At 38.4% G+C, this 1,153,433-nt stretch overlaps 4 protein-coding genes, 2 long non-coding RNA genes and 2 pseudogenes across 13 annotated transcripts; 4 read left to right on the top strand and 4 right to left on the bottom strand.

The window, feature by feature from the left end:
* Window positions 1–29,920: 29,920 nt before the first annotated feature.
* LOC306641413 (small ribosomal subunit protein eS6-like) lies at window positions 29,921–30,649 on the bottom strand (annotated as a pseudogene). Its single transcript has one exon. The product of its transcript is annotated as a small ribosomal subunit protein eS6-like (transcript).
* A 94,058-nt stretch (window positions 30,650–124,707) lies between these two features.
* LOC306641099 lies at window positions 124,708–129,816 on the bottom strand. The gene is made up of 2 exons (XR_013758024.1): window positions 129,689–129,816; window positions 124,708–125,396 (listed from the first exon to the last, which is right to left on the bottom strand). It is a non-coding gene; the product is annotated as an uncharacterized lncRNA (long non-coding RNA).
* Window positions 129,817–194,160: 64,344 nt separating this feature from the next.
* Window positions 194,161–239,654, top strand: SMYD2 (SET and MYND domain containing 2; the record flags this gene model as incomplete). Its single annotated transcript, XM_079107289.1, has 13 exons — window positions 194,161–194,230; window positions 194,318–195,080; window positions 212,580–212,643; window positions 221,049–221,159; window positions 223,480–223,540; window positions 224,202–224,326; window positions 228,931–228,998; window positions 231,427–231,529; window positions 233,506–233,616; window positions 234,521–234,641; window positions 235,764–235,938; window positions 237,871–237,979; window positions 239,246–239,654. 13 exons carry the CDS (start codon window positions 194,161–194,163, stop codon window positions 239,324–239,326), a joined length of 1,962 nt encoding a protein of 653 aa, XP_078963415.1. The 3' UTR covers window positions 239,327–239,654.
* A 4,424-nt stretch (window positions 239,655–244,078) lies between these two features.
* LOC306641860 lies at window positions 244,079–723,148 on the bottom strand. The gene is made up of 2 exons (XR_013758314.1): window positions 723,118–723,148; window positions 244,079–246,429 (listed from the first exon to the last, which is right to left on the bottom strand). It is a non-coding gene; the product is annotated as an uncharacterized lncRNA (long non-coding RNA).
* Window positions 249,886–420,887, bottom strand: PTPN14 (protein tyrosine phosphatase non-receptor type 14). 3 transcript variants are annotated; one of them, XM_079107118.1, is made up of 20 exons: window positions 420,305–420,887; window positions 361,716–361,766; window positions 351,493–351,820; window positions 332,908–333,077; window positions 301,646–301,743; window positions 299,726–299,793; window positions 289,806–289,876; window positions 288,680–288,767; window positions 284,623–284,711; window positions 281,613–281,700; window positions 280,740–280,822; window positions 278,034–278,091; window positions 274,350–274,428; window positions 270,817–272,291; window positions 266,252–266,395; window positions 264,604–264,822; window positions 261,508–261,636; window positions 258,747–258,981; window positions 255,041–255,204; window positions 249,886–250,256 (listed from the first exon to the last, which is right to left on the bottom strand). In XM_079107118.1, the coding sequence occupies exons 3-20, from the start codon at window positions 351,664–351,666 to the stop codon at window positions 250,128–250,130; spliced, it is 3,561 nt and encodes a 1,186-aa protein (XP_078963244.1). In that variant the 5' UTR covers window positions 351,667–351,820; window positions 361,716–361,766; window positions 420,305–420,887; the 3' UTR covers window positions 249,886–250,127. The 3 variants fall into 3 exon arrangements, with proteins under 3 accessions (XP_078963244.1, XP_078963243.1, XP_078963245.1); XM_079107117.1 differs by lacking the exon at window positions 361,716–361,766; XM_079107119.1 differs by lacking the exons at window positions 361,716–361,766; window positions 420,305–420,887 and adding an exon at window positions 420,078–420,293.
* Window positions 461,680–520,094, top strand: CENPF (centromere protein F). Its single transcript, XM_079107723.1, has 17 exons — window positions 461,680–461,849; window positions 462,659–462,855; window positions 467,819–467,940; window positions 468,451–468,542; window positions 470,290–470,581; window positions 472,300–472,502; window positions 478,367–478,492; window positions 479,433–479,561; window positions 484,652–484,774; window positions 490,188–490,323; window positions 492,534–495,934; window positions 497,557–500,406; window positions 508,513–508,665; window positions 509,101–509,260; window positions 510,439–510,915; window positions 512,454–512,632; window positions 516,001–520,094. Exons 1-17 carry the CDS (start codon window positions 461,688–461,690, stop codon window positions 516,202–516,204), a joined length of 9,006 nt encoding a protein of 3,001 aa, XP_078963849.1. The 5' UTR covers window positions 461,680–461,687; the 3' UTR covers window positions 516,205–520,094.
* On the top strand, window positions 690,258–691,674 carry LOC306641664 (dnaJ homolog subfamily A member 1-like; annotated as a pseudogene). The gene has a single exon. The product of its transcript is annotated as a dnaJ homolog subfamily A member 1-like (transcript).
* Window positions 723,149–854,098: 130,950 nt separating the features above from the next.
* On the top strand, window positions 854,099–1,043,371 carry KCNK2 (potassium two pore domain channel subfamily K member 2). Of its 4 annotated transcripts, none has more exons than XM_079107322.1 (7): window positions 854,099–854,449; window positions 919,387–919,697; window positions 953,189–953,306; window positions 989,350–989,510; window positions 991,710–991,896; window positions 1,006,181–1,006,320; window positions 1,039,839–1,043,371. In XM_079107322.1, exons 1-7 carry the CDS (start codon window positions 854,416–854,418, stop codon window positions 1,040,154–1,040,156), a joined length of 1,269 nt encoding a protein of 422 aa, XP_078963448.1. In that variant the 5' UTR covers window positions 854,099–854,415; the 3' UTR covers window positions 1,040,157–1,043,371. The 4 variants fall into 4 exon arrangements, with proteins under 4 accessions (XP_078963448.1, XP_078963449.1, XP_078963447.1 ...); XM_079107323.1 differs by lacking the exon at window positions 854,099–854,449 and adding an exon at window positions 915,819–916,355; XM_079107321.1 differs by lacking the exon at window positions 854,099–854,449 and adding an exon at window positions 915,819–916,477.
* Window positions 1,043,372–1,153,433: the final 110,062 nt, after the last annotated feature.

Genomic DNA, 1,153,433 nt, shown 5'->3' with positions numbered 1-1,153,433 from the left:
AAGGTCCACACCCAAGATGTACTTCATCCCCAAAGAAAGACGTGTTTCATCATTCCCCCAAAATGCCTTCTCCTAAGAGAATTGTGTCATCCATCCATCTTCTGGCCCAAACTGAGAACCCATAAGTCATCTGCCTTTTTCTTCTCAGTCCTCACATCTAATCAATCAGTATTTGACTTTCAATTAACCTTCCTTATACCACTCAAACCCACTTCCCTCTCTCCAGCCACCAAGTCCGTTCAAGGCACCATCTCTTCTTATCTTGGGTCCTACAACAACAACAACAAATAACACTGTGATTGGCTTTCCTACCTCCAGTCTTTCCACCCCCATGTCCAGTCATTCTCTTGCAATGTATCCCAAGTGATTTTTCTAAAGTATTTATCCTGCTATTCAGAATCTGGAGTTTTTATTGTTGCTTCAGAATGAAGTCCAAACATGGCTTTTAACACCCCTCCTGATCTGTCCCTATTCTACAGTCTTATCATAGTGAGTTACTCCTCTGGATGTGACCCCTTTTCCTCCAATCTTGTAACCATCCTCCTCCACATACTACTACAAGCCACTAATGTTTCTGTATCACATCTCTGGCCTTAATATTTCCCAGATTAAGATTCATTTGAGAGTTCCCTTTCACCCCATATTATAATCAGGACCAATAACATAACAGAAAGGACTGCTTAGGGATGATGACATATAATGGAGGGTGGGAGGGGTTAGCGTTAGGGTTAGGGTTAGGGAGTGGGGCAAGAATGGAGGAAGGAAGGACTGTATAGAGGGAAAAGAGGGGTGGGGGGGGGAAGGGGGAAAAATGGCAGAATGAATCAACAACATTGCCCTATGTAAATTTATGATTACACGAATGGTATGCCATTACTCCATGTACAGAGAATCAAAATGTATCCCATTTGTTTACAATAAAAAAAGAAAAGAAAAGACTGCTTAGGATATAATGCTACTTTTTCTTTCGGCTTTATTTCCCCTTCTTTCTAATTCTTCCCCCCTCCCCATTCCTTCTAATCCTTGCTCTTTATGTCCTACAGTAGTTTGAATTTCTTGTGCTTCCCAATTCATATGCCATCTCATGGCTTAGTACATTTGCATAAATAATCCCTTGGCCTGAATGATTTTCTTTTCTTATTTGTTGCTTATATTCTTTTTAATTCCTTAAAATACTATTTGGAGGTTGAATATAACAACCTAGAATATAAGATCAATACCTTATCAAGTATGAGACTTCATTATGCACTGATTCAAAGTTCATTTTCCATATACTCTTTCTGAAAAAATCCACCTGAGATGTATTCCAATAAAGTGCAGGTCAAAATCAAGAGAGAAGAAGATGTGGAGTAAATGAAAAATAAAAAAAACTATGAATTATATAGAAGACAAGTCAGCAGCTGTGTAGCTGGCTTAGATTGATGTAGTTCAAATTAGAGTGGAAACTCAATAGTTCTAAGAGAGATGTTTTCAGAAAAATTAAAAAGATTCTTTATATTGTGAGTAAAAAACTGGAAATATCTGTGGAATGATAAGAAATGTGTATTTCTTCTCACCATTAAAAAAAAAGTAAGCAAAACTCCAGAAATTTAAAAAAAAAAAAAAATAAGCAAAACAGCTGGGCCCCATGGCACACACCTGTAATCCCAATGGCTCAGGAGGCTGAGACAGGAAGATTTCAAGTTCAAAGCCAGTCTCAGCAACTTAGCCAGGTCCTAAGCAACTCAGTGAGACCCTGTCTCTAAATAAAATATAAAAAGGGTATGGGTATGTGGCTCAGTGGTTAAGTGCACCTGGGTTCGATTCCCAGTACAAAAAAATAAAAATAAAAATAAAATAAAAACAAAAATATAAGAAAGTTAAATTAAAGAAAACCAATATGTAACATTATTTATAACAATTGATAAAGCATGAAAGATTATCTATTTTAGAAAAAAATATGTGTATATAAACACAATGCAAACAGTAACCAAAAGAAAGCTGGTGTCGTGATTCTAATATCTGGAAAGTAGGCTAATAAGAGATATATGTTTTTTAATTTTAGAAAAAAGTTCTTTTGATATTAACTTTAAAACATTATATCTCAAGTGGTATGGGGTTCATATAAAAAGGTAAACATGGTGATGTCAGGCAATTTGTGTGCTAACATTTAAAACAGTTCCTGAGAGACAGCAGGCAGAAAAGAACTACTTAATGAATGATGCTGAACCAGTAAAGAAGGAAATGTACCTTCCACTGCCTGGCTTAGCAGTAACCCAAATTCATAAAGTATAATAATATAAATGCCTTTTCCTGTCCTGTTACCACTGAGAATCAACATATGGATCTAACAGAGAGGACTAAAAGATGGTTAGAAGAATGTAACTATCATTCATTTTAACAACCATGAAGTAGAGATATGTGTTCTGGTATGGATGTGAGATGTCCCCAAAAGTTCATGTGCAAGACCAGGAAAGCACATTCAGAGGTGAAATGATTGGGTTATGAAAGCCTTAACCCAATCAGTGAATTAATCCCCATGAAATTAACTGGTAACTGAAGGCATGCCTTTGGGGTATATATTTTGTATCTGGCGAGTGGAGTCTCTCTCTGCTATCTGATCATCATGTGAGCCACTTCCTGCCACCACATTCTTCTGCCATGTTGTTCAGCCTTACCTTGAGCCCGGAGGAATGGAGCTGGCTGTCTATGGACTGAGACCTCTGAAACCATGAGCCCCCAAATGAATTTTTCCTCATAAAATTGTTCGTGTTAGGTCTGTTAGTCATAGCAGTGAAAAATCTGACTAAAACAGTATGGTTGGCTAAAGTTAGGAGGTAGAGGTAAAGAGAAATAAAGGTATTCCTACCCTCATTGGAGGAATCAAAAGACACAGTTCAAAGGGACAGAACTAGAACTAGAGATTTAAAGGTGGTATTTAAAGTGGCAAAGGTAACCAGTAGAAGAATTAGAAGCACCCTAGAACTATTATCAGATCTCTCTCCATTATGTCCAACCCCTAAGCCATCTAAGTACCATGGCTTGAAATATCATCTATACACTGACAACTCCCATATGTAGCTCCAGCTGGATGAATTCCCAGACTCTTCTATCCAACTGTCTATTCAACAATTCCACTTGGATATCTACTAAACATTTCAAGTTTAACATTCCCAAAACTGAACTTCCAATTTCTCTACTTAGCCAAGCCCATGGAGCACAGTCTTACAGACTCAGTAAACTTGATTCTATCCAAGCTGCCAGGGACAAAAGCATTGGACAGGTCTTTGATTTTTTTTTCTTCTTCATTTCCCACATCTGACTCGTCAGCAAATCTTGTAGGCTCTAACATTAAAAAAAAGTATATCGAGAAAACAGAACTTTTCACCTCATTATGCATCCCTGTCCTAAGCCATATTATTTCTCACCTGATCTTCCTGCTTCTTCCATTGCTTTATCCTGAAGAGTTTTCTCAACACAGCAACTAGATTAATCCTGTTATGGTTTGGATCTTGAATGTTCCCCAAAGTCTCATGCGTTGAAGGCCCGTGCTTTGGGGACCCGGTGGAACGTTTAAAGGAAGTGGGGCTTAGTGAGGGGAAATTGGGTCTTTGGGAGTGTCTTGAAAGGGAAGTTAGGACACCAGCCCCACAGCCTCTTTTGCTTCCCAGTCACCATGAAGTGAACAGCTTTGCTCGACCACATGCTCCCCACCATGATGTTCTTGGCCCTAAAGCAGCAGATCCAAAATTAATTTTTACTCCTTATGAGTTGCTTATTTCAGGTGTTTAGTCACAGTGACAGAAAGGTGACTAACCCAGATCCATTTTAAAATGTAAAATCATTCTCTGCTCCCACACTCATTTCAAAACCTACGGTTTGGGGGTAAAAGCTAAATTATTTCCCATGGCCTCAAGGCTCTCTATAACTGGTCCCAGAACCTCTCTGACTTCATCTTCTTCCAATCATTCTCTTCCTCACTCTGGTTTAGCCATCCAAGTCGCCTTGTTGTAGTTCTAACACACAGAGAACAGTTCAGCTTTTGGGTCTTTGAACTTGCTAGTCCTGCTTTCTGGGATGTTCAGCCATCCATGATCCCATGACCCACCTCCTTCTTGTCTCTGATCAAATGTCACCTTACTTTGGAGACATTCCTCGACTGTCCCATTTAAAGTAAAAGTTGCCAGCTGCCCCCACCTCTTATCATAACACTCTCACCCCACAGCGCTGTGTTATTTTCTTTCTCAGCACTTCTCATCACCTGTCATATTATAAATCAACTTGTTCATATATTATCCTCCTCCATGAGAGCTTAAGCCCCAGGATGGCAGAAACTCCATCTTTTTTGGTGACTGATGCATCCCTAGGACTTAAAACAATGTCTCATCCATTCAAGAAATATTCAAGTACTCCAGAAATATTTCTGGAATAATGTACTAAAAATGGCCATGAAATTATCAAAAATATGAAGGAGGAGGTTGGTAAAGAATTGAGGATCAAACCTAAATGAGTTAAATTCCCACTCTTAAAGCAGGAAGTCAACAAATAACATCTGACTCTTACAGAAATACCCAACAACTTAACTAAAATTGTACAGCAAAAGTGGTTGCCTCTACAGTGGAGGAGATATTGTTGCTTTTCATAGAAGCCACCATACTAGTTGATGTTTTTAATGTACTTCCTAGAGCACTTTGATTCAATTTTTAAAATTTAATTTTTGTACCACATCCCCTGAATCTTTTCCAAACAAAATGTTTCATGCCTTTCTCTGTGTTATTCCTGAGCCTGTGTTATTATTCCGCTGCACTGTTTTCATGTGGGCGGAAGAAATCAGTGGCCCTGTCATCAGACCTTCTGAATTTGAATGCTGTTCCATCTTGGGTAACTTTCCTAACTTCTTTCACAGTCTCTAAATAATAATATTTAATATTATTAATAATAATAATACTATCAACCTTACAGAATTAATGTTTAAATCAAAAGTCCATGTGAGTGCTTAAAATAGGATCCAGCCAATAATGAGTTAAATCCTAGTACAAATGCAGGGAATAAAATGCACAGAGGGAAATGGATAACAATAAACTGTGGGAGGTGCAAACTGAAATTCTTAAATATCCTGGGACTAGGGGGCCCCAAGGCATAGCCTTACATTTCGGCCTTGGAGGACCATGCATGCAGCAGCCATCACCCTCATGGAAGATCTCTAGCATTTTTAAGGGTGACATGTTAATGCTTAGCTGCATGCTAATGTCTCAAAGTCCTCTAGTCTTCAGAGAAAACTGTACGCTCTTCAATTCTGTGTGGTCACCAGTACTGGAGCACCCCTTAGGTTTCCCATTCATTGATGTATGTGTCTTATGTAGTCCCCATACTTTGAATATGGGCAGAACCTGTAGGTGTGATAAAAGATAACTCCCATGGCTAGATTACATTATATGGCAAGGACAAAGGTATTTTGCCAATCTAATTAAGGTCCCTAAACAGCTGACTTTGAGTCAATAGAATAAGAGATTATCCTGAGTGTGCCTGGTCTGGATTATATAAACTCTTAAAAGCATCTCCTGCTGGCCTTGAAAAAGCAATCGTACTGTAAACTGTCTATGGATGAGGCCACATGCTAAGGACCAAATAATATCCACTAAGTGTTCCCGAAAGTGGACCTTCATCACCAGCTAGCAAAAAATCAGGGACGTTAGTCATATGGCCACAAAGAACTGAATTATGCCAACAATAGGAGAACCTGGCCAAAACCCCCAGTCCTTATGTGAGATCATAGTCCTGACTGACAACCTGACTTCAGCCTCATGGGACCCTGAGCAGAGGACCCAGACTTCTCCCTATGAAGATGCTGAGATAATAAATTTGAATTGCTTCAAGACACTAAATTTGTGCTAATGTGTTACAAAGCCTTAGAAAAATAATACGTACTACAATGTCGATGGCAGCGTCCAGTAGAGTGACCTGGGCACTTGATGCAGTTGCCCTCATGCAGAAGCTTGGGCCTAACATGCTCCAACTCAGGGAACCTTAGCCCAGGAAGCAGAAAAGGTGACTGCTGAGGGGACTGCCACCCAAGGCATAGCATGGGTTGTGTCTTCAAGGGAGGGCTCTGTACCCAGTGGTTCGTACGTGTTATCGTCTAGGGTTAACAAACATTTTTCAAAAAATGAGAACAGTAAAGGGGAAATTCAAGAACAGAGCCAGATCTTGGTATGCTACAAAATCAGAAATGCAATAAACTAGATAAAGCCTGGGAAGGAAGAGGAAGAATCACAATAGAAGAAAACTGCCTTCATGCTTAGTGGGCATGAGTGCTAGACTAACACAGATCTGGGTTCAAATCCCTCATCCCATCTGTTAATCTATGCTCATGTACAAGTTACCTGAACCTCAGGTTCATGATCTCTTATGTAAGCTTCAGAATACCCCCATCACCAGGCTGCTCTGAGAATTAAGAGTCTATATCCTAGTACAAAGCCAGGTGCACCTTAGACACCTATAGGATATTAAAATATTACAATGTCTTAATTTTTATGGTAACACGACAACTTATCAAAAATGTAGTAGTTTGAAGCAACACAAATTCATTGTCCCATAGTTTCTGTAGGGTAGGAATAGAGACATGGGTTAGCTAGGTCCTCCAACTTTAATGGGGACAGTTTCCTTAAAAGAAAAGAAAAGAAAGAAAGAAAGAAAGAAAGAAAGAAAGAAAGAAAGAAAGAAAGAAAGAAAGAAAGAAAGAAAGAAAGAAAGAAAGAAAGAAAGAAAGAAAGAAAGAAAGAAAGAAAGAAAGAAAGAAAGAAAGAAAAAAGAAAGAAAGGTTATACACTTAGGAATCAGACCCATTTGGGAAAGTGGTTCCAGCCAAGGTGATTGCAGTACTTCCCTTAGGGATTGCGGCCATCTGTGTAGGCATGGTGGGGAAGTAGAGGGAGAGAGGGCAAAGGCCTGACTGGTGCTCATTAGAAGCAGCTGTCAGAAAAAGGACCAGGAAGAAAGAAGAGTCTGAATCAGCACCAGACCCCTCTTCCACCTTTTGGCTTTGCATTTGCACCTGTGTCTTGCTAGTTAATGGAGCTGTCTGATAGAATGGCACTGATTCATCAGCAGACAGATATTATTTCTGTACATCATCAAGTTCATGGCTATTTGTAATTCTGATAGGTTAAAATAGCCTCTACCAGAGATGGTATCCCTACCCAAGTGCACATTCATGGATGGTCTTTGCACCTCGAAAGGACTTGAGTCCCTTCACTTAAATATTCTTCTAGGGCCTGGGGAAAGGGATATCCTTAGAGAGAGGGGATACATCCACCTGGTTCCAAGCACCAGCGTCTCTCTAATTGTCACTACAGTGCTCAGCACCAGGGATGACTTACAAATCCTTACTGGTGGGTCAATTAATCACTCCATCTCCCACCACTCTGCAGTACACACCACCTGGGCCAAAAGCACCAACTTGCCAGTGCTCTGTACCATCTCTCCAAACCTGGACTCACCTCAATCCTGGGAACACTTGAAGCAACAGGACCTGATGATCTCTCTGTCACAGGCAAGTTCATAAATCTGATTTATGATTTGAGAGTAAATCCAGGACTTCTGAATCATCCAGCCTGCTGCCCACTCCACCCCTTTTTCTACTAGGAATCTTTGGTCTTTACCATCTATTTTCCACCTCACCCTGGACATGTCTCCAAATTCAATAAGTTGACATTCAAACCATAGAAATTTCCCAAGTGCTGCAGAAATTCAGAATGGGAACTGATCAGAAAATTTTATTTTCAATCCCCTTGGTGCCAGGGGCAAGCTTTATGAGCATGCAGCCTGTGCCATCAAATAGGACCCTGTGATTTAGAGGGTTCTCACCGGCTTTACTGCTCTGCTGCCACCCTCTTGAAACTCTGAATAATTTTTGAATTAGGGGCCACACATTTTCATTTTGAATTGAGGCATGCAGATTATGTCAACAGGGCTGTCTGCAAGAAAGACACAATGGGCTTTAACAGACTTTTGCAAACTGAAGAGAAAATCAAAATCCCTCTTCTTACTGGTCAAATAAGCCACAGGTATTTAATTTTATTTAGCATATCAACATGACCTTTCATAAAACTGGATTGGTTCTCCTGGCCTGCAGACCATGAAATTAGCAAAAGAGAAAAAGGTATTTGTAGGAGCAACATGGAACACATCACAGCTGGCCTGCCACTCCAGGATGACACCTGGAAAATCTTCTTTCCCCTTCCGTCTCCATCCTGATCCCTTCTCCACTGGAGCTGTGTCATGGACAACATTCCCTTGAAATTTCCTCCAATATATTTTGGCTTGCTGGTTCCTTCCCTCATCTTCTACTGCTCATCTGTGTTTGTTAAATATTATTTGGCACATAGTAAGCTCTTCAAAACAAGAGACTTGGACTGCAAATGCAGGCAGTGGGCTTGTAAGTTGTGCAGGAATGAGCCTGCCCTGATTCCTCTCCCAATCCTCCTCCACCCACCCCAACACCATGATACACATGGGGACTCACACGTATTGAGAAAGAAAAGGAATGGAGCCCCCAAATGCTTCAGGAACAAGGCTGGTAACTTATCTGAGCCGACAAGTGTGGATTCTGAAGGAGGCTAAATCTGAGGCTGTTGAATTCCCCGTTGTTTTCTAAGCTTGTTTCCTTCCCTGGCACTTCATCCAGAACCTTCCCCAATGAACGGTCGTGGTCAGGATCTGATAGCACCATGATCTCTAAAGTTCTGAGTATGAAAAAAACAAAATAATTGTTGATGGGCATAGCTCTCCAGTCAGGGTTCTGCTGTCCTCACGTCATGTAATGAGCATAAATTCTGATACCACAGCATTGTTCTGAGAATGAGATTTTGGTAGAGAACTTCCAAGATGCAGGGCAATTTCTCCTTTCAATGTAAGATACCTATACCCTCCCGTCCTCAGAATAGCATTTCCAAACTTAACAACGGCAGTCACAGTCACAAGTAGCACTTCCTATTTCTCAAGACACTTACTAATTCAGCATCGTAGATGATCTTGGTCCACCTGAGAAAGAAGCAGAGCACCATTATCCCCATTTTACAGAAGAGTTAGCTGAGTCTAAACAATGGTCATGCTATCCTGGTAGCAAACTCAGCCTCACATGTGTGACAGCATATCTGAAGCCATAATCCTAGATTCTGTTTAATAATTGAGTCCTTTGGCACTGAAGGTACAGCTCAGTGGCAGAGCACCTGCATGCACAAGGCCCTGGATTCAATCCCCAGCACCTCAAAAAGAAAGAAAGAAAGAAAAAGAAAGAAAGAAAGAAAGAAAGAAGGAAAGAAAGAAAGAAAGAAAGAAAAGAAAAGAAAAGAAAATATTGAGTTCTCATGGCAAAGCATAAACAATGAGAAGTCTTTTGTCCTTCGAATATGGAAACTTCTACACTCATTTCCTATTTAGTCCTAATATTAGACCCAGCCTGCCTCCAATTAGGCCATCCGGGCACTGTTGTAAAAGAAGGAATGGTGAGGTAAGATGATTCCCTGAAGAGAGAGAGAGGTTCCAAGGCTTCAGGAAAAGAGCCTGGTGGGGAGGTAGAGCATGGAAGAGCAGAAAGAGGAGCTGATTGAAAAGAAAAGGGGGAAATTATCCCAATTCTAGCACTGCTGGAAAATGGGAAAGTTATTGCTGCACAAAGACCCTCTCGAACCGCCTGCCTTCCAAAATTTCTACTGCACTCTCTGCAGTTACTTGTGTATGGCAGAAGCAGCATCTTTGTATTATATGAACAGTCTGCTTCATAATCAAATACCATCTGTCGCTACATCTGAACTTGTTTTCAACATCTGTGCGTTCTGGTCTTAACAAAGCTTTAAAAACTAATTCAAAAACTTTCACAGATCACTGACTAAATATGTACATTGACCATCTTTCCACATTGGTGTGCAATGTTTCTTCTATAGGTGCCTCCCTCTGCCCAGGAAGAGGGAAGACGTACATACTTGGTGGCTTTATTAAGCTTATTTCCTAATGGCCTTGGGTAGCCAAGTGCAAGAGAGGGACACTTGCTTATGCACCGAGAGGACCCATCATATTCTTTCTTGGTGCCAATACGGTCCCTTTCTGCCAATGAGAAACCTGTAAGTTGATCAGCTACCATACCCCAATTACTCAAAATGACACTACAGATAAAACGGCAACCAAGGGGAGAATCAACTGTATGGCTCATACGCAGCTAAAGTGTGTTTGAACAAATGGTGAAGTAAAACCATGAGAGCTCTCGGGAGGATAAGGACGCTGTTACTTTGCACATGCTTCAGAAATGTGAAGTACATCTTTACAGAACTTTTGGCCAACCCCCTGGCAGATGTTGACCAGTTTTGCTTATGTATACATCAGTTGCAGAACACTAAAACAGAGATTGGAAATTTTAATTTAGTCAAGGCAGTTGGGCTAAAATGATGGCTTTTGTTGAAACCATTAAATAGAGCTGCCTAATGAAGTACAGTACAGGGCTGGCAAACAGGGCCCTGATGGGAGGCTGCTGCTTCCAAGCAGGAGAGAGGGAAAGCAGCGGCCGACCGGGTCTCAGAAAGCAGACAGCATGGCGTCCTTGGACAGAGCCAGAGGGCTTGGGCGGTGGGGCAGAAAGCGTGGAAGGGCTGGGAAAGGTGAGCAGAGGGGTATCTGTGCACGGTACTGACACTGGTGGCAACTCAGTGGCGTGTGCGTGTGTGTGTGTGTGTGTGTGTGTGTGTGAGTGTGCATAGGTTGGGGGTATTGAGAGTTTTATTTTGGAAACATTCCTCTTTTAACTTTCGGTGGCACCTTGGCAAGGTCAGACTGGCCAGGAAGGAAGTGTGGGGTACTGAGCGGGTACAGGACCTCTGCAAGGTGCTTTGAGCAAACTCGGGGCATGAGGAAATGGAAGGGCAGAATAAAGCTGGGGAGCTCATGGGAGAGGGAGGAGGCAGCCAGTTTAATGAGTCTGGCGACAGATACCTGTGCTTCAGCACACTCGCCCTTGGTTGCCTGCTTGAAGGGAAGTAGCCATTAGGTGTGCGCGGGTTGTTCTTCCTTGTGCACTCAGGGTCAGCTGAGGCAAAGCCAAGACAACCTCAGTATTGATGGAAGCCCACTTTAGTGTGATGGGCTGACTGATAATTATTTAGAGGACTGGACATTGACTTCTTAACAGTGCCCAAGATATTAAAGGAGACTAGACCTTGAGTGTATTTTTCTGTCATCTTCCAATGTTAGTGGGAATTTTACCATGTGGCTATGTAATAATTTAGTAGTCATGTATGTTTAAAAAGATACAAATAATATATTTTGATAAAAATGATTATTGTTAGGGCATAACTTTCATTTTTATGTTTATTGTTTTGGGTCCTGAATATTGAACCCAGGGATGCATTCGCACTCAACTAATTCCCCAAACCTTTTTTTATTTTTTTATTTTGAGACAGGGTCTCACTAAGTTGCTGAGGCTGGCCTTGAACTTGCAATTCTTCTGCTTCAGACTCCCAAGTCACTGGCATTCCAGGTGTGCACCACCACAGCCTGCTAAGCATACCTTTTATATGCTGTATATGTAGATAGGTGAAACTGAATTCAGTGAACACATATAGAAAACAGAAAGGTCCAGCCCTTATTCGTCCTGTAAAGAAGAGGATGAAACAGCAGTTAATTTTCACCAAACAACGATTTTGAAAGCCACCAATGGAATTTGTCAATACTTGTGAGAAATTATTGTTTGCGATTAAGCAGATGTTGGTGTATTTGTTTTAGCTAGCTCATATGTATAGACATGACCCTAGGTATCCAAGAGACAAAAACCCATACCCATGAAAAATCATGTTCTTACTGTTTAGTAATAGGGACGTGTGCGTAACAGGGTGATGTTTGTTTTCTGCCAGTGAGAGGCTCAGACTCCTCATTCTCAAGTGAACCTGGCAAAAGCCCAGTATTAAAGCCTGAAAATTCCATGTTCTAGGAAAGAGTCCCAACATCTTTGGGGTGAGCTCCCCGTTGTGACCCCTGGCATCCTGTGACATTCATTCTGTACACAGATGATGTGTAGTGGACACAGGGAGTCACTGGCCCCTTGAAATCACTCTGTCAACTCACAATGTCCTTGACCCCAAGCTGCCAATGGCTGCTCCAGAATGGTGCAAATTGTAACAGTCTGATTTTTAACTCCGATTTCCAATAAGCCTTTCCTAATTACAGGGGTATATTAATCCCACACAGGAAAATGTGCAAAAGCAAAAAATAAATAAATAAAATGTGTGAAAGTCAATTGGTTAAGAAATATTTATATTCACTCAGGTAAACATTAAAATAAGGTGAATTTCTTCAATACATATTCACTGACTGCCTGGGAGAAATGACCAAGAGAGTTCTAGGTGGTAAGGAAACCAGTCTGGAATGAAATATTTGCTAAAATATTTATATCCAGTTCTCAAAAAGGGATTATCTTTCCCTCTTATGTGATTGAGATTTCTCAGTAATCTTTTTCACACTAGTCCTGTTAAATATCCAGATTTGTCTCAAAATGAAGCCGTTTTCAGGAGGTTAGGAGTAAAAAGAAAGAAGTAGAATCCTAGTTGGTTCCTGTATAATTGTTGTATCTTATAAAGGGAAGCAGCAGATGCAATTTTTGAAAGTCAAATTATTTGGAGGAGGGTGAGAAGAAAAATTCAGACTCAGTTGACATTGATGATCACCCTGATGTACAGTTTCCAGTTCATTTCTCTTTCCCCAGGATATAGTATCAGTAAATGTCACTGCTCTTAAAGGTTGGCCAGTATTTCTGTAAGAAATCCCTATCTTTTCTGCTGTGGGGTTGCTATCACTTGGCGATTTGTAAACACATTGGGACGAGGCCTGGTATACACACTGTCAGTCCAGCTGCAATCTTCTGTTGCAATTGCCAAAAACGAAAGCAACGAAGTGCTTGGGATTTTCATTTATAGGGACATTGGTGAAAAAGGGATGTTTGTATTCTTCTTATCTTGCTGCTACTTTCATTCCTATTATTCGTGTTTATCTCAGATTAAATTTGTGTTAGAAAGACTAAAGTTTAATTGTACACCAAAAAGTCTAGGTGGGTTTCTTTTTAGGATATGTCACTGTTGTGACACAAAGGGATATAAATATGTTTTTTACAAATGTAATTTTTACTGTTAGAAGTGTAGGGAAGAACATGTTCCCTCTTCCAAGATATAAGAATCTTGCCTTTCCCCTGGATACTGTAAAATTATCCTCATTCCTGTGCTGTTTTCTCCAAGTTTTGGGGGGCATTCTGAGTTCTCTGCATTTTGGTCTGCTTTGGTTAATTGGTGGGCCACTTCTATGAAAATCATTCTGTGCAAGACCTCACACAACATTACCCACATGACCACCTCCGTGTGTAGCCATAGAATTGGACTGAATAGAGAACTTTTATTGACAACTGGCTGAACAGATTTTTCAACTGAATTAACCAGATCAATTGATTCCTGATTTTGACAACTTGAAGACACAATACTTCAGTCATGTTTATATTTATTGAATGAAATATGATGTAGAAGGGATGTCTATATCCACCATCAGCTTACTAAAGACGTGGATTAGAAGAGGGGAAAAGTTTTTGTTGACTTCAATGAATTAGACCATGTCATAGGAATGGAGGTGGGATTCTAAGATAAAACTCTAACCTCATCACTAGATGAGTTTTATTCAAACTAAGATTGAGAACTCCCTTGAAAACAGATAAGAGCTGACTCCTAAGGGAACCTGGCATGTGGGTGGCATACAGCAGTTACTGATTGGCTGAACAAAGAGCCTGAAGAAATAGACTGTGAAATTAAGTAGAGTTCACTAACACTACAGTTCCTCCCAAGAAGAGGGTATTGTTTTTTTGACTGTGGGGTCTACCTTTACCCCAGTGTTTAAATACGTCTAAGAAAGTATCAGGATCCTGCTCGAATCCCTGGAAAGTCTTAGTGATTTGGCCTCAAAAGGATCTTCCATCCAGGATTTATCCAATCTACTGCTGTTTCACCGTTTTCTACTTTCTTTATTCTGTTCTTCAAAAAGTGTGAGCAGGGAGGGAGGAGAAGAAGGAAGGAAGGAGGGAAAGAAAAGAGGGAGAAACAAAGTAGAGGGAGAAAAGAGAGATGGGCATCTCTTGTACATTTTCAGGGACTTCCATTTTTTCTGATTCAAAGATGGCTCCTCTCAACACCTTGTGCTCTGATGTGCCGAGCTGAAAGCCATCTGAGGACTAGCAGAAAGAGAACAACCTTGGCCTTGCTGACAAGACACACTGCAGCATCTGGGGTGTCCTGGGAGACCTGTGGCCAGGCTAACCTGGCCTTACTTTGCTGAGTTTGCAAAACCTAGAGGATGAGGTCACATTTGGCCATAACTATAAATAGAATCAGTGACAACTAAAACCAAGAGGGAGCTTTGCCTTTGATTCACAGGCTGACATCTCTGAACAAAGGAATGGGGGATGCATCATTATCTTGCCATCTCAAGATTTTAAAACAGTATGCCCTCTCTCTCTCTCTCGCTTCCCTTGAATTCCTTTGATCTTGGAAAGATAGCCCTTGGATCTTTATCAATTTTATTGATTCCAATATCAAGATGAGATAGAATTCTCAGGAATTCCCTCGTGTGGGATTTTCTAAGAAAAATTATTCAGTGTTGCAAAAGAAGTCATGACACACCTCTAAGATGCACCATGATTTTGTAACAGGAACCTCTTGGTATAATGCATTATCTCTTCACAGAGAAACATAACCTGGTCATTTACATCCCCACTGTCCTCAGGGTCACTTTTATTACATATAAATCATTATCTTCTGAGAAACCCCCCTCTTAAGATTACAACTTAGCAGGACTGAGTGAGAGTAAGAGAGCATCCCCCACCTCTGTAAAAAGCAAGGTCCCAACATCCTTTGGCAGGTGGCACTCTTTCAGGCGACTGGGTAGAGGTATTTGTCTTCCACATCATGAGAATTCACATGGGGAGGCAACCTTCTTCCATTTCCTGGAGCAGCAGGACCAACTGCCTAGGAATCACCCTTCCGTCTCTCCAGGATCTCTGAGTCTCTGAACTCTCCCTCACCTAAACAGCAGTGTCAACCTGCATTGGCAAGAAAATAGGAGCCCAAGTCCAGAGTTCCAACGTCAATAACAGTATTCGAGCAGTCTATTCAATCAGAGAATGCAAGTGCAACTCTCAAAAACTGCCATCTGGTCTAGGGAAGCATGTCACCGATCAGACTCTACATAGCACCAGTGTTGTTCTCACAAATTTAGCACTCTGCCCCCCTCCTGCCGCCTCGCCCCACTCCCTCACTCTGCCTCCCCCTTCGCCCTCTCCACAGCTCTGTCATTTGAGAAGCCCTATCTTCACTTCTCTTCGTCTTTAATTTTTCATATCGTTTGCAGGACAGATCACATATTTGTTGTGATTTATTCAATACCCATCCCTCCTCTAACTTGGGAGAAGGCTATCACCTTCCCCTCCTGCTCCAGCAGAATCTGCCAAGCCCGCAGTTTCTGCTTCTTGTCATAATCCATGTGCCTAAGCAGTCAGGGGAGACTGCCTCAATATTCAGCAGGTCCCCAAACCTGCCTCCCACCCATTGTCTACCCACATGAATTAATAAAGGAAGAAGCAGGGCAAGCCTGGGCTAGGACCATAGGACAAGACCTCACTGCTATTGGGAAACTCCTTTATTTCTTCTTATTTACACCTTAGGAATAAAGGTATTTGTACTTGTCACAGTATATGTAACTGTGATTTAAGTTTGCCCTAACATGCTGGGAACATTCAAGTATTAGAAAATGAAACTTCTCTACGATCATAGTCAATTATGATGGGCCAATACCTACTGGCTCCAGTCTTCAAAATGGCAAAGTGTTCGTATTTAGGGATGGACAGACCGGTAGAAAGATGCACAAAGAAAAATAAACACTCCAACTACTGATATAGGTCACTTGTCCATTAAGATCCATTTCAATAAGAAATCTCAAGAAACCAAAAGGAGGGATAAAACCATCATCTGGATGTCAGTAAATATTTATGAGCATGAGTCATGTGCAGAGTCCTGCTGGGAAACCAAAAAGAATAAGCCTCAATCCATTCCTTATAAAAGACCCAGATGATGCCCATTATAAGCTAGTCTAGCAAACAAAGCACCCAGACACGCTTTCTTAAAATAGGTATTACTCTGTTCATTTACTAGGTATTACCTTATTCGTTATTATACAGGCACTGATTTTAGCTCTCTTACTGCACAGGAAACTACTTACAGGCAAAAGCTATGCAACACACTACACAATGATAGGAGCCAACAGGAAGTGGATTCTCAATGATTTCGGTAGGTGAATGGTCACTTGGAATGGTTGATCTCACCAGGCAGGTCAGGGATATCTCTCTCTCTCTCTCTCTCTCTGTCTTTCTCTCTCTCTCTCTCTCTCTCTCTCTCTCTCTCTCTCTCTCTCTCTCTCTCTCTCTCTCTGTCTTCCTCTCTCTCCCTGTCTTCCTCTCTCCCTCTCTCTGTCTTCCTCTCTCTCCCTCTCTCTGTCTTCTTCTCTCTCTCCCTCTCTCTCTGTCTTCCTCTTTTTCCCTCTCTGTCTTCCTCTCTGTCTTCCTCTCTCTCCTTCTGTCTTCCTCTCTCTCCTTCTCTCTCTCTTCCTCTCTCTCTCCCTCTCTGTCCATCTTCCTCTCTCTCCATCTATCTTCCTCTCTCTCTCTCCCTGTCTTCCTCTCTGTCTCTCTCTCTCTGTCTTCCTCTCTCTCCTTCTCTGTCTTCCTCTCTCTCCTTCTCTCTGTCTTCCTCCTCTCCTTCTCTCTGTCTTCCTCCTCTCCTTCTCTCTGTCTTCCTCTCTCTCCTTCTCTCTCTCTTCCTCTCTCTCTCTCCCTCTCTCTCTCTCCATCTTCCTCTCTCTCCGTCTATCTTCCTCTCTCTCTATCTCAATCTATGAAGGAGATGCAAGCACTCAGGAGTTTCATCCATTGCTGGTTTTTTTCCTGGCCTTTCGGGGTATCCTTACATCTTGCCTGTGAATGACTGAGATGCCGCCACAGTCCTGTCATGGTCACATACAAATGAAAGCATTTTTTGGCCAAAGCTGTATCGTGATGCATGAGTTCCTGGCTTCTGTGCACTCCTCACACTTTTGCTGGAAGTTTGTTTGAAGCCTTTGACCCGATGGATCCCCAGGCCTCCTGCTACTCCTCTTCAGTGTGGCTCCTCGGCAGCTGGTCTTCCTCGGCCAGGCTCCTTTCTGTGGAGTCATTAGAGGCAGAACCTCAACATTTTGGGGTTTTGCTCTGTCTGTCGTGCTTAGAGTCTCCCCATTTCATTTCTCCAGAAACCCTCTTGATCCACGTGAAATATATATAAATCAACCCCACCACTGACTATATTTTCTTGGACAAGTCACCTGATCATCTCCATTTTTCTCTTCTCTAAAATGAGAAAAATACTCACCCCTTTCCTACAGGATTTCTTGATACTCAAAAAAGATAAAATAATATGCATATGTAGCAAAACTGTAGAATGTTTTACAAATGCGAGGCGTGACTCCCATCCAGGCTGCTCAGGATTTTTTTTTTTTTCTTCCTGTGACATTGAGAGCATCCAGTGACATTTGTGGATCTTTGTTTTGCCCACCTATCAAGGCAGAAATTTGCTTTGAGATCTTGAGCAAAAGATATTGTGGCACTACAAATTACCATGATCTAATTAGGCCTCCCTCCATAAATCTGTCATTTGAAAGCCATTCAGGCCTGCTCATCCCAGCCCTTGATTTAAACTGCTCCAGGAGTCTAGCCGAAGATACGTCCAGGACAGAATCCAACACAATATTCTGGTCTCCTCCCACCGCTCCCTAGAGGATGGGCTGTTCACCAATTTTGGCCACAATAACAGTTATGCAGAAGAGAGATTCATTATAGTTTGGGCATAGATCTTAACCAGTGCCCATGTAACCTCATGACAACATTATTTAGCATTCAGATTGGTTGTGAGCTCTTATTGGGAAAAGAATATTGCTGAAGATGGGCATTGCTGGGTCCTTGAAGCAAAGAGAGACAGTTAGGAAAGATGCATATTTTCTCTATTGAATTGACAGGTGTATTCAGCATGCACTAACTATGATGAATACTTTGCAATGATAAACAACATAGAACTATGTTTAAAAAAAACATCAAAAACGCTGGTGCTGGCCAAATCAAAAGATAGTCATTCCTGGTTATTGTTCTGGTTGAAGGAGATTAAAAAAAAAAGAGGTCTGGAAAATCCAAAGCAGTGGGTAATCCAAAAATCATTTATACTGGGCTTTAGAATGTGTGCTTATACAATGTGTGTCTCTAAGGTTCTGGATATTCATACTTCACAATGACAATTCAGCAGCATCAATGTGTCCTTCCCCAGGAAAATCTGGGAGGGGGATGTACTTGCCTGTCTTTCTTTTTCTCACCCCCCTCCCTCACTCCTGACATTTCTGCTTTCCTATCCCTGCTCCAACATCCAGAAACACCCCACCCCCACCCCACATCTCTACCTTAATATCTTTTTGCACCTCATTCCAGGCTGTTTAGGTTTCAAAGAAATGCTCTGTGTGCACAGCAAACAGAAAGGGGTAGAATATCAACAAAGCATTATTAAACAGCTAATGGACTTGTATTCTCTGGAGGAGCTGATTCTGGGCTGGGAAAACCCAACACAACACATTTAAACTCACAGAGATATGCCTCCCGTGACTTCCACAAGTCAGAGCTGGAAGGTATGGAGCAGTCAGTAGTGGGCAGAAAAGGCATATGATTGGCCACAAGGACAAGGAAGGAGTTGTGATGTGAGAATCCCAGGAGATGTTCAGGCAATTCCATCAGGGATTGAGAGAGAAATCGGCAGTCCATGTAGTGGAAAGGGGCAGGAGGAATAAGGGGTGATGTCAGAGCCCCTGGCAGCATGTCAGGGCCTCCCTGCCATTTGCCTCCCTTCCCTTGTGGAGGTTTTGCTAGACAGCCCCTGGCTCCAGCCTGCTGACAGCAATAGGAAGGTTCCAGTATGTGCCTAGTGTGCAGGGATGAGGCGATTAGGGAGGAGGAGGGCAGGGAGAAATGAAAAGAGGATCAGACAGAAGAAGGGGGAGAGGAATTACCCAGGAAAGGGCCTCTTCAGCTTCCCCTTTCACGTGGGTTCTGATTAATGGGGGAGGCGAGAGCCCACATACATCAAGGGGAGCCCACACCCGGGCTTTTCAAGCAGAGCCTCGCAGGAAGGAAAGTCGGAGGAAACCCGAGCAGGGGCTTGAAGCCGTATGAAGGAAAGGGGTCGGATTCATGTTTTCAAAATAAAAAAGCCTGAGAAGAGTGAACGGGCTGGCCCCAGAGGTCAAACAGCACAGTCAAGTGTTTTATTGTTGCTATCAAAAAGATGCTGGGAAAGGAAGAGGAAGAAGGAAAAATGCTTTCAAGTTTTAAGTTCCTTTTTTCTTTCCTCAAAAAAAAAAAAAAAAAGAGGCATTTGAGAGATGGAACGGAGGATTATTTTCTTCTATTTTGGGAGACGATGCTGGCGTCACTGGACTCCAACCAGCCCAGGACTGAAGAGGCAAGCGGCTGAGCATGAGCCTGTTTCTCTGAAGCTGCGAATGGGACCATCTGAGCACAGGAGCCAGGTACAGCTGGACAGGGATGTGTGCGTGTCCCCTGATACCCCTGAGCCAAGTGACCAAGATAGGAGGAACTGTCACTTTGGGGCTGTTCCCTTCAGCTCTCTCCACTCTCAAGAGGAAAAGAAGAAAGGGTGGGGGGGAATCCTTCCCGAAGAACTCTCCAGACTCAATGCCAACCTGAGACAGCTGCTGATGTTGAACAACAACATCAAGGCCCTACTGTCCCTCCCTGCCCCTCCTCCTCCACCACCACCACCCCAGAAAGAACTGTGAAAAGACCAAGAGCTGGTGGGCGGCCAACAAGAACTAAAGAACTTGCAGCTGGTTAAACCACCTGTGCCTTGTCAAATTCCAGCCAAAACAATCCCTTCCCTAGAGTCTCCGGTTAAGGAGAGGGGGAGAAAATCTGATAATAAGATGAGAATCAAGGGGTGGAACGTGAGTGTGGCAGCTTCCGACCTTGCACTGAGCCAGTTAGAGAAGAGAATATTGGGAAATGGTGCCAACAGAGGTCAAAAATCCAGCACTGTGTTCATGAGAGAAAGAGAACAACTGTATGCAACCAGGCCAGGCAGTCCAGGCTCAGAATTCAGCTTCACTGAAGGGCAGTGCTTTGCCGCTCCAAGACTGATGCCTGGATCCTGTGGCGAACAGCGTGAGGAGGGTGGCATGAGTTCAAATGTTGGGTGTGAATGGAACATTCCAGAAAGAACCCCCTCACCCTTTCCACTTGCAAAATCCAAAGCTGCCCAGTGACTAAGCACTCCCTGATTGCATTGCTTATCTGTAATACATGGTCTGTCCAGGAGGCCTTTGTTCAGAAAGCTGAGGTCCCACGGATAGGCCTCACAAAAGGTGCAAACACACATGATCAAGAAGACGCTGGAGGGTGAGGGAGAAACAGCACACCTTGAATGAGGCACATTCTTGGATTCAGTCTCTAATGTGGTGTACTCCTCTTTCAACCCCGTTTCTTCTCTTTCTTCTCCTCACTAGAAACGAAGTTGCCCTAGGTTGAGTTATTTTTTCCCCTAGCTGCAGCATTTCAGAGGAGGCACCCATTGGCCTGAAGCACTAATAAATGTTCATTCTAAAATTAGAATGCTCTCTTTGTCCTTTGAAGCGTGGCTAAATCTCTACTGTTATCATTGGCCAGGTACCCTTGGCACGAACCAAAGTTGAACTGATAGCCACATCGCCGTTGATACCCATTCAAGATCATTAAGTCATTCCCTGTATTAAAACTTCATTTCAAAATATTTATTTATTTAAATGATGAGTGTCATCCCCTGCCTGACTTTCCAAGAGAGTGTTGTGATCTGAATGTGGTGAAAATAAAGAACCTCTTGGTCGATATCCACTGTAAACACCCAAAGTAACATCCTGTCATTCATCAGAGGAATGAGCGGTACAATTGGTGGTAACGGAAAAAGAAGCAATTGTTTTTCTAGAGTCTTCAGTTTTAATTACAAAGGTAAATCTTCATTGTAACAAATTTCAATAATACATGCTTATTAAAAACACACCTCTTCGATGACACTTTTGTTGTATTCTGCCCAAATAGGGAACTTCACTCTAATTACATCAACCAACCCTAACTGAGAATGTCTTATAAAATAACTGACTTGAACTCTTCAAAAAATGTCAAGATCAAGGAAGATGCAGAAAGACTGAGGAAATGTTCCAGATTAAACGAAACTAAAGAGCCATGACAACTAAATGAAATGCATGATCCTGGATTGGATCCTGGACCAAGAAAAAGAAAATAGTTACAAAGGAATTTCTGGGAAATCTGAATATATATTCTGTAGAAGCTCAGTATTAATGTTTAATTTCCTGATTTTAATATTTTACTGTGTCTTTGTTCATAGAAAATAAATGAGTTATTGAGAGGGAAAGGAATATAGTAACTTACTCTCAAATGGTTCAGAAAGAAAAAATTAATGTGTGTCTATATGAACATTTGTACAGAGAAAAAGAATGACACAGCAAATTGAACCAAATGGAAGCAATTAGTTAATCTGGGTAAACGAACGTAGAGGAGGTCCTTGTACTATTCTTACAAAATTTCCTTACATTTGGAAGAATATTTTTAAAATGAAACCTCCTTGATTCTCTGCCCAGGAGAACTATTTACATATTTGTAGTCCAATACATATTGTCTGTGGTAGGTAGCTGCTAAAATGGTTCCAAATACCTTTCGGGATCCACGCCCCTTGTGTGTTGGATAAAATTAGGAACTTGTTTCAGTTAGTAAAATACCACAAAAGAGAGGCATATAGCTTCCCATCAACTTCAGTTACGCTGAGAAAGACCAGGACTTCCATCTACTCACACTCCTTATACAGCTCTTCTCACCTGTTCATTCTGAAGGAAGCTGGCTGCCATTTTGAGAGTTGCCTTATGGAGAAGCCAAGCGTGTTCTTTAGCTTTCCATCACTGTAGCAAGGTTCACTTTGGCTCAAAATTTTGGTGGTTCCAGCCCATGGCCAATTGTCCCCACTGCTTTGGGTCTGTGGCAAGATAGCACATTATAGTAACAGCATATTGCTAAACCATTCTCCTCAAGGTGCAAAAGAGGCTCCACAATCCCTTTCAAGGTCACACCCTCAATGACTGAAAGATCTTCCACGAGGTCCCACCTCCTAAAAATTTTCACCACCTCCCAATAGCACCAAACTTGAGATTAAGCCTTTAATACATGGGTCTTTGAGGAGTATTCCAGATCCAAACAATGGCATCAACAAACTGAGAAGCAGTCTCCAGTGGTTCCTCCACTAGGGAACCCAGGCCTTCAGTGCAGACAAGGAACAAAATCCTGTTAATAGCCACAAGTGGACCTGGATGCTGATCCTTCCATGGCTGAGCCCTGAGATGACCATGACCCTCATCAACACCTTTATTATACACTTGTGAGAGTCCCTGAGCCAGAGGACCCAGGTAAGTGGTACTAGGGTCACAAGAAACTGTGAGATAATAAATATTAGAACTGTTTTGTTGTGGTGCTGAGAATCAAACCCAGGGTGTCAGGCATGTTAAGCAAGTGCTCAGTTACTAAGCTATCCCCCCACCCCCTGAGGCACACTATTTGTTGTTTTTAAGAACTATGTTTTACAGAAATCTATGATAAAATAATAGATAAGCAATACATTCTCCAACTTTCTTTTTGCCTTTCTTTCCTTGGGAAAGAGAGATGAACAGGATCATGGACGTCCTTCTATGTCATTATATATAACCTTTTCTCTTCATTTTTAACACCTAAGATTGTTAAAAATTTATTCAGATTGCGCACTGTAAAGGAGAACCTGGCAGAGGGAGTATATGAGAGTTAAAATCCAGCCTCTGCTCCATTCACTGAATTGTGCTTCTTGGCATGTGCTTTGTTCACCTAGAAAGAGAGGATCTTTTTCTAATATACACAAAGGTGGCCTTTGGCCTAGTGATAGTCCTATTCATAGTTACATAATATTCCATGATTTGAATGTACTATAATTTCTTTAACCAATCTCATCTTGTTGACCATTGATATTGCTTTCTGTGTTGTTATTGCAAACAGCACTACAATTAACAATATCCTTGTACATAGATCTTTGTATTCCTGTGCAAACATTTTTGTAGGAAAGGATTCCAACCTAAGATAGACCATAACCTATGTTCATCTTTAATTTTCATAGATCCTGACAAATTAACCATATTAAAGTTTTTACCTGTTTATACTCCCAGAATGGATAAAGAAGTTGTTTATTTCCTTATCCCCTCACCAACATCAGATGAGCTCAGTCTTTTAAATATTTGCCAATCTGATAAGTGAAAAATTTATCTTACAGTTTTATAGATTAGTTGTAGCAGAACAAATATTTTTTACTTTCTCTTCTCTGAGTCAAGACAATTTCATGTTATACTGAGTCAGTCCTTTTCCTCAAATATGCAGGCAATGTTGAATAAATCTGCTAGGGATCAGAGAACCAGTCTCTATCCAACCAATGCTCATTCACTCTGTCCTATCTCTTGTGTGAAATGTGAGTAGGAGAGAGAAACAATGCCAGACAAATGCAGGTAAGTGTAAGGTTTCAGCAAAGGTTTTCTAGCATTGGACTTGATGATCACAAGTCTCAATAAAAATCTTACTGATTTTTCACCATATTTGCCACCACCACCCCCCTTTGCAAATAAGATCACTTTCATGTAATTATTTTGATGTAGGTTGTATGAGAAGAATCAGGAATACCAAGATTTAAGGACCTGCAGCTCTTTTACTGTGCTCTTTTACTGGGTGTATGTGTTAATCCAGATCCTCTGAGAAACACATGCCCAGATGAGATTATAGGTGCAAGAATTTTAGCAAGGGAAAGGCCTGCGGTAGAAAATGGTGAAGAACCAGGAAAAGCTGGAAGAGTTGCCAGACAGTGATGCACCCCAGGGAAGGAGAGGAAGGTAGATTTGACAGAAGCATTCTAAATTGCCATCAAGTCTAAAGAAGGCTCAGTAAAACCTTGGGGAACCCTCAAAACAAAGTCAGGTATCAGAGGAGTGTGGTATCTCCTAGGATCCAACTTCCCTTAGTAATCCTACCACATTCAGTCATTGACTAATGACTGGGAAAAATGGCCTTGGTGTGAATGTGCTCATGGACTCCAGAGCACAGTAGTTGGGGTCTTTGGTTAATTAGGCACCCTAGAGTTGGAGGCCCACTAGACTCACTGTCAAGGCCACCACCACACATTATCAATGAGCTGAACTTGAAACCAGGGCCTGAACAGAATCATAAAAATAGAAAATAGAGGATCTGTGCTTCATTTTTAGTTTCTTGATTCCATAATTTCCATGCAACTGTTCGCCTTACTGTCAAATAATGAAAGATGGAATTTATATGTGTTTGGTGATTGCATAACTTTTCTAAATCCTATCAGTAGAAGATAAAGACCTGTAAAATAAAGAAATACCAAGAATTCTGTGCAGAAGAAACAAAGAAATGAACAGGAATTGGGACATGAAGGAAAGAAGAGAGAAAATCAGAGAGAAAAGAGGAATGAACCACTTGGCAACAACTGAGACATCTGCAGAGGCAGGTGGCCCAAAGAGAAATTTCCATTGGGAGTCTGAGTGAAGGAAAATAAGAATGTCTAGTCATCAGAGCAAGGGTTATTTTTCTACAAAGCATCAGCAAATAGATATACAAATTGCCAATTTCCTACTTGGTTTTTAATTGCAAAATGTTTTGATATTGGGGGTATGGATTAAACTCAGTGCCTCTCTAAATATATGTCTCGGTATTATGGTTTAAATATTAGGGGGTTCTCCCAAAAGCTCTGTGTTAGACAATGTAAGAAGGTTTACAGGTGAAATGATTGAGTTATGAGGACTTTAACCCAATAGGTCAATTAATCCCCTGATGGGGATTAACTGAGTGGTAACTGAAGGTAGATAGGGTGTGACTGGAGGAGGTGGGTCCCTGGGGGAATGCCTTTGGGGTATCTATTTTGTATCTGGAAAGTAAAGTCTCTCTCTCTCTCTCTCTCTCTCTCTCTCTCTCTCTCTCTCTCTCTCTCTCTCTCTCTCTGCTTCCCTCCACCACACTCTTCTGCCATGATGTTCTGCCTCATCTTGAGCTCTGAGGAATGGAACTTGCCGTCTATGGACTGAGACCTCTGAAACCTTGAGCCTCCAGATAAACTTTTCCTCCTTTAAATTGTTCTTTTCAGGTATTTTGGTCACAACAGCAAAAAAGTTAGCTAAAACAGAAAATGGTACCCGGAAGTGGGGTTGTCACCATGACTAGCCTGACTGGTTCAGAAGCTTTTGGAGCTTTTTGGAATTTGTGGAAAGAATTTTTGGAAAGTTTAGTGACACAAGCTGGGAAAGCCTTAGATTGTTGAAAGCAGAGCTTAATAGGTGATTCTGTTGGAAGCTCAGCAGACCAGAATGCTGATACAACTGTGGACAGTAAAGACAGCTCAAGAAGTTTCAAAGGAAAAGGAGGACACTGTTGGTAATTGAACTAGAGGCCATTCCTGGTACATTCTGGATAAGAAGTTGTCTACATTTTGCCCATGTCCTGAGACTTTCTTTGAAGCTGACTTCTAAAGCAATGGACTTCTTCATTTGGTGGAAGAAATTTCTAGTTGAATTCAAGTTTATTTTAAAGGCTCATAAGCTAGAACTTGGAGATATAGTATGCAAAAATTGTCATAATGATTCAATCAGTGTATGTGTTTGTGCTGGTCATATCCTTGTCTTACCTTTTGTTATACTGTAAACTCTCTAGGACTATTTTTGAGAACATAAATATTTCCTATAGTCTCTGCATCTCTCACAATAGGATCATTATTGATTGCAATCATGATGTTTGAACACTACAAATCTACACACAAAAGTAAAATATTTTTATATACAGATGCTAATGCAAATCCAAAAGGCTTCATGTTAATTTATTTCCTTCACTGCACTCGGTACCATGGATCAATCAATTATCAAATGTCCCTTCTTTCTGGACTTGCCTCACCTTCTAGTTCCCTGCCTCCTCATCCTCCCTTTCTTTAGCTCTCTATCATTTCTTAATTGTGGATATCACACTCAGCCTTTACAGAGGCTTCTATTTCACAGCTTCCATTATCACCACTAACCTAATGTTCTTATTTATATCCCCAAATCTTACTTAGCTTCTGGTCCTCCAACTTAGAAGATATCTCCTCTAAAACTTTCTGTGATGGTTGATAATTTAATTTGGTCCAAAGTTTTCTCTTGCTGTCATTTATCACTTTTCCATTCATCAACAGCACTACATCATTTTCATACCCTCAAAGGAATTTTTGGTATTTCTGAATTCTTATTTATTCCTCTCCCCACATCTGACTGCTTTGCCAAATTGTATATCTATTTTCTTTGTGCAACAATACACTGGCTGCCTATCTGACCCCTAGTCATCCAGCTTACTACTGTGATTTCCTAGTCCTTTAGAATACAAGTAAAAACTGGTTTGAAAAAAAAAAAAAAAAAAAAAAAAAAAACTGGTTTGAATCCCCTTTCCCCATTTAGGAAGAAACCCAGGTGTCTCTGAGTGTTTCCAGAGTTTTCTGGAAATCATGCATTTCAGGTCACCATGCTGGTCTCTATTGGCTGCTTCAAATAAATTTTAACCTTCCTTGTAGTTTATCTTATACATCTGTTCACACATCTTGTACTTTGTGTGGAGCTCCAAATGGAAAATGACCCTTTTTCCTCATTTTACTCTAAATTCTTCTCACTCAACAAATTTCTATAGAGCAGACTTCACTGAAGATTTCGATGGTAATGACAGGAGTCTCATGTAGTTACCCTCAGAGCAGATAGAGAAACTACACATTCAACTGCTCCATTTTTAAGAGTTAAATATTCATTCAGGTCAACAGGGAATGTTCACTAGTCATTCCTCTACTAGGACTCAGACCACATAATGTTTCTGAGTTTCTCTCTCTCTTTTTTTTTTTTCTCTCTCTCTCTCTCTCTTTCTCAATCTCCAGTCTTAACCTTCTCAACCTCAGTTTCCAAAGTTTCCACTCATTTCTTATGCAGATGAAGTTGGAAGACTAGTGAGGACTCAAAGACCAGTGATTTCTCACATTATCTCACAATATTAAGAGTTTCTTAAAAGGGGGCTTAATATTGTACTCATATTTGCAATCCCTATGGCGCCTGGTCCAGTGAATGTCACACATAGATTCTCAATAAATGCCTAATCAATTTAATTTGAACTGGGTTGATTTCCTTTGAAAATGAGAATTTTTTTTTCATGCCATAATTATTCTTTCAATTCAAATGACTAATCTCATTCCAACAGGTAGGATAAATTTGGAAAGGTTCAGAAATATATGCTATATATACCAAAGAATTTGTTGAACTGAATTTTTGCATTAAAATGCTCAATTCCTTGGAAACTATTTAATAGAAATGTTTGTTGATTAATTTAGTAAATAGTCATTAGGCATCATCTGTGTATAAAGCCTTATGCTGGGAGTTACTTGGAATCCAAAACTAAATCACACATAGCCTACTTCAAGAGGACTTCAATCTATGGTGCAACAAGCATATGGATAAAAACAGTTAAAATATAAGCAAATGTGCAGTATACAGAGGTTGTATTCTTCAGGTTGGCGTAGGAATGATTAGACTAAAACCTTCAAAGGTACCCAGGTTGTTGGCTCCCAGTAGTAGTATTGTGACCCTGTGTCATTGACATTGACATCAGTGGTTTTTATCAAGTTTGTAATTTTGTTTTACTTACTGTTTTAGTTAGTTTTTTCATTTCTATGACCAAAAGACCTGAAAAGAATGATTAGAGGAAGAAAAATTTATTTGGCTCACTATTTCAGAGGTCCCACTGCATAAACAGTCAACTGCATAACTCTGCCTGAAGTGGCAGGAGGGTGGGTGATGGAAAGCAGTGCAGGATGCGACAATCAGGAAATAGAGAACTCTACTTATGAGGAACAAAATATAAACCCCAAAGGCATACTCCCAGTGACCTATCTCATCCAGTCACACCCTACCTGCGTACAGTTACGATATAGTTAATCCTTATCAGTGGATTAATCCACTGGTTAGGTTAAGGCTCTCATAACCCAATTGTATCACCTCTGAAAATTCATGCATTGTCTAACACGTGAACTTTTGGAGGACAGCTCGTATCTAACCATAACATTTCTACATTGTATTTTGAAAAACTTATAATTTTAAATATCTTTATAAAACAAATAGAATTTTTGACTTAGAGTTCACATTTCCATGGCTTTAACAAATGTTATCATTTTTCCCATCAACACAATCAACATTCTACTTCTACCCACCGAAGATATCAAAGACAGCTATGAAATTCAGCTGGGTGCATCACAGTACCCTATAAGTCAGTAGCATGATCTCAGCTACTCAAAACTGATCACTTCCAAGTGAAAAGGGCCCATTTAGTTGAACCCCATCTAAGCACCAAAATCCCTTCTGCAATGTTCTTGCCAAGTGATTGTGCACCTTGATTGGCTATCTGTAGTGGAGAAGGCCTCACCACATCTTCAGGCTGCCCATTCTAGTTCACACATCTCTCTGAGAAATGACTTTCCTTACAGCATGTGAAAAACCACTCCTAAGTATCTTCATCCACTAGTAGCAGTTCTACCCCTTGGCGTTCTCCCAAAACAAATCTAATCACTCTTAAACTATAGTATCTCCCACTGAGTCTTCTTCTTCTCTAGACCAAAAATCTCCCTTCAGACTAACGAAAGCCTCAAACTACACTTTACCGGACTTGATTTTCAGTCTTCTTTCTGGTCTACCTACCTTCTTTAAGGCATACTATTCTTCATTCATTTCTCTTTTAAAATACAGCATGGAGACAATGGGTTGCATCTGTGTTCTAAACACTACAGAATAAGAGAAGAAAGTCACCTCCTTCATTTTATTTATTTATTTACTTACTTATTTCATTTTGATACTGGGAATCAAACCTCGGGGCCCTTTACCACTGAGTCACATCCCCAGTTCTTTTTATTGTTTATTTTGAGATAGGATCTTGCTAAGTTGCAGAGGCTGGCCTGGAACTTGTGATCCTCCTGTCTTAGCCTCCTGAGTCACTGAATTACAGGCATGCGCTAAGGCTCCTGGGACCTCCTTGTTTTAAAAGATGCAATTATTACCTCTTAAAAGGACATTACTATTTTGTGGTAATTTATAATATTTTTATGTACTGAAATTTAAGTACATGCAAACATCTAACCCTTTTTCACATATGCTATGGCTGAGCCATGTGAATTTCCCATATAGTAAGAGCCTGTCAGCTGTCATTGTTAGAAGTTATCCTTTTTGTAATATAAAAAAATTGATTAGTATTTTCCTCAGAATTTGTCTAAACCATTGACTTTAGCTTTTTAAAATATGATTGAAGGTAGAGTCCATAGGACACTTTTACCACCTTCTCATTTGAGTGATATCAGTTTTGTACATGAACTGTTCGAAGCATGGACATTCAACCAGTTTCTGATTTACCCTGATGTCTTTAGAAAACCAAACTTTCCTCAGTTTTCATCAGTTCTGGATGATACAGTCCCATACAACACAAACACCTCTCACTGGTTTTGCTTTTCCCTGATTCTGCAGATCTTTCTGGGCCAGAACTGTTCCCCCATCTTCCTGCCTTCCATGCCACCATACCCTCTGAGTGTAGTTTTGTTTTGTTTTGTTTTGTTTTGTTTTGAAGGCCAGATCTTATTTATTTGTTACTCTTAAAAATTCTTCCTTTTGACTGGACTCAGAAGAAGAAGCTCTCAGAGAGGACAGTCTGCATCTCTTGGCAATCTGTTCCTGGCGTTTTTCTTTGGCTTCTTTCATTCTCTTGGTCAAAAGTGTGGCATATTCTGCAGCCTCTTCCTTATTTTTCTTAGTACACTGTTTCTTCAGAGCAATAAGCCGGCACTTGTATTGTAGGACATGTGGAGTAACAAGACGCTCAATCTTTGGTGCTTTGGTCTTGTGTTTTTTACCTTCCTTGTTTAAGGGTTTTCTGACAACATATTAGCAGACATCATCTTCCTTAGAGAGACTGAAAAGTTTGCGGATTCTTCTAGCTCTTTTGGGTCCCAGTCTATGAGGTACAGTGGTATCCATAAGTCCAGGAATATCCTTCTCTCCTTTTTCTTATAATAACCAAGTTGAGAACACTCAGCTTGGCATCCACAATGCAACCTCAAATAGATCTGCGCTTTCTCTCTCCAGTTCACCTTGGTCTGTAACAGGAAGGCCCCTTACTCAGTAGCAGGTGAACACGGTCATAGGTCAAGACACCCTGCTTCATGGGGAAACCTTGTTTGTCATTCCCGCCATTGATTCGGACCACATAACCCTTCCATTCATCACCCAAAGCATCAGCAGCAACTTCTGTGGCCATACACTTCTCAGAAAAAGTACAAAGTTTGTGTTCATTGTCCACTTCAATGAGTTTCTGGCAGCCAGTGCCTGGGAAGGAGATAGACAGCTTCATTTTGGAGCAGATGATCACCCACAGGCCAGTATCGTTCTTTTGAATGTCCCCAGTGGTGTCTAGTACTTATGAATGTACAGGTTCTTTCAGTTACTTTGTGTCATCTACTGGGCATCATTGCTAATCCACTGGATACAATTACTTTGGGTGAGCACAGCAACTATCCCTTCTGGATATAACACCAGCTGCCTCTGCCAAGAACCATTACAGTCTTCCATGTGCCATGATGTTTTCTCATGAAGCACTGTTTCCAACTCTTGCTCAACACCATTACTGTTTATACTAGAATCCTCAATTTGCCAGAGCAGGCTGTGGTTTGTGGCAGATCTGGTGAGGCCAATTTTCTCACATTTTCGAGCTTCCATCTATTGGAAGGTCCAGTACTGTCTGGAACCTGACATCTTCATCAGTGTTGTGTGTGCTTTGGTTTTAATTTGTCCCCTCCAAAACTCAGGTGGTGAAACTTACTGGTCAAGGGGACAGTATGAAGAGGTTGGACTTCTAGAGGTGATTAGGTCATGAGCAGATCCTCCACTGTGAATAAAACCAAAGCCTTTAAAAGAGACTTCAAACAGCATTAGGCTTTTTTTCCCTTTCTACCTTCAGCCTTCTGCCATACGAGACCACAGTGTTCCTCTTCATCTAAAGATGAAGCAAAGAGGCACCATGTTAGAAACAGAAAGTAGCCCTTACTAGACTACTTAATGTGCCAGGACCTTGATCTTGGACTAAAGCTTCTAAAACCATGGATGATAAATCTTTGCTCTTTTTAAATTACCCATTTTCAGTTATTTTGTTATAGCAACTCAAACTGACCAATCTAATCATTTTCCCCAAAAATCTTTCTTTTAGCTTATGTATATAGCTTCTTTCCTAGGGCTTGAACATGAGCTCCTATGGTTAAACTAGGGAGCAGGTCAGATTTACTCTTTCCCTCCAACCATAAGTCTTCATTTTCTTATCAAGTTTATAATTGGTTCTCTCTTCTTACTGGATGAACTCTTTCAGAAGCTGCCTCAGCATTGATTAGACAGCAAAAACTTGAACCTCAAATGTACCCTCAACATATGACCTCTAACACACACACACACACACACACACACACACACACTATGGGCTCCTTTCTATGTGTATGTCCCATGAAAACCTTTACTTGCCATTATCTTGTTTCAGTCCTCACAAAAATCCTTATGAGGCAATATTACAATCACTATTTCATAAATGAGGACGCTAAGACTCCAAGAGTTTCTATGGCTTTCTCAAGGTCACATAATAAGATACTGACAAAAGTATGATTTAATTGATGCTTTTAACTGCCATATTATTTTACTTCCATCTAGCCAATTCTTCTTTCTCTATTATATCTCCAAGTTTCAAGTAATAAGGCACCTTATCCTCAGTTCCACATCCATATCCACTAACCTAGATGTGGGACTATTTCAGTATGACGTTCTTCGTAATATATCCTGACTCTTGGAGAATATGAATTTTTTACAAATCCCCAAGGAATTCTGTTACGGCATCATATTTTCAAATCATGTCCTTAATTTATATTTTTATTTCTTTTAAAGTTAGGAGAAAACTTGTTCAAATATAGCCTTCTGGTAACTCTCATTCCTACCAGTTCCTCAAAGACTTCAGACTTGGCTTGCAGTGACCAAATATACAAGACTTTTCATAACCGGAAATGTAAGTTGTCTTGACAATCGGTTCTTTCTCTAGTTACATACCTTAAAAGAATCTAATTCCTTCTTTCACTGACTGAAGTCACACACTTGTAAATTACCTATGCTATGTGTAATGCTAGGTGAGAAAGATACAGAAACCAGATACTACTGTCCCCTGTCTTCAGGGGCTCAGTCTGGTGCAGCCAACAAACACATAAAAAAAAAAAAAAAAAAAAAAACATGGCCACAGAAGAGGCCCTGAGAAGACTTGAGAATTAATTCTATCCTTTAAGGGAGGTTAAACATGGCTAATGTCTACTATGCTAGGTTCAGAAGGATGACTAGAAATTTTTCAATTAAATGAGGGAAAGTAGTTATCACAATCATTAATGCAAACCATTTTCCTTAGGTAACATATCCAACAAATTTTTCTACTCCAGAGCCTTGATAGATTTTTCTTCTATTATCAATAATTATTCCAAACTCCTCAGCCTAACTAACCTTCAAGACTTCCACTAGTTTGAGTCACTCCTTCACTCAACCAATGGGTCAAATTTATTTTTTGAGATTCTACCATGAGATTGAGCACTTTTCTAGACACTAATTATACAATAGAAAATAAAATTGAAAGCCTTTGCCTCAAATTTAATCTCAACTTGTGCCTCTGTGAAGCTTACCTGATAGTAGAGGGAAATGACAAAAATAAATAAATAAATATCAGATACATGTGATGAGAGCAGAAGGGAAGATGGGCCAACAAATGCCAGGCAGAGAAGGAGGGGTGGTCCAGGAAGACCTCCAAGAGAGGATGTCATTTAAATAAAGACCTAAAATAAGTAAAGGTATCAGAGGGGCCTTAAACCCACAAGGTCAAGGAGGTCCTAAGTGGAAAGGTTCTGAGGCAGGAGTCATGTCTGAACAATAGCTGGAGTCCAGTTAGACTAGAACCAAATGAGTGAGAAGGAGAATGGGGGTAGATGAGGCCAGGGGGTCAGACACTGCAAGGACTTTAGTTTTATTCTGAGTGATATGGGAATGACTGCAGGGTTTTGAGCAGAAAAGTGATGTGACCCAATGCACCTTCATAGGATCATTCTGGATGCAGTTATAGATAGACTGAGAAGATAGTGAAGACAGATATGAGAACAGAGAGGAGGCTACAGATAATGAAGTTTGGGCCAAGGTGGGGTGTGGATATATTTCAGGGATAAATTTTTGGTATTTTGGTACCAAAGATTGAACACACTTAAATCACTTAACCACTGAGCCACATCCTCAGCACCTTTTAAAAAATAGTTTATTTAGAGACAGGTTCTTGCTGAGTTGCTCAGGGCCTCATTAAGTTGCTGAGGCTGGCTTTGAACTCACAATCCTCCTGCCTCATCCTCCTGAGAAGCTGGGATTACAGGCACGCACTACTGCACCCGACTTTAGGTATAATTTTAAGGTACAGCTGGAAATATTTGCTTATGAATTCAATGTGAATCACGAGGGAAAAGAGAATTCATAGGTGACCTCAAGGGTTTGGACTGAGCAAGAAATTTAAAGTTGCCATTTACTAAGATGCAGAAGACAGTTGGAGAAATAGGTTTTGGGAAAGCTCATGTTGAAAGTGAGATGCCTATTAGACACCAACTGGAGATATCAGGTGAACAGCTGGATGTACGGTGTTCTAGGGAAAGTTCTGGGCTAGAGATGAAAATTTGAGAGTGTACTTCTTTTCTTGAGCTGCCATAACAAAATACAACAGACTATGTGGCCTAAACAACTGAGGTGCTTTTCCTCACATTTCTAGAAACTGGAAGTCCAAGATCAAGGTGTTTTTCAGATGTGGTTTCTCCTAAGGCTTGTAAATGGCCACCTTTTCTCTGTGTCCTCAACATGGTCATATCTCTGTGCACATATATCCCTAGGGATTCTTCATGTGTCCAAATTTCCACTTCTTACAGGGATACCTGTTCCGACAAGTCTCACCTTTTTAAAGGCCCTATCTCCAACTGCAGTGCCTTTGGAGGTTAAGGGTTCAATATATGAATTTTAAAGAAATAGCCCATAACATGGCATAATAAACTTATTGAAAGAGATTAGCTGAGATCATTAAAGCAGTGAACATATGAAAAGGGAGATGAGATGTGAAGCTGGAGCTCTGGTGCTCTTCTGGTGTTTAAAAATCAGCAAGAGTCACACAAGCCAGCCAGTCAAGGTGAGGAGGATGGCCAGTGATGGGAGGAAATCCAGAAATATATGATTTCCTAAGAGCCTAGTGAAGGGGAAGCTTCAAGAAAGAGTGCATCATCTACATAGTTAAATGCTTCTGAGAGACTAGGAAGATAAAGACTGAGAAGTGAACATTGGCAACATGGATGTCACGGATGACCTGGATGAGAGCAGTTTGGGAGGTTTGGTGGAGAAGACAGGAGGTCTGGAGTGGAACATGAGTTGAAAAGGGATTGTGACATACAACATCACTAATTCTTGAATATTGCCACAAAGGAGAATAGAGAAATAAAGAAGAAACTTGGGGGAAAGGAGGGGTTGCAGCAGGGATTATTTTAAGATGGGGATATAAATAGCAATGGTTGCATGCTAATTGGACTGATGCATTAGACAGGAGGAAGTGAACAATGCAGAGGAACTGCTGAAGGATGTCCTTGAGCAGCAAGAGTCAAGCCTTGTCATTATATCAGGTAGCAAAAAGTGAGGAGTTTTCCTTATCTAGGAACCTGGACACCAAATGCAGAGCACAAAGGTGGATAGGCAGTCAGAGGTGGTTATAAAGGTTATGGAATTTCCCTTCTGAGTTTGCTTGGGAGAACAGAGATTGGATATTTGAGGAAAGAGAAGAGGGTGTGAAATAGTTGTCTGGGCCAGAAGGATAGTGAATGGTGTAGGGAATGATAGGGGAATTAGCAACCAACTCTGAGAGCAAACTTGAAGTTTAAGCCAAGGCCACTCGCCATGGTGGTATATTTTTCCCCAGCCATCTTCATCTAAGGAAGGTTTAGGTGCCATTAGACTAAGAGTTCAATGTAATCAGGGTTGGGGTTTTTCCAGACAACTCCAACAAGGAGAGAAGGGATAAGAGAAAATGCTACAAAGGGAGTTACTCTAATGATGGACCTTGGAATCTCAACTAGGGAAGAAGAGAGACAAGGAAGTGAAGATAAAGTCCTGGTAGGATCAAGGGATATGCATGCTAGTGAAACCATTGAGTTGCCGGAGTCAGAGTACTAAAGGGAAAGATCTGGAAAGATAGAGGGTTAGTCAGAAAGCTCTTTTCTCATCTCTCCTAAATGACAGTTGTATTGCAGAAGCAGGGACTACAATATTTACTTATTTGTCTATTCCCAGAAGTCCCTTTTCAAAAGTTCATATAACAGACATATCCTGATGAGGGACCCATTACTGTGTTTCCAATTTGATGACAACTTTCAAGAGACAGCGTTAGAACAGTGTAGCTGTACTATCAGAGGAGCAAGATCATTTGGGTTCAAGTTTAGACTGCGTCTCTTGCTCTTTGCAGTGGGCTCATTTCTTAACTCTTGTGAGCTTCACCTGGCTCCTCTGTAACATGAAGAAAATAAATAACTGCCCTGTGGTTATTATGAAGATCAAATGCAATAAGGTACATGAAAGTGCTTTGTAAACCAAAAGGCCAATTAACAATAGCCTGAAATAGTCGCAAGATCATGAATCACCCAGTGAAGGGAGAAACATCAGCTGCCAAGGACTTTTGAGGGGGACCTCTGCTGTCCTTTCAACCTCTATGACTAAGCCAAACATCATGCTTGTCAGACTCCAGGCTCTACAGCTTTCTTGTTTACTCTGCCCCTTTATTTCATGCTCCAAAGCTCTATGTCCTATCAGAGAAGGGTAGAGAAGGAAAAGAAAGGGAAAAGGGGGAGCCATAGAGGAGTGGAAGAAAGGAGAATGGAACTAACAATTTCAAAATGCCTACTGGGTACCAGGCACTTTGCAAAAACTCTCACTTAGTTCTCTCTCTCTGCTGGTATTCAGTATAACTCTTCCAGTTTAGAGATGAAATAATGTACTCAGAGTTGGCTGTTTTGAACCAAATGACACAATGAGGAAATGGTGGGGTAGGGACTTAGCCTCTTCTTTTTGAATCCAGAACCTAAGGTTTTCATGGGGTGTACAGCTAATCCCAAGCAATGTCCATCCATAAATAATTACCTGTTGGGAGGGTTTTTAACTCAAGTTTTCATTTCTTTGTGGTGCATAAGTTCCCAGAATATGAAGGTCATGTAATCAAAGAAAAGAAGCATTTTAAAATAGTAAAATTACTAAAATTCTGGGAGCAAGGAGTTATTAACCCAAAGTGAAACTCACTGAAGTTCTTCTTAGCTTCTCGTTGGTTCAGAATTTCTCCACTGAAAGGTTTATGGCTACACAAGAGGAAGAAAGAGAAATGTACATGCAGTTCAAATTCCTTATCAGGCACCATAGTGTTGAGTGATCTCTGGTCAGGATGTCTACTCCTGAAGAAGCAGTGACTTATAGCAATAAGCTATAATTTCTCCTGTCTCTCAGAGGTTTCTGGGCTCTGCTGAGCGGTTCTCACTTAGGATTTCTCCCTGGGTTTCAAAACAGGTGTCAGTTAGGCTGTAGCCATTTGAAGGGTCATGAACATCCAAAATGGCTCCCCTCCTGACTGGCATTTGATGCTGACTGGTGACTGGGAGTTTAGTTAGCACATCAATCAGTGCCCACACATGACCTCTTCACGTAGCTAGGGCTCCTCACAGCATGGTGGCTGGGTTCTAAGCACAACAGTTCCAAGAGTGAATGCTCCAAGAAGTAGGAGACAGACACCCCCAGGTCAGGTAAGAGCCATGCCCAGAACTGGCATAGCATCGCTTTGGCCGTGTTCTGTTTGTCAAGGAAGTCACAGATTCCACCTAGATTCACAAAGACAGAGAAATAAACTCTATTCTTTTGGTGGGGGAAAGACAGGTCATATTGCAGAAGAAGGCAGGAGATGGGAGATATTGTTGCTTCCGTCTTTGGAAAATGCAGCCTGCCATAATTGTCAGCCCAGTGACATGCCTGAAATCAGCATGTCCTCTCCATTAGTCCAACTTTTGGCCTTGGAGCTGGATCTAGCTCACATCTCACGCCATGTGCTTGCTAGGCGGTAGTTACACTCTCTCTTTTCATTTTTACCTCTGAGTTTTGGCACAAAATCTCCAATGCTCATTCTTCTCACGGAGGCCTCTTCTCTTATCATTCAGTTCTCTGCTCAAATGTCACTTTTTCTGGGAGAACTTCCCTAACTAATCCATGACTTCCTTATGTCCACTACAGCCTTTGTGTATTTGCTTTCTTATCTACCATATCTGTCCCACTGCTAAGGCACAAGTCAGTGACTTTATCTATTTTCTCTGCTGCAGTATCCCCAGTGCCTACATGAATGTCCACTGCATTGTGAGCATTAAATTTCCTGCAATTACTGACAGTAAATTTTTGTTGAGTGAATAAATAAATGAACAAATGAATATCCCTGCCAAGCATCAGCCAATGACTTCTTGGATTCGCTTATGACAGGATTCTGTACTGTTTCTCCAGCCAGCAGTTTTATCTTTACACATCTTAGACAAGCCTTGGATGATGTTATAAATTGACCTAACTAGACAAAACCTCCATTATGCATTTATTAATAAGGAGTTTTCAAACTGTAACTCCAAGTGCTTTGGCTCTGTCACTCAAACCCCCAGGGAGAGGCTAAGGGAGAGAAAGAGGAAGAGGAAGTGGGTGGCAGAGGTGCAGGGGAGGAGGAAATCATCAATCCTTTCGTTTGTTCTATCTATTGGGGTTTTGTGAAAGATTTAGTTTGGAAAACAGTTCCAGTGCTAGAAATAAGACTGGATGACCTCTTCCGTTCTGTTCCGTATCTTCATGATTGGTATTTCTCAAAGTGTGGTCTTCCAACCTCCCTGCCTCCCAGTCAACACCTTGGATACCTATGCACAATTCAGATCCTATGGCCCCTACTGAGTTGAAATTTCCGGCCATGTAAGCAGGGAGTCTGTATTTTAACAAACACATCAAGGAATTCTTAGGTACATTAAAGTTTGGGAAATAATACTGCATGAAGAGAGACTAATCTAATACAATAGAAAAATTGTCATGCAAAATAAAACACTTTTTCCTTGCAGAAGACCTCTTGCAAAAGTAATATCTGCTCTCAGCATGTACAGAATTTTCTTGAAGGAGCAGGCATAAAGGGTTGACCTTAAAATATCCAGAATGTGTATTTTCTTTGATAGAGGCCCTGACTGCTTCCACTAATATTTCTCTTTAGCCCAGTAATTTAAGCTGTCAAGCATATGTACACACACACACACACACACACACACAATGCCTGTGGCCAACATCACAGCCAACCTATCACCTCACTCAGCTGAGTCCTGCCAGTTAAGCACTTGTCAAGTGGTATAAGAGCAGGGCCCTTAAAATTGCAAGCATAAAACAGCCAATAAGAGTATCGTGTTCAACTAAGTAATAAAAAGAAAAAAAAAAGCAGAGACAAAAAAAAAGCTGCAAAGTTTTCTTTGTGATCATTGTTTAACACTGTATGTAATTAAATATTAATGAAAGTATGCTACTTTCATTTTGTGAGCAATTTAATTCAATTAAAAATAAATGGGTCTCCTTGGCTCAGTGGGCATACTGATATACAGAATAGCACTGCCCTTAACTTGGTTTCCACTGTGTTTAAATCCAGCACTGAGCAAAGTACTGAAATACAACCCCAGACTAAAGTGTGCTTAACTCCTTACAAAACAAGAGCAAGCATCTGCCAGTCAACTGAGTATTGTGTTCCATAGTATTCACTAGCTACAAGTATAAGGGAGTTTAATTAAAAAATAGGTTTTTATCAAGCTTTTGCTTTTGAGATGAAAAGACATTTAAGACATCCCACAGAAGTCAAAACAGTGCTAATCTCAAGGAGTTGATCTGTGCATTAGTTTGTAACTTGAACACACACACTAATATATATATATATATATATATATATATATATATATATATATACTGAGCTGTACACTGAAGATTAGTGCACATAGCCACGACACAGTTGCCCATAACAGTAAACCTCAGGAGAATGAACTAAGAGGATCCTAAGTTCGAAGACAGTCTGGGCAACTTAGACCCTATCTGAAAATTTTAAGACCCTATCTTAAAATAAAATTAAAATGGTGGTGGATGTAGCTAAGTGGTAAAGTGACCCTGGGTTCAAATTCCAGTACTGAAGAAAAAAAAAATTAGTGCACTTTATGCAAATGTTTTAGACCTCAATGGGGAAAAAGACACTTATTTTTGCCCTGGAAGACCTTGCACTCTGGCATTGTTAGGCACCATGAGAAGCTACATGGACATCAAGAAATTTCACGCTTACCATTTGGCTGGAAAAACTCATTGAAAAAACTTTAGGGCATTTGTCTTGTGATAAAAGCATACTCATCTTAAAGTAGCCTTAGGAAGAATTCAACAAACAAGAGGAAGGGTTGTGCATTTTGTGGTCTGGAGCTCAGGGTCATCAGCAATAGGGGGCTCCCTGGGTGTGGTAGTTTTGAGGGCTTGGAAGGTGCGGAAGAGGAGAGAAGAGACACTGGGGGACACAGAAAATGGCATGGGGCAGAAGTAAGGAGTCAGGGAAGCATCAGGAGTGGTGGGAAATCAACCCACGTCCTACCTCCTGCTTAAGGGGCCTGCCCAGGGAGTGGGGCGGGAGGTGGGGTCCGCGCAGCGCCGGGAGCGGCAGGGAGGACAGGGGCAGGTGATCACTGATACTGGGCACCGGTTCCAACCAGGTTCCCGGATGATTTTCCAGGAGGACGCGGAGGTAATGGATCCGCGCGCCACTGCGATAGCTGGCGCTGCTCTCTCATTTCACCCAGAAGAGCCGTTGTGTGGGAATGAACTCGAGCATTCCAGAGGCCACGTCTAATAATAACAGTGTTATCAAGGCTGCGAGGCTGAGCCGAGCCTGAGTGTGTGTGTCTCTGGGTACTCAGGGGCCAGCGCCCAGCCCTGAAAGGAGAGCTGGGTCCTTGTGAATGGAAAGGAAAATGCCAATCTGTTGACAAAAAGTTCTCTGCTAAAAACGAAACCCGGGCCAACATTTTACAACCTGGACGCATTGTTAATGTGGTGGTTTATCTGGCAGGAATAGGAAGCTGTGTTTGAAAACAATGCATCCTTTTTAGGTGCAAGGTCAGCTTCTGTGGGACCTCGGGGTTACGGCCACCACAATGCCACCCCCATGGGAGAATAGCCCCAAAGCCAGGCCACCAGCTTCCTAGGTGGAGGGGGTGCGCATTTACTGGCCCAGAATTAAGGGAAGATGCTATGCAGGCCGGCCTGGGGCTAGACCATCGCACACTCGCTCTATTGAGACCTGTGAACCCCACCCCCACCGGCAGCCAGAACTGGTAGAGGGAGGAGAATCCAGACGTGCCTCCTTGAAACTACTTCTCAGTAAGAAAGGAAACGCCAGGTGCTTGAGCCAGCCTTGAAAGATAGCCGGCTCTTTCCCTCTGTGACTTTAACAAGAAATTTAACCTCCCAAATCTCCAGTTTACTCCCCTGCCAAAGCAGACTGAAAATAATGCCCACCATACAGAGATGCAGTGAGGACTGAGCACAATAGGGACACCCTGAGCACAATGCCTGGCCCAGGCAGGGCCAGCACCCAGGGAGGGGCCTTTGGACTTGCTGTTCCCTCTACGTGGAACATTTCTTTTCTCTTCCCTTACATCCCACAGGTTCCTTCTCTATTATTTTTCGTGGTTGTGTTTACCACTACCTGATACACTATGGCTTTCACTTTTTTTTTAATCTTATTTACTCTTTGTCTTTCTGAGACCAGAGGAAAGCTTTGAGAAGATTTTGTATTTTGTCTACTGCTGAATCCCTAGAACCCAGAATGCCTAGAACAGTGTCCAGTATATAAAGGTGGTCCAACAAGTATTGAATAAAGGTCGTCTTAGTTCATTTTATGCTGCCCTTAGCACCTGAGACTGGGGAATCTTTAAAAAAATAGATTTATTAGGCCAACAGTTCTGGAGACTGGGAAGTCCAAGGGCATGGGGTTGGCATCTGTGCTTCCTCATTTCATGGGAAGGCGGAAGGGCAAGAAAGGGTGAGACTAGAGAGGAAGAGAAGGCCGAATTCCCTTTTCTAACAGTCTACTCTCACCATAAGCACTCACAAGGTGATGACAAAATTTATTCAAGGAAGCAGAGACTTCATAACTTAATTACCCCTCATTAGGCCCAATTACTCAACACTGTTGGGATTTAAGTTTCCAATGCATGCACTTTGGGGAACACATTCAAACCATAGCAATGATGATAAAGATGAGGGTCATGGTATCAAAAGTTCTCGGTTAACCTTCTGATTTCAAATTTCTTTGGGTCAGCACTCTCTACAATAAGCATCTGAGAGGCACTGAATCTTATAAGACTAGATTTTCCCTAGCCGTACACCATTTTTAAAATTTTTATTTTTATTTTTTAGGAATTAAAAATACAGGACGCCCAGTTAAATTTCAATTTCAGACAAACATTAAAACATTTTTAGTATAAATGTATCCAAAATTTGCATAAGCCATACTTACACTATAATATTGTTCATCTGAACATTGTTTATGTGAAATTAAAATTGAAGTATCCTGCATCTTATCTGGCAGTCTATACATAGCTTTTATGCAGAGTAGATTTGAACTAGGTACTTGCTACATGAATGAATAATATGCTCAAAATCCAGAAAAATCAAAGCAAACCTAAATAAAATAAAAAAGTCAGGCTCAGTGAAATTCTCAAAATGTTTAACAACTGACTTGTCTGGCGGTAGAAAAGTTTTGGTTTACATTTACCAATTCCCATGGTGTAAATATGCCCTCTGTGGCCAACCTCAGGCTATGAAAGAGACACAACTAAATAGAAGGTTGGAAAAGGATGAACAACACTGTTGGGCAAGCCAGTATGAACTAGTTTCAGCACAGACTCCATCCTAAAAGCCACAGGATTGAAGAAATAGACAACAAGCAAATAGGACAAATGAAAAGCATCTTCTACACTATACCAAGGTCTTACTGGCCCCTTTCTCATGCACACTAACTCAACCTTGAAATTCTGAGATAGAAGCCATTTTTTTTTGTTCATAAATGGGCAAAGGAGGACCAGAGAGAGTTCAAAAATTGTGTTAGTCAGTCAGCCCAAGCTCTTCCCCCTAAACCATTCTGCCTGTGAAGTCACTGGACGTGGAAGACAAACAGGCCTCGAAAGTCAGCAGGTCAACCTTTCTGTTGCTCAGGAAAGAAAATCGAGGTAAGAAGCAAAAGGGTTAGAAATCCAGTCAGAGCTGGTGTGACTTGGCTTCGCAGATGAGGAGCCTATGAAAGAAGCATGGGCAGCCCAGAGTCGCCAACCTGGAATGAGTCTGCTCAGTCTGTTTTTGTTAACGTATTGCAAATCCAGACGTGGGTTTCTGCTTTCTTGATTTAACCGGGGGGGGGGGGGGGGGGGGGGGGGGGTTGCAAACCTACAGAACAGGGAATGGCCAGAGTCGCAGTGGCAGCTGCAGAGACACTGGTGGTGGTGACTGTGGGGAAGAGCAGGAAGGAGAGGGCCTTTTTCTTGACCCAAGATCAGCAATGTTGACACATGGCTTGAAGCAAGTACCCAGGACTTTCTACAAAAGTCCCCAGTGTCTGTCTCTCTTTACTTCCCCCACTAGTGTTACCAGAACCATGAATGAGACCCTGGCCTCTGTCATGACCTTTGCCACTCTTAGCTACATTTCCCCAGTTAGAGAATGAAAATGGGATTTCTGAGGCCTTTTCCAAAATGACATCTATGATATTCTCTCTTCAACCCAACTTCATCCTTCCCTTCACTCTCCTTCTCCATGCCTCATTAACTTCCTGTTCTCTCATTTCTTAAAAATCCTCCTTCCCTTGAGTCCCCAGCCCCACCCTCACCCTCCTTCCCACCTCTGTACTGCAGTCTTGCTCGCTTTCTGTCTCTGTCTCCTCATCCTCTACCCCCTTGCCCACCCCACCTCACACCCCCACACCACTGGAAGTAACATTGAAACTCTCATGTAAAAAGAAATTCTCTTAATAAAATGAAGAAAGAAAACAGGAGAGCCAGATCTCCTTCAGAGCAGGTGGCCTCCGATGCTACTCTCCTATTCATCTGTGTTCTGTGCCCTTCTCTCATCTAGAGAGTGCTTTGCCAGCTATACAAACAAAAGATTTGCAGATTATTATAAGTATAAAGAAAAAATATTGTCTTAACTAAACATTCCCAAACGTAAGCCCCCTGAATGGGAGAACTTGGGCATCCCAAGGCCACGTGCACCCTCTAGAATGAGGAAGACACTGGCCTTTGCCCGCAGCCTGCATGGTGGGCAGCACAGAGCCCTGAGAGGTAAGCGTGCCTTGAGATTTCCCAGCTTGCTGGAAACTCTGAAAGCAAATGAGAGCCCTCAAGGCTCATTAGACCTATTTAGGCAGTTCTTCATTGGGAAAAATTAAATCTTCCAAACACAGATAAATACAGCCCTGTGACAAATGAAGTAGCTAGTCACGTTTAAATCCAGCTCAACTGCTGACAAGTGTACCAGTCGAGCCCTGTCAGGCAAGGTAAACATATTTCTTTATCTCAGATTCCCTTAGTTGGGAGAAAAGGAACACAGGGCTGCCATATGTGTGTGGATGGAGGTTGAGCAGGACAAGAAGTGGGGGACAATGCTGCAAGGTAGGAAATGTGCATCATGAGGGTCACCAGGTGAGAAGGTAGCCAGGACCCAGCCCAGCTCTCTGCCTCTCTCCACTTAGGCCACATGATAGCCTTGAGGATGTCTCAACCCAGCTTGCTGGCCACCTGCTTGCCATTACCTTCACACGGTATCTTTGAGACTCCAGCCACACAGAGTGACCAAGAGTACCCTCAAAATGGCTCGCTGTCCATCCCTCTGGATTTCTCAATAGGCCCTATCTTTTCCAGGAACCACTCCTTTTCTGGGAAATGTTGGCAGCATGAGAGAATGACCCCATCAGGAAATGGCCAGTCCTATGTGAGGCCCTCTCAGAAGAGATAGTGATAAGATAGAATAAGGAAAAGAGAAGCCTTTGCTGACTCTTGGGAATCTCCATTCCTAGAGAGTAGCTACAGAATCGACAGCTGTCCTTCCAATCCACTGACCTCTAGCCACGGGTGACCATTGAGCACTTCATTGGACTGAATGAAGATGTGCTGTAAACATGAAATGTACCCTGGACTTTGAAGGATAAATTTGAAATGAGAAGCAAGAAGAGGAGGAGAAGAGGAGGAAGAGAAAATGAAAGAATGTAAACTACCTCCTTAATAATTTTTAATATTTTAATTACATGTCAAAATGATAATATTTTGAGTTAAATAAAGTGTATTTCTAAAATTGATTTCACCTGATTTCCCCCTTCTTTTTGGATGCAGCAACCATAAAATTTTAAATTACATTGGTCTCACCTTCTATTTCCATTGGACAGTGAAGCTCTAGAGAATCTTTGGCCACACATTGGAATCCAGGTTCTCTCAAGAGTTTATTTTCAGACTTTTGCCTCTTTCTGAAACTCTTTAATGCTGGAACCAAAGTGGAATGGATCTGTGCTTTCTGTTCCCCTAGCATATGGCCCTTAAAGTTAAACTCATCCCAAGTTCCCAAGCCCTGCGATAGAAACCTAGCCTCAGGAGCTCCTCACTTTAGCATCTGGACCTCTTTCATTTTATAACACTGCTTGCTCTTATTCCTCCCACTCCACTCCTGTCCTCAGAACACCGGCTCTTACATGCCTGCCTTTGGTTAGTAATAGCAAAATAAATAGGCTAATAGGAACCTGAGGAGAACATCAAACCTATTCAGATTGGTCCACTTGACCCAACCCAAGCAAAACACAGCTGCATTGGTCTAATTCTTTTTTAAAATGCAATAATTCTCATTTGTTTTCAAATACTCAGTTCATTGTTTTTTGTTTTGTTTTGGTTTTTTTGTTTTTTGTTTTTTGTTTTTTTTTATAATAGGAAAACAGAAGCCAAAAGAAGAAAATCATTCACCATCCCAACCTCAGGCTAGTCATTGTTGGTGTTTTAGGGTGCATCCAGCCAACATTTTATTTTGAACAACAAAAATAATAATTAGAACATTTATTGAGCACTTAGTAATCCAGGTACCATGCTGAACATTTTAAACATATTTTCTTGATAGTAATTCCAAATTGGGTTTGATTATTATCCCTAGTTTATAGTACTGAGCCTTAGCAAGATTAAATATCTTATCCAAAGACAAATAGCTGGTAAGTAGCCCAGCTGATTAAGGATGGACCCAAACTGACTGCAGACCCGAAGCATTTAGCCTGTCTGATGCAAGTCCTCCAAGGAGAGAAGCCATCTTAGCCTCTGTGAACAAGTTCTCTTAAAAGCATCCTTTTCTATCTAAATCTCCTGAACTCACAGTACCATTCTTTATGCACTGCCCAACCCACCATTAACTGCTTTCTATTTATACATTCATTCATTCAACAATATTTGTCAAATACTTCCTTTGTGCTTGGGGATATCTTAGGCAACTGGACTATGGCAGTGAACACAATTGACAAAGTTCCTTTGCTCTTGTGAAGCTTATATTTCAGTGTAGGCAGATAGATCATAAATAAATAAATATATATCATGCCACAAAATCAGTGACACAACCAATAAGTACAGCAAATTGAATAGTTTGAGGGAAACATAAAGAATGTCAAGGATAGTGGTTGTAAGATTTCACCATGGACCAACCTAGAAGTCCTCCAACAGATGAATGGATAAAGAAAATGTGGTATATATGTATAATGGAATATTACTCAGCTTAAAGAAGAATGAAAGGATGGCATTTGTTGGTAAATGGATGGAGTTAGAGAATATCATGCTAAGCGAAATAAGCCAAACTCAAAAGACCAAAGGCCAAATATTTTCTCTGATATGCAGATGCTAATTCACAATAAGTTGGGGGGGGCACACAGGAAAGAATAGAGTTACTTTACATTAGGTAGAGGGGAATGAAGGGAGGGGAAGGGGGAAGGGGGTAGGAATGATAGTAGGGTGAAACAGACATTGTTACCTCATGACCAATGTGATCCTATGATAAGTATAATCAGAAAAATAAGAGATTACATTCCATTTATGTATGATCTATCAAAATGTATAAATGCATTCTACTGTCATGTACAGCAAATTAGAACAAATAAAAAATTAATTAAAAATTTTTAAAATAGATTCACCATGGTAGGTTGTACTATTATTTGCCACTATTCACAATGTACACAGCAAAACCTGGCTAAAATTTACACTGCTATTTTTTAGGATGGTCAAGGAAGACTAACAGATAAGGTGATATCTGAGCAGAGACCTTGAAAGAAGAAAGGAAGTAAGCCATTTGGGAGAGGAACTTTCCAAGGTGGAATGTGCTATAAGCTTAAGAATAAGATCCCTGTAAGGAAAGCCAAGGGACCCAGGTGGCAAGGAGGACACTGATAAAAAATTAGAGATGTGACAAGTGAGAACAAATCACATAGATCCTTCAGAGCCATGGCAGATCCCTGGCTTTTATCCTGAATGAGATGGGAAGCCACTGGAAGGGTGTAAGCAGAGCTGTGACTTATATCTTGTATCACCTTAACAACTGTCTTGAAACCATAAGGGAAGGGAAGCATGTGTGGAAGCAGAGTGACCTAGAGCAGGGCCATGCTGGCAAGGATCAACATCATGAAGGAGGCAGGCAGCAGTCAGATTCTGGATCTGTTTTGAAGTTAGAGCCCAAAGGATTTGGTGATGGATCAATGTGGGATGTGGAAGAAAGCAACCAGGACCAACCACTCCAAGGATTTCAGCTCTGGGCAAACAGAAAGAGGGGATTGCCATCAACAGAGATGGGAAAAGTACAAGAGGAATTATTTTTTAGGGGTGTAGAAATCATGGCACAATTTGGGGAAATGCTAGGTTTGAGATGCCTATCCAACATCAAAGTCAGTGATGTCAAATGAAAACTTGTCTGTTATCTGAGTTAGAATCATCCAAGCTTGAGATATGAATTTGAAAGTTCTAAGAATTAAATATTTGAAAATATCACCCTGAATAACTGTACTTGACAGCGATTAGCTACAACAGATATGCAGTCTTTACTGCAGCCTTCAGCCTTCCAAACAGTAGACCTTACACAGGGAAAGAAGGAACCTCAAAGGAGACTATCAAGGGATAGCCAGGGAGGTTCATTAAGAACTGGAGGAAAGAAGTGTCTGGGGCTTGTGAAGATGGCTCTAGAAGAAGGAAGAGATCAACCCTGTCATATGCTACTGACAAAATGCAAAACAAACTGAAAATTGGCCATTGGATCATACTTTTACCAAATTGGCAAATGAGGCAAGACAACAGTTTCTTCCAAAAGGGCACCAAACACAGGGAAGGAATGGACCACACCCTTTCATCCTTCTTGTTTCATGACTCTTAGGGAGATCAAAGGGTCAGTTATCCTCATCAAACTTCCTTCTTTGTTATAATTTGGTTTGCTTTGGACAAAACAGATGTCTCATTATCACTTAGAAATAGTCATGAAAAAACAATCATCAACTGTGATTTCATTTCATGGTGATTGGTACAGTTTCCGATCTGAACTCACTCTGGAATGAACACACCTCTCAAAGCTTTGGTGTGGTGACAATCCTTTCCAGCCTTTCATGAACAAGCAAGATATGTTATTAGCAGATTATCATGTCTACAACCAGGAAAGGACTTGGGTCAACTGCAGAATATTATAATATGTTTGTGGGTGTCTTTGCTAGTAAGTCTTGGTATTAGATGAAGAAATCATATTAGCAGTAAGTTCCCTGGGCTCTATTCTGAGATCTAATCAATGCTAATTATCTCATTTTGCCCTTCCATCTTCTGATGATCTCAAGGTGGTCTTCTTAGGCCAAATTCTATCATGAAAATTGTCTAAAGCCTTGTTCTAGACTGTTGGCCCTCCAATCTCCCACACACCTGATGTGCTTGTTTCTTGCCCCCAGCTCGTTCTGCTGAGTCCAACTTTAATCTCAGGATGTACACCTCATGTCTCCTTGCTCATTCCTTAAATAATTCATCCAGAAGCTCTTCAATGTCCTTGGCTAAATAAGGTCCAAATCATGTGAAATGGGGATATGACTCATTCGGCAAGGCTGCACTTGGAATTCACTCAGTCCTTCAGTGTTAAGAGCAGGCAGGAGAGATTTTATCTGGATGGTGATGGAGGACAATTTCCAGAGCCTAAAGGAAATGCCAATCATAGGCTTGTATCCTTCCTTCAAAAATAAGAAAAGTTGGCTCTGGAAAGAAGACAGACACATCAGCCTTATTTGTATCTGGAGACTTGTCTTCTAAATTCAGAGGCCTCTAGAAAGCTACATAGTTGAGAATGCAGACTTCACTCAAAAACTGTTATTTTTAATAATTGCAGTTTCCACTCTCTAAAGCTCTGCATGCTCTTTCAATGAGCTGCACAGTTTTTCTAGCCTTCTGAAGAGTTGCAGGAGTGTTTCCTTTATTCATTTCACCCATGGTGCTCTAGAAGCTTCCATCTTCACAAACAATAGCTCTTTTGAAAGCTTCATGCTGGGGTTTGTATATATGAAAATTTTAAAGAGTTTGAGAACTGTTGTGGCCTCAGCTGCCCAAATCTACATATCCTACAGAGAAATTTCTCAAAGTGTAGACTGCATTCATTCATCCAATGCCTATTCATTGAGCAACTATTGTTCCAAGCACCCTTGAAGGTCCCAGAGTGTGCAGCAACAAACAAAACAAATAAAAATTATTTTTTCTCATGGAATTTACATACTAGTGGCACAAGACTGAAAACAAACAAAATAAATTAGTGGAATATATAAGAAGTCGGTGATGATAAGTGACATGGATAAGTCAACCACAGAAGGAAGACAGAGAGTACCCAGAGCACAGGGTGAAAGAGGGTCATAATTTTAAATAGAGTTCCCAGGGAGAAACTCATTAAGAAGGTATCATTTGAGCTAAGACCAGAAGCCAATGAGGGTGTAAGCCTTGCAGGACTCTTGGAGGAGACCCTGCCAGGAAGAAGTTACTGCAATAGCACACATCCTGGGGCTGGGTATGCCTGGGGTGTTCAAGGTACAAGAAGAACGGTGTGGTCTAGGTAGGGGAGAATAGGCAGAGTAATGGGAGGAGTCCTTGAGGAACCAAGTCATGAAATGATTTCACCTTTTCTCCAGTGAGAAGAGGAGTTGCTGAGAATTTTGAACACTTGAGTGACATATTCTTACTTACATTTTAATATTATCACTTGGCTGCTGTTTTGGCTTGGATGTGGTAGGTTCCCCAAAAGTTCATATGATAAAGGTTTGGATCTCACTATAGTGGCAGAACCTTTAAAAAGGTGGGATCCAGAGTGCTGTAATCAGGTCACTGGGGTCATTGCCTTAGGAAAGGATTAATGCTGGATTTTTGAAGTGAATTCATTCTTTTTCTTTTTTTTATTACAAACAAATGGGATACATGTTGTTTCTCAGTTTGTACATGGCATAAAGGCATACCATTTGTGTAATCATAAATCTACATACAGTAATGTTGTTTGACTCATTCCGCCATTTTTCCCTTCCCCCCACTCCTCCCACCCCTCTTTTCCCTCTATATAGGCCTTCTTTCCTCCATTCTTGCCCCCCTCCCTAACCTTAACTCTAACCCTAACACTAACCCCTCCCACCCCCCATTATGTGTCATCATCCACTTATTAGAGATATCATTCGTCCTTTGGTTTTTGAGATTGGCTTATCTCACTTAGCATGATATTCTCCAATTTCATCCATTTGCCTGCAAATGCCATAATTTTATCATTCTTTATGGCTGAGTAATATTCCATTGTGTATATATACTACAGTTTCTTTATCCATTCATCAACTGAAGGACATCTATGTTGGTTCCACAATCTGCCTATTGTGAATTGAGCAGCTATGAACATTGATGTGGCTGTATCTCTGTAGTATGCTGATTTTAAGTCCTTTGGGTATAGGCCAAGGAGTGGGATAGCTGGGTCAAATGGTGATTCCATTCCAAGTTTTCTAAGGAATCTCCACACTGCTTTCCAGAGTGGCTGCACTAATTTGCAGCCCCACCAGCAATGTATGAGTGTACCTTTCTCCCCACATCCTCGCCAACACCTGTTGTTGCTTGTATTCTTGATAATCGCCATTCTAATTGGGGTGAGATGGAATCTTAGGGTGGTTTTGATTTGCATTTCTCTTATTACTAGAGATGTTGAACACTTTTCCATGTTTGTTGATTGCTTGTAGATCTTCTTCTGTGAAGTGTCTGTTCATTTCCTTAGCCCATTTGTCAATTGGGTTATTTGCATTCTTGGTGTAGAGTTTTTTGAGTTCTTAATAGATTCTGGAGATTAGTGCTCTATCTTAAGTATGATTGGCAAAGATTTTCTCCCACTCTGTAGGCTCTTTCTTTGCATTGTTGATAGTTTGCTTTGCTGAGAGAAAGCTTTTTAGTTTGAATCTATCCCAGTTATTGATTCTTGCTTTTATTTCTTGTGCTATGGGAGTCCTGTTGAGGAAGTCTGGTCCTAAGCCGACATGTTGAAGATCTGGACCTACTTTTTCTTCTATAAGATGCAGGGTCTCTGGTCTGATTCCGAGGTCCTTAATCCATTTTGAGTTTAGTTTCGTGCATGTTGAGAGATATGGGTTTAGTTTCATTCTGTTGCATATGGATTTCCAATTCTCCCAGCACTATTTCTTGAAGAGGCTATCTTTTCTCCATTGCATATTTTTGGCACCTTTGTCTAGTATAAGAAAATTGTATTTATTTGGGTTTGTGTCCATGTCCTCTATTCTGTACCATTGATCTACCTATCTATTTTGGTACCAATACCATGCCGCTTTTGTTACTATTGCTTTGTGGTAGAGTTGAAGATCTGGTATTGCGATACCCCCTGCTTCACTCTTCCTGCTAAGGATTGCTTTAGCTATTCTGGGTTTCTTATTCTTCCAGATGAATTTCATAACTGCTTGCTCTATTTCTGTAAGGTACGTTATTGGGATTTTAATTGAAATTGCATTGAATCTGTATAGCACTTTTGGTAGTATGGCCATTTTGATAATATTAATTCTTCCTATCCAAGAACATAGATTATTATAACACAAAGTCACCTCTCATACTTGGCTTCTTCTACATGCAGCCATATCTCTTTCTGCTTCTCTACCATGTGGTAACCCAGCTAAGGGAGACTTCATCAGCAGCCAAAGAGATGGAACTGTCCCAATATTGGATTTTCATCTTCCAAAACTGTGAGCAAAGTCAAACTTTTTTCTTCATAAGTATCCAGTCTTGGATGTTTTGTTACAGTAACAGAAAACAGACTAGGACAGCTGTTGTGTGAAAGTAGATGATACAGTAAAGGGAAAGGAATCAGGGTCACCAATTAGGAGAGTATTGCAATAGTCCAAGTGAAAACATATGGTAGACGATCATCAAAAATATCTGGAGCACCTCTCAAAACTATGAATTCCAGGACTAAGCTTAGGTCTCCTGAGGCAGAATGTGGGTCCCTGGGACAAGTAGTCCCCAGGTGTAGTTTATATATAATAGAGTATAAAGGCCAATCTTTTAGAGCATGCCAGTTATCAACTTATTGCCTCTAAGTTCCAAATCCATCCTTCACTGCCTGCTCTGCAAAAATGAATCTGAGCCCTTTAAATACTTTTTTCCTTTGCCATCTGGCACAACGTTAAACTTTATCAGTAGAAAGCCCTGGAGGGACATTGAAGTAGGAAGGAGCTTTCCATCCATGTTCTGGTGTTCTGGTTCTGCAGGTTCTTGCAGCACAGATAGCTTTTCCAGTGGTTCTCAAGCATCCAGATCCTTCAGTGCATGGAGCTACTCCAGTACTCAGATCCTGGAGATTAGAGAGTTTCCTGCAGCACACAGCAGCCAGCAGTACTCCATACCCAGCAGCTTCCCCCAGCATCTCAGTGTCTTCAAAGAGACACTTCCCTCTGCATCTTGGGTGTTTCATAGTAAGTACTTTCAGAGAGACAATCCCTCTGAGTAGCTGTTCCAGCACCCAAGAGAGTTGACTTACAGCAAGTTCCAAAGGGCAAATTCCCAGCAAATTCCATCGTCCCGCTACTCCTCTTCTATCCAGTGGGCCATACCTGTGCTCGCTCCAGCAATGTCTGGGCTCAGCCCTTGGGAGAATGGAGGCAGGAAGGGAGATACATGTTGAGCCTTTATCTTAATCCTAAGTATAATGGTTACTGGTTATACATCCTAACCCAATGCTGGTTTTTTTTTTGGGGGGGAGGGGAGTGGTACTGGGGATTGAACTCAGGGGCACTTGACCACTGAGTCACATCCCCAGCCCTATTTTGTATTTTATGCAGAGACAGGGTCTCAATGAGTTGCTTAGTGCCTCATTTTTGCTGAGGCTGGCTTTGAACTCGAGATCCTCCTGCCTCGGCCTCCCCAGACCCTGGAATTACAGGTGGGGCACCAATGTGCCCAGCTCTATGTTCTTATAGTTCTCTCAACTTATTCCTAGCCAATTCCTCATCATTGTAATCCTCAATTATAGTAAATAATAATTTTTTGAGATGAAACCCAGAATCTCATGCATGCTAAGCACATGCTCTACGAATAGCCCCAATAATTCTTTATATTAACTTTTCCATACTCAAATTAATGTGTGGTTTCTTTCTCATGATTGGACCCTGACTGATGCCTATAGTATCTCATACTAGAAGTAAGTTTAAAAGTTCAATTTCTAACCAAATCTGAATGTTTAAAAATGGTTGGATATGCCAGGCATGGTCATGCACAGCTGTAACACCTGTAATTCCAGCAACCTGGGAGATTGGGACAGGAGGATCACAAGTTCAAAACCAGCCTCAGCAACTTAGTGAGGCCCTATGCAACTTAGCAAGACCCTGCCTCAAAATGAAAAATAAAAAGGGCTGGGGATATAACTTAGTGGTAAAGTTCCCCTGGGTTCAATTCCCAGTACAAAAAAGTTGGATAATGGTTGCTTGGTAGGGTTTTGTACATGTACATGGTAAATAATTATTTCCATTAGCATCACCACTATCTGTCTTCAACTGAAGAGCCTAGAATGCATAGGATTCAGAGCCTAGAGGAGCACTTCTGTCTGAGGGATAGGCAATGATGGATAGGCCCTCCAATTAATATAAATAATTCCTGAGCCCTCCTAGAAGTTCTTCAAACATCCCTTCCCACAAAGTAGATACATATTTTTTTCATTTTTCAATTGGTTACAAATGAAAAAACTGAAGGCATTAAAATTAGTATTGCCCAGTGATTATAATTATAAGCTTTGAGTCAAACGCATCTCTATGTGTGAACCCAGTCCTATCACTATCTAGTTTTATGACCTTGGGAAAGTTATTCAACTTCTCTTGAAAGTTATTTAACCTCCCCGCTTTTCCACATTTTTACTGATGCATTATAGTTGTACCTAATGATCGAATTTGTTGTTACATATTCACATATATACATGATATAACAATATAATTTAGAGAACATAAGTCTATGAAATCTGTATAATAGAATTTACTTCCATAGGAATGGAACTATTATATAACCCAGGTATACTCCTTGGTATTTATCCTAAAGAATTAAAGTCATCATACTAGCGCAATACATGCATACCCACGTTTATAGCAACCCTGTTCACAATAGCCAAATTATGGAAATAGGCCAGGTGTCCATCATTGAATGAATGGATAAAGAAAATGTGGTATATATACCTAATGGAGTTTTATTCAGTCATAAAGAAAAATGAAATTATGTCATTTGCAGGAAAATGGATGGAACTTGAGAACACTATGTTAAGAGAAATAAGCCAAACTCAGAAAGTCAAGGGTCATATATTTTCTCTAATATGTAGAAACTAGAGAGGAAAAAGGAAGACAAAGATTGGGGGTGTCTCATGAAAATCAAAAGGAGATCAGTGGAATAGAGGAAAGGGACCAAGGGGAAGGAGGAGGGAGGGAAAGGGGAAATATTGGGGAATGATATTGTCCAAATTATATTGTTACATCATGTGTATATATGAATATGTAACAACAAATTCCACCATTATGTACAACTATAATGTACCAATAAAATTGTGAAAAAATGGGGAGGCAGGGTGGAAGAATTTACTTCCATAGGGTTGTTATAAGGATTATACGAAATTATGCAGGTGAAAAATTTCACCCATAAATGTCATGGTGATTGCTCTTGCTAAAAAGTGCAAAACAACATTTGTATCTGCCTGTTTAGTCAATATGTTGTCTAATTCAAGTTGATACTAGTGATGGGCAAGAGACAAGGGAGGGAAGGGGAAAGAGACAGGGTAGAGGGAGTGCGGGCATAACCAATGCATGATATATGCCTGTATGGAAATGTCATAGTGAAGCCCATTAATTTATGTAACTAATATGTGTTAATAAGAATATTAATAATGCAAGTCAATTTATAGCCAAATTGAGTGGTCTTTGTGTGTGTGTGTGTGTGTGTGTGTGTGTGTGTGTGTGTATACATGTTACACAATCACTTCATATGCTATATATGTATACATATATATGTATATATATATGTGTGCATATATATTATGTATATATGTATTAAAATAGTTATAAATATGTATATAAAATAGTTATGGACCTGGAATGTTCCTCAAAACCTCATGTGTTGATTGAAGGCTTGGTCTCCAATACATTAGAGTTCAGAGGCGAGGTCTTAGGGAAGTGATTGAATAATGAGGGCTCCAACCTCATCAATGGACTAATCCACTGAGGAATTCATGGGTTGATGGACAATTAGAGGTGGAAACTTTAGAAGGTAGGGCCTAGTTGGAGTAAGTAGGTCAGTAGGAGCATTTCCTTGCTGAGTATATTTTGTAATTGATCCCTTCCCACACCCCTCTTTCCCAGCCACCATGAGGTGAGCAGCTCTTCTCTGCCCCATGCTTCCCTCAACGATGTTCTGCCTCACCACAGCCCCATAGCAATGGAGTCAAGTGACCAAAGATTGAAACTTCTGAAATTGTGAGCCAAAATGAGTCTTTCCTCCTTTTAAGTTGTTCATCTTGGGTATTTTGTCACAGCCATGAAAAGCTGACTAACACAATAATGTATTATCATTTTTAAAGTAATCGATATTTAAAATACAATTGAGATATCTCAAATTTTTCCCCTGTATTAAGTCTTTGAAATCAGTGTGTACTATAAACTTACCACATATCTCAATTCTGACCAGGCACATGAAGTTCCCTATACAGTCAGTGACCACCACAGGACAGAGCCATTCTAGACCGTATAGAACCATTCTAGACCATCTGCGTAGTCTCTTCATGTAAAGAAAAAGATACAGAGACTCAAAGAAGCTTCCTGAATTGTCCTTCCTGAGTCACACAGCCAGAGAGTGCAAAATCAAGAACAGATCTGAAGCACTGCCACCTAGCCTGGATTTGAAACCCAGTTCCACCCCTTTTTAGCTATGCAGCTCAGTCATGTGTCCATACTTCTCACAGTTTCAGCTTCCTTTTCTATAAAAGGAAATGATCACATGTTCCCAAGAGTTGTGGTAGGGATTAAACATGGTAATGATGTAAAGCACTCAGCCCACAGCAAGCACTGGCTAAATGGAGTAATAAGTCATTTAATCAACTAATCACACTGTCTTTCAACCAACCTCAGCCTGATTTAGCAGGAAACAGAGGAGGACAGCCTGTCTCTGCACACCAGTGGCTTTGGATGTGGCCTTAGTCTAGTCAGCCAGAACGATGTTACAACGCTCCACCTGCTCACCATTGCTGTTGTATGGCCCTTCCTTTATTTACAAGATAGAAAACAGAAGAGTGATTTTCCTTCCAAGGTTCTCTTTATAACAACAGAATCATGATGGTTTTTTAGAATTTCAGCAATAAGATCAATGTTGTAGTAAGACATTCATTAAATGCCCCACAAATCCCCATCTCTGATGACTCCAAGGTCCCTGACTCACCTGGCTTCCCCATTGACCCTCCTTGTCCAGCCAGGAGCCACAGAGATTGCTCAAAGGGAGATAATGTCATTTGTTGACATTTCCCAGGTGACAAGAAAGTCAAGCCCTCTTTTAGGGAGCTGAGACTTTGAATATAATTAGCAGGTCAAATTACCCTCAGGGGATTGAGGCTTGGCTTTCCTCCTTGTCAAAAGGAACCACAGCTACCAGAAAAACATGGAAGTTGAACCACAGAAACTTCTCTGGGCCTTTCTTTACTTAAGTATCTCAAATGAAGCAGTAAATGAGGAAGGAGAAAAGAGTTCCAGGTTCTACTTCTCATTTATCTTACCAATTTACTTCTAGGGACATTCACTTTGGAGGTTAGAGTTCCTAGTCCGATCAGCAAATATGACATTTCTGCTCTCAATTAAAAAGTGCCTGTTATGCAGCCTACCATTTGTGAAATCCTTGGCTCAAAGTTATTTCAAGTTTCAGAAAATTTATGATCTAGTTTAGAAGAACTAGCTTTACATAATATAGATGGCAATATAATATAATGTGTGTTACATATTATATTAATTATCAATATATAATTATACCTATATAATTAGTCACATAAGAGTGTTAATTAAAAACCAAAGATGTGGTACACTGAGCTGTTTAGGAATTAAGAGGCATGAAATAACATCAGGCTGGAGTGATGTGTGGAGGCGTGAGCCAGGAGGTAGTTGGAAACTCCTGTTGATTTTAAAGGCAATCTAAGGCAGTTCCAGGGGACAGTGGGGAAAGCTGGCTGGGAGGAATCAGGAAGGACAATCCTTGGCTTGTCCCCTCATAGGGGACCATGAGGGATGGAGCAGGCTGATGTCATGGATTTATAAAAGTGGGAAAAGTAGGTTCAACCCTATTTTGGCAATAGATGGCTCCAGCTCCCACTCAGCCAAGCCTTATGTGGGGTCCTTGGTGAGGACATTGCTGACTAAGTCCCTAGCACTCCTGAACCAAGACTACCTGGAGGCACCAGTGGCAGTCCTCAATTTCTAGCCTTCAAGTTTGGGTCCACTAACCAGCTCGACCCTAAGAGACAAGGACCTTGGCCCTTCCTCTGAGCTTCTAGCCCCACAGAGACTTCCCAACAGTGAGTGAGTGATGCAGATCTGACCTTGAAGTGCAGACTCATTGATAACGAGACAAGAATAAGTGCAAAGTAGAAGAAGTTTCACTGAAATTTGGGTGAGAAAAGCAGAAATGGGGCACCCCTATCAGAAAGGCTCTTAGAAATCTGAGAACTTTTAATAAATGTGATCTTATTGCATTTATACCCTGCACTTGACTTCCTGAAGGATACATTATGATGGTTCTATAAACCCATGAACTAATAAGGAGGCCTCCATTAAACTGAAGGCACTTTTAGCTACATTGATATTTAATTCACCAAGGTATTTTGTCTCACATTTATTATATGGAGGTCTTATCCAGGTTTTATAAAATAAAAAACCATCATAGGACCTGGTCCTAATTGCTTCCTGCCCTTTGCCGATCTAATTTAGGCCTCCTCTTTGAAATTAAGTTTGCATTTCCCCTTCTAACACAGCTTTTCTCGAGTCCAGCAAGAGTATTTTAAAAGCATACATGAAAAATCTTGAAATTTACCCTTTCAGCTGCCTACAGTTTTAAAAGTCTTCCCAACAAAGCATCTTTAATTTCCTGACAAACTTTGATATCTGTAAAAGTACCAAAAAATCACATTCAAATGTGAGTTCAACAATTCCATCACGCTATCGTGCTTGAGTATCTCGACATCCTTGGTCTATCTTTAGCACTTTTCCTAAGAGTAGACAACTTCCTTAACTCCTACCTGAAACTTAGAAAAAGCTGATGTCGGCCCAAGGCGGTCCCTCCTTCTTCATGGCTTCTTTCCCTTTGCCAGAGAACTGAAATCAGATGAGTTGCTGACATCTGGTGGCTGCTACGCAGAGTGTAAACTCAATCTTGGAAGGACTTTTGCCTTTGATTCCAATAAACTTCCCAGTCTCTGATTCCTAGAGGCCTCCCCTTGAGTTGACATATATATATGTACATGTTTTATCCACAGGGAAATCAGGAATGCAAACTAAGAAGCAAGTGGGACACTTTCCCATGTCTCGGAGAAAATGAGTGTTGGGTGCCAGAAGTGGAAGTTGGCCTTCCGGGGAGGCATTCAACACCCTGGATGTAGACAGAGATTAGATTCGACCCCAACAGACTTGATGAATCACGCAAAATGAATAACACAGGGGAGTCCCTTTGGGTTTAAAGATAACACTTTTCTTGAAGCTGGAAATAATTCTCCATTCATTTATTCTTCACCACTCAAATATTTTTTTAAAAGCTCTCCATTTGTTGGAGGCCAGAAGGTGAAAAGTGGGTTTTGAAGCCCTCTGTTCTTCTACTCTTCTACCTATTGACACACTGAGTCCAACCAGGAGCTGGTGAAGCATAAGAGACCCCAAACCTTTTCTCACGGAAGTTCTTAAAATTCATCTTCAGAGAAAAATGTAGAATCCTTGCTCTGGATAGAACAAAGGCATCCACCAAAGAGACTTCCAGAGCCTAAAGGTATGGCAGGTGACTCTGAAGTATTAGAGACTAAGGAAGGACACCTCCTAAAATTTGCAGACCAAAAGAAAATTAGTCACTATTGTAAAATAGTATTTTTTTATATCATTTATGACTTGATAAATGCATTTCATTCGTTTTTGCCTATTTACTTTTGATTTTTGCCTTCTCTCCTCAACATACCCTTCCTCCTGAAATGAGGAAGTAAATTTGAGAACAGAGACCTTGCCTGTCTTGTTCACCATTATGTCCCCAACAGCTAAAACATTGTATAGTACATGGTAAAGTTCTCAGGAGTTTGCCCAATAAAAGATTGACAACATATTTCCACAGTTCCTCTGGAAATACAAATTCGTACTTTACAAAACTTCTCTCTGGAAAGTTCACAGAAGCATTCCATTCAGGGACGCTATGGAAGCTTCGTAATGCCTCTCTCCCACTGATTGACAGCCCAGAGCAAAAGGCCAACATACAGAGACTGGTCCAGCTTCCTCCACCGGCTCCTGGAAGTTAGCATGGATGAAGGGGAATGAAAACTACCTTCACTACAAGACCTTCCAAATGCTCCCAGGCACTGGGGACAGAAATCTTCATCGGCAGGCTGAGAATGTCATAGCATATGTTCTTGGTGCTCGATTGCTATCTGGGTGTGCAGTAATCTGTAGGGGGTGGGGGCAGGGTGCTGGAAAACTTTCCCTCTGTCTCCAGCTGAATGGTTTCCTGAGGAAATGAGAAATGGGGGTGGGGTGGGTGGGAAGGAATGAGAAAATTCCAGTAAGAAAAAAAAAATGACTTTTGTCTTTGGAACAGGGAATGTTATTGGCAGATCTGAAATTCCAGTATTTCTGTGTGTTAGAAGTATGAGAGACTTTAAGAAAAAAAAAAAAAAAGTCCAGGAGTTGTGAGACTCTAAAATAAACACTTAAAAGTAACAAGTTTAAAGGGAGAGACTTGGAGAAGCGTGGCCTAAAGGGCACAAAATGTGGGACTTGTGGTCTCTCTCTCTACTCAGCCCAGGAAAGCAGGTACTTTCTGGCATCCATTAATATAGTTTATGGTTCAATTGCTGGACCCCTTGTGGACTAAACGGGCCTCTTTATCTTTAAATAAACAGAGGAGGAAAGAGGCTCTCCCCCACCCCACCTGTAGCCTAGACCAGTATTATGATACCACACCATGGGTTTTTCCATCCCAGCTATCAATCTTCTCTTGTTGTGGTTTGAGAGAGAAAAAAAGAGAAGTATGGGAGAAGGGGGGTATAATCAGAAAGGTAACTCAGCTCTAGTTTAGCAGACCTTGGAATAAGGAAGTTGGTCTTACTTTTCTTGAAAACTGGGTGGAAACTGGGAATCAGCGGAGACACTATGAGTCCCCACCACCACCACATCACGTCATCCATAACTCCATCCAGCTTCCTGTGACACACAGGTTCACCCTTGCATGCAGTGACCCTGCCCACGGCACTACAGGCTGCATCTGAGATTCCCACTTAGAGTGTTGTCAGAAAGCCTTTTTTAAGTGACTTCTGCACACAACATCATGTTAGATCAATGGATATTGATTGGTTTGGTCTTGCCATCCATGTGCCCTCAAGGGATGATCAGTCCCTTAAATAGCAATCCAAAACAAAACACATAGGCTAGATGAAAGTTTCAAGTTTCAGATTTTTATGGAAAAAGAAATTCATAATTGACTGGTGAGAATTACAAAAAAGACCTTTAAGGAAATTGCTCTAGAAAACATCACAGCCACAACTACCATGTTAGAGTGTAGCCTCTAAGAACAACCAAACAGCCTTCTCAAAAATCATCATGCACACTGATGACAAGGTTATTTTTTGCTTTGCTTTTTTGTTTTGATCACATGATGGTGAAGATCACAAATTTTGGTGCCAGACCAAACTGGGTGAGAAATTTACTTCTTTGTCCCTTTAGTGAAATTTTTCTGTGCCTCACTATTCTCATCTATGAAGTGGGGAAAATAGTTATCGTAAGAGTTGCCGTGAAGGTAAAATGAAGTAATCCCTCACAAGCATAACATGGTGCCTGCCACATAGCTGATTCTCTGTAACTGGCTACAGGGATGGAGAAACACCAGCATTTTCTGCGAGACAGCTATGGGCAAGGTTCTGTTCTAAACTCTTTGCTTATATTATTCATTTCACCTCCTAAGAATCCCGTGGGGTAAGTACTATCCTCATTTTGTACTTAAGAAAACTTGCCCATGACAATATTTAGTAAATGGTGAACCAAAGCTATCTAGCTCCAGAAGACTTCCTCAGAAAGGACGTGTCCAGTTGTTGTTCTAAATGGTTGAGCTGTGATTTTTGCCTAGAAAACCTGAGTGGAAGATTTCATCACTGTCTCCTTCATTTGTTGACTCCAGTCAGTGAACATCCAACATCAACTGGACTCTGTCTCCTTGGAAAAGCCCCAGGCCCAGTCTGGATGGATGACCTCTATGAACAGTTACCTTTGACCTGGCCTTCCAACTGAAAACAAAAAGGGGACAGTTACATAAAGTAATGCTAACTTACATTCTTGACACCCCTAAGTTGCCTTTGGAGCCCCAGAACTAACACCTAGCTTTGCCAAGAAAGAAGTATAAAATGGATGTCCAATTTGCTCTTAAGGGCCTCAGCTTAGCCCAGCTTGACCGAGAATCAGTGGATATTGATTGGTCTGGTTTTGCCACCCATTTTTCCTCAAGGAAGGACCAGCATTTATTCACATTAACCCAGAATTAAAAAAAAAAAAAAATACATAAGCTAGCAAAAGCTTAAAATTTCTGATTTTTATGGAGACGTAAATTTGCAAGAAGCTGGTTGGAATTACAGAAAAATCCTTTAAAGAAATTGCTTAGGTTTTGAATGTTAAACACTATGAAATAAGGGAGAATAGCAGTCCTCCCTTTCCCACAGGGGAAGCATTGCATGACATCCACCAGATGCCTGCAACTGTGGATAATACTGAACTCTATAAGTGAATACTGTACCTCTTAGCAAGCTCTGCATTTTTTTATTCTGTTAAGTCAATAACTTTCCCCTTTCAAAGGAAATGTTTTAAGCTTTCTCTCTGGCATATCTGAATTGTCAGCATCACTTTGGGGCCATTATTGAGTAAAATAAGAGTTACTTGATCACAGTACTACTGTGACAGTCAATCTGATAACTAAGATTGCTATTAAGCAATTAACAGGTGAGTAGTACATAGAGTGTGGACACATTGAACAAAGGATTTCTCATGTCCCAGGAGGGCAGAGAATACTGGCTTCTGATTTTACCACACTACTTAGAACAGTACTCAATTTAAGACATAATTTTTTTTTTATTTCTGAAATTTTCCATGTAATATTTTTGGACTACAGATCACCATAAGTAACTGAATCTGTAGAAAATGAAAATGCAGATAAAAGGGGGTTATCATGCCAAAATAAGGGTCTTGAAACAGGATTTAACAAATGAGTGATAAAATCTTAGTTATTCCATTTCATATACTTCATGTTTGCATAATTTTGTTGTTCTAATAAATATTGCTTTCTATAAGCTTGTTTTGCTAATTGTCTTAGAAGATGCTTCCTCCAAATAAATGCCAAAAGTTTAATTTTTTAAAATCCAAATTAGTGAACATCTTATTACAGGAGTTTTAAGTTATGTTTGCTATTCTTTCCTTTTTTAAAGGATGCCTGAAAATTCTACCAATTAAATCTTCTCTAGAGTCATCAACCCCAGACAAACAAAAGCAATGACAGAGATTCAGGGTCATCATTATTGAGTTAAAGTCAGAATACATGGCTCAGTCTTTACAGTGTCCCCAAAGTGCCACTACATAGTTCTCTGATAAGAGTCACAAACTCAAGTTCAAATACAGAACTACAACTGAATTATCTGATGAAACTTAAAATATCACCTAATTTGTCCAGGTGTCAGTTTCATCCCTCCTGTAGATGATCAAACCATGTCCACCGGTTCCTCAGAGATGATGACATTGATGTTGATGGTGATTGAGGATAGTGGTGGTTATGGTGGCAGTTATGAAAATAGAAGCTATTATTCAGTGAGTCTTATCATAAGCCAAATCATTATTGTAAGTCTTTGGCCTAAGTTGATTCACAATATCCTCATGGGAACCCTGGACCAGAGATTTCTTCCTGAACCCCTGTCTAGTATGCTCTCTCATGTAAAGGACACTGTGACAGATTGCATTTTCGAAATATAGCCACGACAATATCTTCCATTCTACAGGTGCTTCATACAATGTGTTTCGACACTTCTCCCATGAAGAGGAGGGTCTATATGTCCTCTATTTGCGATCTGGGTGGCTTCCCAATGTGGTAGCAGCAATGCATTGTGATTTCCAAGTTAGGTCATAAAACACATCGTAACTCTTGCTTGGTTCTTCTTGGGATGCTCACTCTTAAACCCAGCCACCGTGCTACAAGGAAGCCTAGGCAACATGGAGAGACTGTGTAAAGCCTGGTCAACAACTCTAGTGAATATCTCTGTCAACTGCCAATGGCCACCTCGGATCAGTGAGTGAGGGCATCTCGGAAGATTCCAACCCGTCATGGAGTCATGACTGGCCTTCAAGTCTTCCCACTGGTGTCCCCGGACTGCCAGGTCTGTCCCAACTGTGAGTCTTTTCTGCATTCCTGGTCCAAAGTAGCTGTCAGCATAAAAAAAAATAGTCATTTCAGGTCCCCAAGTAGGGAGTGTTTTGTGATATAAGTATAGGCTCTACTCTCTCCCTTAAAGCCTAGACAAAGAGTCATGCATAGGACCTCCTTGTTCCTATCCCTAACGTGTAGACCCTGAGGCCAGAATACAGATAGAAGACAAGGAATCATATGTCGAAACATTTGAAAGCTATAAATCAAACTAATAAATAGTTAGATAAAGTATGTTCGGTCCTCCCACATTGATGAATACACCTGAATAATAACACTGAAATGTTGTGATTTGAAATTCCTATGTTCCTCAGGGTTTTGTACTGGAACATGAAAGTTACATGAGAATTGACCATCGACTTGTGGTTTGCCCCTTCCTCTTTCTCTATCCACCATCTCCACCCCACACTGCAACATTGAATAATGAAGCTTGTGGCAGTGGCAGGATCCAACCTCAGAAGAGGGACATACAGCAAGAGGCAGACACTTAACCACAGGAGAAGTCCAACAACCTCTGGAGTGGGCTTAGGGCTGTATAGGCATGAAGATCCTAAAATGTTCTGGAAGGAGGGTACGGTCTCCAGATGGCTCTTCCTAAAGAGGGGCACTGCCAGATGAAGTCCATTTAGGGGCCCACTAGACACAGGACCTATGGTAGGGTCCTTCCTACTTCGGTCTAAGGACAGTACTGCCTCTGGGCCTTGCCTTGACCCCTCCTCAGAATTGTTATTTTAAAAGACATACCTAACTTAATATCTTCCCATGGAGACATGAAAAGAGTAAAGAAAGTTCAAGGGCTTCTAGAATCACTTTACTCCTACCTCACCCCATGCCAAGCTGGGGAAGGAATCTGGAGGGCAGTACTATATATTGCTCCGGGTGTCTCTTGGCTCACTCATCTCTCTCTCCCTCTCTCCCTCCCTCTCTCTCTCTCTCTCTCTCTCTCTCTCTCTCTCTCTCTCTCTCTCTCTCTCTCTCTCTCTCTCTCTCTCTCTCTCTCTCTCACCTTCCTGTTTTTAACAGAGTATGCACTTCCTGCGTTGGTCTCCAGTTCTACTCTGCCATCAATAGGACAGAAACTTCATTTTGTCCTCATTTGCCTCCTTGGGTGTAATTATCAATTGGTTCGAACTCAAGAAAGTGGGGTGCTCTGGAGGCTGATTTGCATGCTGAACCTCCCATACTGAGCACCTCTCAAGCGCTCCTGTCTTCACATCCTCCACCCAGCCCCTTTCTGAACCCTGCTTTTCAGAGCCCTACGGAGACAAACAAAGTGGCTGAACCTGACAGGAATTATTGCATCAGGCAAGCAACGGAAAAGAAGTAGAATCAATATTGAGATTGTTTTCAACTGTCTATTTCAGCCACACACACGCTCTAAAATGTAAAGGCATTAGGATGATGAAAAGACTGAGAATCTGTAAAAAGAGAAAAAGATTGATACGGGGAGAAGTGAAAATGTATTTGGGGGAGAGGGCAGGATCAAGGATAGAGGACCCAAATCTCCAGCTAGTAACCTAGCTGTCCCTCAGCAACACTTGCTACTCACTGCCCACGAAGTCAGGAGGCCAGAGGAGTGCAACAGTCCCGGTCAGTCTGCTCTGTTGCCAAGAGAACAGAACAAAACATAAATATGAAGCTTGGTTCATATCGCCCTTCCTGCCACTCCCTCCCCCCATCACCACCAGAGTCTCCTAAAGCAAATTCCAATCCACTAATGAACTTGTATATGCATACTAAGTTACAGTCATCATGAACATGCACAGCTCTCGGCTTGAGCAATTTAAGCAGAAATTCAGCTATATTACATTATTGAAGTTGTCTGTCAGACTACAGAACTACTTGGGGTTAAAACACATTTTTAAGTTTCAACAGTAGGATAAAATCAGTGGAGTGATAGAAATGGAAGAATTTGTTTCCAATCAGCAAAATGAGGTCTAAAGGATATATGCATATTTAATACATATTTCATGTGAACATATATATCCATAAGAGATGCTGAGCTGTCATGCGTTTTGGTGTTAGGTAACATACATGAACAAGTAATAGTCAATGACTAGAGATTCAGATGTTTGTTTTTTTCTGCCTTGAAACTTGAGTACTGTGGGGGCATCGGGAATTTGTGCTATTGAATAGGGAGCAAAATAATCTATGTCATTAAAGATCCAAGAGTTCTGGAATAATTGCTGGTGACCTATTCCTCTCACTGGAGATTCCTGGTTCTAGGTTGCCATTATTGTTGTTTTTAAATCTCCACCTCACTTTATCTACACTCAAAATTTTCATCTCCCTTTTCCTTTGGCATGAATGATTCCCTTCTGGAATGGGGAGTTACTGCCCCATGCTCTAACACCTTGCTCCTCAGAACATGGTCCTCCGCTGAGCAGCATCACCTACAAGCTGCCAGCGATGCAGAATCCCATTCACCACCATCCACCCCCCACCAAAGACCCTCACAAGATTTGTGTGCACTTGAAAATTTGAGAAACCCTGCTCTCAAATGCTGCCCCACATACACATACACACAGAGCAAGCTTTCTGCTAACTCGCTGATCAAACTTAATTATTGTGAGCTGATCATCAATTTATCCTATTACTCACGCCACGTGGTTCTCTCTTCCTTAATCTGACCCACTCTCTCACGTTGATTTTGTTCCTCTCTGGCGCCTCCTCACAAAGGCCGGGCATGGGAAATTAAGTAGAAGTCATTTCAAGACTATTCTTTTTAGCAAGTTGGGTAAAAAGCTCAGTGAGGAAGGAGTTACGAAGTAGATTCTTAAAAGGACTTCTGATTGTTTGCGCACAACCCAGATGTCAGCTGCAGTCGCCCTGTCACATGAGATTTAGATTAAATTAGCTCAAGCTGACTGTGATGGCCAGCAGAAAGCCCGATGCCCTCCTCAAGACCGCTGCAGATTCCCGGGGTGGGGGGCATGCTTCTCGGGCCACTTGTGACTCTGAGCTGGTGTCCATAAATTCTGGGTCTTACTCAATCTTTATAAAAAGGCTGCTCTGTCCTTGATTGTACTCCTTCCCAACCACGCTCAGAGCCTTCACCGAAGGCTTAAGGGGAAGCAAAGGGCTTACATCTCAGGCAATACCAAATCGTCATGGGATATTTTTGCTCTGAATGTTCTTCACCAACGCTCCACTCGCTCCACTCGGCAGGTCCAGGTTCCCACCAGACGAACTGTTGACTCCTTCCCTCCCCTGGTGGCTGCTCTTCTCCACCTCCAGATTCCTGTTCCATTTCTTACACATGATACTTTGGCACTTTCAATTTAAAGGTACCTACTACCAAATTGTTTCCTGGGAAAGTTCCTTTCCTACACAGCCCCTAGCTAGAGCTGTAAATGACAGCTTTGTCAGTCCGCTGGAGGAGGAATTCTTCGGGATGTTGCACTGCGGTTGGACTTTGCCCAAGTGATCTGGGGGTTCCTGGCTTAGTGGTTGAAGAAGTGCTGGGAATCAGGCAGGTTTGAAGGGGAGGAAGAAAAGACGCATCGAAAAAGATACTACAAAGAGAATTTATTTCTTACTTGCCTTCCTTAATTCCCAGTTAGTGCCACACTGAACCAATTCGCTTATATTCTCTATTCACACACTGACTTACCAAACTTAAATAACATACAATTATGCTTCTTTTCTTCATCCCAGTTGTTGCATCTCACCCACCACAACTCTGGAAATCCACATACCACTGTGTAGTTGTGAGATCCAACATGGTTTGAATAGTGGTGGAACAAGTCAGTTTGCTCCTTGCTAAAATCTCACCAAATGGTTTGTACAATAAGCAATTACAATGACCAATTTTTTGGAGGGTTTTGTATTATTTATTGATTGGTTCATGTGTGTGTGCACTTAATATATCATATATAAGAAGCACTTACATTGTGCCTGATACATTGTTTGCCTTCAATTTTATTGTGTGTCATTGATACTTACCATTAGTACCATCTTCATTACCTGTGCTTCTGTGTGGGCCCTGTCCAAAAGTTGTCCAAAGAGGCCAGTATTTCTATTCCTCAAACACTTCTCTCACCCCTACTTAGAAGTAAAAAAATATGTATTACCTAGCAGCCATTATTCTTGACCTTGCTTGATCCACCTTGAAAGAAGGGGATATATATCTAAAGACAGGTAGCTAGGACTCAGGATAGCACAGAGCATGCATCTCCTCATGACTTTCACAGCTCTCCACCTGCCTTGTGCTTTTCTAAGCAAGAAGAGCAAGCTGAGCACCTGGACACCAAGCCTGGGGTCTGGCCTCCCGGGGTGGTATGTGGTGTGCGGAGGGGAACCATTCAGCCAAGACAGAAGGTTGGAGGGGAAGAAGGAGGATAAAAGGGGAGTCACCCAAGTCATTTGGACCCTTCTCTATCCCTCCAGCACAGACTCTAGGACCGACACTGGGAATCCCTGAAGGTTAGTCAAACCCACAATGGCTTAGATCCCCCAGCCAGCCGAGGACAGGCCTGGGAAACCACAGGAATCGATGGGTTAATGTGGATGTTCCAGGGCTGGGGTGGTGAGACTTGCAGCAGCTGGGATGAGGAGAAGGAGAGCCATTATTTTTAATTTCAGCAAGTCCATGTGTTAATAAAGGTGTTGAATGAAATGTGAGGGTGGTAGTGGCTGGGGGCTGGGAGGCGGTGAGAGAAGAGCCCTGTCACTTTCTAAATGTTTGCCTGCAAGATCTTTGAAATCAGAGTGGAGAATTCTTCAAGTCTGGTAATAGCAAACACTCTTCATCACGCCCTTCAGTGGCTGCTGACTGCAGACAGCTTTTTTTCCCCTTTAACAATAGGAGAGATGGAAAAGAAAAGGCAAGCTTTTGGCCTCAGGGTTTTTTTTTTTTTTTTTTAACCACAGCTCTTTCCGCTCCAACCTACATCTAAGAGGAAGGGAAACTATCTTTTGTTATCACTCAATCTCCCTTAAATTTAAGAACAGCTGGGGATATTTTTCATGATTCATTAAATTCACATCATTCCAAAGAAATCTTCCTGCCGATTTATCTTTGCCTCAGCAGTTGGGGCTCCAGGAGAGTGCTGTTTCCTGAATGCCATCAACCTGGGTCCACTGTTTTGGGCTGAGTCTGTGATCTTTCATGCTGGAAAAGCTTTTTTTGAGGGTGAAAGAGAGCGGGAAAGGAATCAGGGTATTGAAATGAATCTTTCCAGTCAATTTTTCCCTTTCTGGAGATAAAGAGGAAAGTCGTACGGCTGTTACAGCTAAAGACTAAACCCCAGCTAATGTCCTCAGCAGGGAAGAATAATTAGTAAATTCTCTAATTAGAGTCCTGTTTACATTTCTCTTTTCATGGAGGCTAATCCTTGTGTTTAAAGAAGATATTCTGCCTTGATTAAAACCATTGGTTTTAATCGGAGTCATACTAGAATCCATATGGTAAATGCAAATGTGCCTGAGTTCCATAAGTATTCATTCATGCAGTCATTCATTCATTGAAAATCAACAATATGCTGAGTGCTATACTAGATTATAATGCAAATATGACTTGATCTCTACCCCTGTGGGCTGGGACAAGCATGACAAGCATCCTCCATGCCAACTGCCATCTCTTGGAGGAGGTTCCCTAGAGCATCCTGAGGCCATGCCCTGGTTCTAGAGGAAAGGGAGCTCAATGGGGTTTTTGATACTCATCATAGAGTCAGAAAATACAGCATGAAAAGAGGTAGGGAGACTACCCAGGTTATTTTTTGAATACCCAGAGATGTGCCACGGGTTTTCAAATGCTTTCACGGGATCCTCACATAGGCATGCAAAAGAAAAATTCAACAGGATTAGAGGTAGTTGGAGAAAACTGGGTCTTTCCCTCTCTATGAACTCGCAGTTCTATATTCAAGTGGTATAGGGTCCCAGAAGTATCAACACGCTCACTTGTAGATACCGAAAATTAAAATCTTTATTATCATAATTCACTGGGCTGCATGGGAGCAGAACATAATATCACAAGTTCAGGTTCTAGAACCAGCTCATCTGGGTAGCATCCTAGCTCTGCCATTTGTGACTGAGTAGAATTAGGCAGATTATTTAACCTCTCTGTGCCCACAGTGTCCTCAGCTATAAAGTGGAGAGATGAGAACCTACTTACTGGACTGTTAGAAAAATTAAAAGAATTATAATTGGGAAGGTATTAAAATAGCTCCAGGTTCCTAATAAGTACCAACGTGTGTGAGCATCCGTGATGTGTTTGTGGCTACTATTGCTATGGACCTAGCCTGATCACATAGATGAATGCCTTATTTCTCCTTCCCTTCTTCCCTTTTGGGTTTCTCGTCAATAAGATTAAATCCAAGTAGGAAAAAAGAAAAGAAACAAATATTTGCATTTTCCATATTTGGGGTTAGAAAACGCCAAATCCTGAGAGACTAACTCTTCTATTAAAATCAAGCATAACCATCTCTGCCTCTTCAAAGAGGCAATCGTGTATTTTAATAAGTTTTTGAGGAACTTGATAATGATGATATTTAACTGATAAATAAGAAACTATGGACACAGTCACTAGTCCTGAGTAAGCAAAAAATAAAAAGCTTAAGGAATTCCAGCAAATTATTATTTCACTAACATCTCTGGTGGAATACCATTTCATTCCCTCCATAGTGCGTGTGTGTCCTTTCTACCTGATGACCAACAAATGCCACATTCGTAACTTTCCTTCCCTGTGGCGATACTGTGGGAATGTTCCAAAAAATTCTCTAAGTTGGCTTTTGCCCCCAAGGAGCCTAGCTGGAGAGCCCATCTGAAGGAGCAAACCACTGGGGGGGGGGGGGGGGAGTAGGGCCTCTAATTGCTGAAAGGACAAAGTGGAAAGGGGTCTAGATCAGGCAGTTCATCAGGACAGATGGTTGAACTTGAGAGGGCTGTTAGACTGGCAGGTCACAGAACTGAAGTCCCAGTGGGGAGAAAGGAAAGGGAATCAACAGATAACAGGAGACCAAGTGCTGTAGTCCCCCATATCCACCATTTCATTTTCAATCATCCCTCCATTTTGCTTTCTGTAGTTTCAGTCACCTGTGGTCCAAAATTATTAAATAAAAAATTCCAGAAAAAAGCAAGTCATAAGTTTAAAATTGTGTGGCATTCTGATTAGTGTATGAGATCTTGTGGTGTCCCACCCAGGACACTAAGCATTCCTTGTGCAGTGTATCCATGCTGTATATGCTACAGGCCCACTCACTACTTAGCAGCTGCCTCCGTTATCACATCAACTATTGCTGTATTTTAGTGTTAACGTTTATATAACCCTTACATAGTGCCTATACTATGCCACAATGCCTACTTGCATCATTCACCTCATTTCATCTTATCATGTAGGTATTGTAGCATTTCACAGCATCACAAGAAGGGTGAGAACAATAAGATCCTCTATTTCATTATTACTTATTATGGTAGTCTCTTATTCTGTCTAATTTGTAAATTAAGCTTTATCATAGATATGTATGCTTAAAGAAAAACACGGCATGTGTAAGGTTTGGTGCAACAGTTTCAGACATCTACTGGGGGTCTTGGAACATATCCACCATGGATAAAGGGAGACTATGTTCTCAAATAATTTGTCTCATTTCATTTGCCAATGAGCCTTCTGGACTGATATTAACTTATCATTTTTATAGATGAGCAAATGGAGACTAAGTGCCTTAGGCTCAAAGATTTTTGAGTCTAGGATCCAGTTAGAGCAGATCCCCAAAACACTTTCCTCCTGTTTCCTGGAAAGCATGAAAGGTGAGAACATCACATATATAAAATCCCACAAATAAGATGATGAACCCTGGGAAGGGCTCTATGATAGGAGATTGGGCAGTTGGATGGAGAATCTCTCTCAAGAAGATTTGGAAAAGAAGTTTCAAGTGGAAAACACCCTATGCAAAAAGCAAAAAGCAAGATGGGCAGGGAAATTATGGAGATGGTAGAGGTTTTCAGTTGATTCTCATTTGTATGTGTGTGTTTAATTTTTACCAAATCTTATTAGGTGCTGAAAAGATTTAAATTTATCCTTAATTTCACAATGAAAATTGCCATTTAGAGCAAGTTTATTTCTCATGTATATTGACCTACAATATACAGATAATTCTCCATAATGAAGTCAAACTGCCACTAACAAATTACCTTTCTAAAATGCAAAGCTCTTCATGTCACCTGTCTCCTTAAAATCCATTCATAGTTTTCCATTTCTCTAAGTTAAATCTCTCCACTATATATTACAGTGATTTAGGACTCTGGCCTTGTGAAGAGACACATCTGCATTTGAATCCTAATTCTATAATTCACCAGCTACATGATCTCTAGCAACTTATATAACTTGTCTTAGTTTTTCCTATATAAATTAGGTTTAACAACTGGAACTACACATGAGTTTTGTGTCCACTAATATTGTCATTATGCTGACACAATATTATTTTCTATGAGTTATGAGCCCCAATGATGACTGTCTAAGTCAGCTTTCTGTTACTATAACATATATTGGAGATAAATCAACTTATATGGAGAAAAGTTTTATTTTGGGCTCAGAGTTTTAGAGGTGTTAGTCCATGACCAATTGACCCCATTGATTTGGGCCTGCCGTTGGTGGGAGAATAAGGCAAAGGTGGCCAGTAAATGAAGAGAGAGAGGACAAGACCAGGGTCCCACAATCCTCTTCAAGGTCACATCCCCAGTGACCTAACTTCCTCTCATTAGGTCTCACCTCTTAAAGGCTCCATCACCTCTCAATAGAGTCACAAACTGTGGATCAAGGTGTTAAAATGGGCCTTTGGAGACATTTAATATTCAAACTCTATCAAGGACCTTATCCCCATTACTTCTCCAATGCAATTTCTTAGCATTCCCTCCTTCCTGGTATTTCCAGACATACTGAATTTCATTTAATTTCCTCTAAGGCGCAGTTTTCTCTCTCATGGTCTGTGCCTTTGCATCTGCTATTCCCTCTCTGTGGACATTGTGATTCCTTCTCTTGACATGGCTAACTGTTCATCATCCTTCAGACTCGTTAGGTGCCCCTGTATGTGCTACCATGGCACCTTATGCGTTCCATGCCACTTCACTATCTAGTTGACTGCTTTCCTTCTGGAGTATCTACGCCATGAAGTCTCCCCATGGTCTCCTCAGAGTTAGGTCCAGTGCCTGGTATATACTTAAATATTTATAAATGAGTGATGGTCCACAATAGCATTGTGGAATATATGTGGCACCAAATCACCCTTCTGAAAGCACAAGAAAATGATGGGTGTTTGCTCACCCTGATTATTTATAGCCATGGGACTGTTAACTTTTTGAAGGGAGACACAACTCTTAACACCTCTCTCCGAGTCCACTCAGTCCCAGGCAGTGACCACACTGGAGAGCAATGGACAAGTGCTCCTAGGACTAGTAGTTACCCTTGTTAAAAAAAAAAAAAAAAAAAATTAAGAATTCCAAGGGGCTGTGGGTGTAGCTCAGTGGTAGAGCATGTGCTAAGTGTGCACAAGTCCCTGGGCAGTCAGGAACCTTAAAATCCATTATTTTGCTAATACTCCCATCACATATTAACTTTTTAAGTATTTGTAAATGTATGTGTAGTTTATACACATACATATTTATTTGCTGAATTAAGATTTATTTTCTAAGTTCATTTTCTCCATCAATAAAGTTGACATAACAATACTAACTTAAGTGATTCAAATAGATGCTCTGAAGTTTCATATTAGTAAAAAGCTTAGAAATCTCCCATTAACACCCCACTTATTAGTACAAGTTAAACAATGGACTTTCGAAATACAGATGTTAGGTCTCTGCAGCAGAATGACATGTGGTTTCTGAGTGTATCATAGCTTAGTAGCTCTCAACCCTATCTACTCATTTGAATCACTCTGGGAATTTTCTAAAAACCAGGAGAGCTCGGTTCCCCCATCAACCAAATCAGAATTTCCACCAGTGTGGCCAGGGCATCAGTAGTTTACAAGACTCTCCTGGTGGCTTAAAGGGGCAGCAGGACTGAGAACCTGTGCTCTAGGGGAGCAGGTAATTCTATCATGGACTCAGGAATTGGTGAAATGCAGAGAAAAGAGTTGTGAGCTGAACTCATCTATGGTGATGAAAATCACGTGCTGCTTAATAACTTATTAATTTAAATCCACACACAAGGAGAATAGCCTGCTCCCACCAACCATCATTATTATACATTTGAAAGCAGCGAAATCCCTTTACAAAAGAGAGGGAAAAAGACAGAGAGAGGGAGAAGAGGAGAGAGAAAGAGAGAAAGAGAGAGAGAGAGAGAGAGTGAGTCTAGCTTAAGCCCTAAAATCATCAATAAAATACAATATCAGTTTCCTCCCATGCTACAAATCCCAATCTCCATCTAAAACTGCCCGATCCTAAATATATCAGGAGCTTGCTCTAATCACAGGAGATGTGTTCTGAATAGGACCGCACTTCTCCCAACGGCTAAGTCTCCAAGTCACTGTTTTTACCATAGCTGAAAAATTAATTCCTTTTCAGAAATATCCTCATCTCCTCCTAAAAGGAAAAAAAAAGGCTTTTTTGATGTCGAGTGACAGGATTATGAAGTGACCCTCTGGGTCAGAAGGAGACTTTTCTTTTTCTCATCAAGGAAATCAATTTCTAAGTCCAAGTCTCTTAAAATAATATATTCTTGTGGCACGCATGCAGCCTTTTTGATCTGCTATGAAAAGAATAAGAGGTAAAGAGGATCAGGGGTGGCGATGGAATATTATAATCTGCCACACTCACACATCAGCCTTTCACTAAGTAATTCCAGATAAATTGAGGATTTACATATTTAAGATTAAATGGGAGAAAGAGTACTGATGCATAAATAGAGGAACACAAAGATATAACCAAAGCAAGTTAACTCTTAAAACTTGAAGTTACTTGGTGCTTATTTCACTGCCCCACTTTCAAGTTCAATGTTCATTAGTGACTAACCAAGATAATCTCTTTCAGATCAATTGAACTCACAACCTGCCCTCAGGGAATTTTTCCCCTGTCCTCAGAAAATCCCAATTACACCGACAAGCAACAGTTAAATGCATACAAAGACGCATAAACGCAGCAGATGGAAAACACGGGGAAGCAGCTGGAAGTGTTTCCCTCAGAACTGTTTTTAACAGCCTGTGCACAAATAATGCCTCTCTAATACCGAGATAAAAATAAAACATAAATATTGAAAAGGTGACTGGTCACAGCAACAAGATGGCGTGAGATGCTGTTATCTTCCCTGGTTCTCTTACCCTTGGATTGTTCTAGATATTGTCCTGCTTTGGGGCTTCTGAAAATCGGATTTGACTTCAGGATCCCGGTTTTACTGGATCAACCACAACCTGAACTTTTTCCTGATGCTGTTTCCAAGAATCAAGTGCCTGTCAAAAGCCACTCTTTTCTCTCTCAATTCCCAAAGCCTTCACTGGCAACTTAGCAAAGCAGCGCCTTTCCTCTTTCAGGACTCTGATCCCACAGTGCCAAGTGCTCTGCAGCCTGTGGGTGTTCTTAAAATAACAGGGTGATGGCACAGCCGGTGTCTTGAATCTAAAGACAAACTTCTGACCCACCATTAGGTGGCAGAATAAAGACTAGACCCTCTTTCCTGTGATGATAATCCAACCCAAGCTCCCTTTGACTGTACCTACCTTGCCTTGTCTTCATTTATCCTTCCAGCATTTTCTGACCCCTCACTAAGCCCAAACCTCTGTGGCAAAGAGGAATGTGGGTATGATGGAGTCGAGTGGGGATGGGCACACGCGAGCAAATGGTGGTCACTTCCAAAGTACTATCCATGTTTGACTTCTTGATGCTGGTAACTGGCTGTTCTCTTTGTAATAATTTATTAAGCAATATGTTTGGGTTGGTGTGCACTTTTACAATCATCAGCTACTTTTCAGAATTAAAAAAATATATATGAAATGTAGAGAGAAGAAAGATAAACATGGAAAGCCTAGTCAAGGAGTTCCCAATTAAGTAGAGAAGATAATATACGAAGTTATTTTATACATAGCCAAAGAGTATGTGCGATCAATGCCATAAGATGGATATAAATCACTATAGGAATTAGAAGATGCATTGAGATAGACGGAGGCTATGAGATAAGGCTTCAGGAGAAAGGAGCAGTTGAAAATAGGCCTCAAAAGATAGGCAAGAATGAACAACAGAGCTGGGGCTTGTGGGAGCTGGGCATTGACCAGGAAGCAGGGCAGGAGCAAAGAGACTCCAGGATTAGGCAACAGGAGCAGAAACAAAGCACAGAGAGAGATGTATGGAGCCAAGAAAGTTAGTGGGAATTGGGGAGTAGGAGAGTTTTGAAATCTAAACTAAGGAGTCTATATTTCACTTAGTGGAAAAAGGAGACCCATAAAAAAATTGTGCTCAAGAGAGAGAAAGCATTATATATCAGAAGTGTAGTTAGAATTAATTTGGTAATGATCTACCAGGTGAGTTGAAGAGAACAGAGTGTGGAGACAAGAAGACCACCAGATGATGCTGGGTTATCCTTGGCCTTCAGAACACCATGGCGGGGGAAGGAGGTGGCTCCCTAAAGGATCTCAGGAACTCAAGGACTCAAGTCCCTGTTGCTCTGGGTTCCTCCTTCCCTTATCATCCCCCCTGCCTCTCTAGAAACAAATTACTCACCTCGTTGTCATTCAGCTCCCCTATCATATCTTTCCTTCCTTTTATTGCAGGAAAATTTATATTTACAGCAGGAAGTTGCAAATATTCATCAATCTGAATAACACAATGCCAAAATATCATGGCCTTTCTTTCTGCATTAGAGTTTAACTCTCCTTCCCCTTCAAGTCCATCCTTGCAGCTTCTATGGATAGGATGCTGCTCACGAGCGTGTGTAGATACGTGTGCATGTGTAGAAGTGTGCCTGCCTATGTCTTCTTAGTGCTTTTTATAAAAGTTTCATTCATTCCTTTGAGAACTCCATGAATTCGAAGCTGTTGCTCGGTCACTTTCCACAGCCATGCAGAAGGCAACTATCAGCATGGTTAGAAACAGCCACAGTGTCCCGGCATTGCTGCTGTGGCTTTCTTTCTTAAACCCTATCAGAAGATGTCAGAAATGTGAAAAATACTTAAAAGTCCAGTTGGTATGGTTATTCTTTTTAACTATAGACAAATTGAGACATTTAGTAATAAATCCAAGGAGATAAAGGAATTACCTCCTGTTTGTTTGCCTATATCAAGTGCTTTCAGTAGAGCCAGAATTAGCACATTTTATAAATTACACATATTTCTTCATTGCGTTTCATGCATTAGAACAGTTGTTCCCTGTCTGATTGTCTGATTCTGAGGTCTGTCATGTCAGATGATTTGGGCACAGTGTTTTGTTACTTGTTCAGTTGCTAGTACCTTGTGTTTATAAATGAGGACAGTTTGAGGAAGGTTAAGGTTCAAAAGAACTCGATGCCAATAGGATACAAACTTCTCTCTCCATTTGCACAGATTTGCTCAAGCCCCACAGCTGGGTCAGGTTTAAGGTCAAAGGGAAGCTTATTGTTGTTGGCTGGCTGGGAAACCAACTGTCAATTTGCACGTATGGCTGTCTCAGTTCCCACCATTTCCTCTGTGACTCATTTATTTCAGGTGCTATAGCAATAGGTCTGGGATGCAGACATGATGAACTCAAGTTCCTCTCCAGCCTGGGTTCAAAGCACCTCCTGCCCTTCAGTAGATCAGAAGAAATTTTCTTTTTAAATATCTGCCAGCTGACCCAGATCTGACCACAAGAAGATGGAATTTTCCACCCGGACTTAGTAGGATCTTGGGAACTATTTCCAAATAACTTAGCATATTGGGTCAAAAAAAAAAGCTACCCTACAAACTGGAACCATAGATAGTAGCTCTAGATCTACCAGAACCAGCTAAGACACTAACTCTCTGAATTGGACCAAGATCAGTGGCTCACGCTTCTGGGCCAGGTTACAATGGAGTTTCCATGAAGCAGTGAGAAGAATGGGAAAAACGTAGTAACTTTTTCATTAAGCTGAAATGTGTTATCCTTTAAATTTTCTACTTTTCTGATATTTAAAAAAAAATTCAATCAAGGTCTAGTTCAACTACTAGCTTCTCTTACAAGCTATTCAGTAATCTTCAATCTATCCTGATAGTTCCCTTAATTCCTTTAGTACTTGATATTTATCTTACCCAGTGATGTTAAAAAGCCCGTCTCTTTGTGAAAATGATGAATATGTGTTTTTCATTTACACACGAGTTAAGAAAAGGTGTTTGGGTTGACAGGTACATGTGACTTTTTATTTTTTCAGTCCATCTACCTTATCTTTAAACCCATCTATGAAATCCAAAGTTCTGCTAAGATGTGTCAGAAAAATTTGAAGAATCATTTGAGGACAATGATTTTTAGCCTTTCAGTTAATGTTTATTCCTATCATCACTAATTGTTCCCACAAAAATCTTAAGGTGCCTATTAGTGAGTCAGCACTTTTACATTCATTCATTCATTCCATCTGCTAAAAATACCTAATGTGTGTTGCGTGTTAATTCCTGCCTTCAGGACTCTTCCAGTCCAGGGAAGTTGGCATTTGTGTAAACATATACTAAAAATAAATGTGCATTCCAGCCTTTGCATGTGTGTGTGTGTGTATACCTCAAATGAATATCAGAAAACCATACCAGGTGCTTTTCTGGTTGTATTTATTTAGGTATATATTCCCTTTTATTCCACTCTTTTTTCTATAAGCAGCCTTCTTAAAGAGTATCCTTTTATTTGAATGTGTTCTTGCAAAATATATATTGCTGGTTTGTATGAATGTTTTTAATTTTGCAAATGGTATTACTAAATATCCTATCCTATTTTCTGCCATTTCAGATCCCACCCATGTTCCTGGTATGCATATAATTTTGATGGAATTGATTTCATCTCCTCATTTTCTTTTTCTTTACCTTCATCCTTCTCCCCTTCCACCACCCATTCACACCCTCCCTACCCCATCCCTTGGCCTGAAGGTTTGTGTTTTTTAAACTTGTTTAAGATTTCCCCACCCCATTAATCACAGAGATATTCTCCTGGATTTTCTTGTATCAGTTTGTAATTTGATCTTTCTCATGTAGCAATTTAATCCATCCTAGCAATTTAATGTGCAGATTCAGTTTTCTTTTCCACCATAAGTGATCCTGTTGTCCCTACAAGTAAGGCTCCCTCGTTTGATTTGAAGTGCCTCCTTTATTGCACAATAAGTGCCTACATGTACCCATGCGTGTCTCCAAGGTAGGTATTTTTAGAGTGACTCTTCCAAGGTCACCCCATCTGTAGGCAGCTTAACTGAGATTACACGCTCTCTAGTCCATTTGATCACATTGCTTCCCCAAGATTAATAAAACACACTCTGAAGTCACAGGATGTTGAGCTGGAAGGGAGCCTGGAGGTCACATAGGCTAACCTTTTCATTTTATATTCAATAACTAAGCCAGAGAGGTTGAGTGTTTGCCAGAATCACAGAGCGAAAGAGCCTGAGCTCCAGCGAGCTTCAGGTCTACCCTCGCCAAGGCTCCTGTTCCTTCCCCTGTACATTAGCGCTTTCTCAGGACAACCATAGGGCCCACGCTGACCTCTTGGACCAACCAGTATGGCAGATACATTAAGTGTTCATATTCAAAATATATTTGACTGAATCTACTGAGTCCTGTTACCCAAGAAGAGCAGAGCAGAGAAACAGGGAGAGAGGAAAAGAAAAAGGACATTTCTGTGTGTATATAATGGTTGTTACAAAATCCACTGTATTTGCTGGAGTGAACTTTTATCATTCCTCAGTGCCTCTTTGCTTTTACTTTATGGATGAGTTAACCAAATTTGGTTATCTGATTCCTAGGCAGATGGTAGATTATAAACAAGAAATCAGAGGGAAGGGGAGGGGGTGAATAAAGACACCAAGAGGGAAAAGAATTAGAAAGATTTTAAAAGGAAAGAATGAAATACTAATAGCATGACAGGCTGGCACCACAGTTTATAAACAAATAATCTTCCAAAACTCAATAGGAACAGAGATGAACTCTATATCGCAGCCAGATAACCAGCACTCAATACCTGAATCCCCAAGAGCAGGTTAGATTGTGTTGATATATTCTGTTCTGAATGCAGGAAAGTGTGCAATATGTATTGTCGAGATTTTTATCCAAAATGCCTAAAGTAGTCATCAGAATTGGGGACCAACTGAGAAGGTCCAGGCGCAGTGATACTCCAGTAGCCTAAAGCACACCCAGTGCCCTGATCTTGGTTTCTAACACCATTCTTCAAAAAAGGAGCCAGGCTCTTGGAGAAATGGCCAGTTCTAGGGCTCAGAAAGTATATAGACAAGAGGAACCTGGAGCCACTTGTTGTGCCAGAAAGTAAGAAAAAGCCCCAAACAACAACAATAATAATAGCACACAAAGACAATGATGTGTGAGTATACAAAGGGACACAGAAACCAAAAGAAGTCCCAATATCCAAAACTGAAACAACTTGAGCCACAAAATAAACAGTATAGCACTGAATTATGACCCAATGCATACAACAAATACCTACTGATCATATTTACATAATAAATGATAGAATGAATAAATGGGGGAGAAGACACAAATCTTCCCTGAAGAATTATTCCAAATAATTTATGTAGCTACACCATCCTCAAGTAGAGGGTACAACACTTTTCACTCCTTTGGTATAATGTTCTTCCTTTCAAAGAGTACACAAAGAAGGGAAATGAAGAGTAACTCTACTGTGGAAAAGACTGACGAGCACAATCTCAGTGAAGTTTTGAAGGTCCCCATCAACAGGAAGTCTCACTGATAATATGTGCCCTTGACAGGATGTGATGAAAATATGCTTTACCTTGGTAGTTTCCGCCTCAAAAATCCATAACCTAAGTCTAATCATGAGAAAATCATCAGACAAATTCCAATAGAGAAACAGTGTACAGCACACCTTACCAGTCTGCCTCAAAACTATCAAGGTCATCAAGAACAAGGAGAGTCTAAGAAACTGTCACAATCAAGAGGAACCTAGATGCAAATGTGGTATCCTGGATGGGAATCTGGAAAAAAGAAAAGTTTATATATATATATATATATATATATATATATATATATATATATATACACACACACACACACACACACACATCATTGTCTTTGTGTGCTATTATTATTGTTGTTTGGAGATTTTTCTTACCTTCTGTTTATATATATATATATATATACATATATATATATTCCTAATTTATACCATATATATATAGTATATTTAGGAAAATTAATAAACAATGGACTTTAGTTAATAAGTGTTTCTCTATTGGTTCATTAATTGTGACAAATGCACCATATTAACCTAAGATATTAGAAATAAGATGAGGACTTTCTGAGAACTTTCTGTTCTAACCTAATAGCAAAGTCAAAGCTGTTCTAAACCAGGCATGGTGTTGCACACCTGTAATCCCAGCAACTCAGGAGGCTGAGGCAGGACAATTGCAAGTTCAAAGCCAGCCTCAGCAATTTAGCTAGACCCTGTCTCAAAATAAAATATAATAACAAAGTACCCCCAACCCCACGCCGTCTGCTGGGGATGTGGCTCAGTGTTTAATGGCCTCTGGGTTCAATTCTCATACACACACACACACACACACACACCATGAAAAGTTCTAAAACATAAAAGGTCATTTAAAAAATTAAAAAAGAGGACCTAAATGCCCTCATATATCAGAAAATTTGAACCTCTAGAAATAATAATGTATGTATAATGAAACTTTTGTCTATAAAATTTGAATGACAATTGTTATGGTTTATATCTTAAATGTCTCACAAAGGTCCATATGCTAAAATCTTGGTCCTGGTGTGTGGCTGTCTTGGGAGGTGGTGGAACCTTTAAGGGGTGGGGCCCAGTAAGGGAAGGTTAGGTCATTGGAAGTGTGCCCTTCAAGGGGATACTGGAACTTAACCCCTTCCTCCCCTCTCTCATTTCCCAGCTTCCATGAAGTGAACAGCCTCCTTCACTCCTTGTTCAATTGCCATGACATGCTACCTTGCCACAAGCTCAAGAATGAAGGGGTCAAGCAACCACAGATTTAAACCTCTGAAACCCGGAGCTTAAATAAACATGTCCTCCTTTTAAGTTGTTTATCTCTGTTATTTTGTCACAGCAACAAAATAACATGGCATTTTTGTTGCTGGCTAGCAATAAAAAACTGACTAACAACAATATTTTCAAATATAACTATCAGTAGGATAATTTGTACCTTTGGGTTAAAGAAAAAAACCACCATAATTATACATTACCTGGCCAAACTCAACCCTGAATGCTTAGAAAGTCATGATGGTCCTACTCATCAGGACTTCCCAGCACCAAGGACAATAGAGAGCAGGTACTGAGTTATCTGTCTGAAGTCTAAATAAATAAAGGAATGAAGAAATTCGAGATGACAGGTTCAAGTCAATTTAACGTGGCAAAAATTATTTTTTGAAGATGGTAAATAATTTAGAGTTGTGAACTGCAAACAGATAAAACTGAACCACTCAAGGCTTCAGGTGACCCCCTTCATGTTCATTGGGAAGGCTGGTTTTTAACAAAAAAAAGAAAATAACAAGTGTTGGTGAAGATATAAAGAAATTGTAACCATTGTCTAGTGCTGGTGGGAATGTAAAAATGGTACAGATGCTATGAAAAATGTTTTGGTGGGTTCTCCAAACCTTAAAAATAAAATTACCAAGTGATCCAGCAATTCCATTGATAGATAAATATCCAAAAGAATTAGAACAAGGCTCCAACAGATATTTATATAACAAGTTCATGGCTGTAATACTCACAGTGGGTCAAAGTGAAAGCAATCCAAATGACCACCAACAGATGAACGGATAAGCAAAAGTCAATACACATGCACACACACACACACACACACACACACACACACACACACAAATGGAGTATTATTCAGACTTCAAAAGGCTGATGCATGATTCAACATGGATGAATCTTTGACATACTATGTTAAGTGAAATAAGTGCATCACGAAAGAATAAACACATGATTCTATTTACATGAGGTGGCTACAGTAATCAAATTTTTAGAGATAGAAGTAAAATGTCGTTGCCAGGGACTGGAGGAGTGGGGCATGAGAAGATATTGATTAATGGGGCTAGAGTTTCCCTTTTTCTAAATGAAAAGTTCTAGAAAGGGTCAGTGGTAAGGGATGCACAATGATATGGATATACTTAATGCCACTACACAGTACGCTTAAAATGGTAAATTTTATGTTACATACATTTTAAAATTTAAAATTAAGAAATATGAGGTTAACAACAACAAAACGATTCAGAGTGAGATTGAAGCAAAGTTGCTTAAATACCATTAACCTGGAACTTTGGCAAGGGGTCAAAAAAGAAGTCTAGGAATCTGTGAGCCATTTCAGAGGGCATTTACAAAGCTGCCCAAGAACAGATGGTGAATATTTTCATACTTGCTTCTTTAGCTATATTCTAGACATTTCTATTTTCATTGTCATTAAAAATATTTAATTATAACAATAACCTCTAAGTCTACTTAGTACTTTTTCATTTGCAAAGCACACTCACATCCATTTGCATATGCTTCTCAGAGCAAATCTGGAGGGTGAGACAGGACAACAAGCATTGCCTCACTCCATAGATTAGCCCACCCCTCCATCATTTACTGTGCTGCCCCGGTACAGCCGGGGAAGTCACAGACACAGCTGGAGCCACATTGCTGCATTGAGATCCAGAGTGCCCACTTCCCAGCTGTGTGCCGAGTACCTGTTGACTTAGACCTCTGTGCCTCGTCTTTCTCATCCATGAAATGCCTTGTTCGAGGATGACACAAATTCATAAATGTACCACTTAAAATGGTGCCTGACGAGGATGTGGGAGAAAAGGCACACTCATGCATTGCTGGTGGGAGTGCAAATTGGTGCAACCACTGTGGAAAGCAGTATGGAGATTCCTTGGAGTGGAACCACCACTTGACCTAATTATCCCACTCCTTGGTTTATACCCAAAGGACTTAAAATCAACATACTACCGTGACACGGCCACATCAATGGTTATAGCAGCTCAACTCAAAATAGCTAAACCATGGAACCAACCTGGGTGTCCTTCAACAGATGAATGGATAAAGAAAATGTGGTATGTATTCACAATGGAATATGACTTGGCCTTAAAGAAGAATGAAATTATGGCATTTGCTGGCAAATGGATGGAACTGGAGAATATCATGCTATGCGAAATAAGCCAATCCCAAAGAACCAAAGGCTGAATGTTTTCTCTGATATGCAGATGCTAATGTATAATAATTGGGCGGGCTAGGAAAGAATAGAGTACTTTGGATTAGACAGAGGGGAGTGAAGGGAGGGGAGGGGGTATGAGGGTAGAAAGGATAATATAATGAATTGGACATTATTACCCGAAGTGCATGTATGATTACATGACTGGTACAACCAGAGGAATGGGAAGTTATATTCCATTCATATATGATGTGTCAAATAGCATTCTATTGTCATGTACAACTAATTAGAGCAAATTTAAAAAAAAAAAGGCTGGTGCCTAGAACTTAAAAAATCTTAGGAACATTAGTTGAATTGCTGTTGCTTTGGGTTGAGAGAAGCACTGGACAAAAAGATATGCTAACAAGACAGACTGGACAGGGCAGTCTAAGGGGCTGGGGGCGTGAAGATTCTGCCTGGGAGGATCGGAGAATTTTCTTAGAGAAGACATATGAGCTTTGACTATGGAAAAGGAGACTGAATAAGTGAGACTTGGACAACACGGAGCAACTGCATGCCTGTTCCCACTGATAACCACACTCAGACTCATAGCACCTCATGGTTTTGAAGCATGAGCACATCCATCTTTCTACCCTGCTGCAAGGACCGCAGGCCTGTGAGGCAGGCCGGGCCAAGGCCATGTCCATCTCCATTTCAGGGATGCGAATCTGTAGCTCAGTGTTTAAACAGTCAGTTTAAGGTCTTAAATGTGCAGTGGCTTAAACAGAGCAAAGCCAGTCCAAAATGAGTTCCTCCAACATCTAGACTAGGACCTCTCCATCGTGCCAAAGAGAAACACTGGTCTTTTAACCCCCAATTCATTCATTTGTTCAGCTAGTATTTATTGAACGCCTGCCAGGTACACTGTTCTAAGCCCTTGGGTGAAAAAAAACGTCCACTGTGGTGCCTACATCCTTGCAAGAGGGAATGGAAATTATGCCATAAACAAGCCAAACGAAGAAAGTCTCAGCTGCTAAAAGATGAAAAATGAAGGAAAAAATACAAGAAAAAATTAGAAGTAAAAGGGGAGAGGTGGTCACTTGCATCATGAATTTGGATGCCAGCATGAGAAGCTGAGATTATAAACTGTCCCGACAGCCTCATGGAACACTGAGGTCCATGATGCACCCAACCGCCAGTCCTCAAGCGAGGAACCGCGACGGGCCGAATCTCTTACCCTTCAGGTCTGTAGGGTGCAAAACGTGGCCTGCAACTCAGTCTCAATCCTTTGTCCTCCTCTGAGAGAATCGACATTTCATCCTCCAGCCCCCCACTAGCCTCCTCTCTCCCCTAAACCCATTGTCCCCTCCATAACTTGCTCTGCTCTGAAAATCTTTAGGAAGAAGAAAAGACACGATGGGTTTTCTTTCCTAAGCAACAGTCCAGTTTTCACAGATTCGCCCAATGAAATGAGAAGGTTCTCACTGGCGTCCTTGTAGTGTGGGTTGCTTAGCTCTGGTTTTGACCTCATTTGAGCAAAGAGAAGGTCACTTCAGCCCCCACACAGGTGGTCAGTTTGGAGCTGTTTAATATCCAAGGGCAAACCAGGAAATTGCTGGGTTCTTTCTTTGTCTTTGCCCAAATACAAGCCTTCTTCTTTTAGACCAGGACAGGGGTTGACACATCACATCCAGATCGAAGTAGGGAAACACACAAAAAGACGCTCCTGAAAGTCAGAGGGCGAGGCTCAGTGGAGACACTCACCCCAGGGGGGCCTGGAAGTCCACATATATGGAGAGCTCCCTCCACCTCCGTGGCTTTATTCACTTCCTCTACCCCAGCTGGGTCCTTCACCCCCTCACCTCTACATATTGCTTCTGGAAACAAAAAGTGGTTGATATTAGGAAGTCAGTACCTGTCCCCACATGGATAGAGAAGGGCTTAGCACAGGCCCGAGCCCTGGTCTATCTCAGCAGCCCCAGATACAAGTCACAAAATGGGAGCAGGACGGTATAAAGAAAGCCAGAGGCAAGTCCCTAAATCACTATCCCCAGCTCCACCTCCCAGACTTTCAACCTCAATAAAACCTACTTCCTGACAGATCACAAAGGCGGCCCAGCATTTAGGGGTGAAATAGGCTTTCTTCAGTGTATCTGCTTTCATTTCAGGCGGTCTTTGATTTGAGCTGAATAAGCAATGCCAGACTGGCTGGGGTGGGTGTTTGAAAAGACTTTGGTAGGGTGTGAGATACCACATATGCCCAAGTCAAATAACCTAACCATCAGCTACATTTGAAACCCTTCCTCTGCAGTCCAGTTTCTTAGAACTGTTCTATGGCAGTACAAACTAAAGAGGACTTCCATCTTCCCCTGACCCCGCCGGCCTTCGCAGCTGGAATGTGCTGAGAATCACTTCTGGCACTGAAAAGGTTAATTGTCTCCTGCTGTGAAGTAGAAGCTGAGAAAAGGGTCCTGGGCAGAGGAGGAATTATGGTAAATGAGGTTTTCTTTATAGTACTGCTCATTCTCAACATGCTGAAAGGGCATTAGTTCTCAGTCACTTTCTCTGGAATTACCAAATCTGCTCAGGAAGCCTTCATTAGGATATTAAACAAGACTTAATAAGTGAAAGCGATTTGCATCGCTGATAATCATGGGCATTAATCAAGACAGCTTCTGTCTCTCTTCCTGCAATATGGTTCATGTTCTCTTGTAAAGCCCCTTTAATTCTGGAGGGCTTCTTAAAAGGGAAATATTACATTTAGAAAGCCATTTTTAAAATGATTTACTTAGCAAAGATCACTATAAATAATGTTCTACTCCCTTCTCAGCTTTAACTATCAGAATAATTAATACTGTGAGGTTTGTGTCACCGATAGAGCCAGATGTGTTCCCATTTATCAGACATGGGTTGCACTTATTCTAATAAGTGCTTCAGCCTTTAAAGAGAACATTAAGTATGACCCCAAATCAAATGACCACTTTCTGCACTTCTGCTTGAAGTCACTGATCGCTTCCGCATGCTAAGTCAGTCCAGGGGCCCTCACCTTCCACTATAACTTCTGTGCCACCCAAAAGCCCTCGATAGTGAGCAGTAAAATCAGGCAACCTGCTCGTGGTGGTCCATAAAATTAGAGACAAATAAAAGAAAAGCTATTTAGGAGTGCTGCTGGTTTTCTTTATAAGGCAGCTGTCTCTTGTTAAAACCAGTGGCTTCAGAATGAAGGGACTCCCAACCCAGGGAAGCTTGTTTTATGACTCTTAGAAAGAAGAGGGATAAGAGTTAACACTTTGGTTTAGGCAAGTAAAACATCAAGGGTTTTGCTAGATATTTTTCTCCCCTTTCCTCTTTTCCTTTTTTCAAATTCCTGGTTTTCAGCTTCACAAATGGATTATTTTTCAAGGCTTTTGGAACAAAAGATCAAGGCAATCATGTTACTTTTCATGGTTTAAAACAGTGTGGGAAACACCAATTTTCCTTATATAAAGCAATATGAGTCGGGGGCAGGGGAAGGGAGGCAGAGAATGGACGTCTCTGGCGTGAACTTGTGCCAGCAATAAATACAGTTCTGCCCAGTATCACCACTTGCCCCCAGGATCTCTCCCTCCCCATTCTCTACGGAGACAACCCTGCTGAAGCTGTTTGTGGCAGAGATCTGTGTGTCTACAGAAGTCTAACACACTCAGAGTCGATACGGAGACACCCGCACACACCCAAAGTTGGGCCACTTAGAGGTTTCAGATCTCTTGCATAATTCAATTGCTGCTTCTGCCCTACTTCAGTGATAGCATCTACCCTCCTTCTCCCTTCAGTTCAGGTTGCCTCATTTGTTATGTCTCTGCTAAAATTAACTCCATGCTAATTTCTGGAAGCTTTGGAGTTTATTGCTGGAGAAAAAAAAACAGGTTATTTGCTGGCAGTAACTAGGGACATGATGGTTTGCATGCACAAGGGCTCAGCACACTATTTAAATGGAGCTCAAGAGATGAGCTTTCCGTGAAGCAGAGGAGACTTGATCCATCCTAATGGACTGCAGCATGAATTATATGCCCTACTTCACCACCTCCCTGCTTCACTAATCTGGGATAGTTCACATGGAGCCGTTTATCCAGCATGGAGAGGATATGATTCCCAACTGAGGGCGCTCGCACTCGCTCGCTCTCTGTCTCTCTCTCCTCTCCTCTCCCTCTCCTTTTCTTTTCTTGTTCTCCTTCCTTTTATCTTCCTAGGTCTCTCCACCCCACACTACTTTGTATATTGCTCTATCCACTAGGAAGACACCACCATGTTTTTGCTCTGCCATAATAACTTGGAGACTACCTCTCTCAGAACACCTATCAACTGTCAGGCAACTGTGCTCAGAAATTGACAAGCACTGTCTCTAATCCTTAGAAGAAGATGACACTATGGGATCCCTCATTTACAGATGAGGTTCAGAGCCTCTAAGTAACTGGTGCACATTCTCACAGCCATTGAGTGATAAAGCCAGACAGAAGCTGATCGTGGCCCATCGGGTCTGCCTGATGCCAAATCTCACACACCTCCCCAAAACCACCTTGTCCCTTTTTGCTACACTTGAGTAGAACGAACGATCATGTATATGTTAGGGTAATGCCGTTTCTCTTGAGTTCCTTCAGGGAGAACATGAGCACTAGAAATTTGGGTGCCACTTCACCTACACCTTCCATTATTCCCATCACAATCGGAAGTGTTCTTCACCTCTTGTGATTAGAGAGAAAAGCCCCATAACCATGGGCATGTTTTCTGTCACAGTCCAGGAGTTACACTGTAACTTCTATTATTATCAGGACACAAGGCACAGGTCTGACACCTTAAAAAGAAGAGATTTAAAGGTTTTTCTTCCCAAACATTTTTGATGCCAGAAAGTCATCTATGCCGTCTGCACAAATGTCAATGTTCAGAAATACTTTTTATTTGTTAGACTTCTAAAATGTTAGATACAATCATCTCTTGATAACTCAAGATAATGAAGTTTGAGGATTAGTTCCTGTCATTTTTCTTCTTTTTTTTTTTTTTTTTTTTTTGGCCTGGACTGTAACATTGCCATGGAGCCAAATCTGTCAGCCTATCACACACTGTGCTGCATTCCCAGCCCTTTTTAATTTTGAGATAGGTGAAAGGACACGTGGGAAGTTCGAACAAAATCTAAGCACCACACCACACACTGAGTCTCACACAAGACATTTATTAAGTGGATGTGCAGAATGTCTGCCCTCAAGGGTGAGAGAGAGAGAAAGAGAGAGAAAATGGCAGGGGAGCTATTCTTAAGTAGTGGAAGTTCGCAGGTTAATAACAATTGGACCAATGGCTGATGAGGAAGTTCATGGGCTAACGTTGAGACCAATGACTGATGAGGAAGTTTGTGGGCTAATGATCTAGGTTGTAAAATGGTGTGTCTGGTGGGGGGTGGGGGGCGGAATGGCGGCAGGAAAACAGCAGAGCTGATGCCAATATTCCTCCCTTTTTGTTGTTTGTTTTTATAGATACACAATAGATAGACAATTTTTTAAGGATTGCAGGGAAGAAAAGTAAAGGGTTAAAATTATTTGTTTAAAATAATTTAAGATGCCTAAGTATAGCAGTTGTCTACCTTAAACTGAATACATGCATTGAATTTTTTTCCTTCAGACTCTCCACTAATATAAGAGAATCTTTTGTTTGTTTAAGAAATAAACTCACAGAGACAACTAAGATGGAAGAAGAAGACAAAATCATATTTTAGAATCTGGAAAACAGATGCCCAAGTGATAATTGACAGCAGATTCAAGAAAACTGCATCATCTTCCCTCCTCCCCCAAACCCCAAAAATACAACAATAAGTTGGTTTAAACCCAGAGTCTTGTACCTTGGAAGTAGAGTTGAAAAAGAGGCTTGGTTGAAAGTCTGGTGAGAAGCACAAATCTCCATCTTCTGCTAAGGCAGACAGCTGCTCCTCCTCTAGTCAACCAGTTGAAGACTCAAGATCTGCTCTCTGGAGAATGCTTCTGGACTGGGGACGTGGGACACTTGAGGTTGAGGGTTGTAATGGTCTAGATATGAGATGTCCCCCAAAAAGCTCATCTGTGAGACAATGCAAGAATTTTCAGAGGTTAAATAGAAATGATTAGATTATGAGAAGGGTAAACTAATCAGTGGATTAATCCACAGATATGGTTTAACTAGGCAGTAACTATAGGCAGGTAGGGTATGGCTGGAAGAAGTAGATCTCTGAGGGTATGACTTTGGGGTTTGCATTTTGTCCCTGGTGAATAGCACACTCCCACCACCACCACCTCTCTTTGCTTTCTGGCTTCCATTTTTTGAGCTGCTTTCCTCTCCTATGCCCTTCCATCATGATGCTCCACCTTACCTCAGGCCCAGAGCAATGAAATCAGCCAACCATAGACTGGCCCTCTGAAACAATGAGCCAAAATAAATTTTTCCTCCTTTAAATTGTCCTTGTCAGGTATTTGGGTCAAAGCAATAAACAACTGATTAAAACAGGGATACTATGGTAAAAACAGAAAGAAGAGGAGAAAGTTCATGTCATCAATGTTGAGACCCAACTACCCTACCTTCTTGCCATGACTTCTTTCCCATTTGGCTCCCAGAATACTGGCAGCAAGAAATTTGAAGTCTCTTCCCTAAGGCATCTGATCAGCCTAAGAGAAACAACCTAAAGATAACTAACTTCTGAGTTTCCCCAAGACCCAACCAGATCACCCTACAGGGAAGCATCTAGGTATAGAGTTTCCAGGTGGGGTGGTACAGCCCCAATCTAAGATGTGAACAGACAGCTAAGTGTCACCAAAATTTGATAAAATCATCTACTATGAATCTAAGACAACAAAAAGCAACAGAAAAGCTACTTGAAAGACGCACTAACCATGCCAAAAGAAACAATAAGCAAACGATATCTTCCTCCCCCATGCAAACCTGCTAATATCTTCACAGAGATGAGAGAAACCAGAATAGGAAGGTCTAAAAAAGCAATGTGTGAAGAATAAAGAGAGAGGGAGATAAATATACATATACCCATCCATCCATTTCTCTGGGTCCACAGTGATGCAGAACATCATGGTGGAAGGACATGGTGTAGGAAAGCAGCTCAGGACATGGCAACTAGGAAGCAGGGATGGATATATATAAATACACACACACACACACACACACACACACACACAAAGAGAGAGAGAGAGAGAGAGAGAAGGGGGAGAAGATATCTTGGGAAAAAATCTGAGGTAGTAACTCAGAAAGAGCACAATACAGAAAGATGAAAAAGAACAGATTAAAAATATTAAAAATTTTAAAACTGGCCCATGATAACTGGGGTCCAAAAAGTTAGAATAAAGAAAAAGGAGAGGAGAAAATAATTAATAAAATAATTGAAGAAAATATCCCAAGGATAAAGGAATGAGATTTTCCATATTTATGGAATCCACTAAGTGCTAGCAACAATGAATAAAAATAGATGCATGCCGAGGCACACCATTCTTAAATTTCAGTACACTGGAGACAAAGAGGATGCCTATACCCTCCAAGAGAGAAAATCCAAGTTTCTTAGAAAGGATCAAGCATTGGTCTAGTGCCAGACTTTTCCCCAGCAATTCTAAATGGTATGAAGTCATTTCCATCAAGATTTTGAAGAAAAATTATCCCTGTGAATTAAGTTTCAAAGTAAAATAAAGATACCTTCAAACATGCAAGATCTCAGTACATGTATTTCACCTACATCTCTAATTACTGGAGAATGTGCTCCTCTAGAATAAAAAGGAAGCCTGGGACCCCCAAAACAATGCATCCAGTGCTTGAGGAAGTCAAAGGAATGTCCAAGATGATGGTGAAGGAGGGACACACAATAGTTGCTCCACAGCCGTTCTGATGGGCAGCCCAGGGAGGAACAGACCAGGAGACTCTGGGAAAATTCCTCAAGAAAATGAAATTAAGTAAAAAAAAAAAAAAAAAAAAAATCATTGTATTTGAAAGTATTGAATGGAGATTTACAAAACTGAGCGGGAAAAAAATGGGGAAATGAACTAATGATAAGCACATAAAGAACTAAATGCATTTTTAGAAAAGGCAATAGTAAAAATATACAAAATATTGTACAAGAAAGAAAATTAATCCTAGGAAATACATGGAGCATCCGTGAATAGCATTTGCAAAGCCCTAATAATATGAACACTGAATACTGATCTAATCAAAAGCAAGTTTGAAGAACAAGAAGCATGTGTAGGGTAAGGCAGGGTAAGAAATCCTCATTTCTTAAGTGAGACATCAATAAAATGGAATCAAGAAGTGGAAATATAAATGTGCTCTTTGAATATACGTAGGTAAACGACAAAAGGATCCGTGTCCCAGGTTGAAATTTTCAGAAGCAGGGGCAGGACTGTTGCTCAGTGGCCGAGCGCTTGCCTAGCATGTGTGAGACACTGGGTTTGATCCTCAACACCATGTAAAAACATAAATAAAATAAAAAGGCATACTGTCCATCTACAACTACAAAAAAGTTTTTTAAAAAAGAAAAAGAAAAGGAAAAATGGCAGAAGTAAAACATTGACGGTGTCAGGATTGCTGGTGGGTACTTGAGACACAACCCTTTAAAACTGTGTGCATGTTAACGGATGAAAATTAAAACTAGCTAAAATATTAATGACATTTTAAGCATATCTATTTTTTTAACTTCTCCTAGAAAGCTGGCTTGGTAAAATTATTTTCAGTATGTACCCAATTATTTTTCAAGTCAAAGATTTTAAAACTGCTTGTTGGGGCCTCTGGGTAGGTTCTGAAGTCAGTTTGGTGGTAGTCTTCAGCAAATTCGAAATAGAACAGTAGAAAACACCACTACTTTTAGGCAAGTACCCACTCACCCTTTATCCTTCAAGGAATATATTCTGAGTTTTAGGTAGACAAACATATGACCACAAACTAGAATAAATTTGCAAGTATTGCCCTATGGTTAACTTTGGGCCAGTGAAATAGGAAAAGTAGCCCTGTGAGTGTCACATCCAGGTCATCTTCTTAAAGACAAACTTGTTTGGTTGGGACATCCCTTTCCTCCTCCCTGCAGGCTGGCACATGGATGTGTGGGTGAACCAGATTCAAGCCACTCAATAAGGACAACCCACTGAGACCAAGGAGACCAGTGAAACAGAAGAAACTCTGTCTCTGAACAACCTAGTCAGACAAGGCTACGTGACAAGTCCTGAAACATTTCATTGCATGAGAAAAAAAAAGTTAGTCTTATTTAAGACAAGAGCCTTGGATCTCTGCTATAGCAGCTATTGTGTACCTACACATAAATAGAAGAGAAAATCAGAGCACACACCTTATTATTATATTATTATTTTATGAAATTTTTGTTTCATTATATATGTGTTTGCTTATATACCTGTTTCTTTTTCCTTTTTTTTATTTGTTCTTTTTAGACATATATGACAGTAGAATATATTTTGACATATCATACATACAAGGAGTATCACTTCCCATTCTTGTGTTGTACATGATGTGGAGTTACACAGGTCGTGTATTCATATACGAACATAGGAAAGTCATGTCCCATTCATTCTGCCATCTTCATGTTTCTTTATATTGTGTTGTGCTTTAACTATTGGACTTCAGTTTTAAAAAAAAAAAAAAGTTATAAAGCCACTGCTTAGTATATATCTCCTCCTCATGTTGAATAGATGTTGGTTAGTTGAGCTAAGTATTTAATAATGAGGCCTCTGAGTAAAAGGGAATGTAAGCTAATAAACCTCAGGGCTTTTAGTTGGTTACCTCTGCCTCCGTTTCCTAATAGGCAAAAATGACAGTTTCAGTTTATGATGTTTACATCCCCTCTAAGTCTAAAATTCTGTTATTCAATTGATTTGTAATTCAATTCAATATCCTTTATCATTGGTAAGTATCCAAACAGCCAGAAAGATTAGGGACCCTTTATACCACAAGCTGGGGAGAAGGGATATCCAGAGAAAGTGAAACAAGTATAGCTTATCTTTATTTGGGTGCTATCAAAATAAAGATCCATTTGCTCAAATTTGGAAGATGCTGCAAAATGAGAAGCTACTGCAGAGGTGGATAGAAACTAGACAACATAATGGTGACAGCTGTACCCCAGTTGTCCTTCAAATCTGGGGTGGTAGAGAGAAATAAGAAGGAGTAATAAGAATTATGAGATGGCAACAAAGAAGAAAAGAAAGCACTCAAGGAAGTGAGAATATTTAATGGCAAAGAAGTGTGGGAGCCTTTGAGTATTTCTCAAGAAAAGCAGTGTAATTCTAAACAGACAGCCCATCAACGTATTCTGGATATAGATCAGGGATTTTCAATCTTTTTTATTTAGGAACAGAGTAATTACTCTGAATGCAATTTTGCACTGTACCCTAAAGTATTAAAAAAAACAAACATGTTTTTAATGGTTGAATTCATGTAAGGGGCATCCTCTTTGCCAACCATCCCAAGCACCAAGCACCATTTCTGTGACTTGAGAGTTTGAGGACTACAGTATCACTGTTTTTCAAATATTTTTCACCAAAATCCACAGGACTATATCTCCCGTCAGCACACATACACGTACCTGAAAAAAAAAAAAAATTCCAGGACAACTTTATATTTTGCAGTCTATTCTGTTCTATTTTTTTAAGGTCAAGCTTGATCCACTTGATTGACTTCAATGCCCACAAATGAATATGTTCCAACCACCCGCTGAAAAACACCAATATAGGTTGAGAAAAGATGGATACAAATATTCACCCCAAAATTATGTTCTGTTTCCTCCTGGGTGACATAATTAACAGGAACAGGCGATCATAAGTGATCGTTGGTTTGTAGTTGTTGAAGTCTTAAGGACAGAAGCAACAATCCTTGTTAAGAGACCAGTAGTGAGTCTGGCTTTGTCCTTGACCTCTGGAATTCCATAGTTTGACTCTGACAATGGAGGCAGGTAAATGGTGGAGGTGTGCAATCATTCTTACTTCTTAAGCAGTGCTCGTGGCAGAAATATTATACAGAAGAAAGTCCATTAGGTTTGCCGGGCATTTACACTTTAAGAGAAAATTAAAGGCACAGACACATTATAAATGAATCAACTTCACCCAGTAAAAGCAATGCTCCTTTTCGAAATCCTTCTTTACTCATCAAAAAGCTATTGGAAAAAATTAAAATTTAATTTAATTAAAAAAAAAGTCTTCTGGGATCGGTAAAAGAAGGCAGGATAAATCCTACAAGCCATTCACAAATATCTAGTTCATAGCTATTAAGGGGAAAAAAAAACAGAGGAATGAGTGACAACTGAGAAGTCGTGAATTCTTACAGAATTTTACTTGATGTATACCCAAATTACTGCAAATAATGCAATTCTTTTTAAAGTTGATGCTTGAAATTGAAACTCTCCACATTTTTTTAACTCTCCACATGTTAAGGAAGAAACAGTAAATGTGCCCCAAAAATTCTAATAATTCAAATAATTAACAGTTCATTTTTGTGTTCATGTGGTTGCAATCCAGCGTCTAGGAAATGCCTCAAAGAAACCAATCTACTGGGGTAGAGAAGAGCAGAGGCGGCAGGCTAGCCCACACAGCCCTCTGCCGGTGTGAGCTGGGGATTAGGAGCTTGCTGTTGGTGAATAGAGATGGAGACAGCTCCAGAATTCGAAATTCAATGATGAGCACACTGATCTTCAAGCATTTGCAAATGGAAGATCTGTGCATCCTTTGTAATTAATTAGTCAGCTACATTTTAGAAGGTGACCAACACTACACTGTCTAACTTGGTCACACACAAAACCAAAATAATGGATGGGCCTGAAACAAAGGAGTTTCATGGGCGTGCTAATGAAGCGGGAGTGGGAATTAGAAAGGTCACATGCCACTGAGTCCTGAGCATTATTTGTAACTTGGTGTATTCAGAGGGCTTTGTTCATTTGGGTGATTAAGTTGTTCTTTGCAACCTTAACTTGATCTACCCCATTGTATTACCTCTTCTCAAACATCTCTTTAATTTCCTTGTAAGATTTCAAACTAAAACAACCCATAGAATGTTTGGTGCTCAATAAATGGTAATTCCTTCTCTTCTTCCCTTTAAAAGTGATGTTTCAGGAGAGGAAGGTAGATGGGATTCTGGGGTAATGGCTTCACTTGGCATCCTATTCTACAACTGAGAAGAAAAAAGGTGAACATTTGGTGGATCCTACAGCACCTGCAGAAATGGAGCAGTCATATATGATGGGAAATTGGCATGATAATGAGCTCATTTGTATTCCTCTTTGCGGCCCTTCCACTGACTTGCTCTCCGACTGCTTAGCCAAATCCTTTTGATAGAATCTGACACGGCCTCCTCAATCTGGAGGTTTCTGTTTTTCTATTAAGGCGATCCCAAGACCCATTACAATTCACCATTTCTGCCATATTCGTCCTTAGAGAGAAATCAAGAGAAGATGGGGAGCAGCTTCAGACAAATGAACTTTGAGAAAAACATTAATTCTCAAAAATTAAAAAACTTTCTTAATCCCAACTAATTAGGTATGAAGGTCAATGTGAACGAGAGTTAATTTTATGTTGAAAAGTTGCTTTATAAAAACCATCTTGAATCCCTATTAGAATGAAATGGAATGTCAATAAATATTTTTAAAACATTCATGGTTGCACAACACAAAAATATTAAATCATTTCCAAGTAGAGAATATTCTTTAATGAATAGCTAAGATGACATCGACCTGTACAGCAATTATTTGCATACAAACAAGTAAGGTATAAGTTCGTCATGAATCATATAAAGCAATAGCAACAATATTTTTGTAGGGGTTTTAGAGTCAAAATTACCCAGGATATTTTCAAAATGCAGATGCCCAGTCTCACTCCAACATGTGTCCTTAAGTCACTTGTATGTAGAATGACCAGAAAAGCATGAACTCCTACCCTTTGGAAAAACTCTCAAGTTGATTTTATGCATCCTCTTAACCAAGAACAAGAATTTATTGAACATCCACTATCTTAAAACATTTTGCTTAGCGATGGGAATAAGCAAAATAATAGAATGAATCGGACATAAATTTCCTATGTTCATATACAACCACATGACCAGTGTAACTCCACATCATGTTCAACCACAAGAATAGGAAGTTATACTCCATATATGTATATATGTCAAAATGCACTCTACTGTCATGTATATCTACAAAGAACAATTTTTTTAAAAGAGAAAAAAATGGTCAATACATTATCCTTTAATTTTTTTTTTTTTTTTTTTTTTTTTTTTTTTTTTTGCTTAGATAATCTTACAGATGTATGTATCTGGTCCAAATTCAATGCTTTGTCCTTAGTACCACGTGCCTCCTAAGATGAGAAAGCCCAGAGGTACTTTCTAGTGAGCTTTAATGAGAAGTTAAGAAATCGATGCTGGTCCCAAATAAAAACATGCTGGTCCCTGGATACTTAGAAAACAGAGCACACTCCAAACTTCCTGGGATGTGCAGAGGGGTGGAGCAAATTGTTCCCGTAGAAAGAAAAGACAGCAGCTAAGCTCGCCAGCTCGACCATCTCTCTTCCTACACATGTGGTAGGAATTGTCACCTACCCCAGAGCTATATTTTATACCTGAACAAGCCTTTATCCAAACACGTAGTGTTTTCTTGCTTGGACACATCTGGCCTGCTCCTTGTCCTGGAGCTCCAAGATTAGCTGGCCAGATTCCAGCAGAGACAGCTTTTTATCTTTCTCACGGTGACAGGCAGCATTTGGAAGCCCCAGAGATCAGGCACAGGAAGGATGTTGATGTTATTGTGGATGATGTTGCTGCTGTTATCTGAGACAATCATCTTCCTCGAGTGCCACCACATCCATGACATTGTCACCTGACAAGCAAGACTCTATGGCAGTCTATTGCCTATCAGAACTAGTCTAAATTTCTCAACCTGTCTGCAAGTGCCCTCCACTAATTGCCACCCCATCAGCACCCACCCACCCCATCAATCTACTCTCTAGCCTGATTCATCCTTTGCAGATGCAGGGCCAGGTTCATAACCCACCCAGTGTGCCCCAAGTCTTTACTGGGGGAAAGCACCATCCTGGTGATCCCCAACATCTTTATTACACAGAGACAGCAGCAGCTGCACAGGCAGGCAAAGCACAAATTTGGGAGTCAGATTACCTGGGCTTGCACCCTGCTTCTGGGCAAATAATTTAGATTCTCAGAATCTGTGTTTTCTAATCTACAAAAACTTGGTTTCACCTGTTGTGTGAGATTGAGGCTAAGAAAGCTCGAAGGGTGCCTGCCTCAGAACGGAGTAGAATGAATGAAGTCTCAAGTGAATGAATGAATGAAGTCTCAAGAAATCATCAGCTGGAACACTCATCTCCCCCACTTTCTCTCAGTACAATCTCCCTAAAGATTACAGATGCCCTGAGGCTCTATCACCTCCCACAGGAACTTCCCAACCCTTCCACAACACCTAGCTTGAAGACCCTTTCTCATCTGCTCTTCTTCAAAAAGGGAAAGCATAGACAGCCGCGACAAGCTAGAAAAGAGGCCCTGGTGGAGCTGAAGACACCATGGGTCATTTTCACTTCACTTCCCAGTGGATGGAGGCAGTAGTGAAGATTTCTGGGTCAGAAAATGTTGAGGAGGCCTGCAGGGCCCCTGATCTGGGAGTCCGCATCCCTGATTCTGCCAAAGCTGGACCTTCCTCACACAAGTCACTGTCCTTGCTTTCCTTCACTTGCAGCTTCTATAATACAACAAGGTTGACCGGATCATCTCTAAGGTCCCTTCAAGTCACACAATTCAGTCACCTAGATCAATGCCTACTCGTCAGCAGTAATTGTACTGTTGTATACTGTCATTATGAAATTGCTCATATCTGTGACACCTCTTTTACCTAGTTTACATGTCTTTTTGGTAATATAAGCAATCAGAATTCTCTGACCAGAAGAAAGTTCTAGGGAAGAGAGCCACAATCTACACAATAAACCTTCTTCAGATGTGCAGAGTGAGTGAATTAGGGTCCTCACCATGAACAGCTGGCTCTGGCCCTAAACAGCTTCCTTTTTTTTTCTTTCATATATATACAATATATATACAATAACAGAACTTGGCCTTGAGCTTCTCTCTACACTCCCACACACACACATACCAAGTTCAGGGAGGAAATCTCAGGAATTTTGCTATGTTGGAACTTTAAGAACACGTGCATATAGATCCTTTCAAATCATTACCAATAAATAAAGCAAGATTGCAACTAGACCTATTTTTATTTTATTTTTTTTCTAAAGAGTGTTCTATGCTCTTCAAAGCAATTTTCCTTTAAATGTGTATTTTCAACTGGTCATTCTCACCACCTTCTTGTACACCTCTTAATTTTCTGTAGGACAGATTTATACACTCCAGATGCTGAGCTGGAGCCGCTATAATTCCACCTGCCACATCTGGCCCTTTGGCACGCCAGGCCGGAAGCTTCAAAGTTGCATCTCTGCTCCATACGTGGTTAGACTGCTGGCTGCTGCTTTATCTCCTTGGATGTAATTTTCCTTTGATTCACCTATAATTCTGAAGAATTGATGCATTTGTATCCATTTTGAATAAGGTTCTATACAAATGCTTCATTTGATCTCTGAGCAGATCCTTTTATTTCCTCTTATGTGGCCTCGCCTTTAATTCAGGCATAAGCCTTAGAGCAACTCAGAACCACTGTGCCCGATTCTTTGCACAAGCAGTTTTGTTTGTTCCAAGTGCCCTGCTTCTTGTTCTTGGGGGAAGAAAAGGAAGCAGTGGGAGAAGGGGAGCCATTCATGTTCCTGTGTTTGAGAAGGGGCAGGGACAGGCAGGTGTGGCTCACTGGTTTCTACTCCACCTCTTTGGCATTCAAACGCAGCCTTAATATTACATTCCTATTTTCCCCCCCAAACAACCCAATTCCTTTGGGAGGTACCGACTAGGAAATAGGAAGTGTTGCTACAAGCATCATTCCTTAAAGTGTGTGCTGCAGAACATTCATCAGCTAGAAGTTTGAATAGCCCCCTGCAGAGATCACAGTGTATATTAACATACTAAATGTTCCGAGAAGGCTAGGCACGGAAAAACAGACACATTTGATTTTCCTAAGCAGTTCCCTAAACTTGTTTGAATAGAAACCCTTTTTTTTTTTTTTTTTTTTTTTTTTTTTTACATAGCTCCCATTAGCCTCCCACCAGAACCCAGTCTGCGGGTGCTGGTGTGAGGGAATGCTCTTGATTTCCCTTACTGAGCACACAGCATCCACAGCCCAGTGGCTCCGGCAGGCCTACTGGAGAGCTGGGCGTTCACTGGCGTGAGAGTACCATTGTTCCCAACAATTCTAATTAAAAGAGAGAATGTGGCTGGAATAGTAACCACCTTTAGTGAGCATCTCAAACAATGCAAACAAAAATCAACCCTTGTCTCCAAAATATCAGAGAAATTGTAGAAAAATTTTCCCCAAATTATATTTAAGATAAATAAGCAAAGAGGGTATTGTATCTGCTACATTTGAACATTAAATGCACCTCAAAAGTCGACATGTTAAAGGTGTGGTCCCCAGGGTATTGGGAGGCGGTGGAACCTTTAGGGGCCCAGTCGGAGGTCTTGAAGTCATTGGGAATATGCTTGGAAGGGATTAGGGGACCCCATCCCCTTCTTCTTCCTCTTTTGCTTCCTGGCTGTGAGGTGAGCAGTTTCCTCTGCCACATAACCCAATACTTTTGCCTTCTGGATGGACCATCAGAGGCCCAAAGCAACCCTTTCTTGGATGAGAACCTCCAAAATTGAGAGCCAAAATATTTTCTCTTTATAAGCTAATTATCTTAGGCATTTCATTATAGTGATGAAAAGTTTACTAATACAGTATCCTAGGACAATAACTTTATTTAATAAATTTTATTTGGTGTTTTTTTGGGGGTACTACTTTTCATTTCACTGGATGTACACAATGTAATCACACCATTCATGTAATCTTATATGTACAAGGTAATGACGTTTGTCACATTCCACCATCTTTCCTTCCCCCTGCCTTCTCCCCAATAAATTTTATTTGAATGCCTAAGTTTTGACTCTTTTACCTAAAAGACCTTACCAATCTTTTTGCTTATATATTCTATGGTCAATATATGGATATGGTTATGGTGGGGTCCCTTATCTTTCCTGAATTTAACATAGGCAAATTCATGGACCCCAAAGGCATGTCCTTTCCCATTTGCTAAAAGCCAAGATGTGCATTTCATAGTGGATGAGTTCAAATGACCACCTAGCATCTGTATGTCTATGAAGTTTGCTTTTCTCCCTTCTGCAGGCAGCAATTCCATGGAATTGTAAAACTTTTAAGATTGAGATGAATTTTCATTTATAGGCTCACTATTGTAAAAATACAATGTGATGTAGGGTTGTTGGAACAGATTTTTTAAAATAATAACTTTATAAACTACTTGTCTATATAATGGGAGTGAGGGGGGTGGGGGATAAGAGAAGAATGGAGGAACTTTAGATTATGTAGAAGGAAATGAGAGGGGAGGTATGAAAAATGGTAGAATGAGACAGACATCATTACTCTATGTATGATTACACGAATGGTGTGAATCTACATCGTGCACAACCATAGAAATGAAAAGATGTACCCCATTTGTGTGCCATGAATCAAAATGCAGTCTGTAAAAAAATAAAAAAAATAAAAAATAATTAAAAAAATAAATTATTTGTCTATTTCTAAAATCATTGAGGGCCAAGGAGATCCTAAATGTTTCAGTTATTCATTATTGCATTTATTAGAAAAATTCTATATTTGTTTTTGTGTTGTTGGAGGTTTTTATTTTTTAAGGATTTTTGAGTTACTTAATTGATTTGTAACTGGTTCATCTTCTGTCACTTTTCTATTTCTTCCACAAATCAAATCAAATTAGTAAATCTGAGATAATTTTAAGTATCACAAATATATTAAAAGAGGGGTTTATATTGAACCGTATGACCTATGATGTTTGTTTTAAAATTGTTAACAGTTTTTACAAAATGGTAATGACGATTGAGGTTTTCAGAATCAATTTTCTATTTAACCATCAACTCCAGCACTATAAATTTTACCATGCCGTTTTTTTGTTGTTGGGTTTTCTTGTTTTGTTTTTGTTTTCAGTACTGGGGATTGAAAGCTGCTTCTTGTGCATAGTAAGTAAGAGCTCTGCCACTAAGCTAGTGTCCCACCCCACCCCACGCCCTAGGTTTTTTTGTTTTGTTGTTGTGCTGGGGATTGAACACAGGGTTTTGTGCATGTGAGGCAAGCACTCTACCAACTGAGCTATATCCCCAGTCCCACCTAGTTCCTACATAAGGAGTTGGAAGGCAAGAATTTTATCATGAAGTTAACAATATAATGCTGCAGGAGCTATTACAACTATCCAGCTTAATATATTCACAGATAATAACAAGACCTTTTATAAAATTTATGATTTACAAAATACAAACCAGACTACCTGGGCTCAAATCACATTTCCACCACTTCTTAGCTGCGTGGCCTGAGCGAGACACTTCACCTCTCTGTGCCTCAATTCCCTCATCTATAAAATGAGACAATAATATTTAATAGTACTACCTTGTAGGGTTGTGATGATTAAGGAGCTAATAAGTAGCATACCATAAGTGCTAATAAGTTGCTATTGCTACTGCCACTGCTATCATCATCCTCTCAGATGATTCTCAAAAAGCCCTAAAAGGTAGGTGAGTGAACCGGGCACAGTGGCACACGCCTGTAATTCCAGCAGCTCAGGAGGCTGAGGCAGGAGGATGGAAAGTTCAAAGTCAGAACTCCCAACTTTGTAAGACCCTTAAGAAACTCAGCAAAACCCTGTCTCTAAATAAAAACAAAAAACAAAAAAGGGCTGGGGATATAGCTCAGTGGTTAAGCCTCCTTGGGTTCAAGCCCCAGTGCCAAAAAAAAAAAGTAGGTAAATGAGATATCATCATAAACCTATGTATGAGGGAAATGAGATTCAGGGAAGTTTAGTGATTTGTTCAAAGTGACATAATTGGTAAGGGGCAAAGTAAGGCCTCAAAAGTGGTTCTTTTAATTAAGGATACTTCTGTCATTTCCAGGGACCAAGATAAGAGTACAAATGGAAGCTTTATGCCATACATCTGAACACTTAAAAGTTACAAATCAAACTAATTTTTTTTAACACAGGGGCGCTAAGCCACTGAGCCACATCCCCAGCCCTTTTGTGTATTTTAGAGACAGGGTCTTGCTAACTTGCTTAGGGCCTCCCTAAGTTGCTGAGGCTGGCTTTGAACTCGAGATCCTCCTGCCTCAGCCTCCTGAGCTGCTGGGATTCCAGGCATGTGTACCACCGCATCTGGCACTCACAAACTTTTAAATGCAGTATGTTCTAGTCCTCTTCCTTGGCAAGCATTTCTTCACAATGAAAAAATGGAGACTCAAGTGTGAAATAAGCTAAAATTTATATAGATACCTACATACAATTGGGTAAACTATCAAACAGTCAATTACTATTAAGCATGTCTAAATGTTATATTGATAGGCCAGAAATATCTTCATGAGCAATAAAATTATATATATATTTGCACACATATATGTATATGTATACATGTTATGGTTCGGATGTGAAGTGTCCCCCAAAAGCTCCCATGTGAGACAATGCAAGAAGGTTCAGAGGAGAAATGATTGGGTTGTGAGAGGTTTAACCCAATCAGTGAATTAATCTTCTGACAGGGATTAACTGAGTGGTAATTGAAATGGTAGGGTATGACTGGAGAAGGTGGGAATTGGAGAAGGTGGCGTGGCTTTGGGGAATATGTTTGTATCTGACAAGTGGAGACCCTTCTCTCTGCTTTCTGATCATCAGTGAGCTGCTTCCCTCTGCCACGCTCTTACACCATGATGTTCAGCCTCACCTTGAGCCCTGAGGAATGGAGCTGGCTCTAAACGCACTGAGAACTCTGAAACCATGAACCCCCAAATAAACCAAACTTGATAACCTTTCTCAAGCCATCGTCATTCTTAAATAATTCTTTTATTAATTTCAATTTGGAGAAACTTCGCAATAGCAAGTGGAATTGTCAGTAGAAAAAGTAATACTTAGAGTCAATAACACACCATGAGTTTTACATTAATGGAGTCATAGGAAGACAACCTTCATTGCCGAAAATATTATGAAGTACTGGATATTTGTCATATAAATCATCACTTATGTTGCAATTTCTTCATTTCTTAGAGAGTAATACAGTATTTCCCATGTCCTTCCATTTTTTCATTGACTATTTAAAGAAAAAACTAAAAATTTTGCATTATATTGCTCAGTTTATTTAAACCTCTTTTCGATTGAGAATATTTCTTGTTGCTTCTTTTCCATAGTCATGTAAATGTTTCCTTTCGTTTTTGTTTTCTTTTTTTAATTTATTTTTTATTTTTCTTTTGCATATATCACACATAATGCCTTTAAAAATCAAAAAATTATTATTCTGTGTAACAAAAACATTATAAGGCATTTTTTTAAAATGAAATAACCAAGCTTAGATCTATTTGAGTGTTTTATAATATTTTATGACACTATACAGCAACTTAGAGTTTATACCAAATAACCATGCATAGCACACATTCAAATTAATTTCATTTTCTGCTAACATCTATGGTCTCCTTTTTAATTTTCTATCATTTTTCATAACTGGTGAATCTTTTATATTATGTAAGTTAAATCTAATTGCTCTAAAAACATTTAGTTAACAGTCCTCTACACATCTAGGAGTAGAGTTAAGGTCAAATTTTATATGTTTCATATTTAGGCAGATCTAGAGAAAAGAACATATAATCGCTGAAGCAGTCCAAAGAATGTTATCACTGTCAGTTAATGTCATGTCTCCTAGAAACAAATTTAAACTATGTGTTTTAGTCAACTTTTTCACTGCTGTGACTAAAAGGATCTGACCAGAACAATTTTAGAGGAAAAGTTTACTCAGTTTCAGAGGTCTCAACCCATAGACAGCAGGCTTCATTCCTCCAGGCTCGAGTTGAGGCAGAACATCATGGCAGAGAATGTGGCAGAGGGAAGCAGCTCACATGGTGCTCCGGAAGCAGAGAGAGAGAGTCCCCTCTCCAGATACAACATATTTACCCCAAAGCCACCCCTCAGTTCCACCTCCCCCAGACACACCCTACAATTTCAGTTACCACTCAGTTAATCCCTATCAGGGGATTAATTCACTGATTGGGTTAAGCCTCTCACAACACAATCACTTCTCCTCTGAACCTTCTTGCATTGTCTCACACATGAGCTTTTGGGGAACACCTCACATCCAAACCATAACACTATTCATGTAGTGTGACATAAAGAATGCATCTAATTCCCATGGCCATGCCCATTGTTCTCTACCATTACTACAGCCTTGCTCTTAACAATCTTAAATCACTGCCTAACTTTGAAAAATGTTTTCTGCAATTCCTCAAACTTTCATCTCAGATAGAAAATCATTAGAATTTTCATTTATTTTGATTTCCTTATTTTCTTTCCAAAATTACAAGCGATAAATGTTACATTTCAAACATGATTTTGGTCACTTTTACTTGATCTGCATGATATTTCCTGTTTCATGCATGATTTCGTCTCCTATTTTATAATCCTTTACAAAAGTCAGCTTTTACTGCAAAAACAAATAGCCCCCACAACTCAGTGCCTTCCAGGAATAAACACTTTTTTTTTTTTTTCGCTCACTGAGGTCTTAGGTAGAACTATGAACAGAAAGGGCCTCTCTAAGCTGTTCTGGACTCCTCTGGGCTCCGAATGAGTCCACGTACCTTCACATTCCAGCACCTATGATCCAGAGCCTGTGGTTCTCATAGAGGAGATAGATAATCAGGGGTTGATAGAGACAGGCCAATGCATATAGGCATATTTAAAACTTCTGCTTGGACAAACATATATCACATCCACTCACATTCCCCTGACCAGAAAAACACAGGGCCAATCCAGAAGTCAATAGAGTAGAAAAGTATATTCCAGCTAGAGGAAAACAAAGCAAGGGCAGAGAAAGAGTGAATAATTGTAAGCAAATAGTACTATCTGCCAAGACCATGATCTTGATCACAAATATTTGTTTTCTTCCTGAGAACCAAAGTCCCATCCAATCAAGTCTTCAGGCACCAAGCCTAGGATCTCATGATGTCCATCAAGTCAGGTTGCAGCTTCTCTTGGTCTAGGGACCTATGAACTTAAAAGACACATTAGCTCTCCCTCTCCCACCCCCATATACACACTCAACATGCAGTGATTAAGTCAAGACCAGGGAAACCACAATGAACACTTCTGTTCAGAAGGGGAGGAGTGGGAAACAGCAGTTCACAACTATTCTGAAATCTCACTGAGAAAATATTGCAAGTAGAAAACGATCCAGGGCCCACTCCCGTTCCCTGGGAGCACTACCCCAGTCTGTTGTTCTCCCCATCTCTTCCTCCACTCTGCAAGAGTTCCATCCTCTTTTATTTTCATCCTTGGCCATATTGGAAAAAGGCATCAGAAAGTACCATCTCTGGGCTGGGGATATAGATCAGTTGATGGAGTGTTTGCCTTGAATGCACAAGACCCTGGGTTCAATCCCTCAGCACCACAAAAAAAAAAAAAAAAAGAAAGAAAGAAAGAAAATACTATCTCCTGGTGGTCAAGCAGTTTCTTAAACCTGCTGCCTGTCCCTACGAAATCAGGTTATCTTACATCTCAGTGAAGTTTCTGTTAGTTGTGCTAAAAGCACTTTTGGCATAGGCCTATTTTAAATGTTGGAGTGTTTAGTTTAATTATTTTTTATCTATTTTATCCTAGTCTACTTTGTTAATAACCACATGGACAATTATTTTCAACTCATGTCCCTCGCTCTCTGTGTACTTTTCTCCCTTAATAACAGGAACTTTTAGCTTGTCAGACCTCAGTGGGACCATGATCTCTATTTTGCTCTGAGCTATTTTGTCCAATTGAAATAATTCACTGGGAGCCACATTACTAATCCAATCAAACATCTGAACCAAAGGTGTGACCATGGATCTGATTTGGTCTTGTTCCCAGGCTGTTTTAGCAGCCATGTTCCCTTGTCCTCGGGTTATTTGTTAAAATGAGAAATTGTTTAGTGTTTTTGTTTTTGTTTGGAGTGGGGAAAGCAGTAGCATATATTAAATTGGCGAATCCCAGAATTTTTTGATTCTCATTTTCCCTTTAATTCCTCATAGTAAACAGGATAATTCTTTTCTCAGCTCATCATTTTCAAAGTTTCTGATCAAAGGTAGCTAATAATCACCTATGCTACCAACATTCTGTCTCAAAGCTCTGTGACACAAAACCACAAACACAATGGGTACATGTTCCACCAAGGATAGTTTTGCCAAGTATTTCATTAAATCACACCATGGGTGGTTGTTTCTCCAGATCCCTGTTATAGTTTGCTCAATGCCTGAAGCAATGACACATATCTGAAGGTTTTTGTTATAGTAAAACCCACTCTTGTTACCACTTCCTAAATTAATCAGCTTTTGTTACACAAACCACAAAAAAAAATCTGTGGCTTTTAACAACTGACACTGATTAGGGCTATGGGTTAGAACAGTTCTGCTGAGTTCTACTGGCTGCATGGGCTCTTCTGGGCTTCAGTGGGATCTGATTGGCTTGACAGATCTTGTCTACCGGGAGCCCAGGATGAAGGACCACCCTCTACCTCAGCATGCTTTCCCCATGGTAGAGGGCATAAGATCAAAGGGGAAGTAAAGACAAGACACAGAAGCACATTTAAAGCTTCAGCTTGGATTCTATGACAGTCATATCCAAAGACCAAAGTGGGTCATATGGCCATATTTTAGGTCAGAAGGGTAAGAAATTTATCATGCCTATTACAATGCCTCACAATGAAGGGGAGGAAACAAATACCTGGAAATAAATAATATAATCTATCACTTCCATTGATCATCTCATTTTGGATCCTGCATTCTAGAAAGATATCATTTGTTTCATTTTTATATACACATATATATAGTTGTTCAAAGTTCTTTAATAGGAAGAGCAGGTAGAAGGGACTTGGTCTTCATGGCAATAAATTCCAGAGCCTGAAGAAATGTCAGAAATAGTCATATTGATTTTCAATGTTTATACCTCTCTCCTCAAGGACCAGCTACAAATATTTTACAGACTGATACCAGCCAGTCCACAGACTGCACTTCTCTATAATATAAAACTGAGTGGCTGCTAAACATATACAGCAGCTACCCACATTGGGACAAGAAAATTAATTCTAGTTCCCTCCCAAAGGTGAGGATATGGCTTCCAACTAAAGATTTTCAGGCAGGACTGTAGTATGTAGGGTACCTAAGGTGAAGGAGAGGGAAAAACAGGTTGAGACAGACAGTGAAATGAAGACCCAGAGAGTAAGTGATTAAGTGTGGCAGACACAGGGAAAAAGAAAGAGACAGACACACCAAAGAATGTAGGAAGGCACAGAGAACTCTCACTGATGGGAAGAGGACCCAAGTTCTTACAGGGCACTGGAGAGGAGGATTTAAGAAGATTGATCAATACTGAGAAAGTTTCCTTGAGTTACAGGTTAAGGAGGAACATTAAGGAACATTAGCCCTAATCAGAAGAAACCTACTGTCAAAATTAGAATCATGTACCTAGAGGACAGAGCACATTTATAGACATTTCCATCTTCATATTGAAGTGTTCATCTATTCCCAAGTTAAGCATAGTAGGCATACTGAGCAAAGGTTGCCATTTACTGGGAGAGGGTAAGGCTCTATCAGATTCCTGGGAAAAGGCATCTGATACACCCTACCTGGGTATTCTTCGTACAAAAGGTCAGACTGGGTGAGGGATGACAAGAGAGCACTGTGGACACAAATATAGTCAAAGGGCCTGGAAGACCTAAAAAGAGGAGATGGAGAGATTAAGATACTAACACAGACTTGGTCTACATCCCAGCCGAGGGAACATCCTAAAATTTTTTTCCTTTAGTTATGTTGCAGGAGATTTGAACATAGCTAAAAACCTAGGCAATCACAAAGTGTGCTATGCTCCAGTTCTGCTGTGTCTGTCTGCTGCTAGGAAATTTTTGATATAAATAACTTAAAATGCCTCAGAGAGATAGAGAAGAGATGATCATTATCTTTTTCTGTCTAGCTTTCACAGTTACAAAGTCCTCTTCACAAATGCCATACAGCAAGCAACTGACCCAGAAATACAAAGACTGACTTGCAAAACCATTATTGTGCTTGTTTGAGAAAAAAAACCTTGCTAGATATGAAACCAAGAGAGAGCCTTGGCCTCACTCCATGGTCCAAAACAGTCTTACTAGTTAAAATTTGTACCATAGCATATTAGAAGGTGTCTTATGGATAGTGCAACCATGTAATTTATTACACACATCAAGACAATTTTCAGAATAAAGGAAAGTGCTAGTGATTATTACAAGGACAATGGGCAGAAACCAGGAGGGCTCCTAAGAGGTGTGTGTGTTAAATAGCTTCCAAAGATGGCCTCCCTCCACAGCCTCTGTAGGTGTTGCTCTTCCTATCTAGATATGGAGTTTTCTCTTCCCTCTGAATCCTGAACTGACTGTGTGACCAACAGACTGCAGTGGAAGTAATGTGTCATGTGCAAGCCTAGCTTAAGCTTGGTAGCTGCTAGCTCCATTCTCTTCCTTTCTGTAAAGAAGTCCAGGCCCCAAAGTATACAAGCACTTGAGAGATCCTCAGTCAAACCACTTGGAACAGAAAAGAACTACCTAGCTGATCTATAGAATCATGAGAAACAATCAATTTTTGTCTTAAAACACAACTATCTGGAATGATTTGTTATGCAGTAATAGACAACTGATCACCCTACTGATAGATAATAGTTCACCACATACAACCTTGCCTAAACTAGTATTCACCCATAAAAGCTCCACATTCAATTTCACCACAGTATGAGAGTCCTTACAGAGGTGAAACACAAGCAAAATTGCCAGAAATGTATGATGTGACCTTGAGCACAGGCAACTACATTTAGAAAGTGTTCCCTCAATGATTTCTCCAGAGTTTGAAAGGAGAAACCAATGTTAACATTCGCACTGATTTCTACTCTTTTTATCTTTTTAAGTATCTTGCCCAATTGCTTCTGATGACAAGAATAATTTTGGATCTTCAGGATCTGTTTACAAATTTGTTATCTTTTTAAAAATTTTTTTGTATGTGTAGATGGACAGCACGTCTTTATTTTATTTGCTTATTTTTGTATGCGGTGCTGAGGATTGAACCCAGTGCCTCACACGTGCCAGGCAAATGCTCTGCCACTGAGTCACAGCCCAGCCCCAAACTTGCTATCTTTGCTAAGTAGTTTGAAAATAAATCTCTCTTACCCAGAGCCCTTTAAAATTTCTAACAGTAAAGTTCTGAAAAGCTTACCATTCAGCAACAATAGTAGGTGAGACCTACTGAATAATCATGACATTGAATAAGGCAATTGTGGCAGGAGAGAAATGGGGAGTAGAGGATGGCCTCTACCGAGGTAGGAGACCCTCAGCCTCTACCGCGTGGTACTTACAGAAACAGTTAATGAAACAAAACACTGAAAGCCCATGGTACCCTTTAGGAAGCCAGCTCCCTCCTACAGAAGAAGAAAGTTTTGTCTGGGAGGTAACAGAACTTGGAAATGAGCTATATTATAATGCGAGTGAAAACCAATTCTGCAGGTCTTACAATATAACAAAGCACTAGAATATGATGTGACTAGGGAGGAAGGCCAGTATGACCTCGTGAAAAGTCCTCATGTAAAAATATTACAAATTAGACCTTCATAGTTTGCTTTCAGGGAAATGTTCAAGTAGAAATCATTTGAGTAATGGCTTTAAGGAATAAATAAACATCATTTGAAATAAGTAAATTCAATTAGAAGAATAGATACTTCTACCTGCTTGACAAATCCTTTACAAATAGAACAAGAGCAAACTTGAGCACAGATGTTGTTGCTATTTTTAGAATCTTCCAACCAGGGATGCCTGACTTATTGCAGTTTTTATTAGTTTGGTCAGCCAGTCTAAAAATAGAAAGCAAAAGGAACTATAGAGAAATAAAATTGATGATTCCTAGTAAAATCTACATATTGTCTAGTGAATATCAAAAAGGGATCACTGTGCTAAATGCTTTGGAAAGAAACAGTTTGGGATGCACATATTTTGATCTGCCAAGCAAACATCTACAGCACCACTTTTGTCCACCTGCCAGCCTAATATATTGTTGTCACCTATCAGTCAAGGTAAGAACAAACAAACAAATAACATTATAAAAGTGAAAAGCAATCTGGTAATTCCACCTACGATGTATGTTCATATTCCTTCTACTACTCTCCTCTCCCTTACTGATTTTCTGTGAACTCAACTCTTTTATCTGCTTTGGCCAGCAAGCCTTGGATAATTCAATCATTTTATTCAGATTGAAAGGTTTTCACTATGTGACCTCTGAGTCTTGCAGCCAGAAAACCAGCATGACTTGCTCTGCAACAACATTAGGAAAGAGAACCGACACTCAGAGACTTAGGCTTGATTGTGGGGTCAGCCACATGCCAATATGTCATCCTGGATTTTTTTTAATCCCAGAATTCTACTTGGAGACATTTTCTCAACTTCAGTACAAGGAAGAGGCACCAAAGTTGAATCTCGAAATTACCCTGGATGGAGAAGACAAAAAAGAGTTTGGTGAAGCAGAATCACCAAGAATTTATAGAGCAGAGGACCAAAGAGGTACAACTTAGTAAATGAGTTAAAGGAATATGTCTAGGAGACTTTCTGAAACTTTTATTGAAGAATATGAAAATCTATAAAGCCAAAGAAAGAACAACTAGAGAGCTGTAGTTGAACATCTTTTGAAACTTACACAATACTAAAAGGAGTTCTAACCAGCTATAATGGAGAGAACTGGTTCATTCAGCAGAGATTCCAGAGCTACTTAATCTAGCTCTGTATAGAATAAAAGTTACTCTAGACCAGTCCTTTAAAAGCTTTAAGATAGGGTTAAAAAAAAAAAAAAAAAAGCAAGCTGGTCTTTAATTAATTTAATTACGTTAATTGCATACAAATAAAAGAAAAACAAATTCCAGACATTCAACAATGTAAGGGTCACAATGTCCCCCACCGAATCAAAAATACAGGACCTGACAAGCCGCAGAAAATGTGACTGATAATCAGAAGGAAAGAAGTCAACAGAAAAAGATACAGAAATGACAGAGATGATGGAATTAGCAAACAAGGATATTGAAAACAACCATTATAAATATACCAAAGAATTTAGAGGAAGATATAGACATAATGAAGAAATAAGTGGAAGATAGTAAAATCAATAACTAAATGAACCTTCTGTCATGAAAAAACATCTCAAATGGAAAATTCAGTGGATAAGGTTATCAGAGGTTGAAGGTTGAGCACTATGTAAAGCCAGTAAACTTGAGGACAGGTCAGTGTGAACCATCCAAAATTAAATACAGAGGGAAAAATAGTTTCAGTGACTATAACATATCTGTAGTGTGACATATGTATAACTGAAATACCAAAGAAGGGAAAAATATTTGTAGAAATGATGATCAGAGATTTTCAAAACTGGAAAGCAATAAACTCAGAGATAAGAAGTTCAACAAACTTCAGGTAGAATAATTAACAAGAAAACCACACCACATCACATCATTATCACATTGATATAAACGAATAAAAAAAGGAAATCTAAAAAGTCACCAATGGAAAAAATATATCATACACAGGGAAATAAAGAATGCCAAAGTTCCCATCAGAAACAATTGTAGCTAGAAGACAACATAATAAATCTTTGAAGTGCTGAAAAAAAGAGTCAGCTTGAAATTCTATACTCAGTTAAAATATCCATCAAAAATAAAGATAAAATAGATATTTTGAGAAAAGGAATAGGAAGTATTTCAGAGTAAAGGAATAAAGAGCATAGGAAGTGATAAATATTAAGTAAATATAAAATACTCTTGTTATATTTTAATGATTACATGTTTATGTAATTATTTATAAGACAACAAAACCATATTATGGTATTCATGGCATAGGTACAAATACGATTTATGTAAAAAATAATATGAGAAGAAAATACATTATTATAAGTTTTTTATTTTAAGAATGAAGTGGTAAGATAGTATTTATAGTCTGTTATGCTTTGGCTCTGGACTGTCCCCCAAAGTCTCATGTGTTTGGAGGTAGAGCTTTAGGGAAATGATTGGATCATGAAGGTTCTAACCTCTTTAGTGGGTTATTGCATTCATGGCTGAATGGACTACCAGAAGGTGGTCACTAGAGGTGTGTCCTGGAAGAGCTTATCTTTCCTCTCTGGTCCCTCACTCTCTCTCTCTCTCTCTCTCTCTCCTTTCCTCCTCCTCCTCCTCTTACTACTACTAATCCTCTTCCTCCTCCTCCTCTTACTACTACTAATCCTCCTCCTCTTTCTCTTCCTCCTCCTCCTCCTCCTTCTTCCTCCTCTTTTCTCTCCACTTTCTTCCTCTCTCTCTTTCTCTTCCCTTCTTCTCCCTCCTCCTCTCCCTCCTCTTCCTCCTCCCCCCTCCTCTTCCTCTTCTTCTTCTCTCTCCTCTCTCTTCCTGTCTTTCTCTCCCCTCCTCCTTCTTCTTCTTCTCACTCTCCTCTCTTCCTCTCTCTCTTTCTCTCCCCTTCTTCTCCCTCCTCCTCTCCTCCCTCCTCCTCCTCCTCCTCCTCCTCTTCTTCTTCTCTCTCTCCCTCCCTCCATCTCTCTCTCCTTCTTCTTCCCGTGAGCTGAGCAGCTTTACCCTTCTGCCCCAATGTTCTACCTCACCTCAGGCTCAGAGCAATGGAGCTGAATGACCAGGGACTACAATCTCTGAAACAATGAGCCAAAGTAAACTTTCCTCCTCCAAGTTGTTTGTGGCAGGCATTTGAGTCACAAAAACTAAAAGTTAACTAACACAAAGTTTAACTGTGATAAGTTAAAAATACTCAGAGCAAACCCTAAAGAAACCATTAAAAACCAAATGGGGTGTAGCTAATACACAATAAGAAAGCTAATATGAAATATTTGAAAATAGCTAAGTTCTTGAAAGAGAAAACAAGAAGAGAGGAAAAGCAGAGAGAAATAAAGACAAATAGAAAACAAATAGTAAAATGATAAGTTAAAACAACTTCATCAAGTATTTCATTAAATGTAAATGATCAATTAAAAGAGATTGTCATCCTGAAAGGAAAAAAGAAGCAGGACTCCACTGTGTGCTTAGTGTAAGAAATATACTTTAACTATAAAGAACAAATAGGCAAAAAAATCAAAGGACAAAAAGTATATCCTAGACATATACTGAGTCAGAATAAAGGTGAAGTAGCTATGTTGATATAAGACAAAATAGACTTCTGGACAAAAAGAAGTATTTCTGGAATAAAAATAGCCATTTTATAAGATAACTATCTTACACATCTTATGTTTCCAGTGTGGTAATAAAGGAGCAAAATTATATGAAATAGTGTTAAAGTAATTGAGTATAGGATCAGACCATGTAGATTTTTACAAAATAGGAAGGTGTTAGCGAGTTTTCAAAAAGAGCATAGATTTCATTTACATTTGAAGAAAAATCTCTCACCAAGTAGACAGAACTGACTCAGGAAATAAGTGAATGCAGGCAGTCTAGCTAGAGCTAACACAGAAGGCTAGATGATACACGAGGGTGATTTGGATGAGAGTAGCAACAGAAAAGATTAAGTGAAAAGGATAACTTCAACACTTTTGAAAGTTTGAAAGGTATAACAAAACTTTTTAAAAGTTTGAAAGGCATAATGTCTAATTGGGTATGGAGTTAAGGAAGCTGGGAGAGACATGATTGAAGTTTGTGGTATGAACCACGGGATGAAAAGGTGTCATTTTCTGAAATAAGAGCAGACTAGAGAATAGGCAGTTGCAGTCCGAGACTTTCAAATGGAAATGGCAAGGAGGCTAATAATACATAAGCCAGACGGGAGCAAAGAAAAAGCAGAAAATAAAATCGAAGAGTCGTCAGCACAAAAATGGTGTTGAATACAGTAAATGGATGACTTTGCAAAGGAAGAGAAAGGAGAGTGATTGAGTTCTGGAGCATTCTGGCATTTAGAAGCAGAGCAGAGGAGAACCATGGAGAGATCCATAGATGTGAGAGATGAAATGACAAAGTCACGTGCATACCTCTGTTTATATCAGAAGAAAGGAACAGAGACAATATTAGGAGACAAAAATGACTGCTTCACTTCCAATAATAGAATGATAATAGAATGCTCCGATTAGGGAATCACAACAAGCACCAAGCAAATAAGAAATCCTCAAGTAGATAACTACCATGATAAAACATCAGACAAAAAGAAATTATTAAAAGCAATCAGAGAAGACAGACAGATGACTCACAAGGGAACGATGAGACAAATAGCATGCTTTTAACCCCAACAATGGAAGTCAAAAATCAGTGGAACTATATCTTCCACCATACTGAGAGGAACAAGCTGTCAAGCTGTAACAGCAGACAGAAACCATTAAGGGCAAAATGAAGGTAATTTTAGACCAAAAAAAGTAAACATAAATAAATACCTAAGAAAATTACACAAGGGAAAAAAAACAAGAGTGATTTACACACACAGATTGTTTTCACATCTCTGTGAGATGTGAAATATTATGAAGATATATTAATTAAAATAGCCAAATAAATGGCAAATGATTAAGCCTGCACATAAACAGTCAAATGTAGTGCCCCCACAAGAATGTAATTTTTTTTTGTGGTACTAGGGATTTAACCTAGGGGTGCTTTACATTGAGTCACATTCCCAGCCCTTTTTATTTTTTATTTTGAGTTCTCATTAAGTTGTTTAGGGCCTAAGTTGCTAATGCTGGCTTTGAACTTTTGATCCTCCTGCCTCAGTCTCCTGAGTCGCTGGAGTTACAGGGATGCCATCGCATGCAGCAAAAAAATGTAATTCTTAATAAAGTTAGCTCCAACATTCATTAGGAAAAAATAAAAATTTCAAGACAATTGGACCGGCACTTTAAAAAGGAATTAAGTTGGATCTCTACCATTTTATACCCAAAAGAAAATGCCAGAAAGATCAACAATCTAAATGCAAAAGGAAAAAACTGAAACCTTAACAAGTACTAGAAAAAAATGGGAAACTTTAAATTTCACAATGAGAAAAACTTCATTAGGACCTATAAAAGAAATATGACTAAAAGAAAAAACATAATTTGACAACATAAAAAATAAAAAGTTCTGGGTGGTAAATGTTTTAATCAGTTTTTTTCACCACTATGACCAAAAAACCCCGACCAGGACAATATTAGAGGAGGAAACGTTTATTTGGAGGCTCATGGCTTCAGAGGTCTCAATCCATAGACAGCAGGCTCCATTCCTCCCGGCTGGAGGGGAGGCTGAACATCATGGCGGGGAAGTGTGGCAGAGGAAAGCAGCTCACATGATGTTGAGTTCTGCAGGGGGACATCTTGCATCCAAACCATAACAGTGAAGAAACTCTATAAACTAAATAAAGATACAAACTACAGTGGAAAAAAAAATATTCCCAAGACATATGTACCATTACCAAAGCTTTTGAAGGAACCAATAAGTGATGCCCTTGCCTTAGTTCAAATTGGGAAATAAAATTTCAGTTACCTTGGATAAATAAGTCTGGATGTCCTTCAGATAAGATGAGGACTGTAGTTGTTAATATTGTGTCGTATACTGGAAATTTGCTAAGAGAGTTGATTTTAGGTACTTTAACCACTAAATAAATGGTAGTTCTAAGATGATGGATATGTAAATTTGTTTAACTGCAGAAATCATTTCTGTGTGTGTGTGTGAAAATGTCATGTCTATACTTTAAACATATATGACTTTAAAAAGGAGAAAAAGAAGTAACGACCTTATTTCTGGCAGTCTTGGTCATACTATGTGGTCAGTGAGAGGCCCAGATGGACCTGCTAACAGGACCCCAGGTTGAGACAGGTCCTGAAAAGTATGACGGGCTTGATACACAATATCAACCGTGGTTTTCTGCCTTCAACACACCAAGCTCAAGCCTCTCTCAGGAACTTTGTGCTTGTTTCTCTTCTGCAAAGACGCAACATTTGTTAGACATTCTCAGGTTGGTCCCTTTTCAATATTTACACCTCAGCTCAGACTTGAACTCTTTGCAGAAACCTTAGTTCAATATCTGCCTAAAGTCGGCCCTACCTTCATCACGATTATCACAGTCACAAATTTTCCTGTTTATTTGGATAGTGACATGGAATTTCTTTTCCACCACTAAATATAAACTCCATTAGAACATAGATTTGTCTTATTCATCATTGTGTCCCTAGAAAGGTACCGGACACAGATTATATGTTCAATAAATATTCACTGAAGTGGACAGTAGTGGGCTGGCAGAGCCTAGAAGGGTCTGTAGCTTGGGGGGAGTGTGGGAGGCTTCTCAAAGGACAGAAAAGGGTGCCTACTAAGTGGGAACGTGAAGAATGAATAGGTATTAACTAGGGTGGCCCTTGACTCAAACAGAGGAAAGGATCTTTCAGATAGTAGGACTAAAAAATTACATTTAAAAACAAAAAGTGAGAAAGAAAATGGCTTGGTGGAGGGGGCAGAGTCCAATAGTCCCATATGGCAGGAACTCAAATATGTAAAAGGGGAGCAAAAATTAAGACTAAAAATATAAGCAGAGAGTAAGATCATAAAGGAGTTTTGTACTCAATTCGAGCATTTAGATTTTATCTTACAGGCAGTAGGAAACTACTGAAAGAATTAAGCTTGGAAATAAATGATCAGATTTATGTTTTGAAAAAGTTCTTCATCCCTGACCTTAAATTGAGTCTATGCCTAGACTAATTTCTCAAAAAACCAATGAATGAACTCAATATGGAGAAGGTGTTTTAGAAGAGCACGAGTAGAGGTGGTGGACCAGCCCAGAGGTTACTACAGTCACCTGAGAAATGATGGCTGCCTTCAGGAAGTGCCCTGGGGTGGAGAGAAGTGCTTTGCTCTAAGGGCACCTGCAAAGATGGGTCCCTCTTCCCTTGCCCCCTGGTCATGTCTCTACAGTTTTCTGAAGGGCAGAAGTTAGCATCCTGATTACACTCTCCAAATATCCAACTGATTGATTACTCTCTTGCACTTGGGAAAATCACAAAACAAAGGGAATCTCACAATGTAGAGAAAAATACTGTATTTGGGGGGCTGTGGCTGGGAGGTAGAAAGGGAATAGGGCAAGGATCTCCACCAAGGTGCCCTGTTGGAGCTGCAGTTACCCTTAGACAGTGATCCCCTTAGCTCGAGGACAACAGGAGGGAAGGTGAACAGGTTTCTTTTTGGTGTCCCTCACTCTTCATCTCAAAATTGTCAAAGTCTCTTTTTCTGATTCTGCAACCTAATCATTAGCCCTAGACAGCCTTTGAGCATATCCCTATCTTTCAAACAAAGGCCTAAAAAAGAAATGGCAAGAACCACTCAAATGAATCTTTTGGCGAATGTACAAAATTCTGATTTTCCTCAAGGAGAAGGGCTCATTAAGTATAAGACTCTACATTCAGCCATGGCCCATGTTTACTAAAAACGAAAAGAGGAAAAAAACTCTACAAAGCCAGCTCCAGAAAGAGGAGAGTCCATCCTGTGTCAAACCACAATCCTAGAAATTGAATGTTTAATTCATAGAGTAAATTACAAGAGATTACTTGTACAAGTAGCTGCAATGTCCTTAAAATTATTCTTTAACTGAGGAAAAGTTTTTTGACCTTTGGAGAAAATGCTTGCTTCTAGCTATGACTAAAAAGAGATTTCCTTCTTTCTCTGTTGTGTTAAGAATCTTTTCTTCTTATAAAGAAGGCACCACAGTGATTTATAACTGTCATAAAAGCCTGGAATCCTTTTGAGGTTAAGCTACTCAGCTATTCAACTTTTACTACAGAAACTTTGAAATTCAAAAAGAAAAAATAATGTAAGTTTTTGAAGGACATGTGTTGCTGTAGGTGATCCTGTTAATTAAAAGTGATTGCCTGCTAGGAAATCATACTTTAAAAAGTTTCTTGAATTTATTAGAACCCTGAAGGTATCTTTGTATGCACAGAGCTTTACATGCCATTTATGCAATTTTGTTTCAGATCTGCTTAAAGCCTTGCTGACACTCCCAGAGCAGCGAAAGCTCTGCTAGCATGCGTATGTGTTTTGGCTAATTGAATTATGTGAAAATACATACTAATGAAGCGTTAGCAGAGGTGTTTGCTGAGTAGACGCTGAGTCTAATTTCTTCTAAATTAGGAGCATCTTTTTGCAGCAGATTAATGTTTTAGGAAAGGCTGTCTCCTTATAGGAAAATAAAACATCGGTACATTGTCTAATATTGTGATTCATTTTTGCATGCTAAAAAGCTTTCTGCACACCTGATGAGTATGTTGCATGGGAGAAATCTAAAAGGCATTTCTAATAATTTTTTAAAAGTGCACTACTCCGGAAAGACCAATGTGTGTAATTATTCAATCAAATTAATGAGCAAATTATTAATCTTCTCTTAAAATATTTGAGGTTCCTCCCCCCCCCCCCCCTTATAATACACTTTTAAGAATGATTGTGTTGGGTTGGGTTTGGGTTTAATGAGGATTATTATTTAATGGTCCTATTTGGATTTTCTTCCTCGTGTCTATTTGGAAATATTACCTCGTAACATTTGTTGCTGTAATTCTGCGATCCCCTGATGCTGGTATTTGAGAAACAGGCTCTGGAAACGCGGCGGTTGTTTTTCACCGGAACCCAGGGAGCTATCAAAGTCAGAGAACGTGCCTCTGTTTGCAGGAGAGGTGGGCAGGCAGGGAGATCCTGCGCGCTGCTCGCTCGCGGGCTGCGGCTGCGGGCGGGCAGCAATCAGCTAATTGCCTACCAGGAATGGGGAGCCGGTGCCTGCTCTCCGCGGTCGCCTGGCGGGTCACAGACACTGAGCTGCTGTTCTCTCGACCACATCATCGTCTTGTACCGTGTGGTCTGTTGCAGGGGATGGGGCAGAGCAAGAGGAGCGGGCAGGCAGCGCGAGAGAACACAGCCCGAGCTGCCTGTGAGCGCTCAGAGCGAGCAACACCGGACTCAGGGACAGGAGCCCGTGAGAAAGCAGCTCCGGCGGCGCTCGGCTCGCCTGCGTGGGCTTTAGAACGCACCGATGTCCTTTAGAAATAAACGTAATCAGAGTAATCTGGAAATCGTCCATGCAGCAAAACGTCGGATGATTGTAAATAGTTTGGAGTACAAGCAGCATGGAAAACAGTCGGGGTGGGGGATGTTACATATATGAGATATAAAATAACATACGTACAATATAAAATTATGGGTCGACCATATATATATGTACATATATATACACATATATATGTACATGTATGTGTGCCGTTTGTGCAACCAAAGAGAGAATTGTCCTTCGTTATGAAAAGATGACTATCTTGATGGAAGTGGTGTGAGTCATGTAGGACCATGAAATTCGAAACAGAAAAGTTGCTTTTTCAGTTTGAGGTTAGAGCTACCAATCCCAGAAACCCTTACCCGGTCCGTTTTCAGTTTCACCGCGGAAAAAGCCTAGCATCTTCAACAATCCCTCACCCCCACCATCTCCGAGAGTTCCCAGGCCAGCAGGTATTTCCATTGCTGTGATTTTCTTTGGTCACACATCTATGCCATGTACCTCAGTAGATCCTTTTTGCAATTCTTCTGCCTCCCTGACTGTGTTTTCCCATAAATCTCCATCCTTTAGTTTAGTTTGGTTTTTTTTTTTTTTTTTTTTAGGACAGTTCCATTATATTTTATAAGGGTTCAAGCCAGGATTGAAAGAGTTCAGACCAAAGTTCTTATTCTGCCATTTTCTGGTGACAGGTTCTTGTTTGTTCAGCCTCAGTTTCCAAATCTGCAAAATGGGGGAAAGAAAACCTGACCTGGCTATCTTACAAGGCTATTGAGATGATTGAATGTGGAAAAGGCTCAAATTTAAAGTGAGCTGACAGTATTGCTGGAGAGCAAAATACCCATATGATCTTACCAGGTCTTCATACCTCTTCTTCCTTAAATTTTTAATATAGCTTTCCCTCCTTATTATCAAACTGTTGTAACTACCAATCTCCTGAAAGACAAACTGATGTCAACCAGGAAGCTGGTCAGTCTTGGAAAGTAGCTCTGGGGTGGAGATGACCTTACAGGTGTTTATTAGGGTGTGTTCATAGGTTTAACACCTGGGGAAATGAAGGACGAGGAGGAGAGGGAAAGAAACAGAGAAGGCGAGGGAGAAGTTGAGTTGTGATGTAGACTGTGCAGTCTTCAACCATCCTGCTTGGAGCTCTGAACCTGGAGTACCCCTGCAGGATTGGCATGAGGGGGCTGTACCTTTACGCTCCCTATTTGAGCAGTCACTGGACTCGGCATTCCCTGAAAGGATTTCTTCAGCAGAGGCCATTGCCTGGAAGCAACTGATAGCCTAGGGTTTTCCAGCAGGGAGGAAGAATTCCCTGTTCTGAACAGGGGCTTGTGGAGCCCCTCGCTGATCTTTTTTTTTTTTTTTGCGGTGCTGGGGATCGAACCCAGGGCCTTGTGCTTCCAAGGAAAGCACTCTACCAACTGAGCTATCTCCCCAGCCCCTTGCTGATCTTTTGCTTTGGACTTTTTTCTTTTGGAATATGCCTGCCTGGTGCATTGCCCTACTGGCAGAATGTATTGATATTCTGTGCTGGTTTTCAGGAATTTCCAGAAGTCAGAACATCCAGGTTTTAGGTATACGTCTGCATATGTTGGAATTAGCTGAGCATCTTTGACAGGTTGTGTGGTAGGTCCCTCGTAAAAAGCAAGCTCACTCACACACACTGTCTCTCTCCCTCTGATAAAGTGTAATATGAGTTGCCCTCCAAGATCTGCTTCTTAAATCATCCCATCCTAACTTTACCCCAGTCTCACCCTTTGGAGGCCTATCTCTGGGTCTCAGACTTGATTTCCAGGACCTGCTGTCATATATGGGTTATGTCCACACACCTACCCCCAGAGTCCAGTCCAAATCAAAGTCCCCGATGTCCCCATCAGATGAAGTCAGATATTATTAATCTGCTGTGTCTTCTTTAGCAAAGTAATTCAGCAACTCTTCAACTATAAAGCAAGAAGATACATTCTTTTTTAATTTGCCTCAAAATTATGAGATTTATAGCAAAATCAGACAATGGACATATACATTGTGTATGTATTTAGTATATATGTTTATATATATATATTTCATATACATATTGGTGTGTGTTCATTTCATGCACATGTGTTTGCTGGATGGTTAGTGGATGGATATGTGTGCCCCATAACTTGCATGAATTATGCAATTAATTCATATTCTATCCATCCTTCCCCAAATGTTTCATTTGTGTACTTTTTTGGGAAAAAGTCATTATCATGCAATAGCTAATAGAGTATTTTACAAAGGATTTTTGATTAATGTTATAGTGTACAGAGTGAAAGCCAAGTATCTAGTACAAACTAGATTCTCTAATAGATGTCAGTAACTACCATATCATCTTCTAAATAGCTAAAGCCTATGTCTAGCACCAGTTTTCATTCATTCATTCATTCATTCAATAAGACAGAATGCCTTCTATGTACCAGACGCTGTCCTAATCACTAGAGATGGGGCTATAACTAATTCACAGTCCTTGCCCCAAGCAGCAACCAGATGCCTTAATGCAAATTTAAACACAGTCATTAGAAAATGAAATTAGGCTGTATAGAAAATAACTATATTCCTTTTAAAAATATGTTGTTTTAGTGACATCTTTTTAAAGATATTCAATTTTTCTTAGGAGTTCATGTTAATATACATTTACAAAGTTTTCCCCACATACTGCCAAACATAATAGTCAATTACTTGAATCCATATGGAAAACAATTTTTTACCTCTAATTCATTTTCCAAATCATTTTATTAGGCCAATGTATATAAAAGACCTTAACTGATAATATCTTTTATTGTATTTTGAAGTGTTTCCATATCTATTAATGACAAGCCTCACAAAAACTGTAGGTAAACTGGAAAATATTCAACCCATTATACTGAAAAGGAAGTCAAAGCACAGAGAAAGTTAAGTGACTGTCCAAGATCACCCTGCTAATCTAGTAGGCAGATCTCTTTACACTAAGAAACTTGTGTATTTAGGGTTCTCCATAGTAAGTGAATGACCATAACCTCCGTCATACATGTTACTTCCACCTACTTCCAAGAACCTGAGTACAAATCTCTCAGCTTGTCTGCAGCCTATGTGACCACTGCACAAAATCATCAGTAATATGTATCATCAGTTGACATGATTTGCCAGTTAAGGAGGATAGCTGCAAACACAAGGCCACAATTTGTTGAACCCCAGGACACAATTCAAACCTTCTATAATCTGGCTTTTATGCTACTGGTTATAAGAACTTGAAATTTTTTGAAATGATTACATATTTTAAGGAGTACTTACAAATTCTCTGTACCTTGAAACATAATCTCTTCGCAGGCAGCAGGGAAGTTTCTGCCATTCGGTATCATCTCCTTTTCCCTTTAATGTTCAAGTCAGTGCTCAGGAAGAGCACCCTGACCTTAAACCCATCAAAAAGGTGCTTCTAACCAGGAAGCCTGGCTTCCAACAGGTGGGACACCCACAACACCAAAATCCACAAAACCTGCCCTTGTCCTGCACCTATGCTAGAAAGTGAACTCAGCCTGCAGTGCCTTAAGCGGCTCAGAGGCCTGAGCAATGGGAGACAACCCTGAGGAGCAGAGCAGGTGCAGCAGATGCGGGACCTGCTCCAGAGAGCTCCATCCTGGTGGGTTACGTTCCTTCCTTCACTGCCTTTTACTTGAAATCCACCTGGCCTCTTCATGAATGGTAACTGCATGATACCACGCTCCAGTGAAAAACAGGGAAAAAATCAGGCAATGTGCAGATTTAGTTTCATGAGACAATTTACAAAATAATGCCAAAGAAAACGACCTTTGATATCTTTGATATAATTTTGTCTTCATAACTGCAAATATTAATGATGTAGATATATATACATATATATGTATACATATAAACACATATACTTACATGGAAAGACACTGGAAAGATAATCAGTGAAATTTACCCTTCTTTCTGTCTTAGATTAATGGGTATTTTCCAAGTTTTCTATACTAAAAATGGATTACTTTTCTTGGTAGGAAAATATGTTACTTATAAAAATAAATATAATCCAAAGCCTACCACCTCTATGAATACATATATATTTTTAAAGATGAGAATTGGTTTCAAAATACACATGTGCCCTTTCACAGTGCTGTTTGCTTCAGCCGATGACTGGAGGCAAAGCCCATCTCCCAGTTTCCATGAGAAGGGAGAAATCTAACTTCAATAATCCCCAGTTAACAGCACTTAAGAATGATTCCCAATGATACATTTCATATTGTGAGTAAACATAGTTCTTCTATGATTAAAGTCTGTAAGTTTAGGCCTGGGTTGTAGATCAGTGGTAGAGTGCTTGCCTAGCACATGAGAGCTACTGGTTCAGTCCTCAGCACCACATAAAAATAAACAAATAAATAAAATAAAGGTATTATGTTCATCTACAACTAAAAAAAAAAAAAGAAATTTTTAAAAAGTCTATAATTAAAAAAAAAAGAAATAATAACAATAAGTGATTGCTTTTCTTTTTTCTGGGAGTTCAATTTCAGCTAATAATCATTGTATTTTTATCTTTATTTATTATTTTATGTAATTTTTAAATTTTGCATAATTCATATTACTCCAAAATGTTGTTAAAAGTTTATTCCATGATTTCACAAATACTAAATAAAAATAGTAACTGTGTATATCAATTTGTCCTTGTTGACATGATGTTTTGTATTTATTTTCATGTTCTTTTCATGTGCAGATTTTCTTTCCTCAAGGGGGCTGCGGATTCCTAGTGGATCTTCTAGTTGTTTTGTTGTCTTCAGAGAGTTTTACACACATTGAAGTTTGCGTGTTCCTCTGTGACCTCTCATCTACGTGCATAAAGGAGAAAAAAGCTTGCTCTGACCCAAATTCTGACTGCTACCATTGCTGATCTTCTGCAAAGTCAGAAAGTGTACCATTTCTTTTGCATTTCTTCTGCAAATATAAATATCTGATCTTGAGACTGCCTGAAAACATTTAAGTCAGTCAAAAACAAGAGGGACCTTGTGAGCTGCTCTCACTGTTATCATTGTGCTCATTATGGGCCTGAAAACTCATCTATGTTAATTTCGACCAGAGTTTCCATCCTTTTCCGTCCGGGCACAGGCAACAACACTGAGCAGGCACCCTTGCTGTGAATTGAACAAAGCGATTTGTTGTTATTGGCAAGTTGGCCGATTTCATCATTAATCGATCGTTCACTTTTTCAGTGTGGTCCTGAGGTGTTCCTCTAGGGAGTACAGGAAGGAAACAGGATGAGTTCTGTGGAACATGGCAGTAACCAACTGTGAAAGAAAAGTTCAAGGTAATTTCATCAATAATGAAAAGTCACTTGCCCTTGTACAACAACATGCATTTCAAGTCAAAGGAAAATCAGGCCTAGGAGTTCCATCATTTTTGGCTTTTCAGCAAGTTTTTGTTATTAATGCCCTTTCTTATGCTGTGACTGCTTTACCCCAGAGGACTGTAGCTAATTTTTGTATAAAGGAAGGTACAGAGGGACCTGTACTATGTCCTGTACCCTCCGATGCTTTGCCCTTGCTGTGGATTCATCCCTCATCGCTATTATAGGTGACGAACATAGGGACAACTTTGTGGTGCCTAATTCAGAGCTGAATGCTCCATGCACAATACGTACTTGCAAATTAATAGAAACAAGCCCATGTAGGGTATGTTCTGAGAATCCCCATCTGGGTATACCTCATTACATCCTGCTGAGCTGAGAGCAAAATTGGAAGCCCCAAAAGTGTTGGCTTTTCCTGTATCGTAAAGTATGACTGAGATGAAACCAGCACTCAGGTTCTACTTTTGCTCAGAGATTGTGATTTTATTGTGAGAGATTTTATTGTGCCCAGAGATTCTGAGTTTCCCACTTTGAAAAACAAAATGTGATCAGAGGTGGTATTGAGACAGTGAGTGAGCTAAGAAGGTGTCTCAAGACTTGGACCATGGTTGGTTCTGAAAGTTCAAATCATCTCATCAAAATTAAAATAGGGAAAGAAAGATATGTTGGTGTATTGAACTGATTTATTCGAATCCTTGATTTGAGAGAGTTCATGGGTTGTGAATATGACATTCATCTTGAGCAGGGTCTTCACAGCTCATTCTGTCATGCCAGGCAGAAGAGTGGACTGTTCAGGCATCCCAGCACACTTACTGAGAACCCTGAAATGAGCACATCAAAAAGAAAATGGCCTCATTTACACACTATACCATGTGTTTCTTGCATGAATTTCCCAAGCTAACTTATTTCCTGTGAAATTGAGAAGTTACCTCTTTACCAGTCTACTAGGACAATGTGGAGTATATAATGAGCACTCTTTCTACAAAGAATTTTACTGTTCATTCCAGTTAACAGCTGAAGACAGAGTCCCTGACCCCCAGTTTCAGTGGAATGGTAGGAACCCAACTTCAATAAGCCCCAGTTAGCAAAGCCAAATGGTTCTCATGAATCAACACACCCCTTCCAGCTTTGATAATGTTTCATGACTCTGACTCTACCAAGACCCCTTCTCCCTTCTTCCTCATTCTATTTCTAAAATACTCAGTTGCCAATGTACAAAGTGAAGTTAGGTTCAGTTCACGCTGGACTCTTGTCCCTATTTCAGTAGTTATTACTAATTAAAATCTGTCCTGACCAGTTTACCCAGTGTCCTGCTTTGGTCATCTGTGACAGAAGGGATTCCTCTATTGTGTTTATCTCTATATTTCTAATGTTTGTACAATGTTTGTTTACAGTGCCTGCTTAATAGATATCTGTTAAAAGAATAAATGAACATGTTCAATGAGTACTTGCTATAGAAAACTCATTGAGATTTCAGTCCACAAAGCCCACTCACCTGATCTATACCCCTGACATTTTATTCCTTGATTGCACATGGGTATACTACCTTGGAATCCACTTCTCAACTTTCCCAGAATGTCACAGAGGGAGCTGACTTCTGCTTATGACCTGATCCATTGAACATAGCTAGAGTGACCCAACCGTGCTTTCCTGTCCCAGAACACATTTTGCAAAGGTGTTCAACCCATCTATCCCAAGTGAGTTTGCAGAGGGGAGGGTAGATTTTACCAGCATGGAAACTCTTCAAGGTTGTGGGTTCCAAATTTGAACTTGAGATTCTCTTGGTTCAAGTTGCAATGAGTGCTGGCAAAAATGTGATCTCTTAGTTCAAGAATAAGGGCTCTGAGGGTTTTTTAGCTATCAAGTTACTCTTACAAAAGAAGATTCTGATGAGTCAAGTGTAAAAGAATCAGAGTCTGAAGGATTACATTTCTCTTGTAATACTTGACAGTTTGGTGGTAAAGGAGATATTTATTAATAATACGTACGTGGGGTCTCACTCATCCAAAAGTGTTAAAAAATGAGATAAAGACATTTTTCCAATACCACAATCTTGTTAGGCCCTCTATTCTTTTCCCTTCTCAAATGCAGAGACCAAAAAGTTGCACTAAATAGTCCCAGGCTAATTTTGCACTGACTAGAAACCAACACTGTCCTAGATAAGATTAATTCAGGACATAGAAATGAAGCAGAACTTTAAGTTCAAATCATATTTCTAAAATAAAACAAGAACAAGAGAAAAAAAAAAAGTTGTCCAGATTCATCACCCATGGAATGTAGGACCCCTAAAATATGGGCTTGGTTAGAACATGGAATATATATAGTTTCTTTTTAATGTTATCTGTTGAAAAAGGGTTTGCCTATAGCTATAAATATTTCTTATGACTATCTCAGAAAGTTCCGGAGGCCACTGGCCTTTCTGACCAAATAAGGGTTTCTCCTGGGTTCAGAACTATCATTTACCTTTACACTTTTACTGCCTGGAATGTTTCAGGGAAATGTTGGGAAGCACCCTGGGTCCTCTGGACTCTGATGTGTCCCTCTACTTCCAACAATTAAGGAATACATAATCATATATAGGTTTGCTCTATACTTGGGACTATAGAAGAGAGAGAAGACAGATAGAAGAGAAAAGAAACCGTCCCTACCCAAAAGAAGTTTATAATCTGGGACTAGACACAGATTTACACAGACAAAAGAAATTATAAGCAAGAGTAGCCTAATAATAATGATGATGTCAATAGCTAATATTTATCACATATTCACTAGTGAAGAGCACTGTTCTAAGTCTTTTGTATGCATTATGTCATTTTCCTCTGAGTACTGGTCTTACAAGACGGATGCTAGAATCATCCCGTTACATAAAGGAGCACACATGTTTAGGATACGTTGAAGACTTTGCCAAAGATCATACAGCTGGATGGTGACAAATCCAGGATACAGAGTCAAGGTGGGCGGGTCCAGAGGCTGAATGACAGATCTCTACCCACCACTGCCTTCAAACATGTGCATGCACATTTAAAGGTTAATGCCCATGGTGTGTGTATAGAAACAGAGCGGAGCTTGCCAATGCAGTCCAAAAGGAACCATTGCTTAAATATTTTCCATGCAGTTTAACCTGCATTTAACTAAAAAATATTTATTATATACAAGTTAAAGCATTAAAACACAGACTCTCTGAAAGAATAAAAGAACACTGAAAATGTTTTATTAGTGAAAAAAGGGTGAATATATGCCCTGCTGGGGATGTAGGATAGTTTTGATAGAAGAGATATTAACTGAGCCGGAGTAGAATTCCACATAGATGTGAACTGGGGAGAGGGATGTGGCATTATCTGCATATGATTATCTATAATCTGAAGGAGGTCATTTCCATGCCACAATTTTGTTACCACTTTCCTCCCTCTTATTTTTCTACATGGCAACTCTGTTGCTTATTATCACTGACCCAGACCTCATTCACCAACATGGAAAAAAAGACAAAAGAGAAAGAAGCAGCCTCATCCTGAACTGAGGTTGAACCAGCTCAGAGGACTCCAAGGGAGTCAAATACAGACAAACTCCGGGCAGCAATTTCCACATAGTAAGCATCAAGTTCATAACTATTTAACAGCATTGAGCAGCAGCTCCTTTCAATGCCTCTGGCCCCTTCTTCCTAGCCTCCCCTCCTTGCAAACCCTGTAGCTTAAAGTGGTCCCTTTAGTTGAGCAGTTGCTCAAACTTCCATGTCTTCCAAATGTTCTTTCCTAATAGGAGAATGTTACCAAATTCCCTTTTGCCTCTCCCTCTCTGATCATGAAACTTTCAACACAACCCCTATCGGGTTTTATATTCTTAAAATCTATTTCCCCTCTGCCCTCCAAGCCAGATCTAACATAGGATCAGAGCAACAGAGAGGACTCAGTGATAATAATTAATAATAATAATAATAGATTTTAACAAAAGGCAAATGTAAACAAGCCAAGAGAATTCATCGGAGAATTGAAAAGTCAGGGGTCCTATTCTTTTCAACTACTTTTCCTTAAAATGAGCCAACATATTTATGTTTTAGCTCTTAGGCCATTTCTCTTCTCCACCCTTGTTTCTTAAAACCTCGCATGCTTCCTTCAGCACACTTTCACCACCACCTTCATTGCTTGTCCATTACTTCTCCTTCTAGCCATGGTTTTTCCACTTTTCTAAATGCCCCAGCCTTCAGTACCAACTTTTGCTTCCACAGCTATTTTGTCCTACCTGGATCCTGTAAGTGGAAGGCCTCTTCCTGCTTTGATGGGGCCCAGGTGAACTTGTATAATAAAAAATAAGACTAACAGAAACATCGTAAAAGCAGGAGAGGTTATTGCAAATGTTCTTTCCCTAAGTAGATACATCCCCAAAATATACACAGGGAAAATAAATAAGTGTGTGGGACTAGAAGAGGAAATGAAACAAATATGGAGATGGTGGGACATCAAAGGAAATCTCACTGTCACGTTCAGGGTGGGAGGATTGTGCATTAATGTTGTACGTTGGAAGGAGGGATTCATTATGCATTCCTCTTAAATCAGAATTTTAGACCTCTGGACACTCAACACATAACAAGGATATTTGCATTTCACAATGGATGATGAAATGTACCTGGCTCGTCCACACTGTTTTAACACAAAGATCACATTAGAATCAACATGTATTGAGCTGTGTGGGTGTTCTGCCAGGGCTTGGATCACTGGGATAAGTAAATGCAGAACAGGCAGTGGAGGTGAGTCATTCTTTGAATAGATTCTGGTTTTCTGGAATCTCCTATAAGAAACCACGTAATAAAATGGAGGACAATATCTAAGCAATTAAATTATTCAGCAGCACTAAGTTTTTTGGCTTTTGTTTGTATGTTGGTACTGGGGATTGAACCTAATAGTGCTTTCCCACTGAGTCACATCCCCAGTTCTTTATATTTTGAGACAGGGTTTTGCTATATTGCTCAGGTTGGCCTCAAACTTGCAATCCTTCTCCCCCAACCTTCTAAGAAGCTGGAATACCAGGCATGTGCCACTGCACCAGGCTTCAGCAGTGAGCTTTGAAGAAGGGATTTTGCCCACTTTCACCTTAAGAAATAAAAGTAGAGACTGTAGGTATGAACATAAGAAAATTGTCACCATTAAGAAAATAATTAGCAACTTTTACTTGTATAATGCTGATAATTTGATGAAAATGAATTGAAATAACATATAGGTAAAGGAAAATAAGACAAAGTCCTTCCTCTAAAGTATATAAAGAACACAGAAGAAGGACTGGGGTGTGGCTCAGTTGTGGAGTGCTTGCCTACCCTGCACAAACATCACCAAAAAACAAAAGCAAAGATTTAGAACTTATTCACAGTCAAAATTCATAGCAAAAGTACTTTGGAGTTTGGAGTTTGGTTTTCTATCTTTGCTCTGTAACATCATATTCTGCTTATACAAAAAATTGATTATTAAAAAACATTTACTAGCTAAACACAGTGGCACACGCCTGTAATCTCAGTGGCTTGGGTGGCTGCAGGAGGATCACAAGTTCAAGTTCAGCCTCAGCAACTTAACAAGGCCCTGTCTTAAAATAAAAAATTTTAAAAAAGGGCTGGAGATGTAGTTCGGTGGTTAAGCACCTCTGGGTTCAATCCCAAGTACCTCCCACCACAAAAAATTTTTACTTAGTAAAGAACTATATTTTTGTACAACAAAGAAAAGCAAGTGTATTAAGTTGTGTTAAATTCTGGTTTCCTCAATTATCCATGCTGAAGACACACTTAAGACCTAAGCAAGAGTAACCATTCAATGGATGCGACAAGCACCAGAAGAGAAGGAAACAACAATCAAGAAGCTAATCCATTTCCTAGGACTCAACTTTTGCCCTTCAACCATTTTGTTGCTAGAACTGTCACTAATTTACTCAATTAATACATTATCTTATGATTTCACTTTAGGCAGCAACAATATTTCAAAATAACCTGGGTTTTGAATCAGAAAGACTAAATTCTAATCAGCGATCTGCCATTTTCTTAACCAATGACCTTGAGAAAGTTTATATAACCTCACTGATCCCCATTTCCCTATCTGCAAAACCGTCAGTAAATGAGACCTACTTTGCAAGATTCATCTCTGGCTAGAATCAATAAATATCTAAAGCACAAAGCATACCAATGGCAAAGGACGTAAGTAGATATTTCTCAAAAGAAGACATGCAAATGGCCAACAGAGACATGAAAAAAGTGTTCAACATCAGTAATCATTAGGAAAGTGCAAGTAAAACCACAATGAGATATCACTTCATACCTATTAGAATGGCAACTCTCAAAAAGATGAAAGATAGCATTGGTGAGGATGTGGAGAAAAGCAAACCCTTGTACATTGCTGATAGTAATGTGAATTAAGACAGCCACTGTGGAAAACGGTATGGAGGTTCCCCAAAGAACTCAAAATGAATTACCCTATGATCAAGCATTCCCACTTCTGGGTATTAAACCAAAAGATGTGAAATCAGTATGTCAAAGACATATGTGCATTCCCATGTTCACTGCAGCACTAGTTATACCAGTCAAGTTATGGAATGAATCTAGTTAACAACAAATGAATAAAGAAAATGTGGTACATATACACATGGAATCTTACTCAGCCTTAAAAAAATAATACTTCTGTTGTTTGCCACAACATGAATAGAATCAGAGAACATTATGCTAAGTGAAATAAGCCATGCACAAGGGACAAATACTGCACATTCTCATTTACATGTGGATTATGAAATAACTGGATTCTCAGGTGCAGAGAGTGGAATTGTGGTTACCAGAAGCTGGAGATGTGGAGGAAATGGAGAGATGATGATCAAAGGGAACAAAGCCTCCGTTAGGAGAGTTTAGTCTGATTTTGTTTTTGTTTTTGTTTTTTTAGTATCACACAGCATGGTGACTATAATAGTGTATTGCACATTTCAAAATCACTGAGAGTAAATTTGAAATGTTCTCACAACAACAACAAAAAGAAGTATTTGAAGTGACAGATTTAGCAATTTGGCTTGATGTATCTTCACTATACTCATAAATCAACATCGTTCCATAATATAAACAACTATAATTTATTGATTTACAATAAAATTTTTTATAATAAATAAAGCATAACACTTAACATAGGGTAAACAAAGAAATGTTCGTTATTTTTTTTTCTTTTGATATTTTACATTCCCAATGTGATAAATTCAAAATTCCCTAAGAGAGCATGGATCTTTAAATACATTATTTAGATGATACTCTGTAATATTAGGTGGTATTTTTTCTGCATTTTCTGTAATACCTTGGACCTGTCCTTAGCAACTTGGCTCACCTAGTAGTTTTCGAACCTAACTACAGCTAGAAACTGCTGAGGAACTCTTAAAATAACACCCATGCCTGTGCCCACTCCAGACCCATCAAATCAGAACCGCAGCCAATGGACTTATAACGTACGTATTAGTTATGCGCACTTCAAAAGATGTTCATGTGTGGCTGAGAGCCCCGGATTAGACCTTTCTGGAACTCATAACTCAGAAAAGATGACAAGGGAAGACACAGGGTTGGGAGGCATCTCAGAAGAAATGAAGAAAGCATAGGACCCAAACAAAAAATTTTGGAAAACGCACGAAGACGAAAAGCCAAGTTTTTCCACCATCGCCATTTCTTTATCCGACATCCTGAAGACTACAAAAGCTAGCCTTGACTGGGAAGAAAGTTACAAAAGGAGGCAAGGAAAGCTTTGAAGCTGGTAGTCCCTGTGAAATGGGAGCTCTGTCCCCGAACTTCCTGGGGTGGAGAGCAGAAGGGAGACAGACCCCTTCCTGATGCAGTTGAGATTCAAGACCAGAGGGTGCCCTGCCTTGCTTCCTAAACAGAGCCCCAGGGTTGCAACTAGAGCTCAAGGAAGTGCATGTGATGTGAAGAAGCAAAGCCCCAGTATCGCAGAGCTGAGAAGCCAGAGCTGGGTCGTACCCTGGGAGCAGCACAGCAGTCTTTCCAGAAATGACTTAGGAGTAGCTATCAAGAGCTGATGAGGGTCAGCAGGTTAACCTTAGGTCATCTCATCAGATGCCAGCTTGGCGAGTCAACGACTAAAGACCTGACAGCCCCATCTTCCACCCCCCACACATCTTCCACCCCCCACAATGTCTACCTTAGGCCCTGGGACTCAGGAAAAACTAAGGAATAGGGAAGATGATTCCTGGATTGAGGGAGATTCAACATTCTACAAAGGACAGAGTGAGAACTTTGAAAAATAAGTTGATTATAGAAGAATAAATGGAGTTATACACCCCTAGTACCTAAAATTGTGGACAAAGATTTCCACCCTCCTTACTTTTCTGCATTTATGAATTTTAGGGCCACATACCAGGTTCACCTGCACACCATACTCTGTCTGCACTGAAACACCTCTCTTTCTGAACACTCCTCTGATCCTCTGGGTACTCCTACTTTTTCTGCTTAGAATGCCCTCTCTCCACCTCCCAGGGAAACTCCCCCAAGTTTTCCTTGATGCCTTGTCTGACCTTCCTTAGAAGGTCATTTGCTACATGAATAAATGAAAGCATTAATTAAAATGATAAATAATTATTATGAGGAGTCCATAGTGCTACTTCTTCAATGTAACAGAAAAGTTTCCAGAGTGTTGCTTTTTTAAAAGATCACTCCAAATAGACCTCAAAGTATATAAGCAAGAGATCATCCTCCTGGTTGGCACTGTTCCTTATAATCACATTCACATTGTCAAGTGCATCTACTTTAATTAGAATAGATGAAATAGCTAGATAACCAAAGCCCAAGAAAATCATTTCCAATTGGCCTCTTCAGACCAAAGTTATTTCTATGTGCCTATATAATGCCACTGCTTTCAATCAATCTGTAGAAAATGAATCAAATGACTGACAATGACCATGGGATTCCAGAGTGGTAAATGCCTAATTTTTACCCAGTAACAAATAAACATATTTGCTCCATGAAATAGCTGTACAGTGGCCATGTGCCCTAAAAATTCAGCTGGGTTCCTAAAATATTTATAGTGCCCTTTCTTATATTTTAATTTCAAGAAATTAGTTATAGAGCTAAATAGGACCTCCATGCATACAAAAGTAAACTTAAATACCAAAAAAGTCAATAAAATGAAAACACAGAACATTAAACCAGTTTCAGGGGGAAATTGTCTGTTTATTTGGGAAATCAGGACCAGGCAAGAGTAGTGTACACATGAGAACTGGAGGATTCATTCATTTTAACTAAAAACCAGATTGATTGATGGGATCTTCCTAGGTTTAAGCCACAGTATGTATGAGATATTTCACATTACTCTGTGTTTGTTATAATGGAGACACAATCATAAGCTTCAAGTTCTATAGTGCCTTCTTTCATCCCCAGCTGGCCCCAAACTGTACCCTGTCCTTCATGATGAAGACCTCATCTTTCTGATTCACCCTGGTCATCCTTCTGGCCTGGGAAGTGTCAGTTCTAATGAGCAGGAGGAGAAGGACTGGGATTCTTCAATGAGCATGGAAGAATGGAGGGACGCCAGTTAAATGCCATTCACACTCTAAATAGCCATTCAGATTAGTGGCCATGGTTCCTAAAGGACAGATCCCACACTGATGTGTGTGCAATCCCCTTTCAAGGTCAGTGATCCATGCAACTCAAGTGGTGATGGGATCCGACCCTTAGTGTCAAAACCTGCACCTGTTAGACTTGGAACAATGGGTCATTCTGAAGTCAGCCACTGCCACTTGCTCTTTTCCAGACCTGTGAAAAGAGTATCTTGTTTCTCTTGGAACTTGAAAATGATGCTATTACAAATGTAATAGCACAGACCGGCTAGCACCCTCGAATTTTGAAAATAATGTATATCGGTCCTATCTTCCTTCCATTTCAGTCGACTGTAAATAAAGCTCACATGAATGGCTGGGTAGAGAGTGTGAATGCAAACACGGATGCCCCAGGGGTACTCGTTAAGTATACGGGAAGAGCACATTGGCTCATAATTTGAAGTGCTCCATCCCAGGCTTACTTCTTCCACTAGCAGTGTGACTTTGGGCCAGTCCAGTCATTACACTTCTCTGTAAAATAGAAAGAGTATCAACCTCAGGCCATCACAGGGGCTCAGCAAAAGTAGCTTCCCTCCACTTTGCTTTCAGTTTCATCCTCCATGAAAACTTTGGATTAAATAATTTCTAAATTTTATTTTGATCCTAAAATTCTATTATTCTACTTAATTCTTTGCTTTAAAGTATTTTATTGTTTAATATAATCTTAAAACATCACTCCTTTCATTCCAGCAGAAATGTATCACTAGATTACACCATGAATTAAAATGTATATCAAGTAGTTGCCTCAATCTGTATTTACTTTCTCCTTCTCCCAAAATAAGCATTGTATTATTTTTAATGAGTTTAAAAGGCACAATCTTCAATTATTGTGACTTCAGTTAAATAATCAGAATATTCCTGCAGTTTTGAAGAATGAAGATTCCATATCCTCCCTTACACAGTGGCTGTTAGTTTGTAGTCACACTCCACCAGAGACTGGCTGGTGACTGACAGTTCCAGATTTCAGTTTCCTCCTGATCATGCAACTAGACTACATTTCCCAGGTTCCCTTGCATATGAACAGTCAGGTGACTTAGTTTGGTCAACAGAATGTGGGCAGAAGAGACCTGCCACTTATAGTTCTAACCCATAAAACACCCCCACATATAAACTTCCCCATCTGCCCACTTAATGGAGAGAACTTCAAGGATTAAAAGATCTATGGTCATAAAATGGAAGGTTTCCCTATCCCTAGTTCAAAGTCATGTTGAATTGGTGTTGAACTAAAAATCAGTTTGTTAAATCAGTCCGATGGGGGATTTGTTATTACCAGAGTAAAATAGCTTTGATGAATGTTGTCATGTGGGAAATTGGCTGGATATAGAAGTGACCTTCAAGTACACCGCCAGGCACATTGCCTCAGTGGTTACAGAACAGGAAGGCTCAGATAGCATAGGAAAGTGTTCTAACAACATGGGTTACTGAATTAACTTAAACACACAGTGAGAAGCAAGAAGAAAAGAGAGGGAATAAGTTAACACACTGAGATACCTTGCTAACTAAATCCTGAGGTACACCAAGTTGCCATGTCCTACTTCAGATTCACCAAGCTCTCCTCATGAAAGTGCCCTAAGGATCTTCTCTTCTCCCTGCCCCTCTGGAACTACTCAATACACAAAAACCACAGCAAAAGTCTAGGTTCAAACCTTGGCATCCAAAAAAAGTAGTAGATGAAAGTGTGCCTTGCAGTTCTTTTGTCAAGAGCTAATGTTCCACCAAATAACAGGGAGGCAGCTCTTTTCCATCATGTCACATGAGTTGTTATTTTCTTCCTTGTTATTGAGCATTGTGAAATCCTCCAGAAACTCTTCAATCATCAGCAGCTATTTTCTTCAAGACAAATCAAAGTATAATAAATGGTGTTTTGTATATCGAGAGGATAATGGCAATTGCAAAAAAGAAAAAAAATTTCTCTCCTAAATTATTCTAAGTCAGCTTAATTTATGCTCCCTTACTAAGATGAAGACTGACAGCTGATAGGAAATTAATCACCAGTGCTATAAGATTTTGCGCAGGGGGCTAAAGCTTATAACATTGGTGAGGAGTCTTTAAAAAAACAACATTAAAATATCTTATTTTTGAACACTTAACAAAAATATGGACCCATGTGATCGCATTGCTAAGCCTCTTTTGGAACCTCAAAAACAGTTTCTGGAGGTGAAAAGTCAGGAAATGTAAGCACCATTCACTCATGGTAAAACCACCTATCGCGGAGGGTATCCTTGATTGGTAGATTTGTTCCAGATGTATTTGGAATCTGTTTCTACAAGGGAAATTTGAAAGGAAGTGCCAGAAAAACATTTTGTCAAAATATTTTAAAACAGAATTTCCACATTTCCATCCAATTAAAATCACAGTTACAAGTGGATATTTCAATAACATTCCATTCAGTTATTTTCTATTCCTCAGAAACAACCAAATAACCAGATGATATCTAAAATACCTTCAGCAAAAACTCATGGGAAGAAGGTGACTACGAATCTCCAACTTCTATAGAACAGTCTTTGTGTTCTGCTCCATGACACAGCATGTGTTTCTCTCTCTCTTTCTCTCTCTCTCTCGCTCTCTCTCTCTCTCTCTCTCTCACACACACACACACACACACACACACACACGTCTGTTGTAACTCCTAAGTTAGAGTGAGAAGAAAACACAGGATCTAAAAGTAATCCACAGTTCTCAGCTGACTTCTTTCCAAGCCTGCCTCTCCTTCCCCTGGCTCTGCCCTGGCTGTGGATGTTTGGGAAAGAGGACAGGCCCGAGTGGCCCAGATCGCTTTTCTGGTGCTTTATCCCTGACTTTCATTTTCTGGGAATCCCACAAAGTCAGCACAATCAGGATAAGCTGAGCTCAGACTTGGACAAAGCAAAGTCCCCTGGGCTTGGTGCTCCCTGCTTTACAAAGCTCTGGGGGGTGGGGATGGAGGGAAACCCGGAGAACCCACTGAGGCAAAGAAACTTGGGAGCTATTATCTTTCAGCTTGGATCACTTCTTCACATCTAAATGCAAAGGTGATAGAATAGACTGGTTTCTCTAGAACAATCAGACAGAAATGGCCAGGAGGTTGTTCTGCATTCCCATGGGCAAACATCTGTACATGTGGAAACACCTGGAGAGGTGACCACATTCAGATTCCAACTAGATGTTAGGCACCATGCAGACATGGCCTCTCCCCAGTGGCCGTCATTTCCGTAGCCAATTGTTTACCTGATCCTTCCGGGAGGCTTTGTTGGAGAGCCCTAAATTATCTTGGATCAGAGGGTGGTGAGATGCACCAGGGTACTTGGGTCAGACATAAGCCTGGCACCAGGGCCCACGGCATGGCAGCCTCTGTTATTCCAAAGGACAAGCTAAAAATGATGGAGTTTTCTTTTTCTGGCAGAGCCTCAGTCCTCCACAGAAGGGGCCTACTGTCAGAACAACTCAGCAGCTTCAAAGGCCAGAGGGTCCCTGCAAGAAGGACAGCTTCCTGCTGTGAACTATGGCTCATACCTTGTGGTAGGGAAAAGTGCTCAGCTCCTTGCTGGCTGCCCTGCCCTGCCTGAGGAAAACCATTCCCTGCTTTAGAGCCAGAGGAACACAATGACCTCCTTATCCATTTTTAAACAGCCTCTTCCCTTGCAAATCTCTGCTAATAAGCACAGCTTATCTTTATTTACCAGGTAGCTCCTTTCCCTACTGAGATACCAGAAGGCCAATGAAGGGAAGCAGAGAGAAAAGCATTTTCTACAAAATGACAAGGAGACAGCACTTTCCCATCTAAAAATACACAGATGTCCTTCTCCTTAGTGAATTTGAACATGTTATAGATAGTTTGGAGACAGCTTGAGAAACTTTTTAGGAGAATTCAGTGTAGCCTGTAATTGATGGGGTCCCCATTTAACTGTTTCATGTTTTGCTCATCCTTCCACTAGCTGAATTAAATACCACAATGTAAAAGAAACTAAATTCAACTGCTCCAGCCCCTACCTCTGAGCAGTAACACTAAAACATTGCAAATTCTTAGATTAAATGAACTTAATAAACACTCTTGATTCCCCATCTCCTCCCTGCTATAAACCAGCAAAAGCCCTTATCTGAGTTTAGATAATGGGAATTTCTCCTCCTCCTCCACCTCCTCCTTCTTTTGAAACACACTTTGTAACTTTTGTGCCATTAATGCTAAAAATGCTACTTTCCTAATTGGATGAATCCTAGGCTGTATAATAGCACTCATACTTATTTTATTTTATGGAACTTTAGAATACCCTGGATGATATAAAACACAGTCTGGCATAAATGTATAATAAAAGACACAAAATCTGGGTCTTCTAATCTAGAAGTCTGTCCATTCACATAAAGACTGAAAAGGATAAGTTTCAATCTGGTAAAAACCAATAGGTTTAGTGAAGACTCTAATCTCTATCCTGGTTTCTTAGGGGGCTCTAAGGAAACACTTTCTCAAAGTGGGTGTGGTTGGTAAAAGCAGGGACCCTCGTCTAGGTCATAATACTACAAATTTCCAAAGGAAAATCTTTTTGCTTTCTAGAATTGTAGCCTGTGTTCTACCTGGATCACCTATGAAAGGTTTCTACTAAATTCCAGAATCTCTTAAACTGTGAAGTGGTTGAGGGCAGGAAACATTCCTTAATTCATTTTTTAAATCCTTAAACACACACACTAGCAATGGTGGTGGTCGTGATAATGGTAGCAACTATAATTTGTTGAGCACTTATAGTATGCCAAGGACCTGTTATATCCCTGATATGCATTAATTCACTTATTCTTCACAGCAATTTATAATGCAGGCACTGTTAACTACCTTATTCTGAGGAAACTCAGTAAGGAACTCAGAGGGTACTGCCTAAACTCATACCTCTGGTAAGTGGTAGAGATGGGATTCAAACCCAAGTCTTCCTGACTCTGGAAGTTGTGAATTGGACTGGTTCATGGTAGTCCATGGTAGATTAATAAATGCATGTTGAACAAAACTGAGCAGATGTAACAAATGTGGTGGGATGCCTCCCTCCTTACTTTGGACTCCTATCTGACTTTCAAAGACACACATTATAGGCCCTATTATTGTGATTATGATGATGATGATGATTTTCGTGCTCCAACTAGACTACAAGTCCCTCGAGGAGAAGGAAACACATTCCTCATAATCCATGCTTTATGCACATTTTTTTAATCCTTACAATAGTTCTGAAAGGAATATATTCCCATTTTTCAGATGAGGAAATAAATATCAAGAGGTGACTGACTTTCCCCCAGGTGCAAAGCTAGTGGTAGAAGATTCAAAGCCCTATTCTGGTGTTTCTTGGAATTTAGATTGTAAAAATGTACCATTTTTATTCTCAGTTGTAGACCTTCCATTGGGGTAATGGCCAGCTAGTAGCTGAAGGTGTGGGAAAGGGTTACCTTTCCTCAATACTTGGTCACTTGGTGCTCTTATTAACACAATTGTAGGTGCTCAACAAGCATTTGATAAGTAAAAGTTGAATATTATTAAGAAAGATTCCTTTGGCTGTGGTCTGCAGGAGCAAGTTGTATAAAAGATCACAGGGAATAACAAAATAGAGATACCCACATAGTCCCTGACACTCAACAGAACTAGGCTCTTTATATCAAATAAAAGGTAGCAGTGATGTTCTGATGGGTTTCTGTTAACCCTCAAGAATTGCAAGTGAATTGGGGAATGAATATTTTGACATCTAGACTCAAAACCCCAGTCATTTCAGCACAAATGAGACTGATCATCAGCGATGAGATGGCAGAGGTGAGGAACCTGGCAACAAGCTATGAAAGTACTGTTCCGCGGACATGGATGAGGCATGGAAGACCAGCTTTAGACACAAACCCTTCCTCTTAGTCCCACAAAAGTCGGTCTCTAGTATGTAGTTCCATTGCCTCCATTCTAAGGGTGAGCCCTGTTCCCTGTCCTTCCCTTTGTTCTTCTTCACATACATTCTTGGTGTGTCATAAAGTCCCCAGCCTTGAAGCCTAGTATCATTCCATTTCATGTGAGGCATTCTTCATCTATAGAATGAACACAATTCATATTTGTTCTACCTGATTCAGAGTTCCTGGGGGAATGAAATGAGATTATTCATTCATCCTTTCAATAAATATTTATTGAGTAGTTGCTAAAACAAAATATATTGTGAAACAAGATGATGAATCAGAGTGGTTCTGATTCTTGGGGACCCAGGCAATGTTCAAGGCAAGACAGATCTAGATTCCATGATGGAAATCGTCAGTCCTAGAGAGGTCCTGATGCTGTGTTGTAAGGGCTCACATGAAATATGGATTATTCCAGCAGGAGGTAATAAGGAAGGCTGCTGCTGAGTCTCCCAAGTTTAAATGAAGGCAGTCTGGAAACAAAACTACTCCAAAAAAGGTTATAAATAACTAATTTATGGAATGCTCTCTCTTCCATCTCCTAATGGTTGCCTACATGCTTAAAAGGGTTTCAAGCAAGTAACAGATAACACATCACATGCATAAGGCATGCAAGGTACTAATGGCTTTACGTATGTAAACTCATGAGTCAAAACTAAGAGGCAAGATCTAGTATCATCCAACTTCAAAAATGAAGTAACTGGAGTTGGAGGCATGACTCAGTGGTAGAGCACTTGCCTAGCACATGTGAGGCACTGGGTTTGATCCTCAGCACCACATAAAAATAAATAAATAAAATATGGTATTGTGTCCATCTACAACTAAAAAAAAAATTTTTAAATGAGGTAACTGAGGCAGCAAGAGGTTGCATTTCTTGCCCAAGATCAGACAAACAATAAATCTTGCAGAGTCAAGATTTAAACACAGGTGGTCAAAATTACATCATGTGTATGTGTGAATATGAAACAACAGATCCCACTAATGCGTATAATTATAATGCACCAATCAATTTTTAAGAATAAAATTAAAAAATAAGTACACGTGGTCAGAGTTCAAACACTGCCTCTCAGGCATAGGATCAAAAATAATAAAATGATTTCACAGAAACTCAGTCTCCTGAGAGCTACGTTTGGAAGGAAATGAATGATGGATACTGGTGAGTTGTGACACAGCTTATCTGGGAAATCACACCAAATTGAAAAGCTTTCAATGCTAAAACTTCCTCGCAGCCATCTCCCGAAGTAATTGCAGAGTGTTTCATACAATGACCGGTAGATGGCAGGAAGTGACAAGAAAAGGACTGGAAACCACAGTGGGACTCCCCACCACCACCTCCAATCTAGTTCCCAACTAGTAGGACAAAATGCATTTTGCCTGCAGTATGGCTTGTTTAAAGGAATAAATCCTCCCTCAAAGATCTCTCCTAAGTAGAAAATTGTCCTTTTTTTTTTTTTTTTTTTTTAATTCTTCTGTCGCCAAGTTGTAATAACAAAGAAGAACCGCCTCTGTATCCCGGCAAGGTGTTGCCTCTATAAAGCTGTGTCCTGGCTCTGGCTGGAACTGACCAGGTCACCCCATCCTTGTCAACAACCTCTCTTTCTACAGGAGGAAAGTTTGGCGCTGTGCGGGTGATAAAGTTGAGGAAGTATATGAAGAGTGGATCCCCACTGAGTTCAAACCAAAGCCAGCGGAGCATCATTCAACAAAGCCATTAGCACCTGTTGTGACTCGGATTTGGAAAGCAATTGAATCTCCTCCTGGCTCACCAGCAGCCAGCAGTACAATGTGGCCAAATGAGGAAAAGAAGTTTTCCGTAGGTTCATTCCTGAGCAGCTCTGCTATGAAAATGAGAGAAACGGAAGACACTCTACAAGAAAACCTCAGAGAATCCTCTCGTCAGATTATAAGATCTGTCATGTATAAAAGAGAACTCAGAAGCTGTAAAAGAAAACATATGATTAACTTGATTGCACAAAAATCTTAATCTTCTGCACTATAAAAAGCACTTTTAAAATCCAGAGAAAAGCTGGGTGTGGTGATGCACACCTGTAATCCCAGCAGTTTGGGAGGCTAAGGCAGGAGGATTTCAAGTTCAAAGCCAGTCTTAGCAACTTAGTGAGGTCCTAAGCAACTTAGCAAGACCCTGTTTCTAAATTAAAAATATAAAAAGGGCTGGGGATGTGGCTCAGTGTTTAAACACCCCTGTGTTCAATTCCTGGCACAAAAAAAGAGAGAGAGAGAGAATTTAAAATTACAAGTCAGATGACAAAGAACAAATATCCTTAAATACAAATATTCTAAGACTGCTTCTAAATTCATGAAGTTTCTATGTCAGCAAATCTTATAAATCAATTATCCTAATTTTTCATCAGCAAAGGACAATAGGGAGATCATAAGAAAAAGAAGCAAAGAGCCAATAAAGCATTAGAAGTGTGCTCAAATTCATTCACAGTAAAATAAGAATTTAAGAAAAATAATAACTCATTTTCCACTCCTGGTTATGCAAGTCTAGCAATCTCTTGGGATATTGATAAGTTTAGGTTGGCACAACTTTTTCAAAGACAATTTGACAACATTTAGGAACATGCTGGCATTTCCTTGAATCAGAAATTAGTCTTCTCTGCACCCCCACCATGCAGTCACCCCAACCCTTCTCTGTAAACATTTCCCATAGACCGACGGAGGAGCCAAACTAGGTATCCAGACCAGACCTCTTCCCTGTGTCCCAGGCTCCCACAGGATATACAATAGACACAGCAAACCTCCATTCACAGGGGGACTCCTCTTCCCTTCGCTTCCTCCATCTTCTCAAACCTGCCCTTCCCCCATCCCCTCCTAGGTTTCTGAGGTTTCCATCCTTGATCAGCTGGCCACATTGTTTTGGGCCTAAGGTGAAGCAGTACACCATGGGAGGATTGTATAATGGAGAAGGCTACTCACCTCACAGCAGCTGGGAAACAGAAGGAGAGAGGGAGAAAGAGAGAGAAGACCAAAGTCCCACAGTCGACTGCATGGACATACAACCAGTAACTTAAGACCTCCCAACAGGGCCCACCTCCTAAAGGCTTCACCATCTTTCAATAATGACACAGTCTAGAGACCAAACCTTGAACACATGGGCCTTAGCAGCACATTTTGGGTCTAAACTATAGCAGCTATTTTACTTTTTTTTTTTTTTTTTTTTTTTTAACTTTGAAAGAAGATAGATGACTGGAAACCAGAAAAGCCAGAAGTTCAGTAGTCTATCAGAGAGGCACTCTGTGGCCTTCTAAAATAAAGAAATGGTTTGAACTTCCAAGAGTTATGGTCAAACTCCAGAAGAAATTTTGTCCCAAACTAATTTGAAATGCTTTTGGCTTTGTTTTTGCTTTTTTGCAGTGCTGGGGATAGAACCCAGGGCCTCCCACATGCTAAGCGAGCACTGAGCTATATCCCCAGTCCCTACCATGAGGTCTCATAGGGAACACTTGATACCACACTAAAAGTGGAGAACATTTATTTCACAAGTGTATTCTATTCAATTCTAGCTAGAAACTTATAAATTTTAGGTTTAGTTTTGCAAGCAAGACCACAGGATGACTATGAGAATTATATGAATTAACAAATGTGAAATGCAGAGCTTTGTTATAATGGCTGTTCATTAAACACCATCTGTGACAGAATCCAGTGCAGATATGAACATTTTTAAGAACTGGGAAGAGTTATTAAATCATATTTACATTTTGCTCTCCTTCACTGAACAAATTTTTTTTGAGCATGTACTATATGCCAGGCACCAGACCCAACACAGGACATAGCAAGGCCTCACATTTCCTCTTTGCCTCGGGAGAATTCCTTGATTTAGTACTCAGTGCCCCCAGCCTTAGCCAGAACTTCAGGCAACCTAGTGATTCAGGTAGCATATGCTTATCTGCAGTGCTATTTTTTTTTTTTTTTTTTGTCAATAATTAAACACTGAAAGTTACAGAAACATAACGACTATCTTTAAGTTTAGAAATTTGACTAGTATCTTTCTTCAGCAATGAAATGGCATGAGGGTAGTCTCCAAACAACAATAGTCTAGAAAGGCAACACCGAAGAAATACCGAACATACATTAATGTCAGCCATCTTATTTCACCTTTTATACAACAGTGTTGGACATTACAAGAGTCCTCAGGAGAAAAGTCCACACTTTTAGAGCAAACTAACACATTACTTAAGGAGATGATTCTTACAAGTAAAATAAAAACTCATCGCTGCACTATATATGAGAGTCACGTTCCCCTGGATCCTTCTCAAACATTTTGTACTGGAAGACTGATGTGCATCCTAAATAGCAGCCAAAGAGACATAAGTGGGAGAAGAAAGATGCGGCTCTAATTCCAACATAATCTCCCTGAGCAGCTTCCTAGCTCCAAACTAGAAGACTCCCTGCAAGAGTACTGACGATGGCAGAATCGTTTCCATTTGTGACAAGTGGCCCACGTGGATTTGCTGTATTTGCCTTCTCCACCTATTTCACAAAAATTTCTTTAAAATCACTGTCATTCACCTGTCTTGCTTCTCTTATGGGGAACAATCCTGCACCTTGTTCAGACTTGATACTCTGAAAGCCATCTGTATGCACTGGGAACAAAATTAGTAAACAACAAAATACCTATTTAATGCACTTGAATTACAGAAATCATGGATGATTCCTCTGCATTACCTTGCATTCAAGCAAGGTCAGCTGTGCCAATAATACTTGAGGAAGGAAACTCAGTAAACTAAATGGAAAGCCAATGAGACCTGGACCCATGAGGCAGATAGGAAAAAGTGGATTCTAAGTTGCCCATTTTCCATTCTTTAGAACAATGTAATCCCATCAGCTGCTACTCTTTATGGCCTGGACTTTTTAACCTTTGGTTAAAAATAAACAAAATCTCCTAAGAAGCTGGCTTTGTTCTAAATCTCCTCCATCCTTTTTAGGCCAAGTTCATCTCACCTCACCCCAAAAAATCCTGGGTAAAAGTTTTTGTAGTTTGTATGGGTAACTCAGAGAGACGTGAATGGAAGTTCAGTCCTTGGTGACATTCATTAAAGCATACTTTGCAAAACAGAGCCTGCTGTTCATTTGCAGAAAAGCATGCCCAGCTCCTGAAATTCTTCAGAAACACTTCTGCTCAGTTCCATTCAGATGTCTTTCTTAATACTAATCCTAAAATGAAGTGAAGTGTTTTGGGGGTGAAACTATTCCTATTCATTTTGTTAAAGGAGATAATTGAATGATCCTTTTCTCTATAACCATAAACCTTTCAAACTTAAATCTTGAGTCCAAAGATAAATTACCTTTCAAATTCTTTCCAAAGAATTTCCACTTAAATTTAGCAGTCCCTTAACCTTCACTACTTTGGACTTTCCCGAAAGTTTGCATATCTTTTCCAGTCTTCTCCACAGCCTCCAGCTCTCCTGGCCATTAATATATGCCTTAGCAGGCAGTTCTTTCTGAGGGCAGGTCAGGCAGGAAAGGCTTCCAGCAACTCAGCAGGAAACTGGATGGATGCATCTCTTCCCTCCTTCCTTGACCACACTCCCCCCACCATGGAAAATCCAGCACAGTTGTGGGAAGAGATAATGGCAAGTTTACTGTGGAGAAATAATTTAGGGAAGGTGGTGGGAGGTTTAGGAGTGCTCATATTAATAAGGGGACAACTGGGATGGGGTCAAAGGATGAAGTCTGATGAGTACATAGAAAACTAAGCAAACCAAAGCATGAGATAATCATCAACTCAGGAAAACAAACCATTCTGCAAGAAAGAGACATAATTGTGATGTGCTACATGGTTCATGTGTGAATAGCATTCATATAGTTGGACTAATGTCAAAGATGGGTATGAATCTAACTGAAAGAATGATTTAAATATATAGGAAGGATGCAGGTGGGTGGACAGGAAGGAATCTGTATACAGTGGACGTGGACAGTGAGGAAAAAAAAAAAAGAAACTTTTCCACAGTAAGAATGATGCCTATAACTGAAGAATTATGAAGTACCTGAAAATGAGGAAAAGGTAGAAGAGTCAGGAGTATTTAATGCCAGTGAAGGTAGAAATAAGTGAAGCATTAATGTTTTTTATAATAAGCCTTGCATAACCAATTGACTTTCAATTATGTGCATGTATATCTTTGATTTTTTAAATTTTTTTCTTTAATTTAAAGGTTATTGTCATCTAGAGAGATGTCCATCTTTCTTGGCCTGGAAATACCTACTACAGTTTCAGAAAGACTATGAAGTAGCAGTTAAATCATGAAAGTGAAAAACAAAGAATCATTTTAGGTGGGAAAAATCTCTCAGGTTATAGCTTTTCTACAACAAACCAAAAGAAAGAAGCGGTGGAAAGCTGCTGGACTATTCCGTGTCATTAAGTAGATACTCCTCTCAAAGAACTGATTCTATTAAAAACAAAAAGCGTTCTTCCTCACTGTGTTAGTTTCCTAGAGCAGTCATAACAAAGAACCATAGACTGGATGGCTTTAACAGCAGAAATGGATTTTTTTCACAGTTCCAAGGCTGAAAGTGCAAGACCAAGTTGTTGGCAGGGTTAGCTTTTTCTAAGCCTTCTTCCAGCCCCAGGGTTAGATGGCTATCTTCTTTCTGGGTCTTCACATGGTCTTTCCTCTAGGCAAGAATATACTTCTCTTCTTATGTACCCAAATTTCCTCTTCTTATAAGGACACCCGTCAGATTACACTAGGCTCCACTGTAATGGCCTTGTTTAATCTTAATTACCTCTTCAAAGGCCCTATCTTCAAACACAATCACATTCTGAGGTACCTGAGGTTTGGGCTTCATCATATGAATTTTCAGGGGGGTGCATAATCAGTCCATACCACCCATTTTTTCCCCACTAAACGAATAAATGCAACAATCAACATAACAGAGAAAGAAGGCGATTTCACTCACAAGAAGCAAACAGGGAGACAACCTTGAGTATTGCATGTGAAAGATTGGGGTCTATGTGACAAGTGACAAGAAATGGCATGCCAAGAGCATCAGATGCCCAAAGAGAAAGAAGTCATAAAGTAGAAAGGCAGTTTGTGCCCAGATTCTGGAAGAAGAATTGAAACATGAGTTTTAAGAGCAGAAGTGGCAAACTCGAATAATACTAAGACCCAGAGAGGTGGAATAAATGGATCAAGCTGGAAGGGCAATATAGGTGACACATACACAGTTATAGTATGAAGAAGATAGTGGCAGCTGCCCATCAAACATTGGCTGTACTCAGCTCCAAGCAGGTTGAATGGTACCTGTTATTGTCAATCTTTTTAATTCTTCCAAGGAAGCCAGAAATCTAGATTTTCATATTACTCCTCTGATGCTTAGATGACTGCTTTAAATTCTTCTTAAATACTATCCAAGTCAATTAAAATTCACTTATTAACCAAACCGAACTATAAATCATAAATTTTAATCTTGCTCTACAAAGTAGAGCTAAGCTACAAAGTAACCTGAGGGAAAGAACCAAATGCAATCAGCCCTCCATAGCCAAGGGTTTTATATCCACAGGTTGAACCAACCATATGTCAAAAAAATTCACATACACACACACAAACTGGGCATGACTGAATATGTGCAGATTTTTTTCCAGTCACTTTCCCCTAAACAATACAGTGTAACAACTATTTACATTGCATTTACAAAGTATTAAATATTGTAAGTAATCTGGAGATGATTTAAGGTATATGGGAGAATGTGTATAGGTTACATACAAGTGTGACTCCAATTTATATAAGGAACTTGAACTGTCTCAAGCTTTGGTATTGCAGGGTCCTGTGAAATCAATCTCCCATGAATACCAAGGGGAACTGTATTCATATTGAATGTGTATATCTAGCACTGTCCTAGGAACTGAATAGAATTTAATTAAACCTTCCAATCCAAAGAGATTTTATTATCCCGTTCTCATCCTGGGAGGCTCAGATAGTACACATCCAAGGTTACCTGGCCAGTCAAAGGCAGATCTGGGTTCACCCCAGGGTGAGACAGCCCATGTGCTTCCACACCACCCCCATCTTCTATACCAGCTATCCTCCACCTTGACTGGCACATGCACATCACCTGAACAGCCTTTAAAAGTCTCAAGCCCTAGGTCACACCCAGACCAGTTAAATCAGAATTTTGGGGTGAGAGTCAGAAATCATTCTTTTTTAAAACCTTTCTGAGTAATTCAAGAGGAAACAAGAACCATGAACTACGAGACACTAGCAGTATCTGACAGCTTGTTAGAAATGCAGAATTTAGGACCCCACTCCATACCTCAATTTAGCAAGATTGCCCATGCTTTTCAAAATTTGAAAAGCGTTGGTCTAGAAGAGAAGTAATGAAAGTCTAAACGAGGCCTCAAAGTCCAGCTTCATCTTCAAATTTTCATGTTTATTGAAGATCTAAAAGAAATTGTGGGAGGGAGAGAGGAGGAAGAGAAAAGAGGGATCTACATCATCCTGACTAGTAAACCAGATTCCTGGGTCTGAATGCTGCACTTTTACTTCCAGGAACTTCTTGTGTGCTTCATTTCAGTTCAGTTGCTTTTGCATTTTTCCCCAGATTATTAAAAGATAACTGGCCCTCTCTTCTCTGCTTCAAACTCTGTCTTGAGAGTAAGGAAGCAGAGAAATTACCATGAGCAAAGGCTCAACTAAATGTAGACTGAGCTTCATGCAAATAATCAGTGTTGTGCAAACATTCCGGGAGCACCCTCTTTGGGTGGACACTAAATCATCACTCCTGACTTCCCACGTCCACGCGGAGTAAATGCAATTAGAAGAAACCCATCTCTCTGGAGCTCTTCTTCTCTGTTTCCGGCCTGGCCTGCTGGGGCCCCAGCATCTGATCCTTCCTCCCTTCTCTCTCCCTCTCCCTGTTCATTAGTAGCTGCCATGCCTGGCTCTGGTGAGGTGCTGGGCTGGCACTGTGTGTTTTACAGCCTTTAATTCTGCCTTATTATCTTCTGTTCTTACAACCATGGTCTTTGACTACCGCTCTCATTGTGTTGTCAGGTTTCTCTTTGATGCCTAAATTAACACTAATGGGAAACTCTCTCAACTGTTTACTTCCTTCTCTTTCTGCTCAGTTTCTCCCAGCATTCTTCAGTCTTTGCTGTGCTCTTCTGTCAGACCTTCCTTGAATCCACTTGAAAAGCAGCCCGAGTATGTTCCATGTGGGGTGTAAGATATCCCCCTCACCACACACACACACACACACACACACACACACACACACACACACGGTCTTCCAAATTATTAGCTTGACTCAAGTTACAGTTTTTTTAAAATTTATTTTTACTTATTTATTTATTACTTCTTGGTCATGCCGGGGTTGAACCCAGGGCCTCACACATGCTAGACAAGCTCTCTACCACTGAACTACATCCCTAGTTCCATATTGGTTTTCAATTGGCAAGTCTCTTTTTGAGTTATCTTTGAATTCCCTTAAGTGGTCTCATTGTTCTTCAAGTCAACAAATATGTCCTAGGCTGCTATTTGACCCCATTGCTGTATCTGATCTTCACCTATTTGGATGTAGAGTGTCCTTTTATATGTTGTTGTCATTGTTCTTTTCCTGATTATAGGGGCCTCTCCCAGTTGTTGGGATTCCCACAGAGTCTGTGTCCTTAATTGCAGCAAGCCACTTGCCATCCCTTGCAGCTGCTTGGCTCAGGACAGACAACAAGGTCCAGAGTTGGGAATGAAAGGGAAGTGGGATGAAGTCAGTTAGTTGCCATTGGGCCCAAATGCCCTGGAAACCTCTGGGAGCTGAACATATGAATCATACTCCACTCTGTTTTCAAGAATCCCACATGTTGAGTCAACTATCTGGATTTAAAATTTTACTCACCATCTGAGTGATCATGTGCATGTCTTTTAAAACACTGGACTCCTCTTTCTCAGGTACCAGTGACTATGAACCCCAGTTCTCTTCTTGCCTCCAGGATTTGTTATGAGGACGGTAAGACAATCAGTTGTGAGCATGACGGGTCACTGTGGTTCTGCGATTTCTTTTTCCTCCCACCCTCACCCCTCCCTTTTTTTTTTTTTTTTTTTTTTTTTTTTTTTTTGGTCTAAAGAAATAGGACTGGAAGAGGAAAGCATTTGAAAAAAATCATGAAATATGTATAGCTGCCAGAGACCTACAGAAAAATGCTTACAAACAGAACGACCATAACATATTTTCCAGAAAACGGCAGATTTGTCTGTTCTGCAAAAACCACAGAGAGCAAGAAAGAAGGAGCATAACTACAAACACACCCCAGTACCTGCTCCCTTGCCACCTAGAAAGCAAAGACAGGGAGAGGAGGAGGGGGAGAGCAGGCTGCAAGAAGAGGGGAGGAAGGTCATTAAATAGCCCACTAGAGACCAGAAAGGCCTAGAGAATTCCTCGCCAGACACCATTGATAAAAGAAAAACTTGGTACAAAATACATTTAACAGTTTTTTGAGCAAGTAACTATTTGCTAATCAGGTAGCCAGCTTCTAAAACTAGAAAAAGCTCAGAGAACTCTACTCTGTAACAACAGCAGTGAGTACTTACAGACATGAAAAGGCTGAAGAAAAGCAGAAACAAGGAAGGAATGGCAGCGATCGGTCATTTCAAAGTTCCTTTCCTTGTAAGGGTTAAGCAGACTTCCCATATCATGCTGGCTAAAGCTGGTCTTCTTGAGGATTTCTCTCTCTCTCTCTCTCTTTCTCTCTCTCTCTCTCTCTCTCTCTCTCTCTCTCTCTCTCTCTCTTTTTTACAGAAGGTCAGATGAAGAGCTCAGCTTCAGTTTGATTATATAGAACATTAGCATGAATGACTCCATTTCACTTTGGTCTGTTGGGACCCAGTGCAGGAGCCCAGTTCAAATCAATGACCTCCAGTAAGTTTTACTTAACACCATTTTTATGACATTAAGCCAGCTGTTTCCTCTCTCTGAACTTATTCCCTCATCTGTAGAATGGGAAGATTATAATAGTTTCACCATGGGATTTTGAAAGCACCCAGAAACCACTCTGAACCCAGGAACTCACACAAGAGATTTTATTAAGCAGACAGGCAGAGTGTCTCCCTGCAGGGTGAGAGAGAGAGAGAGAAAGAGAGAGAGAGAGTGCAAGAGTGAGGAGAAGAGAGAGAGTGAAAGCAAGGAGGAGAGAGAGAGAGAGACAGAGAGAAAGAGTGAGAGAGAGAGAGAGAAAATGGCAGGGGAGCTATTCTTAAGTAGTGGAATTTCGCGGGCCAATAACAATGGACCAATGGCTGGCAAGGAAGTTAGTGGGCTAACAATCTGGACTAATTACTGGCTAGGAAGTTCGTGGGCTAACGATCTGGATTGTAAAGTCGTGTTGGGGAGGGAGAATAATGGCGGCAGCAAAATAGCAAATCTTATGCCAATAGATTTTGTGAAGATAAATTAGGATTAATGGCATTATATGCAAAATTCCTGAGGTATAATAAATTCTCAACGAGTGAAGACTGTTCACACTGCATTTGTTTTTCTTTACAGACTTTTAAAAATTGTTTCTAATTTAAGCCTCCAACCCATTCCTCACAAGTTTAGGTGGATGGCAGAGGGAAAATCTCTTTTTTGAGTTGGAAAATGACAGCCCTTTGTGATTGGCTTGAATGATGAGTTCTTCCTCTGCCAAGAATAAAAATAAAGTGAAAGTGACGTTCTCATCAACTGAGCACAGGCCCCAGAGAGACTGGCAACTGTCACTACGCCATCATGGGGACACACTGACAAGTGGGGACACAGAGTGCCTGCTGTAACACCGTAGCTCTAATTATAGAATCTTTAATTCACTGTCCTACTTTGGCAGGCATGGCCCCCAGCACAGATTCATGCAGACAAATAAAGCCTCTGCGTATTAGCACTTGGCTTGACAGCCAACAAGCACTTACCCGACACCTGCCCAGTGCTAAGCACCGAACATTAGGGGAGAGCAAAAGAAATTAAAGAGGTGGTTCCTGCCCTTGAAGAGCTTATGGTCTACATGACCTAGTTGCTGTGGCATTCTTACTATAAAAAGTGACCTGTATAGCCACACAATTTGGATTTCCAGACCCTTATTTAAAAAACCTTTAATCTTAGGTTATTCAACCCTCTTCATTTCATAGTTTTAGTAGCTGGAAGACCCACAGAGTTTGTCTGATTTGTTCATGCAAAACATATTATTTAAAAGAAAATAATAGGTGGATGATAGTTTCCAAGAACAAATCTAATGGAACTTCTTTAAAATCATATTAACTCCCTTCGAATGCATTAGGTAAGCCATGACCCGGGTCTTAATCACATCTTTTTCTTCCTTTTAGCCAACACACAGATTCAGAAGAAAACTGGTTGAAATGAAAAAAGTGACCCTTCCAAGGGAGTAGAATGAAGTTACAATGTAACTTGTTGGCAGCCAGCCCTGGGGAAAACTAGGGTCTCAGCAGCAACCTGGGAGCCACTTTCTTACCTTTGCAAGACACAGGAGCCCATGAAATTGCTCCACCTTAGGCTGTATGAAGGTAATTCTCCCAGAAGGAGGAGGTGGAGGGCATCTCCCTGAATTGGGATCTATTTTAGGAACGTGTATGGCTGAGGAATTAGAAAAAGATAATAACCATTTTCTTGCAGAAGCTCATCCAAAGCCTATCTAATTTAATCCAAATGCCCATACAGCATGAACTCCTGGTCCTCAGAGCTCTGCATGCCACCTCTCAACCCAGCTATAATTAATATGGGATGTAACTAATGATCTCTACAGCTGGGTACACATGGGTTTCCATCCCTGCTACCACACTAATTGGTTCTGTAAATTAGACACATTATTGACCCACTGTAAGTCAAAGTTGTCCTGTCTGTAAAGTCGGCATCATGAGTGATCCTTTGTGAACTCGTTGATATGTGGGAGTGAAGGGCCTGAAACAAGGAGTCATTCAACGATGGCAGCTTTTCTTATCTGTTCTGACTTTGGGACTGGTTTTCCCAGGTGACCTTATTTGTGTGACCTCCTTTCTGCAAAGATTCAGTTCTGGGCGCTTTAATAGAAATATCCAGAGATGCTCCAGAACACCTCTGGAGATGAAGGGCTGCAGAATCTACTTGGAAAAAAAAAACCTTCCACTCAGAATTACAGCCCTGGGTGGGACTTACTAATCACCCAGACTTTTCCAGATGAGAAACTTTGAGCAAAGTATGAACTTCACAGTGAGTTAGTTTTCAAATTGGTATAATGCCCTGCATCAGGAGGGTATTATGAGGGTTTAAAAGAATTAACTTTTTCAGTGCTAAAGACAGTCTGTGCCCACAGTGTTTAAAACAAAATATCTCCTCTATTCCACTCCACCAAACTGATGACAAATTACAAAACAATGTACTTTTATTTAAAAGAAATCTTTGACATAATTCATATTTTATGCAGGAAGCCAGAAGGGATTAATAAATTTTAATAAGAATGATCAAGTTAATGCCCCATGCCTGAAAACAAATTGACTGATCACCATGTGCAACAAACACCCCAAGTTAAAGGAAATTATTTGGTTCAGCCCAGGTTCTCATGCACAAAACAACAGGCAGAGCTGTTCTTATTGTGGTCTTGGTTTGCAAGAACTTTGTCTTGCTGCCTGCCCTAGAGTTCTCCCTGTCATTGTATGATGACATTGGAGCGCCATGCCACTTCTCTTGGAAGAAGGGAAATAGCAGTTCTTTAATTCCTCTATTTTTTCATGTTACATACATTTTCAAATAACTACCTGCTCTCAGCCACTTGTAACTACTGTTTTTCTTCCCCTAACCCCCCATCAATGTCAGAATCCAACACACATCTTTTCCTTTTTGCCAATGATGAGTTGCCATCAAAGACCTTGTTATGGACTGAATCATGTACCCCCAATTCTACAGACTGTATTTGGAGACAGGGCCTTGAAGGAGGTAAATCAGGTTAAAAGAGGTGCCCTGATTCAATAGGATGAGCCTCCTCATGAGAAAAGAAGAGGTACTAGTAGCACGTGGGCATGGAGGAAGGACATGTGAGATCACAGAAGACAGCCATCTACAAGCCAAGAACAGGGGGCCTCTCCAGAGACTAGCCCTGCTTGGTCTGGGACCTGCGGGCTGCAGAACTGTGAGAAAATAAATTTCTGCTGTTTAAGCCACCCAGTCTGTCATATTCTGTTATGCCTGCCCTAGCAGACAAAAACAGACCCCTCTGGTACCCTAGTGTGGACAGTGAAAGCATTCATGCATGCATCCATGTAGCATGAAGGAGGAAGCCACAGAGACATTCACTTTTTCCTACTAAATGTACATTAGCAAAAAGGAAAAAAGAAGGCCTTACAATTTTTCTGTAAGGAAAAAATAAAGTAAGACTGGATTTCTTTTTTTAATGATTAAAATGAGAAAGTCCATCTTGTCATTTCATGATGAAGAATAAATTGTTTTAGTTTCCCTATATTTCCTTTTATATTTTGAGTTAGAATAATGGGAATAATGTTTTGTTTTTTCCAAGTGTTCCTTTCATTCAAAGCAAATCAGTCAGAATCACAGCCAGTATGAATCTGTCATCATTGTGACCCTTGCTCTCAGAACACTACTGTGCTGAATCCTGAGATAAATCTTTATGCCAGAAATCCTATTATTTAGAAATATAATAAAAATAACAATCAGAGATGACATCAGGACTGTGAGAATATTGCACTCCTTTGCATATCAGAAGAAGCTAACTTCCGCTCATCTCTGGCTGAAATGACAATACCAGAGACTGGAAAATTATCTGCTTGGTTCCAACATAAATAGTCTTCTGTCCTCTGGGGGAAAATCCTTTTTTTAACTCCATGGCTTCAAAAAGTTCACTGGCTTGGGCACACTAACACCTTCTGGAGATGGCATGGAAATATCATTCAGTGAGTTGAGAACAGATAAGGATGTGTTTTTACACTTGTGGATAAGTAGATATTACTTGGAGTGTAGTGATCACTTTTGTCAACAGGCTTTTTCCTCCACCCCTTGACCTCTGACTCATTTAAAGACATTACGGGGAGTGCTGGTTGGTGGTGGAGTGAGGAGCATTTAGGTAGAAGATATTGGCAAGAGTGCAACACAGATAAAATTGAAGAAATGAGGCGAGGCAAGAGGAAACATCTGGACACCTGGCAAGGTCGGCCTTCGACCCCTCACCCGAAATGGCTCGTTACTGACTCTTCTTCATTGTTGGCCTATTATCTGTTTTTTCCTGCTTTTGCAGATTTCTCTAAAAACAAGTAAGATGAAGACTGCCATTTACTTTTAAGTTTCATAAGATGTCCAGTCAAATCTCTCGGGCAGATCGTACTTCTGTAATTCACAAATCGTTGAGCTTTTTCTTAGTCTGCTCCTCAAAACAATACTGAACTTGAAGAACACAGAGCAGAGAAGCCAGGCAGTTTCCCGAGTCCACTGCAGCTGAACTCACATCTAAAAGAAGACCTGCAACTGTGTTCCTGGATCTGACTAGGCAGAGGTTTTTGTTTTCAAGCAACAGTACATTCATCTGGAATGTTCAGCTGTTTAGGTTTTTAATTTTTTTTCTTAATTTTGTTGCAATAAAAGCACTTCACATGAAATCTAGCTTCTCAACAAATTTTCAGTGTACAAAACATTGTCATACCATGCTGTACAGCAGAGCTCTAACACTTGCTTGTCTTGCTTAAAGGAAGTTTAAACCCACTGGTGAATAATTCCCTTTTTCATTCTCTCACCCCCTAACAATCACCATTCCTCTCTTTGATTCTATGAATTTTACTCTTTTAGATATTCAGAACATGGAATCCTGCAGTATTTATCCATCTGTGACTGGCTTATTTCACTTAGCATAATGTACTCAAGGCTCATGTGTGTGACTTGAAATAAGGACGTTCAAAGCTGTGGAATCAAGCAGATCCATTCCGTACTGAAACCCTGTGCCCTGGGGAAGCCCTCTCCGTGTTCATCTAGCGGGTGCTCCTGAATCTTGCAGAGCAGCAGGGCTCTGAAGCTAACTCTCCTGCCCAGTGGAGCAATTCCATAGAAGCAGGAAATTCAATTAACATAACACGGACATTGCTTTGGAAAACAAATCTCAGATTTTTTTTTTTTCCTTATCATATTTTACTTTCTCAAAAATGAAATATACAAATCCTTCTGTGACCTTTGTCTCTTCCCTCTACTTCAGTTACAAATTTCTGTGGACACTTCAATCCTGACATGTTTGAGACTCAGCTCTTTGATGACTAAAATTAGTAAAGTGGACACCACTAATGGCAATATGAAAAACAAGTGCATAGGGGTTTTTATTTCAAACAGCATGTCATTACACTTAATTATGCATAGAACCAAAATAAAATTTCTTCTGTACATCCTTTCCCATTATATTTTCTTTTTTTTTTTTTTTTTTTTTTTTTTTTTTTTTTTCGGTACCAGGGATTGAACCCAGGGGCACTTAACCTCTGAACCACATCTCCAGCCCTTTTTCATATTTAGCGATAGCTGAGGACCTCGCTAAGTTATTGAGGCTCACCTCAAACTCACAATCCTCCTGCCTCAGCCTCCTGAGCCTCTGGGATTACAGTTGTGTGCCACCACACCTGGCTCAGAGAATTTTCTTACAAAACGTAGTCTACCTCTATTCATAAACTACTGGATCAAATTGGGTCCTGGAAAATTCTGTTATTTTTCATTGCAGCTTTAGTATACAAAAGAGGTCCTGCAATAAGAGGTTCATCTGCTTATATCTGATCATTTGTTTTGGATACCAGAGATAATAACTCCTTTCATGTTCATGTGACAGCTCCTGCACTGTATTTTTCCTTTGGACAAATATCATTTTTATAGAATAGCTAATTCTATAAAAGCAGATTTCATTATTTCAAATCAAAAACTTAACAATGCAAATAAAATATCAATGTTTCTTTCAAATCCATAAAATACTCAGAAATTATAAAGTTATTAAATGTGTATTTTCTTTCTTCATCAATCATGTACATTTTAAAAACTGGCATTTAAAAAATATATTACTTTACTTAGAAATGGGGATAAATTGTAGAGGTAGAAGAAGAGGCCAGGTAGGACCCCACTGGACTGATGATACAGCACCCTCTGGCGAGGTGATCCCTATTCCCATCTCCTTATGCCAGTGGGCAAGGACTGCTCAGCTGGACACACAACCCATGTTAAAACAGCAACCAGCTGTTGAGTGCTCATCTGGAACTATACTATGCTATTGATATGCATTATTCCAATAAATACTGCCATCAAATTTACAAGATAGAAATCACTATGTCCATTTTAAAATGAGAAAAAAATAAAATAAAATAAAATAAAATAAAATGAGAAAACTGAATCCTAAGTGAGATTAAGCAATTTGGTTAGTTAGTGAGTGACAGCCAGAATTTGAACCAGTATAGCCATGGTTTTTCATTATCATGTGGGCCTGTCCAAGTCCAAAGTTATTTTCACAATATAAAGACTTACAGGTTTTTAAAAAATTTTTTCATATATGTATGGTCAAATTTTCTAGAAGCTACACAATGTGTGATGACAGCTAATAGAATTCGGACTTGTTTATTCTTGTATTTTAAAAATGTATCCATTCTCAGAAGGAAGATCAGCAGAGTAGAGGAAGAGGAAGAGTGGGAAGGAGGAGGAACGGACAGGAGGAGGCACCAGGGACTGAAAGAAGCAAATTAATGCACACATGATTATGTCAAAATAAACCCCACTAATATGTATAACTCAATAGTCTAATAAAAGCATTTTAAAATGTATCCATTCTCTTTCCTAACATGGTAAACATTCACAGAAATAACCCACATAAGCAAAAGTTCTCTGGGATCTTTAGTAATTTTTAAGAGTGTGTAAAGCAGACCTGAGACTGGAGAATTTGAGAGCCATAGCACTGTATCATATTCTCTGACACAAATTAAAGATACTCCAACTCTGCTGGCAATGTAGCTCAGTGGTAGAACACTTGCTTACCATGCACAAGGCCTTGGGTTAATCCCCCACACCAAAAAATATAAGATACCCCAACTTTCAGATTTTAAGCAGTCCAGTAAAAGTCCATTAGCAAACAAAAGAAATCTTGTTAATTAAGTTTTTTAAAAAAAGGACTTCTTTGTATTTTATGGGGTGGAAATTCTTCATTTCGAGGTTGAAGAGAAATGATGGGTTGGTTCCCAGAAGTAGTCAGATTTTAAGATTTTAAGTCAGATTTTCCTTGATTCTGGGTGATATCTATACTGGCGCCTCTACCTACAAGTTTCTTTTTATGATCAAATAGCAAGTTTCTCTCCTTTGTAGATCGTAGTATAGTGCATGAAAGAGTGGTTAAGCATCCCAAGCCAGACTGCCTGATTCCAAAGCCTGGCTTATCTGCCACAGGCAAGTTACATTTACCCCTCTGAACCTGTTTCCTCATCTATACCATACTGCTAATAGTAATGTTATAGGGTTTTGGGGAAGATTAAATGAGCTAATTTCTTCTCAAAAGTGAATGAAATAAATACCACTTAGGATTATTAGCAATACCACCCTAAGTGTATAGTAAACATTTAATGCATCTTATTACCATGATTTGGGGGTCAGCAAATAGAGTCCTCAGAATGGTCTCACTTTCCCCCCTAAACTCCACTCCAATTTCAGTGAACAGTTGGTTCTTTCTTTGGCAAGGAATTAATGGTTCCTCTTCTATCACATTTTTAGTAACAAAGTGACTAAGAATAATCAGGAAATTTTTCAAGAGGCAGCTCAGCTGGTCGCTTCTCCCTTTTGAGGAGCCATCTGTCAAAAATGGTGACTGTAGAAATCAACTATGGACCTTCATCTCAGACCTGCTTCTGCTGAGAACTGTGGGTGTGGCCTAGAGCAGATGGTGTCCCCCTCTGAGAAGGGAAGGGGTATCACTGCAAGGTTTACAAAGATTCTTGTAGCTGTGTCGTCCTATGAGTATATATTTTCAGACGTAAGCACCTGAGTTTTCCTGAAAAAGCAATGAAATATCCAAAGTGTCCTTTGCATTGAACTTTGATACAATTTAAATAAAACTGAGTACATTTTGCAAACATGAGCTACAAGTATAAAACATCAGCATAAATGTATTGTTCTTTAAATTTCCAGGTAAAACGTAGATTTTAATATGTGCACAGTATTTTATCCATTTTCTTGAGCATTTCTGATTTATCATAGGAACAGAATCTAATCCTAGACTGATTTCCCTAAGGGATTAGTCAACATTTATTTTAATGCCTCTTAAATCTTTGGGTTCATAAAATCTTACATCTCTCAATTTAAATCAAATCTTGATTTCCTGGAAATCCTGGTTAATGTCAACAATCCCTTGAATCCTTAAAGAGTAGTTGGTAACTCATGAAAACATTTGAACAGATTAACTCTTAGTGATCACAGCTTTCCTACATGGACAGCAATGTATTTTTAACCTTGTTTATTCACACATTTTAATGAGGAAAACAAAAACAAACTTTGAAGTTAGTTACCAAACAATCATTGAGCACTTTCTGTTTTATGATACTATAATATTAATAGGTTAATTTATTCATTTCAATTAATCTCTTGATTAAATGGTATTAATCATTCCTTTTTCCTCCTTCACACCATTGTTATTTAAAGATTGCATTTATATTAATTCATCCATTCATAAATGTTCTTTAGTGCATTACTATTCCAGTTTTCAGTCAAGCTGTCCAAAAATGTAAGAGTAAGTAATACATTATAATACACATGTACTAAAGTGTGTATACCTATGTCTACATAGATTAGTATATGCATAGTATATATTCATATGTATATACTTGCCAACCAGTTGTATGATAAGCTTAAAAATAGCAAGGATTGTATTGTCTTGCATTTATTACTTCTTCTCTCCCATCTGTAATAAAATAATGTTCTGACTATTGTGAGAACAACAATTGCTGGCTTATTGCTATTGTTCTGGAGAGCAGAGTACCAGTGCTAAAAAGCTAAATATATTCTATGATATTTAAAGGGAAGTTCTTACAGCATTAGTCAGGCACAATAGGCTGAACAGCATATACCACCTTCATCTTTATCTTCATCAGCATTATCATCAACCAAGTACGATAATCCAGGATCTCCCTGGGTACAGTGACCTTGGAGTCTGCCTCAACTCATTTGTGTCTCTCTATCCAAGGAGGGGATGGGGAGGGGAGAACCTGCAGGGGAAGGAGCTCCCTGGCTGCTTCTTAATGGTTTTGAGAAATATTCTTTAAGTCTCCTCCTTTGGGAATTGGAAGAAGTCTAAAAATTAGCGGAAAGTGAAAAAGCATACAAAGATTTGGAAGAGAAAGGATTTGCAAGTCAGAATGTGATTCTTTGGAATAAAAGAAAGAAGAGACACCAGAGGGGAGAAAAGAAGAGGAAATGCATGTTAGGGAATCTAGGAGGGAATCCTGCCCTGGGTCCTGATCCGCAGCATCTGGGGAGTGAACAAATGGATGGCATAAGCCACAAACATAAGCCTGAAGACTTTACAGTGTCCAAGTACCAGTGCTCATTGATGTACTCAAAATGAGAATTCTTGGAGTAATTATAATACCACATCCTTACAAATCTTATTTTAGAACAGTGACACTCTGCTTTACAGACTTTTAAATAATATTAAATAGAAACTGGAATTAAAATTGGGTAAAAAAAAAAAAAACCTTTGGAGGCTGACCTACTGTTTAAAAAGTGAAGCCACAGATATGAAAAGCCCATTGGTTAGGAATTGTCTATGTGCCAACCATGGAACAGTGTACCTCCATAGAAAAGTCCATAGTATGAGTCAAACTGTCAGGATGCAGACTTCCCAAGGATAATATAGCCTAAGTTCTTCTTCAGGTGTTCAGGATCCCTTTGACCTAAAGATGGTGCCAAGCCTCCCAGCAGTACCACCATGCAAACTGCGCTAGCTGTTTCTCCAATGGACACAGCACTGACATCAAGGGCCAGCATTGAAAGATGCAATGGCCATTGGCTGGTAATTTCTGTTAACTTCTATATTTTATTTGGAAATAGAGGCATCAGAGCATCCTCATTGTCCTCCCTAGAGCACTAGGTCACAACATGTGTTGTCATCGGAACTTCCCAGTCTCCTTGTCAAAACTTGAGATTGCTCAGATTTCTGCTTTCCCACCTCCCATCTTCACAGCTCTTAATTCCTCAAGTCTGTAGAAGGTCCAAGAATTTGCACTTAAATCAGTCCTTCCAGGTAATTTTGGTGTGGTTTAAATACTTGGCAAAATATTGCAAATGTTGCTCTTGTACATTTTTTTAAATGTCATAGAGAGATAGGGATTGGGGATAAAGAGAGAGCTATACTGAGTCTCAAAGGAAATGCCCATGCACCACTGAGATGCAAAACATGCCCAGGAACAATCACAATTCCTGAGCAACATAGCCTTGTAAAGTGAGGACAATACACAAGTGCAGGGAAACCAGGTGGGAAATTGTGTAGCTCTACCCCTGCTGGACCTCTAGTCCAGCCCTTGGCACGAGTCCTCTAAAAATATTAACAACACACACCAAAGGGTTTACTGTCTCTCCCTTTTAGATAGTCTATATTCTCCCTTAGATGTGTATTCCTTGCTTTGCCCTACAGATATCTCTCTTTAGATTGCCCCCATGGCTCCCTTGAATTTGTATCTACTTTTCTAAATAAACCTATGGCTATACCTTTGACTAGCACATTCTAAAATTCTTTTTCATCGAGTATGCCAGGAACCCAGCTGGTCCTAAGTCAAGTTCCCCCTTCTTCCTTGGAATTCCTTGGACCATTCTTCGGAGACATGTCTTCTCCTATGACAATAACATGTCTTAATGTTTGCCACATTTTTGTCTCTCCAGGTCTATAAAGCAATCCTAGAAAACAAAATCTTTACTAGCAATACTGAAAGCCTAAACATTAAGTCAACTGAAAGGAAGGTGTGTGTGTGTGTGTGTGTGTGTGTGTGTGTGTGTGTGTGTGTGTGTGTGTAAGTGTGTTTTGTTGGTGTAAGCAAATCAAAAATAGATAGATAGATAGATAGATAGATAGATAGATAGATAGATAGATAGATAGATAGACAGAAAGATAGATACATACATGCATATGATAAACTATTCAGAATCCCTTCTACTTAGGTCCCATGTGACTATGCATATTGACTGATCTCTGTCTAACCTAGTGCTGTGGGGATAGAAATACACTTCCAATAGAAATACACTGTGTATCGGAGCATTAATGCCCAAGCATGTAACTATGTTAATAATTCAAAAGGATGTTGAAGTGGGAGTATCTTGACTATTTCTATTTCCTAGAGATAAACATGCCAATTTGCATTCAGAAGGATGAGTTATTCTGAGGTTGCCTAAAAAAAAAAAATCAATTCGTTGTCATTCTTTAAATTCATTTAGACCCAATGTTTCTTCACTTCAAGGAATTGAGCTGTGGACACATCAATCAGGCTGCATTTCTTCGGACCTCAGTTCTTCAAGGCTCTTTTGGTCAAGGCTCAGGGATTGCTGTGAAAAAAAGTTGATGTTACTGTGCAGATAGATGAATGGGAACAAGGAATCCTGTCCATGGTTCTCTCCCCAGAGCCTAGGAAGGTGCCTAGAGAATGTAAATTCTCAATCAATATTTGTTGAATGAATTAATTCCATAATACATAGTTCTTGTAACGTAAGGCATTTAATTTTTTTAAATTCTTCACAAAAAAAAAGAGAAATTTGAAATTTTTTTAGAGTAGTCTAAATCTTCTCCTTATCTTTGAGGGTACAGACATAGAGCTTTTTATACTATTGTAATCAAGTGTGTACTAATTACAACTGGAAAGTTGTTTCAGGGACTGGAGATGTAGCTTAGTGCTAGAGCACTTGCCTGGCATGTGTGAGGCCCTGAGTTAAATCTTTAGTCATAACACACACACACACACACACACACACACACACACACACACACAAAGTAGTTTCATGCTCCTGAGTTTCTTCTCCAAAACAGTTCTGCATGGACTCCAAGAGGCCTTTATTTCTCTTGTCCATTGTGACTGCCTCTACCAATTTGAGTAGTCAAAACTGCTCCAAAGCCATAGTCTATGACTTTGAGATGGCTTCTCAGTTAAAACCATAGCTCCAAAGAATGAAGAGGCAAGAGTTTAGTTCAAGTGCTATCGGGCTGCCTGAGAATTTTTCGTGGATCAATTTAGCTAAAATCATTTTGTAGCCTTTTTCTTCTCTTTTGAAACTACTTGGAAACTAGAAAAGACTTATTTTCCCCTCTCCTCAGCTTACTTCAGTCCCAAACTCACACACAAACTCTCTCACACACACACACACACACACACACACACACACACACACCATACTTGTCTATAACAAATTTCAATTAAAAGTTTTTGGGAGTTTCCTCCAAAACTTTATCTTTTGCCCAAACACTCTTACCTGACTTTGTTATCAGGGATACTTTCTAGTCTTTATTTTTTATTTAATGTGGTCTTAAATTCAAAGCAGTCACACTGTATTCCTTAAAAAAAAAAAAAAGAAAAGAAAAACTATCAGAGAAACAGGAGGTTCAATTTCAGCCTTAAAAAAAAAAAAACAAAAAAAACAAAAAAAAAAAACTTCATCAATGTTATTTCCATTCCATGTGGCTTTTCCAGGTCCTGTTTCCAATTTTGCATTGTAGCTGTCACAACTGACCAGAAGGCTGAGCCTTGTCTGTTGGGTGAAAACAATCTCTTGTGACTCCATATTTGCTTATTTAAGGTCGGACATCACCATCTACATAATGGCCATAGTAAGAACATATCTGGATTAACTTATCCAGGTTAGACTGAAAACCAGAACTTTCTAAATTAGCTAGCAAAAATCCTGTAGGACCAGAGTATCTAGCATGATCCTCTCCTCTCTGAAGGTTTGAGTCTCAGAAAACACACACACACACACACACACACACACACACACACACAATAGGGTAGATGTCACTGTGGAAAAAACACACTTTGAGATAATGACATGTAGCATTGCTAACACACTATATCAGTACATGATATTGCAATGATAATCATAGTTTTCTTCTGAAAAACGAATAAAAATACCATTGCAAAGATGCTGTTTCTTCTTTACTTTCTATTTTTATATAATAACTTCAAAGATGCCTTATCTTTACTTCTAAGAGACAAAAGTGTGAAAAAACTACTTCTCTTCATTTAACAGTCTACAAGGAATTAATAATAAATGCGCACATAAAAGCATTATAGGACCTTTCAATTTCAGAGAATCTTAAAGGCAGAAAGGACTCCAGAACTCATTCACTTCACTGTTTCAAACTTGGCTCTGTTGGACACACAACTGGAGATTCTGATTGTGCAGATGGGCAGGGAAACTGGGCACAGGTCCACTTAAAAAGCTCCAGAGTTGTTTTGCTATCTGGCAATGTGTGCAAATCTAGTCCAAACATCTTATTTTTTATGTGAGAAACTAGAAATCGTAGAGATCAAGTGAATTATTAAAGAGTCACTTAAATCCCTTTGAAAAGAATAAATATTTTTAATTATTCAACAAATGCTAATCACATATCTACTATGTGCTCTGCTAAATATTAGGCAACAACAGTTTGAAACCAAATAAGACATAGACCTTATCCTCACATCTTTTCTAGTCAAGGCAAATAATTACTTAATCATTAAATGAATGAATGCATATTAAAAGCTAAACTTGAAAATGAGAAAATGCTATGCAGATATAATGTGTAATTAATTACTGCTTCCCTACATTTAAACCCTGAAATTCTATCTGAAGTAAATGCCCCTGAACTGGTTTTTCTTTTCAGGAAATAGTGGTAACTTTTCACATGTAATGAGACAACCTAATGATTTCACATCACTGATTTGGGAAGACTGAGAAGTAACTTCCCTGAATCATCTGAACTGAGCAGATACAAACCACCATGCTCCTACCTCAGCTGACCTAGGTATACATACTTGCTCATCGATATGAGAGGAGGGACTTCGCCTTTTCCAAACTATTCTGCTGTCCCTCTGCAGAAGACATAACATGATAACAACTCCTTTGGATGTGTTGAGATTCAGAATGTATATTTCATTTCCAACAAATATTTTGCTGGGTGCTGTCCTCTCCACAGTCCCTCTTCTATTAATCCCTGTGTCCCCTGGTGATGCAGGTGCACCCATGGTGGGAAACTATGCCCAGCTTGTGTACAAGCTGGGGGGACCTGAATTCCTTTTCCATTCCTACAGCTAGTGCTGGTGCATTGACTCCCTGATAGAGTGCTCTAGAAGATTAGCAAGGGCATTCATTTTCCGCTAACTGCACCCAAACACCATGAGACTACTCTGGGGCTCGCTGATACCTCAGACAATTCTGTTTTCCAACTTTGTTTTTCACTCTTCTGTGTCTTTTTGTGTGCCATTTGGCAGTGTCTCAATTCCACAGGGAACTAACTTTTGGATTTTTTTTTTTTTTTTTTCATTTCTTTCCAGATTCTCTTGTTTCTCATTTTGGGCAGAATTTTACTAATAAATGCTTAAACAGCAATGGCACAGTTATGAGTGGTTTTTGTTGCCAGAATAAAACACCCACTTACTAGTTATATAAGGAAGCCCTTGACTGACTTAGGAAAATTTCATTTTATTGTTAAGAACAAATAATAGAAGGGAATTTTCTTGCAGATAGAGTTATAGTGCTCCATAAGGGAGGATTAATGATATAATATTTTGGGGGCACATCCCTAACACTTGGAGAAAGGCATCCTAAAGGATAATGATAATCCTTTTCTACAAATTAACCTTCAGTCCTATTTTCTGGGAAAAAAAATCCTGAGATTATAGACCATATATCTCACTGAAAATGGGCCTCTGATATGCTTGTTTTTATGAAAGAACACAGATACAAATACAGGCTTGCGTCCCCAAAGGAGAGTTACTTGTGAGTTTATAACGTTCAGCTATTCTACAGTTGATCTTACTTCTTTATTCTTACCTCTATCCGGAAAAAATTAAATGTTAAGTGAAATTACCCCAGAAGAGGATGTGGTGGAAACTTTCGTCCCATGACAACAAATCCTTTCATAGCATTTGAATCATGCATTTCCTCTTGGAGTCTGGTTCTGGAGGGAGATGATCCTCCTCAGTGACCATGCCTCCAATCCATCACTCAGAGCCAAAGTCTTATCTCAGATTCACTCTCAAACACTATGTACCAAGCATCCGTGGCCATCTTTCAAGCTCTTTTCCTGTTTATTGCCTTAAAACTGGGAAATGGTTCACTGAACAAAGGCAGGCCCCCAAGGCCAAGCAGTGTACAACACACTAATAAATATTCAGGTCAATGTCTTTCAAATGTTATTGTGAATCATCTTCCCTCCTTCCTTCCCAGGCTTCAGTCATCTTACTGGCTCTGAATTGTTACCTTTTGTCTCAGGCCTCAGCTGCCTTCAGTTTACTGCATATGACTGCAATTGTCTTTGTCTCCTTTATCCGCTTCACTGTGTCTCATTTTCCCAAAGTATCTGGCACCCATTTTTCCACAACATTGTTCCTTTGTTCCAGGAAAAAAATAATTTGGGGAGGCATCAGAAACACAGTTCCAAAGGCCAAGGGGTGACATCCTCTCTCACCTGATCTTTATTCATATCTGGTTTTTAATTGCATTTTTTCCCCATTTCTCAAGCACCATACACCTCCCTTCCTCCCCAACAGGAAGGAGCATTTTATTTCTCATTCAAAACGTTTTCCTACTGATCTCAATTCTTCAGAAGCTCCAGAGGCCCCTTGTTACCTGTTGGTTTTGTCTCATGTTGGTTGATCTGTTGGCCTTGCTGTAGTTTATTACCTTTCAACCTTTTTTGTTCCCCCTCCCCTTTCCGAACTTAGACCAGAACTTACAACCCGCTGTCTTTTCTCATCTTCACTATCATTATCTTCAGACCCAGTCTTCCCAAAATGGATTTTTTTTTTTTTTTAACCAACCCCGTGCTCTTTAAAGAAACAAAGAGAAGAATTATGTGATGGTTTCCACTGTCAGAGTGTCTGAGGCTTTGTTTGAGCGAGAGCTTCAAATCCAAAGCTAAACCTTGACTTAACACACAAACTCAATTGACTAGAGGAGGGCCCATGTTCAAGCCCACCAATTGGCTGAGGACGCAATCAGAGGGTTATTGGCAGGTATCTTCTTATCTCCCTGGTGCACTGAAAAAACTCAATTCATTAAAATAATAAAAAAAGATCTTGGTCCCTCATGTGAGCGGCATGTGATTTTCCATGAACGTTCGGCTCAGAAGGCATCGTGCCTATTATACATTCCATTTATAAATCAAACACCCCTCGTCCTGCGGCTGCACGCTGACATGTCAGCGAGGCTTGGGTCAGCCGCACACACTTCCACGTGAACAGCAGATGAAGGCAAAGAGACAGGGAAGCGGCTCTTTTTTGCCCCCCTTTTCTACCAGTAATAGGCAGCTCGAACGTTAAAATTGGGCTGAGACTCCAAAACCAAAGTCCCATGAACCATAGAAGCAAAGAGACTTGAGATGAAAGGCAGGATCTGTCTGTTCTCTTGGATCCTTCACCTTTCTTTCCTCTCCCCTTCATCATGTTCATTGGAAAGGAAAGTATGTGCATGTGTGTGTGAATTAAAGAATATATCTAGGAAAAGATGGGGAAAAAATCTGGCCCAAGAAAGACTTTGGTTTCTAAAACCTGTGAAGGCACTTTGGGCCTGGGAGTCCAGGGCTTTGTCCATGCCCAGAAGTGAACAGGAAAAGAGGACGTTCAGGTTGCCAATCAGAAGGTCGTGGAGAGCCCCGCTGCGTAGCTCCACCATGAAAGCAACAGGTACCAAGTCAGCCCGGCCTTGTTTTAAAGTCACCGTGCCCTGCCTCACTGCACATGGAACCAGTGTTATCTGGTGGCCTCCAATCCATACCCCAAACATGCAATTCACCAAGATCCACTGGGGAGAAGATCTCGTTAAGAAATTAATTTCCTACGATCAAGGTATGTCCAAAATTTCCAATCTTTGCTTCTTTGTCCCCACCCCCATCACTTCTAACCCTATCATCTTTTATCATGAATAATAGAAAACAAAATTAGTGGGAGGGTAATGGAGAAGAACTCTACTGGCAACTTATATTTCCTTGGACTTTTTTTCTTTTTCCTACTGTACTAGACAAGAACCAGGGAAGAAAGGAGTTGAGAGGATCCAGAAAGATTAAAACCAGCCAAAAATTGGAAAATGTTTACAAAACGTGGAGATTGAGCCTATGTACAAGTGAGGGGAAGATAAAGGGGAAATGGGAAAGTTAAAAGTGGTCATATCATTTTTTACCTGGTTTTTTTTTTTTTTCTTTTGTTGGTTCCTAGAGACATCCCTGCTCCCCAGACTTTGAGAAATAAAGAATAAATAATCCAACAAACCTCCTAAAAAGGAAAAAGAGTGAAAATAATGAAAGTAGAATACAAGTAATTACTTTCCTTGAAACAACGGAATCTTGTTGAACAAGTAGGCCATGGCACTAACGTTTCTCTCCAGAGGACAGAAGTAAAGTAATAGCCTGGGATTCAGATAGATTTAGGATAAATTGGTCTTGTCAGAAATGTTTCCTCGAAGGGTTTAGCTATCAGATGAGGAATCTTTTTAGACCACTGGTTGATATTTGAAATAGCATTTAGTGTAGTTTTCAAAAATATATTGATTAGGGGCTGGAGTGGTAGCTCAGTGGTAGAGCACTTGCCTAGCATGTATGAGGCACTGGGTTTGATTCTCAGCACTGCTTATAAATAAATAAATAAAAGTCCAGCAACAACTAGAAAGTATTAAAAATATGTATAGATTATAAATGGATTGAACAAAATAACAAGGGACAGATTCAGGTACTTAAATGTAGAAAAGAAACAAACCTTCAGTTCTAATATAAGTCAGAAGTTGAAACCATTGAGATAGTGACTTGGCTCATGCTCTATTTAAGGGCTTTATATAACAAATAATGTGTAATTTTTTGAACAGAGAATTAGCATTCCATAGTAATAGGAATAAACTAGTGTTGTCCTTTTATGAAATGGCATTCGCCAGAGGTGGCAGATCTGGGAAAAGAAAAGCTAATTGTCCTCTAAACTGTCGGTTAGCTCTCCCCTAGCAGCACAAAGACCATCCCTCCCAGGCGGACCAATGACGAAGTGAGCAGAGTAGCCTGTTTGAGTTTGGCACAAGCCTTATTATTATATCAGTGTTTTTTATTGTTTTCATTCAATGCAGCAACTAAATTGAAGACATTTTTCTTCCGTGTGCATAATGCATACTTTCTGTGCATTTTTATGTTAGAGTCTGATATTGTTTTTTTAGGATAGTTTTTAATTCTTTAATTAACTGAGTATAGATGACTTATGTTTTCAAGGTATTCATTTGATTTTGCAAAGTCAGCTTCTGCCCTGGCTGGCAACATTCCAGGAAGCATAAAGCAAGCAGTGATAGTCCTAGTGGGATAAAATCAAATGGATTAATATTTAAAGTAGGTAATTTGCTTAGAAGCAATGTTTAGAAAATATATGCCCCATTTGCTCACAAATGTGTTGTAACCAGTTAAGAAGCATTTATTCCTAAAGAATGTCACATTGTACCTAAGTTGCCAATGTAGAATGCAACATTAATAATGTTTTTTACTTTAAAATATTTCCTTTGCTCTTTACTGAGATGTTTTCTTTGGCTGTAACTTAAGTCTATGTTGTTTTCTTTAAGTTATTTGTCAACTGATTGTCTATACCAAGATCCAGACCTTTATCAAAAGCCACAATTAGTTCACACTGTGATTAATCTTGTATTAAAGCATTTAGATAAGTTCATTACTCAGAATCATCACTATTATAACCGTAAGGTACTTCTAGGTAAACATTTCCATTAACAATTGGGAAACTAAAGAGGTGAGAGCCTAAAATGGCCCAGCCAGGACAACAATTGAGTTTCTTGGTTCTTGGCCCAGTACTTTTCCCATTAAATCATGTCACCCTGATGTTATTAATTAGCAGGGTTCTTATTAATTAAAAAAATGGGAGACACTGATTCTTGACTAAGAAATGTGAACCACCAGCTTACAAACAAAGATGTGAGCAAAGGAAAGAGACACCACCAGTAAACTTCGGGAAAGAGAGGCTTATGTGTACTCCTGGAAAGAGCACTTCCTGGGCTAAATGCCTAGCCAATCACAACGACTGACATAAAAAGAAATGGAATTGTTCTAGCTATAAATGGCTTCACTAGTAAGACACTTAGAGAAAGTTTTTCATTTCTACATATTTTAGGTAAGATTAGATTTGAACCAAAACAGAAAAATTCACTTTCAGTACCAACACAGGAGATATCTTAGTTCAGTTCACGTCCTTAGAATACACTACATGCAGTGTGTCTGCCATTAGAAAGTTATCACTGAGATTTTTTTTCAAATGTCAAACATGACTTGTAAGCACCAAGATAGATTATCAAGGACAGAAAATTGTGTTAGCAATTCTTGGGGTGCCACTGATTTATTTCAAATTTAAATTTCATATGTACTCAAGTTATTTACCCATAGCTTAAAATTTCAAATAATTCAAAGATTTATTAAAAAAACAAAAGTTCCCTGACCCAAGAGCTATCCTCTAGAGGTAACCTCTTAATTATTTCTGCTACTTATTTTATGTTAATATGATCTACCAATAACATGTTTACTTGTATAGAATACATTTTCAAGGTTAAGGATTAATAACTGCTTTCATACCTTAGAAATTAAGAATTTAGCTTTGCTTCACCATTACTGCATTCATCACCACCATCTAATATACATGCATACTTTCATATATTACATTTGTATGCATCATATATATGTATTTTCCGTGTTCATTACTAATATCATATGCGTGTGTGTGTAAAATATATGTATATATGTTAGCACTCTCATATTCTCCTAATATGGTTGCACCTTAACTTTTGGTTAGTTCATATTCAGTATTTGTAGTATTGTTACCCTGTTCATCCTAATCAAAGATAAGCAATTTTATTAAGTTGATTCTAAGATTTTTTTTCCCCATATTTTAATATCTTTGAAAATGGTATATCATTCTATTGCTGTTAGGCAGAGGGCCTTTGTAATAAAGTTGTCATTGCATATATACAAGTTTGCATAAAACTAATAGTGTCATGACTCAGTAGAGCATATACATGGATGGCACTATGTATATTGTGTTTAACTGCCACATAAAGTATCTCTAAGAAGAAATTAAATTGTGAAAGTTACTGTGTACACAGAAAGACAAAAAAAAATAGTAAAGCATAAATTTGTTATTGGTAACATAAATATGTGTCACCAGAAGAATGACAGCAATTCAATATTTACTTGAAAAGCATAATCAAGTGCTTCATGAAATCTAAGAAGAAAGATACCCATGAGTAGATAAAATTGTTACTAATAAGAGTATGGAAAGGATTCCCTATCACAGTAAATGCAGCTAAAGACAGGAGGAAACACTAAACCCTCAATATAGGTGGAAGACATTTCAAAGCAACAATAAACAAATGTGACTGATTTACTTGGACTAACATTAAGTCATTGCGTCATCATTTGCAGAGATTTTTCTTTTTTAGTGGTACATAAAATATTGGTGCATCTTATAATTAATGATATCTTAGAGTCAACAAAGTATGAAAGGTAACATACAATGATTAGATTTATTGTTTTGCATAACATTTTGTTTTCCAAGAGTTATTTTTTTATTTTTTCATTTGGTTGTGTTCTAAATGCTAATCACAAATTCAACCACTAAGTGTTCTCTAAAAGTACAAATCTTCCCTAAGAAAAGGAAAGACCAAAAAGATTCTCAGTTTCATCTGACTGATTGATCTGAACAGAGTGCTCCGTAGGTCTACTGCACAGCTGATGTCTTAGGATAATTTTTGAGAACTTATATATCAGAAAGTATCTTTACTCTGAATAGTAATTTTGCAGAATATAAAATTCAAGGTTGGAAATTATTTACTCTCAGAGCCTTTAATACATTATTCCATTATCTTCTAACTTCTAGTGTTACTATTAACTCAAATGCCATTCTGATATTATATGCATGTGACTTAGTCTCCACATCCTACTCCCTCCAGAGGCTTGGTGATTTTCTCTTTATCTCGGATATTCTGACATTCTATGGAGACAATAATAGGCATCTCTTTTCCATCCATTATGCTAAGCAGATGGTGGGTTCATTCTGTCACTAGTAAAATTTCATAAATTATTTCTCTGATGATTTCTACCTCTTCTGTTGACCTATTTTCTCCCTATGGAGCTCATATTCCTTAAATATGTGCATTCTTTTTTTTTTTTTTTTTCAGTACTGGGAATTGAACCCAGGGCCTTATGCTTGCAAGGCAAGCACTCTACCAACTGAGCTATATCCCAAGCCCAATATGTGCATTCTTGAACTGATCTTGAACTGATCTCAAGTTTTTAAAAATTTTTCTTACTTTGTTATATTATCCTACATTATTGGAAATGTCCACTATTTTATCTCCCTCCTTTTCCTTTTCATTTCTGCAATTGTATTTTTAATTTAAAGCATTCTTTTATAGTCTCAGTGTTCTTTTTTTATAGCATATTGTTCTTGTTTCATAGATAGAGTGAATTTTTATATCTCTAAGGCTAGTTTTTCCTCACAATCTTCTTTATGATCTCTGTTTTAAAATTCTTTTCCTGTTGTTTGGTCTCTGTCTTTTCTGTTAAAAGCTTCTCTCAAATGTATGGTTATGTACTCAGATTTTTATATAGAGAACTAAAAAGGTGATTGGAAGTTGTAAGGATGTGAGTCTTCACAATGAATGGAATTCACTCTAAGGTGATTTATATTGACCTTGTATTACTGGATCCTTGGCTGTCAGTACTTTCAAGGTCTATGCTACTGAACTAGTCAGAGAAGGGATTTCAAATCTCCTAATTTTTGGCATTTGAGGAGTCTGGTGAGAGAATGAAGTCAGTGTTCTCCACTCTTTACTATTATTATCTGATCACATTGTTTTTTAGAAGGTTGCTCTTTCAGCTGTGCCAGTTTCCCCCAGTGCAGAGATTCTTCTGAAAGTAAATCTCCTTTCTTTATAATATGGTATGAGAGATGGAGAAGGGAAGCAAGTGCCACCTAAACAGCATCAGGACACTTATCTGGGGCTCAATGATTCTCTAACACTCTTACCCACAATTCTGTTTCAGGCCTCATCTACACCCTCATGATCATAGATACCTTGAGCTGCCAGTTCCTGAGCCTTCTGTGGTTCAGAGGCTCAAATCAGATTGCTTCTGAGTTTTCATGGTCTGGTGCTTGTCCATTGCCTTCTCAACTTCCAACATTTTGTTACCGTGGTCTTCTCCCATGCGCTCTCAATCCTTGAAGATTTTTGCCTTTAAAACATCTTTACTGTCATTTTAGTATATTTTTAGAAAGAAGATGTAATAATCGTGTTTAATTATCAACTTTAGTTGAAAACCTTCCATAAAACTGTAACCTAAATATGACTTCTCTCTTGTAATGACCCATATAATGGAATTTGAAATAAACTTCTATCATAAAATTTTGTTCAAACAGCATATTCTGTTTGGGATCTGATCTGGTAACAGAAAAAAAAAAAAAAAGACATCCTCTGTAGATGCAATAAAGTATTAACTGTTTATATTGGCTAATAACAGGAAAAGTCAAGTTTTTCTTCTTACCCATGTCTCTTCGAGTTTGAATCCAGTTTTTTTCTCAAGCAGATACAGTTGGTTTTCTGTTACCACCCAATGAAGAGAGGCCCTGAGATAAATAAAAGATTAGGAGATTGAGTCTCAACAACAAATTCAAGTGGAGTATGTGTTGAATTTGATCACCTGGCTGATTCTGGTCCCATGGGGTAGCCATGACAATCATGTCAACAACCACACCAGTTCACCCTCACTGTGCGTCAAAGGGCTCTGACCCCCCTGACATCTTTAAAGACATAAGCAAGCAAGGGAATCCCTTTGACTTGGCCCCATGGACTGAGGCCTTAAGACTGTCAACACATGGTGTTCCACTGGTCACGAGAATTGGCCCGAGCACAGATCACTTGCCTGATAATTGAAGAAGGGCATTCCTTCTCCTTGGGCAATTTCGAGAAAGCAAATAGCCCAACTACTTTGGGCAGCCTCTTAGACCTGCAAAGAAAGACAGCTTTCAATTGAAGAAAGCAATTTGGATGGTAGAGCAGAGAGGAATGAAAAAATAAATAAATAAAGACAACTAAATTCTTGATCAACAAACCCAGAAGCCTAATCTATCTACCTCTATATTTTCTAGTGTATGAGTCAATCCACTCCCTTATTTTAAAAGTTGGGTTAAATTGGGTTTTTACAAACAAACCTCAACACATGTCTATCTTATCTTGACTATTCACCACCATTATACAATCCATTGTGGAGAAAGGAAACTTCTGAGCTTACCCATATTTATTTACTCAATTCTACAGGAAGAATGTTAAAATGGCTCTGACATTAAAATTCAAATATTACTGATAAAATGCATTTACTACAGGGGCTTATTTGCAGTTGAGTGAACTCCTTATCTTCACCAGTTGTCTTTATTAGATAAAACAAGTATATTTAAATATCTTTGCCTACGGACAGCATTTTCTCCTTTCCGTCCTTCATTAATAGGAACTCTGCTGGGGCATTACTTTTAAAAGCCATTTTACTACATCACTAAATGAGACCTGTCAAGTCATGAACATTACGAAAATGGGAAAGAATTGCCATAGTCCAACAAAACATTTGATTTTAATTCAGAAAGTAAACACAGATGAGGATTACTCCCTATAGAGAATCACTTGAAAGAATTTTTGAACTTTACTGTCCCAAAGATTAATGTATTATTGATTAAATAACAGTAAGATAAAGCAACTCACATGTAGCTATCCTAGTACTGAATAATGCAGACAATTGTAGAAAATGAAACCAGATAATTGAGGAAAATTAATATACTTTGCAAATTTAATTATTTGATTGACTATCTTCAGTAATTTAGATAATTGTCAATTTTCCCTTTTATTTTGGGCAGCGTAATAATTTTCTAAACAAAATGAGAAACATAACAAGTATAAACACATAAAACAGAATAATTGCAAGGGCATGATCCTTAAAAATCTTCTCTTCTCTATAGCATTCACCATCTCATCAACTGATCCAGGCTCTGGTTTTAAATACCATCTGTACAACAATTGGGGCCAGTTTTAAATCTCTAGCCCTGACCATTGTCCATTCTGCATCCAGATTTCTGCATCCAACTACCTTTATGACGGCATTTCCTTCTGGATATCTAATGGGCAGCTCCAATCCAGAATGTTAAAACTCAACTGTTGATCTTCTCCCTCAAAATATGCTCTACTTGCTCTTTCCCATCCCAGTGGATTACATCTTCATCTTTCCAGGTACTCAAAAGAACTCTGAGTCTCCCTGGACAGTCTCTTTCTCTCAAACTCATCTCCAACTCATTGGTAAATCCTCCTGCTTGGCTCTCCCATCTCAACTTGCCCAGAATTCCAATGCTTCTCTCCAATACAACTCTATTGTCCTGCACTGAGTTACCATTACTTCTTGCTTGGATTGTTGCAACAGCCTCCCAAGGGGAGTAGCTGATCCTACATACGTCTCCCTATGAGATTTATTATTTTATATTAAGTTAGAGCATGTCAATCCTCTGCTCAAAATCATCCAATGGTACCCTATTGTATTCAACATTTAAGTGAAAGCTTTCATCATGACCTCTGTGAATTCATCCTCTATTTCCATCCTGATTTCACATCTTCTACACTTTCCCTCTTGCTTACTCTGCTCCAACCACCATCCAGACATGTGCGTACCTTAGGATCTTTCTCCACTGTTCTCTTCCACTTTCCTTCCAGGCACCATGAGGTCATATTTGAATGAAACCTATCCTATAGAGTCCTGTTTAAAATAGCAAACACTTTGCTTTGCAACCATCTGTCTAATTTCCCACTTTGCTGCTTTATTGTTCTGCTTTTTCTTGGCAATGACCACTTTCTAACACTTCTCTGGGCTACCATGTTTATTGCCTCTCTTTTTCACCAGAAGGTAAGTACTGTGAGTCCAGGCATCTTGGTTTGTTCACTGGTGTATCCCAGCTTCTAGATCAGTACCTAGAACACAGTGAATGAACAGAACACATATGCTGAATAAGTAGGAATGGCTCCTAAATGCTTTCTTTGTTGATGACAAAAATGGAATAATGCCAAGAAGAAAATTAGACCTTTCTAAACTTAATGAAAGGCTTTACGACTTGCATTGTTTATTTTCTATTAGATGGAAACTTGAATATTTAAAGTACATACTGATGCATGTAGTGCCTAGTACAAATGGAAAAATACTAATAAATAAGCTATAACATCTCACACGCCCACACACAACACATGTCCACAGATTTCAAAGCTTGCCTACATATTCCAAGCCCCACATGCTTCTCTAGTTTGTCTTCACTCAGAGTGGTCCAGGGAGATCCATTGCCTGTCTCTGTCTGATTCTCATTTTGAGATAAAGTTTACTTTTCCACCTGTTTTTACTCTAAAGATTTCAAACCTAGAAAAAAGCTTAAAAAATAGTATCATGAACATCATATACTCCTTTAGCCAGTTTCTTCATTTTTGACATTTTTTCCCCATGTTTGCTTTCTCTTTTTTCTTTCACTCAAATATTAAAAATATTTTTCCTGGACTGTTTCATAGTAATTTGCTGATATTATGACATTTTACCCAGAAATACTTCATTAAGTATCACTAAGAACAAGGACATACTCATACTCCTCTAGAGCCACCATAAAAGGAGCATACTCAAGAAATTTAGCATTATTATTCAATATATAGTCCAAATTCAAATTCCCAAATTTTCAGCGTTTTTTATAGCTTTTTTTTATATTTAGAATCCAATCATGGAAAATGAATTATATTTAGTTGCCATAGCTCTAGAATAATTCTATTTTTCTCCTCCTCCTCCACTTCATCTTCCTTCTCCTCTCCCTTCTCTTTGTCTATTATATCACTGACATTTTTTTAAGTGTCTGGGCCAATTGTTTCCTCAGATCAAATTAAAGATTTTTAGCAAAACCTCTACCTAAAAATTATTATTATTTTTGTACCAGGGATTGAACCCTGGGGTGCTAAACCAAGGTGCAACATGCCCACACATTTTTTGTATTTTATTTAGAGACAGGGTCTTGCTGAGTTGGTTAGGGCCTCAATAATTTGCTGAGGCTGGCTTTGAATTCACAATCCTCCTGCCTCCGTCTCCTGAGTCACTGAGATTACAAGGCATGTATCCACGCCTGGCTAAAAAATTAAATTTTTAATACATATCTTAATAGCTACAAAAGAGGTCACACAGTGAACTGATCATAAGCCTAGTCTATACAACCAGACATACCTGGGTTCAAATTCAGCTCTGCCACTCATGAACTGTGATAAGTACTGAGCAATTCCTGCTTCTACTACACTATTTATAATATGGAAATGATCATACTACCCACCTTTCAGGACTATTGTGTAGATTAAATAGGTTAATAAATATGATATGTTTAGAATAGTACCTGGCATGTGGCAAATGCTTTGTAAGTGTTAGCTCTATTTATAGTTTCAAGACAACCTTGACATTTCTATTTAGTGGCTGAATATGGTGTGAGAAATACAGGGTAGAAGCTTTATATTTTCCCTGAATACACAATAATTATCAGTGGCCTGTCATAGAATCTTAATAAAAATGTATTATTGGTTTTGGAAGTTCGGAGTGTTTTGTCCTCATCTCTTTTTGGCAAACAGAATTTGTTGGAGATTCAAAAGGGAGAGTAAGGGTGACACTCAAAGATGAGCTGTCTTGACCTGATCGGTCTCTAGAGGGCAGCAGAGGCAACCACACCTTTGGAGGGGACCTATGTCAGTCACTCCTGTCCACAAATCATAAACAGAATCGCTTAACTCAATAGAATAAATTAGTGTGCAATTGTTAACTTGGGGACATTAAGTGAGTAACCATGAGTAATGCCAGCATATACTATCTTTTTGGTAATAAAGCTAATCTTACATTTAACGGTTTCTAGAGACTAAATATATCACACTAATGTGCTCACTTCATCCAAACCATGGTAACCTGAGGCTTGCTAGATCTGGTTCCAGCAATTTAATTCTTAGCAAACAGCTGAGTATTGAGAGTGACTTAGTAATATAAATGCTGCCAGTGCCAGCTCCCCATGGGCAGGGAGTACCATCATTTCTATACAGAACAAAGAGTTCCTTTGCCTGTCTGCTGCCTCTTACTCTTTAAAGTTTCCAAACATGCATAACTTTATATTGACTTTAAGACCATTTCATAAATGTTCTGGCTGTCAGAACTCAAGCACTATAATTTAGCTCTAACCAAGATTCGGATAGGGCACTCTTTCAAAAATAGCACAGCATTCAGAAATAAACTACCAGTGAGGACTGGCAATGTTCTCAGCATGTTCTGTACGTTCCTGATGGTCCAGGGCAATGGGTAAGAGCATAGAATTTAAAAGCAGATGACTTGAGCTCACATCACAGCTCTTCAGCTATCTGGCTGTGTGGTTCTGACCAAGTTATTAAATCTCCGTGTCTCTGTTTTTCTCATCTGTAAAATGGAAATAATAATAGCACCTACCTTATTGGATTATTAGGAGATTTTAAAGAATTAATATCTGTACAATGCTTCCAGCAGTGCCTCTCCCTTGGTAACCACTATACAAATGTCAGCTCCCATGATCTAGAATCTGAAGATCTTTTGTAGCATTCGAGCCTGTCCCTCCACTTTTCCCTACTTCACAATCATGATGCACACAACAATTAGGGTTCAGTGTATTCACAGAGTATTACCCTCCACAGCTACATGCAAAAAAGGAGCATTTTCCCCCCTTCACTGGAACACATAGGAAGAAAACGTCTGCATTTCCTAAGTCTTCCTCTTAAAGTGCTCTTACTCTATTTAGCCGTCTTTCTTCTGGCATCATCTTTTCTGGAACAGCAAGGATTTATTGGATTCTCTTGATGCAGGTAGTGTTACCACTTATGTCTCCCTTGCTCATTGCATGTACCATAGCCATTCTAAAAACCTTAAGGGCACCACCACCGTGCACAGACTCCCCCCACCTCTTTTTTTCTTTTTTGTCGTTGTTGCAGCAGGAGGATTGAATCCAGGAGTACTCTAGCACACTGAGCTACATACCCAGACCTTCTAATTTTTTATTTTAAGACAAGATCTCATTAACTTATCCAGACTGGTCTCAAAAGTTGTGATCCTCCTGCCTTGGCCTCCCTAGTTGCTGGGATCACGGGGGTGTACCACCATGTCCAGCTAGCTGAATATCTCTTATTAAGAAAGACCCATGAAACCACATTTTGTGTAATTCCATAAGGACTGGGTAGTTTTCATTAGTTAGAGTGGGTTGAGAGTGTATGTTCTTCCAGGTACTCCAGTGATCTAATTTTAAAGCTTTGACTTTACCTTCCTTGGGGGTTGCCTGTATGAAGCATAGTGCAACACAGTGTTATTAATGTATCTCATCCCAGAAACACTTTCAAAAATTTAAGAAACCAAATAAAATTAAAATAGTTTGTTATGCAGTCCATTGTGAAAACTGTAGAAAATGTATTGAACATACCATAACATGCTGTAAAGATAGGATCTTACCCAGTATGGTAGGGTGGTGAAGCACATGGCTTTTAGAATCAAACTGTAGGTGTCCAAATCCCAGCTATTCCCCTTAGCTTTGAAGCCTTGGCCAAGACTCCATGGTCTCTACTGTCACATGGAGATAACAGTATCTACCCATCCCACTCCTCTCTGTGCACACCTGCTGCTCTCCTTTCACAGATTGTACACATACCCTTACACACATACCCAAACACACACACCTTCCTTGCCACCATGAAGGATGTCAGCCACTGATTGCAGTGGAATGGAAGCCCAGTTCCTTTGCTGGCCTATACCCTGGTGTTGCCCTGTGTGGCCAGGCTGAAGATACCTCCTGAAGGACTTGGACCTGAGAGAGGCCCTTGCTTGGCTGAGTCCCTTCCCATTCCTACTTGTCCCACTCCATTACTTTTATCTCCTTGCAACCCTGTTTTTGAACCCCATCTCAGCATCTGTTTCTGGGGACTTAGGACTTAATCCCCAACCCTCATAGAATCTGGAAAGGATGGATTACCATTGCACAACTAAAGCATCTAGAACAGCATTAGCTCTTGTTATGCTCCAAGGATGGACCTGTGATACCAAGGATAACCACGGGAAATATACAGAGACTTCAAAGATCACAAATATACAAACTCTTGAGAAATGTTGAAGGAGCAGAATGATTCACATAATTGCTTTCACTCACATCCCTGGTTGCACCCTTGGCCTTAATTACAAGGGAATAAATGCTTCTGGCTGAGCTGTAATAGGAAGAGGCTGCTACTGTGTGCTCCCCTGAGACCCACTGCAGGCATTCAATTTAGCTAATAAGTATGGATACTGGAAGACTTGAATGTTCTCTCTCCTATGCGCCTTTTTTTTTTTTTTAAATAAGTGAAACTCTTTGGTTCGTCCTTTAACCGGTTTTCATAGAGTAGTTTCAAGGTGGCTTGTTTGAAGGTAAGCAGCAGGAGTCCTAAGAACTTAATTTTAAGAAATTCAAAGAGCAAAGAATGCGCTTTGTTCTTTGAGTTTCTTAAACCTATATTTCATATCCTTTCATAATAATTTGTCTTTTATGGATAAAATATACACAAATCGCTGAGGAGAAAAGGCATCTGAAATGACCTTGGGCAACCAAGTTCTTCTGTTTTTAAACAGCATGCACAGGGTATATTATTAAGATTTCTATATGGTAGCATTTCTAGTACATAGGAAGGCTCAAAAAGAGAATTTACCAGTTCTTTATTTTTCAGTTCAAAAATATGGGCAAAGAAACTTACTCATAGGATATCTTTAAAAAAAAAAAAAAAGGTTTTCATTTATCAGCTCTTGGAAAAAATGATAGGCAAAATCCCAACATGATAGAACTAAAGTAATAGTGCCTGGGGATGGGTGGGGGGAACCTCTAAGTGAATTATTATGATCCTAGGTCTTAAAAAAATTATTCTTCTCTGATTCTCTCATCTGACCCCACTGCAGACTGGCTTTTGTCCACTTGACAGCACTTGAGCCATTAATGATCTCCTCCAGGCCAAATTGAATGTTCTCTCTTCTATCCCGTTCACTTTAATCTATTTGTTGCCTTTGTTCGACTCAACCACTGTCTTCCTCCTCCTCCATAAGCCTCTCTTCTAATTTTGTCTGATCCTTTAGTATTTCTTTTCTTTTCCATTTCATAATATATTTTAAAAATAAAAATGAAAACGATAATTAGAAAAGTGGGGGAAAGAACCAATCCAAAATGCAATTATATTTTTCCTCTATTTTTTTTCTGGTTAGTTTTATGAATAGGATTTTATATCCTTTTTCTACTAATATTTTATACCATTTTAATTATTTCACACATTGCTAAAGAGTCTTTATAACCTCCCTCCTTAATTTCAAATACTTTTCACTCTCTCTCCTTCTGACTCTTGCCTCCTTGGTCCTATTCTTCCCAGGGGAATTGACGCCTCTGCACCCCACTCCCCAACCAACCCACTGATGAGCCAAAAATTATATCTCAAATTCTCCTTTCTTTGTTCATATATCCCTTTTGTTCTAATGATATAAATAGCATTTAAAATAAAAACCCTCCAGTGATCCCACCAAAATATTCAAACCAAAACACTACTTACTCTGGAAGTTAATCTGGCAATTTATATCAAAGATGTATTCTCTGAAATGTCTAAAACACATATTTCTTCTAAATAATCCCCAGGATTTTTTTCAGAGTTTGTAGAAAAGTGACAGGTAGGTATAAGCATTTAATTAGTAGTTTTGAACAAGACAGAAAATAGAATACCATTTTCCAAATTCTTTCCTAGGTACAATAGTAAAATATTAGTTAAAAAGGATGGGCAGGAGGCTTCCATGACCAGGAAATAGTTGGGAAACCCTAAGTTAATCAAAATTACCAAGTTTCTGTACTGTAAGCATTTTCAGAGCCATTAAAATATTAATCTTCAAACCTAACAGGTGGTTAAAAAACCAAATAATCCTAATATCTACAAGTTGAAGATTGGTTAAATAAATTACAGTAATTGTGTAGCCATTACAAATTATGATGTAGGTCAGTATTTATTTACATTAAAGGATGTCAATTACATATAGGAATATGATAGTATGAAATTTTGCATGTTCTCTTTCTAGATAGATCAGATAAAGTACAATTATATAATGTAAAAAATGACATCGAGGGCTGGGGTTGTGGCTCAGTGGTAGAGCACTTGCCTAGCATGCATGAGCACTGGGTTTGATTTTTAGCACTGCATAAAAATAAATAAAATAAAGATTAAAAAAAAAAGATGACATTGATAAAGACCATAAAGCTAATAGTAATTGTTTGGGGTTGGTGGATAATACATGACTTATTTTGTATTTTATATTTTCATCATTATTATTTTTACAATGACTATGTCTTATTTAATTAGAAAGGGCAATAAAGCTATCTCCATTTAACTTCTAGAATGAAGTTTCTGGACTAGATGATGTGTTGGATCCCTTTATCCAGTTTGATGATTTCATCTAAGATGTCTCAGATTAGCTATGATGAATTTTTTGGAAATGAAATAAAATGCAGAGAGTGATATACAATGAATTAAATATTTTTTGTTATGGACTATAAACTTAATAAATACATATGCAAATTACAAATACAAACATTTTTATATAAGGTCCATACAATGTATCAAGTTTTATCAATTTGTATACACTTTACCCAGAAATTCCTAATAAATTATTCAAGAATGTAAATACACCCAGCACAGTGGCATACGCCTACAATTCCAGAGACTCAGGAGACTGAGACAGGAGGATCAAGTTTGAGGCCAGTCTCAGCTACTTAGCAAGGCCCTAAGCAGCTTGGTGAGACCCTGTCTCAAAGAGAAAATAAAAAGGGCTGTGGTGTGGCTCAGTGGTTCAATCCCCAGTACCAAAAAAAAAAAAAAAAAAAAAAAGTAAGAAGAGTTTTAACTTGACAAAGATACTCATTTCAACATTAAAAAGGAAAAAAACAAGAAAGTAATAAGAAAGTAATTAAATGGATGACAGTGCAGGTCTGGAGTTGTGGATCAGTGGTAGAGCAATTGCCTGGCACATGTGAGGCTCTGGGTTCAATCCTCAGCACTGCATAAAAATAAATTTTAAAAAAAAAGGTATTGTGCCCATCTACAACTAAAAATATTTTTTAAAAAATAGATGATAGTACATTTTAGAATATCACAATATTATGTAGAAAAATATTTAATAATATTTAATGTCATAAAAAGTGGTTTAAAACCTGTTAAGAAATTAGATTATAAAACAACATGTACAATATAAACTCTTATTTGTTGTAAAATATTTATTGTATATAAATAAAGATACAGCATAGCAAAAATTTTATCTTGGTAATCACTAGGTTTATATTTGTTTTCTAAATGTTATAAAATTTATATACATTGTTTATAGACCAATAAAATCAGTGGTCTTGTAAGTTTTTGCCATACTTTGTTTCCTTAATACTCTGAGTAACAAAAATAAATCATTTATGGTCAAAGTAAAGAACAGGATTAAATCAAACCACATCAGTAAATATTAGCTTAATATTGGTAGTGTTAATAACATTTTTTTTCCAAAAATAGTGAAGCTGAGGTAAAGTCAGAAATAAATGCTTAAAGAAACCATAGTTTTCTATTTAATTGTGTGAAGGTCTATATTTCTCAATACATAGTAGTCAGTATATTAAATGCTGTAGATATGCACTTTGAACATTCAGCATAAACTTATTTGAAGACACAATCATCTGTTAAGGAATAATTCCAAGTACTCTGTAATGATACTGTAATGCCATTTGTAATGATCATGCTGTTCTGATTTGGATCTGAATGTCCCCCAAACCCTTATGTATTCAGAGGTGGGACTTCAGGGTAAGTGAGTGGATCAGGAAGGCTCTGATCCCATCAGTGTATTGATGCATTCATGACTGAATGAACTCCGAGGAGATATGACCTGGCTGGAAGAAGCAGGTCACTGGGGACATGCCCTTGTGGAAGGGTTATCTTCTCTATTGCCGCTTCTTCTCTCTCAGCTGCCCAGCTGCCATGAGTTGAACAGTGTGCTCTTCCACCATGATGTTCTGCCTCACCTCAGGCCCAGAGCAATGGAGTAGCCAACCATGGATTAAGACCTCTGAAACCATGAGCTGAAATGAACTTTTCCTCCTCTAAATTGTTCTTGTCAGGTTTGTTGATCACAGAGATGCAAAGCTGACTAACACACATTCCTCTAAAATTCAGAGACTAGCATAATACTTTTTAAAGAGATCTGCAGAGGGTTATCAACTTATTTTGTTTAGAAAACTGAAAACTATTTAAAGCTTCCATCATTTAAAAAGAAAAGACTTTTTAACACTGAAAATGTTTTGATCTCAGATTTTTTTTAAAAACCCTGTAAAGTGAGTCAGTTTAGCTTTATAAACATAAGTCACACATTGTTCAGATTCTCCTCATTTTGCTATAGATTCCATGAAACCTTTAGCAGGCACTGGCACCATCTCTTCAGTGGCACAGTTATCTAATAAAGAAGTCCCTGGGCTGGGGAGATAGCTTAGTTGGTAGAGTGCTTGCCTTGCAAGCACGAGGCCCTGGGTTCGATCCCCAGTACCGCAAATAAATAAATAAATAAATAAATAAATGATTAAAAAAAAAAGAAGTCCCTGAAATAAACAGCCCAAGAACCAGGCATGGTGGTGCACCCATGGTGTAATCATGGCCACTCAGGAGGCTGAGACAGAAGAATATCAAGGTCATGGCTAGTCTGGGCAACGTAGTGAGACTCTATCTCAAAATAAAAAATAAAAAGAACTGGGGATATAACTTGGTGGTAGAGTACCCCAGATTCCATCCCCAATACCACAAAAAAGAAAGAAAAAAAGAAAACACCCCAGAGACAAATAGATACTATGTATGTTTAGTCAAGTATTCAGGAAACTGCTGATAAACAATTCAGAGGTTTTAAGAATGTGAACTAGGTTACATATTATTTGGGGGTAGCAAAGACAATTTTGTCTTCCTTCCCCATGTTTCCTGAATTTCAGTCATTCATGTCCTACCTTCACAACTGTCATATATGTATAATACCTCTACTATTGTTTATTTAATATTTTTTTTCTTTTAAGTTTCTCTCCTAGACAAGAATCAGGGTTCAATTGGTCTAGGGTAACATTTAAGAATCTTGCTACCTTAAAGGATCTTGAGTATTTGAGCCCACAAACACTCCTCTAGCCTGACTTCCTTATGCCACTGAGGCCAGTATGTTAAGGGTCCATGATTTCTATGAAGAGGATGGCAAAGAAGTTGAGGATTTAAAAAATATAGCAATGCCAGGAGATTCTTCTATTTATGGCTTGATTGTCAGCTTAATTATCTGCAAGTTAAAGATATAATTTCAGTGTTGTTGGAGGTTACCTGTACCTACAACTACCAATTTTGCTTTTTTTTTTTTTATTGCAATTCTCACATGACTGAACACGATCTGCCTTTGTATTACTCATTCCACCAATGAATATTTATGGAGCACTTACCTTGTATCAGGCACTTGTTGGAGCTACTGTAGTGAGCAAAGCAAACATCCTGAACCTCAAGAGGTTACAGTCTGGCTGATTTTTAAAAAAAATTTTTTTTAGTTGTCAATGGATCTTTTATTTATTTATTTTATGTGGTGCGAGTATCAAACATAGGCCCTCACATATTGCCAGGCAAGTGCCCTATCACTGAGTCACAACTCCAGCCCTCTGGTAGATTTTGATAGCTTTTAAGTATATGTCATGTTTCCTCTTTTAAAGAGTCTCTCAAGCTCTAGAGGACAAGATCTGGCTCCAATTTAATTTGGGATCCTCTACAGTACCCAAGAGCATACATTACACAGTTAAATCAATAACTGATTAAATAACCAGGAGATACACAAGTTTTTCATTGGTTTATATTTTGACCCTGAAAGCTATACTTCTTTTCTTTTCCACTTAATATATTTTCTCCAAGTTTTCAATTTGTCTGATTTTAGTTTACAAAATGCTGAAAAAAAGAGATATAGCTTACAGTAAAGAGACACAAGCAATCAATCCAAGCATCATCTGTTACAAAGCCAGTGTAATAAGTGTCTGAGCCAGGCATGGTGCACATGCCTGTAATCCCAGCAGCTCTGGAGGCTGAGGCAAGAGAATCGAGAGTTCAAAGACACCCTCAGCAAAAATGAGGCACTAAACAACTCAGTAAGAGCCTGTCTTTAAATAAAATACAAAATAGGGCTGGGGATGTGGCTCAGTGGTCGAGTGCTCCAGAGTTCAATTCCAGTAACAAACAAACAAAATAAAAGTGTGAATTCTTTCAATTTCTTAAAAAGTAGCCTTAGAATATGTCTGGATAAAATACCTGTTTGACTTCTGAATAGATTTTAAAACAATTCAAATAATTATTAAGTCTTAAATTAGTTGTATTTAAGGACAATATTTCATAAATTCAATCTTTACCAACCAAACAGAAATCCTCTTTTTCTAGCTTAAGAAATATTCAATTTTAATAATTCGCCAAATAGCAAACATTTAATGTAACTAATTCTTAACCCTTAATTGGAAAGAAAATTAAGTCTTTTTTTTTTTTTTTTTAAAAGAAGTGTCTCAATGATTCCCAGTTAAGATGATAACATCCAACCAGATTCAGTTTCTGGTAGACTGACATTTGACTTCTTGTTTGTTTGCTTGTTTACTGGGGATTGAAATTGAACCCAGGATGCTTTACTACTGGGCCACATGCCCAACCTTTTTTTATTTTTTATTTTGAGAAAGGATTTTGCTGAGTCTGGCCTGGAACTTGGGATCCTCCCACCTAAGCCTACCGAGTCTCTAGGATTACAGGTGGGCGCCATAGTACCTGCTGCGTATTAGTTTTTACGTGGATTCTTCCTCAAGTCACAGCTATCAGTTTTTCTCCTCTGTATTTTTTTTCTTATTAAAAATAAATAAACTATAAACAATACATTCACATTCTATGTAAAGTTAAACATACAGGAGGTGAAATAAGTAAGCTTTTAGGGCTTTGAATATCCTGTCTTACCTCTTCTTTTCATGGAACTTTTTTGCCCACACCTAAAGTCTGTGTGTGTATGTCCCAAGGGAGTACAGAAGACAGAAAATCTGGCTTCCTGTGAATTACTAAGGTCATAGCCTTGGGAGCAAACTCAAATTCTGTAGCCAACCCCCCCTCCAGTCACTGGATGACCCTCTCTCGCCCAAATCAGAACTCTGTTATCTGACTTCTACAAAAGAAGTGTGCAGGACCTCTGAACTAACATTTAATACTTGTTTCAGGGTTTAAAAAAAAAAAAAAAGTAATGAGACTTCCAGAAAGAAAATTTTTTTAAATTAACAAGTCTAGATCAGGATCATACATGTCAGTCAGGAGGTCTTTTCTTGAGACCTTTTGTTGCCCTTTTTCATTCAGTTTTTAGTATCTGGTTAGAACTATAATATTACCTGAAACCATGAGGACAAAGGCAGCTTAATTTCTTTTTTCTCTCAAATATGAGAGCACATGAGCTGCCAGTTTAGGAACTGAATCGATAAGCCTTCTATAGGTTACTTATGTTCCATTTCTCTGGCTTTCTTACTCCTCCACTGGTATAAATAGGTTCTTTTGGGTAATTTGGCACCTGGTAAAAACACTGCAATGCAGGAGTTGCTGGTGTTGGGACTGTGAATTATGCATGAGGGTTCTCTGCTCTGCTGCAGTTCAGCCTGGAGAAGTAGGTCTATTTCTGTTGAAGTTTCACATCTCTGCTGCTACAGAGCACTGGGGTGGGTTCACAGCCATTCCAAGCTAACATATAGACCTCACCACTTTGTAACTAATTACCTCGAAATAAGGATTCTAATCAATAGGATATTGTCCCTTTTAAACCCTTATAGGTTCGCTACCTTGTAGATTTGTAGCTGATGCTTTTTGAATTTCTGGCTTCACCTGCTCCCATCAGTGTCTGGGAAGGGGGCAGCTGCAGGTTTTCTGTTCTCTTCCTGGGGAAAACCCTTTATCCACCTGTTGTCCACCGAGTCCAGGGCTGTACTCATTACTCGTTTTTTGAATTAATAACAATCTAGGATCTACGTCAAAAACATTACCTTGGCTGGGTGAGGTGGCATGCCTGTAATCCCAGCAGCTCACGAGGCTGAGGCAGAAGGATCCCAAGTTCAAGGTCAGCCTCAGAAACTGAGTGAGCCCCTGTCTTAAATAAAATATAAAAAAAGCTGGGAATGTTGCTCAGTGGTTAAGCACACCTGGGTTCAATTCCTGCTCCTCCCCCAAAAATAAAAAAACTCTTACCCCTATACTATACTCTTAAATCAAAGGGTCCCACCCATTAAAACTTTATTAGTCATTTCTGTACTTCAGCCATTCAGAAACTATTATAGATCTTAACATGTGAAAAGCATCATGCTATCCCACAGAATACTATGAAATGAATAAAACATATAATTTCCTTTAAAAATCCTTTAACTACATGGATAGGACAGATGGAGAGATGATTAGATGTGTTGTATACACACACACACACACACACACCAAGCTATGATTATATATCTAAAAAGTGGTGACTATATGCACAAATAAGACTTACCTTAGGAATGAAGATAGATGATTATAAGAAATGTTGGAGATGGCTTCTCAGAATAGGTAGGACACACCGTCAGATAGAAGTTGGGTTTTTAAAGTCAGAAGAGCTTGGCCCTGAAGAGGTAGACAGTACAGGGAGACTGGAAGGTCTTTGGCATAAAGGGTCATTATTATAGCAGTTATTTTAAGATACATATTTGACAGCAGTAACTGAAAGCAAATGGGATAGAAACAGACCATACAGATGAAATGCATCAACAAACCTGATGCACTAAATAAATTGTGACACTTTTCATTATGAGCCCTTATTTTCTCTGGGTAGTAAACTCATCATCTCAGTTAATTTCTGACTTTCTTGCATTTGGGTGGTTCCATGATGCACGAAATGTTTGGCAAGGGTGGGAAACTCTGTTACTTGGTTATCAGTCCACACAAATCCCTGTGTCTCTTGTATCTCATTCCCAGTAGGGCTCTTGAATGGTTGTCTTAGTGTATTCTGGCTGCTATAACAAAATACCAGTTATTGCTCATAGTTCTGGAGGCTAGGAAGTCCAAGATCAAGACAAGCTAGGCAAGCACTCTACCACTGAGCTAAGCCCTAAACCCCCTCAGACATATTATTTATGGCTCAATCCCCGCTTCTTCTATCTCTTCACCCATCCCAAACCCCATATCCTTAACCTAGGGCTGTGGCTCTGGCTGAACAGGGAGGCAGCACAGTGGCACAGTCCAGGGTATGGAGTCATTATCAGGCAACTGGCTTTGCTTGGACAGATGATCTAGGAGGATTAAATGAGAATAGATTTCAAAGGAGCACCTGCTACACAGCCAGAGCTCTGCAAACATTTGTTAAATAAAAGAAAACCGTTCCCTAGATTGTCAAATTATCTCCTACCCCAGTGAATTTGCACCTTTAGCATCTTAAACCCGTTTGGGGAGCCCTCTTTCCCTTGTTCAATCTTTTTTCTTTCAGGAAGAGCTAACATGTCAGTTTCTCAGTGAAGCTTTCAATGGTACTTTGTTCAGCCCTTCCTTAAATTTTTTTTTTTTTTTAATAAATTGTATTAGTTTTCTGTGGCTGCTGTGACAAATTACCACCGACAGGTTTGCTTAGAACAATAGAAATGTATCCTCTCACAGTTCTGGAGGCCTGAAGTCTGAACTCAGCTTCACTGAGCTGAAATCAAGTTGTCAGCAGGGCTTCCAGAGGCTCCCAGAGATTCCCAGAGTGGGAATATCCTGCCTCTTCCAGTTTCTGGTGGCTGCTGGAATCCTTTGGCTTATAGCCATGTCATTCAAATCTCTAACTCTGTAGTCATGCTGCTGCCTCCTCTTCTGTCCATGTCCAATCTCTGCCTCTCCCATGAGGACCTTTGTGACTGCATTGAGGGCCCACCTGGATAGTCCAGGATCCTATCATTATTTCCAATCCTTAATTTGACACATCTATAAGAGCCTTTTAAATCATATAATGTTTACCAGGTTCCTGGGGATAAGGACTTAGTATCCTTGAGCACTTTATTTAGCTACTTCATAATAGTTCACATGCACATTGATCTTTTCACCTTATAGACAAGGGTCCATCTTGTGTGTAAGTACTAAAATGTCCTACAATAATAAAAGGATGCAAAGGCACAGCAGCATGGGTAAAGGGCCCCTGTCTGTGTTCATTGGTATTCCTTCTTTGCTAAGACTTCATTTCCTGGCCAGAGCTATTTCTTCATGGCTAATCCCTGTTTTGGAAGGATGTTTTACTCACGAATTAGATCAACTTCCAGGCTAGAGAAATCAAGCAAAGGGGGCCTCAACCTGGTACCACTTCTTCAGCATTTCAGGCAAAGTAATGTCAAACTCCTCTCCAAGCAGGGGAGATGCTAGTGAAATGTGGCTAGTTTCTGGCAGCACGAAGCCTTCTTTCACGGAATGTGAGAATGCAGGGTGGCAGTGACAAGTATGAGCTGCATGAAGAGTGCTGTCATCGGTTGTCCCTGCTGATTGGCTGCCATTCCTTGGCTGTTTATTTTAAACACGGTTTCTTCGTAATTTAAGCTCCTAAATTCATGGCTATTGCTTCATGACCATTTCCCCGTCTCGAGTCACTTAAGTTCAGCTCAGGGATTTTTTCTGAAATGAGGCTGCTTCTTTTCCAGTGTTCTTCATATGACGGTCACCTCCACCACAAGATTAAGTCTGCTGGAGCCACTACTCACCTGGAAAGACAACTCCCTAACTATGTTATTGCTTTTTTCCTCAGCTGGTTGTAATTTGTCCCAGTGAAAGAGGCAAAACTACTTGCAATAAAACAAAAACTAATATATCACTTTGCACAATTAATCTTGAAACAGTAAATTTTCTATGTAGTACAAATGTCTGTTGTTTGTTGATTTCTGTTAGATTTTTCATCTTTGGACTGGTTAGAGCCCTCAGAAATGTGGATGTTAAAAAAAGAAACAAAACTGTATCATTCAAAAAAATGTATCTAGGACTTGCCTAGGTAGGTGTTTATTCAGAAGCCTGTAAGATTTGAGAAAACTCTTTCCTTTATATATATATCACCAGTAATAAACCACAGTCATCACAATGGACTTGGATAATGTGACGGATAAAGATCATCTACCACAGTAACCTGGAACCTTATCAGAGCTTTGTATTGCTCAGGTGTGCTCCTATAGTCTGGTTTCAGTCTGTTCTGTTACTCTCACTAAACAACTGAAACTGGATAATTTTTCTTTTTAAAAGAGGTTTAATTAGCTCATAATTCCAGAGGTCCAAGAGCATGGCAGCAACATCTTGCTCAGTTTCTGGGGAGAGTCATGTCCTGTTCCATACATGGCAGAAAAGCCACATGTAGAAGACAGGTGATATGGTGAGAGACGGAGGGAAGTAACTCAGTTCTTATAAAGGTCTGCTTTATTTCATGTCCCAAAGTGTCCCACTTCCCAACACTGCCATGCTGAGAGTCAAATTTCATCATGAGTATCGGTGGGGACCAATTATATCCAAACTATAGCACCTAGCCAAGCAGAACTTACTTTCTAAAATGTTGACCAACACTCGCCTTACAGCTTTGTTCCATTTTATCTCTTAGTCTTTCATATAGGCCATACTTCTTTCAACCAATGGAACTTTACATAAGGCTTTAACTGGTGGCCCTGTTTCAGTCTCTCCCTTTCTACACTGCAATGCTGACAACAGAAATCAGTCTAAAATACTGGAATGATTGCATTAACCTTTCACTCTAGCACTTTCAATGACTCCATGGGTCCTCGGACTGAAATTCACCTCCGGAGAAGATGCCTTTCCACTGTTCATGCCTCACCTCCCGTCCTCTGGAGAACCCATTCTCTATTTAAAACTGCTCAGTTGGCCCCACTACGCACTCTGTTCTTTCAGGTTCCTGTCTTTGAATGCAGTACTCTCTGCCCAGAACATTCCTTTCTTCTCCTCCACTTGCAGAGTCCTGTCCACCTCTCAGGTTCAGCGCAAACAAATGTTACTTGAATAGTGCCTTCTTGAACATTTCTCATGCTGGATTTGCTACCCACTGCCTGTATCTCATAGAACACTTCACACAGCCCCTATAATACTGTCCCAATGACTTGTGTTTGTCTGTAAAGACATTGTGGTTAGGAGGATGGCCTTCAAATTCAGAGTGAATTTGAAATCAATTTATTGTATGGCCTCAGACTTGTCTTAGTTTCCTAATGTTGGAAGTGGGTGACCCAAGACCTAACTCACTGGACTGTTGTGTTATAAGGATTAACTGAAATGTGTTTAATGCCTGGCCCCTAATGCTCAATAACTAATGGTAATTATTATTGGCTTTCAGTATATCAGATGCTAGGATCCAGGGCTATTTCGGTCCTTTCTTCTTTTCCAGTGACTGGCCCCTAAGTTCATCAATGCTTTTTAAAATGCATAAACTAAATCATATCCATAGAGCCCCTTCACTTCACGAAGGAGGGCTACAGGCCTTTGTCATTAATAAAGGAATTTTAATGAGGTGTCCAAAATTCCACTGATCATATGAAATACTCCAAACAATATTCATCTTTCCCATTGCTAGATTAATTACGAACTTCAAGGAGTTTAAGATCATAGTTTGTAGTGTCCTCTCTACACCATTTCTTCGTTAAAAAAAACAAAACAAAACAAAAAAAAAACTCATGCACATCAATTTCAGTCTTTAGGACAATGTGGAACACCATATTCTTTCCCATATGAATAACAACAGCACGCCTGGGAATAGGGCTTAAATGCCAGGCACTGTTCACCAGCTTTACGTGACTCATAACCTAAAAGACTTTTCTAAGATCACAGCTGGTGGGAGGTCAGGTCCACCAAAACCACAGCAAGGTTTAGCGCAGTATTCTGGCACCATGCTACTGGCCCCACAAGAGTCCAAGTCCTTGAAGGCAAGGTTATCGCCTGCTTCCTCTGCAGCACTGCGTGAGTACGGCTGACCAGCACACTTCCTCTTCCGTCCATTCAATTAACTTCCACTAGAGGAGCAGAGGGCACCCAGCTCCCTTTAAGGCCTCGCACAGGTTAAAAACCTTGGGAAAGCGACCTTGCACCTGGGCATACCAAACTTTTCCACTGTTTCCCCTTTGCCCGTTTCTTTGGTGCTCCGGGAGCGGTCCCTGCAGGGTCTTAAACAAAGACGGAAGAAGAGTGTGGAGAGGTCTTGGCCCCCTTCCAGCTGCCAGGCGCGTGGCATCCGTTGGGCCCGGCGGACGGCGCGGCGGGGGCCCCGGGACACCCGCCCTGGCCCACCCCACCCCGCCGCCCTCCGCTGCTGGGGGTCGCCGCCCGGGTGCACACCCCTCCCGCCCTGGCGCGGGCAGCGGCGGTGGGCCGCACCGGAAGCGGCGGGGCGCGTGCGGGCGGGACCGGGGGTCGGCGCGGGGCGGGCGGGCGCCGGGGCTGCCCCTCCCCCGGGGCGCGCGAGGCCCGGGGCGGGCCGCCGTCCCTTCGGGGCGGGCGGCCGCCGCGTCTCGGGCGGCTTCCCACCCCGCCCCCCGCAGGCTCAGGGTGACGCGTCTCCAATAACAGCTCACGGGGAGCCGCAGCCCGGGCACAGCGGCGCCGGCGCCCCCTCCGCGCGCGCCCGCCCGCCCGCGGCCACCAGAGGGCCGAGGCCACGGCGGCCTGGAGCGCTTCTGCAGCCCCGGCAAGGGCCGGGGGCTGCGGGCCCTGCAGCCCTTCCAGGTGGGGGACTTGCTCTCTCCTGCCCGGCCTACGCCTACGTGCTCACGGTCAACGAGCGGGGCAACCACTGCGAGTACTGCTTCGCCAGGTAGGCGGCGGCGGCGGGCGGGAGCGGGCGGCGCGGACCGCGGGCGGGAGGAAGTGCGCGGGGCGTGCGGGGGTTCCTAGCGCGGCGGCCAGGGCGGCGGCCGCGGGGTGGGGCGGGCCGGGAGCGACCCGCTCCTTTCAGCCCCACGCCAGCCAGGGCCACGTGCGCTCGGGGACTGGAGCCAAGTTTCCCTTGCAGGTTTTCAAGTGCTCGCGTAAAATATACAAACTGGGCGTGTAGGTTCCTGCCCCTCAAACGTGGGCTTGGAGCCAAGCTTGTTCTGAGCATGGCATGCCCAGCCCACTGGGTGCCCTGGCAGCGGGGGACTCCAGATTCGGACAGCCACAGTCTGTCACCTTTAACTTGTGCTTCCTGAGGTGTCTTCTGACCCCTACAGTCCAACCCTGCCTTGGGTGGGCCGTTTCCTTCAAGGAATTTAATGAGTTGATATGTAAAGTGCTGACCCCTCTTCCTTCTTGCTCTGCACTGAGTATTAGGAGAGACGCCTAGGGGACATCCTTGATTCTCAGGGGCTGCGAGGATGAGACATTTCACCCTTGTTTGCGTTTAGGAAAACATGGTCGCTGGGGAGATGAGGCAAAATGTGTGGTGGAAAGAGTAGGTAATTGTAACGTTACTGTATATAGATTTCCATATTTCTACGTATGACATATACACAATATTAACTACATATAATTAAACTAAGACTTATGAACAGTTTCAGAGCTGAATGGAGCATCGGAAACACCAGTCCGATCCTGTCACCCTTCATTTTGCAGATGACAACCACAAAGAGCGTTGCGTATATACACTTACACCATTAATTAGGGGATGGAACCTTGGCTTCAGTGTTGCCCGTTTCCCTTCTACTTAGGTGGTCCCTACATTTACTGAGGCGGAGGCATGACCTCGGAGTCAGGTTTGTATCAGGTCTTCTACTGCTGTCTGAGGAAGTGACCCTGCTTTACTTCTCTTTGAACCTCAGTTTCTTCATCTTTGAAATGGAGATTTCTGAGCTAGATTAAGTAGACCTGAAGTCTTGCAGGTACCTTTTGAGCACAGGTCTCAAGTCCAGCATATGCTGAAGCACAATCTCTGAGACCTGTGTGCCTCATTCTACAATAAGACATAGCAAAAGAAGGGACAAAGGCTGAATATTATAGTAATCTTGCCTGGACTCCCTGCCAGAACTGTCTTCCGCTTGGGGGGACCTGGAAAGGAACTAGACACAGAATCATGCCGTGGGCAGCTGAAGGGCTGTATGTGATGTGGCTCTTTGAATTGGTGAGCCAAGAGCTAAAGGGTCATGGCACCACTTTGCGACGTTTGAGTGAAGTGAGCATTGGGTTTTCCCAAAGTTAAAAAGGCTGCTGCGACTGGTCCCTTGATCTTCTGAGCCTTGCTGTGGCTCGGAGTCTGCAGCAGTGTGGGTGTCTGCAGTGGCAGGAGCAAAGCAGGTGACCCAGCACAGAAGGAGCCTCTGCTAGGAATCCTGGCGATTCCTGGAAGCCATGGGGTGAGATAAGGCTCTGCATGGCAGGTGCTTAGTAGGCACACCTATGATGGTTGCTAGTCTTCTCCTCCAATGTATTAAAGATCAAATCTCTGAATTTAAAGGGAGAAGAGGAACTGAGAGATGTTTCTCTTTGGCTGAGTGTCCTAATTGTATCTACTACACACACATCCCATCCTTAGACTATTAATGTACTGTCAGATGCAACTTCACTAATCACCATCTTGCCTCAGTTATCTACCACATATGACAAAGTTTGGTGCCCATTTTTTACATTTTTATGATTGACATTTGTTAGTGTCTCTAACCATTGCCTTAAGCCCCTCTCTAGGGCTGCCACATGGAATGGGGTGCTGCTACTGCACTCCCACCCCTTTCTGTTTGGCTTAGGTGAACTTCCGCCAACATGTATAGTTCATTTTTCTCTCTCTCCTCAAAGTCATTTGAAATCAAGTTAAGTAATACACAAGAAATCATACTTAGGAGACCCATGCATTTAGAAATACCTTTGTGCATATGTTATACTTACTGTTAAATCCAGTTAGTTTAAAATTAGTGGTTAGATCATTCAATTTAGAACCAGTTTCTTTGTCAACTATTTGTATATGACTGAGGACAAACTAGTCCCGAGGTATTAGGGAGCACGTAGGCTTCCATAGGACCTCAAGGGAGTGGGAGCAGAAATCTACAAACACGCATATAGGTCAAACCCACTACATCTTCTTGTCTCACACACCCAAAAGAAAACTACCCCTTATCTATTTTATGCCAGAAGTTAATGTAAATAATATTGCTTGAGATAAATGAGCCATCTGATATTTTTCCATGTCATTTGATTGTATCATAATTAACTTATTTCAAAAGTGAAAAATGATTTCTTCATGAATGAATATATTCTATAAAATGAAAAATAATTGGAATTTTCTTAACTCTATGCTGAATAGGATTTTTTTTTTTTATTACCAGGACAATTCAAAAACCTGTTTCCAGGAGATTTAAATTAGTATCACATTTTCTCACTTTGGTGGATGACACTTGGAAAGATGTGTATCTTGCCTCAGATGCTATAAGGCAGCTTCTAAAAATACAAATATCTTCCCCTGGGAGCTGCCCCTGTCAGAGAGCTGTCCCCCTGATGCATTGTATTAGAAATGTGCCTGTGTAGGTACACATGCACAGGATGCACCCCATGTACAAATGCACCCTCCAGATTTTGGATTGGTTAACTCTTTTGTAACAGGTTTTAAAAGTTCCATCGTTACATTATATTTCAGACTGAGATTAACACTTGATGTTATTTACCTCAGAAAGGAAGAAATCGGTTCTAACCCAGTTCTCCATTTGAGTATTCATGCTGCCTGTGGCTCCTCAGATGGGCACATCTGCCTCTTGATCTTTATTCTCTTCGTGTTTGTGTCACTTAGGATCGTGAATTTTGTTTTTCTTTGTTGCTTGTTCTGAGTGTGGTGGAAAACTTGGAAGGCCTCCGTGGCCTCCTTGGCCTCCTTGGAATAGAGGTGTTAAAACCCATTTGTAGTGAATTTCTGTTTTGTCTGGCTCATTTAGAGTGATTGTTTTAAAAACTAAAATACTTGGGTGAGCAAAACACTATGATTAAGGTGTCCTGTTATAAGCAGTCGTAAAGACTGTTTTAATGTCCCCCAGTTTTATCCTTTAGCAACCTTCATCTTATCTATTCTGTAGTTTTATCAGACCAGCAAAGTAAAAGTTAGTTGACTTAGTCATTATTAAGGGTCATGAAATCTTGATGGTGTTTTCTTGAAGTTTTCTGAAGTAGCCTTGGTCTAGGCCACCTGTAGCTGTACATTGGAAGGAGACATTATCCCCAGGGTTGCTGTGGTTCCAGTTACTCAGAGAACATTCTCTGAAAATCGTCCAAGGGGAGAAATAACTTCAAATGTTCTCAAATCATCATGTTTTCTGAATGGAATATTGGACACATGCAATAAATAATAGGATTCCTTCCTTCTTTTTAGATGTATGTCTATAAAATGGATAATAAGATTAAAACATATAGACAACAGATTTCTTCCAAATAGTCACATTAAAGAATATAAAAGTCAACTACCTGAATATTAGGTAAGGAAATGTGTGTGTTAGTCAGCTTTGCATCCCTCTGACAAATACCTGAGAAAAACAACTTAAGGAAATATTTATTTGGCTCACAGTTGCAGAGGTTTCAGACCATAGCTGGCTTATTTTATTACTTTTACCTGAGGTGAGGCCAAGCATCATGACTAAAGGGCATGGCAGAGACAATCTGTTCAGCTTATGCAGCCAGGAAGCCCCAGGGTGGGTGATGGGTGGGAGGCATGTGCCCAAGGACCTGTTCCCTTCAACCAGGTCCCCCTCCCACAGCCTTTGCCTCCCACTAGTCCATCCAGCTATCAGTGATTAATCCACTGATGAGGTTGGAGCCCTAATGATCCAGTCACTTCCCCAAATCCCCATCTTTGAACTTGGTGACAAGCCTTCATCATATGAATCATTGGGGGTCACTTCATATCAAAACCATAACATAATGTGTTTTTATTTTCACTATTTCAAGTTTTTTATTTATTTAGATGGAGATAGCAAAGCAGGGACTTGTTGCCAGATTAACTAGATCTGAATTCTAGTTTCATCCCTTCCTGGTGGTTGTCTTTAGGCAGGTTATTTTACTCAACCTCTCTGAACTCCAAGGTGCCTTTATCTGTAAAATGTGCATTCTAACACCTACCCTACCAAGCTAGCCTGAATGAGAGTAGAAGTCAGGTTCTCCGCACAACTGCCAGTCAGCCTGCTCACCTGCTTGTTCTTGTATGATGAGCTGTTCTGACTAAATGCTCTTGATTTAATTGAATCAGTGGTAAAAATTATGATTTCAGGGGCATTTATGCAGTAGGGTTGCAATGGAGGATAATGGAAGGGTATTTGGGAAATTGTTGCTGGTTGAAGTCTCCAACAGCATAGTACCTGACCTGTAAGTTGAAACTAGCATTTCTCCATTTTGAGTCCTCCAGAAATAATAATGGGTATTTGGGATCATATTTCACTGTTTTCCAAATCCTAATGGAAATGCTACAACTCATCTACATAGGTAAAGCCTCCTTGAAAAAGACCTTCTTCCAACTCCAAAGTTCTTAGACACTTTTAATACTGTTTTAACATGAGATTAAACAAATATTTATGAAGAGAAATGAAACAGAATTTTCCACATAGCAAAGATACTGTGATTCCATTTTCCTCTTTCATCATGATTCTTTTAGCTATGTCAAGGATCCTTTAAGACTTCAAATGTGCCAGCAGCCATAACACACATATTTTTCATATGCAGGGAATATAATTTCTCTTACAGTTTATAGGGACTCAGTGACCAAGCTGCACATTTGGAAGCGATTTCAGATGAAAGAGACAGACTAGCAGCAGGATATCCTGAAGTGAAATTCAAACCCTGGAGAGTTAAAAACCACCATCTAACACCTTTCCCTCCTGAAAGCAATTGCACAAAATCCTTTCCATCAAAAAAATATGAAGATCCCACATAAAATGACATTCCTTTAAATCACATTGCTCTTTGCAGCTCGTAAAGCGTTTCCAGATATGTTCATATTTTGATCCTTCCAAGGATGAGTGTTGTAGACAGGGCTTTATCCCATTTTGCATAGAAAGAAGCTGAGTACTGAAGAAGCTCAGTGATTGCCCTGAATTTCACATAATTGGTTTTTTGTTTTTGTCATATTTTTATTGAGTGCCTAGTAAGGGCCAGGCTCTGTGACCTTCAGGGACAGAGTCAAATCTTTTGTCCCCAGTGAGGTTTCCCTTCTTGTGCCCCTTTTGGCCTGACCCACTGTGTGGTTTTATGTGGGACTTAATCACACTGTGTGTGGCTTATTGGAGATGGGGCTTTAATTCATCTCCGATATCTCCTTGAGCGAATGCAATTTTTATAGCCTCTTTTCTTTTGTTTCCCTCCTCCCTCAACAGGTTATTCAACAAACTAATACACTATTTCAAGAAGTTTTTAAAAAATCTATTGATTCAGCTGTCTCATATTTATATCTTAGGCTGATACAGGTTCAGAGATGGTTTTATTACAATGCTTTGGAGTTGGAATTAAGAGCCACATATATTCTTTCGAATGTATCAACTATTACATAATAATATATAAAAAGAACATGAGATTTTGGTCCTTTCGCTGGCTTGGAGTATTTTAAAATATTATGCTGGAAGTAAACCACAGTTCATCATTTCAGTCTTTATACCTGCATGTAAAGGGTTTGTTTCTATGCTGTGTGGCAGGGCATCACCTGCAGATAACCTTTTTTCTTAAACAAATCCATTCTTCAGAGCCTCTCTCAGTGGCTACATTACATAGGTGAGGTTTGGAAATGGAATTTGTGGTGCAGTTATGCCACAAGGCCCAGATGGTATTCTTGTAGGATGGGAATACTCCCTATCAGACATTCTTTAAACATTCTTAAAAAAAAAAAAAAAAAAAGGAAAGAAAAAAAGAAAGTCTGGTGCTTCTGACTGAGAGAGCCAGCCGTGGCACAACCTTTAATCCCAGTTTCTCTGAGGGTTGATGGTTGAGGCAAGAGGACTTCAAGTTTAAGGACAACCTCATCAACTTAGACCCTGTCTTAAAATAAAAAGGTCTGGGGATATAGCTCAGTGGTAGAGTGCTTGCCTCGCATGTGCGAGGCCTGGATTTGATCCCCAGTACCTTCCCCTCTTCCCTCCAAAAAGCTAAAGAAGTCAGTCTTTAATTTGTTTGGAAATATCTAGGCTTTTCCTGTAGCTTGGAAGGAATCTGGTCTTCATGAGAACTCAGAATTGATGAGAAATTGCAACAACAAAGATGCCTGTTTCTAGATTTTGAAATAGAGAATTGAAAAGAAAGTTTCTAGTTTGTTTCAGTATTTTGGACTTACCTCTTTCCCTTAGGTTAATCTCCCTTTTCTTTTTTCTGGTAACATATAAAAATAAATAGCCACAAATTTAGACAAATTTATTTCTGCCTTCCAAGGAGGCAGTAGATAATTATAAGCATCCTTTATATTCCTGGAGTCATGAGTAACTAAACTCATTCTCCCTCTTTCCCACACCTTCTTTTCGGACCTCAGATGTGGAGTTGAGGCCATCACACTCCCTAGTTTCAGACTTGCTTTCACCAGGTATGTGCAAGGCCAGTCTGATTTTTTTAAAATTCCATTTCCTGCACCTGTCACAGACAGCCCCCTGTGGGTTTGGCTCCCTATCTTTGAATATGTTTATTTATTTCCTGCTCATCACCAGGAACTAGATGGACCTAGAACAAGCACCCTGATTGTACTTAACTGTGTTCAGAACTCATCCTTCCTCTAGTGAGCCTAGCTGCTCAGCAGCTTCCCCCAGGCGGGTGGCCTGCTCGGGGACTGCTGAGAGCCCGGCGTGCTGAGGTCTTCCCCTCTCAGGGACTTGCATTCTCAGCCTCTGTACATCCCTGGTGCCCTTCCCACCCACATCCCCAGCCCTCACATCTTTGGATTTCTAGAAAATCTGCAGTAGTTTAGGGGTGCAGTTCTCCGGCAGGAATTGACTGAAGTACCTGCCTTTTCAGGGTTGAACCGGTGACCTTGGCCTCATTAGCGCTCTATCCAGTCACAAAGCCACATACCTCACTTTGTGTAACTTCTGCTGACTCCGTTCCTGCCACCCTCCGTGGCCTCCTTTTCAATTGCAAAGGCGTTCACAGGGACACAATAGAACAGAAGGAAATCAGATCTCTTCAAGACTGCTCTGAAGGACAGGAATATGCAATTTAGCAGGAAAATAATACAAAAAAGTCTGGAAGGTTCAGGAAACAACTTATCTTTTTAGGGCATGCATTCGCTGAGGATCCAGCTGTGTCCCTGAGAATCTTCAATCAAAAAAATTTAAAATAGTGAGGAACTCCTCGTGCCAATTTATTAACATAAAATCTGGTGACTTTTGTAGTGAAGTGGAAGGTTTCAGATGACTAAGTAGAAATGTTGCATGCAACCATTAAAATGGTTTGGGTTAGCTCTTAAAGAAAAGAGTGGATCTGAGAATTCATAAATGTTTATTTTTGTCAGGTATATAGTCCATTGAGACCAAAATGAATGCTTACCATAATAATTAAGACAGTGTTGTGTACCAGCCAGGGCGCTCTGATGCATGAGGCCTGTTAGTGCCCAGGGAATGGGAGTTACCATGAAGGAGAGGAGAGGAAAGAACAGCCTGCTGGAGAGTTGAATTTCACACTGGGACTTGCAGACGTGGGCCTGCCTGTCCTGGAGGAGAATCATGAAAAGAAATATGGCTGTCCAACAAGATGTAGGTTTCCATCCAAGCCAAATAAAAATCTCAAGGGTTTTTTCTTTCTTTCTTTCTTCCTTTTTTTTTTTTTTTTTTTTTTTTTTATAATATCTTGGTACTTCACAGGAGTTACATTAAAATTTGTGACAAAATTAGATATTTTTGGACAGGAAGGACTTTCTTCAATCTTTGAGCACCGAGAAAGACTTCAGGGATCTGGGTGCTGGCTCAGATTTTGGTGATACTTCTCAATGTGGGAAAGTTTGTATAAAGAAACATTTGCCCATTAACCACCTGAAAAATATCTTACCTGACAAATGTGCAGTATGTTGACAATTGATGTTCACAGTAAGAAGCTCATGTTCTTAAACAACCTCAGAAGTAATAGGAATTTAATTAAGAGCCATTGCTAAACTCCCTGAAGGTAGGGATTCTATTTTTAAAATTACTTAAAAACCTTTATGGAGCACATACAGTGTTCTGTATCCCTAGAAAACAATCATATGAGGAAAAAAGAAACAAAAATCCCTTATATTCTAGTAGATTCTGTTCATCTTTATTTTACCCCAGTGCCTTGAACTTTGTGATGCTTTGGCAAATGTTGTGTAGAAAGCAGTGAGATTCAGGGGTTGAGTACATTAATGAGTTGAAAGTTGATAATACATTTGTCAGAAATTAACCAGAATGCTTATCCACAACACCCTGGCTCATGACTTATACAAAGTAAAAGAACTTTGGTCAGATAATACTCAAGTTTAATGAAATTGTAACATTCCTGCACCTTGTTAAAAAAGCCACCTGGGCACATATCCCAGCAACTCAGGAGGCCGAAACTGGAGGATTTCAAGGTCAAGGCCAGACTTAGCAATTTAGCAAGACTCTGTGTCAAAGTGAAAAGGGCTGGAGATATAGCTCAGTGGCTAAGCATTGAGTACCAAAAAAAAAAAAAAAAAAAAAAGCAGTAGCTCTACATAGACATATTTTGGAAGGTAATGAAATATAGCCTATCTATACACTTCAGTAAACATTTCTAAATATCATTTTTTAAAGAAAATCTTTAGTGATTTTTTTCAACAGTAAAAAACATTCTGATGAACACGGAAAGTAAGGATTTACAAGCAATCTACTTATTTTGACTAACATGTAATTGATTGCACCACTGGGAAGAAACCCACCTACTCCTTGTTTTTCTTTGAATCTTCAGAGGATCGCTCTGACAGAGCTCCATAGTAGGGTCAGGGCACCTCAGGAGCCTGGTCTGAGTCCAGCTTGTTCTGCCAGGTGGGTTTCACTTCTCCAGCGCCTGCTGAATTGCTTAGAGTAATGCACACACGCATGCCGATTCTTTCTGTGTCCATTTTTGCCTGATTCCTCAGTTTCTGAACAGTGTGTCCTGATTTCTGCAGGCTAGATTAGCCCCCTTGGTCTTTGCTCCCACAGCATCTCCTACACACTTGCTTCATCACACTTCGCCTTGAGTTCAACAGTGACTGTTTACTCATCTTGCTAACTTCAGCGCTTAACAAGAGGCTGGGCACTCTGTTGTCCCAGTGTATATTTGTGAAAAGAATAGTCTCATTTCTGCAATTTGTCAACTTTGGGCCGGCTTCACCACCTTTCTAAATATATACCCCTGTTCATTCTTGGAAATGCAGCCTTGTAAATACTCTAAACACCCTTCATTGAGTTCTGTTTGCCTCAAGACAAAACACAGACACTCAAGTCCTTCCTTCTGAGTCTCCTTCCCACCCCATCCAGCATTACCCATGGCTACCTTTTTTTTACTTAGACTATAAACTCAATATGGGTGGTCTTTCCACTGCCCTACTATGCTAAGAAAGCTAGCATGCCACTCTTCATCCTTCTTGTTGTCCATTTGTGACTTAGAATGCTTTTCTCTGCATTATCCTCCTCCTTCTCAGCTTCCTTCTCAGGTAAGGCCTTACTTGAGTCTGTCCATACTCAAGAAAGACCTGGTTCAAATCACATCTCTTACAAAACTTCCTGAAACCACTATTTTCCTGTGAATAAGATTCAAAACAGGTCTTTCTGGGGGTAAGTAGTTAATATTTTTGCTTGTAGAGAACCTAACCATGTCCTGGAACTTATATTTAGCATAAGATTATAAAGGTATTTTTATGTCAGTCTATTTCTACTTTGTGAACTGTTGAAGAAAGAAATTTCATTGAGTTATTTTAAATTTTAAAATAGTTAAATTTATCTTACTTTGGTTTTGCCATTTTTCTTGATATTCAATCACATAAATATTGTGCAAGTCAGAGCAACAGCAGTCATAAGGGAATCTAATAATTTGGTACTCAAACCAAATCCATAACATTTGTGATTTATGGTACTGTTGGAAGAAATGGTAGATGTTATTTATTATCAGAGCCTTATGTTAAAAACGAGCATTAGTTGTCTCTTTCGACCTGTCCATCAGTAGGTATTAGAGAAGTAAAGATAAAAGTAACAAAGAAATGTCATACGAATCTTGCACAAAAGTTAATAAGACAGAGTACTTTCAGAAGCAAACATGAGAATTTGAGAGTTTATGTGTTCGTTCTTCAAGCAAGCCTTAACTCTTTCTGAGATCGTACAGGGTCTATGAGACGAGGTTTGTCATCCAGTGACTGAAAAGAGTAATTTAATGTTCAGTGTTTTATGGGCTGAATATTTCTCTCCTCCTTCCATAAGCTTTGCGAATTATTGTCTTTCTTAGACAAAGGTAAATTTCCTCTTGGCCAGAGCTGCATTAAAACAAATTCTAAATCAATGTCATCATTTTATGACAAGGCCAGTCATTGCCCTGACCACCAGGCCCACCTTTAATTCCAATAGTTGGCCAAACCTATTAGTTGCTACCTTACTGTCCTAAATATTTCCTGCCTCCTCTAGAGGACGCGGGCTCTAAATTTTAACAAGCCTCAGAACAAAGCTCAGCGCCGAGGCGGAGGCTCAGCACAGCTCTGGGAAGAAACCCCCCGCTGCACATGGGTCCCATTTCACTGTACATAGTGGATTAAAGTGATGTCTGGAGCATCTTTCACTGTTACACAAAAACCTGTAGCCTGAGTATTATCCTTGTCCCCTGACCAGGGTTATAATAGGGTTTTGCCACAGTTCCTCCAATTTTTATTTCTCTGCAACAAGACTGCATGCCTTGCTAGTGTGACCACCCTCGCTGGGTGGGAGGCTAACTTTTTTCTGATTGTCTTATTTCAACCTATGGTGAAGTTATATTGCGCTGCTGGGCTTTTTTCCTTTTCTCTTTTTCATTTGGCTAGGGCTGCCTGTGTTCGGCAGAGCGTACTTGTCACGTCTTCTGTCACCGCTAGTTAAAAGTAATTGTTATTGCAAGCCCCCTGTATGCCAGTATCATTTTCTTTCATGGTGAAACCCACTAAGCATTCAGTAGCAGAAAGTAGGGAGCTTATAGAAGCAAATTCTTTTTATCTAGACCAACAGCACCTGTGGCAACGCATTAACTAGCAGGAGTTGTTAATTACATTTCTAACTTGTTGATCTTCATGGCTTCCGATTTTTTAAAGCAAGGAAATTAATCACTGTGTGTGTCTCCTCCAGTAGAAAATGACAGGAGCGTGTCTTCTAAGTTCTGTTCCAGTCACTAATAATCAAATACTTGCATTTTTCTGTAACATTTCTTTTCCCCCTTTATGGATAAAACCATTTCTTAAGTTCAAAGAGCCCTTCTGTTCGCAGCAGGGTAGGCATTTGCCCATAAAACAAAGGCTTCAGAAACAAATCCTCTAGCCCTGAGTCTGAGTGAGATTGTACTGAAGGTATTTTAGGAATTGACATTACTTTAAAAAAACAAAAGCACGAAGAAGGCTAATTAAGGGTGCAGTAGTACTCAACATTTATTGAATATTTACGGTGGTCCCAGCAGTGTATTAAACACTCTGCCGCTATTTTCTCATTTGATCTCCACAGCAAAACTACAAGGTACAAACTATACTTTTATTTTACCATGGGAGAAACTGAGGTTCAAAAGGCTTATTAACGTGCCCATAATCACATAGCACCTTAAGCACCAGAAGGGAAAAGGATTAGAGATAGGGAAGTGAGAAGAGTAAGTCATCGGTCCATCCTAAATTGTGAAGGAGGAGTGGGAAGAAGGGGAAAGGAAATGGAGGCTTTCATTTTTGAAACTTGCATCTGGCTCTTAAAATACTTCTGTCATGGTTAGAAGACACAGTGGTGGCCACTTTATTCTTACCTATACACACACCAAGTCGAACAACCTAAGGCACCCAGCCTTTTGTTCTTAAGAAGAGTCTTACTGAGGACAGTCTGCTTTGCAGAGTGCTTCAACAAGACACAGCGTGCGGTGCACAAGAGTGCCCTCAAATGCTTTGTCACTGGCTCGGTCGGTCGCATTCTGGGAGCACTTCCAAATCTCCCGGGAGCTTAAGAAGCCAGCACCTGGGCCCTACAGACCAGCCACAGAAGCGATGGGCCTTCTCCAGCAGCCAGAGATAGAACCTCAGTGAGAGGTCCTCAGTGATCCACTCTGCTTTTCTTTTAGTTCCAACCCTTTTAGGGTGTTTCAGTTGTTTGTTTTTAGGGAAATTTTATTTTTTTTTGTTTGGCCTGGCCTTTTCCCAAACCTCCTGGACAGTTCAGATCAGGTTTCATTGAAACTATAAGTTTCTCATCTGTGTCTTCTGTAGGCACCCAGTTTATTGCAAATGACTTGTATATTCCTACTGTGAAAATGGATAGCCCAGGTGAAGTTTCTCTCTGGCTAGAATTTCTCAGTCAGCAAGTCAAATGCTCAGCCTCACTCTTTCTCTTTTTCTCTCGCGCACATACACCCTCACAGTGCAGATCCCAACTCAGCAAATTTTGGTTTGAGTTTCAGCCATGAGACTTTTGAAGAGTATCTCCTGAGCTATGGAAAGAACTGAGGCACCTGTCTGGATAATTCAAACAGAGATCCCTTCCCAGTCCCCACCGCACCACATCTAGAGTGCCCATACCAAAATAGATCAAAGTAGATTCTTATTCATTATCAGTAACAGTAGCTATCAAAACTTGACTTGACCCGAAACTTGACTTTTGGGGACTGGGTTGTGGTGGAGTGCTTACCTAGCATGTGTGAGGCACTGGGTTCGATTCGCACCACCACATATAAATAAATGAATAAAAATAAAGGTCTGTCAAAATCTAAACAATTATTTTCAAAAACTTGACTTTTCTGTTTCTCTGCTCTGAAAGTAGACTCTGTATTAAGAAAAGTAACAGAAGCAGGAAGTAGGCACAGTGAGCATGAATGTAGTAAAATCGGCCCTAGAACCAAGCAAAGCTCTTTCAGTGTTTTGCCAAAGCCCAGAGTTGTATCACCAGGTTTCTGGAGGACACATCCAAGTTGGACTCTCCCAGTTCTTGTCTGAGGAACACGTCAGTTTCCCATGGTAGGTAAGAGGGAGGCACCTTTCTCTGCTCAGCAAATGCACCAGTCCTTGTTTTCCTCCAGTCTGTTTCAAGTGAAATCGATTCCTCTGTCACCTTTAGTTGAGACACTGTCCTCGTGGGGGTGCTCCATCCCCAAATCTCATTTTGAAAACCTATTCTGTATTCCCTCCAACCTATCCCACCCCATCACTTTCTGAAGTGAAGTAACATTAATCGAATACCTTTGGAACTGAGACATGATGCAAAACAGAGAAAAGAATGTCTCTCCTGTGTTTTTAAAAATTTTCTATTAGTTTATCCAGGCACCTGGATTATTTCTGTCATGTAGGCTATTCTCCTAGACAGTCATCCTCATAGAAGACTATTTTTACATGATGAACAAAATGTGTGAATTCATTTCTGATCCCTACTTGCTGACCAAGTTAGATTAGTTATTCATCTTTATGGTCCTCATCATCTTCATTTCAAAAATAGGGATCATAATAACTTCTTTGAAGATCTGCAGTCTTCAAACTTTTTGGTCTCAGGGCACCTCTGTGCTTTTAAAAATTGAGAGTCCCAAAGAGCTTTTATTCATATAGATTATGTCTATCAATATTTATCATATTTTAATTAAAACAAAAATTATTGAGTATTCACTTAAAAATGAATTACTATTACCATAGAATTATTTTATGAGAAATATTTTTTCAAAATAAAATAATTAATGAGAATAGTAGTAGCGTTTTACATTTCTGCACATCTCTGTAATGTCTGGGTTTATAGAAGACAATTGGATTCTCAGATTTGCTTCTGAATTCAGTCTGTGTTGTTATATTGTTTTGATTAAAGTATGTGATAAAAATCTAGTTTTCTATAGCTATATACTAGGAAGACTATTTCAGTAAACTTTTGGTTAAATGTAGATATTCTTTGATTCAACATTAAAACTCATTTAGTGATATCTTGAAGGTTAGTCTAATGTGCCATCTGAAGTCATGTCAGTGAACTCTGTATACTCTGTTATTAAAATCCATTGGTTTGCCATGCACTTTGAATGATTCTTTTAGCCACTTCTAACCTTTGAAACATCATAATTGATCACTTGAATAATTGATCAAGTGATATAGATTTTCCAAAAGTTGAATCAGTTCATCAAACCATATTAAAAAATCATAGTAGTTTTTTGTACCAGGGATTGAACCCAGGAGAGTTTAACCACTGAACCACAGCCCCAGCCCTTTTTTATATTTTATTTAGAGACAAGGTCTTGCTGCGTTGCTTAGTTGTTGAGGCTGGCTTTGAATTCATGATCCTCCTTCCTCAGCCTCCCGAGCTGTTGAGATTACAGGCATGCACCACTCTGCCTAGTCTGTAATAGTTAATATTAACACTAGTTTCACCTGGAGACTGTTAAATGCTAAGTAAATGTCAAATTCAGAGTGACAGATACATAATTTCCAAAATTCTGATTTTTGATTTAAAGTTCACATTTATCTTTGGCAGCAAATACAGTTTTCCTGAAAATGATGGGCTGTCTTCATTCTTTTTACTAACAGATCTGCCAAATGCTCAAGTCTGGGGGCAGGAGAGGTATTCCAGGAAAAGAGTGGCTAGTCCAGTTTACAGTGCCAGCAGTTACACTCGCGCTTTCAGCATGAAGCGGAAGGCCTTTCTGCAGTCTTCCCTTCCCGTTTGTCATGAAATAGCAGCAAAAAGAGACTTGAGTGAAGATTTAATAAAAGTAATATTCATGACTGCTATCAGGGACATTCTCCAGTGAAACTAGCTTTGTGCTACTACTTATACTTGTGCTAAGAGTCCTCAAATTTTACTCTCCATGCCTCTGAACACCTTACAACTTCTGCAGTGCAAAATGTGAAGACAGTGAGGGAAAGGAGCACGTGATGTCATGGTGGTGTCTTGAGAGTTAGTTTGACCTCAACAGTTCTTTGGAAGGGTCCCTGAGACCCCAGCAGTTTGCAGGCCCCCAGCTGAGAACCACAGTGAGAACACAGAACATATGTAGGGGTGGCCAGCACTGAAGAGTTAGCCTTTTCCTCCTGCTCTTTCTTTTTTGTGGCTTGTGGACTTGGTAGCTAGCTGGCCCACTGAGGCAAGCCTTCGGGAGATGTATTATTTTGATGAAATCCCTCTAGATTTCTTTCCTGGCTCCCTGGAGCCCCATTACTTTTTCTTTTCCTGGGATGTTATGTTGAGGCTAAAAACAAGCCTTGGTTTCACGTTGACTTTACTGCTGACTTCTGTGCAAGAAGACCTGTATAATCCTTGCTTTTTTGTATGTTGCAGAGCTAGTAAATATATTTTAAAATGTGCTATTTTCCTAGTTAGGATCTTAACTTTGGTTTCAGAAGGCTATGTGGTGGTCTATAGCAGGGTTTTATGTGACTCATGAGTCCTTGAAATTTTACAAAATTTTCTGGGTTTTTTGGGGGGGGGGTGGAGGGGTAAAGGAGAAGGTGAGTTGTTGGAGGAATCTAATAGCTTCAATCAAATTCTCAAAAATTTCTCTGACCTATCTTCCTACAAAGATAAAAACAAATTTTAAAAATGACTGCTTCTGATTGACATTCTTATGGGGTGGCATCTCCCCACCTATTATCCACTTCCTGACTTAACTCATTTTGGAAAGAATTTTGAAAGCTCCCTTCCTGGCCTAGCTTATCTTTTCTTTCCAACCCCTTGACATTTCTGCCTAGTCCACAGTACTTGGCACGTGCTGAAGTGTCATGCTGAAGTGTCACTTCACAGTTGTTTTTGAGAGTACCTTCTGACCCTTTCTGCTTTGGTATAATACAAGCAGGCAGCTACCATGCGTCTCATTTCCTTTATATTACAAGATACAAAGTCAGAGTTTGAATTCCTTCAGAATACCCTTGGGATATTTTAGGGTCAGAGAATGCACTCAGTTAAATTAGTGGACTCCTGTTTGAAGCCCACTAATTGAGATGTGTAAACTTGGAATCTTTATTTATTTATGCCTCATCCCCACACATTTTCTCCCACACATTCTTCAGTCTGCTTCTGGGAATCCAAGTGCTGTCATGGAAGCTGCAAGGCAGTCTGTTTAGTTCCAACAGGAGCATTTTTGGATCACTTTCTCGATTGGTGGGAGGAGTGTGGTGACTACCGCTGGCTGACAAGAAGCAGCGGAGGACCTGCAGTGTGGAGTTGAGTACATCTGCACCATAAAACGTCAGCCCCCCTCTGAACCCTCTCCCGGTGTCAGCTCTGCTGGGCTGCAGAGGAAGGTGGTACAGGGTTGTAGCACCCTTGCAGCAGCAAGAATGGCCCTGATGGTGTCAGCCTCTCCTGGGGAAGAACTAGACAGCAGTTTTTTCAGATCAAGCTCTGACTTAGGTGGCTATTCCCCACTTTACCAAAAAGTTTTTTTTTTTTTTTTTTTTTTGTAGTATTTGGTTTAATTCAGTGCCTTCACAATTTTTGAAAGAACTTTGGCTTGTCTTGCACAGCACACATACTAGTGTCTCACAGTTGGGGAGCTATACCACTCTTGTCCTTTAGGGGAAACAGAAAATACTATAGCAAGAAAGAGGCAAATTGACCTAGTTATGAAGAAACATCAGAATCTAAATTGTACACTGGTGAGGTGGGTGTGTAAACCAATCAGATCCAGTAATATTGTACTCAAGAATGTATCTCCTGCTTGCTAAGTTTTGTTATTTTAAAACTTAGCTTTCTGGACAGCCCATGGATCATAGTGGCACACTGAATTCTATTTCCATATTGTCTACCCTCTCTAGATAGAGTGTTGTTCCTCACATGGTGTTTTCCTCAGTATAAATGCACCGCAACACTCCGTGGGGTCAAACCTGCAACAAGATTTGTTTATTTCTGTGCCTTCTTAGTAGATGAGACAATCAGCATTTCCCCCCAAAGCTGAGTAACAGTATAGGTGGTGGTAGTGTCACGGGGTCCAGGTTAGGATTGCTGAGTCAGACCATGATTCTCCATCCCTTTGGATGGTGTCCTTCATGCTGATGAGCCTCAGTGAATGTTGTGCATGTATTCTTTGACCAACTCATTCCTCCAGGGGGACTGAATCTGGTCACAGTCTCTTTTGGGAAAATGCCATTTATCAGGGGAGAGTCAGGTAAGGTGAATCTTGGCTCTGTATTGTGACCAGATGGCCCTGTTATTGCATGATCAAATGTGCTGCTTCTCATCTCTGTGCCTCTTGCCACTACAGTGCCCTTTCTGTTTTCAAGGAAAGAAGGATTGTCGAAATGTGGAAGATGCAAGCAGGCATTTTACTGCAATGTGGAGTGTCAGGTAGGTGCTGGGCCAGCTGGCAGGGAGGGCCTTCTTTCCTCTGAAGTTCAGGTCCCCAATGTGTCCTCTTCCTTGTCATGGCATTCTGCAGCAGCCGGTTGCAGCCAGAGGACACCTTGAATATGTGCTGCCCCTGGACTAACAGGCAGCCAGTGACAAGCATGCAAGACTGAAAATGAGGTGCAGGAAAAACGGGAAGGACACAGGAAAACCACATTAGGTACAAATAGGTATATAACCAAGGTCAACAGGTTTGCCCCCAAGGATGCTAGCAACAGGTAGAAAATGCAGAGATGACAAAAGGAAAATCTTAAACTGCTGTCTTTAAAAGTTACATTTTGTTTCCATTGGTCTATAATTTTAGAAATCCCTATAGCAAGTTGGGCATGGTAGTTGTGCAGGTCTATAATCCCAGCCACTTTGGAGGTTAAGGCAGCAGAGTCACTAGTTTGAGGCCAGTCTGGGCAATATAGGGAGACCCTATCTCAAAAAAAAGAAAAAGGTCTGGGGATGTAGCTCCGTGGTATACCACTCTTGTGTTCAATCCTCAATACCAAAAGGAAAACAAACAAACCTGAATCAGAAGTCCCCATAGCAGCCTCCTTCTGTTTGAGGCCTGCCCAGTTGCATCTGGCCAGGCACAGCCTTTGTGTGGGCAGAGGGTGACTGCTGTGAACTTGTATCAAGCCAGTGGCTGGGAAGCAGCCAGGGCCTTGGGTTCAGGAGGCTGGGTCCACATGACAGAATGAGAGGGTACATGAGGGTGCTGGAGGACACATTGGCAGGCTTTCTGAAAGGCTAAGAAAGTTTGAGGGACTTGGTCTCTTTAATTATTCAAAATCTTTTTTAGACTTTCATATGCTAGTATGCATTGGGAATTCTAAGTCTTTTTATCTTACCCTCCTGAACTTTTTAAAAAAGGGAACCTTTTACTCTACCTTGGGAAAGGCCATGCTATTAAAGAGTGGCTCTAAGTAAAAGGAAAGATTTCTGCTAGTTGTACCTCTTTGTTGTTGTTCTTCCTGTACCCAGAGTCATCCACCTGTGTACCTCCCCTGCCCCTCAATCTCCTCAACCCTGGTTACCCACTATTTTGATTTTTCCTTTTCACCTCCCTGTGCTTTTTGGCCTCTGAAAGGCCTCAAAGAGTATTACTTAGCAGAGGGAGAGATTGCTAAGCCCTGGTGGCTCATGTAACGGCAGAGCTCCAGTGACAGCGGCCCCTTGCCAGAGTGAAGCACACACAGAGACGCTGGCTTGGGAGACCCAGAGTCCCTTGGCTCCGAAGACTGGCGCAAAGTCCCTTTGCTTGTGTCAGTCACAGCAGGCTTCCTGAGGCGGCCAGCCTGTATGGCAATGAAAATAGAAATGAGGCTTGTAGTTGAGTTTCAGGAAGTGCCTTCTTGTGAAGAGAAGAGGTCATACTTTGCTCTACCTGCTTGGACAGGGTGTTCCATGCTGACACTGCTTCGGTATTGTAGAGACCAGCAGGCTCTGGAAAATTCATGGTGTGACTGTTTCTCTATGTATATGGTGCCCATTTTGATGACTTACAGGAATCAAGTGATATGATAGAAATTAGAATTCTATATAAATTGTGATATTCTGAATAGATGTAAGGGATTATTATAAATAATGATGTAAAATTAAATTTGTATAGTTCAGTCTGGACTGAGGCTTAGCTTTATACAAAGGATAAACAGTGTGTTTTTATGTAAGGGGCTTATTGTTTTTAACCTCAGAGAATAACTGGTTCCAAGAACTTGAGGGCACTAATGGTATACATTAGGTGCATAATGCTTACTACAAAATGAGCCTTCACTTCTCTGAGTAACTGAGAACAGAGCATTAACACAGAACCATAGAATGTGTGACATGCAGCCATTCCTGTGGGTCTCCAGGGCACGATCTTAAGCTATTTTCTGTTAGGCCTCTCTAGGAGGCAGTATTTTGAAGAATTGTCATGGTTCAAGCTGGAATTTCAGAGTGCCCATTATGGTTTCCAGGATTTAGTCTTCCAGATTTGCAGGCTCAGAAGCCTCTTCTGTGAGCTTGCAATGTGGGGATCATCCCTAGGGAGGCTCAGTAACCAAGCACTGTGACCCATATGAGCCAGGATGCTGTTATAGCAAGTTCTTGATGGTTGGCATGTTTTCCCTGGAGGATAAACTGCAAGTGGTCACATCATAATGAGACAAGTGCTTGGGTAGCTGGGAGCCCCAGGATGGACAGGAGAGTTTCAGGATTGTAAAGTTTAAGGACGGAAGTCTGAGACAGCACCCTCAGTTCCTGGGCAAAGACACCTAAACCCTGGGATGTGCTTTTGCAATTCTGTTTTCCTGTGCCACAGTTATGTGTCTAGTGACCAGAGTGCCCTCTTGGGTGGCAAGCAATAATATAGCTCCTACAATCTCATTTCCAGAGGTGGAAGCCTGGATTTGACTTGGAAGGTTTCATTTCAAACGTTGCCTACTGCTGAAGGAAGAGGCTAATGGCCATTGGTGTTTTCAACCTTTAGTACTAAAGAGCTAAGTGAAGTAGAGTGGGTATAAAGGCTGAGCAAAAGTAAGTGCCTAGAAATGGAGGGAGGTGCCAGGTCTTCATTCAGGATGTCATTAGGAATCCGGGACATTTGCTTCAATGAAAATATATTCAGGGTTCAATTTAAGGGAAACTTGGATGGGCCCAAAGTGGAGGCGCTGCTGAAGGATAAAAAGCATGGCGCTAGACCAGAGCAGCAGTGGGGAATTCTCAGCAGAGTAATGTGAGGGATTCTCTGCTTGAGAGAGCACCGCACCATTGCCGTGTAGCAGGGCCTTCTTCTAAGGCAACCCTGCCACCCGGAGTCTGCAGGCAGCCAGTACCACGCAGCAGATGTGGGGCTGCGAGGGAGGGTGTGCTGTTCAAGCCAACAGTAGATGAGAACACAGGGTCAGTGGTGTATGGATGACTGCCCGAGGCCAATAGGACGGGACCTGACACACCACTAGGGATGTCTTTCCCACTTCACAGGCATGTGCATGAGAGTACTGGGGTACTGGGGGCCACTAGGAGAGCAGTCTCTGTCAGAGGACGTGCCAAAGAAAGAGAAGTGGGTGTGAAAGGGAAGAACCTGTCCATTGCTATTGTTTTGGTGGACCTTCCCGAGAATGCCAACCCACCATCCTGCTTGGGGTTTTCTCTTCCACAGAACAAGGCATCTTCAGGGACCCTGGCCCTCTTCTCTGTCCACAGCACTTAGGGCTTTGAATCATTTGCTCTAGTTGGTTCTACCTTATTGGATGGTTTACTTTCCTCTGAGCTCACTTGACTGTGTGGAATGGGGCCAGAGGGAGGTTCAACTGGTGATGCGCAGAAACTTAATGGGAGGAAATGTAGAAGACACAGGAATTGCTTTTTAGGTAGGCTTGTTATTTTGCAACCTGTGTGTTTTAATGAACTATATTTATATTTTTATAAATATACCTGGAAAGCTAGGTAATGCTTATTACTCAGACTTGTTCACTGAGTTGTCATGACACATTCAAGAGAATGGTTTTAGGAAGTTTTTCTATAAGGTAATCATTGTGCAGCAGAACAATCTGGAGAATATTTCTTTCCTCCGCCCCTTTTTTGGTGCTGATGATTGAACCCAGGGGCACTTTACCACTGAACTATATTACAAGCCCTTTTTATTTTTTATTTTGAGAGAGAGTCTTACTAAGTTGCTGAGGTCATCCTCAAACTTGTGATCCTCCGTCTCGGCCTCCTGAGTCACTGGAATTACAGACATGAGCCACGATGCCTGGCTTCTGAAGAATATTTCTTTACTTTAACTATAAAGGAACTTCCTGTGTTTTATAAATGGAAGTGATGGGGCTATGAGTGTGCTTTTGAAAGTAGGAAGGGACATGTCCTTACAAGGATAAGACCCGCCTCCCCCCCCCCAAAAAAAAACAACTCAACAAAACATGTGAGGAAAGATGTAGGAAATTCTGATTAGAAAATTTATGCAAGTGTAGGAAATGTCTGTTCAATGCTTGTCCACCCCTGTTATTGTCATGTATAGTTAATGAATGGAGCAGAGCCCTACTTTGGTCCTCATTGAGCCCTTAACCCAGCCATAGGAAGCATCCTAAACTTGGCCCACTCTTTTTTTTCTAATACATGACATCACCAGTAGGAAGAAATGGATGTGAATGACCTAGGGGGCCCATCGCTCTGAGAGTACGAAGCAAAGCCCAGATCCTAGTGACGGCAGCTCTGCAGCAGCGGTCATCTTGTACAAGATGGCCATTATCCACCTGATCCCTTTTCTACTCTTCCTCCTAAAGCTAATAGTAGAGGAAAGCAGAAGTCTTGCGACATTTTCTTGGTAGTCCCTATTTTAAAGAAATTCACAGGTACAAGACTGATTGTTTTGAAAATTTCATTTGAACAATAAAAACACTGAATGTTAGAGTTTGAAAAAGGGTTTCATAATGACAATTGGGTAGCCTTATCCAGGATGGCAGTGTTATTTGCTCAGCAAAAAAGTGGATGCCGCAGTAATCTTTCTTTTCTTCCAGTGCTGGAAATGCTTGTGCACCATGAAACAATTTTGCAACTCTTTATGCATATTAAAGCATTTTTGTCCATGCAGAGAAATGAAAGTTATGCATAGCACTTACCGTCTTGGCTGCAAATGAATTAGAAGTTTAGGAAGAACTATGGCTACAAAAAATACCTTGTCTCAATTTGGTTTTTTAGGTTTGTTACATCACCAATCTGTGCTCATTATAGAAAAATCAGAAATGTACAGTATAAAAGAATAGAACAAGTGTATTATTCCTTGAGAGAAAACCACAGTGACATCTACTCTGTTACATGTCTTAATCCTTTTTGTGCATATATATTACTTTTTCTGAAAAATGGATCCTAGGTTATATAAAATTTTGCAAAGGTTGTTATCAGCAGGAATAATAGCTTGAATTTTGAAAAAAAAGTTTTATAAAAAAATTTTAGAAAAACAAAAAATCGTTTTAAAAAGCATAAAGAATAGCAAAATCAATGTATACAACAAAACCGTGCCAGTATTTAAAACAAAACTGTTAAAGAATAGAATTCATTTGTATTCATTGGGTTAGCCTTTTTTTCTGTTTTGCCCAATGTTATTGTTTATGATTTCTTATGGGCAAAATTAGGGCAAGTTTTCTCTGTCAGGCTCTCTTAAGATATGTGAACTCTGTGATAAAAGAGAGTGTTTCAAAATATGCTCAAAATAGGTTCTGGGCGCGTGACTCAGTGGTTGAACGCTTGCCTAGCATGCTTGAGTCCTTGGGCTCAATCCCCAGCATTTGGGGATCAATCAGTCCATCTTCCCTCCCTCCTTCCCTCCTTCCCTCCCTTCCTTTCTTCCTTCCTTCCTGCCTTCAACCCTTCCTCCCTCCCAGCATTGACATTGTGTATATCTTATCATTCTTCCCTCAATCTGCATTTCTCATCACCTTCTAAAAAGAAAGTGAGACGTTATTATTATGGTTAATCTCCCTTGTGAAACGGGTGTGATTCTGCATGCCCTGGAGTTTATCCAGCTATCTGATTAAGCTATATGTGGACTGCATCTAATTATAGATACTCTTTTATCTTGTGTTCTGACATGGTCATAAACGGCTTGAAGTCAAAGACTTCCCAGGCCTACCTCTAGGGTCAGTGGCAGACTTGTTGAATGACTAAATGAACCAATGAATGAGCTGCTTCCAGTCTTCCTTGAGAGTGCACTTTGTACCAGGAGGCACTGTGCTGCTCCTGGATTCATTGCTGGGATCCTCGCAAGGACCCTGGAGTATTTGTGTGAATGCCTGGTATCCCGATTCAAAGGCCCTACATTTGTTGGTGTTCTTCAAGTCTTGTGTCTGATTATCACTGTTGGAAGGTGTAAAATCATAGACTCAGGATTATGAACCTGTTAAGTAACTTGGGGATCATGTTATTTACAGGCAGGGAGACAGGCGCAAAGGGATTAAGAGGTCTGCGGCATCACACAGCTGCTTTGCAGAGTGGGAGAATGCAGGTCTCCACATCCCAGGCCAGTGACCCTCCTGCTTCCCAGGATTCTACTTTCCCCCAGGTTAAATTCTTTCCCTTGAAGGCATTTACTCCATAACATCATTATGCATCCTTTATATAGACATTGATCTTACTTATATTAATACATAATAAATTATATATTAATAAATATTAATACTTCTTTCTCCCAGAAGTTCATCATTATGTGTAAACAACCAAAGTCCAACCCAGAATTCAGAAAATCAGCAACTTAAAGGTCCATCAAAGATAGAGATCTTAAATTGAACTTTCCTTAGAGTGCCTGGAGTCATAGTGGGCACTTGTTCATCATTCTTCTGTGCCTGCTGGTGATCTTCACTTCACAGGTGTCCAGAGATCTTTCTTTTTTCCTGCTGCTTTGCTCGGGGGAGGGAGCTGGACCCACCTGTCCCCACTTCTTCACCTCATCACTGTGCTCATTTTAGACTTTGGCTAAAAACAGATCCTCTGCTCCCTTGTGCGTATCTTTGTCATTTCTTTCTCTCCCGGCTCCCAGTTATATTTGGCATGGCGTTATTTAACTCTGTGGAACATCTTGGCACAGAACTTGGGCCATGGGGTTGTGCCAGGACCTGCGCTACATCATTAGTGATTTTGTTTCCTTCCTTTTCAGAATTGGGGTAGAGGGAAGGGGACAGGCAACGTCTTCATTCAACAACTCTGTTGATTGCCTGGTGAACGTGAGGAACAGGTACAGGGGCTGGTGTTACCAGCTGTGAATAAAACATACCAAGGTCCTTTATTTTAATGGGAGGAGATAGATACTCAGCCAGAGAACTAGTGCATATGTAGTATATCAGGTGGTGAGAGGCATGAGCAGCAGCAGAAAACACGGAAAGGGAGTGATGGGGAAAGGGCTGTTTTTGACAGAGTGGTCATGGCAGGTGTCTTGAGAAAGTAACTTGAGCAGGATGTGGAAGGGAGGAAAGGGGGAGCCATGTGAGGAGCTAGGAAAATACAGTGCTAGACAGGAAGTAGTGCAAGTGCAAATGGACCTGAGGCAAGAGCAAGGCTTGGTGTGTTCAAGGAACAGCAAGGACATGGCTGTGTCCAGTGTCCTCACGGAGAGGCAGGCAGAAGTAGTCAGGTGCTCCTTTCCCCTGTGGCCTCACAGTTCGTCTCTAGTGCTTTGCCTGTGTCTGAGATGAGCAGTCATTAGAAGGTTCTGTGCTGAGGACTGGCATGACCTGAGTTTGTTTTGACAGGATCCCCATGGCTGTTCTCTTGGTCACAGTCTGTAGGGGCCAAGGGCAGAAATGGGCACCCAGATAGTAGGCAGTGGCATGACCTTGGTGAGAAATGTCGGGTCCGCTCCTCGGTCAAGGGGCATGTGGTCAAGAAGGGATCAGAGTCTCCATATTTTCTTAGGGTAGAGACAGGATCGCCAGAGTTCAGTGTGGAGCATGGCGAGAGCATCACGTCTGGGATGGCTCGAGGGTTTGAAGATGGCATCTGAAAGCACTTGCCATTTTCTGAGCCCAGGAAGGCTGAGGGCAGACCAGGGCAGGTACTTAATCCCCTTGTTCGAGAGAGTTCCAAGGGTGCCCATGCAGAAACTCTGATATTTTCCTTCCAAAAAGAAATCCCCCCTCAACCTTTCATCCTTGTAAACCTTTACCCTGTTTCTCCCACTTTCCACATATCCTTCCATCCTCTCCCGAATCCACTCCCAGCAGCTCATCACTCTTCCAAAGCTGGGTTTTCGTGTGTGTGTGTGTGTGTGTGTGTGTGTGTGTGTTAAAAGCAAAGCCAGCCATGACCTCCACAATGCCAGATCGGTTTTACATCAGCAGCAGCTTCTGTGCCATCGTTTACTCCCTTGTCCTCAAAGTACTTTTCTTTTTCCGGCCTTCAAAGCACCATTATGTTCTTCCTCTCCCTCTGCCTTCCCCATCACAACGGATGACAGTCTCCACCCCTCCAAGAGTGCGAGCTGACCTTTTAGCACTCTGTCTAGGCACAAAGATTTCAAGATGTGACAGATAGGAATGTGGTTCATTTTGAAAAATCAAGTAAATAGGACAAGTCTGTATCCTCATGGGAAGGTGATTGTGGTGTTTGGAATTATGAAGGTCTTCAGAACAGCATGAGGAGCTCAGTGTAAAAGCACAGAGCAAGTCTCCTCACCCCAGCAACCTTGACCAGGCCCCACGGTTACATAGCTATCCTAAAAGATGTTATTAATCTCTGGTGTTTGTGAACATCCCCATGTTGTCCGAAAGGAAACGTTTCACTTGACCTTATCCAGGGGCACTTATTGCATCCTTTCTTCTCATACTTTATTCTACCGTGTGTGTACGTTTTGTGTACGTTTTGATAATTTTTAAAAATCTTCCCAGAAAGAAGATTGGCCCATGCACAAGCTGGAGTGTTCTCCCATGGTTGTTTTTGGGGAAAACTGGAATCCTTCGGAGACAGTGAGGCTAACAGCAAGGATTCTGGCCAAGCAGGTGAGGAAATAGGGTAATGCTCAAGTGTATTTGTTTTTATTCCCTCAGGTCAGAAAAGTGAGACCCTGACCTATGATGACGATACCCTGTTGAACATTTTTATCATGTCCAGGAGGAGGTGTGGGTGGAACATTCCAGACTCGGGCTTGGTTTGTTGTCTACCCTGGGCTGTTAGGGTGATACTTACCCCAGACCTGGAATGTAGCCCTGGCTGTTAAATTCCAGGCTTTCTTTGAGACCAGTTTACATAGAAAACCATGTGAAAAACCTGACCAATAATAATTACTAACACTTTCTTGGGAACCAGACCAGTCTGAGAACCGTTGCAGTTTTCCCTCTTTCCTTTCTGACGTGGAAAGCACAGCCTGTTCCTTTTACCTTTCTGCTCTTTGCGGTCTCCTTACTTTCTTGTCTAGGCATAGGCAGGGATCCAGAGGGTGCCACCAGAATGATGGCATGTACAGAGAAGAGAGTGGAAAAGTAGAAACCGAGGCAAGTGGGGTAGGGAAGGGGGCAGAAAAGTGGAAGGAAGATGGAGAGAAGGAGATGCCCCTGGGGAAAAGGCTGTCACTAACTCACTGTTCTCCAAAGGTGATACGAGACTGTTTGCCCCTTGTTTGTTGGTCCTTCCCACTTGAGGATCATTGGACACGTGATCTCCAGAGGCCCGTACTGAGGATAGGGAAGCACCATAAGCACTTGTCCTTATGGCCATTGCAGTAGGTGGTGTGAAGTCTAGGAGGCACATGTCCGTGGAAGTCTGTTCTCTGTGTTGATGGAGAAGTTGGTGGCAAGGTTTCTGTATTGTTAATCTTTGAAAGCGGAGAATTTTATCCACCTCTTTCTTCCATATGACTTCTAACACCCACCTCCACTTAAAATTTGTCTATATTTTCCAGTGAAAACCAAGTGTGAGTGCAGCAGTTAGCATACATCTGTACCCAGGCCACTGATTCAGAACACTGTGTTCAGCTTGGGTCCCGTGCTATCAAAAAGCCACATTACTGATCAGAGTCACCAGAAACATTCAAGGGATACCATGGACTGAGACCAGAAAATCAAAATTGTTTTCCCTGGAGGGGGCTCACTTTTAGATCCTTAAGAACAGCTGCCTTTAAGTTTATGCAGAGTAGATGGTGGATAAAAAGGGTACAGGGAAATGGTGTGACAGACTGAGGTTCAGGGTAAGTAAACTGTCAGATGGTATCAGATTATGTGTATCTTCAGAGGCTTCGGAGACTGGTCTTACTGGTGTTATTTATAGTGTAATGTTAAGAATTCAGAAGAAGCTGGTCTGCTTTCCTGAATGAAAGGCTTTCCCAGGCAAGATGACTTATTAGTCTTACAGAAGTGCATCCTGTGAATGGAAGATTTCTGCTCCGAAAAAAGAACTATTGAAATGTTTTGCCACCAGGAGGGGAGTCTGAATGCTATGATGAGTTTACACTAGTTTCATTCAGCTTTTATTGTAATTACTGCTAGCACTAATAGTCCATTAAATGAAAAGTTACCTGACCATCTTTTCATCTCTATAGGCCTTGATGATTAAAAAACCTGGCCATTTGTATTCTAGTAGCTTGCAAAGGATTAGGGGAGACAGGCTACCAAACTACCAAGGGGAAGCTTAACATGTTAACTAGGGAGGTGAGAGCGCCCTGCTAGACCACCTGTATCCCCAAACTGAATAGCCAGATTACAAAGAGGAGGCCTGGGGCCAGCTCCTGAGCTCTGCGATTGAACTCTTGTCAACACCAAGTTTATTCATGTTCTCAAAGCCTAGCGGGTTTACTATTGTTAGCTCCTCTTGGGGTGTCTAGAACAAAGCCAGCACCACGTTTAAAGTGAATCTGGGCTCACAGATACAACCAAAAGTGTTCTTTTTCAAACACAGAATTTGAGATCATTTTAGCCTATGCTTAAAGAAAGTGTAAAATGGATGGGGGGTTTGATTTTGTTCCTTTTTAGAAGGAGAAATAATAAATAGGATGGTTTGCCTGTAGACTCGGTCCTTTCAAGTAAGGGCCCTAAAAAGTTGTTTTCTGGCCCTGTTCTTTCCCATAACAAGCATTTCTGAGCCTACTGTGTGCATAGTATTCTCAGGGTGTTAGAAACACAGCAGACACTTTTAAAAAGCTTTTTAAAAGAGCCCTTTAGATTTGGATGTTGGGCACTCAGAGCCCAAGTGGTGGGCTCCTTGGGTAGCTTTCTTCACTTCCTTGAAAATTATTGCTTTTTCTTCCTGTTGGTGTAAAAGTGAAAGCGCTACATTTTTACTCTGGTTGTTAACATCTGTACCTGTGATTTCTTTCCCAATTACTAGAAAATCCACCCAGAGAGAACACCTTCAGAGAAATTGTTAGCTGTGAAGGAGTTTGAATCACGTAAGTCTTTTAGTGACCGGCTGGGCAATTATTTTAGCCACAAATTTAATGTGATTAGACTGGTTTGAAGCAAGGAAGGGGATAGCTTGGTCTCTTAGTAGGGATGGTGATTTTTAAATTGTTATATTTTGACTTGTGTGCCATTCTGAAAGTGCTTTTAAGCTTTTTTTCTCCGAGTTGACAGGTTTATTAGGAAATAATTAAAGGGAGATAAGAACGCATAAGATGAACCATTTCACCCCAAACTATGTCTTGCTGACTGTCCAATCATGTGGACTGTTTTTGGATCGTTGCTGAATTGTGGTCCATAAGCCAATGTTCTTACCGAAAGGCATTAAATCAGGTCAACTTGACCATGCCCAGCTCCCAGGGCTAGATGGGGGCCCTTGACTTTGCTGAGGTTGGTTATCAGTCTCCACCCCTCAGTCCTGACCCCGTTGCTAATGGTCAGTTGAAATTTCATGTCCCGAGTGACTTCTGATTGTTAGAGCGAGAGAAGGAAGAAGTGACATGCTTTCCTTCCCCAGGGTTTTTCAGTTACATCAAATAGGGAAAAATGTTCTCTGCATTTTGGGTTTTACCCCTCTCTTCCATGCCCTTTAGAGTAAGGAAACCCAGCAGTACAGTGTTTCCTACAGGGTAATGGGTTGTTCACTCACAGATCTGGATAAGCTGGACAATGAGAAGAAGGATTTGATTCAGAGCGACATTGCTGCTCTCCATCAGTTCTATTCCAGGCACCTCGAATTCCCTGACCACAGCAGCCTCGTTGTGCTCTTTGCACAGGTAAGGATGCGAGCGTCAGGCAGTGCTTTGACTTTTCCCTCTCTGAACCCGTCCCCAGCACACACTCAGTAAGATGAATTGAAACAGAACATTGGCATCTGCTTGACAACAAGGCACTGGGCCCCCTGGGTCCTGTGTTGCCATAGCCTCACTAAGTGACCTGAACAGACCAAGGTACTCTCTGTGCTGACCCTCACTGAATGGGGAGCAGAGGACATTCGCCTCTGCCTCTGCCTCAGAAGTGTTCATGAAAACAAAGGATCTGCCAGTGCTCCGGTTCTCTAGCACTTGCTCATCTAATTCTGACATTGTTATACTTTCTGGTTCTTAAACTTTCCATTCTGATAGAAAATGTCCTTTTGTCTCCACTGGGTTTTTTTCTCCTACCAAGGCTGTGCTGATAAAGCGGAGGTTTACAGATACCCCGAGAAGGAGGCCCTGTCTGATCCCCACTCATCCAGGTGCATGGGATCTTTGCTCAAGGGTCTTGTTTAAAGAAGCTCAGGTTTTCCAGGATCAGATATAAGAAACAAATTTGAGAGACTTCCGGACAAGAACACCTTAGAAGTGATTAAAGACTTGGACACTTGACCACTGGAAAGGCTAAAGCTTGGGCATTGTTGGGACATGAGGAGAGAGGGTGCCGCATGGCTGCTCTTCTTGACTTGCTGCATTGGGTTTCTCTCCTTCACATGATCTTGTATTTTCCTTTACATACTGGGCATTTCTTTGAAGGTGACCTTCCCAAAGAAAGAAGAACTGGAATGCCATTCTGTGGTGCAAGCGGCTATATCCCTTGCCAGAATCTTCAGTCTCTAGGTGTATTAAAAAATCTGGGGGGCACTGACACGTTTTCATCTTAGAATAGAGCATGTATCACCTCTGTTCCCTTTGACCCAGTAATTCCACTTCCAGAAATCTGTACTAAGGAAATAATCAGAGATATGGGCAGAGATTTACCTGCAAGTTGTTTGTTAATGGGGTTCTTTTAAAAGCAGAGGGAAGAAAGGACTAGAGGGAAGGAGGGGAAAGGAGAAAGGGAAAGGGCCCAGCAGTCAGAGTTTGATTAAACAAATTGTGTGGCATAGCCACCTGATTGAAGTAACAGCCTTTTAAGTTGTGTTTGAAGACTGCCTGAAGATGTGGGAAATGTCAGTGACATGGCATGAAGAATAAGAGCAGGTGGACCACGCGTAACATGGAAGCACACGCGCATGGGAGAGCCGCATAAAGGTCCCACTGTGCGTTGTCTTCTGAGGTGTGGGCAGTGTTTCCTGTTCTCCTGGGTGATTGTCTGGATTTTCTACAATGAACATATATGACCAAAAAGATACAAAAAAGAAAAAGTTTGAAAAGCACACACTTTAAAACTTACACATATAAAGAAAGGTCTTTCATTATTTCTACCCACTTCCACTCCCTGAAGAATCACTGTTCAAATTCAGTGAATTATTTTAATAGGCTTTATTTATGTAGATAAATTTCAACTTTGTGACTTTTATAATCAGAAAAAAGTTATTCCTTATAAAAGAAATAAATATCAAGTTCAAGTTATAAACTTTAAGATGGAAGTAATGAAAAATCTTTCTGATCTTCACATTATCCTGGATTTACCCCATATTTTCCTAAGCATCCTAAGATGGAGGATTGGACGGACCATGGAAAGTTGAAGAATTGACTTCTTTTAAATTTTTTGAGAATCTGGATTTGTGATTTTTTTTTTTTTTTCAATGAGACACATTTATATGAGAAAGCAGGGCCGTGAAATATATCCTCTTAAGCTGGGAAAAAAGATAACTTTTCCTCTTAACATAGTCGTTCATGTTGAAACGACTTCTCCATGTTGAAGTGGCATTTTTATAACCAAGTCAAAACACTTGATCTCACAAGTGCAAGTATAATTGTGAAAATGAGTCAGTCTTTGGACTCGGAAAAATTAGGACAGTCACGTGCCTAAGAGAAAAGTACACACAAAACTCTAGTAATCCTTTTTAGGCTTTATATTTATCAAATTATAGTATCCATTTTAAGAGCCTGTGTGTACACATAACATGCACACATCTTTTTTCATATGTAAATTTGAAAAGGGGCATTCAGAATCCCAAGCAAAAATGAGAAGTGCGACTCCCTCCCCATGCCACCCTGGTCCTGCACCTCAGGCCCTGCTGTGTGTCTTCTGTCCCAGCCTCTAAGCCCTCCCTCAGTAGGGCCCACAGGAGGCTGCTGGGTGTTAAGTTGCTGCCCAGCAGCACCTGGCAGCCAGAGGTGACTGCACTCCTTTGACAGCATCGAGGTGTGTTTTAATCACTGGGAACGTGTGCATGGTTGGGAAGTGTATTTTTGGTGTGTAGCCTACATCTAGTCTAAATGCTAATTATGAGAATAGCTTTAGCAAGGCACTTATGCCTGATTTGACTTGAGGGGAAAAAAAAAAAAAAAAAGACTGTGGCCCTTGAGTCTTTTTCAACGTGCAAGTGCACTTTTTTTCTCTAGGGATATCTCAAAAGGGAGGGAAAGCTGGCAGGAAAATTGCTATGCAATTTGACTTAAACACCATCACCGCCTCCCCAAAAGGAACAGTAATGACACTTAAGCTTACAGGAGCCTCTGTTTATGAAGAAACACCCACACTCTTCCCCAGTGAGGGGAGCAAGGGCGAGAATAAAGTGAGTGATGGTCAGGATGGTCCAGGCTGAGGGAACCCAGAGTTGTAGACTGCTAGCTGGGCTTGCTGCAGAGGAAGCAGCTAAAAAAGCAAGGGAGCAAGAATCCCATCATCCAAGGGGGTCAGGGCCTGTCTGTCTCTGGATTCGTTTTGATAATTCTTACTAAATTCTCTTACTGATTCTGCAAACAGCTGTAGTGGGTGCTGGATGCTGCTGAGGCATGCTCATGTCCAGAGTGAGACTGTGTAGGTCATTTTAGTACCTAGCCAATAAAGTGCAGGACACATGGTTCATACTCTTGACAGATTAATATTGTTGAATGAATTAAAATCCTGATTTAGTCCTACGTATTGTTGGTTGATACTCATTGGTAATGGTCATTGGTAATGTCCCAAAGGTAGAATTGGTCAGGATACTTGGAAATGGCACACAAAAACATAGTATACTAAGTCTTCCACTAAGAAATGCCCAGCCCTCGGGATTACAAAGGCTGATATTTTACTGACCCGTAGTGCCCTCCCATGCCCCCCTTTTTGTTTTTTCTCTCGCCCTCTTTCGGTAAATAAGTGAAACTTGTCACTGCCCTTACTTGAGTATGTACCACCGTTTCCAAGCCTTTTCACCAGTGGTCCTTTAGTTTTAAGTGAAATTGCCGCATTAATATTTAATAAAGCCAAATACTTTTAAAAGAAATATAGCACAGTGCAAAGAAGCCAGACTTTGCAGTGAGATGGGTCTGAATTCTGACTGCTGACATGCCACTTACTATTTCATGTCCTTGAACGAGTCACTTAACCTCTGAAACCCCCAACCCAGCCTCCGTTTTCATATCTGTAAAAAGGGTTGTTACAATAATGCAAGAGATGCTGCAGATTTATGAGGTGTTAGATCTGTGGTACCTAGCAGTGCCTGGCCTGGAGTCAGTGCTCAGTGAATGCTGCTTTTACAAGCCCATCTGCTGGTCTAAGAGGTTGCAGTGCAGGTGTGCAAGGGAGTGAGGTGAAGCCATTCACCATGCAGACCTTATGGGATGAGCAGGAGTCTGGGCCTTTCCCACCAGCTCACCTTGTGACTAGACCAGCCAGATCTTCTCCCTGACCTCAGATTCATCTTCTAGAAAGTGAAGAGACTGAGTTCCCTTCCAGCTCTGAAATTGTAGATGTGTATACAGAATGTTCACTGAGTTGTCCCCCAAGACACTAGGTGATTTCTCTTTCTATGCATAGTACCCTGTACATTGAGCCTTTCAGTAAGTGTCCATGGAAAGAACAAATTTATAGAATCTGGAAGTTGGCATGTGACATCTCCATTTTCAACCTGCTCATTCTAAGACCTTCCAAATGGCAAGAGTTGCCCTGGATACGTTTGTGGCAACATTTCAAGGATGAGAAAGTGGCCAGTGGTTGATTTGACTGAGATGTGAAAGGCAAGGCTTCAGTTCTCTTGGCTCCTGGCCCTTGGTCCCTCTGCCTCTCAAAAGAAGAGACAACAATTAGATTAGAAGTCTAAGGGCTTTCCCAGGTACTTCCTCATCTTCCAAGATAGGCACTGGATTAAGTGGTTCCTTTTTTAAGGGCAGAGGACTTGGCAGTGAGCTCTAGATCACACCAAAAAGCTGTGGCATAATTTGGATTAGACTCCAAGTGCCCTGTCTCCCCTGCTGATACGCAGACTGCGGTCTGTGCAGCCACAGAAGTCCACGGTGTTCCCGGGGACACTGTGTGCAGATGGGGTGCATGAGGAGGTCCGTCAACCCTACCAGTTCTGCTTTTGTTTGTTTTACATGGGACTGATGAGTAAATTTTGTTTGAGCAAAGGATGCCCTGGCCAAAAGAAAGGTTTTAAAACCACTAAACCAGAACATCTCCCCAGTTAATTTGTTAAAAGTCAAAATTAAAGCTGTAGCCCATCTCTCCTTTCTCCCCCTTTTCACTGCAGGTTAACTGTAATGGCTTCACAATTGAAGATGAAGAGCTTTCTCATTTGGGATCTGCAATATTTCCTGAGTAGGTTGAGTTTGACTTCATTTCTTTTTCTTTGTACTTATTTAACACTAATTTGATATTTTTAAAGATTTTTATATAACCCACCTAACCGCATGTGGCAGACATGAAACTCCAAGTGAATTAAGACAGCTTTTTAATCTGCCAGATTTCAAAATATTTCCCCTACACTTAAGGATCTGAAGGTAGTAGTTAGGAGGATGGTTGCTTGTTAAGTCCTGCTAGGCAGAGAGCTGTTATTAAAGAATATTTTACAGTGTGCATGGAAGGAGCAGCCCAGGCCCGGCTGAGAAATTTGCTTTCTGCACGTCTATACTGTTGGGGTTTCTTAAGCTCAAAGTGAAACATTAATTGCTAACCAAGAATTTGGTCACAGACTTGTGTAAAGAATACACAAGCTTCTTGTCCAACTGCCTTTTTATGACTAATACCAATACAAAAACAGTGCAGTTTGGAGAGAGATTCTGCTAAAGTAGTGAACTAGAGAAAAAATTTGAAGAACTATCAGATTTTTCTCTGTATTTTTGGAATATGTGAGTAATGTAATAAAGGGTATGGCTTTGCCCTTGTCTCTGATGGAATGTGTATTTCCAGAATGACTTTGGTGCCTGAAGTTAGGTCCTCACTTGACAGATGGAATCTGGGCAGCCTTCCTATACCCCTGTCTGAATTAATCCAAAGGGAGGTTGCTCATTACATTTCGCAGGGGCCTTGGTTACCTTGACATGTGGGGAAAACCCCAACACTATGCCCTGGCCGAGGCTACTGTGTTTACTCCTGGAGTGTGTGTGCAGCTGCCAGGCTCCATGCACTAAGTGGGTCAGAAGGAGAAGAATCTCTGCAGGTCTGCATCTCCTGAGCACCTGTCACAGGCTTGCTGGAGCCAGAGATACAGAAAGTTTCCTCATGACACTACCGTTCCTGAGGCCAGACTGTGCAGTTTGAATTGTGATAGTGAGGAAAGAGGTGTATTTTGGGAGAGGTTCTTTTTTAGCCTTTTGCTCTTGGGAAAAGGGAGAGAGAGAGAAAGGGCATTGGGCTCTGTGGAAAAGGCATATGGCAGCACCTTCAGTAATGATATGGTCTCCTCAGTGTTGGTGTCCCAGTATCTTAAAGATGAGGAAGTGCTGGTATCTAGGTCTCGCCCTCTTCCCTCCAGTGCTGATCCAGAACAGGACTTCCTCTAGGCCTCCTGCCTTGGTGCTGTTTTCCCACCTTCCTTACAAAGATACCCAGAGGTCTGTTGAAAGAAGGGATTACTTAATACTTCTGCAAGGAGGTATTTTTCGTTCAGTAACCACCCTTTTGGTGCCTTTGTTTATTGGATTTCCTGGGTCCTCATTCCTTATGCATCACTTGTCAGGAAGCTGGGTAGGCTGTGATGCAGGGCAGAGGTATCTCTCCCCAAGAATAAGACCACAAAACTGGAACCTGCTACCTGTTTGTCCCAGACACAAGGCTAGCCTCACACTCTGCTCAGATCTCTAGCAGGGGAAGGCCACACACCACACTCCACCGGGACATGGCACACCCTGGAGTGCATCCTCGTCAGTCTTGGCAACCCCTTCCCTTTTTTGTATTCTTGAGGCAGGCAGGAGAGGGGTTCTGGTCACCACAGGTCAGGCCGGTGGCACTGGCCATCAGAACAGTGGTGCATATGCATGTAGGAGCATGAGCCCCTGTTTCTGGGCAGTTTTAATTGGGGGAAGTCCCTTGGGCAGAAATCCTATGGGCATTGTGATTTCAAAGGCAGCATTTTCAGAGATCAAGCACTCTTTCCCCGTAGTTTAGGAATTTCTGTTCTCAGAACTTTGACCTTCATATAATCAGAAAGCTCAAAGCCCCTCGCACAGGCGAATCTCTCCTCCTCACTGTCCCTGAAAAGCAGACAGTGAGCAGCAGGAGCAATAATGTCCCAATTTTCCAGATGAGGAAATTGAGGTGCAGACAGACTCACATGGGCTTCTCCATGACTTCCAGGGTCACAGCCCTCCCTCCCTCCCTCCCTCACAAGCAGCTGCTATTTCTCGACATCTGAAGGAAGCATGCTAGAAATGATCCACTTAGACAAAAAGCCACTTGGAAACAATAACTCACTTGTCTTGTACATAATGTAGCTGAAGATACTGGGTTTTGGTCCCACATCTGCTAGGAGGGAATATTTTTGGCATTTTTTTAAAAAATTGTGGTCAGCTTAGATAGCAGTGTTTTTTGGTAGATTTTACTCTTCAATATAAAGTTTAAGATGTTAAATATTGTTATAAATGCATACAAAACAGTCTTTTTAGAATAGTCTGTGCTGCCTATTATATATTTTTGTTGCCTTACAAAGACTCAGTTCCTCTAACTCAGCAAGTAAGTGGCCAAGGAGTTACTGAAATAGTCATGTCTGTGCCATTCACAAAACTGGGTTTTCTCTTCTGGTTGACAGTGTTGCATTGATGAATCATAGTTGTTGCCCCAATGTCATTGTGACCTACAAGGGGACCCTGGCGGAAGTAAGAGCCGTACAGGAAATCAGTCCTGGAGAAGAGGTATGTGGCCACAGGTGGTTGTGACAGTAGGCTTAATTAAGCAGCTGTTCTAAAAGGCAGTGCGGACAAATCTGCAGTCTCCGGGAGGCACTGTCGGGAGTGATTCCAGTTAAGCTGCCATTTGTGTGCACTGATGGGGAGGTGGAGGCAGTTGAGGTGAAGAGGCACCACCAGCCCCCTGCTCCCCAGCTTAGGGATGCGGGAACAGCTAGGTCTCCGCCACCTGCTCACTTTCCCTTCTCCCTTTCCCTATGTGACTGTAGAGACTTCTCATCTGTGAGAGGCTGGACTGATGGATGACTGTACAAATGTTCTGTGCTCTTAAGTAACTCCCTAGCAGGACATGTGAACTTTTAGGGACTAGGATCACACATTTGAAGTTCAATTTCAGTTTAATTTATAGTACATATATACTATATACTAGTACATATATACTATAGTACATATTTAAGGTACATATATATTAAATATAATTATTGGGGTGCTAAATGAGAAATGCTTAGATTTCTTTGAAAGGTATTAACTGGTTCTCAGGTAGACAAGGACCTGATGCCCAGCATATAGACTGGCCTTTCTACCCTTTGTTAAACCCATGTGACAAGGGTGGCCTGCTCAGGGCCAGGCTGTATAGGTGTACAGATGTTTGATGGAGGCTACCTAGATTACTCCTTCTTAAAACACAATTTCAGTGAGTCAGAGTATAACCATTGGGCCCCAGTGCTCCTGTGGGCTGACAGGAGGGATGAGGGGTTTGTCTCCTCAGTTTGAGCTGTGAGCATTGACACTGGAGTGGCCTTTGTCGCCACCTTCTGGAACCTTCTGTTGGTTGCACTGTGTCCATCCTAGTTGTTTCTAAGAAAATCTGGCCAACTGTTGCCATGCGTGGCATGGCAGGGCTGTCCACAGTTACTGTTGCCTGCAAGGTCTCACAGTTCTTAAATACCATAACTTCCATTTGGGAAGTTCACTATTTTGGGGGCTTCCTGCCCTTCAGAGAGGAAGGAGTCCATTCCTCAGTATCAGAATGAACCACATGTCCATTCCTGCTCTTTGGTTGGAGAGCTTGGCTGCCCCTGCTGCACCTAGCCCCATGTTGCTCCCTGCTGCTTGCCTGGCGGCGCCCAAGGTCACTGGCACACTGGCAGCTTTGAGAAATCCATCTGTTCAGGCAGACATTTGCCTGATTGTGTGGGATGAGCAGCCAGTGCCGTCCCAGTGAGTAGATAATGGACATCTCAGTGCTGGCCCTCTCCATATGCTCCAAGTCTTAGTTGTGGAACCTGTTAACAAAAAACAAGGACAGAAGAACCCTGTGAGCCCAGAGGTAGGATGTTCACTTCAGGTCAGGAACTGCCTGCTGGCTGAGTCCATAGCAAGTGGTGTCCTGAAATTGTGTTTTCCCTGCACTGACTTCTGGGGCCACCAGAGCCGCTGGTCTCAGCCTCTTGAGCTGTACCTCTTGCTCTGTAACCTTCTGATGTCAGGAGAAAAGGTGAACTTGGCAGTACGTGTGTGTCCACACTTCCCCCTGCATATATCAGCCGTGACACAAGTTCACCCGAACCATGCCACGTTGTGAAATAAAAGGGGCCAAACAAAGGCCAGGCAGAGACAGCCCAGGCCCAACATCAGGAATGAGTCTACTCTTATCCCAGCGGGGCCGTGGCATCTGTCCATGAGACTAAGGACACATCCACAGCCTGCTCTCTTTGACGAGGAACAAGATGGCAGGGAACCTTTCAACCCTCCAATTTGCTGGTTTTATGGGCTCGGAATCTGTAGGTTCTCCACCATAAGGAGCTGGACATGATTAGGTGACTAGAATTTCAGAAACTCAGTGCCTTAAGGCAAATAGCATAGTCCTCTGCGGTGACTCTCCTCTGGCCCTGGAGTACCACCTCAGGTGTCCACAGTTGTGAGTGGTTTGGTTGACTTTCTCTGTGACAAACTGAAGCTCGACCTTCTTGGCTCCTTAGGTATTTACCAGCTATATTGACCTCCTATACCCAACAGAAGACAGGAATGACCGGCTAAGAGATTCTTACTTTTTTACCTGTGAATGCCAGGAGTGCACCACAAAAGACAAGGTATGTCACTGACGGGCCAAGGGCTGGCACTGCGCTCTGGCCCAGGACCCCTGCCGTGGATGAGCTCCCTGTGTTCTGGGCAGATTATCCTCTTCTGGTGTTTTTGACCCTTTCGACCCACCTTACCAGGCAGCCAGGGGGAATCCAGTCAGACCAGATCTCTGTTTAGACCTGCTCCCCAAAGCTGATGAAAACATTTCCAGTCACTGTACAAATAAGAGAAAGATCAGCCAAATGCCTGTTTCTTGAAAAGAGAATGATTGCTCAAGAGAGAGGGAAGGGAAAAGAGCAGCTAAGAGCCATGTTAGGCCCTCCAGCCTCTTGACGTGAATTCACGGGATTTGCCCCAGCTCTGCCCCAGATTGGTTTTGTGAGTGCCACCCCGCCCCCACCTTACTCTAGTCTCTTCATGTGTAGTTAGGTGAACACACATCTACCCAGAGCAGATACATTCTTGGTGTCCCACCTAGGGAACATTGTCTAAAAAATCAATATTTTGTTTTTGTAAAAAGGTGATGGAGTGCCAGGCAAACCCCTGTAATCTCAGCTACTCCAGAAGCTCAGGCAGGAGGATCACAAGCTTGAGGACAGCCGCCTGCGCAATTGACTGAGACCCTGTCTCAAAGGAAAAAGTCCTGCTGATGGTGTAGCTCAGTGGTAGAGCATCTCTGGGTTTAGTCCCCAGTATATCTCACACGCACGTGCACGCGCCCATGCGGGTGTGTGCTTGTGAAAGTAACAGCTTATTGAATGTCCCTTAGATATTGCCAGGTTTCCTTCTTTTCTGCTGTAATCTTAGAATGGGCAAGCCCTGCTTCTGTGTGGGAATATGTATCGAGAGGTTTCCTTATCAGTATGGTTTCCATGGGAGATAAAGCCTTACGCTTGTGTACATTTCCCTCAGGATACAGCCAAGGTGGAAATCCGCAAACTCAGTGACCCCCCAAAGGCAGAAGCCATCCGTGACATGATCAGATATGCACGTAACGTCATTGAGGAATTCCGGAGGGCCAAGCACTACAAATATATCCTTTACAACTGTGCAGGCAGCTTACTGTCCCTCGCTGAGAAGTGGCAGGAAATTGGCAAGAGGTGTGTTTGAGATTCTGGATATTAAAGGAGGCCTGCCTCTTGGTGAATGTGTGAAGATGTATTGACCACCCATGACATGGTGCCAACTTTGTCACATGTCACCGTGCCGTTCTTATTTCTCCTTATTCGACTCTTTTGGTAAAGAGCTGCTTGTGGCAAAAGACTGGAGAGCAATCCCTGGCAGGCTCTGTTTTGCTGGGTATTGTGCTTTGGGCAGAGCACAGTGTCAAGAACCTTGCTTATCTGGACTCTCCTCCCAAGGGCACCAAGTAGGGCTGTTGCCATGCAGCATGTGAGGAGGCAGTCTCGTAGGTACCAGGTAGTAACTTGCCCAGGGGACACTGCTGATGGTGACACACCTAGGAGTCTAGCCCTGCTGCCTACCAGAACTGTGTTCTTGACCACTGCATTGTAGCATTTTCTTAGGATTTGAAAAAGGATTAGATTTTTACCTCAGAGGGCAGACCTTAAAACTGGTGAGAGGAAATTATGGAAAGGCATGTTGTTTCTCAGCTTAAGAATCTGGAAGGTAGAGGGTGTAGCCAAGTGGTGGAACGTACGTTTAATGCGTGAGTTGTCTTGGGTTCAGTACCAGCACCAAAACACACAACACCACCTTTGCCCTGGTGGGTAAACCTCATTGAAAATGCTCCAGCTGAAGTGCTCAGGGTCCCAGTTTGGTTGAAGATTTGAATTTAATTGAAAGACTGAGAACTGATTCTAATCAACATTGTCTATATCAGAGCTGAGGGTCTGTACACTGTGGCTAAAATTCCTTTCCTCGTTTATTTCTTAGAGAAAAATGTAATTCCTTTCTCTTTTACTTGACTTTCTGTAATTTATTGAACTCAGGCCTCGCACAGGCTAAGGAAGCACTTGACCACTGAGCTATGCCCCAGCCCCGTTACTTTTTTTTTCAGGTGGTGAGGGAGGGGATGGAGTGGACAAAAATAACTCCTTGAATACTGCCTGGGGAAGGATAGGGCAGCATCCCCCCACCCCCCCACCCCACCTTGCTCCCCTTCCTGCCAGTCATTTCCTTGACGCCACAGCACCCCCTAGTGAGCTGCTGGAGATCTGCGAGCTCAGTCAGGAGAAGATGAGTTCCGTGTTTGAGGACAGTAATGTATATATGTTGCACATGATGTACCAGGCCATGGGGGTCTGCTTGTACATGCAGGACTGGGAAGGAGCCCTGAGATACGGTCAGAAGATCATTAAGCCCTACAGGTAATTGCAATGGCTGTTCTGATCATCCTAGCATGGAATGGGATTGGTGGTTTTGAGGGCATAAGGTTAGCTGTGTCATCTTCTTGTCCTGTGTCATGACACACCCAGAATGACTGCTGCTTCTCTGTAACCACATCTGGAGATGCAGGTGCAAGGGCTCTGCTCCACTGACCCAGACCTGTTCCCTCTGTCCTGAGGAGACATCTGAGGAGGCAGATTGAAGTTAGGCAGGGGAGAGAGTAAGATCCCTCTTTGGTCCCATTCAGGACCTGTATCCACAATAGCTAGTTGAAAGTAGTATTAAAAAGCCACCATTTTGCTATTGTACCTACCCTCCCCTTCCAAAGTAGATGGCCCTTATGAACTGGTAAATGATGGTCTTGAAACTCTGCTTTTCCATCACTACTCACACCATCTCCTCCCTTTGCCTTTTTAAGTTGCAGTCCCACTTTGCATATGGGGAAACTGGCACCAGTGTATTGGCTGTGGTCATTTAATGCCTCCCTCACAGGTTTGAAGAAAGCAAGTTGGGTTTTATTTTGTAGTAGTAATACTTAGCCATAGGGAAGTATCCTGTCCCTAGGACAGGATACTCAAAGCAGGTGACAAATGAAGTAGTGGCATTGTCATCTTGCTCTGACTGGAATGGGCTGGATCTGATTGCGGGAGGGCTCCCCAAAGACCTGGACATTATGCCATTTATAAGATCAACCCAAGACCAAGTAGACCAAATTGATCAAAATCTCTGGCATTAGATCAGGAAACCCCTGTGTCCCAAAAGCACCCTAGGTGTTTTTCATGAGTTTGAGAAGCCCTTAGTACCCCTCAAGCTATATGATTGGAGACTGTAAAGCTTGTGTCTTTTCTGAATTTGTACTGCCCATTCTGCTATCCACTGTGCCATGAATAGCCAGCAGGGGGAGCTCAAGGGGAAGCCAGTTCTTAAAGTCTTAGAAACAATTTGTTGAATTAGAGATAATCTCAGTCTTCCCTTTTCCTGGTGTGGGTAAGAAGTCCTCTGGCTCATGCACAACTCTTTTGAGAAAGCAGTGGCAGACTTGAGGTTGTTCTCAGCCTTGAGCTTGTTCCCCCAGCAGCGTCTTGCTGTGCTGGACCCTTCCTTAGCTTAGCCCCTCCTGGAGGCCCAGTTCTGGCCTGGGGGGCTGCTGGTCCTAGGACTTCCTCCAGGCAGCAAGTTGCCTCCTACTCAGGAATTCAATGGACATACTTTCAGGGTAGACTGAGTGGAATAGACTGTAAATAAACACCTCTTACATACTCTCTCACATGGAAGCTGCCTCCTAGGCCCTGTTCCCAGGGAAATGGCTCTTTCCTAAACAGACTGTAGTAGTCAGCCCTCTTTTCAAACCAGAGAGTACCTTCTGGATACAAACCCTTCTGCTGGACAATAGTGAAGGAATCTCTAGAAGAAACAAGAGGTATTTTCCTTACTCCAGAGGGCTTGTAGTTTTGTTAAACCAACTTAGCAGGGTATAGCAGAAGGGCGGGGTCTTAGTACACTCACACACACAGTGCGTCTTATCTTTCTGATGGGAGGGGCCAGGACCAATGGCTGCCCTCACAAATGGGGCATTTAGTTTAAGGTATTTTCAGTGTCTTGCTTTGGGTACTCCAGCAGTAGGAAAATCTGGACTGGGATTGAATGTTTGGTTCACAAACATTTTTGTGTAGGATTTCCCTAGCAGTTTTGATGTAGCTTTTCTGAAATGCACAAACTGCAAACAGTGGCTAGCATGTGACAAGGAGGTGGTATCAACCCATCCAAACCCTGCCCGGAGCCCAGCAGGGTTGGAGAAACCCTTTGCTGTGGAGTACTAGGCCTCAAGCTCAGCAGCCACAGGCTTCCTGCGCTCAGTCTGTGGTTCTGTTTAGTGCTGACAAGGAGGCCTGTTGTCTCTTCCTTTCTTCCAGTAAGCACTATCCTTTGTACTCCCTCAACGTGGCCTCCATGTGGTTGAAGCTGGGAAGACTGTACATGGGCCTGGAAAACAAAGCTGCAGGAGAGAAGGCCCTGAAGAAGGTATGTGGGACTCAAGGTCAGGAGTCCAGTGGCCAGGAGGCCTCCTTAGTAGAGGAACAGCTCCTGACCACCCTTCAGCCACAGGTGCAGGGTTGAGTTCAGCAGATGGAGGTTGGAACAGCAGAAGGGGCTGACCAAGATCACAGGCCCAGCCCATGGCTGTGACCGAGAAGGAGGGATACTACCCATCCCATGGGAAACCAGGGAGGCCACTGGCTAAGCCAGGAGGCAAGGAATTCTCCATTTGTCCCTTCAGGATTCAAAATAAGATGCTTGATGATGCATTTGCAATTTCTAAAATGCACTCCATCATCACCTTTCTTCCAGTACCAGTTAAACACTATAGGACCCTCATGTGTTTTTTTCCTTTTAATTCTCACAAAAATGAGATAGGCTTTCCTGATGAAGGAAGTTAAGACTCATATGGGTGAAGTAAGGAGCTGGGGTACAGGGAGGGTCTTCGTTCAAATAGGGGTCTGAGTTGAGAGCTTCAGTCCTCCTAGTCATGCCAGGACCCAGGGTAGGGGAATCGCATCTGCATGGCAGTTCCTCTAAGTGTTTGATGGCTCTGCTGTGCCTCCCCTTACAGTAGCTCAGAGACATACTCCTGGGTATTGATTCTCCTCATTCTTTTTATGGAAGTTAACAGCACAGTGTAATTTGAGAAACAGCCTGTTTGCTCCTGTAAGAGATTGTTTATAATTGTTGTGGTCTCAAACTAGGCCTGGAGGCCTACTTCTCCACATTCCCAGAGTTTCCTAATGAACTATTCAGGGAAATGGGGTAAGTCCTCACATCACAAATGGAAGGGTCAGGGCCTAGCCAGGATGGAACTATGAATTAAATGTAAAATTTTCTTTAGACCATGGAATTTGTCATCTCATTTATGACTTAGTGAGGTTGAAGAAAAATTATCCAGTTAGGTCATAATTGGAAAGTGTTGATAGTTGCAGAAATACATAGAATATTGGGACAAAAGAATGTCATGAAGTCAGTTTCTGTACACCATTTCTCCAGCTACTACCTAAATATTTTTGCAGAATGTCTTACTCAGTCCAAAGGATGACTAGTCGATTACAGATAATCTTGTCTGCTTTTTTTGATAAGAAACTAGACTGTGAAGGAGAACAAAAGCTCTAGAAGCTAGTTTGCATTCCATGCCTTAAAGCAGAGAAGTCCTCCTTGAATTCCAGTTCCCCGGGCGGGCGGAGGTATGAGGAACTGTCTTCGGGGCTCTCATCTGTTATTTGTCTCGCTCTTTCCTAGGCCATTGCAATCATGGAAGTAGCTCATGGCAAAGATCATCCGTATATTTCTGAGATAAAGCAGGAAATCGAAAGCCACTGAACTCGTGCATCATTTCAGTTTCCATTCAGAAACCTTAAAGGATTTGAATATTTCAAATCTTAGGCACCACTCCAGCGCTTCTCTAAAATAACTGGGATGAAACACTTCTTGCACTTAACCTTACACATGCCATCTTTGAAGGTGTTCTTGTTCTTTCATCAAAATATTAATTTGGAATGCTTTCTTTTTTCTAAGAGTAATGGCATGGTTTCATATAGTATACTTTGAACACATCGAGTTTTTAAAATTGCATTTATTTTTCCCCTCATGCCTACTGTAATGTTCTGAACAAACTTAACTGATGTAAGAGAATAAAGAGAGTATTCAAGGTTTGTGTTTGCTTCTGTCTATGGGGAGGATTTCCAAGTGGTGGTGGGAGCTTGGTCTTAGAGTGGAGGTGACACCTGTTCTCCATCATTCAGTGAGCCAAGGTCTCCTCCCCACGGGTGGGATCAGGCGGCACCTTTATTCTGCAGTTCCAATATCTCTCTGGTATCTTAAGTGCTTAGAGCATGCGTTACTTTCTTGGCTTGCTTTCTTTTTTTTTTTTTTTTATCCCCATCTGTCTGAAAGCACTTTCCATCTCTCATTCCATGAACTGTTCTGTGCAGTACTCTCCTTTTTTGGAAAGACTCCAGAGTAAGCTTGAGAAGGAAAAAAAAAAATTTCCTTACCAACTCTGTGTTGTGAGCAAACATTGATCTCTACCCACACAGCCAGCAGGAATCCAGCTTTTTGCAGCTTACAGCCTAGACGGCAACAACCTGGGAATTGTTTATTAGCAACCGTGGCACTGAAGGATGCCGCGAGCACTCCTCAGTGCAGGGGATGTTTTCCTCTCAAGGAAAGTGTCTTGGCTGGGCCTGGTGCTACACATCTGTAATGCTAGCAGCTTGGGAGGCTGAGGTAGGAGGATCTCGAGTCCAAAGCCAGCCTCAGCAACTTAAGGGCTGGGGATGTGGCTCAATGGTTAAATTCTGCTGGATTCACTCCCTGATATTAAAAAAAAAAAAAAAAAAAAAAGTGTCCTTTAGCCCAAAGAGAGAAGCATCATCAGTTAATAAGTACAGCCTGGTGGTGCTAATACTTGATTATCTTTCATAGTCGTGATCTGAATAAACCTCAAATGGTGGTAAATCTACTATGGTTTCTTCCTCTTCCATACAGACCTCTCAGTTTATTGTGCATAGTGGGATTTAGCAGGCAGAATGTATCCTCCTGTGTGGTCCAGTAAGATATTTATTGGACATCTACTCATGCAGAATACTCTCTTCATTGCACAGGGAAGATTTAGGCATGGTCCTGGGTCAGGGGAGCTTAGTGTTTTAAGAATGCTAGTTTGCAATCATGGAAGTAGCTCACAGCAGAATATCTGTGGATAAACCTAAAATAAGTTCATCATCTTTGACAAAGTTTTACAAAAGTTATGAACTTTCTCAACAAGTAATAGAAACATGAATGAAAAATGTGGCCCATTCTTTCTTCCTCACCAGCTCCAGCCTGGGGATAAAACCTCTGTAAACAGTTTGCTTTATCAGGTCTCACTTTTTCCCATGCTTGCATAGAGCATCTAAATAAATAGATTTAGAAAAAGGCAGAATGTGATGATTTTGTAACCTGCCTCCCTGACTTAACAACATAGGCCTCTTTTCATTTCGGCACCTACAGATGTGCTTGTTCTTGTTCGACATAGAACATTGCATTGAACATAGTCACAATTTACTCATAATTCTCTTTATGGACAGGTGGTCTTGTCCAGCTTGATGCTATTACAAAGTGCCACACTGAGTAGTCTTAGCATTTTGGGGAAGAATAGATCTAAGAAATATAATTTCAGATCTAAGAAATATAAATAGAATCTTTTAAAAAATTTATATATGGCTACATTTCCTTTAAAAACAAAAACAAAACAAAACAAAAAAACTGCATCAGGTACTAAATAGAATATAATAACATTTGTTTTCCTATCAGTCATAACACTGTACCATCAATGTTTTTTTCCCAATCTACTGTGTGAAATAATCTTTTTGTGTGTGTGTGCACTTATTAGTGAGGTTGGGCATGTCTACATATATTTAGAAATTATCGTATTTCTTCTGTGAATTTATATTCATGGCTGAGGTGTTTTTATGAAACACCTCATTTCAATTCTAAGGCCACCCAGAATTAGTGGTAGACTGCATGTGTTTATGGGCTCAGTCCCACAAGCTGTACTCACTTCAGATACCAGTCACCATGATCCTTACCCCATTTCTGTCTGACCTGGCTACAAAGCCTGGGGTGGGGGAGGCTCCCATAAACCATTGCCCCTTGTGTTCAACAATTTGCTACAAGGGCTTCCCAAACTCCAGGAAATCATTTACCTACTGCTAGCAGTTATTATAAAGCCTGCAAAAATGGAACAGGCAAATGAAGAAGCTGAGCACAGGAGATCTGATGCCATGGAACTGGACTGCCCTGTCATTTATTGTAGATAGATGAAGCACGAGCCCACCTCATTATGAAGGGGTCACTGGGTTTGTACCATGGCAGCTGATTGGCTGGAAATCTGGGACAGGGCTGCAACCTTTCAATCTAGAGATGAAGTAAGCTGTTAAAAAGTCAAAAGACAAAATACAAGAATCTGGGTTTTCGATAGCAGCCTAGAGCCTTTTCCACATCAACAATTTGGTGTCTAAGAAAATGACAGTGGAGTCTGAGGGGCTTGGGGTTTAGTGAAGGTTATCACTGATTTGTAAGAGAAGACAATTTCCATGTATTCTTCACTCCATTTGCCTAGTGTTCACCCCTCTCATTTCTTCTAACAAAGACGACTTTGAAAATTTCATGTAAAAATCTTCATTATGCTCACATTACACAGAATAAAAAGTAGGTGGCAATAAATTGGCTTTAAAAAGGCAGATTTTTCCTAGACACCTTTGCTTTGAAAAGAATCTTAAAAGTAAGGAATATGTATATGCATTCAACTAATGCAAACATAGTGCTAAAAAGAGAAGACTTAACTTTTCTCTGAAAAAGGTTTATTGCATATGGAAATCAATAGATATCTTTTACAAAAAAAAGAATAAAGATCTCACATTTGTAAAGGCACATATGAAACATTTTACAGCAATGACAAGGACAGTGAGAACATCATCTAGGACCAATATCTAAATAAGACTTCATAAAAACAGATAGGAAACAGTGCAAAAAATACTGTCAAAGTCAGTTTTATACACCCCAATTGTGTATGAAACTGGCAAGCATAAGCTTATTTACTGATATAAAATAGCACATAGAATAGCATGCATAGTTTCATTTAAGGCTTTTAATATTATTAAACTGATAGGGAGTCTATACCAAAGTACAGTTGACATGACTACTGATAAAGTCACTCCCCAACTTAGGGAATGTGCTATAAACTTCTCAGTCCCTCTCTCCCCATAACAACTGTAGTTTGGTAGTAAAGAGACTTGGCTTTCATCTTGCCAAGTACCAAGTGGCCTCCATGGGGAGGAGAATGTGTCCCCAGGATCCCAAGTCCCAACCTGGAATGCATTTCTCACTGCGACAACAATAATAGGTGGTGGTTATGTTTGCAGGTTGGCCCACGAAACTCAACCAGTTCTGACACAGGCCTGCATTTCAGCTGTGTTAGAAGTCAGTGGGCTTCTGTGGGCTGACCCAAGAACTTTTAAGAACACACTGGTTTCTGAGTTGGGGACTTGCCTGAATATCATTTCAAAACAAAACCTATTAGATGTCAGTTATTTTGAAGGATAGCAAAATTCACAACATTTTACAAAACAGACTAAGAAAAGCATCACAATACTGGAATCACAGAGCACAACAGTCCAGTGAAACAAAATAGATTAGGCTGTTATCTAATGTAACACAAGTTACATAAGGTTATACCTTTAATGGTCATCTGCATATGTAAATCTGCTTTCCCACCCATCTTCAACCAGGTTCGTTGACTGCTGAAGGCCCAGGGACACACACAGGGAATCATCTCTAATGGAGAGTACCTTCTGTCTGAGGATAAGGTTAAAGAATTTTAGGATTCCAAACAGTGGCAAGAAAGTTCAAAATAAATTGCAGTGAAATTTTACAGTGTTCAAGTTGGGGGTGGGAGGAATAGCTCTGAATGATAGTTTCAGTTCTATGCTGAAAGTATTTTATTAGCTAACACTGCAGTTGAGGGAGATGGACCCTGAGAAATGCCGAGAATGCCAAGCACCCCTGCCCTGAGAGTCACCTGGCTAAACTCAAAGCAGCATTCCTGAGATTTTAGCAAAAGGTTTCACCCCAAGGCACAGAAAGATCCCAATCTCAGCTTTCTCCTCTAAACCTTTTGTCAGATGAGATGGCATTTCTGTTTCCCTGAAGGAAGAGGATGCGGAAGAAAAGATTAATTTCCACACAGACTGGATGAACTGCTTATCCTGCCCGCCTGGATAACTGAATTATTGATCACAATGCACCTTTTGATGTTCCTGGGCAGCCCGGAGATATAAATTGGTCTCACCAGATTGGCCAGTGTCTGTAGAGGCCATGATGAAGGGAACATGGTCCAACAGGAAGAAGCTAGAAACCAATTAGACCACAGATGTCACCACACTGGCTTACCTCAAAATAAATAATAAGTACCATAGCAGTTGTTGTCTTAGGAGTGTTACCTACCTTTTCTTTCATTTCTTCTAATACTGAATGATAGTGCTATCACTGAGGGAACAGAAGGGTAAGTGAGGACAGCTTCCTGGTGGCTGACCGTGTTCTAAGCTGTCTCCCTTCTGGTTATTTTCACTTGTCAGATCTGATTCCTTGAAACAGTAAGCTCTTTTTTTTTTTTTTTTTTTTTTTTTAAGATTCCCTAGTTACATATTTTGGAGAGGTTTAAGGCAATGATTCTCTATGACCAGACCAGGATAGATACTGAAAGAAAAGAAAAAGTGTGCTTGAGAGATGATCCATGAAGCCAACGAAAAAACACGAACAGCTGGCAGAACCCCAGTGAATGAAATGCCCTTGGAATAAAGGTGGTGGTACACGGGTGACCCCCTGTGAGACGGGAAACAAACGCTGTCACCGTACTTACATTCTACATTTGTGTGCTCTGCTTAGACACACCACCTCTAAAGTGGAAAACTTTTCAGTGGCACCCAAGATCCCCGGCAAGAGGAAACCTAGATGTTCGGAGCTGTGCTCACTAACCCTGAGAGCTACGTGGCTGAGCAGAGCCCTCGGCATGAGGCTGTAAGGAGAGGAAGGGCCAGTGCAGGACGAAAGCCGTGCTCTTGAGCAGCAAATCCAGGCATAAGCGGGGCGCATCAGGATCCATGACGTTCACCGGCTATACCTCAGCTACCAGGACACGGTTGGAAACTACGAGCCAGGGCCAGACAGATCCCAGCGCTACAGCAGTCTTTTCCCTGAATGCCATTTCACAGGGTCCAACACTGACATTGCATGAAGGGAGAGATGTTCCAGGGTACAAAAAGTTGAATTAAAGAATGTTTTGATGGGAACATCAGGGCTAATCTAAAACCATCTAACTCTTTTCCCCATGTATGTCTCCTCTTTGGGCACTTTTTGGAATGATCCTGGTGGCCCAGAGCATGGCAGAAGAAACAGTGACTTTCTATGCATACACTTGCCATACTGAGGTTGTCCATGAGCTCCTGCCCTCCTGCTTTAAAATTCAGTGTCCCTGAATTATTTTTAAAATGGGACAGCTGTACAAAGCTTTGAACAGTGGAAATGGATATACATCCTCTCCTTTACTGCATCAAACAACAAATTATCCAGTCTGTGAAATTGATTGATGCCAGATACTGCATGCCAGGGTCATGGATGTGTTAACATGGAACTCTTTAGTTTGAACTTGAAAAAGAAGATACAGCTATATTAAGCTAAAAAAGATAAGAAAGTCTGTTGGACAAAATGCTTATCCACCTGAGTTTGTAATGGAATGCTAAAGCTGAGAGCTGTCTGGATAAAGGCTGAGTATTGATGGGCAAGCTAATGGCTGAATTTCATAGGACTCTTTGGATCACTGGCTTCTGAACAACTTGGATTGGCTGAATTTGGTTGGTACACCCTCACATTTCTCCCAGGCACATTGCTGTTACTTTCTAAAGATGCATCAGCAAAGTATTTTGCCTCCAAATGACTTGGAAGCTGAAAAACAAGAATCATTCTGCCCTCTTGCTTGGAGATCAAGGGAAGTATCAAAAGCAATTTAATACCTTATAGCACTATTTCTACCCAATAGGACCAACTGGGATTATTTCCACCCCATAGAGTCAACTAACTTGGTCACCCACCAAGGTCTAGGCCTTAGGGAAATGAGTAGTTCCCATGGAAGGCCCACATCCTCCCTTTCTAAGATGGATGAGTAGTTGCTCTGCTCAAGAAAAGAAATTGCTAAATAAGAGCATGATATGTATCTTTAAAAAAAACCCACCAGCAACAAGATAAAATATGGCAGTAGAAGAATCTTGGTAAAATGGGAAAGTTGAATTCCCACAAAACAAATTCTTACTTTAAAAGCCCAACTAATTACTTGGTGTTTCTGGAAATTTCTTATTCTGAGGAGTCCAACAGAGTTATTCCTTACACCGAGGAGGAATGGTGGATAGATTAACACCAAAGTGGGTCTGAACCAATCACATTCCTGAATTTATGCTGCCTGGTGTACATTCTATCTAGAATATCCCTATACTCTCCCTTACCCCACCTCAAGTGATTGGCATATCTTCCCCAAATAAAAATCAGTAATTATGCTTCTTCCCCCATCAAACCAGCATCGAAAGTATGAATGAGATTAGAGGGCACATTCTGCTTTTTGACTGAGAACATTTTTGGGACCCATGGCATGTTTTATGATGACTGGACTGAAGTCAACTAATACAGATCAATGCATCAAGAAAGGGCAATAATTGAAAATCCCATAAAGATGTACCTGATGGCCAACCCAGCCTGTCAGAATTAACCATGCACTGTCACCTCTGCCAAGAGTAACTTCTGAGCCCAGGGAAGGAGCCCACTCATTTTGTAGAGGGAGAATCACAGTAGAAAGGCCATGGGGGCTGGGGATATAGCTCAGTTGGTAGAGTGCTTGCCTGCCTTTGCCTTACAAGCACAAGGCCCTGGGTTGAATCCAGGGCTCGCCAGGCTGCCTACCACACACACTTTTTTGTTCATTAGCCCTTCCCTGGAGAAAACACATATGATATTGGGATCTACTATATTGGGGAAGAAACAAACTGTACACATTAGGTTGATCCATGTGAAGTTTTTATGTTCACAGAAAATAGGCCTAATTAGTGGAAGTTCTCTATGGGTCAACCTATATTAAACAAGGAAAGAAAAACAGTTAGTTGGATAAAAAGCTGCCCTACTGTCCCAGCCGAGTTTATAACTGCAAAGCAAAAGCCAAAAGAAGGCAAGATAAAGGTTGAGTCTGAGCCAGTGGTTGAGTCTCACATCTATCTTCAGCAAAGTCCACAAAGACCCTCTAGCCACACTGATGGAAGATGGGGCCAGAGAATGCCAACTGACTCAGGCAAATAATGACTGTCATCATAATCAGAAAGTAGTTCTTCTTAATCTAGAACCACTAAGGTGGTAAAAGTAAAATTCTCTCAATTTAAGATCCTTGAAAGCTAATTCCTCATCAATTCCCTGTGATGTTTTTACCTTACTGATCTGGTAGTGTGCCTCCAAATGAGCAGAGAAGTTCATTTGTCTTTACTCATATAAATGTCTGACATACAGCTATGATGCAGCTAGACCCTCCTGTACTTTGTATCCAGGAAAGAGCTATGTATGTCTCCCAAGAACCCCATGAAATACAGTCCAGCAGGACACTTCCTGGCATTGCTGGCAAGCTCATCTTCATCTCAGAGATGAAGACATTAAATTCAGCTCCAGGATCCAGGGACTATGATGAACGAGGATGATCACTCTGGGTCAACATATCTAAATGAGTGCAGCGAAAGAAGCAAAACATCTCAACTGGAAAACTTCAAAACCAGAGGATGGAAAATGGTGGATGGTGGTGTTATGAGATGGTACCTTTTATTTCCACCGTTTTTAATTTTCTCCCTTCAAATCCAAACTGCAGCAATAGACCCTGACAGCTCTAGCTTCAGACTTGATACATCATCAGGAAATCAATCCAAAAGCTCTAACTAGATAACTAATTTAATACACTTTGCTTCAAGGTTTATTTCTTGGCTTGCTTCCCAGATATAAAGCATCTCTGGGCAATTATTATGCAGATGCTACTAAAAAGACTTTGAATGGCTGCTGATAATTTAACAGGAGATACACTGGCATTCACTGGAGATGTGAAGAGGAATGCAAAATGTGCTAAAGAACCAGAAGCATTTGTTTTTAAAAATGAAATATGTGGAGTAACTTTTAAATGTTTTCCTCTGGGTTTCAATATAAACTTTGGCTAGGAAGTTGGATATTAAACCTACTTCCTCCATATAATCTTGTACATTAATGAATATTTTGATAGCATAAGGTAGGGACAGTGGATGGGTTTAAATCAAGCCCACAGGTGATGAGCTCAAAGAGACGTCAGATTTACATGCTGCCCCCAGGACACATTTTAACAGTACTCAAGTTAGGGCTTAGAGATAAAAGATAAATACTAAGGGTATCATTGTACAATAAACTAGTAACTGAGAGAGTTGTTAGAATATTCCAAGGATGAAAAATCTCTGAGGAAAGGAAGTCAACACCTTTCTGCCTTGTGATGAGCTTTTCTGTTCCATTTAAAACACATGTGATACTAATGGTTTTCTTTTCAAAGTATATACCAAAACTCCTCAGTTTACAAAGCTCAATTCAAGTTAAGACTATGACTGCCTCATCACACCTCAGTGTAGAAGAAAGAGGGGAAGTTCTCCAGATATTCAGAGTCTAAATATGCGAAATCTCCCCAACACCACACTGGCCCAGAGTGGAGCTGGTTGGTCCCTCTTCCAAATGAGTTAATGGGGAATCTGGTTTCATAGGCAGCAGTTAGTATGTGGGACAGAAGTCACAGGGGCAAGCTCTCTAGTCAGTGTGATGCCATTCTTATTCTCTTTTCAGCTCAGGAAAAATACAGTAACAGACATCAATGGAGGAAGGCAGATGGAATACGCACCATGTTCTGAGAACAAAAACCCAAATTTAAATTTATGTTTGAACATGGTGGCACATGCCTGTAATCCCAGCAACTCAGGAGGCTGAGGCAGGAGGATGGCGAGTTCAAAGCCAGCCTCAGCAACAGCAAGGTACTAAGCAATTCAGTGAGACCCTGTCTCTAAATAAAATTCATAATAGGGCTGGGGATGTGGCTCAGTGGTGAAGTGTCCCTGAGTTCAATCCCTAGCACCCCCCCCAAAAAAAAAGGTGTGTTCAAGAAAAACTAAATATAGAAAGGGAAATTTTCCAAAATTCAGAAAGAGGGAAAACGCGTGAAGCATGATTTATTGTGTAATAATGTAAGAAATTCAGAAGGACTCTGACAAACAAAGTTATAGGAAAAAACTAAGAACCAAGCTTTAAATTGATGGTGGTTCACACCATAACTGACCAGAGAGTGGGTTACATGGAGAAAAAGAAAGCAGTGAGACTCTGAAGGACAAATTCTACCATCCTTCATCAAGGGTGGCAAGATCTGGAACACAGGCTTCTAAGAGGGATTAACTACACTCTTGTAGGCCAAAGCTAGAGGTAATACCAATACCCGGAGGGTCACATTGTGGGTGACTCCTAGTCAGGGATCCCTGATAACTAAGTCCCAAACAGCTCCCAGAAAATAGTTTCCTCAATGGTTCCCTTTTTAACTTTTTCCATGACAGTGACTGAGAGAAAGATGGAACACATCAGCACCTCAAACTGCAGGATCTTGTCCAACACATACTTCATATTTAAATAGGAAACAATATCAAGACCCTGCCCAACTCTGTTCTTTTCCCACCCTGGGCCATTATCCTCTCAATCAGGCAAGAGGCCGAGTTGCACAGATGGCCTTGGCCCAGGGCCTCAACGCCACCAGCTTGGGGTCTGAGAAAACAGAGAGAAGCCACAGATATACAGGGTGCAGTCCCAGCAGGGAGACAGACTCCAGAACCCAGAGTAAGGGGTGGTTGAGAAAGACACAACAAAGAGCTCTTCACTGCCCTGTAAAGGGAACATTTTCTCTCGCTGTTCTTATCTTTGACTCAAGCTTTGGGGGATGGAGGAGGGCGAGAGAAGAGTTTACAGAGGATAAGGCAGAAATAAAGAAGAGAGGAAAGTAAATGTCCATCAAGGGCTCATGAGCCCCCCCAAATATGAAAGAACGACGTGTTTTCTTTAGCAAAGGGTCTTGGCTCTTTTCTTTACATTTCAGGATGAGCTCATTTTCTTGCCATCTTTGATTTAGACATGAGCAAAGAAGCTGATGAATTTTAGGATGGGTTACAAATTTGGCTTCACCTTCACTAGAGATGTGTTCCCTTATGCCTCTGTCCCCAAAATGACCCACTACACAACCTTCCCTCCTGATGTATTACAATGCAGATCAGTCAAAATGTGGTTCAAATGAAAAGTACTATATTAATAAGAAAACTGCATTATAATATTTCACAAAAGTTATTCCAAAGGGGAAAAAATAAATTATCTCATATAAAATAATACATGACATTTCTGGGTAACCTTGGCTCCTGGCCTACTGCCAGCCATCTGCCCCCAGCTGAGGGAGCAGATGTTGTCTGGAGGTGATTCCACCTGCAGGATAGAGCTGGGTCCCTCCTCCAGGAGCTGGATCTGGAGATTAAATGAGTCTGGAGTTTTGGAGAAACTGAATGAGGACTTGGTAGACAAACTTGTACTGAGCGATGGTCTGGATCATGAACATTCTTTGCTCCCTCAGGAGTCTCAGCATCATGGGGACTTCCACCTTCTGCAAGAAAAGAGAAAAAACACAAATATTGAGATGGGAAGCTTCCTTCAGATGATTGTTCATCTGCCCATTCAGGAAGCAGTCACCCACTGACCACGCCCAGATACCGACATTCAAAGGACCCTGCCCAGGTAGGATTTAGGAATCAGTCTGTATCAAAAATTGGAGAACTTGGTTGCCCATTGTCACTGGTGTGGTATTTTAAATACAGCCTAACCTGCTAGATAAAACTTGGAGGTTGAGGGTCAACCTGATTGTACTCTCAAATCTGCTAGACCTGATGACAGGATTTCAGGCATCTCTAGGTCATTCTAGGTCTTGTACAAAGTAAGGAGCATAATGTTTTCCTCTAACAGCAGTGTGTGGCTGTGCCCAGGTTAGGTGTAACTCCTCAGTATCTACCTAACAGGATCAAATGATGAAATGCATGCAAAGAGTTTAGTGCTCAGTTCTCAATGAACACAACTCATAAATGTCTTGTGAATGCGGTGATATTCATCCCTCTCTCTCAGGACTGTAGTCATGATCGAGCAAGATAATGCATATAAGCCTCTGAAACATCAAAGCACAATCTCTGAACACCAGTCATTTTCGCAGTAAAGGACTTCAACTGAAAATGAGATCTCGAGTAGTGAGACTGCCTGTGTGTGAATTCTTTAAGAATAGAGCTCTCTTGACTGGAAGGAAATTAATACATTGGGTCATGGGTGTTGGTACAGACCAGAGAGTATCCCAGTGATCCCTTGCCCTCATTGTCTCCACCTTCCCCGACCAGCCAGCCATACACAGCTGAAGAGCCCCGGGGCTGTGAGCTGTTGTGCCTTGCCATTCACTCTGCTCTAGAAGATGTCAACCCAGGACAGATGATACCCATGAAGTTATCAAGGACCCAGAAAGCATTGAAAGTTATATAAAAAAAACTTATCTGCATGCCATACTTTGTGACCTTCAAACCTTAAAAAATAATCTCAGTTATTTCCAAATTTTGGGTAGCTGTGATAACACGGGACATCCTTAAAAGTTGCTCTTATCAAAACCAACAAAGGAATGTACGCCACAGACTTAAAGGCACACAAATTCATGGATAATAAGACAACAACAAAAAGGCATATGAGTCCTCAAACTATTAATCAAAACATAGAGCTGAGTTTATATGCTTCTTACAACAAATGGGTCTTTGCCTAAATTACACTCTAAAATGATCACTGTTGGGCTAGAGTGGCAGAGTGCTTGCCTAGCACGTGTGAGGCAGTGGGTTTGATCCTCAGCACCACATAAAAATAAATAAATGAAATGAAGGTATTATGTTCATTTACAACTAAAAATAAATAAATCCTCCACCACTACCTCTGCCTTCATCACCTTGAGGGTTCATCATCTTCCTCTCCCCCCAACAGCACCAACACGCTACCTCCTCCTCTTTAACCACCACACCTCCTCTTTTTCTACCTTCATCACCACTATCTCCACCACTACCTCTTCCTTTCCTACCACCATCCACCTCATCCTCCTCTACCTCTACCACTGCACCTCCACCTTCTTTACCACCTCCACCCCACACCATCTTCCGTCACTCTGCCTCTTCCACCCCTACATCTACCATCATCTCCACCTCCTGCACTTCATTCCCAAGTCTTCACCATCACCACCTCCTCTTCCTCCTCTACCACTACCAGCACTCCTCCCACTATTTCCTCCTCTAGCAACCTCACATCACCTCCTTCAGCACTACCACCATCTTCATCTCAATAATCTACACAACATGGCCCCAAAACTGTTTTCTGATACAGGGCAGTTTGGAAACAATGCAAAGAAGGTTCTCCTGATCCTCAATGAGAGGGTTCCAACTGCCTTAAAGACTCACTCCCACAGGCTCACTGCTAATTGCCCCCAACTCAAGAAATCATGAAGTGGATCCTTGCCCAATCTCTACCAGAGAAAGAGAAAAGACTTATTCAGAACAGCAGCAAGAACAAGTCATCTGCTGTTTGGCTAGTGAGAACGGCACCTTTTGTAATGAGCCGTGGCTGGGCCAGGCAGCCTTGTCCGGGGACCAAGAGAAAAGATTGCTAAGCACAGAACAGGTGCTCCCTGGAGAAGGTGTGAGCAGGAAGATGCTGTCACTAACACTCAGTAACCAAAAGCACTGGGTCATGGAGAAGCTTCACAGAGAAGCCCAGGAGAGTTGTCCCTTCCAATCCCGCTACCAACCTTGCTGTAAGCATCTCTTGATTCACTATTTATGCTCAACTTTTTTATGTTATGAATGAGACTTAAGAGGGAAAAGTCTAAGAAAAAGCAAAGCCATTTCTCTGACAAAACCACATGAATTATGAACTAAAATATAAAGTAAGCTAAATCCAGCTGTGGAACGAAGGCAAAAAAAAAAATTTGGACAAGAGACACATGATTCCATATTTTCATTTCTCAAAATCTCTGTTTAAAACACAAAATAACTAAACATATTCCACTCTTATTCTGAAATACAGGCTCAAATTTGACGAGATAGGACTGAAATGGCATTAGAACAGAGGTTTTTTCCTCTCATCATCCACCAATAGTAATTATGGGAAACAGGACCCATAAGACTGGCTATATTTGTGCTGGGGGAAAGGAAGTAAAAAATATGAGTCATCTTGCTATCTTTGAGTATCAATGGAAACAGAAGTTCTTTTTGGATTGACCACGTACAAGTAAGGAATGTTCTGGCATGCAGCTGGGCACTGAGGAAATCCTCTGCGTTTGGACATAGCATGGAGTTCAACCTCTCCATGCCTCACCAAGTCCATGGGAGGCTCTACCAGCCCATCCCTCACTACACACGAGGCTGGTTTTGATGTGTACTGTTTGTGCCTTTATAGCATCAGGTGAGCAATGGACCTCATGTTGCTGTTTAATGGAACCACAGTACTTACTCGATGAGTCTCCAAAGAGCTCAGAACAGAATAATCTTTCATGTCAGACAAGACAGAATAGTTGCTTGAGTTGAAAAGGGGAAGGGATCACTGAGGAAGAGCAGGCAGGGAATGGAAAAAGGGAGAATTTGGTGAAGAAAGTGATGTGAGGGGAGGAAAAGATGTGGAAGTGGACAGTCTCTTTCTTCCACTGGAGCCACGAGGACCACCAGCGTGAACACGGACACGCTCAAGCCATGTGCAGGTGGATTCCACTGCATCCCATTCCATCTTCCTGGTGCCAGGAGGACTGGGATTCACAGGCAAGTTATACATTGTACCTGAGACTTCCAGACACTTCTAATAGTTGATGGGGTACAGAGAAAACAAGGACATTTCTGCATTGTGATCTCAACTTATTCCATAAGAGTTTGTTTATGAGCAAGTTTCATGTTTCAGGGTTTTTTTTTGTTTTTTTTTTTGGTTTGGTTTTATGTTTTTAAACATTAGGCTACATTGGGAATAGCCCCCCTTCTCTCTTTTAGTAGCATAAAATTCCTTTGTGCAGAGTGGAAATCTCCAAACTTTACCTTTTTATAGGCAGGAGTTTTAAAATTCTTTGTACTTCTTTAAACTTAACATGTACTGTTTTCTTGGAAGTGTCAAAACAACAAATTTCACAGGGCAATATTTTAATTTTAAAGCTTCCAAATCACTACCAGAGTTTCTTCACATTTTCCAAACCTGAGTTTGGAAACAGAACAAAACCAAATGGCATGAGGCAGAGTGAAGACAGTAAATAGCTCTGGACTAGAAGTAGGAGACCTTGTCTGGTCTCTGTACCACCTCTTAGGGGCCACATGGCACTAGACAAGTCGTGTAATTGTTTCTGAGTCTTGTTTTCCTCATCTATAAAACAGGAGGACTGACCTGTGCTTGGCTCCACCACACAGCAGAGATGAGGACCCATGGGGGTTGGGGGAAAGTGAAAGACCTTCAAACACTAGCCTGGCCAAAGTACATTCTACTGTCATGTATAACTAAAATTAAAAAATTTAAAAAACAGCAAGAGTCTGGGCTGGGGGTAGTAGAGTGCTTGCCTCACCAAGCATGCACAAAGTCCTGGGTTCCATCCTAGCACCACAAAAATAAATAAATGAGTAATTAAAACACAACCTGGCAGCCTCATGTAACCAGAAGGCAGAAGAACTGCCCCTTTAGCCTTCAATGCTGTTCAAGTCTCTCAGTGTGACTCCCCGATCACACAGCAGGTAAGGGAATGCCACCCGCCTTATGCCCACAGGCCCAGCAGCAGGCTGCTTCTGCAGGAAGCATAGCCAGAGGGCAGCCCATGCCAAGACCAATGTCGCCTGTGTGCTCAGAGTGTCTCTCCCACTCTGCTCACCACACTATTGCCCATTAGACAAGAGCACGTGCCCCCTCTAAATAAAAACTTCCCTCTGAAGAATGAAAACCATCTCCTGAGCAGATGAATTTGCACATAGCATCCAGGACAAGACACCTCCTAGAGACGCAAGACACAACTAAACTTTGTGTGGCAAAATAACTCACTGTGGGAAATCACCCACAATAAAACCAGACTGTCTACTTTGGGAAGTAGACGCCAATTAAGATCAGATTTTCTGGATGTTTTCTAACTCACACTCTCAATTCTTCTATATTATTTTAGGTATCTACACAAAGCAGGGAGAGGCCAAAACAAGGAGGGCTGTAAATGTCAGAGTCCAACTAGGAACAATGGGTCTGGAAAACTGTTGGAGAGAGAGAGGAAATTAACCATTGAACTTGAGAGGGCACAGGCCGGGTGTGGCCATGGTGCAGATCTGTCCCCAAGGTGGAGCATTCAGAGAGAATCCCAGAATGACTCACTTCATTATGCTCCAGGCAGTAGATCATCAGCTCAGAGAGAATGACCACACCGGTCCTTCCCACCCCAGCACTGCAGTGGACCACGATGGGAGGGTGCCGGTTCTTGGTGCCTTCCAGCATGCTGTTGGTATGGCGACGGACCGACTGGATCTCCTCCAAGTAGGCTGCGGGACAAAATGCAAACCTTGTCACCCAAGTCTTACTTGGTTTTGCATACAAGTGTGTGGGGGTGGGCTCAGGGGCAGGACGGATGGTAAATCTTTTTTTTTTTTTTTTTTTTTTTAAAGTGACAATAATTTACAGTTCTTATAAGACAATAATTATTTGGCTGGTACCTGCTGTACAGTCCTGGATCCAGAAAGGACCAGCTGGGAGTCAATTAGTCCATGGGAGAATTTGTTCTTTAAATTAAATAGTTCTTTTTTAAAAATCAAATTCTGTTTTCCCCTCTGCAAATCCCTAAGTCCCCCAAGCAGATGATTCTAGACATTACTTACAGCAATTCCTACTATTAACAGACTGGGATCAGAACAACAGCTAAGTCCCCTTGAAATGCCCGCTTGTCAGAGCCGATTTCTGAGGGGGAAACAGCATCCATCTGCCACTGCCCCCTTCCCCTCACTGAAGGAATGAATGTCAACTGAGGCTTGACTTCATTTTTAAATTTAAAAATAGACTTTGGGGAGTCTGCTTTTCACAGCACGATTCCATGGGGTTATGTGAGCAGCTCAAGATGAACCCAGCTTCTGGAGGCAATATGCATGTGGGGTCGAGAAACCCCCACCCCTTCCAACATCTGCCTCACCCAGCAGGGCAGCACAAGCGCCTGCTCACAACTCCAACTGGCACAAAAGAACAATTACAGCAATCTAAGCCTTAATGATTTTTTTTTCATAGTCACAGAAAAAGGGAAAGTATATAAATACAATCCTCAGATGATCAGAAAAAAGTCAATTAGTAATTTAGATTTTTCCAGTAGCTAAGGGAAGAAGCAGGTTTAAAAGTTCTTGATACTTAGAAAACTTTATCCTAATGCAATAGTGTTAACAAGGTTATATGGGAAATGCTACAATTGTTGAAGAGGAAAAAAGTACACTGTACCATTCCTGTAATTTAAAAGCATCTATGTATATTTAATCAATAAATACTGGTACTTTGCTTTATAATCTGATCCAATTATAAAATAATCTGAAGTAGTTTACAAAATAGACAAACTACAATTATCACTTTTATGATGATGACTACTTAGTAATAATACTAATTGTACTGACTGGAGCCATATAAATAAAATGAGTTAGAAAACAAAAACAACAACAACAAAAAAAGACACACTGAGGTAAACAGAGAAAGAGAATAATTCTCTTGGGCACCAACATGAACTAAATACTATGCAAAGAATTATCTTGCAGAATTTTCTTGCAGAAAAATTTTTCTGCAAGGGGAAAATATATCAGGTCATCAAGTTTCTGTCTTGACAAAAGGGTCATAGATAAGAGATAGAGCTCTTTTTGACCTAAATCAAAAAACAGCTACTTAGACAGGCAGGACCATTGCCAATTCAAGGCCAGCCTTGGCAACTTTGAGAGACCCTATGTCCAAATAAAAGATAAATAAAAGTAAGTGAAGAAAAATAAGAGGAATGTTGGGTGATACAGCAGATGCTACCCCTTAAAAGTTTTTCATAAAATGCAGAGAAAGTGGATTCAAATGGGTGCTTCTTTTATCATAGTAATAAAGTTCCTGAAGTAGTAACTGAATGAAAAGGTCTGAAGAGTGGGAGACAATTTGGCTTAGGTACTCTGTATCTAGGTAATCTAACTTAAACCTGGGCAAGAATCCTTAAAAACTAGATAAAACAGAGAGCCAAAATTTCTAAGACAGTGAACTGCTTACTTGTTTTGAGTTTCTTTGAAACATAACTTAAAAATCAATTTACATCTTTTAAAAAATTTAGGTTGACTTTCCTAAGTTGGCTCTGATTTAAAAGATTTGATCACATTTACGACCTCCTTGTATAAACCGAATATTTTACCAGAGCTATTAGTCAAGCATCAAACCCATGTATTTTTCTGGTTTTTTGGACAAAATTTTAAAAGTCCATCAGCAAAAGATTATACGAAAGGAATAAAATGAACCTTGATAGGTAGAAAGAAGGTTCTGCAAAGTCACTACCCTCCTTATTGATATTTTGAGCTATGCATAACTACCCATCTAGCCCCCGGCAAATTACTAACCTGCTTGAGCAAGCCTTGACCCACAGACTCTAGTCATCTTTCTGATTTCTAATGTCAGTGCCCAACCCCTCAAGGACCATCACCACTTCCAAGGCAAATGAAATCCTTGTACCAATGGGTAAATATATATCACAGTCTTTCAGACAGAACTTGTAAATTGGTTATTTTTAGGACTTAAAAGCCCATTCTCTCTCTCTCTTTTCCTCCTCCTCCCCTCACACACCCCTACATTCCATTCTAATACTGTGAAGATAAAAATCAAGGTTTTGACATTGCCCAACATCTGGAGGGGCCCTTTGTGGTTGCTGGTCTCCCATAGCTGGAAAAGACAACATAGCAGGGATAAATCTACCTCTTCCCTAGCTGCAGAAGTAAAGAATAGGGTTTCTCCACACGTGCAGGACATTTAGGACCATGTGGAAAGGGAAGGGGACAATGCAGCCACTGTGAAAAGCAGATGGCAGTATTGGACCTGGGCCCTGCACCGTAGATACTGGCCTGTCTTTCCAGCTGGACTAGGAAAATCCTTAAAGCAAAGATTGGGAGCCTAGTTTCATCACTGTGTCCCCAGAGCTTGATCCAATGGCTGGCACATAGTGGGTACCCATCCAGGTTTTAGTCTTTCAAATGAAGTACTGCATATACTCTGGTGAATTTGTTTATAAAATATAACATATCCTGAAAATAAATGAATGAGGTAGTCTTTTAAGCACATTTCAGTTTGGAAAACTCCAAGTTGATTCCAAGACTTCTTAGTATCTCTCATTCACAGGTGGGACAAAGTACTGATGGAGATGTGCTGCTATACAGAAATATAGGGCTGGTGAAACACAAGCCTTCGTGAGAAAGAAAAATAAATTATTTTTCGTGATTTCTCTGTGGCATTTTTTTTTTTTTTTGTAGAGAATAGACACAACATAAAATTTACCATTGTAATCATTTTTAAGAGTACCATTCAGTGCCATTAAGTATACTTGCAATGTTGTGCAAACATCATTACTATCCATTTCCAGAACTTTTTCATTATCCCAAAGAGAAATTTTGTGCACATGAAACAGTAATTCCCCATTTCCCCTTCTCCCCAGGTCCTCTGTCTCTTCAGATTTGCCTGTTCTAGGTACTTTATGTAGTGGAATCATACAACATTTGTCCTTTTGTGTCTGGTTTATTTCACTTACCATTATATATTCAACATTGTGGCACACACCAGAACAGTTATTGATGACTGGGTAGCTAAAGACCTAAATCAATGGAGAACTAGTTTATCACAGTCTTAGCTTACTTGCATAATAAGTATACAGAAGAAGTGACACGCATTATTATTCTTTGATAGACTTAGTACTGCTGTGACAAACACTGTAATGTTATCATACTTTCGTCACTTAAGAGAAAGCATCCTCTCATTCTGATAAACCACTGATGCAGTTGGCAAAACCCAGATTGCTAAAACACAGACAGAAAAAAAGACTTACACAGAAATCCTTGGACATCCTCTGGGCAGCCGTGATCTGGCCAGTCAGTATATTGCAAATGCCACACCGTCCTTTCCTGCCCAGACAAAAGGTGCTTGACCTTCAAGCCTGTGGTTGCATAGCAACCAGAATCTGTTCGGAACTTTGTGGTGACCTTGAACTTGCCATAGGTGGCTGAGCTGTGCTTGGAACCCAGTTTGGGCCAATATCGATGGCTTTTGGTACGTCCACCTTCCTGAATCACACAAAAGCAAAATTGGAAGTAAGTCAGGAGAAACTCCTATCCTCTTAATCTTTATTTTTTATTTTTTTTGGTATTGGGGATTGAACCGAGGGACTTTTAAGCACTGAGCCACATCCCCAGCCCTTTTTGTATTTTTATATTAGAGACAGGGTCTCCCTGAATTGCTTGGGGCTCGCTAAGTTGCTGAGGCTGGCTTTGAACCATTGTGATCCTCCTGCCTCAGCCTCCCAAGTTGCTAGGATTACAGGCATAGCCTGGTTTAACCTCTTAATCTGAAAAACTGGAAACTGGAAACAGTTTCTAAAACACTAACTCAGTTGAGGCACTGGGCAATGTCTATCACAGGGCAAATCCTTTACACTGGAGATCAGGTCAATAACAAGATTACAAGGGAAAACTTCAAAGTTCAGAGGGGAATAAGTTTGGTGTGTTGGAGAGAGAGAGGTCTTCAGGGAAGCTGTGGCACAGCAAGTGAGAGAGCTGTGATAAGAGAGGAGGTTGGAGAGACCCCATAGTCCATGTCAGGGAGCTTAGATTTCACTCTATGGATGATGGGAAGCCATCTAAAGGATTTAAGTAGAAGAGCAACAGATTCTATTCATCTAAGCCATGCTTCTCATTCCGGAGTATAGTCCAGGATTCCTTCTGTCACACCACACTGGTACTGTCTCTATCCTCTGTTGTCAATCTCACTTTTTTCCCCCTCAAACTCTGACCGATTTTTTTTTAGTTCAACCTACAAAACAGAGAACATCTGGTTACACTGTCATTCTTTCTGATGTTTATTATCTTTTCTGAAGCTATGCACTGGCAACCATTTACAAAAGGTCTAGTTTTAAGGTATGTACAGTTTTGCAATCGCTAGTCAGACAAAAACCATGGAGGGGTTGGTGGTTGCTGAGGAAATCTAGGACAGGGGCTGGGCGGGGAAAAGAAGGCACCCAGAAGAGACAGAGCTGTCTGTGGCAGGGATGGGCCCTGGAAACCCTGCTGGCTATTTGGAGGAAGCCTGATGGCCAGCCCTTTTGAAAAGGGACACATCTTTGAGGGACGGAAGTCATCTTGTCTGGAGTCACTGAGTTTAACTGAGTCTTTGAAGCATACCTACCTCTTCCATTTACCAATCCTATAAAAATGGGCTTACTTGAGATCTTGAATTTACATTTCTACTGAGTGTGCCTCAGTCTGTTCTGGGTTGCTAAGTCCCTGGATGACCCATCTTGTCAGTCAGGTCTCAGCTCAAATGCCAATGCCTCTGAGGGGCCTTGGTTGCCCATCTAACCTAAAGCTGCTCCTGGTCACCTTACTTCACACTCCCTTGCTTTTTCACTGTGGCACTTACTACTATGTGAACTGAACTTCATCAGTTCACATTTTTACTGTCCCTCCCACTAGGAAATACGTTCCATGGGAACAGGGACAGTGCCTGTCTCATTTACCACATGACCTGGGGTTGGCACAGTTGGCACTTCACATTCAACTGAATGTAAATTCAGTTGAATGTAAATCCTTGCAGGGATGTGATCCAATCAAGGGAGGAATCTAGTCTAGACATATTAAGAAGACTTCAGTTTCTTGGTGGGAAAGTCAACGAAAAGGTCTGGTCAGGAAGTGCACCCGACTTGAAAGAGCTTGAAATCCTCTTCTCCTGTCTTTCAACAGACTGTTCCTGAAAGCAACTGCCCAAAACAGACAGGGGAGAAGACATGACTTCCTCTTGCAATTTTCTTTGCTCCTAACAGTTAAAAAGGGGTATTGAGATACCATGAATATTGGTAAATATGCCTGAAGTTGGTTCCTTAAATGAGTTCAAAAACAAGTTGGAATATCATGAAAAGTACAAAAAAAGGGTGGTTAAATTTTTTTGAGACCATGACAAGAGAAAAAACACCATGCTCCTTCCCCCAAAGGCAGAGAGACAAAGTAGATAGGATTGGACGGTGGGACATGCCAGTCTGTATCACAGAGTTCTCTAGCTACAACAGGAAAGTTATATTTGACTTGGCAAAGAAAAAAAATTTTTTTTCTCTTTCCAAAGAATAGAGACCTCTCCAGGAACGATAGCTCTGGTCTCTTTCCAGCTGATAAGCAGGAGGACACATGGGGCTGACCATGCCTGGGGCTGGGAATGTATGTCCCTTTATCCACAGAGGCTGAGGTTCTCAAATTCCAGTGGAAAGATCACCACTTTGTTTGGCACTCAAAGTCAGCTGGTTGAACCAAAGTTTGGTCGTTTCTAATTTTGTGTTGCTCTGTTTTCACTCTAGTGTATAGCAAACCACAGGAAAAAGTTCAAACCAAATGGGAACAGGAGAAAAGAGCGCACATCAAATTAACTTTCAGGGGGAGAATCCACGTGGAAGTAAGGAGAGGAAAGACACGCCGAAGGGAGACGGATCAGCAGAGAAGCAGAGCTACAGGAAGGAAGATGGGCAGCAAATCCCTGGCACCAGGCCTATCCTCTGGCCACCCGCCCCAGCAGAAAAAGGATGCTGGGAGAGGGGGCGTTCCCCTTACCTCTTCTGCAGTGACCATGGCAATCACGTTCACTCCCTGCTCCCACACCATCTGCCAAAAGTCGTGGCATGTGTGTGGCAGGGGCCCCTGAGTTGCTATGTAGTGCCATTCTGCCCCACCAACCACCACCTGCAAACCAAGGAAAGCATCGGTAAATGAACCCCAAGTCCAGGATTGTCATCTGCTCACCCCTGTCCATTTGTAGCCACCTTCTGCCTTGGGTAAGAGTTTTTGGACCAAAGGGGTTAGTGCAACTCTCAAAAACCTGCGATCATAAATAGCTAGTGATACATTCTCACATGAAAATAGCTTTATACCAAACAAAATATATTTACTCAATTTTTTTTTGTGGGGGATGGTCTGCAACTCACGGTATGTGCAAACTTGTACACATTAAAATATATACATGCCCACATGTAGGTATACATACAATAGTGTATGACATATATACATATAACTTAACAGGATTTACTTGTAACAGAAATGATAGTTTTGCTTACTCTGTACAAGGTACTCTGATATTTTGTTTTCTATATTTTAATTGATTTCATTAAAACACGCATATACCCATAGATGTACACAAAAAACTGACTGCCCATGAAATCAGTTCCATAACCCCCTACTGGGTTGACTCACCATTTGAGAAAGTGTTCTGTGGCATCCTCTTAAAGACTTAAAAAAAAAAAAAAAAAGTCTCCCATCAAATAACATCTCTCTGGAGTAATATCTTTCTTCTGTTGACTTGATGTGAAGCATGTCACAAACTCTCCTGTTAACACAGTTCTGCAGTGCCACGTACGGCAGAGATGTTATGAGCACACTCGTCAATGGTACATATATTATTGATAGCTCCACTGTGTGTAGCACCATAGCATCCAAATGAACTATGGAGTCATAAGATGATTTTGGATAATAAAATTATTACCAGCTCAAGATGATTGTGGGAGGATAATTCTGCAGCTATAAATACCAGCTGCAGAAAATCATATATTGAGCCCAAAGCATTGAAAGTCATGCTATCAAGGTGAAATAGTAACCTATGGAGGAATTCTTTCGGCTCCCCCTTCCATTCTTGTGCGTTGCTAATGCAAAGATAGGACTCCTCACCATTCATGCAATGTAAACCTCTAGAGAGTTCTAGGAGCAATGAAGTGATCATTGTCTGGAACTTTTCCCCTTCATTTATTTTATGTAACTATATAATAACTTGATTCACACAAAAACAGTGTCAGTTACTGTCTCATTACACAAGACATGTTTAGGTCAAAGCTGGCAAGAAAAATCCATTTTCCAAGTACTGGTGGGAGATAACATTCACATATTCACTGGCTACGAGTTTGGTTTATCTGAATTGTGATTTTAAACATTAGCCTCCCTGGCACCCAACATATAGAACCATAAATATTTGCAGAGAATGCTGCTGCCTGGGGCCTTGCAGCATACTCCAAGAATTGACAGGAGGCTATTAAAACTGTGTTAAAAACACAACAACCAGTGCTACTGAGGTAGATTTCACAGATGTGATTCCACCTCTGGAGCAAATAAATCTCTGTTCTATGTTAACAGCTGCTTGGAACCCAGGAGAGAAAACATTGGCAAAATATACAACTCTGTTCCAAAAACACAAGGACAAGTTCTTGCAAGCTCTGTGGGTCCATTAAGTGCACCCATGTCTACCCTGATTCAAAGATGAAATGTGGGCCTCAGAGAACACTGAGGAAAGGAAGGCATTGCAGTTAACAATACCCGATGGGCATCATTTACAGAGTGACAGTTTTTTTTTTTTTTTTTTTTTTTTTCCAGAGAGCAGATGGAAAATGGTGGAAGAGATTTGGCCAAAGGAAGAGGACAGAAGAATATTGCTTGTAAGATTTTAATAGACACTCTATCAAGAAGCAGCTGCATCATCTGCATCTTTGACTACATTATTCTGGTCATTATTTCATAATCTAAACCAAGCCCATCATCAGTTACTTGAATTTCCTGGGGTTCATTTTCAAAATAAAGGCAAAAATGCCAATGTGATATATGATGATTGCTTTTTTGTTATTTCTTTCAACAGTACTTTCTAATACTTAAAAAAAAATACATGATTATCTATACTTTGTGCCCCAGAGCACTATATCCAATCATAGGTTACATGCATTCAGCAGACAGACAAGTCAGACATCTACCTACACTTAAAAGGCTCAAAGGAACTTCAAGATAATTCTGCTATGGTTGAAAAGTCCCATTAAAAAAAAAAAAAAAAAAAAAAAGGTAATTCTGGACAAGGCCAGAAACATGTTTCTGAGGTTTCAATCACAATGGACTCCTGAGGTGAACTTTGTGCTGTTTAAAAACTTCCTGTAATGACTTAACATTAGTACATGAACAAATTTCAGAGTTCAGAGAAAATATGCTGTAAATATTAGGAACACTGGGGAAGTAAACTACTTAGGAAATATTTAACCATAGGTACATGTGTATCCCTAACTCTAAATTTTAACTGGGGTTTATTAGCTATGAATTACTGAGATATGAGGGTTGGAAGTATTTGAAATATTAATAAAAATGTAACACCAATTCCTTATGTGGCAAATCTTGCAAGATTCAATATCAACCACATTTTTATCACTTTCGTATAAATTAATCCACTCTTTCAAATATCATGCAAAACTGGGACTTCAGCTCTAAAATGTACTGCAAGGGAGAAATGACAGTTTCTATTGCTACTGAACAGGATATAAGCTTCAATGACAGTAACACCTGTGATTCCCAACTTCTCTGTCACCTGTTAATTACAAACTGACAAGGACAACCCTCATTTTCCCCCATGACTTTAAGAAGGGAATTTATGGTGCACATAGAGATGAAAAAATTCCTCTGTGATAAACCAGCCTCAGAAATAGCTGTCCTCAGATTTTGCTGAGGCTGCTCCTCTTCCTTCTCCCTGCAGTGACAGGTATCCCTTCCAGTTGACTAAGAAAAGCATGGGAGTTCATCAGCACTCCCGAGGGGACTGGGGAGAAAAGTCAGAAAGTGCATTTGCAGCCCAAGTATTTTTCTTCCTGCAGTGTCCCCCCTGACCCAGTGATCCTGCGTATCCCCTCTCACCTTGATATGGGAGGCATTGATGTAGCCGGTGTTGTTCTCTTTGGTTGGTATCAGCTCCACCCGATTCTCCTCATAAGGGACAACTTCACGGATTCGGCTGCGCTCAGCATTTTCTGGCAGAGCCGCGGTGCTGAAAATACCATTGGCCTTTTTCTTTGGGATTTGCTCATACTCTGTGAACACCATTCCCTCTTCTAGCTTCTTCTTCAGGGTTCTGAACTGCAACAGAAATTAATCCTTGGTTCTCTGAATTACCTTGCCCCAAATCTCCCATAAAACCACCGGAGTTCTTCCAATATTTGCCATGATTGTGTTAAGGGACTCAAGACATAGAACTCAATCGGCACTTGATCAGTGGGTCTCATTTTTAACCATATTGCTAGGTCCTCTTGTCTGATAAGCATTTACTTTCTTTCTCATGCTATAAATCGAACAAATCTGTAAGAACTGGCTAGAGTTGAAATTCAAAATTAATACTTAGGTTATTAACACCTACTTAAAGTTCTAATGATAACGAGATGGTTAGTCTTAATTATCCAAACATCCGGTTCTCCACTGACACAGATGTTTTTCTGAGTTAAACTTTAAGACGATACTGATCTACAGTTGTATTTCTCGGAGAATTAGGTACCCCCCCACACCTCTTTTCCCTCCCTGGCCAAACTACTAGTTATAATAATGTGGTATTAATTAGATGAAATGATCTTTCCAGAGTTTCTTCTGGCCCAAAAACATTCTAATAACAAACATATACTGGCAGGAATCTGACACCCTAATGTTACTAGCACTCTATTAAATTTATACAGCCCATTCCTTAACCTTCTGACAACTTCAGGAGCTGAAGGAAACCTTTCATCACCTGGAAAACACTGTCATGCAACCAATTTCTGCTTTTCAAAACCCAAGTTCTCACAATGCATTAACCTAACAACTATAAATCAGCTTCATTTCATCACTATACAGAGGAACAGCATATAATGGCACAGAAAAGTACATTTAAAATGGTTAAACTGATAAATTCAGTTATGTACCTCTTACCACAAGTTCTTAATTAAAAAAAAAAAAACATCCATTTGATTAAAAATATCTGTGCTGATTAATTGTATCTGTCAATTTGTCTCTACTGAACAGCTGTTTGGTCATACACCAGACTATGTATTACTCTAAAAGTACTCTTAAAAATTTATTTTTAGATAGCATTTAAAATCAGTTAATTTCAATTAAAGCAGAGTACCTTCCAAAAATAAAAGAACCTTATAAATGTTTGGATAAAAGAATCACTTCCTAAGAAATGGTAATTATTCACAAAAATCAGAGAAATAGCTATCGACATTGTTTCACTTTCTCATCTTACAAAAAGGAAAATATGTCAAAAGAAACTGAGTGGCTTGATCAAGGTCATACAGCTTGTTAGGGGCTGATCTTTTCAGCCAGCAGTGATGCACCAACATGATAAAGCAGGAAGACCAGAAGGAAGAAGCATTAGGTGCTGGAAGGATCGATTTAATACAGCATTCACCAGATCTTCCTAATCTCAAATTGAAGCATTTATTCTTCAAACAGAGTTGGCATGTTTGGGCAAGGAGAGAGCTTTGGGATCTTAAGACTACAGAGAATGAATCACGCACCTGACAAGCCAGGCACTTACCCTCTCATCCATGGGAACTCGGGTGGCATCATGTCGACTCTCTTCCCGCCCTGAGACTCGAGCCACCGAGAGCCCGTTCAATGCTGCCAACATCAGTGGCCTCTTCTGTGCCTCCAGGCCTGCCATCTTCTGCTTCTCTAGATTCTTACAGCAAGAAAAGGCATGTTCTCATTGTTTATAATACCAGTAGAAGGCTGGAATGTGTTTTAATCTTCCCAAATCTGTAACTCCCCAGCCAAGGAATGCAGACACTCACCCTTAGTAGGGCAAAGTCAAACACGGCCCTCCCATTCTTCCCACTGTGCCCAAGGAAGCCAGTTTCTACAGGACTCTTGTGCTTTTATTTTTAATTAATTAATTCAGTAGATAAATAGATAAATGACTAACAAATACACCAGGCCACAGGGCTCACACACACACAAAAAAAACAAGGGTATGTACAATACATTTTAAAAGCAAAGTGCTAAAGGGAGACAGTTACATGAATAATACTGATCCAACTGCAACATGGGCCTTTGCACAGACTGAGTGGTATAAAACTTGGAAGACAGTCATATTTGTTGATGAGGATTTCCAGGCATGTAAATGGTAGAAGAAAATCTTGCTAGGTTTTCATCCTGAGAGGGTCAGACCAAGGATGTGAATTTCATATTTAATAGGTGCTCTCGGGGCACCTATTGGTGTCAGCCCCAGAAATAAGAGCTAATACCGTTTAGCAAAGTCACAACACTAATCAGGTTGGGAGGACCTAAGATGATCCACGGGCACTGACCTCTGGACTCCATCCAGGGGAGATGGTGGGACATCATTAGATATGACTAACTTTGGGGAGAACATGGATGACAGCTGAACAGACTCACTCAGGGGAAGTTGACATTTCTTCCTGGCCCTCACTTGCAGTTTTTCAACAGTCATACTCTGTCCTCACCAGGTGACACTGGCAGTCTGAACCTGGTTCAGTCAGGGCTCAGTTTATCTTTCAAGCTTCCTCATGTCTTTGAAACTGACAGTGAAATATGAAAAACCTGTTTTTACTCACTTCAGACAACCTACTAGCCCATTTTCTAAAAGTAATTTTGTCTTAGATGCTAGGAAAGAACAGAGAGGCTTCATTAAGCATAGAAACGGGTGAGTTAACAGAGTTGAAGACTTTGATTGAAACCAAAGCAAAAACAATTTGCGGACTCATGTGACCGCCACAGGGTCATCTTACCCCTGGTTTCTTCTCAAGCCTTTAGAGACTCTTTTTCTTTTTTTTTTTTTGCGGTGCTGGGGATCGAACCCAGGGCCTTGTGCTTACAAGGCAAGCACTCTACCAACTGAGCTATCTCCCCAGCCCAAGACTCTTTTTTTTTTTTGACTCTGCCATTTATAAATTTACTCTCCAGGGCGGTGTCTCAATGAAGCCATGGTACCCTCCAGTGCACATTAGTGGATTACTGTATGTGGGGGGAGGAGATTGCATAATTACCTAATATGTGTCTCGCTGGCACTACAGTTCACCTACAATCAGAATGAGGCCTTTGTGAAGTTGCCAATGGGACACCTGTTCCTGTGACAGTCTGACCCAGTAAACAAGCCAAAGGGGTATCTGAGAGGAGGGTTAACTGAGAACTGTGAAAAGCAGCCATAGACTCTTGGCTTGAAGAAACTCTTAAGAATAGCCTTGGTTTCTAAATTCTGGGCACCCTCTTGGAATATTTTGAAGTTTTGGGTTCTTCATTAGTTTGCTTTTTTAGTTTAGTTTTGTGAAAGATAATTTTGCTTATGTCACCACTTTTAGTTGGACTGTTTCAAAGCTTAAGAAAGCAATAGTTCTGGTAAAACCTCCCTGGGGTCTTCCTGCTCTCTTCCCCCTGCCCTATAAGGTGGCCCTCACTTGTCTTTCTTAGAAAAGGATTACATACTGGGTGAGAACTGAAACCCCAGTGGTACATCAAACCACATCTCTTGGCTTCCCCTCACTAATCCTGTTAGTTTTTCACCAGAGACCAAAAGAAAAAAAAAAAAAAAGAAAAGAAAAGAAAAAGAAAAAAACGAACAACTTGAAGAACTCATCTGGCTTCTCCTCTTCTCTAGATCTGACTTCTGGTCAGGAGCTGGAAGCAATGAAATGTCTTCCAGGTTGCACTAGGAGCAAGCAGGAGCCCGGCAGGTGGCAGGCCCAAACCATCCATCAAACAGACAAGTGGCTCCAGAACATGGAAAGCTGCCCAGAGGGAAAATTCCCACCATACCTGTCCTCCCCCTCCACCCCAGCTTCTATCTGCTTTAAGTTTCTCATTGTTTTCTTATCTAGAGGGCCCTACATGGCTGGGGCAGCCTTCTCTCTCATCCATTCCCACCAAGCTGGCAAAAGCTGCCCACGGTAAGGACATCAGAGAGTATCTGAAATGGAAGGGATGCTGCTCAGGCCAGGGTGTGAGACTCTAGGAGCTATTTCTCTCCATCTTGGCATCATCTTCATCTCCCCTGCCTGGCCTCCTGTCTCAGTGAAGACTCCCAATTCTCTAAGATCAGGACTCTCACTGAGGGTGGCAGTCCTTGAGCTCCCAGGTTTATGAGATTTGGGGAAAATAATCAACAGGGAAAATGAAGTGACATGGGGTTATTATGTTATTAAACTAAAAGTTAATGAGTGAAATTTGCTAGTTGCTATTATCCACCTGGTTGGAATGAAATAGCATATGGGAAAGAACAGCAGGATGCCCCTTGCTCCTTTGTGATAATACAAGATGCTGGGGAAATCAGGGACCTGTGCAGTGATTCTGGCTACAGGCTATTTGTTTAATATGGGTAACGAGAAGAGGAAGAATATGACCCAAATGAGGTTACAGGACCATGTGGACATCATTAAGTATCAACTTGGCAGGAGAAACAGCTAAGCTGAATGCTTAGACTGATAGATTCTTGATGCTAACGTTGCTTTTAAGAGGCCTGGGGCCAAGAAGTGTTGAAAAATGTCTTTATAACAATCAATTACTTTTTTCCAAGCTGGGAAAGATCTCCCCACAAGGCACCCACCCCACATTTCACTCCATCTCCAGCCAGAGGTTTTCTTTGCCAGATGTGGAGGTACGGCCTTCATCATTTCCCTCGTGGTTTGCAAAAAGTGGTAAAAGTTATACCTATACTGAACTAGTAGTACTGCTGTACTGTTGGCCAAAACGGCAAGGTCGACTATGTCCTTAAGGATTTTCTAAAGTCACAAACTGGTTACAGATTAGCTTTCTGAACCCAGCAACTTGGCTTCCTTAAAACTTTGGTCCTTGATTGTTCTCTTCAGGTTGATGCTCAATGATGAGTTTGGAAGACTAAGAAATGGAGTCTAGTGAACTTCATCAAAGCAAATTTTAATTACAACTGTTCTGGAGTTCCTAGAAGGAGGTCTGGCTACCTGATGGTGCAGTTATGGTGAGTGAAAAGAAGAAGTCAATCTGAGTTTGCTTAGTCATGTAATTAAATGATTTTTTTAAGAAAGTGAAGATTTCCAGGACAAGCCGCAATGGAGATTTTTAATGTAATAACTACAATCCGACAATATTCTTAGTACTGAGATGGATTCGCTTTATTGTTCTACATGTACATTGACTACCTACATAGTCTTGCTCTGATAACATGTCACCACTTTTGACCTGTTCCTTCTGGACTATACATATTCTGAAGAAGGATTATTCATATTTAGAATAATTATTCATTATTCTAGGATATATTTTCAAATGTCATAAGTATGTATGTATGTATATATAGCTCCACATGATGAAATTTTTAGAACAAATATGATAGGAAATTGAAGTCCAACTGTAAGCTTCCAAGTTATATATCCAGCTACTAAAATTTTCTTGAGTTTGTGTTAAATATCTGTTGAAAGAAAAACTGAAAATATAACCAGACATATCACAGTCCCAACAGTATAGCAAGCTGTCTTGACATACAGAACCAAACAGAAAGCTGTACTCTAAGCTGGGTGCAGTGGTGCATCCTGTATGCAATCCCAGTTATTTGGAAGGCTAAGGCAGGAGGGTTGCAAGATCAGGGCCAGCCTCAGCAACTTAGTGAGACCCTGGGCTGGGTGGAAGGCGAGGGGTTAGCTCAGTGGTAGAACACTTGCCTAGCATGCACAAGGCCCTGGGTTCCATCCCCAGCACCACCACCAAAAAAAGAGAAAGCTGTACCCTATAGGAATATTGTTCTTTTAATATCTAACAGGAAAAAAATGCTTGCCCCCCAAAAAAACAAAAACACAGAGATGTGGATAGGCAAGCTTCTAGCAACAAGTGGAAGTCTGAACCTGAATAAAGAGAAAAAAAAAAAAAAAAGCAAAATCAGTGGCCTAGGCACTGACCTCAAGATCATCCTAACTCAATTGTAGCATTTTGTACAAACCAAACCTGCTAGAAGCAAGGAATGAGGATGAAACGAAGGTTTGGTGAAATGAGATACTGCCTATTAAATGCCCAGTGATTCTTTAAATACACCGCGCATTCCCTGAATAGGTCTCACGCCTCCTTCAGGGACTCCAATACTTGTGGTTTCCCACTAAAGATGCCCTGGGAGGAACTTACCCTAATCATCATCTCTCTCTCTATAATGCTGTCCTCCAGGGAAAACATTTCCGACACAGGTCTCTCCTTCACAGGCTCTTTTTTGACCCGCTCCTTCACACTTGTCAGGTCGGGTTCAGAGATGGATGGACCCAGGGAGGACCCATTGATGGCCAGCTGATCGGTTCGGGAGACACTGAGGGCCTTGGTTGGCCCGTGCCTCATCACCCGGGCTCTGGCAATGGCAGGAGGAAGGTTCCCCTGGTCTTGCCTCAGTGCCCCGTTGCTAACACTCTTCCTGGGTCCAGGGTACTCGGGCGGGGGCTTGTTCGGAATGCGGGCCAGCGCGGCCTGCAGCTGGGCGCTGTACTCCATCTTCCCCCGCAGCACGGGGATCTGCGGCACGGCTTCCGGGGCCTCCTCCTCCTCCTCGCTCTCACTGCTGTGGATCAGCATGGTGGCATCGGAGAGCGTCTTCTTGTGGTGGTACTGAGGAAGCTGGTGGACCTCGAGGCCGCCGGGCCCCTCCTCGGGAGGCCCCTGCTCCCGCAGCGTGTTGCGGCGGGCCATGGGGATGTTGAGCGACTTGAGCGTCATGGCCTCCATGCCTCGCACCATGCTGTTCATCACCTCTAGGCTGTGGCGCTTGTTCACTGTGCCATGGTGCTTGGTGGCTGTCAGGGGCTCGCTTACCTCTTGGAGAGACTGGTGCACCACGGGAGAGCTGTCCTCTTGGAAGGTCTTCACTGACAGCTGCACCTTCCGTGTCACCAGGTCTGGGCTACTGCCACTGACATACTTGTGGCGGTGGCTGGCAAGGTCCGGGGTGCTGGTGGCAGGGCGGGGCCGCGGGTAGGGGGGCGGTGGCCTGAATAGATAGTTCTTGAGCATGTGGGCCGTGCTGTAGTTATGGCTGCCCTGGAGCTGCATGTTGGCCAACTCTGGGGTGCTCACCGTGTGTGAGATGGCACTTGCCCCCGGCTTGCTGGGCACTGTGGTGTTCTTTGGGTTCATCTGGTCAGATGGACTGACAAGTTTGTTACTATAGCCCCCCTGTGGCCCATACGGGACTGTGTAGGGGTGTCTCTCCCGCATCTCCGGCTGGCTGTACACCAGGTCCTCTGGCTGGTTGTAGGCGTGGGTGTTGATGATGTTGAGGTTCCGCAGAGATTGGCTCTGGCTGTCCACGTGCATCATCCCCCTCTTCATCTGCCGCATGACCGTCTCATAATCGGGGGTCGGCCTGTAAGATGGCACAATGATGGCGCTGTGCCGGTGGCTAGGGATGTAGTCTGCCCGCATGATGTCGCTCCCAGGGATACTCAGGTTGGAGGAGACGGGAGAAGCCTGGATGAAGCTTTGGGAACAGCTGAGGGAGTTGACACTGTGAACACTGCACACGCTGCCATTCGTGACGGTGCCATTTAAGTAATTTAAGTCCAGGCTGTTGTGAGAATTGCAATATAAGGCTTCTTCATTCCCGTGGAAAATGCTGTCTGTAAGTCAAACAGAGGCACATGAACCTTTGTGATCTGCTTCAATAAAGTGAATCCCTACATTTGTGGGGTGACTTAAATTTCTATTAATTTTCATTTAAAAAGTGAAATCCCATCTTCCCCACCCACATATTCCACAGAAGAACTAATAACATCTTGGATGAGATGTCAACATAGAGAAGGAACACTTTAGAGTATACTGGAAAGACTGAACCTAAACAAAGGCACATACCCATGGCACAGGTGTCTCCTAGGTAAGTGCTTGATTTTGCCATGAGCTTTGCAATTAGACACCAACAACAGCCCTGACATTGGGTAGTCCCATCCTCTAGGGCAGGGCTCAGCAACAGGACTGGATATTTGGGCCAGAAAGTCAAGAACTTCAAAAGGGTGACAGATTTCCCTAGTACTTAGACATGCTCTTTCTAACTACCATAGAAAAGTTCCCTTTACCTAAGGGACTACTGAACTTTCATCAAGATACCAAATACTGAGGCCAGGAAGTCAGCATGGCTCACTTCTAAGGAAAAATTAGAATAAGGATTTCTTCCAGCCATTCCTGAAGTCCTCCTCTAGCTCTGGTTCTGTCACTGAAGTCAAGAGAAGTAAAAAGTAACTATAATGCGAAGAAGTACTGAAAGAGATACAAAAGCTGACTTCCCAAGTCAGGCCCATTCAAGATGCCCAGTGTGTCTTTAACACATGTGCAAACCCTTGGAGGGAAACTCCTACCAAAACCCCACTCTGTGATCTAAATGCATTCGCTGTCACACTACAGATTTAAGAAAGAGCAAAGCAGAAAAAGAAAGTCAAGCTGGGTGTGGTGGTGCATGCCTACAATCCCAGCTTCTGGGGAGGCTGAGGCAGGAGGATCACAAGTTCAAAGCCAGCCTCAGCAACAATGAGGTGCTAAGCAACTCAGTGAGACCCTGTCTCTAAATAAAATACAAAATAGGGCTGGGGATGCAGCTCAGTGGTCAAGTGACATTAAGTTCAATTCCCAATACCAGCTTCCCCCCCAAAAAAGACAAAGTTAGAAAAGGTGAAAACCAGAAATTGTGACTGAAAACACTTAACCAAAAGGAAGGGTGTGGACAAAGACCTGATTGGCAGGCAGGAAAAGCTGGAAGAACAGAGACTAAGGTGTTGCAATTTATCCACCCCTAGGGGGATATGGTGTCTTCCTATAGAAGCCGGGTAACTGCTTATAAAATGTATTGTTGTATTATCCAGGAGGTGATAACATAGAAACACACGATTTCTTTAATATCAACATACAAGTTTGTTTTACCATCTCCTGTTTTGACATGATACTAATGTTCATATCCAAACACATCCATTAACCTCTCTGCATCCCAGCTTCCATTTCTATAAAATGGAAATAATAATGGAACCTATAGGTATAATTTGAGGATTAAATGAGACAATATATAGCAAGTATTCAGAGGAGTGCCTGGCACATTGTAATTGCTCTATAAATGTTGATTGCTACCACTATAATTGTTATTACTAATGGAATGGGCTTTCTCATGCATTCTGCATGGGCGATGTTTGGGGAGAAAAAGAGGAATAAAACAGAGTTTGTTTATTCTGAGAGGCAACGAATAATTTTGCTAAGAAAGGAGCTGGAGGGAGAGATGATAAAAATGTTAAAAGTAGAGACTGAGACCGTGTTTCTTCTAGTGATTCTTGGGTGCCTGTGTTCTCTGCCACCATGAGAAACTCGCTGTCTGCTACAAGCTTCTGCTGTTGGTGAGGAAGGTGAGGCACACTCCAGGTGGGCTAAGCTATCTCTCTCCTCTCTAGGCTACTTATGATGGTGGGGAAGCAAGAACCTATCCCTGCCTTGGCCTCAACTCCCCAAGCAGCCAATTCTGGGGCATCTTTCTTTCAGGGGTCAATATTCTAGGCTTTTCACAAGCTGAAGTTGCTGGCTACTGTCACTCAGACAATGACAAAGTTAAAATGAAAGCATCACTGTCATAAAAGCTAAGAACTTCTTTGTTGCTTACTGGTAAGTGGCTTCGTCTTAAGAAGAAGGGATGGCGGGCCGGTTACCTTGTGAAGTGTGTGTTTCCGAGTACTGCTCGCCACACTGCACGTGCACGGGAGGCAAGATGTACGGCTGCTGCCTGGGCTGAAACAGAACACAGCAGAGCTGGGGAGGGCCTTGGCAGAGAACAGCCCCAGCATATGACAGTCCCCGTCACCCACAATCACAGGGAAGCACGCTGGAGCTGCTCTCCCAGCTGCCCCTCCGACCCACCCCTCTCCCACTCATCTGCACCCACATGTCATCACTAAGTTCAAGACTGGAGAAACCAGGGAGAACTCGAGTGGCTGTCTCAAGGTCAGAAAGAGAAAGAGGTCACAATGAAAGATTGGGTCAGCTATTTATTCTCTATTTTCTCTTACATCAGCAAAGTTCTCTTTTGCCTTCTTAACAGGTGAAATCAGAGCAGATTCATTATCATGAGCCATCTAAGATTCAGAAAGGAGGAAAGCTGCTTTGTTTTATTCAAAACTGGTTCCTTCCCTGAGCTCCTATTCATCAGCATAACCCAGGACCCTTGTTCACAGCTCCACAGAAACCTCAAATAGGACAGGGTTAACGTTAGGCTGAGTCCAGGGTGATTTTGTATAAAAATCTAAAATGCAACCTACAACATTGAGTGTGTAAGTGCTCATGGTCACTTACTTATCCTTCCAGAACCAAATGTGGGAAGAGACTGGCAGGGAATTCAGTCCAACCATCTACCTCCCCCCGCCCCCCCCCCATGCAGAATCTTTTCCATTAGACTCTTAAAGATGGCCATTTAGACTCAACCTGAATCACTTTCCATTGCACAAGAGGGTAAGACCTTTAGAGAGAAACAAAAACCAAAAATTCTATGGATTAAATATTTGGTGAACCAAAGGAAATATAATGATTCTCTACTGTGCAAGTTCTTTAAGCTCAATAGGATTCAGTTTCCTATCAAATCAAGCTCCCTCCTCCCTTCACCTTGAACATTATCCATATTACTTATATATTGAGGTTCCAGATAAATTTGTTGGATGAAGGAAAATTTTGATAAGAAAAAAAAAACCCTAGCTTTATAAACCACCAATCAAGATGATCTCTTATATATCTTTTAGCCTTATAGATATGACTTTAAGATGGATGTTTTAGGAAGAAAAGCATGCTTAAGAAGCTGACAGCAAACCAAGAATCCCAGAGCCAGCAGGGGTCACACTTTCTCAGTATCTTTCAAGAAAAGAGCATTCACCAGAGTTAGAAGCTGGGGAAATGACTCTCCTGTCATTTTCTCTGGAACAAATAATGGCAGGGCACCAAGAGGGCAAATAAGAAGGTAATGGAAACAAGGGATCAATAATCTTAAAGGAACGTGGGCACAGTGGTGCAAGCATGTAATCGCAGCAGCTCAGGAGGCTGAGGCAGGAGGATCACAAGTTCAAAGCCAGTCTCAGCAAAAGTGAGGCACTAAGCATCTCAGTAAGACCCTGTCTCTAAATAAAATACAAAACAGGGCTGGGAGTGTGGCTCAGTGCCCCTGAGTTCAGTTCCTGGTACCCCCCCCCCAATTTTTTTTTTTTTTTTATTTTAAAGGAATGAAGAGGGAAGAAATAAAGAATTGAGATTAAATTAAGAGGGTAGTATTGGCTACCATGGACGTTTTCCTAAATATTCCCAGGTGTCCTTGTGGCTCATTTTTAAGCTACAATTTAAAAATATTTCTCCCCTTTTTGGCAATACATAATTCAACTAAAATTTTCCATAGTAGCTCTGTTGATTCTGAGGTTTTTTTGTTTGTTTGTTTTTGTTTTTAAACAGTGCTGAGAAATTTGTACAAGGGAATAGAAATTCGCGGCAGGCAAAGATGGTTCCTCCTGCTCTTTTTTTAAAAAAAATTCAAGCAAATGCCTGTTTATGAACTGGCACAGATAGATAAGCAAAGGAAGATAACAGCTAATCTTTCAAACACAATTTCAGGATTATATTATTTATTTCATATCATTATCTATTCTACTATTCCTTTTCTTTCTAGATCTGCTAATACAGAAACAGATTAGATGCCATAACACAGGCAGCAAGAGGAATAAGAAAAACTGGAAGTCCTGGTTACTGGTAAGGAGGCCAACAGGCGATATCATCTGGTCTTACTATTGCCCATCATGGGGAACTCTGGGTGAATGGTTTAAATCCAAAAAATCCCAAAGGCAGGGACAAGGGGGAAAGCCCTAAATGTGGCTTCCTATTGATTTTCTTTATTCAAGTAAGAAAGGTAAGTTTCTGCCCCTTCTCTGGATAATCAGAACAAAATCAGATCACAACATGGCCTTAAAACACTTTGCCTCTATTGGTTTCTGGACATAAATGAAAAATGATCTCACTAATTAAGACACTTGGACTATAAAGAAAAGGAAAATAACACTAACAAAGAATAGAAAAATAAAGAAACCAGGGCCACAAACAAATCCACTGATGCTTCAGAGGAAAGTCCAAAGGTTCCCTCCCACCAGATGTCCAAGGCAAAGGGCCACATGTGAGATACTGTGCATAATAATGAGATTAATGAGAGTAACATGGACACTCTGGGATTCTCCTCTGATGATGTAGCTCATCTAGCTCAACTCTAGAATTCTGGAGTCCATGTCCGTGCATTTTCCAGGAAAAAAAAAAAAAAATTTTTTCTCCAAAACTTTCCTTTTAAGAGTTAAATATGAGCTAGATATATAAATATGTACATATACATTGTACATGAAGGAAAAACTCTGTGATACTCCTATCTACAAACGTGAAGGAACTGTTCACCTAGAAAAATAAAAGGGCTGTATGTTTATTTTGACTGTGTATACAAAGTCATAACCTAAAAATAAACAACTGTGACAAAGCAAGCAGAAAACTTTAAGGAAACTAAGTTGTCACATCTATTACATTATCTTTGAGTACTCTTCAAAATAAAACAGTCTAAGACAGAACTCATGCACTGAAAATGAAGTTGTAATTCCTTGTTCACATGATGAAGAGAATAGTTTTTTAAAAACAAAAGAAAAATAAGCTAAAGGTAAAAAGTAGATTCATTAAAAATTTGTCAGCTGATTAAAGCCTTAAAATTAAAAGTTGGGGGCTGGGGCTGTAGTTCAGTGGCAGAGCGCTTGCCTAGCATGTGTGAGGCACTGGGTTTGATCCTTAGCGCCACATAAAATAAACAAACAAAATAAAGGTATTCTGTACAACTACAAAAAAATTTAAAAAAGAATTAGAAAAAAAATAAAGTTGTACAATCTTCTGCATCAAATACTCTTAGGCTGTTGATTAGATTCATTCATTTTTCGCTCATTTAAAAAGCATTTTTGTGACTAGTTTATTAAGTTCTATCAGCGGCAGTCAATACAAAAGAATGTGTGGAGCTTGTCACCGAGAATGTGCCTTCACTAAAGATCAGAACAGATGAACGAGTGGAGAAAAACACACAGTAGGTCGTACACTGAAGGTACATGGTCACATGGACCTGGAAAGAGAATTACCGGGGTGCACCTCGAGCCACATCTAGAGAAGTGATGGTCACAGAAGCTGGGACAGCAGCCAGGACAACATGACACAGTGACATCACCTCTTGGCAGAACAGTACCCTCCTATACTCTCACACCATCTTCCCTCTTCCCTTCCAAGTGCTAACACAACATTCCATCCAACAGTCAGACGGCTGGGCTGGACTGCTAAAGATTCGTACGTACCAGGGAAGATCGGCTCCAGGTGGGCTGGCGTCTGATGGGGGGTGGAGAATTTGATTGTCTACGTGAAAAGTGGAAAAAACGAGAATGGCCATTATTACTGATCAGATATAAACAGACCAGACAGACAGGGAGAGAAAGAAAGGGAAAACAGACACACCAAAACACAAACGTTGCTCACTTGGGGACAATGACATTTTTCATTCTTTTCTTTATTCTCAAAACGTTTGGGACATATGATACTTGTGTAATGAGTTTTACAAACTAATAATAAATGAAGAAGGCATATTTATAGAGATTGAGAGAGAAATAAGATTGAAAAACATCAGATTATGTGTGATTTTAAAAATCATACTCTTGTTTTCTGGTACGTGTATAAAATCTGTCATATAAAAAAGGCAAGAAGAAAAAATGTTTTAAAAGTGCTTCCAGGCAAATGATACTTCAAAATAGATAAAATACTTTGTGTATGACCATACAGAAGCACTTTTTATTAAGACAGTACATATTACAAATATTTATCTGACCAGATTCTTTTGAGTTTTTTGGTTTTGGAAAAGGATTTTTGGGAATTGAACCCGGGGGCCTTACACAGGCTGGGCAAATGCTCCACCACCGAACTACATCCTCAGCCCCTGATCAGATCCTTTACAGATGGAGAACATGGATTTTTTTAAAGCAGAGATAAAAACGAGCGGAAACTAGGATATGATCAAATTCTTCAGAACTGAAGTCAAAGGTGCCTTTTGGCACTGGGTCCCAAATGCCATAATAGTATTTCCCCTATTACTTAGTGTTAAGAAAAACAAAAAACAAGACAAGCAAACAAACAAAACCCCCAAAGGCATACAGAGTATTTCCATTACAGCTCATCAGTCTACAGGCACTCTCCTTATTCTGAATGCTACCTTCTCTTTCTGGCAATAAAGTATCTTTTTGTTTGTTTGTTTGTTTTCCTTATGAAATGAAGATAATAGAGTAATATTAAAATTTTTAAATGACAGGTCAAATACAAAATTATCAGACTTAGGTTGAACACGTTCCTCTCAACCTAGGAAGCACATCCAAAGTTACACTTCCAGATGACAGTGAGCCACTCTGCAGGAGCAGGGGCACATCTTGGAGGTCAGAGTGGAGAGCCCTGGGGAAGGACGCTGTGATCCCTACCTGGGGCAGGAGGCTGCTGAGGCGATGCTATTTCATAACACTCCAGAGGGAGGCACCAGGTCTCAACACAGCTTGTGCTGAGCTGGTGAAATTGTATATACAATTTAATAGATACGTGGAAAGAAAGACCCGAATTTTAATCAGATGAGAGGCGAGGAAGTGCCCACACCATGTTAGAAGAAAGTTAGAGTTATTACAGAGGCAGAATGAATACCAGAATTGTGCCTTGGTTTGCAGTCCAAAGACCACAAAGAAGAATACCAATGCACAGTAAATTCTACAGTACAGCTATCTGCTGAGAAATGGTTAAACCAGAAGACCACAGTGAAATCCACTGCTCAGAGCTCTTTTTTTATTATCCACCCTACAGAAGACAACAGAATTCCTGTTAACGTCGAGGACACCCCCACAGGTCAAAGGCAACAGCAGAGCAGAACTGCACAGAGTGACCAGGGAACCTGCTCAAAAGAATGGCGCACTTGGGGGAGGGAGGCGGGCATGCCTGATTTAAACTCCCCCATAGTCCTTCTGATTTGCCTGTGCCAACGTTGTTGGTGGGCCAAAGACTATCAGATACACATTTCGGCCTCAGCAGTGACCGATTGCACTGCCTGGCTTGAAAGACCCTCCATGGCATGGAGAAAAAAGTCTGCCTTGACCTGGGAATCCAGTTCTGAAGCAGCCGCGCTCTCCAGCAGCACCTGCACTAGGGCAACCCTGGCCGCTCTTGGATGTGCCCACGGTGGGTGTGGAAAAGCAGCTCGTCTCTTGCATTTACATCCCTGACACTCTTTGAACCAAAATTAAACACCTTGGATGCCCAAACTGTGAATGGACTCCGCTGAGGAACGTCTTTTGAAGGCAACCAAGGTAAAGACGAGGAGAGAGTGAGCCCCGGCACGCTATCTCTGAGGTCAGGCCACATGTAAGTGCCCTCATCAGACTCCCCTTTATCATCTTTATTTCCAAATTAAATTTAAAAAAAAAAAAAAAAAAAAAAAGACACGCAGATGTGTGACAACGCCGAGCGCCTTCCACATCTTCCTCTAATTACCCTGGCCTCTCATTTGCAGTCAGGTGACATGACCCAGGAGCACACGCAGGGTTAGCCAACTGTGTGAGCAGAACGGGGCAGAGGATGACAGCAGCGTCTTCTCTTTCAAGTTGGCTCACCGCTCCATTACCCGCTTCTGAACACACTCCACATCTGACGCGAAGGGCACCCTGGCAAATTGGGAACTGCTCGGCTTCTCCGAACTCAGAGCCGAGGGTTGGAAGGTACTAATGTGGCCAACCCATCCAGGCAGTCGAGCGCTCGCAGTCAATTTGCGGATCGTTTTCTCTCTAGGCATATGGACTGCACGAGACAGTCTTCATCATTAAAGTTCTTTCACTCCTGCCCGGCTTTAGCCTACTTCTTTGGCTTCTACAAGGATCAAGGGAAAAGAGTAAATGGGAAAAGTGATCTACGCCCTCCCTGAAGCACACACATTTGATCTGAAAGAGCCTTCTAGAGAGAGGGTGAACGAAACGTGTACTTACTCGGTGCAGATTTTGTTTTGTTTGTAAAACTTGTGCCGTGTAGTAAATAACCGTGAAATATACTTGGCGTTTTCAATATCATCCTTGGAAAAAGCAGAGATGAAGAAAAAAGCAAAACGAAACATCAGTTTGATGAGATACACACTTTACTAGGACTCCTCTATGCTGGGACACATTCCTCCCTCTCTTCATCTCAAGTATAAAGTAACACGGGCCAGGAAGCAAACCAACCTGCTGAATTTCAGTGGTAGCCATGTCTACAAAGCCCACCAAAGAATGGTAGAAAAAGTGAAGGAATTCCTTATGACCAAGGCGCTGGGACTGCACTGATAATTTGGCATGTCTACCCAATTCTGGACCAAGTGCTTTTAAAATAAACAACCAAATCAAGGCAAAGCATAAACACCAGACTTCATTAGATTGGAAACAGTGAGATGCATGAACAGTCCTGGCTTCGAGGAGGGACTCAAGCAAAGGTCAATTGCTCAGCTGACTTCAATTAAGCTGGGTAGGAATGGAAATCCAAGACAGCCAGCAGAAAAAAAATGCAGCTTAACATAATCAGGGGTCACTGGATGAGGGCTGTAACTAAAGTTCTGAGGTATAGGGCACGCCAGACAAGGCAATCATTGCGCATAAGACCCCTAGAAGAACCCAAATCCTAGAGTCCAGAGTCAGCTTGGAAACCTGCCCTCTTGAGCATGATACTTTACCACCACTACCCTGCAATGAGTCCCGATAGCACTGGGCAAGTTAGAAAGATCTTCAATAAAATAGTCATTCTCTTAAGATAGAACAAGGAAATGATATTATGAATTGAAAAGTCAAAAGGCACCTTGTTCATTGGACCCGGTCTCTGTCCATTTTGCTTACCGTATGAAAGAGGGCAGTCTCTTCCTTGTTGATGAGCTCCACTAGAATGGTCGACTTGTTGTGAGTGATGTTCCCGATATCATTCCACCTGGGTCAAAAGAAATGCAACTGTGTTTGTCCACAGATGATCCATGCATTTAGGTTCCAGTCTAGGAGGGTTCTCTGCTACTGTCAAATCACATTTGACAAATTACCATTTAACTTTTTTGAAAAGTTCAAAGGAGAGAAAAAAGAAGAAAAAAATACAACAATTTCCATAGGCAAAAATTCTATGTAAAATGCATCTAGACACTGACATTCATAAAATAAAATTTTCTTTATGAATAGGCATGAGAATAACTTGTATGAGACTTTTATTGCCCTTTCCCCCATATTTCCAACCTGTCAAAGCATTTCTCATGGGTCCTACTCCCATGATCCCTACATTTTAGCATTAAAAAAAAAAAAAGCATAGTATTAAAAAGTCATATGTTTCCATGAATCTAGACTGAAGACTCCATATAGACCTTGTGGTGCTATGTCCACCACAGATCAATTTTGCCATCTTGAAAAATGCGTATGGACTAATACAACTACATAATTGTGATCTAGACAGAAATAACATGCATGAGTGTACACACAAAGAATTCCCTCCATGTCATGGAAACCTTGTCTAAAATGAGATGCAATGAAATAAGAACCAGGCAAGGGAAGATAAGCCACTGCTTCCCTTTCTGCTTAGAACCAGTACACTGTCTACCCTTCATACAGTTCTGTAACCTACAATTCCCTGACCACTGCCCTCCATCATGTGTCTGCCTGTTCCTTACGCTTCCAGCAACCCCTGCCCCAATAATTCTTCTAAGAATCAATAATGGAATTCCCTTCTCTAAAAAGTCCCTCCTCACTCCCCACCACCCATATGCAAAAAGAAGAATCTACTGGAATCCTCTATTTGCCACTATAATGTGTTCTACATTTTTGCTTCCATGACTAGCTCTCGAAGCACACCCTACTAGTCTGCAAGCCCCATGGCCCTGTGGGGATTCTGCTTCTTTTATCTGTATTCCAAGCATTGAGTCATTGATCACTCAACAAATATTTGCTGAAAGAATAAAAATAGGCTGAGGGATAGTGCAGCTCAGTGGTACAGCACTTGCCTAGCATATATCAGAGCCTGGCTTCTATTCCCAGCACTGCAAAAATAAAAAATAAAATGAAATAAACAAAAACATGAAAAGTAATACTACTGCCTCTCATCTGTACAGAGAACAATTCTCATATCCACTCTAGAGCAGAAAGGTAGCTATTTCAGCTCCTTGTTTAGGGCAGAGGCAATTTAGACAAGAATGAGCCTCTCACTCAGCCATTCACTCTGCTGGTCAGGGAGGGATGAGTTCTTTACCCAGGGTTTCCAGATCCACCCCCAGTCATCTTTCCATTACACCAGCCCAGCTGTGTTTAATACATGGACTGCAGCGAGACTCTACTATGCTCAGCCCAGAGGGCTTCCACCAGATTACATCTGTATGGACTCATGGCTACATGCAACTCAAGAGACAAGACAGATTGGGTTTCCTCTGGCTCTGTTCCTTCAAATCAACTGCCAAAATTCAAGAGACACTCCTTGCCCTACCACGACATCACTCAGCAGCATGGTGAACGTGACACTGTAGTAGAAGTCAAGTCACATCCTGCAGGGGCTTCAAGAAAAGGGCAATATCTGGAAGCAGTTCCCAAGCAAAGAGCGAAACCTGAGTGGCTTAGACTCATCACACTTCTATGCTGCAATTCTTTCATCTCACCCAAATAACTCCTGTGTAGGACTTGTCTACTTCCTTTTTGTAGACTAAAGGAGAAAATGAAACATCAGTTTGACTTGGAGAGCTGATGGGACAAAAATGCCTGGATAGCTTTGAATGGGCACAGAAATTTATGGTTCCAACTCTGTGATTACTCCCATACTTTACTCAGTTAATTTATACTTTGTTACAGTTGACTCAGAATATGTCAAAAAGTCAAAAATGTTATTCTATTCCAAGCTCTGAAGATCTCTCTTCCCATTCTAGCTTCACTAATGTCTATTCAAAGAGTAAGGAAAAAAAAAAAAAAAAGAAAGCCACAGCAATAATGGGAAACAAAAGCAATCAAGAAGGTTTTGAATGGAAATCAATTTCAAAATTGATTATAATAATAGATGATACAGGGAGTACATGGCCGGCCAAGATCCACTTCCAGAAGGTGGCCTGTGCTTTGCTTCTGACAGCTGTCTTTGATCATCTGCCCTAAATGGAAAGTTCTGCCTATCATACCACATACAGGAAAGCTGCTCTTCCAGTAAGCAATGGGTCATATTGCTCTTGTAAATGAAAGCAAGCATGCTGACGTTTTAACAGAATCTATGGGCACCAATACAAAGACCAAGGTTATGGATGTGAAATGGGACATGGGGACAGCACTATATCCCTACACTGAGTTGATTTGTGTTAAGTAGAAAAAAGGTTTAAAGTGTAAAAAGAACTTTCAAAAAGTACCAAAGGATTTACATTTATTATAGTAAATTGAATAATGCTCTTTAAGGTACGTTTTTACAAATAATTCCCTTGCATTAAAAAAAAAAAAATTAGTTTGCACTCTTTTAACTCATGTGGTTAGGTAGAGGGTACAGAACAATGGGAAGAAGCCAGTTTTCACCAACAAGTGATCATGGATAATCCTAACAGAAGTAACCATTGACAGATGATCTGGAGAGTTGGTTCCAACCACAGAATTTAGTTCCACTCTTCTGACTCAGTGGAGTTCAACAATGCATTTTCTGAAGCCAGATGGAAAGAAGGGGTTTCCCCTCCCAAATAAGGAAAAGTGAGATGAATTTCACCATAAAGGGATGATCTTATGAGTTGACAAAAGCTCACCTCTGATCCACAGTCTGGCTCTTAACTCATTTGGATAACTTAATAGCTAATGCACTTGTCAAGAATCTCTCACAGAGAAAAAGGGAAAAAGGGGAGAAAAAGACAAATAAGATTACCTATATATTACTGCTTGTCTTCCAATTCTGTTTCTTACAAATATTCCCATAAAGAAAATGCCAAGGTGCATACCGTTTCCATGATTGTCCTGCATAAGATAAAAAAAAAAAAAAAATACTTGTTATGACCCATGTTCACAGAGCTATTCACAACAGGCAAGATATGGAATCAACCTAATTGTCCGTCAATGAATGAGTAGATAAAGAAAACATGGTTTATACACAATGGAATATTATGCAGTCTTAGAAGAGAAGGAAACCTTGTCATTTCAAACAACATGGGTGAACATGGGGGACATTATATTAAGTGAATCAAACCAGGCACAGAAAAACAAATGCTGCATTTCACTTAGATATATAATCTACTAAAGTTGAGCTCATTAAAGAAGAGAGCAGGCCAGGTATGGTGGTACACACCTGTAATCCCAGCAACTCGGGAGGCTGAGGCAGGAGGATCATAAGTTCAAGGCCAACCTCAGTAACTTAGCAAGGCTCTAAGCAACTTAGTGAGACCCCATCTCTAAATAAAAAAATAAAAGGGCTGGGATATGGCTCAGTGGTTAAGCACCCTGGGTTCAATCCCTGGTGAGAGAAAGGGAGGGAGGGAGGGAGGGAGGGAGGGAAGGAAGGAAGGAAGGAAGGAAGGAAGGAAGGAAGGAAGGGAGGGAGGGAGGGAGGGAGGGAGGGAGGGAGGGAGGGAGGGAAGGGAAGGAAGGAAGGAAGGAAGGAAGGAAGGAAGGAAGGAAGGAAGGAAGGAAGGAAGGAAGGAAGGAAGGGACAGAGAAAGAGAAAGAATGGTGATTACCACAGACTAAAGAGAGGAGGGGATATTGGGAGATCTTGGCTCAAGGATACAAAATTTAAATTACATTGGAGGAACAAATTCAAGAGATCTATTGTATATCATGCTGACTGTAGTTAATAATAATGTACTGTATTCTTAAAAGTCCATTAGGAAGATTTTAAGTATACTTTGAAGAGCTGAATATCCTTCAGTGGAAACACACACACACCCATTTTGCCTGCCCAGAGGCAGCAACTTCCATCTCCTGGAGGCTTGCTGTGTGTCTCTACCTCCACTGAGCTTGGTCCTTTCCATGGAGACCCTCATGTTCCTCAACACTGGGCTGTTTTCTTAAATTACTCCCTCCTGTTCCCTCTGTTCACTGTTTTTTGAACTTGCATTATTCAGATATTAGACATCCTAGCTAAGTCCTTTAATTATTTTTATCTCCTGTCTCCCAGTGTTTACTACTTTCGATTTTCTGGCGAGCTTTTCTCAATTTTATCTTTCAACCTATTAAGTATTCCATTTCTGATATCATATTTTAAATTTCTGGGAGTTTTTAAGTTTCTAAATTTTTTTATTTTCTAATTTTCCTTTTTAGAAGCACCCTATTCCTTTAAGAAGCAGATTTTTTTTTTTTTTTTTTAAATCCTGAGACTTTGGGGGTAGTGTTTTGAACAGGGGGTTCTTCTCCCTGAGTCTCTGCATCTTACGGACCAAGGTATTCTCATCACGTCAGCCTCTGTCATTCCTCCCAGGGCATCATGTAGGGTGGGTGACGATGGCGATTTGCACTGGTGAGTGCATGCTTAACCCTGGATGGGAACTTTGTGAGCACAGGAAGAGCCTGTGTATTACTATCAGGTGAGCTGCAGGGCCCTAAGTTGGGGAATCCCAAATGTCTTATCTTCAGTCTGGTTTCTTGATGCATCAGGTGCTTGCAGTCTCCTGCCTGGGAGACTCTTGCTGCCAGGGTTCGGGGAGTAGAGTGGGAACAAAGGTCAATATCTAATAGATGCTCGCAGTGGAGGGGGAGGTCCTCTTTCTAGAACATGGTAGGGGGGCATGTGCAACTAGACCAAGGATACTTGATCTCATTAAGACCCAGAGAAGACAGGATCCCTTCTCATGATTTTGTCTCAACCCACCCACCAAAGCTTTGCTGGCATAGGAGTCTCTAGCAGGGATAACGAGTCGGAAAGAACCACTGGTAGCAAAAGCAGGAAAAGGGTGTTAAGAGAAAAAAAACTGGGGAAGAAGAACTTTGGCTTGGTAATGACAGGAAGTTGAAAGGTAAGTTATATTAAAGAAAAATACACATAGGAAAAGATCAGAGGAGTGGGGATGGAAGGACATGGAAAAATTCCACGGAAAGACTTCCCTGGCACCTTGCCAGCAGGTCCACACTTGGAGTCTGGTGGTGATACAGATATGGGAAGAGCAGGAGATGGAAAAACACAGAAGGGATGCCCCAGAACGCTGCAGGCACTGCGCTGGTCAAAAAATAAAGGTCGGCATCCAACTCAACGAAGCATCAAAATTCCAGACCCTGTCTTTTGCCATCCCAGAAGCACCCTTCCCCATGGCCAATACTGTGACAATACAGGAGCCACTCAGGCAGCAGCTACACCTGTATTTGTGGAGGAGGAGCAGGGGCAGACCTTCAGGAAGTGGACTGGCGCCCTTCCAGCCTCAGAATATTTTCAGAATGTTTTCACATGTGGAAAAGCCCACACTAAACGGAAGCGCCTTCCCCAGGACGGAGCCTGACACGCTTTCTCCTTCTTTAGGTGCTCAGCACCTGCCCCTACCCAAATGGGCCTGCAGCACCCCTCACTCTCTTCCCTTGCACACTTTCCCACCTGCTTTTAAAACTGATTTCAGGGATGATTACATCACCGGCCCCCCCCCACTGGTCTTGCTGTTCTCACCCACCATCTCGGGTTACCAGGTGTCATGTGATCTGTAGGTGGTCACCTCGGTCACGGACTGTCATGTGGGGGAAAACCCAGCAGTGCAGCCGAGTTACACCCACCTGACAATGAGTCAGAGGAAGGCAGACTGTCCCTTTTGGTCCCACTAAAGAACCTAGCAGAAAGAGCCTAAAACCCTGCACAGTGGGTTCCAACATGACCTCCACTGTGCCTGTGTCCCACAGTTCAGAATTACTAAAAACAAACAAATGACTGCAACAACAAAACCCCCAACTTCCGGGCCCTGAGAAGTCAGTTTTCTAGCAATGGAGAAAAGTTTACTGATTTTTCAATGACCCAAAATATCATGACTATATATGGGCTGCTGAAATGTAAGTGGGATGCAGATGGCTTCATAAGGCATTATCACAAAGAAAATGGATTACAACCCTACGAAGGGCAGCCATTAGAGAAGCAAAAGAAAATTAAACAAATCTAAAAAAGAGCCATTTAGCCCTTTTCACAAGCTGCGGCCACCCTGCTCGATTCTACTTGATGCACATGGGCAGTTCTCATTAAGGCAAATTGCAAACTTGCAACAGAGGGGGAACAGAACACATATAAAACAGCCAGCGGAGCCAGCCTGGAGTGAAATATCTGTGCCGGAATTGCAGGCGTCTCCCAAATTGCTGGAATGTGCCAGTTGATAAAACTCCATTTTTTGAAAAGTCAGTCAGCAGAGAGAGGAAAATGAGTGTGGATTACAGGTTTAGCTCTATAAGTACCACACACCATGAACCCTGACCACACCCACTTCAGGACATGGATCTGTTGCAGAGGATGTGATGTGCTACGGCAGTTTCCTAGGTGGAGTTTCCACAAAGCACCAAAGGGGCTGGAAACCCACAATGGAAAACTCTGCAGAGCTAGAGAAATAAAATGCACCCCATAGGCAAAATGTTTCATTCTAGTGCACTAAAAGTCATACCTATATTCATTCAAGGAAAAGAAAACAGGCATGGCAAAGAAAACTACTAACGAGCGCTTCTGTGGACACACACATGACATGAGCTATTTGTCCCACTGAGACACAATATATAGAGCCTCGGTACCTTCCAGGAGCCTGATAAGCTGGTGCATGATACTCAGATGGTTGTCTTACAAATGAGGTATTCTGCTTCAAAATCTCTTAGCTAAGAACAAGTGTTGACTTTACCAAAAGTAAAGGGGACTTGCCAGCTAATGCCACGTAGCAACAAGGACAAGCCATGCTAGTCCACTGCTATCAACACTGTTTTTTCCAAATGCCTGCACAGTTCTGAAAAGGCTGAGGCAAGAACAGGGCGTGACACACTACCTTCACAGGGAAGATTTCCTGTCCAAATCCATCCAGACGTTCCACTTCATTGATGTACATTAGCTCAGCTTCTGCTGGCAGGATTCCGCTACAATGAAAATAGCATGAAAGGAGGAAATACTGAAGGGCCACAAAGTCCGTGGAACTTCCTACCTTCCTGATGGCAAATTCCAGAGTTGTGGTTTAGCTCTTGTTTCTGGGAAGAGCAATCATCACCCAACTGTGAGGGTATGATACTTTACTGGTGATTCATTAACATACTCCCTGGTAGCCTTTTACTCAACAGGGATAATAAGAGGGGGTAAAGTATTTAATTAAGAGTCACAGCCCTGAAAACACTAAATAATTATTCCAGACATCCCTGTGAATAATGTTCCTTGCTTTACAAACAAGGTCTCCCCACCAAGTTGGAAAAATTTCTATTTTAAAAAATGAAAATGAAAAACGTTTTTTCTTTATTTATTACGATTTGCTTGAGGATGATATTTTGGGACCCAAGAGGTCAAGATAGGACCCTGCACAGATTCTCAAGGTTGGATGGAAAAGATGTCTGTTTTCTACCATACAGTTCCAAGAAACCCTGTGACCAAACATTCAGTGCTTCCTGAAGTTAAAGTCTCCCTCCTCTTCCCTCCTGATCATCACCTTCCCACCCAGCGTGGCATGTGTCTCCATGCTCAGGATAGGGAGCCCTGGGCTTTCCCAGATGTGGTAACAGGCTTTGAGAAAGTTCAAAGAGGAACTTTGCAGGGTAACAACTCCATATCTGTGTGGAATTTCTGATGGGAAGGCAGGGGAGGAAGAGAAAGAGAATGAAAACAAGAAGAGGAGGAGGAAACAAGGAGGTGAAGAAGAGAGGGAAGGAGGAGGAGAAAGAGAAGAAGAAAGAGGAGAAAGGAAGGAAGGAAGAAGGGAAGAGAACAAAGGATGGAAGGAGGGAGGAACAAAGAACGGAGCGGGGAGTAGGGGTTTTCAAGACCTTTCTCAGAAAGTACAGAGCTGAGTCACACAATAGAAGAAACTGCCCGTGCTGACCAAGGCCTAGGCTGGGAGGGAAATGACGGCACCCTGCCTGTGGTCAGCGGGTGTTTGCTGCCTGGGTAGCCCCATGCCTCTGCCTCCTCACCTGTGGGCTTTATGTTCTTGGGCCACTTTCTGGGTCAGCTCTTCTAGAACAGCCTCTTCCAGGGCCAGATCCTAGAGAAACAGAAAACACTTAGGTTAAGAGGCTATGAGCATTTGTCATTTTGCTTGCGAGCCTTAGATGCTCCCTTTTTTAGAGCAACACTCCGACATACAGACATAGGCAGTGACGTTCTTCCTCAATGGGACTCCTAAAGCTCAGGAAATAATGCAAGAATTAATAAATGGGATATATTGAATTTAAAAGCTTCTGCACACCAAAGGAAACGAGCACAAAGAGAATGCTTACAGAATGGGAGAGACCCTTTGCCAGTTATTCTTCAGACAGAAGATTAAAATCCAGAATATTAAAAGAACTTATTAACTTGACATCAAAAAATAAAATAACCCAATCAAAAATGGGCAAATGAACTGAACAGACATTTCTCAAAAGAAGAAACAGAAGTGGCCAACAAATATATTTTAAAAATGTTCAATATCCTTAGCCAGAAGGGAAATGCAAATCACTATACTGAGATTTCATCCCACTCTGGTTAGAATGGCGATCATTAAGAGTACAAATAATAATAAATACTGGCGAGGATGTGGGGGAAAGGAACACTTATTTGTTGTTGGTGGAATTGTATATTGTACAATCACTATGGAAATCAATATGGAGGTTCCTCAAAAAACTGGGAATAGTACCACCGTGTGAACCAGATATACCACTGCTTGATATTTATCCAAGAGAATTAAGGTCAGTATACGCTAGATACATGCATACCTGTGTTATAGCAACACAATTCACAATAGCCAGGTTATGGAAGCAGCCTAAGTGTCTGTAACAGATAAATGAGTAAAGAAAATGTTGGCATTATATAAAATGGTGTCTTCACTGTAAACAAGAACAAAATTATATTATTTGGCGAAAAATGGATGGAATGAGAGAACATCATGTTAAGTGAAATAATTCAGACTCAGAAAGCCAAGAGTATGTGTTCTCTCATATGTAGAAGCTAGAGGAAAAAAAAGAAAAATGGATCTCATGAAAACAGAAGGCAGACCAGTGGACTAGAGGAAAGGGATTGGGGGAGGGAGGAGGAGAGGGAAAGGGAGACCCTGGGGAATGAAATGGACATATATGTTATGTGCATGCACAAATATCACAATAAATTCCACTATATATATATATATATAATTTATATATAAATTCCACTATATATAAATATCACAATAAATTCCATTATATATATAGTTATATATAATTATAATGCAGCAATTAACAAAACTAAATTAACAAAAGAGTTCCCTGTTTTAGAATATCACCTAACTAATCTTACTTTCTCAATCTCTCCTTTACTCCTGCAGAAGCAAGGGCTATAATATTGAGGACTGAGCTATGATTCCTACTATTGTAAAATGGCTCTTCACTGCAACTTAGGTTATTTCAAGGTGTCATCTGAATTGCCATCCAAATGCTATAAGACTCAGGAATAATTCTTTCTTCATTTACCTTCTTCCCTATCTGCTGCCTCTCAAATGTACTTTCATCAGAACTGCTTGGTATGTACTTACGTATTTTTAATAATTAGGGTGGAGGCCAATGAGTTTCTAGATCACCATCCTTTCAAGAGGTGAACTCGGGTAGGCATGGGTCTAGACCTATCCGTCCACTTCTAAAATACCAGAGACTCATTCAGACCGCATGGAGGCAGAGCAGGCCAACTGCACTGTTACTTGGCCATCACAGGAGACAGGGAGTCATATGGTTAAAATGTCTCCAGGGCATTCTGTAAGACAGCAGGTGTGTGGCCAACCAGTCAGCATCTCAGCCACCTGGGATCCCTGCTGGTGAGCACCATGAAGGGCACAGATACGCAGCTTCCTCCTTGAAGTTCTGGAGGGGAGGGCAGAAGGGATTCGGCTGAGTCCTGATGAGGGCACCCTGAGGCTCATGCCCCTGGGGGTGCAGAATGGGGGCTCATACTTTGGCAGAGAGCACACAAAGTGCCTCATTCCCTTCTGAGATACCATTTATATAGGCATTTACCTCCCATTTAACATGTTCATGAATGAAACACCTCTCCCCAAAACATACACTTCAAACTAAGAAACATCCCATCTCAAGACATAAGTGTGAAAAATTGATATTCTTAAAAGCGGAAGATGGAGATGTAAATATATCCTGGAAATTTTATAGCTCTGCAGGCTCTGCAAAGTCCATAGCTCACAAAAGAGGCCTTAGAGAAGACGGAGGGAATCAGCAGAGCTCTTATTTTTCACATCTACTCATTAATTTGCTGTTTCCTGTTTAGCTTTCCACTGAGTTGACTCAAGTCCACAATGAGAAATAAGCTCAACATTTTCAGCTTTATGTTGTGGACTAACAAAGATATCACACGGCTTAGAAATTTAGCTGTCTGTGTGCATCTCAGTATCAAGTGGTAGTCTCCAACATGATATTAATTTTGAAAAGCTAATGAAAGACATGCGGAAACAGAATAAACTAAAGGTAAGCGAAGATCAAAAAAGGTTTCATTAAACCTCCACTTCCTAGTTTCATAAAAAGAAAAAGCCCAAAGGAACCCCTCTGCTATTGTACTCCACCGTCTCCACCTGCGCCCGGGGCCTCCCTGAGGCCTGCACCCCACCAGAGAGACGTGCGAGAGTGGCCCTAGGTGAATGAAAGACGGCAGAGTGCGTGCCTGTGCGCAGCTGCACACCTGTGGAGCGCCTGTGTACTTAACTTTGTTCTTTTTTCTGCTGAAGAAATGCCATTTGACAAATTCAGTAACTCTGTAAGATCAAACACAGCTATTCATCCTATCTTCCCTCCCCCACCAAAGGAATGCATTCTCCTCTTTGAAAGCTCTGGTGGAATCAAGCAGAAAGTTTACAACCTTCCATGGCTCCCCACTGCCTCCTCAATTAGGTCAACAGCTGAGCCCTGCAATCAGACCATTCTTCAGTGTGACCCAGGCTTTCCTTCTAGATCTCCTCCCCCAAGGGTTTAAGGCCTCAGGCAACCTTGCGTTCTAACACAAACTGCTTTTAGATCTCCGTTCATGCTCATGTCTACCCTTTTTTGGAAGAACCATCCAGTCCTACCACAGCATGTAAAATGTCACATCCGTCCTTCACATTCGGTCTCGGCTATCCTTGTCCTCCACAGGACTTTCCTGCTCCCCCAGCTGGAAGTAGTCTCTCTTCCTCTAGACCTTCTTTTCCTCTGTGTCTCTTATATTCTGCCTGCTGCTTTTCTAACAGTTATTTGTGTACCCATCCAATTCCTTATTCTTGTCTCCTTCTATTAGTATGTAGGCACCTCGAGGGGAATGATTCCTCTTTGTATCACTTACGGGATCTATCGCAGGGCTTTTCCACAATGACCACTTGCAAATTCTCAATACAGAGTCAATGATCAATAAATGTTCAGTGACCTCACTACATAGAGTATAAATCTCTCATAATAGAGTATATTATGAGACAGGAGTTTTTCATTATGCAAAGCTGGTTAATGATCATTTGTACCTTCTGCCTGTTTTCTGCTCACAGTTCAAAATGCACGTAGTGCCAGGCACAGGGGTGCATGCCCATCATCCCAGGTACTCTGGCACCTGAGGCAGGAGGAACACAAGTTTAAAGCCAGCCTTGGCAACTCAGCAAGACCTTATCTCAAAAATAAATAAATAGGGCTGGGGATGTGGCTCAATGATAGAGTACTACCAGGTTCAATTCCCAGTAGCACCCACCCCCCCAACACACACACACAATGCATACAGTGATTTTACCTGGAAAGCACATCCTTCAACATCCTTACATATTTCCTAACATAAAGATATAAGAATTAGCTGGGTGCGGTGGCACACACCTGTAATCCCAGAGGCTTGGGTGGCTGAGGCAGGAGGATTGCAAGTTCAAAGTCAGCCTCAGCAATGGCGAGGCACTAAGCAACTCAGGAAGAGCCTGTCTCTAAATAAAATATAAAATAGGGCTGGGGATGTGGCTCAGTGGTCAAGTGTCCTTGAGTTTAATCCCTGGTACTCCCTCCCTCAAAAAAAAATATATAGAATTATTCTAACAATGACAAGACAACTGACTAAATAGTTACTGAGAATTTCCCATGTGCCAAATTAGGCACTTCATGTACATTTTTTCTTTGAATGCTCACAAAGGGATTAGCTCTTTTAGCTTCATTTCAGATGAGGAAACTGAGGCTTAGAAGGCTAACAAACATGCCTGAGGTGGGTTGTAGGCAGCACAATCAGGATGTGGGCACAGCACTGCTTGGCAACTCTGCTGAGAAATTTCTGACTGCAGACCACAGCGCACATGGGACACAACATGGTGGGGCAGGGAGGGGACATGCAGGGAGAGATGAGAGAGGACGGCTGCAGGCAGAAGTCTGGGAACATTCACAACTCAGACATACACTCTGACAACAACCAGCTTTTGCCACATCATCTTGGGCACTGTCCAACAGGGCTGTGTGGGATGGTGAGAATGTTCATATCTGAGGTTTCCAGCACAGTTAGCCACTAGACACATGTGGTCCCGGGAGCTTAGAATACAGCCAATGCAACCAAGGAGCTGATTTTTAACTTCATTTAACTTTAAATTTGAATATAAATTCCACCTGGAGCTAGCAGCTACCATCCAGAAGACAGCAATTTTAGAACCAAAAATAATAATGTCAATATCTGTCTATCCACTGGTGAGGTTTGTGAAGTCTAGTTTAAGAAGATAGTCTGCTCAGAGCCCAGGAAGGACTGAATCTCCTGAAAGAAGTGTGGTACACAAAACAGCAAAACTTAACCTCCTGACTGCTTCCGAGCAACTGTCAAAGCATTTTACAAACTGATCAATATCATGCTGGCAATCATGTTTGTAAACTGTGTGGACCCTAAACCTGGTCTCTTCCTTTGGATAACTTTGTGACTAAGTCTTTAAATAAGACTGGGGTGAAAAAATTGTGGAAAATGATCACCCCTCCAAGATCGACTACTTTGGACATAAAACTGCCAGTGTCTAAAATTCTAAGGTCTGAGTTCACACCAAGTAGACAATAAATAGCCCGATGGTTAAGGTGAGCTTCTGCAATATCAGAGGTACAATCAAGCATGCTGACATTAAATGCTATAAAGAACTTCTCTGCTAAGTAAATGTTGATTTGTTTGAATGGAGGTTGATGGAATGGGCAGAATTATTAAGGCATTACAAACAGCAGGCACAAAGACAATACTGCTGTTTTCTTAGAGGGAAGAAGGATAGAATTATTCTTGAAAAGATAGAGATTTGCAGTATTTTCCCAACCTCTGATAACAAGGTATGCTTTGGACCAATGCAGTTATCTCATATGCTAAGATGGATAATAACAGCAGCCTTACTTACCCTTGTCACTTAAAACTCAAAACCCATCTCACATCTGGCCTTAGCTGCAGGAAGATGGCAGCAGCCTTGGCTCTGATGGTCCCCTTCAGGTGACTGTTGTCTCTGCATGCAGTGGCAGCAGTCTGTGAGTTTTGGGGCCTGGAGTGGCCTTTCTTTGCTCTGCTTCTCAAAGGTTCAGTTCACATGACACTTCATTTCCATAAGAATATGCTCTTAACACATCCCAGATTTCACCACCTTGGCTGGGAATTGTTCTGCCAGACCCAGGTGAGGAAACCAGACACCAGGCATAGGTTAGGGGGAAGGTGAACAAGCTGATCGCCCTGCGCCAGCACAGCTGGTTCTTTGCCATCGTGTACTTTACCAGCCATGAAGGTGGCTTTAGAAGATCTGATTTTAATTGAAAATTGACATTCTGTGTGGACAGAGGATTTGATTGGAGAAGGTTCCTGTGGATGGGGTTGAAAACTTCCTGCTACAACTTCACGCTAGTTGGCAAGCCACTCCTTGGAAAGGACTGTTTGAGTTAAAGCCACAGACAGACAAAGACAGAATCATGGTTGAAAGTCAATGTGAAGTTTAAGACAAGGAAAAACTTCAGTGAGTAAAGAATTACTGGGACCCCAGAGACCATCCACTGGACAAAGGCCACAGAGGCTGCTTCATGTTTGTTGTGACTGAGCTAATATATATAGAAGTATAAAAAATATATTCATTTTCCAAAAAACAAAAAAATTTAAAACCTTAAAACCGCTGTCACCAGACTCTGCACTTTCTCCTCTATGTCATAGCTGATAAGACTCCAAATTTTGCCTTTTTTACTTCCAAAATATCTCTTGGTTTCCTCTCTTGTTTTTATCTCACTGCTAGCCACCTAAATTATATCTCTTGTCCAGACCACCACAGAAGATTCCCAGCTAACTTCCTCCCAAAAATGGTTTCATTGCTTAAGCCAGCAGTTTTCAAAGGGTAGAGTCTGCGACGCATTGGAAAAAGCTCAGGCATTTCAACTTCTCAGAACTTTTCAGTCTCATACACCAGGATTCCCCCCAAACGCCACCATGCTGTGGTCACATGGTCTGCTTCACTCTTTCCCAAATACTCCAGGCACCCTACCTCTTCTCTCCTCTGTCTAGATCATTCCATGCTCCTTTCTTCTCTCCCTTTTACTCCCTCTTACAATCCTGCTATCCTTTAAGATACCGCCTACACTCCACTGGTCTCTAAGCCTTTTCTAGTTTCCCAAGCATACTGTCCTCTCCCCACGTAAAATGCCAACTGCACTTTATTACACTTGGCTTCACGGTCTGATTTTGCAAACTTCCTATTTACCCAACCACACTGTAGCCTCCCTGAGAACATGTACCATTTGTTGTATAATTTCATGCCCGGAGTGTTGGTTACCCAGTCAGTGTTTTGGGCAAAACAATTGATCAAAAAAAAATAAGTGGTGAATGATCATGATTTCTAAAATCAGAGCCAGCATGTTGGGTTGGTTAAAGCTCTTCCCTTAAATGGCTTCACAGATGTTTTTATCCTCTCTCACTAAAATTCCTCACATTTACCCCAAAGCCAACCAACCAAGCAACACACAAAAATTCCCTGGAGGTTAAAACCCAGTCTCACTCTTACTTCAGCCTAGGAATGAACATTTTACTTCATTGATTCATTCCACAAACTTTCAGGAGCATGACCCATGTGCCAGAAACAGTAGATGAACTAGACAAAGGATCACAGGGTTGGTATTTGAGCTGACAAATACAGAGGGAACAATTTCAAAACCTGAAGGAGGGGTGAAGCTCACACACAGGTGATGTAACAGGAAGTGGCTGGTGATGAGGGCTGGATCAATAGCAAGCGATGAAGGAATAGGAAATCCTCTCCAAAATGGCAGTGTCTGAACTGGGATCTCAGTGACATAAAGATCAGTAACAGCATTTCCAAGTAGAGGAAATGCAGGTACAAAGGCTCTGGCGTGGGAACAAGCTCAGTACGTTCAGAAAGAAAGAGAGCCAGCTTGCTGGAGGGTAGTGAGTGAATAAGGAGGGCTTGACAAAGAAGCACCTTGGGGAAAAAAAGCTATTGACAAAAATCCTATATATTTATGAGGTACAGTGTGATTTTTTTTTCCTTAAGTAATAGAGATTGAACCCAGGGGTGCCCTACCACTGAGCCGCACCCCCAGCCCTTCTGTTTTTGAGACAGGGTCTTGCTAAGTTACCCAGGTTGGCCTCCAACTTGCAATCCTCCCCGCTTAGCCTCCAGAGTAGCTGGGATTATAGGAGTGAGTCCACCATGATCGGCTACGAGGTGATATTTTGATCATTTATACCTGGTTGGAACAAGCCAATCAGGCTAATTAACATATCTCTCATCCCACCCAATTATCATTTCTTTGTGATGAGACCAGTTAAAATCTACTCCTTCGGTGATTTTGAAATATACATAATCATCGAGTGTAGTCACCATGCTGTGCAATAGATGACAAGAACTTATCACTCCTGTCTAAACGAAACTCTTTTCAACATTTTCCCTTTCCCTTCCTGCCCCTTCACCTCCAGTAACCACCAGTCTACTCTTTACCTTTGTGAGTTTGAATTTTTAGATTCCACACAGAAATGAGACCTTGCAGTATTTATACTTCTGTGCCTGGTTTATTTCACCTAGCATCATATCTTCTAGACTTATCCACATTATTACAAATGACAGAATTTTGTTCTTTTTAAGGCTGTATAGTATTCCACTGTGTATACAGACCCTGCTTTTTTAAATCAATTCCTCCATTGTTGGGAACTTGGGCTGTTTCCATGTCTTGGTTATTGTGGATGATGCCACAGTGGTTGATGGGAGTGCAGAGATCTCCTCCACGTACTACGTTCAGTTCTTCTGAATACGTAATCAAAGGTGGGATTGCTGGGTCGCATGATAATTCTATTTTAGTTTTTCTGAGGAACTTCCACACCGCGTTCCCTATGGTGATACTAACATACATCACCACCAACTGTATGCAAGGCTTCTCTTTTCTCCACATCTTCACCAACACTTGTTATCTTTCTTCTTTTTGACGACAGTTGTCCTAAGAGGTGTTAGCTGATGTGTCTCTGGTTTAGTCTGCATTTTCTGAATTTGTATGTCTTCTTTTAAGAAATGTCCATTCAGGTCTGTTGCCCATTTTTTAATGGGGTTTTCTTGCTACTGAGTAGTCAGGAGTTTCTTGTGTATTTTAAATCTGACTCCCTTATGTGATATATGATTCTTAAACACTCTGTCCCAATTTGTGAGTTGCCCCTTTACTCTGCTAATTATTTCCTTTATGGCAGCAAAAGCTTCGTAGTTGATGCAATCCATTGTTTATTTTTGCTTTCGCTGCCTCTAATATTCAGGGTCGTATGCAAGAAATTGTTGCCCAGACCAATGTCCTGTAGCTTTTCCTCTGTTTTCTTCTAGCAGTTTTACAGTTTCTCATCTTACACCAAGTCTTCCATCCATCTGGAGCTGACTCTTGTGTAAGGGGTGAGATAAGGGCCCAGTTTCATTCCTTTCCATGTGGACTGCCAACTTTCTCAACACCACTGACCGAAGAAATTGTCTTTACCCCATTGTGTGTCCTGGCCCCCTTTGTCAAGAATCAGTTGAGAGTTGGGGTTGTGGCTCAGTGGTAGAGCACTTGCCTAGCATGTATGAGGCACTGGGTTCAATCCTCAGCACCACATAAAAAAATAAATAAAATCAAGATAATGTGTCTATCTACAGCTAAAAATATTAAAAAAAAAAAAAAAATCAACTGATCACAGATGTGTGGATTTATTCCTGGGCGCTCTAATCTATTCCAATGGTCAATGTGTCTGTTTTTCTGCCAGAACCATCATGCTGCTTTAATTACTATAGCTTGGTAATACAGTTTGAAGTCGCTACATTTAATTTCTTTCATTAATGTTCAAGAGTTTTCAGTATATAAATCTTTCAGTTTCTCTGGTAAATGAATTTCTAGGTTTGTCTGTCTGCTGGTTTTTTGCTACTCTAGCTGTGACTGGTTTGTGCCCACTCTCACCATTTCTATTCAGCACAGTCCTGGAAGCCCCAACAAGAATAATTAGTCAAGAAAATAAATAAACAGATATGTCCAAATAGGAAAGAAGTAAAATTGTCTCTATTTGGTGACTACATAATTTATATGCAAACACCTTAAATATTCCACCAAAAATCTATTAGAATTGATACACAAATTCAGTAAAATTGCAGGTTATAGTATCAACACACAAAAATCAGTAATATTTCTATATGGCAACCAGGAACTATCTGAAAAAGAAATAAGGGAGTGTCTTGAGGCAAGAAAGGATGTCTTTTATGTCTCAATGTGTTTTATAGACCTTGTCCCTATTTTATAAATGCATAGGTTTTCCTCCCTCAAAAACATGTGTAGGCACAATTCTCTAAGGAAAGAATCATCTTTTCAAAGGAAAGAATTTTACCCAAGAATTTCTACCCAAAGAAGATAGAAAATTAACCAAGAAAAAAAGAAACTGCACTTACCATAGGAAATAGCACATACTCTCGGAGGAAATCTTGAGAATCAAACTGATTATAATCTCCAAAATCAGCTGAGAAGATGGGGGAGAGAATAGTAGTTATTATGTGAAATTAAAGATGGAATAGGGCAAACTTGTTGCCATATTTATCCTTCCTACTTTACCTTTTCTCTGCACTACTATTAAATAAAAACAGTGCCAAGAGGTACTCCATATAGTTACTACTTTTACCTAGCAACTCTAAGTATCAGCACATGAGGACAATCACACAATAAAAAAAAGGGAAATTTGAAAGCCAGTCCTAAAAGTTATTTAAAGATTTAAAAAATAAACCTATATTTATCTGTTTGTTAAATGTGCCTCAGTTCATATCGTTAGGCTATCTGCCAAGGGGACTTTTTAACTCAAGGTTAATTTGGAGAACCACAGAGACACATGTATCTTCATCTGTTCATGTATTTGCAGCTGGAAATTCCCTCTGTAAATCACCCTTGGCAAGCGACCTCAAAAATCTTTACACCTCCTAAACAACTTCGCATGTTGCAAGATGCCAGAAATTCTGTTCTGTCCTGTTTCCATCACTCAGTGGTATGTTGGAGCACACGTAAAACGAACATGCACAGCCTGTGCCATTAACATATGAGCATCTGGTTCCTTATCTCACTCACTTTCACAAAAACCAAACCTGCGTGAACACTTGATTTCATGTAAAAGATTTAGCCTCCAATAGACATGGATTCAGATATACTCAAGATTATATTTAACAACAGATGCAGAATAAAAGGATACACCTTTGTTCCCCACTTATATTTTTGTTGATGCAGCTTTCTAATAAGCCAGTAAGAATCCCCAGGATCTGCTCACTCCGCCACCTATTAAAGGTGACTGCTCCATTATTTCCATGACGCTTCTGCTGCTCCTTCTACCGTTAACTGGCCATTCTTTCTTCCCCGTCCAGGTTTTAAGTAGACAGGTATAATACAACGTATTTTGGGCATTTCCATCCAAAGAGTAATAACAGAAGCTAGCTCTGTAGGAAATGTACGTCTAACAGAAATGGCTACGCCACTGATAACCCAGAATGAAAGAGGTCAGGGAAAGGCCACTTCTCCCGACGTTTAGAAACCAAAAGGTTCAACTTCAGTTCAAAGTTTGGGAAGTGCAGTTCATGGCTTCTAAATCAACAGTCCACACAGTGAGAACTCAGCTGCTGGCAGGGTTATACTTGGACACCAGCTAATTTTTAGGGAAAAGAAGGACTGAAAGGGAAATTAGTTCCCTTTTCAAAATTCTATTTACTACCTTCTTATTTTCAATATGACTAAAGAAAAGAAGCCACAAGAAAATAAGCCACCAGTAAAGAGAGAATATAACAAAATGTATTTTAAAATAACCTACACATAACAATGTAGAGAAGTAAAAAAAAAAAAAAAAAAAAAATAGCTATCTGATAACTCTAAATAAGACAGGTTGAAGATAAACTCATTCCAAGAGAAGTTTGTTGTTTCACATTACCAACACGGACTTTAAGTTTCTCTCTCTAACTGTATTAGAAATAAATCATACCACAAGGGTTAAGGCTATTAACCCTGGAAGTTGCTATGACAGTAACACATTCCTTTAAGTCACAGAATACAATCACTCTGTGCAGCGGAATGTCCCATCAACTCTAAGATACAGCTTTAAAGCTGCTATTTCTTGGAATAAATCTACAATCAAACAAGCAAGAGCAGTTTGCAAAGAGTGTTGAGAAAGGCATTGTCCTACCACCAAAAATCACTAGCTTTTCTTCTTATTAATGGAAGACCTCTCAAAATGAGAAGGGATCATTGAGGTCAATGTATCTTTTCAGCCTGAGAAGACATCAACACCATATATCAAACAGAAAATGGAATTTCACATGCCAATGGTGACTACATCTTACCTTGCACAGCTAAGCCAGCCAGTCGAATCACCTGTTCCAAGGTACACCGCAACCTCCCTTCAAGCACGTCTTTTTTGACTTGCAGGTAATACTGATATCTGTTCATGGGAAGAGAGGAACACACAACCTCAAAAACACATACTTGGAATCTATTCCCACAAGAAACGTCCCTGGATGCAAACCCTTGTGTACACAGCAGGATACAGCAGGTGATGTTGACAAAAGTCATCTCTACAAAAGATGGAAAGTGACCTCTGCCTGTGTTTGTCTTTGTTTGATGTAGCAGGTGCCACATCCCATTTACTTAGAGATTGAGAACATTTCTCATCAAATCACTTGCTTTTAGGCCAACCGGATGACCTACTGATAAGGACGAGTTCTTCATAATAGAGACCAAGAATGAAAAAGCTCTCTAACACCTGGACACATACGACAATGTGACTGTAGAAGCTACACTAGACACACTCAGTAGTACACACTGCTAAAAATTCTGGAAACATATCTTTTTTTTTGGCACAGTACTAGGGAGGATTAAACCCAAGGGCACTCTACGACTGAGCTACATCCCTAAACTTTTTTTCTTTTTTTTTTCCCATTTTGATATGGAGTCTTGCTAAGTTGCTCCGGCTGGTCTCCAATCACCTTTTAAATGCAAAAGTTTGGTAGGACAGATCACAAATATGTCATATAATTGGTATTTCTGCTAAAAGATGGATGAAGTTTTTCAGCCACACATTTCACCTCCCATGTCAGTGACTCATAAAAATCAATCTGAATGCAATTTTCCAATTTGAACTACATTCTCAAAACAGCAAAATACAGATTGAAGGTGTCCATGCACAACACCAACCTCAGACCAGAAGCTGAAACAGTGTATTATTTTCTTACCAATAAAATCACACATTCAGAATGATCTAAACATTTAGAAATCTCCTCAATCCTGAAGTTCATGTCTTGGGACACAACTGTCTCTGACCATCCTCCTACAGCAGAGTCACCTCTCCACATCACACTTTTCTGGCATACCTTCCTGGCAAACACTGACAAACCTTTTGTTCCTAGTAACTGTAACTCTCTATTTCAAATTAACTGTGATATCTCAATCCAGAGAACCCAGAGATGACCCAAAGCCCAACTTTCCCACAGACAGGCAATCACTGCTGAGAGCTAATTATGGCTGGTTCTACTTGCAACATCACAAGAATCGTAACATATCAGACTAATGGCAGACTGGGGGAAGGCCTGCGCTCTCCACACACCCCAGCCCAGCCCTCTCTTCTTCTTTGCTCTCGGGTCCATTGTACAGAGCAAAGGCAACCATGTCAATCTTTGTGGGAAAAATCTAACCTTGACTCAAATCAGAAGGGCAAACACTGAGATTTATTTTAAAACCCTTCTTAATCAAACTTAATATAGAATAGAAAAATAACATTTTCCCCTACCCTCATCAAGTCTTTTTACCTGATAAATTCATGATCATTTTATAGATTTCACTATCCAATCAATAATTTTACATCCTGCTGACATCTTTTGACCATGAAATGAATGTATATAATGAACGTCTCCACTGGTTTTTAGAGACCAATTCCTCATAGATGCAGAAAACCATCTCGTCCACTTGTGGTGAGCTGTGGTCACTCACCACTCTTGAGTTCAGTGGATCTGGCTCTGCCCTGAACTTGTCATCACAGGCTTAGAATCCATGACTCTAACCAGTTAAGCCCCAGCAAACAGAAAGAGAGCTTATGTGTAAGAACTTCTAATCAAAACTCTTTTGCTGATAATTGTTTCTGAATGTGCACAAACTAATAAAGAGGACTCGTCATGTTCGACCATTTTTAAAACCCTAGAAAGTCAAAGGCACTTTGTGTCATTGTATATGTGTGAAAGAGACAGAGGATTTGTAAAGGGAGTTTTTGGTAATATTATATGATGGCAGGAAAAGCAAAGTCATGACCTGCCTTCTTCATTCTTCATAGGAGAGAATCAGAATAAATATTTGAGAACAATACCCGTATATGAATTTAAAGAAACAATACAGCAGTGAATCACAATACTCCACACTAAGGCTTTCTGAATTGCTACAGTAATATATGCTATATAAACATCTCTAGTTTCCATTATTCCCCATTTAGAATCAGGTCCCCGGCTCAGGCATAGTTTCAAGTACAGTTGAACCCAAAGTGAATCTACGTTACAGCCTTATTTAAAAGAAATAAAAGATTCATGCAATAAGGCTAATTAATCATAGTATTAGTTCATCTCCTGGGATGCAGCTCAGCAAAAGCTGAAATGGGAGGGAGAACAGGGTTCTGGAAGGTTGCTTCTCATACCAAGCACCTGTTTCTTATTGTGTTTTGCACCATCCCCAACCTGGCTCCTGCCTTTCCTCTGACACCCTTCTTGGGTCTCTGGGCCAGTTCTCAAGGGAATGATAAAAGGTCCACTCATTCATGCAAGGTAACCTTCTCTTTAAGAGACTCTGGGAACTGCCCAGGAGCTTTTTATGGAAGATCTGTCATGTTTATAACTTAGTTCTTAGATAGGAGAAACTTAAGCAAGTAAGAGGGTCCCTAAGTTATCAAAACCTCTTTTAAGTGCCAAGAGTTCATTGTGAAAGCAGACCCATCTTTGAAGACGAGCCACTTAGAATCTGAAGACCCTTCTTTCAAAACTGGAGGAACAAGAACAAAAGAGTGACAAGGAAGAGTGTTAACTTCATCCTATTTCCAGAGTGTCCTGCTCCACCTTTCTTCAGTGAAGTTAAAGGATATAGAAAAGCAAACAAGGAAACCATACACCCGCACACGCACACACACACACATACAAAGCAGAGTCTCAGGATAGGAAGGAATGGTTAAGTTTACTAAAGAAACAACAGTGGGATTCTCAAAACAAAGGAAACTAGAAAGCAAAATCCCAAGGTAGGAAAGGATGACAAAAGTTCACCTGTTCCCACTAATCATACCCTGTTCTCTTCCATGTGCTATCTATCCCTTCCCACCTTGAGTGGTTTCCACTTATTTTCTGCTCTTCCAGCCCAGGAGACAGATGGACAGTAACATGTACTTACTAAGCACTTCCTGTGCTGAGATCTTCAAGATACTGTGCTCATTCTGAAGACAGCTAAGGCGGGACGCCCTGGCATCTCTGACCACTGCCGCCATGTTTCTCTAGTGCACTACCTAAAGGTTCAATTTAAGAACCAAGGAGTAAGACATTTGAGAAGTCGTTATCCTGGCATCATCTGCCATAGTTGGAGCCTTTTTTTTTACATGTTACCCGGGAGGCAAAAGTGATCCCCAAAGATGTATATTTTTATATATTAACTGGTGGTCTAATCCTTTGGGAATAGACCACCAACCAATTAATAATCCACAGGATCCAGCAAAACAACCATTTCAATTTTTCTTAGCCTCCTGCTCCCAACTCTCACCCACAACACATGAGCGAGTTCTATTACAGATCCATCCTATCTAAGGATACAGTGAATCAGGATCCCTAGCAAAGAGAGCTAGAACATTTTGGTCACGTAGGTTGGACGTAGGCTTGTGCTGAGATATAAAACCTTGGAGTTGAAGAAAGCTGTGGTGTCTCCTGGAAGCTATCCAGCCAAGAGAATCTGCAGGGCAGTAATGATATGGTGCCATTACCACATGAGACTGCGGTTATTGCTGCGTAAGACTGCAGAAATGAGAAAGAGATTTGTACCACGTGGGGAAACTGCTTGGTTGGTATACTTCTACGCAGAACGTGCTTTTGCAAAATATAAAAATTTTATCCCAAATGAAGAATGGAGAGTATGAGCTGAAATTTTATTTTTAGAATGCTTGGGTTCTGCTTATTTTTGATTAGAGATTCAATACAACAGTGCAGTAAAATGCAACAGTGAATCCTATTTTGGAAACATGCAATTTCATGGAAGTACACTCCACCCTGTCACAGCTCTGGGTGGAGGGAAGGAAAAGGGGGAAAAAAATAACAATCCTCATGCCAGGAAAGTAAGTGTTTGCCAACTTTCCAAAGAGATCCTCTTTGAAAATCTAAGTTCACAAGGAAAGTTTTTTAATATTTTTCATATTCAAAGAGCTAGAAATAGTCCATCTGACCATTCAGGCCCAATGATTAGTTTTAAGTTGGGACTCTGCTTTCCCTGCTAGATTTGGTGAACAAAATTATGCTTGTTGAATAAAAGGGGGAAAAAAATCTCATTTCAAATATTTTTTTTGTTTTGCTTTTAATCTAAAGATTCATTGGTTGATTAAATGCGGGTTTTTCTGGGTAAAGGAGAAAAGGGTTCCTGATAATCAGTGTTACTAACATTAACTGAAAGATGCTATGAACTAGCCTCTGGATGCTGCATCTATCTGGAATCTTCTTATCCTAAGGTAAGAAAAATAAGCTACTTCCAAGTTCCTTCTTCCTCTAAAAATTTGAAAAGAAAAAAAATTAAATTCCATATTGGCCAAATTAATAGAGCATTCAGTACTTCTGTCAGAGATATCAAAGAACTCTTTCAAAATTACACCCCACAGCATTATTGTCAACATTTGGAGATGTATCACTAAGATCTTTAATCTCTCCTTTTAATTCATGTATGAAGAATTAATCTAAGCACTGACACAACTGTGTTTTACCTGCGGGTCTATTCGTTCTTCTCAGATTGAAAAATCCCTAGTGGGATCCCTGCAAAGTAGGGACTGCACTACCACAGAACCACAAATAAGGCACTCGGGACTCAGAGGCTGAGTGTGTGATGCTTTGAAAATATGCCTCCCACTCCTCCCACAAGTGAAAGCTTCATTCCAAGTCCAGGTCAGCAGAAGTGTCCCAAGCAGGGAAGAGCCATGTAAAATAGCAAAGCCTTAGGATCTGATTTTGGTCCTACTTCCACCTAAGGATGCAACATCCTCAAATGGTAGAGACAGGAGGGGCAGTGGACAGCCAGCACTGCTCCAAACATTTGCTCGGAGGATCCCCTCCAACAGGGTCATCCATGCTGACCTCATTTCCATTGTGAACAGCTCTGTGGCCAACAAAAGGGAAATGGAAGTGCTGTGACTCCCAACAGAAGCCCTCAGAGCTAGTGCCTGGGTCCCATCTCTGTTTCCCTTTGTCCTGAGACATACAGTGTCCAGCAAGGACTGCTGCTGGGTTAGCCTGTGCTCTAGGCAAAGACAGCAGAGACCAAAGCTTGAGCCCAGGTGGACAGGTGAGATGCATGAGAAATACCAATCAGCCTTTGTTTGTGAAAGCCACAGAGATATAGGGCCATATATGCTGCAGGACGGTTGAGGCAAAGCTATCTAATAAAGGAAGGATTTTTATAAAACCTAAAACCAGACCTTTCATGTCTAGAATAAGAAACTGTCTCGAAAGAGAATGACTTGCTCAAGGTAACACTGCTTCCTAAAGGCAAGGCCAGATGGGACCACACTCAGGCCAACCACAGAGGCCAGGAGGGAGGAACCTGATCCCCAGTCATTCTGGGCAAGCCCTGGATTCTACTGAAGTCTAAAAATAAAAATGAAAATAAAAACACCACCACCTGTGATGTTTACAGTCCCATGTTTCTGAGGAAGGGCTTTGATAACCAAGCCCTCCCCTACCCTCAATTAGACTGTCTGGGCCACAGCACATGAGGCAACTACTGAAATGAGAAACTTTTCTATAAAATCCTATTATAGGGCATGTTTCCGACAGTGGCCCGCGAACTCTTCAGATCTGGGTTTTCTCCTGGCAGTGGCCTCTGGAATATTTCACTTTCTACCTGCAGAGGTAGAAGGGACCTTCAAAAGCCTGAACAAAGCAGTCCACCCACTTGTTGAAGACTTTGTAAGAAGCACTAAAGGATTCAAGTAAAATCTAAAAGCAGGGTCTTGGTTTATAGGCTCCTACCTCAGATGAGGGACTATGTCCAGCAGCAGGTGGAAAATGTGCCCTTAACCATATGTATTCCTAATGCAGACTATTTTATTTTATTTTGTTTTTATTTTTTACAGACTGCATTTTGATTCATTGTACACAAATGGGGTACATCATTTTGTTTCTCTGGTTGTATACGATGTAGATTCATACCATTTGTGTAATCACACATGTACATAGGGTCATACAGTTCATCATCAGGACTACACAAGTGCTTCCTGATGCTGGCACTGAGTAGCAGCCATCTTCAGGATCATTACAAGAGCAATCCTATTCATTTCTATGACTACCCTAAAAACGCCTGATGGAGTTGTATGAACAGTATTTGTGTCCCATGTGTTACTCCTTCTGTCTCTTGTTCTTCCACAGTTTAAAACAGGTAAGTGAAGCCATGGTGCACACCTGTAATCCTAGTCACTTGGGAGATTGAGACAGGAGGATCGCAAATTCAAGGCCAGATTCAGCAAATTAATGAGACCCTCAGCAATTTAGTGAGACCTTGTCTCAAAATAAAAACTATAAAGGACTGGGGATATATGCAGGTCAGTGGCAAAGCGCCCTTGTGTTAAATCCCCAGTACCAAAAACAAAACAGCTTAGCGAAAGCACTATCAGCTGCGCCTATTAACCTGCAGCATCTCTAGTATCATCACATGGTTCCTGCCTGCCCCTCACTCCTCTACAAATCAAATGCAGTCAAACCAACTTCTCTCTTCCCACCAGTAGGGTCAGTAAGGATGTGGGACTTCAGATAGGCAGTACTACCCTTCCATTTCTGTCTTTAAAGCTTTTCCATGAAATTAGTGGGGCTGGAGGACCAGAGGAAGAAAGACAGATTATTTTGTCATTATTATTAAAAGCAATTTCCTTTGCAACTAGCAATATCAGAAAATTATTACTAAAATATACTGGAACCCAATTCTCCCAGGACAGTGCAGAATGTACCAAAGAGCCAGATAGCATTACCAACACCCCCGCCCCATTGATGTTACGCTGTGCAAATAAGAAACAAATGTAAAAGTTCCCTCTACTATAAAGGACGAAAAAGAGGGACAAAGGACAGGTTGTCCTAGAATTCTAGGGTACAGAACAGCAAAGAACAATTTTAAATCTTAGATTGACAGGGATACCAACAGGAGAAAAGGAGTACATTCCATTCATTCCAAAGGATGTTCACAGCTGTAAATCCAGATAATGGACAGGGTGGCCCACACTGTGCTCCATCTGCCAGGACCAGATAAACAGTATGTACACAGGCATGCAACCAGATAAACCTGAATGCCCTCCTCCCTCTGTCCCTCGATCCTCAAAACCCTGGGGAAGAATTTTGGTTTATGACTCTGAAGTATAATAATGTGTCTGGTACCTGATCTATGCACTATCTAAAAGCTGTTACACTTAATGAATGACCAAGCTGACAGTCAATTAAAACTTGCACCAACAGACTACAAAGCCACACTCCTGCCACCATGCAAAATGGAAATAACTCACATGGAAAGAAGAAAAACAAAAACAAAAACAGAAGGAAAAGGCAAAACTAAAACTGATGAAGATAACCTTAAAAGGAAAAGTTTTCTTGTATCCTTTTTCACACCACAAGCTCATACATGTGCATGAGTGAAAAAAAAAAAAAAAAAAAAAAAACACATGCATACACTCCAAAACATACAGACAAGGTTTTCTTGGCAAAAGGTCAATTCCAGGAGTTTTCGGCCTCCACTGATCGATAAATACCTTCTTTTGCCAGAGACTCCTTGAGTTTCAATGAGTCAAAGGATTGCAATTCTTTCCTAAAAAGGATAATGTTTGTTTAAATGCACACAAACACACACAAGCCTTAAGTACTAGTGAAAGAAGGCCAATGATAGCGAGGTGTTGCAAAAGAGAAAGGCATGTCACAACCTGATCCCTGCTTTTTGCTCTTGAACTCTTGCATTAATTATAACAAATTACAGGGAATCCAAGTACTGTTTATAAGTACAATAAATTCCCTAATAATAGCCTATAATTTAATCAGGGGTTCTGTTTAAAAAAGAAGACTCATTTTCTGTAACACATCACAGAGAGAGAGGGAGTGCCCTGACATCACCTCTCTCTGTCCCCTCCTAGGCTATTGGCTACAGATTCCTTTTCAACAATCCTACCTATAGGACTTGAAAGAGCCAGCCAGGGCTCACTGCTGTGGTCTGTGATGCCCTCGCCTAGGAAAACATGATAGCAGAAGTAGAAATGTTTATTCTTTTTTAAAAAATACTGGACTGAAGTGTTTGAGGTTAAAATAAAATCTGAGGCTGTTTTGATCCATCTTAAAATCTCCAATGACTTGGAAAACAATTTTGCAGTTCCTCAAAAAGTTAAACATAGAATTAGCACACGACCCAGCAATTACACTCCTAGGTATATACTCAAGAAAATTGAGAACACATGTTCACACAATAACTTATACATGAATAGCAACACTATCCACAATAGCCAAAAGAAGAAATAACCCAAATGTCTACTAACTGGCAAATAGAGAAACAGAATATGGTCGAGCCATACAATAGAATATAATTTAGCCATAAAAGGGAATGGAGTATTGATACATGCTTCAATACGGAGGAACTTTCAAACTAATGCTAAGCGGAAGATGTCAGACACAAAAGGCCACATTTTGCATGATTCCATTATAAGAAATGTCCAGAATAGGTAAACCCATATAGACAAAAAAAGTGGATTCTTGGTTCCCAGAGGCTGGGGCAGGAGAAGAATAAGGAATGACTGATAATATTCTGAAGTTAGATGGTACAGATGGTTATACAACTTTGAAAATACACTAAAAACCACTGAGTTGTATACTTTAAAAATGATTAAAATGGTGAATCTTATGCGAATTTTATCTCAAATAGATGAAAACACCTAGTGATCCTAATAAGGAAAAAGTCCAAACTCCTGACCCAGCAAACCAGGCTCTTTAGGATCTGGTCAAAACTACTTTCTTTCCATCTTCATGGCTCCCAATGGGTCCTAGACTGGAGCTGTAAGCCATTTACTGTACTTCCCAACTGTCACCAAGCTCTCTCCTGCCTCCTTGCCTCTGTCTGAAGGCCCTTATTCACCCTACATTTGCATAATCATCTACCCCATCCTTCCAGGTTATTCTCCAAACCCTCTTGACAAGCTGGCAGGCCCTTTTTAAGGCCCTCGTGTCCTTTATCCAAGCCTGTCCTCCCCTGCTCTACCATGACCCCCCTCATGGACTGTTCAACAGCAATAAACAATAAATGTTTCTGAGTAGTTGAAATACTGACAGAGAGATGAAAATAGAAGGAAGGAGAGAGAGAAGTGAGTCACTTTATAGTAAGGGTATTAGATGTTATTTCTGTGGTATGAAAGGGGCATCTAAAGGCTTCAGAAATGTAACCCATCACGCATCCAGTCGGAAGCCTAAAGAACTCCTTTGGAAAGGATGAAAATACTCCCTTAGTGTGGACTATTTGTATACTTGCAAATAATTTAAACTGTTCCCTGAGCTACTATACAACAAAGGAGAAACTCAGAGATAAATCTCGGCCAGGAACCAACAGCATCAAAGAAACCCTCATGGTGGGCAAAAGAAACAGAAATCAAGGTACAAGAAGGCTCCATGCTGATTAGCCAGACAGAGCCACTCCTCTAAATTGCAGCTGTAAAATGTGGAGTCTTATCCCTCTTAGACTAGTAATAAATATGTCTTGACTCATCAGCTCAAAATACGCACCTGCCTGCCCTGAAAATCATGTGTTCATAATATTACCCACCACTCCACTGTGGGAAAAGGGAGCTTAAATTACATCTGGAAGCGGGTGAGTCAACTGCCCAGAGATCTGTCTTTCTGGTAAAGAGCCAGGTTCGTGGCTAAGAAGTCTGCATAACAGCCTGCACAGTGGTGAGTTAGCAGTTGGAGGGGCAGCATTACTGTTAACGAATTGCGAGTCTGAAGGAAAATTGACAAATAGGAGGCGAGAGGATGGTCTCTGTAAACAGGCCTGAGCTCTTCCTTACCATCCCTAATTAAAGGTAGCACCTGTCTTTTCACACGTGAGCAACTGCCAAAAGAGGTCAGTTCTCTGTAGATGAAGTAATGTCCCAGAAATGAGTAGGAAACACTGGCTATGGGCTTCATAAATATTTGATGGATGAATGAGGCAATGGAAGTAATTAATTAATTATAGGCCCCTAGAGACCATGATAAAAATAGAAAAAAAAAACTGAAATCCCCTGCCCAGATTAAGTCATTATGGCTAGACTCATTACTGATGACCTTGAAACTTAGTGTGGATAGGAGGAAACGAGAAGACTGCTTGCTGAGTACCAGGCTTCTAACTCCTACTCTGAGTCCTACCATACGAGCAGAACAAGCACTAAGACAGGCCTCCTCAGCACTTTGTAAACAGAAGGTGTCCTCCACCAACTCTCCATACCCGCAGGACTCAAGAAGCAAGGTAAGGTTCTGCATTAGCCAAAAGGCAAGTGACAAGCCAAATGGAGGAAATGCCTGCAAGCTGTGGGGACCTCAATCTGGCTAAGTGTTGGGAGGGCACCATGTCACTCTGATTTTTTTCTGTTCACAGTCATGCAGGGAGATCCTTCCCACCTCGAGTCAATCATGTCTTTGACTCTTAACACCTCAGTACTCTCTGTGAGCAATGCCTTCTCCATCCCCTCACTGTGACCTTGACCTCACCCAAGCTTTGGCCCTAACTAAGAGCTAGTCAAGCCTAATCTGGGTGGTACTTGTATTTAGTGACCAACCTTAAATTTGAAAGATTTCTAATGGCCAGGTTTTATAGGCTACCGTGCTTAAATGCTGCAGGAGCCCACTCAAGCCACACTCTTAATCACTGAAAACTCATTTTCTCATACTCACAGCTGATCTATATCTGAACACCCTAAGAGTACTAACAGAAAGTTTGAAACTACCAACAGGTCAAAAACAAAGTGATGTTCATCAGAAATGGCAAAACAGCTATTATTTCTGCTAGCAAGTTCAAAATAGAGGAGATACTTCTGAGATCCGGCTGAACAGCCTTTATTTTCATAGTATGGATTAGTGGTGAAACACCTTCCCGGCCAAAGTGACCCACGTTCCCCAAAACAGAGCTTCAATATGTTAACTTTCTGTTGCTGTGGTCAAAATACTTGACAAGAACAACTTAGAGGGCTACTGTTGCAGCTCAGTGGCACAGCGCTCACTTACCATGTATGAGGCACTGGATTTGATTCCCAGCATCATATAAAAAATAAAGATATTGTGTCCATTTATAGCTAAAGATATTTTTAAAAAAGCTTAGAAGAAAGAAGAAATATTTTGGCTTATGTGTTTCACGGGTTTGGTTCATGGTCAGGAATTCTAAGGCAGAAACATCATGGCAGAAAGGAATGGCAGAGGAAAGCTTCTGCTCATGGCAGATGGAAATCAGAGAGACATAAAATGGAAGGGGCTAGGGACCAGATAAACCCTTCCAGCACACACCCCTAGTGACTGACTTCCTCCAACTAGGTTCTACAGTTCAGTAATCCATTCAGTTGTCAATCAACTAAACCACCAAATGGACTCATCTACTGGTCAAATGGATTAATCCACTAATAAGGCCAGAGCCCTAATGATCCAATCATTGCCTAAAAGCCCCACCTCTGAACCTTACTACACTGAGGACCACGCTTTCAACACATGAGTTTTTGGGGGGACATTCCAAATCCAAACCATAACATTCAACATCACAGGTTTTATACATTTCTAATAACAACATAACCATCCATCTTTAGTTTGCACCCTATTAGCCCCTATGTACCTTAAGGTCAGGCCTATTTCCCTTCCACCTATAAATGACAGACAGTAGATAATCCTAGATCTGTTAGCTATGCAAAAAGCATTATGGTCATTTGCTGACTTGGGGAAATCCAGTGCGTTAAAAACAAAAAGATGCTGTTTTGGAAGGTAGCCACCTAAAGAGTTGACATAAAACAATACCAGACTCAATAGCAAAATAAAAGAGCAGAATCACCTAAACTTCTGGCATTAAATAATATAAAGTCTTTCTCCAGGCACCAAATTGGAATAATTCATTCCACCCTCTATTCATAAGGCATTTTATAACTCTAATGCAGTATTGTTCAGGTCATTTAATTATGCATATGTATTTTTGACTCCTTGGCAATTACTTAGATTTCCTTTATCGATTTGCATATTTCTTCTCAAAATCTGATACACGGTGGGTTTCTGTGGTACATTTACATTACAGCAAGACATCAACACAGCCACATATGATGTGGCCTCACTGGAGTCAATGCAAACTGATAAAAGAAACTTTACCATCCATGTTTCTTGAGCACACTGGGGAAAAAAAAAAAAAAAAAAAAAAAAAAAACGAAAAAAACACATTCTAGGCATATCAAAAGCTTTGAAAGATTAAATTCTCCACAACTGGAACTAAAGTTAATTTCTGTAGATATGAAGACACTAGAGCAATTCAAGAAGTGATTAAGTAAGACAGTGCTTCACACGGTGGAGTGGGCTTCCAAGAGTGTTCATGGGCAGCATTTCATGTCACTTCATACTCATAACAACCCTTTAGGACAGATGCTGTAATTCTCATTTAATAAGAGACACCAGAGGTTCAGAAAGGCAAGGAGACCGGCCATGTCTTCTGATGTTAGAGCCATGAGCTCTTTTGTTATGACATTGCGCTTGTTTAGTAAACTGAAATAGCCTGTAGTTTCTACAGTCTGGAGCATAAATCTCAAAGATAAGATGGGAAGGAAAAAGAGAAATACACTACAGGTCATAAACACATTACAACATGAACCACTGATCATTTACTGAGTTTTTAAATACTGGAAATAAATAATTTTCTCTTAACATCTCACTGCCCAATAATCTAGTATCTTTCTACACTGTGATTTCTGCCAAAATCATGCTTGATGTTTTCAAGAATGGAAATGTCTCTCTATAACTTCTCCTTTCAAATTCCTTCTGAGGCTCTAGGATTAAAGGAGGAGGTACTTTCCTTGTTGAATGAAATTTAAAAATAGTTTTAGCTGGGCACGGTGGCACACACCTGTAATTTCAGCAACCGAGGAGTCTGAGGCAGGAGGACTGCAAGTTCAAAGCCAGCCTCTGCAACCTAGCAAGGCCCTAAGCAACTTAGTGAGACAGCATCTCAAAGTAAAAATTAGAAAGGACTGGGGATGTGGCTCAGGGGTTAAGCACTTCTGGGTTCAATCCCTGGTATCTGATGATGATAATTTTATATATCTTTCATCCTTTTAAGTTTTAGTTTTCTAACTGCCTCAGTCTCCAACCACAAAATCTTTTATAACCCTTTACACATTGAAAACCTTAAGGTAGGAACTGAAATTTCCTGGAAAAAAGAAAAACTGATGATCTAAAGTGACACAGGACTACACATAAGTTGGAAGGAAGAACTTTTTTTTTTTAATTCATTTTTATTGTAAACAAATGGGATACATCTTGTTTCTCTGTACATGAAGTAGAGGCATACCATTTGTGTAATCATATATTTACATGGGGCAATGGTGTTTGATTCATTCTGTTATTTTTTTTCCTTCCCTCCCACTCCTCTTTTCCCTCTATACAATCCCTCCTTCCTCCATTCTTGCCCCCCTCCTACCCACCCCCATTATATGTCATCATCCACTTATCAGTGAGATCATTCGTCCTTTGGTTTTTTGAGATTGGCTTATCTCACTTAGCATGATATTCTCCAATTTCATCCATTTGCCTGCAAATGCCATAATTTTATTATTCTTTATGGCTGAGTAATATTCCATTGTGTGTGTGTGTGTGTGTGTGTGTGTGTGTGTGTGTGTGTGTGTGTGTATAACAGTTCCTTTATCCATTCATCAATTGAAGGACATCTAGGTTGGTTCCACAATCTGGCTATTGTGAATTGAGCAGCTATGAACATTGATGTGGCTGTATCTCTGTAGTATGCTGATTTTAAGTCCTTTGGGTATAGGCCAAGGAGTAGGATAGCTGGGTCAAATGGTGGTTCCATTCCAAATTTCTAAGGAATCCCCACACTGCTTTCCAGAGTGGTTGCACTAATTTGCAGCCCCATTAGCAATGTATGAGTGTACCTTTTTCTCCACATCCTTGCCAACACCTATTGTTGCTTATATTCTTGATCGCCATTCTAATTGGGGTGAGATGGAATTTTAGGGTGGTTTTGATTTGCATTTCTCTTATTACTAAAGATACTGAACATTTTTTCATATATCTGTTGATTGCTTGTAGATCTTCTTCGGTGAAGTGTCTGTTCATATCCTTAGCCCATTTGTTGATTGGGTTATTTGTATTCTTGATGTAGAGTTTTTTGAGTTCTTTATATATTCTGGAAATTAGTGCTCTATCTGAAGTATGAGTGGCAAAGATTTTCTCCCACTCTGTAGGCTCTCTCTTCGCATTGCTGATAGTTTCCTTTGCTGAGAGAAAGCTATTTAGTTTGAATCTATCCCAGTTATTGATTCTTGCTTTTATTTCTTGTGCTATGGGAGTCCTGTTAAGGAAGTCTGATCCTAAGCCGACATGTTGAAGATTTGGACCTACTTTTTCTTCTATAAGATGCAGGGTCTCTGGTCTGATTCCAAGGTCCTTGATCCATTGTGAGTTGAGTTTTGTGCAGGGTGAGAGATAGGAGTTTAGTTTCATTCTGTTGCATATGGATTTCCAGTTTGAAGGGAGATCTTTGTTTAGGACATTGGGACAGGGATGGGAGATAATCAGAGGATTATAACTCACAAATCACAGAAAATTCCCCACGTCTTCCATTCCTTGGAGGAGACTGCTATAAATACACTCCTCTCCTTTATCCTAGGTTTGAAAAGTTAAAGCCATCTCATTGAAAAACAGAATGAGAAAACATCAACCGTCTCCTTAAGAATGAAGAACTCGGGGCACGGAACTTGGAGAAGATGCCAGTTTGGGGCAGTCAGTATTGCCCTGGGCATGAACTGTGGGCATCTGGCCACAATCAAAGGAGAGAATTCCTACAGAAAAGAAGGATGAAGTAGGAAATCAAATTCCCCTTGAACCATGACCTGGGAAGGTTTCTTCCAAAAATGTCTAACTTCATAAAATATATGACCCCCTATATCTTATTAATCTATTCATGAGACCAACAAAATGTATGATCATAAATCATTTCTAAAACCACCAAATTCTATTATTATAATAACCCAGAGTTTGGCAAAATCTCTGCAAAGGCCAAATCAAGGGCACTTCCCAATGATCCCCTTTATAATAAAACTGTCGTCCTTTAAAACAACAAAATCACACTCAAGATAGTTACACTAAAAATGATCTTTGAAGCAGAACTTGAATAACAGTCACACACTAAAAAGGCGGGAAGGGGACAAGTTGATGTGATTAAGTCTGTGCATTTTTCCATTTACATTGTACTATTTTTATGAAGACTTACCCACGGTCACTGCCACCTTACGCTAACACACTCCATCCTATACAGGTTTCATGTCAAACTAAACCCCACACACTCCCCACTTTCTCATGCTGGTACATTTTATGTAACTTCCATCATCTCAAGTGTGTGGCTGTGCTTGGAGACCGGCTGGCTTCCTCATGAAGTCACGGCCACAGATTTTCAAAAAAGTCTAAAGGAGATTTTGTCGGAAGCTTAGGCAAATGAAAACAAACATATTAACAGATTCCTTTGGAGTTTTTCATCTATTCATGTTTTACAAACATTTTCTATATATTTATCATCTCTCTGGAGGAGATCTATAATAATTTCATGAAAATAAACATTTCAGGGGAATTAAATAACAATATTTTGCAATCTTTTTTGGAAAATACAATTTGGTATCTTAATTAATTAATTAATTAATTAATTTTTGGTGTCAGAGATTGAACCCAGAGGCATTCAACCACTGAGTCACATCCCCAGCCCTTTTTAACAATTTTTTATTTTAAGACAGGGTCTTGCTAACTTGCTTATGGCATCACTAAGTTGCTGAGGCTGGCCTCAAACTTGCAATCCTCCTGCCTCGGCCTCCTGAGCTGCTGGGATTATAGGTATGTGCCACAGCACCGGGCTCAGCTTTAATTACTGAGATAATTAGGGTACCATATGCTTTTATAATTCCCAGCCTGAATTTAATAAAAATGATGAGACATTTATAAGTTAGTATAAATATTTTTTAAATGTGACCTACAGGAAGGCTGGCACTTTGTCTACTTTCTTTACTGCTATACCACAAGAAACCAGAAAATTCCTGGCACACAAAGATGCTTAATAAATACTTATTGAATGTATGCATGAATGAATGAAGAATCCAACTAATCAGTACCATGTCCAAAATGGGTTGCCCAAGCTAACTAAAATATTAATTATGTAAAATAGTAAGCTGCACTAGTTATTTCATGCTAAGTGTAAATATGTAAGATTTAATACAAAATACTTTTTTAGTAATTAGTAAAGGTAGACACTTTTTATCCCCCGCTAACACAGAGTTTTATAATAAGAAAATGTAAAACAAGTTTCCTTATAACAGTCTTTCAAGATATTCTTCATTAATGGCCTCACTGAATTAAGACTTTAAACAAGAAATTGTATAACTGCAGTTTCAAGATATAGAAAGAGGTTTTATACTAGGAACCTGTGACCCAATAGTAACAGGAAACCTTGAACTTTAAAACATTCTTTCTTCTAAGAAATCAAAATCTAAAAAGAGTTGATGATTTCTCTAAGATAGAAATATTGTTAATCTCCTATGGTAAAAGAGACATTTTTTAACAAACTAGGAAATGACAGAGAAGCCCAAGATTCCACATTAAGTTTCCAGGGACACCAACAGCACCATGCAACTGCTAGCCCAACCTTGCTCTGTTTCAATGTAATTCAGCAAGTGGGAACTGGGCACAGTGGCACAAGCCTATAATCCCAGAGGCTCAGGAGGCCGAGATAGGAGGATCGCAAGTTCAAAGCCAGCCTCAGCAACTTAGCAAGGCCCTAACCGACTTAGCAAGACTCTGTCTCAAAATAAAAACATCAAAAGGGCTGAGGATGTAGCTCAGTGTTTAAGTGCCCCTGGTTCAATCCCTGGTACAAAATAAAACAGAATTTCCAGGAAATGGGTATGTTTGTGTTATTGGAAAGGAAGACTAATCATCCCTATTTCTATTTTATAGAAACAGAAACTGGCTCACAGAGGGCGACACAAATAGAAGTACAAAGCTCTATCTGCTACAATTTAACTGCTTCATGCCAGATTTTAAATATCCTTAAAGACCTCACACTGCAATATTCCTCTCTTCTGTTTTCCTCTGCTAGGAATGCTCTCTCTCTACAGCTTCCGCCTCCAGCCATCACTGAAACTGCTACCGATGAGAGGTGACTTACCTTAAGGTATTCTGGAGACAAACCAGGCTTACAGCTCTTGGCCAAGCTTGTCTTCCTGTCCAGGAGGAAGCTTATCAAAACCCAATGTCTTCTTCAAAGTCCCATTTTCAACTTTTTAACTAGTATCTCTGGTGATAGTTTTTCAGGATTTTAAAGGATGGGCTCTCTACATTTCACATTGTTTGGAAGTGAAAAAAGGTCACAGGTTCAGGAGTGGAGGTGCCCTTTGATACCCTTCAAGAGGTCTGCATAAGCAAAATCAATGAAATGGCCATAATTTTTCAAGGACTTAGGAAGAAATGGATAAACAAACAATGATAGAAACAACAACTAAATAAATAGAAAGTAAAATGAAAACAAACCCACCAGACATCCAAGACTAAGAGAGGCATTAAATAGCAATTAAAAAGCAAAAGGCATGGGGGCTGGTAGCTTAGCAGGTAGGGTGCTCACCTAATCCCCAACACCTCAAAGAAAATTTTTAAAAAAAAGAAAAGAAAAGAAAGAAGGCAAAAGGTGTGAATGAATACTGTGTTGGTTCTATTTTGTTTTCTGCTTCTGTGATGGGGACTGAACCCAATGAACAAATGATGGGGACTCATGCTTGCTAAGCTTGCTCTACAACTGAGCCATTACCCCCCAAACCTGTTACTTTTAATACAGAAAAAAATAAAGTGTGGCTGAAAACAGAAGGCAAGGAATCTATGAGAAGCAGATATTAAAGATACTTGGAAATCAAGGAAAACTGGGCTCATCCTGGATGAAGTTGGAATCATCCAACTACAGAGCAAAAAAGACACCTCCAGCCAGGGGAAGCAGGGAGGGGTGAAGCGGAGGGAGACACTGGAGGCCGCTCCAGCAGCAGCTGCCTAGGCTTCTTTTATTGTGGGCTCTGATTGATAATCATTCCATTGTTCAGGTCCTTTTTTTAAGGAGGGATCTCATTTGATTCCCTCTAATATTTCTTATCACTACGAAATCCTGTTTCTCAAATGAAAACTGTTAGGCTAAAATCTGCACAATGCCTGAGTGAGCCTCCTCCTTTACAATATTACATAAACATTATTCTAAATAGTTAAACATGTGTTTCATTCCTCACGATCAAAACCTGGACTGATTTCCCCTCATTTATTTTAATGTGAACCAATTACTTATATTTTGGATCAAGGGTAAAGAAAGGTGAAATAGTTTAGTCGTGTGTGTGTGTGTGTGTGTGTGTGTGTGTGTGTGTGTGTTTTCAGGCAAAATGAAAGTATCACAGGGCAGTACATAAGAATAACTAGCCAAGCACAGTGGTGCATGCGTGTGATCTCAGTGACTCAGGAGGCCGACGCAGGAGGATTGCAAGTTCAAGAATGGCTTCAACAACTTAGTGATAACCTGTCTCAAGACAAAAAAATAAAGAGAGTTGGGGATGTAACTCAGGGGTATGGTACCCTAGGCCCAATCCCCAGTACCCCCAATATATATATACACACATACATATATATATATATATATATATATATTTCATATATAAATGTAGTTCATTCATTCACCATTCCTCTACAGATGTCCACAACTCTAAATGGGTTTCTAGTCATATCTAGTTATAATTATACAATGTCCTCAATTAGCAAATAATGATATGAAATCAGAAAGGAAAAATGTCTATTAGAGAATAATTAAATAATTCATGATGCCCTTTTGAAATTATTCAATGAACCAAATGTAAAGAATACAGTTTTCCTTTATCTAGTATTTTTCAACTGCTTGCAGATAAACATTTTTGCCTCTAGGTAAGTCTTTTGTTTTTTGATGGGTTTTTGTTGTTGTTGTTGTTACATTAGTGTGTGTCTTTTTTGCGAAAAATTGCCAGAATACTAGCTCTCAGGAAAATGCTTTCCAGTACTGTTAGCAAAAGTCTGCATATCATAAAATCACAGGTATGTGTGATCATGAAAAGAAACTTTAATGTCTTCACAACTTTGGTATTTGGTTGAAATGATTTTAATGTCTCTAAATTTACCTACTGTTTATTCTTACATTGATTGATATACAGTAACAACAACAAAGAGAAAGGCAAGAAAATTACTAAAACCAATTTAGGGGACATATTGTACACTATATTATGCATAATCTATTATGCATTATAGAAATTGAACTCAAAGGCTAAAAATAATTTGAAATACAGGAAACACAAAGTGTCCCGAATTCCTACAGAATCTTGGGTTCTCCATTCTGGTTGTTCTGGGGCCCCTAGGAATTATTTAGCAGAATTATTTATTGAGCAGGATTTTTCTACCAAATCTAAAGCACTCCAGCTAGCCTCTAAATTTCTCAGTTAAACCAGACTTCTCAGCTTTGCAACTCTAATTTCCTCTCCAAAATTTGCCAAAATAGCTCTAATATCACTCTCTACCGACACAAGTCACCAGTTATATCTGAAGGGACACCAGGATGTGGTCACTTCCCATGTAATCAAACTAATATAAGTAAGAATCGCCTATGGCACTACTTGAAGATTTTGATTCAGGATGCCAGGAGTAGGGTTCAAGAACTGACATTTTACAAAAATGTTGCAGGCCATCCAAAGATAACACTTAAAGCACCACTGGGCCCCACTTTATCAGGTGTTTTGTTTTGTTGGTACTGGGGATGGATTGAACCCAGTGGTGCTTAACCACTGAGTTATATCCCCAATCCTTTTTTATATTTTATTTAGAAACAGGGTCTCGCTAAGTTGCTGAGGTTGGCTTTGAACTCAAAATCCTCCTGCCTCAGCCTCCCGAGCCGCTGGGATTACAGGCATGCACCACGGCACCCAACTCGGTTTTGTTTTTTAAATAACCATAACTTACCAAGAGTCTATCATCTCCTTAAATAATCTTTCATTGGAATCACTTTATCTTTTCAGATGACAACTCCTTCAAGTTATAAGAGCTGCAAGATTAGCATCAGGTCAGCCTGGCCCATCCCAGCTGGCTTCACTGTACGGAACAGTTAGCTGCCTGACCATCTGGGAGCTTCCAAGCTGCTCCTTATCCTATTTCTTCACACATACTTGATAACCTCAGTGTGCCCGTGTTCTGCACAGAATGCATGACCAGCTAGACCTTCCACAGAGTATCTGCTCCCTCCTGTGGAACTGGGCTGAGGGCAGGGAACCTCCTTAGGAAATCTGTTGATGATACAACAAAAAATTTTTCCTTATTTTTTTCAACTCCACCTCCGCTCTGAGCAGTGCTTAAGAATATAAGGATCAGATTTGAACATATCTTCAATTATATGAAATCTTTTGGTCTTTGGGGACTAATTTTGATTTTTTTTTTTTTAATTCCTACTAAATTTGTTCTTAATCGATTAGGCTTCTACTAAAACAGGATTTGGAGTGATCTAAGGTTTTCTCATCATTATTTATGCACTAAGCCCTGTGGTAGTACTATAATATTTCAAGGTGACTAGGCTGAACTACATTTCCCAGCATGCTCTTTTTTCCCATAATTTTCTAGTTAATGTGGGCCAGATGGTCTTCTGCCAATTGTTAGATATAGGTTGAACAGTCCTTGTCTGAAATGCTTTCCAGATTTCAGAGTTTTTCAGATTTTGGAATATTTTCATAGACTTTACCAGTCAAGCATCTCTAATATGAAAATCCAAATATGAAATGCTCTAAAACATTTTCGATTTCAGAGCATTTCAGATTTCAGATTTTTGAATTGTTAGATTAGGGATGCTCAACCTGTATCTGAGGGATGCATTAGCTTCTCATTGCCTTCCAGTATACCAAATTATGTGTTATTTGAAGACTATACACCAAATACAGTAACAGGCACGCCCTAAATTAATTCAATGGTCTTGCTAGCACCATCTCTGACTGATTGTACAGAAAGATACTGAATTTGGCAGAGTATATGGACCTTTAACAAGAAACAAATACCTGAGAAGTCTGATTTCTAATGCTCCTTCTACTATAGCAGAGTTTTAGTTTAATACTACATTCTATTTCCAGCTATTATTTTCCTTGGAGATTAACCCAAAATATTAGTTTTTTTTTTTTTTAATGATTCTAGCAATCAATAAAAAATAAAGAACAGAATTCTAACAGATACAAAACTTCAGCTTTTCCATCAGATCCTTCTCATCAGTCTCCATCTTTTCACAGTGGGAATTAATTTCAGGGATCCCATTTAATGACACTATCAAGTTTTCCTTAGAGATATTGCTTTGTCACTTTAGTCATCATCCTAAATGTCTTTTTTTTTTTTTTAACCTGTTTCAAAATGTTTGTGCCAGTCAAAAACATTTGTTTCTAACAGTACTTTATTGCCAGGATTTTCTATTAAAATATCAAGTATCTGACTTGCATTTTGATTTTACTTACATTAAATTTGCTGGACTTTGCTCTGAATAGCAGTAACTCATTTTTATGCTGGCAGGAAACAGCAGGGGAAATGTCTACTCACTGTCCCCAGCTGCAAGCACAAGATTGACAGGCTGACCTTGAAAAGAGTTGGGCGGCTGTAAACTGAAACATGTTGCAACACGTCCCGCTATGATTACTCCTCCTCTGCTTTCACAAACCACACCAGAAAGCAGGATCACTATTTCATAGTCACACCTGGTAACCTGACACCTGCTGACATCTTTCTACTGTTTATTTCCAATGTCTCAATTTTCCACTCTTCTAAAGGACTTAGTGTCTATGAAAGCCTGGCACTTTCACTATGGACCCAGAGCTGGAGATGACTGATAAAAATGCTAATTAAAACCCATCTTAGTTCCAATCTCTACATAATGCTCACTATTTAAAGGACTTCATTCAAAGAAGTGCCTGTTTCCCCTACCCTTTGTTTCCTCTGTCTACACTACTTCCTTCTCTTTGACAAAACTCAACCCATCCAATGCCAGGGTGTCTCTCGGTGGTTGCAGGGCAGGGGAGGGAGGATGGGCAAAGGCCAAATAAACCCCACCCACCCATGGGCTCTCCCATGTCAGCATGCTTGGTTCATGTAAAACCACTCCAGGGCTGGCCTGGAAGCCAGGCTTCTGTCACTAAGCAGCTGAGTGACTGTGGGCAAAGTCCCTTTGTTGCTCGGGTTCTCTATTGCTTTATCTGTAAAATAAAGCAACCAGTCCTGTGATCTGTGGGTTTTCATGTTTAGGTGTAAAACTCCGATTCTGTTTAAAATGATGTGTCTTGCTAGAATTTCAAGCTAGGATTCCTTCTTACATAGGTTGTATTCAAGATATGGGTACAAAACACCTGGTAGGTACCCTTGCTACAGATGAAACCACGTGTGGGTATTCAGAAATGTGTCAGACACTGAAAAGCAATAAAGAGAGAAAAATCTGAAAAACTTGAGCCTCGTCTCTCCAACAAATACACAGACCTATAATCTAGTGCCCTAGAGGGTTCCTCACATAGGAACAAAGTTTTTGAGTGAGCATGTACAGAGAAATTATAGTCTCACATGCAGTTCAACCACCTACATGCTCTCATAGGCAGTTAAAGTCTTAAGACAGCTAAATACTGAACAGCATAAAACCAACTGGGCCTCTGAGAAGGTACAGTTGACCCAAGTCTTCAGAGGAACTTCACACTGTATGGAAAGTGCAAGTCCCGGCAGCCATGACCTAAATTCCTATTGAGCCACACAAGTCACATGAAAGAGGACACATCCCCAACTGTAACACATTGGGAGTAGGGAACAAGGCCAAGCCAGACAGCATCTGCCTATTTGTAAGGCAGCTCAATTCAATTTGCTCAAAAATGATCCCAGTGAAACAAAACTCACCTGGAGACCAGAATCAGCCCTCCTGATACCAGTTTTTAATCTCTGACTTTACTGGTACTTTGGTCCCCTGATTTCTTTGCTGACACTTCAGCAGAAGCTAAACTCCTTGTTAACTCTGATAAGCTGTTGATGGGAAGTGTGTGTGGATGGATGTATTTCTCCAGCAAAATAATGTGAAAGATTCAATTTATTGGGTGACCAAAATCTCTTCTTAAGAATAAAGCCTGTATTATTTATAAAAAAATAAACACACCTTTATCAGGGACTAATAGTAGCATCTACTTCACAGGGTTTAGGGAGGACTGAAAAAGATAATCGTTTAAGATGCTAAACATGGCATCTTGCACATAAATACTAGCAATACATTATTGTTACAATTAGGAAATTGCATTTGGCAATTGAATGCAAACTACATTCTTCCATAAAACCTCAAAGAATCTGAATATCCTCAGGTTGAGAAGGGTTGGGAGTCTTGGAACTTGTGCTTTCCAGATTCTGCTACTCTCAGACACTGTCTCTTTGATGTGTGGATAGAGTGCATCTGTCCCTTCCCACCCACTTAATGTCCCAACACAGATATTCCAGGGAAAAGGTAGAGCAAAGGATTCTAAAGAATCTACTCCTGTGTGCCGGAGAATCTACTCCGACCCCAAGTTTTATTTAAATCCATTTTTCAATCAAGACATTAACCCCAGACATTATAGTGATAACCCTACAAAGCCTAAGAATTCCCTATTGTAGATGTCATTAAAAAAATTCATGAAGCATAGCTTGCATGCTTTGACATGGTATCTCTTCCCAAAGCTTCTGTTTGTTTTTCTCTCTCCACCCCTTCCAATGTGGCACCATCACTACTTTTACTGAGCCTTTGGAAAAACACGTGTAAGAGTTTTAATCCACACACTATTACAAACATTTACTATTTCATGGGTTGACTGTTGAATTGTTTTTCAGTTTTGCAGCATCATACTAATAAAGCAGCCATTGGAATGAATGAATGAATAAATATATCTGTGGTAGCCAAGGAACTGCTGGCCATGGTGGTGTATGCCTATAATCACAGACTTGGGGGGCTGCGGCAGGAAGATCACAAATTCAAGGCCAGCCTCAGTAACTTAGAACCTGTCTCAAATAATAGACCATTAAATAACATATTAACCATATCATTAAAATACACAATAAAATTATCACCTTAAAGGTAAAGGTTTCTTTGAGGTATACTATACCCATTTCTTATAAACTTGGCTTTATGGATGGGTGAAGCACAGAGAAACATTCTTGCCTTAGAAAGAGTGCAAATCAAACATTTCAGATGCATTAATGAAAGCTAACATTACACGAAAATTACCTTTGAAATATGAATGAGGGTTAGATCCACCCCTCCTAAGAACAAGTCACAAGGCCACAACAAAACAAGCAGAGGCAAATGAAGTGTGAGGAGCAAGGGGCTGTCCTTGGCTGGGTACTTTATTTGCAGAGTTCAGTGCAAAGTCAAAGTGCAGGACCTGTCATTCAAAAGTAAGAATTTCAAGATGGTGACAACAGAGAACTAAAACAATTTGGGGGGCAATTCTGAGCACCAGGTCCTGTGCAACAAACTGCACAGATCTCAGACCCATATGCTGGCCCTGGTCCTGGGAAACATCTGCTGGGCTCCCTGGGTTTCACCAAAGCAGCTGACAGAGCCTTCTCCAGGATGAAAATAGGGTCAGTAACAGAAGCTTTAAAGACAAATGCAAATACATCTTCAATAAATCAAAAACATGGAATTGAAGTAAAAGCTGTTGGAGACACAGCTCTTTAGTGGTAGGAGTGGGAGAGCACTGTGAACTGTTCATTTTAAAATTCCCATTGACTAGCAAAATATCTACCGCAAACTAGTATTTAATGGAGGTTGAAATGAAAAAAAATGCAAATGGAAATTAACCTTTTAATCAATATTTTAATGTCCTTTGGGGAAAATAATTCTTCCCTGAGGTCCTCCTGTTTATTACAGACAGTCATTTCCTCTCTTCTCTCATCATCCATAACATTAACTGTACAGAGTGTTTGAGATTAGATCTCAGTATCAACTGCATCTTAAAATATCTAAAGCGCCTGGCCGAGACAACGCTGCTCTCAGTAGCCAGTGGAAAGAGAACAAGTTCCCATTCACTAGCTCAAGCTGCCAGGAGGGGGTTTGCCATTCTCAGCAAATTATATTATCCACAGGGAATTCATGTTGAATCTTAAGTCTGACTTGAAGGGAGTCCCTATTTCCAAGCCCCCGGGTAAATTTTAAATATCCAGTAAAATGACATTTCCAAATAGTAAAGGAACTGTAGGAACAAAAAAAAAAAAAAAAAAAAGGGTGTTGTAAAAGGAAATGGAAACATTACCATAATTAGGGCTTTGAAATAGACACTGAATAACTTGTTTGCATCAGCACACAAGGCAAACTGCAAAAGTCTAAGTCGGGAAATAGTGGTACTTATAAGAATGGAAAGGTAAAGAAAGCTTTTGTAAGGTCATTGGAACTGCTCCCTGAAACCTAGTTAAAAAAAAAAAAATACACAAAATACCATTTTATCATTCATGGGGATGCAGGGCTTCGCCTACCCTGGCTTTGCCATCGATACGCCACAGGTCTGAATGTGTAACTGCACGCAAAGGGTCCCTCCCTATCACTGTCTAAAAATGTGATCACCGAACTCCTTTGTCACTCACTGTCACCAAAAAATGCACTCACCCTCATTATGGCACCTTAAGCACAGCTTTAAACGTGGGCATTTATTCCAGTTGGATGAAAGACAACTTGTCCAGTCAGTTCTTCCCAGACAAGAACCACGTCTAACATTCAAGAATGTCCCATACAAGCCCACACAGAGATTAAGTATTCTAAAGATTCTTTGGTAATAACTTCCAAGCAGTGTCACCCAGCAGACAGGGCTACGGCCTCGTGGTTCAATACTCTGAAGCAGCTGGGAGATGGACAAAGAGTGATCCTAAGAGTAGGGCAGGCCCACAGTGACTGAGAAGCTCAGAAAACAGAGGAAGCACCCTGAGATGGAGGGTAACTGGCACAGGTCCATGGCCCTGGGGCTTCCTCCAGTTTACAACACTGTATTCAGACTGTCCTCAGCAAGGGGAGCAACTGAGTTGGCTTCCGCAGTACTGGCACTATGTAAATTCTGTAGAGGGCTCATCCCTAACAGGATGGACAGTCCCAACCCAACAGGCAAGTTAGCAACACGTCCTGGAAAAGGAAGAAATGTTTTGTGAGCTCATTAGGACAATTAGAAGCTCCTCTGCACTAGGCAAACATACCATTCATCAGTGCGTAATGTAAAGACAAACATATTTAGGTAAAGAAACAGTTTAGAAGCCGTACATGCACTCAGCAACTGAAACTCCAAAGCCTAAATCCACTCTTCAAAAATTCCTCTTTCTTTTAAAAGTGTTCTCCTTAGTACTGAAAAACTAAAGAGGGACTTTCTCACTTGAGGAAGACTTGGAAAAATCCCAGACCTAAACTAAAAGCAGTGATTGTGGCCAGGAGTTTTCTGGCTTCCCTTTGCAATTATTAAGTATCCTTCTGTTTGACTAAGAATTTCTCCACCTCTTACAAGTCTTTTTTTTTTCTTTTTGGGTCCAGAAAAATCTGAAAACCATGTGTTTATAATGAGCCTGTTGCTATGCAAATCATTCAAACACATTACAAAAATCTTTCCTTTGAGTCAGAAGGGCATAATGGAGGGACGATGAACTGTAGCAAAAATCCCTTTGCTGGACAGAAAATCTGGCAAAAAGGAAAAAGAGAAGCAAAGCAAAATGGAAAATATTATGGTGGTCCCCAATCCCTTGAGTCATCTGAACCAAAGGGGGAAAACTAACATTTTTAAAGCCCCAAGGTAATATATCCTAGTGAAGTTAACAAACTCAGTGGTTCTTAATCTCTTTAATTTCTATGCTTTCATGATGCATCCCCATCTGTCTGCAAGTATGTCCTTTTTGCCAGTTTTTTCACACTTTGGAATAATGTCTGAATTTCTCTGTTCCCACTTTTATTTGTTCTCCTATGTGTATTCACACTCTGATATCTCTTGTCTTCTCATTCGGCTGTCAGCTTAAGGTAAGGTATGAATTATCCATTTCTCCTTCAACACAATCATAGATGTTGGCAGGTTCCCCTCACTGTGAAAAGATCTATTCCCCAAAAGTCATATCCAGAGGATGAGAAGAGACATGGAAAGACAAATTAGGGTCAAAAAGGCAATGCCTCCCAATCTTCTAATTCAAAATGATTTGGAGTTGATAATTTTATTTTATTTTTTTTATTTTTTTTAGTTGCAGGTAAACACCATACCTTTATTTTATATCTATGTGGTGCTGAGGCTCGAACCCAGGGCCTCACACATGCTAGGCAAGTGCTCTATGGCTAAGCCACAACCCCAGTCCTGGAGTTGATCATTTTAATAAAGTCAGTCACCTTATCAGACAGGTTGCAATCAACATCATTTTCAAATTTTTGTTGTGTTGTTCTGAATACCCTATTTGAAAGAGAAAACTCTTGAACTTCCTCATGCTGAGGATAAAAATTACCCCCTGGCCCAACAGGACACTACCTAGCATCACCTAGGTATATTAATTAATCAGTGTATACATATACATGTGTGTGTATGTATATAATAATTTATACATATGTATAATACATAATACACATGCATATATACACACACATATCATCTGACTTTTGTTTCTATAAATAGTAACCACTTCTGTAGAATCTAGGAAAGAACAATGTACCTCCTTCTCCCCAGTTTGATCAAACTGTAAAATTCCTTTTCCTTTTTATACCATTTGCTTATTTCTGAGGCTGGCAGGTGGCTGAATCTGGCCAGCCAAGATCCAGGCAGAGACCCTGGCTTAGTTGCCGATAACATGTTAACCTATAAATTTCCACAGATGGAACTGTCTGGGGACAAGAAGTGAACTAAACGCCTTTAAATATATCTTTTATCCCTGTGTGTCTTGAGATTATACACACCCAGGCACGCAGGCACACACATGTGTGTATGTTTATGTTCACATACACCCCAAAAGTCCAGAGTATGAATTCTAGATTCTCTGTCCCTATTCATAGAAAAGGAAGAGCTGGTCATGACTAGTGCTATAGAACCTGTTTTACTCACAAACAGAAGTAACCAAACCAAGGCAAACGTGTGAGGCTGGAAACAAGTTTGGCTGGCTCCAGACAAAGGCTTATTTTTTAAGCACAGATGGCCAAATCCTTGCCTCTTCCAATGGGTTGCCCATTGCCTGCAAATCAAAGGCAGATTTCTATTTCTAATCTATGCAAATATCTTACTCCGTGGGGCATCACAAAGACTAACTGTTTTGTGTCAGACACTACAGATCCCAGGTGCTCTGGGAGATGCCAGACCCCATCTCCACCTGGGATGACAGGGGACAGAGGGCTGGAGAGTTAGTCATTAACCAGCTCCTAATGAATGTGGTTGGGGCCTCCTGTGAAACATGCTGCGGGAATCCAGCCCCACCTCCCCAGCTTCCCCTGAGCTACTCTGCCTGGAAGGCAGTTTCAACATTCAGTTTGGACCTTAGATGCTTCTAAAACTCTGATTTTCAAAGGCTTCTACTGACTGTTAGGGTATTGTTCGCCTTGAGTGTAACTCATTTATTCATCTTTAACACCAAATCCAGAAAACTTCAGCATTTAAACATGGTATTCTGTTCAAACCAGCTCTCCTTTATACTCCAGTCCATATCTCTACAACTCAGGACAAGTCTCGCTGAATCACACCTGGGTCTTTGTTGGTGGCCCTCAGCAACCCAAGCATGTACAATCCTCTTTTTTCTTTTTTTCCCTTCTGTTATCACTTTCCTTTCTTTACTTACAACACTCTTTTCTCTTATTTCTCCACCTCCCGGGCTTAACTTAAGTCTTTCACTTGCTATGACACCCTTGGCACATTCCATTTTAGGGCCCCTTGGGGACAAAAATTTTTTTTGTATGCTGAAAACAAACACCAACAGATACAACTCCTCCTTGGTGCTAACCCAGTTCCTAACTTTAATCATCGTTTGCCAAAAATAGCAGGTTATGCCTGAAATCCACAGGTTACTTCCAATGTTTAAGTCTGAAAATGTCTTTCAAACTTCTTTCTTTGTTCATTTTTCTGCTTAAATAACAAAATCCTCTATTGGAAAACACTTCTTTCCCTCCTTCTTAACCTTTATCTAAAATATACTAGACTAGCTAAGTAGAAAGAAATTCTAAAGCAAAAGGAAAGGAGTCTTTCTAACCAATAGCCACCTCCCAAACTTCTTCCTCTACAACTCAAACCCTGAGATCCAGTTTTGTTTCAGTTTATAAATGCAAATATTGACAGTCTATTCATACGATACAGCTTTAAGTTTACTTTCTGAAAAAATCTAAAACTACAAAGAGTTTTAGAGGTTAAGTAATTCACTTAGTCCCAAGTCTGGAAACATATCAGAACTACCTGAGGAGTCCTGTTTCTTTTACCTCCTCCTGATCTCCAGCCCTACGCATTCCAATCTGAACTTCTGGTAAGGCTCTAGAGTCCATATTTATCATATAAGCTCCACATATGAAATAGCAGGCCCAGGTCTGAGAACCACTGATCCATTCCAACATTCTACCTAATACAGTGGCCTCCTGGATAAGACGCCACACAGGCCATCCAGTCTAAGCTGCAACTTTCCTAGAGATTGTACCCTTCTGTAAGTCTCCTTTCGCTTTTACATGGCTTCAGTTATTAGAAACTGTGTTCTTATGTTGGACCAAACAGCCAAAGTCTTTCAATTCCTTAAACTTCACCTTGTCGGCTCTAATTTTGTGCTCCTGAGTTAACAAAGAATACTCCCTAAAGAGAGACAAGTCTTCAAATACCTAAAGGCAGCTACTGTGCCCTTGGAAGTCTTCACTTTTCTAAGCTCAATCAACTCTTTTTCCTTAACTTCACAAAGCACAATTTCTGTGTCCTGTACCATTTCAACTACTCTTCTTCCACAATAGACCTTAAAGAATAAGTCTCCCTATAGTAACAACACTTCATTTTTCTTACGACTTTTTTTCAATGTGCACTAATTTATAGTATTTTTGCCCTTGTCAGTTGGCTTGAATTTAGTAATCTGAGAGCTGAGAATCAGTGAGTACTTACCCTAATGCTGTGTGCCTAGCACTGTGTTGAGTACCCAAGCAGGATATCAAAACAGTAGAAACTGCTTCATTTGGAGGAGTCAATAATTTCTTGTATAGGAAAGACTTGGTGAAATAACTTGAAAACAGTGCATGATAGTATATGTCAGAGTGCTTCAATGACTATCGTGATAATGGCTAAATTCCTGCATACTGACTTTCTAAGGCAGACTGAGAACTAACTCATGGCCTCCATTTTCAGACACAACATCTATTTAACAACAGCATGCTTTGGGGCTTTTTTGTTGTTGTTGTTTGTTTTTTTGGTACTGTGGATTAAACTCAGGGGCACTTAACCACTGAGCCTCATCCCCAGCCCTTTTTTGTTTTATTTAGAGACAGGGTCTCACTGAATTGCTTAGGGCCTCCCTAAATTGCTGAGACTGGTTTTGAACTTGAGATCCTCCTACCTCATCTTCCAGAGCCACTGGGATTACAGGTATGCACCACTGTGCCCAGCAACAACAGCATGTTTTAAAATTATAATTATTCAATCACATTTATTGTATAAATTAATGGGTTACACTATGACATTTTCATATATCCATGTCATGCTTTAATAGCTTTTGATTTAAAAAGAGACTATCAAAAATGTATACAAAAATCTCAAGTGCACCCTTATTTCAAAAATTTAAAATCTATAAAACTATATAAGTAAATATTAGTAGAATACCGTGCCTTCCTATAAGAATGTCTCTCATTGGTTTAGTTTCTCAAGCACTCTAAATGCCAAGGTGAAATTCAGAGCATTGGAGATGCAGCTCAGTGGCAGAGCACTTGCCGAACATGGGTGAGGCCCTGGTTCAATCTATAACAGCAAAGCAACTGGTCAACTCTCTCTGCCACTGTATACACCACTACATCAACCAGCTCATCTGCTTCATCAAGAGTATCACAGTTATTTCACACCTGTGTGTGGGGAGAGGGTGCGTGCACCTACCTTGTGGCCTCTTGCTGAAGCCATGACACATTTGGCACATAGAACATGACTCCGAAGAAAAGCAGAGGCTCATTAGCGAATTTGTCCAGATGTTTCTTCAGAGGTTTCTCCAGCTCCACCCATCGTGCTTGCTGGCTCTTGCTAAGAAACCAAAGGCCAAAGTAGTGCGTCTAGATAAAAAGGTATAAAATTGCATCAGTTCATGTTTACCACAAGCACTGCAAGACCACACAAAAAAACAAGATTCCAGTTTCTGCATCATTTTCAGTTCCTCAATGTATACACAAGGATCCAGCTTCTATTTTCTAGCTTTGGAACAAATTAAAGGCAATCATATCCACACTGTAACCTACACTGATCATCTAGAGGCAGCATTCCTACCCAGCACTGCCATTTGTAAATGTGGGTCTGTATCCAACTGTGTTAGGAAAGAGGGTGGTGCAGGGTGGGGACAGTGCTGACCTTTTTTTGAAGATTGGCTCTCCAGTGTCTCTTCCCAATGCCTCATGACTGCACATGGAGCTTGCTGGCAAAGGCTAATGTAGTTATTGCACCTGCTACAGAGTAACTTGTTATTCAACCCCCTAAGACAAAACCTGCCAACTGAACACTTCTGCACTGTAGAATATGTTCATACAAAGCTAGATTTTAACCAAACATGTATTCATTCTTTTTGAACTTTAATGAAATACTTTAAAAGCATCTCCCTGCCACTTTATAATGTATGAACTGCAGCATCTCTCTCCCTGTACCAAGTGTAGAGAGAGGAAGGCTCTCCTCTCCACAGCTGCCCCAGGAGCCCCTGGTGTCTGTTCTTGGCAGACTAGTGGGATTTGATAGATGAAAGTGACATTTTCACCCTTAGACCCTTAGCCTCAACTATTTTAGTTCTGAATGACGTGCTAAATGATTAAAACAGGTACTTTTATGCACGCAATCCTGTCTTTATATTAATTCATGCTAGGATTTCAGGATTAGCACAATAATAACCGAAAAATAGAACGCTGCTTTTGAAGATCCTTTTATATTTCAATTATAGCCTACGATGGTTTACGGCACACCTGGAAATCTGCCTTCAAAAGAATGTTTTCATTACAAGGTTTAATTTCCAAAGGCATTCTTACACTGATGCTCCTGCTCCAGCTGGCTGCCCCCTCAATTTACCAAAGATCAATCCCTGCCATGACCCCACCAAAATCTCTAATGAAGCTCTGACTCTGATTTTCCTAGGAAACCAGATGTGCCCCCGCCTACACACAGCCACAAACCCAGGTGCTTTAAAGGACATTTTAAAACAGATTTACTTTCAGATGGGCACAATGATTGGATCAGCCTTCCTCCATGATGTTCCAAAAGGCAATTTCAGAATCAGACATCTATATACTTGTCAAGCTGCAAAATGCCAATGATCAGAGTCATGGTCATCTTTCTATCAACTTGGACAAACATGAGTGCCTTCTGACCCTATTGTTCATTTCCTAGCTTCGGTGAGTCCATCAGGTGTTCCACCCTGAGTGCTGACGTGGAGGAAATGCTGACTAGCCAGAAACAGGCTTTGAAGTCAATTCATTTCCCAGCTTTTGCACTCTTTTTATATAGTAACTTTGTACAAGTTCCTGAGCAGAGCTTTCTCGCCTGTAAAATGGGAATGATAACAATTGTTGTAAGGTGTAAGGGGCGGACATTAGATAACGCTTGTCACCCACGTGCAGGGTAGATGCTAAGTACTTCATAAACACTGCCCTCTGTGGCTGCTGGTGCTGCTCCTACTGCTGGTACCATCACTAGTGAACGGCAGCCGTGGGCCTCAAGAGTCTTTTCCATCCCCACTGCTAGCACTTCTTTTACCATACTATGGATCTGGAATGTCCCCCAAAGACCCATGGGTTAAAGGCTTGGGCTCCAGCTTTGCGCTATTGGGAGATGTAGAGCCTTTAAGAGGTGAGTCCTAGCGGGAGGCCTTTAGTCACTGGGGCCATGCCCTCAAAGGGATTTTGGGACCTCGGTCCCTTCCTCTTCTTCTCTTTTGTTTCCTATCTATGAGGGACATGGTTTTGCTCTGCCAGGCACCTCCACCCTCAAGTGTTGCCTCCAAAGGCCTAAAGCAACAGGGCCAATCAATCAAGACCTGGAACCTTGATACTATGAGCCTAAATAAACCCTTTCTCCTTATAAGGCAATTATCTCAAGTACTTTTGTTACAGTGACAGCTAACTCAGAATTACAATTAGAAAACAGAGATTATCTAGAAGTAAATGAGAAAAAGCAGACAAAAGTAGAAGCTGGATATAAATATCTATAAATATCATGAAAACCTAAGGGGTGTAAGAAAAAAATTACAACAAAGTAGTGCCACTCCCCTAAATTAGTCTTAAAAAATCTCATTGTGAGCATTTATGGGACACTGGAACATCAGTGTGATGCTGTCCTTGGGGATCTATGATATAGACTTCAGCTAACCCCAAATGAGATAACTCGGGTAGTTAATTCAGCAAACCTGTCTGAAAAAAGTTGAAGGTGTTTATGCATTATTCTGAATCCCTTTGTTGAGGACAGTATCATATAAGGGTCTCCCACTATATTTTGGATGACTAGGAGGGTTTGCATAAAATAAATGAGGCAATGTACAAAAACTACAACGTGCTATGCAATAATTAGAGTTGGAAAAGAGCCCTTCTGTAAGCATGGGTGGAGGAAGGGAGGGCAAGCTTCACAATTACTCATAGAGTAACCGTGATTTATGATCTTTCACTAAAAGCAGTTTTGACATTTGGGGGATATTTTTATGGTCCTTACCTCATTCTAATTGTTACATACCCTAAAATTAGTAACATTCAAATTATAAAGGGTCACAGAAACCACATAAACATTTGACAACTGATTTTGCAAAAAAATAAAAACATTATTGCTCCTATGACTTAAAGGTTAATGTTTCAAATTTCCTCTTTTTCATTTCCATCCATTCAAATCATGAAACTAGACCTGAACTCCTGCAAAAAAAACACCCAAAGAATATTCATGTAGTACACACAACTGCACATACACGTGAATGAGCACACACTTCCACACACGAACATGCAAACATATAGAAATGATGTAGAAAAGAACTCAGGGTAAGGTAATGATCTTGAGCCACAGTTAAAAATACAGAGTTCCAAATTACAAAGCAAACCACTTCTAATGGAAAAATCTAATTCATGGCATTTTCTGTTGTTGCTGCTTAAATATGGCATTTTCCAGAGGACTCAGAGCATTTCAGACTAACCATGCAATTATCCAATGAAATGGTTAGATAACTACTACAGAAACAGGGTTCCAGTGCAGGGTAGAATTGGGGGAGAAAAGTTATCTGCAGCATAGTTTATTACCTACTCACACCCAGGACATCCCGATTTAAGTGCTGAATCCAGTTATCCAGCAGGAAGGAAAGTCCATTTATGAGGTTCCCATCCCTACACTGTTATTTTGACACTATGCCCAAAGTAACTTTCTCTATTCCCACCAAACTTCCCTCCTCCTGCCTCTAGTTACATCCCTACTACCCTAAAGCAGAAAAATTCTGATTGGAGGTTCTTACATTCCTTTGTACAAGTTCAACACAACGTGAGTTTAGTCTGCCATGTCTACACAGTGCCTCACAGGAAATGGAATCAGAACCAAAGTCCTCAGTTCAACTACATGTGCACCAACCAACTTCCTGTGTATTGCCCAAGGGACTATTCATCCCATTGAGCCCAGCTGAGACCACACCAGCATGTTCATAACAGACTTGCCAATTTAAACTCAAGTTGCATTTTGTGAGCCCAGTTCCACTGCTAAATGCTGCCACAGGGGTGAGGAAAATGAAGGAGATGATGCCAAACAGAAACCACCTCCTCCATAACCAAAAGGATCTCACTGCATTACCTGAGTACATGACTAGAACATCTGTTTCGTGTCTAAGGTATCAAATGCAAGCCAGACCCAGATAAGCCTCATGATACCTCTGGGTGAGGTAGAAGTCCCATTTTCCCCTCTAGTTTTAAAGCTCATGGATCTGGTGGCATGAGCTCTGCAACGAATTTACTGCAATGAGGACCATAGAACCAATTCCCAAGGAGAGGAGCCACATCTCTGAACCAATTACTAAAAACATACTATGATAAAACAATGTAGGAAAGCCGCACTGAAAAGTTGTTTTTAAAGTGATAGTTTTCTGGTTGATCTGGTTTAGAGTTTTGTATTTTAACAGAGGAAGCATAAATGGACACATAGACTAAAAAGTCTGCGGGTTTCTTCAATGGCAGATTGGTATGTGAATACTTTAGCATCAAAATGTCCATTGTGAAAAGATTTTAGGTGATAAAGGTCATTATAAATAGCTTGAAGCAGTGGGTATATGGGAAATCTCCATACCTTCTGCTTCATTTTGCTATGAACCTGAAACTAGTCTCCAAAATAAAGTCTATAAAAATAGTTTGGAGTCTTTTTGATTTCTTCATTCTTTCTTTTTAATTTATTTTTATTGTAAACAAATGGGATACATGTTGTTTCTGTTTGTTCATGGAGTAACAGCATACCATTTGCATAATCATACATTTACATAGGATAATGGTGTTTGATTCATTCTGTTATTTTTCCCTTCCCCCCCACCCCTCCCACTCCACTTTTCCCTCTATACAGTCCCTCCTTCCTCCATTCTTGCCCCCCATTATGTGTCATCATCCACTTATCAGCAAGATCATACGTCCCTTGATTTTTTGAGATTGGCTTATCTCACTTAGCATGATATCTCTAATTTCATCCATTTGCCTGCAAATGCCATAATTTTATTATTCTTTATAGCTGAGTAATACTCCACTGTATATATATATACCACAGTTTCTTTATCCATTCATCAATTGAAGGACATCTAGGTTGGTTCCACAATCTGGCTATTGTGAATTGAGCAGCTATGAACATTGATGTGGCTGTATCTCTGTAGTATGCTGATTTTAAGTCCTTTGGGTATAGGCCAAGGAGTGGGATAGCTGGGTCAAATGGTGGTTCCATTCCAAGTTTTCTAAGGAATCTCCACATTGCTTTCCAGAGTGGCTGCACTTACAGCCCCACCAGCAATGTATGAGTGTACCTTTTTCTCCACATCCTTGCCAACACCTATTGTTGCTTGTATTCTTCATAATTGCCATTCTAATTGGGGTGAGATGGAATCTTAGTGTAGTTCTGATTTGCATTTCTCTTATTACTAAAGATACTGAACATTTTTTCATATATCTGTCGATTGCTTGTAGATCTTCGGTGAAGTGTCTGCTCATATCCTTAGCCCATTTGTTGATTGGGTTATTTGTATTCTTGGTGTAGAGTTTTTTGAGTTCTTTATATATTCTGGAAATTAGTGCTCTATCTGAAGTATGAGTGGAAAAGATTATCTCCCACTCTGTAGGCCCTCTCTTCACATTACTGATAGTTTCTTTTGCTGAGAGAAAGCTATTTAGTTTGAATCTATCCCAGTTATTGATTCTTGCTTTTATTTCTTGTGCTATGGGAGTCCTGTTAAGGAAGTCTGATCCTAAGCCAACAAGTTGAAGATTTGGACCTACTTTTTCTTCTATAAGACGCAGGGTCTCTGGTCTGATTCCAAGGTCCTTGATCCATTGTGAGTTGAGTTTTGTGCACGGTGGAGAGATAGGGATTTAGTTTCATTCTGTTGCATACGGATTTCCAGTTTTCCCAGCACCATTTGTTGAAGAGGCTATCTTTTCTCCATTGCATTGCATATTTTTGGCACCTTTGTCTAGTATTAGAAAATTGTATTTATTTGGGTGTCCGTGTCCTCTATTCTGTACCATTGATTTACCTGTCTATTATGGTGCCAATACTGTGCCGTTTTTGTTACTATTGCTTTGTAGTATAGCTGAAGTTCTGGTATTGCGATACCCCCTGTTTCATTCTTCCTGCTAAGGATTGCTTTAGCTATTCTGGGTTTCTTATTCTTTCAGATGAATTTCATGATTGCTTGCTCTATTTCTGTGAGGTACGTCATTGGAATTTTAATTGGAATTACATTGAATCTACATAGCACATTTGGTAGTATGGTCATTTTGACAATATTAATTCTGCCTATCCAAGAACATGGGAGATCTTTCCATTTTCTAAGGTCTTCCTCAATTTCTTTCTTCAATGTTTTGTAGTTTTCATTGTAGAGAGCTTTTATCTCTTTGGTTAGATTGATTCCCAAGTATTTTTTTTTTTTTTTTTGAGGCTATTGCAAATGGAGTTGTTTTCCTCATTTCCCTTTCAGATGTTTCGTCGCTTGCGTATAAAAATGTTTTAGATTTATGCGTGTTATAGCCTGCTATTTTGCTGAATTCATTGATGAGGTCTAGAAGTTTTCTGGAGGAGTTTTTTAGATCCTCTAAATATAGAATCATGTCATCAGCAAATAGTGACAGCTTAAGTTCCTCTTTTCCTATTCATATCCCTTTAATTTCTTTGGTCTGCCTAATTTCCCTGGCTAGAGTTTCAAGGACAATGTTGAATAGAAGTGGTGAAAGAGGACCTCCCTGTCTTGTTCCCATTTTTAAAGGGAATGGGTTCAGTTTTTCTCCATTTAGAATGATGCTGGCCATGGGCTTAGCATAAATAGCCTTTACAATGTTCAGGTATGTTCCTACTACCCCTATTTTTTCTAGTGTTTTGAGCATGAACAGGTGTTGCATTTTGTCGAATGCTTTTTCTGTGTCAACTGATATTACAATATGATTCCTATCCTTAAGTCTATTGACATGATGGATTACGTTTATCGATTTACGGATGTTAAACCATCCTTGCATTCCAGGGATGAACCCCACTTGATCATGGTGCATAATTTTCTTAATATGTTTTTGGATACGGTTTGCCAATATTTTGTTAAGGATTTTTGCATCTATATTCATCAAGGATATTGGTCTAAAATTTTCTTTCCTTGTTGTGTCTTTGCCTGGTTTGGGTATGAGGGTGATATTAGCTTCATAGAATGAGTTTGGTAGGATACCCTCCTTTTCTATTTCCTGGAATACTTTGAGAAGTATTGGAATGAGATCTTCTTTGAAGGTCTTGTAGAACTCGGCTGAGAATTCATCTGGTTCTGGGTTTTTCTTGGATAGTAGGTTTTTAATGGCTTCTTCTATTTCATTGTTTGACATTGATCTGTTTAAATTGTGTATGTCCTCCTGGTTCAGTATGGGAGGAGCATATGTCTCTAGAAATTTGTCAATGTCTTCTGTAGTTTCTATTTTGTTGGAATACAGAGTTTCAAAGTAGCTTCTCATTATGTTCTGTATCTCAGTGGTGTCTGTCGTGATATCTCCTTTTTCATCATGAAATTTAGTAATTTGAGTTTTCTCTCTCCTCTTTGTTAGTGTGGCTAAGAGTTTGTCTATTTTGTTTACTTTTTCAAAGAATCAACTCTTTGTCAATTTTTTGAATTGTTTCTTTTGTTTCAATTTCATTGATTTCAGCTCTGATTTTAATTATTTCCTGTCTTCTACCACTTTTGCTGTTATTCTGTTCCTCTTTTTCTAGGGCTATGAGCTGTAATGTTAGGTCATTTAGTTATTGACTTTTCATTCTTTTCTGGAATGCACTCCATGCAATGAATTTTCCTCTTAGTACCACTTTCATAGTGTCCCAGAGATTTTGATACGTTGTATCGTCATTCTTATTGACCAGTAAGAATTTTTTTTTCTCCTCCCTGATGTTTTCTGTTATCCATGTTTCATGCAATAGCATATTATTTAGTCTCCAGGTGTTGGGGTAATTTCTGTTTTTTATTTGGTCATTGATTTCTACTCTCAGTCCATTATGATCTGATAGAACACAAGGCAGTATCTAATTTTTTTGCATTTCCTAAGGGCTGCTTTGTGGCATAACATATGGTCTATTTTTGAGAGGATTCCATGTGCTGCTAAGAAGAAAGTGAATCCACTCGTTAATGGATGGAATATTCTATATATGTCTATTAAGTCTAGGTTATTGATTGTGTTATTGAGTTCTATGGTTTCTTTGGTTGGTTTTTGTTTGGAAGATCTATCTAGTGGTGACAACGGTGCGTTAAAGTCACCCAGAATTATTGTGTTGTGGTCTACGTGATTCCTGAAATCGAGAAGAATTTGTTTTATGTACAGGGTTGCACCGTTGTTTGGGGCATAAATATTTACTATCATTATGTCTTCCTGATTTATGGTTCCCTTAAGCAGTATGAAATGTCCTTCTTTATCCCTTCTGACTATCTTTGGCTTGAAGTCCACTTTATCTGATATAAGGATGGAAACCCCCCTTTTTTTACTGAGTCCATGTGTGTGGTAGGTTTTTTCCCATCCTTTCACCTTTTGTCTGTGGATGTCTTTTTCTATGAGATGAGTCTCTTGCAGGCAGCATATTGTTGGGTCTTTCTTTCTAATCTGTTCTGCCAGTCTATGTCTTTTGATTGATGAGTTTAGGCCATTAATGTTCAGGGTTATTATTGAGATATGATTTGTATTCCCAGTCATTTAGCTTATTTTTGGTGTTTAAGTTGGCTTGGTTTCTCCTTTGAGTGGTTTTTCTCTAAGGTAGTTCCTCCCTTTGCTGACCTACATTGTTGTTTTTCATTTCCTCCTCATGGAATATTTTGTTGAGAACATTCTGTAGTGCAGGCTTTCTATTTGTAAATTCTTTTAACTTTTGTTTATCATGGAAGGATTTTATTTCATCTTCAAATCTAAAGGTTAGTTTTGCTGGGTATAGGATTCTTGGTTGGCAACCATGTTCTTTCAGAGCTTGAAATATGTTGCTCCAGGTCCTTCTAGCTTTTAGAGTCTGGGTTGAGAAGTTGGCTGCTATCCGTATTGGTCTCCCCCTATATATAACCTGATGCTTTTCTTTCACGGCCTTCAAAATCCTGTCTTTATTTTGAATGTTAGGCATTTTCGTTATAATGTGCCTTGGTGTGGATCTGTTGTGATTTTGTGCATTTGGTGTTCTGTAAGCCTCTTATATTTGATTTTCCATTTCATTCTTCAGGTTTGGGAAGTTTTCTGATATTATTTCATTGAATAGGTTGTTCATTCCTTTGGTTTGTATCTCTGTGCCTTCCTCAATCCCAATAATTCTTAAATTTGGTCTTTTCATGATGTCCCATAGTTCTTGGAGATTCTGTTCATGATTTCTTATCATCTTTCCTGTTTGGGCGACTTTATTTTCAAGATTAAATATTTTGTCTTCATTGTCTGAGATTCTGTCTTCCAAGTGGTCTAGTCTTGGTGATGCTTTCCATTGAGTTTTTTATTTGGTTTATTGTTTCCTTCATTTCAAGGATTTTCATTTGGTTTTTTTTTTTTTTTTTTTTTTTTTTTTTTTTTGAGAATCTCTATCTCTTTGTTGAAATGATCTTTTGCATCCTGCAGTTGCTCTTTCAGCTTATTGGTATTATCATTCATTGCCTGCATTTGCTCTCTTATCTCATCCTTTGCTTCGCGAATCATGTTAATCATGTATAATCTGAAGTCCTTTTCTGACATTTCTTCTAACATACTGTCATTGGATTCTATTACTATAGAATCTAGATTTGTTTGGATCATTTTCTTCCCTTGTTTTTTCACGTTGTTCAAGTATCTTGCCCTCTAGCAGTGCAGATCTGGGGTATTGCAGATTTCCCCCTATAGGCTTATAGTGGCCCTATAGGTTTCCAAAACCTTTTCTTTAAGGGGAGATCAATATTAGCAGTGCCCAATTTAGACACTATGCAATCCTAGGCCAAATAGCCCCTATGAGGACAATAATAATATTGTCATAATAAACAGAATGAGTTCAAATATTATCTTCAGTAAAACAAACAGATTTGCAATAAGGTCTGCAGTTTCAAATGGAGGACAAAGAGGATGCAGAGGGATGTAGAATGTGGCTGTTAATGGGATAAGAAAAGAATATACAGAAGTTCTAGATTAAAGAAAGGGTGAGAGTGTAATCAAAAGAAGTTGGAAGTTAGCACGCAAAAAAGGGAGAAAGAGACTCTGAGGGAACAGGTAAACAAAACAAGAGACTGAGGGAACAGGTTAAAAAAAAGTAAAGAAATAAAAACTTAAAATTTTTCAATAAGGAGAAAAAAGTAAATCTACAGTATATCAGTCATATAATAATAAAACCTCCCAGTCTTTAGTAGCCTGATGCAGGAGAGGTACCTGACATTGAGCTTCTAGTCTCCAGCAGGCGTCTCAGGATGGGATTTACCCCACCTAAAGACTGGAGTTCTGGTTTCCAGGATAATCCAAGATGGCCACTCTGGCTTCCAAATGTGTTGGCAAATGGGGAGCTGCAGCTCAGGTGTGGACGTGGTCAGCAGGAGGTCCTGGAGGCGGGATGTGGTTGGTCAGGCAGGGGTCTGGATTTCGGGTGTGTTTGGTGTGGTTGGGGGATCCTGGAGGCTGGGTGCAGTCGGTCTGGGGTCCTGGTGATAGGGCACAGTCAGTTGGTCTGGGGGTCCTGGCGGCAGGGAGCAGTCAGTCGATGTGAGGGCCCCAGAGGCAGGGAGTGATCAGTCGGGGTGAGGGATCCTGGAGACAGGGCTCAGTCAGTCCAGCCAGGGGTCCCACGTGGCCTGGCTGTTGTCTCAAAATGGCGGCAGCCATGTGTAATCAAACCTGAAGGTACTGTGACAGAGAACTTCCAGGCAACAGCAGGCAGCTGGTGCTCCACTGGCAGTCAGCGATCAGTTTGCTGACTGTTGTCGGATGATCGGGAGGTGAACCTCGTGCGGTGGGTGATGGATAGGTGTAAGGCAGGCGATGGACAGGCAAGAGGCAGGCAAATGGCGGATGATAGGCGCCTGACAGTGAGCAATCTGCACTCAAAAAAGGCGTGGATATGCTGACAGACTGCAGGTGGTCACAGCAGACAAATGGGGTAAACAGCAGAGGATCCATAAGCAGCAAAAACAGCCTCACCAAAAAACAGATATCCTCTGCTTGAAACCGGAGTTATGGAGCGACACAGAACGCAGCCTCCCTCTAGTCCGCCATCTTGGATCTCTGTTCATTCATTCTTGTGTAAAAAAATATATTTCTGAACATCAACAACTAATAAGAAAAGATTTTTTGAGGTTTGTTTTTCCAGTTTTGTGACCCATGGAATGGCTTTACTATTATTTGTAAGGGTAACAGATTCAGGCTTGGCAATTACAAGGGATTAAACCCTTGATCTTAATGAAAGCATTTTGAAGAGCTAATCATCCAGAAGCAAAAGTTTAAAACATCTTGCCTTGATTTGTAACAGGTTGCCTGTCTTACCCAGTATTTCTGTTGTCAATTAAGAAACAGAGCTGGTGTGCCTCCACATGAAAAGTAGAGGAATTATGTGCAAGCATTAGCAATTTCACTGAGGCATGGAAAATACTTCAAAAAGGTGACCATAAGCGGACTCTGAAACAGCACTTCATGCAATCACATTCCAACAGCTTTGGAAAATAAACACTTTACATCAGGTGGATAACTGTAAGAATCAACTTGTGTGCAATCAACCTCAATTCGGGGTAGGTCTGGGATTTCTACAACTGACACAACTATAATTAACAACTGAGCCATCCTCATTTTCCTAGCCAGTATCTTCATGAAAGGACAGGAAAACAAACTGCAGAATTACACAGATCCAAGAGGCACGGCTCCCTTGGCATATACAAAAAGATGAAGCCTTACAAGGGAAGACTGGGGAAGTTACCTCACCTGTGAGCTCCACTCCCAGAAATGTAGGTTCAGATGCCAATTTACATTATCAGTCTGAGAGTGAGCTAGTGAGATTTCACAGCATAATCTTTACAGAGACAAAAAAAAATACAAAATTCTAACACTAGTAATTTCCCCTAACAATCTGCACTTATCAGATTCCTAATGAGTATTGATTATTACAATCCCCTATAAATGTACAAATACAGATGTGGTTAAAGAAGCTACAAATACAGCAGGATTCCACCATTATCCACCAGGGCCAGAGGGAATGAGAGGTTCCAAGGGCTCCCCAAATCACCATAAGGTGCCAACTGTCAATAGATAAGTTTGAATCAAACCACACAATTATCCTTAACCTAAGTTAACTTTGATGTTAAAATGCATACAAGGATCCTGAGTACTTTATAAGCTCTAGCTATATGTGAAAATGACTGCAGCTGACAACTGTGGATACATCAGCTTTTAGTAAAGATGAAAATATGAATTTGCAAAAGAAAAGGGGGTTAAATTAGAGAATAACTACCTACTTTATGAAATGATTCTGAGTTTGTTGTTTTAGATTCTCTTAAAAGCCAGGACTCTCAGTCTAGCCTTAAGAGAGACAGAGTGTTATCAAATTCAACATTCTCCAAAGTTCTGGATTTTCAATAAAAGTTTTCTTCCTCAAGTAGGGTTTAGCAATGAAGTGAAGAGTATCTCAGATGCCTTTGTTAAATCATTTACCCATCCTTCTTCCACTTGTAGCTTTTTAAATAGTCAAGATTATCCTTAAAGGGTACCATTCTAGTACTTTTACATTTCATTGGAATTCTTGTGGTTGTCTGTCTGTCTGTTGTAGCAATGCTGGGAGATCAAACCCAGGGCCTTATTATGCATGCTAGGCAAGTGTTGTACCACTAAGCCACAACCCCAGCCTGGAATTCTCAATATTCATTATTACTATTAATATAGCCATTTTAGAACAGTACTGATGAGTAGAAATATAATGTGAGGCCGGGCTTGGTGACACATGCCTGTGATCCCAGCAGCTCTGGAGGCTGAGGTGGGGGATTCAAGAGTTCAAAGCCAACCTCAGCAACAGATGGAGGCCCAATGCAAGATGCTTTTTCTAACTAAAACATAAAAAGGGCTGGGGATGTGGCTCAGTAGTAAAGCGCCCCAGGGTTAAATTCCTATTAACAAAATACAAAATAAAATTCAAAAAAGAAATATAATGTGTATCATAAGGTCAATTTTAAATCTTCTTGCAGCTACCTTTAAAAAGTACCAAGAGGTGAAATTAATTTTAACAAATTTATTTAACATGATGAATTCAAAATATCATCTAAACCCATAATTAACATAAAAGTTATTATTGAGATATTTTAACCTTTTTATCCCATGCTAAGTCTTTAAAATCTGACATCAGATGCACACTTAACCACATGTCAAACTAGCCACAACCCAACTGCTCAGCAGACACTTGTGAACACCATATTGAATGGCACGATTTTTTATTATTTTTTATTTTTGTAGTTGTAGATGGAAAAAATGTTTTTATTTGCATCCTATGCAAATTCCATTTGTTCCACATCCTCACTAGTGGTATGTTCAATTTATATTCTCCATTCCAGTTTGTTTGTGTAGAGTTAACAAAATTTTGTGAACTACATATGCTACGTAAGCCACAAAACAGGTAGACACTGTATAAAGTACAATAAACATATAATCAGCCCTTGGAATTCATTCCAGGAAGCGTTTCTGGAATACTTTGAATATTCTGAATGTTGTTAAAATCTGTGATTAGTTGAATCCATGCATGAGGCACCCATGGATACAGAGATATGACTCCCAAATTTTCAAATAAATGAATTAGTCATAAGGCAATATGGTTTTAGGCATTGCTTTCCTAACGCAGGTTTCTGATTCACAAAATGAGATGGGCGCTCCAGATAGGGCATCCTCTCTGTAAACAGAACAGCACTATTTGACACATGAACATACCTCCTAAGATTTTATTTAGGGAGAAGGAAAAGGGTTAAACCCATTGATCCAGGTAGGCTGTTACTATATTACCTGAATTCTGATTTTCTGAGTCCCCTCTCAAGTCTCTTCCTTAACAGAGTACCCAGCCAGAAACTCCTACCTGTAAATTTTGTCTGACCTTGAAAATGACTGAAATTTTTTCCAAAGAAGTTCATTTTTATTACCTCCTGCCAGGGTTACTGTGGTCTCCACTGGAGTCCCTGTTCCTCCTGACCTCCCAATCCCCCATTCTGTTCTGTCATTGGGCCCTTTTTCTCATACGCAAGTTGATCATGTCACACTCCTCCCTGGAGTCCTTTGATGACTTCACATCTCACAGCAGTATTTTACCCCCAAAATTCAAGAGTATTTACTAGAAGACCAAAATAATTGTGAAAATCTTTTTTTTTTTTTCCTGCAATAGTAGGGACTGAACCCAGGGCATGCCAGGCAAGCGCTCTACCACTGAGTTGCACCTCGACCCTGGTAGGTTTGTTTGTTTGTTTGTTTTTCTTGTTGCTATAGAACTTAGGAAAACGGTTCCCAAAACATTTTACCAAAAACCATCTCCTCTACTTCACGCTTCTGGAATCTAGACCTTGAGAGCCACTTGCCCTGGTCTGAACCAGCCTCACAACCCACCAGCACAGTGCCTGCATGCAGGTCACCCTGAGCTCTCAGACAGGGATAGCAAGAGTATATAGGAGATTTCAGTGAGTTGAGAAGTGGAAAGTGCCCTGAATGTACACGGTACATTAAAAGGTGATGACTCTCAGTCTTTGTGACACATTTTAGAAACTGTCCCACAGAATCTAGTTAAAACTCATGGACCCAGCCTGCCTCGCCACACTCCCTGCCTCTCGTTGCCCTCCCTGCCACGACCCCCTCCACATTCACAAACACATGGGTGCAAACCGTCCTCTGCCTTTTCCTGAAAATTCTATGTGCTTTCCTGCTTCTACCCTTTGTCACAATCTGTACCCTGGGCTTGGTTTCGCATTCATCCTTTCCTTGAGTGTTTCTGGAAGCAAGCACCCTATCACATGCAACTTCAAGGGTCTTCGCTGACCACATGAACCAGACGTGGGCCCTCAAATGCCGTGTAAACTAGCAGCACACCAGTAGCGCACCTGAAACAGACTTGTGCTTAGTCTATCACACAGATCTAAGCCTTCATACGTCTGTCCAAACCCACAGAACATGCAGCTGCAGCAACAAAACCTCGCATAAACTATGGACTTTAGGTAAGAGTGACGTGAGGACACAGGTTCATTATTAGTAAATACATGACTGGCAGGAGTGGGGGGCTCTGCATGAGCTGGGACGGAGGGGTACAATCTCTATACCTTCCTCTCAAACCTAAAACTATTCTAAAAGATAGTCTTTAAAAAGTTTTGAAGATGCTTTAATCGCAATAGCTTGGGAGGCTGAGGTAGAAGGATCAAGAATCCAAAGCCAGCCTTAGCAACTTGGCTATGCATTTAGCAACTCAGCAAGACCCTAGCTCTAAATTTTAAAACTATAAATAATATATAAATATATAAATATAGACTGAGGACGTGACTCAGGGCTAAGTACCCCTGGGTTCAATCCCCGATATCAAAAGAAGAAAAAAAATTGAATCCTATTTTAAAACCATCTTACAAGATTAAATGGTAAAATGATTAACAGAGATTACAAATTAAATTTTTTAAAAAAGTAAGTCTACCATACATCCTTTATAAATATAGAGCTACTGTAAAATTTAGGATACAACTCAACTAGTTTCAGTGTCAAGGTCAAACAGCCATCATAATTTGGCTTCTAAGGCTTCATGAGGACTAAACATTTTTGTTATACTTCAGATTGATTTTCATCTACTCCTCTGAGAACTACCATCGGCTCTATTTGGAAAAGGTCAAGGTCTAAGGTGCAGACCCCACTCTCTCCCCTGCTACTTCTGCTTTTGGGTGGAAGGTGCAGTCCTGCTCCAGGTGTGCATGTATAAATGAACAAAGTACCAGCTGACTCCATCTGCCCTTTCACTCAAGAGTATCTACAGGACTGATTTACACAAGGTCAGACCTTCAGTGTTATCTGTCATACAATGAAAGCACAAAATTCAAAGAGAAAGTGATTTGCTCCACTGTGATGGACTTATTTAGGGTGTGTCAAAATAAAGCCAGTGTTAAACACAAGCCCCACCTTCGCAATGGGACATCAATCACAGCTCCACGCACACTTGACAGGGGAATCTGTCCTTTGTCACAACATAGCTGTGGGATAATCCCAGGCTGCCCTTTGCCCTCTTACTGAGAGAAATGACAGCCTGCATCAAGTAATCATTACCACGTGCACGTCCAGACACCTCACCGATCTCCTTTCACTCTAGCTTTACCTGGTGACTGGCCAAGATGCCTTCTCAGCCCCCAAGACTGGCAGCTGCTCTTTCACCACCTTGAATCTTTTAAAATACAATTCCAAGTGCTAAGGATGACCTGCCTTCTTTCCTACCTCCTGAATTCCTAAGTATCCTTAAAACCCAGTTCCAAGAGTGGAGGCTTTATCCATCTTTCACTGAGACTTTCTTTCCCAAGCCACAGTGCTCAGTGGGTCAGTTAGTGCACTGCACAGCTCTAAGGAGAACTGTTGCTTTTCAGGCCTGCTCCTGATTTCTATTTGAGCACGGATCACATTCAATCTGAACCATTTATTTATATGCTATATTCCCCTACTGTTCTGTGCATGTCTCGAAGATAAATTTGTACTTTATTTATCTGTTTCATCAAGTCTTAAAATAGTACCTGGTATAAAATAATTGCTCAATATTTTCTTTCCATGAAAAGCTGTTCCTTAAAACATTCAAATTTGAACAATATAAATTATTAGATAAAGCATACACATTATCCACACAAACTTAAAGGATTTACAATAGCCCCATGAAGTAAGCATCATTATTCCCCACCACAGGTGGGAAAATCAATGCCCAGAGAGCTTCAGTAACTTTTCCAGCTAATAAGTGACAGAACCATGCTCTGAACCCAAGTTCAAGACTACAAAGCCTATTGGGAGCAGTGCATGCCTGTAATCCCAGCACCTCAGGAGACTGAAGCAGAAGGATCACAAGTTCAAGGCCAGTCTTCGCAACCTAGTGAGACTCTCAATAATTTAGCAAGATCCTGTCTCAAAATAAAAAAATAAAAAAAAAAAAAGAACTGGGGATGTCGTTCAGATAAAGAGTCCCTGGGTTCAATCTCCAGGACCACACACACAAAAAACCTACAAAGCCTGTGCTTATACTGCCCCTCAATGTATACAAATAGTACAAGTTACTAGATGTCCTCAAAAGTAAAAGCACAGAATGTCCTTTTGATGTTCTATAATTAATTTTTTTACAATAATTTAGAGACTACTGCCAAATAGTGTACCATATCAGGGTTTTTCCTTTATGCCTCTGTGTGCGTGTATATGTGTGTGTGTGTGTGTACAAATATGTGTACCTTAATGTGCTACCAATCAGCAAGGCAGGGTATTTCAATGTGGACTCTATTGTGTCGGCTCAACATCTCTGGTCTAGAACAGACTCTTGCACTGCAAAGTAAACCTCAAAGGACGGATGACCATGCAACCAAAGTCTAAACACAAAGAACAGCAGGAGACAGAAGTGTTCGGGTGGAACAGTCTCCCAGGGAAGAGCAGAGGGGAGGGTGGGAAGGAGTGGAAAGGGGAGGGGAGGGGAGGAGAGGACCCTCCGGGTCAGGGCCTTAGTGCCGAGGGAAAGACACTACATATGCTCACCCCCAGCAGTGACCATCACCCCTCCTCTATCACCTATGGTCCCTGTCAGTGCTGTCACTTGGACCCCATGAGGGCCTCTGAAGATTGCAAAGCATTTCCTGATGCTCAGGCCTGAGCATCTCAGAGGCCTGCAGCACTCAGCACTGACAGCCATCCACCCGCCCTCCCGGTCGCCCACCAGTCAGGATACCAGGCCTGTGTGACAACACAGGTGTGGATTTCTCATACAAGTCTCTCATCCTGAGTATAAGACTGAGAAAAGCAGGGCTTGCCTGTCATGAACAACACAGTGCCCTTGTGTTGCCCCAGGTCTCTTCTAAAGAATGACAAAGTGACCTTCTAAATTGTCAGCCCTCAGGATGCTTAAAGTTCAAGTAGTCTCATAGATGGTACAAAGAAACCCAGGACTGTGAGGAATTTTTTTAGATTTTTTTTAGTTCTAACTGGACACAATACCTTTTTTAAAACATTTATTTTTATGTGGTGCTGAGGATTGAACCCAGTGCCTCACATGCTAGGCAAGAGCTCTACCACTGAGCCACAACCCCAATCCCCTGTGAGGATCTTAAAAGGAACAAATCCTCATTTTACAATCCGTCCCCAAAGTCCCACTGGTCACATTTACTTTAAATGCTTTTTCTCTTTTTCAAGAGGAAAATATAGAAACAAACAAACAGAAAAGCAGCTGCACCCGTACCAAATGTGGGCGTTTTCTCCTTGATCTGTGATTGTAATGCCAAGATACCAGCTACCCACTCGGTTGTTTCAAAGAAAAAAAATGACTTTGGTGGGGAGAGTCTCACATTTTTACTTCCCAGCAAACCTCGTGCTGGTGGAAACAACAGGGACCTGCCACACTGTATAAGCTCTAGGCGTTGTCCTGGCTCACACACCTCGGCACATGTCTGACCCACTCAAGTCTGAGATTGTCCCCATGCTAAAAGAGCAACATTCTTATGAACACATCACTTAGGCTAATAAGCAGGGCAGGTGACAAGAAATAACTGGCTGGGTCCTCTAGGGACCCAGAGGACCCTCTTACGCCCACCAGACACAGGCACAAGCGCGTGCATGTGCACACTCTTACCTCCCGCAACTCCAGCCTTTGAGCCACAGCCTCCAGGCACTCTTGCCCTGTGCTTTCCACAGACAGTGTGCATTCAATAACATTGCTGTCCAACAGGCGGATTCGAGTGACGAAGCAGTTCTTGCTCAGGACGTTGTAGCGCCGTGTCCGGCGGAGCTTCAGACCGAAAGGCATGGCTCTGTGGCCCTCCGATGCCGCCCTCCTATCCTGGCGCACACGCCCCTGAGATGGCCTTAGCAGTTTTGTGACTGGGTGATCACACTACCACCTGTGCTCCTACAGGTACAGAAAGCGGTGTCCATGCCCAGTGTGGCCCTCTGGAAGACAGCTGCAGAAAGAAAAGAAATGATCTGGTCATGTGCTGGAAGGGAAGTCTCAATAATGTGGTACATACTACACACACACACACACACACACACACACACAAACACACCACAGAGGTAGGTGAACAACCAGGTCCCAGAAGCAGGAGATGTGAGCTCCCGAGGGTTTTGGCAGAGGCCATGCACTCTGCCCTGTCTTATAAGAATGATATGATAAAAACCGCTTTGCTGAAGCAGAGTTCAGACAAACGAAAGAATTCGACCATGATGCACAGTCTTAATTGCAAGGCCAGAATTCAAACCAACATCCATGCAACTTCAACTCACGTGCTCTTCCCACTCCACAATACTATCTGCTCAGAAAAAGCACTAGGAGCGGAATTGGAGCACTTTAACTTCTATGTTCTCATTTGAATCTCATGAACCTCCTAGAGTATGAATTTCTTTACAGATGGAAAGAGGTGCAGTGATTGCATTGCCTCACTGAACTTAAAATTTGATCTTGTTCTTCCTTGCTCTTTATAACATTACCTCCTCTTTTTTTATTAATGTCTTTAGCTTTTATTTTTAACATTTATCTTTTATTATATATTATTTTTACTTAGAATGATGTAAAATGGTAGGAATACACATTTCATGTAATCAGTTACTTTTCTCTTTTTAAAAATAATTTAAAATACACATGTGGATATATAAGTAAATATACTGGTGGGGTTACCAGAGATTGAACCTAGAAACCCGGCACATGCTAAGCCCATGCTCTATCACTGAGCTACATCCTGGCCCCTAAAACATGTGAACTCCTTAATGTACTTAAATGCACAACTATTTGCCCTTTTTTCAACAAATATTTAGACAGATGTGTGGAACCACTCTGTCTAAATGTTCCTTTACAATATGCCTGATATAAAAGCCCTGTCACCAAAATTACTGATAATTTAACTTAACTAGTAACAAGATTTACTGGCATCCCGATGTCCCACCAAATGAGAATGATGACATTACTGCCATGGAGAACACCAGCTAAAGTAACAACAACCAAAGCAGCTGGACCTTTCTACCCTGCACCAGTAATGCTCGGGCTGGGAGGCTTGTGAAACATTATCTTTCGAAGAACCCAGAAATATCCACAAAGCTTTTCTATCCAAATAGTCTGTTCTCCATTGAGCTCAAAGGACCAGTTCTAGCTCATCTGTTTTTGAACTTGATTCCCTAACCCAGACAGACCCACCTATGTTCCTCTCCCTCCCTCCATCCACCAACACAGAATTATCCCTGAGCCCCAGGACAATCAGGAGGACAAATAGGAATAACTCATTAGTTGCAGGAATTCTTAGATTAATAAATAAGATGGCTTCAATATTTATAGACCACTCCCTGCCAGCACCCCAGGCCTCCCAGAGGTTGTCAGGGTATAAGCCTACAACACAGCAAAACACACTCCCGCACTGCCACGGCAGATCTTTGATACTTGCCTTTGGCACATTCCTTAACATGACAGGTATATGCTTTATGATGGCTTAAAATACATGTGCTAGAAACTCTGGCTTGGTAAAATCTATTCACATCTCTAACTCACTTCACGTTGGCAACGCATCATGTTTACCTCCAAGATAGGCCAACTTGATCTCCTGATAGGTACAAAAATATGGAGGGACCCACCCAAAGGAAAAGAAAGGGGGGGTAGAATTCAAATGAATAGCCCCCAAGTGTTTATGAATAACAAATTCCCCTCAACTTCCTGAAGCACAGGGCAGAGAGGCCAGGATTTCATGCCGACATGAGCCAGAGAGCCCCAAACAGAGAAAAATATTTGCTCTGTGATCACAAGCCATGTTTCTAATCTTGGGCCAGGCACTTTATATTTGGGTGTGTCTCACCTTAAACACCTATGCAAGAATGTGGCCGGCTTGGTGCATGTCTGTCCTAGCAAAAACAATCTCCATGACTTAGTCTACAGGACAATGTTCATAACACACAGCTAGTGAAGTAGAGAGAACAGCAATGTGTGCAGATGGCGGCAGTTGTCAGAATAAACAGGACACACACACAGGAAAGAATGTAAGTCACCACCACAGGGCTACCGATATTAAACAGAACTCCAACTTAATGTATTTTCTAATTATTCAAATGTCTTCTGGCCTATATTAGTTTTGTGCATAAAGATTATTTTGCAGATTACCTACTGAAAATACTATGTCAGGAGCAACATCTTTATATTCATGGCTAACAACAATCAGGTAGTATTTTTCTTAGAAAATACCTATTCTGAGTTGGGTTTTTTTGTTTGGTTGGTTCTGGGGATTGAACCCAGGGGCACTGTACCACTGAGCCTCATCCCCAGTCCTTTTATCTTTAACTTTGAGACAGGGTCTGAGTTGCTGAAGCTGGCCTTGAAGTTGTGATCCCCCTGCCTCAGACTCCTGAGTGGCTGGGATTACAGGTATGTGCCACCACACCCAGCCATACCTATTCCAAGTTCTAAAAAGACTTTCTAAATCTTCTATTTGCAAGAAACTTGTAGACAAGATATCAACAAAAAAAGTTGTAAGAAAATCATTCTGGTCCTTCTGAAAGTCAATACCATGGAACAAAAACTGAGTATGGGGAAGGGAGCTGGGAGAGGGCAGAAAGGGCTACCTTTGAGGAGAGGAGATTTAGGAAAATAAAATGCAATGTGTCCATATTGATTAAATCCAGATTTGAAAAAAAAAAAAAAAAAGCTACAAAAGATATGAGATCACTATAAAAACTTAAAAAACAGAAATGAGATGATGCCAATGTGTTATTATTGGTTTTCTTGAGTTTTTGAGAGTGGATTGCAGTTATGGAAGAGAATGGTGTTAGAAAATGCCAGTGGCCTTCTTTTATATATATATATATTTTTTTTTTTTTTGCTTATTTGCTTGTTTGCTTTAATTGTAGGTGGACACAATACCTTTATTTGTATTTGGTGCTGAGGATCGAACCCAGGGCCTCATGCATGCTTGGCAAGCGCTCTACCACTGAGCCACAACCCCAGCCCCCAGGGGTACAATCAGAGGTACAATGATCATGATGCCTGCACTTACTTTAAAACGGTTAATCAACACATACACACATATACAAATTCAGAACCGAAACGTGACAAAACTTCAACAGTGTTGAATCCAGCTGTCTGGATATCTGCATACAGATACTCATTCCAACTCATTTACCTTTTCTGTATAACTAAACATTTTCAAAAACAAAAGTTAAGAAGAAGGTACTAGGACTGGGGTGATAGCTCAGTGTTAGAGCGCTTTGCCTAGCATGTGTAAGGCACTGGGTTTGATCCTCAGCACCACATATAAGTAAAATAAAGGTCCACTGACAACTAAAGAAATTTTTTTTTTTTAAAAAGATACTTAAAATGTTCACAGCTACTCTCTAAAGCTCTATTTAAATGCTCCTGCCTCTTTTAATGAACTTCTCTAAATCCAAGAGACAAGGAGTCCTTTCTTTCAACTCCCACAGTCATTTGTGCTTATTTTAATATACTAATAAAAATATTAACACGCTTTGGCGATATGCTCCTCCAGAGCCAGCACTTTTCCATCTCTCCCACACACACCACTTTCCTAGGATAAAAGCTTGTGACATTTAGAGCTCTCTCTTCTCGAAAGAACTTTCAGGCACTCATTTTGGATGACCCTTACCTTTAGGAAGAGCTATGCCTAAATTTTCCCAGGTAACAATGTGTCCGAGATTAAACTACAATGTTTGGGTTAGCAATCTCTTCATTCCTTTCAGTTTTAACATTTTTAATAGTCAATGAATTAGCCACTATTTCTAAGCTCTCCAAGAATCTACAGCACAGGTGTTAAATTCCCCCTTTTAACCATGCAGACAGCCATATACTTCTACCTCAAACAAAACTCAGCTCCCTGCTAGTCCTGGAGAGAGCAGGGACTGAAATATGCTACCATACAGCGGGACTTGATGCAAAATCCACTCTGCACCATCTCCTTTCTGTTCAATGCCTGGCTCCAAGCACCTTTATGATTCTCCCCATGTGGATCTTTGGGGCTTCATCCCATTCAATTTATCACATGACTGTTATAAAACAGCTAGATGCCATATGCTCATAGAAAGGTCCCAAGTTTATGACACCTTAGACCTTCTCAATGCAAACCTCTTTTCAAGAGAGATAAAATTATAGTCCTCACTCTGTTTATTAGTAAGTTTATTTTTAAAAAATAGATAGTTCCCTTTAAAAAAAAAATCAGAAGGAACCCTAAAGTAAATGATGGATTTTAGGGATAATGATTTGTCAGTGTAGGTTCATCAATTGTAGCAAACACTCCACTCTGGTGGTGGGTGCCAACAGTGGAGTCTGTGTATGCTTTGGGGAGGGATATGGGGAATATCTGTACCTTCCGTTCAATTTTGCTGTGAACCTAAAACTGCTCTACAAAATAAAGCCAATTTTAAAAACAAATAAGAAGTTCCTTCAAATACGTAGTTTTATTTATCTATACTTCCAGAACACATTGGGTAAATAGTAAACTGCTGCAACTATTGCCAAGGATCATGCATGAAACTAGAGAAAAAAAAAAAATTGTAATATTGATGGTAAAACTGAATGCTAGCCGAATGAGTGGCACACACCTGTAATCTCATCTACTCAAGAGGCTGAGGCAGGAGGATCACAAGTTCAAGGTCAGCTTCGGCAACTTAGCAAGAACCCAACAATGCTAACTCCTGATGTCTTCCAAGACAAAGAGCAATTTATTCTAATTTCAAAACAAACTGCTAATTTCTATGCCTCGGTGCATCTTAGAAAAGAAAGTAGCCTTGGATAAGAGTGTTAGGCTTTATGCAGCCTTCAGTGACTGGAGAAATTTAGAATACAAAGCAAAGGGGAAAGTGCCACCAAGTCCCCTAACTCCCTAGTTCCCAGGGTCCCTAGAGCAGTAAAGAAATTACAAACTGAATGCTAACCAACATGCTGAGGAAAATTGCTGCCGGACAAAGAAGAGAGAGCTGCAGCTGAGCTGGGGACTCTCCCTACAGGTTAACTGTAAGGGACACGAACAAACCTTTAAGAAGGAACTCGTGTTAACTAGAGGCCAGGACTGAATGACAAATCACCATCCTCTGAGGCTGATCTATGAAGACAGTATCCCCCACCTATTTGTGAGAAGGAAATGAGAAAAAGTTTCTCCTGAGCACTCAGCAGGTGTGGGCAAGCTCCCTTCCTAACCTGCTCAGAGTATGCTAGGTTTGCTCAAGGGTGGCCATGCAGGGGTGCAAAGAACGTTACTGACTCACCAGCCACCACGGAGGCAGAGAAGGCAAAGCAAAAGACAGAAAAGAGTCCAGTGAAGGGAGGACAGTCCCATGGGAACACTGACAGAGCATAAAGGGCATTCTCCCAGCCCAACCACTGCTACCTGGTTATTTTCCCAACTCTGACACCTGATGTGTGAAGGAGTCAATCAGAGACTAAATGCCCTCTTAAGGGACAGTCCTGAATGGGAAGATTCCAGCCACCTTCTTATCTTAGTCAATACATGTCTTATCTTAGTCAACTGTCCTTTTTCTCCCACAGGAGAGAAAAAGGATCCCAAATTACCTTTGGTCTGAGAATGGATAAGGCTGCATCTCCACAGCATCTGGCATGGCACGGTTTCTCTCATGCTATAGTGACCCCCGCACTCAGCTCCCCAGTTTGAATCCCGAAAGGAAAAATGTGTGTCGGTTCTGCTGGGTGGTCTCCTATAATCATAAAATGGAGCTCTGTGCACAGCAGGAAGCTAAGTCAATGTTTGTCATTATGATGAAAGAGAGAAAAACGAGTTTTTGATGCCAAGGCAGGGCAAGAGGCTACAGAGTGACTTCAATGACTCTTTAGATCCCTGGAGAAATTTGGAGCCTTATGAGTCTGACTTTTGGGGTCTTAAGAGAGGGTTACACTCTGAAGAACAGAGATGAGAGTTGTTATTCAGCTCACTGGTGCTTTAGGGGGGAAAAAAGAGCTCAGATTTCCAAAAAAATTCCCCACCACCCCAGTTTTCCTTTTCCAGCCTTTACTGTGGCTTATAAACTGGGGGTGGTCTCAGGGAGAGAGATGGCACATCCCATGAAAGTTCCCTGCACACACACACAAAAAAAATTACAATGGAACTTAATGATGTGATACAAAGTGTTTTTAGTGTGCCCCTGACTGCTGAAAGCAATTTCTTGGGATATTTGCTCTGTAAACACTATACTTTAAAGAACTTCTATAGTATAGGCTACAGGGGAGAGAACACACAGAGAAGCTTCAAAGTCACTTCTAAAATCCACTCCTGAGCAGTCCATCAGCTCACTACAAGCCCGAAGATGTAACTTTCCATCATTAACTATGAACTATGAATTTCCAGTATTTTGCATTCCCATTCTTAATAATCAAAAACCATATCACCAATAAGGAAAAAAAAAAAAAAAAAAAAAAAAAAAAACACTTCAAAGCAGAAAACACAAAGACAGCTTTTTCATACTTAGAAAAAGGTCTTGGCTGATAAAATAATCTTTAAACAGGATGGTTAAGAAGTAGAGAGATCTTTCACTAATATCATCCAAATATAGCTTAATCCTCTCAACTGAATGACCCCCAGACTTTAGGAAAATGAAAGAAATTAAAACTGAAGTCCTAAACGTGTTCATCACACTTTCTTTTTATTTCCCATGTTATGCTGAGTACACTTGACTTTATCTTTCTAAGTTCTGAAACTGCCCAAAGAAGCTAACAGCTATTCAGCTGCATCTTATATTTACCAACAGCCCTTGGAATTTTGCCAGCATTCCACATTATTACAGCTCCCAAGCACACCTTGCAGAACTATGTAACCCTGAACTGGGTGTGAAAAAGGAAAAAAATCAATGCAACTAGTCCATCCTGGGTACGGACTGCACACCACATAGCTCCAGGTTCATGTCCACTCTCTCATCTTCCTAAGGAGAGGCTAAAAAATAGATGGGGAAAGGAGGTAAAGAAAGAAGTGTTAAAACTGTCTCCTCTGATTTTCCCTTAAAGAAGAGCAGAAAGGCAGTGGAGTTTGGTGCAAATTAGTGACTATCAGTTTCTTCTTCATCGTCATCTTTTTTGGAGACAGTGTCTAGCTATGTGACTCAGGCTGGGTTAACTTCCGAGCTCAATCGATCCTCCTGCTCAGTCTCCCAAGCAGCTGGGGCTACCCATCAACTTTTGAACTGCATACCTCTCAAATCCTATCCTTACATCAAATTATTTTTAGCCAAGTAAAGGTTTGGTGCAAGGTTTAAAACACAAGTCCCTAACTTTAGTTGCTAAAGAACTGTTTTAAAGAGCACATTTTGAAATTCCATTATTTCCTTCCTGCTTTCAAATACTCAGTGGTGAGGTGGAAATTTTCCCAACTTTCCTATGCAATAGCCACATAAATGACCTTTCAAAGCCTTTCTTTAGCTGCATTTGAAATTAGAAGACAGATTCTCACCGTTACTCTCTGGTGCAATGATACCTCACCTACACGTGAAAGTGGCTACAACACAATCAGTCTAGGCAGCTAGAGCTGAAAACTGAGAAATGGGGCCACAATATCCTTAATTCTGGCATCAGAGACAGTGCTCAGGAAACACAAGTATATCCTCAGTTCATTTTGTCTAACTTTATATAAAGTTTCTTGTGAATTCCTTCACCTTGCTTTCCAGCACCCTTTGCAGATTTCAAAGAGACAAGAGGCTATCACAGACAAACACGGTAACGCACAATACAAATGACAGTAAGGGAGGTGATAGGGTAAATGATACGAACAAACACATCACAGCATGGAAAGCTGTATCCAAAAAATGCCTGTATTAAATAGCAATGATTAAATACCATCCAGTATAATCCTGGGCAACTTTGCAAGACCCAACAATGCTGATTCTTGATTTCTTTCAAGACAAACAGCAATTTATTCTAATTTCAAAACAATATGCTAATTTCTATGGCCAAGTGCACCTCAGAAAGGAAAGTAGCATAATCTGAGAAAGAAGGCAGAAGATAAATACATGATAATATAAGTCCCATTCATGGAGGAGGAAGAGAAGAAGGAAGGAAGGAAGGAAGGAAGGAAGGAGGGAGGGAGGGAGGGAAGGAAGGAAGGAAGGAAGGAAGGAAGGAAGGAAGGAAGGAAGGAAGGAAGGAAGGAAGGAAGGAAGGATGGATCCTGAGAGGTAAAGGCTCTGCTATCTGGAATCACCTTCCCCCTACAAGGTGCTTCTCTGCCTTATGTTCCTCTAACACTCTGAAGCAAACCAGCTCCATGAACTACCAAATGCCATGATTTTCAAATTGGGGGGCTGCAAGAGGCAATCCTCTGAGAGGACAAAAAATCTGGAAAGCCCCCTGTTAAAAAAAAAAAAAAAAAAAAATCACTTCCCCATATCCTGCTTTGAGGATTACTGCCTTCAGACTGCTAGAGATATGATTTTTTAATTTTCCTACAGGATGAATCTAAATCTTCATTTCTGACCTTACTAAAACTTTTCTATGAAAGTAGCTGAAGTACATCTTGAATATTTATGAATAAATTATGACCTAGGATTTGCTTTTAAAAATCATGAAAGTAGAGTAATTGAGGGTGGGTACAGATGAGGCACCACCGGCCCTAAGCCGACAGGAGTCCAAGCTGGAAGACAGTGTGTCAGAGGTCACCAACATTCTCTACATGTCTGTTTTGCATGTACCTGAAATTTGCCATAATAAAAAGCTGGATTTTTTTTTAAAGTAAAATGTTTCTTAAATGATACTTTGTAGAGTAATCTGGCAAAATAGGTAACAATCTACTCTTTAAAAGGGGTCCAAATTTCACCTCTAACTTGAACTTCTCTTCCTTCCAAAATAAAGCATGCATTTAGCAAGGTCAAACTGACAGCAGGGAAAAAAAAAAATCTTAAGTAAGTAAGATGACAAGTTATTTAAAATGTAGTTTAAAATACAAAGAAACAGTCCACCGGGCCTAATGCTTCCCAGGAAGCTTACTTGATCAATGCTATCAGGAGAACACCTGACTCTGGTTTACTTCTCAAATGAGCATTCTGTCTATTCATGCCAGGCATGCTTTGTCCTGAGACACCCCACCCTTCTTTGAGAGACCCTGCAATCTGCAATTCTCCAATTCCAGTTCTTTTGCTGTCAGTATCTACACACCCACTCTGATGTGTCCTGGAATATCAGACTAATCATAACCAGGAACCAGAATGGGAGATATCCAAAAGTGTCAGAGCACTCAGCAGGCAATAATGAGCACCCCCACTTATCAAGCAGACATAATGACAAGGTAGTCTACTAAACATTATCTCTGACAGCCTATGAGAGGGCTATTTCTATTATCCCACTTTACAAATGAGGGCACTGAGGCTGGAGAGGTCAAAGGCCTTGCCCAAGATCATACAATGACCAACAAAGTCAAGCTCAGAACTTGGAGCTCTCTCTGACCCAATGAACTATGTTGCTTTTATGAAGAAGGGAGTTAGAAGCTATGACCTAGTGATAGAAAAGTAACAATGACAATAGCAGGAACCACATTCAACAAGGCTGTGACACACCACCTTCAGTCTATCTTTGTGCACCCGCAGTGAGTGTTACTCAGACATGGCAGACATGAACCGTGAGGCTGGGACCCAAGTTCAGTCCTAGGATGCTTTATCCAGAGGGCAGCAGAATCTGTGTCCTATTTCAGCCACAGAACCCTGCCAGTGTCTCTCACCTCGATGGCTTTCCACCCATTGCACTCTGCATTATCACATGGGAGAATCCAAGTCCACTGCACAGGACTTCTTCAAAAAACACAATCATAAAAGCAACCACAGAGATTCTGCATCCTGGACATATGACTTAAAGCAAAGGAAAGTCGCTGAAGACAAACACACCTTTAATTCACTTCACCCTCCTGCAGAGATGCGCATCCTGAAGGGACAGATCTGGAGAAGAGAGGGATTCTTTGTGAGAATTGGTTGCCTGTGACCTCCCTCAGCAAAGTTTCCACACCTCCCCTTCCCATTTCCTTCCTGCCCATGCCTGAGTGAGTTCCCTCAACTTCCCTCATGGGTAGAGGGCTCTCAGATGGGAGGACTCATCCGTGTCACTTCCTATCCAAACAGTGAGTAGTGGCCAAGTGACTCGGCCAATTTTGTCTAGGTCTGAGCATCTACAGTACTTAGCTTCCCTGGGTGTGTCGCCCCGCTCACTCACAGGTCTCTCCAGCCCCACCAGTGAGCCTCACCCCGACATAGTCACATCCATGAATGTCAATTGCATACTGCATAACCACGGCTCAGAAGCTGCTTCATCACGTTCATTTCAAACATGGGGATAAGAACAGCACTCACCACACAGAGTTGTTGTGACAATTATATCAGTTAAGAATACAGATGGGATATCCCTTATCCAAAATACTTGGGAACAAAAGTGCTTCAATTTTGTTTCTTTTTTTTTTTCCTTCAGATTTTGGAATAGCACATAATTAAAGAGCTTGGGGCCTGGGACCTAAGTTTCAACATGAAATTCATTTATGTTTTATGTAAGCCTTGTATACATTCTCTAAAGGTAATTTTATAGAATATCTAATAATTTTGTGCATAAGACAAAGCTTCATGGCATGGACCTGTCCACTAGACAGCATAATGTCCATGCTCAAAAAGTTTTGGATTTTGCAAACATTTAAGATTTTCAGATTAGGGAGGCTGAATCTGTATCTAAATTCCTGGCAAACAGTAAGCCTTACTTTTGTGTTTGAAATCACTGCCATTATCGTTGCAGTTGCTATTTTACTCACTACTACAGGAAACCCAAGGAAACACACAGACTGCCCTGTACCACAAACTGCTTTCAACAAGCCACCGATTACAGAGCAAAGAAATTTTTAAATTAAAGCCATTCATCATAAAGAGACAAAACGTGACAGTAAAACAAGCAACTACAGATCCCAGTGAGTTGGAAGTACAACAGGGTGGGTTTCAGATCTGTGACCACTCTAGGGAGCTGGGGAGCCAACAAAGTGGGCTCTAAAGAGTCATGATGCAATCACCGCTCCAGAGCCAAGAAGCTGAATCAGAGGGGAGAAAGAATGAAAACAGGTATGAACTAGCGTCAGCTGTTACAGAGCTGTGTAATTCCAACTGATGCAACCAAATGCTAATTGCTAATGAAGGAAAACAAAGCTTCTAAACAGAGATAGTCCTGCTACCTACTGCAGGTAGACTACATGTTCATACAAGCAGCCCAGAGACATCTCAAGTGCCCCTTTCTTCTCTGTCCCCTGCCTTGTAAAGACACATACCCCACACTACTTAAGTAGGCACTTGGAAGAACTTGTTATACCAACTAGCTCTCAGTGACCTTCCAGAGAAAAAGAACCTCTCTACCTGTAGCAGGTGGCTGCTCTGCTGTAAAGACATTGTTAGCATCTATCATTCCTGTTACCATTGGTAACCTCGAAATGAAGACGGCTCAGTTGCACATGCATCAGTGCTGAGCAAGACTGGGCCTCTGGAGATGGGGAGCTGCCTGCAGGGATGGCTCCACTGCCTTCTGCACCTCTGTGGGATTTGAGCACAGTGGGGACAGGAAAGCAAATGACAACTGCTTGAGTTTTTAAGTGGGGCTTTCAGTTCTTAAACACCGAAAAATTTAGGCCAGTGGGCACCGTGGTGCACATCTGTAATCCCTACAGCTTGGGAGGCTGAGGCAGGAGATTCTGAATTCAAAGCCAGTCTCAGCAATTTAGTGAGGCCCTAAGCAATTCAGTGAGCCCCTGTCTCTCAATAAAATACAGAAAAAGGGCTGGGGATGTGGCTCAGTGGTTGAGTGCCCCTGGGTTCACTCACCAGTAGCAAAACAAAACAAAACACAACTGAAGATATGTACAATTTCTAGCAAATCTGTATCTAATAAACACATCAAATACCACACAGAGTAAACCTAATTCAAGAAGGTCCCTTTGCTCTTCTGGTTTATACCTGTGCTTTAGAATGCTACGGATTTCAAACTTTCCTGAAATTAAATACCAGTTAATAAAATTTCTCTACATAATTAAAAAAAAAAAAAAAAAAAAAAAAAAAAAAAGACCCTGTTCTCCAATTAGACTGTAAGAAGGCAGGAACCAACAAAGCTTACGCCAATTTTGTCATCCCAAATCCCTCTGCACTATAATTAGCACATACTGTGACTCAGCAATGCCACTTTGGGGAAAATTTCATTTGAAATAAAAGCAACAAATCTTAAGGATTATACATAAGGATGCAACAGCAAACAATGACTTTCAGTAGAGGGTGAGGAATGATAGCAACCCCGATGTAATGTCCAAATAAATTCTGGCATCCATGCAGCTATCAACAAACATTGGCTCTGAGCAACTCCCATGGTATGCTTTTAAGTAGGAAAAGCTGCAGAGTCATATGTGTGGCAAAACCAGCATAAATCCAGTCATCTTGTGTGCGTTTATATCAATATGAGCTTGGAAAAAGTTATGGGGCATTTCCATCCTTAAAGGGAATAGGGCAACAGAGCAGAAACACTACTAGTCTTTAATTAAAATTGTATTAGAAAAAAAATTAAAATCACTTAACACCTGCCACTCCTAAATACTATATTTAAGAGAACTGGAAAAAGTGTTTTTTCAGTTGTAATAATATAGTAGCTATCATTTGTCATTCCAGCTATAATCAAACTTAATTATTGCTATGTGCCAAGAATCGTGCTGAAGACTTCTACATGCATTATCTCATTTAATTCTCATGATCCCAATTTACAGATAAGCAAACTGAGACTACATAACTTGGCCAAAGTTCCAGAGCTAGCAGGTGGCAGAAGCTGGCTCAGAACCCAGTTATACTGTAAGATGCACGAGTACCATATCTGACCCTTCATAAATAACAATATTAGAACACTCCCCTTACGAAAAGGCTTTGAGTACCACACACAATCATATGTTGACCAGAAGAAGAAAAAACACAAAACAAAAATAACTTGGGATCAAGCATTCCTTTTCAAAATCAGAACTGATTAAAACCACTTAAACCCTGGCACTTGGATGAGTTTTCATTCTTTTGAATTACTGGCATTAGAAATGTCAATCTTTAACTACTTTAAAAATTTTAATAGCATTTAATATCTTTTGATAACAAATTATAAGAAAATCAAATTACTACATGAAACTAAAAGGAAAAAATAAAAATAGCCCATCATGTCACCACCCAGAGGCTCACTTTAAAACTTTTGCATACAATGTCACATTCTATTAATTACGTTTAATTTATTTACCTGATTGAGCCTGTAGTAAGTATAATATCTTTCATTAATTGTAATTATTATGTATTATTTTCTCATATAAAATTTTTCAAAAATAATTTTAAATTGTTGCACAATACTCGACACTATTTTGATTTTCACGATCAAAATGATCTACCTGTGTCTTTGACTTTTTTCTTTTTTCTTTTTTTTTAATGGTGCTGGGGATCAAGCTCTGGCCCACAGCCCATGCTAGGTAAGGCCTCTACCACTGAGCTACATCCCCAGCCTTGATTCTTTCTTTAGAGTAGACTCTTAAGGACCCTTTTTAAATTGAAAGCTATATAAAGTTATTTACTTAGAAGTCTCTTATTGCATATTCCTAAATTGCTTCCCAAATTGCTGACAAATGCAAAAGCTATGACTTCCATTTCCTGTAAAATGGTTGAAATATGTGTTCTCCTAAATACTTCAATACATTACATCATGTAAAAAAGGGAAGCAACTTGGAATAAAAGGAACCAAGTTCATATTAGAATAGATTTTTTTAGTGGTATTATGCAGTTATCAGTTATGGCTCATAAAAATGGCAGAAATACTTTAATAACAGAAAATCTCAACTCAAAAAAGGAATATATAGACGTCTCAGTGTTCTCTTGTAACAGAAAATCTCAGAGCCTACGTAGAATGCCTCCCCATATCAGGTCTGCAATAAATTGGGGAACTGTGACTCTCAGGCATAGCCTGGGGTGCGATGAACCATCAAAGATGTCAGCAAGCCCTTTTCTCAGTGGCTCCAATGCTAAGCCACTGCACCACAATTTCAGAGGCAGTGTTCTAAGGACAGTTTGAAAAAAATATGATGCCCTCCACCAAGTGGTAACTACAAAAAATATTTCTTGGCCCAAACATCAAATAACTATACTCCCTCAAATACTATTATTCATACAGCACAGAATATTAATTGTGGTATTCCCAAAGGACAAGAAAAGGCCCCCTTTTCTGCCTACCAAGTTCTATGCAATGCAAGGTAAGAATTAAAAACAAGTGTGGTAGATACTTTGGGCAGCAGGGAAGAGATCAGCGCAGAGACCAGAGCAAAACAACCAACCAAACATCTGGAGACTATTCTAGTGCTCAGGGTAATCTACAAAGGTAAGGAAAAAAAAAAAAAAAAAGAAGAAGGAGAAGGACACGGTTCTACAAGAGAATAGGACCTTCCAGTATGGAGAGGTTTAGGCTAAAGCTTACATCTAAGAACACTGTAGTTCGCATAAATGTAATATTTAAAGAAAAAAAAACAGGAGATGCAAACAAATACAGGACAAGAATAAAAATTTAAATACTTTTATCTCATGGTTGCATGATTGTTTCATTTACACAAATGTTGGAACTGTATGAAGTTATTAGCTCTCAAGACACAGCTGCATAGACTTCAGATTGGCAAATTAAAATAGGCATGTGGTGAAGAAAGAAGACCTCCTTCTAGTACCTAAACCTGGACACTCAAGGGAGAATGAACTGATTCAGAAGAAGTGTAATGGTTCTTAGAACCTTGTAGGCTAACTTGAACTTTTAGATGATGCCTTACAACATCAAAGAAAAATTACTCAAGGTGGCCACAGCTTGACAGCTCATCCCAGTAACCATCTTCATCGTGTTCAAACTTCTTGGTAATATATACTTATTGTTCTGCTAGTTTCATGCTCCGCTCTGCTGTTTATATACACTACTGTTAATGCCCTCTATCTCCCCTTAAATGTTCTCATCCTGAGAAGGGCAACTGGGTACCTCTGTCCCTACCATACAACTGTATATTTAATGCTCTTATGTGGACACTCCCTGCCTCATATTTCCCAACATAAATAACCCTACCTTTCATACCTTCTTTCCAGGCACTATTTCATCATCCTTTAATTATCTCTGTGCTCTATTACCTCTAAATTCTCCTTGTCTTATTTAAATTGCAATGTTAAAATGAGCAAACCTAACTCAGGGAGATGGGCTTATTATTCAAGGCAGGTTTTTGCATAAAAATCTGCATTTGAAGGAAAGGCCCTCTCACTACAGACAGACCCCAGAGAATGTAAGCATGCTGTCATCTGTACCAGATAAGGAAAACAATAGGACAAAAGGAAAGAGAAAGTAGAGAATAGGTCTGGAATATCCAAGATTATTAAAACACTTATTTTCCTGTTACTTTAATTTGGTCAATAATTAGAAACATAGAGCTAAAAGTTAAAAGATAGGTAGGTTTCAATGGTGAAATGAAGATGTTTCCACCTTTTTCCTAATTGAAAAATCACTCCAAATCCACAAGGCATAGATGCCAAAAGCTGTGTGTCTGATGAAACAAGATTTCTGAAAGTCTACAACCACAAAAGTCAAACAGCGGGTAAAAATCTGGCAGGGCCAGCCAGGCCTTCTGTGCGCTTCACTTTTAGAGACACAAGGCACCAGGTATTTTGTTTTGTTCTGCAAGGGAAGTGAGTAGGTTGTAGGCTAGGAAAGGACCATAAAATAGGAGAACTGTCTAATGTCTTTATAAGGAAGTGGTACCCTCCCAGTGCAGATGGGAACGGAAGTCACAGGGCTCCAGGAGGGCGCCTTCAGGGAGGGGGTGCTGGGATGATCTGCCAAGGCTGGACCATGCGGTAAGCTATGAGAGGAGACTCAAAGCAGTTGGAGGTGTGTGGGAAGACTTAGTCAGATGTTCAAAGAAAACCAAGCATATTAAAAGGTGAGGCATTTACCCACTGAAGGAAAAACAAGAATGTGTTCAAAAAAGAAAACATTGGGGCCGGAGATATAGCTCAGTTGGTAGAGTGCTTGCCTTGCAAGCACAGGGACCTGGGTTCAATCCCCAACACTGCAAAACATTGCCCGGCTTGGTGGTGCTGGTCTATAATCTCAGCTCAGGACTGAGGCAGTTGGATCTCAAGGTCAATGATGAGGCACTGAGCAACTCAGTAAGACCCTGTCTCTAAATCAAATACAAAATAGGGCTGGGGATGTGGCTCAATGGGTGAGTGCCCCTGAGCTCAATCCCCAGTACCAAAATAAAAAAAAAATTAAAAAAAAAAAAAAAAAAAAGGAAGACGTCATGTACACACCACACCTGATTCAAGCAGCAAATAATACTTACATATTTATACTAAACAGAAAGCACTGAACAGAGTCTACCAGAGCACTAGTGCTGCCAATTATACTGAAAGCAGGGTGGAGGGGCAGACAGAGCACAAACTGGCTTACGTCCTTGTCCGCCATCATCACTGTCATCTCAGGTAGCAGTACTGAGCAGTTACTATGTTCCATGTTTTTATCCTGAGCACATATAAATGGACCTAAGGTCCCTCCCAGGAGTTGGGAGGCTGCCACAATACAAGATGCACCATGGAACCTCCCAGACTCAGTGAACAGGAACATCTCTCAGCTTAGGAAGACTCTCCTTGGATACCTTGAAGGCAGCCTTTGGAACTCTGACCTCAGTGGGTAAAGCAGGAGCATCACACTCAGTTTAGGGACTCTGTGGTACCCAACAGTGCAAGGCCTCATTGGAGAAAAGGTATGAAATTCTTCATGGAATTGCTGAGAACAGGTGAATAATGAAGAGCCGATGGATACTGAATTGGGAGAGTAGACCTAAAGAGAAATCCAGAAACATAATTGCCCTAGACCTGCAACTCCCCACCTCCACCACTGGTATAGTCAGAAGGCTAACGTAACTGCAAAAGCTGGACTGAGCCCAAATCCATGAAGAGGAGTGACTCCCCAGGCAGAGAATTCTACAGATGTTGACACCATTATGGTCTCTGTGTGTGTGTGTGTGTGTGTGTGTGTGTCAAGGCATGTCAACAAATTATGATTAATAAATGTCCACAGCATCAAACCATGCTCTAATTTTATCAAAGACAACAGGTGCCATTTCTGGTGCATTCCCTCCATACTGAATCCTGTGCATATGTTATTTCTAACACAACACCAACCCTTGTTAGGCATTATCCCCATTTGACAGATGGGTAAACTACAGCTTGCAGAGTCTGTATGACTTGCCTAAGATAACGCTGGCTAGTGAGGGAGTTCGTGCAGTCTCCATTAGGCTCTGTTGCCGACCATCTGCCATAATATCACACGTTAGTATGACTTTTCCATAAAGCATAGAGAAAAAAAGAAGTAATTCTCTACTAATGGAAGTACTCCTTAGAGTCAGGACCAACTTGCAGTATTATATAAAAAGAGTTGCCTCAGTAGGAAAATGGACTCTTTGGAGTACCTCAGCTGGAACAATAGGAACAAAGTCGCTAGATCAGCCAGGGCCTAGAATATAAAGAAAAAGAACTGCAATGAGAGGAAGTGGGAGGCTGGAAATCTATGTCTTTATTCAGTATGTATGTGTGCCTGCGTCCACTCTGGACACCTGCCACTGGCATTTACTAATATTGTTCCCCTTCTGATCAAACAACAAAAACAACCTCCCTGAGACCTCACACTCCCCTTGGTAGTGGACACAGGCCAATCTTGATATTGTAGTGGAGAAAAAATAAACCAAAACATGCTTAAGTTCTCAGATGTTTACATGACAAACTGACATATCCCAAGTTTTAAATTTGGCATAACTCTGTAAATCTGGAAAAGCCCAATGTCGCCCAGACACGCCAACTTCATGTTAATTTATGCACTTTGGTCATATTCCCTAAAGCATCTTCTTTTCATTCTACCAAGAGAATAACAAATACCAGGAAAATATCTGTATACCTCTATATTTTCAAGGGTAAGTACAGAAATTAACTCAAATTGTACTGTTCCTGCTCCTCATAAGCCAATTCCAGTATAAAAGCAAATTCTAGTAAAGTATGCCTATTTTCCCAGGTACATCCTAAAGTCACTGGGTCATATTCATTCCTAGGAAAAGGAAAGGAGGAAAGATGCAGAAAGTGAGGAAAGGTGGAGGAGGCAGGGAACACGTGATGAGGGCTCTCAAAACCCAGACAGACCAGAATTATAGAAGGTGAATCAAAGATTATAAAATCCAAGTGAAAGAGCAAAAGGAAAAAAAAAGTTTCAACTTATCTTTTGCAAACAGCAAAAGGAAAATATTTGAAAGGATTTTGTGAAGAGATAACACACTAAGCAGAGACTTAAAAGGTAAACTGGCTGGGTAGAGGAAGCCTACTATAAGGTGCCAGGGAAGAGTAAATGCTGTCAGTGTCCTGCTCTCTGAGCCAATGGCAACATAAATGGCTGTGTCTAGGGGAAAGTCTTGCAGGACGGCTTTCTTAGAGATGCTACAAGCTACCAATATTCCAAACAGACACCAGTACGGATCTGGCACACTGTATCCATTCAACTCAAAATTCTTAGACTGCAAGTTCAAGGCCAGCCTCAGCAACTTAGCTGGACCCTAAGCAACTTAATGAGACCCTGTCTCAAAATGAAAAATTAAACGTGCTGGGGATGTGGCTCGGTGGTAAAGTACCCCCGGTTTCAACCCCAGAACCAAAAAAAAAAAAAAAAAGAGAGAGAGAGAGATAAGGACACAAGAAAAGCAGGTAAGGGTTCTAAATACATCACACAGTGCATAAGCCAACTTTTTAAATACAGGATAATCTATGCTCAAACTCAAACTGAGTTTTGTATTGACCACAGGAAATCAAATCTTCCTTATGGGTGAAGAAAGGAAGTCAAATCTGTTGGCCTTGTTATGATGGCACACCACTGTAATCCCAGCAGCTCAGGAGGCTGAGGCAGAAGGTTCACAAGTTGGAGGCCAGCCTGGGCAACCTAGTGAGACCCTGCCTCGAAAAAAAAATAAAAATGGGTTCTTGTGTAGCTCAGTAGTAGGCACCCCTGAGCTCAATCCCCAGAATGAAAAAAAGAAAAGATTACATATCAGAACAATGACCTGATCCACACTTTTAACAGAAACTAAAATTTCTATTTAAAAAATTACTGCAAATATATCAAGTCCCTACAAAGTGTCAAGCACTATATTAGAGAATAGGTATAAAACAGTTTAAGACAGACACAGCTGTGCATTCTCATGGAGACCACCTATCATAAAGTGTTTTAATCATCTCCAGAACAACTCTCTACATGATTAAAAAAAAAAAAAAAACCCAACTCTAAAGTATCAAAACAAGGCAGGATCGATCACAGCTGGGCACATAAAAATTATTTACAAGTACCCAGATGAGGCAACATTATGAGCCATATCTTTTTTTCCCTACCAACTGTGGTCTTAAAATGCCAAATACCTATTATGTTCTGGAATACCATTAGCTTTCACTCATTGAACTAATTTTCACTGAGCAACTAAAAGGTATCACACACTAGATCTAAAGATGAGTACTACAAAATTCCTGGCTCTTGTCTTTGAGAAGTTCATCACTGAGTGAGGATCCATACTTCAGGATGGGAGATGAAAAACAGCTTAATTCACAGCAGGCTTCAAATCACCTGTGTCAGATGGCTGAGCAAATGAATGAAGAAAGAGAACTGAAGCTAAGACCTGATTCCAGGATAGTCTCGGGAGACAGATATGCCTGAATTCAAGTCCTGATTCTGTATCTTACCAACTTGACCAGTTTGTTCAGACCTTGCTAAGACTCAGTGTTTCATCTATTAAATAAAGACTAATAGGATTATCTAGCTCACAAATCTACTTGGAGAGCTCAAATTTAGCAGCTTTGCTCAGTAAGTGGCATACAGTATGTGCTAATAAATGTTAGCTGTTAGTAATAAAAGTACAGGTCAAAAACTAACCCTATGATTATAAGGGACTTTTGCTCCTGGTACCCAGCTCCTCTTTCCCTTCAATTCCAAGGTTGTGAACAAATACAAGGCCACCCTCCCAATAATTGGTCTTAGGACAGGGGAACTTGTGACAACCAATCCAAGTTTTCCTGAGCTAAATATTCAAAGATACTTTAGGTTTTTCTACAAAGCTAGAAGGGGAAAAAACATTTATCATATAATCTTGAATTTTACCTTTTCTCCCTGAAAATCAATGAATGCCCTTGCTCAGAATAAAGCAATTGCTACTATGTCATTTACCTTTGACAGAGCCACTATCAGTAATTGTATCAATGTTGATTATCGGATCAAAATAAGCCTATGTAGTCAAAAGCCTTACTTCATGCCACATTCACCCAACATCCTGGACTATATAAATAAGACAAGTTTTTCCCACTTGTATATACAAATGAGAATACCTGAAAGATGGTCGAATTCATAGTTATATTTATACCACTTTAAGAAATATAATTTGGAAGCTAGTGTTATGGCTCAGTGGTAGTATACTTGCCTCACATGCATGGGGCACTGGGTTCCCTCCTCAGCACCACATAAACACAAACTAATAAAGGTACTGTGTCCATCTACAACTAAAAAAATTTTTTAAATATGTGTAATTTGCTTAATGTCACATAGCCCACTACTCAGTGGCATAGGCAAAATTCCTTTTAGAAATCACCTTTTCTTTTTAAAACTACAATTTTTAAATCCATAAATTTCACTATGGGAATTATGTAGGAGGTAGGGAAATTCTAAACTCAGACCTCATTTTCTGTGTTCTCATGATGCACGGATATAATATGGGTTCCTGGATAAAAGTTCCATGGAAGCGTTTTACAGTGGCTGCAGACTGCCAGGGCTGCCGGAGTATTGCAAGTTCCATTCAAGGGTCTTGAGAAAACACAGCTGGACCCCCAGCTGGACCCCCTCTAGACTTATTATAAGAATTTCAGCAGCTAAACAGTTGGTTTTAAGAAAGAAACTACAGGATGAGAGGCAGAGTCTACAGTCAGATCACCCAGAAGGAGCTCCATCTGCTCTGATCCAGGAAGCTAAGCAAGGTGGGGCTTGGTTGTGCTGGGATAGAGGGTGGGGACGCAGGAAGACTGCCCCCATGGTCTAGTTCATCTGAGTATCCCACCAGAAAAAACGTCCACCTTTTCCCTTCCATTCTCCTGGTTCCATTTAGAATGACAGGAGATGGCTGATTAACAGTGTGCTGTTGGGTGGTTAACACGGGAGGGAGTTGAGACACCTGCCAGGAGGATATGAGAAAGGTACCATGAAAGAGACCAAGTCAGTTCTTTGTGCCTATCAGGACTCTGACAAGCAGTGGTGGTGGTAGTGCTTTTGGGAGGAAGGATATTCATTCTGAGGATTTGGAGTCTCAATGGGAGAGCATAAGGCATGTTTGGAGGTCAGATGGTACAAATCTGGGATAGTTGTAGGGCAGACGAGTCATATGTGCTAGAAGGTTCAGAAGGGCCTGTCCACCAGGTTGACTGGAGAGCTGGAGAGCAGCAAGGAAGGCAATGGTCAGAGTGCATGGGAGTGATGGACTTAAAGCAGTCACTCAAAGGAGCTTCAGATGCAAGAACCTGCAGGTAAGAAGGGTTCCAAGAGATGAAGAAGAAAGTAAGCAGGTAATGAAGAGTTGTCATAACCCAGTGAATTGGTAGCAATTGGTAGAGAAGGTAAAACAGGAAATTTATCTTTTATACACAATTGTAATCTAATTAAAGGCACAGTGGGATCAGGGAAGTTAACATAAGCTAACACACTAGTCCACACTAGGACCAGTTTATATACAAGAGCTTTACAATCAAGGTCAGAATGATATGGCCAAGAGCTGCTCAAATCTGAAATACTGGCAGAATGATTACTATATATATATATAATATATATTATATGTTAAATATATATTATATATTATAATTATATGTATATTATAAATATTACTTATATATTATATAAATATATATTTTTTATAAATAATGTATTATTATAAATATATATGTATGTGTGTATATATATATATATATAGAGAGAGAGAGAGAGAGAGAGATTATATTGGGGATTGAACCCAGTAGAGCACTTTACTACTGAGCTATATCCCCAGCCCTTTTTGAGACACGGTCTTGCTAATTTGCTTAGGACCTTGTTAAGTTGCTGCAGCTGGCCTGGAACCTGTATTCCTCCTGCCTGAGCCTCCCAATTTACTGGGATTACAGCTGTGTGGGCCACCATGTCCACCCTGAGGATGATCTTTTATAATGTTTATTCCTTTAGCACCTATCAGAGAAAATGAGAACAACTTCTGAAGAGGCACTCAGTTTACATGGAGACACCTCTCCTCAGACCGTTCTGCCTCCTCTTCCTTACCTCACACATTTTACCAATGTCTTCTTGTCCGTCCTGGTTCATCAGCACATTTTCTCCAAGGCTGCAGAGGTTGCTCACCACATACACATATGCATTCATGCTTTCTGGTCAAAAGGGAGTAAACCCTTTTTACCTGCTGAGTTACTCAACTTAAAAGATGCCCTGTTGTGTTCCACTAACTTTTAAGAAGTTAGAACTGCTTGTTTTTCTTCAAGACTGGGAAGAAATAATGCTGGGAAACCATTCATATAAATGAGAATCTTTCCTGAACAAAGCAGAGACCAAAGCTAACAAAATGTTTAGGAATCTAAAGGAAGAGTGGGCTCTCTGAGATGGTTGTAAGGCCACGAGTCACTAGGGCAATATTGGATGGAAGGAAGGAAGGATGGGAGGGAGGTGGGGAGGTGGATCTGTTCCTTGATAAAATTCAATAAAAAAGAAGAGCAATGTATAATCAGCAATGCTGACCATGCATTATCTCCATCACAAAAGAACTTAAGGGAAGGGGACCACTGAAGGAGCTGGAATTCCTCTTGTCTGACTCACAAAGCTGACCAGGGCCTAGAGATTACTTGACACTGAAATCGCTTTGGGTGAAGACACACTGTCTGAGAACAGAGATTGTGAGCAGTGAGATTTTCTCTTTTAGTCTCATTTCAGAAAGAGATGGAAACATACTGAGTTACTTATTAAGATAAAAAGATCTAGAGAAATTATAATAGCTAAGAGCTTGGGCTTTGACATAGTGAAAGAGTCCTGAATCTGAGTACTAATTTTGAGTTTCAAGCAATTTAAGCAAACTGTTTAACCTCGTTGAGGCTTGGTTTCCTCATCTGTAAGATGAAAATCATAGTAAATACATTCAGTGTTACCAGAAGGATTAAATGAGGTAATGCATGTAAAGCTGTCACCAGCGTATTAGGCCCACCAATGAATGCCTTGTGGGTTATGTATTAATTATGGTTATTAAGATTAGGGGAAATGTGAAACGTGATTAAAAAAAAAACAATACTTAAGGAATAAAAGGGAGATTTGAAGTGATATTAAGAAGTAAATTTACTATCTTCTGAAAAAAAATTGAATACCATTAAGGTGAGGAATAAGAATGGGTCAGAGAATTTACAGTAATTCAAAGGCATCTAAATTAAAAATGTGTCATTCATCCACTGCAAGAGAAAAGGTATTTAGACAAGACTATAGTTATCAAATTAAGATGGTGGGGGGGGAGAAGACATTTCTAAACAATTATGTGCTGCGTTAAAGTATTTTTCACACCCACCAACGAACACCACTTCGTGTTCCTTTTCTAAACATAAAAATAAAACTCTCCTGGCATTCTTGGTCCTGAGCTTATATTGTGCTCAGTAATTTTCCATTTCAGTATTGTGCTCACAGATTTAGAAATGTACTTCAGTTCTTAACAAAAATATTTATGTTCTGCAGCATTGCTTCGGCATAACTGGATGCCAGTGAACAGATGAGAAAGGTACCCAAGAGGAAATGTGGGATAATAGTGTGCAAAGTGTTCCAGAGCAGAAGGTCAAAATATGGAACATACTTCATTACTGTAACAGGATAGTGCTGGAAACAGCATGGCTGGACCCTGTCCAGCCCAGAACTAAAGGCGGGGAATCCTAGTGTCCTCCCCACCCAACACAGACCACATGCATCACCAAACAATGCAACCCTGGAAGGAAATAGGTTACTATAACCTGCCTGCTCCCAACACTTCAAATAGATTTGCAACTCATTGGCCTTTTTTTTTTTTTTTTTTTTCAAGTGAATATTACAGATAAAAGCAGAACTGGTTTGATGACATCTATGTATCCTTTATGACAAGACTACAGTTATCAAATTAAGATAACTTCAAATTCTAGACTCGCTAAGGTAATCAGGAAACATTATTTGAAAAGATGTAACCTCAGTGCCAGCTGGAGAGAGATTTTGGAAAGTCTTAAATAACAAATTTATCTACAACAGGTGTATTTTCATCATTCAGTTTCAGTTTAATCTATAACTTGATTAGAGTATTCAGAACTGTTTTGGTAAACATAAAAATCCTATAAAAATATATTGTCTTTCATAATTGAACTACAGGGGAAAGTTAATAGAATTCAATCATTCAATCTAATCTAGCTCAGTCATTGTAAGAAAATTAGTAAAGTGCAAAGAAAATATAAGAAAGTACATCATAAATTTGAAGGTAGGGAATTCTTTGCCAAATAAGATCCAAAACTGGGGGCTGGATGTGTGGCTCAATAGTAGACTGTTTGCTTACTGTATGCAAGACTCTGGGTTCTAGCCCCAGCACTGTCCCTCTCTGTCCCCAAAAGTTTCAAAATTAAAAAACTGTAACAGATTTTATTTAATGATTTTAAACTCCTATGTGGCTAAAGACAACATAAATCAAGTTAGAAAACAACCCCCCTGGAACAAAAAACCAATTTCAGTGATTATTCATAGCTAGTAGAGTTCTGAGTCATTTTTATTTTTGCTTTGCAAAATTTCCTATATTTCTTATAATTCCTCCAATGATCAGTATTACCTTTATATTCACAAAAAATAAGAATTATGCTTAAAATATTATAATGGAGTACTTGAAGAGGCTCTAAAACACATGAGGATAGTATTTATTGAATGTTACTGTTTCTGTCACAAGAACTAGATAAAAATCATATGGTAAGGTCAAGCGTTCTACCCCTCCTTGCTCCTTCCATTCTAACGTCACAATTTTCCCAATGTGGGACACAAATATGACATAGATTGATGTTAAGAAAAGCATATTATGGAGTGCAGGCTCTAACCCAAGTCAAGAAAGCTACAATAATTACAGAAGATTACATGGAAGAAGGCAAGACTGAGCTGAACCTTAGAAGAATTCACAGGGACATAAAGAAGAAAGAGGACATGACACCCAAAGTTTCTCAAGTTACCTTATTATTCATATTTTCTCAATCTGATAGCTTGAAAAGTTCCACCTGCTTCCAACAAGTCTCAAATATGATTACCCAATAATGAATATATATGGAAATATCTAATTACACACGTGTATACCGACATATTATAGACCCAATATGTGTAGTTTAAAATTCTCTAATTTCTATTTCCAAGAAAAAGCCGTGAAAGTCAATTGTCTACAGGGTACCACAACATGGTGCTGGTGGCATAATATCTGCAGCAAGCAATTTGGTAACTTCAACTAAAATTACAAATGCCCATACTTTTTGACCCAGCCAGTCCACTAACAGGAATTTATTCAAACACAAATGGAAAAACACTTTGTAACAGCAAAATCTGGAAACAATCTAAAAATTCCATCATGGACAAGTTACATGGATAACATGTGCTTTTAACAAAAAAGTGAATGGGGAGGCCCTATCTATACTGAAATTCAATGCTTTCTTAGCAACTGACCTCTAAGAGGGGAACCTGGAGTTTACGAAATAGAACTGGAATGAAGACTTTTTACTGTACAATCTTTTGAACTTCGAAAATCTTGCATCATGTTTTTACCCCATGGAAACAAAAATAAACATAATTTAAAATTTAAATTTAACATATTTTCTCTTCCCCCTCAAAAGAACCTCAGTCAACACTTTGCATAGAAAACCATCCATTTAAGTGAATTCAGAAATCCTGCCAAACTTCACATAACTGTTAATTTTTAAAAAACAGTTAAGCTGTCAAACTCTCTATAAAGTTGTTATATGATTTCTAATTTAAGTATACATTCTTTAAAAAATTGCTATGAGACAGCCCCTAAAAAGAAAATAATACTAAGTTTTGTTTCATGTCTCAAATACAGAAACACTGTTCACATTACAGGAAACTCAGCTTCAAAAGCCATTACATTTCCTACAGGAATTCCTGCCCCTGGCAACACTTCAGTACCAGCCACATGAGGGGAAAGGGCAAACACTTCTACCTGCCAGGGTTTCATGCCGCTCTTTGTGTGTGACATTTTCCCCACTCTAGGCAATGAATCACAATCCCAATCTATTTGTTTTGAATTTGATCCTAATGCAACTGTGAGGAAGTCCCCAAGAATCAAAGTTCCCTATACAGTATTTCTACACTCCTACTCATCTGTGTCCACGTTGTTGATGTAATTGTGGCAATGATCAATGACCCTGGGAAAATACTCTCAGAAGTCTGGGACAAGATGAACTCAGGTCTCAGATTCCCACCAAGAAGGAGCAGGTAGAGAAGAAGACAGAAGAGGAAGAGATCTGCCCGTTTCTCTGCTCAGTAATGCTGCCATCTCCTCTCCAATACTCCTGATTAGATTCAAACGTATTTAAACACCCCAGTTTTTCCAGGACATGTACTCAACTCTATGCCAGAGGTTTCTCATAACCAGTGCCATCCTTTCAGTAGCAAAGAAGAAAAGTCAACGACAACCTCCTTCTTCAATTCAGTAAAGGACAAGCCTTTTGCAAGTTCCTAATACAAGAGGCTTGGGACAACTGGTTTACTAAGTGAAGTGCTGAAATCTCTGGGAAGAAGTACAATATTCTAAGGTTTCAGAGCCACTGAGGGACAGACAGAAGAAATCAATTCACCCCAGGGCTCTCCAGATGTTCAGGGATACAAGGAACCTCAGCCAACACAGAAGGGGACAGAGGTGTAATTTGTTACAGTCTATCTAAGTCCTTGTAAAAAAAAGTTTGAAAAGAATCTGAAGCTGGTAGATGACTGTCCTGGAATGGCAACATCTGTGAGGCATGTGGGGCCTCTGGTCCCTCATCATCAATATGAAGAGAAGGCAGATTAATTTGGAATGATGGCTGTGGGCATTAGAAGAAAGATTTAAAAAAAAAAAATCTGGCACTTGGTAATTATTCATTCCTGTTGAAAACTGTAAAACACTAACGATAAAAAGATTCACCATGCCCAATAGGAGCTCGAGAAAACTAAATACAATAAAGATAAAAACGAACTCTAAACTGGGCGTGGTGGTGCACACCTGTAATCCCAGCCGCTCAGGAGGCTGGGGCAGGGGGATCACAAATTCAAAGCCAGCCTCAGCAACAGTGAGGCACTAAGCAACTCAGTGAGACCCTGTCTCTAAATAAAATATAAAATAGGGCTGGAGATGTGGTTCAGTGGTTGAGTGCCCCGGAGTTCAATCCCTGGTAACCCCCCTACAAAAAAAAGCATTCTAAATTGGTATCCTGTGCAGTTTTAAGTAAACTCCAAAAACTCAAGAAATAACGTGGCAAGTAATGACATTCATCTGGTGGAACTGCTTCAAAAAGCCAAATCTGCCAGGCGTGGTCATGCACACCTGTAATCCCAGCAACTCGGGAGGCTGAGGCAGGAGGATGGAGGTTCAAAGGCTGCCTCAGCAGATCAGTGAATAGTGAGGCACTTAGCAACTCAGTGAGACCATGTCTCTAAATAAAATATTTAAAAGGACTGGGAATGTGGCTCAGTAGTTCAGCACCCCTGGATTCAATCCCCAGCATCAAAAAAAAAAAAAAGGTCAAATTTGTCTTTTCACATTTTCATAATACCACATTGTGACAGTTATTAAGCCATAATAGCACTACTGAAACACAGAAAATATATCAATGAAAACATAATAAGAATTCTATAAACAAGTGGGCTATAACCTCCTTAAGATGTAACCCCATGCCTGTCTTATCTCTATTGAATATCCACCTCACACTGTGCTCTGAACCTATCAGGAGTTGAGTAAATATTTGTTAAGGAAACAAATTGGGATCACCAGGTGTAATATAGACAAAAATAAACTTAAATCATTTTTTGTGCCATATTCACAATGAATCCCAAAATATTTTTAAACTATTTTACATAAGGTATACTGACACACAAAAAACTGTGCATGTTTGATGTACAGAACTGGATCCCAGAACTCTCTAAAGATATTTTTTTTCATCCATAGGTGCTTGCTAAATTGCTGCTTCTACAGGAAGGAGGACGGGGTTGGGACCTCCTATTCACCATCTTGTTGATCTTGATGACTTGTTTTGAAAGAGTTTTACTGTGGAAGTTAAAAGCCTGAGAAGTGGGGACATGGAGATCTGTGTTTAATCCAGTTCTGTTCTTTACTAGCATTTTTTAAACCTGTTTACTTATGTGCAAAATCAGCCTCATTCTACAGTACAGCTCAGAGTGGCAAAGAATAAACAGGAAAAAGAAATGCAAATAGTGCCTAACACTAGTAAGCCCTGAAAAATTTATATTAACTAAGTATTTTTATCGTTTAAGAATTAAGGGGAAATGACAGGCATTTTAATTTAAGCTGTGGAGGAAAAACTGTTGAAAAATTGGAAGAAATTATCAAAACCTTTATTTTGATATGTAAAAGTGTTCCATAATAAAATACAGAACAATAACATTATTTTTTTTAAGGTTAGTGATGTCATTTATTATTATGTACAGTTAACTACATTTGTTATCAACATTTGGCGTCAACTACTTGCAAGAATAAGACATATATGTTAAACATTATTTAAAAACACAAACAAAAGGTGAATGACATTTATATCCACAAAGAAGGATGAATGGAAAGCCCAAGAATAATGAAAAATTTCTGGGAGGTTACTAGAACACAGCAATGCTTTCTAGTTATGAACTATCATTCTTAATTTAGCGTTAAGGTAATACAGTCCTAGCTCTTATGAAGTGTTAATAAATATTTTAAGTCAAGGAAAACTATAGCATTATCTTCGAATAAAATAAGGAACATTTGAGTGCTTTAATGACCTTCAATTAAAATGATCTTTTTCTTAAAAGAGGAAGGATATTTCTTATTCCCTATGTTCTCTTAAAAAATAGATTGTCTTTCACTGTGATCATGAACAAGTTATCTTTTTCTTTTTTTATTTTTACAGACTGTATTTTGATTTACTGTACACAAATGGGGTACAACTTTTCATATCTATGGTTGTACACAATGTAGATTCACACCATTTGAGTAATCATACATGTACAGGGGGTAAATCACAGAAAAAATACATATATAAAACAAATGAAAGTGATGTCATTCTTATGTCAATTCTTTGCATAGGATATAACCAGATTTCCGTCAATTTTTAAAAGTAGAAAAATTAGACTAAAACTTGCTCATACTTAAAATTTTTAAAAATCTTTTAGTATCAATTATCAAAAATATGTATTACCAGCCAAATCCTATAAAAGTAGACAAAGCATCTCAAAAGAAAATTCCAATTGAAAGAACAAAATTCAATTAATGAAAAAGTTTGAATTTCTAATTCAAATAGTGAAAAGCATATTTTATGTATTCGGAGAAACATCACTAAATCTAAATAAAATTTTGTTTAAAATAAACACCAACATGAATGGTAAAATGGAAGCACTAATGCTTACTAAGACAGATAATATTGTAAGTATTTTATTTGAACTCATTAAATCTTCAAAAATAATATCTAATAACAGAGGCAGTCTGACCTGAACATATATTGAATGTCCTGGTTGGACTAAGGAAAGAAGCTGACCTCCTTTTTAGATATGTGATAGTCAGCTTGCCATACTGTGACAAAATACCTAAGATAAATAAAAATTTATAAGGAGAAAAGATTTATTTTGGCTCATGATTTCATTAGTTTTGGTCCATGGTTGGCTGGCTCTGTTGTTTTGGGGACTGTGGTGAAGCAGAACATCATTGTCAGGAGTGCCTGGTGGAGCAAAGCAGTTTGCCTCATGACGGTGAGAAGCAAAGAGAGAGTCCTAATGCCCCCTCAAAGACACACCCCCAATGACCTAACTTCCTCCCAACAGGCCCCACCTTCTAAAGGGTCTACCACCTCCCAATAGTGCCATAGGCTAGGGACCAAGGCTTTAGCACATGGGCCTGTGGCAGACATTAGAGATCCAAACCACAACAACATAGCATCTGAGGCCAATCTCAGTGATCAGAAGGATCAGATCTTACTTAAACACAGGAAGAGGCTGCAGCCATAATTTAATGCCTCTCTTCCATTCTTATCTGTAATATGTATATTTACAAGACAAACTTTACAAATAGAATTGAAGAAACAGATAAATCAAATCTTGCTTTCAATTTTCACTTTAAATCTCAGGAATTATTACATTTTGGTCAATTCTCCCAAGGTCCATTCTTCCCTCTCTCACAGTAAAGGGCAACACCTTAATAGGTGGGCTTGTGATCCTACTATATGTTGGTCTGTGAACAGTGGCTCAGTGCAACTCAGGAAACCCATATGACATACGGAGCTGCTGGAAGCACAGACTGACATCAGCAATACTGTGTGTTGCTAACCTGCATATCAAATGTTTCAATCTTTTCAGCAGCAACTGTACCTGACCTCGCCCCTTTCAGAAACACCTGCCTTATGTCTTTTCTGTTTATTTTAGATCAAAGTTGAGCTTCTGAGCTTCCCCAGTAATGACAAGCCTCGAGTCAATGGTAGTTCCTGGGATGCTAACCATATTACACACAGAGCTTTCCTGTTATCGGTAAGTGAGAGAAATGTCCAGGAAACTCAGGGACCTTCCTCAAACAGGACCTGGTACCTGTAGAACCAGGAATTGGTGGTTGGGATGCTGCCAAGTATGCCACCACTTCCAATTCTTCCTCCTTCAGTATTGGGAGGTAGAAAACTTAGCATGAAAGAAATCTTTCCACTTAACATTACAGAAAACAAAGCAACAACCATTGCATCCCTTTCAGCCCTGCCTCTGCAAAGAAAGACCTTACACAGCACTCCAGGAGTCAGAAGTACTTCAGGAAGGTGCCCCACAGTCCACTGCCACTTAGACAAGAAACCTTTCTGGCACAGTTGTATCCAAGCAACTGCCCAGTCCCTGGCAATGGGAGGCTCCCCAACCACACTGAAACGACCCTGCATTGGGTGCTTTGGTGCATATTTTCTCCTCACCTCACAGCAAAGTCCTGAAATCTGTGCTTTTTCTGCTACACCAAAACTGCCTCTGTCCTCAGTCACCCTCCCACAGCTGTAGGGATGCAACCATACAGGTGACAGGCACCAGGACCTGGGACCAGAATGTCCCAGCCCCATTTCTGAATGTCAAGAGCAACACCTCCCACAGGATGAAAGTGTACCAAGACACCTCCACTAAGTTGCACATTCTCCAGGAACCATGGTGAGGAGATGGTGAACGAGGCAGAGTGCCGGCCTGGGCTAGGCTCAAATGAGGTAAGTTCGACCCCTGGAGAAAGAGCTGGAATTCTGTAGAACCTTCCAGAGGATGCAAGATATGAATTGAATCTAAAACACAAGTAGGATTGGCCTGGATTAGAGAAAAGAAGCAACCTCAGAGGAAGGGCAAGAACCCAGTGCTTTGTGCTAACTGCAAAAAGAAGGTGGAGAAGGAGGACTTGAGGTTGACCTAAGCACCCAGTTTCTTTAGTTCAGATGAACAAGACACCCTCACCATGGTTGGAACAGGTATGAGGAGAAAGCAAGTGGATTCTGTCTGTAACATTCTACTTGCCGTTAATCACATGGAAAGATCCCCTCAGGCAGTTGGAATCTGGGGGCCCTTTACGAGACAGACTTGAATTACTGAAGCGCTCAACTTGATAGACGTGGTATGGTTGTGAACACCCTGGAGAACAGAGACAGTAAAGCAGGATCAGATGCTAGATGACACCTACATTCACTGGGTGACCAACCTGAGAGTCCTCAGAGGACCCAGAATGGAAACACCCCAGGAAACAGGAGGAATGGTGGGGACCCAGGGGGGAAGGCATCAGGGAGGAGGATGTGGTCAATATAAAATTCCAAAGGAAGGTCAGATGAGAATCATGCCCCTCAGCTGTTAGATGACTGGTCCCTTGGCAAGGCAGTGATGGGGCTGCCAGTCACAATGCTCAGAGCTGAGCTCTGGGAAAGAGATACAACCAGTTCTCAGAACTGTCTTGGGAAAGACAGCTATGAAGAACCCAGTCCTTTTAATATTTTTTTATTTATTAAGGGCAGTACTGGGGATTGAACACAGGGGCATTCTACCACTGAATGTATTCCCAGTCCTTTTTCTTTTTTTATTTTTGAGATGGGGTTTCACCAAGTTGCCCAAGCTGGCCTCAAACTTGTGATCCTCCTGCCTCAGTCTTGAGAGTTGCCTGGATTACAGGTGTGTGCCATCATGTCCAACTAGAAACCAGTCCTTTAAAAGAATACTATTATTTTAAAACAAGAGTCTGTAAAAAGCAACAAATAGTCCAACCTGGGCTGAGCAGTCAGTTTGGAACAGATTTACAATGAATTCTCAGGGATAAGTCTAAGCCCAAAAATAGAGACAGAGAAATACAGGCCATGTGAGCCTTGTATCCTCTGCCTAGGTAGCAGACAGTGACCCTGAAGAAGGAAAACTAAGGACAATTCCTTAAATTACTCAGAGAAAAGGAAATAAGGACCCCAATAACAAGTGTGGAATTAATACCACACCAATCACAAACTTCTCAGAGCTAACTGACAAGAACCAATATTCCAGCAGCTTGGGAGGCTGAGGCAGGAGGATCACAAGTTCAGAGAGCCTCAGCAACTCAGTGAGTCCTCAAGCAACTTAGCAAGACTCTGCCTCAAAATAAAAAATAAAAAGGGCTGGGGATGTGGCTCAGTGGTTGCATGCCCTTAGGTTCAATCCCTGGTAGTGGAGGTGGCAGGGGGACCAATTTTCAAATTTTTTTTTTTCTAATACAAAGACTGTTTCTAATTTTACAGAATGTTTTTTAAGTAGGCAAGAGCACCAAAAGCTTTAGTTGGATGCCATAAATGGCTAACCCAAGACTGCATCTTCCTGGTTGTGGCAGCCTGCCAGGTGACCCATGCTCATTAGCCAGGGGTCAGGTCGCTCTCCCCAGAATCCACCATCAGATCACAGACACTGCACCCAGCCCAAAGCAGTTCCACAGATTTTTCTTTGCTCTCTTTATTTTTATCTTTTCCCAGTCCACCTGACAAGTCCTCATAAACAAGAATGTCTGTCACATGCAGCACAGCCAACGAAAAGAATGTGTCTGTTTACAAGGGCACTTTTTTTTTTTTTTTTAATTCAGTACTGAGGAAAGGACCATTTTGTATTGGCCTCTCACTACAGAGCTGTGTTCAACTTAAATGAAAATTTGGTAGCAACCCTCTACTGGACTCTAGGACCTGGCAGATTATTCATGGATACCACCTGCTTTCTTTGCAAGGAATGAGTCATAAAACTTCTGTGCTATGTGAATTTTATTTGCAACAGAAAAAAAACCAAGTCCCACATATTTAAAAGCATAAACTATGAAAGGTAAATGGTCTTAGTCAAAGGTAAGGAATGGTTAACCATTATTCCCTCTGAGCAGTAGGTTGCATCAGAGATTAGGTGTATGTCTGGCATGTTGTAGGGGCTAACCATTAACCAACTGGTGAACAATACATGACAACCCTTCCCAGCCCTCCACTCTGCAAGCCAGAAGGGCAGGAATGCCACCTGCTTCCAAGGCATCAGACCTGGCTAATTCTGCTTCAGTGCTCTATCAGTCAAGGACATCTAGGGGTTCAAACCTCAACTTATATTTCGATTCATTTTCAATCAGTAGGGGTTCACCCTAGATTATTAAATCCTGGAATAAAATTCCTAAGAGGTGTGTATAACACCTTTTAACTGTGAAATCGATGACTCTTTATCACAGAGTTTAAATTTACCCCCTCCAGGATTTGGGGATTTTATGTATTTATTTGTTTATTCTTTTTTTCCCCCTCTCTCTCTCCTGCTGTGCTGGGGATGGAACTCCAGGCCTCACTAGGCAAGTGCCCTATCACTGAGCTACTATTGTTCTCACCAGATTGATTTGATCAACTTTCCTTTGTTCTGGTCAGTACCAAAATGATATAATAAAAAGAAATATAAAAGAAAGATCATTTACTTACTTCTCCTATATGGCCATCTCAGTTTATCAATCCTAAGTACACTGAACTCTGCCACTATCAACTGGTACAGCTTTCTAAATAATAATTACAGTCTCTTCAACAACTTCTCCCTTTCTGTTGATCTCACCTCAAATGTTTAATCCAATCCCATGGGAATGTGACCTCGGAATATAAAGCAACCTCCCCATGTTGGAAAAATAGCTAGAGATCCTCTTAATAGCTGGCATGGCAGCACACACCTATATCCCAGTGATTCAAAGAGACTGAGGACTGCAAGTCCAAGAGCAGCCTCAGCAACTTAGTGAAACCCCGTCTCAAAATAAAAAGTAAAAAGGGATAGGATGTAGCTCAGTGGTAAAGTGCCCCTGGGTTCCACCCCTCCATACCAAAAGAAAAAAAGAGGGAGGGTGGGGGGATGGGGAGAAGCGAGAGAAGGGAAGTAGAGGGAAGAGAAGGGGAAGGAAGCGGGGAGAGGAAGGCAGGCAGGCAGACACACGCACCCTCTCAATATGTCTGCACGTGCTCTGGATGGGTCTAAACTGTGGCCAGTGCACAGTAGGTTGTCTGTGAATGGACAGCTTATGCTCCATGCAGTTAAGAGTTAGAGGCCAGGGTTCCCAGTTTTCTTTTTTGATTCTTTACTGAATCAGGGTGGTTGGATAAGCTTTTATATCTGTGCAGGTAATAATAAAAAATACTTTGTAACAACTCTTGGGAACTCACAGACTTAGGGCTACTCAATTATAAAATATCAATCAAAACGATAGTAAATCACATGTAAAAAGATGCTCGGCAACACCAGCCATCAGAGAGATGGAAATCAAAGCCATTATGAGATACAACCTTACACAACAGTTTTCACAGTATCAAAAATCACAGAACGAGTGTTGGCAAGGAGGCATGAGCAACTGGAACTCTTCTGAATGGTTGGTGAAAATGTGAAATGGTGTAGCTGCTATAGAAAACAGTGTGCAGCTCCTTGAAAAATTGAAAGTAGACTTATTTTAGGATCCAGGGACTCTCCGTCTGGGTATACATCCAAAAGAACTGAAAACAAGGTCTGGAAGAGGTATTTTGTACAACCATACTCAATAGACAAACCATATGCACATAATGAAACATTATTCAACCTTAAAAAGGAAGGAAATCCTGTCACGTGCTACAACATGGGTGGGCTTGAGAACATTAGGGTTAGTAAAATAGGGATCAGCATTTTCTTAGATTCTATATTTGTCCAGTTGGTATTTGTTATCACAGAGTCTATCATACTGACTGCATTTACTTATTGTGTAGATTCTTGCTCTGACATTTGTGGCTTTGCTGACTGAGGAGAGATACCCTCCTCTCAGTCAGTTCTTAGAGCAAAGGGCTCAAGTCCCTCATCTTTTACATGCAAACCAACCAAGTCAGGTCCCCTACCCCCAATCTTCTCCTTATCAAACCAAGCCAATGTTCCTCCTGCCCTAAATCAACCAGACCAAAACAGCCCCAAGTACATCAGAATTACTCAAACTTGCCAATTCTTGGCTTTACCCTGTCCTGTCTTTCCTGTGAAAAAAGGAATAAAGGTTTTGACCTGGCAATCCCTTCCCTGCTTCTATCTCCTGACCACCTATCTCCTTCCCCCTCAAGGTCTGGCCTGCCCCCTCCTCTTGGGAAAAGAAAGTAATAAAAATACTTCTATGGCATTACCTTCTCCATACCACCACCCAGTCAGCACCATACATTAATATCCCTTGGGTACACCTGACACAATAAGCCAGACATGCAAAGACAAATACTGCATGATTCCACCTATAAGAGGTATCTAAATAGTCAGACTCACAGAAAGTAGAATGGGGGCAACGAGGGGCTAGAGGCAGGAGGGAACGGAGACTTGTTTAATGGGTTACAGAATTTCAGTTTTGCAAGATGAAAATGTTCTGGAGATCTGCTGCACAACAATGTTAATGCACTTAACATGGCTCAACTATACACTTAAAAAATGGTGAAGAGGGGAAAAATCCATGTTATGTGTTTCTTACTGCAATTTTTTAAGACTAAAAAAAGACAATAAAAACAAAAAACATCCCCACCAGCAATCCTAATCTAAACACCAACTAAAGGAATTTAACCTTTAACCTTTACACACTTTAGTCTGTCTAGTCAGGAATAGAAGGCGGCAGAAAAATCTAAAGGTAGTTGGGGAAAGTAAGAGAGCAGAAGTTGAAAACTGGTCACCTGACAGTGTGATATAGCTCACAAATACACATTCAATCATCCGTTTAACATTAACTTAGTGTCTCCTATGTGCCAAGCACTGTTCTAGATACTGTGCATGTAACAGTAAATGAATTAAAAATCCTGCTTACTATCTGATGTTTTAAGACAGGCAAGGTGGTACAGACCTATAATCCCTGCAACTTGGGGGGCTAAAGCGGGAGGAGTGAAAGTTTGAGGCCAGTCTGGGCAACTTGGTAAGACTCTGTCCCAAAATAAAAAATAAAAAGGACTGGAGATGTAATTCAGTGGTAGAACACCCCTGGGTTCAATCCCCAGTACTGGGGGGAGTGGGAGTTAAAAACTAATCTGATGTTTATTTGGCCCAGTCTCACTTAAAAATGTGAACATCTTGCCACCACTGAACTATCATATTATTTCACATAATATTAATTTGTTAGTTCTTGGAAATAGGAATATGAGAGTACTGGACAGAATTTCATTCTAGCAACCATCAACTAGGATTTAAGTGACCACCCATGGATAGAGCAAGCAGCTCCTGGTTGGTCACAGACTCACAGCTCCTTCTGTGCTTCGCTGGCCAACTCTTCCACCTTGCCTCACAGATATTTGAGTGTTAACCTGCACTGTATCTTGTGCATGGATTCCCAAGTCGAACTTCACAAAATTTGAATCCTATATCTGCCAGTACTAGATATTTGATTACAGCTAAACACTCTTTGCCTCATTTTCTCCATCAATAAATTGGGACTGATAAAAGTGACACATTTCATAGGCCTGTCATAAAAGTCAAGTGAGCTAATGTATCCACAGTATTTAGGACAGTGCTTAGCAAAGAGTGCATCCTCATTAAATATTACTTTAATTATGTTTGTTACTATCATCATCATCAACATCACCAGGAATACTAAAATACTAAAATAGGGAGGGAATTCCAGAACCCATCTAATGTGCAAAAATCCTCTCCAGGGGGTGGATCTCATGAAAATCAAAGGGAGATCAGTAGAGGCTGGGAGGGAGAAGGGAAGTGCTGGGGAGTGCTGCTGAACAAAATACGGTGTTATTATTAGTGCTATATTATGTGCCTGTATGGTATGTAACAACAAATCTTAGCATTATGTATAACTATGATGCACAAATAAAAAATTGGGGGAAAAAAGATCTGCTATTTGCATAATCTTGCATAATCCCTGATTTTTCTTTTCTTTTTTCTCAAACCACTGATAATTGCCTCAGTAATCCCAGGTGGTCTTTTACTACCTGGATGCTTCCAGACTACATTCCAGAGCCACGGGCACAGTCAATATATACACCAGGGATCAAAATTAAGAGTCTGAGTTGTCCTCAAACAGGATAAAGCACCCCCATTTTATTTATTTATTTATTTATTTTTTTTTTTTTTGCGGTGCTGGGGATCGAACTCAGGGCCTTGTGCTTGCAAGGCAAGCACTCTGCCAACTGAGCTATCTCCCCAGCCCTAAGCACCCCCATTTTAAAAGGCAATAAACCACCAAGCTATCCTACTCCTTGGCTTATACCCAAAGGTAAAATCAGCATACTACAGCAATGAAGCCACATCAATGTTCATAGCTGCTCAATTTACAATAGCCAGATTGTGGAAACCAAACTAGATGCCCTTCAATTGATGAATGGATAAAGAAATTGTGGCATATATATATATATATATACAATGGAATATTACTCGGCCATAAAGAATAAAATAATGAAATTATGGCATTTGCAGGCAAATGGATGAAACTGGAGAATATCATGCTAAGTGAGATAAGCCAATCTCAAAAAAACCAAAGGGCAAATGAGCTTGCTGATAAGCGGATGATGATACATAATGGGGGGTGGAAGGGAGGCAAGAATGGAGGAAGGAGGGACTATATAGAGGGAAAAGAGGAGTGTGGGGGGAATAACAATGAATCAAACACCATTACTCTATGTAAATGTATGATTACACAAATGGTATGCGTCTACTTCATGTACAGAGAAATGATGTACCCCATTTGTTTACAATAAAAATTTAAAAAATAAAATGATAAGGTCATAAAAAAAAAAAGGCAATAAACCTAGTGCCTGAAAGCCCTCAAGCTTTCTGCAGACGAATCATGAAGTGACCATAATTTTAAGATGTACTCCATATATGGGCCCTGCTGGTCAGAGCAACCACTCTAGGCCACCCCTCCCCCACCATCCCATAGATGAATCATTTGATATCTAAAAATTATCAGTTGGGTTCAGAGTAGTCATCTGTGAACAGGAAAGTATAAATCAGTGGTTTTCCAACTGATAAGATGGCCAGGGAATTGGTTAAAATGCAGGTTCCAAGGCTATACCAAGAGATGGTCTGATTCTTTGAACCTGGGGTCCCTCTAGGGAACCTTAATTTTAATGCACTCCCAGGCTGGTGGGCAGGCCCCAGACTAGTCTGAGAATAAAGTCAATGAGTCCAGCTCCTCCATCATCAGATCAAGCCTTCACCCCATGACCCCATCTCAACCTACTGTGTACAAGGATTCACATACAACCCAAGACACCAAGAGACTGCTGTGCAACCTTGAGACCCTCCTCTTGAAAAAGGAATAGGAATGTATCTATTGAGAGGAACTGAACAAGGCAGAGAAATTGGGAGTCCCAAAGCCCAGCGTGTGGACCAAAGCAGGCACTGGAGGCATCAGTACAAGTCACATGCCCTCTTGACCCTGCCCAGTCTCCTGCAGCTCCTCTCCTCCAGTCAGCAACCGACCAGCCTCCTCTCTTTTCACCATCCACAGCACAGGCTGAGAAGGCCACCAGCCAGAGAAGAAATGCTTCCTCCTGCTATGTCTTCTAAATTAATAATGTCGCCACTGGCCCATGTGGTCCATGGTCCCTTCAATACCTTGAACCAATCACCTGTGTACAGTGATCTTTCAGTAGAAAGACCCTCCATGTGCAGAAGAGGGGGAAAAGCCTCATCTCAGGGATTAGAAGAATTTATACATTAGCTAATAAGTTTTTAAAAGCTGAGTTCAATGCACTATTAATCCCCTGAAAAAGATTTTCCTATTTACTTCCTTTTCTCAAGAAATCTCTTGCCAGGCTGGAGTTGTAGCTCAGTGGTAGAACCCTTGCCTAGCACGGGTGAGACACTGGGTTCGACTCTCAGCACTACATAAAAATAAAGGCATTGTGTCCATCTACAAAAAAAAAAAAAAAAAATTGAAAAATAAATTAAATTTAAAAAAATAATAAAAATAAAGGTATTGTGCCCATCTACAATATATATACATATATAAATATATATAGTATATAGTATATACATATATACGCTATATACATATATAAATATGTATATATTTATAAATATGTATATGTAATATATGTATATGTAATATACATATATATGTGTATATATGTGTGTGTGTGTGTGTGTGTATATATATATATATATATATATATAAAGAAAGGAAAGGAAAGAAATCTCTAACTATCTCAACCACCCTTGGAAAAGTTTCATTTGGTAAAATGCTACTTTTCCTGGCCAGACTGCAATAGGGCTGATATTCTCACTGAGCCCTGGACTTATATCTGATAAAAAGCTTTGTATGCACCTTTTCAAAGCAGCTCTTAATATCTGGATAGAATTCTCCTGAACTCCTTTTTCAAAAGCATAAAGACGGGAAGTATACCTCCACCCACCCCAGAGGCACTAGATTCACCCCACCCATGTCACCCCAGCACCCCACGTTCTCATGGAAACTCCCTGCATTGGCACCACACACACAGCTGATGAGCCCAGTCAAAAATAAGAACAAAGTATTAGCTTCTCTAAACTCCTCACCCTCCTCTCACCACTGAAGCCACAGTACTGCAGGGGTAGGAACAATTTCTCTATGACCATTTCTCTCTATTTTGTTGTGTTTTTGTTCTTGATATTGACAGTGTAAGATGCCAAGGTATATACACAAATTGAAAAGTATGTCACAAACCTTTAGACCATCCTCTGCAAGGATGGTAGTGGCCAATGAAATACACTGCTGTCCCCACTGGAACAGGTTTGAGAGTCATCACTATGAGTGAGTCATCACTATGAGTGAATACCAGGCAGATATGACATCTGCCAAAAAGCTAGCATTCCTGCTAAACAGATGGTTTATTAAGATATGTTGACTTTCCTGATGGACATCATTCTTCCCAGATTAGGACCAGAGCAAACCAAACACACAATGCGGTTTGGTAAACTCTGTTTGAAGTTACCTATTAGTAAAACCTTACCTAAGCAATATATATTACTACCAGGACAGTAAATATTTATTTTCCTTGGGAACAGATTCAAAGGAAATAGACAAACAGGTTCTGCTTGAAAACACTGGATTAACTTTGATACAAGAAAAAAACTCAGTGAGGCAGGCAGGCACAAGGTGTCCCATCCAGGAAAATTCCCATCTTTCCAAACAGAGAAGTCGCATTCCTTTGTTGTCCTCACATCCCGACTGGAAGGCAAGTCCCACTCCCCATTCCACCCCATTCACCCTAAGTACCATTCCAGATGACTCCTAGTTTCTGAACGTGTTCTAAACTTTAAGGAATCCCTTCGCCACTTCACAGCTCACGTTCCTTCCCTCTCTCCTCCTGGAGAAGTTCTTTCTCATCCTCCACTCCTGCTCTATTCATCCCTCCAGACCCAGCTATGTCCTCCTCTGCTAAAGTGGTCTCCTACCATCAAGGCAAATGCAATCAGTCCCAAGCCTCCCACAGTATTGTGCTCATATCATTTATAGGGCAATCATCAACCCCGTTCATCTGCCTCATCCCGTATCAAGGCCACTACTGCCTCCACTTGTGTGAAGCATGACAGGTGCAAGGCAAAACCCTTCCAGGAAGCAAGCTGTGTGTACGCATAATGAAACGCATGATATTTCTTTCTTTCTGACATTACACGGCACCGAAACCCAAAGAACTTAAATCGAAAAGGGAGAATTCTTCCTCAAGTATATCTCAATGGCCCATCAACCATCGGGGCTAAGAAGAGTTGAAGACAAAGCCACTTTGAATCCAAAGAAGCAGCTTGAGTTGCTACTACCATTTTAACTCACCAAATGTAGTGAGGATAACAGCAAAAAACCGTCAAGTAAAAATGATTGCTTGACCACCTGAATTCAAAAATCTTATCATGGCACTAACCAAAGGCCATATGTGAAAATAAAGAATACACCAGCAAAGTGAACTAGGCAAAGGAATAAGATGTGTGTGTATGTGTGAGGAGAGAGACTTAAAAATACAGAAAGCTATAATAAAGTTCTCTAAAGACAAAAATTAAAAAATAAAAAAATTTTTTTAAAGTCCTCTTAAAAAAGAAACTATGCTTTGGTCCCTTCTCCTACCCTTTTAACTTCCATTCCATCTCACCTAGCACATAACAAACAATAAAAGCTTGCTGAAAGACAATGTGGCTGGACTTCTCTTTCCAGTGTGGAATTATGGGACAGGGGCACAGCTCAGTGGTACAGGACTGCTTGGCATGCTGGAGACCCTGGGTTTGATTCTCAGTACTGTAAAAAAAAAAAGAAAATATTGTTGGAGGGGGATCAAGAAGCATCACGTCAGATAACAATGTTAGAGATATTTCTACCTAACTAAAATATATGATTCCACCACATCAAAACCACTACTCTATATTTATCACCACCAATAAAAGAAACTTCCTAGGTAGATTCACAGATAATATTATTTCTAATTTGGAAAATTACATCCCCAGAATGGCAACATTTTATTTTGCATCTTTGTTCATTAAGCAGATTAAATATTGTATTATACCAACTGTCCCAAATATAGCCTATTTGGTCTAAAATACAATTATTCTCCATCCTCCATTACAGCAGATGACGCATTTCACAAAGAATGAAAAACAGTAGATAATGATCAAGTAATTTATTCATCACACAGAGAGGATGAGGTTTCAGAAACAAATTTCCTGTGGGTTCTCTTGAGCCCAAGGACCACCCAAAATCTCCCTAGACAGATAGGTCTGCTGGGAGAGAATAAGGAATGGGGATAATCACTCTGTTATTTGTGCTACCTTGAAATACAACAGCTATTCATCATGAAGTTATATTCAGCTAAGCTGAAACAAAGTTAAAAGTTACTGTACAAAAAAAGTCTTTATCTTCAAATAGCAAACTAAAACGAATGGTAGCCTAAGGAATATATCATAAGAATGGCCCTGTATTCTGTTTTATATTACAGCTATGCTGGTTTTAAACTACATCTCTAGATAATTTTATCACTGCAATTAAAAGAAAAAAGAAAAAAGAAACTCAAGGAAAAGGTGTACAATCCTATAGCAGCATCAATTGCCTTTCTGTATCAAAGCCCTTACCACTCTCAAAAGGATCTGAAAACATCTGTGTCCCTACCCCAGGAGCAATTTTTTCATTTTCCGAGTCCAATACCTGCAACACAGCAAGTTCTCAAGGATGCTTGCTGATATATAAACTGATGTAACTTGCTAATATACACTAATACATTCCAGAGAGAGTTTGAATGATAGAAATGCCCAGATAATAATAAAGATCTCACTTCTGACACCAAAGCACTTTTAAAAAAATTTTACTTGTTCTAATGAGTTATATATGACAGTAGAATGCATTTATGCATTTTGATAAATCATACATAAATGGAGTATAATTTCTCATTTTTCTGATTGTACATATTGTAGGATAACATTAGTCATGCAGTCATATATGTACATGATGTAATAATGCATTTCACTCTTATCTGTACAACAAATAAAAGAATCTTGCCTATACTTCTGCCAGATCATAGGGATGACTACCTGCATAATTTGTGTTTCTAGTAGTGTATTAAATGAAAGCTCTTTCAAATTAATCTGCATTACCAGTATTCACAGAGCTCCAACCTCCCACCCCATGAAATCTTTTATTTGCAATATAAAAATTCAGAGCCACCGTGTATGAATGAAAGCCCTATCTGCTCATTTTTTGGTGGAAATGCAAAAAGAAGATGAACAGCAGCCAAGAATGGAAGACCACGAATTGAATCTGGACCCTACAGCTTACTACGTGGGAGAAAATATTATGGAAAAAATGGGCTAGGCACCTTGGTGCATGCCTGTAATCCCAGCAGCCTTGGAGGTTGAGGCAGGAGGATCAAGAGTTCAAAGCCAGTCTCAGCAACTTAGCAAGGCCCTAAGCAACTCAGTGAGACCCTGTCTCTAAATAAAATATAAAAAAGGTGCAGATGTGGCTCAGTGGTTAAGTTTTCCTGGGTTTAATCCCTAATACCAAAGAAAAAAGAAAATATTATAGACAACTTATCTAGAGACACTGCTTGGTGGGATTTTGGTTTTGTTTTTTGTTTTTTGATTTGGTTGCTATTGTTGATTCTCTACAAATTACATCTAAACAAAAAAATATAGTAACAACAAAATGACAAAACTGAGAAGGTTCTGGGAATGCTTTTGCTTTAACTCAGACAGCAGTAACCAATGAAACTGAGCCATCAACTCAAGCACAACAGAACACAGCAAATCACCAGAGATGTCAGATGAGACGTTCTGAGTGGAGAAGGTTAAAGAAAAAGAATGAAAAATTGTCAGCAAAACAGAATTCAAATGCTGCTTGATGCCTGGAACCTAAAATCAGAATGTCAGCGGTTCCACAGCAGGTGGGAACAGAATGGGTCTAATAACATTCCTCATCAAATCCAGCCGTGACCATCCTTCCACAGCGGGACAGGTTAAATGCAGTCTACAGACCCTTCCAGACCCCCACTTTTACTGTTTTGCATGCCTCATATACTTTCCTCCATCACTCTGACCTGTTGAGTTTATTGGGATCAGTCTTGTGATTAAGTGCCTTGTAAATAAATACAAAACATTTCACCAGTTCACTCAAATGTTTTACGGCCTGACCTCCTGCTTGGAGGTTACACATGGAGCTGAAGAAAAGAATGTCATAGGCATTCTTTTCTACCCACCTGAACTAAATTGTTATTTACCCCAGGCTAGTGTCTCTTTAAAGGGGCTAAAAAGCCACCCTTGCTTTTTTGTAAGACCAGGGAAAACAAAACAGATTCTCAATGGCTGCAAGGTCCACTTGTCATTTCACTGAAGGAATTTTAAGGGAAAAGAGTCATTTGCTTTTCTAAATAGAAAATAAAATTTTTCTCTGAAAATGACAGTTGTTTTTTTTTTTTAAAGCATCTCAATGCAATTTAAAAACCAAAAGTATGTTTTCATTGAAAAGGGATGGACAGGTGAAAGATCCTCCACATGGCACACTAACAGCCTACACAGAGACCTGGCATATAAATGCGAACCCATGTATGTTGTTTTTATAAAAGATCTGCAGTCCCTTAGTTAGTGACAAAGGACTTAACCACCTACTTCAGCCCAGGTACAAAAAAGAACTTTCTGATATAACTATACATTTAAAACAGCAGATCCCTGCCTTGAGAGAAAAAGACATACAAATACTAAGCTGATGATGGCATAAATAGAAACAAGAAAGTGCAAGAAGAGTTCAATAAGAAAAGCTACTAACGGTAGGAAAATAAAAAGAAAATTCTGGGCGATGCTGATCCAGCATATGTTCCGAATTGTTCATCAGAAGGCACCTAAAACCATATTTCAAGGTACTTTAATTTTTACTTTCTTTGAAGAAAATCTAAATCAAAAGCTTACTGAGTTATTTTTCTTCATAAGAATGAGATTTTATGTCAGTTATATAGCATCTTAAAGATTCAAAAGGGGGCTGGGGATATAGCTCAGTTGGTAGAGTGCTTGACTTGAAAGCTGGAGGCCCTGGGTTCTATCCCCAGCACATCAAAAAAAAAAAAAAAAAAAAAAAAAGATTCAAAAGTAGCTGGAATATGCAAACCTAGGGCTAATTTGGGGGGTGAGTACAATTATCACCCAGATAAACTTTAGATTAAACTAATACAAGTTGAACATCCCTAATCTGAAAATCAAAAATGCATCAACACTCAAGGCTTGGGAGCATTTCAGATTTTGGATTTTCAGATTAGAGAAGCTCAGTCAGGTAAAGTCTATGCAAATATTTCAAAATTGGAAAAATTCTAAAACCTGAACCACTTCTGGTCCTGAACATTTCAGATAAGGGCTACTCAACTTGTATCTCCTTCTCAAAAACAACTTGCAAAATGACTGATCAACAAATAGCTAATTCAACCAACTCAAATTATTATCTTCAGAAAAGAAACACTCAGAATGCAAGCATTCAAGCCGGGAGGATGTAACCAAAAAATATATATGCAATACATGCTTTATATCAAGTTCAGAAACAAGTCCATTGCCCTAATTACATTTTTTTCTTAAATCAGCAGAAAAAATAGCTAACATTCTTTGAGCCTAAACTAAATGGTGATAAGTGGAGGAGGCTGCTTGGAGTGCAGTTAACTGACTCCAGGCTATTTAAATACAGAACAAGAGAAGTGTAAATGAAGACCATCAGAGGGGAAAATCAGAGTAAAATTGTAAAAACTTTACTTATAAGCCAAAGATATCCCTTATGTTTCTAATGATTTAACATGCAACTTCATGTTTAATACTTCATAAAATTGCAGGTGAAATAAATTACATCCAAAACACTGGGAAAAGGAAACAGCTACTAGGATCATGAAGAAGCAGAGAAACACCAACTCCAGACCTTTAAAATGACAGTGGTGATCAGGAGTCAATTATGGACCAAAATACTGAGACAACTTCTGGCTTTTAAGGCCCAGCCATACTCAGGGAGGCAATTAAATATCAGGGAACTAATACACTATTAGTCCTTGGGCAATCCAAAATATAAACTCTAAAAGGACAGGTCTGACCCATCTTTACAGAGGCAGTGTCCTTGCACCTGGTATCCAAGGGTCAATACCATCTCTCATTGTTTCCTGTTCCCGCCTCCTGCTCTTATCTTTTCCTAGTACACCCCTTATTGGTAGTCCTCCATAACCAAGAATGAAACCAGAGGACATACTCAGATTGGAACCATGGATTTGACAACCAGTGGGGATTAGGGCAGTGCTGAGAACAGTTTCAGTCAAAGCTTCAAGGAAAATGAAAATGTCCTTTAGCAGCATTCACCAGACAGTAGACCCCAGGAACACTAGCTCTCTACAGAGCCTGGAGCCCCATCTTCTGCTGGGGCCGACTAGGAGCCTTCAGTTCCTGCTACTGGGTCTTGGGGGAGAATTTATTTTTTGCAATGAAATAGTACTTTTTCAAGTGGCTAGATTCTATGGTATGCTACTGAAGAGACAACAGAGCTTTTTGCCAAATGGGAACATAGCACCAACTTAACATCATTCCACTGGAAACCAATTGCTCATTCTGAGCTGATTGACAAACTTTTGGGACCATTCCCTTATAAAGTAGGCCAAGAAGGGGAGACAACAGCCATCAGTCAAGGCAGTAAATGCAAAAAGAAAAAGAATAACAATTTGTTTCAATAAAAATAAACTGCATGTGAGTCTATGTCTCAAATGAAATTTTAAAAAAATAGAGGTTTTTGGTTAAATTAAGATTCAGTTGCTAGAGTAGAAAGCAAGCCACATAAAACAACTTTAAAAATATGAAAGGACTCAAAATACACATCGAGCATCTGAAAATACAAAATCTGAAATGCACCAAAATCCGAAACCTTTTGAGCACTGACATATATCACAATATAACACTCCAAAATCATTTGGATTTTGAAGCATTAAGGATTTTAGCTTTTCATATTAGGGATACTCAACAAGTAATATCTACAAATATTCCAAATTCTGAAAAACTCTGAGATCTGGAACACTTCTGGTACTAAACACTTCAGATGAGGGATATTCAACCTGCAAACCAGGCATGATGGAAAGACAACACGTGTACTGAGAAATCTTTTTTTTTTTTTCAAACTATGCTTCTTTCCAGCAACCCCTCACATACCAGATATGGTTCCCTATTTGGAATTTATTCACCCCACTTCCTAATCTTCCCTTTTCTCTTTCATTACATCCTGATCTTTAGACTGAAGACTTCCAGCCCAGAATTTGAAACACCCCCAATGTCTCCAATTATTTCAAAATAAGTGATGAAATTCTTAAAGCAAATTAATGTAATATGTGTGTCCTATAAAGAAATCTGCACTAGAGGGTGTCAGGAAACCTAAAACCCTGGAGAGGATGTTGCAATTCCCTAAAGGAAACCAGCTCAGGACAGGCCAAAGAGGCACACATGTAACACAGTAAGCCACACACACTCTAAAGAGCTACACAGTATCAGCGCTACCCAATGCACTGACCATTAAGTGCCTGCAAACACTAGGAAGTTGGTAACCACTGTGACCTAAAGCAATGTTTTGTGAGGTCAGGGAGGTACCACAGGATAGGTAGCTTTTCCCATAATATAAGAAACCTCTGTTAAATTCCACTATTCCTCTCAGTCCCTCACTTCCAACCTCTGATGGGGCAACACTTCTCCCAAATGACCTAAATGACCACAGTGAAACTGAAAATACATCCACACAAAATTAATATTAATTTGGGCTGGGGATGTAGCTCAGTAGCAGAGCACTTGCCTAGCATGTGCAAGGCCCTGGGTTCAATCCCTAGCACCAAAATAAATATTAATATCAATGAGTGCAATAACAAGAAAATTGCACACATGATTCCCCCCCCCCTCTTTTTTTTCCTGGAGATGGTCAGTACTATCTGCTACTAAATCGCTTAAATAAAGTGAAATGTCACTGCAAAAACAAAGTCTATATTTACTATGCAAATCTAGTTCAATCCTTCCCTGGACAAAAATAAATCTGCAAACTAGTAGTTTCTTCTGAGAAGAGCAAAGCACAGAGGTTTCCTTCTTTGCTTTGACCACAAATTCAACCCCAGAGTTAAGACAAAAAGTTTTGTAGGATGAGCAGACTTTCACAGACTTACGGAACTGGGAACCTGAGGAACTGTACTCTACTAGATCAACAGCCTCATGATGAGGACAAGGAAACTGAGTCATGAATGGTTAAGTAACTTGCCTAAAACCACAATAGCTAATTAGTGGCAGAAATAGGACTTAGGGTTCTGAAATTCCACAGGAGTGCACTTTCCACTAGAATACACAGGGCAATAGTGGGGGTGGCTGGGAGCTCCAAGAAATTCAAAAGGCGCTTGGCCCATTCCACATCTGCACACAGTGGTTTCATCTTACATGGCCTAAGGGACTCTCCTGGAGCAAGCTAGAATCACTTCTAATGATGCCTGGGTAGCTTTTTTGGACCTCTAAGTAGTTAAAAGAAGCTCAAGTGACAGTATACATTACCAATAGTAATTCGAACAGTACTCCAAAAATCACGGTTTATTTCCTAAAGGTCAAATAATAATTTATGAAAAAGTAGTATTTGAACCTATTCAGTTACCAGTCAGTAAAACATATGAGACTACCTTTAGAATCTGTTAAGGACTCAAAGTCCCCAGATGTGAGCGAGGGGGCACAGGTCAGAGGGGGCGCTTTGGTAGAAAAGAAAAAGTTCTTTGAGCACTGCAGCCAGAAACAAAACGAGCAAGGGAAGGGACTCAAGATTACACCTGAGGTTGACTGACCGAAACAGCACAGAAGAGGCATTTTAACTGACAAAGTTTGAAAATCTGGGCAGTTTTGTTTTGTTTTGTTTTCAAATCAGAGATGTGTGGAAGAAGTGGTAGGGGACAGAAAAGGACAAAAAAGTAGGATCTCAAAGGAGAGGAAAGGGAACAGTGAGAAGGTAAAGAGCAGTGATGTGAGCAAGGCCAGGTGTAGCTCCCAGAGTGGGCAGCAGCAGAGTCTCTGCCTTAGGAGAACGCTCCAGCCAAGACAGGAGGACAAGACAGGTGGACTAGGGTCGCTGGAGGTTTCTGTCTACAGGCAGAGGATTTCTCCCTAACATATTGGATCTGTTCTTCTGCTCTGCCTCTTCAGGAACTTGATTTTATGAGATCAACCAGAAGTGACCAAAGCCAAATTAGAAATTTCTATTAAGAAATCTAATTGCCAAGGGGATTCAGCTCATTCTCAACCCAAAAAGACTAGTGTCTAGGCAAATCAGTTTAATATTAAAAAACCTTGAATGAGGGAATTTAACCCCAAAACTACTGTAAATAGATGGAAGAGGCCTCGATGCATGCATGGCACTTCTGCACGTATTCAAGGTCTCCCCTAAAAAGCAATTACAGTTTTAACCCTTCAATATTCCTCTCATTAACCCCAAACTTCTATTGGTGTAACAGTATTTCCTCATAGAAGATACACTCAAGATTCACAAGAGTCATGTAGCTTAAAAATGGTCTGGATTTCACAGTTGCACAGAAATGCAGGCTGGGAAGCATCTTAGTGACATGCTAAGGAAATCTACAGGGTACCAAGAAATCAGGCAGAATGTACAGTCTAGAGGCCAAAGGCTGTCTGGACAGGGGGGTTTTCAGTATTCATCATTGTTTTCAATGAAAAACTTAAAAAGAACATTTAAAAATCATTTTAAAATATTGGAAATACTAACTTATTGATAAGCACTTCTTTCTAAAGTTTATCAAAATTTACAGAGCACCTACCAAGGCCTAATAATAGCATAAGAGACTCTCATTTCCAGTCATCAATAGCCTAATAATAAATACTTAATATGAATCTGCAAAATGAAGCTAAAACAATGACTAAATATGAGCCTTATAAATCATGAAATCTGGCAGCATATAAATGGGGCAATTGTTCGGAGGGGAATTTTACCAACTAAGGACATAAAAAATGTGAATGTTATTTTCTTTGATGTATTAATTCTTCTCCTGGATAGTCAACCCCAAAAATAATTTGAAAGAAAGACCCTACATGTACAAAGATATGAATGACCTTCTATTTATAATAACTAATCTTAACCCAAATAATAAAAGAAAATTGCTAATTATAACACATTAACTCAATGAACTACATACCATTATCATTATAAATACATAAATAGGTAGAAACAGGGAAAAATGTTAATAAAGGTGAGTCAGGGTGGAGTATCATTCAATGGTAGAATGCATACTTAGTCTAAAGCAAGGCCCTGGGTTTGATCCCTCATACCAAAAGACAAAAGAAAAGAAAAAAAGAAGTAAATATAAAGATAAATTGGGGAAAAGGCAGAATAAAAAGTATTCCCTCAATATATTATTCTAAGTGAATATTATTCTATGTATATGATATATTTACAGTTACATGGTTACTGGTTTAGAAAGAAAATGAAGACAGGATATACCCAAGTAGCAGGAAGATTGATGTGAATACTCTTGGACTATTTTAAAAACTTTAGCACTGTTGTTTTAAAAAAAATGGGTGTCAGAGACTGGGGATATAGCTCAGCTGGTAGTGCTTGCCTCACATGCACAAGGTCCTGGGTTCAATGCCCATCACCGCCAAAAAAACCCAAAAAAAAGTTTAAAAGAAAAAAAAAATAATAATAATAACTGTCAGTTTGAAACCCACAGCAGAGAAGTGAAGAAGATGGGTCCTAATCCTATGTCATGGACGCCTGGCCACAAGTATGTGTTTTTGAGATTGAAGTCCTCAAAGCAGCAAAATGGATCAGGGACCTAGAGATTAGACCAGAGACCCTGTGCCTAATAGAAGAAAAAGCAGGCCCAAATATATATCCTGTCAGCTTAGGACCTGACTTCCTTAACACGACTCCTACAGCACAAGAAATAAAATCAAGAATCAATAATTGGGAAGGATTCAAACTAAAAAGCTTCTCAGCAAAAGAAATAATCAAGAATGTGAAGAGAAGGGGCTGGGGATGTAGCTCAGTTGGTAGAGTGCTTGCCTCACAAGCACAAGGCCCTGGGTTCAATCCCTAGCACCACCAAAAAAAAAAAAAAAAAAAAGAATGTGAAGAGAGAGCCTACAGAAAGGGAGAAAATCCTTACCACACACAAATCAGATGAGCACTAATCTCTAGCATATATGTAATATAAAACACCACCAAAAAAACAAATAACTCAATCAATAAATGAACTATGGAACTGAACAGACACTTCACAGAAGATATACAATTGATCAACAAATACAGGAAAAAATGCATTTCTAGTAACTGGAGAAATGCAAATCAAAACTACTCTAAGATTTCATCTCACTCCACAGTCAGAATGGCAATTATCAAGAATGCAAGCAACAATAAGTGTTGGCGAGGATGTGGGGGAAAAGGTGCTCTCATACATTGCTGGTGGGACTGAAAATTGGTGCAACCACTGTGGAAAGCAGTATGGAGATTTCTCAGAAAACCTGGACTGGAACCACCATGTGACCCAGCTATCCGTACTCGGTTTATACCCAAAGGATTTAAAATCATCATACTACAGTAACACAGTCACATCAATGTTTACAGTTGCTCAATTCACAATAACTAAACTATGGAACCAACCTAAATGCCCTTCAACAGATGAATGGACAAGAAAATGCAGTGTGTCTACACAATGGAATATTACTCAGCCTTAAAGAATAAAATTATGGCATTTGCAGGTAAATGGATGGAGTTGGAGAATATCATGCTAAGCAAAATAAGTCAATTCCAAAAAAACAAAGAAAACAAATGTTTTCTCTGATATGTGGATGCTGACCCATAATTGTGGTGGGGGGTGGGACTAGGGAAGAATGGAGGAACTTTGGATTGGACAGAGGGGAATGAGAAGAGGGGAGGGGATGTGGGGGTAGGAAGGATGATGGAATGCATTGGACATTATCACCCTATGTACATGTATGATTGCACGGTGTGACTGCATTGTGTAGAACCAAAGAAATGAGAAGTTGTGCTCCATTTTGAACAATGAGTTGAAATACATTCTGCTGTCATGTCTAACTAATTAGAACAAATTTTAAAAAAGCAGCAGAGTGAGGAGGGAATGATGGTGGCAGGTCACACACAAGAAGCTACCCAGAAAACACACTCGTACTTGACAACTGAGCACATTAGCAACACAGAGCATACTACACATGACTTTCATGGGATCTGTAGCAAGGTGGCAAATGAAAATGGCTCTGGCCACTCCACTTCTTACAAAAAACCACTAACAATTTACAGACATCAACAAATGTGTACTGATCACCACGAGGTCCTATAAGCTATCGCCCAGGCAAAAGAGCTCCACGCATATTAGAAACTTTTACTCTCTTAGCCTCAGCTCTCCCAAAATAAAGAATTCAGTAAAGCATAACACACGACAAGGACATATACTCCCACTTATCATGTACATGACAACTTTAAGAAGAGTTCAGTAAGTTATCTTTTCATAAACTCCAACAAGATATGGAACAATTCAACATGAATAAGCATACTATTTTACTGCTTGGATGTTTAAAGGCTTTTATTCTGTAATTACTTGGTTTCTTCTATATAACACAAAACATGCTCATTCCATTTATTCTGAGCCTCAGTAACCAGAGTTCCAAAAGATGAACCTATTCCAAAACTAAGGACTTCCTTAATCAACAGGTCCTTCGCTTTCAAGAAATTGCAAAGAATTCCAGGAAGGCTCACACAAAGTGAAGTGAAATTGAAATAAAAATCCATTTCAGGGAAAAGAAATGCAAAAACTTCCATGGCACTTCTATTCAAATTCATATTTCTTCAACAGGAATCCAAGATTTAATATTCACACCACACATACTCAATACCCTTTTTTAACATTCTGCAGCCAGGAACTACTACTGTTCAAATAAACTCTGGTTCACACACTGGCACACATCAAATTGCTTCTTCCACACTTGCACTTCCTTCTCACAGAGCTGTAATAGTTCTTACCAGTTTCACCAGGCTGTTTCTCAAAATACAGAGAACAGATTCCTCAGTTCTGAGGATTTTTAACATTCCTTTGTCAAATGAGGTGTGAAGCATTTGCACTCCAATGATAGTTGCAAGATCCAACTAGATTCCCAAAGTCCATCTCACCTTCCCATTCCTTTACTCCCTCCTCTACCTCTGCTCCCTCTCCCATCTCTGCCCTGCCTATGGACTTGGGATTGGTTGGCTCCTCAAGTTTTCTTGCTTCTGCAGAGAAGTCTCAGGGCCTCACCTGAGGAAGCAGAACCAAGAATGTTTATAGGTATGTCTAGACACCAGTGTTTATAAGCAGAGGCCAAAGACACTGTAGCAGCCTGCAACATGACACCTGTAAAGTCAGTGAGTTAGAGGGTACAGTCAGCAGGAAGAAGCCTTCATTTACAGTATGGGGGGAGGGAGAGAGAGAGAGAGAGGAAGATCCAAGTTGTGTTTCAATGTGGTACTTTGTTTTATATAAACTATGCAGCAACCCGCAAATCTAAAAACACTGGAATAAAAGTCATCCAATATGTCAGGTAAGAGAACAATAATAAATTCCCTCTTGTAAGACTATAAAACATGCCAAATAAAAAAAAAAAAATCAGCAATTTGAAGAGGTCTGGACATTTCCGGTTCCACAATAATTATTATTATGGCTTGACTCAGATATAAGTTGTTCAATCTCCTACTAAGTATGTTTCATTTTTGCTTTTTTCACTGCTTTATTTGAATGTAAGAATAAAGATGTGGTTCAGAAATAGTTACTGAGAAAAATGTAAGGCAAAGGAAACAAAGACAGGATGAGAATGCATATTTTTTACAACGACTTTCAGAAACCAAGAAAGAAACTTAAATGTAGCCCTTGCTTTATTCAACTCATTAGATGAATAATGACACAATTTGTTTTAAGAATTTTGGTTCAAAAATACCATCGGTAGTAACGGCAAAACTCTAAGCAACTATGAAACTAACAAAATGAAAACTGCAGGACCCAGAAGTAGCAGGATATGAGGAAAGTTGTAAACTTAAATATTAATGATGACATGACAAGCTGATAGTCTTTCCAGGGAGCAATCTGGCAGTGTGTAACAAGATCTATGAGCAATTCTTGCCCTCTGACACACAGAACCCACTTTGGAAACCATACACTAAGGAAATACTTTCCATGTAAAATAAATGTAATTAGTTCAATATTTATAATGATGCTATTTGTAATTGCTAAAAATAGAAATAATCTGAATATCAAACTACAATTATATCATAATAAAAGATGGAAAGATCCCAAATCTTTGCTCCCTTCCTATAATGTATTCTATCTATTTCCCTGTGACTTGCCTGGGAATCATAAGGGATGAGTGCCAGTTGCCAAAATCAATGACTTCTGGCTTGGCCAGGTGATACACTTTGCTCAGTGAGATGTGAGAAGGCAACCAATTTGCAACCTCCACAAGTCAGTTTTAAATGAAATTACATGCTTTTCGCTACGCCATGAAAACAGCATGGCCCAGATAGAGACTACTATCCTTTAGCTAGGATCTCAAAATGAGAAAACATGTAAAGCACAATTGAGCCCAGTTGATAGAAGAGCTGCAGCCCACTCAAAGCATAAACATATACTAGACAGGAAATTAAAGCTGCAAACCACTAAGATGTTGGAAACTTTTTGTTACCATAGCAAAAAACAATAGATGGTCATCAAAATATGGCAAGCTCTTGAGTAGCTGATATAAGAAATTATATATTTTTAAAAAGTAGACAAAAATAAAAGGAGAGACTGGGCATGGTGGCCCATGCCTGTAACCCCAGGGTTCGGGAGGCTGAGGCAGGAGGATCATGAGTTCAAAGCCAGTCTCAGCAAAAGTGAGGTGCTAAGCAACTCTGTGAGACCCTGTCTCTAAATAAAATACAAAATAGGGTAGGGATGTGGCTCATTGGTCGAGTGCCCCTGAGTTCAATTCCCAACACCCAAAAATAAATAAATAAAAGATACCATGACAGCTAATGAATAAGGAATTAATGAATTAATTCCTTAATTAATAAGGAATTAATTAAGAATGATATAATCATTTATATAATTATTTCTTTTTTCAATGAAGTATATGTTCGCTATAGTGACACATATCTTTTAACGTGTCATGTTATAATGTATTATATAGGCATTATATGCTAATATTTGTAAATATATTTTCCAGCGGTTCTGCATCCATCATAATCCTAAACGAATATTTCTATCCAACAAACTTTTCTGTTTCAAATGATGTAAGGATTAGTGAATACTTACAGCAAAAGTGAATCCAGTCCAAAGGTTATTATTCAGCCTTAGTATGATTTAGAGTTCAGCGATTCTTTTGTCAAACTATAAAGAAAACGATAAAAACTGACCAACCCAAGAATTAGGAGAAACTATTGCCTGGGACAAAATGTACTTCCTCAGCACCAAAAATTGTGCAAAACTAAGGTCTGAAAGATTCTCACCTATCTGAAAATAAAGTGCACTGTCTTTCAATTTATCTTTGTGACCTGTGTGTGAAATTCCATTGCATCTGTTGTGATTCAAGAATTATAAACAAGTTCACCCTAATAATACCACTTCTGGAAATTTATCCTGAAATAAATTCAACAATAATAAAAAAAATTAATGTATTGGCTATCATCTACATGGCAGAAAATATGTAAAATGCATGTACTTCCAATGATGAAAACAACAATAAAGGAATTTATATATTAATCTATGTAATCTTACTAAAAATTTAGGAAAGTATGGAAAGCAAGTGTATTCATGAAGAAGTGTACAAAGCTACAACTATGAAAATATGTCTACATATGAACACAGACTAGAAAAATATGTAAAGTTTTTAAAGTAGCTTGGAAGAGATTTGTGGAGACTTTTTACCAATTTTTTTTTAAATGTTACATTAAGGAAAGAAAAAAGTCTAATGTTTGAATTTACAAAATCTATACTTACTATGAAGTACAGCGACCTCTCTCAGTTTAAAAAAGAATCTAAAGTATGTTTCAGGGCTGGGGACATAGCTCAGTTGGTAGAGAGCTTGCCTCGCGTGCACAAGGTCCTGGGTTCAATCCCCAGCACCAAAAAATAAAAATAAAAATAATAAAGTATGTTTCAAGTTTTTAAAAACAATTTCTGTTAAACAGCTTCCTAATGAAGACAAACTACAGTTAGCAGATGGAGAACTTAAGCATACGTTTATGATTTCTAGATAGTGTGAGGTCATTCTTAGGAACATCAACAGTTGCAGCATCTTCTATGATGGGAAGGCGGTGTGTTTCAGGACTATGGAGAATGAGCACCTCGGGTGGGTGCTGAACGAAGAAAGGCCTGGGATGGTAGAGCTCCCTCTTTTGCTTTAAGAGGGGGCGATTGCAGAGTTGGTGACAAGCACAAGCTCTGGATTCATGCTCAGGTCTCACACTCAGCTCATCACTTACTAGTGTTTGCACACCAGTGAGGTTGCGGAGTAAATCGGTATTTATTTACTAGTTGTTGGATCTTGTGCAAGTTACTTAGCCTTTCTAAGCCCCAGCTTTCTCAGGCCAGTGACAGTGCTCTAAAACAGGCCATTAACTTCACAGGGGTTGATGGAAAGATCAAGAAAGATAATCCACTTAAAGTGCTAGACAAAGTGTTTGCACATGGCAAGCACTAAATAGATGCAGGCTAATATTAGTCTCTGTTGGTTCTCAAGTGTCATCAGGCTTGCTTCTTACCATCACCAAGAGCTATTTCAAGTTTCTGTCTCTAACCACTTTTCCCAGTCCTCTGAAGCATCACTAAAGTAGGGCTCCTAGGAATAGTTTGATAACCATCTAAAACAGTCTCAAAGAACTATAATGTGAACCATAAATGCAAGCCATGTAGAGAATTTTTTTATTTTCTAGTAGTCACATATGAAAAGTAAATCAAGCCTGGCAAAACTAATTTTGGGAATAAATGTAACTCCATATGCCCAAAATATCAGCATTTCAATATATAATCAATAATAAAACCATAATTTTACATTTTTTTATTCTGTACTCAGTCTTCAAAGTCCTGAGTATTTAATACTGACAGCAACACTTGAACTCTTAAGTAGTTACATTTCAAGTGCTGAATGGCCACATGGTGCTAATGGCTATGTTACAAATTGCTTATTCTTTTAAAGATCACAACCATGGGAAAGCAGCGCCACCTTCAAAAACATCAAAGTGCATTTATTAAATTGATGGACGGATGAAAGAAAAGAGAGGAGGGAGGGAGGGAGGGAGGAAGGAGCAAATGCACTTGATCATATTATATTCACAATACTTTTGTGAATGCCTGATTACACAAAACAATTTAAACAGAGGCAGCTGTTAATAAAATAATTGCAATGACATTTCTGAAACCCTCCCAAGCCTGCCTGCTTTTTTCTTGGCAGTATTATAAATAAGGAGGATAGAGAAAAGTTGATGGCCAGAATTTGCAGAACCAAGATTTTTTTTTTTTTTTTATCATATTTATATTACCCTCACTTTCTGGCTTCAGTAAGATGAACTACTGAATATATGTGAATCTTTCTTTGAAGGATGAGTCTCCTGTAGTATCACATATTTAATCTGAACCTTACACTTCACTGTTATTTTAAATACATAAAAATTAAACCAAATGTTTACTGCCCTTTAAATTTCCCCTAAAAGTTGATTCTGTGAATAAATTTTACTTCAGAACTGCTCTTGTACTATGTTCTAAAAGGTCCAGTTTTGTTTTGTTTTTTAATTAAAGCTAATTCTGGTCTGTTAATGAAGAGCTGAAATGTTTAACAATCCAAGTCACTATACTAAGATGTTGAAGTTCTTGCTTAAAAATAACAAACGTGTCTTCTCTATCCCAGGCGTCTTCTAAACAAAGATTTCTCTAGAAAGTATTCCATGTCATATTAGTGTTCCTTAAGATTACAGGTGTACCATGTGGCGGGTGGGGGGGAGGCTATCCTCATTGAAATGATTCTAGCTCTGGAACACTTCATTGCTTGCAGGGCTTCTCAGAGTCTTTAAAGCACTAACTACACAGAGTTCAAAATGCTGTGCTTGGTCATTACTATAGTTTTATCAGTCTACAAATGAGAAAAAATAATAATGTGAACCAAGAACCAAACAGCAGGCTGCTAGCCTAATTATCCCATGGAAAAGGACCTCCTGCCCTGAACTCTGCTGCACCACCTCGGGCCGGTCCAATGCTCTGCTCAGTTCTTTGCTCCCTTTTGTCATACCTGAGGAGACACTAATTTTGAATATGCATATGGTAATTAATCTAGCAAATCCTCCAAGGGGAGATAATTTATTCCAAATGAAGGAAGAAGGAGAGGGAGGAATTGAAAGAGGTAATAGGGAGAAGGAGAGGAGGAAAGGAAATTTGTTTAACTTAACCAAATATCACGTCATATTCCCAGGCAGAGCTAAAATTCCTAAACACATTCGTAAGGATGAAGGGACACAAAGTACGCATTTATACCTAACCTGGCGTGCAGAAAATAAGCCTCATTTCGAAAACAACCAGACAGCTGCTCAGCAGAAGCACAGCACAAATCATCCTTTACAGCCTTTATTTTTAGATGCCTCTTAAGTAAAACAATAATTTTCTAAAGAATATAATTAAGATCAGTAGGTGTCATTTCATTATTTTGGAATCTTGATTCATTTCACATCAGTCACACTTTTCCCCTCATAAATCACATAATGATATAATATTCCATATCAGATTCCTTACCTGTGAATAAAATAATTCATATGATCTTTTAAACATGTATTGACTTAAAATGCACAATGCATCCAGAACGCTCGTTGGTATAACCCACAGATTTGAACCCAGGATGTTTAAAGTCAACACTGTTTTTCAAATGATCATTTGGAGACCTGCGTGGGTCTTAAAAAAAAATGTGTAACTGCATCATCTAAAGCACATTTGATGCTATGTCCAATGATAAGAATATGCCTCAGAGATCCCAGTTTTCCCTTGGCAGAAGGGGATGCTAATTGCCTCCTGGAGTCTTAAATGAAACCTAATTGCTAGCTTGAGATGTCACCACTGACCCTGGTAACAGACTGGTACACCATTCATAAACCTAATACAGCATATTCCTCCTTCATTATGGTTATTACGGCTCCACAGTGGGACACATCTGCCACAGAAAGAAACTCTACAGCCTCTCCTCCAAATGGACGTGTGACTTCTCTGTCCCAGAGCAAACAGGACTGATAGCGGAATTCACCCCTGCAGTAAGTAGTACCATTTCACTCGAGGCTCTACTTCCATATAAGAGAGGAAGACGGATGGATAGATGGATGGATGAATGGATGGACAGATGGACGGACGGACACACACACACACACACACACACACAAACGATGAAGACGTCCACAGAAACCAGAAACACATTCCATGGTGATAGAGGAGAAATGAGGAGGGGGAGCATAAATGGCTATTTAAATAAAATAATAATAAAATAAATGGGAAAAGTAGAAAAAATAGATTCTAAAGCAAATCATGGGTCTAAATTAGGAAATCTGTGTAAATTCATTGAATTTATCATCAAAATGTCAGCTATTGAGCCCAAAAGATACTCCCTTCAACTTGTTTTTGAGGTTTTTTTTTTTTTTTTGGACACACACAAAAAAATTCAATTATAAACATTTGTCTTGTATCTACTACTCATCAATTGCCCAAACATTTACTGAACATCTCTGCATCAGATACCGAGAACACAAGGAAAAATAAATTACAAATATGTCCTCCAAGAGCTCACAACCTTGGGAAGGCAGATAAACAATTATAATACACTAACGCATATCATAGTAAAGGGTGTGTAGAGTACCAGAGGAATAGGCAGATAAGGTGACAGTGAATTCTCCCTGAGACAAAAGGGAATGGCAGATAAAATACCTAAAAAGATGTAAAAATTCCAGCTGAAATTAAAGAATGAGTAGGAGGTTATTATGTGACCAGATATGAAAAGGAATTCAAGGAGTAACAATAATATCCCAAATCAAAGCAACAAGGTTTCAACCGTGAGAAATGTTCAGAGGACAGTGTCAGGCAGGCAAGAGAGGCTCAAGGGAGAGGCCCAAGCTAGGAAGTGAGCTGGGATCAGGAGCTGTGCGCAGCCTTGAATGCTCTGCTAGGAAGTGGACACTTAACCACAGGCAACGCCAAGGGTTTTCAAACTGAAATACTTTACATGTAAGAGAGACTACAACGAACACAAACTCAGCTTAAGAAACAAAACAAGGCACATCTCTGTCCTCGCCTCCACTACCACCTGTACTGTTTTTAGAGTTCATCCTTCTGGCATTTCTTTAAACCTTTACTGCTTATATTCGTATCCCTTAACAACATAAAGTGGCAAGAAAGCTTGTAAATGGGAGGGAGAGTGGAAATATCTGGCTGTAGTGTAGAAGACAGACTGGCCCTAGCCATGGGACAGGGACAACTTAGACACTGGTGCTGGATAGCTGTCTCCACTGAAGGATTCATCAGGAAAGGGCAAGCGGTAGGCAGATCCACGTGAAGAAGCCACAGGGGCCATCAGCAGTGGAGAAGCCATAATCCAAAGGAGAGAAGTAGAAGGCAGTTCCCAGGCAGCTGACAGGCTAATGAGGGGGATGAAGCGGGGGAGGGGGCCTGGCCTGGGAGGGAGATGGGGGAAGGCTGTCTAAGAAAGCAGTGTTTGAGATGGGCCCTGGGCGAGTGTCAGGGTGTCTGTACAAGGGAACAGCCTGACCCAGGTGAAAAGCCTAGGGCCAGCTCAGGTGACACCTACAGCTGGGCAGAACCACAAGGGCAGCAGCACATCAATCTGAAGAAACTGCAGGTCCCTTTGGGGATTATGTGTGGAGAACCTTAAATATCCCGCTGAAGTACATATGTAATTCATGACAAATTCACTTTCACGACCATGAAATCTGCCTTAATCCCTTTTACTTCAGAACTAAATCATGGCAAGAGTCAATCAGTGATCTGGGGAAACATCAATGATATCATTGCTGCTTATTACCATGCCATAAGTAGAACAGGCCTCCTTGGTCATGGGCAGGCTGGCAAATTCGCCTTAACACAGTGTCAAGGAGCCCATCTCCCTCTTACTTCAAAACTGAGTAACTTACAGGTGGAATAATGAGAGAGTCTGCCTTTACTTCTTCTACATGAGGTACTGAAGAGAAGAAGGCATAGAAATGAATTCAGCATATTCTAATCAATATATCTAAACCTGCAAAATCATATTAGTTTTAGGCCTTAATCACAAATGTTCCTACTTCCTACCTTTTTGTGACATTTACAGTCCTTTGATCTGCAAGGTTGCCTGGATTTGAAAATGAGAAAAAAAAACTGTCATGTTTTTAAAGTATCCAAGTAAAGTGAAATGACATTAAGAACCATATTATTAATAACTTCAGACAACATCTTAGAGGTGTGATTTTTCTTTTCAAATGAACAAATAAAATGTATATAATAAATAGCACGGGTATCTGGGGATTTTGTTTTATTTTGTTTTGTCAATGCTATGATGAAACCCAGGGTCTTGCACTGGCTAGACAAGGGCTCTACCACTGAGCCACATCCCCAGCCTTCTGTTTGATTTTTCTAATCAGATATAGTCATTAACAAGATGCTATTTTCCCCTAGCCTAATAACTATTCATTAGAGAATAAATAATAAATTCCAAACCAGGCTGGGCTATCAACCCTCGGGTCTGCATTTCAGAAAAGCCTTCATTCACTGATTCTAAAAATACACGTTTCAAAAAACTGATTCCATTTTGTTATCCACAAAATGACAATAATAATGGCATCACCAGGGTGACTGCCATCAACTCCGCATAGGTTAGAGATGCTGATTTGAAACAGAGTGAGATCCATACCCAGAGAAGTCTGTTAACTCAGTAGAGGAGACCAAGAAGTGAACAAGTATAAATATGGTGAATCTGCCAATGTGGGTAAATTCAAAGTGCTACTGGACTATAAAGAAAGGAATGCTAACCGGTAGTGGGGAGGAGTGGCAGGGAAGGCGAAACTGCAGTCCAGCATGTAGGGGCTGAGCAGGCAGCTGGGGGAGAGGGTGCAAATGTAATAAAGAAGGAAATTAAATGCTACCAAAGGTTAGGGGCACTGGGATGGACAGAAAAAAGAGCAGAAGATGGGGCCAGAAGGTAGTGGAACCAGAAGTTAGTCAGGGATGAAGGAAGCTCCCCCTCCACACACACACACCCCAGTGCTGGGGATAAAACCCTGGGTCTTGCAAGGAATGTGCTCTACTACTGAGCACATTCCAAGCCAGAAACTTTATCTTAAAAGGAATAAGAAGCAAAAGATTTTAAATACCATAGTTTTAAAACAACAGATTTTTTTTTTTTAGTTTATGCTTTTAAAAAACCTTTTTGCAGCCCTTAAATAAGTAGATAAAGAAGTAGATAAAGACAAGCTGGGTGCAGTGGCACATGCCTGTAATCTCAGTGGTTTGGGAGGCTGAAGCAGGAGGATCAAAGCCAGGCTCCGCCAATTTAGGCCCTCAGCAATTTAGCCAGAACCTGTTTCAAAAATAAAAAAATAAAAAGGGTTGGGGATATAGCTTAGTGGTTAAGTTCCCCTGGTACCAAAAAAAAAAAAAAACTTTACAAACGACAGTCTTTCTAGACATTAATGCTCTTGGAACTATCTGAAGCAGCAGTGGGGATGGAGGGAAGGAAGCAAATCGAAAATATCATAGAGTCAGACTCAAAGGAACTAATAACTGCTGGGATTTGTTATGGGAGTTTAAGAAAAGGGGTAGAGGATACTTTAAAAAAGAACTCCAAGTGCCCAGCTCAAGCAGCTAACACTTAGTGATGTCACCAAGACAGGAATACAGGGGTAGTAAATTTTGTAGCAAGAAACTGGAGAGATCAATGCAAAACAGGTAGAATCTGGCATGTATATCAAATACTCAGAAGATACTAGCACCAAATAAACCAAACTGGTAGCAAGTGAAGATTCTAGATTAGTTGACAGTCAAGAAAACCCACTAAAATAGAAACACCAATTTCATATTCTGGCTAGGGACAAGTGGCCATCAAGTGGTATCCAACCTCTCTGTAGCTCTAAAGCAAGCAGACAAGATCATTCAAACCAATATAGTGAAAAAGTGAAATGGCCACCACACCAAGACTGAGCAACAGGGGTGAGTGGGCCAAACCGAGATTTCTTAATTCAATGGTTCTCAAAATACAGTTAATCAGGAAATAGGACATTAGCATGGCTTGGAAGGTCCTTGGAAACTGAAATTCTCAGACCCACCTCAAAGCTACTAAATCAGAATCTAAGGTAGGTGTGGGGAGCAGCAAGCTGTGTTTTAATAAGCCCTCCAGGTGACTCTGATGCCCTCTAGAGTTTGAGACCTACTACCTTAGTTAGTGCCCCAATCACTTAAGAAGAATGGGGAGGGGAGAAAAATTAAATAAAAAAAAAAAAAACAATAGATGAATTTCCCAAAGATAAAAGGAAATTTAGTATGTATAAGTAAAGCATACACATCACACAAGCATAAGCACTAGGAACTTCTTCTAATTTTCCACAATGAGTAATTTCTCCCTGTAAGCTAAAAATATGTAAGGCAAAGAAGTTCAAGTCAGTGGTCCATATGATGGCTTCCTAATTTAGGATTATATATCAACACTAAAATCTCAGGACATTCCAAACATGAAGAAGATATTCTGCTATACAACCAAAGGTCTTGCTCATTTTCTCCAGACTCCTCTCTGTTGACCAACATCAAGCATTTATGCGCTGGCCAGATAGAGTTACAGGATCTCTGGATATGCAATAGTCCTCTGGGTCAAGTTAATCGACCAGGCTCAGGATGCAACCCTTGACCTGGGCCTAATTTAGCCCCCTAAAGAACTAAGCTAAATCATCCTCAGATCAAATTTTACACATAAGGATGATCTAAGAAACTAAGCAAAATCACCCTGAGATCAAATTTTATCCCTGAGTCTGTATGACTATGGTATGTTCTCTCCCATAGCAATCACCATGAAGCAAATGATAGAGAAGTTTAGTTTGATGCGAAAGGGAAAGTCAAGAAAGACCCAACCAACAGGAAAAATAAAAAGGAAATGAAAACAATGTTAATATGCCATTGATAACCCAACTTAGACCCATAACTACTCTACAGCACAAAAACCTACTCACCTTTTATCCTTGGCTACTTTAAGTCCTTCTACAACCATTGCATCATATCTTTTAATTCAAATTTATAAATAATTCTGAGATAATGTATTTTTAAAATCAGAGTGAATTCAAGATATGGCAAAGGTACTGCTGACCAAAAATTCTGGTCACATTTGCGTTTTTCTAAAAGGCTTTCTTTCCCTGACCTCTCAAAATGGTAGGGTACCTACATATGACATCCTGGAATGTGAGAGATTTAACCAATTCTTTGCCATAACAATACATTCAGCTTCAAGAACACACACTGCACACCTGTCCCACTGTGGCTGTGTGATTTGTTCCTTTCGTCTAAAACTCCCTCCTGCTGGGAAATTGATATGCAGATCAGTGAGTTAATGTTTGTCAAATACTTTAGGCTTCTCAGATAAACGACAACAACAAAATTCAAACGACATTACACTAGAGGTGTTATAGTTGACTCTATTTAGGCTTCAAAGCAGGAAATCGAGACTGCCAAGAAACTCCTTTGTGAAAACTGGCTAGCTTTTGCACTCCTGCAAAAGGCAGGCAGTTATCCTAGCATTCTGTAATTAACTGGATTTCAACATTAGAAATGCAAAGACCCTTACATAATACATTGAACCTTTGTTACAGTAAGGGGTATGCAGGGAAAAAGAATCTTTTTCTCTGCCCTTCCTCCCTAAGTGGCTTTCCCTCCCTAAACTTTTACTGCCTGGCGGTACACTTCTCAACCTCCTCTAGTGTGAGGGACCACATGGCAGCTGCCAGCCAATGTGTTTGCTTTGAGCCAATAGACTGAAGGGAAAAAAAAAAAAAAAAAAGTCAAAGACAAAGCTTTATGTGTATGTTGGCACACATGTGGATTCAGGCTGCTGAATAACAAACAAAGAACACATTCATGGCCACATACAACCCCTTGAACATATAAATAGCCATCCTTGACCTAGTCTGTCTGAGGTGCTATGTTACATAGCATTACACTGAATTCTCCATAAATATCGTGGCACGCTAAATACTACCAGCTCTGTCTTGTACGTGAAGAAACTCAATATCAGAAAGAGTGTTAAGTCTGTCCAACATCACACAGTTAGAACATGGCAGAGCTGGAATTCAAACCTAGCTATACAGTAACCCAAATCTGGACTGCTGCTCCAACATACTGACAGCCCAGAAAAACTGCAGATTTTGCCAAACACACCCCTGATACAACTCAACAAACCCTCCTGGGGAGACAGGCAGGGTAAATCAAATCAATTTAAATCAGTAAGGGGGTGATCAGAAAGTTTATTTTAGACATTAACTTCCTCCCTACCAAAGGTTTTTGTGTTTGTTTTCCCTCATTCCTTAATTGGCTAATTAAGTGTTTCATCTTATCTCTTTCCCCTGTCTTATATCTAAGGAGGTACACAGCAGTGTTCTGAGGCTTAGAATGAATTTTTAAAATACAGCACTTGGTGACCAGGTAATGAAGTTAAAAAGGAAAAATTTGATCAAATTCTTGTTCAAAAGGACAAGAATATGAAACGCAGGTAAGCTATAATGTGTAATCAAAAGGTTGACACTTGCATCCCTGGAGCAAACTTAAGCCTTCGAAGGCAGGCGATGGAAAAAAAGTAAATAAATAAAACAAAAAACAAAACTTCATAGTTCTTAACTCTTGGCTCTTCCATTCAGGGCAAGCAAGAAATCTTCTAAAACTTCAGATTTTCCTCTGAATTCTTTATGGTTCTTCCATATCCAAGTAGTCTCCCCCAACCGTTCTTGCTATTGCAGGCGTGCAAGCAACATAGTTTGCGCAAATCCGAATAACTAGTGTTAACAATAATTATGTTTGTAATGACAGAACCTGGGCGGTGACCGAGGATTAGCTGAAAGGGTTTCTCCTTAGCTACTTCCCTCACACAGGTGCTACACCTTCAGGAAAACTATCAAGGGGGCTGTTCTTGAGATAGAGGTGCTGGCAGAGGGGCCTGGATAAACACATGAAGTTGTAGGAAGCCAGTGTGCTCTTCCCACTCTGATGTACTCTCTGAGGTTGTCGAAAGCTGGACGTCTGCCACCTCAGCCACGACTCAGCCACTAGGAATACGACTAAAACGCCACTTCAACCCAAGTGAAGAGGCACTGCAGAAAGACAAGCTTGTACAAAATGCTATAAGAAAATTTTCTTCCAGGATTTGCTGAATCCTGGGGTCATGAGGCTACAATAACCTGCAGGAATCTTAAGATTCAGAGAAAGCAACAGGAGTCCTCACCACTCTGGTAACGCAACAAAGATGAGTTTTTAAAGTAGAGAATAGTACGATGAACACGGCGTCACATAAATGAACTAATTCTGTGCATCATGGCCATCCATTCAGAGTAAGCAACAGGACACCATTCAGCTCCAGGCCATGAAAGTTGTCATTTCTATAGCACAAGCTGTTAACCCCATCACAAACAATAGGGTAACTTTTAATACAAGGTTCTGTAGTTCTATAGTATTGTCATCACCTATTGCTGTCAAGTATCTCTTTAAAAGGAATCAATATCATTTTAAGGAACCAGACATGGGTCAATTAATGTCAATTAAAATAGAGACAGCTAATGGGGGTAGAAACAGCATCAGGTATAGAGGCCTGTCCACAGAGGGATTTTTGCTCCTCTGAAAGCTACTAGTGGTTCCCTAAGTGTGTAACTGTGCTTCTAGTTTAATTTCTAGTATAAATGAGAGGAGGTGAGACTGCTATGCCAGCAACATTGCACCAACCCGCCTATAAATATCCCTGGGGTCCCAGACAGTTAGGAATGACTTTTCCATTCTTTATGCATTCACTTCTCATGAACTGTTTCCTCTACCAGGAGAGTACTCCCCTAAACACTCCACCAAGAGAGCACCTCTTCAGCTCCAGGATCAAGCCTTCCCCTAGACTCCCTCTCCCACCACACAGTAGTTCTTGATCAGCCAACGGGGCTGCAGACTCCTGCACATTGATTTTGTTCTAGCAGAATAGAAGCTCCATACTCGGTTTGTTGAATGAATGACTGAACTAATCCATTTCGCGAAATTAACATATTGGTGGAAACTGTAACCATAGACTCTAGGTTTGCAGTCTAGAGATTCCTCACCTTCGCTGGGAACCCAAAAAAGTCAGTCCCTCGACAGACGGGAGTTGAAAAACCTACAATCTCCTTAAATTGTAGGTGGGGATGGGGGTGGGGGTGACAGGAACTGAAGGAAGTGTGAGGAAAAAGGGAGGCAGGGACCACGCTGCCTCATTGCTTTCTCCAGAAGAAAAGGTAGAAAACCCACTTGCAAGTATTCAAAACCTAGGTGTCACTTGGGAAAGGGGGTTGTTAATAAGGAGAAATTGGGAAGTTAAAGATCTGGTCTGAAAGTACGTGGCCACAGGTTTTCCCTATGAGCCTACCCGACCACCCAAGTAGGAACCAAGACACTCGAGAATTCGGTGGCACGGCTGGGGCCTAGTGGGGTGGCATGAAAACTCTCTCCCTCCCAAATCCTATCCTACGCCGGGACCTGAAGGGGAGTCAGGGAACTACGTTCCCCTCGTGGGCTACAGCAATGTCGTTTGTCTCTCATCCTCCTAGCCCCACGGTCTGGCTGTCTCCCGCAGCCCTTTGCCGGCCCGTTCACGTTCCCAAAACGCAGACGGGATCGAGGAGGAGGGGGCGAGGGTTTGGGGTTCAGGCACAAACTGCAAGACGTCCTTACCTTCCAGCTCACTTCCCAGATGAGCGGTGCGCCCACCGCCTGCAGCTCCCACCAGGGAGAAAACGCGCGGCCCGGGCACCCCGCGCCCCCGCTGCCCTGCCAGGCGTCTGGGACCGCCAATCTCAAGTTGGTGTTGCCAGCGTTTGCCCAAGTCATCTGCAAGGCGCCCCGAGCACCACGGCTGCCCCCGACCTCGGCCCGATTTCCCCGCCTCGGGACGGGCTTACCTGCTTACATGACCCCGTGGTGCCCGGAGTCCCGCGCGGAAAGGCTGTCCTCCGCGGCTACGGAGCCCCAATTCCCCACGGAATTGATTCCAGTGGCTGGCGGAGGAGGGGAGGAGGGAAGCAGCCGCAGGAGGCGAAAGGGGAGGGAGGTTTCCGCTGAGGTCCGGACGCGAGAGTCGGCGCAGGGGCGCACCGGCGAAGGGAAAAGGGAGAAGAACCTGAGTACCCTGGCTGTCCCGCCCGAGGGGGCCCGGGACGAGAAGGCCAGGGAGGATGGGTGAAGTGGGAGGGGAAGGACCGCCAGCGGCCACTTTGTGTGTGCTGCTCCCCGAGGACCTGCCCAGGAGAAGAGGCAGCTGAGACCCGAGGAGCGCAGCAACCTGCCCCCGAGACTGCGCCCGCTTGGTGGAGAAAAAGTTGGGAAGAACTTTGAGGGGCCGAGAGAGCCAGAGCGGCAGGAAATGCGAACGGCCGGGAGAGGAGGGAGGAAGGGGCCGTGCGAGTGGGAGGGGACCGAGCAGGCGCCGGCGGCCGTGGCTCCCCCACCCCCGGGCCGGGCTCAGCGGCGCTGGGGGCCGGGAGGCGGAGGGAGCGCGGGGCGCGCGGCCGGGGCGGAGAGGAATGCGGCGGGCGAGGACGCGCGGCGGGGGCGCGGGCGCGCGGGTGGGAAGCGCTGAAACGTGGAGTCTAAGCTCCGGAGCTGGAGGCGCGCTGTCCTTGGGGACGTCACAGCGCTGGAATCCGAGGAATGCCGGGTTGCGGGAGTTCTTTCTGCAGGCCCGGGAGAAGTCGCTTACTTTTGATGGGATAGCTTTGGAAAATGTTTCTAAAGGTGGGGACTGAGGACAGGATGAGACTCCATGGAGTAAGGGACGTGGGAGGGGAGAAGGCAAGGCGACCGTAGTCAGCCCAACCCTGCGCTGTTCCGGCGGTTTGGAGGAAAGCGGGAAAGACAGGAAGATTCCAACCTAGTTTCGTAGGCTGCAAGAGCGGGAAGGTGGTAAGAAGTCGCTCACTCAGACCTAGAGCAACAACAGTCCAACTTATTTTGGGAGACCCTCCAAGCTGGACGCACCCATGCAGCCCATCGCACACGGGAGCGCAATCCAGGAGAAACTTAGATTGCCTCACTGAGCAGGCAGTTCCAGAGATCTCTCCTAAAAAAAAAAAAACCCCGGAACCTCTGGGTAGTGAACTTGTGTCTTGCTTTCATCTTTCCCTCCACCCCCGTAATGGCAAAAGCAGACTGTGTATGCTGAAAGTTGGAATATGTCGTTTTCCCGGTTTGTTCCATGCCACAGAATCGCCCCACCCTGCCCGGGTAGGCACTGGGAGGGAACTTCCTTAGCACTTTAGGAGGTGGAGTTAATGAAGCGCAGCTGGTATGATGGAAAAAGCTCAGAGCCAGGCAGGGAACCTAGGTTTAGGCCCTGCCCAACTGGTGACCGATTGGATAACTGAGTAGTATCCCAACCCCCGGGATCCTTGGTTTCTGTAATTGTAAAATTAAAGGGGTTGCCTACGTTTCTGTGGTCCTTTGCATTGCTACAAACATGTCTGGGCAGCTGTTATCTCACCAGGACTCAAGCCCAGTCCTTTCAACCTTTCAAGGACCTTGAAGTCCTTGTCACAGAAGATACTGTCTCATATTACTTTCCAACAACTCCTACAACAATTCCAGGCCTCTTGGGGAAAGGAACTGGGAACCAAAAAGCAAAGCTGTTTTGTACCCACCATGTGTAAATCTGTAATGATCTCGACTTCTCTGACCATTGGCCAATGTCCAGAACTTTAAAGAATTAGAGAAGACCTAGAGGGCCCGTAAAATGGATGGCAGGAAAAGGGTAAATGGAAATAAGGTCAATTTCTCAAACTTTCAAGGAAATCGCTGTATATAGTTGCAGATTTCACAAAGAAAATGTTAGGGAATGTCTTACCGTGTTGCGGAAGACTGGAAAGCACTCTACGTATCCTCCATCTTTAGCCCCATTTTCTAGATGAGGAAGGGAAGGCAGGAAGAGATTACCCATCTCAGCAGGGAGTCTCACAGCAAGTGAAATATGATAATGGTCCCAGACTGTCTGGCCTCAAGTGCCTATTCTTAATCTCTAAAATTTGACAAAAACAAGATTAGGATTAAAGATAAGAAAACTCCTGCAGACTCCCAAGTGTGAATGAAATCCAGGGTGCTGCTCCTTCCTGTGAAATGGAAGATCTCTTGGCATTATTCATAGTGGAAAGGAAGTGGCATGTGTGTGTTGTTGCTCTGAAGTCACTGTGATACCATACTGAGCACCATACCTTGAGGTAACTGTGAGTTAGAAGAAAGAGCAAGTGATTTGCATGCAGACCCAAGAATTCAATTCTGCCTCTGACAGGCCATGTGACCCTGAGCAAACCATTCACTTGATGGCTTGAGTTTATTTTTTAAGTGGAGTGTAACAGAGCACAGAGCTTGGTTGGATTAGTGCATCTCTGAGGTCTTTCCCAGGTCTGGACTTGCATGAACGTGTACTCCTCCAGATAGAGGACGTGCCTATGGAGGAAGCGAAGCGATAAAGCCAATGTTAAGTGGAGAAAACCGCACATTACCTTCAGATCAAAATGAATATGAGAATTCAGTGAGTGTTGTTGAGTGTTCAATGAGAAGTAAAACTATGGTTTAGCACTAAGCCTGTGAACTAATTTTCAATATTTAAATAAATATAACAGTAAAAAGTATATTATTAATGTAAAGCCTATAAAATGCGTCTGACCAGCTACAAGTAAGTTTTTTTGTTTGTTCTGGATTATAAGTTGTTTTTTTGTTGTTGTTGTTCTGGGTTTCTCTCTCTCTCTCTCTCTTTTTCTCTCTCTCTCTTCCTCCTTTGCTAGGGATTGAACAACTGCTAGACTACTACTGAGGTATAAATAAGAATAAGTCCAGGGGGGTGGGAGGGGGGCAAGAATGGAGGAAGGAGGGACTGTATAGAGGGAAAAGAGGGGTGGGAGGCGTGGGGGGAAGGAAAAAATAACAGAATGAATCAAACACCATTACCCTATGTAAATGTATGATTATACAAATGGTATGCCTTTACTTCATGTACAACCAGAGAAATATCATCATGTATCCCATTTGTTTACAATAATAAAAAAAAAAAAAAGAATAAGTCCAGTAAGAATACTTGTTTGATTGTTTGTTTGCTTTTCCTTTTCTTTTTGGGTACTGAGGATTGAACCCAGCGTGCTTTACCACTAAGCAACATCCCAGGCCTTTTTATCTTTTATTTTGAGACAGGGTCTCAACGAAGTTGCTGAGGCTGGCTTCAAACTTGTAATCCTCAACCTTCCCAGTCACTGGGATTACAGGTATATGTCACTACTTTCAGCCCAATAAGAATAGTTTTAAATAAAAAATACAACTTGAAGTTGGGGTATATCTCCATGGTAGAGTGCTTGCCTAGCATGCGTAAGACCCTGGATTCAATCGCCAGCACTGCAACAACCACCAAAAAAAAAAAAAAAAAAAAAAAAAAAGAAGAAGAAGAAGAGGAAAGGAAGTACAACTTGAAGGGATAAAAAGCTTTCATTCTCTTTGTAGGTATAGACAGAAATATACATGTTAGTCACTAGCTTCTTTCAAAAAGGCAACCCATTTCCTAAGTCTGCATCACACTCAAGTCTTCCTAAAATGAATCAGGGTGAGCTGAAGTTGGGTTAATGGGATAGGCTCTGAACACATCAGTTCATCACTACATTTACTTTAAAGCTTTGCAATTTTAGGAACTTGTGGATATTTAATTTTCCAAAGCAATATTTCTTCTTGTCCTGAGCCTAATTCAAACTAAATGCAGGATGCAAGCAGAATCTCAGGGGTCTCCATGATTCCTCCCACCTCCAATATGTTCTTCTCATTAATGTATTAATTTTATACCTTCAAAGACACTGAAGTCACTGGAAGCAGAACAAGTTCCTGAATTGAAGCAGACTGGAAAGTAAGCAGGTTTTGTGATGATCTCCAGAGACCTTCTGCACATTTTAAAGTTATATGCAAACACACAGGGAAATAGGGAACTATTTCAAAACGCTCATTCTCTCTGAATCCCTTGCGTCCTTCTTATTCCTAGAGCTAGGGTAGAGATGGGTTAGGATGTGAGTGTATTTGAGTGCATAATATTTTTAGATTGTTTTGTTGAAGTACAGTTCACCATTTAATAAAAAGCACAAATCTTAAGTGTGCATACAGCTCAAACACTTCATATGTTTACCTGAATGTGTCCACTATCCAGGTCAAGACATGGAAGATGTTCGTCATCACAGGAAATTTCCTTATGTGAATTTTTAATCAGCATCACCCCTGTAGGCTACCTTCTGCCCCTAAAGATTTGTCTTGCTAATTCTCAGACTTTGTATAATTGGAATCATATGGTACTTATACATACTGTCTATATCTGAGAATCTGACTTCTGTGGTTCAAAATAATGTGTATGAGTTTTATTCATGTTACTGAATGTATCAGGAGTTTATTCCCTTTTCTTACAGAATAGCTGCCATTGTGTGAACATGGCACAATTTGCTGGTTCATTCTTCTGTTGATGTATCCGGCAGGTATATTTTGGGACACTTTCCAAGTAATTCTGTTATGCCTACACTCTTCAATTCAGAACCACAAGTATACAGCAAAAATATAACTCAATCAACTTAGTTTACTAACACCTGCCCCCCCCAAAAAAAAAAAGAAAAAGAAAAAAAAAAGTGAACAGAGAAGGAAATAAATAGAACATTTTAGAACAACTACACTTAAGGGTGCTTTGGGGCTAGGGATATGGCTCAGCAGTAGAGCATTTGACTAGCATTCATGAGGCCCTGGGTTCAACCCCCAGCATTGCAAAAGAAGAAAAGAAAAAAGAATGTTTTAATGGTAGTATACATTCAGAGCTTCTTATTGACAAAAGTCAAGTTAGGAAAGTCACTGGGACCTGAATTTCTTACTATCTAGTGTTTTTCTTAAACTGTATGATTATGCAGAACTGTCACGTAACGCCACACAGGGTACACAATGCAACTCCAGGAGCTAAAATAGACTTCAGTATGACAGCCCTGAAGTGTTCCATGATCTGGTGATTTCCACTCTAACGATGGCTTCTTATATCTGCTCCGGGATGATCGTTGCTGACACAGAAAATGGAGCCCTCCTTCCCTCCTGGTTGCATCTTTGAGAACTTTCAGCTAGGGGAAAGGAAGAGAACACCCATAATTCAGCCAACCCCTGGTGTGATGAGGCCAGGAAGCCACACTATTCTCCAATATTGATAAAGTGGAATAATGGAAGACTTTTGCAGAGACATAGATAAGACAAAAGTGAAAACCTTTTATTTGGGTTTGCTCTCCAGTCTCTGTGGAGGTCCAGGATACCAGCTCCTTTTATGCCACATATAATCTCCCATTTCATTTTTACTCATCTCTAAAACCTCTTGTTCCAGAAGTTTCCCCGTTCCCTGACCACCTCTTTATCTCATTTCTCTTTCCTCTATCCTCCTTCCAGTCAAGTCCCTGTTTTCCAAAAGGACCACCTCTTAACCTGAATTAAGAGTGTCGGCCCCTATTCTGTGCCTGCCAACCTAGGCCACAAATGAATTATTTCCTTTTTTACTTCCTTCACGGGAAAATGCCAAAGTTTACGTTGCATATTTTCAAGTTGGGAGGGGAAAGATGGAGTGTCCTTCTGGGGCAATGTGCCACCTCTTCTGGCAGCAGTGGTGAACTCTGTGATTCATGATGTAAGACAGAGTCACTACATTGCAAAGGCAGATTCGCAATAGGCAGGAACACTGATTTTTTTTTTTTTTCCAATGAAATGTACAAGATTCAACCAATTGTTTACTTTTTAAAAACTCCATGAGAACTATACATGTTAATCGATACAGTGTAGAAAGAATAATCCACATATATCAATGGTACTTTTAGCAAGACTTAAAAGTAATGAAACCTAACCACAATTAAATGTTTTATCCTGTGAATGTCAATGCTATTTATTTTCATTTTCTACATAAACCCACAGGTAGCTACATATACCTATGTGTGTATGCTTGGTATTTGTACTGGGGATTGAACCCAGGGTTGCTTAACCACTGAATTACACCCCCAGTGCTTTTTATTTTTCATTTTGAGACAGGGTCTCTCCAAGTTGCTGAGGGTCCTGCTAAATTTCTGAGGCTGGCCTGGAACTTGAGATCCTCCTACCTCAGCCTCCTGAACAGCTGGGATTACGGTTTTGCACCACCACACCCTGTACATTTTCTGAATTTTATCTTAGATCACAAGCACACTTTGAACCATGTCTTCATGGTATATGCTTCCTGATCACAGTCATCTGGCTCAGTTTACTTTTCTCCCTCTTTCAGCCACCACCTAGATTTCCAACTTCTCCACGCTTGACAGAAATACGAAATTCAGTTAGTTTAGGTACCTCATGCCTGCAACTGGGAGGCAGAGGCAGGAGAATCACAATTTAGCAGAACTTGACTCAAAATAAAATGGAAAGGACTGAGGATGTAGTTCAGTGGTAGAGCACCCCCAGGTTCAATCCCCAGTGCTGTGAACACACACAAATACAAGAGGATGTGCCTACACACAGACACAGGTCGAATTCTCATCATATGCTCTAGAAACACATTGCTAATAAAGAGCTTACCCATCCATGCTGCTGAAATGTGTCATCTGCCTATCAAGACTTCAGGGATATCACACTGAAGTCTAGTCTTTCTCCTGGAGTTGCATTGTGTACTTTGTGTGGTGTTACGTGACAATTCTACAAAATCAAGACACTTTTCCTGAGATCTTTTCTTGATTTTGATTTAAGCAATTTTAAACATTGTAATGGAACTGAGTCATTAAAAACAAATTCTCCGTAGTCATTTACACACAGTTGTTAAACTCAAAGACTGAACCCCCAATGCTGAACATGACATATCTGATAGGCAAGGTGAGTGGTTTTTAAAAAAAAAAAAAAAAAAAATGGATTTATGAAGAAGCCCCATTTCAAATCACTGTTGCATTAAAAAAAAAAAAAAAAAGAAGTCCATCTTATTGGCAGGACCCTGGAACATGTCATGGAATCTGTGGTAAGGATGGGTGGAGTCACAGACCCATGAACACCCTGCTTTTCCTCCATTGACTGAGAGTGCCATCTTCCGCTTTTGACTATATTCAGATGAACAGCTATGTGGTGCTGGCAAAGTACTAAGGCTCTCAGGCCTCAGTTTCCTCGCCTACCTCACAGTGTAGTAGGAACTCAAAGAGTCAAAATGTGAAAAACTCTTGGGACTGTACTTGGTATGCATGGAGTTCTCAGTGCGTTACCTGATATTATCATTCACCCAGTTCTCTTGTTGCAGACTGAATTGCACTCCTTCAGCAGAGACCGAATCTCAGATCCAAGTTCCCAAGAGAAAGAATCTGGCTTGAGTCACCAGTCTCAAGAAGGACCAGGTTGCTGTGGTTGGGCCCAGCCAGCCCTTTGGTTGGGAAGGACACTTCTGAGAAAGGAGATGTTGGCTCAGAGAGAGGGGGGCCGTCTGAAACCAGATCAGGAAGGGAACAGAGAGATGGTTCAGCAAAGGAAAACTCAGGAATGCCCTCGTTCACTTAACTGTCTACACCATCTAGGCCATGAGCCTGACCTAGCTTCTCATGTGCAGAGACGAGGGCTACTCCTTAGAGCAGAGGGTGGCAAGGGAGGCAGCTGAGGAGACAGTGTCCATGGAATACTTCTGTGCTCAGGGGACAAGACTAGGTGCCTTGCACACACAATCTGGAGTAATTCTTGTAACAGTATCTAAATGCTATGAACTGAATTGTGTCCCTTCCAAATTTCCATGTGGAAGCCTTTAATCCCAACTATGGCTATAGTTAGAGACATGTGTGGTGTGTTTTCTGTTTGCTTTTTTTTTTTTTTTTTTTTTGTACCAGGGATTGAACCCAGGGTACTTAACCACTGAGTCACATCCCCAGCCCTTTTTGTATTTTTTTTTTTAGAGACAGGGTCTTGCTAAGTCGCTTAGGGCCTTGCTAGGTTGCTGAGGCTGACTTTGAACTCTCCATCCTCCTGCTTCAGGCTCCCCAACCACTGGGATTACAGGTCTTCAACAACGCACCCAGCTGTAGTTAGAGATATATTCTTTAAGGAGACAAAGTAAGATGAGGTCAGAAGGCTGAGAGGGACCTAATCCAATGGGACTTTTGTCCATATAAGACAGCCCCTTTTCTGTGCACATAAGGACACAACAAGAAGTTTGCCATCTGCAAGCCAAGGTGGGAGGTCTCACCAGAAATCAACTCTGAGGGTACTTTCATCTTAGACTTCCAAATTCCAGACTGTGAGAAAAGTAATTTCTATAGTTTAAACCCATAGTCTACAGCATTTTGTTATTGCAGTCCAATCGAATTAACATATTAAGGTCGATTTAGGTATATCTGTTTGATCTGTTTTTTATTTGCTTAAAAATTTCTTAGTTGTCAACAAATTTTTATTATTTTTTTTACTTATTTATGTGCAATGCTGAGAACTGAATCCAGTTTCTCATACATGCAAGGCAAGCACTCCACCACTGAGCAGCAACCCCAACCCACTGAGCTGGTTTTTAACGGAGAAATAAACGTAGACATCCTTGCACTTGTATATGGACCAAGACATGAAATACCTAGGTACATGACAGAAGCAAGATTCAAACCTGGAGATCTCTAATTCCAAAATTCACATTCTTTCTAATCTGTCAGAGTGCAGCACAGGTGACTGAGTATCATATATGGTAAAAACAGGAAAAATAAAAACATTATCAAATTAGAGTTTTTTTTTTTCAAAATTCTCCATTTTAGCAGTTTACCAGGGAACAACTCTACTGGGCTGATATTAAACTGGATGTGTGAGAAGAGACATATCCAGAATATGTGGCTCCAGTTGTTTTAAATTCTTTTCCCACGTTTTTCTGAGAGTACCCAAAACAAAGAGGAAATGGAAGCCACTGATATGAAATCAAAGAGAATTCCTTTCAAAGGAATACCTACCTACTGTTTATTTCATTAGCTTCTAAGATTCCTATGAATCTTCACCTATTAGCCATGTGAAGTCCAAGGAAAGTCAAGTTGAACCAAGGATCCTCGTAGCACACAAGAATTTGCATTTCAGTGGTATGAAGTCACACTTTCTTGGACTGTGGAGTAGTTTCTGTTTATGACATTAAACTCAAAAGGTCAGAAATGCCCTAATTTCCAAAAATAGCTGGTTATGAATCTCTCATCCATAAACTGAACTAAGCACCTCTTCATTCTGTTTATAACTTACCTGAGCCACCTCCTAAGGAGACACACAGCTATGGAGTTGAACATGTCTGGCCAAGGAGACATCAACACCTTCACAGAATTGCATGAGGGCAGGTAAATGATATCTGTAATTATTCTCACCTAATCTTCTCCAAAATATCTGCTTGCTGCTATTTTGTGGCATGAGAGGGGGAATAGATGCCAGATAGCTAAGAACATCTGGGACTGAGAAGTTCTAACCAGACCTTTTAGATCATTGTTCATAGGAGATAAAAGAAATACTATACGAAGTCAAGTGAGAGGCTGGGGTTGTGGCTCTGTGGTAGAGCACTTGCCTAGCATGTATGAGGCACTGGGTTCGATTCTCAGCACCACATATAAATAAATAAATAAATAAATAAATAAAGGTTCATTGACCAAAAACATATATATTTTTAAAAAGAAGTCAAGTTAGCCAGGATACTTCTGGGTTAAAAAGTCAGTAGAGTTGTGCATGGTACACACTGTAATCCCAGCAACTCAGAAGGCTGAGGAGGAAAATTACAAATTCAAAGCCAGCCTCAGCAATCTATCAAGACCCTGTCTTAAAATAAAAAGGCCGGGGATGTGGCTTAGTGGTCAAGGGCCCCCAGGTTCAATTCCCGATATCCTCGCCCCAAAAAGTCATTAGATGTTCCTGTTTTGCTTTTGTTTTTGTTTTTTTAGTTCTTTCCCATTGAACTCAGAAGAAGAATATTTAGAGCTAGATGTCTGTTTTTGCCTTCTTATAATTACGATGTCAGAATAAGGACCAGCCCACATCTGGTACTCTCACTGTTGGTAATATTTGTAGCTGCACTGACCTCCTGAGAGTGCATCTAATTTGAAGTAAAAGCCCAAGAAAACTGGATTCCCATGGGCCTTTGCCTCTTTTTCTTCTAGTAGTTCCTACAAGCTAAATTTAAAATACAGCCCCAGTAGGTAGCAATTCTTTAGTTTGTTTTTTCTCTTCCATCTTTGGTTCTGGACTGAATTTTTAAATGAAATTTAAATACCTAGATGAAGATGTCAACAAATGATCATGCAAACCAGATTTATAGAGGTGAAAACTGGACAGCCTTCACAACCAATTATAGATTTGGAAAGTAAAACACGAATAGGGGTGTGTTTGCTGCATTTATTTCTAACACCAGCAGCTGCAGCCATAACACCCCTCCAAGAGGTATGGGACATGAAAGGAATCTTCTGCTGTGATTAGCGACCAGGAACAACCTTCAATGGGGGAGGGAAGAATCAGGTCATGTTTGGGATGCCATTCTAAAGAACATGGACACCCCAGCCCAAAGGGGTGAGATAGGGTGACCCACGGATAGGTCAGGCTGGGTAAGAATATCCGGCAGCACTAAATCAAAACCTCCCTCAAGACCGGCTGCTTCCTGGCCACCTCCCCTAGAATGAGGGGGTGACTCAGAGCGTGACTGGTTCTGGTACTTCAAGCATGTCTGAGTAATGCCCATGGACCCAGACAAGGGCAATTAGAGGACTGGTTTGGAATGACCACTGAAGACTGAAAGCTACTTCCTGCAGCCAGCAGGGTAAAGGCAAGTTGCCCAGGAAACTCCATTTTGAGGTGCCTTCTGCTACAACTGTGAGGCAGAGGTATCTTCTGACATCATAAATCTTAGAGGCCAGAAAGAGTTGCTAACATAAACATAAGAAGGCACCCACCAGGCTTCTGATTTATTATAATTGTACAAAAACAAAAATTTTTGAATAGTGAAAGAATAACTGATTTTTTCATGACAAATGAAGACCCAATCTATCTGGCTCCTGGATCACCCTGCCCTGACCATACGGCATTTGACCATTCCTTGACCATGCTGAGGACCTTGGCACCTCAGGACCTTTGCACTTCCTGTTCCTTCCACCAAGAACTCAATCATCCAGGTGTTTCTTAGTAGACCTTTCCCAACCATGCTGTCTAAAGAGCACCTCTTTACTCCAGTTTGCCATTTCTTTTTTTTAGTATTTTTGTTGTGCATGGACACAATACTTTTATTTTATTTATTTATTTTTTTATGTGGTGCTGAAGACCAAACCCAGTGCTTCACACATGCTAGGCAAAGCACTCTGCCACTGAGCTTCAACCCCAGCCTCCTGTTCACCATTTCTTTACCTCACTCTGTTCCTTATACTGCCTCCCATTATACCATCCATTTATGTTTATTTGCTATTGTCTTTCTCCTTCACCAAAAGTTCAGTCTCAGTGGGAATTTCTGTCTATTTTGGACCTAGAAGAGCCTCAACTAATATTTATTTAAAGTTGGAATAAATACAATTATTATTTTTGGTGAGCATATCTAGGCAGTTATTCTCCTGTGCTCAGAATTCCACTTTATTTAATCTTTAAAACAACCCAGTGAGGGGCTGGGGCTGTAGCTCAGTGGTAGAGCATTTATGTAGCATGTGTGAGGCACTGGGTCCAATCCTCAGCACCACATAAAAATAAACAAAATAAAACATGCTGTCATCTACAACTACAAACAACAACAACAAAACAACCCAATGAGGTGGGCTTTATACTCTCCCATTTATAGATGAAGAAGTTGATTGAGTTGTTGAAGTGACCTGTCTGTTCTTTTTTGGGGCAGGGGCAGGCAGGTGGAGAGGATTAATGAGAATTGAACCCAGTGGCACTTTACCAGTGAGCTACATCCCCAGTCCTTTTTGTTTTTTTATTTTGAGACAGGTCTTACTAAGTCACTGAGGCTGACCTTGAACTTGGTGATCATCCTGCCTCAGACAAAGTAGTTGCTGGGATTATAGGTGTGTACCACCATTCCTGGCTGTGCTTTTCTAGGACCTCAGTCACATGGAATGGAAACTCTCAAGCTTACCCTGACACACTATCTTCCAAAAGTTCATCTGCTGCCACCTCTTTTCTGTTGATTTTGTATCTTCCCCCCATTATGCCTTATTCCTAGCTTAATTCTTCTCTTCCAGACTGGCATCTGATGAGGCATACCTCAAGCATAAACAGTAGTTAAGAATGCATACTCCAACCAGATTGCTGGGCTGGCCCCCAGGCTTGGTTATTTCCAGACTGTGCAACATTGGGAAATTCTTATCATTGTGCTAAGTGTTTGCTCCCCTCTATTTCCTTTTTTTTTCTTATGGGTTCCTCAAGAAGTTGTCTTTGGTGCTTAATTGATTCTCCAAATTTCTTCATCTCTCTTTTTGCATTCTACATCCTTATCCTTCCCTGATGCCTCCCAGGGATACCCCATAACCTAATCTTGTGGTTCACTTGTTTACTAGGTACTTTCACAATTGAAGTAATCCATCTAATTCCCTATTCAGTAAGAGAACTGGGGACAGAGTTCAGTGGGAGAGCATTTGCCTAGCATCCATGAGGTCCGGCAGCAACAGTATGAAATAGGAGTTATTCTTATTTATTTATGTATTTAGGTACTAGGGATTGATCCCAGGAGCACTTAACTACTGAGTCACATCCCCAGCACTTTTTTATAATTTATGTAGAGACAGGCTCTTGCTAAGTTGCCGAGGGCCTCACTCAGTTGATGAGGCTGACTTTGAACTTGGTGATCCTCCTGCCTCAGCCTTCCAAGCCTCTTGGATTACATGTGGGTGCTACTGGATCCAGCAGCATTCATTTTAACATTTTTAATTCTCTTACCATACTGCTTATTCTTACTTCATCTAGCCAGCGTCTTCTCGCAGCTCCTCAAGTATATTTATCATTCTTGTTTTAAGTTCTTTCTATGGTATAAGTTGTTCAGTTCATTGTTCCTCAGACTTTCAGTTCTCCGAATTTGACCTCTGAGCTCATCCTGTCCATTTGAGACCACTGACTACTAGTAAAGAGAGTCTATATAGAGGAGCCACATTTTGGCTATTGTGAATAATACTACAATAATCAAAATCATAATGAAATATCACCTCACACCTGCTACGATGGTTACTACCAAAAATCAAAAGACAATACAAGTTGGTGAGGATAGGGAAATTAGAACGCTTGTACAAAGTTAGAATGAAAAATGATGCAACCTCTTTGGAAAACAGTGTAGAGATTCCTTTGAATCTCTGTTGGTCATGACCCTTGCCTGTAATCTCCGCTAGTTGGTAGGCTGAGGTCGAATTCATTGTAGTGCTATTTACAATAGTCAAAATGCAGACGTGACCTAAACATCCATGGACAGATGAATGGATAAATAAAATGTGGTATATAACTACACTGTAATTTTTTTGACCTTTAAAAGAAGAAAATTCAGCAAAATGTAATAACATGGATGAACTTCAAGGACGTTTTGATAAGTGGAATGAACTAGTTATAGAAGAATAAATACTGCATGATTCCACTTACATTTGGTATCAAAAATAGTCAAACTCATAGAAACAGAGAACAAAACTGTGGTTGCCAGGCATGGGGAGACAGGGAAACGAGGACTTGCTAAAAATATTCTATATATAAAATATAGTAATGTAAAATGAATAAGTTCCGAAGAGCCATTGTACAACATTATGCCTATAGTTAACGATACTATATTAGACTCTTAAAAATCTGCCAAGAGGGTAAATATAATTGCAAGTGTTCTTATCACAATTAAAAGAAAACGAGCATTAGGGTTATAACCAAACGACTCAGGAATCATCTTGAATAGACTGAGTGACCAAAGATGGGACAATTTTAGCACCATCAAAGATAATGGCATGAATCTAAAAATTTTTAAAAGAACACATGGTAATTAACTGAAACACTTCAATTATTTACATTCATAAGTTGATAATGGCATAAGAAAAAATCAGTCACCATTGGAGCTGGTTCATTATTTTGAAAAATGATAAATTAAAAGATAGAAATAAATCATTTATCTTGCCTTTTTAAAATACCTTTATTTAATTAATTATTTTTTTTGTGTGTGTGGTGCTGAGGATTGAACCCAGTGCCTCACAAGTGCTAGCCAAGCACTCTCCCACTGAGCTACAACCCCAGACCCTATTTTGCCTTTCTTAAAAAATGATACCACTGGTAATCAAGTAGTAAACTCACTTGGGTTTTCCATCATGGAAACATTCTAGATAATAAACAAAAGGAATGATAAAACTAGAATATTGCCATTTTGTGACCTCTGAGATAGTAATAGATCTAGGCATGAGTGTCAATGGTTGCTAATGGGACAAAAACCAGAGGTGATCAGACATTATAGTCTCATTGTTCGCTTTGAAAAAGATAACTTAAATCTGACCAAAATTCGAGAATAGATTCCACCAATTTACCAACCGAAAATACAAGAACAGAGGAATATGTTCCAACAGACTCGGAGATGCAGTCAGCAGAATCTAGGCTGTGGGAAACATAGGAAGACTTTCGCTTTTCTTCTTCTTCTCTTTTTTTAAACAAATACATTTCAGTGAGAAGGAAAAGAACGAAGGGGAAACTGAGGTTAGGAGTGTGGCTCGGTGTCCAGCGCATACTGAGCATGCGTGGCTCGGAGTCCAACGCATACTGAGCATGCGGAGGCCCAGGTTTCAACCCCAACCCCCAACAGCAAACAAGTGAACAAGAACAAAAAGAGCACCAGGGGGAAGCTACAGATTAAAAGGGCCTCAAGAGACATATCAACTATCACAACTTTTGACAGTATTTATATCCTAATTTGAATAACTACAACTAAAAGCCATTTGTGCTTTGATGAAGAAGTGTGAATACTGACAAGATTGAGGTATTGTGAGATATTTCGAATGTGATAACTGGCATTGTGTTTATGTTAAAAATAAAGAGTCTTCCCTCCTCTTTTAGAGATACAAATTGAAATATTTATGGTTGATGTTTCTGGGGTTTGCTTCCAAATAACACAGGAGTAGGGAAATGGAGAGCAGTTTAGCAGTGCTGGCTGTGAGGTTATGACTGCTGAAGACCAGTGGAAGGGATGTGGTGGCTCATTATGCTATTCTGTTTAATTTTGTGCAGCCTTAATGAAATAATACAGTTTAAAACTTAATTTAAAAAAGTTTTAAAAAATTACAAAAATAATATATTGTTATTTCAAACAATTTTGAAGTATATAATTGGAGGGTGAGATATCTGTTTTCACAACCCATTTCCATCTTTAGCAAGCCCTCAAGGAAATCACTTTAATTCTTTTTGTGCTGATGCAGACAAAGGTCTGATGTGTGTGTATGTGTGTTGTGTGTGTGCACGTGTGCACATGCATGCAAAAAAAAAAAAAGGTGAGGGAAAGCATCGGATGCCACAAAATGCTGACTGCGGTCATCCCACATTTTGGGTTGGACAGAGTCGAGACTATTTTTTTTTTTTTTTTAGCCTGGAGATTGATAGATAGACAGACAGATCTACCAGACTATTAACAATATGGCAAGAAAGTAATGTCGACAGTTGTACCAAATCTGTGATTTAAACTTAGAATAAAATCAAGGTGACTCATTATGGAGAAGAAACATAGAAATTCCAAATGTAGGAAACAAATTTGTTTTGGATTGGAAGGAGGAATTTTCACTAAACTCAAGAAACATACATACATCAAGGACTTTCTTTAATTGTGAATAAAACTTTTTGACTTTGACATTTTGTGGAATTTATACATAACTCTTCAAATTTATTCACATGTACATACCCCATGGCCCATGATTTGGATTTGAAATTAGGAGACTTGAGTCTTTTTAAGGTAACCCTTGTAAAGGTCATGAAAGTTAGTTTAATCCCATCAATTCAGTTTTTTAAGCCAGCTACTTTAGCTAGAATTATTTCATGAAAATCACCAGTTAATCACGGTGGACTTGTCCAGGAAAGAGAAAGAGAAGAGAAAGCTCAGAAAGCATAGAAATATAAATATGAGCTAAGTGAGATGTCTATATGGACTTTATTTAAAAACAGAGAAATGCTTAGTTCACATGGATCTTATTATCTCTCCTCTGACAAGAAACAGGAAGATGGATTTATAGGGTCCTTCTGCACTCTGGGAACCACCTACTCCACCCATCTGTCAAGTCAGCTCCATATGTTCTATAAATTCAATGTAATCTTTTTGTGAATTATTTTTTTAATCAGGGAGAGCATGTTTTCTACCCAATTTTTCTACGAATTCTTATAAACATTTACACCATTGTATTTGTGTAGAATGCAAACAATTATAGGCTATATACAGATTAATATTGACCAATGCTAATTACTCTTTTCTAATATGTAAATAAGAGTTAATATTGATTTTAAAACATTTAGTAAACCCCTACTGTTTGCTAAGTGCTTATAATACATAATTGAGGAAGACATATTTTGAGTTAGTTTTTAAATACCTTCCATATTTAGGCTGAAGCAGTTCTTTGTCATTATGTTTTGAAACCTTTCATTATTTAACATGGCATTTTCAATGAATGTTTGTTTTTTGATAAAGACAAAGGATGTGCTATTTAAAATAATAGAATATAGGAAAAATTTTGTTAGTTTTTGTTTTTGTTTTGTTTTGTTTTGTTTCATTCAGTATCAGAGATTGAATCCAGAGCCTCACTCATACTAAGAAAATGCTCTACCACTGAGCTACATTCCCAGGCCTTTTGTTTTTTATTCTAAGACAAGGTATCCCCAAGTTGCACAGGCTGGCTCAAATTTGCCATCTTCCTGCCTTAGTCTCCAGAGTAGCTGGAATTACAGGGACACACCACCATGCCTAATATTTAGTTTTCATGAAAAAACATTATTTCCACATTATCTGTATTCTTTAAAAAAAGAATTGTTCAAATTAAATAATACTTGACATGAAACTTCAACAAATATTATGAGATCATCAAATCATGAAAATGGGAATAAGATTTACTAACCTAAAAGAACAGTGTAGAGACAAGATGTAGTCAGCTGAACTCTAGGGACTTGATGGTGCTGCTTTGGAGGCAACCATACTTTCATTTTGCATATTTCATAGGTAATCATATTGCCCATGACAAACTATTTCATATTTCATCATTTATGGTAATAACCCTTTTCCCCAGAAATACTATAAGGATTCTGTAATGTATTGTCTTCAGTTGCACTAAAAATTTCTGAGTTGCATCAACTGAAGATAAAAACAAAAAAGAATCAGATTAAGAAAAAAAAATCCTCAATATGAACACTGAACACCATTTCTAGCTGAAATAACATTTTTCTATAAGATCTGTAACTGAACAGTATAAAGGATTCTAAATTCATCATGTTTAAAATACGGGAATCATATAAAGGAAGAAACAATGCTAAAATAAAGACTAAAAACATTTCAGTGTAAATAATAGCTGTTCTGCGAAGTGAACTACATTTTTATGTGTTTTTTTCCCCATATTTTTTATTGGTGCATTATAGTTGTATACATAATGGTGGGATTTGTTGGTACATATACATACATGCACATAATGTAACCATATAATTTGGCCAGTATCATTCCCCAGTATTTTTCCTTCCCTTCTCTCCTCCTTGCCACTGACACCTTTCCTCTATTCTACTGATCTCCCTTTGATTTTCATGAGATCCCTGCAACGTTCTTTTCCTTTTTGTGTGTGTTTTATGTATGAGTAAATACACACCTTTATTGATTTACAGCCAGTAAATCCATCAGTATGGATTTTAGGGTATAAAACAAGTACTGTAAGAGAAAAAAAAAAAAACTGACAAAATTCCCTAAGTGTATGGAGATTAGTCATTTCTCAAACAAATTCTGTTACCATGAAAATAAATATTAATATGTGGTTGCACAAAGCTATCAGTTTCCTCATAAATGTGCAGAAATAAGTCTTATTAAAAAAAGTGGCAGGGGAGAGATTTATGCTCCATGTGTAAGAGCCCTCTGCTCCAGCTGTTGGCTGCTGAGCTTGGGCTGCTGGAGCGCATGGCTATGGCCTCACTGTTTGACACGTGGTGAGCTCACCATGGTGTCTCAGCAAGAGTTTGTAAGAGGAGAAAGTGACATTCTCATTTGTACCAAAATTGGGATTTCATCAGAGTAGTTTAGTGGTGCCTTACTTTGGAGAAAGCCTATAAAAATTCCAGACTTATGAAATAAATATGTTTGGGGGTGGTTTCTCATTCAAGGTCAATCACCAGGACTATAAACATAGGTTCTTTTATAGCTTGTGTACCAGTATTGATTATAATTATATATTCAATATTTACACAAATTTTCACACCCACACCCAGGATTGAGGGTCTGGACTTGAGGTCAGACACATGAGATTATTACAAGTTGTAATGACTGGTTGTGTGACCCTACGATTCACTTATAGTTCCTTACTTCCCAAACTGTGCAGTCAGGGAAAATGGGCTAAACATTCTTTTTAGTCTAAAATTGTATGATTCTCTGATTTCTCCAAGATAAGCTCTCTGTTACTCAGGGGCATAAGAAGTTCACAGTTTTCTCATATTTTTGTTCCCCAAATCAAAAATTTGAGTTTGAAGAGCCATGGTTTTAGCCAAAGTTATAAGAACTACTACACTAGTAGTGGACTTTCCATGGTTCTAGAAAATTACATCTGGATTTTTTGAGACATATCAATAAAAATATAACCTTTTAATCGTCAAACACCAGCACAGAATTCTCCATAAGTACTCAGATAGTTTACAACTAAAATATAATAACAGTTGCCTTCTCTAAAATCTCTGAAAAAGTTAATACCTAAAATTTTCTCAACTTCCTGTGTTTCTCCCACAGTTTCTTAAATTTCTAGTGCCTATTACCACATGTCTATTACCAGAGAACAGCAGTATAAACAAGTAGCAAATTAACATATGTAGAAAAACATAGATCATTGATCTCCAGTTCGCAAATGCATGTCTACAAACTTATGGCCATAATTTTCTACTCCTATGTGTATTTTTGTTATTTATTAACTCAACAACTGTACCTAAGTTCCAGGCCTTGTTCTGGACCCTAGAACTCTTCATTTCATGGAAGTTACAGTCTAATGTGGATATAAATGTCAAATAATTATTATATCAAATATATTCATAAATATAAATTGTGCCAAATGTTATGAAGGAACAAAGAAGAAATGATATTAAGATAGGGAATAAGTCTCCTAACCCAGAACTTGGGAAACTCGAATCTTCAAAACAATCCATTGTTTATTTAGGGCGCGTCCTGTAGGTTGAACCTGTAGGTGGTCTCCGCAGCCGGAATGGAGAAATGATGAACATCTTGTCCTTCCTTGACTCATCTCTTCTGCCTTCCCTCCTCATCCCTAGGCACTCAGATACCAACTTCGTCCCTTCCTCCTCTTTTAGAAAAACAAACAAGCAAACAAAACCAGACCCTCCTGAATATGCAGTTACCCAGGAGATCCAGGGAACAGCTGGAGTCAGCCATGACAATGGTCTCCCTGTTATAAATAGGCTGCCAATGGTAAACCAGAAAGTCTGAAGCAAATAAACAGACACAGCACACACCAGAACTCACTGTGCTGGGCCATGCTCCAAACCCTACCTTGGTTTTTCTGTCCTTATTTTGTTGACTTCTTGGCAGCACTTCACATGTTCATTACCTCTTTCTTGAAACCTAGCCCCTCTTGGCACACTCTACATTTTGTTTAGTTTCTTCTACCCATATCTCTGGCTACTTCTGCATCCTACCTCTAAATGTCAGATTTACGCAGGGATCAAGTCCTGGGTACTCTGTCTTCTCTCTTTAATCACTTTCATTCATGAACCTTTGAAAATCGTGTATATATATATATATATATATATATGATGACTCCAAGTTTTTGAGTTATTCTGAAACCCCTCCTTCTGTACTCTAGTACCAAAACTAAACTCCTAATTTGGATTCTTTCATCCTGTTCTTCTCTCCATCTACCTAATTGCATTAAGTAACACCACCATTCAGCTATTCAAGCCAGAAATCTGGAAGCACACTTGCTGCGCTCAGCTCCTGCCTTCTCCCTCTTACCACCAGGGAGTATTGAGTTAGTCCACATTTTCCTCTCTCCTCTGCCAAAACACTGGGTCAAGCATCATAATTTTCCACCTGAACCACTACAGTAACCTTTGAAGTGTCTATTTACATCCATTTTTGGTTCCTTCCAGTCTCTTCTCCATGAGGTATCCATCTTTCTCCCAATGAATAACCTTCAATGACTCCCTATAGTGGTTTGAAAAACAAGTCCAAATGTTTTACTGTGCTGCATGCATGATCTAACTCTGCAAACCTCTCTGCCACTTCATTGTATCTAAGACACCCTGATTTCTATTTTTTCTCTTCTCTTCTCTTCTCTCTCTCTCTCCTTTCTTTTCTTTTTTCCTGTCCTTCCTTCTTTCTTTTGTGCTGGGAATTAAGCCCAAAGCCTTGCACATGATAGACCAAATGCTCTAACACTGAGCTATAGCCCAGTCTTTCACTTCCTTATTTATGCCAACTTCTCTGTCTCAGGGTCTTTGGTATGCTCTTCCCTTTGCAAAGGACACAGTTAACCTCTGCTTTTCACATAGTTGGCCCCCTATCAGTTTCACTATCACTTCTCCAGTCCTTCCTGATCACCCTGTCAGGATTCTACAGAAACAGAGCTAGAAGAACAGAGAGTTAGACAAATAGGCAAATGGATAGATGGATGAATGGATAGAGGGATACACAGGCAGACAGAGGTTTACACATTGTGAGACTGGCAAGTCTAAAATTCACAGGGCAGGCTTCCAGGCTGAAAACTCTGGGGCTGGGGCTGATGGTTCGGTCTCAAGCAGAATCTTCTCTTTCTTCTGGGAAATCTCAGTTTTATTTTTAAGGCCCTTCAACTGATTTGATGAGGCCCATCTGCCTTGTCCAGAATAATCTCCTTTACTTAGAGTCAATTGCTTTCAGATATTAATTGCATCTACAAAATACCTCCACAGCAATACCTAGATGAGTATTTGGTTGAATTACTAGGTCCTATAGCCTGGCCAAGTTGACACATAAAACTAACTAATCACATCCTGCTAGAGAGATTGGACTTTTGCCATCTTTATTTTTGTGTGGTAGATATATGTATCTTATTTCCTCATACCAGTATTTTGATAAGGGTCTAGAATGTTTTTCTTGTGACTATTTCCAGGCCTGGACTGAGACACTCTTGGTATGCAATAGAATTTCTTGGTTAGGAATTATTTCCTTAAATATTCCCTCACTTCTGTTTTTTCAGTCCAAATTTTTTTTTTTTTTTTTTTTGCGGTGCTGGGGATCGAACCCAGGGTCTTGTGCTTGCAAGGCAAGCACTCTACCGACTGAGCTATCTCCCCAGCCCTCAGTCCAAATTTTTACCCATTAGAGATAATATTTAAGTGTCACTGTTAGACTATGAGCTCCACAGGTGGTACCTGTTACCTGTTACCTGTTACTGTGAATTCTAAACAGGTGTTGGTAAGAAAAGGGAAGAGGGAGATGAGGTTGACCCAGTTCCCAGTTTTTATCAGGGCTCCCTCTGACTCACAGAAAAAAATACCTTCTCTGACTCCTTTTCCATCTAGTCCTACTGTTTATATTGAGTCACAGGAAGCCATGGTGATAGGCTATTGCATAGATTCCTCCCCACCCCTTTATCATGGCTTTCTGTAATCTCTGAATAGACTTTTTTTTTGCATTTCAGGCTGATTATTCCAGAACAATTAATTAATGTCTGAAGGTCCCCAAATTAGCATCTACATGTGTTATTTAGTATTTATGAATCCTGAAGTAAGAAAATAATTTTCTTACTTCTGAAAAAATAATTTTCTTAAATCTGAAGCAAGAAAATAATTTTCCTATGTTGAAAACTATAGGACATTATACATTCTCTTTATTAAGAAGAGTAGAGCTGCACGCAGTCCTAGACACCTGTAGTCCCAGCTACTCGGGACGCTGAGTCAGGAATTTGGTGCCAACCTGGGCAACATAATGAAATTCTGTCTTTGAAGAAAAAAAAAAGGTATAAACTATAAAATGTCAGAGAAAAAAATTATTTGGGAGAGAGAGTCTCAGTGCAAGCAATAATTAATAGGCATATCCTATGGAGAATAATGCTAAATTCTACCTTATCAAAGAATACAAAAATTGAAAATATAGAAGTTCACTAACTGTAATCAGATGACCTAATTAGCCATAATTATGCTAAGTTTTCCAAACTTGGCAAAATGTAGTGTACTGACAAATTGGAAGCAGACCAAAACTAGATATGATTTTCATATTAACTGTAATCAATATTAAATGTGACAGCTACCTGCAATCGTTGCACAGTGAAATCTCAGAGGGAGGCCAGGTGGGCTGTGAGCCACGTGGGTCACTCGCTTTGCCTCCTTCTGTGATAATGGTCTTCCACCCAACCCACTGAGCACCTCTGGGGTCAGGGAGGGTGGGAGTGGGGACAGGATATTATCTTCAATTTGGTCTACTATGCTTTTCTTTAGAAGTATCAAAATAAGGGTACAGAGGTTGAAATTAATGGGGTGGAAATGAGATTCTGAATTATCAGTGCATTTCAATTATCTCTGTTCACCCTTGCAGGTTGACTGCATCCAATTTCCTTTAGGTAGAGAAGTCCAGACTCATGGGAAAGAATTACTTCTCTCATGGATATGCTGCTCCCTGTATCTACCTCTATAATTTTAAAGGGAGATTTTAGTACTTAGGAAGTAGATAAAAGTTTATATATATATATATATATATATATATATATATAGTATATATATATATAGTATATATATATGTGTGATATATATATATGTTTTGTTGTTATTGATGTTGCTTTTTGAAAAGTCTTTAAGATAGTTTTGTTAATAGAGAAAGTATTTTCCCTAGTGTCTTTGCAGCACATTTCTGGAAAACCCTTCCTTGTTATTTCTCTGCATGTGTAGAGAACCATAAGCAATATAATATACCCTTTATGTACCAACTTCTTCCTCAGTTCATCCTGTCCTTCTTGGAAGAATAAGTTCATTCTTTGGATTGCTTTTGAATTCTAATGTCAGAGAACTTTTGCAAAAACCGAATATGGGCTTGCATTGACATTCGGTGGATCGAAAAGTTAAGTAACACACTGTCTTGGTGTGATAGTGGTAAGAAGTCATGTTCTACTTCTGTGGGTACAGAAAACAATGATAAAAGCCAGGCAGAGGGATCGGTCATAAAGCCATTTTTTTTTTTTTTTTCTTTTAAGAAAAAGAAACATACAGCCAGCAAAGAAAGGAGAAGGCTTTTTTGTCTCTAGTTGATCAACTATCATCAAAACCTCTACCATAAATAGTGAAAACCGTAGCAACTTGATGTCTATTAGAAAGTCTTTCATAGAGTAAGACTTTTTGGAGGACATGGGGTTATTCCTGGAAGAAAGCTTGGGTTAAAGAGAAGTGGGAAGACAGAATTTCAAGCAGAATTTATAAGAAGAGGTGGGAATGAGCAACTAAGGAGGTTGCCCCCCGCCCCACCATGGAAGGGGGCTGCTTCAGAGGAGATGTACAGTCTCTTCCTCTCTGAAGGAGGGCCTGGAACAGGCCTCAGCATGACAGGGTTGTGGCCTGCACTGGTTCCCTTTGGAAGAAAGTCTTCATTAAGAGGTTTTGAACTGCCCAGGAAATCAGTCCTCAAGTCAGCCATATTAAAATACATACGCCACCTTCCTTTTTATCCCTGCCACCTCAGCTGAAGAGTCTGTCCTTCTGCCATGAGACCTTTAAAATCTCTGGGCAAATGGACTGGGCACAGTGGAGCAAGCCTGTAATCCCAGCGGCTTGGGAGCCTGAGACAGGAGGATTGTAAGTTCAAATTCAGTCTCAGCAACTTAGTGAGGCCCAAAGTTACTCAACAAGACCCTGTCTCAAAATAAAATATAAAAATCGACTGGTGATGTGACTCTGTGATTAAGCACCCCTGGGTTCAATTCAATTTCTGGTGCAGGGGTGGGTGGTGGGGGATGGTTGGAAAACAGAGCAGAAAAGTGTAACAGTTTTTCCCAAGCTATGCTGTTTGAATAAGTAGGATTCTCTTAGTTTCTTTTTCTCCTAAAAATTCAAATCAGAGTTACAGCTACTCCATAAAAGAAGTTCTGGAATTCTCTCTTTCTCTCTCTCTCTCTCTCTCTCTCTCTCTCTCTCTCTCTCTCTCTCTCTCTCTCTCTCTCACACACACACACACACACACACACACACCCATGCACATGCATGCATAACTTTCATAGTTGCATCTCCCTCCCTCAGTTTCCAGTAAGTTCGGACCCGGGCCCATTTAATATGGCTCTAGCTGCTGAAAGCTGTGGAGGAAACTCCAGCCTTTGACTTTCAGCTCCTTAACAAAAATATGACTGTGTATACAGTCTGCATAGGAAAACACAGAATAATCTTATCACTTGAAAACACTCTGCCATTTCCCCCAGGGGGAACAAATCCTTTTGGCCCAAGAATCTAATCATGTACTCTTCCTCCTTTTCCTTTTTCTTCTACTCCTTGTTTTCTCTTTCTTCCTGAAAACTACCAAGAAGATCCCAGGGAAGTTTTGGAGTTTTCCTAAGCTTGAGTCTCAGTTATTCTGAAACACTCCTTTTTGGGATATACACGGGTGTATGGATCTTTGTTAGATACCATCTTTCCCCAAATGCCTAACTCAATCTGTGTTCTGCCTGCTCTGTTATCTTCAAGTAAAATCCAAATCTCTGGGAAGAACTCTTGTTTTTAAAATAACACCTGGTCTGGCACCCAGAACCTTAAGGGCTGGAAGCCACTGCAGATTCTCCAAGTATAAGAATCAAACCATTCATGTCTGGCCTTGGGGGTCTGCCAGCTGAGAAGGAACAGGAAGCTTGCTTGTGAGTGGCAGGAGTATGGAATGCAGAACTCCAAGTAGTTACTTGCTGTGGTTTAAGCTTTGTCAGGGAAATTAAGAACAACGTGAACTTCTCTTCAAAATAGCATTTCTAGTCCGTAAACACCTGCCTAGAACCTAAAGTCTTTGAACCCATTCTAGTATGTGCCTCTTAAATAATATTTTAATACCATATTAGTTTTTTAAAACCAATTTAATATGGTACTAGTGTACAAATTGCCTAGATTGCCAGTCTGATTAGGTTGCTATTTAAGACTCGGCAGATCAAATATCCTCCCTAAAAATCCCTACTAGGCATTTTGATGCTTCGTGTAAACCTCAGCCAGCTACTGGACAACATTTCTCATGGGTCACACTTGATTTATAGTTCACCAAGTGGTGGAGGAAGGGGAATGGGGCGGCAGTTTGAGAGGAAGGGTCTGCGTTTACTCTGGTTAACCCATGTGTGCCTTTAGACCCTATGCTTGCTGGCAATCTAACTCAATAGCTCATTTTTAAATCCCTTCTTGGAAAAGGAATTCAGATTACATAATCATGAAAAACAAACCTGTTGCCACCCAGCATGAGCCAACATGTTACAGTACATGATGGCCCAAGGTTATGAAGCCAGCACCCAGTTTCATGCACCAGGGAGAAGACTGGGAAAATGAAAAATTGCCAGTTTTGTTAAAGTTAGGCCCCTTCATCATAGTGACCATAGCTAATTCACCTTTCTGGAGTCAAATCAGGATTCCTTAGGACCTCGGGTTAATTAAATAGATGCTCATTTACTGCTAATTAGTGCTGGATGATTATTAGCGACCCAGAAGCCTATTAGAGCAATTCTTTGGATTAGGTCTTCTCAGTAGGAAGATCACCTTGGCTGTTCCTAGTCACCCCCACATCCCCATGAGCTGTGTTTTTGGTTGGGATGCTTTTTCTGACACTGGCCATGGGTGGAGTGAAGTAATGAGCACTATTTGGAGTAGCTCTCTACAGCATAAATTATCTATTAATTCAGCTGAACAATTCTGGAGTTTTGTGTTGCAATGCTGTGGATGGAACGCAGGGCCTTGTGCATGCTAGGCACTTGCTCTACCCTGAGCTACACCCCCAGTCATGGGTTTTACAATTTTTCATTTCTGGTGGGTTTGGAAATAAGAGACTGTGCCTAAATTTTAATCTATATTCCGTGGTTTAAGAGCCATCTCCAGACTCTGTCCTTAAATTCCTACCTTGGCTTCGCACAGGAAATCTGTCAACGTCAGCTGTGGAGCTGAATAGGTGGCCAGACATGGAGAGGTTATTTGTTCATTTCAGACAGGTAATCAGGGGAAGAAGGTTTTCTGCCTCAAGCAAAACTTTGACCTAAATTCTATTTTCAACACGAAGTGAAAAAAAAGAAAACAATCTGACTCATCAAATTAGGCAACATCCAACTCAGTGTATAACCTTTCCTGTGATTAATATACCTTATAAACTTACTATGAGGTATAAAAATCACTTTAGTCCTTCCAGCAGAAATTATAGGCGATTAGATGACACAGTCTGTCCAGAACAATAAGTACCAATGGTTACCTTGTGAGTACTTACCATGTGGTTTTGTGCTAAGGGCTTTACACTGATTCTTTCACATAATCCTTATAACTACCCTATGAGGTGGAGAAGGTGAAGAGAAGCTGGGTAATTTGCCCAGTGTCTCACAGGTGGTAGGTTACAGCACTGGGACTGTTCTTTGATTTGATGTCTACATTTCCGGGCTGTGTTGCCTCCTGGTTGCACAGAAATCTAGAAGGTAAGAATAGCACTTCTCAAATGCAGTGGTTAGCAGGTTGCCTTTACATGTTCTGAATACATAGGACATAGGACATAGGACATATTCAAATTTTTCATAAATTATGGAAATATGAAAAGTGTCCAGTAACAGCTTTCTACATATTGAAAGGGGCCTGTTTTCAGGAATCAGAATTCTTGAATCCCAGAAGCAAATTCTCCTGGAAGGGAATACAATAAATAATTTTATGCCTTTTATCTCTTAGGTATTTGGCCAGTAGATATCAGTCAGGAGGGAAAAACTTAGGTTCCTTTAGCTATTCTTCCTTCTCCAATTTCCAAGAGACTAAGGAGACACAAATGAAGGATTTCTCAGTTTATTTGTGGTTCATTTGCACTTCACCTTGGCCACTGAGCTCTTGAGCAGAGCAGAAAGGAAAATGGTTATTTTCCAATTCCCCGCCTTCCCCACTCCTCTCCTGGATAACTTTCTTTCATCAAATAGTGGGGAGAGTATTGTCTGATGATTTTCCAGTCTTTGGAGCTCTTCAGCCCATCACTCACAAATTCTACATATTTTCTTTGGAATCTCCTATGTGTCCAGCACTGAATGAAGCATGAAGATTTGAAGCTCAGCCTTTTGGAGGCCATGCTGAGATCTGAGGCCCTGTGAAATCCGGTAGGACCCCAGTGATGTGCAGGGCGCGGGTATTGTAGGGCTGGGAGGATGAAACTTAAGTCAGGACATGCCTGGGATAGAAGGGAAAAGAAGTGAATATCACCGGATTTTTTTTAGGGGTTTTCTCTGGTTTGAGAAGAGAGGCTTGCAATACAAGGGAATCACCGAGTTACTGTATTTATTTTGCAATATACCAAAGATAAAGAGCACGTCTTTTGAAATCATGGCTCACAGCTCCCCTCCCCTAAACACATGGGGGTATGAATTCATGTAATAGTTGTGGGAGACACCATCCCTGGGTTTTGGGGAGTCTCTGAGTTTTAGCACTGAAAGCCCCATGTACAGAGAAATCCCTCCATCCCATGCATATTGTCAGATAGATCACCCATCCTGCTTCTTGAAATTCAGCAAGTTCTACTATGCACCTTCCTGTGTACACAGGGTTCTATTTTGCTTAGAATCAACTGAGACAATTTTTATTTTATTTATTTATTTGTTTGTTTTGGGATCAGGGGTTGAACCCAGGGGCACTTAACCAATGAGCCACATCCCCAGTCCTAATTATTTATTTTTAATTAAAAAAAATTTTTTTAGTTGTCAATGTGTCTTTTATTTTTTTATGTGTGGTACCCAGTATCCAACCCAGGGCCTCACACATGCCAGGCAAGTGCCCTACCACTGAGCCACAGCTCCAGTCCTTTAGTTTTTATTTTGAGACAGGGTCTCATTAAGTTGCTTAGGACCTCACTAAATTGCTGAGATTGTCTTTGAACTTGTGATCCTCCCGCCTCTGACTCTCCAGTCCCTGGGATTACAGGTGTGTGCCCTCATGCCCGGCGAGACAGTTTTAAAATGTTACATTTTCTGGTCCTTCTTTTCCATGTCCTGTATTCTAAATAGAACCTTGACCAAAATTCATTTAAAAATATTCTAAAACGATTCTTAACTAATTTTGGGCATAAATGATTTAATATATCAAATTTGAGCTTCAAATAGGGTGACCATACACTTTAGTTGCTAAAGTAAGACAACTTGAGAACTAAAGACTAAAATTATTAAAAATTTATAATTTGTAACATTTATTTACCAACAAAAATTTTTATATTGTTGAATCTGTAAAATAGTTTCATTTGAAAACCCAAATGTTTTGAAGAACATATACCCACATACATTAAAGCAAAAAATTTGAATCATATATTCTTTTGATGAACCTTTATTTAATTAATTAATTAATTTGTATGTGGTGCTGAGAATTGAACCCAGTGCCTCACACATGCAAAGCAAGTGCTCTACCACTGAGCTACAACTCCAGACCCTTGAATCATATTTATATTGATTATCTGAATATTGAAAATAGAATAATTCTCATTGGTACATAGTTATGTACATTATTCAGTTTCTTAGCTGTGGTTTTTGCTGATAGAACTCTATTACTGAACTGTTTCTGCAGTGTATTTGTTTCAACATAGTTTTATTATTTTAATTTTTTCCCATGAAATGCCCAGTTCTTTTTTTTTTTTTTTTTTTCCAATTGACTCTACTCTGTAGCCCATAACATATTCATATATTCAACTGAGGATTATTCTTTGGTAAACTCAGAACAAGTTCTGTGAAATGGAGGAAATTCTCAATTCTATTCTATTTTGAAATGTACAAATATTTCAGTTTAGGTGTTTTCATAGATACTTTCTGTTTCCCTCCATTGGGATGAAATTTCTTTAATGAATACCTTTTTAAGAAAACATCAATAAGGTGTCTCTACACTTCTCTAAGATATTTTGTGTATAGATGCTTCAAAAATTTTTAACTTTTCCATTTCATTCCATTTTTGCTATAGAATATAAATTTTTTTCTTTTCTTTTCATTTATTGATTCTTTTTTGTTAATGGTGCTGGGGATCAGGGCCTTTTCTATGCTAAGTAAGTGTCTATAATGGAGCCACATCTTCAGCCCTAGAATACAAATTTAGGAAATAAAAAAACAAGGAACTCCATCAAAAGACTATTCCACAAGTTTATATGTTCTATGACACAATTATGTAATTTCCAAATTAAATCTTGTGAATTAGTTAAGATGTCCTCATTTATTCAATTCTTCCCCTCTTATAGGCTAACTTTCAATATCTCCCTGTTTAATTTTTTTTTTTTTTTGGTACTGGGGATTTAATTCAGGGGCACTTAACCACTGAGCCACATCCCCAGCCCTATTTAGTATTTTATTTAGAGACAGGGTCTCACTGACTTGCTTAGCGCCTTGCTTTTGCTGAGGCTTGCTTTGAACTCTGATCCTCTTGCCTCAGCCTCCCAAGCCACTAGGACTATAGGCATGTGCCACCGCCCTTAGCCAAGTGTTTTTTTTTTTTTTTTTTAAATAGCTGCAAGTCTAAAACCTTCATAGAACATCTCTGCACTATGGCTTTCTAATTTGGCAGAAAATGTATTGACAAAGAACAAAATATTTGCATCATTAGAATTTATGTTCATAGAATCCTCACAATTTTATCTTCAATGTTTGAGTTTTCCTACTGAATTTGTAATAGTCACAATTGATGAACTTTCAAAAGCTTTGATTTCATAAATTTTATGAAAAAATTGAGCAAATATGGAAATTAATTAGTATTTAATTTGAAGCATCTGGTGACATATAAAACAGGAATCATTTAGCTGTTTGTGGAGTTCTGCTAATTAAACCAAACACATTAACAGTTATTGCTTCATATTTCATACCTGTCCAAGAAAATCTTAACATAAAGTCTAAGGTTTGAAATAAATTCTAGAACCTCTCTAGGATATTTATCTTCTCATGAAGCCTCTCTAGGATATTTATCTTCTTATTCATGGAGGGTAGTAAATGCTGGAAAATGTTTTATATATATTATATATGCATTATCAACTTTACTGAGAAGTGAAAGTTCTTTGCTCAAATTTTCATTTAGACATGTATGTATACATATACATTCTGCCCCCCTTTGGTGCTGGGGATGGAACCGAGGACCTCACGCATTCTAGGTGAGTGTTCTACCATCAAGCTACAATCCCAGCCCTTAAACATGCATTTTTATTTTGCTTTGTTTCTTGAGTACTTTGTGGTTCAGGGGGTTCATTGCAAGATTTTCAAAAAGTTTACTACAAAAATAAATAGTTGTAGATTTACCCTCTCCAGTAAATGACAAAACCTGTTTTGCAGGGTCATTCACACCACATTGTATGTTTTGCATTCACCAGATTTCTAATTTCCCACATTTAACATTGCCTCCAAAAACCGGCACACTGTTGAACTGTGGCTTCGTCATCTCGCTGGCCCCACCAGAGACCAAGGCAGATTGAGTCTTGCAGCAGGTGGGCCACCAGGGGCAGCAGCAACAAACGCTCCTCCGTGTCACAAATAATGAGTTGTCCCAAGTCACCTGAAGGCAAGCACATTTTACAATCAGCATGCTGTATACTGTCCTTAAAATGCAGTAGTTATTAGCTGTGGCAAGAAAGGTTTACGAAGAATGAGAGGGGTTATCACTGATAGTTCAGATTCAATACTTAAGTGTTGAACTCGGTTTACTGCACATGTATCACATGTGTAAGGAGAGGAGATTATGGTAGCATACAGAAGTACAAAGTGATCACTAAACCCATCATGGCTTACTTCCATGACACTAAGAACAAAAGTATTTCATTAAAATAATAACGATGGGCTAGGTGTAGTGGTGCATGCCTGTAATCCACGCTATTCGGGAGGCTGAGGCAGGGGAATTGCAAGTTCAAGCTCAGCCTGGGCAATTTTGCAAGACCTGCTCTCAAAACAAAAAGGGCTGATCAGGTAGTTCAGTGGCAGAGCTCTTGCCTAGACTCTGGGTTTCATTCACAGTATGGCAAAATGAAACAAACAACAACTCTGGGACACATGTTAAACCAGAGCCCTGATAGAAAAATTGAATAAACCAGGAGGTGTGTATAACTTCTCTGTTGGCCTCCCAGGTACTTTATAAAATGGACTTTAGTACTCTACCCCAAACCTATTCAGCCAGAACTAGGTATGTTTTCAAAGTAGGCATTTTTTAAAATTTGTTTTTAACATCTTTTTTTGGTGGGGGGAGGATACCAGGGATTGAACCCTAGAGGTGCTTAACTACTAAGCCACATCTCTAGCCTTTTTTATTTTTTTATTTTTATTTTGAGTCAGGGTCTCACTAAGTTGCTTAGAATCTTGCTATGTTGCTGAGGCTGGCCTCGAATTTAACAATCCTCCTGACTTAGCCTACCAAGTCTCTGGATTATCGGTGTGCTCCACTGTACCTGGTTTAAGCATTTTAAAACTGCTTTCTGTATTATCCTTAGTTTGTTCCTGGTGTAAATAATTTCCTCACCTTTTATTCTGAGATGTCAAGCCACCTGCTCACAGTGCTCAGAAAAATCAAAGTGCACTTTAATCCATGGTTAGTCTAGTATCTAGATCAAAATGATTATTGAAAGCGAGATAGAGACAAATTGATCTTTAACTCAGTCATGTGATGATGAAAACTGTCATCTCTTTCAGCAAACTTGTCCTGCAAGTTGGCAGGTTCATTTTTGATTATATCATTTTCTTTGGAAATGTGGACTTGTAAAAGCCACTTTCTTTGAAGATTTCTTTAAAACATTCATGTTTTAAATAATTTAAATATTTTAGAAGCTATGGGCACTGGGTAAGTGTTTTCCTTTTTCCTAAGAAATGCTACTGAAATTTTTTTAGAGATTTGTTTGTTTGTTTGTATGTGATATAATCCAGGGCCTTGTGCATGCTAAATGCATGCATTACCACTGAGATATATATATATACCTGCCATGCTTTGGAATTTTTTAAAAATGTAAATTATCTTACTTCTTTCATAAAAATTTCTACTGCAAGAATCATAAGTGTTCCAAATTTCTATAAAGCATTTGATTCCAGAATGATATTTTATCTATGAAACTATTTTTCCTTTCCTTTTTCTTTCTCTCTCTTTTTTGTCAATAACTGTTTGTATGAATTAAAAAAATCTTAATCTCACTACCTTCTGCTATAGAAGGAAGATTTAGAGTAGCGAATGTCCAACATTCATTCTAGTTTCCCAGATTTCTCTCTTTTTTGAGTGTTTGGAATTATCATCTTATTATTATTTTATTATATTGTTAGTAAAGAAGATTAACTAAATAGTAGGACTATGGCTTTTTTTTTTTTTTTTTTTAGTTTCCCTCCTTAAATGGAGGGAAACTTCCCTTCCTCCTTAAGCAAATGTGATTTTAAAAAGAGAGGGAACAAGAGCAGAAGAGTGAATGAGGGGAAGACACAAGAGAGAGAGAATGTGGGACGTGGGACTGGAAGGTTATTTTCAAAGCCTTTCTTAGGTATAGAGAATCACCTAGTGGTGGGAATAGAAAAAGCTCCTTAAAGGTTGATCTTGTGCTTCTGGTCATACCACTGAGTAGTGTTCACCTACTCCGTAGTCAAATTACCCAAAACATACTGAGATGTTGAATGTTTACTTTTGTAATGAACTTCATTTAAATCCTATCAATTGAATATTTAATATTTACCCCCAAGACTTTCCTAGAAGGACTCTAGGTCCCCTAATATCAAGCTTTGAAAATAAATTCTTGCCCCAAAGAGTGTGTTAAATTCCTTATTCTATAGTCAAAAGGAGTCTAGGGATGTACAAAACAAGCATGAAAGAATGATCCTTACCTAACAGAACTCTCTGGTCTGAAACCACCATGCAGGTCAGTGCCATGATGATGACATTTCTAATTTCCCATGTCAATGACTGAGGTTTCATTTACTTGGTAGAAATTTTTACAACACTTGGGAAACCAGCATGAATATTTTTGCTTGCTGAAATTCATGCAGCATAGGTGTAGGAAGGCTTCTGTTTACTTTGGGTTTTCCTCAAAACAAAAGTAAGATGGACTCAGGTGGAGGTAGTTAAATTGGTGATTTTTTTGGGATGATAATTCCTGGAAATAAAGTGGTAAGCAGGGATAGTGAGACTGGGAAGGAGAAAACGTCAATATCAGGATGCAATATTACTGTTGTTGATTCTTCCAAATCTCTCAGAATTGCCAATGCAAAGGATGGAAAGTTAGGATGTTTACCCACTGGCTCTTGACCCCATTTGTTGAGGGTCGCCCCTGGAAGTCATAACTGTCCCCACACTTCCTGACTGTGCTGGCTAAGATGGCTTCCTCAGCTTCTGAGAAAGACTGGAGCAGAAACACCAAGAGATCCATGACTTGAACTTGAGGGATGAAGAGTCTGAGTCTCCACAGAACTGCCTACCACACCTGGGGCTGAAATTACAGGTGAGGCAATGGAATGTCTTAAAAGTATGTGCTATAGTCCACCCTCTCCCCTGCTCAGATCCATTTGTCCCTACATTAAGTTCTGTCATTGCATTGTCAAGACGGTGGTGGCCATAATCTCTAAAAAGCACTTAGTAAAAGAGAATTTAGCCAGGTGCAGTGGGTGCATGCTTGTAATTCCAGTGGCTCAGGAGGCAGGAGGATCGCAAGTTCAAAGACAGCCTCAGCAACTTAGTGAGGTCCTAAGCAACTTAGCAAGACCATGTCTCAAAATAAAAATAAAAAGGACTGGGGATGTGGTTCAGTGGTTAAGCAGTCCTGGGTTTAATCCCTGCACAAAAACAAAAACAAAAACAAACAAACAAACAAAAAAACTGATGGACTAAGCTATGGTCTCAGTCATTATAATCACTCTCAAAGCTATGCCTCATATTCCCCAGTGGTCTTTTCTATCACTATCCTAGATGTCTCCAGCCTGAGCCAGTGGCAGCTGGTCTAATTTATTTGCTTGGTCAGGGATCCCAGAAATTCATCCCAGAATGTTCTGGCATTGGGTTGCTTTGCCCTTGTTGAGCTATAGTAACTACAATTGCTTGTTCACTGTTTTTCCCAGACATAAAAGCACATAGGGGTACCCCCGTGATCTCCTGCGTTCCAGACACATTTTCTTGGCCCCCTTTCTGTAGTTGCAAGACGAATTCCTCATGATAATCAGGGTGGATCAATCTCACATCAGTATTGTAACTCCTTTCTTTGCCTGCTGGTTCACCACATAAGGAAACCAGAGAAAAGGTGTAGCTTCAAGTTTTGTGGAAAACTTTTGTGTCATTAGGAGTAGAGCTCCCCACTCTTCACCTTACTCAGTGGAACCTAGAGTAGAAGGAATGAGAAGCATGAATGTGTTATTTGGAGCAAGAGTGAGACGAGCCAATTCTTCCATAATTTTTTTTTTTCTTTTTTGGTTTCTAGACCTGTATATTCCAGTTATTGGGGACATTATTTGATATACTGGTTCAATGCTGGGGGTGCATTATGGAGGATAGCTGTGTATTCTATTAAATATTATCCCTGAACTGGTGGCTTAGTTGAGCTGTTGATAAATCATTTCAGTTTGGTTATTTGTATTAGTTTCCTAGGACTGCTATACTGAAGTACCAAAACTTGGATAGATATAGAACAATGGATATTGTCTCACAGATCTGGAAGGTAGTCTGAGAATAAGGTGTTGGTGGGTTTGTTCCTTCTGAGGGATTTAAAGCAATGTCTTCCAAGCCTTTAGCCTAGCTTCTGGTGGTTTACTGGCAATCTTTGGTGTCCCTGCCAAAGTGGCAGTATAACTACAACTTTTACATGACATTATCCCTGTGTCTCTATGTTCAAACATCCCCCTTTTTATAAGGACATATTTAATTAGGGTCCACTGTAATGACTTTATTGTAAATAATTATATCTGAAACTACCCTGTTTTCAATTACAATCATCTTCTTGTGATTAGGATTTCAGGATGTGAATTTATGAGGGACACAATCCAACCCGCCACACTGTCTGACCAGCTACCATCAGGAAATAGGTAGGATATGGTAGAATAAGTGATACCGATGGTCATGTATACATTTCTCAATTAAAATGGGTCCCTTGGTCCAAAGCAATTGTATGCAGAGTCCCAAAGGTCCGTACCAGATAGTCTCTAAATTTCCAGAGAATAGTATCTACACAGCACTGCAGAAAGAGTAGGTATCAACTCCTTCAGGATAGAAGGGATCCAATTCAATTGAATCACCATGAAGAAGCTAGCTGTTTCTACTCAGGATAACTCCATACTGAGGGATTAGGGTTAGTCTTCTGCTGACGACCTGGCTATTTATAGTGGCTGGTCTGGTCTGGTGAGAGGGAGACCAGGCTCTTAGGCCCATGTATATCCACCATCCCTGATATCATGGCTACTTTGATGATGAGTGTTCAAACACTTGGGTGACTGAAGACATATTCTGGACTATCCAACAGATCACCCTATTCATTCAGCTGTTTCCTGTTCCTCTGTGGTGGATGTTCTCTAGTGGCCCTGACATAAAACACAAAGATTCACAAATGTTATTCCCATTCCTTTAAGGTCTATCTATAGTCCTCTAAAACTCTATGGCTCCAATAATTTAATCTTGTTCCTCCACATCTCTGACTCATCAGTGAAATCATCTGCTCAGGAATACATCATGAACTCAAACCACTTTTTCCTCCGTTTGCAGTAGATGATCAGCTGTTCTGCTAACAGCTCTGCCTGCTGGAGTTGCCCTGCTGGACTGGTACTGTAAGAGCAACAGTCTATTTCTAGGAAGTACCAATACACTAAGCCATCTGTTCTGTGAACCAGAATCAGGTGTTTTTTTTTTTTTTTTTTTCTCTGTGGACTAGTTTTGGGGAGCCCACCATAAGGTCATAGTTGTACATTGAGAGAGCCCTGGTGAAACAGGGGTGGTAATTTGTGGTAACTTTATTTGTGCCCTTTGGGCCTGCTTGGGTCTTATGATAGAATTATTTGCTGCTACATTCATGAGAACCTCTGACATTGTGGTTTTGGCAGTACTCAGTGATGGACAGTTTAGGTTACATACCTGATGTTCTACAGTCAGATGCTCATTTTTATCAAGGCCCAGTAGCATAATAGGTGCTGCATTTCAAATGGTAAGTCATTCTCTAATGGAGAAAACAGGAATTTGCTTCAGAATACTTGAGAATTTGTGTAGTGGATCTTTCACTAAAGCTTGCTGGAGGGTTGACCTTATTTGCCATGGTTCTTGCCATCTGTTATTGTTTCAGTATGAGGTGTTTCTCCCTAAAATCCTGTATTAATGCAGTAATGTTCAGAGATGAAATGATTATATTGTCAATTTCAATTTAAATGGAATGACTGGGTGTTAACTATCGGGAGGGAGGGCTTGGCTTGAGGAGGTGGATCACTGTGGGCCTACTCTGGAAGAGTCCATCTCCCTATAGTCCCTCCCCACTACTTTGCTTCCTGGCTTCCATATAAAATGGAGCAGTACTACTCTGCCATTCCCTTCTACCATGATGTTCTGCCTCATCTTTGGCCCAGAGCAATGGAGTTGGCCCACCATGAACAGAACCTCTAAAACCATGAGCCAAAATAAATTTTTCTTCTCTAACTTGTTCTAGTCAGGTACTTTGGTTACAGAAATGGAAGCCTAATTAACACTAATATTGTTTAGATCATCCAAATGATATGACCCAGTGCAAGATGCTTGCTTGATATTGCATTTTAGTGGCTTTTAGTTTTCTTCTGGGCCATTGCATGAGTTTTTCTGGTTAAATAAATGAAGAAAACTTAAGTGTGCTGTTCATCTCTCTCTTTACTAGGAACACAGTAATCTATTAGCATAGTTATAGATTCTTACTGTCTAGTTTCTACTCCAGTTGTGTTGTACATTGTAGCAATAACTTTTGTTTTGTCTTGACAAGATGGTTAAATACTGGTCCTGGTCTAGGATGTTCTGGAATCCTATCTTCCACCTTGACACTTTGGTACCCAGTTCCATAGCAACATTTCCTATTGTCAATCCTGGTCTATAGAGGTCAGTTACTAAACTTCTTAAAGACATTGGTGTTCCACTTACTAGAACATTCTTTATTGCCTATTGAAAGCATTGTTCTCTAGGCCCTCCTAGAAATGATAATCAGGTGGTGGTTTTAGATAGTAAATCCAGTCTAACTTTCCTATTTTCTCAAGACTTCTAATCCTTTCAGTACTCTTAAATATAGTTCTAGTATGTTAACCTCACTTACCGAATGCCACCTTCATGTTCAAGTGGCAGGGAGCCATCCCAGTGGTACCAGCTCCAGGTGCCCTTGTCAGGATCTTAAATCCTGAGTCATGAGAGATTTCTCCCATGCCTATAAGCCCTAACCTACCAGTCCTATATTTTTTTTATTTAATTTATTTTTTAATGTGGTGCTGAAGATTGAACCCAGTACCTCACATATGCCAAGCAAACCCTCTACCACTGAGCTATAACCCCAGTGCTGGAAATGAGAATCTTAATTGAGAAGAAAATAAGTCAAGAGCTTGAACTAAAAATTCGCTGGACAAGATGAGCAGCAGAATAGATATTAGAAAACAGAAGATCAGTAAACTTGAAAAAATAGTAGTAAATACTATCTAAAAGGAAATGCCTACTGGAGAAATAAATAAAGACTGTGACTTTTAGAACCACATTAAATAGTCTAAAACCAATGAAGTAGTGGTATGATCATTGCTTCTAAAATGTTTTCATTTGTGGAAAGAGAACTATGCAATCGAAGACAAAGAAACATCACGGAAAATAGTACAATAGTTTTGTCACATGATTCCTGTGCTCAAGAAGGGATTTTTTTTTTTTTTTTTTTTTAAATTTTAGAATGTAGCACAAGGCTTGGTTATTCAGTGGCTACTAGACATATATCTTCTAAGTAATGAATGAAATGAAAATTTTGCATTCAAACCTTTAAAATCCTCTATCATTTGTCTTCTATTTCTATTTTCCCTAGGCAGCTAATAAATAATTGAAAAATTACCCTGGGTAGCAATGGAATAGCAACTGATGTTGGAATGAGAATTTGGGTCAAATCCCAGAACTATCAGATACTAGATTCCACTGTGTTCCACCAAAGTTCTTCTTCACATGTGTTCCCTGTCTTCCCTTTGGGGATTCAAGGGTCTTAGGGAACTTGGTCTTTCTTCATATGGCAGTTTTACCTCCAAAGATGTTTTTTAAACTAATATGTGTGAAGTCAATAGGAAGTTACTAGGGATGCAAAGATCAAACAGATTTTACACAAAAGGAATTTTCTAGTCTGATGGGGTAGCCAACTATGGGCATAAATATAAGACATGGCAAAAAACAAACAAACCCAAAGTGAAGTATAAGCCAAGTTCTAGGAAAGAACTAGGAAATAACAATTTCTAAGGGGTGTGTGGGAACAGGGAGTACTGGGTACTGAAGGGAGAATTGGCTACTGCAGGATTAACAGAATTTCAGTGAAAGATAAAGAGCAGACTAGGCTCTAGGAATACTTTAATGAAAGGTAATGTTTGGAACTTACTGAAGAGGACAACACATGTATTAATCAGACATGTATTAATTTAGCAAGTCACAGTTTGCTCTTGTGTTTAGAAGTTAACTTATAGTTGACTAGGCAAAGAAGTATATAAAAATATACAAAACTAGTGGGCTTCATAAAAAGGAGAGATTATATAATTTTAATGTAATATTTCTGAATATTTGAGTCATTGAACGTCTTCTCAGATTCTGGCTAGCAAGTGTTCAGAACCATCCCCTTCAAAACATGATCAATAGAGGTCAGCAGGTAGAAGGGGGAGTTGTAGATTCAATTTCAAATTACTTGGCTTCTATGTGCCTCAGTTAACTTTTAAATGAAATAAGGACAATACTTCTCTTAAAAATTGTTGAGAATTTCGCTGGCTGAAGAATGCAAGACAAACATAATACTTGGTATTTACGTCCTACATTTAATACAGCATATACGTTTTCACCAGATAGCACGCTCCCGCCGTGCGTCCGCGATAGGCCACACCCTTCTAATCAGTTGGCTCATTCCCTGGTTCTTGCTGAAACAGCGGTTCAAAACTCTGTCTAGCCTCAGCAAAAGCACGTGGTCTCCGTCTCCAGGCAACAAAAAAGCTTCTGCACCCTGGCGCAGGCACTTCCTGCAGCGAGGGCTTGTTTTTTAAATTCATCCAAAAGAGCCAATCAGAGGCGGCAGGCCGAATGTGCGGAAGCTGATTGGTGCACATCTGTTTACAGTGACCAATAGAGTTGAAGGCGAGTTTGGTGGGGACCGGAAGTGGGCGAGTAGACCGCGGGCAGTTTGAATCGGCATCTGGGTTTCATCCTTGCGGAGGCTGTGTCTGAACCGAGATTGTTTTCGCTTCCTCCGGAGCAAGGTAGCAAGGTAAGCGTACTGCCTGGGTTCCGGCGCTGGTGGCCTGCCCGGGGACCGCTAGTTGCTGCCAGCTAATGCCGGCAGGGTGTTACTCTGACTCGCGCTCGCGTCCCTCTGGTGCTGCGGCCGGTCTCCTCCCACTTAACCGCGCTGGAGTGAGGGGTGAGGTTCGTGGGATCGGCGCACCTCGGCTCGGGCTGAAACGGCCGAACTAGGGTGCAGACAGACAAACTGCTCCGTCACCGACTAGAATTGTGCGGGAATCGGTTTCCCCCTCCTTAAGGTTAAAAAACTGGAGATGACCAGGTATTTTCAAGCAGCTCTAAGTCCGGGAACCTGGGCTCCTACTTGAAAATAGAAACGAGGTCCTTTGTTGTTTTGGTCTGGGCGGCGGAGTTTGTACCTATTGTTAGTTACGAGCGTGTTCCTCCTCCTCCTCCTCCTCTTCCATTCCATCTCTTCCACATTTATGTAGAAGGACCTGTGTGCCAGGCTGTGCTCTGTGATGACCCAGAAATGAATGACACTTGTCCGGTCCGTGACGACCCTGGCCCAGCGGAGGAGGCGGAGTTCTCCTCCAGCCGTGGCACAGCAGGCGGGGACTCGGGTTTTTTAGTGAAGGGGAATTCTGATGAAGAGAAACCTGAAAACCGGCTTGTCATGCTGGGGATGGGTGGGTCACTTAAGAATTGCCTTGGGGACTTTACAGGGGTTGGGTGATTAGTATGAAAAGTGCCCTCTACATACTTATTATATAAAGATAGAGCATTTTCTGGAAAAGATGTTAGTCTTGAAAATCCTCCTTGCTGGACCCTTCGTATCCAGTTTTTCTTTTACCCTCTCCCCTCTCACACCCAAACCCTGCCCCTCAAATTTTATTTTTCAGGTTTACTTTTTTGTTCATTTGACCTCGTGGCTCAATACAGATGGCTGATAGCTGATGCCTTAAATTGTCAACATCCGTGCTAATCATTTATATCATATATTAAGTATATTTATAAATATGTTTATATAGATGTATTTACATAGCTGTATCTTAGACTTTGAAATGGAAAAACATTTACCTTACCAGTTTTCCTTGTTTATTTCCCTCTGTCATCTAAGTTGCTCCTTTTTATCTCAGAAAGGTTTTCCAGAAGAAGAGGGACAAAGTGTGAATGGTAATTATTGATGTGAAGTGGGAAACAAGAGAACTTGTAAATTAACTTTGCCATTCATTTTATTTGTTTATAGATAGGGTATATTTCACCTGAAATCCTTAGAGCAAAGGTTGAAATAAAAATATTCATGTTTTGTGTATTGAAAACAAACTGAGCAGTAGAAAGCAGGTAGCTATATAAGAAGTCAAAACCGAGAAAGAAGAAAAACAAAAGCAAGGGGAAACCCAACAAGTATATGATATACTTCATAATCAGAATTATTGGTAGTCATCTTTCAGAGGATGGAGAAGATAAATACACTACATTATCTTTTGAAAGGTGACATTTTGAAATCGGATTCTTTGAGGTGATTAGGTAGACCCATTAGTCTCTGACTTTTTCTTTTACTGTAGTAAGACCAACAGTCTGGTTATTTGAAATGAGAACAAAATGAGCTGGGCTTTGGAAGAATGGAAGGAAGGCCTCCCTACAAGAGCTCTACAGAAAATTCAAGAGCTTGAAGGACAGCTGGACAAACTGAAGAAAGAAAAGCAGCAAAGACAGTTTCAGCTTGATACGCTAGAGGCTGCACTACAAAAGCAGAAACAGAAGGTATCTCTGACATTTGACATTATTCACTTGTTTTTTGGATTAATTATTTCACCTTTAAATTTAGAGAGAAGCAGTTTTGCTATCTTCAGTGGTAATCCCCCTCCTTCTCTGCAAACATTTTTAATTGCTTCAGATTTTCTCCATCTTTGTCCCCATTTGCCTACCTACTTATATTTAGGGCTACTGAGTTTCTTTTAAATTTCTGTTTGGGAACCCTAATTGGAAATTGCAGTTGTGTTTCACAGCAAAGGCCAAAGTTTCTGACTTCAAATCTGGGGTAGTATTACAGCCTTTTTATAGCAAGTGGAGACAACTTTCTGACTATGGGCTTTTTGTCTTGGTATTCCCTAACTGCTCTTCAGGGCTAGTAAATGAAAACTTAAATAGTACTTCTTTCTACTTCTGTATTAACCAACAAAGTAGTGGTATGATCATTGCTTCTAAAATATTTTTGCTTGTGAGAAAATTTCCTGATTCCTTCCAATAACTGCATTTAGCCAGACTTGAAAATGAATTGCTGGAGCAAGAGGTATAGAATTCATCTGTAATATTTTTAATTCTTAAAAGGATGTTAAAGCCCGACTTTCTGGGAGGAGTAGGTATAGCCCTGACCAAAAGGTAGTATAATATGTGAGTTTGTAGAACTTTTCTGTTTATAGGCTTCAGAGTGTGGTGGCCTAAAATTTGTTTTCAGAAACCTTGGCATCTGGCTTATTATAACCTTACTTCAGAAAATTGTTAAATCCACAAGTACAATCGGTAAATTCATAAAATAAGGAAACTTTTTCCTTTCTAATGATTCCCATTAGGTTGAAAATGAAAAAACCGAGGGCACAAACCTGAAAAGGGAGAATCAAAGATTAATGGAAATATGTGAAAATTTGGAGAAAACTAAGCAGAAGATTTCTCATGAACTTCAAGTCAAGGAGTCACAAGTGAATTTCCAGGAAGGACAACTGAGCGCAGGCAAAAAACAAATAGAAAAACTGGAACAGGAACTTAAAAGGTAATTATATGAATGGGATTTATGTGGATTATTTCTGTGTCATCAGATACATTTATTATTTTCTGTAATGATGCAGTTGTTACACATTGCAATATACTTTTCCTCTGTTGGAGGAAGTAGTGATTCAGTTCAGTCATGACATGGCTCAATACAAGTCGATCGAATGGTTTCTCATTTATTCATTTAGTTTTATTAAGCTGGGTCCATGTGCTAGATGCTATATTGGTTACTGGGTGATACAATAATGGATAATAGCTCAATTGTTAATAATGGTCACTGCTATATGAAGTTAAAGCATGGCTTATCCTGATGGCTTATCCTGATGTTTTCTCTGGCTGGAAAAGCTGTTACCGAGAGTGAAAGAGAGAACTAGAGCTAGGGAATTGTGAAAGGGCTAAGGAGTAAAAAAGGCCCAGTTGAAGTCGCAGACCAGAAATTTGTAATGGGACTAATGTGTAGGGGTGTATGTGTGTGTGTACCAGGGAGCGTGTGGTGAGGTGTGAGGGTTTCTTGTAGCATCTGGAATCTGAAGTGCTGAGAAACTGAATGGGCAAACTGATTTAAGTTTGTTTGGGGCAGGATAATGGGACTGAATGCAGAGGAATAATTGAGGATATTGGAAAACTAAGCAAAAGATTTTTCATGAACTTCAAGTAGTAAAGGAGTCACAGAGTGGTTTAAGTAGTGTACCATGGATTCTAAGCTGAAGGGAGGAAGTAAAGTCCTGAAGAGGTTCCTACTGAGATTCTTCTCTGAGAGCCCCATCTTTCATTTTAAGTGTTACAAAATCTATTTGCCAGTTTAAGCAATAAGAAAGTTGTTTATTATCACTTTTCATTAAAAAAATTCCCCAATTAGAGGTATTAATAAAAATAAATTCAATGGAGTCTAATCATTGCTGGTTTAGAAAGGGTATAGTCTTGTTCTAATGATGGCATTTTGTCAAAATAATTAGGAGTGATAACAGCTTAAAGGGCTTCAGTACATTATTCCATTGACTCCACAAATACCTACCCAGAAATTGGAAAAAGGAAAACAAACTTTATTTTGAAATAACTTGAGACTTGAAGAAAATTTGCAAGCCTAGTAGAGTTCTTTCTTATCCTTCACCCAGATTTCTCCTGTTGTTAACACCTTATATATAACCAAAGTACACATTCCAAGCGGGGAATAACATTGATTTTGTACTATTAACTATAGACTTCATTAGAATTTCATTGGTGTTTCTAGTCATGTCCTTTTTCTGTGCCCAGGATTCCATACTGCATTTAGTTGAGGTTTTCTTCTAAATTGCGACGGTTTCTTATCTTTTATGACCTTCATATTTTGAAAAAAATACTGGTCAATTATTTTGGAGAATGGCCTTAATTTGGGTTTGGCTGATGAATTTTCACTGATTAGATCAGTATTTCTGAACAGTAGCACTCTTGATGGTTTAGACTGGATTACTTGCTTGTTGTAGATACTTAACAGCATTTGTAGCTCCTAACCACTAGATGCCAGTATCATCTACCCCACTTGTAAATTGTGACAAAAGTCTCCAGGCATTGCTAAATGTCCTTTGGGAGGGTGAAATTGTCTCTGGTTAAGAACCATTGGGTCAGGTTGGGATTATGAATTTTTGGTAAGAGTACTGCAGAAATACCAATGTGCTTTTCTTGGTGTATCATATCAGACATCTGTAACTTAAGTTTCTTTCTGTAAAGTTCTGGGGAATCTCCACTATAAAGCTACTGTTTTTCCCTTTGTAATTAATGAATGCCTTGATATCATGAAATTAATTTTTCTGGCATAGCTTCAATAATCTTAATTCTAACTACATATCAACAATATTTTTAAAAGTTAAAACATTTAAAAATCACTCTTGTCTATGAAGGTGATAATTTTCCTATAAATTTTGTTTTCTAATTTTGCTTCCTATCCATGTAGAAAGATGGTTATTTGTAAGTTGCATATTAAAAAGGTAAACTTCAGGCTGGGGATATAGCTCAGTTGGTAGAGCCCTTGCCTTGCAAACATGTGACCCTGGGTTCAGTCCCCAGCATGGCAAAAAAAAAAAAAGTACACTTCCATCTACTCAGTTCTATGAGAACAGTGACCTTTTCTATCTTGTTCAGCACTGTATCTCTGGCACTTGACAATGGTACACCCTCAAATATTTGTTGAAGGAATCAAAGAAAGATAATTAGTTTTGGAAGACAGGAGCTAGGGAAGTAGGAAGCTCACTTCAGTATGCTGGAATCGCTACTTTGGGAAAGCACATTTTGGGAGCGGAATTTAGAAATATTCGTTTTGATAATTTAGATAGAAATTTATATTTTTAACATCTTAAGATAACTTTTGTATACATTTCTGTATTTGATTACAATGTTATTTGGTAGCAGTACTAATATAAAGTTCCCAGGTTTGTGCAAGACTTCTAGCAACTGTAAATATTACCAATGTTAATCAATGTTGCCTTGCACCATGGTGCAAGCCTGTAATCCCGGCTGCTTGGGAGGCTGAGGCAGGAGGATACGAGTTCAAAGCCAGCCTCAACAATTTAGCGAGTCCTAAGCAACTCAGTGAGACCCTATCTCTAAGTAAAATATAAAAAGGGCTGGGGGATGTGGTTCAGTGGTTAAGTACCCCTGGGTTCAGTCTCGCGCGCGCACACACACACACACACACACACACACACACACTAACATTGTCATCCTCACATCCTCTTGGGGTTAGAACACTTCTCTGGTATATTTAGTTTAAAAATATTGCCAGGCCACTTTGGAAGCAAGGCAGGAAGATCTTGCAAGTTCAGGGTTAACCTGGGCAACATGGAGACCCTTTGTAGGGCTGGGGATATAGCTCAGTTGGTAGAGTGCTTGCCTCGGAAGCACAAAGCCCTGGGTTCAAATCCCTAGCACCATAAAGGAAAAAAAAAAAAAAAAAAAAGAGACCCTGTGTAAAAATAAAATAATTCTTATTAGTAACGTGGTTATAGATATCGATAAAAGTTTAGATACTTTTAGAAACTTCAATGTAAGTTTCTATAATAAAAATTTATGTGCAAAAGCTATAGATTACAGAAATGATTGAATATAGTTTTTAAGATTCTCTGGTAATCTTCAAATGGCAGGAATTTATTTACTCTGTCAGTAGCCACTGATTAGGTTTCAGGAAAGTCTTCAACAAGTTAGACTCAACCATTAGAATATTTGTCAAAAGTATTGATACTGGCAATCTCAAAAGTTCAACCTAGTAGAAACAGTTTAATTTAGTGCTTTGTTGGTGATAGTGGATGGAAGGAGGAAAAAAAGTCTTAGGAAAGTAATAGCAGGATGTGTTTTTATTAATATCTAAGATAAATTTTATATTTTTTGTTTATAAATGAAAGGATAGTGAAAAGGAAGTAAGATGTAAATTTGAGAGGGAAAAGAAACACTACTTTTGCGAAGTTCTTCAAAATTCATTTCTTGTGTCAGCTTGTCACACCTTTTGTAGCCTGTACACCTGTTCTGTTCAATGTGGTATCTACGGGCCACATGTGGCTCTTGAGCACTTAAAATGTGGGTGGTCCTAATCTTAACATCTCATGTGTTGTAAATACATATTACATATTCAGTTCTGAAGATTTACTACAGTGTCACAATTTTTAATTTATTTTTTAAAAAATTTATATGTAATATGCATATATATATATATATATATTTTAGTAGTAGGTGGACTCAATACCTTTATTTTAATTTTATGTGGTGCTGTTAATCATTTTTTTTTTTTTCCGGTACTGGAGATCGAACTCAGGGCCTTGCACTTGTGAGGCAAGCACTCTACCAACTGATCTATCTCCCCAGCCCCATATGTGGTGCTGAGGATTGAACCCAGGGCCTCCACGTGCTAGGTGAACACTCTTCCCCAGCTCCCAATTTTTTTTATCAAACTGATAGTATCTTGACAATGGCAAGTTAAATAAAATGTAAAAAGTTAATTTCATTTGTTTGCTGTTGCTCTTTAAACACTAATAGAAGATTTCTTACCTACTGTAAGCTTTTGTTTGCTAAGTTATTATTTTTAGCTTACACGTCTGTTCCTTCCCAAATTGAATTTGGAGCTGGGAGTAGTTAAGGGCACTGGCTTACTTCCGTTACTACTTTCTTCACTCCTTGCTTTGAGTAATGTACCCAAGGAAAGAGAGCATACCATTAGCCATTTTAATAGGGTGTTGACTTTATTTCTTATATTAAGCAAAATTTGAGACTTCAGAGACTTGCAAGAATTGTAAATTCTTTAACATCAGAATTGAACCCTTTTTTTAACCTGGATTATTTGGTTCTGAGATGTATTTAGATTCTACTTTTAGAATAGGAATAATATATATATATATACACACACACACACACAATATATATATATATAAATTTTGTTTTCCTCATTTCTTCGTAACTTTTTCCAGCCATATCTTTTCTGTATATTATTAATTTTTATATCTGTGTTTTAAAAATGTCATATACCTGATCTGGACATCAGTATGGTTTTTGAAATGGTTAAATATCATAAGTTGTCTCATCCATTCTTGTGCTTTGACCCTGTGCTTGAGTGACATCACTTTTTTCCCATGTTTCTGAAGTTCTGGTTCTTACATGTCCCTGTTCTTTCTTTGGCTTAGAATATAAAATTTGCCGTAACATATCCTTCACCCTCCAACTCTTTCCTGCTGTAGTGGTTATTACGGATTTTCATTAAAGTCTTTATAACATTGTAATTATTGGTGTATATTTATGTTTCTGCAACTGGACTTCATTCTTTTGAGGAATGACTGCATTTATATTTAGCACTTTTTAAATTAGTTTTTATTAAAGGTCTACAGTTAATAGTTCTTGGAGGATGGGTTTCTTTGTAAGTCCTTTTACCACTGGTAATGTATTACATTGGTATTCTGCAGCCTTTCTTCCAACTGATTGTCACCTTTTGCATCCTTTTCTAACAGGTGTAAATCTGAACTTGAAAGAAGCCAACAAGCTGTGCAGTCTGCAGATGTCTCTCTGAATCTGTGCAATACACCACAAAAAATTTTTACAACTCCACTAACACCAAGTCAATATTACAGTGGTAAAGATTGTTTTCCTTGGTATTAATAGATCTTTAATATGAGTTTTTTTTTTTTTTATGGTGTCGAGGATTGAACCCATGACTTTGTGTATGCGAGGCAAGCATTCTATCAACTGAGCTATATCCTCAGACCTAATTTGAGATTTTAATTCTGTGAAAGAAACTGATTTAACAGTGAATTCAGTTTTTAATTTGGGTGTTTAAAAAATGCAACCATCTGTTGCATATTCATTGGCACATCTGTGAAATTATGTTGAGCCACAGGGTAACGCATTCACCTTGTCATTTTATCTTTCTGTGGAGTCTTTTAAACAAATTGTTTAAGAACGTTCTTGTGTCTCCAAGTGTGTTGATACTTGATCAATATTATGATGTTTTCCTAATCAAATGTTCTTTCTACTTGGTGCATTACGATGCTCTATTTTTAGACTATCACAATGATTATTGATCTGTGAATTCCTTTATGAAGTCAGTGACTGCAACAAAATAGTATTTGTTGTCTGTGTTTAGGTTCCAAGTATGAAGATCTAAAAGAAAAATATAATAAAGAAGTTGAAGAACGAAAAAGGCTAGAGGCAGAGGTTAAAGCCTTGCAGTCTAAAGTAAGTTAATTATGGGCCCTGCAGTAGAATACGCATTCATAGAAATACTTGAACATAGGATAAAACAAAGTTAGAGAAGAATCTGTTTTATGTAGAGCTGATGTATTTTTCTTATAGTGAGAAATAGTTCCTGGCTCATTGGTTGTGTTAATTCTTAGTTTTAAAACTAGGTAGGAGTGAGTAAAATAGAGTGGAGGGGTTAATTTGCCCTTAAATTGTAAATGTTCATGGATTCTAGGGGAACCATAGCCATATAATTATTTCCTTATTAAGATCTCGGGGTGGGGCTGGGCATATAGCTGAGTTGGTAGAGTGCTTGCCTTGCATGCTCAAGGGCCTGGGTTCAATCCCCAGCACTACCAAAAAAGGAAAAAAAAAAAAAAAAGAAAAGGAAAGAAAAAAAGATCTAGGGATAAGGAACTTGTTTGGAGACAGCAGGATGCAAGAGTTATGCCTGATACTCAGTGGCTGACTTTGGCAGCTGGAGGTGACTGCTTGCTTTATGGTCCTCTGATGAAATGTGTTTGCTACTAGGGACATGAGGCTCCAGGATCCTTATTTTTGACATGTTCATTTCAGAGGAGAATGTTATTAACTCAGTTTCCTCAATTAAAAAAAAAAAATCTGCTGAGAAGTTTTGTGCACTCTATTTTGATATGTATAAACAAGCAGAAAATGGTAAAAAGGTTTATTCAGTGTCAACAACAACAACAAAAATGCAGGTTTCTGAAAGCCCTACATGTAGTTCAGGGACTGACTTTGAAAACACCTGAAATCTATTGAATTTTACTTTCACCAGTTCTGTTCACATGATGTAATTTTCTTAAAAAAATCCCAGTTTGGCACTTACCATTAAGTTCTTAACTTAACAAACACAGAAACTTATTGAGGTGGCATAATTCAGCAAACAGTTTAAGGCTGAATTTATAAGTAGGTCTCTTTAACTACTAAAGATCAAAAAGAACCTATTTCTTAGAATTTTAACAAATGTTTTCCTTCTCATGCCCTTAACCCTTGTTTTGAGGTCACCAAAGGCATTGTTTCTCAGGATGAATGAAAAAGAATAACTTTCTGATTTGTCCTAGAAATATCATGTGCTTTGTCATCCAGTTTTGTCATTGGTACCTGTTCTGCCCCTGATATTGAGTTTCCCAGAGTTACTTTATGGGGAATGTGAGTCTCCATCAACACTAAACCTCTTTCTATAGCAGAAAAATTCTTGGTATAAAAAGTTTAATGTAGCATCTAGAGCCAAGTCTTCATATTTGTCAGAAAGAATAATTCAAAATAGTAGATAATCCACAAATATGTGTATTCTATAATATAAAACACCCTAACTAGCATTTTTGGAAGGAGTGATATGGTGGGAAGTGAGTTTTGAAAGAGTTCTGCAGGCTAATATTTAACTAAAGATAAGTAAGGGAAAGTCAATTTTGGTATTTAAAATGCCAGCAAAAACTCACATTTTGAATGGAGTATATGAGGGATGTATTAAAAAAGCCCTTTTGAATTAGATCAGGCCTCAGATGATATGGCTTGCTCCTTTGATGATGAGAAGGCTGACCTTTAGAAAATATCATCACTGCATATTGGGACTTAATGGTTCCCTTGACTTGATGAACGTCCTTTCTTCGTATGCAATGCAAGTGTCAACTGCTTGTAATTTTAGCTTTATGTTCTACCTGAAAGGAAATAGTCTGGAATATTGAGATTTCTAAAGGTTTCTAAAGAGTTTCTATTTTTACAGAAAGCTAACCAGGTTGTTCCTCAAACCACCATGAATCACCGAGACATTGCTCGACATCAAGCATCATCATCTGTGTTCTCATGGCAACAGGAGAAGACCCCAAATCGACTTTCTTCTAATTCTCAAAAAACTCCAATTAGGAGAGATTTCTCTGCATCTCACATTTTTGGGGACGAAGAGGTGACTCCAAGCAGATCAACTTTTCAAACAGGGAAAAGAGATACTAATAGTAGTGGCTGTGATAATTGTAGCAATTCTCATCTTTTGGATCAATTCAAAGCCCAGAATCAAGGTAACTTCTGTAGCTAAATTAAGTTTAAATTAAAATTATCCAAGATAATTTCAGAAGCATTTCCAGATATATGTACACACACACACACACACACACACACACACATGCATATATATATATTTAAACTTTTACTTTATTTTTTAATATTTTATGGTGCTGCTGAGGATCGAACCCAGTACCTCACATGTGCTAGGCAAGCACTCTGCCACTGAGCTACAGCCCCAACCCCTCCAGATGTTTTTAATCCTGGTTCCTTGCTTATGTGTTTTTGACATATCAGTGGTCAACATCCCAGACTGATGATGTGAAATATTGTCTTTTCAGTAGTAATAAAAGCCATCACAGATTTGAGATGTACTTTTATTTGTATTGAAAGCTGGTGCCCTGAGCCTTTAAAAGTAGGCCGAGAGGCTTAGATTTATCTTTCCAGAAGTGGAGCGAGTAGAGTAGGTTGGTAGCAGTTTGCACTCTCCCCGCTTCTCATCTGGCTCCTGTTGTGCCCATGGAACAAGCCTGTGTTCTGACCAGCTTTGGCCAGAGGCGTGGGGTGTATCAGCAGAGCAGCTTTTCCTTGCACTGCCAGGCTGTCCATATGGGAGCAAATCTATAACCCTGGCTGCTGTGCCACGGAGCAGCTCACAGTCAAGCATACCAGGTGGTGTTTGGGAATCTACTCTGTAGAATATGGTAATTTCCAGTACTTTGATATATTGAAAATCATTCCCAGTGTTCACTGGTGGGAGCAGTCATACTGCCAGTGCCATTGGAAATAATATAGTGTGTATGTAGGAAAAAACATGGAAAAAGAATCATTATTAATTTTGGTAGAATGGGAGGTTCACACCATCTTGATATTTACTGAAGGAAAGGTCACCAGAGGCTACAGGAGGCTGCCCTCTTACAGGAGGATGAACTTTTTACTGCCTTGGCACTAATTTGCTTTGATGTGGGCACAGAACAAATATTGGTTTGCTAGTGTATGATACCAAGTGGTAATTTTTATTTTTTGGTACCAGGTATTGAACCCAAGGGTGCTTTGCCACTGAGCCATATCCCTAGCCCTTTTTTATTTTTATTTTAAAATTTGAGACAGTCTCGCGAAGTTGCTTGAGGTGTCCCTAAGTTGCTGAAGCTGACTTTGAACTTGGCTATCTATCCTCCTGCCTCAGCTTCCCTAGTCACTGGAATTATAGGCATGTGCCACCACGCCTAGCCAAGTGATAATTTCAGGTGTTGTACATTTATTTTTGCAGTTCTATAAGATGCTGTTTATAATTTAGAGAAACATTCTTTCTCCATATTTCTCAAATAGTAAATCTATTTCTCTGCTTTCTATAGAATATTTAAATACAAATGAGTCGGGCATAGGGCTACACATCTGTAATTCCAGCTACTCAGGAGGCCAAGGCGGGAGTATCACAAGTTCAAGGCTAGTCTAGGAAATATGGTGAGACTGTGCCATAAATAAAAATAAAATGGGTTGGGGATGTAGCTCAGTGATAGTGTGCCACTGGGTTCATTCCCTAGCACTGCAAAAAAAGAAAAGAAAAAGACAATAGACAGTAAGCACTGAAATTAAATACAATTAGTTTGTGTGTGTAATATAAATTATATTTATCTCATCAAAGATTTCAGAATAAAGTAAAATACATGATAAATTCTGAACATTTTGTAAGAAATATATATGAACTGGGGTGTGCTTTTGTTCATGGTTTCAGAGCTAAGAAGTAAGGTTAATGAGTTGGAACTACGTCTACAAGGACAAGAAAAAGAAATGAAAGGCCAAGTGAATAAATTTCTAGAGCTACAACTCCATCTGGAGAAAACAAAAATGGAATTAACTGAAAAAGAGAAAGTTTTGAACAGAAATAAGGATGAACTAGTGAGAACAACAGCCCAATATGACCAGGCAGCAACCAAGGTATGTGACTCTTCATGAATTACTAAAAATTTTTCCTCTTTTTATACAGTTCTTTGGAAAGAGTATTTTATAACATAAATGTTTGTAATGATCTTTTTTAGCATAAACTAGACAGTGTTGATGCAGTTGAGCTAGGAAGCTGTCTCAGAGTTGAACAGGTCTGGGGTCAATCATGGCCATACCTTCCCTAGTTGAATGACTTTGGGCAAATCACTGGTTTCTTTTATAAAGTCTCTGGGGGTGGTGAAAAATGAAGATAATATATGTGTAGCACTTGACACAGTACATGGCACATAGAATATGCACTTAAATGAATAGAAGTTTTAAAAAGTTTTCGAAGATTTCATTGATCTCTTCTTGTGATCTAGTGAATATACTCTTTGCCACTGAATCTTCTTAAGGCTCCAGTTAAAACCAACCTTCTTATTTCTTTCCTTTTTAAAAAATATTTTTAGTTGTAGATGGACACAATACCTTTATTTTGTTTATTTAGTTTTTTTTAATGTGGTGCTGGGTTTTGAACCCAGTGCCTCACACATGCTAGGCAAGGGCTCTACCACTGAGCCACAAGCTCAGCCCCAGCCTTCTTATTACTTTGAGGATTTATTTTTACTTTGGCCCAAATCTGCTTTACCAGTTTTCTCCTTTTTCTATTCATTCATTTGTTTACTCATTTAGTTAACAAATATTTATTGAGTGCCTACAATATATTAGGCACTGTTCTAGGCCTGGAAATAAAGTGAGAAGTATACAAATATCCTTGCCTTATGGAGCTTCATCTTTAATAGAGAGATGCAGAAAATAAAAAATAAATAAGTAAACATAGATGATATAGTATGTGGTAACAATTGTTATGGAGGAAAATGAATTACCTTCTAAGACTAACTGTGATGATTTGGAGTTTCCTGAACCTAATCTTCCTCTGGACCCATTATTTGCTTTTAAATTCCTATCTGGTCAGAGTACTCTGCTCTCCTGGTCTGACTCTTGATTCTTAATGTTTCTCATTCTTGCCAGATATTTTCTCTGGCATCCCCTTTTTGATCCTTTTATTGTTAGTATTTGTGTTTTAGCTCTGTGGTTTCCACACTTGGCTAATTGTTAGAATCACACAGAACCTTACAAAAATTAATCCTGTTAGATTATGCCTACAGTCCTCAGGAATTTACTTCTAATAAGCTCTATAGTTATTTCTGAGGCTCTAGTGAAAACATTGTTTTCCTATTTCACCTGTTTGCTTTCTTTGGGAAGGTCCATCCACCTTTTCTTTCTTTCTTCCTTTAATTAATTAAATTTTTTGTTTTGAAATAATTACAGATTTATGTTGCAGTTATATGAAATAACAAATTGTTAAGGTAGTAGATTATACTAAATTTCACGTATTTGAATGAGGTGTACATTTTGGGAATAAACCTCGCTTGGTTATGTTGTCTAATTCTTATGTATTTCTGAATTTTATTTGCTAATAACTTAAGACTTTTGCACATACATTCATGAGGGATCTTGGTTTGTTCTGTTCTTTTCCTTTTTTTTTTTTTCCTACCACCTTGGTCTGACATTTGTATCAAGGTAATACTAGTTTTATGAAGCAAATAAGAACGTCTTCTCTCCTCAGTCGAATACAATTGGTATATTTTCTTCTTTATGCATTTGATAGAATTTTCCAGTGAAATTACCTGGACCTGAAGATTTCTTTTGGGGAGTTTTAAGATGATAAGTACAATTTCTTTATCAGTTATAGAATTATTAAAATTACATATTTCATACAAGGAGAATTGGAATAGTTTGTGTATTTCTCTAAGTTGTCAAATTTATATACTTTTAATCTGCCTACATTGTTGTATTTGAGGTGAATTTCATGTAGCATGCATATAGTTGGTTCATGTTTTTTAATGCACCCTTCTACTGTCTGTCTCTCCCCCCACTCCCCATATTTTTTTACTGGTGCATTATAGTTACACATACTGATGGGATTTGTTGTTACATATTTGTACATGCACATGATACACAATATAACAATATAAGTTGGCCAGTATCACTCCCCAGCACTCCTGACTCCATCCCCTGGTTTCTTTCCTCTACTGATCTCCCTTTGATTTTCATGAGATCTGCCCCCATCTTCGTTTTCCTCTTCACTAGCTTCTGCATATGAGAGAAAACACAGGACTCTTAACTTTCCGAGTTTGACTTATTTTACTTAATGTAACGATCTCTAGTTCCTATCTGTCTTTTAATTGGTGTATTTAGATCATTTACATTTAATGTAATTGTTAATATGCCCTGACTTAAGTTTGCCTTTTTTTTGTTTGTTTCTGTTTTCATTGCTTTGGTTTTTTCCTTACTTTTTGGTGGGTTACTTAAACATTTTTTAGAATTCTACTTTGGCTTATTTATGATTTTTTGAGTGAATCACTTTGTAGAGCTTTTATAATGATTGTTTTAGATATTCCATTATATACACACAATTTATCACATTCTATTAATGACTTAGTTTTACCAGTTCTAATAAATTAGAGAACATTTATCTCCCTTTTCATGCTTTTATATTCTTCCCCATTTATAATATAATCTTAGTTTCTCTGGGTATATTTGGAACTACATTGTTGTAATTTTGGTATCAATTATTGAATATATTTTAAAGAGCTCAAGAACAGAAGGAAAGCTGTTTACATATGTTTATATTGTTCCTTACCTTTTTCTTTTTTCTCTTTTTTTAAATGTAACTTTATTTATTTTTTTATGTAGTGCTAAGGATGGAACCCAGTGTCTTACATGTGCTAGGCACGTGCCCTACCACTGAGCCACAACCCCAGTTCTGTTTTCTTTCTTTCTTTACAGATGCCTTCTAGGGATTCTTTCATCTTTTCCTCTCAGTTTAGAGAACTTCCTGTACCCATTCTTTTCGAGTAGGTGTGCCGGCCACGCATTCAGTTTCCCTTCATTTGAGGATGTACATATTTCATCTTCATTCCTAAAGGATATTTCTGCTGCATGTGGAATTCTAGGTTGTCAGAGGTACAGTGTTTTTTCTTGGGTCCCTCATCGGTCTGCTGCCTTCTCTCCACTCTTCCTTTGTCCGTTTTAAGGTCCAGAGTCTTTATTTGTTCTTGTTGGGAACAGTGTATTTATTTCATCTTTCTGGAGGTGGAAGTAGGTTCATTTTTCCACATTCTCCTAGTGCAGTGCTTTACACAGGGAGCTCTTGAGAAACATTGACTAGATGCATGAGCAGTGGAGCCTTAGTGGGACATGACCGCTCTTGATCTGTATATTTATTCTGTCGACACAGAGTTTGTAATAGGAATTTGGTCTTTCAAGTTAGAAGGAGTTGAATTTGAGCTCTGGCCCTGCCACATTCTAATTATGTTGCTTTTGGAACTGTTTAACTTCTGAACAGTCAACTAATCAATAAAGTGGTGTTAATGATGATAACTGGGCCACAGGTCAGTGTAAAGATTGAGAGAATTTTTGTAAAGGCTTTAGTTTCTGGCACTTGGTGAACATGTAATGACATTAGTTGTTATTATTATCAGAGCTTATTGTTGAGTTCTTATTCAATTAAGATAATTGAATTCCTGCTTGGCCAGGGCTTCCTGGAAGAATTACCTTTATCCTTTTACATATTACCTTGTTGGTTTTAGTGAGACAAAAATCACCAAATCTTTGCTCTAACATATTTGATGAAAATTTTTTCTTATCAGATCTTGAATTTAAAAATTTTTTGAGTAGACCAATGCTGAGAATACTATCTGACTTTCTCTTAGTATTCCTTCCAGATTCTAAACACTCGTTTGTTTAATGCTTTCAGGATTCTTTTTTCCAATCAGCTACAAATTCACCCAACTGAAAATGCAGTTTGCCTTCCTCCCTGTCTCTAAAATGGATTTGTCAAATGTTTTGCTAAAATCACATTATGCTACATTTATGCTGTTTTTCTGGCCTAGACATTAGAACTACTTATTAAATAAAATGAAGTTAATGTAATACTGTGTTCTTAGGAGAATGTTAGCTGTTTGTTTTTTTTCCAAGTGTTTGCAGACTTTGTTAACATGAGAAAGAATATTGGGGCTGGCTGAACACCTGGAGTTCAGCACTCATATTTCATAGATGAAAAACTCAGATCAGTATTAAAAAATATATATATATATTTATTGGAGAATATATATATTGGAGAACTCTTAAAGGAGGATACAGGGTCCCATGCTATGTATTTTCAAGAACTTGAACTCTGGACACTTATTTTAGAATATTATGTAGCATTTATGACACCTACTGGTCATTCACTTTTACATGGATTGTGCATTATTAATACAAAATGCCATTTAAAAAAGTTTAAATGAAATATACCTTGTAAAGAGTCTTTTTAAACCTACAATGTCTAGTAGGAGAGGATTGTTGATTCTGTAAGGAGGGAGAGGGTGGGGAGTAGAATCTGTTGCAGTTTGAGGGAATGCCAGTAGAGGGCACCAAGGGTTCATTCATCTACTTCGTAGTGCATGGGTTTTGTGTTTTTTTTTTTTTTTTTTTTTTTTCTTTTTCTCATGAGAATTGTCAGTCACCCAAAGTTTGGACCATCATCTATGTGGGCATTGATTTTTGTCTTGAGTTATTTACTATTACCTTCAGTGCTTACCACAGTGCATAATCTATAATAGTTTCTTAATAAATATTTTTTGAATTCATACCTTACTATTACAATCTCTGTAATACTCTTCCTTGGGCATGTAAAAACTCAAGGATTATATGAAAATAATGACAAAAGTGTCAATGTTCAGTGAAGTGGATTAATTTGAACCTGACTCAAAATTTTGCTGTTTAAATTTTATATTTTTAAAGTTCTGATATTTCCAAAATCATTTAGTCATTGTTGATCAACTTGGCACTTTTCAATCTTTGGTTACTTAATAATTGGTGTCTGACTGGTCTTCCAGCAAAGTATTACATAGTGTTTTCTTTTTCTCTAAATCCTGTTAAATTTCTAATATTTTTAGTAGCTTTAAATTAGACTATGAAGAATTTTAGAGAAATACATTAGTAGAGAGATTTGCCAGTTTGGGGCATATTTCTTTTGGAGTCGGAGTTCCTTCCCATCCATACAAAGTTTTCTTATTATTCCCTGGGTCCTTAGAGTGGTTTTGCAGGGTAATTTGAGGATTTGAGCACAAGGAGTTGGTATAGAGGAATGGATTTCAAGAATCAAGACTCTTGTCCCAATCTGCTTTTAGAAGAGCATCCTAAATTTTCATATAGTTCACATTTCAAATTTTATTTAATGGATAACTGGCTATTAAGAAGGCAGTAGAATATTCTTTGTTTTGCTTATAGCAGCTTGATTAGTACCTAGTTGTGATATTTTCAAGCTCTGTGAATCTCCAGTAATGTAAAGTAGCATAGTGGGAGCATTGTGGAAAGAAAGATTTTAATATTTAAAATTTCCCACAAGATCCATTATGCTTGAAAGAGACTATCAGGAAAGGGTAATGGGCACCCTCTAATTCCTGTCAGCAACACTACCTTTTAACCGCTCCTTCCCAGCAGCAGTGTGTTAGACGAATCATTAGACCTGTCTCGGTTTTTATAGCACAGACTATGAAGTTATTTATTTAAACTGGTTAATTCTTACATCCTTGCTAATATTTCCCAAATAAGATTTTATATGTGCTGAGATAAAAGTATAATGGTTTTTGTATTTGACTGATAGGTTCAAACTCAATATTTTATGAAATAAAAAGATCAAAATAATGGTAAATTTGAAAACAGATCTTGGGACTAAGTTTTTTTTTTTTTTTTTTTTTCCTAAAACAAAATATTTGCTTCTTTCCTTGAATAATCTTTCTTTTGTGTCAAACATTTTTATCTGTTAGTGTACTACACTGGAACAGAAGTTGAAAAAATTGACTGAGGATTTGAGTTGTCAGAGACAAAATGCAGAAAGTGCCAGGTGTTCTCTGGAACAGAAAATCAAGGAGAAAGAAAAGGAGCTTCAAGAGGTAAGGTAAATGGGTTCACGAAGAGTGTGTCTGAAAGGCTCTCCTGGATTCTGTGTTCTTGAGAAGTTTAATTACTTGGAAAGAGAAACAGTTTGTCATAATTCGGGAAACCAATAGAGGGGAAATGCTTTGTGGACAACGTATTCCCCCCGTGTTTCTGGGTTTGATTGGAGAGGGGGTATTAGTAGTCCAGAGTTTTCTTTTATCATGTTCTGCGATGAGCTTGAGATACTGAGAAGGAAAGAATTCTGTTGCTTTATTCAGACACTTTCTTTGCAGTGAAGGGAATTATATAAGATTCTCCAGTCTGTAAAGCCTGTGGGTTGGCAAATGAACTAGAAAGGTAGTTAATGCACAGGGAAAGGAGTTGGTGCAGTTAGGGCAGAAGGTGGGCTGGTAGGTATTGCTGGCAGCTTGGTCCTTTCAGGTGATTTAGCTTGAGAGTCTAGTCTTTCAGTAAGAGTGACTGGGAATGTTAGCTGGCATCCTGTGTTATCATAGTTAACTGGTAGCCTTTACTTTCTGTCCTTTTAAATTTAAGACCGTAAGTGGTATATTTTGGGTTTTGATTGTTTAACTCATTTTGAGTGTTCAATTTCTTGGCTGAGTTGTGATCTTTGCAGTTCAGATCTTCTCACCTGCCCTGATTCATCCAAATATAGATGTTTAATTGAAATTTGGGGAAGATGTGGAAGTGGGCTTGTTTCCAGGTGGTCAACTGTCCAACTCCTTTACCTTCCTTTCAGTGACCTGGATTTGATTGTGTGGTCTAGTTCTCAGACTGACTGAACTGGTCAGTCTGTGGATGATCTGCTTGTCTCCCGGTTGTCTCGTGCTCTTTCTATGTAGCGTTAACTGACAGGATGTTTGTGTCTCATCTTGGAAACTCCCTTGTTAACTAACCATCGTCAGTTTGATGTGTGTGTCCTTTGGTTTTTAGGAACTCTCCCGTCAGCATCGTTCTTTCCAGACCCTGGATCAAGAGTGCACTCAGATGAAAGCCAGGCTCACCCAGGAGTTACAGCAAGCCAAGAATACTCTCAACATTCTGCAGGCTGAACTGGATAAAGTAGGGTGCTAACTTATTTCTCTCTCTTGGTCCCCTCTTTTCCTTATGCAGTTTACTTCACCACCACAGTTGACGTTTTTAAAACCAGTATCTAAAAAGATAGAAGTTGTACATGTTAATGCATTACCATGTATGTTTGATACATGTGTACTTTGCATATTGTTTAAATCAGGGTAAACATACTCACATACTCATCTCATCATTTCTATATGGTAAAAACTTTGAAAATCCTTTTAATGTTTTGAAATGTATAGTACATTATTGTCATTGTAGTCACTCTACTGTGCAGTAGCACATCAGTACTTCTCACTTTGATCTACTATAACTTAGCATGCACTGATCAACCTTTTCCTTCCCCTACTCTTCCCAACTTCTAGTAACCATCTCTTTACTTTCAATTTATGAGAACAACTGTGTCAAATTCCATGTTGAGTGAAGATTCTCTTTTTTTTTTGTTGTTTTTTTAGTTGTTGATGGACCTTTGTTTAATTAATTTATTTTTATGTGGTGCTGAGGATCGAACCCAGTGTCCCACACATGGTAGGCAAGCATTCTACCACTGAGCCACAACCCCAGCCCAAGTGAGTGAAAATTCTTTGAAAGCAAAAATGTTCTCTCTTCACTTCCCTTACTCATTAAAGTGGAGACTGAATAGAACATTTCTGGCTTTTCATTTTCTCATCCTTAGAAAGTTGGGTATAGAGTTAGGATTTCAGATCTCAAGGTCAGTGGAGATTTCTGAGATTCTGCTGGTTCTGGGTCATGTGAACAGATGGGAGCTGTCCCAAGTAATTTATGCTTCCAGATAGTTAATGCACTGCAGAATAAAATCAATTTTCTTATTTAAGACTCACTCCAAATGTGATCTCACCTAGGTTTTTTGACTTTAAGTATCAGCTGTATGATAGTCACTATTATTTTATGTTCCCAGTTTGGAGATCGCCTCTGAACTGTAGGTTTGTAGTGTGTGCTTGATGTTCCACCTAGCAGTTGACAGGCATCTCACACTTAACATGTTAATAATAGAACTCAATTTTTTTTTAAACCTGCTCCTCTCTTCGTCTTCCCCATCCTAGTAAAGAGCAATTCCTTTCTCCATATTTCTCAGACATTTCAGACATTCAAGTCCATATCATCTTCAGTTCTTTTTCTATCACAGCTGAACCTATTCTGCTAAAACTGCTGACTTTACCTTTATTTGTTCTCTCCCCTCTCTCTCTTTCTCTCTCCCTCCTTCCCTCTCCCTCCTCTCTATCTCACACACATACACACACATACACGTTTGTGTGCATATCTGTGTTATGTGGATTTATTGTACATTTGTGTGTGAACAATATAATGGTATATTTAAACTTTTTTGTGTAAAAATACAAAATCTGCATAGAACAAATGTGTAACTCAATATATTAGTCTATGACATGCTCTGTTGTAATGGTTACCTATGTCAGGAGCTAGAATCTCTTCAGCCACTCCAGAAACCTTGCATGTGTTCTTATTTCTCTGCTAAGCATAAACCTGACTTTTTATGTCTTATCTTTATATTGCATATTGAATATGACTACTTTCTGCCCCATTTAGTGCTGTAGCCTGGCCTAGGTCACCATCCTCTCCCCTGGGTTATCTTAGGGGTCTCCTTGGTGCTCTCCCTGCTTCTACCATTGCCCCCTTACAGTCTGCTTCCAACCAGCAACCAGAGGGAGCCATCACGTGAGTTAGATCGGTTGCTCCTCCCCTCGAAATGCTGTAATCACTTCCTGTCTCTTTCTCAGATCAAAGCCAGGTCTTCCCCGACCTGCAGGACCCTAGTGGCTTCCCATTCCTTCACTTTCACACCTCCTCTCTTCCTACTCTACCCTCACTTGCTCTCTGCTAGCTGCTTGGCCTCCTTGCTGTTGGTGGGATACAACAGGCCCCTGCCAACCTCAGGCCTTGCTAGAGGCTCTTCCAGGTGGATCTGAGGGCATACTCCTTTACTTTTTTAAGCTTTCTGCTCAAGTGTCACCTTGATTGTCCCTCACTACTGCAAGTATACCTGACCTCAAGTACTTCATTTTCTTTAGGTTGCTTTATTTTTCTTCATCATGTGTAACATCTGATATACAATTTAGTTGTTTATTTTTATATTATCTTCCTTTAATCTGTGAATCTTTTTATTAGCATAGGGTTTTGTTTATTAACAAAATATGCTTGGTGCACTGCATGTAAGCACTAATTATGTGTGACCTTAAAATGGCAGTGCCTTTGTGGTGTGACTTGACCAGTATTGCCAGAGAGAGTGATCTATTTTGGAGTTTATCTTGGTATGTCAGAAACTTGGCTGTTGTCAGAGTTCCATTTATTTTTTAGTAATTGCTTATTTCCTCAAACTAAGGATTTACCTTTTAAGTACATTCTTTTATTTTAGGAAAAAACTTAAAACTCTTCAAGTTGTAACAGAGAAGGACATGGTGACTTCTTATAGAGGACACCAGGAATGGAGAATGCAGCTGAGATGGAAAGACCTAACATTTATTGACATCTGATGTATATGACAGACTACCTGAATTGCAGATAGATAATCTATCCATCCACCAACCAAAGTTTGATAGATAAAAAAGAAAAAAGATTCTATTCCTCCTTATGAAGACAAAATGCAATGAACAGTTTAATGAGTATTCTTCAATGTCTTTTAAAATAGGTTTACAAATGTGTAATTGGAATTTTTTGGTTTTGGTATAATTAAGAGGAATATTCTATTGGCATTGTCTGAGCCTTGCTTTTATTGGATGTTTTGTACTTTGCTTAATCTTTTCCCCACTGATGGATATTTAGGTTTTCAGCATTTTCTTATTCACTATAGCACTATTTGTAATATCTTTGAGCAGGTATCTGTGTATGAGGCAGGTTTCCGGATATGAAATCATTGACTTGAAGGGTATGTTTTCTAATGTTTGATAGATACTGATGCATTGCCATCTGAAAACTTTGCAGCAGTTCATTCTCCTCCAGGCATAGTTGAGGACCTGTTTCCTCCCATTCTGGCTAATAGGAGATAGTCTGATTCTTAACATTTTGCCAACTAAGATATAAAATATGTCATTGTTTTAATTCATACTTCCTTCATTACCAGTGAAGTCAGTTATTTCAAGACCATTTGTATTATTTGTCTGTAATTCTGTTTCTATTCATTATTCATTTTGCTTAATTCATTTATGTTTTTGTAAATTGAATCCTAAGTGTGTTTTATGGATTGTATTATGAACATAATTTTTATTTTTATTTTTTTGGTATCGGGGATTGAACTCAGGAGCACTCGGCCACTGAGGCACAACCCCAGCCCTATTTTGTATTTTATTTAGAGACAGGGTCTCACCGAGTTGCTTAGCACCTTGCTTTTGCTGAGACTGGCATTGAATTCATGATCCTACTACCTCAGCCTCGTGAGCAGCTGGGATTACAGACGTGTGCCACCACGCCCGGCATGGACATTTATTTTTTTATTCTGCTAAATATATTGAAAATATAGTCAGTCTTCCATCTCTGCAGATTCCATATCTGTGGACTTGAATATCAAAAATGGAAAATATTCTTTCTGTAGCATTGGTGTTTGAACTCAGTGGCACTTTACTACTGAGTCATACCCCAGTCCTTTTATTTTGCTGGTGCTGGGGATTGAACCCAGGGCCTTCTGCATGTGAGACAAGCACTCTACCAATTGAACTATATCTACAGGCCCTACCCCAACCATTTCTACTTTTAATTTTAAAAACTTCTCCCTAAGTTGTTGAGACCGGCCTTGAACTTGTGATCCTCCTGGCCCAAGTAGCTGAGATTATAGATGTACATCACCACACCTGGCTCAAAAATAGTCTTGAGAAAGTAAAATTCTAGAAAGTTTCAAACAGCAAAACTTGAATTTGTCTGTGCACTAAGTGCTATGCTGAATCCACATGAATGAAGTGAGGTGTAGACGTGCCCTGCTATGACTCCCCACATCACAGGTCCTGTCTCTGCAGCACTCCTTCTTTGAGGGTTGCTTGCGTTGCATCTGGTTTACACACTCTATACTTAGGCCTGCAATGTATACTGAACCCACACAGATTTTTGTCCTTGTCATCAATCCTTGAATAATATAGTTGAACAACTATTTACATACCATTTACATTGTATTAGTCACTGTAAGAAATTGAGAGGTGATTTAAAGTGTATGGGAGTGGAGGATGTGCGTTGGTTAGATATGCAAATACTACAGTGTTTTTTGTGAGGGACTTGTGCTTCTGAGATTTTTGGTACCCTTGCTAACATTGAAGGACAATGACTGTATGGTCTTCCAGTCCCTTCTGTCTTTACTTTTTTCTTGTTTTCTCTAAATTTATATCTTTCTTCTGTATGTTGCTCACCAGATGATGTTGGAAGCTCACATTGTGGTGTTTTAATTTAGGTATTTAGTTGTGACATGTATTGGGTCTCCATCAGAATAGATAACATCAATTCTTATACTCCATGAACTTTTTTATTATGAGAATAATGGGTATTTTTTAATTATAAAAATTACATATTAGAATGGTAAAATAGGCAAATAGTATTCTTCCAGAATTTTTCTATGTGTATTATTAGTACAGTTCTTCTTAAAAATACAAATAAAGGCATAGGACGTGTGTGTTGCTCCATCTTATTTTTTCAATTAATATAACTTGGTCATGTTTCATATCAGGACCTGTGGATCTACCTGATTTGTAACATTGGTTATATGTGACTCCAGGGAATAGCTATATCATTACGTACTTTGCCAAGTGATTTTTCTATTTGTTCTGATTAGTTATACATGACAGTAGAATGCATTTTGACTCTTCATACATAAATGGAGTATAACTTCCCATTCTTCTGGTTGTACATGATGTAGAATCACACAGTTGTGTAATCACATATGTACGCTGGGTAATAATGTCCAGTTCATTCTACTATCCTTCCTACCCACATGCCCCTTCCCCTCCCTTCACTCCCCTCTTCCTAATGCAGAGTACATTGAACTTTTTATTATTTAAGAATGAATGATCATTTACAAATAAAGAACATAAAAATAATGCTTTGCCTTTTCCTCCCCACTGTAGGTCACATCTGTAAAGCAACAGTTAGAAAAGAATTTGGAAGAGTTTAAGCAGAAGGTCAGCAGAATGGAGCAGGCTGTCCAGGCGAGTCATATCAAGGAGGATGAGCTGAGGAGAAGCAGCGAGGTAAGCAAGGACAGAGCTGAGTGTTTCTCAACTGCTGTGTGGGACGAGTTGTGAGGGGTACAAGAATTTCTACTTATTTGTTAGCAGTTTATCACAACTGTATATAGTTTTCCTTCTTATTTGCCAGAAGTAAGTATTACAACTGTTCTGTCATATACCTATGACATAGAATATGTGTGTTTCTCTTTTCATTACTTGTATGCATCTAGCAATTACAAGATAATGTGATTTGTATTGAGAACACAGACTCAGTTATTTTAAGGTCGTTTTGGACCACCTGGGAGGTAGATGGATGAAAGAAAAGAAAGCAATGAATTTTCTGAATGGAAAGAAACAGAACTGTTAATGTAAGGAATTATTTAAATCCCTTTACTAAGAGTTGACTTTTGAGTTACCTAATATTAAAAACCTATAGAAAGTCATAGCTTTAAATGAGGAAGAAAAGTAATGACAAACAGCATATAGATTTAAAATTCTTCTAAAAAAAATCGAGAAGTTGGAAGTGTAGTGCAATGGTCAAGCCCTTTCCTAGCATGTGTGAGGCCTTGGGTTTGATCCCCAGCACCACCAAAAAATAAAAATAAAAAAAAATCACATAGTTGTCAATTATATTACTTTGGCTTCAAAAGTGAACACCAGTAGTCTTGATGTTCAGCATGTGCAAACAGTGGTAGATGCTGTCTTTGGAGATTTCTGTTTATCCTACCAAATGGTGGATAAGGTTCTCTAGGTGGTGTGGCTGCGAGGAGCACCCCATTGTTTCTACTGATAGAATTTTGTCCATACATAAACAGTTTCTCTCTGAATTTATTTAGTGTCCTAGAGTTTATTTAAAGGGTTCAATTAGGAGCCATTTAGGAATAGGCAATAGACTGAAACGATTTGAATAGAATCATAAGGCAGCATTGTAACTTTGGAAGAAACAACAAAAGTTCAGTGGAGGCTCCTTCCCCCTCAGATATACAGCAAAGAATGTTTTCTCACTTATTTAAATGTTCTGCAATCACTTTTTAGAGTATAATAAAGAAAAAAATTTCTCTACAAAGGACAGTTTCTTATGCAGGTGATGAAAGTCTAAATGCACTTTCCTCCAGCACTTTGTAGAGTGTGTCACAGTTGTGAAATCAGAATATCTGTCCTGGTGAAGAGTTGGTTTTCAAGCAGGTAGCCGTGGATGGCGGAGTGCTGCTGGAAAGGTGGGGCCTCCCCCCACAATCTGAGTGAAAGGAGCTTCACATCCGGTGATAGTTTTATCCTTGAATGTGTTCAAATGGAAGTGTTTGTTGCAACAAAACAAATGTTTGCCTTTTGGCCAGTGGGGACCAACCAACAGATGCTTCTGCTAACATTTCCACAGGCAGACTGGCATCAAACTCTTCCCTCTGTGAGCTTCTCTTTCAGCCAGAAACTCTCCTGCGACTCCCCTGGCTTCCTGGTGGAAACATTTTGTAAAAGCAATCATATGGTTAAGAGAGTCCAAACACTTTTGAAGTGGCATGCTAGGCTGTGTCGTAGTACTGGGCTGGACGTCGTCTTGCAGGTGTTTCTGAAGACTTGTACATCTCAGCAAGGACTGGCTGGTCTGCTGTGGAGCTCTCTCCAGTGAACTCTAGCCTGTCCTCAGTTACATGCATATCATGTTTCACTTATATTTCACTGATTTCAGTCACGTAGGGGTAGTCAGTCATGTGTGGAAAGTACCTAGCACAGGGCCTTGGAATGAATTTGGTGTCATCTTAATTTATGTATATGTTTGCGTGTGTGTCTTCTGTCAAGAGTAACATCAAGAATTGACACGAGTCAGCTGGCACTTTGAATTGGGATTGGGATCAGATAGGTGACTTACCAGTAAGAGGGATGGTATGATGCTGGTTGAAGTAGAGCAGTACATACCTGCAGTCCCAGTGACTAGCGAGGCTGAGGCAGGAGAATTGTACGTTTGAGGCTAACCTGTCTATTTAGCGAGCCCCTGTCTCAAAATAAAGTCAATAAAAAAGACTGGGGATATAGTGCAGTAGTAGAGTATCCATGGGTTCTGTCCTCAGTTCTGCAAAGAAAAAAAAAAGTGGTGATAGATTTGGGGGTATAAATGGTGGTGTCTTTAGAGAGAGCGAGATCTGAATTTGCATTGGTTTTCTGCTGCTTACCTGCTCTGTAACCTTGAGATGGTGACTTACCCTTTCTGAGGGACATATAATACCTTTCTGTTTATGAGTCTACATTCATGATTAAATTAAATATTGTACATAAAATGCTTAGTGAATTATTGCAACCCACCTGCTTATTGCTTTGGTCTTCACATCTGTTAGGACCTTTTGATATCAGCATTGTTTGCTGTCACCTACAGGCACAGAAAATCATGACCAAGGGACAGTGCATTTGAGATTTTTCATATTTAAAAATTTACCTATTCCATTATACTACCACTTTGGGTGTCTTTCCATATCTAATTATAAGTAAGTACAAACAAGTTTAGCATGCTTATAGCTTTTGGAAGCTGAAATAATGTGACAGTTGTACTGAAATTTTCCTTGTTCGTGTTTAGTAAACTAATATGCTGCTCACAATGAGAAATTATCAGTGCTGGAAACGTGATTTAATGGCCCAATCAAGGGTAAAGTTAACATTTAGTATCAAAGTGAATGGAGGGCTTAGATAGGCTGCTCATCCGGAATCCAGTGCCAGCCCTCATCACGTTGGGGTTTGGCAATAAAATCCCATCATTTGACAGGCAAGATGAGGGAACACTTGCTTAGGGACCTTTCCAAACATAGGGATCTGTATTACACTAGGTCCTCTAAGGAGCTCGGTCTGGCAGGCAAGAACGATGAGGTAGAAGGCGAAAAGCGCATCTTCTGCTTTCATCCCATAGTCACATTGAGACTTCAATGCAGCAGGGGACGTATTAAGTTATATTCAGGGATGGGATCATGAAACGCTGCACACTAGCTGAAATTTGTTTTGTCTGGCCCCGGGAAGTGATGCTTCCCTTGCTGCTCCTAAACTGAAGTTGATCTGGGTGGAATTGCTTGCTAAGTAAGCTCTAATGCTGGCTTCTGCTTATAGGGATTTTTGTTGTGTTTTTCTCGAGTAGTGCCCAGTTTTGCAAATCATGTGAGGATGCACAAGGTGCCTATGAGAATATATCCTCGTACGCTTAGCTCATTGTTGATAATGAGCTACCTAATCAAGTCTTAAGTGGCTGTAGTCTCACAGAAAACTAATTGCTGATGAATGACAGCCTGCACATCCATTTTCAGATGTTTGTTTTCTAAATTCTGGCCTTTTAAAATTCTTGGGTTGGTCATAGCTGTGGCATTATAAGCCTGCTGGGTCCCAGGGTTGGCTGCACATTTCTTTGTTAGACACAAATATTTACGAAGCTAATGCCAGAATAGAGAAAGACACTCTGAATCTTTCCATTGAGCTTACTATTCATTTAAACATCTCTCGTTATGGACAGAGAAGAATAGAGACTTAATGATGCAGAAACATAAGTTCCACCCTGCCTTGCTGGTCCCCTCCCTTCCTTTTCTCTTTATCTTACCTTCCTTCCTGTTGGGATGTCTTCTCATCTTTGTCAACCCCCCAAATGTAGGTGTTATTTGATTTGATCAATATTTTAGGGTAAGGATATTTTCTAGGCTCTAAAATAAAAAATGCTAAGTCAACCCATGTAGTTATGTTCTAGTTACCCTTAATGTTGACCTTATTCACCATTGATCATGATCTTGCAAATTAAACTTTGGAAAGAAACAACAATAATAATACTCCATTACACTTGTCAGAGTGCTTTCAGGAGTTCTATCTCTCACATCTGTGATCTTATTGACTGGGAGATTTTCTTGAGCCTGAAGAAGACAAAAGTGGTTACATTTTCTATGGTTTAATGATGCTAACAAATCAATAACATTGTTTCACCTTCATGATCTTTGCAAAATGTAACATGGACTGGTGTAAATTAGCCTCTGTCTAGAGTTCACTAGAGCTGCCCTTTAGTTCTGATTGATATCTTAATTTGACAGAGTGTCAGTTTTGCGATGGAAGGAAGGCGGGATTGGGACATGGGAGACAGGAGTATAATACCCACAACAGGTTCTGTCTCATTTTAATGATGAAATGAATGTATATACATGAACAGAGCAGCTGCCAGCAAGTTTTCAAGTGCTTTCTACTAGCCAGATTCTCCCTCTTCTTGAATTTGGCTTTGCTGCATCAGTACCCATCTGCTGGTAGTAACCAGACTGATAATTGAAGGCAGTCTTCCAACACAGCATTGCCAGGGCCATCTGTTTTCAAACGGTACAGTAGGATTTTGGAGGATGGGTCTTAATTGTTTCTTTAAGATTCAGAAATTTCCCCCTGCTTCTCAGAGGGGTGGTTTTGAAAGGCAATTTTTAAAAACATTAGCCTTAAGAGTTTTCCTCACTCAAAAGATGTGAGGCACTTGTCAGTTTATAATGATAATCTGCCAATCCCCTGTGGTCCAGAGTGTACTGCATAATATAGGTTGAGATACTTATACTATACTATGATAAGTTTCAAGTATGAACAGATTATTTGTAATGTTTATTATGAGTCCTATGTGGTTAAGAAGCAATCGTGTTTTTATTTGGCATGTAAATATTGCTTAGTTTTTAAGATTAAGATGAGAGGTCTTTTGAGATAATGAATTGGAACTGCATATATATGCATCTATGCTTCCTTATTGCACACAGATGCATGGGTACTTATTTAATCAAGCACCCAATGAACCTGTTTTCATTGTAAGAGCTCAGATTCCCCTATCCAGAATTAATTATTCTTCTACTCCCCAGCCTTTGATTTTGCATCCACACTCAATGTCTCTTTGGTATTTGACATGTTCTGGTGTGTATTCAATGATTATTATTATTATTTATATTTGCTCTTTTCATAATGTATATATCCCAACATCTTGAACATTATTCATTTTTTTTGATGGAAACATTTCTTGAAGGTAATTTTACCCAAAAAGATATTCCCCAACAATGAACTTTCAGATGATTTTATAATGAAAAGTAAAAATTTGTCATGTGAATAATTTGTTTTATTAATGTATCATCTCTTTGCAAAGATATATTTGATAGGAACTTGGAACATTTGTCTTCAAGGATCTTGTAAATAGACTTTTCCATATGAGCTAACTCTTTAGCAGGCATAAGCACAACAAGAAAGACTAAGAGATACATTATTTGAAGGAAAAAGCTTATCATCTGCTTTGGCTTTTATTTCGATTGATGACATTATTTGATTCAAGGAGAGTGGTCTACCTTCATTAGGTACTTGAAGGGAAAGGTATACAGACAGTTCTGTTAAGGACCCTTATTAAGCCAAAAGTCATGACTTGCTTGAGCATTTGTTTTGATTATATTCAACTAAATGTGTATTTTAGGAAATGAAAAAGGAAAATGACCTCCTTAAGAGTCAGTCTGAGCAAAGGGCCAGAGAAGTCTGCCACCTGGAGGAAGAACTCAGGAAAGTTAAAATGAGTTTAAATCAGAGCCAGAATTTTGCAGAAGAATTGAGAGGTGAGTAAACTTAGTACTTTAGTTGGTTCTTTAAGTTATTACCCCTGTAATGAAGAATGAATGACATTAACACATTAGAGAAACTTTGAATTTTACCATATATTCATCCCAAAACATACTGTAGTTATTATGGAGAAAGTGTTCTCTCTTCCACTTTTAGTTTCCAGAGAGATAGTTGGAACTTTTTAAAATGAACATGTCAAGTCCTTGAGTGCATTGTTTTTACACTTTGAATCCAGAGGTAAATATTTCCCACATGAAGCTTAGTTGTCAGTGCTGTCTCTCTCCCCAGTGTTGTTCTTTGTGTCCAAAGTGCTTTTGTTCATTGCCTCCATTTCCCTTGGAATTGGGGGGGAAAAAAAAGTATGTTAAGTGTATGTTTTCCAAACCTACAGCAACCATTGCATTTTGATAACTTACTTGACTGAATGATTTTATTTCCTGACTTTAAAGCTGATGAATTTATGCTATACACACATCAAATGAATCTATCATTTGTTTCACTTTTATCTGTGCTATGTGTCTTTTACTTACATATATTTATTTTCTCTTCTGGGGTGTTTGCATGTCTGAGTTTTCTTTTAAATTAAATCTGACCCATGAATGGGTGTCACATTTCCCTATGACCGTTTTCTTTGTTTTGTTTGTTTGTTTATTTATGCAAAGGGGTCTTCCTGTGTTGCTCAGGCTGGTCTCAAACTCCTGGGCTCAAGTAATTCTCCTGTTTCAGCCTTCTAAGGAACTGGGACTAAGTCTACACAAAATGACTTTCCATTTCCAAGAGGCCAAAAAGTCAGTCTTTAACTTTCCTGAAGGAAAATTGTAACTGTATAATAGTTAGGACACTCACCAGTGTCATTGTTTGAAGGCCTCCCACGCAAATCAGATTGAAATTTTTGAATCACTGTTCCTCAAGCCATCAATGCCTAGCAGATAGATTTGAGACTGGCAGGTTAGAAATGTGTATAGTGTTAATTCAGCTTCTGAGAGTGTAATACATGCTACCTCTGTCATCTACTGTTGAGTTCTCAAATTTTCTCCTCCTTCAACATACTTGAGGAATATGAAGTCTTCTCATCACTATTCTATGAAAACATTGTGTTTATTCCCAACTAGGAGGGGCTGTGGGTAGAGGTGAGGTATTGGGCAGAAAACACGATAATAAAAGCTTCCAGACAATTCTCATATCCTCTTGTCATCTTTACTGTGAGAAACTGAACTATGGGTAATATTATTCTCTAAGTTTACTCACATGTAGGCCTTGAGAGTTAACTATATGTAGCATGATGAACTTTTAGCTAAAATGGTGTTATGAGTAGTTGTTTTTCAGAGATATCAGAATTACCTTAAAGTGAATTGGGATATTTCAATTTTAGTGCTGTTTTCTTAGTTTTCTGTCTTTGACTAAATACTTCAAAGTGTGGAAAAAGTATAGACCTACACAAAGAAAAAGAGGTACAGATGTGCTTAGGAAAATATTCCCTTGGTATTTTATGTAGCATTTTTATTAAGCTGCTTAAAAGAAGACTTAGTGTGTTACTATCTTTAAAATAAGCCCTTTCCTCACTGTCTTTATATAAACTTCAGTAATTATTAGGTGATCTGCTTTCCAAGAAGATAATATAGCAATAATGCAGATTTTTACAGGGATTGAGAAGTTATTTGTTGTCCATTTGTGGTTTATTTATTTATTCTTTAAGAAATTAGATTGTGTGTGTGTCGGTACTGGGGATTGAACTCAGGGCCTTACATATGCTAGGCATGTACTCTGCCACTGAGCTACATCCCTAGCCCTTTCTATGTTATTTTGAGACAGGTTCTCCCTAAGTTGCCCAAGCTGGCCCCTAAATTACAATCCTCATGTCTCAGAGTCCCTGGGATTTTAGGTGTGCACCACTAGCACCACTACACATGACTAGAATTTTTTTTTTTTTTTCGTACTGGGGATGAACCTGGGGCCACATAATCACTGAGCCACCTCCCCGGCACCCTCCCCATCCGCTTTTTTAAAAAAATTTGAGTCAGGGTCTTGCAAAGTTGTAAAATTTAGGACCTTGATGAACTGCTGAGGCTGACTTTGAACTTGTGATCCTCCTACCTCAGCTTCCTGAGCCCCTGGAATTATGGGAGTGTGCCACCTTGCCTGGCTAGAATTCTTATAGAATAGATATTTATAAAAACAGTAACAATTTTTTTTTTTTTTAAACTAGCTAAGAATACCTCTCAGGAAGCCATGTTAAGAGATCTTCAAGACAAAATTAATCAGCAGGAAAACTCCTTGACCTTAGAGAAACTGAAACTTGCCTTGGCCGATCTGGAAAAACAACGGGATTGTTCTCAAGACCTTCTGAAGAAGAGGGAACATCACATTGAACAACTGAATGATAAATTAAACAAGAAAGAGAAAGAGTCCAAGGCTTTATTGAGCGCTTTGGAGTTAAAAAAGAAAGAATATGAAGAATTGAAAGAAGAGAAAACTCAGTTTTCTCATTGGAAAAGTGAAAATGAAAGACTATTAAATCAGTTGGAATCAGAAAAGGAAAGTTTGCAGAGTAAAATCAATCACTTGGAAACCTGCCTTAAGACGCAGCAAATAAAAAGTCACGAATACAATGAGAGAGTAAGAACCCTGGAAATGGAAAGAGAAAACCTAAATGTTGAGATCAGAAACCTTCACAATGTGATAGATAGCAAGACCGTGGAGGTAGAGACACAGAAACAAGCTTATGTAGAACTACAGCAGAAAGCCGAGATCTCGGATCAGAAGCATAAGAAGGAAATAGAAAATATGTGTCTGAAAACTTCTCAGCTTGTCGGGCAAGTTGGCGATCTCGAACACAAGCTTCAGTTGCTGTCGAATGAAATAACAGACAAAGATCAGCATTACCAAGACTTGCATGCTGAATACGAGAGCCTCAGGGCTCTGCTCAGATCCAAAGATTCTTCTCTGGTGACAAATGAGGATCATCAGAGAAGTTGTTTGACTTTTGAACAGCAGCCTGCAATGAATAATTCCTTTGCAAATCTAACAGGAGAACAAGGAACCATGCTTTCAGAAAGGAGCGAATGCCACTTAGGTGCAGACCAAACTCCAAAGCATTCAGCTGTCTTACAAAACAGAGTTGTTTCACTTGAATTTTCCTTAGAGTCTCAAAAGCAGATGAACTCAGATCTGCAGAAGCAGTGTGAAGAGTTGGTGCAAGTCAAAGGAGAAATAGAAGAAAATCTTATGAAGGCAGAACAGATGCATCAAAGCTTCGTGGCTGAAACGAGTCATCGCATAAGTAAGTTACAGGAAGACACTGTTGTTCATCAGAATGTGGTTACTGAAACTTTAGTTGCCCTTGAAAACAAGGAAAAAGAGTTGCAACTTTTGAAAGAAAAACTAGAAGCTGAGCAAGCAGAGATTCAAGAACTAAAAAAGAGCAACCATCTACTTGAAGTCTCTCTAAAGGAGCTACAACTTTTATCTGAAACCCTGAGCACAGAGAAAAAGGAAATGAGTTCTATCATTTCTTTAAGCAAAAAAGAAATTGAATCACTGACCCAGGAAAATGGGGCTCTCAAAGAAATTAATGAAACCTTAAGTCAAGAGAAAACGAACCTACTCCAAAAAAATGAGAGTTTTTCCAACTGTACAGAGGAAAGAGAGAAAAGCATTTCAGAGTTATCTGAGCAGTACAAGCAAGAAAGCCTTCTTTTACAACAGAGATGTGAAGAAGCTGGAAGTGCATTGGAGGATCTTAGTGAAAAATACAAAGCAGTGCAGGAAAAGAACTCTGAATTAGAATGCTTGCTAAAGGAACAAACTGGCATTTGTGAAAACAGAAAAACTGAATTGGAACAGCTAAAGGAAGCATTTGCAAAGGAACATCAAGAATTTGTAACAAAATTAGCTTTTGCTGAAGAAACAAACCAGAAACTAATGCTAGAGTTGGGGATAGTGCAACAAACTCTGAGAACTGAGATTACAGACATCCAAAGCAATTCTCAGAGTGAGGCTGATGGTTTAAAGCAAGAAATCATGACTCTAAAGGAAGAACAAAATAAGTTGCAAAAGGAAGTTAAAGACTTATTACAAGAGAATGAGCAACTGATGAAGCTAACAAAGACCGAACCTGAACAGCAGCATCCAAAACTGGAACCAATTAGGGACTCTGTGAAAGAAACAGAGAATGAGGTAAATAAATGTAATTTCCAACTTCAGATGGATCTTGAAGTTAAAGACATTTCTCCAGACAGTTGTAGTACACAGTTTGTACAATTAGACGCTTTGGTGAAAAATATGGAATTAAAGCTTCAACAAAGTGAGGAGGAGAAAAAGTGCCTGCAGCAGGAATTACAGACAATTAGAGGACAATTAGGAACTGGAAATTTGCAAGATAATCAGTCACAGGAAATTAGTGGCCTTAAAGGCTGTGAGGTAGATGCAGAAGAAAAGTACATTTCAGTGCTTCATGAGTTGTCAACAAGTCAAAATGACAATGCACAGCTTCAGTGCTCTCTGCAGACAGCAATGAACAAACTGAGTGAGCTAGAGAAAATGTGTGAACTACTGCAGGTTGAAAAACTGGAACTGGTGTCTGAACTGAATGATTCGAGATCAGAGTGTATCACAACGACCAGTAAAATGGCAGAAGAAGTAGACAAACTTGTAAATGAAGTTAAAATATTAAATGATGATAATGGTCTTCTCCAAGGTGAGTTAGTCAAAGAAATGCCAGATGGTGAATTTGGTGGGCAACAAAATGAGCCGACACCAGTGTCCTTGAATCCTTTGGAAGACAGTAATTCCTATGAGCGCTTGACCTTGTCAAACAAAGAAGTTCAAATGCATTTTGCAGAATTACAGGAGAAATTTGCATCTTTACAAAGTGAACACAAAATTTTACATGATCAGCACTCTCAGATGAGCTCTAAGATGTCAGAGCTCCGGTCCTATGTTGACACGTTGAAGGCTGAAAATTCAGCCTTGTCAATGAATCTGAGAAACCTGCAAGGTGACTTGGTAAAGGAGGTGAAGCCAGAACCTGAGGAGGGGTGTATTCTGTCACTGCCCTTCTCTTGTGTGCCTGATAGTCCTTGCCTGACAAGTTTTGGAGAGTCCTCTTTTTACAAAGATGTTTTAGAACAGACAGGAGACCTTTCTCTTTTGAGTAGTTTAGAAGGGAGCACTTCAGCAAACCTGTCTAATGTAGATGAAGTATCTTGTAGCCGTCTGGAGGAAAATCTGATCAAGAAAGAAATCCCGAATGCCCCCGTGAAGAGTGTGGAAGAACTTGAGACCCTCTGTCAGGTGTACTTGGAGTCCCTCAAGAATCTGGAAGAGAAAATCGAAAGTGAAGGGATTATGAAAAATAAGGAAATTCAAGAGCTTGAGCAGTTATTAAGTTCTGAAAGGAAAGAGCTTGACTGTCTTAGGAAGCAGTATTTCTCAGAAAATGAACAGTGGCAACAGAAGCTGACAAGCGTGACTTTGGAGATGGAGTCCAAGTTGGCAGCAGAAAAGAAGCAGACGGAACACCTGTCACGCGAGCTCGAAGTAGCACGACTCCAGCTGCAAGGGCTGGACCTAAGTTCTCGGTCTCTGCTTGGCTCTGATGTAGAAGATGTAAGTACCTGGAATTTCATGCTGTTTTATTGGCGTGACTGGTAGGCACTCAACAAATGCTGAGTTGAAATTGACGTGAATTCTAAATTTGTGTATAAATATATGGTTCAAGGAAATATAAAATATAACCCAAATTTTCTAAAACCAACCATAATGTTAGGAAAATGAATAAATCTTATTTGAGGAATACATTTTTATAATGAGTGAATTTAAACTGCTACTATTTCAGCTACTATTTTTTAAAATATATATATTTTAGTTTTTGATGGACCTTATTTTATTTATTTATATGTGGTGCTGAGAGTTGAACCTGTGTTAGGCAGGCTTCTCCCACCGAGCCACAACCCCATCCCCAACTACTACTATTATTACATGGGAAATTACGAAAGATGTTTCAGAATCTGGGGGAAACTATATTATAGAGTCAGAAGGTCTTCAGAATGTGTGTTTTCACTGTGAGTTAACAAGGTGCACTTGAATTAAAAGCTTATGAATGATAATTTGAGAAGGATTTTACTAAACCTTATGCCATTTTAGACTATTGTAGTGTTATAGCATTATAGTCATGAAATTAAATATAGCAGATTGTTTAACATATTACTTAAATTTCTCTCCAATAATTTGCTGTGGCACAAATCTGATTTGGTATCATGTCCTTTAAAAAGAACTTTCTCTCTCTCCCTTTTTTTTTTTTTTTTTTTTTTTTTGGGTATTGGGAATGGAACCTAAGGTACTTAACCACTGAGCCACTTCCCCAGTCCTTTTTATTTTTTATTTTGAGACAGGGTCTCACTAAGTTGCTTAGGGCCTAACTGAGTCTGGCTTTTGACCTTGCTATCCTCCTGCCTCAGCCTTCCGAGCTGCTGGGTTTACAGGTGTGTACCACTGCACCTGGAAACCTTTCTTTCTTTATTGAATATAAGTATTGAATACATACTTGTTTAGTTATTAAGGACTTGGTCCTTTCTAGTTGGCCAGATCAACTAATCATGCTGTGTAGCTTGAGTCTCTTTTCGTGTGCTTCTGTGAGGTGGGGAAGGGAGTTCATGGTAAAGTGGCAGAAAGACTAGTCAAAATAAAAACTCTTTATTTTATAGATGAGAGGGAAATGAAATGCTTATATGTAATTTATCCAAGAATATACATAGTAAGTGCTGGACTGGGCATGGAATCCTTGGGCTGGAAATCTGATTATGAAACATTATACCTTTTTTTATTAAAGATCATAAATACTGAGGATGGAAGCTGAACATTTATATGGAATTTGTTAGCCTCTTAATTGGTAATCACAAAGAAATCTTACATGTAGAGTTAGAATATTCCTCACAAGGAAGAAATAAATTTCAATATATTAAAATTTAATTGACAAAGCAATTGATCTAAAGGGTTCATCTTCATGATGAATACCTTGCCGGTGCCTTGCACATAGGTGGAACCTACTGAATGTTTCATTGTGCTAAGTGTTTGGACAGAGAAAGAGGATGGAAGAATGGGACAGGAAATATGTGATTTGAAAAAATGTGCTTAGCAGAAGTCATATCCATTTTCTATATGGTAATAATATTGATTGTTTTTGATTCTTCTTGAAAAATAAAATACATTCTTCTTACCTATTATAACAGGCTATTCGGGAACGAGATGATAGCTGTGATGTAAAGGAAGAACGTAATGCAGAAACTACAGAAGAAACACTCAAGCAGGGTAGTCATCAGATTTGTGATAAAGATGTTCAGCAGGACTTCAATTTAGAGATTGAGAAAACTAGTGAGACCGACGTAGTCAGACTTATAGGAGAGGACTCTGGGGAGCAGTCCTCAGAAACCAGTTATGAGACACCAGCACAAGACAAAACCCAGGGCTATTCAGGATGCATTTCTGAATTGGCATTTTCTGGTCCTAATACTTTGGTACCCATGGATTTTCTGGAGAATCAGGTATCTGTCCAAAATCTTCAATTGCAAGTGAAAGAGACAGCAAATGAGAACTCGCGATTACTTCGTGCACTAGAGGACCAGGACAAAAAAGTTGAAAGTTTGTTACACGAAATAAAAGAATTAGACTCAAAACTGAATTTACAGGAAGCACAACTAAAGACCAAGATTGAAACATGCATGCAATGGGAAAAAATAGTTGAGGAACTCAAGAAAGAAAAATCTGACTTAAGTGAAAAATTGGAATCCTTTTCTCACCACCAGAATAACCAGGGTTTATGCCAGAGAGTGGAAGCTTCAGATGACTTCAGTTCTGATTTAGAGATGGGCCCAGGTGAATCATCAAGTGAAGTTATTGAAGGTAAAGTAGCCACGGCGGATGACAAATGGAAAGAGAAATTTCTCGATGTGGAAAATGAGCTGAGCAGGATCATGTTTGAGAAAGCTAGAATTGAGCATCATGTCCTCTCCGTGGAAGCTGACTTGGAGATAATTCAAGCAGAGAAACTGTGTTTAGAAAAAGACAGAGAAAATAAGCAGAAAGTTATTGCCTGTCTTGAAGAGGAGCTCTCTGTGGTAACAAGTGAGAGAAACCGGCTTCAGGGAGAATTAGATACCGTGTCAAAAGAAAATGAGACCCTGGATCAGATGTCTGCAAAGATGAAGGAGAAAATTCAAGAGCTAGAATCTCATTATAGTGAGAGTCTCCGTCACATTCAGGTGGTAGAGGCTGAGGTCAAGGACAAAACAGAACTCCTTCAGACGCTATCCTCTGATGTGAGTGAGCTGTTGAAAGACAAAGCTCATCTCCAGGAGCAGCTTCAGAATTTGGAAAAAGACTCACAGGCCCTGTCTCTTGCAAAGTGTGAACTGGAGAGCCAAATTGGACAACTGAATCAAGAGAAAGGATCACTTGTGAGGGAATCTGAAAGTCTGCAGGCCAAACTGCAGGAGTCAGAACATGAAAAGTTGGCTGTCTCCAAGTCCTTGGAAGTTGCACTCATGGAGAAAGGTGAGTTTACAGCAAGGCTGGGCTCAACCCAGGAGGAGGTGCATCAGCTGAGAAGAGGCATCGAAAAACTGAGCGTCCGCATCGAAGCAGATGAAAAGAAGCAGGTCCACGTCTTAGAGAAACTGAGGGAAAGCCAGCGGGAGAATGATTCGCTGAAAGATAAAGTGGAGAACCTTGAGAGGGAATTGCAAATGTCAGAAGAAAACCAAGAACTGGTGATTCTTGATGCCGAGAATTCCAAAGCAGAGATGGAGGCCCTAAAAACCCAAATAGAAGAGATGGCTGAAAGCCTGAGCGTTTTCAAATCAGACCTTGTCACAGTTAGGGCTGAAAAGGAAAATCTGACAAAGCAACTACAAGAAAAACAAGGGCAAGTTTCAGACCTAGACGAGTTGCTCTCTTCATTTAAAAATATATTAGAAGAAAAAGAGCAAGAGAAAATACGAATGAAAGAAGAATCTAGAACTGAAGTGGAGATCCTTCAAACACAACTGAAAGAGCTAAATGAGGAAATAGGAGCCTTGTGTAATGACCAAGAAACCCAGAAGACCAACGAACAGAATCCAGAGCCACCAGGGGAAGAAGTGTATCATTTGAAAAGCAGCATTGGAAAGCTGAAAGTCCACATAGAAGCTGATAGAAAGAACCAGCTCCATGTCTTGGAACAACTGAAAGAAAGTAAGCATCATGCAGATTTGCTTAAAGAAAGAGCAGAGAACCTTGAAAGAGAACTAGAGCTATCAGGGAAAACCCAAGAACATATGATTCTTGAGGCCAAGAATTCCAAAGCAGAGGTAGAGACTCTGAAAACAGAAATTGAAGAGATGGCCCAAAACCTGAGAGACTTGGAAATAGATCTCCTTCATACAAAGTCAGAAAAAGAAAATCTGACAAAAGAGTTACAAAAAGAGCAAAGACGAGTATCTGAATTAGAAATACAAATTTCCTCATTTGAAAACCTATTGCAAGAAAAAGAGCAAGAAAAAACACAGATGAAAGAAGAATCTGAGATTGTAGTGGAGATGCTTCAAACACAATTAAAAGAGCTAAATGAAAAAATGACAGCATTGTGTAATGAACAAGAGACTTGTAAGACCAAAGAACAGAATCTGAGTAGTCAAGTAGATTCTCTTGAACTTGAGAAGGCTCAGTTGCTGCAGGGCCTTGATGAGGCCAAAGCTAATTATATCCTTTTGCAGGCTTCTGTGAATGACCTCATTCAAGAAGTTGAGGATGGCAAACAGAAACTAGAGAAGAAGGATGAAGAAGTCAGTAGGCTAAAACATCAAATTCAAGACCAAGAACAGCTTGTCTCTAAACTGTCCCAGGTGGAAGGAGAGCAGCAACTTTGGCAGAAGCAGAAAGCAGAACTGGGAAACCTGACAGTGGAATTGGAACAGAAGGTTCAAATGCTGCAATCCAGAAATGACACTTTGCAGGATACTTTCCAAGCATTGCAGCACTCTTGTAAGGATCTAGAGAGTGAATTAGAACTGACAAAAAGGGAAAAAATGTCCTTTGTAGAAAAGGTAAGTGGCTACATCTATTTATATTTAAATATGTGATCACAAGGGAGGGGAACCACTTTGTGAATTTTTTAATTCCTTCTAGATGGCGTCTGTCCTGTTTGACTGACCGTGCTATGTAAAGATGTGTTTGTGGGGTCTTGAACTGGGAATGCTGTGTTGGCTCTGATGTAGTAACTGCTTTGACACATTCATAAGGGACATCTTTACGGATTGAATCATGTTTTTAATGTGGCATCTGCACATGGGATAAGCTTTGAGTTATGCCTCATTCCTGTTTCTTGTAGTGATTCCCTTTATTCCAGTACATCAGAGTAGCAGCCTCTCCTTACCCATTTGACAACTACTGATATCAGAGTGTAACTAACAGGTATTGGTTGGTATCAGAGGAGTCCCCTGCTCTGCCCTGCCTTTTTCATTTTTAGGAGAAATAAAGGCACTGATAATTATAACCAACAGAGCACTCACGGCTGCCAGGGTCTATCTGGGGTGATTGTGCTATGAGTTCCCTTTTATACCTTCTCTTGTGCAGTCTCCTGTCTTGTGAAGTGATGATTAAAGGGGAGATCTGCCATTAGGAAGTTTAAATTATTAAAGAAAAAAACGTTTTGACCCACTACGTTTACTGATCTAGGAGGTGATTCCTTCAAATTAATTTTTTAATGAACAAACTATAAAAATTGTCAGGAAAATGCAATTCATCACAATTCTGTATTTTCCAAATTTCAGGTTTTTGTGTGATTTGTAAGAGATGGCAGTTAATGTAGAGGTAATGATACTAACTGTACCAGGCTGTTTCAACCTGAGGGGGACAATTGGAAACAATAGAACTGGTTTGGTTTTTTTTTTTTTTTTTTTTTTTTTTAATTTATTTATTTTTTATTTTATTGTAAACAAATGGGATACATGTTTCTCTGTACATGGAGTAAAGGCATGCCATTTGTGTAATCATAAATCTACATAGGGTAATGTTGTTTGATTCATTCTGTTATTTTTTCCCTTCCCCCCACCCCTCCCACCCCTCTTTTCCCTCTATACAGTGCTTCCTTCCTCCATACTTGCCCCCCTCCCTAACCCTAACTCTAACCCTAACACTAACCCTTCCCTCCCCCCATTATGTGTCATCATCCACTTATTAGCGATATCATTCGTCCTTTGGCTTTTTGAGATTGGCTTATCTCACTTAGCATGATATTCTCCAGTTTCATCCATTTGCCTGCAAATGCCATAATTTTATCATTCTTTATGACTGAGTAATATTCCATTGTATATATATACCACAGTTTCTTTATCCACTCATCAATTGAAGGGCATCTAGGTTGGTTCCACAATCTGGCTATTGTGAATTGAGCAGCTATGAACATTGATGTGGCTGTATCTCTGTAGTATGCTTATTTTAAGTCCTTTGGGTATAGGCCAAGGAGTGGGATAGCTGTGTCAAATGGTGGTTCCATTCCAAGTTTTCTGAGGAATCTCCACACTGCTTTCCAGAGTGGCTGCACTAATTTGCAGCCCCACCAGCAATGTATGAGTGTACCTTTTTCCCCACATCCTCGCCAACAACTGTTGTTGCTCGTATTCGTGATAATCGCCATTCTAATTGGGGTGAGATGGAATCTTAGGGTGGTTTTGATTTGCATTTCTCTTGTTACTAGAGATGTTGGACATTTTTCCATGTGTTTGTTGATTGCTTGTAGATCTTCTTCTGTGAAGTGTCTATTCATTTCCTTAGCCCATTTGTCGACTGGATTATTTGAATTCTTGGAGTAGAGTTTTTTGAGTTCTTTATAGATTCTGGAGATTAGCGCTCTATCTGAAGTATGATTGGCAAAGATATTCTCCCACTCTGTAGGCTCTTTCTTCGCACTGCTGATAGTTTCCTTTGCTGAGAGAAAGCTTTTTAGTTTGAATCTATCCCAGTTATTGATTCTTGCTTTTATTTCTTGTGCTATGGGAATCCTGTTGAGGAAGTCTGGTCCTAAGCCGACATGTTGAAGATCTGGACCTACTTTTTCTTCTATAATCTGCAGGGTCTCTGGTCTGATTCCAAGGTCCTTAATCCATTTTGAGTTTAGTTTCGTGCATGGTGAGACATATGGGTTTAGTTTCATTCTGCTGCATATGGATTTCCAATTCTCCCAGCCCCATTTGTTGAAGAGGCTATCTTTTCTCCATTGCATATTTTTGGCCCCTTTGTCTAGTATGAGAAAATTGTATTTATTTGGGTTTGTGTCCGTGTCCTCTATTCTGTACCATTGATCTACCTTTCTAGTTTGGTACCAATACCATGTCGTTTTTGTTACTATTGCTTTGTAGTAGAGTTGAAGATCTGGTATTGCAATACCCCCTGTTTCACTCTTCCTGCTAAGGATTGCTTTAGCTATTCTGGGTTTCTTATTCTTCCAGATGAATTTCATAATTGCTTGCTCTATTTCTGTAAGGTACATCATTGGGATTTTAATTGGAATTGCATTGAATTTGTATAGCACTTTAGGTAGTATGGCCATTTTGACAATATTAATTCTTCCTATCCAAGAACATGGAAGATCTTTCCATCTTCTAAGGTGTTCTTTAATTTCTTTCTTTAGTGTTGTATAGTTCTCATTGTAGAGGTCTTTCACCTCTTTTGTGAGATTGATTCCCAAGTATTTAATTTTTTTTGAGGCTATTGTGAATGGGGTAGTTTTCCTAATTTCTCTTTCTGAAGATTCATCACTTATGTATAAAAATGCATTGGATTTATGAGCATTGATCTTGTAACCTGCTACTTTACTGAATTCACTTATGAGTTCTAAGAGTTTTCTGGTGGAATTTCCAGGTTCCTCTAAATATATAATCATGTCATCAGCGAACAGGGATAGTTTGAGTTCTTCTTTTCCAATTCGTATCCCTTTAATTTCTTTGGTTTGTCTAATTGCTCTGGCTAGAGTCTCAAGAACGATGTTGAATAGAGGTGGTGAAAGAGGGCATCCCTGCCTTTTTCCTGTTTTTAGGGGGAATGCTTTCAGTTTTTCACCATTTAGAATGATATTAGCCATGGGCTTAGCATAAATGGCCTTTACAATGTTAAGGAATGTTCCCACTATCCCTATTTTTTCTAGTGTTTTGAGCATGAAAGGGTGCTGCATTTTATCAAATGTTTTTTCTGCATCTATTGAAATAATCATGTGATTCTTTTCTTTAAGCCTATTGATATGGTGAATTACATTTATTGATTTCCGGATGTTGAACCAACCTTGCATCCCTGGGATGAAACCCACTTGATCATGGTGCACTATCTTTTTAATATGTTTTTGTATGCGATTTGCTAAAATTTTGTTGAGAATTTTTGCGTCGATGTTCATTAAGGATATTGGTCTGAAATTTTGTTTCCTCGATGAGTCTCTGTCTGGTTTAGGTATCAGTGTGATATTGGCTTCATAGAATGAGTTTGGGAGGGTTCCCTCCTCTTCTATTTTATGGAATACTTTGAGAAGTATTGGAATGAGCTCTTCTTTAAAGGTTTTGTAGTACTCGGCTGAGAACCCATCTGGTCCCGAACTTTTCTTTGTTGGTGGCTTTTGATGACTTCTTCTATTTTATTACTTGAAATTGGTCTATTTAAATTGTGTATGTCCTCCTCGTTCAGTTTAGGCAATTCATATGTCTCTAGAAACCTGTTGATGTCTTCGAAATTTTCTATTTTGTTGGAGTATAGATTTTCAAAATAGCTTCTAATTATGTTTTGTATTTCAATCCTGTCTGTTGTGGTATTTCCTTGTTCATTCCGAATTTTAGTGATTTGGGTTTTCTCTCGTCTTCTCTTTGTTAGTGTGGCTAAAGGTTTATCAATTTTGTTTATTCTTTCGAAGAACCAACTATTTATTTTGTCAATTTTTTGTATTGTTTCTTTTGTTTCAATTTCATTGATTTTAGCTCTGAGTTTAACTATTTCCTGTCTTCTTCTACTTTTGGTGCTGGTCTATTCTTCTTTTTCTAGGGCTTTGAGCTGTAGTGTTAGGTCGTTTATTTGTTGAGTTTTACTTCTTTTATTAAATGCGCTCCATGAAATAAATTTCCCTCTAAGTACTGCTTTCATAGTGTCCCAGAGATTTTGATATGATGTTTCTTTGTTCTCATTTACCTCTAAGAATTTTTTAATTTCCTTCCTAATATCTTCTGTTATCCATTCATCATATAATAGCATATTGTTTAATCTCCAGATGTTGGAATAGTTTCTCTGTTTTTTCTTTCATTTATTTCTAACTTCAATCCATTATGATCTGATAGAATACAAGATAGTGTCTCTATCCTCTTGTATTTGCTAACATTAGCTTTGTGGCATAATATATGGTCTGTTTTAGAGAAGGATCCATGTGCTGCTGAGAAGAAAGTGTATTCACTCTTGGTTGGATGGTATATGCTATAAATGTCCGTTAAGTCTAAATTATTGATTGTGTTATTGAGATCTATGGTTTCTTTGTTCAATTTTTGTCTGGAAGATCTGTGCAGTAGTGAGAGAGGCGTGTTAAAATCACCTAGTATTATTGTGTTATGGTCTATTTGGTTTCTGAAATTGAGAAGGATTTGTTTGACATACATGGATGAGCCACTGTTTGGGGCATAGATGTTTATGGTTGTTATATCTTGCTGATTTATGCTTCCCTTAAGCAGTATGAAATGACCTTCTTTATCCCTTCTGACTAACTTTGGCTTGAAGTCCACATTGTCTGAAATGAGGATGGATACTCCAGCTTTTTTGCTGAATCCATGTGCATGGTATGTTTTTCCCCATCCTTTCACCTTTAGTCTATGGGTATCTTTTTCTATGAGGTGAGTCTCTTGTAGGCAACATATTGTTGGATCTTTCTTTTTAATCCAATTTGCCAGTCTATGTCTTTTGATTGATGAATTCAGGCCATTAACATTCAGGGTTGTTATTGAGATATGATTTGGTTTCCCGGTCATTTGGTTCATTTTTAAAATTTTATTTATTTATTTGTTTGACACAACTTGTTTCCTCCTTTATTTGACAATTCCTTTAGGATAATTCCTCCCTTTGCTGATTTGCATCATTGTTTTTCATCTCTTCCTCATGGAATATTTTGCTGAGAATGTTCTGTATTGCCCGCTTTTTTTTTGTAAATTCTTTTAGCTTTTGTTTATCATGGAAGGATTTTATTTCATTGTCAAATTTGAAGGTAAGTTTTGCTGGGTATAAGATTCTTGGTTGACATCCATTTTCTTTCAGGGCTTGAAAAATGTTGTTCCAGTCCCTTCTAGCTTTTAGGGTCTGGATTGAAAAATCTGCTGATATCCGTATTGGTTTCCCCCTAATGTAATTTGGTTCTTTTCTCTCACAGCCTTTAAAATTCTGTCTTTATTTTGTATGTTAGGCATTTTCATTATAATGTGCCTTGGTGTGGGTCTGTTGTAATTTTGTGTATTTGGAGTCCTATCAGCCTCTTGAACTTGATTTTCCATTTCATTCTTCAGATTTGGGAAATTTTCTGATAATATTTCATTGAATAAATTGTTCATTCCTTTGGCTTGTTTCTCTAGGCCTTCCTCAATCCCAATAATTCTTAAATTTGGCCTTTTCATGATATCCCATAGTTCTTGTAGATTCTGTTCATGATTTCTTACCATCTTCTCTGTTTGTTCAGCTTTGTTTTCAAGGTTAAATATTTTGTCTTCAATGTCTGAGGTTCTGTCTTCCAGGTGTTCTATCCTATTGGATATGCTTTCTATGGAGTTCTTAATTTGGTTTATTGTTTCCTTCATGTCAAGGATTTCTGTTTGTTTTTTTTTCAATATCTCTAACTCTTTATTGAAATGATCTTTTGCTTCCTGTATTTGCTCTTTTAACTGTCGATTGGTATGATCATTCAATGCCTGCATTTGCTCTTTCATCTCATCATTCAGTGCGTGCATTTGCTCTTTCATCTCATCGTTTGCTTCCCTGATCATTTTAATTATGTACATTCTGAACTCCTTTTCTGTCATTTCTTCTGCCATGCTGTCATTGGGTTTTATTGATGTAACATCTAGATTTGTTTGTAGCATTTTCTTTCCTTGTTTTCTCATATTGTTCAGGTATCAGTGGACTGCTGAGATATTGCAGATTTCCTGTATTGACTTACAATGTCCCTGAAGATTTCTATATATATCCCCTCTTAGCCTTCAGTAGGCTGAAGTCTTGGAGAAAGTTGATAATGCGGTGCTCCACAAGGAAGCTGCCTCTCTAGGAGAGGTGGCCTTCAGGTGGGGTATATTCCCTGCTAGTGGGCAGAGGTGCCTCCACTTGTTGACCAGTGGTCATCCAAAGGGGAACTAGGCTGCGGGCTGAGGCAAGGCCTGTTTGGGCCTGTGTCTCTTATTTTACTGTCCTAGTGGGGAAACCTCACCCGGCAGGGAAAACTCACCTGGTGGGGAGGTCTTGCTGGTCAGTTCCCTCCTAGAGGTTCCCCTCAATTTACAGCTACCGCCTGGGCTGGGCTGCCTTCTTCTGCAAAGTTTCCAGGGGCCCGGCCCTACCTCCTGGGCCTGGGAGCCTCACCCTTCGAAGATGAATCTCCTTAGGCTGCCCCTCCTCAGAGAATCTGCCCACAGTCCTGGAACCTTCGCTCCGCCCCTAAGCGTGTCTCTGTGGGGCTCTTCCACCAAGAAGCCTCCTAGATCCTGGGACCCTGCTCTGCACCTAATCGCCTGGCTATGCGGCCCCTCCTCTGAGCAGCCACCTGGGGCCCCGTACAATCGCTCTGAGTCCCAGAGACCTGCCACACGCCTCTTCCTCCAGACAGCCGCCCAGTATTCCGGTGCGGTCACTAGGAGTCCAAGCAACTCACTACGTGCCTCCTCCTCCCACCAACCACCCGTAGCTCTGGGCAATCACTCCGAGTCGAAGTGACCCGCCCCGTTCCTCCTCCTCCTCCAGGTCACCCCCCGGGTGTTCAGGAGTGCTCAGAGTGGCTCTGAATCCATGTGACCCGCTGCACGCGTCCTCTGGGCAACCGCCCGGAGCTCTGGTGCGGCCACTTGAGACCAAGGGACCCACCGCGCTTCTCCTCCAGGCAGCCCCCCTGTGTTCAGGAGCGGTCGCTTTAAGTCCAAACAACTCACCAATGGCCTCCTCCTCTGAGCAGCCGCCTGGAGCTCTAATACAGTCACTGCGAGTCCAAATGACCTGCCACGCTCCTCCTCCTCCTCCTCCTCCTACTACTCCTCCGGGCAGGCCCCGGTGTTCAGAAGCGTCGTTCTGAGTCCAAACAGCTCGCCGTGCAGCTTCTCCTCTGGCAACCGCCTGTAGCTCTGGTGCAGTCACTCCGAATCCAAGCGGCCACGCTCCTCCTCCTCCTCCTCAGGGCAGGCCCCGGTGTCCTGAGTCCACACAGCTCTCCTCGCTGCTCCTCCCCTGGGCAGATGCCGGAGCCCCAGTGGTTGCTCCGAGTCCCAGCACTGTGCTGAGCGGCCTCCTTTACGGCGCTCCCAGTTGTCCGAGTTCACTGCTCCAGCGGGGGGAGTGGCGTCTCACTGGCAGCTCTTCTTCACAAAGTTCCCTGCGTTCCGGGACCACCGTCCCATTCGGGACGCCTCCCCAATGGGAGAGACTCACCCGGCTGCTTTGAGTTGGTCCCAAGTCTCTCAATATCTCCTCTTTTGAATCCTGAGTCCTGGAGCAACATGAAATGTAGCCACCCTCTAGGCCGCCATCTTGAAACTCCTCTAGAACTGGTTTTAACTAATCATAAGCATGTTTCTGCAGATGAGTGTGATATGGGATTAGTAGAGGTCTAAACTGATAAATAGCTAAGGCGTCCCTCACAGATTGTTCTTTAATGCTTAATTCAAATTAATACCTTTATGAAGGATTTTAAGACTTAGCATATTATCTGTCCTTGTTATTCTTTTCCTTATTTCTATCTTTTACTAAATCTTTGCTGAGAAGAAGAGGTAAGCTTGCCAGTAGGTTTTGCAGGTACTGGTCCAGTGGAGTAGAAAGGGAAGATTAGCCAGGTTTCATTTCATTACCTCAGGCCAAAGTAAATGTCACAAATAGGTTGTAGCAGAGCAGTTACTTTGAGCAGAACAGACCACCAAAAGCAGAACCTAATGAAGATTACATTTCAGGTAAACACAATGACTGTGAAAGAAACTGACCTGCAGAGGGAAATGCATGAGATGGTACAGAAAACAGCAGAGCTGAAAAGGGAATTTAGTGAAGAGAAGACCAGGCTAACTGAAGAATTGAAAGTGACGCTAGAAGAACTAAATAGCAGCAAAGTAAGTTACTCTGAGCTAGGTTCATTTTGCTCTGATAATTCAGTGTGCACATTTTCCTTGTTGTTCTAAGACCTGTAACGTACCAAACTCTTTAGCTTTTGAAAAAAATGATCTCAGACTTATGTTCTGATCACACTTGCAGTGATCTTACCATCTAGTGCTGTGATGAGCCTGAAAGGAGCCATGTGACATTATCTCAGGAAACATGGTGGATGATTGTGAGGCTAAGAAAGGGAAGGAGAGACCCATATTGTCTTTTGGGAGATTTGGGAAACTGAATTGAGGGGGATTGTTATGTGAGTCTTCAGATGTTCCGTTTTGTACACAATTCTTAAATTTATAGTATGTGATTCTTTATTATGTCTTGTAATTGCTTTTCCATATGCTTATAAAAAGAAATTCAAGATTTTAAATGGAATTACTTCTGTTTTGTAGATGGACCATCTAAAATATGTAAATCAACTAAAGAAGGAAAATGAACGTGCCCAGGGCAAAATAAAATTGTTGCTCAAATCCTGTAAACAGCTGGAAGAGGAAAAGAAAACACTGCAGAAAGAGCTCTCTCAACTTGAAACTGCACAGAAGCAAAAAACAGGTGGGCATTAGCTAGGTACATCAGTTACAAGACTGTCTCCCAGTGGTGAAATAGCGTTGTGGTGTGCATGTGCAGGATCTGTTTTTAGTGCCCTATTCTCAGTGCTGATTTTCAGTAATTATTCATTTTCCAATATCTGAATTTTGTTCTTGAAGTCATTATAGAATGCAGAATCAAACCTGCATTTTGAAATAGAATTATTTTATCTACTCCTCTGTAAAACAGCAAAAACCTGATAGTACCTTTTGTTAATGAGCCTCTAAGAGGAGCTTTTCATGTTGATGTCCACTTAAGTCCTTTCTTCCTCAAAGGCAGATTGAAGGCTGCATTGACATTGCTAATTTATAACTGACTGATACTGGTTGACCTTGGCCCACCCTCAGGTTTGCCTAAAGGGAAAACGTGGGGAGCTGTATTTTGGAATATGCTGGCAGAATTAAAAAAGCAAAGAAATGGTAACTTTCCTTATCACTTTTCTCCACTTAGCTCCCAGTGCAGCCCGCCCCCTGTGTGGGTGGATGGTGGCAAGCTTGTGTAGTGTGCCTGGGACTGCAGCAGGGGGGGCCAGCAGCACTCTTTCCTCTCAGGAAATGATCTGGGTGGGAGCAGGTTGAAGTTTCAGGGAGATTTTTTTAATGGTTTTAATGCCACCCATGGCAGCTTTAGGTTGTCTAAGGCTTCCACCTTAAATAGTTGCTCCACACTCTTGTCCCCCAGGCCCTATATTACCTCCAAATGGTTTCAGAGCCTTTTTGGACTTCCCTGGTCACTGGTCCCTACTGTCTCTCAAAGCCATGTAGTGGAGACTTATGTTCATTCACTCACCGAAGAAAAAATGGATGAGAAAAGAGCTGCTAATAAAAGAAAATTAATTTCCACTCACATAATTAGCTTTATATGTGAAATTTTAACAGGTTGGCTGAAATAGGAGTTTGAGATTTTGTTGAATTTTATTTAAGCATTTCCAAAAAGAACATGCTAAGATTCTGCTAAAATATGTACCTGATGTGATTCTTCCCAAGTAGGATTTGTTTGAACTCTTAGAACACTAATAGACAAATCTCCCTAAATCTTCTAAAAAATTCAAATAATAGGCCTAAAATTATCCACTTCTCAATGCCCAATGTTGACTGGGTTGGCATCAAATTACATGTGATATATCACCTTATTTTGGACAGGTAATGTTGCGGAAGCTAATGTGGATGAATTAGTGACTGAGCTCAAAGAACTGAAAGAAACTCTTGAAGAAAAAACCAAGGAGGCAGATGAATACTTGGATAAGTACTGCTCCCTGCTCATAAGCCATGAAAATCTGGAGAAGGCGAAAGAGATGTTAGAAACACAAGTTGCTCGTCTAAGTTCGCAGGAATCTAAACGTGATCTCCGAAGTTCTCCTTTGCTGAATTCATCTGTTCCAGGACCATCTCCAGTCTCTTCTGTTAGTGAAAAGAAGTTATCATCTGGCCAGAACAAAGGTTCAGGCAAGCGGCAAAGGTCCAGTGGGATTTGGGAGAACAGTGGAGGACTGACACCTTCCACCCCGGAGACATTTCCTAAAAAAATTAGAAAAACCGGCAAAGGTGGCGTTCAGCCTGCTGAGGATGAAGAAGAGACTGAATATGAGCCAGAGGGACTTCCTGAAGTTGTAAAGAAAGGTATGCATAATTTTTTTAAAAAATTATAGGGTCGGGAGTGTAGCTGGGTGGTGAGAGTGTATGCTTAGCTTGTGTAGTCTCTAGCACCACAACTAAGACAAACAAAACAACACAACAACTAAAATTATATATATTATATGTATATATTATATATTATATATTATATATATTTGATATATATAATATATATTTATTTGAAAAATTCACATATAAAAAAGTTAGAGGTATTAGATCATTATGCAGCAATCCTACCTGGTCTTTAGAAACCACTCTTGAATTGGTAAGGTATATATCTTCCTTTCTGTCATGAGAGAATGAGTAGGATTAATTATTCATGGCATACTACCTAAAGAATTGGTAGCTTTGAAAAATGACTGTCAAAATCCTGTTATTTCTTTGTGGACAAATCTGCAAATCAAGGACGCCCTCAAGCTTTCTTTCCTTGAGTTGGGTCAAACCCTGATAGTGTGTGAGCTGAATAATGGGCCCAGTGACACTGGCCACCCAGACTGGAACCACTGAACACATTTTTTTTTTAAACCAAGTGTGGCCCAGGGATGTGGGGCTGGTCTAGAAACTGCCTATTATTAGTTCATTACAAAAAAAAAAACAAAAAAAACCAAAAAACCAACTAAACAAAAAAAAAAAACAGAATTGAAAGTAAGAGTTTAGAAATTTTCATAGCAGTTTGATAATTGTTATAACATTGAAGCACATAGACTTTTTCTATTGATTCAGTCTTATTTTATTAGACAAAAATATCACTCCAGAGCAGATTGACATTTTGCCTCATCTCTTCCTATCCCCCACTAAAAAAGAAAATCAAGATGGATCCTTTGCCATAGATGGTTTGAGAAACATTGTTCTGAGTAACTAGCCACCATATAGGTAGCTGTCTCTTTTTGATAGGTGATATTTATTTGTAAAGGCTTAGCAATGATCACTGCTAGCTAGCCCTGAAGAGCGTTGTGGAGTGTGACATGCTTTTAGTGGCTTTGGGATTGCTCTTCACTCTTCTGTCTGAAAGTCATGTCAGTTCCTTCTAGAAGAAGATACCCTGAGGGAGTGTGAAGTCCCTCTCAGGAAGTCCAGTATGTCCTACCTGTGTGGACGTGGCTGTGTGAAGTTGCTGTTACCATTTTACATTCCCCCCTTTAAACAAGAACTGGCCATTAAATTTTTTCTTTTCCATGTTACCCTCTTTTTTTTCTCCAATCCATATTTTTTTAATAAGGCCTGTTAGTGTCCTTCAGATCTTAGAAAAAGAAGCAGAATTTTTTTTTTCCTATGTAATGCTATTGTACCCCTCTTTTTCCATTGTGGTCTTTTATGTTTCTAATAAAAGATAATATAAATTATTCATTCAATTTGATAACCCTTAGAATAACTATTAAATTTACTACATTGTCTCTATGACTAAAAGAAGGTAGCTTTTGTACTTACCTTTATTTTTGTTAAAACTTTGCCCAATGAATGTCATTTCCAGCCTATATAGTATTGGATCTAGCAGTGTTGACAGTTAGCTTTTTTGGCCGTAGGGTTTGCTGACATCCCAACAGGAAAGACTAGCCCATATGTCCTGCGGAGAACAACCATGGCGACTAGGACCAGTCCTCGCCTTGCTGCACAGAAGTTAGCCCTGTCACCCTTAAGTCTGGGCAAAGAAAATCTTGCAGAATCCTCCAAACCAACAGCTGGTGGCAGCAGATCACAAAAGGTAAACTACTGTGAACATCCATCTCCTATCTCTGATCCAGAAATTGCAGTGGTATCTGGGGCAGGGTTGGACTCTGCATCCTTTCAAGTCTGACCTTTCTTCCTAATGTGGTATAGATAAGTCAGCAGTGAGCAAGCCCCAGGATAAGCATTACAGTGTCCTGCAGCATGATCTCATTCTCCACCCAACAGATCACTTATAAATAGTTCACTGGGAAATGGCATTGTTTTGTGAAACCTTGCTGGACTTGTAGTAAAGTTTCAAGCATGACTGCTAAAGGATTCAAAGATAAGTTTTGCTTCTGGCCATGGGTATTGCCCATTGTTTGTTTCATACTTTTTACTCTCACTCATCTGCCCCCAGCTACTGATTGTTTGTGGCTTTTATTCTTTATTTTCTACAGAAAGCACTATTTTAGTAGCTATCCAAGAAAAGAGCTCTGTTTATGGATTTCTCTGTTGTGATTATTGAAGATAGGGCAGGAACTTTGTGACCTCTGTGTTACTGTAGGTACCTTATAAGCAGCCCAGAAAATGCTACTTGAAGTATAGAGATTATTTATTTAAGAGATCTTTATTCCTAATACTACATACATTCCAGCAGCTGCTGTTTCTGTATGCAGAAGTCAGGATGAGTCAGGTTTGGGTTCCTGGTATAGACCGTAGGACATTTCCTGGATAGTTGACTAGGAGCCACCCTTTTTACCCCCAGTGGAAAACAATATCCATTCCTGTTCGTCTGATACTTATGGAGAGCAAAAGAAGTATTTGGCTCCCTTGAAACAGAAAACCGTGGCACTTTGCTAGTCCTCTGTACTTCCATTATCTTAAGGCAGTTCCCTTTCTTGCTCTGTTTGCTTGATGTCTGTCTTCTGATTTACAGAGTGAGTAGGTAGCTGATTATGTCTGTGGTTTACCTGTGTCTTTGTGTCTAATGAGAAGTCTGACAGTGAACAAATATTTGTTGAATGAATAGAGCTGTGAATGTGTCATGAAGTGACCAAAGTAATAGATGTTTGTAAAGACATTTTAGGAAATCATTTTATGAAATCAGCTTGTGTTGCTTTCCCCCCTTCTTTCATGAGGAATTGATGGTAAAAGCTGTTTGCATGTGGTGTTCAGATTTATTGTCTAGGAAAAAGCACTTTGCACACTAGGGGGCCTGCTCTCTACACTGTTATTGAGTCTGCTGCTCCAGAGTAGTAACCATGGTTTCCTACAGATTTGTGTTCTGTGCATTAGCTATGCAATTCAGTAGGCACCAGCAGTCATGAATTGCTAAGCAATGTTGTGCACTTTGGAGATGAGTGGTGGGGGATCCTCTTGAGAGGAGTGTATAGGAGACTTCATGATTAGATTCAGCCTTTTCAAAACCTAGCCTAGTAATTTTCAATTTAATTCAGCATTTTCCGAGTTGCCCGGTAAACTTGCCTCATCTGTTAATCATATTTCATTGTTTAGTTTTAAAAATATAGAACAAGGTATTCTCTTCAAAATCACTTGCTTAGACACCCAAGATTATGAGCTTTCCCCTAAGGTGACTGACTGAGTTTTGAGAGAAACAATTCTCTCTTACACTGAGCAACATCTGATAAGTTTAAAGGAGGAAAAGGGGTAAAATGCAGCTTATGTGTAGATCATTCTCTGGTTGCTATTTCTTGGGGATGGATAAGTCCAGGAGCTCCCAGTTTCCTGGGGCAAGGAAGCTGGTGATGGTAGACTTGATCTCCTTACTGTGGACTTGGTGTTCGGTTCCAGAGGACCAGCCCTATGTTATAAGCCCATTATGGACAGTGGTGGTGCTGGCAGTGTTTTAACGGGGACCTTGCATGGTTTTCTGCCAGTGAAGTTTGTCTTCACTGAGACATGCACATCTTCACTCTCTCCCCACTGTGGCTGCCATCCTTGGTAAGATGATTGGGGTATGGATACAGTATCTGGTTATGGATCATTCTGAGGCTAACTAACCAATGTGAGGTTCAAATCTGTAGTTTAAACTGAATAGAGAGTATAATGTCTTTGATTAAGTGTCAGAGAAATAGGATCTGGAGGGCAGAAGTCAAGGAGTATACTTGAGGCATTTAATTGGGGATTAAGAAAACGTCTTACTGATTAAATTCATTGTTTCCTATACATTTTCTTTCTTAGGTGACCCTAAAGATTTGACATTCCTATAATTCGATGTATTCAAGGGAAAAACTTATCTTTGATATTACTATTTCCCTCTCTCTCTCTCTCTTTTAAAGATAATACCAATAAAACCCTATTTTTTTCCATTTAACTTTTCATGGATGGTAATTTTCCACTCAATCCTGGTCCTTCATTGCTGCACATGATCTGAGACAGAAGCAAGCTTTCCAGCGGTTTGACTTGTTGGCCAGATTCTCTGTGTTTTCCGTAATGAAAAGTATTTAACTGCCTTTTAAAGTTACATACTTCCTATGGAAAGAATATAAAAGGGAAAATAATTTCCATTCTCTTTTCTTCTTGCTTCAGAAGGGGGTCCCTGGAAGTCGTTCACTCGGGGAGCGTTTGTCACATCATGATTTTCCAACATCTGTGCTGACCACCTGTTGGCTTCCTCTTTTTCTTTTAAAGATATCCTTACTTGGAGCTTCTACTCTTGCCTTTAACTCAGTTGAAGTTTTTTATACTTCCTTTGTCTTGCTCCTCTGTTTTCTGACTCCTTTTTTTTTTTTTTCACTACTAGATAAATCTCAATAAATCTTGACTCACCAGCTTTCCCACCCTCGTCTCATATTTTTTAGGATACTTCCTTTTCTTAAAAGGCAGGGCCTCTTGAAAGAGAGAGCATCAGATAGCTGTCCTATATATCTGGCTATAATTAAAATCCAGCGGTGAGACAAAAAACAACATAAGGAGCCCAATTAAAATATCTATATATGAGGAATAGGTCCTGGGTCTTCTAAATGTTGTAAATAGAGCATCTACCTATGAAGTTAGTATTACTCATTTGGATTATACTTATTTTAAATGGCTGCAGGGATTCAGTTGGGACAAATGGAGGCAGGTTTTTGTCCTCACTTAGGAGTTTATTAAACATTTCCCAAGTAGTGGAGCATATTGTGGGCAGTAGAGATACAGAGGTAAGAAAGATAGTCTTTGCCTTCTGAGAGTTTAAATTCTCCCTTGGGAACAAGCTTCTGGCCATCATCAGGAAAGATGGATGACTTGTTATAAGGTCATGTCTGATGTCTTTACTACTCTGTTAGGTGAAGCCTATTCTTAGGGAAGAAAATATTAAAATAATATACAACTCATAAGCTTGGTGACATAGTGCTTACTGTATTTTTCATGTTATATACATGTGATTGTGATTTTAGTCTCTAACAAAGGTGTGTGTTGCAGGTCAAGGTTGCTCAACAGAGCCCAGGGAATTCAGGCACTGCCTTCCAAGAGCCCACCTCGAAATCACTCTCTGGCAATCATCTTTCTGAAAGAAGCTCACCTGCCAGCCCAAGAGAGGGCCTGAGAGTCACTCGAGGCCGTCCTGCCCAGAGCCCAGGTGCAGCACCGGAGCCCAGGAGTAGTGAGAACTGCAGGGTCCAATGAAGCGCCTCAAGGGTTTGGACCCCTTGACAATGGCAGTAGCTGAACAGATGATACTGTCTATAGGGATTTTTCTTTAGTCAGGGTGTACTCTGTCAGTGGGGAGCAAACCATTCCTTATCATCTGATATATTGTCCTCTTTAGATCTCCATATGTAAGTACCAGAGAAATTTGGAAGCACTGATCACCTGGTCATCATTGACAGTGTAACATATCTACTGTAATGTAAATAGTGCTGTGTAAAGTGTTTTGGCAATCTTAAAATTTAATGGCAAGCATCAAAACAGCCTCCATTTGTATGTACATTTTATACCTCAAAAAAACAAATGCAAAACACATTTTATACTTTCCATTGACAACTCACAGGAAAATGTAAAATTTTGCTTTATACTCTTTACATGTGTTAGGCATAAAATAGTTTTAAAGATCGAGTTTCTGTGAGCTTCGTAAAATGAAAGAAAACCATGTCATATGTTTCTAAGGAAAACATGTACATATGTACATGTGGATATGTTCATCCCTGTTGCTGTGTTTTATAAATCATTGCTCATACAGCCTGTACATACAAGTATGGGGGGGACTGGGGAGACGTGTGTGCTTATTTCTTAATCTGGTTGTAGGCTTCTTAGAGGTGTACCTTATCATGCTTTCTGTCATTCTGCTTTCTTCATATTAAAGACCATTATTGTTCTTTGGTATGCATTGTCACATCTGGTTTTGTATTAAAATATGGCCTTTTCCCTTTCTGATTAAAAAGACTATCTTTGTGTTTTGTAAAAGTGAGTCATTCCTAAATATAAAGATATTATGAATGTTGGCACCATTTCTTGTTAACTACAACAGCCTCTTATGAAAGTAAAATATTTGGAAAAAATGATATAGATCTTTTTTAAAAAATTATTTATTTTTTTTTACAGATTGCATTTTGACTCATTGTACACAAATGGGGTACATCATTTCGTTTCTGTGGTTGCACATGATGTAGATTCATACCATTCATGTAATCACACATGTACATAGGGTAATGATGTCTGTCTCGGAGTGAGGGAAGAATGGAGGAACTTTAGATTATGTAGAGGGAAATGAGGTGGGGGTATGAAAAATATTGGAATGATATAGATCTTTGAGCACAGGATTCTAGTATATTTAGTGAACATATTTAGGTACATTAAAGGACATGAGTTACAGAATCAGTCATAAGGATTGTATGAAAATGTCTAGCCCAGTGCCTATTACATTAGGTATACCCATTAAATCACATCAGCAAGGATACAAATATATAATAGTTTCCAGCTCCACTTATTGATGATAGTATTTTGAAAATATGCATGTGTTATGAGCCATTTCAAATCAAAAAACATTTGAATAAACCTTTGTGTCCTTGAATCAGGGTAAAAAAGTTTTTCAGGACATGATTTAGTAAAAGATAATTTATTCTTGACTCTCAGTTCAGATTGACGGTCAAACCTTGACAAAAAACATCATTTTATATTTTAAAATTGCCCTTTGCAAACCAGCCTCTATTGTTGGATAATGCTTCAATAATATTAAGTGACTTAATATTCATCTGCTGAAAGTGATATCCTACTTTCCTCTTGTTTCTTTAGTTGCTCAGAGTTGTGGTCTGGTACAAAATCCTTAATCATAAATCATCCCAAGGCTGCCATGTGCTCAAGGGCACAGCCCCGAATAGACATGGCTGGGATCAGGCCATCAGCTTTACTGGCTGTCTCTAGTGACTGGAAGATTCCACTCAGTTTGCCCTGGGCAGTTTCTTGGGTCCTTGAATGCATTTTCATCTTTTCTTAGGTTTGCCATAGCACCTGCTTTCTTTATGTTACAAGAATACTTCTGTAATTGACAGTAATAGGTTTGCTCCTAGGTGAGTACAAAGCCCATAAGCACAACCTGGAGATAAAAGAATAAAGAAGTTTATTACTTGTAGCAAATGGGGGAGTGCTAGTGGTAATTCTCAAAGCAGCGCCTCCAGCCCCAAAGAAAGCAAGGGGTTCTTAATGGAGAAACATACACATTGAAGTGGGAAAGACTCATCATCACATGTAGAAGCAGCACATTCCTGAGCATGCTCAGTTCCAGGTCATGCTTCTTCATACAGGGCATTTTTGACCCAGAAGTTCCCCTGGGTCAAAAATTTTAGCATTATAGTGAACAAAGTTTAAGTCCCCTAGAAGAGGGGCTGGGTCACTTAAGGTGGTTTAAATCAATTCCTGCATTCTCTGATGGGTCTTATTTGAAACAACTTGGAAAATCAACTGTCATTTAAAGGGTCAGCAACTCTTGCCCTCAAGGAGCTTGCACCTTAAAGTGCCTGCCTCACAGCTACCATTTCCATTTTTATCATCATAGAGAATTGTTAGAATTTAAAAAATGGACAGCAGGTCGTTCAGTATTCTTTTCCTCAAGCGGCAGTATGTGTTGTATTGAGAGCTGAGCTGCGTATGGGTTGAACAATAAATGTATTACAACCCCAGCTCTCAAGTACCTTATAAACTGGTTGAGTCACAAATAAGATCCTAGCAGACAAACATGGTGAAATGTCCCAAGTCCAGAGACCTGGGAATCTGATTCTCATTTGTACAATGAGGGTCTTGGTTGAAAGAATACTTTTCCCTTGAACATTCTACAAGAACTGAAATGGCCCTTTGTGTTGTTGTCAGTTGTTGGGAGTACGAAGAAATGGCATCTTCAATAAGAAGGGAAATAAAACCCACCATTGAAACGTAGCCTGATTTCTTAAGAGTTGCCTCACACTCCTTCTTCAAGATTTGTACTTTTTCTCATTGGATCCCAATTTATTTGTTTTATTTGAACTGTCAAATTTTTGGATGTTTGAGTTGACGGAAAGAGGTCAGGGCACATATTCCCCAACTGGAAGGGAACACCTGCTCCGCTTCTCTACTGGCTTGCTGGCTTGAGTCTGCAAAAGGCTTCCAAGTACTCTGAAGGGTGGTTCAGCATGTGGATTGTTATTTTAGAATTTCAAAGTTCTTCCAAACATTTGGGCTGTGGCAATACATCATGAAAGAAATTGAAGTAGAAGACAAACTGATCAATTCTTGCAGGACATAGGTTTTATTGCACCACAGTTAGAAGCTGAGCTCATCACTGGCATGTTTTCATAGTTCTCTTGTGGTCCAGCAGGGAGATGCAATTATTTCTTGAAGAGGATACTGCTTGAAATAGGTACCTGCTAGCTGGTAGTTGAGTCTGCCATCTCCCACCTCTATTGGGATAAGCTGCCTTTCCTTTGGAGGAACAGGCTTTATGCCAAGTTTGCTGGCCAGAACCCTGGCCACTAAGGCTCTCATCCATCCCTAGGCACAGCTGTGTCTCTCCTGCCACTACTCACCTGAACTATGGATCAACGACTGAATGCTATGTGGGGGGTTATATATGTTTCACAGGGTGTTTTCAAAGGTTTGCTCAAACCTGATACCTTTGTGAGACAGACATTAGAATCTCCATTTTATAGGCTGAGATTAAGTGAAGCTTAGAATTTGGGTAGAATTTGTTTAATAATTACAATGTATTTTGCAACAACCTTGCAAAGTGAAGATCATCAATATGAGTTGAAGTATTTGCCTGGGAAGCCGCAGAGATGAGTTTCAATCCCTTTTGTTTGTCATTGTGCCACTCTAGAGGCATGCTGTTCCTGGTTAATTCTGATAGTAGATATTCAGGTGACATAAGTAGCTTTTCTATTGCCTATGTGCAATGGAGGCATCCCTAAGTCTTGGATGATTGCATCTAACTTGTGCTACCTTATATTGAATTTTCAAAATATAAAATGAGACTAGTTATGCGTTTCAAACCCAAAATTGTAACTATTAACTGCATTGTTACTTAATAAAGCATTGTACTTAAATAAAGTAAATCTTTTTAGAGAGTCTTTTGGAAATCTTTAAAATCTAAATATTTGCAAGGCTCTGATTACAAAAGTTTAGTGTAATGTTGACTTTACAAGTGAAAGGTGTGAGAAAACTTGGGATTCCTTATGACCTTGAGCAAATTACTTACAATGTGTGCCTCCATTAACTCTGGTGAAGTAGCATGTAACAACACCTTTTGGAGTTCTTTTGATGATTAAGTTAATTGGATAGTACTTAGCTATACTTATGATATTGTACTCAATAAAATGTTGGTCATACTGTATGCATGGACAATTTAAAAAATATTTCATCTTAAAATTTTTAGATAAATCTGTTCAACCTACATAAAGCACTAATTTCAGATTGTCCTATAAAATTTCTCAGCTCAATACCACTAATGCTTATTTTGCAACTAAATTTAATCACTTCAGATTTGTGCATATGATTCTTTTACTGATCATGCAAAGGAACCACATACTGTTTTTTCGTTTTCATCTGTTTAACTTATTAAAAATACCCAAAGAAAATAATTATTGCAATTTTGCTTACAAAATTGACTTGTGTTTGTGCACCTGAAGTTCCACTAAAAAAGTGGTTATTTGGAACTCAGAATACATTTCCTTACATTACAAATTGTGCCTAAATTCAAGCCCAGAAAACCAATTTAGGTCATAGTATGTCAAAATGGCAATTAGGTTCATTTCAACTATACAAAACCTCCATTCATAGCGGTTTTTTTCTCTAGAAAAACATATTTTAAGAGAGAGATTGTCCAAAGTTTATTTTTCTATCCTTTAACTATTTTTCCAGTGTTTCCCACTCTTTTCTGCTTTTGTGCTAACAGACAGAAAGTGTCTAGCGGTCTCAGGACAGAGACATGCTCCTGTCTGGGACAGCAGCTGTTCCCAGTCTGAAAGGAAAAGTGGTGACTTTATGTTGGTTCTGATGCTGCAGACAAAAGCAGCTGTATAATGTTGGTATGTTTGTGTGTGTAAATTTAAATGGTTCCATTGGTGTTTTAGAAAATCACAAGGCAGCACACATATCCCCAAACTTTGTACATTTCTGCTCACTTGCAAACTTCAATTCCAGCCCACAAAATTCCCACCAACCCTTGTCCATTCAGGGATTAACAGATGAATAGGTTACTGCATTTAGTCCTCTCTCTTCTAGGGTGTCTTGCAGATGACCAGAGGATAATGTGTAAAAAATACTCTATTTGCTGAGCTGAATCCTTGTGGTTCAAATGCTTTATCTCTTTGATATTAAATAATCCTGCTAAGTGAGCCCTATTTTGTCACTCAAGAAGAGACCCAAACAGGTTAAATTTGTGTCAAAACACAACTGAGGGTTGTAGTCTTGACCTTCCAGTCCAAAGCTCTTCAGAGATAACCATATGCCTCTCTGTCAGCTAAGAGGCTGACCACGAGCCTGGAGGGTTCCTTTTAGAATTTCATTCTGAATCCAGTGGGAAATTTCCTTCTGTTATGAACTAAGACAATTTCACTAAGGAAAATGTATTTTACTTCATTTACTCTTTTGCTATAGTTTTTTGATTTTCAGTCAAAATCACCCTGTTATAAGAACAGGGAGATTTATATCTGCTTTTTTTTTTTTTTTCTCCATCAGTACTTATTATGCATGGGGGTCGGGGGTGGGAAAATCCCCAGTTATGTACTTTCTAGTAAGACTTGGGGATATTCCTGAGTTTGAAATGTGAACAGATCCTTTGGTGTTGAAGTCACAGCTGTGTTATCTAACAGCATTTGCTGGCCGTGTGCCCACTCCCTCCTGCTAGACCTTATCTCCTTGGGCAGTCCATGTGAGGGGGTTATTTGTCCTGATTACCATCTGTTTGTTGTTTTTGTGGTCATCCTTGTGGACTTAGGCCAGTGGAGGGTCATGAAGGTGTCTTGCTTTGTTCCCTCTGTTACTTATGCGCAGCCTACATGTATACCTACACAGTGGCCTGGGGTGATTTGCCTGGGACATGTTCAGATTCATTAACAGGTATGATGAGTGTGGGGACCATTTTCCTCCTGAAGTGACCAAGACTTGGTTTGACCAGATAGGTGAACTACCTCTTGGCTCTGCCCAACTTGTGTGTTCAGAGTTTGGAGAGCAAATGTATGAAACCATCAGAGGCTCTCCATGTGGAAATACCAGATGTTCCTGGATTTGTATGTAACCTATTTTCATGGCAGGACTAATAAATGGAGGGTGCCCATCATTCCTAGAATTCAAAACAAATTCTCATTGAGAAAATTTACTGCAAATCCCACCTACCAATCTGTTGTTATGAAAACCAGAAGCCCAAATTAGCATCCTAAATCTTGTTCCAATATGTATGACAAAATTAGATTCTTTTCCCCCTTGAGTTTGTCATATACTCATTTAAGAAGAGAATATTGGTTGGTTTGGAAATCTCATGCTGATTCCCCAAATGTGGTGTAGATTGTAGTTAATGAAGAGAGATTATTTAAACCAAGTTTAGCCATGTTTTAATTCTCTGTAGACAGAATATAGTTTGTTGGTGTGGCAGAGATGGTGATTACCTATTCAACTGTCACTTTTATTTTCTTGTCACAAAAGCCTCACTTTTATTCAAATGCTGGGCAGCAATCTGCTTGGTGAATATAGACCCATTGCCAGGGAGAGAAAGATAATTAGGATTAGTCAATTTCAGTCATCCCATTCTTTTTTATTGGTGATTGGTTATAAGGACCACTCTGAAATAACCAATTTTGAGACCAAAAATGAGGTATTTTCAACACACTGAGGCTGCCAAATCAGAAAGATGGGAAGTGACTGGGTCCTTGATAACTCTATTAAACTTCAGATCCAGTCTTGGACTTCTCGTTATGTTAGAAAATTTAAAAGTATGTGTAATTTAATTTATTTTTGGTATTGAGGATTGAACTCAGAGGTACTTAACCACTGAGCCACATCCCCAGCCCTTTTTAATTTTTTAAAGTTTGAGGCATGGTCTTACTAAGCTACTTAGGGACTCACTAAGTTGCTGAGGCTGGTTTTGAACTTATGATCCTCCTGCCTTAGCCTCCAGAGCCTCTGGGATTACATGTGTGTAAAGCGGCTTCCAGTAGAAAATTCTGTTATTTCATTCAAGAGCTTCCTGATACAATTGGAAAGCCTCTTTTCAGATATGTCAGTCAACACCCATTCTTTTTATACTTTCTGGAGTCTGGCTGCTACAGAATGAAGCCCAGTTGCTTAACAACCCTCCTTTCCTGAGGTATGTTATCAAAAGCAACCAATGTACAGGGCACTTGTCTGAAACTTAATTTTAGCCTTGAAATGGACTGAGTTGTGACCAAGTGTGGTGATGTACGCCTGTAATACCAGTGACTTGGGAGAGTGAGGCGGGAGGATGGAGAGTTCAAAGCCAACCTCACCAAAAGTGAGACTCAAAGCAACTCAGTGAGATCCTGTCTTTAAATAAAATACAAAATAGGACTGGGGTGTGGTTCAGTGGTCAAGAGCCCCTGAGTTCAATCCCCTGTACCCTCCCCATCCCCCCCCAAAAGAAAGAAATGGATGGAGTTGCATAGAGGAATGCATGAAGAAAGCATATAATTTTTTTTTTTCTTTTCTGTGGTCCTGTTGATTGAATCCAGGGCCTCCCACAGCTAGGCAAGTGTTCTACCACTGAGTTACACCCCCAGCCCTTTTTAAAAATTTCATTTTGAGACAAGGTTCCTAAGTTGCGGAGTCTGGCTTGGAACTCGTGATCCTCCTGCCTCAGCCTCTTGAGTAGCTGAAATTATTGGTGAGAACCATTGCATCTTCTGACTCTTGATTCAAATCTTTAAAGTGATTCATTACTCTACATATTGTGATTTTTTCCAAGCATCACATAGTTTAATTTAGAGTCACCAAAGATCCCAAATCAAATGACTTTGGGGGTGCCCATAACTTCTATTACAGCAATATGGTTTAATGATCTAGGTTTACTTTATCACTTTGAAGGTGAAGAAATTTGAGATCCTGAGGGAAATAATTTTCTCCACACAACCCACTGTGTTCCAGAACTGACATTCCAGGAGCTCAGAATGGTGCTTTAAAAAATATAGAGCTTGGGGTGTCAGTCAATAGGAGTTATTTGTAGCTTTTTTTTTTTTTTTTTCCCTAGAAGTGATCTTTCATGGCACTGATGGGGTGACAGGTCTGGACCATGCAAGGGAACTGGATCTGGAGTTCCATGTAATAGCCCCTCTCTCCGCTCTGCCTTCAAGACCAGGGCACAGTCCTAGATGAAGCTGAAGATAAGTGTGTGAGCGTGTTAGGGAATGTCACCAGAACATAGACGTGGAGCACAAACACCTAGCGAGTCTGCTATCAGAACCACAAGCATCTCCAATTCCTTTGCTTTCCCCAAGCCCACCCTGGCTCAGCCTCCTGTGAAGCAGAGCTTCTTCTCTGTTCATAACTCTCAAACAAGGCAGTGTGTGACTTTTACACAATTTGTGCTTTAACATTAAAAATAATATCCTCAGCTAGAACCTGTTCGAATTTTAAGACCTCCTCCTTTCTTCCCCCAGACCTCTTTGCTTTACATGGACAACCTCCTTGAATTATTACCAATTTATGAAAACCAGGGCAATCAGAGGATGAATACTGACATTTCCAAATAGTTCCTTAATATTCTCTTTAAATAACCGTGGTAGGAGTGCTGACATATTTTTTTGGAGACTATTAACCACTTGACAGAAAGACTGGGTTTTGGAGAGAAATTTAACAGCAGGTGTTAGAGGTCACACTCTACTGAAGATCCAAAAGCCAGATGAAGAATCTCCGAAATGGATGTTGGAAAAGCAAAGTACTGTATCTTTTAAGTCAATGAAAAAGTAAAAGCAAATATAGAAAATAATGTTTATAAACCCAAGCTAACTCTAAAAGTTATTTTTATCTGTAGAAAGAGATACTGAGAACACATTTCTTTTCATGTGACTTTTCATGACACATCCGTAGAGAAAAAGGACTAACCACATCACCATTGAGACAGCTTTACCAGGATTTCCTCTCAGTTCTGTCCTTTGTTTATTGCGAACTTGAATTCTGAAAGAGGCAATCATTTTCAAAAGTCTTTTGTTGTGTAGTTTCATATCTCAAATGCCCACTTTAACTGGTTCCTAGTCTCCAAACTAAAATAAAAATGATTGAACCAGGAGTTGTGGCACATGCCTGTAACCCTAGTGGTTCTGGAGGCTGAGGCAGGAGGATCGAGAGTTCAAATCCAGCCTCAGCAAAAGTGAGGTGCTAAGTAACTCAGTGAGACCCTGTCTCTAAAGAAAATACAAAATAGGTGGCTCAGTGGTCAAGTGCCCATGAGTTAAATCCCCAGTATTCCTCCCCTGTCCTCAAATGATTGAGGTAAATAAACCAGGGAGCTTTTTAAATTTTGAATGGATTAGATACCATATGCACTTCATAAGCCGATAATGAATACACTATAAAAGGTGATGGGTCAGGAAGAGCTAAGAGATGGTCACTATGAAAAATACAAAACCAAAAATCAACTGTCACTAATACAAAGGATTACAATTCCTTGAAGTGATATTGAAAACTCTAATCTTCACATGACCACAATGGTCACCCATGAGATCCCTCCATGGGGGTCAAATATTCATCTTGGTCACCCATGAGATCCCTCCATGGGGGTCAAACATTCATCTGAAAGTAAAGCCAGTGGCAAGGAAGACAAATTTCAGAGAAAAGTTAGACTCTAGGACTTGGTAATTTTCCATGTACCCCATCTCCCCTTTTCTGAGAAGCTCTTCTCAGTTTAGTCTCTGCAGTCCAGAAGGCTAGAATTATTCCGGAATTGGCTCTCATATCAACAGGGAGGTGGCTCAACTATCGAGGCTGTCTGAATGTGACATTTGGACCCTGCTTCTCTGTTGGTCTCCATCCTGCTCCCTTTTATTTTCCTTTTCCTTGGCCTGGACCCATGACTCATCTGTTCCTGACCAGGCTGACTTATTTGTTGTCAATCCCGATACGGCTTTGACTCTCTACCAAAAAAAGCAAGCCAACAAAACACAGAGTTTCTCTTCCTAATTATAAAATATATCCATACACACATTCATTGCAGGCAAATTAGAAAACCTTTTTAAAAATATGGAAATAAAATCACCCATGATTCCAACAAAGTCATGACTCAAAAACTTGTTTAGTTTCTTCATTGGTATATCAAATATCATGAATTTTCCTTATTTTTTTTTTATCGTATGAGCGTTCACCAGTGCAAATTTGAGAAATACAGAAAAATAAAAAGAAGTAATCTCATCATTAAGAGATGGCATTGTATTCCCCCACCCCCAATTAACTAAATGGCACTTCTCCTTCTTCAATTAACTAAATGGCATTTCCATCTATTCGATGTCTTAAGCCAGGAACCTGGGAGACATCCTTGGCTTTTCTTTCTGTCTTATATGTTGACTATAATCAATCATCAAGACCTGTGAATTCTATCCTTTGAAAAATCTCCGGATTCCATCTATTTCTCTCATTTTTCACTGATACCACCCTGTTTCCAAGCCACCTGGATTGCCTACTGCCCCTGATTCCTCGTGGGTCTTCCTGCTTCCTGTGGGGTGCAGCCATCTTGCCTTCTCCCCGCAACCCTCCTCATGCATTTCTCTTTCTCCTTTCTCCTTCTGTCTTTCACAATACTGGCTTTATACTTAGTCCAAGATCAATGCACACTTCTTGGTAGCCATTACTTAAGCAGTAGACATGCTGCCTCCGCTCCGGGCTACAAAACACAATGGCCATCAGTACCACATAACTCATTTCCTATTTATCATGCATTGCCTTAATTTTTTTTTATTGCTTATCATATCCAATGTCTTCGAATGAAACATATCTCAAAATTCTTTGTACATTTGGTAATCACTAGCAGGGCCCTTTCATGGAGAAAACTTTAATAGTTATTGATCAACCTATAGCTGAGTGATTAATGAAAAAAATGAAATATAGCCTGAATATAGATTTTTTTCCAAGTGGAAAAACAATAATGTAATTATGGTCTTTTAGATTTTTCTAAAAGAAGAAAACTCTAGTGTTAATTGAGTTTTCTTTTTCAAGCTGCTAAAGTCATAATCATTTCTCAAAACATTAGGTTTTACTACACTTTAGAACCAACATTCACTTCAACCAAATTACATGGTTTATGATTCCCTAATCCACTTACTCCTATTCTTGCTTCCAAACTATTTTCACCATTCCTTGGACTCCTTCCTCATCCCAAGTTCTACCTAATTCTCCAGTGCCCAGTGTGAACCCCACTTTCTCTGTACAGTTTTCTCTGATGACCTCCTTGGTTATTGCCTCCTCTTGGGGTGACTTGGTGACCTCTCATCTGGTTATCATTTTAATCACCACAATGTAACATGTGCTATAATAATGTATGTGTTCCTACACCCTCTTCTGAATTTGGGGACATTAGAAATGTTTTATGTCTTTTATATTTCCTATTTAAATACAAGGTCCAGCCCATAAATATTTATTGATGATTATTACCAGGGTGATATTTGCCTTCTTTCTTTTGCCAGGTTACAGAAAGGATGAGAGATGCCTAGAAATGAACTAACTTGTCAACCTTAGCCCTGACTGGTAGGTAGAGCACCACTTTCCAGGGCTCATTTTTGTTTAAGACCAGACCAAACACATCTTAATAAACAACTAAATATTTGCCCACAGTTGCTTTAACGGATGGATTGAGTGACCATCTCATGGAAAATTCCCACGTAATTAACTGTCCTAGGATCCACAGAGCTATCCTTATTATCCAAGTTATTCTCATTACCCAGAGGAGCGCTTTCCTCCCACTTGTTTGGTGACTATTTGTTTGTCTTCCAGGACTTCTAGTTCTCAATCTCTCATTGAGATAAATAGAGATCAAGTTCAAAGATCTAATCACAGAAAGGTCAGGAAATTGGAGTCCAGGAGGTTTGCGTGCACTTCACCTTTTCTCCTTTAATAGGATTACCTCATAGGACTCTACAAGTACTGTAGAATCTAAACCCATTCTTCATTTATTTAGAATTTGTGAAAATGTCGTATAGACTCTGTCTCTGCATTATCTCGAAAGAATAGGTTTTCTAAAGGAATTCTAAAGGATTTCCATAAGATCGCTGGAGAAATGCTTATGCACTTCACTTTCAAAGTTTATTTTTATTTTTAAAATATTTATTCTTTAAGTTTTTCCCTCCTCCATCAATGGTTTTCATAAAATACCACCAAAGAAGCTCTTTTCTCTCTGCTTCCCACCTATTCTTCTCCTGTACTTGCTTTGTGAAAGAAGTCATATTTCTGCTATGGATTGGTTCCGGCTTTCTCAGTAGTTAGGTTGTTTGAGGGTCGCTGAAATGTTAGAGGGGACCAGCCACTTGCTGTTTGCTTCCTGTCTGTATCGCCCTCAGTCTCCCTTCTTTACTCTGGCAGTGACAGTTTATTTCAGTAGCAGCATCTGGATTCCGTTTGCAATGTTCCCAACAAGCCTCAGCCTCCTCGTGCTCCCTTAGAGAACCAGCAACAGTGAGGCCCTTGCTCCAGGCTTTTACTTTTTAATAATTTACACCTCTTCCCTTTGGCCTTAAAAATGGTAGCTGCTGATTGTAGTTGCAACTTCTGTGTACTCTTTGTGTTCTTTTTTCCTTCTCATTTCAACACCTACTTAGTAGTTCTGTAGATGAAGTCCACTCCCCTTAAATAATAGGAAGCATTTTTTTCTCTTGTCTGGACCTTGACTGAGGAAGATCATGTCTTCCTCATGGAAGTCATGGTTGTCTTATGTATTTGGAGGTAAGAAAAATAAATTCTTTAATGCATATTTTTCCTTTTGTCACTTTTCTGCCAAATGTATCTGAATTAGTGACGTGTTATAGAAACCATCCCCCACACCCATGATAATCTACTCATCAGGGTTGGTGCTAATACCAAAAAACAAACAAACAACAACAACAACAAACCCAACAACAATAACAACAACACAACCACTGCCACAACAACCCAAATCTGTATTTCTAGTAAGACGGAATCGATATTGCCTGGAATTCTCACAACCCTGAGAAGCGCGTTGACTTGGAATGAGTCCCTGCCTCATGACACTTCCAAATCAAAGGATGGAGACACAAAGACGCCATAAGAATCATCACCCCCAGGAAGCTGATGAACTTGAGCCTTTCTTACTTTGGTCAAGGGGACGAGCAGTCCCCGTGGGAGCAACAGAGTTGATTTAAATGTTCCTTTCAACATTGCTCAGCATGGGTACAGATGGATATTAGGGATGGATGCTTTGGTTTGAAGTTGACTATTTTCAGGTCAATGCAAAATTTCTCCCCTGAGAACTTCAATGCTCAGAGGTACTTATTGCATTTCCTCTTTTGATTGCTACCTCTGTTCCCCTGTCAGTTCTCTTTTCCTCATTAAGGGATAATAATCATAATCATTCACTCTCCCCTGAATGAGTGATTAAGACTAGTGACTGCTCTAGAAATGTCCCTCGACCACCTACCTTAGGCAGTGGTTGACAGGTGTCTTCATTTTGAAGTCACTCCCTCATCCTTGCCACAGGTTGCTCTTTGCAGGAGCTCACTAGATTCAGCCCACACTAAAAGAATGGGGAGTTTTGAACTTGTTCCTCTAGGGTAGAGTATCTAAGTGAAATATTTGTAATTCTTCTGAATGGGAAATGTATCACTTCTTCCCATTTATTAATTCATCTGATCATTTATTTTCTATCAGTCTGGACTCATGGGTGTTTATATTAGACTTTGGATTCTAATCCAATGCCATTTTATTTTATTTTTTGTTTAAATGGTGCCAGTTTTGGACATTGGGAGTTCTTTCAGTTGTGCCCCTTTAACACATCCTATCAGTATGTGTGTGTGTGTGTGTGTGTGTGTGTGTGTGTGTGGTGTGTCTTCTTTCCTTGCTTTCCTTACCTTTCCTTAAACTTTTCCTTACTTTCTGGCTATAAGTTACTCCAAGTTCATCTCATACATTTTATGCTCCTGTCCTAGAATCAGCCATATTTTCAAGGAAGCTTGGTTTATTTTATTGGATTATGGTATTAGAAACCAAGATTTGGGTGTTATATGTGCTCATCGATATTGGGATATTGTTTCTTTTAGGCCATCTCAGCTGACAAAGTGAAGAAGTAAAGAAGTGAAGATGTATATTCTCTCCTTCTCTTCTCTCCCTCCCCCCATATATTCCTATATATATATGTATATATATACACACACACACATATATATGTATAAATCTATTTATCTATTTCTACATGTACCCATCTGTGTCTATGTTAAGTTAAATATGAGGTCATATTAATGACCTCAACTTTCATCCATTATCATCTGGATCATTATAGCTTCCTCTCTTATCTGTAAACTCCCACTCTGACAGTAAGAAACCTGACTTCCACCATCCATCATTAGTTTACTTCAGTGTTCAATTCTAGTACATGTGTAGCAGTATTGGCATCATTAACTCATATTCTCACGGACCACAATTGTATCAGCTAGAGTTCATTTCTTTATGTAGTTCATTTAAAATTTACTTTTATAGACTCTCACTTATTTCCGTAGTTACTCATTTCCAGAGTTAGCGCCTTTTCCTCCAGTCTTCAGGGGGGTTATTTCATACATATGTAAGATAGAGTCTCTTGTCATAGACTGCATTCCTTTCTGAAATCTCCTTACCTCTTAAATGATTTTAAAAATTACTCCTATACATGAAAGTTAATACTTTGTATCATAAATTCCAATAGATTTTGACAAATACACAGTGTCAAGTATCCACTACTATAGAATTATAAGGAATAGTTTTATAGTCCTAAAAATCCTGGGTCCTTCACCCATGTATCTCTTCCTTACCCATGAACACCTGAGAGTCACTGATATTTTTGTTGTTTATAGTTTTGCATTTTCTAGAAGATCATAGTATTTGTCCATTTTTTTTTTACTGTAATAAAAGACCTAATGCAGGCAAACATTATAAAGAGAAGAAGTTAATTTAGCTCACAGTTCTGAAGGTTCAAGGGCATAGCCCTGACATCTGGCTAGGCTCTGGTGAGGGCTTCATGGTGGATGGGGGGACCACAGTGGTGGGAGTATAAGGGGAGTAGAAATCACATTGCTACACAGGATGCCAAAGAGTGACTCGGGGGTCAGGCTTACTCTTTTTTATTTTGGCGACGCTGGGGATTGAACCCAGGGCCTTGTGCTTGCAAGGCAAGCACTCAACCAACTGAACTATATCCCAGCCCCCAGGCTCACTCTTAAAAACTTTCTCTTATGACAATGAACTCAGGGTTCCATGGAAATTACCTTAATTCTTTCTAAGGGCAGCACCCACTGGACTCCACCTCTTAAAGGTCCCATTGGCTCTCACATTGTCATAGTGAAGACCAATTTTCTAACTCAGAAACCTTTGGGGGAAAATCTCATCCAAACCTAGCAGTCATATAATTGGAATCATATAGCATATCACCTTTTAAAGACTGGCTTCTTTTACTTAGTAATATGCCTTTAATGCTCCTGCTTGTCTTTTCATGGCTTCAAAGTTCATTTCTTTTCATCGATGAATAATATTCTATTGTATGGATGTAATATGTAGTTTGTCCATTTAGGTATTGAAGGAACCTAGATTGCTTCTTGATTTGTTAACCATTAGTCAGGCTTCTAAAAACAGGCATGGACAGGTTTTCTGTGTGGATGTGTTTTTCAAATCAATTGGATAAATACCTGGGAAAGCAATTACTGGATCATATGGTAAGATTATGTTTAGCTACAAAACTGCCACATCATCTTTCAAAATAGCTGTACCACTTTGCCTTCCTACCAGTAATGAAAGAGAATTTCTATGGCTCTCCTGTCAGTATTGCTAGTTTTCTGAATTTAGTGATTCTAACTGGTATATGATGGTGTCTCATTCTTATTTTAAATTGCAGTTCCCTGATGCTAAATGATGTCGGACATCATTTTTATGCTTATTTTTTATCTTTTGCTCATTTTAAAAACTTTTTTTTCCCCTCAAAACAATGGAAGTTTGTTTTCTCATAGCTCAAGTGGCCAGAAGTATAAACCAACCATGTCAGGCAGTAGTGGTTCCTTTGGGTGCCGTAAGGGAGAATCTGTCCCATGCCTCGCTCCTAGATTCTGGTGATGGCCAGCAGTTATTGGTGGTCTTTGGCTTGTTGATGTACCACTCCAATCTCTGTCTTTGCTTTCTCTGACCTTCTCTCTGTGTCTCTATGTATGTCATCCTCTTTAAAAACATTTTTTATTGTTGAGTTTTAAGAGTTTGCTGTATATTTTGGATACAGATTCTTTACCAGATGAGTGTTTTACAAAGATAAAATCTCAGTCCTTGGCTTATCTTTTTATTCTCTTAACAGTATCTTTTGCAGAACAGAAGTTTTTAATTTTAGTGAAGTCTAAATGAACAATGTTGACTTCCATGGATCATAGTTTTTAGTTTGTATTTAAAAATTCTTCACCATGCCCAAACATGCATAGATTTCCCCTTGGCTTTATTTTAGAAGTTTTAGGGGCTTATCTATTTGCTGAAAATTAATGCCACTAAAGAACAAATAGTGCTATGACATATTTCAAGATTTATATAAAAAATTCCATGTGTCTTTGACAGTTTTATCTTATTTTTAGAGTGTTACAAAAATATTTTCCTTCCTATAGTATGTTAGGATAGTAACTTGGAAGTTGAGGAGTGTCTTAGGAAGCATATATAAAATTAAATAGTCAATCAACTAACATTAAATGTTTTTACCCAAGTCAGTCTAGGAAAATATGAAGAGAGAAATTATTTTTTCTTTAGATATTATTTATTGTGATAGAACAGAGTTAAAAATGCTATTTTTGTTGTTCAAGACAGCTGTACTTTTTTTTTAGTTAATTTTATATTAGAAAACCATAAATACATCTTAAACATGTTCCAAGTTTTCTCTTTAAATATGCAGTGCTGGGGCTGGGGTTGTGGCTCAGTGGTAGAGTTATCACCTAGCATGTGTAAGGCACTGGGTTCGATCCTTAGTACCACATAAAAATAAAATAAAGATATTGTGTTCACCTTCAACTAAATATATATATGTATATATATATATATATATAAATAAATTTGCAGTGCTTATCATTATTCAATGTACAATGTAAAAGTTTGCCTTTGGAATGTCAGAAGCTCAAAGAACTGGATCCATCATTCAATAAAGTACAATTAAGAAAGAATGGAAGATTTCTAGAATCGATGTTTGTCCTCCTAATTCTATACTTTTTTTAATACACGGTACAACAATACCAAAAATAATTTATGGTTTGCAAGATGCATCATGACACTGAGTCTCTTCATTCAGTATTTTTATTCTTAGAAATGGCTTAATAAGTCAGCTCATCTTTAAGAGTTTCAGGGATGGAAAGAATGGCTTACATTTTACTGTGTGAAGTCTGACTACAATATTGAAATTTTCTTTGCCTATGGACACATTTTCTTATGCTTACAAAAGAGGGAGAAAAAGTAGACTTGGTACTCTTTTTATTCCCTTGGAGGGTTCTTCCTGTTCTTTTCTTCCTCCATTTGGTTCAAGGAGCAAAGATGGATGTGAATGCTTATTAAGTCATCACTTGTTACAAATAGCTGATTAGGATTTGGGTTATGTCAACAATTGCTGTTTGCCAGGCTCTTGGCAGAGCTGTGATCACGTTAGGTTTTGGATAATCAATTTATTCTAATACAAACCATATTGGATAATGAAGATTTTATGCCCTTTTATTTCTTTTAAACAGGCTTCTGAACCACATGCTTATTATTTTGAAATGCAGCCAAATTCTGGCCACTGCAGGAGTCCACGGTTGAGATGAAACTCCTAATACTTCAGATGTTTTGCTAACTAAGGCAGAAACACTTAGGAAGCTGGACAGGAAAATGTTTCTGATTTTCTTCCTATCTTCTGATTATCAGTATTTTATTAGGAAACTGACCATATCTTTTTTACTTAATGGAACTCTTTCTCTGATAAAACCCTCTTCCAGCTTTATTTTACCTACTTTTTGGCCATCAAAGAGTACCCAAGAATTCAGTATTCAAATCTAGCACTAAACAGCCATGAGAGACAAAGCTCAGAGAAGGGGTTGGGGGGATGTGGTTAAACAAACTGACAACCAGTCTTGCAGAGGATTTGAAGTTTGATTAAGCTGAGAGCTTGAGCATAGGAGTAGTTTCAGGCCTTCCACGGGAAGGGGGCTGTAACAAAGTCACATCCCAAAGGTCACATAAGGATAATGTCAACAGACCAAATATTTTGAGATACAGAGGGCAGCAGAGGAATGTCAGAAACTTCAGAGGAACGTGTGGGCTTGAAGATGGGAAGCATCTGAGGTTTGAGCAGAGGTGGCAATCTCAAATAAATACCTGTGAGGAGTAAGCAGGTGGCAAACATGCAGGGGTACTGATGGGGCACCAGCACTTCCCAATCAGAAGAGGGCTCAGTACTCTTCCCATGCCACTGGCATTTCTCCTTGTTTCTGGATGTAAGGCAGTCTGAAGTATTCTTGTGGGTGCAACTGGGACAGCCGGAGGAACAGAGATGCATTTGGAAGCCATAAGATAATGGTGACTTACCAACCAATATACATTCTTTCAATTTTTAATTTTTTTTTTTTTTTTGGTACCAGGGATTAAACCCAGAGCACATAACCACTGAGGCATATCCCCATCCTTCTTAAGAATTTTGGGACAGAATCTCCCTAAGTTGTTTAGGGCCTTGCTAAATTGCTGAGGTTGGACTTGAACCTGCAATCCTCCTGCCTCAGCCTCCTAAATAGCTGGGATTACAGGCGTGTGCCACCATGCCTGGCTTAAATGCTTTCAATATTTTAACAGTATGTTTGGCTGAAGGGGTGTGTACTAGTAGATTATCAGTCCTTCCGGCATGGGTAGACACGGCCCGGTGAAGAGAAAGAAGGTGGCACATACCATGGGGACACACATGCATTGGTGAGCCTGAGCAGATGTGTCACTGGTACCCAATATTAGCTGCAGTGCAGTGGACTGTTATGTCCATTGGAAAAATCTCTTCTCAAATTATTACCCTGTGAGGGTGAAACAAAACACATCTGCAGGACGGTCATGGGCATTTGTTACCACATAAGACATCACACTGAGGTTTTTATCTTAAGTCTTATACCATTCATGCCTCGGGTAAGAGAACTCAGTTGTTTCTGACTTCTCCACTCATTTGTTTCTCCATTTCACCATTTATTTATTCATTCAATACTACTGAAGACTGTATTTTTTCTTCACATTTCATCATTTAGTTCTTAATATCTTTCTTCTTGGACTATTCATCTTCCTCTTCCAATCAGTTTATCGAAAACTGACTTTCTTGCCCTTTGATAACACACAGTAATTTTCAAGATTCATCTACTTATTTTTTTTAAAAGCACTCTTTAAAATCTTTATTTATTTATTTTTTATGTGGTGCTGAGGATCGAACCCAATGCCTCACACATGCTTAGGAAAGTACTCTACCACTGAGCTACAACCCCAGTCTCATCTCCTTTGTTTTTAAAATCCATTTAATAATTCTTGGGCAACTCCCATGCACTAGGTATTGTGCTAAGTGCTGGTAGAGAAAGACATAAAATAGCCAGGTGTGGTGGTGCATGCCTGTAATTCCAGCTATCAGGAGGTTGGGGTAAGAGGATCAGGTCAGTCTGGGAAACTTAGTAAAACCCTGACTCAAAATAACATTTCAAAAGCCCTGGGGATGTAGCTCAGTGGTAGTGGCCTTGTCTAGCATATGTGATATCTTGTGTTCAATCCCCAGTACTAAAAAAAAAAAAAAGAGAAAGAAAGCAGATTATACTTATTATCAAACCGTCTAAACTCAACTATCCACTGACAGAGTTACTGAGATTATGATTAACATCATCTTAATCCTTAGAGATGCTGATTTAATGTCTGTCTCTCTTGTGTTCCTTCATCTCTCTCCTCATGCCACCACGGCGGTTTCCTTAGCATCTTACATCATGGCTATATCCATCAGGGTTCTCCAGAGAAATAAAAGGTTTATTATGGGAATTGGCAGACATGATTATAGAGGTTGAAAAGCCATCTGTAAATTGGAGACCAGGAGAGCTGGTGATGTATTTCAGTTCGAGTCTTTGGGCCTGAGAACATGGGAGCCAATGGTGTAAATCCCAGTCAGACGCTGACACCTGAGGACCAGGATCTGTAATGTCCCAAGGCAGAGAAGATGGGTTCTCAGCTCAAGAGGAGAAAGAATGAATTTTACCTTCCTTTACTTTTTATTCTTTTCTGGTTCTTAATGGATTGGATGGTGCCGGGCCACATTGCTGAGGCAAATCTTCTTTACTCAGGCCACTGATTCACATGCTTATCTCTTCTGGAATCATTCTCACACACACACCCAGGAATCATGTTTTACTAGCTCTTTGGGCATCCCTTAGCTGGGTTGAGTTGACACATAAAATTATCCATCATAATGGCTTAGTTCGTGTTTTGTGTTTCAATGTCTTTATTGAGCTACTTTGGACCACCCTATTCCTTAGTCCCTCTGTCTCCAACCTTTTCTCTGTGGATTGTAGACTTTTTTATTCAATCCAAATCCTCTTTCCTCTGCTATGTTCTCCTGTGATCTCAGATACTCCCTTCACCCAGCTCTGAGCTACTACTAATGCAATCACACTTCACCTGGGGGAACTCTGTGGCCATTGCCCTTGGTTGGTCCATGATGTTAACAAGTTCCTTGAATCTGTATCTGATCAGATACATTGGAAAATGCCACGCCCAATAATAGAAGGATGCTGCTTGACCAAAAGGAGCATCATACTGACTTGGCCAAGGGAAACGTGGGCAAGATCACATGTACTTCTACTTTTCAATGTTAAAAGGCAGGACTTCCCTCATCTCAGGCTCTAAGAGCCTGTGAGTTGCGGTGAGGTCAGAAGGCAGCACAGCGCAGGCCAGACCAGAGAGACAGGGAAGAACCACACCTTGGATCCCATTCACATGGATTTCTCCCGCATTCACTGCCAAACCTGCACTGAGAGGAGAAAACACTGAGAAGCTTAGATGTGAGTGGATGCAGAGACTCAGGATCTGCTCAGAGTTCCATGGTCCATGTTAGGTATGTGGAAGTGGGAGCCCACCAGGACCTCTGACCTCCTGCTACCATTAAAGGCCTAGACTGGGAAAGGAACGAGGTCACCAAGGAGCTTATTACCATATCTAATGTTGTGTGTTGAATTTTGTCCCTCCAAAAAAACAGAGTGAAGTCCTAACCCTCTAGTACTTCAGAAGGTGACTTTATAGCTGCAATCAAATTATAAAGTCATTAGGTCATTAGGAGGGACCCTAACCAGTGTGACCAGTGTCCTTATAAAAAGGGGACATTCGCAGAGACAGGCACACACTGAGGAAAGATGACATGAAGACACAGGGAGAAGAGGCCATGTGACCTGAGTGATGAGACTAGAAGACGGGAACACAGAGGATGGCGGCAAACGCCAGAAGCCGTGAGAGGCAACAGGATTCTCTAGAGTCATCGCAGGCAGCAGGGCTCTGTGAACACTTTGATTTTTAACTTCTAGCTTCCCCAGCTGTGCAGCAATAGATCTCTACTTAATCTCCCAAGTATCCTGATTTTTGAATTTTGCTTTGGCAGTCCTAGGAAACTCATACTCCTCCTTCGTGAGGGGTCCTCAGCTGATCTGCCTGCAGCCTACTACAGGCTGTACACTAGCCACAGGTGCCTTTTCATTATCAACCTCAAATTCAGGTTAAACTATTCAATTAAAAATCAGTTCCTTAGATACAGTAGCCTTTATCAAATGCTCACTAGCCAGGCATGGCTAGTAGTTACTGTGTTGGATGGCTCTGGTATAGAATGTGTCATTCTAGAAAGTTCTCCCAGATGGGTGAGTGAGGTTTCCAGTGAGACAAATGAAGTACCACATCTTTAAGAGGGGGTTCGCGGTGGCTGGGAATAAGAAGCCAATGCAGTTAACTCAGAAACTGGACTTTCGTAATTCTGAGGGGATGGTATAATCTTGAAATACCTTAGGGGTGAGAGTATGAATTTCAACACTCACTGTATTGACAGAGGGCCAGAAAGCGCTGGCAAATTGAGAGTTGTGTTGATTGTATGCTAAGTAAGTCAGTGTTTGCTGTCTAAATTACAATCCCAATACAAAATCTAAACAAGTCTGGGGAATAATTTAGGAACATTTGAAGTCATTAGAATCATTAGATTGGACTTGAATAAGGCAAAATAAAGAACCCTCCCAGGCTAATTTGGAAGCAGTTCTTCCACAGTCTTCTAAATCCAGGCAAAATCCTCTGAGTTGAACTATATTACCTTTTTTTTTTTTTTTTTTTGTTTGGCTGGGCTTGTTTATTCTCACTTTTCTGTCTTTTTCAGGGTCTGTTTCATTGTTTTCTGCATCCTACTCCCTCCTTGTCTCAGTTACAGGACTGTGAAGGACCAACCAGTGGAGTTTGTCTCTGCTTCCAGTTTTGAGTTCAATAGAACAGAAGGTCTGTGCCTGCTGCATGCTGGTCCCTGTCCTTCTTGGGAACATAATCAGCCCTGAAATGTACCTAGCATTTTGACATGATGACCACCATTTTTCTTGCTTTTCATTTTTCATAATGGAATTTTTACATTCTTTCCAAACCTTTGGGTCAGAGTGACATTTATTTTGCTCCTCTGACCTCTAGTTGTAATCTTGGTCTGGCCCACAGAGAAAGAGAGACTACATTTCCCTTTTCTTGTGGTTAGAGGCTCACCAAGGAACAGTGGTGGGAATGGAGCTCTGAGTTCTTCAATCATGGGTAGCTAAGCGATACTTTATTGACCGAGGAGATGACAAATACTCTTAATTGACTGTTTGACTTAAAGAAATGAACACACTCCTCTATGAAAATATGAAGAGAAAGGTGGTACTTTAAACTAAAAAATAATGCTGGAGAAGGACTTTTTAGGATGTAGAGTCACTAAATTCAGTTTTATTGAGAATAATGATTTGGGTGTTTATTTGGTTCCATTAGGAAAATGCTGTGTTCATTCTGTTGCCAAGACGGATTGGGCTCTGATGAAGCTTATCAGGATGGCATGAGTGAAGAGTTGCCCTGGGGAAGTGGGCTGGGGCTAGCGCCTGCCCTGGTTACTTTTTAGGAAGATGACAGGATGCCTACCTTCCTATGACCAGTGGTCTGATGGTGGTATTGACAGATGATGTAAATTAAGAGTAAAGATGAATAGACAAAGCAAGAGAGAGAGGTGTAACAGGAGAACATTCTCTGTTAACGGTAGAGGGATTCTACTTCTACCATCCTTCACCTTTGCAGTCTGCCCTTTCTCCCAGTATGGAAGAATACATGGTATTTCCTATTTTAAGAAATTCAAAAAGCAAAAGCACAAACAAAAAGATATATAGTATATTTAGGAGAATAGTTAATATGAAAAAACTTTCCAAATCACCAAAGGATGGATATATATATATATATATATATATATATATATATATATACACACACACACACCTATATATGTATTTGTGATGTGTGTGTGTATCTATATATGAATAATTCATATATATGAATTATTCATATATATATACATATATAAGAATGATTTGAACAATGAGATTTGGTAGAAATATTCTAGTTTTTTACAAATAATTTTTTTTCTTTTCCACTGGGTTCTGGATACCTTATCAGTCACTCATACTCTTTTACAATGGGCTGCCTTTTCTACATATTGGGATTCTTGTTCCAAGTTATAGGCAATTCTCAGCCTCCATTTTATCATATATAACTAGCCCAGACCTCCTTTGAGCTCCAGAACCAATCATCCAATCATTTCTACAGCTTTTGCACATGATGTTCCTACGGACTTCTCAGAGTGAACACCATTCAAAACTGTTCTTCAACCCTAAATTCATTCTAACAATAGACTTGCCCATGTCCGTTTTGGTAATTCTAATATTCCAGTTGCTTAGGCAAAAATTCTTGGAGTCAACCTTAACTCTTTTTCCCACAAGTATCTACCAAGGTCAGGAAGGGCTTTTTCAGACTATCTCCAGAGTCTGCCCACTTCTTGCCTCCCCCAGAGCTAACATTTGCCACCAGTCTCTCATGATTATTGCAATTATCTCCTACAAGTTTTCTCTGCTTCCATCCTTGTCTTCTATGGTTTCTGGACTCAGCAGCCACAGTATAGGAGCCATTTCAGGGTTTGGAACCATGGAATGATAAGACCTGACTTGTGTTTTGAAATAGTCTCCTTTCTCAAATATCACTCACCCCAATAAGACCCACAATGAACACCTAATTTAAAGTTATAAGCTAACCCTCCCTTCACCATTTTCAGTGACTCAAGCCTGATTAAGTTTTCATAGCACTAATCATTTTTTGCCAGGATATATAATTTACTTATGTATCATGTTTGTTGACTATCTCTCATACCTCTCACCCCAGAGAATGCAAGCTATGGGAAGAAAGGTATTTTATCTGTTCATTGATATATTCTCAGTATTAAAATTACACATAGTATACTGCAGGCACTGGGTAAATATTGTTGAATGATTAAAAGCATATTTATTTATCCTGCACCTAAGAATCTTTGAACTTGCTCAGTGAGGTCTACATGTTTTCTCTTCTGCTCATAGATACATTCTTGACTAAGTCTTCTACCTGTTCCAGTTATAACTAGATGACAGAAATGCCCTGAGACACTTCTCACCACAGGGACAGTACTATTTCAGTGCTTTGAAAGACCCAGTTCCAAGTGAGTAATCAAACTCTGACCTTCAGTCAGATTGAAAGTGTTTCCCCTCTCTTGGATTTTGCATCTTATAATGAGAAGGAAACATGGATGACGTCAGATCCACATGCCCACCTGGTTCTGCTCCTCCAACTCCAGCTCACAATCCCGAAATCTGACCCCTTTGGAACTGGGAAGAAGGAAGTAAGGAATTGCACTCTATACAGACACTGCAATTTCATAATCTGTCCTCAGTGTTCATGAGGCTTGGCAAATGTAAACCTAGGTCCTTCTCTTGGGATACATTTTATGGGTTTCTAGGAAACTCCCCATTGGGAACCTCTAGTCCTGTGATGTGGAATATGGCTGGTCACTTAATGATGCAAACTGTCTCTGGGCATCTGGACTTGGGCCCCATGAGACTGTCTCTGGTAAACCTCTTGAGCAAAGCCTCTTTGAAGGTGGCTCCAGCCTGGTTCCCACAAGACTCCCGAGGCCCATGGTTGATTGGAGCCTCTCCTACATCTTTGCCTTCCTGGAAGCACATTTCTCCCCAGTGCTGCCCATTTTTCCAGAATGCTGCTCCTCTGCAAGGCCCAAGCATGGCCTCACACTTGACAGTTTTTCAGCTAAACTGGACACTGGTTCATTGAGTAGACCCCAGGGTTCCTAACTAGATCTCGAAGTGTGGGGGTAAAACAACACTCTCTTCTCATTTGTGGGAGAGACAGGGGAGGGGAGGAGATGCAGAGCATAATTACAGTTTCCCAGGAGAAATTCTTGCTCTTCATCTTTGCACCACAACCCTAGTGTACCCTTGAGATTAGTGGTAGGCTAAGCATTGGCAAATGGGTTTCTAGGTACCCTTTTTCATGTCCTGTGGGAGCCCTTAGGATCCGTTATTTTGTTGTCAGCCTATGGGAAGATCAAACACAGACAGAATGAGTCATCTCCTTACAACTTTAAAGTACCGCAATAAATGAGTTGAGGTTATCAGGATGACCTCCAACTCTCCTCTATTCAAATACACACTCCCTTCCTGGCTCAGAGGCTTCAAGTGATTGGAACCACCATTTCAGATCTCTGCTTAGATATAGTTTCTGATAGAGGACTTCTTTGCTCATCCAGTCTAAAGCAGGCCCCTGTTATTCTTTGTTCCTTCATATATTATTATAGTTTGTCATCATATACAATCATGTATTGATACATTCATTCTGAGAAATGCATCATTAGGTGATTTCTGTCATTGTGCAAATATTGTAGACTATATTTACACAAACTTACATGGTGTAGGCTATACACATCTAGCTTGTATGGTCTATCTATCATCTGCACAAGATGGTATGATGGTTACATTGATGGTTATGATGTCACTGGGCAATAGGAATTTTGAGCTCCACAGTTGTATGTGTGGTCCATCAATGACTGAAATGTTATGCGATGCATGTCCATATATTTATATGATTCATTTCTCCCACCCACATCAGACCATTGATTAGCTCCTGGAGGACAGAGGCAGTATCTGCTTCGGTCACAATGCCTTCCTTGGAGCCCAGTGCAGTAGCTCATGCTCATAAATGCTAGGGAACACTACAACATGGTTTGGTGCTCAGATCCTGGCTCCATACTGCCAGGGTTAATAGCTGTTGCTTACTAATCACGTGATCTTAGGAAAGTTCTAAAATTCTTTCTGGGCCTTAGCTTCTTCAGCTGTAAAATTGGGACAACAATAGTACCAGTTATTATGTGTTGAATGAATTAATATAAAATGTCTTGAAGAGTGGTGGCATACAATAAGTACTTTCAAAGTGTTTGCTATTATTATTAACTATGTGGGTGAAACATTTCTATGTAGTAAAAGAAGCATTTTTAGGGAATCTTTTGTTAACAAAGAGTCATCTTTCCATACAATCCAAAGAAAACTCACCTATATAGTGTGTTTCAGAAAATGTGAAGTGAACCCTAGTACCCTGGAGCTGAGAGGTGGCCCCTTTTTCCTGCATTATACACAACTGGGAGGCACACATTTGGAACAGCAATTAGTGTCTTAAGCACAAGCTTAAGATGGATAAGGATCAGGTCTTGTTCTTTCACTTATTGGGGAGACATTCAATTTCTCAAAGGTTCAGTTTCCTTATAATTAAAATGGGGATAACAATAATACCTACTTCACAGGGCTGTTGTGAAGATGACATGACTTTTGGGTATGTGATGGTTCATATTTGGCACATCATGAACATGCAAAATGGTAAATATTATTATTATTACTCATAACAGCAGCTTAAGTCATAGAAAAACAGTGAACTCTGTACTGTTGTAGTAAACTTTTTAGAAATTACACAGTGTGTGTGTGTGTGTGTGTGTGTGTGTGTGTGCGTGTGTGTGTTTACAATTAGTGTTGCAACTAGCATGTAAATTTTGGGATATAATTCCATTATGAGGAAAAGTAAGCCAAAAATAAGTATAAAATTAATTAAAAATACTTCCATTCCCTTGTTATCACAAGTCATACTTACTGCAAGTAGTTTCTAGCATATACCATAAATCGGATTGCAAACATGAGGCATGGTTTGAATCCCAATAGTACCTGGATTTATGGGTGCATGAAGCTCCTTCCATGAAGGCACATTGAACTCCCAGTACTGAAAGCATCATGCAAATCAAAAGAGCTCTGTTATTTCAACCAAACTACTGGAATATCCCTCTCCTCAACAGATGAATCTTACAGTTTTAAATCTGCAAAACATTAATGTAAAATTCTCAGTCTCTAGTTTGCTGGGAAAAAAATCTGTGTGGATTACTTTAGCAATGCAGAGTTGTAGTTAGTTCTGTGATAAGCTGGGGGAGAAAGCTAGAAATTCTTCCATTGAGATTTATGTCTTTGATTAAATTGTATACCCATTCATTTAAAGTATAGGAAGGGGGCTGGGGATATAGCTCAGTTTGTAGAGTGCTTTCCTTAGAAGCACTAAGGCCCTGGGTTCAATCCCCAGCACTGCGTGCGCACGTGCGTGCGCGCACACACACACACACACACACACACACACACACACACTTGAAAGTATATGGAGGAGTTAAAGCTGATACCCTACTACAAGGTTACATATATCAATTCACATGCTGCATCCAACAACTCTCTGATATTATAAGCAATCTTGATGATTAAATGTTTTGAGACCATTCTCTTGCTTCATTTTTTGGATCATTTTCTTTTTTGACTATGTATACACAATATGATGCTATCTTCTTGTTTTCCCAAGGAAGCTAAATGATGAAATTAGAGTTTTGATGGTCTCTCAGTGTTTATGGATGTTTAATGCATTCAACAAGACTCCAAATTTGTGGTCACTTTTTGCTCATGACAATCACATGTCTTCACTGCCGACCAGAAACCTGGGGTTATTGTACTTTCTTTGATTCCCCCGGGCTGCACTTCTAAACTGTGGGCTGTAGAATGTCAGAGAAGCTGCGTTTCAAATGTCAGAGAGCCCTGTGGCCTTGGGCAGGTCAAGCCCTTGTGTTGCCTCCCGGCCCTGCATCTGTTTCCTGTAGGGCTCCTTCTCTTTCTATTAGGTCACTGGAGTTCAGGCTGCTGTTTGATGTTTCCACATGCTTACTCAAGATGCAGACAGCCAGAGGTTGGCAGATGGAAATGTAGAGAAACAACGGGCTTTTCTTTGCATCTCTCAGTGTAGCAAGATGCTTGATCGGGGTTCTGGGGAGAACCTCAGCTGCTCAGTCAGTCACCTTCCCTCGTTTCTTATCACCTTTACACGTAAGCCTTCTTCCCTTTTCCCAGAAGCTTTTCTTCTGTTACAGAGCCATGTTCTGCAGCCTTCTGACTTTTTAAACTAGCAGCCAGGGGGAGGATCTCAGCATGACTGATGAAAAGTGCTGCTTCTAAGTTTGTGCAGGCTGCAGGCCACATTCATGGTGCTATTTGGAGTCATGGGTGCCAGCACCACTGCCAGCGACCTTAACTAAGACATCGGTGCAACAGAAATTTAACTTAACGACTTAGGCTTACGGGCCTTCTTTTAGTATTGGCAACTAACTTCCTTACTGAGGCTTCATGTTCTTTTGAACACTTCTGTTACATCAAAAATATTAAGTATTTTAGGGGCTGGGGAGATGGCTCAGTTGGTAGAGTGCTTGCATTGCAAGCACAAGGTACTGGGTTCGATCCCCAGCACCCCCCCCCAAAAATTAAGTATTTTATTAGAAATTTCCTTTAAAAACTTAGAAAAATCCATCACGATGGACAAAAGCAGAGTTTGGGACTTTTGGGAATGCAGACATGCCAGTTTCACCCTTGTCTCTTAGAGAATGCAGATAAGGTGTGTGGTGTGGAAAGAACAAATTTGCATGTAGTATTTCATCAAGAGACTCATGGAATGGTCCAGAATGAGGAATACTATGGCTTTCTAGATTTTAAAACATCCAGATGGATAAAAGTTCCATCTGTTACAAATAAAACTATCAAAGCATTAGATATAGGAGGGAATTTTTGTCATCCTGAAGAGACTTTCCCATGCAGATACAACACCAGAAATTACAAGGAAAAACTGGAAAAACTGACTAGAAAAAATCAATTTCTTACTTTAAAAATTCTTAACTAACCTTTTTAGTTTGAGATAATTATCAATTTCCCTTGCAGTTGTAACACACAATACAGAGAGATCAGGTGTACCCTTTACCCAGTACACCTGCAATAGTGTATCTTGCAAAACTATAGTAATAGTAATATCTTGCAAAACTATAATGCAATATCACAGCAGGGATATTGACATTGATAGAGTCAAGATACAGAACATTTCCATCACCACAAGGAAGTTTTGGAGAACTTTTGATAACTTCACCCACTACTCTCCGTCCCCACCACTACTTTAGTCCCTTGCAATCACTAATTTGTTTTCCATTAGTATAATTTTGTTATTTCAATGATATTGAAGAAGTGTAATAATACTGTATGTAACTTTTGGGACTTATTTTCAACACAGCATTATTTTCTGGAATCTCATCTAGGTTTTTTGTGTGGATGTGTGTTTTTATAGTATTTTATTTCATGTCATGAACGTACCATAGTTTTGTTTAGCCATTCATGTCTTGTGGGGCATCCAGGTGTTCCCAGTTTTTGGTTATTATTACTAGAACTATTTTAAGTACTAGTTCACCTGGGTGAACACAAGTTTTCATTTCTCTGGGATAAAAGCCCAGGCTTGCTATATCGAGTCATATGATAGTTGCAGATTTTAGTTTTTTTAAGAAGCTGGTACACAATTTTTCAGAATTTTTAAATATCTGAGATTTCCACCCGCAGTGTACAAGTGATCCAGTTTCTTTGCATTCTCATAAGCATATGATGTCCTCATTATTTTTCATTTTAGTGATTCTGATTGGCTTGCAGTGATCTCTCATTGTGACTTTAATTTGCATTTTCTAGTGCCTATTGATGTTGAATATTTTTTCAAGAACTTATTTGTCATCTGTGCATCTTTGGTGAAGTATCACTGTGTGCCTTTTGACCATGTTCTAATTGCATTGTTTACTGTTAGGTTTTGAGATGTCTACGCATGTATTCTACATAATACTCCTCTGTGGGATACGTGGTTTGCAAATATTTTACTCCACTTTACCATTTTTCTTTTCATTCTCTTGAAATTTTCATCAAGCAGAAATTTTAAAGAAAACCAATTTAATACAGGCAAAAGAAAAGTAAACAAAGAAATACAAGTGACTAAAAACTAGGATTATGAAACTTGTTTCAATAAGCTTGGTTTGAAGCAAAATCATGAAATTTTCAAGGTGCTGGACATTTTAAGATTCAAAGGATAAAATTTTAAGGAAAAATTTGGTGAAATATCAGTCAATGCAGGGATTGGTGTGTCTGTAGAACCTTTAAAAATATTCACAGTTCTGGGAGACTTTTCATCTTACTGTGATATCTCTAGTTGCAAAGAAAAATCGAATATATTTGTAAGCCAAAGGAAGATGATCCATCTATAAGAGATACCATGGAGAGACTAGAGACTATTTTAAAACTAGAATTGTAGAAAATGTTTTATTTTTATTACCTTTGTGTGATGCACAAAAAATACATGAAATTAAAGCACTGGAAGTACTTAGTTAATAATTCCCCTCAAAGGTTTAGAATTCCTAATAATCTAGCTGAGGTGTATACTCTCTGCGAACGTTACACATTTTATGGTATAATGGAATCACATTGTAATTTACTAACTGCATCAAATTACTAGGCCCCACATAAAGAAAGAAATATTATCTAACTGAGTTTCCTCTTAGGGTAATGGCTTACTTTTCCTAGTTCAGTCTTTTACATGCTTTTTATATGTTCTATTAATTCTGTGACACAATGCTCTTGAAAATTCACAGCATATCTGGTTTCCTCAGAGGAGTGTTTTAGAAGATTCTATTGTGTGGTTTGGTATTACTGGTTTCATGTAATCACATGATATTGTATCTGACTGGAAGAAAATTACCTTGGAAGTCTTGGAAAATTTTATGGGAGATAATGTAGATATCTATTTCACCATTATATCTGCAATTGGCATTCGATATTCTCTAAAGAAAGAGGACATAGGCACTGCATTAATCTCCAAAGTTCATTACAGTTTTGTTCATAATAAAAAGGTACCCAAACTATAAACTACCAGGAAAATGAATTTGATTTATGTTTGCCTTCTCCTTTCTATTTTCTGAGGTGGTTGCTAATGCAATATGCAAGACTGTTAGTGATAATAAAAGAAAAACAGATGAGAGGATTAGTCACAGTTGGCTGGGAAATTTTCTTTCCAAATTATAGAATTTGAAGTGCTCATGAAATGTCTTCATGTTATGAGGTAGGTATAAAATAAAAATAATCATATGTGCTTGAGTACTGAATTGAGGGAAAAAATGATAGTATTATAGTCGTTGATGGCCTGACAATGAACATTTCTTAGACTAGCAGTTTATTTCACTGTACTGGAGGGCAGTATTTGAATAGAGCTTTTAGGTTGGAAATATATGGAATTGCCATTTTTTGTAGGTCAGGAATTGACAATTTCATATGATCCAATCCATATAAAGTGTTTAAATAGGCTACACATATCGGGCAAGATATTTTTAAATGGCAACATCCTTGACTGCCCTCAATGTGGTAGGTGTTAGGGACAAAGCTGGGAAGAGAGATATGTGCCTTGGATCACATGACACAAGAAACAAAAGAGTGAATTCTTCTGTACAGTGTAATAATGAGCCAACTATCAAACCTTTAATTATACCCCACTTCTAGTAGCACCTGTGTGCGCAGATGTGTTTACAGGTGTTAAGAGATGGGAGAGTGTGGATCCATCCAGAGCAAGAGGAAACAGCTACTCCCAGCATGACAGGGAGCAACAACCAGTGGCACACGACAGAGAGCAGCAGTTGCCTCTGTAAACTGCAAACCAAACAGGACGAGTGTGGCCATGTAAATCATGGCTGAGGGGGCTACTCGGATCTAAGCTTCGAGTGACTGAAATCAGAGAGACAGATGCTTCTCTGCAGCAAGTATAAAAGGCAGACTGGTTCAATGCTGAAGCAGCATGATACGCAGAAAAAAATAACCACAGAAAGATGTAGAACTGCAATAAAAGGAGCTGTGACTCGCATCTATTCCTCTCCTGGTATGGGGCCGGCTATATTTCTTTGGAGTGTATCATTTCAGGAAAGCTCTGAGTTTTATTTTCTTATAGTGAGAGCTGGGATATAGCTCAGGGGTAGAGTGTTTGCTTAGCATGCACCAGGCCCTGGGTTCAATCCCCAGCACCACAAAAAGAAAAAAAAAAAAAAGTTCATATAGACAGATGTGTCTGTCTTACCTGTTGTATTACTTGGGGACTGGTTTGAATTTACGGACCAACATACTTCAGGAGAACAAAGCCAGGGTTTTCTATTTGAAATGTAGCTGGGTTTCTGGAATTAGTTGTTCTGGTTGTTGGCACAAGTAGCCAATACACGTTTTAAAAATCATACGACCTTAGATATCTAAATTTCTCTGAGTCGCTTTTTTGTTTTTTGCCACATATGATATCTTTGGTGTATTACTAAGAGGAAGAAGTACATCACAGACTACACAATGCTCTCAAATATGGAGCACTGACTACGCACAATCGGGAGATAAAAGGAAAAGCCACAAAAAACAGTCATTCATTTCTTTTACTGTGTGCAGTCACTGTCTCTGTGTTTGCTCACTCTGGTTGAAGGAAAACATAAAAGACACAAAGCCAGGCAGAGTTTGGGGATTATTTTCAAGGGGCTTTCTTTGTTCACAAAGGAAAATGCAGGGAGGCCAACCATTGCACATAGTAAATAAAATAAAAATTTAACTTAAAATCATAAATCCCAAAGACAGGCGTCACACTGTCCTGGGAAGAGGCGTTGAGGGCACACCTTGGGCTGACTTTGAAGCCCTCTCAGGTAGTGTCTGGGGCTGCGGTTTTAAGAGAACACCAGGTACCAACAACCAGCTGAAAATCAACACCAGGTGGACACACTTATGTAGAAGAGAAGCTATTACAAAGGAGAACAATCCCAAAGCGAGTCAGGAGGGAGGGAAGCACAGATCACTGTAGGCATGCGTTTCTTTCTGCAAGCTTCCTTTTTGTCAAGAAGATGAAATGACTTTAACAGATCTCAATTTATTTCTCCTTATAAGACTATTTGCTGCCTACTAACTGTCATTCAAAGGAAAATTTAAACAAATGCTGGAAACATCAATTTCATACTAACGAGATCTCATGAAGAATCTTAAGAAATTCTTTTGCATTTGGTGTACTTTGGGTGTGCAGATCATGATTTAATTTTTATGCCCTATGAACATTTTACTCCCACACATTCTTCATATTAAAAACAAACAAACAACACAGGAATGCTGACATCCCTAGTGCATAAGAAGTTAGTGCCAGAAGGGGAGGAGGGAAAGAGACCGAGGAGGGTTGAACAAGGCGCAGCATAGTTACATAGGAGGAATAAGTCCTAATGTCTACAGCATAGTAAAGTGACTATAGTTGACAACAATTCATTATAGATTTTATAAAGAACGAGAAGAGAGGAATGTGAAAGCTCCCCAGACAAAGAAAAATGGTGAGTGTTTAAGGAGATGGAAATGCTAATTACTGTTTTGTTTTTTTTTTCTTTTTCTTTTTTTGCCGTACTGGGGATCGAACTTAGGGCCTTGTGCTTGTGAGGCAAGCACTCTACCAGCTGAGCTATCTCCCCAGCCCTCTAATTACTGTTTTGATACGTACAATTATATATATATATGTATCAAGTATATATGTATATGTTTCAAGTTATCACACTGTACCCTTAAGTATGTAAGTTATTATGCCAATAACTTCTATTTTCTATTTTATTATGCCCATAAAATATTTCTAGATGAAGAAGTTATGATAAATCTTTGGAAAAGTAAAGTTGACCTGACTTTTATACCATCTGTATCATTTTTTAAGACCACGGAACATTCATTTCACAAATGTCCTTTGCTTTTGATTTGGTTACCAGAAAATGGTTAAATTCAGATCACATGAATAGTATTAGAAAGTCTTGAGGAAGTAATCACTGTGAAGATTGGAATACATTATTATAATTATTTTAGATAAATCAAATTGGTTACAAACACATTTCCTTGAGGGCAGATTTCTGGTTTTCTTTCTTAGTGGCTTCATTTGTGTGGTCAAAATAAGTGCAAATATTCATCATCCTACTGAATGTATTTTGTTAATCGTTTCTCTCCCTAGGCAAGGCAAACTCAGTCAAATAAATAAAGCCAGCTTCTTCCACAAGGGCTGCCATTGGCACAGGATCCTACAGATGTGAGAGCAGGTATGCAAATTGCAGTAGGGATGCTTGTCCAGAGAAGGAAGTGGTTGTTAGTGAAATCAGTGTTGCAAATTGCAGTACAGTAATCACAGAGTGGGACTGCAGCCTCTCACTTCATATGTATATAACATATATATATTAATATATATATATTCACTTTCAAATATCTCAGATATGGCTGATGAAACTATAGATGGGAGGATTTCAAAACATTTCTGCATTTTTAAAAAACTTCCAACTTACCTGTGTCATTTCTGTCTTGATAAATAATCTCGGCTTCAGATAGGCATGATGAAGCTCCTTTCATATGTATATCTTAATTTTCTTCCTTGCCATCTCCAAAATATCTATGAATATCTACTGGATCTTTGCCCCTTTTCTAGATAAAAATAGTGCCCTAATCTTGCTAAGTCCAAAGTTGACATCTGAGTTCATGATTCCTTTTTTTCTTGTCCCCCTTCTCCATTACCCTTTACGTGTCATCCCCAGACTCTTTTATAACTCCAGTTTTGCCTTCCTGGCTTATTCCACTTTCTCAGGCTCTAACAATATCACGTTTTCTGGTACAGCATACTTTCCCTTGATCCTCCCCGTCACTGTCTTAAGTTCCATGTGTCTCAGTATAGTGCACGGTTTAAACATCTAGAATCTATGGTTAGATTGCCTGGATTTCACTTCACTGACTGTGTGATGTGAAAGAGCTTCCGCTCTGTCGAATAACAATGGTGTTAATGGTGTTATTTGCTTGCGTGCCAATTTCCATGGTGTAAATACTCCCACCCTGGTGATGTCAAGTTACCAATCGACCTCACTGAATTCCTCGTTGGGATGGCTGCTCACATTCAGCTTACTGGGAGCAGGTGCCAGATGGTTGTAATTCACCACTGGGTACAATTATGATTGAGAGAATAAACAAAGTACTCAGGACCTATTTCATACTAAGTGTTCAATAAGTGCTGGCTTTTGTTTCCTTATAGGAGAATTAAAAAAAAAAAAAAAAAAATCCTTACCATTCATTTACTTCCGAAACCCTGGGGAGCTTTATGGGAATAGAGTATGGACTTTATACTTAACTACACTAATTTGAGCTCTAACTTTTTCATTGTATGTTTGTGTTATTTTTGTTTTAATGTTAAGATAATGACAATAATGTTTACAATTTAGAGGTGGAAAAGTTAAATGAGATAATATATGAGATAATGCTTAAAGCATAGAAAATGTTCATTAAATGTTTATTTGCTTACTTTTTCAGAGTACTGAATTCACCTTAAGAAAATCAAAACAAGGTCAAACAAAAGGGTATAAATCTGATAGTGATTTCTTAGTCCTTCATCTCTTTGTCGTCGTTTTTTTTTGTATTATTTCACATATTATATTATCCTCTCTCTGATTTTCATAATATTGAATTAAAAAAGATTCCTACTTCTTTTACTCTACATCCCTGGTTGATTTCTTTACTCTTTCAACTCTCTAGACATGCTGTAGGATTCTCTTGTCTTTGTTTCCTGGGTAATCCTATCCACCCTCTTGTTCAGTGTTGGCCTCTAAGATGCACTTGACCTCTGGTGTTGACCTTCCAGCGGAACTCAAACACAAGTTTTTTTTTTTTTTGTTTTTGTTTTTTTCTCGCGGTGCTGGGGATCGAATCCAGGGATCTGTGCTTGCAAGGCAAGCACTTTACCAACTGAACTATCTCTCCAGCCGAAACACAAGGTTTTATAGAGCATTCACATGTAGCAGGATCTTATCAGGGAGACACCATTACCCTGGAGACATCATTTACCAAAATCCAACAACCCTCATGACAATTTTCAAGTGACATTTCCTTATCACATTTTTATTTCCCATTTTATGTAGGGTAGAGAGAGAGAGAGAGAGAGAGAGAGAGAGAGAGAGGGAGAGAGAGAGGTCCCTTCTTCCCACTAGTTGTTATGGGAAATAATGAAGGAATGATCCTTTTATAGGAGCAGGGGATCAAATCCAGGGCCTCTTGCAGAAAATAATTTGCTAGGCAAGTGCTCTGCCACTGAGCTACACCCTCAGCCCTCATACTTTTTAGGCAACTATAAATTGGTAAAGAAATGACAATCAAAACAGGTATCTGTGTATATATACCACAGTTTCTTTATCTATTCTTCAATTGAAGGGCATCTAGGTTGGTTCCACAACCTAGCTATTGTGAATTGAGCAGCTATGAACATTGATGTGGCTGCATTACTGTAGTCTGCTGATTTTAAGTCCTTCAGGTATAAACCGAGGAGTGGGATAGCTGGGTCAAATGGTGGATCCATTCCAAGTTTTTTTGAGGAATCTCCATACTGCTTTCCAGTGACACATAAGTAGCGGGGTTGGTGGGGCGGGGGCGGGTGGCAAGAGAAGAATGCAGGAATTTTGGATGGTGTAGAGGAAACTGGGGCGGGAGGGTGTGGGAGAAGGAAAGATAGTAGATTGAGACAGACAGTATTACCCTATGAATTTGTATGATTACATGAATGGTATGAATCTACATTGTGCACAATCATGGAAATGAAAAGTTGTACCCCATTTGTGTACAATGAATCAAAATGCATTCTGTAAAAATAAAATTAAAAAGAAAGCTAAAAACAAAACAAAACAAAACAAAAAACAGGCATCTGGACCACAGTTCTAGGGGTGTTACTAAGAGATGAATGAGAGGATGTAGAAACCAGGTTCTTTTCAAGTTCATTATAGTCTCAATTATCAGTCTTTGGCAATCACAGTAATTTTATAGCTGTGGAATGTGAAAGACATCTCTCTCAAAAGAATTCTTATGACTTTATGTACATAGAGAAAGACCCTAAGGCCATGTGGCCTTCTCTGAAGTTACAGTTCCTCAAGTGATGTCAGCTTAAAATAATCGATATTTCAGTTTGGCATATTTTTAGTGGCATGTCCTTAACTACTTCACAAAATTCCATCTATTCCTTTCCAAATATTTGTGTGTCACTCTTCAGGAGGCTTTCTGTGACCAGTGACCATTGTATGCAAAATTGTCCCCTGAGGACTATGGGGTTTACAAGGATTGCTAACTCCTTGTTCTTTTTTTCTTTCTCTTCTTTCTTCATAGAACTCAAACTTGACATTATAATGTATGTTTACTTGATTATTGTCCACCACTGACCCAGAAGTTAAGCTTTATGAGGGCAAGGTTTTGTTTAACTTGGGATCCCAGTGCCTGTTATTGGACACACAGGAAATGTCCAAATGAACGTATCAAACAATTATTTTGGCTATAGGATATCATTCTTTTTCTCAACTTCAAACTCAGAGTTAATCCTAATTCATGGTACTATGATTGGTTCATGAAATACTTCTTTTAAAAATTTTTTTACATTTTGAGAAAAATAATCTTTATTTCCTATCCACGTTCATTTCTTACTTCCTTTTTCTCTCAAGGTATCCACTCTAACAAGTTTGAAATATTTCCGTGGTATACAAATTCTTGAAAATAATATTTGTGTTGCAAATTTCTGTGTTATAGTATTACAGATTAATTCTGCTTTTTAAAATGTTTTTCTTACTATGTTTTTAGTGAGAAACCATGTTTTAGAGTTCTGTGTTGACTACTGACTGGTATTATTATAAATATTTTCACCTATTCTACTTCCTCAGTGTTGAACCGAAGGCTGACTTAGCTCAGTGGCCAAAGTTAATATTGGGATGAGCATCTAGAATCTTAGAAATGTTCTAGGATACATACAGGAAAGTCTTCTAGGATATACACAAGTATCCAAGTAGGATGGCCAGGCTGTACCTACTGACATGATACATTTCTTCAAGGACTATCAGATTGTTTTCAAGATTAGTCACATCTCTTCATACTTCCTCAACACTGCATGGAAATCCTGTTTTCCAATAGCACCTGTATTATCTTACATCAAATTTATACAATCTGATGAGGATAAATATTTGTCTTACTTTGCATTTTTTATAACTAATAAGGCACTTATAATTCATATGAGATTTTCCTTCTGTAAATTGCCTCTTCATATTCTTTACTAATTTTTTTTGTCTTTTTCTTGTTGAGTAAAATAAAGTTCTTGGTGTGTTTTAGATGTTAGATATTAATTCTGTGAACCGTTTTGGAAATCATGAGTATTTTCTCCTCATCTCTTATCTGGGAAATGTCAACCATGATTAACTTTATTGAAGAGAAACTGTTCAATTGTGTCAATATTTAAACCGAGAATTTATGCTTTTTAAGTTTTATTTGTGAGATAATTCTCCAATCCAAAGTCATAGATATAATTTTATTCTGAATAAAATTCTATTATGAATGTAATTTTACTTTTGGTCCTTTCATGTTTATGAATTTATCTAGTGTATGGACCTAACTTAATTTTTCTTCATTAACATCTATTAAACAATCCATAATTTGTCCATGATTTTCAGGAAAACTGCAAAGGCAGAAGTCTTCCACCTTCCTCCATCAGTTTCAGATTCCATTAATGTTGTCATCTCATATTCCTCACTGTGATACATTTCTTAAAACTAAGAAACCAAGGTTCTGGAGTTTTGGTACTTCTTATTAACTGAGGTGATCAAGTTATCACATAATTTTTCTTTCATAGTTTATTCATGTGGTGAATCAAATTGAATTTGGTAGAACTTAACACTTCGTGTCCCTGTGATTAATGCTGTTTAATCAAGATGGACAACTATGTTTTAAATAAACCATTAGATTCAGTTAAAAATTTACTTAGGATATTTTGACATCTATATTATTTTTCTCTTTATCATTATAATTATTAGCATATTAATTGTATAGATCAGTGGGTTTCACGTTGACATTTCTATACACATGTCACTCATTGGTCATATCCACCCTTCCTTCTTCCACTCTCTCCTGCCCTTTCTGCTTACCCTACATCTACATTCTTAAGTGAGATTGCATTATGCATTTGGGTTTGTTTCTTTCAGTTTTTTGAACTTTCATTTTGAAATCAAGATAATTTTAATATCATGACAGAAAGTGGGTTACCTTTCTTACTCTGTGTTTTGGAACAACTACTGTAATAGAAAGATCATCAGTTAATTTAATGTTGCATACAATTCAAGTGTATAGTCTTCTGAGTCTGAGGTTTTTCTTTCTTCCTATTCTGATGTTATATTTTTCCAAAATCACATCCATTTCTTCTAGGTTACCAGATGCGTTAGTGAATATTGTTCATATTGTCTTTTTATTACTTTTAAGGTCTCTGACCTATTTTTGTTACTTTCCCCCTTTAATATGTATTTAGTTTATTCAACTCTTTTTTTTTCCCCCTATCCTTCCAGACGAATCTAGAACTATTTAAAGAGCTTGGCTTTTGTGTAGTTTATCACATTTTGATTCTTTAATTTCTAATCCATTGATTTTTGCCTTTATAGCTAAAACTTCTTCCTTATTCTTTAGTCACTCCATTGCTCTCTGCAAGTCAAACATATAACTTACTTATTTTCTATCTTTCTTGCTCACACTATAACATATCTTTTGAGTAGTACTTTTGTGGAGTCCTCCTCATGTGGGCATGCAGTGTTTTCATTGTTATTTAGGTCTTAGCATTTTACTATTTCCCTTATAATTTCTTCTTTAACTCAAATACTACCTTTTAGAATATTTCTCTGATCCAGGTGTGCCAGCTTTTATATTTTTATATTGTAACTTCTAGACCATACGCTCCCTGAGGGAGACATGCTGTGCTTTTTATTTCCTTATCACACATAGCACAGATATTTTTGTACCTCTATCAACTCAATCTGCAGTAAAAAAAAAAAAAAAAAAAATTACTAAATTGATTTTTATGTAACACTGTTATCATCACTGACTATAGTGACTAATTTCTTTGTGCCAGGCTGCAAAGAATTCTCCTCTCAGGAAGCTCATACTCTATAAATTGCTCAGCTGAGAGGTATGTGGAACAAAAGTATAAGGACTGCAAGTAGACGATTATATTTCACTTCCATGTTTCCATGTTAAACTAGTTGTGGAGGAACTTTCCCTCCCCTTCTATTATGTTGTAAATATGCCAAAAAGTTGTAATGCAGGGTTGGAAAACCAGTGGTACCGGCCGACTCTGCTCTGTGTTCATTTGTTTGGCTAGCCCAATAGAGGTAATTGACTTAGAAGGACTAACACATGCCACCAGTCTGTATTTTTATATCCAATAGATATATGTGTGGGGCGACAACACTGACCTCTCAAGTTATTTGAAACCCCTTTCTCTTCACTTCAAGTAGGTTCTGGGTTTTATGACTTGATAAATTTAGAGTCATATTTCTAGGTCCTTAGAATGTATAACTATGTATGAATTTATCTCTTTTTGTTTATTAATTTCTTTCTTTTTTTTGAGTACTGGGGATTGAACTCAGTGGCACTCAACCACTGAGCCACATACCCACTCTTATTTTATATATTATTATTATTTCTTTTTAAATTTAGAGACAGGGTCTCACTGAGTTGCTTAGTCCTTTGCTGTTGCTGAGGCTGGTCTTGAACTCACAATCCTCCTGTCTCAGCCTCCTGAGCCACTGGGATTATAGGTGTGTGCCACCGCGCCTGGCTTTGTTTCTTAATTTTTAAAGTCAGAGACTAGGATATGGATAAACAGGTGCACCTCATGTCATGAACTGGCATAGGACATTCTTAACTTTAATTTTATCCAGCCATCCCCCTCCACGGCTGCTTTTATGCCATTTATTATCCCTACTTTAACTCTTATTTATGAATGAGTCTAAAGAAAGCACCTCAGGCTGAACAGCTGTTCTGCTGCAGCTACTGGTCACTCTGAAGAAGTCACTATGGAAACGGATCTCTTCTCCCCTCTGTTCCCTTCCCAACCCTCTTATCAATTTACTGTCCAAAATCTGGAGGCATTCATGCACACTGCATGGGCAATGGAAACTTTAGAAAGGATAATCTTCATTTTGAATGCAGATCAAAGTTCCTTGGAGGAAAGAATGTTTTTGTTAGAGGGAGATTCATCAGGAAAGAGACACATCCTTGGACATGATTTGATAGAACCCACATCGTCCCAACTGATTAAAGAACTACCCCCCACAAAAGGAACATTTACAATGTAGTTTTATATTTTGTTGTTTTACATACTCCATGGTTGTAAAAAATGGATGTTTGTATTTTATTGTCATTTCCTTGAGTGTGACATGAAAACTCAGTTTATGATGTTGTACTTACAGGAAGTCACAGCTCAGCTTACAATATCTTGACTTGTGACTCCAAGGAACCAGTGGGGTTGTATGTGGGGATTGTTAGCATTCACATTTACTTCAACATTTCTTTTAACTTTGCTTGTGAGTTTTAAAAAAAAGATGTTGTGTTATATGTTGACTTTTAAGACTTGCTTATTTCTCTCAATGTACTGCAAAAATAAAGCCATGTTGCTCAGTGTGGCTCCAATTCATTCATGTTCATTGCTCCCTAGTATGGGATGTATGAATGTACCACAATTTATTGATTTGCTCTTTACTCAATGTACATTTTCCAATTTTTTTGCTATCATGAACAGTGTGGCTATGGAAATTCTTGTCAATCTCATCTCACATTTGTGAGATTGTCTCTAGTTAAGGATATATCCTAAGGATTAAATTGTGAGGTTGAAAGGTATGAATGTCAATTTTACAAGATAATGCTAAAAATTTTCCAAGTGATTGTTTTAGTCAACTTTGTGTCGCTGTGACCAAAAGACTTGACAAGAACAAGGAAGAGGAGGAAAAGTTATTTTGGTTATGGTTTCAGAGGTTCAGTACACAATCGACTGACTCCAAAACTCTGGGCCCAAGAGGAAGAAGAACAACGCAGCAGAAGGGAATGGAGGAGAAAAGCAGCTCAGGACTTGGCAACAGAGAAACAGAGAGAGAGAGCGAGCTCTGCTCACGTGGGACAAAATGTAAACCCCAAAGTCATGCTCTTTGTGAGCTGTTTCCTTCAGTTACACACTATCTGCCTAAATTTACCACCCAGTTAATTCATATCAGTGGATTAATCCAATGATTGGGTTACACCTCATGATCAAATCATTTCACCTCTGAAAATTCTTGCATTGTCTCACACATGAGTTTTTTGGGGACACCTCATATCTAAATATGATTATATAAATGATTATAAATTATATCAATTTATGTTCCCACAAGCAATACATAAGAGTTCCTACTGATTTGCATCTGCTGTCTTTGGTTTTGTCAGTAATCTTCATTTTTATTAACACACAGGCAGGAAATTGGATCTCATTTGGTTTTGGCTTGCATTTCTCTGATTTCTCATAAACCTGTACTCTTTGAATTTTTATTGGTCATATATGATTCCTGTGAAGTGATTGTTTATGTTCTTTTGTTCTCTGAGCTTCAATTTTATCTTTTCATTTTCAATGTTCAGAAAACAATGCATAGTGCATGGGATTTAGTCATATGCTATATTCAAAGCACCTGGCTCAGTGTCTGTCACACAGTAGATCTTTAATAGAACTTCTTTTTCTTCTTCCATTTTCTGAAGAAAAAGAAAGTTCACTTCTGTTTTTTTCCCCCATACCTTTTAGATCCTTCCTTCTCTATCTCTCCCTGACTCTCCCTAGGTTACCTGTTTCCCTCCCATCTTCTTTCACTCTTTCCTTTTATCATACCAACCCCAGAGCCCTTCTCTAATATTCCAACTCGGTGTCTGAAGCTCTGTAATCTATATGGACCTTCCAAGGAACTTGAGGGTACTTATCTCCTTTTGAACTGATAAGACTGCTAGACTGGATCATTCCTATTTTTCCTTATTGTGCAATACTGCTACTTGATCTTTGATCGTATTTTCTTCACATTTACCCAGGCTATGACCAGAGACTTCTCGTTTCCCCTGCCCCACCTCTTTTCCCACTGTACTGGGGAATGAACTCAGGGGCACTCCACCACTGAACTATATCTCCAGCCTTTTTATTTTTAATGTTATAGGGTCTATTAAGTTGCTTAGGGCCTTGCTAAATTGACCAGGTGTGTGATCCTCTTGCCTCAGATTCCCAAATCACTGGGATTACAGACATGTGTCACCAAGCCCGGCTTCCTTTTTCTTTTGTCCTGTGCCTACTCTTCAGAAGAATTATTCCTTATCAGTGTCAATTATGGGATCAGTTTCCTAAAGGCCTCTTTCATTTTTGCATTATGCTATAATAAATAACCAGGCTTGCCCATGTTCATAGTAGGGCTATCACCAGCATAGTTTGTCAGGACTTTTGCAAACTTTATGGTACCTGCCAATGATGCAGGGATCTTGCTAAAATGCAGACTCTGATCCAGTCCATCTGGATGAGCTCTGAGAAAATGTATGTCTAACAAACTCTCAGGTGGTGTGACTGTTGCCAGTCTGCAAACCACACTTTGAGTAGCAAAGGGCTCAGTAATTTCTGGAGGTTTCTCCCAGCTCTAGATGTCCATGATCTGTGAACAACAGTAATGTTTTATTATGCAATCAATGCTATCCTTCCTCAGTGTTCTTTTTCAGTGTTTCTTAGTGATTCATTCATTTCTTTAGCAAATGTGTTCTGAGTACCTACACCGTGGCTGGCACTCAGTAATCTAGAGCCTTATCAGTGGACAAAGAAATACTTCTGTATTTATGGGGCTACTACAAATCAAGTGTGTCTCCTAAATAGAAAACAAATGGCATACATTCTTTTATACTCTCTCTGTGCTACTACTTATTTCATGAAGTAGCACTTTCAGTTGTTTTAAAATATTTTAAATATTTATAAACTAATTCAATGACAAAGACAAATAACACTACTCTTTTTTTACCCTTGGCTTTACGTGCAGTTCTCTTTCCTTAATGCAATTTTAAATTTATTAGGATTAAAAAAATTCTTCAACCCGTTTGCAATATTTTCTTGTTTAGGATGAATAACTTGCACCTTTTGGTTGCTAATCAAATACATGCTGAAACCCTTAAAAATGAACATTTTTTATTTTTTGGTAAAGGAGAATTTGATTTCTATATCTCTTCAAGTGCTCTTTCAGAATGACACCCCATTTATTATTTTGCCTCCATTTTTCACCACAGGAAGTAATTCTTAATAAATCTTGATATTCAGGATGTCCCTGTGTATGTTCTTTCCACAACACACTTCAAGGCAAAGCTTTTGAAGTGGAGAGAACTTCAAAGTTGGACTCTAAGCTTTTGAAGTGGATCTACCCTGAGACTAATTTTCAGGAAGAGAGAATTGTATGTCTATTCTCTCGTGCTTCACACATGATAGAGAAGAAATTTGTAGTAACAAAAGTACCTCCATCAAGGTCTAAAGAATTTAAGCCAATAAACACAGTATTCAAGTGGTTTAGCTTAAGATTTTTGTGTTAGTAAAATGTGTTATAAAAAGGAAGGTTGGAGATTTTTTTTTTTACTGTCTGGGCAGCATGGATTAAACAGCTGTTTAATTTGCAAGCTTGGTTTGGCAGATAAAATGACTGGGAAAATACAAATCTAACCTATTTAAACTAACCCATCTCCTCACACTCAAGTTTATCTATTCTTTAATATGTGTTCAAAATTCTTTTATTCACCTTCAAAAGTCAATAAAAGAATAGAAAGATTATCAGGAAAATAGAATAAAAACACAAGACAGCTGGCGCTGGCGTTGCTCACCAATAAGTCCAGATACTTGAGAAGGCAGCATGGTTCAACACATTGACAACTTGCCTTTTCAAAAACAAATGAACAAAATTAGCAAAAGCATTTGTGGGCTAATGTGTGATACAGATTTTAACTGAGCTGAAGTTTTCCAAATAAAGTTAGATTTTTTTTAGAGGTTTTTTATTTATTTATTTTTTTTTGGGACTGGGGATTGAACTCAGGGTCAGTTGACCAATGAGCCACATCCCCAGACCTATTTTGTATTTTATTTAGAGACAGGGTCTCACTGAGTTGCTTAGGGCCTTGCTAAATTGCCGAGTCTGGGTGAACTCTCCATTCTCCTGCCTCAGATTCCTGAGCTGCTGGGATTACAGGTATGCGCTACCACGCGCCTGGTGTTTTTAGAGCTTTTAAAATAACAAATATTTACAATAATCAATGACATATAAGGTGGGAAAAAGTCTAAAAATTCAATGCCGTTTTTTCTGTTTTGGTACCAGGGATTGAGCCCAGGGGTGCTTCACCACTGAACCACATTCCCAGCCCTTTTTTATCTTTTATTTAGAGACAGGGTCTCACTGAGTTGCTAAGTGGCTTTGAACTTGCGATCCTCCTGCCTCAACCTCTGGAGCAACTGGAATTACGGGGGTCCAACACTGCCAGGCTAAAAATGCAATGTCTTTTAATTTTTTAAATGTATATATTTTTAGTTGCTGATGGACCTTTATTATAATTCATATGCGGCGCTGAGAATCAAACCCAGTGCCTCATGCATGCTAGGCAAGTACCCTAATATTGAGCCACAGCTCTAGCCCGTCTTTTAATTTTTAATTTGTAGTCTCCAAGCAGGAATAAAGGAGTTCAATAAAAAGGAAACATGAAAGCATAAATATTGTCATACTAAGCTATGATAAAAGATACTTTTAGGACAGGTTAGTATGTTATATTCATCCAGGCATTATTTGGGACAGAATTTTAATTTTGTCACTTCTGGTCATATCTTTTTGCTTCAGTTCTCTCCCTTTTGGTTTCTAAAACTATAGTGAATAAAATATATTTTGTTAAAGTAATTTTAAATTCCTCTAGCTTGTTCCTATTGGCTTCAGAACCTCAATTTCTCCATGTTCTATTGGTCAAGCAGGTGTCTCATCTCCAGTTTGAGAGGGAAGGATCGGACTTTACTCTTCGATGGGGAACAGAGTGCTTATTGAGTGAGGGAAGAATTGGTGGCAGCTAACTGGAAGTGAGCCATCACAAAAAATCATGCCTTGTATGACATGTGAATCAACTGTCACAAGACCTTGGGGGTCATCTGTCACTCTGCACTCGTCAGTTTTTTACAGATGTTTACATGACTTCTTTGAGGAGGATGGTTTCTGGGCTGAATTCCCTAACATTTTGAAAAACAAACATTTGCTTCACTTTGCAAGGAAGTGAATAGAAGCAAAAGTATTTCAAATAAACTTAAATTAATTTAGCAGCTTAAACATTTTAATTGGTGTTTGTTACATACTTTTTCAAAAAAACATGTCCTCGAAATTATGCTATCTGCCGGTAATAAGTTCATTAGCAAAACATAGTTACAGTTCTGAAGTCAATTCCTTTGACTTCTTACAAAAACTATTACAGTCTGAACACAATTTTTCATCACTGGTACCTGTCAAATGTCTTTGAAGTTAAATATTAGGAGCTGCTAGTTGGTGAGGACCTAGAGCCTTCTAACTCTATGGGTCTGTTTTTTTTTTTTTTTTCAGAAAACAAACATCATTTGTGATTCTCCAGAGAATCTAGTAGAAGGGAGAATTTGGGCTTCAAGAGATTTGAGACGGATATGTTAATAAGTTGGACTGTTTTGCTAAGCCAGAGAATGTTGACTCATCTGCCTGAACGAACTTATGATCAATGCCCTCCACCACATTCCGGAGGTCGGCATTTGCCTTTCAAGACCCGGAAACCACAGGGTGCTTAACTTCTGTTATTTCACATATATGAAATTGCTGCTTTTGTTCTTGATAATAGCCATTCTAATTGGAGTTAGATGAAATCTTCGGCTGGTTTTAATTCGCATTTCTCTAGAACACAAGCAATAATAGGTGTTGGCGTGGATGCGTGGAAAGAGGCACACTCATACATTGCTGGTGGAGTTGCAAATCGGTGCAGCCACTCTGGAAAGCAGTATGGAGATTCTTCAGAACACTTGGAATGGACCCACCATTTGACCCAGCTATCCGACTCCTCGGTTTATACCCGAAGGACTTAAAATCAGCATACTACAGTGGTACAGCCACATCAATGTTCATAGCTGCTCAATTCACAATAGCTAGATTGTGGAATCAACTGAGATGCCCTTCAACTGACGAATGGTTAAAGAAATTGTGGTATCTATACACAATGGAATATTACTAGTCCATAAAGAAGAATAAAATTATGGCATTTGCTGGTAAATGAATGAAGTTGGAAAATATCATGCTAAGTGAAATAGGCCGAGCCCAAAAAACCAAAGGCCAAATGTTTTTTCTGATAAGTGAATGACGATATATAATGAGGTAGGGTGGTAGGGGGAAGAGAAGAATGAAGGAACTATGGATGGTGTAGAGGAAAATGGGTTGGGATGGGGTGGGGGATGGAAAGATAGTAGAATGAAACAGACAGTATCACCCTATGTATATGTATGATTACATGAATGGTGTGAATCTACATTGTGTACAACCACAGAAATGAAAAGTTGTACCCCATTTGTGTATAATGAATCAAAATGCAGTCTGTAAAAATAAAAGAAATTTATTAAAGAAAAATGAAGTGATTAAAAAAAGAAAAAAAAGAAATTGCTGCTTTGACTGCCAATAACCAGCAGGTGTTCAACTGGGCAGTGAAGAGTAGAAAAGGGCAAGTGGTAACCTTGATGATGGATGCCACCTTGTGCCAGTCATCAAAGCTACTGTAGATCAGCATATGAAGAGATCTATCATAGCATCCCCAACTTAGACCCATTTTCTGGTTAAACAAGGTGAATCATCTGCCAAGTGTCAGTTGATCTCCCAAAGCCACAACTTCCCCATTTACCTGTCATTTCTCATGTTCTTGGTTACCTGAGCTGGCAGTATCTGGGCATCTTTTCCTCTGACACAGAAGATTATGGTCACCCAGAGAATATTGATCTGACTCTTTCTGGAATCTGAAGTTCACTGTGAAATGGCTTTACCTTCCAGGATGGTTGTTGAGTTCCCTGTTGTTTTTCCTCCTACTTCAATCCTCAAGAGAATTCTGTGTGCTTGGATCATTAGAAACTGTGACGTGTAGCTAGAAGCATATATAAACAAAAGGAGGGGTTGGGGCTGGGGCTCAGTGGTAGAGCACTTGCCTAACGTGTGAGGCACTGAGTTCGATCCTCAGCACCACGTAAAAATATATAAATCAAATAAAGGTATTGTGTCCATCTGCAACTAAAAAATATATTAAAGAAATAAAATAAAGGGAAAGAATGCCTCACCCTCAGCCGCCTGGTACTGTCCCTTCTGCCTCCATGGCCAGCAGCAGGACACCCATTGCCGCCATTCGGAGGATGTGGTTGCCTGTGGGACTGAGGGATCAGTGGGAGTTATGTCTAGAATGGTTAAATGCATTTAATCTACATATGGTAGTAGAAAATGAAATGAATTTTCTTTCTGTGTGGATCCTATTTTTCTCATTAGTCTGTTTTAATTGGTTTGCATTTAGTAGATAGAGATTCTTTATCATTCTGGGTAACATCTCCATGTTTCTAAGCTTATGACCTTGATCTCTGCGTGTCCAGACTGGCAACACAGTTCTGAAGTTCTGGAATTTTTTTTTTTCTCATTTTAAGGGAGTGGTCTGAAGTCTGTGGGTCTTTGAAGTCCTTCATCATAACATACATGATCAAGTATGATTTCAACTACTCACCCCATTAACATTGTGAAGACAAACTGTTACAATGTTATTTTACAGATGGGAAAACTGAGGCTTAGACATTTTTTTTTCATATAGGAAAAAAAAAAAAAAGCACAGAGTGTCTTGCACAAAAATAAGACTAGTGAACAGAGGTAGCAGGACATGCTTTCCCTAGGGCTGAAGTTCACAACTATCAACTCTTCCTCTCTGCTTTCTGATTTCTTCATATCATTAAGTGTTAAAATTTATTTTTTGTGTATTTATCTACAAATATTTAGTTAGTGCATAGAATTTTGCTAAGAGGTTGAAATATTAATATTTCTTTTAAATTATTCTCTTGAGATTTATGAAAACATATTTCTTACCTTTTCTTGTTTGAAATAAATAAAGTAGAAGTTCAGTTGCATCTGATCAGAATTTTACTTTTATTTTTAATTTTTATGTCAGGTCGGGGGTGAGTGGGATTAAATTTTAGGAAAAATCATTTGCTTGCAGTTAGCTGAGACATGATCTAGTCAATTTTGTTGGCAAATTGCCTCTTTGATAAGGAAAGGTCATTCAGATCTGCAGCCAGAATGATCTCTTTGTATCCTAAAGGACATGGCCTTGTCAACTCCAAACCAAGTCACAAACTCAAGTTAGAAAAGGACTTAAGAGGAAGAACTTTCTCTATGCTGTTGTACTATGGAAATTGACATGCAAATGACAGGTGCATGTGAAGAGTTACAATATATTTGGGGAAGAGCAATGTTATTACTCAATCTTTTCCAACTCGATTTTTCAAATATACCTATAATTTTTATTTGTAAGACACACACGACAACACTCAAGGCTTAACACAAATGTTACCTTTGCATCAACCATTTCTTTCATAGTTGTGATGCTTTTCTGAGGAGAAGCACTTGGGGTGGGGTTAGGGTTTGGGGCAGAAAACTTATCATTAATGTGTTGTTAGTGTTACATGAACTAAGGCACATCTTTTACAATGTTTTTGAGAAAATAAAGACAAGGAAAATGCTCATGATATACATGAAAAATTTAAAAGGATGAGGGGATAATATTATATTGTAGCTTGAAACTCCAGGACTAGAAAAAACAGACTAGAAAGAATTAAAAGGAAACCACATCAATTGTTTCATCTCTGGGTGGAAATGCTCCCTGTGATTTTAATCTCCTAGTACCTTCCAATGTTTCTGAACTCTCTGTGTTGATCATTTATTATTAATACCCAGAGAAAAGATCCCTCAGGAATAATACATATTTTTTTTTTGCCTTGACTAGCTAGATTTCCATTATGTTCTGATCTAGTTAAAATTTGTCTCCGGAAACCTCATTGACTTCCCTGTTTTGTTGTTCTTTAACCCCATTAGTGAATCGCACATAATCGTAGAGTACTACCCAAGGGGAGATGGGAACTGATGAAAGACATAAGAGCGAAGAAAACCAGGAGCATCATAGGAAAACCAGAGGAAGAACCAGGCAAGATCTAGGAGTCCCATTTCAGCATGCACACCAAGGAGACTCTCTTCACATTCTTGCTCTTTTTCTTCCCCTATTCCCCCCATTTCCTTCCTTTCTCATATGCATCCTTTCTTTTCTCTTTCAATCCTCTATTCCTTTTGAATCATGGTAATAATTACACCTGCCTTGTGTTGAGCATCTGCCACATGTACTGCCACACAGGTCAGTTTGTAAGGGGCAGGACCAGGATTCAAATCTATGTTCTTTGAAAAAAATTTTTTTGTAGTTATAGATGGACGGCATGCCTTTGCTTGTTTATTTTTATGCGGTACTAAGGGTGAAACTCAGTCCCTCACACGTGCTAGGTAAGTACTCTGCCACTGAGCTCAACCCCAGCCCCAAATCTATGTCCTTTTGACTCCCAAACCCCACTTGCTTTTTTCCTACATCACATTGTCTCTATATTTCAATCCAAAGGTGAAAAGAAACCTATTTTTTTTGTTGTTCAAAATATAGGAAACGTCATGATCTCAAAAATTTGTTTGTGATACTTTCATATCATTTTGATTTTTTTTAACGAAAAGAAATCCAAACCCCGAATCAACATATCTTCCAGTTTTTCCAGTGTCAAATGCTGTTGCAAGGTGTGAAACCCAGACCTAGATATAATCGTCAGATTTGGAATAAAAATATGAGCTGGAAAAGCCAAATGCGTAAGCTGTTGGGATAAAAAAATAATCATAAGGGACAGGACACTTAAATTCTTTTTTTTTCTAAGTAGGTTGCATTCATTATATACTTAGCTATAATTCTCTTCAGGTGTTTAAATTAGTAGACATTTCCCACTCGTTGTGGTAGCAATGTTGAATCAAAAGGCGATTTGTATTTTGTTAAAGATTGAAGGTGCTTCAAGGCTTTCCTGCCCAAATGGAGCAGAGATTTAGAATCAGCAACCCCCCCGCCCCCCGGGCTGTGTTTGCTTGTTCAGTAAATTACAAACAATTTTGCAACTTTGCTTGTTATGTTAGTATTTCAACAATGATGACTGTCATTTACTGGGGATCTAATCTTTGGGAAGTCTTTTTGTCAAGCTTTCTGGAGAAAATAAATTGTGTTGGTTACTATAAAGCTTAATTAGAGCTCAACTAATTGGCAATTTACATCTAAAACTTGATTACATATGGCATCTGTTGTTTTTGTTGGTATATTTTAGAAATAATTTATTGAGGTGAAATTCACATAATACAAAATGAACTGTTTTAAATTGAACAGTTGAGTACAATCACAATGTTGTACAACTGTCACCCCTGGCTGGTTCCAAAACATTTTCATCACTCCAAAGTAAAACCCTTTATTTATTTATTTTTGGCACCGGGATTTGAACCAGAGGGGCTTAATCACTGAGTCATATACCCAGCCCTTTTCAAAATATGTTATTTAGAGACAGGGTCTCACTGAGTTGCTTAGGGCATGGTTGAGTTGCTGAAGCTGGCTTTGACCTCAAGATCCTCCTGCCTCAGCCTCCTGAACTGCTGGGATTATAGGCATGCACCACCTCACCCAGCAAAACCCCATATTTTTTAAGCTGGGTATCCTTATTCTGGGTTTTCCCTAGTCCACAGCAACTCTCACTTTGCATTTGTTTGTAGTTGTAGATGGACAGCATGCCTTTATTTTATTTGTTTATTTTTTTTATGTGGTGCTAAGGATGGAACCCAGTGCCTCACATGTGCTAGGCAAGCTCTCTGCCCCTGAGCTACAGTCCCAGCCCTCACTTTGCATTCTTTCTCTATGGATTTATCTATTCTAGATATTTTATATAAATTGATTCATATAATGTGTGTCTTTTTGTGTCTGACTTCTTTCACTTATCATTATACGTTGAAGTTTTATCTACATTGTAGCATTATCAGGACTTTGTTTATTTTTATGGCTAAATAATATTCCATCATATGGCTATTTCAATTTGTTTATCCATTTGTCTGTTGATGAATATTTGGGTCATTCCTACCTTTTGGCTATTGAGGTAGTTTTCTGTCACTATAACAAACCCCTGGTGTTATGGGGCACAACTGAAGAACAACTGAGAAGTCCAAATTTGAGAGTCTTTATTAGCCAGCAGGGCTAACTATCTCACACGATGCCCCAAAAATGGCTATTGGGAGAACAGCCCTGACCATAGAGTTGCAGGGGTTTCTATACCATAAGTCAGTACATCAGTCATAAGTGTCTGTTGCTATGATTCAAAACTACAAACTAACATCCAGAGATCTAAAATTATTAGCAGAAAGGGAAGGGGTCAAAATGACCTTAGTTGGATACAAGTTAAAGAATGTTTACTAACATCTAGACAATCACTGTTGACATCACTGTTGAGGAAACATGGTATGTTGTTTAGGAAAATAGGAATCAAAAAGAGAACAATTTTTCATTATGCAAGAATTGCCATTTTGTGTTGCCAAACATGTGCTAAGCAACTGTTGATGGATACAGAGGTGGGGCATTCCCATGGGAGAAGTATTTTCTACATAACATGGAGTCTCAGGGTAAAATGGAGTCTGTTTAGCCTGGCCTATAATATTTCCACGGAGTCAAATATGTCAACCCATCATACTGAGATAATTGACTTATAAAGACAAAAGGTTTTTGTGCATAGTTTTAGAGGTTTCAATACATGATTTGTAAGCGAAAACCACTCTGGACAGGGGAACTCACACAAGAGATTCTAACAAGCAGATGAACAGAGTGTCTGCCCTTAAGGATGAGAGAGAGAGAGAGAGAGAGAGGGAGGGAGGGAGGGAGGAGAGAGAGAGAGAGAGAGAGAGAGAGAGAGAGAGAGAGAGAGAGAGAGAGAGAGAGAGAGAGAGAGAGAGAGAGAGAGAGAGAGAAAATATGCACAAATAGTAGGGGAGCTATTCTTAACTAGTGGCAATTCATGGGCCAATCAGACCAATGACTGACGAGGAAGTTAACAATGTAGATTGTAAAATGGTGTGTGTGAGGGGGCAGAATCAGGAGAGAAATGGCTGCAACATTGTTCCCTTCATTCCCTGTTTTTGTTTTTATAAAAAGATCCCTTTTGGGCGTATGGGCAAGGATCCATCTGCAGTAACTGCTTCCTGCTGGGCATGGATGTAGAACTGATTACTTGTAGCTGTGCTGGGCATGGGGCGGTGCCTCCTCCATCAGTGTCTGCTCCTGGGATTCATGCAGGGAGTCCTGGTCCAGCAGGTCAAACTCCAGGATCTCCAGTGGCACCCGGCGCACTTATACACCCTGAAGTACCGTGGGCCTCGGCTGCAGCGGGTTCAGGCCTCCTGTTGCCTCAGGAACGTCAGCTGAGTGGAAGCAGAGGAATGTGAGTGGTGGTTCCACACTATCTGCTCAGCAGGTACATGAGGCAGGAGGCCCAGGAGGAAGACGAAAGGGAAGCACAAGGTGAACACAGTGGCCACATCTTTTTTTTTTTTTTTTTTTTTTGCAGTGCTGGGGATGGAACCCAGGGCCTTGTGCTTATAAGGCTAGCACTCTACCAACTGAGCTATATCCCCAGCCCCAGTGGCCACATCTTGAAAGAAAGAAGCAGAGAAGAGTGCAAGGCCATGGAGGTAGATGGGTAGGAAGGGCTGTGCTGAGCCCAGGGCATCCAGCAACCAGATGAGCATACAGCAGATGCAGAAGTAGTGGGTTCGCTGTATGAGTCCACCTAGTTGTGGCCATGCATGGGAGATGCTGCATCAGGCTGCAGGCTCTTGAGCAGGGAGTACTGACAGGAGGCGATGACCAGGCAGAACTGGAAGACACAGATGTCAATGAAAAAGCCCTTCAGCAGCAACGGGTAGCCCAATGCCAAGAATGTTCTCCACCATCCTCTGCGTCTGGTCCAGCAGAGTCAGCAGGGCAAGCTGCTAACATGCAAGCAGGACCGAGTGGTGGGAGGATTGGGTAGGCTGGGGTGGAGGTGCAAGTAGAAACAGAGAGGGACAAAGGAGATGGAGGAGTAGGGGCTGGAAGGGCCTCTGCCCCAGAAGATTGGTATGGTGGTGGTTCATTAGCCAGGTCAAAGTCGGAGGAGGGATTAGGAAGGGGAGAAGAAGTAAAGGTTTCATTGTTAAAAGGAGGTGTTCAGGTTTGCAGGAAGAGCAAAGATCAGGTTTAGTGCACAAGAAAGAAAAAGCTTGAATGTAGGGAAATCTCTTTACATTTGCTCACTTGCTCACAGAAGTTGTTTCCCAGGGTGCCATTAAGTGGTCATTTGGATTGATTATCTAAAGGATATTGTGGCCAAATACCATTACGCAAGAGAATAAGTTTTGTTGGCTTTAGGCCAGCGGTCAGGTGAAGGGGTTTACGATTATCTAGTAGACACCCCATGGTGAATCTGCCAGAATAGAATGGAGGACACAGATTCCATGGTGTAGACTGATAAATAGCCGAGTCAGCGCCCATGGTGTGAGGTCACAGACTAGTTGGCTGGAGACGAAGAGGCAGCACAATGATGGGAGTCGTCACCCCTGTCAGTGTGTGCCGGGCAAAAGCCAAGGGGGTTGAGGACCTGGCACCAGAATTTTTGAAAGGAAAAGTGAAGTGGAGCCTCAACCCAGAGGGGGAATCCCCACTATAAAGATCGTGGACCCACCCATCAGATAAGGTCAACTAAGGTGGCCAGAGGTAACTGTAAAAATCGTGACTGGGGGACCCCCACTCCTCAAAGGCCTCAAGGGCACTGGATGGCCAATGGTTGCGTCTCAGGTCAGTGAGGAGCGTTTAAGTTGACCTAGGGGAAAACTCACCAAACTGAAGGCCAGTAATGGATGTGGAAACAGGCTTCCAGGCAAATGGAAGGTGAGACCAGTGTCTGGGGGGCCGGGGGTCAGATGGGATTCCACTCACTTAAGTGGTGGTAGAAGAGCCCATCCGAGTCACGGCACCAATGAAAGCGCCCAGAAAACAACCCTGGACACGGGAACTCACACAACAGATTTTATTAGCAGATGAGCAGAGTGTCTGCCCTTGAGAGAGGGAGAGAGGGAGAGAGGGAGAGAGAGAGAGAGAGAGAGAGAGAGAGAGAGAGAGAGAGAGAGAGAGAGAGAGAGGAGAGAGAGACAGTGGGAGAGAGAGAGAGGGAGTAAATAGTATGGGAACTATTCTTAAGTAGTGGAAGTTCACAGGCTAATCAGACCAATGACTGATGAGGAAGTCAACAGTTTAGACAGTTTAGAATGTAAAATTGTGTATGTTGGGGGGCAGAATCAAGGGAGAAGTGGCCTTGCTCCCTTCATGACTGATTTGTCTTATTCTTCGGAGCCTGTGGTGAGATAGCACATCATGGCAAGATAGCATATCATGGTGGTAGAACAGAGTGCAGCAAACCACTCACTCCATAGTCAGGAAGCTAAAAGAAAAAGAGGCTGAGGTCCACCAGTTCATTTGTGGGCAAGCCGCCAAAGATTTAAGGACCTCGGCTTAAAAGTTCCACCACCTACTAATGGACCCATGAGCTGGGAATAAAGCTATTATCATATGGGCTTTGGGGGACATTTAAGATCCAAATCACAGCACTGTGAATAGTGCTGCTGTGGTGTTTTTAAACATTTTTTTTTTTATTTAAGTTGCAGTTTTGACAGTCAAATATTACTTCAACACCTCCCAGGAAAAGCAGCAAATCCCTGAAAATTCTCAAGCCACTGTGCCACTTAGCTTCCCTATTGCCTAAAAGTTGGAAATAGAACTATTGAGGCCCTGCGTAGTCTTTGGGAATTGTTTGGCTCCTTCCTGGGAGTTCTTTCTCACCTCACATGCACATGCCAATCAGACCTCAACCTTGGGTCTCCAAGGCTCAGGTGCTCTGTCGACCTGCAGCTTCTCCTCTCTTGTACTCAGTCCTGCAAATTCCAACCACCCAGGCCTCCCTGTACCCCATTTCTCTCCTCAAATCTGGGATATCTGTAGGTTCTCTCTGCTCTGCAGCCTGGAAGCTGCCTCCCTCTGCACCCACTGCAGGCTCACTATGCTGGCCACCCTTTTCCCAGAGTCCAGGGTCCTGCCTGGGTGTGCACTGTCTGAAAACCACACTGCATATGAGCTTACTAGGCATTTCAGAAGAAGGATAAGAAAATTCAGTTACAGTTATTCCATACTGTTAGGAAGCCTCCTGCTGGGGATTTTCAGTGATGGTCTTCGTCTAAATTTCCTTCTTCCAGATCAGTCTATGTTTTGCAGCTTTCTTTTGTTTATTTTGGTATTTGCTTTTGACAGTAGAGGATTCCCTCATATGCTAGATGGTTCCAAGCTGTTCATATTAAAGACTAGGATGCTAAAATAGATTGGAAACTGTTTGTGGGAGGAATTTGTTATCTCATGGGTTTCATTGTGGGAATGATCTGATTTTAGAGCTCTTTTAATGATTAAGATTGACATTTAACTAATAGTGTAATTCGTTTAGAATGAGGAAGTGTGCTTACATCCTTGAACTTGTAGTAACTGAAGTATGATTTTAAGTGGAAGGTGATAGGATGAAGTAGATTTTCTTGCATATGTGAATTATAGGTTGACCATTTCTTACTGTGTAAGCACATGAGCACTTTGTTTTATATAAATTCTTACTTTGAAAAGATGATTGACTATTTTTCTTGTCTAGAGCATAAATTTCTTTGTAGAGAGGAACCAGGGCTTCCTCTTTCATTTGTTGTGTTACATTTTTTCTTCCAAGACCTCTACTCATCTACTCCCTGACCCTCAGCATCATGCTCAGGGGACCACAGACTTCAGGATTTACCTGTTTAATTAGATGTCCTGAGCAGTGTTCAATAAAATTTATGGGAGATCATTGTTTTGCACTGAGCTCCTGTGCTATGCTCTAATAGACCAGATCAAACCAGAATGGAGTCACTCATGCTAGGGGTGACTAATCACATCAAACTTTAAAATTGGTCAGCTTTCCGAAACAGAAGATCACAGCAGGAAACTGGAAGAGGCCCAGTGTGCCTGATTCAGTATGATAATCAAGTTCTCTCTGTTTTAACCCTATAAGGAAAGAAACTTTATAAAGGTGGATCCTCTTTTTTGTTTTTTGTTTTCATTAGCCTTTTTCTTTCTATGAATCTCACCTTCTCTGCTCATGGGTCTTTTCTAAATCTTTAGATGAGTGATTTGAAAAGCCAATTAATTATTATTATTATTTTGTTTTTGGCAGTGCTGAGGATTGAACCCAAGAGACTCATGCACGCTGGGCAAGAGCTTTGCCACTGAGTTACATTGCCAGCCTTCAATCAGATCATTAAACTAAATTGGTTGAAAAATTTTTTGACAGCAGGTGGATTCCAGGTGTATCCTCTTCCATTCTTAATTCCTGTTAGAAGGACCTCCACAGTGCACTGTTTGCAGTGGCCTACAACACTGAACAATCTGCCAAGTTGTTCCTAGAGGCGGTGAGAGGTAGGTAGAGAAGTACACCTGTATGATGACATTTTTCTCTATTTCCTGAGACAAATTATCATCTGGGAATAAAGAAGTATAGCCTCCTAGGAAAATATTAAATGTCAATCTTAAATGGAAGAATGACAAGGAAGCACCTGTTCCCTTAAATCACCTTAACCCTTACACATGTGCATGCAAAAGTTATTCCAAGAGAAAATAGAAAAGTACTTCACACATTGTTTTGCAAGAATGGCAATAATTAACGGTTTAGTCAATCCTTCCCTAATGAAATATTTTAAATTCGAACTACTCAACTATCAAATTAATCCATTGCTAATTGGGTAATCCCAATACTAAAAGAATTTTATTCTTTGACAGAGCACAAAAACTTACAAAGAGCGCACCATTTTGCATATTAGTTTGTAGCCACTCAGTTCCTAGCTGACCTTTGGCTAGTGTGGTTCCTGAATTAAAAATAAAGATAGACTTGTGACTCATCTGGATTTTGGATTTTGGATGCTAATAGGATAAATCTTTCAAATAAACATTGCATCCTAATATGCTTATTTTTCTGAAGTGGGGGAATTGAAATGTTTCAGATTTTAGAGCCCATAATTCATATTTCTATGTTTTTGGAACAGAAAAAAGGAGCAGAGGGGGAAAATGCTATCTTCATTACTTTAGCTCTGTGTTTGACCTGCTTAATGTTTAGTGAGGTCGTCTCCAAAAGGTTAAATGACTTGAAAATTTACAAGGTGTTCCTGGTTTTGTATTCTATTCATTCTTCCCCCAGGAGAGGGTATTGAAAAATCTGTTCTCAATATTTCTGACCCATGGGTCTGTTGTGGGGTGCAACTTAAGAACAGACCGATCACGACTGAGAAGTCCAAATTTGAGAATCTTTATTAGCCAGCAGGGCTGACTGTCTCACACGATGCCCCCAAAATGGCTATTGGGAGAACAATCCCAACATAGGGTTTCAGGGGTTTTTATATCATAAGTCAGTACTAAAGTCTTAAGTAGCTGTTGCTATGATTCAAAACTACAAACTAACATCCAGAGATCTAAAATCATAAGCAGAAGGGGAAGTGGGTCAAAATGACCCTAGATAGGTACAAGTTAAAGAATGGTTACTACCATCTAGGCAATCACTATTGACGTCACTCTTGACATGGTACATTGTTTAGAAAAATAGAAATCAAAAAGAGAACAATTTTTCATTATGCAAGAATTGCCATTTTGTGTTACCAAACTTGTCACGCTAAGTAACAGTTGATGAGTACAGAGGCAGGGTGTTCCCATGGGAGAATTGCTTCCTAACAGGGAGTCTCAAGGTAAAATGGAGTCTGTTTAGTCTTTGCCCATATAGCCTGGCCTATAACATTTCCATGGAGTCAAATATGTCAACCCATCACAGGTTCTTTTGAGTAAAACTGTACTGAAGAAAAAGGAAAAGAATAATAAAGATAGTATGTATCTAGAGCTATGCAGGACACAGAAAGGAAAAATACAATGTGATTCCTATACATAAGGCATTTTTAGTAAAATACTTTAAATCAGCGTGACAAAAATTATAGAACAATAGAAGAGAGCTTATAATTAACAGCTCAACTGTGGTATAAATAGATTCAAAGAAAGGAGGTATTAGTGTGGGTTTATAGGGACAGGGACAGACAGTGGAATGTTCTAGAAGTTTACTATTATAAGACAGGTAGAATTACTTTGGAAAGAAGGAGGAAAGACCGTGTGTTCTCTAGTGGAACAGCAGTTGGCAAAGGCAAGGAAGTTGCAAGGGAGTATTTTCACCCAATGGAAACTTGCTGGAGGAAGGTCTGACTGGAGAAGAGAATCCACAACAGGGGAATAAAGTTGTAAAAATGTTTTCATGATGATAGATCCTTAACTCCCCAAAATGGCTCTTTGTTGAGGAACTATTATTTTTCTACTTTGCAAATTTTTGAAAATATATTTGAGGTGGGGGGGTGTGAACAATTAATACAACAGCTAGCTCTGTGTGGGCTGCATCCTGGTTCGGGTGCTGGCTGGTTGCGTGGTCTTGGAAAGGTTTCCAAAATCCCCACAGCCTGTCCCCTTTCTACTCATCTTGTTTACTACTCTTCTTTTCCAACATAAGGCTTTTGCAGGTATCAAGCTGATTTTAGTCCTGGTCCATAACATTCTACCTTCAAACCTTTCACCCAGGTTAGACTTGTTTTTGTTTTATGCTTCTCCCTGTTTATAACCACTTGAGGAAGCTGTAGGCTCTGCAGGTTATCTTGGTCTCCTTTGATCCCTATCTTTTCTGGACTCTGACAGAATTCTATATCTGGGGCAACCCCCTACCCCATTCAATACTTACTCATAAATTCTCTCTTTAGGGTGTATTTGTGTATCTCTCACTTGGTTATGATGTTTTCTTTCTTTTTTTTTATTGTAAACAAATGGGATACGTGTTGTTTCTCTGTTTGTACATGGCATAAAGGCATACCATTTGTGTAATCATAAGTTTACATAGGGTAATGTTGTTTGATTCATTCTGTTATTTTTTCCATTCCCCCCACAACTCCCACCCCTCCCACCCCTCTTTTCCCTCTAAACAGTACTTCCTTCCTCCATTTTTGCCCCCCTCCCTAACCCTAACTCTAACCCTAACACTAACCCCTCCCACCCCCCATTATGTGTCATCATCCACTTATTAGTGATATCATTCATCCTTTGGTTTTTTGAGATTGGCTTATCTCACTTACCATGATATTCTCCAATTTCATCCATTTGTCTGCAAATGCCATAATTTTATCATTCTTTATGGCTGAGTAATATTCCATTGTATATATATACCACAGTTTCTTTATCCATTCATCAATTGAAGGACATCTAGGTTGGTTCCACAATCTGGCTATGGTGAATTGAGCAGCAATGAACATTGATGTGGCTGTATCTCTGTAGTATGCTGATTTCAAGTCCTTTGGGTATAGGCCAAGGAGTGGGATAGCTGTGTCAAATGGTGGTTCCATTCCAAGTTTTCTGAGGAATCTCCACACTGCTTTCCAGAGTGGCTGCACTAATTTGCAAACCCATCATCAATATATGAGTGTACCTTTCTCCCCACATTCTTGCCAACACCTGTTGTTGCTTGTATTCTTGATAATCGCCATTCTAATTGGAGTGAGATGGAATCTTAGGGTGGTTTTGATTTGCATTTCTCTTATTACTAGAGATGTTGAACATTTTTCCATATATTTGTTGATTGCTTGTAGATCTTCTTCTGTGAAGTGTCTGTTCATTTCCTTAGCCCATTTGTTGATTGGATTATTTGTATTCTTGGTGTAGAGTTTTTTGAGTTCTTTATAGATTCTGGAGATTAGTGCTCTATCTGAAGTATGATTGGCAAAGATATTCTCCCACTCTGTAGGTTCTTTCTTCGCATTGCTGATAGTTTCCTTTGCTGAGAGAAAGCTTTTTAGTTTGAATCTACCCCAGTTGTTGATTCTTGCTTTTATTTCTTGTGCTATGGGAGTCCTGTTAAGGAAGTCTGGTCCTAAGCCGACATGTTGAAGATCTGGACCTACTTTTTCTTCTATAAGATGCAGGGTCTCTGGTCTGATTCCAAGGTCCTTAATCCATTTTGAGTTTAGTTTCATGCACGGTGAGAGATATGGGTTTAGTTTCATTCTGTTGCATATGGATTTCCAATTCTCTCAGCACCATTTGTTGAAGAGGCTATCTTTTCTCCATTGCATATTTTTGGCGCCTTTGTCTAGTATTAGAAAATTGTATTTATTTGGGTTTGTGTCCGTGTCCTCTATTCTGTACCATTGATCTACCTATCTAGTTTGGTACCAATACCATGCCGTTTTTGTTACTATTGCTTTGTAGTAGAGTTGAAGATCTAGTATTGCGATACCCCCTGTTTCACTCTTTCTGCTAAGGATTGCTTTAGCTATTCTGGGTTTCTTATTCTTCCAGATGAATTTCCTAATTGCTTGCTCTATTCCTGTAAGGTATGTCAGTGGGATTTTAGTTGGAATTGCATTGAATCTGTATAGCACTTTAGGTAGTATGGCCATTTTGACAATATTAATTCTTCCTAATCAAGAACATGGGAGATCTTTCCATCTTCTAAGGTTTTCTTTAATTTCTTTCTTTAGTGTTCTGTAGTTCTCATCGTAGAGGTCTTTCACCTCTTTTGTGAGATTGATTCCCAAGTATTTTATTTTTTTTGAGGCTATTGTGAATGGGGTAGTTTTCCTAATTATTCTTTCCAAAGATTCATCACTTATGTATAGAAATGCATTAGATTTATGTGCATTGATCTTATATCCCACTACTTTATTGAATTCACTTATGAGCTCTAAAAGTTTTCTGGTGGAATTTCCTGGTTCCTCTAAGTATATAATCATATCATCCGCAAATAGGGATAGTTTGAGTTCTTCTTTTCCAATTCGTATCCCTTTAATTTCTTTGGTCTGTCTAATTGCTCTGGCTAGAGTTTCAAGGATGATATTGAATAGAAGTGGTGAAAGAGGGCATCCCTGCCTTGTTCCAGTTTTTAGGGGGAATGCTTTCAGTTTTTCACCATTTAGAATGATACTAGCCATGGGCTTAGCATAGATGGCCTTTACAATGTTAAGGAATGTTCCCACTATCCCTATTTTTTCTAGTGTTTTGAGCATGAAGGGGTGCTATATTTTATCAAATGCTTTTTCTGCATCTATTGAAATAATCATGTGATTCTTTTCTTTAAGCCTATTGATATGGTGAATTACATTTATTGATTTCCTGATGTTGAACCAACTTTGCATCCCTGGGATAAACCCACTTGATCATGGTGCACTATCTTTTTAATGTGTTTTTGTATGCGATTTGCTAAAATTTTGTTGAGAATTTTTTGTGTCGATGTTCATTAAGGATTTTGGTCTGAAATTTTCTTTCCTCGATGTGTCTCTGTCTGGTTTAGGTATCAGGGTGATATTGGCTTCATAGAATGAGTTTGGGAGGGTTCCCTTCTCTTCTATTTTATGGAATACTTCGAGAAGTATTGGAATGAGCTCTTTAAAGGTTTTGTAGAACTCGGCCGAGAACCCATCTGGTCCCGGACTTTTCTTTGTTGGTAGGCTTTTGATGACTTCTTCTATTTCATTACTTGAAATTGGTCTATTTAAATTGTGCATGTCCTCCTCTTTCAGTTTAGGCAATTCATATGTCTCTAGAAACCTGTTGATGTCTTCGTAATTTTCTATTATGTTGGAGTATAGATTTTCAAAATAGCTTCTAATTATGTTTTGTATCTCACTCGCGTCTGTTGTGATATTTCCTTGTTCATTCTGAATTTTAGTGTTTTGGGTTTTCTCTCATCTTCTCTTTGTTAGTATGGCTAAAGGTTTATCAATTTTGTTTATTTTTTCAAAGAACCAACTATTTATTTTGTCAATTTTTTGTATAGTTTCTTTTGTTTCAATTTCATTGATTTTAGCTCTGAGTTTAATTATTTCCTGTCTTCTACTACTTTTGATGTTGGTCTGTTCTTCTTTTTCTAGGGCTTTGAGCTGTAGTGTTAGGTCGTTTATTTGTTGAGTTTTACTTCTTTTATTAAATGCACTCCATGAAATAAATTTCCCTTTAAGTACTGCTTTCATAGTGTCCCAGAGATTTTTTTTTTTATCTTTTTTTTTTTATTGTAAACAAATGGGATACATGTTGTTTCTCTGTTTGTACATGGCGTAAAGGCATACCATTTGTGTAATCATAAATTTACATACAGTAATGTTGTTTGATTCATTCTGTTATTTTTTCCCTTCCCCCCACCACTCCCACCCCTCTTTACCCTTTATACAGTACTTTCTTCCTCCATACTTGCCCCCCTCCCTAACCCTAACTCTAACCCAAACATTAACCCTTCCCTCCCCACCTTTATGTGTCATCCTCCACTTATTAGCGATACCATTCGTCCTTTGGCTTTTTGAGATTGGCTTATCTCACTTAGCATGATATTCTCCAATTTCATCCATTTGTCTGCAAATGCCATAATTTTGTCATTCTTTATGGCTGAGTAATATTCCATTGTGTATATATACCACAGTTTCTTTATCCACTCATCAATTGAAGGGCATCTAGGTTGGTTCCATAGTCTGGCTATTGTGAATTGAGCAGCTATGAACATTGATGTGGCTGTATCTCTGTAGTATGCTGATTTTAAGTACTTTGGGTATAGGCCAAGGAGTGGGATAGCTGGGTCAAATGGAGGGTCCATTCCAAGTTTTCTAAGGAATCTCCACACTGCTTTCCAGAGTGGCTGCACTAATTTGCTGCCCCACCAGCAATGTATGAGTGTACCTTTCTCCCCACATCCTCGCCAACACCTGTTGCTTGTATTTTTGATAATCGCCATTCTAATTGGAGTGAGATGGAATCTTAGGGTGGTTTTGATTTGCATTTCTCTTATTACTAGAGATGTTGAACATTTTTTCATATGTTTATTGATTGCTTGTACATCTTCTTCTGTGAAGTGTCTGTTCATTTCCTTAGCCCATTTGTCGATTGGATTATTTGTATTCTTGGTGTAGAGTTTTTTGAGTTCTTTATAGATTCTGGAGATTAGTGCTCTATCTGAAGTATAATTGGCAAAGATATTCTCCCACTCTGTAGGCTCTTTCTTCACATTACTGATAGTTTCCTTTGCTGAGAGAAAGCTTTTTAGTTTGAATCTATCCCAGTTATTGATTCTTGCTTTTATTTCTTGTGCTATGGGAGTCCTGTTGAGGAAGTCTAGTCCTAGGCTGACATGTTGAAGATTGGGACCTACTTTTTCTTCTATAATCTGCAGAGTCTCTGGTCTGATTCCAAGGTCCTTAATCCATTTTGAGTTGAGTTTTGTGCAGGGTGAGAGATATGGGTTTAGTTTCATTCTGTTGCATATGGATTTCCAATTCTCCCAGCACCATTTGTTGAAGAGGCTATCTTTTCTTCATTGCATATTTTTGGCGCCTTTGTCTAGTATTAGAAAGTTGTATTTATTTGGGTTTGTGTCCATGTCTTCTATTCTGTACCATTGATCTACCTTTCTATTTTGGTACCAGTACCATGCCATCTTTGTTACTATTGCTTTGTAATAAAGTTGAAGTTCGGGTATTGCGATACCCCCTGCTTCATTTTTCCTGCGAAGGATTGCTTTAGCTATTCTGGGTTTCTTATTCTTCCAGATGAATTTCATGATTGCTTGCTCTATTTCTGTAAGGTACGTCATTGGGATTTTAATTGGGATTGCATTGAATCTGTATAGCACTTTAGGTAGTATGGCCATTTTGACAATATTAATTCTTCCTAATCAAGAACATGGGAGATCTTTCCATCTTCTAAGGTTTTCTTTAATTTCTTTCTTTAGTGTTCTGTGGTTCTCATTGTAGAGATCTTTCACCTCTTTTGTGAGATTGATTCCCAAGTATTTTATTTTTTTCGATGCTATGGTGAATAAGGTAGTTTTCATAATTTCTCTTTCTGAGGATTCATCACTTATGTATAAAAATGCATTGGATTTATGAGCATTGATCTTGTAACCTGCCACTTTTCTGAATTCACTTATGAGTTCTAACAGTTTTCTGGTGGAATTTCCTGGTTCCTCTAAGTATATAATCATATCATCTGCAAATAGGGATAGTTTGAGTTCTTCTTTTCCTATTCGTATTCCTTTAATTTTCTTGGTCTGTCTAATTGCTCCAGCTAGAGTCTCAAGAACGATATTGAATAGGAGTGGTGAAAGAGGGCATCCCTGCCTTGTTCCAGTTTTTAGGGGGAATGCTTTCAGTTTTTCACCGTTTAGAACGATATTAGCCATGGGCTTAGCATAGATGGCCTTTACAATGTTAAGGAATGTTCCCACTATCCCTATTTTTTCTAGTGTTTTGAGCATGAAGGGGTGTTGTATTTTATCAAATGCTTTTTCTGCATCTATTGAAATAATCATGTGATTCTTGACTTTAAGTCTATTGATATGGTGAATTACATTTATTGATTTCCGGATGTTGAACCAACCTTGCATCCCTGGGATAAAACCCACTTGATCGTGGTGCACTATCTTTTTAATATATTTTTGTATGCGATTTGCTAAAATTTTATTGAGAATTTTTGCGTCAATGTTCATTAATGATATCTGTGTGAAATTTTCTTTCCTCGATTTGTCTCCGTCTGGCTTGGGTATCAGGGTAATATTGGTTTCATAGAATGAGTTTGGGAGGGTTCCCTTCTCTTCTATTTCATGGAATACTTTGAGAAGTATTGGAATGAGCTCTTCTTTAAAGATTTTATAGAACTCGGCTGAGAATCCATCTGGTCCGGGACTTTTCTTTGTTGGTAGGCTTTTGATGACCTCTTCTACTTCATTACTTGAAATTGTTCTATTTAAATTGTGTATGTCCTCCTCGTTCAATTTAGGCAATTCATATGTCTCTAGAAACCTGTTGATGTCTTCGAAATTTTCTATTTGGTTAGAATATAGATTTTCAAAATAGCCTCTAATTATGTTTTGTATTTCAATGGTGTCTGTTGTGATATTTCCTTGTTCATTCCGAATTTTGGTGATTTGGGTTTTCTTTCGTCTTCTCTTTGTTAGAGTGGCTAAGGGTTTATCAATTTTGTTTATTTTTCCAAAGAACCAACTATTTATTTTGTCAATTTTTTGTATAGTTTCTTTTGTTTCAATTTCATTGATTTCAGCTCTGAGTTTAACTATTTCCTGTCTTCTACTACTTTTGGTGTTGGTCTGTTCTTCTTTTTCTAGGGCTTTGAGCTGTAGTGTTAGGTTGTTTATTTGTTGATTTTTACTTCTTTTATTGAATGCGCTCCATGAAATAAATTTTCCTCTAAGTACTGCTTTCATAGTGTCCCAAAGATTTTGATATGATGTTTCTTTGTTCTCATTGACCTCTAAGAATTTTTTAATTTCCTTCCTAATATCTTCTGTTATCCATTCATCATATAATAGCATATTGTTTAATCTCCAGATGTTGGAATAGTTTCTCTGTTTTTTCTTTCATTTATTTCTAACTTCAATCCATTATGATCTGATAGAATACAAGAGAGTATCTCTATCTTCTTGTATTTGCTAACATTAGCTTTGTGGCATAATATATGGTCTATTTTAGAGAAGGATCCATGTGCTGCTGAGAAGAAAGTGTATTCGCTCTTGGTGGATGATATACTCTATAAATGTCTGTTAAGTCTAAATTATTGATTGTGTTATTGAGATTTATGGTTTCTTTGTTCAATTTTTGTTTGGAAGATCTGTCCAGTGGTGAGAGAGGCGTGTTAAAATCACCTAGCATTATTGTGCTATGGTCTATTTGGTTTCTGAAATTGAGAAGAATTTGTTTGACATACATGGATGAGCCACTGTTTGGGGCCTAGATGTTTATGATTGTTATGTTTTGCTGATTTATGCTTCCCTTAAGCAGTATGTATTGTCCTTCTTTATCCCTTCTGACTAACTTTTGCTTGAATTCCACATTGTCTGAAATGAGAATGGATACTCCAGCTTTTTTGCTGAGTCCATGTGCATGGTATGTTTTTCCCTATCCTTTCACCTTTAGCCTATTGGTATCTTTTTCTATGAGGTGAGTCTCTTGTAGGCAACATATTGTTGGATCTTTCTTTTTAATCCAATCTGCCAGTCTATGTCTTTTGATCGATGAATTCAGGCCATTCACATTCAGGGTTATTATTGAGATATGATTTGCATTCCTGGTCATTTGGTTCATTTTTAAAAATTTTATCTATTTATTTATTTATTTATTTTTTTACACGACTTGGTTCCTCCTTTATTTGACAATTCCTTTAGGATAATTCCTCCCTTTGCTGATTTGCTTCTAACTCGCCAGTCAGATGGTGCTTCACGAATGTCGTCTTCCGGTCCTGCCGTTGCCCACCAGCACGAGCTTGAACTGCACCTGCGGCTCCCCCTGCGGGGCCATTGCGGTGATCATTCCAGAAGCATCTCCGCGCCCGTTGGACTCTGATGTTTTCTACTAACAGTGACCATGATGCAATAATAACCCACAGCATATATTCATTGTTCATATGTCAGTTAAATCAATAGGTTGATATTTTTGAATTTTTGGAAATTTTGGATTGCTTACTTTGACATTCTTAAGGATTATTTACTAAAGTTTGTTTTTAGAAGTGGAAGGGAGAGGGAAGTTGCCAAATCCATGAGACTTCTTATTTCCATTTTTTGAGATCTTTCACAGTGAAAAACAGAGGTAGAAAATAAGAGAATGATATCTTAAGAATAGGTCTAGGGAAGAATAGAATAATGAAATCTATTTATAGAATGTTTCTTATTAAGTTTTCTCACATGGTAGTTTCATAATTTTAGGTGATCAACCACAAGCTGCATTTCTCTCTTTAAGAAATTTTATATTTTCACATGTATGATTACATGGATGGTGTGAATCCACATCGTGTACAATCATAGAAATGAAAAGTTGTACCCCACTTGTGTACAATGAATCAAAATGCAGTCTGTAAAAATAAAAAAAAGTATATTTTCATTAGTAGATCCCCTGACCATTATCTTATTAGAATTTATTTTATTTTAATATTTATTTTCTATACTGTGAACTTTGAGAATTATCACATATTAGAAATAACTGCCATGACATTTTCTAAAATTACATTATCCCTACAGATTAGTTTCCATAGGCATTTTTTTTTACAAAAATAAAATTTTGGCCAATAAAATGATGATTATTATGCAGATTTTTATTATCAATACAGAGAAATGCTCACATGTGAGTTGCTAAACAAGTTTAGAGGAATTTTTTGGAGCGGGGTACCGGCAATTGAACTCAGGACACTTGACTATTGAGCACATCCCCAGCCTATTTTGAATTTTATTTACAGGCAGGGTCTCACTGAATTGCTTAGTGCCTCACTTTTGCTGAGGCTGGCTTTGAACTCACAATCCTCTGCCTCCTGAGTCCCTGGGATTACAGGCATGCACCACTGCACCTAGCTAGAGGAATTTTTATTTAGGAATATAGAAACACCATACTCCAGCAACTGTGGAGCATCTTAATTGGAAGTTAGGATGGAATAATGCACATTTCTTTTTTTAATGTGTGTATTTGAAATATCTAAAAGATTTTAAAATGTAGTCAAATTAAAACAATTTTGCTATATTATGTGATTCTAAATTCTTAAGAAGCTTATTAGAAGAAGTGTTGCAAAATTATACTCAATCAAGTTACTAACGTGACTTTAACCACAGAGTAAATGGTAGACCTTGACAGATGACCATCATAATGTAGCATTAATTTCCATCAGTGAAGATAGTTATAATCTGTTTAACCCTGACCTTACTAAAAATTTATCAAACTTTGGGATTTCCAATATAATAAGGCAGTAAATAAGACAATGAATTGTATCTTATAGTTTTATACAGAAAATCTGTTATTCTTACTGATGTTCAACATCTTTTAAATGTTTGAACCATTTCTTCTAGGCATTAAATAAGATAATAAACTGCATCTTATGATTTTATTTAGAATTTCTTTTATTTTGAGTGAAGTCCCTCATCTTCTAAATGTTTAAGTGTCATTTCTATTATATTATGAATCATCTGTTCATATTCTGTGCTTATTTTTTCTATTGGTATGTTGACCTTCTTAGAAATTCATTTGATATTAATGGCTAATTATGTGTTGGTGCAAATATTCTGACCTGTTCATTTTTTTGCCATGAAGAAATTCATATTTTCTCATGTATTTGAATTTGTTATCTCTTCTCTTTTGGCTCCTGCAGTTTTTTGTCATACTTCGAAGGGTCTTTTCACCTAAAGTTTATGATACATTTTTTTCCTTGATGTCTGTTAATATTTCATGGTTTCTTTTTCTTTCTCTTAAAAGATGATGTGTTAAATAATAGTTCCCTCTGATATTTACTTGAATAGAAGTAATAAGAATGAAGCAATTTTTCCTTATATGGCTACACTGTTAATACTGAATTACTGAAAAATAAAAATAAAATTAAAATGAATGTAATCTGTAATCTTATCATTGTATTCTGGAATGGAATGGCACTTGTATCACACTTCAGAACCTCAATGTATTTGCCTCCATTTCTGAATTTTTTTCTCCTCTACTAATAGTGTGTCTTGGATGCTGTAGTACCTCAGACTGTTTTAATTGCTCTTTGTTTTAGAATTTAGGATTTCCCCATAGCATTTGCATAGAAATTTTGGAATTATCTTGCCTAATTATAAAGAAATTCCATCTTATTTTAATAGCAATTACAATACAAGTGCATATTTGTTTAGGGAGAATTTGAAGTCATGGGTGTTCCTATTTGATAAAAAGACTGATCCTCCTAGTTATTAAGATCTTACCTTGTGTCTTTCAGTAGTGTTTAAAATATTTCCTCACATGTAGTTTTTACATTTGGAGTAAGTTTATTTCTAGAAATTTTATTCTTTAAAATTTTTTTTTTATTTTTACAGACTGCATTTTGATTCATTGTACACAAATGGGGTACATCTTTTCTTTCCTACGGTTGTGCATAGATTCATACCATTCGTGTAATCATTCATGTACATAGGGTAATGATGTCTGTCTCATTCCACCATTCCACCAAATCAGTAATGTATTTAAAATGGCTTCAACTATTTTCTCTAGCATTTCTGGGTGGTTTTACGACCAGTAGCTTTTAGGACATTTAATTTCTACATGCTAAAAATGGAAGTCCCTATATATCTTTCATATATATTATTTAGAAACAGGCTTTTGCTAAGTTGCTTAGGTCCTCACTAAGCTACTGAGGCTGGCTTTGAACTCATGATCCTCCTTATGAGCCCCTGGGATTCCAGGCGTGCACCACTGCCCCCAGCACTAATATTTGTTTTTCAGGAAGTACTCTTGTTTAGCTTCTTTCTCTCCTTTCTATAAACTATCATTCTTCATAATTATTTTCATCTGATAAGCATTAGCTTCTGTTTTGTAAGCTCAATTTCCTGAACTTGTTGGATTTTAAACATAGAGATGCTCAGAAATGACAATGCTTCATTGACTACAGAAGGTGAATGAACTAAAATCGTCTTTTGAAAGAATCCAGAAGAAACTGTGACACCAGATTCTAAGATGCTCTGGGGCAGGAGTATGGCTGCCTCATTACTGCGGGATCTACATACTGGCTATGTGATCTTGGCCAAGTTGCTCAGTCTCTTAAAACCTCAGTTTCCTCACTTGTAAAACAGAGGTAGAGCTGATTTCATACATAGATTAATTTCAGATGAAGACTATTGCATACAAAACACAAAGAACAATCTTAATGAGTTTTCGATAAATGATAGGTTTTTAAAATATTATGCGAATTGCCATGCAGAATGCTTGGTGCGTGGCAGTCATTCAGGATATGTAGAAATTGAATGTTGAATGAGTGATCTTCACAGAGCGCACGTGATCACTTCTATTTAGTGATCTCTCATCACTACGCTGATATTGTGGTTGTCTCCCTCAATACATGTTAAGCCCTCCTATCCTTATATTTCAGCAACATCCACCTCTGGATTTATATATGTTTTTGTAAGAAAAATGAAACCTTTAATTTGTTTAAACCACCATTTGGTTAAGTTTTATGTTATTTGCAGCCAAAACCAATCCTTAACACATAGAGAATTTAGATCAGAAGAGCCTGCCCAACATTAACCCATAACTCTTCCTTACATCAGCGTCCAAACCCAAACCAAACCAATACGAAATGAAATGACATAAAAGAAACCCTCAAAACAAAAACAGAATAAAAAGACAACAGAAACTCTGCAATCTGTTGTTGTCTGACAGAAACAACTGTCCCTTGTACAAATAAAACCAAATTCTTACTTTCTTTAAAAGAGGGCTTCTGAAGTCACAGCTACTATACTAATTTCTAAGTACAGATTTATGAATATGATTCTTTCCTATTGTACTTTTGTTGCAAGTCTGTCTTGGTGTTTTGTAACGTAAGCTTTAAACTTGAAAGTCTACCACCTCTGGTACACTTCATACAAAATAATAGATAAAGAGAAAGAGAATGAAGGAAACTTAGTTTTCACATATGAACATATGTTAAAAATTAGTTGGCTTATATAAATACGAATATATGTAAAGTTATTATAGTACACTTTCTACAACTGGTCTTGAGAACGTAAATGGTATTTATAAATTTCTTGCTCATTTTCCATTTGCTCTCACTCAGCACTTCAGCAGGTCTGTGTCCTTTACTCTGTGTAGAGTGATCCACATCTTCATGAGGCACCTCAGCACTCGGTACTGCCTCTAGAAGGATGCCGTATTTTCTATGAGACCACCACCAGGCATGATAATAGATGGGAATGTCCTAGGAGTTCTCCTGAATTCCTCTCTATTTTTCAGTGCTCAAATAGTATATCAGAAGCCATGTTTCCCCCTGATACCTGGAACAGAAACGCCAGTCCACACTATAATTCCATTTTAAAGCTCATTTGTCTAGTGGTTTGATAGCCCCATAGAGCCTAGTGGCATGTCAAAATTCAGTTTGATGGAATCACCAATGTGTGTGCTGTGTAACTATGTCTTCCACATGTGCCAACAGTTCTAAACTAACAGAACCCAGAGTCATGGGCGTGAGAAGCAACACTTGGCAAACAGACTTGAGGTGTAGTGACAGACGCCACTGATATTACCACTCCCCTTCTGACACCCATTACTGTATTGGTCATTGTTCTTAGTCACAAATAATGGAATTCACCGGAGAGAGTTAAGCAGAAAGGGATTTGTTTTTTTAAAGGCAATTAGAATCTCCAGGACAACTAGCGATGAGGGCTTAACTTTAATACCATTCAGGAATAATCCTCCACTATATTGTATGAGTGTCCCATTGAAAACCCAGCTGAATATCTTTTAGTAATGATCATGGTAGGGACTAGAGGACAGATACCCAGCACAGTTGTCTTTGAAGAAGCAAACCCTACTCTCCTATGGTGGCCTGAGTTCCTTGCACATGGCTATTGCTTGCTGTCTCTTCTTCCACATTCATGTCTGGTGTAGGTGCATACTATTGGTAGAATTCATGTCACCCATCTGCATCTATTCTGCAATGATGTGGAGGGGATGGTCATGGTTTTATATATATATATATATATATATATATACACACACACACACACATATATGGCTTTTTTATATATATATAATTTTTTTTTGGTAGAGGGATGGAAAGACTACATTGTGAAAAACTATCAAAATATGGAAATATTGTTCAAGAGTTATAAGGCAGCCACAATTGACCTGATCACTATAGGCCTGTTTTGACAATAATATAGGCTTCAGGTTTTTTGTTTATTTTTATTTTTTATTCAGATGAAATTCATTTAAAATACAATTAACCAATTAAATTGTACATTTCAGGCACACTTAGTACATTCACAATGTTGTGCAATTGTAACCTCTAAATAGTTTCAAAACATTTTCATCATCCCCAAAGAGAATTCCAGATCCATCAACTGGTCAATTCCTGTTCTCCCCTTCTCCTAGCCCCTGGGGAAGCAATATGTTTTCTATCTCTATGGGTTGACCTTTTCTGCATATTTCATGTAAATAGAATCATACAATATGTGGCCTTTTATGATGGGATTCCTGCATTTAGAATAATGTTTTTAAGGTTTGTTCATGTTGTAACATGCATCAGGACTTTATTCCTTTTTATAGCTGAATAGTATTCCTTTTTGGGTATATATTGCAGTTTATGTATTAATCTGTGGAAGGACCTTTAGAATATCCACATTTTAGTTTTTGTGAATAATGCTGCTATGAACATTTGTGTACAAATAATTATGTGAATGCCTATTTTCAATGTTTTTGGGTATGTATTTAAAGATGGAATTGCCAAATCATATGCTTATTCTATGGCTATTTTTTTGGAGAACTACTGCTATCCTTTGAATCTTAAGTGTCTTCCAAAGGTCCATGTGGTAAAGATTTGGTCACCACTGTGCAATATTGGAAGGTGGTGGGCCCTTTAAGAGGTGGAGCCTCTGAGAAGATCTTAGGTTATGAGGTTGGCTTTGAACTTCCAATCCTCCTGTCTCAGCTTCCCAAGTTGCTGGGCTTACAGGCATGTTCCACCACACCTGGAAATTTTTTTCAATTTTGATGAAGTCAAATTTATCTGGTTTTCTTTCATTGAAAGAAAGCTTTTGTGTTGTAGCTAAGAATCTATTGCTAAATCAAGGTCATAAATATTTATCCTTATGTCTTCTTCTAAGAGTGGGGCCTTAGTTTGAAATTTTCTAGTAAAGTTTTGCACTGGGTCTCTGTCACTAACAAAGGTTCATTAAATTACCTGCTCCCTGGAATCCATGCATTAGGATGCTTGGGAATTGGTGTTCAGTAAGAAATTGTAACACATCATTTCCAGTTTCTGGTCATAGTATTATTTTCCAACTCCATTTTAGGATATCAGTTACTGAGGAAAGAAAGTAAGGAAAGTTAATGCTACAGAAAGTTAAGGAGAATAAGAGGAAAAGGAATCACAAGTGAGTCACTGTACAGGTGTTTACAGTTTCTTAGAGCGTGGGACAGAAATTATCATACAGAGAAAGTTTGTTTTAGTTATCTATTTCACTGCTATGACTAAATGACCCGATCAGAACAATTATTGAGGAGGAAAAGTTTATTGGAGGGCTCACAGTTTCAGATATCTTAGTTCATAGAAGACTGGCTCCATTCCTTGGGCCTCAAGGTGAGTCAGAACATCATGGTGGGAGAGGGTGGCAGAGGGAAGCAGCTCACATCAGGTGATCAGGAAGCAGGGAGAGACTCCACTCTCCAGATATAAAATATATAACCATAGCCACACCCCAATTCCCACCTTCTCCAGCCGCACCTTACCACCTCAATTAATCCCATTAGTGATTAATTTATTGATTAAGACTTACAACCCAATCTTTTCTCCTCTGAACCTTCCTGCATTGTCTCACATGTGAGCTTTTGGGAGACACCTCACATCCAAACCATAACAAAGTTGGAGTGTTTTTTTGCTTTTATTTCTCCAACTTGACAGAATGGTAGATGTTCAATTAATCAAAAAGTTTTAATCATTTGTCCTTGGAGGCTGGCTGTAGCCCCATCTGGAGCAAGAGTGAGGCTAAGTAGCCAAGGTACTCATTGGAGGTTTAAGAGACTCACATTCTATTTTACCCTTTTTCCAATGACCAGTTATTACTTAAGGGCCAGTTTTGGTCTCTGTGTCTCAATTAATTTCTTCCTTTTTTCCTTTCTTCCTTTCACTTCCTGTGGAGGGTAGTGACTTGGATCATGGTCCCCAACTGCCTCATGGTTGTGGCTGTGCTTGTGCGGGGAACTTTCTGTGCACAGGTGCAGGTCAAGACTGCCAAGTTGCTATGGTGACACCCTGCCTGAGGAGGCTCTGTGCAAAGGCGCAGAATTATATCAGTCTTGACCTTGAGCTCAGACACCTGCTGCTGGGGATAAAGCATTCTGGACATAATAAGATAACCACAATGTCTTGCAAGTGCCATGAACTTCAAGCCTGTCTGCTTTGCAGAAACTTTCTCACAAATAACCTTTTATATGATAAAACCCGTATAATAAACATGCTGTACTCGCTCTGGCTCACTGTTCCTCCATCAGAGGTTGGTGTCCCACCTGGACCCAGCTTTCTCTCTATAAGCGTTTGTTTATCTTTATTAATTCCCCATCCCCCTGGCCAGTTTTCTAAGGTTCAGTCCTGCAGGTTGCGGCGACTTTCATTCTGTTTCCCTCCCTCCTTCCTTCCGCCTCTCTATCCCTCCCTCCATCTTCCTCCATCTTTCTTCTTTCTTTCCAATGTCTGACACCACACAGCTCATAGCAGTGCTGCATGGTTAAACTCTGACCTAAATAATACTCAGGACTTTGAGAAGAATGATTCTGAAAGGAACTGGTTATCGACTTTATGCAGGAGTGAAAATGAGATACTTTCTTTTCCTATTAGAATATATCTTTGCAGAAATTGTATTTCAGGGAAATACTTAACTTGAAAGATAACTTAGGAATTTGTGATTAACCAAAATCATAGATAAAATCTTCATGTACTGTTCCAAGGTGATTAGAGATAATCAGTAGAAGAGAGTCTCCATGTTAGTGTGTTCAAATAGATCCATTTCCCCTGATACGATCATTGAACCAGTCAAAAATAAACAGGATGTGGTCAGATGATCACGATCCTTCCTTTCTTGCCTTTGATTTTAGTAGTACATGCATACTGTATTGTTCTGAAAGTTCAGGCAAGTAGGAAAACACTCTCAGCAGTAATCCCTCCCTGCTCAGTAATCATTACTAATATCATTCATCTTTGTGTATTGTTTTCTTCCAATCATATTCCAGGGTAACACGTATAATGCATTTTTTTTTTCCAAACACATTAATGCACTTTTCTCGTTCACATATACTTAGGTGTGATTGATTCAAAATTCAGTCAAATATCTCATGTGCCAAGAGAAGAATGAAAGTTATTTTACCAGAAAGTCCAAGATATTTTTTGGCTTTTGGTATAAGATCTCAAAGTCTAGGACAAGACAGTCTCAAAAATAGGCTTTATGGAGGGAGAAAAAAAAAGTTTTCAAAGTTAAATAACTTTCCATTTACATACCAAAGGTAAAATTTAGAGTTGAATCAGAGTTTTACTACAAACCATACAGAAGGAGAGAAATCAGAATATAAAATGTGAAAAGTTTCTGCTCATGCAGGGAACAAGGAGAAAGCTGGAGGGAGGAGGGTGGAGGTGGGAGAGAGAGGACTGGGGGTAGTAGGGTCCTGCCTTCCTGCCCCTTCCCTCCTGCTGGTGGGGAGAGGGCTGGCGAGATGAAAGACATGCAGACAGAAGCTCCACTTAGCTGAGAGGCTCTCTCTCCCCTGCTGGGATCAGAATGGTCCCGGTTCAGGAACACAGCAAGTGGAGACCTCCAGGGCAGAAGCTCCACCGGCTGGCTCGCGGTGTACTGATGGGCACGTGCCTCGGGGTCCCTGTAGCGTGGAGCTAACTGCTGCCCAAGCTGGGGTGGAAGGGAACTTGTGGCCAGAGTTCAGAGGCCCCAAGTTCTTCCCATTTATGTCTTTCAACTCCTGGATCAAAGGGTGAATACTTTTAAGAGCATTTGGAGCATACTGCTCATTTGATTTTCTGAGTAGAGATTTCAGTAGTATTTGAGATTCTATTTCGCTCTTATTTTTTGGGGGGGTGGTGGTGGTGGGGTGGTTCCAGGGATTGAACTCAGGGACACTTGACCACTGAGCCACATCCCCAGTCCTATCTTGTATTTTATTTAGAGACAGGGTCTCACTGAGTTGCTTAGCACCTCTCTTTGGCAGGGGCTGGCTTTGAACTCACGATCCTCCTGCCTCAGCATGCAGTTCACTCTATCTTTACTAGCGCCAGGCATTATCTCTTGAAGTCTTTGCTGATCTGATAGGCATTTGAAAGGCATTGTTTTAATTTGCAACCTTGTAACTACTAAAGTTGAACAGTTTTCCTGTTTCTCTAGATATTTGTTCTGCTTCTTGAATGAAGTTCCTTTATTTATCCCTTCTCAACTATTTTTCACTGAAGGATTTGCATTTTTCTTACTAAATTATAAAAACCTTTATATGAACACTAGTGCTTTGTTCACAATACTTACCATAAATTTTGGTACTGTTTTTCTTTTATCTTTGCTCTTTTTATGGACTTTTCAATGTTTAGAATTTGCAAATTTTTGTTTTCTTTTGGGAAATTTTCATTCCTTTTACATGATCAAGAAATTCCCATCCTGAGATTAACTAAACATATCTCAACATTTTTCCTAATTGCCTGTGATTTTTTAAAAAAGCTTTTTATTTTGAAGTTTTACTGAAAAGTAGTAAGAATCGTACAATGGATTCTCCACATCTTTATCCAGATTCCCCAGATGATAATATTTCACACATTTATTTTATCTTTTCTTCTTTTTTTCTCCCTCAAGCTCTGTATCTCTACATATAAACACATGCACTAATGTATAGAAAATACATATTTCTCAACTACATGGGAGCAAGTTGAACATGAGCATCCTTTGTTTCTATACCTCTAAATAATTCAGTATGTATTTCCTAAAAAAAAAAAAAAGATGTTATCCAAGCCCTTTGCCATTCTGATTACTCACATCTGAACATGATTTGGTGGATCAATATTTCTCTCAAGTATCTAAATCCAGCAATGCATAAAATATTATAAGTAGGGTCATAGTAATATTATCAAAAATTAAAACTTGCTAAAATAGTTATCTAGCTAATTAACCATTATAAAATAATGATCTAATATAGATTTGTTCAAATTTAGTTCATTATCTTCATAGTTCCTTAATAGCAATATAATTTTCCCTGGTATAGAATCCAATGAAGAATCATATGTTGTACTTAGTTGTCATGTCTAGAATTTATTTTCTAATATGAGGCAAGCTTTAAATGTCATTATTTTTCTCAGTAGTCAGTTTTCTGAGTCATTTGCTGAGTAGTCTATTGCTGGGAGACAGTTCCACACAGGTCTCATATTTCTTTGTATGTTGCAGAGACGTGGACTGCTTTAACTCCAGACTACATTTTTAAGGATGTTTGCATCACCGACTGACCTGGAAGGTATAGCTATGGTCTTCTGGAACAAAGGCAGGAGCTTTTATTGTCCAGTATAAAAGATTCAGGTTCTCTAAGATGAGAGTTTGTTTACTGGAATGCAACCCACCTCTCGTGAAGGTATCACCTGAGCCTCTTTGTGTTGCCCTGTGAGAATTAGGGTTCAGGGAAACAAACACTATTATGTGGCTATTGTTCTTGCTGAGAGCAGTAAGACACAGTATCTCTGACCCAGGAGTCTTGTGTCTTCTGCACAATACTGTGACAATAAACTTGTTTACTTTCCAGCAAGGTAACATCTCAGATCCTTCACAGTTCTTGACATTTGTCTTTTGCCCAAGTTTATACTATATTCTGTCTATTTCAGTCTCTGGAATTGCTAAACATGACTATTATTGTCACAATTCTGATGCTAGCTTTGCACCAAAGCAAGTAGAGGATTAAATCCATGGCTTAGGTAATTCATGTAGAATGGGTTTCTCTGGAAGTATTGAAGGTGGTTTATTGACTATAAAAATTCACTGATTGATGAATTGACTGATGTTGGCTTGCTGAAAAGATGATGTTCTTAGGCTCATGGGAAGGAGGATGTCCAGAACAAGGGAAGTGTTGGTAACAGCACTAGTCGGATCACATCTAGAATATTGTATTCATCTCTGGTTTAGACATACAGAGCAATCATCATCATTATTATTCTTTTCTTTTTTTCCAGCTTTATTGCAGTATGATTGACAAATAAGTATACTTAAGATGTACAATGTGATATTTTAATGTACAAATACATTATGAAATGATTATTTAAATTAAGCTAAAATATTCTCACCTTATATAGTTACCATTTTTATTTTCAAATAAGAACACTTGAGACATACTTTTAGCAAATTTCTAGTATATAACACATCATTATTAACTATAGTACTATGCTGCACATTAGGGCTCCAGAACTTACTTATTTTATAACTGAAAATTTATGCCCTTAGATTGACCTCTCTCCTTTCCCCAATCCCCACTTCCTTGGTAACCTCTCTTCTACCCACTGTTATTATGAATTCAATTTTTTAATATTCAATGTATATGTGAGATCAGGTGGGATTTCGCAGTATTTGTTTTTCTTTCTGGTTTATGCTTCTTAGCATAAAGTCCTTCAGATTCTTCCAGAATCTGAAGAATTTCTTTCTTTTTAAAGGGTGTGTAATATTCCTGTGTGTATATGAGTATAATTAACATTAAAAAATCTATTCATTTGTTGATGGATACTTAGATTGCTTCCATATTTTGTCTACTATGAATAATGTGGGAGTGCAGATATTTCTTTTTAGAAGTGAAAAGAATGTGACTGTGGGCAAGGAGTGGTAGTAACATCTGTTCTCTGGGGTGCCGGCACCTCCACTGTGGTATTGGTAGCAGCCTATGAGGTTGGGCCTATGGAACAGCTGGGTGTGTGTGGAGCTATGGTGGCTTCAGGGTCCCTGGTGGTTGCCTGCTGCGGTGGTAGCTTTCTGTCTGTCTCTCTCAGTGCAGGCCCTGCCAGGCACTGGGGAGCTGGGGTTTGAGCAGGGGTAACCTGCAGTTGCTGTGGCTCCCTTGTGAGGCACTGGCATATGCAGAGCAGCACAGAGCCACGTCTGCACCCTGCCATGTGAGCAGAGCTGCTGGGGACTGGGGTTCTGGGCAAGTTGGTGGTGGGCCTCATCCTGGGGATGCACAACAGCAGCTCCTTCTTGGGAGGAGCCACAGTAGTACCTTGTTCTCTGGGGATCCCCCACAGAGATGACTGTTAGTCACCTCAATGGAGAAAGCTGTTATGTGGTGTCTTTTGCTGAGCAGGCTACTGGAGTCCAAGCCCAAGAATAGCAAGGAGTCCTATACTGTGAAAACCCCAGGGTGTTGGGACGCCTCAGGGGCTGTTGAGCTCCTCAGTGACAAAGGCTGATGATGTCCTCCACACATCCAGCCACTGGAAACATTGGTGGGTGATGCTGATTGCCAGGCCTCTGCTCTGTTCCTAGAAAACTCCAGATGTCTCAGCCATGCTGAGCTCCCCAGTGATCTTTTCCATGTGGCTAGTTTCTGTTTTTGGCTTTGCTGCATTACTGCAGGTTTTTAACTGGACTCCTGAGCCTTCTCAGGGTATTTTCCTTCATGGAGAGATAGCTGTCTAGTTGTTATTTTGTCTGTTTGTTTTTGAGATGGGGTCTTACTATATGACCCTCGCTAGCTCCAGCCACTCTCCTTCCTCAGCCTCCAGAGTAGCTAGCACCACAGTGCATACTCTTGCAGTGGGCTTGTTGTTATGATACTTGTAGGGGAATGGAGAACTGGTACCTACTACTCCACCTTCTTGCTGACCAAGGGAATTATTATTGACAAATGGAAATAAGTTCAAATGCAGGTGATCCAAATTGTGAAAAGCCTGGAAAATACGTGGTCTGAAGAGTGGATAAAGTAGATGGGGTTGATAAACTAGAAACAGGAAGACTTAGGGGAAATATGTAAGAAAGGTCTTCAGGCAATTTTAACTTTTTGGAATAAAAATATTTCTAATATTTTTTATTAGAAATTTCATAAACACTAAAAATATGCAGGCTCACTCCACAGGCATTTTTTTGGGCAAGATTGGGGTTGAAATTTGTTTAGGGGGACACAGGAGCATTGGGTGGGGAGTTGGAAGGGATGGTCTCTCTAGTCCCTTTTGTTTTTGACAGTAAGAGAACACTGTCCCAGCTCTGGGTATAATCTTAAATGGTCTTTTTGTGGCATTTTAATAAAGAGTTCAACTTTTCTAAGCCTGCCTTCCTGGCGTTGGGTCTGAATCAGGACTCATTCATTACTCATAAAACCAGTCTGCACATTCTATTGCTCATCTTGTGGGGCTCCTGGGAGACATTTCTGGGATGCAGAGTAAAGCTAATCACTTTCTTTTGTTAGCTGTTAAATGCTTAGATCAGATTTTATTTCCTCTGCTCTCTTAGCTATAATATAGGGAAATGCGCACACGCGGGCATACGCGCATGTCTAAATGATTTCAAAATGATCCCCTCTCCCCCTTTTTTTGTAGGTTAAAGTTGATTCTTGACTTATTCTGAACAAGTGATGGATTGGAGCAGTGTTAGTGAAGTGGGCACATTGAGAATTTCCTGCTTATAATGTGATTTTGACGGGAACACGCGGTCTCTTCAGGTGAAATGGAAGGGAAAAGAAGCTGAGAACTTTCATTGAAGACTGCCTGTGGCATCTTGCTTGATGTAACAATATAGAAAGGCACTATAATGCTTTGCAGATTGAATTTCTTGTAAAATATGTCTTAATTACTAATTGTTTATTGGTCGTGTATCTACCATAGGCTGGGCATTTTTGTACATTGTTTCTAAACCACATACTTTATAGAGTAGTAACAATTAACCCTTTTTAGTTTTCCATGTTATAGATGAAAGAAAAATGAGATTCACAGTGGTTAATTATATGTCCATTTTGCTATGCTTAGTAAGTGAGGGCTAAAGCATTTAATGACCTGGAATTCCATCAAAACTGGTACCTGACCAATCAACATGAACTGTAGCCAGTCCATTGGACAAGATACAGTATTGCAGCCAGACCTATTGATTTCGCCCATCTCCCTTCTTTATACCCTGTGCCAAGACTGCTTTCTGTCTCCCTCCTCCGACTCCCTTCTCTCCTCACTCCAGTGAAGCCTACCTTTACTACAAATGAATCTTCTGGGGTCACTCACTGATCATGTTCTGTGTGTCCTCAGGAAACTTCCATGACATTTCACTTCTGTTGAGTGCTATTCACTACTTATTGAGTATACAGCACACTCTAATCACCATGCTAAGCCACTTTCCTACACACGCTGGTTCGAATGCCACAAAACTCCCAATGAAGTATATATTCTTCCTGCATCCATTTCACAGATGAGTAAATATGAATCTTTGCCCATCCATATGCAAATTCTCCATGATTGAACCAGGATTGGCAATCTTGCTTCAAGGTCTAAGATACTTGACGTGGCTTAAAAAGTCCTCTATAATCTACTCCAAATACAGCATAGTTCTTGATATGTAGTAGTTGGTTAATTTTTTAAAATGCATCAATGAATCCTTGCAGTTAACATCCTTATAGTTTCTATAAATAACTGAAGGGTCTTATCCATATCTTATTCACAATTTGATTCTGACAGTTCTATACTCCCTCTTGATATTGCTTGTATTTTTAATTTATATTATTATTATTATTTGGTGTTATTTAATCTCATTTAAAAAATTTATTCAACTAGATGATAATATCTCCGAGGAAATGCATAGTCTCTGTAATTCCTTGAATCCCTAACACAATATGCTTTTGGCTTCCACATTTGATAATGGCAAGAGTACATCCATTTTTGCTGAATGTAAATCCTTAGAGTTGAACACTGGAGGTAAAACCAATAACAGTGCTCAGAGCATTAATATTTATTTCTATTTCCAAGGTATTAAAAATACATTGACTTTTGAGACAGACAGAACTTGGTGCTGCTCCTTAATAGCAACAAGATCTTATACATGTGAATTAACCCCTCTGATCCCAGCTTTCTCTTTGAAGATTAAATAATAATATTACTCTCACAGGATTGGAATATACATGGAGCACTTAAGATGAACTTAGTAAATGGTTTGGTTCTGTTGTGTGCAGAATATTCACTGCTCACGAGGACTACTTCATGATTCGGAAAGTTCATTACTGAATAGTAAAAGTGCACTCCCCTTTGAGAAGATCTGGAACTATCAAACGATCCTTGGCCACATAGTAGGAGGACTCTGAAATATAATCTACATGGCCTTCAGCCTTAGTGCTCTTGAACCCGCATTTCCCAATGGGCACGCCAAAAACCATCAATATTTAATATGTTTTTAGAGGTTCCAGGTGAAAATGAAAAGGACTTTGTAGAGAAGATAAAATCATGTACAAGAGCTCATGAAGAACAGTTAAGTGTTCTTTGAGAAGTGCTTCTCATCTCTCTTAATATGCCACAAGTAGGGCATTAATTTTAGCATTTTTCAGTTATTTGACTACCAACTTCTTTCTTTTCTTCCATACTGTGGGTTTGATTTGTAAATGTTTCATAGATTATGCTTGAAAAAATCCAAGATGTCTAGTTTCTAGTCTTGTGCCAAAGTGCTGTTCAAGAAACCCATCCCAGGAAACAAGATGTTCTTTAGAATGTCGAAGAGGGAATCAGAGTAGATTTATGGATAAGTGTTACAGAAAGACATTCCTAAAAGCACTTCTTTGTGAAAATGATAGTTAGTGAAATAATGAGTGAGTGACTGACCTGGTGTTTAGATAATAAAGCAAATGAAGCCAAAGTTTTTGTTTTGGCTTAATCTCCCGACCAACCTCGACTCAAACCACCATCTCCCACCAAGTGCGGAAGTTTTAATTGGCACACTGGAGAGAAACTGAAAGCTTGTTTTCATTCTAAATGCATGCATCTTAGAGAAAAAGTTCCAGAAACTCAAGTAGAAGGGAAGAATCTTCAATAGAAAGTAGGTATAAATAAATCAGAACATATGATTTTTCTTGCATAGCCAAGTGATAATTTTTTCAACTCTTTAAAGGAGTCAGAAAATGACAAAACTCCTATTCATTAGAGATCATATTATGCTGCAGCTTAAGGTCTCTCAAAGTTGTAAGAGTGTTTTTTTTTTTTTTAATGAATCTGGGAAACAGCTTTTATTTTCTCATTGTGAATATATTCTGGAAGAATTATTAGAGAACAATTGGCTGTTAGTGTCATAGGTAAGCATACTTTATTATTGCAGGTCAGTTTTTAATAATTTCTAAGGGCTGATGTTGAAAAGTTAAATTATCCCTAAATGCTCAGGTTGGATTATTCATGTGATCATATGAGATGCTGAGGACCAACAACCACATAGAAATATCTTCTTTTCCTTTTATGTTTTTATTTCATTTCATTTTTTTTTTAAGCAAAAAATCCTTGACCTTGGAATAAACTTTCTCCCTTAGGCAGAAACCATTACATGTTTTCTCTTAAGAAATAAGACTTGGGAGGCAAGAACTGAGGATCTTCTGTGACTCTCTCCACATATATGTTTTAATTAAGTATGTACCTTTGAAAGGTGATATTCTCTATCAAGGAGGTTCTATAAGATATTAAAAAAAACTTTCACATTTAATTTCAGAGTAGGTCAAGCAAAGACACATTTTTTTCTCAACAATATAATTTATTGAGGACTTACTATATTTCAGAATTTAAAGTAATTATCAAACTATCACAATGATCTCTTACAGGAGTTGCATGTCACCCAGGTAACGTTTTCCAAAGCCTGGGCTCCTATAGGTCTTTAAATACCCATGCCAGGTGCTCTGACGGAGCAGAAGAGAATAATAAGGAACAGAAATCATACCCTCCACTCTCCCTGCCCCAGACTTCCTTAACCCTCAACCTCTGCCTGTAAAATAAAAATACCTGTGTTACTTGTTATAGATAAATACTGGGGCAGTGTAAAGTATGGAATTGAGAATGGGGCATAGAAGCTCTGTCTGTTTGTGCTTATCATATTTGGACCCCAGCTTAGCCAAGCTGAAAGGCCTGGTTGGCGGTGCAACCTTAATTAGCACATGGCCCTTCCTTGAAATGACTGTCATTACAGCCCTGGGGTAAGGGACTAAATAAGAAATATTAAGGCAACATAAGCAATGGGCCACTACCCTGGGTTAATTTTGTCCTGGAACCAGTAGGCAACAAAGCACAACTTAATTTTGAGGTATTCCTTATAAATAATTAAATTTGAATGGAGCCAATCACAGACAGTAATTGATTATATAGCTAGAGACCTCAAATCAAACAATGCCCAAACATGACAAACCCTATCTTCTGTAGCCAATCTGGAGGGTGGGATGGGAAGAGATTCCTTCCAGGATCCTTCTTGGATACAAAATTTGTGGATGCTTAGTCCTTTATAAAAAAACAATATAGTATTTGCATAGAACCTATGTACATCCTGTTGGCTACTTTAAAGCATCTCTAGATTAGGTATAATACCTAACCCAATGTAAAAGCTTTGCAAAAGTTATTATACTGTATGGTTTAGGGAATAATGACAAGAAAAAAAAATGTATGCATGCTCAGTATAGAAACAGTGTTTTCCCCAAATATCTTCAATCCATAGTTGTTTGCATCCATGGATGCAGAAACCAAGGACAGGGAAGGCCAACTATAATGATGTTTGTCGCTTCTTTTTTCAACCTACAAAAGCCCACTGCTTATACTGCCGGTGCAGAACTCTGAACCTCTCCTGGTTTTGAGTGCTGCCTGATTAACATTCTTTGGTCAAATAAATTTTAAGTCTATTTCACCTAAAATTTCTCTTTCAACATAACTTATTAGTAATTTAGATAAAACACAGTAAAGTATAATATGCTCCATTATTTCTTTGAGAAATTGAGCAAATACATAGAGTTGATAATGGACGCACTATGAGTGGGTTTTCCTCAATTTAGCTGGGTGATGGTGAGAATGGGAAGGCGTGGTACCTGAGCAGCCTCTTGAGAATGGGAGTAACCGGGGCAGGGGTGTGTCAGTCATGGCTATCCTAGTGTCTGAGAGATGCTCCAAGAAACCCTTGAACAAGATGAGTTGGGTCTGGTGCTACCATATTTCACTGCAGAATTGTTGCAGACTTTATGTCAAATTTTCTTTCGCAAAAAAGTGAGGTGTGACCATAATGTGAAGCTTTAAAAAAATGGTGCCATTATTACTGAAGAGTGATTTATTACTCAGTTGCCTTTGGTGCAAGATTAGGAGGCATGGAATATTAGTGAATATACATTAAAAATGAAATAGTCCAAATGGATGCACATCATTTCTTCATGACAGTTGGGTGAACATTTTTAGGGTCTGAAAAAAACTTAACATATTATTAATTCATGCATTATAGTCAGAATATTAAGAAAAGTTTACTACAGTGCTGTGCAGTACAGACTTATAAAATGTAATATGTCTGAAGATTCTGAACTGCTATCACTGGTTTCAGTGACACTCACAGAAGACAGTACTTCAGTGCCCAACAAACCAGGTGAGGCAGCCTTTGGAAATACACTGCCAATGCACAAGGGCTAAGAATTTTAGCTTCCTGGCTCACAGTGAGCCAGAAAATGAATGGGCATCCATGTGCCACTGGTGAATACATTGTTGCTCTGTTTATCTTTTAAATAGTGTGATGAACAGAATTACACCACGCAATAGTTAACATGAAGAAAGGCTATAAACCAACTTGTGGACTCAAAAATGAGTGCCATGATTATGTGGTGGTGAGGATTAAGAGGTAAAGTGGGAGTTTTCAGTGAGCCTGGAGGTGACTCTCATAACTGTCTCTGGGACCTTTTTGTACTCTCTAGGACAATATGTTTTGGGGACATTTGGGTCATGCTGTTTTTGCATCTGTTTTATGAGAAATTTAAGATAAGAGGTGCTCAGCTCCCAGTGTGGCAATACTGTGTTTACAGAAATGTTTGATTTAGCAAGTGGTCTTCCTTTATTTAGGAAGAAAAGAATCTTACAGGATATATTGTTCAGTTGCTTACTCTTAGGCCTGTTCTTTTACATATATCATATTTTTATATTCCTCATATCATATACATACACCATACTCCATTTAGAAACCCTTTCAGAGATCCACAATATTGGATATAAATGAATAATCAGGTGGATAAATTCTGTGTGTACAAACATGAATCAGAATGAGAACACAAAACATTTAAAACATTTCTGGTTTCTGAATCAGAAATTCCTTTTCTGCTGAAATTCTCCAGACTTATCTTATTATCTCCTAAAACTTTTGACCAGGAGAACAAATTTTCCTCTACTGGGAAATGTCATAATTTTAATATTACTAAAATTTAATATAGTTCCTGATGGACCTGCAAAAATAATTTCCTTTCATTATTGAGGAAAATTCAGCATGGTTGAAGTATATCAGGTGACAATTAAGTGGATCGTATTCACCATTACAGTATCATACAGAATATTTTAAGTGCTCTAAAATTGCCCTATGCTCAGTCTTTTTATTCCCCTCACTGATCTTCCTACAATCTCCATCATTTTGTATTTTCCAGAATGTCATGTAGTTTTTTTTGTTCTAATTATTTATACATGAGAGTAGAATGCATTTTTGACACATCATATATAAATGGAGTATAATTTCTCATTCCTCTGGTTGTACATGATGTAGAATTACATTGGTCTTGTAATCATATATACATGTAGGATAGTACTGTCCCATTTATTCTATCTTTACTATTCTATGCTATCTTTCCTATTCCTATTCCCCTCCCTTCCCTTCATTTCCCTTTGTCTAATCCAAAGTACTTCTATTCTTCCCTAAGCCCCCAACCCTTATTGTGAATTAGATTCTGCATATCAGAGAAAACATTTGGCCTTTGGTTTTATGGGATTGGCTTAAGTCAATGTAGCATATTCTCCAGCTCTATCCATTGACCAGCAAATGCCATAGTTTCATTCTTCTTTAAGTCTGAGTAATATTCCATTGTGTATATATATATATATATATATATATATATATATATAATATTTTCTTTATCCATTCATCTGTTGAAGGGTACCTAGGTAGATTCCATAGTTTAGCTATTGTGAATTGAGTTGCTATGAACATTGATGTGACTGTGTCACTGTAGTATGCTGATTTTACATTCTTTGGGTATAAACTGAGGAGTGGGATGACAGGGTCACATGGTGGCTCTGTTCCAAGTTTTCTGAGAAATCTCCATACTGCTTTCCATAGTGGTGCACCAATTTGCACTCCCACCAGCAATGTATGAGTGTCCCATTTTCCCCCACATCCTCACCAACGTTTATTGTTGCTTGTATTCTTCATAATTGCCATTCTGACTGGAGTGAGATGAAATCTCAGTGTAATTTTGATTTGCTTTTCTCTAATTGCTAGAAATGTTGAACATTTTTTCATTTTTTGTTGATTGATGGTATTCTGTGAAGTGTCTGTTCAGTTCCTTGGTCCATTTATTGATTGGGTTACTTGTTTTTTTGGTGTTAAATTTTTTGAGTTCTTTATATATCCTGGAGATTAATGCTCTGAGGTGCATGTGGTAAGGGTTCTCTCCCACTCTATAGGCACGTTCTTCACATTATTGATTGTTTCCTTTGCTGTGATGAAGCTTTTTAGTTTGAACTCATCCCATTTATTGATTCTCCATTTTATTTCTTATGCTTTGGGAGTCTCGTTAAGGAAGTCTGGTCCTAAACTGACATGGTGAAGATTTTCTTCTGTTTGGTGCAGTGTCTCTGGTCTAATTCCCAAGTCCTTGATCCACTTTGAATTTTGTGCAGGGTGAGAGATAGGGATTTAAGTTCACTTTGCTGCATATGGATTTCCAGTTTTTCCAGCACCATTTGTTGAAAGAGTCTATCTTTTCTCCATTCTGCATTTGGCAGCTTGGTCTAGTATGAGATAACTGTATTTATGTGGGATTTTCTCTGTGTCTTTTAGTCTATATCATTGGTCTACCTATGTATTTTGGTGCCAATAGCATGTCGTTTCAGTTGCTATGGCTCTGTAGTATAGTTTAAGTTCTGGTAATGGAATGCCTCTTGCTTCACTCTTCCTGCTAAGGATTGCTTTGGTTATTCTGGGTCTCTTGTTTTTCCAAATGAATTTCATGATTGCTTTCTCTATTTCAATGAGGAATGTCATTGGGATTTTAATTGGAATTGCATTGAATCTGTATAGCATTTCTGGTAGTATGACCATTTTGACAATTCTGCCTATCTAAGTGCATGGGAGAGCTATCCATCTTCTAAGGTTTTCTATTTCTTTCTTTCTTTCTTGTTCCAGTTCTTAGTGGGAATGCTTTCAATTTTTCTCCATTTAGAATGTTGTTGGTGTTGGGTTTAGTATAGATAGTTTTTACAGTGCTGAGGTATGTTCCTACTATCTCTAGTTTTTCTAATATTCTGAGCATGAAGTGGTGTTGTATTTTGTCAAATGATTTTTTTTTGCATCTATTGAGGTGAACATATAATTCTTGTCTTTAAGTCTATTGATGTGATGAATTATGTTTATTGATTTCCATATGTTGAACCAACCTTGCATCCCTGGAATGAATGCCTCTTGATCATGGTGCACTATCTTCTTAATATATTTTTGCATGCCATTTGCCAGAATTTTGTTAAGGATTTTTGTGTCTATGTTCATCAGAGATATCAGTCTAAAGTTTCCTTAATGTGTCTTTGTCTGGTTTTGGTATCAGGGTGATACTAGCTTTAGAGAATGAGTTTGAAAGGGTTCCCTCTTTCCATTTCATGGAATAATTTGAAGAGTATTGCTGTTAATTCTTCTTTGAAGATCTTGTAGAACTTGACTTAAAATTCATCTGATCTTGGGCTTTTCTTAGTTTGTAGGCTTTTGATGGCACTTCTATTTCATTGTTTGAAATTGATCTGTTTAAATTGTGTATATCCTCCTGAATCAGTGTGGGTAGGTCTTATGTCTCCAGAAATTTGTTGATTTTCTATTTTATTGGAGTATACATTTTCAAAATATTTTCTGATTATCTTCTGTATTTCATCAGTGTCCATCAGGATATTTCCTTTTTCATCACAAATTTTGGTAATTTGAGTTTTCTCCCTCTTTCTGTTCATTAGTGTGGCTAAGGGTTTATCAATTTTATTTATTTTTTCAAATAACTAACTTTTTGTTTTGTCAAATTTTTGAATTGTTCATTTTGTTTTAATTTCATTGATTTTAGCTCTGATTTTACTTATTTCCTGTCTTCCACTGATTTTAGTGTTGATTTGTTTTTCTTTTAGTAGGGATTTTTAGATGTAATGTTAAGTCATTTTTCATTGACTTTCTATTCTTTTAATGAATAATTTCAATGCAATGAACTTTCCTCTTAGCATTGCCTTCATCCCAGAGATTTCAATATGTGTGTCACTGTTCTCATTTACCTCTAAGTATGTTTTTAAGATTTTATTCCTGATTTCTTCTAATATCCATTCATCATTCAATAGCATATTATTTAGTCTCCAGATGTTGGAGTAGATTCTATTTTTTGTTTTTTCATTGATTTCTAGTTTCATTCCATTATGATCCGATAGAATGCAGGATATTATCTCTATTTTTTGTATTTGCTAAGAGTTGCTTTTTGGCATAAGATATGGTCTATTTTAGAGAAGGATCCATATGCTGCTAAGAAGAAAGTGTATTTGCTTGTTGATGAGTGAAATATTCTCTATATTTCTGTTAGGTCTAAATTATTGTATTATTTAGTTCTATGGTTTCTTTGTTTAGTTTTTTTTTTTTTTTTTGGAGCCCTTTTTTTTTTTTTTTTTGGAGAACCTATCCAATAGAGAGAGAGGTGTGTTAAAGTCACCAAGTATTATTGTGTTGTGGTTCATTCAGTGCTTGAAATTGAGAAGAATTTGTTTGATGTACATAGATGATCCATTGTTTAGGGCATAAATATTTACAAATGTTATGTCTGTTGTGTGATTTTCTTAAGCAGTTTGAAATGTCCTTATTTGTCCCTTCTGACTAACTTTGTCTTGAAGTCCACTTTATCTGATATAATTATAGAAACCCTTCCTTGTTTACATGTTCCATGTAAGTGATATTTTTTCCCCATTCTTTCACCTGTGAATGTCTTTGCCTGTGATGTGAGTCTGTTGGAGACAGCATGTAGTTGGGTCTTGTTTTTTAATCCAATCTGCATGTCTATGTGTTTTGATTGATGCATTAAGACAATTTGTGTTCAAGGTTATTATCAAGATATGATTTGCATTCCCAGTCATTTTGTTGTATTTCTAGTTTTTAATTTGAATTAGTTTCTCATTTGATTGACTGTTCCTTTAGTGTAGTTCCTCCTTTTGCTTGTTTTCACTTTTTCTTCATTTTGTCCTCATGAAATATTTTCTTGAGACTGTTCTATAGTGTAGGCTTTCTAGTTGTGAATTCTTTTAACTTTTGTTTATCATGGAAGGTTTTTAATTTCACCTTAAAATATGAAGTTTAATTTTTTGGATATAGTATTCTTGACTGGCATCTATTTTCTTTCAGATCTTAGTATATGTTATTCCAGGACCTGCTAGTTTTGAGGGTCTGGGTTGAGAGATCAGCTGCGATCCGGATTGGTTTCCCTCTAAATGTTGTCTGTCATTTTCTCTGGCAGCCTTTAAAATTCTATCCTTACTCTGTATGCTAGACATTTTCATTATAATGTGCCTTGGTGTGGGTCAGTTGTAATTTCATACATTTGGAGTCCTGTAAGCATCCTATATTTGGTTTTCCATTTCATTCTTTAGGTTTGGGAAATTTTCTGGTATTATTTCTTTGAAAAGATTGTGTATTCCTTTGGTTTGTATCTCCATGCCTTTGTCTATTGCAGTAATTTTTTTCTTTTCATGTCACATATCACTGGAAGTTCTGTTCATGGTCTCTTAACATTTCTCTCCATGGTCAACTTTATTTTCAAGATTATATATTTTGTCTGCATTGCCTGAGGTTCTGTCTTCCAAGTAGTCTAGTCAGTTGGTGATGCCTTCCATTGAATTTTTAATTTGGTCTCTTCATTCCTTCATTTTGAGGACTTCTGTTTGATTTCTTTTCAGAAGTTCTCTCTTTACTGAAGGGATCTTTCCCCTCCTGAATTTTATCTTTGATTTCACTCCTTCCATTGTCCTTTACCTTCTGAATCAGGTTAACTATATACACTCTAAACTCCTCTGCCATTTCTCCCACTGTGATGTCATTGGATCCTATTACTGGAGCATCTTGGTTTGTTTGGGGTGATTTTTTTCCTTGTTTTTCATATGAGTTGTGTGTCTACCATCTAGCAGTGTGGATCTGAGGCAGTACAGTTTCTACCGTGAAAGTTTCCAGTACTAATATGACATCTACAGTTTTGCTGCAATAAACAGAAAAGATGAGTTCAGTTTTTGCCTTCAATAAAAACAGTAAGTTTGTAGAAGGGTTTATAATTTTAGTTGTTGGACAAAGAACAGAAGTGGTGTAAGATGTGATGTTTATGAGGAAGGAGGAAAAGAGATAGAAGTAAAAAATTATAAGGAAAGTAAAAGAGGGAACATTTGAGGTTGATTGTTAGCAGAAGAAAAGAAAGAGATTCGAAAGGAACAGATAAGTGAGAGAAAAAATACATATAAAATAAAAATTAAAAAAATTAAAAATAGAAAGGAAAAGTTATAATAGAAGGCAAAACAAACCTGAAATATACTCTTCAGGCATCCCAATACTCAATAATTTGATACATGAGAAATAGTTTGTTTCAAAACTGGTATAAATGTGAGGGAAAAAAAGAAAAAGGAAAGAAAAAATATGAAAAATTGAACAATTGTTTCCATTGAAGTTCAAACTTTTTTCAGCTTCCCTTCTCAGAGTTAGGTGGAGTTGCCAGCTGTTCTGCATAGTGTGGATCAAAGCTGGGCACCAGAACTTGCATCCAGGAAGCTCTATACTGTACTGGGCAGTCCAGTGGCTAGGTGGCATGTGGTGTGAGTTGGGGCCTGGCTATGTTGGTGGTCCAACTATTCTGCATGGGGTGAATCAGGTTGGGTGCTGAAACCTATCGGCAGGTGGAGGGACCTTCAGTGGCTGGAAAAACTGGCACTGGACTGGGCAAGTCAGGTGGCTATTCTGTGTGTGTGGCAATTTGGACCTGGGCCACATTGGGACCCAGCTGTTTAGCATGACCTGTGAGCTGGCTGAGAAGCTGAGAGCCAGTGGGCCGAGTGTGGGGCCAGGCAGGTTGGGAAACTGGGAACTGGGAAGCTGGAGGCCCTGTTGGATGCCATCCAAACCTCCTACTCCAACCAGCTGCTATCAGTCACATAAATCTCCATGAGCCTCTAGGCTTAAGGAGTTGGGAGAGTCCAGATTTCTCCTGCTTCTCTAACCTGTGTTCCCCTGGTGAAATGCACCCAGTTTCTGACTTTCCACAGGTTTGCTAGGCTCATACAGTCCCACACAGACCTAGCTGCAAACTCAGGGATTTGGGTTTCCAGTTTCCTCAGGCTTCATCATGCTGCAGTCTCAAGATGGCTCCTGGATCGCAGACCAGTGGAGTGGGGTTTTTCTCCCACTTTTTAATATATCCAATTAATGAATCAAACAGTCTCTGGTTTGGCTAGGGCAGACTGCCCCTCCAGAATAAGAAATTTTTGCTCTAGACCCAGGGGTGATGTGTTATTCCTTCTGTTTGAGTTCTGAGCAGCTGAGCTAAGAGAAATGCTGCCTCATGCTAATCTACCATCTTGAGAACTGATTATTTCTTTATCATAATTTTAATTCAACTTTGAGGTTGGTTATGATGTAATATGCATGTTTATTATCATGTATATGAAAGTTTTGCAATTCTTCATTTTTTATTGTAAATGTTTTACTGTTAATAATGTATTACATGCTTAGTGCAGAAAATGTGATAAACACAGGAAAGCAGAAAACATTAAAGAAAAAAAAAAAAAACATTCATAATCTCACTAGTGCCCCGATCACTAATATCTTGGGGTATTTTGATCTTTACAGTACTTTTTCTGGATTAGGAATGAATACAGAACATTTTTTGAGGCTTAAAACTTTTGATTTGGGAAAAACTTCTTTGAGGAAAATAATAGAAAATAGGGGTCAAATTTGAATATTTATAAAGAATGAGAAGGAAAAATACAGAAATTGCAAATTTTAAAAAGTTGAAAAAAGGTGCAAATGTCACACATTCAGCAAAATGACAAGTTAGTGTTTCAATTAAATTATTTTACTTCTTCAAACTCCTCCATTTCTGTATTTTGGATTAAATACTCACTGCCTCTTTGAAAGACAATGATTTTGTATTAAATTTTCTGTACAAAGACTGGAAACAGAATTAAAAGGATAATTCAATCTTTCCACTCATACAGTTGATTCAAATCAATCTTTTATTATTGATAATTTATAAGAGTCTTTTTGTTTTAGCTTCACACTCCTTATGGGTATCATCTCATGTGCAACTTCCTCTGTTGGCAGGTTAGCATGTTTGCAGGTGAGGTATTTCTGGCTGGGGAAGCCCTGTTCCTATAAAAGCTTTCTAGTATGTATGGAGGGTGGAGGTCTCCATGATGCTGGGGTCAAAGTGTCCTTCTGAGTCAGAAAGTGGGCAGTGACTTATTCAGATCCTTCTACTTGGAGACAAAGCTGGATAGGAATACTGTGTAAGATTCTCCAGGTGAATTTTTGCTGAGCCTGGTAGATGTGGAGGTAGATTAGTCAGTCAATGGGTTCTTGAACCCTGATTGAAAGACTAAGAGGCAGGGAGGGTGAGCTCTAACTTGGGAAACCCTAAAACTGAAATTGTACCTTTCTGCTTGAAGGAGGGCATGCCCATTTTGGAAGAACTGGTGTAAGGAAGGGGTCCAGAGCTGCAGCATGTTGACTTTATAGTCAATCTACTCCTATTCTTGACACATATTTAACACAAAATGGCATTTAGGTGACTTAATTTTTTTTTGTCACTTAGCAATATTATTTCCTGCAAATCGATGTTTAATAGATGTAAGTATCCATCATATTAAAATGTATCAAAAATTTTTAAGTATAAATGTTCTTATTGCTGGACATTTAGGTTATTTTAAAGTTTCTAAATATTGCTAACAATGCTGCATCTAACATTCTCATGCACATATCTGATGCTCTTTCAATTAGCTTTTTTCTTGGCATAAATTTTTAGAAATGGCATTGTTGGATGAAGAATTATGCAGAATTTTTTTTAAGGCTTTGATATATACAGCAGGGTTTATTACATTGCACTTCTTTTCTACAGGAATATAGTAACAATGTATTCTTCCCTTCACAATGTAGGGGAGTCAAAGACTTTGCATTCATTGAATTGAAAGCATTACAAAGTAAGAGTATTACTCAGCACTCCAGAGAGAGCCTTTAAGGAGCTGCTGATTGTTTTGAGAGAGATCTAGTTGAAGCACTGTCTGTCTGAGATATTTGTCAGAATAAGACCAGGGAGCAGCAGCCTGCAGAAACTACTATCCAAAAATTTTTTACCGACATCAAAGTTCTGGGAACTGTCATTGGATTTTGCTACTTAGGCAGTACAGATGATGTATGATTTAGTCTAAAAGTTCAGAATAATGAAGGGTTGAGCAAATTTGGGAAGTGGACAGAATGTGGTGTAATGTGAGTTCAAGTCAGCTTCAAATTCAGTGTCCATACTGTAGTGTTAATATCTTTTGGCTTTAAAAGGTGGTAACAGCCAGTATTTTCTAGTCAGGTATAAATGCCTTATTATGATTTTATGCCAGTGAATTTGATGGTGTGGTTATTTTCTACCCTATTCACTATGAAATATTAAGGGGATATAGCATAATAAAACTGTAGAATACTATTAGTGAAGGTCAAGGAAAAAAGAACAAAAGGGCTAGCACATATTGCTAAGCAATTAAACCTATTAGTCATTCATAATGATTAAAATTTCTATATGTTGCATGGAAAGAATTTAATTTACAAAAAAATTTAATCATTTTGAATATTTAAAATCTCTTATGAAGCTCATAATTTAAAATGCATTAAATGCTATCAAGGGAAAATACCATGATGTGACATATTACAAATGAATCAAAGAAACTTAATCAAAAATTTCATTTCGGATTCCATGAAAACAAGTAATGATTCCTTTTAATAATGAGCTCATGTCTTTTCTAGGAAATGCTAAGTGATAAACGACAAACATAATGTACCAGTCTAAGGTAGAGCTTATAAAATTGAACAGGAAGGAAGAAAAGAACATTGGAACAGCACAGAGCACTTGCTACACATGGACTCTCAGAGCACAGGGAATATATAATACTTTGTTAGAAGAGCCTGCATGTGTTTGTTCAATTTCCCTGGGTGAGGCCACCATCTCCACGGTACGTGTCTCCTCCCAGATGCAATGTGGTTCATGTTTGTTTTGTTGGTGTACAAGTCATGGGAGAAGACGGGGCTGGTAACAGTTTGGGAGATAGACCGGTTGAGTTTCAGGTCCCAGGTGCTAGTTTTCTAGACTTTCTAGCAGTTAAATACCTTTGCCACATTGGGCACCGGTGATTAAACCTATTTTCTTCACACAGAGCAGGTATCATCTCATGGGTTAGAGGTTGATGCACACTGTGTTGAATCCCTTTGACGATCAGATCCAATAATCTCTGGGGGGTACCGACAAGGCACTTCAAGACTCACAAAACGACTTCAATTCTGAATGAAGAAGACAAAATCCACAAATAATTATAATACAAAATTATATGACTAATGTAAGAGAAGAAACCTAAAGTACTCCAAAGAATTCAAAGGAAGGAGGTTTTGGGGGACATCTGAAAGACTTTATGGAAGAGGTGGCATTTGTGATGTGTCTTATTGGACAGAATTTGATACATGAAGATGTAACCTTTAGAAACCAAGAAGTTTTATTTTCTGATTTTCCTAGAGGTTTTTTCTTTTTTTTTTTTTCAATTACCCATATAATATCCTGGTCTACTTGAGATCCTCTGACTTTCTCACATCTTTGGGTCATAAGGTAAATGGCAGGACTCCTGGTTCTGTTTAAACCTTTTACCCAGCCAGAGAACATTATCTTGCAGTTGGTCTCCCACAGAGTCAGTGACTGTCAAGTTCCTTGGTAAATGTGTCAGAGTGTAACCACAAATCTGACTTATTTTGCTTCTTACATTTAAAGAGCCCCAGAGTGTGTTGTGCCACTTTTCTTAACAGTGGATCCAGGAACACGTCCTTTACTTAAAAGGGGAGATCCAATGAACTTTGAAGCATTGAGCCCTGACTGTTCTTTTCTGAGCTACCAGGACTTTTATTCTCGCAAGATTCATCCCCAACTCTCCAGCATGCATATCTCTAAGGTATCTAGAGTACCTGCTACTTCCTGCTCCCTAGGTCATGTCAGCATGTGATGATGTCATCAAAGTAGTGAACCAGCATGATGGGAAGGTTGCCAATGTCCTATACATTCAATTATAATGCATAGCAGAGAGTTGATCTAATTATCTAAAGCTATGGCAGGAATGTTAAGGTGTGCTCCTGTTTACCACATGACATAAATTAACTTTTAGCATTATCTATTAGAATATAGTAGAAGCATTTGCCAGATTAAAAGCTGTATTCCAGGCACCAGACCTCAATTGCTTTTCTCCTATAAGGAGGCATCTCAAAAACAGATGCTTTTCATCTCTGGCAATTAAGGAAATGCAAATCAGAACTATACTAAGATTTCATCTCACTCTAGTCAGAATGGCAATTACCAAGAATACAAATAATAATAAATGCTGGTGAAGATGTAGGGAAAAAGGTACACTCATACATTGTTGGTGTAGTCCCATGACTCTGGAAAGCAATGTGGAGATTCCTCAGAAAACTGGGGATGGAGCCACCATAAGACCTAGTTATATCATTCCTTGGTATTTCTCCACAATAACTAAAATTAGCATACTGTAGCATTATAGTCACTTCAAAGTTTATAGCAGAACAATTCGCAATAGCTAAATTATGAAATCAACCCAATATGTCCACCATACAGATGAATGGATTAGGAAAATGTGGTATATATACACTGTGGAGTTTTACTCAGTCAAAAAGAAGAATGAAATTATGGCATTTGCCAGTAAATGAATGGAAATGGAAAACATTATGCTAAGCAAAATAAGCCAGATTCTGAAAATCAAGTCAGTGTTTTCTCTCATACACGGAAGCTAAAGCAAAGTAAGATAAAGATGGTAGGATGACAGAATAATATGGAAAGATCAGTGGAGTAGAGGAAGGAGATCAAGAGGGAGGAAGGAGAGATGGGAAAGGGCAGGGAATGTGGAAAGAATTCAACAAAATCATGTGATGTACACATAAATGTACCATGGGGAATTTCACCTTTATGTATATGTAGAAAGCACCAATGAAAAATAACAAATACACAAGTGAAAGGAAGACCAGTAGAGTAGTGGAAAGAGAACAGAGGAAGGGGGAGAGGAGAGAAGGGGGGTTGCTGGGGAAGGGGACAAGGACTGATATGGAGGAAATCAAATTATGTGAACGTATGATTTTGTCAAAAGGAACTCTACTACTATACATAATTGTAATGCTCTAATTAAAAAAAGTTCAATGATAAACGGAAAACAAAACAAAACAAAACAAAACAGTTGCTCTTGATCATCACTGCATCTAAAAACCCAGTCTGTTTCCAAGACCTGTCTATCCACTGCATGGGCAGAACTGAAAGAGTTAAATGGGGATGTATAAAGTTACTTCCTAGAATCTTCCACATCATTGATGATCATATGAATCTCTGTAATGCCCCCTGGAATGTGTTTAGTTTTGGGTTTTTTAAGTTTTGGATGTACTGTTTCAGTAAGGAGGAAGAATAGACTTCTCTTTGACCCTTTCTTCCTTCTTTGGTCTTATTGCCACTAACCAGTGAGACAAAGCAGAGGGCCTTTCTGTCCCAGAGGCTGTCCATTTCAGCTCTTGGCTCACAGAGGGGTGAAGTAAACTCAGATCTGTTGGGAAATTTACTGGGATCGCCATGTTTGTTTATTGTTTATCTCTTTTGGAGCACTTTTCTCCGAAAAGTTAAATAGGATTTCAGTGAGCTATCCATACCTTCTGTCCTTAAGACTCCTTGGTCATTGCCAAAGAATTGGTCCATTGTGATTCCTTGTCTTGATACTTATTATAATAGCCATTCTACCTTGCTGCTGAAGACGAAGGCCTTTGCTAGAGTCCTTAAAATTCAATTGTAATCAGAAAGCTCATTTCAATATATTCTCTTGCAACGGAATACCTAACTTATGCAGATCAGTGGAACTGATTTGTGATGCTGGCGGCATCGCAGTACCCAATGTCAAAATATGCAGAGGCCATAGTAACAAAAACAGTGTGGTACTAACATAAAAACAGACTTGTAGACCAATGTAATAGAATAAAGGACAGAGACAGACACTTCTTAACAAAGGTGTCAAAAATATACATCAAAGACAGCCTCTTTAACAAATGGTGCTGGGAAAACTGGATATTCATGATTGAACCTAGATCCCTATCTTTCACCCTCAAATACCTAAATGTAAGACCTGAAACATCAACTCAAATACCTAAATGTAAGACCTGAAACTTTGAAAAAGCTGGAAGAAAACATAGGGGAAATAGTTCAAGACATAGGCACAGGCATTGATTTCCTGAATAGGACTCCAATAATAATACAAAGAATCCACAAATGGGACAGCATCAAATTAAAAAGCTTCTGCCCAGCAAAGGAAACAAAAGAATGAAGTGATAGCTATAGAACAGGAGAAAGTCTTTGCTAGCTCTTCTTTTGACAGAGAATTCATATCCAGAATATTTTTTTGCCCACAAAAAAAAGAAAAGAGAAAAAAAAAAAAAAACCCGATAATCAATAAGTGGGCAAATGAATGGAACAGACACTTCTCAAAAGACGAATGGCCAAGAATTATATAAAAAAAGTTCAACATCTTTAACCATCAGACAAATGCAAATCAAAAGCACTGAGATTCCATTTCACTTCATTTAGAATGGTAATCATGAAGCATATAAAAAAAAAAAACCAATAAATGTTGGTGAGGATGTCAGGGAGGAAGAAATTCTTACACACTTTTAGTGTGTAAATTAGTATAGCTACTATGGAAATCTGTATGAATCTTCCTCAAAAGGCTAAAAATAGAACAATCATTTATTCCAGCTATACCACTCCTCATCATAGACCAGAAGGAATTAAAGTCAGCACACCACAAAAATACCTGCATGCCTGTGTTTATCACAGTACAACTCACAATAGTCAAGTTATAGAATCAGCCTAGGAGCTCATCAATAGAGAAAGAAAATGCAGCACACACACACACACACACACACACACACACGCAATGGAATTTTATTCAAGCAAAACAAATAATAAAATCATGTCATTTGTAGGAATACGTATGTAACTGCAGATCATAAAGTTAAAAGCAAAATAAGCCAGACACAGAAAGAGAAGTTATCACAGGTTTTTTTCTCTTATGTGGAATCTGGGGAGAAAAGACATGAAAGTAGCAGGGAGAGTATTAGAGAATAGGAAGGGGATAAGGTGGAGGGAGAAGGGTAAGCGATGGTAATGGAGGGAAGGATATGATCAAAGTATGATATTTGCATGTACAAATATGCCACAATAAAGCACATTATTCTGTATAATTAAAATGCACTAATAAAAAAAAAAAAAAAGCTTTTTCAAAGGTCTAGTGCTGTCCTCAAGGACTTAGGGTCAGCAGTATCCCCCAATCACCTCAAGGCACACCGTCCAGGGGTGAGTGAGTATGATCCCATGGCAAATGCACATCAGTATTCCTATCTCCAGCAGCCTTCAGGATCCATTCACTACTTTATGCTGAGGAATTTCTGGCATTTCGTCTTCACTTAGTGCCGTTCAACACCGAATTGAGATTTCTGAGAACCAGCTGAGCACACTATTAGAACCACTCCCAGCTGTTTGAGGACAAGTCCAGGATTTCTGCTAAGAGTGCCTGTGATGATAAATTTAGACCTAATCTAAGTTGCATTCTTTTCTTCCTCCGATGAATACCTCAAAATATATTTTTCATATATTCTCTAGAGTTTTGCCAACATAAGCAAGCAAGTTTCTACATTGGTTTTAGTGTATAATTCTCCATTTATGGGTTTGTCTTTTTTGTTGACCCCTTGGAATATTTGGGATATTTGCATCTGGCTGTAGGTAGAAGACCAGCTACAGTGAGGGGTGTGAGTGTGTGTGTCTGTATGTGTGTGCGTGTGTGTGCGTGCGCGTGCACGGGTATGCATGGGTATGAACTTGCATGTGTTTGTTCCTGCCTGAATTTATACGTGAGTGGAATTCATTTTAACTTTATAGGTAACTCTCAGAGGCAAGGAAGATATTATAAAAATGTTTTTCACATATGCATATCCACTTTGGGTTTTTAGAGTGATATGTAAACTGTAGAGACATAAAATAATGACCATTCAAAAAATATTGCCAGATCATTGAAGGCTGCTTTTCCAAGGGATTCATTATCAAAAAAAATCTTTTTTTCCAGACTAAGGAAGATTCCTTGGATCAAAGGGGTTAGATTTGACTGGACTATTCTGATAAGATATTTTACTTTCTAAATTAAAATCAAGACCCAAATAATTCCACAGAGACCTTTACCTGAATCTGATAGATCTTGTGATCAAAGATTTCCTTCTGCTATCAACTCTGCTTCTCTTCCTTCCCTACCTCCTATCCTCCTTTCTCTTTTCTCCTCCCTCTTTCTTTTTTTCTCATTAAAGCATCTGCTTCTCTCTGAGAAGATCAGATAAACTTGTTTATCACAGATAACAACATATTTGATTTAAATAAGAACTTGATTTTCAATACTCTCTTGGGTTTACAACTATATAACTGCAAATTTGAATCGATAAAGAAACTAATGAGCTTGTTTAAAAGTAGAAATAGGAGTTCTTGCACATCATTCATTACAGTGTTTATTTTTGCACAAAAGTCAATCTGAACTGTAAATTATAATAATACACCTGACATACTCCTTTAGTAAAAGATTTAACAAGTGATTAAAAAAATCACTCCTCTTACCAAATTATACCAAAATAGTTTCTTTTCCCCAAATACTCTGGCCACTTGCCTGGGGACCTTTGGAAGTTTGCAGAGGATCCAAGAAATAAAAGTTTCTTGTCAAGATTCTCATGATGACAAGTCACTTCTCATATCCCTAACCTTGGGCTGATTCTGCTGGGGAAAAAGTTATTTACTTCTGGAAAAACTCTATTAGCTACCAGAGTGTGAATTTTTTCTGTGTTATTTCTTTATTTTTAAGAAGACATTACTAAAATGACTATAAACATCATGAAAGCAAATAAAACTCTAATTTCACCCCAAATTTTCTCTTTGACAGAGCAAAGAGTTCCTGTGTTCCCTTAATTTCCTTTTTTAAAATTAAGTATGTAGGTTTTTATTATTGTTCATTAATCAAGATAGCATATACAGTTTTAACATAAAAGGATAATTTTTTAAACAAGAGAACAATAAACACAGAAGAAAAGGCAAGTAAATGGTTTTATAACAAAACAAATAATATCTATAAAATTATAAAAATGAGATTTAAAAGGAAAATATTACTTAAAGGCATAACTATTAATTTCTACTTTTAAAAAATACCCAAAGAATGCAAAATTCAGGAAACAAAATCTTTATATTCTTGAAATGCTTTTATTTATTTTGAAAAGATTACCATTATTATTATTTTTTATTGAAAACAAATGGGATACATGTTGTTTCTCTGTTTGTACATGGAGTCAAGGCATACCATTTGTGTAATCATAAATTTACATAGAGTAATGTTGTTTGATTCATTCTGTTATTTTTTTCCTTCCCCACACCCCTCCCACCCCTCTTTTCCCTCTATACAGTCCTTCCTCCCTCTATTCTTGCCCCCCTCCTTAACCCTAACCCTAAACCTAACCCTAACCCTAAAGCTAACCCCTCCCACACCCCATTATATGTCCTCATCTGCTTATCAGTGAGATCATTCGTCCTTTGGTTTTTTGAGATTGGCTTATCTCACTTAGCATGATATTCTCCAATTTCATCCATTTGCCTGCAAATGCCATAATTTTATCATTCTTTATTGTGGAGTAATATTCCATTGTATATATATGCCACAGTTTCTTTATCCATTCATCAACTGAAGGGCATCTAGGTTGGTTCCACAATCTGGCTATGGTGAATTGAGCAGCTATGAACATTGATGTGGCTGTATCTCTGTAGTATGCTGATTTCAAGTCCTTTGGGTATAGGCCAAGGAGTGGGAGAGCTGGGTCAAATGGTGGTTCCATTCCAAGCTTTCTGAGGAATCTCCATACTGCTTTCCAGAGTGGCTGCACTAATTTGCAACCCCACCAGCAATGTTTGAGTGTACCTTTTTCCCCACATCCTCGCCAACACCTATTGTTGCTTGTATTCTTGATAATCACCATTCTAATTGGGGTGAGATGGAATCTTAGGGTGGTTTGATTTGCATTTCTCTTATTACTAGAGATGTTGAACATTTTTTCATATATCTGTCGATTGCTTGTAGATCTTCTTCTGTGAAGTGTCTATTCATTTCCTTAGCCCATTTGTTGATTGGATTATTTGTATTCTTGGTGTAGAGTTTTTTGAGTTCTTTATAGATTCTGGAAATTAGCGCTCTATCTGAAGTATGAGTGGCAAAGATATTCTCCCACTCTGTAGGCTCTCTCTTCACATTACTGATAGTTTCCTTTGCTGAGAGAAAGCTTTTTAGTTTGAATCTACCCCAGTTGTTGATTCTTGCTTTTATTTCTTGTGCTATGGGAGTCCTGTTAAGGAAGTCTGATCCTAAGACAACATGTTGAAGATTTGGACCTACTTTTTCTTCTATAAGATGCAGGGTCTCTGGTCTGATTCCAAGGTCCTTGATCCATTGTGAGTTGAGTTTTGTGCAGGGTGAGAGATATGGGTTTACTTTCATTCTGTTGCATATGGATTTCCAATTCTCCCAGCACCATTTGTTGAAGAGGCTATCTTTTCTCCATTGCATATTTTTGGCCCCTTTGTCTAGTATGAGAAAATTGTATTTATTTGGGTTTGTGTCCATGTTCTCTATTCTGTACCATTGATCTACCTTTCTATTTTGGTACCAATACCATGCCGTTTTGTTACTATTGCTTTGTAGTAGAGATGAAGATCTGGTATTGCAATACCCACTGCTTCACTCTTCCTGCTAAGGATTGCTTTAGCTATTCTGGGTTTTTTATTCTTCCTGATGAATTTCATAATTGCTTGCTCTATTTCCATAAGGTACGTCAGTGGGATTTTAATTGGAATTGCATTGAATCTGTATAGCACTTTTGGTAGTATGGACATTTTGACAATATTAGTTCTGCCTATCCAAGAACATGGGAGATCTTTCCATCTTCTAAGGTGTTCTTTAATTTCTTTCTTTAGTGTTCTGTAGTTCTCATTGTAGAGGTCTTTCACCTCTTTTGTGAGATTGATTCCCAAGTATTTTATTTTTTTTGATTCTATTGTGAATGGGGTAGTTTCCTAACTTCTCTTTCTGAAGATTCATCACTTATGTATAAAAATGCATTGGATTTATGAGCATTGATCTTGTAACCTGCTACTTTACTGAATTCACTTATGAGTTCTAAGAGTTTTCTGGTGGAATTTCCAGGTTCCTCTAAATATATAATCATGTCATCAGCGAACAGGGATAGTTTGAGTTCCTCTTTTCCAATTCGTATCCCTTTAATTTCTTTTGTTTGTCTGCTCTGGCTTGAGTTTCAAGGATGATGTTGAATAGAAGTGGTGAGAGAGGGCATCCCTGCCTTGTTCCAGTTTTTAGGGGGCATGCTTTCAGTTTTTCACCATTTAGAATGATATTGGCCATGGGCTTAGCACAGATGGCTTTTACAATGTTAAGGAATGTTCCCACTATCCCTATTTTTTCTACTGTTTTGAGCATGAAGGGGTGCTGTATTTTATCAAATGCTTTTTCTGCATCTATTGAAATAATCATGTGATTCTTAACTTTAAGTCTGTTGATATGGTGAATGACATTTATTGATTTCCGGTTGAACCAAACTTGCATCCCTGGGATAAAACCCACTTGATCGTGGTGCACTATCTTTTTAATACATTTTTGGATGTGATCTGCTAAAATTTTGTTGAGAATTTTTGCGTCAATGTTCATTAAGGATGTTGGTCTGAAATCTTCTTTCCTCGATGTGTCTCTGTCTGGTTTAGGTATCAGGGTGATATTGGCTTCATAGAATGAGTTTGGGAGGGTTCCCTCCTCTTCTATTCCATGGAATACTTTGAGGAGTATTGGAATGAGCTCTTCTTTAAGGATTTTGTAGAACTCGGCTGAGAACCCATCTGGTCCCAGACTTTTATTTGTTGGTAGGCTTTTGATGACCTCTTCTATTTCATTGCTTGAAATTGATTTATTTAAGTTGTGTATGTCTCCCTCGTTCAGTTTAGGGAATTCATATGTCTCTAGAAACTTGTTGATGTCTTCAAGGTTTTCTGTTTTGTTGGAGTATAGATTTTCAAAATAGCTTCTAATTATGTTTTGTATTTCACTCGTGTCTGTTGTGATATATCCTTATTCATTCTGAATGTTAGTAATTTGAGTTTTCTCCCTCTTTCTCTTTGTTAGTGTGGCTAAGCGTTTATCAATTTTGTTTATTTTTTCAAAGAACCAACTATTTATTTTGTTAATTTTTCTGATTGTTTCTTTTGTTTCAATTTTGTTGATTTCAGCTCTGATTTTAACTATATCCTGTCTTCTACTACTTTTGGTGTTGGTCTGCTCTTCTTTTTCTAGGGCTTTGAGCTGTAGTGTTAAGTCATTTATTTGTTGATTTCTACTTCTTTTTTTGAATGTGCTCCATGAAATAAATCTTCCTCTAAGTACTTATTTCATAGTGTCCCAGAGATTTTGATATGATTCGTCTTTTTCTCGTTTACTTCTAAGAATTTTTTTATTTCCCTCCTGATGTCTTCTGTTATCCATTCATCATATAATAGCATATTATTTAATCTCCAGGTATCGGAGAAGTTTCTGTTTTTTGTTTTGTCATTTATTTCTAAGTTCAATCCATTATGATCTGATAGAATACAAGAGAGTATCTCTATCTTCTTATATTTGCTAACAGTAGCTTTGTGGCATAAAACATGGTGTATTTTAGAGAAGGATCCATGTGCTGCTGAGAAGGAAGTGTATTTGTTCTTTGTTGGATGGTATATTCTATATATGTCTGTTAAGTCTGGATTATTGATTGTGTTATTGAGATCTATAGTTTCTTTATTCAATTTTTGTTTGGAGGATCTATCCAGTGGTGAGAGAGGTGTGTTAAAATCACTTAGTATTATTGTGTTGTGGTCTATTTGATTTCTGGAATTAAGAAGGATTTGTTTGACATACATGGATGAGCCAATGTTCGGGGCATAGATATTTATGATTGTTATGTCTTGCTGATTTATGCTTCCCTTAAGCAGTATATAATGCCCTCCTTTATCCCTTCTGACTAGTATTGGCTTGAAGTCCACATTATCTGAAATGAGAATGGATACTCCAGCTTTTTTGCTGTGTCCATGTGCATGGTATGTTTTTTCCCATCCTTTCACCTTTAGTCTAAGGGTATCTCTTTCTAAGAGATGAGTCTCTTGCAGGGAGCATATTGTTGGATTTTTCTTTTTAATCCAATCTGCCAGTCTATGTCTTTTGATTGATGAGTTTAGCCATTAACATTGAGGGTTATTATTGTGATATGATTTGTAATCCCAGTCATTTGACTCATTTTTGTTTTTTGACATGATTTGGTTTCTCCTTTTTTGGCTATTCCTTTAGGCTAGTTCCTCCCGTTGCTGATTTGCATTGTTGTTTTTCATCTCTTCCTCATGGAATATTTTGCTAGAATGTTCTATAATGCCAGCTTTCTTTTTTAAAATTCCTTTAGCTTTTGTTTATCATGGAAGGATCTTATTTCATCATCAAATCTGAAAGTAAGTTTTGCTGGGTATAAGATTCTTGGTTGGCATCTGTTTTCTTTCAGGGCTTGGTAAGTGTTGTTTCAGGCCCTTCTAGCTTTTAGGGTCTGGATTGAAAAATCTGCTGATATTCTTATTGGTTTCCCCCTGAATGTAATGTGATTCTTTTCTCTCACAGCCTTTAAAATTCTGTCTTTATTTTGTATGTTAGGTATTTTCATTATAATGTGCCTTGGTGTGCGTCTGTTATAATTTTGTATATTTGGAGTCCTATAAGCCTCTTGTACTTGGTTTTCCATTTCGTTCTTCGAATTTGGGGAATTTTCTGATATTATTTCATTGAATAGATTGTTCATTCCTTTGGTTTGTTTCTCTAAGCCTTTCTCAATCCCAATAATTCTTAAATTTGGGCTTTTATTATATCCCATAATTCTTGTAGATTCTGTTCATGATTTCTTACCATCTTCTCTGTTTGGTCAACTTTGTTTTAAAGATTAAATATTTTGTCTTCAATGTCTGAGGTTCTGTCTTCTAGGTGTTCTATCCTATTGGTTATGCTTTCTATGGAGTTTTTAACTTGGTTTATTGTTTCCTTCATTTCAAGGATTTCTGTTTGTTTTTTTTTCAGTATCTCTAACTCTTTATTGAAATGATCTTTTGCTTCCTGTATTTGCTCTTTTAACTGTTGAATGGTGCGATCATTTAATGCCTGCATTTACTCTTTCATCTCCTCCTTCAATGCCTGCATTTGCTCTTTCATCTCCTCATTTGCTTCCCTGATTGTTTTAATTATGTACATTCTGAACTCCCTTTCTGACATTTCTTCTGCTGTTGTGTTATTGGGTTTTATTGATATACTATCTAGGTTTTTTTGGGACATTTTCTTCCCTTGTTTTCTCATATTGGTCAGATGTCAGTGGGACTCTGAGATATTGCAGATTTCCTCTATTGGCTTATAGTGTCCCTGTAAATTTCCAGTATATCACCTCCCAGCCTTCAGTATCCTGAAGTCTTGGAGGAACTCGATAACGCAGTGCTTCTGAAGAAAGCTGCCCCTAGCCTGCTACTGGTTCCAGGGCTTGGAGCTGGCTCTGTGCAGAAAGGCTCTCACTGGGCGGTCTGCTCCAAGAAACTGGCCATGAAAGGCGCCTGCTGCCGGACAGAGCAGGGCTGCTCGGGGAAGTCCCTGGCTGCCCTGTCCTGGTCCCTGATGCTGCCTGCGGGCCAGAGCTCGCTGCTGGCTCTGGGACTTGGAGCTGGTTCTGTGCCAAAAGGCTGTCACTGGGGGGCCTCCTTCGAGAAGCTGGCCGTGTGGAAGGAGTCCACCACCTGAGGAAGCAGGGCTACCTGGGGAAGATTCTAGCTGCCCTGCCCTGCTCTGAGATGCTGCCCCTGTCCAGGCCTGCTGCCCGGGCCGAGCTTCACCTGGTGTGGGAGACTCACCCCGTGGCTCTATTTTAGTCCGAGTCTCTCAATGCCTCCCCTTGTTGAATATTGGGTTCTGGAGCAACAGGAGTTGCAGTCACCTTCTAGTCCGCCATCTTGGATCACCCCCTCTCTTAATTTTTGAATCGCGATGGGCTCAGGGCTTATTAGAGAGCTCAAATTTCTTAGGCACTCATTTGGCTTCCCTTTATTTTATTTCAATGAATTTCATCTATCAACAATCAAATTCACCATTTGTTTCTATTCTTCCATGCTGGTATATATTGTGTTTTCTTACTTCCTGTTCCTTTTGCTTCTCCTTCTTGATTAATATGCAAAAAGTATATTTTTTTCTAATGCTACATGTCCAAAGGGACTCACTTGGCAGTGGGTTCTTTCTAACCTCTCTCTCTTTCCACTTTTGATCACCAATTTTTGTATCTTAACAGGCTTGGATATGGTACAATAAAAATGACCTTGAATTTTTGATGGTTTAAAATAGGGTAAATTCAGTTTTTATTCAGTTTTATTCATGATATTCAAAGAGGTTGGCACATCTTGTTTGTTTGTTTGTTTATTTATTTATTTGTTTGTTTATTTATGGTACTTGAGATTGAACCCAATGGCATTCTACCATTGAACTTCATCCACAGTTAAAAAAAATTTTTTTTTGACACAAGGTCTCACTAAGTTGCTTAGGCTGATATGGAATTTGAGATCCTCCTGCGTTAGCCTCTCAAGTTTCTGGGATTACAGGTGCTCACCACTGTAGCCAGCTTGAGTTGGCTCATTTTAAGAACTCAGGGACTTAGGCTGTTGGAGGCTTCTTCTGAACACATGCTTCAGTGGGTGTCCTGGCAGGAAAAAAGAAATGCACGCACATTAATTCTGATCATAATTCATTGGTCACAGCAAATCATGTAGTTAGGCCTAATTTTAAAGTTGGCAGCAAGAATGCAACTCTACCATCATGGGTCAAATTGTTACCCACCAAAGATGTTGAGGTCCTCTTCCCTGATACTTTTGAATGTGACCTTACCAAGAAATAGGGTCTCCACAGAGGCAATCAAATTAAAACAAAATTTATTAGAGTGGGCCCTAAACCAATACAACTGGGATTCTTACTGCAAAGGGGAAATTGGTCCACACAGACAGGCATGCGCCTGGAAGATGACATGAAGACACAGGGAAGATCACACTCTCAGGAATGCCTGAGGATACCAGAAGCTGGAAAGGAGGCCTGGCACAGATTTAGAGCTCCGAGAAGGAACCAAACTGCTGACAACTTGGTTTTGATTTCTAGCCTCCAGAGCTATGAGACAACACATTCTCATTATTTGAAACCACTCAGTCTGTGGTACTTTGTTATGATAGACCCAAGAAACTAACATAGTGACTATGAATCCAGAAGGAGAAATTTGGCATATCTTGGAACAGCATTAATAATAATCACAATTGTCTTTACTTGTGTAATATATACATAATTTTTACTAGTTTGAATCCAAGTTTATAGAAAAATTTGTTTTACTTCAACATTATTTAATTCACACATCTTTGTGTATTTGTGCTGCCATCTTACAGTATTAAATTACTGCATTAGACTCTATCATATGGTCTAAAATTTTTGATTTAAAAATTTCATGATGTTAGCAAGTACTATAAACTGCAGAATAAAAAAATGTAAAAATGCTGTAAAATTCTCAATTAACGTAATTTCCAAAAAAGCAATAAATATGAGGTGCCAAGAGTGAAAACATATCATACTGTGTTGCGATAAGTATGCCGAATGCTAACTCAGAAAATAAGAGATGATTGCCAGAATGTGGCTGATACCGTGATATAGGTAACACATGCCAATCTGTTCTCTTCCTAGAATTTGTCAGCACTGCAGAATATACAATGCTATCTTAAAAGTTTATCTCTAAATATCTTAAGAAAAATTTCGGTTTTATCCCTTAATTCAGAGATTAATAAAGCCATCCTCGTTGTCTAGGTAATGGTCAATGGAAAAAATCCAAATTAAATGTTTTCTTATTTTCAATATCTGGTGTTGCTTAAGAAGAAAATGCTTTGATCTGCAACTCCCACTCAGATATATATCCTTGTAAGGGATGTTGTACAACATGCTGAACACTTTCTTTCTTCTTTCCTGCTCCAGCATTAAATTATGTATGACTCCCTGGTATATATAAATATTTCCTTCTAGTTGGAACCTCACTTGCAGATGGTAGAATGTCATAAATATAACTCAAAAACCCAGTAAAGGTATATTAATGCCACACATGTATGAAAAATGCATGAGATTCTTGGAGAGATGATGCCATTTTTATTTCCTATCTATATTTAAAACTGAGAAAAGTGAGTGAAATGATAAAACATAATGCAGTATTTTTTTATTTATTTATTTTTTTTTAGGCTTCATTTCACAGTTTCAGGGTTGAATTAAAGAAATCCTTCAGTGCCGTGTAATTTGTGTAGCATGCTGAGACCATTTAATTAAGTACCAAGCCCAATTTAATAAACCTAGAATTTTCAGCTCAGTGTGTGAGAAACAAGGTTCTGTTTCTGTTTGTGTAACATGTATGTAATTCTTACTATACCTCCACAGAGCTCCAGATACAGAAAAGTCATACAGTTTTGTTAGCTAAAAATGTCTTAAGAACCAACATGTAAAATTGGTTTTGTAATTTGAAGCACCAGCATCAACGATCTTCATTTCCACTACTGTCTTGACACAGTTGTTCTTCATCAAGAAATGATGACCTGCTGGGCACTGTGCCAAGTACTTTATACACATCACAGGACTGTGATAAGGTAATCCCCCTTTTATAGCTATGGAAAACCAAATTTAATAAAGATTTCATTTGAGATCACCTAGCTAGTGGGTGGTAAAATGTGCCTTGGAATTGGTTTGCTGTCTCTATTTCCCTTGATCATTATTTTGGTACTTTTCAATACTTTTTCATGTAATAGCACAATTGGGAAAGCATGATTATTTGTATAGGATATTTGTATCCCTGGAGTGGATTTGGGAATACCTATCCTGGGGCTTGATGAAGAACAAATTATTATATTTTCTCTTACTTATGTGATGGGCTGGCAGATCTGACTCCATGAGAATGTTATAAGACAGACTCTAAGGGAAATGACTGAAAAACAGACTCCATTTTGCTCTGAGACTCCATGTTATGTAGGAAATAAGCTTCTCCCATGGGAACACCCCACCTCTGTCCCCTTCATCAGTTACTTAGTGTGACATGTTTAGCAATACAAAATGACAATTCTTATGAGATGAAAAATTGCTCTCTTTTGATTCCTATTGCTCCTAAACAATGTACCATGTGAACAGTGATTGTGTGGATGTTAGTAACCATTCTTAGTTTGTACCTAGGTAAGAGTCATTTTGACCCACTTCCCCCTCTGTTGATGATCTCATGATGTTAGTTTGTAATTTCGAATCACAGCAACAGATGTGGTTTTTGGTATAAGTACCCCTACAACCCTGTGGTCAGAGCTGTTCTCTAAATAGCCATTTTTGGGGGGCATTGTGTGAGACAGTCAGCCGGCTGGCTTAATAAAGACTCCCAAATTTGGACTTCTCAGTGGTGATCAGTCTGTTCTTAAGTTGCGCCCCATAACACTTATAGAACTATTATGAGGAAAAAAATAGAGCACAAGAGAAAATATCTTCCTTCGTAGAAAACATAAATCAATGAAATCTTGGCACATTTTAAATAAGAGACACAATTTCACTTCTGTGACCATGAATTCTTTTGAGTCTGATTTTAGGCTTGAAACAACCAAACACAAATCCAATCAGACTTTTTTAGTGACACTTTGATTCAGGTTCCTGATAGTTATCATTTAGAAAATTTTTACAAATAGGCAGGTGAAAAAAAAATGAAGTTCTTTAAAAAACCATTTGCGACAGCTGAATCTTATTTGATATATCTCAGTATCCTGCTCATTACATTGAGATAGTCCATTAAAAAATCTCATGTAAAAATGAATCGATATAGAATTCAATCTTTCATGCATCTGGTATTTCAGAGTAATGGTAAAGCTAAGCTTTTTCCTGGAGCTGCATCTGTGGCAGTCTCCATCCAGCCTTCCTATTCCTCGTTTCCCTTAACCTTGGATTGCACTTGAAGTGCTTTGAGCAGGGTATCTCTCATCTCTCACTGGTTACTGTCCTGAGAAAATGTTGTACCAAGACAAAGTTAGAAGGAAGTATGGCTATTTTAACAGTATTGATTCTGCCCATCTAGAACATGGGAGATAGTTCCATCTTCTAAGGTTTTCTTTAATTTCTTTATTTAGTGTTCTGTAGTTCTCATTGTAGAGGTCTTTCACCTCTTTTGCTGGATTGATTCCCAAGGATTTTATTTTATTTTTTGAGGTTATTGTGAATGGGGTAGTTTTCCTAATTCTCTTTCAGTGGATTCATCACTGATGTGTAGGAATGCATTTTTTTTTAATTGGTGTTGATTTATTTAAATTTTTAAATTTATCTTTAAATTTTTTACAGACTGCATTTTGATTCATTATACACAAATGGGGTATATCATTTTGTTTCTATGGTTGTACACGATGTAGATTCATACCATTTGTGTAATCATACGTGTACATAGGGTAAAGATGTCTGTCTTATTCCACCATTTTTTATGCCCCCTCCCTCTCATTTCCTTCTACATAATCTAAAGTTCCCCTATTCTTCTCTCTCTCCAACCCCTACACCCATTATATATAATTCTCCACTTATCAGGGAAAACATTTGGCCTTTGGTATTTTGGGATTGGCTTATTTCACTTAGCATGATATTCTCCAATTCCATCCATTTCTTTGCAAAAGCCATAATATTATTATTCTTTATAGCTGAATAATATTCCATTGTGTATATACACCACAATTTCTTTATCCAGTCACCTGTTGAAGGGCATCTAGGTTGGTTCCACAATCTAGCTATTGTGAACTGAGCTGCTATAAACATTGATATGGCTGTGTTACTGAAGTTTGCTGATTTTAAGTCCTTTGGGTATAAATGGAGGAGTGGGATAACTGTGTCAAAAGGTGGGTCCATTCCAAGTTTTCTTGGAATCTCCACACTGCTTTCCAGAGTGGCTGCACCAATTTGCAACTCCACCAGCAATGTAAAAGTGTGCCTTTTTCCCCATATTCACGCCAACATCTGTTATTGTTTGTGTTCTTGATAATAGCCATTCTAATTGGAGTAAGATGAAATCTTAGAGTTGTTTTAATTTGCATTTCTCTAATTACTGGAGATGTTGAACACTTTTTCATATATTTATTAATCACCTGTATGTCTTCTTTTGTAAAGTGTCTGTCCAGTTCCTTGGCCCATTTGTTGTTTGGGTTCTTTATATTTTTTGGTGTAAAGTTTTGTAAATTCTTTATAAATTTTGGAGATAAGTGCTCTATCTGAAGTGCGTGTGGAAAAGATTTTCTCCCACTCTGTAGGCTCTCTCTTCACAGTCTTGATTGTATCCCTTGCTGAGAAAAAGCTTTTTAGTTTGAGTCTATCCCATTTATTGATTCTTGCTTTGATTTCTTGTGCTGTGGGAATCTTCTTGAGGAAGCCTGATCCTAAGCCAACATGATGAAGATTTGGGCCTACTTTGTCTTCTATTTGGTGCCAGGTCTCTGGTCTAATTCCTATGTCCTTGCTCCATTTTGAGTTGAGTTTTGGGCAGGGTGAGAGATAGAGATTTAATTTCATTTTACTGCATATGGATTTCCAGTTTTGCCAGAACCATTTGTTGAACAGGCTATCTTTTCTCCATTGTTTGTTTTCGGCTCCTTTGTCCAGTATGAGGTGACTGTATTTATGTGGTTTTACCTCTGTGTCTTCTATTCTGTACCATTGGCCTGCCTGTCTATTTTGGTGCCAATACCATGCTGTTTTTGTTACTATTGCTCTGTAGTATAGTTTAATGACTGGTATTGTGGTACCTCCTGTTTCACTTTTTCTACTCAGGATTGTTTTGGCTATTCGAGGTCTCTTGTTCTTCCAGATGAGGTTCATGATTGCTTTCTCTATTTCTATGAGGAATGTCATTGGGATTTTAATTGGAATTGCATTGAATCTGTATAGTGCTTTTGGTAGAATGACCATTTTGACAATGTTACTTCTGCCTAACCAAGAACATGGAAGATCTTTCCATCTTCGAAGGTTTCCTTCAATTTCTTTCTTTAATGTTCTGTAGTTTTCATTGTAGAAGTCTTTCACCTCTTTTGTTAGGTTAATTCCCAAATATTTTATTTTATTTTATTTTTATTTTTTTGAGGCTACTGTGAATGGAGTGGCTTTCCTAATTTCTCTTTCAGAGAATTCATCACTTATGAATAGAAGTGCATTAGATTTACTCATATTGATTTTATATTCTGCTACTTTGCTGAATTCATTTATTAGTTCTAGAAGTTTTCTAGTGGAGTTTTTTGGATCTTCTAAATATAGGATCATGTCATCAGCAAATAGTAACAGCTTTAGTTCTTCTTTTCCTATTCGAATCCCTTTAATTTCTTTGGTCTGTCTAATTGCTCTGGCAAGTGTTTCAAGGACGATGTTTAATAGAAGTGGTGAAAGAGGGCATCCATTTCTTGTTCCAGTTTTTAGAGGGAATGCTTTCAGTTTTTCTCCATTAAGACTGATGTTGGCTGTGGGCTTAGCATAGATATCCTTTACAATGTTGAGTTATGTTCCTACTATTCCTATTTTTTCTAGTGTTTTAAGCATGAAGGGGTGCTGTATTTTATCAAACACTTTCTCAGCATCTATTGAAATAATCATGGGATTCTTAACTTTAAGCCTATTGATGTGATGAATTACATTTATTGATTTCTGGATGTTGAACCAACCTTGCATTCCTGGGATAAACCCCACTTGATCATGGTGCACTATCTTTTAAATATATTTTTGTATGCAATTTGCCAGTATTTTGTTAAGGATTTTTGCATCTATGTTCACCAGGGATATTGGGCTAAAGTATTCTTTCCTTGATGTGTTTTTGTCTGGTTTTGGTATCAGAATTATACTGGCCTCATAGAATGAATTTGGAATGGTTCCCTCCTTTTCTATTTCCTGGAATACTTTGAGAGTATTGGTATCAGTTCTTCTTTAAAGGTCTTGTAGAATTCAGCTGAGAACCCTTCTGGTCCTGGGCTTTTCTTGGTTGGTAGGCTTTTGATGGCTTCTTCTATTTCAGTGCTTGAAATTGATCTGTTTAGACTGTGTATATCTTCCTGATTCAGTTTGGGAGGATCATATGTCTCTAAAAATTTGTCAATGTCTTTGATATTTTCTATTTTGTTGGAGTATAGATTTTCAAAGTAGCTTCTAATTATGTTATGTATTTCAACGGTGTCTGTTGTGATCTTTCCTTTTTCATTATGAATTCTAGTAATTTGAGTTTTCTCTCTCCTTGTCTTCATTAGTGTGGCTAGGGGTTTATCAATTTTGTTTACTTTTTCAAAGAACCAACTTTTTGTTTTGTCAATTTTTTCAATGGTTTCTCTTGTTTAAATTTCATTGATTTCAGCTCTGATTTTAATTATTTCCTGTCTTCTGCTATTTTTGGTGTTGATCTGTTCTTCTTTTTCTAGGGCTTTGAGATGTAATGTTACATCATTTAGTTGTTGACTTTTTATTTTTTTAATGTATGATCTCAATGCAATAAACTTTCCTCTTAGTACAGCTTTCATAGTGTTCCAGAGATTTTGATATATTGTGCCATTGTTCTCATTTACCTTTAAGAATTTTTTTATTTGTTCCCTGATGTCTTCTGTTATCATTGCATCATTCAATACCATATTATTTAGTCTCCAGGTTAATGAGTAGATTTTTTTTTGTTATTTTGTCTTTCATTTCTAATTGCATTTCATTATGGTCTGATAGGATACAGGGTAGGATCTTTATTTTATTGTATTTACTAATGGCTTCTTTGTGGCATCGCATTTGGTCTATTTTGGAGAAGGATCCGTGAGCTGCTGAAAAGAAAGTATATTCTCTCAATGATGGATGAAATACTCTGTAAATATCCATTAAGTCTATATCATTGATTGTATTATTTAGTTGTATAGTTTCTTTGCTCAGTTTTTGTTTGGAGGATCTCTCCAGTGGTGAGAGTGGTGTGTTAAAGTCCCCCACTATTAAAGTGTTTTGGTCTATTTGATTCTTAAAATTGAGAAGGGTTTGCTTGATATACATAGATGCTCCATTGTTTGGGGCATAAATATTTAAAATTCTTATATCTTGCTGTTTTATGCTTCCTTTAAGCAGTATGAAATGTCCTTCTTTATCCCTTCTGACTAACTTAGGTTTGAAGTCCACTTTATTTGATATGAGGATGGAGACCTCTGCTTTTTTACTGGGTCCATGTGCATGGTATTTTTCCCCATCCTTTCTCCTTTAGTCTGTGGATATCTTTTTCTATGAGATGACTCTGTAAGGCAGCATATTGTTGGGTCCTTCTTTTTAATCCAATCTGCCAGTCTATGTTTTTTGATTATTGAGTTTAGGCCATTGACATTCAGGATTATCATTGTGATATGATTTGTATTCTGGGTCATTTTGGCTTATTTTTGGTTTTTAGCTTGACTTGGTTTCTCCTTTGTTTGGCTTTTCTTTTAGGGTAATTCCTCCCCTTTGCTGACTTGTATTGTTGCTTTTCACTTCCTCCTCGTGAAATATTTTGCTGAGAATGTTCTGTAGGGCCAGCTTTCTATTTGTAAATTCTTTTAACTTTTGTTTATCATGGAAAGATTTTATTTCATTGTCAAATCTGAAGGTTAGTTTTGCTGGGTATAGGATTCTTGGTTGGCATCTGTGTTCTTTCAGAGCTTGAAATATATTGTTCCAGGTGCTTCTTGCTTTTAGAGTCTGGGCTGAGAAATCTGCTGATATCCCTATTGGTTTCCCCTTATATGTAATCTGATGCTTTTCTCTAGCAGCCTTTAAAATCCTATATTTTGTATGTGAGGCATTTTCATTATAATGTGTATGGGGTGTGAATCTGTTGCAATTTTGTGTACCTGGTGTTCTTTAAGCCTCTTGTATTTGATTTTCCACTTCATTTTTCAGGTTTGGGAAATTTTCTGATCTTATTTCATTGAACAGGTTGTTCATGCCTTTGGTTTGTATCTCTGTGCATTCCTCAATTCCAATAATTCTTAAATTTGTTTTTTTTCATGATATCCCAGAATTCTTGGAAGTTCCGTTCATGACTTCTTAACATCTTCTCAGTTTGTTGAACTTTATTTTCTAGATTAAATATTTTGTCTTCATTGTCTGAGATTCTGTCTTACATGAGATCTATTCTGTTGGCGATGCTTTCTATTGAGTTTTTAATTTGGTTTATTGTTTCTTTCATTTCAAGTATTTCTTTCTTTTTTTATTTTTTTCAGAATCTCTATCTCTTTATTGAAGTGTTCTTTTGCTTTTTACATTTGCTCTTTTAATTATTTACTGGAATGGTCATGCATTGCCTGCATTTGCTCTCTTATCTTGTCTTTTGCTTCACAGATCATTTTAAGTATGCAGATTCTAAACTCTTTTGCTGTCATTTCTACTGCCATGCTGTCATTGGATTCTATCACAATAGCATCTTGGTTTGTTAGGGACACTTTCTTCCCCTGTTTTTTTTCCTATTGTTTCTATATATTCCCCTCTAGCAGTAAAGATCAGAGATACTGAAGTTCCCCTGTTGCAGGCTTATTATGACCCTGCAGTTTTCCACTACCTCTCCTTTGAAGGGGACACCAATACCAGTCATGCCAATACAGAGAAAATGCAGCCCTGAACCAGATAGCCCCTATAAAGACTTTAACATTATTAAAATAAACAGGATCAGTTTGATTACTATTTACAGTATTTCTAGTTGTGAACAAGAGGATGGGGAAGGGTGTAGGATGTAAGTAAGTAAGTAGAGGTATCTGCAAAAGGGCCTCCAGTCTCCTGTAGGTGTCTCAGGAAGGGAGCTGCCCTTCCAATGATGATGGCCACACCCTCATGAATAATTCAAAATGCCTGCACCAGCCTCCAAAGTAGCTGGGAGCCCCATCAAGGGAGTGCTGAGTCAGCACGGAGGCAGGCGTAGTGTCCCTCAGCAATGGGGGGGCAGGCGGGCAGGCTCAGCTTGGTGTTGATTTTATAATCTCCTACTTTGCTGAATTCATTGATGGGTTCTACAATTTTTCTGGTGAATTTTTCAACTCCTCTAAATATAGAATCATGTCATTGGCAATAGTGATAGTTTGAGTTCTTCTTTTCCTATTAGTAACCCTTTAATTTCTTTGGTCTGTCTAATTTCTCTGGCTAGAGTTTCAAGGAGGCAGGCAGGATGGAGCTGGCTAACGAGGTCTGAAAAGAAAGAGGAGTTAAAGACATTAGTGTTCATTGTGAGAGATGAAGTCATTTGTGCAAGTCCAGAGAAAACAAATTTGGATTAGAGTCTGAGACTTTGACTTCAAAACTTGAACCCCTGACTCCCATGGCCACTCACTACAACACTGTGTGCTCCAATGCTTCCTTCAGCATCCTTTGCTATTGACTGATACTTGATATTTAAAAATGCCAATTTCTAAATTATGTTCATAGTCTTAACCTTTTGATTTATGAGGCTTACTTTGTTGCTGTGTTTCTTTGTTTATATTTTCCTAGCTATGACTTGGTGGAAGAAGTCATCCTGCCCTGTATCTATTAATAGTCAACACTCAAGGTAGCCATTGCTTAGGATGCCATTAGTTAGTGTGTGTGCTTCATGATTATAGACCTTCTAAAATGTGCCCAACATTGTGTCGAGTGGTGGGGCAGTGTGCTAGTGACTTAGTGGGGGAAACAAAGCTCTGAGAACAGAATAAAGGGTTGCTTCCTATTGTGTGATTACAGAGAATGATGTCGTGATGTCTGTCTGAGGGCACCAATGAAGGCTTCCCAAAGAAGTAACATTTAAACTGGGTTTTGATGGGCGAATGTGAGTGTTTGTGTACACGTATATCACATGAGCTCAAGCTATGCAGTGAAGTGATCATATGGTACAGTGAAGATACACATAGTAGCAGGAAATTTACACATTGACTTGCACAGTTTAACTTCTGTATAAGTCATTCAACACCTCCGTATTACAGAATGCGTGGAAAAAATTATTGACAAACGTAATACAATTGATGGTTTTCTCCCAGAAACCAGCATTTCTACTTTTAGTCTTTCACCCAAGAGTTTATGACCATTTGAAATTCACATTTTCACTTTTCTCCCTCTCCATTCTGGCCTGTCATTAAGTCATCTCTTTTCTCTCAATGAAGCATCTCAAAGTTGATTCACACCTGATACCACACACACATTGAAAAAAATTATTTTAAAAATTACACGTATCTTTTAGCCCCCAGTACATGTATAGTGAGTTCACATGGTGAGTACACTGTGGGTACTTATAGATCCACCAGCCCATTCCTCTGGGAATTCATAATCCAGAAGAGAAATAACCATGACACAGGCAAACAGAAATGCAGTTAGGGAATCTGGGATCTATACTGGAGGGGAAAATGTGCAATTGAGTAATTCTCTCATGTAATTCAAACTTTAAATAAAAAGCAGTGATCAGTATCAGCGAGGTGCACCAATAGCACAAGGTCAATGGAGTGTTACTCTACATACATGGCACCTTTCCAAACTTCATCTCATGTGGTTCTCAAATCAACAAACTTGGGGTGCAGGAAGGTGTCATTTTATTTTATGGGTGAGAAACTCAAACTCAGGAAAACCAACTCAACCTCCCTGGAGTTTACACTAGTAAGTGGGAGAACTAGGACCAATTTCTAAATTGGGTAATTGTTACAAGGCACCAAATGACTGGACACAGATTTTGGAGGATAGAGGTGAGAAAAAATGGGATCAAAGAAATGGGACCATGACTCCTATTTTAAAGAATTCTTGCTGAACTTCTTAATTGACTTGGGGGAGGGTGAAACAAATGAGATCCCCAGTTTCATGGATTAACCAACAGGTGGCACCAGGTCCCAATGCAAACCTTTTCCCCTGGAAGCTACCGCACAGACTATTGACCTTCTCCTACTGCTTATTAATTAAATCAGGCAAATTAAAGTAGGAGTCATAACCCTGCTTCCTGAGATCTTCAGGATCTGCCTACTTGTGCACTTCAAATCAGCAATCAAAGAACAAGGCAGGCATGAAGAAGGAAGGTATAAAGACTTAAAAAAAAAAAACTGACTTCAGCCATCAGCCATTTAAAGCTGAGTGGGTGCCTGTGGCTAAGTCATCTATTCCCTCTAAGATCTCACTCCTCACCTCTAAAGTAACATGGCCTATTTCTACACCTCAAAATAGTTCTTATGAATATTACTCACAATGTGTGTATGGTGACTGGCACATGATACCGGTTTAGCAAATGGTAGCTGAATTTATCCACATATTGGAAAAAAAAAGGAAACTGTGAATATACCATTATGTAATTGCCCATCTATGTTTTCTTAGACATTTCCAAGCAGCAGATCTGAAGTTTACTGCGGATGCCATATTGTTCTTACAACTGAACCATTCCCTAGAGAATTCCTTTATGAAGAGTAGTGAAGGTAGACACTATTTCATGGTAGAAAGGGAAAAAAGATGGGACTTTGATGATCTTTTTCAGAAGGAAAATCATCTTGTCAGTAGTTCTAAAAGGCAATGGACTAATGCACACTTATTAGTTACATGAATACATTGTTGAAATACGAAATTTTTTTACACAAAAATTCAGTAGGGGAGAATTGGGGAAGATGGCAGAATAGAGAGGTCACCTCCCTGGCAGCTCTGTGATGTGAAACCAAGGAAAGAAGACAGGCAGTTTTCAGCAAGGTAGGTGAATGAACAATATTAAGGGGGAACTTTACTGGAATTTTATACTGGACACTCGAAACAGATCAGGGACTCAGGAGATCAAACATAGCAAAATAAGGAAGAAATCCCCAGTATCACAGCTGCTGCAGTGACTGGAGGTCCAAGCCAGAATGGGCCCACTGCTCACACAGTAAAGTGATAAGGGAATTAAAGGAGCCCCCGTTCTCCAGAGCACTGAGGTGTGTTGGAGTATGGAGAGTTTAGAGATCAGAGTCACTGCCTGACTGAAACAGTAAGGTGCACTGCACAATATCCCCTTGTACAGGAAAAAAGCTGCTGTTTCTCCCAGTGGTGTTCATGAAGGAAGAAGAAACCATTTTGTACCCCAGTATAGGGTCCCCAACTGCCAGATCCTGGCAGATCCAAGTGTGGCTCAAAAAACAAGCTGGGAAAACTCATGCTGCATGACAGGGACTGTTCCTAAGTGACCAGGAGAAAATCAAGCGTGGAGAGAGGTTTACAGAGGGGAATACTGGTTGTGGAAGTTCACTTGGCTTCCCTCTCCCCATCCAATCTGGTTGCTTGCAGGACTGGCCAGGAGAGAAGCGCCTGACCAGGAATTCAAAAGGGCGTGTGCGTGGTGGGGGGAGAGATTGGGATTGGAGACTGAATCAGAGACCAGGAATTGTGGGGTCCACAGGTGAAGGAATTGTGGGGTCTCCCCAGGTGGGTCCACAGGGCTAAGAACAGACTCCTATACTATAAAAGTGGAACCCAAAGGAGATTCCTGGGGTGTAGTCTTTCACTGTGGACCAGCAATTGCTGGGCCCTGGAGGTGCACTGATTTAAGATCTCCAGACCGATTGACATGCAGTATAGAGACTGGAGCATACCTAAACCCAAACCCTACCTCCAGGAGTTCCACCTACAGGATTAAATCTCTCACCCTAGCAACCCCACCATGAGGGTGGAGCAAGCATTGTCCTCTAGAAAACCCCACTTAACTGCTGAGAAGGGAAATAGGAAGCTGAGAATCTTTTGAACTCTAACAGAAACAATTTTTCAATTTTTCAGAGACATTTTCTTTTCTCTCTCTTTTTTCTCTCATATTTCTACAATTTTTGAAATCAATTATTTTTCATGTATCAAAATATTGAGGACTAGATGTCTGATTAATATATTTCAGTTTTGTTTGTATTCTTTTATTTTTACTTTTTTCTATTTTTAATTTAAAAATATTTAAACTTTGTTTTTTTCTCTCAGTTATCTGTTTCTCTCCATTCTTTCTCTTTTTCTCCTGCTAACAGCCAACCTCTATTATTCCCTCTTTCGTTCTTCCTTTAATTTTTACTTCTATCTTCTCTCCTTCCTCATAAACATCACATCCTACACCACTTTTGTTCTTTGTCCACTATTTGAAATTGTAAACACTTTTGCAAACTTACTGCTTTTATTGTAGGCAATAACTGAACACATCTTTCCTGTTTATTGCAACAAAACAGTAAATGTCATAATAGGAGCCATTTGGTTTAAGGTTGTATATTGTTTGCATTGGTTGCTGTCATTATTTGTCTTCCCCTTAATACAAAGTGCTGGAAACCTTCAGGGACACTATAAGCTCTACAGGGTAAAAACTATACTGCCTGAGATCCACACATTAGATGGGTAGGTACACAAACAGCATGAAAAAACAAGGGAACATATCACCCCAAACAAACCAAGATTCTCTAATAATAGAATTCAATGACAGCACAGTGGAAGAAAGAAGGAGTTTAGACTGTACATAGTTAAACTGATCCATGAGGTAAAGGACAATGGAAGGAGTGAAATTAGAAAATTCAGGAGGTGAAAGATCACTTCAATAAAGAGAAAGATTCTTAAAAAAATTAAGCAGAAATCCTTGAAATGAAGGAATTGATGGACCAAGTTAAAAATTCAATGGAAGACATTACCAGCTGACTAGACCACTTGGAAGACGGAACCTCAGGCAATACAGACAAAATATATAATCTTAAAAATAAAGTTGACCATGGAGAGAAGATGTTAAGAGACCATGAACAAAACTTTCAGTAATATGGGGTACAGAGAGCCCTAGGATGGCGGCTGGCGTTGAGCCAAGAGGTGGTGCATAATTAGTGCTAACATGGTGTGATTTACTTTTGCTTGATTAGTTGATGTCTCCTCTGCGCTAGTGGTCAACAGATGTTCCTCATTCTTTCTTAATTGGTACCGTGGTGCATGCTCCAACCGTGCTACTTAATCCTAAGCTGATTGGCTGCCTTAGGGTATATAAGACATTCTCTTCGCCTGGGAGGAGTTCACAGAATGTAGATCGCAGAAAGCGGAACTAATAACACACCTCTAGATCGCGGGTTGCAGGCCACATGCCACATGCCACATGCCACACCCCGCACCTCTAAGAAGCGACCCACCTTTAAGAAGCAGTAGACCTTTGATAAGCATAGCCTCTCTGAAAGAGTAGCACCTCTAAAATTAAGCAAAGTCTTTCTTCCTCTAAGCAAAGTCTTTCTTCCTCTCAAAGCCTCTCTTCCTCTAAAACTAAAAGTAAGCAAAGCCTCTCTTCCTCTATAAACTAGCGAACAAGAAAACAAGCAAGGAAGTAGCCCAGATAAAGTAATAGAAGTAGTTTAGTTCCAGTCCACCTCCGATAAATTACCGCGAGATTGTTGCTGCGGGTGGCAACAATGGGATAACATACAAAGACCAAATTTAAGATTTATCGGGATAGCTGAAGGTGCAGAGATACAAACCAAAGGAGTGAACACTGCTTTCAATGAAATAATATCATAAAATTATCCAAACCTAAAGAATAAAATGGAAAATCAAATATAGGATGCTTACAGGACCCCAAATATACAAAATTACAACCTCTCACACCAAGGCACATTATTATGAATATGCCTAACATAAAGACTAAGGAAAGAAATTAAAGAGTTGGAAAGAAAAGTGTCAAATCATGTTCAGAGAAAAACCATTTCAGATCTTAGCTGATTTGTCAACCCAGACCTCAAAGGAAGGAGGTCTTGGAATAATATAGACCAGGATCTGAAAACTAGAATACTATTATCAGATGCCAGCTAAGAATACTATGACCAGCAAAATTAAGCTTAAAATTTGAAGGTGAAATAAGAACCTCCATTATAAACAAAAGAAAAAAGAATTCACAACTAGAAAGCCTGCACTACAGAATATTTTCAACAAAATAGTTCATGAAGATGAAACGAAAAAAAGAAAAAATAAAAAAGAGCAAAGGGAGGAACTACACTAAAGGAATAATTAATCAAAGCAGAAACTAATTCAAAGTGAAAAACCAGAAATAAACCAAAATGACTGGGAATACAAATCATATTTAGCAATAACCTTGAACATAAATGGCCTAAATTCATCAATCAAAAGGCATAGATTGGAAGACTGGATTAAAAAACAGGATCCAAAATATGCTATCTCCAAGAGACTTATCTCATAGGCAAAATATCCACAGACTGAGGGTGAAGGGATGGGAAAAAACATATAACTCACATGGATTGTGTAAATAAGCAAGAGTTTCTATTGTCATATCAGAGAAAGTGATATCATGCCAAAGTTAGAAGGGACAAAGAAGGACATTTCAAACTGCTTAAGGGAATTATATATCAATAAGACATAACAATCACAAATATTTATGCCCCAAACGATGGATCATTTACATACATCAAACAAACCCTTCTCAATTTCAAGAATCAAATAGACCACAACACACTAATACTGGATGACTTTAACACACCTCTCTCACTACTGGATAGATATTCCAAACAGAAACTAAAAACCTATAGAACTAAATAATAATAATAATTTAGACTTAACAGGCATATATAGAATATTTCATCCTTCAATGAGTGAATACACTTTCTTCTTAACAGCACATGGATTCTTCTCTAAAACAGACCATATCTTTTGCTACAAAGTAACTCTAAGCAAATTAAAAAAAAAGATAATACCTTGCATTCTTTCAGATCACAATGGAATGAAATTAGAAATCAAAGATGAAATTAAAAGTAGAAGCTACTTTAACACCTGGAGACTAGATAGTTTGCTGTTGAATGACTAATAGATAGTAGAAGAATCAGGAATGAAATTAAAAATAACTTAGAAGTAAATGAGAATAGAACACAACATATCGAAATCTCTGAGACACTATGAAGGCAGTGTAACCTAATAAATAACCTAATAAACATCAACAAATAAACCTAATATTATATCTCAAAGCCCTAGAAAAAGAAGAAAAATCAACACCAAAAGCAGAAGATAGGAAATAACTAAAATCAGAGCTGAAATCAATGAAATTGAAACCAAAGAAGCAATTTAAAAAATTGGCAAAACAAAAAGTTAGTTCTTTGAAAAAATAAGTAAAATTGATAAACCCTTAGCCACACTAATGAACAGAAAGAGAGAAAACTCAAATTTCTTAAATTGTGATGAAAAAGGAACTATCAAAATGGACACTAATGAAATACAGAAGATAATCAGAAAATATTTTGAAAATTTGTACTCCAATAAAATAGAAAATCTTGAAGACATCAACAAATTTCTGGAGACATAAGACATACCCAAACTAATTCAGGAGGACATACATAATTTAAACAGAACAATTTCAAACAATGAAATAGAAAATGCCATCAAAATCCTACAAACTAAGAAAAACCCAGGATCAGATGAATTTTTAGTCAAGTTCTACAAGATCTTCAAAGAAGAATTAACAGCAATACTCCCCAAATGATTCCATGAAATAGAAAGAGGGAACACTTCCAAACTCATTCTATGAAGTTAGTATCACCCTGATACCAAAAGCAGAAAAAGACACATCAAGGAAAGAAAACTTCAGACCAATATCCTTGATGAATATAGATGGAAAATTTTTCAATAAATTTCTGGCAAATCACATACAAAAACATATTAAAAAGATAGTGGATGATGATCAAGTGTCATTCATTCCAGGGATGCAAGGTTGGTTCAACATACGGAAATCAATAAATGTAATTCAACACATCAATAGACTTAAAGACAAGAATTATATGCTCATCTCAATAGATGCAGAAAAATCATTTGACAAAATACAGCACCCCTTCAGGCTCAAAACATTAGAAAAACGAGGATAGTGGGAACATACCTCAACATTGTAAAAGCTATCTATGCTAAACCCAATGCCAACATCATTCTAAATGGAGAAAAATTGAAAGCATTCTCTCTGAGAACTGGAACAAGACAAGGATGCCCTCTTTCACCACTTTTATTCAAAATCATTCTTCAAACTCTCTTCAGAGCAATTAGATAGGAGAAAGAAATTAAGGGATACAAATAGGAAAAGAAGAACTCAAACTATCACTATTTGCCAATGACATGATTCTATATGTAGAAGACCCAAAAAAAATTCCACCAGAAAACTTCTAGAACTCATAAATGAAGTAAGCAAAGTAGCAGGATATAAAATCAACACCCATAAATCAATTGCATTCTGATACCTCAGTGATGAATCCACTGATATAGAAATTAGGAAAACTACCCCATTCACAATAGCCTCAAAAAAATAAAATAGTTGGGACTTGATCTAACAATACCACTATAATGAAAGCAACAGAGCACTAAAGAAAGAAATATAAGAAGACCTTAGAAGATGGATAGATCTCCCATGTGCTTGGATAGGCAGAAATGTCAAAATGGCTATACTACCAGAAATGGTATACAGATTCAGTGTAATTCCAATTAAAATCCCAATGACATTCCTCATAGAAATAGAGAAAGTAATCATAAAATTATTTGGAAAAACAAGAGACCCAGAATAGCCAAAGCAAACTTTAGCAGGAAGAGTGAAGCAGGAGGCATCACACTACCAGATCTTAAATTATACTACAGAGCCACAGTAACAAAAATTGCATGCTATTTGCACCAAAATACACAGGTAGACCAATGATATGGAATAGAAGACACAGAGAAAAATACACATAAACACAGTTATCTCATACTAGACCAAGGTGTCAAAAGCATATAATGGAGAAAAGACAGCCTCTTTCAACAAATGGTGCTGGGAAAACTGGAAATCCATATGTAGCAAAGTGAAATTAAACCCCTGTCTCTCACCCTGCACAAAACTCAACTCAAAGTGGATCAAGGACTTAGGAATTAGACCAGAGACACTGCACCAAACAGAAGAAAAAGTAAGCCCAAATCTTCAGCAAGTCAGTATAGGACCAGACTTCCTTAACAAGACTCCCAAAACGTAAGAAATAAAAGGGAAAATCAATAAATGGGATGGATTTAAACTAAAAAGTTTTTTCTCAGCAAAGGAAACAATCAATAATGTGAAGAAAGAGCCTACAGAATGGGAGAAAATCTTTATCACACATACTTCAGATGGGCACTAATCTTCAGAGTTTATAAAGAACTCAAAAACTTACCACCATAAATACAAATAACCCAATCAATAAATGGACTGGGAACTGAACAGACACTTCACAGAAGATATACAATCAATTAACAAATATATGAAAAAACGTTCACCATCTCTAGCGATTAGAGAAATGCAAGTCAGAACTACTCTAAGATTTCATCTCACTCCAGTCAGAATGGCAATTATGAAGAATAAAAGCAACAATAAATGTTGGTGCGGATGTGGGGGAAAAGACACACTCATACATTGCTAGTGAGACTGCAGATTGGTGCAACCACTATGCAAAGCAGCATGGAGATTGTTCAGAAAACTTGGAATGGAGCCACCATGTGGCTTAGTCGTCTCACTCCTCAGTTTAAACCCAGATGATTTATAATCAGCATACTACAGTAGCACAGTCACATCAATGTTTATAGCAGCTCTATTCACAATACCTAAACTATGGAACCAACCTACATGCAGATGAATGAATAAAGAAAATGTGGTATATATACACAATGGAATATTACTCAGCCTTAAAGAATAATGAAATTATGGCATTTGCCAGTAAATGGATGAAACTGGAAGCTATCATGCTAAGTGAAATAAGCCAATCCCCAAAATCAAAGGCCAAATGTTTTCTCTGACATGTAGATGCTAACTCACAATAAGGGGCAAGGGTAGGGAAGAATGGAAGTACTTTGATTAGACAAAGGGAAATGAAGGGAAGGGAGGGGGAATGGAAATAAGAAAGATAATGGAATGCATTGGACATTACCATCCTATGTGCATATATGATTGCAAGACCAATGTAATTCTACATCATGTACAACCAGTAGAATGAGAAATTATCCTCCATATATGTATAATATGTCAAAATACATTTTATTATTGTGTATAAATCATTAGAACAAATAAAAATATTTTAAAAATTCAGATGGGAACAAAGGACTAATATCCATGAAATGACTGAAAATGATACTCAAGTATGATTGTACTAATTATGTGAACTGCTAAATGATGTGTTTCTGTAGGATGAAGGGTCTTTTTTAATGTCCTGCCCACTGAATCTAACTCTGCTTATTTGATGTTTGGAATAACTGTTTTTCAGAATAATTTCCTGGAAATAAAGGGAACTTCTCAATAAATAACCTAACAGACGAGAAGCAATGAATCTACAGAGTCCCAAACTCCAGGAGGTCAAAAGATAATAATCATCCTTTTCGTCAGCAGAGCAGGTCACCTTCAGCCAGTAGAGTGAACCTGTGTGCTAGTTCATTTCCCTCAGGTTGTGAGATGAGAGCTGTCTGCCTTCCCACTGAGAAAAGGCTTGATGTAGGGATGCAAAGACTAGGAAACCAACAGTGGGAAATTTTCTCCGAGGGCTTCATGGAGTCTGGAAGTTCGTTTCTCAGCCCTGATCTCTCATGCCCCTCAGCAGTGGGGAATGTTAGCTTCCCTCTCCTGCCACAGAGTTGTGGCCACTCTGCTTCCATTCTTCTACCACTGTCAAATAACTGCCAGTGTGTCCCTCTTTAGTCTCTGTCTCTGTCTTTCTCCTTTTTTTTTTTGTTTTTGGTACTGAAGATTGAACCCAGGGGCTCTTAACCACTGAGCTACATCCCCAGTTCTTTTTAAATATTTTATTTAGAGACAGGGTCTGGCTAGTTTCTCCTTAAATTGCTGAGGCTGGCTTCAAACTTTCAATCCTCCTGCCTCAGCCTCCCGAGCCACTGGGATTACAGGCCTGTGCCACCATGCTCAGCTTGCCTCTTCCTTTTGACATCAGGGTTTCTACTAATTTGTGGGCTGTGCTCATGTTTTCTGTTAGCTTCTGAATGACCACTTTACCACTCTTTTCTGTGTGTCTTTTCCCTTCTGCTCACAGTCATCAGCCTTATGTCTCCTTTGCTGTCCTGATTCAATTGCTTTGTCCATTACTGTGGCCCGGAGCATGCTCTTGGCTCACCTGGTAAGCTTCTACTGAACGGTGTCAGTTTTCTTATGTCGGGTGTCCTTCCCTAGTGCATTTCATTTTGACAGGTTGTTGGAGCTGTGTGGTTTACCGAGTGGACATCTATGTGTAAGGGAACCTTCACAAGTGGGTTCTGGCTGTGGCAGGTCTTTTGAGGATTCTTGGGAGTGTGTGATATAAGTGTAACCATGCTTCATGGTGGTCCTATTGGGCTGCAGAGATAAGCACTGTACAAGAAATAAAATATCAGCTGAGTCCAGGGGCATATACCTGTAATCCCAGAGACCTGGGAGGTGGGAGGCTGAGACACGAGAATAGCAGGTTCTAGGCCAGCTCCAGCAACTTAGTAAGACCCTGTCTCAAAAAAAGGGGGTGGGCTGGGGAGATAGCTCAGTCGATAAAGTGCTTGCCTTGCAAGCATAAGGCCGTGGGTTCGATTCCCAACACCACAAAAAAAAAAAAAAAAAAAAAAAGGGGTGGGGGATAAAAGGACTTGGCGGGGGGTGGTACAGCTCTCTTGTAGACCACCCCTGGTTCAATCCTCAGTACTGAAAAAAAAATTAGTTTTGAGTGAAATTCTCTATGTAAGTTAAGCTGTTAGAATTGTGCCCATGCATACAATTTCCTATTTTTGCTGTAACACACTATCACAAACCTACAAGATAGATTTTTTAATTTTAAAGTTCTGTAGGTCAGAAGTCTCATGTGGGTGTTACTGGGCTGAAATCTAGGTGTTACAGGGAAGCCTCCTTTTCTGGAGGCGCTCAGGGAGGTTCTGTCTCTAGGACCTTTTAGGTTGTTGGTAGAATTCAGGCCCTTGCATTTGTAGGATGGAGGACCCATTTCCTTTCTGGCTGTCAGTTGAGGGCCATTCCCAGCTTCTAGAGGCTGGCTTCATCCTTGGGCTTGTGGCTTATTTCTCTGTCTTCCACAGAGGGTCAAGTCCACCTCATGCTCCTAATCTCTCCTTCCTCTTCCATCTTTCCATGTCTGCTGAAGTCTTCAGTTTTAAAGACTCATGGGATTAGAATGGGCCCATGTAGAATAATTCCCTCTTCTCAAAGGTGGTCATCTTGATCACATCTGCAAAGTCCCCTTTGCCACGTAAGGTGACATAGTCATAGGTTCTAGGGGGTTGGGTGTGGCTATCTTGCAGAGGCATTATTCTACCTACCAAACCATTTTCTGACTTTTACTTGTCTTGGACATGACAAATAAATATTTTTCAGAATCTACCTCAGTTTTCATGTCCTTAGGAAGTCTTCCTTGGCTCTTTTTTGATAATCTAATCATTTCCTTTGACTTCTTAAAGCATTTATTGTTTCTAGTACATTTCGTCACATGATTTTATTGTGCTTTTTTTTTTTTTTTTTTTTTTTTTTTTGCTAATGTGTGTATGCATTTTGTGTTTCTATCATTTTCTCAGTGTGCTTGTGATTTCCTGAGGAAATTCATGCATCTTTTGGGTATTACACAGCATTTACCACTTGCTGGGTACATATAAGCGATTCCAGAAATAGTTAAAATGATAAATTAGTAGCAGACTTGGGGGAAAGGAGGCCTCGTGGAACTTCTGTCCCAGGGAAAATGATCACATCATCAGTAGACCTATTTCTAAATCAGAGCTACCAAAGGATTCTTTTAATATGCTTTCTCACTTCCCTTTCTTACCCTGGCAGCCAGCAGTGATTGGAATTTAAATCATTCCAGCAAGATCTTTCAGACATAGTAAAATCCTTGCCCTTGGATTTTATTGTTCTTTCCATGAAAGATTGCCAGTTGACAACTGAGGCATGGTTAGAATTCAGGGGCCCTTCTGGACAATGATCACATATCATTGAATGCAAGTTTCCTGTAAAGATAAGAGAACAGAACTGTCAGGCACCATGCCTACATTCTGTCAGCCCTCCAAAGTTCAGAGTGTGTCCGAAAACTCAAGACCAGAGGGAAAAATATATAGTTTATCAAAGGACCAGACAACATCTATAAACAAAGCAGTGCTTTCTGGTAAGGACAACACTGAGATTGCTCATTGAAAAATGGGCTTGGACCCTTGCTGCCCTGCCTTGGCCCTCATTTGGAATTCTGCAGAGGCATGCAGGCTAAACAGGCCTGTTTTGGCTTCCTGCCCTGAGGAGGAAGCCCGTTTTCCTTACAGACATCTGGGACAGGCAGCTTATATTTGAGTGGTTAGATCTCACTGATCAGTACAAAAACTTTGATTCATTTTTCCAAAGTAATACTTTCAAAATTTTTACAGAAATGAGAGAATAATGAAAATGTTATTTAGCAATTTCTAGTTAGTCTGATGCCTGCTGACTTTTTCATCCTCTACGAAGTAGGATGATCATAAAAAAGAACTTAGAGAAGTCTCCTACTGGCAGGTGCTTGGCTTACTTATTTAACTTCTCTAATTGCTATTCAACTTTTTCAAATTGTAAGTGTCCTGTTTTATGTGTTTGAACATGATGAGCCACAGCTCTTTTTTTTTTTTTTTTTTTTTAAGCTAGGGTATAAATAATAAATGCATAACAATTTAAAACACCGGACAGATTGTGGTAAACTGTTTTTCTAATTCTTCCCCTAAGAAGGGTGTGGAACTGTCACAAGTTAGAGGCAGGGTCACCCATCCCGCACTGCCAGATTACATCTCCTTCTGCAGGGAAATAAGCACTGTGGAGGGTATAATGAACACACAGCCATGTGATGCCGCCTATATCCCAGTTTCTAAATTAGAACCTCCCACCAAGACTTCTCTCTTCCTCTGTCTTGTATGGCCAACTGCTTAGTCAGTGTTCTGTCTTATATAGCTAATTGGTATCTGAAGGTTAACAGAATCGTTCCAGAACGATTCCTGATGCTCCTCAGTATCCCTACTCCTCTTCTGACCTTCTTTCTTAGTAAATGCCAAGTCCATTCTTCCAGTTCCTCTGGCAAAGCATCTGGGAGCATTTTGATTCCTTCTTTTGCTCATGTTCCACATCTGATCCACAGTCTCATTGGTCATATCCACAAAAATACCCTGAATTGACCCTGAGCAGGCATCTTTGCCACCACCCACGTTGGTTCATGTCAGCATTATTGCGCACCTGGAAGAGTGTGATAGTTTTCTAACTGGTCTATCTGCTTCTCCCATAATTTTCAGATTATTCTTGACAACTCAGAGATCTTATTAAATATAGGTCAGATCTTGTCACTCTTCTCTGCTCCTCTGTTCCAAACACTCTAAGAACTTCCTTTCTGTCTGACTGAAAGTCATGACAGCTCACAGCACTTCCACAGCCTTTCCAAGCTCATCTTCTCTTTCTACTCTCTCTTCCACTGTCCGCCACTCAAGTCCAACCATACTGGCCTCCTTGCCATTCCCTGAACTACCTCATAGCATTTACCACTTGCCGGGTACATACAAACCTCAGGGTCTTAGCACATGCTTTTCCTTCTGCCTGGAATGCTCCACAGGGATCATCATGGGTTGCTCACCTTGCTCAGTCTTATCTCCGTTCATGTTACCTTCTCACGGTGGATTTTTCCAGCCAACCTAACATGCAACCTTCTCCAAGATGATGCCATGTTGGTCCATGTCACCATCAGGTCTCACCTGGATTATTGCAGTAGTTTTCTAACTAATCCCACTTTAGTGCTTTAGTTTTTCTCCTTCGCACTTATCATTACTCATAAATTGTGCTATTTTATTTCCTCAGGCTGCCAAAAAAGCGTCCACACTGGGGAACTTGAACCAGCAGAAATGAATTCTCTCACAGTTCAGGAAGCCACAAGTCTAAAATCAACGTGTCAATAGTTTTGATTTTTTTCTGGAGGCCCTGAGCGGAGTCGATTCCATGCTCCTCTCCTGGGCTCCGGTGGCTGCAGCAATCTTTAGTATTTTGTCTTACAATGGAATCACTAATCTTCTCCTTGTTTCTCTGGGTCTTTGTTTTCAAATTTCCTTCTTGTGACAGCGCGAGTCATGTTGGATTGAAGCCCCACCCTCATCCAGCATGACTCCATCTTAAGATGGTTGTATCTGTAAAGATGCTCTTTCTAAATCTGGCCACATTCACAGGTCTCAGGTGATAGAGAAGTCTCAAACGGTGATATTAAGCCCTGTACACTGATAAATTAACCTTATTTATTGACTGTTTCCCTTTACAGTGGAAACCCATGAGAACTTTTTCCATTACTGCATCTCACATGCATATTAGTCTAAGATACATGGTCAAACTTAATATTTTTTGCTAAACAAATATTCCCTTTGGTTGGTAGGGCTATAGTTATAGATGCCCAGATAATAGAGCAGTTGATGATTACTGTGTTGTAAAGGGAGTCATGTTTCTAAGAAGTATAGCTTATGGACTAGGAGTCCAACCATAATATTTTACTCTTTGATTTTCCCCTTCATATCTATCCACAGATTTGGCCTAGCCTCTAAAACCCTCAGAAACTATAAAACAGAAAATAATACTTGTTGTAAAAGACTCTGAGCTCCTTGAAGAAAAGCATTACACCCATGAAGGACTGTTCTTTTAAGCTAGTTCTAATGTCACTGGATGACACAGGGCACTTAAGAAACTTTTGATGTGTTTCTGTCTTCTCTAAATTCCCTGGACGCTAGAAAATCAAATAAGACAGCCCAAGAAAAATATTTCCAAACAAAGCAAACAAAATCCCCCAACATACTTTTGACGTCAAAACAATGCTTTGTTCACATCTAATACTAGTGTATAAACTGGTGCTGATGAGTCAACAGTGGTTAACAGATGAAATATGCAGCCTCATATCTCTATGGGGGCCTTCATAGTATGTTCAGAGAATGCAACTCTAAATCATGGGACTTTTCTCTCAGCTAATAGAAATGCATTATTTGATTAGCAAAAGAAATGCATTATTTGATTAGCAAAAGTTGGTGCCCACCATTTGACCCAGTTACCCCACTCCTCAGTTTATACCTAAAGGTCTTAAAATCAGCATACTACAGTGACACAACCACATCAATGTCTATAGTAGCTCAATTCACAATAGCTAAACTATGGAACCAACCTAGATGACCTTCGACAGATGAATGGATGAAGAAAATGTGATACATATACACAAAGGAATATTATTCAGTCTTAAATAAAAATAAATTATGGCATTTGCAGTTAATTGGATGGAACTGGAGAATATTATGCTAAGTGAAATAAGCCCCAAACCCAAAAAATCCAAAGGCCGAATGTTTTCTCTTTTAAGTAGATGCTAATCCGTAATCGGTGTGGGGAGAATGAAGGAACTTTGGATTGTGCAGAGGGAAGTGAGGAGAGGGGAAGGGGTGTGAGAATGGGGAGGACGATGGAATGAGATGGACATTATTGCCCTCACACGTGTATGATTACACTACTGGTGTGACTCTGCACTATGTTCAGAGAGAGGAAGAAGTTGTGCTTCATTTGTATACAAGGTGTCAAAATGCATTCTATTCTGATCTGTAACTAATTAGAACAAATTAAAAAAAAGTTGGTGCCACTGACTTGAACAATTTTTGAAAGACAATTTTATTTCTTTATTTTAAAATTTTTGGTACTGGGGAGTGAATTCAGGGCCTTGGACATACTAAGCACACTGTCTACCATTGAGCTATACTCCCAGACAATTATTGCTTGATCTATTAATTGATTGAGACAGAATCTTGCTGCATTGCCCAGGTTGGCCTTGAACTTCTGGGTTCAACTGATCTTCCTTCCCCGGTACCTCAAGTAGCTAGAGCTGACTACAGCTCTAATTATCTTTAAATTTTTATTTACAGAAAACTCATTTAATCCAGTTTAGTGGTGAGTTCTTTAGCCTTTGCCTTTTGCAGCATGACACTGTGAGCCAGAAGCTTTGGCTCCAGGACATTGCCTCCCCAGTGGCTGCAGATCTCATATCTGCCATTGTAATTGGTTCTGAGAGCTTCCACCAGCTGAGCCAGAGCTCCTTTGTCTTCTGAGTTAACCTGTGTGAGGACAGGTGCTGAGTGTCTTCCTGAGGACTAGATGTCCCAGCTGGGCCTTTTCCTGGATGATATAGTAGGGGACCCCTATCTTTTGAGGACAGGCAGGAAGACAAACAGCTTGATGGGATCCATGTCTAGTGAAGTTACCACTCACTGAACCTTCTCGTTCTTCACCAAGGTGGTGATAGGAAGTCTATTCGTGGGACATCCCCCTTACGGGCAGCATGGGTCAACAGTTTCTGCTTCTTCTCTTGCTTTATCTCTGGTCTGTATTCATAGACCAACTTACACAGTTGAATAACTGGTGGCCCCAAGCCTGGGTGAACTGGTTAATCATGGGAGGCATTTTCAGTAGCGTATAGGAAATAGCCTTCTGCACCACCTCTGGATGACATGGGGCCATTTGACAAAGCAAGTGAGTCCCTTTGGGGCTGTTTCTCCAGTACCAAAATGTTTAGACTTTTTTCAAGCAGAGAATATTTACTTTTTTGACCTCCTGCTTCTTTATGACAGCAGGGCTGGGGCCACCTTTTTCCCTTTGGCCTTTCTTGCTTTTCAGCATCTTGGGTGGCTGGAGAAGAGAGAAAGTGAGGCAGAGAGAAAGAGGAAGGAGAATTGTGGAGATTGCCTGAGAGATGACCTGCTGTTTAAAAATTCAATGATTTGGTCAATTTCACTCCCCAGTTTGAATTTACCAAATTATGTTGCATGCATGTACAAATATGTAATAACAAATCCCATGATTATATATAATGGTAACGCACCACTAAAAAAAAAATTCATGTTACTTTTGTAAAAATAGTTTGTTCATTTTTTCACTTGGTATTATCATTAGATCCTCATTTGACAGAAGAGCATTCTGTTGATGATGTTGGTCTCACTCTCTAAGTGAGTCATTTGCTGGAGTGAGATTTCTTGCCATGGTTTATATCATAATCATGGTTAGCATGGAATGGTACCCTGCCAGTGGGCTGCCCTGCTGGAGGTTTAACACTTTCTTCTTTTCCTCTGGAAAAAGACTGTTATAGTTTGAAGTGCGATTTCTCTCCACCCACCTCCGAATTCATATGTTGAGGCTCTAACTCACTTCAGAATGTGACCTTAGTTTGAAATAATGTCTTTGCAGATGGGATTATCTAAATTGAGATGAGGTCAATTGGGGTGGGACCTCATGTCAATGTAACTAACGTGCTTATGGAAAGGGCGGATTTGGATCCAGAAGCACATGCACAGGAGAATTCTGTGAGAAGTGATTGGGCAGAGACTGGAGGGATGCATCTATGAACCAGCATATCAAAGATCGCCAGCAAGCCTCAGGAAGCCAGAGCAGAGGCCTGGAACAGACTCTTCTCACGGACCTCAGAAGGAACCATCTATGGTGATACCATGATTTAGGACTTCTAGCCTCATCTTGAACTCAGACTCATAGCCTCTAGAACTATGGGAAAATGAATGTCTATTGCTAAAGCCATCCAGGCTTTGTCATGGCCACTCTAGCAAACCACTGTACCATGGGAGGCACTTGGGTGGGACACTTCAATGTGGCTCCTGCCTGGCTGCCTTCACAGTGTCTTTGAGACTGACAGGAAGACTTCTGTTTTCCTTCCTCACTAAAACTCCCCTCCTCCCCTCTCCTTATTTCTATCCTCTTGATAGTTGTGGGAAACTCCAAGACCTAACTTCTCAGAATTCTCTACCTTAGTCACATGCAGTCAGGTACATGATGTCAGGCCCTCCTTTCCCAAAACTCCAAGTTCTATGACTGGTTCTTTGGAATCCTCCTTGTCAGCTGGGAAGTGGACAAAAGTACCTGAAGGAAGAGAAGAGGAAATACCACACTCTTTCTATGAGTTCTTTACAAAGACCCTCATCTCTTCATTCATTTGGGTGGCAAATATTTGTTTAGTGCCAGGCCCCCTATTCTAGACCCAACAGTGAACAGAACTAAACTGCTTTCTTACATTCTAGAGGGAGGATAGAAAATATGAAATAAACAAAATATATGACATATGAGATGATGTTAGGGGCCAAGAATAATAAAACGGTATGGGAGGAATTAGTAGTTTGGTTTTCTATAAGATTTATAGAGGAGGGAAGATCTCTGTGATACAACAACATTTATACATAAGGTTGTGAGAAATGGAAGTAAAGCAGGGACACAGTTTAAAGGAAGAACTCTTGAGGAAGAGTCAGTAGCAAAACTCAGAAGACAGGGAATATTTGGGTTGTGTAACAAGCGCCTAAGATAATCAGTTTGTAAAGAGAAAAGGTTTATTTCCACTCAGTTTTAGAAGGGCCCATCATTAGGGAAAAATACAACTTAAAGGCATAATGAAATACCTCCTCATACCCACCAGAATGGCTAAATGCTGTTTTTTTTTTTTTTTTTTTTTTGATGACAATACTAATTGCAGATAAGGCTGTAGAGCAATTGGAGCTGTCATTCACTGCACCTGGGAGTACAAAATACTACCTTACTAAAAGCATTAAAAGTTTTCTTATCGATCTTAGCCTATCCTTTCTGTATGATTTAGTGATTCTACTTTCTATTTGCTGAGAGAAAGAAAAGTTTATGTTCATGTAAAAATACTCATAGAAATGTTTATAGAAACTCTATATGTAATCTCCCCAAACTGAAATCAACTGAAATGTCCTTCAGTGGGTGAACTGGATGTGTCTGTGCAATGCACTTAGAACTCAGCAATAAAAGGGGACCAATCACTGACACATGCAAAAGTACACATAAATTTCAAGTGCAAAATCCCTAGTTAAGTCCTTAAAATTATATGCATATACTCCAAACTGCTACATTATTTCCAGGTATAGGATAGAAAACACTTTTTTTGCGGGGGGGGGGGGGGGGGTGGAGGTTGTGGATTGAACATGAGACTTACTAAGTGAAAGTGAAAAACCAGACTCAAAAGGCCATCGATGGTATTCCATTTATATGACATTCTAGAAAAGACAAAACAATAGGGATGGAAAAGAGAGAGGTGGGCTGAGGGTGAGGGTGGGGTTGATTACAAAAGGGCAGCGTTGGAGAATTTCGAGGGACAATTTTGTATCATTTCTGTACCATGATTGTGGATATATACCTCTATCCATTTGTCAAAACCCATAAAACTAGACATTCACAGAAATAGATCTTACACAGCATGTAAATTAAGAAATAAAATTTTAAAACATGAAGAAAAAAAAAGGAAATTGAAAAAAGAGTCTGTATAAATCTGTTCTTCCTATTATGAAAAAATAAATGGGAAAATAAAATCATCTTATCCCTGAAACTTAGGACAGTGGTTGAGAACAGATAACTTAATTCTCCTTCATGAATACATAGTCTGGTTCCTATGTTTAAAAGTTCTTCAGTTAGGAAGTAAATGCAGGGAAGAGTATAGTCTGAGAAGTTGGTCTTTGGTATTATAATTTTTTCCATCTTAATATTTACCATTGAAAACATTTGGAGAGGGTCAGAACTGACAGAAAACAAGCCATATGCTTATCTTCTCTTTTTTGCAGTATATAAATATTAACAGGACAGATGAATTTCACCATACTAGTGTTATGGGGGAAACTAAGAGTAAAACATCAAGTTGTTTATTTTTTCCCCTTAGAAATCTGTTTAATCTAAGAGACATAATTAATTTTTTAAATCTAGAAATAGTTTAGAAATCTCAAGTTATTTTGACTATCAGAAATGAAATTTATTTGGAAGGAATATTTAGTGCTAAGAATCTATCTTATGTGACAGCTGAAATCCTACCACAGGATGAAGATGAGTGTTACTTCTGAATGAGAAGAAGTTGCTGAGGTCACCAGATGGCCAGTGCTGTAAGTCTCTTTCCCTGTCACCAATTGCTCCCTGGGAATTTTCTTTCTAGGCATGTGCTAAGAAAGTCCTAAATGGAAATAAACACGGTATATTCCTTTCCTGTCCTTGGCTGCTCTGGCTCCTTGTCTAAGGAAAGGTGAGCCATCTCTGGCTGAACCAGCTGGGAGCACTATGAGAGTGGGCCACGAACACATAGCACCCTTCCTGCCCCTATAAGGTGCGAATTTTATAGGAACAACAACAACAAAGCAGGTCTATAGGGGAGGATGATGAAGTGTGGAGGGTCAAAGCATCTTGACCCTGAGGGTTTCCTTTATCAGAGGCTAAAATTGTTTTATCTGCTTATGTGAACCTAATACAATTTGTGATGATGTTCTCTAGTACCAGTGACTTCATGGTGCCCAAAGCTGGCTCACAGTATTTGGTACTGAACTGGTTTTATTAATGAATGGAAGTTGAGGTAGAGATTAGGAAGGAATGGGAGAAATAAAGGTCTAGGAAGACCCAAAGCTCTTCTTGATTATGCTGAAGACAGCCAGAGGCCCCCTCCTAACAGTGGCATCTGAACTTTTTACTAGGCTGCTAAAATGGTTCCCTGTTCTATTTTTAAAATGAGCCCTTGGCTTGCAGTGGTCTTCCGGCACCTCCAGAGTCATCTTTTCCATTGGTTCAAGTGCAAAGCTTCCCAGGAGGGTGAGGTTGAGGGTAAGATGGTCAAACAAGGAAAAACGTGCCCAAGGGAATTTATGGCTGGGTACAGAACCTTTTCTTTGCATCTGAAATACACCTGACACATGGGCCAAGCCATGAAAAGAGACTTAGTGGAGTAAGTCCACTTAGTCTACATTGCTATTCTGCATAGGGCGAGTTTCTAAAAGCCGTTGGTTGAGATGAAGTGGGGAGTGTTACAGAAAAGAGAAAGTGTAAGCCTTGCACAGAGCAGAGATTCACTCCTGTCCCCAACTTCACTCCAGCTTCCTCAAAGCTGTTGGGCTTCTTGCACCTTCATGGAGACCCAGCCCTTCTCCTCATCTCTCTTGCAGAGTCCTGCAGCTCTTGCCCTAGGAACAGTCTTTTGCTCTATACCAGTTCCCTAGTGTGGCCAGAGTGTTTTTTCTGATAACACACCAGATTTTGTCACCTCTTGCTTAAGGCATTCAGTGCTGGGCTTTGCATTAGAATAAAACCCAACATTCTCTTTTTATAACCACTCTATTGAGGTATGATGAACACATATGATTGATATATGCAGCCTGCTGAGTTTGGAGATGAATGTACACCCATGAAACCATCACTACAATTTATGCCATAAACCTATTACCTTCACCAACTTCCTTTGACTCTCTTCATTCACAATTGTTATTATTTTGTGATAAGAACATTTAACATATGATCTTCTCTCTTAGAAAAATTTATTTTATTTTTTTGGTATTGGGGATTGAACCCAGGGTCACTTTACCACTGAGCTACATCGTGCACCTCCAGCCCTTTTTATATATTTTATATTCTTTCTAAGTTGCTGAGGTCAGCCTTGTGATCCTCCTGCCTCAACCTCCAGAGTCCCTAAGATTACAAGCATGTGCCACTAGGCCTGATTCTGTTAGCAAATTTTTAAGTATGCAATACAGTATTCAGTATAGGCACTATATTGCACAATCTCCAGAATACTATTAGCTTGCACGACTGAAACTTTGTACCCATTGACTAATAGTTCCCTGTTTTCCCTCCCCCCAGCCTCTGGGAGCCACCTGTCTACTCTTTGCTTCTATATATTTGACTATTTTATATTTCTCATATAAAGATACTATGTAATATTTGTCTTTCAGTGACTGGCTTATGTTCCTCTGTATAATGTCCTTTAGGTTCATTCATGTTGTCACAAAAAGCAGGATTCCCTTTCTTTCTAAGATTGAAAATATTCCATTATATGTATTTGCCACATTTTCTTTATACATCCATGTAGATAGCACTTGTGTCTTGGTTATGATGAATGATGCTGTAATGAATATGGGTTTGCATATATCTCTTGAACATATTGATATATATCCATTTCCTTTGGATATATTCCCAGGAGTGGTGTTGTTGGATCAAATGGTAGTTCTGTCATTAGGGGAATTCCTGAAGAGGGGGATCTTAACTCAGGACAAGTGAGGTCTTTGGTGTATGTGAAGGAAAGGAATCTCCGCACACGCCAGTCAGAAACACAGATTTATTGAGAAAGCAGGTACGCCTTCAATGGAAAATGCAGGCCATCTTGAGAGGGAGAAGGTTTTGGAATAAAACAGGGAATACGTATTCAGAGGAGAATGTGGGCCATCTCCAGAGAGCAGAGATAGGAATTTGGGGATACAGAAAAAGAAAAGATAAATTGAATATCAAAAGGGAAGTGCCCATTAACCTGAGGAATGCAGGAAATGCCCATGAACCTTCCAAGGGCAGAACAAACATTAGTGAGTAAGTAACACAGCCCATGTCCTTGGCCCACACCCTGGGCCCCCATCCTTGGCTGTAAAAAGTAAGATGATGCAGACAAAATCCAAGAGCAGGGGAAACGGGTGCAAAATTGTGTAACTCTGCCCTAACTCCACCCCTAGTCTGACCCCTAGCGACTGACCCTCTGTAAATACTATCACCTACACTCCTCCTTCACTAGGAGGACGGATAACTTGCCTTGTTCACAACTGTGTCTAACCCAGCCTAGAACATTACAAGGAACTTTGTATTCAAACACAACAGGTTCTCCCCTGGGTGAGTGCAAGGCCAATAAGCCCAAGCAGAAGATGAGAGTGAAGGAAGGTTTTACTCACAGCAAGTTAGGAGAGCCCTGGGGACAACTCCCAAAGCAGTGCCTCCCTTAGCACGGGAGCCCTGGGGACTTTACTAGGGGAACTTAAGCATATTCATAGTTTCAGAATGAGAGTATAATAAGCAAAGAACAGTGACTCAGCATGACTTAGTAATTTTTGGCTTGTTCCTATTATTTAGATAAGGAAATAATGATGATGATGATGATGATAATGATAATAAATAACTTGAAGTGTTATTAACATTTAAAAGGATAGCAGCTTCTTTCCTATAAGCATAGAAGTCTGCCCCTAGCAGTTACTGCCTAACAGCTAACATGTTCAAACATTTGTGAATAACTCAATAAATATTAGTGTTATAAGCAAATGATTGAACAAATGACTAGAAGGAATTGTTCTATTCCTGATCTTTTTCTTGTCCTCTCAGAAAGATTTTGATGATGCTTTAGCTACAATCCTCAGCTAGCTTTTTTGGGTCACCACCTAAAAAAATGAGACATATGAAATTGGAAAAGCTGGAGTTCTTAGAGCGGGAGAAGATAACACTGTTAAGGACTGGAGGATGTCTCTCCAGGGAGGTAAAAGTTCCTCGTAAATGTGAACTGATGAATTTTCTGCCCATCTCCCTCCCTAGCTTACTGAGGTATAATTGAAAAATAAAAATTGCATGTATTCCAGGTGTAGAACACTGATACTGGAGACGGGAATGCTTGTGTCTATCAAAGGGAATCTGGGTCCATGAATATAAGGGCAAAGTTTTAATGGTGGGAAGGGTGGCTTCATTTCCAGGTGAAGGGTATAGGCCTGATTCAGAGAAGTCAACACTGTCTAGAACAAAAGAAGGCCCAGCCTTGTGTGGAGTGGTGGGGGCTGAGGGGAAGGTCTGGCATTCTTATGGTAGAATTTTAAAGGAGAATGGAAGACTATCCCGTAGCCCCTAGTTCTCTGTAAATATTAGAACTCCAGACCAGCAAGGGGCTTTTCACTGTCAACATAGTCCACATTCTCCCTTGAATGTGCCTCTGCTGTCCTAAATGAACCTCAGTCCATGCCTCTTGATTGACACATCTTTAAATTCACTTCTGAGAATTTTGTCAAGAATCCCACTTACATGCCTATAATGCCAGTCACTCAGGAGGCTGAGGCAGGAGGATCATGGATTCAAGTTCACCTTGGGCAACATGGTAAGACTCTCATCTCAAAAAAGTGAATAAAATAATAAAAATTAAAAAAGGGGCTTGGGTAGTACAAAAAACAAACAAGAAAGACAAACAAACAAACAAACAAAAAATCCCTCTAAAATAAAAGAATCCTACTTATCCTGAGTTGACTCTCATTGGGCAATTATGCCTCAATAAAGAGAGATCTGAATAGAAAGTTAATCCACTAAATTTGTAAAGAACTTTTCCTTGGAGAGTTGTTCTCCAGTAGTTGAAATAGTTACCTTCATCTGATCTATGAACTCCAGCTTTTACAATTTCATATAGTGTCATATATATATTTCTATACAACATTCAAGTATATTACATACTTGAATATATACATACATATATATATATATACACACTTTTTTTTTCAATCCAAAATAAATCAGAGATTCTCCAAAGAACAGCAGAACATTGTTGTGTGCAAAGCAATGTTCTGAAGAGAAGCTTGTTTTAGTCAGCTTTTTTTTTTTTTAAACCACTCTGAACCAAAGAACTGACAAGAACAATTTTAGAGGACGGGAAGTTTATTTGGGGCACATGGTTTCAGAGGTATTGGTCCGTAGATGGCAGACTCCATTGCTTTGTGCCTGAAGTGTGGCAGAAAATCAAGGCAGAAGAATGTGGTGGAGGAAAGTGACTCAGAACATGGCCTCCAGGAAGCAGAGAGAGACTAAGTGCAGCTCAAAAATATAAAGCCCAAAGGCATACCCCCAATGATCCACCTCCTCCAGCCACATCTTACCTGCCTGTAGTCACCACTCAGTTAATCCGTATTGGAGGATCAATGCACTGATTAAGTTAAGGCTCTCATAACCCAATTATTTCACCTCTAAGCTTTCTTGTGTTGTCTCACACATGAGTTTTTGGGGGACACCTCACATCTAAATCATAATAATGCCAGAGTAAACTATGAGCATATTCAAAGAAGTTGAGGGGCAAGGCAAAGTTTTTAAAGACAAAAATGAGGAGAATTACATCAGATATTTTGAAACAATAACCTTTGACCACAATGATGAATAGCAAGAGTGGCATCAATACAAAGGCAGACAGTTGCTGGGCAGATGTTTTTGCAGAAGTACTTTTTGTATAAGGCTGTGGTGGACTCCGTGCAAAGTTGTGGTCCTAGAAGAGTGTTTTGTGATAGCTATCATCAGGCAGTCATGTGTAAGGCCCTTTCTTTAATAACCTACAAGTTTTATTTACTTTTTTGTTGTTGTTAGAGTTGACGCCAGTGACTCCATTTTGAGTCTGACAGCATTCCCATTATTTTCACTACACACATGTGTATGTGTGCAAGCACACCCACACATGCATAAACACAATGGAATATTATTCATACTAAATAGTTAACTTTTAATGTCTGGGTGTTGGTTTGCAACACAGAATTATTGGTGATTGTGGGGAGGAGGCAGAAATCAACTCACAGAACTGAGGCACAAGCTGTCAATCCCATCTGCTAATGGAGCTTGGATGATGCAGAACTTGAGAGCAAATGCAAAAGTGTTAACCTAAAGGAAAAATGTAGCACAGTTCCTCTTCTGCCATGCCCCTTCCAGAGTGAAGATCCAGTTTTGAAATATATAGGCCTATAGACAGAGTGAATTTGTGAGGAGGACAGTCCAACTGTTCTTCAGATATCCCTTTTCCCTATCCCACTGTCAAAGAAGGCTACCCAGAGCTCACCCTTAGCTCTTTTCTCTCCTCCATTCCCAAGGTGTAATCAGCCACCATGAGCAGCTGAGCTTAACTTCCTCAATGGCTCTGGCCTCCTTAACTCTCTCTGCCTCCATTGTCTTCTTCCCAGTTCAGGTTACCAACTTTGGTTGCCTGGACCACTTCAGCAGCATCTGAAAGTAGTGAAGCCTTCATTTAAGTTTTCCCTAGATACATCATACACACCAAAGTCAAAGGGGAAAATCAGACCTTGTTCCCCCTCTGCTTACCATCCTAAATAACATCTCTTAGCATTTGGATAAATTCTGACTTAGAAGGCCTTTAGGAACTTGTCCTTATTTTTTTCTTCTTTTTAAGTCACTTTCACTCTCCTCCAACCCACATATTAAGTTCTCAAACGGTGGACTTCTTTCAGTTCATCAGATACCATGGCCTTGGAGTAGCACTCAGCCTGGGATACTCTTTCTCCCCTCTTCACCTGGCTGGCTGCTCTTTATTCATTAGGTTGACAAAGGGGCATTGCTTCCAGGAGGTCTTCCCCAGAGTCTAGATTAGGCACTCTTGCTAATCCTCCCAGAGCAGAGACATTTTCTGGTTGGTTCACCATTCCTAACACTTGATGCAATGCCTGGAACATCATAGTTGCTTTAAAAAGTGTGTTGACAAGAGAAGATTCCTGAGTGTGCCTCTAATATATTCAGTGTTGGTTATTGGAAGAACCAGTTCCTTTGTGCTCTTCTGGCCTAAACTTTACTCCTTGTCTTTGCCCTGTTTGAGGCTACTCTGCCTAGGACTGGCACCTAGGTAACCTCTGTCCTCTACTCCAACATAGCCAGACTCTGGTTACTTCGGTGTCTGCTTCACATCAACAACCAGGCTCAGTTTTAGGTCCTGTTCCTCATGTTATTGCCCAGTTATTTCTTTAGATATGGTAATTATTGGAGGAAAAAAATAGGCATTCATAATATTCATTGTTGAATATCAAGGAAACTGAAGTCGAAAGATGAAGTGCTTGCTTCTGGCATCATTTCTTGTATGAAGAGGCCTTAGGCCATGGGTAGTCCATATGTCAGAAACTTTTCCAAATTCATAATTCCAAATACTATAACGCCATAACAAACTAAATGACAGATGATTAAAATATCTGGAATAACGTATGATGTTCAGTAACTTGGCAGATTGCCTTTATATCTTGCCCACGCTTGAAAAATATGTCTCATAAGGTAATCAAAGTGCTTCACCACCTGCTCCCACTCTTTTTTTTTTTTTCTCCAGGGCCTAGATTTTAAGTGCAAGGTTTGCCTTACTTTGAGGACGTCAGTGAAACTCCTGACGCTTGTCTATCAGCTTTGATCTCAGCCGTCGGATGCCATTGTGAGAATTTCCTCCCCACTCCCTTCCTTTCTAGTGTTCCCTAGCAAAACTTGCAGTTTGACACTTACCCATGAACATCAAGAAAAGTCACAAAAATTGGATTTTTTCAGTCAAACTGTCGAAAATAACAAGATTCGGCGAGGAAAGAAATTGTAGTAATAATCTTGACCCCTTCTCTACCTCTTTTGGCCTATCTTTGGCATTACCTTCTCAACATTGCCATAGAAACTGCTGACTCTTTCTTGTCAGGGTGATTATACTTTTTCAGAATTTGACAACTAGAAGATACAAATGGAAAACCCCAGAGTCTTAATTCCAACTCCCCCTCCCACATTGGTGCTGCTTATGCCAATTGGAGAAATGGGCTTTGTTGTGTTTTATTTTGTATTCCCCTAACAAATACAGTGCATCTGTTTCGTGCATGTGTGAGAGGAAGAATACTGGTTACCCAGACATATGGGGAAGCATCAGATTTTCTAGGTTTTATTATATGACTTTAACTATCTGCTTGACAGATACGGTAATCATTACAGATTGGAAATACCTTTGTCAGACAGCAATTTCCTGTGATGGGCAGCCACACAATTCTACATGATATATTGGGTTGACAGTTTTCAGGGAGATCCAGAAAAAGAGTGTAAAAAAACTGTGAAAGGGAAAAGCTTATTTTAGCCAACAGACTTGGAAATCTCACAGACGTTATAGGATTCTTTTAAAGCTACGCATGATTTCTCCTCATCAACTGCTAATTAAGGACATTAATTTATCTATTTGTTTGATACTGAAAACATAAGGCTTAGTTCAGCATGAGTTATAATTTATCACGGCTTCAGTATCTTTTGAGTAATTTGAAATTATGCTTTGCAATAAATGATTTATGAGCAGTTTATAAGCACTCTTATTAAATCAGCATTTTTTATGTATTATTCTTCGGAATTACGTACCTCTGGAGACTATTAAAGTTTATTACTCAGTGTTCATTTTAATAAGAACCTTCTGACATTCCCAAGGGCCTGAAAAAAATCATCCAGGAGTTCCTGCCCAATATGGAATGTGGTTCTGGTTGAAAGGGAATCCTCTTCATCAATTTCATCAATACGTTTTTTTCAGTGGTTCATGTTTGCTAGGTAGGGGATTGAACCCAAGGCCTCGATGCATGCTAAGCAAGTGCTCTACAGCTAAGCTCTATCCCCAGTCCTTCATCAATACTTTTAAATGAGAAACTAGTGGATAGTCCAAATTTTAGCTTTTATGTAATGGCTCATGCTGGAGCTTCCTGGACATTTTTACTTCATGACTCACTTTTAAACTTCCAAATCTGTAGCAGCAGCACTGGCACGCAGTGAATGGGTGCACATCTGGAAAACAGCAGCTAATGACTGCAGGGAAGGCTCACGCTGGATGCCACATATCGCATGCACCCGAAATTGGCTGGGTCCTGAAGTCTGACTCTAACAGCGAGGGAAGAGGGACAGAAGTCAGGAGACATTGAAGAAGAATGCTAGACTATTGGACCTGCATTGTGCTGAAGTACTGCAATGGACCAATTGTCTGAGTGTCAAACAAAAAGCCAAACTTGCTTTCCAGACAGACAGACAGACAGACAGACAGACAGACAGACAGACTCCATGCATCCTTCATGCTCCTCCCTTACCACAAACACAGGCAACCATCATATGTATCAGTTGAGATGCTGAGGACTTAACATATGAGGACAGAGCTATCGGCACTTCTTCTCTTCTGTTGGATATTTTAATTAATTTTTTTCCCCACACACTGTATAATATTATACCCAAACTGCCTTTCTCTTGCTGGATTTGGAGTGATGTCCATTGGTTATTGCTTGCCAACCAGTAGCTATTTTTGGGTGGACTGCAGTTTTATTCTGGAATCATTTAGAGAAATATTACATTGCATTTCATCCTCAATATTTAAATAGGAATGGAAAACAGGAACACCAAAATGTTGATATGAGTGACAAAGATGAAGACAAAGATTGTGGCTCTCAGAGTATTTCATTTAACTTCAGTTGGACATTGATCCCATCTGAGAACTGACTGTGATGTTCACTTGTAGAGGAAGAGAAAATAAGTCAAGACCGACTTGGGAATAAGTTGTTGAAGATGTACTAAAAGTAAGATAATTAGGGGTGTTACTTTATATTTGAGTGTCCTAGAAAAAGATATCTTCCTTATAACATGTAAGGCTATATTGTTCAACCTTTCTATATTTTTAGTGTATTTTCTTAGGAATTCATTATTTGCGAAAAATCAATGATTATCTCATTACCCCATCTTTCTCCATCTTGGGCAAAAGGGCGCTGTTAGGTTTCAAACACTGTTCACTATCATATTGCATCACTACTTATTATTTGTGTTAAAACCTGCATGTGCATCCTGCCTCTTTTCAAAATGTAAAAACTCATTTTTAACACTTTGCTTAACACAAAATATTATTCATCTTAAGTTTTTAAATTGTGTGTCTATATTTGAGTAGATAGGAGAATTCTTGCCAGGAAGATAATCTATTATCATTATTGAAATGTACCTACAGACTATTCCAGAACTTTAAAATAAAAAGGAACTGAACAATAAACTCACTCTGTGTTGCTAACCTTATTTCAAAATGTTCAGTTTTAAAAAAGTCTTTACTTTGATGATGTTGAAAGGCACAGCCAGGAAACGGAAATAGGTGAATAAGGGTTGATTATGCCTATAGGGATAATCCTCAGAATTAAATTGAAATTAAATTGTTATTACCTTGCTTGAAAAAAATGTAACATTGTGTATTTCTTGGAATTTATAGAAATACAGGCCAGATGTGTACCTGACACTATGAAGGTATGCACTTGAAGAAATCATTTAGCCTTGGGGATTTAAACCCTTCCACCTGGTGACTTAAAATGGACCTTCCCAAGCAGAACAGAACATAGGTGAGGGAAATAGTTGGACTTGAGTATTGGGGTGATTCCTGGTTTATCTGTAAAATGGGGACTGTACATTCCTCAAAAAGTGTTAGTTAGTCTTCCACTAGGCAACCTTTATAAAGTGCAGAGTTTGGGGATTGCCATACTTAGTGCTACTCTGACAATCATTTACTGTCCTTGGGTTGTAGAAGCCTGATTATGGTAGGCTGAGTCACATCTCCTAAAGATACCCATGTTCTAATCCCTGGAATCTGGTAGTGTGTCACATGGAAAAAGGGGATTTGTAGATGTGATGAAGAATTTTGACAAGGGAAGTTTACCCTGGATTATCTGGGTAAGCCCAGATAATCATGGGAGTCTCATAAGAAGGATTCAGGAGGATTAGTTTCAGAAAAGCTGATGTGAAGGAAGAGAAAAGTGGAGGAAGAGTTTAGAAGATGCTGTGTTGCTGACTTTGAAGATGGAGAATGGGACCTGTAGCCAATGAATTCAGCAACCTCTAGAAGATGGAATAGGTAAGAAACCAGATTCTTCTCTAGAAGGCTCACGGTCCTGCTGACACCTTGATCAGCTCAGTGAATTGCATTTTGGCTCTCTAACCAATAATAAATGCATGTTATTTTAAGCCACATAGTTTGTGGTAATTTGTTACAGAAGCATCAGGAAATGAATATGCTGATTATTATTTTGGTAGCACATGAAAGGTGGTCTCCTTCCTCCCCTTCCTTCAAACACAAGCCAATGGAATGAACCGTATTTGGTCTTTATCTGGGAATGGTAATCCAAATGCCCTTTGCTAGTGGTTTAGGGGTGGGATTATTATACAGTTCCACTCAGTGAGTCAGGAGAGGAATACTACCGGGTGAGAAGCATTCTGGGGAGGATTTTACTCCCTAATAAAAAGAGCTGTCAAGGTAAGAAATCTTGCCTCTTTCTGCCTGGCTCAGACAAATTTAAGGGAGGATGTAATGCTTGGCACTGCACCGAAAGACTGTTAATTATAATGGTGAAATCTGGGATAATAAGACTGAGAAGTACAGTGAGAAGGACTGACCAGAGAATAACTAAAGATTACTTGAGGTGAAGAGAGGCTCAATATATTTCCATCATCAAAGCATCGAAAAAAAGAGCTCTGAGTTTGCAGTTCAGGCAAAGTTAGTTTTCTGTAGAGAGTTTGTGATTGATTTGGGAACTTTAGATTGTGAACTCAAGATGCTCTGTCAGAAAACAAGCCTCACACAATGCACTGGCAGGATCGTTCCCATGTAGGCCTGGAAACTCACCAAGCATCTTTTAAAAAATAGCTCTTGCTCTCACTGAGCTTTTCATAGAAGGACAAGCTGATTAAATCTCATTATACTGAACTTGGCCAGGGAACATTCACTATAGAAAAGCATTCCATGTATATGAGTTTCTCTGGAATCCACCAAGAATTTTTTTTCTCTTTGAGGGGCCTTCTCTCATGTTTCTTGCCATGGTGAATAGAAACCCAGTTCTCTTCCTAGTTATCTAGGTCAGAAATATAGGCCTCTGCCTCCTCCTCCTCTTCTTCTCATAGTTACTTGTTGGCCTTAGCATTCTTGTCCCCCTCTTCTGTCTCAGTTTGTCCCTTCATCATCGCTCATCTAGGTTACTGCAATGAACTCCCAACATGTCACCTTGTCTTCTGCACTTCCTCCAAGCAATCTGGGCTCCACACTTCAGCCAAATGATCTTTACAAACTACAAAGCTGATCATGACAACATCTACCTCTTACCTACAAGGAAAAGTACAAATATCTTAGTAGCATTGCTAAATAAATCCTTCCAAGGTGTGACTCTTCATTGGAGTCTGTGGATCCATCTGGTCAGTCGAAGCAACCTTCAGGTCCCTGGTGGAGCAGGCTGTGTCATGTCTCTCTGCCTTTAATCACGTCATCCCTCTACTGGAATTGAAATCCTGTGCCTTCCGCATGCTCAGCCCAACCATCCTCACTTCTGGAATACTTTCCTGGCCCTCTCTTCGGCACTCAGGGAGGAATTGGCTCTTTCCTGCTGGGTGTATGCACCCTGCCTCCTAGCTCTGTATTCATTTATTGTCCCTTTCCTAATGTATTTCACTGCATAATCATCACAGATTTTATGCCAATATTTTGAAAGTAATTTTTTACAAAACTTTCCTTGGTGCAAGAGGAGGATGCGTGGAACCCCTGTGTGTATCCACTAAAACTGAATAGTCCAAATGGATGCAGGTCATTTCTTCATGATGGTTTAGTGAATATTTTTTTTCTGGTCTGACAAATAATTAATGCATTTGTTGTAATTGATTTGTGACTTGTAGTCTGAATAGGACCCTTGAGAAAATTTGTTATGCTGTTGCAAAGTATGAACTTAGAAAATGTTAATCTTCTGTGTCTGAAGATTCTGTGCTACTGTCATTCATTTTGTTATCCTCAGTGCCACTCATCCAAGAGATGTGTTTACCATTAATACTACAGCATTCTGAACAAACTGTGCAAGTTGACTTTTGGAAATATACTGATAATCATGCACTGAAAATTTTAGGCTCCCAGCTGTCAGTGTGAGAGACCAATGCATATTCATATGCCACTGGTGAATACTTGATGCTCTGTTTACTTTATTTTTTAATTTTTTTTTATTTTTAAAGATTGAATTTTGATTCATTGTACTTTGGATAGAGCACTAATCATCAAAATTTATAAAGAACTTACAACTTTACACCAAAAATACAAAGGACCCAATCAATAAATGGGCTACGGAACTGGACAGAAGAAGATATTTAGGTGATCAACAAATATATGAAAAAGTGTTCAACATCTCTAGTAATTAGAGAAATGCAAATTAAAACAACTCTAAGATTTCATCTTACTCTAATTAGAATGGCTATTATCAAGAACACAAACAATAACAGGTGTTGGCGTGGATGTGGGGAAAAAGACACACTTTCACATTGCTGGTGGACTTGCAAATTGGTGTAGCCACTCTGTTTACTTTTTAATGGCATAATGAACAGAATTATACCATGTGATGATGATGTGATAAAAGGTTGTATGCCAATTTTTGTACTGAAAAAACAGGGTGTGATGATTCTGTGGTGATGCCAATTACACGCTGAAATATGGTACAATGTTAAGTTCTTACAAACTTAGAAATTGTTCTTACATTAGGCAGTGAACTCTTGAAGAAAGGAACTGTTCTTAAGCTGTTTGTCTTTTCTTCAGGCTGAACATAGTGCTGGCACATAGAGGATGATTAAAATGAATGTTTGTCAACTTTCCATCAGTAGAGTAAATACCTGAGATGATCAACTCTTAAAGAAAAAGGTTTTATTTAGGTTCACAATTTTAGAGGTTTTAGTTCATGATTAGTTGTTGTTTTGGGTCTGTGGTGGCCTATCATAGTGGGGAATGTGTGGTAGAGTAAGGAAAGCCAAAGAAGTAAAAGACAGAGGAAGAGGAGGGAGCCGGGTGCCACTATCCCTTCACACCCCAATGACCTAAGACCTCTCATTAGACCCTGCCACTTAAAGCTTCCACCACTTCCTTTAGTACCATGCTGAAGAACAAGTCTTACCACATGACTTTTTAGGGAACACTTAAGACTCAAACTAGAGTAGTTGGTGCAATATTAGAAAGTTAAAGTAGCTTCATAATTGAATGTTAGAGCAAAAGGAAACATGCATATCATTTAGCCCAACCCTTTCATTTTAGAATTCTAGAACAGTGCTATTCAAATTGATAGTCATCAGGCACATATGCCTCTTGAACCTTTGAAATGTGGCTCTTCTGAGTTATGCTCAGAAAATACGCGGTAAGTGTAAGATACACAGCAGATTTCAAAGAGTCAGTATCGAAAAATTGTATCTCAATAATATTTTATATTGATTATGTTTTATAATGGTAATATTTAAAATACATTGGGTTAAGTAAAATATTTTCTTAAACTAATTTCAGTCATTTGTCTTTACTTTTTAAATATATGACAACTAGACAATTTTCAATCACTTACATGGTTCACATTTGAGGTTTACCTTATTTGCCTGCTGGACAGTGTTATTCTTGAACAGAAGTTGGAAAACCAGGGCACATAGGCCAAATATGGCAGTTTCTTTCTTTCTTTCTTTCTTTCTTTCTTTCTTTCTTTCTTTCTTTCTTTCTTTCTTTCTTTCTTTCTTTCTTTCTCTCTCTCTCTCTCTCTCTCTCTCTTTCTCTCTCTCTCTCTCTTTCTTTCTTTCTTCCAGCTAAGAATGTTTTTCACATTTTGAAATGACTATATTTTAAATGTCTATATTAATACTTACACCATAACCTTGAGTCTGCCTCTGGTCGTTTGAGAAAGTTTGCTAACCCTGTTCTAGAAGATAAACCCCAGTGTGGTGATTAAAGTAAAAATAATGACAACAAACAGTAACTATGTCCTCAATATAATATCTGACCCATCTCACCTATGTGTCATGATCCATTCGAGTAGTGAGATATTTTGTCTTCATTTCTTATTAAGGCAGTTATAGTATAATCTCTGTGGTTTGGATAAGGAAATCAAGAGATGTGGAGGAGAAAGAACTTGACCAAAGATGTATAGCTAGTAAGTGTAGAGACAGATTTTAATTTAGATATCTTATTTAGGGTCACATATCTAAATGCTCAAGAAGACATTTGAACTTGGACTTTGGACTTCAAGACCAACAGATTAGAGAGGTGGGTTGCTAAGGTAGGAAGGTTCAGACGTCCATCTTAGGTGAGTGGTAGTCTGTATTTAGTGAGGTGCCTGGGGTAGACTTCTGGGAGTTCCATGGGATATGCGGGACAAAGTGAGGGAAATCAGAAAGTCAACATCTAGGAAAATAAATCAGGATAAAGTAACCAGGTCATCCAGGTGAAGGATCAACCCAGGGAGGAGGAATCTAGTCCAGGAAACAGAACAAAATTGAGAGGCATGGCAGGGCTTATGAAGAAGTTCAGGAGTGAAAGTGTGGGGAGATTGCACCAGGGGCTGGAGCATTGTATTTTATACTTCAATGTAGGTAGGGAAGAAGATATTTTTGTCATTTAAAAATATCATACCTTTATTTTTAAATAGGTAAAACATGGACTTGCATAAAATTTGAAGAATTTAGAGGGTATATAGTGTTATACAATGAAGGGAATATCTTTCCCATCCCCTCTGCTTGCTAGCCTGGCAGACCCTTACTTCATAGACAGGCCACTGTTACCGACTGTGGCACACCCCATAGAGCATGCATTCATAATTTTATCATTCACTTCTCAGAGGAGATGTTTTATATAGTCTAGCAAAGATATCAATCTTGATCATATTGGCCATGGTTATGCTTTTAGGGTTCTATGGATTGTTGCTGTCTAACTCTATGCTGCCTGTAGCATTTTTGGAATGATATGCAAATTCTATCCAAGAATGTGTAGTTTGGTAATTCAGATGAAAAGCAGTACTTTTGAATAGAAGGAAAGTTTGTTTTGGTCATTAATTAGGCATTGATAGGTCTGCTCTGTGCTCAATTTAATTTTCTATTTACGTCTTTGATTTGTAAGTGTAAAAGCTAATCAGAAGCATACATTCAATCGTCATATCTCAGAGTATTCAGAATGTTTTAGTATCATTGCTACTTACTGTGACTGTTCTATCCCAATACTGATTAATCCCTTTTGTTTGATAATTACTTTTTAATTTAATGACCCATTCATTTAAGAGTTTTTTTGATAAAACAAGAAAAGGATACTATTAACTCTAAGCTACATAAATAAAAGTATTTAGACATTGTCTACATCAAACATTTTTTTTCCTCTTAAATAGGAAAGATGGAACAAAAATGAATCTTCAATTCAGAAATTTCCAGCTTCATCAGGGTTCAAGCTGACCTGATTTATGAATACCAGACAAGCATGTGCTCTAGGGATGAGTTTCCACCAAGTCTTTTATTTTTGAAAGGAAAATCTAGTGTCTTTTTCATACACAATCTAATTTGTAGAATTTTCCTAAAGCATCAAATCAGGTGATTAGCTGTAAAGACTATCAATTTTTTAAAAAGTATTTATTGAGTAATTTCTATGTGACTATCATGGAGATAAGGGCCTTACATGTTTTAAGACATTTAATGTTTGTAACTAGCATATGCGTTATTATTTAGTAACTGCCAGGGTTCAAATTAAGCCTGCTTGCCTTCTCAGTATCCTGCCTACCCAGTGACTTAAATGTTTTGAATTATTATAAACCAAAGATTATTTAACAAGTACTAATGAATTTTCTATGCAAGGAAGTGCCTTGGTAAATCTTTTTGTAAGTAAACTGTACATGTAAGAACAATCCTTTAATTCAATCTATAAAAAATAAAAAAATAGTACACTAAAACACTTTAACAAGTGGTACTGGGAAAACTGGGATAGAATCCAGGTATAGAAGAATGAGATTAGGTCCCTAACTCTCACCTCACACAGAAATCAACTCAAAAAGGATCAAAAGCCCTAGAAATTAGGCCAGAAACAATGCAACTCCTAGAAGGAAATGTGGGGTCAACACTCCAGCATGTAGGTATAAGCAACAAGTTTCTCAATAGGACCCCTAGAGCTCAAGAAATAATGCCAGGAGTTCATAAATAGGACAGCATCAAATTAAAAACCTTTTTTGCATAGCAAAGGAAATAATTAAGAATGTGAAGAAAGAACCTACAGAATGGGAGGAAAATCTTTACTAGCTACTCTTCTGACATAGGATTAATATCTAGAATACATAATAAATTAAAAAAACTTAACACCAAAAAGCCTCCAATTAAAAAATGGTGAAATGAATTAAGCAGTCTCTTCTCAAAAGAAGAAATAAAAAGGGTCAACAAATATAAAAAAAAATGCTTAGCATTGTTAGCAATTAGGAAAATGCAAATCAAAACTACACTGAAATTCCATCTCACACTAGTCAGAATACAAATGATAATAAATGCTGGAGGGGACGTAGAAAAACAGGAACACTTTTATGCTGTTGGTAAGGTTGTAAATTAGTACAATCCCTATGGAAATCAGTATGAAAGTTCATTAGAAGACTAGGAATGGAACCACCACATGACCCAGCTATACCACTCCTCAATTGTTAACATAAAGAATTAAAGTCACCATACTATAGTGATACATGCATACCCATGTTATAGCAGCACAATTCACAATAGTCAAACCATGGAACCATTCAACAGATGAATGGATAAAGAAAATGTAGTATATACACACAATTGAGTTTTATTCAGCCAGAAGGAAGAATGAAATTATGTCCTTTGCAGGAAAATGGATAGAACTTGGAAATTCAAACCCCAAAGGACAAGGTCATGTTTTCTCTCAAACATAGAAACTACAGAGGAAAAGGGGGGAAGAAGTGGGGAGGTAGGGAGAAGTAAGGATCTCATGAAAATCAAAGGAAGATCAGTAGAATAGAGGAAAGGGACCAGCGGGTAGGAAGAAGGGAAGAAAGGGGGACGTGCAGGGAAGTGATACTGACCAGATTATATTGTTACATTGTAAGTATGTACAAGTATGTAACAATAAATCCCACCATTATGTATGACTATAATGCACACTTTTAATTATTTTCTATAATTAGTGTGTGATATACATAAGAAGGCAAAAGTAGGTTGTCAGATTCCTAAAAGACAAACTCATCTTTTCTCACCTCAAGAAGTACAAAAAACCTTAATGACTCCTTGTGAAGAATTACCAGTGTAAAATTTCCAAACCAGCTAGAGTGACAGCTATTTATTGTTCACAGTCTAGGTTCTGGTGTCTTTGTAGCTCTTGAGGATATGGTATCCAAGTCATTATATTGGATTTTCTTCTCCACTAAATTAACCATAGCTTTGTCCACTCACTTATTCTAAACCATTTTATCTGTCAGAATCTGTAGCAACTGATAAGAATCATCCATCCATCCATCATGCATCAATGTCAATTGCTTGCTGAGTCAGATTATGCAAGGAGGAAGTAGGGTTGAGCAAAGAAACTCTGGTCTTCTTTCTGATGAAACTTAGTATCTTGCAAGGGAAATATATTTTAAGCAAAAAAATCCAAAGAACTTGAGAGGAAGAACAACCTGGATGAGCAACAATTATTGGAATAATTACTTTCATGTAATGCCATAACCTTGATGCTCTTAAATAATCAGGGCCCAGAGATCTACATTGGCTTTATTGATCAAAAGTTTATAGGTAAGTTTCATGTAAGTGGGGCTTAAAATTGCTTGAGAACACTTTCAAGTGATTTAGAGATTCTATCTAATATTATATTCTTTTTCATTCACTAACTCATCAGTTCATTTTCTTATTCAAGCATACATGTGTCAAGAGCCAGTTCTGCTGATGGGGATTGCATAGTGGCTGACCCACAAGGGAACTCAGAAGCCAGTGAGGAGACCATGGTGTGAGTGAGCAAAGATGATACTATATAATTAATAGTTTAATAGAAAAAATATGACCAATGTGCTGTTAGAACGTGATCCTGGAGCAGCAAATTTTGCCTGGAAGTTTGGAAAATTATTTTAAACATGATATAGAATGGTCTTGAATGAGTAGAACTTTGCCTTGAATAAAAGAGGAATACAGTCTAGGAAGATGAAATAGTATGTATAAAGTAATGGAGGTGTTGAGCATTTATTAAGGACAGGCAGAGATTCAGTTTGGGGGAATGTAGGAGTGTGGACAAAAAGAGAAGAGGAAAAGATGAGCTTGTGGGAAGACTCTGGTACCTGATCATGGAGACATGGCATCATGCAGAAAAAGCAGCACTTTCTCATTGGCGATGGGAAACCTCTGAATAAATGAATGGATTACATTATTTTTTGTTAGTTTGTTTAATCCCATAATTTGTGAAAGATGCATAGGAATGGGGAGAAACCTGTGGTTTAGAAACCAGGCATGTGGCTCTTCAAAGTTCTTCAAGTGAGACATCAAAATTAGGGTATGGCAATATGAATGGAGAAGGAAAGTCAGATTTGAGAGACAGTTTTAGAGAAAAATTAATTGAGATGTTTGTTGACAAGTTCAATGTATGATGTAAAGGAAAAGTAAAAATTAAGAATGGCCACTACATTTCTATATTGGAAGACACAGGAGATGGACAGCATTAATTTAAAGAATGGGGAAGGAGCAAGCACAGATGGAGACTGGTGGTAAGATTTATATGAGACATATTCAGGTTACATCTACCCTGATCGAGGGGACAAAGGAGCTGAGGATTGAGAAATGAATGGAAGTCCAGTCTCTGAGGAAGAAGGGCATCATCTAGTAGACATAGCAAGATGTCAGTCATTTCAATAAAGCAGTATAAAAGCTAAAATACAAAACAGCTATAATCTAGAGGGGAGATACAGAGTAGATTTAATTTTTGAGTCGTCCCCCTTTTATGAATTAATATAGTCAAGTTATTGAGTTCCATCCATTAGCAACCTTAGGTCTTTGATCTGTTTTCCTGGGCAAGAATTTTTTTCTGAGTCTTTGGTTTATAGAGCACTTTGATATTTCTGACAACTAAATACTTACTGAACAATAATGAAAATAGTGCTTGTTTTCTTTTAAAATCTCACTTCCATTTCCATTTCCATTCCATTCTCCTCCCACACCTGCTCTCTTTTGGTTGAAGTTTTAATTGCTTCCTTTCTCATATCCCTTTCCTTTGCGTATTTTCCTCAATCGTTTTATTTTTATAACAGTTTTGCCATTAAAAACATCATTATTCTCCATTATCCTTTATAATGCCCTGAACTATGTTATGTTTGGAAAGAAAATGGAAAAAAAAACAGTTGAATTTGATATTCAGTGTGTATTGGCCTTATAAATATTTGGACAATTTTAAGCAACAACTTATATTCAGAATTTCCCACTGGGGACTTTTGATAAAACTGAAACTAGAGAAGGTATAATTTTGGAATTTGTGTAATTTAAGCATATTCTTCAAAGGATAATTTTGGTGTGACAGTTATAAAGAGAATACAGTACAAAAAGCAAGTTACTCTGATTAGATAGATATCTTTCTCATCATTCTGTAATAGACTAAATTTGTTAACCTCTAATAAATCTTTAAAATGTAAAAGCATAATTTTTTATTATTATTTTTGAGGTGTTCTCCTTGCTTCTATTAATTAACAGTCAAAAACCCATTCTAGGGAAGTGTTATGGACTCGGGAACACCATCACTAAGTCTCTGCAGGCAGCTGATTTTCCCATCAAGTGAAGATGAACATGTGGATTGGCCTCACTGACCACCAGTGGTAGTAAGTTCATTTGCTTTACATAGTCCTTCTTCTCTCTTTCACCTTTCACAGAAACAGAGAGGCTATCACACACACACTCTGGTGGATTTTGCTTCTGTCCCTAACTTTCATGCCCTTAGCAGTTGTTCTGGTTTGGATATGGTTTGAATGTATCCTCCAAGGTTGGTACCCAGTGTGGGCAGGGAGGTGTTGAAGTGTTAGAATCTTTAAGAGGTGGAACCTAGTGAGGGGGTAATGAGGTCATTTGGGGCTACTACCCTCAGAAAGCATTAATGCTCATCTTAAGAAGTGAGTTAGGGGCTGGGGTTGTGGCTCAGTAGTACAGCACTTGCCTGGCTTGTGTGAGGCACTGGGTTTGATTCTCAGCACTACGTATAAGTAAATGAATAAAATAAAGGTCTATCAACGTTTAAAAAAAAAGAAGTGAGTTAGTCCTCAAATAGTAGGTTGTTACAAAGTGAAGGCCAACCCCACATGCTTGGCCTCTTCTAAACATGACCTGCTTGCTTTCCATTTTTCTGCCGTGTTGGAATGCACCTAATGGGCCCTCACTAGAGGCTGAAGAGATGGGGCTGCCTGATGTTGAAATTTCAGTCTCTGAAACTGTGAGGTAAATAAACGTCTCCTCCATCCCCTGCCAAATTACCCAGCCTCAGGTATTTTGCAAAAGAAAATGTACCAATGCAGTAGGATTCAGTAAACTGAGTATAATACATTAAACAATTCCTTTGGCAATAGCTTCTTCTAAAACCTTCAAGACAGAATTTGGAATGGCCAAATCTGTTTAAATTAGGAACAATTTCCTAAGGCGTGCAATATTCTTTCACAATTAAGTTATTTTAACCAACAATTGAAACGAAACACTAACACAAAGCCAAAATTTATTCTTCCTGCTTCCTCAATATGTTTCAAATCAGAAGAGTCAAATATTCATCAGCCTATGCTTTTAATTGAGATGGAGCTAATCTTGGTGAAGAATACTGCTAAGAACATTTTCTCTGGATCCTCAAACAAATCTTTTCTACATAGGGAAATAATGATATCCTGTTCATGGGGTTACGACTAAGATCAAATATAATGATGTATGAAAACCACTTAAGATTACCAATACCATATACATGTAAGCAGTTTTTGTTCTTAGTGGTATTGCTTTAAATAGTGGCTGGAAAGTGGCATTAATAGTTTTGGATGATGTGGCATTGGTAACTAGTTGACACCTCAACCTCCTTAGCTCAGGATACTGCACAGAGTTTCTGGCTGAATGCCGAAAGGCGATGACAGAGGAGAGGAAAAAGAAAACAGGAAGAGAGTGGGAGAGGCAGAGTGAGAGAATTAAAAAAAAGAGCCAAAAAGGGATAGGATGTCATTTCTACAATAAAAGGAGCCATCAATTTAACCAAAGTGGAAAGGAGACTGATATTTAAGGATGAACTACAATGTAAAATGTCCTTCAGTGTGTTGTTTTACTGAATCCTCACAACTATTTGGAAAGCAAGTTTTATTAGACCTGTTTTGAAAATGAGGAAATTGATCACCATAGAATTTAGGCAACATTTGAAAAATCATCATATAACTATTACAAACCAAGATTAGAAAACGGAGGATAGATAGAACTCCCTTGGAGAAGAAACTAAAATAAGTGGGAACTGGGGCACAGAGGAAAAAGCATGTGCTGCATGTAAATTCACTTCCCCCTCTAAACACTGTACTGGTCCAATAAGGATGTGATTTTAGGCCATATTGATGCCCCTTGTCTATCTGACACATTCACAAGTGGATGAAGCTCTTTGTTGGCTGGGAACTGTTTCTTTCCAAGAAAGAGCTAAGTACAAATTTATGTTTGGTACAGGAATATCTGCCTTCATTTTAACGACTATACTGTATGTATTTTTCCTTGGATACATAAACACATAAATTCAAAGTGCTAGAAATGCTGAGCATATTGCAGAAATGCAGAAAGTAAGCATATAGTGTGTTCAGAAAGAGGCACAACACAGAAAAACAATAAATCCAATAAATCCTGTGCTTTCTGCATGCTGGGCAGTGTAGTAAATGCATTATAAGCAATGATTCATTCCCTCTTCACCACAATACCTCTAGTGTTATGCTATTTTTCCCCCTATTTTACAGACAAGAAAAGTGAGGCATATGGGAATTACGTAACCTGTCCAAGATCACACAGCAAGTAAGTGAAGGAGCTGGGAGTTGAGTCCAACTCCTCCAGCTTCAGTGACCACTCACTTAAACCAGATACAGATTATATGGGTCTCATGCCATAAGGAATATATTATTTCATTTAATATACTCAAGCAAAGCAGATTATTATAATTTGAAGTAATGAAAGAGAAACATATGGTATGAAAAAGACAGGAACATTGTTCAGACATTTTTGAGATAATGGATACAATTAGAATACAGACTGGGTACTAGATAAAATTATTATTGTTATTTTTTAAGTGTTTTCATGATGTTGTCAAGTTAAAAAATTGTTTATTATTTTAGAAATTAAGGTTGAAGCATTTTGGGATGAAGGGTCATCATATTTATTTTAAAAATTTTGGTTCATTGTATACAAATGGGGTACAACTTTCATTTCTCTGGTTGTACCCAGAGTAGAGTTACGCCATTTGCATAAACATACATGTACACAGGATAATGATGCTTGTCTCATTCTATTATTTTTCCTTATTCCCACCCACTCCCTACCCCTCATTTTCCTCTATACAATCCATCCTTAATTGACCTTAAAATGGCATGAACAGAAAAAGCAAGAAAGACTGGAGTGAATGAGTGACAGGGACAGGGATGGGGAGAGATAAATAGAGAAAGTGTGGCAAATGCTGACATCACTGGATCTGGTTAAAGGATCTAGGGTGGTTTATTTTGCTGTTCTCCCTATTTGGTGTCCACCTAATTTTTTTCATAATGAAAAATTTAGAAAAGAAACAGTTCATTTAAGTTCACAGAAGCCCAGTAGTAAAGCCAACATCATCAGCATGTGACAAATCAATGTGGTAAATACAGAGGAACAGCTTCAGAGCACCAAGCAATTTACATGGAAGCATCAGTAAAGCCACAAAATTATACTGTTTACTTTTCCAGTGTTAGTGTTTTTTTGGGAGGTGGGGGAAATGTAGAAAGGCATTAATATCATCTAAGTCTTTTGTTTACTAGGAATAACACTTGTATAATTGTTTTAATGTGTTGTAGCTCAGCATTTATTTTTAGCATTTTTTTGTTTTATTGGTTAATTCAAAACATAAACACTTCCTGGCTTGAGCAGCACTTCCATCCCAGAAGAAAGTCATAATCACTTGTTCTGTCTCATTTAAACTTTGTGAAAAGACAAATTCTCACTTTTCAAAAGTTCACAAGTAGGAGGCAAATGTATTTACACAGACTTCCCCATTTAATTGCAGTCCAAACTACCAGAATATTAAAAAAAGTCTTTTACACCCACATTCATAAACTTTTTATGAGGAAGAGATAAATGACAATCAAACATTTGCTGAAAAAATTTTTTTTCTATTTTAAAAAGTATATTCCTAGTTTATCACATAGGTGAATACAGATATTGGTCAGAACTTTCTATTTTCTTAACCTATAGATATCTGTCTTCCAAAGTTTCATCCAGTGACTTTGAAATATTTTTAAAAGATTAAAATAAGTTCTACGTTCAGGTTTCCAAAATCCCCACAGTCAGGTGTTTTTGGAATTCTGATTATTTCAAATTTTAGGGCAGAACTATTTTGCACATACTCTATATGCATATGAAGCCTTCCGTGGCATCCAGGAGCGCAACTTGAAGTCAAATGCATTTCTGTGATGAAAACTACTCACACTAAGTGGCTAATTAAAGATTTTATAGAACCTCACCATAGTTCAGGTTAGATTTGGGAACCAGGTGAAAATGCCCTAATTTCTGAACAATGACTTTGAGTTTTCTATGCCCTCATCCTTCAGAATTGGAGGTAGACTGTGCAGTTGTCTGCTGTGGGTAGGACACCAGAGTGAGAGTCAGACTCAGACCTGAATCTTATCTGTGATCCTTGCTAGTGGTATGACCCTTAAGATCTCATTTTCTTCACTTATAAAATGGAAATAATACCTGCTTCATAGGATTGTTGTGATGATGATTTAGACAGAGCATTTAGCAGAAATGCCTCACCTAGGATAAAAAAAAAAAGTAGCTATTTTAATACTATTAGTCTTATTACTATTACGTGTAGGAAAGGTGTGCACTCTGGGCGTGGTGGTGCATGCCTGTAATCCAGTGGCTCGGGAGGCTGCGGCAGGAGGATATTGAGTTCAAACCTAGCCTCAGCAACTTAGTTAGGTCCTGAGCAACTCAGCAAGACCCTGTCTCTAATAAAAATATATAAAAGAGAAGGTCTGGGGATGCAGCTTGGTTGTTAAATGCCCTTGGGTTCAACCTCTGGTATATTTATTATAGTGTAAAGTCACTTTCTGTTTTAAATTGGCCTTCTGGTCCTTTTTATCTCTGTGTTACTTGTTAGGTGGCTATGCAGCTGGGTTGAAGCTGTCAGAGAAATTGAGCTGTAGGAGGATGTGAAACCCTGGCTGATGAGTACCATCCAATCTAAGTTCAGCATCAGCTAGGTCATTTTTTGAGCTCATAGAACCTCTTGTTGGGCTGAACTTGAGAGATTCTATAGCCTCTCTTCACCCCTGTAACTGAAGTGGTCTATTCTTTTAAAAATTCTGAACATAATAGTGCATGCTCCCTGTAACAAAAAAAAGTATAGAATTTTACTACATTCTGCTCATCCCCAGTTTCAATTCAGAGACAATGTTTAAAATTACTTCTACTTTTGTTTCTTCTGCTAGTAATTTCCATAGCTCTAGATAATATTCCTTTATCTATTTCTGATTCCCCAATATGAAAAATAATATTTAAATAGTTTATACTTCTTTTCCTTTCTCTCATAAATTTCTAAATTATTATCCTTTTGAGTTATTCTATGATTGCCTTTACGATTTGGAAAATAATACCTATAAATTGTTGATTATTAGTTCAATTAATTTTCTTCTTAACATAACATACTAGCTCCCATATATTTTCCTTGCTTTTTCTTGTTCTTTATCCTATCTTGTCAGATAGCCATGCAACTTCAAAATCAAGAAAGTGTTAATATTAATATTACATGGTACATCTACACATTTTATACTTTGTACTTGAGCATAGAAATTGAAAACCAATAAAGAGAACTTACATTACTCTGACGAAATAAAAATATTTACTTCTGGGTCAAATAAGGGTCTTTTGTCACAACCCCATGGTCACCTATAGGATAATGTAGGAAGTTTTAAGTTTAAATGAAGTTTCCCTTGTTAACTTTAATCTGTCTTAAACTCATTCCATGCTTTGTTTCCTTCATGTTTAGTTTATAACATTCTTATATGATACCTGCTTATATTTCCTAAAGATTTTAGTCAATGTTCTTTTTTCCTTCATTATGTACTCTTGTTTTTCTATGTGCTCGACTATTGTATTTAGTCTAAAGATCTCTCTAGTCCCAAATTTAAAAAGTTTTTAATTACACACATAACATATGGATATACTATATGTTTGCTAATTTGAAGCATTACAGATAAAGGTAAAGCTCTTTTGATCACCAGCTCAATCTGAGACCACAATCCATTCCTGTATAATTTAAAAACTTCCTAAATATACAAGTTGAGTTGATATTCCTCTTGTCCCTAAAACTGGTTACCTGTCAATGATTAATGTGATGTTCTGTCTATAACTTAATATCATTAATGATAATTTTCACACTTGATCTTCAGACATATGCCACCCACTAGAAATCTCCTATTAGAGTTGGCAAAGCAGTCTCAATTATGACCTGGTCAAGACCGAAATCATGATCTCTGTTCTTTATCCTCTCTTCCAAAAACCTTTCCCAGTGTTCTCAAATTCAGTGATTGGTTATCACTATACCTAACTGCTACAGACAAAATTTTACTTCTCCCATCTAGCATGTCACCAAGTACTGTTGATTTTATAGCAGAAAAACGTCTTTAATCTCTTCACTTCTTTCTACCTCATGTTTTCCAAACAAGGACATATTGCTGTAGTATCTCAATGGGTTTATTTCAAGAGTCTGCAACAAAGGGTCTTTGCACATGCTGTTCTCTATTTTTGGAATGCTTTCCTTTCTATTTTTGGTGAACTCATCCTTTGTCTCCTAACTTAAATATCACTTCTACAGAGAAACTCTCTGCTACTCACAAGCATAGATCAGGTTTCTGCCCTCAGAAATTTTGTTCACATCTTCCTATACTCATGTTTCAGTTTAAATTAGAATTAATCATGTGGTTAATTAAATTCGGTTTTCCTGGCTGGATTGATGCTCCATCACAGCAGGGATTCTCCCTGTGTTGGCTCATTTTGAACATCTGGAACTGCGACTGGCACATAACACAATGTTGAGAGCATGCCTGGATGATAGGTTTCCTCTGTATAGTACCCTGGGTGACTCCATTATCTACATCAATGCCTCAGATGTCAACTGGTCCCTCAGTGTCACTGTCCCAACCTCTTCTGTTCCTAAGCCCTTTGTGTTAGAGTTGGACTTCGGGTCTAAGATTTGAACTTCACTCAGAGCATTGCCACCTCTAAGAATTTATATTCCGAAGGTTTCTAATTTAATTACTGCCTACGTTCACATTTTCAGTGCCCCTAGAATGTTTTCTCTGTGTTCAGTATCACACCTAGTTCACTTCTGCTAGCTATCTCATCTTCTAACAAGTGTCATTTGCCTATCTTGACAATACAGTTTCCAGATCATATCCTGTTAATTTTACTCTTTCTTAGGAGTTAAATTTCTATGTCTTTTTTTCCATTCTTATCTCATGTTTTGCCAATCCACCAATATGGAAAAACAAGATATTTCAATAAGTGGGCACTTTTAAGTGAAATGGAAAAGTTCTTTAAAAAAGTAAATTAGTTTTAAACATTAAAGAAACTGGATTGTTACTTAGAAGAACTTCCTACAAAGGAAACACCAGACCCAAAATGTTTTTACCAACAAGTTCTGCCGTACGTTTGAGAGACAAGAGAGAATTTCAAACTTATACAGACCCCTTCAGAGAACCAAACAAAAAGAAATAAAGGTCACTTTACTAAATGTGGCTTATATAACCTTGATATAAAATCTAAACAAGGATGGTGTGAGAAAATTACAGGCCGATGTAACTTATGAATATTGATGCAAACATATCAAACAAAATATTGGCAATCCAAATCTGACAATGCATAAAAGTGAAAAAAAAAATCATGATCAAATTTGTTTTTTATTCCCAGAAATACTATTATGGCTCACAAATATGTTAGTTTAAATTATCTCCCTAATGAATTTAAAAAGAAAAGCCATATTTTCCTTTCAATGTATGCACAAGAAAGGATTAAGAAAATTCAACACACATTTTGATTAAGAAATATTTCTGGACAATAGGAAAAGGAGATACAGCAGAGTCTGCTGGATTTCCCTTACTATACTTTCTCTCTTTCTTTTTATAATTAGATTATACTGTACTTTGTTAGATGCTGGAAATGTAGCTGCCCAGGATAAAGACTGAACTTCCCTTAGAGTTAGCTGGGATTATGACTTAGTTCTTTTTAGTGGGATATGACTTGGGTGAGAAGTGAAGTTGTAGGTGTATCCTTCAGGGATACATGCAGAAAAAATGCTTAGAATATATTTCTAGGGCAATTGATGTTCTCTATGGAACAAACATAAGCATGGACATGGATCCCTAATTCATTCTGTACAGAAAACCATTCTGAAATGGATCAAGGACTTGAATGAAAAAAGAAAAAAAATGTTAAAAGATAGAAGAAGACACAGGCTAAAAATTGGTCAGAGGAACAGTTATTTTAAACAGGAAAGAAAAACACAAACTGTAAAACAAAAGATGGATATGTTTGGCTGAATTAACTTTAAAAATTTTGCTTATCAAAAGTTGTCATAAAGAAAGTAAAAAAAATTGTAACCTGGTAGAAGATACTGGCAACACATAAAACTGACAAAAATGAGTATGATGAATACATAAGAATTGCTACAAATTCATCAAATAAAGAAAGTACACAAAATAATCATAATTTGCCAGTGGACAGAAAGAAGAAACATAATTGACTACAGAAAAATCTGAAAAGATACCAAGCAAATGTGTATTCAAGAAAAGGTAAAATGTATAAACACATTCTACTTCATGTACAACTAATTAGAACAAATAAAAACTAAAAATAAAAAAGACTTATGGGCACAAATGTTTAAAGGAGAGAAAAAAAAAAAAAAAAGAGAAGGTAAATTGAAAATACCATTAGGGCTATGTAGCTCAGTGGTAGAGTGTTTGCGTGGTATGCACAAGCCTCTGGGTTCAAGCCCCAGTACCACAAACAAACAAACAAATAAAGCACAATTAGATGGGATGAAGCTAAGCATTGGTTAAACTTTGAGCAACTGGCAAAGCATTGGCAAAGCTGTGGGAAACTCCTGTACACTGATGGCAGGACCGTAAATCTGCAGTTGTACGTCTCCACATATTATGACCAATTCATTCCACTCCTAGGTATGTATCATAGAAATAGTCTTGCACATGTGCCAGGGACATGTATAATCGTGAATAACAGTGTTTTCCTAATAGCAAAAAATGGGGAACAATGCAATTATCCATTAACAGGTGAATAGGTACATACATTTCAGTGCATCCGTTTTAAGAAGTATGTTAGTACAAATAAATGTAATAAAACTTAATGAATTGTCTCTGCAAGCAAAATCCCAGAACAACTTAGAGGAGGAAAAGTTTATTTTGGGCCCTTGGTTTCAGAAGTTGTTCATGGTTGGCCAACTCCATTGCTTTGGGCATGAGGTGAGATTGAACATCATGGTGGAAAAGTATAGGAGAGGAAAAATTCTTAGCTTATGGCAGCTGGGAAGCAGAAAGAGAGAGGAGCCAGGAACAAAATAAATCCACAAGGGTACCTCTCCAGGAACCTATTTCCTCTAGCATGCCCCACCTGCCTACAGTTACTACCCAGTAGTATATTTAAATTTTGAGTTCATCAAGTGGATTAATCCACTGATGAGGTTACTTCTCTCATCATTCCATACAAATCCTACCTCTGAACATTTCTGCATTGGGGATCATACATTCAAAACATTATCTTCTTGGGGAAGTATTTTTAGATCCAAATCATAACATGAATCAGTCTGAATGAATCTCAAAATCATGACCATATTTAAAAAGAAGTTTTTACAAGACTATGTGATTTATGAGTCCATCTATGCAAACTTCCAAGTAGGCAAAACAAATAAAGCTATCATTTAGAGATACATTCAAAGCTGAATGTATCAATTTTAATATGAAAATTACTATTGTGTTTGCATAATATAGTTTTAAGTTTCAAATTAGTCAGCATTCAAAGTTAGAATTGTCCCTAAGTGGGTAAAAACTTGATCTCTTTTCTGAGGCCTACTATATTTATATTTTGGGTTTTATAAATATGTATGGGAGGCTTATATTAAATATTTTTGTATTTGTTGATTCTTTTATTTAATTAAACATTTGAAAGAGTGCATTTTTTCCACATTCATAAGTGATCATAGGGATTTCCTCAAATTTTCCAGAGGAGGAAAAATAGCTATATTTGGGTGGAGATAGAACATGGAATGGAAAGTCTCAGCCCCAAAGGCATTTTTTTGTCAAGTTATGAACATGTGAACATGGAATTATAATTGAAACCATTTTGTATACTTCACAATCAAATTCATATTGGAAAGAATGTTTTACTAATTTAAACAACAGATATAGAAAACTCTGACTAGTCCACAAGATTTCTTAAATATCCACCATTGTCCCAGTGTAGAAACCATGGTGGAATGGTAAATGAAGTAAATGGTATGTTATTTAGAATCCATGTGGAATACTTAAATGAAACCTATAGATAAATCTATGTTTCATAGGAACTCCAAAGATTTTTGAGATGATTTAATGCAAAACAATTATCTTCTAGAGTTGATAGATAAAAATGAAATTTGCCATTTTCTTCCCACAGGTTTCGTTTTTATTGTTTACTTGCTAATGATGATTTAAAAGAGCAGTAGAGTGACCCCCCCCAAATGAAGCAGTGAGCATATAAAAAAATACAAGATGAAAATGTATGATAAAAGGGCCTTAGAGAGAATTCATTTAACTAAATTGGCTCAATTGATGGTAAAGATAAACTGAAAACCAAAGAAATTGAAAGATGCACAAACCATATAACTAGTTAAAAGTAAGTCAGTTCTAAAACACAGGTCTCTGAAAGATCCCTTCAGTACTCCTTCCTCTTATTCTGCTGTAGGACTTAAAGGTAGAGGATACTCAAATATATTTAATAACTGAATGAATGAGAATTGATTTTATATTTGTATAAATAGCATTTAGAGGATTGAAACTATAATGCAGAAATAAATGAACTATGCTATAGGTTGTCGTACAAATATTTAACATTTACTAGTACTAAAAATTTTGCTGAATTCCATTATTGGTCTTTTATAAGTTTAATAAGATTCTCCATCTTTGGATAAAATCTCTTTTTAGAAGACACAATTGATCCATATCACTCTCTGCCCTATCTGGCTGTCAACTGGTCATGTCCTGGCCACATATTCCCCAAACATCTATGAATTGGATTCTGGGATCAAGTACCTCGTTCTTGCATCATCCTGGCGATGCTGATGTGGCTGACCTTTCCCATGCTGTGTCTTCACAGTTCCTTGTCCACTCAAGGCTGCCCTCTCCATTCAACTGAGTCCCTCTCTTTTTATCCAGTGCTGTTTTACCTCTATATCTCATCTCAAGTACCATTTGCTTTCTGTCCCCACCTTCTTACTTTTCCAGGCTCTTCCAGTTTTAGATGTGGTTATATTTTCTCTCAGGTGTCATCAAGTTCTCCTGCCCTCCTATCCCACATGTTTCTGCATGTATCTGTGACTCCTTAACCTAAACACTTCCCTTTGCCATATATACTCAATAAAGCTTTCCACTCTGATGAAACTAATCATCTTTCTTCTATAATTTCCTGTAGAAATTGTTCCAAAGTTGAAGGTAAGGGTCCCTATGAATTGAAAGCCCCCAAACTCAGCATTGTCTTCTTTGCCACCCAGAGGCAAATCCTGTTTTGCCCTTGTGAATTTTTCTGTCAGTTCTCTTCAGATACTAATCTTCCTCATATCTTTCTTTCTTAGGACTGATAAACACTTGAGATTAGCTATCGTAATTACCATTTTCAATTTCTTTCTCGGTTCACCCAACAACACAGGCCATGAGAAGGTGAAATCTTCATTTTTCAACTTCTTAACTTCTTTTATAGCCAGTGGCCAAGTGGTACAGTTTTTTTTTTTTTTTTTTTTTTTTTTTTTTTTTTTTTTTTTTTGCAACCAAATGGAAAGAAACTGAAGTCTTTTGGTATTACAGGTACATGTAGAAACATATACATTATACCAATATATAGATTACATTGAACTTATTAGAAAGGTCCTAGTGTTTTCTTATTTTCCCCAGTGGAATGTCTTTTGTATTACATAGGGTCTATGTATTCAGTTTTGGCAATGACTGTTTCCTCTCTGCCAAGTGGGAAAGCAGATGTCTGAGCGTGCTCTGAGGCAGTGGCCTACTTTCAAAAAGGGGAAGATTTTATGCCCTGTCCAGATTATCACTCTGGGTAGTGAGAACCTGCTCTTGCTCTTAATTTACCATATGCCTGTCTCACAGCAGAGAATGGAAAGAGAACTTATGAGGCTTTGGGATATATGGAATCACAGCTCTGCCATTAACTAACCATGAGACTTTGTGATTTTGTGCAAGTTACCTCACCTTGTTTACCTCTGGTTTTCTGAGATTGGGAGGATATCAATCCAGAAGTATCCTGCTCGGAAGCCCATAGAGCACATTCTCTTATGGATCAATGCATGAAATACTATCTGATCTATCAAGAGAAATTGGTGCCTTCAAGAGGTATCAAGATGGTTGCAAGAGAGGTAGTGTTGGATCTATGAGGCTCCCTAGAAGATAGAGCTGTAGATTATCTGAAGATCGAGCTTCTGCGTAGGGTACCAGGTCAATGCCAGATTATCATCCACAACCTTCCTGACAGATGAGTACCCAAATTCCAGTTCTTGGGATGAAAAACTCATTTGTTTTTAAGCAAATTTAATTCAACTGAGAAAAATTCAAGTTAATTCTTACATATTTGATACTTGAAAAACCACAAATGTGCAATAAAATAATTTACTTTTACATATGTACATGGCAGCCCTGAAAAAATCTCAAGACAATTAGCATGTTATCCTTACCTTTGAGATAAACATGTTCAATTCTTTGATAAGCCCTCACTTGCAGTGGCATCTGGAGCCTTTGTTATTATTCTATTTGCTATTTTTTTTAACACTGTGGAACTGCTAATTCCCAGAGTTAGCCCTTGAACTGGTGTTTTGAGCTGGTGGCGCCCCTTGCGAAGCACTGGCCCATGTGGGAAGCAGCCCATCCTACTCCGTCTTACCCACTCACTCCAGGAAATCTATTTAAAAAACACCCAGAAAGTCTTTCTGGAAGAAATTCACTCTTTCTTTATTTCTATATAGCTGAATTGAAGACTGGTACCTGAGTAGTCCATATATTTTTGGATTTGGCTTCCACTGAGTCTTTCTGCCTGGCTTGGATGAAAGCTAAGTTTTTGTTATCTTTCCTGGATACTAAAACTTGTCATGTCATCCAGTTTGCCCTGATACCTTGGATTCTGACTTCATCTTTGCCCTTAGGAGTCCCCCACACGTTCTTCCCTATTGACCCACATCCCAGGCTTAATTTCTCCAGAATTGCTTGTTTTCTAATTGTCTCAAATCTGGCACAGATGTCTGTCCTTCCTCCCAATTCCTCCAACTCTGATGTCTGCACAATTCATCTCACATCTGTAATATATAGACTTATATTGTCAGTTATCCTTATAAGTGCATGTCTTGTCTGCCCAGCTGGATTAAGCATATTCTCTAAGTAGGAATTGGAGATTCTTTTACATCTTGATATTCAATAGACTGTCTAGTGTAAATCCTTGAACACATTAAATGCTTAACAGTTCTTTATAAGTAACTGTTGAGCTAAAGCCATGGCAAGGCATTACCTTAAGATACTTGGAAAATGGTTAGGAGTTTTGGACCAATCACTGTGTTCGTATCTTGAAAAATTTGTATGCTGACTTTTTAAGTTGTATACCATAGTAGGTAACCCTTTTAGCTCTGAGTTCCAGGAAAATTAAAACGAAGTTCACTTATTGTGTTGGCTTCTTGTTTCCCTAATACTCCTTAATTCCAATTTTCCATTTCTATTCCTAAGACATTTAAAATCCCTTGCAAGAAGGAAAGATATTACAAATGCATTTATATAAGGCTATTTTAAAAAGTAGAAATCAGATTGTTTTTATTTTTTGCATTTCAACATGCAGAATGTATAAATGAATTGATCTCAATAAGATATGAAAAGACTAGAGTCTACCTAGTGAAGGATTCATTCATCAGTTTTGCAAAACAAATGGGTTGTCTTTTTAAAAAAGGTAATATAAGTTCAACCAGATAACTGGAACTTCGGACGAAAAAGAGACTAGAGGTTCTTATTATTTCAAATGACACTATTAAATTGCCAAGAGCAGAGCCATCTGGACAGAGCCCATATTGATATGTAAATGAAAGACAATTTCTTTGGAAATACCTGTATAAAATATCTTACAAAATAGACAAAAAAATGAATTTGGGGAACAAAACAAAGAGAAATGCTGAAACTAAATTAATGTTTAACATGGAGTAACTATAAAGTAGTTGGAAATTTTCTATGATGTAGGAATTCTTACATGGTCTGTTTCAGGGAGGGAGAGAAGGTCAGAGAGTGATCTTCCTGCTTTTGTGGTTTTCTTAATTTTCTTTAGTTCTAAGTATTCAGTATCCTAAGATGCTGTATTTGGGTATTTTATTCTGAGCCTCAACATTAGATATCAGGATTGTGGTGATTGAGAAGAAATGTATGAATGGGACAAAGTTATGCGCTCCTTCCCACTCCCCCACTCGGCCTCAGCCCACTCACCGGCTGTAGAAAATGGTGAAAGAAACCGCTTATTATGATGTTTTGGGGGTCAAACCCAATGCCACCCAGGAAGAATTGAAAAAGGCTTACAGGAAACTGGCCTTGAAGTACCACCCTGATAAGAATCCAAATGAAGGAGAAAAGTTTAAACAGATTTCACAAGCTTATGAAGTTCTCTCTGATGCCAAGAAAAGGGAGTTATATGACAAAGGAGGAGAACAGGCAATTAAGGAGGGTGGAGCAGGTGGTGGTTTTGGCTCTCCCATGGACATCTTTGATATGTTTTTTGGAGGAGGAGGAAGAATGCAGAGAGAAAGGAGAGGTAAAAATGTTGTGCATCAGCTCTCAGTGACATTAGAAGATTTATATAATGGTGCAACAGAAAACTGGCTCTGCAAAAGAACGTGATTTGTGACAAATGTGAAGGCCGAGGTGGTAAGAAAGGAGCAGTAGAGTGCTGCCCCAACTGCCGAGGTGTGGAATGCAAATAAAGATTCATCGGATAGGACCTGGAATAGTTCAGCAAATTCAGTCTGTGCATGGAGTGCCAGGGCCATGGGGAACCTATCAGTCCTAAAGATAGATGTAAAAGCTGCAATGGAAGGAAAATAGTTCGAGAGAAGAAGATTCTAGAAGTTCGTATTGACAACGGCATGAAAGATGGACAGAAGATAACATTCCATGGTGAAGAAGACCAAGAACCAGGACTGGAACCGGGAGATATTATCATTGTGTTAGATCAGAAGGACCACGCTGTTTTTACTCGACGAGGAGAAGACCTTTTCATGTGTGTGGACATACAGCTGGTGGAAGCATTATGTGGATTCCAGAAACCAATATCCACTCTTGATAATCGAACCATAGTCATCACCTCTCATCCAGGTCAGATTATCAAGTATGGAGATGTAAAGTGTGTGTTAAACGAAGGTATGCCAATTTATCGTAGACCATATGAAAAGGGTCGCCTAATCATTGAGTTTAAGGTAAACTTTCCTGAAAATGGCTTTCTCTCTCCTGACAAACTCTCTTTGCTGGAAAATCTCCTACCTGAGAGGAAGAAAGTAGAAGAAACTGATGAAATGGATCAGGTAGAACTGGTGGACTTTGATCCAAATCAGGAAAGACGGTGCCATTATAATGGAGAAGCATATGAGGATGATGAACATCATCCCAGAGGTGGTGTTCAGTGTCAAACCTCTTAATGGGGCCAGTGAATAACACTCACTGCAGGCATTTTATATGCAGTAGTGAATGAGTGAAGGACTATAATCATAATATGCTCACTACTTGCTATTGTTTTTGTTTTAATATTCAATTATAGTAGTGTTTTAAAAGTTAAATGAAGAATAAACGCAAATATAAAAGCTCAAAAAAAAAAAAAAAAAAGAAATGTATGAATGGGGGGCTCATACAGTGGAGGAGTCTGGGTCTTTGCAAATGAGAATCGTGGTATCACCAGATCTGAAAGACAATGATGTGGAGGTTAGAAGTCACTCAGGAGATGCATGCAGGTGAGACATTGTCATCTCAGGATTCCACTAACCATGACTTTCAGAGGACTGAAAAAATGAGATCAAAGATAACAACTGGGATAAGACAAATGTTCATCTTCGGGGAGAAGTTTTAGTCACAAATATTAAATAATCCATCAGATTGACACATATTAATTGCTGAGGAAACTTGAATATCTCATGTCAGGTTTCAAGTACTTATGAGTCTTATAGAGGGAAACAAGACGGTATTAAAAACTACAGCTCAAGATAATTATGAAAAAAATAAAAAGACCAGCAATAAAAGAATAATATTGAGTAAATGCAAACTATGTGCTAAGAACATTTAGCACATTTTTAAAGTTAAGGAAATGGTCATATCTGGTTGGAGGGTAAGGTAAGGAAAGTCTTTAAAATTGCTTTCTTTGAAACAGGTAGTCAGATTCTCACATGAAGACAAACCTTGATATCCAGAAGCATATGAAATTTGCAACTTCTCACCCAGCTCATTTTTGGAATATTGCAGTCATTTTGGATGTTTAAACACAAAATTTTAAAGTTGACCATGCTGTGATAAGTGGAAGGATTGCTGTTTATATGGTGGTATGCTTTTGATTACAGCAGGCATTGCTTTCTTTTCCAATTGTCTTTGAGAATAAAGAAGAAAAAAGTCTTCAGATGCAACAGCATTTGTGTAGCATCTTGTCTGTCATGTTTTGTTAATAGTGGAGAAGGTTTGACAGAGAGATGGAAGGTAACTTTCCTTTAAAAAAATTGCTTTTAAACTTCTGCTTAAGGTGTTCTGATTTTCTGGGGTCCACTAAGAGAGAAAAACAAATGTGAGTAAAATGTAAAGATAAATAGGTAGCCAGAGAACCAAATCTTGAGTCAGATGATCTGATTATAATCTTAACATTTAATCATGATGCAATTTGGGGGTGAGCAAATTACTTCAATAGTTTAATTTGGGCTTTCTAGTATGTGAACTAAGAATGAGCATCAGATGAGATGAACTTAAAAAAAGGCTCAAAAGTTGTAAGAACTTGCAGTTATCATTTCTAACAAATAAGTATTATTCTACATAAAATAGTGCTCAATAAATTTTAGATGTTCAGAAAAAAAAACACAAAATTGGAAATCAACCTTGTTACATATTTCCTTCTAACAGCAAGAGATCCATTCTACATTGATTTATTCTGAGAAAATGAAGTCTGGTTATCAGGCAACTGAATCAATTTTCTTAAGTAACTTTTTTGAAATAGAACTTGTAAAATATCAACTGATGTTTAACTGATAGTTACATTAAGGGATATATCAAATCTAGCTTGATTTAGTATAAATATTAGAAAGATTTTGAATCCTCATCACGTGAGTAAGGAATCCTTAAGAATCAGGCACTGTTTTGATTATGGAAGACCACAGGTCAATGAGTGGTTTAATGAAAAATTATTTATTGTTCATATGTGTATATCTATATACATAGATTCTTATATGTGTAGGTTTAATCTTTGTAGCATTAGTTGATAGTTTTAGGAAGGGGGTATTTTTATAGTATAAAGATAATGTATTCTTTTCTCTTTTTGCATTCAGAGTTAAGTCTCCTATATAAACTGAGAAACCAGCTCTTTGTGTGAACTCCATTCAAAACTGGCAGTCTTTGAGAACATCTGATAAAAGGGTTAGAATATTATTCCCAAGTTTGGTATATACAAAGGGGTCTGCCAAATGCTGTGCCTCTCTTTTGTCTTTTTCTCTTGAGTTTTTTTAGTATGTTACAAACCATGTACCTTGAAATTTTACAGAAGTATTAAGTCAATGAGCCTCAAGGATTCTTTTACTAATTTTTTTTTTTTGAGTCCTTGTCTATTCCTGTACTTGTCACTAGGTCCAAATTAGCATGTTGTCATGAACAGAGTAAACGGACATGACGTCAGATGAGTAAGGTCTTATCTGTGAACTACAGACAGTAAGAGAGCTGATTAACTTCTGTGTTAAGACAGCAGAGGTGCACTCTTGTCTTTTCCCAGAAAATTTCTCTTTATGGATGGTGCTATCATTTGAATATGGTTCATCACTTCCAAAACTCCTGCTGAATTTTATGATGTTGGGAAGTGAGATACCTTTTAAATTGTTTTAAATTTTTAATTTTTAACTAACACTTTAATTACACACACTAGTGGGGTTTAGTGTGATATTTCTATTCATGCATACAATGTTCACTGATCAAATCCAACCACTCTTTTTCTACCCATTTCCTTCCCAGTGTCTAGTGATTACTATTCTATTTTCAGGTTGACATTTTTTAGCTTCTGGAGTTGGAACTTTAAGAAGTGAAGGGACTACTACCATTTTGCAGGAGTGAGTGGGACTGGATTAGCATACCATGAGAGCTGGTTATTAAACAGCAAGGTTGCCTCTTTGCTTTCCTGTTTTCCCCCTCTTTTACATACACCTGTTTGCCCTTCCATTTTTCTGTCATGTTAGGATGCAGCATGAGGGCCTCACCAGAAGCCAAGCTGATGCTAGAACCATGTTTTTGGACTTAGTTATGGGACTATGAGCCAAAATAAATCTCTTTTTTAAAATAAATCAAGTCAGGTATTTTGTAAGAGTAATAGGAAATAATCTAAGACAGATGGCTATCATGAAGAAAACATTCTCCAACATAATAAATGTAATCCAACTGCCAGAGTCTTTGTGGATTTATTCTAGTAAAGATGTCTGGTACAGCAGCTTTAATTATGGATGTCACCTGCTTAGGTATCTGCTAATACATCTGGGTTTTGCTGAGGCTAGGTTCATACATTTGATGGGGATATGACATAGACTTCCAACATTGCATCTTTCAAATCATTCATGGTGGTTCTAATTTTTTTGTAATCCTTCTAGGTGTACTGCTTCTTAGTGTAACGGGGAGGGGCAACAGCTCAGAGATTTCCATTGTCCCTCCTTCCTCTTATTTCCTAGGTTAGGGAATCGTGCTAAATATATCTATATCAGTTATATAAAGAGAAACTGAGGAAATAACCACATTGGAGGGTATAGGGTTATTTGTGACATTTGGATTATGTGCAACAAATTTTAAACAATTTATCATTTGACATCTACAAGTTCTCACTTAGGCAAAGAAGACAACTACATTTGAAATCCCCTGATACAATGGTTACTTTAGACCTCAAATTCAACAGTTCTCAAAAGATCTGAGAATGTCCCTTGTTCTGGTGCAGTTCACTCTAAGAAATGGCCTCAGATCCTAGTAGGGAAAGACAGAAGGAAAACATACTATATATCCTTGTGGAAATATTCCAAATTCCTTCCCCAGAGGATCCAGTCTCTACTTCAACAAAGGGACTTAATTTCTAGGAATTGTATGGATCTGGATGGAACTCATGGGTAGGTCACAATTTTCCATTGTGCGTGGCTGATTTTAGTCATCTTCTTGCCAGCTCTTCCTATTTTTGACTATATAAATAAAACAAAAACTTAGTTTACTTTTCTGAAAGAGTGGCAGGAGAATTAATGAGGAAAAGAACAGTGTTTGCAATAGTATTTGCAACAAATGGTGCTTGGGAAAACTGAATGTCTACTTCTTAAAGAAAGAAGTGAAGCCCATAACTCACACTATATATAATATATATAAACTCAAAATGTATCATAGACCTAAATGGAAGGATGGAAGGACTAAGACTACAGAACTCTTGAGGAGAAGATGGGAGAATGGGAGTAAATTGTTGTGTGTGGGTGGTGTGCAGGGTATTGAACCCGGGCTGAAATACATCCCCAGCCAATGAGAGTAAATCTTTGTAATCTTGAATTAAGCAATGATTTCTTGGCTATGACATCACAAACATTGCAACAAGAGAAAAAAAATAGATAAATTAGACTTTATTGAAGTAAAAAATGTTGTGCTGCAATAACATCATCAAAAACTGAAATGATAATTCATATAATGGAAAAATAATTTAAAATCATATATATATATATATATATATATTTTTTTTTTTTTTTTTGGCAATGCTGGGGATCGAATCCAGGGCCTTGTGCATGCAAGGCAAGCACTCTACTGACTGAGCTATCTCCCCAGCCCTAAAATCATACATTTAATGAAATACGTTTAGAACATGTATTTAGAATATGCAAGGACTCTTACAACTTAACAGGAAGATGAACTAATTTTAAAAATGGGCAAAGGCTCTAAATAGATATTTTTCTAAAAAGAGTACATGAATGGTCTATGAGCCCATGGAAATATGATCAGTCACAATCACTAAGTAATACAAATCATGAAATATCCATTTGAACACTTCATACTCACTTTATAATAACTTATAACAAGTTGAACAGCTAAAATAAAAAGAAAGATACTAAGAAGTGTTGGCAAACTTGGGGAGAAAAGGCAATCCTCATACATCAGAGGATTGTAAGATGGTATAACCACTCTAGATAACACTTTGGTAGTTTCTCATAATGTTAAATTTACAGTAACATTATCACCCAACAATGCTGTTCACAGATTTATATCCATGAACATTGAAAGTTCATGCAACATTATTCATAATAGCCCAAATTTGAAACTGCTGATAAATGGATTTAAAAATCCATACAGTGGAACATTATTTAGCAATAAAAAAGAACAAACTACTGACACATGCTCTAACAGTGAAAGAAATCAGCCATCCAAGGACACATATTGTATGATTCCATTTACATGAAATGTCTGGAATATTTATAGAGATAAAAGGTAGATAATGGTTGCCAGGAGGTTGGAGAAGAGGAGAACTGGGGAGTTATTGCTAATTGGTATGTGCTTTCTTTTGGGGTTGATGAAATATTCTAAAAAAAATTAGAGTGGTAATGTTTGCACAATTCTGAGAATATACAATAAAACACTGAATTATACAATTTAAAGGGTGAATGTTATGGTATGCAATTTTTTTCCCAATAAATTATTGAAAAAGCTTTGCTCTCCACCTAGGAATATCATTATGTCTTAGCCATTATCATAGATCCTCATAAGGTCAAAGCACTCTGATAACATCACTGTTTTGTTAGCCATTTCAGTAATTATATCCATCTTGCCTTTGAAAGTGAAGTGTTTTCATCTTGTCCCTGCATTTCAGGATTCTATCATCCTTATTGCTATTAGGGAGTCCAAATCCACATAGCAATAATCACACTTGAGTTACAGAAGACATCTAGAACAGAATTTCTAAAAAATACTACTGCCCTTTTCAAAGGATTACAGTTACTGTTAACTGTTTCTAAAGACCCTCTCATGGAAAACAGGTGGAAGTTGTTGTAATAAATCCATCTTAATATTTCTATCTCCCTGAGCCTTCTGACTGCTTCCTCCATTCTACGCCAAAGATGTTCTATCAATCCCATTTCACTTATAGTAGGTCATAATCAAATCTGGATTTCAAAGAGCTACCCAACAAACCACTGGGAACTCTTCCATGTGTTCTTGCTAAAATTTTGAACCTGACTGAAGGTCTAGTATGCAGCTGTTAGTAAACTCCCCCACATCTTGCCATGTATTTTGTGTCCACCGTCCCTACAGTGTTGTCAAAATCCTCTCCTACGTGTGTTCCTTCAGTTTCTGCCTGGACATATTTGCCAGATTCTGCAATTCCTTTGGAGTGCAGGCTGTTTTCCTTAGGGCTTATACTTCTCCACTTAGAGTATGATAAAGCTTAACTCACCGTGAGCTAGGAAGCAAAGAGGAACAGGCAAGTTTTGTGGAGAATGAGAGAAATTTCTGTTGTCCTGTTTGACTTACTTCCAAATAAAAATTTTACCTGCTTAAAATATACTCAAATGTAGGTGTTCATAGCATGGTCATATTTTGTGTCTCACTGTGCAAACACCAACTTGGTAATATTTGAGATATATGTTTTGACCATGAAGAAACTTTTTGCAATGATAATTGTGGAAAATTCTTCTTCAATAGTTCTCTTCCTGAAAATTCAACAGGTAATGATTGTTAGGTAAAAAAAATATATATATACTTACAAAACAAATTGATATAATTATTTGCCTGGTCTTTTAGAAGCTTATTTGGATTATAATCCTGTTGATCAAGCAAAGACTCAAGGCAAGGGTATTTATTTGGGAAACTATTCAGCAGAGTTCCCCCTAGAAGGAAACCATCACATGACCAGTTAGTGAATGTGGTTTGTTTGGGATCTGTGCTCCCAGGAAGAACTAGTGGGCGAAAGGGAGAAGTGAGCCAGGAAAGAAGCAAATACCAACTCAGTACATTAGTGAGCAGTTGCCACTGTGGGCGGCTGGCTCCTAATCCCTTTGGGGAATCTTTGGAAGATGTGTGCATGTGAAATCCTCTATTCCGCTCAAGGAGCAAGGAAGTGCAGGTGCCAACTTTGAGACGCCTGCCACTGGTTGAAGACTGCCTTGGAAAGTGTTGACTCCTAGTGTTGGGACTATTCCAGCTCACTGGAAACATGCCTTCAAAGTTAGAGATGCATTTTTCTCACAACTGGACACCACTCCCTGAAAGAAGATAGTGAGTGAGTTCCAGGGGACATGGGCAGACTCTCAACCAACTCCAGATAAAGAGATCCTGCATCCATTAGCCTTTGGCTCTCAATATCACAAATTTAATGACAGTTGTTATTATCAGTGGAGAGTTAAGTATTGAATGAGAGAATTATTTGATATTAATATATGAACCCTTCCCCCACCGGACTGTAAGTAAGTACAAGGAATCTGCTTTTGATCTCTATGAAATTCTTCAGTATTTAGTAGATTACCCACTTATTATTTCATTGGTGAAATTATCATGTCTTCTTTTTCACATTTTTGAAATGGAAGCTTTCTCTTTTTTTGAGACGGGTTTTGCTATATTGCTGAAATCAGCCTTGAACGGCTGGGCTCAAGTGATTCTCCTGCCTCGGCCTCCTGAGTAGTTGAGACAACAGGCTTGTGCCACTGCACCTGGCTTCCCTTTCTTAATTTTTAAAATAATGGTTCAGAGGTCTCTACAAAGTATTAATAAGTTACCAGAGTGTGGTAAAATGTACGCAATTAGTAAATAGTAGTAGAATGAACAAATGAACCAGAGAAAGTCATTATTAGACAATGTTGCATTTTTAGTCATGGTATATGCATTTCAAATAATTCTACAACTTAGCTATTAGAATTACTAATATGTTATGCTTTAATGGAATTAAAGGGCTTTATCTACTGATTATTACTAGAAGATATAATTCATAAATGATGCATGAATTTATTTAGTCTTCATATACTGTTCTATTTTATGTGGACTTTGAAATTTCTGGTTGTGTCTACATTAAGGAATATTTTTACTTTTGAAATGCACATAACACAAACACCCAGGTGCACATACACAACAAGCCATTCTCCATTATCCATGGAGATAGAGAAGGTTCTGCTCACTTTAGAACAATTTATGTTTGACAATGGACTATATTAAATAATTTATTTTGCAAAACATTCAAAAATGTATTTTCCCCTTAGGTTTTTAAAATTGGCTTGTATGTCATGAACAATGGAGAGTGAAGAGAAATCTGACCCAGAGAATTTTTGGGTAGAGAGGCAAATAAAACACAGACTTTAGATGGTCTACAAAATAGGGACTCAGCTCTATAGTTTGCTTTTGTATAGCTACCATTAGAATATTTGTTTCTGTTTTCACTTTAACTCTTTTTTTTTTCCTTTCCCCTCCCTGGCCTAGACTATATCAGTGTATATATGGCATTTTGTCCAATGAGCTATCTTTTTGTCCCATGACATGGCTAATTTCCCTGGTTTCTTTGATGTCCATCATGCTGTTTGGGGTGCACCAGGGACATGTTTGTATCTAAAGGATATGAGACTGTAGAATTTTTCTGCACATTTTTCCTTGCAGCATTTAAAAATAAACAGCAAATGTAACACTTGCAAGTTGATTCAAAATTAGCTCCAATAATAAATTAGCTACCCTGTGGCATATTTATTACAAATGCCTGTTGCTGTATTATCCAAAATATATGTAGCTTTATAATAATTTTTTTATGTGAAAAATAACTGTAAATTGAGAAAGGGAGTGAATATAAGTTTTGTGGAGTCCAAAGACTATAATTTTGAAAGACTTTTTAAAAACTAATTTGCAGCCCCACCAGCAATGTATGAGTGTACCTTTCTCCCCACATCCTCGCCAACACCTGTTGTTGCTCGTATTCTTGATAATCGCCATTCTAATTGGGGTGAGATGGAATCTTAGGGTGGTTTTGATTTGCATTTCTCTTATTACTAGAGATGTTGAACATTTTTTCATATGTTTGTTGATTGCTTGTAGATCTTCTTCTGTGAAGTGTCTATTCATTTCCTTAGCCCATTTGTCGACTGGATTATTTGAATTCTTGGAGTAGAGTTTTTTGAGTTCTTTATAGATTCTGGAGATTAGTGCTCTATCTGAAGTATGATTGGCAAGGATTTTCTCCCACTCTGTAGGCTCTTTCTTTGCATTGCTGATAGTTTCCTTTGCTGAGAGAAAGCTTTTTAGTTTGAATCTATCCCAGTTATTGATTCTTGCTTTTATTTCTTATGCTATGGGAGTCCTGTTAAGGAAGTCTGGTCCTAAGCTGACATGTTGAAGATCTGGACCTACTTTTTCTTCTATAATCTGCAGGGTCTCTGGTCTGATTCCGAGGTCCTTAATCCATTTTGAGTTTAGTTTCGTGCATGGTGAGAGATATGGGTTTAGTTTCATTCTGTTGCATATGGATTTCCAATTCTCCCAGCACTATTTGTTGAAGAGGCTATCTTTTCTCCATTGCATACTTTTGGCACCACTGGTGGGGCTGCAAATTAGTACAGCCACTCTGGAAAGCAGTGTGGAGATTCCTTAGAAAACTTGGAATGGACCCTCCATTTGACCCAGCTATCCCACTCCTTGGCCTATACCCAAGGACTTAAAATCAGCATACTACAGAGATACAGCCACATCAATGTTCATAGCTGCTCAATTCACAATAGCCAGACTGTGGAACCAACCTAGATGCCCTTCAATTGATGAGTGGATAAAGAAACTGTGGTATATATATACAATGGAATATTACTCAGCCATAAAGAATGATAAAATTATGGCATTTGCAGGCAAATGGATGAAATTGGAGAATATCATGCTAAGTGAGATAAGTCAATCTCAAAAAGCCAAAGGAAGAATGATATCGCTAATAAGTGGAGGATGACACATAATGGGGGGAGGGAAGGGTTAGTGTTAGGGTTAGAGTTAGGGTTAGGGAGGGGGGCAAGTATGGAGGAAGGAAGTACTGTATAGAGGGTAAAGAGGGGTGGGAGGGGTGGGGGAAGGGAAAAAATAACAGAATGAATCAAACAACATTGTTCTATGTAAATTTATGATTACACAAATGGTATGCCTTTACGCCATGTACAAACAGAGAAACAACATGTATCCCATTTGTTTACAATTAAAAAAATAAAAAATAAAAAAATTAAAAATTAAAAAAAAAAACTATGATATTGTGAATACAAAATTAGATACAACAGTGAATATTTATAGAAAAATTACAACATAGTACAAGCTAATTAAAGCTGAATAATCCTATGTTGTCACAAAATCTTCAAAAATCACATAACATTTTATTAATTGCCTGATACATATATAAGTAACTTTTTTCTACATTTTTGTACATTTCTATATATTTTTTCTACATTTCTATATATTTTAGAAAGTCTATTTTTCATAGAGAAAATAGAAATGTAACTTAGTCTTTCCTGTAAACATGATCAGTCAGAATTTGTTTTCATTATTGATAATTTAGCATATCTGCTTTCAGTTTCCTAATTTGTTATAGTAATGTCCTATAATTGTTAGGATTGCTATCATGTTTGGGAAAACTTCTTTCAGTTTCTTATGTATTTGAACTGTGAGATTATTGGGACTCTCCAGCTGTATCAATTCTTATCTTCCTCAAATGCATGTATGTATGTATGCAGAATGTAATTTTTTCTCCAATTTTTCTGATTTTTTCTTTTATTGACTCTTTTTGGTTGAGTTTAAATGTTTTTTCAATTTATTCTCTGGTTCAGGAAGTCATTTTCAACTCCATTGTTAAATTAGTCTTTTGATTTTAAATTTCAATTATTAAATTTTTTATTTCTAGAATTATAATCTGGTTCTTTTTCAGATTTGCTTATTTTTAAATTCCTCATTCCTTCCTTATATTATTTATCTCTTTCTCATTTCCTTAAAACCTATTATTAATAGTTATTTGATATTTTGTTCTTATTCTAATATCAGAATATTTTAGAGTCTGGTTCTACTCACTGTTGATCCCACTTGATGCTATGTTACCAGTGTGTTTTGGTTTTGACAATGAACTCACATTTGCTGGACCTTTATAGGAACATTTTAAGACCTGAGTTGAAGGGGTGTAGATTCAGAGAATTTTGTGTTTCTACTTAGTTATGAAGGTACTATCAACTCAGGGTCACTTTAAAATTAATGCTCAACTTAGGGTTTTATTAATTAATTTTATTATTTATTATTTAATTTTATTAATAAATTAAATTTAAGAGGTAGTATGCATTTCAGTGCAGCTTGTATTTTTGAATTCCTGGGGCAGACTCTCACCCTGGACTGAGTGCCAAACTTACTACAAATATGTTATATTAAAATCCCCTTCAGTGGGATGTGCTTATTTATAGCTCTGCCTCCCATGGAATGTGAGTCTCACTGACATCTCAAATTGAGGTGGAGGTTCTTACTTGACTGCTGATCTTCATCTGGCCCTGGGCTTTGTCTCCTCAGGCTCTGGAGCAAGGACTACCCAGAATTCAAACTCAAGTCCATCAGGGTTCTGTCAATGGACTTGGGGTGGAAGCAGAGTCAGCGCTTTTTCTTGATTCCCCCTTTCATTTTGCTTTTTGCCTTTGAGCATTCCCTACTTCCATTCCAGACAGAAAAAAAAAAAAAAAAAAAAAAAAAATTAAAAGATGTCTAAAAACTATCCATTGTCTTTACTGCTTTCAGCAAGATAATTTTTCAGATTATCTATTTGCATCACTATGAAAATAGAAATCCTCTTTCTTTGTATTTAAAATAAGCAATCCAGGGGAGGTACTGGGGAATGAAATTGACTAAATTATACTGTTACATTGTGTGTATGTATGAATATGAAACAATGAATCCCACTATTATATATAGTTTTTTGTTTTTTTTTTTTTTTTGGTATTGGGGTTTGAACCAGGAGTGCTCAACCACTGAGCCACATCCCCATCATTTCTTATTTTTTATTTTGAGGCAGAGTATCGTTAAGTTGCTCAGGGCCTTGCTAAGTTGCTGAAGCACTTTAAACTTGCAATCCTCAGCCTCCTGAGCCACTGGGATTATAGTTGTGCACAACTGCAACTGGCCTGTACTTACTTTTAAAAATTTATTTTTAAAGTTCTACTGATTTTCCTGATGATAAAGCATAACCATTGCAAAAACTCACTTTATAGAAAAAACATAAGGAGGAAAGTTCTACCACTTCCACTGTGAAGAAATAGTTGCAATACAATTATGATCATTTTTGTGTGCTTGGACATACATGTACACACACATGTCAAACTTTAAAAAAATGAAAATATGACAAAATGACAAAATCATAATGTATTAGGAACATTTTTCCTAGACTAATCAGTAGAAATCTATGTCATTACACTAGCTCAAAATATTGCATTGGTAGGAAAATAATTCATAGCAAATGTTTTATTAATGGATATTTGAATTATTTTTATTTTCCACTTAGCATCAGTGTTGTGGATAACTATACAAAATTCATTATGTATAATAAAAATTTTGGTTTTGGGGCAAATTATCCTCTGGAATCACTGCACTAATATATATGTGCCTATTGGAATTCAAAGTACCCATTTCTCCAAATTGTTGCCAGCATTTTACTTCTTGATAATCATTCATTTACTCAGTGAAAAACACATGTATGCTTCTTTGAATACATGTTATTTGTCACTTAACTATGACAAATTAGTATTTACTTCTTTGTTATATAGTATCTTGTTTTATCCTTATAACAACTCTGAGAAATAGACAAAACAGGAACTCATTTTTCTCATTTCATTGTCAAGGAAGTTGAGACAGAAGTTAGAAACAAGCCCGAGCATGAGAGCCCACAGCTAGTCAGTGTTCAGTTTAGAAAAAGAACATCAACTTAACTCCAGAATATCTTCCCCACTAATTAAAATCTACTTAATTAATTGTTTACATGTGCAGGACTCCCACTCAGCACCCTTGTCTTCTGGTCCAGTTTCCTTCCATTAGCATTTAGCAACAGTGGGAGGCTCCTGGATGGTACTTAGTAAACACTTTAGTGATGGATGTTTTCCATCCGTGAGGACAATGGTTTCTCTTTGAGTGATGAGCACAACTGATTGATAATGGCTGCTTAGAGGACCATAGGAATGATTCTGAGGTGATATCTGAGCTCTGTGGGAAAGAGTGCGATTATTGAGGAGTGATATCTGTGTTTTTGTAGAAGGTCACATATTCATGCTAATGAAGAGATGAGAATCATGCGTGCAACTTATTTTTTGCTTTCAAATTCTGTATTTGATTTTTTGAAGCAGTCTTCCTTACCAATGCTTTTATATAGCTTAAAAAATTTCAAGTCTAGGAAACATAAGGCATTTATCCTTGTTTTAAAATTATAATATTATAAGTTATACATATATATATATAGTGTGTGTGTGTGTGTGTGTGTGTGTGTGTGCGCGTATGTTTGTGATGAAACAAATTCTTTGGCTTTCTTGTTCATTGTTGTGCATTCCTAGCACTTGCACATATTGGGTATTAAATCAATATGCACTGAATGACTGAATCGGAGTATGATTTTCACTTTTTTTTGAAGTCATGTTTCCTTTATGTGTTGCTTCTCATTGATCAGAAGCCTAAACTTATCATTTTCTTGGGATTGGATGAGTTCTTAAAATATTAGAATGAAAAACATTGTGACATTTAATTTCAGTGAATCTGTGCAGTGGCCTCACAGAGCTCTGCAAATACATGAATCCAAATTTTAAAACTCCTTCTGTAGCTAGTGATGAAGGCATATTTAATTGAATGATGGAGTACACAGCCTGATTTATTGGTCATTCTCTCCAACAGTATGAGCTCTTTGGGGGCATAATATTGACTATTGTATCACTAACACCCAACACAGTGCCTGGCACTTCTTTAGTCCAGTCTCATCTCATCTCAAAACTGGAGGAAGAATTTGGTAAGTGAATTGATCAGAGCTATATTTTATTAAATGCTTGGGTCAAAGACATTAAAACCAGTCACTCACTGATTTACTGATTTCCTCCTTTTTTTTTTTTTAATTTTAATGCCTTCCTGTCTTTTTCCTAGGGAGGTCATGGCTATAAATGAAAGTCTCTCCACTCCTTCTGTTTTGATCCTTGTAGTTAGATGTTTAAGTGGATTCAAGGCTCCTTTTATCATCTGACCCTCGATTTCTCTGAAGACAACTAATGCATTCTGGACTCTAAATTTAGACTAGGAATGAGTCGGAGTGGAAAGTAAAATGTCCCAGTTTAGACTGAGTTTGAGTCTTACCTTTAACTAAATAATACTGAATCATCAATATTTTGAGATTTTAACTTTCGTTCTATTACTTCTTGGGTATAAGGTTATTAATCTAAAATCTCTTAAGCAGAGAAATGAGAAGCAGCAGATTATTGGGATATTCCAGTGTCATTGGTTTTGCTTCTGTTGGTTTAAACAGCAATTAAACTAGTTTCTTAATCTGCTAAGGCTTACTGTAGTCACTCTGTACAATTTCGTATAGTCAATCAGTAGCTCATGTCCAGCTCACAACCTGAGGTCTGTTTCATAAATTATTGGCCTCTTTTTGAATTATAAAATGTCAATTACCTGGACAGGACTAAAATTTAAAATTAGAGAATCAGAGTTCTGTTCTATTTTTACTTTAGGGCAAAAAAAATTCTGATCATTGTAGACAGATGGTGAAGTTTGCACCTTTAAAAAAAACACCCCAAACAGGAGCTTTTAGAAGCCTAGTGCTAAAATCACATAAAAATAAAAATTAAGGAAGAAAAGATGGAATTGAGTAGGTTATTTAAATGCATTTTAGATATTTTACAATTCTGCACAATGACAATGGATTTGTCAAACCAAGGGAAGCAAATCTATACATTTTCTAAGTGAAGAATCAGATAATTTCTAAATCAGAAAAGATCAAACATTTAATTGCTAAAAACACACCTAGAGCACACGTAGAATTGAAGGCACACGTAAGCGAATGAAATGGAAGTCACTGGACTGAAGAAATGGTTTAAGAGTGCTACTGAGGAGAGTTGCAGAGGAGGGCTGCCCAGAGAGAGGCTTCCCCACAGAGTGAGGCTCCCCTGGGCAGGGCAGCAGGCCCTAACCCCAGGCAGCTTCTTGGAGGAGGGCTGCCCAGCGGGAGACTTCCTCCCAAGGCCAGGCTCCCTAGCCCAGGCGGTAGTTCCAGACTGAAGAGAACTTCTTGGAGGAGAGCTGCCCAGTGAGACTTACCCGCCAGGTAAGTCTTCCCCCACAGGTGAGGCCTTTCCACTGGGGTGGTAGAACCAGAGACCCAGGCTCTGACCAGCCATGCCCCAGCCCTCAGTCTAGCACCCTTTTGGCTGACCATTGGTCAACAAGTGGAGGTGCCTCTGCCCACTAACAAGGAATATACTCCACATGAAGGCCACCACCCCTAGAGGGGCAGCATTCTTGTGAATCACTGCGTTATCAAGTTCCTCCAAGACTTCAGGCTACTGAAGGCTAGGAGGTGAGTTATTGGAAATCTACAGAGACACTGTAAGTCAATAGGGGAAATCTATACTATCTCAAGTTTCACTACTAGAGGGGAAAATACCTGAGCAATATGAGCAAACAAGAGAAGAAAATGTCCCAAATAAACCTAGATGCTACATCAATAAAATCCAATGACATTTCCAAAGAAATGTCAGAAAGGGAGTTCAGAATGTACATAATTAAAATGATCAGAGAAACAAACAATGAGATGAAAGAGCAAATGCAGGCTTTGAATGTTTGTACCAATCAACAGTTAAAAGAGCAAATGCGGGAAGCAAAAGATCATTTCAATAAAGACTTAGAGATACTGAAAAAAAACCAAAGAGAAATCCTTGAAATGAAGGAAGCAATAAACCAAATTAAAAACTCCATAGAAAGCATAACCAATAGGACAGAACACCTGGAAGACAGAACCTCAGACATTGAAGACAAAATAATTAATCTTGAAAACAAAGTTTTGATTTGCATTTCTCTTATTACTAGCAATGTTGAACATATACGACAATTATGAAAAAATGTTCAACATCTCTAGTACTAAGAGAATGCAAATCAAAAATACCCTAAGATTCCACCTCACCCCAATTAGAATGGTGAATATCAAGAGTACAAGCAAAAATAGGTGCTGACGAATATGTGGGGAAAAAAGGTACACTCATACATTGCTGGTGGGGTTGCAAATTAGTGCAACCACTCTGGAAAGCAGTGTGGAGATTCCTCAGAAAGCTAGGAATTGGATCCACCATTTGACCCAGCTATCTCACTCCTCAGCATATACCCAAAGGACTTTAAAATCAGCATACTACAGAGATACAGCCACATCAATGTTCATAGCTGCTCAATTCACAATAGCCAGATGTGGAACCAACCTAGATGCCCTTCAATTGATGAATGGATAAAGAAACTGTGGTATATATATATATATATTATATATATATATATATATATATATTATACAATGGAATATTATTCAGCCATAAAGATAATAAAATTATGGCATTTGCAGACAAATGGATGAAAACTGGAGAATATATGCTAAGTGAGATAAGCCAATCTCAAAAAACCAAAGGACCAATGATCTTGCTGGTAAGTGGATGATGATATATAATGGTGGGTGTGAGGGTGGTAAGAATGGAGGAAGAAGGGATTGTATATACAGAAAAGAGGTGGAAGGGGTGGGGGGAAGCAAAAAAAATAACAATGAATCAAACAACATAACCTATGTAAATGTATGAAATGTATGATTACACAAATGGTATGCCTTTGCTCCACGTAGAAATAGAGAAACAACATGTAATCCATTTGTTAACAATAAAAAAAAAAAAGTTGACAAAACAGAGAAGATGGTGAGAAAAATGAACAGAATCAACAAGAATTATGGGATATCATGAAAAGGCCAAATATAAGAATTATTGGGATTGAAGAAGGCACAGAGAAACAAACCAAAGGAATGAACAATCTATTCAATGAAATAATATCAGAAAATTTCCCGAATCTGAAGAATGAAATGGAAAATCAAGTACAAGAGGCTTATGAGACACCAAATATACAAAATTACAGCAGACCAACACATTATAATGAAAATACCTAACATACAAAATAAAGACAGAATTTTAAAGGCTGCAAGAGAAAGAATCAAATTACATTCAGGGGAACCAATACAGATATCAGCAGATTTTTCAACCCAGACCCTAAAAGCTAGAAGGGCCTGGAACAACATTTTCAACCTCTGAAAGAAAATGAATGCCAACCAAGAATCTTATACCCAGCAAAACTTACCTTCAGATTTGACAATGAAATAAATCCTTCCATGATAAACAAAAGCTAAAAGAATTTACAAAAAGAAAGTGGGCACTACAGAACATTCTCAGCAAAATATTCCATGAGGAAGAGATGAAAAACAATGATGTAAATCAGCAAAGGGAGGAATTATCCTAAAGGAATTGTCAAATAAAGGGGAAACAAGTCATGTCAAAAACCAAAAATGAACCAAATGACTGGAAATACAAATATTATCACAATAATAACCCTGAATGTTAATGGCCTGACTCATCAATCAAAAGACATAGACTGGCAGATTGGATTAAAAAGAAAAATCCAACAATATGCTGCCTGCAAGAGACTCATCTCATAGAAAGAGATACCCACAGACTAAAGGTGAAAGGATGGGAAAAAACTTACCATGCACATGGACTCAGCAAAAAAGTCAGAGTATTAATCCTCATATCAGATAATGTGGACTTCAAGCCAAAATTAGAAGGGATAAAGAAGGACATTTCCTACTGCCTAAGGGAAGCATAAATCAGCAAGACATAACAATCATAAATATCTACACCCCAAACATTGGCTTATCCATGTACGTCAAACAAATCTTTCTCAATTCCAGGAATCAAATAGACCATAACACAATAATACTAGGTACTTTAACACACCTCTCTCCCTGCTGTACAGATCTTCCAAACATAAATTGAACAAAGAAACCAAAGATCTCAATAACACAATCAATAATTTAGACTTAACAGACTATAGATATACCATCCAACAAAGAGTGAATACACTTTCTTCTGAGCAGCACATGGATCCTTCTCTAAACAGACCATATATTATGCCACAAGCTTACTGTCAGCAAACACAAGAAGATAGAGATACTACCTTGTATTCATCAGATCATAATGGATTGAAATTAGAAATAATGATAATAAAAAACAGAAACTACTCCAACACCTGGAGATTAAATAATATGCTATTGAATGAAGAATGGATAACAGAAGACATCGGGGGGAAATTAAAAAAATTCTTAGAGGTAAACAAGAACAAAGATATATCATATCAAAATCTCTAGGACACTATGAAAGCAGTACTTAAAAGAAAATTTATTTCATGGAGATCATTCAATAAAAGAAGAAAAAATCAACAAATAAACTACCTAACACTACAGTTCAAAGCCCGAGAAAAAGAAGAACAGATCAACACCAAAAGTAGTAGAAAACAGGAAATAGTTAAAATCAGAGCTGAAATCAATGAAATTGAAATAAAAGAAATAATCAAAAAATTGACAAAATAAAAAGTTGGTTCATTGAAAAAATAAACAAATTGATAACCCCTTAGCCACATTAACAAAGAGAAGGAGAGAGAAAACTCAAATTACTAAAATTCAGAATGAACAAGGAAATATCACGACAGACACGATTGAAATACAAAACATAATTAGAAGCTATTTTGAAAATCTATACTCCAACAAAATAGAAAATCTCGAAGACATCAACAGGTTTCTAGAGGCATATGAATTACCAGGTTCATATAAACTGAACCAGGAAGACATACGCAATTAAGATAGATCAATTTCAAGTAATGAAATAGAAGAAGTCATCAAAATCCTACCAACAAAGAAGAGCCTGGGACCAGGTGGGTTCTCAGCCGATTTCTACAAAACCTTTAAAGAAGAGCTCATTTCAATACTCTTCAAAGTATTCCATGAAATTGAAGAGGAGGGAACCCTTCCAAACTCATTCTATGAAGCCAGTATCACCCTGATACCTAAACCAGACAGAGACACATGGAGGAATGAAAATTTCAGACCAATATCCTTAATGAACATTGATGCAAAAATTCTCAACAAAATTTTAGCAAATTGCATACAAAAATATATTAGAAACATAGTGCACCATGATCAAGTGGGTTTTATCCCAGGGATGCAACAACTGGAAATCAATAAATGTAATTCACCATATCAATAGACTTAAAGTCAAGAATCACATGATTATTTTGATAGATGCAGAAAAAGCATTTGATAAAATACAGCACCCCTTCATGCTCAAAACACTAGAAAAAATAGGGATAGTGGGAACATTCCTTAACATTTTAAAGTCCATCTATGCTAAGCCTATGGCCAATATCATACTAAATGGTGAAAAACTGAAAACATTTCCCCTAAAAACTGGAACAAGGCAAGGATGCCCTCTTTCACCACTTCTATTCAACATTGTCCTTGAAACTCTAGACAGAGCAATTAGGCAGACCAAAGAAATTAAAGGGATACGAATAGGAAAAGAAGAACTCAACCTATCTCTATTTGCTGATGACATGATTATATATTTACAGGAACTGGGAAATTCTACCAGAAAACTTTGAGAACTCATAAGTGAATTCAGTAAAGTAGCAGGATATAAGATCAATGCTCATAAATCTAATGCATTTTTATACATAAGTGATGAATCTTCAGAAATAGAAGTTAGGAAAACTACTCCATTCACAATAGCCTCGAAAAAAATAAAATATTTGGGAATCAATCTCATGAAATAGGCGAAAGACCTCTACAATGAGAACTAGAGAACACTAAAGAAAGAAATTAAAGAAAATCTCAGAAGATGGAAAGATCTCCCATGTTCTTGGATAGGCAAAATTAATATTGTCAAAATAGCCATACTACCAAAAGTACTATACAGATTCAATGTAATTCCAATCAAAATCCCAATGATGTACCTCACAGAAAATCATCTGGAAGAATAAAAAACGCAGAATAGCTAAAGCCATCCTTAGCAGGAAGGGTGAAGCAGGGGCTATCTCAATACCCAAACTTCAACTATACTACAAAGTAATAGTAACAAAAACAGCATGGTATTGGTACCAAAATAGAAAGGTAGATCAATGGTACAGAATACAGGACATGGACCCAAACTCAAATAAATACAATTTTCTCATACTAGACAAAGGGGCCAAAAATATGCAATGGAGAAAAGACAGCCTGTTCAACAAATGGTGCTGGGAAAACTGGAAAACCATATGCAGCAGAATGAAAGTAAACCCCTATCTCTCACCCTGCACAAAACTCAACTCAAAATGGATCAAGGACCTTGGAATCAGACAAGAGACCCTTCATCTTATAGAAGAAAAAGTAGGTCTAAATCTTCAACATGTCAGCTTAGGATCAGACTTCCTCAACAGAACTCCCATAGCACAAGAAATAAAAGCAAGAATCAATAACTGAGATAGATTCAAACTAAAAAGCTTTCTCTCAGCAAAGGAAACTATCAGTAATGTGAAGAGAGAGCCTACAGAGTGGGAGAAAATCTTTGCCACTCATACTTCAGATAGAGCACTAATTTCCAGAATATATAAAGAACTCAAAAAACTCTACGCCAAGAATACAAATAACCCAATCAACAAATGGGCTAAGGAAATGAACACACACTTCACAGAAGAAGATCTACAAGCAATCAACAGATATATGAAAAAATGTTCAACATCTCTAGTAATAAGAGAAATGCAAATCAAACTACACTAAATTTCCATCTCACCTCAATTAAAATGGCGGTTATCAAGAATACAAGCAACAATCGGTGTTGGAGAGGATGTGGGGAGAAAGGTACACTCATACATTGCTGGTGGGGTTGCAAATTAGTGCAGCCACTCTGGAAAGCAGTGTGGAGATTCCTTAGAAAATTTGGAATGGAACCACCATTTGACCCAGCTATCCCACTCCTCAGCATATACCAAAGGACTTAAAATCAGCATACTACAGAGATACAGCCACATTCAATGTTCAAACTCACAGTAGCCGGATTGTGGAACCAACCTAGATGCCCTTCAGTGATGAATGGATAAAGAAACTGTGGTATATATATACAATGAAATATTACTCAGCCATTAAAGAATAATAAAATTATGGCATTGCAGGCAAATGGGTGAATGAAATTGGAGAATATCATGCTAAGTGAGTTAAGTCAATCTCATAAAACCAAAGGGGAATGATCTCGCTGATTAGCGGATGATGATACATAATGGGGGATGGGAAGGTGGCAAGAATGGAGGAAGGAGGGACTGTATAGAGAGAAAAGAGGGGTGGGAGGGGTGAGGGGGAAGCAAAAAAAAAAAATAACAGAATGAATTAAACACCATTACCTTATGTAAATGTATGATTACACAAATGGTAGCCTCTACTTTCATGTACACGAGAGAAACAAGTTGTACCCCATTTGTTTACTATTAAAAAAAAAGAAATAGTTCTTTGAACAGGCATCTTACAAAAGAAGAAAGACAATCAGTCAAAAAATATACAAAAAAAGTTCAACATCTCTAGGAATTAGAGAAATGCAAATTAAAACTACACTGATATTTCATCTCCATTTCAGAATGGTAATTATCAAGAATACAACTAACAATAAGTGCTGGTGAGGATTTGGGGAAGAAGTACACTACTACATTGCTGGTGGGTCTACAAATTGGTTATAACCACGCTGGAAAGGAGTATAGAGATTCCTCAGAAAACTTAGAATGGAAGCAAGCCCATCTGACCCAGTTATCCCATTCCTTGGCCTACACCCAAAGGAACTAAAATCAGCATACTATAGTGATGCAGCCCATCAATGCTTACAGCAGCTTCAATTCACAGTAGCTAAACTATGGATCCAATCTAGGTGCCCTTGAACAGATGAATGGATTAAGAAAATGTGATTTACATATACAGTAGAATATTATTTAGCCATAAAGCATAATGAAATGATGGCATTTGCCTGGAAATGGATGGAACTGGAGACTATTATGCTATGTGGAAATATCCAATTCCCCAAAAAAACAAGGTCACATGTTCTCTCTGATATGCCCATGCTAAACACAATAATGGGTTGTGGGAGGAAAGAATAGAAGTTCACTGGATTAGACAAAGGGGAATGAAGGAAAGGGAGAGAGGATGGATACAGGAAAGGCAGTAGAATGAACTGGACATAACTTTCCTCTGTTCATATATGAATACACAACCAGTGTAACTCCATATAATGTACACCACAAGAATGGAGAGTCATACTCCATGTATGTATAACATGTCAAAATATACTCTAGTGTCATGCATATCTAAAAAGAACAAACAAAAGTTTTTTAAAAAGAAAACACACAAGAGTGCTACTGAGAAAAACTGCGTAACACCACTGAATGTAGCATCTATTGAAATGAGAGCAGATATAACAGAGGAAGGAACTAAAATGGAAATCAAAACATAACTAGAACAGGAATTTTCAGATTTTATGTAACCCAGAGTCCCATCTTTCTACCGTTTAGGGCCCCAGTTTGAATTCTATCATTTGGGGATTCTTATGTTTTCGTTCATAAATTCTTATGATGACTCAGAGAATCACTCCATCAAACATATTTTGGAGATTTCCATTCATTTAAAATGAAGATAGAGTTGGTGTGAATTCTAATGTTGGAGAAACCGGGAGAAAGGAAGGGAGTGAGAAGTCACTGAACAAGAGCCAGGAGTAAGATATCGTGTCCTGAGAGGAAGGGGCTCATTGAGGTAAGCAGGAGACCTGGCCATTCAACAGGGTTTTGTCTTCTGCATAGAAGACTTCCTTTAAGTAGGATGACTATGTAATTTATTGTTGTAACAGAGACACAGAGGGAGTGCTATTAGTAATCATGGTATGAATCAGGCTTTCCTGGGGAAACTGTTGTAAATGGAGACGTGACCTCTAGGTCCCTGTGGCTGTGAGCTCCACCTCCCAGAAATGTCACCTTCATATCATACATTCTGATGAGTGTGGCAGGTCCCTGAATACAACGGCTCTACTTAGGATTTTTTTCTTTTTATTTTATGATGATGCAGAAGGAATACACATTCAGTAGAACCATACTTCACCTTTTGAAATTTTGCTCTTTCCCAGACTGGTGATATGAATTAAGATACTCTTATGATGCTGGGTACCGGCAACAAGCCGCAGGGCCCAGTCAGCCAGGTGATCATGATGGGAAAAACCTATACTCTGTAGTGTGCTGTTTTGCTAAGCAAGAACATGTGGTAGGTCAGGTGTATTAAGAGCATTTCCAACTTATGACATTTCCCATTTACCATGGGTTTATCTGGATGTAAGCGTATTGTAAGTCAAGGAACATCATCATTGTCAATTGGATGCTGGCTCTTAAAAACACTCCTTTGGTTCCTTTATTATTCTTACAACACACAACTTAACATGATTAGGGGTGAGTCTGGCCAGTTCTGCTCCCTTTTAAGAGAAACTCTAGCCATTGCCTTTTCTTTTGACTTCTTGATTGGATCGTTCTGATCTTTGAATGTTTTATATAGTGTAGTAAAGCCGGACAGTCCTTGGGCTGAGTGCTTCTCTGCAAACCACTCTCTTCCTGCATGCAGGTGGGTGTATACTGGAGTTGTGAATTTAGAGGCACAGAGACAAAAAGTCCTATTCTTTCTGCCATTGATTTAGACCTCAGGGTTAAGCCTGAGCAAAAATAATTCTCTACATGTGTCAATTTAGTTGGTCAGGGTTCTGCCCTGAGATTTGAGTTCAGAGTTCCAACTGGTATTAAATTATTCCTTTTCCCATCTTGTACCTAAGTAGACAAATACCTGGGGAAACTTTCCACTGTAACTTTCTTACATTTTTTCATTGTAGCTCATGGTTTGATTTTCTTCAACATCCTGCCTGGCCTAGAAATGTAAGGCAATATCAGCAGCTTTTGGAGTTGTTTAAACATTAGAAACCTGTAATTCTTCAGTTGGTTGCTTGCATCATGTTTGCTAATGGCTCCTTGGTCAAAGCATATCACATGTTCAAACCCATATTTGAATAGTAGAAAAATAAACTTAACAGTTTAATGGGAGAAGTCCCAAAATGACATGGCAAAGGGTTATGGAGCCTGGAATGCAAGAGTTTTCTGAGCATTTTTTTTTTAAATAGAATTTTTAAATTTATTCCTAATTCTTCAACTATTCTCTTTTTATTTATTTATTTATTTTTATTTTTAAAGACTGCATTTTGATTCATTGTACACAAATGGGGTACATCATTTCATTTCTATGGTTGCACACCATGTAGATTCATACTTTGTGTAATCATACATGTACATAGGGTAATGATGTCTGTTTCATTCCATCATTTTTCATAACCCCCTTCTCTCATTTCCTTCCACATAATCTAAAGTTCCTCCACCCTTCTCTCACTCCCCGCCCACCCCCACCCTCATTATATATCATCATCCACTTATCAGGGAAAACATTCGACCTTTGGTTTTTTTTAGGATTGACTTATTTCACCTAGCATGATATTCTCCAATTTCATCCATTTATTTGCAAATGCCATAATACTGTTCTTCTTTATGGCTGAACAATATTCCATTGTGTATATATACCACAGTTTCTTTATCCATTCATCCGTTGGAGGGCATCTAGTTTGGGCATTTTTTAAAGCTGATCATTGTTTGATCTATCTCTTGCAGAGAGGTGTGCTAAAAGTCTCCTCGTGACTGTAGATAGTTATTTTTTTCTTTGTAATTCTGTCAAATGTTGCTCTGTGTATTTTGAGGATATATTATTTTAGAACTTGAACATTTTTCTGGAGAATTAAACCTTTTACTATTACCAATTGGCTGTTTTTTTCTCTTTTACCGCTTTGTTCCTTTTTGCTTCTCAGACCTTCCATTTTATATGACTGTCTAGCTGCCTGAAGAACTCCTTACAGACGTTTCTTAGAGACGCTTTATTGAAGGTGAAGCTATTAGTTTTCTTTTTTTTTGGTCAGAAAATATTTTTAATTTTGTCCTTATTGTTTAAAGATATTTTTATTGGTTATAATACACTGATAATTTTTTCTCACCAATGAGAAGCCATGCTTGCCTTTGGATTTCTGTTATTCTTTAGGGTTTGATTGGGAGTCCAGTTTGTACTCTTGAATGTTTTTTCACATGGCAGCTTTTTTCTCTTTCTTGCTCATTTTTTTTAAGGCTGTATATAATTTCACTGTACTGTGAGTTGGTATGGATTTCTTTTTATTTTGTCTTTGTAGAATTCAGTGGATTATTGAATTTTTGGATTGGTGGCTTTCATTACTTTTTAGCAATGATCTTTTTCAAACATTGCCTTTATTTTATTATTTCTCTTCTTTCCTTCTAAAATTTAATTAGGTATATGTTCAAGTTGCTCACTATTATTTAATTTTCCTCACGGTGTCATTCATAATTTTAAAATTTACCTTCACAAGCTCTAGGCACTATAAATCAAACAAAAGACTAACTGCTTTGTTTCTTTTATATTTGAAACATCTAATGGCATCACTTTGAAGTCTGTTTGTGTTGTTATTCTTACTATTCCACATCCTTCTCTTCCTTTCTGCTCACCTGTACTCTAGACTTCTGAAAACTGTCTTTGGAATTCAGTATGTGGTGGTTGTTAGCATAAGGAATATTCACTCATAAGTCTTTTCAATCAAGCTTCACATACTGACATATCAGAATCACCTTTTCAAACTAAGTATTATGTGTATGTGTGTGTGTGTGTGTGTTTGCTTATGTATGGATACATGTGAGAATTATTTATTTATCAGGGAGAAAGAAGGCAAGGTGGGGGGGAACAATTAGGATTTCTTTTTTACTTTTCTCACTGTTTCTCCCTTCAGGACAAGTGACATCTCTAGGAGAGGATAACATTTGACATTCATACTAACTTCATGCGTCAGAGAGTGGGTCAAAGCAGGGCAACTTTGCCAGTTCTTTCTTGACTCTCTGTCAATCTTTGGAAACAGTCTGGGCTTACTTATTTCTATCTCCATGAAATAAGCAAGTCACTTCAGGTCTTTAGGATCTTAGGCTTGCTCACCTGTGAGTTGGTGCTTGAGTCAGGCTGGTGTAGACACAGAACTCTAAGACTGGGGTGGAAAAAGTAGCCCTTCCTTAGTCTCCAATCTTCTTATTACCTGAGTGTCCTAAATAATACTGATAATTTGTCCCATTTTGGTCAATCTCGTTTTTTTTTCCTACCATAAGATAATTAAAATGGTTTAGATAAAACATATTTTAAATATTTCTTGACATATTAAAATATAAACAATTAAAATATATACTGAAATTATTTTAGTTTTTGTTTGGTGTGGTTTTCAAGTTTGTCACTGATTAATTTTCTAGCTTTTGATGATTGCTGTAGAGCAGGGACCAGATTTATTAGAAGTTCTTGCATTTTTGAAATTACTCTGTAAGATTTATTGAAATGAATACCTTCAATGCTCTATTCAATTTCTCAACCTATTTCCTGAAGAAAACTCTTAAAACCTTTATAGGTAGAAGAAAAAGCAATCAACAAATCCAGCAAACAACATTTAAAGGACAGATCACCCATGAGTAAAGGCACATGGAATACTCAGAGATAAAATGACCTGGCGGTATTCCCAGAATGGGAAAACACAGGTACAAATTTCCTAACTGAAGAAGAAGCCATGTTCTTGAGGGTGCATTACTCATCGATGAAATGTATATCTGTAATAATAAATATCAAGGGTCTGAGGCTCACCAACTAGCACATGTATATGTATACACTGAAAAAAGGAAAAGTTAGAATGGTTTATGGAGATTTATCTTGAAACATACAAATACATCAGAAAATGCACAACCCAAAACTTCATGAAATTCACATAGAATTTTGCACTCATTTTTTTTTTTTTCTGACTAGTTCACACTCTTTAATTTATACAGTATGAGAACAGTAGCTTGGAAAGGCAAAATAGCTTGTCAGAGTTGACTCAGCCAGTTTATAGGGAGAGGTGCTTCTTTGTTCTGGAACACAAATTCCTCCAATTAGAACAGCCACACAAAAGTTCATAGCTATTTTCTTAGCAATTCAACAACTCTTGGTGATACATAAAGAAATAGGGCCTCAGAGTCATTTTGACTTTTATCTTCTTAGTGTAGCTCTCAAATTTCATATGCTAACTGTATTAAGAGATGGATCATTTCAGAGGTAATTAAGTCATGGAGGTATAGCCTTAATTAATGGGATTAAAGACCTTATAAGAAAGCTTGAAGGGAGCACCCTAGACTTCTGTCATATGAAGAACCAGCAAAAAAGCACCATTTTGGAAACAGCGAGTCCTTGCCAGACACTGATTCTGCTAGCACCTTGATCTTGAAATTTACAGCCTCTAGAACAGTGAAAAATAAATTGCTTTTTTTTTTTTTTTTTGGCAAATTACCCAGTCTCGGGGTATTTTGTTATAGCAGCATAAATGAACCCAAAATATTGGTGAATTATGTGGTGTGTTAGTCAGCTTTCCGTTACTATTAAAAACACCTGAGATGGAAGTTCTAATCCATGATTAATTGACTTGATTGCTTTGGGTTGGGAGCAAGGCAGCACATCATTGCAGGACATATGACAGAGCAGAACTGCTCATCATATGGTGAAGAAACAAGAAGAGAAAGAGCAATGGGGCTCTCCTATCTCCTTCAAGATCATGAGCTCAATGACCTGAAGACTTCCTGTTTGGCCCCACCTCTTAAAAGTCCTATTATTCCAGTAGCACCAAGTTGGGGACCAAGCCTTTAATTCATGAGCCTTTGGGGGACATTCAAGGTGTTAATAACATCTGCTATGTTAACAAATGTGAGGAAAGTGATTGATATTTGCATATAAGAAAGTACACAAATAATTCATTGTTTAGTTTGTTGGATTTTTTTAAACATAAAATGAAAAAGCAAAGTACAAAATATAGTAAATTTATTCTATGATATTAAATCCATTTACTCCTCTGGATAATATTTTTAAAATCAAACCTATTTATCTTAGAATTAAATAAGAAATAATTTAATGTGTTTGAGAAATTAGGCTTTGACTTCTCTCTGTTTAAAACACAGTCTTGTGAGTTGTGATCCTTTGGCCATTATTTTCAGATGATTTTTTTTTTCTTGTGACAATAGAAAAGGTTAGTGATAAATGAATTTTTTTACAAATAAAAATATTGATATCATAATGCCATGGCCTTGCAATAAAACCACATCAAGAAGCAATAAAAATTAGGATAGAGAGAATACAAGTAGCTGTTTGGTATTAACATATCATATTTAATGTTTAATGTTTTAACATACATATTTAATGTTTTCTTCTACACCTCAGTTTTCAAAAAGAACAGCATGCACTCCAATTGTCTTTTTAAGGTTAATAGAGTAAAATAAATTAGCTTTTGTGCACTTGAAACAAGTCTATAGACATGCCTTTGCTTTGACATTCTTCACATTCCCACATGTCCCTTGATTAACGCTCTTAAAAATTTTATCTATTAATAGAAAAGTTAGAGTCTTTAAAAACAAAAATGTTATAAGACAAAACTAGCTTAAATTAAGTCTCATTTTTATTTTCCAAATATGACCTACTTGGCTATATCCAAAAGTAAATTTATATTTCATTTTTTAAGGTTTTTTTTCTTTTTTTCTTTTCTTTTTTTTTTTTTTTTTTTTTTTAGTACCAGAGATTGAATCCAGGGACCTTCAACCATTGAGTCTCATACTCGGTCCTTTTTCATTTTATTTCTAATTTTGAGACAGGGTCTTGCTAAATTGTTTAGGGACTCGCTAAGTTGCTAAGGCTGGCTTTGAACCTGTGATCCTTTGGCCTCAGACTCCCAAGCTGCTATGATTACAAGTATGCACACTTCTCAAGCTTTTCTAATGCAAGTTGCTTTCTGCTTCCTCTAGCTCTTCCATAAGCACAAGTTCACACACTTGGACACCCTTATTTGAGACTGTGATTTTTATGCTGCCTTGTAACTGTTTTCCTTCTCATAAGAAGTCAAAGAACAAATGGTTGGTGACTATATAGTCCATTATTCTTAGAAAAGAAATAAAATTAAAGAGCTCACATAACACCTGCCCTATTTTTTTTTTATGAAAAATGGGATAAAACTTAATCATCAGCTTCCTAAAGTAATCTGAAATACAGTTGGACATATAGAGCACAATATCAAGAAGAGTCATAATTTCTCCTATAGGGAGAGAACTAATACCCACTGGGTCCTGTCTGATGGCCACATGGGCTTACGTCACAATGCCTTGGTTGCTCCTGGAAGCTGTTCTTCTTTGGTCTGACCCCCACTCTTCAAAGAGCCACCCTGCTATAGACTTGAAGGTCACTCAGGAGGTTGCAGCCACCCTCCTCCCAGCACAGGACTAGAGCAGTGTGAATTTTGATTATCTGGGTACAACTTGCTCTTTACTGGACAGGCAGTAAAGGGAGAATGCTCTTGGCTAGTTGGTGTTCTGAAAATTTTCTCTCATTGAAATTAAAAGACTCAAAGTAACCTCTTGCTTAGTTTAGGGAGGCACTTTAAATGTGGTGGTTCTTGACAAGTGCATACTAAATTTTTGTCTGATAAATAATAAGGGAGCATATCACAAAAGAATAAAACAACTTGCAAGTGACTTATATGTAGTTGTATTTTACATTTAATTCACAATGATTTTCTTCACTCTTATGAATAGCATAATAACAAACATTCCTGGGATAGGTATTCAAAGAGATCAATGATCTTTCCAGAATCACAAGTATATCCATCCTTTCTCAGAGGTTTCTCTGCCTCTCTCTTATTTATAGTGGTGGTAGAAAAACAAGGAAACTGTTGGATGTACCTTTCTTCTTCCAGAGGCTACTGTGTACATTTTTATCATTATTATTTTACATTTTCCAGCTATCAATCTTCTATATTTCACAAATGTAATTTTTTCTTAGGGACAGCTAATGCATGTCTTGGAGCATTTCTTGGAAGGGAGGAAAAAGAAGAAAAGCAATATTCACTTTGAAAGTTGAAACTTTGAAAGTTGCTTCATTATCTGCTTTGTACTTTTCACTTCCTCTTTTTCTTAGGGGGAAATGATCATCATTATAAGACTTGATACATACTGTGAGGTGAAAGTAAAAAAAGAAAATATGTGAAAATTTTTCTATGAGAAGAGGAAAATTATTCTGTGGTTTTCTATAAGCCATAAATACGTGAACATGTGTAACATAGAGGGTTACAAAATAAGCTGATGAAACCACTTGTAAAAGCAAAATCTGAACATATGTATGTATGTATAATTTATTCATGTGAAATAGTCCAGTTTGTATCATGTTAATACTTTTTCTGCTTCTTGCCCATTAATGACTTCAGCTGCTAGCTAGTGTCAGTTCAGAACAGATTCTCCTCCTGACATCCAGAATCTTTATATCTTAGAAAAATTTGTAAAACATATACAATAAGATAAGCAGACAGAGAAATTGACTCTTATTCTTCACATTAAAGGTCAATTGTTAGTTCTTTAAAAGGCTGAGAAGCATTTTCCCATTCCTGTTCTTCCTGAGGGCAGTCATGCAGGTTGCAGGACCTAGTATTTCTCCAAGTATGGTCCTAGAAATATCTATCGCAGATTTGTCCAGGTCCCTTTCTGAACATTTCTGAACTCCATTACAAAATGGAGTGAATAATACATATGTGTTAAAAAGACACTTTCAGATTCTTATACATGTTGTGTTTTTAGACTAATTGATCAAGGACTCCTCTTCCATTCGCATCAACTTCAAGTTCAGCCATGTAGCCTTTGGTGGGGAAGTCAAGCACAGGTAGGATGGAGTAGTTTCCTCAGAGGAAAGAGAATGGGCATCTGAGGCTGATTCTGGGGAAGAAGAGAGCAGCCCAAGGAGGGATTTATCCAGCTGGGCTGAGCTGATGGGAGATGGATTCTATGCGAGATAGAGATCAGCACAGCTCTTTAGAAGGTAGCAGGCCATCGATGCAATTGACTCTTGGTCACTACAGGACTGATCCTGTGGCCAGTCTGGTAGTTTGTATAAATGACCTTCAGGAAGGCATTTCTCTGGCTTCCTCTGAGAAGTAGTGTCCAACAAATGCTCCAATGTGGCCCCAGACAGAGGAAAAAAAAAGTCATAAATATGATAGAAACCACCACAGTCCAAAGACCAGACTGAACTTTACTTTTCTGATATCACATAAGGCTTCAGAATTTTCCATAATTCAAAATCTGATGTCAGAATATGGCAGGCAGGGGAAGGAGAATGAACAGTTGATGCTCGAAATAGGCTTTAATGAATTAAAAATATGCCAAGAACATTTGACAATTCTTATATTCAAAATACATGGAACCAATTCATATTATTTAAGCATGTAGAACTTAAATATTCACTTAACATGTCTCAAAGGATTACTGAATCTCTTTTGGTATTTTGTTTCTTATTTCAATATGTATAAATATAAAATATTTAAAACAAAACATTTACTTTATGAAACTTAGTGGAAGAATTTTCTATGGTGGGTGTAGAAAAAAAAAGGACATCTATTTTTATTTCGTGAGACCATATGAAACTGAAACTCTTAATGTAAATTCAGAGGAAATTTTTTTTCTTGGAATTTCAACCATGTTTAATGTCTTTGAGACAAGCATCAAGTTATTTATTAGGTATTAGCCCAGGTCTTAAACTATTGATTCACATGTTTATATTTTGAGGAATAAAGAATATAATTATATAATGATTTAAATAGTCTTTTGATTTCCATCTTGCTCAGTTCTTATATGACTATAATGAGATGGAAAATGAGTTGTCTTGATTATACTAATAAAATTATTAGGCACTCTCCCTCTATTGTCTTGATAGTTGGACATACTTTTAAAAAGCAGTCTTGGGCTGGGGATATAGTTCAGTTGGTAGAGCGCTTACCTTGCAAGCACAAGGCCCTGGGTTCAATCCCTAGAATGGCAAAAAAAAAAAAAAAAAAAAAACAACAACAACAAAAAACCCAAAAAACCCAAAAACCAAAAAACATTGTCTTGAACTCTAGATAGCAATTTAAAAGCTCTGGTTTGTGGCTGAAATTTAGCTCATGTGTTTTAACAAATCTTTAGGCCTTTGCATTTTGTTTTTTAGAGAAAGGCCATCTGAATCATGGAATTTCAGTTGATTCTAAGTTGTTGCCTTTTCTTCCTGTGAGGATTGTGAAAAACTTCAACTAAATCCTTGGGTATGAATGGAAGCCTTTGGTTCAAAGGTGTATTTCTATCTGGTTCAGATATCATCGAAGAAATATCAGCGTGCTGTGTGTGAATAGACAGCTAGGCTGTTTGTCCAGGTACTGATGTCTCTTAACTGTGTGACTCTGAAGTAAGTCTATTCGTGCTGCCCTCAGTTTTCCCATCCGTAAACTGGAGATACTGCCATTTTCATGCTCATCTGAAAGGGTTTTTATAAGTGTAAGTTGAGCTTTTATCTGAGGTTGAATGCTTCTAGGGAGACAGGCTACAAGCTCATCAGCTGTGAGAAGAAGGAGAGTTAATGAATGAATGACTGAAAGTAGAACCCGCAGTGACTCAAAGGAATGAAGAGAGCGTCCAGAGAGGCCGTGGCTTCAATGATGCAGAACTTGCTGGAGAAGGAGCCTGCAGCCGTAGCTGGGATCCCAGACACGTAGGTGTTCAGACATCTGAACCTCCAAATATTCTGTCCTTGGCCGTAGTCAGGGTCATTATCAGTGTCATTGATCAGACACAGGTGGGAGCTTCCAGGGGTGGAATGACAGGAAGGAATTGAGAAGTTGGGGGTGGAGGGTAAGAGGGAAAAGGAGGAAAGAAATGCACAAGGGAAGAAAATCGATACCTCTGGTATTCTCATTTATTTTCTGTGAGGATTACAGAATGAGAGGAGGAGAAGGGGGAAGGATGAAAAGAACTTACATGGCTTCTGTGAGGGGAGAGATGTATGAGGACCCTTTGATGGAAAGGCCTGACTCAAGAATCTGCTGAACATTTAGTTATAAGGAACACTGCAGCAAGAGAATATGCAGTGAAGAACTGATTACATATTCAATTTGGATGAGTACAAGAAGCTGTAATCCAAATTCTGAAGCCAGGAACAAATGCAGTTTAGATTAGCAGAGAAACTAGTTCTAATTTTAACATCGATTTGAGAGAGATAGGACTAGAATTGCTAGACCTTAGTTGAAGACCTTGTCATTTGTACTCTAATGATCCCTATTTTCTCTCCCTGCTGCTAGCCGCTTATAATTTATGCTGGACATTGCTGTCAGAGCTATCTTAACACACACACCCTCGCGAATCTGATCATTGCCTGGAAGTTTATTGCCTATAGAATGAAGTTCAAGTTCTTTTAATTGACATTGTTTCTTTTGGTCATATTCCAGCCTTCTTCTCCACTCTCATCTTCCAGTCCCCTTGATTACAGAAAGTTTGGTTATTTTCCTTCCACACAGACAGAGCATCTGGAAACAAAACAGATCTGTCCTGGATGCTTCTTGTAGACCAGCACCTTCTAGTTCCAGATCTCTGGTCTTCATGCTGCCTGAGGTCTTTACTTAGCCCACTCAAGATCACTTTGATGATCTTCAAATTGGCTTTACTTGAACTGTAGCTGTTAAGTTTGAAGCTATGAAAAGTTGCCTGAGCTATACTATTTTCAAGCTAACAAGTGTCATTATCTTTATTTATATTCATATAAATAATTTTTATATTTATAAACATAATTTTATCTATCTAATTTATATATAGGTTGAGCACCCCAATCCAAAACCCCAAATGCCCCAAAGTCCAAACATTATTGAGTGACAACATGATGTCACTTGTGGAAAATTCCACAACTTGATCTCATGGAATGAGGTCAAACACAGGTGAACTAAAAATAAAATTACTAAAATTACTTTCAGGTTAAGTACAAGAGATACATAAGAAACAATGAAGGGCTGGGAATGTAGCTCAGAGGTAGAGCATGTGCTTAGCAACACACACACCAGAAGGAGGAGGAGGAGGAGGAGAAGGAGGAGGAGGAGAAGAAAGAAATATAAGTAAATAAATCCATTCACGTTTAGGATTGAGTCCCATCCTCAAGAAGTCTTATTATGTATATGCAAATATTTCAGATTCCCGCCCCCCCTCCCCCCGCCCAAATTTGACACATTTCTGGTCCCAAGCATTTTGGATAGGGGATATTCAACCTATAGCTTTATCTACACTGCTCTCTTGGTCTGTATCTATAAACATAAAGTCTCAAGATGAGGAAACAGACTTTTTACTCACAGAGCAGCTGGCATCTGTTTCTCAAGCCCTAATTCCCCGTGGGACAGTGTGGTGAGTGCCAGATGTACCTGTCCATGGAGAGTGTGCACCACAGGAAAGGAACCCCTGCATTATGAAACTTGGAGTTGCTGGCACTCTGGGTGCTTGAAAGTGATGGAGAAAAAGAGGGATTCAGGGCTTTTCTACATTTCAGAGATATCCTCTCTAGGATGAGGATGGAAAGTTCTCTAATTGCCTCCCTGGAATGTAAACAAATGGTTCCAGGGAGGTAAATTTCTGTAGGCCCCCAGAGGCCTCTATCTTTAGAGTTGCTCTTTAGTTATCCTTTAGCTGACAAGTCAGCGCTCTTCGCCCAGAAAGCTGACTGCAGAGATGTGGAAGCATCGGTGGGGCACTGTCCGCCAACAACTGCCCTTCGTTGTACCATTTAATCTCATTACTCCCTTCTACCTTCTCTGACTTCCCTCAATGTAACATGAGAAAAGCTATAAAATTGAGTAAGATTTTAATGGAGATTAGAGGATAATGGGAGAAGCACAACACAGTGATTTATATTTGGCTCTAGAAGTGGTCTCATTTAGATCTCATCCCCACTCCTGGGGATGCCTTTCAGACTGTCTCCCTTCCTATATGCCTGGAACCAAGTGGCCCAGCCCCGCTTACCTCCTTCAGATAAGGTGGCCCTAGAGCAGACATACAGTGCTGAAAGAGCCTGGTCAGATATCACAGTGTGGCATGATACAGGGTCGGGCCTTGGTTTCAGTGGACATATGATGAGGTTGACTTTGCAAGTTACCAAGGAATGGATATGTGCTCCAATAAATGATCCTGGAAAAAAATTCATAATGAAGAAATAAGAGTGTATCCTGCTTCACATCATCAGCAAAATTTAGTTTAAGGTAGATTAACTATAAGGGTATGAAAAGTAAAACATGTTTTTTTTTTTGTAATTATTGTTAATTAGTGTATCTCAATACTTGATTGTGTTTCCTGCCACATCATATGTGCTCATCACATTATATTCAAAAATATAGTCTGAAGCCTGGCATGGTCGTGCATGCTTGTAATCCCAGCAGATCAGGAGGTTGAGGCAGGAGGATCATGAGTTCAAATCCATCCTCAGCAACTTGGCAAGGCCCTAAGCAACTTAGGACCCTGACTCTAAATAAAATATAGAGAGAGCTGGGATGTGGCTTAGTGATTAAGTGCCTTTGGGTTCAATTTTTGGTACCAAAAGAAAAACAAAAAGAAAAGAAAAGAAAAAATATAATTTGAGATTCAGGAATACCTCTCTGGTTCTAAAACTCTGGGACAAAAGCATTATTGTTTAATATTTCTCTATGGCTGCAATTTTTAAATTAGTACAATTTCAAATAAAATTCCATAAGAATTTAGGATGAAAAAAATATTAGGATATGAAAAAATTTGGAAAAGAAAGCAAGCAGACAAATCTAGGAAGGATGTGGAATTACAAATATTTTTTTCTAAAATGCTAAAATTTTAAATATTTTTTTAGAAAAAAATGTTACTTTTCTAAATGATTTCAAGGACAATTTAAAAATTGTTAATAAAATATTTTTGGTAAGGAATTTCAAATTGTTTATTGATTTTCAGCTCTCATATTCCTAAATTATTGCTAAATACTACAAAATAAGAAGATTTGAAATTCAGGATGTCATTATTGAGCAAAGTTAAAAGAATTTAGGGTACCAGCAAATTTTAATTCCTAATCACCAAGCAATTATACTGTTGAACATCTTGGCTCCAAGGGAGTAAATGAAGCAATGGTAGTAAACCTAATTAATATTTTATTGGGTTATACAACATCATATTTAAAACAGTGTTGGAATGTGTAGGAGGCATTTGCTATTGTTTTGCCTTGGAATGTGTAGGAGGCATTTGCTATTGTTTTGCCTTCTCAAACGCTTTCCAACACCTTGGAGAGGGGCTGTGGGCCAAATCTTTCTCCTCCTAAAGGAATCGTACATGCACCCTCCTGGCTGTCTCATGCTGCCTGAAGCTAGAAGACGGCAGTTCACCAGGCTCTGCCTCTCAGGGCCAGGATGACATGAAGCAGGGGTGGGGGCATCTCTGTCTTTGGTCTCAGCAGATGTGGTGGAGCTGTAAGGCCGTCTCTTAAATGCAGGAGTGAGTAGCCTCCTCCTCACAGAAGAGGCTGAAGTAAGAGGAAGTGGTGACCAAATTGATGATGGCAGGATGTTTTCTCTTCTGAGAGATCACTTGTCAGGGTCCTGTCCTGGGACCTCTAGAGGATACTCACATCCAGACACTATCTAACTTAAGTCTATTTTCCAAACTCTCTTATTCCCTTTCGAACATCATGATGTATAGAACATTCTATTTCCTGTTCCTTTCCAAAGTTTCTTGTCTGCTGGCTCTTTATACCATGTTTCTTGAGTCTTCAGAGTTTTTGCTCCCAAATTGCCTATGAACATGTACTTGAACTTTAGTATAGACACACACACACACACACACTCACACACACACATCTCCGGAAAACTGACAATAACACAAGGAAGTAAGGGAGTATCTACCCTTAGAGAAAACAAGAAACATCATTTATCTCAATAAGCCAACTAAGTCTTCAGAGACAGAGCTCAACTAGAAACATCTATACTCAGGATGGATGCTGTGCTATAGAACAGAGGTGAGTCTTGCTTTTTTTCCCCCAGAAAATGTAGGAGCTCTTTACCTCTATTCATTTCTCCATCTGCCAGGAGACAGAAGTGCTTGCGGTTTTTAAATGGCAGTCTCTAGCTATAACATTGAAAGAGAAAAATCAGACGGAACACTCACTATAAAATGTGAAGTAGAAAAGTAAGATAAGCAGAAATTGAGGTGTATAAAATAACAGGATGCTAACGTCATGGATATGTCTCTTTTGGCTGGGCAGGCACCCCAACACAACCTGTTTCATTGTTAATGATCTCATTAGGTGAATCACAGGGGGAAGAAGATCTAGAACTTTCATATAGAAATTGAAGAAAGTCATTTATTCCTTCACCCTCTCTCTTGTAATCAAACACAAGTACATGACTTGAGTTGCTCCGTCAAGATACCCCTGATAGGAAACCTGACCCTTGAGAATAAGATGTGGACCTGTGAGGTTTTAGCTATGGCTTGGCAATGTATAGTCTGGGACTACAACTTGATAGGGGCTTCCAAAGCCCCCTGGTCCCTGTAAATAATCCAAAACCTGCTCCTCTACTTTTTAAATCCTACTGACAAATGACAAGTGCCAAGTTTCCTTTATATAGCAGATCAGAGAAATGATAACCTTGTTGAGTCATGTGATTGGAAAACTCCATGACAATGGTCATCATTGGGTCATGTGGTTGTCTCTGTATTCCTTGCCCAAGTTCTTAACTAATATAATTTTAATTTTAATTTTTTTTTTTGGTGGTGTTGGGGATTGAACCCAGGGCCTTGTGCTTGCAAGACAAGCACGCTACCAACTAAGCCATATCCCTAGCCCTAAATTTAGTTATTGATCTTGTTTTTTTCTCTCCTTAATTTTAGTACAATATCTGCACAAACAAAAGAATTTTCTGTCTATTCTGTTCAGAAGATGTATCCTCGGCACATGATAGTATCTGAATTAAAACTGTCTTTCAGTAATTGCTTGTTGAATGGATGAATGAATAAATGAATAAATGGGAAAAGCATACAAAAATAAAAATATTACCTTTATTGAAGATATAAGATTATATCTCTAGGTTGAGCAAACTTATCCACTTATTTGGGATTCCCTTTCACTACATGATAGAACAGGGCACATGGGCTCTGTAGGCAGTTCTCTACAGGAAACAAATGAACAAGAATGGTGCCAACTCTGCTAGTTTATCACTCCAAAGTCACTTACTAATTGTGGGTCAGAGTGAGCAGGAAGGTGGAGGGAGCCTCAAAGTGTGTAACAGGGATGCATACTCCACAATGATAAACACCAGGAGTGGGAGGAAATGCCCCATAACACTACCTGGTGATGTCCAGATTTGCTGCTTTCTGAGAAAATGGGGTTAAAGGGATAAATCCACAGTGCTTTTCACATCTCAGATTCAATTAGAGTTTATATTCAAAGCAGGAGGAAATGCTTCCCACTAAATTGTCTCTAAATCCACTATCCCATCACAACCATGATCAATGAAGGGAAAATAGGTAAAATAGGCTTCACCACGATTAAAACTTTTATCCATCAAAATACATTATCAAGAAAGTAAATAAGACAAACTAAAAGTGGGAGAAAATATTAGTGAATCATATATCTCATAAGGGTCTGGTGTTCAAAATCTATAAACAACTCTTATAACTCAAAAACTAAAAACCAAAAACCCAGTTAAAAGGTGGTAATGAATGTGAATCGACATTTCTCCAAAGAAGACATGTGAATGGTAAGTAGGTACATTAAAAGATGTTTAACATCAGAAGTCATTAGGGAAATGCAATCAAACTCCAAGTGAAATACCATTTCTCACTCATTTGGATGACTATAATAAATAGGGAGTGAGATGAATAACCTGTGGCTAGAATGTGAGACAATGGAATCCTTGCACACTACTGGTGAGAAAATGAAATGGTTCAGCTGCTACAGAGAACAATTGGGTGGTTTTTTTAAAAAGTCAAACATAGTTAACTCACTGTACTAGTCAGGGTTCCCTAGAGGAACAGAATCAACAGGAAGTATGATTATAAAAAGCAGATTTATTAGATTGGCTTACACAACCAGAAGCTAGATAGTCCACAATGGCTGCCTGCAGTTGGAAAGCTGGAAGAACCAGCATCTGTGCAGTCCAAGATGCAGAAGCCCCAGAACAAGAAAGATCAACAGTGCTACCCTAGTCTAAAACCAGGGCTTCTGGAAACTACCTGAATGACTGGCAGAGATCACTTTGGAAGAGTGAAGTGAGAGTCTGATATTCTCAGACAATCCAAGCAGCAATCAAGAACCTGTTCAAAAAAAGTGGAGCTTGCATCTGCATCTGCTTCCTTGTTCTTCCATCTGTTATTCCACCCAAAGCAGGTGGTGCTGCCCATGCTTAGGAGGGTCTCCACTTCAGTCACTATCCTGCATTCCAAACATTCCTAGACATTTCCTCACTGACACACCCATAAGCTTCTTAATCATGGGCATCCCTTAATCCAATCAAGCCGACAGTTCACATTAACCATTACACTCACCAACTCCACTCTCAGGTATATACCCAAAAGAATAGAAAAACTAAACCAACATATGTCTATGTATATTCATAGTGCACTATCGATAGTAGCTAAAAGGTAGAAACAGCCCAAATGTCCATCAATACCTGAATGGGAAAAAAAAAATTGTGTACTTCTCTTTCTCTCTTTATATATATTTTATATATAATATGTATTATACATTAATATTACATATATTCATATGTATATGAATATTGTTCAACTAGAAAAGATTTATGCCACCAAGTGGATAAATTTTGAGAACATACCTTTAGTGAAAGAAGAACATACCTTTAGTGAAACACTAAAGTCACATGCATATAATATCATTTATATCAATTTTTCAGAATAGGCTAATTCATAGGGAAAGAATACAGATTGGTGGTTGCCAGGGACTAGGGGCAAGAAGAATAACAAGCAACTACTTAATGGATATGGGCTTTTCTTTTGGGTGATGAAAATATTTTTGAACAAGATAGAGGTGTGATTGTACAATATTGTGTATATGCTAAACATCACCAAATTACTCACCTTAAACTGATTAACTTTATATTTTATGAACCTCACCTCAATAAAAATACCAACAAGTGTCCACCTCTGTTTTGCAGAATGCACAGAAGTACATTAATCTCTTGGAAAAGTCAGTCACCAAAGGAAGATAAAAGAAGGAGCTAAACACTGGGGTTAGATCACAGTGCTGCAGCACCACACTGCCACAGCCTTTCCCTCAGCAGAGCCTCACTGAGCACTGATTATATACCAGGCTGTATTCTGGGTATCTGGGATATATCAGTGAAAAAAGCAGGCAGAGTCTCCTGTCACATAAAATTTATGTTCTAGTGGGGGATGATCCACAATGAGTAAGAGGCAATTTGTATAGGATTATCAAACATGCTAAGTGCTCTAAACAACAAACAAACCTGGAAAAGGAGTACTGAGAAGGGGTTATAATTTTAAATGTGTGATCAGGGTAAGTCTCACTGAGTGGATGGCATTTGAGCAACTACTTGTAAGAGATGAGAGAGTTAACTATGGGGATATCTGAGGAGAATGTTCCCAACTGAAAGACTTAGTATCTGTTAAGAATAGCAAGGAGCCTGGAGTGAATGAGGAATGGGTGGTCAGGAAGATAACAGGTCCGAACATGCAGCACCTTAAAGATCACTGTGGAATTTCAGCTCTCACTACAGATGGCACGAGGAGTTCTTGCAGTGTTTTGAGTAGAGAAACAGTTGATCTGCCTTTATGCTTTGTAGAGATTACTTTGGCTACTGGAATAGAACGAAGAAAGCCAAAGGTGGATGGATACGAGAAGAGAAGTGAGGGGTCTCTTGAAGTTCTTATAGTGAAAGATGGGAGTGGGTGGGACCAGGATGGCAGCAGGAGAAGCTGGAAGATTCTGGATACATATTGAAGATGGCACTACCAGGATTTGCCTGCTGGAAGGACCACACTTTATGAGAGGAAGAAATAAGTCAAAGATGAGCTCAATTGTTGAAATGAAAACTCGAGAGAGAGTAACCATGAACCAATGTGGGAAGATCATGGATAGAGCAGGCTTGAGAATAGAGATCAGGGATAGTTTTGACCATGTTAGGTGTGAGATGTCCAAGTTTCCAAATGGAGAAGTCATACTGGCTGTTGAATATATGAGGGTGGAGCTTTGGAGAGAGATCTGAACTTGCATGTGCACATTTGGAAATCAACTGGAATATAAATGATATTTAAAGCCACAAGACTAGATGAGGTTTTGAGACTCACCAAAGGGCTGAGTATAGATAGATAGTGAAGGAGCTAAGGGCCCTGAAAATGCTCCAATATTATTAGGAGGTTGAGAAATTAAGATACCAGCAGAGGAGATGGAGAAGAACTACTAGTGAGTGGGTGGAGAATCAGGAAAGAATGGCATCTAGAGGAACTCACACGTATGTAGAGTCACTGAAGATACAGTGATCATATGACTCAATCTTCTGCATATCCCCTTAGATGTGGACTGAGAGTTGACCCCTGGATGTATCCATGTGGGTGTTGCTGAAGACACAAGAGCAGTTTCAGTGTAGTGGGGGTGGGAAGTTGGGAGCAAAATCCTGCTCAGGTATATTTAGAAGAAAACAAATAGGAGAGAGATTGAAGACAACAAGTGTACAATATTTTTTGGATGGATTTTGCTAAAAAAGAGAGATAGAAGCTGGTAAGGAAAGTGCTTTCAAGAAAAATTGCTTGAAGATTAAAGAAATAGGTGTGTGTGTGTGTGTACGTGTGTGTGTATATGCTAACACATCTGTGTGTCTCGGTGTCTGGGTGCACCTTTACCTTACCTGGTTCTTCTATCTGCCTTCTTTCTTGGTCCTCCATGGAAGTTCACTGGGTGAAGAGATTAGGCATCTATCTGTAGTCTTTCCTGTTCCAGACTCCATGAAATAAGCAGATGTTTACGGTCAATTCTCTCTTCTCTCTTGGCTTCTGGGCTTAAGTGCCTGAGCCATTTTTAAAAAATGACAGTTTAGGCAACATTCTGATAGTCTTAGTCTAGATTAAGTATTCTGATTCTGTCTTTACTTGATTTGGAGTAGTATCATATATATAGTTCTCTGCATGTTTAATTCTCTGAATGTTTGTTTCATTCTTTGTTTTTACTGGAGGAACTCATGGTCATAGGGCAAATAATTAGGCACAAGTAGGGCATCACTAGATTGTCTAATTAACCCCATTAAAGTCTCCAATTACTGACAAATAGGATTAACTTAAACATATGAAAATGATTAAAGGAACTCTTAGCCTTTTTCGAAAATGAGAATGCTAAGGGACATGCTTGGAGAGGGAGAAGAAAGTAACCAAGGTGAAAAAAAAAATGTCACAAGGACTTTAAGGGACATGGTAGTCATTTCTATAAGTCTATTAAATCTGTGAAGATTTTAGAAAGATAAAAGGTCAAGTAAATATAAATAGAAAGTAAACATCTGAGAAGAAATAAGCATCAAAATTAATAAGAGAGAGAAAGAAAAAGGTCGATGGCATTACTATCACCAACAGCACAATAAATTTCCTAAAATTTTAAAGAAGGAAAAGTGAGCATAAAGGTCAGAGATGAAAAACACTCTGCTCCATACGGCAATTTTAGACAAATGATGGAGAACACAGTAATTAATAACTGATCTAATAGCACACAAAAAGTGGAATGACTGAATTCCAGAAATAATTGTTATGGTTTGGATGTCATGTGTCCTTTCAAAACTCCTGTCAATGCAGGCATTCAGAGGTGAAACGATTAGAATATGAGAGCAGTAAACTAATCGATCACCCTAGTTTGAATGAACTGGCTGGGTGGCAACTGTAGGCAGGTGGGGTATGACTGGCAGCGGTGGGCATTGGGGGCATGCCCGGGAGGGTGCATCTTCCTTCCCTGTTGCTCTTCCCCCACCCCCATGCTTCTGATCCCACCATCAGTTGAGCAGCTTTCCTCTGCTGGGCCCTTCCGCCATGACATGCTACCTCCGCTTGGGTCCAGAGCAATGGAGTCAGCCAACTGTGAACCAAGGTCTCTGAAACTGTGAGCCCCAAATACACTTTTCCTCCTCAATGTTGTTCTTGATGGATATTTTGGTCAAGGCAATGAAAAGCTAACTAAAACATATATTATATTCCCTTTGTTCTTTGGCATTTTAAAGTTTAAGAAGATATCTAAAATCCTAAATCTCTTAGGAGTCTGATTTTCTCTTAATCAGGGCTGTAAAAAACTGCCCTATCAATTGTCTTAGGTTAAGTTTCCTGAAAAATAGACGCTGAGATGCTGAGATTTTTATGCAGGATATTCAACTGGGGACAGTGGCTGTGAGAGAGAGAGAAGAGCATAGGTTCAGACAAAAGAAGAAGTTGAATTTTGATGTAGTTGCCACAGAGGCCTTGACTGATTCCAGAGGGACTCTGGAGCTGGCCAGAATCAAAGCAAGAGCCAAGGCAAGGGTCTGGCCTTGTACTCACATCACCCAGCCATTAGAAGTGGATTGCTTATGTACATGCAGCCTACACTTGGATGGCAGCGTCTTGTGGTTCAAAACAAGCCTGAGCTGGGAGCGGTCAGCAGCTCATTGCGGAACAGGTGACTTGAGCTGGGGTGGCAAACCCCAGCACCTACCTCACTGCTTTTAATGAAATATTTTCTCTTAGGTGGGAAATACCTCTTGATGTTATGCTTTCCTTCTAAAGCATAGTATCTGTGAACATTAGGCAGTGAGGAAGCTGGGGGAATATCTTGTAATGGCTATCAGAGAATAGTGAAGAGAGGAAGAAAATAAGACTTTAAAAATAAAATTACTGGGATACGAATAGGAAAAGAAGAACTAAAGCTGTCACTATTTGCTGGTGACATGATCCTATATTTAGAAGATCCAAAAAACTCCACTAAAAAACTTCTAGAACTAATAAATGAATTCAACAAAGTAGCAGGATATAAAATCAATATGTGTAAATCTAATGCATATCTATTCATAAGTGATGAATCTTCTGAAAGAGAAATTAGGAAAACCACTACATTCACAGTAGCCTCAAAAAAAAAAATACTTGGGAACTAACCTAATAAAGAGGTGAAAGACATCTACAATGAAAACTACAGAACATTAAAGAAAGAATTTGTGAAAACCTTTGAAGATGGAAAGATCTCCTATGTTCTTGGATAGGCAGAAGTAACATTGTCAAAATGGCCATTCTACCAAAGGTGCTATACAGATTCAGTGCAATTCCAATTAAAATCCCAATGACATTCCTCATAGAAATAGAGAAAGTGATCATGAACTTCATCTGGAAGAACAAGAGACCTCAAATAGCCAAAACAATCCTTAGTAGAAAAAGTGAAACAGAAGGTATCACAATATCAGACATTAAACTATACCACAGAGCAATAGTAACAAAAACATCATGGTATTGGCACCAAACTAGACAGGCAGACCAATGGTACAGAATAGAAGACACAGAGAAAAAACCACATAGATACAGTCACCTCATACTAGACAAAGGAGTCAAAAACATACAATGGAGAAAAGATAGCCTGTTCAACAAATGATGCTGGCAAAACTGGAAATTGATATGCAGCAAAATGAAATTAAACCTCTATCTCTCACCCTACACAAAACTCAACTCAAAATGGATCAAGGACGTAGGATTTAAACCAGAGATCCTGCACCTAATAGAAGACAAAGTGGGCCCGAATCTTCATCATGTTGGCTTAGGATCAGACTTCCTCAACAAGAGTCCCAAAGCATAAGAAATCAAAACAAGAATCAATAAATGGGATGTACTCAAATGAAAAAACTTTTTCTTAGCAAAGGATACAATCAAGAATGTGAAGAGAGAGCCTACAGAGTGGGAGAAAATCTTTTCCACATGCCACACTTCAGATAGAGAACTTATCTCCAAAATTTATAAAGAACTTATAAAATTTTACACCAAAAATACAAAGAACCCAATCAATAAATGGGCCAAGGAACTGGACAGACACTTTATAGAAGAAGACACACAGGCATTTAATAAATATATGAAAAAATGTTCAACATCTCTAGTAATTAGAGAAATGCAAATTAAAACAACTCTAAGATTTCATCTTACTCTAATTGGAATGGCTATTATCAAGAAGACAAACAATAATAGATGTTGGCATGGATGTGGGGAAAAAGGCACATTTTTACATTGCTGGTGGAGTTGCAAATTGGTGCAGCCACTCTGGAAAGCAATATGGAGAATCCTCAGAAAACTTGGAATGGACCCACCTTTTGACCCAGTTATCCCACTCCTCAGTTTATACCCAAAGGACTTAAAATCAGCAAACTACAGTAACACAGCCACATCAATGTTTATAGTAGCTCAGTTCACAATAGCTAGATTGTGGAACCAACCTAGATGCCCTTCAACAGATGAATGGATAAAGAAATTGTGGTGTATATACACAATGGAATACTATTCAGCTATAAAGAATAATAATATTATGGCAGGAGGTTTCAAGATGGCGGCCTAGAGGGTGGCTGCATTTCATGTTGCTCCAGGACTCAGGATTCAAAAGAGGAGATATTGAGACACTTGGGATGAACTCAAAGCAGCCGGGTGACTCTCACCCGTTGGGAAGGCGTCCCGGCTGGGACGGTGGTCCCGGAACGCAGGGAACTTTGTGAAGTAGAGCTGCCGGCGAGACGCCCCTCCCCCCGCTGGAGCAGTGAACGGGGACAACTGGGAGCACCGTAAAGGAGGCCGCTCGGCACAGCGCTGGGACTCGGAGCAACCACTGGGACTCCGGCGGCTGCCCAGGGGAGGAGTGGTGAGGAGAGCTGTGTGGACTCAGGACACCGGGGCCTGGCCTGAGGAGGAGGAGGAGGAACGTGGCCACTTGGATTCGGAGTGACTGCACGAGAGCTACAGGCGGTTGCCAGAGGAGAAGCTGCGCGGCGAGCTGTTTGGACTCTAAGCGACCGCTTATGAACACTGGGGCCTGCCCTGAGGACGAGGAAGAGGAGCGCGGCCGCTTGGATTCGGAGTGACTACACCAGAGCTACAGGCGGTTGCCAGAGGAGGGGCTGTATGGCGAGCTGTTTGGACTCAGACCACTTCTGAACCCCGGGGCCTGCCAGAGGAGTAGGAGGAGGAGGAGGAGGAGCGCGGCGGGTCGTTTGGACTCGCAGTGACTACATTAGCGCTCCAGGCGGCTGCTCAGAGAGAAGGCGAGTGGTGAGTGGTTTGGACTTAAAGTGACAGCGCCTGAACACAGGGGGGCTGCCTGGAGGAGAAGCGTGGTGGGTCGCTTGGTCTTGAGTGGCCGTACCAGAGCTCCGGGCGGTTGCCCAGAGGACCTGTGCTGCGGGTCACGTGGATTCAGAGCCACTCACAGCGACCGCTCCTGAACACTCGGGGGGTTATCTGGAGAAGGAGGAGGAACGGGGAGGGTCACTTCGACTCGGAGTGATTGATTGCCCAGGGCTACAGGTGGTTGGTGGGAGGTGGAGGCACGCAGTGAGTTTCTTGGACTCCTAGTGACCGCACCGGAATAATGGGCGGCTGTCTGGAGGAAGAGGCGTGTGGTGGGTCTCTGGGTCTCAGAGCGATTGTACGGGGCCCCAGGTGGCTGCTCAGAGGAGGGGCCGCATAGCCAGGCGATTAGGTGCAGAGCAGGGTCCCAGGATCTAGGAGGCTTCTGGGTGGAAGAGCCGCACAGAGACAGGCTTAGGGCGGAGCGAAGGTTCCAGGCCTGTGGGCAGATTCTCTGAGGAGGGGCAGCCTAAGGAGATTCATCTGTGAAGGGTGAGGCTCCCAGGCCTAGGAGGTAGGGCCGGGCCCCTGGGAACTTTGCAGAGGAAGGCAGACCAGCACAGGCGGTAGCTGTAAATTGAGGGGAACCTCTAGCACAGAACTGACCAGTGAGACCTCCCCACCGGGTGAGTCTTCCCTGCCGGGTGAGGTTTCCCCACAAGGATGGTAAAACCAGAGACTCAGGCCCAAACAGGCCTTGCCTCAGCCTGCAGCCTAGGTCCCCTTTGGATGACCATTGGTCAACAAGTGGAGGCACCTCTGCCCACCAGCAGGGATTATATCCCACCTGAAGGCCACCACTCCTAGAGAGGCAGCTTCCTTGTGGAGCACCGCATTATCAACTTCCTCCAAGACTTCAGGCTACTGAAGGCTAAGGGGGGATATATATATAGAAATCTTCAGGGACATTGTAAGTCAATAGAGGAAATCTGCAATATCTCAGCGGTCCACTGATACCTGAACAATATGAGAAAACAAGGAAAGAAAATGCTGCAAACAAATCTAGATGTTACATCAATAAAACCCAATGACAGCATGGCAGAAGAAATGACAGAAAAGGAGTTCAGAATGTACATAATTAAAATGATCAGAGAAGCAAACGATGAGATGAAAGAGCAAATGCAAGCATTGAATGATCGCACCAATCGACAGTTAACAGAGCAAATACAGGAAGCAAAAGATCATTTCAATAAAGAGTTAGAGATATTGAAAAAAAACCAAACAGAAATCCTTGACATGAAGGAAACAATAAACCAAATTAAGAACTCCATAGAAAGCATATCCAATAGGATAGAACACCTGGAAGACAGAACCTCAGACATTGAAGACAAAATATTTAACCTTGGAAACAAAGTTGAACAAACAGAGAAGATGGTAAGAAATCATGAACAGAATCTACAAGAACTATGGGATATTATGAAAAGGCCAAATTTAAGAATTATTGGGATTGAGGAAGGCCTAGAGAAACAAGCCAAAGGAATGAACAACCTATTCAATGAAATAATATCAGAAAATTTCCCAAATCTGAAGAATGAAATGGAAAATCAAGTTCAAGAGGCTTATAGGACTCCAAATATACAAAACTACAACAGACCCACACCAAGGCACATTATAATGAAAATACCTAACATACAAAATAAAGACAGAATTTAAAAGGCTGTGAGAGAAAAGAACCAAATTACATTCAGGGGGAAACCAATACGGATATCAGCAGACTTTTCAATCCAGACCCTAAAAGCTAGAAGGGCCTGGAACAACATTTTTCAAGCTCTGAAAGAAAATGGATGCCAACCAAGAATCTTATACCCAGCAAAACTTACCTTCAAATTTGACGATGAAATAAAATCCTTCCATGATAAACAAAAGCTAAAAGAATTTACAAAAAGAAAGCCAGCATTACAGAACATTCTCAGCAAAATATTCCATGAGGAAGAGATGAAAAACAAAGAAGCAAATCAGCAAAGGGAGGAATTATCCTAAAGGAATTGTCAAATAAAGGAGGAAACAAGTTGTGTCAAACAAATAAATAAATAAAATTTAAAAAATGAACCAAATGACCGGGAAACCAAATCATATCTCTATAATAACCCTGAATGTTAATGGCCTGAATTCATCAATCAAAAGACATAGACTGGCAGATTGGATTAAAAAGAAAGATCCAACAATATGTTGCCTGCAAGAGACTCACCTCATAGAAAAAGATACCCATAGACTAAAGGTGAAAGGATGGGGAAAAACATACTATGCACATGGACTCAGCAAAAAAGCTGGAGTATCCATCCTCATTTCCGATAATGTGGACTTCAAGCCAAAGTTAGTCAGAAGGGATAAAGAAGGTCATTTCATACTGCTTATGGGAAGCATAAATCAGCAAGATATAACAATCATAAACATCTATGCCGCAAACAGTGGCTCATCCATGTATGTCAAACAAATCTTTCTCAATTTCAGAAACCAAATAGACCATAACACAATAATACTAGGTGATTTTAACACGCCTCTCTCACCACTGGACAGATCTTCCAGACAAAAATTGAACAAAGAAACCATAGATCTCAATAACACAATCAATAATTTAGACTTAACAGACATTTATAGAATATACCATCCAACCAAGAGCGAATACACTTTCTTCTCAGCAGCACATGGATCCTTCTCTAAAATAGACCATATATTATGCCACAAAGCTAATGTTAGCAAATACAAGAAGATAGAGACACTAGCATGTATTCTATCAGATCATAATGGATTGAAGTTAGAAATAAATGAAAGAGTAAAACACAGAAACTATTCCAACATCTGGAGATTAAACAATATGCTATTATATGATGAATGGATAACAGAAGATATTAGGAAGGAAATTAAAAAATTCTTAGAGGTAAATGAGAACAAAGAAACATCATATCAAAATCTCTGGGACACTATGAAAGCAGTACTTAGAGGGAAATTTATTTCATGGAGCGCATTTAATAAAAGAAGTAAAACTCAACAAATAAACGACCTAACACTACAGCTCAAAGCCCTAGAAAAAGAAGAACAGAACAGCACCAAAAGTAGTAGAAGACAGGAAATAGTTAAACTCAGAGCTGAAATCAATGAAATTGAAACAAAAGAAACAATACAAAAAATTGACAAAATAAATAGTTGGTTCTTCGAAAAAATAAACAAAATTGATAAACCTTTAGCCACACTAACAAAGAGAAGACGAGAGAAAACCCAAATCACTAAAATTCGGAATGAACAAGGAAATACCACAACAGACAGGATTGAAATACAAAACATAATTAGAAGCTATTTTGAAAATCTATACTCCAACAAAATAGAAAATTTCGAAGACATCAACAGGTTTCTAGAGACATATGAATTGCCTAAAGTGAACGAGGAGGACATAAACAATTTAAATAGACCAATTTCAAGTACTGAAATAGAAGAAGTCATCAAAAGCCTACCAACAAAGAAAAGTCTGGGACCAGATGGGTTCTCAGCCGAGTTCTACAAAACCTTTAAAGAAGAGCTCATTCCAATACTTCTCAAAGTATTCCATAAAATAGAAGAGGAGGGAACCCTCCCAAACTCATTCTATGAGGCCAATATCACACTGATACCTAAACCAGAGAGAGACTCATCAAGGAAAGAAAATTTCAGACCAATATCCTTAATGAACATCGACGCAAAAATTCTCAACAGAATTTTAGCAAATCGCATACAAAAACATATTAAAAAGATAGTGCACCATGATCAAGTGAGTTTCATCCCAGGGATGCAAGGTTGGTTCAACATCAGGAAATCAATAAATGTAATTCACCATATCAATAGACTTAAAGTCAAGAATCACATGATTATTTCAATAGATGCAGAAAAAGCATTTGATAAAATACAGCACCCCTTCATGCTCAAAACACTAGAAAAAATAGGGATAGTGGGAACATTCCTTAACATTGTAAAGGCCATTTATGCTAAGCCCATGGCTAATATCATTCTAAATGGTGAAAAACTGAAAGCATTCCCCCTAAAAACTGGAACAAGGCAGGGATGCCCTCTTTCACCACTTCTATTCAACATCGTTCTTGAGACTGTGGCCAGAGCAATTAGACAAACCAAAGAAATTAAAGGGATACGAATTGGAAAAGAAGAACTCAAACTATCCCTGTTCGCTGATGACATGATTATATATTTAGAGGAACCTGGAAATTCCACCAGAAAACTCTTAGAACTCATAAGTGATTTCAGTAAAGTAGCAGGTTACAAGATCAATGCCCATAAATCCAACGCATTTTTATACATAAGTGATGAATCTTCAGAAAGAGAAATTAGGAAAACTACCCCATTCACAATAGCCTCGAAAAAAGTAAAATACTTGGGAATCAATCTCACAAAAGAGGTGAAAGACCTCTACAATGAGAACTATACAACACTAAAGAAAGAAATTAAAGAACACCTTAGAAGATGGAAAGATCTTCCATGTTCTTGGATAGGAAGAATTAATATTGTCAAAATGGCCATACTACCTAAAGTGCTATACAAATTCAATGCAATTCCAATTAAAATCCCAATGATGTACCTTACAGAAATAGAGCAAGCAATTATGAATTTCATCTGGAAGAATAAGAAACCCAGAATAGCTAAAGCAATCCTTAGCAGGAAGAGTGAAACAGGGGGTATTGCAATACCAGATCTTCAACTCTACTACAAAGCAATAGTAACAAAAACGGCATGGTATTGGTACCAAAATAGAAAGGTAGATCAATGGTACAGAATAGAGGACACGGACACAAACCCAAATAAATACAATTTTCTCATACTAGACAAAGGGGCCAAAAATATGCAATGGAGAAAAGATAGCCTCTTCAACAAATGGGGCTGGGAGAATTGGAAATCCATATGCAACAGAATGAAACTAAACCCATATCTCTCACCATGCACGAAACTAAACTCAAAATGGATTAAGGACCTCGGAATCAGACCAGAGACCCTGCAGATTATAGAAGAAAAAGTAGGTCCAAATCTTCACCTTGTTGGTCTAGGACCAGACTTCCTTAACAGGACTCCCATAGCACAAGAAATAAAAGCTAGAATCAACCACTGGGATAGATTCAAACTAAAAAGCTTTCTCTCAGCAAAGGAAACTATCAGCAATGCGAAGAAAGAGCCTACAGAGTGGGAGAATATCTTTGCCAATCATACTTCAGATAGAGCACTAATCTCCAGAATCTATAAAGAACTCAAAAAACTCTACTCCAAGAATTCAAATAGTCCAGTCAACAAATGGGCTAAGGAAATGAATAGACACTTCACAGAAGATCTACAAGCAATCAACAAACATATGGAAAAATGTTCAACATCTCTAGTAATAAGAGAAATGCAAATCAAAACCACCCTAAGATTCCATCTCACCCCAATTAGAATGGCGATTATCAAGAATACGAGCAACAACAGGTGTTGGAGAGGATGTGGGGAGAAAGGTACACTCATACATTGCTGGTGGGGCTGCAAATTAGTGTAGCCACTCTGGAAAGCAGTGTGGAGATTCCTTAGAAAACGCAGAATGGACCCTCCATTTGACCCAGCTATCCCACTCCTTGGCCTATACCCAAAGGACTTAAAATCAACATACTACAGAGATACAGCCACACCAATGTTCATAGCTGCTCAATTCACAATAGCCAGACTGTGGAACCAACCTAGATGCCCTTCAATTGATGAGTGGATAAAGAAACCGTGGTATATATATACAATGGAATATTACTCAGCCATAAAGAATGATAAAATTATGGCATTTGCAGGCAAATGGATGAAATTGGAGAATATCATGCTAAGTGAGATAAGCCAATCTCAAAAAGCCAAAGGACGAATGATATCGCTAATAAGTGGAGGATGACACATAATGGGGGGGAGGGAAGGGTTAGTGTTAGGGTTAGAGTTAGGGTTAGGGAGAGGGGCAAGTATGGAGGAAGGATGCACTGTATAGAGGGTAAAGAGGGGTGGGAGTGGTGGGGGGAAGGGAAAAAATAACAGAATGAATCAAACAACATTACTCTATGTAAATTTATGATTACACAAATGGTATGCCTTTGCGCCATGTACAAACAGAGAAACAACATGTATCCCATTTGTTTACAATAAAAAAAAAGCAAAAAAAAAATAATATTATGGCATTTGCAAATAAATGGATGGAATTGGAGAATATCATACTAAGTGAAATAAGCCAATCCCAAAATACCAAAGACTGAATGTATTCCCTGATAAGTGGATAATGATATATAATGGGGGTGGGGGGTGGGGAGTGAGAGAATAATGGGGGAACTTTAGAATATGTAGAAGGAAATGAGAGGGAGGTGTATAAAATGGTGGAATGAGACAGACATCATTACCCTATGTACATATGATTACACTAATGGTATGAATCTACATTGTGCACAACTATAGAAACAAAATGATGTACCTCCTTTGGGTACAATGAATCAAAATGCAGTCTGTAAAAAATTTAAAGGTAAATAAAAAAATAAGTAAATTAAAAAAAGAAGATTGGAATTAAAAATAAAAAACATGAATGCAAGCCAGGCCCAGAGGCACACACTTGTAATCCCAGCAGTTTGGGAGGCTGAGGCAGGAAAAGAAAAATAAGTAAAATTACTAATGACTGAGGGCAGGTTCTCCTAATAAGTACAATTCTGGGCATTGAATAATCAGTGTTTATTCTTTTAAGCCATCTGAAACAGTAATATCTGACCTAGTGACCTGAAAGATACCGAATATATCGAATTTTCACTAGGCAATGGTGTATGCTTGACCATTGCTGAGATAATGTTAGATTGGTTTCCTTGGGACTCAGCCTTCGCAGTTAAGTTGGAGGTGATGTATGGCTTCTTAGATTGATTCACCTATGATTATCATGATTCTAATTCTATAGCTGTGTAAAGATAGAAAATAAAATCATATTCTGGAATATTTTGAAGATATTTACCTGTTGGTGACAAGAAGTGGATTGAAGATAAATAAATGATTAGAACTGAGAAGAAATTAAAACAGCTGTTTAATTCTCAATTTGTCAAGTCTCACACTGGTTTTCTCAACAAAATAGCAGACAATTCAGTGGAAGATCGTGGTCCCATAGTGCTCTTTCACTCTCTTTCTTTTCCCCTTTCTTTCTTCCTTCCTTTCTTTATTTCTTTCCTTTTCTTGAGATGGGTTCTCTCTATGTTTCCCAGGCTGGTCTTGAACTCCTGGGCTTAAGCAATCCTCCTGCCTCACCCTCTTATGTAGCTGGGACTGCAGGATATATATCCAAAATAATTGAAATTGAGATTTTGAAAAGATATCTGCACTCCTGTGTTCATTGCAGTGATATTCACAATAGCTAAGAAATGGAAAACAACTTAAGTGTCCTTTAACTGATGAATGGATGAAGAAAATATGGACACATAAATAACAATATAATTGCTGAGTACACTAATTGCACCAATCAGGGTCTTTCTTTCTTTTTGTATGTAGATGTTTCCTGACTTTCTCATCCTCACTTATATTACATACTTTCTCTTCCTCACTTGTATTACCAGTCCAGGATGATGTGATGTAATCTATTTGTGTGTGCGTGTGTGTGTGTGTGTGTGTGTGTGTGTGGTGCTGGGAATCAAGCAATCTATCATTGAGCTAAATCTCCAGCCCTGATGTAATCTATTCTTCTGACTTCAGATCTACTGACATTCTGGTGATGTTTAAATACTTTCTCTAAAATTCCAGACCTGGAAATCCAATTGCTTTCTGGACATCTTCATTGCACATTCCAAAGATATCTCAACTCAACATGTAAAAAATAACATATCAGAAGTTACAGAATATCATGCTAAGTAAAATAAGCGAAACCCAAAAAACCAAAGGTTGACTGTTTTCTCTGAGATGCAGATGCTAATTAAAAATAAGGTGGGAGGATAGGGAAGAATAGAATTAATTTATATTAGGTAGAGGGGAGTGAAGGGAGGGGAAAAGGGTAGGGGGGTAGGAGGATAGTAGAGTGAAACAGACATTGTTACCTCATGTACATTTGTGACTGCATGACTGATATGATCTTACAATATGGATAATCAGAAAAATGGGAGATTACATTCCATTTATGTATGATCTATCAAAATGTATAAATGCATTCTATCATCATGTATAACTAATTAGAACAAATAGAAAAATTCATAAAAAAGTAAAATAAAATAACATACCAACTAATAATCATACTCCATTATTCTCTATCTTAGTGAATATCATTGTTATGTATATAGTAGTCCCAATTGCTGAAGCAATAAAACAAAATCACCATTGGCTCTCCCTCTTTCTCCACAAATTATTATTCAATCAACCTTCCAGGACTGTTAATTCTTTCTTATTATTATCTGGTACAACGATTTTGTTTTTGTCTGCACTGCTACTATTTCAGGCTTCTGTCATTTTCCTCCTTCACCAATGACTTCTTTTATTTTCCTTCATTGCAACTTTGCCTTCCTTCAATCATTTCTAACAAGATAAAGACAATCCAATTTTCTGGCTGTTAATATGAGAACTTCTTGTGAGGAATGAATACTTTTTATGAAAACAAGACTTGGCATGCCTGGTGGGAGGCAGCTGAGTCACCGCAGGTCAGGGTTGTCTGCAGAAACCAACATCAGGGAAGGGGGCCCGTCATAGTGTTTAATAGAGGGAAAGTCAGTCCAAGCTCCTGAGGCTATTCCAAGAAGTGTGAAAGTTACAGTTGATATAATAGGAAAAGGGAGGGAAAGAAAGGGACAAGAGTGAATGGCCAAGGGACATTTTGAAAAGAATGCCCTCTATTCCCACCAATTTACGTTATAGGAACATAAACCTTTATATCTTCCCTAAGAAGTCCTCAGTGTAGCTTTCAAAGCAAAACAACCCGATATGTAAAACAAAACTTCCAAAGTCTCAAAGACTTTGTGTAAATGAAAAGTAAAAATTTCTTTGTGTTTGAAACTGAAGGGGAGAACTGCATTTCCTAAAAGGACCCAGGATGAAAAAAATCAGAGACTTGACAGACTGAAAAAAATGAGAGGCTTGAGAAACTAGGACAAAAAGTCCCTAGAGATTAGCAAAACTCTGTAAGGGTCTTTCTTCAACCCCCCAGTGGTTTATAATTGGAACGGACCCTTGTCACAAAAGAGATTGACAAAGAAAAAACAGAGCAGTTTATTAACATGACTATTTCACATACAAATTGAGTAGTTCTTATAGAGGTAGATTTGAATTGTAGGTTACTTTGCATCTTCAACAAACAATAGTAAATTTTTAGGAACAAGACAAAGGAAAATGACATTGAGTTTCTATAGGTGGCAACTTCAGAGAAGGCAAATTACTAGCAGATAAAGACTGGTTATGAAAACTTGTTAATAAAAATTCCTGAGCTATCACTGCAGGCTGAGAAGGGTCCAAAGCTGTCTTTGGTGGTTAATTTTTTTGTATTGATTTGCTGGGACTATAATAAAATACTTGAAGTTGTGTGACCTTCTAAAGAAAAGAAGTTTATTTAGCTCACAGCTCTAGAGGTTCAAGAACATGGTGCTGGATCGATTGATCTCTGGGGAGGACCTCATGGAAGATGGCCTCCTAATGGTGGAATGGTAATTCAAGGACTTTTCATTGCGCTACTGGACAAGGTTAATGGTGCTGACATCTGAATTACCCACTGGTCATTGTGCTTTCTAAATGAAAATGTACGAGGGGAAGAGATTTCATGGAGAGATAGGAAGCCAGAGAGGGCTTCAGAGATTAGGCTTTAATGACAACTTGTTCTCTCAAGAATTAAATCAGGGATTACATGAAAAGTGTCTTAATTCTCTCTGAGGACAGCACCTCAATAACCTAACAAGCATCTACTAGGTCCCACTACCTCTAAACATTGCCACATTGAGGAATGCTCCCAACACATGAACCCTTGGTGGATATACTCAAACCATATCCAAATTTATCCTCCCTGATAGAAGACGGAGGTAAGATGACTTTTTTTTTATGGTATCAAGGATTTAACCCAAGGGGCCTTAACCACTGAGCAACATCCCTAGCCCTTTTTAATATTGTTTTAGAGACAAGGTCTTTCTAAGTTGCTGAAACTGGCTTTGAACTCACTATCCTCCTGCCTTAGCCTCCCGAGCCACTGGGATTACAGGTGTGCTACACTGGGCCTGGCAAGATGACTTTTATCTTTTTAAATCTGTTTCCAGTTTTTAGTCAAATAGAGGGAGTTCAGAGAGCTTCCTGTACCTGCTTTTTTTTTTTTTTTAATTGTCTTCGGCTCAATAATCTGTCATTAATTTGGGTGACACATTTTGTTCTCCCACAGCTCAATGGAAGAAACATGGATTTGATGGGGGCTGGAGTGATTCAAAGGTCTTTCCATGGTGTCACTGGGCAGGGTCAATGCTGCTAACATCTGGTCACACCTGACATCTGACATGTTGATCACACCACAGTCAGGGTCATTGTGCTTTCTAACACGGAGGGAAAAAAAATCTTCCATAAACCATCTCAGTAACTCTCTGCAGCTTCTAGGTCGGATTTAAATTTCTTATCAATGAACACATGATTGGGACTGGGGATGTAGCTCAGTCAATGGTCTGCTTCTGCTAGTTCAAGTTGGGGGACAGAAGAAATGGAATTTTCATTTCTTTGTATGTGTGACAAAATATTTGAATATCTGTGTAACAAAACAAACATGAGGAGGAGAGAAGATTCACTAGATTTCTTCTTGGGGAAAGTATATGTTTGGAAGAAACTCAGTAGTTATGTTCATGTAATTAGGATTGGTCGTTAACTAATCAAGCCCTAATTATGTATATCTAAAAAGACAATTGCAATGCATTGTGGGAGACACTTTGGAATGGGTCTGCAGAAGGTCCTAGAGGAGTTCATAAAAAGACCCTTGACCTAGTTTCAGGGACCAGGAAACTCCACTGTTTTGGAACCCTAAGTCCCTCCATCCACAGAACAAGCAGAAATTATCTTCAGTATTTGCAAAAAGCCAATAGAAATGATCCATTTAGTATGGCAAAGCTGCCCACACTAATTAAAATGTCAAGTTTCTTTGCTTTTGCCTGGAATTATAATTAGCACACTGTGGAAATATTAGTTATCCCAGGCTGATTAGAAGCTTTGATCGTCAGTTTTGTCTTTGATGAATAAAACCCAGCAAATGAATTAATTTACTTAAATGAAGTTGGGTAGATAAAAATCTTTCAAAACAGGAGGTCTCTGTGGAAATAGGGGGAAAAAAAAGAGATCCTTGGTGGCATAAAAACTGGGGGAAAATGTTCTTAAAAACTACTTTGTACCTTAAAAGTTAGAAAAAAGCATGGCATCTGTTGATATGACATTTACACATTTCAGTTGATCTTTGCCTCTCCCACTGTGAATTTGGTTCCTTTTCACATTTGGTTCATTCCTGAGCAGGGAGACAAAGCCACACAAGCAAATCCTCCCATGGCCATCTACATACTGGCTCTCCCAGTCACAATTCAATGACAACCCGGTTTCCCTCACACTGAGCAGCAGCTCCAGGGAGACCTGTCTGGTTGGCATGTATTTGGCACTTGATTAATGTGCCAGTAGAGTCAAGCTGCAAGGGAGTGCAAAAAGATACTTCTTTCCTTACTTAGTGTTTCAACTGTGAGGGTTCTCAGTACTGGATGGACCAAAGTCAGCTTTGTCTGGGTCAGTGACAGTGACTTCTGCCCTGGGCTCACTGGTGGTAGCCACCACTAATGCTAACATATAGATAGATGAGTGCTCAGTTGCATGTTGAACAGGACACCTTATTCACCTCAGTTCCCTCACTCGGTCAAAAAAAAAAAAAAAAAAAAAAAGACTTCAATGATGCTTACAGAAATGTAGAGGAAAAGAATTCAAGGTATTCTGGAGGTAGCACTGGAAGTCACTTCTGCTTATTACCTATGTGAGCTGAGCCATTAATTTCTCTCAGGCTTTGCTTTCTTCTTCTATGAAGTGAGGATTCCAAACCTATTGTTTTTTCAAGGTTGTTTTAGATTAATGTACATAATCACTTGCAAATAGGCAGGACCTTTTTTGGGGGGATGTGGGGGTACTGGGGATTGAACTCAGGGGCACTGGACCACTGAGCCACATTCCTCAGCCCTATTTTTCATTTTATTTAGAGACAGGGTTTCACTGAGTTGCTCAGGGCCTCACTAAGTTGCTGAGGCTGGCTTTGAATTCATGGTCCTCCTGCCTCAGCCTCCCCAGCCTCTGGGATTACAGGTATGTGCCACTGCACCTGGTCAGAACCTTTCTTTAATATTCTATTATGTGAGTCTGCCCTCACTGTGTTCACTTGCTGTATCAAAAATGCCCAGGGGCTGGGCTTGTAGCTCAGTGGTAGAGCGCTTGCCTTGCATGCGTGAGGCACTGGGTTTGATCCTCAGCACCACATAAATAAATAAAATAAAGGTATTGAGTCCGTCTACAACTAAAAATTAAAAAAAAAAAGGCCATGACTCCTTTTTCTTGGCCTCAATCTATTACATGATCTTTTTCAGAAACAAATATTGCCCATTTCTCTAAGGACAATACCTATTTCTTAGACTCCTATTTTAACTGCTTTGATAAAGTATAATTTCAAGTTGATACTTATCTATTTCCTGGTTCCCTGATTTGAGCAAACCTGTTTCATTATCCTCCTGGTGAAATCCATTTGCCTCTCTATAGATCACAGGTGCAACTCTCATTTATGATAATAGGAGTTCTTCCTGTGAAATCAATTCAAAGGAACCCCAGCTGGGGAAGAGACATGCATCATACAAAAATCAAAAGCAAAGACATTTTCTCTGAAGGATGGTCTAGGCCATTTGGCTCTTCCTTGGGTACACGTTTGTGTGGGAGAGTCCTCAGAGGGGGCCAAAGTGGGAAATCACCTGGATCCTTTGGCCTTAGGACTCTTGGAACTTTTGGCAACAATTTTCCATATAATAATACATTGCCAGAGCATGTGGTAAATCGTTTAAAGTAGTTTCCCATCTATCATCTTCTTTCATTCTCCCAGCTGAAAGGTCGCTTGCGAACAGGTAGTTTAATATTTCCTCTTGCAGTAGAAGAAGCCAGCTGATGCTAGGGATGTTAAATGATAAAGATCTGGCACCAGAACACCTCTCCCCAGTTCTAGTTCTCTGCCTTTTATCCAATAGCACGGTCCTATCGATCCAAACAGATCATCAGCATCTCACGTTCCTCCCTTCCCCCACTTCCATTACTGAAGGTCATACTCCAGTTTCTAGGTTTACCCTGTTACACGAAGGTGATGGAACCAAGATTTAAAATTGCTTCTGCTGAAAAAAGATTTCAGGTAAGTAGCTCTCTTGTCAGGGCACTCTGCATTTTACCTGAAGATGGGAAAATAGTTTACTATTTGATGAGTTTGGTAAGTGGCTGCCCACTCCAATACTTCACAGGGGAATTTCTAGACAAGATATTTATACGATAAGAAAAATAGCCCAAATTGGAACTAAGAAACTATTTGGGGTTAGTTTGAAAGGTAGAGTGAGGGAGTTATGTAACAGGGTAAAGAAGCTCCATCCCCAAACAATGTTGATCTTAGAGAGATTTATGACTCAATTGATGCTGTAGTTTGGATCTGAAATGTTCTCCAAAGACCCATGTGTTATATATAAGCTTGGTTCCCAGTGTGGAGCTATTAGGAGGTAGTGACACCTTTAGAAGGTGAGGCTATGTAGAAGAGTTAGGTCAATAGGGCACATCCTTGAAGAGGAGATTGGGGTCCTGGTCCCTTCCTCTCTCTTTCACTTCTCAGTCATGAGTTGAGGGTCCCTTTGCATAATCTCTTGCTGCCATGACGTACTGCCTTGTCACAGGCCCAGAGCAACAGGGCCAAGCCAACATAGACTAAAACCTCTAAAACCTTGAGCCCAAACAAACCTTTTCCCTTATTATTTCAGGTTTTTTATTATGGTGACACAAAGCTGACTAATTCAATTGCCTTAATGTAGGTAAACTTTGTAGGATCTGGTATTTGTTTAGCTATTATATTATGCTCTTTATCTGCTAGAGCATGGTGGTAACACTTTAAGGTTAAACTTGTCATACAGAAGTACAAACACTGAACCACACTGGGAAAGTAAGTGTATAGATAAGACTGGACCCACCAGGGGTCCAGTCTTGGTGGGTGGTAAAAAAACGAAGCTGCAGGAATCTTTCCATTTCTATAGGCTGATACTAGGATAAGTCGTTCATCAACTCTTATAGTTTTAACAGGTTTGTATTCAGTTAGTTTGTTGTATATTCTGGGATCTTTTTAAAAGGTCTATCTCGTGTTTTTCTCAATGCCTTTATATTAAAACTCTATTTTGTGTGTCTCTGATTGAATTATTCTAGCCTGGTGTGAAACTCTCCCTCCTAGCAGAGCTATTAATGCACTTGACTTGAAAGTGCTCAAGTGCTTACTTAAGTTTTAGACATAAAGTACAGAAGTTTCATGAATTCAGATTTTTCTAAATATCTTCTTGGAGCAGCAAGAAATAAAATGTTTAAAACCACATTCATGGAACCAGACAGCTGGGGTTCAATCAGAGCTCCATTTATTTGCTTGGGAACCCAGGGCAAATTATTTAATATATGTTTGTTTTAGTTTCCCTATCTATAAAATGGAAGTAATAATAGGTAAAAATCTAATAAGATTAAATGAGTTAATAAGTGTGAAGCACTTAGAGGCATACTTATGCTTTAGTAAGCATTATAGAAGTGTATGTTACCATTGTTACTTATAACTAAAATCAACATTACTATCTCTCACGATTCTTTAGGAGGTCCAAGTAATTTATGTAATATATTGTTAACTTAATTCCTTGCTCTTTAGGAATATCTACTGTGGGTCTTTGGATATCTCTTTGTTGAAAAGATGCCACAAATTAAGAGGAAATAATAAGTAGTTTTGAAAAAGAACAGTATGAAGAATAAGAATGCAAAAAATAATATAGTTGTAGATCCAGGGAAGAATGAAGAGCCAGAACTCTTAAGTGCCAGAGAGCCCCAGTATTGAAAGCAGTTGGAGGAGGCTGAAGTATCACCACTGAATTCTGAGACTGGAAATACCCTGGAAGACAAGAGACCTAGGTTTAATTGGATTGTACTTACCCAGTCCAGGTGACAGTCAGATCTATTTCCATTTTCACAGTAACAGTGTCTATTCTTAACATTATGGGCTCTTTCTCACCTTCAGGTACTGTATAAGGTTTTGCTGACCATTAAATAGTGAGCTTCCATGTTATGCTCTCATAACTGCTTTTTATCAAATTCTTCCTATTCCCTTTTTGAGAGGTCCTCTGTGGATTTAATGATTCCTGTTCAGCACTAAACTCGCTTCTTTTCTTGAATTCTAATTACTTCACTCGTCTTTTAAGACTCTATTATAGCACAATGTTATTATTAAGCTAATAATGCTAATAGCCCTTAAGAGATTGTTACTTTAGTTTGGATTCCAGTCTGTCTCAAAAAATGGAAAACCAAATGCTAAAGATATCATCAATATAAAATATTTCATTGATTAGGCTGTTTAGTAATTACATATTTTATTACAATGACATATTTTATGTCATTGATTAGGCTGTTTAGTAATTACCAGGGCCAGCATGGTGGTTAAGTGCCTGGTCTTGGGTGTCAGATGTATGAGTTTCAAACCTGTCAACTGAACAACATTAAATAATAAACCTTTTGTGGGTGTTTTCTTCATATCATTTGTGGCAAGTTAAGACCAACTTGCCAGGTAAAAATGAGAGTTCTCACTATAGTGTCTGACACAAAGTGAGCATCCTACTCACCAGCAGCCAGGCTAAATGCGAACCAAACTCCCTCCCTCTCTTGTAAAGTCCATGGCTTCTCATTGATCCTGCAATTACATCCAAAATCCTTCTTGTGGCCTCCAAGTCCTGATGCCATCTAGCTCCTGTCTGTCTCGGCTGTGATCCTTATCCACTGTCTTCTTCAGGGGCAACTTACTGCTGATCCAAGAGCCACATTCTTTTCTGCCTCAATAATGTGCCATTTTCTGAAATGGAAAGCTTTATCTCTGCTTTATCTCTGTCTCTAACATGACTGGCTCTGTCTCACTTTCAGGGGCAAATTTAAGTGTCTGCATTGGAAAGCCTTCTCTGACTTCTTTGCTGAAGAAGTCTTTCTATTTCCTCAATTCCTGATCATCCATATTACTTCTTTCCTTTCAATGCATATATTGCAATCTGTAATCTGTGTTCATTGTTTATTAGTTTTGTCTTCTTGCTTGTTGCTTCTCTCTTGCTTCCTCGGAGGTGATTCATAAAGTCAGGAATCTTGTCTGTCTTATCATTATTGCATTCTCTGCACCAAAATAAAATAAAAAAAAGCATCTTGAATGTAATGGGGACTGAAAAAAAACTTAATATTTTTAGAGTGCTCAATATTAAATAAATTATATTATTCATTGTTAGATGTTATAATTTCTTATATTAAAATGTCATATAATGTAATAATATTATGTGATTTTATAAATAATAATCAAAAGTAATAAAATGCACTTAAGCCATTGTAACAATTAATAGGGAGACTTTTTTCCAGGGTTATTAAAAAGGGAAGCCAAGAATGGAAACCTTAGGCTGAGAGAAATCATTTGACTTAGATTTAACTAACTGTAATTCCCAAAGCCTATGAGTAAATATAGTCAGGTAAGTTTCAAAGTGATATTTCTGATGATAACTGGAACTAAATAATTTTCAACAATATCTAGAACCAGGTGACGCCTGTGGTCTGGTATGCATAGATAAAACCATTAGCTAAATAACTAATGGACTGATTGCATGCCTCTTTTTAGAAAGAATAGTTAACTAGGAGGCAAGTGAGTTTCTGTGTTATTTAAGGTTTAAATATCAAATTACTTCTTAAGGTATAGCATAGTGGCAGGAGAATAACAGAGAGCCCTAGGTTCCAAAGTGCAGAGGTATACTTCTGGCATTGTCACTTACAAGTTACATGAACTAAGGCAAGCCACTCATTGCTCAAGTCCTCAGTTTTCTCATCTATAAAACTAGGGTATGCATCATAGAATTATTATAAGAATTAAATCAGATAAAGAGTGGAAATGTTCTTATTACATAGTTTTTCTTTAATAAGGTGACAGAAGGAAAGTGATGTGATTGACTCATTACCATTCATTTCTCATTTTTTAAATTTATTTTTAAAACGTTTTTTAAATTAACAAATAATTGCGTGTGTTTATGGTGCACAATATGATGTTTCAATACATGTTTATGTTATGGGGATGATCAAATCAGGCTAATGATCATTTCCATTGCCTGAAATACTCGTCATTTCTTCATGATGAGAAGATTTACAATTTATTCTGTAAGCTTTTTTGAAATACATGTGAGTATTAATTGGTCACTATGTTGTACATCGAATCACCAGAAGCTATTACTCCTGTCTAACTGAAACTTGGTACCTCTGACCAACCTCTTCACATTCCTCCCCAGTCCTCTCTCCCAGTCTCTGACAACCAATGTTCTACTCTCCGCTTCTATGAATTTGACATTTTTAGAATATCATATTTAAATGATATGCAGTATTTGTGCCTGTCTTATTTCACTTTGCAAAAGTCCTCTAGGTTCGTCCATGTTATCACAAGTGACAGAATTTCCACTTTTTTAAGACTACTGCATCGTGTGTATGTGACACATTTTTAAAAAATCCTTTCATTCATTGATTGGGTACTTTAGTTGTTTCTATTATCTTAGTTATAATAATGCTGCAGTTAACACAGAAGTAGACCTTTCTTCGTTATATTGATAGTACCAAATTGTCTATACTACCCAAAATGATTTACAGATTGAACGTAATACCTATAAAAATTTCAATGTCATTTTTTTGTAGAAATAGAAAAGAAAAATCCAAAAATTTTTGTGGATTCATGAAAGACTCCAAATAGCCAAAGTAATTTTGACCAAAAAGAACAAAGTAGTATACCTTATACCTAGATTTCAAAGTATATTGCAAAGCTATTGACATGGTTTGGATAAATGTTCCCCAGTGGTCCATATTTAAAGCTTGGTCCCTAGGGTGACAATATTGGGAGGTTCTGTGGACCATTAAGAGGTGGAGCCTGGTGGGGGTCCTTAAGTCATTGAGCATGTGCCCTAGAACACAAAGATAGGGCCCTGGTCTCTCCCTTTGCTTTTTGGCTCTCAATGTCAACGTCAGAATTTGGAAAGTTATAGAGAAATGGAAACCCTCGTACACCATTTGTGGCATTGTAAATTATACAGTCATCTTGAAAAATAGTATGACTTCCTCAAAAAATTAAAATCATAATCACCATGTGATTCAGCAATCATTTTTGGGCATAATATACTTTTCTTTCCAATAATAAATGTTTCTCTTTTACTGTAATATTTTGTGAGCTGTAGTTTTCTATTTGAACATGAAGTACCTCTTGACTGAGAAAATAAAAATCAAACAACATATAAAAACAAAACTGAAAAAAGAAGTTTTTATTGCAGCAACCACCATTACCTGGGGAGACTGAACAAAGTCTTTTTAACTTAGTAATTGATGTAACTCTTCTAATAAAAAATGAATCTATTAATAAATATTAATTTTATAGGTACTTTCTACTGAAAGAGAGTGGAATAAGCTCTGTAAATGGATAAGAACACTCTAGAATTCTCCCCTGGGTTCTCACTCACCTAGAGATTTCAGTGTTGTTTTAAAAGCTAAATGGCTTGGGTGCCCTAATATTCGCCTATATACTTGTCTCTAGTTCCCCCAGCCCCTTTAGATTAGTTTAGTGATTTTCTATTTCCGTGTGCATAGTATTACAAAACACAATTGTGAATGTTATCTCATTACTGTACTTTAAGTAAATTCAAAGGAATTTTCAAGGGTAGAAGTCATTATACAAAATCATGGCTTTATGTGTTGAGATGAAAGGATTAACTTGCAAAACACTGATATCTTATAGACTCTCCTTCCAGTAAAGAAATTGTTCTTCCTTGAAGTTCCATGCCATCCAGCTTTGGGTTGGTGCTTAGGACCGTTGGTCCTAGTCATGCAAGTTTAGATACCAACCTCCTATTCCAACACTATCATGGCAGGGAGATGCAAGAGTTACATTCAATGAACACTTAAGATGGAAATATACAAGTGGAGCCAAGTTCTGGCAATTCATATTACTGTTGTATATGGACCCCTGATTAACCAGAAAAAGGGTATGCTTCTTTAATCATGGAACACAAGAGTCTTGTAGCCCAACAGTTGGGTTTGTTGTGGTTTGGGTGTGAGATGTCCCCCAAAAGCTCACATGTGAGACAATGCAGGAAGGTTTAGGGGAGAAATGATTGGGTTGTAAGAGTCTTAACCTAATTAGTGAATTAATCCCTGATGGGATTCATTGAAGTGGTAGGGTGTGCCTGGAGAAGGTGGGGATTGGGATGTGGCTATGGGGTATATATTTTGTTTCTGGAGAGTGGAGACTCTCTCTGTTTCCTGATGATGTGAGCTGCTTCCCTCTGCCACATTCTTCTGCCATGATGTTCACCTTCATCTCGAGCCCTAAGGAATGGAGCTGGTCTTCTTTGGACTAGGACCTCTGAAACCATGAGCCTTCTGAGCATCTCTCCACCCCCATCAAAGTTAAAATCATTGTTATGATTTGGGTGTGAGGTGTCCCCCAAAAGCTCACGTGTGAGACAGTACAAGAAGGTTCAGAGGAGAAATGATTGCTTTGTGAGAGTCTTAATTCAATTAGTGAATTAATCCCCTGATAAGTGATTAACTGAGTGGTAACTGAAGTGGTAGGGTGTGGCTGGAGGAGGTGGGAATTTGGGTGTGGCTTCATGTATATATTTGATCTGTTGAGTGGAGACTCTCTCTGCTTTCTGATCACTGTGATGTGAGCTGCTTCCCTCTGCTACCCTGTTCTGCCATGTTCAGCCTCATCTTGAATCCAGAGGAATGGAGCTGACTTTCTGTGGACTAAAACTAAGACCTCTGAAACCGTGAGCCCTCAGATAAACCTTTTCTCCTGTACAGTTCTGCTGGTGGGGTCCTTTAGTCACAGCAGCAAAAAAGCTGACTAAACATTCATTGTCCCTGGAATACTAAGTATAAATGAATTCTATGCATTTATAAATTTTACTTTTTAATTTTGAAGATGAAAATTTCTCCAATTATTTTCTTTATCTCTTTTCCAACAGGGTTACAAAGTAGTTTAGGAAGTTTTGAGACTAAAATCCTAAAACCCAGTTTTTCAGCCTTTGGCACTCTTTTGCCTATGTTGCTATGCCAGTAAAATTTACTCCACTCTATGCCTATAATATGACTAAGTTCTACAGGCTCAAAACAGCAATAATAGCCATGATAATAACAATGATAATTTGAACATCATTCCCCAAGTACTTGACTAGCACTTCAAAATATCATCTTACTGAATTCTCACAATTGCCTTCTGAAGAAGCTATTACTATCTGTCTTTTGTAAGTTGGTACTCAGAGAAAGTAAGGAACTTGTTCATGGATGCATAGCAAATAGATGGTCCATCTTTGAATTAACCCAAATCTGTCTGCCCTACATCCCAAACTCTCAAAAAATGATCTCTGCCACTTTTCCACTGTGAGGGTAGAAGAGACGTACAAATCTGTCACCCCATCCCAATCCCCTAAGTCTCTTGTCTTCAATATTTTATGAATTACTTCATATAAAGAAGTTGATGTTTTATTTTTCTTTAAATATTTGAGGCATTGCCTATTTAATTAGTGAGCAAGTGTTTTTTCTTAGAAATGTTACCTAATACTTTGACCATACAACAAAGCCATCATCAGCAATAAATTTACCTACGCGCTTATTTACAAAGAAACAATTCCTAGAAGCATTAAATTAACATACTTCTACCTTTTTAATGTTACTGGTTACCTTATTTCTAAGCTCACTATACTTCTGAAGAAACAAAAATGGTAGACCTCATTAAGGAGGCTAAGGGTGGTGGATACTCAAAATGCCATTTTATTTTAGTTTTTATATTGTCTTGACAAATGACAGAGGTAACAGAAAAACAAACAAATGCTGGTATGATAATGTAAATTTAAGATATAGGTATATGGTTCTACCAGTCTCAGGTGACCCTTGGGTGTGCACCTTATAATGGCTGAAGTTAATGTTGGTGATGTTGTCAGGATATTCCACCTAAATGCACTTTAAAATGCTAAGAACATTTAAAATCTATTTTACAACACTTTGATTATGAATTAGATTGAACAGCAAACATGTTTATGATTATAAGTCCAAGCCCTAAGTTAAAAATCCACCATTCAGAAAGACCCCATCTCCAACAGATCTCCCCTTGGCTGTGTAGAGGGAGGGAGCAAACCCTAGGAAGAACTGAGTTTAGCATTTAATTGACTTCCGAAGTATTCTGGAGTTGTTAAGTAGCTATAAGATCGCTCTTTCTCCTCAGCAGGTTTGACTGTATGTCCCTTCTTTCTTCTCTAGGGTGGGAATGAATAGGATTTGAATCATTTGGGTGAAAAGAACCCAAGCATTGTGACTTCAGCCAGGTTTTTCTTCTCCCTTTTCGTGAGAGTGTGATTATGTTTTCTTTTTCCCCATTATTTATGGTTACTGAACTCTTCTTTTCTCTAGAAAACTCTTTTCATGTGATTTGGTAGAGTCTGATTACACCCTCTCTCCACTGAGGTGAGCACACAATCAGGCCTGACCAAAGCATCTCATTCAGGTGATCATTCAGGTATGAGCATATGATCCAAGCCAAACTAATCCTCAGGACTTCTTTCTAGAGTGTTCAGGAAAAGGTACCCTTTCCCTGCACTGGGATTTCTAGCTGTAAGGATAATGCTAGTCTGGAGCTCTGGCTAAAGTCAACACAGAAAACAGCCGAGAAATGAACCTGAAGTGGTAGAAATATGATGATAAACTTTGAACCTGTGGGCTCACCCAGACCTGAAGGCAGTCTTAAAGAATTTTCAGGTATGTGAGCCAATTCACATAAACTAGTTGGAGTGCATGTCTGACAGTTTCACCTGAAGAATCCTTATGGAACAAGATTTTCTAATACGTAAAGGAATGATGAGAGTCACTACATCATGGAGTATGATTTAGATGCATCTAAAACATGAGTGTAAACTACAAGCCCACGTGACATCCTCGATAAAAGAGTTCTGAATTCAATAGCAAACAAATTCTCAGACTTACTCCACGTGGTTTCTTCTCACTGTTCTTGCTGTTTTGGGTGGCCCACCTGATTGTGGGCTGCTTTTCCCTGTCTGATTTGGCCAGGGAGCCCTGTCCTGCTCTCAGCAGGCAGATGTTCTGAAGAAGCAAAGGCCTCTATCCTGTTGGGCACTGTAGTTGTGAAAGAACTCACCTAGAGAAGACGGCAGCTCTCCCAAGTATTCCCAAGAAGACCATGTTTAAAGCACAGATGAGCTGATTTTGGTCCTGGTTCAGGAACATCTGGAGGAACAGCTGTGGATGACAAGAACATGTTTATCTCTTTTGAAAAGAAAAGTGGTGAATAGGCAGGGTCCTCAGGGAGTGCTGCCCGCAAAATAGAGGTCTGTTCCCATCATCGAAACTTGGGGTGGAAAATAATTGAATAAAAACACAGCTTGTTTTTAAATCACAGAGCTTAACAGGTAGTGAATTGAGAGGGTAGAGAAAGAGAACTGAAGTCTTTTATAAACCATTATCCTTGGTGCTTCCCAGCCATTGATAATATTAGTAATAAGGATCTACAAAATACATCAATATCTAATCTAAAAATTTCCTTCACTCCCCAAAGCCAAGTTTCTTATAATTGGAAGGTTAACTCCCTTGGGGTTTTATTGATGACCTGAAAAAGTCACTGTAATTTACTGTATCTCTCACAAGTAAGTATTTTTATTTTTCTTTCTTTGGCAAGATTGAAAAGACAGCACTATAACTTTTTCACAAATGAATTCAGTAGCCTGGGCTTTAGTCTTACAAATTTATGATTGTGGTTTCTATAAACTGTTTTTTAAAAGTGCCTCACTCATATTTCCAAAAACAAGGAAAATAATATTTAAGCATCTACGTTACTTGGAAAAAAGGATACTACTAGTTGTATTTTATAATCTAAACTCTTACTATAATGGCTGTGTATTTTTATTCTTGTAGTCAAATTACTGAGGGTTTTTCCTTCTCTTCTTATATGCAGATGAAGTTTTGTGAAAATTAAGAATTGGAATCTGGTAATAAGCGAACCGTAGAGGCATTATTATATTGGTTATTATTACTCATTTTCGAATCCTCCTTTATGGAGAAATCAATGCTGGACTACTCATCTGTGGTAGTGGAAAGGAGAAATTCAGGTCTATTTTTAAGAGGGAGAGAAATCTTTGCAAAACATATGGGTTTAGCTTTATAGGAAACAGTTTCTAGACAAACATAGATGAGTGATTTAACAGCAGCAGGGCTTCCATTTATGTAAATACTGAGCTGTGGGACTCAAAAAAACAAACTCGAAGAAAAACATTATTAATCAGCTTGAGTTTTTTCCCCCTCCTCTCAACATTCTAAGAGAACAAACAGATCAACAGTAAGGAATGCTTTCAACAAGAACAACAAGCAAAACCAGGTTTAATGTTGCCCTTGATAAAACTTTTCAGAGTTTTAGAGACTTTCTCATAGCTGTTCTTTATTTTGATGCATAATATATATGAACATAGTCAAATACCAAAATACTCCAGTGTCTTAATTGTTTTTCCTTTATAATATTGCCTGTTCTACTTCTGTTTTACCCAGGAAATATATTACACCTCCTTATCAGACCAAAATAGATATTAAAAATGTATCTGAGTTAAGAGAATAGCTTTAATGCCAATATTCAAAGCATTTGTTTTTGTAGAAAGACAAGATAAAGAGAGTCATAGCTTGGGATCTTATGTTAACTAAATATGCAAAGTGCAATGAAGATTTAAGGAACATTTCTGAGTAATTTATGTCTGAAATACTTTCACTTAGAAAATTGAAAGAAAACAACTTTTTTACTTAATTTCCCGCAGTAGTTGTCTTCACTGAATGCTTAGTGTAGCCAAAATCTGTGCAAACATAGCTGTTCTGAGAGTCACGTGACAGAGTCCAGGCAGATTTTGGATAGATGTTCAGCACCTCACGTTGTACCCAGCAGAAGAGAGGGTCCTTTGGCTCCATTCCCCTGAACCAGTCAGTTTTCACTCCTTAGATGGTTTTGCTTACATGAAGAGAAATTCATTGCAGGATTGAGATTGGAGCACTTTTTGATATAAAACCAAAATTATCTCCATTCTTATAAATAGAATTACTGGTCTGATGCTAATACATGTAGATTACTGGGTGATCCATGTTAAGTTGTATCTATACTTGAATTTGTTTTACCTGTTTTTGATAGGGCTAAAGATTGTATTTAACAGTAATTGCCTATGGCAAAGGTGTTCTTTATTCTTATAAATGGGTATAAGTGCATATATAAAGTTCAGTAAATTACAACAGTGAAGTAAAAATAATTTCTCGAATACATTTCAAGTCCAACTACAAAAATCTATCCCTACTTAAACAACTTCTCAATAATAATTTAGCTTTTTCTTCTCTGTGACCAAAAGACCTGACAAGAACAACACCGAGGAGGGTGAGTTTGTTTGGAGCTTATAGTTTCAGAGTTCTCAGTTCACAGAAGTCTCAGTCCATGGTTGACCAACTCCTTAGCTCTGGGCCCAAGGTGAGGCAGAACATCATGGCAGAGGGCAGAGTGGAGAAAAACAGCTCAGAACATGGAATCAGGAAGCAGAGAGAGCTCTTCTCACCAGGGACAAAATGTAACCCCCAAAGCCACACCCCCCAGTGACCTACTTCTTCCAGCCACCCTCTCCCTGTCTATAGTTCCTGCCCAGTTCATCTATCAGTTGTTTAACCCACTGATTAGGTTAAGGCTCCCAATCTTTTCACCTCTGAAAATTCCTGCATTTTCTCATACATGAGTTCTTGGGGATCACCTCATATCTAAAACATGTCAGATAAAAAATAAGAATAACTTCTTGTCAATAAGACTATCACTTTTACCACCTTGTAAATTTTCTGGGTTAGAGCTTATATGACTTAACATTACTAGAACCTGATAAGAGAGAGTGTGTGTACATTGGTTTGACACAACTTTAGAAAAAAATAAGCTTTCTAACTTCTAATTGGCTTCGTTTTATCTTTCTTTTGTGATTATTTTCAAATTGAATCTTCACAACATTTAATAAGCAATCATTTGTCTGCTATTAGAAATCCTAGTAATAGACATTTTCAGCTATTTGAGAATTAGTTGTAAATGGGATTTTGTAAACTATTACAAAGGAACCTTTGGAGAATGAGATTGGTTATCAATTTTTTACTTCTATGACAAAAAATAATCAGTAACTTTTCACAGTGAAATGATTTCTACAAAATGTTTTAGTACAGTATATATGTAGTTTGAAATACCATCTAAAAAACATTGTAGCCAACAGTGGAAATTTTTAAAAAATCGTATTTTTTACCTGTAATCTCTCTTTAGCAAAAGAAGACATTTTCATAAATTTATTCTAAAACTATCTATGTAGTCTTTCTTTTTAAATATTATTTATTTATTTCACATTATTTTTTTGATTTATTTTTATTGGTACTTTATAATTATACATAATAGTGGGATTTGTTGTCAAATATTTGCACATGTACACAATATAAGGACACAATTTGGTAAGTTTTGTTCCTCAGTACCTGTCTGTGTTTACAATGAAGGGGCCCCCAAAATTTTACCACAATGTATAGCACCATGATATGCCAATTATTTTAAATTAAAAGTCTTTGAAAGTTAGCAGAGGCTTTACTTTGTTGTACGTTTATTTGTATTAAAACTAAACCTGTAAAAGAGAGCATAATGACCTTTCATCTCCACCCTGAAATCTTGAAAGAAGACTGAGAATATAACCACACTGATGGACTTCCATTACCTTGTCTGTCGCTCAAATTCTAAAAAGAATGTTTTAATAAGCTAATTTCTGTTTCTTATACCATTTGTTTTCCTCAACAATCACTCACATCTTCTCAAAATTACTTATACTCCCTGTTCTCTTACTTTCTTATAAAAAAGGGACATATAAACTTCTAATTCATGTTGGACTGGTGGGTGACTGCTGTTGGGTAATCACACAAGTTATTGCCTCCAGGCACCTTTGTGAGTCTTTTCTACAGTTGATCTGTCTTACTTTATCCCAGGAAAACTTGGAAGGACGAAGGAATAGTATTCCCTTTGCCCTTACAACATTTAATAAAGTTTTAAGTATATGAATTTATAAAATATGTGAATGTATTAGTCAGCTTTCTGTTACTGTGACAAAATTCCATAGATAAACAAATAGAGGAAAGGTTTATTTTGGCTCATTGTTTCAGAAGTTTTGTTACCCAGATTGGACTTCCTGATTGTACACAGCTCAAAGTAACCAAAATTAGGAACATGAGAGTTAATAGGATGGAGTCAGGCTTATTCAAACCCGGCCTTGAAGAGGTTCGAGGGACTATCTCCTAAGAGCTCTATCTTGGCAGGCTTAGGGTGCGTAGAGTTTTTATGGGAACAGAAAGGAGATATAGAGTGGCTGTAGGATGGGCAGAGTTCCTCATCAGCTGAGACATGTGTCTTCCTTATGACACCAGTGAACTTCAATTTCCTGTGGTTAGTTACTAAGGAAGGGTGTAACCAAAGGTGTCTGGGTTTTGTGAATCTAAAGAAAGATTTTGCTGGAACATTTTAACCATCTAGTTGGGGCTTTTCTTTAGAAGAGTGCTGGGCGAAAGGGAGGAGATGTTAAAAGATGAGGGAGGGGTAATAACCCTGCAGAACTCTGCAAGGACAGCTCCCCCAAAGAGTTGTCCTGTTACAGTTTCAATCCATAGTAACTTGGCCTGCTGCTTGGGCCCATGGAAGCACAGTGTATTATGGGCGGAGCACAAGGTGAGGAGGTCTCTTCACCTCATGGTTGCTGGGAAGCAAAGAGAGAAACAGGAATATGCTGGGGTTCAATATCTTCTTGAAGGTCACACTGCTACAACCTAACTTCTTTTCCTTTGGGCCCACCTACCAAAGGTTGCACCATGTCCCAGTAGTGTCATGGGCTGGAGAGCAGGCCTTCCACTTTGGGGGACAGTCAAGATCCAAACTCTGACAGTGTATATGCTTATTATACATCATATTTAAAGTAGTTTTATTTATATGCATACTAAGACTGGTTTGTATGAAGGGCTATCATGTGTACTTTTGGGATATTGACATTCATAATCTTGGAAAGTAAGTGTGGATTTTAGAGTCATAAGAACTGTATTTTAACTAGAAAAATTTGAAACGAAATATCCCTTTTTATTACTTTAACTTAAACCTTACTTTCTTTCTTTTTCTTTTTCTTTTTTTTTTTTTTTTTTTTTTTTTTTGGTAACAGGGATTGAACTCAGGGGCACTCGATCACTGTGCCACATCCCCAGGCCTATTTTGTATTTTATTAAGAGACAGGGTTTCACCGAATTGCTTAGAGCTTCTCTAAGTTGCTGAGGCTGACTTTGAACTCGAGATCCTCCTGCCTCAGCCTCCCCAGCTGCTGGGATTACAGGTACGTGCCACTGCACCCAGCTAAACCCTACAGTTTTTGATTTTAAAAATAGAATGCAATTTAAGATATGGAGTATTGAATGATAAGTATTTTATGAACTTCTGGTAGTAATAGAATGTAGCTCTGAACATTAAACTCTACCCAAATTATCTTATCTTGGCTGCTCTGGTGCATACTGAAGGATTTTATGTCAGGCACCTGTTTCTTGAGCTTTAATTCTATAGGAAATCCAACAAAGGAGGGAACACTAACCAGAGACATGCTCTGGTCAAAACCTTAGTTATTATGAGGCCCAAGCAATTATTAGCTCTTTTTTTCTGTCCTCCTAATGATCTTTTATAAATGCTTATTATGTATTAGGCACTGTATCACACACTTCACCTGTGTAAATTCCTGTAATCTCCCAGCAAGCCTACAAAGTAACTCCCATTTTTCAATGAAGAAAACTGAAATTATTAGAGATTGAGAATGTGCCCAACATCCCCTAACTTTGTGGAACTCAGAGGAGAACCAGAAGTTGAGCCCAAGTACTCTGACTCCATGGTTGGTACATATCCCTAAATTGCTTTCCACCTAAGAATGAAAAGTTCAATAGACTCTTAATTGTTGAAAAGATCTCATGTCTTTCATTGTCCAGGGATTAAAATTTCAAACATTGAGACCATTAGTCTGGTGATTACATTCATGAGCCTGGTCTAGAGGTGCCTCATCTCACTTGAAGTTACAGTTTTATTGATTTTAAGTAGATACAATCTACTGTGGGCTTACTTTGCATTTTGGATTGGTGGCATGGATCTTCAGAATTTGCTCGGGGATTAGGTTTTCTCTTAGAGGACTCCATATTTAGGGGGAAATGGAAGCAAAAATGGCTGTTTTCTCATCTAGAGCTTTATAAGACCAAAGAGAAGATAATGTAGATGCTGTCCTCTCATGTTACTAACCAGCTACTGTTAATGAATATTTAGCTTTGCTACAAATGATGGAGCTGGGGCTGGGGATATAGCTTGCCTTGCAAGCACAAGGCCCTGGGTTCAATTTCCAGCACTGCAAAAACAAAAACAAACAAACAAACAAACAAACAAATGATGGAGCTGACCCAATACAGTGGCAGTCTCAGAGCCTGCATTATGCAGCATGTCTGGGCCAGGAGTCAGAGTGGCAGAGAGAACATGTTGACCATTCCTCCCAGAGTGAGTTGACTGGCTTTATTCATGGCTATTCTAGACTCAAAAGCCATTTAAAGAAATATTTCAGCTCAATTTCTTATGAAGTCAGTACAGAAAAAGCAATAATTTATCTTTAACTATGGAGAATGCTAAACTACAATATTAATTAATTCTATATACAGGCAAATTAAAAGAGTATCGTCGCAACCAGCACAACCAAACTCTTGGGTCTCACGAGGGGCAAAGGGGGATTGGAAAATAAAGATTCACAGACACAGATTTTGAAGATTAAGCTGGGATCAGGTGGAGCTCTGCTCTCTGATGGAGATGCAGATCTAAAGAGTTATGCCAGCAATCTTTATTTATATATGTCTCATTCTTTGTATTCCGGAAAGTTACAGAAACTAGGACATCCTATGTAGCTTTTCCACAGTTGCAATCCACAGTTTCAAAGTGCAATGTTAGGAGCTTTGTGTAGCTCTCAAGAAAGTCAATTGTTCAAAGTTACTATAAGGCAGGCAGTAACTGGAGAAGTGGAGCTAGTGAAACATTGTGGTTGTCTAGCATGAATTCCTTCCTTCCCAGGAGCTGTGTGCCTACGATCAAGGTCAGAGCTGATAGGACTCTTGCACAGAGCCTCCTCATGCAGGGCAATGCCACAGCAACTAAGCATTCTATGCCCTTGCACAGAAATATTCCCAGGCACTGGGCATGCCACAGCCATAAAGTCATCAGAAATCCCCAATCTCAGTCACTGTTCTCCCATTCTGTCACCGCTCTCCAAAGAGTATTTACTCTCCAGGAATAGGATTCTCTCTAAGGACCAGAATTGGCAAGGTGTAACAAGTATTGCCTAGGAAAATTGTACTTTCTTCTTTGAGATATTGTTCTGGTAATTTCATCTTTCAAGGTTAAAAGACAGGTGCCATCAAATTCTGTCAAGGCTGTTGAATTCTCTGGAGATGACAAAATCTACTGCAAAAGCTTTCAAAACTTGAGTCAGATGTCTTTTTCAAAGTGGTAGTCTTTCAAGAAATAACCAATGAAAGCATGTTTGAGATTAGGTTCACTGGCAAGAAATGAAATAAATTTAACTACAAATGAAAATAAAACTCTTAAAAACATCCTTGTGATATTTTGCATTTATGTATTGCTAAATTCCATTTTGATTAATCTCTCTGCTTTGTTCTGTTTACACAATTTAAAAATGTGTCTAAGAAAAAGGACCGTAATAATTACTCTATAACCATCTGCCTCTTTGTGTGTCCAACTTCAGAGTGGCTGACTTTAGCATTTTAAGTTATTTAAGTTTTAACTAGTGAGAAAACTTTAGAATTAATAAAGATTTTATAATGTATATTCTAATCCAAGTAACACTACACATAATTATGGTGCATGGTTTTTAATAATTGCTCAAGAATGCAAACACCCAAGGTAAAGGAAAATCAGATAGAAGCATTAACCTCTAGTGGAGAGAACTTACTAGGAAAAACAAAAGAATTTATTACATGACTTTATTAAGGATTTACTCAATATTTATAGTGAATTGTCAATTTTACTTACTGTCTACAGGAAATACAACTTTGGATCACATGGTGGCTGGTTAGGAGGTCATAAAATTAAGATTATTGAAAATTATGTTTGCAAGAACTATTATACTTGCTCTCAATTATTTTATCATTTTAGACCAGTGATTATAATATTGGCAAAACATAATGGAGTTATATATAAAGCTTCTATCACAAACCATTAAATGTGGTGTGTATTTCACAGTAGTTTTGCATTCACTTATCAAAGGTATCTTCTTTGATATCTCTAATGACTGGCTGCAGGGATGTTGGAAACATAGAAGTGAGATGATAAGTTTTTTTTGCTAAAGTCTCAGTTTTATAGGGTTTCTGAACTGGGTTAGTTTGAGTGGGAAGCAATCAAATAGGTGAGTAAGTAGTTTAATTTATAGATATTCTGACTGGAACAAGGATCTCTCTCTCCCCCTACCTTCTTTCTTTCAACTATTACCACTGAGTCATCCATATTTTGTTATGTGGAAAAATGTGCATCTTTATCTACATAGATTCAACACAAAAATAGCTACTTTCAACATTTCCTTTCTTTTCATAGTCCTTCTAATTTAGACCAAAACTGTGGCTTAGCTATAGGAAAATGAGTTTATCTGTAGGAAAGAAAAAATTTTCCTCTTTTCTTCATTGTCCATATTTGAAAATTAAAAGAATTCTGTAGTATACAAGAATAAAAACACAGTAGATCTGGAGCTGATGGTGGGGTTCTAATTCCACATGTCCATAAGAAGACCCTAACAAAACCATTTACTAACAAGGTGACTATGGAAAAATTGTTTAACAACTCTTTGGTGTGGATTTCCTTATTTGTAGAATCAGAAAAATATAACCTGATAACTTCTAAAACTTCTATTACTGATGCGATTCTATATCTCTTGGACATAGAAGTGTTTATCTCAGATATGCATTATGGACAAAGTGGGAATAATGTTGGACATCTTTGCTCTCAAATGTTCACAATCTAATCACAGTAGGAAGATAGGAACAACATCACTAAGCTGATAAGATAAATACATAAACATCACATCGATACATCTCTAACCTTATTTTATTCCTATGAGCTTTGCAAATAGCCATTCACCTATTTTGAAACACTCTTTTAAAGAATTTGTTATTTGTTCTCTGTACTTAAGTATGACAGTAGAGTCTATTATGACACATTATATCTTATTCTAATTATGATCCTAGTCTTGTGGATATACACAATGTTGAGATGCTTTGGAATCAACCTAGGCGCCCATCAATAGATGAATGGATAAAGAAAGTGTGGCTTATATACATGATGGAATATTACTAAGCCATAAAGAAGAATGACTTTATGACATTTGCAGGTAGGTTGATGGAACTGAAACACTCTTTTTACAGTCTTTACACCACATTCTCTTGGTTTTCCTTCTGTCTCACTAATGCTCCTTCTCAGTCTTTTCACTGCCCTCTTTTCCTTACTAAGTATTTTTGTTGCCCTTTCCTGAGTCTCCCTTTCATCTTTGTTTGCACACTTGATCCATATATGAGCCAACTGATACTCGTACCTTTCAATATTATATATATTCTACAAATTCCCACATCTGTTATCGCTAGCCTAGAGTTTTCCTTTGAGCTCTGGTTTATATTTCAAACTACTGCTTATTTGGTCACTATGTTTGTATTGCTCATAGAAGCTCATTTTAACACAACTTTAACTGAACTCTAGATTTCTCTGTTCTTATCACCCTCAATTCTCTTAGGGTAATGGTTAATTTGAATTGTCATCTTGATTGGATTAAGAGATGCCAATGATTAAGAGGCTTCCGGGTGTGTCAATGAGGACATGTCTAGAAATGATTGGAATGTGGGATAGGAACTGAAGTGGAGTCCCTCCCTAAGCATGGGCAGCACCTCCCAATAGGATGGAATACAAGCTGGAAGATAAAGGAAGCACATGCAGATGCAAGCTGGGCTCTTCTTGAACGGGTTCTTGATCACTGCTTCAATCATTTGAGGATATCAGACTCTCCCTTCACTCTTTCAGAGTGGCCTCTACCAGTGACTCTCCAGGTAGTTTCCAGAAGACTTGGTTTCAGACTAGGGTAGCACTGTTGGTCTTTCTTGTTCTGGGGCTTCCACGTCTTGAACTGCATAGATGCTGGTTCTTCCACCTCTCCAGCTTCAGACAACCATTTGGACTATTCAGCCTCTGGTCATGTAGGCCAATCTAATAAGTCCCCTTTTATAATCATGCGTCCTGTTGATTCAGTTCCCCTAGAGAACCCTGACAAATACACACTTAGTAAATAGTAAGACCACAGTATTCCATTTATCTGTTGGGGTCTTAATCACTTTCCTATCAATTTATATAGATCTTATTTTCAAATGATTAACATTTTTTTGTTGTTGTTGTTGTTGTACATCCTGAAAACATTTTTTCCAGGGTTTATTTTTAATGTTTCAAATTCTAGACTTATATCCTTCATTGTTAAATGGTAACTGTTCACTTCAGGCAATATGATTAATAAGTTAAAGAAGAAAAAGTGTTTTAATAACTAAAGTAGTATAGATTTAAAAACAATGTCTATTTACAAAATATTTGAGTAAATGCAATGTCACAGGATACAACTTTACCTTTAATTCTTATTGTTGATAGCATAAACTGGTTCAGTACGTTTGGAAAGAATTTTAGTGTTATGCACAAAAATGCTGTTACTACCTTTGATTCAGCAGTCCTTTTCTGAGAAGAAATTTGGAAAAGGATGATATTTTATAAAAGAAAACCACAATTGTATCATTATTTATCACCTGGGAAAGATGAAACAATCTCCATGACTATAGAGGAATGATCGCTTCTCAGTTTCTAGGCAATATTCTACAATAATTACATTTAATTTTGTAGCCTTTTTAGAATTGTAAAAAAATGACTAACTCAAATGCTGGTGTAACCAAGATAAACAGGCGTAAGAGTTCACTCTTCCTGGATCATGGGCAAATGGTGATGTATTCACTATGAGTATGAGAGATGGTGCCATATTTCAAGTATTCCAAGGTTTGCAGAAATGTCCGGGGATAAGCAGTAGAATACAGAGGGTCCCTGACTGATACATTCAGCTTAATGATTTTTTTGACGTTACAGTGGGGTGAAAGTGTGCCCATCCAACCATTTTGTTTTTTCTTTTAGCACAGTATTCAGTAGATTGTGTGAAATATTCAGTGTTCTATTTTAAAAAAGACTTTGTGTTAGGTGATTTTGCCCTACTGTAGGCTACAGTACACTTAGATGTTTGATAGGTTATTTGTATTAGACACACTGTTAACATGATATTTTCATTTTATGAAGGGTTTACCAGGACATTACTCCATCATAAACCATGGAACATCTGTACAGTGTAATCTATTATGACTCAGAGTATCAAAGTTAGGAGGTAGTTTTGAAGTTTAAGAAGTTTAAGGTGACTGTTTTCATGCTTGCTTGTAATTTGCTTTAAATTAGAGGGAAAATAGATATTTCAATCTCAGTTATACACAATGTCTGACAACAGTAGCCATACTGGCAGGAAAATATGAACTTGCCTCTGGTTGGGTCAGAATGGTGGATGGCACTCTAGAGGTTTAATAGAGAGGGCAGGTGTCATTTGATGACTTTACCTCTGCACAGTATTCCAGTGGTCTTCAGTTGCTGAAGACCCTTACAATTGCCTCCTGCACAATGATACCCTCTCCAGGCAGGTATTCCAGCCAGTCTATAGGCTGAGGTCACAGTGTTTCAATATGAAATCTCTTCTAAATAAACTATGAATAATCTAATTTAAGATCACCATCCATTCTACCTAGTATGTATGCTTTGTAATCGATTAGGAAATAGCTATAGCCTAAAAAAAAATTTGGACAAGTTTATTTGTTTGTTTTTTGGCATTTGCTAGGCTAGGCATTGTAAAGTGTCAATTAAGATACTTCAGGATTCAGTTCTTGATATTCATTACCTGATTAATTCAGGAAAAAATTATGCTTAGTTTTTTTTTTCTTTTTTAATTTCCCTGTTGGCTTAAATTTAACCTCAACATGACTACTAGGTCCATGTAATTTTCCAGAAAAGAAAAGCAACATTTTTGAAGAACATGATATTTTAGGAGAAGAAAAAAAAATGTATTTTCCTTCTTCCTATCTTGGGTTAATTAACTGGACCCTTGCAACAGAGACAAAGAAAAGTGTACTTAAGGGAAGTTTTGCATGACTTTGGAGACTTCATAAGGAAATGAAGACCTGAAGAAAGAGCTAAACCTGAATGTTTTTTACAGTAGGTTTAATGAAGAATGGAGAGTTGAAAAGAAATCTGGTGGGGCAAGAAGAGTAGGATATAATGGCAATAAATGGGGAAAACAAAGACCTATTCATTTACATACCTCTGTGCGTCCTTGTGACTTGAGAATTTTCTTTTCCTCTGGGTATTGGGAAAACACCTCTCAAATGATCATCTTATGTACAGCTTCCCTGGAAGGTCAAAAAAATTCTTCCTAGCTTTTATGACCTGTTTCTGAGGGGGGACAGGTGGTGCTTCTACCTTTCATCAAATTCCTTTACCCTAAAATATTCACTGTGCCAAGGAGCCAGAGTTTTGGGTAGCATCTTCTGAACACTGCAAATCTTTATCCTTCCAATTAATGTTAAGCTACAGAAAATATGATGATCCTATTCAAATTAAAGCTGAGTAGGACTAGAAAATGATGTCACTAAATACCAAAAAACTACTTAATAATTGATAATTAATGATAAGCCAGGAAAGATTGGCAAAGAAATAAAGTATTCAGAAAAAAATAGAATAAAAAACCATCATTAACAAAGATGGAAAAATGTAAATAGACTGGGAAAATATAAATGAGAAGAGTAGAAAATATACATCAAATAAGAAAAGGGAAAAAAACTAATATCAGAAGGCTTTCAAGAAACCAAAAGATGCAAAAGTAGGTCTAAGACAGCATAGGTGTGACTTGCATTGGTACCTGCCACCCACAACTTTTTATTTGATTTCAAACTATGCTGACTCAAAGTAAATGACATAACATCAATGTTAATTGGCTTTCATGTGAGCATATCTATGAAGTTGGAAAATATAGGAAAAGGTGGAAGAAAGGAAAGTGGCTGAGTGAATCAGCTGAACTCATGATTCTATGATGTATCAATGAAAAGAATAATTACCCAAATGACTTTCTGTGGGATTCGATTAAGAGAGTAATAGACTCAACTCTATTTCCTTCCTCTGAATAGTCTTTTCCTAATTTATATGAGATCTGGTCCAGCTGAGATTGAGGTTATTTTATTTTATTTTGATTTTGTCACTTGAGCTCCTGTTTTTATCCACACAGACCAAATTAAATGACTTTAAATAAATTGATGAATTCCATCCATGAAACAATACAAACAACTGACATTTCTTTATTAGTTCTTTGTAGGTATACACAATATTGGAGTTCATTTTGATCTAAATATACAAGAATGAAGTATAATTTGCTTTAATTCAGTCCTGAGTACTTCCCCGTTCTTTCTTTTCCTTCCTCCCCCTGTTCCTTTTCCTCTTCTCCACTTATCTTTCTCCTATTTATTTATAGTTGCTTTTCATTAGTGCATTATGTATATACATAGAGGTAAAATTCACTGTGGTGTATTCATATCTGTAGATAGGAAACTTTAATCAGATTCAGTCCACCATTCTTTCCTTTTCCAGTTCCTCTTCCCTCCCCTCAGCCCCCTTCTTCTACTCTGATTTCTCTTCTATTTTCATGGGATCTTCCCTCCTTTTTCTTTTCTCCCCCACCCCTTATGCATATGAGAGAAAATATTTGTCCCTTGACTTTCTGGGTCTGGCTTATTTCACTTAGCATGATGTTCTCCAGCTCCATCCATTTACCTACAAATGACATGATTTCTTTCTTTATGACTAAAAATAGTCCCATTATATGTATGTATATATATGTATATATATATATATATATATCTCATTTCCTTTGTCCATTCATCTGTTGACAGGTACTTAGGCTGGTTTCATAATTTGGCTATTGCGAATTGTGCTGCTATAAGCATTAATGTGGTTGCATCCCTATAGTTTGCTGATTTTAGATATATGTACCAAAAAGGGTCATAACTGGGTCATATGGTCTGGTCCAGCTGAGATTGAGGTTATTTTATTTTATTTTGATTTTGTCACTTGAGCTCCTGTTTTTATCCACACAGACCAAATTAAATGACTTCTATTCCTAGTTTTGTGAGGCATCTCCATACTGTTTTCCAGAGTGGTTGTATTAATTTTCAGTCCCATCAACAATGTATGACCATAGTCTTGTCAAGCCTATCTTGTAGATAGTCTTGGAATATAGCCTTGTGTTTGGCTGGGTGTTTATTGAGATGAAATCTCAATGTAGTTTTGATTTGCATTTCCCTGATTGCTAGAGATATTGAACATTTTTTTTTCATGTATTTATTGGCTATTTGTAGTTTTTCTTTTAAGAAGTGTTTCTTTAGTTCTTCTGTCCATTTATTATTTAGGTTATTTGGTTTTTTTGGTGTTAAGTTCTTTGAGTTCTTTATATATTCTGGATATTCATCCCCTATCTGAGAAGTAGGTGGCAAAAATTTCATTCCGTAGGCTCTCTCTTCACCTTCTTAGTTGTTTCCTTTGAACAACTGGCATTTATTAAAAGTCTATGAGATACCCATCTTCTATTGTTTTGTCACAGCTGTTTTGGAAGCTAGATATTTTAACTTTGGTCATTATTTCTAATATGATAGATGAAGAATCAGCAGCTCAAAGAGTTAAGATATGACTTTAATTTGAACACTGGTGTGTCTGATTTCAAAGACCAGGCAATTTGTATTACACAGACAGTTTTTTAAAAACAGTTGTTTCCCATTTTAGAACTTACTTTTACCTCTGCAGACATTGTGATTTCAGTTTTTTTTTTTTAACATGATAAAGGTGAAGAAGAAAGAGTTATTACATAGATATGGCATTTGCAGATCTTAGTATCTCTGATTTAGGAGAGAATTGTAATGATGCCACTCAATATTCCACCTACTTCTGGTAAAAGGAAGATTAAGAGATTGGAAAATTTGACATGACTTTGATGTGTTAAATGCTAAAGAGTGCTGCACAGGATGAAAATTCTTTGGAAGAAGACTGAGTATAACTATTTTTGCAGGTGTTTTAGAGCAAAAATCTGTTCACTCAGTGATTCCACAGTTTGGGGAAGGATATAACTAGGAAAAATTTTATTTTATTTCATTTTAGTTTTTCAAAGAAGAAATACGGAAATGCCAGAAATAGAGGTCATTATTTTGATTAAGTGTTTGCATTACTGGTTATGATGGTAAAATCAATTTGTATTTTATAGAATCATTTGTCAAAAACCTTGGAAATATGTCACTTTGGTAATTGCAGCAAAAGCAATTATATTTGGTTTCTTAAGAAGAAAGCATTAGTCATTAATTAACAAAATTATAAAGACTCAATTCAAATATACACTTATTTGCTTGATGAATGCATCGCAATTTGACATTTGTCAAAACCTGTTGCAGTTTGAGTAAGAGGTCCAGACTTTCCCAGTGTTAAAGGAAGATGGATATAAGCTTTTTTGGTAATCTATATAATGAATACCAAGAAAAAAGCATATTCAAGAAGGAAAAATGTTGATTTATCAAGACATATGAAACTACTAGGGAGAAAGGATCCACATTAGCAATCTTGCAGACTTGGAATATAGCCTTTTGTTTGGCTGTAATCCAAATTACAAATCTGTGTTTAACCAGATGACAACTTAGGTCAAGATCTGAGTCGTCTAACAGCTTGATCCAGACCTTTTGTGAAGCTGTGCCAACCTTTGAGACTTCCCTCAGCATCTGAGTTAACATGGAGAAGCATTAAATATTCTGGGATTGCGTCAGGAGTCTGAGCCTAAAAAAGTCTCATTTCTTTTAAAACCATGGATTAATTTCAATTAAGCATGTGAAAGTTCTTTTAGAAACTTTCTTGTGTGGGCTGTAGCTCATTTTCATTACTGTGGGTTTTCCCCCAGCATTTAGGACAATTCATTAGAAAAGCCACCAAATGTATTGAAGTAACCAATTAATTCTTTGAGATACAACAATTAATATGCAAATTGCACTACATTTAGAGTCTCTGGAGGAATGAATTACATTGAAGACATACAGGTCTTCGAATATTAAAAAAGCTATTGTTTTGCCATTAGAGGTTTTCAAAATCCATGTGATTTTTCTTCTATAGTTCATTTTATTATCTCCTTGCCTAGAAGTACCAAGACAAATGACCATGCTGTTTTAAATGCATTATATCAGGATATTAACAGAAGGATATTGAATATGATAGTCACACTGACAAAAGACCTGATAAGGCAAATCACAACATACATAAATATGAATGCATAACAGAGTAATTACATCAAAAATAAATAATCTTCATTGCTATCTCCTTCTCAGAATCAGGGAAGTAAAGGGCTAAAAGGTCATCTGGAGAACATTAACAAACAGGCATCATCTTTACTCATGCATGTAAATTCTGTCGTATAATCAGGGATTATATGATTTTCCTTGATGACTGGATAATAATAGGAGCTAGGCATACTGGCAGTAAGACACCTTTAAAATAGAGTCTAATACTGAGTGATTTTTAATGCACAACTTTCTTTTCTAGGTATTTGGCACATCATCTAAAACTTCATATCAGCTCTATGAACTCAGGATTTGCATTATCACCTCACAGGAGGGGAATCAGTGAGTGCAGTGAAAGACCTGAGGCTGCCCAGATGGCAGAGCCAGGATTTGAGTCCAGGTACTTACCACTGAAGACTATGTTTCTCACCATTGTCTCAGTTCCAAGAAGGGGGCTAGGAAATCACTGGCATTTTTCTGAGGTTAAGTATTAAGCTGTTGAACAATTCGATGAACATTTTTGTTGAGATCATTATCACCCTGTTTACTTCTTGCTATTATTATTCTAAATACATAATAGGAATTAACGTGCAGGTGTCTGGCTTTTCCACTGAGCTTGAATGTGTCATCTTGTTCCTTTGACTCAAATTACCTAAGAGATTTAAGAAGCCAAATAAGTAGGGAATACTGAGGTGATTTCACAGATATTGGTAGTGGATATTTGCAAGATAATTGAGGGAAACATCAAAATCCTTTTTGGAAATAGTTACTTTTTATAAACAACACGGTGCTCAGATTTGCTTTATTTTTTTCTGTTTATTTGTAGCCATCGTGATCATTATTATCCTTGTTCTTTTCCCCAAAAGATTTGAGAAAACTGCTTGGAACCTGTACTCAATAAAAAGTTAATTTTGACAACATATTAATTAACTTAGCTGACAAGTGGTTATCAAGTATTTCATGCAAAACACTATATTAGGTGTTTTATAATAATAATTTAAAAATGCTTCTACTTTCAGTAGGTGTTTTGTAATAATTATTTTAAAATGCTCCAACTCTCAGGAAGCTGCAGCTTAGTTAGGCCAATAAATTATAGACATAATTATAATCCAAGGACCCTTGAGATGAGTACTTTTAAGAAGCACAGATTATTATGTAGGAATTCTTAGGTTATTTCCAAGTGAGGGTTAATGATAGGGAATTTCTTACAAGGGTTGTTAAGAACAGGTTGTCGGAATTGAGTTTTGTGGGAAAAAGTTGTGTGTTTGTATAACTCAATTTATTATGTAACAGCTTTTCCAAATTTTCTCTGAAAGGTAGATTAGACTTTATTGAGAAAAATACCTTAATAGGCTAGAGAGTCAGTAGCACAGTGTGAACCAAGTCTCTGCTGGATAATCTTGGGTAAATTGCTATGTCTCTATTTCTTCACATGTATAATATAGATGATGAAAACTACCTGAAACTCTGTTAATCTACTTATAAAATACTGGTAAAATAGGGATGATCTACCCTATGGTGTTGTCCTGATTATTATGTGAATTAATATGAATAAAGCAATCACAATAGTGCTTGGGACTACATAAGCGGTACCTACTAGGGTTATCATTTGGTCAGGATGGGAAATTCTAACCAACCGTGTGCATTTTAGATACAAAGATGTTAAAGCAGGAATAATTTCATACATCTCAGAAATGAGAAGGAAAGTGCTGTGAACTGAAGCAATGGCAAAAGAATAGATGTGGAGACACACAGAACTTGTCTCATACAAACAAAACTTCCATTCTGTTTTGTTTGGAGAAAATGTGTTTTTTGGGGAGGGTACCAGTAGTCAAGAGGCACTTGACCACTGAGTCATCTCCCCAGCCCTATTTTGTATTTATTTAGAGACAGGGTCTCACTGAGTTGCTTAGTGCCTTCCTTTTGCTGAGTCTGGCTTTGAACTCTCGATCCTTCTGCCTCAGCCTTCGGAGTCACTGGGATTACAGTGTGCACCACCTGCATCAGCTGGAGAAAACATGTTTTAGTTTGGATTTTCAATGATTATAATGTCTTAATTGTCATAAGACATATTTACAGGTCAGATAAAGATTAAGTTTTAGGGACACATAAACCATTAAACTGTTGTTAAACTGTCTACTTCCCTTTGGCTTGGAAGTCATGCATTTTTTTTATAAGACCATAAAAGCAAACACATAGTCCTCAATACTGCTTACATGAAGCTGGATAAAGTACTAAAGATAGAATAGGTTGGAACCTACTGAAAATTAATTGGACTTTCAAGAGGATACCTCTGGATGAATTCCCTTCAAGAAGATTACAAGTGATCATTTTCTAAATCCTGCATGTTGATAGCACGTTTATATAGCAAAGAGGCATTGTTAATCTTTTCAGAGAATAAAAAACTGTTCTCAATACTATACAACACTAAAACCCAATTTATAAAGGAAATGTCCCCCTATTGTTTGGAAAGTGTCCCATAAAGACCATGTGTTATGGACTCGGTTACCAGCAGAGGTACTATTGGAAGGTTGCAGAACCTTAAGTGGGTGGGGCCCAGTGGGAGTAAGTTAGGTCATTGGGGTGTGCCCTCAAAGGGGGATATTGAGACCCCAGCCCCTTACTATCTTTCTCTCTTTCTTTGCTTCTTGGCTGCCAAGAGGTGAATAAGCCTCCTCTGCCATAAACACGTTATGATGTACTGTATTGCCACTGCTGACAGAGCCAACTACCATGGACTGAAATCTTTGAAACTATGAGCCAAAATAAAGCCTTTGTTCCTTTTATCTCAGGTGTTTTGTCAAAGTAATAGGGAGCTGACGAATACACTGCCCATTTCTTTAGAAGTTATCTGTCACTCTGATTGCTTAGTCTATTTCAGTCTATTCCAAGATTAAAGATTTCCATGTATATCTTTTCTGATCTCATTATAGTCCTAAGGAATTTTGATTTACTTTTGTAGGGTTGCTCAGATTTTCAGAGTTAAAGAACACTTGAAAATCTTTTTGAAATGGATTTAGTTGTGTGCTAATTGATTTTCCTCCTGCTGAATTTTGCACAACATGAGAAAGAGCTGGAGCCAGTTTATTAACTAATTGGAAATCTTGGGCTTGGGCGATTCTTGGGAGAGAAAAAAAAAAAGTGAAACTAACATAACATGAAGATAAGATGTCCTCCTGACAATGGAATATAATATTTATCCCTTTGTCCATAGATTACTTCCTCTGTGAATTTTGTGGCTCAGAAATACACTGAAAATGAAATTAAGTGTATTTCCTGAACGATGTTCCGGAATGCTAGTGAATTGTCTGGTGTTTGATGTTTGGTGGATAGTATTGGTATATTTTAACAGATTGGTAGTTTGTATTTCGGAACCCTTTGTTTCAAATAACAATCACTCAAGTCAAAATAGTTGAAGAAGGGCAGTTATTGACTCATTTAACTGGGAATTTCTAAAGGTGGTTGACTTCAGGCATTGGTAGGGCCACAAGCAATGTCATTTGTTTCCATCTCACTTTCTCTGAACCCTCCCTTCTTATGTGGCTGGCATCTGCTCTCTGTCTGGCTTTCTCCGTGTGGCAGAAAAGATGGCTGTTGAAACCTGAAGTTTAAATCCTATGGTTTTAGCATTAAAAGTAAAAGAAAGCATCCCCCTCTCGAATGTATGGATTAATTCTAGGACTCTGGGCTTGCTGACATACAAGGTCCTATCATGTGTGACACAAAAGGCTTCTTAAACATTCACCCGTGTACATATCACTTGATGACCCTGTGGGCATGCAGGTTCTGATTCAGCCTCCTTTAACATTAACTGTGTGGGTAACTTGACTCCAAAGACCAGAAATCAATATCATTTGATTTATATCGAGGAAGGAAAAAACAATAATCCATGAAATAAGTAGAAATCAAGAAGCTAAAGGAGGTTGTTAGAAAAAAATAAAAGATGCACAAGTATAATCAAGATACCTGGGTAATAAATTTAAGGATCACATTAAACGGTGCTAGGATTTGAATATTTATGTTCTACCCTAAATGCATATGTTGGAATCTTCATCCTAAGGTGATCATAGTAGGAAGTAGGACCTGTGGGGTGATTAGATCATGGGATTACCTTGAATGAGATTAGTGCCCTTATAAAAGAAACCCCTAAGATCTCCTTTGTCTCTTGTACCAAGAGTAGAATGGGAAGATAGTTTTCCATGAGGAAGTGGGACCTCACCAGACATGCATCTGCCAGTGCCTTGAGCTAGGATTTTCAGCCTCCAGCACTGTGAGAAGTCTATTCCTGTTGTTTTTAAGCCACCCCATCTGTGGTACTTTGTTATAGCAATCCAAATGGACAAAGATAAACAGCAACAATTTTATCTTCTGATGAGAATTAGCCATAACAAAACAAAAAAAGATTATTGCATTGTCATTATTCTTTTATCCAAATAATTATGGTCATTTACATGGAGATTATACTATATGGATGCACACAATCTCACTTCATTTGCACAAAAATCTTGAAAGTTCTTTGCAATTCTTCAGTATCAAATGAATCTAGGTCACTTCTCTCTCTGAGTAAAAATTGTAGTCTTCTTAACTCAGCTCTGAGGAAGGATTAGTTCCCCCTACCTTGCTCTCATCCATCCAGGAAAGCCAGGGAACATCTGCTTGATTGATAAGTTGTTAAAAGGGCTTTTTCCTTGTAACTCCTTGTGCCTAGACCAGCTTCATCTTTGTGAAAAAAGTTTTTAAACTATTCTTTTAGTTGTTGATGGACCTTTATTTTTTATTTATTTTTATGTGGTGCTGAGGATCGAACCCAGTGCCTCATACAAGTGCCTTGAACTTGCTAGGTAAACACTGTACCATTGAGTTACAACTCCAGCCCCCGAAATTTTTTGCTACCTTTGGATTTCAGAGATTAGTTGTCTTTGTTCTGACACTGGCCATAAATCTGGACCTGTGTTTTCTGCTCCTTGGTTTTACTTGATAAAGTTTCTGTTTCCCCAGTCTGAACCTGACAGTATCTGGAAAATAATTGTTTGAGTCAGTTTGTCTCAGTTCTTGCGGTTCCTTGCTTTTTATCTTTAATTCTGTTATTCTGACACTGCTCAGACCTTTTGATTTCAGGTTCACCTTAATTCATATTGGTCATAATAACTATGACGAGAATGATAAATTGACTTTAATGAGTATTTGCTACATTCTAGCACTAATATAAGTACTTTATATGCAGTAACACTGTTAATTTTCCTAACAACCTTGCAAATAAGCACAATAATTGTCCTGATTTTATAGATGGGGAAATCAAGGCACAGAGAAATAAATTAATTTGCCCAAGTTTGCAGAGGTAGAAAGTAGGAGAGCCAGGGTTTGAGCCTAGGTGGTTCATTCTAGAACTCCCTATTATCAAGAAGAAAAGTGTACTACTATCTAGTAATTTAATATTAATGATAACAATAGAAATTTTTTATTATGTTTCATACTGTTTTTCCATAAAGATGGCAATGATGATAAACATAATAACATTAATACAGAGCAGTCTGAATTACAAAATACTCATGCTGTTTTAATTGCCAGAATAGCTGCTCTTACTTGGAATACAGAAGAAATATGGAGGCATCAGAAAAGATGTGTGTAGATTCAAGATCAACTGATTAACAGGGGTGATTATTTAGAAGATACATGGAGTGGCATGTGGGAGGATAGATAAAGGGCATCAGTTTTGCCTCCAAAATTTTATACCATGCTCAGCAAAAGAAAGCTCTTGGGTAAATCCAACTACTTTTCATGAACGTTTGCCGTCATTCAAGTGATTTGTCAAACTTCTTTTAATCACAGAGAATATTGGTGCTAAGAGAAGTTCTGTAATGTCCAGATTGTTAGTGATTCTAGTGAAGTTTTGGATCTCTGTATTGATAGGTGCCCAGGGCAACTGTTCTGTTTATTGCTTCTTAATCTAGATCTGTCCAAACCCTTGCCAGGAGCTAATTAGAATTTCTAAAAGTGGTGTCAGGTGTAGATATATTCTAAAAGGTACCTAATCCTGATGAGCAGCCCTGTTTAAGAACCACTGCAGGAGGGTTTTGGAGCCAGAAGAAATTTGGCGAAGGAAATCAGTCAAAACTTGGAGAGATGAAATGAACTCATGGTCTCTGACTGATCTGGTGATGACTCACTTCTTTCTGTTTCCACTGCTTCTCTCTCCCGTTTGATACTATTGGTATCCCTAAGAAGTTAGAGAAGATTTCTCTCATTGGGACCCTTTGCTTTTTCAAATGGCCTGGAAATAGTAGAACTAGCAACATCCACATGATGTGAACATCCTGCTCCTTCTGCTTGTCCTCAGAGGAGATGCTGGTCCTGTCTCAGAAGCTGGAGCAATGGACATAGTACGTGAGTGTCCTGTTACCCTCTCTGCCACTTCTTCCTCTGTTCCAGTTACTGTGTTTGAAAAGTGATCCTCTTTTCCCATTCAACCCATGCTGTCTTTATAAACATCTCACTTTTTCACCAAACATTTAAAACCCAAGGAAGGAGGAATCTACTCTATGTGGTTCTCTCTAGTTCTGATCACCCATAGCTTAGTGAGAATCTGTATTGTTGAGACCATATTACATACAGTATTTCTCATTATGAATGGATCTTTGCCATGAGTTTTTCTTTTATTTTCTACCTGGATATAAACTAAAAGAAAAGTATGAAAAACAATTATAATATTATTTAATTTTCCACATTCTAGGTATTCACTAATATAACAAAGTTGATAAGGAAGATCTCAAGGGGCAAAGAAAGAACATGTGATATATATGTTGTTTTTGTAATATATATTGTCTTTTGGTTCTACAATTATGTGACTCTTATTCTGCCTTAACCCAAAAGACAGTAAGACCCCAAACTTTTCAAGCTTGGTTGGTCCTAGATCTGAAGGGGGAAGAACGTTCTGAGCATTTGTTAAAGTGTATCAGGAATACAGAATTAATATGTTAATTACAATTACTCAATGTTATGGTTTGGATGTGAGGTGTTCCCTAAAAGGTCAATTGTGAAACAATGCAAGAAGGTTCAGAGGAGAAATGATTGGGTTATAAGAGTCATAACCCAATCAGTGAATTACTCTTCTGATAGGGGTTAAATGCATGGTAATTGAAGGGGTAGGGTGTGACTGGAGGAGGTGGGGATTGGGGTGGGGCTCTGGGGTATATATTTGTACAATTGGAGACTTTCTTTGCTTCCTAATCACCATGATGTGAGCCGCTTTCTTCCACCAACCTTTCCCGCCATGATGTTCAGCCTCACCTCTAGCCCTGAACATTGTAGCTGGCCTTCTATGGACTAAGACCTCTGAAACTGTGAGCCGTCAAATAAACCTTTTCTCCTCTACAATTGTTCAGGTCGGTCTTTTAGTCACAGAGATGAAAAAAGCTGACTAAAACACTCAATAATGCAAAATACCATGCATTCAGTAAATATCAAAAGCCACCAGCTATGTGTACATTTAATCTGCTCTTTTCTTGAGAGCATACAAATTGTGTTCACCTTGAGATTGGAAGATGCAGAGCTTACTGGTAAAGCCTAGATCTAAAATGTACTTAATTCAAGATCTCAAAGTCTATAATAAAAAATAATGGGAAAGAGAAATCTTTAGAAAGTTAATTGTTATGTTTCCCACCCCAGATAAGGACTTTAAATTCTATAAATCTAAGACCTTATATATCTTAGGAACTCTAATGTTTCTATACCCTTAATGTATGTATAAGCTAGAGCTAAAACCATTAATTTTTTCTGAAGGTGACAAAAGGAATTTTGACTATTTTTCCTGCCACCAGGGGTTGAACCCAGGGCCTTGACAAATGCTAAGCTTGTGCTCCACCACTAAGTTATATTCCCTTTTTATTTTAATCTGGATACAGGATCTCATTAAGTTGCCCAAGCTGGCCTCAAACTTCTTATTCTACTGCCTCAGCCTCCTAAATAAATGTAATTAGAATTCCAAAAGTTGACATTCAAAAGTTAATGAGGAAGAGTAGAATGTATTAAAAGGCAATGGTTGAGAAGTTCCCTGAATTGATCAGACAACCATCCTTATATACAAGAGGTTCATTCAATCCAAAACATGATCATTCAAAAGAAATCCACCTCTGGGCTCCACATTATTTGAAATTGTAAATAGAGGTGGAAGAGAGAGAGAGAAAACCTATGTCAACGAGAGTGAGGTTGAATTTTAAAGCCAAAGAAAGCAGAGAAAACTTGCCAATAAAAATGTAAACTGGGTTTTCAAGATGGCGGCCTAGAGGGTGGCTGCATTTCGTGTTGCTCCAGGACTCAGGATTCAAGAGAGGAGATATTGGGACGCTGGGGACCAACTCAAAGTAGCCGGGTGACTCTCACCCCCTGGGGGGGCATCCCGGATGGGACGGGGGTCCCGGAACGCAGGAAACTTTGTGAAGTAGAACTGCCGGCGAGACGCCCCTCCCACCGCTGGAGCAGTGAACTCGGATAGCTGGGAGCGCCGTAGAGGAGGCCGCTCGGCACAGCGCTGGGACTCGGAGCAGCCACTGGGGCTCCGGCGGCTGCCCGGGGGAGGAGTGGCGGGGAGAACTGTGTGGACTCAGGACACTGGGGCCTGCCCTGAGGAGGAGGAGAGGAGCGTGGCCACTTGGATTGCACCAGAGCTGCAGGCGGTTGCCAGAGGAGAAGCCGCGCGGCGAGCTGTTTGGAATCAGAACGACGCTTCTGAACACCGGGGCCTGCCCTGAGGACGAGGAGGAAGAGGAGCGGCCGCTTGGATTCGGGTGACTACACGGGAGCTACAGGCGGTTGCCAGAGAAGGGGCTGCGTGGCGAGCTGTTTGGACTCAGACCACTTCTGAACCCCGGGGCCTGCCCGGAGGAGTAGGAGAAGGAGGAGAAGGAGCGCGGCGGGTCCTTTGGACTCGCAGTGACTGCATTAGCGCTCCAGGCGGCTGCTCAGAGGAGAAGGCGAGTGGTGAGTTGTTTGGTCTTAAAGTGACAGCTCCTGAACACAGGGGGGCTGCCTGGAGGAGAAGCGTGGTGGGACGCTTGGTCTTGAGTGGCCGCACCAGAGCTCCGGGCGGTGCCCAGAGGACCCGTGCAGCGGGTCACGTGGATTCAGAGCCACTCAGAGGGACTGCTCCTGAACACCCGGGGGGTTATCTGGAGAAGGAGGAGGAACGGGGAGGGTCACTTCGACTCGGAGTGATTGATTGCCCCGGGCTACAGGTGGTTGGTGGGAGGAGGAGGCACGAAGTGAGTTTCTTGGACTCCTAGTGACTGCACCGGCATACTGGGCGGCTGTCTGGAGGAAGAGGCGTGTGGCGGGTCTCTGGGACTCAGAGCGATTGTTCGGGGCCACAGGTGGCTGCTCAGAGGAGGGGCCACGCAGCCAGGCGATTAGGTGCAGAACAGGGTCCCAGGATCTAGGAGGTTTCTGGGTGGAAGAGCCGCACAGAGACAGGCTTAGGGCGGAGCGAAGGTTCCAGGCCTATGGGCAAATTCTCTGAGGAGGGGCAGCCTAAGGAGATTCATCTGTGAAGGGTAAGGCTCCCAGGCCCAGGAGGTAGGGCCGGGCCCCTGGAAACTTTGCAGAGGAAGGCAGCCCAGCCCAGGCAGTAGCTGTAAATTGAGGGGAACCTCTAGGAGGAAACTGACCAGCGAGACCTCCCCACTGGGTGAGTCTTCCCTGCCTGGTGAGGTTTCCCCACAAGGACGGTAAAACCAGAGACACAGGCCCAAACAGGCCTTGCCTCAGCCCACAGCCTAGGTCCCCTTTGGATGACCATTGGTCAACAAGTGGAGGCACCTCTGCCCACTAGCAGGGAATATACCCCACCTGAAGGCCACCACTCCTAGAGAGGCAGCTTCCTTGTGGAGCACCGCATTATCAACTTCCTCCAAGACTTCAGCCTACTGAAGGCTAAGAGGGGATATATATAGAAATCTTCAGGGACATTGTAAATCAACAGAGGAAATCTGCAATATCTCAGCGGTCCACTGATATCTGAACAATATGAGAAAACAAGGAAAGAAAATGCTGCAAACAAATCTAGATGTTACATCAATAAAACCCAATGACAGCATGGCAGAAGAAATGACAGAAAAGGAGTTCAGAATGTACATAATTAAAATGATCAGAGAAGCAAACGATGAGATGAAAGAGCAAATGCAAGCATTGAATGATCGCACCAATCGACAGTTAACAGAGCAAATACAGGAAGCAAAAGATCATTTCAATAAAGAGTTAGAGATATTGAAAAAAAACCAAACAGAAATCCTTGACATGAAGGAAACAATAAACCAAATTAAGAACTCCATAGAAAGCATATCCAATAGGATAGAACACCTGGAAGACAGAACCTCAGACATTGAAGACAAAATATTTAACCTTGGAAACAAAGTTGAACAAACAGAGAAGATGGTAAGAAATCATGAACAGAATCTACAAGAACTATGGGATATTATGAAAAGGCCAAATTTAAGAATTATTGGGATTGAGGAAGGCCTAGAGAAACAAGCCAAAGGAATGAACAACCTATTCAATGAAATAATATCAGAAAATTTCCCAAATCTGAAGAATGAAATGGAAAATCAAGTTCAAGAGGCTTATAGGACTCCAAATACACAAAATTACAACAGACCCACACCAAGGCACATTATAATGAAAATACCTAACATACAAAATAAAGACAGAATTTTAAAGGCTGTGAGAGAAAAGAACCAAATTACATTCAGGGGGAAACCAATACGCATATCAGCAGATTTTTCAATCCAGACCCTAAAAGCTAGAAGGTCCTGCAACAACATTTTTCAAGCCCTGAAAGAAAATGGATGCCAACCAAGAATCTTATACCCAGCAAAACTTACCTTCAAATTTGACGATGAAATAAAATCCTTCCATGATAAACAAAAGCTAAAAGAATTTACAAAAAGAAAGCCAGCATTACAGAACATTCTCAACAAAATATTCCATGAGGAAGAGATGAAAAACAAAGAAGCAAATCAGCAAAGGGAGGAATTATCCTAAAGGAATTGTCAAATAAAGGAGGAAACAAGTTGTGTCAAACAAATAAATAAACAAAATTTTAAAAATGAACCAAATGACCGGGAAACCAAATCATTTCTCTATAATAACCCTGAATGTTAATGGCCTGAATTCATCAATCAAAAGACATAGACTGGCAGACTGGATTAAAAAGAAAGATCCAACAATATGTTGCCTGCAAGAGACTCACCTCATAGAAAAAGATACCCATAGATTAAAGGTGAAAGGATGGGGAAAAACATACCATGCACATGGACTCAGCAAAAAAGCTGGAGTATCCATCCTCATTTCCGATAATGTGGACTTCAAGCCAAAGTTAGTCAGAAGGGATAAAGAAGGTCATTTCATACTGCTTCAGGGAAGCATAAATCAGCAAGATATAACAATCATAAACATCTATGCCCCAAACAGTGGCTCATCTATGTATGTCAAACAAATCTTTCTCAATTTCAGAAACCAAATAGACCACAACACAATAATACTAGGTGATTTTAACACGCCGCTCTCACCACTGGACAGATCTTCCAGACAAAAATTGAACAAAGAAACCATAGATCTCAACAACACAATCAATAATTTAGACTTAACGGACATTTATAGAATATTCCATCCAACCAAGAGTGAATACACTTTCTTCTCAGCAGCACATGGATCCTTCTCTAAAATAGACCATATATTATGCCACAAAGCTAATGTTAGCAAATACAAGAAGATAGAGACACTAGCATGTATTCTATCAGATCATAATGGATTGAAGTTAGAAATAAATGAAAGAGTAAAACACAGAAACAATTCCAACATCTGGAGATTAAACAATATGCTATTATATGATGAATGGATAACAGAAGATATTAGGAAGGAAATTAAAAAATTCTTAGAGGTAAATGAGAACAAAGAAACATCATATCAAAATCTCTGGGACACTATGAAAGCAGTACTTAGAAGGAAATTTATTTCATGGAACGCATTTAATAAAAGAAGTAAAACTCAACAAATAAACAACCTAACACTACAGCTCAAAGCCTTAGAAAAAGAAGAACAGAACAGCACCAAAAGTAGTAGAAGACAGGAAATAGTTAAACTCAGAGCTGAAATCAATGAAATTGAAACAAAAGAAACAATACAAAAAATTGACAAAATAAATAGTTGGTTCTTCGAAAAAATAAACAAAATTGATAAACCTTTAGCCACACTAACAAAGAGAAGACGAGAGAAAACCCAAATCACTAAAATTCGGAATGAACAAGGAAATACCACAACAGACAGGATGGAAATACAAAACATAATTAGAAGCTATTTTGAAAATCTATACTCCAACAAAATAGAAAATTTCGAAGACATCAACAGGTTTCTAGAGACATATGAATTGCCTAAACTGAATGAGGAGGACATAAACAATTTAAATAGACCAATTTCAAGTACTGAAATAGAAGAAGTCATCAAAAGCCTACCAACAAAGAAAAGTCCGGGACCAGATGGGTTCTCAGCCGAGTTCTACAAAACCTTTAAGGAAGAGCTCATTCCAATACTTCTCAAAGTATTCCATGAAATAGAAGAGGAGGGAACCCTCCCAAACTCATTCTATGAAGCCAATATCACACTGATACCTAAACCAGACAGAGACTCATCAAGGAAAGAAAATTTCAGACCAATATCCTTAATGAACATCGACGCAAAAATTCTCAACAAAATTTTAGCAAATCGCATACAAAAACATATTAAAAAGATAGTGCACCATGATCAAGTGGGTTTCATCCCAGGGATGCAAGGTTGGTTCAACATCAGGAAATCAATAAACGTAATTCACCATATTAATAGACTTAAAGTCAAGAATCACATGATTATTTCAATAGATGCAGAAAAAGCATTTGATAAAATACAGCACCCCTTCATGCTCAAAACACTAGAAAAAATAGGGATAGTGGGAACATTCCTTAACATTGTAAAGGCCATTTATGCTAAGCCCATGGCTAATATCATTCTAAATGGTGAAAAACTGAAAGCATTCCCCCTAAAAACTGGAACAAGGCAGGGATGCCCTCTTTCACCACTTCTATTCAACATCGTTCTTGAGACTCTGGCCAGAGCAATTAGACAAACCAAAGAAATTAAAGGGATACGAATTGGAAAAGAAGAACTCAAACTATCCCTGTTCGCTGATGACATGATTATATATTTAGAGGAACCTGGAAATTCCACCAGAAAACTCTTAGAACTCATAAGTGAATTCAGTAAAGTAGCAGGTTACAAGATCAATGCCCATAAATCCAACGCATTTTTATACATAAGTGATGAATCTTCAGAAAGAGAAATTAGGAAAACTACCCCATTCACAATAGCCTCGAAAAAAATAAAATACTTGGGAATCAATCTCACAAAAGAGGTGAAAGACCTCTACAATGAGAACTACAGAACACTAAAGAAAGAAATTAAAGAAAACCTTAGAAGATGGAAAGATCTTCCATTTTCTTGGATAGGAAGAATTAATATTGTCAAAATGGCCATACTACCTAAAGTGCTATACAAATTCAATGCAATTCCAATTAAAATCCCAATGACGTACCTTACAGAAATAGAGCAAGCAATTATGAAATTCATCTGGAAGAATAAGAAACCCAGAATAGCTAAAGCAATCCTTAGCAGGAAGAGTGAAACAGGGGGTATTGCAATACCAGATCTTCAACTCTACTACAAAGCAATAGTAACAAAAACGGCATGGTATTGGTACCAAAATAGAAAGGTAGATCAATGGTACAGAATAGAGGACACGGACACAAACCCAAATAAATACAATTTTCTCATACTAGACAAAGGGGCCAAAAATATGCAATGGAGAAAAGATAGCCTCTTCAACAAATGGTGCTGGGAGAATTGGAAATTCATATGCAACAGAATGAAACTAAACCCATATCTCTCACCATGCACGAAACTAAACTCAAAATGGATTAAGGACCTCGGAATCAGACCAGAGACCCTGCAGATTATAGAAGAAAAAGTAGGTCCAAATCTTCACCTTGTTGGTCTAGGACCAGACTTCCTTAACATTACTCCCATAGCACAAGAAATAAAAGCTAGAATCAACCACTGGGATAGATTCAAACTAAAAAGCTTTCTCTCAGCAAAGGAAACTATCAGCAATGCGAAGAAAGAGCCTACAGAGTGGGAGAATATCTTTGCCAATCATACTTCAGATAGAGCACTAATCTCCAGAATCTATAAAGAACTCAAAAAACTCTACTCCAAGAATTCAAATAGTCCAGTCAACAAATGGGCTAAGGAAATGAATAGACACTTCACAGAAGAAGATCTACAAGCAATCAACAAACATATGGAAAAATGTTCAACATCTCTAGTAATAAGAGAAATGCAAATCAAAACCACCCTAAGATTCCATCTCACCCCAATTAGAATGGCGATTATCAAGAATACGAGCAACAACAGGTGTTGGCGAGGATGTGGGGAGAAAGGTACACTCATACACTGCTGGTGGGGCTGCAAATTAGTGCAGCCACTCTGGAAAGCAGTGTGGAGATTCCTTAGAAAACTTGGAATGGAACCACCATTTGACCCAGCTATCCCACTCCTTGGCCTATACCCAAAGGACTTAAAATCTGCATACTACAGAAATACAGCCACATCAATGTTCATAGCTGCTCAATTCACAATAGCCAGACTGTGGAACCAACCTAGATGCCCTTCAATTGATGAGTGGATAAAGAAACTGTGGTATATATATACTATGGAATATTACTCAGCCATAAAGAATGATAAAATTAATCCATTTGCAGGCAAATGGATGAAATTGGAGAATATCATGCTAAGTGAGATAAGCCAATCTCAAAAAGCCAAAGGACGAATGATATCGCTAATAAGTGGAGGATGACACATAATGGGGGGGAGGGAAGGGTTAGAGTTAGGGTTAGGGAAGGGGGCAAGTATGGAGGAAGGAACTACTGTATAGAGGGTAAAGAGGGGTGGGAGGGGTGGGGGGAAGGGAAAAAATAACAGAATGAATCAAACAACATTGCTCTATGTAAATTTATGATTACACAAATGGTATGCCTTTACGCCATGTACAAACAGAGAAACAACATGTATCCCATTTGTTTACAATAAAAAAAAAAAAGAAGGAAAAAAAAATGTAAACTGACATTAACTTTTTAATAGCTAGATGTAAAAAGTGAAAACAGTTGTCAAATTAGAGTCCACTGAATCTTTCAAGAATGAAATCAACATAAAGAGAGCTTTAATTAAAAACTGGCAGAGTTTGTCTCTAGCCAACCCTTTCTGAAGGAAATTCTAAAGGCTGTACTTTGGGAAGAAGAAAGATATTCCAGAAGGACTAAGATACAAAAAGGAATGTAGCACTAAGAAATTGGTAAGTCTATGGGAAACTCTAAATGAATACTGAAAGTAAAATAGTAGTAATAATATTAATTTCTTGGATTGGAAGAAGGATAGTATTGACATTGTGAATAATACATAAATAATTCAAAGATTCTTAGAACCTTTATTTTGTTGAGTAAGTATGCATATTAAATTGTGGGGTAATGTTAAAAGTGTAGAAATGTAGTATATGCTTCCAAGCTGGAAGCAGGGAAAAAAGAACATAAAAATCTCATTTAAATGAAAAGAGGTCAAGAGGAAAACACATATGCAAACAAAACCCCAGAAGTAGTATAACCCAAAAAGACAGATGTACATAGGGACTAACTCTCCATAAAAAAATTATCAGAGTCTATAAAATAAAAAACACAAAACCTTATCTGTTTTTAGGAGATACATCTAAATCTAAGAACACAGAAAAGTTGAAAGACAAGGAAACAATACACAAGGCAAATATTAAGACTCCCCCATAGAGCTACAGTGTACAAAACGATCCATGGACTATGACAAAGGGCATATCATCATCCAGGCTGTCTGGCCCAGTGGTATTCATGTCAGATGGCTCTGGAGCTAGGGATACAGAAGGGAATGACCCACCTCTCTGTGGTGGCACTGGAAGTGGATAAGGCTTTGTGTGCAGCAAGGCAATGGGGTTGGTGATGGAAGTGGTGGCAGTAATATCAAGTTCTGGATCGAGAGTAGCAAATTCTGTCATTTACTGCTTGCTGGCAGCAGTAGCAGTTTCAACAGTGCAGTTCTGCAGTGTGATTTTGGACGCGTTTGCTTGAAGTTTACCTGGAGCTAGGAATTCTGTGAGCTACACTATCTCCTAAAATTAGCAGGTATCCTGCTGTGTGTCAGAGTCAGTTTCTGTTGTTTTCAACTAAAAATCCTGACTGGTATAAAACGGGCTTTCCTAAGAGGAAGAAGAGGAAATCTGTTAAGATGCTTGACCCAGGATTAACTTGGACCCTGCTCTAGGCTGAACGTTTTTGGCATGCTTGAATTCACATACTGAAATCCAAACTCCCCAGTTGATCGTGGTAGGAGGTGGAGCCTTCGGAAGATAAGTAATGAAGAGGGAGCTCTTGAATGGGATTAGTGTCCTTATAAAAGAGATGGGAGAAATCACTTCCCCCTTCTTCGATGTGAGGACTCAGCAAGAAGACACATTCATGAACCAAGAATTGGGTCCTCATCAAACACCAGTGGGCTTGCACCTTGATCCTGGACTTCCAGCCTCCATATTTGTGGGAAATAAATTTCCATTGTTTATAAGCTCTGTTCCTTTGCCCATTTATTGATTGGGCTATTTGGTTTTCTTTTGGTGTTAAATTATTTTATTTCTTTATGTATCCTGGAACTTAATGCTCTAACTGAAGAAGAAATACAAATGGTCAATAAATATATGAAAAACGTATTCAACATCTCTAGCACTTAGAGAAATGCAAATTAAAACTATACTGAGATTCTATCTCACTCCAGTCAGAATGGCAATTATTAAGAATACAAGTAACAATAAATGTTGGCAAGGATGTGGGAGAAAAGGTACACTTATTCATTGCTGGTGAGACTGCAAATTGGTGTAACCACTCTGGAAAGCAGTATGGAGATTACTTAAAAAACTTGGACTGAAACCACCATTTGACCCAGTTATCCCACTCCTCAGTATATATCCAAAGAAGTTAAAATCAGCATGCTATAGTGACACAATCCATCAATGTTTACAGCAACTCAATTCACAATAGCTAAGCTATGGAACCAACCTAGGTACCCTTCTTAGATGAGTGAATAAAGAAAATGTGGTATATATACACAATGGAGTATTACTCAGCCATAAAGAAGAATGACTTTATGACATTTGCCAGCAAATGGATGGATATGGGTACTATCATGCTAAGTGAAGTAAGCCAATCCCCCCAAACCAAAGGTTGAATGTTTTCTTTGATAGGTGGAAGCTAACCCCAAATAAGGGGGCAATAAGGGGAAGAATAGAAGTACAGTAGATTAGACAATGGGGAATGGAGGGAAGGGAGTGGGGAGAAGCAAAGAAAAGACAGTGGAATGAATCCAACATAGTTTTCCCATGTACATATATGAAAACAACACAGTGAATCCCACCATCACATATGTCCATAAGAATGGGACTCTAACTAGAGTAAGATATAGTTCATGTTTGTATAATCATGTCAAAATGGATTCTGCTGTCATATACAACTACAAATAACCAATAAAAATTTAATAAAATTCTATTGCTTGTAAGCAATCCAGTCTATGGTATTCTGTCATAGCATCCTGCATGAACTAAGATGGATTATTACTGCTCATTCTTTCAGAATGAGGGCACAACTTCTGAATTTTTCCACTTTGCAATTGTTTTAATTCCTTCCAGTTTCCAGAAAAATAATTTTTAAAAACTCAGGATCTATGTTCAGGATCTATATCAAATTGAGAAATAAATTTCTAGTTTTTGATGAAAGGAATGTATAGAAAAGCCAAAATCATTTTTATAAACTATTCACAACTTCTATCCACAGTTTTCCCTGTTTTCTGTCAAATGGCAAAATTGAAGAACTGCTTGTATTCTTTGAAGTGAAGAAGTATATAGTCCTGCTTTTGAGCAATGTGAAAAACATTTGAAAAATCAGTTAGTGAAGTAGTAATGTGGTTTTTTTTTTTTTTTTTTTTTTTTTTTTTTTTTTTTTTTTTTTTGGTACTGGGAATGGAACCCAGGGTCTTGCTCATGCTAGGCAAGTACTCTACCAGTACTTATACATAAATATATATACCAGTACTTATACATAAATTTATATATAAATGTACAGGTAGAGTACTTGTCTAGCATACACACACACACACACACACACAGAGATAGTACTTGCATATGTATACATATATATATGTTGCATTTTAGTTCTGGGGATTGAACACAGGTACATTCTCTGAGCTACATCTTGGCCCTTTTTTAAATTTTAGAGACAGGATCTCAATAAGTTGCCCAGGTGAGCTTCAAATTAGTAATCCTTCTGCGTCAGCTTTCCAAGTATGAAGGGGTAATTTTAGTTTGAAAGTTATAAAATGAATTGCTATTTTAAAACACCTCAAAATATAATATATTTGACGTGACATTAGTAGCAAAGAAGTACATGTTGTATTTTGATATCTCCAATCAACCAAGTGACTTTTGATTTGCACATTAAGTTTGCAGTTCTCATTCAGATTCCAACTGCTCTCATCTTTTTTTTTTTTTTTTTTTAATTGAATGGCCTTAGGTTGCCTTGTGCTTTTGCTTTTCAGACAGAAATTCTCTGTGGATTTTCTTTCAGAAAGTCCATTAAATCTTCCAGGTTTGAACTATGGTTTACTGTCCAGAGCTTTCCTCTAGAGATGGCTACTTAGAAGAATCTGCTCTAATGAACTTGCTTTTCCTCAGAAATTATTCTTTTCAGCCTTTAAGTGAAATTTCCACTTCTTTCTAGGACCTTCTTAATTACACAATTCATCTGCTTAGACAGTTTCTCTTTCTTTCTCTCCTAGATTAATGGTAGTTTGGACTTTTTATTAAAGATCCTTTCTTGACATTAATGACAAAAAGGAAACATTGACAAGTGTGCCATGGATTTCCTTGATTGGAATTGCTCTCTCCCACCATTGAAACTAAGCACATGATGTCGGGATGATGGTGGGATGGAGAGAAAGGGCCAACTTTGTTGAATAGCTCTGTAGAGGGACTGCCTTGCATATGGTTCCCCTAAATCAATTCTTGTTGCAGGCTCCTTCTCCAAGGCTCTGATCCACTCTTTCATACTTCCACCTCTTGCCTGAGTGGATGATTCAGTCTTTCTCCTGTGGTGGCAGAGGAATCTGGGAGTTTCCTCCATTCTTTCTAATCTATTACTGCTGCATAAGTTTTCTGTATTAGTTTGTTAGGAGTTCCTTCAGAGAGTATCATGGGTGGGTTACAAGCAACAGACACTTATTTTCTCACAGTTCTGAAAGCTGGAAGTCTGAGATCAAGGTTTCAAAGGGGTGGATTTTTCTGAGACCTCTCTTCTTGTCTTATTGGTGTTCCTCTCCTCCCTTTTTATTCACGAGGTCTTTCTCCTGTTTGTGTCTGGGTCTTGATCTCCTTTTGTAAAAATGACACCCGTCATGTTGGATTAGGGTCCACACTAAAGATCTCATTTGAACTTTTAATTATCTCTTTAAAGATCCATCACCCCATACAATCACATTCTGAGGTTCTGGGGGTTAGGGTTTCAAGATATGAATTTGTGAAGGCATGACAGTTACGGTTAACACCGTATGTTGCTTCTTTGGAATTTGAGTCTTTTTGTAAGTTGTAAACAACCAGAACATTTATTGTTTCTTTTTCTTTATTGTCATCTTAAAAAAAAATCCCAGGTTTCCTTTAAGAAGTGTTCAACTAGTAAGATTATATATACACAAAAACACAGAGATTCCTATTTTAGATAGAATTCTACTGCTCCTGTGCTCTGCCAGAAAAATGCTGGGAACTTGCTAAGACAGATGATCTCAATCAAATAGGCACCAATGGTCTCAGTTTATGCAAGAGGAAACTGACCCACAGAGTACAAGGTCAGAGGTATAAGGTTTCATTAGTAGTAGTGACAGGACTGTCATTAAAAACTAAGCTCTATTTGTATCACTGACAATTTATCAGTTTGAATTGGGCAAAACTGGGGGCATAGCTCAGTGGTAGAGTGTTGCTTAGCACGCATGAGCCCTTGGGTTCAATCCCCAGTACCCAAAATAAGTAAATACGATAAGATAAATTGGGCAAAAGCATTTAAGTGTACAATATGCTATTAATGACTCATACTGCATACAACTAATGGAAGGAAAATATCAAAAGAATAAAATAAAAACATATCATAAGCCTTATCATGGACTTCTGGTCACTTAAGTCCATGACGGTGGTCTTGTTCTTGCCACATGGCACTCAAGGATGAGTGAATCAACCTCATTCCTCTGCCCTCTGGTTCTAAGACTTTTAAAAGTCTGAGGCAGGGGGAGAAAGACCCTGCCTCACGCTCACCAGACCACTCAAGCCTTTAGGTTTCAGCTCACTCCTTGAGAGGTGTACCAGTTACTTTGTACCCCACTAGCCCTTGTCATTTGTTTATACTCTGCAAAACAATACCACACAAGGAACAGAGGCAGTAGGTGTATAAGCTTCTGGGATAGGAAAGAATTTTTATGGACATAGAATTTCTTTCCATATTTAAAGAAAGTTTTTCTCTGCAGAAAGAAAAATGGCCAGTCTAATAATTTTGATGATGCTAATTATAATGACAGTGAAGTGGTGGAAATTATTTCCATGTGCTATGGTTTAGGTTATGCATAAAATGTTACTAGTGAGCAAAAGAAATGATCTTGACAGACTCAATGAAATGGAATAAATCAAAAATTTAATTACATCTATTTGTCATTATTTCTGGCAGATTTTAATTTTAGGTTTTATTTCTAACAAAATAAATAAATAAGTTCATTTATAACAAATCATGTTATTTATGTAAACTCCAATTCTGATAAATTGCCTCATCTTTATTTAGGAAACATACAGAAAATGTGTGTTGCTACTTTATTATTGTCTTATTAATAATTAAATTTTAACTGAGTAGTTGGAAAGCAAACATTTATGCAATGATTACATTGCAAAAACTATCAGGAGGGAGGTGTGAAATAATAGTGAAGGAAATCATATATGGTGAAATGGTGGAGATTGTGGAAATGATCTGAGCCTAGGGATTCTGGACCAGAAGCTCAAATTTTCAAGACTATTAAGGAGAAGTTGAAAGTTTGGGTTTGCTGGTATAAGACTTGTTAATATCTTCCAGCATAGATTAATTACAGATGACTTTACACTACTGGTTTTAATTAGTTGTAAGGATTTTTTCCCAAAATTTAAAGTTGCAAAATCCAAATAAAGGTTAATAAAGAAAGATAATTCACTACTTCTTTTAATCATTTTTATTGAGTATCTATTATGTAGTAGATACAGTGTAAGTTTCGGGCATATATCAATAAATAAGAAAGATGGCCATTGACCATCTGTATAGTTTCTTACAATCTTGCAGAAACTATATCATCTTCATGGATATCCAAATGAATGGAATGGAGTTCTCCAAATAAATTATTACTTTCAAATTATGAGAGCTTACCTGATTAAATCTAGAAGGAAATTTTCTCTATATTCAAGATTTGCTTCTGTCTTGGAAGTGCAGAACAGAGGCATTTTCTCTAATCCCATCAGGGTCTGGAGAGACATTCCCGTTTCACCCTGCCTCAACATTTCAGGAATTTTTAAAGAAAGCCCATCTTGGGTACAGAATTTCTGAGTGAGGAGAAAATTTCTGTGCATTCATTTCTTATGTACTGAGTGCCAGTGGACTGGGGAGAAGGCACAGAGGTCTGACAAAAAGCAAGAAAGATTAAAAGTGTGAAATCTAAAGAGAGTTTGAACACAAGACACAGGAAAAAAGCCCATTTAATTGAAAAAGGCACAAGACAGAGCAGATTCATTTTCCTTAAAAAGTAAGACTTGGATTTTGGGCCCAAGTTGGACTCAGTCTTTGAGTATTAAGATAATCCAGCAGTGGACATTAGAGCTCTTGCTGAGAAAGAATGTCAGACAGTCAATGCAGCCTGCTAAGTATTATGGGTGGAGAAACACAAAATGGACAACTTGTCAAAAGGCACCTCCTTTAGGTAAGACTTTGAAAAGGTGCTTAAAATGAATGCTACCATCTTGCCCAGGGCCAACATCATAGGCAAGCTAAGAGCATATATCCATCTGTCTTTGTTTATGCATGCTGCTACAACAAAATGCCCAAGACTAGGTCATTTACAAGGAACAGGAATTTATTTCCCACAGTTCTGTAGGCTGAGAGGTTTAAAGTCAAGACACTGGCAGATTCCAAGACTGGTAAAGACTTGCTTTCTGCTCTCAAGATGGTGCATCCTTGATGTATACTCACATGACAGAGGTAGAAAGGCAAAAAGTTCTAGCTAGTTCTCTTGAGTCCTTTCATAAGGGGACTATTTCCATTTTACCCCCTAAATGTAGTCAGTTATTTTAGCATGTCATTTTAACTTTATATGGACAACTAAACTAATACAATTAAGAATACATATTTGCTTGTTTTGGTTTTATCTCTAAAAATCTTTTAAATTTCTTTATTATTTTTATGGGTGCATAATAATTATTCATACTTATTCCATTTTTGAGAGCAAAGTTCTCATGACTTAATTACCTTCTAATCCCATACTTCTTAATACTGTCACATTGGGTCTTAGATTCCAACATATAGTTTGAGACGGACACACACATTAAAACCATAACACATCTGTTTGCAAAATACACCTCCACTGCAAATGCCCCTGCCTGGAGCCCCTCCCATCCCCACCCACATTCCTTTCTCACTAATCCCTTATTTCTGTCTTTTACTTTCACACTTTTTCCTCTCTCTTGCTTTTTGTCAGACCTCTGTGCCTTCTCCCCAGTCCACTGGCACTCGGTACATAAGAAATGAATGCACAGAAATTTTCTCCTCATTCAGAAATTCTGTACCCAATATGGGCTTTCTTTAAAAATTCTTGAAATGTAGAGGCAGGGTGAATGGGAATGTCTCTCCAGATCCCAATGGGATTAGAGAAAATGCCTCTCTTTTGCACTTCCCAAACAGAAGCAAATCTTGAAAATAGAGAAAATTTCCTTCTAGATTTAATCAGGTAAGCTCTCATAATTTGAAAATAATAATTTATTTGGAGAACTCCATTGCATTCATTTGAATATCCTTAAATTATACTACAGAACTACAGTAACAGAAATAGCATGGCAGCATGGTGTTTGCACCAAAACAGACATGAAGACCAATGGAACAGAATAGAAGACACAGAGAAAACCCCGCATACGTATAGTTATCTCATACCAGACAAAGGTACCATAAACATACATTGAAGAAAAGATAGCCTCTTCAACAAATGGTGCTTCAAAAACTGGAAATCCTTATGGAGTAGAATGAAATTGAACTCCTATCTCTCACCCTGGACAAAACTGAACTCAAAGTGGATCAAGGACATAGGCATTAACTGTGTTTATTAGAAGAAAAAGTAGGCCCAACTCTTCATCATGTAGGCTTAGGTTATTTTATTGGTGCATATTAATGATAGGAAATATTAGGTCTCATTATGGTATGTTTGCACTTGCATATAATTTGATCAATTTAATTCCCCAATTCCTCCCCTTTTTCTTCTCTCCTTCATTTCCCTCATCATCTTTTTCTTCCCTTATGGTCTCTCTTTTGGTTTCATGACACCTTTTTTCCTTCTCTAGTTTCCACATAGAAAAGAAAACATACTATAACTCTTTTTCTGACTCTGGCTCAGTTTGCCTAACATGTTACTCTCCAGTTTCCTCCATTTTTTTCTGCAGGTGACAAGTTTAGGAGTTTTAGAAGTTTACTGGTGGAGTTTTTTGGGTCTTCTAAATATAGAATCATGTCATGGGAAAACGGGGATAGTTTGAACTCTTCTTTTCCTATTTGTATCTCTTTTATTTCTTTCTCTTGTCTAATTTCTCTGGCTACAGTTTCAAAGACTTTGTTGAATAGAAGAGGTGAAAGAGTGAATTCCTGTCTTGTTACGGTTTTTAGAAGGAATGTTTTCAATTTTTCTTTGTTTTAGAATGATGTTGGCCTTTGGCTTAGCATATACAGCTTTTACAATGGCTGAAGATGTTGAACATTTTTTCAATTGTAGGACATTTGTACTTCTTTCAATAAGTGTCTGTTTAGTTCATTTGCTTACTTGTTGAATTGGTTATTTGTTTGGTGTTATTCGAGTTCTTTCTACATTGTGGATGTTAATCTTCTGTCAGAAAAGTAGCTGAAAAAGATGTTCTCCCATTCTTCACGTTCTCTCCTTATGCTGTTGTTTCTTTTTCTGTGTAGAACTTCTTAATCTGATGCCATCTCATTTGTTGATCCATGGAATTATTTCCTGAGCTATAGGAATTCTATTTAGAAAGTCACCACCTGTGCTTAATCTATTGAAGTTTTTCCCCTGTTTTATTCTAGCAGCTGCGAAGTTTCTAGTCATGTCTTTGACCAAAGTCTTTGATCTATTTTGAGTTTATTTTTGTACATGGTGAGAGAGAGAGAGATTTAGTTTCATTCTTTCATATATGGATCTAGTTTTCCCAATATCATTTGTTAAATAGGCTTCTTTTATTCAAACGTATGTTTTTGGGAACTTTTGAAGAATCAGATGAGTGTAGGTGTGTGGATTTGTCTCTGTGTCTTCTATTCTATTCCACAAGTCTATTTTAATGCCAGTACCATGCTGTTTTTGTTACAATGGTTCTGTCGTATAATTTGAAATAAGGTAATATGATGCCTTGAGAATTGCTCCTTTTGCTCAGAATTTCTTTGGGTATGCTGAGTCTTTTGTTCTTTCACATGACTTTTAGAATTGTTTTGTCTTGTTCTGTGAAGAATATCATTGGTATTTTGATGGGGATTGCATTGAATCTGTTGGTAGCTTTTGATATCATGACTATTTAAACAATATCAATTATGCCTATTGTTATAGTTTGGATATGAGGTGCCCCCCAAAAGCTCACATGTGAGACGATTCAGAGAGAAAAATGAAGATTCAGAGGAGAAATGATTGGGTTGTAAAAGTCTTTACCCAACCAGTGATTTAATTCCCTGATAGGGATTAACTGAGTGGTAACTGAAGTGGTAGGGTATGACTGGAGGAGATTGGAATTGAGGTATGGCTATGGGGTATGTATTTTTTATCTGAAGAGTGGAGACTCTCTCTCTCTCTCTCTCTCTCTCTCTGCTTCCTGATGATGTGGGCTGCTACGCTCTGCCACACTCTTGCACCATGATGTTCATCCTCACCTCGAACCCTGAGTATGGAGCCAGTTGTCTATGAATTGGAACCTCTGAAACCGTGAGCCCTCAAATGAACTCTTCCTTCTTTAAAATTGTTCTGGTCAGATCTTTCAGTCACAGCAGCAAAAAAGCTGACTAAAACACTTATCTATGAATATGGGAGGTCTTTTCAAATATTTATTTTTGTAACATTCTGTAAATTTCCTTGTAGAAGTTTTGTACCTCCTTGGTTAGATTTATTCCTCAGCATTTTATTTTATTTTTGGAACTATTGTGAACAGAATTATTTTCCTGATTTCTAAGTGAATTCATTATGACTGTATTAGAAAAACTATTCATTTTTGTACTTTGATTTTGTATCTTGCTACTTTGCTGAATTTGTTGATCAAATTTAGAAGTCTTCTGGTGGAGTCTTTGAGTCTTCTAAGCATAGGATCATATATCATTTGCAAATAGGATTAACTTCTTCCCATTTGTATCCTTTTTATATTTTTCTCTTGTCTAATTGTTCTGGCTAAAATTTCAAGTACTGTATTGAACAGAAGTTGTGAAAATAGAATCCTTATCTTGTTCCTGATTTTAGAGAAAATGCTTTCTTTTTTTCTTCATTCTATGATATTGGCTTTGGGTTCATCATACATAGCATTTATGATGTTGAGGTGAGTTTTTTCTATCTCTAGTTTTTTCAGGGTTTTTACACAAAGGGGTGTTGAATTTTTCAAAAACTTTTTCTGCAACTATTGAGATTATTGAAGCTCTTGCTGTACCTATTGGAATGATACTGTGATTGTTGTCCTCGATTTTTCTTATGTGGTGTAGTACATTCATTGATTTTTGTATGTTGAAACATTGTTACATGCCTAGGATGAAATCAACTTGATAATGGTGTATAATCTTTTTTACTATGTTCCTGAATATGGTTTGCAAATATTTTATTAAGGATTTTTGCACCTATGTTCATCAAAGATATTGGTTTGTAATTTCTGTTTCTTGATGTATCCTTATCTGGTTTTGATATCAAGGTGATACTGGCTTAGTAAAATGGTTTTGGAAGTGTTCCATCTCTTTTTATTCCATGGAATAATTTGAGAAGTATTGGTGTTAATTCTTTAAAGATCTGATAAAATTCATCTGTTAATCCATTTGGTCCTGGGATTTCTTTGTTGGGAGGACTTTTATTATTGCTTTAACTCATTGCTTGTTACTGATTTGTTTAGATTTTCTATATCATCTTGGTTCAAATTTGACAGTTTGTATGTACCTAGAAATTCATCAGTTTCTTCTATATTTTCCAATTTATTAGGATTTAATTTTTCAAATTAGCCCAGAGGTGTCTCCATTAAAATATCCCTTTTTAATCTCTAATTTTATTAATTTGAATTTTCCCTTTATTTATTTTGGTGAGTTTGGCTAAAGCTTTATCAATCTTATTTATCTTTTCAAAGAACAAACTTTTTGTTTCACTGATCCTTTCTATGGTTCTTTTATTCTCTATTTCATTAACTTCAGCTCTGATCTTTATTATTTTGTTCCTTCTACTGCTTTTGAGATGAATTTGTGCTTGTTTTTCTAAGACATTGAGATGCACCATTAGGTTATTTATTTGAGATCTTCCTGATACTTTAATGCAAGCACTCACAGCTATCACTTCCCTGTTAAAACTGCATTCACTGTATCCCAGAGATCCTGATATATTGTGTTTCTACTTTTATTTGATTCCAAGAGTTTTAAAATTTCTCTCCTGATTTCTTGAATGACCCATTCATCATTCAAATATGTGTTGTTCAATCTCCATGTGTTTGGATATTTTCTGTACTTCTTTTTGTTGATGATATCTAATTTTATTCCATTGTGATCTGATAAGATGCAAGGAATTATCTCAGTGCTGTGTAATTGCTAAGACTTGCTTTGTGGCCTAATTTATGATCTATTTTGGAGAAGGTTCTGTAAGTAACTGAAAAGAAAGTGTATTCAGCTGTAGTTGGGTCAAGCATTCAGTAGATGTCTGTTAAGTCCGTTTAATCTAAAGTATAGCTTATCTCTGTGGTATCTTTGTTGATTTTATGTTTGAATAACACAATAGTGAGAGTGGTGCATGCAAGTCACCCAATTAATTGTATTGGGGTCTGTCTGTGTCTTCATGTTAAGGAGTGCTTCTTTTATTAAATTGGGTACACTGATGATGTTTGTGGCATAAACATTTACAGTTGTTATATCTTATTGGATGTTTCTCTTTACCAATATGTGGGATTTTTGTTTGTTTGTTTTTGCTGATGAATTTTGACTTAAAGTCTGCTTTCTCAGCTATGAGAATTGCCTCTCTTCCTTGCTTTCACGATAGTGAGGGAGATCTATAAGGGTGTAGGTAGCCAGGGCAAGATGGCAAGTGAGGAGGTCAGGGGCAGGGAAAGAATAAAGGAATATGGAGAGGGTCTTCTAATGAGGGCAATTTCCCGGTTGGCAAAAGTGCTCACGGACACAGTGGGGGACCCAATCCAGCAGACACTTCCACACATGCACTCCTAAGTGGGAGCTCCAATAAAAGAAATGAAGACATGCGGACACAGACGGAACCAATCAATGATAGTGGGGGAAGTGTGGACAGTGGAGAATATAGGGAAAGGAGGAAATTCCAGAAACCATAAGAAGAACAAATCAAACTCCTCCACCATATTCCCAGCTCCTGGATCCCATCGCTTCAGAGAAGTCTATCTCTGTCGCTTTTGCAATAAACCTGCTGCTTCCTTGCTATCTGTGTGTCCTGGTCTTCAAGTCTTTGCTGAACAGACAACAAACCCAACACCCCTAGATGGTAACAGGATATCATTTTTCATCCTTTCACTTTCAGTCTAAGAATGTCTTTGTCAGTAAGGTGTGTTTCTTGCAGATAACAGTCATATCTTGGTTTTAAATTCAATCTGATGGTACCTGTCTTTTAATTAGAGAATTAAGACCATTTATATTCAATGTTATTACACGGAGGTGTGTATTACTTCCTGTCATTTTGTTTTATTTCTAATGTTTGATTTGTTCTTAATTCTCATTTGCTTATCTAGTCTTCTAAAGAGATTTTTTCTTTCCCAAACTCTCTTCGTTGATTTTATTTCCCACTTACATGCGTAGGATTCCTTTAACTCATTAAGTCCCAAGTTTTCAATTCTGTGAATATTTTAATGAGATTGACACAAGAGTATTAAAATAGTTTGGAAATCACAACCTAGAGCTTATAGTTATTATTATATTATTATTTTATTATTATATGATGTAGTTATTCATATACAATTATATGCCATATTTAAGTTTTTACAGGAATTCTGCTTATGGGATGATGGCAAAAAAAAAAAAAAAAACGGGTTAAGTATATTCTGCTATGCTAAAGCCTTAGTGGTCATAAATGCCTTTAGTTTATACTTATCTTCAAAAGTTTGAAGGATAACTTTGCTGTATATCATAATCTAGGTTGACAGTTATTTTCTTTCAGGGCTTGAAATAAATTATTTAATACCCTCTTGTTCTTTGGAGGTTCTACTGAGAAATATGCTGTTTTTCTGATGTTTGTCTTTATAAGTGACTTGGCGACTTGGTGCTTTTCTCTTGAAATTTTAAAAATCTTTGTTTTAAGTGTTTGGCATATAAATATAATTTGTCAAGGAGGGGGTCTTTTCTGATCATGACTATTTGGAATTCTAAAAACCTCCAGTTTTTTCATGTTCATTTCATTCCCAAGATTAGGGGAATTTCTGTTCTTATATGAATGAGTTAGTTTTCTGTGCCATTACTCTGGGTTTCCACTACTTACATGAGACCCATGAGTCTTCAGTTTGGTCTTTTAACATTATCCCAGAGCATGTATATTTTGTTCATAGTTTCTTATTTATTGTCCTTGCTATTGTCTGAAAGTTCTAGTTCTTTGTCTTTGAGCCCTGATATTATTTTTCTGCTTGATATAGTTCCATTGAGCTTTTATTTGACTTACTGCACTTTTAATCTCCAAGATTTCTGTTTGGTTCTTCTTCACAATCTCTATGCTTTTTGAAGTTCTCTCTAATCAGCTACGTTGTCTTTCTTAGTTTTTTCCTTAGTTTTTCTTTTACTTCATGGATCATTTTAACCATTAATTTTTTGAAAATTTTTCTGTCATTTTCTTCACTTAAATATCTGTGGATACAGTGGTTGAGGAATCTTGAACTTTTGGAGGCATCTTATTGTCTAATTTTCTCATTATTTTCTGTGTTCTTTTGCTGAAATTTCCTCTTCTGTTGAGATAGCTATCTCTACTACTGTTATGTGTTATATGAGAGGTTTTCTGATTTGTTTTGTTTGTTTGCTTCTCTTTGTGATGTGCCTAGAGGTGAGGGTTTATCTTAGCCTCAAAACACCCAGTCAACATGCCCAAAGTGTTAGGTTCAATCCCCCAGCACCAATTTGAGGGAAGAGAGTAACCATCATTAATAGCTACAGCTTAAAAACAAATCATATGCTAATTAAATCTTATTGAAAATGTTCTCTACAATTCCACTCACAGAGAAGTCATTATATAGAGGAGGATGAAAAATTAGGTAATAAAGAAATTAAAATTAACCTGAAACTATATAGAAAAAAAGAGAGAGAGAGAGAGAGAGGGAAAGCAGAGGGGGGAAGAAAATTGTGGGAGAAGGAAGAGAGACAGAAGAATGCAAGAAGAAAAAGAAAAAAGAGAAGGAAAGGAATAAAAAAGAATAAAAAAGAATATCTAACAAAAGAATATCTAAATTGCATAAAAATATGAAATAACCAGTAGTGGCAGTAAACTAAACCAATCAACACAGACGACATTACAGGCAAAACCAAAAATAAGAAAAAGACGAAAAGTCCTCCTTGCTGAGATGTTTTAGACAAAGAGACTTCCTTCAGGAACTTCCAGTTTTGAAATCCTCCAGGTATCAGGGGCATGGCCAACGTCCAAGCCTCCTCGGAGTATCCTCTGTTGGGCTTTGTTCTCTGAGGCAGTGACCAAAGCACTTGGTTCCTTGGGTCCTGCTTGGGACCAAGTCCTTTAGTCTCTATCTTTAAAAATCCTTGTGGGACTCGGCTACTGTAGTAGCCTTGCCCTTCTGTGATGGTGAACTCAAGTGGCTCTGGATGCTCTGTTGCAGACCTGTGAGGACCCCTGGGGACTGTGCCAGGGTGTCCCCAGCCCAGTAGCTATATCTCTTCCTGTTATGAGTGGCAATTTTGTGTGCTTGCGGGGACTTCTTGGTGTGAGGGTAGAAGCACTGTGGACATGGCACTGACCAAAATGACTTCATCCCTCCCTCCTCCTCCACAGACCTAGGTGGGTCTGGGAACTCCATCACTGACCTCGGAACCTGTGGACCTCCTGGTATCGCAGTGTCTGGCTCTGGGGTGACTCCCGGCCACAGGCCCAGTGTTCCCTGGAGTTGGTGGAGCATTCTGTGTGCCTAGGTGGGGTTTCCTCTGGGAAGAAGTGCTGTGCACCCCGAGGGCGGAGTGGGCGTGGCTCCATCCCCTCCACCTGCAGGTGGGTTTCATTGGCTATTGGTTCCCCAGATCTCACTGTGTAAACTATTCAGGCAGTGGCTGCCAGTTCCTTCCTTCTTGGCAATATTTGGGGTGATCTGAGGGGCGGGAGGATGATGCATGAGATTCTGTTCCCCTAAGGTGTAGGATTAGGTGTTTACCCCAACTAGAAGTTTCATGTCATAGTTCTCAACATAAGGAGAGTCTCTGAGTCTCTCCAAGTTTCTAAGTGTCAATTATGGAACCTCAGTGCTTTCCTTCAACCACTCGCAGAGAGGTGAGCTTGGATGTGCACATGCTTCTACTCGGCAAGCCTGTACTTGACCTACTGATTTTAAGGTTACACAGATATTCAGACCATAGCAGTGGAGTTGTAGAACTATTATCTATGATTAATGATAGATAATAGTGCAAAGCATAAGGTTGAAAGCCTTTGTACTGGGCACTTAGTATGTTTGCTAAATTTACCATTTAGAACCATATAAGATGACAGAAGAAGAGAAGTTTAGTTGAAAATGTTGAGCATAACAAAGTATCTTTAATAGTAAGAACTGCCTGTCAAGGCAGGATGCTCCAGAGGACCTAAAAGAAGTCCACAATTGTGTACAGGAACAGACAAAGAACATCTGAAGCCCACTTCACAGCAGTCTCTCACTGGTGGACCCACAGGCCAGGATGTGCCTCTCGCAGGAGGAGTGAATATTTTGAGAAAACCCTTTCTGGAAGGACCAGCTCCTTCCAGAGTGGGTCTGCTCCCACTTAGAATTCCTGAGGAGCCAATCTCTCATTTCGTGACTATTTAAATCCCAGAAACTGCTTTGTGGAGACCTGTCCTACCACCCTTGGAGGTTCTTCAGCCTTTCAAATTCTGAAGTCGTTTTTTGTGTTCCTAGTAATTACAGAGGGAAGAAAGAAGGCAAAGGCCTTAGGATTATTTTGCTCTTTGCTCCCCCAAATAGCCACGGGGCCAAATTCTCTCTTTTGGAGGCCAGAGGAATCAACTTTAATTAAAATTTCAAAATGCAAACCTGACTTATTTGCTTGCTGCAACATTATCTTCATACTTCAGATTCCTATGTCAACACTATCCCAGGACCTTCTTGTGACAATTCCTTGGCTTATATTTTGGACTCTTACGTATTGGTCCAGTTATTATATTTTATTCATTCATTCACTTAATTTAAAAACTTAACATTTATTAGGCAGCTATTAATTACTGGGAGCAAATATTTAAATATTAAGAAGGAAACTAACAGATAAACCATTAAGTAGCTTCAGGTGATACAGAGGACGTACAAAAAATATGTCAAAAGGAAAAAGGATTAATGCTATAGTTGAAATGATTTTGGGGTGGATTTGAAAGCACCCTGAATCAATCCTAACGTCATTCAGCCCAGGCTGTAGCACCAAGGTTTGACCAGACTGACTTCTCATAACAAAATCCCCTTTTCTCTCTTGTATTTATTGCTCTTCATAAAACAACAAAAAAATCACTCTAACACAGGTGCTTATCTTTAACTTGAGGTTTTATTTAAACAGGATTTTTCTAATTAATCATGATGACAATCAAATATCAGAAAACCTCTTAGTAGAATGGAAAGGAAAATTTCTTTGCTCAAAATGTGTATGAGATTGAAAGCTGTAAAGAGGAAGCTTAGAACCAAGCTTTGCTATGTGCTTTGGCTTCATCAGTTTGGGAATGAGGATGTTCACTGCTTCTTGGAAGCAGAAACAAAACCTCACGTGCTATTTGCATTTTAAGAAACTGGCATTCAACATGTTTTTGGGAATTGACATATGGCTTCATTTTTGGCATCTCAGCAGCTGTGCCTCTAAGGGTTGTCTGGAGATGTAGACAGTCACTGTAGTTTTATTGCAGTAGTTTTTCAAGTATTGATGAGCAGTGTTACAGGTTATGAGGTTATTGGTTATAGAAGAGAAAATCATACTCTGAGCTTGAGAAGGGAGTCATATTTTCAAACATCTAATGCAATTGTCCTCACCATGTTCTCTGAGTTCATGAGAGCTTTTGGAAAGAGAAAATCAACATTGTCACAGAGAGATGGCTATCAGTGACCCAAAAATAAAATGTTTTAAATCAAGAGCAAATGCATCTTAAAATTTTTTCTTAGTGCTTCTTAACAGCTAAGTTTCCTAAAAAGAGATAGTGGTGGCTCATTTTAAAAAGACGTTAGTGGAGAAATTTATTACTATTATTAAAATGCTGTTATCTCACTTCACCCTCATGTGAACCAAATGACATAAGTTGCATTGTCCTTGTTTGGTGAGTGACGAATTCAAGAGCAAATGAAATCAGGTGGCTTGTACAGTCTCAGACCACTGGCATGGGGCAGAACCCAGACTTGACTACATCAGCTCCACATGGTTTCCATTATACCACTCTACAGTTGTGCCAAGAATGTTCTCGGCTTCTTGAAAACAATGATTATTTTTAGCATTTATATTTCTTGTTGTGCCGGTTACCATTCAGGGGATGGATGGTTTGTTTCCTCAATTTATGGCACCACTCTCTGGAGATGTATAGGTTACTATACCAAACAAAAGCTAAAAGACAAAACTACAAAAACCCACTGTCTAACATCTTGTCATCTCAGAACAAAGTTCTGTAAAGAACTGTGAAGAGTTTAGATATTTTTATGTTTTTGACTGACACATAATATTTGTACTTTTTATGAGGTACAGGCAACAGAAACAAAAAATTGACCAGACTCCATCAAATTCAGAAGCTTCTGTGCAGCAAAGGAAACAATCAAAAGAGCAAAGAGACAACTTACAGAATGAGGTAAATTATTTGCAAACTGTATCTGACAAAGTTAATGTCCAGAATTTAAAAGGAATTCAAATAACTCAATAGCAAAATACCAAATACCCAATTTTTAAAATGAGCTAAAGATATGAACAGACATTTTTCAGAAGAAAACCTACAGAAGGCTCTCGGATTTTATCCTGCTTGTCTGCCATAGTTTCATGGAGGCTGGTAGTAGACACAGATTGCATAGAACAGTAGCAGTGGACACAGTATTGGCATTTTTCATGCAAATGCCCTAAGCCTCAATGCCTATAGGCTGCTACCAAGAAGGCCAGGTCACCCCTGGTTAGTTAGTAGGTTGCATGAAAAGAGGGGACCCTGAACCAATGATGACCTAATCTTTTATAGTGGGCAATAAACACTAACTCCAGAACAAGACTGTTCAGTGTATGAACATCCTTGAAAGGAAAGTATAGAATAAAAAGCTGAGAAAAGATGTGTGTGTGAGGGTGTTATAGCTCAATGGTAGGTGCTTAGTTCATGAGTTCAAGGCCCTAGGTTTGATCCCCAGCACAGCAAAACCAACAAATAAAACAGTTAAAAGGCCAAACCAAAAGACAAAAGACGTTTGTATACATGAAAGACCCATGGAGAATGATCTTCTGGTCTTCCAGCACCTCCCCACCAACTTGTCTAGATGACAACAGGTTTATCCTAATGCAAATTCTTATAAAATTCTATGTTTTCTTGATGCTCCGTTTTGCAATTACTTTTAATAAAGTGTTAGCACAATTATTTGTTGAATTTCTGTCTTTTTCTCTCCAGGATCTAAGTACCATGCTATGAAGACTGTTTGTTTTGTATCCTGAACACTGAACTCTTTGCAAAGCCTGTATGAGCTGTACCATAGGAACTTGGTGAAGTTCAGAGGAATGTGGCTGGGGCCTCCCTAACCACTTGGAACCTCCTCTAGGAAGCCTCCTAACATGGTATCACAGATGAGTTGCAATTATGTCTTCCCTTCTCTGATTTGTTTCTTAGTCTTTTAACTTCTTCACTGCAGATGAGTTGTTTCTTCCCCAGTGCTACAACAAAGCCTTGTACCAAGTTGCAGCTTAACGGACTTGTGTTTTTATCTATATAGACCTAAAACACTAAGCAGTCTACATAGCAAACTGCTCTGGCAGCTGATTTCCAAATGGTTTGTCAGAAAAGGAATAAATGAGTGAAAACCTAAAATTTTATTATTTTGATTCATATTTTTCTCCATAGTTAAACAAAGTAGAGGAGTAGGTAGCTTATTTGATACTTTGATAGTCATGATTATTTTGAGATTATCAAACCTTTATTGAATGAATGTGATCAACAGCTCAAGCTGTTTTAATTTTCTTAGGTATCTGAAATTTTGGAGTACAAATCATCACTTTGTTGTTTAGAATATAAAACTCAGATGGTTCTTACTTTAACATGTAGCACCATAGCTTGGTTGAAGGTGGCTGAGTTTTAGGTCAGAAGCACCAGGATTTCAATCCTGGCTTGCTCATTATAAATTCAAACAAGTTACTATATCTCTCATTTTCTCAACTCAAAATTAGTGATATTATAACCCTTTTTTTGTGCCAGGGAAATTGCCATTTGTATTGGGAACACAATATTTTATTTTTAAGTTGGAGGGGAATTCTTTTCTCATGAGTTTTGGGAGGTGTCAAAGACCTCCTAACCCCTGAAAGCTTGAGATGACCCCTGTACCAGGGCACAGGCATGCAGGTCAGTTTCTAACCAGAAGCTCATAACATACTGCTGGTGCTCACTCTGCCCTGCTTTCTGTCCATGTGAACTGTAGCTGTGAATGTGAGCCTTAGGACTCGACCTGGAAACCTCAGCAGGGTCCAAGGATTGATGGTGGCACAACCTTCTCATCAGACCACATTTTTTATTATTATTATTTTTATTTAGCTTTTAATTTTTTACAGTCTGCATTTTGATTCATTGTACCCAAATGGGGTACATCATTTCGTTTCTATGGTGGTACACAATGTAGATTCATACCATTCATGTAATCACACATGTACATAGGGTAATGACGTCTGTCTCATTCTACCATTTTTTTCATACCCCTCCCTCTCATTTCCTTCTACATATTCTAAAGTTCCCCCATTATTCTCTCATTCCCCACCCCCCCACCCCCATTATATATCATTATCCACTTATCAGGGAATACATTCAGCCTTTGATATTTTGGGATTGGCTTATTTCACTTAGCATGATATTCTCCAATTCCATCCGTTTATTTGCAAATTCCATAATATTATTCTTCTTTATAGCCGAATATAGTTCCATTGTGTATATATACACCAGAGTTTCTTTATCCATTCATCTGTTGAAGGGCATCTAGGCTGGTTCCACAATCTAGCTATTGTGAACTAAGCTGCTATAAACATTGATGTGGCTGTGTTACTGTAGTTTGCTGATTTTAGGTCCTTTGGGTATAAACCGAGGAGTGGTATAACTGGGTCAAAAGGTGGGTCCATTCCAAGTTTTCTCCATACTGCTTTCCAGAGTGGCTGCACCAATTTGCAACTCCACCAGCAATGTAAAAGTGTACCTTTTCCCCACATCCATGCCAACATCTATTATTGTTTGTGTTCTTCATAAAAGTCATTCTAATTGGAGTAAGATGAAATCTTAGAGTTGTTTTAATTTGCATTTCTCTAATTATTAGAGATGTTGAACACATTTTCATATACTTTTTAATTGCCTGTGTGTCGTCTTCTGTAAAGTGTCCAGTTCCTTGGCCCTTTTATTGACTGGGTTCTTTGTATTTTTATTGTAAAGTTTTGTAAATTCTTTATAAATTTTGGAGATAAGTTCTCTATCTGAAGTGTGTGTGGAAAAGATTTTCTCCCACTCTATAGGCTCTCTTTTCACATTCTTGATTGTATTCTTTGCTGAGAAAAAGCTTTTTAGTTTGAGTTCATCCCATTGATTGATTCTTGCTTTGATTTCTTATGCTTTGGGAGTCTTGTTGAGGAACTCTGATCCTAAGCCAACATGATGAAGATTCAGCACTTTTGTTCCCAGTTTGAGGCATTGTTCCCAGAGATGGTCTCCAGTCTAATCTCCAGCATTCCCACTTATTCCAGAGGCTACCTGGTACCCTTCTTCTCTTTTTATGCCTCATCAGTCACAATAACTTCTATTGCTTGAATCTAAAAACCTCAAGTGATGTAGGACTCAACAGATGTTATACTCTAGCCTATGTAGGTGCAGTGGGTTTGCGAAAGTCAGTCTAGTAAGTTTAGGCCCAGGCTGGATTAGGATGTTTCCAGAAACACCCTGGAACTGCAAATGGCAGATGTTAAGTGCACTGTACACATTATTCAGGAAGGGGAGAAGGGGCAGTCTTCTGTAATTCAGGTGAACACATGTGTTTCTGTTGTTTTGTTGTTTTGTTCTATCATGCAATTTGGGTTGACTTATTGTTGAGAATCAACTCTGTACCACTTATTTGCCAGAGGAATGTGAGCAATGGGTGTTCTATAGTATAAAATATTGTTGTCCCAAAAGGAGACAGACAATTTGGAACACCCATAAGTTTCTCCACTGAAATGTAAGTACTTTAAAAAGTCCTCAAATTGCAAAGCTTTGTCATCATTATGGCATTATTTCATCCTAATGCATTTATGGATGGAAGTGTTTAGGTTCTCTGATCATAGATATTAAAACTTCCTGTATAGAGTTAGCCTTTAATTTTGCTTTAAAAGACTTCCCCAAACTCCCTAACATTAAAAAGCATAATAAACTATAAAACAAAAATTTAATACAATTCAGTTTTAGAGAAATAGAGGCATAAGAAAGGAGGGGTAATGTGTCTTTTAGAGTCCTGGGCTTAACAGTCATGAGGCTCTAGTTTTTTCTCTGCTAACTTGCCCACGCCCCACTTGACAGTCATATTTTTACACCCTCCTGGCCTCAGTTTCCCCATCTGTGAGAGTGTAATAATAGTTGCTTATCAGTGTATTTGTGAGGACATTAAATCTGAGATCACATTTAGGAGAGGCCCTCCATAGAGACTGACACAAGAGAACCTTAAAGAAAGTGAATTGATTCTTTTAAAAATAGACTCTTGTTTTTTTAGAGCAGTTTTAAGTTCGCAGTAAAATTGAGCAGATACTATAGAGTTTCCATATACCTCCTGCCCCCACATATAATGCAGCCTCTTCAACTATTGGCATCCAGCACCACAGTGGTGTATTTCTTATAATTGTTGAATCTGCATTGATTCATTATTATCACCCAAAGTCCATAGTTTACACTGGGATTCACTCTTTTATTTTTAAGAACAAAATTTTTATTTAAATGATAGAACAGAGACGGAGAGACAGAGACTCCTCTGCAGAGGAGGGGGTCCAAATCTGGTGCCCTTGGGATTCACTCTTGATGTAGTCCTTTTTATGGTTTTGGAAATATGTAAAATGACGTGTATTTACCTTTACGTATCATACAGAATGGTTTCACAGCCATAAAAATTCTCTATGCTCTGCCTACTTAATCCCTCCTTCTTCACTAACCCTTGGCACTCACTCATCTTTTTGCTATGTACATAGTTTTGCTTTGTCCAGAACGTCATGTAGTTGGAATCATAGAACATGTAAACTTTTCATATTATAATATGCATTTAATTACTCCATATATTTTATAACTTGAGAGCTCAATTATTCTCCTTTTTTGCACAGTACTTGGCATTGAACTTGGGGTCACTCTATCACTGAGTTTCATCTTGTCTTTTTTGCGTTTTTATTTTGATACAAAGTGTTGCTAAGGTGCCAAGTCTGGCCTCAAACTTGTGATTCTCTTGCCTTGACCTCTGGAGTAGGATTGCAGGTGTGTGCCACTATGCCTGGGTAGCTCACTTTTTTTTTTAAATGCTGAATAATATTGCATTGTCTAGGTGTCCTCTATTTTATTTATCTACTAGCCTACTGTAGGACATCTTGGTTGCTTCTATGTGAGTCAGTTTTCCATCACTGTGACCAAAATACTTGACGGGAACAACTTAGAGGAGGAAAAGTTTATTTAGGGTTAACAGTTTCAGAGGTCTCAGTTCATGGTCTGTCAACTCCATTGCTCTGGGCTCAGGGTGAGGCAGAATATAATGTGGAAGTGCATGGTGGAAGAATGCTGCTCACCTCATAACAACCAGGAAGCAGGGAGAGAGAAAGAAGTCAGAAACAAGATAAAATTCTCAAGGACATGTCCCCAATTACCTATTTCCTCCAGTCATGCCCCACCTGCCTAGGGTTACCACACAGCTGTCCATTCAAATTATAATTCAATCAAATGGATTAATCCAGTGATGAATTTACAGCGCCTATAATACATATTTTGCCACCTTTTGAATATTCCTGCACTGCCTGAGTCATGAGAATTTGGGGGGAACATTAAAGATTCAAACCATAAAAACTTCCCTATTTTGACAATTATGATTGAAGTTGATATAAATGTCCATGTGCAGGTTTTTGTGTAGACATAAGTTTCCAACTCATTTGAGTAAATACCCAGAAGCATGATTGCTGGATCATATTGTAAAATATTTAAGATTATATTTAGTTCTATAATAAATTCTCTTCTAAAATGGCTATATCATTTTGTATACCCTCCAGTAATAAATGAGAGTTCCTGTTGCTCCAGTGTTTGGTATTTTTGGTGTTTTGGATTTTAACCATCTTAATAGGTGGGTAGTTGCTATGGTTTGGATATGACTTGGATGTGTCCTCTCATGGTTCATGTGCTGGAAGCTTGATTCCTGCTGTGTTTTGGAGGTGACCAAACCTTTAAGAAGTAGAGTCTAGTCAAAGGAGGTTAGGCTATTGGGGCCATGCCCTTGGATGTGATTAATGTAGTATTGTGGGATCTAGTTAGTTCCTGGGAGAGGAAACTGTTATAAAAGAGCAGACCTGTGCCCTAAATCTCTCTGGCTTCCTATCTTGCCTTGAGATCTCTCCTTCTCATGTGCACATCTATCATGATACCATCTGCCATGAGGCCCTCACCAGAGGCTGCAAAATTGTGGACTTTCAGCCTTCAAAACTGTAAGCCAGATAAATTCCTTTCCTTTATACAGTACCCACTTCAGGTATTTTGCTAGAGCAAAATGGAGAAATACAGTAGTTGTATCTTATTGTTTTAGTTTGCAATTCCTTGATGGCATTTGATGTTTAACATCTTTCCATATGGTTATTTATAATCTGTGTATCTTTATTGGTGAGGTGTCTGTTCATGTTTTTCATCCATTTGTAATTGGGGTTTTCATTTTCTTTTTGTTGTGTTTTAAGAGTTGTGTATTTTGGATAATAGTCTTTTATTAGATTTGTCTGTTGCAAATATTCTTCCCTACTCAGTGGCTTGTCTTCTCATTATCTTGAGAGTGTTAATTGATATTGATTCTGAAACTATTTTAAACTTATTGAAGGTGAGCTATAGACTGAAGATATGGCAAAAGGGAGAAATACTAGGTTCTTTTATATTGCAATTAATATAAAATTTAGAAAATTGTTCTTAGTTTTGCTATTTCCTTATACTCTTAAAAAATGAGCCAAAGATGATTGTTCCAAATCCTTATTAGGAGAGGAATCTTTTTCTCATAGAAGTGGCAGGATTGGTGTGGAAGAGAAAAATGACATAACTTATAATAAATTGGAACTGCATAACCTAAATTTATTTCTTTAGGAATAGGAGGAAAGGCAAGGTAGAAAGCATGGGGCAGCCTGGAAGAAGGAGCAATGCTTTATTTATGTCTTTGTTTCCTCATCCTGCACAGCAATATAAAAAATGCAGAATGGATTAAGACTCCTTTTCTTTCTCTTCTCCCCTGTGCACACAGGAACAGTTCGCCACTGTTCCACAACTTGCAATGACCAAGTCTAAACCTGCACATACATAAAGAAGGAGTAGCAGTTATGAGTTGAGAGTATTCAAGAACTGATAGTATTAAAGAGCTGATAGCATCTTGGAAAACCTGTTGCTTTGGAGTCTGAATAGTTGAGAGACATGAGTGTTATGCTGAATGTCTTAAAGCAGGGAATTTGCTGATGCTTTGATGTGTGGCCAGAGCCATTCACAGGACTTGTCATTGTGTGCTGCTGGCTGGAAGCCTTGGCTTGCCAAGGGCAGGCTTACAGCCCCTCCTGCTAGATTGCTTGGATTATTAGTGCTGACCCCAGCATTTGGAGACACTTTTGTCACAGCAGTGCCTCAATGCACCCTTAAGTCTTTACTTCTGTCTGTCACAATTTTACTCAGGCTAGTTAAATTTTCTTGACTGTATCTTGTCAGAACTGTTTGGTGAGGAATGAAGTTCTTCATCTCCTGCCTGAAATTTTGAGAAAAGCTAAGTAGTTAAAGCTAAGCAGTTAAAGGACATAATCCAGCACAAACCATGGAAGTTCTGCAAAGGGCATTAGCCACTCATTGAGCCCCAACTCGACTTCCATGGGGTGCCCTGGGTCTAGTGCCATCCTTTGCCTATGAAAGACAGGGATTCTCTGACATCCCCTCTGAGTCAGGCCCCCTCCAAAGGGCTTCAGGCCCTACCATTTTGGTTCACACACTTCTATCTGGTTATTCAAGGAGAACAAAGACAGTGGTTTGAGGGGCTTGTTCAGAGACAGAGGTGCTGCTTTCTCATGACGGTAATGCTAAACTGCTGCCCTCTTGTCCCTTCCTGGACACCATGTTTCCTCCTTTCCACTGGCATTCCCAGATAGGCAGATCTGCTTCCATATAAAATATAAAGTTTAACTGGGCATTTGAAAAATTGTTATAAGATTGATTTTAATTTAGCTGCAAGAAATTCTCAGCTGTTTCTTCCTTTAGGTTGCACTGATAGTTTCCCCCCAAAGAGACAATGTTGAGGAAGGAGCAGTCTGTAGGCTTTGGAATTATGCACTCCCGAATTTGATTCCTCACTCTGCTTCTTATAAACTCTGTGGACTTGGATTTAGTTAATGTTGTGGAGCCTTGGTTTTTTCATCTCAAAAATGGGGGTAATGTATTTCTATCTGTTGGGGGCTGTGCCATGTTGGCGGCGCCGGGATGGCACCTGATTACAGGGCAGCGAGGAGGTTAATTGACATAAGCACACTCAGGTGATTTTCTCGTCCACGCACACAATGTATGCACGTGTTCTCGAGCACTAATTCCTGCTCAGAGCGTCTTGCCTAATCTTTGAGTAAGAGGCGTGGCCCTGCTCTCCGCCTCCTGGAGGTGATATAAGCGTAGGCGGAGCGAGACGGACATAGCAGCCATTAGCAGAAAAACAGCAGCAGAAGACAGTGCGGAAGCAGCTAGTAGGGACACACAGCAACCATTAGCAGAAGAAAAGCAGGAGAAGAAGGACACACCCACGACAGCAGCCAGAGGGAAAAACACGCTACAGCAGCCATTAGCAGGAAAGTAGTAGAAGAAGACTCAAGCACGAAAGCAGCTAGGAAACGCACAACGGCAGCTAGTAGGGAAAAACAGCACAGCAGCTAGCAGGCGGAAGGCAGATCGCAGAACGGAGAACTCAGACGCATCACTAGGGCACCTTAGGTAGACGTACCCTTAGTTCACAGGATGCAGGACTTTAAGGTGTAGCAAGTCTCTTCTTCTAAGCTCTAAGCAAAGCCTGTCCTTCTCTCAACGTCTCTGATAAGCAAAGTCTCTCTCTCTCTCTCCTCTCAAAGCAAGTAAACCTCATTTCCTCTATCCTCTATAAACAAGCAAGAAAGCAGTGCACTAAAGAGAAAGATAGAAGTGCCTCAGTTTCCACTCCACCACCCATAAAACCCGTGCAAGTTGTTGCTGCAGGCGGTGACAAATATCCATGGATTTTGGATCCGCAAAGAGCCAGCGACACTATCTTGCAGGTTTGCTTTGAGGATTACATGAAATCATGATTGGGTATCATGCTATCATCCTTAGAATTGATTCTACCACTTGTTTTCTGTGTGTTTCATGCCAAAGGACATGCTGCTACATTATATACTGAACAATTCAGCAATGCTGTCCAGAAGAAAGTTAATGAGACTTGTTAATCAACTAATTTTTTTTTCAACTTTATGCCTTTGCATAATAAGACAGATGGAAGTTTCAGGAAATGATTTTTATACCAGGTGAAAGGAAAAGGACATTTTGCAGGATGCATTGAGACCTTATATGCAGAAGGATCTCAATTGTATGTATGATACTGTAATGGGGTCACCAGTGAACATTTTGCATGTTAGTTCTAAAACCCTCGACCCTGGAATAATCAGGGAAATATTATGTTAATTATCATTAATGTAATATTCCTATTCTGATTGACCCAGAAGATGCCTTGATCTAAATATCCCAAATTCTGAACTTCCATTTAATCAAGGTTTTATTAAGTAGACATCCAATCAACACCAGAAACTGATACTTCATGAAGAACATGGACCAAAAGTTTATGCTGACTCTCTGAAAATTAATTTTAAGGTCACAACAGAAAACTTACAGGAACAACTAATTATACCCATGATCCTGTTAGAAAATTTAGCTTTACTATGTCTCAAATATGTCTCAAATGTTCTTTTTGGACTTAAATCAGAACACTAATGATTTGGCTATAGTAGATTTGGGGTAAAAATACAGGGAAGAGGAAGGTACTTGATGACAGGATAAAATTTTATCTGCCTAATCACTGATGTATTGGTGCATTGTCACTTCTAATTCCAAAGAGAGTCAGTCTACTCATAAATTATATTCCCAAACCTTATATTTTTGAGATAACAGGATTTCACTGTGGATGCATCCATGATACTTTCCAATGGATTGCCAAACTTATTAATAAAAGACAATAGTTCTGTCTCAAAATTTAGTACCAGGTAACCTTGCATATGAGTGAAAACATTGTGTTGGTCTGAATGTGTCTATCAGAATTCATGTGTTGGAAACTTAACCCCCAATGTGAAAGTATTGGGAGGTGGGACCTAACAGACATGCTTAAATTACAAGGATTCTGCCTTCATGAATAGATTAATGACTTTGTGAAAGGGTTCACAGAGTGGGTTCATTCTCTTGAGCTCTTGCCTGTTTGCCTTTGCCATGTGATCACACAGATAGCCAGCTCTTTCCGGACACCAGAAACTTCATCTTGGACCTTCAGGCTCCAGAACTGTGAGCCAATAATTTTCTGTTCATTATCAATTATCCAGTCTCAGATATTCTGTTATAGTAACACAAAACAGACTGAGACAACATCCTTTCCTAATATACTGATTATTTTAATAGGTCAGATCTAGGAGATAATGTTTAATTCTTCAGGCTGTTTAATTCTTCACTTTAGCTGGTTGATTCTGGTAAGAAAGATTAACTTACAGTTCTATATTGCTTGCTGATAGACAAAAATTGTAATAGTAACTTTGGTAGTTAAAATTTGCAATTGACATCAAATAATATTTTGGTTGGTTGTCACAGAGTTTTCTTTGTGTTTTGCAGGGTGACTTGTGCCAGACTCCCAGGAGGTTGGTGCCAATATTTGAGGAACAGAAATGCCATGTAACAAGGCATGCCATCTTTGGCACAGGACTCAAAACACAGAAGATACTTGAGAGTGATTTCTAATCCTATTTCTCTACCTTTCATTTCTCATCCCCATCCTTTCATAGAAATAATGATATCTACATGTCAGAACAAAGGAACACAGAGAGGAAGGAGAAAATGACCACTGAACAATCAATTCCTAAATAGTGAAGTATTAACCAGCAATTATTTGCAGTCACTTGCTACATAGTAACATTTTGGTCAACATGGAATCATTTACATGATGGTGATCCCATAAGATTATAATGGAGCTGAACACTTCCAGTTGCCTCTTGACATTGTAGCTCTTGCACCATTGTGATGAAGTACATTACTTAGGTGTTTGTGATGATGCTGGCCTAAAACCTACTATCCTGCCAGTCATATAAAAGAATGGCACATAGGATTGCGTAAAACACATAAATCTAGATAATGATAGTAAATGTCCATTATCGGTTTATGTATTTACTGTTCTATACTTTAAATTTTTTTAGAGTGAACTTCTTCTAAAAAAATAAGAGTTTATTATAAAACAGTAGGCAGTGTTATGCCAGCAATAGCCTCATTAATCTCATGTTTACTGGGTTTCTCAACTGCATGAAGAGTCTGCATCAGTTACTGACCTATACCTTCTAGTTTGTGTCAGTCCACTCTGTGATGCTTACACAATGATCAAGTACCTTGTGATGCATTTCTCAGAACATATCCCTGTGGTTAAGCAATGCATGACTGTAAATTTTGGCACTATAAGCCAAATTTTGCCAATAACACATCTATCATAATTTCACATAAAAATATATAACCAGCAATACTCAAGTATTGTAAAATCCATTTGGGTCTAGGCATCATGGAAATGCTGGAGGCAGAGAACATGACTGCAGAGGCACGCCTAAGTCAGTGCAGCCTGAAAACAAGCCTGCCACCTGTGTGTACATTTGTGCTGAGGGGTCAGGGCTCTCAGAGCTCCAAGTCACTGCTCTTGGTTTTCAGATGGTTTGAGATGAACAAGTTCAATTGCATGTTTCAATTCTCATGCTCTTTTTTTGTTTTTAATCATTCAGCTAGTCATATTTTATAATTTCAACCTAATTCAGGATTAAGAGTAGACAGAAATGGACTCTTAATAAAGAAGCCAAACCAGAGGAACTACCATCTTGAAGCAAAGCAAATTAAACCTGAGTTGAGCAACAAAAAGCAAAATATGTCCATATCTAAATAACTTTAATTAGGAATCATAATGACATCACTCTGGAAGTGAGGTATCCCTTTCTGTGAAATTTTTAACAATGGGAAGTTTTGGAGATCTCAGATGATTTGAAAAGAACTTAGACATGAGTAATGTGAATAATGAAGGAGCTGGAAGAACTGATTTATGAGAGAAGATGAAAAGATTTTTAACATGGATAGCTTGGTGAAGCAGAGAACATAGATCCTTTGATTAATAACTATGCATTCTTGAAGTGCTTAAGTGCTAAGAAAAAAATCAGTAAGTTTTGGATGTGGAAACATGAATAATGAAATCAATTAAGTACAAGATAATCAGTTGAATATAAAATGTAAAACATCTATTTCTGATTTTTTCTGATGTATCTGTTGAAATATTTTCAATGTTAAATATTTTCTAGTAAAATTGATAAGTTCTTAATATTTTCAATCTTAAAAATAAAATCAAAAGTATCAAAAACTCCAAATGTATTTGAAAAGGGTACGTTTAGGGGCTGGGGTTATAGCTCAGTGGTAGAGCATGAGGTTCTGGGTTGAATCCCCAGCACCAAAAAAGAAAAGACAAACAAACAAATTAATTAATTAATTAAAGAAAACAAAAATTAAGTATGCATTTTGTTCACAGGGGCAGGTATGAGGGCAAGTAGTTGAATTCCAGGGTTTATGACCTTCAGGACAACCTACCCTAAATCTAATGCACAAAGAACTACAGAAGTTATTCTAGTTCTTGTCTGAGAAGCTTGTCTCAGGCCTCTGAAAGAGACAGAGAAAGATTACCAGGGCTTCAACACCTACTGGTTTAGGACAGCTTGAATGCACTTTCTTGCCTTTTATGAGACATCTGGCTTCATGCAAAAGTTGGAGAAATTTTTAGATAAAAAATATTAATGAGGGCTAGAGTGTAGCTCAGTGGGAGAAGGCTTACCTAGGGTGTGGAAGGCCCTGAGTTCAATTCCCAGCACCACATGCACACACACACACACACACACACACACACACACACACACACGCACACACACACAAATAATGAAACAGTTAAAACGATTATTTTAACTGTTAGATAAATCCAAGGCGACAACTGACTTGGGATGGGGTCTGAGGAAACAGGGATTCCAGACCAGGAAAGAACAGCATAAGAGATACTGGGATGTCAGTCAACCCAGCAAACTCAACAAAACTTGAGGTGCAGGGTAGTCACTTAGGGTTTCATTTCAGGCAAATGTCTAACCTCAGTTTCCTTTTTTGAAAAATAGAGCAGCTCCTATATGGGAATTATATCAAAGATTATGTGTGTAGAGCTCAGCAGACCACCTGCTTCATAGTAAATGCTCAGTAAGTCTTAGTCAATTAGTTTTTACTAACCTGCACTCTTCTAGGACTGAATTCTTCACTACTCTAGTCACACATCTCCTACAGGTGAGGGTCAAAGAGGAATCATTTTAGGGAAAAACCTGGGAAATAAGATGTTCCCATCAGTCCATGAGAGAGCGTGGGCTATTTCATATGAGATATATTACAATAAGTCCTCTGAAGTTTCTTTGAACTAAGATCTGAATAACCTAATATTTCAAAAGTGCAGTTTTTTTGTAGAAATTCAGTTTTTTAGTATTTCATTGTGTGTAATAACTACTTTGTTTATATCTCTCTTTTTTTCACCAAGTCTTAATTTTCTAGTTTTATTTAGATTTTTCTGTTACCGATTTTTTAAAATTCAAGTTTATATTACTACTATGATTTTGTAGTTCCTGATCTCATCCTAAATCACCTCAAATCCTTTGTAGAAAGAGTCAGAATAAAAGCAAATAAATGAACTACAAATAGTTGAAAATTATAAAACAAAATTATATATTGTTTAGGCATTAAAGCATGGAGGAATACATGTCAATGCAAAAATAGCAAACTAGAGATGCTGATTCTTCCTGGAAAAGAAGAAAGGGAATATGGAAAGGAAAATCCAGAGCTATCTTGGTAATGTTTTGAATGGATCTAAGGAAATCAGTAAAGTATAGGCTTATGTAAATGACACAGTTTCCACTCTGCCTGATCCTGGGGAACTTACTGTAAAGATTGACTAATAAGGGCTGGGGCTGGGGCTGGGGTTCAGTGGTGGAGTGCCTATGTTGTACATGCGAAGCCCTGTGATCCTCAGCACCACATAAAAATAAATAAATAAAATAAAGGTATCGTGTCCATCTACAACTAAAAATATTTTTAAAAGATTGACTAATGAGACTTGTGATAAATCTGAAGGTGAGGAGAACTCTCAAACGCAGGTGGCTGCTACATTTGTTGTTCGTGACTAGGTTCTCTGTGCTTCAGCTTGTATCTTCTGATAGAGCTAATGTTCCTTGCTGGTATGCATATTGTCTGTCATTATTTTATTTTCTGGGAACTCTTTGTACATACAAGGTTCTATTAACAGCTTTGACATCTAAAAGTTCTTAACACCAAATGCTTTACAAGCACCAGCTAATCCAATCACTTTTTCAATTTCATCATTCTTTCCTCCCAAAATCTTTGTGGATTCTGTACTCAACATCAGAAGAGACTCAAGCTAAATTGAACATCCATCCTGTCCAGGAAGGATACTCCAACAACAATGTCAAGGGATGAATTTTTAGGTGTAGGACTTGGCTGAGATTTCCTGCCTCGGTTAATTGTTGCAACGGCATGTTCTGAGTAAGGAAGGTCTAGGCAAGAAAAAAATGGAGCTGCAAATTGGAAAATAAGGAGCCTGAGTAAAGCTAATATAACACAGGAAAAGCCATCAGGAACACAAGATGGAATGTTAGCTGCTCAGTGCAATACATAGGTAAAGAATTAAGTTCGGTAAACCAATAAATATCAGATATGTGAGTGAGATGAAGACAGTGAATAAGGAAACTGAGGCTAAGAGCAGAAGATACATATTCATAGTTACAAAGTAATTGGCAGAGCTGGTCTCAAATCCTGTCCTTAACCTCTATGATATGAATTTACATACAAATTTTATACTTACTCACTCTAATGTGCCAATATGAAAATTCTTCCACTTGTCCAAGTCCCAATTGCTTCCAATGCTAATATTTTAATTTATCATTACCAGAAATTCAGTCACATTTGTTTGTGGTCTGTGATTTCAGGTTTGAAGTTGTTTGGACCTGTCTCTCCCAGGAATTAAAGCCATGCTCAGAGCCCATGCACATGATGCAGGAGAGATGTTTATTTTATGATGTGGATTTGTCCTGGTGACTTGCTGCAGTCCATTCACCTGACCCTCAGGCTGTTCTCCACCATAACAGTGTTTGGGGTATTTGGCATTTTATCAGCATTCTCAGTGGCACCCCTGCAGGACAGGCCCCCTCCCTGCCTCTGTGGGAGCTTTCCTGCTGCAAATCCCTGCAGCCCATGAGCACTCTGTCTTTAGCCAACTGCACAGTCCAGTCTGGGGGACTCCAACACCTTTGGATGTTGCTTTTGGAGCTGAGGAAGTCTTCTGTGTTTTCTCCAGGTTTCTCCTTTTCTACTCTCTGTTGGTCACATCCCATTGGCAGCAGGCAATGGCATTTCAAAGACTTCACCTGAAAATCAATATCCAGGTCCTATCAACCCTGGATCCAAACACAGGTCTGAAGTTATTTTTGGTTCCCCACGGGGGCTGAGCCTGAACCTCCCCACCTCTCTCATAAATGGTTGACTTTGATGGTTTGTATCTATTTTTTTTTTTTCCTCTGAGATCTTTTACCCTTTAGTTTACAACATTCTCTATCCAGTCTGGTGTAGGGGTGGAGAACAGAATCAGGCTGATGGCATCTGCTTCCTAATCCTTCCATCTTATTTGTGGAGCTCATAGTCTTGTACCTCCTTGTCCAGTTATTTCCTTATGAAACTCCTTCTAGAGCAAAACAACCTCTGGACTCCCAGCTTAAGTGGAGGAGTTTCACTTCTTAGGGGAAACAGAGGGAACAAGTTAGTGCTTGCATGTCATTTTCCAATTTTAGAAATAATTACACCTTGTTAGAGTCATTCTTTTGGGGGGAAATCCCAAGAATTTGTAATGTTTTGGTGGAGTTTCTGGTGTTGAAAATTTGCCTAAATTCTTAAGATACCATAAGTTCATCAAAAGTTACTTAATTTGCTGTTCTGCTATTACTTCAGGAACCCTGACATTTAAGGCATATGAAAGGGAATAATTACATAAGTTATAAAATTAACAAGTACTGTGGCAGTTGTGAAATACCTGAGCCAAGATGATCTTACTGCGGGTGTTGGAATTCAAGGGTAAGAAATATCTGGCATTGACAAGGGATGCTGATTATGTGGGCTTGTGCAGCTTACACTATCAGCCACCAAGAATGCGCAAGAAAAATCCCTGTTACAGCAATCCTCAAGGAATCATCCAGATTCCTTCATTTACATTAAAATGGTTTTTCCTAGATTCTTTTCTTATGTCCACTTTGGAGCAGAAACCAAATTCTGTCTCCAAATATTTGTCCTGACTTTTCCATCCCCATTACTACTATAGTTCAGATCCTAATCCTCTCTTGCCTAGGGTAGTAACGGAGGCATCCTACTCTTCCTACCTCACTCAGTCCATCCTTACACCAGATATTCTTTATAAAACAAACAAACAAACAAACAAACAAAAAAACCCTGATATTCACTGCCTCCTTTAGAAGTTGTGATACCTCTCTACCACTTACAAAATCAGAAACCAATCTGCAAGGCGTCCAAGGCATTTTCCCTGCTGTATGAAACCTATGTCGGCAGGCACACGTGTTCATTCATTTACTCATTTAATAGCTGTTTATTGAATGCTTCATACAAATATAAATGGGCACAGTTTTGGTCGAGGTAGGTGTGGGGGCATGATTGATGGGTTGACACACAGGAGAAAAATAGGGAAAGAAACTATTATACATACTCTAATGGGAATATGCAAAAGATACAGTTGGAATTGTTGACCAAGTCCTTCCAGGAAAGTTGGGTAGGCTTATTATTCACTTTCCTTCTCCATTTCTCCCTTTCAGTCAGCTGTTCCACAGCTGCTCTTTCCCCTCTGCTGGATTATGAGCACTTCTTTCTGTGTATTCCCAGTACTCAGAACATGGTAGCATGCAATGACACTTGGAAAAATTAGAATATTTTACTGAATTTTGCCTGAAATAAGCTGAGGTTTAGATCTGTATTTGCTATTGAGGGATAGTCATTATAATAAATAACATTTATTATTGACAAACAATATGCTTATAATTTTTTCCTCAGACACCCGTGGATTCTGCCTTAGTATTTTTGTTTAGCCACCAATGAAAACCATGTATAATTTACTCACTCATGCTCCACACCCAAGACTTTATATGCAGCATTTTTAAGAAATGGATTCTGATGTTCATAGAAGGGAATGCCACCTGATGATTAAGAAAAAAATATGATAATAACTAATATTGTGACAAAAACATGAAGGAGCTGAGTGACGATATGAGACTGGTTATAGAAATTCTCATGGGGAAGGTAAACTAAGTCTGATTTCTAAAGAAAGAACTGGTGGAGACTGATGGAAACAAGGAGAGGCAATCTAGGAGGGCAAAGGCAGGGACTGTGTATAAGGCAGGAGAAATAGACTGGTTACATTCTAGATAGGAGAACATTTAGGATTTAAAATTAAAGAAAAAAAAAGTTGCTAACAACAAGTCAGTGTTTTTGACCCCCCTGAAAAGCAAACATTTTCTTAGTGTGAGTAGGACCTTTCTATGTGGGCTAATACTTGAACATAGTAATTTATAAAAATAAAACAATATTCTCTGTGGGGAAAAAAAAATTCTTGGGTCAGATGCAGTGGCACATGCCTGTAATCCCAGTCGCTCAGGAGGCTGAGGCAGGAAGATTACAAATTCAAAGTCAGCCTCAGCAATTTAGGGAGGTCCTAAGCAACTTAGCAAGAGTCTGTCTCTAAATAAAATATGAAAAGGGCTGGGAATGTGGCTCAGTGCTTTGGTGCCCCTGGGTTCAATCCCTGGTACCAAACAAAACAAAACAAAACAAACAAACAAACAAATTAAAAACTAGGTATATTACTTATTGCTTACATATATTTTATAAAATGTCTATTTTGTGCTTATAAAGCACTTGGTCCATAGGTTCTTGATTGCCTGGATTCATGAGGAAGTGTTTTTTTTTTTTTTTTTTTAATTTAAAAGCAAGATATTTGAAGTCAAGGTAGAATCATGTGAAGTTTACATGAAATTAATTTAAAATAATAACATGTCTTATTTTGAAGCAGAGTTTTAATATACGATGGTGGATTTGTCAGCTTTTTGTTGCTATAACAAAATACCTGTGACAGGATACTCAGTAATAAAAGAAGTTTATTCAATTCATGTTTTTTGAAGTTTAAGCACATGATGCCTGCATTGGCCCTGCTCTCTCTTGGCTGCATCCCATCATGGTGAATGGTGTGGCCAGAATGCAAGTAGGAGCACATGATCACACTAATTGACAGAAAACAGACCCGCTGGGACCAGGCTCAGCTTTTATAAGAACTACCAAGGGGTCTCATGAGAATCACCTTAATCCCTTCCCAAGGACAATGCCCTCAACTAGCCTAAGAACTTCGCACTAGATCCTGAATCTCCCACATCATCACATTGGATTCCAGCACCCACGTATGAACCTTGGGGGATAAACCATACCCCAACTACAGCAGATGATATAGTGGACTATCATTAATGTCTGTCCAGCTGCCCTCTTTGATTCTAGAATAGCTTCCCCTTCATTTTAGAAATGTCTCCAATCTCTGCTTGTACTGTGTGTTCCTGGTAGAAGTCTCACATCACAGTAAACTGCCTGTGTAGGTATAAGGGTGGGCATGGAACCCAAGCTGAGCGTCCTTTCTAAAAAGGGTCTTCCCAAAGTGGAATAAGGGAAGAGAAGTGATGAGCAAAGCTTTGAGTTATGAAGCAAGGAGCAATAAACTGACATGTTTCTGACTGAAGCTGACATGTTTCTGAGTGAAGAAAGCTAGACCTCAAGAGGGAAGCAGGCTGAGAGATGGGTAAGCATCCTAGTAATGTTCTAGATTCCACCCCTGTTTTCTCTAAATCTAAGTGAAGCCTGGTACTCTCTGCAGAAGATTTGTTGGCCAAATAATTCTCCTTTGGGTCACCAATATTAAGTTAGGTTTCTATTGTTTGCAGCAGAAACCAGTCTGGTGAATTTAATGATTCAAGGTCCACAGAATGATTATGTTATTATGAGGAGGCTCTAATGAGAGTAAGCCAATTTTAACTTTCCATTATTATCAACATTCTGACTCAAGAGTGCTCAAATAATTTTAAAATAGCCTGGTTTAGAACACTACTCTTCTTCAACCCTTGGAAGTGCAGGGTCATTAAGAGCTGTCTTCTTTTGGTGACCAAATCTTATTTCACTGTGTATATATAATCTTTATCCACTCATTCATCAATGGACATCTTGGTTGATTCCATATCCTAGCTACTGCGAATAGTGCTTCAATGAAATGGGAGTGTAGGTATCTCTCTGACATATTAAATTCATTTTTTTTGGATATACACCCACTAGTGGGATTGCTGGATTGTATGGTAGTTCTAGTTTTCAATTTTTAAAAAAATCTTCTATACTCTTTTCCATGATAGTTGTACTAATTTAGTTTCCCATCAACAGTATCAGGGCTTCTTTTTCTCCACATCCTCACCAACTATGTGAAGTAATGCATAAGTTAATTAACCAGATAAAGCATTCCACAATGTGCATGTACTTCAAATTGTCATGTTGTATACGACAAACATGTAAACTTTCATTGGTCAATTAAAAAAAAAAAAGGAGTTGTCTTCTTCTACTGGGTCTGAATATCAGCTTTCTCAGTGTGGTGAAAAAGGTACTGGAGTGTAGGGAAGAAAATCTGCTTCCTGGCAACACAGAATCCAATAGGCTCTTGTTGCTTTAGGTGCATCTGATATTCTACTGGGGGACAAATGGGCCCCTGCAGTGGCCAGATTGTTTTCATGTTGTATTTGTTTTCTTTTGGAAAAGGTTAAGCCCTCTACTTTGTTTTGTGATGTCTAGGGGTACTGTGTTTATGTGGTTTTTGGCAAGTTTGCTTGACCCTGAATTCCTCAAAGTGTCGTTCTCTGAGGCAACAGAATTTGTACTGAAGGTTCTTTTTGAAAATACAAAAGGACTTTTTGGGGGACCTTGATTGGTTAAGGTATAATTATCTGTTAGAATGAATATGCTATGACTGGAATATTTTGGAATAGAAGCAAAACATTTAAAAAATTCAGCATTAATAATGCCATGTAAGAAATCTAGATGTCTTCCAATGAGATCTTAACATTATCATCTTTGTGCCAAACATTTATTTAGTAGGGAGAACATCTTGCCAAGATTTGAGGAGACCAAAATGAATATAATACATATTTATAGAGGATTACAATCTTGTACAGAAGTCAGGACACACATTGGTATATCCAGTGTCCTCAGGCTACATAGGAAATAAAAGTTCACAAACCAGCATATCTGTTCTAGCTTATATCTATGTACAATTTGAGTTTACTATTCCCACCTCAAATTTCTCACAACTAGTTCAGGAAGCTTTGAGGGAGTGTTTCATTTGTGCTAAGCAATATAGACTTTGCAATTTTTATCTATTAAGTGCAGTCTAGGAGTCTCACTATGCCTTTCTGGGCAGGTCTTCTGGCTACCTTGAGAGTCTAACATGTTCTCTCTCTTGCTTTCGAGTCTTCATGGATATCTCTTGCCAGCCCTGGTCTACAATGCTGTCCTCCTTCTTTGCTTGTAGATCAGTCTGGCTCCCAGTCAGGCTATTGTGATTTTCTCCCTTCTTAGGTCTCGTGGATCCCGGCCTGCTGGATGCCTGCCTTGCTCAAGAGAGGAAAATGTTTCCCGTGCCCATTTGTTGCCACAGTTTAGTGCCTGGGCTAAACAGAATCCTCACTCTGTATCCTTTGTGTTTTACAGAGATCTTAATGAAGCAGCATTTTTATTTATAAACTCCAAGTCCTAGGACTTATCGCTAGGTCTGCTAGTTATTGAGTAAGAGTGTGATGGGCCAGGGGATAATGGGAACAACACACCTCAGGTGGCACTTGAAACTACTTCTTCATTTCCATGCTGATTCACTTGGCTTGGATTAATCTCTGTTAACAATCAATTACTTTCATAAGATGCATCTTTGCCATCAGGCCTCCTGATATCTCACCTTAACTACCCTCTGCTTAATATTTATTTAATAAAAATACATACAGTACCACTGCCTATTGGTTACTATACTAGGCCTTGGGGAGAGTGTTTGAAGACACAGCTTCAGTTTTTGTCATCTTGTATCTTAGCAGGAGAGATGACAGCCCCCAAGTGTCTGAATATTCCATGGATGAACAGCTTACATTGACTTTTAACCCCTGAGGCACAACAGATGAACAACAGAAGGTTGTATTTGTTAAATGCCAAGGAAAGAAGCACCCTAGAATTTAGGGAGCAGTGAATTGCTGGAAAGACTGGACTGAGCTCTTGTGAAAGAGTGAGGAATGAGTTGAGACTTGAGGAGATGGGGAGACTAGATGGCTGGGAATGAACAGGACTGGCCCTCTAAGAGAATGCCTACGGCAGGTCTGAGGAGAGAGAGGCACACCAGGAGACGGCCCAGGGAATGTGGAGTCATACTGACCTTGATTCAAAACTCAGTTTGATGACTTATATGGATGCATAACCTTGGGTTGGTTCATTTAATGCTTTGAGCCTCCGTTTCCTAATCTGTGAAAGGACGATATCAAGGCCTACCTCATGGATTTTCAGAAGGACCATAAAAGTACAAGAGTACATAAATGTAGTTAAAGCACAAAGATAGTGTTTGGCACACGTGCCCAAAAACCGATAGATACTGGCAGTTTGATTGGAGCAGATGCGTGTAGGGTGAAGGAAGTACTAATTTTTATGTTTCTTTTTTGGAGTTTACCCATTGCTGTTGAGTGGGTGAAAATGACTGAGGAACATTCTCTGCTTCATTTCCCACAAGGAGAGAGAGAGAGAGAAAAAAAAAAAAAAAAAAAAAAAAAAAAGATGGAAAAATAAAAGAGGGAAATGGACTATTTTCTTGTACTTCTCTCAACCTCTCATCAGATGTGTTGAGCACTTGAATTATTCAGGCTGTTTCTGTTTGTGCACAGGACGTGTCCTGGACCAGCTGGGGGATGAGGGGGGTGCTCCTTGTCTCGCTTTGGTCTTTTCTTGCCAAGCAAAGCCAGTGGAGACTCTTGTACATTTGAGATGATCTGACCATTTTACTGGTATGTCAGAACATAAAGTTGAGTTATTTCAATTTAAATAATAAACAGAGCTCATGTGTTTCTACTTCCTCTTATAAAACACCAGGTTCTAAACACTTAGCTTTATTTTCTCCAATTTTATCTTGTCATTTATTTGTCGCAAAATAAACTTTACTGATTCAACTCACTCAGTCCTGCTGTTGGCTTCTAATCTGTTCCCTTCCTATCAATTTAGACTCAAATCCAATTGGAATACTTTATGAACTTCAGCTTCAAAGTGAACATACTATTTCATATTGAAAGGACAAAACAGACCAACCCTTACAGTTCTCTTTCATTTAGACAGGCTTCAAACAAGTCCTTGTTGAAATCTCACCTGAGTTGCTGTTGGAGCCACAATAAAGCAAAATTAGCCGAATCAGAAATAATATGTCTGACTTTGTTTAGTTTCCAGTGTCTTTTGGCTAAAAGAATGCAAACTCATCCCAGAAAAATCTAAGAGAGAAAAGCAGAGAATTATCAGAGCAGGACATTGAATAGTTGCAACAAAAACAAGGATACCCAGGAAGAAAGTGAATGCATTCTGTAAAAACAAAAGAATATAAATGAAGACTAGAAAAACAAGACTCATTCAGGGTAAGTGGACATTCTTCAAATAAGACAAATTGCTCACGATTGTTCAAAGGAGAATTGTACACAACTATTGGGTGGAAATTCAGTCATCTTGCCTCTACTGAATGAGAGAGAAGCCCAGGGGATCCACCCTAAGAGGAAGAATCAAGTGGAATGATAAATTCCATTCCTGTGACTTTCATTTTTCAATTACTGGCAGATTGAATTGCTCAGATAATGATTTAATTAAGCAAGGCACATCACTGAATTTTTGTTCCTTGCTCTTTCTATTCCTAATATGGCTTAGCCTTTTTCCTAACATTGAACACCTGAGCACCATTGTATTATAGTTAATTGATTAAGTGTCTCATACTAGCTTGCCAGAAAGAACTTTGAGGGTATGGAGCATGTCATGTGCATCTTTAAGTTTCCTGTACCCGGCCCAAGACAGGACACAAATCAAGTACTATGCAAGTTGTGACAGGAATAGATAAATGAATGTTCCTTTTGCTTGGTTAAACATGCTTGAGGTCCATTTCTTTGTGTAGTCTTTAAACAGGTTGTTTATTCATTTACTTTCTCTGGAGTAGTGCATTACCTCTGATATCCAAGAAAGAGTTAAAAAAATAAAATAAAAAAGGAAATACAAAACTGCAGGACTATGATTCCCAAAAGGGTTTTCCTGCTAACACAAAGTATTTCATGTGTATGATGAGAAAACCCAAATCAGTCTGGCACCATGGTGACAATAATTGATAGGCTAACAAGCTGAGCTTTGCCTGATAAATCACAGAGGGCTGGGTGTGTTTTTCATACCCTGCCAGTTTTGAGCTTCTGCCTGACAGCTGTCTGTCAAACTGCAACAGGAATATGAACCTCTGGGAGACCCAATGATGCTCCCTGTATGTGCAGTTGAGTGTGGAAACTGACCTTACTTTCACTACTATATGATCTTTTACTCTGGACTTAGAACCTAAGATATTTCATTATCCCAATTTGCTGGCAAGTTGGATGTCTGGGATATAAAGTCACTTGCAGTGGCAGGAACTGGATTGTCCTTATTACATTCTAGTTGCATGGAGACTGCCTACTAAAAAGGATGCAGATCTGAGGATCAGAGAAATGTTTTAGGTGTGTAGAAGATTATGGATCTTTTATTAATAAGAAGTACATATCACACTTGTTTCACAGAATTTTTGTGAGATTGGAGGTGATGTGCCTGGAGTTCTTAGCACCATCACTTTATCTGTAACTGACTCTTGGTGTCCCTGTCCAGAGTGACACATTATCCTTTCACTGAAACACCCTTTAGCTGCTTCATTATGGGAAATCAGCAGTTGATTTGCAGATATGGTGATGGAAAAATCAATTCTCTAATAATCTGCCCATAAAAATGATAGCATTGGCCTTTTCTTCTCTAGGGAATATACCTTCTCCTAATCAGTGCTTAAACATCTTTATCCCCAGGTGCAGTGTTGAAAGTCTCTTTGTGTCATCTTCAGGATGTATGTTCCAAATTTATGTAATTTTATACAAAAGGAAGGAATCTTCTTACTGGCTTTAGAGAAATAATAGAAACCTAAATTTGTAAAGCACTTCTTAGTGTACAAAGCTCTTTTAACATCCTGAAACATTAGTTTCCTCATCTGTAGAATGGTAATAATTATACTTAGCTACTAGGGCTTTTAAACAAGCCTATGTTTGGTTTGAAATTTGTTTCCCCAACTCCCAGGTTGTGGGAACCACAGTGGTTGTCCCTACAAAGAGATAAGTTAAGCCCTGTTCTCTCTAAAGAGAGAGACAGAACCCATTTGTTCCCACATAGAGTTTTAGTGCTGAGCAGAAATTGTCCAGCCATCCAGAGGTCTCACTGATAGATGTTTGGGAAGTGAATTATGATTCTTTGTCCTTCTACCTGCTGGTTCACAACCTCACTATAAAATAACTAAGATGTGTAGGCTCAGGAGGTCCTGATTCAATTCTGGTCTGTAAACTTATAGAGAAGAGAAGACAGAATTCTTAATCTCACTCATTAGGGCTAGAGCTGATTAAAAAAAAAATCATGTGAATTGTGACAAAGCAAACTTACCAATGGGAACATCATCAGTGCTGGTGGAACCTTGGAAGGCTAGTGACAAGTGGCTCTTCCACACCCTGAATATCAAGGTGGCTGTATTTGGGATCATTGAATTCTGAGTAAAGGAGCCTAAGGACCATCAGGGAAGTCAGTTTGTGTCCACAAGTGCGACAATTGTATCTACATTTGAATGTTAAATATTGTCTAAAGCAAAAATTCTGCTGATGCTACAGTATCAAACAGGCATCAAGACACATTGTCTTGTGTAGAAAATTTTGCAGAACACTGGAAAACTCTGCTGAAACACTGATGGAGCAGCAGATGAGAAAGAGTGGTGCTTGTGTGTGTGTGCATGTCTGTGTACACATGTGCATAGGTATGTGAGCATGGGCCCACATGTGTGCACGTGTATGTGTGTATTCATCTGTGTTTGATATTTCTGGTTTTGTACCCCTTTAAAATTCCTGCAAATGTTTCAGGGAGAGGATTTTTAATGATGTGTAGGCATGTCAGTTTTCCTTTGCAAAAACATACATTTCTGTGAACTATAGAGATAGAGATGGAATTTTCCTAGGTTCTCTCAAGGAGAAATGGGTGCCAAGAATTAGGGTATAATTAGAATTTGTTAAAGTATATTCTTGGCAACCACCTATTTAGTGTGCATTTTATGTCTTCCCCCCATCTCTTTCAAGGTGAGACAATTAACAATTGTTTGCCATCTTTTAGCTTTAAATAAATATTTCTAAAGAAGCCATGTTTTGTTGATATGATGAGATATGAGATAAAAGTCACAGCAATATCTGAAAAATTATATTAACTCTGTATAGATTTATGTTTTCTCCCAATGAGTTCACCTAGCATATAGGTAATGTGGTCATAGAGAAATGAGTTAGGTTATTATTTATGATTGACAATGATTTGTCTTAAGTCTTTAAAGTCACATGGCTCTCAATTAGGGTGACTTAAATAGAATATTATATCAACACCATTTGCATAAAGAGCACAAAAAGTCGTTACCCAGAGAGTAAAAGACATAGAGAATGAAATATAGGAAACAGAAAAGATATGAGGTACAGAGGATCAATATTGAGCTTCAGTATCAATTCATGGAAATTCTAGAAATACAAAATAGAAAAGTAAAGGGGGAAAATTATCCAAGCAATAATAGAAGCCAATTTTTCAGAACTCACTGAAGAATGGCATATATTTTAAAATGGAAAGGGAACCAGTGAAGGCCCTGTCAAATGAAAGGAAACACCTAGACACATCAACAAGGACAAGAGAAGTGACAAAAAAACTCCAGAGAGGATAGTAAAACATAAAGCAAATCAGAAGGCACATGATCCTCCTTACCAGCAGCTTCATCCTTCTAGGTTCTGAGGAATTGTTTGAAATTTAAAATCTGATTGCCTATAAAATGAGACATCAGGTAGGACAAATTAGTCATCAGTTGTCCTTTGTAGACACATAGGTAATTCCTCAGAAATCTTACATCCTGGAGCTTTTTCTGAGAATATTCTCCAGAAAAAGCAAATGCGTAAAATAACTAAAGTAGCAGGAACAAAGAATCAGCAGAAGTAACTCAGGGACTCAGTGAAAATAAAGTGTAATTCCATGATAATGAGATTGGAGATTGACTCTGGGACTCCCACCCCTAAATGCCAGAATATATTTCTGCTTTTAATGTGGGGAAGAGGAAGTTGGGAAGTGAATGTTGCTTGATCTTTAGGGATGCCATCAGCTCTGTGTTTAGTTTAGTCAATTGTATACTGAATAAATTGTACTATCTCTCTTAACTCTTGTGTGCTTTGTGAAAGTACAGTACACACTAACTGACAGATTATTTTTTCATTTACCATACAATAATGCAATCCTACATTTTATGTGATTGCATTTTTTAAAACTTAAATCATTGAGTAATGATATATTTTACTGTACATACCACAAAAATATTTGTGCAATAGAGAAACAAAGGATATGAATTAGTATAGGAAGCTTATCCCGCTGTCCTTCTTCAAGTACAATTTGACTTTGCTTCCAGAGCACTTTGCTTTCCAAATCTCCCTCTTACTGCTTGGCCTTCTTTCTTAGTCTTTTTTACTTGTTCCTTCTTATCATCCCATCCTCCAAAGGTTGGCACACCTAGGACTTGATCCTTAGGTCCCTTCTCTCTATGTATACTCATCACTCTGGTTTTTTTGTTTTTGTTTTTGTTTGTTTGTTTGTTTGTTTGTTTTTGGTACTGAGGATTGAACTCAGGGGCACTTGACCACTGAGACACATCCCCAGCCCTATTTTGTATTTTATTTAGAGACAGGGTCTCACTGAGTTGCTTAGTGCCTCACCATTGCTGAGGCTGGCTTTGAACTGCAGTCCTTGTGTCTCAGCCTCCTGAGTTGCTGGGACTACAGGCATGCATCACTGTGCCCAGCTTGTGCTCATCACTCATACTCTATCCTTGGCTAATTTCATCAAATTGCACAGCTTTCAAATACCAGCTCAATATAAATTAATCCAGTGTTAATACTTTATTCTATAATTCTCCCCAAACTCCAAGCTCATTTTTCTAACTCACTGCCTCCTCTGGTGGGCTTATCAGAGCGTACCCGCCTGACATATCCAATGCTTAACTCCAAAACTTTCTAGTAAATGGCAGCTTTACTCATCAAGGCTTGAAATGTATAGTCTTCTTAGACTCTCTTTTCCACTTCCCACATCTAATTCCTCAGCAAGTCTTGGTTCTACTCTTAAAAACTATCCAGGATCCACCGTTTTGTTTTGCTTTGTTTTTTAATGTTTTGTTTTTATCTTTTGCAGTGCTGGGAATGGACCCCAGGGCCTTGAACATGCTAGGCCAGTGCTTTACCATAGAGCCACACACTCAGCCCGTTTCTTACACTTTCACTGCTTTCTCTCTCCAAGTCACTCATCTGCCGGGGTCATCACAGCCTGGGTGTTTCCCTGCTTCAGCCCTTTGCTTCCTGTGGTCTATTCACAAGACAACTATCAGAGGGATTCTGTTAAAATGTAACCAGTCATGTCACTCCTGAGCTTAAAACTTTCTACTGGCTTCCTACTCCAAACAGATACAAAGTTAAAACCTTTCCAGAGTTGGACAAGACTTTCTATGATCCCTTGCCCTGACCTTCTCCATTTCCTCTCTGGTTCCTATTCTCCCGCTCTTTCTCTTCCATCCACACCACTCCGGGGATGCCTCATTTTTCTTTACACAAGCCAGGTAGACGTGCCCTTAGCCTTTTTATTTCCTGTCTGGAATAGTCTTGCCCTGAGTATATTACTTCTCTGCCTCCTTCCTGTTCTTGTGAAATATCACCTCCTTGGTGAGGCCTTCCTCCATTGCCAGTCCGATTTTTCATTGCATTCCTCTGTCCTCAGCATTTGTGATTTGTTACCTTTATACAAATCACCACCACCTGAATTACTGCTGGATTTGTTTATCTGCTCATTATCTTTTTCTCTTCAAACAAGAATGTAGCTTCCCCAAAGCCGGATGCTTCCGTTCGTAGCTATATTTCAAGTACTAGAATGACGTCTGATACTTAATAGGTGCTTAGTAAATAGCTGTGGAACAAATGAATGGGTACATAGATAAGGTCCAAGTAAAATGTTTTCAAGATGAATGGAATAGATTTAAAAAGGTATATAAAACAAAGGACTGAAAGACACTAGAAAGATGACATTTTTTGGCACTGGGGATTGAACCCTGGGGCACTTTACTGCTGAGCTATGTCCCTAGGTTTCTTTATTTTTTGTTTAGTGACAGGGTCTTGCTAAGTTGCTGCAGCCGAACTTAAGCTTGTGATCTGCCTGCCTCAGGCTCTCCATTCACTGGAATTACAGGGGGGCACCAACACACCTAACTAGAAATATGATTAAGAAGACATATATTTCTTCTCTCAATATGAAATAGCATTTAAAATGAACATTCTTGCAAATAGTGTAAAGAAACATGGAAAATAGAGTCGTGTTTAGTGGTGAGAAAGCATTGTCTTAAAATATCAGTTAAATTGAGCCGGGTGTGGTGGTGTACACGTATAATCCCAGCGATTCAGAAGGCGGAGGCAGGAGAATCTTGAGTTCAAAGTCAGTCTCAGCAAAAGGTGCTAAGCAACTCAGTGAGACCTTGTCTCTAAATAAAATACAAAAAAAAAAAAAAAAAAAAATAGGGCTGGGGATGTGCCTCAGTGGTTGAGTATCCCTGAGTTCAATCTCGAGTACCAAATCAATAAAATGGAAGTTAATTTTACATGGACCAAGGCTTAGCTGATTACAAATTTTTAAAATCCACAAACTTAAGGAATTTTTTTCTGTGAACAGTACTTTTACCTTATTGAAAACAGATTAGCTCACTGGATTGAGTCTCCCAGGAAGAGGAGCTTCAGCACTACCTGGAAACTTGTTAGAAATACAGATGATCAGATCCCACTCCAACGTGCTGGAGCGGAAGCTCTGGGGTTTCTCATGTGCATTCCTGGAAAACACACACGCCATGTCATTGTCATCATCATCCTCACCATCATCTTGTCAGGTAAGATTCACTGCTCATTTTACCTTATTTGCATTCACTAGCCATTGTCTTCTGTTCTTGTACAAAGTAGCACTTTCCTAATCTTAAAACACCAAACAAAATTCTTGATAACCCTCTCTTAAATTCCCTTTACCTCTAGTCACTGCTCTATTCTTACCTTCCTTTGGCAGCAGAACTCAAAATAATTCTATAAAAACAACCTCTGTCTTTGTTTTGAACCCGCTAAATCAAGCTTTTCCTTGACCAAAGTCAAGGTCACTTGACTTTGCCATATCTAAGGAGTGATGTTCATTCCTTACCTTCCTTGACCTGTCAGGAGCATCTGATCACTTATCACACTTCCTTCCCCAAAATACTTTCTTTGCATGACTTCAAGTTGGCACCCTTTCTTGATTTTCCAAATTAGTCTCTTTTGCTAGGACCTTTTCATATATTCAAGTTCTAAACATGTCCCTGTCCTATCTATGCCCATCCCTACATGATTTTTATCTAGTACCGTGGCTTTACATGCCACCTATATGATGAAGATGCCCACCCACATTTTTATCTGTAGACCCACCTGGTACCCTAAACTCTAACATCCAGACCTAGAGCCAAATGCCTACTCATCAAATCCACATTGATGATTACTAGGTGTCTTGAAAGAACACGTCCAACATGCCCTCCCAGACCTCCTTCTTTATAGTTTTCCTATTTCAGTCAGTGGAACCTCATCCTCTCGTTGCATAGACTCAGCACCTTGAATTGTCTGTGGTTGTTTTTCATTCCTGTACCACCTCCAAGCTGACATCACACCCTGTTGGCTTTACCTCCAAAATGCATTCAGGATCTGACCACTTAACATCCCCTCTACTGCCACTATTAGGTAGGTTAGTTAGCCATGAAGAGGTGAACAGAGGGAAAGGAAATGATGGACAGACATTAGGCCAGTGCACCAAGATAAATCCAGGAGTCATAAAATCAAACAGCAGAAACCTTATCTAAGGCAAGCATTTGGGAATGAGCTAGAATGCCCCACCTTCCTCAAGCTGTAGAAAATTAAAACCCCACGAGGAAATTATTATTTAAAATGCTGGGGACCCTAACTGAAAAGATAAGCATCAGGGAAGTGGGGTCTGGTACATCAAGACCGCCCCCCCAACTATAGCTATTTATAACCCTTCAAGGGGCACTATGGTTTCCAGAAAATGTCACCATCATCTCTTGTAACCTAGTTACTGGAACCTTTCCTTATTACCAAAACTATGTCATAACCACCCAATCACCCTGTCAATCAGAATATTGAGATCCTCACAAAGAAAACTTGTTGAAAGGGCTGGGGATATAGCTCAGCTGGTAGAGTGCTTGCCTCATAAACACAAGGCCCTGGGTTCAAATCCCTAGCACCACAAAAAAAAGAAAGAAAAAGAAAACTTGTTGAAGGATATCCAAAGAGTGATAAGCCAATCAAGAGGGACAGGAAAATTGAGGTAAGAACAAGAGAATCACCTTTCCTAAACACTCCAACCTTGTGAGCACCTTACCGTTCTTTCTCTGAGGTGGTCCCTGCAATTACTTTGTAGCAGGAAAATGAGGGTAAGGACACTGAGATCTGGAAGCAACACTTTATTAGTGGTACCTTGGTCCAGAGGGATAATTCCCAAAGTCTGTGCACTGAGCACAGCAGGGATTTTTTACTTTCATAACGTAAGCAAGTTTTGGGTACCTCCAGGCAAGGTTGTTAGTGCAATTCTATTGGAGGGTGCATTCAACATTCCTGATACGGGTACAAGCTTGTCAACAGACCAGGGACTCTACAGCTTAGGGACTTTCATGGCATAAAGCCTAAAGGGGGATTGTTCTGTACCCATTGCTTTGTTTCCTGCTTTTAATATTGTGGTTATCTGTAAGGTACCTGTCAGCCGCTGCAAGCCTCTACGGTTAAATGTCAATATGCAGAACTGCTTGCTGTGTGTCAGCTCTTAAACTGCTCAAGTTCCCATTTTGCTCTATCACACCTATGCTGTATGTTATCCTTACTTCTCATTCTATCGAATTTTTGCTTACTACTCTGTTTTGCTTGAATTCTTTCCAGTGGAGTCAGAAGAACAAGAACCGAAGGATTGCCTCAGCTCAGCCTGGCAGGCCCCGGGCCCTGTAACACTACCACCGTGGTCCAAGGCAGCATCACTTCTGGCCACGGGGAGGTGGAAACCTTGTGATTGGTCCTGCTTCCTCTCTTGTCTCATGGAGTTCATTCTCAGCACAGCTCTGGACTGGTCCTGCTGCCCTGAGTCAGATCTCATTGTTCCTGCACTCAGTTCCTTTTAGAGATTTCCCCTTTAATTCAGAGTGCTACAGAGCCCTTAAAATGAAGTTCTCCCTGCTCCTCCTGCTCAGTTGCCACATTACCCTCATTGCTATTTTCTTAAACACCCCAGGCACATGTCCATCTCAAGCACCAGACTCTGCACTTGCTGCTTCTTTGCCTGGACTTTCCCTCTGGGTATTCATTGGCTCCTTTCCTCATGTCCTCTGAGTCATTACTCCGGGGTCACAATTCTGCTGATACCTCATCTAACATTTTAATTCTCTGTGTAGTTTCATTCTCCTTTTCATTTTTTTTTTCTTTTATCTTCTTATAATACAGCACTACATTACATATGGTCTATTGTATTTATTTGTATTATTTGTTGTCTTTCTTATACGGTAGAACCTAAACTTCATAGAGGTGGAAGTTATGTGTTTCTTTTGCTCCCCTCTAGCATTGATAGCAGAGCCTGGCATGTGGTAAGCATTTCATACGTGTTTATTAAAAATGAAAAAAAAAGTTTTTATTGTCAAAAAAGTATTTGCACTCATTCATAGGTCTAAGGGATAATATAACTCTCAAGTAATTTTAATAGAGAAGAATTTAGGTACTTCTGTTACAACTTTATTAAAGCCTATCCCTCCCACTCGATAGTTACCAACATGAGAAGTGGAATTGGGTCTGTTCTGCTCAGACTTGTCCAGGGCCAGCACTAGGTGAAAGAAACCAAAGTACTTGTTTGGGACATGAAATTTAATTGGGGTGAGTGGTGGGGGTGGGGATACAGAAACCCAAAGGACAATATAAATAAAGTCTTTTAATGAAGTACCTCTAAAAAATCAAAATTAACGCAAAAATCTGGATGAACCACATATCAAAATTTTAAATAAAGATGTAGTATTACCAATTTCATTTCATCTCAGTTTCTAATATGGTTCTATTTGGTGCTCATTGTATCTCTGGGCACCTGGGAAACATTTATTGCATGAATGAAGGGAGGAAGGGTGGCAAACGTGTGGTGGGGTAAGGGGACCTTCTTTGTTTTGCTGCTTTTTGAAGGACTAGAGCAACCAATACTTCCTATGTGTCAGTCACTGATCAAAGTGCTTTATACACATAATCATCTGTTTAAGCCTTCTGAAAATTCTATCAACAGTTATTAGCATCTCCATTTTACAGATGTAGAGATTGAGGTCCAGAGGATAAATAACTCTCATGTATATTTTTGCTAGTAGGTATCAGAGCTGGGCTTGACAGTGGTTTTGTCTGATCTTGTGTGGATAGGAAGGAAGTCTGATGGATCTGCAAGGCACCAGGAGACATTCCAGAAAAAGGGAATTGGAGTGAATTCCTTTTACTATTACAGAGCAAGTTCACATGGACATCAAAATAAATCATGAAAACATAGGAGAAAACAGATGTTACCATCCAAACACTAGGCTGGAGAAACTAATGTGGAATTATTTTATGAAGCATGTTAAACATATGGAACAAGTTACAAAGCTGGGTTATTATAGTTCTTTTTTTTTTTTTTTTTTTTTTTTATCATTGGCTTCAAGAATCAGGGTGTAGTATAGGAGAAAGGAAAATGAAGGAAAGAAATTATCCTGTGCTTTGTAGTAGTAGACAGAGGTTGCTCTGATAGCTTTTTTTTTTTTTATTATTATTATAAACCTTAGACCACCTTTTCCAAGGAGAATTTATTCATGCCAGTGACTGAGGATACACCAGATAGCTTTACATGTAAATGTTGGATTCACTTGCTAAGACCACAGGTGGAGATCACTTGCTGGAGATTATTTGCAAGTCTATTCATAGCAAATGCCATTGACTAATTTGGAATTTATGCTACAGAGACTCCATTGAGGTTTATTATTCACTGGAAGACTTACCACTCAAAGTGCGTAAGCAACTTTTCAGGGAATAACATTAACTTGTTTAATCAAATATTATCTCTACACGCTTTCTAGGAGCATGGTGTTTCCTTGCTTTGTGTGGAACAGTGAAATTTTATTGTATTTCATGAATGCTGGTGATAACATCTGTAAATGTCTTTTGAAAGCATATTAAAGGTTAGCAAATGAGAGAGGCTTTCCTATTTGAAGTCTATATTTTAAAGCAAATTGTAAACCATTTGAGGAGTAAGGTTTGAATTGCAGATCCTCAGGCAAAAAAAAGGAAAAAAATCCTTCTCCCATCCCCAAAATTTTCCAGAAGAATTTTCAATATGAACCCTGGAGCAGTAGGTCTATACTGCTGAAAGAGAGAGAGATTGAGAGATAGAGGGAGAGAGAGCGAGAGAGAGCGAGAGAGAACAATAAGGAAAGTAAAAATAAATAAGAATACATCCTTATCTCCAAACGAAAGTTTATATTCTAACATGACCTCTTTGAAGATATGTTGAAGAAGTCAGATTTTATTGACTTCCCTTTTAACTAGTTCATGAATTTTTGGGACCCATGAAGTACCAGAGGAGACTGACACTCCCTTTTTTACAGGACCTTGTGAGTGCTTGTCCACAACAACTGTTCCATGTGTTCTTGAGAAGTGGAATCTCAGCTCTTGTTGACTCTTGTTGTATGCTTGGAATGATCCCTGTCTTAAGTCACTAAACGTTCCAGTGGAAATAAAGGAGACATTTTAAGGCAGTGATTTTAAAAGAGAATAGATCCAAAGTGCCATTTTTCAATGCAAGGTGTTAAAGAATTTGATATCGCTCTACAGAAAGATAGGAGCCAGGGAATGCTGGGACAATACTTCTCCAATTAAGAATACGGTTCTGAGAGAAAGCACTGGATTAGTGAAGCCAGAATTGGGGACAGGCAGGTAGTGTAGAAATAGGGGATCTGGTCAAATCGAGGAAATAAAGGCCATGAAAGCCATCTGCCTCTGGAAGTTGGAGACTGCCCCTGGGAGAATGGAATGTTAAGGATATCTGGAGCTCATTGATTACCAAATTTACTTGCCCTTGTCAAGGATGCTAGCAAAGAGCTGCTAATTAATGCCCCCTGGGCCCTTGCCTGGCTGAATCACTTTGGCCCTCCCCCTGCCCCATCCCTTCTCACATTTTACATCTCACCTGCAAAACCAGGCCTAGTCACTAGGCAGGAAGGAGAGATAAGGGGGTAGAGAACCGGAGAACAAAAGAAACCTTAACCTATAAAAGATGTAGGATGTGCTCACTTCTTGGGACTTAAGAATGTCATCCATGACCCCCTTCTCCCTCCCGGGAGAAGTCTGTACTATTACATTTAAATAAAACCTGCTTCATATGCTTGCCTTGGTTTGCTTCTCTAGTGTTCAAACTTCAACATTAGAGGGAGCAGAACTCGTCACCGGCAAACGGTGGTATCATTAGTGTGAATGATTCTGTTAGGCAACATCCCATGAATTATAGTCTAAAGTTAGTCTTAAAGAAGTCTGAAGACATGTGCATGGCAAATTTGCTAAAGTCACTCTGCTATAAATTATCCATATGACCTTGGCCAGGACATGTCATTTTCCTTGGCTTGGTGTTTGGTCTTTTTTTTTTTTTTTTTCCTCTGTAATTCTTTTCTTCCTTATATATAAGACAAAATTAATTAGCTTGTAGATATGATTTCATTCACTTATTCACGGAACAAATAAATGTGTATTGATAATCTAGTTTTGTGCTAGGTTATGGATTAGATGCCAATAATTCAGTGTCAAACAAGACCAGACTGGCCTTGGAGTTTAAAGTCTGGTGAGAAAAGAGATATGTTAATCGAAAGCTGTGAAAACAAAAGAAAAATTACAAATATAATAACTTCAAAGGGGAGAACTGCTTTGAGCTATGTAAGTATTTAAAAAGGGGAATTGAACTAGTTTACCAGGGGTATTGTATTTTATGTAAGGGATAATTTAGAAAAATAAAATGTTTATGACCACATTATTTTTCCACTCAAAAGTTGTTTTATTGAGTCACATGGGGAAAATGTTATGTTCTTATTTCATGATAGGGAGAAAAGATTTTTGTATGAGCTTATATTAGAACTTCTTGTGGGTAGAAACACAGTTCTGTTAGGAAAAATTAAGCTTTAAAGGCCTGAGTATGGGTGGAACTCTTCTTGTGAAAGAGAAAATGGCATTTCTGCATGGAAGGGTTTGGATTTGGAGGACAGTGTGCTGGGGAATGGGCAAAATGGCAGATGGAGAGACAGTGCCACATGTGTCCCATTAAGATTCCTAGAATCTAAACCTGGGAAACTCTCACAAATCAAGGCTTAAAAGTCAGGGGCTGGGAGTTCCTATGAATTATTACAATATGATATTGGATTTAAGGTTAAGTTCAATAAGATTTCTGTGGGGCAAGTGGGTCCATCAAATATCTGGGTTATACTATAAATTATATGCTACATTAAGTAGAAGACCACTGAGGAGAAAATTGGTCTTGTATTTTGAGCAAAGAAAATGGTATCCAGTGTCTCAGATGACTATTCAAATGCTCTTATTCTCATCTTGATGTGGCCTTCAGTGCCACCTACAACAATAGTATCTTCTGTTATGTGCACACTTCTTTCCCCAGCCACTATGGGAATAGATGGATAAATACATTCCCAGGTGATCCTCAGGTAGACACTTCCAAGAGGCATGAATATACCTTTCATAGAGCCCCCAGCAAGACCAAATCCCAGTTGCCCACAGCAGTGCCTTTGAAAATTAGCTTTTCCCTCTTCCTTGATTCTTTTCATTCTCTCTCTCCTGCCCCTTGAAATGACTACTCAAATTAAGTACTTATAGGCAAGTTCTCATCTCAGAATGTGCTTTTGGATGGGGGTGGCAGGGGGAGTCAAAGGATGACAAATTGTAAGAAAATGTGCTTATTTGAAAAGAAGCAGTATGGATACAGCTTTCTATCTTTTCATCCCAGAATTTGTTCAGTACTTTGGGGAATTCATATAGTCATGTTATTATTGTATGTATCCTTAAAAATTATTGTGAGAATAAGAATTGTTAGCCCCACTGTGCAGATGGAGAAATTAAGGCTCAAGGTGGGGAAGTGACAAGGGACTTGTGCAATGTCACATTCAAGTTGCCACATGGGGCTAAAATTAGTTGTTCCATTCAACACAACCTTCATGGAATGCCTGTTGCCTGCCAACCCTGGCTCACCACAGGAACACATTGTTCCTTTAGCCCTGGGCACTCTCTCCTTGTTATAGGATCACTTCTCCCTTTGGTCTCCTCTAGTCTGATCCTAAGAAGTAGCATGCTAGGCTCCAGTGGCCTCACCCTGAGAGGACTGGCTGCTAGGAAACTATGCTTCCTTTATTGGTCCAGAGGGCCAGAGACCCAGTCCCTTCATCCTGCACCTCATGGGTGACATCATCTCAGTCTTTAATTCACACTTTACTTCTCAGGCCCTGACAGCTGAAGATCCAAGGGCCAAAAATTCTAAAAAGATACCTCATCAAAAGATTGTCTTGGTGGCTTTTATTCCCTCGAAACAGGGATGTGATGGAAATTAGATTACATACAGGATTATCTCAGGGTGAGTAGGTTTTGTACTGCTCTTCAGTGTTTTGGAGCATATTGACTCTTATATAGGCTGCAAGTGGATATTAAATTATTCTTCACTCACATGTAGAGAATGAGCAAGTACAAATGGTTTGATTTCTGCAGATGATCCATAAACATCATAAAACTTAAATAAATAAATGATGTTGATTTAGGTGAAAAAATACTGAATTACCAGCCCACAAATTAATATTCATACCCTTTTTAAGAATTGAGAAAGAAGAAAGATGAAAATCAAGTCAATAAAACAATCCATATTATTTTGCTAAATAAGAAGATATAGGACAAATGCTTCAGGAGCTTATTTGATGATCTACCCAATATTATATAATATAGCACCAACATAAAAAACTGTCAGTGGACATGTATTTTTTAAATTTACTTAAAAATAGGCCTCTGCTACTTCTGCAACCAAAACAGAACTTTGTTTTCAGGCCCCCACAAGCTTTAAGAGTAAAATATTTTAAGCTACAAGTTATGTCTTTGAAGTATTCATTTCATTTTTACATAATTTTGAGACTCTGAAATCCTACCTTCCCAATGGATCAGTGTTCTTGCTGATAACTTCCCAAATTTTAAAGTTGATATTTATTTTACCAAGTTCATATTTATAACTTTGCATAATTTTTTTCTTTCGCTAGCAAAAACTAAAGCAAAATGCTAAAAAGAAGATAAAAGCTCTAGAATTTCTGTAGTTCATAATTCTTTATGTTTATATGTTGTTTTACAATATCACCATAGTATGGAATTTTATATAAAAAATAAAGGAAAATAAATGATCACACAAAAAAGGATGCAATATACATCTCTATATAACTCCAACTGTATAACTATACATAATTATATACAACTATATTTATATATCTATAAAACTATATGTGTAGCCACATATACAGAAATATACACACATTTCATGTACTCAAATGTCTTAACCTGAGTTCCCTTGAAAATTGAGATGGGGACAAGGTGATGCTCTAGTAGAGGAGAATATCAAGGTGACTGGAACAAGGAAACAAAGTACAGAAAAGAGGGAAGCAAATACAAGACATTGTATTACCTATGGCCATTTCATCAGCCGTGCCTCCACTTTGCCCATGTGGCACTGTTTGGATAGTGTTGCAAATTTCGGTTCCCAAACAGCCCATCTGGGTGAAGAAGTGAGGTAACTCTTATTTACCTGTTCTCCTTCATCTTCTGCTGCCTACAGGCCAAAGTTTGCTCCTAGAATCTACATTTGGAAGTAGTGTGAGAAATTAGTGATTCCAGAAATGTTGACCTCTACTATCAAATCGTGCAGCAGACCCACAGCTAGGTCTTGGGTCCAATGGCAGAGATGGAGGAAATTGGTGAGGATCTGGAAATAGGTGGGACTAAGAGAATATAGACAAGACTAAAGATGTGTCTGATGCAACACAAATATGTCCAGACAGAGCAATAAATTCAGGCATCATCACAATATACAAGACATCCTCAAATCTGTGAATTAGAGGAAAAGAGATATGCATAAGCCCATATGGGATAGGATTTACATTATGCTGAGCTTTGCCATGAAAATATTTGCTGAGAACCAATTTAAAGTCTTAAAACAGAGCAATAAAGATGTATTTAGAAGACCTAACTTAGATCACTAAAGAAAGCTATTTACATCCTTTTTTATGCCCTTGGATTAATCACTGGCAGTAAAATCAAGCTTTTCTGGAAATTGACAGGATGATAAGATGCTTGTGAAGATATACCTTCCCAGAGGAGAAAAAATAGATCTCTGGATTTCAAAGAACTTCCCTCCAGGTTGCCTAAAGAGTAAACAAAAGCACCAAGGAGATAATAATGCAAGTGGAGAAACTGAATCAATAAACTTGAAATTCAGAAAACCACAGTGTGGATAGTCTTTTGGATAAACAAGCCTAAGAATTGCAAGTGCTCAATCTTATGATTTTCTTATAATCTTACTTTTCCTAGATACTATAGGAAGATATCTATATAGCAAAATGCTTGTATGCTAGAAATCAATAATTTAAGGGTTCACAATAAAATTATTAGGCCAATTTACTTATAAACAGAAAATTATACCTGCAAAATGTTAAAAGTACTCTGATTTCAAGAATAAGGAGCAATTGACTTTGAGATGGAGTTTGTAAGTGTCTACAAGAGTTCCAAATGGAGAGTGGAAGAATATTTTGGGAGAGAGATGAAACTCTTCAACAGATAACAATCCTTCAGTTGTGTGTTTGGCAACTTGGGAATGAACCAATGATTTCTGTACTAATTATTTATGTTCTATTTGCAGATCATATGTTTTAATTTGTTGACATAGGTCTAGAATAAATAAGTGTAAAGCATCTGTTTCATACAGACAGAGGTTGTCCCATGGAAATAAACCTCTACACCTGTAGTAACAGATGGGTGACTTTTGGGGTAAATCATACCTGCAGCTGTTTTTCAAAATCAGGAAATAATCTGGGACTGGTGATACTTGCCTATAATTGCAGCTACTCTGAAGGCTGAGGAAGGAGGATCCCATCTTCAAGGTCAATCTGGGCAACTTAGCTAGACCTTGTCTCAAAATCAAATTTAAAAAGGGCAGGTCATGTAGCTCAGGGGTGGAGCAGTTTTCAGTTCAATCTCTAGTATCAAAAAGAAAAAAGGAACAAAAATCAGGAACTACTGAACAAAATTTCAGTCTTCTTTTTTTAAAAATTTGAGGTCTGTCCATACTAGGACAGATCCACTCAGTCCATCCAGTCCTTCAAGGAAACCATTGGCTGGAGGTGAGTGACCAGTACCCCCCTCAATATATTACTTTCTAATTACCTTATTTTCACCACTCTTTTATATCAAATTAAATCATTTCAATCACTCATCTTTTGCAGCAATAACTTTTGTGACTGCTCTTCTACCCAAACAACCATCCTCACTAAAATTACTCCAGAAAGTTGTCACCCAACCTTTCCTCTTTTAACATCCTGTTAACCTTTGTTAGCCTTGGTTCCATCATACTTGGTGGTTTTATTTGGCTACCATTATGTGTTTCTTATTTCTGGCCATGTCTCCAAGTCAGACTCTGACATAAGCACCATTTTATGGTGTTTTGCCTTTGCTTTCTTGGGACATTTCCTACCCACTCCAATTTGGGATTTGGCTTCCATTTGCATTCTGGTTACTGAAAGCTAACTCTAATCTCATAGTTCAAGAGATCTGATAATGTCTGAGGCCCATCTAAGTAATTGAATATGACAAGCTTCTTACTTTTAATGTGCCTCTGACTGATTGCATGAATGGCTCCAATTTTCCATGCCAATGTAGAACATGAGTACCTTCCTACATTGACTCTGAGCTTGACCTTATATTTAACTTGGGCTAATGTGACTTTTACAAATCTACTCAGAGGATTTAAAATATGCTTGTACATTTTCACTTCCCTATTGCCTCTGATTGCCTTGAAATCATCCTCAAGGAAGGCTAAGGACATGTTTGATAAAGGGTTTTCAAAGACATGTGCAAGTGAGAGTCACAGAGAAGAACTTAACTGGCCCAACTGAGGCTATGCTGTCCAGCCTGCAATCATTCATCCCATATTAAAGAAATCCAGCCAAGATTACCAGTCACCCACCCAGCATGGAATTTACTGCTTGAATGAGCCCAGATGAGACTAGAATTATCATGCTGACCCATCAAATAGTGAACAGTAATAAATTCCTATTATTTTAGGCCCCTGAGTTTGAGAGTAGGTAATGTTACAGAGCAATGGCTAATTGCTAGTTTCCCGATTAATGAGATTTTAATTCTATTTATGATATATTTTTCTCATGAGAAATGAGCCTATAGAAAGAGCTCAAGTAGTTTACACACTTAACAATATGCCAAGAAAATATTCTTATTATATTTTGAAGTTGACCAGAAGCAAAAAAACCAGAAAATAATTGAAGGGTTGCTTTGGGATAGGTTGTTTTGATTTGGGAGAATATAAATATGTCTCGTCTAAAAATTGAACGTGTTCTGGGGACATTCAAACCCAATGTTTGTGTTATAAGTGGCGTTCCAAACCCATTTCCACATAGGTAAGAGGATCTTGGGCTGGCATGCAGAAAATATTTCCGACAAACCATTGCATTTACTGTTACTTTGAGGTCTCTATGCAGAAATGTGAGTGGAAATAAGTGCATTAGGGGACCTCAGAAGGTTTGGCAGTGCATTTTAGATGCTTATCTGAGCCACACGAGTTAGGAATCTGGGATGGAAATCTCCTAAGAATAACCATTCTCACGAAATTTCCAACCCCTCTTGTTTTTGGCAGAACTTAAAATTCCGTGGAAATGGCTCATGTCGCAAGACTTCTGTGTGGTGCTGGCCAGCACCAGGAAGGAGAGCAGCCCAGGAAAGGAAAACCAAACCAATGTGGCTGCATGTTTTCACGCCTTTGAAAAGGTTGGGGTTTGGCTCAAACCAGGAAAGAGCACTTGGGGTTTTTATTTTGTGCCAGCTTTTTCAAATACCATTCACCTGACTCATGGAGCTTTGAACATCAGGAGGAAACAAGGGAGGGAGTAAATTTTGAATATTCTTGATGTTCAAACATACTTTGAACGAGACTCCTTGCTGGGAGAAAGAACATGATACTACTAGGGCAAGATGTACTCATACACCCCTTGCTGGGAGTCAGAGGGGCAATGTAATGTGTTTGTCATCCATTCAGGATGTACTATTGCAGGTGATATCAAGATGTAAAAGACAAAGTTTTACTCCTTAGATAGCCCACACAACCTAGTAGAAAGTATCAGATTTTCTTGTTCTTTCCAAAATTCTGCTGGAATTCTAGAATCTAGTGAATGCATGTGTGTCTGTCCTTTTCAGAATAACCTGACCATTTCACTCATCTTATTGTTGTATATGCTGATTCTATTGCCTGGAATGTCCTACCACCTGTTGTCTGTTTGGCAAATTCCAATTTCTACCCCAAACCCAGCTTAGACATCCACCTTAATCTTGCCAAACGTAATTAATTACTCCCTCATCTTAGCTACCTCTCCTCTTTGTACATATTTGTATTATTATAAGTAACATACAAAATTGTGTTCCCAGCACAGTGCCTAGGGCATTGTAGATGCTTGCTAACTGGAAATGGATTGCACAATACACCACTCTAAAAACTTTTTCCTTTCTGTAAACCTGAGCCCTCAATCAACATTATCTCTCAACCTCATAGTGATCAAACATTTGTCATACCCAAAGCGATTATTGTCCCAGCAGCTTCCATGCACTTTCTCTGTCCTCCAGGTCACCCTGTCAGCCTTCTCCTGTGCAAATGTAAAAGGTCAACAAATGCTACTGGCTTAGTACTTTTCCACCAACTGGTGTGATTCTAAGGTGCTAATTTAAAGGGAGCTTAACTCCTATACTCTAGCATCATTTACAGCAGTCAATTACTTAATGGCTAGTATTATGGTAATATTTGAAATCGAAGTACAGAAACCCTTTCCCATGAAGTTTTAACAAGATAAGGATAATCTGATTTTGTTTATTTTTTCAAGTTGCCAGTGGCTGGGTACTTTATCAGATTACAGCAGGAGATGGTACTAATGAAGCAAAGGTCCAGGGTTCACATCTATGTCTGGTCCAATTAACATGACCGTTTTTCACATTCCCTTCTCATTCCCTTCAATCCTAGCCAAGTCTCCTACAAATTACTGCACTTGAGCAAAAGGGGTGTGCAGAAAAGAGAATGCAAGAAGGTCTTTGTGAAAATTCCCTCTTATTTCTGCAAAATCCAGCTGACAGTTTATGTACTGTTGCTCTGTGTGTGTGTGTGTGTGTGTGTGTGTGTGTGCGCACAACATTACATAGAAAGGTCATTTTTTGTATGTACATAAAACCAAGTGCCTGTCTACCTATCTAACTATCTCTTGTACAATTTGAAAAGCATTCATTGTTTCAGTCAGATGGAAGGATTATGTTTCTTGAACACTCGTATTTAATGTATATTATCACATTTATTACCATATCAAAACCAGATGTCTAAAATTTGGGGTAGAAATTCCATAATGCAGATTGTATTACCTCAGGGTCACCCTACTGCCTAAAGCTCACTGCTCAGCTGCATTTTGTTAGGGCTTTAATAGGGCAATAATGTGTTTCCACAAGTCTTAGTCTGGTATTAGATGACATGTGGGCTAATTTTGGTGAGTTGAGCAGACTGGTAGGGGGTTATACAAACCAGAGCAATTTGCTTTCCCAACAATAAGAAAATATGTTAAGAACTATTGCTAATAGTCAGAATCTCTCTCTTTCTCTCTCTCTCTCTCTCCTTCGCTGACTTTTGCTCTCTCTTGCCTTTTCTCCTCTGCTTTTTCCCTTTCATTCTTTATCTTTCAATTCTTCATTTGTTTGTTGCTATTTTTACTGTACCCAAATGTCCCTTAACCTTCCTCCAGAAGGAAAATCTACCTTTAATTACCATTTATAAAATCTCAGCTCCTTGAAACCTTCTTCTTATTTGCCTTTCTCACATTGCTTCTGTATGAATAAAATTAAAACAAGCAAGTTTAGAAAGTTGATAACATTTCTGATTTTAAAAATTGTAACCAATGCAATTTAGATAAAGTGGAAAAAAAAAAAAAGAAATAAAAGCCTATGTGGAATGTAGCCAATGATTCATCTGTTTGCATTAATAGGTTCCAGCAATGGTACTACAGGCACAGAAAGTCTGTTTGCCACTGCACTTAGCAAGCACATGAGCTTAAAAATAAACTTTGACAATGTAGATCTCTTTGTCCTTTCAGGAATGGAAAGCATTATGTACTTCAAAGTACACTAAGCCTGATTTGAAAATATAGTTGGGATTTTGTTACTGTGGCAATTGGTAGGCTCTTCAGACTGCACACAGCACATGGATGGTGTGTGTAAATAGTACTTGAGCCACAAACTAGTAAGAATAAATGAGCTGGCAACTTTGATATGTTCATTCATAAAGAAGAAACTTCTGTCTTTTAAGCTCTCTGTTACAACTGGGACATGATTCCACATTTTAATCAGGGAATTTCCTCCTGAACTAAACTGCAAAAACAGAGTATTTGAGTAGCACATTTCACTTGCATACAGCAGCGCTTGTTCATTTTGAGTGTTTTTGGACAGGAAATCGATCTACAGGGTAACATTCACACAAAAAAGGAAACAGTATGGGACGATGGCTTGTTAGTACAAGTGACTCTGTTTTGGAAATTACGGACAAGAAACCTTGGAGGAAGAACAGCATTAAAGATCAAAAGCATGATGACTCCTGATGAAAACAGCACCAAATGATGAACCCACGAACAAAAAGGAGCTTCTACTGTAAGTCTCTTTGCAATAACAAATATCTTATTTGTTTTCAAATTTTCTAGAGTATGCTGGGTAGATTTCCAAGCAAGAATTTGATGTAGAGTCTTCATTATAGACAAGTCTATAATTAAACTCATTGGGTGGTTCCAACAGAGGGTTAGTTACTGGAATTTTTTCCATGACCTTGCAACACTGAAATAAATTGCACGTTAATTTGGGAATGTTTTATATGAGAGGCATGTTATATCAGGCTTTTATTGTGGGATGTATTACTTCTGGCAATGCAAAATTGATCAACATATGTATCTGTAAATTCCATTGCATTCGGATTCTGGTAATTTAAATGACAATTATTCATGTAGTGGTTAATCCTGTAATCAAGATGTTCATGTATAGGCTCACACATATTATTTGTAATTTGGAGAGAATATTAGCTATTTCCTGAGTGAACCTTATTTGCATGGTAGGGAAGAGATTGGCAATGGGGGATGTGAAGATATGATAGCTCAGACTAAATCCCTGTTTTTATTTTTTCTTTTTATGTCTTCATAGTTTATTTGATAAGTAGTCTTATTTGAAAATTATTTAACTATCTCTATGTAAATAAGACTTTTCACCTTGTAGGAATATTGTGTGGTTTTAGACATGTGAATCAAGTTAATCAAAACAATAGCCTATGTAAATGCCTATGTAAATATAAAATATAGCAAAGCCCACTTTTAGTATTTGGCATATATTACATACTTAGTAGATATTTTTTGAATGTTGCATAAATTCTGGTGTTGGGTAATAGAAAAAATCAGGATTATACAGTCATCATTTTATATCAGGATTTTACTTTTTAAACTTATCCACAGGTGTGATTGAATTGTGTGTAAAAAAGAATTATGTCATAAAGGGGTTACTTGTATTGCTTTCTTCTATAAGGAATTTCTTTAAAAATTAAATTTCCTAGTAATTGCTATTCTCGATTATTTTTCTTTTGAGATGCAAAGGAGTTTGCTCCACTTACTGTTTATTTGAAAAAGTGTTGTAAAGTTTTGGAGCAACTTGGTACATAAAGCAATTAGGTATCAACTTGTCACCAATTAGTACACAAGGTCTTGGTAATGCTAGTTTGTGGCACTGGAGCTTAAAATGAACACTTCAGGAGCCCCCTTTGCTGAGGGTTGGTTGGTAGGTCATGACACTGGTCAAGTCCTCCATAGGGAGATCATCTTTCACTTGTAAGGGGCATGACAGCAAACTGAGGGGAGGAAAAGACTCTTGGAGTCCAATCAAATGTTTCCAGAGTGACAAAGGAAGGGAATCTAGTGGAAGAGATTGGAGAGATTAGGGAAACTTATCAGTTATGCTATCTCCATCTTTATGAGACCAGATAACACTGTTCTAGTTAGTATTCTGATGGCTTGGTATAGACATGGCTTCAAAGGAATTTATTTCTCTCTACCTCCACAAGTAGGATATAAGATTGCTGTACGTGTGATTGTTTCGCCCCTGGTTAGAAATGATAGTGGGATCCTTTGGGTAGGAACCCATGGAAGCTGTAGCTGAGCAACAGTTATCATTAATATAATATGCTTTTGGATAATTATGTGTAACTTTTGGACAAGTTTAAATTATATCACATGTAACATCATATATAAACATGGATATGCTTAAATTATCCCTTTAATAGTCTAATTTTGTCTTCTACTTAGAGGCATATCTTACACGTAATTTCTCTAGGTAGATCTATCAGAATATAATTCTACTTAGAAGAAGATAGTTTGTAGGAAATTGCCTAAAAGTTCTTTTAACACTTAGGAGATCGGTTGATATATCTGCATGAATACTTTTTCAGGCTAAAATCATCTGGATTTATTATGCAGAATTCTGGGATCTCAATCAAGAAATAATGCAACATTTGAGATGTCTTAAGATTATTATTATTTTTTTTTCTTAAGGAAAGGGAAGGCATTTGGTTACTATATGCTCAATGAAAGTCAAGTAAATAATGTGTGGTAGAACGATTATAATTTTGAGAATTATCTTCAAAAAGAAAATGTAGGTTTAGACAAACCCCCACCCCCAGCAAGAAAAGAGCAGAATGTAATTATTGTTAACAAATGATACCTTGAATTTTTATGGCATGCTATAATTTTTCTAGTTAGTTATTTAATATAGAGAGATCCATAGCTTGAGCTCTTCAAAGATTTGTTGTACCTAGAGGAATGTGCTCTCTACTGCTGGTGGTAGATTGTAGATGAGAAGTTTCAGCAAAGAAAAAAGCGAGTATTTTGAGTCAGACACACGTGTATTGAAATTTCAGATCTGTCACTCAGACTGTGTGACCTTTGCCAATTACCTAAATGCTAAGCCTCTGGATTCCCATATATAACTGTTTTCCTTCTTGGAATTGTTATAAAGATTAAACGAACTTATTTATGCCAACTGCCTGGGATATAGTAAGTATATGATAAGGTGGTTAAACTACTTGGGTTTTAGAAACCTTTCTAACTTTGAGGTTCTAATAATTGTAGCTATTTAAGAAAACTTTCTAACTCTGAGGTTCTAATAAATGTAGCTATTTTTTAATTCCTCAATTGCATTAAATGCTATCCAAAGATGTAACTTGATAGAAATATCTATTGTCTATTCATTGGATTCCTAAGCCAAGTTCAGTAAAAGAATGAGTAAGTTAACCAGAATGCATGATCTGAAAGTAATCCAGAGGATTTCATTTGTTTTAAATGGTTCAGGTGTCATAGATGGTCAATATCCATTTTATTGACCATTCTAAACTTGGTGATGATTAAGATAGTAGAAACGCTGGATTGGCCTTTGCTAATGAATTTCCCCTTTTATCATTTGTATATGACTTTTGTCTAATCATCTTAGGATACCCACCATAACTGGCAAAGTCATTCTCAGCAGAAGTGATTTTAAAAAAAGTTAAGGACTGAAAATGTTCATCTTCAAAATGTTTCCTATGACATCTTTCTATGGTGCCTCCAAAGTCAAAATTTTATGTGAATAGTATATTTTGATGATTTAATTTATTGTGTCCATTTGTTCCAAGCACACATGCAAAACACTTGGGAAGAATCGCCATTCTTATGCCACAGCTCAATCTGGCTTAAGCAGTGTTTACACATCACAGATATGAAATAATCTAGTTGTAATATTTCCTATCTGAAATACATCATTGGTTTTGAGAACATGTCAGCAGTGGCTATTAAAATATTATCTTGCATCTGCATAGTGCCATTTTCTTTTCAAAACATTTCCACAAATATTATTTCATTTGTTCTCACCCTTGAAGTGGAAAGGATTGTTATATTAACTCCATTTGCAGCATGATCTGAGGACTAAGCTCAGAAATTAAGCAGAATTGTCTAATGAAAAGATTGTATAAGAAGAAATGAAATTTGGCTTGTACTATATAATTTGTTTAATGCTTTTTATGATCATCCTTGATTTTTTCAGGAACATATGATTCATCTGTTTCTTTCACGTGTTAATAGGTGTCTTAAACTTAAGCATTAATTAACACTTATTTTGTATTGTGCCATTCACAGAGGCCCAACCAATTAGGCATAAAGAAGATATAGTTTAACTGTTTTCTGCCTCAGTCAGTTGTGCAGAAAACTGAGTGCCTAGAATTCTTTAGGTCTTCTCTTCTATCATATCCCAGACACTTCAAGAGTGTGAAGGTGTTCATATGTATTTATTTAGTTGTTGGGTTTTTTTGCAATGTATTCAAAACCACACGTGCTTTTGGCTATCTTCCCTGGCTGCTGACATGACATGGATTTGGATAACTGGAGTGTGTGTGTGTGCGTGCGTGTGTTTTAAATCAACATTGACGGCATTGGCTCAAAGACTGATAGACTACCTCTTATGGGCATGGGTTTCCAGACTTGTGGCAATAATTATATCTGATGATTTCAGTCTAGTAGTCAGTTGTCTTCCTTGATATGACTGAAAGTTTTAACCTGCAGGGACTATAGTTTATAGGTGCTAGAGAAAAACAGAAAACTACAAAACTACAAAGCGGAGGCTAAATATCTCATGTAAGTTAACCACTAGGTGATTTAGTAATTAAATATCAACATATTTAATATGTTGGATGTTTTCCTATCAGTTGTTTTGTATATGCAAGATTATTTTAGCTCAGGTCATAATCCTAATTTTCTTTCCATTTAAAAGCTTAACATCAAACGTCCTGCATCACGTGCTTTTGGTTGGTGGCATTTCGGGAAAATGTAGGCTTCAGGAGGAAACCATGGAAGAGAGGGCTTAGGTGCCTTTTAAATTTCCTGGGATGAGTAAGAGAGGTCCTGGCTCTGCATGTACCACCCCCAGATTGTATTGTCCTTGTTATGTCTTCCTGTTGTGAGAGACAGACTCTAAGGTTAGATAGACTAAGTGCAGAGAGCTAATAGAGGTGTGATTGCTGGTCACTAAATAGCAAGATGCCAAAGAATTTTGTTGTTGTTGTTGTTGTTGTTTTGTTTTTAAGATATTTATTTATTTATTTATTTATTCTTAATTATTTTTTAATTTTTACAGACTGCATTTTGATTCATTGTACTCAAGTGGGGTACATATTTCCGTTTCTATGGTTGTACACGGTGTAGATTCATACCAGTTGTGTAATCATACATGTGCATAGGGTGATGATGTCTGTCTCATTCCACCATCTTTCATACCCCCGCTCCCTCTCATTTCCTCTATACAATCTAAAGTTCTTCCATTCTTCTCTCACCCCCACCCCTCACCGCCATTATATGTCATCATCCACTTTTGTTTTCATTATGTCTTTTTGCTCCTTTGAAACTCTAGTTAGGAGGTCAAGGGGAACTGAACAGTAATGTGTACAAACAGCCCAGTGACTCTTCACACCTGGACATTTTAGAATTCTGAGTAGTGCAAGCCTGAGCATTCTCCCTTCTTTCCCTTCATGTATTTAAGATTCATTTTATTTTTGAGAAAGTTACAGGTTCTCACTCCTTCAGGGTTAGAAAAAGACTTTTATTTATTTATTTATTTTGTGTGTATTTAAAATGTATATCAAGTAAAATTCACTAACCTTTGTGTGTATGGTTCTGTGAGTTTTGGTATGTAGGACCTTGGAACCATGATCAAGACATAGAACAGATTTTTCACCCCCAAAATATTCCCTTGTGATGCCTCTTTGGTCATAACCTCCCCCAGTCATAACCCCTAGGACCCCTTATCTGTTTTCTGTCTTTCCAGTTTTGAATTTTTGGGAATGTCATATAAGTGAAATCATATGGTTTGTAAATTTTTGAATCTGGTTTCTTTCACTTGACAGAATGCATTTGTGATTCAATGTGCTGTGTGTATCAATACTTTTTATCACCCAGGAGTATCTTATTGAACTGAAATTTGTCAATTTGGTCGCCAATGAAAAACATTCAGGCTGTTTCCAATTTTTGTTGACTATGAACAATGCTGTTCTAAATATGATGTGCTTGCTCTAAGCACAGGTTTTTGTGTGAATGTAAGATTTTATTTTTCTAGGGTTAATAAGTACCTGGGAGTGCAATTACAGATCAAATGGTAAATATACATTTAGTGTTATAAGAGACTGCTGAATGGTTTTCTAGAGTGGCTTTACTATTTCACAAATGTCTGAGGGCTCTAGTTATTTATATCCCGGTCAACCCTTGTTATTCTTATGGGTTTTGTTTGTTATTTTGCTTTATTTTTATTTCTTAGTCACTTCAATAAGCAAATAATTGTACCCCAGTATGGTTTTCAGATGTTGAGCATCTTTTTTTATGTTTAGTTGAAATTTGAATATCTTCTTTTATGAAATATCTGTTCAGATCTTTTGTCCATTTTTTACTGATTATTTGTTTTAATATTGTTAGTTTTGAGAGTTCTGTTTAAACTAAAGATATAGGATTTGTAACTTGCAGATATTTTGTATAGATTTCCTTTTCATTTCTTAAATTTTTTTTTTTTTTTTTTTTTTTTTTTTTTTTTTGAAGTACAAGCAGTCTTTTTCTCTTATGGACCATTTTGCTAAATTGTTTGCATAATCCAAGGTCATGAGCATTTTCTTCTGTTTCTTTTTCTTTTTAGAATATTTGTAATTTTACATTTCAGATTTAGGTTCACAAACCACTTCAGGTTCATTTTTGTATAAGATTAGGTAAGAGTGAAGGTACATATGTGTTTTTCATATGAATGTCAAATTGCTTCAACATCTTTTGTTGCAAAGATCATAATTTATACATAGAATTTTCCTTGCATTAACATTAAAAATTAATTTACAATATTTTTGTAGGTCTATTTCTGGACTCTATCTTGTCCTATTAATTTGTGTGTCTATAATTTTACTGATACATATAGTTTTGATTAAAATAGCTTTAGTATAAGTCATGAAGTAGGATATTGGGTCTCTAGACTATTCTTTTAAAAATTTTTTTTAGGTTATTTGCCTTCCCACATACATTTTAGAATCAGCTTGATTGTATTTACAAAAATTTGTTGGAATATTGATTGGGATAAGTATTAAATCTATAGATCAAGTTGGGGAGAACTGACATTTAAATTTGTTTAGTAAGCTCTTCTTTGAGTTCTTTCATCAGTGTTTGGTGGTTTTCACCTTATAGATTCTGCATATGTTTAGTTAGGCTTATACCTGGGAGCTGTTATAAATGGTACTTTGAATATTTGTTTGTTTCTGATATTTATTACCAGCGTACTAATATGTATTGAATTGGTTTTTGTACATTGGCATGTGCTATATAAATGTGCTTCATTCTAGAAGTTTCTTTTGGGAAATTATTTAGTTTTTAAATATAAAACAATTCACCTACGAATAGAGGCAATTTTATTTATTTTTTTCCAATGTGTGGCTTTTTTTTTTTACTTGCCTTGGCGTGCTAGCAAAGGCTTTCCCTCCTATGTTGAATAGGAGTGTTGAGAACAATCACCTTTGCCTTATTCTTGATCTTAGTGGGAAAATATCTCTACTCTTCCTCATTAATGTGATGCTAGTCATAGGGTAGTTTTATTTTTTTTTTAGATATTCTTTATCAGGTTAAGGAAATGATTCCTTTATAATTCTAGTTTGCTGAGAGTTTTATTGTCAGTAGATGTCAATTTTTTCAAAAGCTTTTCTGCACCTATTGATAAAATCATGTGGTTTTTCTCCTGCAGGTTGTTTATAGAGTAAATTATATTGATCAAATTTGAAATGTCGAACCAGCCTTATATTTCCAGAATCAACTGCACTTACTTGCAAGACATTTTTCTTTTTTGTATACTGTTGGATTAAATTTACTAATATTTTGTTGAGCATATATATACATACATACATACATGAGAGGTATTGGTCTATGGTTTTCTTTTTTTGTACCACTTTTCTATTGCTTGGTGTCAGAATAATGTTGGCCTCAAAAAATATTTTCAAAACTCTTATACCGCATTAATGGTAATCACATGTCATATTTAAAGGAATATAGATAAATTAGTCATCAGCTCTGGAAAAATACCTTCCATCTAGAGGGTAGTAATCTAGAAAATGTATCATAAATTAAAGTAAGTGGAACACATAACCAACAAAATTCAATGAACTCGTCTCAAAAATGCATCATGTTAGCATGTTAATGCAAATAGGATGTGAGTTAGGAAATCACAGCCAGCTTGGAATACTGCTTATTCTCACCTCCTGTCATGAAGTTTTGTTTATACAAAATTTTCCATAAATTGATAAGGGTGTGTTTATTTGATGTTTCCACAGTCATCCTCAATGTAATAGGTAAGTTTCAAAGAGATGGATTTTCCATGGCTGGTAGGAACTCATATTCATCTCTCTATCCTGTTGATGATGCAGATGCTAGCTGCTTTGATAGTATTATGATTCCGAAGAGCCCCAACTAAGGAAAGACACCTTTAAAGTGTGAAATCAGAGCAAGACAGGCTAGGGCAGATTTTAACCCCCTTCACTCAGGCACAATGTGGGAAGTCAGGATGGCATTCTCTAGTGGTTATGAAAGTAAACTCCCCAGTGGGATTGCTTGGTTTGAGCTAGTAAGCTGGATGACCTTAGAGAACTCATGAAACTTCTCTTTGGACAATTTAAAAACAATGAGTTTAAAGTTCCTTTCCAATTTCACTCTTATTTCTAGTGTCTCAGGCATGAAATACCTTTTGGGGGTGAATCTGAGTCTCTGAAATATCTGTTCTATATTTGATTCTCTCATGTTCTGTCCTCAAATTATTCTTTGCCAAGAATAATTTCCTGCTATGGTCCTCTGCATGCATTAATTGTGATTTACTCTCTGTGGAATGGTATCTGGTGCCCTCAGTTCATATGCTATGGAAATCAGTAGTTCTAAATCATCTTGCACATGAGTTTTTCAGCTGAGGGTTTCTGAGTCACACAAAATGTACACATAAACTATACATGCTCTGGAATCCTTGGCAGGTAATTCTACATCTATTCATGACTGGGATGGATAATTCATTTCTGGATGAGCCCATAGTTATCAGGTGGAAAATTTCTCTTCTTTGTTAAAAATGCCAGGGGCAGAGAGTTGTGCTGCCTCCACCATTTCACCCAAGGAGCTTCAATTCTTTTTAATCACCATTGATTCTTTCTCAATTGACAATCCTTGGAGGTTTGTCTTTGTTGGGTGGGACCTGAAAAGTTACCACAAGGTAACTTTTTGATGTATTTATGAATTAGTAGAAACTAGATGAGGTTCAAGAAGGAATAAAATAAAAGCAGTGAAAAATAACTATGAGCTGTAAACAGAATCTTGAATAAGCGTAAAAGTGAGGATTGCCTTGGAAAGACTATCAGGACCAAGGTGAATATCTGTACTTTGTTTGTTTTCATCTCATTGGAAACTTCCTCATTGATGGAAGCCTTGGAAATAAATGGTTTCAGATCAGTAATTCCTGAGCATCTTTCTGGATGAAAGCAATCTCAGTTTAGCTTCCAGGATCAAGTGAGACTAAATATGAGTATCCAACCAAAATTTACTAAATACTCAAGGAAACAAGTCACATAACTGAGAGTCAATAGACACAATAATGAATTGGACATGTAGCAATAAAAAATATAATCATAGAAGCATAAAACTCAGTTAACAGGATCAAGTTGAAGAAAAGATGAATGAATTGAAAGTAAGTCTGAAGAAATTATTCAGAACATGGAGCTTAGGGAATTGAAGAGATGAAAAATACAAGATTGCAAAGCACACAAGAAGAACACCTAAGCAATCTTAAGCAAAAGAGTAAAGTTGGAGCCTAAGACTGAGTTCAAATGTGCTTCAAAGCTGTAGTAATCAAAGCAGTATGGTACAAGCATAAAAACAGATGATAGATTTATGGAACCAAGTAGGGATCCCAGAAATAAATCCATCCACTTATAGTCACAATGGCAGAGGGGCCAATCTCTCAGTAATTGGGGCTGGGAAATCTGTATAACCTTATGTAGAAGAATCCAATGAAATTTTCATCTCACACCACATAAAAGTCAATTCAAAATGCATTCAAGATTCAAGGTCAGGCCTGGAACTGTAAAACCCCTGGAAGAAAGCATAGGGAAAGAGCTCAGGACCATGACCTGGGCAATAAAGTAATTAAAAAAAAAAAAAAAAAAGTACAGGTAACAAAAGTAAAAAGAAACATAATATAACTGCATCAAACCAAACAGCTTCTACACAGCAAAGGAAACAATGGAGTGCAAAGACAGTGCAAGGAATGTGAGAAAATATTTAACTATTCATCCAATAAGGTGTTAATATCCTCCCAAAAAACAACTAGAAAGCAAGAAAACTAGTAACTTAGTTAAAAAATGCAAAATTCCAAAATAGACATTTGTTAAGAGAAGACACACAAATGGACAACTGGCATATAAAAAAATGCTCAGCATCAGCAATCATTAGGGAAATGCAAATCAAAACCACAATGAGATTGCACACTATACCTGTCAGAATTATTATGAAAAGGACAAATGATAAGTAGTGCTGGTGATAATGTGGAGAAAAGGAAACTTTGTGACTTATTGCTGTTGTAAATGCAAATTAGTAGACCAACTATGAAAATAGTATAAATAAATGATCTTCAGAAATTTAAAAATTGTGCTACTACATGATCCAGCCATGCCACTACTGGTATAAAGCTAAAGGATTTGAAATCAGTGTGTTGAAGACATCTGTATTCATATGTTTGTTTCAGCGTTATTCATAATAGATAAAATATGGAATTGACCCAAGAATTCATCAATGACAAATAAATGAAGAAAATGTACAAAACATAAAGATAAATATTTTTTCAATGGAATACTAGTCGGTCTCAAAAAGAAGATAATTGTCATTTGTGATAATGTGGGCAGAGCTGAAGGACATTGCATTCAGTGAAAGAAGTCAGGCAGGCACAGAAAGATAAGTACTGAATAATTTCAGTTATATGTGAAATCTAAACAAACAACAACAAAAAAATCAAACTCATAAAAGTAGAAAGTAGAATGGTAGTTACCAGGAGCTCAGGACTTGTAGGACTGGGGAGATGCTGGCCAAAGGACACAAAATTTCAAGAGGAGTAAGTTCAAGAGATGTATTGTGCATCATGGTGACTATAATTGCCAACAAATTGCTGAAAGAGTAGATTTAAATGTCCTCATTACAAAAAAAAAAAAAAAAGAAGTAGATGAATAATATATATGTTAATTGGCTTGATTCCACCATCTCACAATGTATTCATACACCAAGACATCATATTGTTCACTATAAATATGTTTTACTTGTCAAATAAATAAATACTGTCCAATAGATGCAACACAAAGTAAGGGGGAAAAAAAGGGGACCTGTGAAATACTCCATGGAAAAGTGATGCATGATTTAAAAAATAAAAAAGAATGCAGATTAAGTGTTCAATTGGAGTTTCAGTTTGAGAGAATGAGGAAAAGACACTATTCAAAAAAGTAGTGACTGAGAATTTTCCAGAAATAATGAATGTCATGCAACCACAGATACCTAAAACATTAAGCAAGCTCATAAAAAGAGAACCACACCTTCAAATTTTATAGTAAAACTATAAAACATCAAAGACAAACAGAAGAGCTTAAAATCAGCCAGAGGGGGAAACAGAGTACCTCCAAAAGAATTTTAATTAGAGCAATAGCTAATTTCTATGCAAATATTTGGGAAATCAGATGAAAAAACATCTTGAGACCTGTATTATCAAAGGCGTGGGGAAACAGATGTTCTCCTAAGTTACTCGTACAATTAAAATTGGTGCCACCTTTATGGAAAACACCTTTGAACCTCAATAAATATTACAGATGAAAACAATCTCCAACAATTCTACTTCTAGTTGATTCTACAGATATGCAGATGGATAAGTGGGCCTGATGAAAAAAATGGTGGCGCACAGTTGTTGTGTAGCAACTCAGTATGAGTTCCTAGAGAATTCCAAGAAGAAAACACAATGTAAACTCCTCTTTGGTGTGCAACTTTAACAAGACCGAATGCACCAAAGGCACAGTAATTATTATTATTATTTTTTTAGTGAATTAGATGAATACACTGAGAAGAAGAAAGCAGAGTGTATTGTTAGAGGTGTCAGGTAGTGTTATCTTATTTTGTGTGTGTGTGTGTTTTTCTTTTCCTTTGCTTTTTTTCAGGGCCAAGGACTCAACTCAGGGCCTTGCACATGCTAAGTATGTGCTCCTCCGCCAGAGTTAATTCCCAACCCCAGATGTTAGGTGGATGGGAGGTTGAAGATATCTGTGTTTATTAGGTCACAGGAAATAGGACTCTAGAGTTGGAAGTAAAATTCATAATTATCAGCTAACCTGTAGTTGTAGCTGAGATAGATGTGGGGAGGCATGTTGAGAAGAGGACTGGGGAATTATTTATCAGTACCAACAATTTGTAATGGGCAGAAGGGAAAAAGAGAGTCGGAAACCAGGAAACTAAGAATGACCAGAGCCATAGCTGATTGCTGGTAGCCACCTAGGAACCATGTGTGTGAACTGAGCGATATTCCAGCCATTAAGCAGGGACTTCTGGTCTTAGGAACTCCCAGGCGATTCCCTGGTTGGAGCACACCTGTCTTAGCTCACCGTTCCAATCCAAGCACAGCCTCCCTGAGATGGGTGTACCTTGCCAAACGCCAATCAACTTGTTTACTGCAAGACCCCTGCAAGTTCCCTGCCCTGGGAAACAAACACCACCAAACAAAACTCCCACCAAAACCTTATCCCTGCCTTTGATGTACTCCACCTTCAATAAAGAATTGGGGCCTTTTTCAGTGATTCCGTTCCAGTTCCTACCGTAACTGGAAGACCCATCAGGCACTCCGTTTTTTATATCTAATTTTTGGCTTTGTCTTTAATCTTTCACTGATTATTTCAGACCTTTTATTTTCTCAGGCGGCTCATACCTCCTTAGCAGGAGCCTGCTCTGTTGGGGTGCTGACCACCCCTTGTAGGTGATAATTTAGAAGAAAATGGTGTTTGGAGTTAAAAGAGGGATATGTAAGAGTGATCAACTGTTTTCAGTCTCATCACCATGTAAAGACAAGGTCTAAAAAGGACTGTGAAGTGTCCTTCGTATTTGGTAGCAAGAGGATGGTTTTACTGGGGTGTTGGTGGGAGAGGCCTGGTTAGGGTGTTGAGAAAATGAGAAGAAATGAGGGTGGTAAGGAAATTGGGGGGGGGGATAAAAAGGAGGGTTAAAAAATGGAAAGAGAACTGGCATTTTAATATTCGGCTATGGTTAAACAGAGAGGAGGGAGAGAGAGGGGACCGAGGAAGAGAAAAAGGGAGAGAGAGAGGGAGAGAGAAACAAGTGCAGCATCTGATAGGAAAGTTTACATTTTAGTTGAAAGAAAATTTAGCTCAACTTTTATGTTAATGGTGGGAAGTCATAAAACCGAAGAGGCTAAATTCCTATAACAGAAGAAAGGATAATGGGTGGATTGAGCATGTAGACACACAGAGACAATACAGTCTACTTTCTGAAACAAATGGTTTCATAAAGCACTGGCCAATAGAGAGCTGTAGAAATCAGTTTACTCCTAGTAGGATAAGACATGGGTACATTGGGGATGGTGTTCCAGGTCCTGGAATAACACTGTATAAATAGTAAGTTGAACACTTAGGACTCATGAAACAGTTTAAAAAGTAATTTAGTTTTTGTTTTCCACTGTCTTTTTAGAAATGCTGGGGATGGTAGACCTTCCCTGATCTTGGATGCTTACTCAAGCATACCCCATACTCCTTCTCAAGTAATAAACGTGCCTGGGATACCAGGAAAAAGGAGAGTGGGTTTGGCTATCTGTTATAAATTTCTAATCTCTTGAATGGATGGAGGGAAGAACATTGTAGACAAGGAAAGGAGTAAGAAAAGAAAAATATTGAGAATACAGATGGTCCCCAAATTATGATGATTCAACCTAAGATTTTTTTTCACTTTATCATGCTGTATAAGTGATACACATTTAGTAAAAACTGTACTTCGAATTTTGAAGTTTGACCTTTCCCAGGCTAGCAACATGTGATGTGATCCTTTCGTACAATACTGGGCAGTAGTGAGAGCTACAGCTCTCAGTTCGCCACACAATCACAAGGGTAAACAGCTAATACTCTACAGTGTCCTGAGCAGTATGTGTTAAATTACACCAGATATTCAACACTTCAGTATGAAACACAGTTTGTGTTAGATGATTTGGCCAACTATAGGTTAACCATAGCATGTTCAAGGCAGGCTAGTCTAGGTATGGTGTTCATGGGCTAGATGTTTAGTTTGGATCTGGAATGTTCCCCCAAAACTCATGAGTTAAAACTTGTTCCCTAGTATGGTGCTATAAGGAGCTGGTAGAACCTTTAAGAGGGAGGACATAGGTCATTGGAAGTGTGCCTTCAAAGGGGATGGTGGATCCCAGCCTCTTCTCCACTCTCTTTCACTTTCTGGTGGTGAGGTAAGCAGCTTTGCTCAGCCACACACTTCTGCTATGATGTGCTGTCTTACCACAACCCAAAAAACCATGGGGGTCAATGGATTATATACCAAAATGCCAAAACAAACCTTTTATTTTATTATAAATTGATTATCTCAGATATTTGTTGCAGTAGTAGAAAGATAATGCAGTGTATTAGAGGCATTTTTGACTTAGGATGTTTTCCACTTGTGATGGAGCTACCAGGACATAACACTATTGTAAGTTAAAGAAGCATGTGTACTTGCTTTCATAGTGCACTTTAATTTTCCTTTATGGCACACATGATAATTATATAATTTTATATATGGGATTTGTCTTTGTTAGATTTGGGTTATTCAGGGGCAAATGTCCAAAGGTCTGCATGAGGAAAAGCAGGAAAGAACAGTCATCTGATGTTTCTGCAATTCAGCAAAACCTCAAAATAGTTCATGGTAATTACTGAAAAGCATGGAAGGCCAATTTGAGAGCATTAGATGAAACTGGGAGGGGTATGTCCAATTCAACAGCAGGAAGTACAAGGGGCTCATGCTGAGATTTAAACAGGCAAGAGCAGTCAAGACTCAGTGGTGAGCCCTTAAAATCAATGAAACAGGGCTCCCTTCTAGAACTGGTTGATTTCTAAGTTCATACTTCTACACATTTCTTGCTGAACATGAAGCATTTCATTTATTTATTTAATGACTACCCATGATGATCCTCAAATATATTGTTATCTTTATAATTGCAATTTTAAAAGATTAGAATATGCTATGGCCATATGGTCTGTATATATAATACATAGTATAATTATTAAAAATGGGAGAATATTGGGGATAGTACCTGCCAAACAAAAATTTAGAATGTCCGTGGTAATCATATTATTGACAATGTTAATGTTTTTTAAAGACTATTCTGTGGGGACCATGGATACAAAAATTAACAATCATATTTTAGTTTTATCATTCTCCCTGAATTTGAGAATCAGGATTTCTTATATATATTAAAAAAATAGATACAGGTGAAGTATGGACATTAGGTAAAAACTATTTAGTTCATAACTTAAATGATAAATAACAAGCATTAATTAATGAGATATTTTACATACATATGTACTATATAAATTGCATATACACAATTGAGAATATGTATAATAGAGTACATATGTAATATAATATGCTGATATATATATATATAGATATATGTATATATATATATAGATAGATAGATGTATTTCTCTTATATGTTCACTGGAAAGTTCTGGGAAATTTGTGAATCACCCTGTAGCGATGAAAATCTTCAACACTCAAATTATGGTTTTTATCATGGTCCCACTAAGAAAAGTCAAGACACTTGGAGAAATGCATGAGTCCAAGTGTGGGTCAAGAAACACAGAAGATAAACAGAACACCTTACATAGGTTGAACATTTCTAATTCAAGAATCCCAAATCCAATATGCTCCAAAGCCTAATTTTTTGAGAGTCAACATGAAACCATAAGTGGGCATACCTGACCTCATGTGATAAGTCACAGTCAAAACACAGGTACACAAAAATATTGTATACTGTTACCTTCAGTCTATGTGTATAAACTGTATGTGAAAAATAAATAATTTTTGTGTGTAGACTTGGTCTCTAAGATATTTCATTAAGTATATGCAATTATCCAAATTATATCCAAAATTTGAAGATTCACAAAATCCAGTAATGAAAATATAATTTTGAATGGCCCTACGTAATTCCCAACCCGATCACGATCCTCTCTCTTTTATCCACTGTCTTCTGCCACACAGGACTGAGCTCTTCCAGCTGTACATAGATACACTCCCTATCACATTTACTGGCTCTTTCCTATTTATTCTTCAATTTAGTTTAACTCTCTCTCTTAAGGGCCTTCTGTGAACCTCTAGTTATTTTTTTCCACATCACAAGAACTTGTGGATTTAACTATTTGATGGAGTTCAGTTTATTACAATTCTTATCCTGATCAAATTGTTCAATTTTTACGTAAAAGGAATCTTTTTAAAGTGATATAACCTATTATTAGTCTTCAGAGTTTCTTAACTATCTGATACAGGTTGAGCACTCCTTATCCTAAATCCTTGGGACTAAAAATTCTTTGGATTTTTGGAATAAATTAACAGGAGATTCAGGGAAGACCTCTTTCAGGGTGACAGCTAAACTAGAACTGAAGAATATGTAAGAAAGATCCAGAGAATGTGACAGGGAGAGTGTATACACAGCCAGAAGATGAAAGAGCTTAGTCCTGTGTGACGGGAAGATAGTGCATAGGTAGAAAGGACAGAGGTTCCTGCTGAGGTTGGGGATTATGAAGAACCAATCATTCAAGACAATGTTTCTGGGCTAACGAATAGCTTTCAATTCTAAATACAATGAGGACTTCTTAAAATGGATTATGTAGGGAAGGGACATGCTCAGATTTGTATTTTAAGTCTGGCTTGTACATAGTCAATGGATTAGAGGAGTCAAAAGCAGACACAGAAAGAGGGAGGTTAGATGTAACTAGCTAGGTCTAGGAAGTAACCGTTAAACACAATTCTCTCTCAATGGGGAAAACTGTCATCTAGGATTTTGCTCTCTGGAATAACATTAAAATTTACAGTGTACTAACTAAGAATTTGATAAAAATATTGCCTAGGCTGACCTTGAACTCCTAAACTCTGATCCTCCTGCTTCGGCCTCTACAGTGGCTAGGAATACAGGCATGAGCCTCAGTTCCTGGATTGGGAGACCCTTTACATAGAGATTCTGCCTAAGGTAGTGATGTAATTAGGCTTTTAGTCTTCTAAACAGATAAAGTTACTTGTATTTATATTCTTAAAAAATCTTTTCTGAAACAATATAAAAGTCTTCAAAAATGGATTGCAATAGATTTTGTTTCTTACTGAGTTCCACATGTGAAGGAAAAAAAAAACCCTATTTTTATGTAAGAAGGTGTTATTTTCCCTCCTAACAACAGGACTAATATTTAATGTAGATGCCCAGGACAACGTCAGTTCATGGTACCTGCCCATAAATTTCTGCATCTGTTCCAATTGATCTGTGCCAATATGTTAATATTGTGAAATGTTTAAAACTCATTCTGCTGATGAATATCAAAGTCACATTTCCTATTCTCATTTGGAATATATTTTAGTGAATTCAACTTCTGTGAGGCTGGAATCAGAGTCTGAGGACACACCACAGCCCCTAACACTTTTTGGAGGGGTGAGGGAAGGGACTTGTAGATGTGCTAGAGGTTATCTTTTGCCTTCTGTTTTTCAATGTGTTTGATTGTTCTCCATGGAGAACACTCCAGGTGCATTGAGTCTTGTGTGTTTTTCTTTGACACAATGTTTTTGGTTTGTTTTTATAGAGATAGCCACAATTTTTCACCAAACTGTATTTAGAAAAAATATTCAAAAGAATTTAGCTCACCACGAATTATCATACTCTATTGGCTAATGTTTGTGGTATTACCTGTTTTTTTCTCCATTGTTTGAATGGGTATGAAGGTTCTACCCTTTTTTCCCCCCATCCTCTTGTACCTTGTTAGGTAATATTCAGAAGTGTGATGTTCCAAATATTTTCAATAAGAGCATTTGTTAAGGATAGCTTTGTGCTGTGAACACTGTTAATAATGTTTGGGACCACATCTATTGGATAAATTATGATGTTCAGAAATATTATTAATTATCAAAGAAAAAAGTCTAACTACAAAAGACCCTTCAAGTCTGTTTTTCTTGAATGGCTTGTAAATTGGGTAAAACCTAATGGTGACACTTACTCTCTTGTGGGGCTTATATACTGTCTCAGAAGCTAATTTCAAAAGAGGGATTCCAAAAATATTTTCAACACCAGTACCTTTAGAACTCAATGATTCTTCAGTGTGATTATTGAAATATGGTATTAATTTGGATGTGTGAATTCTAGAAAGCTTTCTTTCTGCTATGTTCCTTCCACTTATTCTCAGACAAATCATTGGGATTAAAGAATCACCAATTAAAATGTCATACATAGGATATAACCTCTTAATTTAATTTCATAATTCTCTTAGTCTGCTTAAGTCTAATCTTCTAGTATAATCAAACACTTTTCAATATTGTCAGGGAAACTTAATTATTTCAATAATTTTAAGTGATCCATTTTTTAAAAATCACAGAGCATATATTTTCATTGATGAATGATAGTTGAATGTTGGATATTAAGGGCATATATTTTAACTTTATGGTAATTTTCATCTATCATTGGAAGTAAAATCTTGCTTGAGGTCATCATCATGTAAAATGTCCATGATTCTCAGTTTAAAAAATCAAAGGTTTAAGAAATATGATTTGGGAGCTGCAGTTGCTCAGTGGTAGAGCACTTGCCTGGAATGTGTGAGGCGCTGGGTTCGATCCTTAGCCCTATGTATAAATAAATAAAATAAAAGATCCATTGACAACTAAAAAAAAATTTTTTTTAAAATATGATTGGAATTTACTGAAAGTGAACTTCTTTTTAATTTCATGTTTCCCTTTTCCCCTGGTAAAAATTTAATCTTGGTCAATGTAATGGTTCCTGTTAGGCACCAAATTGACTGGTAACACATTATTTCTGATTATGCATATGAGGGTATTTCAGGAAGAAACTGGCATTTGAATCAGTAGACTGAGTAAGGAGTGTCTACCTTCACCTTCATCCAATCTGTTAAGAACCAGAATAGAACAAAAAGGCAGAGGAAAGGTGAATTTGTTCTTTCTTCTGGAGTTGGTACAATGGTCTCCTCCTGCCCTTAAACATCAGAACTCCAGGGTCTCAGCCTTTTAGACTTGGGAACTTACACCAGCAACCACAGTTTCTCAGGCCCTGAGCTTGGACTGAGAGTCATAACTGTTGGCCTCCTCTGGTTCTCAGGCTGATGGACCCAGACTGAATCACTACAGTGGCCTCATTGGTTCTCCAGCTTGCAGATGGCATATTGTGGGACTTCTTGGCCTCCATCATCTCATGTGCTAATGGCTGTGATACATCTCTAGCTGTCTATCCTATTCTATTGTTCTGTTTATTGGGAGGACACTGACTAATACAGTCAACTATGGTGTCTTCCATTATTTCACTGCCTTTTCCAAGTCATTGCAGGATTTTCACAAATTCCAGGTTTGCCTCTAGGGTCTTGGACTTTCAGTGCATCTGCCTTGATAGTATTTTCTGTGACATCTTTGGTCTTTGAGACCAAACAAGTTGTAACAACACATCAGCTTTCTTTAAGTTTTCTTGTCAATTCTTGAGCCTCTCTCCAGGAACAAGAGATATGCGTATCACTCTGTGGTATCCTGGGTTCACAGGGGATTTTCTGATACTGTCTCAGCCTCCTTTTGACTGGACACCACCTGCAGCCATTGCTATTCAACTACAACTTTGCTGATCAGGTCATAGGATATTTTGAACAAATGCACTCCCTTACTGAAATCTGCCAGTAAGTTCCAGTCAGAGGTCCTTCTCAAAGACTCAGACCTGTATCGGGGGGGATACATCGTCTTCCCACTGCCTGAGACGTTCTAGAGTTGGTGGAAAGTACTGGGCCCTTCCAAAGAGTACAGGAGCATCTAATGTCTCTTCTCCCTGATTTTTCTCTTTTTTCCCACCCAGATGATCTTGATCTTTTCAGAAGTGGAAAAGAAAAGAAAAGAAATTCTAGATTCCACACTTCACAATCTTAATGTCTATATAAGGACTTTGGCTTTTGAAACTCTGAAGTCGGTGATTTACTTCTTTCTTCTTTCCTCCCTGGGGGCTGTGAGTCTGTAAGTGACTTTATCAGTGGGAGAGAGTCACATGAATAAAAAAGATTAGTAGACATGAAAAGAGAAATAGCCAAGTTATGCAATATCCCAGAATGAACAGAATGGCTGTGAACACATGGATTTCCACAGCCTACAGATTTTGAGACTGAAGGGGGTGGACCTAAAATGTGAGCTTTCCATTTTAATGGAACTATTGCTACTGTGAAACAGCTGTGTAAATCCCCCCACCTCTCCAAAAAAAGTCTATTCTTGCATTTTAGGAACTTTCTCTAAGGCTTAGTTGGCTTTTTGGTAGCACTCTCTCACATCCCTGTATGGGTAGATAGGGAAGGAAATTTATTCTAGGAAATATATAAGCGCTTTGGTTTCCGTCCAGCACTTTCCTGCAGACACCTTCTCCTGCTCCCTTCCTGACAAAGAGAGCCCTGCTGCATATCCAGCTGTACATAACTGAATGTGCCAGTTCAGTGGCCCTTTAATGAACCACCTTTTAAAATCTGTCCCCTGGCTATACATATGTCACTTCAATATTATTTTGTAGTTTGAATTGAATTGAACTACACTGAAGTGGTTAGACAGTGGAAAGCGATGAGAACGTTTTTTATTAAATGACTCCACAACAATCATGGTCAATAGCTGAGTGCCCCAGTTAGGGAGGTTGGCCATGCTATCAACAGTTACAACTCTAGTCCATCAGCCAGTGAACAGCTTTTAATAAGCACCAAGTTCTTATTTTCACCAACAATAGGAATGATACAGAACAACTGTCAATTTTTAAGAATATGTTTTTCTTGGCAAAGCGCTCTGTTTTCCAAGTGAAAAGTTTGAAGGAGAGGTGGCTCAAAGCTATGTTGATTTAGATGTGATGTGGTTATCATCTTAGATGTGTTCGCCCCAGATTTTATGTTATATTCTATTTCCTTTGTTTTGCTTTTCTTTCCTCCTCTACACTCTGCTGATTTTGATGTTCTTGTCATTAGGACAGGAAAGAGGAGGAGGGCCAAATCTGCATACTAGGGCTCTGGGGATTTTCCTAACCAGTACTAGGAAATGTAGCTGGGTGCCAACACAAAGCTGCTGCCAAGAAATGGGCAGCAGAAAGGAAGCATGGCCCCTTTAAGGATGGGAACATTTATTTTGCTTCTGGAAGAGGTGGCATGAGCATCCTGAGGTAATAGGGACCTGAGTGAGACAAGAACTTCTTGCAGGCTCAGCCCTACCCTGAAACCCTGTGGATCACTGGAACTGCCAGGCATATATGGAACAAAGATGGCAAGAGCCACTTTGACTAAAGCAATGTCAGGAAGGGATTCGTTTGACTGAGACTAGTGGAATCTAGGAGAGGGCAGTGTTAGGTGTTGATGCTGCCTCCATGGCACCTTCTTATAGTGTTAGGGCACATTTTTTTTTTTTTTTTTTTTTTTTTCAGTACTGGAGATGGAACCCAGGGCTGCTTTACCACTGAGCTACATCCCAGCCCTTATTTTTATTTCATTTTGAAACAGAGTCTCCCTAACTTGCTGAGACTGGCCTTGAACTTTTGATCCTCTGCCTCAAGTTTGTGCACAATTTGACGAAGGGCAGTGTTGCAAGAACCTAGTCTAATTGCACAGTGAATAATATGTTTCCAATTCTGGCATGGAAGGCTATAGAAACACATGTAATCTTCCAAGTGTACAACACTTCTTTCATACAGTAACAGTAGGCTCCTGAAGCAATATGCTTAAAGTTGTCTTGCAATTTTCTGTCCTAAGCTTTCTCTCATGTCATTCCTCTGACTTCTCAAAAGTGTACCCGTGTACTAAATACCACCTCCTTCATAAAGAGTTTCATGCCTCAACTTCCCACTGAACAAATGTTGCTTAAATATCAGAGCACCCTGAGAAAAACAAAAACCAAAAACTCAAGTGACTCATTGAATTTTGTACACTATGTGAGAGACGATCTTATCATCCATGTTACAGTGATATATAAAAAAAAAAAATTGCCCCACCATTGACTTCATATCCATCCCCCCTCGAAAGCTAACAAATTTAATAGTCTATAAATAAAATTTCTTTCTTCTTGCTCAAACGAACACACATGTCTATAGAAGTTTTAATTTTTCCCTGAAATAAAATCCTATTGCAGTGCAACTTGTATATTTAGCTTAAGGTTATGTTCTGGACACAGATTTGTTAAAAATCAATGTGTCTAGTGGTTATGGGGCAATATTTCAGAGTTATACTGCCTAAGTCCTGGAGCTCAGGAATGGTTTAATTTTGGGAAAGTTACTTAACCTCTCAGTTTTTTCAATGAGAAATGGCATGGGGTTTGAACCTCATGGGGTGTCATGAAGGTTAAATAAATGAGCACATATAAAGTGTTTGACCAGCACCCTTGATAATAAATGTAGCTATCCACTGACCATTCAGTTTAGAAGATAAGCAGACCCACACAAACTGTTATACTTTTACGTGAGATTATCATAATGTTTTCTTTTTGTTGTGATTTTTTTTTCACTTTTTTGTTCTCTTGTTTGTTCCTTACTTCTTGTCTTCTCTCTCCTCTATTTACTTCTCTTATGTCAAGCACTTTGAGTGACATTGTATATTAGTAAGTGTAAACCCTCTTAATCAATGTGGTCTTAAGTGTACTCTTTTGTATTGTTCCCAATGATTACCTACCATATAGACATATACTATCCCTTTATGATAAACATGCACACCCTATACATATACATCTATATATTGATACATATATGGGTATATTATCATCATCATACTACAGAAAAAACTATGTTATGCACAATTTTCTTTTTGTATATTTCTGTTTTCTTCCTTGGTAATAGTTTTTGGAATCATTCCAGATCTGCAGGTACAGCTGAACGATATTGCATCCTGTGTATTGCTGTAATTTATTCCTCTGTGTCCACAGTTCTGCCACAATAAAGAGTGCTGCAATAAACATATGGACTTATATATCCTTACTTACTGGTGGTGGTTTTCATGTGGAGTATACACCCAGGAGACAATTGCTGGGTTGAAGTGCTTATGTATTTCTTAACTTTAATAAACGTTGCCAGGTTTCCTTCTAAAGAAGCTGTATGCATTTACATTTCCACCAGTTATGTTTAAAATAAATTTCCTACATGACCCTACTGACAGTGCTGTTATGGTCACTATTAAACATTTTTGCCCATTTAATGGATTTTAGTGATAATTATTTTCATCAGCTTTTTCGTTGCTGTGACAAAGATCTGACAATTATACAGGGGAAAGTTTATTTGAGGGCTCACGGTTTCAGAGGTCTTAGTCCATAGAAGCCCGTCTCTATTCCTCAGGGCTCGAGTGGAGGCAGAACATCATGGCGGAAGAGTGTGGCAGAGGGAAGCGGCTGGCATCATCAGGAAGCAGAGAGACTCCACTCTCCAGATACAAAATATATACCCCATAGCCATAACCCCAATGAACCACTTCCTTCAGCCATACCCCACCAGCCTCCGGTTACCACTCAGTTAATCACATCAGGGATCAATTCATTGATTAGGTTAAAACTCTTACAATCCAATCATTTCTCCTCTGAACCTTCTTGCATTTTCTCACATACAAGTTTTCTGGGGGACACCTCACCTCCAAGCCATAACAATAGTTTATTATTACTTCAGTTTCCATTTAAAAAATATTTATATAGGTTTGCTAGCCGTTGGGATTTGTTTGTCTGTGAATTGCTTATTTATATTCATTACTCATTTTTTATTAGGTTATTGTCTGTTTCTTGTCAATTTGTAAAGCTCTCTTCATGTAATTATAGTTTTTAAACCCTTATCTGTCATCTGCATTGCAAACATGTTTTCTAAATCTGCAATTTGTTTTTAATATCTTTATTTATAGTATCTTCTGTCACACAACAGTTATTTATTAGCTTCTGTCTAAAAGAAATCCTAGTAAAATAGCAGTATTGTATTTATATTTAAGACTTTAATTCATCTGGGCCTTTTGACATGAGATAGTTTATTATTTTAACTGTTTCAGGATGGATACCCAGTTTGGAGAGAAATGTTGTTAAATATCTTTTTTACTCTCTCAAATTGAATGCCACTCTGGTGAAATCGAATTCTCATGTTGTACACTTTCTTTCTTGATTTTCTCTGTGTTCCTTTGATCTACTTTTTTATACTTGTACCATCCTATATTATTTTGATTTTAGTAGGCTTAGGATATATTCTGATATATACCTAGTTAGGGAAGTATCCCCATAATTTCCATTTTAGGTTATTCATGGGCATTTTAATTCCATAGGAACTTTAAGGTTTCATAAAATTAAAAGCATATTATACTAATAAATAATATATAATATACACTAATAAAACTATTGTTACACCAAACAAAACAACAGAATCTTCTCATTCTACTGGGAATGCAACTGTGTGTGTTAGTGTGCATGTATAGGTATAAATGAATATATATATATTTATATATATATATATATATATATTCTTATCTTAGGGAGAATTTTTTAAAATAAATTTGTCCTACCTGAGAATAGAGTATGTAATTATATTTTTTAGATTTCATTTCATTTCTTTCACTAAGATTCATAGGTGTCATAGTTTCTTATTTTAATGAACATTGTTATTTTAAAGAAAATGTTTTCCCTCTTTTTCTTAAGGACAAACTAAAAAAGAAAACCTACCAATTTTAGTGGACTTTCTTTGTATCTAGACATTCTGTCAAATATTCTTATCAATGGTAATTGTTTCTCTCTAATTTTCTTGAATTTTCAATATACAATCATATCAGCAAAATAGAGATGGTTTTACTTCTTCATTCCAATATTTATATCAAATATTTAATATCTTTATCTCATTGTTTTCACTAGATTTCCTAAATTAATAAATGTAAACCTCTGGTCTGTCTTCTCTTCCTATAGATTTGCTTTCTTTATAATGTCATATGATTGAAATCTTACATATATCATCTTTTGATCTGGTTCTTTTGCCTAGCAAAAGATTCATCTGTATTGTTATATGAATCACCTGGGTAGCAATACATATATAGATGGTACCATGGTTTGCTTATCCTTTGACCTATCAAATGACTTCCTGGTCGTTTCTAGTTTTGAGTAACAGTGAATAAGGCTACCAAAATATTAGAGCACAGGTTTTGGCATGAACATAAGTTTTTAATTCACCTGTGTAAATACTTAAAAATAAAAACTGAAATTTCTGATTCCAATGGGAAGTATGTACTTAGCATTATTATAAAAAATGTCAAGCTAGGAGCAATGGTGCACACTTATAATCCCAGTGGCTCAGGAGGCTGAGGAAGGAGGATCTCCTATTCAAAGCTAGCCTCAGCAGCTTAGTGAGGCCCTAAGCAACTTGGAGAGACCCCAAGCAACTTAGCTAGACCCTGTCTCTGAATAAAATTTAAAAAGGGGGCAAGAGGGATGTGGCTCCATGGTTAATTGCCCCTGGGTTCAACACCTGGCATAAAACAAACAAACAAATTAAATTTTAAAAAAATGTCAGAGGCTGGGGATGTAGCCCAGTGCTAGAGCATTTATCTAGCATGTGCAAGACCCTGGGTTCAATATGTAGATGCCAGACCCCTTTTTATGTGTTTGTGCATTTTGCATTCTAGCAGCAACAAATAAGAGTTATTATTGCTCTATATCTTCATCAGCATTTGATATTTTGGTTCTTTTTTGTTTTTTGTATGTTCTGGATGCTTCTCTTTTGTTAGATATGTGTAGAGCAAATATTTTTATATTTTTTCCCTAGTCCACTGCTTGTCTATTCACCCCTCAGTAGTGCACCTTTTTTTTTTTTTTTTTTTTTTTTTTTTTTTTGCCGTGCTGGGGAATTGAACCCAGGACCTTGTGCTTGCAAGGCAAGCACTCTACCGACTGAGCTATCTTCCCCAGCCCTAGTGCATCCTTTTGATAAGCAGGTTTTAGTTTTTATGAATTCCAATTGGTTAATTTTTCATGGTTAGTGTGATGTATTGTGTAAGACATCTTTGCTACTTGATGTTGGTGACAATAAACTTCTATGTTTTTTCCTAGAAAATGTATAATTTTAGCTTTTACTTTTAAGTCTGTTATACTCCTCGGTTTTATTTTTGTATATGGTGAAGTATACATCATGTTTTTCTCATGGATCTTCAGTTGTTCTAAACATTCTTTGCTGAAAAGACATTTCTTTCGCCCATTGAAAAGCTTTTGAGGTTTGGTTGAAAATTCATTTTCTAATAAGTTCACACACAGACTTTCCATTTAGTTCCATTGATCTATTTTTGTCTTTTTATATCAATATCACATTATCTTAGTAACAATAGTTTTATAGAAAGTATTAAGACTTTAGTGTAAGTCTTCCAACTTTATTCTTCTTTATTAACTTTGTTTTAGCTAGCCTTTTAATTTTGCATTTTCAAATAACTTTAAGAATCAACTTGTCTATTTCCTTGAAATATCTACTTAGATTTTGAACTGGATTATCTTAAATCTACAGATCAATTTGGGGAGATTTTATTTTAATAGTATTGTTGTATCTTCTAAACCTTAAGCATGCTACAACTCTGCATGAACTTAAATTTTCTTTCATCTCTATCAATAATATTTTCTAGTTTTCAAAATGAAGGTTTTGCAAATATTTTGTTTAATTTATCCCTTAGCATTTCATGTTTTTTTTTTTTTTTTTGAGTATTGGGTATAGTATTGTTTCCTTAATTTCATTTTCCAGTTTTTTTTTTTTTTTGCTATGAGAACTGAACTTATTTTGAGTATTGACCCTGTAACCTGCAACCTTGATAAATTCACTTGTTTTCTCCAAAATTTACTTTCTACATACCTTAGAATTTACTAAGATGGCATCTATAATAGAGGCTGGTTTTGTTTCTTTTCATGCTGAATTCTTTTTATTCTTTTCCTTGCCTTATTACATTTGCTAGAACTCCAGTTCAATTTGAAGTGGTGAAAATGGATATCCTGATTTTAGAAGGGCAAAACAGTCAATGTTCAGTGATTCATCACTATATACACTATTAGCCATAGGATTTTGATATTCTTTATTTTTGTTTTTGGTGACCAAAAACATATAGGGTCCACAAAACTTCTGAGAGGTTTTTCTTTTTAATCATGAATGAGTATAGAACCTTGTTAAATGATTTTTCTGTATTGCAATGGCATGTTTTCATTTTATCCTTTATTATTTTAATAGGGTGAGTTAGGCTGAGTGATTTTCAAATGTTAAGTCATTTTCATGTGCTTGAGATAAACTCTGAATGATTTGATGGACTGACTTTTGTTATCTATTTATGCATTAAATTATTAGTTATTTATAAAAGATTTCTAGGTATAAGTTAATTTTATATATACATTGGTTTGTAGATTTATTCTTTAAATTTTGTAATGTTATTGCCAGATTTTGAGATTAAGTTTAGATTAACTTCATGAAATGAGATAATAGAAATTTTTTTTCATCATTTTCTGCATTTCCAATTTCTCTTTGTGGGAAAGTTTTAAAATGAATTTGACTATTTAACAGTTAATAGTTAACATTATGATATTAATATATTCAATATGAAAAAAGTCTAATTTTCTCTGTTAGTTTTGGTAATTTGTGTTATTCAGGTAATTAATTGGTTTCACCTAAGTTATCAAACTTATTAGGATCATTCTGCTTAAAATATGGCCTTATTTTATTTTTAATGTTTGTCAAATCTATAGTAATCAATAGCATTCCTAATAATGATAATTTGTATTTATTTTTCTTGAAAGGTACCCAAGATAGTAGAAGGTAGAGTCATGAGTTCAGTCATAGAGGTTGCTATTCCTCTACCAAGATGTGAAGAATAACTTTCTACTATAGTCTCCATAGTGTCCTATGGAGAATTTAGTCAATCTGTTTATCTCTTCTTAAATCTTCAGATACTAGAGCCCCTGTATCTCACCAGGCATTGACTCTTCTCAGGGTTTAAGGATCTCTGAAGGCAAGCCTTCTCTAAAATTCTCTTCATTTAATTACTTGTACTCAGGCTTGTTGATAAGATCCCAAATGGAGGAGGTTCACAATTCTTGTTCATATCTCTAGGAATAGCTTGCTTGGTGATTCTTGCTGTTGTGGGCATGGAGCGGATCTTAGGAAATGGATGCTTTCAATAGAGTTGAGTATGTATGGAGATGGGATGTATTAAGAGATAGTGCCTTCTATTTTAGGGTCTAAACTTTATTCTTTTTTTTTTTTTTCTCCAAAAGACTCTTTTAAAATTTGTTCTTTTTAGATATACATGGCAGTGTATTTTGACATACTATACATATGTATAGCGTAGCTTATTTTAATTAGGATCCCATTCTTGTGGTTGTACATTATGTGGAATTTCACTGGTCATGTGTTCATATACAAACATAGGAAAGTTATGTCTGATTCATCCTATTGTTTTTCCTCTTCCCATCCTCCCCACTCCCTGCATTCCCTTTTGTCTAATCCACTGAATTTCTATTCTTCCCTCTCCACCCTTATTGTGTGTTAGCATTCATATATCAGAGAGAACATTTGATTTTTGGAATTAGTTTATTTCAGTTAGCATGATTGTCTCCAGTTCCATCCATTTAGTGGCAAATGCCATAATTTCATTCTTCTTTATGGCCAAGTGATATTCCATTGTGTGTATATACCACAATTTCTTTATCCATTCCTCTGTTGAAGGGTACCTAGGTTGGTTCCATAGTTTAGATATTGTGAATTGAGCTGCTGTAAACATTGATGTGTTTGCATCACTGCATTATGCTGATTTTAAGTCCTTTAAGTATATGCTGAGGAGTGGGATAACTGGGTGAAATGGTGATTTCATCCCAAGTTTTCTGAGGAATCTTCATACTCCTTTCCAGAGTGGTTGCACCAATTTGTATGAGTATACCCTTTTCCCCACATCTTCACCAACATTTATTGTTGTTTGTATTTTTGATAATTGCCATTCTCACTGGAGTGAGATGAAATCTCAGTATAGTTTCAATTTGCATTTCTCTGATTGCTAGAGATGTTGAACTTTTTTTTGTACATTTGTTGGCCATTCATGTTTTTTCTTCTGTGAGGTGTCTGTTCAGTTCCTTTGCCCAATTTATTGATTGGGTTATTTCTAAACTTTGTTTTTTAGATTTAAATTTGTGAACATTGTCTGGAAAACTCTGTCTAAATATTCATATACTTATATTTTGTAAATACTATTATTTGTATCTATTGCAATATCATGTTTTTATTTTTATCTCTATATATCTAATTTTGTCCGCAATTTGCAAAGGGAAATAGAAACTGAATCAATTGTACTCTTAAAACAAGGAATCCTCTTTTTTTTTTTTTCTTTCAGTAATTTTAGGAAGTGTTCTTTGTGAACAATTAATAATGAAGTGGTATGATTATTTGAAGTTCTCCCTTAGTGTGACCCTTCTTTAACATCACTGAAACCACTTCAAAACCTTTTATTTCAAACACTTCTGCTTTTGAGTGTTGCTTTGCTTCTATTTCTCTCCCCTCTCTCTCTCTCTCCTTTCACGAGGTCGTTTACATGAAAATAGTATCTTAGGATGGCTTATCAATATGCTATGATGATTTTCACCTGCAGCAAAGAATAATCTCATATCTTTTGTTGTTGCCATGGAAACAATTATGCTATCAAAAGAAGAGAATTAAGACTTAAGGTAGAAATTAGGTTGGGTAGATAATGTTGAAGAAACGAAAAGATGCCTCCCATTTGTACGCGAAGGAAAACAAGACATAAATCAGTAGTCATTTTAAGAATATCTGTCAGGCTTTAAAATCAAAACTCTAATCTAAATAATCCTGTTGCAAGAAGGTAACTTAGACTATGGTTCTCCCAGAAAAGTAGGGCATTCCATCTGTTAAAACTTCTCATTGAAAAGCAAAATTGATCTTGAAAGATGAAGGGTGGCTTAATGAGCCATTCATCACCAAAACGACTAAGTTATGGAGTAATTCTTCAGTCTTCACTTGGGACATTCTGTTTCCCAATTTTCTGATAAACCCCATCCTAGTTGTTATGTTTGTTTCCATTATCTTCCAAACAAACAAACAAACAAACAAAAAAAAGAATCATTGTCAAATAATATGGTATTGGTCATTGAAGAGAAGCAATTTGAAGGTAAGCTATTTTGTAAATTGATAGAGGAACTTGATTTAAATATATAGGTGATTACAAAATTTAAGATGCAAAAGAGGCAGCGTAAGCAACACTTAGGGCATAAGAATATTTTAAAAATCACTGACAGCAAACACAATCCGATTTAATAAAGTATTTATTTATTTTTTTCTCTTTTTCTTTCTACAAGTTTTTTTTTTTTTTTCCTGTTTAGACTGTGACTTGTTCAGTACTCGGATCTCTGTCAACACATTCAACTTAGTTTTTAAATATCTTTTATTTATCTTCTGTAGAACTCATCTACCCTGAGCAACCTGAGATCTTCGGGCAGAGCATGAATGAATGAGGGCTTTTTCTTTCATAGTTCATTGCCTTCTGGGAAAGTTGATTTCCTATAGTTAATTGCAATGAACTAGAGACTGAGCAATCTGGCCACACACTTGGTACAGCAGTATAGGATGCCATTCTTTGCGCATGTTTAGAAATGGGAAAAATAGCCATGGTAAAATAGATGAGGCTGTGTGTTTAGGGTCTAATACATTTCAGTTCCTGTGTTAAGTCCTTTGTATTATAGTGGTCAGAGATTTTTGGGTTGGGTTTATCTAAACTTCACACTTAATGTTATGGGATGTTGGGCAAATTATTTAATATATCTCTGAGTCATGTCCTTACCTAGTAAGAAAATAATAATACACTAACCTTAGAGGCTTGTTGTAAGACACATTATTAGTGCTATAAAATACTATTATCTTAAGGAAAATTCTATAGTTATTGCCATTTTACAGATAGCAAAACGGATGATTGGAGAGGTTACATAGCTTGCCCTAAGCATCCTTCTAATTCATTGGAAAAGGGGATTCTGAACTTAGTCCTGTTTGACTTCAAAGATATTATTCTATGTGACTGTACCCCATGTGATCCTGCTTCTGAGTAACTATCTGATACTGGGAAAGATAGTTAATCCTCAGAGTTTCAATTTACACAACTGTGTGACTAATGGGAATCTGGGATTTCATGTAAACAGAGACCATTTCACCTAATGAAGGCCTCTGCTTATGAAGTAGGGGAGTTGTTGTAACTAGAAGTGTCAACTACCTCTGTAAACTGGCATGACTCTTGTAGTTGGAAGTACTTGGGGTTTTACATACAGTGTGACCTCTTGCTGGATATGAGGTCTTGGGGAAACCATTTTTTTTTTTTTTCATCTTTAATTGGGACTCAGTTAGCTAACACTTTTCAGTGCCCACCAACATTACACCAGGTAACACTATGTACCAGACATGTCAACCTCTAAAGGCTGTCTGAAGATCAAATAAAACATTTGATATGGAACTGTTCATTGCCCCACATCTGTGCTCTGCAGAGGTGAAGGGCTATGTTCTGTGCAGACTGCTCTGCAGTTGTTCCAAGAATCAGAGCTAGCCAGTCAGGGCCATAGTGTGGACTGGGATACTCTCTTTCTCATCTACCACCTCGATTCTAGCTGGAGTCAGGAAAACTATTAGATGTCCAGCATCAGGAATCAAGGTTTCAGAAACTAGATGCTCAGTTAGAAGCTATTGCTTCATTCCATCTTTCCATTTTGTTTTATGTTTGAGACTTGAGTGGCACTGCCACTTCTTAGCGGTTTGAGTAAGCTTCAGTTTTCTTGCCTGTAAACTGAGAATAATAAAAGCTACTTCTAGAAGTTATAATAAGAATTAAAGTATGATAGCACACATAGGGCTTAACAGAGTTCCTAATTCACAGAATGTACTAAGCAGTACTAGCTGGTGAGAAGAGCATAAAGATATGAAAATCAAGTGTTTGTTTATATTTCTGATCCAAAGCAATGATAAAGAACAACTTTATTTTTTCCTAAAATGAGATTCGGAAATTCCCTGTGTCTATCATTAATGTGAACACTCGAGAAAATCATATGCAGTTAGATATTGATAATATTTTGCTGAAAATACTGAGTTTTATATTTAGATATTTATTCTTAAAACATGACTGTATTATTTAATTTATATGTGCCTGAGGAGATGCATAGAATGAAGGCATTATTCTCACCATTATTGATTTTCAGATGGGTCAAGGAGTTTAGAACTTACACGTCAAGATCTGTAAATTAAGGAAGAGTACAATCTCTTAAGCATTGTTTAGTCATAGAGCGTTACATAGGTGGTTGTAACATGCTGTCACTCAGCTTTCCATTGACTTGACAAAAATACCTGAGAAAATCAACTTAAAAGAAGAAAGTATTTATTTTGTTTCATGGTTTTAGAGCTTTCAACATAGTCACTTGACCCCATTGCTTAGGGACTGTGGTTGTCTCTTGTGGTGGGCACATGTGGTGGAGGAAGTATATTTAACTCATGGTGACAGGAAAGCAAAAGAGTGGGGAGGGTATTGGGACCAATATTGCTTTCAAGGGCAAGTACCAAGTGACACAACTTCCTCCCATTAAGCTTTGTCTCTTCAAGATTCTACCACCTCCTGATACTTTATAGGTTGCAGACCAAGTAAAGATCCAAACCACAATGAAGGTGTAAGCAAATGATATTTTCTCTGTAGGACTTCCTAACTTCACTGAAACTATGTAATTGAAAGTACATGGGATTTTTCAATCAGGAAATCTGAGTTTGAGTTGCCTGCTCTCTGAGTTTCTCAATTTTCTGTGACAAGATGAAGAGAATAAGACCTACCTATCAAGTAGATATTGCCTGTTAGGTTGAATTTTAGAAGTTATGGTTGCTTAGCAAAGTAACCCATTATTTGATTTAATTAAATGATTTACCAAGTATTGTTAAAATCATGAAGTAAAAAGTAGGTTTCTGACAGAATGGGTCTACAAATGAATAAAATTTGATGAGAAGATGTGAAAACTGAGCAATAATTAGGGATTCTCATTGACCATAGTGATGTTCTATAACTTGATATCAGGTAAGTCAGGTAAGTGTGTGTGTGTGCATGTGCGTGTGTGTGTGTGTGTGTGTGTGTTGTATGTACATCAGTTTGTGAGTTGGCACAATGAAAAAAGTTAAAACAAATTTGAGATTAGCTAAACTATGAGGCAGTAACTAGTAAAATAACCCTTACTGGACTCATATGAAACCCAATCATAGACCGAGGAGTAATTCATTCAGGTCTTTATACCATTAATTAAGTCCCTGCAGGAGCCGCTGAAGAGATCTAATCTCCTTTCTGAATGTGACAATTTTCTTTTGCAAACTAAAATTCAAAGAGAACTGTAATCTTGCTTGTTGTTGCTCATCAAACGATGACCTTGTGAGTAATGGTGAGATAAGGATTTTTAAAGGATTATGCATATCGGGTTTTTCCTAAATGCATAATAAATAACTCGAAGTATGCATATAATCTTTGCTCAGTTTTCGAGACAACATCCAAAAGTTCTGTCCTTGGATAATTATCTGGGAGCTCTTTTTTTCAATTTATGTATGCTTTGGATTTGAATACTTTTTAAAAATAAAACAATGCCCTTCAATAATTATCCAAGGTGGTCAATGTGTTTGTAATAAGATTTTATTTATTCATTTATTTTTTGAACTCTCACCTAGAGATAAAAATTTCCATTTTGTTGCCTCTGGTTTTGCCATAATTGTAAATGCATGAATTCTGCAAGAGTGCTGGTGTGTGTTCTGTCAATGTGTCTCTTGATGCTGATATTGGTACAATTTGTAGTAATTACTTGCTGAAGGACTCACCACTGGCAAAGCACATTCATTATATTGTAAAAACAACTCCAGAATCTAACAAGTGGAATTCTAAAGCTTTCCGTGGAATGGAAATACACGTGTTAATAGTTCAAGTAATCATGGAAAAATTTGGGATACCAAGAATTGGTGATAATACAGAAGTGATTTCCAAATACTAAGCTATACTCAGACTTGTAAATTCTAGGTCATAGCCAGGAAAATAGAGCCTAATGGAATTGTCCTCTGGGCTGAATAGAAATCTCTGTCAACAAATGGTTTTGATTTGGAAAATATCATTTGAGAAATAAAACAGCTTTGCATTTTATAGAGATGGCCTTTGGCATAAAAAGTATGTATCTAGAAAAAAATCCTTAAAAGAATGAAATATATATACTGTATATTCATGAATTTTAATTTTTAATGCTGTATCAGTTTAATATTTTCCAGGTGTTGTGGACTGTATTTGACTAAGGTAAAATTTGATCTTAATATGTAAGAATATGAAATGAGGAGAGATAATTTTCTGATATAAAATATTCATCTTATGCATGTGCTTTCAACTCTGAGAACTTATAGACAAATACCATGTACAGCTTAGTTAGGAGAAGGCTGTTCTTAGAATAAATAGACAGGTTCTGTTGAAGTCTGGCGATATTCATAAGTTCAGATCAGATTTCTCAGTCTTTTAAAACTTATAAAAATAAAATGTTGTCATTTTATATTATAAATTTAGATATAAATAAGTGACTTAAAATTAAGGTAATGGGGGAATGTAAATATTTTCCATCAGAAGACGTATTTTTTGACTTTTACCACATGACATGTATCTGAGCATTGACTTTGCTGACTTATCACGAGCTTTGGATCCAAGAAAGAACTGAGATTTGAGCAGAGTGTAGGTCACTTTCAGGTCAAGCTCACTGTATAAGAGAAAATGGAACAATGACATATAGACCCTTTGTTTCAAGGATTAAATTATCTGGAAATTATCTAAGATGATAAAGTCAAACATGATTTCGAAACTTCTTAGATAGAACCTGGAAAAGATTGAAAACCATTAAGAATATGGTTCCTTATTAGATTTAGAAGGGGAAATTTTAACATCATGACAGGAACATCTTGCCTGGTTATAACTTGCAGAAAAATTAAATATGATTTAAATATGTTCTCGAAAACATTTTTTTTCACAGTGAATGAACAGATACATCAGCACCAATTCCCTTAGTGGCAGTGGGATTGGGACAATATTAATAAAAATGATGCCTTGTTGGATATAAGCACATTACATCAATTTCAAAAGACACATAATATTATCTAGGTGTTCTGGGCGGTAGGTAGAAAGGTACCAGAAATCAATTTAATCAGTTGACAAATGTTTGAGGGCCTGATTTGGACAAGGGCCCTGAGTGCAGACATTGGAAAATGTGCTGAATGAGCCATGAATGAATGAATGAATGAATGAAGAAGTAAGTGAGAGATAAAGTAGATAGGCAAGGTAAAACATGGAAGGTGTTAAATGTACAGAGTATTAAGAGATGTTTCAAAGTGTTTTTAAATCCACTAGAAAAAATGATATTTCTATGTCTGACCTCAATTCACAATTATATCCAGGAAATCCCAGAAATTGGAAAAATGAATGAAGGCTTTTTCTCTTTTGCCTTGTGTTCCTAGTTTACACAGGTAGAATGAAAACATCAGAGAGACATTTTAAAAATTTTAACTGGCACATAATAATTGAACATATTCATGGGCACAGTGCGAACAGGGTGATATTTCAATATAAGTAGACAACGTATATGACCCGATCAGGGTAAATGACAGATCTGTCATGTCAAACACAGCATTTGTTTGTGTTGGGAACATTTAAAATCTTCTCTCCTGGCTATTTTGGAATACACAGTTAACCTCTATCCTCCTTCATTTTCCTACTTTGCTATTGAATATTGTTACTCTTCCCATTCACCTTCACGTCTGCACTTCCTAGCCCTCCTTTCTCCAGCCCTCTCTTTCACTTCTGCTCTCCCCAGGCTCTGGGGACCTCCTCTCTACTAGACAGATATTTTTTTCATCTTGGTATAGGCCTGGTTGTTGTATTTTGATTTTATGTGTTGTGACTTTTTGAAGCTGTCTTTTCTCACAATGAGCTTCCACCAATGATAGCATAGACACCAGAGGATAGAAGTCTATAATTTTTGAATTCGGCTGTTTCCTTAAGTATTGATTTCATGATGGAAGACATTTATGGTTTCTGAAATTTTTCTTAATTTGGAGTTGTGTGACTTGGTGGAGAAGAATTGGATAGTTGGGAGACGGTCAAAAGGAGCTTAAAGCCTTTCTCCCCCAGGTCAGACATTGTTACATATAGCTCCTTTTAAATGTTAGCTCCGACTACAGGAGCTCGCAGGCCAACGGGAAAAACTGTTGAGAAGTCTCAAAGGCTGCTTTGTTTTCTGCACCATCCCCACACCAGGAACACATAATTCATCACAGGAATACAAAAGGTGCTATATTCTGTTTAGTGTAACTTAGCTTCCCCAGACAAATACCAAATGCAGGTTTGAAATGATGGATTCTTCTATAGGCTGCAACTCACGTTCGTTCATTCACCGGGTGTCCTGAGCTCTGCCAGGGACAGGAAGGCATGAACTGTGAGTTATTTTGCAGAAGGAAAAGTCTGCAAGTTCTCTGTCAAGGTAACTAGTGTGTCTTTCTATAAATAGAAAGTGATAATGCAAACCATAAAAATATGTGGAGACAAGGAAAATATTACCTGACTGGGGACATTTTTTCCAGTCATAGAGAGGGCTTTTTGGCCTTTTTCCACACAAACCCGTCAAGGCTTGTTCAGAAGGACTATTCTCAGTAAATGTGTACTTTAAGTTGTTTTTCATTTTTCTTTTTCTAATGTGTTTTTCCCAGAAGGTTAGGTCCTACTTGTCTTTACCAGATGACCAAATATTATGAGGAAGCAAAATGTCCATGAAATCATATCTTTAAGTCACTAATTTGGTTGTGAAACACATAATTCAAGCATTAGACCACTAATTTGGATAATGAACACAGACTTGAATTTCTGTGGTAATTGGATCAGATAAATTGCTTGTTTAAGCATATCATTTGATTTTCAGAATTTATCATGAAATCTAAAATATGTGAGAATTCTGAAAATCTGACCTTGAATAATTAGTTCATATCTATGACATTTTGTTTCGTTAAGTGTTCTTACTGATCCTGAGTGTACAGAGGAGCAAGACCTAAGATTTATCAGTGTACTGGTATGTTTAGACCAACATACAATACCTGATAGTTCCACGTCTGTGATTTAGAAAGGCTCAGACTGTGTTTATCTCAGAGATGATAACATATGTGTCAGTTCCTCATGAGTATGAAACGTCATTTAAAAGAACCAGCAAAGGAACATTGCCCTGTTTACTGGTTTTAAGCCAAGTACAATAAGGCATTCTCAAGAACCGCTTGTGTCATGTCAGGTAAATTCTCAGAAGCTTAATCAAGGTCCAAAGGAAAGGAACATACTCTTCTAGTTCCTGGTTGGAGTGCTTTCCTTTTATTCTGAGCCCTGAGAATGCGCTTTAGAGGTTCCTATTGTTTTGGGTGTTACTGCTTCCCACTGAATAGACAGAGATGACTTTCTATACCTTCTTTCCACACTTTCCTCCTAGTCTCCATTCATTTTGCAGTTTAAGCCCTTTCCCTGCTAGTTGGATTTTTGTATCTGGTGGAAATATTTGTTGGGCCTATAGTAGGAACTCTGGTCACTTGTTGTCTGTCTTTGAATCTGCCTGAAAATTGAATTTCTGTGGTAATTGGATCAGATGAATTGCTTGTTTAAGCATATCATTTGCATATCAGAATTTATCATGAAATCTAAAATATGTGAGAATTCTGAAAATCTGACATGGAAATCTAAATCCAGTGACCATACATTGCATCACCCTTGAGGATTCCTTTCTGAGATCCCCGCAAATGACTAGATTTCTCTTTTCCATGCAATGGCTTTTAGGTTGCAAATTCTAAAGCATACATTTAAAGCCTAACACCATCTCAAAGGTAAATTACTCTGCGTTTAATTTAAAGATGTGTTGTAGTTCTTCCGAGATCAGACGAGATCAGGCGCGTTCAGGGTGGTATGGCCATAGACGTGTTGTAGTTCTTGAAGGAGTGGCTTATAAAGGTACTAAAAAGGCATATAAAGCCAGGGGCATCAGGATATCTACAATAATTGGGTTTGTGGCAACTGTATGTACTACTAGTGTTCTGACTAAGTTCTAATGCAACGATGACCTGAAAGTTTGTGTAGAAAGAGAGAAAAAGGTAAGACAATAATATTATAGGTATCTAAATGTCTTCAAGTCTAAAAGGTTTGCAAGGAAGTAATCTCCATACAATGTTTTTAATTCAGGATGTCCTGAGGGGTAGAAGTTCACTGAGGTTGTAGAGAGAGAACCAGGTCCAATTCCTGGAAATTCTTTATGATCCCACAAACTTAACTGCCTTACCAGTAGCATAGGAATAATTACTAGTTATTATCCAAAATATTTGTTGCAAGGGTGACCTGTCAATACCTTCACACTGTCTAGTTCAGAGTGAGTGCTATGTAAGTTTATTACTTAACTGTTTCACTCCTTTTTAAATTTGTATGTTGCTCCTTGTTTCCTAACCTGCCCCTAGTCGTTTCCCAGCTATATTCATTACGTAGATGAATGACTCAATAGTCAGCTTAAACCTGTGCTTAAAGCAATGGTGAAACCTAGGTACGAATATTTTTGGGAAATGAAGTTAAGATATGCATATTTAAGCATACTTTAAGTTTGAATTATACTGGTGGGTGATAGAGAGAGAGGCAAAATGATCTTTTAAGTGCAGGTAACCCTAGTTGGCATGTGATGAAAGTCCCACAAGTACAGAGGGACTGGGGTGGAGGTCTGGGCAAATAACACAACTTCCATGTGAGGGTGGAAGCAGGACCCACAGGGGTGACAGCGAGAACCTGCCTTGGTTTACATTGGTACATTAGTGATTTTGTTCAGCGGAAGTCATACTGACCTGATTTGACGCCTGGCTCTGCTGCTGAAGTCCTTTCATCTGATAGTCAGTGCCTTCAGTTCCCTATTTGTGATAATACCAAATTTCAGATTAGTCACGGCAAGATGGGGGACAGAAACCAGGAAGGAGGTTCCTCTGACTAAAATAGAAGGAAAAATTAGAGGAGATGAAAAGTGGGAGAAAGGTAGGCAAAGGGTAAGTTGGGGGAAGACAAGGGAAGAGAGGAAAGGGAGGGAAAGGAAGAGAAAGGGCACTGAGCACGAGGGGAGTAGAGCCGGTATGGGCTTGGGAACACTGGCTTCGGAGTTGAACGGGTGTGTTTTCACATCTGGGCTCTGATCCTTCCTGGTCTGGTAACCCTGGGCAAGTTGCTTCATCTCACCAAACCGAAAGCTTTTGCAGAAAAATTTTCAGACTGTAAATGTGTGCTAGTTCAGCAGTCAATCAATACCATTGGCAATGAGGGGAGGAGGATGTGGGTGCTGAGGACAGGATGATGAGGATGAGGGGGAAACTAAAAGGATTTAAGGAATAAGACAAAGAGAAAGAGAAGAAGCCTGGGGAACTCAGAGTGGAAAAATAGAATGTAAAGAAAGAAAGAAAAAAAAAAAAAAACACAGAAAATGGAAATGTGAGACACAGGTCTGGTTTTGAATGCCAGATGGATATAAACTGAAGCTTTGCCTCCACCGTCTTCCATGGCTACCATTTCTTTCTCTTCCCTATAACCCCCTTCACTAGATAAATGTTCGCCATTGACCCATCATTGGTTTGCCAAAGGACATACAGCTCATTTCCCCCTCTTCTCCTTTTAGGAGAAACAGAATTGTCTCTTACACTTCTGTCCTTTGGTAGCAGGAGCTGTTATCCTGCTCTATACATCTTTGCAGACAAGCCAAAAGCAAAGAAATATTCCTGATTCTTCTTTCCATGACTCCTCAGTAAGTCCTGTTAATTCTACCTCCAAGACATGCACTAAATTACTTTCTATTTCTATTATCTCACTTTTGCCCACATTTCTGTAATAACCTTTGCTTCCATTTTTACCCCCTTCAATCATTCTACAAAGACAGAATCATTCCTGTTCCCCCATTAAGCCCCTTCAGTGCCTCCCCTTTGTACTATGGGTAAAGCCCAAGCCCATTCTCCTTGTTCACACAGCCTTACATAATTGTCCCCATTGATCTTTCCAATTTCATTCTACTTTTCTCCCGCAATCTACCCTCCAGCCACACTGAAGATGTTCGCTTTTCTCCATGTTTCTTGAATTGCCAAGTTGGGTTTTTTTCCCCCTTCAGGGTACTTTGAATAGTTGTTCCATTTCTTTCTTATCTTCCTAAGCCAGGCTCCTTTTTGTCTCTGGTCTTTTCTTGAACAACATTAGCTTAAAATCATTCTGTGAGGAACTTTGGATCACCAATCCTTATAAAAGTTATCCAGTTTCTTTGGTCACTATACCCTCTTTTGTTTCTTTATAAGCACTTCTCATTCCTGTTTTTCTGGTGTGTGGGGCATATGAAGGTGTGTGTATATCTCCCTATCCTGGAATGTCAACCTTGGGAGAGCAGAGGTCTTGCCTCTCTTATTCAGAAAAAATGTTTCCCCAATGGCAAGAGATGTGTCAGAAGACAACACAAACTCATGCATATTTCAATGAATGCTGCTGAATTAATGATACAACCTCTGTATATAGAACTCTTACTAGTACTTGAATTTTTTTTGGTATCAGCTAGACTCCAATGATTCTGAATGTCTTCTCAATGTTCCCCTAATTTGGAAACTTAATGAACAAACTCTATTAAGTCAACAGTAATAAAAACAAAATGAAATTTTAGAAAATTTGAAATTTCAAAGGAAACTAATACTTTTAAAAAGTCGATGTAAAAACAGTTCTAAGTCAGTAAAGTTGGTATTAAGATTTTTAGAGAAAGAAAAAATTTATAATTTAGATTATGACTTCCAAAACAGAATCGTGCAGCAAATCAATAGCTGTAAAAGTCAGAAAGACTGTGGAAAAAGGATTTTTTAAAATTTCTATAGCTCCCACTGAACAGTTCAAAACATCAGGCCTGGCCAACCCAGATCACAAAATTTTATTTACGAGCAATCTGTGACAGACAAAAAGAAGTAAAGAAAAGTTCATGTGTTTTAGTCCTAGACAAGAGGAAGAAGAATGGGAAAGGGGATGGGGGAGGTCGAAAGTCAGAAATGCATCTCTTCTCCCCTTTGGTTTGCACACTAGGCCCACTGACATGTGTTACCCAACAAACCTGGGGACATGATGGCAGACATCCTCTGTCATCTTCTCCCTTTTAGTGAAGAAAGAGCTAAGGTAACAGAGGGGTGGCTAGGGGCCCCAGCCAGATGACAGGGCAAACTAGCATGGTCAGGCATTCAGGTGTCCTTGCCCAGTAGGAAGCCTTCTTCAGTTTCCCTAGCGTGTGGGTTCTGAGTGACAGCCAGCAGACCTGCAGACTGGGCAGAGACTCCAAGAGTTAGCAGTGCCAGCCAGCAGAGCTGGCTGAGTGAGCAAGCAGAGTCTGGGCCACAATTCACAGAGAAAGACTCTAGATATATTGGCCAGATGGGTGAAGAGGTGATGCTAGAAGAATGTTCCAGGAGAGACCAGGCTGGTGATGTTTTAGGGGTATTAACTGTTGCATAACAAAGTAGTAGGTGCCAAGAGATGATTCAAACATTTTTCCCATATCCCAGGCACCATCTTTGAAAGGTTAAGGAGAGTGTAAAGGGCAGTGCAAATATTCCCGAAGGACTGGGTAACACCTAAGTACCTGGTATATATTACTGGTTCAAATGGACTTTTCAACTTAATTGGACCCATTTTCCTTTTTTGTGTGTATGTTTTTTTTTTTTTTTTTTTTTTTGTGGTGCTGGGGATTGAACCCCCAGGGTCTTGTGCATATGAGGCAAGCACTTTACCAACTGAGCTGTATCCCCAGCCTCATTTTCCTTTTTTGAAAATAAAAGTTCCCAATGCCATGTGGAGGTAAGAGCTTTGAGGAACAGCAGAGTAGTTTTAGACAAAATTACAAATCACTGTTTACCTGAGTACAGTGTGATTTGCTTTTATAACCTATTCTGCAATGCTGAACCATGATTCATTCCTTATTGTGAAGACTTAGGTGTGTATGGAATACAAATCACCTTCTCTAGGAAATATGAAGTCAATAATATTAGCACAGAATCTGAGTTCTTTAGTTCATCACTCTACCTGTGGTTATATTAAGTTTAAGAATATATAATTTTACAACTAGAAAACAATACGTATATATATAATTTCTAAATAGGTTTCCTAATTATACAAGACATGAATATTAGGAAAATTTTAGCCATCCATTGTATATTAATACGAACAGATACTTTCAAAAATAGTTTTAATGTGTATATGATATGACAATGTACATACACTATAATGTTTTTACCATAGCTCTAATGATGGGCATAAACTTATTAGAACATTTTTCTGATAGAACTACTTCTATTTATGCACAAAACCTTTTGTGTATTACTCAATCTGTCAAGATGTACTAAGGTGCTAACTATCTTATATTAGAACAAAAGTTTAGTATTATAGATTTAGCATTACCACCTATGATCACCTTTACATGATATAGCCTTTGTTTATTTTCACAAAATAGTTTGTAATATTTTCTTTCAGCTTTCATGTAGAAAGAATGAAATGTGGAAACCTTTATATTTTGAAATTAGTTACAAACATGAAGCTTTATGTGGCTAATTTTTTCAAAATGAGTTTCAATGTACCTATTAAAAAGTTTTGTTCTTTTTTTTTTTTTTTTGGTTCAGAAAGAAGACCATCACATGTTTCTATGTTTAAGAGTTAAAATATAAAAAATTTCCAAACTAAGAATAAGTATTTAAGTTGCTTTTTTGGCGTGGGATATTGTGATGCAAAAAAAATTTCACATTGCTTTGCAAAAAGAACTTATGATGGTCTATCCAATATGCACATAGTCTTATGGATTTAAAATTAATCAATTCATTAACACTATTGCTTGGATGCTTCATATAAAAATATTTTAAGAGTTAGTTTGGATAACTGAATGGATTTTTAAAATAAAGTAGATTTTTAATGGATATTCCAAAATTATTTTTTTCTAATAAAAAATGATTGTCCTTGGAATTAGTTTTAATAACTGAGAGTAAGCCTGGAATACTGTAACTCAGGCTATTTCTCTGGGAAGTGATTATTTAGGAAATAGTTAAGAGGTAGGTGGGATAAAAAAGGAATTATTAGTGAATTTCATTTGTCTTATTTTTAAAAGGAAATCATCTTAGCATTGTGGATGTTTTAATTAATCACTGAGTTAAAACTCCAAAAATTATTAATAAATTATAACATTTCGATGGAATTTTGCACTATAATAATAGCTGCTACAATCTTCAACACAATATTATGATTATAATGGTAACACGTTCCCTTTCTGTTCTAACCAATACATGGCTTTCATTAAATACTACACAGGTCTCTGACAGAGGTAATTTTCTAAGCCTGTTCAAAAGGCCAGAAATTACTCTCAGGGAATAAAAACATTATGCTGGAAACCAAAGGCACAGATAAGAGTCTGGGCTTTAATTTAAACAGAAGAGACGGGTGCTGGGCAGCAAACAAAGACAGTTGGTTTGAATAGCTACAACTCTTTTTTTTTTTTTTTTTTTTACCCCTCAGTCTTTTAGTGTACACTTTGGATCAATTTAAACCCCTCCAGGCAGAGCAAGGCCCAGGGCTAGCCTGTGAGGTAAACCTGAGGAATCCTGTGACTACTACCTTAGCCACTCTTCATCTTGGGTATTGACAGGTAGATGGAGCACACTGAGAAAATGACTGTGTATCAGTCTTCCCAAAGAGACCTCTAGGGAAAGGTAGGACAAGCATAGAGTCAGTAAGAACTGTACTATGGAACCACTAAACCTGTATTCATGACAATTAGATGTGGGATGGGCTAAAGTTTATTATATTGCTATTAAAAGCAAGTTGGTTAGGCAATTTCACAAATAAGATCATGGATTGAAGGCCAGCTTTTGGTGTTTTTTTTAGAACAGTCTTATTCCTAATTCATTTATTCACTTTTCAAGTATTTATTAAAATACTTATTGTATGTTGGGTACTGGCCAGAAAATTTGAGATTCAAAAAGTGAAATATATAGACCCTGTTTTTTTTTTTTTTTTTTTTTTTTTTTTGTACTGGGGATTGAACTCAGGGACATTCAACCCCTGAGCTGTGTCCCCAGTCCTATTTTGTATTTTATTTAGAGGCAGGGTCTCACTGAGTTGCTTAGTGCTTTGCTGTTGCTGAGGCTGGCCTTGAACTTGGAATCCTTCTGTTTTCAGCCTCCCAATCTGCTGGGATTATAGGTGTGCGCCACTGTGCCTGGCTTAGATCCCAATTTTAAAGAAGGCAGACATATCAGAAACCCAATGAATACATACAACACTGGAATAAGAATAAAATAAAAATGAACTTGGAGCTAAGAGGAGTCCAGAAAGGTTCTTGTGAGAAAAGAAAAGAGGGAAGGTAATGCTCAACCGTGGAAGTAGTTTTGAAGGTTGAGTAGATGTTGACCAGATGGATTTGGGTCAAGGAGCACAAAGAGCTTTTGCAAAGGGCTTGAAGCATGGAGATGTGTGTTCAGTTTGGGGGAACAGTGAGTGATTACAAGGCTGGAAACCAGGGTCTTGTGGTAGCAAGGTAGAACATGAAGCTGGACATACATGCAATTTAAGAGCTTTCTATTTCTTTTGACAGTGGCTTGAATTTTATCATGATAGTGGTTGTGCTATCATCAGCTTTGTGGTCTGATCACAGCAGGGGTAAAAGGTTAGAATTAAAGTGGCAGATCCAGGGCCACCAACTTGGAGACTCTTGTAGTAATCCAGGTAAAAAATGGTGAAGCCATAGGTCATCTGCTTTATCAGTCCGTATCCACATCTTCATGTTTGCTTGCATTTTAGATTTGGTACTTGATATATCATCCTCTTCAGAAAGTAACTGTGCTAATAATGATACCATTAAATTCTGGGAACAAGGCCTCCCTTAAATGTACATATGTTGTCTGAAAGAAACATCCATCATCAGATCACATACTGTGTCAGCCAGTTGTCTCTTACCCAGATCTTCTGAAAGAGTGGTATGCAGAGCAGGTCACTTTTGATTGGGAATAGAAGAGAAGAGATAATGCCTCCTTCTCCTTAATAAAGGGTCACAACTGAGGGCCCTGGAATGCATTAGAATCTTAAGGATAGAATGCCAAATGAACATGGAAAAAAAAAATGTGAAAGAACAGAGCCAGGTTGAAAATTCTCCCTTCATAATATTTTCAAAGGAAACCCCAAATTATTAGCTGATTAGATCTGTAGATGTCAGAGATAGAGACCAGGCTGTTTTTCTTATATCAAGACCATGTCTCACTGAGAGTAGTTTTCTGATGTTCAAGTGTCCAGGCTAAAGTCCATCTCTGTCAGTTATATTGTTTGTACTTGAATTCATTTGCAATTTCAGAGTTTGATTTCCTCTTCTTGTCAATATTTTCTTGCATCATACTCTCTCTATTTCTTGTTTTGTCAGAATGTTGCAATATTTTGGTGAAGTTTTTATGTATTAGATGTCTTTTGTTAAACAGATTAAGTTGTCAGTCAGTGGCTGCCATCTTTTTTATCTGTTTTTGAGGTTTGGATTTTATACACAGGTGTCTTCTAGTACATACACCCATGAACCAGAAATTGCAGAGAAATTCACATGCTCTTTAAATTTCTCCAAAAAATGTTTCATTAGTCATTAGCCTTAGCTAAATTTTCAGAAAAAGAAATGAAAAGCAAAAAACAATGGACATAAGTATCAAATTCATGAATTAAGAAACATGAAATGTATTTATTGAAACAGGCAGGGCCTCAAAACAAAAGTTCTTTCCTTAATAGTGATCATCTAGCTACTGACTACAGGTAAATTGTGACTTTTTTATATTTTCGTTCTACATTAAATGAGAACTAGGTGCCCAGGAGCCAAATGGTTAAAGGGAATTTGTCTAAGCAAATGAGTTTAGACACTTATTCATATGATTAACTAGCAAGTCTAAGTCACTGATTGGTTTTTATAAATTCTATACATCTTTATTAGGGAGCAAAATAGGGACATTTTGTACCAGCTGTGCACTGACTTGGTTTGCTATTAACAAGTTATATATTTTTGGAAGAAAAGTTGGGAGAAATGAAAGGAAGAATATCTCTTCTGAAATTTTAAAAAAGAAATTCCCACCTCTTTTTCCTTGCCAGTGCTCAAAACTGAGTGTGAATTTGGTGACTGCTGGACGTTTTTGCTGTATATCTTTGGCCCAGTGTCCACGGTTCAAGCCTCACCTGTCATTTCTGATTCGTGGCTCTAAAACCAGTGTCTTTGTAATCAATACAGTGTAATAGTTTGAAAAGCTGGAAAGAGATTCTTTGCCCTTCTCTCTTTGCCTTACATTCATGGAATCTTCTTTTGTTTTTAAAACTACAGGCCAAGTGGTAGATTTTAGGAGATAAAGATCTTTACTCTGAATTCTGCCAGGGAAAGTGTATTATTCAGAGAAAGCTCTACTTGTCTCAACATGGATAAATCTTGACAGCATGAACTTTGAATGAAAAAAGCAAGTTGAGAAGAATTCTTATGATACAATTTATAAATTTAAAAATATATTTTTATACCTACATCCATCCATCAGAAAAATATATTTATACTCACAAGGAAAATGAATTCCAACTTCAGGTTAGTGGTAATTTATGGGGAGGGAGAAAGAAGAAAGCAACAGAGATGGCTGTGCTGAACTGGGACAGTAAGTGTATCCCTCCTTCCTCAAAAAGGAATTTATCTGAAGCATGGCACGTGTGAGTACTTTTAAAATCCAGGTTTATGCTTATTACAGTTCTTTTCTGTAGTTCTGAAATATCTCCTAATCACTAATTTGTAAGTCAAAACATAATGTTCTTCAAATTCCATCCATGTTGCTGCAAAAGAATTTTATTCTTTTTATGACTGAATCATATTCCATGGTGTCTGTACATTTCCTTCATCTATTCATTGACAATTAAGCCTCTGGGGCTATTGAAGTAGTTGAGCTCTTTCGACAAACATTTACTGAGAGTCTACCAAGTGTTGAACTTTGAAGGTGCAAGCACCCACTGAGGGGGACAGGGTCCCTCCCACAAGCAACTCACCATCTAGAAGAGAGAGGGATATAACATACCCTCACTGCAGCATCAGTAATCACATTCATGCATGCAATGCTTTCTAAATAGAATGCTTGACTCTTTGATGACTCCCAGTAAAATTTAGGAAATTTAAGTTAGGCTAATGGCAAAAGAAGAGTCATATTTGTTGAATTAAAAAATAATCCACTTTCATGTTTCAAGCAGTTGCAAACAAAGCATTCTCAAAGAGAGACCATCAAAAGACACCTAGCAAATGCCATAGAATCTATTTGAATAAAGAGGTATTATGTGCCTTAGTAGATATTCCCTAAATGGTCCTTTCCAAGTTAGTCTTTATGTTTTATTTATGTTTTTATTTTTTCCTGGAGAGATTGTCTTCCCAGCTAGAAAATCAACTCTTATAGAGATGACTTTCTGGTTTTCACGTAGGTATCAACCATTCTCTGAAGTTTTCAGTATAGTCATATACAAACAATAGCAATGGTTAAATTTTTATTTGAAGGCCTACTATATGCTGTGGGAACAAGGTAGATTTTTTTATATTCAATTTTTTTATTCTAATTAGTTGTATATGACAGTGGAATGCATTTATACATTTTGATAAATCATACGTAAATGAAGTGTAATTTCTCATTTTTCTGATTGTACATATTGTAGGATCACATCAGTCATATGTTATATGAGGTAAAAATATCTGTTTCACTCTACTATCCTTTCTACCCCCAATCTCCTTCCCCTGCCTTCACATTATTCCCTAGCACCTTCCCTAGCCTCCTTCCCCTGCCTTCACATTAGCCCCTAGCCCCTCTTATTGTGAATTATCATCTGCATATGAAAGAAAACATTCAGGCTTTGGTTTTTTGGGTTCGGCTTATTTCACTTAGCATGATAGTCTCCAACTCCATCCATTTACTGGCAAATGCCATAATTTCATTCTTCTTTAAAGCTGAATAATATTCCATCGTGTATATATATATATATATATATATATATATATATATATATACACACACCACATTTTCTTTATCCATTCATCCATTGAAGGGCACCTAGGTTGGTTCCATAGTTTAGTTATTGTGACTTGAGCTGCTATAAATATTGGCGTTGCTGCATCACTGTAGTATGCTGATTTTAAGTTCTTTGGGTATAAACCGAGGAGTGGGATAGTTGGGTCAAATGAAGCATAGTAAAGATTTTTAACCCCAAACTCAATATTTGGAGTTAGGGACATGAAGAAAACCACCCGAAGTTCTGATCAACATTGTCAGAATTCTGCAGATCTGTCTTTAATACTATCTTTAATCTGTACATTGAAGTACAGATACTTTAATGTATCTGTAAAGATATATTAAAGTGTAACTTTAATGTCACTTATAAAAATGGTGCACATCATCATCTATCACTTCAGAAAAAAAAGTAACAACAACAAAAATAAATAAAAAAAAAAAAACATAAATAAACCAAAAAACACTAGTTAGTTACCAAGGAGGCTAGCAAGGGATTTTGGAATCCTAACAAAGCACCATTGGCTCTCCTTTCTAAGAAAATATCAACAGAAAACACTAAACAATTTTTTTCCAGTTAACTTTCATCCAAAGAAAAACCACCACAAAATTTGGCATTCACTGTGTTGGGGTAGATACAACAGGAAAACATGATTGTTTTATTAATAGCAACACTTGGTGGCTAACAGATTTTCACCAACAATTGTTAAAAATAGAACAGTAAATATTTGACATCTCAGCTTTAATTAAAATAAGCATAATGTGAGACTGGGGTGATAGGGATAAGAGAGTTTTCTGATAAAATTGCAAAAAGGGAACAGGTACAATATGAGTCATAGTAGTAAATACATATTATACCTGTTAGCTTAATAGCATGCACCCTTTCTAGTAACCTTAATGAGTTTATGTTACTTGCATGCATTGTCCTCTTAGCAACCAGCAACTTGGGGTTATAAAAGTTTAACTTTAACTAAAACATATTTGTGGAAAACAAAATTTTTATCTGTGTCCAGAAAACAATATTGATAATAATGAAATGTTAAGAAAATCAAGCAAATCCAGAAGAACAAATTCAGAAAGCAATTCAGATTGCTAAGGACAAGAAAGTAAGACAATTTAAGACACAGAGATAACAGCAGCTCCAAGCTTTGGGGCTAAAATCAAAGGGAAATCTGTATGTGCTTGGTAAGGAAGGTGGGATCATAGCATCGAGAACAGTAAAGATAAACCCTTATGTTTGTTTCTGGCTGCCTTGTTGGCTTCCTTCTAGTGGGGACTAGCCCCACACCAGAGCATATGAAAAAGAGAGTCCTCTTCTTTTTAGAACAGAGGAGCTGAAATTTGACTTCCTCTTTTGCAACCTGAATTATCTGATTATGTCCTGAATTGCAGTTGCTCATTTGGTTCCTAAAAATTGGCTTCCAAGTGTTCACTGGACCAAACTTCAGAACATAACTGGCTTCTTCATTTTTGTTTTCATTTCTTATCTCAGACCCACCTCCTGCCTTCTTTCAGTGCTGTCTATGGTAATGATATTTATACTGAACTAATGTTTGTTGAGTTTTTGACTACATGTCAGCTCTGTTATAAACACTCTTCAAGTATTAACTCTTTTAGGTCTCATTCACAAGTTAAGGCTGATAAAATTTTTATCCCTATTTTACAGATGAGAAAACTAAGGTACAGCTAAAAATTGGCTGAACTTGAGTTGAAATCTGGGTACTTCACTATTTCACCACACACATGCTGATTTTTATGTGAATCTATATTAATAGAATTCCTTAGGATAATGAAGGGCATGGACTTTGAATGTACCAATACTGCTTCTTGCGAATTAAATGCTTTTTGATGTTAAATAGCATTGTTACAATGAAATCCTTTGGAGTTCATAAGAACTAATTTTGTGTGTGTTGGAGTAGTGGTGGTCAATTTTTTTCATATCCATTCAACAAATATTTGAATACCAACTGTGTGTGCTAAGAAATAAAAAAGAATTCAGGTGAGATGCCTAGTCTAGTAGAGGAAGTCAGACATACGTAAAAGCAAGCATACATGTATAAAAGTTGCTATGAGTGTGTATCAGCACAGAAGAAATTATGATCAGGTTTATCAAAAGTGAAGAACAGGGAAGATTTCACAATTGCCCTGAGCAATTTAATCTCATCAATCATTAATCTAATCAAACATCCTAATTATAATTTTTTCATTTTCTGATTTATGAAGAACAGATGCCACAGGAACATGGAGTCCAACTGAACTTTCTTGACTATATCATATTCTTACTGAAATGATAGCTACCAGGATTTTGTAGTAGTAAGGTTCTGTGCTGTTTCTGATTATTTTCTTGATGGCCATTTTGACACTCCGTAGATATATTGTCATAATTGGCTATTAGCTCTGGTGTGATTTTGACATTTCTTGTGATTCTTCAGGTCTAATAGACACTTGTGACAATTCTGAATCAACATTTTGCCCTGAATTATTACCAAATCATGCACAGTATCTCCTAGAGGCAGGGTGTGGTAATGATGGATGAGAATGTATGTATTTTGAGTGGCTGCTTAGGAAATACAGAATTGCTCTCTGTATTATCAAGCCTCAAAACACTTCAGATGTGATTTTCAGGCTGATTGCTGAATCAACACAAGAGCATTCTATGGTAACTAATTTGCATCGGTTGGACTAGAGCAGGCTGACACAGGGCTAGCAATAGGGCCTTGTCAGAAGCCTCCAGCAGCATGGCAGAAGTGAGTAAGTATCAAGCAGAAGCTTAGAGAAAAATATGACTAAGATGATTGCCTCAGAAGTGAGAGACACCATCTTATAGGAGAAATAATTGACTCTTTCAGAGAAAAGAGATAACTTAGAGAAATCATGAAGTGACTTACACATCACGAAAATTATAGCGCAGTGCTCATTTGGGTACAGAAGTTTGGGTGGGAGATTGTTCCATCGATTATGCATCAAACTACCTGGAACCTCAAGGGGAAACTGACACACAATAGATGGTTGAGCCCATAGATAGTGATTGCTATAGTTTGAATCTGGAATATACCTCAAAGGTCCCTGTGTTAAAGGCTTGGTCATCAGTTTAGTGCTATTGGGGGTGGTGAAATCTTTAAGAAGTAGGTTTACTGACCAGTCTTATGTCATTGGGGACATGTCCTTAATGCTGTGGCACTCCAGCCCCTTCCTATGTCTCTTTGGCATCCTGGCCTTGAGGTCAACAGCTGTGCTCTGCCACACGCTCCTGGCATGAAGTGCTGCCACAGACCCAACGCAACAGGGTCAGTCAGTCATGGACTGACACCTCCAAAACTGTGAGCCAAACTAAACTTTTTCTCTTTATAAGTTGATTTGTCTTAGGTATTTGTAACAATGGAAAGTTCATTAACCTAGTGGTCTGGTGGGAAGGATAACTATCAGTAAAACAGGCAGGCAGGGTTAGAACTAAGGTAAGGGCAGGATCAGATCCTACCTTTATTATGAATTTTGGGCCTTGGTGTTGACTTTTCAAAATATTGTATTAAAATATTATTTATTTTGATTATTTTGTTTTTTGACACTCTTTAAATTTTGAGCCACAGGGGAGAACTTCCTCAGTGCTGGCCCTACATGACTGCAATTGAAATGAGATGTTTAAAGCTGGGTGTGTTGGCACTTGCCTATAATCCCAGCAGCTCCAGAGGCTGAGACAGGAGGATCTCAGTTTGAAGGTCAGCCTCAGCTACTTAGTAAGGCCCTAAGCAACTTAGTAAGAACCTATCTTTAAAAAAAAAAAAGGAGGGATCTGGCTGGAATACAGTTTAGTGGTAAAGTGCCTCTGGGTTAAAAATGAGAAGTTTGAACATGTACTATATAGTTCAGTGAATACAATCATTGCATTTTATTTTAGATGTGACCTCACAGGGCATCTGTGTTATCTTGACACAGAAGCTCTATTAAGTGGCTTTAAGACCATGCTCAGTTTAAAAACACATTTTTAAATTTTTTTTTTGCCACTAACATTCTTCAGTTTGAAAATTGATATAGTTGTTCCCATTTGAAAATTGGAAAATTTCTTATAAAACAATTTGGATATATGATTTCTCTTGAAATTGGAAGGTCTAACACACCGAACCTATATTCTCTCATGGCAGTAAGCCACTAATGCTGGTTGGAATATTTTCTCCAGTACCTGTACCCACATCATATATGTATGTTACCTGCTTGGTGCTGTAGGTATTGAAATCCTGAGCCCTGACTAACTAGTGCACATTTTCAATAATACCTCTTAAATATAGAATTTCATTCAATATAATGAGCACTGGATTTTGTACCTGCTGTGTGTAAGATACTAGACTGAGGAATAAGATGACAAGGTCCACTTCCTCTTGGAATTTATTCTAGTCTTATAGACAATTATGGGTTGAATTGTATCCCCCTATAATAAATTTTAAGTTCAAGTTCTAATCATAGTACTTCTGATGTGATCCTTTTAGGAAATAGGGTTTTACAGAGGTAATTAAGATGAGGTCTTTAGGGTGGACCCTAATTCAGTAGGACTGGTATCATTTCAATAGGGGGGGATTTGGACAGAGAGACCACTCAGAGTGAAAATGACGTGAGAAGACAGCCAGGCCACGGGAGTGATGCACCTGCAAACCCAGGAGCACCAGTTGCCAGCAAACTCCAGAAGCTAGAAGGAAGGATTGCCCTAATAACTGTAACAGGAAGTCAGGCCCTACTCCCATCTTAATTTCCAACTTCTGATCTCCAGAACCTGGACCATACATTTCTGTTGTTTTTAGCCAGTGGAGCTTTTGTTGCATTATTACAGGATTCCCAGGAAACTAAGACAGGTAGTTACTAAATAACATCTTGAGCAAGTACTTAATGCTGCTGCTGATGGAGTAATGAAGAGAGGGCAGGGAGTGCTGCAGGAGTGTGCTGGGGCATGGGGACTGATCTCTTCTGGAGCTGGAGGGGTGCACTTTTCTGAAGAAGGTGTGTTTTTGCTGATGTTTGAAAGATGAGTGGAAATTGTGTCCTGGTAATGAAGGAGACAGGTATGGCCTAAGCTCTAAGAACTGGTATGTGTAAAAGGCTCTAAGGGAACAATGGGGAGTAGGGTACTTTTTAAGAAACTGGAATTCATACGATGGCTGAACCACAGAGGGAAAACTGTGGAGCCTGGTGAGATGGGTGGTAGCAGGGTGTGTTGACTTACTTACCTGTTATTTTGGACAAGTCATTTAGCCTCTCTGGACATAATAGCAGTGCATAGTTCAGACAGTTCTTAATGAGAATTAAATGCAGTAGTACTGAAGTGATCTTAAATGAAAGCCTGGATCATGGTATTTCCTTGATAGATATTACCTAATGTTATAATTCCTGTTCTTCTTATTGATCGAGCAAGGATATTCAGAGCCCTGGGTTGTCATTGACATTGTAAGGTCTTTCCTGAAGGGAATGGGAAACTAGTGCATGGTTTCATTCAGGGCTTCAGCACAACTAGATTTTATTTTTAAAAGTTCCACATGGTTGCAATGTGGTAAATGAATTGGAGATCAGTAAAGGGGCCAGGGGCAAAGACCCCAGGAAAGATGGCTCAGGGGGCAAAAGTGATGGTGGTAGTTCTGCCTTGGTCACTTTGTAGGGTTTGGGGAAATCCCATGACCACCTTCACAGATTTTAGAATTCAATAAAAATCCATTTTCTTCTCTACTTTAGAGTTTTCTTATAGAACAAATACATCCTGGGGTGATACATGAATTTTTCAATCTCAGTTCTTCCATAAATTCAGCAAGTAGCCTTAGGCAACCCTTATGTGCTCATTCAATCATAGACACACAAAGGGATAAGGAGAAGCTAGATTCTATATATACGGCGAAGTCAACATCTTTGATTACTGAACACATTAAAAACATCTTTAGGAGATTCCAAATACTCTCATTCTCTGTTTGCTTCTTTAATGCCTTTAAGCAGTGTGACTTCATTTTAGAGGGGAAATTGGATTGATTTGTTCTTCACAAAGCCACAGTCAGTACTGTCAGAATCTGTGGTCTCAGGTGAAGGCAGGGTGCTGTACTGGGCAATGTTCACAAAAAATACAAGTTTCAAATGAAGGACTGGATGTGCCAAAAATTCATTAGGTAATGAAAGCATTCAAGAAACATTGAAAATGCTGTAGTTCTCTCAGGATTTATGTTGATTTAAAAATGCATCACTTTTGATATAATTGACTTACTTAAAATAGGCAGACTTAAAAAATTAGCTAATGAATTCACTGTCAGTGGAGGATTGACCTGTGATACCAGAGGTAGAAAATATTGATGTCTAGATATATATCAGTAGAATGTCCATTTTGTGATGATAGTTTATTATGCTCTTCAGCTTTGACAAATGTAAGGAAATTCAGTTCCTGAATTCTCTGTAGATCAAATAAATGAGAATGTTTTCTGAATTTATTCTAACAGAGTATCATGTTATAAGTGTTCCTTCCCTTCATAATGCCCTAATTCCCTACCAGGAAAAATTGGATATTAATATTAGCTTATTTTTAATAGTTAACAATTATTATATATACATTAATTAAAACAATGATCTTTCTACGTGGAAAACAGATGCTTTGACTTACATGAGTTTTCAACATTAAAAAGAGACCACATTGGACTAAATACTAAGATTATTTAAAAAACTTGTTTCCATTAAAAACTTGCCTTCATATGTTTATGTATATTTGTTTCAAAGTAAGTACACAAAGCTATGATAAAAGATATTTCTGAGTATTGTATATCTTAGGGCAACTCTCCTTTTTATAAAATGAACAAGTTAGTTTTGATGAATTTTGCAATTCTGGTAAAATGACTTTTGTTTCTTCCTTCATGATGAGGCACTTTAATTTGAAATCCTCTTGATAACTCAGTGATGTTTTGCTGAATAGATATGAACTTAGTTTCACTAGTGTCTTTCTTTCCTTAGTATGTTAACTCCATTGTGATAGGATTTGATGATTTTCACTGTTCTATATTTCCAAATGTCGTAAAAATATCTTTCTGATACATAGTAAACCTTTCATTAGATGCCAGTTGAATTAATGAATAAATATATTTGTTATACCATCAATGGCATATGACACGTAGGTGATATTGCAAATGGAAACATTTTAGAGCTTCATGCTTCATGGTTGAGAGTGGATGTTGATGTATGCCAATGCCTGCCATAATTTGCCAACTGTGTTGCCATCTAGCCTGGTTCTCACCACTGCTGAAACTGCTTCTGTGTCTGTAAGCTTTGAGCTGAGTGAGCCTAGATCCTATTTCTTGTCTAATGGTTCTCAAGGTGGGGTCCTTGGATTAGTAGCACCGGCATCATCCCAGGACTTATTATTCATATCAATTCTTAATCCCCATCCTAGACATAATAGTCAGAAACACTAGGGGTGGGCTCAGCCAATTGCGTTCTAACCAGCCCTCAAGGTGTTTCTGATGCCATTCAAGTTTGAGAACCTCTGCTGTATTTGTACTTGTATGAGCATATACCTCATAATTCCTTTTTCTATTCTTACAATGATTTATGACTTCCCTTCTGATCAACTCATTCTAATTCAGAAGATATTAATTCTTTAAAATGAACAAATTTTGATCTTTGAGGAATTGCTCTTATACTAATTTACATTGTTTGGTTCAGACATTTTGTAGGATTGCTTAGAATTGGACTCTTAGAGGCCATATTAGTTATCTATTGCTGCATAATGTTACTCCCAAACTAAGCAGCTGAAAACAAGAAATATTTATGATCTCACAGTTTTTGAGGCTCAGGAATCTGGAAGCACCTTATTTGGGTGATGTTGGTTCAGGGACTCTCAAGAGATTCTATTCAAGGTATTGTATGGGGCATTAGACATCTCAAGATGTGACTGATGAAGAATCTGCTTTGAAGTCACCTGTATGGCTACTGGAAGACTTTAAGAGATCTTCTCCCAGGCTTATTCATGTAGGGAATGCCACAAGGTTGCCTTACAATAAGGCAACTGGATTCCACCCAGGAGAGAGCTACAAGAGAGCACACAAGAGAGAAGCCACAGTCTTTTTATATTTTAATCTCAGAAGGAGCATTCCTTGTGCTGCGTTCCATTCATTAAAATTAAGTCAGTATGTGTAGTTCACACTCAAGGAGAGGGGCAACACAAGAGCATGAATATCAGATGGCAGGAATCAATGACTCATTGAGACTCAATTTAAAGACCTCCATAAAACTAAATTATTTTCTTTCTTTTTCTTTGCATCACAATATTTCAATTAGTGCTCTTGATTTCAAGTGTCAGAATTCTCAACACAAACTGGCTTCTATAAAAATAAAATGTATGTATCTTAAAGTGTGGCATGACATAGGTGTTTGATTAAGTGTTGTCACTTGTACTTGGTGATCTTGGTTCTGTTTGCTCCGTGTTGGATTCATTCTCAAGTGTCTTTTCCTTTCCTGTTCAAAAAGAAGGCTATAAACCATTCGGATTCAAAGTCAGTGGAGGAGAATAGAAATCTTGGCACAAGTACCTTTGACTGCCTGGGTCACAGGCCCATGCCTGAACCAGTTGAGAGGCTGGGGAGTCATGGCTGTATTGGCTAAAACCTTAGGTGCACACTCTACCTGCAATCAGGGATGAGTCTCACAGGAAATCCAACAGCTATGAAAGCAGAAGGTAGGTGCTTGGGAAAGGCCATGTCAAACAGGCATCTCACCAGTGCTCCCAATATTGTCCTCTTTGATTGAATTTGTAGTCAAGTAGAACCTCTAGGAAAATGACTGCTCTCCATCACTCCCACTCCCCACGGCCTGGGTCACAGGGTCCTATTGATCTCCTTCCACCTCTGTGTGTTTGCTACCACCATTCAAATTATGATGATTCTCTCACCCAGACTAGAGCAATAATGTCTGAAGTCATATGCTTACACTGTTTGTTTCCCATATAGCAAGCAGAGGGATCCGAAAAAAAAAAAAAAAAAGTCTGAAGAGATTTCCTTGTGATGAATATTCATCAACACCCCACTCATTGAAGTCCAGAAGCTGTAACAACCGACCTTTCCCTGTGTCTCTGGCTTGATCACTGTCCACCAGCACTCCTTGCTCTCTGAGCTCTCCAGGTTCTCCCAGCTGCTTTCTTCCACAATCTTTTTAGAAGCAGGCTCTCGGCATACTTTATGCTTCTTATGCATAACGCTCAACAGTATGTTCATTTTCAGGGACCAACTTCAGTGCCATGACTTTAGACAGGCTTTCTCTACACTTCTAACACTAAATCCTCTCATAGTGCCCAATAACTTCTGGGGACAGTTCAGAATTTGAATTTTATACTTATCCAGTACCTAATCTCTATAGATCATACAGTTTCTGAAGGCAATGGCCTTACTATAGCTGTAGCTCTCCTGTATGCAGCAGTCACTCAGTAAATATTTGATGAAGGTGATTTATTCTTCCTCTTCTTATATCTCTGCAATGATGTTGTCTAGAAGAGTAAATGAATTGCAACATTCATTACAGAGTTGGAATTTCTTGGTAGTCTGACTTGTTTAGGAACTCTCTGATTCATGGGGTTAGGACAGGCAAAAAAGAATAAAATTTCTTTGGGAATCTATAATATTGAATACATAAATGCTACTATAGATAAGATATTGATGATCTTCCAAAGGCCTTGGAGTAAAAGGTTTGTTCCTCAGGGTGGCAGTATTGGAAATGCTGTGCACCTGTAAGAGGTGAGGGCCTCTGGGTAAATCCTTAGATCATTGATGGTGTGTCTCCCCTCACAGAGAAAAGGGACTGTGAGACCCTGGCATTTCCCATTGTTCTCTTTTTCTTCCTATTTCATGATATAAGCTTTTCTCTCTGTCACATTCTCCCTTCATGATGAGTTACCCTTCCTAGAGGCCTGAAGAATTGGGCCATATGATTATGGATTGGAATCCCCAGAACTATAAACCATAGTAGAACTTTTCTCTTCATAAGTTAATTGTCTCAGACATTTCAGTATAGCAATGTGAAAATGAAAAATACATATGATTGTCTTACTTTGATTCTTAAAATAATCTTTTGTGCATTCAGTGAGTTATTCTTATTTGGTAGATTAGGAATTTGATGGTCAAAAAGATAAAGTGATTTCCTCTAACACACATGGTTCAGAAGTGGTGGAGATAGGGTACCCATAGAAATCTATGACTCCAAAATCCCAGATATGGTTAGGAATATGAAAAAAGACAGTAGTATGCTCATTTTTAATTTTTATTTTTTTCACTATGGCATTTTGAATAGGCCAAGGTCAGAAAGCAAAATAAACATGAAAGTGAATTTTTGTTGATCTCACAGTGCTAAGTTGGATCTGAAAGCACTAGAATGAGGGCAGTATAGACTTTGGGGAGCTAAAGCTTTTTATTATATATTTCAGATTTTCCTATCTATTAAAATGAAGTTAAGGGATATTCAGTAATCCTGCAGCATGGAAGAAATAGAAGCCATCTACCCTTTCTATTGAACTTTTGATGGGATTTGTATGCATTGCAGAATAAATTTAAACAAGATAATCCACCCCACTTCCCCGTTTCTCCGGTTTCAGTGATAGACAAAGCAGTCTACTTCCTTTTTTCCTCCTATTTCAAACACTGCAAGTATGTATTGGCACAGAGGGATCTTAAAGGAGCAGGAGTATTGAAGGAGGGGGACCAGAGGGGTTGCAATGGAAAGCAGGACTGGAGTCAGTACAATTGGTTGGTTTCTTGGTTTTTCCAATTATTTGTGAGGTGGCTCCTTTGCCTTCTGGCTTGTTGGAGTGATTCCTACTGTTCACAGTTTGGAGTCTCCCTCCCCTTCTGTTGTCTTTCCCTTCCCTTCTTTTCTATGTTAACCTCTCTGTAAGGTACATTCACCTTCATCCCCACTTCAAGCACCCAACATACATGTGATGCATGATGGAAGACAACTCTTACATATGAACTGATAGGGGAAGTGACAATTCAGCAGTTGAGACTGGGGGTGATGAGTATGGAAAATGGAAGCACTATACATCCCTGCATAAATAACATACAGGCATCTTAAAACTGTTAAATTGTAATAAACATTAGCCCATTCGACAAGGGATGTGTGTGTGTGTGTGTGTGTGTGTGTGTTTATCATAATCATATCCTGGTTCCAAATCCTTGGAAGACAACTAGGTGAATGATAATGTCAGTTTTTTACTAGTGATTATATTTCATTTAGGTGTGTATTGTACACTTATTTAGCACCAGTCACTAGTTATTATATATCTATATCTATTTATATATCATGATGAACAAAGAATTATGGTTTATGACCCCACTGAGCTTTCAATGTAGTTTAACAAAGCACAACATAGTGTGATAGTGCAAAGGCAGAAGTACAAGTTGAGGCAGGAGGGTTGCAAGTTCAAAGCCAGCTTCAGCAACTTAGTGAGTCCCTAAGCCACTTAGCAAGATGCTGTCTCAAAATAAAAAAAAAAAAAAAAAAAAAAGGGCTGAGAATGTAGCTCAGTGATTGAATGCCTCTGGGTTCAATCCCCGGTACCAAAAAATAAAAATAAAATAAAACAAAAGTTGAATGTGGAAATAGCTGGTAAGACACCTGATTTGCCAGGGTTCTGGGACAACTTCTGATAGTATGGAGGATCTGAAGGATAACAATACCTGAGATGGTTAGTTTTAGGTCAGTTTGGTGAGGCTCCATTACCCAGTCATTTAATTAAACTCTAATCTAGGATCTAAGTGTTGCTGTGAAGAAATTTTGTAGATGTAGCTAATAACTAAAATCAGTTGAGTTTAAGGAAAGGGGATTTGTCTAGATAATGCAGATGTGCCTCACTTAGGAGCAAAAGGCAGACTTTCTGGAAAAGAACAAATTCTGCCTCCAGTCTGAGACATCAGTCACCTGAGTTTCCAGTCTGCCAGAACTGCCCTACAGATTTGAGAGTGACCTGCCAGCATCTATAATCATGTGAGACAATTCTTTAAAATAAATCTTTTATCAAGCCTGTGTGTGAGCATGAACACATTTCCTGTTTCTCTCGTGTAAATACCTTAGTCATGTAAGGTGTGAGGTATGTGTGTGGTTGGGGAAAGTGTGAGGCAAAGAGATGGTACCTAGAAAGGCCTGGAATGAAAGGCTGGATCATGAAGTACATTATATGTGAACTAGAGACTCTGGAAGGGTTTTAAGTTTCTGAGAGTAGGAAGATTAGATTCACATTTTAGAATGGACTAGTGTTACTATAGAGAGCAGAAGTCGAGAAAAACTTACCTCAATTTGAGCAGGATGGAACATCTAATATGGGGAACAAGGTACTGAATCTAGTCTAGAATCTACAACAGTAACTTAGTGTTTTTATCAATGATGGTGGGACAGTCTTGCAAAAGGTTCGTAAGTTCTTCTTGTTAAAATAATTCAAACTGGCTGAGGAGCAGTTATGAAAGATGAACTCATACATAGCAGTGGGGTGGGAGGATGGAGGTCAGCAGGGGATTTCCACAGCGAAAGTGGGAAGAGAAAGTTTACTAAAGATTGAAGTTCCGCTACATCCTGTGTGTTGGGAGAGGATTCATCTATTAAAAAGGAAGCTTCTAATCTCTTTTTTCCCTTCTTCTGGGGGTTCGTTCTGGCATCCCTGTTGCCACAAGTTCAGCTGTCCTTGCCCCGCCTTCTTCGTGTCTGGGCGGGGTCTGTACCAGTCAAACTGGCACCTTGAAGGGATGAGGGGACTAGAAGCTTGGAGTTCTGACTGAGGTCCGAGGTCCCCCACTCCCAGGCTCCCAACGAGAGCATTTAGCAACCTGTGCCCCTGGCAAAAGGGTCTTGCCCTGAGAGAATCGAACAGGTGTTCTTCCTTTCCCTTTGCATCCCTGGATGTCTTCAACCAGATTCCGGTTGTAGTCCCGGTCATTTCTGATCAGGACATTCTGCCCATCAGCGATCCAGGCCCATCTCAATCACCCCTGGAAGTGCAATGGGGGTTGCCGGTGACTAGTTAATACCTTTTCCCAGGTGCAGACTGAAAGAGGGTAGGACTTCAAATCGCCCGAACTCCAGGGGTCCCAGGGCGCTAATGGGGGGCATATTCCTATACCACGCTGACCAGGGTTGGGGAGCGCAGGAAGATGAGGAAGATGCCCACCTGCAAAGGTCTGGGGATCCACGCTCCAGAACTCAGGTCTCACATGCCGCGCCGGGTCCTGGAAGAAGATCGGATGGAACTCTGGGGGATGTGTATGCCAGATAGAATAAGGAGAAGGTGGCGGGGGGCGGTTAGTAGTGGAAGGAGCTGACACAGGAGAGGCAGCAGGTGAGCCAAGGGGCTGTGCCCCGAGGCTGGGAGGCGGGCTGAGCCAGGCTCTGGAAGGGAGCACCACCAGGGGCGACGCAGGCGAGGATTGGGCCAGAAGGGGTTGCGGAGAGGCGAGCTCAGGCGGAGAGACTGCGAGGGAGGTGGAGGCGAGGGGGAGGGAGTTCTGAAAGGAGGGAAAGGAGCCGGCGAGGGGCGAAGAAGCCAGCCGGGAAGGACGAGCGGCAGAGAGCGGCGTGCCAGGGGCGCCAAGAACGTGCCACACCCCCACCGCGGGGCACGGAGGGTTTTGCCCGGGGAGACACAAAGACATGCGAAGAGGGGCTGAGCGAGGCTCGCGCACAAAGACGCCGGGGCGCACGGCCACTCGGGCTGCACCGACCGCCCCCGCGCCGCGCCGCGCCGGGGCCGGGCCAGCGCGGAACCCCGGGCTGAGCGCGCGGCGGCTGCTGGCCGGCGCGGGACCCGGGTCGCCCGCGCTCTCCGGGTGACCCGGGCCCGGCCGCAGGCACGCGCGGGGGCGGCTGTGCCTGAGCCCAACTTGGCCTCGGCCTCGCCCTCTGCCCAGCCCGCCGGTGTCCCCTCCTTCCCGCGATTTCGTTTCTTCTCACGCTCCCCCCACACCCCCTCCCGCGTCCAGCCCCGCTCTCCCCACCTTGTAAAACAAAGCCGGGGAAAATGCCTGCCCATGCAGCTCGGAGCGCGCAGCAGCCCGTCTCTGAATAAGAAGTGAGTACAATGGCGTGTTTGTAAAAAAGCTTCAAGTCCGTCTTTTTCAAAAAACATTTTGAATGCTGCATGCCTCATGCTTCCCAGCGCCTCGCGGGAGAGACCTGGCTATAGAGCAGGAGGTGAGACCCCCGGGTACGCTCCCCACCCCCCACCTCCCAGCCTCGCGCTTTCTGGCCCCAGCCAGCCCTGAGAGGACTGCAGATGTCCCCTCGCCGCAAGCGGACGTTTCCAATCTTCGTTTTCAGTCCAGAGTGTTGGATCATTATCTGGATTTGGAGGCAAACCTATCCCCGATCTTCTCCTGGCCGCTTCTCCCCCCATCTCCCGCTGGCGCCTGGGGTCTTTGCATCTGCCTCGGGTATGGGTTTGAAACATCTTGGGAGAGTTTTCGATGGAGGAGGAGGGTCAACCCTTGAGAGTAGCCGACAGGCAGGTTGCATGGTGACCCTCGTCACACTTGTTGCCCTTTGCATGGTGGGACACGCAGTGGTGCTGAAAAAAGCTCGTTTCTCCTGCTGATCGGTGGTCATTTGCGACGGGAACGAAGACATATCAGGGTGAGGAAGGGAGACCAGCTGGACGGAGAGGAGAGTGTGATGTGCTGGGGGGGCGGGTAGTAAAGGGACTGAGAGGGTGTGGAAGGGTCAGCTCTTCTGCCTGATCGTACATCCTAAGGGGGAGATAGAAACCCAGATTCCCCATATTAGATCAAGAGAAAAGGCTAATTCTGTGTGTGTGTGTGTGTGTGTGTGTGTGTGTGTGTGTGTGTGTGGTATCGCACCACTTTCTGCCCATTCTATCTGCCAAATGTGCATTATATATATTTATGCTAATTAAAAAATAAAGCAGCAGCTTAAAAGAATTAACTCCTTCAGGAACACACTGGCGAGCTAACACACACACACACTATATATATATATCCTCTTTTCCCCAAAGCATATAACATAATAACAATGTCTTAGTGGGATTTGATAGCCTCAGTGTAAACAGTCCTGGTGTTTTCCAATTCTACAGACTAGCAAACCACTGATGTGAAAAATCAGAAAGGCAAGAGCACAGAGATGTGGGGAGGAGAGGTTTGGAAAGCTTGGAGATAATGTGGAGCTTCTGTGCAATTTTCTGTGCAATTTTCTATTATTTTTATTCCAAAATTGGCTAAATTTTAAATTATGACTTTTTTTTTTTTTTCCTCTTATACTTACTAAGCAACTAAGGGAAGGTGCTGCTGAGACTGCAAACAACAGGGAATTTAGCTATTATGAGCACTTCTGTTACGGGAGAGAGAGAGAGAGAGAGAGAGAGAGAGAGAGAGAGTTTCAAAGCAAACATTAAACACATGCCCAGTACTATTTTTAAATGTAAAGGTAACTCCTAGTTTGAGGCTTTTCAGAACAGGTGAATGTATCAGCAGAGAGACATGTACATACCTGTGTGCAGAAGGTTGAACTCGTTCTGTAATGAGCTCTATGCTTGTGGACTCTCCACTTGGAGCTAGGGGTAGGGTGTCCTCATCACAGCTCTGATTTCATCTCTTCAATGTCAAAACTATTCTCAGCTTTGCTGGTTGGGGAGCTTCTGTCATTTGCCATCATTTTACAACACTACTTAGCTCTAGTGCTTCAAACGGCTTTGTTTAGAAAGCTTTCTGATGGGCAACTGTAGATGTATTTCATGAACTCACACTATGGTAGCCTACATTTAACTCACAATGTTAGGCAAGAGAGCAGAGTGGGGAGCTGTATTACAATTGACACTCTTTATGGGCATCTTATCCTCAGGTTATTTCAGGTGACTGTAGGGTATTTGTGTGTATTTCCATGAGATTTCTTGTATAGTTACCCAGAAATGTGTTTTAGATTAGGTGATCATTTAACAAAACCTGCATTATATATATGACAGCAGTTTTACTTATAAAATTATAGACTTTAAATTGACTATTCTACTTGAGTTGGTGTTTTGTTTTTAAGTTCCATCTATTTTTGCCATTCTGTTAACCCATTTTAGTTCAGTGCTGCTTTTCTAAGCAAATGTTCTTTAGTGGATGACTTATTTTCTCCTTAGCAAGTCTAGTAGCTCTTGTATTTTCTAAACAGAAATCCATTAGTGATATTTTTGAACAGCTGAGATAAATAATAAATGGATTTAGAGTCACCTCAGAGTATACGGGAATTTGTAAGAGAATATGTAAACACACTCTAATGGAGCAATTAGTTTTGTACAGAGTATGTAGGGTCTAAGGTGTGAACAAAGGTTTTAATTTCTTCTTTTCTTGATGTTGTTCACTGCTGAATGGAAGGAACTTGTCTTTTCTTCTCTGTACCTAAAATTGTGCCATAAGGGTCAGCAACAACTTTTATTTTTTAAAAATATCGGAAAATAAATAATGAGGCATTTTTGGAAGATGCCAAAAAATTTTTAAAAATAAATAAAAAGAAAGAAATTAATTGAACTGAGTGGTTTACTTATACCTGTTTTACCAGAAAATTAAGAATGATTTCTTTTGAGCAACAATGTTTTGATTGTAATATATTTTTTAATGCAATTACAACACAATTCCTTTATTATAATAAAATTTATAACAAAATAGTGTTCTTTATATCAATCAATTGCACTACAAAGTTCTTGAAAACAAGAATAAGCCATTAACTTTCTTCATGGACATCTCATTTAATACCATGAACTCTTAGAAGTTCAGTATGTCTTCATCAACTCAAATAGTGGGCAGATATAAATTTATAAATTAATTAGGAAGCTCTCAGGTGTCCTCCTACTTTCTTAAGTTTCTGGGTCTGACTCCCATTTTTTTTATTCCACCTGGATCACCAATAGCAGCAAAGAACCAAGACCCAGCCCCTTTTCCTTGAACCCATTTAAAAGGTCCTGCAGGAGATCCAGTAAGAGTGCTCCTGGGTTAGGTTCCAGAGCGTCCAGGAGAGCAAGCTGTTCAGTGAACCCTTGCTGATCCCTTCAACAACCCCATTCCCCTTTGATCTCCTCCAGCCTAACCCTCCTTCTCTGTTGTTGCCAGTGGCGGCACCTGACTTGCTGGATCCTAAATCTGCCGCTCAGAACTCCAAACCGAGGCTCTCCTTCTCCACGAAACCTACAGTGCTTGCTTCGCGGGTGGAGAGTGACACGGCCATTAATGTTATGAAATGGAAGACGGTCTCCACGATTTTCCTGGTGGTTGTCCTCTATCTGATCATCGGAGCCACCGTGTTCAAAGCATTGGAGCAACCTCAGGAGATTTCTCAGAGGACCACCATTGTGATCCAGAAGCAGACATTTATATCCCAACACTCCTGTGTCAATTCCACCGAGCTGGACGAACTCATTCAGGTAATGGCTCCAGAGTAATTGCTACTGCCTCTCCACCATGGGGAAGAAGGAGTTAGGGTAGGGGAGACGGCCAGTGTGCACCTGCTAAGCAACTGGTAGGAGCCCTACTCCATCTCTGCTTCTTAGCTTAGACCTTTTCTCCAGTGTCTTTGTCCTGTATTTTCTCTCTCTCTCTTTCACCTGCATATCTTCTCTTCCTCTTTTACTTCTTCTCCTACTGTTCCTTCTCATCCTCTCTGCTCCTGCTCTTCTGTATTTATTTCTTCCTTTTTTTTTTTTTTCTTATTATTTTCTTTCTCTTTTCCCTCAGAACTGCCAGTGGACACCTGTGGACATGGGGTTACCCTGCTGGAGGTCCTCATGGTTAGGTTGATCATTGCCCAATGAGAAGCATTGCCCTGGCAAATAAAAAGTAAACAAGAGAGCTTTCACCTTGGCAGTGGCCAGCTTAAGATCCCAAAGATGAATTTGTGGTGTGACCCCCTTGAGATGGGCATCCCCTGTGATTAACAAGTCATCACTTATTTCTTTAATCTAGCCAAGGTATAACTGTTAACTGCCTGTTTTAAATGTTTAGGGACAAGTGATTAATTATTGCTTCTCTAAACCCCAACTAAAAGCAGTTTACTACTACACAGAAAAATAGTTTTTGAATAAACTAATTCAGTTTTAATTTATAATAGCAGAACAATATGGGTTATGAAAAGGCATTTTATTTTAAAAGTTAATCCCAAAATGATTTATAAATTTCAGTTAGAAATTTTCAGATGAAATTTATAAATTTCATCTCAATTCTTGGAGATGACTGTATTTTTGTTGTAGATTTCTTTTACATAAAACAATTTATTGGTCAAACCAAGAATTGTAGCCTTGAACAAAGCACTATAAAGGAGAGGAGTGACTGGTTATTGAGGACATTTTAATTATACACACATATTTTTCTATAGAGCTCACTTTTCTTACCTGGTTTAATTCAAATTGGATGGAAGATGATCCATGAGACATCATCTGAGTATGTTCTTCCTCATTTTATGTTTGTTTTTGAATGAGCTGGAATAGTATACTGAGGGAAGTATTTTTGATTTTCACCCTGTTTTTTGTTTTTAGAACTTTTACTCTCATTTTGTCTCATCATGGTTCCCCTAATGCTACCTCTGCCCTTCACAGCCCTCTCTATGTCTACTCTATGCACACAAGTTTTGTATGTAAGTTTTACTGAAAACAGTTAGAGCTAATATTATCTGACCCTTATTGAGCACCTACCACACTTAGACATTTCTGCATTTTACTTAAATTTTAAATTTTTTAGTATTTTATTTTTTAAACTTACACATGGACTTATGTTTTGAAAAGGCTCTTTACATACTTATATATTGAATTCTCTACTATTTTTAGATGGTAGTGACATTTTCAGTTTTGACTGTGAAAACTGCCAACTAGTATTACATTATTGTCCCAGCTGTCCCCTTCCTTAGTCCTTTGTAAGATCATTTTCACTTCACCCTTTCTTTGTGCTACATAATCCTAGGATATTGTAGATACCTTTACAGAATCCCCACTTCCCTTAGGTTTTAGAGGAGCTCTTGGTTGTCTCAATGACATGGCGCAGTGGTAAAAGCCTAAACACTGGGATTTGACAGGATGTGTTTTAAACTCTGTTTGAGAGCTTACTTAGAGATGTTACCTGTAGCAGTGACTTTTTGCTTTAAGCTATAAATGATCTATCTAGAGTGGGGTTAAAATACCCACCAAGTAGGCTTGTTCCAAAGTTGAGAGATAATCCAAAGTTAAGAGCATCACAGTATTCAAAGAGTAGTAAGTTTGTTTATTGATACTATTCACTGTCTCCTTTACCCCTTTACTAGGTTGTAGCATTTTGATTCAGGTAGTTGCATCTTTAGCATGTGGAGGGAAGAGATTGGTCTTGGGCCAGGAAAAAAAAAAAAGAATTTCAGGATATTGCTGAAGGAAATTGTGTGAATTTGAAAATGATCTCACTGTCCAGTTTTAACCAGATTTATTCAGAACTCTGAAAATAGTTTGAAGGCCATTGCAAGGAGGGGCAATCTAGTGGTGAATACTGATCATTTATTTTGCCACCTTGTTTTTGGAATGGGTGTGAACAGTGGGTAAAAACGTGACCTGAGTTTTTTTCTTTCTGCTGTGAATGGGCAAATCCATTTTAGTTTTAATCATCATCACTGCTGATTGGGTATTTTTACTTCTTAAAAGTCTTTTTTGGGTGCTTATTCAGTAATTATCAATGCAGAAGCTATTCTTTATTGTCATGTCACTCATCTTTATAACCCAATGACTTAAAAGCATTTATTTTTTTCTCCTTGATCCAATTTCTTTTGATAAAGGAAGTCTTTATAATGTCATGACTTTAAGGAACAAGGTCAGCAGGGAGAAAGGCAACCCAGCCAGTACTCATTTATTAGAATTACATTTTGTTTATATGATTCTCATACATTTCTAAGTGTTTTCCTCTCATTTATTTCCCCATTTAATCATCCCGTAAAACCTCATGAGTATGTTAAACAGTGGTATCACAGCATTAAGGATTAGGAATCTAAGTTGCAGAAAGTCCAAGTGATTTACCTCCTGTAGCATTAACAGGATGAGCGTTCCCATCTGGCATCTGTCCTAGGAGTCTCTGCTGCTTCCCAGCTTTCTTTTGGAGAGGGAAATAGTTGGAGTGATTAGCCATTCAACCCAGTGTTGGTAAAGAAGGAATTCTGGCTTCCTGTTACACAGAGTGGGGAAGGAGGGAGGGTGGGTAGTCATTCAGCAGTCCAACATCCAGTACAGTTAACCCAACGTGGTCCCAGGTCCCTCGTTATTAAGTACACCTCTGGACAGACTATAGAAACCTGATTCCATGCCGTGGCTGTCACAGGGTGGAGTGGCATAGAGACTGGAGCATGAAGGCAGATGAGAGCAACTGCCTCTCCTGTGATAAGCAGCTTGTGTGTATGCTCTATGTGTTGCTCCTCACATGTTCCTGTCAACCCTTCAAGACAAGGTCAAGGAGGGGCAGAAATAGGAAGACAGATATCTTTTCTGGCCTAAGGAATTTTGAGCAGTATAATTTTCAATTCCCACGACATTTACCTTAATGTCAGTATAGAAACATGTATGAAAACATTTTTAAGTTTTAAGACTCATAAATAACTATTACCAGTAGCCAAGTTTTAATGAGCATTTACTCTGTGTGAGGCATTCCTCTCACCTTTTACATGTATTATTTCTCTTAAAAAACCTTATGAGGCAAGTTTCTTGTTATTTGCATTTAGCTTATGTGGAAACCGAGGCAGGGGACTTAATATTCCAAAAGTGAAAAGTGGTAGAACTATTATTCAGACATATGTGAACAGATTCTAGAGCTTATGCACTTAGCTCTTTTATTTACTGCCTTTAAAAAAAGTTCCCTGTTATCCCATGTACTAGGGCGTAATGACTATTAAGTTATAGTCCTCTTTTCATAATGATGTACATAGCATCTCTCTCTTTCCAACATGGAGAGTCTATAACCTGGATTTTAGTATTCTTCCTGGACAGCAGGGTTATCCTCAGTATTCTGTTTAAGTATGGTGAACCAGTTGAGGTCTGGTGATGTGAGACACACCCAATCTTCAATATAGTTATTTCAAGATTTGCTGAATCAATTTTAGGATTTCAGATATAGCCCCAAACCTATGATTTTTTCATTATAATAAAAAATACCTAATGGGATATTTGTCTTTTGTTTTCTAATTTGAGCACCACTCCCTATGACCTAGGTCCGGAAGATATTCTCTATGTTTTTAGGTGAAGAAATAGGCATGTTTATACAAGGGCATCTGTTGGCTTTAGGTCTAGATCTTTGGTGTCTTTCTGCCAAGGGGATTATATTCTCTTTGTACCATTCCTTCTCATTTTGCTTCATTCACTGGCTTTTATTCAGGACCTCCAAGGTGTTGACCTCTGCTGGGTACTGAGCCAAATAAAATGATGGAAAAAACCATGGTTTCTCTTAAGGTATCCAGTCTCACAATCAAGCAGAGGAGACAGTTATAAATGTAACTATCATAGAAATGCTTTAAGATGGGAGCTGGTGTGCTATAGATTGGAACACTGAGGGGGAAATTAACCACTTCATAATGGGCAGGAAGTCTAAGAAGAAAAGGTGAAAAGGAGATTAGATTCTAAGGGTGCATCAGAGTGCACTGGGGAAGATAAGAGCAGGGGGCAGTCTAGGCAGTGAAGTCATGAAGTGACCTGGGTATGAGGAGGATGGACATTATCAGGTCTAACAGAGTAAACCCTGGCCTTTTGTTCTGTACTGGGAGAATCTCGTCCTCCAGGCCTGTTTTCTACTTATGCCCTAGTGGGCACTTGGTTCTGTATCAGAAGATACTTGGAACTACAGGATAAATATATCAACCTGGCTTTCCTAGAATGACAGTGATAGTAGACTTAAAAAAAAAAAAAATTGTTTATGTAATTCTATAATCATTCATTCATTCATGCAAGAACATTTTTTGAATGCCTACTATGTAGATTGTCTCAGCACTAAAATACTGTAGAGAATAAAACAGATGAAAATTCTTGTCCTTGGTGAGCTCACATTCTGCTGGGGGAAGATGGTATTTTAGATAGTGATAAGTTTCAGGAGAATAAATAAATAAAGAATAAATAAAGCAGTGGAGGGGGAGAGGAACTGTTGACTGGTGTTGCTAATTCAATAAGATCACTAGAGAAGTGTTACTGATAAGGTGACTTTGGAAAGAGAGGAAACGAGCCAAGTGACCATCTGGGGACTAACACTTGGGTGGAGCATGAGTTTGGACAAAGGCCCTTATTGAAGTATGAGTTCCTGGCATGTAGCAGAACTGCCAGGATAATGGGAGGGAGTGGTGAAAGATGACATCAGTCAGGTAATGGGAGCCAGTTCATGTAGTGGTCTTGTAAGTTAAAATAAGCACTTTGAGTTTTTGGTGCATATAAGTATCCTGCTCTGGCCACATATTGACAGGATTACTCTGGCAGCTGTGTTTAAAAGAAAGAGATTGCACAAATGTGGGGATAGTAACAGGGCAGGTAGTTAGAAAGCTGTTATAATAATCCCGGTGAGAGAACAAGGGCCTTCAACTAAGGTGATAGCAGTGGGGGAGGAGAAATGCAATCAGTCTGTGAGTATATCTGGGGTGGAAAGTCAGTGGGGCTTACTGATGGACCAGATGTGCAGTTCAAGAGATGGGAATCAAGGATAATTCCCAAATTTTTGTCCTAGGGACTTAAAAAGTTGTGGTCTCTTATTTTCCTAAGTGTGGCAAAGAATGTAGGAAGAGCTGGTCTGGGGGATAACGTCAAGAGCGTGGTTTTGGATATCGCACTCATGGTGTCAGACAGGTTTCAGTTACTGAAGAAGATTTACGCAACACCAAATCGAAGCACTCATGGATTCACAGTTTATGACATGAAAATGATGCCCTACAGCACAGCACCCAAATAAAGATGAGGTATCACAGGCAAAGGCTGCATGACAACTAGGGGTCTGGAGAAGCCAGGGAAGCTCCTGGGTCCTCCTTTTGCTCCACCACACCAGGGCATGCCTCTCTCTCAGATCAGGAACCACTGATGTGTGCATGAATACTTTTGTGGGTCAGGGGCTTAATACCCTGCTGATTGTATAGATATATCCTTTTACATATACAGTCTCACTAGTAGAGCTCTCTGGGAGTCTCAGTGAGACCAGGTTATCCCATCCCACTGTTATCAATAAACAGTGTGAAAAGGTGGTACCAACCTCTGGAAACTCTTCAAGCCATGGTTATAAAACAACACTCTTGATGAGGATGTCTGGGACTCTTGCCAAAGGACAGTGGTGTGATGGTACTTTAACAAAACAACTTGGGCTGATTCCAGGCCAGCACAGCCATGTTACATTTGAGATGCTTATTAGGGTATCCAAAGAAAGATACTAAGTAGAAAGCTGCACAAACCAGCTTGGAGGGAAAGGGCCAGTCTGAAAATGTGCATTTGGAGGTCACCATGATATAGGAGGCATTTCAAGCCTAAATGCTGGCTGAAATCTCCTGAAGAATGAGTGTATGTTGAGATGAGTAAGGGACTCTAGTGATATCCCAAGATCACGCCACATGTAGAAGGTGCTGACAAATAGAACTCGAAATGCAAGTGGATAATTGATTTAAAACCTAAACTTTCAAGGACATTTCTCTTATTTTAGGAAACTGCATTACCCTATGCATCCAGATCTCCAAAAGTTCCATTTTTCTTTGCTCTTAAGGATACTTTAAAAGAGATATTTGAGAAATACCTAAGCATGGGTGCTATTGAGTAGAGTAGAGGAGCCCATTTATGCTTTGGGTCATGGCTTTCCCAGTGGTATAGGGGTTAGGTTGGTGTATGAAGAGCAGGCAAAGAGCTAACTGCAGGTAGTAGTGAGTGATACTCAATGATCATGTACCCAATGATTTGGTGACTGTCAGCCCAGTTTGTGTAAGCATCTATGTATATGAAGTATTTGGCCTTAGTCTTGAGCAGAGTATAATCCTTTTTTATTAGTTTATCATGGGCATGATAATATGTTATCTAGAAAATACTTTCTTGCTGGGCTTGGTGGCACACTCCTGAAGTCCCAGCACCTTGGAAGATTGAAGTAGCAAGATTACAAGTTAAATGCCAGCCTCAGCAATTTAGAGAAACCTTGTCTCAAAAATAAAATAAAATAAAATAAAATAAAATAAAATACAATAAAATAAAAAGGCCTGGGGATGTGGCAAAGTGGTAATGCACCCTTGGGTTTAATCCCCAATATGAAGAAGTCTTCTTTTCTTACCAATAATGTTACTCTTTTTGCTTAACTCTTTGAAACAAAATATAAATTTTAGGGGACATACAAAATAATCTGCAAAGTGTCTAAACATCCTACAAATACCTTATGCCCTCTGTGTTAATTTGTGGAAAAAGGTCCTGTGAGCAGTGCCATGGGTAACCTTGGATGCATATTAACCTCATAGTGTGAGCTGATCCACTACATTAACTGGGTGCCACATAACGGTCTGTGCTTCAAAGGCAAGAGTTCCAGGAGGGGATTGGGCTGCCAAACGGAGATTGCAGGTCTTAAAGAAAGGCTTTGTCAGTTTCCAGAATTTTTCTAGGATTCCCCCATGAGCTGCTTTCTAAGTGGAATAAATCACTCCTGTTTCTACTCCCTACCCATATGTTCTTGCTCTCTAGATTTGCAGAATGAAAGGATTAAAAGTGATATGCTTTTTCTTGCAAATCAAGGAACAATTGAGACATTTTCATGTACTGTTTCCTAACAATACTTAGGTTTTTATCATAATGCATGGAAGTTGTCAGAAAGTGATTTTAATTTTAAAGAATATATGAAGGCTCACTAGATTAACTGGCTTCACTGGTTAAACATTAGAAAAGTGCTATATGAGTATTATGCATTAATAAAATATTTTTCACTTTGATATGATTGGAATATTATTTTTAAAATAATCACTAGGAAGTTATTTGATGGAATGGTTATTTAAGAATGAGGGAAATATTCTGCATATATATGTAATATATTTATATATTTTTTTTGATTGACTATTTGTTTAGTTGAAGGTAAAAGTCAGACTTAAATGTAAAGCATGATCAGATAGACACTATTAGAACGAGATTTGCCTGATGTAATCTGTTAATAGTAATTACAATAATAGCTTTAAAGGCTCTTAGATTTGTACCGTCTATGTTTACATTTCATCACGTATTTATATACTGTTTTGTACTTTAAGGTACATTACTTAATGCCTGCATCCTTAGACATGCATATTGTAATTCACATTTGGAAAATGAAGCAACTGCAGTGCCTTGTAGGTCAGAAAGAGGCCAAATGGCCCCTGGATCAGACTCTTCCTTGCAACTGAGACGGTACTGTGGTTTGGATATGGAATATCCTCCAAAGGCTCCTGTGTTGAAAGCTTGGCATCTGGGTTGATTCCTATTTTGGCTATTGTGAGTTGTGCTGCTGTAAACATTGAAGTGACTGTATTGCTACAGTATGCTGATTTTAGATCTTCCAGATAAAAAACAAGGAGTGGGATTGTTGGGTCATACGGTGGTTCCATTCCTAGTTTTGTTGCAGAATCTCCACAATACTTTCCAGAGTGGTTGTACTAATTTTCAGTCCCAACAACAATGTGCAAGTATACTTTACCCCCCAACACAACATACTTGCCAGCATTTATTGTTATTCATGTTCTTGATCACTGCCATTCTGAATGGAGTGAGATGAAATCTTGGAATAATTTTGATTTGTGTTTCCCTAATTGCTAGAGATGCTGAACATTTTTTTCATATATTTCTTGGCCATTTGTGTTTCTTCTTTTGAGAAGTTCTCCAGTTCTTGCTCACAATTACATATAGGGGATGACTTAGGCATATTCTAAGTTATTTATTTACTTATTTAGGTGCTGGGGTTTGAAACTTCATGCCTGCTTAGGCTCAAGTTCTACCACTGAGCTCTACCCCTGCCCCCTAAGTCTTGTTTTTAGTTAAGATCTGTGAAGGTTTTAACTTATGGGACCTAAAAGAAAGGGCTACCAACTCGTAAGTCCCCTTATGCTGGGCAGGAAGGGTAAGGCTGATTGTGGGAACCTCACACAGCTGAGTTTCTGGTAGAGCGACTCTAAGGATCCTCACAGCATGAGCCTTTCTGAATTCAAATTCTGATAAGCAACTCAGTCATAAGCTGGCATAACACATCTTTAAGAAAATGATTTGGCATAAAGCCAAACCAAAGTATGGATGGTAGAGTTCCTCCAACCAGTAGCTTTACCCAGCAGATACACAATGCTTTTGATGTACTCTGATTTCATCATGTTCAGTGCTGAATGGGTGGAACATGCGGGAGTCATTCTAGGTTGTGATCTTTTCTTGTCTTAATGCTTTTAATCTTTAAAATTTCATCAACAGAGGAAGTGTCCCGCTTTGTGTTCTCTGAAGGTGGAGCTTGGGTAGATAGGAGGGTGGAGCCAGGATAGATAAGTCAGTGTCTGAGTGAGGTCTGTCTTTGAGCTCTGCTTCCACATGCAAAACAAACAGAGTAATTAATAGATCAGCTGAGAGGGAAAGGGCTTTCACCTAACAATGTGTTTATAAAAATCTTCATCTGCAATTATTAAGAGTAGTTATCTTAATCTGTGGATAATGATTAAAATTTGGCCAATTATATATTCATGTATAGACTAAAATCTGATTACGCTAAGGGAAATCCTTTGGAAAGACATGTAAGGACATTCGCAACCGGTTGGGTGGTGGAGAAGCAAACTTTCTTAAACTATTAGCCATGACTTTCTTCCCACTTGAGAACTTACAGCCATGTTCTTTCTCCCTTCTCCCCCTCCACCTTCCTTCTCTTTCCTTCTTTATTTTTCCTGTTCCTCTCTTCCTCTTCCCCCCTTCTTCCTTATCTTCCTCCCTTCCTTCCTTCATTTTCTTGAAACAAATTTAACAACTATTTTGTTATTGGTTCTCTCTCTTTTGTGGGGTGAATGCTAATCAAGAAAAGGATTTTTGGAGGGTGGCATCTAAAATCATATAATTTTCTTATTCTCTGTTACCCACTGAATTCATTCTTGTGGTTTCAACACTAGATGGCTATAAGACCAATATTGCACTTGTTTTCATTTCTGATGATGCTCTTTTCTGCTGAACTTCAGTGAAAGCTCTGTAGAGCTTAATTCCTTTTGGATAGTTGGATGGAGTTCTGAAGGTTATTATGTGATTCTTTTTTTAAAAAAAATTAAAATTTCTTCTAATTAGTTCTACAGGACAGTAGAGTGCATTTACACATTTTGATAAATCATATATAAATGGAGTATAACTTCTCATTTTCCTGATTGTACATATTGTAGGATCACATAGGTCATGCAGTCATATATGTACATGAGGTAATTATGTGATTCTTTTAAAATGAAGTTTTGAATTTGAAAATTGGTTAAATAAGTTTACATTTCCTCATGTTCTCTTTGGGTCCAAATGGCTCATTCTCATAATAAGTTATGCAGAGAGGTATAGAACCTGAGGCATTGCACAAGAGGACTTGTGGAATAACTTGTGGAATGAAAGGTGGTTCCTTTCAGCTATTGTGTTGAACCCTTCTGCTCTTATCTCATTGGCATGGCCTATGGTCTTGCTAGAGTTTGAATCTTAAATGTACCCCAGAGGCCCATGTGTAAAAAATATGACCCTCAGGGTAGCTCCATTGGGAGCTGGTGGAACCTTTGAGAGTTGGGGCTGGTGGGGATCTTTAGGTTATTGGGGTCTGTCCTGGAAGAGGATTATGGAACCCTGGTCTCCTTCTCTTTTGCTTCCTGGCAATGAGGTGAGCAGTTTTGCTCCTCCAGTAGCTCCTGCCTTGATGTGCTGTCTCACCACAGGCCCAGAAACAATGGGGCCAGTTGAACATGGACTAGAACCTCCCAATCATGAACTGAAATAAACCTTTTCTCCTTTAAGTTGATGATCTCAGGTATTTTTATTTTTAAATAGAAATAGGAAGCTGACTGACACAGGCCCCATTTACTCCTATTTTCTTATTGATTAAATATTCACATAGATTAGGTGATACCATTATCAGTAAGGGGTTGAGATGATGCTTTCCATCACTTTCACCTGTTTTTCTGCCTTTCTTTTTTGAGAACATTTTAATACCATGGCTTTCTCCATAGTCATTTAGCTTTGTATTTTTATTCTTAACAATGGTACCAAGGGATATTTGAAAACAGTGCCATAGCTTTAAAAGAGAGGACTGTACTCTAAAGATCATATTATGAAAAATCTCTCATGGATTTGACATTCATAGGCTTAATTTATCTAAATGTTTTGAATTTAACCTCATTTCAGCCTGTACTTTCTCTTGATAGAAGTGGTTCACACTCCACTTAATAAAGTTTTTATTTGATTTGATCTTTTGAAAATTGCATCTTCTAAATGTTAAGCCATTTTTTTTCTAATGAGTTTTGTGACTGAGGTCCTATAATTCCTTTCTAAAGGTAGGACATTGTCTTTTTACCTTTATCTCCTACCATATCTAGAATTCATTCCCTTTCTACTCTTTGTTTTTATAGTCCATGGTCATATGTGTTTTGGGTGTTTGCCTTTCTAGTCATTTTTGTTTTTAAGTATCTTTCTTGGCAGTTATAGTGTCTCTTGATTATTTTAGTTGTCCTTTTCAGAACTACATTCTGCTCAGTTAAAACTTTGGTAAGTGTCAGTTAGAACTGTGGGCAGTGTTCCAAAAGAGGAATCAAAATTTAGCACAAGAGTGGCTTTCCCTCCCTCCCTTCCTTCCTTCCTTCCTTCCTTCCTTCCTTCCTTCCTTCTTTTCTTTCTTTCTTTCTTTTTCTTTCTTTCTTTCTTTCTTTCTTTCTTTCTTTCTTTCTTTCTTTCTTTCTTTCTTTCTTTCTTTCTTTCTCTTTCTTTCTTTCTTTCTTTCTCTTTCTTTCTTTCTCTTTCTTTCTTTCTTTCTTTCTTTCTTTCTTTCTTTCTTTCTTTCTTTCTTTCTTTCTTTCTTTCTTTCTTTCTTTCTTTCTTTCCTATGGTTTTGTGTATTTGGTGGTGTTGAACAATAACCTCAGACAGTCATGGAAACTCTTGACCTTCTTCTAGGTTATTGAGATCACAATTTGAAAACTGCGGTGTGGCTTACTTTCTCTCAAATCTGTTAGTTTTCACATGCCCAAGATGAACCTCTGCTGCCATTGATGTGTCTCTTTCCCCTGGTTTATGAGATAAAAATTTAATTGGCCACTGGGAACATCACAGTTTTAAAGATCACAGTGGTATTTCTAGGCTTTAATGTTTCCTTTTTCAATTTTAAATGAAAACTTGGCAGAACAGATAAGCAGATTTACACTCATCATTCATATATACATATATCACCTTGTGTAAAACATTTAAACCCTTTCTTATTGATCCATGAACAACCATACTCATTTGTACAAGGAATCAGTTTTTATCAGGTTTTGGCAAATAATCTTTTTATGATCACTTACATTTTGCAAATTGATTTTCCTTTGTTCTAGCTTTGGCTTTTGCATTAGGTATTTGGAGGAGCAATTCTTCTCTATGCAGAACTGTTTTATTTCTGCCTATGATTAGTTAGACTTGAGAATATATTCAAAATATTATTCTTGATGTGATTTTGCTCTGTTTTGCTTCTGTTTTTCTCATGAAATTTGGATTTCCTTAGAATTGATTGTTATGTGTGAGAGAGCTGTGGATAGTGTACCCTCAGTCTATAGTAATGCTGAGTGAAAGTGCCAGTATTTATGACCTGCTGAGTAAAAATGTTTGTATTTTCTTGAAAGGTACCTAAGGAATCAGAATTTACCAGAAATTTGTGCAAGTATAATGTATAGAGTGTTTTCTGGTGACTTGGCAGGATGGAGGAAAGGGGGGAGATCTCTATAGACACCATCACATGACTACATGAATTGTATCGAAGCACATTTTCCCTAAAAGCATCTTTTAATCTTAAATTTTCCATTTTAAGGTCCCAACATACTTTCTTGGCTGTTGTAAAGCTCCTTTTCTACATTTATGCATCTGTTCTTATTATTTTACTAAAATTCTTTTGGAGGAAGAAGGGGATTCATCAGGAACTTATAATTGCTATAACAGGCCATGTTCCTTTTGAGCAAATGAAAAAAATTCTTCTTTCCTGTTACTATTGTTCATATGCTATAAAAGGTGATTTGAAAACATTTGGTTTCACTGACATACAATAAAATGAACTTTCTTTCCTTGGGTGTCCTGTGGTTTCTGTACCAGCATGATACTAATGGTACCAGGGTCTCTGAGAGTACAGAGGAACTGGTTTGTATCCATTTAGACATTCTGGTGACAATCCACCTCACTCTCATCCAGATTCAGAGATAAGACTTTAGAGAGGTTCTGTCCTGTTAACTCAGGAGTCTCCTTGCCAGGAGTCTGTATTGTTCTGTTATTCGCAGCAGGTTGACATTGTGGTCAGGGTGGACACCCAGACAGATTTCCAAGTCTGGCAAGCCCCAATGGACAAGAAAGGAGAAGTTTATTTATTAGATGGATCTAGAACTCTTATATTTTATTTATTCATTGGCAATAAAAGAAAGGTCCTATTTTCCTTAAAATTGTCATGGAGAGAGTTTGCAAATTATGTTCTTTAATGGGCAGTTTATTTCATACAGCAGCATCTCAGATGTCTAGAACCTAGGTGCTTGTTTCTTTACTTATTTATTTATTTTGTTCTTTTTAGATATACATGACAGAATGAATCAGACAGAACTTTCCTAGGTGTTTCTTGAACAAAGAAGAAGCCAGTGAACATGATAGAGGTCATATTAGTTCTGACTTTAAAGCTTGTTTGGGTGATTCTGATTCTTGCAGGTCAAATAAAATTTGCAACGTTAATTGCATAACAGTTCATAAACTTAAAGATTGTTGCATAAAGAAATTTAAAGATTGTTGCATATGTTTTCAATTTCCTGTTATACTAGAAGTTGGTGATGTTTTTTTAGAATGTTTGATTCATGCCTCTCAGAAGGTGAGGCTGGCAGCTACTGTTTTCCATTTGTCCCAGGCCCAGCACAAGCCATCAAATACTTTAACAAAAATGGAGGCAATTATTGCCAGTTGTTACTAAGTAAAGGTTTTGAAGACAAAACTAAATTTAATCATCGGGTAAAATAACTCATTCATACAAGAATGAGCCACATCACCAGTCCTTTTTGTTTTTTATTTTGAGACAGTGTCTTGCTAAGTTTCTTAAGGCTTTGCTGAATTGCCGAGGGTGGCCTTGGACTTGAGATTCTCCTGCCTCAGCCTCCTGATCCACTGGGTATGGGTTTGTGCCACCACACTGGACAGTGAAGAGCTACTTATCTTAAAGCAAGGAGTAAAGTCCATTTATTTATTCATTCTTCAGTTCTATGTTTTTGAAAGGCCTTGTTCTAAGCATGGGGCATAATCAACACAGAGCTAAACAGGAGTCCTGTTCTCAAGAAACTAGATTCATTCAGTCAAGATTATTTGGGGAAGTGTTAATATTCTGAAGACTAAACAGTGGCCTAATGAGGCAGAATGTGGGGGTTGGGATTCCCCTAGACTAGCTATGTTCTGAAAAGTTTTCTCTGAGAAAGTAATATTTGAGATGAGATTTAGATGAGCGAGTCAGTCTTACGAAGATCTTGGTGAGGAAGTGCTTCAGAAGGAGAAGGTAGCACATGTCTAGGTTGGAGATTTCCTGCCATATTCTGGGACTGTATCAATGCTGATGTCGTTGAACCACCAGTGGTGGACACGATAGCCATGGGAAATAAGGCAAGGGGGGCAGCCCATAGCTGCGGAAACCTTGATAAGTGGCCGAGGTTTTAAGTACAATAGGTAGTCAACACTTAGGAAACATTGGAAAGAAACAGAAAATTATTGTGTGATTGTGCAGCCAAATAAGACAATGGCCTCGTTGGGGGATTTGAAGGAATAAAATTAGACTAGTTGGAGAAATTTTTTTTCTTTTTGGCGCTGGGGATTGAACCCAGGGCCTTGTGCTTGTAAGGCAAGCACATTACCAACTGAGCTATCTCCCCAGACAGAGAAATTTTAATCAAAGTTGGTTTTGTAAGGAATTTTAAAGAAGGAGAACTGAGGGGAGCAGGCAAGCTTTGGGATAACAGGAGGAGAGAACTTTCCAGAAAAGGTGTTAGTGGTCATGTGTGTACTTCTGGGGAAGATATAGGGAGAGAGTAGATGCCTGGTCAAGGATTCTGAACTGATATTAGATGGCAGAGTCACTGTGTTCCTTATGACAAGATAACTTTATGAGCACACATAATTGCCGGGTGGTTTCTCTGCATGGGCTCTGTGTGGTGAAGTCCTTTCTTTTTCTTTTCTCAAAATAAAACTCCTAACATCTGTTTTAGGATGAAAGATGTGTATTTCATGGTTTAAAATCATTTTTTATTAAAAACCTTATGCATGATTGATGTTTCTGGGCATGTTACAGCTTCCATGCCACCAAAAATAATTGTATAATTGTTTTATTTTTTCACTCTGGTTAGCAAGTTCCAAAGCTTCACACCAGTTATCATTTCTGGAAGATGTTTTATCAGACAATGACATTTGGCTCTTGATTTAAGCAGGCCTAAAAATCTATTTCGTGAGGGTAATTTTAAATAATTTGGTTTAATTAAAATTGTAAATGATGTTATTTTGTAATAATGATATCATTCCTGAGGCACATTTTTCTTGGACAGCTGTACTGTGCTATTATGCAAATCAGTATTTTTTGACAGGACAAGAACTCCTGTTTTATTCTCCATTACTCACTATTTCACTACATATAATTTCCTGATCCATAGACAGCTGGTGTGTGTGTTTGTGTCTGTCTTATTCCCTGTAATTCTTCCTTGATGCAGGATTAAATTGACTCAGATAAGCTTTTTTTGGTAGGGATCTAATGAAATTCCTTTATTCTTGAAGAAGAAAAAATAAAATGAGTTAACCTTATATGTAAACCAAACTGAGATGTGTGCAATTAAGTTTAAAAGGAAATGCAAACAAAAAATAATAAAACAAGCAAAAAAAACAACTGTTTCTCAAAGGCAGAGAATTATAAGGCCACAATAGCAAACTTTATCATGATATATTTTGAACTAATAGGATACAACATTCTAAGAAATGAACTTGGTACTTGGGATTGAATTTGGAACTTGGGATCTACAGTACAAGTTGTTCAGTCAGACCCTGTCATTTTAGAACTAAGAAAATAAACAGTTCGATCATTTTCCTGAGAGCATCCTACTGTTAGTGACACTCCTCCCCTGTTCTCTCCTTGTTTTCCCCCCTTTTTCTTCTCTTCTGTCTTTTATAAATAACATCATCTTTGAAGGATCGAAGCTAGCTAGTCTAACACTTTTTATTTCTTTGAAGTAAGTAACCCATATGTTGATTTTTTTGTCCTGCAGAGTGGCAGTCTACCCCATTCAGGTGTGACTCATTGTTTTGCATGTATTATCTCAGTTTTCTTGCCATGGTTGCTGACTGCCTTCTGTGTATTGCTGAATGAGCGTGTGGAAATCTCAGAATTTTAGGATTATGGGGAATCCTTTTGAATCTTGAGGAAAATAAAGGTGGTTTGTGTCTTCATGAAGTTCCATACACCTAAAGTTACTAAAGGAAGTCACAAATAGATTTTCTTTAAAGAAGTTCACAAGTAAAAGGGTAATAAATGCAACATATATAGTAAAGTGAGGCAACTTAGCTTTCTAAAGAAATATGTCAAGTGAAAAATCTCATGAATTAAAAATATTTATTAAATATTTATTGAGTGCCTGCTGCATGCCTAGCACAGTGTAGGACTATGAGTTTTTTTCCTCATCCAAATTATATTTATTGTGTGTATTATTTCATAACATTATTGACTTAATTTATAATATGTTGGGAATATACATCCATATCTTTAGCTATAATTTATAGACTTCTTTTTAATGGCTTTATAGTATGTCAATTTTTGGATCTACTGATTTTTAAAAATTTTTGTCCTATGTTAAGCACTAAATTTGGTTTTAATTTGTAGTAAAAAAATATAATAAGAGATCTACCCTATCAACAAAATTTTATGCATATGGTACTGTTGACTGAACATTCTTTTATAGAAGATTTCTAGAAATTTTTCATCTTGCATAACTGATGTTCTATACCTACTGAACAGTAATCTCTCCATTTTTCTTTGTGATAGTCAGCTTTCCTTCACTGTGATAAAATATGTAATGTAAATCAGCATCAAAGGAGAAAATATTTATTTTGGCTCACAGTTTCAGAGGTTTCAGTCCATTTTGGCTCAGCTGCTTTTGGGCCTATGGTGAGAAAGGACATCAAGGTGGCAGAAGCATGTAGTAGAGAGGGCTGCTTCCTTCTGGGTGGACAGGAAGTAGAGGAAGAAAGAAGCCCAGGTCCCAACAGATCCTTGTAGCTTGTACCCAGTGACCTACTTTCTCAACTAGGCTCCGCCTCCCAAAATGTCCACGACCTTACAATAGCGCCCCCAGCTGGACGCCAAGCCTTCAGCGCACGAGGGGACACTTCCAGATAACCAACTATAGCACTCCCTCTGAGCAGCCCTTGACAATCAGGGTTCGTCTTTCTGCTTCTATGGGTCTGACCATTTTAAATTTCATATAAGGGGAAACATGTCTTATTTAACAGTGTCCTCAAAGGTCATCCATATGTAGCACATGACAGGGTTTGTTTCTTTTATCGGACCGGATGGACATTTATTAATTCATTTATCTCCCAATGGATTTAGGTTATTTCTGCCTCTTGATAATTGTGCAATGCTGCAGTGAAACGGGAGTGTAGCATGTTTCTTTGAGATTGTTTGGAATTCTGATTATAGAAGTGGGGTTGCTCTGTCATGTAGTAATTATCTTTGTAACTTTTGGGGAGGAACTTCATTTCTTTTCCATAGTAGACACACCATTTACTTCCCTGCTAACAGTACACAAGGACTCCCATTTCTTTATATCCTCAATAATAATTATAATTTTCCATTGTTTCCATGAGAGCCTTCCTAAGGGGTGTATGTGAAATAATATCTCATTGTGGCTTTGATTTGTAGTTTCCTGATAATCAGTGATGCTGAGCATTTTGTTTTATACTTGCTGTCCATTTGTGTGTCTTTTCTTTATTTTTTATTTTTTTGTAAAAATGTCTATTTAACTCCTTTGCCCATTTAAAAAAAAAAAAACAGGTTTCTTGCTATTGAGTTGTATAAGTTCAATATTAACACCTCTTCAGATATATGATTTGCAAATATTTTGTCTGTTGAACTTTTCTTTGCTGCACAGAAACTTTTTAGTTTGATGCAGTCCCACTAATTTACTTTTACTTTTGTTGCCTGAAATTTCAGGGTCATATCCAAGAAAATCTTGTCAAGACCAATGCTATGAAGGTTTTCCCTGTTTTTTTTTTTTTTTTTTTTTTTCATAATTTAGTAGTTTCAGGTATTGATGTTTAAATCTTTATTTCATTTTGGGTTAATTTTTGTGTCTAGTGTAAGATAAGTGTCCAATTTCATTCTTTTGCATGTGGATATTCAGTTTTTTAGCATCATTTGTTGAAAAGACTGTCCTTTCACTGTTATGCAGTCTTGAAAACCTTATCAAAGATCATTTGACTATATATATGTGTGGGTTTAATTTTGGACTTTTTATTCTGTTCAGTTGGTCCATATGTCTGTCTTTATTCCATTATGGTGTCTTTTGTTTCAGAAATAGTTTTTACTTTCTTGTTCCCCAAATTCTTTTATTTTTTAACTTGTTAATAGATTTTATTTTTAGAGCACTTTTAGGTTGACAGCAACACTGAGCAGAAGGTACAAAGATTTTCCTTCTATACCCCATCTGCATACATTTATAGCTTCCTCCATTATCAACATGCTCCTCCAGAGTGGGACATTTGTTACAATTATTGAATCTTCTTACAAAAAGTTCATTGTTTACTGAGAGTTCACTTTTGGTTTTGTGCATTCCATGGATTTGGACAAATGTGTATCTACCATTTGTATCATGCAGAGTAGCATGTATCTACTGTTACAGTATCACGCAGAGTAGTTTCACTGCCTTAAAAATCCTTGGTGCTCTACCTGTTTATCCCTCATGTTATGGTTTGGATTTAGAATATCTCCCCAAACCTCAGGTATCAAAGACTTAGTCACCAGTGCAGCAATGCTTTGAAACAATGATTGTATCATGAAGACATTGACCTCATCAGTGGATTAATCCATTGATAGCTAGCTGAATGGACTACTGTGAGGTGGGGGAAATTGTAGATAGGTGGGGTGTGGTCAGAGGAAGTAGGTTACTGGGGATAGGCCCTTGGAGACTCTCTTGTCCCTGACCCCCTTCCTCTCTTTCTTTGCTTCCTCATTGCCGTGAGCCCATCAGTTTTTCTCTGCCATGCTTTTGCACTGTGATGTTCTGCCTCATGTCAGGCCCAAAGTAATAGAACCGGCTGACTCTCTACTGAAACCTCTAAAACCTTGAGCCGAAGTAAACCTTCCCTCCTCCAAGTCATTTTTCTGAGGTATTTGTCACAGTGATGAAAACTGAGTAACACACTTCACTACACCCTAACTCCTTGAAAAAACTGGCATTTTTATTGTCTCAACAGTTTCACCTTTTCTATAATGTCATATAGTTGGAATCACACAGCATTTAGCCTTTTCAGATTGGTTTCTTTCACTTAGTAATATCCATTTAAGTTTCCTCTGTGTCTTTGGAATGGTTTGATAGCTCATTTCTTTGTAGCACTGAATTATCTGACATTGTCTGATGTCCTGCAGTTTATTGCCCATTAAGATATTGAAGGACATACTGGTTGCTTTCAAGTCTTAGCAATTGTCAATAAAGTCACTATAAATATCTATGTGCAGGTTTTGGGGTGGAAATAAGTTTTCATTCCCTTATGTAAATATCAAAGAGCATGATCATTGGCTCATATGGTAAAAGTATGCTTAATTTTGTAAGAAATTGCAAATTGTTCTTCAAAGTGAATATACCAGTTTGTTTTCCATGAGCATTGAGTGAGATTTCTTGTTCTTTCATGTCCTCACCAGCATTTAGTGTTGTCAGTGTTTTGAATTTTGGCTTTTCTATTATATGTGTGGTGGTACCTCAGTGTTATAATTTGGATTTCCCTGATGCCATGAATTTCTCTGAAGCATCTTTTCATTTGCTTATTTACACTGTTTTAATTATTGTACCTTTGTAATACATGTTGAAATCAAGAAATGTGAGCATCTAGCTTTGTTCCCTCTGAAGACTGTTTTGGTTATTTGTAGGCCTTTGTGGTTCCATATCAATTTTAGGATTTTTTTTTCTATTTCTGCAAAAAATGTCATTGTCCTTTGGATATTTATAGGGATTGTATTGACATTGTAGAGCACTCTAGGTAGTATGGGCATTTTAACAAATTAAATCTTTCAACTCATGAACATTAGAAATCTTTCCATTTATTTTGTGTAATTTTAAATTTATCTTAGCAATATTTATAGTTTTAATTGTATAAGTACTTTTTGCTTTCTTCGTTAAGTTTATTCTTATACATTTTATTCTTTTCAATGCTATTATAAATAGGGTTGTTTACTTAATGTCCTTTTTTTGGTAGTTCATTGTCAGTGTGTAGTCACAGAACAGATTTTTTATTTTAATTTTGTGTCCTAAATTTAATGATTCACTGTATTGATTATAAGAGTATTTTTTAAGGTCTTTAGGGTTTTCTACATATGAGATCATGTCATCTAAAAGCAGAAGTAATTTCCCTTTTCCCTTATGATCTGAGTATCTTTTTTCTTTTTTTCTTCCCTAAATGCTGCAGATAGCAGCACTTCTGGTACTATTCGAATAGAAGTAGTGAGAGTGGACCACCTTGCCTTATTCCTGGCCTTACAGGAAAAAGGTTTTACTTTTTCCCTGTTGAATATAATGCTTGCCATCAACTTTTACAAATGGCCTTTAGTAATTTGCATTTATCTGTCTAGTCAATAATATCTCATAAATAATGAGGCCTTCTTTACTCACTTCCTTCTTTCCTTTTCCTTTCCTTTCATTTTCTTTTTTTTTTTTTCTTCTCTTTTCTTCTGTTGATAGAATATAATTTGGCCTGTGTTTGAGTTCACTGATTCTTTTTTGTCTTTGGTTCATTCTTCTGTGGAAACTACTGAAATTTTCAGTTCAATTATTATATTCCTCAACTACAAAATTCTGTTTATTTCTTGTTTATATATTTATTTTTCTATTGATATTCTCCTTTTATACACCAATTATTATCCTGAGATCAGTGAGCATCTTTATGCTGATTATTTTGAATCTTTTTCAGGTAATTCATATGCATCTGTTTATTTAACTTTAATTTTTGGAGCTTTATTATGTTTCTTTGATTAGGCCATGTTTCCCTGTTTCTTTATATACTCTGTAACTTTCATGATGGTCCCTGCATGTTTGAAAAAAAAAAAAAATACCTCTCTCAATCTATATGGGCTTGATTTTACAAGGAAAAAATCCTAGAGAAGTCTGGTTTGATATTTTGGGGGCTTTCTAAACCTTTTTAGTGGATATGTATCCTCTGAACTGGTATATTTAAGTTACTAATTAAAAAATTGTACTCATTTTCCCCCTGTGGGCTTATAATCTCTTGTTCCCACCTGTGTCTGCATGTGATAGATAGTACAGGTTCTTTGGATGGTGCCCATACCTCATACCACATGGTGCCCAGCTCTTCTTTCCTTTTAGTGGCCCCAGACCTTTTGGAGTATGTCAGATCCACCAGGGCTCTGAGTCTGAATTTGGTGAGACAAACACCACTTCCTTAGGTTGCTCCCTGAGAAGTCTGCATGTTGGAAGTATATTTCATTCCTTTTATATCTCTCCCCTTGGAGAATTTGGACACTGTAGATTTTTTTCTTATACTACAATGAGCTAGGGCTATGGGGGTGGGGATGACTGTAGCAAGTGAGACCAACACCACACCTTTTCCTGCTGACTTTCATTTGTCTGGTTTCATGTGTCCTTGGGAAAAGAAGGCTCTTACCTGGTGTTTGGTTTCTCACAAAAGGAATTGTTCTGTGCATTGTAGAATCCATATCTCTGAGTCGGCAGGAGGAAGTCTGTGACTTCCTGTTCTGCCATCTTACTGAATAAATGCACCTCTTTGAGGCTTTTAGATGAATGTCATGAACAACTCAGGAGATTTTCTTATAGAAATAGTGAGTAAACTAATAAATGCATAATGCAATTTCAAATAATTTTAAATGTCTTGAAAAAATAGTATATGTGCATGGTAAAGACTCACTACCTGAGCTAATGAAATTGACTGATCAGGGAATTAAATGTTTTAACAGAGTTTGGGAAGACAATAAACAGTTATACACACACATGTTAATAACTGGGGAAGGCATCCTAGGTAGAAGGAAGAGTGAATACAAAAGCTCAGAGGCAGGCACATTAAAATTTGGTACAGGTCACATAGAGGGGATCATTGAAAAGGGGATTTGGATGAAAAGAGACCAGAGAGGTACCAGTGGCCCAATTATTGTAGACCTTGTGTATCTTTGTAAGAGATCTTGGATTGCATTTGGAATGAGTTGGAAGACTATGAAAGAACTTGAAAAAGAGTCAGGCACATGAGTTGGGATCACTGTGGATGTCCTGTGAAGAATAGAATTCTGTGGGATAAAAATGAGAATCTGCTGTAGGAATCCAGTGGGGAGATGTTGATGATCTGTATGAAGATGAACAATTGATGTGATGGAATTTGGGATATTTTGAAGGTAAAGCCAATAGAATTTGATATGAGTTGTATGAGAAAAGAATTAGATGATTCATAGATTTCTTCTTAAAGAACTGGAAAAATAAAGTTGGCAGTAAAGAGATGGGAAAAATCCAGATGAAGCGAAATTCAAGGAAGAGCTCAGGGGTTCAATTTAGTACTTGCTTAGTCTGAGTTGCCTTTCAGACATCCAGCTGGGGGAGCGGTGCAAGCTGAATACATTTGGGAGTTATCAACCTATTGAGGATATTTAAAACTTTGTGTTTAAATGAATCCTCCAAGTGAGAATAAATGGAGAAGAAAAGAAGCATAGGCTCACATGTGATACTGAGCAATCAGGAAGCAGGGAAGACAGCTGGAGTATGTGGTTTTTCTTTGAGCTAAAGGAAGAGGCCAAGAGGTATGTTCTGAGGTGGGAGAGATTAGCAGTGTCAAAATTATAACGCTAAGCCCTGACACTAGTTTGCCAAGTTATTTTTTTATTATTGTTTTCACTTATTTTGACTTAGTCGTCTGCCTAGGCTCTCTATGCCTTATCTTTTGCGAAAGCAATAATTCACATCTGATTTCTGTTAAATGACACTATATAGATAATTCTCACAAGGTTACTGATGAAACCCCTCAGGAATTGCACTGCTAGTTCCAAATAATTAACCTAAGAAAAGGGAGCTGTCTAAAGCATACCTAACAAATGCTCAGCAGGTGGTTTAAAGTGAAAACTTCAATGAGGTTCAGATATATTTGGTCATCTCCAAATACCAGTACTCTTCTCCCTCCAACCTCCTCTGGGTTCTCAAGAGACTATGCAGTACTTTATTGATATTATTATTATTATTATTATTATTATTATTTTGCTCCCTGTACTACTTTGTTGATATTTATTATTATTATTATTATTCTCTTGCTCCCTGCACAGCTTAAATGTTTCCTATTTGTTTCATTAGATAAACACATTCTTAGGTCGTGGGAATTAGGGGACAGGAAGTCTACTAAGGATGTTTGGCCCAGCTTGGTGCCCTTCCAGGCGTTGGACTTGTCCTCCACTAGAGACCTTCCTGGCAGAAATATCTTCATACTCTGGACCTCTCAGCAAAGACCAACCACTTTCATGTCTGTCATGTGAATTTTAGGGCATCTTCTCTTTCATAGGTTTTGTGCTCTGGAATACTCTTGAGACTGGCATTCTTGTGTGAAGGAGGATGAACAATACAGCATATGTGAGTGACTGCCGTGGAAAACACCAGGAAAGATGCCAAGCTTGTTTGCAGCATTGACGGCTGTGGTGTGACATACTTGTGTCACCCTGAGAGGTGCCTGAGGGAAGCATTTAATTGCATTTTTGTGAAATAACTCCTGGACAGGTGTCAAGGGGTACCTCTGTTGTTCCTGTTGGCTGGGAAAAAAAAATGAAAGAAATTCTATTAGGTTCCTGTTTCTCAACAAAATGGATTTCAACCACTTCAATATCTGCCATCTGTAGTGAGTGTATGAGTATATAATTGAGAAAGTCAGGGGAAATTTGAAGAAAAGCAGAGGCTGACAGGATTAGTATGAATTACTATGTTTTGGGAAATTGCTCATATATTATTTTTGCTGTCTCAATTTTGTAACACAGAGCCAAGAAATATAAACATATTAAACAGTTTTTGCAAGACTTCCTTTTCCCTGCAAGTTATTAGTAAACTTCCTCTTCAGCATATTAAAAAATTTTACCTGGAATCTGAAAGCAGAGAAATTTCTGGTGGGATTATTAATGGCAATGAGTCAACTCAGTTGAAGTGAGAAATACATAAATTTTATGTGGCCTAAAACAAGATCTGTCTATCACACTCTTACTGGAACATCTCAGTAGGGTGGTGTTTGGCTTTCATTGATGACTAATTTGAGTTGTAGGAAATTTGTGGTTTCAAATACCAATTTTGTTCACTGATCACTTTGTTAGGGGTGTGTGTGTGTGTGTTATCTGCAGCATGAGATTTTTAATTTTTGCTGTGGTTCTTTAGTATCTTTATATTCAAGATAGATAAGCAAAAAAAAAAAAAAAAATTCCATTTGTCCTTAAAGCTTGAAATGATGAAAGATTGTCTTTCTATGGAAATTTGAATAATTTCCTTAACTATTTCCATTTATATAGATATAAACCACTTTTTGGGGTTAAACTTGTATCTAATATGGAAATATAAGTTTAAGTATAGTGGAAAATCAAATGAGTTGAGATTAGTGACGTGTTAGAAAAAAACCAACAAATTTTCAAGTTTGGAAACGCTTTAGATGCAGGTAGTTGACAGAGTAAACTCGAGTCCTTTGCCACACTTTAGCTTATTTCTTCTCATCAGTTTAGAAATTCAGGCCTTAAAAACATACCGTGTGAATATATATTGGTTATTTGCCTAAAGCAGGCTTTAACTGTATCCCTGATTTCAGTCTCCCACCTACTCAAATCCTACTTTGAAGACAATTTATTTTAAAGGAAAATTCTAGAAAAATAAAGGAATTTTAACTTGAACTAAGTTCCTATCTTGTTCTTCTAGAACTCTCTTGCTATTTAGATAAGATTTATCCTCTTTTTTTTCTACTTGCCTGTTTTGTTTGTGTATGACTTCTTTCTCTATCTTCTTCTTTCTCCATGATTTCCTTTTCCCTTATTAATCTTTTTTCCCTCCGTTCAGATGGGGTAGAAGGTGATCAGAAACATAGATGAAGATTAATGTTTCCATAAAATATTATTGTATATCCTAATAGGGAATCTAGGGAGACTCAAGGAAAAATGCACAGCTGGGGAAATGCAGTTGTTAGTATGCTTGCTTCACATGTATTTTTCTGGCTCTTCCAGATTTGCAAGGACTCAGGTTCTTGATCATATTTTATCCTTTACTATTACACTGTGCTCATTTAATTCAGGCTCAAAGAATGAAAGGATTTCAGTATTTTAAGTTCATTCCTTGCCTGCTGCATGAAATCTTCTCCATAACAACTCTGCAAGTGGTCCCTTGCCCAGGGACAACATTATACAGATTTATTCAATAATAGAGGAATGGTCAGTCAACTATATTGCATGTTGCTACTCAGTGAGATATTGTGGTCATTTGAAACTCTAAAGATTTTCAGATGCCTTAGAATGTGTTTATATTATATGAAAGTTGTTGAAGACATTCAGTTATTAAAACTATAAAAAAAATTAAATATATGAATATTGCCCAAAACTGAGGGCCTGTTTTGTCCTTTTAGTATTGTTTTTCTAAATACCCAATTACATGTACATTGTTTTATGATTAAAAGACCTTTCCAAATGAATAGGACCAGAAAGATAGCTCCAATACCCAGAAGTATGCCTTTTGCTTTCTGACCCTTTGATGTCATCCACCCCCAATTCTGTTGTTCCCTGCTTTGGATTTCAAATATTTGTTTCTACTAATAGGAAGTAAATTCACACTTTCAAAAGAACAAGAAAAAAGCTGTACACTTCATTAGCCTGTAAAAATAGCCTTGACATGCAATTGCATAATCCTTAATTAGAAGGAACACCAAGAGAAGGTAAACCAGCAGATTTTAGTCTGGCACAAAAAAAAAAACTCCCCCTGTAGGAAATACTCTCCTTTCTAAGTTGTAAAAATTAGGTTTCATTTTTTTTAAAGGTTGCTTTTTTCATAAGAAGTTTCAATTAATGTGTGGTTAAATTTAGTTTTCCTTTCACTTGCAAACACACTCTAGGACTTTGAAAACCTTTCTAAGAAAGCATGAAGTGCATTTTTGATTTCATTTGTTTCCAATAAAAACAATAGATTAGAAATATTATTACATGTTACCTTTCATACTTACAAAATATACTTTGGGGAAACCTTGAAAATGTGCTTCTTTACCAGTTTCTAAATATAGTGGCAGCTAACACCTATGTGTTGTATAAAAAATGCAAAAGTATTACTTCTTTTGTTTTCTCCATGTGAAATCAAAACTATGCTTTTTATAAAAGAAAAAGACTATTGATGTAAGATTTAGAAAGCATAATGTTTACTGATACTTACAACAATTATTTAATTACGAAATATAATTTTGGGATTTTGTTTACTATTCAGATTTATGTAGTTATCTATTTTTCTTATAAGTTCATTTTCTCTATTAGGATAGAATGTATATTAATTAGTATGGAATGTTTGATGTCAAGTCATGAATTTAAAATTTAACTTCTACAAAATATAATCATCTTAATTATCTAGAATCTCTAGATTTCTAAAAAATATGCAAAAATTGAACAGAATTTGTTTCCAAGACTGACTTTGTCAGTCTGTTTTCAAAAAGTCACATTCTCAGCCATGTAAAATTTAAACTAGTAAGTACATATTCTTCACTGTAGAATTGTAAACAAAGTCCTAACAGATCGAGCTACTAATAATTTCCTGGTTATGGGAATTGGCTTTAATTATGTAATAATAGATACCACAGTGCAATGAAATCTAGTATGCTATTACATGTTATTCATCAAGACACAAATACTATCTTTTTGTATGCTGATATTGAAATGCCATTTTATAGACCCTCAAATTCTCAGATTTTAGCAATTTTATATGGTTTAATGTACTATTTGCATTAGCTGAGAACTGTTCATGAAATATTCTTAAAGAGCAATGTGCTGATATAAATTGTTTTCAAGAAGTTGTGTGCTCCCTTGTGAATTATCCATGTCCTAAGTGGCACTCTAACAGAAATATTATCTCATTCAAGGAAGCCTATGGCATTTTTTAAATTTCCAGAATATCATGAAAGGAGAAAGAACCAAAGAAGAAGATGGGTCTGGTTTCTGGGACTTATCCCCAGTGGTGCAAAAGATGTGTCATGGGGTGGTTTTCTGTGTAACTTCCTGGTCAAGCCATATAGTGCTACCCATTGGTGGAGCCTAATTTGTATAATGTCCTCAGACAGAACCTCAGTGATTAAGACTGCTGCCTGTCACTGATATTAGAGGAGATGCTTGTTGTGTAAATTATGCCCATAAATAACATTACAGACAAATATGTTGGTTAATTTTTTTTAAAGTTTGGCAAATGGATAATCCAATGTGGATCCTCATCAATTCAAACGTTCAAGTTGAGATTACCTAGACTCCACCTGTGTTGTATGTATATTCTGAACCTTTAAGAGTAAGGCCCATCTTGGATATTCTCTGGTTTTATTAGTAATACCTTTCAAAGTAGTCCTATGCTCTAGAATTAAGTAGTCATAATGTTGACACATAGTCAGAGGTTAAAAATGAGATGCATGAGGATCCTTCAGCTTCTAGCAACAACTTCTATGGGATGGTTGTTGATGGGTGATGAATATTTTTTTACTATGAACGTGAATCGTAATGACACCTATAATTATGTTCTAAGATATTTGACAAGAGCATCATTTATTATTTTGCCTTTCTCATTATGCATTTTTCTACTTTTTTTAAAATAACCTTGCCTACATGATTGAAATGGTCAAAAGTTGTGTCTTAGATGTGTGATTTAATTTCTAAAGACTAGCTGCTTCTCAAGGTGGAACTGGTACCCCATTAGGAAATTGTTGCAAGTAAAAATCTATAATCATACCTAACATAAATTTGCAGGAGAATACCTAAATTACTGTTTGAGAAACTATATAATTATACAGATGCCAGTACAATTATAAATGGACTTGGCCATTATACCAATTTATTGGAAATAATGCCTTTTTTCAAAAGTAGAAAAAATAAGAACATTCTTAAATAACCAATTAAAAGGAATTTCCATTTGAACCAGTTATATACACAATATTGGTGTAACATTAATTGTTGACACCTTATACCTGCAGTTCAGAATATCACTCAATATGTTCAAATTATTAATGTGACCCAACTTTTAGAATTACGGTGTATAGTATATTTTAATGAAACCTTGAATATGATATTAATAGGAAGATTTTGTAGAAAGCAGTTGGAACTTCCTGTATTGTTTTGAGGAACATGAGCATTTGAATATCTGAAAAAGAAGTGGAACTAGAGTTTGTTGGTGTCCCTTGCTTATTCAGATCCACAGTAGATTACTCTGAAAATAATACATGTTTCAGCCTTCTAGAGGTTACTCAATTTCCAATATTTTTTCTTTTGATGAAAAAAGTAACCATTCTAATACTTCATAACACATGAAAATTGTTCCTTGGCAATGGACACATAGAAAGATTTTTATGATTGTCAGTTATTTCCTGGAATTTCGTTTGTGCTAGTATCATATAATTCAAAGAAGTGTGTCTTATCACATTTGGTGCTAAAGCTGAATGTAGTTCTAATAGACCAGAGAACATGGAGAGATCAACTTTTTATAATTCAGGAATGCACAAATTTATAGCAGAGCTCTCTGCACCTTGACTCTGAAGCCATCATTGTCATGGAAACCAAGATTTTCTGTAATTACCTTTGTGCATAATTGTTTTTATTATCTGTGTGCCTGTGAGCCTCCAAGACCTCTCTTAAGTTGAAGTCTCTATTCTTTAACCAGAGTCATGTATTCAACTTCTTTTCCTTAGTGCACACTCTATATTTTTTTATAAATTGAAGAGCAAAATTAAGTATGAATCCAATCAACATTATCTTGTACTGTTTTTAGGGTTTAATCTTGGAAGCCCTTCCTTAGTCAACATTTGAAATAATCTTATATTAGATTATTTAATTTAATTACATGCTCAGGAATGCATTTATTTATCTTAACTCAAAGAAATGAATCTATTCATGAGTTGTCAACGTCAACATGATTGTTCACAAAAATTGCTTTAATGGAAAAGTGAATTTTATTAACTACTAAGTGATCATGTTACCTTAGTCATGTGATATGGCACAGCTGGAAACAGTTCTTATGAAGACATTTGCTAAATGCTCCGATAATCTGAGTCAAGGACAAAATTGAAGAATCCTAGATCTGTCTGTGTAGAAAAGGGCATCTAGTTTCCCCTGGATGTTGATCAAGAGATTTTATACAAAAATATGAAACCAATTTATGAGAACTAGAGAGAAGACCTTATGGTAGATTGAATCTCATAGTGACTGGATGCATTTTTAATTTGCTCTTAAGCCCACCCACACATTGCCAGACACTTCCATTTCTGGTTACAGTTCTGTATTTGCTTCTTTTGAATTTAAATAATTTGTGGATTTTATTCAAGTATCTGACTGAGTGACATTGCACCTCATGATAGCCAAAGGAAAGAATAAAATAAAAGCCATTGTTAAATTCGCAGTGCTGAGGACTGAACCCAGGACCTTGTGCATGCTAGGCAAGCACTCTACCACTGAGTTACACCCTTAGCCCTTGGGAGGGAATACAATGAAATAATGGTGTTGGCCCTGAAAGCTATTAAATTAATGTTGGACAAATTAGCTTTCTCTAGCCATTAAGATAATCAATTCTATTTAATAATCGGGTGAAGTCTGAGGACTTGCCTTCCCTTATCTCACTTATAATTCTATCATTTATGTTTTTACTTGGCTGTTACTTGGCAGTTGCCTGTCACCATAGACTAATAATCATTTTTTAAAAAATGAATGTGTTGAAGAAATGTCTATAAAATATAAAAATATGGTATGTATGCATGCATTTACAATCTGTCTAAACCGTCCTCTTTCCTGATGTTTACTGGAAGTGTTAATTTTTCCTAGAAGTGACACCCTAGTGTTTCTGGGGCTTCTGCCCACAGTATTTGTGAGCACATGCAACTGGAGGGCATCCACAGGTTTATTAGCTGTGAGGCTCTTTCTCCAGAGTAACCAGCTAATAGCAGCCCTGCTTATCATAAGCAGCCCTTTCAGATTTGTGATGCCTTGATTTATTTGTTTAGCTATATAGTCTATGAATTCACTAGTGTTACAGTACATGAACCTACAATTTTCATTTGATTTATGCTTAAATAGAATATTTTTTATTTTTTCACCTATTCCATTCCTTATATGGTTATCACTCCTATTTTATTCCTCAAAGAATTTTTTTAAAAATTTTTATTTGTTTTTTTAAAAGTTTTATTTGTGTTTTTTAATGCCTGCTCTCATAATGTATTTAATTAAACATCATTTTATTGCCAATAGCCAAGATATCTAATTATAAAACAATCAAACCATTAAGGATCTTATATGATTAAAACAAAGAATATAGTTCTTATTTGGTACTGGCTCTGGAAGAACTGGACAATGCAGTAAGCAATGAAAAGTAATAAAATAATAGCTATTGAAAGATGAGATTAAATGTTGTGATTTGTAAGTAATAAACTGTTTAGTTTCGGTTTTCTAGGTAGAATCAAAATCAAACACACAAACAAAAGGGAATAATGAGTATTTGTATTAAGCAGTGGTTCTCAAACTGTGGTCCCCAAGACATAGTAGTAGGTTTGACAAGATTAGAGCTATTTTCTTAATCATACTGAGGTTTTTATGTTTTTTTCTTGTGTATAGTAGGCAAGAGCGCTGCCTTTTGTTTTATGAAGGTGCACTGGAGTTTTTCAGAGACTATGTGATATGCTATCTTGACAGATTAAATGTGGAAGTATATATTAAAATAGAATTGTTTTCTAATAAACCAGTCATTACAGACATTTATAAAATTATCAAACTACTTGTTTTTTCAATACATATTTTGTTTGCTTTGGAAAACATAATTATTTTTCATAAAAGTAGATTACTTACTTAAATGGGCTTCTTTTTTCTTGTATATGAATTAATCAAAACATCTGAAAATTAAAAATTCAAACATATAGTAAATAGCAATATTGATTATCCAAATAAACAGAAGTCTTCAATAAATTTGGGGATAATAAAGTGGTTTTAAGATATCAAATTTGAGACCTACTGGTGAAAAGGATTAATAACATGTATTTATGTATTCAATGGTAATAAACAATTATAATTTAAAATGGGAAAAATATCTCTGAATAAATGTATAGATCTATATGTACTATGTTATAATACTATAGGTATATTGTAAGGGACTCAATAAATAGAGATACATGCTGTGTTCATTGGTGAGAAATTCAGCTATTATAATAATGTTAGTTTTCCTTAATTAATTTATAGGTTTTACATTTCTTCAATATTAAAATAGGTAACATGTTTCAATGAAAATATGTTAAACCCATGGAAATGAAAATTTCTATAAAATTTAACTGTAAAGTTTATGCACGAATGAAAAGAATACTGCAAAGAACATGTTTTGAAAGAAGGATAATGCAGTGAGAACTATCTTATCTGATAGTAAGCTTACCATAGAGAGGTAAACAGAATGAGCTCTCTCCAAACTAGCTTCATTGTGTGCTATGCACATGTGTATCTATGTGTCCATTGGTGTGCATTTAACATAGGATAAAGAAAGCATTAGTGTCCAGTATTATTCTCAATAAGTGATAAGTAAATGTAAACATTTTCATTAATCCAGTAAAGACAACATGTTATTAGTATTAGAGGTATTGCTAAGCATTCATAAATTGTAGGGGGTCAGCTATAAAAACTTCTTGGATAACTATTTGCTACCGTACCTCAAGTGCCTTCATAATCTTTAGTGGCACATTTGTTTCTAGCAGTATCTCCTGAGGGAGTGTTCAGAAATAAAAAGCATGTATACACAAATATATTCACAACAGCACTTTTTTTATGATGAGACAAATTTTAGAACAACATATGCATCTACATATTGGACCATGATTATGTAACTGTGCTAATGACAAAGAAAACCTGCAGTGGAATCATGTTACAATTGGAGAATGCAACATTTCATATCATTCATAAATGTAACCATCCAACTATAATTTATAGATCCAGCTATGTAGAAAGCATATCAAACCACTTTGAGTATATACCTTAAAACAGTGGGTATCTCAGGATTCAGGAATTTTGCTTACTTTTTATTATCTTTCATTCCATTTTTATATTGTCCTAATTTCTTTAACACTGAATATATATCACTGCCAATTCAATACGAATCAATGTCTTTACACAAAAGTACAGAAGTTTTAATTCATAGATGAATACAAATCAAATAATTGTCAGAGTCAGCTCGAAATGAGATTTGAAATTCCATTTCACCCCTTGGTTTCCTGCCCTTTTCTCTTGCTTTTTCCAGTCACTTCCTTGGGAACTATCTCTATTTTCCAAATGTACTTACTATTTGCCAGTACACTATATAACCATTCTTGATCTTTAATTTTCTTATCAAATAAAACTTTTGGATATTAAAAATCTGAAAATTAAGTGATAAAGACCTCTAAAACTCTATTTCCAACAGAAGCACCCTCTCATATAATCTGTATGGTTCTCTTCTCTACATTTTTTTCTCATGTTTTCTTATCATTCGTTCTTATGTATTTTCTTCTTTCCCTCTCCAACATCTGATGATCGAAGAAGGGATTATAATGTCATTTTTCTTTTATCCCTCAGTTCTAGTCAGAGAAGAATCTAGATCCTAATGGTCCCTATGTGAATATTGCAGATGTCAATCTTTAGTGGTTTTCATTGCTGTGAAATTGATAAAAATGTATACAAATTTAAGGGATCTAAATCTAACTGGATTGACAAGCTTGACAGTGCATTACTATTGCATTTTTCCTTCTTTCTTTCCTCTTAACCTGTTTTGTTGGAACTTTTTAATATATGATCTCTTTATAGACAATTATAGACAACTCAGGCTTGGATGCATGTTTAACATTTGAAATGATCAGCACTTTGCAAATACTCTTTATTGATGAAATAATTATTTTATGTTATTTAAATTGTAACTTAAAATCTGATATTTTAACCTTTAACAAATCTGTGATGCTTACTGGAGAATATTTTTATATTTACTTGTTTAATACAAATGTGCCACTATGTTAACTGATGATATGAATGCACACTGGTTGTACACATTGTATGTTAGAAGCTTGACGGAGATCCATTCACTTGATATCAAATGTAAATTTCTTATTATTTAACCTCTATGAAATTTTTTACTATGAAGTTTTAATATCTACTATATATTTTAAATAGAAAAGTAAAGACTTAGAATCGATTTTCTTTATCTAATTAGTTGTTACTGGGGTGGGATTGATACTGTTTGATGCCTCTCTGTGATTGATGTGCACTGATAAATTTCTTTTTAAACTTGCAGCAAATAGTGGCAGCAATAAATGCAGGGATTATACCCTTAGGAAACACCTCCAATCAAATCAGTCACTGGGATTTGGGAAGTTCCTTCTTCTTTGCTGGCACTGTTATTACAACCATAGGTAGGAGACAACTTATTTTGTGTTTTATTTTGGTATAGTTTGTGATCTAAAATTCATTTGTTTGAATTTATTTACATAGTTGAGCAAACAGGTCTTCCTAAGGTAGAAACCTAGATTGTGATAATTGGTTCTGAAAAGGAGTCTTGAAGGTTTGAACGAGTGAGTGATCGAAATAAATTAGTCATTGTTCCAGAACACTGAGTTATATTTAAAATATATCTGAGACTCTGGAGCAACACAAGAGAGACATTTAACAAATGCATAGTAATGTCAAGACTGGCTTGAAACAATGATTTCTTTGGACAAGTAGTTTTTACTTTTCATGTGTCTTTATTTCTTTAGTGTTTCAGGAAGGGATTTGAATACAGTTTCAGTATTCTTTCCACGAAGTTCTTTGATACCAACTTTTTCAATTTGAAAAATTTAACTCTTCATTTCAACAGACTGGGTGTTGTTACATGCTCATGTGTTATCATTCTTTCATGGTTTGTTTTTTAATATGTTATATTTTGTCAATGGCAAAAAGTTTACACTGAAATGCAAAGATTACAAAAACAATGTTATATAGACCTTTGAGGTTTTGCCTACTCCTGTTATTTGTTTAATGTTGAAAAGGGTCGAAGAGGCCTTGTTCTAGAGCTTGATCATGCATTCAGCATCTTCCAGACAGCAGAATGGGCACATGCAGACATCTTCTCTCTGTGAATCAGTGTCCAAGAACAGACTAAATGCAGATCCCACAGTGGAAGCCATGTTTGCCATTCTGCTCAGGGAAGGGATGAGTTTAAAATATAACTTTTAAGAAGGGGAAAGAAATTGACGTGTCACAGTTATGAATGATGTTTAGGTGGGAGAAAATCTATGTACAAAAGGCAGTTCTTCCCTTCTACCTGTGCTAGCAATGAGATTTCCTGTCATGGGACTGATCTCTGATCATGGGTTGCATTGAAGAGTCTGAAAGTTTCGATTGTATTCTGTAATGTCATCAATAAATTACAAAAAGTGTGTGAAATTTTTAAATCTGTATTTTATATTAGAGTCCTTGAAAAGAGAACGTGGACAATTTATGGGTGAACTCTGGCTTAAAATTCTTTCTTTGGCAGGAATCTGTAGTGTTTGCCATCATATGAGTCCACTGTGGTGCTTCTGTGCATTGTATCACTTGTCAGCAAAATAAATACCTTAGCGTGTTGATTTTTTGCCCGTGTTAGGAAGTTAGGAAACGGTGTACTCTTACATTTCCATCAACTAGGTCAAAAGTTGTGTGGCTGTGAAAATCTGGAAGAAGGGCAACTTTGATTTCTAACCATAATAATAGGGTTAAGTTTGAGGCTTAGACATGTTGGCCATTTCTACTGTGGAAATAGCTATTTATTGTGTAAACTACTTAGAGTCTGTGAGGGAAAAAAAAGAAAGCTCACAGACTGAGTGAGAATGACTTGTTTCTGCCCGATGAAAACTCCAGAGTCCAAGTTATAACTCATCATGACCTCCACTAAATTATTTTGCAAGAGACTCAGTCATTATACAGACTTACTGTTGCATCATATGTTTATAAACAGTCTCGTTGTTTAAATCCCCAGATTCAGTAAGTTTTTCAGACATATACTTCAATGCATGAAAAAAAATAAACCATTATTACCAGCTTTACCCCAAATTATAGCCATTAAGCACAGTAGCTGATTATTTGGGTTATTTAAGTAGCTGCCTGACAGCCCAAATCTCCTACTGTTCCTCTGTGCCTCTCAGTATTTAGTCTTAGGTGGCTTAAGTCATTCTGAGTCACTCATATGGGGACTTTTTACTCCATAATCTTTTACTCCTAGGTCAAAGCCATCTCATCTCACCTTATATTAGAATATGACTTAGGACAGGTATAAGTTTTGGCCTCTATCCTAAGTGTCCATTTGACATCTAAATTATGGTTCCATATAATTCAAGGTATAATTATTAATATTGCTAATGATAATAATTGTGTGAACTTTGAAGTGTCTATTTGTAGTCATAGAAATTGTAACCTGTTGTACTAGTTACATTAAATTGGTCATTTTAAAAACAGAATTTGGGAGGCTTATAGAAAATAAATTGCAGTGACTTCCATAGGGTATTTAGTACAAGCAGTGCTAGATTTTGTTAACAGTTGTCCAGGATCTTTCTATTCCATTTTATCAATTTGTCTAAGAAGCAAATGTGACCCTTACTATTCTTTGGAAACATGCCCAAGGGAAGTTTAGTTATGTATAATTGGATATTAAAAATTCAAGCATCATTTTACAAAAACTTTTCATGTATCTACATATCTTTCCAAAATTATATCCTTCCAAATCTTGCACAAATTCTATTCCATATACGCACAGGATATGATCTATCCTTGACTATTATTTTTCTGTCGTACCCCACTTCCAGTCCATCAGCCAACCATGCTGGCTGTCTTTAAAGTAGATCCAATTTTAACTACTGCTCACCTTTCAAACTGCCATTGTTTTGGCACCCACTTCAGCATCATTGCAGAAATCTTCTTGGAACTCTTCTGTGGTTTTCAGTTGTCAGAGCAAAAGCCATCATCCCTTGTCTGACTCTGCTAGAAAGATGAAGATCTATGAGGTTAGGGATTTGTATCTGTTTGGGTCTTTTCTGTTTCCCCAGTGCCTGATACCTATTGGGTGCTTAAGGATTATTTTTGGAATTAAAAACAAATAGCCACTCTAAGCAGTATGAACATAATATATTGGGCATTTTTTTTAACACTCAAGTGACACTTATGATACTAAAGTTTTAGCTTTATTTTAAACAGATTTTGTTATCAATTTATATGTTCATTTATTTATTCAACAATCAATAAAACACTATTGCTCTGCTGCTGTAAAGAAAAAAAGATAAATTATTTGACCGTAGGTAGCACATAGATCAGTCAGGGAAGCCAGAGGGTTAATAGACATTTATAATATAGTGTGCCAGGTGCTATGAATCAAGAACATTTAATTGAATGTGTAAGAGTGACATTTTCCATAGATATCAGGGTAGGTGAGTGGGTATGGAATGGACAAAGGGTACTTGCCTTCCCTTAACAGATGTTGCCCTAATTGAGAATGGAAAGAGAATTAGGGATTTGCCAGGTAAATGAAAGTAGAAAGGGAATAAGAGACTGTGTGGTCTGCTCTGCTTGGGTACTGCAGACGACCTGGAACTGCTGTAGTTGAAGGTATTCATCCTCAGGATCATGCAAACCAGTTTCAGTATAAGAGGCTCATTGGATCAGCACTACTTTTGCCATTGCTGGGAGTATAAGGAAGTAAAGATGCAGCCCTTCTCTGTAGTCTCCTATGAAATTATTGCACATATGAAATAACTGGAGAACAAATGTAAGTCTTGTGCAATCAAATGTTACATGGACCAATCAAATGCTGCCTGGAACCGTTGTTTAAGTGCTTTAAGAACTGGGAAAGAAGGCACGAACATGTGGGCAGAGCTGAGAGGGGACACTGGGGACATTGGAACTGAACAGTACTTAGGAGAAAATGTTTGGTTTCAACTGATGAAGGGGGAAGAGCACCCCCCATCTGTGCCATGACAAAGCAAAAATCCAGAGAGAGTAGTGAACATGATATATTTTGGGGATAGAAAGGTAAACATTTAAGTAGGCCAAAGGAATCATTTAAAGGAGTAGCGGGAAATATTATTGACTACTTGAGAGGGGAAAATTGTGTGTGAATATAATTCAATTTTTGAGAATTTGTACCTATTATAAGATAGAACATGGATCTGAAGTGAAAGGTTCACAGTGACATTAGAAGACGTTATGTGTCAGGAAGAGTAGAAGTCGAACTGATGGTTCATTTAAGAGAGGAAAGAGGAGGCCTGTGCTGTGACCCACAGAAGGGGGATGAGCGCATCAGCTGGGAGGACTGGAGCTGGTGTTGAAGGAAGACAGCAGGAAGAAACGTTGAAAGAATTAGATGCAGGGATCAACCGGGCTTGGCGACTAGTAGAATGAGGAGAGAGGAGTCAAAATAGGGGCTGGGGAGATAGCTCAGTCGGTAGAGTGCTTGCCTTGTAAGCACAAGGCCCTGAGTTCGATCCCCAGCACCCAAAAAAAAAAAAAAGAAAGAAAGAAATGTTGAAAGTGAAATGAATATTTAGGCAGCACACTTGCAATTCATAGAGACTAGTAGTCATTCCTATTAAGAGAAAGGTGTAGAAAAAAAAAAAAAAAGCCAAGATTTTATGTGTTGTGTTATTTTGGGAAACTCTTGGTTGTTTTTTGCTCCCTCCCTTTTTGTTTGTTTATTCTTTCATTCAGCCAGACTGGAAATGCATGGTGGTTATGCTCCCTCCTAGAGCTTGGATGGGGGTCAAAAAGATCAATGACCCATGGGAACATTAATAAATGAGACCCTGAATGATTGCAATATATGCTTCAAAAGAAGCTCATGTGCAATAATAGAGAGAAACCAGAGCAGGGAGTGGGAGTTGTTCTGAAGAGGCTGATATAAGAACTCTCTGAGGAGGTGACATTTATTCTGAAACCTGAAGAATGAAAAAAAAAAAAAGATCAGCTATGTACAGAGAGGGCAAACATGAGTTCAGTCAGAGGGCACAGCAATGGCAAAGCCCCTGAGTCAGGTGGATGTTGGTATGTTCTAGGAACACAGGCAGTGCCAAGTGGTAGATTCTGGAGGTTTGGAGGGAAGGGAGCAGGAAGAAGTGAGGGGAGCGAGGTGAGCAGGAGCATGCAGGACTTAGTTTGTCACTGTGACTTTCTGCCTTTGGTGGGAAGCCACTGCAAGATTTAAGCAGAAGGAAAATTTTATTTCAGACTCATGGTTTCAGAGGTTCAGTCCATACTCAGCTGGTTCCAATGCTCTGGGCCCGAAATGAGGCAGAGCATCAGAGCTGAAGAGCAGGTGGAAGAACGCTGCTTACCTCCTGGTAGCTGAGAAGAGGAAAGGAGGGGCACAGAGAAGATGCACCCTTCCAGAGCATGCCCTCAGTGACCCACCTCCTCCAGTCATGCCCCATCTACCAACAGTTACCACCCAGTTAGTCCATTCAAACTAGGATGGACCAATTGAATTCAGCTCTCATAATTAATCATTTTGTCTCTGAATATTCAAGCATTAACACAGGAACTTTTGAGGGATACCTCATATCCAAACCATATATCCCCCAAAGTTCAGGTGTTGGAAACTTAATCCCCAATGCAACAATGTCAAGAGTTGGGACCTTGAAGAACTGTTTAAATCATGATGGTTCTGCCCTCATAAATTGATTTATGTTATTATTGTGAAAGTGGCTTCCTAATCACAGGAGCTAATTCCTGATCAAAAGTCAAGTTTGGCTTCCCTCCTCTAACTCTCTCTTGCATGGTCTCTTATGAGTCAAATAGATTTCTTTATAAATTATTTTATCAGTGGTATCCTTATAGCAACACAGAATGAACTAAGATGTATAATACAAAAATGTATTTGTCTTTGTCCCAGGCCCCTGGAACAAAATTCTTAAAATTCTTAGAATTTTGTGAGTGATGGGAATCATTATTCATAAGGAGTCCTTTTCAACCATACTTGAGTTTGTGCTATTGAGGTAACTCCTCTTGAACCCCCAGCTGGTTTTAGAATGGGGCCAATCCCCAGAAGAACTGTCTTAGTCTGTTTTTCGCTATGATAGACTACCACAAATTGGATAATTTATAAACAGTAGACGGTTATTTGACACATGGTTTTGAAGAATGGAAAATCTAAAATTGAGGGGTTGCATCTAGCAAGGGTCTTCTTGCTGCATCATCCCATGGCAGAAGGTGAAAAGACAATAGATGGGGGGGCGTGAGAGAGGAGGGGGAGAGAGAAAAGAAGAGAAACGAGCTGAACTGCTGAACTTATCTTTTTATTGGGTACCCACTCCCATGATAATGACATTAATACATTCATGGGAGCAGAGACTTCATGACCTAATTACCTTCTTTTTAAAAGTCTCTCAACTTTGCATCAGTATCATCATGGGAGTGAGTGAATACATCGAGGTGATAGGTTAGTGGTATGCTAGGGAGGGGTATGGAAAGTGGAAAACCTCTATCCTACCCCTTGCTCCACACTTCTGTGCGTACACTATTCGTCTCTTCCACTGGGCAGTTCCTGACGTATAACCTTTATAATAAACCAGAGTTAGCAAGTGCAGTGCTTTCTTGAGTTCTGTGTGTCTGTCTAGGGAAGTATCCAACCTGAAGAGGGGTTTTGAGGACTCTTGAATTTGTAGTTGGCTGAGCAGAAGGGTGGGCAGTCTGGCTATACCATTTGTGGCTGGTGTCTGATGTGGGGCAGTTCTGTGTAACTGAGCCCTCATCCTGTAGGTCACAGTCTGGTTTAGTCAGCTTTTTTGCTGCTGTAACCTAAAGACATGACAAAAACAATTAGAGGAGGAAAAATTTATTTTGGTGCTCAGTTTCAGAGGTCTCAGTTCATAGATGGAAGACTCCATTCCTCAGGGACTGAGATGAGGCAGAACATCATAGCAAAAGTGTGTGATGGAGGAAAGCAGCTCAGGACATGATGATCAGGAAGCAGAGAGAGACTCCACTCACTAGGGAGAAAATATACACCCCAAATGCACACTCCTAATGACCCACCTTCTCCAGCCACATCCTAACTGCCTTCAGTTACCACTCAATTAATCCCTATTAAGGCATTAATTCACTTGTGGGGGTTAAGATTCTTATAGCCCAAATATTTCATTTCTAAACATTCTTGTGTTATCTCACACATGAACTTTTTGGGGACACCTAGTACTTAAACCATAACAGGGTCCCCCCAGATTTAATTGGTTGTTGGACACCCACGTGGTATCAGAAAATTGGGGGGAGTAAAAGCCTAATAAGGATGTTATTTCATTAACCCTTGTAACAGAAGATGCTGATTTTAAGATAGCAGTGAGAAGGGTAAATAGTGAATAGAGAAATTATTTTTTTTAAAGTTTACAGATGGAGTTATATTTCTCTCTTGGAATAGTGCCTTGGGGGGTTAGTGTTTAAGTATTAAGTTGTTTGTGGAGGTTAATGTTTTAATTTTAAGTTATATTAAATCTCATAAGAAACCAGTTTGCAATTGGAAGAATGTAACGGACAACTGTAAGGATTAGAATAAAATTAAGATAATTTTATTACCTGGGGGTGTTAAAATTATAATTAATAAAATGATATATTCTGTGACTATATAATTATACTAGCGTATACTTATAATTAATATAATTTATATAATTATAATTAAAATAAGAAAAATTTCCACAGTGGAAAATGAACTGGAATGCAGGGTCAGGATCTGCCCAAGTGTATCACTTAGTTGTTGTGATGTGTGATGTCTGAGTGTCAGGATGCAAATAACAAGGACACCACTGTGGTCTGCAGTGACTTTAAGATCCCAAAGCATTCCTGTGAAGTCCAAATGGAAAACATCAACTTGGCGTAACATTTCTCAGGTTTACAAAGAACCCTTATTTTCTACCACTTCAGCATTGAGATTGAATTCAGCTGTGCAGCTTCTATGTTTTTTTTTTTTGTTTGTTTTGTTTTTAATTTTTGTTTCTATATTTTGAGCCAGCCACTGGGGTTTTCAATTTGCTTTTACCTAGATTGAATTGCTAAAGCTATTATGATAATGATCGCAGAGTTACTGCAAACGTACATTTTACCAGTAAGGCATAATGTGTAGTGGAATAGGGGGAAAAAGGAAAAAAAATGAAACGTTTGGAGTAATTTTAACAAGCAATTCCAGATAAAAGGCAATGTGTTTTGGAAATACAGAGTATGTTAAAAACTATAAAACTTTTAGCTTGTTTTCGGTTGGATGTAGTAGGAGACGATAACTTAAAAGTGAGGAAAAATTTCAAGTGTTTTCAGGCTAGCTGTGTGACCACAAAAGTCACTACCTGAACTTGGAAATGAATGACCTTGATGCAGCAATGTAGAATTTGACAGTCACCATTTCCCGGGGGTTAATGCCCTGTAGCTCTGGGTGTTGAGTGTTAACTTGTTAATTTAATACACTCATAACTTGGTGGCATTTCACTAGTCCCTTTGAGAACTGTGTATTGGGTTTTGGAAGCCCATTTTAAATTAAAGTTAAAGGCACTTTCAGGCAACTCAAAAGGCAAATAATTTTGCAAGGTGACTTCCTGTCTGGCTCTGTTATTACATTTCCCTTTGTACCAGTTTGTTAGAGAAGATGATTATTTTTAAAAAAATAAATAATTCTGGTATTGTGTAATTAAAATATAGAAGTTGAAATTAAATTGGAGTCTTTGGTTTTCTGTTACTCTTCCCATGCCCTTAAATTTATAAAAATAAAACACATCTCAAGATGTTAACACATATTTCTGCCACTCAAAATCTGCGTGCAGGGGGCTGGGGAGAGAGCTCAGATGGTAGAGTGCTTACCTCTCAAGCACAAGACCCTGAGTTCGATCCCTAGCACCACAAAAAATAAATAAATAAATAAATAAAAATCTGCATGCAGACTTATTTTCTAAGTTAAGATGTATTTGTCAGAGAAAATGCCCTCTGAATGGTAGTTAAGTTTGCTGAGCACAAATTTATATTGGATGGACAATAAAGCTGAATTATTGCATAAATTGTATTATGGATGCCTAAGTAATAATAAAATAAATTAGTCATCTTCTCATTGCAAATGTATGTTACATCAGGTAAAATGAGGTTCAAAATCAGAGTACAGGTACTCATTCAGTCCTGTACTGGTTGAAAAAGGGATTGGAAACATTAGGGACATAACCTTCCCAGGAATAAGGTAATTTTTTCTTTTTCTTTTTCTTTTTTTTAAATAGAATTTAGAACAGTAGAGTACAGATCTAGTAGAAATTTCAGCAAGAGGAGAGCTGTCCTTTGGATATTAGTGTTATCCTCATCCTTATCCAGGGTGTTTTCAAGTTAGGAATTGCCTGTATTCTGGAACAAAACACACTTTCCTATATTTCTGCATATTTTTGAAAAGTTTGCAGTAACATATTTTAATCTTCTGGAAAGCAATCATTGTCAACTGCTATGATCTTAAAATTACCCAAAACATTGGAAGCAAGTAATTGTTATACCCTGAATAAATGCAAAATCTATTTTTTTTTCTTGTCTTTCCCTCTTCCTAACCTCTGAAATGCGGTGTTTGTCCTAGATTATAGATTTTAAAGAGCATCCAACCGACCACCACATATGCAGGTTCTGTTCTGAATGTGGTCAAAACTAGGTGAGGCGATTATCAGAAAAGTATGTTTTGTGAGGGTCTCCAGTGTTCCACTTGATAACGAAGGAATGTAATGACATTTGTCCAGTCTTGTCTACTTTTAGCTAGTACTTATTTACATATTCATTTTTTTCTCATTTCTTTTTATTTTTTAATCCTTGAATTTTTTTGGATTTGTGCAATCTTACCCTTGGAAAATTGGTATTGTTATGTAGTGCTACAAGTACTGCGTGACGTTTGCGAAAGAAGTTCCTGCAGCAAATGGAGTTTACTTTTAAGTATTGTGGTTTATGTGCACGTAAAGCATAATGCAGATAGGACTCATTCTAAAGGGAAAGAAGTTCCACGCAGCCTGCTCTTGGCTCTAACATATCACTGTGGGGGAGGGGGATAGTGATAATATGAACAATTGAAAATCACAGTCATCAAAAAATGCGCATTAATTACTAGTTTTACACTTCTTCCCCTTCCAACTTTATTTTTAAAGAAAAACAGCAAAACAAGTGTCCAGGTTTAACTGATGTGTCTACCTCTCTCTCTAGGCTTATTTCCCTTATTGAAAATGTTAACAAAGAATGCAATTATCCAAGGCCAGCAGGGGTCAAGGAATAAAGAAAGAAGGGGTGTGAAGGAAAAATAAGTGAACTGACGTTTTCACCCACTATACTCTAACTACTTACCTCAGAGCCCTTCTGACAGCAGACATGTGCCCGCCGCCCGCTGCTGACACACACCAGCTATTCTGCAGCAGCTTCCCACAGGGCATTCTCTAATTCAGTCCAGTTCTGACACTATCTACCTGGAGTTAGCATCTGATTACACAGATTAAGGATTTAGACCCACAAGACTGTGCCCACTTCAGGCCAGGAGTAAGTCCCAGTCTCCTCTACTTTTGACCGACAGGCCGTAAACTGGGGATTCCCGTGAACCCCTCCTGGGGTTTGACCGTTAGCTGGAGCCACTTACAAAACTCAGGGAAAGAGTTTACTTACATTTACCAGTTTATTGTAAATAATATTACAAAAGATACAGATGAACAGTCAGATGAACAGGGACAGAGGGCAAGTTATGTGGGGAGGGGCGTGGCACTCCCTTACCTTCTCCCATCTGCATGGGAAGTGGAAGCAACCCAGAAACTTCCAGAATCTGTAGTGCAGTGATTTTTATGGAGGTTTCCTGAGGCAGGCATGATTGATACTTAACTGATTCTCCAGCTCCTCTCCTCTCCCTGGAGGATGGCATGCAACTGAAGTTTCCAAGCTTCAAATCATGGTTTTACCTTTGAAGTGAACAGTCCCCACCCAGAAGCTCAGGAAGAGCTATTTCATTAGAAACAAAGACTCCTGTCTCCCAGGAAATGACAAGAGATTAGCAGCTCTGTGTCCAAAACCAGGGTTAAAGACCAATTATTAGAACAATAGATTTTCCTAGCACTCCTACTTCTCAAGAATTATCAGGGTGTGAGGAGCTCAAACTTAAGTCTGTATTTCTTCTTATAAATCACAATATTATGATTGGTGTGAAATAAGTACTAAGTACCTACCATTTAGAGAACGTAAGTTTTAATAGATAATTTCAGTGGTACTTGTGGACAACCTAATGAAACTTTGTTTTAATTTTACGTGATGCCAAAAGGGATTGCAAACATGGCCTAATTAATATTACACTACAACAAAATAATATGCTGTGCATATTCACAGAGACTAGTTTCAATTACACAGCTTAGAATGAAAATGTTTCTCCAGAATTTTTAAAATAAGTGAAATTGAAGAACTTTAGATTTTATTTTAGAAAACCTAAATTTGAATTTTAGATTTTTCACTTGCAAAGGTTGTATTTTTAAGCAAATCACAATTCTTTCATCCTTAATTTTTTCATTTGTCAAATTACTCCAGTATTTCTTACAATCAGAATTGTTGTGAAGGTTAAATAAGATTACATATTGTGAAAATATTTATGAGAGTAAGCCAGAATTATTTTTATGCATTTATTTCATTAATAGAAAGAAAATACTGTTTCTTAAAGCTGTAATCAATGTTAATTCTTATGTTTCCCTTCACATAACTTAATATTTTATTTAATATATTTTTATTAGAGAATTATAGTTACATAATAGTTGTGTTCATTTTGGCAAAATCATACATGCATGGAATTTGATTTTCTCCATTTTCAGTATCCAGTGCCCTCCTTCCCTACCCTCTTCTCTCCCATTCTTCTCCTTCCTCTACTCTATTGATCTTCCTTTCACTTGTGTATTTATTTATCTTTGATTGGTGCCTTGTAATATCCATAAAGGTGGAATTCACTATGGCATATTTATACATTTACATAGTGTAATTTTGTTAAATTCATTCCCCATTTCCTCCCCTTTTTCTGTCCCTCCTCCCTCCCTCTGGATTTGAAAACTTCTTCTATTCCATGGATCTTTCCTGTATCTTTATGCTATCTGATCCCCCTCCCCAGTTCCCCTTGTGTTGCTGTAGCTTCCACATATGAGAGAATACACATGAGTCTTGATTTTCTGAGCCTGGCTTATTTCACTTAGCATAATGTTCTCCATTTCCATCTATTTACCCACAAATGCTGTAGTTTCATTCTTTGTGGCTGAGTAAAAACTTCATTGTGCATACCACATTTTATTGATCCACTCATCTATTGACAGACATTGGGCTGGTTCTATAATTTGACTATTGTGAATTGTGCTACCATAAACATTGGTGTAACTGTATCACTATAGTATGCTGATTTTTGTTATTTTGGATAAATACCAATGAGTGGGATAACTGGGTCAAATGGGGGTTCCAGTCCTAATTTTTTGAGGAATCTGTTTACTGCTTTCCACAGTGGTTGTACTAATTTTCAGTCCCACTAACAATGTATGAGTGCGCCTTTCCCTCATATCCCCACCACATTTATTATTATTTGTATTCTTGATAAATGCCATTCTAACTGGAGTGAGATGAAATCTTAGTGTAGTTTTAATTTTCATTTCATGATTGCCGGTGATGTTAGACATTTTTTTTCATATATTTTTTGGCCATTTGTGTTTCTTCTTTTGAGAAATGTCTGTTGAGTTCTTTTGCCCATTTATAATTGGGTTATTTGTTTTTTTTCCATGTTAAGCTTTTTGAGCTCTTTTTATAATATGGATACTAATCCCTATCAGAGAAGTAGCTGGCAAAGATTTTCCTCATTCTCTCTCTTCATGGTCTTAATTGTTTCCTTTGCTGTATACAAGTTTTTTTTTTTTTTTTTTTTTTAATTTTTATTTGATGACATCCCACTTTTTGATTCTTGCTTTCATTTTTTGAGCTTAGGGATCTTGTTAAGGAAGTTGGTGTCTGCACCAATACGATGCAGTGTTGACCTTATGTTTTCTCCTAGGAGCACAATCTTTCTGGTCTAATTCTTAAGTCTTTGATGCACTTTTATTTGACTTTTGCACCGGGCAAGAGTTAGGGATCTTATTTCATTATTCTACACATGTATATTCAGTTTTCCCTACACCATATGTGTTTAATGTGTTTGAAATGTAACAAGATACATTCTTGAACTAGCTATTTTTTCAATGTTGTATAAGACTTGACTAATTAATTGCTTCACCTAGATAATTTCTATTTTTGGTTTAATGAAATATACCAACTGATTATTTTAATGTACATAGATAACCCAAAATATGTTTGTCAAAGTATCATGTAATGTCACCTTGAACTGTCAATATTAGCTGAATATACTAAAAGTCAATATTAGTATAAATCTATTTTCTACATAATTTTGGAATCATTATATTAGGAAGGATATGCTAAATTATTTTCTGTGACAATCTCTCACACCTTGGTGACTTTACAAAATGGGAGTTTACTTCCTGTTCACACTGAATGTCCAGTGTGATAGATGAGAGGTCTCTGCTCTTCATACTTGGTCTGACGATGATGCTTATGCTGTTTCTTCTCTGTGACTCCTGTGGAGTAAGGAGGTTGCAGAGCACATGCACACTGGTTAATCAAGCTTCATACAAGTGCACATGATATTTTGACTCATATGACACCTAGCAGACCAACTTTAGGAGCATATGTGGGGAAACACAATCCTATGTGCTCAGAAAAAAAACAGATATGTGGTGACAGTCCAAATGTCTATTATAATCCCTTTTAAAGCAGCTGTACTAATTGATTACCTTCCTTTAATGTTATTCACGATTTAAACTCAGTAATGTTTAACAGAAAAATATAGTTTTTGAATTAATTTGCTTTTCCAAAATATGTCCCACTGACTCTGTTGCTGCCAAAATTTTATTTTTCCCACATAATGTTGACTCCTATTGCATTATTGAAGATGACGTTCCAAAAGGACCTTCCTAGACAGTGGTTTTACCAGTGAAAAACATTTTTTAAAAAAGAATATGTGAGATACTTCTAATAGCTTTTTTGGCAAAGATTTTACTGTTATTGGTGATATTATGTAGGGACCTCATAAGCATTTAGGGTTTTGTGGCAATGATCACTTAACAAGTTCAAAATCATGATGTTGAAACATTCAAACTATTTAGAAAAATAAATGAAAGGGCTTAGTTCACTTATTGTGTAGAAGTAAAATCATGCAGGGATCAGCAAACTGTGTCCTGTGGGCAAAATCCTGCTTGCCACCTCTTTTATGTAATTAATAGAACACAGCCACACCCATTTGTTTTTGTATTGACTTTGGCAGCTTTCATGCTATAATGGCAGAATCAAATAGCTATAACAGAGACCGTAGGGCTTCCAAGGCAGAAAGTATTTACTATCTGGCCCTTCGCAGAAATAGTTTGAAAATCACTGGACTAAAAGAAGGAATGTAAGGGAAGGGGAAAAAGTAAGATTTGTAAACAGAAGGCATGGATTTGAATCCTGGTCCTAATATTTATTCATTTATGTGATTTTGACCAGCATGTTGAACTTTTCTGAGTCATTCTCTTCACATGAATAGCTTAAATGACTTTCTAACACATGCCTAACCATAATTGCATGTGCAGTCTCATGGAATTTTATGCAAACTCAAAGGATAATGTATTTAACAATGCTTCATCACTTAGGATGCAAATAAAATGGATCATTTTAAAGAACAGACTGCATTTCATTCTTTAATAAAGTTTCAAATCAGACTTGTGACTTAATTTCTATGAGCCTCTGGAAGATAACCAGATAAGCTTCCAGGGTCTGTTATTATGTTTTCTGGAGAGTCCACAGTGTATGACAGATTCTTAAAAGGGCTGGGTTTAGAACCATTGACTTGAATAATTTCTACTTAAATTTTCAGAATTTAAAACATGTTATTTTTTGAATCTTCAAAAATTAAGAGAGAACACTGCATTGGAAACACAGTAGTCATGTGCTAATGCAGATGTGAGCCACTGCATGACTGCTTTGAGTGCTGAGTTCAGTGCTCAGGAGACCATGTGAAAATGCATTCTTAAAAATAAGAAAGGCTTATTGGTGCTTTTAGATCTGAGTGGATATTATAGTGTCAGCTATTTTTAGTTCTCCCCAGTTCCTGCAGATTCTGAGTTGTTTTCTGTGAGCATGATGAGATATGTTGTATTTTAGAAAACTGGTGTGCTACCAACCTCAATCTATGACATCCTGGGTTTAAAAAAATCAGACTTTGAGGAAAAAATGGAATGAAATGAAATCTAAGTGCTGGCAAAATAAGTCAATAAGTTGGGGGCTAAGTCAGGGGATTGAAATTATAGTTCATGACCATAAGTAGGAGGTGGTTATGATAAAGACACAGTTAATATGAATGATGGAAAAAATGGTGTGAGTCTGATTATAAATCACATTTCCTAAACTTTGTCTTTAATCCATGTTTTCTGGTTGACTTTTACAAATTTGGCTGAGAGTTTGAAGAGGTATAGTGCTAATTGCCTTTTAAAATTCACAACAACTCTAGGAAGGAGCTATAAATAGAAACAACTCAAGATAGATGTCTTGCCTATGTCAATACAGAAAGGAAATCAATTTTACATGGCAACCTTAGGTATGAAAATAGTAAGGAATTAGTGGTAGCTCACTTTAAGTCAAATGCTGTATACTTTCACTTAAAAATTAATAGGAAAGAATTGCACATGATTGAACAACAGATGAGAACCAAGCAAGCTGTATAAAGAATAACATGACAGGTAAGTCCTACCCCTGAGTCTGACCCCTTGCCCTGTCTCTCATCCCTTATAGACTCAGCCATGGATACTAATACCATTTTTCGTTATCAACTGAGAAATCATTTGTGTGTATATATGCATGTGTGACACAGTTGGTGTGTCTGTAATTAATATATACTTTTTTCTTTATTATATAAGAGAAATTTGCTCTGTCCCTTGCTACCTATACATAATGAGATCTTGAAATTTTTTTCTTGTTATTTCCTGAAGACTTGGTTTATTATTGTGGCAATTACCTAGCATTCCATTTTAAGGATTTGTTTTAATTTCTTTAATTGCCTATTGATGACAGTCTGCTTGCTGTTTGCCACAACAAACAGAACTACACTGGATATTTGAGTGATACATACAATTCCAGTTTTCTTTATCTCATACCACTTTTTTTCTTTGGTCATTGAACTCAGAGACACTTAACCACTGATTTATCTCCTACTCTTTTTATATTCTATTTTGAGACAGGGTCTCACTAAGTTACTTAGGGTCTTAATACATTGCTGAGGTTGTCCTTCATCTTGTGATCTCTTTGCCTGAGCCTTCTGAGCCACTGGAATTTTAGGCATGGGCCACTGGGCCTGGCTCTGGTACCACTTTTTAACAGTAATTTTCCTATGGCTTTTGTTTTTTTTAATCATGATTATGAGACTTTATTTTTTTTAAAATCAAACTACACATACAGATTGATCTTTTCTCCCACATGGTAATATGTGATAATATCTAAGTATAAATATACACAAATGTATAAAAGGAAAATCACTAGATCAACCGTATTTCCTTGATGATTCTATATATCTGCTTGACATTGTTGATATCATACCCATAATCACCATTTTAGAGATACTTAACATGCCAATATACATGGTCTTTATGGATTTTCTATTTTCCATATGATGACTTATTAGACTTTCAAATTAAACAATAAAAATAAAGCAGTGACTTAGCTTTTTTAATATGAACTTAAAAGCTATAGAAAGTCATTATTTAATTTACTTGTTTTTACAATTCCTGCTAGTTATACGGTCCTACTTTACTTTTGTAAAGGGAAGACAGAATTTTGTGGACTTATTTTCTAGGTAAGGTGATTCATTTATCTAAAGTGTTGTATCATCCATGTAAGATCCAAAATGTGTCATGTAAAGTGTGCAGAAACTAAGCTGTGTGCCATATAAATATCTTGGCATTCAGAAGATTTGTCTCACAATTGACTTAAGCTATTATCCTCAGATACTTTTTCAAAGTGCATGGGTATGATAAATATTTCCATATTTTCAAATTATTTTGCCTTACACATGAAAGATCATTTGGATACAAAATTTGGGGATCATAACTTTTCCCATCACAACTCCGTGTTTCTGTGGTCTTTTGACATTTTCAGTTGCCTAGGAGAAGAAGCTGTGGTACCACTTTCATTTTTCTTCCTTTACTGATGACTAGTTGTTTTAGGAATAACTGACCTTTTTCATTTTTTCTGTTTTTTTTTTTTTTTTTTTTAAGAGATTTCCTTTTAATCTTGCACTTGTTTCACTTATTTAGTTATTTATTTTTAGAAAATAATTGTAATCATACTTTGAATTAGTCTATTCTGATAATTCTATTTTTCCATAGTCAGTGCCACTGGCAATTTTTAGGTTGCTTCTGGATACTCATTCTATCATCATTTCAATTTTAAAATTGTTTTCACCTTTGTTTATTCTCTTATTCTGGGAAAACTTTTGTGTTCCGTAAGCTGCAGCACTAATTTGAATTTCTATCATTTCTATTCCACTCTGTCATTATCTGGAACACAGATTATAATTGTACATTTGTACATTGTTTCCTTTTCAATTTACATTCTTATCTGCCTGATTTTCTTTACTTTGTCTTTAAAGTCTAGTGAATTCATTTTTTTTTGTTGTCTTTAAGCGCCAGCTTTATAAATATCATTATTTTCTCTCCTATTGTGATTTTCAAGCATTTTTAAGTGTTCTGCAATCTATCAATTTCAAAAATATTCCCTTCCGACTCATTCATTCATTCACTCAGCAAATATTTAGCTATCTTCCTTGAAGCAATTTCTGGGTGGTTAGAGGACGTCAAATTAATAGACAAAATCTAGGGAGAAGCTTAATAAGGAAGTAAATAATATGGTGTGTGGTTTGTTAGCTATAAAGCTTTGGGAATAAAGTAGACCAGGAATAGGTTGGAAGTGAAAGGAACAATTTTAATGGAGCCCAAAGATGACATTTCTTTTCAAGCTTTCAACCTTACTTGTTTTCACTTCGAATTTTTGTTTCTAATCTGTGGACGTGCAGTGGGGTTAGGGGGTCTCAGAAGTTCTGTTTGAGTCCGTCTGGGCAGGCTCAGTGGTGAAGTAACAGATCCCTTAGCAGTTCCTGGTTAGTGCCTTTAATCCTCCCGCGTCCTCTCTCTAGGCTCTGAGTGGTTATGGAAACAGACCATAGCACTTTCCTAACTGTGGTTTAGAGTTGTCCTGAGATTCTCTTACTGACGTTTTGTTAGTGTCTCAGTTCTGGGATCAAGTTTTTGAGTAGACTAAATTTATTGTAAATGACTTAATCTTAGAAACACTCGTCACTACGAACAGATTATAGAAAGGGGAAAATGCATTAATAATCTACATTTAAGACAGGGACAAACTTTTTTTTTTTTCCTATGCTAAATGGGAAAGCTCATAAAGAATTAAGGCATAAGGATTCAGGTGTGGAATGGTGGTCATTGTACTTGTGGCTTCCCACCTCCCTAGAATCCTTTCTTTAAATTAAAACTTATGAATTTCTAACATGTTTTTAAACACAGCTAAGTGGATCTGTCAGTGTGTGATTTGTGCATGTACACACCTGCATGTGCATATGTGTATGGTGGGTCGGGAGGTGGGGTGGCCTATGTCTAAGGGAAGCCACCTGTTTCTACAGGCAGGAGTTTGAGGTCAGACAGAGCTACTGTTTAACACTGGTGGTCCCACTTTATCTTTGCCTTTAAACATCCCAAGCCTTGTTATAGAGACATTTAAAAATATATTTCCTAGAGTGTTATGTTGGGAATTAACTGAAAAAAATATGCCCAAAATGCATAGCACACCAGAGTGTTTTGCTCATAGTAGATTCTCAGTCAGCACTGAGTTCCTTTTTACACATCTTTCCTGGTCACATTTTCTCAGGCAGAGAATGAGGGATGGACCTTCCCACCTTCTTCCCCCAAGTCTGAAGCTCATGGCACCCATTCTGCTCTCACTAGGGAATCGTGGCAAATCAGCTCTAGACAGCAAAGGAAATTCCTCACATAAAGCCAAAATCCCCTTAGGCAGGACAGAATCAACGAAAAGCCTAATAACCTGTGATCACCAACAGTCACCAACAGTGGATTATTTGTGCTTTTTGATGGCTCTTTTGCTTGATGGCAATAAATAAGATATGTAGATTGGTAAAACCTATAAAATCCGAGACACTGAGAGCTCAGGAAAATTATGGCAACAGACTGAAAGACTTTTCTTTTATTGTCTCCAGCTACTGTTTTAAGTGCTCTATGTATAGAGTAGTCCCTCCTTCTCTGTTATTTTACTCCCTGTGATTTTAGTTATATGCAGTCAACCATGCACTGAAATTAAATGGAAAATTCCAGAAATAATTCATGTTTTAAAATATAACTTATTGGAGTACATTGTTATCATTGTTGCATTAGTATTTATTGTTAATCTCTTACTATACCATATTTATAAATTCAACTCAATCAACTCAATCACAGCTAATGTGTATAGGAAAAAACAACATATAGTGTTCATATATCAGAGGCCTCAGACATTCCCTTTGGATGGGCAAAATATTTTATAAAAAATCATTATTGCAACAACTCTATAGAGCAGTTGCTGCCATTATTCTCATTTGGGGAAGTCATCGAGAGGTTAGACAATGTGCCTGAGTCTTGCAGCAAGTAACACAACATTGTGGTTTTAAGCCTATAGGTCCTGACTGCAGTGCTGGCACTATAACCTCTGAACTCTGACCTCTCTAGTGGCCAGGTGAGATAGACCTGTTTTACATCATATGTTGAAAAAGAAGTGTATATGTATTTTACTAATATTTTGAATGAATGGATACTATCTGTCTCTTCCTTTTAATGGTTTAGAGATTTACTTCTAAGATCCACCTTTCTAAGTAGAAAAACTGTGCTGTTGTTATCTTTGGAAAAGTGTTTCTATGAGTAAAAATTATTATTTTGGAAAATAACTTTCTACGAGAATTGAAAAGCACAGGATTATATCTCTGATGCACCTTCTGACACTCTTTTAACTTGTAAATATTGAATTCAGTGATGTGTATCTGTTTACCACATGTGAGAAAACTATGTTGTTGAAGCTAAAAGGCATGACTTTTGTTGAGGTTGAGGGTGTAATGTTTAAGTGCCCAAATATATGTGTATATAAAATATAGTTTTATCTATAGTGTATCTTTTAAAAATATAAGATACGCAAACAAATTAGATGGAAGATATTTAATTAATATCCAAAATGAAAAAGCACATGGGCGTCTAATCCCATACCAGAGATGGATCGTAAGCATGTATGGCTGTTACCTTTAAAATGAGTTGAACGAATGCTCCTTAGTGGTTTTGGTGACATAGTCTTTCATCTGAATGATACAATTTCAGTAGTCATCACTCAAATTCAGTATCTGGTTAGTTACTATCTTTCCTCTTTCTAAGACTGACAGTAGTTGATGAGTTTTGAATTGCTGCCCCCAGGTAACAACTTTGGCACGGACAGTTTCTTACATCCTAATTTCATGTGAAATTTTATGAAATATCAGCAGTCAATGCTTGAAAACCTTGCATTTTCTCTCTGTAAGCTGTGATACCTAATTATTATCAATACTTCAATTTTTCTCAGTCTTGATTTTTCATATTTGTGTAGTGATGCGGTTGGAATTCTATTGACCCAACTCTTATGTTTCATAATTTCCTTTAAATAACTTTAGCAGCCTTTTCCCTCTTAATTCATGGTACTTCATACTGTGAATACAGGAGTACATTAGGACATCTCAAACTGTCTGGCAATCCTATGAGACATATTGAAGTAGCTCTGTCAGAAGAACAGGTAAAGAATTACTGTTTGCTACTAATGCTCCTTGACAGAATGACAGGTGAACTGCAGTAACTGGAGTACTTGACTCTATCAGTTATTCTATTAGCTATCAAGTAGCTGTTTTCTTACTTTTGCATACTGAAAACCACACTTTAATAATTGTCATTGAAAGATTTTTCTATAGGAACATTGGTATAATTTGTCATTATATTTCTGAACTTGGCATCAAACCATAAACCATAAAACCAGTAGACAAGCTGTACTACCTTTGAGCATTAAAATGTTAAAATCATACAGTTTCTCTGTCGACTTGCCCCAAACATAATATACTAGATATAATAAATGGAAAACTTAATTTGAGTATGAAAGAGGATGTTGGTTTTGTTCCTCCTTAATTTAAACACACTTCAGGATAAAATGCACCATCATCATTAGCATCCCCATCATTACCATGGTTATTTTTTATCAACAACAGACACTTACTCCAAGCATCAGTGGTAGTACCTGACTCATGCTTTGTGTGGCAGGGGAAGTGACCTTAACTGGCTAGTACTCATCGACTGTTTCCCATGTGCCATGCTCTGTGCTAAGTCCTTTATGCATATTCTAGAATCCTCAATGCTGTTTTATAGGTGGGGAAACTTGAGGCACAGGAAGCTTTTTTTTTCTTTTAGTCACCTTCTCAGTGACAGAATAACTGATTTAGGATTCAATTAGATATTTTTGGGCTCTTGATCCTGTAGTTTTAACTATTGCTACATTGCTTTCAGTATACTTGAAAATAAATTTGCCTGAGTCTGTTGGAGTCCGAGTTTGAGGAAAATTGCTATAAAAGAAAGATAGCATAGTTTTCTTGGCAATTCTGATTACTTTTGTCCAAAAAGTTTCAAGTTTCTGAAATGAAAAAAAAGTTTGCATTTATTATATCTAATAATTACTTGCACAACAAGTTAAAGAGAAACCATAGTTTAATTGTAGTTTAGTTGTGTGTGTGTGTGTGTGTTTTTGGTACAGGGATTGAAGCAAGGGGTGCTTAACCACTGAGCCACATCTCCAGGCTCTTTTGCTTTTTATTTTGAAACAGGGTCTCACTAAGTTGCTGAGACTGGCCTCAAATTTGCCTCAATCTCCTGAAGGATTACAGGAAGATTTCAGTAGGATTACAGGCTTGCACCACAGTACCTGGCTAGTTTAACATTGTAATACTTACAAGTAGTATAGCTTTGTTTATTAGTTTTATAGTTTGATACCATGCTCAGAAATATAATAGCAAATTCCTTTAGAAAAATCTTTAAAGTGATTTTCAGGAAATGCATTATATAGAAATTCAGATTACTGATTTGTAATTTTTCTTGATACATGGAAAAACATAAGCTACTAAAAATTCTTAATAAGAAATAGTTACCCATTTATTTGATGCTGTTGGATCATTTTCCTCTCCTTTTGGGATAAGAGGAGAACTGCATCATCAGGCATTTAAAGAGCAGAAGAATTTAAAGCCATTTATAGAAATAGAATTTCATTATACCTTGAACAGATCTCTATTCATTGGCTTAAAATTCATAAAAAGTAGTTTGCCAACATTTGGTTCTCATGCTTTACCAAAACTGCATATCCTTAAACACTTAGAATCATTGGTAGAACAGTTAGATGCTTTCACTGTGAAAGTCATGTGGGGGACTGAGAAGGTCTTCAAGATCCTCATGCAGTTCCAGAATATTAAGGAATCAACTTAGGAAATTAGGAAATGATATGAAGATACATCATTACTGTTCTTTGGCAAAATTCCTTTGTAAGGGAATTTCCCGTCAATTTTAAGCTGCAGTTGTAGGTTATATAAATTCATCTTGTTAGCAAAAAATATTTGGTAGAAGCTCGTTCTAAAAGTAACTTAAGAAATATGCAACTTCCTATAGATTTGCAAATTGACAGCTATAATACTGGATTTTATTATGTAAGTTGCACCTAAAAATAGCAAGGGAGCCATCTTGTGAAATACTGTTTGAACTGCAGGCGCCTGGTTTCTGGGCCAAGAGGAAGTTTGATGATATTAAAGTTAACACAAAACGTCAAAACGGTCTTTGACTTAATGACTTTAGTGGATACATTATTTTTCATGCATCTTTTCATTCTTTTCCAGTCTGACTAGGTTAAAAAAAACTAATGTTTGCAGGATGAGGTGTCTAGGTGTGGAAATAGATACGTTGGTTATGTAAGTGAGGAAAAACTGTTGAGTTTGAGAAGCAGTAGCTATAGCCTTGATCCCGAAAGCTTGTTCTAAGCAATTGAGCGAATAGTTGAATCTTAGCCTCAACATTTAGTAACTGCTTAACCTTCAACATGTTACTTTACTTCAATAAACCTCAGTTTTCACATTCAGAGAGTGAGGATAATTGGTTGTACTTAAACTTCACGGGATTGTTTGAGAAGTTAAATGAAGCATAATTAAGTATAATCTATAAGGAATTAGTACTTTATCTGTCATGCATTGAGAGAGTGAATGTATAATAATGATGTTTGCCTTTATCTTTCTTTTTGGTAATGAAAATTATTTTATAAATATTTTATTATTGGTAATGAAAATACAGGAATATAGTTATGCCATAGCCAGTTTAGAAGAGATATGCTAATTAAAGTCATTCAAAGGACCAAAGGGCAGAGTCAGATTTACCTTGAGGCTAAACAAAGTTAAGCACAGGACTACTCATTTGTGTGGGGCTGCTTCCTAATTTTTCCTCTGTGTTTCCTAAGGAGCCTCTCCCTTAATATCATAAAGCTTTAAACCTGGCATGGTGAATAGAGCATGCTTATAATCCCAACAACTTGGGAGGCTGAGGCAGGAGGATTGCAAGTTCAAAGCCAGCCTTAGCAACTTAGCCAGTTCCTAAGCAACTTAGCAACACCCTCCAACACCCTCTCTTAAAAATAAAGAAAAGTAAAAAGGGCTAGGGATTTGGCTCAGCAGTTAAGTGCCCCTGGTACCGCCCCCCCCATATATATATAATATAATATATATATATATATATAACATAGTTTTAGATCTGTAGACTCTGCATCTGTTACAGCAGTGTAAGTAAGAATCACTTCTGTAGATACTTAAAAATACATATATATATACATTTCTCTCCTCTCCAGCAGAAAACAGTAATTTTTTGTTGGTGGGTAGACAGTATTAAATTTCAAATGTGATTCTGGTGTGCATCCTTGTTTTAAAACCGGTGAGGGTACGAAGTGTGGAAGTTCTGAAATGAAACCATTATTTTTATCAAGACATTATTTAAATCCTTAATAAGAATCTTAATTTCATGGAACTGTGTTTCTTCTTCAGTGTTTGGTTAGATTTTTTTTCTCAAACAGTATAACCATGACTTTGACTAGCTTTCTTAAATGGATAAGACGTGATGGCTGTCCACTTGGAGTTTTGAAAGTCTTGCTCCTCTTATGTTGCTAATTGAGCACTTTCTGAATTTTTGCTGTTATTTTTCTCACCCCAACTCCAATATTTTACTCTTTTGCTCTATATTATTTATGCTATGTTTCTGCATCTTTAAAATAACATTGGTTAGCATTAAAATATCTTAATTATCACGTCTTAGGGAGATTTTTATAATTTGTATGAATCAAGAACTTTGCTTTTCCTTGTCATCCTGAGTCCATAAAAAGCAGTAGAAATAATTAGGGGCATAGAACTACCTATGTCTGAGTATGTCCACGTTATTCAAATATTGGTATTAATAAAAATCTATATTCAATTCTTTTCAATTCAACATCTTTTCTAGAACATCTACTATAAGCAAATTCCCACACAAGACATGGAAAGGTAAGCAGAGTGATTACAGTAGAGTTTCTGCTCCCAAAGAGTTTATGTTCTAGAAGATGGACAAAAGCTTGTAGCCAAATGACAAGAATTCATGCTAGAGCCATGCAAAGTTCCTCTAAAAGGATCAGAGAGTATCATATATGTTGAAAAAAGGCAAGATCCCAGTTGATTGAAGGGGTAAGGAATGCCTGTGTATTAGAGGCCTTAGTGTGTGGACAGGAAGGACAGACAGGACTTCAGTATGATAACCAGAGGGCCAGGCTATGCCAGCTGGAAGGAGCCAGCAACATAAAAGATGGAGGAAAAAAGAAAAGCTCAGCTTATTTTTTTTCAGTGAGTCATGATGACTCGGGTGTTACTAGAATGTACGGTAATTGCACATCAGTAAGTATTGGGGACATAAAGAGTGGTGATTTGCACTTAAAGATCTTGGAATATTTCTAGGCTTCAAACTACAGAATATCAAGACTGTGTTTTTGGAAAGAGGTGCTATTATGAGATGGATTCGGGTGAGAGAAGACCACAGGCTGTTTTGAGATCTTAAGCTAGCGGAAGTGGAAGTGTTAAAAAGTAAGAAGAATGTAAGGGTTTGTTGTGGTAAGGGGTTCTGCCTTGCTGCTCTCAAAGTCATATGGCCTTGGGATGTGAAGACAAGGAAGATTTGAGGACTCTGCCCAGGGGTGACTGATTTAAACTTAACACCGTAGTGTTGCTGAGGACGTGAGTGTCCGGGAGGAGAAAAGACTTAGGGTATTGTCCAGAGCACACAGAGTTTGGGGCCTCCTCAACATAATTGTCAATTGGGGTTTAGATACCAGAGAAAGGGTAGTCTTATGAAAAGTCCTCCATTAAAAAAAGTGTTTGTAGTGCAGTCCACAGAGAATTTAATAATGGGTCATTAAAAGAGAATGGCTAGATGATGTGAGTTACAGTAGTCAATCTGCTAGCCATTCACCAAACCATGAATTCCTGCAGGAAGAAAGATGAAATAAGAGTCTAACTATTTTTAAAGGAGAAGTACTAATCAGAACTTCCATTAATGAATAGGAATTACAAATAAATAAATATGTGCAGAACATATTTAGAATGGTCACAAGAGTATAGGAATATCTTCATGTGACATATTTTTCTAAGCACACCATTTCCATGAAAGCCATCCCTCAGCAACTATTTGAGAATATTTTAGGTCCAAATTCCAAAACTTAGTCAGGCACTCTTGAAAATTTCAACACTTACGAAGGGAAGCTGTCGGAGTAGAATGGAGAGAGGGCTGCAGAAATGCACAGACTAGAAAGTTAGCTTCAGGAAGCATGTATTCATTTAGATATCCAATGGAAATGTATCAGAAGACAACAATGTCTAAGTCACGGTCCCTGACCTTAGGACTTTTAATTATAAAGCTAATCATCACAATCTTGTGAGATAGGTCTCCGAAGAGGGAAATATGCAGGAGGGGGCAAATCTAGTCTCAGAGTGGGTAGTGAGGGTGCAAATATGGCTTCAAGGAGAAATTGATACTTAACCTAAGTAAAGAATGATGCTTAGGCATGAACCAGATGAGGTGCAGCAGGAATGGTAGGGTTTGCATTAATTGTAAGCTAGGTAACATAGGGGATCAATAAGAGAAGGAGTTTGGTTTGAAAATTTATTTCTCCCTTTCCTTTGCCTGATACTTATTTTCACAAATATTTTTTTCCTTCAAAATAGTAACCAATTTCCTCGGTATTGCTAATTGAATAATTGTTCAATTTCCAACTTATCCATCATGCTTCTTTTAATGGTACATTTAAAAATTAATGACATCATTCGCTTCTGTTTTGTTCATCCCATTCTATACCAGGTCAAGCTGCTCTGTAAAGTTCTTGGCAGATGTCTTAAGATTACTTCTAGGTGTTGTTTGTTTCCCTTAATATTATAAATAAATATTTTCCATTTCATTTAGCATATCTGAGAAAATGCTCAAACATTATAATGCTTTTGGTTTCTGCATATTTATTAAGCATTCGGCTATTATATCAAATATTTCTTTATTTAAAAATTTTCAATATTCTGCATGTACTAGATATTTAATTCCACCCACAACTAATATACTTGTCTTCTTTAAAATAATTATACTGTCATTACACCTGCTAGAAATCTCATAATAATAATAAATAATTGTCGTAAAATGGATATGATTTTTTTTCTTGATTTTAAGAACATTCTTCCAGTTGTACATTAATGGTAAGCATGATATAAAGTGTTTTGATATAGATATTCTTTGTCATGACAAGACAATAGTTTTCTATTTCTGGCTTTAAAAGTATTATAAGAAATAGTATGGAATATAACTTCCCATTCTTGTGGTTGTACATTGTGTGGAGTTTCACTGTCGTGTGTTCATATATGAACATAGGAAAGTTATGTTCGATTCATTCTGCTGTCTTATTCCCGTGCCCCCTCCCTTCCCTTCATTGTCCTTTGTCTAATCCAGTGAACTTCTATTCTTCCCTCCCCCTGCTTAATGTGAGTTAGCATCTGCCTATCAGAGAGAACATTCAGCCTTTGGTTTTTGCGGATTGTCCATTGCTTTCTTGATCTAAAAATGTATCTAATATTTTCTCTTTTTTATTATCCTGCAATATTTCAAATATGTACAAGTGTCTGAAGAGAATAACGTGGCATGTCCTCCTTTATCACATCTTAACATTGCTTCATGGTATTTTTGTTGTTATTGTTGTTAAATAAAACTGAATGCCAAGTTGAAGGCCCTTCCTGATAGCATTCAAGAGTCACCTGTGCCCCCATCCATTGACTAGTTAATCATCTTCCCACTTTTGGCAGCTGCGGATGTTTCCAGACGTGTTTGGGTCTGTTTCTGAGTTGTGTTATACTTGATTGCTCCTTCTCTCCCTGTCCAAAATTCTGTTTAATACCACAGTGTATAAATCATAATGTATTTTAATATTTAAAGTAGGTCTTGATATCATGTAGGGCATGTCCTTCAACTTCATTCTTTTTTTTTTTCCTGGTATTTCTTACCTATTGTTTGTGTTTTACTGTTTTTTTCAATCAATGTCCACTGAAAACCCTTTCAAAATATTCATTCCAATTACATTTACACATGAATGTGGCAAAATTTTATACACATATATCTTAATTTCTTCAGGTCTTCTTTTATGTCATTTTAAAGGTTTTCTTTGTAGTTTTATCCATAAAGTACTTATATGATATTATATTTATTTTTAGAGATTTTTTTATAGATTTTGTTATTGAAATCTTTTGTTTTGAATTACAACTGATGAATTGGCTCTTTTGGGGAGTTTAGAAATTTTGCCGTGAGATCCAGGAATGCAGTCATTTCACCTGGATCATGCTTAATTAACTTACTAAGCATCTCCACCTTCTTACTCTTATCTATTAGTTCAGACTGTCCCATTTAACTGTTTGTGGTATGTAACTGTCTTTATCTGACTTCTCGGTGGACTTCGTGTTTAGAGGCTTATGCTGAGAAGGAAGACTTTTGTTCCATTCTCTTTTTTATGCCCCCCTTTTTACTCCTCACTCCTCATTTTTCCCTGGGTCCTTGCAGAATTTCCTGATACAGTGCCTTAATGTCCTGTTGTGGCGTTATTTCAAGGCTGTGTGACTCTGTTCTGTTAGCACTTAAATGCTGCATATTGAGAGCAATTGTGGTTGCTGAGTAGATGCAGCATGTGACTAGATCTAATTTACCAGTAAATGGTGATGGAGAGGTAGCAGAGATGAGACACGTGACACTTCTAGAGAATGTGGAACTCGTGTGCCATGATTGACAGTGCAAAAATCATTTTATCTCTACTTCCAAATAAACTTGCTTTTACATTTCAGAGATCAAAATAAATATGGGCCCTGACTTTTGCTGTCCTAGCTTTTTAAGTGGAGTGTTTTCATAGGAATATTTGTTATATACATACTGTCCTCTTTGGTTGTGGTATAGTAAGTCTTTGTGCATTTGTTTGCCTTCATTAATGTGGCAAAATTATATATATGTATATATCTTCAAATGTGGGGACCCATTTAGTAGTTTTTATTGATAATTTGGAAATTTTTGAAATAGTGTTTTCTTCATCTTTGTGAACTCAGCATCTAACGCAGTGATGGTATTCATTGAAAACTTTTTTATTGAAAAGAATTAAATCATACTGGTTGTGTTGGTGGTATTTGATTTCTTCTTTTCTGTGGAGAATTTGGTACTTTAGATACAGAATTGTCAGAGTAAAACAATGGTATGCATTTTTTTCTTTTCTAAAGCTTCTCTCCATAGATTAGAATAATATGTGAATGCAATCTCAATTTATTGTTGCTTTTATCATTACTGTTGTTGTCAGTAAATATTAACTACTTTGAACACTTTGGAAGATGGCTAAGAGATTCAAGATTTTCATGAACTGCCTAATGTCAGGTAGAAGTATTTAACTATTAAAGTATGCAGACTGCAGCCAACAATTATAACAGTTCAACACAATTACTTAAGTTCAGCGGGTTGTACACAGAGGGTCAAAAGGATATTTTTATCCACAAGTGTTGCTTATTACAAATTTAGCCTGATCTTTTTCAATGGAGATAAACTTCTTTGCAAATTTGGCTATTTCAGAGACTTTCATTAAATATGTCAAGTACACATCATTAATAATGCATTGCAGCCTTATTAATTTATCATGATGGGTACTTGAAATTTCCTAGTAGCTAGGTATATTCTTGATTACTGACTCAAGGTTTAAATAACTATAGTAAAACGCTTAATTAGAAGAACATCTCAAATCATAAGTGCAGACATGATGGATCAGGGCCATCTTTAGTCCTGAAAATGAAATGAAGGCTTAGCTCTTTGAACAGGAGGAAGCCTGGTAGGACCAGTAACAGAGTAAGGCACCTGGGTCCTTCTGCACTGGCTCTTTGCAAAAGTGATTGGCTTCTGCATAGTATTTATACTCTTCTTTTAAATAATGTTATGCCAACAGCATTATTATATTTTTTGTGTAGTCATATTTATTGCTCACTTTCTTTATGGTTCTACTAGAGTTCTGCCCTAGTGAGTTACATTGAAAGAATTATTCTACTGTGTTTTCTTCATAGTATTTTATGGTCATATTTAAAAAAATATTTGTTGATTTAATCCACCTGATATTTAGGATATAATGTGAAATAAGGTCTAATTTATTTCTAAATAACATTACTTACCCCATCACTATTTAGTGAGTAACGAACTCCTTTGAAATTCACTTAAATTATATTTATGAGATACTAAATTACTCTGCATACTGGAAGCCTTTCCGATCCTTTCTACTGTTTTCATTCATTAATTTGACACATAGTTTTAACTATTAAAACTATAGATAACAACTTTTTAATCTGGAAATAAACTTCAGCACCCTCTAATTTTGAAATATGTATAGATTATTCACATTATTCCATTTTTAGGACATATCAAGTTATAAAATTTTTTAAAACTATGTAATTTCAGTTGCAAAGATAATAAATTTATTAATTATTTTGTAAAGATTTTTTAAATTAGTTCTCATATAGAAACATTGTCTTTATCTATACATTTTTTTTTTCTTTACCTCCTTTCTAAAGTTTTGGGTATTTGTAATTATCTGCCAATCATTTGGTCCAGAGATAGTTACTGTTTGAAAATTAAGCACTAGTTAAACCAGTACTTATACAAAGTTTTGGAGTTATAATCATTTTATCTATTTGTCTACCTACCTTTCGTCTATCTATACAGTATTTCAGTCTCTACACTCATGGAATTCATATTCAAGTGGAGAAGATAGACACAAGATGGGTTGTGGAAATAATTACATAATTGCAATTTGTACACAGTGCTTGAAGAGGACTATTATTTTTAGTATTAATAAATTCTAATCAGAAAAATAGCCTATTTTGGACTGTTCAGAAAGAGGCCTCTACAAGCTTCTGGCCAGATGATGTAATTACAGTGAACACAGTAGCTGTCCATGGAAGGCCCCTACCTGAGAGTAATGTGCATAGATGACAGCAATTCTGTATATCCCTCTCATTCAATTGTCAAAGGTTAACCTATATACACTAGCTTGAATTCCATCCTGCTTTCTGGCAAAGACTATTTACAGTCCCTTAAATTTGTATTGTGTTTGATGATGTGGTGGTAGGCAGTGTTTCTAGGCTGTTTTGTTCTACATAAAATAGAAAATTACATTAACATATTTTAAAAAAAATCTGTTCTACACATAATATAGTAATATACTTGGGGAAAGTTTTAAATGATTATTATCTCATTTACTACTATTTATCTCCCTTCATGTTTTTTTTCCCTAGCACTATTTGCATTTTGTTTATTCTTCATACTATACCTAGTGAGAAAAAGTTTAAGGAACTGAATATTTGTATGTTCTCCAAGAATCTCCCTGTAGGTGACATATTAATTGCAAAGGGAAAGAGTTGTAATTTCTTAGTGGAGAAACCTAATGGACTGGATGTACTTTAGCCAAGTACTCAAAGTTAATGTCATCATTAATAGAACAAACCATTGTCGTGTTCCTCCAGATACAGTGTACTGAGAAAGATGTACTCCTGACAGAAATGCATGACTCGAATCTACTTGTGAGGAAGAATCAGGTAGATGCAAACTGAGGAACATTTTGTAAAATAATAGCCTCTATTCTTTGAAAAACAAGAAAGTCTTAAAAAAAAAGAAAATTTAGGCATTGTTCCAGGAGATTAAAGGAAAAGTAAGAAGATACACCAGTCAGTGCAGAATAGGATCTTGAATTGGATCTGGAGACAGGGAAAATGTGTTACAAAAGACTTCAGAATGTGAATGTGGATTGTAAATTAGATGATGATCCTGAATTGATGTTAACTCTCCTGGGTTTGCTAATTGTACTATAGATATTCAAGAGAATGGCTTAAGAAAAAGGAAATACAGAGGAAAGAATGTTGGAATGAAATGGCCTGATGTCTACAATATACTATAAGATGGTTCAGAAAAAAAGAAGGTATTTATGCAGAGAGGGATAGGGCAAAGTGGGGGAATGTTAACACATACAGGGGTCCTGTTTATAATCCTGCAACTTTTCTGTGAGTTTAAAATTATTTCAAAATTTGAAAAGAAAAAGGAAAGAAAGGGAGGGAAGGGGAAGAAGACAGAGAAAAGAAAGAAGAAGAGGAGAAAAAGAAAGAGGGAGAGAAAGAGAAAGAGGAAAGAGAAAAGAGAAGAGAAAAGGAAGAACAGGTTCCAAGGAAGAGATTTATTGTATGTTTCTCCTTCCACTGCTCCACTGAAATGACCATTTTGCTGATGACCAATTTGTTGTTGAATCTTTGGATGTTCTTCAGTAGTTATCTGTTTGACTTTTAAGACATATTTCAACACATTTACCATTCCTTCTTTTGAAATTGGCCTTTTCCTCTTACTTTCCTGAAAACACACTTCTCTTTCTAACCATTCTCTTTCGAGGTCCACTTTGCTCTCTCTGCATTTTAAATGTTGGTGATTCCTTCAGGTCCTGCTCCAGGCTGTCTCCTGAATCTACACGTCTTTCCTGTGTGTCTCACCTTCCCCATAATCTGTGTCTCCAGCTCAGATTTCCTTTGGCTTCAGACTCATATAAGCACTATGTACTCAATTTCTTTGGTTATTCCACCTGGCAATCGAAATCAACCTATTCCAAATCTTTATATCCCTTGCTGTGTTAGTCAGTGTATACTGTTAACGATAATGAAATTCCTGAGATAATTAACTCATAATGAGATTTTTATTTTGACTCACAGTTTTGGAGATTCTGGTTCAAGACTGGATGGACCCATTGCTTTGGGCTTCTGAGGGTGGGAAGTCACGTGGTCATGGTGAGGAGTGTGTGGTTGTGTAAAACTGCTAATAACATCATGAGCCAGGAAACCAAAGAGAGATAGGAAGGGACCAAGTCCCACAATCTCCTTCAAGGAAGCACTCCAAATGTCCTCAGTACCTCACACTAGGCCCCACATCTGAAGGTTCCATCACCTCCTAGTGGTAGCACCCTGGGCACCAAGTCTTTAACACACAGATCTTTGTGGGACATTTATCCTAACCACAGCACGTATCTTCTTTGATCTTACCTTTGGTCTCCCCAAATCTGGTTATTTTTCAGTGTACTTCAGAGAAATGTTGACAGGATTATTTATAATCCATGCCAGAATCTGAGCTTGACACCTTTTTGTTACTTCACTGTAAACAACCTCTTCTTTAGAGTCAAAATAAACTTTTCCTACAAAGCCCCAGGTATCCTGCAATGCCCAGTAGCTCACTGGGCCATGTGGCAGATCCCAGTCTTCCTGGCACGGATGTGGCTCTTCATCACGCAGCCTCAGGCTGCATTTCTTCTCTCTCTGCTGCCTCTCTCACACTGCTCTCCATGCAGATGAAATGTTTTCAGTTTCTCAAAGATGCTAGATACTCTTTTTTCTCTCTCTCTCTCTTAAGATTTTACATCTGTGGTTCTTCAGCCTTGTTATGACCCCTACTTCTTTTTTCCTTCTAGTTGACATCTATTCAAGTTTCTGATTGCTGCCCTGGGTTCATTCCTGGGTGAAGCTCATCTTATTCTCCTCAATCCATGTACACCATGAGCATCCTGTAATTTCTGTAGCATGTGCTTATCAAAGGCCCTTGCCTTTGTTTCTCACTGGATTATAAACTCTGCCTGCTTCATGGTTTCATCCCTAAGGTTTAGCATACTGCCTGGAAAACGGTAGATGCTCAGTTAATGTTTTGAATGCATGGATAAGTAATTATATGCATGGCAAAAGCCAATATTAGAGAACCCTTTTTTTCTTATTATGTGTACAGTTGCCTATTGAATTATAAGGAAACCCAGAAAACATTAGTCCAAGATTTTAGGCACAGGAAGTGATTATCTGACTTCTGCCTAACTCTAACAGCCAATTTTACTCATTTTGGTTGTAGGTACTTAATATGAATTCACTTTATGTAACTTCTACACATTACTTCTGTTCTTTGCTCCCAAGTAACTGAGTAGTTCTCATTCCTTTTCCATGTTTTCATCATTCAAATAGTTGGAATCAAATAATCTGCTTCCTCCTACTTTCAATCTTCTTTTTTTCAGTGAAACATCCTCAATTGAGTCAACCATTATATGTGAAAAGCAAAATTTTACCAGTGTCTCTTATAAATAATGGCTCCCACAAGTAGACAGAATATGTTTTATAACTTAATGAAGAATGATGTGTGATCATGACCCCGTTTGCATGGCTTTTAGTTTGCATAATGTTAGGGCCAAATACTTTGCTCCTCTAATCTTTGTTTCTACCAACCTTATCACTAGTAATAATTTCATTAATTTTTATGGTTCCTGATGTATATTGAGCACACATAGTATAATAGACTTTCCTAAGCATTATACCAGATGCTTCAAGGCAGAGAACAGAATTAATATGTGGGAGCTACATAAAGTGAATTCATATAAAGTAACTGCAGCCTTACTTCTTACAACTCAAGGAAGTACCTAATAACAATGTACTCTTTTAATAGATGAGGAAATAATTTGCTCAAGTCCACATAACTAATGAGTGATGGAACCAGAAACAACTAAACTCTTATTAAACTTTTTACTCTGATTGATATAGCTTTCAATCAGTTAATTTTAGACTTTAAAGTAAGATGCTTTTAAGAACTGTGGTGTGCTTATCATACCATAAATCTGTGGAATTTTTATAAGACAATCATTATCTAATATCTTAAAAGGCATTGGCAAACTCACAGATTTAATTCCTCATTGATGTAAATAAACATGTATTTGTCTTACATCATCAAAAATTGCTTTGAGATGACAGAAGATATGTAAAAAAAATCCATAAATTGCTTGAAGGTAGGGAAGGTGTTTTGAGATAAAACAGGAATGGATTTGGGGGATGATAGGAAGCTCATTATTCAGAATGACAGTGAAATCTTTTCAAGTTAAAGAGCTCTCATTCCCTTAGAAGCAAAATAGAGGATTACAAAAATTTTTCTAAAGTCACCAATATTAGAAATGGAAGTGTGTCTGTGGACAGTCAACCTGTAAAGTAGTTAAAATTCGGTAGAATCACTAATCTTAATTGTTAGAGAAACTGTTTCCTGTCCACCTCCAGAATAAAGCTGGGAATACAAGCTTTGCAACCATAGTTATGTACCGATATTCCTAGAGTGAGCATGGATCCTGAGACATATTAGGGTAGCTGTGAACTGACAACTATAATCAAGAATTGGGAGATGTTGCTTTGGGAAGTCAGGGAAGTACATACTGAAGAGGAGAGATATTTGTCTCCTTTCCCTGATCAAGACAACCACTTCAACTGCTTGAACTAGAATCTTCCATATACCACCAGTGAACCACAGTTCTCACTGGGGCTGGAAAATAAATTTCATCTACAAATATGAACCAATCTAACATAGTGTTGTACTTTCAAGTACAAAAATATGACTAGGAGTTTTCAATCGATCAAGAAAGTCACTTACATAAAAGAAGTACAGGACTTCACTCAAAGAATTGAGGTAATTCATGACAAAACACTACAAAACAAAGAAAAGGAAGTAATTACTACTTTCATGACATAAATACAGGTTCCTGGAAAAAAGCACCAGTTCTTGATAAATAGGAATATTTAAAAAAATCTCACCACAGATGAATTCATTGGCAGTGAACACCAAACTGAGGAAGAAGAGGAGGGAAAGATGGAAATGATATGGGGAGAAAAATGTATGGGCTAAAATGACAAAATATTAGCCCATCCCAACCCCACATACATATGTTCTTTTTATATCTGACAAATAAAAATCCACACTCTTTTCAAATAACAATGAAACAAATATGAAAATTTACCATAATTAAACCACAAAGACAAATCTCAATAGATTCCAAAATTAAAAACATACATTCCATAATCTTTGAACAGAATATTCAGAAAACTTGAAAGTAACAACAAAAAGTCAATCTCAGAATTTCTATCTGCATTTTTGAGTAGAAGAAAACTAAAATTAAATTTCCAGATTAATTTAATAGGAAGGATGGTAAGAGGATTATCTGTCAAGAGAAGCATGCTAAGCACTAAAAGTGGGTGTTCTTTGCCTTAAGTGTGTGTGTGGACAGTGTTTCTGAGATTATAAATAAGTTGAATTGCTTGAATCACAACAAGCTGATGTCCTTATGCAAAGCTGGAAAGTCTTCAAAATCTTCAGAACTTCAAAAAAGTTTAAAAAGATTTTAGTTATGACTTTGTGGAGTGTATTGGATAAAAGATTTAAAAGGTGTAATTCATCTTTGATCTAAATAATTTAAGCATATTTGAATGCTCCTAAAGGAGGTCAGTGTGCTCTTAGTGTGTTCTCAATGACAATGGAAACCTTAGAGCCAACAGGACAGTCTGTGCCTGCGAAAAGGAGGCAAATTGGATAAAAATGTGGACTTCACGGCATGTGTTAGCACCTCAGTTTTCATCATCTTATCAGAGTGCAATTGCACTGTTAGCTACACTTTGGATATTATCGAAATAAGTGATTATAATAGAGTATTGCATGTTAATGATGCTAACATTTATATAATACAAAAAGATTCTTAACTCTGAAATTAATAATTGGTATGTTACATGATTTGGGAATTTCTGTATCAGTCTTGAGGTCTTATGTTTTAAATTACTCATTTATAAACAACTGAATTTTTTTCTCTTTGAAGGATTTGGAAACATCTCACCACGCACAGAAGGTGGAAAAATATTCTGTATCATCTATGCCTTACTGGGAATTCCCCTCTTTGGTTTTCTGTTGGCTGGAGTTGGAGATCAACTCGGAACCATATTTGGAAAAGGAATTGCCAAAGTGGAAGATACATTTATTGTAAGTACCATAGACTTCTGGCTACATATATTTATTGTTTAATTTTTTTAATAGTATGCCTTTTCTACCACCTCAGGTAGAGAGAGATATTCCATTATTAGGGTTTCCATAATAAGTTATATGTATTTCTATTAGCATCTAACTCACTGTATTTTCATCATTTTAACACTTATTAGAATGAATTAATTATTATATGAGGAAAAACCCCAAAATATGTACAGGGAAATAAAAAGTAGAAATTCAACAATCCTCAGTTCAAATTCCAGATGTACTGTATTCTTTCAAACAATGTGTTTTTCCCTAACACTTCCATTTTCTTTTTAGTTTAATAATGTGAATAAAAGTACTGTAACACATTACTCTCACGGTTGGCAGCAGGATAAATTAAATCTTAACATTGGTAGCAAATGACTGATAATAATTTGTTATTTAAAAATTTGCCTTGGTATCTTTGTGTATTCCTGTTTGCATTCTACAATTATATAGCCCCTTTGAGAAGGATGTAGTAATACGAAGTAAACACAAAAAAAGCGACCATGTCACTTATCTCAGTAATACTGTTGATAAAAATTTATCAGAGGAATGTAATTCAGTAGAACCAAAGGTAGTATATTTGAATGTGCTCATGGATGTATAATATTCAATAGAAAACATTAAAATAAAATGCTTTTTTCAATGTTTTAAGCAAAAACGTAATAATATACTTGTGATTATAAGCTTATTTGGGGAGTGTTGGGATTCTAACCCTGGGGCCTTGCACATGCTAGGCAAGCACTCTACCACTGAGTCACACCCCCAGCCAATAAGCTTGTATTCTTGAAGCAAATTATGGAAGGTTGTGACAGAGAGTGGGATTGCAAATTATTTGTTACTATTAGCACTACTACAAATACATTTTAGTTATTATTCAATAATGTTTTACCTTTTCACAAAAGTCAACAAAATAATTATATTTAATCCTATTGGTGAAATAAAACTGTTAAGTATTATTCTTCACTTTAATTCACTGGTCCACATTTAGTGTTAGTTGTGTTAGAGAATTAAAATCAAAACATTCTTACTATTAGAGTAGAATAATAGAGGTGTTCCAAAATAGGAGTTTTATTCTTTTCTGGTTGTATACTTCTCTTATATAGGTATTAAAGGCATCCTGTATTTATATTAATCAAGTGACATGAACTTGGTAATGCTGAATTGTTCATTCATCCAATAAGTTTTTGACTGTCTGTCACATGCTGAGTAATGTTTTCCACGTAGCACATACAGCAGTGCATTAAAGAAATCATCTATGCCCTCATGGTGATATCATTCCAGCTATCACGATTCAGCATTTGGTACTAACCACTATTGAAAAACTTTCTAAACCTGAACTCATTTAACTCTCACATATGAGATGAAATGGTGGATTAGAGAGACTTCTGTGATCACTTTCCATGCTCTGATTTCATAGATCTTTATCTCTAAAACATTCTCACTTCTAACATTCAGTGATTTTCATATGGTACAGGATATAACCTATAATTTTTACTGTACATAGGACTTATACCTAAATGATATATGTACAACCCTCATTTAATACATTACACTGTGCAGATTTCTTGTTAGAGAAGGAGGTAGAAAAATATGGATGCTCAGAGGACAGCTGTGTTTCAGGGTTGTTGAAGACTTATGCTTTTCCTACAGATCCTGTAGCTTTGTTACACAGATTAAGACCACAGAACTGAGGAGAGTTCACTTGTCTCATGTGAGAATCAAATGGCAAACTTTGTTATTCTACTCCAGTCAATCGAATTACTTTCATGATTAATGTTTACCAATACACCATTATAATTATGTGATTCTTTTTTCAATTTCCTCCACTGTATGTTTTTAGATTGTGTTTGGCCCATAATCAGTTGTATGCCTATAAAAGTGGAAATATTTCAAAAGTAGTCCAGATTAATAAATGATGCAATTCTGAAATGATATTCTCAAAGGTAATGTGATTTAACCTGTTGCAAAACTATATTAAGTGTAAAGTAGCATGATTATTAGCATTGGTTGTTTTGAGTTGATGTTTTACCCCATTTTCCTAAGCAAAGACAATTGGAAACTAAGAATAGAAAGGAACAAAATAACACATTCAATCGCTGATTGAGTGCATAGGTTAGCTTTGTAGGTATGCCAGTAATCAATCCACCAATCTCTCTCTCTCTCTAGAAGTGGAATGTTAGTCAGACCAAGATTCGCATCATCTCCACCATCATATTTATACTGTTTGGCTGTGTCCTCTTTGTGGCTCTGCCCGCAATCATATTCAAGCACATAGAAGGCTGGAGTGCCCTGGATGCAATTTATTTTGTGGTTATCACCCTGACAACCATTGGATTTGGCGACTATGTGGCAGGTAAGTTATCCCAGCAGTGCCATTACTCTCTTAACCCATTAGTTAGATTTTTCACCTGGGTTTGTAATGAGACACAATGACCGCATGAGTTTCTTGGGGCTGCTATACCAAAGTACCATAAACAAGTGGCTTGAAATAAAATAAGTTTCTTCCCATAAAATCCGGAAATGGAGGCGTCAGCAGAGCCACGGTCCCTGAGACACTAGGCTAAGAATTCATTTTTGCCTCTTCCTAGTGTCAGTCCTTGGCAATCCTTGTTTTAGAACTGCTTTCCTGTCATCTCTGCCTCTCATGTCACATGGCCTTCTCCTTTGTCCCTGTCTCTGTCCAAACTCCCCTCTTCTTACAAGGACATCTACCAAATTGGGCTAAGGGCACACTCTACTCCACCTTGATTAATGACACCTTAGCTAATGACATCTGTAAGGACCTTATTTCCATGTAAGAATACCTTCTGAGGTCCTGGGATTTGGGACTTCAACACATTATTTTGAGGACACAATTCAATTCATAATAATGGCAAAGATGGAAAATGTCTCTATTACACTGGAGGTAAACAGAAGGATGTGGTTGAACATATTTTGTATTCTGTGAAAGAAACACAAATTGCTGATTGTACAGAATTTTACATTTCTACCTTAATTCCAAAAACATATCTGCCTCTTAATTTTTTTTTCTAGCAGTACAGAAATTCAAGTTCAACTCATCTTTGACCTTTCTACTCAGATACCCTTTTGCCTTACTTTTAAAAACAACTGCAAACTCAAGATGACATTTTTGGTTACTTAAAACCTCCTTTTCTGTATAGTATTCTTTTTTCTTTTTTTTTTTCTTTCTTTTTTTTTTGTTTGATTCATTTTGTTATTTTTTCCCTTCCCCCCACCCGTCCCACCCCTCTTTTCCCTCTATACAGTGCTTCCTTCCTCCATACTTGCCTACCTCCCTAACCCTAACTCTAACCCTAACACTAACCCTTCCCTCCCCCCATTATGTGTCATCCTCCACTTATTAGCGATATCATTCGTCCTTTGGCTTTTTGAGATTGGCTTATCTCACTTAGCATGATATTCTCCAATTTCATCCATTTGCCTGCAAATGCCATAATTTTATCGTTCTTTATGGCTGAGTAATATTCCATTGTATATATATACCACAGTTTCTTTATCCACTCATCAATTGAAGGGCATCTAGGTTGGTTCCACAGTCTGGCTATTGTGAATTGAGCAGCTATGAACATTGATGTGGCTGTATCTCTGTAGTATGCTGATTTTAAGTCCTTTGGGTATAGGCCAAGGAGTGGGATAGCTGGGTCAAATGGAGGGTCCATTCCAAGTTTTCTAAGGAATCTCCACACTGCTTTCCAGAGTGGCTGCACTAATTTGCAGCCCCACCAGCAATGTATGAGTGTACCTTTCTCCCCACATCCTCGCCAACACCTGTTGTTGCTCGTATTCTTGATAATCGCCATTCTAATTGGGGTGAGATGGAATCTTAGAGTGGTTTTGATTTGCATTTCTCTTATCACTAGAGCTGTTGAACATTTTTCCATATGTTTGTTGATTGCTTGTACATCTTCTTCTGTGAAGTGTCTATTCATTTCCTTAGCCCATTTGTCAACTGGATTATTTGAATTCTTGGTGTAGAGTTTTTTGAGTTCTTTATAGATTCTGGAGATTAGTGCTCTATCTGAAGTATGATTGGCAAAGATATTCTCCCACTCTGTAGGCTCTTTCTTCGCATTGCTGATAGTTTCCTTTGCTGAGAGAAAGCTTTTTAGTTTGAATCTATCCCAGTGGTTGATTCTAGCTTTTATTTCTTGTGCTATGGGAGTCCTGTTAAGGAAGTCTGGTCCTAAGCCGACATGTTGAAGATCTGGACCTACTTTTTCTTCTATAATCTGCAGGGTCTCTGGTCTGATTCCAAGGTCCTTAATCCATTTTGAGTTTAGTTTCGTGCATGGTGAGAGATATGGGTTTAGTTTCATTCTGTTGCATATGGATTTCCAATTCTCCCAGCCCCATTTGTTGAAGAGGCTATCTTTTCTCCATTGCATATTTTTGGCTTCTTTGTCTAGTATGAGAAAATTGTATTTATTTGGGTTTGTGTCCGTGTCCTCTATTCTGTACCATTGATCTACCTTTCTATTTTGGTACCAATACCATGCCGTTTTTGTCACTATTGCTTTGTAGTAGAGTTGAAGATCTGGTATTGCAATACCCCGTTTCACTCTTCCTGCTAAGGATTGCTTTAGCTATTCTGGGTTTCTTATTCTTCCAGATGAATTTCATAATTGCTTGCTCTATTTCTGTAAGGTACATCATTGGGATTTTAATTGGAATTGCATTGAATTTGTATAGTACTTTAGGTAGTATGGCCATTTTGACAATATTAATTCTTCCTATCCAAGAACATGGAAGATCTTTCCATCTTCTAAGGTTTCTTTAATTTCTTTCTTTAGTGTTGTATAGTTCTCATTGTAGAGGTCTTTCACCTCTTTTGTGAGATTGATTCCCAAGTATTTTATTTTTTTCGAGGCTATTGTGAATGGGGTAGTTTTCCTAATTTCTCTTTCTGAAGATTCATCACTTATGTATAAAAATGCATTGGATTTATGAGCATTGATCTTGTAACCTGCTACTTTACTAAATTCACTTATGAATTCTAAGAGTTTTCTGGTGGAATTTCCAGGTTCCTCTAAATATATAATCATGTCATCAGCGAACAGGGATAGTTTGAGTTCTTCTTTTCCAATTCGTATCCCTTTAATTTCTTTCATTTGTCTAATTCTGTATAGTATTTACTCATTTAATTTTCAGTTCTTAGGAATGCATTTTTGACCTTATCTAAAGCAGGTAAAACATTTTTCTATTCATAATCTTCATTTTGTCCTTTTATAAGTATTTGAGCTGTTATTTGCTTTATCATTGTATCTCTTAGATTATAGTTCCTTATCTGTTCAACTCTCATTTTCCTAGTTACATTATCCAATAGTATCATTGTAACTTCAGTTTTAAGTAAATCATAATATTGGTTGTGAAAGTAACTGTGATAACAATTCATCATGGATCATTTTGACCAGCTCCCCAAAATCTAAACCATTCTTTTAAAAAATCCTGTTTGAAGTATTAGAAAAACATGGTAAACATAGTAGGTCTATATTATTAAACATCCCAGAGTCAACTCATCGGCATAATTTAAATTTTAGGAGAGTTTTTTCTTTCTGGCTATTTACTCTTCTTCCTTGACCTAAATGTCTTACCTAAATATTTTCAGGAAAGAAAATTTGTTCTGCAGTTTTATAAAATCTCAGTGAGGGCTGATAGTTCTCTGTTCCTATTGATTTGTCAATTAGTATTTAACTTGGCAAACCCCTTCTTTGTGGGGAATGCATAATGTCTTTGAAGACTGGGGATGCTTTCATGAACAGAGATTTGCTTTTGGTCAGAAATACTATGGTTATGTCTCTGTATAGGATGTAGGGACTGGGAAAGGAAGGTGCAGCATTCTGCTGGAGAACTTGTAGTTTTATAATTAGCATAATGCAGAGAAGACATTTTTAACTCCATATAAGAAGACAAGCTTATGTCCTCAAATACCCATTCTTCCTTCCACTCCTTCAAGATGTATAACTGGTCCAAGAAGTAAATAGTAATGTTAATGTAGAAGAAAGTGAGACACAGTGATGATAACAGAAAATATACTTGAGGTTCATTAATCTCAGGCTGTTTTGTGATTTTATAAATATAACTTACAAGGTCTTTTAGCAACTGTGGAATATATAGGTATTATGTGGTAAGTTTTATATTTTCAGGGTAACAGCCTCATATGGTGTGTGTTATTTTAAACAACTGACAGACTGTGTCAATCCAGTATGTTTGGTCTGAGAGACTCTCTTAAAAAAACCCTGAAAATTATAAATAAAAAAAAGTGGGTGGAATCCTAAAATAATATTGTATTTGTGACCACTATATAAACTGGCTTCGGGGGGAACCAAATATTTTTACTTCATGGTTTTTTAGAAGATGAAGAAAAATTGTTCACCTTAAGAGATCAACATTTTGGAATTGGTTGGATCATGTGGGTCTGTTAGTGGCTACTTTCAACTGCTCAAGGAGAAGAGTTTGGTGAAAATATCTCCTGTGTGTCAGTGAGACCCTGCATTCAGAGTCACAGCACCATGTCATAGAACAGAGTGGGAAAATGATAGTTGTTTGCAGTTAAATGTAATCTGTAAACAACATTATTGTTACCAGGAGTTTGTGATACTGTGTTCCTCATTAAGTGCATTGCTTTCGTTTCATTTTTATTTTACAAAGGAAATAATTTTAAAATGGTAGAAATATATTTTTCTAATTATTGCATAGGAATTCGATGATTAAAATGACAAATTTTGGGTAAGATAAATTAGAGAGGAGGCTGATGAACACTAGGTTTGTTAACTCATCTATCTATCTTATGACTATTTTGCTCTTTGAGAACCTGGAGAACCCAGTTCCAGGTACTGCAGAAATCACGAGCCAGATTCTTGTGCCTAGGGAGCATTTTTAGAAAGAGATTGTGGACAAGGGGGCTCATGTGGCAAAGGCAGGGTAAATATATGTGCCCCGTGTAAGAATCTTTGGAAAAGGAGAAATTGGCCGGGTGCAGTGGCACACACCTGCAATCCCAGTGGCTCAGGAGGCTGAGGCAGGAGGATCACAAATTCAGAGTCAGCCTCAGCAACTTAGCAAGGCTCTAAGCAACTCAGCTACTCAGGAAAACCCTGTCTCTAAAACTAAAGACAAACAAACAAAAAAGGTGATGTGACCAAGTGGTTAAATGCCCCTCAGTTTAATTCCCAAAACAAAACAAAACAAAACAAAACAAAAACCCCAGTAATTGTAAGGCTTTTGAAAAGGATCATGAAAAAGAATTTCCTCATCTAGTTCAATAGAGGACACAAAATTAGCCTTTGCTTCTGGGAACCTTATAATAGATAAAGAAATTATCTACTGAACTGAGAAAAGTCTCCATTTGGGAAATATCGGGTTATTTACTTTTGAGAACCTTCCCTCTTGCTAATAGAGGTCACGTAGACATTGTTCTCTCTTAATTTTGAGATTTTTTTCCCTGGGAATAGCATGAAACATTACTCTCACCTGAACCTTCTCATCTTTTTATTGGGTTATAAATCTCAAAAGAAAACAAAGTCCTGCCTCCCATCTTGTATATTTACCACCTGGTGCCCTCAAAGCCTACAAAGCCTGCTCCAAATAGGATTAGGGTTCGGTTACATTGCTATGTTCAGTTTCTCGGAAGACATCTTAAAGAACATATTTGTCAAACCGAGGTGTTGTTAAAGGGAAACAATTAAATTTTGGAAAAAGCGATTTATAAACGTTTAGGAGACAGGTTGCGGTGTATCCGTATTTCTGAATAAGGAAGCAATTACTAGGAGAGTATCAAGAATAGCAAGTGATGAAGAGATGTAGACCAGGTCTCTCTGAACCTAGTATTCATCCTCAGGGAACAAGCAGGACTTTTGCCATGGGAGGAAAATAGGATAGTTTCTTTTCTATGTACTTTTACATCTTGTTCCTTAAGTTGTAATTTAAAAAAATAAATAAAAAATTTATGTGTCATCATGTTCACAACAGACTATATTAAAGTGGAACACATTTCTAATTCTTAAATACATATATATTTAGATTTGCATGTGTAATACTTTCCACTGCTGGTGATGTTCAATCAAAGCATTTAGAAACCACCAGTAGGGATGAAAAGGCTGTGTTCAGGGATCTCTGTGTATCTGACTGAATATAGGAACCCAGCTGGGAGTACATTTTCTGCAGAAAGAAATTTTTGTTTCTATTTCTGCAGGGGACATGTTGTAGTGGCTGGTTGATGGCCTTACTGATTGGTATCTAATTCTTCTTGATGACCCTTTTGTCCTCTCACCAGTGTTCTGGGACTGAAAAGGACTTGGGAGGTCACAGGGTTTTAAATACATGAATAAGCACACCCTCATTGATAAGCGGAGTGAATACCTATGATTCCCTAAAATGTGAGAAAAATGATTTAGCAAAATGTCCTTGATTGATTTTAAGAGTGCCTGTGATTTATAGTCAATGTTCTAGAGGTAAGTTAGTTATGTTTGAGAATTACTGATGTTTCCTGTGTTCTCTTTCTTAATTTCTGTCATTTTAATTTTCTTTTGACCAGAAATCTAGGATGATATGTTGTTAAACCACATTTGCCTCAGGCTTGACTTATAAACAGATCTGAATCAGCTTTTCTCCTTTAAAATCTAAGAAATATTATTTGCCATGTAGGAAGTATGTAAAAAATTGTCTTTTGTTTATTCAGGCTAACTTTCACAACTTGCTCTCTTGTTCCATGCATGACTATAAAAAACACAACAATTAACAGACAATTCTTGAAAATTGAAGGAAAGTCAAATAATTACCTACTTCAACACAACTTTCAGTTTCTTTTGAATCTGGTGGTTCCTTTAACGTAACTGCAGGCAGGGTTAAAGGGGGTCATGCAAGCTAAGAAACATTTCCACAGCTTTGTTTAGAAGTTGCCCAGTGAAGTCCTTAACAACCCCACCCCCAAAACCATGTTAATTCACAAGGAGTAATATGAATGAGGAAAAGCCAGATGCAAATTTACAGTTCCATCAAGCAATGTCCTTGCATTACCTAGTTTTCTAATAAAACCTCAAAATTTTAGCCAAAAGAAATTTGGGTATTCAAAGAAATCTTCATGGTTGATACTGTGAAAACATATCTTCCATCTGAACAAAAATTTTATTCAGTTATCCAAATATGTCTTCTTGGAATTCTGATCAGTGAAATTTAGTATATTTGGTTAAATGATGAAATTTTCTTCATCATATATGTAGTTATTTAATGCTTACTGGGTTAATCAGATTTTGTGCTTAATGTCTTATGCTCCCTTTATAGAAAACACAATTTGGGATGTCCCTAGTTAAAACTCTTCTTTCCTGGCACACTTACTTTTACTACATTTTTATATTTCTTTTTGTTCAATAATCATTGTGATCACTTTTTTTTGACTTGGCAAAAGCATATTTGTATGTCTCATATTAAGAACTAAGTTTTCCTGGAATTATATTTTAAAAATCATCATTAGAAATGCAATTTTTACTAACCAAACTGTTTCTTTTCTGTAAAAACATGACTCATTCAAGGAGAGTTTACTTAATTGAAGGGAATTTTATCATGAAAAAATATAAATCTCTGCTTAAAAACCATGCCAAGTTTTTATTTTTATTTTTCCCAGGAACAATTGTTCTTAGCAGAGATCCATTAGAAAACATACTGCAACTATGTTAGAGGCCAGTTGTTAGCATTGCTATTACTATGCAGATCACTGAGTAAAAATTTACCAAGAATTTATCCGCTAGCAAGAAAAGTACCTGATAAGGAGTGATGTGTTTTGAAGAATAGTCACCACCACTACCACCATTACCACTGGAGGGCTCAGAAGAATTGCTTTGATCAGAAAGAGAGTTTGTGTGACTGTCAGGGAGATATGTTATATTCATTCATTTATTCATTGATTCAGACATACAGTGAACATGCACTGTATGTCAAATACAGCTCTTAGCACTATGTGATAATTGCTGTGGTTCCTGTTCTGGGACAGATATGTGAAATCCAGTAGCAACAATTAAATGGGGAGTCTTTTTTCTCTTTCTGCTTTGTAATACAGGAGAATTCTGTGAGGGTCTGGTCATTCTTTGATCAGCCAGTAATAGGAGTATTGATATCAGTCTGCAAATGGAATTGATTCCAAACGACTGAGAAAGCTCTGTGACTATGGACAAACTATGGAGCTAGTAATTTCTAGAATTCAGGATTGAGATATAGAAGCATTGTAGAAACAAGGAGAAAAAAGTGAGAGGAGGAAAATAGTGATTGATAATTATAGATTCTTGAAGCAGGCAGTAACTTATACAGAGATTAGTAAAAAAGACCCCAAATCACTCTACCTTGAGATTTAAAGGTAATTTCTAGGGATTAACAATTGTGTTAACTGATATACCATAGATTTTCATCTTTGCAAAGGTTGAGTGAGAAAACATGTTGACCTCTTTTTGTGATCAGAGACTACTGTTCTTCTAGTAGCAGTTTTACTAATTTTAAATCAAGTACCTACAAGAAAATGTGCAACTGCTGGGATGTTGAAAATTAAAAACCCAAAATAAAGGTTCAAATGGTAGAGGAGTTTGATTACTGTTTCACTTCATGGTTTTTTTCTGACTCAATGGTATATGAAAGTTTGGTTTAGTAAGTGAGCTCTTGTTTAGTATTTAAGCCAAATGTCCATAGGATTTATAATATCATTGAAAGACACTCTTGGTTCTTGAAGCAGTGAGAAACACCTTATTCAGTTACTTTGCTATAACAAAATACACTAAAAGAGAAATACTGTCCCACAGCATATTAAAGGCAGATAGCTTTAATTAATAAAACTAAAGTCAAACAAACAAAAAAATTGAAATCAATATTCAGTATCTAAACTAAAATACTTGTGGACAAAAGTAAAAGGATGTCCATCATTACTGTGGGTTGGATGAGTGTTCCCTGAAGGTCCATATATAAAAGGTTGGTCCCCAGGTTGTGTGGAGGTGAAGCCTTGTGGGAGGTTTCTAGGCCTTTGGGGGTATGCCCTTAAAAGGGGCAATGGAACCCAGTCTCTTCTATCTTGTTTCTTGGCTCATAATGTGAGAGTTTGTTTTGATACATTCTCCTTGACATTGCCATCTGGCACCTTCAACAGAGATCCTAAACAATGGGATTAGGATCAATCATTTGATCTTAATCTGGAACCTCCAGAACCTTTGAACTTAATACATATTTTCTCTTTATCAATTAATTGCCTCAGGTATTTGCTGAAGTAACATGAAACTAACGCATCCATTTTCATTAGAATGAAGCTATGTGTTCATGTGTACATTTGCCATACATGTGTCATTTTAGAAAACCAGAAACCAGGATATATCTTTTTAAAAATAAATATTTTGTGATTCAGAAAAAAAAAAAATCACCCATAAAGAAAATGAAATATGAGGGAAAGGACATTACATATTCAAGTTCTTTAGAACAGAACAGCCCCACTGCTGGAAATTATTGGAGTAAGGACATGGAAAGGTATGGAAACTCCCAGTAAAATAGTGCTTGTCCTCAGACTCACGTGGCTTTCAGGGAAGAACCCCAAGGAGAAGAGTTTTTTGGACTTGGTGTTTCTAGCCTTAGCTCAGTATCTGCCTTGCAATGTGGATAAAATAAGTTGGTGGATATTATAGTTTGAATATTAATCTCCTCCAAAACTCATATTGAAATTTAATTGCCATTGTAATGGTACTAAGAGGTGGGACCTTTGAGAGGTTAGTGGGTCAAGAGGTCTTCAACCCTTATTGGTTGAATAGACATTGTCATGAAAGGGAGAGTATTGAACCCCTCTTGCTGTTTTCCTTAACCTTATGTCTTCTGCCATGAGATGAGGCAGGACAAAAGCCCTCACCAGATGCCTGTGCTTTGATATCGAACTTCTCAGCTACTCGAACTGTGAAAGACAAAGTACCGGTTTTCAATATATTGTCGTAGCAGCAAAAATGGACTAAGCAATGAACAAAGGATAAGAAGGATAACAGTTTGAGATTCTGGGTGGCATAGACAACGGGGTCCAATGAAAAGAGTGGGTGTTTTGGAGCTGGGCAGGCCTGGGTTTGCTCTTTTGCACACTTTCCTTTGTGACCCTCCATGTTATTTGCCCTCCTGAGACTGACTTCTCTTATTTTAAAGTGGAGATTAAAGGTAGAATTTCAGTGGATCAGTGTAGACCAGGGTTTCACGAGTTCTGAAAAGACTGAGTGAGGTTGACTCAATCATCAACCTTAGTACTGATAAAATCATTGGAAATAAGACTTATTAATGGCCCTGCTCTAAGTCAGTAAAAATGTGAGTTGTGGGGATACAATTTACCTTAGTACCTATCCTCAGGGCTTTAGGATGGAATGATTTTATTTGTGTAGGTGATCAGTAAATCTTAGTTTTCACTCCTTTCTCCCAATCAGATTTTGAATGTCCTGTAAATCAACTGAATGAGCATATTACCTGGGTTATACAGGCTATGAGGGGCAGAATGAGAAAAACTTTCCTAGGAGGTACCTGCCATGGCCTTTTGGGCTATTCTGACCCTTAGTCAAAGACTGTTTGGGATCAGGTAGGAAAAGGCTGTCTTAATGCTGGGTATAGGGATTGTTTTCAGCTTGTGTTTAGAAACCTGCTTTATGGAGATATTGGTTCCTAGCAATAATGCCAGCATGAACCTTTCCTATAAATTTAGTAGTTTAATCTGCCAGATTGAATTAGTCTCTGACTGATTTCCTTTTGTAAGCACTGAGGAGAAGAGATTGAGAGAAAGAGGACGCGATCTAAAAGAGGCTACTACATCTCATTTAAGAGACTCAGAAAAATTAGACTTACTTTAACTATTTGGAAAACTTTGTAAGATTTCTGAAACCTTTCTATCTCCATCAATCTTCGCTATTTTTATTACCATCTGTATGTTCTCTTATAATGATAACTAAAAAGCTCTTCAAATGGAAAAAAAAAAAAAACCTTGTGTGAATATTTTCTATAGCAACAAAGAAAAAAAAAAAAAAAAAAAAAAAGCCAGTGATGTGACTATTGCTGTCAGATTGGCGGGAAACCCAGGAGGTGAGAGTTGCTCAAAGCATCCTGCAGCCTGCATCTCAGAGGAAAAAAAAAAAAAAAAAAGAGAGAGAGAGAGAATGGAGTGGTGGAGATGGTGTGGAGAAGGACAGAGAAATTCCTCTATATTCTTAATCAGCAAGGGACACATGTATAGGTTTCCTGAATGTGACTTGGAAATTAATGCTTGTGACAGTCAAGAATTTTTTTTTTTTTTTAGAAATTCCTAATTTAAAAATAAAATAACTCTTTTTAGAAACTTAACATTACACATATGCTAATCTGGATAAGAGCCCTGAATCAAGTAGATTCATTAATGTGGAAATTTAATTCATAAGTTGCAGATATTAGAAAGTGAATATGATTTGTGAGTTGTTTAACAGTACTCTCTCTATATAAATTGCACATTTATATATATATATATATACATATGTGTATATATATATATTCTTTTTTCCTAGATCATCTGACTGCCAGTTATTTCATTTTAAAAGTGGCAATTAAGGAAAGAAAAACATTTTTCTCCCCAAGGCTTAGAATCCACTAAAAGTTGTGGGCTGAATATTTTACCCAAATATAGGCCTTTTAGTGATTAAGCTAATTTACTCTTTTCAAACGGTAACATCCTGTTTATAAGAAAGAAGACTTATAAAAAGTCATCTTGATCATGAACTAGCCTCTCCTAAAATCCACATCTTGGTGAACTTATGTATTGAGTCACACTATTTGGATGGAGATTTTCTGGTTTTGAAAGAGAAAGTACTTGGAAAAAATGTTATTTTGGTTTCATTGAAATGGAAACATTTGAAAAATGGTATTTGCTGGTAAGCCTATCATATAACAGGTTTCCACACACATTTCTTAAGTCAGTTCTGTGAATTTGTGGAGTTGTGTCCTCCATGGGCCAAGTCTTAACCATCCTGAAATGCATTTAGCCTCCCTAATCCTTCCCATAAATGATTTTTTAAAATAAAGTCCTGCCCAAGGTAAAATTTTTAACCCTAGTGTGAAGGCAACATTATCCCTTTTAAAAACTGTATTCCTAAAGTTACTGTTTGTCCCAAAAGAAAGCTGAGCCTATGTCTATTCACATGATTTATCTGATAGAAAAATACTCCCCCATATTTAATGCTTGCCCTTTAATATTTGAAAGTTTCACTCACTGTGGGCAACTATAGTTTATGTAATATTATACTCAGTATAATTTGTGCTTAATGTATACGTGCTATTTATCAGCTGTTCTGAATGTATGGGTTGAAATTTTGTGAATTGAGTAAATCCACAACTGCTGTTTAAGCATCCTAGGCTGTTGATCCAAAAGTGCTTATTCCTTATTTTTTGTTTCAGTCACTGTCCCATCCTCTATTCAGTTACTGCATTATCTCCCCTGTGAGGGTCTTTGATCTTCAGAGAGCTCTGCCTTTCAATTATCACACCAACTAATTGGTCATCAGTTCCCAATGCTGCTTCTAAGATGCTTCTTCTTCCCATGCCTGCCCTAACTCAGACAATAATTTCCCAGCTAGTTCAAAACAAAAATGTCTCTTGGGGCTTCCCTGTCAATCCTTTCCTCTCTATCACTAAGATCTTTCTGCTCAAAGAGTCAAACACAAATACAGGACCAAACTGTCTATGAACTTTTACCTACTTACCATTGAGTTAGGATCAAGCCTTTATAATCTGACATGACCTACTTTTCTAGATTCCAGGGTTCTCACTGTCTGCTCTTTGTTCCCTTCTCATCTGGAGCTTTATCAACAAAAAATCCTCTGACTATACCATATGTTTTCAAACTGGACTTGTTTTTGTCAGCTTTTTTACCACAGTGACCAAGAGACCCAACAAGAACAATTTTAGAGAAGAAGTTTATTTTGGGCTCATGATTTCAGAGGTCTCAGTTCATTGACAGCTGAGTCCCTTGCTCTGGGCCAGAGGTGAGCCAGAACCTCATGGCAGAAATGTGAGGAGGAGGAAATCAATTCAGGATATGGCAATCACGAAACAGAGAGAGAGAGAGAGAGAGAGAAAGAGAGAGAGAGAGAGAGAGAGAGAGAGAGCGAGAGCACGCTCACCAGGGACAAAATATAAACCATAAAAGCACACCCCCACTGATTCAGCTCCTCCAGCCAAACCCTACCTCCTACAGTTACCATCCAGTTAATTTCTATCAGGGGATTGATCCATTGATTGGATAACAACTCTTATCATCTAATCACTTTGCTTCTGAACCTTCTTGCATTGTCCCATACATGAGCTTTTGGGGGACACCTCATCTAAACCATAGCAGGAATAGTCCACGTTTTGGTCCTCATTACTTAAGACTCAACTTCCCTCATTTTCCCTGGTCTAGAAGTAGAACTTGTTTCTTCAATGCCTTCTCATAGCACTTTTTAATTCTCTTTTGCTGTTACTTGCATATTCCATTGTGGTTTAATACATAGGCTTTCCTAGGCTAAGTTCTGATTTTTTAAAGACAGGGACTTGATTTTTCACTTGTGAAGATAAGCAATAGTTTAGTTTTGGGGATTTAATATGTATCCCCTTTAATATGTGTCAAATAAAGAATTTACATATGAGTTTGCCAGGATGAACCCAACTACTATGTATAATTATAAAGCTCTAATAAATTATAGTTATACATAGTAGTATACATGTTATTTATTTTTACATATATTTTACATATATTTTATATGTATATATATGTATAATATCTATATACATATTTTTTTTTTAGGAAAATACAGGGAAAAAAGTTTGAGTGTGCATAAAATGCCCCTCTAGAAATAAAGAATGTGTTGAGATGTATACAGATTTTCAAAGGTACAGTTATTGCACCAAATGGTTGGAGAAGTCCCTCAAGGGTGAGACTAAAGGAAAAGAGCTCCTTTGCCAAAATTTTTCTTGAGAGCTAGGGATTTAAATTTATAACAAATATGGATATTTCTCTGAAAAGTCAGAGAATAAAGAATGGCAGTACTACCTGAAATCGCTATTTGTTCTCATTCGATCAATGAAGGTGTTGTCTCTGGCATTGTCTATCAATCCATTGTACTGATGACTTTAAAATAAGAACATCACTAGAGTTGCTCACTTTCTGTTCAGTTTGGCAATAAGTCAATTGGATAGCATGTCTTTATTGGTAGTAAAGTAAAAATATATAATTAGTTGCATCTCTTCAAAAGTATAAACTCAACTTGTTACAATAGAAATGGAAGGGGACATTGGTATACACATGGAATAATTAAGTGCTGGATTAGTTAAGACTGATTATAATAAAAACCATGAAAAAGAAACCTGGAGCAAGGAAAAATCATTATGACCCGAAGAAGTAAAAAAAAGTCTCACTAAGTTATACTTATTTCACCTGCTCTTGAAAGACATAAGGATGACATGAGTGAAAATAAAAATTCAATGTGAAGAAATAATATGGATCAACTTGATAATAATATTAGATTACTATCATGCAAGCCAAGGTTCGGGTGATAATTTTAGCAAACATCTAGATTATTTACTTGGCATATGAAGTTATTTTGTTCTACTTTGTTTTTCTCCTGCAGGCGGATCAGATATTGAGTATTTAGACTTCTACAAGCCTGTTGTGTGGTTTTGGATCCTGGTAGGTCTTGCTTACTTTGCTGCTGTTCTGAGCATGATTGGAGATTGGCTCCGAGTGATCTCTAAAAAGACCAAGGAAGAGGTGAGAATGAAGAAGTGTGGAAAAGCACTTCTGGGTGGTTCATTCAGTAAAGGTTAACTTTTAAAATATATACATTTTTAAATATTTAAGCATTATTTAAAATTTTCATTATTTGCACTTGGAAATGGGAAAATATATAGAAGTTATAATTCATTACTTAAAAATATTTATGAAACATCTTTTATGTGCCAGATGCTAAGAACTGAGCTTAATTTGTTATGGAAAAAGATGTAATTGAAATATTTTCTAAATTACTTATGTTCCCTTTGTTTTCTTGCTTTTTTTCCTCAAGGGTACTAAGTGAATTTTATTCCATTAAGAAAAATATAATAAAAAATATTTCTTTAAAGGTATTAGTAGCATGAAATAGTAATGTGGAAGGTTTTTGCTCTGTTCAGTTCATGTTTGTTATGATTATATAAATGTGTACATGGGCACATAGTTCCACATACATATTTATTCCAAAATTGTATGCATCGTGGCCATTTCCCCTGTATACATATTTCAACTGTCCAGAAAGATGCCTTTTTGTTTATTTTGTATACATATAGAAATGAACATTAGAATTTTGATACATGAAAAGCTAAAAGAATTTACAAAAAGAAAGCCAGCATTACAGAACATTCTCAACAAAATATTCCATGAGGAAGAGATGAAAAACAAAGAAGCAAATCAGCAAAGGGAGGAATTATCCTAAAGGAATTGTCAAATAAAGGAGGAAACAAGTTGTGTCAAACAAATAAATAAACAAAATTTTAAAAATGAACCAAATGACCGGGAAACCAAATCATTTCTCTATAATAACCCTGAATGTTAATGGCCTGAATTCATCAATCAAAAGACATAGACTGGCAGACTGGATTAAAAAGAAAGATCCAACAATATGTTGCCTGCAAGAGACTCACCTCATAGAAAAAGATACCCATAGATTAAAGGTGAAAGGATGGGGAAAAACATACCATGCACATGGACTCAGCAAAAAAGCTGGAGTATCCATCCTCATTTCCGATAATGTGGACTTCAAGCCAAAGTTAGTCAGAAGGGATAAAGAAGGTCATTTCATACTGCTTAAGGGAAGCATAAATCAGCAAGATATAACAATCATAAACATCTATGCCCCAAACAGTGGCTAATCTATGTATGTCAAACATATCCTTCTCAATTTCAGAAACCAAATAGACCACAACACAATAATACTAGGTGATTTTAACACGCCGCTCTCACCACTGGACAGATCTTCCAGACAAAAATTGAACAAAGAAACCATAGATCTCAACAACACAATCAATAATTTAGACTTAACGGACATTTATAGAATATACCATCCAACCCAGAGTGAATACACTTTCTTCTCAGCAGCACATGGATCCTTCTCTAAAATAGACCATATATTATGCCACAAAGCTAATGTTAGCAAATACAAGAAGATAGAGACACTACCATGTATTCTATCAGATCATAATGGATTGAAGTTAGAAATAAATGAAAGAGTAAAACACAGAAATTTGAAAAATTTAAAATTGAAACAGTTGTTTTGAGATTTATTCTTTAGAAATTAAATTTTGATTTGTCTGTGTGTATGTGTATGTGGTACTAGAGGTGGATTCCAGGACCTGTAAGCATTATACCACTGAGCTACATCTCCAGCTCTTTTTATTTTATTTTGAGACAGGATCTTGTTAAGTTTCTGAGGCTGGCCTCCAATCTGTGATATTCCTGTCCTGGGATCACAGGTGTGTGCCAACATACCTGGCTTTGGTTTCTTATTTACATGTCTACAGGTACTATAAGTGGGAGTATGACTGAGGAGCATATATTTTGCTTTTGGGTCTTAGTCAACTTTGAATGAATAACAAATCTGTAACATCTTTACCTGCAGTACTCTGTCTTCCTTTAATTTTCTTCTCTATTTTGTTATCTGCTGTTCATAGACCACAAAACACCAGCATCAAATCTTTACCACAAGCACAGGTTCTTTAAATATTTATCCCCACAAATGAAACTAGATAATAAATGATAAAATTAATTTTCTTAAGTTTTCCTCATTTTCTTTCAATTTGTAAACTTATACAAGTTTAAAATAAATGCCAAAGTACCTATAGTAACTGGCAAGAGTGTAATTTATCCAACACTTCCTTTCATGGATACATATTTCCCAGTTGGGAAATCAGTTCCTTAATCTGTATGTATCAATCTATATCTTAATTGTATCATAAAACCAAAATTCTTTTATTATAAACAAATCATCCACACAGTATGCCTGATCTGCTAGATTGAATTGTGTGAAAAGTCTTCTTTTGAATAGACCTGAGACCTGAGTGTAGATTTACCTCAATCAGGCTCGTGTGTGTGTGTGTGTGTGTGTGTGTGTGTGTGTGTGTGTAAAGGAGAGCAAGAGAGAGAGAGAGATGGTTATTCTAACTTCATGTATAATTAAGGATCTTGATATGCTAAGGGATAGAAGGAAATTATAGCTAGAAAATGTTTTGGTTAATAGTGGAAGTGAGAGCAACTCAAACATCCAGCCATAAGCTGACTTTCAAATTAATTTAAACACACACACACACACACACACACACACACACACACAAGCATTTGTTTCTTAAATGCTGTAAGCCTTCAACAGAACATATACAATATAGTTTGATAATAAGAAAAATTATTATTTGGTGATACACACATGGGTATAGTATAAATATATTCTGTGTTACATACAGACCCAGTAATACTGTGGATCAAAGTCATAAGGTTTGAAAGCCACTAAAGCACTTCATATAATATTGGGGGGAGCATTAAGTCTTGATGAAATTGGTATAGAATATTTGATTAAAGTGTTAATTCTAATTAGTAAGAACCAGTGCTTTTGGGAATAGGACAAGCTGGTACAAAATATTAGCAAACTTTTCCAGAGTAATGAGATGACCATTGGTAATAATGTGCTATTACAACGAAGTACCATGGACTGGGGGTTGAACACACATTTATTTTCTCAGTTTTGAAAGCTCTAAGTTGGAGAAGGCACTGGCAGGGCTGGTTCCTGTGAGGCCTTACTCCTTAGCTTGCAGATGGTGTCTTCCCACTGTGTCCTCACATGGCCTTTCCTCTGGGCCCATTTGTGAAGAGCAAGCTCCAGTGTCTCTTCCTCTTATAAGACACCAGTTTTATTGGATCAGGGCTCCACTCTTGTGGCTTCACTTAACCTCCTTCCTAAAAGTGCTATCTCCAAATACAGTCACACTGGGGATTGTGGCTTGAAAACATAAATTTTGAGAGGACATAGTTCAGGCCAAGACACTGTCCTTTCGAATAGGTTTCTCTTTCTCCGTAACTAGCTTAGTATGTATGGAAAGCAAGGTCATGTGTCCACTCATGAAGGATCACCATGACTTTCAGCTAAAGTACGAGTTCGTGTTTTCATGTCAATTAAACATGCAGAAGAAGGAAACCTTTTTTTTTTTTTTTTCTTACCACAAATCTTTTGGCATCTACCTAGTGTTTTGAGTAACATGTACTTTCTGGTAATTGCATCTGTAGAAAGCTCTCATGAGTAAAGGGCATGACCAAAAGTTTATGTGAACCCTCTGAAGCTGCAGCTGCTCTGAATGATTGAGACAGTTGAAATAGAATTTTTGATTTGAGCAGATGTGTATTTTCTGATTTATAGTGCAATTTAGGGAAATGCAGAATAGGGTCACAAATTCAACAGAGAATGTGAAAAAAGAAAGGGAAAGGCAATTTATAATTTATCTGAAGAGTATTTAGAATGAAAATTTTATAATGAAATACTACTCAGATTTTTATAGCAATGGATAAAAAGATTATTAGATAATTCTAACTTTGAAATAACTCAATAAAGGGTATTAAATTAAAACCAAATAACTATATCCTTGTTGTCATCTTTACATGGATGAACTGGTGCCAGGTGACTGTTCAGTATGTATTCCTTACTTTTTGTGCCTCAACCATTCCAGATATTCTAACTTCTAAAAATCTCCAAACTTTTCAGAAGTAACAGGTAATTTCTTTCCTTTTCTTTTTGGCATAGGGATCAAACCCAGGGCTTCACACATGCAAAGGGCACACTCTACCACTGAACTGCATCCCAATGCCAAAAAGATTATTTCTAGTTTTCAGTTTTTATAAATAAAAATGCTAAAAAAATTAAAAACTGAGGATTCTCCCCCCACACACAAAATGTAACTAGTATAGAATATAAAGAAGAATCAATTCCGAAGCAATATTACTAAGACACATACATTCCCTGAATGAAAAGATTCAGACTAATAATAAATCCCAGTCTTATGCTATTTTTTTCAAAAACAAATCTGTTTTAACCATGTTAGTAAAATATGACCACACAGAGCTAATAATATGTGACCTTATTTCATTTTTAAATGAAACATATGCTATTTTCAATGAAGAATACTTTTAATAAAATGATGTTTGAAAGTAAGGAAAAATACTGTTTTCCATCAATATGCTGAAATAAAACATGTTGCTATAGCTCATTCATCTGAAATATTTGAATAGCAAATGATTAGAACAACACTATTGTTTCAGAAGTGCCACATATCATTACAGTTGATCTGCACTCCTCAGGGAAACAATAACGAACTTAATAATTTTCCCTGGAGACATGCATTTCTGAGAAGTGTTTGTTTCATTATTTTTAAATCTCTAATAGAAAGTAGGCATATGTTTAACAGTAAAGATTAATGTAACTAGCTATCTTTTCTATGAGCCCAGGTACTCTCCTCTGAGGAAATGATGTTTCCATGTAGAAGATAAAGATTATTTAGTACTCCACATAACACACTATTACTGCTTCCTGAGGTAGATGTAATAAAAATACCATGTGACCCCAACACTGAGGAGATAACCTTCACTGCTTAGGAAGCAAACGGGGAAGAGTGTGTCCTGTTACAGGAGGCCTTGCTCAGTTACTTGTGGTTTACATTTCTTGTGTTTGAGAGCTGTCATGTGTGTGCACTGCTTGGAGCCATTTCCACGCACCACAGTGTTTGGAATGTTCCTGTGTCCATATGAGATAAACACCAGCACAGCTTGCCAGGATTGTCAGGCCTTGTGGCAGTACAACCGGCCACAGTGAATGGAGCATCAAGCAACACTTCTTTACTGTATAATTTCTTTAGTATGGAGATGTTTATGCAACTAGAGACACTAACTTTGATGAGTTGGCTTTATATCATATTAAGGAAAAACCATTTTTCTGGAATGTTCTGGTGCTAAGAAACCTCGAAAAACTATTCCTTCTCTGGCCCCAGTATGTTGAAGGGAGCTGAGAATGTGGAGGGACATAGTTTTCTTCTGCTGGTTACCTGATGACAGCAGCATTGGTGTCCCCTGAACTTCACTCACTGTGACGATGACCCTTTAGGTGAAAGAGCTGAACCTGGGGGCTCTTTATCTTGGGCAGAAATTAGCAATTAGAGAACAGTTGCAGGCCGAGCCTTGAAATTTTGCAATAGAATATGTGATCATCATTTCTTATAGGAGATGTACTTTAAGTATGAAAGGGTTTATATGCCATTTTATAATAGCTTAAAACTTCAGGGAGTTCTTGAAGGATGTTAACTAAGCAGAATAGATGCTTTTGGCAACAGTGAGAAAGAAAGGTTAGAAGGAAATAGAGCTGGATGCAGAGAACTCTCAGCTGGGAGAGATTATTGCAGGAATTCAGGTAATAGAGAATAGTCTATGGTGGCAGGGAAAGAGGGGTGGAAGTATGGGGTTTAAAAACATTTAGGGATCAAAGAAATAGAATTTAGTAACCTATTAGCTGTGGGCAGAAAGAAAGAGAGAATGAAATCCATGATTCTAACGTTAGGAAGGATTGTCTTAACATAGGAAATAACACAGGAAAATAAAATTTTGAGTAGATGGGAGAAATAGAATGGTTTCATTTTAGATATAATTGTGATTGATGTGTTTTTGACATCCAGGTGATTAATTCAAGTCTAGAAAATTGACAGTTTGGGTCTTCACTACATAAATGATAATGGAAGTTGTGAGTATATAGATGAATTCACCTTATAAAGATTTTTAAAGTAAGTCAACAATAGATCTAAAAAGGGGCTCCTGAGTAACACCTTCACTGATGTGGAAACTCCAAAGGACTGTTTGGCAAATTATGTGACTAAATAAATCGATTCATAGTTTCTTGAAAAGGCAAGGAAGGTGAGGTTTTAAAGAGAGGGTAATGAAAGTGATCAGATTTATTAAAGACAGTGGTGAAGAAAAGGAATGAGATAAAAGGTGAACCTAAGAACATAAAATAGATGAGTAAAGTAACTAGAATACCTTATGCAGCTGTGCTCCTCAGAGCTGCTCCTGCATAAAACAGTGTAAACATCATGCCCTAGAATTTGTACAATGCATATACATTTATACGTGTTTATTTTATGTGTATATTTTATGATAGTTCTTAGGCACACCAGGTACAATTCCAAAGAGCAACATTCACAGTGCTTTTATGGAAATGGAGTCCATGGAGTACAGCTTGGAGAAACCTGTACCCTCCGGAGTACAGCAGGGAGTAGCGCTGATCCTTGGTATTCTTGTGCCTGAATATGTGGTAAATATGGATGTTGGTGGGGTGGGACTGAGCTAGAACAGTGGGACATACCGGCAAAGGGAAGAACTGGAGCATGGTGAACAGGTAGGGATTAGAATTATATGTCTCATTCATTTCTAAATCATTTGTTCATTCATCCAAAAATCCCAATCACGGGCTTCAATCTGATGAAGTGGTACAGGGTGCTGGTTGATACTCTGCCTGTGGTGGTTTGAGGTCAGTCTGTTTATTGGGAGGACTCCACAAGTTTTGTGTTTCTTTCCTGATCAATGTTTGTTTTGACTTTTCTTTTAGGGACAGAAAATGAAGTTGGAATAAGAAGGCGCTTAGCCTTAGATTCGAGATTGGTCCTTAAAATAGCCTGCTTTTGTTTTTTCTTTACTATTTATTTCTTCTTTCCTCTGTCATTGTGCTCCTCCCTCTCTTCCTCCCTCTCACCTGCCTTCCTTTTATCTTAAGACTGTGTATCAGGCTTTCTAGTAGTGACTTTGATTTGTAACATGGCAGGAAAGTACAATACTGATTAGTACAAATTTTTTCTCGGTGATGTTGTTTTTGTTTTCTTATTGAGGTCCTAAAATAGTTAAAAATGACTATTTGAAGTTGGATTATGGGCATAGATTACAGTGATCATAAAACTTCTTAGATTTATATTCCAATGCATGCAACTCTGCTCTGGTCAAAGGGTAAGAAAATCAGATCATTAAAATGAAGGCACATAAAAGGACCCTTTTTTCCTATCCCATGGGTATAGGAGTATCCCTCCCTGTGCTGTCGGGAAAAGATAGAGAAGTCACACTTTGAGTTTCATCTGCTGGTCAACATTTGGCTCTGCCTAGTTGTACCAAGGTGAAAGTTTCTTTTTCTAATCCTAGCCTGAGCTTATCAGGTTATTACTTATTTAGTAAATAGGCCATTGGGAGGAGAATAAAAATAAAAGTACAAATAACAATATAAGGCTTCAATTATTCTTTAAGGCAACAGAAATTGCCAGGAATCAGTGCATCTCTAATTTCTAGATTAATTTTATGGTCAATCATTTCTGCAGAACCAAGACACAATATTTTTGTCTCTGTATAGTTTTGGTATTTATGTTACATATTATGAACCTCTGTGGGTCTAGTGTTAGAACATCTTTACGAATCAAAATAAATATTGAAAATGAAGTAGGATTTGGAAAGATTTTTCTTAGAGAATACACTTTAAGTAACTCATCTTTTAATACTAAATAAGGTTGTGATTAAAGTGCACAGTTGTCAAATGAGGATGGCTAATAGAGAAGCCACAGAAGCATGTGGTTTCCTACTTAGACTTGTACGACTTCTACAGTGGTGAAGTCAGTCATGAATCCAGAAGGCTCAACCCCACAGCCCTACTTTTTTACCCTTTTGCTCTGCTGCCTCCCAGGTGCTCAAGGTGTTAGTTATATGTCATTGTTAAGCCCTTCCTCTTCTTCCTCCTCTGCCTCCTTTTTGTAGGTGATAGTGACTCGTTTGGAACAGTAGGTCCCAATCTGACCTAGTTATTACTGTGTAACTACAGAGAAGGGCATTGAAATTTTAATGCAGCCACTAATGGTGTTATGGTATGGATCAATGACATCTTGAAGCCTGTTCTCACATTCTTTTGAGAGATTGGATATGATTTGTATCATTTCTAAAAAGTGCTATGAGTTTTGGGGCTCAGAGAGCTGAGATTTAATTCTAACTCAACTATTTACCAGCTCTGCAAACTTCACAATACATGATAGTACCTGATTACTCTGAGTCTCTGTTTTCTCATAAAACAAAAGTAACGGTGCCTCCTAATAGAACGTGGAGATGCTGTGGGTAGAGAGTGTGTTGTGGTGAAGTGCTTACTAAATGCTTGTTCTTTTTCACCTGCATTTCTCAGGAACTTGGTATTAAATTGTTATCTCAAATATAAAATTCTGCAGAGTTCTAGGGCTACCTTCTATATATTAACACATTGCTCTATATAAAGCATAAGATACTGTAATTACTTCTATGTTTCAACACTTTCATCTGATTGAAATAAGTGAACACACAACAAATAAGTAAGAAAACATTGAGGGTATATGTATTGTTAAAATTTAATCAAAAGAACAGAATGCAGAAGAGCACAGGGAAAAATAAGTGTAGAAATTTCAAATATGTTAGATGTTTATGGACTTGAAAACCAGTTTTTACATGAAATGTTCCTTAAATCTACCCAGAATACTATTGTCTTAATTCTTTTCTTGAATCACACCCACAGATTTCCTGTTGTCCTGCTGTTCTAACTGGAGTAGAATTCACATAGATTTACCTCTTTATTGAACTAAGTAGCAGTAGTTCAGCTGGTACCCTAAGAACATAAAAAACAGCTGGGCGTGGTGGTGCATGCCTATAATCCCACCAGCTTGGGAGGCTGAGACAGGAGGATCATGAGCTCAAAGCCAGCCTCAGCAAAAAACAAGTGCTAAGCAACTCAATGATACAAAATAGGGCTGAGGATGTGGCTCAGTGGTCGAGTGCCCCTGAGTTCAATCCCCAAAACCTGCCCTCATTAAAAAAAAAAAAAGATGCAGGAAGATTCTTTTGTTTTTACAAGATTTTTGTTTGAAGCTCTGTGTCTTCTTTTTGTTTCAAGTATTTCATAGAACGCCATCTGGTAGTAGAAATTCAGAGTAGTTTTTTCTATTCATTTGTACATAATAGGAAAATAAGTTGATAGTTTTTGCCTGAAAGCTATAAGTAATTTCATTTTCTGTAGTTAGAGATCACATTATGGGAATTTAGTGCATCATGATATAATGTTATCTGTTTCTTTTGACTGGTTTGAAACCGTCATCTGTTCCAAGATTTCATGTCAGGAAAAGTTGCCACCATGAACTTTGCTCTTGAAATTGTTTTTAGACTTTTAATTCAAACTAAAATATCGTGCTTACTCATAGAGCTAAAATCAATCCCATTTTACAAAAAAATCCAAGTGTTTGCTGAGAATACAAGCACATGTGCTTTCAAAGATGGATTAGCCGACAAATTTGGTTTTAGCTCTTTTTCATATAAGACTCTTCCTAACTAAATATTAGTTTGTTTGTGGTTGGTTGAGGCTGAAAGTAGGGGGAATATTTTGGAATTTAATTGGAATTATCTGATCATCTTTTGCATCAGAGCGTAATGATCTGTTCAGTGTTCAGTGGAGAGCATCCTAACTGTACCAGGGAAACTTAGCTCTTTCTGCTTTAAACCTGATTTAAACCCAAAGAACATCTTCCAGTTACTGGTGTATATACACACATGCATACATATTCACAAATGCATGAAAACACACACACACACACACTCACACTCACACAAAACCTCTTATTTTAGAACAAGGAAGAATGCTTTCTCTTTATCCAGAACAAGTGTTAGGTGTCAGTCTTATTCATCAAATATTTTCATTTGTCTTCCCTTCCATATACACCTTAGGGTTAAACCTCCTCTTTTCCCTGTGGTTGGTGAGTCACATGAACAGATCTGACCAATGAGCAGTGGGTGGAAATGATAGGGGAAAATGGGAAGAAAATTTAATTACTCCCATGGGCCTTTCAAGATTTTGCTTGCCTTTGCTTGCCACCATAGGAGATAGCGCATGCTGCTTTCTGTCTGGTTCCCTGAGTAGCTGCATCCAAAGAGCCCCTGCTGGCCTGTGGACTTAGAATCAGCAAGCAATTAACCTTTGCTGCCTTAAACCACCAAGATCAGGGGATTATTTGTTCTATGTTATAATCTACCTTGTTCTAAATAATTTCATAAAATACTATAATCTTTTCTTGTCTAATTTAAACTATAAAAATAATATTATTATGATAATATTATCCAAGGAAAGAGTTAAAATAATAATATCTTGGGAGTTTCAAATTTTATGTGTTGTGCTTATATTAATAATATAATTCAAAGAAGGATTAAAGTTATAATCATAAGTTGGGATACTTAAACTTTATGTGCTATATTCATATTTGGTTTTATATTAGTTCCCAAATCTCTGATAAGCTGAGCAATATTATCTGCTTTTGCCTTACTTAAGATTCACTAATGATTTTATTAAATCAGAGCATCAGGAAGAGTTAAAGTTAAAAGGATGCAACTGCTTTTTAAAGAAATTATAAATGGGCTTTAGGTTGTATGGAAGCTTGGAGATTCCTATTCCTGTAAAAAGGCAACTCCCGCTCTCAGCCCTTCTGCATCTGTGTCTTTGCTTCTATCCACTCATTCAGGAGTGACTTGATGATACTGAATCTACAGAAAGAAACCTTATAGAAATTTTATACCTAACTGAAGGTAGGTCCCATAACACCAATACATAATACCAAAGTAACCAGATATACAAGAATAGGGTGTCATTTATCTGATATTATTTTTTTAATTTAGTAGATGAATATGTATGATATTGCTGACATCAAACTGTTTTTGAGCTTAAGAATCAAAGTTTCATTTGGTTCAACCTGCCATTCTAAGGAACTATATTTACAAACTGTGTTTTCAAATATTAAAAATTCATAATAGAATCTACTCTAAATTATGGCCTATTTATTAAGGAAAATCATATTCAGTCAGACATCTATAATATAGTTTTTGTCATTACTTAATTAAAAAATTTCAGAATTCTGTTTGGATTATATATACCCTGTAGACTATCCCATCTCAGCTCAGAACAGCTTGCTGTAACTTCATGGTGCACACATCTCTCCCTGTTGGACTTGTCCCCTTCTCTGCAGACTGACTCTAGATTTCCCTCTCCACTGCTCACCTGGCCATGTCACAGCTGCCCTCCTGTGCTGAAGCTTTCTCTGGGCCACTGAACCAATTGCGGGTACAGATTTCTCACTTTATTCCCTGTAACTCAGCAAATATAAGGCTGACACAGCATGTAACATTATGGAAGGCTTGAGGATGACTTAAAGGAATGACAAGAAGAAAAGAACAGCTTTATGATGGACGCTCAGGCAGCTCTGCTCCATGAGTCTCTTGGCATATTCTCAGCAGCTCCACTCTTGCCTGTCCCACTCCTCAGCCCTCTGAGTGCAGTCCCAGTGCTGTGTCTGATTATCACTCCAGAGGGTTCGTTCAACTAGATATTCCCTCTTCTGAAGGCAGAGGCCAGATTAGCCAAAGACCAGTCAACGCAATAGAAACATATGTACAAATATACACTCCCCCAAACTGGGAGAGCTATTTCCACCATTAAGTGTGATTCTGGAAGCCCCACTCTGAACCACCTCATTTGCATTGCTTCCTCAGGTGAGGTTGTTCCCCAGTATAGTGGATACGTATTCAACTTACATGTCTGTGAGTCATCAAGCAGAAGTTCAAAGATGCTCACCAAAGCCATCACTTTCATCATAAAGGATATAAGGATACATTCTCATTCTTACCAGAGTGGTAGGCTGCTTACAATCTTCTAAATATCTGCTTCTTTCACCTTTAACTTAAAGTGAAAAAAGCTTCTCACATCTCATAACCGTTTATCCCTCCCATACAAACCACTCTGGATTTGCTGTCTTTTAGCCTTTCTACAACTATAAGCACTTAAGTATCTTCTAAACAAAATGCTTTGTATGAAATGTTGCCCTTAAGCTAGGTAGAACATCAAGTACATTGGGAAATCTCACTGTACAAAGGAATTCATTTGCAAAATTGGAGACTGTAAGACTGAATACAGTGGTATTTTTCATAGGATTTATCACAAATACCAAAGTCTGTCATTTGTTAGTGACCCCTTCAATTTCCTGGAGCTTATTTCTGAGAAACTAAGTGATTTCTTTTAATGAGGGTATGTTGATGTCATCTAGTTGTACACATACACACTCACACACACATATTCATCTTTATTCTTGCCATTTATACTATTATTTGAGAACCTCTTTAGCTAGATTTAACCTAGTTATCCATTCAGTTTAATGGGTACTAGTTTATATTCAATACATGTTTCTAATTGTTAGGCTAAGCAGCAAGTGTATATAACCAGGGCAGGAGAAGAATTGCTTTATATTTTTGAAACCACAAGAACTGCAACATGAAGGTCCATCATAAGTATGAATGCACTAAAAAGCAAGATAATCTCAATTTGAATAAAAGATAAATGAAGTTTTCACTTATTAGTATTGCCAGTATTCAAACTGGGGACTATTGTGCCTCCCACAAAAGGTGCACAGCACAAAATATGTGGAATAAAGTCATTGATTTATTTGATTATCAAACATATTTTGATGATCTATGGCTTCAGACATTTGATTTAGTAAAATATTTAAAAAGTCATACCAGAGCATTTGCCTTCAAGGAGATATTTATGGTTGAGTAGAAGTACATGTGCATCTCCTAATAATTACTATAGGGCCGATACTATAATAGAAAAAAAAGAAGATGCTTTGGTGCAATGGCACACAGACCTGGGAATTGCTAAGTCTAATTAAGTGAAACAGGGAAAATTGTGTAAAGAAGGTAGTACCCTGATTCTTTCTTTCCTGTTTTACATTCAGTCTATCAGGCAATCCTGTAACACTGATCTGAAAATGTCTCCAAAATCCAACCCCTTCTTACTTCTCATCTTTCCTGATGCCACCATGAGCTCACGCATTTATTCCAGGAGCCTCCCCGTGGTTTCCTGCTTTCACCTTTTCTCTAAAATCTGTTGTCCACATAGTTTTCTCAATCATCCTTAGAAACCTGAGTCTCATCGTGTCTCTTCTCCACTTCGAAGCTTCCAGTAGCTTCTCAGTGTCCTCAGAGTGCAAATTAGTGTCTGTAAAGTAGCATGGAATGTTCTGTAAGATCCAGCCCCCATTACTCTGGCCTCTTCTCTCATCTTCTCTCTCCCCTCTGCACTCTGCTTCAGCCGTACCACCTCCCTTGCTGTTTCTCCAGCACACCAGACAGGCTCCTGTCGCAGGAACTTTGCACTGACCACTTCCTGTCATCAAGTGCTTCCCACTATGGTCAAGTCTTTTCATCATTTACATTTTGTCAGCATCATCTCCCTTGGCATTCCTGTTTAAAATTGTCCTCTCTACCCTCAGCACCCTTGATTCTCCTTGCCCTGTGCTACCTTTTCATCATTTTCACCAATGTCTAACTTCTTATGTCTCTTTAATTTTTAAAAATGTGTTCTAATTAGCTATACCTGACCCTAGAATGCATTTTGACACATCATACATAAATGGAGTATAACTTCTCCTGCTTCCAGTTGTACATGTTGTAGAATCACACTGATTGTGTAATCATATATGCACATAGGGTAATATGTCCAATTCATTCTACTCTCTTTCCTACCCCCATCCCCCTTTCCCTCCCTTCACTCCTCTCTGCCTAATCCAAAGTACCTCTATTTTTCCCTCAGTACCCCGCACACACTTATTGTGAATTAACTTCCACATATCAGAGAAAACATTTGTCCTTTGGTTTTTTGGCATTAGCTTATTTTGCTTAGATGATATTTTCTAGCTCCATCCATTTATTTGCAAATACCTTAATTCCATTCTTCTTTAAGACAGAGTAATATTCCACTGTGTATATATACCACATTTTCTTTATCTATTCATTTGTTGAAGGGCATATTGGTTCCATAGTTCAGCTGTTGTGAATTGAGCTGCTATAAACCTTGATGTGGTTGTGACAACTCACACGCACCTCAGATAGACCATCAATCTCCAGGATATAGAAAGAACTAAAAAAAACTCAACACCAAAAAAGCAAATAACCCAATCAATAAATGAGCTGAAGAACTGAACAGACACTTCACAGAGGCAGAAATACAATGGATCAACAAATATATGCAAAAAAATGTTCAGTATCTCTAGCAATTAGAGAAATGCAAATCAGAACTACTATAAGATTTCATCTTACTCCAGTCAGAACAGAAATTATTAACAATAAATGTTGGCTAGGATGTGGGGAAAAAGGTACACTCATACATTGTTGGTGGGATTGCAGATTGGTGCAACCATTATGGAAAGCAGTATGGAGATTCCTCAGAAAACTTGAAATGGAACCACCATTGACCCAGTTATCCCACTCCTCAGCATATACTTAAAGGACTTAAAATCTTCATATTACAGTGATGCAGCCATATCAATGTTTATAGCAGCTCAATTCTTACATATGTTCATTATGTGTTATAATTTACTGCCTCTCTTCCCTACTCTTTAAAAGGGAAGGAAGTGGTGCTTGGTATATAATTGGCACTCCAAGACTTGTTGAGTTGAATGAAAGAACAACTGTAGAGATAAGAGGATATAGAGGACAGGGTTCAGAATTTGGAAAGCTCTAGATAGACCTATTAGCCTATTTTGAACAGTGATATGAGAACCAAGGCTGGAGATGTAACTCACTTGCCTAGCACATGTGAAGCCCTGGACTTGATCTCCAGCATGGTGGGGGAGATGGAAGGATCAGTTTTCCTTCTTGATCAAATCAGAGATAAAACTTTAATTTCATTCATTTTCATCTCTAGTGGAATCAAAGTATATTTATTTTCATGGGTTTTATTTTATTATGGCCTACAGATACTAATAAATTTTAATTTATATTTAAGAAATGATTAACTTCATAATTAAGCAGCTTGGCATATGAGCTATTTAAAATTTTCAACACACTGGAACATTTCATGATTTAAAAATTCTTGAGTAATTCCTCTAAGATGCAATACAAGGTTGATACATCAGACTAGATACTGTTCAAATCTAATTTCTAGTTGCAGCAAAATTTTATTTTTCTTCCTGAGGTGATGATTTTACGATGGAAGGCTTCTTGGTATTTTTAATGCATTGTTATAGTTGTTTTGTTTTGAGCTAATCAGTTCTTACCATTTATTCCCTGCTGCTAGTTAAAGTATGTTCCCCTTCCCTTATGTAAAATACCACTTATTGTTTCTATTTTGTGCATTAGGAACATTTTCTAGAAGGTTTTAATACTTTAAACTTTCTAAGCTATGTAAAATGGCAAATTTGCTGATTTCAAGAGCATGAATTTGATTGAAAAGTAAAATTTATGCATCAATGGAGAAAATATAAGCAGGAAGGGCTACTGGTATATAACTGATATGTTTCTAGAGACCAAAACACATAAAATAGCCAATATTATGATTACAGTTATTATTTTGGTGAATGTATTATTCATTCAAGGGCAAAGTTACTTAGAGAAATAATAGTCTTAGCATGAGATTAATTCCATATGGTTTTCCAAAGAAATTGGAAAAGGAATTGGTATGTTTTCCAAGATCTCTAATTAGATAATATCATTACCTTAAATGCTTGATGCTAAATCATCATCTGCTTTTATTTTTAATTAGAAATATTTTGCTCAAATATTGCCTTCAAATTGATGGTTAATTTCAAATAGACCAGGTCTTCTCCCAGTGGAACTTAGCAGAAATATCCTGTATTGTATAAGATGCCTTTGAGATGGTATTCAGACCACTTAGGAATTCTGAATACCCAACTTCAGAACAAGAGTTCTGCCTTTCCCTCCCTGGACAGCTTGACCTTTTAAAAGGTCCCGGGAGTACTGATACTGTTTCTCACACTTATATCCTAATCTAGATATTAGTAACTACATGTAGCATAAAATCTGTATGGTTTTTATTGTTTGAGAGGGAAAAGTTAGGGGATGCTTATGCTTACCTGGAATAAATGTGTTTGGCAGCTTTTAGAGATCATGCAGCCTAACGGCTATCAGAAATGGAAATGTTCTTCGTAGCTTTGCATCCAAGGTAGACACTTTACCAGTGGGAAAGCTCTCAGGCTTCATACAGTTCTATTAGGGTAGTGGGAAGGTGATGGCCTTGTTAATGGTTTTTCAGAAGAGGCCTAATACAAATTGGTCAGGTTAGAGCACTCCTTATTTTAAAAATGCAGATTGAAGCTTACAAAAGAATATTAAGCTGTGAAATTATTAGAAGGGTTGGCTCTTAAATAGTAATTTGCTAAAGCTGGATCTCATATCCTTAAAATAACCAAAGCATTGGATTATAAATTTGAAATTGTTTCTAGATCCTTTACCTTGTCAATGAACTCCAGGCTCTATGGTGAAAACCTAGATTCCATATAAAAAGCATGTTACTCAAAAGTATTGATTCAAAAGTTCTTGAGCAGCACCAAAGTTTTATGATTTTTATTTGATAAATATGCTATTTTAGTCCATTTGTCCTATTGTCCATTTGTGAATCTCTGCATTCATTCCTAATTGGTTACTTCTAATTGAACCAGAAACAACTTTAGATTTTTATTTCTACATCATTGTCTCTTTGAACCTGTTTACCAATACAAATATGTTCCATATGTCCACATTCAGCAACCATGAAAAGCATCATATTCTTTTATTCATTAAAGATCTCAGGTATTTTGTTTCACAAACCAATAAAGTAAGCATACAGTGTTCTCTGTTGGAGAAACTGGCCATCTGAGGATACCTTTAAACTACAGAATAATGAATCAGTTAGTTCCCATTTCTTTTTCTCCTCAATTTTTTACCTTCTGTTCTGCAGAGTGCTTGAGCAACCAACTTTTCCACATCTAAAGAAAAAGAAATAAGGAAGTTAGTGAGAGGGGAACTCCAGAATAGAGCCTCTAAAGCTTTATCATAAGCCCCAGAGATGTTAAAATAAGACACAGGCAAATGGCCCATCTCATTCCATGTTGTCTAAGTGTTAGTTTAATGTGAGAGCTTGCGAAGCTGGACTTATTTTCATCAATGGCAAATGAAAACCAACAGGTAATCCTGGTAAGGTCCCGAAGAAGCATGTGGATTTTTTCATTGCTTTTTCACCTTCCCGAATATTCCTTGTTCCTTTAGTACATGATGTAACATGATTTCATAAAATAACTAGAGCAAGGTATAACCCAAACCTTTTAGAACAGCTCTCTGTTGCATGGGTACAAATATAAATAGTTCAAACCATGTTCTCTAAAGCATAAAGCAGTATCATAAATGCTGTATGTGAAAGTCAGCCTGCCCGAGGACACTGGCAGGGGTAGTGAAGGGCTTCTGGCTCGTTCTGTGTCTTGGCAGGGTCCCTTTCTTTCCCGGTGGTATAAGTAGATCCTTTGGACAGCTCCAGTTGCCTCAGGCAAGGGTGACATGTGCTCATGATGCTGTCACCAGACACAGTTTAGAGGGATTCATTGAAAGGGTAGGAGAGGACTCTGTGGCTCCTGGACTTTCTGTTCACAGTGGAACCTTCCCATATTCTCTAGTCACATTCAGAGGCACTGCTTTTTCCCAAATTCTAAACTCATAAGTCATCAGGAGACACAGCTGGAGAGACAGGCTCAGGATGTGTGCCCTCTCACTCTTCCAGGGTGAGAGGCTAGTCTGGTCTTCATGTCAACCTAAAATATTTCCATTGCCTCTTATTTTATTTTTTGCCCTTTCTTCCTGTTTCTTAGGCAGCCTCATTACAGTTTAGCCAAGTTAATTAAAATACTGCCACATGCTTGTTAGACAGAGCATGTCCTGCTCACTGAGCAGAATTTCTGTAGAACTAATTTGGCGGTGCTATATTTGGTTTGGGAAAGGCAGCTGTGAGAACTTGCTCAGCGTGCATGAGCACTCAGTGTGCATGACCACTCTGCATTATTAGACCCTCTCTGCTACTTTTGCTTGTTGAAGTGTGGGGTTCATTTCTGGCTTTATCTTATTTTCCAATAATGAATGACCACTTTTACTTATTGTATTTCTGGCTATTCCTGAAAGACTTTCCACACATTCATAAAAAGACAAAAACATGATTCAGTCCAATTTAACAATGACTGTGAAAGGGCATTCTGTGGATCAGTACTCCAAAGAACAATCACAAATAGACCATATATAATAATATATGTAAAATGTGCATTATAAAATAGATTATATGTAATACCATTGTGTAAAATAATGCATATAATATTAATATTTAGCATAAATGTTATTGTGTATAAGAATATTTAACAAAGATATATTACATATACTATATACTACTGAATACGATATAGGATATATTATATATCTATTTCTAATAGAAATATAGTGCAAGGCATAAATGCGAAACACTCATGTATTTAAAATTTTCTAATAGCCCCATTAAAAAAGTAAAAAAGGTGAAATTAATATTAATATTATATTTTATTAATACAAGGTATTCAAACTATTATCATTATAATGTATGAGTATTAAATAATGAAAATTTATGAGTAAGATATTTTACATTTTTTAACAATAAGTTTTCAAAACCTACTGTATTCTACACTTCAACTACATGTCACAGCATATGGTCAAGTCTGAACTTCCTGATGGCCTCACTGGTGGTGGCTGCCCGGCTCTAGACTGAGAATAGAATCTCTGACGGTGACCTACCCTAGGATGAAGCTGTTACTCCTGTGCTGATTACAGAGATTGTGTTTTTTTCCTACCAGTTTAATTTCTTTAATTAAAATAATTTCAAGGAGTTAGATGAAAAGACAAGCTACCAAGACAGTGAAAAACACTGATAGATTCACATCACTTACTTTCTTCTTCAGCCGAAGGAATTTCTTGAATACCTTTGGGTTTCCTATTTCTGCCGCTGCCTGTGCATTTCATCCAATGTGTCAAAGTGAGCAACTATTCATGGATGGAATTTTATTTCAGAAGATTTCTGTGGATGCTGATCATTCCTACCCATGCATTTGTACATGGGAAAGTGTACTTTTCGGTGCTGGGGATTGAACCCAGGGCCTTCTGCTTTCAAGGCAAGTTCTCTACCAACTGAGCTATATCCCTAGCCCAAGAGAGTGTACTTTTAAAAGAAAATTCTAGAAACAATTTCTCTTTGGAAAAAGAAGTTAGGAAAATAATTGTTTTCAGACTCTGCTTAGACCATATGAATATTTTATCTGACATTTCACTATGGAACTTTTAAAAATGATAAAGATATTTTAAAATCAATAGAACATATATTCAGAGATAAAGGCACCAACCTCTGAAAACAGTAGCCAAAAGAATCAAAACAAACAAACAAAACCCAAAATGAAAATGGTTCTTATCTTGCTTCTTTGTTATTCACTACTTGTCTTCCTTCATATTCTTAAACTCTCCAGCTGTTCATCTGTAGTTTTTCACTGACACTATTCTGGTAATGCACTTGATCAGAGACTTGTTTAGCCTGGGAAGCAGAAATAATTTTTCTCATGAGTTTCATTTAAAAAAAAAAAAAAGAAAGAAAGAATACATATCTGGCCAGCACTGCTAAGAATGAAACTTTCAATATGCTTTTGTTCAATGACCACAAACTGTATTTACTGACTTTAAATTTTAAAATAATCCCCTTTAGTTTATGTATTAAACTGAATTTTTGAACACTGATGTTTGATTTACATATTCTTATAGATTTGTTGGAGTAAATAGTTTAAAGAAAAAGCAGTTAATTTTATCTGCATAATTTAGTTTTTTACAGTTCCATTAGACAGTCACTGTATTTCAGGCATTGAGATTGGTGCTGGAGATTGAAAGGTAAATAAGACACAATCTCAACCTTCAGTGACCAGGGTGTAACAGAAACATGCTAGACATAAACCAGTAGCCACAACATAGTGCTACAGAAGAGTCATATATACCCGTAATGTTTGTGTGTGAAGAGTACAAACCACTTTGTGCTAGAAGGCATGGATAAGATGAGGGGTAGATAATAGAATAATGAAGGAAGGAGTCAAAAGGGGACCACTTGACTAAGACACCAGAGGACCCAGAGTCAGTTCAGTCCCAGTATAGGATAATTGTGTTAAAGAGTAAAACAGCTAGAAAAATTAGAGTTTAGTCAATGATCAGGTCCAGGATATGAACATGCAGGAGAGTGTTGACCTACAGCAAAGATTAAAGTACCGAGCATGCTGGATGCACAGCTTAGTGAGCTGTTGTGTTCAATGAGTCAATCACATGGAGATTGAAATACCACCAAGACAATGGCGGGAGCTTCTGTAAAAATGAATGCTCTGTAAATCAGCCATCCAGCTGCTGTCTCGAATTTAGCACCAATCTCTTGAGATTCACCATATACATATTTGTTTATAAGTTTCAGAGTTTCATTACTGTGCTCCTGTACTAAGATGCTGGATACATGGTTTAAATGTGTACAAGAAGAAATGTTAAAAAAAAAATGAATGTGATATAATTTTAAGTATTTTGTTTGCACTTATTAATAATACAAAACATTTTTGCTCTCACTAAAAATTAATAATCACAGTGATGTGACATATGCTTTATAATTTTTTCAAATCTGAGTTATACTCAGTGTTATAGCAAATCCTAGGCTGCTTTCAATTCTTAATGACTGTCATGTCTTAGGTGAAACCTACATAGAAGTACAGGTCCAAATGAAAGAAATGGATCTTTGGCTCTGCCTACTAAACATTGTACTTAGTTCTCAATGTCATTCACTAACTGTGCAAATGATTTTGTAGGGCTAGAAAACACTCATTTCCACTGACATTTAAGGTCAGTCTATGTTCTACATCTGAAACCCTTTCTATGGGAAACATAAACAGTGTGAAATCCTTTCTCCAGTTTTGCTAAGTATGATCTGATAAGTAAAGTCACACCGTCTTTACTGGGACACAGAACAATGACAACATTTTCAAACATACATTTAAGAAGTCCTCCTTCCATGCACACATTGAAAAAACTTTTTTTGAACAGTGGTTGTCTCATCACATATCTTACGTATCTTCAAGGAGTAAATTTGATGGTTTTGTTTATTTCAAAATATCTGCCAAAAAACATTTGTCATCACAGAGTAATTCATCAAATTAAAAAAAATATTGCATAGGGGATCTTTAAGTGTTATGCCCCAAGATAATCAATATGTTGGAACATATGATTTTTATAGTCACATCCTGTTTTATTAGTTAACATTATAAGAATACCACTATTTAAAGGTTTTTTAAATTTGTTTTATGAAATTAACCCCATTGATATCACACAGCCCGTTAACTCAAATACATCAATATATGAAGACAGCAGTACAGGGAGGGTAATCAATGTGGATTTTGTAAGGGGTACTTTCATCAAGCTTTCAATTCATTATTTGTTTATGTTAGCAAGTCTCATACATTTCCGCTCCTATGCATGGGTTACCATCTGGTTCAATCAGACACCTTCTAACTGTCTCCTGGGTCTTCTTGGCACATCTCCATCATTCTCTTAGCAATTATTCACACTCTGGAACAATTAGATTTTGTAGACTCAACTCATAGTTTCTCTGCCCTGGTCCTGTAATTATCCCTTTCTCCAAGCAACCATAGTTTCATTTAGTGAATAAGGGCTAATGATATTTCAGAGACAAAGATTTGAATGTTAATTGCCGATGGGAGTCACTTCTCCCAGATACTCTCATTGGACAGAACTAAGGAATGTGTGTTGTATTTGCGCATACGCGTATGTCCACACGTGCTTTCTTTATATGTATGTCATCCTCACCTGCCTTTGTACCTATTCTGTCTTGAAAATGATGAGCTCAGAGTTGATATCCCCAATTCCACTTCAATACAAAAGAGTCCCTTCTAGTTTTCTGCATTTTGTATTTGTATTTTTTTTTTTTTTCTCACTTACAGTAAAATACCTGATTCCTTTTATTCTCAATCTTGACCTGCTGCTGCTGCCACCACCCTACAGGGATACCATCAGTATCCTGCTTGGTCTCCAGTGCTGTTTGCTGGGCTCCCTTGTCACTCCTCTCAGACTCTGACACCCTGTGCTGAGCTGTCACCCATGTGTGGATGTTCCCCTAATGCTGGTCAGGCCCTGTAGTTCCACTCTGGAGTCACGACCCTCTCCCAAACTCTGGAGCACTGATATCTACTTAGTTCTGTTCCACATAAGTGTTGGGGCTGAGTTGTGTAGAAGAAGAAGATGGGGAAGGAAGCAAAACGTTTTTTGGTGGACTGGTCTTAAAATCATGGAGTGAGCATAAAAAGGCCTTTTACATATAACGACTATTAAATCTAGTTTCCCTAAACAAGTTTGAAATGTTGTTAATGTTTTAATTTCATTAAATACCTAATAAATACATTTTGTGAAGAAAATCTGAGGAGCTCCAGCCCACCTCACTCAGTTATTACATTTGACTTTTTTTTTTGTATAACTTTGAGGCCTTAAGCAGTAGACAGATTGTTCCTCTCACAGTGGTCCTGATCACCACTCTCCCCATCATTAGGCAGTAGCACCTGTAGAATTGCTGCAGTGTTCTGAGGGTTCAACAAATACCCAGCTACTGGAACGCCATCATATAATAGTGTGTGATTTTATAACAAGTATATAAATTATTCTGTTGTTTTATGAATTTCAATGTCCCTATCTTTACAATACAATAAAATGGTATATGAGGCTAGATGGATTCCATCAAATGAATTGTTAAAATACCCTAATTCCAGACTGGTGGGGAGAATTTCAAGGGTGTTTGGTGTCAAAAATAAGTTGAGTTTACTCCATAACAAGTAAATGTTTGATTTTGCAGCCGCACTATATCATACTTTAACATTTTAGAAGGAAGACATTACTTAAAATATCATCAATTTTAAGATTATTATTTTTCTTGCCATTGCTTTTATTTTAAAAAATTAAGTTCTGTCATACTTAATTTTTATGCAATTATGTTAATATATATGGTATTAGGAAGTTGAGGAGTTGCTAACTACAAAAAGCAGTTTTGGTTACAAGAACTATGAATATTACATATAGTTTCCTGAACACTAGAGGAAAATATCATGTACTGTTCTGTTGGATAATGATGTGACACTTAAGTAATCCTTTAGACTTTTTTTTTTTTTTTAACCTGGTTGGTAAAGAGAATAATTTAAATTGTTCTTTCTCACAGTACAGTTCAACAATGCAATGAAATGTCAATACTTCAGAAAATGAATAAATGCTAATTGTTGGAAATTATAGTCTAGGCAGCTTCTGAAAATGGAATGCAAAGTAGGCTTCATATAATTTTTATAAATTTAAACAGAAGGATGTTTTCAACTCAGCTAACTAATTTTAATATTTAACATTCCTCAAAGCATTAAGGCATATAAGCATCTGGGCACTGAAGAAAGTAAATTGAAATCCCATCAAAGGGATGGGAAAAAGTATTGGTCACAGATGAAGAAAACCTCTTTAGTTTTATTCCCTTGCAAAGAAAATTACCAAATGACCGTTATCAATTCCTTAATGTTCAACTTTGCTTCAGATTCTTTTAAAGACATCCAGCAGGAAAAAGGCACTCCGTGTTATTTTATCCACATCAAAAATGAAGATTGTATCTGCAGAAAAATAGGATTCTTTCTTTTTTAATCTTTTAAGAAAAGTTGCAGCTAGCAAGCATTACCCAGTACTGAAGTGGGCTGTTGGTATTTGGAGAAAAGACAGAAATTCTTCATCCACAGATGTTCCAGCACAGGGATTGACTTACCTTTGTCAGGCAATTGTATTCAAAGTTGAGGATAACTTGAGAATAGAAAGTTAACACAATTATGATGGAGAATATAGGGAAGGCAGGGTAGGTTCCATGGGGTAAAAGTTAGGATTAGATTATAAGATTGAAAAAAAAAACCCAAAATTCCTTATACCCAAAGAAAGAATAGAAAAGCAGGGATTCAAAGAAAATGGTAGGTATAAGGGACTTGGAAGAGAAGCATGAATTGCTTTCTGACCCATGACATTGGCAGAGTTATTGCTGCTACATTTTTTAAGTCACACCAGATTTCCATTATAATGTGGTTGGTAATGATGTTGTTGGGGGCACTTGATTTTTGGAAGTTGACTGTTTAAAATATGGCAGATTTGGATTTTTGCTCTGTTATTCATAACTGGAAACAGAAACTCTTTAGAAGATTGTGGAATTTCAAAGCTTACAGAGAGGTGGGAAAAGTATGCTGGGTGAAAAACTGAAGCAGAAAAAATTGTGTTTTCCAGTCTAATTGAAAGACTCAGAAGGGCCAAAGACTTTTTCAGAAGGACAAAGCTTTTGAAGGCTCAGAAGATAAAATTGAAATAGTCTAGGCAGCCTCTGATAATGAAATACAAAGCAGACTTTAAATTACCCAATTAATTATGTATTAAAAGTAAATAATTTTGTTTAAAATTATTCTAAATTTGAGGAGTTCCCAAGATTAAGGAGATAAACTAGGCTGCAAATTTAAAATGAAGCAGTGTTCCATGTCTTGGAGATTGTTTGCTAAATTTTATGGAAACAGAACTCATTTGACAACATTGTATAAAATTGAGGACCTTTTTTCCACATTAACTGATACCCAGAAGTGATATTCCAGGTAACCCCCTCTGGTAGGAGGTTCTTCTGCCATTGTTACCATGTACAGAAGGGATTTTATTTTTTAAATCCAACTTCCCCTAAAAACTATTCTCAGAAATCAAGGTAGGACTAGGGGTGTAGAACAGTGATAGAACCTTTGCTGGGTTCACTCTCTAGCACCACAAAAAAGAAAAAAAAAAATTTGGAAGAATGACGAGTCTTCCTATCACAGAGGCCTGGCTAAAAAACAGATCAGAGAGAAACAGAAAATATAAGGAAGAACTCCTCAAAAATAGTTTCATTCTTGGAAAAATAGATAATGAGCATTTTGCAGTTTTTTGGAGGAAGATTATCCCTGTGGGAATGTAATTGATAAAGACCAGGTATTTAATAACTTCAAGTTAAAAGTATTTTCAAACCAAAAAGAATGAAAAATCTCTTTAAGTCATGTTAGAATTTTTTTTTTTTTAATGATTACTCCAATGAATATAAACCTGGGCTAGAGACAAAGATACTTCCAGAAGTAAATCATTAAATAAGCATGAAAATCAGGACAAGGGATGATCTCTGTAATCATGTCAACTTCACACGTGGAAAAGCCATAGGATCCGTAGTAAATGGTCATAGTTGCTGACGAAGATGTTAGTGGTTCCTCTAAAGCAGAATTGTTAACCTTTCTTCAGCTTTAGAAGGATGCATTCCATGAGGATGGTAGGGTCCAGGTTCTGGGAGAGCCTGACAGGTATTGTCGTGCAGAGCGATGGGAGCAATGAAGAATGGTTAGGGGACTGATGAGGAGAAGGGGAGAAAGAGGAAGTCTGATTTAAAAGCTCTCCTTGAAATGCTGCACGTGAAGATGAGACATAGGGGTCTCACAGGCTTCTTGGAAGGGTCAGGAGGCTCTCTACACAGTGACTGAAGGGTTAGTTTCCACAAACATACTGTACAAACATGTACAGACCTGGCTATGGGTCAGTGCTTTTCACAGGCTTCATCTCCCTACTGAGAGAGAAACAAAATCTTATTAGAGTCAGTGACCAAGGAGAATCTTTTTACCTTATGGTGTATTAAAAATATGATTGATTAAGCTTGGTGTGGTGGTACATGACTGTAATCCCAGCAGCTCCGGAGGCTGAGGCGGCAGTATCACAAGTTCAAGACCAGCCTCAGCAACTTAGCCAGGCCCCAAGCAACCTAGTGAGACCCTGGCTCAAAATTAAAAAAAAAAAAAAAAAATAAAAAGGGCTGAGGATGTGGCTCAGTGGTAAAGTGCCCCTGGGTTAAATCTCCAATATCTTCCCCACAGGAAAATAGATATATAATTAATTTGTTTGCCATTTATTCACTTATTCATTTATTTGCCCAACAAATACTGACCGAATTCCCACCATGTCCTTTCCTTTAAGAGCTGGGAATACTAAATACAACGTGGCCGGTGGATCTCCTACTGCCATAAAGCCAAACGAGAAACTAAATTAGTAATTGTAATGAGCTGTTTTAAGAGTAATACTTGTGAATCTACATCGTGTAACCATAGAAACAAAAAGTCGTACCCATTTGTGTACAATAAATCAAAATGCAGTCTGTAAAAATAAAAAAGGAAAAAGAAAAAAAGGGATAAAGATAAAAAATAGCAAATTGAGTGAATAAAATTATTTTTCCTAAAACAAGCAATCAAAAAAAGAATAACGCTAGAAAAGTACAGAGTGTGCTGAGTGGAAAAGATACAAATAGCAGATGATCTCAATGTGCTCTAGGGGATCAACACATGGCTCCATGAGGATGTCCAATTTAACATGAGTAGGAAATACCCAGAGAGGACCTGGGAGGCATTACTCTGGACAGAGAGAATGACAAGCAAGGAATGAAGAAGGATGAAAGAAAGGGTAGCATGTTTAGGAAGATAAAAGAAATGTTCTGAACCTCATTTCTTTGTGGTTAGAATAGAAGCTGGAACATAGGTAGGGAGGCCCTGGATCACATGAGCTGCTTTCAAGAGTTGGAATTTCATCAAAGTGGAGCTGGAAACCTTCAGATTGTTTTATACAGGGGAAAGTACTTGGTTGATTTGTGTCTATGAATGAACATTATATCTGCTGACTGGAGAATACATTTGAAGGGAGAGGGACTTAAGTCAGTAAGTGTGGTTAGGAGACTGCTGGAATTATACAGATGAAACGAAATGGTGATTGATCACAGTTTTGACAGTATAAACCGAAAAGAGGCAAATCTTGAAGACATGAGTTGATTTCATGGAAGATGGAGTAAGAGGAAGAGCAAGAGGTTATATTGAAGTTCAACTTGGGAAACTTGGTGCTTAATGGTATTGTGTTAAGTTATTGAGTTTAATAAAACAGGTTTGAGAAGTTTGGTTATTTCATTTGAGGATGTTCTGAGTTTGGGGTGCCTGGAAGTCATCTGAATTGAGATGTTTAATCAGCAACGAGTTAGATTCTGAATTTAGTAGAGACTAGATCAAGAAGTATGGATTTGTGAGTTATCAGCAAATAGTTGGTAATTGACACAGCTGGAAGGATGTGATCATCCAGGGAAATTAAGAAAAATCAAACTCTGAGGAACAAAAGTAGTTGAGGGGACAGTAAAAGAAAATGATTGTATAAAGTTGATGGACAAGAATTGACCTAAACAGTAAGACACCCACCACAAGAGTGTGCTGAATTGGAAACCAAGGACAAAGACTGATGTGAAAGAGCAGAGCACTCAGCAATGCCATTTGCAACTGTGAAGATCAGGCAAGCTGTCCACTAAGTTTAGTGACAGGATGACAGCAGTGCCCTTAGGCTAGGGGACAAGTGCCTATTTGTAGCTGTTTCCTTGCTTTTCTTTTGTAAACCAGATCACCAGTGAGAAAGTTACACAGAATCCAGGATGAAACCTCTTTCTTCAGTCAAGTGCGTGTGCTGCAGCGAGTCATTGGGATCCATTAGGAGCTGTTCTTACCCACTTTTTGGTCCCCAGTTTTGTTACTAATGAGGGAGATTTCTTGATCATAAGAAGATGCAATACTATTTGATTAAGTGACTGAAGAATTTTTATAAAAATCCAAGGAAGCAGGGCCTGGTGGGCATGCCTGTAACCCCAGTGTCTTAGGAAGCTGAGAAGGGAGGATGGCAAATTCAAAGCCAGCCTCAGCAACTTAGAGAGGCTCAAAACAACTTACAGAGACTGTGTCTCAAAATAAAAAATAAAAATGGACTAGGGAGGTGACTCAGTGGTTAAGTGCTGCTGGGTTAAAAAAAAAATCCAGCAAAACAATATTTTAACATATAAGGATTAATTTTACTTATCCAGAACACCACAAGCATTAACAATTCGATCAAGAAAAAAATCTACTTATGCAAATGTGATATACTCAGGAACTTATTTTTGAATTTCTTTAAAAACAAAAAAGCACCATTAGTGCTTGAATATACAATTTTATCACCATTAAAAATGAGTCTGTACTTCAGGATACTGTTATTCAATGACTAATGAATACATCATTATAGACAATTGTAAAATGTTGAATTTTTTAAGGAAATGGGAATAAATAATTTTTCTTTCTTATGCTTGCCTTAATTTGGTTTTTAAGGAATTTATTTTCCTCATTATTTTCAAACTCAGAGTTTGAGCAGTTATGTTCCCTAAGCCCAGTATCTTGAAGAATAGTGGAAACATAAAACAAACAAAAAAAGAGGAAGCGCATACTACTATGGGTATGAGTATTATGGGTATCAGTATCCCAAGAGTACATTTTTATGAATCAATTCACTCTTCTTAGCATCTTTAAGAAATTAAGGCAGTGTATCTTCACCCTAATGTAACCTGCTATAGGGTGGATTTCCATATACTATGAATTTGCTTTGCACCCCTCCAAAAGATATTTAGTCTTTGGGAATAATAAATAATTGAAGGTGCCAGTGGCATTAGCCTTATTGTAATTAGTAATGATGAAGTCCTTTTTATCTTAAGAACACACACACACACACACACACACACACACACACACACACATCACTTGTTTCTCTTGTGAAGTACTTTATTATCCTTATTCCATATTAATAAAACTGGAACTCAAAAGAGGCTAAATTGGATGTCTGTGGGCACACGGAATGTAGTTATAGAGCAGGAACAGCCTCCACTTACTCTGCCCCATTTCTCACTATTTTCACGGCAGCTTTTGTGATTTCCAGAGGTTACTTTTCCACCCTTGGGAATTTTGTAAGACTTAGAAAAAAAAAGTTCCCCAAAGTGGAAAAAAATACCTGCCTCTGCCAGGGATGAAGTGCAATTAAAGATAAGAAGTTTATGACTCCAACAAGTCTAAGCTTTTTTCACAGTTAGCCTTTTCCTAATTGGCAGGAGTCACTAACGTGTAGAAGCATATGGCTTCACAGAGAGTTCTGGATATGTCATTAAAGCAACCTGTAAAATCAAGGTGACTGTGAATTTTGCTTCTGGAAAAAAATTAGGATGATGGTTAAGGAAGGTTTTCATTCTTTGTCCAATTTCTCATAACCACATCAGTTTGAATTTGCAATAAAGAGATGATTAAAATATTTAATGTCCTATGCAGATGCCAATAATTTGGTTTGGTTTTGTTTTGGTTTTGGTTTATTTCCATGAAAAAGCAAGAGTTTACACCTGAGTATACAGAAAGGAAATAGTGCGCCTGCCAGGAATCCCAAGTATGAAAATGATACTCAATAAGCTCTCACAGGGAAAAGGACTCTCACCATCAATGCAGGTCGAAGTCATGGGATTGTGTGAAAGTTTGTCTAGTATATGCTTCACATTGCTTTTTTGTATTTATTAACTTATTGGATTGTTACAACAACTCTGTGGGGAGGACCGTATTGTTTCCCCCTGTCACAGAAGACACTGAGGCTAGAGAGACTAAGAAACACAGACACGCAGTGAATATGTGATAGAGCTGGAATTCAAACTTGGAGGTCTAACTCCAGCATGTTATTCTACCTCTTAAATAAAATCAGAAATTTCAGTGTCTGCAAAATTGGAAAATATTCCTGTCTTTTGACCCAGTGTTTCCAATTATAATAATAATTAGTATGTATAAGTAAAGATATAGGTCAAAAAATATTCACTGAAGTGTCATTTCTAATAATGTGTGTGTGTGTGCATGTGCCTGTGCATGTGAGTGCACATGTGGATGAGCATACACACACACACACACACACACACACACACACACACACACACACACACACAAATATTCACCCAGATGTCCATCAATAGGGGAGTAATTAAATTACACATATTCATTATCCTGGGAAATTTTAGGCAACTGATACAGATTATGAAGTAGAAGAATCAATATTTACACATAAAGAGGACTAAAATTGCCTGAGAAAAAGGCCATTTGATCTTAAACACTGTTTAAGATCATAATTTTGCAAAAATATTAATAATAATAAAATTGGAAGAGGGGAAAAGATTACTATATATTGAGAGAAGAAAAACTATTGGTACCATGTGTGTTATATAACTGCTAATTATTTCCATTGTAGTATGAGACTCCGAGATACATGTATTTTCAGTGATAAGTTTATTTGTTCAATATGCATTTATTTGAAATCTGCTACATAACAGGTATCAGATGTTGATGATAAGCATAGAACTTATATTCTAGTTAGAAAAAATAGAAAATTAGCAAATAAAAAGATTAACATTTGGATTATGATAAGCAGTCTGTGACTTTTATAACAAAAATACCTTTTTTACAATAAAAAAAAGAGGTGACCATTACTAAAGAACAGAAGGGAGATTCTAGGAGGGTTTGCAGCTTTTCTGCTCTTGGAGGATTGGTTATAAGGAAAGAGTCTAATAACAAAATAAAGCCAATGGAATAGATCTAATTCTAGGTCTATCAGTTCAAACAGTGCTCTCAGACTTACTTAGATAGGTGTATTCTGGGAAAGTAATTATTTTTTGTTAGCCATTTATATGTGGAAATAAATTGAATGTCATATGATTCTTATACTTTTCATAGACATTTACTTATAAAAAGTAGATTATTTTGTTTTCTTTATTATATTAGTCTTCCTATTAGGAAAAGTTTATCATAGAAAGCATCATATTAGTGCCTGTTCTTTTTACACTTAGAAAATTATGAATTCTCAAATAGATCAAGTTAATTCCTTTTATTATGAAGTCACTGGTAAAATAGGAGTAAAGGTCAGGTGGAATTTTTTAGCTTTTTCTCAATCATTATTGTTTTCTTATAAACTTCAAATTTTATGCTGCTCAGGATTATTGGCTTATAATACAACCTTGGAGAATTAAGTAACATGTTGGAAAATAACATTTTTTCAAGACCATATTAATTAGTGTTTTTTAGTACAATCTTTATGCTCCAATCTTAACAGTTTAAAATTAAGTTGAAATTGATCTAAAAACAACAATCTCTTAATTTTTATATTAAAAGTATTATTTCAAAATCTTACAGTGTTCAAGTATGTGTTAAACACTAAATACCATATATATATATATATATATATATATATATATATATATATCAATGACTCTGATCTCAAGAACTCTTAGTCAAAACAGAAAGATAGCTAGGTAGAAAACAGAAAAATAGATTGGGTGCAGTGGCACATGCCTATAATACCGGCAAACCTGGAGGCTGAAGCAGAACCCCAGGTTCAAAGTCTGCCTTGGCAACTCAGTTTGACCCTGTCTTGAAATAAAAAAATAAATAGGGCTGAGAATGTAACTCAGTGGTTAGAGAACTCCTGGGTTCAATTCCCAGGACCATAAATAAATACATACCATAAATATAAAATGTAAGTTATAAGAAGGTTATTTATTTGTGCAATGGAATTTGCAGGGAGCCAAATCTAAGTGATTTGAAATTTGTTACCACTGATAGATACCATCTTTGCTTCCCGAACCTGAGTCCCTGAAAAACAAGGTTAAATATTTAATTATTTAAGTACCTAAGTGTAGTTGGACCGAGTACCTGATGGGAACACTAAGTATTCCAGGATAAATTGCTGGAAATTCAACACCTCCTCCCTGCAGGTTCCCTCTAAGTCACCTCAGTGGTTAGGATATGCTGCTTCTTACTAATTATGCTTGCCACAGAGGTCTCATTTTTCCAGCTTTGCTTTTCTCAGAGCCAGACCCAGATAACAAGCAGTTCCTTCTGCTTGCTTCTGGTTAGGATAATACAGCTAGGAAATTTTTTTAAAAAAAACTTTTAAAATAAAAAGCACATCATCAAGCCAGGCACAGCGGCACACACCTGTAATCCCAGCGGCTCCAGAGACTGAGGCAGGAGGACCATGAGTTCAAAGCCAGCTTCAGCAAAAGCAAGACGCTGAACAATTTAGTGAGACCCTGTCTCTAAATAAAATACAAAATAGGGTTGGGGATGTGGCTCAGTGTGGATGAGTACCCCTGAGTTCAATCCCCAGTACCACCCCTCCAAAAAAAAAAAAAAAAAACCACATCATCAAAAACATGTGTGTGTGTGTAATTGTGAATGGATGTAAAAGAGCTGACATGTGCCATTTTTCAAGGATTTTTGAAGTTTTCCTTCTGTTTTTGTGTGTGTACACACATACACATGCACACACCTTTATATCGATGGCTATACAAGTGTGTGTACACATCACATGGTACTATGTTTACATACCTATCCCCTTCGATCATTCAGATAAGTAAAAATTTAGAAATCATCGATTACATTTCTTATACCAAAGGTCAAAACAAAAACCAACAGACATTAAAAAGTAAAATAAAAAATAGCTGCATTTATTTACCTGTCAGATGAAAGAGAGCCAATAACACAGAATCATAGAATTCAGGGGTCTGCTCACCCTGGAAGCAGGAGTGCTAGAGGGAAGTGAAGGGGTGGGTACATATTAGGAAGTTAATCTAGGAGATAGTCACAATGATTAAACTATGGTGGATTAAGAAAGGAATTATAAAGTTTCTCATAGGATTGATATGGTTTCTATGTTAGTATACAAAAGTACAGGCATAATTTTCAAAGACTTCTATGGCTCAGGGCCCTGTAGCAGATACTTTATTGTTTCCCTAGCCAGCCTCCAAATAGAGTTGGCAGCTCTCATTTTTGCTTTCCCTAAAAAAAGAACCAAAATATTGTATTGATTATTTAAGAATTAGAGAATTCTTAAATGACCATGAAGAGGTCACGCACAGCGTTTTGAGCTCTGAAATTTGGGTTTACATCCTGAGCAAACAGCATCACTGTAACCCACCTGATTCACATTCCAGATTCTTTCCTTCTGCTTTGCTGTTTCTGTTATGTCTCACTGACTTTTCTACACTTGAATACTTCATCAAGTTACATACATAGCAAAAGATATATAAATACCCCAAATGGTTTTAAAAACATTTAGACTGCCTATTGACAGCATCCAAAGTTTCTATGACAGAATCCATGTACATAAAACAAGTAGATCTAGTGCCTCTGAAATATAATTTGGTGGATAGTGTTTAAGATCACAATTAATTTTAGAGCCATATTATACTAATTACATTGACTCTCAGATCACCAGATTTACAGAAAGTTACTCAAATTTTCTTTCTAAAGTCCCCAAATAAACACACCTGATATTGACCTCCATGTTGATCTCTCCTTAATCTCTTCCTGGTCTCTGTACTCCAGGTGGGAGAGTTCCGAGCACATGCTGCTGAGTGGACAGCCAACGTCACAGCCGAATTCAAAGAAACCAGGAGGCGGCTCAGTGTGGAGATTTATGACAAGTTCCAGCGTGCCACCTCCATTAAGCGGAAACTCTCTGCAGAACTTGCTGGCAACCACAACCAGGAGCTGACTCCTTGTAGGAGGACCCTGTCGGTAAATCACCTGACCAGCGAGAGGGACGTCTTGCCTCCCTTACTGAAGACTGAAAGTATCTATCTGAACGGTTTGACGCCACACTGTGCTGGCGAAGAGATTGCTGTTATTGAGAACATTAAATAGCCCTCTTTTGGAAGAGCCTTAGGCGTAGCCATAGGTGAGGACTGCTCTGTGCTCTTTATGACTGTTGCTGGTAGCATTTTAAAAATTGTGCATGAGCTCACAAGGGGAAGCAAATAGATACACCCATCACGGTCACGTACCATCAAGAGAATTGGAAATGCTGAGCCAGCACTGTCTTTCTGAGGATGCTTGTAAAATGGTCCACTTTCTTTCATGAGTGGAAGGATAAGCAATGTCTGATGCCTTTATGTGCCCAGACTGTTTTCCTCCCCTTTTTCCTAATGTGCCATAAGGCCTCAGAATGAATTATAATTGTTTTTGGTAATAATGTAGCTTTGAAGGATCAGTCCTTAACTTTTCAGGGTCTACCTAACTGAGCCTAGATACGGACCATTTATGGATGACAACATTTCTTTTTGTAAATGGCAAGAAATTCTTATGCAGCCTTTTACCTAAGAAATTTTCTGTCAGTGCCTTATCTTATGAAGAAACAGAACCTCTCTAGCTAATGTATGGTTTCCCCTTCCCTGCCCCCAGCCCTAGGCTCACCCCTACAGTCTTGTACCCCAGTACTCCCATTTAAATACCATACCTTGCTGGAAACAGTGTGTTAAATGATGCCCGAAGAAGAAAAAAATGCCAAATTAGAAGGACATTAAAGCAACACTCAAGAAACTCTAGCGTTAAAGGCACTGCAGAGAAAGGAGGTGCAAAGACGGCCCCTCTGAGTATTTATTTGACTCAGGTACCAATGGTACATAAATACGGTGTAATAATTACCAGGACGGTAACATCGGCTGCTCCCAACCAGTCCTTTTTTCCCTGGCAGTATTTGGAATATTTGAAATTTATCATTTATTAATAACTATACACTTTTAAAGGCAGAAGAAAGTAAGTATATGTATATATATACATGTATATGTGTATGTATATATATATATATATGTATGTATTTATATGATCTGACCGAAGAAAACTGTTAAAGATAGGTATTACTAGAGGTGATTTTAAACAGTTGGTGCAAATTCATTCTGATGACAAGAAAGTAGCAAAACAATGTGTTATAAATATTTGCTAATAAGCATTTTACTGCCAGCTTCGACTTGCTTTTGATACATGAAAGGCTTATATCATTTTCTTTCCTTGAGGGCTTTTGCCATATGGGGGGAGGTGATACCCAGTGAGAGGAGGGCGCAGTCAGGCCTTCTGTGGGTACCTTTGGAGTTGTGACTGGGGGCGAGAACAGAAGTGGCACCTGGGATCACTGTGATTTTGCACACGGGAAAATGCAGATTGCAGGCAGAATTTGTCTCTGACATTAGCGAAAACGCTGTTATAGCACAATTTAAATCTTGAGAGTTATTTTTTTTTTAAATAGAAAGGCTGATAATCTTTTTGAGTTTAATTTTATATCCTGTAATTCTTTCGATGTTTCCAAGATTCAGAGGAAAATTCAGAAAAATTTACTGCGCTCAGTAAATCGCTACCCTTTCCTTTATTTTCATACTCAGATCTGCTGTACATTGTATATATAATTTTTGAAATGCAGAAAGAAAATGATTTCCCTATATATAACTGAAAAATTGATTTACTTTTCTTTTTGGGGGGTGGACATATCTGAACAAGTGGCATTCAGATTAGACTCTTAAAAAATTAAATCCAGGATCTTAAAAAACAAACTAATAGACACTTATTTTCCAAAATTTACATTTAAACTAAAAATGTAAATATTCTGTCAGCTTGTTAAAGGTACTTTTATAAGCCTAAAAAATTCTAACCAAATTTTAGGAAGTCAGGCTCTTTTAGAAAGAAAGCTACATCCATTTCCTCAACAACTGTTCTGAAAGTTCATATGGTGGAATGCACCATGTATAAACTGTGAATTGTATTGACAAATAAAGTTTGTAATGAAAGACAGCATTTTCTGAGTCTCCTGCTTGCTGCTAAGAATTTAGATCTGATTCTGGCTAAATCAAACTGCAGGATATCACCTTTCATGTCTATTTTTTTTTTTTTGTAGCATCTTCATTCACAATATTCAAGAAATATTTTTAATGCGGTAATGCTACCTTTGTTAAATCATACAAAGGATTCTTTTTTGGAGGCTATTTATCTAAATAAATATGCTGAGATTCATTTTTGAAATATGATATTTAAAATTGCATATGTATTCAAGATTTTATCCATTACATTATGATATGTCAATATCATATTTTATCATTGATAGACCTTGCTTCTAAAGTAATTGAATGCTGAATACAAGCAACTGACTATTTTTTGTTAGAAAAAGGAAAACCAAGCATCCTGATAGTATTGAAGCTCAAAGAAAGCAGTCAACAATCAAACTTTTAGACCACATACCTCAAATATTGGACTGCTTATCTTGTCAGTATCCTTCATAAATTTACTGGTTTGTTTTTAAACAATTTGATGTTTACTAAATATCTGAAAATCATTCCCAGCATTATCCTTAGAATTGGGGAAAATTTACCAAAGCCTAGTTAACCAATGATCAATTATGTCTCAAACTTTATTTGGTTTTCTATGGGGAGAACATTGGAAAAGATTTTTGACATAGTCTGGAATTATCTAGTGCGTTTATTTTTCTATTGGACCTGTATAAGAGTAATGAATTTTGCCTTGAAGGACATTTGAAAAAAAAAAAAAAAAAAAAGTACTAGAACCAGAAAGAACTGAAAATTCCCTGATCTGTATTCTTAGACATGGTTCATTAGCAGTACCCTCATCCTCCCTTCAACAACTAAATGTAGAAGTAATTCCTTTGGAAATCTTTCAGTTTTTTGTGGAGATCTATGTACTTTACTCCATGGTTTATGCCACATGTCTTCCCCTGCAAAAAAATATATAATTCTTAAAATGCAGGAAAAAGTGAAATTTCTGAAACCAAAGGGGAATTGAGTAACATGCTTTTTGGCTGTTAAAGAAAAGAAGGGAACAGTTAGAGGACTTTCTTTCCCAAATTCCAGGGAACACGTGACATATAAGACAGACCAAATCCTACCTTACCCTGTGTCAAAAAATCATTAGAATATTTTTATTCTTAAGGCTGGAAGTTCAAAAAGACTAAGGGAAAATGGGATACCAAAAAATCAAACTTAGAGATTCTGAAGACTTGAGATAGCTATTTTTGCCTAGAACTAAAGGTCTAAATCAACTTTTGCTTTGGTCTTTCTTACTGCTTTATATTTTTGATGTTCTCCTAAAATCATAACTTATTTCTGGTTTGCATTTCTTATTCAAGTGTGAGTATAAATTTGTTTTGTATAAAGATGTCTATTTGAATCTCATCACTATTAAAATTAATATATGATTTTTGCTTTAGCATGAGTTTACTGAAATGTTCTTTTATAGTGAAACATACTGGCTTAGAACGTGCATATGTGTCAGTTTCAAGGTAGCATTCAATAACCTGGTTACTTTTGATAGAAACTTTGGAGGGTAACTTATTATTATCTTAATAAGGAAAGCATCATGAGCTCCACCTTTTTCTTGCATCCACAGCCCCAACTCAAAGGTTGATGTCTCTTCTGTTTCATGACACTTCTCCATGCTTCAACTGCTCTTTCCTGAAAGATGGGATTGGTTCCAAGACCAGGAGTTGTGTCCCTGGTCTTTTGTTTTGACTCAGTGCTGTTTGTTCAATAAAACCCAGTTTATGCTATTTCTAATATTCATAAACCATTTATTATTTCCCTAATATTAGCTTTATAAAACATTTCTACTTTGTTAGGCATTTGTAACTCTTTTTTTCTTTCACTTTGGTATGTCTCTTCAAAGTATTTCTATGCATTCACCCCTAGACTTCATTCTGTATGTTTTGCACACTTGATCTTGCATTTCTCTCTGGCTTCCAGGTCCACCTAACAAACTATCATTGGGTATTTCCACTTCTAAAAGGTACCTTGACACACCCAAGAATCCCATCATCTTTCCTCAAACATTGCCCTCTTCTGGCATCTTCTATCTGCTGAGCAAATAAACCATCCTTGATATCTTTGTCTCTTCCTCCCCTTTGTATCCACTTATCACTAAGCTCTAATGACTTGGAGCCTACATAAGACTTAAATTTATACACAGCCAAAACCATGACCTTACTCTAAGCCATTATCTTTTCACTTCTACTAACTATTTTTGTATGATTCTCTGCTCTTGTCATTGTAATGACTCTATTTAATGTGCAAATTGGACCATACCATTCTCTAGTTTAAATATACTATTCACCTTTCATTATTTTTGGTGTAAATCCATTATCTCTCAAATGGTCCATAGGTCTCTTGATCCACTTTATGCCATCTTCTACAAACTCACCTTATATCATTCTCTACCTCTCTGTACTCCAGGCTATTGGGTTTTTCTCTTCTGTCACAAGTTTATATAGATGTTGTTCTTTTTGCCTGGGACCCTCACTCTCTTTTTACTACTCAAAACCTTTTCCAATTAACACACTCCTTTTCATCCTTTAGAACACAGCTTAAGAATCACTTTCTCTAACAAGATTTACATGATATCAATTCAGGTACTTTTACAACATTCTCTTTAAATTTCTATTGCTTTTAATCAACTTGTGGTTAGATATTCATCATTACTTTTATTTGATATTATTCATGTCACTAGATTGTAAATCATTTGTATTAGTTTACTATTCTATTCCCAGAAACTAGCAAAGTACACTTAACAGGTGATCAAAAGATGAAAGGTAAATGAATGAAGATAAATGGAGGTATTTAACTATTTTAACATTTTGAAGTATCTTTGTACACAGTATTCCAATTTTTTTTCAGCTGCACAAACATTAATGTGTCCTCTTCTGGTAGCTTATTGGTAAATGTAATACAAATAGCAGTTACTTCTATTAACTGACAAGCTGGTGCTAGTTACTAATTATGTGCATATTTTAAAAAATCAAAGTCAACAGTTGCATTAGAGAGCATTGCATTATTTGGCATTATACATGCTTACTTTTTGTCAACAAGGGTTTTGTTGTTTTCATTTCACAAATTTTCACAGTAGATACTATCAAATCTTTCAGTTACAATTCAATTCTAGTTTCGCTTAGAAATTAACTTCAAAACATTAGTAAATGGGTGTGTTTTATTAGTAGAAAGCTAAATGAACATTTATTAGCCTTGTCATATAAAATTCAGCTTTTTCATGCTTAAACAACTTTAGAAGCAGTCTGGGAAGGAATCCATTATTTGGCTCATTTGAGCTGTAACCAGTAGGGAATATTAGTCACTTACATGCTGTAATTTTTAAATTAACACAGAATAAATATTGGTTTTCGTTCAGTTGATGCTCAACTTTTGTAGGTGCTAGCTAGCCCTTTTTGAACTACACAATTAATAGTGAGTAATAAGTAACTTATTTAACCATAGACCACTTTGATATAAAACACTTTAAAATATTGTTAACATTAGAGTATATGTTTCTGGAATTTTATTAACAATTTTTAAAACAAACTTCACTAAGTGACATTGTCTGAGCCAGACAATTTTGTCATTGACCAAGTGTTTCAAAGTTGGGAAGATACAGCATTGAGATACTATCCAGACATCTAATTAACCCATCTGGTTTCTTAGTTGGGTGCAGCAATTTAGACTTTACATATGCACTGAGAAATCTTGTTTAAATATTGTCAAAATCTAGATACATGCAAGCAGATTAACAAAATGTATGAGTCTTTTTAATGATGACATTGTATGTGCAAGCTAAATGTCACCTGCTTGTGGTTTACCATGTCAGCGTTTATCAAGAGCCTTTAATACATCACTCACTCCAAATACTAATCCAAATCCATAGCAACTCTCTTGGAGGTGGAGAGCCATGGATAAGACAAAAATGAAGACAAATGACAGTAAAAATGAAGGTATGCATAGAAGTGCTAGGAGTGCTGCAAGTACCCCGAGGAAGGCAAAGCTATGCATCTGAGATGAAAAAGCCTTTGGAGAGGAGCTTATATCTGTATGATATGCAGAAGTTCACTGGATTTTAGATATATAGACAAATGAAAGCACCAGATTAGACATTAGTATATTGTTTTGTGTGGACTAAACAGGAATGCATGGCATTGTTGCAACATGCCTGAGCACAGAAGATGTGGAGTCACCCAGCCTAAGTTCTACCTTCTGCTCTTCCACACCCAACCCAATTTTTCTTTGTTGTTTTTCAACATCTATATGCTTCATTTCCCTCATAGGTAAAATAAAGATAACAAGAGTTCCAATTCTTAGAATTATTCTGAGGTTTAAATGAACACATACATGTAAGGTGTTTAGTGAAATTCCTGGAATGTTCTAAGGGCTCAACAAATATTTGCCAAGTGCGATACAAGTGCTACAACTCATAGCAATGCACAATGTATAAATAAGAAGAACGGAGGCTGGAAGGATTGATTGAGGTGGCTGGTGAAGGTGTCAAGCTACCAGGCATTGGATTGATCAGTTAGGACAAAGAGCCACATAAAGCAGCAATCAAGACTGTATTCACTTACACAGAGAACAAATGAGAAGGGCGTAGTCCTCAGTGCTCCATTCCCACAGAATGGTGCTAGGTGGGAGTCAGATGACCAGTAGCACAGATGGGAGGCACAGCCTCAGTGCTGAGGAGCACTGGCAGGATTTGGACCTTCAACATTCCCCAAACACCATGCACTGAAGGCTTAGCCTGTGACCACAGATGGGAGGTAGTGGAACTTTCAGGAGGTGGGGCCTGGTGGAAGAAAGTTAGGTCATTGGGGGCTTATCCTTGAAGGTGACACTGGGACTCTGGCCCCTTCTTCTCTCTCTCTCTCTCTCTCTCTCTCTCTCTCTCTCTCTCTCTCTCTCTCTCTCTCTCTCTCTTTCTCTCCCAGCTGTGGTGAGGTGAGCAGCTCTGCTTCACCACACACCCCCTGTCATGATGTTCTGCCTTTTCACAGGAGGCCCAAAACAATGGGCCAAGCAACCATGAACTGAAATAATGAGCCAATACAAATCTTTTCTCTTTTTAAGTTGTTTATCTTATTTATTTTGTCACCATGACAGAAGCGGACTGATATACTCCTGCATTTTTTTAGACCTTGAAGACTATAGGTGGAGAGGGTAGAAAGGGACAAGGAGTAGAAATTGAATGATAATGGAGAAAAGTGCATCAACTGAGGCTCTAAATGTGAGGTCCCCAAATAGAGGCTCCTGGGCCTGAGTTCTTGACTACAGCTCTCCAGAAAAAGATAATGCATTCACTATGCACCAAGTCTGGTGTGGAGAAGGCAGCTTCCCCCATGATTCCTGCCAGTCAAAGACTCAAAACTGCTTATAGTTAAGCCTGAAAGATCACACACAGTATTTTGGCCTGAAGCCACACTGCTCAGACTTTGCCTTCTGATTAGGAACATGGGACCGGAAGAAGGCAAGAAAAGGCTTGAGGGTAAGACGAATGTTTTAAATTTGAGGTGTGTGTTGGACCTCCACAGTGAGAACCCTCTATGAAGAAGCTTGAATGTTCATATGCGCCCCAGTCCATGATTCCAGGTAAAGAAATGAATGTAAAGATCTCTGACATTAGAAATGCTTCATGTTAATAAAGAGAAATTGAAGTCACTGTAGGTGACATGATTTGGTTTTTAACTCCCTTTCTAAATATTAACCTGGTCTTGAAAGATCTGTGTGTGTCATGCATATTTCTTTGCAGGTCAAAAAACCTTGAATTAAATAAGAAAGTCTTAGAACATTTTACACCCAAATGTTAACAAGGCATTTCTTGTAGACTGGTACTATAGTAATTACCATGCACATTCTCTTTATGATAAGCAGTTTTCAGCAGCAAAGCATGTAAGTATGTGAACTTTTTTAGACCTGCCAATATTATTTCATTTGGTATTATTAATTTTTGCATATATTCCCAGGAATCAGTCTCCTCTTGAAAAGAAAATTATAATTGACTCATACAATAAACTAGAAAAATACCAATGAGGAAATATATGTCAACACCAGTAGATTCTGTTGCTGTTTGAGGCAGGCTGCCTTTTATGGGCCGGTGGCCCCATTACAAGCTACTGTGTGTTAGATGCTAGCAGTTCATAGCCGCTCCCTGTTTTGGAGGAGATGTAGATCGGAAGCCAACTCACAGGGAGGTTACACAGCCCCACCCTGACATGGGCAACCCAAAGGTCGGTATTTGACAAAAAGATAACAAAAGGCAAATAGCTTTGCCTTATGGTAGGCCTATCTCTATCTTGCAATTTATACTCTGGAAACTTCTGTGGGCCCAGACTGAGGCTAGAGTCTATTGGAGACCACATCTTTGCTGAGAGCCTTCCTTGCCCTCTCTTGTTGCTCTCACCCCATTTCTTCTTAGTGCATAACCCCAAATATCACATTTATCTGAATCAAGGACTTGGGCTCTGTTCTGAAGACAATTGTAGAAATTTTCACATTGGAACAGAAGTTCAGGTCCATGGTGAAAGAAATTAAATTTAAAAATGTAAAGAGAGAAGTGATGACTCTGAGCCACTTATGTGACTTTTAGTTTCTGGGCAGCTAAAGTGAAAAATGAGACTTTTTTTCAGTTATTTGGTTCTCATTGGCCATGATGAGGAAGTACATCCATGTCTCATGAAAACAAAGTCCATTCAGGTGCTAACAATAAAAATTTTATGCAGGGCTTATTGGTCAGTTTTTTATAGCTGTAACCAAAATACCTGACGAGAGCAACTTAGAAGAGGAATTGCTTATTTTGATTTATAGTTTCAGAGGTCTAGGTCCATGGTTGGCTGACTTCATTGTTCTGGACCAGAAGTGAGGCAGAACATCATAGTAGAAAGGTATAATAGAGGGAAGCTGCTTATCTCTCAGCAGCTGGGAAGCAGAAGAGGACAGGAAAGGGTTAGGGACAGTTATAGTGCTCAAGAGAGAGACAGAGATATCCCTAAAGAGAGAAACAGAGACCATGCCCCCAGTGACCTACTCTCTTCCAGTCTTGACCCATCTGCCTATATCTTTCACCAATTCCCCAAAAATCCATTCAAATTATTAATCCACCAAATGGATTAACACATTGATGTGGTCAGAGCCCTCATAATGCAATAATTTTACCTCTGAACATTGCTTCATTGTCTAACACATGAGCTTTTGAGATCATTCTAGATCCAAACCATAACACAGGTATAGGTAACAGAAAATGATTCAGTGTAATCTGCACATAATATACCTACACACACACACACACACACACACACACACACACACACACACACACAGTTCCAGTGATTTCCATTACAGTTCCTATATTAATTCTACAAATATAATGGTATAGTACCAATTTTATTAATTAAAAAGCTTTTATTCTCATGGGTCAAAATAATAAAATTCAAGCAAGTATTTTTCTGGTATCTGTCCTTACAAAATTCTGAATTTCCACAGCAGTGTAAATGTAAACTTCTGAGCCCCATCACTAGAGAAGCATACACATCTACCAGTTTGTTCAAACCCAGGGAATGAAACTGATTCTGAGGGAGGGTAGGAGGCTGCTTTCAGCTCCTTCTGGGTTGACTTGACTCAATTCCAGTACTAAACACAGAGTTCCTTGAGGAGGTTTAGACTGAAGTGGAATTAAAACCTCTTTTGAGCCACTGTGATTCGAAATTACATTGCTCCATCCATGGGCAGCCATAATAACCAAGGGAACTGGTCAGATCATAAGCAGTTCCATCTGCTATGCTTGCCACAGGCCTATGTTGCTAGATTTGAATTTTGGAGATAAGTAGCCTAGGAATAAACTTTGTGCAAAACCCTTTTACCCAGACAGTCATGTAAACTTTTTAGCCTTTCCCCACATGTTTTCTGAAGAAGTCTGATGCCAAAAAGTAGTTTGCCTGAAAAGGTTTTCATCTTATCTAAATTCAAATAGCAATTTCTTTCAGTCAAATGAGGTTCTTCAAGTTTCAACAGAGGAAGCAAAAACACATTTCCTATTAATTTGTAGATGCTGTCCCATAATAAGACTGAATTATAAAGGCTTAATGTTTGCAGCATGATAAAGTCTTGCAACCAACATTACAATGAGGGACATTAGTTTTCATAAATTAGTTTGGCAAAAGTTCTTAGCAGAAAAATATCTGTTTAATCAGACCCTGATAATTTTGCATCAGTTAGGTGTAGCTGTACCCTCTGCACAGTATAGGAAACATACTAAAGAGCAAAGATTGGGGAAGTTTTTAACTTTTGCACCCCACTAAACCAAGGGTGTCTGGGATTTTTCCTAATTTCTCTAAATTGATTGCTTTAAAATTGTTACTTGACTAGGTGAATCAGCTTTCTCATTGATGTGACTATAAAGTATCAAAGCTTCATGTGAACTTCTCCCAGAAATATTTAGTGAAGTACTATCCTTCAAGATACATGGATGTGGGAGAGGAGGTCAAGTTTTGTGGTTAAAAAAAAAAAAAATGGAATACACTGTATAGTATAACCTATGCCTTGAAAATCCACAATTAACTCAGGAAACTAAAACCTGAGAGGTCCTACAATATACAATCTGTATTAGTTAAATAACGCCCAAAGGAAGCAACTTACAACAGGCATTTGTTACTTTGAGATGATTCTGCAGGCCAGGAATCTGGCAGTGACTTTGCTGAATGTCCTGGCTCAGGGTCTTGCATGGGGTTGCAGTCACACTGTTGTCCAGGACCTGAGACTACATCAGAGATGGCTCCCCACAGTGCCGTCGGCAAGAGGCCAAAATGCTTCCCCACATGCAATTGTCCACACTGTGTGAGTGTTCTCAGAACATGGCAGCTGGCTTTCTACTGAATGAGTGATCTGAGAGAGAGCAAACCAGAAGCCACGGTGTTTTTAAATCACCTTGCTTCTGCAATTATAATCACTTTCTCTTAAATTCTACCCATTAAAAGTATGATTACATACACAAATGGTATGAATCTACATTGTGTACAACAATAGAAATAAAAAGTAGTACCCCATTTGTGTATAATGAATCAAAATGCAGTCTGCAAAAATAAAAAAAAAAAGTGTAAAAAAAAAGTAAATGATCAGGTCAAGCTCATACTGGAAGAGGAAGCAGAATGTATAACCACACAATTTGTTGGAACTGATCTTCACTAAACTTAATTCTACATTTAAGAAAGGCACATTTGATTTCAGATTGAAGTTTAAGTTTCTTGATAATGTGAACTAATAAAATGGTTTTAGGACAGACCATTACTTCTTAGCTAATTCATAACCCATACTGCATACTTTACAAAAGTAAATCTTACAAGGAAAAGGAAATCTGGGTATCAGAGGTACAGGACATATTAGTTATTCATAAATGAAATGTATTTCACCTTGCTGAATATTTAAGCATGTCTTTACTACAAACCATGTATATATACTTCACCCTCAGAAAACATATTTTCATATGACTAGTATTTTTAACATGATCTGTAATTCCTTTCTGTGCAATGAAAAACATGTGGTGTGTTGATAACCCTAATGAGAGTTGGAGGAGTTTGCTACTCACCTCAAGCATAAATTCTGACAATTCTATTGGAGATCCAAATATTCTGTGTCACTCCTCTCTTACTTTAGGTGAATACTTGGTTCAGCAGAGAGAAGATCATGAATGATTAGCTTAATGTTTGCTTCCATGAACTTACGCACTTGGGCAAAGCATCCTGATGACATTGTACATATCCCTATTTTCCATAGAGTTGCCCTCTATTTTATGGACCTGGTCTAAAATTCCTAGTTAACTATTCCATAATTTTTTGTTTGAAATTATATGAGAAAATGTGGATAGCTCAATAAAAAACACATGCCAAACAAGTCATAACTTGACTGGATAAAACATTAATTTTATATATTATCGTACCTTTCTGTGGAAGGGCGCAGGGGTGCCTCACATACGCTAAGTCTGTGCTCTACCCCTAAGCTACTTCTCCAGTCCCTGGACTTTCTTTTAAAGAGTCTATCAATTCGTTACCCCGTATCCTAATATATCCAATATACCACATCATACCAAAGATTTAAACAGGTGATTGCTCCAAGCTTTCAGAACTTATTATCTCAGAATCCTACAGTCTCATTTGTTTTGAAATACCAATTACCAATTTTTAAGTGGAATTTCATTAAGATATATACAAAAGGAATATGTGATATCAAGAGTGTATGCCATCAGAGTTATGAAGACACTGCTAGCTTTGCCAGAGGAAGAGCTTATTCATCTCAAAGTTTACAGAAGACTTTAAGATGTAATTAGCAAAGGTGGTGGGATTTTGACATTAAGGAGAAGGTGGATGTTTTGGAGTCTGTTTACTCCTTCCACCTTTTATTTCCCACATCCAAAGATCATCATATCAGATTAGGCTGTGTTTTATCTCCCATCTAGAGAATAAGTGTTACTATTTGAGTTGGCCAAGACTCTGATATGAAAACAGGGTAAGATATGCAAGAAATGTATTTGGGAAAATACTTGTATTCATTTCCCAGAGCTCCTGTAACAAAGTACCACAAAATGGGCTTGAAACAACATAAATTTGTATCTCACAGTTCCGGAATCCAGAAATCAGAAAACAAGGTGTGGGAAGGGCCATGCTCCCTCCAAGGCCTCTAGGGAAGGCTTTTTCCTCATTTCCTCAGGCTTCCAGTAACCCCAGGCATTCCTTGACTCATGGCATCATAACATCAATCTCTGCCTTTGTCTTCATGGGTTCTTCTTCCTACTGTGCTTTCCAAATTTCCCTCTTCTTATTAGGACAGGATTTATACTGGATTGAGAGTTGGAGGAGTTTGCTGTTCACCTCAAGCATAAATTCTGACAATTCTATTGGAGATCCAAATATTCTGTGTCACTCCTCTCTTACTTTAGGTGAACATTACCCAATTATATCAGCAAAGACCCAATTCCAAATATGGTCATATTTATAGGTACCAGGCATTTAGAATTTCTATGTATCATATTTAGGGACTCAATTCAACCTGTAACAAGACTTATGAAGAATAAATGGAGAGAGAACAGAACTTTCCAAGAAGAGTATTCCTATTACAGTACCTGATACCTGTGAAGGGATAAAGAAGGATAGATTTTGTAAGAAGAACCTCAGATCCCAATATAGTTTTAAGAGAATTCTGGCCAGCCTGGCAGGGAATTCCCAGCCAAAGTTCACCATTAGAGAAACCCCAAGTCAGGAAGAAATGACCTAGTTCTCGCAAACCCAATACATTTGTATATTAGATTGGAACATAGAAGCATGACCTGGTAGAAGCATGACCTTCCATATATGGAAACCAAGATGTGGGAGCTAGACTGTCAATCAGCTGTGCTTCCCACAGAAGTTTCTATTAGAAGATCTGAGCAGGACATTTCCATTGTAATCATATTTCACTTTTCCGTACACATTTGAAAAGCAGCTCATTCATGGTTGCCGTGGATCTTTCTTCCTAAGAGGAAACTGAAAAAGTAGGATAGTAAGACAACTTAGAACCCACATCATTGTAATTGTTCTTACAGCTTCAACTGGTAATCATTGTCTGTTTAATTCACTATTTATTTATGATTCTTTACCTGATGTTGTGACCCAAACTTTTATTTCTGAAGTCATTGAATCCTCGATAATCAAATCTACCTGAGTTGTTGATTGTGTCAATTCACAGTCACAATTGGGTGAGTACCAAGAGACACACAAATGAAACACCTGAGTTCTGCACATGTTCTTCTGTGCTTGCATTTTGTAGAAGCCATCCCATGTTGTCTTGCCGATCAGATTCAGTTACCCTTGCCAAAATGATAAGGGTAACTGTACTAACCTGCTGAACTCTGAAATTCAAAGTGCTCTGATACCTACCAAAATCTTAATAGTTCAATAGTATCCTTCTAATGTATCTTGTCAGGCATGCCCTTTATGGAAACTGGGATGTGCAGTTTTGAAGGGCTCAAATATGCGAAGCAGAAGGTTTGCCAATGAGTTGTTTAGAATGCTAGAAAATGGAACCACATCTCTTATCTCTGGGTTCCCACACTCATGTATCCATCCCACTGGTGACACAGTACTACAACGTGGTCTTGATTTAATGAGTATACCATATCCTGAAGGAAAATACGCCAGCTTTGAAAATCAATGCTTCCAAGCTGTTGCCTTAGTTGTATTTTCAATAGTTATTTCAACACTTATGAAACCAGCTGTTTTTGAAGGGTGCAGCACGTTATGTAAGTGGATCTCACCAGCATGGTCATGGGCTAATCCCATTCCCTTCTTCACTAGGAAGTGGGTCCAGTTGTTAGATGTCATGTTATGAAGTATTCTGTTCCTATGGATCTGGCATTCTCTGAGTCCCTGGACTGTGATACTTGCTGAGCTTTTGTGAATGGAAAAGGAAAACCTGAACCCAGTAGAGTTATCTAACCCCAGGAGGACAAACTACTAGCACTTTGGAAATGATATGAATGAAGCTCTATGTAGTCAACCTACAACCAAGTGGACAAATAGTTGTGTTGATGAATAATGATAAATTGGTAGTTTGGGCTCTATGCTAGCAGCCTAATTACTAAGAAATAGTAGTAATGGTTAGTTTTTAAAAGTAGGACACTCACCAAGGCTGTCACTGGAGGAATACTGCCATGAGTAGTCTGTGTCCTCCACACCTACAGCCTTACAGAGGCATGGCCTGGTATGAACAATGTGGATGCAAAGCTGCATACACTAAAAGTTGTCAATCAGCTACATATCCAACAGTGGGGTTTCATGAAGGGAAATCTGAGTAAGATGTCTCCATTACTGCTGGTGGTTCCATATATTCTGTGGGTGGAAGGAACAAATAAATATTTCAGATGACTTCTTTTTCCTTGGTTTTGCTGGCAAATACCAGCACTACCAAACTCTTCTACCTCCCTGTTGCTTCATACAGTCTGCAGAAAAATAGGTTGCTTATTTCGATGGCCTTTGATGACCTGAGAGACTTTTTAAAATATACTATTTACCCAGATCTTCACTGAATTGGATGCAGTTAACATGGCCACTGTGTCCTTAATCTTAGGCAAACCCAGAATTATCACACTCTTTTTTTTGACCTGGTGTTAGTCCTAATCCCACATAGACACAAGTCTTACAATCTATGACACAAAGTAAATTTGTGACAAATAGAATAATTTGGAATGGCATAAGGGAAAATGAGTGATAAAAATTTAAAGCTTGGTTGCAGTTAGATCATAGATCCCCTGAGCCTGAGTTTTTTGACTTTCATTCTATTGACAATTTGTCATGGAATATTAAATATGGTTTCAGAGTAAAAGAATCATGTACCTCAGGCAAAAAAGTCTTCACTGCACCTCACTGTAGAAATGAAAGTAGAAATGGTGTCTCCAACTCTTTAAAAGAATATGTTAAGTATAAGAAAATGTGCACCTTTTCATGACTTACCGTTTTTTAAAGTACATCTGAGTGAACACCTCTGTGTAAGTCTTTGTAGGGTTTTTGCTTCTGCTGCCAAGAATCACTTCTGCAATAAGCCTATTTTTTTATAGTTGCCCAATTTCAAGAAAGGAATTATTTACCTTTCAGATCCCAAGGGACATAATTATTAGATAAAGGGATGGGGGTATAAAAAGCTAAACATGGCAGGACTGATCCAGGGTAAGAAGACTCTAGAATAACCAGAGATGACATTGGACATAAGCCAAATATACCAATCTTCCATTACCTTTTAAACTAGATTAGATATAGTCTTCTAATTACACCTACTCAGAAGTCATGCTTCTTTCTTTGATAAAGTTAGGGAAAATGTTATTTAGTGTCTGCTCTCTGAGAATGAATAAATACTATGAAGATAGATACAGCCTGAAGTGTTAGTGATTTCAGGAGTCCTTTTGCCCCTAGCTACTTCTTCTGTTTTTCTAAATGAACTGCCTTATAAAAACTCCACCAGAGATTTGAACATTTTATCATCTGTTTGTTAATTGATTATATTTCTTCTTCTGTGAAGTATCTGTTCAGTTCCTTAGCCCATTTATTGATTGTGTTATTTGTTTTTTTGATGTTGAGTTTTTTGAGTTCTTTCTAAATCCTAGAGATTAGTGCTCTATCTGAGGTGCTTGTGGTAAAGATTTTCTCCCACTCTGTAGGCTCTCTCTTCATGTTATTGATTGTTTCCTTTTCTTAGAAGAAGCACTTTAGTTTGAATTCATCCCATTTATTGATTCTTGATTTTACTTCCTGCCCTTTAGGAGTCTTGTTAAGGAAGTCAGTTTCTAAACTGACATGATGAAGATTTGGGCCTACTTTTTCTTTTATTAGGTGCAGGGTCCTGGTTCTAGTGCCTGATTCCTTGATTCCCTTTGAGTTGAGTTTTGTGCAGGGTGAGAGATAGGGATTTAATTACATTTTGCTGCATATGAATTTCTAGTTTTCCCAGTACCATTTGTTGATTAAGCTATCTTTTCTCCAATGATGTTTCTGGCATCTTTATCTAGTATGAGATGACTGTATTTATGAGGATTTTTTTCTGTGTCTTCTATTCCATACCATTGGTCTCCAAGTCTGGTTTGGTGCCAATATCATGTTGTTGTTGTTGCTATTGCTCTATAGTATAGTTTAAGGTCTGATATTGTGATACCTCCTGCTTCACTTTTCTTGGCTAAGGATTACTTTGGATGTTCTGGTTCTCTTATTTTTCCAAATGAATTTCATGCTTGCTTTTTCTATTTCTATGAAGAATGTTATTGGGATTTTAATAGGTATTGCATTAAATCTGATAACACTTTTGGTAGTATGGCTATTTTGACAATGTTAATTCTGCCTATCCAAGAGCATGGGAGATCTTTCCATCTTCTAAGATCTTCTTCAATTTCTTTCTTCAGTGTTCTGTAGTTTTCATTGTAAAAATGTTCAACATCAGGGTGTTTCAGATGGTGGACTAGAGGGTGGCTGCATTTCATGTTGCTCCAGGACTCAGGATTCAAAAGAGGAGATATTGAGAGACTTGGGACCAACTCAAAGCCACCGGGAGAGTCTCTCCCATTGGGGAAGCGTCCCGAATGGGGCAGTAGTTCCGGAACGCAGGGAACTTTGTGAAGTAGAGTTGCCCAATGAGACAACTCTCCCGCTGCTGGAGCAGTGAACTTGGACAACTGGGAACATCGCAGAGGAGGCTGCTCAGCACGATGCTGGGAATCGGAGCAACCCACCAGAGCTCCGGGAGGCTGCCCAGAGGAGGAGCTGTGCGACAAGCTGTTTGGACCCAGAGCAACCACTCCTGAACACTGGGGGGCTGTCCGGAGGAGGAGGAGGAGCATGGTGGGTCGCTTGGTCTCGGAGAGGCCGCACCAGAGCTCCGGGCGGCTGCCCAGAGGAGGAGGTGTGCGGCAGGTCACTTGGGCTCAGAGTGACTGCACCAGGGCTACGGGTGGATGTCGGGAGGAGGAGGTGCGCAGTGAGTTGCTTGGACTCCTAGTGACCGCACCGGAACACTGGGCAGCTGCCCGGAGAAAGAGGCATGAGGTGGGTCGCTGGGACTCAGAGCTACTGTACGGGGCTTCAGGTGGCTGATCAGAGGAGGGGCTGCATAGCCAGGTGATTAGGTACAGAGCAGGGTCCCAGGACCTAGGAGGCTTCTTGGTGGAAGAGCCGCACAGAGACACGCTTAGGGGCAGAGCGAAGGTTCCAGGACTGCGGGCAGATTCTCTGAGAAGAGACAGCCTAAGGAGACTCATCTGTGAAGGGTGAGGCTCCCAGGCTCAGGTGGTAGGTCTAGGCACCTGGAACGTTGCAGAGGAAGGCAGCCCAGCCCAGGTGGCAGTTGTGGATTGAGGGGAACCTCTAGGAGGGGAACTGACCAGCGAGTCCTCCCCACCGGGTGAGTCTTCCCTGCCGGGTGAGGTTTTGCAAAAGGACAGTAAAACCAGAGACACAGGCCCAAACAGGCCTTGCCTCAGCCCACAGCCTAGTTCCCCTTTGGATGACCATTGGTCAACAAGTGGAGGCACCTCTGCCCACTAGCAGGGAAATACCCCACCTGAAGGCTACCACCCCTACAGAGGCAGCTTCCTTGTGGAACACCGCATTGTCAACTTCCTCCAAGACTTCAGGCTACCGAAGGCTAAGAGGGGATATACTAGAAATCCTCAGGGACATTATAAGTCAATAGAGGAAATCTTAAATATCTCAGTGGTCCACTGATACCTGAACAATAGGAGAAAACAAGGGAAGAAAATGCCCCACACAAATCTAGATGTTACATCAATAAAATCCAATGACAGCATGGCAGAAGAAATGACAGAAAAGGAGTTCAGAATGTACATAATTAAAATGATCAGGGAAGCAAACGATGAGATGAAAGAGCAAATGCAGGCATTGAATGATCGCACCAATCAACAGTTAAAAGAGCAAACACTGGAAGCAAAAGATCATTTCAATAAAGAGTTAGAGATATTGAAAAAAAAACAAACAGAAATCCTTGAAAGAAGGAAACAATAAACCAAATTAAGAACTCCATAGAAAGCATAATCAATAGGATAGAACACCTGGAAGACAGAACCTCAGATATTGAAGACAAAATATTTAACGTTGAAAACAAAGTCGACCAAACAGAGAAGATGGTAAGAAATCATGAACAGAATCTCCAAGAACTATGGGATATCATGAAAAGGCCAAATTTAAGAATTATTGAGATTGAGGAAGGCTTAGAGAAACAAACCAAAAGAATGAACAATCTATTCAATGAAATAATATCAGAAAATTTCACATATCTAAGCAATGAAATGGAAAATCAAGTACAAGAGGCTTATAGGACTCCAAATACACAGAATTACAACAGACCCACACCAAGGCACATTATAATGACAATACCTAATATACAAAATAAAGACAGAATTTTAAAGGCTGTGAGAGAAAAGAACCAAAACACATTCAGGGGGAAACCAATATGGATATCAACAGATTTTTCAATCCAGACCCTAAAAGTTAGAAGGGCCTGGAACAACATTTTTCAAGCCCTGAAAGAAAATGGATGTCAACCAAGAATCTTATACCCAGCAAAACTTACCTTCAAATTTGACGATGAAATAAAATCCTTCCATGATAAACAAAAGCTAAAAGAATTTACAAAAAGAAAGATGGCATTACAGAACATTCTCAGCAAAATATTCCATAAGGAAGAGATGAAAAACAAAGAAGCAAATCAGCAAAGGGAGGAATTATCCTAAAGGAATTGTCAAATAAAGGAGGAACCAAGTCGTGTCAAAAAATAAATAAATAAATAAAATTTTAAAAATGAACCAAATAACTGGGAATACAAATCATATCTCGATAATAACCCTGAATGTTAATGGCCTGAATTCATCAGTCAAAAGACATAGACTGGCAGATTGGATTAAAAAGAAACATCCAACAATATGTTGCCTGCAAGAGACTCACCTCATAGAAAAAGATACCCATAGACTAAAGGTGAAAGGATGGGGAAAAACATACCATGCACATGGACTCAGCAAAAAAGCTGGGGTATCCATCCTCATTTCAGATAATGTGGACTTCAAGCCAAAGTTAGTCAGAAGGGATAAAGAAGAACATTTCATACTGCGTAAGGGAAGCATAAATCAGAAAGACATAACAATCATAACCATCTATGCCCCAAACAGTGACTCATCCATATACGTCAAACAAATAATTCTCAATTTCAGAAACCAAATAGACCATAACACAATAATACTAGGTGATTTTAACACACCTCTCTCACCACTGGACAGATCCTCCAAACAAAAATTGAACAAAGAAACCATAGATCTCAATAACACAATCAATAATTTAGACTTAACGGACATTTATAGAATATACCATCTAACAAAGAGCGAATACACTTTCTTCTCAGCAGCACAAGGATCCTTCTCTAAAATAGACCATATATTATGCCACAAAGCTAATGTTAGCAAATACAAGAAGATAGAGACACTACCTTGTATTCTATCAGATCATAATGGATTGAAGTTAGAAATAAATGAAAGAGTAAAAAACAGAAACTACTCCAACACCTGGAGATTAAACAATATGCTATTATATGATGAATGGATAACAGAAGATATTAGGAAGGAAATTAAAAAATTCTTAGAGGTAAATGAGAACAAAGAAACATCATATCAAAATCTCTGGGACACTATGAAAGCAGTACTTAGAGGGAAATTTATTTCATGGAGCGCATTTAATAAAAGAAGTAAAACTCAACAAATAAACGACCTAACACTACAGCTCAAAGCCCTAGAAAGAGAAGAACAGACCAGCACCAAAAGTAGTAGAAGACAGGAAATAGTTAAACTCAGAGCTGAAATCAATGAAATTGAAACAAAAGAAACAATACAAAAATTGACAAAATAAATAGTTGGTTCTTCAAAAAAATAAACAAAATTGATAAACCTTTAGCCACACTAACAAAGAGAAGACGAGAGAAAACCCAAGTCACTAAAATTGGGAATGAACAAGGAAATATCACAACAGACACGATTGAAATACAAAACATAATTAGAAGTTATTTTGAAAATCTATACTCCAACAAAATAGAAAATTTAAAAGACATCAACAGGTTTCTAGAGACATATGAATTGCCTAAACTGAACGAGGAGGACATACACAATTTAAATAGACCAATTTCAAGTAATGTAATAGAAGAAGTCATCAAAAGCCTACCAACAAAGAAAAGTCCATGACCAGATGGGTTCTCAGCAGAGTTGTACAAAACCTTTAAAGAAGAGCTTATTCTAATACTTCTCAAAGTATTCCATAAAATAGAAGAGGAGGGAACCCTCCCAAACTCATTCTATGAAGCCAATATCACCCTGATCCCTAAACCAGACAGAGACCATCGGGGAAAGAAAATTTCAGACCAATATCCTTAATGAACATTGATGCAAAAATTCTCAACAAAATTTTAGCAAATTGCATACAAAAACATATTAAAAAGATAGTGAACCATGATCAAGGGGGCTTCATCCCAGGGATGCAAGGTTGGTTCAACATCAAGAAATCAATAAATGTAATTCACCATATCAATAGACTTAAAGTCAAGAATCACATGATTATTCCAATAGATGCAGAAAAAGCATTTGATAAAATACAGCACCCCTTCATGCTCAAAACACTAGAAAAAATAGGGATAGTGGGAACATTCCTTAACATTGTAAAGACCATTTATGCTAAGTCCATGGCCAATATCATTCTAAATGGTGAAAAACTGAAAGCATTCCCCCTAAAAACTGGAACAAGGCAGGGATGCCCACTTTCACCACTTCTATTCAATATCATCCTTGGAACTCTAGCCAGAGCAATTAGACAGACCAAAGAAATTTAAGAGATATGAATAGGAAAAGAAGAACTCAAACCATCCCTATTTGCTGATGATATGATTATATACTTAGAAGAAGCAGGAAATTCCACCAGAAAACTTTTAGAACTCATAACTGAATTCAGTAAAGTAGTGGGATATGAGATCAATGCACATAAATCTAATGCATTTCTATACATAAGTGATGAATCTTTGGAAAGAATAATTAGGAAAACTACCCCATTTACAATAGCATCGAAAAAAATAAAAGACTTGGGGAATCAATCTCACAAAAGAGGTGAAAGACCTCTACAATGAGAACTACAGAACACTAAAGAAAGAAATTAAAGAAAACCTTAGAAGATGGAAAGATCTCCCATGTTCTTGGATAGGCAGAATTAATATTGTCAAAATGGCCATACTACCAAAAGTGCTATACAGATTCAATGCAATTCCAATTAAAATCCCAATGATGTACCTTACAGAAATAGAGCAAGCAATTATGAAATTCATCTGGAAGAATAAGAAACCCAGAATAGCTAAAGCCATCCTTAGCAGGAAGAGCGAAGCAGGGGGTATTGCAATACCAGATCTTCAGCTCTACCACAAAGCAATAGTAATAAAAATGTCATGGTATTGGTACCAAAATAGACAGGTAGATCAATGGTACAGAATAGAGGACACGGACACAAACCCAAATAAATACAATTTTCTCATACTAGACAAAGGGGCCAAAAATATGCAATGGAGAAAAGATAGCCTCTTCAACAAATAATGCTGGGAGAATTGGAAATCCATATGCAACAGAATGAAACTAAACCCATATCTCTCACCGTGCATGAAACTAAACTCAAAATGGACTAAGGACCTCAGAATCAGACCAGAGACCCTGCAGATTATAGAAGAAAAAGTAGGTCCAGATCTTCAACATGTGGGCTTAGGACCAGACTTCCTCATCAGGACTCCCATAGCACAAGAAATAAAAGCAAGAATCAATAACTGGGATAGATTCAAACTAAAAAGCTTTCTCTCAGCAAAGGAAAGTCAGTAATGTGAAGAAAGAGCTTACGGAGTGGGAGAAAATCTTTGCCAATCATACTTCAGATAGAGCACTAATCTCCAGAATCTATAAAGAACTCAAAAAACTCTACACCAAGAATACAAACAATCCAATCAACAAATGGGCTAAGGAAATGAATAGAGACTTCACAGAAGAAGATCTACAAGCAATCAACAAACATATGGAAAAATTTTCAACATATCTAGTAATAAGAGAAATGCAAATCAAAACCACCCTAAGATTCCATCTCACCCCAATTAGAATGGCAATTATCAAGAATACAAGCAACAACAGGTGTTGGTGAGGTTGCAACATTGCTGGTGGGGCTGCAAATTAGTGCAGCCACTCTGGAAAGCAGTGTGGAGATTCCTTAGAAAACTTGGAATGGAACCACCATTTGACCCAGCTATCCCACTCCTTGGCCGATACCCAAAGGACTTAAAATCAGCATATTACAGAGATACAGCCACATCAATGTTCACAGCTGTTCAGTTCACAATAGCCAGATGTGGAACCAACCTAGATGTCCTTCAGCTGATGAATGGATAAAGAAACTGTGATATATATATATATATATATATATATATATATATATATATATATACAATGGAATATTACTCAACCATAAAGAATGATAAAATTATGGCATTTGCAGGCAAATGGATGAAATTGGAGAATATCATGCTAAGCGAGAATAAGCCAATCTCAAAAAACCAAAGGACGAATGATATCCTAATAAGTGGATGATGACACATAAAGGGGGGTGGGAGGGGTTAGTGTTAGGGTTAGAGTTAGGGTTAGGTAGGGGGGCAAGAATGGAGGAAGGAAGCACTGTATAGAGGGAAAAGAGGGGTGGGAGGGGTGGGGGAAGGGAAAAAATAACAGAATGAATCAAACAACATTACCCTATGTAAATTTATGATTACACAAAAGGTATGCCTTGACTCCATGTACAAATAGAGAAACAACATGTATCCCATTTGTTTACAAAAAAAAATGTTCAACATCTAGCAACTAGAGAAATGCAAATCAAAACTACTCTAAGATTTCATCTCACTCCAATCAGAATGACAATTATCAAGAATAGGAGCAACAACAAATTTTGATGAGGATGTGGGGAAAAAGGTTCACTCTTACATTGCTGGTGGGACTGCAAATTGGTGCAACCATTATAGAAAACAATATGGATATTCCTAAGAAAACTTGGAATGGAACCACCATCTGACCAAGCTATCCCACTCCTTGGTCTGTACCCAAAAGACTTAATATCAGCATACTACAGTGATACAGTGGCATCAATGTTTATAGCAGCTACATTTTTCAATAGCTAAACTATGGAACCAATCTAGGTGCCCTTCAACTGATGAACAGATAAAGAAAATGTAGTAAATATGCACAATAGAATATTACTCCACCTTAAAGAAGAATGAAATGATGGCATTGAGAGGTGAATGGATGGAACTGGAGAATATCATACTAAGTGAAATAAATCAATCCCTAAAACCAAAGGCTGATTGTTTTCTTTGATATGCAGATGCTAATTCACAATAAGGGTGGCAGGCAGTTAGGGAAAAATAGAGGTACTTTGGATTAGGCTGAGGAGGGTGAATGGAGAGGGGGATCCTGGGGGTAGGAAAGAGAGCAGAATGAATTGAATTGGGGTAATATTTCATATTACCCTATATGCATATATGATTACATGACTAGTGTGATTCTACTATATGTACAACTAGAAGAAGGAGAAGTTATACTCCATTTATGTATGATGTGTCAAAATCCATTCTACTGTCATGTATAACTAATTAGAACAAATTTTTAAAAAAAGAAAAAAAAAACCTGATAACATCACCAAAAGAAATTCCATCAGAACCAAAACATGATTTTCAATACAAAAATATTGTCCTAGTGTTTATAATGTCTTCTCAGTTCTTGAATACTGTCTTGAAGAAATAACATTAAGGAGAAAAAAAAAAGTCAAGTATAAAATGTTTCAAAGTGTTGATTATATAATCAGAATCCCCCATGATCATTAGATACTAAATGGGGTCCCACAGTCAGTAAGAACTCGAAGTTCTTGGATTTCTTTCCTCATCCTCTGGCAAATGTTCTTTTTCTCTTTTTTGAGGCGTCTCCAAAGAGTTTCCTCCAGTGCCCACAAACAAGTCTCCCAGTGGGTCTCACTCCTGCACTCACTAGGCGTTGCCCCCCTCCTTCTCTGCTGGCTGTTACAGCTCTAAGGGAACACGCCATCTCTGCTATCTGTGAATCCTCATTGCTTAAGCCATGCCACTGTCAGTGGCAAAATGATTGAACATGTCAAGGCAATTTTGCTTCATGACCTTAATACTTTACTGGGAAATTGAGTTTATTCATTTAGTTTTTATTTAGCGCCCTTTCCCTCAGATACAGAAATGAATCCATGTGGCTGGACTTGGAATGTAAGAGTGTTGAATGGTAGCCAACATGCCACACTGAAGACCACTCTTCCTTTATGATTCTAACACTTCCTTGTGCTAAAATCATCACACTGTGCCTCTCTTCCTGCCCTGCTATCCAAACACAGATTAGGACAATGTGTTTAGAGCTACCTAAATTTCAGGTAAGGTTCTAATGTGAATCTCTGCTGCATTTTTATTATTATAAAAGACTAGAAACAAAACAAGTTCTCAGTAAAGTATAAAAGAAAAATGCAACAAAAATGATTTGTATATTAAAAATATAAAATATTGAAGCATTACAAATGAGAAATATAGACTAATGTTAAATATAGAAATACAATGCACTCTATATTTTTATACGACTGATGATTCTAGAGGTTAAAGAGTTACAGGGTGTGACTTTTCTTCATGATGTATTCTAAAAATCATTTAGCAATCACATCTCATATATGCAGAGATTATAGAAATAAGCATATGTGGAAAACTTAAAATGTTAAAATCATATGCTTTTCTAAAACTATGGTATAGAGCAGAAAGAGATATACACAAAAACTCACTGATACTTTAAAAGCACATTGAAAGATTCCAAGGGAAAAGAAGACAGAAATTCTGTATGACACTGAAAGTAATTCAGATCTAGAGACAGGGTCTGGCTAAAGTGGGGGACCACAATGGGTTATGGCTCTGGACAGCGGAAGTCTTAACCTACAGGGGAAAAAGACAAGACAGAAGATTTGATCTTGGAAAGAGGGCACCAAGGGTACACTGGTCCCTTTTAAATTTTGCTTTGGGCTGATCTACACTACAATATTTGTTTCCTCCTCCAGTGGCACAACACAATGGCCAGAAGCTAAAAGCAAATTTCTAAAATTGCATTGTTTTGTGCTTGCTCTGAAATTATTAAATTCTCAGTTTCTCAGTGCTTTAATTCTTCAACCTTTAATCACCTGTGTATTCATTACATCTCTACCAAACATACTGATTATGAAATTGTATGTCATAAATTATGTTAGATCAACCATAAAGGTCTGGCTTCAGTCACATTCAGATAATGTTTAGTAAGAGTAAAAGACAAATCCCTAACAATACATTGGAATACCTGGAGAAACTCATCTTTGCTCACTGAATTCCAGAGCTGCAAGGCTTTCTTAAAGCTTTCTGAAATTTTAAGGAGAAACCCAAGCTTGAACCAAGGCTGTTGAATGCAAGTGTTGTCAAACTGAAAATAAATTCAGTGATTAAATATTACACATCAACTTTTAGAGACATGCCTATCAGAATGCTTTGGATAAGCCTTGAGAGCTGAGTATTCTTAAAAATGACCTCTCAAACCTTATCCAGAGAGCAGAACCCATATTGATTGGGTTTCTTGTGTATAAGCCATTGATCGCTGAGAACAAAAATATTTAAGTTGTCATCTACAGAGAAGCAGAATGGTCTTAGACAATATTAACCTACTGCTATAGGTACTTTGCTGGTCTGAGATAAGCCTATCTCCCAGTCTACACAGATGAGAACATACTTTCTCTTCTTGAAGATTGATAGTTTATATTCTACATATTTTCTTAGAGTGTTGAAGTTCTTTGAAGACAGGCTCCTTTATTTTTTCATTGATAATGCAAGTGACTTAAACTTTTTACATATGGAGAGTATATTTGTGATTCTTCAGGACTGATCTGGAAGGGAGGTAGGTGATAGAGGGAAGGAAGAGCTAACCTAGTGTGGCAGAAGAAAGCTGTGACACAAGTTTGTGATTTTTGTTAGACTTGAGATGCTTTGGAAGGGTGCAGATCAGAGCATCTTGTTCTCAATTGCCTGCTGGGTTGAATATTTTATCCAAAATGTTCACTTTACCAATGGCATCAAGTTCTATAGATCAGGTTCCTCGATAAACTATAACCTGGCTGTCCACAGAATCTTGTCTTTTTGCACTAAGATTATGTTCTTGTTATCATTATAGCTACCATCAAAATAATAGTGACAACCTAAATGCCTACAATGCACAAGGAGAACCCCAGAACTAAGTCAGGTCTGTCAGATCACAAAAAAAGGCTGATTTTCCCACTATGCTAAGCTGTAATCCAGAAGGTCCCATTGCCTGTATTCACAGAGTTTCCAATGTATATACAGATGCAGTGAGTGTTAACAATATTTTTTCCTGTAAAAATGTCTCAGACCATCCATCCATTGGAAATATCTGCTCCTTTCTGAGTCAAGATTCCTCCTCTTTCAGTAAACCATAGTCTTCCTCTTCCAGGTGACTAAGAACAACTCAACACTGATGATGCTTCACTGCCACTTGCTTAACCCTGCCCTAGGTCAAGAAGGAATCCAACATTTGACCTCAGCCTTCAACTCTTAAGCAATCCTATCTTCTTATCTCAGCTCTAATTTATCACGTTACCAACACCAGTACTATCTAGCAGACAAACATTGCGGTAGCGAAGCAGGTATCTGTGGAGCATTGAAGTACGCATCTCTATCAAATTCACTATTGCCCTCAACCCACCCTCACCCATTAAAATACACATTGGTAGAAATTATAGAGAAAAGATGGGATTATTACTAGAGTTCAAGTATATTAGATCCTTGGATTGGTATTAAACATGAATGAACTATTTCCCTGAATATCTCATTGGTATAACATCTAAATGAATCAACAGCTTCTTTGCTACACTTTTGTCTAAACTCTTTATTTCATGCATGTACAATTTTTATCTATGGTGACTCAGTAATGTAATGCCTTATTATTTTTTTGACTGATGAATACTTCTGAATACTAAGAGGAAGGAAGAGTCTTCTGTCCTAGAATGTATTTTGACTTCTTGAGCGACTCGAACATACAAACACATCAACATGATTCTATACGCAGAATGGAAGTTAGAACAAGTTCAGGCCCTTTGTGCGTAACAAACCAATTTCCAGTTCTTTAAATTGGCAAGAAACAATCTGTTCTATTATGTGGACCCAGTCAAAGCATTTAATGAGATAATCATTTCCTAACCCAGAGTATGCATATTATTTCTGAAATACTGACATTTAAACAATGCGCATTAAGTTTTATTAAATTAAGGGCTCCTTTGGAAATTACTATTTCTTTCAATCTAGGAAATTTGTCTAGTGATAATCTTTGCTGAAAGTTATCACATTGGATACTGGCCCAGAAAAACAGGTATTTAGGTTGAACTTGAGAGCTATTCATATTGGAATGAAAAGTGCCTTAGTCTTCCTTCTAGTCCTTACTCTACTACTGTTTGATGTGTGATGTCCAGTAAGATGAGCCTCTCAGTTTTCATATCTTATCTTGCAAACACAGGGTGGGATTTAATAATCCCTTTAGGATAAAAATTTCTGGTACTATTATACCTTCAAGTTCAAGGTGTTTTTAAGAATTGAACCCAAGGATTGAACCACTGAGCCACATCCCAGCCCTTTTTATTTTTTATTTTGAGACAGGATCTGGTTAAGTTGCTTAGGGCCTCGCTAAGTTCCTGAGGCTGACTTTGAACTTGTGATCCTCCTGCCTCAGCCTCCCAAGCTCTTGGGATTGCAGGTTTATGCCACCATGGTTGACAAGTGTCTCCTTTTGTAATCTCCCAAGCCACTAAAATCCACCTACCATGATAAAAAGTAGAACTAGAAATGGAAAAAAAAAAAAAAAATGTAGGGCAGACCAGTTAACCATTCAGTTTGTGTCACCAGAGAAAGGGATGAGTGCCCAGTTTATCCTGACACCAAAGAATAATTCAATTACTTTTATTTTTAACCTCATTTTGCACCATATGAATCCTTCCATTCAAAGCTGTGAGAGAAAGGCACAGGGCATCCAGGACATTAATATTTGGGACAAAAGGTGTCATGGCATTTGTTCTGTTTGAGAGGTATTTCATTCATTGGAGATTGTAAACATGCTTGACAAGTCGTAATTATCACTTTCCTACAGAAGATCAGAAAGCATGCTGGCATACAGCCCAGTGGAGTATTTGTTCCTCTCATACCCCATACAGTAGCTATTTGTCTGTTTCCAAGGCAATTCTAACTGTAATGTCTCAGAAGCAGATTAGAAATATAGAATTAGGAAAGACTGAAGGTCGTATTGGACCCAATTGATGGACTGGCTGTTAAATAATAAATATGAACAAGAGCAAAGTAGGTGAGAGACTTTAGCATCCACTGAATAGAGGTGGAATGGCTGGTTAGTTCTTGAGTATTAAAATATAATTCTCCCAGAATATAAACATCACAGCTAAATGTTTAATCGCTACAATGATTACAATAATTATTATGCAAAAGTGTGCTTGAATTTTTGAAAACTTGTGTTTTCAGCAGAGACCAGCCTGGGCAATAATGCTGATGTTAGATGAACAAATCTGTAGAAAAATGCATTTTGATTGTAATTTCCCCAGTGCTTTAATTTATAAATCAACATTAAATCACATTAAAAATATTGAAGAAGTTCACAGCAAAAGACACATGTAATAGGAAATCAATGTTATTACCAAGATTCACATTCACACAGAAAGTTTTCAAACTAAGTTACAGACTTTTACAATCTTTCTCCTTTGACCAATTTTATAAATATGTCTATCCCCAGGATATGTCCTAGGAAATTCAGGTATTATTATTTGTTTCCCTCTGAATACAGAGGGAAGCAGTAAGTTTTAATGAACACTTATATATTAGATACCATCAGGGGCTCTGTAAATATTGCTATTTTATCATCCTAGGAATTCATGAAGCTTGATTTTATTACTTCTATTTTACAAATAAGGAAACTGAAATACTATCTGAAGCATTCTTGGGCTATAAAATTCATACTTCTTCCACTACTGTTCAAATCAAATATAAGGTTTGAGGATTGACTGAACTAGGAATCAACTTCAGGCAGCCTAACTAATCCTGCGCTCATAAGAATTTTATTTCTCAGTTTTGATTCCTCTTTCATTGTGTGTGTATATTTTGATTTTTCAAGTTTCACAATCTGGGAGGAAAAGTGTAGAGTAAAGCATTAATCAAAAGGTCCATCTAGGGTTCTATCGTGAAGCCAATTTGCCAGTTTTCTAGTTGATGTTGTCATAGGTGGTCTTCAATCCCTCATGACACTGATATGCACTACTTCAAATTCACCCTCGTGGTCCCCCTGGAACCAAGCCATTATTCATTCCCAGGTATTTTGACTAAACTAAAGGCAAAGCTTAAACTGTGAGCCAAACTTGGTACACATCTGGGGCAACAGAGCAGCAGATACTGCCAAGTGTTGTGTGTCTGGGGTTGCTATGTGCCACCATTGGCAATCTCCTGGCATTCCTTGGAGGATGCATGCCAGCTTTTCTGAGAGTAACAGGAAGTCACCATGATTTTGCTCACTGAGTTTGTACTTGATGATCATTATTCATTGTCGCTACAGTAACCCTAGGTGAAGGGCAGCTTAAGGACAAGTTCGTGTTTGGAGTAGGGAAATCTATACAGAAGAGAGGCCCTCCCTTTCTCATGACATTTCACCAGTAAGACATTCAGTTAAGAGAAAATACACCAGAAACTTTACTGAAGAGCAGAATTGAAAATAAAGAGCAATTATTATTTTGGAGTCCCTCCACCAAAGAATAGTTTCATAAGAACAGGAAATGGTCATAAGAGGATCTCCCCATGGGGACAGCTTCAGTTTGGGTACCATGGACAATACGAGAGATTTAGTGTTATTATGGCCATTGTTGTTTTCTTAAAATATCACTTGAAAAAGAAAGGAAATTGATTGCGTATACATCACATGTTTGAATGTATGATTATAACTTAATCTAAGATCATTCAAAGTTTCACACTAAATAGACACTCAAAATGAACTATTATGTTCTGATTTCTAGTATTACATTTTTCCCTTAATTTAATGTATTCACAAATAATCACTCATTTTCAGCATTTTGAAGGACCTCAGCAGTCTTATTGTTGGCATATGCTCAGACACCCAGATTTCCAGACAAATTCTCTTTTCCTAACTATGTTTAGCCTGAGTCTGAGTCTGGAAAATGAGCTAGATGCTGCCCCCTTCTTTCTTTTCTAATTTGTTTATATTTACTGTCTCCAAAGGCATCTGTGTCTTTATGGGTTGTCACTTAATGTTGTCACTTGGTGTTGGTTATTTTTTCCCATGCCAGGTGCTCTGCAATACATATCCAGAATGAATTGTCGAGCCATTTAAATCCTTTCTGCAGCCTCATATGAGAGACTAGGGGGAGGGATTTCATGCCTTGCCATGGGAAACAAACACGCAGAACCTTCTCATCCACACATTTCCTCGGAGCTCTCTCATCACAGACATCTCCCGCACCTCCAATACTTTTCTTGCTTCCAACGCTCCTCATGTCTCCCAGCAGGGTTCTTTCTCTGCTTCTCTGATCTATTTTATCTTTCTTCCTTTCATGGTTCCCTACCTGTCCTAATAGAAATTAATGTAGGCTTAAGGTTTTGTATCAGAACGAGTCCAAAACCAGAGCAGAGTGAATGTGATGGGAATTACACATAGGATTAAAATTAATGACACAAAATGAAAGGGCAAAAAGAACTTTCAGATAACCAAATGACAGGAAGGCAATGGTAGGAAGTACTACTACTCTCCCCAGAGAAGGAAAGATGTTGGGATTAACAAAATTCAGGATCTTAAAGAAAGGGCTCCCTGTGGTAGCACCCCTGAGGGTGAGTTACGGTTTGGCAGGTGCTGGAGTTCTGAGGGAGAGCATAATCAAGCTGACTCTGCAGATCTTGAAAAATACTGCATATTGAATTCAGCTACTGCTCTACCAAAGAACCTCCAAGCTGGGGTGAAGAAATCTTGCTGGAGTGGCTTTCAGAGAATGACAGACCAACCGCCCCCGGAAAGGAAGCAGGCAGGAGTCTCTTTCTCCTCTTTCTTCAAGATTATAATCTTTCTGTAGACACTCCTACGGCAGAGCCTGACACACAGCCAGGGGGCAAAGCAGAAATGTGTTTCGCTGAGACCCACCCCTTCCTCACAGAGCAGACTAGACAAGGGTGTACTTGGAGTTGAAAGGCAGTAACTTCATAACTAGTACTGTCCCCTTATTTGATGACAAAGCATCCATATTCACATACACATATTGACATGTTTCTACAACAATAAAATATACTTTCTGTGCCTAACTGCACAGAACAACTGTCCTTATTACAAACAAAGATCTTGCTGTTTTCTCCTCAAAATGAGGAGTCAACAAAGTTTAGTAGCCAGTATACCCATTTGGGGACTACGCAGATAATTCCTTCAATTTAATTGTAGTACCATCCAAATGGCCACAGTAGATTTGTATGTAATTTTCTTCTTCTCATACCCATCAGCTCAGCTGGTCAAGTTTCTTTGCCTACTTAGGGGACACAAATTTGTTCCTGAAGGCTCTGAATCCTTAGTGAGTTTATCTTTTGTTTTGTTTTTGTTGCAGTTTTCCACTGTTTTGATTGGACATGTATGTACTACGAGATCTCCCAAAGAATTCCACAACCCCAAACTTCTGCCTCCCTTTTGTATCAGCAACCATATTTTACCATAGAAATTGGAATCAATAATCCTAATTATTAGAGTAACTTCCCTTTTTGTCTCTTGGTTCAGGGGCAAAAGGCTAAAATGGCAAAATGACAGTTTCACTTTCTTTCTAGGAACCATAACCTCCAAATCAGTAAAGCTCAAAATTATAGGAATAGAACTTAAAAAATTTGTGAGTGGGTTGCTGGAGTCACTATGATTTCTGTTCTTTGATTCTCAAACCCATGTATTCTGACCAAAATAGTGCCATTTATTAGAGTAAACGTGTGATACAAATCATGCACCCACATCCTGTAAGACAAAACCCCATCTCTTTCAACATGGTGACTTCAAACAGGTACATTACTTAGTTTTGATTATGCCATTCTATCTTTATATTGAGCCAGATGGTGCAGAATGATGAGAGAAAGTGATAAGATCAGTTGGTCCCCTGGGTATAAGTCTGCTGCAACCTTCTTTTGTTGTAAAAGGAGGGTTTGATTTTTTTTACGACCCCCCATAGCCCCTGAGGAATTGTCATGTAGAATAACAAGACAAATGAAAAAGTTCTTCTGTAAATCAATCTGTGGTGGTTTTAGGGAAAACATGATGTGCATCAAAGAAAATTAATGTCCATAATATGTGTCCATTCCAGTGAGGACAAATCCACACCCCGGGGGAGGACGTCATGTAATCACTGCTACCAGTTGTATGAATAGTTCCTCTAGGCAATGCTAATGGCACTGTGTGTTGGTCCGTGCTGTTAGCAGGCTAAGCATCTACCTTGGTGAGGTCGTACATGCCAGGCATTGCCTTCGTCCCTATTACTGTTGTCACTTGCCTCCCATTAAACATGCATGGTGTTAGTTAAGAGGTTGACTGACATCTAAAGAATGTGTCATTTTGCCCACTTTTTTCATGGACGTCCTTTGGTGAGCATTCAAATGTAAGATGAATATCGTATTCAGTACATATTCTGAGGGTTCCATCTACAGACCTTTCCCCCATGCCTCTTTGTCACCGTATTCTAATCCTGATGATTCCAATTGTCAGGTGATTAGCATGGATCAAGTGTCTGGGGTTGCATTCATTTGCTCCTGTAAAGACATGACCTATACATGAGCCACTATAATTGAAGCCACCATCTGATTTATTTTATGATAACCACAGTCATTCATCAGGATTCATCTACCTTATGCCCAGGCCAAACAGGAGAGTTAAATGGGAGACTCTTGGCATCACCATCCCTGAAACTTTCAGGTCTCTGCTGATACTAATTTTAACAATTCCCCCAAAGACACAACTGTTACTGATTTATTGTTCTGATAGGAAGAGAATGTTCCAATGATTTTCGTTTGGACCTTTCTACAACTATAGCTCTTCCCACAATAATGGACCTTACTTCATGAGTCAAAGAGCCAATGTAGGATTAGCACTGCTATTGTCCAATTTACCTAGTGCTATAAAAACTTGGAAACTGAGGAAATGATCACAGTGTGAGCCATGAATCTATAGGTTTCCAGTGATTCGCATTTAGGTTAGATGCCATCCGTAACCCGATTGGCAAGCCCTCAATTGGAACATTAGACTACAGTAGGATTAGGGTGTATATGAACCAGTGTTAACTCAGAGTCAGTGTCTAATATATCTGAGTGTTTTCTCCAGCACACATTTCTTCTAATAAATCCCTATAAATTCCTCTGGGGGAATAGTAGCACAGAAGGTCCAAAAGGTCCCTTTGGGGAAAGTACAGTAAGAGATTTACAGAACATACATTGTAACATCTTTCCTTAGGGGCCCAACTTCTTCCATGGAAAAACTTTAGATTTATGAATTTTCTTAGGTCTGGAAGATAAGTGAGAAGTTATTACTTTCTATTGTGCCAACTCAAGTCAAGTTTGTGTCCACCAGGCCATTAGAGTTTTTCCTGTTATATATAGATCAAGAAACATTTTAATTAACTGTCCATATATATCTTTCCTAGGCAAATCTTAATCAATTAACCATTGCCAAAAATCTAATGTACAGTATTAATATTATATTTTAACATAATATATAATGTACTTGAATTTTCTAAGAGTGTATATCTCCAGTATTCATACTAGTTAAACACTAAAACTGTTCTCTTTTATGTAATTATCTCTTCATCCCCATGGGAATCAGGAATTCCTTCTCATGTATGGTGCTTCCCATTTTCATCCCTGTCTTATAGGTACAAAAGTCATCACAGAACTTATAATGGTTAGTTGTCAACTTGATTGGATTAAGAGATGCCTATGATTAAGGGGCTTCTGGGTGCGTCAGTGATTGCACGTCTAGGAATGATTGAATGTGGGATGTGAACCGAAGTGGAGACCCTCTCTAAGCATGGGCAGCACTGCCCAATAGGATGGTGGAGTGAATGGAATAAAAGTTGGAAGAACCAAGAAGTAGACGCAGATGCAAGCTCAATTCTTCTTGAATGGGTTCTTGATTGCTGCTTTGATTGTCTGAGGATCATCTTCGCTCTTCCAAAGCAGACTCTGCCAGTGATTCTCCAGGGAGTTCCAGAAGCTTTGGTCTTAGACTAAGGTAGCACTGTTGGTCCCTCTTGTTCTGGGACTTCTGCCTTTTTGACTGCACTGCTACTGGTTCTTCCAGCTCTCCAGCCTGCAGACAATCACTGGAGACCATCCAGTTTCTGGTCCTGTAAGCCAATGTAATAAATCTCCTTTATATAATCATACTTCCTGTTGATTCTGTTCCTCTAGAGAACCCTGACTAATACAGAGCTTTACAAACATGCATATTTCTTAGTAACTTGTTGAAGGCCCTCTCGGAGGATTGGTGTAAGATCTACATATGACACAACGCCACCAACATTTTATCTTCCTAAACCTTCAAGTTCCTTCCTCTTCTTTTTGCCATAGTAGAAGTTCTGCCATCTCCACATAACTAAAAGTAAGACAATGGCTGAATGTAAATTTCAGTCAACCAAACAAGGAAACAGCTAGGATTATTTCTACTTTTATGGCCTTAGTCATTAAATCTAGAATCTTTTAAAATTGCACTTATATTATTAAATGAGACCTGTTGTATTTTTTATATTCCATCCTCCTTTTTCTAACTCCCTCCTGGAATTGACTCTCAGACACTTTTCCTAGGCTTTTATCAATGTAATTTCAAATTCTTATAGTTATTTTGATGTATAAGCTATGTCCCTTTGAGTCAGATTTAGTACTTGACCCATGGAACATGCTGAGATCTGGTTTTATGTGTAAGTCAGATATAGTGGAGTAAGGTTGATCTTGAGTAAAGTGGACATCCTAACCCTCACTCAGATGTTTGTAGAGTATGCATGGAATGATAGGTTTGCCTTTCCACACACAGGAAAGCAATCAGGTTCTTTTTACAGGGGAGGCTCAGAGTGATGTGGGTATAAGATTCATCTTTATCTAAGTCCAAACTGATCTGCTATTTAATTTCTAAGTCCCACTACTTTCTATCAGTGCCTTAATTTTCTGGTGAGAAACATGGTGGGATTATGAATTCAACACATACTTTAATTCTGCAAACTGCACACTTAATATTTTTAGTATAACTCTTTTTGAAAGAATGGTTCTAAGTCAACAAAATATAAGAGACCCATTTAAGGTTGTCATGGAAGTTTTGTGGTTCTCTGACCATGATTTGAGCTGAAAGTTTAAGGACATATGCTCATCGCTTCTATTCTATAGGCATCCCAGTGTACTGAGCAGCAAAAAGCTAAGGAAAATGTGTGAATAGTTATGAAATGATTAATCTAGGTTGTGACAGCATCTCCTCCTGGGGGTACTGTGAGAATTGGGTACGTAAACACTCTGAAGAGTCCTTTCCTTATTGCAGTCTTTGTAGACATTCTTACTCCCATAATAACAGTCAAGAAAAATAGTCACTTGGGTTCCCAAGGCTCTTGCTTCAGTAGACACTTCATTGTACTCAATCACAGGTGGTGATTTGATTAATTGTAATGCAACTACATGCCATGAGTAATTAGCATCCTATTTCCCGTTGGCAAGGAGCTCAATACTGTGTTCAATCTCAAGGACGTGACCAAACTAATCCCAAAATAACTTGGAGGATTTATTCCCTAAAATGACCCCTGGAGCCAATTTCCATACAAGGGTTTATTCAGGAGACAGACAAAACACTAGCAATTTGTACCAAGAACATGTAATGTAAAGAATTGTTAAGTAGTTTTCAAGTTCTTAAATGCATAATGGAAAGTACAGCAAAAGAATGCCAGGGTACTAGAAAATCAATTGCAGGAAGTAGCTACTACCCCTAGGACTGAGGGAACAAAGGGAAGAGGTGGGAATCATTAAAACTCAGGAGCCATAAATTGTAAAATCCCAGACAATTGAGGTGGAGGTGTTTGCTCAGCTAGTACAGGGCTCTGTAGACTTGGGATCCATAGCTCTGGAGAGGGTGCACCAGACAGCTGGTGCTAGTGTTGCTGAGTGGGGGACATGAGGAAGCTGGGTCTGCAAGTGTGGGGAAAATTATAAACTAGTCTCTCTCTCTCTCTCTCTCTCTCTCTCTCTCTCTCTCTCTCTCTCTCTCTCTCTGACACACACACATACACACACACACACACACACCACGCACACACACAAGAGCTCTACAGGGTGAGAAAAATTTTTCTGAAATGTTATTCATAATTACTGCCCTCAGGAAAATAAAGTAGTAGAGAGTGGCTTGTCCCTTTTGTGACCTTGCTGTCTCTCTCACTGGTAGAGCTGAATGGGGAGCAGCTGGAAAAGCAGAAATGTGGTTTATGAAGTTCAGCTTGAGCACCACTAAGCAGAATGTAAGATGGTGAGTGTGGAGTTGAGAACAATGGCTTAGTGACTGGCACAGCCTCATTCTACTTCTGCTCTTGTACTCTTTGTTTTATAATGTCAAAGCTGGAATCCACTTAGAAGGTAGACAGAAAAAGAAGAATTACAGCAACATGATATTCTATTTGCTCTACTTTAGCTCTTAAATATTTCCCAAAGGCCCATGTGTTAAAAGCTGAATCCCCAGCTTGGCACTATTGGGAAGTGGTGGAAACTTTAAGAGGTAGGACCTCATGGGAGATTTTAGGTCATTGGGGGCAGGCTCTGGAAAGGAATAGGGGGACCCTGATCTCTTCCTCCCTTTCCTTCATTTCTGGCCATGACATGAGGACTTTATTTCCACCATGTACTTCAGTTATGATGTGCTATCTCAGGCCTGAAAGTAACAGAGCATCAGTTAGTGAACTGGAATCTCTAAAACCACAAGCCAGAATAAACCTGTCCTCTTTATAAGCTGTATTTGTTACAGCAATGGATAGCTGACTAACAGCATTTTCAATACATTCAATAAAATTTTGCTGCTCTTCATTCCAGAGGTATTGACAAGTTGTTCCTTTTTTTTGGTACCAGGGATTGCACCCAGGGACACTTAACCCCTGAGCCACATTCCCAGTCCTTTTTATATTTTATTTGGAGACAGGGTCTCACTAAGTTGCTTAGAGCCTTGCAAAGTTGCTAAGGCAGGCTTTGAACTCACAATCCTCCTGCCTCAGTTTCCTCAGATACTGGGATTATACCTCTTTTGACTTTCAAGGCATTTTATTTTCTACCAATAATCTGACTCTTTCATCTTAGCTTAACTGTGTAGGCCTTGGCTTCACCATCTTTTCTTTCATCAGCCCTTCCTTGTGTACTCATCATTTTAATAAAAGGCATTAACTTCCAAATAGTTACCAAAGTCAGATAATTCCCCCATCTTTTGCAGACTGCCTATCCAAATGGATTCCCAAACCTATGTGTTCTACCCACTGATCGTCTCTTACCTTTGTTCCCCATGTCCTTCTGTCTTGCCTCTAACTTGATTCAAGTCCTCATCATTACTGAGGAGCCTCATTCTCCCTGACTCCCCTGCTTCTACTCTCCCTACCACACCTCCCTGCTTAACCCTTCTCAGAGATACCTATCCCTTCATCCCAGTGGCTTTCACCCAGCATGGTGCTAGAATCACCAGAGGAACTTTGACAACACAGATTTCTGAACCCCGCTACTGGAACCATCATTTTAACTGGTCTAGACAAGAGCTTTGTCTTTAATATTTTCTAAACATTCCCCAATTGCTCCTATTGTTCAGCAAGATGGTGGACCACTAACTGAGCTAAAGTATCCAGTGCTTCTTATCCACTGCACCATTTCTCTTTTTCTAATCACATCTTTTCCCCAATATACCATGTGCCCTCGTCTCAATACAGCACTCTGTTCTTGCTTTAAATGCCCTCCCCATTAGTTGTATTCCTTACAAATTTATAATGATTTTTAACACTTACCATTGATATCAATCTAGGAAGCAATTATTTCCAATCCATAGATTCATGTAATGAACAGCTAACAGCAAGTTTTGGAGTCTGAAAGTTTTAACCCAAATCTACTACTTAAAATAGTTTTATGAAATGGGGCAAGTTGCTGTGCTCATTTAAGCCTTAAATCCTCATCTGGAGAGAATTTAATGGAGATAATAGTTTCCTTGGAGGGTGGGTACACTAAAGAAATAATATGTTTATATTACCTAGGATAGTAACTAAAAGTAGATATTATCTAATGGTCATTAGCCTCATAACTTTAAACAAATTGAGGATTGCTTAGCTGAAAAATTAAAATTCAAAAAAAACTTGAGCACCAAAGTTATACCAAAGGTGGAAAATACTGCACCATGAAACTTTTTCATGTATAAAATTATTTAAAATGTTGCATAAAATTACCTTTACCCTGTTTATAAGTGTACATGAAACATAAATAAATTTCTTGTTTAGACTTGATTCTCTTCCTCAAGATATCTCATTATGTTTATGTAAATTTTTCAACATCAAAAACAATCTAATATCTAAAACACTTTTAGTCCCCAGCATTTTGAATAAAGGACACTCAACCGGCTATCCCTTATCTTTCTTCCTTATTATTTGTAAGCACAGCATTGGCAGGAACCATATTAGTCACTTTTGTTCACAACACTTAATACAGCAACTGACATACTGTAGGTTCTAAATAAAATGCCTATTGAATGGATAAAGATATGCTTCTTGTTTTCACATCTCAGAACCTATTCAGAGAGGCAGAAAATAAACATTACTCTGAATTTTTGTTCATTCTTTATATCTCTTGTAAATACTCAGTGGGTAGTTCATATAGACACTCATAAACCTTTTTTATTGACATCTATGTGACAAGTGATATAGCACAAAATTTTTCTTAATCTTCAGATTAGTATTGTTCACCAATCTGAACTCTTCTTCTTACATATTGTGACTTTTTTTTCAATACTATTTATTGAGCATCACTCTCAACATTGGAGAGAGATTTACAAACCTCTAATCTGGACCAATCCATAGTTAGTGGTAGATAAGGTATTGTAAAGAATGGAAGAATGAAAGGAAGAATGGAAGAAAGAATGAAAGGGAGGTTAGGAAGACACCCCTAGTATTTCCATCTTTAGAAATTTGTTATTCTTCATGGTATTTTTTGAGAAAGCCTATACAATCTCTGAAGATCAATTTCAAGTTCAAACCTTCTATGAGGGCATCAATGATTCTCCAGTTGAAATTAATCGTTTGTGACATCATTACAATTTGTGTCTGTTTTACTTCATCTTCCGCTGAAGACATTTGTTCTATCTCTGATTCTTCTTTGAGGCAGAGGTACCATGTATATTCATACCCCTCACAATATGCAGCATAGCTCATACACATAATGTTTATCTAATGCCTTTTTTGACAACAATCTGATCTATTATTCAGGTTTTTTTTTTCATTATTTTCCATGATTACCTTCATTACTAGAACACTTGTGTACCACAGCCAATAGGATCATCATCATTACCATCATATTGTCATATTGGCATAAGCATTGCTATGATTAGAGAAGTTGTTAAAAAAAAAGCTGAGAAGTGAGTTTCTTTCCTTAAATGTAATGAGAACAAATAAAACCACAAAGCCACTTATCTTAAAAAATTCTGCAACAAAGATAGAGAAATGTCATAAAAAAAAAACACAGAAACCTCAATTTCCTGTGAGTCATCCTTTGGGAAATACAATATGAAAAGAATCAGCACAGTATCCAGATGGGAAGGTTCCTTGAAATACCCTCAGAGTTGCAGGGGAATATCCTCTGAATTTAATTGTTTGTGATTTATTAACATATACTGTGTCCGAATAAGAAATGTGTGGCCCAGACTGGTCCTTCTCTCTCACAAAGTCCTTTCATCTCAATGCTTCATTGTAGATTTGCCTGAATAAGGAGGTGTTTTGGAGTTCACTGAATTCAGTAATAGTTCTGAGAACATCCTTTGAGTCATTTTTTAAAGTCACTTGCTTGAATAGGAGTAAATGCTTTGTCCTATTTTTTTTTATAGTAGTGAATCTATTACATACTACCAACAAGAAGCAACACATCATGAAGATTAACAGCACAGGATGCAGAGTTGAATTCCCTGGGTTTGAATGGTTATTCTCTATTTATGAAGTGTGGGACCATAAATTGGTTACTTAACCTCTTTGTGCCTCAGTTTCCCAATGTCTATACATATTTAGATCATTAGATTAGTTAACACATATCGATTTCTTAGAATGGTACATAGTCACCCAATAAATCTTAAATATTACGATTATTGACTTTGAACTTCTTGTCTTTCCAAACTTCCCTGAAGCATACTCATTCCTTCCTTCCTTCTTTCCTTTCTTCCTTCCTTCCTTCCTTCCTTCTTTCCTTCCTTCCTTCCTTCCTTCCCTCCTTCCTTCCCTCCTTCCTTCCTTCCTCCTGTCCTCCTTTCCTTCCTTTCATCTTTCCTTCGTTCCCCCATCCATGCCTTCCTTTCTCCTTTCCTTCCTCCCTCCCTTTTTCTTTCCTTTCTTCCAATGAACATTCTTGAACTATTGGGTGCCATTGGAGTTCTATATGCTAGGGGAAAATATATAAGCACAACGTTAAACTTTCCCCTTATGAATGAGAGCCTTTGTTCATGAAGTGGTCCCTGATAATAAACAAATAACTGCAACATGGTGCCATAGAGTACTGACTAGCAAGCACTGTGATGGAATGTAAGGCCAGGGAAAGAGAACATGAGACTGTGGACAAGGACAAAGAGTACCAACAACATAAGGAAATTTGAACTGAGAGTCAATCATTGTTTGAATCTTCACAGTAAGTGCCTGGGCAGAGTGATGAGTGCTGCTCAGAGATACAGGGTATACCAGAACCAAAACCATCTCTCACTCTGGAGGAACTAAGGTGCCTGACATTGAATTAAGATTGGAGTGAGGTTGAGAGGGGAGAGGTTCCAGGAAAGTGAGTTCAAAAGAGCAGCTTATTAAGAAGATCAAGATAGAAGGCAGTTATTAGGAAGGAGTCATGGGCTGATATGAGATTAACAACAAATTTTGCCTCCTGACTCACCAGAAAAATCTAGTCTTTTGGGTTTCCTAGACAGGGTTAGAGCCTGGCTTTGAGCTTAAGATAGAGTCAGGACATGTTGAGATCAAAAGAAAGAGAATTATGATCACATCAAAAAAGTATGTGTATCATGGATGAGTCCTCCTTGTTGGTGGAATTAATGTTAGTAATCCTTGATGCTTAGGATTCCTGATCCTTCATCTTTAATAGCTGTGGATACCATGGATGAATCCACCTCAAAATTCTGTTCTTTATACATTTGTTAAAATGAATTAATGTGGACAAAATGTTGGCATACCCAGTGATATTATTACATTCCTGCAATAGTTGCAGGTAAAATTTTGCATAAATAGATTCTACAAATTAGTACATTTTACACCAGAAGGTATTGTTAGAGTAATTGTGGATCTTTGGCAGAGTTTTTAACTTTTGTAAAAATGAAGAGTTTCTCTCACTCATCTATTTCTAGCCTTTAGTTTTGGATGTTAACTTTATTTAAATTTTAAAAGTCAATATCTTGAGCCCAGGTTGTTAAAACAGTTAGTTAGCTATACATAAATGGAAGACCATTTCTGTCAAAATGGTAGGAAAGCTTTGAGGATAGGAATTCTGAAGTGAAGCAGACAGCTAAGTGCTGAAGGCCCCTCAGACTCTCCGTCTGGTGGTAATCTGAACTGAGTAGACTTCAGAGGTGGTCCACGCTGCAGATGGAAACCATCAAGAGTCCACTGCAACAACAGAACAGAAGGCAGCTGTGTCATGCCATTGACCGGAGCCTACTCAGGGGAGAAATACGAAAGATTAAGAACATGGTGGAAAGAATCTGACTTTTATATGGCTTCAGTTATGCAATATCATGAGTGTTACTCACTTTTTTCTTTCTCCACACTTGGAAGTACTCTTCGATGAGTCTTGTCATTATAAATGTGCTTTTTTTCACTTAAAAAAGGACTAGAAGGAGATACTCAGTTTTCTGATGTCATTGCTAGGAGACTGTGGATTTAAATGAGCCTTAATAACATCAGGAATAACAGAAGAAATTGATAGTTAAATATTCTAAATGCTCTAAGTGCAGGTGCTAGAAGACCTGAACTATTTTGATAATGGTGGTTACTCCTAAGAGTGCAAAGCCCACCACGATCCTGGTTTCTTAGGGACTGGGTAGAATCATTCACTTGTTAACAGTCACCCAAATTTTTGAAAATAAACATACAAAAAAAAAAAATCAAGTTATTTATCTAATATGGATCCTGAAATCCCGAGTCTCCAGTGTAATAGTGGATGCTCCAGGCTACTTGCTGCTCCATGGAGCTAAACGGACCATGAGACAACATTTTCAGTCTCTCCTCCACTTTTCTCTAACTTTTATTTTATTCATCAGAATCTTCTGTTTGGCAGCACATAGCCCTATTATACATATCTGTAGAAAACACTGTAAATGCCCACAATGTGATTCTTTCCCTGATCAAAATTCCACCCAAATTAAAACCAGGGGTGCAGTTTTTTTTCCAACTGAAGTTAACTTTGCAACTGTGTTGTCCAGATGTACAATGTCTTTGACAGTTTGTTTATGGATTGTACATAAGTACTGCTTTGGAAAGCAGAGAAGCTGTTGTTTTGGCTGTTGACTGCCAATGCACTTGGATATTTGTTTGTAGAACCTTTACTGGAAATCTGAACATCTGACTGATTTAGAGAATGGCTTTGTTGGTCCCCTACTAATCTGTATCCTGCTACACCCTCAGAACCCTTCACACAGCTTGGCTTTCTATCATGTTCTATTAAGACATAGATGTAGTTCAGGGGAGTGTATGTGAATTATATACTTTTAAGAATAGCATGTCCAAGTTAGTTAACTATGATTCTGTCCATCATTCTGAATGTCCATATTTTTTTTTTTTTTTTTTTTGCAGAAGAAAGGAGAAAGAATGTGTGTTTTCCAGTTTTTTTGGTTTTTGTACTCTGCATCAAAGCTAATAAACAGATATGATCTCTTAATGTCTAAAATGTCAGTAAAATTGGGCTTTAGGCAAACTGAATCTGTGAGAGTATTACTAGCAGTGATATTTATCCAAAAGTTTTACTAAAACATTTTTCCTGTACCTTAGATTATGTAGATTTAACAAACTATTATAGACAGGTGGTGTAAACAACAGAACTATTTTCTCACAGTTCTGGAGGATAGATATCCAAGACCAAGATGTCAGCAAGGTTGGGTTTTGGTGAGGGCTCTCTTCCTGATTGTAGATGGCAGTCACATAGTGTGAGTGGGGAGGTGGGAGTGAGGATGTAGAGGTAGGGGTGTGAGTGTGGAGAGGGCGAGAATTAGTGTTACCTCTTTGGTGTCTCTTCTTATAAGGGTACTAATCCCATCATGAGCGGCCTCAAAGCTCCATCTCCAAATACCCATCATAGTGGGGACTAAGATTCAACATAAGAGTTTGGTGACAACACATTTCCCAGTCTGCTTTGTTACTGTGCATTTAAACCAACATTTCTCCCTCTGAATGTATCCAGATTCTTAATTTTTTTTTTTCCAGTTAGTGATAGGAGATTCTTAACTGCAATGATTTTAACTTTAATTTAAATGATTTTAACTTTAATTTAAATGATATAAAGTATGGAGCCTCTATCTTGGAGAACATTAGAAGATAACAAAATAGAAAAATATTTACAAAATAATTGAATAAGAATTATAAGTAGGCTCAAAATAGTCAAGAACTTAAATAAACAAAAATACAATATTTCCACTTCCAGAAGTTTGGAGTTGTTGAAATAAAAAGTAAGCCAAACCAGTTGGGTATTTGGGAACTGAACCATACATTTGATGAGCTAATAAATGCTGGAGATTTAGATAGTATGTAGGCAGATTTTAGCCTAGGATCAAGTAGGATTTACAGTTTATTAAGCTTATTCCCAGGATAGCACAATGGGTGGTTCAAATAAACCAATGTGGGAGGTCTACAATGTCCTTGTCACTCTGGAAGAATGCCTGTACAAAGGCTACAGGGGGGCGCCAGTGCTGCAACCTTTGAAATACACCACCCACCTCTTCAGTGCTCTCTGCCAGCTGGGCAGTGGGCACGGAGAGAACACGTTTCAACAAGCCAAATGGGTCCCATCTGGGTTGGCCAGTCCTTGAGTTTTCCTAAAAGCCAGCTTGCCAGATCACAGCTATTGATAGTACCATTTGTACAGTTCTTTGGTTTTCTTCCAAGAAATAGTTAAGGATCTGAGATTAAGGGATATTTTTGAAGTATTCACGTGCACCATTTTTTAACTCTTGTAGGGTGCCTAAGCCTAATTGTTCTTGTGAAAATAAGGGCTCAAAATTTTGGTAAAATATATAGCTGGACATAGTGACTTAGATGTAAGCTTTTGCTTCTCTTATATTGTTGACTCTCCCTTGTGAAAAGTTAAGTTCAAGTTCAGATTTTCTGCCACTTACCTATGGATCACTTCTCTGAATCACTCAGCTTTCTGACTCCTACTTATTCATTTTTAGTTATATTAATAACGTGATAGAAATTTACTAGTTTCTGAACAGAGTACTTGAAAGAGTATTATTTAACTAACATACCAGTCACTTTTTAAAAATCACTCTAGCCATGTAAGTAGTACTATAGCAGCATTATTATATTAAATATTTTATTTCAATTGAATCAACTCATTAATTTTTCTAAAGGGAAATTGATTTTCTATTAATATGCCTTCTGCATTTATTAGATGCATATTTTAATCAATACATTGGAGACAGACTTATATGAAGACTCATAATTTGCAAAGAACAAAATAGGAGGGATAACAAATAAAATAATAATAAAAGATGGTGAAATGAGACAGACATTGTTACCCTATGTACACGTATGATTACACAAATGGCACGAATCTACATTGTGTACAGCCATAGAAATGAAAAGTTGTATCCAATTTGTATACAATGAATCAAAATGCAGTCTGTAAAAATAAAAAAATTTTAAAAATAGTATAAGAATCAAAGATGATCTTAAAGAATGATTTGTTAGAACCAGTGAAAATACATTTAACATGGTTAAACATTGATTCTTGTATCTGAATAAGAATAAATAATGCTTTTGCACTTACATAAGCTCAAAAGACATGATTTGGATGTTATATGTAAAGAAAGAATTGGGTTTTATCTTAAATACTTTTTTTTTTTTTGTGAGACAAGGGTACATGCAGTAAGGGAATTGATGCTAATCTAATCATATGTTGTATTCTAGGACTTAACACCCCATGTTAAACAAGGAATGCTCCAATCCTCTCTGTACTGGTTGGACTTCACTTGAATTATTGAATTCTTGTTTGAAAAGGAGAGAGACCGAAAGCACTAAAGGGGGAATAATTGGGATACATGTACTTATCTACTCAGAATAAATAGAAATGAAATTGTGGGACAAGGCACTGGGAATACAAGGATGTAGCCACTGATTCTAAGGAATTCACAAATGACAGGAGTCACACATCTAAGATAGGAAACCTAGCACAAGGGCCTGCCTAGCAGAGTTCTCACAAGATAGCATGAGCATTAGAAGTAGTCTCTGTGAGTCAGGGAAGCAATAAGTCTTTAAAAATATTCTCCTAGACACAGTTTTAAAAGTTAGAAATATCTAGCTTAGAGAAAAGTAGACAAAATAATAGGTGTCATAAAATATTTGAAGTGCTACCATAAGGAGGGAGATTGAGTTCTTGTATTTAAGGACACAAAATAGTCTACAGGTCAATAGACCTAACTCTGAGAACACAGAAAGTTCAACAAAAGAAAGAACTTTCTAGAAGGGAAAGGCTGGAAGAGATTTCTTGGAAAAAAGGGAACTTAAGTCAGAGACTACTCTGATGAACACTTTGAAAGTGGGCGGTATTGAACTTTTATGGTGAATTTTTACTTAGAAAGTCTATGTAATTTGCTGTGATTCTGGTTAAGAGAGAGAGAGAAAACAGTTTGGGCTCTTTCCACTTTATCTTAAAGGCAAATGTATTTTAAATGCCCATGGGCTGTATTTAACATCTACTGCCCAAACTCCATTAACAAAAGAAAAGGGAGACATGGAAGTCTGGTAACAGAGCAGAATGGAGAAGGTTCAACAGTGGAACTGGAGTACACAGCAAAACCTCATGGTGGAGAGAAAGAAGCAGTATCTGCAGATGACCTGGGAACAAATTTCAGAAAATCTTGACTGCTGACTCTTTAAAATTGCTAATATTCTTTAGATAATTGTTTATATATTAAATTAGTGTATTATTTAAATAGTACTCTTGTTTAATAGCATGTTGATACAATGGCATTTCTCTGACATAACTAGTCAGAGATTTTATAAAATATTTTAAATATTAAATATTTTATATAAATATTTTATAAAATATTTAATATGGAGAATGTCTTCCATATATAAAAATATAGAGAATAATACATCTGTTAATTGCCTACTATGGCCTGTCTTATTTTATTCCTTCCCTATGCCCTTAGTACCACCTTAAGTTATTTTAAAGAAAATTCTAGACATCAGATAATCTTACCTCTAAAGATTTCAGTATACCTCTCTAAAAGATATGGGATCTTTTTAAAATATTATCACAAAGTCATTATTGCATCTGACAAATTAAAATTTCTAAATATCATCATATATTCAGTTATCTTATAATTAATTTCATTATAGTTTTCTTTTTGCTTCTAAATTCAAATAATTTCCATGCAGTGCAATCAATGGTGATATTTCCAAAATTTATGTGCATCTATAAGGACCTCTATGATCATTCTATTTTTTTCCTTTCATCTTCTTGTTGGAGAGAGTATATTTTGTTCTATAGAGTTTCCCACAGTCTGGATTTTGCTGATTGTCTACCCATGAGTGTCATTTTACATGTATTTTCATGGACATATATTGTATATTTTATATGTATTTCTGTATTTCATGTAATTTATTAGATGTGAAGTGGTTTAATCAGTGTCAGGTTCAAATTTATTTTATACAAAACTACTTCATAGGTAGTGTTATGATTTAGATATAAGGTGTCCCTCAAAACTTCATGTCTGAGACAATGTACAGAGGTGAAATATTAGATTATGATCATTGTAACATAGTCAGTGAATTAATCCATAGATATGGATTAACTGAGTGGTAACTGGGTATGGCTGGAGGAAGTAGGTCACTTGAGGCATGATTTTGAGGTATATTTTTTGTTTCTTGTGAGCAAAGTTCTCTGTTTCCTCATTGCCATATACTGACCTGCTTTCCTCTGCCAAACCCTTCCACCATGATGTTCTGTCTTGGGCCTAGAGCTATGGAGTTGGTCAGCCAGGGAATGAAGCTCTGATCTAAGGAGCCAAAATAAACTTTTCCTCCTGTAAGTTGTCCTTGTCAGGTCTTTTGGTTACAGTTACACAGAACAGGTGGTGTTCTACTCTAGTGGGAGGCACATAATGTCTGTCTTTTTGTGATGTTAGCAACCATTGATGATCGTCGTCAAGTGAAAATTTTTATAGAATATATCATTCACAAGAAAACGCTAGAACTTTCCAGCATCTAAACTATTCCCAGGAAGCTTTGAAAAAAGTTCAATAACGTCCCTTATTATAATACTCTCCTATTTTTTACCACGTGTTTTTGCCTACTATTTATTTAACAAATAATTTAAGAATTTGTAAAATAATGTAAGGGTAACAAAAAAACATTTGTTTCAGTCTTCATGTTATATACAATATAATATGTCATATTATATTATACATAAGAGTAGTTTCTCAAATTATATTTACCTTAGAATAGTTCGCTTCCTTTGTTCTTTCTATATCATTGATTACTCTTTTAAACAAACTTCTGCTATTTTTTCTAACACATTTCACTGACATTACAAAGGTAAACATTTGCTGATATTATCAAAGGCAAATGTTCTTATTTACTTATCTGTGTAGTTATTTATGACATTTAATTATTTATTTATTTATTTTTTGGAGTGATCAAGCTACCATGCTACATGTGTTAGGTCATTGACAGACTCTCTATGTACTTTGGAAATAGCAAATTCTTATTTCACATTCACTTATTTTCCCAGTACAGTTTGGCTTAAAACTTTATACCTGATTTTAATAATCAAAGTTTAATAATTTATTTGTGGTAAGATTATGGTAAGGATGTGACTTGCATTTTCTTCTTCTATTAGCAAAATCTTTGTGTTTGTTTTGCTCACATTTTAAAAAAAATGCTGCTTCCACACAATGTCCCGCATTTCAAGAACTTGCTTCTTGTCTCTCACATACTTTTATGTTCTTATACTGCTCATGAACGGAGCTTTTAAGGCAAACACATTCACTTCTTTCTCTTTCCATGGTTATACCATTCTAACTAGAACTGCTGGTAAGAAAGGCAAAAATTAGTATGATAAGCACTGGAAAAATGAAGCTGTTGTTTCTTAACCATTTGAAAAGTGGCCAACATTTCTAAAATTAAAGAAACAAATAAATCAAACTCCAGAAAAAGTATTTGAAAACAATTTCTTTTAAAAATATTAGTGCTGCTTTGCTCTGTAAGTTGGGGTTTCTCTCTAATCAGGATACATTTAGTAGTAAAAAGAAAAATGAAAAATAGTAGCCAGGCTAGTTATGCAGTAACCTTGTAGAAAGGTCTCTTCAGCTTCTGTAACCTTTTTAATTTGTCAATTTCCTTTTCTTTTCTTTCTTTTTATTTTTTTTTTATTTATTTTTTTTGTTGTTCCATGAGGTGTGAGAGCAGGAAAAAGTTCTCTCTGAAGAAATCAAGCAAATTAAAGATGATAAATTATTATGTCAGGGAGAGAGCCCAAATAAGAAACACCATCATAGAATAGCCAGATGGTCTGGATAATGACACTGTATATGCCCAAAGAAAACCACAGCTGTTTAAAAATGCATCTGTTGACAAATGTTCATTTTGAATGGAAACTTACTTCAGTGAACCAATGAGACTATTTAATTGAAGTTTAATATGAAAGCAGAAGAAATTTAATAATAGAACAGAACTTTAAAAAACTATCAGCCTTCTGCTCAGCACGCACCCTAGCTCTTTGAATATATTTTTATTGTATACTATTTGGGGCTAATCATAACCAAATGTTTGAGGATGAATTCCACGTACTTGATCTCAACATCATATTTGTGTCCCATGTGGTAAAATGTTTTCCACTCAAAACTTTAATTACTCCTATGGATGTGCATGAGTGGACAGGATGTATATATCTATGGAAATTAATGGGGCTCTGAGTTACATCCTGATTCCCAAGGAATAACTTATACCCACAGGAAGCTTTCAACTTTTGCCTTCCCTCTAAAATAATAAAATTACCCTCATCTGCTACATAGAAGTAGGGCCACATGTTCTTTCTTAGAATTCTCAAAATTCTTCAAAACTTAGTACTGTTAAGATTTCAGAGACAAGTGCTCTGTTCCCGCAAAGCTTCATTCTCTCCTGAGTGTAGATCAGACAGACCTAACAATTCTACACCATAATCAGGCAATTCTAGAACTGAAAGGATACACGAGGGCAATAAATATTATATTCATTTAAACCACACATGAATGTGATTTTTTCACAAAATGTAACAGGATACATTTTATATAGTAGAAGAGAGATAACGAGTTACCATTTTTCTACTTACATTGTGCCCTACTTTGAGATGAGTTTTTGTTGTTACTGCTGTTACCATTGTTGCTCAACTATTACAGAGACTCCCACGTTTGAGTCTGCTAATACACTATGTTGTGTTTCACTAACCTCCTACCCTGAAAATGTTCCCATTACTTTTATGTTCAAAAAGTATGAAAATATGAAAGTATTTTCTGCATGAACTTCAACCAACTGGTGATAATTTTTGCAAAGGAAACTTTTTCATATTTAAATATTGAATAATGGCACATAGACTGCCCAGAGAGCACACATTTAAGGCAGCAGACATTTTTAACCAATGTTCCTCAAGTCACAAATTGTTACAGCTGACTCCCTTAACAGTAAATGCTTGCCCAGACAATATTAAATCATCAACAAGTATCTCTAGCACATGAGAGGGCTTCAGTAATAGTCTTTATAAGTTCCAATTTAAAATAAACTTTATTTAGTAGGGTGTGGTGGCCAATGCCTATAATCCCAGAGGCTCAGGAGACTGAGGCAAGAGGATCACAAGTTCAAAGTCAGCCTCAGCAACTTAGGGAGTACCTAGGCAACTCATCAAGACCCTGTCTCTAAATAAAATATTAAAAGGTCTGGGGATGTGGCTCAGTGGTAAAGTGCCTCTGGGTTCAATCCCTGGTGATAAAATAAACTAAACTTCATTTTTAATACATTCAGACACACTTTCTACAACTACCTCCATAGGTTCTCCTTGGGTTTGTTCACACTTGACTTCTTAGTGCTTCTTATAATTTTCTTGTTATAGTTCTTAAGCTTCTTCCCTATAGTAGTTGGGGTTGATGTAGTACATCTTGCTTTCTTGTAAATTTGATAGATAAATTAAATCATTATTTTTTTTTTCCTCTTCAGGTGACTCAAAACTAAATTTTGTCACTGAATACTCTCACATATAACCTTTACTGTGTTTGGAAGAATATTTTGCCATTGGATCAGTCTTTCCTTAGCTCTTCAGTTTGTCTTGGCTATAAGGTATAGGTCTAGAAATGGTAGCTTTGAACCCTTAATGCAATGTTGATTTTTCCAGGTGGTTAACTTGGTTAATATGCAAAAGACATTAAGGTCATTTTAGAACAAATTATCTGGACTCAAGCCTAATGAAGGACAGGGTATCTGTAGAAGTTTCTAGACACAGTTCAGTTGTCACAGTTAATGCAGAGCACATCAACCAGTTACAAGCAGATTACTGTTAATGATTTACAACAATTCAGAGGATTTTGTTGTCTTTGGAGTTTTACAAGTACTTGCCATCATACTTACTCCTCTTAGCTCTTTGGTGTTTTTAATTCCACCTGGAACTCATATTCTCAAGAAAGTCAATTGGGTATGTTTTCCCCTTTGATAACTACTGGAAAGCAAAACATTTTAAGTGGAAAACTGAAAATTTCTTTCTCAATCATTTGGCTGTTTTGTCAACAGGATGCCAAACATCTGGATATTTGGGATGCCTCCAGATGATTGACTGAATTTTTCATTTTCAACTAACATTGTTTCTGGCATCATGGAAACAGAGCATCAGGTTTTGTTTACGCAGTGGCCCCAAGCCAATTGCTAAAAAGTAAACTGGTGCCTACCCACATGAGCTGCCTGTCTGATAAGAGGAAACATGTGCTATTGATTATCTCTTTGTTCAGTATGTTAAGAGGCTTGTGGAGGGTGGAGAGGTTAGGAGTGATAGCAAGAGGTGAGATCAAAGATTAAAGAAGAGCCTACATCTTGAAAGGCCTTTGAAACTGTGATAAGGAATTCAGACATTCACTGGCGTGCTGTAAGTAAGGAACCACTGTGTTCACACTTGATTTTAGACAACACTCACTTTGGACAGAGATTACCAACTTGATTGGAGTCAAGGTAACTGGAGGGAGTAAATAGTCTATTAAAAGTTTATTTCATGAGCTGGGGTTGTGGCTCAGTGGTAGTTTAGCATGACTGAAGCCCTGGGTTTGATCCTCAGCACCACATAAAAATAATATAAAGTTATTGTGTCCACCTACAACTAAAAATATACATTTTTAAAAAGAGTCTATTTCAGTAATCCACATGAGAAATGGATAATGGCCTAGCAGGGACGATGGAAAGACTGATTATTTTTGAACTGTGATGGGAGTGATCAGAAATAAAGTATAGGACAGAGTAGAAAGGAAAACAACCACAGGTTGGAATATAAGTTTGGAGAAAATTATAATTGACTACATGAGATGTAAGGTCCTGAACATGAGTAATAACTGTGGGGATGGAGCAGGAAGTGAATATGAGAGGGGTGGAATAATTAGAATATCTAGATTTCATCAGAACCTTACACAAAGAGTAAGGAAAAGGGTAACTTCCAAGACTGCAGTGTCAAGACAGGGTGACAGAAGACAGTGCCAACAAAAGAAATAAGGATATCAGGAAGTTTAGTTTTGATAAAGAAAAAAAATTACACCTTGAAATGTTGGTAGCATCCAGTCACACCTCAGTGGAGACATTTGGCAAGCAATTTTTGAATGCAGAACAGCAGCATAGGTGGGAGGCCGCCATGAGATAAATAGATTTGACTCCAGAGAACTGAATGAAATTGTCAAGGTGAGAAAAAGGTGGAAGACTCCTTCTATATCACAGGAGAGATGATGAGGCAGATGGGGAGATAGCAGGATCCACCCTCCAGAAAGACAGGCAGAGAAAAGCAGGAGTGGGCAGTGCCACAGGAGCCATGCAGCACCCACCCTGTCTGTGCCCCTCCACTTCTTACCTGCCTCCGGCATAAACTCTTCAGAACCTTCTTGGGTACCAAGGTGTAAAGGGAAAGGGAACTCTTGGATTATGAGGAAAGGATATTTTTTTTTTCTCAAACACTAGACTAGTGGTTGTATTTTGAAAAGTGATTATTTTGACTATGAATTGGAGTACAACCAAAGTACCCCACATCCTTTTCTAGCTATGTTGTGTGCCAATTGGGGAAATTATCTGCTTTAGTATTTATCTCTCATTCCTTTGGTTCATCTACTTTCTTCACCTTTATTGTGTCTTCACCCTGATGACTTAAACCATACATAACCCTGCCATTTCTCTGAATTGAGCTCGATCAAACTCCAGTATCAACAATATCATTTGAATCTTAGGGAGCATTTAAATGTCTACTTATCTAAATTCAGGAATCAGCTTCCAATGTTAGGAAGGCCTTTTGTGGCCACTTAATCTCTAGCACAATATCCTGTTTTGTATTCAACACATTGTTCTGAGTGTTTTGTGTTCATTTGTTTATTGTCCATCTTTCCCCATTAAATATAATCTTTACACACACACAGACAGACAGACAGACACACACACACAATTCCAGTATCACCACCTGGATCTCTACCTTTTCTTCTGAATTAAGAAGATTTATCTCTGATGACCATGAACTTGATGGTAGAATCACATTGCTTATGCCCATGTGTTAATCAGCAACTACCCCATACTTATTTCCAATGTCTATTGGCTCCATTAATCCATTTGGAATGCAGAATTGATATTTAGTTCTAATATATTTAGTCCAGACTTCAATGGTCAAATAAAATTCAAGAATTAAATAAAATTCTGCAGAAAGATTAAGAAAGAGAATACAGAAAGGATCCTTGGATTTGGTAATGAATAACAGATATCTAAAGATACCAAACTATTGATAGCAACAAAAAGATCCTAAGGATATAAGGAAGATGGGTTTCTCTGTTTATAGAAACTGAGTTATGTAAGTAAATGCTTATTTAAAGGAAGTTTCCTTCAGCATCTGATTTGACACCTTTTATAAGAATCTATAATACAGATTTCAAATTGAGGTGCTTGGACACTCTGTTGCTAAGTGTGTCATTGTAGCCTGTGCGCAGTAAGTGCTGATGGTACAGTTTGTATTCTCAGCAAGAAAAGTACCCTGCTGTTTAGTTTTTTAACTTTGTATTACTCCTCACATTCAACTACTCTTTAGAAATCGATTCCTGTTGGTATCAAATCCTACCCAGCTGACCCTGCCAGACATTTATTTAAGGCACCAACACAGGTGAAAATCAAATACAGCTATGAGAAAAATAAAATGGATTTATGACAGGCTGTATTCAATAAGCAAGGAGAAAAGCTAGCATTTTCTTTCCTCTAAAAGCACTAACAATATTACTACTCAGAAAGGACAAGCTTGAGAACAAATTCTCCCTCCTGCATCGATCATCCCACATTCTACTGGCATCCTGGTATGTGGTAAGTTGATGTCAGAGCAAGAGCGAACTTAACTGGCAATACGAAATTCTCTGACCCAAAAAGCTTGAAATGTCCACGGGAGGGTCTTTGCAACTTCTGATTGTCTTTGGGTATGTAAAAAGACAGGGTTGCTTTGTAAATATCCAAGGCTTGGAAACCATCCATTATGTACTATGTAGTACTCACTATTATTGACTGAGAAATGTCAGCATGTTACTGTCCAAGCCATCAGTCAGTGCTTTGAACCCACAAAAGTAGGATCTCATCATGAATGATTTTTAGAGGTTAACACAAGTAGTTTTGCAAAATTTGATTGGTCATTCATAGCAGATACTTTGTCATTAGCCCTACTTTCTTTTCTTTTTTCCTTGGTTTTGTTCTAGTGTATACCCAATAATTATAGGACTCCAAGGATAAGCCTAATCAGAGGTAAGCTGGTTTCTGTTAATATGCCAAAGTGAACTTTTCTCCTTGCTAGAGATGTTTATTGGAGGATATATGAGCCGGATCTGGCCAAAGGCATCTAAAGGGAGGTCTACTTGGGGGCTCCTGAAATGTATTTCTCAGATCCTAGTTTTGCCTCTGGACACTGTTAGGATTCTTTGTGACTTCTCTTTTCCAACCATGAGAACAGTTGTTTAGAAGACAAATTTCACAAATACTAAGTAGAGGACAGAAAGACCCTGTATTCTTGAATCACCTTGACTGGCAAACCCAGTAACACTGAAACCTACTTTCCCCATGAATAGCTACTTCTAATAGGTAATATATTTTCCCCTTATATATCGAATCAGAAAATTTTAATTGCAAACAGGTGTATGTTAGCTGTTTCTGGGTCTGACATTTTAACATATGTTATTGAAAGGGAACAATTGACCAAAGTGTGGTTTGTAGAATCTAGTATTCATCATATTCAAAAGCAGAAATTATAAATAAGAAGAATTTTAATGTTGTATACAAGAGAGAAAGAACCATGATCTGAGTTGTGTATTCTTAAAAGTCACCTCAATTAATAATAATTTCGGTATTACCATTGTCATTTGTGTTAGGTATATGCTATGTGTCTTACATATTGTATTAGTCAGTTTTTCATCACTGTGACCAAAAGACCTGACAAGAACAACTTAGAGGGTAAAATTTATATTTTGGCTCCTTATTTCAGAGATCTTAGTCCATGGTCAGCTGACTTCATAGCTCTATGCCTGAACAAGACCCTCAAAATCCATGTCTCTGACAGAATGCTATGCTGCCTTGAAAATTTCTCTGCTTATTAATTAGTATATCATCACTAAATTCACCATACTAGAAAGTATCAGAACACAGCAAAATGTACTTCTTTGCCATAATATAATACAAATGGCCTGTAGTCAATTTCCAGTAGAGTTCTTATTTCCTTCTGAAACCTCATGAGCACAGTCTTTACTGTTCACATTTCTATTGGCATTCTGATCTTTTAGTATTCACCAGAATAATCCATTAAGTTCTGCTGAAAACATTCTAAGGTTTCTCCTGTCTGCATCTCTAAACTTTTCCAAACTCCTCCAACAAACTCACCCCAAAGACTTCTGAACCATAAGGTCAGGTTAGTCATAAAAACAAACCCACTTCTCAGTACGAGTTTCTGCGTTAGTCAACATTTCTTAACTGAGACCAAAATACCTAACAAGAACAATGTAGAGGAGGAAAGGTTTATGTTGACTCATGATTTTAGGGATTTTAGTCCATACTGGCCTATTCTATGGCTCTGGGCCTGTGGTAAGGCAGCAGAAGGGTATGGTGGGGAAAAGATGTTCACCTCACGGTAGCCAGAGATTAGAGAGAGAAAAGGGAGCCAGGGAAACAAGATACAATCCACTCAGGCACATCCACAGATATCTACTTCCTCCAACCACACCCCACCTGCCTATGGCTACCGCCCAGTACAGTAGTGCTTTCAAATTATTAATCCATCAAAACAATTAGTCCACCAATTAGGTCAGACCTCTCTTAATCTAATAATTTGATGTCTGAACATTCCTTCATTGTCACAGAAGTTTTAGGGGACATCTCATATTCAAACCATAACACCGCCTCATCTCATTTGTTTCTCTTATTAATACTACCCAGTAGGTATTAATAGTCCCTGGTTTTAAGATGAGGATCATAGACAGTAAGCAGACACTAAGCCTAAGGACACGAGTGAGTATAGTATTGCTAATATTAAGTAATCTTTATTTTACCCTTATTATAATCTATATTTTAGGTGCTTTCTAGGTACTCTATATGAATAGCTTTAATTCATTAATTATTATATCAGCTCTGGGGGGAAACACTATTATTGTTTTTCATGCTTTACAGATGGAAAATTTGCAGCCCAGAAAATGTAAGTAAATTTCCCAGTCACATGACTAGTAAGTGGCATTGTGAGATACATGACCCCTGGGTGTGACTTCAGAGGCTGCGCATTGTTTCCACATGCACTACAGCCACAAGTCAGAATACAGCCTATGTCCATCTAAATTCTAAGTCTATATTTTTCCCTCTAGGTTTGGTAAGAATGTCAAAATACATTTTGGCTACTTCCTCTGTTTCAGAAACCCAGAGTGAAACTAAAACTCAGAAAATTGTCTTATGTGAATGAAGCAAACACACACCTGGTTGAGCAAGGAGAAACTGGATAATTTGTTCCCTTTTTGATTCCAGAGACACCTCTGTTCTGTCCTGGAAGTAGGGGACTGAAATATAAGCCAGTGTCAAAGCACAATGCAAACAGAATCTAAGCCCTTAAGTAGCAAGTCATCCATAGTGATGCAGATGAAATCTTGTCCGCTGTTGTCCGTAGCTCATGGAAAAGTTTAATGTGATTATTCAGACAGTAAAAGCTACTACGGGCATGGAAGGATAAAAAGTTATTCAGAATAGATGCATAGAACATAGAGCAAAGAACAAGATGATATAATTGTATTCATTTTTCCTGCTAAAGTTCTTATCAAGTGTAAAATTTAATACCCTGAGTTTTTAATTTATACACTGAACAGTTGAGTTTTCATCTTTTCCTTTTTCCATTCAACAAACATTTGCTATCAGGCCAAATCTGTTATGCTCTACTAGGCTCTAGGGATGATCCAAGTCCTTTCTCTGATTTCCAGGGAACTCACCACTGCTACTTCTCTTATCCTATTGCTTACTTCCTTTGCCCTTGCTCACCTGCCTGCAGCCACATGGCTCCCCTGGCCTCTGGCAGAAAAGGTCAAAGAAGTTTGAGCCTCAGAGTATTTACTCTGCACTCTCTCCCTCTTTCAACTCAGACTATATTTCTCCCATAAATCTGTGTGGCTGTCTCACTCCTCACCTGATTTAGGTTTATATTTAGATGTCACCTTGCCTGTCGCTGTTCTTTTACTCTTATTTATTCATTTCACATTACTTATTTATTACATATTTATCTGGTCTTTTTCTTGTTATCTCTACTCATCCTGGCTATTATTTGTAGGGGCTTTTCTTTGTTCATATCCTTGCACTTATTGTGGCAACTGACCCACAGTGAGACCTCAATAGTCATTTCTTGAAAAAAAAAGGTGCCACTAATGAATATGGCAAGAATTCTAGGATATGGCAGAGACTCACAGTCTAACATTAGCATTTAATATAAGTCTGAGGGTTTAATAACAATACTACATAAATGAATAATTTTTTATTATATAGATAGTACACATAAACACAAATCCCCAAGTCATCTTTTTCATTTTTACATCTGAATATAATAATAACAAAAACTGTTAAACTCAGTTACTGCTGCAATTTTAAAAATATGTAGGTATTTTCTACATTATCAATGTGGAAATTTCTGGTTAGTCCTTATTTGATTCCATTGATAAATTAGTCCTTCCCTTATAACAAAAACTTGTAGTATAATGATTACTATGGATTTCTATGTAGTACTATGATTGATTACTATGATTACTATTTTGCACTAGCAAAAATCTAGAGCAGGCAAGAAGGGATATTGTTTTTGATTCCCTGTCACACCTAAAAGCAACTTAAATAAATTTTGCAAAAGTTTTGGTGTTTGGAAATGTGTGTTGCATGAGCAACATCTACCCAAGCAAATCTGGTACATTCCATTTTGTGCTGAGCATGGGACTGGCCTGAAAATTGATGCCAAACCCTTATGCTTGACTATGGAAAAAGGGAATTCCATGCATTCTTCAAGAACACTTCTTGGCAAATTTAAGCTAACGGTACAAGACACATATGTGTCTGCACAGTTGATAGTGCAGAAACCACATTGGTTATATATGGAAGGCATTGTAAAATTGGGCATATTTATAGAAATGTCTATTAAACATGTAGTTATTTTTAACAAGAAAGAGTTGAAGTTGTTTAATGCAGATGCATAAATGATTTTACAGATAAAATGATTGATTGTAATGTAATCCACACTTTCAGATATCATCCAATAGCTTTAGAGTCAACTGTTTACCATCTATGACAAAGGACTAGGAATTGTGCAAAAAAAAAAAAAAAATCTAATAAGCATGGACCTTGATCTCTGTAAATGCACATACTGTCAACAAATGAGAGACTGATACTTATAGAGAAATCAGATTTACTTAAGAAATTAACCTACCACTCTCATGACCCTTATCATGCATGGTTCTTTGCTCCTTATGGATTCCAGGGATGGATGTAACTGAATTCTTCAGTGGTACCTCATTGTGTCCCATGTACTAATGTAAACTTTCAACCTATAAATAATAATAGGAGAGTTCTGCAATCCTAATTGCTTACAGAATATGTGAAGTTGTGAAATATAAATGATGTTTTTAAAAATCTCCCAGTTCAAGGTGTTATACTCTTAAGCCATAAGTAGACATCCCTGAACTTTATCTCCATAGATATGTATAAATATACACAAAGATTGAGAAGGTTATGAACTGGTCACAATAAATATAAAACTGTGTCTTCTTGAGGAATGTAGACTTTAAATTAGGCCCCACTCTCTGGGTAAGCTATGAAGAATATAATAAGGGGAATCCTCTGGTGGGAGGAGGTGATATGAATAAATGATACATTTTGTGACAGTGTGAAGAAATCTCTTCCTGAAGAAGCTGGCAAGAGCAGGAGTATGCAGAATTTGAAACAAAAGGAAAAATAGAAGGTCATATCTATTTGTTCACAGTATATCTACCTAAAACAGAGTCTGGAATATAAAAGACAGTAAATATTTCCTAAACTCAAAACAAAAGCACAGACCTGAACTGAACCTCTCACAATATTACCATTAAAGAAAATTCACAAATTACTAAACCTTATTTTAAAATTAAGGGTAGAGGAAGAACATCCATATATCTATTGAGTTAGTGTTCTTACTTACCAAACTCTCACACATAAATAGTTTGGAAGTCATCACTTCTCTCCCCGTAACTAGAAAACAAATTCAACAAACTGATAATCATCGATGTTTTCTGGACCTATCAGAGAACTGAAGACATGGGACAAACTATTATCTACCAAATCTGTAAAGAGAGAAGAATACATTAAACCACAGTTCCTGGTTACCTGAAACAGAAATTGCAGCAGCCATAAATTGCAGGGAAAATGAAAGGTAATTTTGTCAAGATGCTGAAAACTGAGAATGAGAAATTAATGCGGGAATGAGAAACTCCTGAAGAACAGAGTCTGGAGAAGCAATCTCATTTTCTTAGGTTTTACAACCAAGAACCTCTACTGGTTCTCATGGTAAAGAACTGAGAACTGAGAAAAATTTCCTTGTGTTTCTAGTAGGGTAGGTGGAAGATAAGCATTTAAAATACAATCCAAGCATTCTTCATAATAAAGGCCTATGGTGTGGGGAAATAATTTATCAGAGGTTTACTCCATTTGAGAAAAGGACAGTTACCCAATTCCAGTCCCTTCTATCCTTTGTGTTTCATCTAAGATAGAGTGGAGCTGAGAAAATGTAGTTTCTCTTGTGCCAGGCTAGATCAGATGCAGGGTAAGGGCACAGAGTCAAGACCCAGACTCTGGGAGTTGAGTGAAAGCAAGCTTGTGGCGAGCAGCTTGCAAACTCATTTATTGCAGGAACAGCTATACCTTTTATAGGTTTCTTGCCCAATCACAATGCGCCACGGGAGATCAGACCACCAGGCTCTTATATGGGTTCCCTTGGTAACAATGGGTCAATTTGGGGGAGTTGCATACTTTCCTAAGTAGCCAGAGCGAAATGCTCCTCTCCACAGGTTTTCCTGTTGGGCCTGAATGTGCAAAGGTTTTCCTTACATACTTGAGATGTTCACTGCTGCTATCCAAGAACTAGGATTTCTCCCAACAAGAAAATTTTATGAAGGTCACCAGCAGGAACACAGAAATACTGAAAGGTTGGGATTCAATCATAACATTACAGAACAAAACATTTCCCCTCTCCCACAAGCTTACACTAAATCAAATGGCTCCAGAGTAGCAGTGGATTATAGAAGGAAGAACAGAGTTTTTAGTGAAGCCCAAGGACAACTGGGAAGACAAAAGTAAAAGAACTAGGAACTTGTAGTATCAGATAACCACATCTATAGCAAAATTAAACAGCCCAAGTCCAGCCAGATTAACACAAAACATCATATCAAAGCATTATTTACCTAATGTTTTATTACCTAAAAAATTATGTCAAACTTTCAGAAATTAAATACAAGACATGCTAAAAGAAAGAAAGAGAAAAAAATGCCTAAAGAGACAAGGGAAACATTAGATCCATATTCAGATATGACAAACGTTTTGGAATTGCCAGACAGGAAATTTAAGAAAATTGTGATTAACATGGTAAGGATTTGAATGGGAAAAGTAGACATTAAATGAATTCTGTTCAGAGAAATGGAAATTCTATGGGAAAAAAATCAAAATAAAACACTAGAAATAAAAAACACTATAACTGAAATGAAGAATGCTTTTGATGGGTTGGTTCATTAACATGACCAGAGGAAAGAATCAATAATTTTAAAGATATGTAAATAGAAACTCCCCAAACTTAAATACAAAGAAAAAAATAAATTAAAAAAACTCCAGAATATTTAAGTAGTGTTTTAGTGAGCATTGGTGTCCATGATGGAGAAAAGAAGCTCAAGACATGGCTCCAGGAAGCAGATAGAAATCTCTGCTCAACAAGAACAAAATATATACTCAAAAGGCATGCTCCCCAAAGACCTAGCCATGCCATACCTGCATACAGTCACCACTCCATAAATCCCTATTAGGGGATTATTTCATTAATTTGGTTAAGACTCTCATAACCCAATCATTTCACCTCTAAACTTTCTTACATTGTCTCACACATGAGATATGGAATGAAGTCACAAGTTCAAATACAAGATAAATCCGGCAGTGGGCAGTGAACTTAATGAACATATTGCTAAATTCAAATCAAATGGATTTTCCTATGGAAAATAATAAAAGCAAAGATTGTGAAATGACTTCACTGTAGACCATTTGGGAAATAGATTAAACTAAAATTGCTAAGTGGAATGAGAAAGTGAAGGGGTTTGACTACCACAATAAGCAAACAGGCAGTAGAAACTGGATAAGTATAGGAATTAAACAATTTAATACATAATAGAAAATAGAAGCAGGATGAGCACTATATAGTGTTTGTATTTCAGAGAAAGTTCTGAAATACAAACATAATTTTGAACGAAGCCAATGCTAAGTACTTTAGGTAATTGTTATAGTATGGATGAGTTGTCCCCCAAGAGCTCCTGTGGTAGTACAGGAATATTCAGAGGTATTATAATTGAACTACAAGAGACGTAACCCAATTAGTCCATCCTCATTTGCATGGACTGACGGTTCTAACTGTAGGCAGGTGGGGTGTGGCTGGAGGAGATGCATCATTGGTGGTGTATCTGGAAGGGTAGTTCTTCCCTTTGTCCCCTTTCCCTGCTCTCTTCTTCATGACCCCTCTATGAGATGAGCAATTTTCCTCCACTGAGTACTTCCACTATGAAGGACCTCACCTTGGGCCCTGAGAAATGGAATCAGCTCTCTATGAACTGAGACTTCTGAAATCATGAGACTCAAATGAACTTTTCCTCCTCTAAGCTGCTCTTGTCAGGCATTTGGTTGCAGTCATGCAAAAGCTAACTAAAACAGTAGCTGAAGTTCCTCAGCAACTTGAAAATGATGATACTCATAACAACCTGAGCTCTTAAGTGATAAACGAACCAGGAACATGAACATTCCTCCATCTCCAGAAGTGAAGAGCATAAAATATAAGGTACACATGGAGTTAGTACCACCACTCAGACTACCCATGGGCTGTCAGGTACAAATCCAAGAACTAGCTTTCTACTTATCCTACCATCATTATCAACTGTCATTATTTGTTGAAAATCCATCATATTCCTGGTCAGTCTCTAGGCACTTGGAGAATTCCCTTAGTACAAAGAAGATGGCCTGACCTTGACTTCAAGGAAAACACATACTAATGAAAACATTTCCTTTTGATTTGGGGCCAGTAGCTAAAGTTGTATGCTTGGACACATGGATTTCTTTTATTACAAACAAAGCACAAAACCAGAGACTGAGCAACACTTTTGGAAGCCCAAAGTCAATGATTATTATCTAGCTTTCCAGAAACATCTGGAATTTGAGTTCCTGTTTTCATTACTCTGGAAAGCAATAATCTTCCTCCTGACATTTACCTTCAATTGACCTTATTGTAACAAGATTTAAGAGGAACCCCAGATTTGTCTGTGGAAGTAATATCCAAGCTATTGCCTGAATCTTCTCATGATCTGTATTGTCTAGATCATCTTGCCTTAGATATGAGATGTAAATGACTGTGAAGATGTAATTATATTACTTTGACTTAAATATTTTGTTTCACTTACTTTCTGTACTTATATTTAACTTATTTTCCCAGGAAGCAGCTCCTCAAAATTTCCAGATAGTTTATAAATATTAATTTTAAATATCATTTTCTTCCATTGCTGCTATCAACTAATATAGAGTAAAGAAGGTAAAAAAAAAAAAATAGATTTTGTAATTAAGTAAAATTTTTGTATCGGTGGGGTTTTTTAGTATTTTTATTAGGTTGTTTAAGAATAGAACTCTGATTTTTGCAATTTAGTTCTGGATGTGTGAAACTCCTATTGATCAAGGGGGCATTGTCAGAGGTAGCTGGACTAAACCATTATTCCAATAAGTTACCCAAGAAAGATGACTGCCAGATAGGTTTCCCAAATACTCAAACTATTACTACTATAATGTTAAATAAGGTGCAAGTAGAGGAGAAGTGGAAGAAGAACTAGTGGTTGTGGCATGTAACCTCTAGGGTAACAGATTGGGGATTCATCTGCCTTCCAATTACTGCCCAGTGTCGGGGGAGGAGGCACAGGAAGAAACTAGAAACTTTGAATATGCAACTAAGAACATGCAAGGAGAATCAGAAGACCTCTAGTGTGACTTAGAAAGAGTTTATCATCTCTGACAGTCACAGGACAGATATGGTTGAGAACAAAGTCAAGACGGATTATAATGAGCATAGAGATTAGACTGAAAACTCAACCTTACCAATTTCTCATACTATCCTAAAACCATTGGTGAGGAAAAGTTGGGAACCATATGCATCAGACATTTGAGCAGATACCAAGACAGAAAAAAATTGTGTTGTCTTTTTAAAAAACATTTTAAGCAGCTTTGAGATATGATTGTTATAAAAATAAACCCTATAAATTTAAACAATCTGATAAATATTGAATTAACCACATTTGAGATAATTAATTAAAGTACCATCTGCAAAAGTTTGTCATTTTACTCATTTATAACTTCCCACCCTACCTCATCTCCCGGCAAATCATTGATCTGCTTTAGTATGGATCACTTTTCATTTCCCAGAATTTAATATAAATAGGCTCATAAAATATTTTACTCTTGACTTCTTACACACAGTGTAATTATTTTATGATTTATCTATATTGTTGCATGCACATCCATTTGTGTTGCTGAAGAGTATTCCAATTGTTTATATAATAATTTGTGTACCTAGCCACTTGTTAATGAGCATTTGCGTTTTCTCCAGTTTTTCCTCATAAAAATAAAAGCTGTCACAAATTTCTATATACCAATGAGTAGTATGTGGACATATGCACTTTTTGTGGGGTATGTTCCTAGGAGTGGAATAACGGGAACACATAGTAGTTATATGTAACATTTTAAGAAACTGCCAAATCATTTTCCAGAGTGATTATATCATTTTACATTCCACCAGCATTGTTTGAAAGTTTCAATTGCTCCATATCCTCACCAAAACTTGGAATTAATTAATCTCTTTTCATTTTTGCTATTCTAACAGTAGTGTAGGTATAACTCATGAAAAACTCAGAAGAAAAGCTAATCTATTGAAATTTACCCATGAATGACACAGAAAATAGAATTAGCATACCATACCATATATTAAAATAATCATTATATCTACATTCCATCTGTTCAAGAAGTTATAGGAAAAACTCAAGAAGCAGAAACATAGAAGGTATAAAGAGATCCAAGTAAAATATCCAAAGGTGAAAATAAAAATCACACTGAATGAAATTAACAGCAGAGTAGGCCTTGCAGAAAGGTAGTGCAAAGATATTTAAATAGAGACTACACAAAGTTGAGATGAAAAATGATATGAAAAATGAGTAATGCACCAGAGAGGTTATGACCACAAGTTAAAGCAGACGAATGTTTGAAGAAACAAAGACTGAAATAAGATTCAAGAAACTCAGAACCCCCGACATGTGCACACGCACACACACAGACGCACACAAAGAAGGGGGAAGAGGAAAAGGAGAGAAGGAATACAAAAAAAGAACACATTAAGAGACAGTATAATCAAATTGTTTAAAATCAGTGATTGAGGAAAAAGCAAATTAAAGCAACCAGCAGGGACATATTATGTACAGAGGAACAGATAAAGATGATAACATTTCATTAGAACATTGCAAACTGCAGGACATCTTGGAAGTACTGAAAACATAGGAAAATATCAATCTACAATTCCTCCTCTAGTACAAATCTTTTTCAAAAACCATCAATGCCCAGCACCACAAAACAAAAACAAAAGCAAAAAAAAAAAAAAAACAAAAAAAAACCAAAAACACAACAAATATGCAAAACAAAACAAAATTTTAAAAACGAAGACAAAATGAGGACTCTTTAAGACATACAAACCAGGAAGAATTTATTATCAGTGCATCTATTCACTAAGAAATTTTAGAGGAAGTCCTTCAGGTAAAAAGACAATGGTAACAGAGGGAACTCTAAATCTTTACGAAGAAATGAAGGGCAAAGAACATGGTTTAATTATTTGGAGATAGTTTGCTTTCTTTAAAGTTTTGCTTTGAAACTTTGTTGGGCAGGACCAGAGCAGTCTTTATCCTACATTTAAATTTTACTACTACTGAGGCAGGGCTCAGCACTCTATTAAGTTATAATAACTTTCATTGATTTTTTATTGGTGCATTATGATTATACATAACAGTGGGATTCTTTTTTTGTTTTTTTTTTCTATTTTTAAAGTTTTTATTTGTTTTAATTAGTTATACATGACAGTAGAATGTACTTTGATACATCATATATAATTAAGTGTAATTTCTCATTCTTCTGGTTATACATGATGTAGAATCTCACTGGTTATATAGTTATATATGTACATAGGATAATAATGTCTGATTCATTCTACTATCCTTCCTAGCCACATACCTCCTCCCCTCCCTTCACTCCCCTCTATCTAATCTAAAGTAGCTCTATTCTTCCCTAGCACCCCCTGCATTGTGAATCAGCATCAACATATCAAAGAAAACTTTTGTTTTTTGTGATTGGCTTATTTCCCTCAGCATGGTATTCTCCAGTTCCATCCATTTTCTGGCAAATGCTATATTTTTATTCTTCTTTAAGACTGAGTAATAGTCCATCATACATTCATATATATATATATACATATATATATACACACCACATATATACATATATGAATATATACATATATACACATATACATATATATATATATACATATACACCACATTTTTTTATCCATTTTTCTGTTGAAGGGCATCTAGGTTGGTTATATAGTTCAGCTATTGTGAATTGACTGCTGTGGCTGCATCAACAGTGGGATTCTTTATGCCATATTCATACATGCACATAACATAATTTGACCAAACTCCTATGTTTCCTTTCCCTCCCCACCTTCCTCCTACTAATTTGTTTACTCTACTCTACTTATCTCCCTTCCATTATTTTTATTATTACATTCTAATGAGTATATACACATATAATTTATATATCATGAATCATATACATGTATAAATATACATACATAAACATATACATACATATATATAAAACTATATACATATATAAAGCTATATATCTATATGTATATGATGCATGATTCATTGTGATATACTTGTACGTGGACATAGCACACTTTGGTACATTTCATTCCCAGCACTTCCCTGCGCCCTTAGAATTATGAGGCCATCCTTAAAGTGTTGAAAGAATGGAAGTAGATACTGTTCCCTTCCCTAAGCATTATGCACTGTTCTCCCTAATCCTTTGACATGGCTCCTCCTTTAGCCTTGGGTAGTTTCCTTATCTGCACTTATTGATTACTACTAAGCTGAATTGGTTAATTTAAGGGGACTGCAGATTTCTGGAGCTTTCTATAATTCTCTCTGATCTGCTTTTTGTTCTGAACCAACTGTTCTTTTGTATCCTACATTCTCCTTCTCATCTCTGGAGGACATCAGGCTACTCCTGTGGTCTTCTTCAATACACTGTGCCCTGGGAACATTTTCTGGGCAGTAAGTTGGGTAATCAAAGAATTTGCTTTATTCATTTCTCATCTCCCAGGCAATGGTCTCAATTGTTGCCTGATCTCTCATTTCTGGATAAGCAGTTTCTATGGTTTGGATGAGAGTTCCCAAAAGGTTCATTTGTAAGAAAGGACACCAGCCAAAAGGAAAGCTAAACAAACAAACAAACAAACAAAAAAACAGAAATTATTTGGAAAAACAGAATTCACCCAGGAGTAAGAGGAACTGGTAGGGAAAATCTCAGCACAAAGGATAATGAGGGAAGAAGCGTCATCTTGAATACATTCTGATTTCTTCACTCAGGGGGCCAGAAGAGTGCCTAAACCCATTGTACAGATGCAATGATCTTAGCAACTCTTATGCCCATAACTAATTAGAACAAATTTTTAAAAGTTCAAAAAAAGGGAAGGAGGATAGAAACAATTCCAGTCATTTTGGTGTCTCTGAAACTGAAATTTTAAACATAAAATTTGCATAAGAATCCCTTCATAGCCACGTCATGTGTAAGATAGTTGTACAATTTCCTGTATCATATTAGTCACTATCCAGACACTTGCCTGGTTGCATAATTAATGGACTTTCTAACACATTTGACTTTCATGCAGTGTCTGCAGATGTGACTGAGGAGGTTTCTGAGTCCACATACATTCATCCCTCTGCTCTGCTCAGCAGATGTTGTTGCAGTATTCCCTGTTGTTTTGATCTCCTCCAGGACCATGTTGTTGGGCTATTGGAGAATACCTGTCAGTTCTGGATTGCCTTCTCTGCATTGTGTAAAACATCCTGGACTCAGTATCTCATGTCTCCAGCAGCTTCTTGGGTGTGACTCCTTTTAATGGATTTAGAAACTCTTTAAAGTTTTGTATTTAGTTCCACAGAAATATCAAATTACTACATGTAGCTTACCCAAGGTCATTTTGGGGGGGAATATTATTTTACTTTTGCAAGATTCTTTTTATTGGGTACCAGGCTGTCATCTGTGTTTTTCCCAGCAACCCTTGCTCTGCTGTGTTGTTAGAAAGCATGCTTCAAGGTACTTTTAAAAGAAGTAGTACAGCTTTTTTTTTTTATTCCACTTATCTCTATAACCTCACACCTGCTTTCTTGAATTAAAAAAAAGAAAAGTAATGGTCCTTGAGAAATATTGAAGAAAATTTTAAGCCATAATTCACTGTTTCCTTTTCTCAGTAGAAGCCGTTTCTGTAATCTGGAGTGAGGCCTCCTAGGGAGTCATTCCAGTACTATTATGGAAAATATGCCACACAAGAACTAGACCGCAATGGAAAGGACCTCCTGGTAAATAGCCTTCCCCTAAACTTCGAAAGTCAAAACGCACTTTAATTAAAACAACCTTGAAACACCCTGACTTCTTTGCATAGAACTCAATCAGTAAAGAGACATTATAAAGAAGTTTACAATAGTGCCAAAGTACTTGAAATGTTAAAGCCAAATCTGGTTTCCAACTCACAGAACACCTACTATTCTGAAGGTTTGCAGTCAGAAATAAAATAGCTGGTGGATCTTGACTTTCTTCCCCCCCCCCCCTTAAAATGATTCCATTAACTTTACCTCGATGTATCAGCTAGTATTTGCTACAAGACAAACCACTTGAAATATTGGTGTCTGAATCATCTATTTATCATGATGCAGGCACAAAATTTGGGCGAGGCTCACTTAGCTCTGCAATTCTGCCAATCTAGGTCACACATGTGTTTGCAGTGCCCGCTTGGTTTCTGATTAGGCTGGAGATCAGTTGATCTTGTCCGGAGGATTTTGAATCTCCTCCGGATTGTCTTTGAGTGTCAGGAGGCTAGTTTGCATGGGGATCATGAGCATCAAGGGTGCAAGTTCTGCTGTGTGAGGGCTTTTCCAGTCCCTCTTCGTGTCACACTTACTGCTCTCTCCTTGGTCAAAACAAGTCACAGGAGTCATGGGAGGACACTGCCAAAGGGCAAATTTATAAGAAAGTGTTAAAAAACAAAACAAGAGGGCTATTACTGCAATCAATTGGTCACACTTAGTTTTTTTCCTTCTACCTCTAATAATAGTATCTCCTAGCCAGTGAAGTGCCCCACATGGTAGGCTTATCGATGTCCCCACATTAGAAGTCTGAGTGATCAGACCATCAGGTCTTCTACCCTATGACAATAGACCTATCACCCTGAACTAATGCCAGGGAGGAATAAATCAGAGCTAACAGCTTCTCGCAAGACCCCATATGTTTAAGGGCATCTTAGATAGCTGCTGTTAATACTAACGAAACCAATTATAAAACATTTAGTCAAAGCAATAGCTTTTGGTGTCACATTTGCTGGCAATACAAAAACAGAAACCACCATTTCCTTCTCTTCTTCCTCTCCATCTGAACTTATCACTCAGCTAAAGTTACCTGCTATTTTGATCAAATCAAACCCTGAGGAATTTAGCACTAAATGAAAATGGGAAATCGACTGCCACCCACACTCTCTAACTTGGGAACTGCCAAGAAAAAATTGGGCTTTTCAAATGCATTGTTTCAGAGTTTAGAGCTGCTTTCAATGGTTGTAACACAACACCCACCCCCACGACCCCATTCTATCCAAAATCCCAAAAGAGACAGCAGAGAAAGCGATTCTACCCATTCACCTCACATAACCCCAAGTTGCTATTCATACACATAAATAGGGCCATTTTAAAATATTGCTTCGGCGTCTTGAATTCAACCTAATGGCTTCACTTTGCATAATTTTATGTCTTCAGGGAGCTAGTCAGGTCCTCTCTGCACTGAAGATGAATAACTCCTTCATAGGAATATTCACTAAGTATCCTAGAGTGTCTTCCACTCTCAATATTGTTCATCTGTTGGAGTGTCTTTTGTTTTTTAAAAATGTTTCAGAGAAACTTTCTTATCCCAAGTTTATTAAAATTTTTTTTTTCAGAATAAGCAAATATATCTTTTTATCTGGGTCATTAATGATATAAGACAGCTATAATTAGTATGAATATTATTGATTCCATGAAGGCAGGCTCTTTCTCAATTACAGCATGTCTAAATAACCAGAATTATTTTACTTGCTGAACATGTGTGAGTTGCCTGCTCCGTCAGGGTATAGGTGAATTGAGTCCCATTCCTCAGGCACTAGCTTACAGTCAAGCAGGGAGAGATGAACCAAAAGCTAAAGTCACACATTTACAATAATGAACATTATAAGTGCTACTGTAGAAAAATACTAGTGACTGACACAGAACACAATAAAGACGTGCTCTTTTAAACAATGTCAGAGAACAGATAAGCGATGAAATTTAGGTTGAGGCTGGGAGAGTCAGCAGGACCTTGTGATGTGAAGAGGGGAAAGAGCCTGACTGCCTGAGGAAGCAGCCTGTGCAAAGAAGAAAGAGTTCTGTGGGGTCGTAGGGCTAGAAAAATGCGATTGAAGCTTCAGAAAGGACACAGGAGTAAGAGACAAGTGTGGGGAGTCAGGGATGGGTGATATCAAGCAGAACATCAGAGCCTGTGGTAAAGAGTTTGGATTTGAATCTAAGTGAAATGGGAAGACATAGGAAGGTTATAAGCCTGAGAGACACAAGATCTGACTAGTGCTTTAAAAAAATCTATCTGCTGTATAGGAAATGCAAAAATAGAAGCTAGGAGAATAGCAAAGAAAGACTGTTGGTAAGAGTGAAGGTAGGAGATGACAGCAGCTTAATCCCATATGTAACTGCAATCCCAAGCGTAACGGTGGTGGAGGAGAAAAATGGACAGATTTTGCGAGTAGTTTCCAATGACTTACTGATAAATTAGTGTCATAGTGGTGGTGAAATGAAGAGAGGAATCAAGAGGATGTCTACAATTGGGGCTTAAAACATGAAGTATAGTGTCGTAAAAAGATGAGGAAGGACAAGAATGGTTGGGGAAGATAGTTGCCAGAACTTAAGTACGTAGTTTTGAACATGTTAAATTTAAGACATCTCTAAGAGATCGAGGTTTACTTAACAAGCTGACAGGTGCAATGTCCAGCACTTAGAGAAAAGGTCATATATACATTTAGGAATACATAAATGGGACTATCTCTCTGTATATGAATGTACATGGGAATTTATGCATGTATAAATAGGGGAATCACCATCATGTAGACAGTAGTATAGATGAGTTGATGATTAATGTACCCCAAGAGATGTGTTAAATAGAGAAAATGACTCAGTTCTGAGCCCAGGAACACATAAAGATCCATCTGCCCCTTTCTTTCTTATCAGACTCTTTCTTGACTTAGTGTTTTAAAGCACATTATTTTTCTTTCCCCTTCACCTTGAGTATAATTTCTTCCCTCCCTGAAGGTACTCATTTCATCACCATTATGTCCATACACAAGGACACACACGGAACATACCCTAGGGATAGTCTTGAGTACTTTTGCTTTGTACTTTTAAATTTTTTGAAATCTCCATGTTTGTGGCTACTAATTTTGACTTTTGAGGATGACCCCAATGATGTAGTCATCTTTCATAGCTACTATTTTTTCCTCTAATTTCTGGAATGTTTCAAAACTGCTTTTTAAGAGCTTAGTAAAAAAATTTTTATCTTTGTTTCTTTGACTATATTTTTCTTTTCATTTGCTGAATATTTTACCGTCTACTCTTAAGCTGTGGTTTGTGATTTCATTTACTTGTGTGCCCAGAGTTGTGACAGTGTACCTGGGAGTGGTCTGGTAGTCTGCTCAGGACACAGATTTGAGCCAGATATCTGTAGTGGGGTTCTCGCTCCTTGCTGGTGGAGCATTTCTTAAAGCTATGGCTGAGTCCTTAAAGCTCAGCCCTGAGTCCCAGTTATGGATGGGTGATCCTGTTCATGCCTCCTATAGGAGAATGGAGCCTGATAACTTTTTGTATTTATGAGCAAATGGGTCCTACTGTTGCCAGATTAATAATGCCAGCCTCTTCTCCCATGTTTTGCAAGTTCACACTTAGACTGTGCAATCACAAAGACTTCAAGACACAAGTCCTGGTGTAATGTGGGTGGCATCCATTCTGTACAGGTTCCTCTGGTTTTGAACCATTGTCCCTGTCCCTTGATTATTGTTATGAGTTTTCATCTGATTTTCGTTTGTTTTATTTATTTTTTGTTTGTAAATCCTCTCCATTTTTAATATACAAAGGTACCCCTTTCTTATTTCTGAACATTGCTATTTTTTTAGCCATGAAGGCAGTTTCAGTGTGTTTTTAGCTAGCCACTTACCACCTTAAGTGCAACTTTATCTCCATATGATGTATTGTATCTATTTAATGATACAATCAAATGAGTTTCAGTACAGGCATGCACCAGGGTACCATCACCATATACATCATGTATACCATATTCCTCCATGGACTTTTGGAACCATTCCCAGGCAATCACAGATTGTTTTTGTCACTATAGATTGGTTTGAATTTTCTAGAATTTTATATAAGCAGGATCATGCATTATATATGCTTTTGTTTCCTTTGCTTTTCCCTGCTGAGTCATGTTCACATTTTGTTTATTGAGTCAATAGTTGAAGTATATTTCCTTTTGGAAGGTATTAGGAATAAAGTTAGTATGAAAAGTCATATACAAATCTTTAAGTGAAAATACACCACTATTACTCCTGAGTAAATCAGAAGAAATGGCTGCTTCTGATGGTAGGTGTTTGCTTAGTCTTTATGTACACTTAATGATAAACAAATAATTTAAATTTTACACATTCCAAAATGGTTGTACCATCTTACATTAACCCCAGCAGCTTTATACAAAAATTCAAGCTACTCCATATCCTCACTTTAATATTGGTATTTGAAGAGGGGAGGAGTTTGCCTTTAATTATGTATTTAAATAGAGAATTCTCCTGTTTCATTTTTATTGTAGCATGCGTTTTATTGTAGGAAATGGACCATATATAATTAAAAACAAATGTATTCTGTAATTACAGAGTGTTGTATTTTGTAAGTATCGATTAGATCAGGGGGTAATAGTGTTGGTAAAATCATTGATGCCTTTATTAAATTTTTGTCTAGTTTCTTCATCCATTTAAGGTCAATAACATCAAACACTTCAATTATAGATTTGTCTACTTCTCTAATTTTGCCAATTTCTGCTTCGTGTGTTTTGAAACTCTTATTTGGGTGCATGCATGTTCATGATTGCTGTCTCCCTGATAAACTGATGTCTTTATCACTATGAAATTCCCTTTTTATATCTGACAATACTCTTAATTTTGAAGCCCACTTTTAATAGTAATACAGCCTTTTTAGCTTTCTCATGCTTAATATTTGCATGGCATAGTGCTTTCCTAACTGTTTACTCAGTCTCCATGTACCTTTACCTTTTATGTCCATCTCTTGTGGCTAGCATAATGGAGTTTTTCATTTTCAACTCTCCTATCTCTGACTTTTGAGGGCTGAATCATCAATATTAATGTAGTGATTTATACTTTTGAAGTTAAAACAATTGTTTTATTATTTGTTTTGCATTTTGCTCTCTTGATTTTTCTTTCTCTATGTCCCATTTTCTGTCCCCTTTTGGCATATTTGAATATTTATTTATTTTAATTTTAATTTATTCATCAGCCTCTTAGTGGTACACATTTTATAAATGAATAGTATCGGGATTTTATACCTTTAGTAAAATGAAATAAAACTTGGTATTTACATCCTTATTTTAGCTTATCATACAGAATAAAATTTGAAGCCAAAAGTTTTTAAATTCAAAGAAGGGACACTAAAAGGGTACTGAGCACTTGGAACTTGCTTATTATTTTTTTTTTCATTTTTTTATTAAAAATCATAAATTTACATAGAGCAACGTTGTTTGATTCATTCTGTTATTTTTTCCCTTCCCCCTACCCCTCCCACCCCTCTTTTCCCTCTATACAGTCCTTCCTTCCTCCATTCTTACCACCCTCCTTATCCCTAACCCTAAACCTAACACTAGCCCTAATGCTAACCCCTCCTACCCCCCATTATATGTCCTCATCCGCTTATCAGCGAGATCATTCGTCCTTTAGTTTTTTGAGATTGGCTTATCTCACTTAGCATGATATCCTCCAATCTCATCGATTTGCCTGCAAATGCCATAATTTTATCATGCTTCATGGCAGAGTAATATTTCATTGTATATATATGCCACAGTTTCTTTATCCATTCATCAACTGAAGGGCATCTAGGTTGGTTCCACAATCTGGCTATGGTGAATTGAGCAGCTATGAACATTGATGTGGCTGTATCTCTGTAGTATGCTGATTTTAAGTCCTTTGGGTATAGGCCAAGGAGTGGGATAGCTGTGTCAAATGGTGGTTCCATTCCAAGTTCTCTAAGGAATCTCCACACTGCTTTCCAGAGTGGCTACACTAATTTGCAACCCCACCAGCAATGTATGAGTGTACCTTTTTCCCCACATCCTCGCCAACACCTATTGTTGCTTATGTTCTTGATAATCGCCATTCTAATTGGGGTGAGATGAAATCTTAGGGTAGTTTTGATTTGCATTTCTCTTATTACTAGAGATGTTGAACATTTTTTCACATATCTGTTGATTGCTTGTAAATCTTCTTCTGTGAAGTGTCTGTTCATTTCCTTAGCCCATTTGTTGATTGGATTGTTTGGATTCTTGGTGTAGAGTTTTTTGAGTTCTTGATAGATTCAGGATATTAGCGCTCTATCTGAAGTATGAGTGGCAAAGATATTCTCCCACTCTGTAGGCTCTCTCTTCAAATTACTGATAGTTTCCTTTGCTGAGAGAAAGCTTTTTAGTTTGAATCTATCCCAGTTGTTGATTCTTGCTTTTATTTCTTGTGCTATGGGAGTCCTGTTAAAGAAGTCTGATCCAAAGCCAACAAGTTGAAGGTTTGGACCTACTTTTTCTTCTATAAGATGCAGGGTCTCTGGTCTGATTCCAAGGTCCTTGATCCATTGTGAGTTGAGTTTTGTGCAGGGTGAGAGATAGGGGTTTAATTTCATTCTGTTGCATATGGTTTTCCAGTTTTCCCAGCACCATTTGTTGAAGAGGCTATCTTTTTCCATTGCATATTTTTGGCTCCTTTGTCTAGTATGAGAAAATTGTATTTATTTGGGTTTGTGTCCATGTCCTCTATTCTGTACCATTGATCTACCTGTCTATTTTGGTACCAATACCATGCCGTTTTTGTTACTATTGCTTTGTTATAGAGTTGAAGATCTGGTATTGCGATACTCCTGCTTCGATCTTTCTACTGAGGATTGTATTAGCTATTCTGGGTTTCTTATTCTTCCAGATGAATTTCATAATTGCTTGCTCTATTTCTGTAAGGTACATCATTGGGATTTTAATTGGAATTGCATTGAATCTATATAGCACTTTTGGTAGCCTTTTGACAATATTAATTCTTCCTATCCATGAACATGGGAGATCTTTCCATCTTCTAAGGTTTTCTTTAATTTCTTTCTTTAGTGTTCTGTAGTTCTCATTGTAGAGGTCTTTCACCTCTTTTGTGAGATTGATTCCCAAGTATTTTATTTTTTTTGATGCTATTGTGAATGGGGTAGTTTTCCTAATTTCTCTTTCTGAAGATTCATCACTTATGTATAAAAATGCATTGGATTTATGAGCATTGATCTTGTAACCTGCTACTTTACTGAATTCACTTATGAGTTGTAAGAGTTTTCTGGTGGAATTTCCAGGTTCCTCTAAATATATAATTGTTTCATTAGCGAACAGGGATAGTTTGAGTTCCTCTTTTCCAATATGTATCCCTTTAATTTCTTTGGTTTGTCTAATTGCTCTGGCTAGAGTCTCAAGAACAATGTTGAATAGAAGTGGTGAAAGTGAGCATCCCTGCCTTGTTCCAGTTTTTAGGGGGAATGCTTTCAGTTTTTCACCATTTAGAATGATATTGGCCATGGGCTTAGCATAGATGGCCTTCACAATGTTAAGGAATGATCCCACTATCCCTATTTTTTCTAGTCTTTTGAGCATGAAGGGATGCTGTATTTTATAGAATGCTTTTTCTGCATCTATTGAAATAATCATGTGATTCTTAACTTTTAGTCTGTTGATATGGTGAATGACATTTATTGATTTCCAGATGTTGAACCAACCTTGCATCCCTGGGATAAAACCCACTTGATCGTGGTGCACTATCTTTTTAATATATTTTTGTATGCGATTTGCTAAAATTTTGTTGAGAATTTTTGTGTCGATGTTCATTAAGGATATTGGTCGGAAATTTTCTTTCCTCGATGTGTCTCTGTCTGGTTCAGGTATCAGGGTGATATTGGCTTCATAGAATGAGTTTGGGAGGGTTCCCTCCTCTTCTATTTTATGGAATACTTTGAGAAGTATTGGAATGAGCTCTTCTTTAAAGGTTTTGTAGAACTCGGCTGAGAACCCATCTGGTCCCAGACTTTGCTTTGTTGGTAGGCTTTTGATGACCTCTTCTATTTCATTGCTTGAAATTGATTTATTTAAGTTGTGTATGTCCTTCTCGTTCAGTTTAGGTAATTCATATGTCTCTAGAAACTTGTTGATGTTCGAGGTTTTCTGTTTTGTTGGAGTATAGATTTTCAAAATAGCTTCTAATTATGTTTTGTATTTCACTTGTGTCTGTTGTGATATTTCCTCGTTCATTCTGAATTTTAGTAATTTGAGTTTTCTCCCTCTTTCTCTTTGTTAGTGTGGCTAAGGGTTTATCAATTTTGTTTATTTTTTCAAAGAAGCAACTATTTATTTTGTTAATTTTTCCGATTGTTTCTTTTGTTTCAATTTTGTTGATTTCGGCTCTGATTTTAACAATTTCCTGTCTTCTACTACTTTTGGTGTTGGTCTGCTCTTCTTTTTCTAGGGCTTTGAGCTGTAATGTTAAGTCATTTATTTGTTGATTTCTACTTCTTTTGTTGAATGCGCCCCATGAAATAAATCTTTCTCTAAGTACTGCTTTCATAGTGTCCCAGAGATTTTGATATGATGTGTCTTTGTTCTCATTTACTTCTAAGAATTTTTAAATTTCCCTCCTGATGTCTTCTGTTATCCATTCATCGTATAATAGTGTATTATTTAATCTCCAAGTATTGGAGAAGTTTCTGTTTTTTATTCTGTCATTTATTTCTAATTTCAGTCCATTATGATCTGATAGAGTACAAGGTAGTATCTCTATCTTCTTGTATTTGCTAACAGTAGCTTTGTGGCATAAAACATGGTCTATTTTAGAGAAGGATCCATGTGCTGCTGAGAAGAAAGCGTATTCGTTCTTTGTTGGATGGTGTATTCTATATGTCGGTTAAGTCTAAATTGTTGATTGTGTTATTGAGATCTATGGTTTCTTTATTCAATTTTTGTTTAGACGATCTATCCAGCGGTGAGAGAGGTGTGTTAAAATCACCTAGTATTATTGTATTGTGGTCTATTTGATTTCTGGAATTGACAAGGATTTGTTTGATGGACATGGATGAGCCAATGTTCGGGGCATAGATATTTATGATTGTTATGTCTTGCTGATTTATGCTTCCCTTAAGCAGTATGTAATGTCCTTCTTTATCCCTTCTGACTAGTTTTGGCTTGAAGTCCACTTTATCTGAAATGAGGATGGATACTCCAGCTTTTTTGCTGTGTCCATGTGCATGGTATGTTTTTTCCCATCCTTTCACCTTTAGTCTATGGGTATCTCTTTCTATGAGATGAGTCTCTTGCAGGGAGCATATTGTTGGATTTTTCTTTTTAATCCAATCTGCCAGTCTATGTCTTTTGATTGATGAGTTCAGGCCATTAACATTCATGGTTATTATTGTGATACGATTTGTATTCCTAGTCATTGGACTCATTTTTGTTTTTTGACATGATTTGGTTTCTCCTTTATTTGGCTATTCCTTTAGGCTAGTTCCTCCCGTTGCTGATTTACATCGTTGTTTTTCATCTCTTCCTCATGGAATATTTTGCTGAGAATGATCTGTAATGCTGGCTTTCTTTTTGTAAATTTCTTTAGCTTTTGTTTATCATGGAAGGATCTTATCTCATCTCAAATCTGAAAGTAAGTTTTGCTGGGTATAAGATCTTGGTTGGCAACCATTTTCTTTCAGGGCTTGGTAAATGTTGTTCCAGGCCCTTCTAGCTTTTAGGGTCTGGATTGAAAAATCTGCTGATATTCTTATCGGTTTCCCCTTGAATGTAATCTGATTCTTTTCTCTTGCAGCCTTTAAAATTTTGTCTTTATTTTGTATGTTAGTTATTTTCATAATAATGTTCCTTGGTGTAGGTCTGTTGTAATTTTGTATATTTGGAGTCCTATAAGCCTCTTGTACTTGGTTTTCCATTTCATTCTTCAGATTTGGGAAATTTTCTGATATTATTTCATTGAATAGATTGTTCATTCCTTTTGTTTGTTTCTCTAAGCCTTCCTCAATCCCAATAATCTTAAATTTGGCCTCTTCATGATATCCTGTAATTCTTGTAGATTCTGTTCATGATTTCTTACCATCTTTTCTTTTTGGTCAACCTTGTTTTCAAGATTAAATATTTTGTCTTCAATATCTGAGGTTCTGTCTTCCAGGTGATCTATCCTATTGGTTATGCTTTCTATGGAGTTTTTAACTTGGTTTATTGTTTCCTTCATTTCAAGGATTTCTGTTTGGTTTTTTTTCAGTATCTCTAACTCTTTATTGAAATGCTCTTTTGCTTCCCGTATTTGCTCTTTTAACTGTTGATTGGTGCATTCATTTAATGCCTGCATTTGTTCTTTCATCTCCTCGTTTGCTTCCCTGATTGTTTTAATTATGTACATTCTGAACTCCCTTTCGGACATTTCTTCTGCTGTGCTGTCATTGGGTTTTATTGATATAGCATCTAGGTTTGTTTCGGACATTTTCTTCCCTTGTTTTCTCATATTGGTCAGATGTCAGTGGGACTCTGTGATATTGTAGATTTCCTCTATTGGCTTATAGTGTCCCTGTAGATTTCCAGTGTATCACCTACCAGCCTTCAGTAGCCTGAAATCTTGGATTAACTTGATAATGTAGTGCTTCTGAAGAACGCTGCCCCTAGCCCGCTACTGGTTCCAGGGAGAGAGACCCGGATATGTCTCTTGCTGCCCAGCCCTGGTCCCAGAGGCTGCTTGCAGGTTGGAGGTCTCCACTGGCTTGGGGACTTGTAGCTGGCTCTGTGTAGACAGGCTCTCACTGGGCGGTCTGCCCCGAGAAGCTAGCCTAGAAAGGCACTTCCCTCCGGAGGGGGCTGGGCTGCTTGGGGAAGTCCCTGGTGCCCTGTGCTGGTCTCTGAAGCAACCTGCGGACGGGCCGGAGCTGGCAGCGGGGCGGGCCGGAGCCGGCCACTCGCTGGTTCTGTGCAGAAAGGCTCTCACTGGGGGGCCTGCTTCACGAGGCTGGAGAATCTGTCCCTGTGGGAGAAACCCACCACCAGAGTGCTCAGAGCTGCCTGGGGGAGACTCTATCTGCTCTGTCCTACTCTAATAAGCCGCTCAAATACGGGCCTGCCGCCCAGGTGAGCTTCACTGGGTGGGGGAGACTCACCCAGTGGTTCTATTTTAATCCGAGTCTCTCAATGCCTCCCCTTCTTGAATCCTGGGTTCTGGAGCGACTGGAGTTGCAGTCACCCTCTAGTCCGCCATCTTGGATCCTGGCTTATTATTTTTCTCATTGTAAGAATTTTTTATTTTGTATTTCTTTTTTCATAATGTTGGTGCTGCTTGACTAACAATTTAACTCTTTATGATGTCCTGGCATATACTTTCACTACAAGTTAATTCATTAGCAACATATAAGGTTTTAATTTAAAGGAAAATATAGTGTAGATTGTGGTTTGGCTCTTATGTGTCTCCCCAGTGGTCATGCACTGAAGGCTTGGTTCTCAGCTGATTGAACTGTTGGGAGGTGGCAGAGACAGTTGGATATGGGTCTAGTTGGAGAAAGTAGGTCATGGAGGACTTGCCATTGAGGAATTTATTTTGTCTCTGGCCCCATCCCCTCTCCCACTCCTTTCTGCCACCATGAGTTGAGCAACTTTGCTCTGCCATGTCCTTCTGCCATAATGTTCTGCCTCTTTGCAAGCCCCAAAACAATGGAGTAAATCAACCATGGACTGAAACAATGGGCCAAAATAAATCTTTCCTCTTTTTAATTTGTTTATGTCAGGTATTTTGTCACAGCAACTGAGAGCTGACTAACACTGTAGGTAAGCACAGAAGTCTCTGCTAATTAACATGAACAGCAGGATGAACGATGAAAAAGGTAAGTTAGTGTGAGTGAGTTTATTTTGTTATTCCCAGGAAAAGCATTTTCATTCAATTCAAAGAATTCCTTAAAAGCTGCTTAGCCACTTTAGAAGTAAAACATAAACATACTGAAAGCCCTATAGACCTTTTCAAATTAATTCAGCATCAAATACCAGACATGTCTATCCTCGAGGAGTAATAGAAAAAAGTTAAGATGAATTTCTTTAGCCCCAATTAGTCTTTCTAGTGATTTCCTTGCCATAACAATGATCGCATGTCTTGATTTAATTGCAAACATTACTATGAAATGATTCTTTTATACTTCTTAGTACAATTGCTCCAAAATGCTTATTATCTTCAGAATAATGATCTTAATATATATTTAAGTATTTTTTTTATATTTTCATACTACTCAGTAATGAAAGGACTAAGTTACTGATCAATGCAGCAACATGAATGAACACCAAAAGTTAGGTTCTTGGTGAAAGAATCTAGTCATGAAAGATTCCGCACCACATGATTCTATTTATGTTAGCTTCTAGGACATGTGAGACTACAATGCAGAAAAGTGGATTAGTGGTTTCCAGGTGACTGGGAGTGGCAGTGGAAAAGATTGATTGAAAGTCAGGTTTCAGTGAGAAAACATTTATGCATAATACAGGTATTATATCATGATTGTGATTATAGTTACACAACTGTATTAAAAAGTTTTCAAATTGTATACTTGTAATTGATAAATTTTATTATAAATACATTAAACACTCAAAGAATGGATAAAATGTTTTAAATGAATAAAAATCCCACCTCAAAAATTGTACCTAGATTTTGCTCAAACTAAAAATTGATGCAAAACAGACTTCAAGGTAGACATCTATGAAGAAGAAATGGTGGAGAAGATAGGTGCATCTGAATGGATTTATCTCTTAGACTTCCTGATAAGTGCTATTTAAATGTAATAACTGTTCTTACATAATATATCATAAATAATGACATATTGAAAAAAAATCCCACCTCAAGTTGTTGATAAAGCAATAGTCTTAAAACTGGTAATAAAATTTTCATTAAAATAAAGGCAAAGTAAGTTTAAAAAATACCTTTGGAGTGTCAAAGGCCAAGCTGAACATCTTATATACTTTGTGTATTTGAGATTGCTCCTGTGCTAGAATCTTAAATGATGCTAAGCATTTTATTCATGTATATAAAAAAAAAATGAGAATCCTGACTCGAGAAATTGAGATTGTTTATCTGTTAAACTGACTTTGTTCAATCTTTTGACAAAATTGACTGCTACCTTTTGCTTATACATTAAACAACAAATCAAAATCAAATGTTGCATGATTTCCAATTAATTTAATTAAAATTAATTTCTGATTAATTTCAACTATTCATTTAAATTAATTGAGATTATTCTTATATATATATATATATACCATATAACTGTAGCTCCTCATCCCTCAGGCAAATGTGGGTGGAAGCTAAATTTGCTAAGTGCACAGTGCCCCTGTACTACCTACTTTCAGTAACATCCACGCTTACTTTCATTGTCTTCAATCGTTTGATTGTTTTTAAGAGTTATTTTTATGTCAGACTCTAGACAGACTCATACTTTTATTGAAGCTTTCCAGGATGATTCCAACCTTCACTGACTTCTTTATTTTTCTGAATATATGTAGTAAATGTGATATTTTATTACACATGGTAGGCCCTGATTACATAATGTTTTTATCTTGGTAATTATTAAATAAATTGGAAAATGGAGGTTGGGAAGATAGGCAGTTATGTTCATAGAAGAATAATAGTAAAAGTTTTTTGCAGCAAATACATAGAAGAGAGGAAAAAACTGAGATAAGTATTCTAGTTGGGGTTTTGGAACTATTCCCTCCCAGTAAAGCCTCCAGGAAAGACACTGGGGGAGAAGTGGTGTGCAGTGATCAGTTCTGGTCAGAATGCTCTGCTCTGCTGGATTACAGAGGTAGTCACAGACAGGGTTAATGGCTTGAAGATTTCCCACTTAGTTATTGTAATAATAACAACAACAAAAAAAAACTAACTTTTGCTATCTCAAGCAAATAAGCATCTCTCTATCCTCAGAGTTGTAAGACTGAGAAGGTAGGGGCAAATTCCTTGCGCTGATTTTTGTCTACGTCTATTCTTTGCAAAGGTGGTCGTCAATCCTATTTTTAAAAATTTTTCCACTGATTCTGAAGCATATTTCAAGAAGTTTTGATTCTATTAATAATCTAGATCAGAAACTCCATTGGACTGAAAGTGGGGTATTGATTTGCCTAACCCATACTATGCTAAAATTTTTCAATTGGGATATTCTCAGTTGGTCTCAATTAGAGGAATCAAAATTCCTTCAGGACCATTTGCATTCCCACAATGCCTTGATTATGCTAGACCTCAAATAATTCTCAGTAGTGGAATAATTTTTTATTGATATAGATTTCATAGAAAAAGGATTCTGGGTTCCTATGTTTGGTTTTCATGGCTGATAAGCAATAGTTGCTGCCACCCAACCTAGTAAAATCAATGATTAGAGATTTCAAGAAATTGATGTTTTCCTGGTGATCTAGTAATTTCACTTCTAAAAATATATCCTAAGTAGTAGCAAAGGGCAGGAAAAATATTTAGTTACATAGATTTGAAGTAGGAAGAAAGGATGAAGGATGGTGGGCAAAAAAGAGAGAAGGAGGAAGAAGGTGCAGATAGATTTGTAGTTTTATGATTCAGATGCCTTGAATTGTTTTTTCCACTTATCTAACTCATTCATTATATGAGATTGTATGTTCCTCTTCTCTTACAATTCTCATTTCATGGAGGTTATTTTTATCACTAAATAAACAACTGAGAAATATTTCTTTTCAGTCTTTAAGACTCACCATGATGTTATAAAATACGACTATGGAGAAAAACTAGGTATGTCTACAACCATGTGTTTAATTTCTAATCACTATGTTGAAGTGGTATATACAGTCATTTGGTTGCTAAAAACAAATGAAACTCAAAACTGAATCAAGTCACAAAGAAAAAGCTTCTTTGTCTGAACAAAGACTATTCAGTGTGTTGGCTGATGTCCAATCAACCACCATGGGTCAAATGGAGACTGGATGAAGGAGTATGAATGGTTTAGTACCAGTCACATTATTTGTATGTAAGTTGAATAATTGTATGCTCTTCCACCAAAGATAGGAGGCATATTTATAAATTGTTATTTTTTGAGATGAAAACTTCAATATGTTATGTTAAAAAATAGACTTTCCAAATTCATACATCTCAGAGATAGCCAAGAGGGTCACAGCTGTTCTGGATATAAAACACATTTGGATTTAGGATCTGCTATTATGTTTCAAGGCCCTACATTATCTCTTCTCAATGGCTGCAACAAAATTAGTTTTATTAGTCAGATAATGAGCACAGTGGCAGACATTGAAATAGTCATTGAAAACTGATGCTCTTCTGCCTTTGGGGAGCGTTGTTACTGATGTTTTGTTCCAGGAGGAGGTCAACTTAGAGCAGAAAATAACTTCTATTCTTCTCTGGAAACCAACTTCAGAATCTATACTCAGACAGGCTTCATTGCATAGAGTTCTGAAGAAGAAAAAGAAAAAGAATTAAAAAACAATGTCTAGATGGTATGTTTACAGTTTTTTTTTTAACCTGAATTACTGTTAAATTAGATCAGTTATGAAAAAATTCAAATTTTATCTTTAATTCATGAAGGTATTAGTGATTTCATTACATCACCAGGTGCACCCTCAGAAATTTTCTCTCGTGGATGGTATGCCTCGACAAATCAATATCCCACTTGTAGCCCCTGTAGTTTCTGATTCACATTATTAGTAAGATCAAAACTATCTGAAATATGTTCAGGAACCAACTGACAAATTAGAAAATAGAATTAATGATTACCTTCACAAATAATCAACTTTTAAGGAAAAAAATTTTTTTTCAATTGTTTTGAAACTTAGAACTCTCTAATTGATTCACTGATTTAAGCCACAGGAGAAAATGCTTTTCTCATATGTTTAATGGCTATTGTTATTTGTAAGTTTTGTGTCTTCAACAAAACATGGACAGATACCTAGATTGTTGTAGTAACAATCTTATAATCAGACACTTACTCAGGAGGCATATTTATAAATTGTTATTTTTTGAGATGAAAACTTAATAAAGAGATGAATTGATAACCAGCAAGATTGTGTGTATCACCAAGGTCACATAACCAGTTATTGGCAAAATAAGGACTAAGATCCAGGTCAACTAACCCTCAATTCATACTTTCTCCTTAAAGATCATTCATTCCTCCAACAAATGTCGAGTGCCACTATGGTTGTATTACTGAGACAAATAAGGGAGATACAATAATAAAAATATATTTTTTTGCTGTTTTAAGTACTAAATGCTTCATCCAAGCTCTTCCTCATAATAATTGCTTCTTTTTCACCGAAATAGGTCATGGTGTTCTTGTTACAATGAGGTATTTGTCATCAAGAGGTCATTGACAAGTAAAAGTGGAAAGTAAACTAATTTTGAGTGCTCTTACTATAACAGAATACTACTTATCAATAACTCAACTAATCCTTACAGCAACCCTGAACAGTAGGTATTATTATTTGCAGATGAATCAATTTGTAACTAATTTTTGGAAACCAGACTTTGAAAATATGTGTATGTGATCCCTGGATCCATGAGCTTGCCAGTAAATTTCACTGCTACTCATCAAATTGACCCTCAAAACACAGACTTTGACTTATTCATCTAGTTACCCAAATGATTAAATAGCTTTATAATTCATAAGCTGAAGGACAGACATTAAGATCCAGATTTCTCTACTTACTAGAAACCAGGAGACCCAGGATTTATAAAAATATATTTTTAACTTTTTATTTTCTGACAGACTGAACTGTTTGGGCATTTGTGTGAACTCAGTCAGAATTTCTCCTTTTTGGTAAGAATTCCTGTTTCCTTTTTTAAAAACCTTTATCTCTACAATTCTTCCCTCTAAGAAAATATGGAAAACCCTGATAATTGGCTCATCAGACAAAAAAATGGACAGCAGAAAATATTGGACTAGAATCATGTTCATAATTTTGCTGTAAAGCAACGAACACTGAAGAGGCATTGTACACTTGTCTAATCCACAGAGCCCAGCTCAGGCAGTCTCTGAACTATGTGAAGCACCTACTCTGAGCCAAGCACTCTTTTAGTTATGGATTAAAAAAAATGTTTTTATGTCATAAAGCTCACTCTGATGTTTGCATGATTGAGCTGTGAAGTTTGGGGGTTATTTCTGTTTCTGTGTATTGAATTAACTGGACACTTAATTCTTCACCTTACTTACGTAGGCAAGATGGCAGGCAGGCAGAATAGAAAGGAACAGGAAAAAGTCATGTCTCAGAAGGTCTTTGGGAGCCTCCATTCTGGATCTAACATAGGCCTGCTTAGAGAAAATAGTTTGGATAAAGTAATAATAATTATTATTTACCCACATATAAACACACACACATATCCAATTCTCCTATAGTAGATTGGTGTATTCTCTAGGCACTTTAATGCCTAGAGATTACCTCATACAGGAACTCCAATCACATAGCTAGACTATTTGTCCCAATTAACAAAATTATCATAATGTCTCCAAGTGATTGTCCATGTAATAGAATAAAGACTAACAGTCCAATACAGGATTTTCAGTCAAGAAGCCAGAGATTTCCAATGAAAATGCTTAATTTTTTTCAGTTAGTTTAGTTCTAAAAAGCGAAGTTTTGTGCAGACAAATTAGATTTGAAATTAGCAATACTTCAGTAAACTCCAGTGCTCTTATTTAAAAAATAATATTTTTTAAAAAATTAAGAAAAATAAAATTGTAGTTAAAAATTTGTAAAAGAAATCTTAACTGAACCTGTTCTATAAGCCATGATGAGAAAAAATAAAGGTATCTGACATTTCACATTTTTAAAACCACAATATTTTACAAACACTGGTAGTGGTGGAGTAACTTGGATTAATGTTCCTTAGGCTAGTCAACCAATATAGACATTAATTATTTTCTAAATGAGTGGTTCCCAGACTTACCGATACAGATGACTAAAACTATTTTTTTCCCATTGGGAGCACCAATAAAAGACCTCCAGATTTTAATTTTGCTAACAAATGTATTTTTTAAAAAAACTATCACTTTCTAGCACTTCCTTTTGGTAAGAGAAATATTCGAATCCTCCAAAAAATAAGGGAGATAATCATAGCAAAATAGAATATAAAAAAGAAGTTGGTAAACAAGTTTAAAATTCTGCCACAAAATTCAATTCCTACAGATGATAAGAAACTTAATAACAAGATGATAGGTAGTACAAGACAGAGTCTGGCACCATAAGTACTTAGTAAATGCTGGTGGTTGAACAGAATCCAAGGCTCTTGTCTTTGAACCTAACATCTAATGACTATACATATCATGCAGAGATAGTCAGAACATGGGTCTGTTTCCTGTTCTGCAAGCTTGCAGTTACCTTGACTGATTGCTGCAATTTCCTCCCTCCTTCACAGACTTCAGGTGTCTTCAAGGACAGGAGATCTTCCAGTGCAGGGGTTTCCCAGCTAGTTCGATGAGGTCACGTGGGGTGGCACTGTGCTTCAGCACATGCTTTGTTCTAGTGGCTTTCATTCCTGACTTCACTGCAGAATGATCTGGAAACTTTCAGCAAGTACAAAAGCCTGGTTCCTATTCCCAGAGATTTTGATGTAATCACTCTGGGGAGGAGCCTAGACATGAATAGCTTTAAAATGTTCCAGGATATTCTGAAGCCTAGGCAGGACAGAGATGCAATTCTTTAAGTAGTTGTACCTCCCCTGATCACTCCCATAGTTTCTTACTTTCCTGCTTAGAAGCTGCTGAATATACCATGGCAAAATAGGTATAGCCATGTTTGATGCTATTTTCCTCACTTAAAGATTAAAAAAGAAAAACTGTTAAATCAAAAAAAAAGTGGTCTCTTTAAAGAGTCATATTTTTTTTTTTAATTTGGAAAGGTTATTTGAAAATGTTTTTGACTAAATGATTTAGTGTTATGCCAGAGATAGAAGCTCAATGTTATCAAGACTAGATTCTATGTAGTGGGAAGGTAGACACAACAGCTCTGCATGATGCTCTGACTAGTTGGGTCAAGCATAGTCTCAGCAAAAAGAGAATGAAAACTACTCAACCTTACACATTGAGAAGTGTTGGGGAAATAATTCACACCCTCCGACTGCATGACCTCATGCCAAGGTCTCTGGATTCCCAAACAACACTAGAGTCTTAAAAAAAAAAAAAAAAAAAAAAAAAAAAAAAAAATGGTTTAGACCAAGTGCATCCACCAGCATTCTCTATCATCATCAATTAATTACATGAATTTCAGTTTCCATGTGATGTCATCTGCTTACTTTGTGTGGAGTAAACCTGGGGTTGCAGGCCAGTGTTTTGCTATCCCATGGAGTGTTAAAGGATGCTGTCACCTAGGACTCTATTATAGCACTCAGCTCTTTCTGATAATAGGGTGATTCATTGTTGTGGTAGTGTCATGCATGCATATGCTTCTGAATAATTGCATGCTGGAAGTTATATTTTGCTTTTCTTTTAGGATTCTAGTACACTCTGAATCAAATTGGTGGTTTGCCATGCCAGTGAATTGAATTTTATATTATTAAATAGAGATTTGATCTTGCCTTCCTAGTATTTTCTCTTTTATTATTTTATATATATATGTACATATACACACATATATGTACATATATATGACAGTATACTAATTAACATGCTAGCTAATGTATGACCCAATGATTAGTCAGGTAAATATGATTGGCTGGTCCTTGCTTTTAGCAGTTAAATTGTCTATAATTTTCTTTCCTGCCTTCTTGTCTCTAGTTTTATTTCTGTTCTTTCACTATTTCTCCTATTTGCTCTTCTGTATACTTATTTATTATACGCCTTTGTAACTGAATCAAGGGGAGGCCTAATGTGTAGTGATTTATATATTTAAAACTAATTATTTTCCTCTTTTGTTTTTGTTCAGCAGAGCTTTGCAAGATGGAAATTACATTCTCTCAAGGAGAACATGTGTCTTGTTCTCACTACCCTGGGTACCATCAATTTTCCCTGTTGAATTCTGCCTGATTAACTGCAAGAGTTTCTCCCTGAGTTTCATTTCAAGCCACTTGAAATCTATCTTATATTTCAATGGATATAAATGACTTGAAAGCCCAGAATCTTAAGGACAGCCCAATAGAATTGTGCCCCTCACTTTTCACCCAGTATCACATTGTGTTAGCAAATACGTGCTCTTTTTACCTACCTAGGAGCCTCTCTTTCCTCTCCTGCTACCCTATTCCATGTGGTTTGGTTCAAACTATCCCTACTCTCTAGTCCTAGAGAATCACCTCTCTCATGACTCTGGTCATAACAGTTTGTGGAAGGATGAGTAAGTGACCCAAGCTAGAGTCTTCTCTGGGGTTTTCATGTAAAAATTATTGAATGAAAAATCTTGTTCTTTCCACTGAGAAAGAAAGTTGGCATGAAGCGAGTCTTTGGCCAGGCAGGCATTTTGGACTCACATGGAGAAAACTTGTTTTATAGGTGGAAAGCAATATAGCACCGTGATGACATTGTTCTGAGCCCTTGCTGGCAGGCATGCCTGGAATCAGCCCCATCCAGCAACTTTTCAGGTACATAAAGCCAATGGAGTCCCATTTTTGTTTGTTTTAGTCAGAACTAAGTTTCTGTCTTCTTCAATCGAAAGAGACTTGACTAATTCAGTATATTTTATTAGGTGATAAAATATAAACCAAGTGTCACTAGAATACAAAGGAGAGTATAACTGAGCTCAGAGGAGCTAAGGAGGGCTGGGGCTGGGCCTGGGGCTCAGTGGTAGAGTGCTTACCTAGCATGTGTGAGGCACTGGATTCAATTCTTAGCATTGCATATGAATAAATAAAGTCCATTGACAACTAAAAATTTATTAAAAAAAAATAAAAAAAGAAGAAGCCAAGGAAGGCTGCTCATTGAATGCAGCAGTGAATTCAATCTTAAAAAGAAAATGCTTTCAGAAGGAAGTAGGTTGAGCTGATCAAGCAGATCAAAGCATGTGTTTAAAAAATATGGAACCAGGAAAGCACAGGGCTTCAGAGTCTGGAATCTGGAACATGTGGTTGTTAGATCCAGATGGAACACTCGTAGGCTGCAATCTTAGGAAGCAGAAGAAGCAATCAAGCTTTGCATGTAGGATATTTACTTAGCAGCAAGATTTGTAAGAGTCATGATTAGGATTGAATAGAAGAGAAGATGAAGATCAACCCAGGCCCGTGATGAGATTTGTGCTGAAAAGGTAGGTTTTTATGCTCTAATGCAATTATTCATCAGATGAGGCCACCTTGGAAGGGTATGTTTTTAGGCAAGAGGGTCCCTGAAGTTGAGGCTAATATGGAAAGGGCTGACTGGTCTGAGCAGCTGGGCAGCAATTCCTTTCTATTGACTGGGGATCTGGACAATATGTCACTGCCTTTCAAAGGAGCAAGAGATGAGTTTGAAAAAGTCAGGTGAGAACATTTCTCTTTGTAAGAAACTTCACTATTATGCTATAAATTTTGGCTTTTATCCTGTAGACATTAGCAATCCTTTAAAAGATTTCAGCTAAAAAGAGCAAAAATTATGTGTGTTTTTATAAAGTATTTTTTCTCCGTGAAGGGTGGTGATTCAGAAGCAGGAAAATCATTCAGAAACTTAAAATGGTCCAGGAAGGAAAGGATACAAGTGTGAACTCCTAAAATGGCAAGGAGAATGATGAGGAGAGAAATATTTCAGGAATTGGGGAAGAAAACTGACACACTTTAGCCATCAGTGCAATTAGATTAGATGGATGAACTTGGAAAAATAATTAGATGGGAGAAAATTAAATGTACTGAGAACAAGAGAGTTGAAATTATATTGTTCACTGAGAAAATGAACACAGAGGGAAGATGTGATAGTTAATTTTCTTGTGTCAACTTGACTGAGTTGTGGTAACCACATGTCTTGTCAAACACTTCTGAATATAGTAGTGAATGTATTTTTTGGATGAAATTCATACTTGGAATAATAGACTTTGAACAAAGTGGATTATTCTCCATGAGGTGTATGGGCCAGTGGGTTGAAGACTCTAAGAAAAAGACTGACTTCCCCCAAGTAAAATTCTGCCAGCAGACTGCCTTTGAACTTGAACTGCAATATCACCTGCTGGCCCACCCTGCAGATTTTAGACTTCTCGGCCTCCACAGTTGTGTAAGCCAATTCCCTAAAATCTGTTTCTCTCTCAATCTTCCTCCCTAGACTTTCTATCTCTACACACACACACACACACACACACACACACACACACACACACAAGCATACACCATATGGTTGGTTTGGAGAATTCTGACTAATACTGAAGAGATTCAGAGCTGGGCACAGTGGCACATACCTGTAATCCCAACGACTCGGGTGACTGAGACGGGAGGATCGCAAGTTCAAAGCCGGTCTCAGCAATAGTGAGGCAACTCAGTGAGACCCTGTCTCTAAATAAAATACAAAATGGGGCTGGGGGTGTGGCTCAGTGGTTGAGTGCCTCTGAGTTCAATCCCTGGTACCTGTTCCCCCACCCCCGCTGAATAAAAGAGAGATTCAAGTTTAGGTTGAAATTCACTTATTTAGTCACTGAGAATTTTATATGTCAGACACCGTTCTAAGTACTTGAGATACATCATTGAGAGCCTACAAACAAAACTTCTCATTCTCATAAAGTTCATATTTTAGAAAAGACAGATAATAAGTAATAACAATACATCTGTAAATTATAGACTATGTTAGGGTGATTAGTGTTCTGGGGGGAAAAGTACAGCAAAGCATGAGGTTCTATGGAAGGAGTTACAGATTCTTAATAGGATGTCTGAGCTAGGTCTTGTTGGAGAAAATGACATTTAAATGGGAGAAGCCATGTGAATATCTAGGGGTAAGCATGCCAAGTGGGAAAGAAAGGCCAGTGCAAGGGCCCTGAGGCAGGAGCTTGTCTGGAAAGTTTGAAGAAAGGGTAGAAGTCATCTCCAGTAAAAGTGAGAACGTGAATGGACTGGATAAGTGCTTTTCAAACTTTAATTTTCATTCATTCACACTCATAGGAGGCCCTCAATAGATCTGCTTAAATTAATTTTTTGTCTCAATGAATGGATGACAGCAATGCAGCATTCCTGCCAGGCAGATGGCATTGATGCAAACTGTGGCTGTTCACAGTTCATGGTCATGATTTCTCCACCTACAGTAAACGGTGTGGATCCAAGAATAGACTAGGCAGAGAGTTATATTAATCTGTGTTGTGATTTTATCAAACAAGAACAAAAAAGCTGAGAGGAGCAAAAGAATCCAGGTGGTAGGAACAGAATGGTCTGTGATGATTGGCCATGGAATACCAGCTGGATGTGCAAGAGGAAAGAACGCCAAGGGAATGGACGATGATGACGAAAGCGTTGTAATCCATGGATTGAAGACTGGCGGGTCAGAGGAGATTTTAAGGTTATTCTTCTACTGTAAAAGCTTATAGTGCAGGACTAGAAGTGAAATGTAAACAGAGCTTACAGAATTAATAATATCAAGGTTTGGATTATGATCATGATACTAGGAAGAGAGGTAGGGACAGGGCACATCAGTCCCCCACAACACACTAGATACCAACCCAGGAAGGGAAGGGAGAGGGACACCTGCTTCCTCCCGGGTGCAGGGCGAGTTCAGGCTCTCCACTGACACTGGTTTTGAGACTCATTGGTGATCTGTGAAGACAGAAGTCTTCTCTCCCTGCTTCTGTGGTACCACCCAGTGACAGTAGGGTTGGGGGTTATAGGGTCTCCTTACAGCCTGCTGACAGTACAAGTCTACTTTCCCCACTTGTCTTCTGTGACCACAGTTTTTCTGTGGTGGTGTCTGGAGTTGAGAAGTTGCTTTTTAATAGTTTTCTGTCTTGATTGACTGCCACTTTCCAGGTCCCTTGGCTAGAGACAGAGGCTTTATTTGTTTTTGTTTGGTTTTCAGTGTACACTTATCGTCGCTTCTTGATTGCCAGTGTACATCACCCCGTCTGGGATACACGAGCCAAGAAGAGAATTTTGGAAGTTGACCACGGTGTGGCTCCTGAGTGTCTCAGCAGTCTTCCCTCCTCATTCCACCGCCAGGGTCCTCTTATGTTTGTTTTACATATAATGCCCCCTGGTTTTAATTGTACTTAATGGAAAGGGTGGGGAAAAGTCTCTCTCCTCTATTTTCCCAGAAGCAGAGGTCTTCTAGATTTTTAAAAACTTAACATTTATGAATTACAGAAAACAAAACTAAAGAAAAAAAAAAACACATCCGAGGGATGTAATCACGATCCAAAGTGATATGAGTTCTTCATGACTAATTTAACTTTTATTATACCAACTCTCAAACATATGTAAGTTATAGTAGTAGATAACATCCTTTACTCAACAATTATCAACTCATTTCCAGTCATGTCATCTATACTTTTCTGCCTTTTTGCTGTATCAGATTGTTTTAGAACAAATGTTAGACATTCTTTTTCATAAAATATTTTAGAAAAAATAATGAGTTATTTTAATACACTAAAATCATAGCTGGATAATTAGATTCTTGAGGTAACGCATCATTTATTTACTTCTCAATGAGATTAGAACCATGTTCTCTATCAGTGGAATATTTTTCAAGGATGACTCCAGTGAGGCTTCCCATTCCATGTGTTCTAATTACACTGTGGCTTTGACACTCTTCCCATGGGAAAATAGGCTCTAAATTCCTTCCCTTTGAACCTGGGTAACAAAGAAATTAAACTCTGAGACTTCCAGGTATAGATCATACGAAGTTTACCGCTGGTTCTTATAGGGTACTTCTCATGGGGTTTAGATGCCATATTCTGGGAATACTGAACTCCAGGGAGGGACAACAGATGGGTGTTCCAGGTGATAGTCTCAGCTATGATTCCAGCTGACAGTGGCATCAACTATCAGACACAAGAATGAAAGAACCTGTAGATGATTCATTCACCTCCATTCCTTCAGCCACCAGCCAACACAGCTCTGTGTCCTCCACACCGAGGCCCAAATATTGTGCAGCATTGACCAGCTGTCCTCACTGAGTGCTGCCCACACTCCATTGTCAGGTGCTGAATAAATTCTTTTTGTTTTAGCGACTAAATTTTTAGGTTGTTCGTTGAACACAGCAATAGATAACTGATAGACTCTTTGATCAAAGTTAGGTGACCATTTTCATTCTTCCTCCTTATTACTCCCCTTCTCAAGATATCAGAAGTACAATTTAGGCAGACTCACAGCAATTCGATAAACTGGTCCTTACATTCAAAAATTAGTCCGTAAGCTACTCCTCATGATATCATTAAAATAATTTTAGCGTAATTTGGCTATTAAAAATAATTTTAGGGGCTGGGGAGATAGCTCAGTTGGTAGAGTGCTTGCCTTACAAACACAAGGCCCTGGGTTCAATCCCCAGCACTGCAAAAAAATAAAATAAAATAAATTAAAATAATAATAATAATAATAATTTTAGAACTTACCTATATAGTTTCTATGACTATGTGAAAAACTATTATACTTCTTTCATATGAGAAATCCCTACATTAAATTTTGACACTCCAACCATTTCCCCTCCACTTTCTCATACTAGCTCACAATTTCATAGACACAGCTCATTTTAAGTGAAGTGGATTAAAAGCTAAAATTACTCAGTTGACTCCATATAGCCAAATATTTCCAGAACTGGCATTTATGTTTTAGCTTGAATAATGATGCCAAGCAATTCAACAGTATACTGAAAATCTGATTATTTATTGAAAATCACAATTTGGATTGTAAAGATTTTTTTTAACCTGTAAGTGCACAACTATCTCAAATAGTTAATTTGGGACATGAATAAAAATGTGAAGCTATATATGTCTACTGAGCTAGTCTGATATTTGTGAGGATGAATACAATCAGCAATTAGGTAGAATAATAATTTCATATTGACAGAGTAGTGTCAAATGTACAAGGACAGAAAAGAAGTTCCTACTTTTTGTTTCCTGCTTAATTATCAAAAAATATTGAAATTAAATAGATACAGTTAAAAAAGCCTATTTGAGATATAAAATGGTAAAATCAAGTGATATAAACCAAAATAAAATATGAAATAAGCAATAGAAAATCATAAATATAATACAAAAAACAAAATAAAATGAGATTCATAAATAAAACGAAGTAAAAGTGTTAAATAATATAAAGTATCAGGGATACGATATGAAAACACAAGCATGTTTTATTATCAATAAAAGTTGTCTGCAAAACTCTAGAAGAATCAACAAATAAAATTTAAGATATTTAGTTTTGTGAAGAAGGGATCTAAAATGACATTCCAAAGAAGAATATAGTGTGCAAAGGAGGGGAATTCTAATGGATCCAGTCCATTGCCTTGACCTGAAGGGTAAGCAGAAATGAGACAAGTTTCTCATTGAGTTTCATAAGCTGTAAAGATACTGCATAAGTGTTGTTAGAATTTCTCTATACTGCTTTCAGAGAATGAAGATCCCCAGAAGGTAGCTCCATAATAGAGGAATCTATTCCTCTGGTTCATGAATTTGAAGTTGATGGTGTATTTTTACCTAAAGTCAACACAGTAGAATGGCAATTATCAAGAATACACAACAATAGGTGTTGGCGAGGGTGTGGGGAAAGAGGTACACTCACACATTGCTGGTGGGGTTGCAAATTAGTGCAGCCACTCTGGAAGCAGTGTGGAGATTCCTTAGGAAACTTGGAATGGAACTACCATTTGACCCAGCTATCCCACTTCTTGGCCTGTACTCAAAGGACTTAAAATCAGCATACTACAGTGATGTAGCCACATCAATGTTCATAGCTGCCCAATTCACAATAGCCAGATTGTGGAACCAACATAGACACCTTTAAATTGATGAATGGATAAAGAAACTGTGAGATAGATAGATATATATAATATATATAATATATTATTAATATATATAATAGATAATAGATATATAAATATATAATATATACAATGGAATATTACTCAGCCATAAAGAAGAATAAAATTATGCCTTTTGCAGGCAAATGGATGAAGTTGAAGAATATCATGCTAAGTGAGATAAGCCAATCCCAAAAAACCAAAGGATGAATGATTTCGCTGATAAGTGGATGATGATACATAATGGGGGGTGGGTGGGAGGGAGGCAAGAATGGAGGAAGGAGGGACTTTATAGAGGAAAAAGAAGGGTGGGAGAGGTGGGAGGGGAGGAAAAAATAACAGAATGAATCAAACATCATTACCTTATGTACATGTATGATTACACAAATGGTACGCCTCTACTTCATGTACAATCAGAGAAACAAGTTGTACCCCATTTGTTTACAATAAAAAAAAATTTTAAATAAAAATAAAAAGTCAACACAGTCTCCAATTGATATAGATAGAGCAGGATCACTAAAGAGGTTCTTACAGAGAAAGAGTTTGGACTATTCTCACATCCGACCAGAAGACTACCATGCTTGGTGCTGCAAAATAAATTCACTACAAATAATTTAAAGAATCTTAGATCATCCACATTTTATATGCTTTATAACACACCATGTCCCTAAAACTATGCTCAGGCCAAGTCTATGAGGCTTCTGCTACTTAAAAAAAATCAAACACACCCTACTCCTTATCAAGGATAATACAATTACCTGTGTACACTTTTAAAAACCCAAAATAGAAACAGCTACAGCTGTTTTTGTTTTGGGGACTCACAGAGTATAGCTTTCTCAATGACTAAAGTTGACTTCATTATATGGTCTAATTAGAATTGATTACTAAACATTATAATAACATAACAGACAGAATAAAATCAATTATGGTAATTGACTTTGCTGCCAAAATTTAGTAATTTCCTGTTACCCTATTAAGTCATTTGTTTCCGACTATGCGAGTACATTGAGCTAATGATATTTTTATAGGAATCTATCCTTTTCTTTTGCTATAAAAATAAAGAAATGCGTTCTTTTCTTTATCTCCAACAGAAGATACTTTCTATTTCTGTGCAAGTTTTTCTCTCCTGCACTCACCGGAAAGGAACATCTTAATAAAGTGCATTAGAAAAGACAAATAAAAAGAAGTTGTCTAAGTATAAAAGTCAGTATTTGCGTGAATTTGGTTAGACTCATGGAGTTTCAGGAGCTTTCTGGGGATGAGGCAGAGCAGAAATGTGCAGATGGAAGGGGATGCTTCACTGTATAGACTGTATTTTTGGTATCAAAATGAAATGAATATATTAACTTTTCAATTACTAAATAAATGAACTATTTCAAAGGTTTGAAATTTCATCAAGTAGGCTGTTTGAAAATCTGAGATTTTCCTTGAGTTTTCTCAATTGTAGTTGCAATGACATAACCAAAGTAAAAGAGCTAGGTCACATGCGCCATCAATTAAGAAGCCTATGGTTTGGTGTCCTACTGGAAAAGCACCCAGCTGGCCCTACTTCTCTGTGTATGGTTGAAGTTAGGAAATGGAAAATTGGCCTGACTCAAATAAATCTCAAGGAATTTATTACTGGATGGAACTCAACCTGTTTGGGAATTTTTGTTCTTCCTTGTAAATGATTTTATTTGGAAGCCTTTTCATTAACTGTTACTAACACATGTTGTAATTGTCTTCTTGTATGGAACACACGAAGTACATCAGTTATACAGAGGAAGATGGTACCGAGTGACTGTGCTTGTGGCATAAATGGAAGCTGATTTTGGGGATGTACTGAAAATGTGTTTGTGTTCCCTAGGGTTTCATTACATCTTGCTCAAAGTCCATTACAAACAAATATTTTTAAAAGAAACTTTATCAGCATAGTTTTTTAAATACCATTTTAAAAACAGAGAGGGCTCCAGTAAATGTAGGGTTACATCAGTTCTTTTCCTTCTCCACTGTGGTTTGTTTTGATTTCCTGTGTCACATTTTCCATACCACTTTATCTTCAATTACCACTAAACTAAAGATAAATAAATAAAGCATATTTCCCAAATTGCCATAATTAGTAATGCCATTTTATAGTGAATTTGGCTGCTGCTTAAGTAAAGAAGTATTTTACCTAAATATTTGATGCAGCATTAAAAAAATGCAATTTTTCTTGATAATAACAAAGTCAGTTTTTCAGGTGAGGCATATGATTCTGACAGATGTTAGAAATCAACATGGAAGCTCCTGGGGTTTCTTGTGAATTGTACTCCATTGTTTGAAACTCTTCATGACTTTTCTTTTATGAACACGTGAAGAGCATGTCACACAGAATCTGTTTAGGAGAAACTGCAAGGTCTTTGGGACCTGAGATCCCTGCTTTCCAAATCTTCTGCTCCTTCACATACCTGTGGAACACTATGCAAAATCATGAAAAATGGCATCAGGACAAACGTGAATCTAGTGAGCCTCTTTTCTAGGGACTTTCTAGTTCTACGAAGAAGTAAGACCAAGGCATTTTAGAGCTGGAACAACCTTTAAGAATTGTATGGTCCAAATGTCTCATTTGACACAGGTTATTGTAAAAAGCCAGAGATGTGAATGGACTTGTCTGGCGGTTGGTTAATGGCATTATGAGAAATGGACTCAAGTGTCAGCTTCAGCTTAGCTTGCTTTCCACCCTCCTCTACTTCTCCTCTTCTCCCTGCAAGACATCAGTAGTGAGGTCTGATTCCCCCACCTGGAATCCACTGGAGAAGAGAATGGCCCGATTCCTGATGGTAATTCCAGAGATGCAGTACCCCAAGACAAAAATCCACCGAGGAGTGGAAACCACAGTCTGGCAGAGGCCTCACATCAGAGGAACCATGACTCTTGCTCATTTATGTTGACAGCCAACAGGACGAGATCCACTGACTTTTTAAATCATAACAGGTAATTTCTTGGTAGAGCAGTGAATGAGATAATTGGGGAGGAAGGAGGGGAAAGGAAAGGCTAGTTTTAATGATAGGCGGCCCTAAACAATATTCAGAATCATTTCCTCTAAATAAAAGGAGCACTTTCCACAGAAGCAGGTGAAAATGCAATTTTAGAGCAGCTGATAATAGCTCTGTCTCTGACAGGTGTCTATTTCAAAACAGCTGGCGCCTCTGTTCCTCTGTTTGCTTACATGGCAGACGGTCTGTGACTGCAGTGAGAGGAGGCAGGGCTGGCACGGCTCTGATAATGGTCAGTGTGCTGTCTTTCCCAGTGGCATGGAAGGGAAAGATCATTATGGTGCTTTGAATGAGGTAAGGAAATATAAACTGCTGGGGGGGGCGATGAGAGCTGTGAAATGAGGTCATTGTAATTATTGCATTAAAGTCAGGAATGATCTAAGGGTGCCATGCACAAGGGATGAGCGAGCTCTCTGGCTTAAAGACTTTCCTGTATTTTTCTATATAATTTAACCTAAAATCAACCTCCAGCTGTTTATCTATCATTAGTCTAATTTTGGAGACAGGTCTTTGCAGTTACAATGTTCATTGGACTTAATATTTTATTGTTTCCCAATATATCACTCCATTTCAGTGATCTTCCTCTGCATCTTCTGCACAAAATTTACCTCCATGTCATTGCATATGAAATGTCTACCTAGCAAGAAACATCCCTCTTCTTCTTTAACTCATACCCCTGATCTATTCACAGCAAGATTCACAGGATGTTTCTACCAGTTAAGTCCTCACTCCGTCTCTCCTGTTTCAGATAGTTTATTTGTTATGACACCTCCCAATATACATGTGCTTACTTTATATTGCATGGCTTTTGATTTGTAAATATTTTGTTTATAAAATTATTATTACAGTAGAAAGAGCGAAGCAGGGGTTATCGCAATACCAGATCTTCAACTCTATTACAAAGCAATAGTAACAAAAACGGCATGGTATTGGTACCAAAATAGACAGGTAGATCAATGGTACAGAATAGAGGACATGGACACAAACCCAAATAAATACAATTTTCTCATACTAGACAAAGGGGCCAAAAATATGCAATGGAGAAAAGATAGCCTTTTCAACAAATGGTGCTGGGAAAACTGGAAAACCATATGCAACAGAATGAAATTAAACCCCTATGTCTCACCCTGCACAAAACTCAGCTCAAAATGGATCAAGGACCTCGTAATCAAACCAGAGACCCTGCATCTTATAGAAGAAAAAGTAGGTCCAAACCTTCAACTTGTTGGCTTAGGATCAGACTTCCTTAACAGGACTCCCATAGCACAAGAAATAAAAGCAAGAATCAACAACTGGGATAGATTCAAACTAAAAAGCTTTCTCTCAGCAAAGGAAACTATCAGCAATGTGAAGAGAAAGCCTACAGAGTGGGAGAATATCTTTGCCACTCATACCTCAGATAGAGCACTAATTTCCAGAATCTATAAAGAACTCAAAAAACTCTACACCAAGAATACAAATAATCCAATCAACAAATGGGCTAAGGAAATGAACAGACACTTCACAGAAGAAGATGTACAAGCAATCAACAGATATATGAAAAAATGTTCAACATCTCTAGTAATAAGAGAAATGCAAATCAAAACTACCCTAAGATTTCATCTCACCCCAATTAGAATGGCGATTATCAGGAATACAAGCAACAATAGGTGTTGACGAGGATGTGGGGAAAAAGGTACACTCATACATTGCTGGTGGGGTTGCAAATTAGTGCAGCCACTCTGGAAAGCAGTATGGAGATTCCTCAGAAGGCTTGGAATGGAACCACCATTTGACCCAGCTATCCCACTCCTTGGCCTATACCCAAAGGACTTAAAATCAGCATACTACAGAGATACAGCCACATCAATGTTCATAACTGCTCAATTCACCATAGCCAGATTGTGGGAACAACCTAGATGCCCTTCAGTTGATGAATGGATAAAGAAACTGTGGCATATATATATACAATGGAATATTACTCTGCCATGAAGAATGATAAAATTATGGCATTTGCAGGCAAATGGATGAAATTGAAGAATATCATGCTTAGTGAGATAAGCCAATCTCAAAAAACTAAAGGATGAATGATCTTGCTGATAAGCAGATGAGGACATATAATGGGGGGTAGGAGGGGTTAGCGTTAGGGTTAGGGTTAGGTTTAGGGTTAGGGATAAGGAGGGTGGTAAGAATGGAGGAAGGAAGGACTGTATAGAGGGAAAAGAGGAGTGGGAGGGGTGGGGGTGAAGGGAAAAAAATAACAGAATGAATCAAACAACATTGCCCTATGTAAATTTATGATTTTTAAATAAAAAAAGAAAAAAATAATTATTATTACAGGGCTGGGTCTGTAGATTAGTGGTAGAGCACTTGCCTCACACATGCAAGGCACTGGGTTCTATTTGCAGCACCACATAAAAATAAATAAAGATGTTGTATCCACCTACAACTAAAAAATATTTTAAAAAATTATTATTACGCAATGAAAATGTATTGCCCCCTGCAAAAATTCCTGCATGATGTCTCCTTTTTGCTTTCTTCTTCTATTGAAGACTTAGCACCAGAGCCTTGCATTCAACAGACACCGAGTGCTGGGTATTGTGACTGAATCCAGAGGCAATCAGTCCAATTCTCTCGTTTCTTTCTTTCTTTTTTTATTTTTAACCACTTCATGTAGGCATGTTGGCTATCATATTGAGAAAAAAAAAAAAAAAAAAAACAACTAAGAACAAACCACAGTCAATATTCTTTATCTAATCAAAAGCAACATTATAATTCTTAATAAACATACTAACTGTACATAAAATTGTCAACTGCCTCCACTTAATTTTGAGAGCAAAATGATATACTATTCAGAGAAAAATTACTAAGTTATGCTGTACCTGGTGCCATCGTGCAGACCACCCTACCATCCTCTTGATAGATCCAGCACACTTGCTTCCCTAAGCTTTGTGCACCAGGTTAAGTAGGAACCACGTTTTGTGGGAAGAAAAATAATAATTGAACTTTTTATTCTTTTTAGAAGTGCTAGGGATAGAATCCAGAGCCTCATGCCTGCTAGATAAGCACTCCACAACAGAGCTACAACCCCAGTCCTTTTGTTTTAATTTGAGACAGTCTTACTAAGTTGCCCAGGTTGACTTTGAGCCTGCAGTTCTCGTGCCTCAGTCTTCCGAATCCTGGGATTACAGGTGTGTGCCACTATACCCAACTATAGTTTGATATTTTTGATCTTTAAACTGGAAAGTTATCTCCAACTTGCTAAATGACCATTTTAAGAGAGCCAATCCTTGAGACCTGAAATTATCTTGTCTCAGGGCTTTTGCTCTTTGAGTCAAAAGAAGGAGTGAAATTTCCAGGCTATTAATTTTTTAACTGAATGTATATAGTTGAATTTGAATTAATTAAATGCAATATGGTGCACCCCACTATCCTTCTGTTACTTTTAAAATTCACATCAGTCCTCTGAACCACCTTTCTCTCTTCCCTCCATCTCCTATCTACCCTCCCCCACCCTCTGCACTGATATTGCAGGGGCATGAATTTCATCCTACTGTACAAATGTCAGCTCGCAGGTACTATGTCATCTTAAGAGTCCTTCTGGTTTCAGCAATTTCACTTTTGCTGCAGCTGTAGCTATTGCTCTTCACCTTGGCTTTGGTTCTGCAATTATTAACTGAACATCTTTGTGCCGCACACTGTGCTGAGAACATGAAGGCAACTAAATAGGATCCTTGAAGGAGTTTATAATCCAGAGATGCTGTTTTCACATAATTACTTTTCTTGCTCTTTTATCTCTTTATAGTTTGCACAGTTTGCATTTCACTATATTGCTCTGAGTTCAGCTCCCCCTCAAGCCAAAAAACAAGCCAAAACATTTGCTCCACTGAACTGTTTTCAAGTTTACACTTTCCCTTTGATACTGGTCCCCAAACTAACATCAGAAAGAGCCAAGGCTGATCAACTGGATTGGGGTTCTTCTTGTTGAGCGTTGTCACCAGCAGCGCTATCTTGATTGCCAGTGTCAAGTTGACTGACATATTTGCCTTGCTTGGAGGTTGTTTGGCTACATGGCTTGCCTTCTGTGTGATGAAAGGTTTATTGATCTAGTTCCAGTCCCATTGGTTTGAATGGAGCGGAGCAGCTTTCCTTTCCTCGTGGGAAATTTCAAAATCTCAGATACTTAATTTTCTCCATTTCTACTTCAAAACTTTTTTCCTAGGAGCTAAAACATAACATGAGTCTTCTTCAAAATATGCCAGTTCATTTTTTAAATGTAAGATGTTCATGAATTTCAAAACAAAAAGGACATTTTGCTATTTAATATTTTCTTGCCTACTGTCTGTGGTAAAATTATGGAACAATTTAAATCGATGCCATTTCTAGGAAAATCCCTTTCTTGAAATTCATTCACACTGAAAAAATCTCTTTAGGTACTTAAAGTTATACAAGTAAGTCTGAGGGAACTCATTCTCTCTGTATAGATAAGAGGAAGGACAGTAACTCTTGCCTAGAATTCATCAAAGAAACTCTATCTTCCTTGATCAAGAAATGAAACCAGGAGTTTTCAAATTAAGCCAAAGAAAAGCAACACAAAAGAATCAGATGCAACTACAGAGGGTTTTTTTTTTTCAAGGCAGCAATAAGACATGAACATATTTAAAAGCTCTTGAATATGTCAATCAAATCACTAAAAAAATAAATAGAAGGTCAACACTACTAGATAGCATTGTTTACCTTTTTCCTCCACCACTGTATGCTGAGCACCTAGAACAGTGCCTGCACACAGTAAGGACTCTTTAAATGTTTGGGGAATTAATGAATGACCCTTTTCTTTGGGCAAGGCTGAAGGCAATACCTGCCAGTTTGAAAGCAAATATGATTGTAATTGAGGTTCTAGATTAAATACTAGAGGAAAGCAATGGTTGTTTTGGGTCTGAAAATTCAGTATTTGTGCTAAGGATGTTAAAGGGGGAAAATGCTAGGTTGAAGAGAGCCATGGTCTGAGAAGGGAAAGAGAAGGGGACTTCTCCTCCAAATGGTAAAGAATTAAGTGTCCTCTGGTAGCCCCACAGAGCCTGTTTAGATGCTGGAAACCTCCTGGTTTCATGGTTTGGTGGAGAAAAATAATAGGTCCCATAAAATCAAGAAAGGAATTTAATTCTTCTTTTAAGATCGACAGACCCACATTTATCCTTCATTCTGAGGAGTGAGTTGCCATTCTTTTATTCCAAGATCTCACATTTTTGAATTTCTTTTATTGCCCTACACTGGTGGCTGTCAGCCCTGGCAGCCCATCAGAATCACCTGTGGAACTTTTCAAAATACCAGTGTCTCTATGCCCAAGTCCCTCCCCTATTTTGATTTATTTAGGCTGGGGTGAAGTCCAGGCATTGGTATTTTTAAAAAGTTTTCCAGATGATTCTAATATTTGTCTAGGGCTGAGAAAATTTTTCCCTGTTCCATGTTTCATCTGGCATAAATTTTTCTGCTTTACCAAAGAGAATGTGTAGTAATTGTTCTAACTTCGACTATGTTACGTTACCTTTTCCCTTAATCCATGATGATTTCTGCATTCTTAGCAGTCTCTCTGAATACACCATCTGATTGCTGACTTTCATGGCCCTTCTGATTCCTTGCAAATCATTTAAAAACAGCCTTTTAAAAAGAACTCCAAAATGTTACTTACAAAACATAAGTATATGCAACGTAGATATCCAATTTTATTCTATTTTGGTTCAGAAAATTACTGTCTCAACAAAGGAAAAATGTCAACAAGAAGTTGTCCTTTAAACAATAAACAGTGTTGAGATCACTTGGCTGGAATGTTAGCAAATCTGGAAGAAGAGAGAAGTCATTGCTGTATCTTTAAACATCTTTAATTTTTTAATTATCTTTTTTAGATCTCTGTAGACTCAAACAAAACATCCAAAAGTCAAAGCAGAGTAGGAATCTAATTCAGACTCTGAGGAGAGTATTTATTTCTATTTTTTTCAATTTGTTCTTTTGTAAAATTAATTTTTCTATAGTTCATCTTTCATCTAAGAAATGAGGAGTATAGAATACTTACCCTCAATATTCTATAAAACGTGGTAGATGATAAGTATGCTGATAGAATTCTTTATTTTTTTCCAGAGCAGATGAAGAATGAAATAGAAATTTTCAAAGCCAAAAGTTGCTTCTAGTCCAGCTATTTTGACTAAAATAAATTCCACCTCCAGCATTCCACTAGCAACTCCACAGCTGGCTGAAGAAAGAAATTTATCTTTGCAAGAAACCCTTTGATCTTAGGCTCCACAGCCAGCAATTATCACTCAAAGTTTTTGTTTCATAGGTGCACATTTATGAAACAAACTATCTCTTCCTTTATATTTTGGATAAAGGTACAAACTGAAATAAATAATTATGGTTGATTTTGGAACATATCAGCACCCTGATTTTTTTTAAAACAAAATAATTCTCTGTCAATCATCTACTAAAGTACAACTAAAATTAAAGTCTAAGGAAAAAAGAAAACCATTAGCAAATATTCTGGGACTTGTGATGGAATTATTAATGGGGATTATTAACAGAAGGAACCTTCCAAAAACACATTGGAAACTAAGAAATATAAAAACCCAAAGTCTGGCAGAAGAAATCCTGCCACTTTCAAGAGGCAATAAATACTTTTATGACACAAGTTAGTTTCACAGTTTAGGACTAAGGAATGAGACTACTCCTTACTTGTTTTTATTAATATGCATTATCCGTATGTATAAGAGGAAAAAGTAACCATGAGAAGACTGAAGGATTGGGTCCTCTGGCTGGGAAATGGGGATGGGGATAGGTGGGTGATAAATAACACATGAGAATGAATTTTTAAAACTGGGACCAGTACAATGAATATTGGATATTTCCCATTAAGATGCTTGGCAAGTATATGGTTGTTGCTGGAGTTGTTCCATGAGAAGAAAGTGCACCTACAAGTGCAGATTTGATTATATATAAAAAGACTTACTCCAATCGTAAATTATGTTTTGAACATATTCATTTATGCTTGTAAAGAGTGAAAAAGGTAGAATAAATAATCTTAGCAATCTTAAAATGAATATGCACTGTTTAAATTACTTCATTATTGATTATTCATAAACTCCGGTCTCATAGATTCAACTTTCTACTCAACATTTTCACTTGGTAGACTAATAAATAGGCTTCTTAAAATTGACATATTCTAAAATTCAACCTCTGATCTCACTTTCATAAGCTCTCATGCCAGGCTTCTCAATTTTAGTTAATGGCAATTATGTCTTTCCAGTGGCTCAGGACAAAAATCTTGGCACCTGTGTTAGTCAGCTTTTCATTGCTGTGACAAAACACCAGAGAAAAACACCTTAGAGAAGTAAAGATTTATTTTGGCTCACAGTTCCACAAGTTTCAGTCCATGGTCATTAGATTCCATTACTTTGGGCCTGAGGCAAGGCAGAACTTCATGGTAAAATGGTGTGGTGTGGTGGAGGAAAGCTTCTCATTTATGAAGAGAGAGGGGAAGGGACCACGGAGAAGATAAAACCCATCCAGGGTATGAACCCAGTGACCTACTTCTTCCTACCATGCCCTGTCAACTAGTTTCCACTGTCTCCCAGTAGTCCATTTCACTATCGATGGATTAATCCATTGGTGAGGTAACAGCCTCAGGATCCAATTGCTTCCCACCTCTGAAGTTTGCTGCACTGAGGAACCAAGCCTTCCACACATGAGACTTTGGGGAATATTCCAGATCCAAGACACAATAAGGAGGCTGGGGAGGCAAAAGGACAGTAGATAATGAATGTTTGGGTCAGGAAGATGGGGACTGATTCAAGGAGAAATAAAATGCTAATACCTCCAGAGCACTTCCCCCTCCTCCAACCTGTTGCCAAGGTTACCTGCTTCCAGTGAATGGTTCCTCCCAACAAGTAGTTGTTTATGAATGCCACCTGGGTGGCTCCCTACCTGTACCCCTGGAAGACTTCTTTCCCCACCCTTGGTTATTCCGCCCTTTGGCTGCACAGGCAAGATAAGACAACAAAAGGGGCATGCCCTTTTTTCCTCTGTCTCTGTCCTATCCTTTAATGAGGCATTCTTCTCTTGCCTCGGTGTTTCCCAGGTGTTCAATCTTCATTACCTTCAATACCAGGGAACAGGACTCCAACCTGATTCTCAACACGGGCATCATTTCTGGAGATCCCGCTGAGATCATCACCGAGGTAAGCTCCTCCGCACCTCATATCTTTCTGAAGTGTGTCTTTCTGTCTTTCTTTCTTTCTGGAGGACAATAATGGCACCCATTGGCTAATTAAATGCAGTTAGTGCAAGTCGTCATTCTAAAAGACTCAGGTGATTGGATTCATGGCCTAGGTGGCTCCTAATCACCTGTTCTAAGAGTCAGGCGTGTTGGGTTCTGCCAAAGCCATTTCTCATATCCTATCCAGGCTTGGAGCACATTTGGCATGAGTACATGGTGTCTCTAATCCTGGTTTGTTCTTGGATGCCTGGAGACAGACAAAGGATTGCAACAACTGATAAGTTCTGGCTGGGGTGACTCCCTCGTGAACCTCAAAGGTTTCTCCCCTGATTTCTCTCCCAACCACCCCAATGGGGTGTCCTGTGGTGATTGGTCAATTAAGTAGCACTGGCAAAAGCCCCAATAACACATGCACCTCCAAATGAGCCACACTTGACTCTCCTGTGCTTGTTCCTCCCAGCACTCCCCTCTCTTCCCCTCACAGATCAAACTCTAGCTGTTCAGACTCTAGTGTTGAGAGAGGGACATCAACTGGTTTGTAAGATAATGCCTGGGTTCCCTTTGTTCCCATCCTTTACAAGCCTCTAGGGATTCCCTTTGCTATTTCTGTCCTTTGCAAGCTTCTTTGACTGGAAAAAGGGAGATTTATGCCCACAACCCTCTGATAATTCCTTTGGCCCACAGTAAGTGTAAACTATTTATTCCACGCTTTACCCTTAGTTTTATTCTGCTATGTACTCAATACCAACTCTCTATGTGGTTGAGACTCATGGCCATCAGAGAAAAATATAATTTTTAATACCATTCTACAGCTCAGCCTGTTCTATAAAAAGGAAGGAAATAGTCCGAGGTTCCTATGTGCAGGCCTAAGGGCTTCTCAGACACAAAGGATACAACAATGATAATGTGAAAAGAGAGCCTACAGAGTGGGAAAAAATCTTTTCCACACACCCTTCAGATAGAGCACCAAGCTCCAAAATTTATAAAGAACTTAAAAAACTTTACACCAAAAATACAAAGAACCCAATCAACAAATGGGCCAAGGAACTGCACACTTTACAGAAGACATATAGGTGATTAATAAATATATGAAAAAGTGTTCAACATCTCTAGTAATTAGAGAAATGCAAATTAAAACAACTCTAAGATTTCATCTTACTCCAATTAGAATGGCTATTATCAAGAACACAAACAGTAATAGATGCTGGCATGAATGTGGGGAAAAAGGCACACTTTCACCTTGCTGGTGGAGTTGCAAATTGGTGCAGCCACTCTGGAAAATAGTGTGGAGAATCCTCAGAAAACTTGGAATGGACCCACCTTTTGATCCAGTTGTCCCACTCCTTTACTTTAAAGTAAAGTTTTGGGATTATAAAAATTATGTTTCTTGGTTCTTAGCTATTATATGAACTAAATATGTTTTTCTCTTGTTAATATCATTTTGTATACTTTTCTTGTAAACTTTGTAACTGTTATCTGTTAGTGCCTTTCAGAAGTAACTTCTCATATAACAACCTGAGTTAATTTGAAACAATAGGCCATCACCTACAGGAGAGACAGAATGTAAGTCTAAATTCCAGTACTAATACTGACCCCAATTAAATGGAAGGGGCAAATAACTGTAAAGTTATAGACATTATAGTTAAAACCCAGTACTCTTACTCTAAGACTGGTGAAATTGGCTTGCTGGATGTTTAAGACCAAAGCCTGGAGACTAAATTTAAGGAAATAAAAGGGCCAAAAAAGAGAAAATAGCCAATATTTGGCTCTTGTCATCTGAGGTCAGCCCAAACCCAGGGGGACAAAGGGACTTCTCTAAGGGCTTTGTGACTCGAGGCCACATGAACTTCCAATCAAGGAGGTCTATAAGACCCTGGAGAACAGAAAGGTGACCAGTGCACATGCTGCAAACAGGAGGGTCATTGGAGAGGGAGGCATCCCTGATGTCTTCAAGGGAAACCACATGGTCAATGAGACCCTGATCCATACAGGCAGATGGCACTAAAGGAGCTAAGAGGCTGCTCTCAAGTTCTGAAGAATGACCCCCTGAGGGAACTCAGCTGACTTTGAACAATAGATAGGAACAAGATCAATTTGGACAGCTTTTAAAAGAAAAAAACAGTAGTCCTTTTAATGTAACTTAAAATGTACACAGGTGTCAACCCCACAAGAGTAAGACGGACTAGAGGCTATAAAAGAAAATTCTTTAGACAGCATCCTGATATCAGACTCAAGTTTTTTTCAGTCAATTGTCAATTTAAGACTTACAAATCTTCCTATTATCTATCCCTAACTAACAGAAATAAAGGAATCTCACTAAACATAGGTTATGCCAATAAAAAGATAATTTTACAAAAGTCATATGACATTAGATACCTTAACTACATCTTATGACATCTGTGACATTATAAAAAATAAGAGTTGTGTTTACATTCTTGATAACTCTGGCAATGTAACTAATATCCTTAAAGATTTACATTCCCAAATAGAGGCCATATCCTCACTGGCCTTGTTATGGGAAAAACTTCTTAGCTCTTGCACCTCCTAGTGAGAGATTACTGGTCTCTATCATCATCATGATATTCACTGACATGTCCCAGTACTATAACACTTATTTTGTATGAATCTTATTCCAGTACTCATGTCTTTTTGTTTCTCTCATAGAAGCACTACCTCTCAGATGACTTTAAAACGTATTGCATCAAACCAGACTTTGACCAAAGACTCCTCAACTGGCCCAAAACATTCCTGAAAGAGAAACCCAAGCTGCTTGCCCCACATGGCCCCCTCTCAACCCAAAGCAGCCGGAGCAGTCATTGTCCATTTTTCCCTTGCAGCAGTAAGTGTTCCCTTCTCAGAGTGGGTATTGAGGCTGGGGTACAAAAGGGCAGTCAGTATAGGTAATGAATGATTGGGTCAGGAAGGTGAAGATTGATTCAAGGGGAAATAAAATTCTAGTACCTCCAGAGCATTTCCCCATCCTCCAACCTGTTGCCAAGATTATCTACTTCCAGGGAATTTTTCCTCCGAAAAAGGAGTCCTTAGGGGAGTCCCCTGGGTGGCTCCCTTCCTGCCTGTACCCCCGGATGGCTTCTTTTCTCACCCTTGGTTACTCCACCTTTTGGTGACATAGACAAGATAAGAGGATGAGAGGGCATGAGAAGAAAGGACAAAAGGGGCAGGACACTCCCACGCCCCTGAGCACCAACTTGGACCCCCTTCTCCACAGAGGAATCCTCCCTCTCTTTCTCTGTCTCTCTCCCTCTCCATTTATTCTATCCTTTAAATAAAACTTTTTGCTCTTGCCTCAGCGTTTCTCAAGTGTTCAATCTTTAACATCAGGAGAATGAGACTCGAACCCAACACCAGTTTCTTTTCTTTCTCAACCAGATGGTAAATCTTTTGAGTCCTCCCTTAGAGCATCCTGTCACCTCCACTCCTAACACTAGAATTTGTCATCCTAATAATTTGTTGAATTATTGCAATATCCTCTAACTGTTCTTTATGCTACTACGCTGCTCTTCCACTCATTTAAATGTATTCTCAACACAACAGAGTGATCATATTAAACTACAGATCAGATAATCTCTCCTCTGCTTCATACCTTTAAATGGCTTCCTGTTGCACCACATAATTAAAACTAAAAGTCTAGGTTGGTTCACAAGGTCCCATAAAATCTAGCCTCATACCATCTCTGGTTTCATCTCTGACACAGCTCCACCTTATACTCTCCTCTGAGCCACACTGGCACCCTGGAGTTCCCTAAATCTATGGAGCAGCTTCTGCTGAAGAGATTACATGTGCTGACTGATGACTCTGCCAAGGTAAGGTTTTACTGTCTGTGCATGCTGTATCATCATACTACAGGAAGGTTTTCCCTGACCACCCTACGCAAAATTATGCACATCTCAACATCCAGGACTGTGCAATCATCTTCAGTTTCATTTCTCCTTAGCTCTTATCACCATGTGACAAACTGCTTGTGTGTGTGAGTTTCTGTATTTGCATATTGTCTCTCTGCCTGCTCTCATTTACTTCATGCCAATATTTTTGTCATACATATTTTCCGCCATTTTTTTCCTGTTCATTTTATATTTTTACCTTCTATTATCTTTGTAAATATATCCTGTGCTAGTTTACATTTAGTGATTCAACTTTGAAGTGGGAAGTTCTCTTGGACCTGGTGTTTGCAGAAGGGTGCTGTGGAGTGGGGACTGTGCCCTTATGGCAAAAAGGATCATGGGGATTTACCTGTGAGGGCGTCTTCACTTCTCTCTTGAGCACTGAGACTTACAGAGCAGCATGATTCCTCTTTCCAAGATTCCTTTTTTTGACAAATACTACTTTCACATATCACTTGCCTGGGTAATTCCTTCCCCAATTTCTTACTTCCCTTCCTAAGATTGTGTGACTCTTGCCAAGTTCAAGGAAGGACCTGCCATAAGCTCCCTGTTCCTTCCCAGCATTGCTAATAGGGATTGTTGGATTCAGGCCCCTGAAGGACTTCATTTTTTTTTGAAAAAGCACTCTCTGTTGGCTTTTGGGGGGTGCTCTTCAGTCATGGGCATTATCTCTCCATTTTAATACACTCACTTTTACTGATCTTGGCATATCTTCCTCTAATTCTGTGGTTTGGAATCATATTTTTCTTAATTTTGTTAAAGATGGAATTCTGAAGTACATATACCTAAATATTAACACCTGCTAAATATAAGCCATGGAAATGTAGAATATGTTTTACTATGTTTTTGAGCATTGGAGATAGTAGATAATTAAATGCATTAATTTTATTCTTTGTCAGATTCATTTAAGAACATCCATTTACTAATTTAAATTTTACTAATTTGAGGTTCTTCAAGTACAATGGTAAACATCCACAATGTTTTGATTGTGTATTTCTCACTTTACAAGGATTAAATTAGGTAGTTAGAATAAATAAGGAAGAGTAATGTAGAGCAAGTCTTCTAATAAGTCAACTTCAGTAATTGCTATTGAGTTAGAGAAATGGATAAGAGTAAATACTCTGGAACCAAATTCCCTGACCTTAAATTTTATTTCTTACCCTTATGAGGTACGTAAACTTGTGTATGTTATTCTTTGCATTTCAGTTTTTTCAACTATGAAATGAGGATAAAGTAGGGCTGCTATGAGACAAATGGAGATTTGCAAAGCAAATATTAGAACAGTGTTTGACACGCAGTAAGTGCTACATAAGAATTAAAACTACTAGTCCATGTTTGATAGAACTCATAATTTAAATAAGTATGAATTTTTAATATAGAATACATATTATTAGAACAGTTTGGTTTTACTTATCGTACTAAAAAGATGGGGTCTTAAATTTGTATTTTTGCACATTAATGAATTTATGGATGTGACAATGATTTAATACCTGATTTTTATATCCAGGTCATTTACATAGGCTCTTTTCACTGGTAATAATATAATGCTCTGTCCCTATTAATTAAAAAATTCCATTGGTCTTTACTCAAAACTAACTCTATAGATCTATAGTTCTGGGGTCTCTAAAATGAAGTGATGGGGGAAAAATATAAGTTTCTTTCTCAAAGTATAGCAAATGGCTAACTGAAGTCAAACATCCAATCATGCATGTCGTCGCTTAAGGATAAAGGCAAAATGCCTGTCGTCACCCTTCCTCATTCATTGAGGATATTTAGTAAGAAGAATGCACTGTGGGATTTGGGAACTACAGAGATTAAGTGAGTAAAATTTCTACTGTTCTGGAATTTTGTCTGATAAGGCTCACTTAGTCAATGAAGCCACAAGGAAGGAAAAGGCGTACCTTCCCCTTAGAGTCTTCACTGCAGAGCCCTTGTTTTCTTGTGACGAATCATGGTTGGAAGATAACCTTCAGCTTTGCAGGCTTAGGAGACTGAGAGCATCCCAAGCAGAGCTACCCCTCTCAGGTTCAAAAGGGATGAATATAAGTCTGGTTTGTGAGAATAGTGTGTAAAATTAGAATTTTGATTTACTAATTTAAATTTTTATTAATAGTATATTTATTATTACAATTTCAACTTACTCATTTATAATTATTTATGGGCAGCCCATTTGAACAGAGAGAAAACTTTGGGAACTACATGTTTAACCACTTAACAAAGAAGGAATAAGATCAAGCAATTCAAATGTCCAATGTTCAGTTAAGGAAAGTTAAGATAGCAATGTATTCACACAGCACAGTAGGTGTTACCTTCCAGTGGGACCAGATGCTTGCAGACCAAGTTCTCTTCTCTCTCTAGACCTTGCTGTATTGACCCTGCCCATGTTTAACTTCTGATTATCTATTTTGTAATAGGAAGAAATTTGCCTTCTGATCGAACC

The sequence above is a fragment of the Sciurus vulgaris genome, assembly GCF_902686455.1.
Source record: "Sciurus vulgaris genome assembly, chromosome: 12".
NCBI lineage: Eukaryota > Metazoa > Chordata > Mammalia > Rodentia > Sciuridae > Sciurus > Sciurus vulgaris.
This window is presented reverse-complemented; position numbering and strand designations above follow the sequence as displayed.

Excerpts from the sequence above, each read along its gene's own strand:
- PTPN14 (XM_079107118.1), bottom strand. The coding sequence starts at position 351,666 with ATGCCTTTCGGTCTGAAGCTCCGCCGGACACGGCGCTACAACGTCCTG. Across the intron at positions 266,396-270,816 it reads AGAGAGAGATGATGATTAGG|AATCTAGAGAAGCAGAAGAT; the intron begins GTAAGTTCCTCC and ends TCTTGCTGTAAG. Across the intron at positions 264,823-266,251 it reads GAGTTCCCATGGATGAGAGG|TTCAGAACCCTGAAGAAGAA; the intron begins GTAAGTGCCTGG and ends TTTCTGTTGCAG.
- KCNK2 (XM_079107321.1), top strand. The coding sequence starts at position 916,432 with ATGCTTCCCAGCGCCTCGCGGGAGAGACCTGGCTATAGAGCAGGAG. Across the intron at positions 916,478-919,386 it reads ACCTGGCTATAGAGCAGGAG|TGGCGGCACCTGACTTGCTG; the intron begins GTGAGACCCCCG and ends TGTTGTTGCCAG. Across the intron at positions 953,307-989,349 it reads CACTGTTATTACAACCATAG|GATTTGGAAACATCTCACCA; the intron begins GTAGGAGACAAC and ends TTCTCTTTGAAG.
- CENPF (XM_079107723.1), top strand. The coding sequence starts at position 461,688 with ATGAGCTGGGCTTTGGAAGAATGGAAGGAAGGCCTCCCTACAAGAGCT. Across the intron at positions 490,324-492,533 it reads TTTTGCAGAAGAATTGAGAG|CTAAGAATACCTCTCAGGAA; the intron begins GTGAGTAAACTT and ends TTTTTAAACTAG. Across the intron at positions 510,916-512,453 it reads TCCTGAAGTTGTAAAGAAAG|GGTTTGCTGACATCCCAACA; the intron begins GTATGCATAATT and ends TTTTGGCCGTAG.